Source organism: Cylas formicarius, unplaced genomic scaffold (genome assembly GCF_029955315.1).
Source record: "Cylas formicarius isolate icCylForm1 unplaced genomic scaffold, icCylForm1.1 PGA_scaffold_12__32_contigs__length_19106922, whole genome shotgun sequence".
Lineage (NCBI taxonomy): Eukaryota > Metazoa > Arthropoda > Insecta > Coleoptera > Brentidae > Cylas > Cylas formicarius.
The window spans coordinates 12,629,029-13,462,810 of record NW_026844225.1 but is presented as its reverse complement, the minus strand read 5'-3'; the positions used below and the strand labels follow the sequence as shown (position 1 = coordinate 13,462,810).

The window sequence follows — 833,782 nt, the reverse complement described above, 5'->3', positions numbered from 1 at the left end:
AAGCAGCACCGTTACCATCTCCGGCGCAGAGTATAAATACCTCACGCACCGCCGATAACCTCCCAGTGTTCGAAGTGTTTTCGGAGCGCGAGCATTGGAAGATGCCAAGTGAGATTTTGGCGAAACGTCTGCAGGATTCCAGTCGGATGCAAGGATTTGCAGGATCCAGTCGGATGCAGGATTCCAGTCGGAGTTCAACGAGCGAACGGATGATATCCCGGAATAGTGTCATCATATATATATATATATATATATATATATATATATATATATATATATATATATATATATATATATATATATATATATTATATTATATATATATATATATATATATATATATATATATATATATATATATATATATATATATATATATATATATATATGTATATATATATATATATATATGTATATATATATATATATATATATATATATATATATATATATATGTATATATATATATATGTATATATATATATATGTATATATATATATATGTATATATATATATATATATATATATATATATATATATATATATATATATATATATATATATATATATATATATATATATATATATATATATATATATATATTGTGGTTGTATTTGTTCTGGGATGTATATTTTGTAGTTTGGAATAATAAACTTTATTATTATTAATATATTTTTCAAAGTGAGCTAATCTACCTATTATCAATATGCCGCGATTCATTTTATGTTGTCGTGTTTATTTTGCATTTTCGTCGTAATTCAATCGGGCATTTTAAGTTTTAAACTGTTGACAAAGGGCATTAAGTCGAAACCGCATGATGGAACGTTCGTTCTCTTTACATTCGGCATCAGTCAGTCGAATTAATCAAACAAACAACATTCGGGTGTTTTGTCAAAAACCCAATCGATCAAGGGAAAGCGGGTGCTGTAAAACAACTGCCACCATTTCCGAGCGACTTTGCTTATAAAATCTATCAGGGATCCTGTTTTTATCCTTTGCAATATAAGTTGGAAACTTTTGCGTTAAGAAATGCCATTTCGGCAAAAGTCGAAAGACGAAAGGAGAATATCGCAGCAGTATAAATGGCATAGAAGGTATTGCGTTTGTTTGTTGGGGCAGCGACTCGCCGAGAAACGGCTATTAGATATAACAGGAAATAGTAGTAATCGTTAAGAGTTCGATTTCCCCGTTACAGGCATTAGATATTTATTATGGCCGCTGTTGTTTCCTTCCCAAACCGATAGTACTTTATGTTTTTCGCAGTTTCTTTTATCCTGCCGTCCGTATGGACTTTGGTTACTATCTACGGAATCTGTCTGCACAGGGTGTGCCTAAAGATACTGCAGAGCTTCGGTATTCCGGATTAATAAAAAGCGAGGCAATCCGGATTAGTGAAAAATTCACCAAATACACATTATTGTAGCAATCACTAACCTAAAAAATGTAAACATTTAATAACACCTAAAAAATAAGAGAAAAAGAACACCCACACGCAGTTCTTACACCTCACCGACAACGAAAAAAGTGCAAATAAACGGTTTGCATTATTGTAAAATTTAACTTGTCGATGCGGATATCGGGAATTGTTAATAAGACTAACAATTAGGACTAAACTAAAATCTGTAGATTTTGTTTGTTTTATACTGCATTGTCTTGTTTGCATTGCGCTTTCTCTCATGGTTCGTAAGATGGACAAAACATTCAGTTCAGCACCGTTTTCTTCTAGCCACTGTGTACATGTACCAAAGCAACGAATAGCTTTCTCATGTTTAATTTTTAGATCAATTCTGACACCTTCCTCGTCACCCTCTTCACTGCCACTCTCACTGTACATTGCTAAGTGGTCATCATCGCCTTCGTTCCACTGGTGATCTCTGTTTCTTGCAAAGGATTAGTTTCAGTAGCAACAGTCTGTAGCATATTTCTAATTTCGGCCAATTATCTTTGCTCATAACTGGCGGCTTCAGATCTTTGAATAAGTAAAGACAATGGGGTCAAATCTTCAGGCTTCCCACCAGAGTTTGACTCATCAAGGTCTGGATGGAAAAACATTTTGTTCCAACAACTCTGAATTGCATCAGGATTTATCCCAGCAGAAATACGACATCTCTAAAATTCATGTTTTTTAGAGTGCTGGAAATGTCAGTTTCTTCAGGTCTTTCGGTAAAACATTTTAATGAGCTGGATTGCAGGCAGTAGGAACATAGCTACGATATTTCCATTATCACTGATCAATTGATCTTCTGTTGAGTGACTTCGAGCATTATCAATCAGTAAAAGTTCTTTGCCGCTCATATTATCTTTCTGAAACGTTTTTACTTGTTTAACAAAAGATTCGTGAAACCATTTGTCAAATAAAGCTAAAGCCATACACGCTTTATTGGTAGCATAATATTCAAATGGAATGCGATCTATCGCCATTTGCACAAGGAACGAAAGTTATTCTTTCCTTAGACACTTTTACGCCCAGGTGCCGAATTCCATTTATGATGCATCAAAATACGATCTGGCAACATTTTCCAGACCAGTGTTGATTCGTCTGCGTTGTAAAGCTGATTTGGTTGCATCTGCATCTCCCTAATTTCGTCAACACTTGGTTCACTAGAAAATTTTTCCCCACTAACTTTGAGGTTACGAATAGGATGTATGTCTCTTTTTAAAGTTGGTTACTCAACCTCTACTTGCGTTAAAGTTGTTATCACCATAACATCTTGCATAAAGTGGTATCGCCTTTTATCTTATAGTATGGGATGTAATGGTTGCATATTTTTCCCACTGCTTAATAAACCACACCTATAACTCAGTTTTCATTTGAGGGTATTCTCCTTTTCGCAGAGTTTTCTTGCGGCCCGGTGCAGAAAAACAATTTTAGATTTAGGTGAAACAAGACGATAATATTAGTATAGAGGAATTCACTCACCTAAGAGTTTACAGTTTTTACCCAAAATGTCAAAAAATAAAACAAGAAAAATATATTTTCGGACAAAATTTACATTACATACTTAAAAAAAATGCCCAGATTTTTATTTTATATCCGAAATAGTCTACGTATCAACTCCAATACCTTGCCACTAACACCATTTTTTAATTTTTTTAAATTATCATATTTTTCCGCTAGTGTTAAAGTTTTGTGTGCGCTCTTTAGTGACATGACGCTTTTTAACCTCTAAGAAAAACTCGACTGCACTAGGGGATTCACCTAGACCACACTATAAAAGTTACATGAAATTATTGAAGAACACATGATCCGGACTATGGAATACATAAGAAATCTGGATTATAGAATACATAATGTAAATAAATAATATTTAAATTTTGTCCGGATTACTGGAGAATCTGGTAGAGTTCGGATTAGCGAAGCTCTACTGTATATCACAAAATACATTACACAAATTTTGGTGTGGAACAATACTTTACCAACGGTTTTTTTTACCCAATTTTTTTTTTGAAATATTAAGCATGTTGGAGAGGAGTGGGGGCATAAAATGTTATTTGGAAAACATGTAAAGGTATATAATTACGTTCCGCGAGGAAGTTGTCCTTTTCTCAAAAAACAGAAAAAGTAAATTTATTTATAAAATGCATTGTTAAAATCAGGGCGGCGATATTACAGAAAATATTATTTATTTTAACTATATAAATTAACTTATAATGATGAAATAATAGTATTTTTCTCAAACACCGCAAATAAATTATAAACAAATAAATAAGATATTAGGAAAGAAGGAAGTAGGCAGTGGCGTACCAATGATTTCAATGCATGTGCCTGCTCATTGGTAGGCCCATGATCGACTTAAAAGCATCTAAATAGTTAAAAAACATAAAACCTCGCTCGTGTTTTAGACTGCCACTTGCTGAATTTTCAAAATATTATCAAATGATTTTTTTACACTTAGTTTAAACCAGAGCTTTTTGGGACCTCTGTGGATATATGAACTTTTATTATTAGCTCGACGCAATTAATCATCTTACGTATTGAAGCGTATAGAATCACTAATTACATACTCCAATATTCGCATATTTTTAAGGTACACTCTGTATATCGATACTATTTACTCATCAATACTTCCAATTAACGATTACTTACGAATCGTTCCGTAAATAGAAGGAAGATACAATGCAGAAAATTAACGGAAACTAGAGCTATAGAATTTAAAAGAAACTTCAATATTTCCTAATTAATATCGCTTAATTTAAAAAATAAATCGAAATGAAATTTCAAAATCGAACAACGAAACTTCTATTGGCTGTTTATAGGTAGTGATAAAACGGATCCCCTTTTGAATTTGAATTTGAACGTCATCCCCTAAGCTCATTTCTAATATTTCTAAAAGATAGCATGGTATTTATTCTATACATGCAATCGTAAGCTGTTTGTTTTATATGTGTTGATGTATATATTTCAACCACTTCAGTTCACATGTGCACCATTTTTGCATTTTGATTATTACTGGATAAAATAGTATGACCATAAATTCCTAATACTTGTACAGACATATAGATTTTTTCAGGCTCTTTTTTACCCATGAGCTAATAATAGAAATAGTGGAACAAACAAATAACTACGCTAGACATAAAATCACAAAAGAGATTGTTAAAGTTAATACTACAGTTTACAGCATTTATTGGGATGGCCCTAAATATGGGTACGATAATCTTATCTAATTTCCAAGAGTTTTGGTCACAACATTCTAACGCCAAAATACCTTCTTTTAGTAGCATATTTAGAGGAGAACGATGTTTACAAATTTTTTGGATGCTTCTCTCGCATGAAAACCTCTCTCTTAGGGCTCGAATTCAGAAAATCAGTCACTATTTAGAGATTGGATTATTTGGACAAGCAATTCAATGAACATTTTGTTCCATGAAGAGAGATATAGGTAGACGAATCTGTTGTCGGATTTTAGGGTAAAATTAGTTTTTTAACTTACAATTCTAACAAGCCTACGAAATGAGGAATACGAATTTATGTAGGTAATGGCGGATGCCAACACCGGATATGTTTATTCAATTTTGCCGTACTAAGGAAGCTTGACATCGGAATATTTAGTGAGAACTGATTTGCCTATAAGCACAAGGATGACTATAACACTAAAAACCGTACTGATTTCATCATAGTCAATCGATGTAAAACTACACATATGTTTTAAATAAAGATTGGTTAGAGTTTAATAGGCTGCCAAAAAATATTAAGGAGTGTGATAATACAAATGCTTTTAAAAGAGTAATTAAAACTTATGTATTGTCTGAAATTTTAATCTGATTTTTCTTTTATAATTGTTCTGCTGTTATAGACTTTTGTTTTGTGTACTTTCGTACTTTTATAGTTATATAGCTACTGCCTCGTATATTTAAAATGTAAATACGATTGTTTTCTGTTATAGCTTTATGCTAAATAAATAAATAAAACAAAATATATAGCTAGCCATAGCTGAAGTTAAAATATTAAGCTAGAAAGATTGCTTGTGACAAATATTATTAACATTATTCAAGTTGTTTGTTTGTTTGTTTTTCTATAGGAAATATTAAAAGTTTTACTTCATTCAAAATTAATTCGAGGTATATTTAGACGAACCAACGCGAGCACTTCAGAACTGATTATGTTAGAATTAATTATTTTATTCAAAAACAAGATATCAGAGACCTTTCTTCTCTGTACCAAAGATGATAATGTAATAATAAAATAAACTTAAAATATAAAAGAAATGCAATATGTACACACATAATGAAGCTAAAAAGTGATTGGATTTGAATAATTTTTCTCTAATCTGAAATGGTACCCCGATTATTCTCATTCAATTACGTTTTTTTTTACTACCATTTGCATAAAAAATGAAAATTAAATACGACAGTGAATTTTTTTAATGTGTCGGTATCAGCCACACGGAGGCGTGAGAAATGGCCGCGCGGCTTGGCCTTTGTCATCGCAATAATGACTTCTTGGCAGATAAGGCGTCCGGCTAGCGGTCAATTTCGATGGTCACTTGCGTGCATCGTATTTGTATTGTTCCACCGACGAAATCATTGTGGCCCGGGTAAATGGAGTGTGAAGCGATAGCGTGGACACGGCGCTGACCGTCCGCTAGCGAAACTTATCTACCAACCCCGAATTCGGGAACAAACAATGACAACGTACGCCTCAGCTTCGGGACGAATTGCGCCATGACGTTCCGGTTCTTCTTCTTTTTTGGTAAATATGTGCAACAATTTAAAAACTTCACCTATCTTTTTCGTCTCCGTCGAAGTATTTGTAGATTTCTTAGAATCAAGAGGAACCTTGACGGTCTTGTACATACAACACGTATTGGGTTGATTTTGAAAGATAGGCAAAAAAAGTTTAAATACAAAAGTTTGAACGTTTCCGCTCTATCATCTTACGCAAATGTTCACGTTGTTAACACAGGTGGGAATATTTAAGCGATGACTAAACGACGATTGAGGGTTTTCTAATCGCAAGCTCCGTTTACCGCCAAATCTATTTTACACCTCAATCTTTGCAGTGTTGGTCCTTTAAATACCACTAACACCTACGTTTTCTTTTTTATTTTCTTTGATAGGCCACTGCTATTTGAACCCTTCTGAAAATTGCCACAGAGATAAATTTAAGCAGTCCATAGGAGTACTGACAAAACCAATTGACATGTTTTGTGAATCATACGTAACGGATTTTTTGCTTCAGTTTTAAACTCTATATCAAGATCACTTACTGTTAATTTTATTGGTATTAAGCTTTAGGTTATGAGCTGAAAATATATCAAATAGAGAATTTAGGTCCTCATTAGTCCTTGTAGCTGCATCAAATACTTCATTTGATTGGAAGGAGTGAATTATTAATAAATACGTGTTTTAAAACGAAAGGCCAGTCAGAGATGTATGCTGAGAAGAGCAGAGGTCCTAAGGCTGAGCCTTGAGGTAGGCCATGCGTCACAGAAAAGGAGTCAAATTTACTATTGTTATAGACAACCCGTTGCCGTATTCTGTCAAAGTAAAAGCAGCAAATCACGTTAAGTAATTCAAAATTACAACAAAGTTTATTTATTAATATCAGATTTGCAATTGGGATTAGAAATAATTTGTTCTACCTACGCTTATGGGCAACATAGAAATGGAAATTTCGCATTTCATTAATGTACAGCTTCCTGAAATAGTCTATGATAATTCGTACAGGGTTATTCATTATATTTTGACACCCATCTACAGCGTTAATTTCGAAAGATAGAAAAAAAAGTGTAAATACAAAAGTTTGAAGATTATTGCTCTATTATTTTATACAAATGTCAGAAAACACAAACGACGATCGAAAGGAACATATATTTTTTTTAAATGGAATGCCATATATGTTATTAGTATAAATCGTAGATCTTTTTTTCCTGGTTTCAAAAACATATAGCTTATTGACATTATATTTAACCGTTTTTGAGATATTTCAGTTTAAAAATAATTATCATTCGATTTCTGGACAATAGCCATATTGTTTAAAAACGGTCAAGTCGGCCTTGATAGCAACCATGTTATGTATGTTTGCAATTGTTTTAACAATGTCTTACTTTTGGCAACTAATCCAACCAATCAAAGCTAAAGATTTGCAGCGTAAGTTAAATAATTTAAGATATTTCAAATCTGTTATACTGAAGAAGAAAAGCGCCAAATAATCAATTATATTATTCAAAAGGACATAATGTTGTAAGGGTTAAAAGAGAATATCGACAAAGATATCCGGGTAGAAGAGTTCCTTCAATAAATACACCCCTCAACAATTTGAGGACCGAAATATTGTCACACGGATGACCAGGACAATAAAGAGAAATTTTGATGAAATTAAATTATTATAATATTACACTTAACATCATGACTTTGAGTTCTACTTTCTTAATTTTTGTGTGTCATATTTTTTAGAAAATCCTGAATATTCTATATCTGACGTTAAAAAATTATCCGGAAAGTCGCATGTATAGAAGATCTTAAGAACATGGAAATTTTCTAAACAAAATAATATTTACGGATGAAGCTTCGTTTACAACAGCAAGTATATTTAAGAGAAAGAATAAACATTTTTGGGCCGCCATTAATCCAGACAAAATGCAGGCAGTGAAAATCCAAGGACGGATGTCAGTTAATGTAGAGTGTGGTATGTTGAACAACATGGTGGTTCAATTATATACGAAGGATCCATGAATAGCCAACGATATTTAAATTTCCTTGCAACAAAAATAGAACAATTGTTAGAAAATGTGTCAGTTAGGAATTATTTAAATTTAATTTGGTATCAAGATGGCGCACCTCCACATAATATCCAACAGGTTACCGACTATCCAAATAATTAATATAGACTTTAGATAGGTAGGCAAGTAACTATCAAATGGCCTGCCCACAGCCCCGACCTGACTCATTGTTACATTTTTTTGTGGGAATACTTAAAAATTAAAATTTTATTATAATAGGCCTGAAAGTTTACAAATGATTAGAAAGATCACATCTCACAAGATCTAAATTAAATTTATCATCCCCTGTATTAATAGGAAATTGATTGAAAATATTGCCCGACGTATAGAAAATAATGGAATTATGTGGAAAATGTTTAGCATTAATTATTGATATTTTTATTGTTTAAATAATATTATTTTATTATTTATTATCAGTATAACTCATTTCAAATATCTTAAGTTATTTAACTTTCGCTGTAGATCTTAACTTAACATGATTTGCTGCTTTTGATACTGCGCTTTTGTCATTGAAATTCTTTATCAAAAGTTCTTTAATCCCAAATTAATCAACTCTTACTTTGACAGAAGATCGCAACAGGTTGTCTACAACAATAGTAAATCTAAGACCCCTTCGGTGACGTAGGGCCTATCCCAAGGTTCAATCTTGAGACCTCAGATCTTCCTAGCATATATCTCTGGCTTGCCTTCAGTTTTAAAACACGTAGTTCATAATAATTATTTTTTAAGCAAATGAAGTATTTTTTTAAACGGCTTTTTTTAATAGTCAAATAGAAAAAACATATACATATTCACAATATGATACAAACAGTTCCGACTGAATCAGGGAGCAGTCTATCCGAACGGGCTACTCTACTGAACCCCAAATCGTCGGATTATTTATTGCACAATGTTTTTTTAAACTTATATGAGAAAATTAAAATATAATGTTGTAAGATAGAAGTATAACGTAACTTAAGATTAATAAAAAAAAAACAACTATATACACTGAAGAAACTGAAAGCTACAATACTATTCTTTCAAGGGAATCTGTATAAGAGCTGACCATTGAAAGCCTGATGCCATCAAGACGAACATCCACATTGTCATTTAGAAACTGCTTATTAATTTTTGGACCGAAAAGCATTAAATTAGATTTAAGAGGATTAGGTTTAAGGTTATGTTCTGAGGAAAGTTGTTTTAATATATTGAGGTCCTCGTTTATTAACCTGGATGCATTTTCGTAATCAGAGTGATTAAAGTGAAAATCAATCTGCGTATCATAGGCATAGGCTTGGACTTTACAGTGACGTAAATGTAAATAATAAAAAACAGAAGCCCGAAGATAGAGCCCTGCGCAACACCTGACAAAGTCTGAACTCGTTCTGAAACCGCGCCGCTACACACAATTTTTTGAAATCTGAATAGAAAAGTAGGATGTTATCAGATCAATCGATTGTTGTGAAAGTCCATTATATTCTAGTTTTGCTAATAGAAGTAACGGTATCAAAAGTCTTTGAAAAATCCAAAAGTATGAGTGCAGTGTGCATTCTTTTATCAATAGCGGAAATTATATACAGCTACAAAGATTAACGAGGACCTAAATTCTCTATTTGATATATTTTCAGGTCATAACCTAAAACTTAATGCCAATAAGGCTACAATACACTACAAAAATCTATGTCAAAAATCACCTAAAATTAACAATAAATTATCGTGATATAGAGTTTAAAACTGAAGCAAAAAATCTGTCGCTATAGATAGATACTAACGTACGATTTATGATTGTTGTTTAAATTATCTCTGTGTCACTCAATTTTCAGAGGAGTTAAAGTAAAGTAGCCTAGGAACCCAGGATCAAAGAAAATGAAAACTGAGGACAGAAAACGTAGGTGTTGTGACATTTAAAGAAAATGCGTAAAGTTTCTCTTTCTAGCCAAAAAGTAAGAGACCGCATTTATTAAAAGAAAATCTATAAACATTTCAATTGGTCGATTGCGATGCAAAGATTAAGGTGGAAAATAGATCCTGTTGGCGTTATGTTTTTGTTTTGGCGGTAAACTGACCCTGCGATTAGTAACCCTCAAAACTTAGCATCGTCGTTTAGTCATCGCTTAAATATTCCCGCCTGTGTTAACAACGTGAAACAAGCTAGACGTTGGTTTGAGAGGTTCGCCCCCTTCCACCCCTTTAAAACTCATGGGTTAATCGTGAACTATCTAATTTGCATTTGTTCTTGTTTGTTCGCTCGGTTTCGGATGAGTCTCAAGACATATAACGTGGCATCCGTTAATTTTCTCAGTTACATGTTTATGCCACGGAGTCGTTCTCTACAACCCTTTTACATCGCGATTTGTTACTTTAATTTAAGTCGGATAACCTCCCCCTTTGTGACAAGGGAGAGACGGCAACGGTTGTACTTATTTGGAAATTTATTCTTTATTTGTTTGGTTTATTACTTACACGGAACACGGTCGTAACGGTAAGGAACGAGAGGAGACTTTGAGTTAGACGCTTGGGAATCGTTTAGAGCGTAAGCGTTCCTGTTTTTGCGGTAGTTAATTTAACTTCTCGAATAATGGAAAAGTTGCATGCAGTGCAAGTGCTTAACTTTCGGCGTCTTATTAACTAAAGAATGTAAATTCGCCTCGCTTTTGAGGCGAATTTAACTTTGAAACTGAACCAAATTACATTTTAATAAATATGGAAAATATATGATATAAGTTTGTTAACCCTTTTAAGAAATGGTTTCAGTCTTTAGCTATGTCTTGGATAAGTGGTGCGAATCTAGATTTTCTTTAGATTGATATCCAGAAACTCTATGGGAAAAGAGTAACTGAAACAAGACTTTACTTACTTACTTAAAGTAATTGACAACATTTCGTTGACAGCTATAATACGATAGCACGTTATTTACAAGGTAATTGTCAATTTCTAAGCAAAAATATAATAGTTTTCCTCTCGAGAAATAAATCTATACATTATCAAAATTATACATGAAGCAGATTTAGAATTTTCCGTAGAACCGAAAAAAGATTTTTTTTTCATTTAAACCAAAGTGCTTGCTGAGTATATTGATACATTTCTCTATAGCCGGCATTATTATTAAAGTAATAAAAATATTTTCCTTATTATAACTTACTAAATAATGGAAAACGTTCATAATATAGGATTTAGAACTAGATGAAAACAAATGCGTTTGATTAAAATTGTTTTTCTATCCCAAGTACTTTTATTAATGGGAAGGGTTAAGCAATTAGAAGTGTTTATGAAGGGGAGACGAAAATAAATAGTTGTTTTTGTCGCCATCTAACGTGTAGGTTGCCGAAAAGGGAACAACACACAGGGACTGACTTTCCGAAATTAACTCCCTTTCTGATCGGTGGAAATCGCAATATTTTGCTTTCTACCTTCTTTTGAAGAAAACAACTTAACTTGTTTGTTTTTCTTCTTTTTCAATGTTTTTAGGAATTGGATTGGAACTTGTTTTAAGATACTCCGGTGAACAGTCGACTGTTCGAATTTTTTAATGAACATAAATAAATAAAAAAATAAAATAAAAAGTGAAATATTGCTTAAAAGAAAGGTAGAGCTTCTGAGCGTTTAACAGCATGGATCATTGTAACATAGATTAGAATATTAGGGCACAAGCGCGGATAAAATGCTTCTTATCAGCTCCTGATTGATTGATACTCAAAATATTGTTTTGAACTCCTCAAACATTTTTGATTGAAATTCCATAATTGCTTGATTATTAGCCATATAAATTAAAAAATTAAATTAGCTTGCTTCCAGGAATCTGACTTTTTCTTTTGTGACGTCGATTTTGCATTTTCATAATGACTGAATGGCAATAAAGAATAACTCATAAGTTAAATATTTTGAATGCACCTGATCTGTACGTTTAGGTTCTTATTTGGAAGCAAACAAATTACTCATTATCAGTTACCTAAAAGTAAGCTAATACATATTTGTAATTCTTTTATATGGATGCCAGAGTTAGACCATGGATGCAGCTTCAGAAATATCTTGGGCGGAATATAAGACAGACATGGAGGTTCTGTATAAAATGAGTAAACATAAAGAACTCTTTATGACAATCAAAGAGAACAAACTTCGTGGCTAGGATACATTGTGTGAAGCGAACGAAATTCTCTGCTTGATAATAGAAGGTAAGATGGAAGGAAGTTCTATAGAAACTATCAGAGCTGCTGTCAGCACCTAAGTGAAAAATCACCTAGGTTCTTCCAATGTTAGAGCACTTTTGAACCTTACTTATTTCAGACATTTTGAAACCGCTATTATTAAACAACTTTAATATGTTCTTGTGAAAAATATGTATTTGAACTGCGCACGCGTAGCTGTCAACTTTGGGTTTGTTCAAATGAAACACGTCACTGACGCCGTCTCTGAAACACGACGCGCAAAACATTCGGAAGGGGTTATCGGGGGGCGACGTAAAAACGCGCCGCTATCGGTGCGAGGGGCGAGGGCGAGTGACTAGTAGTGTGGCACCGGTCCCGTTTTTTGTCAGTACCAATTAATTAATTAGAAGTGTAGAACGTGCCGTCCGGGTTGAACGGAACAGACGAATTTAACGCCGGCAGCAGACGAATATAGATATCCAATTCCGTTGAGTCACGTCTTGAATTTTCAAGTTTGTTAAGTTTCCCCGAGATGTAGATGAATATTTAATTGCTTCACCTTAATTATTATCGGAGATGTCTTATTGCGGCTCGGCTCGGCGCGTCGCGACGCCAGACCGTTTCCCAAAACAAAACTTTGTGTTTTGTTAATTACACCAGCTTTGGCACGGGTGGTGGGGGGTTGAGAGCGTGATAGACGCTAGCCGGTTATTTCGTATTTGTCTGTAGCACGGAAGATAAGAAGATCCGTTCTATTATGCGAGATAAAGGTACTGATCTGATGCTAGAACATGAATTCTTGGGAGGGACAGTATCCGATGCTGGCACCAGATGCTAATATTAATAATAAATGCGATAAAGGAATGTACGGCAATACGAATCTAGGCTATACAACACCAAAATTAGAAAATACATTCAAGCACTCTGAGAGACTACCAACTGAAGAGTTTAAAAGCACTAGAATTGAAATCGTATAATGGTAGATGAAATCATTTTCCACAACTTAGAAAATAAGAGATAAACGTGGTAATCGACAAACGTAGATGACTGAAAAAATATAGCATTTGACACTTGGAAAAAGTAGGGGAGCCATCTGCAAGTTCATGATTGGAACGACAGAACAACAACGCAATAGTGACATAAAATCCAATTGTCACGCTAGAAAACGTTAAGTTAAAGAAGTGGACAACTAGGTGAGGAGTCATTCTCTCCTTCGCACTCCTCCTCACTGTTCATTGCCACTTCTTGACATTTGGTGACCGCTGGGATTGGAATTTACGATGTACGTCCAGCTATCTTAAACGGAGAGGCGGCAATCTTTATTTGTTCTCTACTATAAATGCAAATATATTTTTACTTACAGCTTCCGCAAATTTAAACATTGTGACGAACTAGAGATATATTCATTTAACAGGATGTTATCTATGCCTTTTTGCACGTTAGTTCGAATATTACCATTTACATTAAGGGTTTTGAGTAAACTTGGAAATGTGTGAGCGGTTTCTCAGACAGGACAAAAAAAGAAATCCTTTGCCAACGGTGTTGGTTTTTTAATGATAGGACGCGGCACCCTCATGTTGGGAAATCGACGAATAAACACAATTCGGATCCGAATAAGAGAAAAACCTCTGAAAACAAATCGGTAAAAAAAAAAGCTCGCTTTCCGTACATGTATATATTCCGATGTTACAACGATTAAGCATGCTGCGCGGATTGGGATTTGTTTACCGTCCGCACCTAGACTATAAAACGGAGATTAAGATATCTCAGGTTCGTAATCCCCGCCCCCCAGTTTCATATATTTTCCCTCGTTTATTTTACGTCCCCAGGACACTCTTACTTTTTCGTTCATTTCATGTAATCGATTTGCATAATCAACATTAATTTGGAAATTTAATATCATTAGTCTACCATCAATGTCGATAGGGAATGAAAACTAAATTTCCGTCCTTTTTTGACATCACGAGAACTGAGTAACTTCCAGTTTTGTATCCAAAAGCATGTCACTAGAAATTCTTCCACATCATCTATGGATCGCAACCTTAAATCTGTTATTACGGATTCTTCTTGATCAGACTCTTGAAAAAATCTTGTCACCCGCCATGACTCTAAAATTCCTCGTCTCTACGGACTCCCAAACACCCACAAACCAGGATTACCCCTTCCGTCTATTGTCAGCACCATTGGTTCCCCAACATATTCTCTAGCAAAATTTCTAGCTAGAAAAATATCAACTAGACTCAAAGAACACGAAGGAGCCTTATGACTAAGACAAATAAACTCATCAGCTGTTGCCAAACATAATCACGAAACCGGACATAAAATTTTATTTGATAAAACTAAAATTCTTGCATGTAATAAATTTTTCTACCAACGAAAAATCCGAGAGTCTATAGAAATCTATAAACAACCTAACAATCTTAACCGCGATTCGGGTCTCTACCTGTCACTAATTTTGGAATCAGTCATCCGAGACGGTGTTAATTAGCTCCGCCCCCCTGAAACGACGTATAAGCAGGTACAGAGTAAAATGCAAGCCAGCTTCAGTCAAGGTCTGAAGAAGCCAACAGGATGAATGGCGAAACGTCAGCAAGTTCGACTCAGCAAAAAAAGCAGAATTTTGTAAAAATTTTTATATCGCTAACGTAAATTAAGTGAGTAAATTGTAATGTTCACTCTCTTACACGCGTCGATAGCTGCAAATTCGTAACTCTTTAGTACCTAATTAAAGAGCGCACAACTAGCTGATTTAGATTTGTTCTAAAATAAACGCTGGAAAGAATATCGCGAGTTGGTGTGGAATCGTAATACGAAAATGCTGAGTTATTCCGAATCGAAAATAAAAAAAGTAAAAAGGCGGAGCGCGTTACGAAAGCGGAAGAGGCAGAAATAGCAAGTGAAAAGTTTTTAATATTGTGTATATAAATGTTTCTGGCCTGGGTGTATGTAAAACAGTCAAAAGTCTCGTATTTATTTTTCCGGGCGTGCGCGAAAATTTAAATGAAATGTTGGAAAATAAATGGCGACGTCTGCAGGAAAAACATCGAAGTTAACGGTCGAATTTTTTTGACTACGAGAATGTATTTTTTTTATTCAGGGCGTGTCCATCCCGTATACGGGGTCTAATTTGCGTAATTGTGTTTGTTGGTGATGTTCCCCAAGTCTTTCCGCTGCCCATCGAGTAACGTGGTACGAGCATGTTTATATTTGCCGTCCGTATTGTTGTCGCATGCATAACCCATTTGTTTATTCGCAAGCTTATTTCAGATTAGACCACCTGACGTTTCCTCGTACGGCCGATATGTATTCACTATACTAGTCCAAATAACACACATCTGGTAGAGTGCACGGAATTCTGGATAGCAAGCCCTTTTTCCTATCTCATCTATCACTATCGGCGGAATTTTGAATAAATTTAAAAATGACTCCCTCTACATTTCTTCTTTGATTAAGAATCCATATTATTGAACGTTAGCGAACGCATCTCCAAATTTATATGTGCCTGTGGCAGTGTGAATGAGTTCTCTGCATTCGTCTTATCCCCACAATTTCGTCCTCCTGAATAAACTCTAGTTTTTTTTTCTTCTAAGAATTTGTGGCAGATGGTTCAGTTTCTTTATACAATCTGTCTTGCTGTTATGTTCACATTTCGAATGCTTCTATTTTATTAATAGTGTTTACTTTCCGTCGACCAAGCCTGGACGCCATACATAACATTTTACATAACGCATGCTTAGTGACACGATTAGATCATTGCGTTTAAGTACCTGATAGGGATTTTCGTACCAATCTGACTGTATTAGTATTGCGTTACTCTTTTTAGCTGTCAATTTTGGATTGTGATTGAGATGTTGTTATGTGGATGTTTGTTTCTGCTGATTATCATGAATTTTGATTTACTAATGATAATATTTAATTTTAATTTAATTTTTTTAATTTCGAATGGCATTATTTTAAGAATGCCAAATTGTGCTATCTCCTCTTCTTCTCGTTCCTTCTCCTAACGGAGGTTGGATATGATCATGGCTATCCTAATCTTGTTAACAGCTGCTCTGAATAGTTGATTTGATATCATTCCAAACCATTCCTTCAAGTTTTTGAGCAAAGAGGTTCTTCTTCTCCCTTGACTCCTTCTGTCCTTGATCTTTCCTTCCATAATGGTCTGTAGCATCACGTGGTAAAAGTATTCCAATTTTTTTCTTTTTAGAAAGTCAATTATTTCTTTCTGTTTCTGGGATCTCTGTAGCAGTTCCAGATTAGAAACCCTGTCAGTCCGTGAGATTTTCAACATTCGCCGATAACACCATCTTTCAAAAGCCCCGACCTTGTCCATACCTGCCTTTTTCAGTGTCCATGTTTCTGATGCTACTTTTGATGTCACGAGACTGCTCCATTGTTTCGTGTTCCTAAATATTTGTATTTTCTTAGTCTTTCTATCGTTGTGTTGTCTATAGTCTGACTCTTGCTGTTTGGTTCCAATAAAGATTCGCTATGAAGTTTTTAGTGTTGAATTTTATCCAAATCAACAAAACAGACGTAGACATCTTGGGACATGTCGAGACATCTTTGCACTAACACGTTTATACCGAACAGCAGAGCCTCTCTCGTCCCCATACCCTTTCTAAAGTCTAATTCGCTATCGGTGATTTCGGAGTCCAACTTAGCGAATATTCGATTATGAATAATTCTTAAAAACACCTTCAAAGTGTGACTCATAGGGGCTATTGTTCGATGATTTCAACATTCTGCGGCATTTTATTTCGCAGGTATCGTTATAAATGTAGATGAAAGCCACTGTCTTGGAATAACTCCTGTTGAGTATATATATTAAGAGATTTTAAGAAGCTTGATCGGTATCTCATCAGGATCATTTGCTCTTCCTCCTTTCATCTGTTGAATGGCATGTAGAACCTCCCCGGACCGGTGTCCTCAGCATGGCCAACAATCAGTTCAGGTCGATCGTCATTGAAGAGGTCTTTAATATATTTACTCTAGCGAATCAGCTGTGGCTTGACATCCGAAATAATACTGCCGTCGAAACTTCTCAATACAGTAGCCTATATTTCTGTGAACGATATTGTCGATTTCTTTATATTTGATGCTGTTATTTTTATTCCTACGCCTTTCGTCCATTAAGCATAATATTTCCTGTGTCGTCCAAGTTTGTCTTACTTTTCGTTCTGAAGTCAGCATTTCTTGACCTGATGTTAATAAAGCGTTTTGTATGCCATACCGTCCTATAGATCATCCTCAATTATATATATTATTGCATATATTTAAATTTATTTGTAATAGTTATTGGACAGTCCTAATCATATGTAATGGAATTTAGCTGCGTTATATTTTTAAAATTTCTGAAGATAAAAATTTCTTATGTATGATTGCTATGAAATGTATAGTATTATTAATTTAGTCACTAAAAGAGCAAACTAAAAATCTACCAACGAATAGTAATTTGGCAATTACCATATATAATTAATAGTGTGCACAGCCATCAAGCCTCAATAGAGCCATAGATAAAACTTTACCCAAGATAAAACTTCACGTAGGCAGAAGACATCACATTAGTCCAAGCAAAAATTTTACATAGCTAGGAGGCATGTAATGAGCCCAAGCCAAACTAACCAAAACTTTTATCGCCTTTCTTTTCCTGAGGCTTACGCAACGAATCACCGCTTGCGGTTGGTTTTTATTTTAACACAGTGCCATTGAAAAAGTAGGACAAAACCCTCCGCGGTGGCTCAACACAAACGCAACAGTTTTTGTATGTAAAATTGGTGATGGGATGTTATATTATAAGGGAGCACCCTGTAAGTGCGACGACAAATGACTACAGGAAAGTGTTACCGTTTGAAACGAATCGAAATGATTTGGCGGTCCAATCAAGTCGAACAATTTACACACACTCGTAGAGACAGAAAAGCCGGTTGTGTACGCGGAATGGGCCGTCGGGACGCGGGGGGCAATAAGGGAACGTTCCGAATTAATTAAAGTGGTGGGGATTTAGAATAGTCTTAACACCTCAGCGATATATAGCTGTACGAGCTCCGCAAGGCTGTAAGGCCGCCCCAATAATCTATTCCTATAAGCACATTGAAATATTAAACACGTCCTTATCTTAATTGCTATTTGCAGATTATTTATGTAGTTTGGTCAGAAAAGCATTAGTCGGATGCTATATTGTCGCGTTCCGAACGTCTTAAGGCGCGGCGTAGTCCGGAATATATTAGGAAATACCTTCGGTGTCACTTCTTAGATAGTTTCCTCCCAATAACTGCGGGGGTATGCTTTGCATAATGTTATAAATTACAACAGAAATATTTCACGAACTAAACGCGGCGGAACCTATTATCTATTATTACTTGCTTACACCTTAGCGTTCCCTTAATCGATTGCCCTAACATGAATAAGGTCGTCGTTTTCGCCAAACGATTAAGGAAGAATTAATGACTGTTACGTAATAAAGTTTCCGGAAAAATATGAGCATGTAGTTTTTTTTTAATGTTCCTATTTAATACGCGTTAGTTACATCGTAATTTTCTCGGAAAAATATTAAATTTAAAATGAACTTGATCTAAACTGGATTGGTTTGTTTGTCATACACGTTAATTCTAATGGCAAATAAGTGTAACAACAGATTGTTTTATATTCTTTCTCAATTTTCTTTCAGGGAAGAGAAAATTGTAAAACCTGTTTCTAATTTTTTATTTAATAAAGAACTCGACGCTAGTGCTTCTGAAAATGAATAATGTGTTGGGACTAAAATACTTCTCATAAAACATTAGTGCTAAATGCTATTAAAACAAGAAGAAAGCATAAAGATTTTGGTTTCAGCAAACGTTTCTCTAAAGGTAGTGATACTTTCTAGTCAAAACGCGTTAAAAACGTTTTTAGACAATGGAAGCTCGAAATGCCAGGCATTGTTAAGCGACAAGGAAGCAAAGTTTACAGCAGTGCAACGAGCAAATCGAAGTCTTGATACTTTCAAAAATTGATGAAATTTGAATTTTTCGAAAGTATCTACGCTCGTATAAAAAATATATATCTCGGTAACCGTACTTTCATTGCTACAGAAATGATCACCGTCGAAAACAAAATTTTTTTGTCTGTCCGTTCTTTGTTTCAGGACATTTTCGACAATAATTTGACGGTTTCAGCTAAACAATCCAAATTTGACCCCTTTTTAAAAGTCCATGGGATGCACAAGATATGTGAAAATGGCTGGACGGTTTTTTGAACATCGCTATGAAACACGATAAGTGTTCGAAATTTGAAGCTATCGACTTCAAATTTTTCAGGCGGATAGCGTTTGGTCCTCTCACGAAAACTGTTGAAATTGGGGGGGGGGGGGGTCCGAAAGTATTTTTAAAAAATTAAAAATCGCGTTCGCAAAAGTCCGAGAGAAAGATCATTAATTGAAAATCGTGTACGCTACCCAAAAAATTATCGAACGGGAAGACGCAGAAGATTCGGCTACATAAACCTCTATTCGCGACAATTTTTTAAAAATGTACGCCGTGCGCCGCAAATTCAAAAAAACTGGAAAATGCCCCCCCACCCCCCTCATTATTGAAAAGTAGCTATAACTAAAAGACCGTGTTTCGCATATCAGTTTCTTTTACATAACGATATAGCTTGCATTGACAGCTAAAACTTTTGTATTTAAGGTTTTCACATATTGTACAGGGTGTTCAAGATATTAAATGCTATATTCAAAAATTGACAGGTGTCTTAAATTTGCTGGCTATCGACTTCAGATTTGGCGGAAAGGAAGAAGTTCACACCCGTATTTTATCTGTTAAAAAAGAACTTACTCAAATTTCGCAAAGTATTTTTTTTTTAATTTTGAAAATTTCTTTTGGTATATTTTGGCTTCTACAAAAAAAATATTTTCTCGCAAACTATCAAACCGATCGGCAAAATTTGTGAACCAGACAATGCGGGAGATCCGGGACCATAATGTTTATTTCAGGCATTTTTTTCATTACATACAGGGTTTTTTCTATTATAGACAAAAATCTAAAAGACCCTGAAATTAGTCTTTTCGCTATTAAATTATTAGCCGTAAATCAAAATTCGTGAAATATATAACTAATTGGTTTAAACAGTTTTATAGGCTACATCGAGAGCTACAATTTTTGTGTTTACAGTTTTCGTCTATCACATACCTTGCTCGAGATATTGGAAAAAATGCATACCAAAATCGCACTCAATCTAGACACGATGACGTCATTTACTATTACTCGAAAATTATTTATCCTATTGAACAAATCTCATATACCGAGAAACGTGGGAGATCTAGGGCTATAACTTTTACTTTGGACATTTTTTGGATTATGTACAGGGTGTGTCGATTATGGGTAAAAAAAACAAAATTATTTGCTGTAATAATTTGCCGGGATAATTTGGTTTAAACGGTCTCGAAAATTGAGTCGAGAGAGAGTTTCAGGTTTCGTCTATGCTACAGGGTGCGCGAGATATTTGAAATCGCTATTATCTGTGCAAATTATTACATTCATCAAAGTTCGCCTTGACTTTGAATTTCGGTAAGTAGTGAAACTTACTTTATACAGGGTGTGTGCTTAATAAAATTACATCGATTTTGCGAAAGTTCCATAGTGGTCCGCAGAAGCACGATATAAAAACAATGTGTCTCTTTAGGACAAGAAACCGCGAAGCGTCTACTTTTTGAAATGCAAAGTACCTTCGGGCTACGCTCTGCAAACTTGCCCCGTCCAGATACGATTTTTCGAAAGCAATCTTGTTAATGATGATACCCGAAAAACTGTGGAAAGTTTTGTTAACAATGGGCTTTAAATAATACAAAATATACAAGAGTCAAGTACTTATGGATTCCCAGTGTCTACAAAAATAGCCTTATGAGTCATATTGGAACTTTGATAAGAAAATACCGTCCTGAGAATTATTCAATAATTTACCTTGATGAGACATGGTTTGGCACTCATGGCGCTTCATCCAAAGGTTGGTTCCTTCCATACGGAAAATGTAGAACAACAATTCCATCTAATAATACATGGAAAGGAGTTACAATTTTACATGCCTGGTCAAAAAAAGTTTGAGTTAAAGACTCAGGCGGCGAGTACCATGAAGATACAGCTGCGGAACTTTTTGAACAACGGTTCAAGGATTGTCTTCTATCTAATATTCCTCAGAATGGCGTTAGACAAATTGTCAATTACATAAAATTTCATCAAGCAACACATGCTTATATAAAAAACAGACTTATTCTTTGCATGATAATTGTGCGCTTAAATTCTTTGTACTGAATTCTGAAACAGAATATAAATAGAATATATAAATAAAGAAATTCCATATTTTTCCATCTTTTTGTATGACAAGTATGGTGAAGTATGTTTTTTGCGTATTATTTAAAAATAAAATTTGAATTAGAAACTTGATATTATTTGCCTATTGATTGATGTGAAATGCGTTTGGAATATAAGGGCATTATATTTTTATAAATTTATGCACTCAATCCCCATATTTGACAAAATTTTCTGAGCTGAGCTTTTAATTTAAAAAAAATTATATATCCAAGCAAAGCAATAGTCGTTTGCAGTAGGTAGGTTTCGAACCTACGCTGCCATAGAGAATCCGATTTCCAGTCAGACGCCTTAAACGACAGTCCAAGACTAAATCTGTTTGAAAATCGAACTATTTATGTTGATGTGTCATACGTTTGAAATATAAGGGCACTATATTTTTAAGATTTATGCATTCAACTCTTTTTGGTTAATTCTTCGTCTTTTTGAATTAATACCTCTGGAAAAATATATACTCTTTGTGAGCAATAAGTGTTTTTAAAACTTAAAAAAATTTAAATATTTGAAATGGGAGATTTTTTAAGGAGTTAAATCATTAAAAAAATATTTTTTTACAAATATTAAACGAAAATATTACTTGGTCATTACATAATAATATGTAGATGTAAATGAAGTAATTGAGCCGGAATCCATCAAATCGAATCATACTGCAAAATACGTCGTAAATGTTTTATCAGAGCTGCTCTGCTTGCAAAAATTCAAAAAAAAAATCTTAATTAATTGGCGATAGGTCTGTACGTATTAACTTCCTTTCAAACAAATGGACGTGAAATTTATAGGAACAACATACCTACGTATACGAGCGAAATTTATAGCAAGTGATACTCGCCTAGGAAGGGGTGAAAATGCAATCTGGCCTGTTCTCATCGGTTTTGTTTCCTCCCGTTTTGCCTTGCGTTTCCCAACTTGGTATCACTTAACTGGTATTTAGCCGTATTAACAGCTACGAACTAATTATTGCGTGCTGTTTCTCATTTGGACAGAAATAAACAACTAGGCAATTACCGAGTTACACGTCGCCCATAAATTAAGGGGGAGAAGGGGGGCGCCATACCCACCACGTTTGATAATTTCGCTGTTTGTTCAATTGATTAGTTCTTTTATGTATGCGTTGCTGTTTGTTTCCCATGGGCGCAAACACTTCGATTTTTTCTATTATTAGGCGTCTAAGTTTTTCGACCGCGTGTTGCGAGGTAAAGCTTAACACCTCAATAGACGAAATCTAGGTTTAAGTTTTGGTGCATCCACCGCTACGTCAAGATAAGTGTCCATTCGATATTTTGGAGCGTACAAAAATGGCAGTCTTACGCAAAATCTCAATTGTTTCATCCGTTTTAACGAGTAACGTTAAAAAATCGACCCGATATTACCCCCACCCGTGAGATAAGTCATATCTCGGGGTTTTATCTTAATAATACAAGTTCCAAAAGAAGGGTTCCGCGTAAAGCAAAAGGGTGGATTGTAACGAATAAGGGATAATTTGATAAAGAACAGCTGACAAATATCTACCGCCATAAGAGTTTAAATTGCTAATGAATTCTAAACAACGGTTGCCTGTTTCTGAGGTTTATTTGGACAATAAATTGCAAAATAACATCGCAAAAATTTTAAAAGTTATACTCTTCGTCTGTGTAGCAACCGGCAGACAATTAAATTAATTTTCTAGTAGGTATTCAATGACGTAGCCCTCGAATGGCAGCCGCGCTGTTTACCCCCTCTTAATGAGCTGTCATTATTTTGTTATACGCACCAATTTAGTTCTAATAATGGGTATTATATATTTATGTAGTTTGGTCAGAAAAGCATTAGTCGGATGCTATATTGTCGCGTTCCGAACGTCTTAAGGCGCGGCGTAGTCCGGAATATATTAGGAAATACCTTCGGTGTCACTTCTTAGATAGTTTCCTCCCAATAACTGCGGGGGTATGCTTTGCATAATGTTATAAATTACAACAGAAATATTTCACGAACTAAACGCGGCGGAACCTATTATCTATTATTACTTGCTTACACCTTAGCGTTCCCTTAATCGATTGCCCTAACATGAATAAGGTCGTCGTTTTCGCCAAACGATTAAGGAAGAATTAATGACTGTTACGTAATAAAGTTTCCGGAAAAATATGAGCATGTAGTTTTTTTTTAATGTTCCTATTTAATACGCGTTAGTTACATCGTAATTTTCTCGGAAAAATATTAAATTTAAAATGAACTTGATCTAAACTGGATTGGTTTGTTTGTCATACACGTTAATTCTAATGGCAAATAAGTGTAACAACAGATTGTTTTATATTCTTTCTCAATTTTCTTTCAGGGAAGAGAAAATTGTAAAACCTGTTTCTAATTTTTTATTTAATAAAGAACTCGACGCTAGTGCTTCTGAAAATGAATAATGTGTTGGGACTAAAATACTTCTCATAAAACATTAGTGCTAAATGCTATTAAAACAAGAAGAAAGCATAAAGATTTTGGTTTCAGCAAACGTTTCTCTAAAGGTAGTGATACTTTCTAGTCAAAACGCGTTAAAAACGTTTTTAGACAATGGAAGCTCGAAATGCCAGGCATTGTTAAGCGACAAGGAAGCAAAGTTTACAGCAGTGCAACGAGCAAATCGAAGTCTTGATACTTTCAAAAATTGATGAAATTTGAATTTTTCGAAAGTATCTACGCTCGTATAAAAAATATATATCTCGGTAACCGTACTTTCATTGCTACAGAAATGATCACCGTCGAAAACAAAATTTTTTTGTCTGTCCGTTCTTTGTTTCAGGACATTTTCGACAATAATTTGACGGTTTCAGCTAAACAATCCAAATTTGACCCCTTTTTAAAAGTCCATGGGATGCACAAGATATGTGAAAATGGCTGGACGGTTTTTTGAACATCGCTATGAAACACGATAAGTGTTCGAAATTTGAAGCTATCGACTTCAAATTTTTCAGGCGGATAGCGTTTGGTCCTCTCACGAAAACTGTTGAAATTGGGGGGGGGGGGGGTCCGAAAGTATTTTTAAAAAATTAAAAATCGCGTTCGCAAAAGTCCGAGAGAAAGATCATTAATTGAAAATCGTGTACGCTACCCAAAAAATTATCGAACGGGAAGACGCAGAAGATTCGGCTACATAAACCTCTATTCGCGACAATTTTTTAAAAATGTACGCCGTGCGCCGCAAATTCAAAAAAACTGGAAAATGCCCCCCCACCCCCCTCATTATTGAAAAGTAGCTATAACTAAAAGACCGTGTTTCGCATATCAGTTTCTTTTACATAACGATATAGCTTGCATTGACAGCTAAAACTTTTGTATTTAAGGTTTTCACATATTGTACAGGGTGTTCAAGATATTAAATGCTATATTCAAAAATTGACAGGTGTCTTAAATTTGCTGGCTATCGACTTCAGATTTGGCGGAAAGGAAGAAGTTCACACCCGTATTTTATCTGTTAAAAAAGAACTTACTCAAATTTCGCAAAGTATTTTTTTTTTAATTTTGAAAATTTCTTTTGGTATATTTTGGCTTCTACAAAAAAAATATTTTCTCGCAAACTATCAAACCGATCGGCAAAATTTGTGAACCAGACAATGCGGGAGATCCGGGACCATAATGTTTATTTCAGGCATTTTTTTCATTACATACAGGGTTTTTTCTATTATAGACAAAAATCTAAAAGACCCTGAAATTAGTCTTTTCGCTATTAAATTATTAGCCGTAAATCAAAATTCGTGAAATATATAACTAATTGGTTTAAACAGTTTTATAGGCTACATCGAGAGCTACAATTTTTGTGTTTACAGTTTTCGTCTATCACATACCTTGCTCGAGATATTGGAAAAAATGCATACCAAAATCGCACTCAATCTAGACACGATGACGTCATTTACTATTACTCGAAAATTATTTATCCTATTGAACAAATCTCATATACCGAGAAACGTGGGAGATCTAGGGCTATAACTTTTACTTTGGACATTTTTTGGATTATGTACAGGGTGTGTCGATTATGGGTAAAAAAAACAAAATTATTTGCTGTAATAATTTGCCGGGATAATTTGGTTTAAACGGTCTCGAAAATTGAGTCGAGAGAGAGTTTCAGGTTTCGTCTATGCTACAGGGTGCGCGAGATATTTGAAATCGCTATTATCTGTGCAAATTATTACATTCATCAAAGTTCGCCTTGACTTTGAATTTCGGTAAGTAGTGAAACTTACTTTATACAGGGTGTGTGCTTAATAAAATTACATCGATTTTGCGAAAGTTCCATAGTGGTCCGCAGAAGCACGATATAAAAACAATGTGTCTCTTTAGGACAAGAAACCGCGAAGCGTCTACTTTTTGAAATGCAAAGTACCTTCGGGCTACGCTCTGCAAACTTGCCCCGTCCAGATACGATTTTTCGAAAGCAATCTTGTTAATGATGATACCCGAAAAACTGTGGAAAGTTTTGTTAACAATGGGCTTTAAATAATACAAAATATACAAGAGTCAAGTACTTATGGATTCCCAGTGTCTACAAAAATAGCCTTATGAGTCATATTGGAACTTTGATAAGAAAATACCGTCCTGAGAATTATTCAATAATTTACCTTGATGAGACATGGTTTGGCACTCATGGCGCTTCATCCAAAGGTTGGTTCCTTCCATACGGAAAATGTAGAACAACAATTCCATCTAATAATACATGGAAAGGAGTTACAATTTTACATGCCTGGTCAAAAAAAGTTTGAGTTAAAGACTCAGGCGGCGAGTACCATGAAGATACAGCTGCGGAACTTTTTGAACAACGGTTCAAGGATTGTCTTCTATCTAATATTCCTCAGAATGGCGTTAGACAAATTGTCAATTACATAAAATTTCATCAAGCAACACATGCTTATATAAAAAACAGACTTATTCTTTGCATGATAATTGTGCGCTTAAATTCTTTGTACTGAATTCTGAAACAGAATATAAATAGAATATATAAATAAAGAAATTCCATATTTTTCCATCTTTTTGTATGACAAGTATGGTGAAGTATGTTTTTTGCGTATTATTTAAAAATAAAATTTGAATTAGAAACTTGATATTATTTGCCTATTGATTGATGTGAAATGCGTTTGGAATATAAGGGCATTATATTTTTATAAATTTATGCACTCAATCCCCATATTTGACAAAATTTTCTGAGCTGAGCTTTTAATTTAAAAAAAATTATATATCCAAGCAAAGCAATAGTCGTTTGCAGTAGGTAGGTTTCGAACCTACGCTGCCATAGAGAATCCGATTTCCAGTCAGACGCCTTAAACGACAGTCCAAGACTAAATCTGTTTGAAAATCGAACTATTTATGTTGATGTGTCATACGTTTGAAATATAAGGGCACTATATTTTTAAGATTTATGCATTCAACTCTTTTTGGTTAATTCTTCGTCTTTTTGAATTAATACCTCTGGAAAAATATATACTCTTTGTGAGCAATAAGTGTTTTTAAAACTTAAAAAAATTTAAATATTTGAAATGGGAGATTTTTTAAGGAGTTAAATCATTAAAAAAATATTTTTTTACAAATATTAAACGAAAATATTACTTGGTCATTACATAATAATATGTAGATGTAAATGAAGTAATTGAGCCGGAATCCATCAAATCGAATCATACTGCAAAATACGTCGTAAATGTTTTATCAGAGCTGCTCTGCTTGCAAAAATTCAAAAAAAAAATCTTAATTAATTGGCGATAGGTCTGTACGTATTAACTTCCTTTCAAACAAATGGACGTGAAATTTATAGGAACAACATACCTACGTATACGAGCGAAATTTATAGCAAGTGATACTCGCCTAGGAAGGGGTGAAAATGCAATCTGGCCTGTTCTCATCGGTTTTGTTTCCTCCCGTTTTGCCTTGCGTTTCCCAACTTGGTATCACTTAACTGGTATTTAGCCGTATTAACAGCTACGAACTAATTATTGCGTGCTGTTTCTCATTTGGACAGAAATAAACAACTAGGCAATTACCGAGTTACACGTCGCCCATAAATTAAGGGGGAGAAGGGGGGCGCCATACCCACCACGTTTGATAATTTCGCTGTTTGTTCAATTGATTAGTTCTTTTATGTATGCGTTGCTGTTTGTTTCCCATGGGCGCAAACACTTCGATTTTTTCTATTATTAGGCGTCTAAGTTTTTCGACCGCGTGTTGCGAGGTAAAGCTTAACACCTCAATAGACGAAATCTAGGTTTAAGTTTTGGTGCATCCACCGCTACGTCAAGATAAGTGTCCATTCGATATTTTGGAGCGTACAAAAATGGCAGTCTTACGCAAAATCTCAATTGTTTCATCCGTTTTAACGAGTAACGTTAAAAAATCGACCCGATATTACCCCCACCCGTGAGATAAGTCATATCTCGGGGTTTTATCTTAATAATACAAGTTCCAAAAGAAGGGTTCCGCGTAAAGCAAAAGGGTGGATTGTAACGAATAAGGGATAATTTGATAAAGAACAGCTGACAAATATCTACCGCCATAAGAGTTTAAATTGCTAATGAATTCTAAACAACGGTTGCCTGTTTCTGAGGTTTATTTGGACAATAAATTGCAAAATAACATCGCAAAAATTTTAAAAGTTATACTCTTCGTCTGTGTAGCAACCGGCAGACAATTAAATTAATTTTCTAGTAGGTATTCAATGACGTAGCCCTCGAATGGCAGCCGCGCTGTTTACCCCCTCTTAATGAGCTGTCATTATTTTGTTATACGCACCAATTTAGTTCTAATAATGGGTATTATATTTATTCTCAAATATAAACCGGTATTCCTAGGTATACATAGACGCGAATAAATACAGGGTGTTTCAGAAAACATCCGCCAACTCTAGGCTGAAAATTCTTCAGATAAAAAAAGAACAGGTCTGGAAGAATGAACTTTTCTTTAACTCACATACAATTTGTGAACTTTTTGTTATTTACTTTGAATAGTTGACTAAAAGAATTTTCACCAAAGCCGTTTTCTTAACATTAAACACTGTATATGGAAAACTGATAAGTTTTTCTGTCCTACATTTTTTCTTTTTTTCTGAGCGTTGATACATGTTTTTGAAAACAACCTGTATAAAAAGAATAAATAAATAAATTAATAGCTTCTATAGCATGTTTCTTAATAAGTGACAGTAATAAAATGTAAATTTGCTATGACAGAGATGATTATCGATGTTATATCGTAAAGTCCAGATAAATTACACATCTCGAATCGTTGCTGAATTAGGATCACACTAATTTGTGTGACAACGCCGTTACTACAGGCAACTATACATGATAATTGATTTTCAGATAATAATTATAATCAGATCAAGTGGAAAAAATATTGTTATGTTAAAAAATGTACTATGTACAAAATTTCATTCATAAGTTTTAGTCATCATGTTCCTAGTATTCGGATGAACTATAGTCCTTGGAGTACAGAGAAATAATGAGAGACTCGAGAAACTTGCAAGTACCGTTCGAACATATTTCAACTATTTTTGCAACTCCGAATGTTGACTTTTGGTAGCGAATAGCTTTGAACACAGTGAGAATAATAATTTTCGCATTTTTGGAAACCGCGGTTTTACCTATCCGTTTCTCAGCAACAACTTCAGAAACAGCTATTTACAGCCGAGTCCTGTACTTTAAAAGCCACAGACATTGCATGTCGGATGCGCTTGAGATGTGGGTCTGGAGAAGATTACTGAGGATCTCTGGGGAACCGACATATCCATAATTGAAACAACAGATTTTTAAGTATTTCGAACATGTCAGTGGAAGGAAAGTAGTCCAAGGAAAATTAAAAGAACACGACCTAGAGAACGCTGGACTAGGTGAAGCAGTTTACAGGAAAATTGCCCTACAACAGTATTAGAAACATTTCAGATAGAGGGAAATGGAGAGACATTGCTAACAACACAATATGAGGCAAACATAAGATCACGACACTTCAAAGATGAAGTAAACGACTGGAGAGAGAGAGAAAGAGATCTTAATTAAATTAGCTAAATAAGGATGTGGCTTTAAACTTTCGCTTTACCGCACTTTTGGGGGAAGAACTGAATTTTGTAAAATCAAAGAATAAGTCGACGCGAAGACAAGATTTTTAATGTAATGTAGATGAAAATTTAAAAATTATTTTAAATATTTTTTCAATTGTTATTTTGTTTTTGTAATTCGATGGATTTTGAAAGCGAACAGAACAAAACTTTTACAAAGAAACTTCCCCAAGCCACTATTTACAAATCTTCTGGATTCTTCCTGTGTCGGTTGTTAAAAATCAAATCGCTGATGTTTCGCCAATCAGAACATGTGTAAATACTATAAACAATATTAACTAAAAAAAATGTTGTCTAATTTCTATAGCATTTCGAAAAATCCTATAGTTCGCGATTAAGACGTCCGGGCCTGTGTGCCGTCTGGTACGGGCCGGAGTTTTGAGTCACGGGCGCGGTTGCTTTTTTTTTGTGGGGCGGTGGGAGGAGCTGCTCTGATGCAAAGACGAGTCTCGATCCTCCTTGGAGGTCGGGCTGCAGCGTCGGCCGTCGCGTCGCGCCACGTTACAACACCCCCTCCACACCCCATCCCCGCGGTCGCTTCCCCGCGACGTTAACTCCCCCTCCCCCCTGCCCCACCACCCACGCCATCCCTCCCCCCCGCCCCGCCGCCTCAGACCACCCCGCCAGGCGTTTCTCACCTGGTGTGAAAAACTTTAAACTATGGAACGGGACAGCATCGGCAGCTAGACGCGGAAGAATTGCACATTCTGTTACCTGGACGGGCCTCCATCGGGGCTCCAGCATGAGCGGGGGCGGTAGTTTCGATGGCACGTGGTCGTCGTCTCCGGCTACGTAGGCGACAACGTGTGTATCGTATGCCTGCGACGACGATAGACAGTACACCCCTGCGATACGGTGGGGCGGCTGCTGTTAGACTGTGGACGGACGATTCTGCACGACGGCCGTTGTCTCGGTTAGTGGCGGCGGCGCACTCTAAACTAACGACGCCGGCATAACACATGCCAATCAACATTCCCATGAACAATAAAAGAATCAGCTCGAAATTTGACGGGAGTTCGACCGATCCGGACGCGAAAGATTGCGCGACAAATTTGAAGACCTACGACGCATAAACATCTGGTTGTCCGAACGATATCTCTCTCTTCCCGAACGTAAACATTTTAATTTAAATACGGGACGCGCGAAACATTTGAGGGGTTGTGGTGTTTCTGGCAGAGAAAAACGAGAGTCATTGATATTTGTAGGTGAACGATGCACGGTATTAAGGAACGGATTGATATATAAAGTGAAAGAAAAGGTTACTAATTCGATTTTTCGAAAGTACCTGCGCTCGTATGAAAATTATATACCTCGGCAACGGTAGGTCCTATGGGATCGCCATTGGTACAGAAATGATCGGCATCGGAAAAAAAAGTTTTTTTTGTATGTCCGTTCTCCGTTCTCATCTTTTGGTTTTTCCTGAATAACTTTGGAACCGTTGAAGCTACAAAATTAAAATTTGCCTCCGTTTTAAGGCTCTACGAGGCACATAAGGTTATAAGAAATTGCCCTCTTCCAACATTGCTATGAAACACGATAAGTGTTCGAAATTTGAAGCAATCGACTTCATATTTGCCACATGTATGCAGCTTTGCCCATGACGGAACCTATTGAAAATATGGGGGATGGGTGGTCGGAAAGTATTCTAAAAAAAAGTCGCGTGTGCAAGGGTCTACAAAAAACATTAGTTTTCAAAAATCGTTTACGAGACCAAAAAAATTCTTGAACCACAAGACTCAGAAGATATAGCTCCATAAAGTTTTATTCTTGACAATTTATCAAAAATATACAGGGTGCGCCGCAAATTCAAAAAAAAGAAAAATGAGTCCCCTCATTATTAAAAATTGGTTATAACTGAAAGACTATGATTCAGATGTCACTTTCTTTTACATTGCGATATAGCCCACATTGACAGTTCAAACTTTTGTATTTGAGCTTTTCACTTATTATACTCCGATATTCCGTGCTAAATAAGAAATGTGTTGAGTGTCCTAAATTTGCAGATATCAAATTCAAATTTAGCACAGAAGTCAAGGTCCGTGTCCACATTTAAACAGTATAAATTGGTGCAATCAAATTTTACCAAGTATTTTGAAAAAATTTTTGAAATTTTCTTTTTGGTAATTTTGGCTTCCAGAAAAATATGTTTTCCTCCATAATAGTTCACCCTATCGCGAAAATTCTTTAACCAGCAGTCGCGGAAGATCAAGTGAAATAATATTTATTTTATGCATTTTTTCGATTATATACAGGGTTTTCAAATTATAGGCAAAAACGAAAAAGACCTAGAAAATTGTTCTTTTACAGAATAAATTATTGACCGCATATCAAAAATCGATTCAAACAGTATCATAGGCCGCATCAGGATCTACAATTTTTGTATTTGCGGTTTTCGTCTATCACATACGTTGCTTGGAATATTTGAAAAAATCCATATTGTCATTCATTATTACGGGGCACTGCATAGTTTCAGAAAACATTGTTGGACCAGGAAACGTGGATAATCCAGGGCTATTATCTCCATTTGCGTAATTTTTTCAACTATGTACAGTGTGCGTCAATTATGGATAAAACAATCTAAAAGACCCTGAAAATTGCCGTTTTCGGTGAGAAATTATTAGCAGCAAATAAAAAAGTATAAAACATGGGATAATTTTATACGAATGTTGTAGTATATTGTGTAGTATAGAGTCGATTTTTCTCAAAATCACCACGTATTAATGGACACCCTGTATTGTTGCTGTTGCTGTTGCCTTTATTCGTATATCTGGAGTGCTATATCTTTAAAAGAAATAGTATCGTGTTTTGGCTATTTAAAAAGTATCTAATATTGCCAACATGTGACCTAATATGGGCAGCTTTAAATTCAACAACAATTCATACGGATGTTATCTTAAACCTCGAATATCTCAAAAAGTAGGTAAAATTTAAATATAAGAGAAATTACAAACTTATATAGAATTGATATCTGAATAAAAATATAGTGTGTTCCATTTGAAAATCGTAAGATTTTGATAATTGAATTCGCCAAAACGGCACCACCTATTTGGGACATCCTGTATAAGCTGAGGCACATCTGTCAAGCTGATTGAGTCCATCATCATCTCACTAGTCTGTGGTTAAATTTTCATTGCAATCAGTAGCGTCACAACACAATTTATATGGGGCAATTAAAATATGGAAAAAAACACATATCGGCAATTTCTCCCTAAACTATGCAAAACTCGAACATGAATTTCTTTATTTTAACTAAGGATTCCAACAATGTCGATATAAACAGGGTGTTCCATTTAAAATAACAAAGTTGATGTGGACACTTTTGGGACACCCTGTATCAACAAAACTTTTGTACGAACCCTTTTTCGTATCTCCTATAGGTTTCCAAATCGTATAGTGGGTCGCTTTAATTGGCAAACGTGTACATTTTCTGCAGCACCCTGAATCCGGTCGGAATATTCATAAATCTAAGGATGTAAATTGACAAATCGGGACCATCGATGCAGATAATTCGCAGTCCGTTCGCGTCGGACCTTCGGTCAATTTACTTAAATCAGTCGTAGTCTGCGACGGCAACGCGCCATCATCGACGTTTCGCACAGAAACGACTGCAGCCGTTGTTTACCCTTCTTAACCGTTCATTCCCGGCATTCGATAAGTCCTTTCTCCCAACAGACTCAACGTAGTATAGTCCATTCAAGAAAATTTTGAAACTGACTAACTGATTCACGGTAATCCCTTAGGTATTTTTGTCAAGCGATACACTTTTAGAAAATAGTGGTCTTAATTGATCAGCATTATTATATAAAAAATCGATGGTATACTTTCGACTGCCCTACATATATGCAACGTCATTGTTTTGCTGCAGCTTTATCGAGGGTGAGCATTAACACGGGAGGGGAACATCTGGTCTTTTTTGTTGCAGCCGGGGCGGTCGAGGGAAGACGGACGGAGCACTGGCAAACGTATACGTTTGTATAATAAGACCAGTACGGTCCTGTACAGTTCTCGATTGATTTATTTGTTGTTTATTTCTTCCGATATATTTGATCACCACTTTACGCGTTAAACGCCGCAGGTTCGGAATTCGGAAATTTACAGTTTTAAACCCGAATCAATTTTCATAAATTAAATATCACGGGGGTCTCGAAAGCAAAAGCCGGACTGGGAGTCGAGCAATGAATAAGATGCCAGATGTTTTAATAAATATTTAATAGTTTTCAGGGGTTCCGTATTAATAAAGATGGAAGACAATTAATTGACAAATCCATCAGTCTAAATTAAAAATCCCGTTCGGGTTGTCCCGGATTTGTCCTTAATCATAATTTAAAAAGTATATTTTGCACGTGGGATTTAAAAAGTTTTTCGCCTCCTGGCCTGATGATTCCGCCCCGTCTTTGGTCCCGCTTCTTATTAGATTCTAATTATTTTTAAATTATCTCCCCGAGTCGAACTGCCACCCGGCTTATATTAATAATATTTAATAAAACGAGAAATATTCGCGAATTTTTAATAGACAGCTTCTAATTGTAATTAAATATTTGAGATAACTTGATGTCAATCTGCGTTCCGCGTCGATCTTAAGAGGAAAAAGCGAATTTATACGATTGGAACATTCATAAAATACTTCGATTGACAATTATCGCGTGACGTCGCTTTTCGACGGTGGCTTCAAGATTCTTCACAATTTCCTTTAATTCTCTACAAAATGCTACCTATGGTTTTCCTTTTTTTTATTTGCCTTTAGTTATTTCGCAATTTTATACCAGAAAGTTTTTTCATTTCCATCGCTTCGTGTTATCCTTCTTCTTTATTTCTTTGGTTAGTTGTAAAATGATATTGGAAAATTGTGATGACCTTTTGTCTATTCTTATTCATCATTATAAAAGGAGTATGGAGATATTAACTTTAACCATACGATAGGTATATTATGTATTATATATAAATTATTCTAGAAAATCCAAATATTATCTGATAAGTTAGTTTTGGTTAATTTATATAATTAATTTCTATTCTTTGTAAATTTGTACGAAGGCGTCAAAATTTTACCTTTAAATTTCGACTTATAGCTAACAAAATTACTTATTTTAGCGCGAAATTTTAAAAATTTTTTGTTTTAACTCCAATTTTTAACAACACAAAAATTTAAAATTTCGAGCCATAAGAATAAATATATATAATATATTATAATATAACGTCAGCAAGTTCGACTCAGAAAAACTCGACGCAGCAGGAATCCAGAAGTTTTGTAAAAAATATTACAATAACCTGTGGAAGTTTCTTTAAAAAAAATTAAATATTTTTTAAACTATATTAAAAAATTATTAGTGTAGCTTTTATATCAATTGTATATATTTCGGTACACCCTGTAAAGCGAGAAATCTTTAAGAAGGGTTACGAACAACGTAACATCAGGCTCGGAAGCAATCGAGGCAGGAAGGGTTTGGGCTCCTTAATAAACACTATGTGATGCTACATTGACGTTAGGCAATTAGCGAAACCCACTTTCTAGATACATAATGACAGATATCTAAGCAACGATTAAAACTAATTGTAGCTCTCCGAACGTCATCAAGGACTTGTAACAGGTGTAGAAATACTGAAAAGGATTTGTGCTTGGTTTGGTGCGGTTGTTGGGATTAAACGATCCTATGTTTTGCGCGGTTAATTTCAACTTCGTCTGCTATAAAGAGCCCCTGCCTGCCCTATTACCGAGACTTTTTTTGCTGTAATTGTATTTATTGTTACGTTCAATAATAAACCTATCCTCATCCAAATAGTCCGAATTTTCAAACTGGGAAATTTATTGAAATTCCAGATGTTAATTTGTTTTTCATATTGGCGGAATTTTGTTAAGCTATGGACTTTCGTTGTTTTCGGATTTATTTCGATTTTAACTCCGATTAACTTCAGAGGTCAATGTTGTATTCGCATATAAAACCTACTGTTGCATATTTTTCTCAACCTGCACTTATAAGGGTCGCGTTTGTCAGTTGAATTTTCTAAAATAATGTAAGTTTCTATGTGGGGCTGCCATAATGGCCCTTCGGGCGGTTTGTTTTCGTTATTTGCGTATGCCGACCAATGGGAAAGCTAAACATCAAACGAGGGGTGGTGTTTACGTGAACCAAACAACGGATAAACAGAAACTAATCAATCATTTTCCGGTTCTTTTGTCCATCGAAAACGCGAGGAAGTGTATTTTTCATATTTCGGGGCGGAAAAACGGCGCAGGATCTTCCGCGGAATTTGGCGAGAGTAAACACTCCCGTTCTGAAGGTTCATTGGGTGCGATAATGTTGTTTTGACGCGTCGAAAATAAGACGGAAAATGGATGGACCTATTGTGACGTGATTGGCAGTGAAACAATGTACGTGTGAGTGTAATATTAGTGGGGAGATTGATTCAACAATTCACCTGACCTTTCATTCATTTAACGTTTTTTTCTGTCTGCCGCAAATTTTCGACAAAAAAAAAGGAAAACCGGATTCGCCTTTCCGTTTTCCGTTCTAGATTTATTTAACGGTTGTTTAGTTTTGTTTTGGCCACGTCTCGATCGCGATACGACCCTTTTTTCTGATTCATGGGTTCGACGCTCACCCTCAACTCCCTATCTGTCCCTTCTATCATTCGATATTAGCCGGAGTTAAATTTTTTTCCCACCGACGCTTATTGGCATATTGAGGGTTGTTTATTCGAAATCGTTGTTTTTATTTTTTCCCCAACGAATACCCTACAACGTTCGAATTTTTTTCGCATGATTGGCGGATGGCCTAAACAAAAGTCGGACGACGTTTTTTTTTTGAACGAAATTTAACGATTTTTAACCATTAAAAACGTTTTACATTTGGAATGGGGATATATATATATATATATATATATATATATATATATATATATATATATATATATATATATATATATATATATATATAAAGTAATATTTGTCGATTTTTTCTTTTGTGTCGGTAATATATTCGGCAAGGGATGACGCGAATTTTGAAGTATCGGGTAGGGCTCGTGATAAAGTGTTCGCAAGTGGGTAAGTGGTTTTGGTTGTAGGTTAGCTATCCATTTGTACGGATTGACCGGTAAAAGGAAAGCGCCGGATGCCGTGCCAATGGACCGTGGAAGGCCGCTACGCATTCTGTTAGGTTTCCTTAACCGATCGAACGTGTTTTCCTTTTGAAATACATCGATACAGTAGTCTCTTTTCGGAAATAACATCTTGTTTTCAACTATGTGTGAGCGGTTTTCTTCTACTATCACGCCCCCCTAATTAATACCGTTTTCAAAATATAAACAATATCACAAGTAACATTTGATAATATCTCGCTTTTAACTTCTAGATTAATCATTAATTCTTTTTATTAGCATGTCATAAACATATAGGGCTGACGCTTTTCACTTGGTATTTCAAAGTAAAAAGTAGAAAAGCGTAATTTTGATTTTGTTTCTTTTTTGTTAGGATATTATCAGAAGTATAGTATAGTTTATAAATGAAATTTATTTACAGTTATTATTGTATTTGTCTATAAAATTCGATTGGGAATTATGGGATGGTGGTTTCCGATGTCAGGTGTGGGGTTAGAGTTGATTAGTTGTAATGTTTGATATAAAGGAATTCGTTGAAAACTATACTAGCGAGAAATATAGTATCAACAGTTTCTTCGAGCTAACGTGTGAAGCTTTAAACCCGGAAATAATAGCTTATTTTCAACTGTGTGTATGCGGTTGCTTCTACTATCACGCTCCTTAATTCATTGGTTTTTCAAAATTTAAATCACCAATACTTAATTTCATGAGCATGTCACAATATGAGTCAATAATATGAGGAACATCCATATCCATAAAGGAGCATTTCTACAACATATCACAGAAAGCAGGGAGTCGATAATATAACAATCATCTGCCCAGATATAGTTAACGGTATCATAAACAAGAAGACTTGCTTTGTTAAGAAGCCTTTGATTACGTTTTTGAATCTGTTTTTCGGGACTGATTTAATGTCAGGTTTTAGTTTGTTAAAAAAACGGATGCAGTAGTTAATTGAATCAGGCCCGAGGTTGTCGCTATTCCGTGTTTCGGAAGGGTGAAGCGCGCTGACAAGAAATTTCTTCACAGAAAGCAACAAATTTCAAAATTAAAGTATTTAATAAACATTTGTTCCCTGCAATGAAAGGAATGTTAGCTATGTCAGGAGTGGAAGAAATTTTGAGTTCAAAGGTCGATATAGCTTCTGTTACAAATTAAAACACATTTTTTTTTACTAATTTAATGATATATCGTCTATCTCATTTTATAAAATTATAACTTCCTCGTATAATAGTAATAAAATAACCAAAACTGCACGTATGACATGACCATCAAAACTGACAAACCATCCGTAGCCGAAGACATCCGATCGCACTCAAACCCGTGACTAAAGCACCGGAAATTTCCGAACTGACTTGCTAGCGTGGATAACAACGCTGACGCTTAACAGTGATACTTTCCGCTTGGCATCTTAGAGTAGAGACTAGAAAAGCTTAAATTTGTTTTGTTTTAATACTACTTTTTCGCCGATGATTTCGACTTTGCCAGCATATTATTAGAAGTACAGCAAAGTATATAAGTCTTGTGAAATTGTAATTTATTTTCAGAATTATTGAATTTTTCTATAAAATTCGATTCTTAATTACGTGGCCGTGTTTTATGGTGTCAGGTGTGGGGTTAGGGTTGGTTAGTTGTAATGTTTAATATATAACTTCGCTTTCACGCTTTTCTCGTTTCCATGAAACCCGGTAGATGCTATTTCCACATGCGTTTCCGCGCGCAGCTCTTTTTACGGCAAAGCGTTTGTTTCCCTGAACTGAAGCAGTATAAGTATAAATTTATTATTTGTCTATAAAATTACGTGATCATTACGTGATGGTGTTTTATGTTGTCAGGTGTGGGGTTAGGATTGGTTAGTTTGTAATGTTTAATATAAAGAAATTCGTTTAAAGCTACACTAGCGAGTAATATAGTACCAGCCGTTTGTTTCGGCTTGGAGCTAATGCGTAAAGCTTCGAACCCGAAGGGGAACGATTTCAAATAGAATTTCGTCAGTTTCGTCGGCTTTTTATGGTTTCTTCCCCGGAAAAATATAATAAATCCCCATTCAAGTATCTTATATTCGATTATTCTTTTCGGAATAATAGAAAACTTGTATCGGTTCGGGGTGCTATATTTTGATACATCGTAAACTAAAAATATGGGGAATTTTATTTACGCATGCAACTTGTCCCGGCTCTCGCAAAATCGTTTTTGACGAATTTAAATTTTGCGTGTATAAATAAAACGCGGCCGTTCCCGTTTAACTGCGGCAACGAAATCGTTGGCACGTCTTCGAAATTCATATTTCAGTTTTTGTTTGTAAAGAATTGAGCAATCAGTATTTTACGATCCCATAAAACGGTTAATTTCCACCTAGCCCGCTCGAAACTCTCGCGCCGTATAAACGGCCAAAGTTGTTTTCTCCGTCGAGGAATGGAAAGGGCATAACATAAAAATTAACGTATACGTAAGTACTTTCCTTAAGTTAGTGGTTAAATGAGAATGATTGCCGGGAAATTATACACAAGGGTGCAATAGCATAACTGCTCGACGCGTGAATGTGACGCAACGAACGCGAACGATGAACGAAACTGTAGGGGGGCGCGAAAGAGGTCGAGATTAAAGAACTTTGCCACGGAACGATCCGCTACGTTTACTGTCTCGTTTGTGACTTCAAATTATACACACACGCACACACGCACACACCTGGAATTTTACGCGTTGTTTGATTCGACAGCTTTTCTCGTTTCTATAAAGACGCTATTTCTATTGTGGTGAAGCAAATAAATAAATTTACGCGAAGGACGAGTGGGGTAAGAATATAATTCCCGAGCTTATTATAAATAAATAAACAAAAGAAGAAAAAACCTTCACCCTCCTCTGAGGCTCGTCTACGATTTGTTTACGTATACATGAATAACGGCATTTTTGTAATAGCAATAGCCAAAAACACCCTTTGAATTGAAGAAAGTCACTTTTCTGACGAAAAGTAAGCAAAAGCAGACGTGCAAGACGCATGTGATATCATTATAACGTTTTCACATTAAAAAAAACACAGTTCTTACAAATCTTATCGCTATTGTTAAAAAGAAGTATTTATCATTTTGCAGATAATGTTTAACGAAGTAATAGCAAGACCTATTGTTAACGTATATTGCCATCTTCCTTGATTATTTTTGATATCTATATCTATGGTTTGACCTCGATAAAGTGTAAATATGTAGTTAGCATAAATGCTTTTATGAAGAAAATCATTTAGTTTTCCTAATTCATATTAAAAACTAGAAAGAAAAAATTATAGTGGAAAAAATATCCAATTGTAGACCCTAACTTGAGAACCATGAGAAAATCCATTTCAATCTGATTTTCGGCTTATCGTTTACAAGTCAAAATATAAGAAAAGAAGTTACAATTATCAGCAAAATTAAAGCACCACTACTATGTTTCGAAAAATATTTTTTATTTCATAACACTAACTAAATATGCTCAGTATTAAGGGTACTTAATAAGGGTATTAACAAAAAATAAAATCCCAAAAGAAGATAAGAAAAAAATAAATAAAAAAACACAAGAAAATTTTTAAAAAATCTAACTTTCCTCTTCTATTTTAAATAATAGCACGGTAGCGATTTTTCATGAGCCTTCGGTTTGATCCAAATTATTCCATATTTAGACAAAATCTCCAGTAAGCCCATTGAAAGTGTTAAGCGATTTAGGAAATTCTTGAAAAACCTATAGATCATGTCCCAAATATTCCCAATTGGGTTAAGATCAGAACTGATTGCTGGCTAATCCATGGTTTCAATTACAACTTCACATAATTTTGCATAATCTGAGCAACATATTCAAAGAAGTATTTCTCAGTCTTCATTAGCCCAATCGATGTATTCTCTAGCAAAATTTAACCTTGCCATACAATGTTCTGCGGTCAAAACTGGTCCTCGTACTGGGTTTCGTGGTCTCAAATCAGATTCAGCTAGGGGTCGACGAACAATATCAGTTGAAATTCTGTCTATCTGCTTCCTGTCACAAATCATTATCTGAAAGCAGAGATTCTTAAAAAACCGTCTTGAACTGGCGTAGCTATGCGATGTCTGTCTTGACCAGGTCGTCTAATAAACAATGGGTTTAAAAAAACTAAATTTGAATGTAACTGAAATTAGCTACAACTTAGCTATTATAGCTATTATCCGTACACTAAAAACTGCATTTTTTATTGTTAAAGTTTAAAAAACAGCAAATTTTATCAGATGAAAATATTCATAGAAATGCGTATAGAAATTGCATCGTGTTTTTAAAGATTTTTTTATTTTTATATATTTGTTTTTGTACTTTTGAAAAGTGTTCGAAGTGTTTTCGGAGCGCGAGCATTGAAGATGCCAAGTGAGATTTTGGCGAAACGTCTGCAGGATTCCAGTCGGAGTTCAAAAAGCGAACGGATGATATCCCGGAATGTAGTGTCATCATATATATATATATATATATATATATATATATATATATATATATATATATATATATATATATATATATATATATATATATATATATATATATATATATATATATATATATATATATATATATATATATATATATATATATATATATATATATATATATATATATATATATATATATATATATATATATATATATATATATATATATATATATATATATATATATATATATATATATATATATATATATATATATATAGTGTCATCATATATATATATATTTATATATATATATATATATATATATATATATATATATATATATATATATATATATATATATATATATATATATATATATATATATATATATTCTCACGTATTGATTCACGGATGGAAAAATGTGATGACACTATACTCCGGGATATCATCCGTTCGCTCGTTGAACTCCGACTGGAATCCTGCATCCGACTGGAATCCTGCAAATCCTGCATCCGACTGGAATCCTGCAGACGTTTCGCCAAAATCTCACTTGGCATCTTCAATGCTCGCGCTCCGAAAACACTTCGAACACTCGAATATATATATATATATATATATATATATATATATATATATATATATATATATATATATATATATATATATATATATATAATCTTTAACTAACTGGGCGTAAATGTGTAGCTTAAGTAATTAAACAAACAAACAATACTACACTACTAGACCCGTAATTTTCGGAAAACTATAATGCCGACAGGAAACGGCAGACATAATACGTCCTCGGCGGGCGACAAATCATCTTAAAAAGAAAATTCGTCCTGGAGGACGAAGTGAAGCTGTTTTGCGGGCCCCAACGAACGCAGGACCTTTGACGGGATGAAGGTATTTATATATTTGTTGGATCGGCGCGTAGGGATGTCCCGGAGTGTATATTTTGTCTCGGGGGAGAGATTGACGCTACGCGTGATTTATCTGAAGACGGTGAACGTTTCTACCGGGGTTGGTAAAGAAATTTCTACCTGTAAAGTGGTCTTCGCCGTACCTGGATGTTTGTCCTTCACGATCCCTTTCAAAACAATCGAAGAGGATGCTAGGCTTCCACAGTAATATTCAATGTTTTTTTTATATTGGAGCTAAGTTTACTTTTATAATATTTCCATTTCCCACGGTTTTCTAAAATATGCTTTTATTTTATTTTGCCTTGTTCCTGCTACCATACAGGGGAAACTGTAAGAGATAGAGCGTCAGCAAGAAAAATAGCTTAAGTATATGCCAAAAAAAAATCTCCTTTGTTTTATGTTATGTAGATGCAAGGTGAAAAAGTAAAATGTCCATTTTTGAAAAATGTGTCAGATTTTCAGGATATAGGTAAAATGATGCGGCGATGCTCTCATAAAACAAAATTGCGTACTATGTTACGTACGGCCGAAGTCAGCTTTTTTTTTCTTATGGGCGCCATATCAAAATTTCTACATTTTCAAAATCCTTTTTAAAAATGATTTTCAACAATGTGTAACATTTTTGGTCAAGATAAATCCGGAAAAATAACAAAAATAAGTTTTCAGAAAATTTGGTACTATCAAGCGTGATTTAGACGCCTGGTACATGATTACGTCATATCAAAGAGACTCTTTGCTTTGCTCGGTCAATGGCAAATAGTATTTTAAAGCGTCGTAGACAAAATCCTTATCGTGAACCGCCTGGCCAGGGACTTTAGAAAGAACACTGATTGGGAGCAGATGTAAATCCACGGCTTGCTCGTGAAGTTAGGCATCAAGTGAGGTTTTGGTTTTTTGAGTACCCAGAAAACTGGACCATATTTTTTCGATGACAACCTTAATTCTGAGAGATATTTTGTACAAATCAACCTAACAAAAGATCTTATGAAACTTCCACTAGCGGCTCCGCAGGAAATGTTTTTTCAAGAAGATGGCGTACCGCCACACAATGCTCAGATTATTACGAATTTTTTAATGCAGAATTTCCCAATAGGTGGATAGGAAACCTGGGGCCAGTCAGATGGGCTGCAAGATCCCCAGACATAACACCCTTTGATCTCTACATACATGGGATCACCTCAAAAATCAATTATTCAGTAGGTCCTATGGAAACTTTGGAGAATTAAGAGAAGCTATTACAAGAGTTGTTAACAGTATCACTTCGTAAATCACAGTCCTGTGAATGTTATGCGTGGAACAAAATGGCGGATTATTTGGACACTTACTCTAATTTTATTGTCTGTGTGTTGTGTGTATTTTCTTCGTTTTTTGGGCGTTAAAAAAGTAAGGAACCTTTAAAGGTTTGTGTGAAAATTTTACTGACTTTTTTTCTCTATCCTCTCTCTTCAATTTTATTGACTCCTTTCTTTCCACTCATTATTTAAATGTGTTTTCAAATGTAATAGAACTATCAAAACCTATTATCTTGGTCAAACATGAATAACAAGCATTTTCAATGTGGATTTTGAAAATGCAGAAATTCAATACGGCGCCCATAAGAAAAACAAAAGTTGACTTCGGCCGTACGCAACATAGTACGCCTAATTTCTTTGACCAATTTTTTGGATCGCCTTGTCCTTTTACCCATATCCTGAAAATTTTAACATTTCATCTCCTATAATAAAGAAAATATTGTTTTTTTTTTACCTTGTATCTACGTAAGGCTATCGATTTAAAATAAAACAAAGCTAGATTATTTTTTGCCATATACATACACTACTTTTTAAGCGACGCTGTATCCCTTACAGTTTCCAATATCCCCATGTCCATCATCTTATACTGGACATCCTGTGTGATGCTAGTAAATGGTTCTATATACACATGGCGTTCGACTAAAAATTAAAAGGCTATCGTCGTCTCTGCTCAAAACGAAAGTGTAATGCTACTTTCTTGTATCATCCAGAGTGTCGTTTTTTTTGTGTTCGTTATTTTGTTTTTGAAATAAGTTTTTCATTTAACTTTGCTTAAAATATCATTGTCTTGAAAATTAATATTTTGTTGTCAATTCCAGCCAAATTTCAAAGTATTTTGATCGGTGTTTGTTTGTACGGCGATACCTTAGTATTAGTCGAACAGCCCTCGTATATGAAAATAAAGGGAAACCTCCTCTGCCAGACTGCTCTCCTCGCTTGCATTTTAATGTTTTATTAATTTTTCATGGCCAAAGCGATTAAGAAGAAACTTGTGTAATTTTATGCAAAGAGTTTCCTCTTATTTATACGACGGAAAAGGCAAATAGCTCGAAGACTACGGCTGATAGAGACGGGCCATTCCCAGATACGGAGCAATAAATGCTGACTGACAAATTAGGTGAAACGCAATTTCTCAGTTTGCTTTCACTTTTTTTGCAAGTTTCTTGATACTTTCAAGAAATTTGAAAAAAAAAAATTGAGTTTCACGGTCGTCGAAATTCAAAATTATGGCAAACTTCGATAAATATAAGTAAATTCAAATATCTCGCGCATCCTGTGTAATAGACAAGAAAATTAATTCAGAAAACTGTAGCTCTCGAAGCAGTTTACGATACTGTTTAAACCAAATTATCCCACCTTTTGACGTTTTACATTTTTCGAAGGTTATAGCCCTAGATCTCCCAGGTTTGCTAGTAAGAAGAGAAAATATTTTACATTTCTATAGACTCTCGGATTTTTCGTTTTTAGAAGAATTGATTACATGCAAGAATTTAAGTTTTGTCGAATAAAATTTTATGTCCGCTTTCGTGATTCTGTTCGGCGACAGCTGATGAGCTTATTTGTCTTAGTCGTAAGGCTCTTTCGTGTTCTTTGAGCCTAGTTGATATTTTTGTCCTGTCTCTACAAATGGAATTTTGTCTTTAACGGACCGAAGATGTTCAGAGATTTTTGGATAAGTGGTAAATCTGGTTTTTACGTTATATTTATTTAGAACATCTGATATTAGGAAGGACAACAGTGATTGTGGTAAAGAGTATTTTGTGAACGCGTAATATCTTTAATGTGGAAATTATTAGAGAGAAGAGCAGAGGTAGGGTGTTTTAATTCTGTTTTCATTGCCTCGGGCTGAGATAGTTTTACGGGTCTGTAAACCCCCGGATGGTGATATGACCATGCATTATGGTATCGGTCTGTATGCGTAGGTTTTCTGTAAACACAGTGACCCAATGTTAGGTCTGAATTTCTATAGATAAGGATATCCAACTCAATGGTAAAATGTATATTAGGGTGTATAGAATTTAAATGTCTAAGAAAATCTACTAGGGTTTCTTGACCATGAGGCCAAATAACAAAAGTATCATCGACGTAGCGTTTCCATAATTTCGGTTTTAGATGAAAGGTGTCGAGAGCTTTCTTCTCAAAAGCTTCCATGAATATATTCGTGATGACTGGAATATCTCGTGAATCTAATGTAATGCTTTTTAATTGTTCAGTGAAGTGAAAGGAATTAAGTACGAAACCGTTACTCATTAAATCTTAATTAATTACGTTTCGATTATTTGGGCATACACAGTAAAACTATTGGTAGATCGGCTGGCGACCGACTTCGTTGTAGGAACGAACCTAAAATATCGGAGCGGCACTACAGCCATAACAATTCGCTGCCTTGAAAAGCTGATAAGAAAGAATTTTCACGCCGCCTTATTAATAAAGTTTTCGCGCGACTTTCTAAGCAGCCGTAATAAGAACGGAACGGAATTATAATTTGCCGGGTGACCAGGTTGAGGTTTCTGAGAAGAGGGACGACAAAGGGGGTGGCGGCGGTATAGGTCCCTCGAAAGGGTAAAAGTTGCGCCTTCTTTCGCCCCGTTTATAAATGAGGTAATATCCTCTTGCATTTCGGGTACATGTTTTAATCTCCCGACAATAATTAAAAACAAAGTAGTATCGCTTCGTCTTTCTCGCTTTTCACTTGCTTTATAATGTGCCCTTTCACGGATTTTCACTCGCCCGTAACAGTAGCGGCATTAATTTAACGGCAATCGCTAAATAACGAACGGCCGTTTAAACAACTGCACTAAGAGAAAACATCTTTGATTAGAAACGAACATCAGACGTAAGGGAACGCAGAAAATGAAACTCCCACCCTCGGTGGAAAAAATAACACGTAAAACACGTATATCTTTGCGGTCGAATCAACTCCCTGTCATCCTTTTAGGCCCTACGGCGATGCGGGCCTCTTTCAAAGGGCCTTAGAGAGTGTCATCGCCATTCGCGATAGCCTTCTGCAGTCATAGATTCATTCTCTTGTATTAATCCCGCATTAATAATCATTTTCTCGTCCCCCAAGTTATAGTTTCTCCCCGTTTTGCGGACCTAGTGTACCATCTTTAAGCACGGGTTCGTTACCTAGATTACATTGATGTCTTTGAAATATACAAACCGATTCAGTTTTCATCAGTTTTGTCATCAGAAGATCAAAAACTTGTTTGAATGTGAGAGACAATGTTCAAAGTAGATACTAAAAAAACTTGAAATTACATAACTTTTGGGTCCAAGCAGCAATTAATTCAAACGTCGATATTTGCTATGAACACAGCTATTTTGAATTTGCACTTCTTCCATCGAGGCTGCTTGTGGACAACACTGGCCTCTGAGCATTTCATGTTACGTTGGTTGGACCAAACACATTCTGATATTCCTAGATGTCAATGTTTCGCCCTTCCGCATGTTTTTATTGTGTTCTTAGCATAACCTGTTTTAATATCGAAAAATCGATTATTTTCGAAGGTATACGCGCTCCTCTCTAAACTCCAGATCTCGGTAACAGTTGGTCCTAGGGGACCGCCATTGATATAATACGACCAAAAATATAGTGCATTTATTGCTTTGAGGTTTTAAGTATTTTACAGTACCGTAACCTGCATTAAGTAGGTTTTCCCAGAGATGGACAGTAACGGATATTTGTAGAAACGTGAAATTTTTATTTGAAACGTAAATGGACCGTTTTAAATTTGATTGAGCATTGATGCTGCTGGGTATTTTCGAATAAGTAGAAGAAGCGTTTAAGAGTTTAATCTAAATTGCAATATACTCCTATATATTACGGATTTATTTGACTATGATCCGTGCAGAAGATACGTATTTATGTACCTGTTTCTCTGTTTTCAAAGGGCAAGGGTACTCTATTTATATTCAGGGTAAGTTTAAAAAAATCCTTTTTGTCGGCCTGTCGATTAACAACATTCTTCATATTATATTTTTGTGTCGTCTACATAGTTCTTCGATTTTTACGTAATGAGAATCTTAGAATCTTACAATTAAACATTTTTTGAAGTTTCCTGTTTTTTAACACTTTAAATGTGGACACCGTAGAATGAAACAGATGTTTCCCTCTTAGAGGAAGACATTGAAAACAACGCAAAATTTGAAGACGAAGTGGAGATGGTAGTCGAACTGATAATTTAGAAGGCGAACTACCTCAGCGAATAAAAATACGGATACATTTGTATTTTGATGCTAAAGACATTGTTTTGAATGTTTACAATTTTATAAGAAATCCAGAAGGGGAACTAGCAGCAGCAATAAAAACACGAAGTAAACTGTAAAAAAAATTGTTGCAAATAGGATAGTCAAGAGGAAAGTGAGAGAAGATGGTGGTACTTCGCGAGTTTTTAAACAGCAACACTCAGATCTAATTAGGCGTATAATTTACGACGCTTATGAAGTGAATAGTGTTTTAACCCTAGAAGAACTGTATAAAAAAGTACTGACAGACTTAAACATTAGTTGTGCTAAAGAGTCGTTGCGTACTTTTTTGAAGAAAGTGGATTTTCAGTTCCAAACAATTAATAAACGTCAAATGCTAATGGAAACTCAAAGAATTTCGCAATGGAGGGTGGATTATTTAAATGCAATTGAAAATTTTCGAGAGCAAACAAGTGTGTACTAGATCTGCCGCCTTCATATTTAAAATGCGTAATAATTCTTCATGCTCGGTTCAAAAATGGTTGGGTGGAAGATGCCTTATTGTTGTCTGTACAATACGTTAAAGATTCAAGTGTGCATTACCATGAAAACATGACCGCGGAATCATTTGAGGACTGGTTTGAAAATAAACTGATGCCAAAACTATCGACAAATACTGTTACTGTGTTAGATAAGGCCTCGTATTATTCAACCCAAATTAGACAAATTCCAAATACTTCTTCAAATAAAGAAGAAATCTAAGAATTTCTGTATGAAAATGATTTATATTTTGAGAGAACACAACAAAACGGACATGATATCATGACATTACCCCCGTATCATTACATAGTTAACCCAATTGAAATGATTTGGTCTGATTTGAAAGCGCATATAAGAAGAAATAACACTGCACCAAAATTTAGTGATAGTACCATAAACGTAATTCCGCAAGAGGTAGTTAAAACGTCAGTCCAAGGGTGGTCGTCTAATTGTGAAAAACGAGTAATAAAAGAAGAATATATTTATCGAGAACGATTAGTGGCGGAGTTGACCATTGAACTAGATGACGACATCAGCGATAGTGACGACTTTTTAAGTGATTGATACTTTATTATTATTATATTTAATATTTTGTATATTAATGATGATGTTATGTAGAAATGTAGTGAAATATAACATAATAACTTTTTACTTTGTACTATTTTTTTTATATACACATTTCAAGGATTGCTCGGCGAAAAAGATTGCTAGTCTTAGGACGGTCCTGGAATGGTTACGGGTAAGGGTCTGCTCGGCAGGGTGTTCTATAAAGGGCTGCGGTTTTGGAGTAATAAACAGGAGGCAAAGTTAATCACAGGGTCGGTTGTAAAAGCACTATATTTCTGGTCGAAGTATACAGAACGAATCGGGGTCGAAAAAAAAATTTTTTTTGTCTGTTCTCCGATCTCTGTAGACCGAACCCATTTATGACCATCTTTTTTTTCCGATTTTCGACTGTCATTTAGACGCTGCTATGAAACACGATTAGTGTCCGAAATTTGAGTCTATCGATTTGAAATTTTGCAAAAGTGTAGAGTGCAGAGGGATCGGTGAATGGCAAGTATTTTTTAAAATTCAAAAACCGTTTTTTTTTTCAAAAACCAAAAAGTGACTAACCCTCGAAAACCGTTCATTCGATCGATACAATTCTTGAACCGAACGACGCATAATATTGAGGCCCATAAACCTTAGCAATTTTTGGAAAATATAGACGGTGTGCCGGTATTTCCAAATAACTGAAAATTGTTACCTTTGAAAAGAAAATTGACTGTAAGTCGCTCAGTCGGCGTTTCCGTCTACGTAACAGCTTAGCCCATGGAAACAGCTAAAACTCTGGCATTTAAAGGTAATAGAAGTTCACCCCTACATGCAGTCGGACTTAGGCAAATATTATACTGAAAAACTTAATTTCGCTACTAAATCAGTGTTGCTTTCTTCTGAAGCACTGTGGTGCAGGTTGCTTTGTCATTTCTATCGTGAGGGCATAAGTGTTTTGTTTACCGTGCGGTTGCTGTACACCTAACCTATACAATGGTACTGTTAAGGAATGATACTGAGGATATTCGGAAGATTGTTGCGGATCAAATTACCGCTTCAATTCTTGGTGACGATTTTCAAGACCGACTTATTGGCTCTCTACTTGCCAAACTCGAAGAAAAAATTGTGTCAAAAATAGAGAGGGTTGAGAGCGAAGTGTCCAATTTGCGCAAAGAGGTGAATAGGATGCCGCAGGAAAATAAGGATTTAAAACAACGACTTGATCAGCAGGAACAACATAGCCGCAATCAGAATATTCGTCTTTTCGGTGTCCATTTCGAAAAGGATGAGAATATTTTGAACACCGTAAAGAAAGTATGTCAACAAAAGATGAACAATTATATAAAAAACTGCTATAGAGTAGGAGCAAAAAATCCGATAGTAAACAAGTTGCCGGCTATTTTAATTCAGTTCCATAGTGCTGACGCTCGTGCAATGGTGTTAAAACATCGTAAAGCACTTAAAAATTATGGCATCGTAGTTAAGGAGGACCTTACCCAATCACGGTTGTACCTATTTAAAGTGGCGGTTAAAAATTTTTCCGAAAAAAGCGTGTGGTGTCTTAACGGCAATATTTACATTAAATGCCGTGGTGAAGTGTATCGTGTTCAGGATGAGGACGACATATACCAAATCACCGACCAAACCAAGGAATAACTGTATGTAGCTACGTTTCACCTCACTTCACAGTTATTTTTTTCTTTCCAACTTTACAGAAATTAATTGTGAATCAAAATATAACAGCTTGCTTTTTTTTTTCTTCGTTATTAATCTTAGTGATAAGCAGTGTTAACCTCACATTTCTCAGCTTGTTAGTAAAAACTTTACCACCATGAGATTAGTCAATTATAATATACTTTTCGAAGAATAGTTTTTATATCTTGTAATTTAGGTATGTCACATATGCCACATGTACGATACAGGCTTTTTTCAGTATTTATATGTTTCTGTATAATACACGAACTTCAAATTAACTTTAGGTTACATACAGCACCAACTTTATTGGTTTTGGTACCCTCGTACTTTCCACTGCTCATTTGAATTTGATAACTATTTCCTTCCTTCCTAACCTTCCCTCCTTTAGTTCTCAATGGATCTTAATTTTTGTGCCTCACATGTTAATGTAAGGTCCTTGCTGGCCAATTTTGACTCTTTTCTAAGCCAATTATTGAGTAACAATTATGATATCGTTGGTGTATCTGAAACGTGGCTGGGTGCGGGGGTTGATCAGATGGTAGGCATTCCGAATTATAATTTTCTGCATCACAATCGTCTGGACAGGCGCGGAGGCGGTGTGGGAGTGTACGTTAAAAATAATTTAAGGTGTGAAGTTTTAGCCTCTGCTTGTCTTGAGCATATTGGATACATATGGGTTAAAGTACTGTTAAATAACCGAACCTTTATCGAGGGTACTGTGTACAGGCCACCTAAAACTAACGTATCACAATTTTTTAATGCCCTTGAGGAATCCTCGTTTAATATATACTCGGACTATAATAACTTAATATGCTTTGGTGACTTCAATATCAATATGCTTAATTTAAATACTAATCTTGGAACTAGATTAACTTCTGTATTTTCTACTTTCAATATGGACCAATATATACAAGAACCTACCCGCATTGCATTACATTCTATGTCGCTCTTAGATTTAATATTTACCAACGTAAAAAACTTGTCTGATGTAGGGGTTGTCGACAATAACATCGCTGATCACTTTTTGACATACATAAAATTCAGTCTAGACTTGCCAGATAATGAACCTGTAAGTTTTTATTATAGATCATTAAAAACCATTAATCTTCAGGAGTTTAAGAGGGATCTACTAGATTTACTGTTAAATAACTTACTTTATTTTTGTGACATTGAAGAAAAGCTAAACCTCTTAAATACTTGCATATTGGAACTATTTAATAAGGACGCGCCGTTAAAACGCTTTAGGAAGAATAAAAACTATAACTATGCGCCTTGGATAACAGAAAACATAAAACTGCTACAAAAGCTGAGAAATAAAGCGCTAAAAAAATTTAAACTGACTAAACTTACAGCACATTACGAGCATTACAAACAATTACGTAATTATACAAATTCGGCCATTAGATCAGAGAAAAAAGCTTATTTAAGAACTAAGTTTTGTCATGGTAATGCCAAAGAGAAATGGAACGAACTAAGGAAACTTAATGTAAAATGTAACAGGGGTACTTTGCCAAGTCACTTAGATAATGTCGATCAAATTAATATTTTTTTTATAAACAGTGTAGAAAATAATAAGAGCCCCAATCAAGAACTGCTGAATTTTTATTATAATAATAGGTTAAATGACAGAACGGATCACTTTGACTTTGTATTGTCCACGGAAGATGAGATTCTCAACATTCTGAAAAATATAAAATCTAAAGCTGCGGGCCATGATGATATAAATACATCATTAATACTTCTTTGCTGTCCATATATTGCCCCATATATTACGCATATAATAAATGAGTGTATCTTAAATTCGTACTTTCCGTCAACATGGAAGCGAATTTAGTCACCTGCGGTCAATTAGCATATTGCCTGTTCTATCTAAAGTACTTGAAAGAATTATGAACGATCAAATGGTAAACTTTTTAAATTCTAATCATATTCTACCAGAGAAACAGTCTGGTTTTAGACCTAATCACGGCTTTAGTTTGTTGTAATATTGTTGGATTTCAGTAAGGCATTTGATATGATAAATCATTCAATTCTCTTGGCCATTCTCCATTACGTTGGTTTCTCCGAAGGTGCTCGAAAGTTTCTGTGTTCCTTTTTGTCAGGTCGGACACAACGGGTTGTCTACAATCAGCAGCAGTCATCGTTCCTAGGTGTTCGCATGGGTGTTCCACAGGGCAGCATTCTTGGTCCCTTGTTGTACACTATTTTTACTTTTAACTTCATTGGAGCCCTCCACCAATGCAACTGTCATTTTTATGCGGATGACACTCAAATTTACTACTCATTTTTTCCTCAAGAAATAGCTACCACGGAGGATGTCATCAATACTGATTTATCAAATTTTTTTAACATTGCAACAGATCACCTCCTAAAGCTTAACCCTAATAAATCTTCAGTAATACTCTTTGGAAATGATAATCATGTAACCCATGCAAAGTATAACATAACAATTAAACTTAATAACATAAAATTGCCACTCTCTGAGTCATGCAAAAGCTTGGGTCTCACTCTTGATTCGCAGTTGCGTTTCAGAGAACATATTACTAATAAACTAAGGGTTGCCTATGCTAATTTAAAATTAATTTATGGAAATAGACATGTACTTTGTCAGGGAACTCGTAAGTTGCTGTGAGAATCACTTGTTCTGTCACAATTTAATCACTGCAGTGCTGTGTACGGACCGTGCCTGGATGCGTCCGATCGTTACCGTGTCCAGAAGGTTCAAAACTCCTGTCTAAGGCTAAATTATGGGGTAAGGAGGAGAGATCATATCTCCCCGTATCTTGCTGCGTCGGGTTGGCTTAATATGCACCTTCGATGCAAATTACGAATGAGTTCCCTTTATTTCAACATCCTTAAAACAAAATTACCTTTTTATCTTTACAGAAAAATTACTCTTAACATATCAATACACAATTTGAATCTGCGTGGTAGACACCGACTAGTTATATCCCGTCACCGCAAAGAATTATTTAAAAGATCATATTCCTATAATATAGCCATTTGCATTAACTCTATTACTAATTTTGATATTCATCAGTCCAACTCGACGTTTAGAAATAATTTCAAAAAGCAGTTGTTACGTACGCACTAATATTAAGCTCTTCTACAAAACATGTGCCCCTTTCCTTCCCTTTCCTTCCCCCTCCATTTCTTCTCTTTTCTTTTCTTTAGAATTATGTGTATCTACGCTTGGCGATTTCAAATCAATTCTATGAAATTTTTTATTATATTTTCGCTGTTAAGTTGAGGCCTGAACAGTATCTAGAACTTCTAGATGGCTGCCCTAACAAGGCCTATTGTTGACCATTATTTCACTTATTGAACTTTGGTTATGTAATTATTTCTATGTAACTTTGATGGTTATAACAATAAATGTATTATTATTATTATTATTATTATTATTTAAAAATTTTGCGACAAATATTTTGCCGTCATTTTGGCCTGTATAAAAAACATTAATTTCTCGAAAACTGTTCACCCGATCCTTAAACTTCTTGAACCATAAAACGCGGGAGATCTAGGACTATTTCAGGCATTTTTTCGATTATGTACAGGGTTTTTCAATTATTGACGAAAATCTAAAAGACCCTGAAAAAATAACTAATCGCTTCAAATGGTGTTTTAGACCTCGTCGGGAGCTACAATTTTTGTATTTACGGTTTTCGTCTATCACATACGCTGCTGGAGATATTTGAAAAAATCCTTATGAAAATCACTATTCCTCGGACTCATATTAGACGCCATGACGTCATTGACTATTATTTCGTACTGCATAATTTCAGAAAAAAATATTTTCCCGAAAACCGTTTACCCTATTGGAAAAATTCTTGTAGTAGGAAACGTAGGAGATTCAAGGCTATAACTTCTACTTCGAACATTGTTTGAATTATATACAGGGTGTCTTGTTTTTGAACAAAAATACTAAAAAAAGATGCGATAATTTGGTTTAAACCGAATAAAAATATTGTTGTGAATGGTAGATGTTTTTATATTTACCAAAATTTGCCACGAATTTGAACATCGGTGACCGTGAAAGTCACATGTACAGGGTGCACGCGCAATTAAATTCCATTAATTTTGCGAAAGTTCAATAGTAGTCCGCAGGAGCCTAATAGGAAAACACTGCGTCCTTCTCTGTTTCGCGCTACGCGGTGCGAACTTGTCCCATCCAGCAACGATTTTTCAAAAGCAGTCTTGTTTAGTTTAACAACGGAAATGCTTAGTTACTGCATATTGTCATGGCTCTTTTACAAACAACAATTCCAATTAATTTTTTTGTCTTCCTGGATAGTAAATTTACTAGTCATTAAGGGAATTACGGTGATTGAAAAGGGAGTCTATTCTAGATTATGAAAGTGACATTAACACATCTAGATTTTGGCTTTAACAACCTCAGCATTTATCATCACTACCTTATGTTTAACTGGAAGAGTTATGGAGACCACACCTTAAGAAAAACCATCACTTCCTCACTCAATGGAGCTTGAATGAAAAGCACTTTTAATATTTCTAACAAGTGAATCGCGAATACGTTCGTATTTCCCAAAACACGAACCGTAAGAGTTATTAGTTATAAGATATGTTTACACCAGAAGGAGAGCAAACAAGTTCCGCTAAAATCGCGAACGGGTCGGGAATTGCAAAAACAAATTCATTAAAAGCAAGACGCATTCTTTGTGTATTTAGGGCGGTTGGGAATTCAAAATGGATTAGCGGCGATTTTTAATGCGCAAATAAATCTTGCCAAGTGTGAGTTTTCTTTCTGACCGAGCGGACGCTTAAATGTATACCGTATAACGCTGGCCGTGGGGATGGGGGATGGTAAAGGGAAAAGAAAGGCAAATGCGCCAACAGAACGTGCATGTGTGTAGGAGATAACTGGGCCCTACTTTATCTTTGCTCCCCTTCCTGGTCCCTGATGCGAGATGACCACCTAACTATACGCAGGCCTATGTGTATGTATCACTCGCTTTTATTTTGCAATTATCGTTATTTTTTCCGGACGGAATCACCAATCTTAAAATTCCTGAAGACTTACTATATATTTCTAATATGGATTTTGGATATGGCCAGTTTGCGTTTACTTTGAAGGAGAAAACAAAACTTAAAAGTCACCCTACATTTTGAACACACCTCGTATATCACGATTCTAAGATTCGTTTAGGAAATATATTATTACTATATTAATTAGTTAACTTAATTAGTAGTTCATCTGAATGTAATTATTGCTTTGGGCTCAAAAGGACCTGATCTTCTTAAATGTAGAGAGTGTTCGATTTAAAGTACTTTTCCGGGGTATCTCCGTTATTTTTATACATCGAAAGGTGTGATTTTCGCGACAGTGTACTACTTTTTCGTGAAACTTCTGCAAACTGTGAGCACTATCTCTTATATAACTTTTCCGTCATAAGTCAATTCCGCCGTCGTAATTAGTATACAGGGCCAGGTCGAAAATTTATCGAACCCTTTTTGTAAATTTATGGACTATAAAATTTGCCTTCTTTTAGCTCTTAAAACTATATAGTATGCACTGTCAAATATTATCAGCGATTGTTAGATCGGCTTAAAGCAATTTATATAAGTTCTCTTGGTAGTTGAAATGAAAATGAAAATCTCTATTATCATTACAAGGTTGTGCTTGTTAGATACCCAAAACGCAGGCAATGGTTTTTTGAGATACTTACTGGTTTAAAAGCAAATTTAATTGAGTACGGATCATTTCTTCACACTCGTCCTAAAACATACAACAAAGAGAATAGGGAAAGAAAAGATATAGATGTTTTAGGCTATGTACAAGTAACACCTTCGTCCCCATGTAGAAAAATTGAGAAGGAAGGAAGTCTAAGTATTAATCAAACGAAAATACCAAAAGGACTTAAACAAATTAGCCTACTGTTACATTGTGCATTTAATTTTTGAAAATTTTCATTTATTTGTAATTTGCAAAATTTTATAGAAAAAGTGTATGCCATTACATATTTATGAAAAGGTAAAAAACGGGTGTTCTGTTTAAAAAAAATAATTAAGAAAAATACTAAAAGAACTTAAATAAACTGCTTCAAGTCGATCCAAAAATCACTGTGAATATGTGACATTTCTTTTTGATGGTTTTCATAAACAATAACCACAACCTACTATTAAATTGTGCATTTAATTTTACGTGTTTCAGTTCTCTAATAGTTGAGATATGAGTGGTGCCTGAAAATGCTTTAAATTAGCTCTATATCGTTAAAACTGAAAGAGCTATGAAACTTTTGTTATCGCATCTTTAGTTTCACAAAAAAGTGGTGCATTGTCACGAAAATGGCAACTCCCTATCTATAAAAATAACGGAGATACGTCACAAAAGTACCCAGAATGGTACACCCTGTACATGATGTAACTTACCTCAAAATACCTTTAACCTCAAAATAGTCTTTACAGAAATAAATAAAAGTCTTTACACTTCAAATAAAAATCATATTCGGCCAAGAAATAATTTCTTGACTCAATCGTTGGGTGTTTTACACTCCAAATATTTGATCCCTTAATGTTTCAGTACTCACTGATGACGGAAGTGTTAAATTCAACAGAAGATATAAAGAAATTAATTTCATTTTTGAAAAAGAAAAGAATAAAATACTCTAGGCCAATAAGGCCAAAACAGATTTTTTTGACGACAGAGGAATAAACCTATTAGTACTATGGTTTTCTTGTAAAATAATTTGCTCTCCCGTTGCTATATATAATAATAATAATAATAAATAATAATAATAAGGATAATTAAAAGCTGCGAGTTTAATAAAAATAAATTCAAGCTTGAAACCTTCCTTCCGTTACTATAGATTTTTCTCTAATTTCTATATTATTCTGTGAAAGACTATGAAGAATGACGTATACGGCAGAGGAAAGAGGGTACACCGTCATTACTTTAATTACTTATAATTACTTCCAATTTTTCTGGAATTTCTTCTAATTCTTCTTTGTACTATCTGCAAACACATCTGTTTTTTGCGAACTAGTATAGTAGTCATTGCCTTCAAACATTTTTAAAACTAAATCCATGTAATTATTATGAGAAAGTAGAATCGCTCTATCATTTCCGTAGATAATTTTGCTTGTTAAAGTGCTTTCAAAATATATGGCGAGCAGAAATGTGAACTAGTCGGTGTTTCGATTTTTCTACTGATCATTTTTTCTTTTTATTTTCTTTTTATCGGGCGCGTATTAGAAACTGATGCGATCGCGGTATTTAATTCGACTTTCGCAAAATGCGAACACGCGAATAGCGTAAGCTTTAGGGATATTCCTCTCTTAACGAAAAGCACTCATCAGGAGTATACATAAGATTAATAGTAGGCTTTGTTTATCCTATGTAAATGCTATTAAGCGCATTTACTGCGCTCAAACTCGCTCTCTATCTCTCTGTGCTGGAGCATTTATTTGCTACCGAACGTTTCTGGTGATTTATCATGCATCTCTAATAGACTGGTTATTTTAAACTTCGCCATTACAGAATATAACGGCACTAAAAGTTTGATATAAAATTTACATATATGCGTTTTATATAACTTACATCTAATCCATCACTTTGCTGTCTTCCGTCCGCCATTCGAGAAGTTAATAAGCGCCAGAAGATGATTTCACTTGATTTTTAATGAATATACGTTACTTGCTTGATATCCAATTTCAAAAAGATATTTTAGTTTATCAGAATTAATTGGAATTTGGGTTTATTTAAACGGAGCTCCCGCATTGTTCCGGTTTCAAAAACAGTGCGTTACAGTTTTTGGGAAAAAATAAAAAACTCTTTTACAAAGCCCTTATTTTATAATTTTTTTAATATTCGGGAGAAGTGAAACTATTAATTCTTGTTGTGAAAATATTGGGACTTCCATTATGCCATTTTTCATTTTCTAATTCTTTTCTTCATAAAGAAATATGAGGCACTATTCAAAAGAAATGTTCCCTAATTTGTGAATTGGCCAGGGAGAATGCACATGTTCGATGGAAGGTTCTGTTTATCCGTCCTCTGTTACTAGTGAGCACCATTTGAGGTAGCACATTTTGGAGGTTTTGGAGGTAGAATTCAAATTATTATTATTTGTACTTGCAACTCTTGGGCTTTACTGGCTTATTCTAGAGTTGAGCAAGTAATTCGATCTTTATTGTTAAGATATTATAGAATTTTAGGAAACAAAAAACGAAAAACAAAAGTTAAGGCACAGTTTATTTTTAAAATATATTATTTGTAGAAAATGGGATAGTCTTTTATTTTTACAAACAAATTGTTTGTATAAATCTTGTATTATTTGTTTGACTGTTATATTAGGAATCTGCCGATGCCATTCATTGGATGTCAAGAATTAATTTGTATTCCGAAAGACGACTACTCATTGCAAGTAAATATGATTTTCTGCTGCTTTATACAGTGAAGCTAGCTGCGAAAGTAGTAAATGTTGGGTCGACGGGAATAAAATAAATGAGTAGAAATACGTATAAACACTCAAATAAAAAGTGTTCTTTTTCGCTTATTTTTTTAAATTAATTTCTTTCGATTTGTGAGATATATGTATTAGCAATTTTGAAATGATTATAAAACAGGTAATTTTTATACTTAACCATTTTTTGCTATTGTCAATTTTGCTAGTATGCCTGTTGTGTTTACAAAATTTAACAGAAAACTTATCAAGTATCAACAAAATATTTTACAATCCGGTCTCTAAAATGATAAATGACCACAATGAAGGTCCCAGTATCTTCAGACAAAGTTCTGTCGGTTGACACATTTTTGGGACACCCCATGTGTAACAATTTAAACATTTTTTAATATAATTAATATATTTAAATAATATTACTTACAAAAATAATATTAAATTATCTGGACCGGCTTAAATTTGAGTACAAAACGTATTCTATATAGGGTTTTTCTCCCAACCCGTTAATTAAAAGTTTATGGAGATGTAATTTTGAAACGCCTTTCAATTTTTGGGGTTAAAGTAAATGCCAAAAGTCTGCTCCATTTTTAAAATATTTTCAACGTTCCATCACTTCCGCGTTAAGCAGCAAATGGAACACGCCATATATTATTACATTTTGAGATTTTGTGTTAAATTCTCAACATATTTTGTGTATAATATCCTATACCTATACCTACACCTACACCTAGGGTTATGGAATTGACCAATCATTTTTTTTTGTGTCAATTGACCGAAACTAATTTAAAAATACGATGAAAGTTATATTTATTCATTTATATATTATATTTATTTTTATTGGAATTCCCCGAATCGCCAAGTATCGTATTCGGATATTCCTTGAAGAGGGTTATAGGTAAATTGTACATAACAAACGCATAATAATTTATTATAAAATACATATTATTATTAAATAATGATAGATAACATTCTACAATTGTTATTTAAGACATTTTGATCAAATTTGACCAGTCATTTTTTGGTCAATTGACCAGCCCCAACACTACTTACACCTATGCGTATACCTTTACCTATTAATAACTGTTTTTGAAATATTTGACCTTGAAAAAAATTGAGCCCCCAGCTTGAAAACTTTAAAATGCATATTTTTGTAGTTTTGGAAAATTTTATATTCTTATTTGGCAAAACGTTAAGTGTTATTGTTGTTGTCTCCTTTAATACAGGGTGTACAAAATTTGGCAGCAAACATTCAAATTTTCAAGTCGATTTTATCAAATGCCTGCCTGTAACTTGAAGTGTATCAAATCCAGGACTTATTTTTCTATTAAACTGAATTAGGGTTACTTATACTTATTCCGAACCATATTAATAATTGTTTTTTCATAGCTAAGTACGTGAAAGGAAAATGTTCAGCCGAACAAATACAATACTATCAAAAAACTTAATTATTCCGAATGCAGTTCGATAGAGAAATATAATTACTGGACTTAATACACATAAAGTTACAGGCTATCCCATTTGAAAAAACGAATTACGACAACAAACTGAATTAAAGCAGACAACAACAATAAGGAAAACGCGAAGAAGAAATCGTGAGGATCAAATTTTCAGAAAGCCGGAGATGCAAAAAAATTGGACGTACCTCAACCCCAAAAATTAAAATGCGTTACTACACTACTATAGTTAATTACAGGGAACTCTGCCGCTATGTTTAAAAAAAAGAAGCTAATAGGGCTCGGGAGTCAAAAAAAAAACAGCGCCGTTTGACGAATAAAATATTTTCGCCTGCGGGACGATAAATAAAAGTGAAAAATGGCGCGACGTTTCCTTTTGTATATAGGTCTGGATTTAGTAATTGCTGAATAATTGGCAAACGTCCTCGGGCGGTGGCCCTTATCAAGAGGAAAGTCGCATTAAAAATTAGAGTAAAAGTTGTCTTAATTTCATAATTTCCCGGTGACGCGAAATATAAAGAGTGGCAGTTTATATTCCGTGTAATTTCGGGATGATGTTGTCTTACAAGGAAACGGAGGGAGAAACACCATTGTTAACAGGGCCCGATTTGCATAAAGAAACCGCCGACAAATAAGATCTGCGAGATTTAAAAACCCATCCCCTTAGTTAATGTATTTATTATTATGGCGTTTAAATGTTGTATAAATTATGCCACGGGAACATAATTTTTCGGCGAAAGCGTAATTCTGGATAAATCTGTACTCCAAAGCGACCGAATCCCGCGTTTATCTCCCCGAGTTTCCCCCGTTTGGGAAACTTTTCACGTAGTGTTTTTCTTCGGATTTAATGCGCAGGCATTTATTGTTTACAGTCGTGTTTAAGGTTTCGCTACTGGAAACGGTGCTACGTGTCAGAGCATGTTCACTATACCCAAACCGGTTTAATAAAGTGTCTAAAAACATGTAGCCAACGAAAACTAAGCCTTTAACTCCGCCCCCGTAGATATTACTAATTGAAAACCACTCTAGAATAGTCTTAAAGCGTTTTTTAAGATCGCTCGATCTCCTCGTAATTAAATTCAAAATTGTAATTCCAGGTGACTATTTAATAAAAGTTTTAACCCTGACAGATGTTAATAGTATATGATGCAACAAGTACGGTAAACGGCCTTAGACTCACGAGTTTATCTGGCACGAGCGGAGCGAGTGTTTAATAAACGAGTGACTTCAAAAGTTTACCGAATGTGTTGCATACTATGCTTTTTCCACTTCCGTCTGTAAAATACCTAATTACGCACCGATCTAGCGTGCGGGAAGCGTCGCTTTACCACGTCAGTTTCGTTTCCCATGAATCCGAGCCACTTCGGACATTTCCGGGATTTTACCGCAAGGGTTTGGGAGCAATCGGATGTTTTCGGAGATACTTCCCACTCTTTGAATTTTGACGTTTATCAATTCTGACAGTCATGTCAATGAATGTATTCGTGTTTTGCGAAAATGTACCCAAAAACTAACGGTCGTAGAAAAAGTACAGTATGCAACACGTTCAGTAAACTTTTAGATTCACTCGTTTATTAAACAGTCGCTCCGTTCGTGCCGGATAAACTCGTGAGTCAAATGCCGTTTACCGCACTTGTTGCATAATATACCATTTTGTATGAGTATATCTTTCCAAGTCGTAGAAAAAGTATATGCAACACGTTTAAGTAAATATATGTTTAAATAATAATATTATATATATATATATATATATATATATATATATATATATATATATATATATATATATATATATATATATATATATATATATATATATATATATATGAACAAGCGATAAAAAGGTTTTACATATATTTTTTAAGTTTCTGGATTCGCTAGGATTGACGAAGTATTATTTTGTATTTACTTCCATACTGGTATTCTCGATCCTACTTATCAAAAATTCACGTCTCTCAGAGATTTACGAGATTTAAATATGTATCAACAAATAAGACAAATGTAATTGGTTTGCAGTGACGGTTATTTTTACAAATAAATTGAAAATAATGCCAATGAAGGTCAAACAATGATAAAATAAAGAATTTTCCGAAAATATGTCACACTGTATATCTAGTATTTTTATGTTAAAAATGTTATTTCCATTAATTATAATGATAGATAATGCTTTTACAGTTGCTAATATTTTAATTTTATTAATTGAAATGAAACTTTTTTTAATATGTATACAATTCTCAATCGGGATTTCCGCCATCGAATCGAATCGAATCAGACTTTAAATCAGCATATTTTTCTTTTTGGAAATTTGGCGGATAGCGAATGTAAAAAAAAAAATTAACGAACCCAAACATCGGCAAAATTCGGCAGGTCGTCCAAAAACAAAATTCCCTCGCTCTGGTTGGTTAAAAAAAAAACTCGAAATAGGAAACTTTCATTCCGTCAAAATCGGTATTTTTAATTGATTTCGAGACGCCCCGGATTCGCATATCTGCCGGATATTTTAAATAAACATTAAAAGGAAACGAACCGAGTACAAAATTAGTTTATTGTTTTGAGAAAAAAAGGAGCACTCGGACTCGAATTAATATTTATCTGGCGCGCGAATTTACTACCCCCTTGCCGTTCGTCCGCCCCACCGCCTCACCACCCCCCCGTATTTGAAAATCGATCGCTTGGGGGGGGGGGACGGTCGGAGGGGGTACGTCCGCGAGATTGGAGTTAAAGTCTGGGGGGGAGTGAGAGGCAAACAGCGGCAAAAGAGGTGCGAGAAGATTCTCGGGAGCCAATAATTATTCAGAAATCTTTAGTCAAGTCGTGGCAATCTCTCTGCCGTGAAATGAAACTTTTAAATTGTTTTGATGTATTCCGCGGCTTATTGTATCTTTTAACTGCAGCATCATTTGCATTTTGTCATTCACGCTTATTGCCGCCTGATTTATGACCCGATTGCAACGGTAAACGTTATTGGGCGGCGGTTTCCTTATCCGTTCCTTCGTTTCCATCCATAGGGAGTTTGGCAGAAATCTTAAATGTCCCAAAATAGCAAAAAAATATATATATGCAAGTTCGAACCTAAGTTATATTTATCGAGTTTTTGTCGGTATTTCGTGAATAATTAGACATTTTTTATTTCTTATAATTTCTGTACTATTTGCCAATTTGAATGGAGTTTAATAGTGTTATAATGGTAAGACAAATAAGTAATAGGTACCAGGAACAGAGTGAAGTTATTTCGAAAATTAATGAATAATATTAATAAAAAGATGGAAGAAAATTATACACATCTGAAAATAATGTACTCCTTGTAAAGTTTAAATTAGAGTTGGGTCAATCCGATTGATTCGGTCACTTTAATTCAATCACCTCATTGCATTGATTGTAACGATTCGATCATCTTATTCGCTCTCGCTAAGATTGAAAAAAAATTACTTATGTGTTGAATTGAATATTGAATGAATATTTTGATACAATCATAATGCAACAAAAAACAGAACTCAGCTTAATACTATACTAACTAAAACAGAAAACGACATATAGGGACAACAATAATTCAAATTCAAATGAATCTGAATCGGTCGTTCGGGCTGTTCGGCTTCAGTGATTATTGTCGCTTATAGTTTATAGCTTGCAGTTGTCAACAAAAAGTTCGGAAAAGAGCAATTGATTGAAAAGATTCGATCCTTTTCGAAACCGTTCACTGAATGATTCGGTTCTCGTAAAATGAATGATTGACACAACACTACATATACACATTATACATCAGGTATATATAAGTCAAGACAAAAAAACCACCTTGTCATCCTTACCACTAATTTGTGATTTGTGATGAAATAAGGATGCTATTTCTTCTAGTATTACGAAGAATAATTGACACCCGGGGGCTCTTTGGTAATTCCACTTTTATTTTCGGGGAGACAGTAACTTCCCAGAGATGTATTCTGCTTTAGGACTAACTCAAGAATGCCTATTAAAATCTTCCTAAAAACCATCTACCTTCGCACAAACTCCAATTGCTTTATTACGTTTACCCAAAAATGTTTACAATAGATAATAAAAATAAACTTTAATTGATGAATTTTGAATGTTGTTGTTTTGGTCACGTCTTGTCGTTACTTTGTCTCGTTTGTCTGATTCTAGTTTCTATTTTACGGAATTAGATCTTACCGCATTATTAATTATAACGGAAAGTGTTTTTTGAAAAGTAACCTAAAGTAACTTAAACCAATGGTACAGTATTATTATATGACATAATGTAATACATTTAAGAGGTTTATTCTTGGTCTTTGAACTTAATTTACTCCAGTTCAAAGATCGGTGTCCTTCTGAAAGAATATTCCTAAAGAATTCCATTATGGATATTTTAGAATTAGATGCTTATTAGATCACTCTTTTAAATCATAGTAAAGAAGAATTTGTCCCCAATATTTTCGTAGTTCCGAAACCGGATGGGTCTAAACTGCTTATTCTAAAATTGAAATCCTTAATTGAACTGAGGTAGCTTTGACTTGATAAAAATCAATTTCACACAATTAAATTAGACTAAAAAACGTTCAGATTTTCACAGTTCACAAACAGCATATGCCAATAAGGCTTGTAGTTTCTTTTGTAACAGCACCAACAATTCAATTTTCAACAAGCTTAATTAAAATTTTAGAATATAATACAGCCTTTAAATCTAGATATGCTATAAGAAATTCATTCGATCTTATTAACAAGGTTAAAGACATAAAAGTTTCTCCTGAGGAGATTCTAGTTTCATTTGATGTTCAAAACTTATTTCCTAGCATTCCACCAATTGACGTAATAAACATAATAGACAAGTTTACCCTATCATAAAACAAGACTTGCTAGATAGTTTAACAGTTTGTTTAGACCAAAATTATTTTCAATTTATTGATCAATTTTATATTGCTAAAGAAGGATTAATTATGGGAAACCCACTTAGTCCACAGAAAATATATACATAAACATCCTTTGAGTAAAGGATTTCTTTGGTGGTATAGATACGTAAATGATGTTTTTGCTTGTTTCACTGGAACCGAAAGACAACTGCAGTCCTTTTTGAATCATATTAATAATTCTTTCCATAGGACATTTTCGAAAAAACAATAAAACTAAATTACGAAAAACTGAAAAATCCGGAGTCTACAAGTTGAAATGTGGATCTTGGTAGAACATTTAAGTAACGCATTAACGAATATGGAAGGGCGTATAAAAATAAATGTTCAGATTCTTACTATGGCATTCATTTAAATTCAGAAATGCACAACTTTTGATATTTTACATAATCATTCAAAAAGCAAAAAAAACAAATTTGTTGGAAGCTATGGAGAATAACAAAATGAGATATTCTAATTTATTACTTAATGACCAATTGATTTAAATGGGTGTCGGTTGTTAAATTTAAATTTATAACGCTATACCTGTAATTAAAAATCTATTACAGCCTGTTTTTATATATGTGTCGGAATATAGTCATATTTTGTATTTGATAAAGGCACGGTGTTGCCGAAACAGCTGTCATAAACCCATAAGCAACTATGAAAATGTGATAATTTTTTGTTCTAATTTAATTGTGTTGAAATCCTTAACTGATTTTTTTGAAACGAGGCATTTAAAGCTAAACGATTAATGAAGAGTATATAACATTTTTCGGCAAAACGATTTCAAATGTTTATGAGGACCTAACTGCGCTCGCTACATGTATACCCTGTTAAGAGGGTTCGGTTTTATACTTAGATGATTTTTTATGGTTTAGAAACCCTTTCGAGAAATTTGCACTGAATGTTAAGTTCATTTCTGTTCTTGAACGGTTTGGATTTGTGATAAATTATGAAAACTTGTCGTGATGTAGGTTTTAATTATGATTCCATTCATATGTCTTATTATTTACCTAAAATTCATAGAATATATGCTAAGAATGGAAAAAACTTCTAATTCTAATAAATTCTAATAAATATTTTAGTAGACGCGGCACCAAACAAGTTAGAGCTTTTTATTTCATAATAGCAGCCTAACATGAGTGTAGGACACAAAACCAAAAGCTTTGACGTCACACGGCTTGACCGTCTTTGGCGATTAATAAGATAATATTTTTTTACAGCACGGTGTGGAAAGTTGTCTGGGATCAAGCAGACAAGCTGAACAGGATCGGAATTGCAGCATGTTTTCCGGGTGAGTTTGGATTTAGCTTCAGGAGGATTTTCGCAACAAATGAGATAACGTTCATGTTCATGTTTCGTAATTTTGACCCTCATTTCTGTTCAGGGAGGGTATTTTGAATTTTAAAATTTAGCGCGAGGTTCATTATCGTTTCTAGAAATATTACAAATTGCATATTTGTTAAACAATTACCGGTAAAACTAGCAGCATACGATAAAAATTGGCCATTTTTTTGTTAATATCGGAGCTTCCATATTAGCTAATGTTAAGCTGGCAACATAAATTTGTCCGGGTAATCCAGTTATCCCGGACTAATACAAGGGAGTTATCAAAAACACAAAGAAAATTAGCTACAAGCCATCGACAAGCCATAAATAAGAAGGATGGACAATAAAGATAGGCATGGATCGGCGTCCCTTTTTGCTGAGTATTGATGTTTAGGCGAAGCGAGAAAAAAAGGTTAGTGTTTGGTGGCCGATGAAATCTGCGGTCATCAATAGGGCAATTCCTTTAACGAGTCCGCTTGTGTTTCCTCTTTTCGCCCCATCTCTCCACCCCACCTTAAGGCCTTAATGTGCCCTTTTACAGCTTATTCAACCGGACGCCCATAAAACATGCCAACAAATTAACTTGACCAACACCGCCACCGCCGCCACCACAAAAATTGCTTGTCCTGCAAACTTCGAATACGTAAGATTACGTTACACAGGGCGAGTCACGTTAAAACTTCTAGAGAATTAACAAACGAATATTTGCATAATGCATAACGATTGATAATGTCAACGTATTTTGGAGTTACTAGATCTGTCTGAAACCAATTTCAAGAATTTGTATTTGAAAAACGGTGGTAAATGTCTCATATAATAAGTAAAACAGGATCTTGAACCAAAATTATTTCAAAACATTTGGCTAATGAAATTAAAGGGTCTGAAATACTGGACCGTTGTCTTTTCTTACTTTCTATGAATTTAAAGCAGCAATAAATAAATATTTTCCTTTAACAAAAGCAAGTATAGATTGTAATTTTGAATTTATAAATTGTAAACAGTATCAGGGAGAAAACGTTCAAGATTTTGCCCTAATACTAAAAAATAACCATGAAAAATAACGTAAAGTAACGGGGGTCTCATTTAGTATCATTTTGCGAAACGTGGCTGTATTTTGATGAAAAAAATTTTCGTAAAGATAGTAGATGAAACAAAGTTTCAGAAGTTAATAAGCAATGATGGTTTAAACATAACCGGAATTCTGAAGATGATCTCTAAAAAGTTCGAAACGGTGAATCACCAACCCATACTCATATATATCGCTGAATTTGTCTTTGAAAGGATTATCCAAAAATGCAATAGTAGGGTGTTCTATATAAAAAAAAAGCGTCGATTAGGAAAATAAAAATAATAAAAGCTATTTTAATGGAAACAACTTTTGTATTTCAATTGTTTTTGTAACTCCAGTATTTTTCGAGATAAGATATAGCCCTCTCTTAAACGGGCCACCCTATACATTATTAGTATATGACAAATGAGTATGGGGACCTCCATATACCAAAATATTGCAATTATATTGTAAATGGTGTTTTATTGAAAAAAAAAAGAGTTTGTTGATTCATCATTAAATTTCGATAAAAATAACAGTTTAGAGGATAATTACACTTTTGAAATTTCATAGTCGTCATTAGTTTCTGGTAGCGGTGGTGACGTTGCACCTGCCTACTATACGGCATGGCCCTTGCAAGAATTTTAAATGGAACTATTTGACTATCTGATTATTATTTTCCATGGTAGAAAATTATTTCTTTTAAAATTGGGGGGTTAACGTTCACCTAGAGCCCTTGAAGTAGGAGGTCACACGAAAACGCATTGTGAATGTCAGATTCTACAGTATTGTTGTCATAGCATTTGTAGTAGTCTCATTTTTTGCGATTTTCGAGCAGCTTGAAGTAATTTTGTGATTACTGTAAACAGTTTAAATAATAATGTAAATCATGACTGAAGCAGGATTTTTAAAAGTCCAATAGTTGTTGTTGGTGTATTTCAAAAACATTTGGCAGGAGCGTTTTAAAACCTGCTAATAACACATTCCTAGAAAATGAAAAATAGGTGCAAGTAGCCTAAATCAAAATTGTGAAAGTTCCCTTTGTCATTTCTCCAAACTTTGTAAAGGACGCTCAACTTAATCTCTCATTATATATAGGTATATAAAAAAGAGCAAATCTCCCGAATCTAATTCGTAATTCGGATCGAGAGGGTGTGGGGCGTAAATAATAAATTAGCACCTCAGCTTCGATACCGGCGGTTATTTTATTTCCTATCGCGCGGCATTTTTGCCGAAACTACTCAGTAGCGCGGCGAGGCTTCACACACAAAGCCGGTAAAAAGCCGTCCCAGGTTCTTATTCTGATTTAATGAGTTTTAATGTCATTATCCCGCAATGATTTTCGGCGTTCGGAGCCGTTTAGAGGCATTTGAAGTCGTTGAGGTGGAAGCGAACGCTGCCAGACGCCACCGACGCTTGATATTTGGCTCTTTTTTAAATTTAGCCGCCGAAGACAGGGACGGGTTTCGATTTTTTAACCACCTCTGTCCTATGGCAGAACGTTATTCCTTTTTTTGTGGCGATTTAGCTCGCCATAAAAATTTTGTACCCATGAACTAAAAAATTACAAAATGTATTTGTTTTAGTTTTTTCTATTATTATTTTATATTATTTAAACATCTTCATCTTCATCTTCCTTTTCTCTTCATTAAAATGCATCCAATAATTTGTATTTTTCATTGCACTAAAAATGCTTTTTTCATTACTTATTAAAAAAAGCAAATATATCTTTTCCTTTTTAAGCTTCTTTTTGTAATTTTTTTATTTCTTGATATTAAGCGTATTTTACAAAATATTACTTATAAATCGATTTTTTTTTCGACAATTTCCAAATGTTCACAAATATTGGAGTTGTTTTGTTTTTATGATTGATTTGTTTATCTGTATAGAGCACATTAAAAAAAAACATTACTTAATTAAAAAAAAACATTTTTCTTTTTTCATAATTTTTTTTAAAAAAATGTTGCATTTTTATTGTCATTTATTGATATGAAGCACATTTTAGAAAAAATAAATAAAAAAAAGTAAACATTTTTTCTTCTTTTTAACATTTGTTTTGGCAAAAATTTGCAGATGCATTTATTTGTATTTTAATAAATATATTGACTTTTTAATAAATAAATAAATAATCGTTTATCGACCACTTATAAATACAAAAACGTATTTTTGAAGTCAGGAAGAGTACAAACAAGATAAATATATTACATATAAACAGCTAAACCAGTGTAACCAGAAAGTAAAACACTCTAAGAATAATAAGAATAATAATAATAAACGTACTATTACAATATATGGATCTATATGCAAAAAAGTTTTTCGAAACAATCGTATTGTTAACTTAAATTTAAAGTATAGTTTTGAGATAACCTACAGTTTTAGTTGAAACTATTACAAAAAAATAAAGGCACTGATAAAAAAAAGTCAAAATGAATGACAGGAAGTGTTTGTTTCATGAATATTTTTATTATTATTAATATTTATTTATTGATGAAGTTTATTATTTATTACATATGATGTAAGTTCAGTAATACATTTTTTTTTTCAAAGAAACTCATACAGGCTCCTGTAATACTATTTTCTATATCGATTATTGAATCGGTTGTTGAGCAAGTTTGACTCATCAACAACCAACGTAGAAGATTTGTAATTACTGATAATAGATTATTTTCTGTCGGGCTGATCTGCTTTCCAAGATATAACAAACAATTATAAAAAATATTTAACTATTAAATTAAATTAATTAAAAAATTATTGACTGACAGTTGTAATGTTGCGTGGTCTCAATCGTCAGCGTGCTGAGAGATAAGAATAATTTCGAGGAAGAAAAAAAGGGCAAAATACGCGTCTGTATTTTTATGCATCTCCCTCTTCTTTCTCTTCATTACAAAAGCGGTTTACCGGGGTGTTTTTCTCTTCTCTTCTCTCGACCGACCTGCATATCCGAGTCGCGGCCTCCCTGATTGAACGGATGTGTCTGATAAACTGTGCCCTCCTTCAAACGCGATCCCCCTCCCGCCCCGCCGGGCCGCCACCCACCCTCCCGCGCGCAAAACGACGTTCGACTTTTCTCTCGCGATACTCGGGATTTTATTTAAATCAAAGGAGGCTTAGGCGAAAGAGAAAAAGAGTCTACTGCAATGTTAATAGGGTAAAAGTTTCCTTTTGATAGCGATTCGTTTACCTAAGGGGCCGTTATTTAAGATTTTTAAACGGCTTGCGGTAAACGATAGCGGGGATCCGTAATTTTCGGTAACGTTAAATATATATTATTCGCATATAATACACAGGGCGTTTATATTTTGCCTTTTAAAATTGATTGATTTTCAATTGTACCGTAATCCGCAACTAATTCCATCGACTTGTTAGATTTTTTTTTGTTCCCGAATTTCTTAATTTAATCTTATTCATTTATATTTCTTTAGAGTTATTGTATGTCTCGTTAGCCGTGGAATAAAATGAAAAAGACTTAGCTTGTGGAAAAAAATGTTTTCTGTGCTACTCTATTATTTTGCAAACCACTGGAAATCACAATAAATTGGCAACCAACTGAATTAAACGGCACTAAGGTAGATATATAGATTGCTATATTAATATATTAATAAACAATTTGGTTCTAATTCATTCCGTTTTGCTAAAGTTTACCTTGAGGAAGTTAATAAAACTTTAATTAGTATTAAAACTAACGCTCATGTCTCAGACAATATTGATAAAAAAAATGATTCTTTTGACTACTCCACATTTAGTCGATCATATCAGTTTCCTTGTTAACAAGTGTCTGCTGACCGGGGTTCTTCGGGACTCATCGAAGGAGGTTGAAGTTATACCCGTCCCAAAGAAAGAGTGTCCAAGTGGCATTAACGATTTTAGACCAATCAGTTTGCCTGCCAACCATCTCAAAGATTATTCAAAAAGTTGCAGCTAAACAACTTCGTCAGTTCCTGTGCGATAACAAAATCCTCCCAGACACTCATTCTGGTTTTCGACCTCTTCACACAACTGATTCTATCTTGCTTCATGTAACTGATGATTTATTGAGAGCAGCGGACTCTAAATTAAACTCTTGTCTCATGCTCTTGGACTATAGCAGAGCGTTCGACACCTTGGTTCATTTCCTTCTCCTCGCTAAACTGGATTTCTTTGGGATAAAAGGTACCGCTCTTTCTTTTTTTTAAATTTTCTTGGTCAGAGATATCAAAAGGTAGTTATACTCATTCAGATGCCATTGCTTTGGAGGAGGGTGTTCCCCAGGCGAGTATTCTGGGACCTATTCTGTTCTCAGTTTATACAGCTGAGTTCTCTACTTTTCTTAAATTTTGTAAATCTCATCAACACGCGGATGATACTCAGTTATATTTATCTTTTGTTGGTAGTGAAGCTTTAAATACCGCTACTAAAATAAATTTAGGTCTAAAAATAAATTCGGAGGTATCTACGGCTCACAACCTCTTATTGAATACTAACAAAACGCAGATGTTTGGAATATTATTAATATTTGGAAATAAAAGGGAAGATATTATAAAAAACGCCTCTTTTAACACTAATACTAAATGATGAGATTATCTCTCCTTCTTCAGACGAGTGTAAAATTTAGGATTATGCGGTTTTCTAAACATGTTGGCTTGGTGTTACAAAAATCCTTATATTTTGAGAACATTGTATATTGATAAACATTTTCTCAGTAAAGAAGTCAAACTTAAACTCTGTGATATGTTAGTTTTATCCCATGTTGCTTATTGCAGTATTGTCTATTGGCCGGATATACTTAATCGAGGTAAAGAGAGACTCCAACGAGTTCAGAATGCTTGTATTGGTTTTAGTTACAATCTCAGAAAGTATGACCATATTTCACAGTGCCTCTCTGATTCGGGTTGGCTCATGCTGGAGGACCGATATAAAGTTCAGTTAGCCATTTTTGTTTTTTTACTAAACTCCAATAAAACCCCTTCGTATTTGTTTGGTAAACTTTGCAGAGGAAATGATATTCATAATCGAGACACCCGTCATTGTTTTAGATATTGCGTTCTTTTACCTATAACGCAGTTAAATTATTTAATGAAATTCCTTATGCTATAACGTCCCTCCCAACAATAAAGTCCTTCATAAAAGCGTTAATATTGTTTATTAGACCCGCTCGCGTTTATAATGGTGGTGCGTATATGGTGTTGGTGCTATTGTTCTTGCGGTTACATGGAAGAGCGCAAATTGCTAATGTCTCCACTCTTGTTTTGTTACTTATATTGTAATATTTTGATTTTCAATAAAGACAGTTTATTGTTATTATTATATCGATCCACCAAAAATATCTTTTTGAAGTCAGGACAATGGATAATTTTTTTTGCCAATATTTTCTTTTTTTTTTTCGAATTTGTTTATGGAAAAAAAATTAAACCAAGTTCTGCTGCCATAAGTTTTTTCAACACACAATTAACACAGTCAACACAACATAATTCGACGCAATAATAATATAGTGTGATGTTTTTCAACCCAATTTGATTGATATTTTCTATTATTATTAATTATAATTTATTATAATATTATTATTATTATTATTAATTAATAATAAAATATATAATAATATAATTTTTATTAAATTATTATATTATATTATTATATTATTATATTATTATAATATAATTATTAATAATTAATAATATATTATTTTAATAATTTTAATAATTAATAATTATTATAATTATTAATTATATTAATAAATATTATAATATATTATTATTATACTATTAATATACTAGTACCCTAATTTGGTGGCCTTTTTATACCAAATATATAGAAATTATTGAAAAAATTCCTCAACTCTCCGATTATATTTTAAAAGAGAACCTGATACTTACGTAAGCAATTTGGAACATTATATAATTTTAACAGAAGTCATGACTTAGTTACCGTATCTTTTTAATACCATTAATAATCTAACCTCTGACAATGCAACACTGAGTTCGGTATACTTAAGTATTGCAAATAAAACAAGGCGCTTAAAAGGCTTAAAGGGACCTTTACCATACATCTAAAATTCATTACCATAAACAAATATATAAACAAAGTTTGAAAGAGACGCTATATTATCTGCCATGTTGTGGTTGCAGATAAGTAGTCGCCATCTGCAGCTGATGTAATGACTTAAAATAATTAGTGCTAGTTTACTATGCAGTGTGCCCATGCTTTAGTTAGTTTGCAACAACCACAATCTAACCGACAGACCACAAAATAAGCCCACACCAAACAATACGTCAAAAAATCAAGATCCTTTATAAATTATTTAACCGAAGAAATCTAACAATTTCATATCCCGAGGAGGGTCCCATAAAGGGCCTAAACCTCGGCATAGGACATGAAAAAAATTGATAATTTTAATTCAGGCCTTGCGGCAAACCTAAATTTAAAAAAACGTCAGTGTTTTTTTTTAATAAATCGGTTTACACTTCAAATCGTGTACCGCATCAGTTTCCCATGTACAACGTATGGGGGTTTAAAATAGATGACGCAAGTGGTGGTTTTTCGTCGTTGAAGCGTCGCTCCACCGAAATTAATTACATGCACAGTGCCTTGTCTTTCGGATTACGTACGGGCTATGTGAGAATTAGAAGATTCAATTCAATCCTGCAAATACATAAACTGTCTCTCGCGTCGGGTCATTGCTATTCAAGGACATAGGCGGATCCTTTAGGACATTTGGCCGACGCCCGGCGTCGCTCAAAGCGACGGCTTTTTTCGCAGGGTGACATTTTTTTTCATAATTAGTATTTTACGTGCACTCGAAACGGAGTCTCAAAATGCACAAGCGTTCCTATCAAAGAGGCTTGCATACGGACGTAGTTGTTATCGGCATCTTCCACGCCACTGGCGATAAAAAAACAAGCGAAGGGGATGTATTTCGCTCTCGCATTGGTATTCTGGCGCTCTGCCATACCTCAGACACCTTTGGAAATAAATTTGCAATAATCTTGTGCTGCATCATATCGCGACAGGGACATTTCTAACTAAATTCGGATTTCGCTTTTGGGAAACATTTATATTAGAACGGCTTCGATATTACCGAGGGGGGGGGAGATATTTCGTTTATGCGAATCTTTAATTTAGACGTCCTGAGATCCATTGCGGTTATACTGATGATACGTAATTCAAAATATAAGGAAAAATACAATTTTCATGTTTTATTTTATTAAGTGTATCCGAATCACAAACATTTATTTTTATTTAGAGAAAATATTTCCTTTCAGTGTAAAAGATGTTTTCTACTCCCGTCTGTGAAATACCCAATTACCCACCGATCTAGCGGGCGGGAAGCGTCACTTTACCTCGTCAGTTTCGTTTCCCACGAATCCGAGCCATTTCGGACATTTCCGGGATTTTACGAACTTGGGAGAGATCGGATGTTTTCGGAGATATTTCCCACGCTTTGAATTTTGACGTTTGTCAATTCTGACGATCATGTCAGTGTTATTTTGCGAAAATGTACCCAAAATCTAACGGTCGTAGAAAAAGTATAGTATGCAACACATTCGGTAAGCAATTTAAGTCACTCGTTTATTAAACACTCGCTCCGCTCGTGTCAAATAAACTCGTGAGTCAAATGACGGCTACCGCACTTGTTACATAATATACTATAACTACTTTGCTTTTCCCCGAACCGACTGACTTTCAACCTATCTACAGTGTGACGATTTATAGTAATTTGTTTCAGAAATAAGTATACCTTTTAAAGCAAAATAATTTATTATAATATATAATTACAATTCAAACAAAAAAAAATCCATTCAGCAGATTCGAGGTGTTATAATAATCTCGGTCTAATAGATTCAGCGCGCTATTTTATTTTTAAGACGTCTTCCGAAAGCACTCACTCAACTCACAACTAGGCATACAATTTTTATATATTCTTTGTCTAAAATACTGACGACGTTTCCCACATTTCTAAGAAAAAGCATCGACACCTTACATTAAAACTACAAAACTCTTCTTCTTCTTCTTCCTACTTTAGTCTAGGCAAATTGCCTGTTCATTTTCGTCGTCTCTGCCTATCCCACTGCCAGGTTGTCACTCCATCGTTTTCGGGGGCGACCTAAGCTCCTGCGACCCAATGGTGATTTGTCGCGTGCAATTCTGACTATTCTTCTGTTGTCCATTCTACTAATATGCTCGTTCCATTCTTTCTTTCTACGCAATACCCACGCATTAACGTTTTCCACCCTGCATGTTCGTCTTATATTTTCGCTCCTCTCTCTGTCCAAGAGCGCTTTTCCAGTTATTCTACGAAGTATCCTCATTTCGGTTGTCTCTAGTAATTGTTTAGTTTTCGCTGTGTCTGGTCGGGTTTCTGCGGTGTATGTCATGGTTGGTCTTACTATTGCCTTATAAATTCTCGATTTGGTTTCGATTTTAATGTTTTTATTTCGCCAAATTGTGTCGCTTAAGCATCCTGCTATTCTTGTTGCCCTTGTTGTTTGCTCTCTGACCTCTGCCTCCACATCACCATAACCCGAGATTTCTATGCCCAAATATTTAAATTTCATTACCTGCTGGATGATTTTGCCTTCAACTTCTAATTTGCATCTTAATGGTGTTTTTGATGTTGTCATGCATTTAGTTTTTTGGGCCGATATTATCATATTAAGTGATTTGGCAGTGCAGTTAAATCGATGTAATAGTCGTTGCAGATCGTCTTCACTTTCAGCCACCAGTACGGCGTCATCAGCGTAGCACAGAATATTGATTTCATGGTCGCCCATTCTGTATCCTCTCAGTAATCGTACATTTCTTATTACTTCGTCCATGATAATGTTGAAGAGAAGGGGACTCAGGGAGTCTCCCTGTCGGATACCTCGGCCCACTGCTATTGGTTCAGTCAGGATCCCATTTATTTTTGCTTCGATCTGGTTTGCTTCATATATATTTACTATCGTTTTGATGAGGTTGTGTGGAGTTTGTCTGTTGTAAAGGAGGTGTAAAACGTCTCTTAATCGCACTCGATCGAACGCTTTTTCCAAATCAATAAAACACATGTATGCCGGTCTGTTGTATTCAATTGATTTTTCTGTTATCTATCTATCGTCTATATATTTCGTAGGATTCTGGTGTTCGTAAAGTCCTGTAAGTGAGGTACGCTATTTTTTTTTCTTTACATTTTTCCTTAATTTCTGGGCGGAACCATGGAGTTCTGGTGTTAGCTAGGTGTTCGGTACCTAGAGCTTCATATGCGGCTTCTTTAATGTTGGTCTTCAGTTTTTCCCAGGAAGCATTTATACTATCCTCTTCTTTTATTTTGTTTAGTTGGATTTTTTCTTTCAGTCTCCTTTCATATAGTTGCCTTATCGATGGGTCCCATAGTGAATCGATGTTTATTTTAGATTCCTGTGTTACGTGTTCTGGACTCTTTCGATGTTTAAATTTTATTTTGATTTTTGCGAGTAGCAAGCTGTGGTCGCTTCCCACGTCGGCAGAGTTCAGTGTCTTTACGTCGAGTATCTGGAGTGGGTGGATGTGTCTGTTGGTAACAATATAGTCAATTGTAGACCTGTGGCCTCTAGTGTTGCTGAATGTGAATTTATATTGATCTTTGTGGTCAAAAAATGTGTTGTTGATTCGCAGCTCATTAAGCGTGCATAGATGGATCATAAGTTCTCCGTTATCATTTAACACGTTTTCGTTAAATCTCTGCTTGATTCCAGGTATTGTTTCATTTCCGATACGGGCGTTAAAATTACCAAGAATTATTATTTGTTGGTCATTGGGCAGTGACTGAATTGTATTTTGGAGTTGGTCATAAAAGGATTCTCTTTCTTGCTTTGGTTTGTTATCTTCAGGTGAGTACACTGACACAATGTTCAATCTTTGGTCCTCTGCTTTCATTTTTACAACCAGGATTCGTGAAGATACGTAATTGCATTCTTGTATATTGTTTTGGAACTTCTTAGATACTACAAAACTCACTAGGTAATTTAAAATTTTATTGGTTGTACCGATCAAGCTACTAACAATCATTTGGAGGTTCTGCTTAATGGTGTGCAACAACTAAACAACTTTAACCGCGCTCGGGTGTTTCTTAAAAAAAAGGAGTTTATAGAAATATAGATCCGAAAATGTTTAATTTCCAAGATTTTGTTGTAATTTGACGTTATTGGTGGTAAGTGGTGGTACGCCAGTGACTTCCGTGCAAGTTTTGTTATTTAGTTTGAATATGCCACTAAGAGTACAACTTTTTTGATTCTTCAGTATTTTGCTTCGTTTAAATGATTTTTTTTTTGGGTGACGAATCTCCCGTCGACCTTTGGCGCGTGTTTATCGAAACACTCTGTATATGATATTTATGTGTATGTATGAATGTTGTTAATTTGAAAAAATGACTTTTTAATTTTTACGAAACTTGTGGATTCCTCCTGCGTCGGTTTTTGTTGAGTCGAACCTGCTAACGTTTTGCCAATCATCCTGTTGGCTTCTTCAGAGCTTAACTGAAACTGGCTCGCATTTTGCTCTGTACCTGTTAATATATTGTTTGAGGGGGCAGAGCTAAATGAGGGGCATAAACACAGTCTCGGGTAAAGTCTGTTCATAGATATAAGAAAGTGACTAACTGATACGAATTAAGCAAAGACCCGGGCAAGCTGTAAGAATGAAATATGGCCGAACAGGTCCGTACTTTGCTTAGAATTTAATTATTTGGGGTTTTGTTAGGAAAGATACTAAACAATATTTATTTATTTATGTATGCATTTACGTTTAAATCTAAAATAAAATTACAAATTATTTTTATTATCACATAATATATCAGTATCACTATCGCTATCATCGCCTCTTCTAATTATTATTTGTTCTATATTATTTGCAATATAATTTCCACAATAAAAATATTAAGCGTTCCATCACAAAATACACTTCACCACAACCTTCCAATAGCAATGAGGCCGAAAGCAATCCCACACTTGCCACTGTTGTCCTTCCTTATATTAAAAACATCACTGACCACACATCAAAAGTTCTAAAGAAATATAACGTCAAAAACAGATTTACCACTTGCCCAAAAAAAAATCTTAGATCCGTCAAAGACAACATTCCATTTAAGATGCCAGGAGTTTACAGCATTCCATGCATATGCGGCAAGACATTAGAGAGACCGGACGAAAAATATCAATTAGGCTTAAAGAATATGAAAGAGCATTAAGACTACGACAAATAAACTCATCGGCAGTTGCCGAACACAATCACGAAACCGGACATAAAATTTTATTCGATAAAACTCACATTCTTGCATGTAATCAATTCTTCTAATAACGAAAAATCCGAGAGTCTATAGAAATCTACAAGCAACCTAACAATCTTAACCGTGACTTAGTTTTTTACCTGTCACCAACTTAGCTCATTTAGCTCCACCCCCTCAAACAATATACAAGCAGGTACAGAATAAAATGCGAGCCAGTTTCAGTGAAGCTCTGAAGAAACGTTAGCAAACAAAAACCGACGCAGCAGGAATTCAGAAGTTTTGTAAAAAATATAACAGTCGCCTATGGAAGTTTCTTTCAAAAATTAACAAAAAAATGATGTCTGTTAAAATTTTATTTTGCAATTTTTGCTTCTCCTTAGCTCTCTCTAGCTCTAGATTATAACAGCGTCGGGGATAAGTATGCAATGAAAGACCTACAAAAACGCGTCGTTTATCAAAATTCGTCGCAGCTGCTACGAATTGAAAATTTACCGTAGTTCGTAATTTTAAAGTCTCGAAAACACCAAAAGCGAAACTATGGGAAAAGTTTTTCGATTTTTCAAGACAGAACAATAGCAAAAGTCCCTGTTGACGGAATTGCTTCCGAAATGAGCGTTTGATGTTTAGGCCTTTTCGCTAAATGCCTTCTGTATTAGGCATTAAAGCTGCACGCCGTGGCTGGGATTGGGGTTATATTCAATTGCTTCCAAACAGCTACCCTAATTAACACAATGTAATTAAATCAATTAAAGCCGCAGAGTCCGCGTGGCTGAGAGGGATTTATTTTAAATTCTCTCCCAAGATGTTAACCCTTCCCTTTTCCGGATTCCATCTTACAATAACGATAAATCCAGAGACGGGCTCGCCTTTTTATTCGTAGCGGTCCGATATAAGTGGTTTAACACTCCACAATTCTTTCAAAATTAACAAAAAAAGTTCGTATAACAGTTTTCTACATACGGGGTGTTAAAACTGTAAACTAACTATCAAATTCAAATTAAGTTCCGATGACTATAATTTTCTTTAATTATTGTTAACATCTGCAAATCCTTTTCTGTTTTGTTAGTTTAGATTAGTTTTGAAAGTTTTATAAACTTAATGCTGTTTCAAAATGATTCAACATAAAACGAATAAAATGACCGCTGGCAGTGTTCGCTGTGGCAAACGTTTTTTGAGACAAATGATAATTTTTCTTTTAGTATACGTCACTGTGTTCCACGTTTGCCAGTTATGGAGCAGAAACCTAGACAAATGGGGGCATACAAATGATTCTGTTCTTCAACAATTAAATACTCAACTAAATCTGTCCAAATTCATAAACCGAAGTTTTGTAACATACATCGGTCATACTGCAAGAACAGACTAACTGCAATTACTAATAATCGAGGGAAAGGGGTGGATTAAATCAAAGACCTGATCGGCCAGGGCCTTTATTAAACTGTAGATATGCGCCAGAACAGAAAGAGTGCAACGATACTGTAGATTCTGCTACAAGAGCATCATAATCAGGACTAGAGTATCGATTAACGACTTATTTACGATGTTATAGGGTCTTAAACATATTATTTACTTATACATCGCGAGAATCGCAACCAATGGAAAAGATCCATAACCGAATCTCTTTATTTTCACAAAATATTTACAACTCCATCAAATTTCGAGTAATTATTTTCATATTAACTGGATCATCGTAAATTTTGAACAAAGCAGTGGCGCACCACTTTTTTTTTTCTAAAAATTGAGTTCGTCGTCCATATCTACGCCAATGTTTTACTATTAGTAATAAGTGCGCATTGTAGCTCTGTAGATTATAATTATTTGTGCTTAGTTGATTTTAAACTTTCCACCGACTGTAAGTCCTGTTAAATTAGACCGATCCACCCTGTATATGCAGTGTTTAATTCATAGAATTGAAACTTAACGCTATACAGAACGAAACGGATTCGGAAAAATGCGAAATTCTTTTTTTTTTCTCTCTTCTCCGTCTTGATCATTATTCCGGGCTCATTCGGGCGAAATAAAATTTGTGATTTTTTTATCGAATGGAGTTTGGAATGCTGAATTTTAATCGACACCCCCTATTTCATTTAAATATTCCGGCAGGGTGGGCGGGCAACCGCGGCAGTAGCGTCTGTAATTCTTCAATCCCGAATTGATCTTTTCCTTTTTACTTTGTACGGGGTGCGATTAAGATCACTTTTAAACTGGATTATCGATCCAGCGATTCCCGCTCTAATTTTCGGTGCGGGTGATGACCTTATTTTATACCGATTTGCTTTATTTGTAATAATAAATATTATCCCCAGAAAAATATGTATCAACATTAAATGTAAATTTTTAGGTCGCCAACTGTTGGCGCCCCTGTATATTTTATAGCAAAGTTATAGTATAACTTTTTGAACGGGCAGGCAATCTTCAGTTATTGAATTAAATATGATGACAAAATTGCAAAAGGTCAATACAACAAACACCAGCGAATATTTTCCATGACGCCGTTATCAAAAATTGACGACGTCAAGCCGGCAAGGACATATCATCATCACATCATCTTCTTTCTTCATCGTCTTCCCGAAGCTTTTGGTGCTTTTCGTATTTATAAGAAAAATAATTGCGTTTTTTTAATGTATCCTCGTACTAATCATTGTGTTTTCCTCCACATGCAGTAAAATCTCTATTGTCTCTTCTGCTCTATTATCGACTGAACATTTGCAGTTATTTGTTTGTGTTTGTTTAATTGTTGAAACCGAAGGTGTAGTTTTGGCAGGAAAATAAACAGAAAATATTTCAGACACTGTTCTAAGGCTGTTCCCTGCATAATCCCACTTAATTATTATTATTAATAACGCATATTTAGTTTTAATTAAAGGAAGTTTAATAACTTATCAAAATGACAAAAATATTTGTCATTGTCAAAATGTATTTTACTGGTGTTCCGTTTATTACCTAAACTATAAAAATGTCTAATTTTGCCATCATATTAAATAGCTGGGAGATTGGCTTGTAAATCCAAATTGGTATTTTTTTTAAGTTCGTTTTTTATTAATTACGAATTTATTAATTACATCTCGCCCGGTTCATAATCGAAAAAAATCTTTTCGTAGAAGCAGGTGTGGCAAGAGTGAAGAGCAAAAATCGAATGAAATTGAGCAATTTTTTTTCGTCTCATGGTAAATGCCAAACTAAAAGGACGCCGGCGCGGTAGTCAACCAGCAATACAAAGAAAGTCCAGTGTTCAGCACGAGCGCATCCCAAAACGCAAAAATTTAGTATATTTAAGCACTGCATAGTTCTTTAGCAGTATATAATACGCTGAGTTGAAATATAATTCAATACTATATAAAATAGTACGGTTGGTAACCATAGTTGGTTCTTACAGTTTTTATAATTTGTTTAGATAATTTAATTAATAGAGAAAACAATCCCACACTCAGTATATATGTTTTAATCGATTTTTAATCATTTTTTAAATATAAAATCTTATTGAAATTTAAAATAAAAACATTATTAAGCTAATGGCATTATAGTTGGTATAAATGTTTGTTTACAATTAATAATTATTTCATGGTTCTAACGTACAGACAAAACATAGATTCGATAGATGCAAAGATGGCCCTGACTTTTCTCGCAATTTACATTTCTAATGAGGTTGCAACTCATTTTAGAATAAAATAAATTAATTTTCCGAGTTTAATCATTCATTTTATAGCTGTATTGTTTTTATTCTTTTTAATGTGTAATAATTTTATTTGTTTCTAGCTTTTATTAAGAACATTTAATTGTTTTTTCTCTAGATTTTATGACTTGTTTGTTTATTAATTAATTTTAGGTATGTTAGCACTAATTATTCGAATTTTCTCCTAAATTTCTTCGCACAAACGAAACAATTTCATAGCTCTTTTATTGTTGGTTTTAGAAGAAAAAAAACAGAATTTCTTATATTGAAAGTGGTAAAAATTATCGGAAATAAGAGACTTCGCATCTTCAGTACTGAACAAGTCATCAATAGTGCTTGAGTTTATTCACCCTGTACAGCCGTGTAAAGGCTTAAGAAATGAAAATTCGTCTCAAGAGACACGACCCGCACATAGTCCGTTTCACGCACGGCCAATCGCTCCGGAAATATCCGGCAAAAGCATCACCAGGATTGATGAACATACTCGTCATTAGTTTTAATGTACGGTTACTTGGTAGCGGGATCCTAACAGTGGCTTAAGCCGTTCGTTTTATCATAGAGACGTGGCTCGTATAAATATCCAGGATATAAGTTAATCTTGTGACCTCTCTCTGGACAAATATTATAACAAGGCTGATCCTTCAAAGTGATCGAATTAATACGTTCAAAAGGTCCACGTCGTTAACCTCGTTAACCTGTACGATTCCCTTGTTTCAATCACGAATTAATACCCGTAAGACCTTTTGGGTAAATTGCCTAATACCATTCGGCATTAGTGCAAATACGCATACGACGTATCTTAATTTGAGAAGGTTCTTTCGGCGCCAAGGACATTCTTTGGCACAACGTATAAATACAACCGGGAGAATGTTGGGAAACGGAAAAAACGAGGGTCCGAAAATGGGCTTCGATTAGGTAAATGAAGATTCCCAAGAAGGAGAATTTGGGCCGCCTCTACCTTGTATGTGTCTGTCCCAATAGAAATAAATGGACCTGGCCACGCCTATTATTTTACCGTAGATTTAAAATGAATTTTGCTTGGGGCAAATTTTCGTGGATATATCTTGTCAATGTTCTATTGTTGTTGCTCTCGTTTGTATTCCCTAGGTGTTTAATCTGATTGATTTGAAAAACTTATGCGTTTAGATGCAGCTCTTTTGCTCATAGGGACGCAATACGAACCACAACGGCATGAGAAAAATATTTGCCGTCATTAAATTCGCATAAGTTCATGTTAGAAGCTTTTAAATTGTCCGGAAATATGCGAAATGAGATTTAATATTCATAAATGAGCGGAAAACTGCATTGCCTGTATGTCGCGCCATCTGTGGATCGGAATAAAAAATGTTGCTCGTGACGAATGGAAATTGGTAGATGCTTCACTAGAATGAAATAGGAAACTGTACGCACTATTGGCGTTGAAATCCCAATACGTCGTATATGTTTTGAATGATATGCAGAAAATAGAATGGCGTCGTTTATAGAAAAAATGTTTGGCGTAGTACTACGAAATATACTATATTTCATTCATAGTCGAAATGCGTTTTAAAATTCGATTAGGCACGTTTTGAATGCGTTACGATTTTAGAGACTTTTCGATTCCTAAACAGTCTTGTCGGTTGTTGGTTGGTACTGTGAAGTGGAATATGTCGAATATGTCAACCGTGTGACAACAAAATACCCGTCAAAAATGTTGCAGGCACAACATAACATTAATCCATATTTCGGAATGGATTTATCAGAAACAAATTATAATGTTAACGGTTACGATGTTCAAGCTGATACCGAGCCGTCCTATTGTCTGTGTGGGCAACCTTACAACCCGGACATTTTTATGATACAATGCGATGCCTGTAAGGATTGGTTTCACAGTAGGTAAGGATAAACAAAAGAGTTAAAATCGGAACTTGATTTAACGAGAAGAGGTATGTTATTTGTTTTAGTTGTTGTAATTTCCGAGAGTGGCAAGCAATTGAAATAGATAAATATCATTGTCCAAGGTGCAGTCCCGTTATAGGCCCTTCGATCCGTAAGGGAAAATGCCCTTAGTATCAAGTCAATGCTTTATCTATGGTTTGTTTATAGATAAAACGATTTACAACTCACATCGTCATGACTACTGGGATGAAAATGCTACAAATAAACCAGTACAAACAGGCACTCCGGCATTTATCCAAGAACTTTGTACACGACATTTTACGCCTGCAGATGAAATCATCACAAAAGTGACGGGCTATGAACTGACAAAACAATTTTTGGAGTTCAATGGTTTTAACAACCCTATAATTGTGGATGACAGAGAGGGCTTGGACATGGTAATGCCACCAGAAAATTTCTCATATGTAGATGTTCAGAGACTTATTGGTGATCATAAAGAAATCGACGTAATTGATGTGTGTCGACAAACCAATCTGAGAATGACTTTGGGAGATTTTGTTGATTATTTTCGCAATTACAATCGCACTAGAATATTTAATGTTATCAGCCTTGAATTTTCCAATACTGGGTGAGTTGTAGCATTTTTACATACAGGGTGGTCCGAATTATACTCGAGAAACTTAACAATTTATACCGCAGATAAAAAAAATTAAATAAACTTATGTCCTAAAATGCTTTATTTTGGGGATAGTGTTTAAATTTTGCGAAAAAATCCTTTTTCCCCGTTTTAAAAAAATCTCTTCTAGATTTTGCTTTCAAACTTGCTAATTATAATTGCCACTTAAAAACAAAGGTATAGCATAGTGAAACTTATTTTTATGTAACCAGTGGCATTCCTGAGATTTTTGCCCTTACAAACAAATTTCTTTTCTCTACCCTTGAGCGTAAAACGGAAGAAAACATTTTTGTTTAGAATTGATAAAATTGTGATAAACCATTATCATACCACTTTTTTTGTGTTTAAGTTAATTTAAATGATCTCACGAGTGCCACTGGTAAACAAGAACAAGTTTTTCTATGCTGTAAATTTGTTTTTCTACTCCCGGCTGTAAAACACCTAATTACGCACCGATCTAGCGTGCGGGAAGCATCGTTTTACCACGTCAGTTTCGTTTCCCAAGAATTCGAGCCACTTCGGACATTTCCGGGAGCAGTGGGATGTCAGTGAATGTATTCGTGTTTTGCGAAAATGTACCCAAAAACTAACGGTCGTAGAAAAAGTATAGTATGCAACAGGTTGGGTAAACTTTTTGACTCACTCATTTATTAAACACTCGCTCCGCTCGTGTCAAATAAACTCGTGAGTCAAATGTCGTTTACCGCACTTGTTGCATAATATACTATTTTTAGTGGCAGTAATACCTACCAACTTTGAAAGCAAAATAGGAAAGACTGTTTTAAAAAAATTGAAAAGAAAAAACGATTTTTTTTTTCAGAAACTTTCAATGGCGTATCTCTGAAATAAACCGCTTTAGGACATAAGTTTGTAAGAAATTATTTACTTATTTTTATCTGCTAAATACGCTGCCAGAAGTTTTGTAAATTCTCTAGAAATACTTGATAATTTAGAAAGCATGTGTTTGCAGAATGACAAACATAATAGAACCCCCGCAAATAGCTCGACAATTGGACTGGGCAAATTGCATATGGCCTCCAAATTACGAAGGGCGACCGCAAGTTCAAAAATATTGCCTTATGAGCATTAAAGATTCCTATACAGATTTTCATATAGACTTTGGGGGAACCAGTGTTTGGTATCATGTTTTGAAAGGGGAAAAGATTTTTTTCTTTGTAAAGCCTACCCCTGCCAATCTCACCTTATACTCTCAGTGGATGACTTCTACAAACCAAAGTGAAACTTTTTTTGGTGATCAGGTAAGAACTACTGGACTTTGTTTTTCCTTTCGATTAATTTGAATATGGATTTTAGGTTGATATTTGTTACAAGTGCCATGTACGTCAAGGTCAAACAATGTTAATACCAACAGGTTGGATACACGCAGTTTATACCCCTGCCGATTCATTGGTATTTGGTGGGAATTTTTTACATAGCTTTAATATTACAATGCAGTTAAGGTCAGTATATTTTAGGCGTCCCATCGTATTTTTCGGTCCGATTGTTGTTATTTTAGTTGCTTTGAAATCGAAAAGAAAACAAAAACGGAAAGAAAGTTCTTGTATCCGAATTTTATAACCATAAACTTTTTTGCGGCGGTGAGGTTATTGGAACAGCTGATCGAAATCAATTCTTCACGAGACGCCACGTGTCCCGAGTCACTCCTAGGTGGCTTGAAGGCATTGCAGCAAGCTATAAAACAGTGGAATAATGAAAAAGATGTAAGTACTCTAGAATCGTTACAAGTGTCTAGTTCAGATTTTACATATTTCTTAGTACAATATTGCCGTCAGAGAACAAATCCCGCCTCATATAAATATACCAAAATTATTAAAAGACCTAGGGAAGGAAATTAGACACGCGGAGCGTATTATCAACCATTTGAATCCCCCGAAACCCGAACGCGAGTCGAAACGGAAAAGAAGGAAACCTGTTAATAAAGATTTTGTAGATTATTCAATGTCACCGAAAGCTTTAACCTCAGATGTAAGTTACTGCCTTACCGATTTTAATATGTATTTCTTATTTTTACCTTCGATAGTATTTGCCATCGATACAGCAGCAAAACATTACACCCATCATGAAATATCCTAAGATTAATCCCAATCCCAACATAAAACTAACCATTCCTAAGCCTGTAACTTTTCCTTACGTTCGATCCGCTGCGGATTCATCACTGTTGTTCGGCAATCAGGAGCAGGTGTTTAACATTCAAAATAGCCAAAACAGTGACAACGTTCAGTTCTGGAACTTGCCTTTCGATCGTCCTCAAGAAACCGTTGCCGAATATAAGGGCGGAACTGTACTTAAGTTTAAACTCAGGTAAGATACTTCAATTGTGGTGCCATTGGTTGTTTACTTATCTTTAAACCTTAGCTTCTTTACGATTTTTTTAATGATGGCTTTTGTGCGTTTTTTATTTCTCTCCTTCCTTTACCTTCAACCGCTGTGAAGAATAGTGAAAAACGAATATACCATGGTAGAAATAACTAAAGACAAATGCACTTTAATTTTAGTGAGATGGGGCATCTGTAAAATACTTTTCTGCATATTATTTTTTAAAAAACGTTAATATTGTATCCCCGTTTTCGAATGTTACAAGTCAAGCAAGCACCTCCCATTTTAATTCGAAATAAAAATAAATCGCCGTGTTAGTACACATTTTATATAATTACCACTAAATGTTACTAAAAACAACACAAAGTAGCGCCATCTATAACTTATATGATGACGTAGCGGTGATATCTACGCCACTGGATTTAGGGAAAGTTAATGTTTTTTTTTCGTGCTAGTGATAATTTCAAAACAATATAGGTATAGCATATCATTTAATACCGAGCGACCCCAATTTTAATGGAGAAACTTTAACGCCACATTGAGCAGATAAAAATAAGTAAAAAATTTCGTATAAACTTATATCCTAAAAACTTTATTTCAGGTGTTGAAATACTGCGGAAAAAAGGGTTTTTTTCTATTTATAAAAATCCTAAAATTTTGCTTTTAAATTTATAATTAAATTAATAAAGTTAGCTATTATTTCTGAAATTGTTATGTAATTCGAAACAAATTTAAATTGCGTTAAATATCTTAGTTTAATTTGCAAACCTCAGATATTAAGGAGACCGTTTTTCAGGGTATATAAATTTATTAAACCATTGGCGTAACTTTTTTGATGAATTAAAACGAATTCCACTGGTTAAACAAAAACAGTTTATGCTATAAATTTGTTTTTAAATGATATTTGAAAGAAAAAACCTTTTTGGCAAAATTTCAAAACGTGAAAAGAAACATTTTTGGACATAGGTGCACATTTTTGCGTATTTTTATCTTCTAAATATGCTGTTAAGGTTCCTCCATTGCAATTAGTGATAAAAAGTAAGTTTTGATGTTAACATAACTCGCCACTTTTAATCTGACGTATTTTAAAGAATGAAACTATGATAAAGATTTAAGTATTTGGCTTAATATTTAGTTGCGCTCGGACTCAATTTACAAAAAAAAATAAAAATAAAAAAAATCTCGCATCATCTTATATCTAACGCGTTATATATTTTCCATCTTGAAGTGCGAAGGATATAATCCCTCCACCGGTTATACCGAATGATATGAATATACCCGAAGATCCTTACGGAGATGGTTTTGATAATCGTGAAGACGTATACGCTTTTCACGACGATAGTGATAGAGATGAAGACTGTTTAAATTTTACAATCGACGAACGACCGCCCCAGAAGAAAAGGGGCGGCGTTAAAACGCACCTGCCAGGTAGTTCATTTGTACCCTGCTAAAAACGTGGTTAGGGAAAACGTTTTGTCTGTCGTAGGCGGGAAAACTAAACACTGTAGGAACAAACTCCAACCTACCATAAGCACGAATGGAATTGAATCGCTGCTTCAGGCGTCCTTGACGGTCCCGTTAGTTTTTCTGTTTTAACGTTTTAAATTCCGATTTAATTGTTGGGGGATAATTTTAGGGGACGATCTCAAGGGGAAACTTCACCATCGACGTCAGAGGCCATAGCGGGTATGCTCTCCATAAGTCAAAATTGGTCGACGACCAAGGCGAGGAGATACTCGCAGAGTCTAGAAGAGGACGTTAATAATGTACATCAGGATGAGGATTACAGTAAGAATTTTCAGTAGTTTTTGGAGTGTTATTTACGCTTAACTTTTGTTGTAGTTTATCCATCGTTAGACAACTCGGACGACGAAGACATTCATATATTCAAGCCCCGAGGTAGAACCAAGGTCGACGAAGCGTGGAACCCGAAAGCTCGCGTCGGTCCTCTCTTGCCTAAAATGAACCGTCCCGCCCGAGAAGGTACCAAAAAACAAGCCATCGAGAAGGTCTTAGAAGCAGCTGCCGCGCGAAGGGTGAACGAGTCACCAGAAAAAGTGAGAATTTTTCTTAATTGTCATTGCTAATCGGTGGCTACAACGGTTGTTACTTTTTGTTTACAGTCGCCGAAAAGGCAGTATCGTCGAAAGAAGCTGAAACCAAAGATGGACCTGCGAAGTCCTTCGAGTACGGGCAGCAGCCAATCGGGACGGAGTAATTCGTCCAATTTAGGTGCGAGTTCAAATAATACCAGCCAAACCCATCAAAATCATTCGCCACCGAAGCCCCGTAAAGGCATGAAAACCGTCAAGCAACGTCTCGGCAAAATTTTAAAAATTCATAAAATGATTCATTGAACTGGAAAGGTAATTTTTATTTATGCTACTTTCGAAAGATTAATGATTATTTTGTTAGTGGGGTAAACTAAACCGAATCTGGGCGAAGTTTGTTTAGCGTGGTGGGTAAACTAAAAAATAGTAGGGTAGGATAGGACCAGTTATGGACACTTCAAGGAATTAGTCTCATATAATACATTATTGAAAAAGGCGCTTCATTTTTCTTAATAACCAAATTATGTATTCCAAAAGAAAGTTCAATTACAGTTGAGATGTATATTTTTGTCCCAGTTATGGACAGGCACTTTTTTTACCAATCCTAATTTGGGCGCTTGTTAATCCAGTAATGGTCATTATATTTTATTTATATTTTTTAGCTATAGTGCATAATTATCCAGGTACCCTGTTAAATTATACTAATTTGAGAGGTGCAGAAAAATAATTAATGTTCTAGAAAACATAATTAAAGAGTGGAAAAAAAGATTCCTAAAGCGATAATTTATATTGCACAAAATTCAAAGCTTTAAAAAAATGGTAAGGATAATAAACAGTTAAGGTACTTAGGTATAAAGTCAGACTTATAAATAAATTTAACATTTATAAACTAAAATATATAAACATAATTGCTTGTTTTCATTTTCAATGAGCCACTTTCTTAGGTAGGTTTTCCATTTACATTTTAGTGGGGGAAAAGACTGCCACAGCAAGAGGGTGTATTAAATGGGCGGCATTTGCATAAAATGCCACCAAAATAATTTCCTTCTCACGCAAAAACATGCTAAGATGCAGTGTTAAGTAAGTGGGCTTTATGTTCATCGACTGAAAGGACGTTGCATGTTATTTTTTGTAAGCCAGAGTACAGCAATATTTGCCATGTATTCAAAGATAAACATTTCCCTCAACCCCAGCCTTTTGGAAAAATTTGTACAATTTTTGCAGGTATTCTTTTTCCGAGGTCTTTGAAACATCGTATATATTTTTAATGCCGTTTGGAGGCAGAACTTTCCCAGTTGTAGGACATAAGGAAATAGCTGTCTCATCAGCATTAAAAAGGCTATTTTTATTTTCTAAAATGTTGAAAGTGTCCATTACCGGTTCCATATCCGAGACTGGTGTCGCTGCCCTAATCTAAGAATATATTTTTTCTACTCCCTTCTGAAAGTTTAAACTTGTTAAAAAAAATTCGTTTCCGTATCTTTAAGAATTAAAGAAAAAATATATATCACGGCATTTTTTTTCTTTACGGATTTGTGACATTTACGCACCTGTGAACTATAAATGTTGCTCTAAATTAATCTGAACCTCAAGCAATAAACACCACGCTAAGAACGTTAATCGTTTATTTTTACTGAGAGTCATTTTGGTAAAAAATGTATTAGTTAATTAATTAAAATTTAAAAACAGCGCTACTAGCGAATTGATATTTTTTTTCTGCGCTTAGTTTCCCACATTTTTTCTTGCGGTTTTCGAGTACTTTTTTAACATTTAATTGAAACCTATTTCGCTTACATATGATGTTTATATTTTTTTGTCTGTTATTACGTATAATTTAAAACATTCCTATCAGTTTGCTTTCCTTATCTGTAGTTTTCAAGAAAAACCTTAAAGAATCCGTCATTTCGGTAAACAAGAAGAAAACTAATTCTTTCAAGGCACTTGAAGCCATTTTATAGTACGGGTAAAAAAACACAATTTGTAGCTATCATTTAAATTGGTAATTACTAAACTAGATTGACCACTATTGATACACCGACTTTAAAACTGATGTGTGTCTAATATTTTAATTCGTCCGTTGGTTCTTTAGAAACTGCTGTATCATTTTTGCTGTGGAATGAAAAAAGTGCGCGTGATTATATGTATCAGTATTGGTTGGTTTATAATTAATGCCTAAAATTAGAAATTACGTTCGCGTTTTTGTCTCGATTTAACTTATTTTTATGTGTAGAGTTTTTTTTTTTAACTTTATTGTTCGCATATATCTTTGCCTAAATGGCGCTCCATATACGGGGTACGATCCTTCGAAGTTGTGCGGTAATAAAATTTGTACTCCTGTACATATTGTACATCTTTTATTTTAGTTTCGTAAATGTTACTGTAAATATTAATAGTATAAGTGTTAAACTTTATATGGATTTTTTTTTGTTAGCCAGAATAGCGGTGTCATTTTTCATTTTATTTCGTTAATACATTTTTTCTACTTTTTGGGGGTTCTCTCTTCTCTTCGGTTAGGTTGGACGAATTTCATCCGAGTACTTATAGACCTAGATAGGTACCGAACAAATCGTAAACCAAATAACTTGATGGCGTCTTTGTGGTACCCTGACTTTTTTTTATAAAATGAGATTCGCTTCATAATTGTAATATATGTAAATTTTTCAAAAGGTTTTTAAGAGGATACATTCAGGGAGGTTTTTTTTCATTTGATATATATATGTAAATAAAAATACAAAATGTTCATTTCTGTGATCATTGCAAAATGAAATTTTGCATTAGTAGTAACCGACGTTGAATTTTGTAAAGTGAGGGCCTTCTTTTTGCCGGCAATGGTGGGGGCGGTGCCCAAAAGAAAGCCTTCGCTCGATTTTGTTAGGCGTCTGACAAAATGTACATCGATAAATCTTGATTGAATATTGAATGAGTTTTTCCTGCAACACACTGCCAATTGGCAATTGATTTGTCGTTATCTATTTTTCAACTTTTTACAGATTTGAATTATCTACTCTCCGTGATTTTTGTCGTTTTCGATATTGATACTAATTATTATTATACATCTATATTTACCGAGTATTACCGAATTAAATGTAACATATCTCGATATGTTATACATTACACTTACGTTTTTATGTGGTAACTGTAAAAACCCGAAATATGTTTAATACACGTTTCTTTTTATTTTATTTTTCAGCTGCAATAAATTTTTGCATTAGATTTGAAAAATTAAAGATTGTTTTCTTAACTCCAAGACATGCTGATGCGCGTTGACGGCGGTTAAAAAGGGAAAAGTTTCTATTCTAGTTTCAATATGAAGAATTTTATTCAAATTTTTTTTTCGTTCTCGAAAAGTAAGGAAACAATATGATTAGAAAGCAGGATTCCATTCAATAAATTTTTGGTGGGGGAAGAAATTTGACAGAAATTTCAAAGGTTCTAGTTAGTATAGGCACTATCGTATATCACTTGAAGTTTTTGTTTTTTTTTTATTTGTAACATGCATTTCTAGCATTGTTTTGACGGAAATACAGTAGCGCGATAAGTGGGGTAAATATGTTGTCTCTTACGAAATTGATATTATTTTTTGGGCCCTCCGCAATTTTTTTAACCTCTTAGTGGATTGGTTTAGCTCTGGAGGCAGCCGTCGGTAAAAAAGTATCTTGGCTGCAGTTTCGAATAAAACAATATTTTTATTTGCCATTTGGCATTTATTTACTTTTCGTGTGTGACATAATGTTAACAAACTATTCAAATAATTCAACAATAATTCATAAGTACACAAGTTTTTCACTGAAGCAAAGCATAGTTTGGAACCTTGTATCAATAAAAATTTAACAGTGGAGAAAATACTACAAATAGAGCATTTATTGGAGAACAGTTAAAAGAATACATGAGGTATATATGACATAAAATGGCCTACCTAAATATTATTTTACTGAAGATAAATTTCAAGTTGTCTTAAATATATCAACGCAGGTGCCTGAATTTGTAAATTTTATCACAGTTGGATTGTTACTGAAAGTTAGAAGTTAGCAGTAATATTCTTGTAAAAATTTGCCCTTAAAATCCAGCATATCTTTTTTTGTTAAAATATAGCAATAATTACTATATCACAAAATGTTGGCCAGTCCATATATCACGTTAGACTAGAGGACAAAATTTCCAGCTTTTGTGTAACTTTTATAATTATGCAAGACCATGATACATTAAAAAATCTGAGTTACTTTCAACAACTAATGTATTTGTCATCATGTCATAACTAGTTCGATTGTGTGGAAATATATAAAATGTTATACATAAGGGCAGTAAGAGGCCAACAATAAATGTTTTTAGAACAGATCTTAATAGTGATTTCTGCCAACCTAGAGGTGAAGCTCCAGTTGCAGTTACCGTTTGTATGGCCCGGCCGGGTACCAGGTTTAAAGTGTTTACTTTGATGACCATAAGTCCCATATATCGCTTTCCAGGGGTTGCACAAAGTTGTCCTTTGAGGAAGTACGTCTATAAAATCAATACACTCAATATAACACCTTGTAGTTTTGTCTTTTTATCCGCTGCGACTTACCTCAAAAGCACAAACCACTAATCTGTGCAAGAACTCTAGGGTTAGAATTTCTAGTGCCATAGGATAAGCAATATCAGGGTTTTCTAATTTTTTTTGGAATGATTCAAAGCCATAAAAATCAAGATTTCTACAAAAAAATTCAATTGATGGTACCCAATACAACAGATATCTTATTTCTTACATAAAATTGAAGCTTTCCATTAGTAAAAATGTCAATGCCAACTTGACGCTAAACAGTATCATGAAGTCTATAAATTCAGCTACTAATCTCTTCCACAATGGAGGAATAACAAATTCATAACTAGTTGGGGGTTGTCTGACGTTTGGGGTTAAGTTGACTATAAATATAATATTTGAAACAATTTAAAGAAAATAAGTTAGTGACTTACATGGATATGTCGCGAATAGAGGAATGTCTTGTAGATTTCCTAGTGTAGTATAGTATCCACCAAGAGGTACTCTTTGTCGTAATATATTATTTATAAAATTTTGATCCCATACATATGATTGTGCAAAGTTTCTAGACGAATTTAGATGTGAATTTTGGTTGGTTCCGGCAGGCGAAGGAGCTCTTGTCGAAATGTTTTGCCACAACCTGGCATCATCCAACCAGTTCCTCAATAGTTCAAAGTATTCATCTCTTTCATTTTTGATTTTTTTATAGTCAATGTTTTCTTTGTCTATCGTATTTTTTTGCATACCTTCCATCTCTTACATGTGCACTTTTTTTGTTTTGTTATTGTTAGTTTGCTTGTTGGTTAACAATCTCTAAAGTTTTTAGAAAATAGTTACAACTCTTTTTTTATCTATGGAAAGTTACTATTCATGGACAGAAGCAAAGATCTTCGTATTGGTCGTTGCTGCCCATAGAAAATCGACAATGGCCAAGATGGCATCTGCCATACTCCTATTGGACCAAATTTTGTTAAGGGATTGCTCTCTTTAAAGGGTGTGGTTAATTTGAACATTGGTCCAACATATTAGGCAATTCCTGGAGACTTAATATTCCAATCAGATTCTGAATATTTGAACAGCAGAAAGTTTGGTTTTGTTCTTAAATTTTATTATAGATTTTTGGTATTTATATAAAATTATTGTGTTGTTTTTGACAGCGGCCCGCTTGTATAACTATCTACTACTACCACTGCAAAATTTTTGAGTTATTTTTTCCGATTTGCTTACAATTTTTCCTTTTATTTTGCTTATTTTCATCTTGTACGCAGATCTATTATTTGTAATACTCATTATATTATACTGAAGGTGTAATAGTAATTTCAATTTACATTTGGGATGGGATCATTCAACCATTTATATTGCATTTTGAACATTTGCTACTGGTTTGGAATTTGGTTAAGTTGCCAAATTATAGATGTTACTAAGTAATTTCTTCATTGGTAATATGTATCCAGTGTGTAAAATTAAATAAATTGACGCGACGGCAGGGGTTTGTTGGCAGCTATAAAATATATACCTATTAACACCAATTACCACCGTTTAATATTTTTTATACATTTTTTTATTATGTGCACATGCACATCATTTTGCACTTCATATACATACACGTATATATCACAAATGTAAAAAATAACAAAAATCTTTATAAATTAAGGAACTACATGTAATATACATAAAAAACATATTTACAGCGTTTTAAAACATTTAATGGTGATTAATACTAAACGTTAATACTGAGCTTTAACTTAGTGCTGGGGATTGGGTGAGTGGTGGTGATGATAGGAACCAGAATTGGATGGGGGCGATAAAATTTGGTTGTTTTGCGGCGGCCTTGTCTGTGAAGGCCCACCAATAACGTTTCGGCCTTCTGGCGGGCCTGAATATGTTGCTACTTGTTTTGGCTGATAAGTTCTGGGTTGAGAACCTAAAATACCATACATTGACTCTGGGCGATTTCTGTTTGGTTTCGAGGGTGGGGGATTATTATCGCTGCTATCAGAGCTTGACGGATTAGTCCTGGTGCCGTATGCGCTTTCCGTTGAATATTTGTCCCGCCGTTGTCTTTCAGTTGTGGAATAGTTATCGCTCCTTAGTTGTTTTTCACTTGTGCCATAGTTATCTGATCTAGAACTTGTACCGGGGGTTATACCCCTTATTCCATAAGTCTGTTCGGTTCGTTGTTGTAATTGGTTTTGTAGATTTTGATTTTGTAGGTGATTTTGTTGATTTAACCTCATCGGGTACATGGATTGAGTTGGGACCAGCGGTCCGGATTGAGGGAGCAGGTCTCTATTCACAGCCGAGTTGGATTTCGTATAAACTGACTGCGATCGGTTTAAATTGGCTCTGGTCAGTGGTGGGCTTTTACAGTATAGGGATTTGGTACCCCCATATAAAGATTCCACCCTTTCTAATCTTGCCGGAGGTGCCGAACATAAGCTAGGGCAGTAGTTGGGTCTGCCGGTGTCTATCCCGCTCGCCGACCTATACGTGTTATACGTAGACCCATGAAATTTTGGCTGTTGCGGTTTATCTAAATCGTCATAATTCAAATCGTCGTCGGATGGAACGTGTGAGGATTCTTCGTCGCGAGCTTTTTTCTGTTTTCTGATGCGGTTGGGGTTGAAAATGTATTCGTAAATGAGTCCCGACGTCATACCGCCCAGCATCGGACCCAACCAGTCGATCCAATGTTTATTCCACTTGTTCAGCACAAAAGAAGGACCCAACGATCTGACCGGATTTAGAAACGGAATCTAAGACGATAATAAATAACGTATTAATTTTTAATGGAATGTTGGAGATACGGTTACTTACGAAAATAAACGTGCAAGCTGAATACGTGATGCCAATGATGATAGAGCTCGATCCCATCCATTTTCTATAGGTGTCCATCGACATAAAATATGAGAAGACAACGGTAAATGTCAAAATAAATTCAAGCCCGAAACGAGGCAGGGAGTCGAACAGTTCAACCGATGGCAGAATGTTTTCTTGAAACCTCGGTGCTGTTATTCTGCAAAAAATAAAATAACAATATTTAAAACGTTGTAAAAAGCTTTCTCGCAGGTTGGCATTTATTTCATGATTCCATTGATTCGTTTATTCATTTTTTACATTAAATTGGGCCTAATTGCGTTTTTAAAGTATCAAGCGAGTCTACCGAATAATTATGTTATCGGCACTAGGGATAAAAATCCGGCTACATTTAACGACTCCCCTTATAAAAATTGCCGCTTTGACGGGCCCTTAAAATCATTAAAGTGCACTTGTTCGCATATGATACGGCCATTGAAACTTTTCAACCCCGACCGCTAGTTTTAATTTCATTTTCATCGTTCGGTTTGCCCTCTGTGATCCCGCGACACGGATGATTAAGTTGGGGGTCTAATCCGACTATAATAACACTTTTGTCTAATAATTTTAAGTATGTACATGTATACAGGATGCCACGAAATTTACAAATGTCATATGTAGGGCTATTGATATTAGAGATTAGTAGGTAAATTTTCACGTCGTTCTTTATGTTCTATATGAAGAAGATGACGGGCGTCGTGTCACTCAGCACAGTTGGCTAAGTTTACTTCACTGCTGGCAGAATCCGGGACCTTATAAATTTGTAAACATCAACTACAGTTGGATCACTTCAATCCCGTTGCGACGATCAAATTGTCTCTTTTGGGTGATACTTGCTGCAAGGTTGCAATGAGTGGTATAAAGGAGTACAGACCACCACGCATAGTACACGGAAGAATCTGATGCGGGTGTTAGACAATTACGACGCTGGCACGTGAGGTTCAATGTTGAAGAGAACTTCGTGAAGAGGATTCGTATCGTTGACCACGTTTGAATGGTTTCTGCTGCAATGAGGTAGGAACGCCCCTTTGGCTCCACGTTATCTCTAAGAAAAAATTCCGTTTGCGAATAAGGAACCCGTCATCCAGATCCTGGCTCGTCCAGCAGCAAGTAAGGCATCAATTAATCAGCGTTTTCACATTTACGACCAAGGGCCGATCACTCATATTCGCACATAATCATTTCCACGATGTTTTCAATATTGGTTTGGTGTTTAAAATAGCGTTCCTTTTGGTCCAGGTGCGAAAAGTACAAAGAACATCACTGTCCCAAAGACGCATTGTGGAGCTCGTGAGTCTGCGAGGTCTTACTGTAGGAACTAACTCTCAAGCTGCCCAACTCTAAACGTCATCTCCGAATTCTGATCGTAGTGTTCGCTAGGTCAACACAACACGGAAAAGACTGAATGGAATATTACCTATCGTTCGACGTAAGTTTGATTTTCTGTCCAACATTTTATATTAAAAAAGATACATAGTATTAATTTTCAAACTAACATTCTGTAGCTGGCCAATTTTTCAACTCCCTATATCGCGTAGAATTGTGCAGATTGAAGGCGTAACCTTTTAAAAATTGAACTGAGGAGGCTTTTATTTGATGAAAATCCATTTATCAAAATAAATAAGAACTGAAAGTTCAGATTTTCACGAATTTATATATTTTGACATGACAATTGTTTCGACAACACCGTGTCTTTATCAAACAATTGTCATGTCAAAATATATAATTTCATGAAAATCTGAACTTTTAGTTCTTATTTATTTTGCGTAACTTTTTGTTAACGTTCTGTTTTTTGTTTCGACAACACCGTGTTTTTATCAAACAATTGTCATGTCAAAATATATAATTTCATGAAAATCTGAACTTTTAGTTCTTATTTATTTTGCGTAACTTTTTGTTAACGTTCTGTTTTTTGTTTCGACAACACCGTGTTTTTATCAAACAATTGTCATGTCAAAATATATAATTTCATGAAAATCTGAACTTTTAGTTCTTATTTATTTTGCGTAACTTTTTGTTAACGTTCTGTTTTTTTTGCAGAACTACAACGAGAGAGGCATTTCAGGAGACGAGACGTCTAGTGCAACATTTAATTAATATAAATAGTGTATTTGGTTAATAATAAAATGGCTCAAGTTAAGTGATATGTGCAATACAAACAACTTTTTCAATAAATGCGAGTTAAATTCTGAATGTGTTCTTCTTTTGGCGGTTAACCTGCGCACCTTTTCGCAATTCTGAGGATTATTCCTTAAAACTTGAAAAAATTGAAATATTTGCGCCAGCACGATGAATAATGTGGAAAAAAATCTGATTGGTTCAAGTTAAAAATGCCCCTGCGTCATCATAGAAGAAAAACGACATCAAATTTTGTGATTGGTCGATTTTGGCTACGCCGTCTGGGAGCCGAATAATTTTCGATACCTTCTTGTTATTTCTGTTCTGCTGGTGAAAATCGGCAAAATTTAGCGAAATCGAACCAATTTGGAACATTTCGCCTAAATTATTCTTGACAAATTGGTGGAAGCGCTATATTTTAAAAAATACGTTCCTCCTGATACTTTTCACACCTCCTCACCACTTCTGCTCTCCTGGTAAAAATAGACAAAGTTTGTTTAAATCTGGCAAAATTGTGCACAAAACGATCAGCTAGATAAATGTGCGCCTCCACCATAACTTTAAAAATGTTCTAGAACGTCATAGAATTTTGAGCATTTTTGCGGTGGTGCCAAATTGTGATAAATTTCCTAAAATGTGAGAAAATTCGATGACAAAAATAGACCCTTCTCCTGAAATTACGGAAATTCGGCACAATCTGGCAACATCGCGAAAAATGATGAAAATTCTATGATGTTCTAGAACATTTTCAAACATATGGCACGCATTTAAATAGACAAACAATATTTCTGTACAATTCTGGCAGGTTTTGCCAAAATTTGTCAATTTTCACCAGGAGAGCAGAAATGGCGAGGAGGTATGAAAAGTATCAGGAGCAACAAATTTTAAAATATTGCGCATCCATCAATTGGTCAAGAAAATTTTAGGGAATATGTTGAAATTGGTTGACTGTGATAATTTTGAAATTTCGCCAAATTTGACCAATCACAGAATTCGATCCTAACGCTCGCCGTTTTTCGACCATTTAAGAGTGGGGCGAATCTAGCTTGAACCAATCACAGATTTTTAGAGATAGTTTTTGATACTTCTTTGCTAGTCATTATTTGGGCGATAAAACGCCATCAAGCATACCAAATAATACACACGCTTGAACTTAACAAATTTATTGAGAATAATAATTAAAAACAGTCCTAAATGATACATTTCACTTAATAAACTTTCGATTTCCGCGTCTACCGTTTTCCTGCCTGTCTTGGACGCAAAGCTGAACGGGATTGACGACTTCTGGAGGGTTGTCGGTTCCCCAAACAACGCACAACTGGAAACACAAATAGCAAACTTATAAATAGTGTTCTCCGTTGTGCTGCATGTACATGCGCAAGGTCAGTGTTTAATTGACAAGATGTCTTCAAGATGTGCGTGTGTGTTTTTGTGTTTGTTCTTCGGTTTATCCATGCACGTTTGCATGTCTGCCTTTGTGTATGTGTTGCTGCTTGTACGTGCATTTGTGTGTTCGTCTACCTGTCTGCTGGGTGTATGTGTGTGTGTGTGTGCGTGTGTGCGTGTGTGTGTGTGTGTGTGTGTGTGTGTGTGTGTGTGTGTGTGTGTATGTGTGTGTTGTGTGTGTGTGCGTGTGTGTGTGCGTGTGTGTGTGTGTGTGTGTGTGTGTGTGTGTGTGTGTGTGTGTGTGTGTTGTGCGTGTGTGTGTGTGTGTGTGTGTGTGTGTGTGTGTGTTGTGCGTGTGTGTGTGTTATGCGTGTGTGTGTTGTGCGTGTGTGTTGTGTGCGTGTGTGTTGTGCGCGTGTGCGTTGTGCGTGTGTGTGTTCTGCGTGTGTTGTGTGTGCGTGTGTTGTGTGTGCGTGTGTTGTGTGTGCGTGTGTTATGTGAGTGAATGTGAAAGTCAATGTGTGAGTGAATGTGTGAGTCAATGTGTGAGTGAATGTGTGAATCAATGTGCGAGTGAATGTGGGAGTGTGCGTTTCGGTACGTGTGTATGTGTTGTTGTACGTGTGTAGGTGAGTGTGCGTTTCGGTGCGTGCGTGTTTAATGGTTTATCTGTTTACTGTTTCTGTATTTGTCCTTTAATGTATGTGTATCTATGCATGTGAGCGTGTTTTTGTTTGGCTGTATGAGTGCACATGTGTTTAACTGTGTGTTTCTCAAGGAAATAAGAATATGATTGAGGCGTCAAAAGTTTTTACTATCAAACATTGTGTCACTAAAAAACACAAAATACAATTCAATACATTCATTGCGAATTAAAATGCTACTTAACAGTCATGGAAGGCTTTCTTCAATGAATACTCATTGAGATATTCGCTTTAGGGGACCCGTCAAATTGAGGCTGCACTTTAGGAATTTCCTCAAACCACCAAGGCTCTTCTTTTTCTTCTGACGGCTCTATTGGTGAAGCAGGCTGTAAGGGATGAGAATGACTGATAATACCCTCAGAGCACTTGTTGTTGCTGCAAACTTGATCGGCATTACAATTACTCTGATCGTAACATTCTACACGGTCACATTGCGAGTAAATGTCCATTGGATTTCTTAGCTGATTCGCTGGGCAATTACATTCAAATGTATGATTGCTTGCGTAGCAAATACTGCTAGCATCGCAAAGGTGGCGATCTTCACACGGATTCCAACAGCTTCCGCCTCTACAGGCCATCCAGGTGGGACAATCCGAATCTTCGGAACATCGATAGCAATCTAACTTAGATTTATCAGCCTGATCGTATAAATGCTGATTGGTCTCCACGCAGTATTTCAAGTTACTTTTGTTGATCACATTAACACCGTTACGATAAAAATGCCGCCAGGCATTTCTAAGTTCATCGCATTTCCACGGATTAGGATATATATCCAGTTTACGAGCGTTTAAATAAAGCAGATGTTCGGGAACGTTGACGAACTTGTTCGACGCGATTTTAAGCAATTCCACAAATACTACGTCGACGAAATCAAATGCACGCAGGTTGTTGTTAGTCAAATCGACTTCCTGCAACGGATAGCTGTATGAAATTGCAACCTTGCTTATAAAATTGTAACTAAAATCCAGAACGGTCAAATTAGAAAACCTGTTTGAATTTAGCAGCATTCGGTCCAACAAATTATATGATAAATTAAGGTTTGTTAAACTTGATGGGAAATTACTCATTGGCACCGTCATCAAGGAATTTCTACTTAGATTAAGGTACCGAAGACCTTTAATCCCATCCAATGCATCTTTATCGATATAAACTATCTTGTTCCAACTCATGTCAAGTGTTAAGAGTGAAACGTTTTCGAATACGCCATTTCGCAATTCTCTAATCGAATTAAACGCCAGGTGAATGCCCCTTAATTTTGGCAAATTTCTAAACGCACCTGAGGCTAGCACCTCTAGACCACTGTTAACTCCGTAAATAACTTCGAGTACAGGAGAGTTTATAAACGCACAGGTAGGTAACACCTTGGTGCGTTTGATTTTCACCAAAGTCGTACCTCCGTCGTAATAAAATCCACATTCGTCGAAACGGCAAAAATTTAGTTGTAACGGATTGCACGCATCGATGGGAAAACAATAAAATTTAAACTGACTATTTGGTTCGCACAATGAAGCGAACCCCAGTATTTTTTCACGCAAGAGGATGAGCAAAATTAAGGCGAATTGAAAACCAAACATAGTTAATCTGTGACTGACTGATTCGCAGCTTGCAATATCGATTTGAGAACATAACCTTTAACCCGCAAGCGAAATTGATAAACTCTTATATTGACAAAAGGATGCATGCAAGTGTCGTTTTCACGAATCACACTTAATACTCGATAATGAGTTACAAGTAAAGCAAAATCGTGAAGGGGTCGGTGTTTTGATTGGCGGCAAATGGATCGATTACCTGTTTGGACGATTCAAATTAAATTCAATTGATCTGAAGAAGGTAAAGAGGGTATTCCAATTTTCAGGTTGACTTGTGGTAATGTAAATCACAGAAAGATTAAACTAATTCGAAGCATAACAAAATGCGTTTTATTTTACCCTCCTTTCGTATTAAGTGATGACAGTGTAGCGTGCGATTGAAGTTGACATTTTTACTAATTTCTCTAGTCACTGATAAACCAGATTATAATTTATGATTTTCGTAATGGTTGTGATAATTATTATAATACGACCAAAAACATAGTGCATTTTTGCTTTGAAGATTTAGATATTTTACAGTACCTTTACCGCAGACCTTCACAGGACCGTAGTAAAACCCATTCCAACAGATGTTTATTCTGCATTAAGTGGGTCTTAACTGAAATGGACCGTAACGAATATTTGTACAAACTTGAAATTTTTATTTGAAACGTAAATGGATCGTTTTAAATTTGATTAAGCATTGATGCTGAAGAGGCGTTTATTCTATCATGTGATATGTACCGTTCTTAAGAGTTTAATGTAAAATCTTAATCTTCTTATGTATTACGGAGGTATTTGAATGTGATCGTTTCAGTAAGTACGTACTTATGCACCTGATTCTCGAGCTTTGACCTTGCGAGGCTGTTTTCACTGGATATTTCACAAGGTAAGGTAAGTACCAGCACTCTATTTATCGTACAGGTGAGTTTGAAAATAATGTGTCTGTCAATTAACAACAATCTTCTTCTTGTGTTTTTGGGTCTTCTACATAGTTCTTCGATTTGTAAATAACTAAGACTATAGATTAGAATCGCGGTAGATAAAGGTACGTCAGAAGAATACAGATAAATATTTATTAGAATCTTACACTTTTTGAAGGTTCCTGTTTTTTATCACTTTAAAATGTGCTTTGAATGTTTACAATTTTATAAGAAATTCAGAAGAGGAAATAGGAACAGCAATAAAAACAAGTGACATCATCAAAGTTCTGAAGTCAACTGTAAGAAAAATTGTTGTAAATGGGATAGTCAAGAGGAAATGCTGGTACTTCACGAGCAACACGCAGATTTTATTAGGCGTATAATCTCCGACGCTTATAGAGTGAATAGTTTTTAAAATTAGAAGAACTGCATAAAAAAGCACTGACATACTTAAACATAAGTTGTGCGCACTTTTTGGAAATGGAAAATGGAAACGAGGTTCGACACTTAATACAAAGTAAAAAAAGGATGGTGTGATAACAGCAACAAGTGTGTACCAGACGTGCCTCCTTCACGTGGAAAACGCATAATAATTCTTCATGCTGGGTCCAAAAATGGTTGGGTGGCCTTATTTTCAAGATTCAAGTGCGGATTTCCATGAAAACATAACCGCGGAAATATTTGAGGACTGGTTTGAAAATAAAGTGATGCCAAAACTAGCGCCAAATACTGTTATTGTGTTGGATAATCAATCAAATAAAAATGAAATTAAAGAATTTCTGTACGTTAGTGGCGGAGTTGATCATTGAACTAGGTGGCGACAGTAGCGATAGTCACGATTTTTTAAGTGACTGATACTTATAATGATACTATATAGAAATGTAATGAAATAGAACGTAATGAATTGTTACTTTGTACTAATTTTTTATTTACATGCTTCAAGAATTGCTCGGCGAAAAAGATTGAAAACATACTTGTTAGTGTGAGTAGATGAATTCCTAGGACGGTCCTGGGATGGTAACGGGTAAGGGTCCGCTCGGCAGGGGCTGCGGTTTTGGAGTAATAAAAAGTAGGCAACGTTATTCACGGGGCCGGTTGTAAAAGCACTATATTTCTGGTCCAAGTATATATGTGGGCATTAATGTGTGTATTACTCAATCGAAACAGAGAGTGGAAGTTTCAGTCCGACCCTGAACCTATTTAGAATTGGATCTCGCGCGATAACTGAGTAAAACGAGCAAATGAAAGTTTCAATTTTAATATACCTTTATGTAACGTCAATAAATAAACTGTCCCAACATTTGTACGAGATGGCCTCATAATGGGATGGTATGGGTACTTTTAAACCAGTAAAAATTGATTAAATGAGATAAAAGTTATGTATTTAGCCGCTAAATTCTCTCAACTAACCAAAATTATCACAGGACTAAAGAATATTAAAAAAACAAATTCTTCAGTTTTAGTATTTTGCTTTCTATAATAAAATGTCAATTTGCAATGCAGGGTGATCAACTTATATAATCCATATAGTAAACTTCAGATAGATTGGAACGATATTTTCCCATAAATTACGTATTTCGGATTTAAGAACTCCAATCGTTCCTAAATTAGGCTGTCATTAATTTACGTAATTGTAATATAATGTGAAATAACAAATAAAAATTTCGCAATAGTTTATATTTTTAATGCAAAATTTGCCGGCAATTCTTCTAAAAACGTCAGAGGGTATGGGAGAACGCATGGTATGGAACGAGGGTATGGGAGAACAACGGAGTTAACTAACATTCCAAGGAAGGAACGATGTAAGTGAATTGTTATTAAAATTTAGTTTTAAAAATATTGACAAGGGTATTTGCATTAAAGATATCCAACGGTTGCTGGAATGAACACAAAAATATTTAACTCAAATTTATTAATTTCGCGTAGAAAAGCAAAATATATATTATTTAAACACTGTAGCAGTAGTAACAACGATCAGCTGCAAAAAGTACCGTAGTAAGAATGATCTCTATTTTGAAGATAATTGTACAAAAAACAACTAGTTGAAGTGTTAAGAACCAAATGTATTGGCCCAAAAATGCTTACGAGTAGATAAAAAGGTTAATAACATTATTACATCATCATTGGTAGACTAAGTTTTACGGTACAATAATGATTAAGCATTAAGAAGCATAGCACATTTATTTCGAATTTTATAAAACACAAGTTCACAAGGGTTCAAAATAAGACTATTCCGAATTCATTTGTTTTTCCTATACAAACAACTTCTGCCAATATTCAAATTTTCAATAGCGTATTTTCATATTGTTTTTAAAATACTAAACCAATTTTATAATTAGTACTCCGTGTCTATTGTTACCCGTTTTCGAAAAAAAAAACAATTGTATATCGGAATATTCAATGAATGAAACAATCTATTAATTAATCAGTGACCGAATTACGACAAATCTACCGAAGCAAAAAATTGAAAAGGGCACATTATTTATTAATAAAAACGAATTGAATTGTATTTAAAATAAATAACTACATCTTTTAAAATTTTAATTTTAGTGACTTGAGGGCATTATTATCAGATCTAACTTACCCTGTATCGTGAATGATTTAACATATATAATTCTATTGAAAAAGTGGGAATCCTGTATAATATTCAGTTTTGTTTGTACCAAATTTTGAGCATTTAAGTTTGTAAATTGTTGGATACAACTTTACCAATTTTGAATGTCCAGCGGTTAATCTCGAGTATTATTCAGCGTATTTGCAACAGGATACAAAAGCGCGTGAGAACGTGCAACAATACTTTTGAATACGCATTTCAAATGTTAAATTAGCCGGTGTAGTCAATTCACATGGTGAGCTTCACCGGGAAACGTATTTGGAATACACCGAACTAAGTTGATCCATTTAAAGTCCAAATCCCTCGACAATGGGCGTATGTGGGGCACGTGCATATTCCCAATACGGGGTGAGAACGTCCACGACTATTTATACTCACGGTTCATTTTTTGAATAAAAGTTAATGCAAATTATTAGAATGAAAATCGCACCGAAATCTACTTAAAAAGCGAAAAGAAAACGGATCTGAGGGAATTTTCTCGAATTCTTCGTAGGCATATCAAATGATATTTATGCTTATTATGAATTATGGACAGGGAGAACGAAAATGCCGATGAATTCTGCGAAAGCGCGAGACGCCCAATTAAAATTAATAATTCCACAAAACTTTCTGTTACCTACGCGATTTGTACGTAACCAACCAAGAGTGTTTATGAATAAGCTTTCGACGACGACTTTTCATAGTTTTTCCGAGAAACGCAAAGAAAATAACGATGGTGTTGCTCAAACAAACACGAATAAGGAAAAAAGAAAAACCAAATGCACAAAGTATTTGATAACTCGGTAGACCAGAGCTCGGACTGGTGGTGTTTAAGCTATATGATCGAGGAGGCCATGCAATGAATCCAACTTCTCGACGGTAATGCAGAGAAGCTGAAACCATATTTGTTGGATCTCAATGTTATCAAGTTCTTGAAGAAGTTGGGGTAAACCATTCAGCAGAGTTTCCATATCAATCAATAGGTTAAGTGGTTCGCGAAGAAAATACGGTTCAATGGTTTTGGTTTTGCACTTCTCGTACCCACAATGGATGAACTGTTGACGATGCACCATTACTGCAAAAACTAATCTCAAAAAATTTGGATCGCCCTCTATGGCTTCGTTCATAACTGTGCAGTAGTTTGCCCTTTTCTTCTCATTGGTAGCATTCAGGTTTCTTTCTTCCAGTGCACTTTCCAATTCTCATATTTAATACTACCACTAGCGTCAAACCGTTCCATTATAAACTGAAGTTAGTGCCTAGTGTACGTCTAGTAGGGTACTTCGCCTTGTAGCCTTACTGCCGACAAAGCATTTTTTTCCACCTCACTCAGAACATAAATCATAACAAGTAATTCAGCTTTAGGAGAATCCATGCTAAGCTTCTGTTTTATTTTACTGATATCCCTAACAACTAATGTTATAGCAATAGTCTCAGAGTCAGAAAAAGTTAAAATAAATCGGGAAATATTAAAAATAGGTATATGGCATACTTAATGAAAATTATGGACTTTTGTAAAGCCCTACAGAAAAAATAATAATATATATGATGTGCCATTTAAGAAAATCGAGACTTTTCAATATAAAATAACCCAAATATATTTATTTATTTTGAATACTCCGTAGCACCTAATTCAAATTCTGTTGCACTTATCTTTTACGTCATAATGCTAATATCAAAGATGAGTGATCTATCTACCTACGCTATCGTATTTTTTTGCAAGTGTTAAAACTAGCATGTTTTCAGAAAAATTAAAATATTGGATAAACTATTAGGTTCAAGTATGTATTATTATTAATAAAAAAGTTGACTAATTTTAAAAGGTATTCAAAACAAAATTCTATTTTAAAAAATGTATGATTTATGTATACTATGAAATAATTTTAAATTGTGCATCCTAACAACTTTACGACTTTTGTATTTACCATTTTCTCATAATTTTTCAAACTTATGAGATAATGAACTTCACTTTAACTAACTTTCTAAAAGAACATTTTTTATATTTTTTCAAATTTGATTTTCTTTGCTCTTTTGGACAAAACCAAAACTAAGCTCGCATCCTTATTAACTAACATTAATATTTTGATAATATAATAATAATTTAAAAAACTGGTTGCACCGTCAAAAATTGAGAGGAGTCCTTATATTTTCATATTTGCCAAAAACCGGTGGAATTAAAACGTAATTACGTGTTGTTTTTTTAAAAAAATTTAGCATACGGAAAATGTGAATAAAAAACGAGAATCGCAGCCAGTATTTTTTTAAGTAACGTACACTTTTCTAACCCTATCCTAGACAAAGAGGCCCCCTGCAGTGCGAACGCCTCACTCCCAATAGTCGCACCAGTCACCTCATAGGGTGTTTATACTGGCAATAAATATTTATTTTATATCTACCACAACTGTTAGATTCGTTTTTTATGAGCCGCGGAACATCATATCTGACAACATGCCGCCCAGTGACGGACCCCAGAGGTCTCAGTCCGCGTAGCGCCATCCCTTTCTATCGATTTAAGTAAGAGCGAGCGAGAGGGTGAAAAACGTGACAATTGACGATATCAGGAGTACAACGGCGTGATTATGGGGCCGCGTGACCCCAAATTTGTGTCCGAGGGGTCGTGCCATTGTCACTTTTTTATTTATAAGGGGTGTGTCTCATGAGATATGCAGATTTTATAACTAACCATTGAGGAAATTGGCCAATTCAGGGATTAGGGATTACAATTTATTATACCGACCCCCCCCCCCCCACCCACATTTTTGAAAAAGTGCAAATTGAATTTTCTATATTTTTTTTCCATTGCAATTTCAAACAGTAGATATTCCGTAGTGATAAAAATAAAATTACTGTAAACAAAATGGTAGAATATTTTTGCCAGAATTTATACAGAGTTGAAAAACAATTCAGAGCGGTTCGCGTTTTAATTTCGGAATCTCAAACATTACTGAATAAACTTAGGGATAAAAAGGCCAAATGAGGAGTTCGCGTAATTTGATTTGATATTTGAGTAATAAGAGCAAGATTTGTATTTAACTGAGACGCGGGAAAATACGTTCTCCACGTAGGGAACATTTTCCACTAACATCTGTTGCAATCCTCGCAACCAAAAAACAATTCCTTTTTATTAATTAACAGAACCACTTAAAATCCAAAGAATCAACATCCGGAAATTTATTCACACACCTGCTGATCCGTAATGATATATTAAGTTATTTCTAAAAATTCTTCCCCCCAAATTCTCATCAGTTGTCGGGATTTCCGGGAATTTTACCACCACCTTCTGCAAAACTCAACTCGACTCTGTTTTGTTTATATTTTGAAGCCCGGTGTCTTCCTCCACCCGGTTTCACCATTCCATGTGAGACCACCGAAAAAGTAATCGGCAAAGGTCGGCTGTGTACCAAACGAATGAAGGTTGTAAATATTCCTTTGCTTCTCCACCCGCTATTATTTAGATAATATTGAGGATACAATCTTTTAAGAACGACAGATGTTCGCCATCCTGGCCTATTACGTTTCTCCAGGTAAATTACTTTCAGGTAGCTGAAAGACCCTTTCTTTGTCGACCTTCTTTTATACTACGTACAGTTCATGTGTGTAGTAAGAAGTTTAGGTTGGATTTTATTTACGTTTCCTTATACAAACTCCGAAATGAATTTGAATAAACTCGCCTTACGCATCCTGCTAAAGCACGCTCTTAAAATAAGGGAATCGGAAAACTTGTTGCCAAAACATATAGCAAGAACTGTCCGTGATCACCACGGATTCTGAGCAGTAAGCTTAAACGCGTTCCAAAACAAATTGTTAATTATAATACTCTAACAAGAAGAGAAAAAAATTCTTCCTAAAAATTAGAAGTTTTATTCAAATGTAGGAAAATTAGTTGTGTTTCTGTGGCGAATTCAAGCGTGTTTTTGTCGTTGGAACAAACCTTACGAAAGAAAGACGTATTCGGCGTACAAGAGCCCGCCCATAATGTCTCCGATATGCGGATGAACGGAATGTTTTAAACGCAACAGCTGAAAACGGCAGGTGGGAGATGCGTGCTTAAAGCAGACCGATCTTGCCCGACAGATGGTTTTCAATTTTCTTAAACAAAACCCACTTGATAAAAACGGGCAGATTCACGGCGATATTGATCTGAACGCTATTCACGTGCATTTTAACATTTTTGGATTAATAAGAAAACCATTTTCATCAATCAAAATCAACGACAGATTTGCCGTGTTTATGCACACAACGCGTGCCTATTTAAAACGTTAACAGATTTTGATCATAATTAGTGGTCCATATGACGTAATTACTGTGTGCAAGTTTCATCCCGTTATACAGAAAACAAAATATGTCGACAAATTATGTAAATAAATGGGTTATGTTCATAGCAACTTTTCATTTCATTTTTTTTATGAATTTATCATAGTCTAAAGGCAATGACCATTTTTTGAGGAAAATTCTGTTAAGAGTGCGATGGGTGGGGATTACTTTCTTTTGTAATACACATGAATACTTAATGGCAGATACAAAATAACGAATACTATTATTATTTAGAACTACCTGTTATTTAAAAATAAAAATTAATCTGTATTTTTGTAGTTTTTTCAAAAAATACAAAATATTGATCAAATAGACCTATTTCGGTAAATATGTATTTATACACTATACCATTTTCTGACTAATATTTTTTTAAACTAAAAACTAGGACTCAAATATTTTGAATTTTTAAGTATATCAATGTTACTTTTTGTAAAACTTCTGGATTCCTCCTGCGTCGGTTTTTGTTGAATCGAACTAGTTAACGTTTCGGCAATCATTAGCTAGTTCGACTCAACAAAAACCGACGCAGGAGGAATCCAGAAGTTTTATAAAATGTATACAGTAGCCTATAGAAGTTTCTTTGAAAAAATATATCAATATTATTTTTTACTAGCATTCTTTGATCACCAAATAATAATGTGCAAATAATTTCAATAAGAACATATCTCTCACTCGCCTCACTGAGAAGTTATGAACAAAAAACAGAAGATTTATGCAAAGGGAAAGGATAGAAATTGTTCAGAAAAATTCAAACGTTGGTTTTTTGGCTGTTGCAAAATAACAAAAAATAAATTTTAAACCAAATCAGAGCACTTCAGCATATTGCGGACGAACTACTTAGGTATTCCCTATTAACCTTTGACACCGTCCAATTGCTTTATTGGCATTTTAATTTAATTCGTCAGTGAATACCAAGTTAACAGACATCCAACAGTTCAGCGATCGTTTTTATTAGCGTCTATGTTTAGACAGTTTTGTTCCGACGTTCGTGGAGAAGATGAATCCTAAATGCGATAAATGGTTATTCAACAGCGTAATTAATAATGAAAAAAAATATCGTTACGATCCGCAAATAGGCTCAGGCCGAAATTAATCCAAACAACATTAATTGAATTAAATTGAATGGAACATATGTCATTAGTTCGTAGGATTAATTATACGCACTAAACAAACTGAGTCTGTATAGAATAATTTGACCAACCATCACAATAATTCCGAACCCAAACAACACGCACCACAGGATGTTTCGAAAAAAATATTTTTTTGATTTATCTCAGGTTGCTTAAATATTGGACGGTTTGAAAAATTTGATTCGCATAATTTATTATTAACAATTGGAAATTTGGCGGGATTGGAAAGTGAAAAGCAAATAAAGCAAATATTCCAAATATAAAATCATTAAATTTTATAAAAGCAAATATAAATAAATAAGAAATATTAAAAATTGTGGTTTTATTCGATTCGTTCAAAACACTGGGAAAAGAAATAAATGAAATAATAAATGGTTGCCCTCATTGTATGGTCTGTTCATAGATATAAGAAAGTGAGCAATTGCTTTTGAATGGGATTACCCAAGGGTGGTCATTAACATTCAATACAACAAGATTATTACCTAAAGTTTCGGAATTTAAATTCAAGTAAAATTGTGGTCCGTAATAGAAAATAATTTTATACCTACTTGTGTTTAATATTCTTTGGTTTGGTATACTACTTCGTTTAAGTTTATTAGCAGTCATTCTTATTTCGTGTTTAATACAGCGTGTGTTGATTCGTATGCGAATTATGCAAAATATGTGCGAGTCTAGTGTATCTCAGGAGATGCTCCCGCACAAATGTAGAAAACACTATCCTATTGAGAGTAAGGAAGTTATAAACAATGTTTATTTGACTCTCATTGAACATGGTGGCAGCAAACAAGCATCTTTAGAAGAAACGGCCACATTGGCCAAAATTCCAACATAAATTGTATAGAAAATTGTGAATAATCCCATTTCAGGGAGGAAAAAAAGAAGCGATGCTGACATTTTCTCGAGTGTAAATGAAAGTAATCAAGATATAATACGGCGTAAAATTTACCAGTTATACGAGGAACAAAGCGTGCCTGCATTAGATATATTAATTAGGAGGCTTGAAAAAGATGAAACCGGTGTTGAATGTGGCAGAACTACCTTATGGAATTGTATTCAACACATGGGTTTTAGATTTAAAAAAATTGACAAAAGGCAAGTTTTAATGGAATCATTTAGAATTCGGAAATGGCAACTGGAATATCTAGAAAAAAATAGGATTTACAGAGAACAACAAAGGCCAATTATTTACTTGGATGAAACCTGGTTCGACACTGATGATACCCCGGAAAAGGGTTGGGTTGACTCAACTGATAAGTGTAAAACAAACGGGCCATCAAAAAGAGGTAAAAGAATAACTATTTTGCATGCTGGCTCTAAAGATGGTTGGATTTTAAATGGACTTTCTCTGGATTACCATGAAGATACCACCGCTGATTTATTTGAATGTTGATTTAAAAACAAACTAGTTCCAAACATGCAAGTTATTATAGTAGACAGTTAACTAAAACCCTTTCCTCGTGTGACACAAAAGCAACAATCCAAAACTAAATGCCAAAAGCCAAAGCTTGAACCTACAAAAGGAATACATCTGTGATAATTATGCAAAATATCTAGGGCATACAGTTTTAAGGCTTTCACCTTACCACTGTATATTTAATCCCATTGAACATGTTTGGCACCAACGGAAATCTGCCATTCGTCGTAACAATGTTTTTCCCTGTGTTAACTCCAATGTTCTCAAACTTATAGAAACCGAAGTTTTTAACATCCCTCCATAAAGTTGGGCAAATTTTGTAATTTTATATTAGATTTATACATAAATAAATAAATATTGTTTAGTATCTTTCCTAAAAAAACCCCCAATAATTAAATTCTAAGCAAAGTACGGACCTGTTCGGCATATTTCATTCTTACAGCTTGCCCGGGTCTTTCCTTAATTCGTGTCAGTTAGTCACTTTCTTATATCTATGAACAGACTTTACCTAAGTATGGGTTTTGTAGATCTGTAATTGTTAATAACAACCTATAGGAAGACTTTTTTTCCAAAAATCTTTTATATTGGACTAGACTACTTAAAAGTGAAAAACTCACCCGTAAATAAAGGCAGCCCCACCAATTCCACCCCCGCATTGAGCGAGGATGAACATGCCGGTTCTCAATATGGATATCCTTTTTATTACCCCCATTGCAACCGAAACTGCGGGATTGACGTGGGCGCCTGGAATATTAGGATAATCTTAAATTTAAACACTTTAAATGTCACGACCTCGTACCAATAACAGCTTATATACGGGGCCGTGATTTTGGTCAGCATTAAACGTAAAAAAAAACATCAAAGCAGTGTAGTTTGTCCTAAATTTAAAATTGTTTGCTACTAAAAAAATGTGCCAAAAATCGAAATAATTAAAAATGTATACTTAAAAATAGTTGTTTTTAATTCAACCAATTTTATCTCTTTCAAATTTTCAAGTAACTCAAATAACTTCTTTAAAAAATCACTTTTTATTAACCAATATATATGCCAAGAAGATATAAAACAACTAAGTCGAAGTAAGGGCTATACTTAAGTTGCTTGGAAGCAGGCGATAAGATTTTTTAAGAGGTAAGTAAGTATACCGATTCTAACCGACACTTAATCAACTACGTGTGAACGCGATCGTAGTATACAGAATGTCCACAGCGAAAGGGAAAATAATATGATAATAAAAGTTTTGAGATATTTCGTTGTTAAGGAATCTCCTCTAATCCAATATTGAGTGTTTTAATTATCCAGTGTATTTTGAATAATGTGTCATTTAAGTCATTTAATTCATAGACTTTCAACCCGTGTTCCAAAAATTGTAGAACACAAACTATTTGGTGTGTATGTTTAAAAGTGTTTTGATAAAAAATTATTTAAGACAAATACTTTTGCCATAAAATCTTTCTATTAAGTACCAAAAGCTAGTTTCAATCCGATTTTGTGTAGTCGTCTTTTTTTAATGTAACTTGACTTATAAATGTAGATATTAGTAAGCACTCTTGTATTGTAAGTACCTGTTGGTGCAGGAGCATAAATAAATACATAATAGAGCTTCTCCGTCCACCAAAATACGTTATCGCTACTGCTTTTGGTCTCGAATCCACATGTGGTCGAAGTTCGTCATAAAAAGTGGTGTCAAATTTAAACGATGACGCGCACATAAATAAGTTGCCGCTTAAATGTCAACCAGCTGCGTTCAATATGCACACACATCCCGTTTATGGAAATAAATAAAAAACAAACCTTAATATGCAATACGAATACAAAATTCAAAGTTTTTTTCTTGGATTCAAAAATCAGGTTTGTAAATTTCTCTAAAAAACTTATAAAAGGCTAACAATATTTTGTGTGTACATCTTTAAAAAGACAACTGAGTAAGTTTCGTTATTTTGATCTTCAGTCTAAGAAAAGATTCGCATTCGCTTTATTTTTAACCTTAAATCAAGAGTAGGCATGAGTCGTAAGATAAAAGATTTAAAATGGCTAAATATGCAAAATCGATTAAAGCTCCATTTGGTTTGTCACCTGCATAAAATACCCAGAAGCGGAACTCCACAATATTTACTTTTAAATCTACCACTCGACTCAACATGCAGCATTATTTGAAACTGTTTTAAAGATTAGCTGGTAGATAAGAGCTGAGATTTGGGCTTTTTTGGTTACTTTCTGATTATCTACTATTAATTATTTAAATAGGCTTAGTATATTTTGTAACTTGTAGTAAATTAATGCTGTCAATTATGGCCTCTTATGACATTGAATACTATTTAAGGGACATTTGCAATTTAAACAATTCACGCAACATATCAATTGACTCTGTCAACAATCCTATGGGTTACTTAGAACTCTATCTAAATCTTGAAATAATGGGTTCCAATCTAAAATTATCGCTGAGCGAGCAACTAGCTATCTTCAAACTATCATACAGTTTTTGGCCTGGCTTTAACGGAGATGGATAGTGATATACTCCAGAAAGTTTGGAATTTTTGCTTTAGATTTTGTTGCAATATTAGAAAATTTAACAGAAACGTCTGAAGCTTAAATCTTTGATATACCTTCACCTCCTCAAACGACGTATCCTTACTTAATTAGAAAAATATGTTAGAAAATTCTAATTTTCATTATAAGGACGTTTTTTTTTTATTATAATGATATGGATTGTATAAGGAACGTGAATGTTCCTTGATTGTTTAGAATGGTGGCCACGAGGTTATGTTTAAAAGCGCCCTTTGGGTGATACTTCACCTATTATTCTATTTTGTTAATATTATTCATGATTACATTTTAATGTTTCTTGTTTTTTGGATAGTAAAGATGCAATAAAAATATTAATTTAATTTATACATTTTTAAAAAGTTTTGTAACTTCCCACAAAACATCAGATATTTGAGATAGTAGTTTCAATTTAAGTTCCTGAGGTCAAAAAGATATTTTTTGAATAGAATTAGGTCTCCATACAAAGCCATGTATTAATCCACTCTGTAGAAACGAATTTCTTACTCTCTACACCGAAAGAAAAAACGGCAAATCAGGTAACAAAGTAAGGAATGTAGGCCGAAAATTGCTTTAATTCGGGAGATAGAACGGGGAGAAAAGAAAAGTGATGTGGGACGTCGGTACGGACTTACACTGTCCACCATCTGGAAGTGTAATGAAAAAATCATTCAGGCCGAAGGGGCAGGCAGTTCTAGTAAAAAACTAAGGATGCTAAAATTTGAAGATTTGGATAGGGCAATGTTGCAATGGTTCCAACAGCAACGTCTTAAAAATGTACCACTCTCTGGACCTATCGTAACACTAAAAGCAGAAAAGTTTGCTGAACAGCTCGGCATTATCGATTTCAAGGCTTCGCAAGGATGGTTGGGGAAGTTTAAACAGAGACTTGGTATAAATTATGGACAGATAAGTGGCGAAAAGTACATTTTTAATGCTGACGAAACTGGTATTTTTTACAAAATGACGCCAGATAAAACCCTTAAAGTTCAAAGCGAAGAGTGTGTGGGTGGAAAACTTTCTAAATAACTTATAACAGTGCTAGTAGCTGCCAATATGAGTGGGAGAGAAAAAAGAAAGCTAGTCGTGATGGGACAATCAACTAACCCAAGATGTTTTAAGAAAATCAAGCATTTGCCGGTCACTTACAAGGCAAACAAGTCTGCATGAATGACATCGCAAATTTTTGAAGAGGAGATACGGAAATCGGATGCAGAATTAAAGGGGAGGAAAATATTACTTCTCTTAGATAACTGCCCCGCACATTCCCATATGAAATGATCGAGTCCGAAGACAAATTTTCCATTAATATGCTAGATGCAGCCAACTTTATTAGTAAAGCTTGGAAAGAGGTGACAGCAGAAACAATTCAACACTCCTATCGTCAAGCAGGACTTATTACAGAGACAAAATGCGAACAGGACTTGGAAGATGATCAGCCGCTAAGCAAATGGAAAAAGCAGTTTCAAACAATTTACGTTTACGAGTGAGGAGCAAGAAAGGGTGAGGAAGAAGATGAAGTAATTGATCTGGGACCACCACCAACCCTTCAGCAAGCCCTATATTCAGTTAAGCTGCTAGAGAAATTGGTGTATTGGCATACTAAAAAAATTTAAAAGAAACTGACCGATTATTTAAAACATTAAATGTAGTTGTTAAATATTTATATAAAATGTTCCTAAGTAGATGTTATATAGAGTTTCGATTGTAGATACTTGGATATTAAACATCTGCACTTGTGCAATGTTTGGAAAGATACAGAATACGAAAGACCTCATAGTGTGAACTGCTACACCTACAGGATTGATTTTGCTAAATTGTTTCAAAACTGAAGCCTGTCACCAAAGCCGTGTTTATATAATTTGCTTTTAGTTTTGGCGTTATATTTTGTTTTTGTATGTTATAATGTCATGGAGGTAAAAATGTTTCGTGGGTTAAGCAAACAGTTATGCTTCGGTAAGTTAAGACAAAAAAATTACCTGATACGTGTCCGAAAATGTGAGTCAAGAAGGTCATCGCGAAACCGGACGCCAACGAGGTGGCCAACAGGGCGTTATTGGAGGCCGAGCCTGCAGCCGCGCCGCACACCAAAAACACGTAAATAAAAGACGCGAGACATTCCGAAATGACGGATTTCCAAAAATTAAACGTAATTATTTCCGTGCGGAACGGAACTTTTTTCGCCGCCCCCGCGCCGCCTTCCACCGTTTCTTTTCGCACGGATTCGAATTTTTCAAAAAGGGCGGCGAGATAAAACTCGACGCTGTCGTCGTCGCGTGGCATTATACGATTTTCGTCCGGCATGATTATTATTAACGTTCGCCCTACCGACCCAATTCACGAAACCGAAGTGGACATTTATTTGAAATCAACACGGGGCACATGGTGCTTTTATCCCCTACCACCGCGGATGAGACCCAATCGAAAGGCGGCAAAGTGCATGCGGCGGGTGACGTCACGTTGTGCTTTTCTTTCGAGAGAGCCGCTCCAAATAAAATGTGCAACTTAGCCCGTTCAAAATGTGCGCGATGACAAAGGAATGTGGCGTGAAAAGAAATCGGATATTTAGTCGACGCACCACGTGAGGGTTAGGAGGTCTGGACGATATTTGTTAAATGTTTATTATCCATAAGCTCTTACAAAAGTACTGGAATAGAAAAATAACATGAATATCGAATCAAAAAATCCACCAACCAAAACTAAACGCAACTTTAAAGGCGGCAAGCAAACATTTTCTTTGCAAATATATTAATTTCAGGGCCCAAAACTAAACACCACTAAAAAAATATGTTAACTACGTAGCGTAGATACAACGCATTTTTTTTTATTTCAACCAGGTGTTTTTTTTTTGAAAACTTTTGAGGCCTTGCAGGTATTAATTTCGTTTTTTGATCGTCCAGTTTGACAAACTAAAACTGAGCGCTACTAAAAGGATATAATTAGTGCGGTGGAGCGGATAAAGTGCATTTTTTTGCAAATTTCGATCAGGTGTCATTTACTTTTCCCCTTTTTTGCATTTAAAAGTTAAAACTAAATTCGGACAAATTTTAATAATATTTACCTTTTTTCTCAAAAAAAAAATATTTTCACTTTTTTAAGTCCAATGACTAACCAAAACTAAACACACCTAAGCAAAATATATTCAGTGCGGTTGGAGGTATAACGTTTGTTTTTTTATTAATTTCAACCAGGTGTCGCATTTTTTTTTAAACTTTGACATTTTGCGGGTACCAATTTCATTTTTTAACGGTCCAGTTTGACAAACTAAAACTAAATACTGCTAAAAAGATATAATTTGAGCGGTAGAGATAAAGTGCATTTTTTGCGAATTTCAATCAGGGTCATTTACTTTTCCCCTTTTGATTTAAAACTAAAAAATAAATTCGACCAAATTTTAATAATGCTAACCTTTTTTCTCAAAAAAAAACATTTGGCTGGTATTAAACGTCCCTTTTGACTAACCAAAATTAAACGCGACGAAAAAATATAATCAGTGCGGTAGAGTAGGGGAGGGTGAGGCAAGGCCCACTTTTTATTATTTTTTGTGGCTTTTAACCATCAAGTCGATTAATTTTTGACTAACTTTTAACCAAATTTACCTAAATTTCGGCGAAGCTTCTGGCCGTCGTGCCCCACTCTCCCCTATTTATAATGTTATACATATTAATTATAATTATTTATTAAAAAGTATTTAATAAAAAAAAATACTGAATAGTAACTACTTTTCTATCAATTAAAAGATTGGTTATTGGTATTTATAAGATTTTTTTATTTTTTCTTTCTTAAAGCTCTGGCTTTAAGCTAAATCACTAGAATTATCCAAAAAACAACATTTTATTATTTTATTATTTTGCCTTTTTAAATGTACGATAATTATAAGTATTATTTAGAAATTACAGACAAACATATTTTTGTTTTGATTTTAGCATATTTATTTTTTACAAAAACGAATTTTTCTTGGAAATTTCAATGAAGTGTTTTTTCAAAACTGACATTTTGCGGGCGTCAATTTCATTTTTAAACGTAAATTGGGACTAACAAAACTAAACATGACTATAAGGATATAATAAAAAATGTGATTCAGGTGTTATTTACTTTTGCTTTTTTTACATTTAAAATTAAAAAATAAATTTTAATAATACCAACTTTTTTTTCTAAAAAAATCTACATTTTGCGGGTACTAATTTAACTTTTTAGGGTCCAGTAACCAATTAAACACAGCTAAAAAAGATATTTTTAGTGCAGTTGAGGCGACACAACGTAATTTTTTTTGGAAACTTCAATCGGGTGTCACTTTCTTTTCTAATTTAATTTTTTCAACGTCCGGTTTGACTAACCAAACATAACCACAAATAACATTATCAGTGCGCTAGAGCAAAGAGAATGCATTTTTTTTTAAGTTTCAGTCGGGAGCCATCTTCCTTTTTTTTTATTTAAAACTTAAATTCGGTTAAATTTTTATAATACCAACTTTGTTTTCTCAAAAAATTGACATTTAACTTTTTACACGTTCTGTGACTACCAAAACTAAACACAATTAAAAAAGCATTTAAAAATTAAGTTCAATTTTTAAATGCGCAGCAATCCAAAGCAGATACTACCACTTTTTTTTGCAAATTTCAATGAGGTTAAATTCATATGTTTTTGCACTTTTTTTTGCAAATCATTTCATAATTTCCCAGTATTATTATCCGATAATTATAACTCTTGAATTGTAGGTATTATTTCGAAATTATACCAAAAAGTATTTTTCGTTTTGAGTGTAGCTTATTTATTTCTGAACTATGTATTTATAATCAATCAAGCTGTATACATCTTAATTTTAAACGATCATCTAATGATTATGAAAATATCAATTGAAAAAAAACTGGAAACAAAAAAACAAAACTAAATTAATTTATCAATGAAGATGAAAATATAAACTAAAGATATTTTATGTACTTGTAAATGTAACTAACTGTAAATACCACTAGAAAGACGACGATCATGACGAGGAATGCGATTTTTTTAAAGAGTTAATAACATCCTTATTATTGTCGAGACCATTACGTCCCTGAATCTTTATGAAATGACTCCTAGCAATTAAAAAACATATTCAATTAACCACACTCGCCGACTACCAAAGAATCATTCATTCATTCTATTCAATTAATGGATGAGTAAAAAGATTGAAACGATATTTCAGTCAACGTTGAAAATCTACAGCGGCAGGAAATATTAAAAATATGCCATGTGAGTTTATATCAGCGAGATAAGATGGAAATTCACCTACTTTTATCTTTAATAACAAACTGGATACTAAATGTTGCGGGTGTGCCAGCGAAGTCAGTGATCGGATGCATTGTGTCGAGTGTGTCATCGTTCTGACTAATTATTGCGCTTATTTGTTTTTTCTTTTAATTAAACTTGAAAATAATTTCCGTTAGTAGATTTTTAGCAAGAGATTTGTAAAAAAAGAGGGCGTTTGTTGCTTTGGATGGTAATTTTTTTCAATAATATCGGTGTTATTTGCAATTTAAAAGAAAGTTTTCGATTAACGTAGTTTCCTAGAAAAGGATTATTTGAAAAGTCGATGTATATTGTATTGTCTACACCGACAGGCAGCTGGTTACCTGTACACACCTTTCGATGACGACACGCAGGTATACAAACGTGTTTAATCGCTAAAACATGGCGCTGCCTAAACAACAACAGTTTGAATTAGTATTATTGTTAGTGATAGTGTTCGTTAGTGAAATAATATTGGGACAATACGACCAATACGGTTACCAAGAACAATTCCCCCCTAATAAACAAAACCCTTATAATATATACGGGCAGCAAAATCAACCGTATAATATTCCGAATCCAGGTGATAAAGACTACAGGACGTTTGTTTACAAAGGTAGAAGATACGGACAACAAAACAATTATTATTACGGTGTCCCAGGCGATCCCAGAATACGAGGACAAGACGAGAGGTTTTTTTACGATAGAGTACGTGTAGTTTTTTATTCAAAATATTGAAAAATTCGGAAGGCTTTGCAAGGTCATTAACATTTAAAGATCCATGCGTCCGTTTTCAAATTTTACAAAAACGCCTAGGCTGGGTAAATTGTAGGTACGAATTTTCAGCAAGGAAACGCACAACCCATCCTCCCGGGTGTACTAGGTGGTTGGCGGGAAGATCTCCAGGGTAAAAGAAGAGAGCAAACTAAGGAATTGAAACGAGATATTTTCGTTAAAACCACTCACGGGGAAGTCCAGGGCTTTCAGCTGTACATATTTGACAATCCCGATCCAGAATCTCTATACAGACCCGGTTCCGAATTTATTGAACGGCAACAGGGAATCGCCTCTGTGTTCCTGGGGATACCCTACGCCCAACCACCAGTGTATGAAGGTAGATTTAAGGTAATTATTGGGTTCCAATTTAATTTAACTATTGATTTAAGATTTATACAAAAAAAATTGGGGCGATTTTTACTCAGTGAATACTTTGACGTGGTTTCAATTGAATGGAATATTTACAGTCATAGTCAAACGCCAAAACAAACAAATAAAGTGACAAATGATAATTAATTAATTAACTATGGACAATAAAGCATTGTTTGCGGTTGTTAACCAGGATATCGCCGGCTAATAATTTTTTTATTTAATAATAATATTGAACACAACAACCATAACACAAAGAGGAGCGGTAAATAATTAAAATGTCAAAAAAATGTACTATAACCTAATAGTGCTGAAAACATTCTTCACGAAAAATGTCCCTTGGTCAAGACTTCTATGACGTCATTGTTTCGCATTTAAATCGTTGTATTCATATGTATTCAAGACGAAGTGTCTGATTAAAATTCGCCCTCAAAATTACAAACATGAAAACATAACAACAATTATTATTTAAAAAGTGTTGACAATGAAAATATATATTGTTTTTATTTTTATTTGAAAACGCTTTAAAAATTTTTACATCAACTATTTTCCAACCTCGTTCGATGTATACGCTGCCATCTGGTAAGCGGTAGCGTAAATTGGACAATTATTAATTACAGGAATCACCTAATAAATCTGGCGATTAATTTTTAAAGGTTCTCAAACATTTAACTGTTGGACAACCTAAACTAACCAAAATGTGTCGCAAAATTCAATTGGCTCAAGAAGCACTGGACACAAAGAGATTCCGAATTTATTGTGATTTTATATAATCCTATTCTAAAACTATTTCATCTCATTTTTAGCCACCTAGGTTGCATCGAGGGTGGCAAATAGTCCAGGCGGTGGACTATGGGCCGGCATGTCCGCAACCGATCAAATATGTCGGCGTCACAAATGGAGTTCGCGACATGGACGAAGACTGTTTATATCTCAACATTTTTACACCGGACATCGTAAGCATTGCCACATAAATAATTGACGGTGATCGATTAATTAATTCAACTAAACTATTTTTATAAGAAAATAATATTTGATTTAAAATTCAAGGAATTAAAAAACAACCGAATAAACTTTCTTAAAGTAGTTAAAAAGATTATGTTAATTTATAGCCCATTATTATTGTCTTTTTTCTTAATATAAAATGCAAAATGCAATTTTTTCTTTGTGCGGAAATGTTTTTTAGTGATTTTTCAACCCAAGAAAAAAAATTTGGCGAGCTGCATTTATAGTTAACCTCATTAAAATATGTCGCACATACAATAAGTCAATAGACGGTAATCAGAAATTTCGTAATTATTTTTACCTATTTATTGGATCCAAAATACAAGAAGAACTATCAGTATTGCCCGCATTTAAAGAAAGTAAAAAATGTCGTCGATCAAAACTGGAACCCAAAATTTTCTCTAATAACCGTTTCCTAAAAACAAGAAATTTTCAATATTCCACCCTATCTATAATACTTAAACGTAAATGATCATTACTATTTTTTTATTGCTCCATTTTAAAGGCAATTTCGTAAATTCAACATCTTTGCATTTTCTAAATTCGCCAAGCATTCTATCCTTAATTTTTAGCACGAAGGGACGGCCCAAAAATATCCGGTAATGGTGTATATTCACGGCGGGGATTTTATTCACGGAGCTTCAAATTTATTCCCGGGCCACATATTAGCCACGTTTTACAAAGTGGTGGTAGTGACATTTAATTACCGATTGGGAGCGTTGGGATTTCTCAGTACTGGGGACATCAATTCACCCGGTAATTACGGTGTCTTAGACCAAGTGATGGCTCTGAAATGGGTATACGAAAATGCCGAAAATTTTAACGGAGACAGAGAAAGCATTACGTTGTTCGGGCCTGGAGCCGGAGCTGCCTCTGCTGGGTTGCTTATGGTCGCCCCGGAAACTAGGAATATCGTTTCCAAAGTGATCGCTCAGGTATGTCATTCAATTCAGCAACTATTTTATTGATACCTAGTTCACATTAGTAATACGTTAAAAGCTGAGCAAACAGGAGAAACTTATTTAATAACTACATTAAAAAGGCGTAAATACAAAATTATGCATTATTTTTATATACGCAATACTAAAAACGACATTTTGATAATAATTTCCGTATGCAAAAGCGCATTTTTTATTAATTATCGTTTCATTTTTGAAAAGGCTTGAAATAGTTTGAAAAACCTATCCCATTTAAGGTAGCAGCAATTGAATAATTTATGTGTTCAATTTAAGCTATTTTATTATGAAAACAGTGTTTTATCGTACAAATTCGAAAAAAAAGGTTAAATTTTTTTTCGATAATAATTTATTAAATATGTAACTATAATTTATTAATAATTTTTTTATCCCATCATTTTATCGATATTACACAACTGTACCTTTTTTTTTTCAATTAAACGTTTTTTTTTTAATTATGTAAAGTTCTTTAGAAGTTGTTAAAGAATAAAAAATTTCCAGCAGCGTCCTTTAGGGTTTCATTCCTCTGTAGAAAGGGCCTGTACGAAAACAATTTGTTGTTTTTACAGCGTATGTAAATTTTGTTTGTTGAGTTGAACTTTCTAACGTTTCGCCAATCATCCTGTTGGCATTTTACTCTGTACCTACTTATATATTGTTTGAGGGGGGCGGAGATAAATGAGCTAAATTGGTGACAGAACTAGCAACGAAAAATCCGAGAGTCCATATGCAACCTAACAATCTTAACAGCGACTCAGGTCTTTACCTGTCACCAATATGGGAATCAGTCCGCCCCTCAAACAATATATTAGCAAGTACAGAGTAAAATGCGAGCCAGTTTCAGTCAAGCTCTGAAAAAGCCAACAGGATGATTGGCAACTTAACCAAAACCGACGCAGAAGGAATCCAAAACTTTTGTAAAAAGTATTACAGTAGCATGTGGAAGTTATTTTGAAAAACTTGCTTGTGTAAAAGTTAAATGTCATTTTTGAGGAACAGATCTTTCTCTTCTGGAATTGAAATTCTTACTTAAAAATAATGTTTTAGAGCGGATCGGCCGTTGCTGATTGGGCGATGATTTTCGACCGTTACAGAGCGCAAAACACGAGCAGAGTTTACGGCAGACAAATCGGTTGCAGTATAGAGTCATCTTGGAGACTAGTGAACTGCTTGAAAAATTCAAGAAGTGCCATCGAAATTGGAAATGCGGAATTTCCGCCAGACGTGGGCCTATTTCCTTGGGCACCCGTTATTGAAATGAACGTTTCTATGCCTTATTACGAGGGATGGTACGAGAAAGATTGGCACTTGATAAGCGAAAGCGTGGAAGATTTAATACGAAAACGCATGTTCAACAGAGGACTCAGATACATGAGCAGTGTGACGTTACAAGAAGCGGCAACATTTCTCAGTAAGACCTTTCGCACATCTTAAAAGTTTTGGTCCTAATATAACGGTTTTAGCTTCTAATGAAACGTTGAAGCCGCATTTCGAAATCGACCAACAATTCTTCGACCAAAAGGTTTGGGAACTTGTCCTGCGATACAATTACACTCTAAACCCGAACGGTACCTTCGACGCCATTAAATATATGTATACGTACTGGCCCGACCCGCAAAACACGACTATGATTCGCGAAAAATATATACAGGTAAAACGGCGCCATTAAATCGTGTTTAAAGAGAGTCATTTTTTTATTTTGTCAACGTTTTGGCAACATTTGAACTATAACTGTGTCAACAGAAATATCAATTAAAATTATTTTAGGAACAAAAAGCATTAAAAAAAAAACTTTTTAATAACTCACATTTATTTGTTTTGTTAATTTTCGGAAATTTTCCTTTTTTTTCAATTAATTAAGTTTCAAACTGCATACCAGTTAATTAACCTTAAATACGTATTGTGACATATTATTATACATTATCTTATTATTATTATTAATTATAATAATGACTTCATTAAACATTAATACAAAAATCGAAAAGAAAAATGAATGAAGTTATGAATAAGGTAACATTTCCAAAAATAAAGAGAAATTACATGAAACAAAAAGAAATCAAAATACAAGTAAAAACCTAAAGAAATTAAAAAAAAAATACAAATTACAAGGGAAAAGCCCTTTAATTTGAATCAATTAGTGTGCTTTAATACTGATTTTTGAAACATGTCCCGAAAACGTCGACAATACAAGAAAAAGGTATTCTTTAGACCCACTCTCAATCCAATCAACTTTTCTCATGAAAATTACTGATTTAATTTTAGTTATTATCCGATTTTCTCTACACCGCGCCCAATGACAAAATGATCAAACTTCTAGTCGAACAAAACGTACCAGTTTACATGTACGTATTAAACACAACAATAGAGTCCTTCGGATATCCCGAATGGAGGAAAGTGCCTCATAATTTGGAGCATTACCTGTTGTGCGGGGCGCCATTTTTAGACGTCGAAATGCTACCGCCGAAAGAACGATTCGTGAGGGATCAATGGACGAGAAACGACAGAAACATGAGCCATTTTTTCATGAAAGCGTATTCTGATTTCGCCAGATACGGAAATCCGACTTACACGCAAATATTGGGGTTGCATTTTGAGGAATGCAAGCATGGACAACTGAAATACCTTAATTTGAACACCACGTATAATTCTTCGGTGATGTGGAATTTTCGGCAAACCGAATCAGCTTTTTGGACGAATTATCTGCCCACGGTGGTTGGTCATTTGATTCCTACATATCCGCCGACCACAGAAGTAAATATTTGACACCAAAAAATAAGAGTGCGTGATTTTACACATACGCAATTTTAGTTCTGGTGGGAACCACGGACGCCGCTGCAAATCGCGTTCTGGAGCATGTCCGGATTCTGTTTGCTACTGATCGTGCTCCTGGTACTTTGTTGCATGTTGTGGAGGAACGCTAAGAGGTAAGAAAGGTAAAGGAAACTTTTGGCAAATGTTTTTGTTTGGGGATTTGTATAAGGTTTCCTCGCTATTAGAACTAACGCGCTTTGTCTCTAACATTACTAGCCGTGTCTCATAATTACCAGTCTAGCTAGACTTACTGAAAGAATCAATTCGAAGTCATATTTGAAACAAAAGAAACATTTTTTTTTTCTTTTTGATCCTAACTTTATACGAAATCAAACTTTTCTTTTTTAAAAATCGATTAGATTAACGGTTTTTTACGCGATGTTGATGGCATTTTTAATTAGAAAAACCAAAAATGGAAGTATAATAAAAAAGTGCTGTTGCTGGGTCTAAACGAGTTCAGTCGCTAGGGTCAGACAAATGGGTACATTTGAACTACTCCGTATATCTGACATATGCTTCCATACACACTTATTTATAAAGCAGTAGTTGAACCGCTTCTATGTAATTCTAATATGGGGGGAACGTACAGTCTTCATCCTCAGCCTCTAAGAGTAATATAAAATGCTATAGTTCAAATTATGTTTAAAAGACCGAAATTTTACTCTACTGCGTTAGCTTATGGCACAGATATTTGCAGTATTAGTACACTGTTTACATCGAGTAAATGTACATTCATAAAAAGTCTTCCAGGAAGGCACTAATTAACCATAATTATGAAACTAGAGCTAATATTCACAGAAATTTTATTATCCCTAAAAATAATCGAGCTATTAATCAGCAGACAATAATTTATTTACGACGAAAATTTTATAATCTGCTTCCTAAATGTAAGAAAAATTAAAAAAATTAAGACAGTTTCTGGAGAGGCCGAAACTATAATCTAGAAAACTCTTCCAGGTTTGGCTGGTATGCTTAATATTAATGGTTTAGTCAGTTTTACTTTTCTGATTTTAATTAGGATTGAATTATTACAGTTAATGTTGGGTTTTCACACATACAGGTTTTTTAAACCTACGTGTCTGGGTCAAACAGACATTGTAATTGTAATGTTGAAATATTGTAATAATAATTGTAACATATATCCCATTATAACTAACGCTCATGAAGGTATAGAAGAGGTATTTTGAGGTATAATGGGTTTTATATGGAAATATATATCAGGCATACGGAGTAGTTCAAATGTACCGATCGGTTTGGCTCGGGTGACGCAATACCTACTAGAACCTGTACAATAGTTTCCAATTACGAATTTTAAACGTTTCCCAAAAAAATAATTGAGTCAGAAAAACGAATTTGCAAAAGGATTTTTAAAAGTTTCTTTTATTGAAATTTATTGAAGCTTTAATAATGAGAGTAATTTTTATTAGGCGTTTACTATTTTCTCTTAATTATTGATTTGGTTTTGCAAACACATTTTTAAAATTAATTTTAAATATTATCGAATCATATTTTCCTTATTATTTGAATTATTTTATATTTTAAACACGCATAATACCCACTGTAGCTTCACTTAACCAGCATATTTAACGGCTAGAAATATATACCACGCCTTTTTAATGAATTATGAGAGACCCTAGTCCTAAGCAGCTCAATTCACGAGCTTTCTGACCTTCCAACATAGTTTCGCTGGGTTTGTCCGTTTGTTTAAGATCTTCTGATAGGTACTACAATCCATTTCTGTATCCCTCCGATACGGAAAACGAGGAAGGTATAGAAAACCGTCGAACCCCAGACGACTATCCCGAAAAGTACAAAACAAAAGTGGCGCCACCGCGGACAGATAGCGCATCGTCATTCCAAACAGTCTCCTTAAAAGAAATGCAGGGATTTGTCAGCACGACGCCCAGTAGCGAACCGCCGAGAAAAGGAACACCCGTAATGGTACCGCGAAGTCGAAGCAAATCCCAATCTCAAATGTTACAAGGCGGTGTTCCTCAGACTGACGTATAAATGGACATGAAAATTTGTCGCCAGTTTTTCAATTTTTCTCGCTACTAACGTCGACGGCAAACCGCCAGTACCATTTTAATTTATAGAACCATGTTGCCCCAGGTTTAAGTGTTTGGTGCCAATAAAAGCTAGTTTGCGAATTGCAATTTTAACATCGCCAATTGTGTTCGTAGTACGAACGATTAAACTATGCCGTCCATGGATGTTGTTAAAAAATACGTTAATGTTTGTATATTTTGGAGATGCTCCATTTTTTACTAATTGTTATTTATATACATTAGATGTGTAGTATTAAGTTGTATATGTATATATTGTAAACTTAAGCTCGTAGTTATAGCCAAAGAAATTTTTTTTATATGCGCACATGCCTTTTTTCCATGACCATATTTACACGTAATATGAACAATAGAAATACAATGAATCAGATCTCAAATAAAACAATACCAAGAAAAACGACTTTGTTTCACATGTGCCCATCCATAGTACCAAATAAATAAAAAAGCTAAAATATTTTTTTACCGAAAGCTTAAAATAAAAAGCGGTAAATCCTACCTAAAAATTTTGCATGGAAAAACCTCACAGTTCTGATGAAGAATAAAGATACGGACAGTGCCAGTACGGGGCAAAGTTAACCTTACCTTCGAGGCTCGAAAAAAAGAGTTAAAAACATAACTCATAATTCCTGTTGGAACATTGTAGAGCCCAAGTAAATCCGTTTTCGGACGTTTTCTGAAAAAAAATTGAACCCTTTAAATATTGACATTATTTTTTTTAAATACATTAAACTACCTTAGGATTCCACGCGGAAAAAGCCTTACAGCAAGATGAAGAAGCAGCTGCCGAAGATTTCTGAAAAAAAAAAGTCAGTTCAGCAAATCATACTAACTCTTGAAGTGCAAGTGCGAGGTATTTCAAATTCAACTCAATGGAAGCATTAAAGATACGGAGTGGTTCAAATAGATGGAAGTTAAGCTTAGACTATGTTTCCCACCTTCTGGAAATTGGTGGTTCTAAATGCTATTTTTCCAAAAGTTTCAGAAGAATCGTATTTTTTAAAAATTATCGCCAATTTTATTTTTCCTTAAGCTACAATAAAATGCTATTGTTGCAGTATAATTTTCTTTGAACATATGCAACCCGTATTTTTAAAAGTTGCAAAAAAAGTATCCTAAGAAAAAAGTTTTTACCTATACTCGACTAAAAATTTTATTACAAAAAAAAAAAATAAATGAATATATTAAAATCTGCAAATTGCTAGTTTTTTATCGAATCCAATTTTATATATATATATATATATATATATATATATATATATATATATATATATATATATATATATATATATATATATATATATATATATATATATATATATATATATATCATAAATACAAGTGGGTGTAAAAATAAACAGGAAAAAAATATTTTTAGAGTATTCTCGATTAAAATTTAATCTGAATACCTTTGGTTCATATTTTCAAGAAATCCAAACGCTTTAGCTACAGTATCCGCGTCTTAATGCCAAATGTATACATTTATACTATTTCACAGATCTTCTGGACTCGTCCTGCAACGGTTGTATATAAATCAAACTAATTGACACTTTTTACGAAACTTCTGGATTCCTCCTGCGTCGGTTTTTGCTGAGTCGAACTTGCTAACGTTTCAGCAATCTTCCTGTTGGCTTATTCAGAGCTTGACCGAAATTTTTCTAGGCTCAAAGAACATTAAAGAGCCTTAAGACTATGATAAATAAACTCATCAGCAGTTGATAAAACTAAAATTCTTGCATGTAATCAAAAAAAAAAAAAATCCGAGAGTCTATAGAACTCTATAAACAACGTGACAATTCTCAGGACTCAGGACTCAGGACTGTACCTGTCATCATATGGAAATCAGTTATCTGAGACCGTGTTTATGCCCCTAATTTAGCTCCGCCCCCTTATAAATATATAAGCCGGTACAGAGTACAATTTCAGTCAAGCTCTGAAGAAGCCAACAGGATGATTGGCGAAACCTTAGAAAGTTCGAATCAGCAAAAACCGAGGCAGGAGGGATCCAGAAGTTTTATAAAAAGTATTACAGTAGCCTTTGAAAAAACAAACTTACTGACGTTTCGCCACTCAGAGCTTCAGTTAAATTCTGAAGAGGCGAACAGGATGACTGGCGAAACATCAGCAAGTTTGATTTATAAATAACCGAAGCAGGAGGAATCCAGAAGATTTGTAAATAGTGTATAGAAATGTATATGAAGAAAAATAGAGGTCAGAGTAATCAATATCAAGAAGTAAAAAAAACAAAAATAAAACGCACGTGCTATACAATATGACTACTTGGTAAAAAAAGACACATACGTAGTTACTACAAAACTAAAAAAATTGAAAAAGACTTTTTGATTTTTTAGAAAAATCACACGCAAGGTACCATTTCAACTTCAAGTACCCCGCAACGTAAAAACGGCAGGACAAAAAAGGGAAATTGTTGATTAAAATATTAAAAATTCTTCAATGTCTAGAGACAAATACGTTCCCACCCTGTAAGTTTTCTGCCCCTTTCGAGTGCGTATGTTTACAATAGTGACGTTGGCGGCACGATATGCCTGTTAACACTCTTCAGTATTAACCAGCGTTCTAAAGCACGCGGTACTACTCGTGTGTAGTACCGATCGTCGCGAATTGCGTGCTGCTGCTGCCGCTGCGTTTTCGATCTGTTTGAGGGCGCGAATTTCAAATTTTTTATTATTATTACTTTTTTTCATTGGTGGTGCGTCCCTGTGTCGTGCAACGCAGAATGATTACCCTCTACAGAACTATTAAAGGAACTACCAAGGCGAGAAGAAAGCGGGAAAATAAGGGGTACGCTTCTGCTTACAAAAACATATATATACATATATAATTTACAAAAGGAACTGTTTTTGGCGCAATCCAGACAGCAATTTTTTAAAATGAATTAATTTCAAATTATTATACTATTTCGTTAATAAATTATGAAATTTTCTAAGAAATTTTAAACGTAATTTTACAACCTATTCTCCTTGTAGATAGATTTTTTTTTTTAAATATTAGTACATATTTTATTTTGAAACGTGCAATTTTGCAGAATTTTGACACAAATTTTTATGTTTTGATCGACTCGAATGGTTTCAAAATTTCACGACCATTTAGGTAGCTTTTGGTAACTTATCGCTTACGTTTTGTTATAAACAATGGCGCAAGATGTTTTCGAAACCGATTCGATACAAAAAAAAAATGGATCGAAATTTAAAATTGAGCAACGCGCGCTTTATGGGTGTCCGTTTATTACGAAATGCCATATTTACGATTTTATCAAAATGTTTGAGGTGGTGGGCTGTTATGTCAATAAGAAAATTCTCGTTTCCGATTTAATCAATCAGAATCATAAATCGTCACATCCGTAAACTTTGCTTCGTGCGGATATGTGAAAAGAATTGCCACAATGAGTGCGTATATGAATTTTGAATAGCGAATAGTGAAAGGTCGATGTTGATTGATTATTAATTTGCCAACCCGAACGCTGGCCGTTGACAATTGCACACAAAAATTCGACCCAAAAAATATACGAGAAAGTAACATTGACACTAACCTTAATCAATCGCCACTGGCACTTTACAATTTAATTAATTACTTTCGACAATTAATTTACGCGGGGTTTTTAAGTTGACTAAAATGTCAATCGGAGACCTTTGTAAATCACAGGTAAAAGGTACGTCAGGTTCAGAAACGTGCTCCAGGCGGCTACTCAAAAATAATTATAAATATAAAAACTCAGGTGAAAAAGTTATCTCCAAACAATTTACCGCATATCTTAATAATGAGACTCCATTGTCATTTTTAACAAATGTAAAGGAATGTTTGTTGTGTTTTTTGCGATAAGAAATTTGTGGTTGGAAATAACTATGAAAACTTTTTGTAGCTTGTGTTCTAAATTGTCCAGTCATAACATTGTGCACAAATAATTATTTATCTTGCAGTCACTGTTTTTTTCATCTGAGTTGATAATTATGGTCCATAAATAATTCTAGAAGTGCTGCAACGAAACCTTAATGCGAAACTATGATGCGAGAAGACCTCGTACAACTACTTTCAGGATCGAGACAAATTAAAAATATTTAATCAACGGAGGTCTTCATAATAGAAGAGTTTCTATTAAAAAACTGCTTCTCTCGAAGGACAAATAGTCTTGATCAAGAGAAAAATGGAATACGGCTGTTTAGATCTAATGGTAGACAATATGTAAGAAAACCGGTTGGAACTTAGAGGAGGGAATATAATGGTTTAGGGATGTTCTTCTCGATCTGAGACAGGGCGGCCGATAATTCCAGTACAAGAGATATTGGAGCATACGATTCTTCCGTCTGCAGAAGAGAGAAAATATGTCATTGAATCAGCACGAATTTTTTAGTATAATTGAATCAGAGTTGTCGCAAATTCCTCCACAAATTCTATGAAATTTGTTTGATTTTATGGCTAGATGCCAGGCCGTCTTAGAGGATAGAAAATACTAAAAATAACAAATCATATTTGCGTAAAATATTTTTCATATTTATTTCCAGCTTTTACTTGAAATTTCTTCATAATTTGAAATTACATTATAATTATGTAAAGGATACCAATCATTTGCAGAAACAGATATGCTCATGATTAATTAAAAAGTTTCCATATTTTTTTCCGCCACTCAACATTAATCATTGTCACTAAAATCATTGAAGCTCGTTTGCTAAGTCTTAATATACGAATTATTTAGGACGAAAAGAAACTCAACAGGCTAGAAAACGGTCTACGGTCTACTTAAGTGTTTAATAATAAGCTTTTGATAACTAACTAGACGATGCGAAGGAAACAATAATAAAAAATACTTAATATCTTTTATAATAATGCAGCTACCTTCACATTTAAATGTCGGCACTATCTTATACACTTATTGTTGCCGATTGCTGATGAATTATGCGAAATTTATTTTATCGGCGATGCCGACTCCACACTTTCATCGTCTAATAAATATCGAGACCAAATTCAAACGCGTCATCGTATTTTTTCCGCAACATACGGTATAGCAATCGATTTGAATCGCTGACCAATATTTTTTATTATTATTATAAGGTTTCTTTAGCAACGGAAAGTGAAATTTGGAACGTTGCGTAATTTTATAACAGAAATATAATAAATTAGGGGGCGTTGTTGTTCATCCCGTTTTAAAGTCAAGTTGGCGTTATACAACGCGGTGCTTAAACATTTTCGTACTTCCAAGAACAATGGCGTCGTGTATACTGAAGGTGTCGAATGAAAAAAATGCCAAAGAGCCCTTTCATTAGGTGATTCTTCGGTTTTCGTTTCTCGCCCATCACGTACTGTATGATTGTGCACATTTTTTTAACAGCTTTTGATTTGCCAAGCGTCACGTCATTATGATATATTTTGTGGTGGTTTAAGACCTTATTAATTTTCTTCTCTAAATGATATTACTAAGCAAGCAGCATGCATTCAAATTGGATTTAGTTTGCAGGATTGCAGGCGTAGAAAAATTTATCAATAACCCCGGACATGCTTGAAAGCTTTATAACAATCGAGAAGTAACATTGTGAAGTGATGCACTTCAATATCTTTCCTTTCAGGGCAGATTTGTTTAATAATATTTGATTAAAATCCCAAAACAACGTAATAAACTTTTCAGCTTAAAAATCTTATGAATTAAATTAAAAAAAAAACAAAAAAATGACGAGATGTCCCTCACATGTACAGACAATAATAACCGACTTTTATTTTAAATAAAAAGAATATAGCGATTATATTTTAGCCCCCAGGTTGAAGACGAAGCTTTGTATACCGAACTCTATCGGGACCATTAAAATAAACATCCAAATAATGATTTAAAAAAATAAAAATTTATTAAGTAGACAGCAATTAATAAAGTACAATTTGCAATATGAAACTACACTTCAAGAGAAATTTTAAAAAAAGTTGAGCGATAAAACCCTAGTGATTTCGTCTGTTTTTCAAATGAGAATTTAAATTTAAAACATAGATATGATAAAAGTTGTTTAATAAAACTTTTCTTAAAAATAGCCGTTTTATGTTTAGATAATTTATTTTTATTTCTGGTACTTATAAAGTGAATGTCACTATTAAATTATAATTTATTTTTCAGATTTTTCGATACGTTATAGTTGCAGGAATGCATACCATGCAATAAACTATGATAATATCATCCATTACTGTTATGGGAGCAGAAATTGTGCTATGATGTTATATGCTTTCGATAAGGCCATATCTATTTTTAGAAGTAATTCAATTAAAAATAAAACAACAGAAAATACAATGTCTACTTAAAAAATCATATATAAATATATATAAATAATGATATTGCAGTGAACCATAAACGTAAAGATGTGGCGTCAAATAATTTTAAGATATATCTGAATAATTCAAACAAAGCCAAGCAAACGTAACTAACTAATTAACCCTTGCCACTGCCTGCTATGAAGATCTCATACAACCAACTCCAGATTTTAAAAAATAAATAAATAAATAATTTTAAGGGCGGGGGTGGGGGTCGGTCAAAAACTCCCACTTAAATTTCAAAAAAATTCAAAAATTTTAGATTTTCAAAAAAAAAGATTAAATTTACTTCCGAATTTTTTTTAACCAAATAATTTTTTTTTCATAGACCCCCTCTCGGATCCTGAATAACCCTCTAATTTATCTAAAATTCACTTATTGTTAACCTAAAACTAAAGATTCTCCTTCAAAAATGATTTTCTATTTAACATAACAATTTTGCCACATTTTTTTTATACGAAAAAATAAAATTGATGTAAATGATAATAGGTACAAGTTTGACGTAAGTTTCCTTTCTTTCCTTTTTTTTTCTCTACTTTTTTTTCTCTACTTTTTTATTGCTTTGTTTTTTAGTGTGTATACTGTTCGGACTTAACCGTTAACTGTTACCGATTAATGTCCTCCTATCATGTATCACATATTTAACATAAGTAAGTTTAGTGAGGAAGTATAATTTCCACTTATATATAATTAATACATTATTATTATTAATTGAATTGAAAAATGCTTTGTTTTATCTATTTTAGTACTTGCTTTGGATTTTAAGCCATTTTTCAGGTAGCTTCGATACATCTAGTCGATTTGTAATTTTTATTAGCAAATTATGTAAGATTTTGCTAAAAGTTTATAACCTTATATAAAGAGTACATACACTAAAATGCAAGCAATAGTAGTTGTGTTATTCGAAATATTAAGGCATGGACATCCCGTTATCTATCAGTCACTTGGGTATTAATCGAGTCAATAAATTAAAATGACGTTGTCAAAATATACAAACACATTACACGTACGTTTTTTTTTCTCTAAATATCAGAGCTTATTAGCATAACACTAAGACGACTTGTTACCTAATTACGAAAAATATTCACTTGACACAGTTCCCGAGGCGATGTAATTTAAAAAATTTTGTCAGGCGTACAAAATTTTGATGAAATTTCGTAATTTCATTCCGAACTGATCGGCCAGTCCGTGAATCAGTACGTCCGGTATTTCACAAGGAATCGAAATCGACGAATAAGGATAATTCTGGGACTCGATTGCAATGGCCTAAATTAGAAAACTGATTCATATAACTTTCCGATAAGTTTTGCACACGAACGTGTGCATCCGTTTTGCCGTCTAATTGTCTAAGCCAAGATGAAACTCGCAAAAACCATGCGGCAATTAAAAAATTCTGGGTCACATTTTACGCTTACGACCGATTTTATTATCGAGCTAACTGCAATAACTTATACTGTTATTAACTTAATATGCGACGTGCGTGAGTTAAGACGTTTCGGTATAAGCTGCGACAGATTCGAAATATTAAAAACGTTTCGGACTAAGAAGTAACGAGAAAGTCGCGTAATTTAAACTAACGAAACTTTAAAACGCCTTCATCAAATAGAAAATAGATTGCCTTATATCGTAACACAGACATAATGTATAACATTTTTTTGCGAAATTGCCGACTTAAGGAAGCGCGCCGTCAATTTAGTCGCATACTTTTCCGATTGCGTACAAAATAAAAACCACCCAAGTATAACCCCTATACCTGGCGTTTCAGACTCATCCTCCTATATTATTTACCGAGTACCTTAGTTTTAAGATTAAGATTAAGTTTACAAAATACTGTCTGTAAATTTTGGTTTTCATACTCGAATTTAATTGCAAATCGATGATAAAAATCTGGGAATTGTTTTCAACAAATGCGCAAACGTTTTATCGATTTTGCATATCTATTAATTTTAATCTAACCAAATTTGCCAAATTTTAACTTTGCTGTACACAAAAAACACAAAAAAAAAACATTTTTTTTGTGTCTGTCCGTTCTCCGTTCTCGTCATTTGGTTTTTCTTGAATAACTTACGAACCGTTGGAGCTACAAAACTAAAGTTTACCTCCTTTTTAAACTTGCACGAAACAGACAAGCTTGTAGGAAATGGCCTCGATCCGACGCCGGCATCCATCTTTTTTCGCGATTTTCGACTGTTTTTTTTTACATTGCTATGAAGCACGATTGACGTGACGGAACCTATTGAAAAGGGGGGGGGGTCGGTAAGTATTCTAAAAAAATTAAAAATCGCGTGTGCAAGAGTCCACAAAAAACATCATTTTTCAAAAACCGTTTACGAGACCAAAAAAATTATTGAACCATGAGACGCAGAAGATACTGTTCCATAAACTTTTATTCTGGGTCTTAAAATGGGTCTTCCTTTTATTGAAAATTGGTTATAATTGAAAGACTATGATTCAGATGTCACTTTCTTTTACATTGCGATATAACCCGCATAGACAGCTAAAACTTTTGTATTTAAGGTTTTCAGCTATTGTACAGGGTGTTTCCGATATTCCTTGCTAAATAAAAAATGTGTTAATTGTCCTAAATTTGCAGACATCACCTTCAAATTGAGTGGAGAAGTAAAAATCCGTGTCCACATTTAAACAGTACAAATTGGGTGCAATCAAATTATTTTTTTTAAATTTTTTGAATTTTTTTTTGGTAATTTTGGCTTCCAGGAAAATATGTTTTCCTCCAAAATTCCAAAATTATTTAACCGGCAGATGCGGAAGATCCAGTACAATAACATTTATTTCAGGCATTTTTTAGATTATATACAGGGTTTTCAAAATATAGTCAAGAATCTAAAATACCCTGCAAATTGCCGTTTTAATGGATAAATTATTAGCCGTAAATGAAAAACTATAAAACATGGGATAATTTGGTTTAAACAGTCTCGAATATTGTGTCAAGAAAGAGAGTTTCAGGTTTCGTCTATTATATTTATCAAAGTTTCTCGTGACTTTGAAATTCGGCGATAAGTAAAAGACGCTTTATACAGGGTGTGTACACAATATAATTACATCTATTTTGCGAAAGTTCTATAGTGGTCCGTAGGAGGACGATAGAAAGACAATGAACCGTGAAGCGCCTCCTTTTTAAAATAAAAAGCTGCTTCGCGCTACGCGCTACGAACTTGCCCCGCCCAGCTACGATTTTTCGAAAGCAATCTTGTTATGCTTGTGTGGTAGGTGCATATTATAACTATACACATTTAATAGGTATATTATGAAGATGACTTGTGGAATTGGAATTATGAAACAACTCGAAAAATAAAATTTATTTTTTTATCATGCTTATACTGTGTTTCTTAATGCGAGAGAATTAAAAATCATTACTGAACTGTAGAATTTAGTGGTCTTAGCCGTATTTCATAGGCGTAGTGTATTGTACCTATGATGATTGTCAACGATCCCGAGAGTGACAGGTAAACGGACAGGTAGCTGACCTATTTATATGTTAGTGTTTAAAATTAGAATTCTAGGTACCTTCCGGAAATCGTTGACAAAATTTGCGATGATATTTGGGAGCAGTTAAACAGTTTCGAAGGGTTAACAAGTTAAAAAATTAAAAAGCGCAATTCAAGCTAAAAAGGTCATCGTTCATTGGTTTACTTTAATTAAAAAGCAATTTCAGAAAGATATTCTAGAACTGTACGAAAATTTGTTGTCGAAGGAAATCGCTTCAAAATGAAATCTAACGGTACTTCGCCTTCCGCCATACCATAGAATTGGTATGGACGCAAAAAAACCGCTTGGAGCACTTTTAAAATAAGAGACATTGAAATAAGTGTCTAAGATCTTTACAATATTCGTTATTTACACTTATTTGTTATCACAATCCCGTTTTCTCTATTTCTGTATTGTAAGAATGATATTTTGTGGTTAGGTTTTGTTGTTGAAAATATCTAAAACCGTTGTTTTAAAAAATAATTGTGACTTTAGGTTATTATTATTATTATTATTTTATTTTTGTTTATTCCAATTTGTGTTTATTCCTATTTTTGTGTTTATTTTATTATTACTTCTATTTAAGATTTTAATTAACTGATATTGGAATGATTAATATCTCAATTATCTACCCATCTTCAAAATTATAATCATATTACAGGCCATAAACCAAATATTCTTCGTGTATTGTTTGATTCGCTAAGTCTGAAACACTATGTATATATGAACCGATACAAGTGCCGGGCGCGCGAACAATTTACGATGCCCAAAAATTAATCATCGCTCGTTAACAAAAAGGATTCTTCTAACATCATCGACCTAAGTAATTTTCGATGCATCATCTTTGTCTTACGCAACGCGTTTCCAACGCAACGCACGTACCGTTATCAGATTTACGAAAAACCGTCGGCCTTTTTCGTCGATCCATCTCTAAGTACTTACCGCAGAATCTTCGGAACGGAAAAAAATTTTGCATTCGCAAACGAATACGAAAATTGTCGAACCCTACGTTCAAATTGCCTATAGACGGCAGAACGAAACGACTCAGATCTTGATACCGAACAACGTATTGGCAGATTTCACATAAAATATTCGCAATGCGTTTTGGATCCACAAAAAAAGTAGCATGCCTTTACGAGATGACCGATATACAATTTCGTTCGACCGCGTGTACCGGCATTTCGTTATGTAACTTTTACCTTCCAAATACTTTAAGGATATATATGAAACGTGCTGGTTTATGGATTTCATTTTATTGGATTTTTTTATTCTTCTTCATATACCATATCAGTTATCGAACGTCGGGGATCATGTTGGCTATAACAATTCTATTTACCGCTAATCTAAAGAGAGATGCCGATGATTTCGAAATGTTTTTTTTGTGTCAGGAGCCTCTGCCTTCGATTTTTCCTTTTATTATGAGGTTTAGAATATTGCAGCGTTACGTCTCATTACATTATCAAATCTTTATTGATAATAAACTCGATTTGTGATAGAAATAGTCCTAAAATATCATGCCAAAATATTCGCTAAGCAGATAAATGTATTTTTCTATTTCATATATAGAAATTAATTCGGCGACTTTTACATATTATAAACAAGTCATAAATTGTATTTTAGAAATATTTTCGCAAATAAGTTGCCAAATCTACCTGGCAACTTTCATATTTCCAATTGAACATTATGACAAATTCGTATAATACAGGAAATTCTAAGCAATATTGGGTGACATACGCTTATTCTTTGCTTGTCCCTTTTAAGGCCTTAGATGTTATATTATCTATATATTAGACTCACTCAAATAGTAAGTCAACCGGCAACAATATTTTGATTTTATTTAACCTATATATCTCTAATTAATTTGTCACTAAAATCGGGAATCCCCAGCAATTTAAAAGCAAACTATTTTTTGAGTTATAAAAATGTCTGGCTTAGCTATTAGCTGGACATAAATGAGGGGGTTAAACTTCAATAAAAATAATAATAATAATAATAATAATAATAATAATAAATCAACAATATTTCAAAGCATAATTACATTGAAATAATGTCATTTACAGTGGTTGTCCTATCTGTTTTGAATAAATCCATGATATTCTTGTACATTATATGGTTGTATTTCTTCGAGTAAATTAAAAATTGTTCTCTTTAACATTTCAAAATCTCGAATTGTTTTCATGTTGTTTATAACACCTAATACACTGATAATACGCACCCTTGTCACTCATAGTCAGTCTGTGCCTAGCATATGCGTAATTCATGGTTCTTTTACTATTAACTTCCTGAGACCCACTGTTTTCAAAAAGGTTTCTGTTTTTAAAGACGAACAGTACCATTCTTGTACGAAGATTGTAGCTAAGGGCTCTCTATTGGCAAATACAAAATCTTTTTGTCCCTGCAATTTCCATACAAAACAAAATCGTATCTGATATGTGTGTTTCCCATGAAACATACCTACCTAATTCTCTAAGACTATATGTTACTTTATTTAGTTTATCTACTACATTATTTACATGATTTTCCCATGATTAGGTGCTATCCAATCGCAATCGCTTAAAACAATATTGGCCCTATTAGACTGCCCCGGTATAAGTGCTGCAATATTTTTGATTTCTGATAGTACCGGATTACAATTTTCTGCTTTATTTTTGAAAGGTACGGTTCCACCCACCTTAAAGCCACTCTTCTTATTCCATACATATGTAATTTATTGAGAAGTACGCTATGGTTAAACAGTATCATACCCCTTTGACAAATCAAAGAACTGCGGTAAGGGGGTTTGATAACTTTATAAAACATTAAGTACATATTGTACAAAGGTAATAGATAATTTTATTATATTTTGGGGGTTTCTAATCATCATGTGACATGCTAAAAAAATGGGAAAAAGGAGTCTTTGATTCTTTAATCCCAGTATATATTCAGTTCAGTTTTTCAATCTCTCTAGTACCCAGACGGCTGCCTCCTAATTTGAGAGGGTGCAAGGCTATAAAATCCGACTGCCCAAGTGTGTAGGCCTTTAAATTTTGCGCACTGACAAATAATGACAAACGTAATGTCCACTTTATATCCTGATATGTCAGATGGCAATTTCTCGATTATGGACTGCGCACATAACATAAATATCACCATGCAAAAATCGTAACCATCATAAAGGGTTACCCGCAGCGAACGCCTAAGGTCTTTGGCTCCTTATTCCACGACTCACCTTTAATCGTTTCTTAAACGACATTTTCGGTAGACCTTTTTAATGTGTTTGAAGATTTAAAATAAAAGTAAACGATAAAGCCATAATATAAATAAATACAAATAATATATATTTTTATGTACTTTCCGGCTGGTCGTCGTGTGAACTTTTGGAATATTTAAAACTAGTTATTTGATTGTGGTATTTTTTGAAAACTTAATCAAAGGAAACAAACCAAAAACTTTGAAATTGTACGCCATTAATTTGTGTTTTCACATTAGTGGAAGTAAAATACCAAAAAGCATAAATATCTTATTTAGCAGTAGTGAAGGAAGATCCTTTTGGAATTTCCTTTTCCAAATAGTTTTATGGAATTCAAATGATTCCGTATCACTATTTCCTCGAACAGCCATATACCGAGTGACAAAAGAAAGTGGAAATTTGGAAGGGTTCATATAGGCTGAATGTCCAATTTTTTTACAATATGTAGAAAATGTTTGCCCTTCCGGTTTGATCGGAGACGACAGAAACTTTCGAATTTTAAATGTATTATTATTATGTATCCCCGTATTCCAAAAGCATATCAATTTTTTACCATAACTTTCAACAAAAAATTCCAATAGTAGAATCTCAGAAAAAACTCCTTCGATTTTTTTTTAAATACAAATCTGTTATTTTCTGTCCACTGCATAAGCTTGTCGAGAGTTTCTTCTCCACTTTTCATTTTACCGACTTGACAACTATTAACTAATAGAAGCAAAGGTCCCTAAGTAATATTTAGTTTTTATAAAAATGTATTTACTAATCTGTTGTAACCATTGAGTACATATTGTCAAAAAATTGGACATTCAGCCTATATTAGCAATTTAAATTTCAAATTTCAAATCGCTATCTGAACCCGTGTAAAAGTTATACAGTGTTCCCACTCTTTTGTGTCACCCGGTATAGCAATATACTGTTTACTACCGCTAAACATGCTGCCTATAGGAACACATGGTTTATCGATTTCCTATCATGAAAACTTGATATCATTTTTACTGTTCTTTTTTCTTTCTTTCTTCACATCTTTACATCTTCTTACATTCTTTACATCGGGATGATTGTTTCTAAAAGCGAACGGTCTAGTGTTAGACCTACCAGACTGGGGTGCGAGGATGGCCGCAAGACTGCGAAAGAATATAATCGCCTATCGCACTTCATTAAATTTATCCTATCTCCCTTCGTTCTCCGAATACGAGGCGTGAAACCATCAAACAAAAACGACGAACCCCGCGTGGATAGGTGACAATCGATTTTGTGATCGATTTCCGTTCCGAGTGATTTGTGAAAAAAAAAAGGTGCATTGCACCTTCGATAAGTGTATTCACCTTGGAAATTCAACAAAATGCCCGTGTGCACCATAATATCGTTTACATTCCGCATATTTATGCCGTCATTGTGTAAGTATGAGAGAGGTTCCTTAATCTCTTTTTCGAATGGAGAACACGGAACGAAAGACAAAAACGCACTTGTCCCCTTCTGCGCACTCACATGCGGGACTTATATCGATTCGAAATAACGGCCATTTTACGTCGAACACGTTTTGACTTACTCAAAATTAACGAGACTTCTTTTTTTAATCAGTGAATTAAAATCCTTTATTATCAGCAGAGAGGATAAGAGTTAATGCCATTCAAAAATTTAATTAAACCCAAAATTGCTCAAACAACTACAGATACATTTTTTTTAGCCAATGAATTAAAATTATCTTTCTCTATCCTTCCTCCAATTGTTCAATCGATAGGAAAAAGAAATAAAAACAATACGTTTAGTACTCGAAATTAATGAGACAGCAGTCTGAAGAACAGTTAATGAATGAAACATTTCAAAAATTTTAAATTAACACTCTAGTTGTTATCCTTAAAAAATGTCTGAAAATCACAGCTAAAAACCATTGCCAAATTTATACTAGTTAAAGGAATATTTGCTCAAAAAACTAATGAAAATACAGTTAGGACACGAAATTAATAAAATTTCTTTTTTTAGCCAATGAATTATATGTTTTTGTTATCAGTAGACGTTAGAGTAAGAGCAATCATGCAAAAATTTTAAATAAACCTCCTTTAAAAAAAACACTATTAAAATCAACCGAATTTCCTCTAATTAATCGCAAACTTACTAAAAAAAAACCCTCAACATATACCGCATGGGCGGTAAAGGAAATATTGCGCGAATACGACCATGAGATTCTACGACTGCCGCCATATCATTGCCAGTTTAACGCAATAGAATTAACATGGGCTAAGCAAAAATCGTATTACGAAAATCACGTGGGTGTTGGTTTGAAATCTCAGCAAATAGAAATCGTTTTACAAGATTCGGATTCGGAGAACGATTTAAAACGAAAAAATCTTTAGATTTAATAAGGAAATATGAGAATGTTTTAATTCTATAAATAAGAGTCACCATGTAAAAATTATTTCATAGACACAATTAAGCTTAACATCTATAATAACTTGTTTTTGGGTCATTTTAGACAATTTGTCACTGCAGATCGGTATAAAAGTATGTTTTGTTAAACATAAGAAAATATAATTGAGTAATAGCAAAAAGATGAAGGTATGGTCTGTTCATAGATATAAGAAACTGACCAATTACTTTTGAATGGGATTATTCAAGGGTGGTCATTAACATACAATGCAACAAGATTATTACCTAAAGTTTCGGAATTTAAATTCAAGAAAATTGTGGTTCGTAATAGAAAATAATTTTATACCTGTGTTTAATTGTGTGTTTATTAGTAATCATTCTTATTTTGTGTGTAATCCAGCGTGTGTTGAAGCGTGTGCGAATTATGCAAAATATGTGCGAGTCTAGTGTATCTCAGGCGATGCTCCAGCCCGAATGTAGGAAACACTATTCTATTACAGAGAATAACAAAGGCCAATTATTTACTTGGATGAAACCTGGTTCGACACTTATGATACCCCGGAAAAGGGTTGAGTTGACTCAACTGATAAGTGTAAAACAAACGCGCCATCAAAAAGAGGTAAAAGAATAACTATTTTGCATGCTGGCTCTAAAAATGGTTGGATTCCAAATGGACTTTCTCTGTATGCGAAAAATATTAAAGATTCTTCTCTGGATTACCATGAAGACACCACCTCTGGTTTATTTGAAAGTTGGTTTAAAAACAAACTAGTTTCAAATATTCCTCCTAATAGCATCATTGTAATGGGCAATGCAAGTTATCACAGTAGATAGTTCACTAAAACCTCTTCCTCATGTGACACAAAAGCAACAATCCAAAACTACATGTATAATAACGACATTTATTTTCACGAAGATTATATCAAAAAGTAATTAATTGAGGTTCTTCAAAGCTTGAACCTACCATAGGAATACGTCTGTGATAATTATGCAAAAAATCTAGGGCCTACAGTTTTAAGGCTTCCACCTTACCACTGTATTCTTAATCCCATTGAACATGTTTGGCATTCGTCGTAACAATGTTTTTCCCCGTGTTAACTCCAATGTCCACAAACTTATAGAAACCGTAGTTTTTAACATCCCTCCACAAAGTTGGGCAAATTCTGTTAAACATATAGAAAAAGCAGAACAATCGTATATCCATCCATCCATCCATATTGCAAATAATATAGAACAAATAATAATTAGAACAGGCAATGATAGCGATAGTGATACTGATATATTATGTGAACAATTTTAAGTAATTTAAGTAGGTAATAAAAATAATTTGTAATTTTATTTTAGATTTAAACGTAAATACATAAATAAATAAATATTGTTTAGTCTCTTTCCTAATAAAACCCCAAATAATTAAATTCTAAGCAAAGTACGACCCTGTTCGGCCATATTTCATTCTCACAGCTTGAAAAGACCCGGGTTTCCTTAATTCGTATCAGTTAGTCACTTTCTTATATGAATGAACAGACTTTACATTCAATGAGTCCGGATCTCTGATGTCCCGATGAGAAATCTTCAGCAGACACAAACCATATCCTTCACGGGTGGACAACAACAACAAACATAAAAAACGTCACACCAGAACGAAAGCTCGGACAAAAAAAAGGTCGGTCAAATTCCTTCCAGTAGTTTTTTACGTCGGCATGTTTATAATGGCCTTCGAATAAAATCAAAGAGCGAAAACGGCCTCTTCATTAATCACCCGCTTAAGAAACTCAAAAAACACACATACTTAAATTTTGGGGGGGCTATAATTAGTTTCGTTTGCTTATTCTCAACTCCGTTCCGCGGACAAATATATAAAGCCCCCCGAGAAAATAATAAGAATTCTCGGAATGCATTTAAATTCCGTACAAGCCGGGCATTATTTTCGGCAAATGATTCCTGCGAACGGAGTATTCGAAAAAGTCGAACGAATTCGTGATAAATAATAGATCACTTTCTTGGTTATTGTCATACGTGTTTTCGTATCGCATTCAATACGGAGTTGCGTTACAAAAAATTATGAACTTAAAATAAAATAAAACCGTACGGTATGAAAATCGATTCGGCTTTGAAGCTAAACTAACGGCCATTCCCACCAACCTGTCCCTGAAGTTTACTTACATATTACAGGACAATGTAGAGAAACAGCATATTCTTAAATCTACCTATCTAAATAAAAAAAATTCGGTAGTTCAGCAAACGAAAGTCCTAAATCTACATTTAGGCGGCCCCTAAAAATGTTAGTGGAAACCCGTTAAATGCCGCAATCGCAGTGAGTAGTTTCGAAAACAACATTGGGGAACGCCCCGGATCAAACTAATATAGACATAAATACTAACCGAAAGAACAGGTGCAAATACCACCAAGGATGATTTCGATTACGTTTGGAACATAGAGGGACAGAAAAGTAAATCGATGAGTGACTCGACAGAAACGACCAAAATGATAACGGAATACGCTACACGTAGATAATATCTCGCGATGCGCCGATCAAACGAACCTTTGTCGAAAAAAATTACGAATGATATTATTTATGCCGATGACTTGGGTTTTATGTGAACACCGAAATGCAAATTTTGAGACGAACATTCTTTTCGTGACGGGTCTCTGTATACACACGGACGTCGATTATTTTTTAAACGGTTTGCCACTCAACGGGCAAAAATTAACGAAGAAATTAAAAAACGTTATTATAATTTAACAACTTGAGGCGGTCTGAAGTGACAAAATAAAAGTTCGAAACTCTGAAAAAAAGTTTTCAGAATTTATAAGTCATGAAAACGTGTTCTTTAAGTATCGCTTTTAGCGGACGCCCTAAACCTAAACCTAAACATTTTTTATCAATTTAATTTAACTTGGCGCATAATTGCTTGAGACCAATCAAATTCGATCTGCTATTACACTGTCTATTGGGGTAGTAAAAATATTATAAGGCACTAATCCCATGGATCTCCAGTTTTATCCATATTGCATAAATATTTTTGCTTTTTAAATATCTCCGAAAATTTTAAATCCCCCGTCACTTTAAGTTGCGTTAAAAATATTACTTTACGGACATGAAGAGCACTACTATTCTGATTCATTCACCAAAACTTTGAACATAATTGCATCGAACTTTTGAATGTTAAGTAAGCCAACTCTCTTAGCTATTTGGTGCAGACGACCCAAAGCAAGAAAGAAGACAAAAAAAAAGCAGAGAAATACCGTCAAAAAATGGTTAAAATAGCATGGACCAACTAAGAGTTGGTTAGGTTTGGTGGACATTTTATAAAAAAAAACATTCTTTAAAGCTGATTGCTTTGCTTTTTTGACGAAATATTGCCTATATGAGTTTTAATGATAAATCAGAATTATGAGTTCAAATATCCTTTTATCAGATACCCCAGACTTTACAGGAATAAAGCAGCAAAAAATTTTGAAACAAATTATATTTATTTATAATACTTATTGACGCAACGAAGGAAGGCAAAAGCTCTTTTACCTCTGGCTACGTCACTGGAAATCGTTGAAATGCATCTAATTAAAACATCGACGACAAAGTTCGGCCACGTAGACTATTTCGTGGGGTTTCATTTATGTTAATCGGGAAATATTTAATTCGTAAAAGCCGAGCAAAAAAACGGACCTATAAATAATTGTCTATAATATAGATGCAATAAAAAATTAGTTCCACTACACATCCCGTTTAACTAGGCATATTCAGAAAGCGAAGCGCTCGTGCCAGAGGCGCCCGCAACGATCTTTACTAGCGTGAAAATTAAATCCGAAACCAGGTCCGGGTTTAGAATATTTTACATAGAATTACGCCCTTCGATCCCGGATTCATCAACTGATTCCTTCTCTGAACAATTAATGTTGGGGCACATTTATCAACGATATTTGCAGAATTATTCGTTAAGCAAAACAAGATCAGAATATTTTTGTTGCTAAGATACAAATTCTTGAGGATCAAAATCATTTCAAAATGATTTCCTCAAAATCCCGAATTTATATTTATTGCCATTTGTAAAAACATAACATTTTTTTTTATTAAAACGTCTTCAGTAATTTTATAACTAAACAAAATCTCAATACAAAATACATTTCGCGAATAAAAACTGTATTATCTAACCAGCCAAATTATTTCAAAAACAAAATGATGTTGAGCCCACTTTTAAATACGACCCTGTAATTATTAAAATCAGAAGCATTGCGAATTATTGCGTACCTGAATCAAGTTAAGTACGTACGGATGTTCTTATTTGTTCCTATATCTTATGGTGTTCGCGATGACAAGCCTGTGCAATAAAAACTTCATTTTTCACTTGAATACTGCATTGGGGCGAATTAAACAGAACATTACGAATGACTTAGTTGGTTACGTACTTAAGGTACCCAGTCACATACAGTTCGCCTACCAAAACTGTCCATTTGTCCATCGTCTTCAGTTAAAATTTTTCCATACACACGCGAATAGGCAGTACTAGGTCTGCAGGTTACTTAAATCTCGTGACAGTCTCATGTATATGGAGAAAAATCCACCAGTTCTAAATTTCAATTAACGTCGTAATTATTTCGATTTCTTAAATAAACCTATGTCATAATGCCACGCAAATACAGGGTGATAAAACTATTTTTATTTTAGGGATAAGAAATTAGATGGTGTTTTCCAACAAGTTGTCGATTTCACCATCTGCACAAATATATTTTTTGTATATTTTCAAATCTAGTTTCTGATAAAACAGGGCCATTTTCTGGTATGTATATATAAAAAAAAAATTGTTGGTCAATATATGTATTTGCCGTTTTCAGTTCATAGTTACATTTTTAGTTCACTTTGTAACCCTATGTAGACCAAGTAATAGTTACTAATACTTTTAAATGAACTCACTAATAGTTCCGAGTGAATACTGAAAAAGAAAGAAGACTGTTAAGAACAAACAACCTATTGTGTTTTCTACTATAGAATAATGAAGATTTTGTTACACATAATTGAAATCAAATCAAATTTTATATAATTAACTAACTTAATAGTTGTTCCAAAAAAAAAATAAAAACAACTTAAAGTAGATGTTCTACGTGACCTCCATGCACTTCGATTCATTTTGTAATTCGTTTAATGAAGGATTGTCTTATTTTCAAAAATAAGTTTTTGTAAGATTTAATATAACTTAGCCATAACTAGTAAGGTAAGTTGCATTAGACTGAACAAATGCACGTACAAATTTTTCAAATTTATTATGTATTTCATATATTTTTTTGAATGTATTAGATCCTATTGGTACAGAATTTATCAGCGTCGAAAAAAATTTTTTTTTGTCTGTCCGTCCTCCGTTCTCCATTCTTCATTTCTCCGTTCTCTGTTCTCAACGGTTTGGGCTACACGCTTCAAATTTTGCTCCTTTTTACCATACACCGGATGCATAAGATATGTAAAAATGGCTGCGGACAAGCTTCGGCGTCCATCTTTTTTCTTTTCTTTTTTTTTTCTTATATATAAGTGTCCGAAAGTTGAAGCTATCGACTTCAAATTTGGCATATTTATGAATCTTGGTTCCCTGGCGGAACCTATTGGAATTGGGAGGCTGGCGGATCGGAAACTATTTAAAAAAAATAAAAATCGCAATTTTTCGAAAACGATTGACGCGACCGAAAAAATTCTTAAACGGCAAGTCGCAGAAGATTCAGCTCAATAAAATTTTATTCGTTAAAATTTTTCAAAAATGTGCAGGATGCGCCCAAAAAAACTGGAAAATGGGTCCCCCTATTATTGAAAATTGGTTATAACTGAAAGATCGTGCTTCGGAAGTTAGTTCATTTTGTACGGCTAAGACTCTTGTATTTAAGGTTTTCACTTATTGTACAGGGTGTTCGAGAGATTAAGTGCTATATTCAAAAATTAACAGGTGTCTTAAATTTGCAGCTATCGACTTTAGATTTGGCAGAAGGGTAGAAGTCCACACCCGCATTTAATCGGTTGAAAAAGGACTTACTCAAATCTCGCAAAGTATTTTTTTAAAATTTTTGAAAATTTTTTTTGGTATATTTTGACTTCCAGAAAAAAAATATTTTCTCGAAGGCTATTAACCCGATCCGCAAAATTTGTGAACCACGAAATGCGGCAGATCCGGGACCATAACTTATATTTCAGGGATTTTTTCAATTATATGCAAGGTTTTTCAATTATAGACACAAATCTAAAAGTCCCTGAAAATCGTTCTTTTCTCTATTAAATTATTAGCCATAAATCAAAATTTGTGAAAAATATGGCCAATTGGTTAAAACCGTGTTATGAGCCACATCGAGAGCTACAATTTTTGTTTTTACGGTTTTCGTCTATCACATATATTGTTCGAGATATTTGGAAAATCCAAATGAAAATCACCATTTCTCTTTCTGTTTCAGAAAACAAGTATTTTCTTGGAAACCACTTACTCTATTGGAAAAAATCATATACCAGGAAACGTGGGAGATCCAGGGCTATAACCTCTATTTCGAACATTGTTTGAATTAAATACAGGGTGTGTCGTTTATGGGCCAAGAAATCTAAAACATCCTAAAAATTTCCGTTTTTGAAAGTAAATTATTGGGGATAAATGAAAAACTGCTAAAGATGCGGTAATTTGATTTGAACAGTATCGTAAACTGTGTCGACGGAGAGTTTCAGGTTTCGTCAATTATACAGGGCGCGAAATATTTGAAAAAATATCATTCATTACCAGTAACAATTTATATATCACCAAAGCTTGCCGTAACTTTGAAGTTCGACGAGATGTGAAAGACACTTTATACAAGGTGTATGCAGAATAAAATTACATGGATTTTGTGAAAGTTCCATAGTTGTCCGCAGGAGCACAATAGAAAAACGGGGCGTGCCTTTACCACCAGAAACCGCAAAGCTTCTTATTTTTAAAATAAAAAGCTGCTTCGCGCTAGGCGCTACGAGCTTGCCTCACCAACGACGATTTTTTGACCCATTCGTTTTGAAGCACCCTATATAACAACAAATGTTCTGTCCAGTGAATGTCCGTGAATTTAAGTCTATTTTATCTGCTTGCCAACCATATACCTTCCAGGTAAGTATCAGGTGAACGCCTAGTTAAAAACACCGCGGCGGCGTTGAATAATGAAGTTAAATTTCAAATTAACAGCTGACAACGCCGAGACAAGCAAAAAAATCTCATAAATCCCAAAGACATACACAAAATGCACTCTGGTGATGTGCAACGTATAATCCGGGGTATACGTGAAAAATGAAAGTAGCTCATGTTGCATTCAAGGTTAGACCGTTAATATTAAATCTCAGCCATTTTACCGTATTTATGGCACGCCAGTAATTGCCGCTTTAAATGTCATATTAATTTCCCTTTGGCATTTTTTCTCGTGTTCTCTTTTGCTGTATTGTCTTGGATAAAGGCGACCTTCGAAGTATTTTGAAGTACTCTGACATTAACACTAGCGGCATCAGGGTGAAAATAAATCCATTTCTTGGTTATAAATTACCATAAGTACCAAATAAATAATTTGTGAATAAATCGAGATATTTATGCCTTTTTTTTAGTTTCACAAATTGAAAATGATCTTACGTTAGTTCCGTTTAACGTAGTTCGATGTTTTATCAACCAAAAGCCTTACCAAATATCCCAACGAATTAAAATAAAAAAGCAATCAACAATAAGTCTATTAAATTATCAGATTCAAAGCTTACACATATCTTGGAGATGCCAATTTTTAAAAAATAAAGTGCCAGACTGTCATGTCATAATTTTCACGACAAAAGCGTGTGGTATATTTTCAATCCGACCCAAAGAGCACTCCAAGAAGAATGGAAGATCCAAAAATATTTATTACCCACAATAAAAATTTTCTCTCATTTTTTTATTTGTCTAGATGACAAATTACGAATATATATCGTATGTTATCCGCTTGTACGAATACGGAGTGTTAATTTATTGGAGGGATTAGCGGAAAATGAATTATTTTTAGAACTTTATAATATCAACGACAATGTTAACTGTTTATTTTTCCTCGATTTGGCAATAAAAAATTATATATAAATGACAACATTATGCGTTAAAACCCTCGCGATGTGTCACAATTTATGGTCAAACAAAAATCCATGGTCAAGTTCTGTTATAATAGAAATAACTTCCTAGCAATGTATACGCTATTTAATTGGCAGTTTGATAATTTTAATAGAGAATTAGTATTTAAATTTAATTCGTCGTTTCCTATATTCTTCAAATTAATACGTAATTTGACTTTGGTCCGGGAAGGCTAATATCTACGTAATTTTTTCCGTTATATATATTTTGAAAGCCTTCACCGATTTAACGCAAAACATTCGCATTACTGAAAATTAATTAGTTTTGCTAAGTTTTGAAATACCGATCAACATCGCGAGAGAGGCCAGTTTAGGAAAAAGCGAAATTACACTAAAACGGATGAAAAACGAAAGTAACTAAACTACAGGTGCACGCTTAATACGGATCTAAACAAACCGAAAGTGAAACAAAAACAAGTTTCCCATTATTCGATTCTTATTTGTTTCGTCCATTTAGGACCTTAAATGGTCGGTTATTTATTTTGCAGGAGAAGCGCACAGAAAAAAAAAGTAAAACATAACGAGCAGGACGACAGCGAAAAGATATTTTGGCGACGTTTTGAAGATGGATCACGCGAATGTTGATAAACTTTAAAATGCATATAATTGCCGCGACGGATGTTTGGGATTTTTTAATGGTCAAAGCGCGCCCAATGGTAGCGGTGATATCTCTGTTCAATGTTGATTAGGAAAAATGAAATTTCTTTAAAATTTATATTCCAACCAATAATTCGCAATAAAGAAGGGCTTAAGATGGTACATTCATTAAAAAAGTCACTTTAGTGTACTTACTCCAAAATTTAACAATAACTTTTTGGATAAGAAACACATTTTAACTACCTATGCTTCCAAATTTTTAGGAAAAAATTGTTAGCAAAATAAGGTCCGCTTAGAAAACATGCTTTTGGGATTAGATCTAAAACTATAAAGGCCCAGTTTTGAAAACTTTTTATTTTAGAAATTTAGCAAAGTATTTTCTTTTGGCAAGCAGCAAAAGTGCCAGCTCTAGATAAATTAGAGTTTCTCCATAAAGGCTTGCTAATTTTTCAGAGAAACTTCCATAGGCTACTAAAATACTTTTTACAAAACTTCTGGATTCCTCCTGCGTCGGTTTTTGCTGAGCCGGACATGCTGACGTTTCGCCAATCATCCTGTTGGCTTCTTCAGAGCTTGACTGAAACTGGCTCGCATTTTACTCTGTACTTGCTTTTATATTGTTTGAGGGGGGCGGAACTAAATGAATGCTGTAAACTCTTGGCATCTGAAATAGAATTTTGTCTTTGAGGGATTGAAGATGTTGAGAGTTTTTTGCACAAATGGTAAATCTCGTTTTGACGTTATATTTCTTTGAGATGTGGTCAGTGATGTTTTGAATGTAAGGAAGGACAACAGTGGCATTGCTTTTGGCTTCTTTGCTATTGGAAGGTTGAGATGAAGTGTATTTTATGATGGAACGCCTAATATCTTTAATTTGGACATTATTAGAGAGAAGAGCAGAGGTAAGATGTTTTAATTCTGTATTTAATGACTCGGGCTGAGATATTTTTACAGCTCTGTAAACAAGAGAGTTGATAACTCTTGGTTTTTGGGCAGGATGGTGATGTGACAATGCATTAGGGTATCGGTCTGTATGCGTCTGTGGGAGGTTATTATCAGTTTCTAATTCGATGGCAAAACTTATTTTAGGGTATATCGAATTTAAATGTCTAAGAAAATCTACTAGGGATTCTGGACCATAAGGCCAAATAAAAAAAATAAATTTTGGGTTTAGATGGAAGGTGCCGAGAGCTTTCTTCTCAAAGGCTTGTATTGTATGTATTCGCGATGACTGGTGATAGTAGACTGGTAGACTGATAATTTTTGAACAAACGTCCGATATAATTAATTACGTAAAATATTTTAATGATAAATTGACCTTATCGAAAATTTAATCCTATAATTAAAATTATTAATAATTCACTTATTGTTTAGCCTCTCCTTCTAATATTTCTTATCTATGAAACTTTGGAAGTCTTATAATTCAAATTATTACTGGACTATTTTTAGCTAAGCATTACTATCCTCATACTGAATTAGCTTTTAATAGTGTAACAATCATTTGTCGTGAAATTAACATTGGATGACTGATTCGAACACTCCATGCTAATGGAGCTTCAATATTGGACGAGGAATTTACTATGTATCTTCAATTTTAAAAGAAACCTGACTAATTGGTGTAACATTTTTTTTATTATCTATAGCAACAGATCTTTAGGTTACGTTTTACCCTGAGGTCAAATATCTTCGTGAGGAGCCACTAATATTACTAATTTCATCTCGGCTATTCCTTACTTGGAAAATTCTATTTTAATTTCAGTTTGAGGGGTATTTGCTGTTGATAATGCTACATTAACCCGTTTCTATAATTTTCATTTTATACTCCCTTTCATTATTCTTAGCCCAGTGATAATCCACTTACTTTTTCTTCATCAATCAGGCTCATTAAATCATTAAATAGAAATTTAAATTTAATTTCAAGATCTACTAGGAATATTTATTATAATTTTTATTTTAACTTTTATTACTTTTATGATACCTTATATTCTAAGTGATCCTGATAACTTTATTCCTGATAATCCTCTAGTCACTCCAGTTATAGCCTGTAAATAAAATCTTATTTTAAATAATCGTATCAATCAATCAATCAATCAAGGGTTTAACTTTTTGAATAAGTTAATTAATCTAGTTAAATTGACTTTTTATGAGCTGTACTTAGTGCCACCAGCTATTAGCAACGTGGAGAGGTTTAAGTTGGGTAGTGTAGGACCACCTTTAGCTACTTCACCCAATGACGAATAATCAATTTTTGATTTTTATCTCTTATTCTTAAGTTAAATCAAGGAACTGAAAATTGTATTTTTTTGAAGAACATCCTTTATATTTTATATTGTTAATGATATTATATATAAGCAAAACTTTATTCAAATTACTTCTGACAGTCAACGTAATAATTACTTCTATGCTTTTGAAATTGTTCAGAATGCTGGGTGAATTTCAAGTTGATGTGCAATTGAACCTCAAGATCCCTACACTCCTCTTTTCTAGTAAACACCAAATCATTGATCGAATGTGCATGTGTATAAAAATTAGTAACTGGCGCTTGTTTATTTATATTCAGTGACATCCTATCCTCACTAACGCAAAATTACGGTATCTCTGAAGGCAATTGGGGAGAGAAAATCCATCAGTGGGTTATCGCGATCCAGGAAGTGCATCCCACTGTATATTACGTAAAAAAAAAAGATACATTAACTGAATACATTGACCCGCGATGTTATTTTTAAACCGCATGACTGGCCAAATAAAAAGTAATATTTCGGGATTTATAGCGGGCATGTACTGAATATTATACCGGTCGTCTTAACGATTTAGGAAGTTCGACTGTCCAATTTATTATTGTTTTCGAAAAAATTCCGGCACGATTCAGATATGCGACCGACACGCATGCAACGACGGCATTTTTTTTAACCCGGTAAGCATATTACGCAATTTATTAGGGCCCTTATCGAACGCGATGGGTTGTTGAACTAATAAATCTTGCGATGAAAAAAATTAAAAAAAAAAAGCCGGGAATATCGGTATATACGATCGATAATTCGGCGATAATTATGGCGGGCCGGGGAGCCAAAACGTTTAGGAACGATTTTCCGTCATTAACAGTTTGAGCATTCCGTGTAATTCAATTACGCAAGCGTTCAAAACGACCCGATCTCTTAAAGGGCAAGGGGAAAAATTCTTTTAATCTTATTAAAATAACAGTAGACGAAATTTTGAAACCAAACATTTTTTGGAAAGCAGAATAGGTGTTAAACAATCATTAATTAAATCAGATTTTAGTAAATAAAATATGTCAATAGAGAAAACAAGATTGCTTTAGAAAAATCGTCGCTGGGCGGGGTAAGTTCGTAATGAGTAGGGCGAACTAGCTTTGTATTTCAAGAAGAGGTCGCTTCGCGTTTCCTTGTCCTACATAGATGCATAGTTTTTCTATCGTGCTCCTGCGGATCACTGTGGAACTTTCGCAAAATCGATGTCATTATGTTGTGCACGCACCCTGTATAAAGTTTCTTTAATTTATAGCCGAATTTCAAAGTAACGACAAACTTTGATAAATATAAAAAATTGTACAAGCAATAACGATTTCCAATTATAATATTCCAAGTATCTCGCGCACCCTGTGTGATAGACGAAACCTAAAACTCTCTCTCCTCACAATTTACGAAACCGTTTGGACCAAATTTTTACAAATTTTATAGTTTTTCATTAACGGCAAATAATTTACAAACGAAAAGGGCAATTTTCATGGTCTTTTAGATATTTTGACCCATAATTAAAAAAATTCCGGAAATGGAGGTTATAGCACTGGATAGTCCACAAAAATTGTAGCTCTTGATGCGGCCTATGACACTGTTTGAACCGATTAACCATATTTTTTACGGTTTTTGATTTGCGATTAACAATTTTCAAAGTCTTTTAGATTTTTGCCTATAATTTAAAAACCCTGTATATAATCAAAAAAATGTCTGCAATAAATTTTACATCACTAGATCATCCGCGTCTGCCAGTTAAAGAATTTTGCCGATCTGGTCAATGGTTATGAAGAAAAACATGTTTTTCTGAAAGCCAAAATAACCCAAAAAAGAATTCAAAATTTTTAAAAAAATACTTTGCGGTACTTAACTGCACTCGACTTGAAGAGTTTAAATGTGCCTCTTAACTTCTACTTCCCTGCCAAATCTAAAGTCGGTAGCTGCAAATTTGGGGCACCTATTACGTTTTTTAACATTGCACGGAATATCACGAACACCCTGTACAATAGGTGAAAACCTTAAATACAAAAGTTTTAACTGTGTATGCGAGCTTTATTGCCGATTTTCAATAGCACATTTTTCAGTTTTTTTTAATTTGCGGCGCACCCTGTACATTTTTGAAAAATTTTTAAGAATAAAAGTTTATGCAGCCAAATCTTCTGCGTCTGCAAAATCCAGGTCGCATAAACCGTTTTCGAGAAATGATTTTTTTCTTAGACCCTTGCAAACGCGATTTTTAATTTTTTTAAAATACTTCCCGACCCCCCCCCCCCACCCAATTTCAATAGGTTCCGTCAGGGGACTAAATGCTATTTTCTTGCAAAATTTGAAGACGATAGCTTCAACTTTCGGACACTTATCGTGTTTCATAGCGATACCCAAAAAACGCGTATGCGACGAAGATTGCTTGTACATATATTTTGCAAAAACTCAGAACAAGAGATTATATCATAAAAAAGCAAGAACTCTTTTCTTAGTCTGGGGTATTTTAAGTATTTGGCGAAATTTTGGCGGTATAGGCATTTTGCCACCTAAACGATTAAGTGGAAGCTCCTGCAAAGGCGCATCGAACAGATTACCTCCTAACATCGTACATGAAAATGAATCTGAAACAGCTTTGATATATAAATCTATAGAAAGTGGAATACGAAGGAGGGTCAAAAAAGCATCCAGCTATTTCCTTTCCGAGGACAACTTTCATCTGTGCGACATTAATGAGAACTTTTAGCTGAGAAAACACGCGTAGAAGCTTCGGACAGAATTTTTTCACATAGTAGAAAATATTTGTTGCTTAGTAGAACTAACAAAAATGCATTTTATAACTCCAGAAAAAAACAATTGTTCCACTTATACAGATTATAATGTTAAATTTCATTTAGGACATAATTGATATATGCATTGCATTTTTTTTTCAAGTAGGAGAATATCTAAAAGTAACAAAGAAAATGCATTTCGTCTACTTTTAACTTAGATCAGAAAAATATAATATTATATCAGTGCAAAAGTTCGTTACGTCTGGTTTTCAAGATTCAATTTCAAATTGGAAACACTTCTTGGCTGTGACGTTGTGTTCTAGAATCCTGCCAATGCCACATTTTAATGGGGGAGAAAAATTGTCAAGAATTTGCAAGAATATTAAACTAGCCGACGAAAACAAAAATGATTAAATGTGTTGTGGCCTGGGGTATCGAAAGCGCGGATTTAATCAAAAATAATAGCACCTGTTTGTTTCACAATTTTCGCAAATGTGTGTCTATCGCTTGTCTCAAGAACGAGAACAAATACAATATGCGTGCACTTCTCCAGTTATGGTAAAATTGCACAAGAAACAAGTCAAAAACTACTTATAGAATACGCCTTCGATTTTATCCTATATTTATAAAATTCAAATAAATTCATAAAATGTCGGGAATTTCTGAAATGCTGCGCCTTTGCAATCCGTGACGATTTTTGTTTCAATTATTACTTTTACAGTTATGTGAACATAATTCGACCTCTTCAACAATGTCAGTGAAAAGTGGCAGATATCAAACTTCCAGTCCTGAAATAATTTGATACCGAAAGACCTTGCGCTGAGTGAAAATCAACAACCGCGCACTTTAGACGTCGTCAAAGTGAAAGTGGCTTTGAACGGCAATAATAAAACGCCATAAAATTTTGAAAAAACACCGAGGCGAACCACAATTTTAGGGCTTCCCGCGCTTCGCCTAGTCCGAATTAAAATTACTTGTTCGGAAGCACTTTGAGACTTGCACGCGCTTGCACGTGATGCTATTATACTGGGTGCTTCAAAACACGTTCCTCTCATTTCTAGGGTAAATATCCCAAAACGCCTTTTCGTAAAATTCGGCTCTGCAAAAACGGCCCAATTTTTGTTTATTCGTATTTCTGATTACGAACACAAATACCTTTGATTGGGTTAAGGGGACAGAATTTTAATATTTTTTACGTGGGCGTCATTCAAAAGCGCTACTATTTTTTACTCCTGTCCTAAAAATCTTAGTAAATTATTTTTTTCATGCGCGAATATGAAATAATGAATGTTTCAAAAGCAGTTATGAAACAAAGATTTTGTAAATTATTTTGAACTTAAATTAGGTGATCAGTAAATATGACTCAATTAAAAGTATTTACGGTCTAAATTTAATTTAGGTACCTTACGTTACCTTTTAATATTCTATTTACGGAACGTTTTCTAAAACACCCTGTATATGCGCTGAATAAGATTTTAATTTATAGGGAAGGACGGTAACAAATTTACCACGGGATCTGGAAGGTTTTGCAGTTTTGTGAGCTTGTTTTGATGGGGGTTTCAGATTTTCAAAAAATCCATGACCCACTTGCTATTTCAAAAAGGATTTTGCCCATTTTTAAGTCGTCATATCTTCGTATCTTTGTAAATCTGAGAAAAAAAGGCTTCGTGGTTACAACCTTAGGCTTTAGGGCATTATCCTAAACATTTTGGTATCTCAAAAATAGCTTGAACAATGAAAAAATAACATTTTAAAATTAATCGTTTTTCCCAGTAGGCATTTTATTATTTGTGGCTTTTAACCATCAACCCGATTTATTTTTGACTAACTTAAACTAAATTTAGCCAAATTTTGGCGAAGCTTCTGGCCGTCGTGCCCCACTCCCCCTATTTATAATGTTATATATAATAATTATAATTATTTATTTAAAAGTATTTACTGAAAAAAAAGTTACTGATTAGTTACTAGTTTTCTATCGATTAAAATGTTTTTTGTTGGTATTTATAAGAATTTCGAAAGTTTTGCCTTTATTCTAAATTCGTAGAATTATCCAAAAAATAACTTTTTTTTAGAATTTTTAAGTGGTCCTCGTATTACGCAAGGGGCTAAAAATGTACAAATAATCGGAATTTATAATTATTAGAAGAAAAAACGAAAAAAAATAATTTGTTTAATTATTGAGGTGGGAATTTAATCTACGCTTGCTTTTTGGCGCATTCATTATCGACCGCCCTGTATAAGCAAGGAGTGTCAAAACTGGAAACAAAACGTCTATGGCAATTAGAGGTAAAAGTAAATTAATTTAATAGAATATGCGAATTGTTGATCTTTTGCGTCGCGATCCAGTGGTGTAGCAAAACATAATTCCAAGTACCCGTTTCAAAATCCAAATTTAAACGGCGCGTGGAATGTATTATCGATCGCCGAAAATATCCTGCCATTTTTAACGAGGTTGAAAAATCGCAAATCACTGTAAAGGTGCGGAAGACGCCCCGATACGCCTTTTCTGCGACACCACTGGTGTGCAACGCATTATTTAATTTAACTACAGTTATAGTTCTGCAAATAATGTAAATATATTAAAATGTTAAAACCGTGTATGCATAATCGAGTCATGTGCAGTGTTTTTTGTGCGAATAAGAACCTGTTATCTTTCGTTACTTACGTTTTCGGTTACATCATATTTTAACACTTTACGCTCGCATGTTTAAACTTTCTATTTATATTTTGCGATGCGAAATTTGCAAATTAATGTAATTACAGAGGATGCTCGTAGTCATCTCTCGTCCTACGGGTTTTATTCAGCATACAGCAAACGTATCCTATTTTGGTAGCAATTTTTTTTTAAATCTCTATATCAAAAGTACAAAAAAAATTAAACTATGGGTGCTATTGATAATGATGCGAGTTCGGTCAAGGTCTGAATGAATTCTGATTCATTATAGGGTTTAATTTTTTATTTCTTGCTTACCGGAACAACATATAAATAAATAAATATAAAAATTAAATTAAATTATAGAAAAAACAAAAAGGAAACTGTGAGTGAGCAGTCAACAAAAAGAAGAAAAAAATCTGAAGGATGTTGCCAACAATCAATGCTATTTTCCTGCCTTCTTAGACGTTTTATAATATACTATAACTTTAATATAATTATGCATATTTTGGAACCTCTAGCTACATGAACTTTTATTCTTATTTTTACCCAAATAACTTATTTACGTAGGTATGTGTATAAAAAATGGTCATGGTCATGTATATATAAAATGCCAATAATGACAAATTCTTGGTGATCTCTAATCATATCGAGTATTCTAAAATCTCTCTAATTATTATAATATATTATTGTTAAACCATAATCCATTATAATTTAACTAAATATAATACACGTAATCAATACTGAAAAGAGATAAAAAAAATATATTACCCAAAGATTTATTATAGGGTCGCATAAACCGAATTTGAATTTAAATTTTCTTTAAAAAATGGTAGCTACGCCAATGATCGCTGGCGAAGTCCAAAGACCTCAACAAAAAAAAAACACACACATACACATTCGTGCCCCTCAAATTCGTGAACGTATTTGTAACTTGTGCCACAGTTACAATTGCGTTACAATACGAGAACATTTTTCATATATCCAACGCAAGACAGTCGATTTAAGATTTTCACGGTAGATATTCTCTCAAGTTCCTGTATACAGGGCGATACCGCCGAATATAACCGTTACCTGTATCACGAATACGAACGTTATTAATTTTGTGGACATCATTTCGTAGAATTGCAAAATTGACAGTTTAAGATATGTCAAAATTTAAGAGTTGGACTTTTGACATACATAATCGCATTGCAGCATATACTTTTTAGTTAAAAATTCAAGATCGCGAACGTCCTGTATATTGAACAGGTGTAAATCCTTACAACATAATTACCGACGGCGTATAAGTATGAAATATTGTAGCAAAAAGAAGTGGCCAAGTACCGAAATATTCAAAACGCAAAAATTATGCACCGAGTGTTTCGACTTTGTATTCACATAACGGAATATGTAAAAAAGACATTATTCATTTACTTATACGTTTACTTTCGGTGAAGGTTGGGCCATTTTTAACCGGGCCCGGCAAAAATTCAAAACGTTTGGGATAGGCTCCATCAAGATTTCGACAGTGTCCGAAACCGATCTAAAATTCACAGACCGATTTATACAAATATTTTTTTTTGGGCGGGAAAAATATTTGCACACACGAATGTTATCAAAGATGTCGTTGTTAATTTTAAAACGTACGCATTAACATATTTAACACAGCGGTTTGTCAATTGCCACCCGACTAGAAACAATCGAACCAAATGGGTTCGACCGCAAAGTATGGCATCCCACCACTTTAATAATATATCCCCTCCTATGGCGTGAAAAAATTTATCAACAATTTGCGCATGCAGCGCCGACTACGGAGCTTTTGCTATAAGCTAAACTTCACTATTTGTTGCTAATTTGTTATAGTCGACCATTTCGCTGATAGATGGCGAAGCTGAACCGATTCTTTTTTTTTTCTTTTGCGTTGAAAGTAATATTCGCGAAAATAATTTTTAAGCAATACGCATTTGGACAGACCGGGTTCGTTCGATATTGTTTTGTGTTTGTGGAATGTTGTAACCGTTATAGTCAGACACTAAAATAGGATAAAGACAATTATGAAATCAACACTCGGACATTTAATGAATTATTAAGCACATGAACGCGACTTTTACTTTGGTTTGCTTCCATAACTGTACACTATAATTTAGTTCACTACATCCACCATTAAGCGTCTCGCGTTAGACGTATACGGTCGCCCACAACATCGTAGAACTTTTATTAGATTTTCAGTAGATGGGCGAGGAGAGATAGAGACTTTCCATGCAAGGAAGTTGGTTCTGAAAAATTTTGAAATACCATCAAAAATACGAAAATGGAAATGAAATTTGTAATAAACACTAACCAAACACTAACCTAACCAAACTAACCAAAACTATAAAAATAATCTCAGAAAAATAATTATTTATACCACTAAGGGAAAATAAAGCACAAAGTTCAAAATATTATAAAATTTTTAGAAGAAATCACATTTTATTTAATTAACTAACTACAAAAAATTAATTGAGAATTCTTTAAAGAGTGCGTAAAGCACCGGTCCAAAGAGTAAATAAATTTATAAAAAGAGTAAATAGAAAAAAATGGTAAGTATAAAACAAATTCCTTAACCTTATTATTATTGTACATTGTAGAGTAAATATCTATATTTAATTTACATTCAAGTAAATTTTTAAGTGTTTTGCAAATTTAATATATTTATTTATATTTCTTATATTATTATTTTCTGGAAGTTTATTATAAGTACATGCTGCTTGGAATACAGGATTGGAAAGTCCTTTACTAGTTATGAAATCTGGTGTCATACATGTGAACGTCTTTATTAAATATAATCTTCATGTTTGACTTTTTTATTTCATTTATCACCTTATACATAAATGTACATCGTTCTAGATTAAGCAATTAAATAAAAATTTTAAGAATTTATTTTGTAGAGTTTATATTTTATTAAAATAAGTTGCGCCACATACACCCCATATTGGAATTAGGTATCTCATATGTGATACAAAATAAGAATTGTAAATATTCATTTTACTACCGTAACTCAGATTATTTCGGCTTTTGTATATGGCACTGACCACTGGGAAAATATTATTTGATATAAAATTAATATGTTTATGTTTATATATTTACATTATTAATGCTTAATCTTAGCATCTGTAATACTTTGTTTTTTTGCTTGAACAACATGTATTTAGTTTTATCAATATTGATTTTTAATGTATTACCCAAAAGTATATTTTTTTAAATAAGAACGTATTATTTCTTTAAAATCATTCTCGCTTTCACCACTATAAAGTAACACTGTATCGTCTGCATATGTGCAATACCTTGCTGTAAGACCTGCACACTGCTAATTTAAAACAGCAATGGTCCCAGGACTGAACCCTGAGGAACATACACTTGATTGTATTTCACTTTTAACATTGTTTGTTTGAACAAATTGTTTTCGATCCAATAAACAAATTGTTACTAGCTCGTAAATACTATCTCTTAAACCCCTATTATTTAATTTCGCTAACAAAACATGTATACTGACAACATCGAACGCTTCCTGTCCGCAAACTGTTTTTTTTAGCCAGATTTTTAATAAATACAAATACAAAAAAGTTATACTTTAGTTGAAAGTAGGCTTTGACTAACATAATCAGAAGAAAAGACAATAAAATAGTACGAAGTAGGCTCTGACGAAAACAGACACGGTAAAACACTTGGGTTCGGGTGAATTCCGTTGCTGTTTGACAGTATCTTGGGTGTTTTTAAAAAGTTTTGGTTAGTTTTCCGATAATGCCAAGAAATAACGTGTTTTCCAAGATGGAGATACGCTACATGATATGCTTATACGCACAAGATAATCATAATAGACACCGAGCTCATAGACGTTTTGAACTGAGGTGGCTTTTACTTGAAAATCCATTTATCAAAATAAATAAGAACTAAAAGTTCAGATTTTTGCGAAATTTCGTGAAAATCTGAACTTTTAGTTCTTATTTATTTTCATAGACGGTTTTTGGAGATGTGTCCAGATTTTAAAATTTTTAAGAATATTTATAACAGACTCGGCGAAACTAGTTAGTTCCGCCCCAAGAGGGATTCTGTGGGGTGAACAAAAATGATTACACCGGGAGCCGGAAGTTTGGTGTGGAATAATTGATAATTACATATTAAGACCCATCGAACTACCGACGGCGAGCTGTGGCTCATTTTTTTGCAAACTCAATTCTCCGATTGTCTGGATGATATATATTTAGAGTTAAGAAGAACAACGATATTCATGCAAGATGGCGCTCCGACGCACTTTTCGAGACATGTCAGAGACTACCTTATCGTTGGATTGGTGGTCTAGGAGTTCAGATTTCAATACTATTGATTTTTGTGTTTGGTGGTTTATGAAGTCACTAGTGTATGAAGATGTAGTTCGTATGACTTATTACTATTTAAAATCAGGCTGTCTTTTTCAGTTTTCATTGACGTCGTCTTTTTTTGAGTCTGAAATTCTAAATATCACTTAAGGATGTACCGCAAATTTCGAACCCAAATTCTTCGAAAACGGCGACTCGAGGCGAAATTTAAAAAGTATATCTTTTTCGTGTTAAAAAGGTGTAAGAAGTGATATTAAGAATTTGCATACACTAAGGCGCAAAGAAGTAGGGAAGTGTCAAATGCAAGTATCATTCGGTAACCCCCTATATAATTTGCCCCAAAAATTTCTCAAAAAAATCCTAATTTGCCAAATTTGGTGCAAAAAGCTCGATTATTTGAGGAAAGAGAGAAGAGAAAAACTTGTACGGTAATTATAGCTTCATGTTTTTGAAATAAGTATTTAAGCCTAATCATATTTCTTATTGCAATTTTTTACCTATATCATCTAAATCCATACAATATTTTTTTATTTAATAAGATCCTCTAATTAGGCGCCACCGACTTGTAACGGAATTTCGTAACGCCTTAAAATTTGGCCGAAGTAAGCTGCTTGTTAAAAATATGTTTTTATATGGCCTGGAACTAGGGAATGACACACTTTTCAATTTGTCACTTCATAAACAAATAAAGTTTCGAAAAATACTAAATATTTACTAAAAACAAGTTTTTTCGTTTTTTTTTTTATAATTTTGAGAAGAGCGTTGCTAATCATTTGAAACATATTTTTAATACAATTTTTTTAGTATAATGAAAATAAAAATGAAAAAGAAAATAAATTTAAAATGCGCTTTGAAATTTGGATTCTAAAATGATGAAAGGTGGCTCGAAATGATGCATACCGCCTTATTTTTGCGAAAATAATTACATATAGAACCCCTTAAAGGTACAGAAAAAAAGTCGACTGTTTTTCCAACGGTAACCCGCGTGGCAATTTGTATTTCGTTGAATCGGACCTGCCATACAAACATGGCAACTCGTTTGAAGGAGCATTAAAATCGAATACGTAGCGGTACATGTCTCGCAGTTAATAACACCTCGTACTTTTTGCGATAATACATCAGCAACAAAGCAGCAAAAATAAACGAAACAATAACACCGCGGGACATTTTTAAGAGGATTTAATTAAAGAAAAGAATCTGGCGTATTGCGCGACCAACTGGACGTCCATTTCGTTTGCTGTAAGTTCAAAATCCCTGGCATTTTCGACGACGTAAAGATACGTAATAACCAACCAACGATAAATACAATTTTCGGACACACAATAGCGACGATTAGTAACAATAAGTTTGCCAGTCAAATATGGTTACCTAACCCAGAGTACCAACAAACAGAGGGAGAGATTTAAATAAATTCCCAACTTAGAGTTTCTGTTAAGTCGCCGCTGCCTAGTAGTCAACCTGGTTAATTCAAAATTGGCAGTCAATTAGTCTTATATTATTAAAATTATTATTATTAGTTATTAGTCAAATAATCACAACTCCAATGAATAAGCCAGAGTAAAAAAAAATACAAAACGTTGCCTCAAATGAAGTTGATTCAATATGTCAAGAAAATCGAATTTTTGTAAAATAACAAGAGTAAAAATTGAAAATTATTTAAACAAGGAACATCAAGGACAACGGAATGGCTGGACGCCGAGTTATATAGAGTTAAAAAGAAACGAAAACAAAGGCGTTTAAAATAATTAGCTGGTATTGTTTATAGGGAAAACATCCGCTAGATGTCGTGTGCGTAATCGCCGGAAGCTGGAAAATCAGATAAACCGTTAGCGAATTTAGCAAAATCAACACGCAAATCACCAAAACGTCGAGAAAATTGTGAGACCATAGTCAACTAAACCCCTAATGGCGGTAATTTCGCATTTAGACGGCAACAATGCATTGGCGCAAACCCCAAGCTAGTGCCGCGAAAAGAAAGTAGTTCGATCGCCACTTACCTTGGAAACAGTTAATGCGGAGAGCGAGAGACAGGAACCTAACCTACTTAGTACGTCACACGATGCATGTGACGTCAAAATTTTGAGAGTGGTGCACACGCTGCGCTGCCAGATCTGAAAAAATATTGGCGAATCTCAGAACGTCGCCTCATCTGAAATTGATGTCTCCGACACATAAATCCCTTGAATTGTTTCTTAAGGTGTTGATAGTGAGAATGCATTCTTATATAATTTTATACAAATCGGTAATAGTTTTTCTACATTTAGACATTTGTGTAATCTGTGTATTCATATAAAATGTATAAAATAATCTTAACATAAATATAATCTATATAATATTATAAATATATAAAATGAAAAGCAGCTATCTTTTTTACTATATCTTATGTTTTGATTTCATTTATCTTCGATGCATCTTTTAAAAAATAGACAAATTCGTATGCAAACGAATGATGTAGCATTGATGTCTCTATGAGATATGGATATAAATTATTAACGTCCACTATCGGTATCTTAACCATTAGATTAAAAATAATTAAAAACCAAATCGAATATGGAAACGAGATCGATCTTCATCTTAACTGATTGAATTAGATTTAGATACCTCTGACGTTGCATTATGGGAATAGGGAACTCGCTATGATGGCAGATTAAAACAAACGAGACGACTTTTAGTCTGCAATATAGAAAATATTTATAAAAAGAATTGTCCTTCCAATATATAAATAAAATCAATATCGAGGTTAGTCGTCTGATCTAGCAACGATGTCCCCGTGGCATATATTCAAATAATATTCTATAAATTTCTCTTTTTGCCAAAAATGTATTTTTGCATTTTTACTTCCATCTACCTGTACTTATTCTACGCAATATAAAAAAAATGAAAAGGCCAGTTGCTTCGGTTCTTTTTTAAACAAAAATTCCTGGGCGCGTTATTGAAAATGATTCGCTCAGTCCAGAAGCCAAAACTCCGCGCGTTCGTCTATCTCCCATCGCGACGTTTAACCCACATACCGCGTCTTTTTCTCAACGATCCCACCCTCCGGAAATGGCAACGTCGCAATTCGCGGCGCTCGAATTCGACGTTACGTTACGACTTTTCAGTCTAAAGACGTCTTCGAATCGACGATCGTCGAGACAGCAAGCGTCGGAAACAATTGAACGCGCCGCGCGCGACTATCAGCTGTTTTCGCTGCTCAAATGTCAACCAGAAACACGCTCGCTCGGATACTGTGTGTTGCCCCGTTTAAATCGTCGTCGCGATTGGTGTACTCGGACGTTTTTTTTTTCGGCATTTTAAATAATTAGCGGATAATTTTCTTATTATCGTAAGTACCCGCCGATTAGCAAGGAAAAATTCGAAAAAAAAAAGCCGAAAAAGAAAGTATAAAGATCGTCAGGCGAACCATGGCACTTTCTTGATTGGTATTAATGCGATTAACGTAATTTAAGTTACCAATTTTTTTTGGGCATCGCACAGCGGAGAAAACGCATGCATATGTTAAAAAAAAACGCGTTTAAAATTCCATCGGGCAGTCGAAAGAAATGGTGATGCTCTGCGCAAACAGAATTCGAAATTAACGTCTTTAAAATTTTATACACTCATCGTTGATGGCATGTGAACTGACCATTGTACAATATACCGGGTGATTTCGACACGCGGTGCGTTCGGCAAATTTGTTATATAAGAAAAATAACATGTCCTTTTTTTGTTCTGTGTCGACATCCTGAGAACGCTGAGGATAAAAATTTCCAACAGTCCAAACCGATTCTTACGACATTTCTATTTTTTTTATTTTCTCGCGATTAATAAACTATTTTTTCTGATAACAATTCTGGTCTTGCATATAAACAAATTATAAGACTTTTTTAGTTAACTTGGAAGACATCTAGTAAAGCCGCGAGTGAAGTGATGCTGGAAAGTTTTAAATATAATTTCAATTTTTAATTAAAAAATAATTCATTGAAGACAGCTGAGCACGTCAAATCGCAAAAATGTTAGCTACGAGATAAACCCACGTGGTCGCAAGGTAAGCAACCATAATCGCGTTACTCAGCACTATTGATGGCGTAGGAAAAGCCCTTTTCAGAGACTCAAAGTTTACTAAAATGCGTTAAGCATTTTTGGAGATATGAACATTTATTTAAAAAAGATACAGCAAACAGCATTGAACAAAAAATATGTGAAGTTTTCGCAGTATGCACTTTAACTATGGTAGACACAAGATAGTTTTGGAGAAACCCCCGATTTTAAAATTCAAATTCAATTACGCCCTCTGGTAGCCATTTCCAGAATCCGGGAACATCCGTTTCCCTAATACTGTACCTCGATTTGAGTGTTTATTATTTCATTATCTAATTTAGAATTCAAAAAAAAAATCGAAGCTCTTTAAACGAGTAGTTAAAGAAATCGATGAACACAAAGGTCGTACACCATGACCCTCCGGACGGTACATGTGAAATTAACCCCATTACAACGATTGTCTTAACTCATGTACTGTAATAAAACTATTACAATAAACATTATTACACGTGAAAATTTAAATACGTGCCGCAGAAAATTACTCCGCCACATCACTTTCTAATTTTATTTAAATGGATTTGCCATACGCGCGTAGACAAACAAAAAATGTCACTTTTAACACCTCCCAGCTAGTAATAAAATTACAAGAGATTTCTACGGATAATATACAACTTTTATTTATGCTATTAACACAAATAACGGGCAGTGGCTGTTCGTAAAGGCAAATGGGGATAATTTCTACCGATTTCTCGCACTCACACGCTACTGAAACATATAAACCGTGTTACATAACAATTGTAATAATCATTCGAAGTAAACTAAACATAAAATTGTATTATACACGCATAACATTCGTCAACAATGACACAAGATATATTTGCCACATAGAGTAGTCGTATTAATTCATATTTGAGTCCACCGTGCGTAGTTAACGACGGCTTAAAACCATCCGAAACGGATAACAGCACCTGTTTAGGCGGATATTTCAAAACTTCTCTTTTTGTGAATAATCAGAGACAATTATACATCGTATCCTTACGATGTTTTCATGTTACGGCGTTTTAATCATGTTAAATCAAAAGAGTGTCGAAACATTTTATTAAACACTTCGGGCCGAATTACGTCGAAAAAAATTCGTTTGTCCTATAGATCATAAAATTAAATTACGATCTTGGGTAGTTTAAAATTAATTTCGTTTTTAAATTGGCCGCCGGCTTTCTCTCGCGTAACGAACTACAAACAAATTGTTTGCCGGTATAATGATCTACCAGAGAAAACTGTATGGGCAAACATTTATAAAATTAACAAGTATCAATTCCGAAAAAAAGATAAGCAATGTCACGATAACGTACAATCGTAACCAACATAAATTCACTTGCAAAATACGTATTCGCAGATTCAAAGCGGGTGATTGGTGCAACGTGGGACGTGGGCAAAAAATTACGGAAGAAAATGACATTTTGGCAAATAAATTAGAAACATGCTTGAATTTTTCATATCGATTTTTGTAAGAAATACCTGGCGTCCGCAAAACGAGTTTGACAAATTTGCTGCAATTCTACTTAAAATCGATTTTCATAAATAGTTATTTAAATCTATTAAAACGTTAAAAGGCGCTTAATTCGCTTCCTAATGTTAAAGAAATTTCCATTCCTACGGCTATAATTACCGGACTTATGTAAAACAAGCGACACAGAATCATCTGCGTTGGCATTTTCCTAATCAGCGTCGCGCGTAAAAAATATTTCTTAAAAATTAGAAAAAAACGCCGCTTTTATACCTTTGCAAATCCAACGCGAATTTGTTTCAGCCGTGGCGTAACTTTAATTCTAAATAAACGATGATTAATGCAGGAAATCGGCGTATTAAATTGTAAAACGAAATCTTAACCGAAACGCCACTGAGGTAGCTCGTCTTCACAAGGCTAAATAAGACAGTTTCACCTTTTCACATACTCTCTCGCAATCACGCATATAGATATTTATACGAACACACGGTTTAGACGTGCAAAAATCATCTTACGAGATGCTCCATTTATAGCAATAAAAATACGAAACACATACGTCGGCGGATTCCCGAATCTGCTAATAATTCGGCGGTTCCTACGCAGTTTGCAACACTTAACCCGACGATTATCTTCGTAAATGCTGACTTATATACGAAAAGAAGCTTAAAAAGACAGAGATCAATGACATTACCGAATAATACGAAATCCTCTACCGTTGAAGAACGTGATCGATTTTGGTACTTTTTTTTTGGAATTATTTAATAAGTCTAAATTCCGATCTTTAAAGTCCGGTAGAACGTTGTGGGGAATAAAAACGTTACAGTTTTCTTCGCACATATTATATGCTATAATAGATTAAATCCAATTTTGTATCGTCTTAATATTGAGCTTTTTTCACAACGCGATAACCGCTGAAATAATTGCGTTTAAAAACTATCGGCCACAGATTGCCACTTTCAGGAACCATCTAAAATTAAAAAATATGCGTGACAAAGTGCGCGCGGCAAATTTGTAACATACAGTATATTGACCTTACTAAGCACCAGGAAAGGAAAAAGCAACTGCCTACGTTTTTCTTTTTTTTTAGACAAACTTCTTAAATGACATAAAACAAAAATAAAATTTTAAAACTGTACAAAACTTTTCCGTATTGTTAACATTGACGAGAATCAAAAGCGCCCCGGTATAAAAAAATGTATTTCGAAATACCGGCCATGGGTTTTTGGCGAACTAAAAATTTGTGGTGCGTCATCACTTGTTCCGCTTTGTCATAAACATTTGGGAATCGCGTGGCGGGATTCCCAAAAACCTTAGAAAATTCGCTCGTAAATTATTCGTTATAGGGTTTTTAACCCTTTCATCATCGACATCTCAGCAGACCTCCGCGTTAATACAATAATTCATCAAATGATAAAAAAGATAATGGCAACAATTTTCTCATTTTGTATGGATATTTTATTTTTTGATTCAACGAAAAATTATAAATTTTCTTCCTTTAGTGGCTTACTAAACGCGCTATTAAAAGTTCTGGAAAACTAGCGTACGAAATTTTTCGGTAATAAAAATAATAATACATATTTTACAAATATTGTTGCAGGGTTGCCGGATTTCACTGAAATTGATGACACGAACTTTGGAATTTAAAATATACAAAACTCTTCCGATTACATCTGGTTATGCCGGTCAAATACGTTTTTAAAAAAAAAATATTTCTGAAAAACATCTTTACCTATTTAAAAAAACGTTATTTTAATTTTTGAAATTAAACTCCAAAATACAAAACTTGCTTTTAACTCTTTATGACTACTTTTTAAGCTAAACTATAAATAAATAAAAAAAATAGCACTGAAAGTGCAATATTATATTAATTTATTGGCAATCAAAATTGATGCGAACTTAAGGTGCAAATATCCACAAAGAAAGCTGTGGTATAATGATTGGTTAGTTTCCTTTAATTCTATTGCTACGTTAAATTTAGTGGTATTATGACTAAACGGAGTTTATTTATTTATTTAAGTAACCAACAACAATTCCGTCTCCATATTTATCCGTTTTAAACATTCAATAAATGTCCTCTCTAGCATTATCGAGAGGCATCGATTTCTCGGTGACTGCATAATACGGACCAAAAAAAAATCTAAAGAATTTCATGAAAGAATTTCTTGCGACATTTTCGCAAGCTCGCGCGCAGAAAACGATTTACTTAGAGTGGAGGCAAATTATACGCGACAACACCTTTGATTTGTCCTTTTTGTCTTCCTGATCAAAGATTGTCCGCGTCACACCCAGGCATTTTTTTGCACCAGAAAATCGAAACGTATCTTGAAAACCGTTCAAGGTTGTCTAAAGGCGTTCTTTTCACTGTTTGCGATCCAAGGCGAAATAGATGACAGTTATGCGGATTTTTTCCGATTCAGACCCTCCCAAAAAAATCAATACACGTATTTCTCGTAGGTATATGGACGATAGACAATGGGACGTTTGAATTCTCATTAAGACGAGCAGGATATCAGAAAAAATGTAGGTGGTTTGAAAACGCATAACGCAATAGATTAATTTGAATGTTCAGAAAGATTGCGAAACTTGAAAAAAAAACTTGTTGTTCCCATACTGATGTCAAACCCGGAAAACACAATGCAATTTCCACATGTACAAAAAAAATTGGTAATTTTTTGATGGAAGACACGAAGGCGATTTTATCGAACAAAATATGTTTAATTATTTTGGCGGATTTTTGTTTTTAAAGGTTGTTTTTAACTTTTGACACTTAATAAACCTAGGTTTTATTTGACTAATGACTAAACGTTATGTAAGAATGTATTTTCCACGTAATAACCTGTGGGTTTACAGGGAAAATTAAATTAAATTAAACTAAAAACGAGAGCAATAGGGATTTATAACGTTTAAAGTAATAAATAAAATGTAATATTATATCATCTTTCTTTTTTTTAAACTAATTTTAGGGCAATTCTCGTACATTTAGAACTAAGTTAAATATGTTTTTTTGTAATAAATTGTTTATAGTTTTTTCTGAGAAATGACCGTTCCATCGCCTGCACTGAGCACTCGTCCAAGAGAGAAGATCTGATATAATAACATTTCGATTTCCGGGCTACTAGAGAAAACTGAAAAATTGTCGATATTAAGAGGAACATATAAGATATTTTGATTTTGTAAAAATTTTTTCGTTGCAACGCTTTAACAAAAACAAAATGGCGCCTCTGCGCCTACGGAAGCGACAATCGCGACCTTTTGTCAGTGAACGGAATTGTAAAAACATGTGTACATATATGTACGTCATTTTACGTATTTAGTTACGTAACAGTTTAACTGATTCGTAGGCAGATTCGCGGCGACCGGCCCACCTGCATTACTTATTCGTTAAATGTTTTTGAAAGAATTATCATGAGAAAAACGACTATGGAAACGGTATACGACAAGGTAGGTTCGGATACCTACGATATTCCGTTCTTGTATGAACTGAATACCATTGCGTATTCTTTCGGAAACTGTCTTCATTCCCACGAAATGTCCGTCACATTTACGAATTCCCCGCGCTTTTTATCTTTTTTTACTCGTATATTAATATCGAGAAGAAAAAACAAGACGAAAAAAAACTAAAGGAATTTTTAATAATAATAATATTAATAATATTTCTTTATTAGCTTGGGTTGCTACATACAAAAACAAAACCAACAAACTGCACAACTATAACCAGAGATCAACATAAAAGCAAAATTAAGATGAAACAGAGATTTATACTTAAAATCTAGACATCACATATTTCCTCAACATAGTTTAAAAAATAATGGAAATTATCACAATTTTTCAAGGTATTTGGCAGTTTATCATTTTCGGAGAGAACAACAGAATAGAATTTGTCATTTGGTTAGAGCAATACCTATCTACTAAAATAAAATCATTGCGGTGTCTCGTATTGTAACTATGCACGCTGTTAAAATATTTTACTTTATCACAGATGTAATCAGGTAATAGTTTATTTCTTAACTTCTACATAAAAATATTAGCATCATAAATAATTCCTTGTTTAACCGTCATGGCATTAACGACATTTGACATTAGGTTTACAGGAGTGTATCTAATACACTTTAACATCGCTCTTAATGCTCTGTTTTGAATTAATTGAAAGGTATTTGGTGTACATGGAAAGACTATGGCCTATTCTACATATAAATCCTACTTTTTGTGAAAATTTTCTCATTACGTAATCAGCATGCGGTCGTAGCTTTAATTCTGAGTCTAACATGACTCGAAGGCACTTAATTTTATTTTCGTGTACTAGCATGTCATTATTTATTTCATGTTTTCTCTATTAACAGTACTCAATTTTTGTTTTTTCCCAAAAATGTTAATATTAAGTTTGTGTTTACATAACCGTTCATATGTTCGGTTCAAATCACTGTTAATACTACATTTCATCTGATCTATGTCACTACCAACTATATATAACATTGTATATCTTATACCGAAAAGTTTCCGGTTTGTTATAATGTTTAAGGCAGAAAAATTTATGTTAGAATATTTTTAGGACAAAAATGTATATTAATTTTAAAAAATATTCTCAGTGCACTTTGTTAACTGCATTATATTCGTTTTTGACTTATCATTAACAATTTCGTGTGCAGCCAAAAAAAAAAACAACGAAGGCGCCTTTTTGTTGAAAACTCTCCGAAGCCGACTACTATTTGTTGTTAATCGTTCCACGTGAAATCTAATTTATCTGCGGTATTATTTTAAAGAAAAACGGTGCTTAAAACCTTTAAAATGGAACCCATCGCCTCGGGTGGACTTTCACTTTAATAACGAGCCACGAGATGTCTTTCGACTCACGTCAGCTGCAACTCTTCAACTTTTTTATGTTGAAATCGAAATTTTTACGATATTTTTGACCGACTGCGGCCGGTGCGTATTTTTACTTTCGATGTTGGCTCGCACGTCGAGGTTTAACGCGTTGATTTACGCAAATGAATGCGTAGCTTTGCCTTTAACATGGTGTCTTTTTTTGCAGTATACCAAATTTACAACTGCCATTACCAGAAACTCCGTCGGAAATGGTATCTAGACGCCGGATTCTGTCGAGGTCACGCGACGACCTTCACATGGACGCTACGTTTCAACCACCCGAAGAAGAAGAGGACGTTTGGTATCAAAAAGACAAATTATACAAGGTGGGTGAACTAAATTAAACGGATATCAAAAACTCATTAAACCACTTATTCTACGACGCGAATTTTTAATACTGCTGAGCTTTTAAAAGCTCCAAACATGCCCAATAACAAGAAACTTGTCCGCCTTGACAACTCGCAGAACAGGTAGGGAGTTTGACGTAAAAAAATCGATATTTTACCGGAATATATTCTTTTTATTTAATTCTGGTATATTTTTATATTGTAGGTCAACTTATCGACAATTTCATGTTTAGAAAAAGTTAACAATCAGTAATATACGGATTAAATTGCACTTTTTTTTAATTTATCTGTAACATGGGCGATATTGTTTAAGAATCAACTTGTGCTGTACTATTTCTGGAATCTATTATTTAGGGAGTTCCATCTTCAATGGGTGCTACATTCACCTCCTATCACTTTCTATAATCATTGACCTTTGGCAGCGATTCTTAAAGCCCGTTTGATGAAATTATAATATTAACGACACCGTCTCCGCGTATCTGCAGTCGTCAAACCTTAATCAGTATTCCATATTTACAATATGGAAGAGTTAAAATAAAACCGATAACGCAGGAACTTGTCCCGGTGATGTTTATCGCTAAACTTGCCACAGATATATTTTTGGTAGGACGGGTTCTATATAAAACACCCACTTCGTTTTGTCCACGTCTTGCGGATTGGAATTTTTAATGCCCGCACGCCAATTTGAATAAATATCGTCTGGCGTATCGTAAAAAACTGCTTTAGTACTAATCTTAACTTCAAAATGGCGCTTAAAAAGGATTTTCGTCCCGCCCCTTTATAACTTGATCGAAAATACAAGGACACGTGAGGTGACAAAACATCCTTGCAAATTTCGGTTCTTTAAAATAAAAAAAAGGCACAGGCGAGTTTAAAACCTCATTTATACGATCGATACACAAAGTACGCTGCCCAAAAAGCGACGCATAAAAACAAAGTGTCCTCGCATTCGTGTAAACCGAGACCCTTATCAACTTTTATTGGCTCCTTCCAGAGGGGTTTAATTGGACTTAAAGACGTTTCTTTTTATACGTTTCTGATTCCCCCCAACGAAAATCCCAATAGCCGAAATTAAAAAGCGCATTTTATGGCTAACATAAATAAACTGTATGGCGAAAATATTTGAAGTTTGACAGTGGCGTTGGAATTTTAAAGACTTTTATGTAAACGCGCCCTTATCACGCTTTTTATAGCACGTCTATAAAATAAACAGTTTGAAAAACATTTTTACGATGAGATTTTAATTTAGCAAGTCCCTAAATTGTGTGGTGTGGTCCGTTTTGGCTGATGCACGATTGGGTTCGCAAAAAGTTTAAAACATTTAATAATGTTTAACGGCTTTAACTTTGTCTCGTTGCTTCCCTTGTTCAAGTCGTACGAAATTATATAAATATATGAAACTACCAATTGCAATTTATTAACAAGATAGTAACGTGATATATCTATTTGTTCCCCCGTAAAAGGAGAAGGAAATTTTATTGCCCGGCAGATTTACATACTTCACCGATGGTTACAAAAAAAAAGGCAAAAACACCTGACGAGCGCAATAAAATTTGAAATCGGATATTTTGATAAAACAAAAAACATATTTCTTGGCACGTTAATAGAACCTTTTCAATGTAAGCATCCGCAATAAAATTGATATTTTAAAAAGTACGACTTTTATTAATCGGTATTTGAAAATCACTCGCCTAGCCGTAGTGACGTTTGATCATTATTTAAATTAAACCCGAATGATCTCAGCCGACAAAAACGACACATTTAATACAGAAAAAAAAATAAACAAACGTACCTTCAAGGCCGCCAATGGCTTATAGACACTGTCCAACAAAATTAATTTATTTTTAAATATCCGTGACCTTGTCCTTCCAAAAGCGTCGCCACGAAAATATGTCCGATCTGGAAAAAAAAGTTCAGATGAAGTGAAAACATCGACATCCTGTTTTACATCGGCTGCCGCAATTAAACAATGAATGAATTTTAGACAATTAAATATTTTCTTCGGTCGTGATTTCAACGAATTTACTATCGAGTGTTAAAAAATCGCCACTGCTTGATTATCTTTTATTACGGGTTTGACTCGTGTTTATTTGCAAGATTGTTGGCTTTGACGCGTAATTTTGCACGGAAAATGAGATGTTTTAAACGTAATAATCATATCAAATCAGGCATATCAAAAATTGCAAGCAAAAATAATAATAAAAAGTAGATTCTGGAAGAGATTGATACAATTCGTGAGACAGATTTCTCGGTTGGGATGTTTGTAAGAGCGTGTTGACGCGAGTCCGATAATCTAACCGAACGCGAAGAAACGAAGGAATTTTACCTCTTAAATATTTAGCCACTATTATCGAAACTTTAAAAATAGCCACTGACCACACGCTGGACTTCCTTTCATTAGAAGATTCACCAAATATAAATAATCGAATCGTTTAATAGTAATTATGGCTTCACTCGCAATGATATTCATTCCCCCGTGTGTTTATACAAAAAGGGAATATATTTGTTACTGTCTAAACTTCCCCAAATTCTAAAAAAAATCTTTTAATATAGCCTACGATGATTATTCAAATCATAAAAAAATCGTCCCAATGATATGCCTAATCTCAAAGAACCCCTGTTCATAAGATTGCTCATACATATTTACACAATTTTTGTCTCCACTTTCACCTCCATACACACAAAAAAGATTTCTTCATCTGATCTCACAAGGTGTCTTAAATCTATTGCTAGATTTATAAAATTTCCGTTTAAAAAATCACTATTTTATACTATCTATACACTTGTTCTGAATAGAAAAAATATTTTATTTGAGTTAGAGCAAATTTAGGTTTGAAACATTCTACTTATTACCATTAATTTTGCCAAAAAAATTTAATGAAGCATCTAAAATACATTTTTTTACATTTAAATAATACATAAATTAAATTTCAAGTTTCTCCAACACAGAGAATTACATTATCTAAAAGCTCAAAAATGTAAAACTAATTGCTGACTCAAACATCAGAGGTCCTGCCTAACCCTTACAAACGGGCTGTTCTCTGCCATTTTTGCTAACGTAACGTAATAATTATTATTATATCAATGATGACCAATGACGGACACTTGTAGTATATGATTGTTACCACGTGGTAGATGACATCCCAAAACCTACATATTATGTTCCGCGCTGGCCTTAGAAATAAGAAAATGAAACGGCAAAGAGAAAATTCAACTTATTATTTCAAATGCATTGTCTCTGGTTGACCGGAACCTCGTATCTTTCAATCGACGAAGGAAGTTATTCTTATTCTCTTCTGACTACTAATACGTCGGGCTTAGTAGCATTCGCTTTACGATAAGTCAAAAATCCCATACAAAGAATTTGAACCAATTATTTATTAATCTATGATCTTCAGCTATTAATTTTTTATAATTACCCAAATGTTTCACGTAAGCGTTGCAATTAATCTAATCAATCGTTTCTGCACTTTGGCTCGCGGCTAAATAAAATTTTTTACCATATTCTTGTTAGTGTAATCGGACGAACCATTGACGAGAATCTGAAATGATAGGGGACCCAAACACGATACCCCTGGGCGAACAAAACCATTACTTTGATCAAAATCTTCAACGATTCGCTTTCAACGCATATCACCGTATATACGTCTGTGTATTTTTATTGACTGTCAAAATCTGATTACAAATTGATTGAAAACTAATTGTTGAAGTGGAAATTTTTCTTAAATTGTTATATATTATTCTAATTTGGGAATATTATATACAGCACCGAACGCAAGATGCAATATTTTCCAGGACAACGAGACACTCCCCATCCAATTGAAATTAGTAATTTTGCCGACCTCATTGGCAACCCTGATACTGGGACACAACAATTATTTCGCCGTTAACTTATGGCATATAAATTTTTAAGAAATGTATATATAAATGGGCTTTTTTTTTTGGTTTGATTGATGCATAATTTTTTGTTTCAAATACCATTTACATTCGTGATTGCCTATTAATTGTGCCAATTATAAATCGAAAATCGTATCTGTTTCTCAAATCAAAATGTTTTAAATCTGGTTCTAAGAAATGATTAGACACAATACATAAGTTAAAATGCAATATGGTTAAATTTTTCATTTCATTTCATTCGCATCAGTTGTATTACAAATAAATACAAACATATCAACGCTATCGGTGAGGAGACATCTAAACATTTATGCCGCATTTTGCTAAAGGTTTAGCTGACGCTATCGAAGAATACAAAATGAAGAATAAACGGTTCTATGTCGCGCTGTATTAATATTTATAGAAAACAATTGGTAAAAATGCCTGCCATTACATAAACTTTTGACGCACAAGGTCAGTTTATAATCTCCTTTGCTCTCACGCTCTTTTTTTAATTTAGTGTTATTGTCTTTGATCTTCTTTATTAGGAATTGCCCCGGGCTAGATTAGTACTCGAGATACTGTTGGTATTGAAGTAATTACTTGCATACCTAATAGTTTACTATTATAAATAAAAGATAAGCCGTATATAGGTGATTAATCATTACGTACGAAATCGCTTTACGTATATTCGAAGAGAACGATAATTTCCTGTAATTATAATCTCGGTCACAGAAAATCACCGCGGTGATGTCAATGTTCTTATAATTGACCTACAATTAACACCTACCGCTAAAAACAAACAGTATCTGGAAATAAATTGACACCTACTGGAAACTTGTCCGAAACGGTTTTTACACATAAAATGCCGACCAATAAACAAACCATAAACGCCATTTACAGTTAAGATCATCAATAAAATAGTATCAGTTGTCAATTTTTATTAAAATAATGACTATTCTATTGCAAACCAAATTGATTTGAATATAGCGTGTCATGATTCGACCAAACACATTGATTTATTTGTTTATTTCGGTACTGAATATAAACATAACACAAAAATTACAATTTGCAGAGTACCCATAAGTATTCTATTACTATTCCTGAATAACAATTGGAAAAATAATATGAAATCATCATAAATTATTACGGATATGCTACTGGACAGAACCTAATCGTACCATGACAAGATGATTAACTGTATATGTTAAAAATCTTGGATTGGCCAATATATTTATTCAACATAATATTTGAAGACAGGGACCTTTATTAGAGAATAATTTGTGGATAAAAAGAGCGTATGAAACCGATCTTCTGGAGCTCAGTTTTATTAATTAAAGGCGCCTAAGTTTTTTCGTACTAAAATCAATTTAGGTTTGGGTAGAGTTTGAACACAAGGTAATGTATAAGCTTTTTTGTTATCTATTCTCTTTAATTATTTAAAATAGATTGGATGCCCTACTAAACGCGCGTATTCCAAGTTTGACCTGACAAGTGTGTTATATAAAAGAATCACAGATTTAGGATTATTGTTTCTCAAATAATAACTTGGAATCTAACCCCGAGAAGTTTTTTCAAGAAATACCCTATTTAAGCTGTAACTAAAATCAATGTTATTATTGAATCTAGAAAACGTTATTTGAAAGCTCGTATTAATCTTTAATTTGTTTGTGTCACAGTATTCTGTAAAACTATTTAAGTCTGATAGTAGCGCACAGCAATGAAAGATAGTTTTAATCAATCACCAGCAAACAACCAAACTTAAAGTATTATTAAAGTGTATTCTTCAATGGTGTGTCAATACTGAGGGCAAAAATTCTTGAGTCAAAGTCACGTCTTGCTTTTTTATTAATTAAATTAGAAGTGACCAGATTCTATTCCTGGTTCCATATAGGTCCTATCTAGCCCCATCAGGAATATAGTTTCAGTTAATTTAAAGGGTGGAGGGGCAGGATAATATATCATTTGTGTGCAACATGAATGTCGTACTCATTCAACTCCTAGCTCGTGTGAAAACGTTTTATTTTTTTCTGAAAAGGGGGAAACTTTCCCCTCTCCCCAAAAAATATCCTCAAACGAAAAAAAAACTTCACATGGAGAGCTTAAATTTATTATTTTTTTATTACTAATATTAATTAACTTACTACAAAAATGTCTCGATATGGTCACCCTCCCTTAAGAGGCCGCTAGGTTCCGTAGATAATAAAAAACAATCTTTTTTTCTGAGTTTTGTTTCTTCAAATGAATCCAGAGATATATTTTAAACCCAAACTCCAATTTATTAAGTAATAAAGTGCATAATTTGGTGACATTTTCAAAAAACTACCATTTCGAATCAAAACTCGGTAATCTTTGAAATTTTAATCTAAAAAATTGGCCTAGATATACCGTTAGGGACTGCAGACGAACTGCATAGTCTGTGTGAAATCATAAAGTGCCACTCAGGCAGTACAATTTGGTCCTTATCCGTAACATCGGTGGTACTGAGCGGTAAAACAGAAGTGCGGGTTCAAAAGGCCGCTTTGTTGTTTGCATTCAGCAGGAGACGGGCGAGAACTATCATCGTGATAACGCAAAATCCTCAGGAATGAAAACTACACGAGAAAAATGATACTCGACGAACGTTATGACGCAAGATTGTCGAAACAGTGGCGGTGTTGATATTATTTGTTCGGTTCCCGCCGTTTTGGAAATTAGAAAAAAATGCCCCCGCCTTGGAAAGCAATTTTATTCAATCGTCGAATCTCCTGCAGCACATAAAAAGGCAAAGGTCGACCGTTGAACGAGCGGTTTCGCACTTTTTACGTTTGCCTACATTCGAATTCAAAAGAAAATCCCATTTGCGATATGGTAATAGCAGAAATAAATGTCTATGTAAGGTAAATTTATGGTGATAACAGATTGGCATTTACTAAAATATAAACATAAAACTAGGCATCTTGGAGAAAATCTAAGCATCGTAAAGGGCTATTTAAATTCAAAGTCCACGGCCCATACAGGGTGTTTTACAAGCTGATTTCCCTTTTAAATATCTTAATTAATTTCGTTCGGCCTCAGATGCGATGGGCTCCCTGTCTCATATCGAGAAGCCATTACGTTAACTATTTAACATATTTTAAATGCAACACGCGCAACTTTTCATTAAGTTATTGTCCGAAAAAAAAACATGGAAGCTACAAAAACAATAGTTAGATTTTCGTGGCCGCGTGGTGTAACAATGGTATTGTGATTCTCGGTACAAGTCGCCTAGTTTAAAGACCAACCTTATTGTTTTCTATGCAAAATTACATAACAACTCCGTTCGTATCGAGCTGAAATCCCATCAACATCTCGAGACGATGAGAGAAATTCCATTTTAGATGAAAACCAGATAAACTATAATCTGGGTCGCCGCTTTCGACAAAAAACTCCAGCCCTGGCATACTTTACCCTTTAAAGACCCCATATATTTTGTTCTTCTTAGACTGTGAGTGAGGATGTCGCAATAAAAATGACGGCTTTTGGCCATACACTTGTCTCATTCTCAAAATGAAGATTCTAGCAAATAAAGAGTAACTTAAAACCTACTTCCGTTTTTAAGGCATCAAATCTATGCCAAAACTTGAAAAATGTTTCATAAAAATATCTTGAGATTCTACATACAAATTTACAATGTATAATATACACGGTTATCATTTATAATCTGCCATAGCCAAGTTTTAGAAAACTATCCGAGTTATTCCAAAAAAGATTTTATTCATTATAGTATCGACTCTATTATCAATTGTTTTTGAGTTATTAACACTTGAAAACTTTTCATTGGTCTCATTTTATCTAATTTAAACGCCTATAAAAACTAAACAATTCAACAAAACAACTTTTGCATTCCTATTTTAGTTTTCTTGCATTTTCAGTTGAATTTTTATTTCCTTGGATTTAATCAGTTATTGTGTTCAAAATAGACCAAAAGTCATAGCCCCAACCGTTTTAATTTTTCTAAAACTTAAGATACAACAGCAGAGGCTCCGTAAAGTAAAGCTACACTCAGAAATATGAAACGGAACTTACTATCACGGCATATCTTACTGAATGAAAAAAAAGTCAAACTAACTACTTTTAATTAAATAGAAACAAATTTTGTCAGAATTGACGTTTATTTTCTGTATTACTATGTCTAATATAAGGCTTTGACAACTTTGACAGCCTATTTTTTTTTTAATGGACGATATTGAATTTGATTTATTAAAATAACAAATTGGGAATAGACTGTAGAATATTTTTTGCAAAAATCCAGGAGTTATTTAAAATAACAGTGAAATGGTTTGTAGAAAAAAACAAAACCCCATTTTGTATGTGTATCGCTTAAACGCTTTTAAATGATGTCCGCAACACTAATAGATGGCGTGTTTGTTTTAAATCCGTAATAATCAAGCAGGCTGTTACGCGTGAAAGTTGTTCTGTGGTCGTCAGGGTCTTTTCCAGTAAAATGTCAAGAGCATCAGCCCAGGCCGGCCCAGGAGCATTTTTCATGATTTTTAACAATCAAAACAAGATCTACGAGAGTGTAAAAAGCGCATCGTCCAAATCGTATTAAAAAAATTACACGACCTTGCCTCTTTATAACATCCTTCACTACCGGTTTCATTTATATTATTGTAGAACGACTTGTTTAATTGCTGGATTTACGTCTACCCGACGGATTGGATTTATACCAAATTATTTTGATTCGCGAGTACGCTAGGAGAAATTTGATTAATAACTGACCTTGCATTTTTTGTTTTGAACCAATTTCTTGAATTGCCATTCTATAATGTGTTTGAACAATACTTATTATATTCGAATTAATTAACATGGTATACATATCAAACATTTTGTCTTAACCTAATCGCGCCTGCTAAAATTAATTCCTGTTGCGTAAATATGAATATATGTATTCCATTAATTTGTTTTTTTTTATAACATTTGCTATAATTATAGTCACTTGCTTTTAATAAAACCCAGTATTACGACAAATTTGCAAAAAATAGAAAATCACTCGGAAACACCATGATATCCACAATATAATCGCTTAAAAATAGTGGAAAAAGGTATATTGTCCTGATTGTTATTTAATTTAGAAAGATTTTTCTAATAATTTTTATCACGTCTTTTTAAAATCGCTGGGATTAAATTCTGAGATTTTCAATAAAGCTTAATCAGAATTTTTAAGCGTTTGTTTGAAGTTAGAGTTTGCATCAGTATTTTGAAATCCTACGTACAATTATCAGATTAACAGCCTGGAAAAAGTGAAAAGTTTTTGAAATATATTAAATATTATTAAATATTCGTTGGGTCTCTTAGTGATTACCATTATTTAATGACTTTAGTTAAAATTTTAAATAACTTCTTTGATTAAACAGACTAATTTTTTTGTTAGCCGTATAAACTCTAGACATATTGACACAGTTTTGCTGCCCACGCCAATTTTAAAATTTTTACCTATTTTCTCAACTTCTTGCCCCATTATCCCTAATTAAAAAAAGAAACAGTCTTTTCCTCTTCCCTTGTTTTTTTATTAGAATTAATGCTTATGTTAGGTTAGGTTATAAGTTATGTTTCGTTATGTAATTATTCCATCTAGTGCCTCTGTAATTATTAAACAAATTTGTACTAGAATCGACCTGTTAGGGTGATTTTTTATCAATAGATAATAAGAATTTATTAATTTTTTAAGAGTTGCCAAAGTTTTAATTTAAAGACTAAAAAGACTAATTTTGTAAGTGAACTTTAAATAACAAGCAAATGACAAAACCTGCGAAACCTGGGCAGAGATATCGAATTAGAAAGGAACCCTTTGATTTATAGAAAATTGCTCTTTGTTTATAAGTATGTTATTTAATGTCAGAACAGAAGAGACAAGCCCGCAAATATTTAACATTCTAGACCTGCGCTTATTATACTTCTTCGCCACACTTAATGTTTCACTCTCGTTTACCTTCAGAGAAGCGTTTAATATTAATAATGCTTTAAAGCGTGCAAGACGAAAACGGTAGGTATTTTAATTCCTTGATAAGCTAAATAAAACAATAATTAAAAGGTTGAGACGACCGGCGTCATCGCTGAATAATTTAAAAAAAAAAGAGACGAATGGTGTTCGCATATTTAATCGATTAAAATCGATCTTCTGTCTCAGTTTTCGCATAACAAAGACGATCAAGACGATTTTTAGCCTTGCTTGCATGACTGAATGCCCTTTTTTTTATATTACTTAGACATATTCATTTAGTTGGTACAGTTTGTTGTCCCAAGGATTGTTACGGTTAACCGTAATTAGCGAAGATGGGAAACATATTCAACCAATGCACATGGGGCAATAGGTCAATTTTTGGCATTTTAATTGCTTATTATGTGCGAAAGGGGGCAGAAGCTCCTTGAGCCAAAAAAACAGCAAAAAGTGTGACACACACTGACAATGTAAAACAAAAAAAGCGCAATAAATTTCAAAACATCAAAAGTTCTGTTCCCATGACGCAACGAGAACAATAATTCGAAACGCGCTGCGGCGGTGCTAAATTTTTATCGAAATTCACATGAAAATGTCAGCAAACGCGCAGTTAACCGCAAAAAAGATTAATTCTAGTCGTGCGTCGTAATTATTCACCAATTTTTACTTTAATTTTTTAATTGTTTTTATTGCCCCCGCGCGGCGTCCATTAAATGTCAAGCGTATACAATGCTAATGGAATTCAGGTTTCACGTTAGCCGAGCTTTATCTTCGGACGCGGAATCCTTTTTTTTTCAAAAACTTAATTCGATTTATTAGTTCTCCGCTTTTTTTTTGTGTTTTCTTCTAGATAAAGCCGTCGATAATTCGAGACAGAAACCTTATTCTCGTGCTTTCAAGGGCTTTTACGCGATTGACTCCTCGCGTCAAGGTCGAATTTTTAATTGGAAAATTCGCCCGTTTGGTAATATATTAAGAGGTTCTTAACCATGCGGCTAAAATTATTCATATTTGCTAAAGAATAAACTAAACGATGTCCCCAATTGTGCGCATCTTCTAAGTAAATAGATGTTAAATAGATACGGCAACATTATTCGGCTTGACACCGTTTCTAAGACGCAAAATTACAAGTAATAATGCACTGGAGCCTTGCTTGTGTCTACACTTTTAGTGCCGGTCGTCGATCAATGAAAAAAAAACCACGTGAAATGATAAAAACCTAAACATTCGCAATACGAATATTTTTCAACCAAACAACGCAAATGCGAATTGTAAAACAAACGATCTATAACTGTTACATATTAAGTGGAAGTAGATTTATCGTTTTCCATATTCAAATATTTACTATTTATTGAAAAATTATGTGCAGCACTTATCAAAAAACAATATACGAACAAAATTCTTAACCAATTCGATGTCATATTACGGCTAAACAAAAATTTCGATTCTAATTCCAATCGCCCGAATCAAACTCTTAAGAATGCTTTGTAGGCACCGGACTTATTTTCTGCGCATAGATTTCTCAGTCATTAACAATGCGTCTGTCTAGAATCAAACATTTTTCAATCAAATGAGAAATTATGCCTTTATCTAATCAAAACTCATTCCTCGAGACAAACTCTAATAATTATATTCTTTTTTTATGATCCTTTATGAAACCTTTATTATTTCAACTTCGACATCAAAACCAACATTTAATTTCGACCCTTCAAGTGAAATTATCGCCTTACTATTCACCCTAAAGTACAAATGATACAGGCGGACGAAGAAAACATATGCCCGATCTTGCTTTTTTTTTATTAAACAGCATTTGTCTATCGATCAAAACGTGCCCGTTAGATTTTAGCGCCGTTGCACAACAATTGCAATAAATAAACTAGCGGTAGTAACGATATTTTTCTAATGCAACCGTTGCATGGATTAGGAACGGACAGAGACAGACACATCCTCTAGAAGAATGTCAAGGTCCATAGGAGCGGTAAAGCATAAAGTCAAATTAATAAATAACATATGAGGTAAAAAATAAATAATAGGCGAAGCCACTTGCCCGGACAAAACGTATCATCACTAATTTTAAAACTTGTCTACCTTCGTCTAAAAATTTTTACTCGAAATACAGTTACGTTACAATTATTCGTGACCGGGTTCGTCTTTCTTTATTTTTTAACCTACAAACGATGAAAACCAGGTCTATACCATTGAAAAACTGTCATTTTATTAGGTTCGTTCCATCTATGAACTGTTCGCAACTAACGAAACAACCTGTAAAATAATTAGTTCGTATAATTCAAGTTGAAATTTGTGTTAGATGATAATGAAAAAATGAATCTCTCAATTTTTATTAGTCCCGGTTCCGCATTTTTTTTCATATTAAACCAACAACCAAACGTCCAAAGACAGTAAACAATACAATCGCTACAACTGTATATTTTGATTTATTTTAACTACAATACACCATTTTACTTAATTATACAATGTATAAAAATTAACACTTGGGTCTAGGTTGTTTCTTTAAATTTCATGTATGACTTTAATGTTTATAATTATTAATTGTACTCAATAAAATATTATTAAGTGATTTTAATATTCAGTCGAACTTCGATAACTCGAATATCTTGATAATTCTTGATAAGTCGAATTTTGTCGGGGAACCCCCTAATTACGACCGATCTTAACCTGTCTTTTTAACGTATCTATGCAAGCAGTTCAGTTTCTGTGCTTGCTAAGTTCACTTGTATGACTTACTAGTTAATACTAAGTGAAAAATACTATCCCTATTCAATTATAATAAAGATATTTTTGGATTTTTGCATTTGTTGATATGTCATCAAAAAGTACTTTAAAAGCTTTGTCTGTTGATCAAAAATTCAAGGTTATAAAGGCAGTGGCTCAAAAAATAAAGATGTAGCTGTGAAGTATGGGATTTCGGCAAGTACAGTGACTACAATTATGAAACATAAACATTCAGTCATCACCGCAATGGAAAATGACAGTGCAAGTGGTGTCGAATAAAACAAAAACAATAACATTACACTAATGGATATCGACGTTAAGCCCGAAACAATTTCCAATGGTTTTAAAAAAGCCGGTTTTGGTTAGTTCTGAATGGGAAGAAGAAGATAAGATTCCCTTGATTTTCCTAAGTGAACGCCTGAAAGAAAAGAGTGAAGACGTATTAGATGTATAGCAGAAGGTAGCACCATCAACGATTTTAGACATGTGGATGAGGATATTGTTACTTCAGAGTTTCCTACTGATGAAGATATTATCGAGTCCTGCAGATCCGAACCGGTACAGTTAAACATGATGATGACTACGAAAGTGACACGATGGAGGAGGAATTGGAAGATGATTCTCAGCAACCACCTTCAAATGAATTGGTTGAAAATTCGTTGATTGTCTTGCGTTCCTATTTGAAAACCGTGAATACACAACCGATTCCCTCTACGATTGTTTAAATAAAATTGAAGCTTTTATTGAAAACCAAAATAAGAAATCCGGTCGTCAGTCACAAATAACTGATGTTTTCCCAGTGAAAGAGTAAACTTTAATATGTACATACATATGTATGTATATGTGCATACATACTATGTTTATATATACTGGCTACATATACAATACATTTGTATGTACTACTATTTCATAATTTTCGGGCATTTACGTAACGTATAACCCATTTTTAAAAATGAATGAAAAAGTACATGCATTTGTAGTTTTTATTGATAACTCGAAGTCTTGATAACTCGAAATTTTCATGTGTCAAATCGCAGTTCGACTTATCGAAGTTCGACTGTACGTTGAATCAAACAAAAATATAAAGAATTGTTAGATTACTGAACAACCTGAACTCAAGAATATTTGTATTCCGTTTCCGTACCGGAAAAAATATCCACCTAATTAGAATGAGTGAAGCATTTTTTTTATTTTTTAAAAATATTTGTCTTTGCATTGGAAACAGATTGAAAAGTATTGGTCCTATGCAAACGGCGAATTGTTGTCCATGGTTATATTAACAATATGTGGTGTTAAACCACGTTTCTAATAAATAAACCAGTTAATTTATAAACTAATCAACAACTTGCTTATTTTATATTGCAATCAATATTAACTAGAAAAATATGCGTACGTTGGGGTATGTTTTCTGACGACAAATCGTATATGCTTGGTTTGTAAATTTGCGGGTTATTTGGTAATTGAAGCTACCTATCCTGTCATATAATTGAGAACAGGAACCGTTCTACCCTCTGCAATAAAAAATTGAAAACGCAACTAAAAGTAACTTGCAGTTCCAGGACTAATTTTATGCAAGTTGAAAAAGACCGTTGATACGATTTAGTTCGACCATTGAAATTTACCAAAACCATAACACTAACGAGCCCATGATTTACATTTAAAAGATATTTTAAACGGGCTGCTCTAATGTAGTGACGGTTCGACGGTTCGGCTTTAAAGGTGTAAGCACAGCTTTGCCATACTGAGGGGCGTAATTAGGTTCATGCCGAACAAAGAATTGCGTCGGATCGCCGCTACCAAAGATGGCCCCTATATCGTTGTCCGAACTATACGAGCTGGGACGTATAAGTTAGCAGCAAGGCCGTCTCAATAACGGATTTATAAGCTGCCTTTAGGTGCAATTGCTTTACACCGTGAGAGGTTCTAGTTAGAGCGTTATGTGCCGAAAGCATTGATCTGTCGGTATATTAGGAATTAACCGATGATTGCCTTAACTGTAACCGGAGTAAAAAGTTCGATCGGTTTTTTTGCACACGAATCGGTAACGCCCGGTATATGTTATGCAACACTATGACTTAACATTATTTAACGTTAACATGGAGCGATTTTATTTTAGTTGATAATAAATGATATGAAGTGAATTTAAATAATTTTAATTTAATAATATAGATCGAAATATGGACCCCTTAGCGGAGTTACGTTTAGAGAATGGTTTGCTGACGATGACGGATTGGAGCAAATATGACACTTTAACGACCATCTTTAGCGTTTTTTGAGGATATTAATTTCCTTAATATTTTTTCGAAAACATTAGCTCCGATCTAATTGTTGCGATTTGTAAAAAGTTGAAATTTTCGATACACCTTTCAAAGAATTTATGTAACAGTTATAACAATGACTGTACAAGTGATATATCATGTATAAAGTAATAAAGATCTGACGTAAATGTAAATGTAAAAATGAGAAAATTTTCCTTGAAGGTTCAAAAACAGACAGCTTTTTCTTAGGCTCAAGTTTATAAGATTATAACAAAAGTTTTTTTGAAAATAAATAGTAATTTCTAGAACGTGGACATTCGAATATCCATTAAGCACATTAATTAACGAACTACGCCTTCCCGTAGATCACGCACATATACCATATACCATTTTGTAATTTTTTTAGGAATTTATTACAATTTACAAAATATTGGTGCGTCTGTGAGTGTGTACAAGCGTATGCTGCTTGAAAATATACCCCGTACCTTTCCAAATCATAAATCCAACCTGTTCTGAGAAATATTTGAATCGTAATCCTAGGCACTGCGTTTTGATCAGACATTGCAATCTACAAAAATTTTCTTTAACGTCCCGGTCGTATATAATTTTCAACATTCTTTCGTTGACAAGTTACTGCACAAAACTTTGCTTTACCGTTTTAAATTGTTCATAAATACGGAAACATCACCACATTCTTTTCGTTTACGCGAAAATATGCACCCGAAAACTATTTTATACGAATATAAAGATTTTCGACATAAAACCTATTTAAGAGAAAACATTTTTATTGCTTCGGTTGATATTTTTGACTACGTATTTGTCGACTTCATCTAAACTGCGTACAAAAAATTAAAAAGAAACCCATGGAGAATATGGGGGCAACAGCATCCACAGCAACTTGAAATCTTTCTAAAACAGAATATAATTTTCCTATAAAATGTTTGCCAAATATGTTAACAATATAAATACATAGAAATAAGTTTGGGGGTATCGAAACATTGAAACATTGAAAACAACGTTTTTGGTTTTGGTTAGTGATATTGATTGATTGGAGAGAATGATTCTGTTGTTGCTGTTTATTTATATAGCAGACAACACCATATGTCACGAAAACAAAAATAATACTCAGAATAAAAAGAAAATGAAAATTTTTAAGGAATCGACTTCGACTTTTCCACAGATATGTAATCGAGAGAGTATTGTTTACATTTTAACGTGACGCAAGTATGGATGGATCGGATGGAACAATGTTGCCAGTGCTGGACATGGCCGGTGTTTTTGACCGACACACCATACACAGAGCATGGATTCAAAAGCAAAGATAAATGAGACATTTTACAATTTATTATAGGTTAACAAAATGTGTTGCTAAGGTTTCGTTAAACATTATCCAAAAAATAACAAATATGGATATGCTTTGTAAGAAATTATTTTTTTTTAATGTGAAATAAAGCTTACGCCAATATAGGGGAATTTTTAACCCCGATTTCTTATTTCTTTTGTGAATAAAAGGACTCTTTAAAAGCGAAAATGTATTTTTGGATGTTGCTATTACAAAGACCCAACAAACCGTTTTCATACCAAAGACCGTTATTTCCTAAACGTCAAGTCCCCCAAATACAAAAAAAGAAGAGATTTTCACATAAAAGAAGTGTTATCCAACAAATTACAGGCAGACCATCGCGTGCTAAAATATTTGCGATTGCTTTGTTACAAATATATACTCACTGAGCAGTACAACTATAAAATGTCATCTTCGCGGTTTATGGACGTTCAGCGTAAAAGCGTTCGAGTGCAGAACGATACTGCTGACTTACATTTTATTAAGCAACGGCGGTTAAGGCAAACTAAGACGGGATTCTAAAGCTGGTTTAACTACTGGATAATCGTTCCTGACTTCCTAACTGTACGTTAAACTAGGTTATTAGAATTGTCTGCGTTTCTTTAGATCGACGATGTATACATTTTGTGCGGACAATGTAAAATGGAAAACGCAAACTTAGAGAAAATGGAAACGAACGAGTTACACTTAATAGTTGAAAAATTGCTCGGTTGTCGGCGAAAGTCGAGAGAAATTGTTCTTATATTGACCACAATCCGCCAAAAACTGTTAAAAATAATTACAAATTTTTGTTCTAATTATTATATACTGAAGTGCGCAAATCTACAATAAAAGTTACTGTTAACTGATGCGGAAACGCGTTTTTTTTAAGCCGTTCTCTCTATTAATTTTTTGGGTTGTTTTCTTTGCACCGGTATCTCGCAATAAGTTTTACGTGGTTATGTAAAGGAAAAAATATTGCACAACAAATAAATTAGTTTTTGCCATATTTAACGCACAATACGTATTATTTTTTTTGCAACTGCCTGTGCAAATGAATCGTTATTAGCCAAATCAAAACATAAACAATGCATCCCATATGTGGGAGGTAGATCGATGATGAAATTATCAATTATATAATTTTGACAAACGAATCATTGAAATATTGTTAATAGCAAACGATGATAGGCAATTTGTTAACGCGGACGGTGCTAATTTATATTTTAAAAAAATTAATTTGTGGGTACAATTTGATTGAATTGTGTTAAATCCAATGGTTTGCAGAATCATTATATCAATTGAAGGTTATTCCTTTAACGCGAGTCGTAACATTTTTGCTTTCAGTTCAAGCATTAATTTTGTTTTAAAAATGCAGATATGAACTTAAAACCCCTATTTCTGGGACAAATAATTGGTTTTCTCTCTTGACTTCGAACAGATTATAGTCAAAACCAGCATTTTCACAACTTGCCGAACTGAAATATACCTTAAGGCTGCAGATAACTTCTTAAAACCCCACTTTCTTGGATTGATAGTAGGTTTTCCTTCTTCATTTCTAAGAGATCCAGTCAAAATCGGCTCTTCAGAAAAACATCGTATCTAAAACCGCATCAAACCTGCAGGTAACGGCTTAAACTGTCATTTTTTGATCCAAACAGTTACCTTTTCCTGTCAATATCGTTCAAGTACTAGTCAAAATCGGCATCTTCGACCTTTATTGTAACGAAAACATTAATAAACCAGCAGATGTCGAATTAAAACCGCCCTTTTTGGGTCAAATAATTGCCGATTTCGATTAGGTTCTAGTCAGAATGTGCTTTGTCACCTCTTAATGGACCGAAGTCTTCCTTAAAAATGCAGATATGAATTTAAAAGTCCTATTTCTGGGACAAATAATTGGTTTTCCCTCTTGATTTCGAGCAGATCATAGTCAAAAACAGCATTTTCTTAACTTACCGAACTGAAATCTACGTTAAAACTGCAGATTACTACTTAAAACCCACTTTTTTGGATTGATAGCAAGTTTTTATTATTCATTTCAAACAGATTCCATTCAAAACCGCCTCTTCCCACACGTATCGTATCTAAAACCGCACCAAAACTGCAGATGTCACCTTAAACTGTCATTTTTTCATCCAAACAGTTATGTTTTCGTGTCAATGTCGTTCAAATACTAATTAAAGTCGGCATCTTCGACGTTTATCGACTTAAAACCGCCCTTTCTGGGTTAAATAGTTGAAGATTTCGATTAGATTCCACTCAGAATCTGCTTTTTGGTGTGTTATTGTACCGAAATCTACCTTAAAAATGCATATATGAACTTAAAACCGCTAATTCTTGGACAAATAATTGGTTTTCCTTCTTGATTTCGAGCAGATCATAATCAAAAACAGCATTTTCATAACTTACCCGACTGAAATCTACATATATGTCGTTCCTGTAATGCGACCGGGCCAATTTTATACGAAAAGGCACGGGGTTCGCCCATATATGGACACCTTTAGTTCGCCTGCGTATACCACCCAACATATGATTAAGTTTGATTTCGTATCTCTGATAAAAATCGAAAAACAAAAGAAAAGTGAAATCTTAAAGAGGCCTCCACAGCGTTCTTAGAAATAATCGTTATTTTAATTTGCGTTGGGAACTGGCCAACAAAACGTTATTTATAAAGTTTGCATGCATTCCACGCGGGCTTAACCCGGTGCAGAAGGCTTAAATTAAATTGATTTAAAAATTACGAAACTTGGACGGAAAATTGGGCTTAAATTATAGAAAAATCGAAAAACAACCGGTTGTTTTTCGATTAGGGAACTTACACGTAGGAATTGAAATGTCCTATAAAATTGCATTCAAAATAGTGCTAGCCTCAATAAAATATAGTATTTTAATTTTTGGTCAAGTTCCCCATTATTGCGCATTAAAACAAACATTTGCTTGCTAAGAAAACATTACGCAAGTTGGAAATAATGACCCACCCGAACGTAGCAATTCCAGCTGACGTAGCAAATTGAACGGCGGATATTTAAAGGAAAAATGCCCGGCTCCTAAGTCGTGCGTAAAGCGAAGGTGGTAGAATTCAGCGATTTATTTATGCTGAAGGCAAATAGAAAGGTTTTTGCTTAAGAATCGCACTTAAATCCCCGCCGTCGCTCCAGTTTAAGGATTAAATTGCCATTATATTTGTTCTTTAAATACCAACATGCTGTTTGCTTGTCCGAAAACAAATTTTCAACCGACGACGTAAAAACAAAATGTTGCGAAACTATACGAATCGCAAAATAACTCGTGTAATTATTAAAAAAAAAACGCAACCGTGGTGTAATGCCGGTTACGTATTCGGTTATGTGATTATGGGAAATCATCTCACTTTTTAACAACTATTGTTAAAAGCAGTAATCATTTTGAACGAAATTAAGACACCAATTAATGCCGTTCTAATGTTATTTCAGGATCACATACAAGAAGTTCTGGACAAATGGACGCAAATTGACGACGAAATTTGGGCAAAAGTGATCGTATTGGAGCGAAACAGGAGGGTAGCCAAAGCGTATGCGAGAGCACCCGTTTTGACGGTAAACGGATCGGATGATGGTTTCGACGGTTTCAGGTAAATGATAATAATAATAATCGTTAACAGGAGATCTGTCGGAAAGCAGCAGGATGCACTTTAACGCCAGCCCGACTTTTACTTTTACCCGCGACGCATCTAAATTTGCATTCAATTGCTGATAAAGCCGAGAATTTCATCAAATTCACTTATCCATGTCTCCTTTTCTTGTTCCTAATCGGGCGGCTGCTTTTTTTTTTGTTCCTGGCGATTAAATTTAAGACCGGGGAACTGAAGAAAAAAAGAGAAAATACCTTCGGTGGAAAATTTATGATTCGAATTCGATTGTTTTCAAAGTCCGATCGAGATCCGACTCCGGTACATCTGGTTTTTCGTGCTTTAACTGCTTTATTGATTTAATTAGATCTATTGGTCGACTTCATTTTCTTTTTATTTTCCCCTTTTAATTGGGGCAATTATTTGCAACGGATAAAAACGTTTATTGGCATTTGTTAGATACTTTGCGTTTTTATCCCCGTTTCAATTAACAAATAACGATCAACGATTGCACGGCGATAAAAGCAACGCGGCGAATATAAACAAACAGAAAAAAAAAACTAGAAGACGCGTAATACAATTATGCAACCGGCTTTAAATGTTAAAGATCAAAAAACGGTGGGCGATGATGCATCATTCAGCAAGCTAAACACGAAAGGGTCGGGTGGCTCCTGAAAACGATTAAATTTAATATGGATACACGTCAGGAAGCAGCAAAAATCGGTTGTAATCCATTTAGAGATATAGATCTTCGTAATCTAAAATTAAATAAATGTCAGTGCATCATATCAAAATTAATTCGTTTATGCATTCTTCCGCAACCGTCCAGACGTTGCCAGATCGTTAATTTCATTCTAATTAATCGTCGTTTGGCGGACTAAACGCCGATTGAAATGTGAAAGTAATTAAATGAATTTGCAATTCTGCATAACCTTTATTTTTGTTTTATTTACATAATACATCGGCGATAGAGATTTTTAACGCGACTAGGTATTTTAAATCATCCCCTCATTCTTCGCCGTAGTCATAACTACAATTACGATTTCCGTTTTAAGAATTAGAAACCTTTGAAAAAATTTCACGATATTGAAAACGAAACCGATATAATAAAAAAAAGTGACCAAAAACAATCCACAACTTACAAAAACAACTGTTTTTGTATACTTTTTATTAAAAATGTTGTTTAAAAATAACATAATTATATAGATTACTTATGTCATTGTGTTTTAGGTCATAAAACGCACTTTATTTTCCTGGAACTATTAAATCTATTTTTTTTTTCAAAAAACTACACAGTAAGGTAAACATTTACTTCAGAAATTAGATAATACATTCAAAAATATATAAAATACTCAACGAATTTGACAAATTTGAGCCTCAATAAAAGAAGAAAACATAAAAAAAATACATCTTATCTAAATGATTTAGAGATCTTATGCAATTATTAGCGAATCGCCCCAGATAATATTTTGTAGAAATATGTTCGCAGCAGGTCAAAGAAGATAAAATCAAGGCTTATATCGATTTTTATTCTCTCATAATTCTGGGACAAGCATACGGTAAAGCCACCCCGTGGCTATATTATTCGCGTACCAGTCGAGCCTCATTAATCCCATATTAAACAGGGAAGTGTGTTTCTGATCGTGGAGGGACACATTCAAAAAAGCTCGTTTATGTTACTTAACCAAAATCGTTGAACCACATCGCTCGCTTTCATTATTATATGTCTCGCGCTTACGTAAACGAACGTGTCAAGAGGCAATTTTTTCTTCCAGTTGAATGCGTGGCCACGATTTCTTGGTCCGCGAAATACCACTAAATCGAACTATAAAATGCGAAATTGTCGTCGTAAATTTTATTCAAAAAAAGATTTTTTATACTTTAAATTAAACGGTTCGATAAATCCACCTATTAAAATATGATAATTTCACAGCGAATGAAGCACCTCTCACATCTGGTTGAATGATTTTAGCAATGAAATATTTGCACGCTTTTTAAAATATATTTTTGTTGTGTAATTCGCTTCAATATTACAGGAATTTATCTTAATTTTTATTGCTGCAATATAAGGGCCCATAATTAGACTCTACTTTATGAACTGTTGTCAAATTAAACTTGGTTACTGTTTTAGTAGGTGCATAAAATGTACAAAAAATATTTAAATCCATAAATAATATTTTATGTAAAATACTTAGTGCATACGGATAAAGAATTAAACATCTATATATAAATAACTCTATATATCTCTATATATCATTAGTTTTCGGATAAATTTTTGCCAAACACAACGAATATATTCACTGCCCGACGTGTGACGTCACCGACAGATCTCCGATCCCTCCCAATCCAACGACTAAAATGACGCCTACAAATGGCACTTTCCGCACGCTTGGTCCTTGCATAATTAGGCACTTTAGAGTAGAGTGTAGAAAAATATGTAGTAATGCAGTATTGTCATTGTAATATACCTTTATGGGATTTCTGACGTAGGGGAAACTGAAAATTGCCTGCCTATCTTAAACCAATGCCTTTAAAAAGTGCAGAAAATGTGTATCATAGATCTAAAACACCTGTTAGTAACCCCTATTTTTAATGTAGTTACTTTTACTAGACGTACGATAGCACCACATGTATGTAAATTGTACGTAAAATATTTTTTGTAATTTTTCTTTTATTTGAAAAAAATCAAATCTAGTGCACCCAAGAATCGTAATCGATTAATTCCTGTAAATTAATAAAGGCCAGTTGTGTGTGTGTGTGTGATACGCGGCGCAAAACTAGATCAGCGTGCATTTAAGATCCAGCCACGGAAAATATTAGAAAGGCGAGTTTTGTTTAAGGATATATCGGCAGTTAAAGGCTGTTACTCTTTTGCGTAATACCCTTCCGCACCCATTCGATATTTTCTGCACGCCCGTAACTTTAATACGGGGACTAATAAAAGAAAAAGAAAAAAGGGTGAATTGAAAAGACGAATGGTATTCGCGATGTTTGTGACAGCAGCTAATAAGTTGCGATTGCGGGAAAACAAAGCAGACATTTTAACGTTGAACGTTATTTTTTTCATTTTCGTTCCAGGGTATGGGATTTCATATGATAATCAAAATAATCCCGGCTTTACATCTCAGTTAGTGAATATATCAACTTCATTATGGTAGGAGCGTCTTCTATACACGCGGCAAAAAAATTTGATTCCTCATTGGTGGCTTGCGTTTATCGTCGGTATAATCGCGGATGAAAAATAATAGAACTACATTCGAAATTAAGTACCGTATCAAGATAAACATTTTCTCGTACTTAGCGAGACGCAAAGCAAACAAATGTTTCGTAATTTTGCGTGCAAAATGTAACGTGGCCGTGCGGGTTGCAAAAAGACCAGCCGCGTTTTGACAAACGACGCGGATAATAAAACACAATAAACACGTTTTATTTATAATTTCATTAAATACGAAAAAGGCCGCCTTGCCGGTGGAGACATGGCTTTACTTGTCAAAATAGTACACTATATATCAAGCTGTGCGTTATTTCTCGGTAACATGTTACTCAGACCCCCATTCAAGCTGTGGGCTTTTGTCAACATTGTTAGTCAATTTAATCTTGCTTCTTTTCGCCGTTAAACTGTACCAATTAAAAGCAAAACATGGAGTCACAACCTTTGTTTATTAACTATCATTTTTGCGAATAATTCTATTACGTGGCCAATTGCTTGTACATTTTCAAAAACTAATATAAATCAACCAAAATATGTTAACACTCCTAACTCCTATAAGCTATTGCTCCGGTATATTATAACAAGCTAAACAAAGATCTCTAAGAAATGTTATATCGAAACTACCTTGGACAATTTATATAGCGTATTTTTCTAGTAAATCATTTTTTTTTGGTTTTTAAAAAAATATATATTTCCAATTCTGTCAATTATTTCAAACGGAATTATCTACTTTTCTATAAAAAAAATGAGTTCTAGGAAAGCCGTGCTATATTACCAATACTTATGTAAACCTCGCAAATAAGTGAACTTTAATCCAATATTTTTAATTTTTCAAAATATTTTATTTTTCTATTTCTAATTCGTTAAACCACATGCTATACCAACCGTATTTTATTATCGATGTTTTATTTGTCTCTTATGGTGTGCAAAAGTCTTGTGGATCCTCCAATGATAAATAGGTTTTTTATTATTTCGTGGAATGCAGTGCTTGTAGGAAATAAAGAACTACAAAGGAATGATGCATATATAAAATTTTCGATAGGTGCAAAGACTTCCTCTAATTGCACAAATTCCACATGGAACCAATATTCCAAATTGTATTATAAGAGAAAAGCACGTCAAAATGGCCGAAATGCTAGTGAAGATGGGTGATATTTTTCCTGCGAAGGAGCCACCCGAACACCCAGACTAACGATTGAAAAAATTGAATAACTGATACCCGGCATTGTTCTAATGAATTAATTAATAAATTAATCGATATTAGAAGTCGAATCACGTTAATTTTGTTCCACCCTGTACGCAATAACGAGTTCAAACGGAAAGGCAACGGCAATAAAGTGTCCTTTATATTGAATAACTATGCCGTAATCAGCGTATTGATTAAACAGGCATTGCATACGGCCTGGTAGTCAAATTTATAATACATTGTTTTTCGAAATCAGATTCAATGATCGTGATTGGGCTCGGAGTGAGACTAACGAAAGCACTGTCCCCAAGGTCGCCTAGATTTTACGGAACTAAATTATTCACTTTGTTCAGTGCCTAAATACAGAATCGGACTCTGCCTTTACGCAAAACGATTCTGCGTACGATTTTCATATGATCGCAGGTTTGCATCCCACATAATAATATTTTTAGATCGTTTAATTTCGATTATGGTTACGATTTCTTCACAATTTAATACACCAGCTTTGCTTTTTAAAGGTTATACATGCTTTGGGTTAATACTGCGAATTTCTACTTGAATGTGCGAAATGGCAAAGAAGAGATTTAACATTTTGAATCTAATAAATAATCCCTGAGATAAAGCAATGAGTACAAAAAAGATTTGAATTTGCGAAGTGGTTTAAAAGTCAAAATTTTACTTAATATTTTTTTTATTATATTGTATATATTAAATTAAATTATATAATATATATATATATATATATATATATATATATATATATATATATATATATATATATATATATATATATATATATATATATATATATATATATATATATATATATATATATATGATGACACTATATTCCGGGATATCATCCGTTCGCTTGTTGAACTCCGACTGGAATCCTGCAGACGTTTCGCCAAAATCTCACTTGGCATCTTCAATGCTCGCGCTCCGAAAACACTTCGAAGTGTTTTCGGAGCGCGAGCATTGAAGATGCCAAGTGAGATTTTGGCGAAACGTCTGCAGGATTCCAGTCGGATGCAAGATTTGCAGGATTCCAGTCGGAGTTCGACGAGCGAACGGATGATATCCCGGAATATAGTGTCATCACATTTTTCCATCCGTGAATCAATACGTGAGAATATATATATATATATATATATATATATATATATATATATATATATATATATATATATATATATATATATATATATATATATATATAAATTAAAGTATATAAAAAATATGATTATATAGTATAGATTAAACATTTGTTAATAAATGATGCGGCCCCAAATTTTTTTTTAAACGCATTTGAAACTAGAAAATCCTAAATAAGCGCGACAAGCTTGTTCATTTATTTGGTGATCAACAGTTTTACACCTATTAATGGATCCACTAGATCGCATGTACAATTTTTTTATAAAAAAAGAGCTTTTGAGACTGTCAATAGGGATATTTTAATAGCTAAGCTAGAAAATATGGGTATAAAGCACTTAGCCCTGGATTGGCTAAAATCTTACTTATCTGGCAGAACACAAAAAGTAAAGTATAAAAGACATCTGTGTCTGAGTCTATCTTGGTGGATCATGGGGTACCACAAGGGACTGTTTTGATGACCTGTATCGAGTGTTTGTATGGTTGTGCAATAATAATCTTAGCATTAATGTCATGAAGTCGAAGTTCCGTTTGTATAGCAAAAAACTTAGATTGAGTGGTTTGGATCTGGAGAGTGTTAATATTAATATAAATGGCGTTAATTTGCAGTATAAGACATATAAAATATTTGAGACTTATATTAGATCTACAATTAAATTTTGATGCACATTGTGATTATATAATGAGAAAGTTCTCACAAAAGGTGGGTTTCATATCTAGAGCAAGCACAAATTTAACAAGTTATACAAAATTGTCACTTAACAATAGCTTGGCGGCGCCACATCTGCAATATTATTCAACTCTATTGTTTAGTATAATGAACTATAGACTAACGAAACTTCAGAAAATACAAAACAGAGCAATGCGCGCAATTCTAAAATGTAATAGATTTATACCTGTGATGACTATGTTAAATGTGTTATAAATATTAACTGTAAAGCAAAAAGTAAAGTTTGATGCCTTTATATTTATATTTAAGATAAAAAATGAAATGATGCCGCCATAGGGTTAATTACTTTAAGAATATTCATAACTATAACACTAGAAACCGTACCGATTTCATCCTAGTCAATCGATGTAAAACTACAAATATGTTGAATACCATTTTAAATAAAGATTGGTTAGAGTTTAATAGGCTGCCAAAAAATATTAAGGAGTGTGATAATATAAATGCTTTTAAAACATTAATTAAAACTTATGTATTCTCTGTAATTTTAATCTGATTTTTCTTTTATAATTGTCCTCCTGTTATAGACTTTTGTTTTGTGTACTTTTGTACTTTTTTACTTATTTATATTTTTCTATTTTGCTACTAGCTTATATATTTAAAATGTAAATACGATTGTTTTCTGTTATAGCTTTATGCTAAATAAATTAAAAAAATATATAGCTAGCCATAGCTGAAGTTAAAATATTAAGCTAGCAAGATTGCTTGCGACAAATATTATTAATATTATTCAAGTTGTTTGTTTGTTTGTTTTTCTATAAGGAATATTAAAAATTTTACTTCATCTAAGGTTAATTCGAGGTATATTTAGACGATCCAACGAGAGCACCTCAGAACTGATTATGTTAGAATTTTATTTTCGCCACAAAATTTTCCTATTTCCTAGGTCACTTTGAAGCTTTCAAACATGAGCGATTGGTATTGATGTATATGATAAAAAATAAGGGCCCCAAGTGTGAACCTTGTGGAACGCCAGAAGTAGGCTTAAATGAGTCTGAAATAAAACCCTGAAGTGAAAACTAGTTTCAAGAGAACGCTTAGGATAAAACAAATGCTGCTCGGTTTCAATAATGTTTAACAATTTTGAAAAAGTAAACATAAGCTAATTTCACGAAATTATTTTATGTAGTATATAGGATACTATATAAGGTACAATGCTTCTATTTTTAAATATTAGTGTATGTTATAACAACATTGATTACTGAATGTTCAATCGTTAAAAATAATAGACGAATAATTTGCAATAACTGTTATATATACAATATGCTGGTCGCCATGGAATATTGCCGACTTCAAATTTATTTATATAATGAAACTGTAGAAATGATAATAATAAATAAATAAATAATAAATAAAATAAATAATAATAAAAAACTTAGTAAACAAGTTGCTTAACATAGACAGGGCAAAGGGGAAGGAAACTTCCAATAGTGCTTAATACGGCAATAACTTCTTTACTGTATTAATAGATTGAAGTAAAAAATCGAAATTGAACCATAACGTCACAAACTAATTCGTATGAGTTTGAAATTCGCCATCACCACTCTCGATTCCGATCTTTATCGTAAAATTATGCTCCATAGAGAGTAGAAATACATTAATCAAGTCGATACAATTTTTAACATAATAAATCCAAACCAGATGGTATCAGCAAGTGGTTTGAGATGAAGCAATAAATAAATAACGCACCAGCAGCGGTCGTTATCATATAGCAACAATTAGTAGGATATATTTTCTAAATTATATAAACAACTGGTGAAATCGTATTATCGCAAAAGCAAAATAGAGGAAATAGTTGTCAAAAGTGTTATTTATTCTTCTCCGTGCAGAAAAAAAAACATGGCGATAGTGGATTTTCCTTATATCGGCTTAAGTCAAAGAATGCGCAACCGCATACGTATCTATTCCTACCTACAATTATCCACTTTCTATTCCAGATGTTTAAAATAATGCAATTCGGGTCGTGAGTCTCATATACATTATTGCAATACGGAAATCGTCAAAATCTTCTATTAAGTAAAACGCATCTGGAGAATTTTGAGAGAATTCAAAAACCGAATCACAATTAAAGTTTATATTTTATTATTTTTACCCGATTATACTACGCGTCGGGATTTAATTAAAGATGGTGATTATTGAGCCTGTTTTGCTTACCAAGAAACCGGTCGAATGTTTACTTTTAGAGGATTCCATTCGTTATGGAATACTTTCGATAAGTCGGTATAAAAAGTAAGAGTTGTGGACTTCATTTCACACCGTCTAAACGTTCGACTCGAACAAGCAAAAATTTTAGTCCCACCTTAAACCCATTTTCTATAGTTCATTTGCCATACTTTGTTTTGTCAGTGAACAATTAGTGCGTGAAATTTTACGTCGCTTGAGAAGGCCTATAAAATTAAACCTTGACAAAAAAAGGAAAGAAAATTCACTTACCAGTTGACGATTTGTTGATGTTAGAAAACGCCTGGTACGTTCGGTAGAAACCCCAGTACAATTAGTTCTAATGTAAAAATACCAAAAATTTTATCTTGAACAAAAATTCACTTACAGTGGTAAAAATTTCTAGGGAATCACGAACATTTTCTCTTATTTAAAATATCCGAGACAAATTTTGCTGCCGCTGCCAGCAAAAGTAGCGCATGTAGATTAGTTATTGCCCGTAATTGCATTATGTTATGGTTTTTTGTTTAACATTTTTGTTAATTTACAGAGCGTAACGGAATTCGTTTGTTTATTTGCGAAATTTCACCGAAATTAGAAATTTTCTAGGCGAATTGCCCCCACATTTTTGCAATTAGCGCCGGAAAATAATGGCCACGTGAGATTCTAAAGACAATTGTTAAAAATATATAAAACTAAATGTTATAAACGGATAAAACTTGACTGACGGAACACTATAAAATTTGAAGATATTTCTCGTATTCCGTTAGAGATATAATATTATTTTGAAACTGTAATAACTGAATCATTTAATAGCATGATTGAATGGGCGTTGAAAGTGTAAGCAAACTATAAACTTTCCATCACTCCTTAACTTCTCTATTGCTTAACATGATTTTGATATATCTACACGAAAGTTGAATTCGATTGTATCCATTTTTGCACATAAGTAGACATCGCTAGTGTTGATTATTTAAAAAAAAAAGTAAACAAACAATATATACGAATTTAAGACCACTTTTATACAAATTCAAATTAGAAACAGAAGTACTGAAATCTAATTCTGTTCTATAAAGATAACTTCCGATAAGACCAACAGATACAGTAATTTTACGAAATCTTAGATATGTTGGCTGATTTCAACCTAATCCGTTTAATAAATGTTGCAATTTTACTTTCATTTTAATTAACACATCGGACCGAGCGATTTATCGATCTGTTAATATCGACAAGATCATCAAAAGCACTGCAAAGCAATGGTCGATTGAAGAGGATATTTATTCCCGTTTGTTTTACCATGACTTGAATTTTGTACACTTTGCGCTACGGTATTCATAAAAGAAATCCCTTCCCACTACCAAGTCGTTAGATCCGTTTACGCCCTTTGATTTTAATCTGACCTAAATTATAACTCCACAGAAAATAGCCAAACTTATATGCTAACAGGGCCGTTCGCGAGAATATCCAGTTTGCCCACGGTTCGCTTCTCAATTACTTTAAAAAGCTTGACCGCAAAGTTACTACCTTTATTTGCATTCGGCCATATTGTACAATGTTTGTCATAAAAATCCGCATCGGATGTCAATTGACGTTATTTAAGTGACGCTGTGGGTTCGCTCAACCAAAGTCCCCTTGACAATAATAATTTTTTATATTTATTTTGTTTCCCTAGATACCATATGGTAACAGAACCGCTTGACACTCGAAACGGGTAAACAAATATGGATTGCTTTCGGAGATCCATATTTGTAAAACTAAAAAGGGGACTTTCGATGGCAATTTCGGTATATTTAAATTCCTTAATAATTTAAGTGACTAATACAGTCTTCCTGATGAGGTTTAAGTTCAAAAAGTGTTAAAATTAAGGAAAATTTAAAAAGTTTATATAAATTGATAATAATAAAATGTCAAATTTTAGCAATGCACTGCTAAAAGCAAATAAAATTCGTTATTACAGCATCGGCCGCACAGTAATACGAAACAAGACATTTTGATCTATATTTTGCAATATTTCCTATATCATCTTTTAGAAGCAGACAAAAATTGACAGGGTCCTTAGTATTTAACATAAAAAAAACAACAAAAACATTAACTCAAATATAACTGATAATGGTAAGTCACATTTATCATATTCTGAGTACACCTGAAATGTCTAACATCTAAAACTCTTAAAATTTAGCGATATCACTTTTTGAAGATCTTTATATAACAACCCATGCAAATTACTCAAAAACTGTTTGGAAATAGACTATTATAATCGTATAGTTCAAAATTGTTTTTTTCAATAAAAAAATTATAATTAGGGGATACTTACATTATTTTTCTTAATGATTAGATCTATATATAAAAATTCAAAACGTTTGTGATGATGAAAGTACGTATAAAATTTAGCAAAAAATTCATTAACAAAGAACGAGTTAGATTACAAAAATAAAAACTCTTAAAAAACCTCTTTTTTTTTTGTTTTTTTGGTAATATTTTTAACATGATTTTATCTTTTTGAAAACAGCTCATTTTAAGCCATTAAAAGACATTTTTGTTTTCTAAAAATCAGTTTTTGAAAGAGCTGACATATGTTTTTGAAAGTACCAGTTTTAGTCCATTTTCGGCGTAGTTGAAATTGGTTTATATTAAAAACAAAACAGAAACGCAGCGTAAGAGGATAAAAAGAGACTTCAAATGTGCAGCCAATTTTGCTTACCTGTTTCGAGTGACCAGCAAATAATTTGAATCATTTACCTCACCCTCGCAACCAATTACGAATAAAATTAGTTCGAATTCAAAAATACGAGTCGATTTATGAATCGATTTAAAAAAATCTTCACGTGAAGAACCTATTTCCTGCACCAGCGTAATTTTGATTCATGTTGGGTGTCAATGGACTTGCGTTGAAGTATCTCTTTGATTGATGAATTGCGGCACGTCTCATTTAAAGTATTTTTGTGGGCTGCGTTCCCCGAGGTATTCAATGAATAAATTTTTACTCAAATTAAACAGTGCGGTTAAATTAGATTTTTAAAGTGGCCTTCGCTTAATTTCGATGGTACTAATTTATGTTGCCACGCGTTTAATAGAACAGGAGATACCGATCAATTAAGCAAATCCCGTTTAAAGAAAATTGATGCAAAACTTAAGGGTTGAGAGAAAATTTCCAGTTTTTTAACAGCAATTTTTGCATTTTTAAAAATATATTATTTATATTATGTTGTTTTTAAGACGTATTAATTATTCTCAACAAATTGATTGTAGGCACGTAACTTATTATGTCGATAAAAGTCTAAAGAATGAACAAAATGCTAAAGAATAGGTTTTAGGTATTTAATTACAACCATTTGTTATGCAGCTTGCCAATTTTCTGTACAATCTGTACAATATCTCTAATTTTAGTCGAATAGTAGAGGAATAGGAAAAATATTTTGATATTAGTTCGAAAAGGGGATGTAGATTAAAATATTTGGATTGGATAGTATTTTATTGGCAACAGTTGAAAATTTTGATCAATTTGTATACTTAGTTTAGTTTAACATGCACCGCTAGAATTTAAATGTTAAATAATTGGGAAATGATTCTATAAGTATTGTTGAAACAGGACAAAAATGAAGGAAACCGAAAAAGCAAACAGAGGCAAATATCGGTATCGGTACTTGTATACGGTGTATTGAAAAAAGCAAATGCCAGAGGAGAAGTCAATTCAACAGGCAAATAAAATAAAAATGCGCGAAGCAAAAATACGGCCTCCTAAAATGGATATGAATATATTAATGCGCCATTTGTCTGGTTACGAACCATTTGTCCGCTGTATTTGGATACCCATAAACATTATGCAATTATTATAAGAGCAAAAATAAAAAATAACTTCATAGACGTATGCGAGAAACATATCTACACTATACCGTATAGCCAAGTTGAAAATCAATGGTATATGCTTCCTTATCTCCGATCTTGGTACTTTTACTTTCCTTTAGAACCCAATCGCTTTATTGCGCGTTCGTATAGTCCTTTTTTTCGTTTTCCATTTTACATGAGACAAATTTATCTACTACCTCACAACAATATGCTAAAACAAAATAATGTTGCATGAATAATAATATACTATGCGTAAGCAAAAGCGGCGGCGATTCTGTTCTTCTTAAACGATTATTTTCTTATTTTATCTCTAAGGGTATTGTTCTCTTGAAGTCCCTTCGTTCAGCGTTAAACGACAAGACCATACGTTCGGATTTTTTGATAAAACGCCGTCTGTAAGGTTTCGACTCACACAAAAGCGTAAAAATATTACTTTGAAAATAGTAATATCGCGTCGGATATTAATTACATACGCAACACCCGTATTCATTTACAAAATAAAAGGTAAAACAGTAACTGTAACAACGAATCCTGAATAAGCTAAGATTTGTTTCATTATTGTACATTCTAGACGCTTATTCAAGGTATGTAGATCGGCATTTTAGCTGCACTGCCAAACTCAAGGTTGTACTTTACACCCACCAAAGTTTTGTGTTCGCGTACGCTTAACTCCATTAAATACAAACACCAAGATGGTGGAAAAATAATGAGAAAAATATTTCATTAAAGCGTCGTCTTATAATTATAATCATATGAGCCGCATATCAATTGCGCAAATCAAAATTCATGTGACAAGGTTGTTTAAATATCGCTGTCAAATCAATAACAATAAGGAAGAAGATATATTTTGTGGTTGCACTAAGTAAATATATATAGTATTTTTCACGATATTTGATTCCGACTTAAATGACTACGATAAAAGTGCCTGCCTGCATAATTACGCTAGACTGATAATAATTTGCAAATTTGTTAAGTTTATTTACTTGTATTATTACTCGTCGGATGCTATTATAGCAATTAAATCTCCAAGCTCAAATGCCTGGGAATTGGAAATTCAAAAGTATGTGGAGAGGAATTATATACGAGGGCAGCGCCAAAATTTCCCGGCCTGAATACGAAAGAAACAAAGTAGACTAACAATTTTTTATTATTTTTCAAAATAATCCCCTTTAACTTTAATACACTTATTACATCTCTTTATTGACAACTCAATCCCTTTAAAAAAATATCCTTTTGGTTTGTTTGCAAAATGAGCTGAAGAAGTCTTATTTAACTCAATTTCGTCGTTAAACCGCCGTCCACGTAAGTCCTTTTTCAAATATCCAAACAAATAATAGTCGCTGGGGGCCATATCTGGACTATAGGGAGGATGATCTATCTGAACCCACACTCTAAAATGGCAACTTGTGCAACACCAGCAATATGGACAGGTTTTACGTTTTACACGTATGCAATCTTGCAATTGATGAAACGATTTGGCGTAATAATTACCATTGACAGTGGTATTAGTTTCTTTAAAATCTATCAAAATAATTAGTTCACAAAAAATCGTGGCAGACTCTGAATTTTCTTGGAGGTGCTGCACCCTTACGACGCCACTCCATTGATTCTTTTTTCAATAGAGGGTCATAATAGAGAACCATAGTTTCATCTCTCGTCACACAGGCTTCGGTTCCGACCCACAGAGTTCCAAAAAAGACCGCGCACACTCGACACGGCGTTGTTTTTGAATAGCCGAAAGGTTTTTCGGAACTCATATTGCACTAACCTTATGCATACCTAAATGATCATGCAGGATTCGACGAACACTTGTATCAGAAAGTTTAGTAATTTCTGAGATTTCCTCGACCTTTAAATGTCGATCACTCAATACCACCTCTTCCACAATCGCAACAATTTCTTCCGTTATGGCATCCACTGGTCGATCAGTTCTTGAATCATCTTCAAGGGACTCCTGCCCCATTCGAAAACGTTTTGCCCATTCTTTCACTACAGAATACCAAGGAGAACTTTGGCCGTACACACCATCCAGCCTTTCTTTTAGGTGCTAACCCTTCTTTTGTCAAAAACTTTATGACTGCTCTATACTCAATTTGCGTTATTTGCCACATTTTTTCGGACACGTCTTGTTTAAAATGCTGTCAATAAAAAACTATTTGACGCAAGACTTCATTTTTTTTTCGCAGCCTACTAAGATATATATTTAAAAGAAGACAAAGTTTTATCGTGATATTGGAGCTGCATCTATGTCAGGCCGGGAAATTTTGACGCTAACCTGGTATATTGCTGTGATACTTATAGAAAATTTTAAATATTAGTCTGGACTATCTCGCAGCAGCAAAATGGAACTAGTTACATAATAAAGTGTACAAATGTGAATAAGTAACTAGTATTTGCAATATTTGCATTATTTAAGTTTAGTTTATTTCTCTCCTTTATCGACATAAAGCAAAAAAATCATGTTTTATTTCTATTCCAGGATTGGCTTGTGCGGTTTTGACAATCCGATGAGAGACCAGAAAACCGAAGAGTTCAAACGCCATATAGGACACGTAAGTTTCCTTGCTCAGTCGTAATTCAAGTGTGTGCGGCTTAATCGCCATCTTATAAACTTCCCTCCAAAAAAAAAGAAGAGTATCTTGATAGCTAATGTAGGACAGGCTTAAATGTCAACAAGTCTCACACACAATACACACAGGTACACTTGCGTGTCAAGCTACTATATACGCCTTGTATTTAGATAAATTAAAGTCGATTGCAATTATATTTATTAAGTACTTTTGCCTATAATACACAAAGACCATAACACCAGGCGGTGGGTTGCTACCTCAAGGTTGATATACCAACTACTAACCAATTATGAACACACACATCCTTTTGCGAGTCTGGCACAAGTTTGTATACAGGGAGGACTTTCACTAAAAATGTTGTTTTCATCTATGAAATATATCATTACCATAACTCTCAGAAATTTTAACTTACAAGAAACTTCGCATTTCTGCAAAGTCAGACTGTGTTTCTTTATTAAATCTGTGGAAACTTATGTTCTAATAATAATAATAATTGCTTTATTGGTTAACAGAAAACAATCTTTTTACAGATAATATCAAAACGAAAATAATATTTAGTAACCAAATTAACTAAATTTTTCATCATCGATATATCGATTAAGACAGTTCTCAATCGACATTGAGGTTGCACAAAGCTGAAGTGAACCAGACATCAAACATATCTTTCTCAATAGACTCCAATTTGAACAAGCTACATTTATATGGAGTGTTAGTAAGTGGCAAAACTTCAAAGATTTGTCGTTTCTGGATTCGATTTCAATTTTGATGAAATTTGAAGTTAAAAAGAAAATTCGGCATTAACTATATGACGTTATTTTAAGTACCGCTAAAATAACATTTATTAATTTTCTTCGTTTAAAAAAAAAACTTAATCATGACTTAAATATGACTGAGAAAATTCTTCATATAACTATTGTTGAAACTACAATCAATAAACAGGCGACAGAAACAAATATTAAATTTGAAAAACAACAGTAGCCACCGTTATTATTTTGAAAACTGTGGTATAAGTGTGAAAATTTATTTAACGGCAAATAATGTGCCTTTAAGGCGATGTAACTCAGGGAGTGTTTTTGCGCCCTGTATAGACGAGACTGTTTTATTTTTGTGGACTTCAATTTATCAGCCACACTTAATCCTGAATTTTCCATGGCTATTTTATGTAAATATGCGTTGGTTTACAGAATTATTGCCTAAAAGATAAACGATAGCCTTATTCGCGAATAACGAATGTCTGCTCCGTACTATTTGCACTGATTTACCAATGAACGGCATTTATTCTAGTCAACCATTATTTCGACACGAGCATCAAAATAATGCGCGCCCTCGTATTTCAGGGTGTCAAAATAAAAATGGACGACGCTGGGAATATACTTATCAAAAGAGTATCGAAGTGCAACGTGTACATCAAAAATACAGGCCAAGATGACGAAAACGCAATAGGAAACGAAATATTGAATTTGCCAAATTGTGCGTTAGAACCGGAAAAACCCGTCAAACTCTTCGACATGAAAAAGTTCCAATCAAACGTCAACAGGGAACTTAGAAGAGCGTATCCCGATAGAAGAAGATTAGAATGTCAATGTCTTAGTGCGATAGCTTTCGTTAAATCGGAATCCGAACTATTAGAATGTCCTATATGGGTTTTGATAATCAATGTGGTCGCAATGGACATGTTAAAATCTAAACTTCCTCCAGGTAAGTAAAATATTTAATTAACTATAATTTTCATTGCGCTGTGAATATGCGAGCAGCATGTTTACATCGAGACTTTCAAAACATCTGTTGGCAGTGAGTGCATATGCCGGAATTCGCTCTACGTACGTACAAAATCTCGGTATGAAATATAATTATCATCGGTGCTAAGTGGTATAAATAACTAAGCAGTTCATCTCATCAGAGACGTACATATAGTCGGGACGCTGAGGTATATTTTTTATAAGGTGTACCTTTATATTTTTGGAAGCTTTTGAAACCACTTCATTTTCCCCAGAACGTCCGGTTTTTGTTAAATTATTTTCGATTATTTTACGATTACGATTTAGAGTTCATAACTTGGTCACAAATTACAGTTGTATTGTTTTCAAACTACAATTTAGAGAAAATAATGAACTTGCCCAGTTATAAGTAAGTATTTAAGAAATGACCAAACTTAAAACTTTAAAGTTATGATTGCAGAAATTACATTTTTGAAATAAAATATTTATTTAAGAATAAATCATAGACACCCTCATTGTAGAGTTTTAAAAATTGAATTATGAGTTAGTACCGAAAAATTGCAATAAATCTAGGTTTTTTGCAGAGTTCTTAGAAACTGAATTATGGGTAAGATGGAAAAAATGCCATTTCTTTAATAAATTTATCGACAAACCAGAGAGACATTGCTTTAAATTGAGTGATGACTGGATTAAGTGCGGCATTTTTGCAATAAACTCACACCTTCGAAAAAAACAAACATTTTTTATTGATTTTTAAAAATTGAGTTATGGGTAACATGGAAAATTGCGATTCTTCAATAAACTTATCGACTTTTCGACATTACATTACCTAAAACTGAGTTATTACTGGAACAAGTGCGGCATTTTTGCAATAAACTCATAATTTAGGAAAAAACATATACATCTTCTTTATGAGTTATGAGTTAGTGCGGAAAAATGAAATTTTTGCAATAAATTTGACTGACGTTTGGAAAAACCACTATTTTAAAAATTGAGTTATCGATGCAATAAACTGATATTTTCGGGAAAAAAATTGGCCACTTTTATAAATTGTTAACAACGAATTGTTGTGCTATTTTTGGTGTAAACCAATTGGAATAATCAATTCGGTACGATAAAACTTCCTCAGCGCCTTGACTATTATTAAAGAATAATAAATAGTTCCTAAACGGCCCATCATATATGATTATAACAACGGCCTTAAAGACGTATCGTAACAAATTCATTATGATCGCAAATCATATCACACAAAAGAGCGAGCTGTTTAAAATAAGTTTCGTTAGTTTATTTTTTGCAAGGTTGCCGGCACTAAAGAACTACCCGGAGATTTTTTTTTGTATCTTCTCCGGGCTCTGACAGTTGCATACTGTAACTCTACGCGTATACTGTACCATTACAGAAATTTATATGCTGACGTTATTATACAAGGTGAAACAGTTTTGTATGTATTTTGATTGCGTTTGAAACGGGATTTGGATGGCATTTTTTCGTCTGCAAAACTGATTCTCTGTGTATCGCAACTTATCCCTTATACGGTAGTCAAGGAGAACGAAATCTGGACGCCGGCATCGGACCGATTAACCGTATCAAAAGGACGGCATAAATTCCACTTTGTTAGCGTCTGAAAAAGACACGGTTTATGAAAAAATGACGGCGTTGAAAGTCGGTATGTGTTTTGTTACACATTCTAAATTGTAGGTCCGCCTTCTCTTGTCATTGAAATAAAGGATTTCGTTTCGTACCGACTTGAATTAATTAGAACCCGATATGAACAGCTGGTTTTTTGATCTTATTCGGCTGCCGCAATCCGATAATTAGCAACACGCACCCGACCCACCCACTTAAACGGGGTTTGGATTCGAAAAATATTTATTTATCGCGAACCTAATGACTAGGCGCGTTCCTGCGGAAAGATTAAATAAAATGAAAATATCTTCGGCGATTTTAGTTCTTGTGTCCACTAACATTACTGGCAATATTAAATAATATGGTGTAATTATGTTAGTACAATACGCTAAGAATTTGAGAATTATATTACTATGTAATTGCAATCATCAAGGACCCACATTTCTGCGATGTATTGATGTAGAGAATAAGTAAATTTAACGAAAATTGTGGCATTTTTTTTTTCTAATTTTTATTGGCGCTCTAATTGCAGTTCAACGCGTTATGGACATCAAAAACCGCCCCCGTATCCCCATACCCGACGAAGATCCGTACAGCGTAGCCGGAAACGGAAGCGGCTCGTCCGGAAGTTCCGGATTTGCCGGAGGCAACGTAGCAGCGACCAGAGAACAACTTCTCTTGCAGACCCAACAGCACGCGCAAAAACGTAGCGACAAACCACCTAAATTACCGCCCAGAGAAAATATGTACCCTCACGATATACCCAAGGTAAAAAACATACCAATTTGAGATAAAGTTTTAGTCCAATAACCGCGATGTTGCATATAAAAAAAACTAATTTGATCGGATTGATAAGGCACTAAATTTGCTGCTTAAAAAAAAACTATATCAGAACGAGCGCCACTGATCTAAAAACCAAAAGAAAAGTCCCTAGAGAATTGATGTAAAATAAAACGTATAAACTAAAAAATTCCGGTTGACGACACTTCCGATGAAACGGGAACACTGACAGATAACTAACAATATTTTAAAATAAAAATTGTGCCTGTTTTAACAACTCAGTAAATTTTTAGAGAACGATTCGCGTGAATAACCCTCGTACGGGTCGTCAATTCTTTCTAAAGTTTTGCTATTGTCGCGATCCCACTCAATACAAGATCGATCAATCGTTTTTTTGTTTTTATCAATGCGAAACGAGTAAAAAATAACACGGGGTACATGGTTTTTGCATCAAGCTCACTGTCCACGAAAAAAACATTCGCAAAAGTTTCACGTAGGACTTGTCTTATATATAGATACGTCCAGGCTATTTTTAGAAATGTGTAAAGAAGGCAAAACGAAATCAATAGTGGTTGTTATACAGTTAGCCGGCAATAATTAACTACGATAATATCGGTCTCTGTGCGACGTCTATGTAAGTGCGGCTCAACTATTTATGTATGTGTTTATTATGATAGTAGGCGTAACGGTAATGGCCGGTTTTGCATCTATCCGATAAACTTTTAGGTTAACCAAATAAAACCGACTCCACCAGCGTTCAATGGATTTAAAAAACACAAGCGCAAAAAAAACGAGATTGCAGTGTGACCAACTATGAAAAACTCTTTTTTAACTATGCAAAAAAGTTGCAACTCACAAAAAAAATTATCCACAATCAAATTAAGTTATTTTCAATTTCAAGCCCTTCTATCTTATTTCTCTCTTTTTTTATATATTTAATTTTATGTACTCTAACAAAGTTTACCATAATACAACATTGTTCCAGATAGATGGTTGGTAGTGCGTTGTTTAGGATTACAAAAGGTAAACGGTCTAGCGCAACTCAAAAGTGATATGTAAATGATATACAGCGAAACTTAATAAAAAAAAAGGCAAGCAAAGATCAAAACTAAAGGCGTTTGATAAAAACTGCCGGGCATGGGTGTTAAAATAATGTTTTGTCGGCAAACGCAACTAAACAATGCTTTGTATCGTCGAAGATCTACAAAATAATTTTACTTTGTATACATCCACAATAATGTGTTATGTAGGGTTTATGTACCAGTTTTATTTCGCTGCGGCTTGTACTGGAATTTTTTCCATTGGACTTGGAATTGTTTGCACCTTTGCCAAGGTGGTACTTTATTGGTACAACTTATCGGTACCGATTCATACTCCACTGAGTTCGATTTTCTTTCGCCTACGGAGCGTTTCTATTCAATCGGCTCAGTTTGTTTTAAGCGTAAGACTGGTTTATTGCAAAACAACGAAATGCAAAACCGATAGTTCGTATGTATCTCTAAAACCAATATATTGCGAAACAGAAGAAAAATGAACCGTTTTCGGAGAAAAATGCACAGGAATGTGTAACGTTTGTGGCAAATCTTCCTGTGGTGAACATTTTTGCAAAATTCCGCGAGCAGCACACTATTTAATCATCGGACCTTGTATAAAATTAATATAGCAAATTAAGTACACCTCCTGGCACATAATTTTGAATTGACCAACTCATAACTCAAAATAAATGGCACGTACTCGAACGTAGATGATCTCTAATAACCCATATAAATCTTTTACGACCGTTTTTTTTTTATATATTTAGCGATTGATACCGCCGCCCCGATGTATTATAATATACGTACATTAATTATTTATTTCTAGAATTTTGTTTTGAGATGATTTATTGGCGAAAATTGGAGCACCACAAGATCACCTTTGATAAAATAATAAATAAAACGCACGAGACTGACAATGTTCGTTTTTCGATTTTACTACAGGTTAGAAGTGGTGATGAAGGGAGCCCTTATCAAAATCATCTAACATCGAATTCCGAACGCAAAAGCAAAAGTTAAATAACAGTTATCTGAATCTGCATGTTCATAATCATTGTCTTGACTTTTTGCCGTATAAATATTTATGTTTACATTTGGCATTCAAATAACCGCACCAAAAGATGCACGTTGCTATAAATTTCGTCATAATTGCTGGCCGGAGAACTTTTAAACCGTACGGAGCAAAATGCAACGACGAAAAAACTTTCACTGAAAAGCACCAAAATGCGCGACGTTGCCGAAGCATTTTTTTTTAAGTATACAGGCGAGAGATGACTGATCCCAAAATTCGCCGTAGCGTTACGAGTAATTTTTGGCCCATTTGTTAATTCACCGTAAACTACGTGACATCTTTGTTTTTATTCCTTTTTCCATTTCGGTCTAACGAATTTTACTTGGGCGTGTTGCATAATGCACCACAAAAATCCGCCGTGTTGCACTGACATATTTTTTTTCAATTGATCCCATTGCGCAACCACCGGGACAATAAAATAAATAAATGGGATAAATGCAATAAACTGGGTGTTTTTTGTTTTAGCCCGATTACGACCAAGAAGACGGAAGACTAAAGCCTTTCCCGTCGTCCAGAAAGGAAAAATCAAAGGACAATAAAAAATACGGTATAGTCATACCGAAAAAATTCCTTACCAATGTGGAATAATCAAAATATATTTCCAGACGACCCCTATTACTGCGGACTTAGAGCAAGGGTCCCGAATTTCGTAGCCAAATCGAAAGCAAAGGACTCGATCCCGACCAAAAGATTCTCCATAAGCCAGCAACACAATCCACAACAAATACTGATGCATCAACAAATGCCTCACCACGCACCTATGCACCCTCATTCGATGTGGCACGCCAGAAGTTACGAAAGCGGAATAGGTCAGTCACTTCTTGATTTATTATTAATACGCGTCATTTACGCGACATCTTTTTTGTTTTAGATTCGGACGCGATTGAGTCTCCCTATAACCAAATCTACGGTCGTCTTCCGATACCGACCCGGAATTACATTCCAACGCAGCCACGCACTATGTTCATCGGCGAATGGGACTGAAAGATATTAAAAACATCACTCATTTCACGTCCCTGTACGAAGGGCGTCCACTTAAAGTGCCTTCTATATCGTAAACCTTTTGAACTATTTTTAGTTTTATTTTGTTTTTACTGTCATTTCATCTAGCAAAATATAAAAGTATACGGGGCGTCAACGGGATTATTGTCCAAGACGAACATGTATGGTTGCAGAAGATGCCCATTTACGGCAATAATCTCCTTGACACCAGCTATACTACAACTTGTTCATAAATGATATATTTACGTATATTGACAATGTTCGTGGACATATATTTTTGAACACCTCACAATAAAAACATTATATAGAATATGGTGCGTATCATATATGTGTATGTTATAATAACATTGAGGGATGTGATCAGTTCGTAAATTTAAGTTTATGAATACATTATTTATAAGATTTACCGAATATTTTTGTAAAGTAATTTTGTATATTCAAGCGATATTTTTAATTTAAAAAATCTGGTGAAGGACGCGAATAAACACACAAAAAACTATGGCCTATTTTTTGGAAAACCCACCCACCACCCATAAAAACTTTTCATACGAACCCAAGACAAAAAATATTTTATTCGTCCAACTCGGATTTTCAACACAGCCCATTTAAAATCAAAAATCGTTTAAAGCCTGCCATCTATTAAAGCGGTGTAGAACTACCAGGTAGTTAGTGGTCTGTGGTTTCGTCACGAAATGATTAACAAAGCAAGAAAGTTAACCCAACCTTTTCAAGAAGTAAACAGTGATGTTGGTAGGTAAATAACAACATGTAAAAAGCGATAGATAGCTTGCAAATGTTGCAGGAAGTGCAAGATTTTCGAGATTTTTCAATCACATCGTGGTACCAAAAGTTTAAGCCGCTAACTATAACAACGATTATATTAGAACTACCTGATGAATTCAGCAACAAACTGCGTTGTTTTGAAAGAGGTGATGATTCAGAAGAGGAAGGCGACGAAGAAAATTGTCCTCCAGCATTTATAGATGAACTGAAAAATGCGTTGAACATTTTAAATAATAGTGTTTTTATTAAAAATAACTGGCATGCACCAACGGTAATGTAATTTTACTGAAATTAGTTAAACTCCAAACGTCCCCTTTTTTAGGATGCACGAGCATTTAGCTTTGGAAACACTTTAAAAGCATCTAGCATTGATGATATTATCTTGTTTTTTAAAACTTCAGGAATCTTACAAGAAGACTTCTCAAGTGTTAAAGGAGTACCCTTCTGTTTGACCTTAAAGCAATGGGTTAACATACACCCAGCAGCAGAGTTTAGGTGTATTGTAATAAATAATTGCTTAAGAGGAATAACTCCAAGAGACTGGCCCACATACTATCCTCATTTTAAAGAGGAAGGTCATGAAATTATTAAAACTTTAAACAAGTTTTTTACTGAAAATATCAAATTGAAATTTCCTCGGACACATTGTAAGCAGTTTTGTGCCAATTGACCTGTTCAAATAAGGCGTGTTCAATTTTTAGATGTTTTTGACATTGTATTGTCTTACCCAGAAACACCATATATTGTGGACTTCAATCCATTAAATAGCAAGACTAACTTATATGCATTTTCATGGAAGGAAATTGGCCCATTGCTCAACAAAGTAACTTAAATGTCTGACTAGTTCCAACATATAATTTGCTCTAATTTTTAGGAAACTATTGAGGAAGTTGCTCCAGTATTTAGGCATTTAGATTCTGACATTGGCATTATGACTAAAGCAAGTGCATTGATGAAATTACAACAGTCAGATGATTAGTTTTTCTACATTAATATACAATGTACTAAGTTTGAATATAAATATATTCTTTTTATATTCTGCAGTTTTAAATTCATACGTAAGAAAGCTTTTACTTTCGAGCGTTTTAATACATCTCGCAACACTGCATCTTTAAATGGACGTACTTTTATTAACGTATTTTATTTAGTCCTATAAAAGTAATTATAATTAAAGTTGCTCCTTAATATTACACTTTACCAAAACAACTCAATTATTTTGGTAACAATTTATGTATCCAAAAGACTACTAAATAAGCTTCGATTGTGCATTGTGCTTCGGATAATTTTTAAGATATATAAGAATTTGGGAAAATAATAATTGCTTTTAACTTCAAAAGTTCAAATCCAAGGGCGAGATTAAACATCCACAGAATATAAATTACAACAGAAAAATAGTTTATTCTATGATCTTAGTTCAAATCGTAAGGGGTGAGCGTTTGCGTGAAAATATCTGGTGTAAATATGGCGTCGCAGGAGGAAGATAACAAACTAGAGTGTATTTCTCATGTAAACAAAGAACAAGAAATTTACTTCTTAAACGTGTACAAGGTGAAAATTTGAAATTTCGTGTTTTTTTTTTTTTATTAATTTGGTTAATTTTCTGGCATGTTTATGGTGAAAAAGTGTGTAGTTGCCGATTCGCATGGCCGCCATATTCGTGGAGTGAACTCGGTTTAATATCCTAAATTCCCGAGAATTTATGTGTCTACCGAAAAAAAAATCTGTGTGGGAGCGGAGCCGTGTTTTTTCTAGGCTGTGTATTATTAGGACCCTATTTCTAATAAGGACTATTCTTCCAAAAGAGTTTGTTTGTTTTAATTGCTTGATCATCTGGCCCTTCGAACCTCAATACTTAAAGGACATCTACTTTTCCTTCATGCCTCTTTAGGAAAGAATCAGTTGGGTTATAATATGATTTTTATTTTCATGGTGGAAGGATTTTGTCACACTAATCATCTTCAGACCACCTTTTAATACATGGATCGTTTTCTGTCTTTAGTTTTGTATCAGGATATTAAATTTTATGATTAACTGTGTTAATACAACAATCTGTATGTCTTCACCTTTGCTTTGCTTAATCGTGTTTCATCCATGTAAGCTCTTCTTTTGTGGTGCTTCCATAGTTGTTCACCATTTGTGGAAAAAATGGACAAAAATAAAAATACCTATACCATTATTTTACAGAAATACGACACTATTTTAAACGACAAAGCAGAAAATTTTGAAAAAAAAGTTCAAGCACTGATTGATGTATGGAAAAGTATAGCAGAAGCAAAACTAGCTCAGTTTGATTTACGCTATGTTTTACAAATCATAGATTGGGCTAAACTTCACGCGTTAAATATCGTCCTCACAGGAGAATGGAGAAAAACAAAAGGTACTTATTTTGTGTAATTCATGTAGTACACGTAGGTAATTTGTCTGTCACCATTTTATTTTATTGATAAATATTTGGTTAATAATTGAAAATTAAAACTCATTTCCAATGTATGTGAAAAAACTTATACAAAAAAAACATTTAAGAGGATATGCGTTTCAAATTCAAAATAAAAAAGCAAATTAAATGTCACTGACATACCCATCAACAGGAGACATGACAAGTCATTCATTAATACCACAAATTTATATATTATGTATAATTAAAAAAATTAAATCAGCGCAAAAGTTTCCCAGGCAGAATAAAGTGTGTGTCTGTTTTTTATTATATCACATATAGGGTCAGGCCAAAAGACGAATTTGACATCGCAATCCGTTTTTCGTAAAAAAGTAATCCCATATGTTCTCTGCTTAATTTTAATGTGTAGACGATTGACTAAACTTCTGTTACACCTCTTATATTGTCTTTACTTCATATTTCTTTTTTTTTGTGACTAAATTGGCATTAATAAATTTTTAATGTGGCAACTGTAATCACATACGCTGGCTGTTAGCTAATTATTGGGCATTGTCTAGTATGCTTCCCATATGAGGACAGTGTAAAGAAATGCAGTGTCCCTCATAATGTTTGCTACATGTGAAAAAAAAAACTGTAACACCAGTTAATCCTTATAAGTTTCACCTATGACTATAAATCTAGTATTTAACGAAACCTTCTTTTGACGTCCGCAAAAACTGTTTAAAACTGTTCAGGGTTGTTTTAAAACTTTTTTAACAAATGTTAATTTCCCTTTAGCTTGGTTTTCTAAGCAAGGCCTGATCCGCTTACTTTTTAATGTTAGATAGCAAAAAATCATTAGCAGAAATGGCATCATTGCTTTTTCTAAGTTTTGTATAATTTTAAGGACTATTATGAATAAATACTAATAAATACTAAAATTAATCGGCACGGAAATAAACCAGCTCCCTTTTTTAATTGGTGTATTAATTGTTACTACCACCTAGCGTTTTTTCCTTGTTTCAATAGATTGAACTAGATTTAAAAATAATTTTGTGTTATGGAATACAGAAGAGGAATTGACGCAGTAATCCAAAGGAATACTTTAGAAAATAGTCCATCTGCGTGTGTAATTGAGTCTGGTAGTGACACAAATAAATGGCATTTTATAATTAACTTTTAATTTCCCCATTACGAAAAACCATGTAAGCACCAATTTTGTATAACAATTACGTTTTTTAGAAACTTGCGGCAACAGTCTTCTAGAAAATATTGAGAAAGCACAACGTAACCTTCATACTAAAAACGATGCATTTTCATCCCGATGCCAAAAATTAGCTGATGTTGTTAAAAAACCCTGGGAAGATCCAGTTTTGACACATTTACTTCACACCAAAAATGCAGAAATCGGACCTAAAGGTAAAAAAAATAGATCGTGAGTGACCGTCTTGTAAATAATACATTTGACAATTTCAGAAATTGAATTTTTTTGTGTGGAAACAGCTTATCTGGTTTCTGTAAGATTAAAGAAACTTTGTGAGAACCACTGTGAAGATCTCGCCCTTAACTTAGTGACGAACTTTTTAAATTGTAAAAAATTGGCTGCCGATCTGAATTTTACTTTAAATGCCACCGAAACTCAGATATGGTTTATATTTGATATATTTGTTGCGCTGTTATATAAATTTCAAGATAAAACGAAAATTATTCAACAAGTAAGTTTCCTTATATTTTAAAATGCTGATCTAACAAGTAATGTTCCAGTTTGAAGATCTTAAACTTAGCGAAGGAATTCAGTTGATTAAACGTTTTGCCAAAAAGAGAGTAACAATTTCAAAAATATGGAAAAATTGTCACAAAATTGCTATTTTTGGCTGCAGATTCTTCCTCTCAAAGGCTTTAATGAAATATTCAGACGACGTACGCGAATTACTAATAGATCTTATGAAAACTTATATAGTTTTGTCTAATACAGATGTTTTGGTGGAAGAATTTGTGGTGTCTGTGAGAAATATTACCAATTTGGCTGATGCCGCCGGATTGTGCATAATGTGTGAAGTTATTCACAGAGAGGTAACATAGTGAATAACTTTTTACATTTTACATTTTAACATTTAACTGGTAGGGTGGAGAGGGAATTAGACATTTCACAATTGAAATGTATATCCGGGCGTTAACGACTGACATGAATGAACTGGAACGATTAAAACACGTCAACGACCAGGAAAAAGCAGTTTTGACCACCTCAAGATTAGCAAGCACTTTTACAAATCTTGCAGATCTGCTAGATGACTACGTGAAAGTGGCCAGAGAATGCATTTTGACTGCTTTCAGTCTTGAACCTACTCAACAAAGACTAAAACGAATTGAAGATTTAGCCAAGAGAAGTGGCTTTCAAGTTTTGGACACAGGTTAGTGGCAACAACATTTCTAGTGGTTTAATTTCTATCGTATAATGCACATAAAAGTGCGTAAGTTTTCTTTGCCTCTGATTTAACATTAAGAGCGTTATTAATTTCTCAGGATTAATTTCTGGGACTCAGGGTGTGATTCACTGTGAAATTGCTTCAGATATTTTGTTGAAATTAAATGCGTAGATAGAAACAGGTGCAAATTATTTTCCTACTTGCATCAGTGGCGTCTGAATATTTTTATCGAACGAAATTGTAGACTACTGCTTTTTTTTTAAGATAAATAATATTTTTCAAATAGAGAATTCATTTTTTAGTAAAAATGGTCTCGTTAGTTTGTGTAGTCCGACGAAAAGTGTACAGCAAAAAAATTTAAAAGCAGTAAAAATCTTATTTAATCAATAGAGTTCAATTACAAATTTAATAATAATTTACAATTAAATACGGAAAATGGGGCATATGATATGATAAAAAAAGATGGTGGATTTGAAACGTATTTTTGCGAAGAAGTGTATCGCGTTTTGAAAATTTAATTTGTTTTTGAAAAAAACTGAATATTTTCGATAAAAATATTCAGTATCATGAAAAAAAAAATGTTTCTATCATGCATTTCACCGGCCCCTACCAAACAATCCAGAGGAGGCTCAATAAGAACGAGTAAAACCAGTTTTTTTTTTTTGCTTTTTTTCTTAAAATCATCCAAGGAATCACACCCTCAAGGGTGTGATGTAATTTCTTTGTAAACTTATTATTTCTGAACTTTGTTCTATCTCTCATCTCTTTTTTACCTGTTAAAACATAGGGCAAGAATGGAAATGCCGATTACACCCTCCAGTATTACCGTCTGATGACATTGCATGGATATGTCCGGAATGTGGGGATTGGATGTGCAAGCCTGAACTTACAGCACCTTTACAGATGAATATGGCGCTTCATGAGGCATTGCAAGATTCTGTGTTGGGTATTTCGGAAGCCCTTTGTGATGATCTTGTTGTTTGTTTGTCAAATCCTCGTTACCAAATTCTAAGTTGGCTACTGGCCTGGGGTGATTTGTATAGACTGTGTATAATGTATCTTAATGACCCTGAAAAAACCAAAAATTTCATAACGGAATTAAAATTCGTTGATATTGACTACTCCATGTTTGAACATATAAAACGAGAACCAATTGATGAGTACACTGGTATAGAAAAGGGTTATGAACAATATCTTGATCTAAACTTTGTGTCAGATGAAGAAAACTCAAGTGTTAGTGAAGATTCATCATCCCAAGATAGGTCTTTGTGTCTGGGCAGCGATGGAGCGGGCGAACCTTACGTACATATCCCGCAAACCAAGTCTGATCCCAACACATTAAAAAGTCTTCGAATGTTTCGCCCTAATCTAAAACGGAAAAAAGAGGTGGTATCTGAAGTTCCTGAAAAACAGAAAATCTTAGCTAAACCTGCAGGTGGATATTCCAGTTTGAGTAGTTACTTATCTAACCCATTATTTGTAAATAATAATTATCCTGAAGTAGCATCGGCGTGCTTAAATAATTCCTTTGTTAGTACAAATTTCAGTCCGGGTATTGAAACGAAAAAATCGAATAAGGTTAATGTAACCGAAGCAACGCACAATGGCATTAATTTATCAAGATATTCAACAAGTTACACGCCCGCAACTTGTGTTCCGGTCATTAATGTGGCAAATTGTGTGCCTACTTCTGCAGTCAGAAATTATGAAGCTAGAAAAACAAATTTAAACGCACTAGTGTCTGCAGAACAAACTTCTAGTAACATATCGAATGTTTCAGACGCATCTGTACATAGTTTTAACTATCCTATCGAGTCCCGGTCTCCGCTCTATACCTCTACTTATGAGGGCAGCCAGGCCACTAAACCGACGACTACTTTAGCAGTTAATAGTCATATGAAACAAGGTATTTCAAATTGCCGTTCGCCATATAATGAGAATGACTATTTCAACCAAGAAGTGAAATTGATGTCAAATTCGAATAGTCTGAGTAAACTCCCGAGTATTTGCAAGAGCCTTGATCAGTCAGTCCCAAATCCTATCATATCTCAAAATGTAAATATTTTGAAACGGGTTTTCGCAAGCCGCAGTAATAGGTTGGATTCAAATTCCCATTCAATTATTGCACCGACTATTATTGATATAACAGACGATGATGATGAAATAGACTACCGTTCGACGGCTTCATCCAGTGCCTTTGAAGGGCGAGCTCAATCTAGTGAACAAGAAGTTGATATGTTCGGCAATGTAATCAAAGATGAAGATGTCGATCCAAAAAACGTAACAGCTGCCACGTTGCTCCAACTTGGTGGGCAAGTGGCAAAGAACCTCAACCAAATAATCCAAGTTCCACAATCTTGCAACCAACACACAGAGGACAGTACGACAATGAAAAGTACATGGCAGCTAAAGAAGTCCTCACACAATGGTATATTAGAAAATTACAGCAACAGCACGGGCTTAATCAAGAGAAAGCAACTGGAGCGACCAACGCAAGAGAAGAATGTAGAAACTCCATTGAAGACAAAAGAAGCAATATCTCAAATGCAAGGAACATGTCGAGTCAATTTAATTCCATTACCTTATCTGGATCAAATAGATCAGGGGCGCAGAATGCAATCAACCCAGCCACAAAAAAGGGAAAATTACATGGCACCAATAAAGAAACCAAGTCCAGTATTCCCAAACAACCAATATCAAGTAACTCCAGGTGTGTCACTGTATCCTCAGAAAACCTTGGCCAAAGAGCAGTGGGAAGCGGAAAAAACACAACTGGAGGATTTAACGTGGCAAATCAACAATATATTAACTTTAAGCCAATCGGTGAACAAGACCCAAAACCAATCAAATCCAACATGTTGTTCGGTTGTAACGCCATCAGTTTGCTTGAGCAAATTAAAGCAAGAAGCCTCAATATCTCAAGAGTTGTCGATTCAGACCAGTTCAGCGTTAAATCAGGTGGAATCGAATCGACCGAACCAGTTAGCAAAAGAAAATTCTCTTTGTTCCGAATTAGTCACACAAACGAACCGTCATCTGGCGAAGGAAAGAATACCACACTTGAAAATAGTGGAACAGGCAGCACTGTCAGTTCAGGAAGTGGAGCTAGCAGTCTACCAACCACAGAAGGAGCAGCTGGACCAACAGCTTTATCAAGCTCCAAACAGGGAGAGAATTTTGCAAGAAGAATTAACAACAATAGTAATGGAGATGGAAAAAGAATCTTATTGGAAATCAATGTACCCAACGGAACGCCCAGTAAGATGCAATACGTCAAAACGGAAACCAATAACAGTGATGTCGAGTTTAAACCCCGAGCAAAAATTGGAGAGGGAAAAACAAGAATGTCCGGATTGGGACAAATTATTCAATCAAAAAGCGGTAGTATTATTAAAACCACTTCCTATCACCCCCAGTTTAAAGAAAAAGCTAAAACAACTGAAGAACGATTATGTCAGTGGAAAATACAAAAAATTGTCAAAGAAAAGAACAATACCACAGAACAAATCGCAAAAAGAATTGGTGGTAATATTGGAGAAGCTTCAGATGGAAATAAAACTTCCACCAATGAAAATATTGCATGTGAATTTAAACCCAATCAACCTTTGCTCAATGAAACTTTGTTTGGAAGCAAATCAGGTGCAGCCCAAACAAATGCCTCAAATAAACAAACAAGATGCAATGGTGAAAGCATCAGCGCAGACCGAATCGGAACCGATAGTGGTGGCAGAATACCATCAAACTTTCGAAAAGTGCTCTCGATTAACATTAGGGTCGTTAATGGGGTGCCAGCAAACGCAAGACCAAAAAAAATCAACAACGGAAATTACGTTATTAGAAACATTCCCAGAATTGAAGTTATACCAGCTAGTGGAGCATACCCAAATGAAATTCAGTCAATGCAGCCTGATGGATCAGATGTTGGAAGTATCAAACGAAGCGATGTCACACAAACAATCTGTTCTTCAACACGAACCACCGCCAATATTAATGGATTGCCTTCCAACTTCTCCAATAGAAACGACAGTCATGAAAATAGAACATCCCCAAGCAGTATCCTGTCAATCAAGTGTCATGAATCAGGAACCATCCAAACAAATGCAAGACCCAAAGATTCATCAGCAGGAACAGGAGCGAGCCACTGCGGACAGCAAGCTGGAATGTTTTCCAGTTTCTCAATTAGAAACTATCATCTCTCACATGGGATTAAATCAGCAGACAGAGGCTCCTGTATTAGACTGCAGTCTGTACAATCTGGAACAACAGATATCGTGCCAATCGCAGCAGGAGAAACTAACATCAGTGAAAAACAGGAATGAGGAGCCTCAAACACGATTAGATCAACATCACACAGAGGTGCCACAGCAAGAGAAACAGAAATCAATAATGCACGTTAAAGAGACGGAACAGCAGGAGACACAGGCATCAACAGCAACACAAAATCCTATTAAGTGTGTTGGTCCTTCGAAATTGGAAACAATATCAAAAATCGAACAAGATCAGCAAAATAATCTAATGGAAAAGACTGACAGACAGTCCCAACAAGTCGCGACAGAAGAAGTTTTTCAGTCAAAGAAATTGGTACTAGAGGAGCAGAAACTGGAATCAACTAAGAATCAAAGTACTATGGAATGCAGTTCAGCTTTGGAATTGGATACAATATCGAAAATAGATTTAGATCTACAAAACAACCAAGTGGAAACAATTAAATCCAAAGAAATTTCAATAGTAGAAAAGGAAAATACCACAGAACCGTTGAAAGAGCAGACTATGTTGGTTACACAGAAATGTCTTCCAGTTTCACCAACTGAAATAAATATCATAAAGGAGAAACCGCGAATAAAAGTTATAGAGACAGAAAACGCAGAGGGTGAACGGGATGAATCAGCACAACAGGAGCAGGAGTCTACGGCAGAGGCCAACATAAACATAATGAAAAGTCTAAGTTCGCAGCTAGAAATATTATTACAATTAGATGTAGATCAACTAAAGAAGCATCGGGATACAGAAATTCATTTCAAAGAATTGCCAAAAATAGAAAACTCAAATAAACAAGAACTAATAGCAACAGAATGTACGACGGAGTGTCTTCCAACTGTTCAATTAGAAACAATAACGCGCAAAAATGACAGTTCACAAGTTGATTTTAAGCTAGTTGATCGGGCAGAACAAATTTTGGAATTGACGCCAGAACCGAAACTACAGACCACTGTCGTAAGAACAGAATTGGAACACCAAGTGGAGTCTTCCTCAAGGGAACTCAAATTCTTAGAAGTAGCAAAGGACCCTTTAGAAAATCCAGAGCCACACCAGATGAAAGAATTAGAAAAACAACTAAATCAGAAAGAAAGAATAGGGGGAAATAGCAAGGACTATTTGCAGCCATTTAAATTATTTGAGGCTGAAATGCGAACTAGTTGCGAAAAAACAGATTTAAAAATTGCTTCAAATGCGTTAAGCCAACAAATAGAGCCTCCTAACCTCTTGAGTATGGACTCCCCTTTGGACTTATCAATAAGTGGAAATGTACCTGGGATTTATACAAATCTACTCACGAAGTCAGATACAACAGAACACACTGACTTTAAATTAAAAGATACTGTCGTAATACCTTGGGAGACTAGCCAAAGTGTTGAAGAGGAGGTAAAATTAATGGATCGAGTAGAACACAGTACTGAGATGGAAATGCTTCAGACTGTAGATCTCGAGAATATATGTGAAAAATCTGAAAGTCGGTCGAATGAAATTGGTGACGAAATTGCTACTTCTTTGTCCATAACAGATTCCAATATTGACATCCAGAGGGCAGATTGTTGCATTTCAGCGAAATTGGAAAATGCAATTAATAAATTAGATGATATTATTGAAGATTTAGTGACAGTAGCAGAAAATTCTCTGAGTTTTACAATGGATAAAAAAGAGGAATCATCAGGGTCCCAAAATGATATTGACAATGTATTGCCAGCAGCAGAGAACATGATGGACGGTTGTCAATTGGATACAGAAGAAAAATCAGCTAGTACGCAGAATGATCTTCCAGTGCAAGAACCAGACGTTATTAATTTGGATGCCTATCTTACGCAGATAAAAAAATCTTCAGAAACAACGCTAAAAGATATATACAAATCGGTACCCATTGAAAGAGAATGCAATATAGTAACACCTTCAAAATATGGGGAATACCGCCATGTAACATTGTGGCACGATTATTGCCAATTTCCAAATCATGTAGACCAGGAAGAATTTGCTGACTCGCATGATTTTGGAATGGCCGAAAACATTAATGAAGATTCAGGCAAGTGCTTGACGTTTAGTGATCTTTATGGTGAAATGGAAATTAATATGTTTGAAAGCACGAACAAGGAAAATATTGACTGGTCTGACATTGCAACTAGTGCTGGTTTGAAAAAGGAAGACGATCTAACACAATTATTAGATTCAAGAATTGAAATTGGAAACAAATATAAAAAAGTCTACATTAGTAAATATTCACCAAAATCTTTCAACTCATCAAAAAATATTCGAAAATATTTTAACACTCATAAAACAAGCCACTCAAATGTTCCATGTTTCAAAATGGATAGCCTCTGTAAGTTAAAAGTAAAAAATGCAAATACTAAGCAAGAAACTTGTGGAAACAACAGTTTAAATTGTAACGTCTCTGATAAAAAACAATTTGAAGTTAATCGAAATTCATTACCTACAAGCCCAAACGCCATTCGATTGTATAAACGAAAGGCAATGGCTGATATTAGGAAATTACAAAAAATTCTTGAATGGAAACAAAAAGAACGAGAAAAAGCAGATATACGGGGAGGCTTCGAGTTTATCATGATGAAATACAAGTCCGATAATGACGAAAAAGCCACTAAGGTGCTACCTCTTTCCGACAGAAATACTAAAAATTGTTCAAAGAAAAATACCAAAACTTTTAAAAAGGGGTTAAAATTGACGAAAAAGAAAGTGAAGAGGAAACGAATTGGAACTCACGAGTCCCGTATTTCTTTAAAGAAGCCCTATAAGAGAAGGATTGGGTCACCTGCATCCCAACCTAGAGTAGTTCTTGAAAAACTTGCTCTGAGTGATAGGAATTTTGCACGTTCAGTTTTAAAAAACGTACCGGGACTGAATGACTACAGTCATATAACCCCCACAAATGTAAATCCCATTGTAAATGTTGTGCAAATTTCGGGAAATAGACCTCCAAATGCAACAACTCAGAACACACAAACTAGCACCCAAGTCACGCCACACATTCAGAGGGTTGGTCAACCACGAAGTGTTGAACCTAAACCAGAATCCTCAAATGAAAATTTAACATTGCCGCCCAATTCTACCCCAACATCTGCTCTGGGGACTACTAAGCCAACTACTTCACAGTCCTCCACGTTGATTAATATTTTAAGTCAGCAAATCCGACCGGGTCAAAACGCTGTTAGGACCAGACCAGCTCCTTTTATAAATATTCTATCACAGCAAATTATTACCCCTGGTCAGAGTCCCCAAATAATTAAGAAAAGTGTGCCAAATAGTATTACTGCTACATGCGACACTAACAATCAGGTAGGTTCTGTTCTGCATTTCAAAAATCTTGACCCTAACTTGCTTTATGTTTTAGAATTCCGCAGTTAAAGCCGAATCTACTAGTGAGGAAATTCCTCACATTCAGACCCCTACAACGAACACTAAACCAACTACTACTACTCCAAAAACCACAACCACAACAACACAATTATCAACAAGTACAACTCCAACAAATCAGGGTGGTACTATTTTGCAGTTTATCTGCAAATCATCGTTACCTAAATTCCAACAGGCTTTCGGTCGCACAGTATATCAGAGTCAGAATGTTGGACCTGAAACTGCAGAGGCCCCGCAGATACCAATTGCTGAAGTATCTAATACTGTTGCGCCTGTAACGTCAGTCGCACCTGCCACAGTGGAAGCCAAAAAAGTGGCTGCAACCAAAGCTGTACCAATCAATGTCCAACCATTACAGGGCAACGTCATATATAGAGGTCAAATGCCTGTAGGACAAACCATAAGTTTAATTCCACCAGGCAGTACAACGCGGCAGTTATTCCGCATAACGGGATCCACTCACGAACAAATCAGTTTGGTAAAGGAAACAGTTATTCAAAATAAAATGAGCGCTTTACTTGCGGCCGCACTCCAAGGGAAACCTAAAGTGTCCGAACAAAATGGGGAAGTTGTTGAGGAATATTCAGCTACAAGGATAACACTTTGCAGACCATCTGGGGTGCCAAATGCTAGGATTGTTAAACCTGTCCAACTTCAAATTCCTGCAAATGTTATTCGTAATCCCCAGCCCAATATGAGTTCGACAACTTTGGAACAACTTAGAGAATTTGACATGGTATATAAACAAGTCAAAGAACGCAGTAGTAGTTCTACACAACCGGAAAGCACCAACACTAATGTAGAAAGTGGAGATTCACCTCAGCAGCAAAGAATAAGTTTTACATATGTAAACCAAGTGCAAAAGTATACCCAACTCTCTCCTGTGGTGGTTGTGTCTAGTTATAGTAACTTGCAACCGGCTGTTTCGCCTGCCATTTGTGTCACTTCTCAGGGCAGTTCCAGTCCTTCGGTAAGCCCCGCTTCAACGTCGACCTTACCGAAAATTGCTTCAAAAACTTCAAAAGGCAAGACTCTTAAAAGCGCTACTACTAATCCGGTCCCCAAAGCCGCACCGACAATCCCGAAACCTCAGCAGAAACCTCAAGAAGATGAACACACCACACAAAGAATATTTGATATTTTAGCGGAATATGCTGAACAACTTCGAAATTCACCAGATTTGAATAACAAACCAGCTCCTAGGAGGCGTTCTAATCCACCTACAAATCCAACTTCTAATTCAAAACGTAAGAAGAGTTCTGGCTCTAAGAAACAAGGCAATAATTCCATTGAAACTGACAATGAAGATTTGACTATGGGCAGTGAAGATAGTTCTGGTGGAAACATTGTGCAGCTCTCGGTTACCGATGATGAACACTCCCAGGCAACTAGCGTAACACCTCCAGAAAGCAATTCTGAAAATTCCTCCAGTTCAAGACCGTTAATTGTCACAGATGCAACAAATCAACCCAGAAACGTGATTATAGCGGATTCCAGTGTCGGCGAAGCCTTGAAAATGTCTAACACTGCTCTTATTGTTCCCGGAAGTTACCTGATGCCGGTTTCTATGGTAAAAGGTAGCCAACAAATTGTTGTATCAGGAGGGAATAAGATTCTAACTACAGTACCCGCTAGATCTGGTCAGAATATGCTCTTGTTTCAAAGTTTCTTAAATCAGAACAAAAAAGGTCCAATATCAGCGGTTAAGTATTCAACAATTCAACCGATATCCGGAATTGCTTCGCAAAATATTGGCAGCGTTACCGCACAACAACCAGTGGTAATACCGTCGAATACTGTTGCAACTGCTGTGGCATTAGCCCAACCGATCACGTTGAAAAAAATCGATGATAGTGACAGGATTAATACCGAACTATTATTAACTATTTCTCCATCAAAGGAAAACATAGCAAGAGTAGATAAACAGTCAGAAGTGGCCCAACCGGATAGCAGCACTAATCTCTCCAACGACAGTGTTGAAATTAAAATTGATGAAATAGCTCAATCGCATGGAGATGGAGATGACAAGATTTTTAATAGTTTTCCAAAAACCAGTTCACTTGCTACCTCGGTCATTGCATCATGCATTAAAGAAGAACTGAACGACAACGCTTCAGAGACTGTCATACCTGCCGTTCGACTTGAAACATCTGAAGTCAAAGGTAGTTTGTTTCTGTAGGGACTGCTACCTCGAGAATACTTAGTTCCATATTTTTTTTAGCTGATGAAACCTCAAAATCGGTAGAACGAATGCAATCAGTTTTAGTAAATGCGTCGACGTCTAATGGACCCATGTTGTCTCACACAAATTCTAGATACAGAAAAGCGTCAGACCCGGTTGAATCCACGATCACTTCCAGCAAAGAATTAATAAATCGAGAAAAGGTAAAAACGATGTTTTCTTTGGTTTTGGGGTGAGGCAAACGTTAATTGACGTTCTTATGTTTTCAGACAACCATAAATGAACCGAAAATCTACAAGAATAACGCCGTATACTACGCAATTAGAACAAAAAAGAATGTAGTTAACCCGGCCAGTAAAAAATTGGAGAGTGAATTACAAAAACAAGCTGCTATTGAACGGGAACTTCGTTTGCAGAAATCTTTATCTGAAGAATGCGAGGATTTAGGTGTAGATGAACCAAGCACAAGTGATTTATTTCCCGAAGCAGACTTGCTTTTTGATTCGAATCATTCACCTTCTTATGACCAGACTGTACAAGATATTAAGAAAAGTTCTCATATGACTGAAAGCAAGACTGAAAAAACTAGTATGAACTTATTTAGTGATGATGAAAATTCAGGCCCTTTGAGAACAGATCTTTTTGATTATGTTGAATACCACACTGTAGAGACTGCCATAGATTACCCTTCGAGTCAGTTGATGAACGGCAATAATACAAGCAATGAATCCGCATCTTCTTCTGAGGACAACACTTTACTTGCTTCTTGTGGGACTATATCGGAAGTAACGTTAAATTCGCCAATATCGCCAGACGTCTACGGCGACAACACTCAACCAGCGCTAAATAAATATAAATACAAATATACGAATCGGAAAAAAAGCGAGCGCATCAGACAGACGGAGAACTGGTCCAGAGGCGAAGTTACCAGCACCGGTGATAATGGCGATGAGGCTTCGTACGTTGGCAGCGAACAGATTACAAGTGAGCCGATTAAAGTGGTTCGCGTTGCCATATCCAAAGCGGATTCGAAAGAAGGGCAATCGTGCCAGCTGCATTGCAGCACCGTAGAAGATAATAAAAGAGGTGCGAGAAGAAGTACAAAAAGGGCATGTTCATGTTGTAATGGCTCGAAATCTTCTGGCTTATCGAGTGTCAGAAAGAGACCACCCACTACACGACCACAGACACCAGCTAATAAAAAGGCCTTTACCAGCAAAAAAAGATAGTGCCTCTATAGTTGATAAAACATAGAACGGTTGACTTTTAAAATTGATTTCTGCGTGTTAGGTGCGTAAGGGCAATTCTATACAAAATGCTTTAAAACGGTACTTGTAGGGGCGACGTGGCCTCTCATTGATTTTTTTTCTTTAAGTATAACGACAGGTAAATTTAAATCTCAGTTTGACTACGACAGGTTGACCTGCTTACCGGGCAATCAATTATTTAAGTCAATCGCGCTACAACTTCGAATTGTTACTTGTTTCTTTGTTAACTAGTCGAACTAAAGAGTGGCTGCACTCTAGTACAAATTAAGCATGGTAAAAATAGGCTCCTTTAGTAAGATTTATAAACGTGCATTTATTTCGAAATTATGGTTATTATGTGGCGAATCAAGCCATCGATGGCATGTATGCCATCGTAACGTCATACCTAATTCAAAAAAATAACTAACATTTGATGTGGGTGCGCTTAACTTATGTTTAAACCAAAATTCATATTCGTCAAATGCCTTAACTTTTATGGCATTCGATGGGAGTTCAAAAATTCATGAACACACCCCCATTCTTCAGATTTGGAATTTAGTTCGCAACAAATATTACAAACAAAAAAAAACATTAAAAAGCAAGAACTAAGGAATTCCTGCTATGCTGTGACCTTTTTGCTGTTCGCCGCGTTTGTGAGTGCATATTAAAAAATTTTGCCACATGAGCCTATGGGTGTCTAAAAACAGAAGAAGTCGTAATTGCTACGTTTGCAATCTTTTAGTACCTCTCATTGTACATTTTTCTCGTGTATGTAAATTATTTAAATTATATGTGCAGTTTGTCGTTGTATATAAAAATAATTGAATGATGAATCAAACCAATATAGCCATGGTGGATATTATCTACCTGTCTAAAGCAGTCCAGCGCTGTTTTTGAAATGCAATAAGTTACACTTAAGTGTTAATTTCTTTAATACAACTTGTACTATTTAGTGTTTCACTTTATGTTGTTTCTTTTTGTTATATTTATTTGTGATAGATTAGTAAAATTTTAGTTGTGATGTTTTTTTCCTTTCATGGATTATTCGCTAGTTTAAATTAATTGAGTGAATAAAGATTTCTCAGATAGCGGAGATATATGGCACAATGTATTAGTTAATTATTACTGCAAAATTCCCGTTTTCAGGTTTCGTTTGATAAAAATTAATTGTCCATTACGTATTAGTAATAATTGTAGCGAGTTTTTGAAAAAAACGGCTATTTGTTAACCAAAATTTATGGATTTGTTACTAAGTAAGGCGTTTTACTTAAAAGTATTAGGGTTACTTTGAATAAAAGCTAAAAGTATTAGTCACTTTCCATTTCAAAATGACTTATTCTGTATTATACTTATAGTTGTATACTCAGTTCAATGTAATGTATACAGATTCCAAATTATATTTATATAAGACAGAATTTGTATGTTTTTTTTAATTGCAGTATTTTTTCCAAATAAATGTTCTTAAGAAAACCTTTTTGTAATTGATATTGGAAGTGCCAAATTTTTTACTTACTATCGATTTTTATACCCAAAAAAGTTGTAAGATATTATTCACTATGTACTTCCTAGTCAATAGTGTTTGAAATTTTTATTAATCACTTGTTAGTTTTCTTTTACAAGCTTAAAACTGAAACTGAATGTTAGACAATTTCGTGTGTTTTAAATTCAAATTGGGCGTTAATAAGATACAGTGTGATTACTACGTATGTTTTTTGTTATTAAAAAGTTCACAAAAAATTCTGAATGATCTAAAATCTGAAATAAAGCAGCAATATGTCAGACTGTTTCGGTGTTATACGAAAATTCTGTCTTATCCCCCTCTCCAGGAGAATTAAAATATAACGTACGTCTGGGAATTATTTTACAAATAAATCCGACAGGTACACACTTTTTATTCGAAAGAAATTTCCCGATAGTAAAAAAACTTCTGGCTGTTTAAATTTTTTATTTTATTAGACTGCGATTTTAGATGTGCAGAATTTTTTAAAAATAATTTTCCGGACGTCCGCAATTAATAAGCTGAGATTTTCCGCCACTTCTTTTATGGATTTTTGCGTGGTAACATTTAATTGTTTTTTTTTTAAGTCGTAATTCTTGTATAGTGCACATACGTCATGTATATAGATGAAGAAATGGCGAGCGTGGACTGTCGATATTTGGGAAGGGTATAAAAATTTGTTCGTAACGTGAGAAAACATTAGAGAGCAATTTACGGATATTTATTATTTTGAACAAACACTAAGGATGAGATATCTCGATTTATGAAGCAATGGACAAATTAATTTAATACTTATACAATATATTATAGTGATTAATGCTCAAAAACGAAGTTTTTTTCACCTTACTAACAAATATTTTCGAATTCGTAGATCGGATGTCATCAAAATTGCCAAGCGACTATTATAAAACGTTCGGAGAATCCGCTATAGTTAATTATCGCGTACCGTAAGAAATATTTGACTTTAATATTGTATTGAAAAAATTCGGTTGGCAATTTTGTCGATATCTGGCGTACAATTTGACGGTGCTTCGACTGTTATTGGTTAATGGAGATGGAAGAACGGGTTTTATTCGAAATCTTTGATAACATTCTTTACTAGTGTAGAAATTAAAAGAATCTTTAAAATAAAATTATATTAAAATGTGTTCCTTTTTAATTATTTTTACAAAATAAAAAAATCCAAATGGCCACCGAATGTTGGTTTTAATCTATGGAATTTTGAGAACCTATCTATGATGGAGGTAAAAAAAAACTGAAACCCGTCAACGTCTTAATAATAATTTACGAGAAACGCCGCCTACTCTGTAAATCATGAAATAATTAAAGATGGGTCATAGGTTCCCAATAAGAATTCTTGACTCATTGGCGCAGTAAAAACGCTGAAAAATAAAGTTTTATCTAAATTCGAAGTCGAAGGAGATCTAAATGTAGTTAATTGTAATACTAATCTCAACAATAATTGTATAAGATAAGTTGATAAGGCCAACAAAGCGTTTTTCCATCGTTTTTGAAATATCTATATCATTCGGAGTAATTAAAACTAACTGGTAGCGTTATTGTTCATCGATAGAAAATTCGGTCACTATAAACGATAACCTTTATACAACTTCCAATGAATTTCTTGGAGATGATGCCTTTAAGAACCGAACTGAATTGCTTTTGATATTGTTTTCGTGAGTCCTGGTAGCCGGGATCAGTTAATTCATTCCGCAATTTAGCTAGTTAAAGTTTTATTAGTCAAAGCGCAGTGCTTCAGGATTGTCCCACAAACGTTTTTTTTTTGCTGTGGCTTACTATTATGTGATTTTTGTTTCTTTCACCTTTCCTTCAATAATGGTGAGTGTACCAAAAGATTTTAAATTTTTAAAAAGGCGTACCAACACGCGGCTAGGTATATGGTCGATTATTATTAAATTTAAAGTGCCAGCTAATTTAATAAATGTCAGACCTATTAGCCGGTATACAGCTTTCTATCTTAAAACCTAATTAACAAAAATTTGACGAAGTTTTATCACTTAAAATATATACCAGCCGTTGTATCTCCTTGTACCTAATCAGTAGATTAGTAATAATTCCTCCCGTGTTTACAAAAATATTTAAAGGTAGTGATTTCAGTTGTGAAAAAGTGTCACGAAATATGGAATATGGAATTTTATTCTGGCTATTATTGTTTCTGCACTGGACGGATACGAAAATTTGCAAACAAGAGAAAAAATGCCAGGTGACTCGCGTTTATGGACTTAAGACGGCAGATTGTTATAAAATGGACATGAAAGAATTTCCCAAATGTTTAGCTTCTGACATTGAGGTAATTAAGAATACAGTCAAGCAAAATTAGGTACATGATAAATATGCGTGCCGATTTTCAAAAGTAGAATGCTTGCGATTGATCAACCCATGTTTATTGTTCTCACCAGGGACACGAATATCTAAATCAATTGAACTTGCGCTATTCAAATACCTATTCAAAACGTTAAACGGCAAATTCTATTCTAGAGACAAAATTTTATTTGCGAAAATGAAGTGTAAATATTTTTAAAACTATAAAAAACGTTATTAATAAATTTCCAGTATCTTCAGTCGCTTTCGAAAAATTAAAAAATACTAATATCTAAAAATGTATATGACTAACAAATTAAAAATTAGATTAGGAAAAAAATTATACCATTGTATTATTTGCTGTACTTTTTATTTATAGGTAATCGAGTTGTCGTACAACAGAATAAGAAAATTGAACAAAGGTGATTTAAGCAACTATGGATACGTGAAACATCTGTACTTAACGGACAATTTGATCATGAACTTGGAAGGCGAATGTTTCAAAGATCTTAATTATTTAGAGACGTTAGACCTGTCCCTTAATGCCATTAGGAACGTTCCGCCCGCCATTTTCCAACTGCCATCTTTGAAAACGCTTTACTTAAGCCAGAATTTGAATATAAATATTGCCGAAACAATTGAAAAGGCCAAACCTATATCTAGTCCATTGAGCAAACTGGATTTTAGTTTTATTACAGAACGGGAAGACATTGTGGACTTTCCAGATTTTGGGGAAATGCCATTTCTAGCTTTTCTCAATATTACCGGTGACTTTTTGCTATCTTTAGTCCCAGCGTAGATCTATAATTTCGAATATATTTTAGGAAATCATTTTTCTTACATCTCGCCGCGACATTTTGCCGGAATGTGTAATTTGCAAATATTAGCCAATGAAAACGTTACCAACGAATTTGAAGACAACTGCGATTGTTGGCGCATTAACAATTGGTTGCTTACAAAAAATGTAAAATTTACTTTATTTCCTTGCGTAATTTCAGCAGAAGGTAAATATTCAAAACTATTTTAAAATATTAATACTGCTCCAAATTTTCTACATCCTAATTTTTCAACCGGATAGTTTTAAAATTTTCATAGTTTCAATTTTCATTTTCAAGCCATTCTATACTTTTTTTTTTCAAAAAAGACGAATATAATTTAATAGGCATTTTTTTCCAAATTTGACAACCGCTACACTTGTAATAACAAAATGTATAAAATACCATAAATAAACTAATGAAAGTAGCAAATCTTTTAAAGAAACTTCGACAGGCTACTATTTACAAAACGTCTGGATTCTTCTGGTTGTTCTTTTGCTGATATTATATAGAAGAACTAACCTCCATGTTTATAATAACAAAATGTACATAATACCATAAATAAATTAATGAAAGTAGCTAATTTTTAAAAGAAACTTCCCGTGTAGTACCATTAACAAAACGTCCACAGGATGTTTGGCAAACAGAAATCCAGAAAATTATAAACAAAAGCAAATGAGTTGAAATATGCATAATAAATACTAAGGCTCAATAATTTTGTTTTGGTATGTGTTTTTATTTATGCTTGCGAGATGTAGCTAGTGTTTGGAAGAAAATGCTTAATAAACTTTTGCCTATTTTAATAAAAAAAAAATAGAAATGAAAATGAAATTTTGACAACTGGTCCCAGAATACCGTGCTCGTATTATAGTTTTTAAAAACATCGCACTATATATCACGGTATGACTCCAAAATTATTTGCTACACACACCTTACAAACCAGAACCAAAAAACACTTTTGTTCATATTCTAATAGGATTTTAATTAATTAATTAGTAAGGTGTTTATAATGTTCTAGTATAGGCATATATCATGCGTATTCGAGCTTTTCCAAAAAATTATCGGCGATATACCTATGAGTGTTCCCCAAACGGTGCAAAATATTCTTGATATTCTGGCAATGCGTTTAGACTAAGAAACTAACTTTGTATCCATTTTAGAGTGTTTGGATCATGAGTTAAGCAATGAAGATGAGGAACTACACAAAAATTGCCTGTTGAAATTGAAAGATATCGAAAAGACCGCCTTAATGAGTAAAATAGGTATTGGAATCGGTTCTTGCATTGGAATTGTTTTGCTTGTTCTTTTGCTGATATTCTATAGAAGTTTAAAGCGGAAATACATGGACAATCGTAAGTCAAAAGTAAGCTGTCAACTTTCTGAAACAGCAAAACCGTTAAATACTGAACCTAAATTGTAAAAATATTGGAAGATTTATTCGCAAATTGTGATATTATGCTAAGTAGAGTATAGAATTTATAATATTTGTTGTGTTCAAAAATACTAATTATATGTATATGTTAATTGAAGTATTTAATTTTTATAATAAGTGATTTGCTTTTATTAAGTTTTTATAACTTACGTGTATTTTTATTTTTCATAAATTCCATACAAATTTTTTATTTGTTTATTAATTATCTTATGGGGTAAAATGTTACCAGCGTTTCTAATTTTTCAATAAAATTTGAAAATTAAAATTTGGATTAATTTAATCCATGGCACACATCTCTAGTTTTAGCTCACCGTCCTTTATCCTATTCGCGTGGCAAACTTACCCACCAATCAAACAACCAGTATAAGTATTGTTGAGAACCAGATACTTCTATTTCACGTAGTAGCTGGCTAATAATAGTTTCTTTATAAATAAAGTCAGAAAATGAAGAATATGAAAACATTTTATACATTTTCAGGTTGAATGAAAACATTTTAATCTGTTTTATAAAGAAAATAATATTTGTTTGGGATAATATACAGACATACGACTGCGTATTATCAATGATATTCCGTCCAATGTTAAAATGCCTGAAATACAATCTTATCACCTATGTATAACACTATAAAATATTTATAATATTCTATGATTTTCAAAAACAGTGGCCAGTATCCATAGCGACTATGTTTTTTTTATATCGTGCCAGTATCAGTGCAGTGAGTAAACTTGACAACGTTGGTTGTGTGGGCTAACCAATAAAAACACACCACGAAATTTCATGTTGGCGGAAGGCAAGAGGCTTATTTTTATACCGGTTGTGTTTTAAGAGTTTTTCAGTTAAGTTCAGAAATTTGTCGAAATTATTCGTTAAAGGGTCGGAGCTTTCCTAAACACAACAAACATGATCCGATTTATTGGTAAGTTTATTTCTTAAAATAAAAACAAATGCCAAAGCAATGTTCATTAAATCCCAGGTTTTATCTTACTTGTAAGCAACTGTTTCGCCTTGTACCCAACACGAGGAAATGTTATCGAACTCACCCCAAATAATTTTGATTCGTCAGTAATCAAAAGCGATGAAATTTGGATTGTGGAATTTTTTGCTCCCTGGTGTGGGCACTGTCAGAATCTTGTTCCTGAGTATACCAAAGCAGCTAATGCATTAAAGGTAAGAAAAACGTATCTTTTTTTTGTTTGCGTAAAATATTTTTTAGTATGGAATGCCAAGCATAATGGTTTGATGCTAATTTATACACATTTTTTAAATAGGGTGTTGTGAAAGTTGGGGCTGTAAATGCAGATGAACATAAAGAACTGGGGGGAAGGTATGGAGTTAGAGGTTTCCCAACAATCAAAATATTTGGAGCCAATAAAAATAAACCAGAAGACTTTAATGGAGCAAGAACAGCAGAAGGTATTGTTCAAGCAGCACTTGCAGCAGCAAAAGCTAAAGTAAAAGCAGCTTTGGGTGGGAGTAGCGGATCTTCTGGAGGCTCATCTGATGTGAGTTTGACAAAATTTCCCATATGCCATCGTTTGAGATATTATTTTTTAGAATGGCAACAGTGATGATGTGATTGAACTGACTGATAGCAATTTTGATAAGTTGGTTCTACAGTCAGATGACATGTGGCTTGTTGAGTTCTTTGCTCCATGGTGTGGTCATTGCAAAAATTTAGCACCACACTGGGCAAAAGCTGCAACAGAACTAAAGGGAAAAGTTAAACTTGGAGCCCTCGATGCAACAACTCATTCTGCAAAAGCATCTCAATATGGCGTTCAAGGTTATCCCACAATCAAATTCTTTCCCCCTGGACCTAAAAGTGCGGATGCAGCCGAAGAATATGATGGTGGACGTACTTCAAGTGACATTGTAACTTGGGCTCTTGAAAAACTAGCAGAAAGCATTCCAGCCCCTGAGGTACAACAAATAACAAATAACGCACTGTTCAAGGATTCTTGTGAAGAGAAACCATTATGTGTAGTAGCTGTGCTTCCACATATCTTGGATTGTCAATCCCAGTGCAGGAATGATTATATTAAACTATTAACTGAATTAGGAGACAAATTCAAAAAGAAGATGTGGGGATGGGCATGGTCAGAAGCTGGTGCACAACCTGAATTAGAAAATGCGGTCGACATTGGCGGCTTTGGATATCCTGCTATGGCTGTTATCAACACAAAGAAAATGAAATATTCGATACTAAGAGGGTCCTTTTCAAAAGATGGCATCTATGAATTTTTAAGGTATTTAAAATGCAAGTGTAGAATGATGACCATACTCATATATTTTTTGATAGGGATCTCTCATATGGAAAGGGTAATACAGCTCCAGTGAAAGGTCAAGAGATTCCAAAAATTGCCTCCATTGAACCATGGGACGGTAAAGATGGTGAGCTTCCTGTAGAAGAAGATATTGATCTCTCTGACGTAGAATTAGATGGGAAAGATGAACTGTGAAATCCAAAAGACTTACTAGATACTTGTATGTAAATTATTTCATTATTTGTAAATTTAACAAAATCATGGAAACTAGACTTACCCAATAACTTAGTTTTTCTAAGTGTAAAAATTCATATTTGTTAATAAATTTTTTTTATAAATAATATATATACACCAAATTTGTTATTTACTGGACTTTATGGACCTGGGGTGAATGGGTTCTCATAATTATAAAAATAAAATAATAAAATATTTTATTAAAAATACGTCATCTCATATTCGCGTAAAAAAAAACTAATCTACACCTATGTAAGTATATCACATTTCAGTTTCAGTAATCATCAACAATGTTTTTGACACTCGAACATATATTCAATTCATTATGGCAGTTTAAACTCTAATGGATGAAAAATGGACATGACTCTTCATATCTGATAATGATTTGTACATAAAAAAATGAAAAGTTGACAAACAATTCCAATCTTATACTTGCGATGTATGGTCCATCATTTTTGTATAATTATTTTCACAAAACGCCATTTGGCATACAAAGAAGCAATTAGTTCCATAGCATATAGCTGCTAAGACCATAACGCTGAATACTATAATAACCACAGCTTTCCAGTGGGTTGCTTCATTTCTCAAGCTGTATTCTGCAAAAAATAAACGTAAATTTGTTTAAACAAGACAAATATAGTTTCTTCTTTTTTTTTTTTTTGCTAACAAAGATTTTTATTGGTATTTACTACAATAAAATTATATCGCGTTACAGTTTTAAATGGTAAGATTATTACTTTATTAATGGTATTTGCAAGGATTTAAAGTTATAACAACAAATCTTAAAACGACACTCTGAAGTTTCACACTATATATTATACTACCAGTTAAGCCTTGAAGCTATCAATGACAATTGAATCAGTTTAAAAATGTAACGTAATGTAACAAGGGTTTTTTAAATGAATAAACGGCATTTATTTAACTCAATCGCGGTGTTGCGTGTTATTTATTATTAGACATCTAATATGTATGTATATTTATATAAATGATTGGATTTTCCACTATTAATCTTGGTTTTAACGGCAGTAATCTACAAAGGAAATGATTGACCAAACAATTACACATCAAGTTTTAACAAATTTTGGTAAATTTGTAAAAAAACAGTATTTTAAATGTGATAAAATAAGCATTGTGATATATGCGTGGCGTTTAAAATTCATGCTGTACTGATTATTCTTCTAAAGTTGCGCCATTTAAAAATGCAAATTTTAGCTTAAATTATAATTATACAATAATTTTAATAAATAAAACCATAACGTCAAACTTACCTCCTTTATTGGAGCCATAATTATTTCTTGAATTTCGCCCCTGTTGATAGCTTTCGCAAGGAAACAGTAACAACACTCCTGAAATGAATTACAATTCTAAACTAGATCAACCTGTTGAATAAGCGGCAAATAAAATACAAATTTACTTACCAGCGAATAAAATGAAACTTTTCAGACCAGAAACCATTTTGAAAGCCCGTTTTTATGTCATATAAATTTTAAAAAATCAGTTTGAACGCAAATGCGTTAAACGTTGATATGTGTATACTTGCTGAAATGGTACGTGAACCCTATGCTCGCCGGATGTGCTTAATGTTTTGTATTGGAATGAAAAGAATGCAAGATCAAACCTATAGACCCACTGCGACATCTATGGTAACTCATCCATACCAATGCTTTAAATGTTGAAATATGATGACTAGGGGTAATCAGTAAATCGTGGACTCGCAGATGATGTTTTATATTAAAATTAAAAGAATTTATTAATAAGTTCTTTTAGAAGCGGTATAAGGGAGAGTTCTGAGCTATCGACCATGGTATTACGTCTGGGGACCGTCGGCGACATCTACAATTATTTATCTATACTAAGAAAAAAAATCTTCCAGAAAGCTAATTCTTTTTTTATACTAAAGTCAACTACCTTGAACTTGCTGGTACTGACATCTAGACTGCTTATTTCTGAAAACGGTCATTACCATAGTAACCACTAACAACAACACCATAACTGATTCCACTGAAGTTGAAAATGTTTCTATACTTAAGCAAAAAGGTTTCAGTCATAAGAATGAGAAATATTCAACACACTAAATTAAAATATTTTTAGATTGCAATACCTAACAATACTAAAATACACGCTTTAGACTGGAATAAACAAGACGGGTACATAGCAGTTGGTGGAGAGAATGGACTTTTAAAAGTATTGAAACTTGATTCTGGTGAATATAATTCTACTTAATGAATCCACAAAGGCAACGAATAAACATTTACAGGCAATGAGGCTAATACTAAAGTTCGAAAACTGGCAACCACCAGCAACCTTTCCATGAATCAAACTTTGGAAGGTCACTCTGAAACGATAAAGGTGCTTACATGGAATGAGCCTCATAAAAAGCTTACAACCAGTGACTCAAATGGAGTTATTATAGTATGGATGTTATATAAGGGTGCTTGGTATGAGGAAATGATTAATAATAGAAAGAAGTCAACAGTGGTTGGAATGACATGGAGCAGTGATGGTCAAAAAATATGTATTATCTATGAGGACGGCGCTATTATTGTCGGATGCGTGGGGGGTAACAGAATATGGGGTAAAGAACTGAAGCATGTTGCCCTTTGTGGTGTCCAGTGGTCTCCTGATGGAAAATTACTATTGTTTGCATTAAAAAATGGCCAGCTTCATCTTTATGATAATCAGGGCAATTTTGTGGTAAGATCTGTAACGCCTCGTGATAATATCTGTCATGAGCGCGATTATTTTGGCAGATGAAATTGGCTATTTTATGTCACGACATGACCTACGACCCAATTCCCATTGTAGGACTTGCTTGGTACAACGGAGTGAATGGATTCATTCACGGAATGTGTCCTAATTTAGCTATTTGCTTTGAAAATGGCAAGACCCAGTTAATGCGAAATGAAAGTGACACAAGTATAGGACTTCATTATTTTGTTTATTTGTGCTAGTTTATTTATCTTTAAAGGTCCCATTGTAGTGGATACAAAAATGTTTGCGGTTCATTGCAGTTGGAATCATAACGGTTCATTGCTGGCAATATCCGGTAAACAATTTGCGGAAGAAAGGGAGGTGAATTTGGTCCAGTTTTACAATCCATTTGGCGACGTACGTTATTAATGTCTTAAAATGGTAATTTGAAATTATGTTTAAATGTTACTTTAGCATTTGCGAACACTTAAAGTTCCCGGTTCATCAATTTCTTGCTGTGTGTGGGAGGGAGGTTCCTTGAGGGTGGCATTGGCGGTTGATTCTTTCGTTTACTTCGCCAATATACGCCCCGATTATAAATGGTGCTATTTTAAGAGGACTGTTGTTTTTACCTCATGCAAACCTGGTCGGGCAGGAGTTTGTCTTTCCTTCTGGGATACTACTAATAATTTGGTAACGCGAGTTATCTAATTTGCGTGTATAATTTTAACGGAAAATTGCAGTGCCACGCGAGATGGGTGAACGCATTATTAGCTATAGCAGCTCATGGCGATTATTGTATTATAGCTACCCAGTCAGAGACCGAGAGTGTCGGAAAATACGGACTTCTTTTGTATAACACTCTAGGCACCCCTGTTGATGGTTTGTATAATAAGGAATCAAAACACAGATATTATTTTTGCGGCTTGATTATAGGTAAATATATAAATATAGAACCGTTGGGGGTAACGATGAATTCGTATCAGGTGTTCGCCGCATCCAAAGATAATTTTATAGTATGGCATTACAAGACGCCAAAATCAATAACAGTGGGTGCAGCGAGATCAAAGATGTTCCATATAGATGATAGTTCGTCTGGAGCGGTGGAAATTATTCAAGAGCTCGACAGTACTAGCAAAATACCAGTGAGCAGTCATCCGACAGTTGACCCGATATGTTGCTTAACAGCCACAGATGCTTGCCTAATTATAGGAAGAGAGTCTGGTCTGGTACATTATTACGTTTTACCGCATATTGTTTTAACAAATCGTTATAAAATACCAACCCGGCCTCACAAGCTGGCTGTTAACTCCAACTCCACGTTCGTAAAAATGCATCTTTTGGGGTCATTTAGTTTTTTTTATATGTTATTTTAGGAGATTGTCGATAATAGACGTCTCTGGTGTTATGACGGTATTAGATATATCTGAAGGATCTGGAAAGCCATCCAGCAGTAGTGAAGCAAATAAGCTTGAACGCAAAGATGTATGGGCTATGTGCTGGGCATCAGACAATCCACAGTTGTTAGCTATTATGGAAAAAACCCGCATGTACATATTCAAAGGGATTTATCCAGAAGAGCCTGTGGCCTGTTCTGGATACATATGTAGCTTTAATGTAATGCCTCATGTATGGTTACTATTGAAATGATTCCTCAATTTTTTAGGATTTAGAAGTGGAAGCAGTGCTTTTAGATGAACTGATAGACAATCCGGAGAAACCCAGCAAAGATTACCTAATAAAATTAGAAGTTAAAAGTCTTAGAGACACAAGACAGCTTCTGGAAAAAGTTGGTATCAACGAAGCCGCGCAATTTGTTGAAGACAATCGACACCCCAGACTTTGGTGGGTATAAAAAATTACCAAGTGTTACGCGTCAATAATCAAATTGTTGTATAGGAGATTGATAGCTGAGGCTGCTTTGAAGGAAATGAATTTAAACATGGCCGATGCGTGTTTTGTAAGGTCAAGAGATTATTCAAAAGTTCTTTTCGTTAAGAAACTCAGAGAAATAAACAACGAAGCGATACGAAAGGCAAGGGTTGCGACATACTTTCGAAATTTTGATGAAGCTGAAAAAATATACTTTGAAGCTGACAGAAGGTAAAATTTATCCTGATCATAAAAAAACTTTTCTAATTTTTGTTTTCCAGTGACTTGGCGTTAAATCTACGCCAAACATTAGGCGATTGGTTTCGCGTGATCCAAATAATAAAAAATGGAGTTAGTGCCCCAGATTATCTTTTAAAAACAGCCTACAATTCAACTGCGGATTATTTTGCGCATTTTAACAATTGGTGAATACATATTTCCAGTTGCTTCAAATTGTATTCTAAAATTCTTGCAGGACATCGGCCATCGAATACTACGAATTGGCTAAAAATACAGCAAAGATTATCGACTGCTATTTTCATATGGAAGACTGGAAAAATTTAGAAAATTTGGTTGATCAACTGTCAGAAGGAGATCCTTTGCTAGAAAAAATTGCAGATATATTTGCAGCTAACGCCGTTCATGCTGAAGCTGTTAAAGCTTATATTAAGGTATGATTTTCTTGATTTAAGATCAAATGGCAAAAGTACTTTTTAGGTTGGCAAAGTAAAATCGGCCATCGATTTGTGCATTTTGCATAACAGATGGGACGCGGCTATAGAGTTAGCAAAAAAATTTAACATTTCCAAAATTTCCGACTTACTAGTTAAGTACACCGATCATTTGATTAGTCAAAAACAGGTGATGACAGCAATTGAAATCAACGTCCAGGCCAAATATTATTTACGAGCGGCGGAACATGCTTTCAATGTAAGTTTTAAAAATAATGAAATTATTAAATCATACATGTTTTATCAGCTTGCAGCATTAGAAGCCAGAAAGTCAGATCGAAATCTGTTGAGAATCAAGAAATTTTACGTATACACAGCTCGCCTAGTAGAAATGCATAAAAGTTTTTCTCAAGCAAGTACGAAATATATTTTTTATTTAGGGCTGCTTTTAGGTTTGCCTAGAAAGGTGGTTCTATAACTTTGTTCTCATAAAAAAGTTATTAAAAAATTATTATAAAGCCCAATTCCTTTTACCTACCTCTCCTACCTACCTACCAATCACTCTACCATTTTAACATTTGCATTGGATTTATATATGTGTTTCTTTAAGGCGATTTGCAGTCATATGATCCATTGATTTGTGAAACCGCATGGAAGGGTGCCGAGGCCTATCATTACTACATGTTGGCCCAAAGCCAGTTATACAATGGAAAATTGCACGACGCTCTTTGCATATCATATAAATTGCAAGATTACGTCGACTTCATATCAGAAGAAGAGGTGTACTCGTTATTAGCACTTGCAGCGTGCCTCGATAGGTCATTTGCTATTTGCTCCAAAGCTCTAATGAAATTAAAAACCCTTAAAAATGTAACGCCTTCTGACGAAATACAATACAAAAAGCTCGCCTGGGATATTTTCAGACAAAACGAGCCGGTCAATGTTAAAAAGAAGATGATAAAGTGCGATAATTGCGAAACTTCAATCCAAGATTGGTAGGTATAAGTAATGTTTTAGGAAAAAAAAAAAACAAAATAATTTCGGTTTTAGGAACACAGTTTGCTCAAATTGTAAGATTCATTTCCCCACGTGTGTAGTGACGGGAATTTCGATAGTCGGAACGCCTATGTGGTTTTGCAAAACATGCAAACACCCTGCGTCCCAAAGGAAAATTGAATTTCTCAATTCTTGTCCCCTGTGTCACGCAAAATATGACCACCAATCATAAAATCTCCAAATAGGTTATTTATGTTTCTTTGAATAAATGAACTCTCATCTTTTGAAGTCATTTTATTTAAACAATAACCATAGAAAAATATCGTTTGAAATGCATTTTCGTATGGAGAATTATATTAATTGAAAAATAACTAGGAAGAAAATGGAGGGATTGCGCTGAATAAAAAATATTCTTGAGTAATTACCGTAAGCAATTTGCGGGATAAAAATAATTTAATAATTATTGCCAACATTTGTGCCAGTTCAAATCAAAAATTCGCTACGAAATAAATTATCCAGCACATCCCAAAGCAAAAACCAGACTACCAACAATATGAGAACTAATATGGTTAAATGCAACTTATTAGGAACAAATTATAACCTGGAACCTATTCTTACGCGCTCAGCTCTTTTTGAAAAAATGTCGTCAATGTTACTGAAGACATTTTTAGCAGCTTGTGCAGCATCGATGCGGTGGTGGATGCCCCTAATTTGATAATAATCAACTAGAGGTTTCGTCTGGTTATGATAGGTAGTTAACCGCTTTTTTAGAGCTTCTACATTGTCATCTGAACGTCTTATTAGGGGCTCGCCAGTTACGTCATCTGTCATGGTCTTTTTCGGGGGCGCAAATTCCTCATGATAGGAACGACCGCTTGGGGGGTGAATTAAACGACCTGTTATCCGACGATAGAGCAAGTTATCATCGATAGCGAACTCTATTACTGCGTCTAGTTGGGTATTTCTCTTGTCCAACAGATCATCTAACTATAAATCAAGGGGCAATGTATGCACCTTATATTATGTAACACAATAATACTAAATACAATTATATAATACTATACTAATACTAATTCAATCCTAAATATTACCACCACTTACTTTCTCTGCTTGTACCACAGTACGAGGAAATCCATCAAGAAGAAACCCATTCGAACATTCTGGTTTATCTAGATTTTTGTCAATCATGTTTACAACAAGATCGTCGCTGACAAGCTTTCCTTCGTCCATGACCTTTTTCAGCTCGCTGCCTAAATCGGAACCCGATTGAATTTCAGCTCTAAGCATATCCCCAGTGGATAGATGACACACACAAAACTTTTCTTTCAACCAATTGGCCTAAAAACAGCTCGAAATAGGAGCTCTTTAACCTCCAAATTATTCTTACCATCGTTCCTTTTCCCGAGCCGGGAGGACCAAGCAGCACTGCCTTAACTCCCGGCGTGGAGCTTTGCCCCAAATCATGTTCTGGGACCACTTTTTGCGCAGCTAAGGGTGCCATTGTTGATGCGATTAATCAAAGTTGCGGTTAAAACCTACAAAATGGAAAATGTTATATAATAAAAACGCGATAAGGTTTAATCGGCACTTTTTCCAATTAAAATTCGATTCCAAAACCAAATATGCACAGATCAGAACATAGAAAGGACTATACATAGATAAGACTTATGAGGGAAATCCGAATATTTATCGATCCTCATAGGAACTTCACATTGTATTCACAGCATTTGTATTGCTAATAAATCGCGTGGGATACAAAACAGAGTTAGTTTATTTGGAGCGTGTAACGCGGAGGGCTTAATAGAAGGAGACAAAAGAAAATTTCAAAATGAGTCGCCAATGAGTCTTGCAATTCTGCTTTTTAAAGTTACCGCTAGAGGCTCTGAGATGTAACCTTTGTTATGATCGCATTAACTAAATAGTATATTAAGCAAAAATAATTTATTTTTTTGTCCCACAGATCCGAGCCTCTTAGGACATTTCGGAGATTTTACCGCACGGCTTGAATTTTGACATTTGTCAATTCTGATAGTCTGTCAGTGAATTTGTTTTGAAAAAATGTACCAAAAAACTAACGGTCGTAGAAAAAGTGTAGTATGCAACACGTTTGGTAAGCATTTTAAGTCACGAGCGGAGTGACGTGGCTGGTGAACCTTTAAAAGTCATGATGAACCTCGTGATTATTTTCATCCAGAAAATTTAATCAAGTTTGACCCATTTAAAATTTGTAATGTGAATAACACAAAACTATTTATTTATGCTCTCCAATTCATCATTTTTAATAATTAAAACTGAAAAACTGGCAGCGACGGATATCCAAAAAAGTGCGTTTGAAGGGTTGTAGGTGACGTCCAGCCGTAATGACGTAGGCAGTCCAAGTCTAAGTGCGGCCCTGTGTCTGACAACCGGGTCTGAATCAGTTTATGTCTATGAGTGGCAAAGACGTGTGAGTGTTTGTGTGGGGAGACGAACTTGGTATTGTTGTGGTTGTGGTGAACTGTGCTGGTTTGAACAACTAAATTTACAAGTTCAATCTTCGCTGCATTGAACATTAATTACTTTTTAACAATTTCAAAAAACAATAAGTGAAACTAAATTAATGGTGCAATATTTATGACATTCTAAAATGTCATCTCCCAGCGCTGGCAAAAGACGTATGGACACTGATGTTATTAAACTGTATCCTTCCTTTGTGTTTTGTAGAAATTGTAAACATTTCTGGCGTCAGCTGATTGTGATACGCACGTTTCAAATTTTTTCTAACCGCTTCACGGCCTTGTCCTTTCTCTCTTTGCCTTAAAAAAATCTATTTTGAATTTACTCGTAACTATTTTTGTCATATTTACAGCTGATCGTCAACAATATGTTTTATTGAATTTTTTTCTTAACAAATTTACTCAGCATAGAAAGCAAACATGAGGTGACAATTCTGGGGGGTTTGAATGAATTTTGTGTCAAATTTTATGGACCAAGAGGAAGTATGTAGAATGCTAATGATTCTAAAATGACTTTTTTAACATTCGTTTTTTTTGGGATTTAGCGCCTTATGAAGGTGGCGTTTGGAAAGTTCGGGTACATTTACCCGAACATTATCCATTCAAATCACCCAGTATAGGGTTCATGAACAGAGTTTATCACCCCAATATAGATGAAGTATCAGGTACAGTTTGTTTAGATGTTATTAATCAAGCTTGGACAGCACTTTATGGTAAGTTTTATGGACAAAATTAGATCTGAACTGTATTTTAATCCTCTCACCCACTCCTTTTAATTGGGAAAAAAATTATATTAAATCGTGGTACTTGTTTTAGATTTATCCAACATTTTTGAGTCGTTTCTTCCCCAACTATTAACATACCCAAATCCAATTGATCCTTTGAATGGGGATGCAGCTGCAATGTATCTTCACAAACCTGAGGAATACAAGAAAAAAGTTTCTGGTAAGTTCGCGGCTATGGTCATTTGAATTTGAATATTATTATTAATAAATAAATCAGAATCATAGACAAAATTATAACATTTAATGATCAGCAATGTTTTATTACCCTACTGAAAGTTTGAATAATGTTTACAGAATATGTTAGAAAATATGCCACAGAGGAAGCATTGCGCGGTGGGGAAAACATAAGTTCAGATAGCGAGTCTAGCATGTCAGATTTTTCAGAAAATGAGGCCGAGGATATGGAGTTATAACGCCGGCTGTTGACATCTTTTATTATTCATTATGCTCGCTCAATCAAACTTCCTCATTGGCTGAAAAATTCTGATTTAGAGTTAAAATGTGATGTGCTTAAACTGTTATTTATATTATCTTGATTGTTTTGCATTTTATAGTTTATTTTGTTGCCCAGTCTGTCTCAGGGTTAAAAAAAACTGGAATGCAGTCTTTGTAAGACACGGGCAGACATTATTTTTAAGACTTAGGGTTTAAATGCATTAGGGACAGTGGAGAACAATTTTATTTATTGCTTTTGCAGTTTTTTTTTTTTGGAGGACCAGCTTTATTATAAGTTTGAAATAGATATCTGAAAACCAAAATTATTTCAAACTTACACCAACCAAGAGTCATTTTTTAGCAAATTGATTTTTATTGTATTATGGTTTTTTAATAAAACTCTCCTTTTTACAAAATATATTGTGGATAAATTTGTGAATAAAACATATTTGTACCTCGTTAGGTTCAAGTTCATAGTTATTCGCTAGCTATTTCAAGAAATAAGTACTCTCGGTGGTTGGCTAGTGGCGTATCAATGGAATCCAGAGTACTAATAGTACACTCAAAACCACCAAAAAAAAAAAGTTGAATCAGTCACATTGTTTTGCATGGACCTCTTTGTTGTCATTTATTTTTAATTAAATTAATATTATTGCAGAATATATTGTGGATACATTTGAGTTGAACACATTTTTTTAATATATTTTTATTTCCTTAGGTTCATATTCACAGTTGCTAGCTAGCCATTTCAAGAAATATATACTTTCATTTGTTGGTATGTGGCGTACCCCAGGGTGGTCTGAATTTTTGGTAACATCATTACATCAGGTATTGGCAACTTAACACAGCAAACCGACAACATATAAAACTCTGCCTGTGATAAGAATAAAAATTATCAAAAAATAACACATGGCACCCTGTTTAGTTAATAGAAATTACCTACTTATCTTGTTGTAACTCAGTCAAAACGGAATGTTTTTTTATTGTACACGAAATGTTTCCAGTAGGCCTCAGATTCCTTTTTTTTTTATTTATAGGAATATCGATCTACACAAATTCCAAATTTCTAGCACGTATTTTTTTTATTTATGTATATTATTAATTTACACATATCCATTTCGGACATTAAAAAAGGAGGAAATATTTTTTTTTAATTTATTTTTTTGTATGCTTATACCGCATTGTGGACAAAAAAGGTGTATAAAATCCGAGCGACAAACATTTTTATGTATATATGTTTTTAATTTATATATGAAGACATCAATCTAAACAAGCCCCGAATTTCGGTTATTGCAGACGAAAAACATTTTTTCGTGTTTCTTTATTATGTATATTTTTGATTAACACAAATTCTGCATTTTTACAAGTCACTCGAAACTTCTCGTTTCGGTATCCAACTGACCTGCCCAGTAATGTCGATTAAGAAAACTAACAAATGAATCATCAAAACCAAAAAAACAGCTTGTGAAATAAAATAATAGGCGTGATTTGCTAATACATTTGTTAAAAATACCCAGTGGTCTGAGCAGATACTCATTTTTTTGTTGCGTATATTATATATGATTTGTATATTAGCGGAATAGGTGTGCAATTAATTTCAGAGTGAAAATGGCGTTTTTGTATTTTTGTTGCACAATAGTGTATATATTGAATGACAAAAGTGCTTCTAATAGCAAAAGCTTACTAAACCAACAAGCCATTATTGCAAAGTAAGTTTTGGTCCTGTTAACTTTATCTACTTAGTTGAACAGATAAGTTTTTGTGGTCTCATTAAATACCTAACTGTAAATAGATATGTTTATCGATTATTATTTAAAAATCATTTGAGTACTTTCTCTAAGACAGGATGTATTTTTATATAGAAAACCTTTTCGTGTGTTTTTTCATATTTTGATGTAAGGCTAGTTTATAAGAGTTTAAATCTGTCATAAGTAACCATTTTTGGAAAGTTTATCATAATGTGTCTTATTAGTGAGTTAAGTTTTTATAGTTTGACAGCGAACATACAAAACGTTTGAAACAAAAAGTACAGGCAAATTTCTGGTCATTTAAGAATCTTGCACTATAGTATATATAATATTTACATCAAAAGTATGTTTGCGGATGGACTATAACTGCACAATAATTATTGGGTTTTAAGTCTAGCTGTTGTCAATGAAAAAATATATTGAAAAAACATTGTCCTCGCGCAATGACAAAAATACATCACGTTTATATTTTTAACTACGACTAATAAAAAGAATTTTAAAGTGTAGGTCATATTGGTAGCGTAACCTTATCAAAATAAATAGGTACGTTTATTAAAATCTATGTTGTTTTATTTCTTATGCGTTTCAACCTTATTGTTTCAACCTCTCAGTAAAAAAAAAAAGATCAGTCAACCATACCGAGTTGCTGAGTTAAACGAAAACAAATATTGATGTGGGAGATCCCTGATACAAGGTTAAATTGGGAACACACTATGACGTCCCTCTTTCGATATCAAAAGAGCTTAAAAATTAAAAAAATAAAATTGCCGTATAAAAAGCATATTTTAGTGTGCGTTTTGTCAGATTGACGTTTGATTTGAAAAAGGCGGAAAATATATTTTTTAATAAACAATTTAAAATTGCTTCGTTGGATTTACTGCCCAGAGTTTCGGCAGAAAAACAGAAATAGATAATTTTTAGAATTTGGTCAATTACTTTTTATTTTAAGTTCTGGGTGGTTTTAAAAAAGCTGGCAAAAATTTCAAATCTATTTTTTGAATGGCTATTTCGATATTTTATTGGTTGATCGGCATCCGCATTTGTAAATGGTTTTGTTTTTTGCGCAATATAAAATCTAAACCTTTCTATTGCACTAAAAATTAGATCAAACGTTTGCAATCGATATGTATATTTCTAATTTTATTTGTTTGCGAATCTCTAAAACTTCAATTTTTAAAATTAATGGCGGGTTTTCTATGTTTTAAAAATATCGAACATTGATTCTAATGGCTCCTAAAATATCCGCAATGAAATAAATGTTTTTCTTATTGCTTAGAGCAGAAATGAACATGTAGATTTATATTTGGACAATTTAATTATCACTCAAATTTATTAAAACTTTATAGATTATCAATTCTGACAGCGAAACATATTATGAAAATTAATTTTTCGTAATGTATGAAGTATATGGATGTGGTTTAAGGCATCAGTTAATGCTAAAAATGGAAAAGATTTGTACACAAACCAAAATACCCTCCTAAAGGGTAGGTAGAGACTTCTCAGAATTGTGTTGTCAGTGATGCCGATATTCCCTCCTTTTCATGGTTAAAAACACGATAAACTTTTCTGACACCATCGGAACTTTAAATGAATTTTCGCGACGACAGTTGTTAATAGGTAGGTAGATTTTTATTGGCTGTAAAAGTATTGCTGGAACACTATATAAGCACAAAATACCTTGGGTAATTCTTTTTCGTGTAATTAGCAGTACTTAACGAATTGTAGTATGACTGAACAGGTAGGTGCAAGTAACAGCTATTAATAATTGTATATCTGGCGAAGGTGCGGGTACTTTAGAATTATAAAACAGGGAAAGGTTTTATAAATACGTAACCTAACGGGACCTTTGGCGGCTTCTATAAAATACAAATTATCGGTAAACGGAAAAAGTTAAATATAAATCTCGAAGGGTAAAATCGATGTTTAAAGGACAAGATATATATATAGATATTAAAAAGCTTCAGATTTTTCCGCTACATTAAATCTGGTGTGAAATTTTTTTGCGCCATGGACTGGCGCACAATCGAACGAGCTGCGGAAAATAAAAAAAAAAGTTATATCTATCAGGCTACCGGCAAATAGTCTATGTTAAACCGGGGTATCATTATTATCTCGATAACAACAGTTTATTTGCTTTGAATTAAACCAAGTTACATCCAAAATTAATGAAAAGGTTAAACTATAGGGCAAATCAATTGTTGAATTCAGTTGATGAGTGCGACGTTGCTATTTGAACGAAAACTCCGATCATCATCAACTGAAAATTGGCAATGGTAAGTAATTATTGCTCACTATGTATTTCTTCGCTTAAAGTGGAATGTTATGTATTATGACTATATATTTATATATGTTATTTTTGATGTTTCCGTTGAATACTTATTATCAATGTTTCGACTATTTTGTAATTTTTTCCCTCTCAAGATTTAAAATGTTAATCACATTCTCAGTATTAGGAAAATAAGTAAATATATTAAAAGTGAATCAAACTTAGCACCTGAATAAAATATCTAAACATAAAAAAGCATGTATATCTTATGCTAAAAGAACTGTCCCCAGAGAACATATGTATATGTACTTATAATACACATATACGTATATACAGACACAATCAACATAACCTCAATTTGAACTTAGTGGTGGCATTTGGCAACGTCTAAATTGGGTGACCTATATTTTTCTGCTGCCATCAACACATGATACAGGGTCACGATGTAGTGGGATGTTACCATCTTATGTCAATTCAAACAAGTTATCAATTTTTATGCCAGTTTTATGTTTTTCAATTAATGATTTAAAATAAAATACAGTGCCAAATGCGTTGCCGTCAACTAATTAACAAGATGTCCATTTTTAAAGTTATTGTTGTTAAACAGACTTAATAATTCTACAAAAATACGATTTAAAATGGTACTTGTAAGTAGTGTAACCTCTGAAACTTAACCTATATTTGTTTTCAGTTTGCTGATGTTTTATTTTTTTACCACCCAATTATCAAACATAATAACGACGGATTAACAAAACAAATAAATATAATTCTCGGCACGTTTATAGATTTAATATATGTTTAGAAACTTTAAGATTGTCTTTTGAACGGTAGTTGACAGATGGTTTTTCATATCTTTTAAATAAATAATAAAATCTTTTCACTTTTAATGCTTTGTTTTAGAAAGCTTAGTTGTTGTTGCCCCCAAAATACTCACAAAAAAGAACAAAAATGAACGAATCTGGGGGCAATGTGCTTCATGTTGGAGATATTGTGTCTCTCTATGCCGAGGGTACAGTGAGTGGGTTCCTTAGTACTCTAGGGTAAGAAAACTTTTTCGCCATATGCGCGAGAGACAGATTAATTTTATTAAAATTTACAGCTTGGTTGACGATCGTTGTGTGGTATGTCCAGAAGCAGGGGACCTATTAAACCCACCCAAAAAGTTCAGAGACTGTCTGTTTAGAATATGTCCAATGAACAGGTACTCTGCCCAGAAGCAATTCTGGAAGGCTGCCAAGCAAAGTATGGCTTCAAATACTGATACAAGCTTACTTAAGAGATTACATGTAAGCATTTTAAGTACAGGAAATTTGGGCTATAAGGCGGGCAATATTGTGGACAGAATTACCAGTTTTGAAAAAGTTTCGCTTTTTGTTGTGTTGTTTAATTGACCGCCTTGTCTATACGGTATTGCTAAACATCATATGCCAACTACATGCAATAAAACGTCAAGCAAAAATTTCGCGAAAAACGATTATTTCGTTTAAAAATGTGTAGATTTAGCTGTTAACTTCTTGAAGTTGAAAATTAGTTTTTATAAGAAGTAATCACACTAAAGTTTTTATTTATTGAAGTTAATTTTTTGACACCCTGTATAAGATAGGGAAATTATTGCAATTCTATAAAACAAATATCGTGGCACTTCATCATTTAATTAATATACCTTAAAGTTTAGGTATCTAAAATAAAACTTATAAAAAAAATATGTACAAACATTTAACAAAAATATCACCTTGATGCGTTTAGCAATTTTAAGACAACCTCTGTAATGTCACACTAATTGACAATATTTTAAAATTTAATATAGGGATTAATTTGAGTAATTTTAACAGAAGTAGTCAACTTGAATTGCTTAGTACAGCAGCCGGTCAAAAATTTGTAAACCCTAGGAATTGTTACCTTGACGACTTAATACTTTTTACGGTTTTTTAATAAATTTGATCTGAAAATAACAATTCATCGCTATATTCCGTTGAAATCAATTCCTAGAGTTTAACACCTGTTTACAGTATTATTTATGTTAACTTCTAAAAACAGTTTTTCACCACTAGGTTTCAACATTAAATCGATTGTTAGGCTTTTGTTATTTTATATTCCGCGATATTTAATATTTAGTGATTTAAATTTCCATGTAGCGATGCATCTCAAATATATTTTACATTAGATTCATAATAGGTATACCAAAGGTACTCTATAAGAATAAAAAACAATATTTATTCCATATGCGATATTGGTAATGTTACGTATTGAGTGTCAGTACCAAAATGCAATATAATGAAATGGTTGAAAAAGAGCCAATACGGTCACTTCATCCCCTACTCCCCTATGCTCGCCCCGTACGAGCATCTTTTGTTTCTGTCTAACCAACACCTTTGCCCGCTAATTGCCGTCTTTTATTGACGCAGTGAACATTTCCCAAAATGCGTTGCGAATATTTTATATTAGGAAAAGAAAGAGCCATTAAGACCGAGCCTTGATGTACTCTCCTGGTAATATCGAGAATTATTGTTTTTGGTTAAATATTAGTATTCCTAAATTATACCTACTATCTCACATATATCCTAAAATGAAACTGCCACAATATTGCGTAGCAGAGAAAAAAAACTATACTAAGCTGCAATAATTATTGAGATCTTTCCCAAATCTGTTTGGGAACTTTCCTTTTTTAGCATGCCGCTGAAATAGAAAAAAAGCAAAATGATACTGAAAACAAAAAATTCTTGGGAACTAATGTACTCTACGGCAATGTGGTTCAGGTAATTAAATTGACACAATAAAATAATATGCATAAAATAAACTCGATAATTGTAGCTCCTTCATTTAAAGTCAAATAAGTACTTAACTGTAAATAAGCGGCTGCCAGCTCTACTAGAAAAAAATGCTATGCGCGTTTATCTCGATAGTAATGGGAATGAAGGCTCCTGGTTTTATATTATGCCATTTTATAAACTGAGGGCAACAGGTGATAATGTCGTATTGGGTGACAAAGTTATGTTAAACCCTGTTAGTCCTGGGCAACAAGTTTTGCATGTAGCATCTAACCATGAATTAGCAGACAATCCAGGGTGTAAAGAAGTAAATGTTGTTAATGGAAGCACTTCGTGGAAAGTTACCCTATTTTTGGAGCACAGGGAAAATTTAGATGATATCTTGAAAGGTGGTGATGTTGTTAGGTTGTTCCATGCGGAACAAGAAAAGTTTTTAACCATGGATGAGCATAAAAAACAGCATCATGTCTTTCTCAGGACAACAGGACGTACCAGTGCATTTGCTGCTACTAGTAGTAAAGGTTCGTTAAAAAAAACTTTTAGTTGTATTGTTTGTTTGCTGTTCTAATTATAGCTTTGTGGGAGGTGGAAGTGGTTCAAAACGACCCCTGCAGGGGTGGCGCTGCGCACTGGGATTCTTTATTTAGATTTAAGCATCTAGCTACAGGGCAGTATTTAGCTGCCGCTGTAGATTCCGATGAATCTGATAAAAATGATCCAGGTGAAAATACCTCTTACCGTTTGGTACCCGTTGCCCACCCTAGTGAAAGAAACGAAATAGCTTCGCTTTTTGAACTTGATCCAACAAGCTTACCAAGAGCAGATTCTTTGGTTCCCCAATCGAGTTGGGTTAGATTACATCATATCTTTACTAATACTTGGGTTCACTCTACCTCAATACCGATAGATAAAGATGAAGAAAAACCAGTTATGTCCAAAGTAGGCTGTGCTTTGGTTAAAGAAGACAAGGAGGCCTTTGGATTAATTTCAGTGTCACCTGTAGAAGTTCGCGATCTCGATTTTGCAAATGATGCTTGCAAATTATTGTCATCCTTATCTGTTAAGTTAGCGAAGGGAACAATTTCACATAGTGAAAGGAGGTGATTTTTTTTATCATCGAGATTGTACCCTGTCTTATTTTTCTCAACACTAGGTCTTTAACGACTTTGCTACAAGATATTGTTTATTTTGTTGCGCAACTGGAAAACGATCAAAACAAGACTGAAGCTTTAGATCTAATTATTACGAATCCTAATCGAGACAGGCAGAAACTGCTGAGGGAACAGGCTATTCTTAAACAACTCTTCAGAATATTGCAGGTATGGATCAATTTTTTCAAAAGTGTTCATTAAACAAATCAAGGCTTCTTGTAGGGACCTTTCTTAGAAGAAAATGGGGAACCATCATTTCTAAAACTCGAAGAACTTAATGATCCTCGTCATGGACCGTACAAATATATTTTTAGGCTTTGTTATCGAATATTGAGATTAAGTCAACAAGATTATCGAAAGAATCAAGAATATATAGCAAAACATTTTGGTTTCATGCAGAAACAAATTGGCTATGATATTTTAGCTGAAGATACAATAACGGCTTTATTACACAATAACAGGAAATTGTTGGAGAAACATATAACACCAGCAGAAATTGAAACTTTCGTCGGATTAGTGAGGAAAAATATGAGTAATTGGGAATCTCGATTTTTAGACTATTTATCAGATTTATGCATATCAAATAAAAAAGCAATACCAGTAACCCAGGAACTAATATGTAAAAGTGTGTTGAGTCAGAAAAACTCTGACATTCTCATAGAAACTCGAATGATGAAAACTCAGGTTGAGCTTCACGAAGTCGCTGAAGAGGATGAAAGTCTGTTAGATAATGAAGATAGTTTAATAACGGTAGTGGAAGAGTGTCAAACTATGTTGCTCTGGAAAAATCGTCAGAAGCAGATGACTTTGACCGATTTATGTCGCAATGCAAAACTAGGAAGCAAAGAAGATCAAGCGATTCTCGACTATTATAAACATCAGCTAGATCTTTTCTCTAACATGTGTCTCAATAGACAGTACTTAGCTCTTAATAACCTGTCGCCACACCTAGACATAGAACTTATACTTAAGTGTATGGCGGATGAAAATGTAAACTTTGACCTTCGCGCCTCATTTTGTCGATTGATGCTACATCTTCATGTAGATAGAGATCCACAAGAGCCTGTCACTCCTGTCAAATATGCAAGATTGTGGTCAGAAATCCCATCGCTAATGTCTATAAATGAGTTAGTATGAGTTTTCTGCCGGCTTTGTTTTTGCATGACTTAACTATTGGACTAATAACATTTTGAGTTTTAGTTATGATTGTAACAAAATGCCAGACCCAAATAAAGAAGCAGTTCGTGCCAAATTTTCGTCTACTATATCTTTTGTGGGTGGTTATCTTTGCAATGTAGTTGCTAAAATGTGGTCATTTGCTGATCAGGAACAAAATAAACTAACTTTTGAGGTTTAAACATTCTTAGGGTTTTGCAGAGGAAAAAATAAAATTCAAATTTTAGGTTGTGAAATTGGCCAGAGAGTTAATTTATTTTGGTTTTTATAGTTTTTCTGACTTGCTTAAATTAACCAAAACGTTGCTTAGCATTTTGGATTGCGTGTCTGAAGCCGATATGGACGGCATTATTCCAGTAGGCGATATTGACTGTAAGTATTTTGATTTGCTTTAACATTTTTAACATAAGTCCAAACATTTAAAATTGTCTTTCTTAAGCAGCAGCAGACGACAAAAAGTCTAAAGAAACGGAAGAAAAAGGTATCTTTGCCGTTTTAGTGTTTTTTATGTTTCTGACTGTTAGCCGTCAAGACGCTTCAATATTTTGTTCTCCCATTGATGTTTTTTCTTCGTTCTTATCGTTAGACGTTGTATAAAGGCAACACCGAATTTGAAATAATTGAAGATAAAGCGTACCAGAAGAAACGTCATTGTAATCTTATAGCAGGTGGCAGCAAATAATTTGCGAGATTTTTTGTCTTCTTCAATTCGTAGCTTTTCTTATTAGACAAGAAAATGTACTTTATTATATGTATATTTTTATTTTTGACAGCTGAAGGTGGTGTGTTGAGAACTATTGGAGATATGGGAGCTGTAATGACTTCATTAACATTGGGCCCTAGTGGGAGGGCGGTAGTGACATCAAATGGTCAACATAAAGGTTCACACTACCATAAAGAATATCCTCTCGTTATGGACACAAAGCTCAAAATTATTGAAATATTGGAGGTGTGAATTAAAACTGCATTAATATCTTAGTATTTAAAATTTTATCCATTTCATTATTTTCAGTTTATCTTAGATGTTCGTTTGGATTATAGAATTAGTTGTCTTTTAAGTATATTTAAACAAGAGTTTGACGAATCAGAACGACATAGCGGGGGTAATGTTAACCTGGGTCAAAAAAATATTGATTTAGAGGCTATTGGAAGTCAAGCTGAAGGCATTTTTGGAAGCAGTGAAGATAGTGCGATATTAGATCTTGATGGTCACGGTGGCAGAACCTTCCTAAGGGTTTTATTACACTTAACTATGCACGATTATCCACCATTAGTATCTGGAGCATTGCATCTCTTGTTCCGCCATTTCAGCCAAAGGCAAGAAGTTTTACAAGCCTTTAGACAAGTTCAGTTGCTTGTTTCTGATAGCGACATTGAATCCTATAAACAAATTAAAGCTGATTTAGACGTTTTGAGACAATCAGTAGAAAAATCTGAGCTCTGGGTTTATAAATCGAAATGTGTTGAAGACCATACTTCTTCAGGGAAGAAGAATAAGGAAGAAGAAGATGAAGTACCTACAGCAAAGCCACCCATGCTAAGTGTTTTGGAAAAGAAAGGATCGGCTATAAATTTGGATGTAGGCCCTCCTTTACACCCGGAACAAGCGGAAGAATATCGGAAAATTCAGCAAATATTAATCAGAATGAATAAACTGTGTACTCAAGACTCTCCAATGCTCAAACCAAGAAAACATGAACAACGTTTATTACGAAACGTTGGAGTACACACCGTAGTTCTTGATTTGCTTCAAGTACCATATGATGAGAAAGAAGACATCCGGATGAATGAACTTATGAGGCTCGCTCACGAATTTCTCCAAAACTTTTGCCTGGGTAATCAACAAAATCAAATTTTACTTTACAAGCATTTGGATTTATTTCTAAATCCTGGGGTAAAATATCGAAAATAATAAATTTAGTTCAAACTTACGCCTTCACGTATTTTAGATTAGAGAGGCGCAAACTGTGTGTGCAATATTTCAAGATAATCCGACTTTGTGCAATGAAGAAAACGAAAAAGTCATTCAGCACTTCGTTCATTGCATTGAAAGCCATGGCAGGCATGTGCAATATTTAAAGTTTTTGCAAACTATCGTCAAAGCTGACAACCAATTTATTAGAAAATGTCAGGATATGGTTATGCAGGAGGTAATATTGAAATAAATACGTTTTTGGTAGAACGAAAAAAAGGAAACTTTAAATTTTTTTATTCGCATAGCATCGCGTAAAAACCATTATGACCGTAAATCAATTTAAATTTTCCATTGTCCAGTTCTGCAAAACTTTTCCTATAAACTTTATAAATTTCAGTTAATAAACGCTGGGGAGGATGTTCTTGTTTTCTATAATGATAAAGCATCCTTCAACCATTTCATTGAAATGATGAGATCAGAACGCCATTGCATGGACGAAAGTAGTCCATTAAAGTATCATGTAGAATTAGTGAAACTCTTAGCTTGCTGCACTATGGGCAAAAACGTATATACAGAAATCAAAAGTCATAGTTTGTTGCCTTTGGATGATATTGTCTCAATGGTTACTCATCCAGATTGCATACCAGAAGTTAAAGAAGCGTATGTGGGGTTTTTGCATCACTGTTATATTGACACTGAAGTTGAGATGAAAGAAATATACACTTCGAACCACATGTGGACTTTATTTGAAAAGTCTTTCCTAGTTGATATGGCTGATATTGCCACAGCACCAAATGATCGGAAACACCCCGACAATGCTTTAGAAAATTATGTTACAAACACAGTTATGAACCTTATCACTACATTTTTCAAAAGCCCGTTTTCTGATCAAAGTACTACAGTACAGGTAAGTAAAGAATTTGTTTAGTGTAAGATCTGGCCTTTCATGCATGTGGGTTTACATTTTACTAACTATTAGCATTTCAAGGACAGTGTGGTAGTTTTTCAGTATTGATGGTTTTTTCGCTCGGAAGCTAAAAAAAATTGTTAAAACTAAATTAGAGATAAAACTATCAATACTTGGTAATGGTGCTTTTCTGGTGTCTTTTTTGGGTATCTTATTAGAATCATCTGCATGAAGCAAGCGTTTATTGGAGTGGTTCTACAACAGATGATTTTCATCATACTTCAAGTAATTCTCGACTCAAACATACTCCATTTTCTTCTAATGTAAGTAACATAGCTGTCCCGACTATAGTTTCTTATTCACATTTGTTTTCTCTTCGCAGTAGTTCAAATGTACCTCGATGTAAATAGCTACATTAAAAAAATTGCTGTAATTCGTAGATAATTCCAACTTTTGAACATATAAGTTACATGGGCTTAAGTCTAATTTGATGCATGCGCTTTATTTTACTATTGTATGGCGAGATTAAATGCCAAACCGCTGTTTTATTAATTACGTTTTACAGACAAGGCAACCAATTTTCGTACAGCTATTACAATCGGCATTCAGAGTCTCACAGTGCCTTTGGCTTTCCGCATCTCAGCGATTTAATGTCGAAAATTGCATTCGTACACTTTCAGAAGTGGGTTAGTAATGCTCTACCGTTTTTTCATGAATTTCGTTTAAACGAATCTAAAAATTTTTAGCAAAAAACAGGGGTATTGCCATACCTTTAGATTTGGAAAGTCAAGTTGCACCTATGTTCAACAAGGCTAATATATTAACGCGACAAACTAGCAAGTGGTTGACAGCTTCTAAGACACCGAAAATTGAAAGATCGCAGTCACAATTGATGAGGTTAGACAGAAGTATAATAGAAGGTTTACAAGATATCGTCTCACTTCTCGAAGATCAATTAAAACCGTTGGTTCAATCGGAGTTATCGCTCCTTGTTGATGTATTATATAGACCAGAACTACTGTTTCCCCCTGGTACAGAGCCCAGGAAAAGATGTGAAAGTGGGGGATTTATTAGGAGGTAATTATTGAATTCATAAAATGTTTCAAACAGTTTCAATATCGCTTTCAGGCTAATAAAACATACGGAGAAGCTGCTTGAAGAAAAGGAAGAGAAATTGTGCGTGAAAGTTTTAAGAACCCTTAGAAAAATGATGGCGGTCGATCCGGAATATGGGGAAAAGGTTAAAAACGAATTTTTTATTTAAACGTTAGCAAATAATCAGTGTTTCTTTCTTAAATGCTGCTTAGATCGATAAAAGTCTGTCAGAAAATGACATGGTATAGTATTATTTTTACTTATTGTGTCACTTTCCTGGATGTTTAATTTCCTTGTAAATATCTATGTAAATTGGTTGTGCCCCTATATGTTGCCCATCCCTATAAAATTTAATAAAATATAAAATGTGTTGATTAAATAGTTAAAATTTATAGGGAGAAGTGCTCAGAAACAGCTTGTTAGCCCGATATTTTGGAAAAGCGGCTACGCAGAATCAGGAAAGCATGACGGTCACTGCCCATCAACCAGCTATAACGCACGGCCCAGGAGGTATATTGGCGTCATTGTAGTTAATTTGAGCTAGATGTAATATTTTTTAGCGAAAATAATTAGTAGGGCCGGTCAAACTTTACACGATGTTCAGACCCATTTAGATAAAGAAGGAGCATCTGATTTAGTCGTCGAATTGGTAATAAAATCGGGAAACTCTCCATCAATTTTTGAGGAGGCCGTCGAATTGGGAATAGCCCTTTTGGAAGGCGGCAATTCAACTATCCAAAAGAGCATGTACAATAAATTACTCGGTGGTGACTTGAGCCAGGCGTTCTTTAAGGTCTTCTATGAGAAAATGAAAGACTCTCAATCGGAAATAAAGTCCACGGTATCTGTGAATACATCGGATATGGCTGCCAAAGCGCACGAAGATAAGCAGGATGGCAAAGAAATTGAGAAACTGTCAAAAAAACAGGGAAAAACAAATGGTATATTGATTACTGACGAATTAAGGGATGAGTTGAGCAGGGCCGCGGAGTGTACAACTCAGGCCTATGCTCACATTCGAAGCATGGCCTCTGGAGACGATGCAGTAGTGAACTCAAGTGCCGCATCTGCGTTTGAGGACTTGCTAGCCGAAAAAATGGAAAAACATCGCGAAAGAGACGAACAGAACGGGTTATCAAATAAAGTTTTGATAATGCAACCGATATTAAGATTTTTGCAACTGTTATGCGAAAATCACAACCCGAAGTTGCAGAATCTGTTGAGAAATCAGAACAACAAAAACAACTTCAATCTGGTTTCCGAAACCCTCATGTTCTTGGATTGTATATGTGGATCGACTACCGGCGGTTTAGGCCTTTTGGGATTGTATATAAATGAAAATAATGTGGCTTTGATAAACCAGACCTTAGAGACGCTTACCGAATATTGTCAAGGGCCCTGCCATGATAACCAGAACTGTATAGCAACACATGAATCGAATGGGTTGGATATTATAACTGCGTTAATATTGAACGACATTAATCCGCTAGGCAAATCGAGAATGGACTTGGTTTTAGAGTTGAAGAACAACGCATCAAAACTTCTACTAGCTATAATGGAGAGTCGAGGTGATAGTGAAAACGCCGAACGAATCTTGTCAAACATGAATCCCAAACAACTAGTTGAAGTTGCTTGCAAAGCATTTCACCAAGAGACCACTGAAGACGACGATGACGTAGACGACGGTAGTGTTGAGGATGTGGTTTCGCCCAAAGAAGTCGGTCATAATATTTATATACTGTGCCACCAATTGGCTCAACACCACAAAGAATTAGCTAATTTGCTTATACCTTCGGACAACTTGGATCCTAAAATGCATAAAGCACTAGAATATTACAATACTCACACAGCACAAATAGAAATAGTTCGCCACGATCGCACATTGGAACAGATAGTTTTTCCGATCCCAGAAATTTGCGAATATATTACAAAAGATACCAAAATTAGGGTGTTAAATACGGCTGAGAGGGATGATCAGGGTTCCAAAGTTGCAGACTTCTTCGATAGGACCAACGATATGTTCAGCGAAATGAATTGGCAGAAGAAACTTAGAGGTTTGTGGGTGCGCGGAACCATATCAAATCAACCAATAAAAAAATTATAGAAGTCGTTTAAGAGTTGAAAATGATACAAATAAGTGAGGTTGATTTGATATGATCTTATCCTAGTGTATAAAATTATTTTATTGCTACAGCTCAGCCGGTTCTGTCTTGGGTCAGTAGCTACATGTCGCTTTGGAGTAATATACTATTCAACTGCGCTGTGTTAATAAATCTTATAGTAGCATGTTTCTATCCGTTTGAAGATACTTTACCACGTAAGTTAGTTGCAGGGACGTGCATATTTTCAATTAACTTTTTGGCTTGTAGAAATAACCTCAACAATCTCCATATTAATTTGGATAGCCATGTTGGTCTCTTCCGCCATAGTTATAACGCTACCAAGAGAAACTGGGATTAGAACTCTAGTTGCTTCGACCATACTTAGGCTTATCTACTCCCTCGGCCCGGAGCCAACATTGTGGATACTTGGATCCGTAACCATAATTCTCAAGGGAATACATCTAGTCAGTATAATGGGCAACCATGGAACGCTAACCAAAACGTATCAGCAAATTCTAACTGACGCAGAGTTGGTTTATCATTTAACATATTTAGTGTTTTGTATGTTAGGACTAATGATGCATCCGTTTTTCTATTCTGTTTTGGTCAGTCTTGCCATATTTCCAGTTTGCGGCCGTTTTTAATACCGATTCATTATAGTTGTTCGACGTTGTTTATCGAGAAGAGACACTTCTGAACGTTATAAGATCAGTTACTCGAAATGGCAGATCTATCATTTTAACAGCAGTACTAGCTTTAATTTTGGTGTACATGTTTTCTATAATCGGGTTCATGTTCTTCAGAGACGACTTCATTGTTAGCGTCAAGAAAAAGGATGGTAATATAAATGAAATACGTAAATAAATCAACTTCCGAGCCGCAAATAATGTATTTTTTAGTTGAATCCTGCGAGTCGTTCTCGGAATTAACGGGAAATAAATACAAGGAAGATGCTACTGGGGAATATTGCGAATTAATAGACCCCGGCGAAGAACGTAAAGAGAGAGCGTGTGATTCTTTAAGGATGTGTATCGTGACGACTCTTAACCAGGGATTGAGAAACGGTGGTGGAATTGGCGATATTCTGAGAGCACCTAGTAGTGAAGTATGTGATTATTTTCATTATTTAATTTTAAGTCTCCGCACTGATTTATTTAAAATAATTGACAACTTTTAAACAAATCGTAATTATTCTCTTTCGAGGAAAATTCTTTCTCCACGGAAGCGCCTTGCCGGCCTCCCTCCCGCTCTGCCACGAACGCACCGATACGATTTGGATTTTTCGCGTTAGTGCCTTTTTGGCAATTCCACTCCCGCTAGAGGGTTAGTTTTTGGCGTTAATGCCTTTTTGGCAATTTCACCCCAGCTAGGGGTAGTCTTTGCGTTAGTGACTTTTTAGCAAACTCACCCCTGGTGCAAGTGCTGATTATTTAAAAAGAGTAAAACATTACGCCAATGGTGTTTTCAATTAATTAAATTTTTAAATATTCGCGTACCATATCCACGGATTCGGTGCTTATAAAATTTTTAAAAGTCAAATTTGAATACTAAATAATAACGTAACTTTCAGCCCTCATAGGCCACACAAAATGAAAAAAAAAAACTAACTTTTTTTGAAATAGTTTTTTGATTGGTGCCCATTTTGAAAACTTTTTTTCTTAATTTGATCTCGTTTTATTTAAATTTTGCCAATAGGGAACTTGTTATTAAAATAACAGGCTCTGTATATTTTTTGTATTTTAGGAGCCCTTGTTTGTACCTAGAGTAGTGTATGATCTACTATTCTTCTTTGTCGTGATTATTATTGTACTTAACCTTATCTTCGGTGTGATCATCGATACCTTTGCCGATTTAAGATCGGAGAAACAACAGAAAGAATTAATTTTAAAGAACACCTGCTTCATTTGTGGTAATTTACTCGCAGCATAAAATCAAATCGTGCCGCTCAAATTTACTTTTTTTTACAGGGCTAAACCGATCGGCATTTGACAACAAAACGGTGAGCTTCGAAGAACATATTAAAAACGAGCACAACATGTGGCATTACTTGTACTTCATAGTTTTAATTAAAGTGAAGGATCCTACGGAGTTTACAGGTCCAGAAAGTTACGTCTACACTTTAGTAAAGTCAGTGAATTTGGATTGGTTTCCAAGATTACGGGCCATGTCTCTAGCCGCTGTAGAAGGAGAAGGCGAGCAAATCGAACTCAGAAGTCTTCAAAATGTCTTGGAAAGTACTCAGACGCTTGTTAAAAATTTGTCGCATCAGTTGATGGAGTTGAAGGAGCAAATGGCCGAACAGAGAAAACAAAAACACAGGATAGGCCTGTTGAGTTCAGCTTCGGCATATCTACAACCAAATAACGTTTCATAGAGACTAAGTAGGAGTTAATGTCGTTCACTAGTCTTTTCATATTGTTCTACTGTTTTGATGTTAATGCAATAATCGTTTGCGATTTTTCTTGTTACGATTCTATATTAAATCTGCAATGCTCAATTTAATTGTTAAAACCGTTTTCAAACTTAACCAAAACGTTGCCCTCTGCATGATGGTAGTCTTAGCCATTTTTTGCGTAACTACATCTTCTATTTTTTATTATTATCCGTTGTGGTTGTAGGGTGGTTGTATGAAAATATTTCTTTAAGAAGCAATATTTTTGTTGTATGTACTTTTGTAATGTGTAAATTTTCTTGAAATAGATTCTATACCATGTTTATATGTTTTATCTTTTTTTTATTTTATTACTTTTTATCCCCTTACTAAGTTTTTTTGCTAAATTAAGAATGGTCTGTAAGGATATCCTTCTTTCATTACCATTATTCTAATTACTTATATTAAATTTGGCAAAACAGACAAATAAGCTAAACATTAATCAAGAAAAACCTAAAAAAAACGACCGGATTAAATATAGCAGGAAAATTAGAATTCCTTCATGTAAAATAAAAAATATAGCAAAGATTATTTTTGCGTGAAACGTTTCAAGGGTTTTTTTTTTCAAATAAACTTCCACAGGTTGCTTAACTGAACAGTTTCAGTTAAGCTCTGAAGAAGCCAAAAGGATGATTGGCGAAACGTCAGCAATTTCCACTAAGCAAAAACCGACGCTGGAGGAATCCAGAAGTTTTGTGAAAAGTACGTTTTAAGAGTGTTAACAATCTACTAGCTGCTTTAGAAATTTGTGAGCAATTCATTAGTTGAGATAGTTAAGTCAATATCACAGTGCAATACAAAATAAAACCAATTAATTACACGTTAATTAGCAATCAAATTTTGTTTTCTTAGCCTCACAGCCTCAAACTAACCAACCCTGGGAAAAACGAATTTAAAAAACAGCTAATTTAATTGTGATTAAGTAGGAAAAACTCTAAAAGTTTTCCGGAATCTTTAGATACAACGCGACGACTTTTCCCGGTTTTCCAGGTTGCCGATAACGCGGGGTAGACAGAGAAAACAACAAATTTGCTGGAGGATCCTCGAGGACTAAGCGAGGTTAGTCATTTTCGTTTAGTACCTACATAATAAAACAAAACGCTCACACTGTACGACAGTCAGGTGCTAATAGTTCGGTTTTAAAGAAAATGAAATTCGACGCGGTAACATTTTCGCGATAAGCGCTAATAAAGCAACTTTGAAAAAAGGGAAAAATCGACTCCAACTACGGTAAAAAATGAATCGCATTTTTTTCGTACGACCTTGACTGAAAAATGCCACGTTATCGCCGTTTTAGCGTCCCAATGTGAATAAATATTTAATGCTATATCGACATAGAACGCGCTTTATATTTATAGATCGGACCGGCATCGAACTTTATTTTAAATAATTAATAAAACACTAAACGAAATGGCACACTAGCAACGAGTACAATTAAATTATATAGTCGGATGTGGTTTGGTGGTTCGATGTGTCGAATGGGACTTTTTTTTAATTTTCGCGACGCCGTGGAACATCATTTGACTGACTGAATTAAAAGAGGTCCCCAACGCTTTCCGTCTAGTTTTCCTACGCGAAGCACGATAGATAAGGAAAACAGATGTCGCTACCATACGATAAACGAATTCACCGTATAAAATGATACGTTGCCAGTTGCAAAAATCGCGCGTGGATGTAGTAAACTGTTCAGTTATATTTATCGCGAATGTTGGTACTTTTCGTGGACTTTTCAAATTTTCGAATTGAAACCAGGGGCACCAACAGTTTAATTCGAATTAATTGCCGGGCGTTCGAACGCCGATCATCAGATAATTTCGCTAAATAGTGAACGTTTGATTATTATTAAACTATAATGAGTGAACGTTTTAAAGTGTCCAAATCGCAAGAAAAAAACCGTTACAACAGCTTCAACGATTCGAGGGACGATGGAAAAGTTACCGAGAAGCTTTTGCAGTCGAATATTTCAGGTAAACCTTATACCAATTAAATACCTCATGTACGTCTGAGAAGCCAACAAATCATTTCGTGCAACCCTTCGGTCGGTTTTATACGTCCCAAGGTTTTATATCGAGGGACTTTTCATCATCGTGTCGGCTAAATAAACTCGCACAAACATATGGTTTCATAAACCGATTTCAGTTATTAAATGCTATCGATTTTTTTTTATTTACATTGTTGATAGTAAAAACTTTATGGAATTGTGGAAACCTAACGAACTACTTAAGCTTGAGAGATTTGCAAAAACATACGGCACCAATAATATTAAAATGAAAAATAGATAACGGATTTTAATCGAAATCTTTTTCCCAAAATAACACATTAGCAAAAAACGAATCAGGTTGGATCACGGGCGGCACTGTATTTAGGCCACCCAAAACTAACCGGATTAATTAGACTGGAGAAACAACAAGAGTAAGAATCCCTTGGAAATCCACACGACCTAAGTTGGTGGGATACATAGTATTAAAAAGGGCTTAATTCTTAATTCTATTTCTTGGAAACCGCATTTTTTCCTGATAATGCAATAATAATGCATGTAAGCGTATTTAATTTGTTTAGGCTGCGATTCAATTAATTAATAGTCCGCAAAATAATATATTTTTCAAAAATACGCACACAGTTTATGGTTTTCTAGAAAAATCAAAACCGTTGCATTCAAATTAACCAGGTAATAATTTTCCACGATTCTGTTAAATTCACCGTAAAAAAAATTAGTTTCTGGCGATACTTAAATCGTGGCGTTCGTTCAATGCAGACCTTGACAGGATAACTCAACAACACGGAAAAACTTTCGTTACGTATCGATTCTCAAATGAAGTTTTCCATTTTATTTCTCACTGCAAAGTGTCAACTTAATTCTTATAACAAGTCGACGCGTTACCCTATGAAATGAGAATTCGAGCTGGCGCCGCTATACTTTTTTTATTTTACGCGAACGAAACAGGAAGCTTGCGGTTTTCTAAATATGACACCCAAAATAAAAAATATAAAAAAGTAAATATTGTAAGGCTACCGTCAAACCTTCAGACTATCGACAATTAATTGTTGCCTTGAAACAATATTGGAACAGTTTTTCAGAAATAATTCTACGCTGGACAAGAATGTCATAGTAGCAAAAAAAAAGATGAAACTCGACTACCCATTATCGTTTCGGATATTCTCAATTCTCGCAATAAAAGCATACTTATGTATAAATAATTTATCATATTTTGCTGTGGCTACTAAGCGTGCCATAAATATGTAATGTGTTTTGAGTTAAGTGGCCTCAAACCCTTATTATAAGTGGAGATGTCGATTAGTCAGTCAGTCTGGCTTCTGTTTACCGTCTGTGCTTTTGCGGATATATTGTATGCCGGAACCAACCTAAACTCTTACACACACATATATATAAATGTATCAACAATTATTTATTATCCCAAACGGTGAGGTGTGTGTACTTAACAAATTTATCTAGACTGTGGAGGATTATTCTAAAGCTAATCCATTATTAAACAAGAAAAATACAATTTCTTTAATCTTCTTTTAATTCTAATTTATTAAAGCCGTCGCAATGTTTGCTGAACTGATAAAAATATAGTTAAAATAAGTATTTTAATCCAGGCATACGCATATCTGTTGCGTTGGAGTATATTTTTAAAAAACGATAGAGCTGAAAATTCGTTATCGGTAATTTTTAAATATATTTGCTAAAAAGGGACAACGTTTATTTATACTTAATAAACCGAAATAATAATAATTTTTATTAATTGTGGATTGTGCATTTGCGTTTCCATTTTCCCGATAATCGGCTAATAACGCTGCTTTTCGGTCAATTGCGTTCAATCCAGCATAATTATATTTCCAGCCAGCGATAACTTTGACGTTGCCGTATCGATGGCGAGGTTATTCTAAAATAGCCTGTCAAAATAGAACTTTATTACGTTTACATAAACATAAATCGTTTAAATAAATGAACCGCATCAACTATAGCTAGCGACTTTGGCAATAGGCAATCGATTTAAGGCAACAGATAATTTTTTTACGATTCATTTAGGTAAAAGAAAAACTGCTTTCGATTAAAACATCTCAGACATTAAAGTTGCGCTAGCGGGTAACTCGGGAAACTCCCAATTAATATCAAAACAAAGTTATTTGTTGAGTGCGGTTGAAAACTTTGTAATGGATTTTGTTCTCACTGGAATAAAATGTAAATTCTCGGTGTTTCATTAAATATGAATAATTATCAAACTTAAACACGGTTAAGACTATTAAAACGCGTTGTTCTATTAACAAACAAATTCTAAGAAAATTATAAAATTTTATTTGAAGGGCTTTAAACTTACAGGAATATGGTGCTAATATAAATCCTAAATCAACAGGAGGTGTGTACACTGGTTTAGGTTGCAGACCAGGTAACAACAATGTGGTTGATAAATCTCTTTGAATACAAATACCTAAAAATACACATCCATATGCTTTTTTAATTTAAAATTACTTGTTACCTGTAACATGGAAATAAATTCAAATTAAAAGAAATTATGAATGACGATTGTCACTATAAAATAAAGTAAGTGTAATAAATAACTGTGATAAATCAATATGAGGTGGGTATTTGTACTGGCTCAGGTTACAAACCACGTTACATAATAAAGGAGATTAACAATATTGATTGTGAAAATTGACGCATCACTTTTAATAAAAGCAACTCCAAAATCCACATCCCTTTGTTCTTAGAAGGAAATCAACTAGGTACTCTTTACACTGCGAATCTCTTATGATGTATTTCTTTCTTTATATAAAATCGTTATCTGTAAGTAATCTGTAGTAATAAAACATATTTGTCCGTTGAAATATAATTTTACTTGTGACTGTACATGGAAATGAATGTCTTAATTGAACTCCAAAAATATCGTTTTTCATGTTTGAGCCTTCAGCAAACTTTCGATTAGAGTTACGGATCTTGGAACATTCAATTGCGTAATTCTTAAAGGATTTATTCAAGAGCGTTTATGGACGAAATGGAACATTTTAAAAATTCTATCAGAATTTACGAGCGAGCGGTAAGGGAAATGAAAATGAACAAACCTCAAAATATCGTTAATTCTACTCTCAATAACAAAACTGTTTCGGACCAAATTAAAAATTATTGCCACTTGGCTATTTTCCCTGGTTGTCATGGAATTATTTTGTGAGCTCCCCTAATTGTTTGGAGGTACATGGTTCTTCAAATCATTTTTTGATTGATTTGAATAATTATTTTACAGGCTACATATATGTTATTATTTTGTCGGTACTTAATTCTTGGAAGCCTTGAAGTATTACACTCTGAGAGACTATTGCAAATTAAAATTCTAAAATGGTTTTGAAAAGCTTAAAACTCTAGGTACGAGTCCTAGTATAAGCACCGGTATAACTATAAACTAGCTAAATATTGATAGTTTTGTCAGTATTTCTAATATCCACGAACGGCTCTGTCGTCGTGTTGGTTGGTGGGGGTAGTGTAGAGCAAACCGCGTATTGGTTCTAAACTGCTAAACTAAACTAAAGGTCCTAAACCTTGCTGTTTAATTAATTGAACTGAAATACTGTAAACTAGTTTTCTTTTTCAAAAGGCTTCTCGAAGTTACAGCTTTGATCGATGTGAGGACAAAAATATATCTACTCGCATATTGGTTTGACTGTTTGGTGGAATTTTAAGATTTCAAGGATTTAGAACAATAATATAATTATTGTCGGGCGCTTTGTTTGTTTTTTGTTCTCCTTTCTAATAACATTTTTTTATTTTTTTTTATATTTTGAGTGTTATTTTATTAATTAATATGTTTGTTTAGTATAACACAAAATAATATACCCAAGATAAAAATAAAAAGTTATTAGATGTAAAGACTAGTGAGTCACGAACTAGTGATTTTAATTTAATTTAATTTTTCAAGAACCGTTTACGAGACCAAAAAAATTCTTGAACCAGAAGAAGCAGAAGATACGGCTCTATAAACGTTTGACAATTTTTAAAATATACAGGGTGCGCCGCAAATTCAAAAAAGCTGATAAACGGGTCTTCCTATTTTCGAAAATTGGTTATAACTGAAAGACTATGATTAAGATATCACTTTCTTTTACATTGCGATATAGCCCGCATAGACAGCAAAAACTTTTGTATTTAAGGTTTTTCGCCTATTAGATAGGGTGTTCCCGATATTTCGTGCTAAATGAGAAATGTGTTAAGTGTCCTAAATTTGCAGATATCAATTTCAAATTTAGCAGAGAAGTAAAAGTCCGTGTCCACATCAGTAGAAATTGGACGCAATTAAATTTTACAGACTATTTTTTAAAAATGTTTTAACTTTTTTAATTTTAGCTCTCAGAAAAATATGTTTTCCTCCATAATCGTTCATCCGATTGGCAAAATTCTTAAATCGGCAGACGCAGAACATCCAGTGCAATAACATTTATTTCGGGCATAAATTATAGGCAAAAATCTAAAAGGCCTAGAAAATTGTTCTTTTATAGAGTAAATTATTTGCCGCAAATCAAAAATCGTAAAAAATATGGCTAGTTGGTTCAAACGGTGCTGTCAAGATGCGATGACGTCATTGATTATTACGGTACGCTGCATGTTTCAGAAAAAACTTATTTTCTCGAAAATAATTTGCTATTTTCAAAAAATTCTAGAACCAGGAAACGTGGAAAATCCAAGGCTATAACCTCTACTCTGAACAATGATTGAATCACATACAGGGTGTGTCGTTTATGGGCAACAAATCTAAAATATCCTAAAAATTTGTGAGTAAATTATTGGCGATAAATGAAAAACCGTTAAAGATAATATAATTTTATTTAAACAGAATCATAAACCGTGTCGTGAGAGAGTTTCAGGTTTCGTCAATTATACGGGGCGCGGAATATTTGAAAAAAATATCATTCGACAACGCTATTATTAACTTTGAAGTTCGACCAGATGTGAAGGATATTTTATACAGGGTGCATGCACAATTAAATTACATCGATTTTGCGAAAGTTCCATAGTGGTCCGCAGGAGCACGATAGAAAAACAATGCGTCCCTTTACCACACAAAACCGCGAATCTCTTGCCTTTTATAATAAAAAGCTGCTTCCCGCTAAGCGCTACGAACTTGCACCGCCCAGTGACGATTTTTCGAAAGCAATCTTGTTTATTTAGCATAGTTTTTAAATTAGTTTTAAGCTTTAATTAATTTATTCTAATGTACTGAATAAATATCTAAGTATTTATTTACTTATTCATACTTATGTTTCTATCGTAGCCTGGCTTAAACTCTACAATTAGCTTTGTTAGCATTGCAAATTTTTGAAATGAGGCAAACACCAAACATTTTCTTTTTAAAAAAAAGGTGTTACTATCAACCATTAATATTAGTGACTGCGGATAACCCGTGCGTGTCGGGATAAAATAGTATATTATGCAACAAGTGCGGTAAGTGGCATTTGACTCACGAGTTTATATGACAAAAGCGGAGCGAGTGTTTAATAAACGAGTGACTTAAAAAGATAACCGAACGTGTTGCGTACTATACTGGTTCTACGACCGTTAGTTTTTGGGTACATTTACGCAAAACAACAAGAATACATTCACTGACATGACCGCCAGAATTGACAAACGTCAAGATCCAAGGCGTGGGAAATATCTCCCACAACATCCGCTTGCTCCGAAGTGGCTCGGATCCGTGGGAAACGAAACTGACGTGGTAAAGTGACGCTTCCCGCACGATAGATCGGTGTGTAATTTATTTATGTACTTTACAGACGAGAGTAGAAAAATAAAATTGTAACACTCAATATACCGACCTTTACTGGTACATATTATTGACACAGGTGTAAACATTATGAAGACATACAGCCGATGTTTCACTGAATGCGTTTTAATTCGTCGACATTAATAAATTAAGCATTTAAAAGTTTAATCTTGCTTCTTAGAAAATCATACCAATTTTGAACATAGCACATACGTCGAACTATTTGTTGTCTAGCATACTCTCATGGAGGACGACGAATTTCGAGAACGATAATATAAACAAATTTCAATACGCCGCCTAAACCAATTAATATGAAAAAATAAATAACCGAGAAACCCAGCATGTAGACCGGTGATGTATTAAAAAATCGATCCCCTTTCACGATATTTATCAACAATATTCAGGAAGTTTTATGCTTAGCGAGACACGAATGTCTCGAAAAAAGCCGGCTACTTATTATTCGCGATCACTCATTGACCTGGTTTTTTAAGCTCTTCCCTTTTTATATAAAGACTCTCGCAAAAAACAATCTTTCACTTTGACGAATTTTCCAAACGGATTGCTTTCGAACTTGTTCTTATTTGATCGGCATTTTGATACTAAGAAAAAGTAATAATACTTTCTCTTAAACAATAAAACTGATGTGAACACGTATATACAATGCCAAAATTTTAGTAAATATCATATTTTTGACAAGGTGTGACTATAAAATCCAACAATTTATGGTTGTTATAGTGAAAACAATTGATGGAATCGTAATGTAATTCACTAGTTTTATCACATTTTAATTTTGCAAATTTTCTTTCTGGTCTTTGCTAAAAACAAGTGGATTCCTATAGAATACCAAAAACTAAAAATATGTGTTGTGGTCTAATCTATGACTATGACGCATAAAATTATTGAAGTTCAGTGGTTGAACATGTCCAACAAAATGTTTGGCTTCTTTTTTTTTCAAAAAATAATGAACACCAAAAAACATATTTCCGATTATTTTAAAAATAAAATTAAGAAAAAAAGTTTTTTATATAATTTCATCATGCTTTACAATGCTCTTCCTAATAATATAAAAGCAAGCAATTTGGCTTATTAAATTTAAGGTCTGATGTACGGAGTCAGGGTAGCCATTGGCTGAAGTTTGTCGGTTAGTTGGACAATAGCTTTTTGAATAAAAAATTGTATAATTTTTTTTGAATGACTGAATGATTATGTTTTTTATTTATTTATAAACGTGTTGCATAACTATACTTCTTCTGCGATCATTACTTTTAGGGTACGTTTCTGCAAAACAGTAGGAATACTGAATACTGAGTAATGTGTGGTGTGTCCCATCAGAGCTGAAAAATGTCAAAAAACGTCAGTGGCTAAAGTCTATTGAAAAATGCCGAAGTGGCTCTCCACAGTGGTTAACGAAGTATTACAGTGACACTTTGGGCATGCCCATCAATGCATAATTGGATATTTTAGAGTAGAGAATCGAAAAAGGTAATTTAAAGACTCGTAATAACACTACACGTTTGATACATTTTAAACACAAATGAACTATATGAAAATTTAAATAATACTTTCCACTGTATTCGAGTTGATACTATATGAAAATTCTAACATATCTCCGAAATTGGGCTCATTTTTATCGTTTTTAATGGTAGATCCATGTAAAGAGGAAGTTAATAAGACGCCACTTTTTTTTGCAGGGAAAAATGAGCGACCTGACTCGTTTTCGTCATTACTCGCTAATCAAAGCGATTTTTCACTTTGAAAGTTTATTTTTGCGCAACCTTTGATTACGCTACGGTACAATTTTTTTATTCGCCGAATGGGGAGTGGAAATCAACCTAATAAGCTTTTTTTTAGTTTTATCTGAGGCGGCCGATGCCCTCGAAAGAAATAATTTTTTAAAAGATAAGTTTTAAAAGTCCTCTATTTCTTGGTGGTAATTTGAAAGAGGATAGGGAAAAAGGTTTCGTGATGTAATTAATAATTTGGTATTATTGTATGTTGTTTTTTACCTCTCCGTAAAGATGCCCAAATACCCTCAGCTCAATCGCTAATTATATATAATTAGCTAATATTAAGGTCTAAATGAGTAATTGCCATTCCTCCCAAATTGTCTCTGCGGTTTAACCACGTCGAAAACGACACTTCGAGAATCTATATCCTAATGGCGTTAATGACGACGGTTAAATTTGCAATTATGTCCAAAAAATTCGTACTATTGAAATGTTGTCTTTCTTAAGTGACCCATTGTTTTGCACGGTAATTAGCTGGCAACGATCAAACCTCGAAATAACGGAAATAACTTGTGTATACGTTGTGGAATCAGCTGATAAAAACGAACAAATAGGTAGTCGAGTTCGGGGAAACAATTCACTGTCAAAACTCACAAAAGAGGTTGGAATTTAACCCGTTTTACGCCTCCATTACAGCAAAAAGCGGCGATAAAAATAGACTGCTGAGATTTTCTAAAATCCATACTGGAAATCAGCTGCGGTGGAAAATGTATTTTCTTTCTTTTGTGCGGATAAATTAGAGTTGACACTCAGCATATGGCAAAGCGATTTCTTATATTTCCGTAGTCCCACGTTTACAGGGGTTTGTATCAAAATAGAAAAACGATGTTACTAATAGATAAAATGGCAAAAATTATTTAAAATATAACAATCAATCTTTATTACCACATGGTGTGAAAATACTTTTATTTATATTTTTTTACGCAAACAATACTTCCCACAGACAGCTTATTTAAAGAAAAAATAAAATTAGTGTGACAAACGATTCGGCCAATTTATGTGCATATTTTTAAATGCAAGAGTTCGAGTGAAAATAATTTATGAATTGACTAGTTTATGAAACGTGCTTTTCTAATAAAGGGATGGATTAGTTGAGTGAAACGCGGAAAACCTTGGTCGTGGTGATCGATGATTCGTCGCCATGGTAAAAGGGTTTTTTTAAATTGGAAAATACACACATCGGCTCAAGGGAAACTTTATAAAACTTGCTATTTTTCCTTTGTTGCCAGAATTTGAGCGAGATTTACAGTCAATCTTATCGGATCTGCGGTAACCCGGCAATGTCTGAAAGATATTTATGTACTCTAGTTCGAATATCTTCGACTTGCGGCTCGCTTTTTAGTTGCTTATGTGTGTCGTGTTGAAGCATTTTCAGAATGTTTGTAGTATATTTTTAATTAAATTTAATTAAATCAACCAACCAATGGATTGTTTCTACTTTCTGCTCTAAAATACCCAATTATTCACTGACTAAGTGTGTGCAAAGTGTCATTTTAAGACGTCAGCTTCGGTGATCTATACCGGATGTACCTATCACGTCGTAAACGATATGTTTCGCATCGACACAGTGTGAAATACGAGTACACTCATTACCCCACTAGCAGCTTAAGTTTCATTTATATCCAACTCAAGCGGTATTTACCTGTAAACTTCTAATTGAAAAGCCACAGGGATGAAATTTCCACAAATGGTTGAAACTGCTACATCCGAGATGCTTCGAGAGTAAACACATTTTCTGGAATAAAATAAATCTGATAATAGCAGAATCTAGGGCAATCTCGAACAATAGCTTACCGCTGGATGAAAACGTTGGCAAAATAAGTTAACTCTGCAATATTCAGTTCTGCAAGTTAACTTTATAAGCAACATCAAATAATACATTTAAAATTATGCGAGTTCATTTAGCGTTACCCAGGGTGCACCACGAGGAGGCGAACTAGCTTTACACCCCATTGATGACATCACAATGGAAAATAAATAAACAAAATAAAACGGAAAATAACAATAACTTATTTTGTATATACCATAAACTAGCTGGACACTGCAAAATGTAGACCGCTTCGAAAATATCTACACACTCACTTTATCCATTCTTCTTGCAATTTTACAGAGGGTTTTAAATTTTATAAAATACGACAAACATGATCTTGGGACTACTACACACTTTTTTAAGTAAAATCTTTAGTTTTTTAGGAATACACCATAGATTTTTAAATTATCTTTACAAAAAAATATTTCCATTTTTAAATAAATTAACAGGTAACGTTAACTTCTGTACTGTAATTGAAGTTAAACTGTCAAAAATAATTGGACTGTCAAAACTTTTGTCTCTACGAATGATTATGGCCTACTATAAAAAAAATCAAATTTTGCTTTCGCGATTCCAAGATCTTATGATGAAAATATTCAATATGATGCCCACAAGAAAAGACGAGATCATGTTTGGCGTATTTTATGCTTTACATACCAAAACTAACCACAACTTTGTATTCTTTTACATATATATCTTAGTAGGCTGTGAAAAAAAAATGCGTCGAATAGTTTTTTATTGACAGCATTTTAAACAAGACGTGTCCGAAAAAATGTCGCAAATAACGCAAATTGGGTATAGAGCAGTCATAAAGTTTTTGACAAAAAATGAGTTAGCACCTAAAATTATTAAAGAAAGGCTGGATGCTGTGTATCGCCAAAGTTCTCCTTCGTATTCTGTAGTGAAAGAATGGGAAAAACGTTTTCGAATGGGGCAGAAGTCCCTTGAAGATGATTCAAGAACTGGTCGACCAGTGGAAGACCGCTGGGAGATATTGTTGCGATTGTGGAAGAGGTGGTATTGAGTGATCGACGTTTAAAGATCAAGGAAATCTCAGAAATTACTAAGCTTTCTGACACAAGTGTTCCTCGAATCCAACATGATCATTTAGGTATGCATAAGGTTAGTGCAAGATGAGTTCCTAAAAACCTTTCGGCTATTCAAAAACAACGCCGTGTCGAGTGTGCGCGGTCTTTTTTAGAACTCTGTGGGTCGGAACCGAAGCCTGTGATAGAAACTATTGTGACGGGAGATGAAAATATGGTTCTCTATAATGACTTTCTATCGAAAACGGAATCAATGGAGTGGCGTCGTAAGGGTGAAGCACCTCCAAGAAAATTCAGAGCCTGCCAGTCAACAAAAAAAGGTGATGGGCACGATCTTTTGGGATTGTGAAGGAATTCTTTTGATAGATTTTAAAGAAACTAATACCACTGCCAATAGTAAATATTACGCAACATTGTTACATTAAGAGGAAAACTGACCAGAGGCGTGCATCATTTGCACGATAATGCACCTGTCCACACTCCTGGTGTTGCACAAGCTGCCATTTCAGAGTGTGGGTTCCAATAGATAGATCATCTTCCCTATAGTCCAGATATGGCCCCCAGCGACTATTATTTGTTTGGATATTTGAGAAAGGACTTACGTGGACGGCGGTTTAACGACGAAGTTGAATTAAAAGAGGCTGTTCTAGCTCATTTTGCAGACAAACCAAAAGAATATTTTTTTAACGGGATTGAGCTGTTAATAAGGAGATGTAATAAGTGTATTGAAGTTAAGGGTGATTATATTGAAAAATAAAAAAAAATGTTACTCTACTTTGTTTCTTTGATATTCAGGCAGGGGAATTTTGGCGCTGCCCTCGTAATTTAACCGACCAAGTATCTCCTATAATTTCCGATATCCCCAAACTATGTGTATCCTAAGTACTTACCACATGTTACTGTTTTCTTAAAAGTTTTACACTTTGTAGACTTTTCTGCTTCAATAATGTCAAATAATTATTATTATATCTGTAAAAATTAGCTGCCATTTGCGATCGTCACTGAAAACATTTGTTTTCATTTACCGCTCTAAGGAAAGTCAAAGAATTGACACCGATAAAGATATCAAAAGTCGCCAGAATTGCTTTTTTTTTCATTTTTAATGCACAGAGTTTAATGCAGTAATGTTAAGCTACCAAGAAAAAAAATGCTTGAATCGCAGTCGATCGCTGATGCAATACATGCCGAAGTCGCAGTTGAAATATTCTTGTTCTTCTCCCGTCTGTAGAATACCTAATTACCCACCGATCTAGCGTGCGGAAAGCGTCACTTTACTACCTCAGTTTCGTTTCCCACGAATCCGAGCCACTTCGGACATTTCCGGGATTTTACCGCACCGGATTGGGAGCAAGCGGATGTTTTCGGAGATATTTCCCAGGCCTTGGATTTTTACGTTTGTCAATTCTGACGGTCATGTCAGTGTATTCGTGTTGTTTTGCGAAAATGTACTCAAAAACTAACGGTCATAGAAACAGTATAGTATGCAACACATTCGATAAACTTTTTAAGTCACTCGTTTTGTTAAACACTCGCTTCGCTCGTGTCAAATAAACTCGTGAGTCAAATGCCATTTACCGCACTTGTTGCATAATATACTATTTTATCCCGACACGCACCGATTATTCGCAGTCGCTAATATTCATGGTCGGTAATAACACCATCATGACCATCTACCGCTTTAAAAAAAAAACTGTTTGGTGTTTGCCTCGTTTCAGAAATTTGCGATGCTAATTAAGCTGATTGTAGAGTTTAAGTCAGATTACAATAGAAACAGAAGTAAGTATAAATAAGTAAATAAATAGTTACATGTTTATTTAGTACATTAGAATAAATTAATAAAAGCTTAAAAATTATTTAAAAATTATGCTAAATAAACAAGAAATAATCCTAGAAGCAGAAGATATTCTTCTTCTACGCCAGTACACTATTTCCTAGTACTGCCTATAAATTTCCAATTTCACTTCCTCTAATACGCATTATATTCCCTTTTTAACACCTCCAAAAAACGGTCGTAGAAAAATTATAGTATGCAACACTTTCGGTAAACTTTTAAGTCACTCGTGAGTCAAATGCCGTTTACCGCACTTGTTGCATAATATACTACTTTAGTTTGCCCTAAAAATAGCCTAAAATTTTTGAATACCGTTTCCGATTTTCCAACAATTTACGTGTATATATGTAATGAGAAAAAAGAGGTATACGGGCAGCATTTTGCATCTTAGATTTATAAGATGAGATATGAGATATACAGGTTTTATATTTATAGAACAGGGTAAAGGAATTCAAAATCTATGAGATAAGTAAATGTTTTCTTTTCTAGGCAATACAATCGAAAGCTGTAGGCAACATTTAGTTCTTAAACTGATGTTAGATAATAAAATTTTCCACATAATTTCCCCGGCGGCATTTTGCTGAGACGTTTAGATGTTTGGTGAATAATGGTCGAGGTGATGACTATGAATGGTCAGGGAATCTGGTCAAATTGTACCCTTGGAAGAGCTATTTATTGGATCATTGAGCTTCGGCCAGATTAGATTAAACTTGTATTTGACTCCTGTTACGACGGCGTTAATTACGGCACACTTTGTCGGCGGAAATACATTTTGGAGAGGGTGAACAGTTACGGCCGACAACCGACCAATTAACAACAAAGCTTTGTAGTTCCGCGTTTAGAAATAAAACATTGTTAATCAAAGTCTATCGCTTCAAGCTTGCACAAAGCGGTTTTTTCTGTGACCGCTACAGGGTTGCATTGATTCACTTGCCAAACATACCTTGAACTTGTTTATTATTTAGTGGTAGTTTCGTCGGCAAACGAAATCCCCCAACCTCGAACAATGGAATCGTTGTGGAAATCGATAAAGTGTTTTTTTTACCTTTGGCTGTTTATGGAATAAAAATCGATCGATGTTGTAACCAGGATTGCGGGATTCCTACCTCTATTATAATGGGGCTTTAGTTTTGATAAAAATTTGCTCGTTGAGCTAAAGTCCATTTTAGAAACTTTCGCCGATTTCGTAGGTGCAAAAAAAATTGGAACGGTAGCGTTACTAGTAGAACCCTCCCATAAAAACTAACCAAAACTACTAACCAAGGGACAGATGTTTGATTTTTGGATTTGGATTAATGCCACAGGCCAAAACTTTAAACTTTTGATTTCGATCTGACTTTTGATTCTTTATAATTTAGGCCTCCCAAATTTAAATCTGATAAGCACTTTCCTCTGTCACGTAAGGTTTTTTATCAATGTTATAATCTCGGTTGATTTAAACATTATGTTTATTAGTACAAGAACAAAAACCGAATTAAAAAATATAAATTAAATAACAAAGTCTCAAATAATAGTTAGCTCCATTTAGTTTTGGAACATCTCTCCCTCTTGACTGAAAAACTTCGTTTAGTGGATTTTCTTGTATATCCCATGACCGGATTGTCTCTTTGCCAGTAAATTTTTATTTCGCAGTCTAGATGCTAAAATTTCGGAAAGATTCTTAGAAAAACCTGTGGTTGCTGGGAAACACTCCATATATCACCAACATCAATAAGGGTATCTTTATCCACTTCAGGTTCTCAGGTATTGGGACACCTGGGCCATGTGGCATTAGTCTAATTGCAGAATAGAGTTTCGGATAAACAATGTTTTTCAATTTTCTAATATTATATCCACGAACATTGCACATGCAGAAATAGCAGTTATCATGGTGATTTGTTGGCTCTCTTCATAATCCAAAAGATAGGGATCTCTGGTTCCAATGTCTTAAACCTTCTTCACATTGATCACCAATTTTTGCTTAAAAATAATCTTAGTATTATTTCTCAAACAGGGATGTAATTTTGGGTCTAAATTTCTTGGCCATAAAAGAACCACCCACAGCAAAACGTATCATCTGGAATATTTTTACAAAGTCTTGGCATTTGAAAAAAAAACCACTACATATTTAGGATTCTCCGAAAATATATTTTACTTTCGGGGTTTCCCCGCTAAACATTTATGCAAATTTTTAGAATGTTATATAATATTTCTATTTTTAAAACAATAAATATGACATCCCAAAAATTAATTCAAAAATGTTGCGTGATAGAAACAAGAGACATTGTTGTTCTATTTGTTTAATTCCTTTTATAACCTCAAAAATATGAAAACCATCAAATTATAAAATCATTGTTGACCTTAATACCAGATTTCAATTATATTTTCTTCTTATTTTACAGTAAAGAGTGTTTCAAAATTCAATGCAAAAATTTAAGGGATCTGTGATTTTTTAACTTGTTTTATTTTCGGCATGAAGTGTGTAAAAAATCCATTTTTCATTAATTATTCAAAATCTTTTTAACCGATTTACCAAAACTTGACATGCTCGTAATCAAAATCAAAATCAAATCAGTGGCGTCCGAGAAGGTGATCTAATTGACATGTAGACTTAAATTCACAATGCGCCGCTGATGTTTTGAATGTTTAAAATATTTTAAGATCAAGATAAAAATTACAAACTGCTTTCCGAGATTTTTCATTAATTATTTAAAAACTTTCAATATGATTTTCATGAAACAGGCAAAATCTGCCAAATAAAATCGATATGAAAAAACACACTTGTCTTTAGTTGATAAATATCCCCTTAAGATCTTTCTACTGAATTCCGGAACACCGCGTATAAAATATTTAACCCAACCTATCCAATATTAACTTTCGTTTCACTATTTTATAGTTCATATGAGAAAGCATTCGCGTGACACTTATTTATTAAATAGCTTTATCCTTTTTTTTTGGGACGTTATGGATATCAAGGTCGGAATTTAAATAATCCCGACGACATACTTGTAATCGCCGGCATTCCATTAAAACTTCCATTTTATTTAAAGCACGTCGCTTTAACAATTTTCGAGAGACTTATTCTACTGCCCGTCTACAGGGGCACCATTTGCAAGCATCACTTCTTTCTAACGTATTTTAAATTTTTGTTTATTGAATAAATATTATTTGGTAATGCAGCGTGTGTTGAATCGTGTGCGAATTATGCAAAATATGTACGAGTCTAATGTATATCAGGAGATGCGCCCGCCCAAATGTAGAAAACACTATTCTATTGAGACTAAGGAAGTTATAACAATGTTTATTTGATTCTCATTGAACGTGCTGCCAGCAAGCAAGCATCTTTAGAAGAAACGGCCACGTTGACGAAAATTTCCACATCAACTGTATGGAAAATTGTGAATAATCCTATTTCAGCGAGGAAAAAAAGGAGCTATGCTGACATTTTATCGAGTGTAGATGAAAGTGATCGAGATATAATACGGGGTAAAATTTACAAGTTATACGAGGAACAAAGTGTGCCTACATTAGATATCTTAATTAGGGGACTTGAAAAAGATGAAACCGGGATTAAATGTGGCAGAACTACCTTACGGAAGTGTATTCAACAAATGGGTTTTAGATTTAAAAAAAAATGACAAAAGGCAAGTTTTAATGGAATCTTTTAGAATTTGGAAATGGCGACTGGAATATCTAGAAAAAATTAGGATTTACAGAGAACAAAGGCCAATTATTTACTTGGATGAAACCTGGTTCGACACTTATGATACCTCCGAAAAGGGTTGGGTTGATTCAACTGATAAGTGTACAACAAACGCGCCATAAAAAAGAGGTTAAAGAATAACTATTTTGCATGCTGGCTCTAAAAATGGTTGGATTCCAAATGGACTTTCTCTGTCTGTGAAAAATATTAAAGATTCTTCTCTGGATTACCATGAAGACACCACCACTGATTTATTTGAAAGTTGGTTTAAAAACAAACTATTTCCAAACATTCCTCCTAATAGCGTCATTGTAATGGACAATGCAAGTTATCACAGTAGACAGTTGCCTAAAACCCCTTCCTCATGTGACACAAAAGCAACAACCCAAAAGTACATGTAGAATAACGACATTTATATTCACGAAGATTATAACAAAAAGCAATAAATTGAGGTTCTACAAAGCTTGAACCTACAAAAGGAACACGTCTGTGATAACTATGCAAAAAATCTATGGCATACAGTTTTAAGGCTTCCACTTTACCACTGTATATTTAATCCCATTGAACATGTTTGGCACCAACTGAAATTTGCCATTCGTCGTAACAATGTTTTTCCCCGTGTTAACTCCAATGTCCTCAAACTTATAGAAACTGAAGTTTTTAACATCCCTCCACAAAGTTGGGCAAATTCTGTTAAACATATAGAAAAAGCAGAACAATCGTATATCCATATTGCAAATAATATAGAACAAATAATAATTAGAACAGGCGATGATAGCGATAGTGATGCTGATATATTATGTGAATAATTTTTAGTAATTTAAGTAGGTAATAAAAATAATTTTTATTTTAGATTTAAACATAAATACATAAATAAATAAATAAATATTGTTTAGTATCTTTCCTAACAAAACTCCAAATAATTAAATTCTAAGCAAAGTACGGACCTGTTCGGCCATATTTCATTCTTACAGTTTGTCCGGGTCTTTCCATAATTCGTATCAGTTAGTCACTTTCTTATATCTATGAATAGACTTTACTCTCTACTTTTCCAAAGAAGATCGGCAGGCATTTTACTTATAATTCTTGAATAAAAACTAGTGATATTGTGCTATGTCTTACATTGTAAAATAGAAGAGAGGAATAATGAAAAATAAATAATAAATAAGGCGTGAACCTGCAAGTTAATTTGAAAAAGCTTGCGGCTTAAAGCTAGAACGAAAAATAAAAAAGGGGAAGTTGTTGCTACCTCTTCAAATTTAATTTACGCCATTCAAAGAGTTGGGGAGTGGCATTTGTTATTACGTTTTAGAGAATTCTAGGATGGGCAAAGCGGTGCTTTGATTATTAGGCGGTGGAATTCGAATTAGATTCGCGAACAAGTGAGAAACAGATTGAAATTCGTGTTTCCGATTTCAACTTGTTCTTGTGGCACGATATCCCGGATGCTTCAATTTTCCAAGGCGCATTTCTCAGATTTACCTAATTTTGCGTATAACCCCAAATCGATTTTGCTACAATGTCGTGCATTCCACCAAATCGCATAATGACATTTCGAAGTTCCATCGAATTGAACGTAAACTGATAAAATACAAATCGAATATCAAACGGAAAATGGCTACGCCAAGTGAGGTTCAATATTTGTTTATCATTGCCTGTGTATTTTTAAAGCGATCAGACAGAACTTTTGCCCTTTTCGACCGTCGAATAAAAGTACAAAACACAAATTATTTTTTTTTCCGTGGGGAAATCGACTTCAGAAAATTATTGCCCAAGCCGATTCAGCTGGATTCACGTAGATCGCAGAGAAGAAAAAAACAAATCAAACGTTTTTTTTTTGTGCTCGTTTCTTACTTGACCCAATTCGTTTAAGTTTTGCGATTGAAGATAAAATATTCCTCCGACTTTTGAATTCACAAATCGATCCATACATATATATTTATATACTCGATATATACTCATCGTTAAAATTTGCGATTTCGTGACTAAGGTCGTCCACATTTTTAATTGCAGTTTATAGGTATTATTTATACATAAAATGCGCAAGACTTACAACACAACCACCTTGTCTTTGTCTGAGCAAAGCAGATAATGCGACATTTTACATTCCTTGAGCGTCGTGCAGCTTTACAAGATTGCGTAACGACCGTATATTATGTTTAGTGGCTGTGAATGATGTATGCACAAATATGTGTTGACATGAATACTTTAAATTTTTAAAAACAACCATTAAATACAAACAGGGATTTACATTTAATGCTTGTACGCTGATGTAAATGGGAATGGGAATTATAATCAGAAACTCATTTTCAATGGCGTTATATATATTTAGAAAATAATTTCCATTTCAAGTTAAATTCATTGTAGGTGTTTGGGTTTGTATTTTTTTCACCTTCTTTTAATGTATCAATTACTTCCAACACCTCGCAATAATAAGATCAGTTAAAGGGGTAATGGTTGCAGAAAATCGGGAGTTGATAATAAAATTTCAAAGAATTCTTAAGCTACATGCTATATGACGATTTATAATTAATAATAAATTGAATCTGACGGCACGGTAGCTTAATTAATTTACCAACTTGACGTTTTTAATTGCCGTGCAGCGATTGCGATCAATATCAGTTTCACTAATTATGTAGATAGCCCGTAAATGGGAGTAACAATCTCGCAGAAATCGATATCTAAAAGCGGCAATTCTAAAGACCCGCTAACCTATAATTATCACGAAAATCCAAATTTATCTTCGGTTATCTCGCGCTAAAAATAATCGTTGTTATTCGAACGGCTTGAGTTTTCGTTAAAAAATCTAATGTTTGAATTTATAGTATATAATAAAGTCCATGTTAGAGAGTAGAAGCTTTACAGTCCGCGTTTCATCATGCTTGTCCTAAACTTGGGTTATAACTTTGCTGAGTTATTTAGTTGTCACACATTACAAGTAAATAATTCAACGACGGAAAACCCTTTGGTTTAATGTCTTTCAAAATAACTACATTTGACGTTTGCTTTTTACAAAACTTCCGAACTCCTGCTGCGTCCGTTCTTGCTTAGTCGAAATTGCTGACGTTTCGCCAATCATCCTGTTGACTTCTTCCGAGCTTCAGAGCCCAGTTTCAGTCAAGCTCTGAAGAAGCCAACGGGATGATTGGCGAAACGTCAGCAATTTTGACTAAGCAAAAACCGACGCAGGAGGAATCCAGGAGTTTTGTAAAAAGCATTACAGTATCCTGTGGAAGTTTCTTTGAAAAATTAACATTTGAACGTTACCAGGTTAAGTTTAAAAATTCTATTCAATTACATTTAATTTTGCCCTACATATATATAAACTATATAGTTATTAGACAATATTGATATTTTCGTAGAGAAGCGAATGATTTTCCGTGCTTGCCTCTATATTTCACCCTCTAACCTGTACTTTTCCCCATTTTCCTTCCAACTGCAATTTCCACACATTTAACTCGTTTTCCCAGAACATTTCACGAGATCTAGGCATATTTTGAGAAAACTTATTGCCAATCTTTAAAGTCAAAATAAAGTTAAGTTGTTTTATTCATATTTTAGGTTAGAACAAAGATAACTTCCTCTTTGCCGATTTACTTAAATTTTTTTTTCAAATTTCTAGGACGGAGGGTGCTGTAAATCTTCTAATACCGTCACTCGTTGTCCTTACTGGGACACCCGGTATATATCCCATATAATTAATTATAAACGTCGATCCAACTAGCGTTTAGTTAGTTTAAATCTTGGTCTGTTTTATAAAAATACTCAAAACTTCGTGATACTGTAAGTATATGGCGCAGGCAATAACATTTTTAATCCCTTTTAATTCAATTATTCGTAGTGTCTGGAGACGTAAAGTTGTCGTAGAGGTCGCCTCGCGATATTGTTTTTAAACTGCATTTGTGTTTTGTGTTTTCCGTCGACATTAAGAAATGATTTCCATTTGCAACAGGTAGGCACAAACACGCAATTCGTAATTGTATTCATACGCGTTTGGTTCCAATTTGGCAAAACGAAACGCCACGTTCACCAAACAAACAATACAATAAAAAGTTACAGACGCGTTTGTTGCAATTCGAACTAAAAGCTTCGAAATTTAAATGCTCTTTAAACTTCGTTTAATTAAAACCACCCCGCTGGATTTATTCAAATTCAAATTTTTACGTACGTAGCTTTTAATTTCCCTCCTAAAAATAGCGAAACGGCTGTTTTATTTATACGGCATTGTGTTTGATTTATAAGGCACAAGGTCGACATAGGCAAGTCACAAAAAAATAATACCACGTTCTTTTGTGGATCTCATCGATCTGGGCAGAAACAATTTAGTCACGCAAACCCTTAGGCTCGATGCTCAATGCCAAGGTGGATAGCCTGGCATTTTAGAGCCCCTGACCTTATTTGACTTCATATTAAACACGTAAGTATCCTCTTGTACATGAGAATACGGAATGGCCGCCATCGTATTTCAAATATTTAAAATAAATGAAAAATTCAACATTTTCCGAATTATTTTTGGTTAGTCTTTTTTTAACCATTATTGGTAATTAATATGACCTTAATGACGCTATACCTAATCAGAGAGAGGTTAAGTTTGCAGTACCCTCGTGCTTTATTATTATTATTACTATTATAAATTTTCTATTTTCGCCTTGCGTTTCTGTGCATGAAACCATCTCTTTTAATGATCATTATTTCTATCATTATGCTAAAGTAAAGTATGAAATTTCAGGTTCCTGGTGTTTAACAGCCAAAATGACAACTCAAGACATAATTTTTATCACATTTTTTTATTGGACGGTCAAAGTCATTATTTGCAAAATGTTTTTTCAAGTCGCATAATAGAAAAAAATGTTTTCTAAAGTAAACTCCTGCTACTTTTAATGAATTTTTCTGATTTGATGATAACTAATAACTAAATATGCATTAATCGGCTAATTGGAACCCCAAAATATCAGAACAAAAAATGAGTTCGTCTTATTTTAGGAATTATTATAAATACTTCACTAAACATTTTTCAGAAAAACCATTGTGTGTACTGAACGCGCTTCGCATATTTAACTTCCACAGGCTACTGTAAAACTCTTTATAAAACTTCTCTATTCCTCCTGCGTCGGTTTTTGTTGAGTCGAACTTGCTAACGTTTCGCTAATCATCCTGTTAGCTTCTTCAGCGCTTAACTGAAACTGGCTCTCATTTTACTCTGTACTTGCTTATATATTGGTGACAGGTAAAGACCCGAATCGCTGTTAAGATTGTTAGGTTGCTTATAGATTTCTATAGACTTTTGGATTTTTCGTTGCTAGAAGAATTGATTACATGCAAGAATTTTGTGTCCGGTTTTGTGATTGTGTTCGACAACTGGTGATGAGTTTATTTTGTGTTAGTCTTAAGGCTCTTTCATGTTCTTTAAGCCTAGTTGATATTTTTAGTCCGGTCTCTCCAATGTATTCTTTGCCGTTTATGCATGGAATGCTATAAACTCCTGGAATCCAAAATGGAATTTTGTCATTGGTCTGGTCTTGGCGTTATATTTCTTTGGAACTTTTGATATGTGGTCAGTGATGTTTTGAATGTTAGAAAGGACAACAGTGGCAAGTGCGGGATTGTTTTCGGCTTCATTGCAATTGGAAGGTTGGGAGGAAGTGTTAATTCTGGATTCAGTGACTCCGGCTGAGATAGTTTTACGGTTTTGTAAAGAAGAGAAGATAACCGATTATTTCTGAGCCGGATGGTGATGTGACAATGCTTTAAGGTATCGGTCTGCGTGAGTAGGTTTTCTGTAAACACAATGACCCAATGTTAGGTCTGATTTTATATTGATAAGAATATCTAAGAATAAGAAAAATATGTTCCAGACTAAAATTCTTGCATCAATTCTTCTACCAACGAAAAGTCCAAAAGTCTATAGAAATCTATAAACAACCTAACAATCTTAACCGACTCAGGTCTCTACCTGTCATCAATATGGGAATCAGTCATCCGAGACGGTGTTGATGCCCCTCATTTAGCTCCGCCCCACTCAATCAAAATATAAGCAGGTACAGAGTAAAATACGAGCCAGTTTCAGTCAAGCTTTGAAGAAGCCAACAGGATAATTGGCGAAACGTCAGCAAGTTCGACTCAACAAAAATCGAAGGAATCTTAAGTTTATCTTTTAGAATATATTAATTCAAGATTATTTGAATGTAATGTTTATAGGTGAATGTCCCAAGGAAGCATATTAGGTCGTGTATTCTGTTGTATTTATATATCTGACATGTATACCACATTAATATATTGCTCAATTTGCTGGTGGTAACCAAATCTACAATTTCATTTCGATACAACTCACTTGATTTTTCCGCATACCTCTTGGTTTTGAAAATTCAGCTGAACAAAAAATCTCTTTCATTAATCGACAACGTAAATAATTTGAGGCTAACCAAACAGCTACTATACATATCGACACTCGTATAAAAACAAAGAATTTTTCTCTAATGACGTAAGATTGCGAATTTGCGACGTGATGCGGTTCAGTTTATTGGGCTGCACTACTGCATCCAGGTCAAAGAAGCTTGCTCAAGAACTCCCTCATTCAGCTTAGTTATAAATTAAAGAAGTTCAAATCTCTTAATCAGGCGATATCAGCATCAGTTTGTTATATTAATCAACAATATTTTAAGAACTACGAACCACCAATGCATGGAAAAGATTGATACTAAAAGCCTTTTTACTTTAAAGGGGCAAAACTATTATTTGGTATCAGGTCAGTATTAGGAAATTACAATCTAAATCTTTATTTAAGAAACAAATTAAGTCCCATATTAAAACCAAAATATTTAATGCAAGCCTCGTTTTCTTTACTAAATTGTATATAATAAAAGTAAATAAAAATTATGTATTCAGCGAAGTGGTTATGCTATGTTGAACATCGCTACTTCATAGTATGGATAAGCAATTATTTTAGTCTGTTTAGCATAATTTAGTTAATGCTTTATATTACAGACATAATAAGTACGGGGCATTTTCTTACTAATAAATAAAGTTTGGAATTTATAATATCACTTCTCTAGAAAACAGACGCAAAAAATTTGATGCTTTTATTAGATTTATGTATCAACGTTGGGAAATTTAATGATTCTCTCTATACTCTGCGTATAAGAAACACTATTGTTAAGCTAAGGATTTCAACACCTGCTCGCAAAATGTTGAAAATGAAGAGTCACTAGACGCTTTTTTGTATAGTCTGTCTCAATCTTCATCGTGTCAGCTTTCGACCGATCCTTCCCAATAATACTTTATCGATGTTATTACCTATCGTTATTGGATAAAACCATTAACCAAAAATTTATTCTTCTTTGAGTGATAAGGTATGGGGTGGGTCAGATATACTTCTTTCTTTTTGATGTATTTCTTGACTGATGACCATTTGTGGCGGTGTTGAATAATCGTTTTTTCTGTGCGTTTCGCAAAAGTAGAGGAGCTATTAAACAAGAATTTAAAATAATCCTGTCAATTTACAAAAACTTAACGTAAAGACAATAGTCATCAGGTGTTGGTATTGGTATTGGTATTATTAATTGGACCTAATAAGATAAACTGAAAATCAAGCTAGAAGAAGATCATACTAATATAAATATAATCCGTGCCATCCTACATAGAGCTCTTTGTAAAGTGGGATTTAAGTACCGCAAAATAGACAAAACGCAAGTAGTAATCACACAGATTACGCACCTGGAGATTTAATTACCTTCAAGAAATTAAAAGATATAGATTAGAAAACAGATGCATAATTTACCTTGAAACATGGTTCGATACACACGACACTGTATCCAAAAGATGGGTTGGTTCCACTCAAAACTATCAGACTAGAGCAACTTCAAATGAAGGAAAACGTTTCACTATAATACACGCTGGGGAGAAGACGGATTTGTCCCAAAATGCTTGCTGTTGTCTGCATTGGTTTCAAAAAAGTCTTTTAAAAATTATTCGCAATAACAGTGTTATTGTCATGGATAACGCAAGCTACCACAGCCGTTTGCTACGGAAAGCACCAGCCTCATCAAGTTCAAGAATTGAAATCCAAGATTATTTGTTAGAAAATGATATTTATTTAGAATACAAAAAAGCGAAACTTTTGGACGTCCTAAATTTATATGCATTTAAAAAACAGCATGTATGCGATCATTTGGCTGAACAGGCTGTAAAATTAAAATTAAACCAATACATAAAACCTTCTTCTTCTTCTTATTGCTACGTTAAGTCCAATGACTTGTGTTTACTGGGTAATATTTAATCTTATTTGTGATTCTGATGACCAACTATCTCGCCATATTTTTTGTGGTCTTCCTCTTGATCTTTTCCCCTCGGGTTTTCCATCTCTTGTGATCTTTGCTAATCCGTGCTCTTCCATTCTCGTTACGTGTTGATTCCAATTTATTCTTCTCTCTCGTCCCGACCTTACTCTATCTTGAATATTACATTGTTGCCGGATATATTCGTTTCTTGTATGGTCTCGTCAAGTCTTTCCTATTATGTATCCTGTTAGTCTTTTTGATTTTTCTATAATTTTGTCCATAATCAGGTTAAATAGAAACGGACTTAAGCTGTCTTCTTGTCTTATTCCTGTGTTTACCTTTATTTCTTCAGATACCTTTCCCTCAGTTTTTATTTTAGTGGAGCAGTTGTAATTGAGTTCTTCTATGATTGTTATTATTTCAGGAGATGCATTTTTTTATAATTATAATATGTCATTGAGTCGTATTTTATCAAACGCTTTTGTTAGGTCCACCAAACACATGAAGAAGACAGGGTTGTTGTGTTCCATTGACTTTTCCACTACTGGCGGATTATAAAGATGGCATTTGTTGTTGAGCTGTTCTTTCTAAAACCTTGCTGTTCTTCGCATATCGGAATTGTTGCTCTTAGTTTGTTGGCTATGATTTTGGTGAAAATTTTCGATATTGTATCTAGCAATGATATTCCCCTATAGTTTGATGGCTTGTTCTTGTCTCCTTTTTAAAATATTATTGTAGTCAAACTTTTATTCCACTCTAGAGGTATCTTTTCTGCTTTAATTGTTTTATTGAAAATTTTTGGTATTTCCTTTATTAGTTTTGGTCCTCTATATTTAATTTGTTCGTTCGTTTTCGTGTTTTCTCCTGGTGCTTTTCGTTTTTTTGAGGCCATTGTTTCTGTTTTGTGTTGTCTTATTTTCTTTTGAGTTGTATAGATTTTGAAAGTATTTTGTGCATTCTTCCATTTTTATTGAGTTAATCTTTATGTATTCATTTATAGGTCTTTAAGTTGATCGTAATAGTTTCCACACTCTTTTCTGACTTCCATAAAAATCGTGTTCGATGTCTTTCGTGAATCTTTCCCAATATTCTTCTGATGGTTTTTATCCTTGCATTCACCCTATTTCTTGTTGCTATATAGTTTGCGTGTTCTTCTGGTGTTTTGTTGCTTCTATATTCTAAGTATGCATCTCTTTTTCTTCGCATATGACTTTTACCTCTTCTGTAAACCAAGGTTTGTTGACTTCTCGGTTATTTACACTTATCTTTCTTGTTCCAAGTGCTTGTCTTGAAGCTGTTATTATGTTGTTTGTTATTTTTTTCCAGCATTGTTCTACATCATCGTTATGTGTTATTTCGTTTTCTTCTATTTTTAATTCTAGTCTGTTTTGATAAAGAGTTTTTGTGCTTTCGTTTTCTAGTGATTCTATATTAGTTTTCTCTATGTATTCTGGTTGGAGTTTCATCAATCTGTAATCTGATTTTTTGCTTAACACTAATTGATGGTCTGATCCTATGTTGGCTGAGGATAGTACTCGAACATCCAGTATGTTTTTATTAGTTATTATGTAATCTATTGCGGATTTCCTTCCTCTTGTATCTGTCCAAGTATATGTGTGTTGAGGTTTATGTTGGAAAAACGTGTTGTTAATTCTTAGTTCGTTGTATGCACATAAATCTATTAGTATTTCACCTCGATCGTTTACATCTTCATAAAATTTTTCTTTCTTAGATGGTATGTTGTGGTAAGTTTGTCTTGTATTTGGTGGCAGGATGCTACATATTCTTCCGCTGGTTGGGCGGCATCTGGTGCATAGGTCATAACATAATAAAATAATAATAAAATATAATGCATAATATTCAGTGTTGCTATTAGTATTCTATCATTTACGTACTTAACGTCAGTTATGTGTGGTATAAATTTTTCATTTATTAATAATCGAACTCCCGAATTTGTTATTTTATTGGTTTTCTCTATGCCACTATATAATAATATGTAATTTTCGTATTGTGTGGTCGCTTTTCGTTTGCGTCTGGTTTCTGATAGAGCACAAATATCGATTTTATGATTATTTAGTTCAATTATGGTTTCTTGGTCTCTGTTGTTCCATGCTCTAATATTCCAGCATGCAAACCTTGCCGTTTGCATAATTATCATAGACATATTTCTTTTGTAGGTTCAAGCTTTGTAGAACCTCAATTAATTGTTTTTTGGTATAATCTTCTTGAAAATAAATGTCGTTATTATAGATGTAGTTTTGGATTGTTGCTTTTGTGTTACATGAGAAAGGGATTTTAGTCAACTGTCTACTGAGATAACTTAACTTAAATCTAAAACTCATGTGTTGAGTACACTTCCATAATTCCACATTTAACACCGGTTTCATCTTTTTCAAGCCTTCTAATTAATATATCTAATGCAGGCACGCTTTGTTCCTCGTATAACAGGTAAATTTTACGCCGTATTATATCTTGATCACTTTCATCTACACTCGAGAAAATGTCAGCATCGCTTCTTTTTTTCCTCGCTGAAATGGGATTATTCACAATTTTCCATACAGTTGCTGTTGGAATTTTCGTCAATGTGGCCGTTTCTTCTAAAGATGCTTGCTTGCTGGCACCACGTTCAATGAGAGTGAAATAAAGATTGTTTATAACTTCCTTGGTCTCAATAGAATAGTGTTTTCTACATTTGGGCGGGAGCATCTCCTGAGATACACTAGACTCGCAAATATTTTGCATAATTCGCACACGATTCAGCACACGCTATATTACACACGAAATAAGAATGATTACTAATAAACTTAAACTAAGTAGTATACCAAACCAAAGAATATTAAACACAGGTAGGTATAAAATTATTTTCTATTATGGACCACAATTTTACCTGTATTTAAATTCCGAAACTTTAGGTAATGATCTTGTTGCATTGTATGTTCAAAAGCAATTGGTCACTTTCTTATATTTATGAACAGACCATAGCTGTTTGGAAAAGAACAAAGGGGCACTGTTTATTTAGACTAGCAGCATCTGATAGGTTTTGCCTATGTTTTAATGAAGCATAGCGCAGAATACGGTCTGATAATTGCCATTAAGTGGCAATCCTGGACGTCAGGTAGTTTCGCACTAATATTATTGGAGACGTAAGCTAAAATGGAAAAGCAAGTTACTTTCAGTCCTCTGTAAACCTCTTAAACGCTAAATCGTGTCGTGATGTGTATCGAAAAGAAGTGAAAATCAGCGGCGATAGTTAAGCAATCGGAAACTACAATGTAAGGTATTTTTGGAAAAAGTAAATCGTTAATCCAAAAGAATTTAAGTGTTCTCTCGTGTGAGATACATTCCCTACTGCATCGTATATATTTCGAGAAATATCGCTGTGAACATCTTATTTACGACCACGAATTTCATGTTTTATAAAAGTTTTCCTGCATTTCCACAGCGCTTATCATTTTTAAATCGAAATTTTGTTTCGTTACTTTCGCGTAGTGTAACTTCACGGAAGTTTTTGTCTAACAAATTACGAGACGAAAATCTACCCGCGCCTATAGAATTACATATTCACCCCGATCAGGCGCAAATAGTTTTTGTCGGTAGCAAAACCGTATCAGCGTTTTTTGGAGGTAGAAAAAACATCTGCAGTTAAGTGGTTATTGTAATTTGAAGTATTAATATTTATCCTTAGGCCGAAAGGGAGGATGACTCAGTAATTTTTCACAGAAAATGGTTGTTTAAAACTAAAAATACAACACATATTGTTGGTGCAATAAAGGAAATTGGTTGTACCGGGTTGCGACGACGATATGAAAAATTGCGGATGTTTTTATTGTTAGTTTATATTTAAAAAATCGAAGAACCGAACGATTTCTAAGAAGCTCACCGAAACATGAGCACTTAAGAAGTGTACGTTCCTGATATTCTATTTAAACATCCCGACAAAGGCCGGATTCGTTTTCTTTAGAATTTGAATATTGTGCCGGTTTGAAATACGTTTAGAAGTCTGGAAATAATAAAAGTTTCCTCAGAAGCAAAACGCGAAAAATGAAAACTTCTAAAGGTTTACTGTGGAGAGAGATTTTGTCGAAACTTTAGATTAATTCTGGCTTATTTTTTGCCATATTGTTTAGTATGCAATATTGACCTTCGTACCTTGGGTCATAAAAGGGCCTTAAAAGCATTTCCCGCTTTTGAGCTCTAAATTATTGGCCATAAATTTTAATGAACAGCAGCACTAGTTTGATTTCGAAATACCACCCCCTCTATTGGTCGCAAGGTGTTTATGATCAATTTTATCGACTTATCATAGAGCTTTAACGACTTCATTAGTTCACACGTATTTTACTGGGGAATTTAAAACCTGTGCATTGTACAGGCTGTCCAATTTTCGATACTTGCTTATGGGTTAGAAGGATGCGATCAAAGCCGCGCTAGTTTTGGTCATGTATATTCCTACATTACTTCACAGTAAAATTATAATTTTCAAAAAATAAGATGCACCGATAATTCGATTTTTGCAGAGGAAATAAGCTGAATGCAAGTTCTAATCTAAGATTTGTTGAGAAGTTGAAGAGTACTGCGAGAATTGTAAAATTATAATCCTACCCTCTACCTTATTGCGGAACTACCAAAAACACTGCAAGCAAATTGTTTCCGGTGGGTCTATAAAAAATTAAACATTTGATCAATATTTAATTGCCACATTATCCTAAGCTGGCGATTAGATCAAGCAGGTCGAGTGGACTGGTCGTAAATCCTATTCTCAGTTTTTTGCTTGACCCCATTAGGTGCCAGCGGGTATTGAAAAGTGCGGCAGAAATGGAGGGACAAAGTAGCCCTTCTTATCTTGTTATTGTATGGTGGTTTGACGGTTGACGGTAAAGTTGGCATGTCTGCTTTGAAGGGACCTTAACCAACATCTAGTCGTAAAAATGATGTGCGAATATCTAAACCAAAATTAACATACAAAAGTGGTTTATACATTTTGATATGAATTTACAACTCAAATTAGTTGAAGCAGGTAAATGCAGTTAATTAATGCACATAAGAGTGATAACCCATAGCTCGTTACTGGGGAGGTTTAAATGTGAACGCCGATTGGTGGTGCCTAACAAAACTACGTCGAAACAACCTAATTTTCCATTGTAGAACACACGCCCGTATTAATCCGGGCGAATTTAAAGCGAAAATCGAGGGCATTCATGTAAAAACTAAACCGCATTTGATGCTAAATTGCAATCTCGTTCGCCAATTCCTATGATCGGGCGGTATAAATTCGAAAATATCCTAGATCGGATATTATATACGGCTTCATAATTCGCTTACAGTTGGTCGATGAAGATGTGCTTCGAGTGATGGAAGACGCAGCAACACGTGTAAATTGCTTTAAGATATCCCATTTCCCACATTATTTTTGCTACACACGGATCTATACTATTTCGATAGAGTGCGCTGTAGGTATTTGATTGTTAATATTGGCTGACTTTGACAACGCAGGAAGTGTGATTTCTTATTCTTTTGTAAGTTCTCAATCATTTTATCGATTCCTTAGAAAAAATATTTTTAATTAATTGAATAAATAAATTCAATAAAGCGACTCATTTGCAGACTAAATCCAATTATCTACGTGTTTTCCGGTGTATTGTTTAAAAATATTTCATAAATATTTGGTCTCGTCCAGGAAGGAAATATACTTAACTTGGCAGGGGTAGGTGAATATGGGACACGGGAAAAAATTCGGGAGTAAAAGGACGTAAGTTGGAGAACTCGCTGCGATGAGACTCAGGCCAGGACTATACCAATTTATACTCTGGGTAAATTCTCTCGGTAATCTTAATAATGAATTGTTTAATTAATAAAATTTAAAAAATAACAAATTATTTATCTAAGAAAATTTTAGTCACGTCACTTAAAAGCGTCCTGATTGAAGTCTGAACATTTTTTCTTGGGAATTTATCGTATTTTCTCTCTGGAATAGAAGTTTAATGATTTGAACCTCTTATTAACGCATGGAACAATTCATTTCAGTCCGATCATTTGGAAGAACCAATTTTAACATATCTTAACATTATATCGTATCACTAACACTATTGCTTCAAATCCAGATTTGTCTTGAGTGTAGAATTTCCACTATCTTGTACCTCAAGTCTAATTTTATCGAGGCTCCACATTTTCCGGGTTGTAGTCCACTTGATGGGTTGTAGCTCCTGATAATTCTAACGCAATAAATTTGCTTATATTTTTCTCATAGCATAGCATGAGAATGTAGTGCATGATAAGTGCAGCATTTCTCGTCTAAATAATAGTGTTCTTCTGACTTCCCAGTAAATCTGTAGAAGAAGAAGCGATTCGAATGCCACATATATAACCACAACCATTATTATAACGTTGGTTATGAAGAAATTATTGTGATGAATGTCATAGATTCTCTGAAGCCTCGTGGTGACCTCTCAGTCAGTTGTCGACTGATGCAATGAGATATGTAAGATATGAAGATATTGTAAGATGTATCGACCTAAGTAACATTACCTCAGCCATGGCCATGAATAACAGGATTTCTTTAATATCTTGGTTGGAATCTTTAGTGCTTTGAAGGGACATCTACAGAGGAAACATTAGAAGCTTGCGGAGTGCCTGCTGAAGAAACGGCAGTCACTGAAATGAGCAGATGCCTTACGATAACTAAGATAAGTTAGGCTGGCGATTGTCCATCTTGAAAATTATCATGGAGAGGATGTTTGAGGTACTTTGGAAGTTCTTGTTTCGCCTCATTTAATGGCATGTAAATAGGGTTGAGTCTCGAATGTCGATGTCCGGTAGTTTGAATAAATGCCTTCTGAAGAAGTCAAGATGATTGAACCTTAGACCAACGATGGCGTAAGCTAAGGTTTGTTTATTAATTAACCCACAACGATCGTTTTTGCCTGTGGTGAATTATCATGGAGATGATGTTAGAGGGGTGTAGGGAAATGCGATCCTGTTTCGCCTCATTTAATGGAATTTAAGTAGGGTTGAGGCTCGAATGTTGATGTCCGGTAGTTTGAAAAAATGCCTTCCGAAGAAGTCAAGGTGATTGAACCTTAGACCAACGATCGTGTAAGCTAAGTTTCGTTTATTAATTACCCCACAACGGTCGTTTTTGCCTGTAGCGGATTGGTGTTAGAGGGGTGTAGGGAAATGCGGTCCTGTTTCGCCTCATTTAATGGCATATTCGGGCTCCCGGGATCCGTACGCGACGTATGCGGGGCTGGTCCAGGCCGGCGGCAGGCGGATCTTCAAATACTCACGCTGGTGCCGTTCTGGAGGCTGCGCTGCGCCGCTCCCGATCCTCGTGATCTCGTCTCGGTGGCGGCATCGTTGGCGGCGGTCCGCCAGTTGGTAGTCCGCGTGTCGCGGGGTCGGTGGTCCATAGAGGACCACGAAATTATATACACGCACAGCATCCCTAACCTCCTTCCGGAATGTCCAGCGGAGGCGAATGCGACTGCCAGGAGGCTGCTTCTCCTCGCAACGGCGAGGGAGGCAAGCACCCTGTAGCCGACGGACACTGTTCCCCAGCCAAAAACCCCACAGGTATTGCTTAATTTCCAATTTAAACTTTCAACGTTTTAAAGGGAGCCGAAAATGCCGCGTGACATAATGTACGACGCGCCCTCTGAACTTACTAAGAGTTATTATTATGCCTCGATAAAGAAGTTTTCGAATTAATCGGCACCAATTACAACCGCCGCGGTTTCGTTTATTTTGCGGATTTTACACCTTTTACGTCGAACGTAATGTGCCCCCCTCCCCCCCATCCGCTTCACGTCTGGCGAATACCCTTTGATCGCGATTAGCACATTTACAATCTCCGGCATTGACACAATGCGGGGGGAAATTAAAACTGATGAACGTTGGCCCCGGACTAGAAAATCGTAACTTGATTATTTCGCTCGTCTGTTGAATATTTTTTCGGCTCATTTGGAAAGAAAAAAGATTAAAACAATATTTTGGACTGTAAGAGCGCAAGTCTTGACATACGTAAATACTATCGAAATACGAAAACGTGTGACCCCGAATTGAGAAAAATATTTGCTTTAAGGTATCATGCCATCATCGATCACCCCTCTTTTGCGGTGCCTGAAGCTGGATATAAGAGGGTCAGGTATATTTGTGGATTCCTCTTCGACGTCTCTTTTAGCGTATTTTTTAATGCGTCGAACAAAAATACTCTGAAAAACATATAATGTGACCAAAATAATAATTTTCATATATATAATATATCAAAATAAATAAGAACTAAAAATTTAGATTTTCACGAAATTATGTATATTCACATGACAATTGTTTCGACAACACCGTCTCTTTATCAAATGTAATATTTACGAACTATATATACGGAAAAATGACCATCCGTCCATTATCGATAAAATTATAAATAAAAAACATATAGACTCTATTTATCCGAAACCTAATACAGAACACGAACAATTTAAAAAAATTATATACATAGGAGAACCCAGTGAAAAAGTTTCAAAACATTGGTCAAAATGTGGTTTAAAAATAGCTTTCAGAACTAACAACACAATAGGAAAATTTTTAAAAAACAATAAAACGAAATGTCCATAATCTCAAAAATCAGGTGTTTACAGGTTGAAATGCGGATCTTGTCCTAAAATTTATATTGGACAAACAGGTAGATCCTTCAAGAAGCGCATTAACGAACATAAAAGAGCGTTTAAAAACAATAACCTAGCTTCTAATTATACTACACACTTAAACACAGGAAAACACATTTTTAACGACAATTTTGATATATCACATACAGCTACAAAAAGCAGAAAATTAAATTTATTAAGCCATGGCGATTAACAAAATGAGACATTCAAATGTATTGCTTAACGATCAAATAGATTTAAATACCTCTCCATTAATAAATTCTCACAACAACATTATTTAAGGTTTTATTGTCATTTTTCAGTATATATAGTGGCAGGTAGTAAGTATTACATTTGATAAATTGTCGAGTCAAAATTTGAACTTTTAGTTCTTATTTATTTTGTTAAATGGATTTTCATCAAGTAAAAGCCACCTCAGTTCAATTTTTATATAATATATAATACAACTGTATATTTAATTTTTAAATGATACATAGAAATTGCCACCTTAACTTGGAAAATGTGCAACAATTTTCCATTAAATTATTAGGGTTCGGATTTCAAGTAAATTTCCATCACATTTCCCAGTTTTCCGGGACCTTTACAATGAAATTGCAATTTTCTTGCACAAAAGAGTTCTTTCTCTATAAAAATATTTAGAGGACGCTCTCTTTCTTGACATTACAAGGGAAAAACTAGTTAAACCTAGAAATCGATGTACATAAGTACATTGTGATAAAAAAAAATCAACGCAAAGAAATGTTACACATAACTCAATGTTTTCAAGAATTCGAATTCAAAAATGTTGAAAACTCGTGAACCACTTAGGAAGCCGACACTCGAATGTGCATCTTTCCTTTTTGTTTTAATTCAACCGATAATACAGCGTTAAGAAAAACTGTTGTACAATAAAAAACCAAACCAAATTGATTTAGCAAAATACTTGAATTGAAAAATATATATAATATAAAAAATAACACGAATAAATCAGCTTGGGTAATTTAAATTGCCTGAGTTTTCCAATTAAATTTTCAAACCGCTTTAATGCCGAATATTTAGTGTGTTAATAAATATTCCAAAAATGAATCGCAGAAATTTGTTTTTTGTGTTTCCATATCATGTCTTTTAATTTGGGGAAACGTTTGTTTGAGTCGTTGGGTAAAGCCTAAGTGTTTCGTAAATTTTATATTCAACTCGCAAATTTTAAAACCGCAACATTTTTCATGAAATAAATCATAAACGCCACCTTTAATATATTATAGAAAATCCAAAACGTAATAGGATAAGGCAGCATTTATTTATCAGCGCTTGACATTAAGCCTAAAAGGCTTTAACCGGAGTAGAAGCGATTGTTATGCAGTGTGTATGGGAAAAATATGAGAAAACGCCTATTCCCGAAGCGTTATTGAGTGAAGGAATTCAATCTCCGAGACGAACCTATCGATGAACTGAATCAAAATTACCCGACCAACGTAAAATTGAATGGTACGAAAACTTTATTAGGTATATTATACTCCCGTTCGTTTTTTTCCTTCGATCTTCTTTACCTACTGGATATGCAGTCTAGCCTAAAGTCTAGTCTCTAGTTCCAAACATCTTTTACTCCTTGACAGCGAGAGCTTAACGCGTTTGCTGGTACGGCAAAGGTCTTAACGGTGCAACAAGGCATGATACATTACGTTGGGAGGCTTGTAAAGGCAATTTTACCGGAACTATTATTAATAACGTGTGACGAGGGTCGAACGTGGGGCACCCGTAACAATAATATTTTCATATTTCAGACTGTTTTTATGTCAAGATGTTACGGTATCCCATTTTGTCAAAAAAGGTCCTGGCTAATAGCGAAAACCTCAACAAACTATACGCTTAACGGTTAAACAATTGCTATACGAAAAACTTTTACATAAATCTTGTTTTGGGTTTTTTCCGCGCTTTAGACACCGGCATTTCCAACTAATAACGCCAGCAGTAAATGGTTCTAGTAGATTTCAACTTTTTGTCAAGTATGTTTGTCAACTTTAACTGCTGTCCATAATAATAATAGACGTAAGTTAAATGTCACCAAATATCCACAAAATGTCCTTAACTCAACAAATTACCAAAATCTCTTACTTTTTAACAGAAAATACCGTTAATTACAAAACATTTCCAATCTGTCGATAAGGGTTTAATTTTATTTTATTTTTCGTATACTTATTATTTTTACCTGTTTATCAGTAATCGAAAAATGTTTATTTGGATTTGTATCAAAAAATTTTCAGCAAACGTCTCTCTCATTATCTTGTTTCGAAATACATCTACCTAAGAACCAAGTTAATAGTAGTAATGAGAAATATTATTGTAAACCTAATAAAATAATGTTACAAAGAATAAATTAAACTGACAATGACTTAAATAAGCGTGATTTCAGCTTCGAGAAGAACAAATCTTTTGCAGGTGATATTGCAGTCGTGAAAAACTAAAAAAAAAATATTCGAACAAGTTCACTATAAAAAATATTAACAAGTGTATTAAATGAGAAATCAATAATGAATGGCCTAAGCCAGAGCGTAGTATATAATTCTAGAGAAGAAAGAGAGAGAAAGAAAATAAAGCAGCAGAAATGTTGATAAATACAATATTAATATAATCATAATAATGCACTTCAGAGAAGAAAAAATCATTTAAATTGATGTCCAGGCAATTGTAAAGTCGGAACCAAATTTTAAAACGTACAAACCATTTCTAATTTGTGTGTGAGTCATTAATATTAGTTTTATTTAATATTTTTTTTTATGTTTATGTGTATTTACATCAACAAATTTTCAGCAAACGTCTTTCTCTTCTTATTCGTATTCGTATTGCATCGAGTTGCGCCTACCTAATCACCATACCTGATAATAAAAATAATAAAAGATATTATTAAACTTTTGTTTAAATGAGCTCCCTCCCATCTTATGCAGGTGCTCTGGCATCAAAAAATGTATATTCAAACAAGATATTTTACTATAAAAATATAAATAGGTGTATTGAATGAGAAGCCAATAATGAATGGCCATAGCGTAGTATTTAATTATCGAAGAGAAACAAAAACAAAATAAAGATAGCAATAGGGAAAAGAGCAGTGAAACTCTTGATACATAAAGTAACATAAAATATTAATATAAGCATAATAATGTACTATAGAAAAAAAAACTGAAAGGCTGATGATGACATTTACTGAAAATTTCCTAAAATTCAAACCATTTCTAATTTTTGGTTGTTTTTAATTTGTTATTTATCTTATTTATCTGTATTTCCATTGCCAAACCTTCAGCAAACGTCTTTCTAAGAAAAAAAAATTATTATTCCGAATTGCGCTTACCTAAGCACACAGCCGGATAATAAAACGAATAACAATAATTATTAAACATTTATTAAACTAAAAAAATAAAGTTACGAGGAATAACTTCAACCAATAATGGCTTACTTATAAAAACATAAAGAGGTGTAGTATTTAATTATCGCAGAGAAAAAAAAAACAAAATAAAGATCGCAACAGGGAAAGGGGCACTAAAAATGTTGAAGTAGTAAAAATGTCGATTAACTAATGTTAATCAGCGAAAATAATATTTTAAATTGATACCGAAATAATTTTGAAGACTGCATCGAAACTAAAACTAAACTATTGTTGAAAAGGAAACAAACATCATGATGAAGTGACGATGAAAAGTTGATAATATAAAATCAATTTAAATAAGAGACACGATATTGAAATTCGCTGAAGTTTTGAAAGGCGATTCAAATCACGCGCCAATAAAACGCAATGGTGGGGGATAATTCGATGCTCACCGCCCTCTGTCGTATGGGCACCGCTATGCCAGAGAAACGCTATCGACGATAAATCTACCAACAGAGGCTCTCGACCTAACTCGGTATCGATTCGCCCAGGCCAGAATTCGCGCGCCTCTTCACCGCACCCTGACGTAGGCATTTTGGGGCGTACGCCAGCTAACCCAGATCTCGTGGCCTCGTTCCCGACCATGTTCAATCTGGAAAACCCTTTACTTAACCTATCGATCTTATACGGCGTTTCTCGACTAGGCCCTTCGCGCGATGCGTTGCCAAAACGATTAGTTTTTCTTAAAATTCTTATTATCGCGTATCGGCAACGTCGTATCGCACACGTTTCCGGTTAAAATATTCCTAAGTACGTCATAATTTCGGTGCGGTTCCCGTTCGGTATCCGTCTGCGCAAAAATTACACGCGACGACCCGGATATTCATGCGCCGATATTGCCGACGATGTCCCCTAGGATACAGAATGAGAGAAAACTCTATTTTCACGTCGAGACTTTGACCGTTCTCCGTTCGGTTTAAAATATGTATTACCGTTTCTCCGTTGGCTCTTAGCTACGGTCGATTTTTTCTACTTTTTTTCTTTAAAGTTTCTCCCTGTTCAATTATCGTACAACAAATATATAGCACGTGTACTTTTGCACTTGGCCAAAGGCGTTGAGGTTAATCCCTTAACCTCATTAACAGTTGTAAACGAGGAAGTCGAATCAGATTATCATTTTTGTTTTGAAACACTGTAACTCATTAATTAAACTACGGACAACGTTGAATTTCCCTGATGGAAATATTTTGTTAGTTGAAAATACATTAGGCATACAAACAAACAAAAAATACATACAAACACTTAGGCCTCCATAAGAGTGGGTAAAAATTTCTCGGATAAAGCAATTTTTTTACCGCTCTGCGTTTTGGTTGCCAACCGTAACATATTATACACTTTACTTAAGACATATGTAATGTCTTAAGTAAAGTGTGTTATGAATAAATCGACTTTAAATCCAAATTTCCCGAGTTATATCCTTTTTTCGGAATGGGCGACTTTTGAATATCATCAAAAGCTAAATGTATGGGTTCGAATAATCATAGGGTCTTTCTTTATCAGTGGCATTTTCACCGGTGAAAAATATTATACTCTTTTCTGCTAAATCCGCCTCGGATTTAAATCCCCTATTTTTTTTTCTTTGTTGTCACCTCAAAAGTACAGTGTACAAAAAAAGCCAACACCTTGCCTTAGAAGAGCGGATATTCGAGCTGTACCACCGAATGTTCTCTAAAAGACCGTACAGGAATTTACAGGACATTGTCAAGTAGCAAAAGGACGTCAGTTTGAGCATTTATTAAATTAGTTATCTATTTTCTTTGGTTTCTAATAGTTTTTATTGTCATTTAAGTTGCCAACTCGTTAAAATCATCAATAAAAAAACATGTCGTTCATAAATGAAATTCTATTTCTAGATATAGAATAAAAACATATCCTTTCTATTTAAAATAAAAATTTTGGTAGCTGGAGAAGAAACCATAAACGTGACGACGTCGCATATGTCACTATTGAATCCAAGCTAATTAGAAACCCCCTTTACTTTCATAAATTTAAGTCTAATGATTCTTGTGATATATCGCCGTTAACCGGCAACCCTGTATAGTATTGTACTTTCACCTCAGCGTACTATATAACGTTTAAAAACATATTGTCTATTATTATTATCATTATTGTTATCTTATTTGCTGGTTGCTGGAGCATTTTTTTCTTTTCTATTATTAAAAGTATGTTTAGAGAAAAAAATTACATTGAATAATGGAGTATTATTTTAAAATAAATAATTCCCCCTCATTTTGTAAAAAACAAATCTAAAATGACATTTTCCCGGTTTTTTAATAGTAAGTATACGATTAATAAAAAAATAATAAAAAATTCTTTTTACAGAAAAGAAGTAAATTTTTAATAATAAGTCCGAATAAAATATAAAATATATCGATGTTATGAGTTTTATTTCTAACCATTTAATTGAGTGTTCTATATTACTTCTGTCTTTAATTCTAAAAATACTATATTTCATCTGAAAAAAAGGCAACCCTAGACTTGGACCAGCCTTTCCTTAAAGTAATGAGATTTTTTGGAAGGTTTTCCTCCTCATGTAATGTAATTATTATTGATGAATTTCCTATGAAATAATTGAAACTTGCATAAAGTTTTTGTGCGTTATGAAATTCTGAATATTTTGCAAATCTAAGTGAAATGAAAGGCATGATTTATCTGAAGTTAGAAAAAACTCCACTTACACAATGATTTCTAATGACAAGTTAATGTCAATCAAATGTAAAGCTAAACAAATTTGAACATATTTTGTCTGTTGGAAGTTCGCATCAACGTTATCTTTATATGTATTTGTATTATATTTTCGCCAGTGAGAATCCCAATCCTGATATTTGCTATTTTATTTATTATTATTATTATTATTATTATAAAATATTGTTTTATTGCCAATATTAGTTCTTATAAGGAAGATGTTCTGATTCTTCCAACAAAACTGTTCATTTTACCAATACAATTTATTTATTGCAAGTGAAGCCAAGCGTTTCAAAAATTGAACTGAGGTGGCTTTTACTTGATGAAGATCCATTTAACAAGTTAAATTAGAAGCAACGATGTTCAGATTTTCACAAATTATTTATGACAGCTATTTCGGCAACACCGTGCCTTTATCAAATACATAATATTCCGAAGGGTGTTACGGTAGAGTTTCTAAATTCAAATTTAGGGTTAGCAACGGATCCATTCAAATCTAATCCGTCATTAAATTAAAAATAATAAATTCGAATGTCTTATTTTGTTTATTTCCATAGCTTCCAGTAAGTTTAGTTTATAGCTTTTCGATGCAGTTTTCATTGGTGGTATAAATATGTGAATGATGATCTATAACTAAATCACAAAACTAATATAACATAATGGCTCAAATCACGATTTTTCAACTTTATTGCTCAGTATACCTATATTTATGATCATGACACCAGAAACAGATATTAAATACTATTTTAAATCAAGGTTTGTTGGAGTTGGATTTGGTTCAGGAATAATCTAAATGCATTTAAAAGATACATTTACTATTATCATTGTTACATTTTATTGATTGTTTGTTACCACTTTTTTTATACTTTTACTGTATTGAATCATTAACTAAATTCTTTGACTCTTATTCAATATCTGTCACATTTTGTTGTTAAGTGGTTAATTTATGCATACACTTAGATTGTAAACTTATTTTATATATATATATATATATATATATATATATATATATATATATATATATATATATATATATATATATATATATATATATATATATATATATATATATATATATATATATATATATATATATATATATATATATATATATATATATATATATATATATATATAATAATTAAGTATATATTAGGATGATAACTTATATTAATCCAATACGCTCATAATTTATAGAAAAATATAAGACTCGCCATAAAAATCCAAAGGGGTCAATTGCAAGCAAGGTTAGGTGATCTTCAGAGACAAATTGGAAACAAATTTGGAAAAGGCGTTAAAGCCTAATCGAATAATTAAAGCTCTTGGACAAATGACAAAAAACGAAAAACAAATTATAACTCTCATAACTCTCAAACATACAGTAGAGTATTTTTCAGAGCGGGGGAATAAAAGACATAACTCGCGAAAAAGGTATGCGAATGCCGCAATTATATGCATTGCTGTAACTATAAAAATGGGGCGTCTGAATAAATTAAAGTTTTCCGAATGCAAATTGAAATTTTATTTTTCTTTATTATTTATGCCGCGACGATACCAATTCGTGGTAAACGCTGGCTCAACCCATTTTATCCCAGTGTTACGTTAATTCACCACCTATTCTATGATTTTTTTTGTCACATCCAGGAAATATTTTTGCACATGCATTTAGAAATTTTATTATTATCACTACTAAAGGACATAAAACCGTAGAAATCGCCAATTTATGTGTAAAGATCTTATATATGACTTCAAAAGTTAACAAAAGCGGTACATAAATTTGTATCACATTTTCAAGCAAATCCAAAATAGTAAAAAAAATATATTTTGGATTTGTATTGTCATTTTTGTTAAGTCTATAGCATGTATCGCCGAAAATAAACATTGGAAATACTATATTGTTTATGCTTTATTTTTTGAAAATATTTGCTGAAGCGCGAACGCACCACTGGTTTTATCTGGGAAACACAACTTGTTATTGCAAGTCTAGACAAGTCAGCGCATGTAGAATAAACAACCAACAATTCGCGTGTTCTTTAGTATTATTTTGTGCCTTGTACAGTGAACTTAGTTCGTAAAATATGGCATTTTTGAGGTATTTGACTCAAAAGGTATTAGAGGCGGCTATGGAGGAGATCGTGATGGTTGAGAACAATAACAATGAAAGTGGTAAGTATTATTTGGATTTACGTATTCTTATGTATTGTAGCATTCCATTCCTTGTAAATTGATGCTAAAAATAACGTGAAAACATATTTACAGAACATATTGACGCGGTCTATATTCCACCCGACGTGGATACCACCTTGACTGACGAAGAAGATATGAACGATAACATAAATCAGAAGAGTTTGGGGAACCAACTGATATAGTTGGAACTTTCGAGTTACATACACCGCTGTCCTTCAACAGTCCTGTAATTCATCAACTACTGAACCTGAATGGGACTCATCAGATGATCAAACCCTGGAATTCAAAAGAAGACGTATGCTTTTTGCAAATGACAGGCTTGCTTCTACTGTCAAATGGAAGAAACGTCAGATTGAATACACTCACACACCTATATTCGATGAATTGAGATCATGTGAGGAACTAAAAATAGGCTTTCTGAAAAAACTCCGCTTGAAATATTTTTTATGTTTTTTGATGACGAAGTGATTGATTTGATGACGACTTTTAAAAACTGATAAAACAATTACTCAAAGAAATCTTGCACCTGCCATAGAAGAAGTGCGTTATGATAATCAAGGTCACTTCATGATTGTTCATGCTAATAAAGCCCGAAGGAGATGTAGAATCTGTCACAGCCACACAATTTACGTTTGTAATAAGTGTAATGTGCATTTACATACTTCATGCTTTGTAAAATATCACGAAAATTGAAACCGGGTGTTACCAGTGGTGCGCTCACGCACCATAAAATATTATGCGTTTTTTTTGTATCAAATCAGGTTTTATTTGGAAAACAATCTACTTTTAGTTGTTTTCTGTCGAATTTGAACTTTTTTTTGTATATTTATGTATAAATTATTTGTTACATCTTATGTGCCCTTATGTTTTCCCAGTAGTTTTTTTACGCACCAGCATTTTTTTGTATGTTTCGAGTTTTTTTTGTAATGTATTCTTAAGTGCAACAAAATAAATAATTTCAGAGCAAAAAAGAATTTTTTTTCTGCTTGGGATAATATGGGTTACCATGTTTTGCCGTATTTGTTTTAAATTACAGTTTCCTGTTAATAACCAAACAATTATCGCAAAATCTGGTCGGAACATTTTTTTTAGCGGAACCGGTGGGCACGTAATTTCAGCAAACCCTCTAATTTTAAGGTGAAAATGCTAAAAGCTGGGTGGAAAACATTTTCGTACCAGTAAATAGAGATCCGACAAGATGCTAAACCGTCACAGACGCAATAAAATTTAAAATGTCAACCTCGCCGTAAGGGTTCGCAATAAAAAAGGGATGAAATCGTTGAGAATCCGGCAGGGCGCGAAACTAAATCAGAATTTCAAATAAGCTGGCTTCCCAAAAAAAAATTCGACAAAGTCTTTTCCAGGTTGACGTAAAATACGCGTACGGTTTAAAATGTAAAAAAATCGAATATTCACCACGATCGGTTTAATTTTCGAGAACTATTTTATTTCATTTGTTTAATCGTTGTCGCATTTGAAAATATGAATTACATTATTCAATACGAATTAAATAAATGCATTAAACGTTTAAAAGGTCACGTGCCAGTGTTTGTTTTATATGCACGGTCGGGAAAAAATCCATTTTCTCCGCTTTATGGGCCCAAAAATGAAATATTAAAACCAATAAAAGGTATTCGAGGGCAATTGAAGTTTCCCGTGTCGATCATAAAACACCCCGCCAAAGTCGAGCACCAACTTTTTAAATTAAAATATATAGCTCTTTCGTACTGTTCTTTTAGGCCACAGATTGCTTGCCATTCCCTTCGTTCCAATTCGAACTCCATTTTTTTGGAACGCAAAAGGTTCGCATCATTCCTTTCTCATTTTTTTTTACAAATAAATTTAAATTGATATTTGTAGAATATTCCAGAAATAGTCCAGCATCCCTACAGTGTAGTAGCAAATGTCTTTATTCCCAAAAATATATTTAACCATCTGTCACACAAATTCTCAAAGTAGACAAGTTCATTATTATTGTTTCGAATATTTAAAAGTTAATTATGAGCAAATACCAAAAGTCCACGGTATCACTATGACCGAATACCTTTCCGCAATTTTTAAATCGTTATTGTACTAACGATACACTTTTATTTCAACTGATATGAAGAATACAAGAGGTGACTTCTGACTTCTGTAACAAATAAAATGTTCATCTGGAAAAATTTCAGTGACGCACCTTTTTTTATATGCGATACGAGTCGCGCACTGATGGGAATAAAAAAAGTGTTGTGCGCGTGAAAATGGCTATTGATGTACATAAGACACACGCACAAAGAAATTTTTAAGAAGTTTAGAGGAGGTCCGCAGGAACAACCTGTATAATTCCACCAAATAAAATATAATTCCCAGTAATTCCACTGTACTACACATTTTCTCCAGTGAATCATCCCTCGGTAGCATCATATTGCCCAGTTTAAATAGGACACACTGTAGATAAAAGGCAACAGCTGATGAGTTTATTTGTCTTAGTCGTGAGGCTCCTTCGTGTTCTTTGAGCCTAATTCATATTTTTCGTCCGGTCTCTCCAATGTATTCTTTACCGCATACTGGCATCTCAAATGGAATTTTGTCTTTAACGGACCGAAGATGTTGAGAGATTTTTGGACAAGTGGTAAATCTGGTTTTGACATTACACTTTCTTAGAACTTTTGATATGTGGTCAGTGATGTTTTGAATGTAAGGAAGGACCACAGTGGCAAATGTAGTTTCGACCTCATTGCAATTGGAAGGTTGTGGTGAAGTGTATTTTTTGATGGAACGCTTAATATCTTTAATGTGGAAATTATTAGGGAGAGAGGTGTTTTAATTCTGGGTTCAGTGACGGCTCTGTAAACAAGAGAGTTAATAACCGATGATTTTTTAACGGATGGTGATGTTAAAGTATCGGTCTGTGTGCGTATGTTTTCTGTAAACACAATGACCCAATGTTAGGTCTTATTTTCTATTGATAAGAATATCTAAGAATGGAAGGTTATTATTAGTTTCCAACTCAATGGTAAAACGTATGTAGGGTTTCTTGACCATGAGGTCAAATAACAAAAGTATCATCGACGTAGCGTTTCCATAATTTTAGTTTTAGATGAAAGGTGTCGAGAGCTTTCTTCTCAAAGGCTTCCTTAAATATATTCGTCATGACTGGTGACAATGGAGAACAAATAGCTATCCCCGACGTTTGTTCAAAAATTTGACCGTTATAAGAAAAAATATGTTCCCGACAAGCATTTTTCAATTAAGGTGAGAAGGTTTGGTTCCAGGTTCTCGGACTTTAATATATCTGAAATGATGTCTAGAGTTTCAGGAATAGGAACTTTGGTAAAGAGAGATTCTACATCGAAACTAACTAGAATATGTTGTGTATCTAATGTAATGCTTTTTAGTTGTTCAATGAAGTGAATAGGAACAATAGGTCGGAGGCATAATCCTGGTTTGTGAATCTTCGGAAGTCCGTAGAAACGAGGAATTTTAGAGTCATGAGGGGTAATGGTTTTTATCACGGAGTCTGATAGAGAAGAAGCCTTAATAATAGATTTTTTTAAGTTGACGATATGATCCGTCTGTAAGAATATCTTGAATCTTTTCCTGGTATTCATTTGTGTCCATGACTACCGTGGCATTTCCTTTATCTGCTTTTAAGATTACGATAAGATTTTCAGGGCGATGCGTTCAGGCTTTGCAATATTAGATTTAGGGAATTTAGGAGATTTTGACTTTTTAAGGATTTTTGCGGCTTCAAATCGAATTTCATTAGGTGTTTGAGATGGTAGTTTGTTTATGATAGACTCGGCATTTGAGATGATTTCCTATTTTGGGATAATACGTGTGGCAAGGACGAAGTTGGAACCTTTTGAAAGAACTAATTTTTCCGTTTCCGAAAATTGGTGCGATGATACATTTATTACAGTGTTTGGTAGTTGAGAAGAGTGTGATTGTTTTCCTAGCGTTGACGTTAGTTTTTCAAATTTCTGAATGTTATTTTGGGTATTAGATAAATTAAGATTTAAAGCTTTGTCATGAATCATGTTTGAAAGAGTATCGAACTCGGATGGGGATAAAATAGAAGAAATTTCAAGCTGTAGAGACAGAAGAGCCTTATTGATTTGGTCTATTTCCTTACGACCCAATGTTAGGTCTGATCTCAACCGCGACTCTGGTCTTTACCTGTCACCAATATGGGAATCAGTCATCCAAGACGATGTTTATGCCCCTCATTTAGCTCCGCCCCCTCAAACAACATATAAGCACGTGCAGAGTAAAATACGAGCCAGTTTCAGTCAAGCTCTGAAGAATCCAACAGGATGATTGGCGAAACGTCAGCAAGTTCAACTCAGCAAAAACCGACGCAGGAGGAATCCAGAAGTTTTGTAAAAAGTATTACAGTAGCCTGTGGTAGTTTATTGGAAAACATTAACAAAGGTAATTATTCCTGATAAAAATAAAAATTACCGGCGATGAGCTGGAAACACTTTGAATAACAAAATACATTTTTACCATAGGTTTTTTTTTAAATTTATTTGTAGGTTACAAAATCTTGTTCCAATAAGTCGGGGTCCAAACTCAAATAATAATTTGAAATTAATTTAATAAAGTATTGAAAAGCTACAGAGAGTCTGATGACAACTTGACACCCCATCTATGGGGTTTATTATACGTTATATCACAAAGTTGTAAATACAAAAGTTGTAGGGCATGATTTTAATTAAACATAGAGAGTCCTCCAGTAATAGAAAAAAATAACACAGGAAATCCTGACGGTTCAGGACAAACTCTACTGCTTCTGTCGTCGTATTTAATTCTGGGTAACAAAATATTGTGACAATGAGTCTGCGTCCAAATTCAAAAAATAATATATATTTTTTTTATATTGTTTTTCAATTGCATGGAAATTTACTAGGCCTGCGTTTATAATTTGACACCTCATCTATAGGGTTTATTATAATCTATATCAAAAACTTAAAAATACAAAAGTTGCAGGGCTTGATTTTGCTTAATTATAGAATCTTCCAATAAAAGAGTATAAAGTACTACCACTACTACTACTACTACCACAGCAAATGCTGAAGGTTCAGAACAAACTCCACAAGTTCAATATTCACATTTTTTGATACCATAATATAATAATGAAATGAATAATTAGCAATTTACTAACTGATAACGACAGGAGGTGCATTTATTTTTTATAACGGTAATTATTATTTAAAAAACGTATAAAAGTATATTAAAATGTTTTATATCCGGATGCATTTAAATATTTTGTAGGTTTTCAACAACAGAATTAATGAAATGTAACGATGGCTATAAAATCGACATAGTTCAAAATGGGACACTATAAAAATTTTATTTCCCCACCTATATGGATCGTAAAATAGGACATTTCAAACACATCATCGAAGTCAAAAGTCACCTCTAAATATTAAGACCTATATATGTACTATTCCATAAAACACAGCGTGATACGGTTAAAGAAATAAAAACCCAAAAAGGCAAATGGTGGCAGGAGAAAGATGAAAATTTTATCCCGGAAAATGTTAAACATATTTTAACACTTGCATTTGCATCTCTATTGAATAGAACGGTATTAAAAGCATGTTCGTTTGATGTAGGAAATTGGATAAAATGACATTTCAAGCGTATTAAATAAATAGGAACGGAGGCTCGAAACATTTACAAGCTTACACGGTGCGGCGCTAATTGGAAATTTACCACTTTTGAGTTTGTATTCGATGCAAATCGACGGCCTTAATTACTGGAAGGTATCGCTCCACGGAAGTATCACTGAAGGTCGTTTTCAGGATTGAAATTTTGCAACAATTTATACGTATTTTAACAAATTGCTTCAATTTGCTATATGCGAGTGAGAGTTTTAAAATACCCTCTGCGCTGGCAGCATGCCCCCAATAAAAATTGCACACTGTGAAACGGTCTTCATTAACACGATAAATTTGTACACCCACGTATTCACTGGGCATATATTTTTGCTTTTAAGTGAGTCGATCAATTCGAGCAAATTTCGATGCAAATCTACGCTTTTGATGTAAAAATAACTCGAACGAAAAATATTACATAATAAGGGAAAACGTTGGAACCTAATTAATTTCTGAGTTAATGAATTTACCGTTGCGTTAATTGGACTTATTTCCAAAACTCGGCTCTCGAAATCATCACCGACCGCTCCTGTTTCTATTTTATAAACCCTGCTGTACTGACCTTTGACCTTCATTATGGGGAATATGCCGGAGATGTGGACTGTTCCACTTCAAGCAAAATGACTATAGTTTACATATGCGGACATCCTTAACACAGGCTTAGATATATATCGTGCCAAATCCGACTTCGATAACAATGAATCCACGAAATGATAATAAAGAGAAGACGGTTAATTTAAATTGCGGTTCCCTACTCAACGTTTAATTAAATCTCGAATATATTTAAATTAAATATTTATTTTAGCTTTCTGAAATGATGCTTTGGTTAATTTGAAGGCGGAAAGTTTTATTTTTGCTTTTCCTAAATATTATTTGAAGAAAATATGCAAATTCGTGTTTGGGGTTTTTCGACATGCCACTAACAAATGATCTACGACAAATTTTTCGAAAAGATATTTAACAGCCCCCTTCTACACACTTTTGCACCATAGTTTGCGTTGCCTTAACAAACCCTCAGCGATTGGACGATGTAAATCGCTCCAATTACGATATTTCATATTTGTGTGTGTTCCAGTAGTCATTAGCATACGGAATTGACGTATAAAAACGAGTAAAACGAATTTATTCAGAGGAATTTATTCGTATTCATGTTTGCTGTTCGAACCGGAATTCGAATTAAGAGCCATTATTATAGCCTGAAATGTGACGTCTCGCTTAAAGCGCATTGATTAATTGTGTATCAATCGATTTATTCATACACTACGAGATAGGATTTTGGAGTAAATCTGATGTCCTGAGCGCAAATTTACTTTAGTGTTTAATGATAAATGGCAATGCAATGCTATTAACAATCGCGTTGCCGACTATAGATAGTTTTCATATCACCTACAATGTTTTAGAGACGAAACGAATTCCGGTTATTGTTTTTTCAAAATAAATAAGAACTAAAAGTTCAGATTTTCACGAAATTATATATTATGACATAACAATTGTTTCGACAACACCGTGTCTTTATCAAATGTAATATCTACAAACTACCTGCTACTATACATACCGAAAAATGACCATAAAACCTTAATTAATGTTGTTGCGAGAATTTAAGTTCAGTAAAGGAGAGGTATTTAAATCTAATTGATCGTTAAGCAATACATTTGAATGTCTCATTTTGTTAATCTCCGTGGCTTCCAATAAATTTAATTTTCTACTTTTTGTGGCTGTGTGTAATATATCAAAATTGTCGTCAAAAATGTGTTTTTCTGTGTTTAAATGTGTAGCATAATTAGAATCTAGACTATTGTTTTTAAACGCTCTTATATGTTCGTTAATGCGTTTCTTGAATGATCTACCTGTTTGTCCAATATAAATTTTAGGACAACATCCACATTTTAACCTGTAGACACCTGATTTTTGGGATTTTGGACTTTTCGATTTATTGTTTTTTAAATATTTTCCTATTGTGTTGTTAGTTCTGAAAGCTATTTTTAAACCACATTTTGACAAATGTTTTGAAACTCTTTCGCTAGGTTCTCCTAAGTATGTAATTGTTTTAAATTGTTCGTGTTCTGTATTTGGTTTCGGATAAATAGAGTTTATTTGTTTTTTATTTATAATTTTATCTACAGATTGTAGCCGTTGTTCAGTGCTATTTGTTTAAGGATATTAAGTTCTTTGTTGTAATTTCTGGCAACAACATTAATTAAGGTTTTATGGTCATTTTTCGGTATATATAGTAGCAGGTAGTTTGTAGATATTACATTTGATAAACACACGGTGTTGTCGAAACAATTGTCATGTCATAATATATAATTTCGTGAAAATCTGAACTTTTAGTTCTTATTTATTTTGATAAATGGATTTTCATCAAGTAAAAGCCACCTCAGATTCAGAAATTCTTGAGGAGGAAGTGACCTCAAAAATCGCTTTTGAGGAGGTAGCCCTTTTTCGGTTTTTTGAGGTTTTCGGAGTTATTTGAGGTCGGATCGGGGCGCGGACGGTATATTCGCGTAGAGGGGCCCGAGGCGCACCGGAACCCTCAAAAAGAGCCCCCCTCAAAATTGAGGTGGTTTTGAGGTTAAGGAGGATCTCGTCTCCTATGGGACGGATCGAAAATCCGAGTACCTACGTCGACGCGCCTATACTCGGGCATCATTCTAAAAGCCCATGTCCTATACCCGTCTGTAGAGTTTTTTTTGAGGGCGCCTCCTCAAAATTCAAAAAGTTTGCTATCTCCGAGGTTTACCTGCCGAATCGGTTCGAAACCGGCACGGGGGGGTTTTTCGGGTCGGAAACGCCGGATCCGCCCTCAAAAATCGCCTACCTCAAAAACTCAAAAATATGACCTTTTTGAATGTTGTTTTTGAACGCGTCGATTAAGGTCGTGGTAGGTCCGGCCCGGTTCGGATCGATACGGGAGGTAGTCGAAGGAACGGCCTTTCTTACGATACCTTCCTCTTTGAGCCCCTCCCAAACGGGAGGGATCAAGGGGGGATAAAAAAAAGGACCGCATTTTTCGCTTTCCCAATTTTGGAAATCGAAAATTCCGACCTCGGGGCGTGAGTTTTTTTTCGTTTGACAATCTTTTGAAAAATGTGCGTCAAAAGAATAGAACAGTTATTCTGATTTTAGGTTACAAATTAAAATACCCAAAAAGTGAAAAATGAAACGATTTGACTTGAATATGACTGTGTTAAAAACGTTCAGCAGGAGTGTTTTCCAAAGTGTCTCAAAAATGAATTAGAAAATCTTTATACAAAAGCGGAATTATAAATTATAAAATCAAGAATGAATATCCACAATGCTATCGACACACAAAAAATTCCTCAGTATATGTGTGTAATACTGTTTAATAAAGTACCTCTGAATCTTAGACAAATTAATAATAGAAATGCGTTTTAAAGGGAAATTAAAAAAACTCTATTATGATTGTTCTAGTAATAAGTACTTCCAGTACCTACTGCCGGTCTTTGACGTCATTTCATTTATCGTTAACATGGGTAACAATTTTTGGAATAAATAACTATTTACCTTATATATAAATGATAAGTTACAACTAAAAACAAACTTATGCAGATGATATAAGGCGGATTCGTAAAGACCATTAAGCCTGTAATTGAAGACGATATCGTAATTCTTAAAAACTGGTTCCAACACAACAAACTGACTCCAAATTTTGATAAAACCAATTGGATTGAATCATCTGCTAAATTTGGGTAGCTTAACAGTAAATGATAATATTACTATTCCTGAAACATATGCTCTAAAATGTCTTGGTATTACTATAGACAGCTTGCGTAGATGTAATTTACACATCGCAAATGTAGTTTAAAAGCTTTTAGGGTTACTGTCTCAATTTTACTACTTAAGAGACTTCTTAACAATCCAACAACTGTGTATACGTCCTTAATAGAAACGCACATATTATACGGCAGACTGGGGAGTTTCGAAAAACCATGTTAAAAATCTTAAGACTGCAAAAATGGTTTATAAACATAATAATACCTAAACCAAAATGATACCCATCAAATTTACTGTTTCAGGAGACTGGCACTTGTATTAAAATATATAAAAAAGGTAAAATTTCATTAAATTATAATCAGCATGTATACAATACCAAAAATAGTGCCGTGTATTTCACTGCTTCTTTATTACAAATTAATTAAAACATTTAATTACAAAAACAATGGATAATTTCGACTGATCGTCAGCTTTTAAATGATTTTATCGCCTTAAGTATTTAAAATAGATAGGTTCAAATTTATATCTGTACCATACCACAGCCTTTGTCGCCTCTTAACTCTGGTTGTATCCGTTAAGCTATTTTTTATTTATACCTGGTGATTCCACTCACAATCATTCTTAAATACTTCCGTTTATCGTTTGTTCCCGGCAGTACATTTTCCTAGATTTTTCGAAAATAAACTATATTATTAGTATATAATTATTCGTTCAGGTGAGAAGACGTTAGAAGAAACTAAAGAATCTGAATTAAATATTTAAACGCACACACTGTTTCTCGAAACAAAAAAGATTCGTCACATTTTTATAGAGACGAAAATCACCATCTTTAGTGATAGAGTTGGTCATACATGGATGGCTACGTTAAACCTAAGGCTTTTTCCAGAAATCGATAAGAACAAAACATTCTGCATCTTGAAAAGTGGAAGTAAAGATTATATTTTGAATCGTAGAGCACCGCAGAAAAAACAAAGACCGAGATAAGTTAAGGTTTTATAGTTACCCCCATTTTTATTTTCAAATTCAGAAACGTTGTTTACGATAAAATATTTCATGTCTACCATTCCTGCAAATTTTGTACCCAAAAGAGCTTCCCGCAGTTTAATGTCAAATTTACACGCGAGTCTCTGCATTTTGCGGATGACACAAATGTTTACAGTTAATTAGAAATCCTATCATCTTTAAGATGTTGTTTGCCGTGACAAACCACCATTCATAAACTTCCCAACGGAATTCAAGTTCAAATTTTAATTTATTGCAAATCATAATTGTTTTCCCAAGTCATTTAAAAAAAATAATTCACAGTTGATATTTGAGGCTTTCTCGGTTAAGGAAGACTTTAGAATGTGTGTCTGTGAAGTTTTTAAGGCCCTGTTAACTCCTGAGGACCACTGAATATAGCTCTAAGTGCAACAAATTTTACTTTTTAAGCTTTCGAACATACATCGTAAAATTATTCTACGCTTCAAGCTCCTCAACTCATTAGTTGAATGCTCTTACATTGGCATTCACATTTCAACTGTAAATATAAGCATGAACTCTTATCAGTATCACCGCATTTGTCGATCTTTTTTCCTTCTGTACTTGTATTCTACTTTTTAAACCATCCAGCGAATTGCAATGTTTTGTTCCAAAATGGCTAAATGCCATTTCCGTTAATTAATAAATAAACAAGAATTAAAAAAACGTGAAAGCGAAATAATCGGGGAATCGCGTCGTTTTGTTTTTGACAATTTCCCGTTTTTGAATTCGTTAAGCGACAAGCTCGCGCCGCGTTTCCAGTCTCGCCGAAGGTATGAATAAACATTTCAAAAATTGAAAAACGAAACGCGTTATTGTCCCGCAGATCGGCGGCGGTCCCCGTACGAATAAAAAAAACGGATTCAAAATAAATTAAAAAATAACGTCAACGAACAGTTACTGCCGATTGCATCCATTATTAGATTACCATGCGAGCGTACGGTAGGCCAAAGTAAAAAGGAACTTAATTAACTACGGATGGATCGATCCTACGTTTACGTCATGTAAAGGCCGATTTACAAGTTGCGAGATCAATTAACGTTAAACTATAGACGCAGCCGTGATTACGTTTGGATCGGACTAAAGTTTTGAAATTCGTTTCCCCGGATGTCGAAAAAGGTAGTTTTCCGAGTCAAATTATAATTAAGGAACCCGAATAAAAGGCACCGAACCTCTTCATTTCCGGAACGTGGGAAAATTAATTAGAGTTAAAACAGTTCTTCAGCTCGGAGACTGAATTTTTTTCGCTGGCTTCGGGATGAAATTTTGATTTTATTGTTCTTCCTAATTAAGCATTCTGAAGCGTTGCGCTTTCTTAATTGTTCGCCAGCGAGTGAATAGAAAGAAGCCTGGCTATACGTCTCTCGTTATCGCGTGTTGGAACGATTCTTGGGGAACTGCTTCAAGTATCTTAAATTGAGTTTACTATTGAGTTTTTATAAACGTCTTGCGGTTGGGAGTTGTCGAGTCCCAATTATTCTCTCCCTCTCTCTCTCTCTCTCCCCCCCCCCTCACTCTCCCTCTCCCGCCCCTCCCTCTCTCACTCACGTTTCCTCTCGAAGGAGGTTTAAAATTTATCGTCGTCTTCAAGCTAATTGATGAAATTAATTTATATTCTGGAAATTATTGATTGGGTGTTCGTCTCAAACGTCTGCAATCGCAATTGAGATTACTTCTTTGTTTGCGGATACGCCGGAAAACGGGAACATATATCTTTCAGAATGCCGCCTTTTTTACCGGGAGTTGTGGTTTTCATTAAATTTCGAAGCACGTGCAAGTTTCGTTTTGCTGAAGGGTCCATTTTTATTTAATCTAAGTTCACAAGTTTCGTATTAGCATTTGCAAATAATCCCTGCAATTGAATAAACAAAATAAAAAAAGTGTTTTAAATAATCTTTAAACATTGTAATAATTTTTTATTATATATTATGGGCAAATTATCATAACAATTCAATAAAATTGTGTATCATTTACAGGTTGCTAACTTTTATTGAATCGTTCTTTAAAAAGTACTTTTTTTATATTCCCGAAACATTTTCGTTTTTGGGCCAAGCCATATATACCGTTCAATTCGTCGCCAATAATAATATGTAATGTAATATTAAAATTAAATTAAAAATTAATTAATTAAAAATTAATAAAAAATTAATTTTTGAACAAAGAATTATGAGTTTTAATTTAATTTTTTTGCACATACGGCCTTTATATCGAAACATTTAATTAAGAGCGGAATATAAATACATCCGCCATTCCCAAAAGATTGCGAACTACAAAAGAGTTCATTAACGGATCTATTTCCTTCCCAAACTATTAATCTTATCCTCTCCGCCAAAGTCAGGTCTCAAAAGGGAATTACTAAGGGATCCGTCCCTTTGGCTCGACTTTACTTCTACCTAAATAAATCCGTATCTAAATTTTGTTTACGAAAAAAAACCGTATAGAAAGAAAATCTTACTATGGATATAAAGAATTTATACGCTACGGTCGTGTATCTTTATTGGGGTCGCAATGTCCTGAAAACACGCCCGGTTCATTTTAATTCCATATTTATGACTCAAAAGCTCTCGGACTCATTGAGACCCCCCAGCTCTTCGAACCCAAAATAAATTGTTCCACATTCCTGGCAACCTTTGTCGAACGAGGATGGTGAGATAATCGTATTGATCTGCGTTTAACACTCCAGTTATGAAACAATAGCATAAACCAGAGAGGAGCGTTAATTTTGGAACACAACAAAAACTCTATTTCACTATTGTGCCACGACACACCCAGCGTAATATCCATTATCCCTTTTTACTTCATTCTCTCTATTATACCGTTTATCCCACTAAAGGCGACGAAAATTTTAATTACATTTTAATGTTCTCCATGCTTTTGTTATGGTATCTTCTTAGTTAGGTTAGTTGAACAGACCATCAAGTTGCATTTTTCATGAAAATTCTTATAACTGATCCTTGCCCGTTATTTAAGTGTTTTTGCCACGGATGGATGATGTTTAATACAGGTATAAATTATTATTATAATTAATCCCTCAATTCTATCTTCTTGAATGTCTGGGTGCCTACAGGACCCCGCAGTTCTATAGCAACTAGAATGACTCGTAAAATTACATCCACGAATGCACGAAATATTGGATCTCGAATGAGTAGATAAGACTTATTTGCTCGGATAGATCTGTTTATTTGTAGAGTGACTTCGTTATTGCTGTTTGTATCATTTTCCTAGGATTAATTCATCCTGAACAACCACCATTGCAGTTTCCCTTTCTACTTATTTATGCATTGCATTCCTCTCTTATGTCACTGGCTTGTAGCAAAAGTTTGTTATTCTACTTTATGCTATTGTTTGCTTATAAACATCTTCTGTACCACAGGATAAGTGCATTCATTCCATATCAGCTCTGGACATTTCTAAAAATTTCGAGCCAAGTATTCCCAATTTATTTGTCTACCTCACAGTATCTTATTTCTCTAAATTTATGCTCTATTTATGTTTCTGTTATTACTATTACTTTTCTATAATTAACACTATCACTCTGAGTAAAATAATGTCTTATTACCAATAGTATATATAAGCGATTTCTTAAAACTCTGTTTGCCCTCTCCTGCAATCTCTTTTTTATGCCTATCCATTCATGCCTATTCTTCCATTCTTCTGGTCTTTATATTTTTCCAAACTTAAATTATCCATTCGTCTGGAGGTCTTCCCCTTTTTTTCTGTGGCGGTTGTTAATTTAAAAATTTTTTTGGTTAACTTAACGATCTCTGTGGCTTCCGGTCTTTGTTACTTTTTCTTGGTTCCCTATCACTGATTCATACAACAATATAGTTTGAACAATACTTGTATATATTCTTGTTCGTGTACATTATTTGTCCACAATTCACCGAGGGCTTACTTTGCATTAATGCGGCAACATATTTCTCTTTAACTTAGGCTTTCCTTACATATGCGCTTACACCTAAATAGTCTATAGTTAAAGTGTATAGTTAATACTTACGCGTAAAACATATATAAAAATGCAATTATCCAAATTTGGATTTGATATCATTGTCGTTGACTGCAAATCTAAAATTGGATTGCGTCAAACTGAAATTACCCCCGTGCCGAATAACAGAAATATGAGGTGGGCAGAATCGATTTTCATTCCTCTAAAATTAGATTCAGAGAAAATTGAGCCGCTTCAAGACAAAATACGCGTACGGGTCGGGCCACGTTTAAGGTACATCCATCTATATTGGAAAGTGGAAATAATGTCAAAGCGGAAACAGCACTTTTCTCCGTCAGTATTCAATAACAGGACAGGGAAGGGAACAAACAATTTGATAAGGAGTTAGAATAAACACGTTTGGTTTTTCATTAAATCGATGAGCCTCCCGTTGTCGGTAAAACTGACACGTGACGATAACAGCAACAGCGTTTGTTTTCAAAACGAAAAGGACCGGAAGACCTTGGCAGGTCGTGGGTATCGTAACGTAATAGCGACGATGGAAATGGAAAACTATTGAATATATTTGGTTTTAGTTTGGCCCGCACAGACTGAGAATGCAAATGTATAAAAATTGCATAAAACTCATGATATAACAAGATGAAAAATTTGTGTAAAGGTTTTCATGACCTGCAGAGTACCCATATTGCCCATAGAATATTCAACTTAGTTATCGATTATGATAATCAACTTGTGATTACCGATAAAATAATTTGTTGATTTCTTCTTTTATGATAAGCTTGGATTCCTGCTACGGAAGTCAGTTTCGTTGCAAAGCGTAAAGTTAGTGTTTAAAATTGTGTTCGTTAACAATCAACTTTGAACAAACGAAATTTATGACATTCGTAGTGTACGAAACATTTGAGATAAATGGAACCTGCAGGTTAAGAAAGTTCGATGCATGACTTCTGAATTTACATATCTAAAGAATATCTATCGGCGAGGTTACCGAAGACATTATATTTTTCGTTAATAAAAAAAATGGAATTTTAAAATTATTTGTAGGAAACCATACCAACCAAGCCTACCAATTTGTTAAATTTTATTAATTAAATTAATTAATGTCATATCCGGTTGAAATGTGCCCTTGATAATATTGACACATATTTTATTCCTAAACCTATAAACTTTTTATTATTACTATTCTCAATTGCGACTATAAACGCTCAGAACTAACGTTCCTCTTTTTGAGGCCTGACGGTTTACGTTAGTTTGAGGTAATTGGTGGATCCATTTCCTCCTCAAATCTACATAACTATCACTTAAGAAATTGTAATCTTGAATTTCCTAAGTTGCAATTAACCAAATGTAAGAAAAACTATTCAGACTTCAAGACGTATAACTGTCTTCCAGGTAAAATAAAAAAATACAATTTTAAAGAGTTTCAAATATGTATTAAAAAATATGTTCTCTCTCTGTTGCTGCTGTTCTGCAATATTTAATTATTTTATTTACATATTTTAACATCTATTTAGGAACATTTTATATAAATATTTAAGAACTACATTTAATGTTTCAATTAATCGGTCATTTTCTTTTGCTTCTTTATAGTATGCCAATACGCATCTCGTACTTTGACTTGTATTTTCGCCACGTCTTCTCCAGCTAATCATTAGTGACGTTTCTGTCGACAACACGGGCTTGGCCACTTATCTGTCCATAATTTATACCATGTCTCTGTTTGAACTTCCCCAACCATCCTTCCGAAGCCTTGAAATCGATAATACCAAGCTGTTCAGCAAACTTTTCTGCTTTTAGTTTAAAGACAGGTCCACAGAGTGGTACATTTTTAAGACGTTGCAGTTGGAACCACTGCAACATTGCCCGATCCAAATCTTCACATTTTGGCTTTCTTAGTTTTTACTAGAACTGCCTGCCGCTTCAGCCTTAATGATTTTTTCATTACACTTCCAAATGGTGGATACAGTCGACGGTGTAAGTTCGTATCGACGTCCCACATCACTTTTCTTTTCTCCCCGTTCTATCTCCCGAATTAAAACAACTTTATTACCTAGAGATAAAATTTTTCGCTTATTCGCCATGCTCGCCGTATTCACTAAGTCAAAACATCTGTTTATCATATTTGAATTTTTTTTATTGTGATAGTTTTTTACAGTTTGTGTTACTTGTTGTGTATTTTTTATTTGATGTTTCTTTATTATCTATATTCTTTTTTTACTTACTATGATGTACCTGTAAAATTGTAGAAACATAGTCAATAAAAGTATCTTCCATTCTGTTGTAATTAATGAGGTTGTAAAATAAAAACGGGTAATCTACATCTAAGAAAATATACCTTTGCCCTTGTCTTAGCATATTTTCAGAGTATTTTGTATGTTCAGGGCATTCCTGTTAAATAGTAGCGTTGCAGCTCTAATGAGTTCTTATACAGTATATTTTCACTTTTTGTCAACGAATTGTATTATATTTATACCTACAAACCCCTGCAAAAAATAAATAATGCCATATCCCTGGTAACCTTCGTAGAACAAGAACGGCCATACAATACGATTCTAAATAAGGTTTTCCGAACGGCCAAGTAAGGAAAAAACAACGTCTTAAGTTGATCAATTAAAAATCTTTACTAATTTATTTCGCGACGTCGTCGAATAAGTGGATAAAATTGCGAAGGCGTAGTAGGGCAAAATGCGAAAAACAAATATCGAGTAAATAACACATCCTCTCGTCTAATATCGCAGGGACACAAAATTCATTTTCACATTTTCGGTGAATCAAATACGCGTGAATGGCTTTGCGAAATTTCCCAATATTATCCGACGCTTTTATGCGCTTTTGTGACATTTCGAAATCTGTTTTCGTGGAATTTTATTCAAAGCGACGGCTACCGTAAAAACGCGTTATTTTGCAGTTTTAACTCTTTTGTTAATCGAGAATACCGTTCGATAATTACGTTAAAACATGAAGAGGGAAAAGAAAACCACGATAAAAAACGACAGACCAAAGGGCGCGTGGAATTTTACGAATAATTTCCTAGGTGCGACCTGAAGTAGACCTCAGACGGCAATTATTTCGCCAGAGAACGGACAGATTCAACCAGCTATCAATAATTTCATTACTATTGTCGATTTAACGGCTCCGAGCATCAAGACAATGCTCTTTATGCGATGCTTGGATAATATCTTATTGCAGGAAATCGTGGGTTAACAAGACACTGCTGGGTTAAATACAAGAATTTGTGGCAAAAACCTCGATACGTTTTCATCGCCCTGGAAGATTTGCATTTCGAATTTCACGTCGTAAATATTTCCTCGTATTTTTAGTGTTCCCCGTCGCGTTAACGCGAGACGCGTTTTATTTCCGCAGTAATCGATGCCAACAAAAGAGGTCGAATGGTTAATTCTAGCTCTATAAAGGCACAATTTTATTTCAGAATAGTAATCTCATAATCATTTTCGAGACAGGCTTTAACAAATACAAAATAATAACGCAAATATTCTATATTTTCAAGTGCCCTTATTGATGACCCTATCTTTTAAAAAAGGATTGTAATGTTTGAAGATCGAAGATAGTATCTATATATATATATATATATATATATATATATATATATATATATATATATATATATATATATATATATATATATATATATATATATATACATATATATATATATATATATATATATATATATATATATATATATATATATATATATATATATATATATATATATATATATATATATATATATATATATATATATATATATATATATATATATATATATATATATATATATATATATATATATATATATATATATATATATATATATGATGACACTATATTCCGGGATATCATCCGTTCGCTCGTTGAACTCCGACTGGAATCCTGCAAATCCTGCATCCGACTGGAATCCTGCAGACGTTTCACCAAAATCTCACTTGGCATCTTGAATGCTCGCGCTCCGAAAACACTTCGAACACTCGGAGCGCGAGCATTGAAGATGCCAAGTGAGATTTTGGTGAAACGTCTGCAGGATTCCAGTCGGATGCAGGATTTGCAGGATTCCAGTCGGAGTTCAACGAGCGAACGGATGATATCCCGGAATATAGTGTCATCACATTTTTCCATCCGTGAATCAATACGTGAGAATATATATATATATATATATATATATATATATATATATATATATATATATATATATATATATATATATATATATATATATACTTTTCCAGGTTTTCCCTGGCATACTTAATGCAAAATTCAATTGATACTTTATTCCTGTAGGAAATGTTAATTCTCAATTTAAAAAAAAAAACACAAAATTTGTGCTGTTCTGCACTTCTGTGCTGATAATGGTAACTTGGTTAGTTACTTGTGAAATAGTTGTACTTATAATAAACTGAGTAAGGAAATTTCAACAACTTTTCAACAAGAATTACAGTATTCATCAATCAATCAATAAATATATGCCAGCAACATTCATCTGCTGCTGTTATAAAACAAAAAGGAGACATCTCATATGATTATGGGTTCGTATAAATTGGAACTTCTTATTCGTGGATTTTTTTTGGATCTGCAAAAGCAATTGTCGTCAAGACTTGAAGTGCAAAAATAAAGCGGCCAAGAAAAAATGCTGGAAACTATTTTTTAGAATGGCCGCCAGGGTGCGCAATAGCATTTTTGAATTTTAAATCCCCTTTTTTGAGAAATATTTTTACATGACACCATTGCAAAGCAAAATGAGTTTTGCTCCATCTCTCTTAACGGAAAATAGTGGGGCATGCCCGACCGTTTTCGCAAATAAATGTCAATAACTTCAGAACGGGTGAACGCATTTTATCGTTTTTCGAATTGTTGACAAGGTCTCTTCTAGCTGATTGATATATCATCGCTAGAGGGCGCAATATCATGATATTTAAATACGAAACACTTTCACAGGTGGAAAAATCATTTTTTACAAACAAGGCCACTAAAATACACAATAAATAGCAGCAGTCTTAAAATGATCGACTCTTAAACACTACCACTACAATTTTGCTACTTCATTTTCCAAAGGACACTCGGATTTTAAATACTTTACGTATAATTTTGGCGTTTTGGCAGTAAATTTATATATTTTTTGCTAAAAGAACGAAAATAAATATTTAATAATGATGGTCTAAAAATATTCGCAAACATGCGAAGTTATTTCGAGTTTTTTCTTCTTTTACTGATATAGGTTTTTTGAGAGAAAAAAAAAAGAATATTAATTTTATTTGCAGCGATGTGGCAAAAGGCCCTCTAGCGACAATACTTGCAATCTAAAACAATCCTCTCAGAGAAGGATTCTTGGCCTAAGACGCCTTTTCAGCGACTCTTAAGTTTCACAACACCTAGAATGACATTATGCCATCTGGGCATTTTATTTAAAAATATTCTCGGCATTTTCTCTTGATGGCTTGAATCATATTTTTTTCTTACCACAATTATTTGTACTTCTGGTACGTCTATATTATAAAAATGCGAAAACTCAACGAAACAAAATTTGTGCGAATATTTTGTTGATTTATGTTAGCCATCGTGATATCTTCAATATTCAGGGGCATTACTCACAAAATCATCTATCCCGGGATCAAAAAGGCCTTAACGCCATGCGCTTGCATATAATTAAACAGCATGTAAACAAGTCTTGCAGAAAAACGACGACAAGCAAACACGAATATGAGTATATTTAACCCGGCGCTTTGATAATATTTAAGTACGCAGGTGCAATGCTTTGCTTTAAATAATCAACGAAGTTTCAGATGCGGCCTTAAAAGGTATACTTAAGTGAAAACCTTGAACTGAGGTGGCTTTTACTTGATGACAATCCATTTATCAAAATAAATAAGAACTAAAAGTTCAGATTTTCACGAAATTATATATTATGACATGACAATTGTTTCGACAACACCGTGTCTTTATCAATGTCTTTATCAATCAAAAGTTTTTTATGGTGGTATAGATATGTGGACGATGTCTTTGCTTGCTTTGTTGGAACGGACAGACAATTGAATTCTTTTTAAAATTACATTAACTCAGCTATTATCTTGGTTCGGGTTTAAAGGCCGTCGTCGATTGGAATTACTTCCTAACGTTTCGCTAGCACGAGTGGCGAGCTTCTTCAGAGGTCCTTCCATCTCCGATGTTGGACGTAGTCTACGTCTACGTCCAACGAGAATTTTGATATATTACACACAGCCACAAAAAGTAGAAAATTAAATTTATTGGAAGCCATGGAGATTAACAAAATGAGACATTCAAATGTATTGCTTAACAATCAACAATTAGAAATACCTCTCCCTTACTGAACTTAAATTCTCGCAACAACATTAATTAAAGGTTTTATGGTCATTTTTCGGTATATATAGTAGCAGCTAGTTTGTAAATATTACATTTGATAAAGACACGGTGTTGTCAAAACATTTGTCATGTCATAATATATAATTTCGTGAAAATCTGAACTTTTAGTTCTTATTTATTTTGATAAGTGAGAACCACTCAAAAAAGCCGCCGACAGAGGAGTCGACCAATTTAACACGATACAACAATAATCATCAAACGTATTTTCATCATAAATAAATCATTAAAACTTCCGAACGCGATTCCTAAAGCAGCAGTTTTTTTTTAATACAGAATATACATAAATTTCGAGTGAATGATTATCGATATCCCCACAAACATTTTCCGCTTTAATGATCAGAACGTGTACGGGAAATTTGAAATGTTTGTTTCGCTAACCGATTACGGGAATAAAAATACGAGTTTTATTTATCCAATCGAGAGGATTTTAAATATTGCTTTGAACATGATTTAAAAACAGCTACGTTTGGTGTTAACGTTGATTGAAGAAGTTAAAACTTTTCGGAAAATACGGCATGGATTTGAAAAGTGTGCTATCAAGTTTTTGTTGTAAAAAAATAAAAAATATTGTTAAGGGCTTTCGCCACACCCGGCGAAACTTTTATTTTATATCCGATACGGAATATTTTGGGTAACCAGGAGTACAAAGAAAGCCAGCTTATAAGGCAAAAACAAAACGATAACACATTTAAATACTGCTATAAAACTTATCGACGTTAGACAATATTAATGATGTCGAAGAAGAAGATTATATTTTATTAGCGATAAAATTTGATGTGACAAATTTGCCGACTGCTTGTTAGCATGGGTCTATAATGTTAGTCATTACAGAATATCGACCCACGAAAACTTTCTGTATAAATCTTTCGTTTGACGAGACAGTTTTGCCTTACAACGTTCTGTATAGCATAACATTTTTCATGACATAAAATAATTGCAGTACTAAACATTTAATTTTGTCTTTTGCGAAGTATTTGTTAGAACTAGGGCAGAACAATCAAGAAAGAATTTGAGACAGGTATATTTATTTTTTAAATGTTTGTCTCAACTATAAGTTTCTCTCTTAGTTTTCATAAAACTTTAAGAAGAATCTTAGAAAAAGAACATAAGGAAAATTATAAGACTCTCAAAAACATTTTGTAAGTATTTTTTAATCGATTAAATGGGATTGCAAATGTGTCTAAGAGTTTTTGGATCTTAAAATGTTAAGTGTAAAGTTGCACACAGGAAATATTCGCGTATCTATAACTATGCAAATATTCCTGCAATTTGTAACGAAACAAACGAATTAATTTATTCGGTCGTAATTATCCAGGGAAAGGCACCCAATGTGTTAAATGGTATATATATCATATATAAAACATATCGGAACATTTTGAACGGCTATTGTAAAGTCGTAGATATGGATAGAACAAGACCTGATTTTACGAAACGAAGAACGAAAACAACACCGCCTATGTCTGAAACTTTCTACATATAAGATACGGGTATGAATATGCAGATGATATTTAGTCGGAGCTTGGAAGTTTCGTTGTTCCCACATTTTCCTGCTAGTATTTGATAAGTTGATCTTGCCAAGTTATACTTGTGGAGAATATTAAGCTCGAAACTTTACGTTATTAATTTTATACGCGACAAAGCAATCTACACATATTAAATTCTACGTTGACAAAGCTTTACCATAAAACAAACATTTTCTACGTATTATTGAAACCTAGGAAGACGTAGCAATGACACCGCAAAAATAAATACGCAATCTTAAAACTTAGTGTTTTATCTGGAAATTTTAAAACTTCGTTGCAAAAGTGAAATTTCTAGTCCAAACATGAGATTTTAAGTCTCAGTATTTATTTCTCTGGTATGTGCTTTCTAAGCTTTCGCAGAAACGCGACTGTTCAACCACATGCGGGTAGATTTAAGTTGCAACTTCGTATTAAGCGAAGTTTTAATAAAAGTTTCTAAACAAACTTTTCAGCTGGAAGTTTTCGTAGTAAAAAAAAATAATAATACACTTTTTCGATTGCGAACTGAATTGAAAAATACTCGACTTCATAGCGATCTGAGTACCCCACACCTGCCACCAGAACAAATGTGAGTTGTTTTAAGCTTTAATTGTTTCGAAGTTTACTTGTCAATTAATTTTTTTTCAATTCCGTTGAATGCAAGGTGAAACTCGACAACTAAATTAAAGTTTAGTACCCGAAACAGTATTGCGTAGGAATTCTGCGCGAAGTTCTTAATGACATTCCAGAACACAATCTGGTTACAAAATGGTTAAACGTTTTCACGTTGGCAAAAGGGAAATTTGAAAGCTATTTCGGTGTACACTTGTTGGCAGTTGCCTTTGGTAACGGTTTAACTTAAATAAAGTATGTGAATGGGGTAGATATTAATAACTTGCGATAGGGTTAGCTTTTTAATTTGGTTAGCATTGCGGTTTTATTTACAAAATATAAGCTCATGTATAAATATTAATATAATAAAAGCTCCTAAACATAGCTTAACACGCAGGCATCTGCGATGAATGAATTAATTTTTATTAGGCCTGCGGAAAATATAAAAATAACCGGGTATTGATTTCCTCCAAATACGAGATAATTTTCTTCACTTAGCTGTTACACTGAATGAAGTTTTTCATACTGGTTAAATCGAAAACTCATAAAGGTAATATTAGAATACAAAATATTCTTACTATCCGTAAACATCGAATGGAACCTTTTAAATGATATTTTTCGTACTGTATTTTCTCGTATTTAAATGAATTTAATGTTGTCAACTTTTTATCATCCTGCGACAGATTTAGTTGTAAGCTGAAAGCACGTTTTTTCCATTATTAATAGTAACTTTTTAGTATTGCGTCATACTTCAGAACTGCTTGGAGATCACTTTCAATGTTTTTTTTCCTTTGATCGATCATTACTTCAAAACATTTACTGCGTTTTCCCTTATTGATATTCCTATCTTGTACTTTATTTTGCGTATTTTAATGCTCATATTTTCATTATAATATTGGTTGTTGAAATACAATTTTTTGTGGCATCTACATACGAGGTTAGCGCGAAAATTTCCCGGCCTGACATAGATGCAGCTCCAGTATCACGATAAAACGTTTTCTTCTTTTAAATATATATCTTAGTAGGCTGCAAAAAAAATTGCGTCAAATAGTATTTTATTGACAGTATTTTCAACAAGACGTGTCCGGAAAAATGTCGCAAATAACGTAAATTGAGTATAGAGCAGTCATAAAGTTTTTGACAAAAGAAGGGTTAGCTCCTAAAATTATTAAAGAAAGGCTGGATGGTGTGCACGGGCAAAGTTCTCCTTCGCATTCTGTAGTGAAAGAAGATGATTCAAGAACTGGTCGAGCAGTGGAGGCCATAACGGAAGATATTGCTGCGCTTGTGGAAGAGGAGATATTAAATGATCGACGTTTAAAGGTCAAGGAAATCTCAGAAATTACTAAGCTTTCTGATACAAGTGTTTGTCGAACCCTGCATGATCATTTAGGTATGCATAAGGTTAGTGCAAGATGCGTTCCTAAAAATCTTTCCGCTATTCAAAAACAACACCGTGTCGAGTGCGCGCGGTCTTTTTTGGAACTCTGTGGGTCGGAACCGATGCCTGTGATAGAAACTATTGTGACGGGAGATGAAACTATGGTTCTCTATTATGACCCTCTATCGAAAAAAGAATCAATGGAGTGGCGTCGTAAGGGTGAAGCACATCCAAGAAAATTCAGAGTCTGTCAGTCAACAAAAAAGGCGATGGCCACGATCTTTTGGGATTGTGAAAGAATTCTTTAGATAGATTTTAAAGAAACTAATACCACTGTCAGTGGGAAATATTATGCAACATTATTACATAAATTGCGAGACTGCATACGTGCAAAACGTCGAGAAAAACTGATCAGAGGCATGCGTCTTTTACACGATAATGCACCTGTCCATACTGCTGGTGTTGCACAAGTTGCCATTTTAGAGTGTGGGTTCCAACAGATAGATCATCTTCCCTATAGTCCAGATATCGCCCCCAGCGACTATTATTTGGTTGGATATTTGAAAAAGGACTTATGTGGACGGCGGTTTAACGACGAAGTTGAGTTAAAAGAGGCTGTTTTAGCTCATTTTGCAGACAAACCAAAAGAATATTTTTTTAAAGGGATTGAGTTTTTAATAAAGAGATGTAATAAGTGTATTGGAGTTAAGGGCGATTATATTGAAAAATTAAAGTAAATTGTTACTCTACTTTGTTTGTTTCATATTCAGGTCGGGAAATTTTGGCGCTGCTCTCGTGAAATGAACAAGAGCATTAGTTTCTTTTATTATTGTAAATGTTTTGTTCTTTTGGGATATTAAATATAATTATTATTATGCTTCAGCCAGCTTTTTCGCGGGAACATTCACTTACGCATACGCCAGATATTCGATACCACAACCAATACCAGGTCAGACTAGATTGTTATTATTTACTGTTTGGTCAGTTAGGATGGTGCTATTCCAATACAGGCGCCATTTTCCAGAATAGGCTCAGGAGAGCAGCTGTAGTATTGAGTCTTTTCCTTCTGTTAAATTTGAAGCTAGGTTTTGGTAAGTCTGCATCTGTCGTTTCCAACCGTTAGTTCCTTTGCTATATACTTAAAGTAGTTGCGAGTGGGTATTATCAGGCAACAAACAAAAAAATAAAATAAAAACTGCTTATTTTTATTACAAATATGTAAAACAGAAAGATATGCATATGATTTTACAGGATGAAAATATTCTGCTATAAAATGTGATAGCAAATAACTCTCGCGACTGAAGTTCTTGAGGCTCGTATCTGTCGAAAGATGCAAACTTTTAATATTCAATAACCATTCCTATCATAAAAAGAAAATTTCAAAGGCGACTTGCGATTAAAAAAGTCACCCCTAAAGTTAAAATTAAATTTAATGTTCATTAAGCGAGTAAACAAGCCGGAGGGAGGGAGGCGAACGTTTATTAATTTTCTAAAGAAACTCGATTTCCGGGAATTTCGTAGACGAAGAAAAAAAAAGCGAAACGGGTGTTTTAATTACGAGAATATCAATTTCGAATGCCGTAAACGAACCCAGCCCGACCAATTAAGCAGCAACCCTCTCTGTAAGGTCCGTTTATCGAATCCTAGATGGGTGGGTCAAGGGGAGCGAATGTCTAGAAGGAAACGTTGAGATATAAACTCGCGATTTAGTTTTCGATTTCGCCTTGGATATTAGATATGGATTATTATCGAATCCTTAACCAATTTTTAAGCATCCACTTACGAGGCAATTCTTCTGCACCTCTGTAGAGGAACTTTTTAACCAGTTTAAAACGATTTGCTTTAAGAGAGATTTGCTAAAGATCTCTTTTAATTTATTCCCCATTGTGATTCTAGCTTTAGAGATTAATTTCAGCGAGGCATGAGCCGGAATTCTTGCAAACTACGAAACAAAGGATTTTTCAACAAGATTAAAAGGCTTTTGTTAAAAACGGTTCGGAAATATGCGACAGTTTTCTTTTTTTGTTATCGCCGTTTTATTTTTGTTCTGTTTCAACAACTTTTAAACGTATTATCCGAGAGCGCAATAGTTCTATGCTTCAGGTTACAATTTAAATTAAATTTGAAATATTGCAATTTGCAATTCGCGTCTTTAATGGCGGAAATGGCGGTGTATCGTTGGAAAATAACAAGCGAACTTCGCCTCAACTAATTTAAACACGCAACTTTTCTTCCAATGTTTAACGAGGGAAAATTATTTTTCCGTAACTGCACGGCTCTTTCCTTGCGACAGTTTCCTTCCGTCAGCTTCGACTATTAAGCAATTGTATGAAAAGCTAAAGTTTTAATTAGACAACCGCGGAGAACAATTACGAGGGAACGGAATAAAAATTTAAATAAAAATAAAATAAAAAAGTAGTTGAATTTTTTGATTAACTAATTGAATACATTCGTAAGTTTTTACTTTACAGCTTTTGGAGGCACTGAAGACTCTAAGATCGAATGACAAATCAATCCAGCCTAAATATTTGATAGAGTTTCTACTAATTCAATAACATTGTTGTGTGTTGTGAAGAAAATATTAAAAAATATTTTAATTTTCAGTTTTTTGGAGATACTTTCCTGCTTTCGATTGCTAAGTAATTTCTAAGACCTCTAAGATTGAATAACAAATCAATCCAATTAAATGGCGTTGAGTATTTTTAGGAGCTAGGGAAGAAAATATATTTCACTTGACAGCTTTTTGGAGACAGTTTCCTGCTTTCCACTATTGGATAATTGCTAGGGCTTCTAATATTCAATAATAAATCAATCCAAGTGTATTTTTAGGTCCAGGGAAGAAAATATATTTCACTTCACAGCTTTTTGGTGAGTAATTGCTAAGGTCTCTAAGATTGAATAACAAATCAATCCAATGAAATGGCGTTCGACTTTTGCGTAATTGAGTATTGGCTAATGCCTGTAAGATCGAATGGCAAATCGGTCCACCTAAACATTAAATAATTAAATACCGTGATTTATTTTTATGGGCAATATATTTTACTTTAGACTAGACTAGATTAGGGCTATGGTAATTGAATGCTATTGTGCGTTTTTACTTTTACTTTATAGCTTTTAAAAACAGTTTTCTGTTTTCTAGTATTGAGTAATCCAACCTAAATACTTAATGACGTTTCTGGATTGAGTAATTCAATAATATAGTTGTATGTTTTTAGGGGGTAGCTAAGAAAAATATATTTTAAATTGCTAAGAACGAATGACAAATTCATAAGATCTAAATACTTGGAGTATCTCGATTAACTAATTTAATAGGATTTTTGTGGATTTTTAGGGACTGGGGAAAAAAATATATTTTACGTTCTAGCTATTTCCTTTTCCTGGGGTCGACTATCAAAAAGTTGAGTATTGGGCTAATGCCTGTTAGATCGAATGGCGAATCGATCCAACCTAAAGACTTGATCGAATTTCTTGATTAAATAATACTTAAGCTATTATCTTGGTTCGGGTTTAAAGGCCGTCGTCGATTGGAATTACTTCCTAACGTTTCGCTAGCACGAGTGGCGAGCTTCTTCAGAGGTCCTTCCATCTCCGATGTTGGACGTAGACTGACGATTTCTCCTGCGCAGGTTGTATTTATGCCGATTGGTGGTTGGCGGGACTTGTTCCGCTTCGGTATCTGTCTGCATGCAGGTATCTGTCCGTATGGGTTGGTTTTCTGTAAACTGTGTGGCCCAGCTTCTTACCTCGCTTCCTCACTAGTACGTCCAAGAATGCAAGTTGTTGGTCATTTTCAGTCTCCATAGTAAACTGGATGCTGGGATGCTGACTGTTGAGATGCTGCAGAAAGTTGTTGAGCTTGTCCATACCATGTTTCCAAATCACGAAGGTGTCATCCACGTACCGGAACCACGTTGCTGGCTTGTACTCTGAGGTCTCGATCGCTTTTTCCTCAAAGTGTTCCATAAATAAGTTGGCTATAACCGGGCTTAGTGGGCTTCCCATTGCCACTCCGTCCACCTGTTCGTAGAAGTTTCCCTTCCACACGAAATAGCTACCGGTCAGACAGACTTCAAAAAGTTTGTTGCTTGGACCTGGTGAACAGGATATTTCCTGTCGATATTTGCACTGGGCAGCGGGGAACACAGGATACACTTTGAGAGCTGTAAGTTACTAGCATCGGTCAACGGCTATCACAACAGACTAGTCAGGGAAGCCATTGAGATACAAAAACACCCACACAATTTCAACCGAAAGGAGGAGACCCTTAGACTCAACCAAATCTGGAACCCGATCCTTAGGAACGCTCGAGCAGTACCGATCGATATCCCGAGACCAACCGAAGCGGAACAAGTCCCGCCCACCACCAATCGGCATAAATACAACCTGCGCAGGAGAAATCGTCAGTCTACGTCCAACATCGGAGATGGAAGGACCTCTGAAGTAGCTCGCCACTCGTGCTAGCGAAACGTTAGGAAGTAATTCCAATCGACGACGGCCTTTAAACCCGAACCAAGATAATAGCTTATCAACGGGCCGCGAAAGCCTTAACCAATTTAAATAATACTTGTTTTTATGGGTTATATATTCTACTTTACAGCTCTTGAACTATCACATTTAGTATTTAATAATTTCATAGAAGATCTAGAATAAATCTATGATAATGCAATGCTATTATCGATTTTGAGGGGATATGAGAGAAAAATACATTTTTTACTTTATAGCCCTTTGGTTCTTAGTTCACTAGTAAGACTAATGTTTTAATTAAAGAGCCGGATTAGAATTCCGAAGAAGACGGCTATTAAGTAATTGGGGGTTCCTTAAACCGTTTTTATTACTGTTTCATAATCACGAGGCGAGTGCACTTTCGTTAATTCGATACGATAACTATTTCTTAACGAGAGGATTACTTGTTGCAGGAAATGAAGATCAAACCTTCACGTCGGACAAGATGTCCGGATACGAAACGAACTTGTACCTCTATTCAGAGGAGATGGAAGATCGTCCCCGCATCTCAACCCTCATTAATTCGCTGGCGAATTACTCAAATACAATACCACCGGCTACAAACGACCCCGACGCAGTACGACCAGCGGGAGGTGGTGCCCGAATGGGCACCTTAATCGGAGTTTACCTCCCATGCATTCAAAATATTTTTGGTGTTATTTTGTTTATCCGTCTCACTTGGGTTGTTGGTACCGCAGGTGTCATTTGGGGTTGGACTATCGTTTTTACGTGCTGCTGCGTCACCATGTTGACGGCTATTTCAATGTCCGCCATCGCTACTAACGGAGTCGTTCCCGGTGGCGGTAGTTACTTTATGATATCACGTTCTATCGGTCCTGAGTTTGGAGGAGCAGTTGGTATGCTCTTTTATACCGGTACGACTTTGGCGGGGGCCATGTATATCGTTGGTGCGGTCGAGATCGTTCTGGTAAGTGCAAAGGGTTATTATGGCGTTGTTGTTACTGAAACACAACGAACGCTACTTTTTTCAGGTTTACATGGCCCCATCTGTCACTTTGTTCGGTGAAATTTCCGACGAGGTTGTCAAATTTAACAATTTCCGCGTCTACGGGACTTGCCTTCTTCTGGTCATGGGCACCATCGTTTTCGTGGGGGTGAAATTTGTCAACAAGTTCGCAGCAGTTGCTTTGGCATGCGTACTTTTGTCCATTGTGGCCGTCTACGTTGGAATATTTGTCAATTTTAACGGAAACGATAAATTACAGTTCGTATACTATTCTTAGCATAACCAAATGGTACCCAGCTGGAAACGATGGCCGTTAATTACATTTTGAGTTTTTTTTGTACGGCGCCTATCGATCGTTTGGAAAACAATGGTCCAATTATCGAAAACGTCATAAAAATGGAGAATTATTTCCATCGATTTATAAAAATGAATTCGCACGATAAATTATTGAATTACTTGACCGTATTCGCATGGGAGATAAATTCGAATCGGACAGCTCATTTAAATACAAACAACCCTTTATATGTAAAAATTGATTGGATTCAGTTCGCAATTTCAAATGTAATATACCTTGGGAATAAGTTAAAAAATAGATTGGGGTCAAAACTGATCCGCCAGACTCATCGACTATAAAAACTTCGTCCTTCACAAAATAACAATAATTTTCTCGGGCTACCTGGAATTAGCCATCGTTGTAGGAAAACAAATTTGCGTTTTAAACTCCCCAGAGAGTTATTTAATTAATGTGGCAATTTCGACTTCCATTTGGGTAACAAATTGGTTTTCAGTGATAAACGTGCGACTTTAAGACCGTATAAAAAGACCGTTCATCATTACTTATTAATTATACGCAATGCAAAACAGATTAAATCGTTCGTCTGCAAATACCGCCCAATACAACTTATATGGACGGGGTACCATATTTTTTAACTCGGTGATACGATGAAAATAAATTCGTAAAGAACTAATTAATTTAAACCGGGTGATTCTACCATGCTGGAGATTCGTCGTCCCAAAAAGAGAAAACAGTTTCATATGAACGCAGGTTCGTCAAATGATGAGATTGTTGAATTTTTAACACTAAACAACGTTCACCTGGAAATAAACAATCAAAGAACTATTTTCATCTTACACAAAATTCTCCAGAAATTAAGGTTGCTGCCTTCCGTTCTGAATAACCAAATAAGCAATGACTACAATCAGCAGGCACGCTTGTATTAAATATAAAGCGAAGGTATCGGACCAGTAAAAAGGTAATTAACAGCTGATTAACACGGTCTTTCACTGACGGTTAACACAAAACTAATTTAAACGAATTTTAAAAGAGTTCATTGAAACGTTAATATAATAATAATTTTTAATTAATTCTCCAAGAAAACACTTAAGTGAAAGAGACAAATCTAGAAAATTAGGAGAGGTAGGTAGGATTTGTTTTAATTATATCTAGCTTTGACTGTTCTTACCAGGGTCCTGAGAATTATACCAATTGTGTCGCCTGGTATAGCCTATTTATAGTCAACAAGCATTTTATTGATGCTTTAGTGGATTTTTGCACGTTTATTTTATTTTTTGTCACTATTCAGGTATTGGATTTTACTAGATAAACGTTATTATTATTATTGTTGTTCTTATTGTTATTATCATTATTATTGTCGGTCTCAATTTTTTCTGCTTTGGAGATATTGGTGATGTGATATTGGTAGAGAGGAGCTTCCTCCTATCCTACTTCACCTACGCTCAAAAATTTTTCACACAATGTGACATGTCTGGAAAATTATAGACATAATATGGTTACTGCGTTAAGACGCCAGATTTGTTTTAGCTGGATAGCCAGGTCTTCATATTTTCCAACTTTCTCAGCTTCTGTAGATCTCAAATTGTGGATCAAAATTATTGCAATATCAATAATTGTCCCTTTTTTTTCCTGTTTATTAATGAGAAGGATACCTGGTCTGTTGGGAACGACCGTTGTATGTGTTATTACCGGATCATCCCAGTATAGCAGATGTGACGTATTTTCGAAAATTGATTTCGGTTCATATTTGTAAAATGCAGGCGTATCTTTCCACAAAAGTCTCCATTCTATGAATGATTTTTGCGAGTTGATTGTGCTCTCCTAAATAAGCACTATCTGCTAGTGCCCTACACTCACCCATGATGTGTTTTATTGTTTCTCCAGTATTGCTACATTTCCTACAGTTATCAATGGTGTTGATTTTGAATATGTGTTTTTCATAATTACTAGTTTTAATTACCTTGTCTTGTATTGCGAGCATAAAGCCCTCAGCTTCAGGATACGTGTGACGTTTTCGTCAGCATTTTTTATAGACTGGATGATACGGTCTGTGGATCCTAATAATTTCGCATTAATTTTAGAGACCTGGTTTCTGCAAATTTAGCTTATATTTAGAAGCCCCCTGCCACCTTCTTTTCTATTGCCGTGATGCTGGTGAGTTGGGATGTAAACATCTGAATTTTGTTAACATCTGGCGAGTTGTTCTATCTAAGCCTTCCAAGTCAGTATTCGACCACTTAACTATTCCAAAGGAACATGTGAGAATAAATATCGCCCAACTATTAATTGCGACGACGTTTTTTCCGGTTAATTTGATGTTCAATACTTTAGTCATCCTTGTTTTTTTCAGTAAACTGCTGCTTAAGTTGGGAATGGTCTATTTTCAAGTTGTGTGGTATACCAAGATATTTGTACAAAGAGCGGGTTCTAGGTCTGTGATGCCTACGAAAGATTCTTCTTCTTCGCCTGATGGTTCAAGTTTTCTTTTCTTGATTTCTATTGTTGCGCACTTATCCGATCCAAATGACATCTTAATATTGTCACTGAATGTTTTCACGGTAGCAATGAGACTGTTCAGTTTTGTTCGATTTTCTGCATACAATTTTCAGTCATCTATGAATAGCACGTGGTTTATTTTGGAATTTGCCGTTGGTTGGTGGCTTGTATCCTATCTAAGATTCATTCAGAAGGGTTGACAATGGGTTAAGTGCCAGTATGAACCACGTGGATGAAAGGGAGTCGCCTTGGAAAAAATGCCTCTTTTGATATCCCAATTATACCCAGCTTATCACTTCGAACATGTAGGTTTATTCGCTAGGTCTTCATGATGCGTATTACAATACACATTTTATTTTAGGGTCAATTTTATAGAGTTCTTGTACTGTGAATTCTTGTATGTTCTTCTGTTGAACATGTTGAAATATTTCTTCAATTATTTTGACCCAGTTTGCTTCATTATTGTAAGTTTCACCCTCTGACCAAGTTGAATTCCAGTATTTTTTAAATTTTTCTCGGTCAAGGGGGCATTTCCCAATTCTCGTCGGTGCTCGGATCTAAATCTCTGAAAAACTTTTTCCTGTGAACATGGAACTCCCGGTTCGTTGCAACCTCTTACTTGTCACGATATCTTTTCGTTTTAACAGCTTTTGAGAGCTTTCAGGTGACATGTTACTATTATTACTAAATATTTTCAGAAAATGCTACTTTATTTATCTAATTTTATGTAATTATAAAATTATAGTATTACAGATAGTAATTATCGCAATACATTTTAATAAATTCTGGGAAAAAAATGCGTAAAACTTCCACACATCGACGGACACAAGTTTTCATTTGCTACCTAAATAAAAACCTTTGTTTGGGAAGCAAAATACCGGTCATCAAAAATGCGTTGTGTCAATTATCGCGACTCTTAATTTTCCGCTAAAAAAAGGCACACAATCAAAGTAAATAACAAAAGCTACAAAAAAGTTAGTTACTAAGATACCGTCCGGGACTCTAACTTAACCTAGTAAAGTAGCCCTATATAACTATAAATGACGTTGCCATTTTTATTTCTGAACTTACGTTCATATGAACTTTTCTTCTTTTCTGTGAATGGCAAATCTTCAGCCGAGAGTTGGCTCATAATTTTTTAAACACCGTGTATACCAAATGTTAATGGAGCTTCCCTAGACCATGACTTATTTAGTAAGGTGCAATTTAACCCAACTATTTTTAGTTATTTAATTTTTTATTTCTTCAGGCATCAATAGGACACAGGTTCAAATAGCAACCTAACGATCTAATAACGTCTGCCTTTACTTAGTAACCAACGTTACAATTTTAAAATTAAAATCAAACTCCTTGTTTCTCGGTGTTTAATAGAGCGTTAATTTATTTGTAGTATGTGCGTATTGGGCAATCGAGTTCTAAAATTGGAAGCAATAGAGTATTGCCACAAAAACGAAACGGGGCTTTTATACAAAACATTCTGTCCGAATAAAACATGCGATCCGTACTTTGCCGGTCACGATCTGAAAATCGAACGTGGAATAAAAGGCCTCGCATCTGGTGTGTTCTTCGGTAAGGATTGTCGTGTGGCTCCGAACGCAAAACTTATCGTTGCGACCTTTTCAGAAAACATTTACAACAGTTTCCTCCAACAAGGACAGTTCATCGCGAAAGGAAATCATCCCCAGGATGTCGACAACTTGAGCGCGGAAACGTATAATCAAGTGTTGAACGACATCACCACCTCCTTTACTATTCTGATCGGCATATTCTTCCCTTCTGTAACTGGAATTATGGCAGGGTCAAATCGATCAGGTGATCTCAGAGACGCACAAAAATCTATCCCGATCGGAACCATTTGTGCCATTTTAACTACATCGACGGTATACTTGTCTTCGGTACTTTTATTTGCTGGTACTGTAGATAATCTGCTTCTTAGGGATAAGTAAGTACCGCTACTACGTTCTAGGCGAAAGTAGCTTTAATATATTTTGATTTTGTCCCGTATTTTAGGTTTGGAGAATCTATTGGCGGACGCTTGGTCGTTGCCAATATCGCGTGGCCCAACCAATGGGTCATATTAATCGGATCGTTCTTGTCAACATTGGGCGCCGGTCTGCAGTCCTTAACTGGTGCTCCTCGTCTGCTCCAAGCGATCGCCAAGGACGGGATTATTCCATTTTTAGCGCCGTTCGCTATATCCTCGAGCAGAGGCGAACCCACCAGGGCCTTAATTCTCACGTTATTAATCTGTGAATGTGGTATTCTGCTCGGCAATGTCGACGTTCTTGCTCCCCTTCTATCGATGTTCTTCTTGATGTGTTATGGATTCGTAAATCTAGCCTGTGCCTTGCAAACATTACTCAGAACTCCAAACTGGAGGCCCCGTTTCAAATATTATCATTGGTTCCTTTCCTTCTTGGGTCTATCACTATGCGTAGCTGTCATGTTCATGACGTCGTGGTATTTAGCGCTCTTGGCTATGGGAATGGCCGGTCTCATTTACAAGTACATCGAATACAGAGGGTAAGCAGAACTCGGAGGTCACCTCTCGATATTTAAACGTTTGGCGATGATTTCAGAGCTGAGAAAGAATGGGGTGATGGTATCCGAGGTTTGGCACTATCTGCTGCACGGTATTCCTTGTTGCGTTTAGAAGAAGGTCCTCCCCATACCAAAAACTGGAGACCGCAGATTTTAATTTTCGTGAAACTGACTGAAGATTATTTACCCAAATATCGGAAACTGTTCGCATTCGCTGCCCAACTGAAGGCAGGGAAAGGTTTAACGATTTGTGGATCGGTGATCGGAGGTGATTTTACACGTCGTTACGGCGAAGCAATGGCGGCGAAACAAAGCCTAGGAAAAACCATGGAAGAAGAAAGAGTGAAAGGTTTCGCCGAGATATTAGTCGCTAAAGATATATCGGAAGGACTTTCTAATTTGTACGAACGTCATTATAAAGTTAGAACAACCGGATAATGGAATCGTTGTAGGGTCCAGACTGCAGGTTTGGGTGGTCTAAAGCCTAACACAGTTATTCTTGGATGGCCTTATGGCTGGAGACAATCAGAAGACGATCGAACTTGGCAAGTGTTCTTGCAAACGGTTCGTAATTTAACAGCAGCCCATATGGCCTTGTTGGTGCCGAAAGGTATTAATTTCTTCCCGGATTCGGCTGAAAAAATGAACGGAAATATCGACATCTGGTGGATAGTACATGACGGTGGTCTATTAATGTTGCTACCGTTCCTGCTCAAACAGCACCGAACATGGAAAAATTGCAAGCTGCGAATTTTCACGGTGGCCCAGATGGAAGACAATTCGATCCAAATGAAGAAAGATCTAAAAACCTTCTTGTACCATTTGAGAATCGAGGCGGAGGTCGAAGTTGTTGAAATGGTAATCTCATATTCCCGGATTTCTAGGTGTTAATGGCGCGGTTTTAGATGGATAGCGATATTTCCGCTTACACCTACGAAAGAACTCTGATGATGGAACAGCGCAATCAGATGTTGAGGGAACTTCGATTGAACAAAAAGGAAAGTCTGGGTGTGGTAAGTTCTATAGAATGATAAATAGTTTTTATTTGAAAGGTGCTGGTTTATTCTTGATTGAAATTATTTTATTTAAACCGTACAAGGTCGAGACTATGGCGGATTTGGATCACTTGGCGACAGAAGACAAACTTCCTCTGGTAAATCTCGATCGCCTCGCGCCCTATCGTCTCATCGTTTATTTTTTTATGCACGGTTTACTTTAATTTCGATCATTCGTCCATCGATCTATAAGGTGGTATGAATTGCGGCTGACAAATATCGTTAATTTTAGGTTCAATCTTTGGTCGATCAACACCACCCGAATATAGACGCCAAAATACCTTCCAAGGTGCGGTTTCAAGAACCCAGCGCTGGTGACGACAACAAAAACGCGGAACCTACCAACGAGGTATCGGGGTTCGCTGACCAACATTATCACAAAAATTAAATCTAATTAGACTCGTTCAACTTCGGTTTTATTTTTAGCCAAACGCGGCGGAAGAGTGCGAAAACTCTACAAAAGAGAAAGAAGATTTATCGGAGAAAGAGAGCGCAAAAGAGTATACCAATGTGAACAATGTTAACAAGAAAATAGACGAAAGCAAAAAGGCGCCATCAAAACCGCCGTGAGCAAATCTCGTGCTACAATCAACGAAACTACGGAAATGAACTTTTCCTTTATTTCCAGAGATGAAGATAACGTGAGACGCATGCACACCGCCGTGAGACTCAATGAAGTCATAGTGAACCGATCCCACGATGCTCAACTAGTTGTTTTGAACCTGCCGGGCCCTCCAAAAGATACAAAACCGGAAAGAGAATCAAACTGTGAGCGAATAGACTTAGAAATAATATTTAACACCACATAAACCTACTTTGTAGACATGGAATTTTTGGAAGTTCTAACCGAAGGATTGGAAAGAGTGCTAATGGTGCGAGGAGGTGGTCAAGAAGTGATCACCATTTACTCGTAATCTTCTAACGGGATGCGTTGAGAAATGAGTCACCAAGTGCGTTGGTGAGAAACTCCAGTAACCAAAATCATTGATGAAAGGACAATTATTATTGCTAGTTAATCAAGAGCCGTAAGGCGTTAACAGTATTTTAAAAGTAATTTTAATAGATTGTTGACTTAAGAAATAGCGAACGAAACCAAAGAGATTGATTATTTTATTCTTAACGTGATAGATCGCATTTTCAAATCCGACAATTAATAGTCGAATCTTCTTTCTCCTCTATACTTTTATTCAATCACAACACGATATTCCATGAAGTGCTCACTTTTCTACGAGGTATCACACACCGGCCAAGTTTACGCGCAACCTGGGAGATTGATGTCGGAATTATTTGAACTCAAGCTTGGACAAATTTTAACGTCGGCTTAGTTATTTTTTTTTGCATTTTTATTGTGATTTTGATTATCTGGCTGTCTTGACGTGATAACCGACTTTTTCTAATTTTATACTATAAGTTGTGATTTTATTGGTAGTTGAAAAATATAACATACGCAATCTGCAAAAAAAGGCGTTTTGTTGGATGTACACTTTATAAGTGCCACTGTCGATACGATCAGATCTGGCACAATTTTCAGTAAATGATTTCCGAAAACTCCGGAATTAGTGATTCGTTTAATTGCTGTTTTCTCCAAAATTCAATTGAAACGGCCAATCTGTGTTTCAAAGGAAAACGAGGCGTTTTATTAGACTTTTAGACTAGTAACTGTTCAAGATTGTAAACATTACTCAATATAGCCATTCAACAATTTCACATAACGAGCCACCATGCCATTTCATTTTACATACAGTGACTAAAAACTTTCTAGGAATATTTATTTTTATTCAATAAACATTGAAGTGATGCATGCAAAACGTAGAATGATATAAAATTAATACTTGTAAGGTTTAAGAAAACGTATTTTTTCGCGTAAAAAGGTAAACAAACTAAAAATCATAAACTTAAGAGAAAACATTTGAGCAATATTAACTTTATAATGTTATATTATATTGTATCTAAATGTCAAATTACGAGTGATAAAATTTTACTATAATATATATCTGGATTTAACGCAGGTTTGTCGGGAAAACAGAATCCCAGCCCTAGCTGGGAGTTTTCTGAGGATAAACTTGTGCAATGTTAACTCGTGTCTAGCAGTGTGAGATAATTTTCCTCTGCCCGTACTACAAAGAAAATAGTATTTTCTTGTGCTGATATTTTACCGTCGTCCTCTTGGCATTTCAAAATTTTGTGCTGGATGGTAATCAAAACGTTTTGCATTTTTCATTTGCGACAAGCTTGTGCCAAATATTTTATCTATGTTTACCAATATTGTTTGTATGTTGGTAAAATAGTATTTTGATAAAAGCCATTTTGAAATGCCCAGATGAATAAGAACAAATCGGGAATACGCCCATCTTAAGCTGAGTAGGCTCAGACAGCTTGAGAGTTCGGTGTTAAAATCTGCGATTAGGTGGCACATAACATGAACTACTCTCGCATAGTAGAGAATGGTAGTGCTATAGTGATCTCAACTAGCCTTAAAGGTACCTTACTATACTGACGTTTTTGTTTATATTGATGTCTTATTCGAATGGTTCATATTTAATATTTATTGCATTTGCATTGAGAATCCATGACCATAAAGGTTGTTTAATATATTTATTATTTCTCACAATGGTTAGCTTTATGACTTCATATAAAACGTATTTAATCAAATGTTCATAAGGTTCTTCCATTAACCATTTTCTGATTAAATCTTTTAATCATTTTCAAGTATATTTTTCTGGTGTTTATTAAAAAATAATTGTTCATTGCGCGTTTTAGTGCTTATAGATTTTTAAAAATCATTTTCAAAAAGATTTCATATTCTATATATTGAATATAGTTCGAGATTTCTAACCTGTTTAGCAGATAACAGTTTTGAATATTAATATTGCATTTTCCAATTGTTCTATCATTATTGAGTAGAAGTTCACAGCAATCTTATGATTAAGGCAATAAAACAATCTATTGCTATTTACAGAAAATCTGGATTAATGTTTCGATCGCGGTCTACACGACATGCTAGCTTTTTGTAAAAATAAATATTGAATCGTCTCATCAGATAAGTTTATTTTATTAAATTATGGAAATTATTTTTTTTTAATTTTGATATAAATGCAATATTTATTAAATAGGGTAATTAATCAGTTGGTAGCTAGTTTTGGATAACGCCATTTTTACATCAACCATTTATGACTGTTGGTGCCTCTCACTTTAAATCGTGGCGTGTCATGTAGATGAACAAGAATTTATGCGTTTTGCTCTTGAAAATAGGGCCTTGGACACCCAAAATGTCCTGATATATAGTTGTTTTCGTACTCTGTTAGATACATTCAAATTTTATCGAAAATTGTATTGTGCCATCATTATTATATATCGTATTTAGATAGTTAAGTTGTTGTCCCAGGTCCTAATTTATATGGACTTTGTTAAACCATTTTCAAATTTTATTGTGACCTCTACTTCTTTGTTCATTTTTTAAATGGCTAATTATGTTATTTATTCCTATTAATTATACTTATTATTACTATTATTGACAATGTGTTCATTGGATAAAAATATAAAAACATTAAATAGTAAATAGTCGTGTTTATTCCATAATCCTAACCAAACTATTTTGTCATGAGCTAAAACAGACACAAAAGAAATGCATATCTTGGCCTTTTAATGTCTGGTTTTTATTACTGCAATATAAACTCAAGAAATTTGATATTATGTATTAACAAACTGTATTGCAATTTTGGAAACACTTGGTACCATAAACTACAACATAAAACAAAAATCATAAACATTAACTTAAAATTAAAAAACCTTTCCGATCAAAATTTATATTAATACATAAAAAACTTCCGGTTTTTGGAAATACATTCTCATTTACGTAGCTGACTTTTCTCCCCATCATTTATTATATTAACTACGCAAGTGAAATCGCGCACCAAATAAACTTGTTTTTAAATAAAGCAATTACAAATTTGCGCCGGGATTTCCAATAATAACCAACCTTTTCTCGACTCATACTTTTATAATAGGTTGCTAAAGCTTAGAAAAAATAAAGTTAATGCCACGCTGAACAGGTTTTACTTTAAGTGGGAGATGTATCTACCGGCAATTAACTGGTTGTTCTTGAAATCTACGGCAAGACAAAGAAAATACGTAGTTTAGAGAGCGTTGAATTTGTAAGCAGAACAGAATATTTTGTTCTATGGTATCTAACGTAGAACAAAAATATATGCAGATTTTAGATTACTTGCTTAGGAAAGTGCAGTACCAGGACAAACTTTTTATTATTTATATCAAATGCAGGAAAAACGAAGCATCATCTGTTTAATCTTCGGAATTTTAAGTTTTACCCAACAAATAAGAATGGACTATTAGGGTTACAATTAAATAAGTTATGAAACGGTCAAAGATTCAATAATTTATTGCCAAATATATAAATTTCACAGAAAATATATTAATCGATTTTAGAAAAGGCTTGTTCCAGGTCAGCTATTAAATCTTCAACATCTTCAATCCCCACAGATAACCTGATCAAATTGTCTGTAATACCAATTGCGGCTCTATGTTCAGGGGGTACAGAGGCATGAGTCATGACTGAAGGTAATTCTGCCAAAGATTCATATCCACCTAAACTTTCGGCAATTGCAAACACATTCAAAGCATTTAAAAACGTTTCAGCGTCTTTCAAAACTCCTTTTAAGTAAAATGAGAATGTACCGCTATGCCCACTGGTTTGTTTCCTAAAGACATCATATTGTGGATGAGATTTCAAACCAGGATATAGTACCTTTTCCACTTTTGGATGTTGTTCAAGGAACTTAGCCACTGCCAACCCATTCTTCTGATGCTGCTGCATTCTAATTGCCAGAGTCTTCAAGCCTCTATTAACTAAATAACAGTCAAATGGACTTGGGATACCTCCCATTGCATTTTGCAAAAATTTAAGCTTCTCATACAATTCCTCATTAGATGTTGTCAGTGCACCCATAATAACATCAGAATGACCGTTCATATATTTGGATAGAGAGTAGATGACAATGTCTGCTCCTAAATCTATTGGCCTCTGCAGATAGGGTGTTAAAAATGTATTATCTACTACCACAATTATATTGTTATCTTTACCCAGGTTGGCTGCAGCCTTAATATCGACAATTTTCATTAAAGGATTTGTAGGTGTCTCGACCCATATAAGTTTAGTGTTTGATTTAATTGAATTTTTGACAACTGCTAGATTTGTAAAATCTACAAAACTCACGTCCAGACCAAATTTAGTGGCTACTTGGCGAAAAAGTCGTCCAGTTCCTCCATAAACATCATCTCCACATATAACATGATCTCCATTATTAAATAACCCCAATAATGTTGAATGTGTTGCTAATCCAGAAGCAAATGTTAAACCATACTTTGCATTATCTAGGTTTGCTAACACTTGCTCTAAAATGTTTCTAGTTGGATTTCCAGACCTTCCATATTCATACTGCTTAGGCTTCGCAGGTCCATATTGCTTAAATGTTGTAGAAGTCACTAGTGGTGGAACGATAGCCATCGAGTCCCACTGGTCAGCTTCTTGTGAGTGGTGAATTGCGGTTGTGGCAAAGCCTTTTGGAAATGGCAAAAATTCTTGTTCATTACTCATGTCTCTGGTAATTTCCAATAGCGATTTATTAAAAAAAAAATCTGAAAAATAAATATATTCAAAATTCACTTTGGTTTAAGAAATATTTGAAGCGACGTAAGAAACAAAACTTAAAAACGTTATGGTTAAAATGTAATGTCATCCAATAAACGTTAATTGAAATAAATTGGCACTTAAAAAACAATTAATGCAATTAGGTACTTACTTATGTCTGCATATGGCTAAAGTGACAAATCACGAAAATTGTTTAAAGGGGATTTATTTGACAAATCCCCTGATAATTTTTATTTTTATGACGTATTGGTATTACAACATGCTGTACGCGTGATCGCTAATGACCTGAAATTTCATCATTCTAATCGCATTTCGCCGACAAGGGACAACTTGCAACAGCGCAACCTTGTTGCCACATTGAAATTCGCAAAACTGAGCGAAAAACGCGAAAATTGCCAAAAATAGGCACTGACGATTATCAGAGGATATTTAAAAATACCTATTCCGAGTTTTTCAATCGACATTTTTTGCGCGTATTTTTCACACACACATAGCGACATGACAAATTGCAAAATCGATGCCAAATATAATATAAATAATTATTAATAACAGAGAATATTAGTCACGATGGGGTTACGGGCATTAATTGGCATCTCAAAAAATTTTCAGATTACTAATGAGCCAGTTTTCACTTTTCCACCACATATTCGTTTAAGTGCTATTTGACTTTTGGAGACAAAATCTCCAGCTGGCGCCACCTTGCAGTGAATTTATGGAAACCATCAAAACTTTAATTTCAAGTTTTTGTCCTTTTTCATCGCTCCCTCACAGAATTTGGGAATTAATTTTGTTGAAAAGATCAACTTATTTGTCATAAACATTCTAACATTTGTGTTTAACGCCTAACTTATATCTACGTTTTGGAGAGATGGGGAAATGCATCCACATCCTACGCCCACAACCATACAAAGAATTCGTTAAACCTTGACGTTAACTGGATAGTCAATTTAAAACACGTTGATTAGCTCCTGTATTGCCTCAAGCAATGAAACAATCATTTTTGGTAATGTTAAATAACGTTTGTTAATTAATTGATTGGATTGGAATGGACTTATTGATTACTGGTTTAGTATTCTTGGTTTAAATAAAACCAGGTGACCAAAGATCAATGTTTTGTTAGCGATATGAGTTCTGCGTTATGCACACAAAAAAATAAAATGGGCTAAAATTGTTATAGATATATTTATTCATCAAATATGCACGACTAGCAAGACGAAATGATGTCAAATGAAAGAGATATTTTGAAGGTAGAAAATGAAAACAAATTGAAGCTAGGAGGGCAATCATGTAGTAAAATACATAACAGGGTCGGTCAAAAATTAACACCCGAAAAATCGGAAAACAGGGTATATAGATTAAAAGAGATAATTCAAGAAAATTTGATAGGATGTGACCTGACTATATGCATATTCAAAGCGGCCGTACGCTCATATAGGGTTGAAAGTTGCTTACGTCCATTTCCACCATGTTTTACAACAGGAGAAAATGAAAAAGATTTTAAAAAACTAGTAAGTGCAAATGCCTAGGTAGCTTTTAATTAGAGAAAAATTCCTATTGCTTTTTAATCTATAGAGAATTGCCTGTAATAAAATACCACCACTTCAAGATTTTCTTAAGCAACCACCAAATCAGTGTCCCGATGATGTTTCGAATATATTAACTTGGTTATTTACGGATTCAGGATTACCGGTATTGAAACTGTGTAAAATAGTAAGTACATTCCTGGTGGAAATTTATGATTAAGTATTATGAATTATGTTATAATATAGGAAGACACCCCCCTAATGAATGAGAAACATTTGTATAAAGCACCACCAAAATATGTTTTTGAAGTCAATTTCACTCCAAAGGTTAATCAAACTTGGGAAAACCGCATTAAACAAAGAGAAGTGTTTTATGCCTTTCATGGCAGTTCAACTGACAACTTTTATTCGATATTGAAATTCGGGCTGCAACAACATTTTAGTACTGGAAAAGTATATTTACTATGAGCATTAAGATGCAAATATGTTAAAAACAATTTTTTACAGGAAGTGTTATTTGGAAATGGCATATACTTATCCACAGAACTCTCGGTCTGTACAAATTATGCTCCATTTTGTTCAACCTGGTCGAAAAGTATCCTCGGTAATAGACACAGTATTATCGCGCAATGTGAAATTATCAATGACGAAAATGAAGTTAAGTGTAAAGGTGAATTAAATGACATTGTATTATTTCTACATTATAGTTCAAAACTATATTTTCAGATGAAAAAAACAAAAAGAGAGCAGTAAACACCAACAGCCTAGGTGAAATACCCGAAAAATATTACGTGGTTACTAATAGCGAATTAGTTAAGGTAAAATATTTGTTAGTATACACATATAAAAGTACCCCATTTATGAAACCTTTTATTAAAAAAAACTTTTTCTGGATTGCGTTGATTTTCTATTGTATTATGTTAGGTTTGGTAGGATTTTTTAATAGCCCATATTGGCGAAAATTTGTTAGATCTATTGGCTTTTAAATAAATATAAACCGTAAACAACTGTTTTTTTAACGTTTCCACTACAAATTTCGGATATATATATATATATATATATATATATATATATATATATATATATATATATATATATATATATATATATATATATATATATATATAAATCTTTTAATCGTTGAAAATTAAAAGAGTAACACTGATACTATTCTGTAGAGATCAAAACATGTACCAGGTAAAAATTTTATAATCGCAATAAAATGGATCTAATGACTTAACTCTAGGGGTATTCACAATTAAACGGTTTTAAAGATAATGAAATAAAAATTGATTTTGAACTAAAGCTAAAAAATGTGAAAAGATTGTTTGCGAGAATAAACAATTAATTAATTTGTAACAAGTCTTTAAGTGCAAGGACATTTTTTGTTGGACAAGCAATTAAAGTTGACGACGATTGTTGATATTTTAAAAATAATAAAAGAACTTGGTTTGGATAGAGGGTTGGTTTAGAAAATACAGGTTTAGAGTTTTGCATCAGTATTAAAACAAATCACAAGTATTTATGTCATTTTGGTATTGTACTGAAAAAGATGATGCATAGACAATTAATGAGAGTTGTTGAGTTGTATTTAAATTTATTACATATAAAAAAAATCAAAAAATTCTGAAACGTTACTTTACCTTCATATTAATGTAATATAGGCACAGACGGATTACTGATTTGTATTAGGAAATTTAAAAACTTGGGGTAAAAATTTTAGATCAAAAATACCAAGAACGACCAACCATATTATGGCAGAGAATAATAGTGCAGAACGGACAGCAGATCAGACAAAAAAAATTAGGATTCAAAAGTAGCCGTAAAAGAATCTTGGATAAATAAAAGAACAGTTAAATCAAAATCAAAACATGTTTTCTTTTAATATAAATATTATTACGAACCAACGTGACCATCTGTCTAAACCACAAAATCAATAACATACCTAAATAGAATAGATCAGTTCTTAAAAGGAGATAAGTTAATGAGTTTTTGCTGGTAACTAACAGAGACAACGTTTCGACCAGACACTAGAATTTTTCGGAATACGTCAACTTGATGAAATTACAAACTGGTGCTTCCATTCACATTTTGTAAAATTTATTTGGCATTGTTTTCGTTTTAAAACGAACTATCAAAAATGATAATTTAATTTCAAGTCTCGTGCAACTTCGTAGTGAATTTCATCGCAGAAACCTTTTGGAAATGGTGAAAATTTTATCGAAATTACATAACCTTCATCAGTAAAGAAGAACAAGATATTCCAAGAATTCATCATTGCACTACAAGCTGTCTTGTATGTCTGCAGTGAAAGTTAAAGATGTTGATGTGCCATTCCATATTGAAACAACCAATAATTCTAGTCAACAGCTGAATTCAACAAGTACTGCAACAATGAAGAGTCATTCTAATAACAATAGCTTGTCCCTGCTTAACCATATCAAATATCAACATCTTTTGGCGGGTGTTTCAGGAGGAGCGATATCCACGCTCTTACTACACCCTCTTGACTTGATGAAAATTAGATTCGCAGGTGAATTAAGGTTTTATAAATAAGATTCTTTAAACACAATGGATGTGCTGTTGCAGTCAGTGACGGTCGTTCTGCAGTTCCTCAATATAGCAGTTTATCAAGTGCATTTTATACTGTGGTCCAACAAGAAGGGGTCAAAGGCTTGTATAAGGGAGTTGCACCTAATGTATGGGGATCTGGTAGCGCATGGGGCTTCTACTTTCTCTTGTAAGTGTTCTTGTGAACATTGTCTAGTTAATGTACGCCCATGGTTTTTTTTTCATTTTAGCTATAACTCCATAAAAAACTATATTCAAGCCGGCGATAGCCGATATCCATTAGGCCCTACCCTCCACATGTTAGCAGCAGCTGAAGCTGGGGTGCTCACGCTGCTGGTAACAAATCCAATTTGGGTGGTCAAGACTCGTTTATGCCTGCAATATGGCATTAGAGGGAATATTCCACAAGATTCCGCTACATTTTATAACGGAATGGGAGATGCTTTAGTTAAAATTTACAAAACCGAGGGGTTGCGAGGTTTATATAGGGTCAGTCTGCCAGGGATGGCACAAAATATGACTTAAGAACAGTCATAGTCGGGTAGGGATTTGGAGTTTCCTTTTCTGATATTTGTAGGGCTTTGTTCCTGGTATGTTTGGGGTCGTTCATGGGGCAATTCAATTTATGACATATGAAGAAATGAAAACATTTTACAACCAAAAACGCAAACTACCCCACGATAATAAACTGGTAAGTTAAAAAAATAGCCTCCTTTAGAAGAATTTTAAGTAATTTGTATTTGCAGACAACAGGGGAATACATTGGATTTGCAGCTATAAGCAAACTGTTGGCTGCCGCGTCAACATATCCTTATCAAGTATTACGTACTAGACTGCAAGATCAACATCACAATTATAAGGGAACAGTAGATTGTATTAAGAAGACTTGGAAATATGAACGAATTAGGGGCTTTTATAAAGGACTGGCACCTTACTTACTGCATGTGACTCCCAACATCTGCCTAGTCATGCTTATATATGAGAATTTCACTAACTAAAACTTAGCTAAATAATATTTAATAAGGATTTTCTTTAAAATGCATTATCAACAGAAGTTTTTTGTAGTACTAATTTTTTAGGCCCCTTTAACACCCTTCGAACCCCATTTATTTTCTCATATTAATTAAATCTGAAAGTGATTGAATTAATTGGCATGTAATGACAATTTTTGAGTCTTGATTTTATGAAATTATAAGGAGGGTATAAAATAGACGGCAATAAGTTTATCACCCTAAGAAATTTAGATTTAGAGAATAAGGCTTGTGATTGGGTTTTTTTTTTATAGAAGTTGATTTTTTATTGCCCTGTGAAATGATATGTACATGTGAATACCATTTTTAACAACAAACTGAATCTCTTCTATCTACTACAGATTGAATTTTTGTTGATAAGTTGTGTTCTAAAGAAAGTTTTAGGCAAATTTTCAATTAACTTATTTTTTCCTTCAGTTAGTTACCAATTCAATTATTAATTTATACGTTATACTGTAGGGGCCGCAAAAATGTGACATATCATGGAAATGACAAGCAAATAAATTACCCATATTTTTTTATGAAAAAAACTTGAAAATTGGAACATTTTAGGTGTTGTTTAATGTCTTAGTTATATTTCTTTATAATAAATTATTATATTGTTTAGCCTAAACTAAGTTATTCTGAAAATTACTCTTAATTTACATACCGCGAGCTGTGTAAAGCAAGTTGCTATTGTAAAAATAGTTCCATAAATTATTTTTGTATCGAAAAATATTGAGGAAGGTGATTTGTTAGTATTTTTTCTGTTTGAGCAACGTTAAGAAATAAATGTGATTTTTAAAATTACATAGTTTCATTTTAATCAGTTTTACAATTTTAAAAAAGAAAAAAATGAGTCCATAAATAACACTAACGCCTTCTGTAAGCAGTGGAGAAGGAAAACGAAAACAAAATAAATCAAAATTCAAATGAAGACTAACATGTCAAGCAAGTCACCAACGAAAAAATTTCTACGAAGGATTTCATAGCGCAGGCAAAAAATGAAACCAAATATTCTCAGCTTCATATTCCTCAACATTCCAAACAAAAAAATAATTCTATCGGAGAGGCTACATAAGGGATCCTGTGGAAAAAGGCAACGCTTCAAATTATGGTGATTATGTTATTTTTCAGAACAATAATTAACACTTATTTTAAAGCGAATATCAACTACATCACGAATCAAAGAAAAACGGGTCAAACAGTAAAAGTGAATACAAAAGTCCATTAACCATATTAATTGTGAAAATTGAAGAAAATACGATCAGTTTAAAAACGTTCTTGGTGGAATACGATGCGAGATTAAGATCAATGAGGAAAATATCAACACCTACGCTACAGAAGAAAGAGGTCAAATGCTGCATTGATCACGAAACGCTTTTCGTGAGTTCAGATTTACAAAATATGTATTATTTATATAAATTTCGCTAAGAACTGCGCAATAACTTTTGCAAAATCATTTTAAACAATTTAATTGTTACGCGTTTACACTATGGTAAAAATTATTCAATACTTTCCCTTATAAACCTGAAATTGTATGGTAAAAAGTACACACATAAATACGAAATTGCACAATACATTGGTAAAAAAGGTTGAATTAAATAGTTTCAACGTGTTTGATTCTCAAAATTTCCTTTTTACCGATTCTTCAAGATAAAAAACAAGGAGGGGAATTTTTGTTAGAAAGAAATCCGTTTCAAGCAGAAAAATATGTTGCTTGAAAGTACTTCTTTCAAAAAGAATGAAGGAAAGTTGGATAGTTTGGTGTTTAATCTGAATAAATCCAAGCCAGGCCGCTAGGTCGCCTAAGTGGATAAAATAAAGGGGAACTGCGGAGGCTTAACAAAAAAGTTTCGACACTTTTGGTTCACAAAATTTCCTTTATGTGATCGATTATAATTTGGGTAAAATAGAACCGCGAATGAACTTTCTGACAGAAAAATATTCTGCCAAAAAAATTTTTTAAGGCATAGGTTTACGACGCATTAACAAGAATTGTATAGTCATTGAGTGTTTATTCTGGATCAAAAAATATCGATTACATAACTAGTTATTTTCTACATCTATTTAAATCTACTTAAAGGCACAGCAAGCGTACTTCACGTACAGAGGTTATATCCTAATCTAAGTTGTCTTCAGTTTACTGTACAAAATAACAAGCTTTCTTATGAAACCAAAACTTAATGTAACAGAACTTCGAAACGGCAGATAATAAAACTATTATTAAAATTAGAAAATATATATAAAACTCTTCACTTTTTACAAACGCTTTTCCAAGGAATTCCAACAGGTTTAGAAAAAAAAAAGTAACAAAAAAAAAACGGGCAGACGAGACGACAAACGGGAAACCATTAAGTACATTTAGGAACACTTCATCCTTCTCAAAAAGTATTTCTTCCACCGTCAATTCGAGTATTCACTTAAAAATTGAGATTCAATCTAATGTTTAGTAAGATATAATGCAGATCTTTAGCAACCCTTCACATAAATCTTGAAACAAAGAAAGTAGTAGAGGATAGGTACAGAACTTTATCTGATAGTTTATTAGGTATAATTATTAGATGATTCTCTTAAATACTTATACTAGGTTGCTTTGGCTATCAAAGGGGTTGTGGAGTTCTAAAAAACTATTGGGAAATGGAGAGTGTAAATTTTAAATTTAAAAATTTGCACTTAGAATCTTATTGCCTAACGATTCTTAAAGTTAGCGAAAATAATTCAGACAAATCATTGACACGGTCTGCCAATATTAAAAACAAATTATTAACTCAAAACAGAGGATTTCCTCACGGTATAATCACACTTAGAAATTTTAAAATCTGACTAGACCCAAATAAAACTAAACGGTCTAAACCTCGTTCTCTTGAAAGCAAAAAAAAAATTAATTTGTTAGATTTTTGGAACTGAGGTAACAATTAATACAGGATTGATTGGCCAATTTAAATACCTTTTGAATATCTCCGTACCTTAACCTTCAAAAATTTTGCGACCTTTTCCTTTTAGTATCCATGGCATCTAAGATCGGTTGTCGTTTTGCTTGATATCGCTTACGCAATTCGTCTATTTCTCTCTCCATATCGGCATCCAAAGTGTTCATTCTTTGTTGCAATTCCTCGTAAGTTAAATATTTCAGCTGAAATGCAGTATATGCTGAAGAAGTTCAGCAAGTCGACAATCGCAAGTATAAATATAACACACTATTCGAGTTTTGGTCAGTAGCAACAGCAGCCACCGTGTATAATCAGTTAAAAAGATATAGGAAGTACCAGGACATAGTGAGTGTCCTATTAGACGGTTATGGAGAATAACTTACGGTAAAAACCTGAAATGTTGGTGACTTACGTAAGCGAATATGAGCTACCTATGTAAAATATTTTTGGCCAGGGCCTTTTGTTTGTCAAATTGAACAATTACTACATTTTTAGATTCTGCGAAACATTCTTTAACTTTCTTATGTACCAATACCTATCTTGAACATTTTCCGAGATCAAAAATACTTTTGCGGGTCCCTATTAAAATGCTTTATAATAATATAGTATGAGAATTAACTTATCGCGTACAGGTCGTTCATAAGATAAGGCCCAATTGGCAAGATAAAAAAATCCATATTACGTGGGAATTTTAAATGGAACACTGCATATTTTATACTGGCACGTAAATGTGCAATTAATTTGCCATCTAAATGTACCAAACTATGGTACATCTACTTTCACTGGAGTTATAAGCAAAAGAACAAAATATTGCAATTAAAGCGAATTAAAGTAATCACATTGTATTTGAGCAGCAGGCTCTGGCCGGCCATGGCCATCTTTGACATAAATAAGCTTAATACTCCGTTATTAGCGTGTTCAAAGGAGTAATTATAACAGCGAAACTGGAAGGAAATACATATGCCAACAAAAATTTAATACTCATGGAAATTTATATGCACAAAGCTAATGTTAAAGACTAATAAACAATTAAAAATTGTTTTTAATTACATACAACTAGATATCAAGCTTGCAATGACATCGGTGAAAATAGATATGCCATAGCTTGGAACTTTTAGATAGCAAATTAATTGCTCACTTGCGTGCCAATATAAAATATGGGGTGTTCCATTCAAAATTTCCACGTAACAGAGATTTTTATATCTTGCCAATTGGGCTTCATCTAATGAACGCCCTATACGCAAACCGTTTAAGATAGGTATGGTACATGTTACACAAAAATGTTCCAGAATGTTTCGCAGAATCTAAAAATGTAATAATATAGAGAGAGTGCAATTAAGGAAGGAACGTTGTTATACGTTAGGAGTATATCTGCCAACACCGCACATAAAACAAATAAAAATGTGGCATATATATTTTGCAAAAATACTCACGAATTCAAAATCTCCGTCTGAAAACGCAATATGAACCTGCTTTTGTTCCAGGGCTGGCGATTCCTGTTGACACATGCTTTGAACTGGCACTTGAATTTCTTTTTTTGGCATTTCTGGTTGAGTTTGCTGGACTTCTGGGGCAGACGGGCTAGGTGCATCATTTTCAGACTTTTCCTCTGCTTCGCGTTTGACAAAGTGCTCCAAAAACATGGGCCTGTATTTGTTTCCACTACTTAAAGAGTCCGTGTCATGTCCTGCAAAATTTGTATGCTGCATGTATAATAGAAATAAAAAACAAAGCAATAATTTATACTTTTCATTGTTTGATCGTCTATGTCATTATTTATCACCATGGTACCTAAGTTCGATTCTAACTCTACTAGTGTCCCGCTGGGGCTAGACGGAACTAAAGTACCACCTTTATCTGGTACCAGAGTACCCTCGTCAGCGCATGACAAAATTGTTTGGTTACCATCATCAACATCATCCTAAGAAAACTTTATAAATAGGAAAACTTTAATTTAATCGAATAATACTGACGGAGTCCGCCACATTATTTTGTCTCAGAGGCCCAGAAATATTTGTGACCGCCGAGACGCTTCGATTCGTCTGACTTTCTCGTATATCATGTGCTTCTTGTATCATTGAAGTTAAAATATTTGGCGCTTTCGCATTGCCTAGAAACAACAACAAATATCTCAAAATTCATTTGTACATGGAACATTGCGCAATAACCGCACCTACAAAAACATGGCTTAGAAGATCAGAGGCAGTAGCACGTTCTTCTGGATTTTTAACAAGACAAACACTAACAAAGTCTATAAATTCAGGAGACCATTTATCTAGCTCCCTAAATGATGGCGGGGGTTTGGTGGGAATCATAAATATTGCCCTCATAGGATGAATATCCCCATATGGAGGTTTGCCTTCGGCCATTTCTAAGGCTGTTATACCTAGACTCCAGATGTCTGCCACACAATCGTAACCTATTTCTTGAATGACTTCAGGGGCCATCCAAAAGGGTGTGCCTAAATATGATTTGGAATGAAAAATAATTAAAGCAAAGAAGGCTCACATACCAATAACCGTATTACGCTTGGCCATGGTATCAGTCAATTGCCCAGCAACACCAAAGTCTGCCAACTTTGCGTGTCCTTCGGAATTTAGAAGGATATTGCCGGCTTTAATATCTCGATGTATTTTTCTACGTAAATGTAAATATTCTAACCCCTTTAAAGTATCAGATAAAATTGTTGCAATTTCATCTTCAGTCAATGTCTTTTTACGTAACCTCATAATATCTGAGACGGAACCAGCCCCACAATATTCCATCACAATCCATAGGTCTAAAATTTTTTGAAATATAGAAACTTAGGTACAAAATCCTACAATTTCAGCAACCAAATGTACAAGCTTTTATTTTCAACAATAAACGCCATAAGAGATTCGTTTGCGAAATGGTTTTCAATCATATTTCGATTTTCAACAAGACAACATGAAAACAACTACAAAATTATGATAGAATGAAACAACATGACTAGTTGAATAAACAATTGAAAGCAAGAAAAAAATCAATTTTATCTATAGGAGCATTATTATTACATCTACCAACACAATGGTGATCTCTTGAGAGAGGGCTGGATATTATTAGATTTCGAACTTATTTATAGTGTTCCTAATTTTATTTTCTATTTCGCATTGGCAACCGAATTTGTTCCCATCAACCATTATTTCAAAAAATTGTAAATAACTTACCGGTATTTTTAAAATAACTACCATAATACTTGACCACATAAGGGCTGTCACATTGCTGCATAATTGATATTTCTTTGATAATTTCTTGAAGATCTGTGTCTACAGGTACTTGTTTGATTGCTAATACTTGTCCTGATTCTTTGTGGAGAGCCTTATAGACACTACCATATGAGCCTTCTCCGAGTTTGCATATTATATCGAAGACTTCTTCTGGTTGTCTGGTCAAACTTTCTTCAGACAGTTTTTTTAACTCACTGAAATGAACATGAGATGTACTGAACAACTTAAAACTTAATCAATAATGGAATAAACTGAGTTCTTAACTGCATAATTATTAACATTACAACAAATTACCCATATCTACATCTAATACTCATGTTGAGTAAAAACTACAAAAAAGCCTACTTGACCAATCGCAAATTTGTCGCTCATCCAGATAAATGATTTTTAAAACGTGTGATTTTAGATGTTTTTTATATATAGTAGATAAATTATATCATAGTGGAATAAAACTTAACGACAAAACCAGAAAAAATAAAAAATCTAAGCTGATACGCGGATAGGTTAACTTATAAAAAAATACCGTGCAACGACAGAAACGTGGAAACAAGTGCCCTCACCTTTTGGAAGACATTATAAATTACGTGAAGTAGCAAGTTTTATAAAACACATCGAATAAACATTTCATTTTTAAGAAAAACGCTTTTTATGCTACATTATTTTGTTGTAACCTGAACTCCATGTTGACTTGCCACAGAACACAGACTTGTAACAATCGCAATCACGTTGCCAGACTTCTATTTAATATTGTAAATACTCCACGACAATATCTATTCAATCCAATAAAAAAAGTAAAACATCCTAATCGAAGATAGTCTAGCTTAACGATTAAATGAAACTTAATTAAACATCATGATGTATGAGTGAAACATTCGCAACAGCCTACTAGGAACTTGGTGCTAAGGACATTCTTTAAATATTTGATTTCTACAGAACAACTTTGACTTTCTGTTTAATTTAAGCTTTAATAAACAATTATTCAATGCGGCCTATACTCTTGGCTAACCGCAAATAAGTTTTCTGTTTCGTTTTGTACAAGAAAGAACTTAATTCCATAAAGTGACTAGCAATTAGTTGTTGGTTTTCTTTACAGAACAGATACCGATAATAATTTCGTGGACAATTTCCATTGCATAATTTAACTCTTTTAAATAATATGATATAATGTGTATGGATACGAGACTCTATGATAGGATAAGCAATAATCATTTCAAATTAAGATAATAAAAACAACGCAATGTGTGTTGCATAAGAATGCTAAAATTATTGCAATTGATCCTGCTGTTTATATCACCAGAAAACCGCTAGATGGAACTAACCGACAAGGTGAAAATGTATCTTTCAAATTTTTAAGTTAAAAAAGAATCCTAATTTTAAATGCTGTTCGTTAGTGATAAACAACCTAGTAACTCCGTCAAAATTATTTTTTAAAGCCATTTTTAAAATTTATTACATAGGAAATTCGTCTGAGAACAAAATGCATGGAAAATTCAATCATGTACTAGGCTAGTTTAATAAATGAGAAAAGAAGAAAAGAAAAGAAAATTACCCTAGAATAGTAAAAAAATGCAACTGTATCCAATGATAATTCAATCACCCAATAAAAAAAGTTGTGAATAAGTCCAAACCCTGTTCTGGTCAAGCCGTTCAAAGCCTTAATGTTACAATGCATTTATTTTTATTATTACTATTTTTTTTATTCAGCCTTTGTCATTCAAAATACTACTTGTCTGGTAAAATTCTTAGATGGTTTTCCTTGTAAGTTTAAATATAGGTAATTCTTAGTTTTGTTGTAGCTGTTTATTTGTTCAAATTTGTTCTGTGAGAATTATATACTAGTTTTTTGGATAGATTGTAATGGTTGGAATTCTATAACAACGCAAGCAAGGTAAATGCAGTAACATATTTATAGTCAATGGATTTAGTAGAACAATTAATATATTAAATTATAAAAAAGCAAGGTAAGACATTATAGGAATTATATACATACAATGTGTAAACCCGAAAGGCTACATATAATTTTTTGGGGAGATATAATTCCTGCATTACCAGCCCGCCAAGCATGTATATACGACACAGAGTTTAATAAAACTCACCACAATTTAGTATATGATACCTCATAAAATAGATTTACTAGACCAACAATTCGGTTCAAGTGAAAAAATAGCTAATATTATTTGAATCTTGATTAAACCATCTAGTTCCATCTTATCTATTTTTAAAGTTTGCCGCTTTTTTTTTTAACACATAACAAAAGCGAATAAATATATAATGAAGAAGTGTGAGTGTTTTAAAAAGATGTTCTCTGCTATGAACGGGATCTAAAAACTAGATCTACCCCTGTCCTTCATTCCCGGTGTACAAGACCACAAGGGATATAAGTATAAGCATATAAGGAGTATATTAAGCAATTTTTAACTAATTAACTACAAATAATTATTTTAATGCACCTTACGGTTACACAAGTAGGTGCACTTTTAAGACCGTTGCAAAATCCTAAGATGCTATATATTCTCCACATTGACAGATGCTACATCTAATCGCTTGGAGGCCTTTAAAATGTGGTGCTATCGCCGCATGCTCAGGATATCATACTCCTACCATGTCACAAACACCACCGTGATCCAGCGAATGTAAAAGCAACTCGAAGTCATACATAATATAAAAGTGAGGAAGATATCAATTTATCCAACTAATCTTGCAGCGCAAGCCGGCTGTCAACAAGATTGTATGGACGAACATGATTGTCAACATCCATAGAGGATAGGCACTAAAAGAAGAAGAATAATAATACTTGGGGATTATTCTTTTTAAATCTAACTAAATAACATTATCGATGAAAGAAAAATTAGAAATTTCCCTATTGCAAAATCTCGTCCGTTCGTGCAAATTGTCCGGTAACCACATTTGGTCCACCTGAACCCGAGGGCTCTGAGCTGGCCGTTGCGATGTGAAGCGGAGAATCGTCGATATATATCCACCCGCACTGAAACCTGTTATTACCCAGATCTTAAGCATTTCGCTTGGTCATTGTCCGACGCCACTGTTAAGGTTGGTCCCCATCGCTGCGTTCCGCTCAACTTTTTTTTTGCGTTAAATATTGGACCATCCGCATCGCCGCTTGACGCAATGTAATATTATCATTTTTTTGTACTGTCAAGAAATCTACTAACTAACAAGACTATCAAACATTAGTTTTTATTTTTATGGTCCGTCCTATATATATATATATATATATATATATATATATATATATATATATATATATATATATATATATATATATATATATATATATATATATATATGATGACACTATATTCCGGGATATCATCCGTTCGCTCGTTGAACTCCGACTGGAATCCTGCATCCGACTGGAATCCTGCAAATCTTGCATCCGACTGGAATCCTGCAGACGTTTCGCCAAAATCTCACTTGGCATCTTCAATGCTCGCGCTCCGAAAACACTTCGAACACAGTGTTCGAAGTGTTTTCGGAGCGCGAGCATTGAAGATGCCAAGTGAGATTTTGGCGAAACGTCTGCAGGATTCCAGTCGGATGCAAGATTTGCAGGATTCCAGTCGGATGCAGGATTCCAGTCGGAGTTCAACGAGCGAACGGATGATATCCCGGAATATAGTGTCATCACATTTTTCCATCCGTGAATCAATACGTGAGAATATATATATATATATATATATATATATATATATATATATATATATATATATATATATATATATATATATATATATATATATTTCACCAGGTTATAATAATTTTATTGTTCTGTACGAAACCAGCTTGGGATTTTTAAAAATTATCAAAAATGTTATAACATTTTTAAAGTCAAAAATTACATAATAACTTACATAATAACGTATTTTTCAATTCATATTGTAGTGAGTTATTACAAACAAAATTCTCCAAATTTTTCACAGTCGAATGGAATTAATAAATAGGAATAACAAATTGTGGTTAGTAAAAAATATAAATTTATATCATTCAAATTAAACTTACATACTTACTATTAATTCGGATTCGGAAATGACCTTATCTCGAAAGGACCGGAATTATAATATGATAAATCATATATATAACTTTTGGTGGAAGGGACAATATAATAAAAAGGGCACATTATGAACTATGAGATTCAACGCAATAACAGGCTATCTAAAATCAAGACTTCACTTAGAAGAATCGTTTTCGACTTTAGCCCAAATATTCACCAATTGAAATAAAAAATGCCAACAACTGCCCGCTTCGTCAATTAATTAATTAATTAAAAGTATGGTTAATTATTTCAGTAATGTGACAAGTATGTTCTAATCTAGACCAAACTATACCTGATTATGAAAAACTAAAATCTAATAAATAATAAATGAATAAAATGGATGAACGAATAATAAATGAATAAAATAAAAAATGTATATCTATAATCAAAATTTCGTTTGTTACTTTCATATTTTTCGTTATACCATTTTAAATTTAATTTAATTTAAATTTAATTTTTTCGTTTCTTATTTTATATAATTTTTGACTTTTGTCCTTACCATTTGTTAATATAGTTTTTGTCACTAGTTAAAGTTGCCTAGGTAAGAAGTGATTTTTGATTTTTCTTAGTTGTATTTATTAACAAATGATAACCTCAGGATATAATATAACAATATAACAAAAAGGGCACATTACAAACTACAAGATTCAACGCAATAACAGGCTATCTAAAATCAAGACTTAGACAAAGAATCCTGCCAACAAATGGTCATTTCGTCAATTAAGATTAAAAATCCTTGCTCTGATAATTAAAAGTCTGGAAAATTAATTTAATAAACTATACCGGATTATGAAAAACTAAAACCTAATAAATAATAAATAATAATACTAAATGAATAAAATGAACGAATGAATAATAAATGAATAGAATGGATGAATGAATAATAAATGAATAAAATAAAAAATGTATATCCATAAATAAAAGTTCGTTTGTTATTTTTATATTTTTCGTTATGCCCTTTTAAATTTAATTTAATTTTTTCGTTTCTTATTTTATATAATTTTGACTCTTGTACTCATCTTTCGTTAATATAGTTTTTGACATTAGTTGAAGTTACATTGGTAAGAAGTGATTCTTGATTTTCCTTAGTTCTATTTATCAACAAATGATAACCTTTTTGTAAATCTTTCTACTAAGAGATATTTTAGTTGAGAATACTAAATTATATCTATATTCTACCCCAAATTGATAAATAAACTTTGTTCTTATAATTTTTAACACAATCTGTGAAAAATACAGGTTTTTATACGTCAAATTAAATAAATTAAAAACTATATATCTCTACCTTAGCAGACCTTGTTTTCCTTCTTATTTTCACTTCGTTTGGTATTTTTATATTTTCCATTATACCCTTCTAAATTTAATTTAATTTAAATTTAAACTTTTCTTTCTTATTTTATGTAACTTTATATTCAAACCATTCAGCAATATCTTCTTGTTTTCTTTTTAATTTATGAATAATGATATAAAACGAATGAGTTAAAGTTATACTGGCAAGGAGTGTTTTTTATGTTTTCTTAGTTGTATTTATCAACAAATGATAACCTTTTTGTAAATATTTTTACTAAGGAATATTTTAGTTGACTTTACTGAAGCATTTTATTTTTTGCTTTTTATTATATATTTTACAGGGGTTGGCAGCATTATACTGTAATTCAATGTCATAAATAAATTTTATTATTATTATTATTAACTCGATCTGTGAAAAATACGTCAAATTCATTAAATTTAAAAAGATATATCAGTAAATTAACTTTAGTTTTATAACTCCTTGTCTACGTTGCTCTTCTTATTGCCATTTCGTTTGTTAATCGTATATTTTTCAATATACCCTTTTAAATTGAATTTAGTTTCATTTTAAAATTAAACTTGTTCTTTCTTATTTTATATAATTTCAGCATTTTATCATTACCATCTATTAATACAATTAATCCTCAGTCTTCTTTTTAATTCATCAATATTTATATAAAACGAATGAGTGAAAGCTACACCAACAAGAAGTTTTTTTTTGTTATTTTTTTAGTTCTATTTATTAACAATTTTTATAAATATTTCTACTTCTACTAAAATATACTTTAGTTAACTTGACTGAGAAGCTTTCGTTTTGACTTTTTATCATAAATTTTCACAATATGGCAGTGTTATATTCAAACTCAACTTGATAAATAAACTTTATTATTTTTTACACATCAAAATTAAAAAATCAACATAAGTCTCATCAGCGACACAAAATAACAATTATAAAAATGCAAAATAATTTAAATGACCAATTTAATTTTTACACAACAGTAGAATAAAGAATTACTGACATTTCTATAACCACATTCATACACACGAAATGGAAGAATTTTATAATATTGCATAACTCCTAATTTCTAAACATTCTATAGTCAAATATACAACATAAACATAATAAAGTAAGTAAAAGTTTAAAATGTTGTTTTGTAAATCCATATTGCGTTCACGCGACTGTCAACAAACGCATAAAAATTAATTTATCGTTGGTATACGCTGTACCATTTTTACCCACAATTCCTAAAAGCCGGGCAATTAAATAATAACAAAGAAAAAAAATCAGAAACATCGTAAAAACCGCAGAAAAAAAGCAAATTATTATCTATCGAAAACTATAGAAGGGGTCAGCATTGCATTTATTCTTATACGGATGAGGAAGGGCATTCAGTTGACGGGTACCTCTTGAACTATCACCACTAAACACGCACACCGTGGAATACCGAAACTCACGTGGTATACCGCAACACCTGCGCATTATACGACCGCACGCGTTTGGTATACGATCTTTTCGAATTTTATTTTTATTTTTTTCATTTTCGATCAATGAAGAAGATAATTAGTACATCTAAAATTTAACTAAATGAACGACAACGGTTAGCGAACGATGTGGTTTTTTGTGTGACTTTTGAACGGCTGTGGTGCGCAATTGTGTTTAGTTCCTGTTTTCTCCCAATTTTTCGATAGCCAAAATGTTTACACGGTAATTATTTTAAATTTATTTCTCTTCATTATGCTTTATTTTTGTGTTTATGTCGTTTATGATGATACAGGTTTAGTTGTTGCGAGGCAACAATTTTTTTGGCGCCAGTCGGCAACAAACATGATTAATATATTGTTTATCGACAAAAGAATAACAACAAGATTTACTATATGCACGCGATTGAAAATTTATAGACGTTGGTATAATTACATTGATCGCAAACACAATCCATAAATTTGAACAGCACAAAAAAAACCTTGAATTAAAAATTCGTCATTTCGAAGCGCATAAAATAATTTAAGCTCATTTTTGCGAAAAATAACAAAATAGAAAATAAAATAGCCGCGGAAATGTAATTTTTTTTTTTGGGAGACTTCAACAGTGCGTTAGACGACATATCCGTTCTGATATTTTCAAATATCGATAAAAATTTACATTAAAACACTTGGCACGGAAAAAATGCGATGCATGCCATAAAAACAAGAAAAATAAATCCTAGAATTTAACGGCAAAGTATAATTGCACAAAGCCGATGTGCAAATGATGCGATGTATGAGATAATTTTGTAAATATGTGCTATAATTATACGGTTCTCGAAGAAATGCCATAGTCACCTTTAGCAAAATTAATAGTTTGGGTTTTCAGATGTTTACGTAGAAAATAGAAAATTATCTTCGTAATAATTATACTTTATTCTATGTATCATCTCCCACAATTTTCCCGGTAATGCAATGCGGATTTGCAATTTATTGGAGCTAAACATGCGCGTTTGGGGAACATTTGGCGTTAGCCAGAATGCGCGTTTTGTGTTTGATTTTTTAAGAGATATTAAAACCCTGACGCCATTGAGTTTTATTTTTACAAATACGCAATTAAAATTGCCATTGCTTTACAGATATCGACTAATTGCAACTATTTGCAACTTTAAGCTGTATATAAAATTTAATTGTCTTCCTTTTATGTTCTGAAATACCGATAAGTTTTACGTTTTGAATGCACACTGGCATCGGTTATCCACTATCGGAACATAAGTCTTAAAAACACATAACAATAAATATCGCGCGAAATTTAATACTGCGACTAATCTATTGTGTGTATGCCGAAAACATTCAGGTTTCTTATAACTACTTTTCGGATTTATATCTAATAGTAGTCGTTGCTTGCAGGCAGTATTTTAAGCATCTCGCGAAAACCCAAACGTTCGCTATTGGCATTTTAATTTAAAGCCCCTCTATACCTATAAGAACTTTTGCCTTTAACTAATAAATTTACCTTTAGCTAACGGTAAGAGCATTTACCAGCAGTCATCTCTCTTTTACGTATATGGCGCACTGAAATTGTACACTACACGGGCTACTTTGCATATACTTAAGTTTCTTTGAATAGCAAACAATTTAATTCTAATATATAAAAAATACCAAATTTTAGATTCGTTTTCCGAATGAAAAAAATCAAAAACAATACATATTGCAAATAGAAGGAAGGAATAGGAAAACGATCGTTGAGCATAAAACTTTATTCAAAACAGCGCGGAATTCTCCGAACGCCATCTTATAGCAATGCATGTATGTACATATTTAAAGAAAAAAATCGGGAACCCTCGTGGTATGTGGCAAGCAAGGGCATCACTGCTGGTACCATATTGAATTATCGACCATGACTGGTTAAAAGCAAAATAAAATCGTTACAATGTCTGCTTTAAAACGTTCCACCACAGCATTAGAATATTCATCATCTTCGAGTCATTTGGCAAGTTCGAAATTCGTTTTGTACTTTTAAACACCCCATATAACGATTAAAACGCACATACTTTAGCAGCTCGTAAGCGCACAAAATAATATACTAAATTATAGCGTGGGCAGAAAATTTGATATACTTAAATATTATTAAATACTTAGATATTTTTCGTTTGTAATATTTAGTGCCTGCTTTGTATTTAGTTTATACACTTATTGAAATAATAGAAAATCTTACCATTTTGATATCGTTGCGCGGAAAACTTTTATATTTTATATTTTATAATAACAAATATACAAAACAAGTTAAAACAACCAATAAAAAGCTTTCAAATTTTTACAATTTATATTTGCATTTTTTTAAAATTAAGTTCTACAAAAGACAAGTGTTCTGGATTTATTCTATACGACTGCGCCTCTTCCCTTTAATAAAGCGAAATTTCTAATATGAAAAAACCCAAAATATTTGAAGGAAATGCGACTATTTGCACAAGTCGGCAACGTCGGCCGATCCAGCCTGCTTAAGTTGAGGCAACAAGGATTTAGCAATAAATGGATAGTAGGCGCGTGTAGTGACCCAGTGTGCGCAGAATGCCATGCGCCCATATTCGATGTTACGGATCTGACAAAGCGGGGGAGGAACAAAGCGCGAATACCGCGAGCGTATTCTAGCCTCGGGCGGTGCGCTGTTGCCACTTATCTCGGAAAATCGTTGGATTGCCGCAAAACTTTTAGCGGTAAATATAAAACTGCGCGTGCCGTCATATTTGGCGAAAAACCATCTATAAATAGTTAACGTATATCTCTCTCTCTGGCGGTTGTTGGCCTGTCGTTAATTTTCAGTTGGAAAATTTGTGATGAAATTTATAGTTCGCTTCGAAAAATTACAATTTTAAATTCTGCGGTTTATGGACGTTTCGATAGGCGTGGTAATGATAAATTAATAACTACTTTGGCTAGGCAATTATTTATGACCGGCGCAAAATAATATTTTCTAGCGACACTCGGTGCAATAAGTACGTAGCCGATTGATTTAATGATTAATAAATTTAAATTATGCTAAATCGGCGTTTTAAAAAATGCTTGGGTCGCGAAACGTCTTGCATAATGGTTGGACCGTCGATTTCTAGAACGCGGTTATCGACCAAAATAAAATAATCGATAATACAACACCCGTGTTTATTCGTTACTTCGTTTAAGCGAAACACCTTGGTGGGTTTGACTAAGAGGCGTTTCCGTTCGCATTCCCCACCTCATTACCAGAGATTAATTATAATTATATCGTTTCTCCATAAATTTCTATTACTCACAGCGGCTAATAACTAGAATTCGTAACTATCTAACTATTCTACGGGACAAATCCTTACAGGCGTTCGCCAATATTCTACGCCTCCAGTTTTATAAATTTTACAGATTGTTGAAAACTATGTTTTTTATTAACTGCGCTAATTCCTGACCTTTCTACAATCTTTATCAAATCTTCTATCTTTCTTAAATGTGTAATATTAACAATAATATTAATAATAAATTTCCTTTATTGTTGTATATTGTTATATACAAACATACAGTAGAGAAGAATATTTGTTATACGTGTAATAATAATAATAACAATAATAATAATAATAATAATAATAATAATAATAATAATTTCTAACTAATAAGTCTAACTATGTTTTTTATTAACTGCGCTAATTCCTGACCTTTCTACAAATCTTTATGTCTATCAAATCTTCTATATTTTTTAAATTTGTAATATTAATAATAATAATAAATTTCCTTTATTGTTGTATATTGTTATATACAAACATACAGTAGAGAAGAGGCGAATCTTTATCTTTATCAAATCTTCTATATTTGTTATACGTGTAATAATAATAATAACAATAATAATAATAATAATAATAATAATAATTTGCCTTTATTTTTGTATATAGTTATACACAAACAAACAGTAGAGAAGAGGCGAAGTCTAACTATGTTTTTTATTAACTGCGCTAATTCCTGACCTTTCTACAAATCTTTATCTTTATCAAATCTTCTATATTTCTTATATGTGTAATAATAATAATAATAACAATAATAATAATACTTTGAATTTATTGTTGTATATTGTTATATACAAACATACGGTAGAGAAGAGGCGAAGTCTAGCAAAAGCTACTCCACTTAACCTCTTAAATGTTTGAATTGAAAACTAAATAGGAAGTTATAATTACATTGATAAGTTAAATATAGTATAATAGATAAATGTAATAGTAATATGGAACAATAGAAAGTTGCTAAAACAGAAAATAAAACGAATAACATTGAAAATCAAATCATTTGAGAAGTTAGCAATGTCAACCTGAAATATTTGTTAAAGAATTTAATTGAATATGATTTTACTATTAAAAATTACAACGCGTTATAAGAAAATGGTCTGCGGAACAAAGATAAACGATACCGTGACAGTGAGAATCTGTAGGGGTGCCTTAAAGCCACTGATTGAATATTACGAAACTATGATTCAGCTCGTAAATAGGACGGATTGGATGTGCTAATAATTTGGAAAGCCATAGACGCCAAAAAGTACTTGAAAGTACTGTCAATTTTTAGCCAGTTGAGTTCCTGGAGTTTTGTGGAAAATCCTAGCAAATTTACGCAAGCCGAAAATAAATCTGCAATAGCTGTTTTGAATTTTTGCAATCTATATTTATTAATACAAACAATTAACAAAGATACATGTTCCACGAATCTAAACCTACAATCAAATATAACACCAAAGTTTTTATTACAATTCACAATTTTTAAATGTTCACCGTTAATTAATAAATACATTTTGGATACTTGTTTAATGTTAGGTTTAGGAGAAAAGTACATTATACTGCATTTTTTAGCATTAAGTTGAAGATTATGCCTAGAAGAATATAGAAATAAGTTATGAAAATCCAAATTGATATAAATTGAAGCAATATCAAATAATTTAGGACTGAAGGAGTAAAATAGCCGAGTCTCATCAGCAAATGAATGCAAATTCAAATATTCGATGGATGTATAAATATCAGAAATATAAATTAAGAATAATATAGGTCCAAGGACGGAAACTTGCGGTACACCTGATGAGACAGGGAGAAATTCAGAACTTACATTATCAAGGGTAACTCTCTGATATCACATAAGATTATGGTCAATCAAAGGCTTTAGAGTAATCTAAAGATATAAGTGCAGTCGCAAGACCATTATCTAAAGAACTAATAATCTGACCGTTGATGTGTAAAAGTAGGCTAATAGTACTAAAACCTTTACAAAGTCCAGATTGACTGTTAGTGACAATATGATTAGAAACAACTTTAGATAAGGTTGAAAGAATACTGATTTGACGAAGGTCTGAGGACTGGCTGGGATTGTTAATTTTTGCCAATGGTGTGATCAAAGCAAACTTCCAAATACTTCCAAACAGCAATTAATAATATGTGGCGCGGTAATATGGAGCGTCATCTGAAGCATTCTAGTAGGTACACAATCAACCCCAGCAGAATTTGACTTAAAGTTTGAAATAATGCCTTTAATTGAATCAATAGTTGCGAGTTTAAATGCAAATGATACATTCGAGTTAAACTTGCAATTTTCATAGAAAGAAGTGGTGTCGAAACATTTGTTAATATTGCTAAAAACAGAAGCAAAAATAATAATTAATATCACTCGGATATTTTAAGTTAGGTGGTATTTCCAAAGTCGGTCGATTACAAATTTTCAACATATTTAAAGTTTTCCATATCTGTTTCGAATTCCTGTATATTATTAATTTTATTTCATTTAATTTATTTTATTATTATTCACAGGGATACAACTGGAACTTGTAAATACTTACAAACATCTCGAGCCTCATCGCGATTTTGAAAAATTCCACCATTTTTACATGGCAAAAAATAATAGCTCCAATTTCCGGTAGTAGTAGTAGAACTTTAAAAAAAAATAAAAATCATTCAGCTAGACCCATGAGAACGTGTAAAAATTAGTGCTAAAGTTTTTATAGGTAGTAAATCTTGACTTCGAGTGGTGAAAATGATAATTATTGTAGTAAAACAAAAAGCTCGTTCTTATCATCTTATTCAATTCATTTCTTCAATTTCCTTTAATTGTGGTATTAATAATTTTTGTTGCTCCTATTTTATTTCAAAGTTAATCGAAGTATCTTCCGTATTCACATAACACTCGCGAATAAAAAAATATCAAACGTATGCTTCGCCATTAGGGCCCGAGATGCGTCTCTGTCTATTTAATTGCTATTTAAAAACCGTATAAATTCGTTTTGGCACGGTTTTACACCTTTTACATTACGCGATGTACTTCACTCATAAAGTTAATTAACATGTTCATTTCTTATAATTAAATAAGATCGAGATTATCTCTCGAACAACTCTGGCCAGTAAATGCTTGATAAAAATCTACGTCCCACGCAGTTTGAGCATCATCAGTACTCTTTAACCATTATCGCTTGTATAATTATGTTATTTAAGCCCGTATTAATGGCCGTTCTGCTTTTGTTTACTTTGCCACTCGGGTTTATCTGATCGTTGTTGCGGTTTTTCGATAAATAAAGGGAAATTTTTACGGCTGCTGCCAACGGTTTCATTTCACCACGAATGGAAAGTAAAGAATCAAGTTTTATCAAAAAAGTAAACACCGAAGAAGAAATGACCCTCACAGTGCAATAGTAACACAAGCTTTTTGTTTAAATTGCAACTAATTAAATTTTAAACCAGTGAAAATGATCATGAAATAAAATTAAAAGAATCGCTACTAGCATCTACGAAAAAGGTAACTCTATATCGCTGAAATGAAAAATATTTAAGGCCTACAAGAAAATTACTTGACTTATAATTACTATTTTTGTTTGTAATTGTTGCTATTCTTTATTTTACGGTTCCTTGAGATTAACATACGAAAAGTTTGATAATTGTTCAATTAAACGTATAAAAGCAGAAAAACAACGAAAATTATTGAAGAGAGAGCACTGAAAAATATGTCAGATAAATTGCCTGATTATAATCCAGATGAAGAAGACAAGATATTGGATCAAATGACAGAAGAGTGGTTGTATGAAAAAAAAAAAAAAATATTAAAAAAAGTTTTTTAAGCTGGCGGTTTGAATTTTAGGCCGAAAATTAATTATATTAATTAAACTTAAGTGAGTTCTGATCCTAAATGAATAAAATGGATGAATGAATAATAAAATAAAAAATGTATATTTATAAATAAAATTTCATTTACTATTTTTGTATTTTTCGTTACACCCTTTTAAATTTAATTTTTTCGTTTCTTATTTGTTTTAATTTCTGACTTTTGTCCTTACCTTTTGTTAATATGGTTTTTGACATTAGTTAAAGTTACATAGGTAAGAAGTGAATTTGATCTTTCTTAGTTCTATTTATCAATAAATGATAACCTTTTTGTAAACCTTTCTTCCTGATGATAACCCAGGCGAAGAAGAGAAGATATTGGATCAAATGACAGAAGACTGCTTGGATGAAAAAAATGGATAATAAAATCGATTAACTAACCAAAAGTAAGCTGAATGCAATGAGAAATTTTTTAAACCCAGTTTTTTAAGTGGTTTGAATTTTAGTCCCAAAATTATTTATAACTTAAAGTTAAGTAAGTTCTGATCCTAAATTAATATTTCTTATGGCATTTGAGCAACTCCGAATGTACGCTACTAGTTAAAAAGTATGCCAGATCTGGAGGCGAAGGGAATGATCTGGCTGATGGTCTACACAAGAATTTTCTAATATTTATAAAAACGTTTTAATAATTTTTTTATTTATTCTTCATTTTTTTTTTATAAACTTTTTGCGTATTTGAGTTATAATATAAGCCATAAAGGTCATTACCATGTTTAAGAATATACCACGTATTAAAGTGTGGTATAGTATTAATGATATATTGAAATATGCGTGTGTGTGAGGCGTTTGCCAAAAATTGTTTGCACGTCTTATACAATTACAAAGATTTGTCTTCACAACAAATAAATGATTTATTATCTTATCTATCCGTGTAACCTTAATCAAGCAATATGACTGAAAAAATTGACAACGGGGATGCTAACAGTAATAGAGAATTTAATTTGAATTTTGTGGGACTATTATATAGCAATTTTGCAAATTACTGAATTAAAGGGACATAAAAATGATACGAAAGTAATTGCAATTTTACTTGCCAATTGAAGGTTGGTCGAAAACTTTTGCTTATGCGCCAAAGTAATAAGCATATAATATAATAAAACACCTTTCGTTCGAAATATTCGATTGAGGTTATTATATAAAGCAAAGCGGCCAACGCGAAAGCGAATAAAACATCCGTGGTAGAAAACCGCAGGAGGAAGAGCAAACCCCGGTAATTAAAAGTACCCGTAAAGAAGACGTAAACACTTTGAGTTAAAAATAAAGAAGAAGGAAAGAAAAAAAGAAGAGCGCAACGCTGCGGTTGCGGCACTCTTAGTTTGTTGCTTAATTTATAATCTAAGGTAAATTTATAGGTCACTTAGAGATTGCAGCCTTTAAAATATGTTGTAGGTTGTGAAAAACGTGTTCGAGGAGTATTTTTTATGGTACGACCACCGCGCGTACGGTATCGTCTCTCGGTACCGGATAGAACCGACGGCCAAGCGATACAGGGTGTTTCGCGCTCCCTGTGGATCACGAATTTAACAATATTGCACACAGGGCGTCTCTTTTTCAAAGAAGCTTCTCCTATAACGTTTAAAAACTTTACAATTACCGTTCCTCTATCTTTAAAAGCCTTATCACCATTAAACTTCAAAAAAACAAAAAAGACAAGAAATGTTCAGGCAACAAGCAAATTGTAAGTGATTTTCGAGTAAGTTCCCTAAAATTTTCCATCCAATTTTTGATTTTTATATACACGTACACATTTTCTTTTTTTGCCATAGTTATCTCATGCGAACTAATAATTTTAAAACAGTTGCTGTGTATTATTTCATAGGGGTTGACTCGGAACAATTTTAGTTGCTTTTATCTCCTGTTTTTGCAGTTTATGTGGTTCATTGGTGTTTTATTGTATTGTAAAGTGAACATCGCAGAATAAATGTATTATTATTATTATCATTATAATAAGTCACCGAAAATATTTAAAAAATACAAAACTATTGAAAACAATTTAGTTAAACCAAAAATCCCTCCCTCAAATGTCAAATGTTGGGAAAAATTTAGTTTTCCACCATACCTTTATACAGGGTGTATCAAAAAATATTGGGCTAGTTCCTAATAGATATATAGAATATTAAAAAATTACATTAGTTTGGTTAATCAACATGTGTCCGAACATTAATAAAAGAGGCCCCAAAAATCGTATTTTATTATTTTTGGAACAGTTTAAGATAATAATAATAAAGCTTTGTTGCTTTAAACATAACCAACATTGACCGGCATTGACAAAATTTTATCCCGAATTAAATTTGGTAGCAAGAAACGTTGCAGCTTAAAATTTAGCATTAAATTGACTGACGGGAGCAGACAAGGCTTGAAATGGAAGTGGGGGGAAATTTAGGCCAAGGAAGTATTTAAGTAAAGGACAAATTAAAAAATGAAAATGAAATCTTGCTAGTATGCATTTCGCTCACCCAAAACTTATTTTTCAGGGCCATTAGCGACCTATAAAACTCTATTAAGGAAACACACTAATTAATCAAATTTACAATTTTTCAAATGCTCCTTTCGATGCTGTGGCACAGTATCGAGATTCGAATTGTGGATATCCATACGAAATCTGGTTTGTCACACAGACACCTAAATAAAATTGGCACCACATGGTATAGAAGTATCGGAGCGTCGCTAATTTGAAGATTGTTTCAGAAACAACATCGTTATTTTTAATATTATATTTACTCTAGAAATTAGAGGATTTTTTGAAACACCATACAGTGGATTATTGAAGTGCAAAAGATTCAAGGAACCATAATGCTCTTACTAACAAAAAAAGTTCCTATAAGGGCGATTTAGAAAATATTTTTTTCAATATCGGTTGTTTTGTGAAATTATTATGAAACTGCGCTTACAAATAGATACTTTTGGTGCAAATGGCTCGGAGCAACGGTTTTCGAGGCAACTGAAGGCAAAATGTTTGCCAAACCAATATTTTAAAAACGTTTTAGCTAAATTATTTATTTCTTGGTAAGTAGTTCGCAGGAAAATCTGCATATATTTCTGATAATTGTGAAAATTCTGTCATAATGTTTAAATCGTCTTTTAATTAAATAACGAACTTCACATTCAATAGCATTACATTTTCATAATTTACTCAACTAACCAAAACTAAAAATATTTTGCAATTTTTGGTAACGAATGGTTCGTCTGAATCCTGATTTCCAAAGTATTTTAATCTAAAGCAGGTGATAAAATTGTTATATGTTCCTAAATTTGAGTTTTGAAATCGTCGGCCATTTCTAATACTAATAAAGGTATTGAAAGCACTTTTCGTATAACGTCGTGTATTGTGGCTAACCCTATATAAATAATTAAGCACGAAGCAAAGATAGTACCATTCAGTAATTAAGTGCAGGATTTATTAAGAGACAACGTACATGTTCCCAGGTGATCGCAACACATATTTATAGATGCCTACCGTTACAAATGCGAACATTTAAATGGGCATACTAAATCCTGAACACGAAATACGACCATTGTAATGCAGTTCCCGTTGACCAAACCCGTGGAACTGATGTCGCACTACTGGTACACGTTTAATTAGATCAATTTTTAAAAGTTTCCAAGTTTTAACAGCTTCCATTAAATCGACTACAAAGTAAGAGCTTACCAAGACCGTAACCGACGAGGACCGATGTAAAAAACGTTATTATAATCTGCTTAAAAAATATGTTTCCCTCAACCATGACTGCGTGTTATGGATAATTCAATTTCACCACAATTTAACACTGTTTGCTTATATTATTGGCGGGATAATAGATATGGATCGGACCCCGACATCCATCGTGTGTAACTAATCTACTTACAAGTACATTATATCCCAACAATGGGCCAATACTGGACGCTGTTTTTCTCGTGAAATATCCTTAATGGCGAAGCATTATTTGAGCGTTGCAACCTTCTATTCACTATCGATTTCATCAAAAGGATTCGTGCAAAAATAAAACGTATTGCCACAATTTAATAAAACTTTTTAAAAAATACAATGCAACTTAGTACGCTTGTATTAACTCAATTACCGAGGCTGCATCTTGGGTCAACAAAGGAAGAAAAAAGCGGCGATCGAGTTTTTCGTCGTTTTTCAGCATTATTCTTAAGAAATGAAAACATAACAAAAATTGCTCCGGAAATTAACATATGAAATATATAAGCGCGACTAAAAATGCCGAGACAACATCGATACGAAAAACAAGGCGACAACATGACGTTAATATAAATTAAAAACGTTTGTTTTTTGTGTAATTCAATTTCTATACTATTTATAGCGGTAAATCAAATTTAATTATACTGTGACTGACATATAGCCTGGCGACGAAAAATAAAATTATAATTAAATATACCATTAAATTAAAGGTTTTATCATCGATTTTTCGGAACCAAACGCATTTCTCACCCTTGGATGTTATACTAATCAAATAACTGTCACTTTCGAGTTTTTTCTCAAAGGCCGATCTTAACAATTTTAAATATTTCTCGTCTGACATTAATGGCGGCAAAAACTTGTCACAGGAATGATGCGACAAAATCGTGGCATTCCATTTCCATTTTTTAGCGCTTTTCGTCGTAGGGCATCGAATTGCGCAGGTAAATTTACAAAATTGGTTACGAGACGGCAAAAAACTTGCGACAAAACGTGTATCAACCCCGTGGGGTGAAACATCTGTCTTTTATTTGTAATTACACGATTTTCTGTTTTGTCTTTAGGTTCGACGCAAACAAATCAACCAAAGGTGCCAGCAAATTAAGAAGGGACCTTATTAATGCGGAAATAGCGAATTTGCGAGAACTGTTACCGTTACCACCGTCAACTAGGCAAAGACTATCTCAGCTTCAGCTCATGGCTTTGGTCTGCGTTTACGTTAGGAAAGCAAATTATTTTCAGCAAGGTATGTCGATTTCAATTTATTTTATTGACATTCAAAGCTACCGCGCTCTATTCAAGTTGGGTGTAAAAGCGCAAATATACAAGTCGTAAAATTATATTAGTTCTAAAATTCTAAATATTGAAATCGTGATTGCGGTTCGATTAACCTGTGGAAGTTACGTAACAACAAGAAAAAAAGAAAGTTGTGGATATCTACATTCCACTATAAACCCTACTATTGCAACTTTTCTTCATCATTCACTGCCCTGACGTCTGATTGACATAAATCCATCCCTGTACAAACTACTTATTATAATATTCTAAGAAATACATATAAATTAATGACACAGCAAACATCACACTGCGCTTGTCTTTATAAAATTACTTCTTAATAATATCATCGACATTTAAAATATTTAAATAGTTTCAAATACATTTTCTACCAAAATCTGCGATTCTGTCCAGCACAAACCTTTGTAAAAAAAACTACATCTATTTTGTACAACAAATTCTAAATCTAAACCTGTGGTTTACATTTTCTAAGAAAATGTGTAACATTATTGATTTTGTATATGATATAAATATATAAAACTAAGTTAATTCTGTTCGAAACCATATATTTATTAATGAATAATGAATAGTTTTTTGATTAAAGCATCTATTACAAGTAATATTTTAATCCAATTAGCAATTATAATTTTAGAAATATAAAAATATATATAATGAATAAATGAAACTGAAACCTAACAATTTGGAGAAAAAAATATTAAATAAACACATGAATATATCAATTACTTGGCAGTATGTTACTAGAATACCATTGGTTGTGATTATGTTTATTCAATAAAGTTTAGCAGTGTGATTAGTATAATGTTAATTAAAATGCGTAAAAGACATTACCAAAAGCTTATTGACATAGGTATTAATTTTTTTACACCCATCATTAAAATTAATTATTCCTAAAATCCAGTCATGCTTTACACAAAAATTATTTTTTCAATTTATTTATCAACCACATCTTTATCATAAACAATTAAAATTATGATAAAAAAAATGCTTTAAAAAATCAACGCAATCAACCGAAACAATTGTTTTGTTAATATTTATTTATTATACAAAAAGCCGAAAATATTTTAAAAACATTTTTATGCAAAAAATTATCCTTTCTTGAAATAAATCATTTCTTTATATGATTTAGGCATAAACCTAGTTCTAAATTTGTCTTAATAGTGGAAATTAAAATAATATACGAGTATCAGCATTTTCATATGGTGTTATGGCTGTTCCTTCATTTCCTAAATGAAATATCTACTAATTTCTCGTTTTTTGAATTTCAATTTTTTGCCTTACGGAGGTTAAATGTTTAATGAAGTGTAACGGAATGATAAATGTGGTAAGGCCTCACATCGTAGATAAGCCAAAAGAAACAAAATTAATTAATTTAATGAGTGTAAAAGCGGTACCTATCTACTAAATAGCAATAAACATTGTCGTAACACACAGCGTATCAATATCAACAGAATTCTCACGGCTGCAGAGACCCGTTCAACGATTTCTCTTACCGAGAATTTTTCAAATGTTTTGTCATCATTTTTCTTCTACAGGGTGCCTCCGATATAGTATTAACACAATTGAATCTTCGATTTTAAAAGAAAAATATGTAATGAAAAAATGCTGGTATGAATAAGCAAAACTTATTGTAGGAGTTTTCAACGAACATTTCAACTAATTCAGCCTGTTTTTTTATATCTTAAAAAATAAAATAACATTTGTAGTGCTAGTTGCTGCCACTATCATAACAAAGTTTTACATAATGTATGTATACCAATTTGTATCAAATTTTTGCAATGTTATTTATTATTGCGTAAACATCAAACACGAAAGATCGTATATATAAAAATAAACATTTTTCCCTGTATTAGCCGTTCCTATTTCTATAACTTATTAATTAATCCTCAACAATTTCGTAAGCAATACATCGTGTTCGTTATCTAAAATCGCTTTAGAAACTGAACTCTACATGAATCAGATAGAAACGGAACTGAAACGAATGGGAAATAAAAAAAAATCGACGCGAAGCAATGAAATAAAGGGTGGATAAAAAAGAACAAGATTAAGGATGCCAAATGAGAATTGCGAATGGGATAGATGACGCCAAGTAGACATATTCTTCAGTATTCCATAAACATTTCAGCGTCAGGATTTCAGTGACGTACAAATCAGATAAGAAGCGTCTGTAAGCACGTATACATGTCGACTTGAGAGTTAATTGACAGTCCAATCAATGGAGGATTTTGTCACTAAGACTCTGAAAAAGACGTTGATTGACTTAATATTGGCCAGTTCAATTTCAATAAACAATGGGTAATTTCATTTGTATACTTGGGAATACTCGTCAGCCAAATATACGTGATTTAATGTTTTCTTATTGTGCGATGCTTTCCATCGAACGTTTCGACAAGAAAATCGAACTGCAACCGACATTTGGTGCAATTGAGTTTGTCTATATAAGACCATAGCATGAGACGCTACTTATTCCCAAAATAAAAAGCAGCGATTATAACTCGACGGCGAATTATGCACAAATTCACAAATTATATTTTAATGACACTCATATTTATGATTTTGTGACTTTGTAGGCCGAAATTTGAATTTGAATTTAAAAAAATAACTTTCAAAGCTTAGTTAAAGTTTTTTCACCCTGTTAAAGTAATATTCGTATTAACTAATTCACCCTTTCTGCTTAGCTATTTTTATCTTTTAATCGTCTACTTGCTCATTAATTTATATCAAAGATTATTTTTAAATAAAAAAAATCTTTCCAATGCTCCAAGGTGTTAGATAGACTATTTGCCTTGCCGCAAAGTTAAATTTCAAATATTATTTTTACAAAACGTGAGTTTTAGGCCTGGTGAAGATGAAGAAAATACAAAAATAAATAAATCTTCTATAATGAAGTGGCTTTAAATTATCAGTCGGAGTACTCTTTTAGATTAATGCAAAACTCTTAAGTTGAAAATAAGAATTCCTAAAATTTTTCCATCCGTGAATCAATACGTGAAATATATATATATATATATATATATATATATATATATATATATATATATATATATATATATATATATATATATATAAATATAAGCGCAAAAATAGTTGTTCGTCGTAGGTTTCTTTAGAGAATCGCTCGGAAACACGAATAAACTGCAATGCGCCTACATTTCGGAGTTATAAATTAGAGAAGCCGAGATTAATTGAGCATTGTAACCTAAAGTGCTTAAAAATAAACCAACTGACACTAAAACGGTAAACAAAATCAGTGTATCAACATAGCTTGACGAAATCCTTAATGATATGCGAGCACTCGCGCAGGAATCATAGGGAGATTATGATTATCATCTGAATCATTTAACGCAGTGTGCTTGGGAAACGTTTTAAAAAAAATGAGTTAGATACTTAACTAAAGCGTGTTGAAATGCTGTTAGGAATAAAAAATTGTCCCCGATAATTCACCGGTACGTTACACGGTTTTAATCTTAAAGGATCTAAATTTGAATAAGGAAAAATGTTGAAGAGTGTTTTGTTATGTTCTTCGACTCCAATAATATATTTATTCGATGAAGGCCGTTTAAACGAATTGAAATTAGTATTACTAGTAAATAATATAATAATATATTTATTGAATACAATTATTTTGCATTTTCAAGGAATAAAAAATACTTCATATATATATATATATATATATCGTTTATTGACCATTTACAAATACAAAACGTATTTTTAAAGTCAGCAAAAGAATAACAATTTATAAAATAACTTAAAATAATTTAGATCTACTGTGCCCGATAAGTAACAAATTCGTTTATGGAATAGAAACAATGCTCTTCAAAAAACTTTTTTGATAATTGTTTGAATTTTTTGATGGAAAGTCGTTTAATATCAATATTTTTGGACCGAAAAATAGTGTTTGCAAAAATATTATACAATTCTAGATTAAGTTTATTTTTTTGTGTAGTACACAACCTCGATCTTAATGTTTTGATATTGTCAGCTGTTCGCGTCATGTAACTGTGATATCCACCATGAGTCGGAAAAACAGACAAATTTGAGTGGATTTCAACTAAAGTTTGGAGAATAAACATACATGGTAACGTAAGTATTTTCAATTCTTTGAATATTGGGCGGCAGTGGCTGGACGGCGGAACACCCCCAAGAACCCTAACCGCAGACTTCTGCAATCTAAAGGCTCTCTCGGCCTCCGTCGCGTTCCCCCACAGTAGTAGACCATAAGATAAGATACTATGAAACAGTGCAAAATAAACTATACGGAGAGTGCTTTGCGAGATCGAACCTCGCAGTTGTCTCAGAACAAAAACCTGAGATGACAATTTACCGCACAGGTAGTCTATATGAGGCGACCACGTTAAAAACGCATCTAGGTAAACACCAAGGAGTTTGACCGGTTCAGATTTTTTACTTCTTCGATTGGTATTGAAAATTAGAGTCTTTGTTTTATCGGAATTTAATTTAAGTTTATTTGCAGAGAACCAGTGCTCAATCATAGAGAGTGTAGTGACAGCCTTTTTATTTAAATTAGTTAGATCTTTCTCCGATTCAATCAATGATGTGTCATCCGCATAGAGTATACTGCGAGCAGCATTTGTTGCAAATACTACATCATTGACATATATTATAAACAAAAGTGGACCAAGGATGGAACCCTGAGGCACTCCATTAGTAATGTCCAACAGAGTGGATTCCCGATTATTCCAGACAACATATTGCTTTCTTCCGGTCAAATAAGATTTTAAAAGGGCTAAGGTATTTTCACGAATTCCGTAGTACTCAAGTTTAGACAGAAGTATATTAGTATCCACGCAGTCGAATGCCTTGGTGAGGTCGCACATCGTTACCGAAGTCGACAGGCCCTCCTCAAACCCATCAATCACATGCTCAATCACTGTGTATAAGGCACGGATGGTGGACCTACCTGACCGAAAACCAAATTGGGAATCTGTTAACAATTTCCTTCCCTCAAAGTAAGCAATAAGTTTATCTTTTATTATCGACTCAAAAATTTTTCCAATGATAGGAACGATTGCTATTGGTCTAAAATTATCTAAGATATTAGTATCCCCTTTTTTATGGAGTGGAAGAATTTTTGTCACTTTTAATTCATCCGGAAAACATCCCTCTTCAATGCTATTGTTTATTAGTAACGTAATAGGTTTCAGAAGTGAAGATATTGATTGCTTAATAATATTGGCATTTAGACCATAATAGTCAAGACAACGAGAGTTTTTTAGTTTTAAAATCGCTTCCCTAACATCACTCTCCACAACTGCCGACATAAAAAACGAGAAATTGGGTCTAGATGATCTGGAGATGTAGGTCATAGCATCTACTACTGAAGGTGTGATGGTTTTCGTTATCTCCGCTGACACAGAAGCAAAAAATCTGTTGAACTCCAACGGAGTAATAGATGATTGAATAGAGTTACTGTGCTTAGACCGTCTCTCCGAATTAACAATATTCCATGTCGTTTTAGATTTATCATTTGAACTCAGAATTATGTCATCATAAGTCTTCTTTTTCTCCACCTTTATAGTGTGACGATATTCTTTGTGGAACCGCTTGTAAGCATGAAAGTCTTGGTTACTTTTTGAACTATGGTATTTTTTTTTAAGGCATAAAAGATGCTGGCGCATTTGTTTAAGGTTTTCATTGAACCATTTAATTGGCGAGCAATGGATGGTAGAGTTAACAATGGGAAAGAAACTGTCGACAGCTCCCCTAAGTTGTTCAATAAACATAGAACAAAACTCAACGCCACTTTGTTCGTTACTGACAAGTTTGGACCACTCAATGTGCTCCAGACTGTTGCCGAACGCAGTTATACGTTTATTATTTATTAACCTTCTTTTAATTTTATCATGATTACGACAAAGCACTGACGAATTAACTTTTATTAATTGTCCCAAATGATCTGACAAAACGGGGTCACAGACTAGGACACTTAACCGGTCACTAGGAAAATTGGAAATTACATTGTCCAAACAGGAATCTACTGATTTAGACTTCCTGGTAGGTTCTTTTACAAAGAACTCTAAGCCAAACGAAAAGAATATATTTTTTAACTCCTCTGATTGTGAGGTTTTTTGTGTTAAGTCTACGTTAAAATCGCCAACAATAATTAAGTTGTCATAACGTTTATGAAGAAAACTTATCATTCTGTTCAAATGATCAATAAAAATGGATACATTGCCTGAAGTAGAAGATCTGTAAAGAGCAAGTAAAACAGTCTTATTATCAATAATTTCCGCTGCACAAAATTCTGCATGAGTTTGAATAGCAAATCCGCCGACATCTAGATATTTGTATTTGATATGCGGTCTTGAAAAAATAGCAACGCCACCATGTTTAAGTTTTGGTCTACAAAATGACGAAATTAAAGTAAAATCGTTCATTTTAACCGACTCAAGCCCACCGCCATCCAGCCAATGCTCAGAGAGGCACAAAATATCAATATTATTTAATCTTGCAAACAGTGAAACTTCATCAATTTTATTATGTAGCGCTTGAATATTTATATGTAAAATATTGTAGAAATTATTAGTTGACAAAGAATGGATTTCCTGCACTTTTCCCCAAGCCTTAACACTGTTCATTCCCTTGGGTGGCACAAACCTCACTTGCTCCGGACCCAAACTTATAAGCAGGATTTCACACCAACAACTTGTCGTAGTAAATAAAAATGTAAGCTTTAGGATCAATACAAAGGAACCATTTATGACACATAGGCAGGGCAAAAAAGGAAGCAAACCATTTATAAATATGCATGCTTGTGTCGCAAAAAATGAAGCAATTAAGCAAGAACAAGGAATCATTTATAATTCGTACGTTAAACTAAATAAATTTTGTCTAGCAGGATAAGCACAATATAACAATTGATAATACGATTGTTGAGCAAGAGAGATAACAGAAAAGTAAACACAGTAGAATAATTTATAATATGTAGGTACATTACCTTATAAAGATTATAAATACTCAGATTTTTGTATCAGGAATGACATAATATTCATTGATAAATATAAAACAATCATTCGTAATTAATACGTTAAGTAAAATAAATAAATATGCATGCATGTCTAGCAGGATAAACGCGACAGATAAACATAAACATCATTCAAAATTCGTACATTAAACAAAATAAACAGATACGATTGCTTTTTTAGCAGGACAAACAAAACAGACCATTAAGAAGTACGTTAAGCAGGAAAATGAATAAAATGCTGAGTGTGATGATTAAAATATTTGCCTCTATTGAGGGCAAACGAAAAAGCTTCGATAGAAATATACACGTAAAAACTATAAAATGAGGTGGTTAGTAGCCATGTCGATTTTCGAGTCATGCGCGAAACAAATTCTTATTTCCTTTACTGGAAAATGGTCGTTAAATGTGTCCGCTTCAAAATCATGTGCGACATACAATAATGAAACAATTATAAACAACCAAAGCGGGAATTAACGACAATAGACGTTTATTTACTCGAGCACAAGAAAACAATTGTTCGGGCCATCAGCGAGTCTATGTTACCTACTAATAGTTAATACTAGTAACGACATGGACAATCGCAATTATCGCAAGCGTGTTAATTGCTCGTGTATAACGACTTCTTAAAATTCTCAGGCATTTATTTAAATCTGCGCGACGAACGCAGCTGCATTTTCCGCACAGCAAATAAGTGCCTATAAAATAAACTGTATTTTGAAACGCTTTTCACAATAAATTTGCCATTGCAGTCAGTGCTGTACCATAGGTACGCGCATAAGCATAATAAAGTGTTTTGTTTGGGTCTTCAGCATAAAATAAGTGTTTCATTAGAAAGAAAACAAGAGGTAATATAAAATAACCATTTTTAACAATTCATTCATAAAATTTTACTCCGCTGAAACGTGTATTATAATTTTGCTTCAGGCCTTTTTTGTACTACTGCCAAAAAATCGGTTAAACAAAAATTGTGTACTGTTTTACGGAATGAATATACATAATTGCAACATTTAAAAAGATATTTGGAAGGCACTTTCTGTGTATTAGCATTCATTTTATCACTGGGTATCATCAGGATTTCTAAATTGATTTTTTGTTACATATCGGGTGGAAACTAGACTTTGTTATTTTTTTGAAACTTTCAAAACCTTTAAAACATTTTTTTTCGTAGTTTACGAAGAACACATACTGAAACTAAAACACTGTCAACAGTTTTGAAACTAATTTACCTCTTTCTAAACTTTTCCAAATATTGTAAATTATATCAGTGTGTATTTTTCGCTGGGTTTTTTGAAGGTTTATTTTTTGATTTATTTTCGTTGATCCTAAACCTGGAAAACCTGTTTGAGCTTTTCTAAAATCAAATATAAATGTGCTACGCGTCCAGCAATTTTAGACATATGGTCATTTGCGTATTTATTTGGTTCCCTTTATTTTGGAATTGAATTTCTATGCCCACGACACACATACATAACTCTTGTTGATGTTTAGGTTTGAAAAGACTTAAAATTATCAAAAGTTATAAACGCCAAATTAACAAAATTAATTAGAAACTGGTAAAGAGACTAGAAATCTTTTATTTAAAAAAAAAAAAGACTGTCACTTAATTGTAATTAGCGGTGTGTTTTTTACATTCCTGTATAGCAAACATTGAACAATTTAAAAAACTTCTGTGACTAGTTTTGCAAACTACATGTTTTGAGTTTGGAGCAGTTCATTTGCAAGCCTGCTATGATATATCTCTCGAGTAATTCTGTGTAAGTTATTTGAAACATACAATATTACAGACTTGAAAAATATTTAAGCCTAATAATAAATTTACTTTTATGATTACGGATCTGAAAAGAAAAGCAATCTTGAAAAATGGTAGACATTTGAATATTTTGCATAAAGAACGACAGAAATGAAATTCAAACCTCTATTGGATTTTGAACCGTTTCGTAAATTATATGCAAATTTCAAAATAAAATTTTGCACTTTTTCAGTTTTTTTTTTTCTGAACGACAGTAAACTGTGAAACAATAATTAATATGCGAGAGTTCCAGAGTATCGCAAAGTTCCAGTCAGCAAAAACAGAAGCAGAGAACTTTTGTAAATAGTATTACAGTAGCCTGTTTAATTTTCTTTGAAAAATTTACAACATTTTCATTCTCCGACAATTTAGATATATGACATAGAATTCTAGTCTCAGGTTTTTGATGACTGGAATATAAAACCTCATCGAGTTTACCAATATCGTAAAACATGCAAAATATATTCCTATAATTTTTTCTCCGAAAATACATCACAAATGCAGTTTTAAAAGAGACACTTCTCAATGATTTTAAAAAAATCTTTGGGCCATTTCTGCTCTTCTCACTTTCTCCTTTCCTAATATCCCTGCGCTGGTCGGTACACAGTTATCAAAAGTTAGTTGATGCAGATAGCCAATCTGCCAAAAGTAAGAGGAGGGTCGCGTAAGAGGTTTAAAAAAAAAGGATTCATCAAAAATCGTACTATCTATTTGAGTTAGAATTGAAAAAGTTTGCACACGAGTTTCTAGTAATTGATATAATTTTGATTTTTCTGTTTTGTTGATACTTGCGTCAAGATGCGTCAAGTGACAATGGGACGGGGGCCACTGGTACACTAAAATGGATAATAAAAAAGCTTGAAGTAGTGATGCTCCAGGTGCCTATTTAAAAGGATATGGTTTGATTTAAACTGCCCTCGCCCAACATGAGCCAAGTTTTCTTTGAATATACTGAGGCTAATTTGAATAAAGGAAGGGGAAGTGAAAAAACTTTTAACATTGGCGAGAGTATGAAACCGTTATGAACCGTGATTTTGAGTATACTATTTTTTTTTTAATAAAGTGTCGTGTTGGTCGTGCTGTACAAACTGTGAAGTTAATCAATGGCAACCTCTATATGAATAAGGATCGTGTGATTCAGAAAAATTGCAGAAAATCGCCTATGCACGTCTTTTACACACCGATTTATCTGCATGGACATATTTAAAATGAGGGACATTTTTTTCTATACCACTTAATAAACCGATTTTGCGCTCGTGACTTACGAGTTTCGCATTATTTATACTTAGAAAACGACAACGTTAATCTGAATGTTACAATATTCGGATGTTATCCGTGCAAGGCAAATTTCGAAAAATTATTCCCTTTAACATTCCGCCGATCAAAAAAAAAATCATTAACGATACATTAATAACGCTGCGTTGCCTGTACGCAGGCGTTATACGGGGCCCATTCTTCATTACGATCATTAATACCAGAGAACTTTTTTTTTACTCTCTCTTTTGTAGTTCTATAATTATCAATTAGTAAAGTAAATGTATTTATGATCATTGGATTTGTTTTAGCTATTGGTCATAATATATATATATAGTTTCCCAGGGAATGATATTGCGTATAATTAATATGAGAGACGGTTAAACATCTGTATCTTTCGTTCCTTCATTGGTGGTTATTTTCATTCCGATTAATTGTGTACATAAGTCATTAGTTTTTTTACGACGGGCGAGGAATCGGAATTTATTGTTACGTTTAAAAACTACCCGGTGTTCAAAATTTGCCAAAAAAGTACGTCGAGATTAATATTTTTTAATTTTGGTTAATCGACAGCAATATACAGTGGAAATTAAAAAAATATTTTTGCACACGGCTGTTCGTCTAATAATCCTTTTTGCCTTTCATTGTTATCGGCGCGAAAAAGTAAAAAAAAGAATAAAATTTTGCTATACCAAAGCACTAAAATTAAAATTTTCTCATTAATTGATATCGATCAACATATTACCTTACCGCCCACGTGCGATCGTATTTTTACCTCGAGCAAATCTCGTTTACCTTAAAAACAAGCTGGAATTCAGAACGTAAGTAGTAAGTTTGGCCGAAATTTCTAATGCCTTATATCAAACTTGATAAATTTTTTAAAACCTAAATAAAAAACTAATCAAAATTAAATAATAAATAATAATAGACATTCTAGCAAAGTAATGTACAAAAAAAGCCATAGAGTACATTTTAGTCAACAAATAATCTGAACTTTTCAAATTTGGTATCAATTAAAACAAAATGCTGCTTAAATTCATTTTTGGGACTAAAGTTTGTATCCCATTGATAATTATAATGATAAACTCATAATAAAATATTAAGTCTATAATGTTCCATAAATTCTGGATGCTTTTGTGATGTAAATGATTTGTATTATTGTGAAAGTTGAGCAGGAATGTAATTGATAGTCTGAGCTTCTTTGAGGTTTGTTCCGATGCATCCTAAAGAGCATCAGACAAGACACATTGGCGTAAATAATTGAAAAACAAGACATAACACACTGACTGTTAAAAACAGAAAATCTTGCTAGTTTCTAGTAATAAATAAATAGAATAACCAAGTAAATAACACCCTACTAACAAAACTAAAGAATATAAAAACATCCGCATATAATTTAGCTTTTGTAAAACTGTAAATTTAATGTTGCTAGTTCTAAATCGAATCCCATTCACATAATTAATTAACCATGAAAGTAAATCGTTAGGAAATTCTTGCGAGCAAATAACCAATTCGATTGTTGTAGCAGATTTTATTATTTAATAATTTTTATTCCATGTTTATTAAGTTAAAACACGTAACTAATTGTTCTAAGTTAGAGCAGGTACCACCCAGTACTACTTGGCGTGTATTTCGACCATATTGTATGGCGAATCTGCTGCGAAAAATAATAAATTTGTGTTATTTGTTGCAGCCTTTAAATGCCACGACGTTGGATTGCATCAAACACCAACACCCAATATAGGATTCTCTAAGGTGAGTTTCCCATTGAATAATTATTCCTAGTCCCTCTTGTTCTTAACTATATTAATGGCTTCGGATACGTTTCATTACGGTTTCAATAGTAAACCATTGCACGGTACTTAGTCATTACAACATAGAATTATCGCATTATCTTCATAACTCTATCGTTTATACAGGGCTATTCGGGCAAACCGTTGATTAAATGTTTACTGGAATGCTAGTTAAGAGTAAAGTAAAAGTAAAGTAAACAAGATGTATAAATACTAAATAATGGAATCGGTATACTTCCTGTGTAAAGCCTCAAATTATAAATTATAATATTACGGGATTCTATTCTCATTTTACTAGCGATTTATTTCATGAATTTGACAGCGACACAAAAAACAATTCGAATAATACTAGCGACAAAATATCAAAATAAATAAGAACTAAAAGTTCAGATTTTCACGAAATTATATATTTTGACATGACAATGTTTCGTCTTTATCAAATGTAGTATTTACAAACTACCTGCTACTGCGGTGTACTGTTTTATTTATGATATGAAGAAATGATTTATCAATTCACCGCCATTTTTGCTGCATAGCAATAACAGCTGCTTGTGTGTTCTCAACACATTTAAGAAAGAAATTAAAAATTGAACTGAGGTGGCTTTTACTTGATGAAAATCCATTTAACAAAATAAATAAAAACTTTTTTCCGATTTTCCTGAAATTATATATTTTCGACAACACCGTGTCTTTATCAAATGTAATATTTACAAACTACCTGCTACTATATATACCGAAAAATGACCAAAAAGCCTTAATTCATGTTGTTGTGAGAATTTAAGTTCAATAACGGAGATGTATTTAAATCTAATTGATCGTTAAGCCATACATTTGAATGTCTCATTTTGTTAATCTCCATGGCTTCCAATAAATTTAATTTTCTACGTTTTGTGGCTGTATGTAAAATATCAAAATTGTCTACAAAAATGTGTTTATCTGTGTTTAAGTGTGTAGCATAATTAGAATCTAGACTATTGTTTTTAAACGCTCTTTTATGTTCGTTAATGCATTTCTTGAAGGCTCTACCTGGTTGTCCAATATAAATTTTAGGACAAGATCCGCATTTCAACCTGTAGACACCTGATTTTTGAGATTTTGGACATTTCGTTTTATTGTTTTTTAAAAATTTTCCTATTGTATTGTTAGTTCTGAAAGTTATTTTTAAACCACATTTTGATAGATATTTTGAAACTTCTTCAGTAGGTTCTCCTATGTATGCAATTGTTTTAAATTGTTCATGTTCTGTATTAGGTTTCGGATAAATAGAGTTTAATGTTGTCTGTCCGTTCCAACAAAGCAAGTAAAGACATCATCCACGTACCTATACCACCATAGAAAACTTTTACCTAAAGGATGTTCTAGTATGATATAAACAAAATAAAATATTAAGGAAAGTTACCATATTTTGTAAACAAATGAGCGATAATAACTGGCAACTTAATACCGTGTGAACGAAGACCAGGAGGATCGCCGAAAATATGAATTTATGAAGGCGTACTTTTAGAAAAATAAAACAAATATCATGCGAGAATGGTTCAATAATGTGTTACAAACACGCACATTGGTAATTGTTTCATTTAAAAAACTATAACCGGGAGATTTCCCACGATGTTCCACTCTTATGTGGATGCTGCGATTCTTCTGACAAATACCAATTACATTATAACCGCCTGCAATGGCTGAATCTATATGCATAATTTGCTCGAGGGTCAATTTTTTCAACTCGAAAATAAGCTGCCGGTAACTGAAGACGGTATAACACGAAATATCAGATTGGCATCGACAGTATCATCTAAATCAAGATTGCCTATCTTTAGGATAAGTACCGATGAGATTAAGTTAAGAGGAAAATTGTTTTATAGCTTCGCCAATGCATATTGAGGCACCACATAATACCTATCATACATGGGTTATCTTATCTTGTTTATTTAGTGAAAAAAGTTTAACGGACAACTATTAATCTTGCCGACAACTCGACTGGAACGGAGTCCAAGTAAAACATACGATGCAATGGAACAAATTTCATGAATATGAAAATTTAAATCACGCATTAAGTCCGACAAAACATACTTTCCTCACCACACCGCACCAGAATCATTAAATACTTATACGATCCCTCAATCAATTAATATAAATAAATACATCAATAATAATGGGAAAAGTAAAACCTCTATTGAAGTCATTTGAGGAAAACAATGTAGAGAACTATAGACCAAATTTTTTCGGGAAGACACTAAAAAATAGAATAATGAGTTTCTTTTGAAAAATTTAATGTCTTATCATACGCTCAATATGGATTTAGAGATGGAGAATCGACACAAAAATAACAGATCCTCTTGAGAGCAACTAACGCAGTCTTTGCGTGTTTGTTGGTCTCTTTGAAGCGTTTAATACCATTTCAGATAAATTTTTCTTGTCAAAACTGGAAAAGCATGATTTAAGGGAGAGGGAAAAAGTTCTAGAGCTTTGCGAAAGATAAATAATTATGTTGACATTGATGATGCCATTAGTAACAGAAAAGAAAGAGTGTATAAATTTTATTGTATAAATAAATGACTTGTTAGAACTAAAAACTATTACTAAAATAATAAGCTTGGAAGGAATAAAAAAGTACAGCTGAAAAAGATTTCAACTTCATAAAATCCTGGTTTCAAATAAACAATTGTAAAAAAAAATATACTCGCCCTTTGCAATCTACAACAATCATTTGCCAAACTCTGGCCCTTAACAATAAACAATATAGAAAAATTACGGAAACAGAATCAATTAAATATTTACGAGTTACTACATGAATTGGGATTTACAATTAAGAAATGCATTAAACGAAATACGTTACTGAGTATTCCGCAGTAATGATCCTGGAGAATAATATATAGTAAAACAAGAAACTACTTTTCCAAGAAACAGAAATATTGGATATTCGAGAGCTTCATTGTTTGGAAATTTTATAGAGGAAGAATTAAGCTGCAACAGAGAATAAAAAATTATCCAACAACAAGGAATATTAACCATGAATTTAATTTCGTATCAAAAACCGTTTTACAACGCTCTGTAGAATTATTTCGCACCAAGAGTATACAATTCTTTATGTTTAAGTACATAAAGTATACAAAAATTATAGTCTAAAGTGTAATAAAGTAATTAACTTAAATTATGTTAGTCAGAGAATTTGTGACAATTAAGAAACGTAATTTTATTATTGTATTTGTATTATTATATTAGTATTAAAAAAAATGTTAACGAATGATGAACAAACGAACATCGGAAAATCGACAATACATTCCTCAACTTAAATTATAATTCTTCTTCTTCATCTATTTGAAATTAAGCTCATTATGCATAACGATATACGCAATTTTAAAAAATAAAAACTAAATAGGACTTTTGTCCCAAATTTGCGTGACATTTTTTTAATCTTAGCGGCACCTATAAATTTTATATGCATATTTTAATCCTATGTTAAAGGGGCTCAAATTATAACCGAAGTCTAATGATAATAATGGAGTAGACGCTTCGGCAGAAATGAACTTTATTCATATGTAAAATATTTAACCCGAATGAGAAACCATTACGTAACAAAAACACTCGGTACTGATTTTATAAAATTGATGTTTAAAATAGAAAGTTATGCTAAATCTGTGTAAAACACACTCATGTAACCTTCATTTGCTATTGCATGTGATTTTTTTAAAAGAGTAACAGTATCGTTTAAAGAGAATGTTGAAATTGGTACAAAGGTTCTATCTGATTCAATATACAGTAGTTTATGAGTATAAGAAGTTTATGCGAGTTCACGATACCTTTTAAGAAAATCCTGTTATTTATTTCGCAAATATCCGCAGCTTGTACATCTCTTAATTCACAAAATCTCGCCCCCCATTTCCCTCTCAATCGTCAAAAACAATAGCAACAAATAATGGAATGGTGTAAAATTTATCAGACTTATTGTTCGATTAACATAAATTAAGATACACAGCACCACGTTTTACTCAGTACAACTGGTGATTTAGAAAATTATCACTTAATAGGAAATTTATGCGAATACTGCGTAAATACAAAATTTTAAAATTACATAACAGTTGCCGCGAGGAGAAAATTATATTATTAACAAAGACCGCTTTTGGGTGTGGAAATTATTCTACGTAATGCAAAATTATTTACTCCTGGGTGGGGGTTCAATAAATCATGTCGTCTACACGAAATCTGATTTTATTAAAATAAAAATTTGGAAAACAAGTCACAAATACTTTAAGATATGTAACAATAATAGAATTTTAGTTTTAAATTTAATCCACTTCCTAAAAATAAAAAATATTCAATATGTAACATTAAATATGATCGAGTGATATCCTAAACTGAAGGAAAATGCCATATTTTCAAAAATTTTGTCCGATTAAAAAAGGACGAATGACTGCTGACCTTTATCCCAGTAATACGATTACTTTTTTGTACCAAAAGCCTAATACATTTGGCACATCAAATGTGAGAACAAAAAGAAGAACTGGTTGCGTATACTTGACAGCTGTCAGTGGGGCCTGATATATGCGATAGTAAATGCTGGCCTGTCAGTGGATTATGGATAAGTGAATGTCATAACCCATATGGTTAAATATACCGGGTGTATTAAAATATAAAAAAATCAGTTTTGGACTTTAGACAACCAATTATATATAAACCATTGTTGTGACATTATTAAAGATTTGGATTCTTTGCAAATGCCAGATGGTAGAATGGTGCAATTTCGTAATATCGCTTCACTTTAAGAAAGGAATTTAAAGTTCACGAAATCGATAATAACAATATGCGTACAATGTACAAATCCATCAAAATTGACAAACTGTTGATTTAAAAATACAGAAAACTTCTTAATGAACATACCAATCTTTTCTGTGATATACAGAGTGATTTACGTGTGCTAAAATAGTTCGTTTAAACTCGTAAAACAATGTGTAGCACCAGAATTTGTCATTAAATATACAAATAATTTAAAACAATTTTGCCTTTGTTAGTTTTTCAGAATTTTGAATGAAACGTTCGTCGCGAATCACGCTGTATATTCTTCCTCTATTTATTTATTGACATTCGTCGGACGTTGTGGGAAAATATGCTTAATAATCCGTCCCCGCCCCCTTCAACTTATTGATAATGTTGTATAACAGGCAATTAGGAAGAGCATCAAAATAAGCAATTAGGAGATACAATTTCCAATACGCTAAAGTGTTTTAAAAATATTTTCGAATATATCGAGGTCAAAACCGTATAATCCACTGTAGAAAACAATTGAAAAGTTTGCTAAAACTGCAATCACCGTAAATGGAGATTAAAAAAATGTGTTAGAACTTTTAAATGAATCTATCTAGCAAAAAGACTTTTAAAAAATCGTAGTTGGTACATTTTCCAAATGTTTTTCTTATGATTTTGATTGCTTTCGTTGAACAGTTGCATTCGAAAAATAATAATAATAGACAAAATAAATTGACGCAGAAATATCTTTTAAAAATATCGAAATAGATTTGAAATAAATATTAAACAAAAACAAATGTTATGGAGCTTGCAAGTCAATTAAAAAATGGAACAACTACCTTACAATTAATTTTTATTATACTTAAATTTTCCTACTTTTAATTAGTTTGTTTTGAATTTAATCCACGTGTTAAGAGTTTTCTGGCGCAATAAGGAAGTAATTTGCTAATGATTAAGATGAAAACCGGCTGACAACAGCTCAAATGATATACAGGTCGGGTGAAATCTTCAGCTTAACTAATGCGACATAAGTTTTAAGGAAGTGATTTCATGGGCGTTTATAATCTGATTCAATTGATATTAGGAGTTTGTCTCTTGGTACAATCTCATGTTTCGTGGATTGGTGCTAGTAGGATTTCGAAAAACAGTAAAATTTTGAGTTAATGTTGAATATTGAATAAAATTACGTTATATTGCTGGACGAGGGCGTGCAGAGGCAGTACCCTAGAGTACACCACCCTCGCGAAGAGTTCTCGGAATGGTGGGACCAGGCGATCCAGTTCGGCCCATTTATCTGGATCGGACTTCGCCGAGTAAAGGCCGATCAACGCAACGTACACACATACACATATTGCCATATTTAATGACAGGCTAGCGCCCTGATGAAGAGCGGTAGATATTACGGGCGTCTTTTCGTGGGAAAGTAGCTGGCGTACCCCAGGGCTTGAGGTCACGCGCTGACCCGACAAGCCCCCCCCTCTCTGACCCCTCGCGACTCCTATCACCGCCCCCCCATGGTTCGATATAGATCCAACGGAGCGCCCTGAACTAGTACTCTCTCGGAGAGGAAATCGCCAGTCCATACATCGTTGCCAAATTTAAATCGTTTTCGGAGAAAGTACCGTCAACGAACACCCAAAACGACCGATAGCCAGGAAACATTTTTTCCGTCGCAACTCCGTCGTTTGAGTGTCTTTTTTTGCCGCGAGAAATGTCAAGTTCTAGCTTGTTTAAAAAATCACTTTAAAAGGTTAACATTACCCAATAAGCGCGGTATTTCTAGACTGTCGTGAAAGAAATATTAGCGTTATGGGTCGTAGAAGCGCAAACAACAGCACAAGTACAGATAAATCGCAAAACGCATTCCTATGAAATAAAATGGCCACCAGTTTTGAAGTCATTATTAAAAACCAAGCATATTTACATTAATGGAATTTATGAATGAATTTTAATAGCTATATATAATAATTTTACAGGCGAAATTACACGGAGCTTCAAAATATCTAACGCTTTTCTCAAAGACAGCGTTTCACAACGTCCACGGTCATTAAACCGAAGACGAACCTTCAACATTTCTATATACGTCACGTCGTGACTAATCTTAATCAAAATTTTGACCTAATTTGGCAACGTGTGGTCCAGCAGCAAAAACAAACGGCAACGGCGACCGATTGTCTTTACTGCTCCGGTAAAAATTGCCACAGAACAATTCTCTTGACCTCTGACTAGCTTTGGTCCTTATTCCTGCCATTCGTGTAATACTGCTATGTTGGCAGGAGGTCCGTTTGTTTCGATGCGAAAAAATCGGTCCTTAAATAGATACCGATAAAAATATATTTTTTGTTCTCGCAAATTTTATGAAAAATAATAGCTTTCACTTTATTTTCGATATATTTCGTATGCCGTTAACGATTTTTTGAAATATTTTGGATTTGACCGCAAATATAATTTTTTTGGTAGATAACACTACGACGAACTTATATTTCTTTAGTATCTTGAAAACTTTTGAGCAAAATTTATTTAGCAACCTAATGTAGGCATCGAGATTTAGCAGTTCTAGAAAAATAAAATGAAAGCAAAATTATATTCATTTATACAGACATATCGTATTCTTTAATTGATTTCAAAATATCGAATCTCACTTTTTAAAATTAACTAAAAAAACAACAACAAATATTATGGCAGAATTATCGCTACCGAATCCAAAAATCGCAAATCAGTTATATTAGGCCAATCAAATTTAAAATCTCAAAAATTTGTTGAAAATTTGCTCTCTCGTCAGATAAACTAGACGGAGAGTTCTATAGGTACCTAATATCTGTTAATGTAAGGATAGCATGATAACGTAAACTATATCAGATAAACAAAATGGCCTGTTATCAGAACGATCTGGCACATTTTTTTAAAAACCGACCTGGCATACTAAATTGAGTAGCAGGAAAAGATTCTCACGAAATTTTGATGTCAAACCAACGGGTATGTGTAACAAGAAAAAAGTCTTCCTCTCGGTTATTATTAGAGATGTTTAACGATTTTGACAAGTAAATATATGATGCGCACAGAATTTTGAAGCGCAGAGGGCGTTGCTTGGGGTTACGCCTACACCGATGCTTTTAAACGAGATATAACAGTTAGGGTATACATACTGCACTTATTTTTTTACGTTGGGAAGTTGTTGCCTCACTTGAACGAGTGTCTAAACGTGTTTGGTGTTAAGGACAAACGAGGGCGACTAAATTTTGTTTTGGAATTATACGTATTTAGGTTATTCACTTGACATCCTCGGAGAACATAGAGCAACATTCTAACCCGCCTAATCAAAATCCCGGCCACGTATTTGCATTGCAGAAAAAATCCGTTAAATTCGACTGCGATAACAATTGTAATTGTCAATTTAGCTGAAGTTCTTTTGTTTTCAAATTTGGACAAGCTTATTGTCCAGATACGCGTCTCAAATATGAACGGTATGTTAATTTTCATTTACATTAGGCTATCCGTTGCAAATAAAGTTGATTACAATTTAATCTTTATCATTGTATATTTATAGCAAACACGTCACAATTACCTAGCAAAACGTAATAACTGCAATTATTGTTAAAAATCTACGAGAAATGCTTTATTGCTTACATTAATAAGAAATTATTGAATCAATTAAAGTCGCATTTCCCGGTATGGATGATTGGATGATGCATCCATTAAACGGCGATTTTGGTACGTTTAATTTGCCTAAATTTTAAAATGTTGGTAAAATAAGACTTATTTCTTTTAATTTTATGTATTCAAATAAAAACGGGCCTTACATTTTGTTAAAATAATCATACAAACAAAAATTGTTATGTGTGAGTTTCCCTGATTTTCAAACCCGGGATATTCACATAGCCAAGCCGTTTCTAGAATAGAAAACCTAATACAGTAATGAATCACCAGCAATTGCTCATTACGCCGCCAACGATGCTTTCTTCGTCGATCATTACAACCTGTATGTACAATAAATCATTTCTGAGATCCTAAACTTGAACCGGCATGTCATTAACAAACATAACATTAACCAAATCAATATTGATTACCAGACGTATTTTTTCTTTATTCGGTATGTTTAATATCCGAAAAAGTTTTGGTTAATTTTGCTACAAAATCAGTTGTTTGTATAGCGATTAATTGTTTGCGATGAATAAACAGGATTCGTTGTATTTGTTGCGCTGGGTTTGGAAGGAAAACGAAAAACGATCAAAAATGTCGCTTTTTTACAGACTGAAAACATACACATGACAGTGATGCTTTCTCCATTCTAGCTTATTCACTTACCTCTTAACTCTAGAACCAAATATCTAGCAAATATCTATTAGAAATATTAACACCACACTTTTTTTTATATAAATAAATCTAAAAAATTTTCCATATCTGTTAAACTTTTAATACTGTATATATAGTTGTAAGTTTGATCTAGTATTAGATTGGATTTTTTGTATTCAGGAGGGCACTGTTGCAGCAAGAACTGCTCTTGGAATTAGTAGAGAATAAAGTACTTAATAAAAATTTACAAGCAATAAATAGTATTACAAAAAGAACGCACATGGTGGTGATAAGATTCCACTGATTTCATTAATATATTTTGAAAGCTTGCAAACCTTTGATTAGTGTCTTAAAGACTACTTTAGCTTTTAGTTTTTAAATAGCTGATCTTGATTCTTTCAAGGTTAAAACTGGATAAATCAATTAACAAAAATTTCTTAAACTTAAACCTGTATTAACAAAGTTATTTTTTTTTAATTAGAATAATGTTTAAGGGGCCAATCTCGGGAGGGAAAGACAAAACTTTTATTTGCTATTTACAAAACTTCTGGATTCCTCCTGCGTCGGGTTTTGCTGAGTCGAAATTGCTGACGTTTCGCCAATCATCCTGTTGGCTTCTTCAGAGCTTGACTGAAACAGTTTCAGTCAAGCAAAAACCGACGCAGGAGGAATCTAGAAGTTTTGTAAAAAGTATTACAGTAGTCTGTGGAAGTTTCTTTGAAAAATTAAAACTTTTATATATTTTCTAGTATTGAGTTTTAATCGATGAAAATCCATTTAATACCATTAAATTAAAACAAAAAATGTTGTTGTTTGGACAACACCGTGCCTTGATCAAATACAAAATATGACAATATTCCAACATCTATATATAAAAACAGGTAGTAATAGATTCTTAATTACCGGTATAGGGTTATAAATTTAAATTTAACAAGGGAGACGCATTTAAATTCAATTGGTCATTAAGCAATAGAAACGAATATCTCATTTTATTAATCTTCATAGCTTTTAACAAATTTAGTTTTTTGTTTCATTATGTGAGAGATGAAAATCATCGTCAAATTCATGTATTTCTCAATTTAAATGGATGGCATACTGAAAATCCGAACTTTTATGTTTATACGCTCTTTTATGTTGGTTGATGCGTTTATTAAATGTTTTACCTGTTTGTCCGATATAAATTTTAGGACAAGATCCACATGTGAACTTGTAGACTCCGGACGGAGATTTTCGTGATTTAGTTTAATTGTTTTTTAAAAGTTTTCCAATTGTGTTGTCAGTTTTAAAATTAATCTTAAGACCAAATTTAGATAGATGTTTCGAAATTTTCTTTGTTCTCTCGTTTTATAAATTTTGGGTTCGGTATTTAATATGGAATAGATGGAGTTCCGCGTTACTTGAAACTGTTTATTGCTTATCATGTTATATATCAAAGAAGGTTCGTAACCATTGTTAAATGCTATTTGTTGTTTTTATTTTTTTTCCCAAATTTTCTGTAGAAAGTGGTATATTAAATAGTCTGCGGATCAAAAAATAAAATACGAAAAATAAGAAATCTTTTTTCCACATTGTCCATAAAAATATCTGCAAGTCGTGGACTAAATGGGTTTTTCATAATTTATCCTTCTTTAGCAATATAACATTGACAGTGAAATTCAAAATAATTTTGATCTAAACAAACTATTAAAATATCTAACGAGTCCTGTTTTATGATAGGGTTGACTTATCTCTGAATAAGAATATTCTCTATTATCTTTATGACGTGAGTCGTTGGAATGCTAGGAAGTAGATTTTGGACGTCAAAGGAAATTATAATTGAATTAGGAGGAATTTTAATGTCTTAAACCTTTGGTTTAAAGGCAATATTTTTTTAATCTGGTTGAAAGTTTATACTACAGGCTTAATTGGCATATCCTGTTCATGTGATTTAATTAAAAAATATATTTGGAGGTTGAGGATTCATAATTATCAATTGGTATTTTTCCCTGTCATTCAAAAGTGATGAATACGGAATTACCGTTTTGGTTTGTTTTTGGTAAAACTCAGTGGGATAATATTGTATACTTTGGTATATGTTTGGTTTTTGTAATATATTTTTGAGAATTGATAGCCATGACTGTGTTTCCTTCATTTGCTCTTGTAAATACTATATTATTTTGGAAAGCCTCATTTTTAATTAATTTTACCATAGACATATGTGAAAGATCCTGGAATTTACTATTAATTGTCACTAGAGATTTTATTAAATTAGCTAATACGTGTTTGTTATTACCTTAATAGCAAGCTCGTGATCGACTCCTAAACAATTCAACTCCTTATTGATGTTTGAGTAAATTAAAATAAAGTTGAAACCCTTTTCTAGTAATTCAGACTGTTTCTTAGAAAATGTAGTATTAATTAAATACATAAATCTATTGTAAAATTTATGTTTAGGAAATTTATATGGGAAAAACAAGTAGAACATTTAAGAAACTCATTAACGAACATAAAAGAGAGTATAAAAATAAAAGTTTGACGATAATTTTGGTATTTTACATAATGAGACAAAAAGCAAAAACCAAAATTTCTTGGAAACTATGAAGATTAATAAAATGAGATATTGGAATCTATTAGTTAATGACCAAATGGATTTCAATGCGTCTCCGTTGATAAATTTAAATTTATAATAATATAATATGATAATAATAATATTATCATATTTTGTTTTTGATAAAGACAGGTTGTTGTGGAAACAGCTGTTATAACATCATAAACAACTAATAATAAACAACAACAATTTAATTATATTTTCTACTTCGTTGTGCTTCGACCATATAACTTTTAGATAATATATATAGTGGACCTACTACGGTAAAAATTCCGGGCACACGAACTTGCACTTCGTGCCATTTTCATTCTAAACTGCGATTTCCACACATTTAACTCGTTTTCCCAGAAAATTTAACGAGATCTAGGCATATTTTGAGAAAATACTGCCGGAAGAACGCCGCATCTAAACTTACATGGCTTGTACGCCATATACTAGTCAATTAAATTGGTTTAATTTGGAATTTAGGCATGCTATGAATATAGGAATTCATGTGTATAATAGCAGAATTAAATCTATTATTTTAAACCAAAATTTTGCAATAAAAAATTCTTTTGAATTAATCAACAAAATTAAAGAATCAAAATCCTTTCTAGCGCAACATGATGTACAAGATAGATTTAGTAGATATCACCCTAACTCGGAAACAGGTTAACCCATTGGTGAAACAAGATGTATTGGATTGCTTAATAGTATCTTTAGACCAAAATTATTTTGAATTTAATAGACAGATTTACATCTCTAAGGAAGGTTTGATTATGGGAAACCCACATGTCTTTGCTTGCTTTGTTGGAAGGGACAGACAATTGCATTCTTTTTTAAATTACATATACTATTTATTTTTTAGACTTAACTATTACGAAAACGCAAAACAAATTAGATTTTTCCATTTATCATAAACCTTCATACACGGACACAGTCATACATAACAGTTCAAATCACCCTTATACACACAAAATGGCTGCATTTCACTCTTTTATACACAGACTTCTTAATACGCCACTCTCAACAGAAAATTACAACAAAGATCTGAATATCATTAAACATATTGCACTGAACAACGGCTACAATCCGTTCATTATAGATAAAATTATAAATAAAAAACAAATCCAGACAACAGTAAACTCTATTTATCCGAAACTTAATACAGAACACGAACAATTTAAAACAATTACATGCATAGGAGAACCTACTGAAAAAGTTTCAAAATATTTATCAAAATGTGGTTTAAAAATAGCTTTCAGAACTAACAACACAATAGGAAAATTTTTAAAAAACAATAAAATGAAATGTCCAAAATCTCAAAAATCAGGTATCTACAGGTTGAAATGCGGATCTTGTCCTAAAATTTATATCGGACAAACAGGTAGATCCTTCAAGAAACGCATTAACGAACATAAAAGAGCGTTTAAAAACAATAGTCTAGATTCTAATTATGCTACACTTAAACAATTTTGGTATTTTACATACAATCACAAAAAGTAGAAAATTAAATTTATTGGAAACCATGGAGATTAACAAAATGAGACATTCAAATGTATTGCTTAACAATAAATTAGATTTAAATACCTCTCCTTTATTGAACTTAAATTCTCACGACAACGTTTATTAAGGTTTTGTGGTCATTTTTCGGCGTATATATAGTAGCAGGTAGTTTGTAAATATTATCTTTGATAAAGACACGGTGTTGTCGAAACAATTGCCATGTGAAAATATATAATTTCGTGAAAATCTCAACTTTTAGTTCTTATTTATTTTGATAAATGGATTTTCATCAATTAAAAGCCACCTCAGTTCAATCTATTTTTATTTTACAATTTTGAGAAATTAGTATATTTAGTAAACCAGCTGATTTGAACAAAAGTCGTAATTATCACAACACTCTTATATTCTGGTCCACATTCCGTTCACGGTATTTACAATTCAAGGAAAGAAATCAAAATATTTAACCCCACACGCTGAGCATAACGCAAAAAGCGTGACTGTGTGATTAAACATTTTCGGATATATGAAACCGACGCTGGTTGCTAAATGGGCTTCGAATTTGCGTAGTTAGACATGCTTCCAACACGCACTTCGAAATAAACGTCAAGCCAGCATTCGATAAATTACGGAAAACGAGCTTCGTGGGAGTTTCTCTTAGTCAAAATAGTCATTACTCTAACGAATTAGACCACGTAAGACGAATTTGAATGCAACATAACGTTAGTTTTTACTATTAGACACACAGGGTAGATTTTTTTTTATATGAAATACGTTAAGCTTAAATTAATGCTTCAGCGACCTTAGGATCTTGTCCTTATTCATCATAACTATTTGATTACCAATAAATCATTTTGCCAACAATACAAAATAACAAGATAGTAGTTGCGGATTAATCTAGGGAGCCGATTAAAATTATTTCAATTGTGAAATGAGTATTATTTTCTTTGGAGTAAATAGCCAAAAGTATTAGACTACAAACGAGACCCATTAGAACTACGAAAAGAAAAGAAAATTATATTCTTTTGTCAACAAACGAGCAATCGTAACGTATTACTACGAGGTGAAATATCATATAAAATAAACTAGGAATTTCAAAAGGAATGACCTTTTGATCGGTATGGATCGTTCGTTTTTACCAAAGTTGAACAATTTTTTACTATACATACATACTTTTATGAAATTGACTTTATGTTTTTGTTTTTTAATTTAATTACTAAACTGAAAGCAATAACATTACCAAAAACTTTGAGTTTTTGAGCTTAGGCAGTAATATTTCCTAAAATAGTATAATCTAATTATATATCGAAATATTTTATATACAACATACCCTGTAAATTATATATTACAAATTAAAAAATCAATGACTTATGAGATACCCTCTATAGTTTTTTGTTGGCTGTTACGATTGTACGGTTTATTTTCTATTGTACATAAATAATCGTATTATTTACAATTATTGTTGCATTACTATTTTCAACTACAAAAAAAATTGTTCACGATATTATTATAAATAATCCCGTTAATAGCACCTGAGGTCGCGTGCAGGTGACCTATGGAGAAGATATGTATCAGCGGACAATCTTTTATTCATTTTGTAACAATTAAAAATAGAATTCTTCCGACCTTGGATGGTCAAATATCTATCGGGACACACCCCATTTACGCCCCAATCGGACCCTCGTTTTCGAGCGATCACACTCACACACTTTTGTAAATTTATTATTTATCTTGCACCAAAAAAAAAGTGTTCTAAGGGTACCCCGGCTAACTCTGAACTCAGATTGTTCGGCCAGATAAATGATCATTAAAGAATATATTACACGCTGAGAAGCATTACGTTACTGCAAAGCGCGAACCCAAGAAAACTGTCTCACCAATGGCGCGCTTCGCTACTTTTTCTTCACGAAATATTTTCGCAGAAGCCGTCGGGTGCAGCTTAGCGGTCGCGGTCACATAAACATATTTAATTGGCAAAAATAGTTGATAGTTGATAGAAAAGAGCAAATATAATGTTCTATTGAAACAATTAAATAAGGCCAAAATGAACTTAAGTGGAAGTGAATAACTTGAATATGAAAAAAATTGGTTTTATTAGTGGGTTAATTTTTTTTTTAATGGCGTTGATCGCTGAAGCTACTAAGAGGCTAATAATGGTATAAGTCCAATTGTTTTAATGAGTTAGTAGGTATTGCGTCGCTGGGTCTAGACAGGTCGGTACATTTGAACTAGTCCATATGCTTACGAAGTAGTCTCGAGCAACAAAAAATATATATTCAGCAACAAATTCTATTGCAACAATTTTTTAATGTAGGTCTTCAAACGATAATTGTTTATAAACGTAAAATGTAATTTTCGTCCTTTACTAAGATTGACATACGAATTTATTTACTGTGAATTACTGGGTGATTTACTATTTGTTGCTTTGTAAAACTTACATGAATGGTTAATCAAGTTTTTTCTATCTTTCTAAGAAAATAATGAAGGAATAAGTAAAAAAAAGATTGAAATAAATCATAATTTATTTAAATAACGTATAAAAGACGTGGATTTTAACAAATTTTTATATTAATATAAAATTAGTAATATCAGTTAAACGAGCGATAAAAGGAAAACAAATGAACGCAATTTTTAAAAAAATGCATATAATCAATGATACAAACATGTTAATAACTTGGAGTATAAAAAAAATGTTTATAATGGCACGTCTATGGTTTTTAACGTTAATGCCGCTTTTAAGCGATATTTTAAGCCCGCCGCAGTTCGACTTCTTTCATAGATAATGCTAAATTAAGATTTCTAATCAGTTTTTGGAATTTTATATTGTGTTTATTCTGTATTTTATTGGTTCACGCTGTTATTTATGAACGTTTAAGAGATGCTCGCGCTCAAGTCTTCGTTTTCCTTTTGCCGTTTGCTGCGGACTCGCAACGCTGGCCCGTCTTAAATTACAACCTATGCACACACTTTGAAAGATAACGAAGGAATATTATTTTACACATTTTCGCAAAAAATCGGCACGCAATGTACCAATTTAAGAAATTTTATTTATTGTTATATTGCAGCTCTACTTTATCTATATTGGTAATCTTTTCCTATATAATATTAAATTGAATTTTTCACTATTGTTTTATGGATTACTTCAACTGAATTATATTGATTGCAATTATGTAGCAGATAACAATACGTGGGGTTTATTTAGAAACAACTGTTCTATTAAACAAACCAGTTCTATCATATCATATCATCATTTTAATATATACAGAATCCAGAAAGTTCAAAATTCCTGTTTGTGATCCCATAAGTTAAGGGATGCAAGGTAGCTTGACTTGAGCAACGAAGAAGACTCCACTCTTTTGTAATTTTTCTTAAGATTATTGTATCGGGAACTGATATTCATAATCTACATCTGAGATTTCGATGTCTGATAACCCCACCACAACACTCTACCACATTGCTTAGAAGAAGCTATTCCTATAACGTGAATAGCCTGCACAATGGACTTCCGCAACACTAAAAAACTAAACATCGAAAAATTTAAAAGGCAACTAAAGAAACTACTGATCAGTGAAAAATAGATTCCCGTACCTCAATCTAATGGATCCTTCTTGATCCAGTACCTGACGATTAGCGTTTAAAAAAAATTGAGTATTATATCTCCCAGAATGGTTGAAGTTGTTGTTTTTATGTTGTCGTTAAACCCAAAATTACAAAATTTAATAACTAATCCTTTTAATTCAGTTTTAAAAAAAACTCTCCTTATTTTTATGATACGCAGGTCTCTTTTTTTGGCAAAGAAAAATTATTTCTCTTTCATACATATCTTATATGGGACTCAAAATTTGTGTGATAAAGCATTTTTCACTTTCCCATAGAATCTACCCCCCTGACACTCTAAAAATATAAAATGTTTTTTTATTTAATTTACCTACTACTCTATTCACATGAAAATCCCACATGATAAGGTGCTATCCAAATGTCATAGTTGTTTAAATTTAAAATTGTTGCAATAGGTCTTGGCTTTATTAATAACTAGCTTATTCTTAGTGAACCAATTATTATACATTAGATGTTACAATGAAATATGTAAAAATGATATTCCGAATTAAATATGCTCTAAAAACTCCGTTGTTACAAACAAATTTTGTGAAATGTCACCAAAACAATGAGTTGCATTCAAAAACATTCCCTTAAAGGCTGATAAAATTAATTATGATTATTCTCATAATTAAATAATATAATAATAACGCAAGTTATTTGTTAATTCTATTTCAATTTTCTGGGAAATTACTACATGTAATTCTTTAACGTCAAAAGGGGATCAACATACATAAAGTTATATTTCTGTCATTAAAAAAAACAAAAATAAATAAAAATAAAATAAATAAAATTGCTTTTCGTGAAAATTGAGTGAAAAATTTTGTGAAAATTGAGTGTTAGGTTATACGACAAGATTTACAGAAGAGTGTCAATCTTGAGAGAAGATTCTGAACCTCAGTCCAAAACGCGGTAAAGGCTTTTAATGTTTCGATTAAATTACTAGCAATTAATAATACTTTTTTTAATCGATGAAACGGTTCATTTTATGGCAAATAAAATTTACTCCATTTGATACGAAGCGACATATTCACTTCTGTTAATTACGAAATTTTATCTTTCACAATTCAAAATCATTCGTGACAAATCGGAAATATTAGCAGAGCCCCACGTGTGAAAATGAAAAGTGTCAGCGCACATTATAGCTTCGCTGCCGCTGATCTTATCGGTGTAGTTACATTTTATGCGATTAAAATTGTTAAAAGTATTCCTTGAAGTTAATCTCCCATTTGAAAAAAAAAAATGTTAAAAATAACTGTCAACTGCACCGGTTGGGTGTTAGATAAAAAATTGATCTTATCTGCGATTATCGTATAAACTTTGTTATTGAACAGTCACTTTGGTATCTTGGTTTTGACAGCAAACTGCGTTCCAAATTTAATTTGACTAAAGATATATACAGGGGTCTACTTTCGTGCATAGAAATCCGTAAAATATTTTACAAAGCGATGGTTACACATATTATCCGCATTATAAGCATTCTGACGACCAAATAATCATGGACACGTCATAGACAACACTTTCATTCAAAACAAAAGTTTTGGTAGGTTGGCATTTGACCCAAAGTAAATTTATTTTTTTATGATTTTGTATTGCAAGCGTACTATTCAACTAACACGTCATTTTTTTATTTACAGGCGTTAAGTGGGTTTCTAATGATGATGACGCAGAATGGTAAACTTTTGTACATATCAGATAATGCTGCAGAGTACCTGGGCCATTCCATGGTGAGTGTTTTACAGGTGAGCTAACTTTTTGGGCTTCCCAAGCTAAAGAGTGAGCTGCAACTCTAATCGTAGATAAATTAGATAAGGTCCCCGGGGGTATTAAGGCCCAACATAAACCAAAATGTTGCAAAAAATATTTATTCAAATTAAAACATCACACTGGTATTTTTATTTAAAACAGTTATTTCCAACCATAGAGGGTAATAAGACCCGCTTTATTTCTGTAATGGAAAGTGAGCAAATAAACTACTTTTTACAATACTTCTCGATTCCTCCTGCGTCGGTTATTGCTCATTTTTAATTAGCCCCATACAATGATCATGCATCCAAGAATTACAATGGGTAAATCCATGTGTAATATTATGGATGGTCATAGATATCCCTCAAACTGGCGTAAAAACTTCAGAAAATCTTTCTTTGTTCATTTTATTATCTGGGAATTTGTGAATAAGTAAATTCCCAGATGGTCGGTAGCATCAACAATTGAAACGTGGAGCACCATCAAATATTAAGAGAAATGGCGGCTGAATAAGCCTGCAAAAATAACTGAGCCATTCAATATTTCAGGTGGTCATGTCACCTTTTGGAGATATGTTCACTTCAGATCCCGGTGGTAATCCGCCACTAAAAGTTGGTTTCAGCTTCTGACCTTTAAACAATGTCATTGGTAGGATACCAATGACACCAAAGGGATTAAGCTTTGCCGCTCTAGCAGGATTCATCGACTGAGCCTTTCATGGAGATAAGGAAGGATGTCGCTTCATAAATGTCTCAATCTTGAAACGGCTGGAAGTCCCTTGCCTTTCAACATACTTCAATACACTTCGTAGTAGTGCCTTTAATGTCAAATCACTTTCTTGTACTTCACTGACTCGCCCCTAGAATTCTTTTAACAGCTTCGGCTTCCAAATGGTTTCTAAGGGTGCGACTTGGTATACCACATCTAGTTTCCACATAACGCTGGGATTTTCCTTTTCATGTCCTGCGGCAAATTGGCCTTCAAGCAGCGACATTTCTTGGCCATATTTTTGTAAAGAAAAATAAAAAAAATTGAATTTAATTAATTCAAGTGGTGGGTAATAAGGCCCAACTGATATCTGTCTGGGCCTTATTACCCACATTGCTACGAAATCATGTTGAGGATGTGTTAAGTAAAAAAAATGAAATTTCCTCTTGAATACTGGCTTCGTAACTTCGTAATCTTAATTTTCTTAGAATTCTTGATCTGACTCTTTTTTTTTTTTTCGAAAAAATGCCGCCGTTCAGTCATAAATTTTTATAATTTCGACCGGATAATGCACATGGCAAAACACTGAATGCTATCTGTCAAAAACTACCTTATTGGCTGCTTATGCTGGTTTGCGAATTTAATTTAATTCTTTTTTATTGTTAAATGGGTACATGGACCTTATTACGTGCACAGGCCTTATTACCCACAGTGACCTTATATAAAATGATTAACCTAAGCTGTTTATAACGAGGGATTGTGATTATAGAATTAAGAAAGCAAAATTATTTAGAAATCAAAATATTATCCATCCAACTTCTCGTGAATATTATGTATATTGCTGCTTATTGGATTTAGTTTTCTTATACAATACAACTCAAAGGAAGTTAAAAACCTTGATTTTTTTGTTTAACATTGAATGAAAAAGAGTGAAGAAACGTTAACCAAAAATAAAAGACATAATGCATGTAAAGTGGTTCAATTTTGCACAGCAAGAGCAGTCACCTCACTTGATTGGCCTAAAATATAATCAAAATATAAAATATAAACTAGTACGACCGAAAGACTATTATCTTAATACTTAAAAAAATAATGTTATATTATATTGAATTCGATTGACAGTGAATGAAAGCAAGGAATGAAAAAAGTTCTATCCAAACGACTAATAATAAGCAATAAGATGTAAAAATAAATGATTAAGAACACGCGAAGGTGGAAATTATCAAATCAACTAGTGGCTTGTAATCAAAATAATGGACGTACATTTTATGTGCCGCACTAACCAAAGCTCCCGAAAAGCCTTATTATCATTAACGGATTCAAAACACACATAATACAAGTCAATTTTTTAATATGCGGCATTTTCTTTGACACGTTCGGTCGGGATTTTGTTTTGGTACTTGGATCGGCCAATGATGATTGCGTGTCATCAAATTGAATGACATTGCGTTTTGCTTCTCGATTAATATGTTTTGTACTCCACCCACCTTACATCGCTTTGTATTCGACATTATAACTATATGACACTGAACAATACTACTTAACTATTGTGCAGAAGTTAAATCATTGTCTGGGCAATTTCTGCTTAGTAAAAATTAGTTACGATTCCGTCTTTATAAACAAACACCGATGCGATATCGGGGGTATTATTAATTTATTGAAGTGTGGATAATATTTGTGGCCCACATTTTTGATAACCGCGCTGCCGTGCACATTACAAAAGCGTATGTTCAAATATCGCGTTTTCTTAAAAGCATTTTTCAAAATGCCAATAACTTTAAAACAAAAGCGTTATGGAATTTTTAATGAGACGCAGAAAACTGAATTTGCACGATATAAAATTCTCTAGGGTTTTAAAAAAATGCAAAATTAGAAATTAACAAATTCGTAATATACATATGTCTTGTCTTATATTTGAATTGTTGTATAGAATCTATGACACAAAAAGTTTACAATATTTTCATTACTCTTCCCTTTCCGACCTTCGCATTTAGGTCCCCCATAACAAAGGTAACTTCTTCCTTTCGCGTGTAACTAAGTAATTCCTTGAGGTCACTATACCATTTCTCAAGCTCATCCAGTGGTTTGTCGCCAGTCGGAGCGTATACCTGAATCAAATTAATATTTACAGGCTTTCCAGTTAGTTGTATGAGCATGCATCGGTCAGATAATGGTACGAAACCTACAACCGAGGCCGCTATATTGGAATTCAGCAAGATGCCCACTCCATGTCGATGGCTGGGATCATTGTTTCCCGAATAATAAAAGGTTTTGTTTGAGGTCGTGATCGATCCTGAGCCGGGCCATCGCGTTTCACTAATTCCAAGGATATGTATACCAAGCCTGTCCATCTCATGGCAGGCATTTGCCAGCTTACCTCCCTCAAACAGTGTTCGCACATTCCATGTCGCTATTTTGTAAGTGTGGTTCATAGTTTTTAACCCGGGGATTCTTCGCACCCTCTGACCATCAAAGGTCTGCCGGGGACTGAGGGCCATTCTTTGTGAGTTTCTTGCCATTGTGATATACGCGGGAAAATAATGGGGTGGTTTCCCGTTGCCTTCCCCATCGCAGTATGAAGGCCATCTAATACTGTTACAGTCGAGCCCTTCACTGTCCTCCCCTAAACCAGTCCAAGATCATTCCTTTTGTGCTTCAGCTCGGTACTGAAAATGCTGCTGCCCATCTCCAGGCTGGATTTTGGTTCGCCCCGAGTATTTTATTTCCTCGGTACCACCTATATCTTGGGAGGCGTTCCCCTATCCACCACCTGGGGAGGCGCCCGATGGGGGATCCAGCAAACCCCACACGGGATTTTCATTACTAAAACTTTTTTTTTTTTTTTCATTACTAAAACTTTTTTTTTTCTAAAAAATGATGTTGTTCAGTCCAACCGTGGGTGTTATTAAACGAGATTTGATGTAGCTCGGCATTACAGTTAATCATTTACTTTGTAGGTATTCATTCATTTTATTGAACCCACTAAACATATCTTTATCAAACTCTTGACTGGAACCTTCGGCACTGCACTAACAGACAATAACGCGTTTTACAAAACGCGTTATTGTGAAACATATCTTCGTTTCAAAACTTATTTTTAAGTAATAAATATGTCGCTACATTTTACACAATAAATGTAAATAAATTACTTAGAATTTAATATAATGTAATTTTATATAATAAAAAATTGATTGATTAATAATATATAAAAAAATGTGTAAAGTATAAAATCTGGAGACATATGCTCTACATTCTATAGATCTAAGGTTAAAAATCGAACTTACTGTAACATACGCTTTTTCTGTCCACGGCAGCACATGCTGGCTGTAGAAAATCGGTTTTATTATGTGACATTTCAGGAGGATTTGCTCATCCATGGGGATAGTGTATACGACATTATCGATAAACAAGACCACCAAGCGATTCAGTGCGAATTAGGGAGGCCGGTAGTAAATGCGGGAACAACTAGTAACTCCAACGATGAAATTCGGCTGTTTCTATGTCGAATGAACGTATCTAGGAACGCCAGGAGACAAATGAGATTTGGTGATCAAAAAGTAAGAAACTTTCTTTAATCTTCTTAATACCAATTTACGCCGATCAGGCCATAAACGTTGTATAAGATTTAGAACCCAATATTATGCAAATTAAAATTCTTCGTTCAATGTAAACGTTTTATACATCTCGTTTTATAAAAGCGATACAAAATTAAAACGAAAGCGCTCGCAGGGAAACGCCCGGTACAACTCCCTTTTCAGTAATTTAATTAAGTTTCTAACATTAAGCTACAACTTTGTTGTTGTTAATAAAAATATGTTCGTAACGTACCGAAGGAGGTAAGTGATAAGACAAAATTTATTTCGTCCAAACAATGGCATATCGCTAGTCCATTTCGGAATGTTCACTTTGCGTTCGCGTCATAAGCGCGACTTGTAAATTTTGGAACGTGGGAAAATAATGTTAATGACGTTTTATTTATGTAATTTGCAAATCGATATTTATCGCGATCAGAATTGTAATAATATTTCCTCATTTAAGCAATCGGAGCGGCATGAAAACAAACCGCAGTTAGTATTCATAGGAGGGACTGTTTGGTAGTTCGATAGTCGAATTCATTTTTTTTTGCAAAATATTTATTTCGGGGTCCACTAAGGCATGGCCCAAACTCAAAGAGATCATAGGAGAGACTATTTTTGATACGTCCCGATTTCTTATAGTTTTTTTTAATAAGTTGTTCCTCCAAATTAATCAAGAACGGGCGTCTATTCAAATCACTTTTTGAAGTATAATGGGAAATATATGGACGTATGTATGTGCAGTGAGCGACCCAATACTTACTAGAGTCCATTCAACGTCAGGCGTCTGGTTTTGTATCAACGATACAATTTTTTACTGGTTTCATTTAAGTTAAGTTAAATAAAAAATACTTCACACATAACTAACTTTTGACGTCTTCGTTATCTTCTTGGTTAGTTCTCTCCTATGAAGTATTTTTGTCTATTTACAATTTTTAATGTTGTTATTCCTAACTTCCTTTTAAGCAATTTTCCTGCTGCGGACAACATTTTTGGAGCAGATGCCATTCGCTGTAATTTTTGATGTTTCACAGTTCCCAGCCTTGAGGCTACTTTTATTTAATTGTAGCGTGGACACAATTGATGGCTTTGGTGGATAAATTAAGATGCTTGTTCGAAATGAAGAAAAAGAATTGAAGAATGATGTACGGAGCAAGGTCATACTTTGCACCATGTAAATTTCATCCTTACCTCTTTGAGGTATTATGGGGTATTATGACGTAACCACCTTGGTTGTGTGAGGTATTGTTTTTTCGCTAATTATTATCAAACATGATTATGAAGTACCAAATCGCCGCCAATGATTGTATTCGCGTCCGCGAGGCGATCCGGATCTACCTTTCACTATGCAGTAAACTCAGCGGGTGTGCGCGGGTCGACTATCCCTCCTCTTTCCCCCCCGGAGCCACGTTGCGGCCCCACACCGCTCCCCGTCGTATTGGTTGGTACTACGAAGCGAGAGTAGCACCGTGAACAGTACCGATTCCACCCACACCATGGAAATGTGGAATAGATATTGCGAGAATCTATCTACAAGTTGCGCATTTACAATACAACACGTATTACAGTTTATTATTGGGTATAGTATCGGTATTTGCTGCCGTTTCTATGCTGATTTGATATAATCCCGCTGATATTTCTTGCGAGAATGAAATACGATTTGTACGGGGTGACTACAACACTGAAATCACGAGATGCAACCGGATCAGAACTGTTCTTAATTTCAGTTTACGGAAACTTTTAGCTCAATCACTTGTCCTTTCGATTAAGAACTATGGTTCCCCATGTCTTGATAGTATTAATAAATATAGATTGCAAAAAATTGCTTAAATTTGATTGGATTTCCCACAAAATCCCGGGCTAAAAATTGACAGTACTTTCAAGTACTTTTTGGCGTTTTGTTTTCCAAATTATTAACACATCCAATCCGTCCTACTTACGAGCTAAATTACAGCTTCGTAATGCTGAATCATAATATTATACCCGATCCAGTAAAATCACAATTCAATTAAATTCTTTAAAAAATATTTCAGGTTGAAGCTGCTAACTTCTCAAAAATATTTGATTTTCAATGTCATTCTTTCAATTTTTACTGTTAATAACTTTCTATTGTTCCATATTACTATTATATTTATCTATTATACTATATTTAATTTATCAATGTAATTATAATTTCCTATCTAGTTTTCAATTTAAACATTTAAGAGGTTAAGTGGAGTAGCTTTTGCTAGACTTCGCCTCTTCTCTACTGTATATTTAGATATAACAATACACAACAACAAAGGCAATTTATTATTATTATTAGTATTAGTAAAGACTTTGCCTCTTCTCTACTGTATATTTGTATATAAAAATATACAACAATAAAGGCAATTTATTATTATTGCGTAAATAATTCGGAATGTTATAGTTCCTAAATTTCGTCTAAACTAGAGTCCACAACGTCTCGGTTTTCAAGATACACGTAGTTAAATGTGACTTTTTCCAAATATGTTCGAAATCTATAAAAAAAATAAAATACAATTGGGTACAGTGATTTTACTTTTCAGGCTCTAGCGAATATACTGAAAATAGTATGGGATCATCTTCATTGGTGGAATAAAATGCATAACATCAAAATGATTTAGAAAAGACTGGGAATGTTCTATGGTAAAAGTAACACTTTTCATCTCACTTTTATCTAGAATTTTGGCCGCAATTTTCCAACTGAACAAAAAACAAGAAAAAATAATAATAAAAATCGACTTTTATCACTTTGAGTTTGGACTTCATCGTTATATTTTCTTTAATTTTCTATACAAGAGATTTTCCTCCCATCTCCAATTCATTCAAACTTGAGGCTTGAGGCTACACTTCAATATAGCATGTACGTAATGGACGGCTTTGGTGGAGAAATTTCAATACTTGTTTGAAATAATTAAAGTTATAAGTTGTCTTCCCTCTTTGAGGTGAAACTCTTGGGGTTTATGACATAACCACGCGGGTAGATCAACCTGTGAGTGTTCTGAACAACCAGAAAAAACAATACCAAAAATCGACTTTGGGAAAAAACGTTAAGCCCATAACAACAATAGTAGTAGAGTAATTGCATTAATTGAATACGGTTATTATAGTTTCGGCGAATTAAAAAAATTAAACGAATATAATTAATAATTTGGAGAAAGCACGAAAAACAGAAATTTAACAAAAAATTTGTCTTGCCGGGGGTAAATTATACTAAGGAAATAATTAGTTAGCGTGTAATAGGGTTTGTTGAAGGTTTTGGGGTGGTTAAATATGGTTAAAATATGTAAAATTATTTATATATTATAATTACTCAATTAATTAATTGTTTCGCATAAAGGGAATCGCCCTTATTTGAGAATCTCAAAATGTTGCATTTTTGATTATTTACTTTTGCAACTTGTCCAATGTAAACGACATCTTGTTTTATTTAAAATACTCCGAATTTGGTTTTTATTTGGTATATTAGTGCTGTTATCTGTTGGGTACACTGACAGGATTACATACCTGCTTCAATGGTGTAATATGTAAAGTAGACTTTAGATAGATAGGGTTGGTTTCCCAGTTGTTATGACGCCCACACTTTTTCCGATTACAAAAGAATGAAACGAGAGACGGTAGTTAGTTATTGCGAATACTGTTGTAATGCAGGCACTGACTAGAATATTCTTTAAATTTTCCAGAAAACATTTATGTCTACTATCGACGATTAGCAAATTTTAAGTAAAAAAAATAGAACTCTGAATAAAAAATATTAGAAAATCTATAGCGAGTTGAAAAAAGTTCAATCGAATCTGTAGTCTGGATTTGTAATCTGCGTACCAGGCGGGCTGAATTCGTCTCTGTCTCATTCAACTCGTACGTTATATGCAAATATCTTCTCGCGCTATAGCAGTGCTCTTCTGATACGGTACGCTGTTTTTCTTTTTGTTCTTTTATATGACTTCTTCAGGATGTGATGACAATGACAGACACATCAATTATTTTCTTGGCACTCTTGGAAGCGATTGAAAATTAATTCAAATTTTAATCAATCGGAATGTTATACGATATTTGAGCTTAGAAGATCGCTATTGAAATGAGCAAGCGTGCCAAAATTCCGCTTTTTTATTAGGGTATTTAATGCGAAGAAATCTTACGCCCGGGGACACTTATTATTGGTGTTTATGATATTACTAAAAATGGTTATTGTGTAAAACTCGTAATGTAATAATCTAGTATATATAAACTTTAATTGACCAATTATAAGTCAGCAAAACCAGTTTGATTGATCTGCGAAAAAAAAAGGCGCAACCTCAAGCAATAAATACAAATTATCGCGGGAAAACCGATTTCATAAATATCATTTGAAGCCATTACTTAATAAAACGGCCGTTACGCATAGCGCTTCTGAATAACGGGGGTCACATTTTGCGATTCGCATCTCTACATGTGTAGGTGACAACCACTATACGTATCCTTTGTATATTTAAGATGGGCTACGCTATATTCTTGTTTCAGCTCTTACGCTCACTTGCTTTACATTGCTTTTAAGTCCATTTATGTCATATATCATCCCGGAGTCTCGAAGTTTATATGCGCGCGTTGTTTGAGCAGCTTTTTTTTATAAACGATGTTATTTGCTACATGTAAACTGCAGCAACGAGAGGAAATAAGAGCAACTTTTAGACCAAATCCATTAATTAATAAAATCTAATTCACATACGTATCCCCTTATGAAAAAACCCATGGAATAAGCTAGACTTCAAAAGACATTTACCACAATTATTAAATAATCAACTCAACAAAGGCTTGATTTGAAATAGTGCATATTATTTATTATACTATATTTATCATTCTCTAAATTCTGTATCCCTTCAAAAATCCATGAAACAAAATTACTAGTGAAGCTTATGAAAAAAAATGTATGGAATTGAAAAAAAAAAGGCAATTTAAGGCTTTTCAATTTGCAATTCTAAATGTTTTTACTCCTAACTTCCTCTTAAAAAATTGTCCTGCTGGGGAGAACTCTTTTCGTGTGATACAGCTATATGGTATTTAAATAAAAAGTTCAGATGTTTAATATAAGCAAACGGCATTGTTATCAATTATAGATACTACATATATACTTCTAATTTTCTATCCCATAAAAAAATGAACCGAATAAATTGAGATCGAAGAAGCACAAATTTCCCATTAGGGGAGAAATGATGAATGAATGAAATAAAATAAATAAGAAAAAAAAATCACATTATTAAAACTATATTCGATTAACAGAATAAGTAGCACAAAATCGTCTCAGAATTCATCGCGGGAGATAAGCTGTAAAAAATAGTACAAATTAAATCTAAACACGTCCGATACGTAGCAATAAAAATCACGTTTACGAGACGAGAAATTTCTCATTAAAACCCAGCTTATATGACTTTGCGGCATGCTTTCCCTTAACTCGCAAAGTTAAAATCCAAAAACGTTAATTTTAGCGTGTGGTTATTGGGTTCAAGTTCAAATCAGTATTTAAATACCTTTCATTAGCTATGTACCGCATTTATGTAATTACTGAGATTATCTGCGCCATTTACGTTGGATATCTTTCATTAATGGATGCTATAAAGGATCGTTTATTTTTCGTATGTTCTTCGTTCTTTATAATAGTTCCTCTTAAAATATATATCTCAAGATAAACATGATTAAAATGATAGGTTTAGTAAAGTCGTTAGCGTAATTTGAGACGTCCACGAAAACTGAAAAATTCTTTGTACGCTGAAGTGAACTGAAAATGTGTAAAAATAAGTAAGAACTAAAAGTCCAGATTTTATTATATATTTTGACATGACAATTGTTTCGACAACACCGTGTCTTTATCAAATGTAATATTTACAAACTACCTGCTACTATATATACCGAAAAATGACCTTAATTAATGTTGTTGTGAGAATTTAAGCTCAATAAAGGAGAGGTATTTAAATCTAATGGATCGTTAAGCAATACATTTGAATGTCTCATTTTGTTAATCTCCACGGCTTCCAATAAAGTTAATTTTCTACTTTTTGTGGCTGTGTGTAAAATATCAAAATTGTCGTCAAAAATGTGTTTTTCTGTGTAAATGTGTAGCATAATTAGAATCTAAACTATTGTTTTTAAACGCTCTTTTATGTGCGTTAATGCGTTTCTTGAAGGATCTACCTGGTTGTCCAATATAAATTTTAGCACAAGATCCACATTTCAACCTGTAGACACCTGATTTTGGGGATTTTGGACATTTCGATTTATTATTTTTTAAATATTTTCCTATTGTGTTGTTAGTTCTAAAAGCTATTTTTAAACCACATTTTGACAAATGTTTTGGAACTTTTTCACTAGGTTCTCCTATGTATGTAATTGCTGTAAATTGTTCGTGTTCTGTATTAGGTTTTTTGAAAATGTGTTGGTTCTCGCTGAAGAAAATAACGTTTTAATTCGATTTATTTTTAGGTTGTGTTAGTCCAAGGCAAGTATATGTCATTTCTGCCTCTGTGTAGTAGAAACGAGCCAGTATTCTTAGCCACCTGCACTCCCGTGGCTATGCCAGAAACGAGGGAATGCGTGGTGCAAGGGTCCACCAACGTATTTACCTCCATTCATTCCATGGACATGCGGTTCATACACGTGGATAACAAGTAAGTTTTTTTTTTATACGTTATACTAATGAGTTTTTTGATGAAGCATAGCGGGGGATACTGTTCACTACGAAAATTGATGAAAAATTTTATTTTTTCCTGAAAAAGTGCAATTTCGCTGAGTAACGGTGGATTTAAAATTCAAAATATGAGGTTTTTGGTAGATAATTGCAGATTTCAAGTACTTAACGACGAATTGTTTATAACTCATTTAGCCGTATATCTAATTGTTAAAACCAGAGGACAACTAAACTACCCGAATCTTCATACTTTAATGCCCTTTGTGGCGAGAAAATCTACCTCTATTTTTGGCTAAATAAGCAATATAACAAAATATAAATCTTCAGAATTCGCAACGATCTTCGGAAAATTAGATACAGCTAGGAAGATGTATATTTTCAATTATTATGTACGCCACCAAACAAGATTAATAGCTATGTCTAGTAACTAAATTCAAATTATAACTATTTACGAATTTCTTTCCTGAATTTTTCGCTTACCAATTCATTTGAAATATAAGTAGAATATAATTAACTACTTTTATTGCTGCTGTTGGAATTTATTTTTTCAAAAAGGAACAAAATAAAAATATACTCAGGGTGTGATACCGTAAATTATTTTATGATAGAAATTCCCATAAATATAGGTCCGCAAATGCAATGTTTCCAAGATACAGGGTGTTAAAGTTAGAGTTCATGAGAAGATTAAATTCCTGCATCCGACCTGAAATGTTCAGTTATTTTAAGTCTAACTGTTCGCAAATATTGTTGGAATATTGAAAAATATTTTTACGATAATAACCGAATGAGAACAATTCAACATACGAAAAACTAATAGATTTAGTCGCTCTATCTCCGGGAAGTATCGAAATTAAATTAAAATCAGTGGCGTACATTTTTATCCATAAAGTTTAGAAAGTTAGTTAGCTAGGGCCAAATCAGTCCCTTATCACTAGAAACAACGTTGCCAAATTTCAAACAAATCTGTGAGATGATATTTGAATTAATTAAAAAAAACCCTTTTTGTTTTTTTAAAAACTGAACTTTTTTAAACACGCTGTATATTAAAACGGGACACGCTCCTAAACTTAGTAGCTCTATTCCAATTAAGCATAACTTTACAACTGATGCTACCAGTTTCGAGTAAAGCAGTAAAGTTTCACATCCTGTGGCTTTTAGTCCTAAAATGAGCTGAAAATTCACATTATTTGTATTTAGCCATCGATTATTTGAGGCACCCGGGCCTCGATCGACGCTGTTATTATTTCTTTGGATTCCCCCCCGATCGAGCGACAATTTTAGTTTCGACCGTTGTGTCTGCTCGTCCGGCATCCACGTGATTTATCGCGCTGAATGTCACCAGCTCTCCCGCGACCTGGTGACCCGCTGGACCGCCCCAGCCTCACGAACCGACGTTGATTTATCGCGCTGGCAAACAAAAGCCCCAAGCCAGCGGCCTCATGCCTCATAGAGCACATGCCGCTGTTCCGATGCACCTCGGACCTGTGACAGTGCCGTGCGGCACACCCCGCAGGGGTAATAGAACTGCGGTACCGTTATCGACGTTTAATTAGATGGCCGCCAAACAAAAGGCAAATACACGGATACTAACGTGGTCAATAATATTATTTATTTGGTATGGAACATATTAATTATGTACAAAAATGCGCGCCAGTCTGCAAAGTCTTAACTTTGGACACTTTCGATTCCAAAAATCATCATACGCTCTCAAAATTTTTCATTCGTTTTCAGGTTATCGCGAAAAAACTTTTTCTACCACACGTGTATCTCAAACATTAATTTTTGAAAAACAAAAATAATAAAATTGGATAGACTTTTTCGAATAATGGGACCCAAAAGAACATAGAGAATAATAGACCGGAAAACAGACAATAGTTGTCAATAATATTCCTTTTTTTGGCGCGATGGAACATATTAATTACATGCATACAAAAAAAACTCGTGTTAAGTCTGCTAACTCTTAATTTTGGGCCCCTTCGATTGCAAAAATCAAAACAAGATAAAGTACGCTCTTTTTAATCGACTAAGTGATTATATTTTCTGAAAAATGATTCAAAATTTATCATTCTTTTTCAGGTTATCGCGAAAAAGCTTTTTTCACCACACGTGTATCGCAAACATCAATTTTTAATAAACAAAAATAATGAAATTGAATAGACTTTTCGACTAATGGGATCCAAAAGGACAAATAGAATAATAGACCGGAAAACAGACAATAGTTTTGTCAATAATATTACTTTTTTGGCGCGATGGAACATACTAATTACTTGTATACAAAAAAACTCGTGTTAAGTCTGCTAACTCCTAATTTTGGACCCCTTCGATTGCAAAAATCAAAACAAGATAAAGTGCGCTCTTTTTAATCGGCTAAGTGATTATATTTTCTGAAAAATGATTCAAAATTTATCATTCTTTTTCAGGTTATCGCGAAAAGACTTTGTCACCACACGTGTATCGCGATCATTAATTTTTGAAAAACAAAAATAATAAAATTTGGGAAATTAATGATAAGCTTTTTCGAATCCAAATATAACATTTTTAATCGCACAAGTGATACAGAGACAATAATTGAAATATGTAAGTAATTTTTCAATATCGCAACATCAGTGTCTTTGTCCTTTCTTTTTTTATATGACTAATTTGCACCGCATATTGAAAATATTCATAATTCTTCAAAAACGAAAATAGTAAAGACAATTTGGCATATTAATGAATTCTTTTTCGTTTAAAAGGGTCCATGCGGAAGAAAAAATATTAGGTTGAAATCGAACTTGGAATAGGCCTATAAAATTTTAAGAATTTTATTCAAAACTTTGTGGACAAAAATTAATACGATTTTAGATGCCCCACTGTAAAAAAGTATTAAAGTCATTTTGTTTAAGTGTCCGAACAAGTAATTATCATAACTAAATACGTTATTTACAGTATTTACGGCATTTTAACGTCTTCTTTTATCCAAAAAACCAAAAAACAAACCACCGGAATATTAAAAATTTAAGTCGTAAATTTACCGCGGAAAGCGTCGAGTCGGATGCCAGTTTTGAATTACTTTTTCTTTTTTCAGCGGCGAATTTTACCTGGGCTTTCCGCGATCGGAACTACGGGGGGTCTCATGGTACCGACTGCTACATTGGGAATGTACTCGCGAAGCCCAAACGAAGCATAGACTCAGTGAGTTGATTTTCATTGTTCAACTTTGCCGCTATACCTTTTTTATTATAACGTTATCGATTGATTTATAGTAACCCAGTCGGAACAAGAAAGATCCTGCATTCTGCTCGCGCAATTCCAACGACGTTCTGGTGAATGGTTATGGATGCATTGCGTACTTCAAGTTAAAGAAAGTTCCGAAAGTAACCAACAACCTGTTATAGTATGTACGAACCAAGTGTTAACTGATGCCGAAGCTGCAGTTATGAGGAGCAATAGTTGGTTGTATCATTATTATTCCGTCCAAAATAAACTTCAGTATGGCTTAACGTATGATGTTGGACATTCTTCGAGACTGTTATACTACCCCGAACACAGCGGACATGGAACCGTGGATTTTGCGACCGCACACGAAGCTACCACTTATCCCCATTTAGCTGCAATGCCGGTAGCCCTCCAACCACAAATAACGCACCACACTGCAACCACACACGCGCACCACAACCAACATCACCATCACCATAGAAGAGCCGACTCCGAACCTGTCGATTACAGCTACAGCAAAAGAAAACCAAAGGAACCGCAGAATTTGGAACTGGACGTGGCAAACATCGAAACATCTGGAGATCATGGAGGAGGCACGAGTGGTCTTCTGGTCATCTCCCATTTCAACGAAAGACCAAGAACTTTACTTAAAGTCGATCCCCACGAATTAATGGATCAATGGAATCCTAGTCCGCCATGGTCAGATACCCTTCAAAAAGTGCCCGATTTATGTCACCAAGAACTGAGCCCTTATGTGGGAAGCACTCCACCAACACCAACTGCAACACCCAGTACACAAACGGGAAACGCATTTTCATTCGATTGGATGCCAGAACAATTTGTACCCACGATGTCCTTAACATCTTTGTCGGCGATGGACGAAACAGATAAGCAAATTTACTGGCCTTCTGAACATAGGCTGTTTCCATTGCAGCCACCACCAAAAAGAAACCACCCCCATCCAGGTCGGTCAGATTCAGCGGACCGAGATACTCCTTAGCGCTGTGATAAGTTATATTTATTTTTGCAATTTCAGTGCAATAATTGAAATATGATTCTAAATGTATTAAGAGTGGGGCAATAATTGAGTGAAGTAATCGAAAAGGAGCGCGAGACACACTTAATTTTTCACGGTAAAAAAAACTGCATTTATATCGCGATTCAATTTTCGTTTGTAGATTTAAATATTACAGAATTTTTATAAGTATTATTTTTTATGGTCAGTACCAACAATACTTGCGTCAATAGTAAATGGCATTATTATAAACTTATTTTGTCTATAATTACCAATGATTCCTATAGTATGTTTAATGTTCTACTTTGAAATTTCCAAGTTTGTTTTATCTCGATATTTTGTAATATACAATCAATTTTTATTTAGCATCCAAAACAAATAAATTTGTAAATACTAAACAACACATCAATAATACGCGATGTTATTCTCTAATTGATAAGTTCCTGAAAATTAGAATAGTGTATAAATATTCAATCATTCTGTTTAAAATATATTTTTTATATTGTATTTTTCAGTCAAACTGAAAATGTATTTTTAGAAAAGAATATTATTTATTGCATTTTGTTTCAATTAGTGTAAAATATTATTTTAAGACATATTGAAGGCATGTACATGTATCAGTATTATTCTTTCCTATTTCAAACAAACTGTTAATTTATTTAATATAGTTTTTTATTTAACATCCTTACAAAATTGTTTACAAAAATATATATAATGGATATAAAAATATTTAAGACAAAAGAATATGAGTAACCCATAAGAAGTGGTCAATTTTTCCATTTTTTGTCCTGCAACATGAAATGCTGTACAAATACTAATACAACAAAAAATATAAATAAAATACCGTGGACTGCAAAGAACTTTCTATGAGAAAATATTCAGTTGTTTGTGGGAGAATTTTTTCCTTATAATTGGTTAAGGCAACTCTGTCTCTCTGGCTCACATAGTGTAAAATGACAAAGTTATGGCACTGAAATTTCTGAGCTAAAAACAATGCCTTATCTGTATCAGATATACAGGATAAATATTGTTCCAGAACATCTTTCGGAGGGTTGTGTCGACTTAAGCCATGGAAGAGGACATCAGAGTTTATCACTGTTTTTAGGACATTCTTTTTAGTCAACCAATTCTAGAAAAACAAATTCTGAACGACAGTAGCAAAAGCAAAGTACATTATTATATTAAGTTATTAAGCAACTGTTCCATAATGGAATATTAATAAAATTTGAAAATTTACCGTTTTAATAAAAGCATCACTTAAATGACTCCAAAGCTTCATTGACGCTAGACAATTCATTAAGACCCATTCAAACGTAAAATCGTCTATTTTAAAGTTTTTCTTAAATTCCTGAAGTTTCTCTAAATAATTTTGGCTAGAAATTTCAGATTTACACAACTTTGCAAGTTGTTCCACAACAGAATTAGCACCACAATTTTTCTTAATCTGGTATTCTATAAATTTTGACAATTAACACAATGCAAAATACAATATAAAGAACTTACGAATAAGTTGCATATTTTCATAAAGTTCCAATTTGTCATCATTACTGTTGAGTTTTTGCAAATGCTGCATCATAAACTGATCCAACTTCTTGTACAGTATTTCCTTACTATTTATGCCATATCCAGTTAAATAATACAGCTCCTTCTGCATAAAAAATAATATTTTTAATATGTTTTTTTGGGTTGAAAAAGAACTCACCATCTTTGAGGTATTTCCAGTTGCCCTTTTTATAAAAAAAACATTTAAAAAGATTAATTTAAAACAGTGTTACTTATATATAAAGGAGACCCATTTATATGATGTCTAAAAAGGAGCAATCCACACAAACTAAGGTAAGAAATCACCAAAACTGACAAACTAAATACTTATTAATTAAATTAGTAGAATAGCAATTTTAGATGTGCTAAATGTGCAAGTCACTGGAAGTGAGCTTAATATTAGCTGCCTAAATATGGGGGCCTATTTGGTCTCGATCTCCTTTGGATATTTTTACTTTAAATGTCTTACATATATAGGTCCGCTAGTTCATCAAATTTGTTGTGGCTCATTAAATAATAGCCGAAGTGTTTTATTGCAATTTTTCGTTTCGAGAGCTGGTGATAAAATATGTTAGGAGTCAGGTTATTCTTTAAATGTAGTATGACCTAAAATTTGCAGTTTTAGAAAATATTCACTTTAATACATCTTGCCACCAACTTTAATTATAACATCACCATCATATGTGTCTAAGGCCTGATCCAAGAGCTTCATTTTATCCTGAAATTTGATATAGACATGAAGGGTGTATTTATGACCATTCACCATTTTCTTAATAGTTTCATCAACTGGTGGTACAGCAATGTCAACTGTTGATTGAATATCATCCAACACTGCAAAATTATTGTGATTAAATTAAACCCCATAAAGTTTCCTGATGTTACCAAGATCTAAGCAGTTTTTTGAAATGACTGCATGAATTGGAAATTCCGAATTATCTTCTGCAGACGAGTGAAATACAAAGTCATCAATAACTTGGGCAGTATCCTGAAATATTTAAATACGTCAGCGTTCGTATATGATTATAAACAAGCTCACCTCTTCGTCATCAAAGTTGAATCCCGAATGGTTGCTGCTGTTCCAAAATTCATCTTCGGATTTGGACATCTCTGATTTAACAAAACACTATTAATAACATAGTAAATTGTTTACATTCTTAAATTTTTGTAGGTTAGAACCATAGAACGGCAAGCTTGGAAATAATCGCCATAGAATCTAAAATAGAAGCATCTAAACTCGCAATGACTTAACGTCTGTTTTAATTCTTGTGGTCTTAGTTTAAAAATGGAATTCCGATCCTATAACCCTGGGATTCTCACTAAAAATGCAATAAATAAACAATAACCACGTCCTCAACGTTGAAATCTTTAATAAGTAAAAACATGGAACGAATTTCTGAACCACAATGAAAGTAGATGATTATTAGTGAAAACCTTGAAATAAATTAATTTAATATTGATTTTATTTTCGGATAGGCTCAATTCAAATTTGGGGTAATGCACAGGGTGATACAGGACGCCTTTTATTTACGTCTAATAATGCAAGTAGCAACACTTGTTAGTCATTCGCTTATCACCGGAGCGTTCATTTTCATTACTTAGATATTAGCCGCAATTAAACGTTTGATGGCCACGTTAAATGATAGCAAAAAATGACAGAAAAAAAAAATTACCAGGTAACGAAATGTTTCTTAATTTGTTGTTATTGCTTGTATAAATATTTTCCATTTCATAGCCAAGCTTTAAAGTAGTGCCCGCGCCTAAGTGTAAATAAAACCTTACAAGCGTGCGAATATTAATTTATTTTCGAAATGAATATGGATATTTTTTAAATTCACAGTTTATGTTATACGCAGGTATATTATTTATATCTCCAGTAATTTTATTTGTTAGTTTTGGTTAGTTTGTTAACTATCTATCCAATAAAAAAAATATTAAAATCCTCCGACAAACAAATACTTTGCCATTAATGGAAAACGCACTTCATGAAGTTATTTAATAGTAGTAATAGTAATATTTATACTATTTTTTTACAAGTAATTTAAATAAAACCTTATAACAGATGTTAGACAGTCGTGGTTTTACCCGCTTTTTATCAGATTATTAAAATAGATTCATAAAATAGATCCATAAATGAATACTGTACATCTTTCTTATTATTATTATTTAAAATATATCTTTAACGTTGATACATAAACATTTTTTCCGGATAATTGTAGTGAACTAAAATAAATTCAATTCCACAGTCATTAATTAGCCGCTATGAAAAAAAAAACGAATCGATAAGACCGCAATAACGACGGGGAGTCATTTTCAATGAATACCCCTATTTAGGTTGAAAACAGCACCCCATTGTGTGTTTTCTGCCTGTCGCCGCCGTTTTCCATACGACCAGCGAACGAAGAAAATACGGATTTGGCGCCGTCCAGACGTCTGGACTCGCATTTTCTATTTTCGTCACCCATACGACGAAAGTGGAAAGACTTCAACAGAAAACGATCCTCAACCAATCTTGTTAAAACCGTTGCAGGTGAAGAATTTTAATTTTTTGTTTTTTTTATTACATCTGCTTTACGCCCGTATAACTATTTCTGTTCATTAGAGTCTGCTTCGCGTTGGTAGTTTCTTGTTCAAATCTTAAGCATGCCTGAACTATAGTGACTTTTGCGAGCACAAGTGCGGAGATGTTAATTAGAAAGGTATACTATAATTCTTTGCTATTTTAAAAACTAACCACGCGATCGAAAGAAATACGTTTTCGAGATTAAATTTTATTTATGTTACAAATTGCAGAAAATTCGATTGAGGGGCAACAATAATTTGAGATTTTTTAATTAAACACTGTTATTTTATTTATTAATATGTGTCCCCTGTTTAAAATATTGTTACATTTTTTTCTCTCGTCTCTTTAAATACAAGAATGAAAACGTTATTATTATTATAAAACCAGAAAGCACAAATTAACACAGCGTTATTCTTAGCGTCCAAAATGTCGTTTTTGATTTACTTCAAAAATTTAATTTTTTTTCAGTAACATCGCACTATTGCTGTATTTTTACGTTACGTATTAAATTGATATTTAAAGGAAGATCAAAAATTAAGTCGTAAAACCTGCTAAAAAGCAATTTGCTTGGTAATTTGTGTTGTTAAGAACATGAAATTTGCCGTGTTGTCTGCGTACACCTCTCGGTTAGTCATCGGGGTAATAATGTCTATTTATAAATTATTGTGCAGACATTTAACCTCTAGGGAAAAAATCAATTCGCGGAAAATCTGAACCAAAACCATACATCAGCATGGCGTCGAATGCGAAAAAACCGTTCTACAAAGTGAAACAGCTTGTATTATTTAGGCACTTTCACGTTCTATAATATTCAATGGCGTAGTTTCAGTTATTAGCGCGTTACCTTGCGGATTAGTAATAAATGATTATTTAGTGAGACTAGCACTCGCAACAAAATACCTTCCGTTAGAAAAAATAAAAATTCAAATGATCGGAATGTACAATCTTTTTTTTTTTAATTAGTTTTGGTTAGTTTAGGTAGTTAGTTTGGTAGTAACTTGTCATTTCTTTTTTACACCCTTACTTATATTTGCTGTACTTAAAAAATGTAGTTTGTTCTGAATTTATCCACACACTGGATTAAAACATCCTAATTTTTTATATATATTTTTGTATAAGAATAGCACCACATCTTTTAGCCAATCTTTCTGTTTGTAGTAATTGTTAATACTCTTCGTGCTGTGTTTTTTTATTTTTTATAATTGAAATTCTAATTAAATGTAGGAATTTGAAACAGCGCTGCCACTGGTATAAACTATGGATCAGTCTCGCTAAGGCAAAATATCGACCCTCACAAGGTTCATTTTTACTCTATCACGAACATTTCGTTTTCATTGCGATGCACGGGTTTTCTTTTCTATAATTTCGAATTGCGCGGGTCATTTTTTTTTTGTTTCAATTCGATCAATTCTACCGCAGGACTGTTCAACTTCCGGACGAGGAAAACTTTGAATTTGGACGAAATTTTAACCACTATTCAAAGTGCTTGGAAATCGCCCGAAAATAAGAGGTAAGTTTAATTATAACGATTGCTTTAATATAAAAATAGTTTCTGCTCATATTTATCCCAATCTATCGCTTCTCTTATTTAAACCGTACGTAACGTGGTAAATTTTCTTGTCAACCAAAATATCACCGCCTAAAGCATTATCCTCCTAAGAGGAGTTGTTGAATGAATTTTTTGAATATTCCCAAGTAGCAGGTTTTTCTTTTCTTAATAATAATGTCTGTTCATAGATACCAGAAAGTGACCAATTGCTTTTGAATGGGATTATCCAAGAGTGGTCATTAACATACAATGCAACAAGATTATTACCTAAAGTTTCGGAATTTAAATTCAGATAAAATTGTGGTGGCGTAATAGAAAATAATTTTATACCTACCTGTCTTCAATATTCTTTGGTTTGGTATTCTACTTAGTTTAAGTTAATTAGTAATCATTCTTATTTCGTGTGTAATACAGCGTGTGCAAATTATGCAAAATATGTGTGAGTCAAATGTAGGAAACACTATTCTATTGAGACTAAGGAAGTTATAAACAATGTTTATTTGACTCTCGTTGAACGTGTTGCCAGCAAGCAAGCATCTTTAGAAGAACCGGCCACATTGACGAAAATTCCAACATCAACTGTATGGTTCGACACTTATGATACCCCTGCTAAGTGTAAAACAAACGCGCCATCAAAAAGAGGTAAAAGAATAACTATTTTGCATGCTGGCGCTAAAGATGGTTGGATTCCAAATGGACTTTCTCTGTCTACGAAAAATATTAAAGATTCTTCTCTGGATTACCATGAAGACACCACCGCTGATTTATTTGAAAGTTGCTTTAAAAACAAACTAGTTCCAAACATTTCTCCTAATAGCGCCATTGTAATGGACAATGCAAGTTATCATAGTAGACAGTTGACTAAAACCTCTTCCTCATGTGACACAAAAGCAACCGTCCAAACGACATTTATTTTCACGAAGATTATACCAAAAAGCAATTAATTGAGGTTCTAAAAAGCTTGAACCTACAAAAGGAATACGGCTGTGATGGTTATGCAAACAATCTAGGGCATACAGTTTTAAGGCTTCCACCTTACCACTGTATATTTAATCCCACTGAACATGTTTGGCACCAACTGAAATCTGCCATTCGTCGTAACAATGTTTTTCCCCGTGTTAACACCAATGTCCTCAAACTTATAGAAACCGAAGTTTTTAACATCCCTCCACAAAGTTGGGCAAATTCTGTTAAACATATAGAAAAAGCAGAACAATCGTATATCCATATTGCAAATAATATAGAATAAATAATAATTAGAACAGGCGATGATAGCGATAGTGATATGTGAATAATTTTAAGTAATTTAAGTAGGTAATAAAAATAATTTTTAATTTTATTTTAGATTTAAGCATAGACATAAGCAAAGTACGGAGCTCTTCGGCCATATTTCATTCTTACAGCTTGCCCGGGTCTTTCCTTAATTCGTATCAGTTAGTCACTTTCTTATATCTATGAACAGACTTTACCTATTAATTCTTTCAGTTTCTGCGGTCTATTGAACACTTCTACATTTGTTACCATTCTATTTATGTTGTTGGTTTTCTTGACCAACGCTTCCACGCTATAGACGATTTTAAATTTAGTAAATGCTGCACTTGCTTCCCTTAATCGTTTTTGCAACCCGATGGGATGGATACCTGGTATGCAGACGCATTTGCACATTTCGAGTTTAAAAACTGTTGTTTCCGGCGTGTTAAAAAAATACCGTGTTTCGCAGAATAAAAAAATCTGAAAGTATGGAAAGCGGTTCCGGAAAATCTTCAACGCAGACAACCGAATCCTGTTCACCAATTCTGCAGCGACGTAGATTAAGCGCACCCGAAACTGTGATGAGAAAGTAAGCCGCAACACCTATATTCGATTTTTCTAAACGTAATTGAAATTACACTTTAAGGCACGTTTTAGCACAAGAACGTTGTCATTCGCAAGATTCCCGAATTTATAATTTGGATGATTACATAGGCTCTTGCAGCGATTCCAACTTAACTAGAAAAAAAGATTCGAATTTTATAAGAAAATCGACACTATTAAGAAGACTATGGACCAACAATAAGTCAAAATTAACCGGCAGTTATCAAGAGTGGCAGCACACGCGGGGAAAGCTCTGTTCGACTCCGTCTCTAAATTCTTGCCATTCCAGTCCAGAACACAGTTCACGCGGTAGGTGGGATTCTAGAACTTCTCCGATACGGAATATCAATAGCAGTCCCAAAAAATGCCCATCGAAAAGCAATATTAACTCTAAAGTGCCGCCTCTACGACTACCTCCAGAGTCGAGGAAGTATAGTAGAGACAGCACGACAAAGTATACTTTCTCAAGTTTTACCACTTGCTCGGATAATTCGGATTCCGCTTATGCGAACAGCAACTCAAATTATTATTCGTCAAATATCGCTTCGAGTGCTTTCAATGACGAAAACTCCAATAGAGTGCCCGAGAGTCAAAGGTCCGTCCAAGAGTCGTCCGTCCAGACCCAGGAGGTTACCAATTTGAACGTTATTTCAAATGTAAAATTAAGCCAAAAGACTTTAGATGTTATTTTCAATCAAATTATGCAAGAAGTCCACGAGCTTGTGCCTGGTGAAATCAATATTAGCACGGCTACCATTAGCGCTAATAACAATCAGAGTGCTGCCGATAAAATTTCTATCGGAACTGCCGACACGAGTGTTGACGATAAAGCCGATAAGCAAATACATTTAGCAAACACCATGACGTCTGATTTCGAAACACCCACGAGTTTCTTTCTTAAGACCGAGGGCTCGAGTGTACCATCCGCCGACAGTCAGCGAATTAAAAACTATATCCTTAGTAACATAGAAACCGGAAGCCCCTATAGTAAACCAACCGAAGCTTCCCAATTAGTAGTTCCTAGGTTCTCAGCTCTTCCGAGAAGTTCCTCGATGGAAGTGAACACCTCAGCAGGCGACGAAGATAAAGATGAATCGGATAGTGCTAGTTTCGTCGATAGTTTAGAAGATTTCAATTCTCCTCGCGTCGTAAACTACGACGAAAAACCGGTGGGAAAATCGATGGATGTTTTCGACTTATTACCTGAAGGATCGACAAGGACAAGTGCAACTTCGGTGAAGAAATCGGCTGCCTTTTTCATCCCCATCGAAGTGAGGAAGACGAAAGATGTGAAGCCGGTGTCGGAACTGCTTCCGGTGAAAGTGAGGGAGAAGTTGAAACAAAGGCAGCAGAAGAGGGAGGAGAAATGTCAACAAATCAAATCAGCTTCTGGTTTTGGGAGCATAGGTGCGGCGGTAGCCGATGCCAAGACTAAACTCTCCAGTGCTAATTCGTTGTATAGGAAAAGATCAAGACCTGTGCTTCCTAAAATAGACCTGGTAAAGACAGTGAAAATTGATAATTCAGGTAGAAAGACGAAATCGGATGCCGGAGAAAACGCAACTCGTAAAAAAGGATCGTGGTCCTCCAAAGCCAGAATCAAATCCTCCGAACCGCAAGAGTATTTGTGTGATTTCGAGCATACGAAAACGCACCAAAAAACGGAGTACAAGAGCACGCACAAGAGAATAGAAATATTGGAAATAATGGAATGTGTTGAGGTGCCCGGCGGAAGATCTCCGAGAGACAAGTCGAAAATTCCAATCGCAGTACATCACGGTCAGTCAAAAAAAACGTTCGATAAGCCTGTGTATTTAGACGTCCAAACGGATATTCGAGATCCGAAAATCGATCAGTTAATCGCGAATATTTTAATCGACACCCTCAATCACGGTCTAGATGATCGCACCTCAGAGAAATTAAACGAGGACGCCAAAAATAAACCAAAATCGCCCGCGACGGGTAAATATCTTCAGAAATTCGAAGTGATTCCGGAAGAACTTGCGTCGATTCAGTCGTCGTCCGAAGAAAACGGCAATACTAACAATAATAACAATCGAGACAATGCGAGTGAATTTTCAACGACGCTTTCGAGAGATAAAAACGATAACTTTAAAAACATAAACCAAGAATCGCCGCCTATGATGATGGCCGCTACGGAAGATTCCTCGTGTTCGATTCCTAAGGGCTGGATAACATTTTATACAGTACGTAAGGATGCGATGAAGACGCCAGACAGTACTTCAGATGAAGGTATTAACATTTCTAAACAATCGTAATTACCTTCGCACTGTATAAAGTACCAAGCACAACAATTAACCTAAGTAGTCTAACAAAAAAAAAATAACAAAAACATTTAGATGGTTTTATTTAGGAAGACATTGTCGAAAGAACAGCGAGGCTAACGAAAACGTGGATACGAATAAAGATATAAATGGAAACTTGAGTCGTAAACACGACTCAGCAAAAAGCGACGCCACTTACAAAGTTAAAAGTGCGTCTAACAATGATCATTTTCCTTTATCGTCTAGCAGTGAGGGAAAAAAGAACCAAATGTCATCCGGTGGAAAATTCAAGAAGAGCGGCTTCCAGAGGAAGGGCAAATTTAGGAACAACGACGAGACTTGTAGTAAAAATTCAGGTAAATAGTTTTGTAACTTTTCATTTCTAAAGAAACTACGCTATTAAAGAAACAAATTCTATTATTATTATTTTTATTTCATCAATTTTTCCTAACCTTATTTAAAGTGATATTTTATTTCGTTATAGTAATATTGATCTTCTAGAAGAAGAAGTTGCTACAAAAATTTAATTTAATGAAAAAGTGAGAAAGATATCGATATACTTTCAAGTTAAAAAAAAATGCTATCTAGATTATATTTTGCAATACGAAATATTGTTTTAGAAATAATTTCATTCTTAAAGCAAAGGAACGTTAAAAATTTTCATTGAATAATCTAGACAATAATTTGATTTGCCATTTGCTTGTGCCTGCATTAGCGATAATCATTACTAAAAGATCTACTACATTACTAACATTACTAAAAGATCAGCTAACTTCTTATATAAATAAGATCGAATGTCTTTGTGCTGGTCAGTTTGGATTTAGGGGAGGGTGTTCGACGATCCAAGCAGTGTCTAAAGTTGTGAGTGGAATAGTTGAGGGCCTCGAGGGGGGTGAATTAGTTGGTTTGACCTTGAGTGATCTCTCCAGGGCCTTCGACTGTGTTTCTCACCAGCTTCTTATTAAAAAGCTATACAGATATGGTATACGAGGTCTGCCTTTAGATCTTATAGCGTCCTACTTGCAGGGCCGACAGCAGTTTGTAGAATACCAGCATGACCGTTCATCACTTGAATCAGTTGTAAGCGGGGTGCCCCAGGGTTCCGTCCTGGGCCCGCTACTATTTACAATATACATAAATGACCTTTATCATTTCATGGCCCCCAATCAGTGCGTGATGTTTGCCGACGATACATCCTTCACTACATCTGCTAAGAGTATCGAGGAGTTGTCCGTTAGGGTTGGCATGTTGGAGGACAGGGCTAATGTCTGGTTCGAAAATAATTATCTTAAATTAAATTTAGACAAGACCCAGAGTATTGCGTTTTCCTCCAATTGCTTGGTAAATAGTGGACAGTCCGTCAAGTTGCTTGGCATTAGGATCGATGATAGTCTAAATTGGAAACAACATATCTCAGACCTGAAAAATAGATTGTCCAGCAACATATTCGTTCTTCGACGACTGAGAGGCCTGATAGGAACAAGGACTCTGTTTATGGTCTATTTTTCTTTGTTGCATTCACACTTATGCTATGGCACGGTACTGTGGGGTGATTCCTCAGCTGCTGTGGAGATTTTTAGAATGCAGAAAAGGGCCATTCGAGTCGTTGCTAATATAGGATATAGGAACCATTGTCAACCTTGTTTTAAAAAATTCAAAGTGATGCCCCTTCCTTGCATCTATATCTACTACCAGTTATTAGAGATACAGAGAACGAAAGGAAACTTTAGCGCTAATTCCGATTGCCATGCCTATTCAACTCGTTCGGGGGATTTCCTTAGACGGCCTAGGTTTAGACTGAGGAAATCTGAGAACAACTCATTGAACCTGAAATTGTACAATGTTTTGCCAGGTACCGTGAAAAAGATGAGCAATAGAAAATTTAAAAATATTATTAAAGAATTTCTACAACGTCATTGTTTTTACTCCCTGCGAGCATACATTGACACTGTCACTGGTATCGATGCGCTATAAAACTGTATAGTACTGTCTAATTTTGTTTGTATTAGATGTGTGTCTTTATGTTATTTATTAATTTGATTTTATTGCACTTGAATATCACTTCTGACTTGCTACAATTGTACGTCCCTTTTGTACGAAACGTAGTCGATAAATGAATCTCTCTATCTATCTATTGCACTATCGGAAATTATACTTTTTCCTTCGTGGATAATTATCATTACCGAAAAACCTCTCTGGTCTGAGGGAAACACAAACCTTATTACCCCATCTTTTCACAATAAATGAAAAATATTTCTTACCCCTTGCGTCCTGCCTAGAAGTAACTTTGTAATATTTTTAGTAATCAGTGTAATGTAAAGTAAAGTAAACAAAAACATAAATTGAACATGTGGCCCTTCAGAGTCACTAAAGAAAAGTGAATCAATAATTACGTATCTATAACTCACGTGATTTAGTTTATTTCAGTCTAACTGCTAATCTTAGATTTACAGATTAAATTAATAAATATTTCGAAATTAATTGAACCTATGTTTAAGGTGAATGGACAGTTACTGTAAGTGGCACTACCACCTACGGCCAAGTTGCGCCTGATGTCGAAATGCGATTGAAATTTCCAAACTCGAATCGTCTCAGATCGACGTTCCTCAATCAAAATCAATCTGATTCCGGATTGGGCGAAGACAACTCGCAAGACAAAAACATCTACCATTTTCCGAAGATCGAAAATAAAAAGTCTCAGATGACGGAGAGAAGAATTAAAACTAGCATTAGTGAGACTAATTAAATGCACTTGTCGTATTAATTGTTGTCAAGAATTGTTTCAGATTCTATGAACGAGAGCTTACCCAAACTACCCAAAGAGAGGAAAAGCAAACGGGTAAGCGAAACATTTCATTCAGCGTACGAAAAAAACGTTCATTTTGCAATATTTCAGAGAGAATCGGCTATATCTATAGCTCATTCGGCTATTGTTCCGAGGCAAAATAAAACTAGTACATGTAGATATCACCTGTCTAGACCGAGAGACATCTACGCGTTACCAGACACCAGGTAAATATTAACGGAGACAAAAATTCTAAATATTTCACATCCTTCCCATTGCAGGCAATATTCAGAATTATTACGAAGATTTCCTGAAATACTAGCTGTGACGGGAAGATCAATTAGTCCGGAAATGAAATCATTCGACAGAGATTTCTAGCATCTTAATTTTGTTACAAAAATAAAGTTGTTAAATTTTGCGGCATTTATTTAAGCGATAGTAACATTAGTAACGCTAGACAATAAATAACAATAAAATACCGCAACTTAATAATCTTTGGCAATAATTAAGAGTTTTTTTTGGTCGTCAGGTTTAGGCGTCGGATAATAAGGATTTTTGCCTGGCTCCAAATTCAACCTGGAAAGGAATGCAATCAATTATGTGTGTTCTCGGACAAATTAGCAATCTAAGTGTTAACATCAAATTTAAAGGTGCAAAAAAAAATTATGTACAGGGCTAGCCAACTATTAAGTAAAGTTCATCATCTCTTTTTTCTAAGTCACGAGAAAATAATAATAACTGTCTCTTGCTTATCTACGCTTCTTTTCCTGTTAATTTTTAATCTTAATAGAGCCCTGTTGGCTAATAGTTTTGTCATGGGCACCTAATATAGCAATAGCCTTAAAGAGAAACAAGGGTAAATATTGGAATAGACAAAATAAATCGCGAAGTATTAAAAAGTACTAAAAAAAAAATTAAAAATGATCCAAATATATTCGATTATTTTGAACACCGTGTAGCATCTAATTCAAATTCCGTTGTATATGTCCTTTACGTCATCTTCGAATATAGGTAATATTAAATATTAGTGATCTACCTTTAAAAATAATGGCACTATAGTAATTTTTTTGCAATTGCCAAAATTAATAAAAGCTAGAAAACTAGTTAAATTATAATATTGGAAAAACTATTAGTTTTAGTTATGTATTAATATGAATAAAAAGTAAAAGAATTTTAAAAGGACGTCAAAACAAAATTTACCATTTTCTCATAGTTTTTGAAAAAAATGAGATAATTAACTTAACTCATTCTGCACAATTAACCAGAGCAGAAATATAATATATTTTCAGAATGTCGTGGAACTAAATTTGGTTTAAATCTAAACGATGAGATTTAAAATCATTATAGCTACTAAGGTAAGTATTAGCTTTGAACAAAAAACAACGATACAAAACCTAAAATTTGACAAAATTTTGATTTTAACAAACCTGTAAAGATTTGTAGCTTCGTGGCAATTGACATTGTACCACCAGTCGCAGGCAAACTCTTTTTGATTAAAAACGGTACCATTGGCACATAAAAATGACGAACCTTGGTCCCCATCTCTACCGTCGTTGCATACGTGATACGCCTATAATTAAAACCAAAATTAATTCGCGTTTTATTTTTAATATTTCTTATACTTAATACACCTGGCATCCGGTTTCTACGTTGGCATACATCCCAGGAAGGGCCGGTACATTTTTACAAGAAAACCCAGTGTGAGGAACGGAATGATAGATGGGATAGTCCACACCCGGTGTGCCTGGGATCTTGCTGAAGTCCTGTTTTTGTTCTCTCTCCTTTTTTGTCTTCTGTTGCGGTACTGCGTGGTTGTTAAAGTCGTTATAGTCGTAATAACCCGCGTTCTAATCGCAATTTTAAATTATTAGCGATGGATTATGGCAAATCACATACACTTACGATTGTTAGACCGCTAACACACGCCACTAGTGCGGCAGATAAAATTATCAAAAGCTTATTCATAGCAACGCACAAAACTGAATTCGCTTCACCAAATACGAAGACGGAATGGCGATAAGAACGAGACACATGTGGCAAACTTTCCCTCCGAAACCAAAATGAACAAATGCTCAATCCGTTTCATAATATCTGTAACGAATTTATGAAGCAATCGCAAATTCAAGATTTATTTATGTCAAAAAATATATATACCAGACTCGTAATGAAACGGGTAGTCTGAGAAATCCAATTATATTCTTTCATTCTGAAATAGCGATTATATAAAAAAAGAAAGGGCTAAATAATTACCGCTGTATTCAAAAGCATTCTGACGGAGATAAAACTAGGTTTTAACTAGTGCAAGGCAATCGAAATTGGTCGATATGAACTTTTCAATGATAGATTACGCAAGATAAACGTCCACCTGAATCGCCAAACCCATGGCAGGGAGGGCAACGTTCTCAGCATTTCGCAAACAGAACGGTTATTTTCCTTTCAGTTTCTGCAATAAGGTAAGTTTTTGAAACCACGACAATTTAAAAGCCTAACAATTAAAACTATGGTAACATTAAAACGGTTTATTGTAAAAATAGATTTCTGTGAAAATGTCTTCGTCACTATATCTCATTTTTGGTCTAGTTCGTGCATCCTTTCCAAGAGCGGTAAAAATTCGTTGAAAATCTAAAAATCAATACTTCAGTAAATCGATCGATCGATTGTTTTCCAAAATCACCGCTGTTTCTTCGGAAGTTTTATCGACTGTCCTGTGATGTTCCAAATCGTTTTTAATTGAAAAAAAATGAATTGGGAAAAATGGCAAGTCTTTAGTTTGGAGATTTTGTGGAATTAATTTTTGACGTACTGGTTCTCTTACTAGGTACGTCGTATCGATTATTTCCGAATTGGAATACCTTCCTGGTTTCGAGACGTGCCGGTTGTCCCTTTCTATTTCTAGCTAATACGATATTCAATGAAAAATAATATTCGTTTAAAACAATTTTTTTACCTTAAGCGTAGAAGGTGGATACAACTTATAGCTGTGGTCTCTATCGGGATATCTTTCTTGAAAATAAACCCCGTCGTTAGTGTAGATGCCATTTTTATTTAAGCGATTGGTGTATAGCCTTTCCGGAAGAAACGCAGAATCTGGAATTTTTCCGCCCAATTCGGGAGTGACTTGTTCTCGAAATACAGCACGTTTGTTCTATAAAATAAAAACAGAAACTTTTTTGATCTGACCTCGTATACTTATTCTGAGCAACAGTTTTTGACATGTTACCAAATAGATAAGATAATAGGGGGAATTTCCTTTGCATAGAATGGGATACCCCGTACACAGGTCATTAGACGGTAATAGAAAATAAAGAGAAATTAATATTTTACATGTAAAAAGGAAAACCGGAACAAAGTGAAATGAGTTTAATAGATAAAGTAATTAACTAATAGCGCTGCAATTATGCCATATCATGAACAACAATAACAAATAAAGGCGCATTTTTCTTACCCTGCTCGTTCCCGTACAGTCACAAAACTCACTTAAAATAAACAGAAAAAATAGCTTTTTAAGCAGACGACCACGAATCATAATTTAAAGCCACCGATTTTGCGGAAAGTTAAGAGATGAGCTTACAGTGTGCAGCAGCAAGGTAATAATGAAATATTTTTGCGCTTAAGTGGGATTTAATAGCGAAATATACCATCGCAGCAATATTATATATATATCCGTGAAATGATTAAAGACTTTACACAAAAGAAAAATTGTAACAATAAGCGAAATAATTTTTCTTCTTTAAGTTGGTGCACGTATTATGTCATTGAATGGATGTTATTAGCAAAACAAAATGCTAATTTGCATGCAAACCTATTCTTGTGTTTACCAATTGTTAAAGAGGCCATAGCCATGTAAATAATGATATGAGGTTATCGGTTGAGTGTTTTATTGCATGCCGAATATTCAGTATCAGTACTGCAAAACCTTTCAAGCCGAACGATATGTACACTTTTATATTATTAGCAATTGCAATTCCCTATACCGCAATGGGTAAGTAAATGATAAATTATTATACATTATTATTACGTGTACTGATAAAACTATCGGTGGTGAAAACTGTTTGTGCAGTGTTAAAAGTTATAAGTTTCGTAGGTAGCTGTCCGAATATAAACAAGCGTGCAGAATGGGGTGCTCAACCTGCCAAAAGTACCCTTAAATTAAAAATAAATCCGGCCCCTTATGTCGTGGTTCATCATTCTGAAACTCCTCCTTGCACTGATGCAGGAGCTTGCAAAAATAGAGTGAAAAATATTCAAAGTTATCACATGAACACGAAAGGTTGGCAAGACATCGGATACAATTTCCTGGTAGGTACAGTGCTTTCGCAGATAAATAGTTTTGTGCCGGTTCAATTGTGTATAAAAGATCTCGTGAATGTGTTAATCTGGAAATGGGCAATGTAAAATGATATACTGAAGGTTTATAATTAACTCAAAGTTTAATAAAAATTTTCCTTTTTGCCACATGTTGTTAAGTAACGCTTAATAAAAAGCTTAAAATGCAGAAAATGTAAGTCAAGCATAACAATTAATAAATAATTTAAATGAATTGACCCTGTGCTCTGGCTAAAAAGTTGCTGCACTATAGGATTGAAAACATACTGCCAGTCTAATTTTTGAAAAATAAATTTATGTTGCCACTTTCTCACCTCTATGAGCAAATATCCCAAAGAGTAGGAGGCAAAAAGAAGACTGATTGTTTTTTATAATTTTAACACTTAAAGAAACACTGTTTAAAACTCGTTGACGTTATGAAATGTCTTACTTTTACTTTTACGAAAAGAAAAACTTTTAGCAACTGATGATGACAAGTAAACCGCTATATAGTCCAAATTGTATTTGCTTTTTATATATTACGAATATAGTTGTAGATACTGCAAATTAAGCTGCTTCCTTAGTATTGCTTTACAAAATTTGAATTAATTTTCACTTTTTCGAAAAGAATTGTCGAGAATCTTGACATCAAAAAAGACCTGTTTCCATAGCAGGTAATACACAAGCAGATTTAGAAGTAATAATTATATTAGGCTCTTTTTTTATATTTCTGACTTTACACTTTTCATTACTACTTGTAGGAGAAGAATTTTGTGACTAATGCTAAATTTTCCTTAACAACAAACAAATAATTGAAACGAATTGGCCCTGTGCTTTGGCTAAAAAGTTTGGAGACCTCTGCTCTATAAGCTGCTGCTGTCACCTTTTTATATGCAACATACGTTTAACACTTCTAAAAAGTCCATTTTAAAACTTAAAAATAATCATTTTCATTCATATAGAGTTTATTTTCTAATATTTTCATGGTAGTCGACGAATGAGTCTAAATGGCTAAGCTATAAGAAATTTAGAACTCAATCGTTTTTTAAATTTATTAGAAGTAGCTATTGTTATCCAATTTCCGAAAGAATCATCCAAATCTTTGGATTTCTGTCATTTATACAAACGAGTTTCAACGCTGAGACCGATTCTCAAAACGGAATTTTCTTATCGCTTTTATATTCTCATGTCGCAATTTTTGTAATCGCTGGGATTCCCATTGTGGATAAAATTTTCCAATTTGCTTGGAATCGAGTGATAAATGGTTTATCGAGATATACGAGACATAACGATGTTTCCAAAATCAATATTTGACAAAACAATGCACTGATACTGTCTATGTTTCGTGTGTTTCGCTTAAAAAAAAAAACAATCTAAGAATGGCCCATAGCACTAGTAAATTTAGTACTGCAGGAAGCACATCTTTTTAATTCAATTATTAGGCCAAAACTAGTTATTTGTAAAATCACTATATTGTGTAATAGTTCCATATAAACTCGTGGTTGTTTAGATCGGTGGTGATGGGTCGATCTTTGAAGGGCGAGGTTGGGGGATTCATGGAGCGCATCTCCCATCCTTTAACCAGCGTAGCATCGGGATATGTTTGATAGGTAGTTTTCAAAGTACGTTTTCCTAGTATTTTAGAATAACACTCTTTGTTAATTCTGCTCGATTGTAGATAATGTACCGTCATCCATTCAAATAAGCGCCCTGAGATCTCTAATTTCTTGCGGAACGGATTTAGGGAAAATAGATCAGAATTATCGACTTATAGGGCATCGGCAGGGAGGATCCACCGATTGCCCCGGAAATAAACTCCAAGAAATATTGAAGACGATGCCCCATTTTGAACCGCGCCCCGTGTAAAATCGTTTCACATGGCCCTCGAACAAATATTTTTCTTATAAAATAAAATAGTCAAATTAATGAGATGTATTATTTATTGCCCGCATCATTGCAAATATTATTACTATTATTGTACTAACCAATAATTCGTTTTAAACAGGCACCTGTCCCAAAATAGTATCAAGGTCCGAATGGAAGGCAAAAGCACCGACGGAAATAATCCCCTTGACCATAGATCCTCCGCCTTATGTTGTGGTTCATCACTCTGCCACGCAAAATTGTACAAACCTAACAAGTTGCCTGAAGATGGTAAAAGGTATTCAAGACTTTCACATGGATACCAATGAATGGGATGATATAGGATATCAATTTCTGGTAAAAATTATTATAATATCTTTGAAAAGAGTTCAATTTTCGACTTCTAGATTGGAACCGAGGGTACCATCTTCGAAGGACGCGGATGGGGACGGAAAGGTGCTCACGTGCCCAAGTTCAACGCCAGAAGCATCGGCGTATGCTTGATCGGAAATTTTCAAAGTAAAAGTATAAAATTTTAGAGCTTATTCGATATACCTAAATTTTTTAGTAATGCCTCCCGTACAAATCCAGTTGGATTCGTTAAAAGCATTGACCGACTGCGGCGTCCAGAATGGAAAAATTGCCGAAAATTACACAATAATAGGTCATCGTCAAGGCAGCGCCACTTTATGCCCAGGAGATTATCTGTACGAAATAGTTCAAAATATGAGTCGTTACAATCCCAATCCTTCTTAAAATAAACAAATTACATTAAAAAAAAATAACCGTGTCTTATTGTAAGTTAAAAAATTAGGAGTTAAAGTGTAATTTTCGAAAAAAATACTTTGCCACCTCTATGAGCAAAAATCTCAAAGAGTAAGAAGCAAAAATCATGCGTTATAAGAACGTCAGCCGATAGCACTTAATGATTTAAAGTGACACTTTTCAAAACTAGTTGACGTTATGAAATGTGTTATTGATACAGTTACGAAAAGAAAAAGTTTTCGCAACTGATGATGAACAGTAAACTATTATATAGGTTAATTTATATTTGCTAATTATTAATTATCACTTTTTCGAAAAGTATTGTCGCGAATTTTGTGATTAACTAAAACCTGTTCCCATAGCAGATAAAAAACAACTAGATTAATAAATAATAATTATATTAGGTGTTATTTTTTATTTCTAACTTGAATAATTTTAAAAGAGATTAAAATAAAATTTGTTTCATATTAAATCATATCTTCTAGTTATGGAAAACACTAATTTATTTGAATGTTCCTTTCCACTCAAAAATTTCGCAACTGAGAATGATATCACACAGATTAATTGTCAATTATAAGATTAATTTTTTTGAGAGGTCTGCGAAAATTGCTTTTACGGCATCGATACAATGTAATAAAACCGGGATGTACCCTTCAAATTGAATACAAACAAGAAGAAACTCGGTATTGACATTAATACTGTAAAAGCAAAAATATTGGAAGAGGATAAAAATATTTTCCAACCTCCAAACTCAAGGTCTTAAGTGTACTTATTTTTATTTAGTTTGCCGCAAGGAAACTTATTTTCTTTCGCCGTCAATGAAAATGAAAACGTCTCGTGTTCGATATCTATAAAGGCGCGCTTATGAATAATGCATCAATAAGCAACACTAGATTATAGTACTATAAAAAACGTGCAATAAACGCCGGCCATATATTCGAGTGATAAATATCCAGTGACGCAATGCGCAAATGATTTTTATTTCACTAAAGGGAAAACGGCACCCATACTAACAATGACGTATTATTTATTTACCATGGCTACCGTTTATTTCTATGGTTATACATTCGAGATAATATCGAACAAATATAAGCATGCGCCGCTACGCTAGAAGAAAATATATCCCTATCCCGAAAAGCCTAGTTTCAGTTTGAATTTTTTAGTTTAGTTTTGCTGTAACAATTTCCAATGCGCTGGGTTTCGCATGGTATAATATGAATCAATTGAATGAAATTAAATCATCCAATACAGAAACGGTTCAGGCGAATTACAACAAACTTTCGGAACATATTCGAAGGCTCACACCTCACGGTATTCAGTGCAGTGTTTTCTGTGGCGGAGTTAACTGTAAATATGAAAATCCGGAAAATTGGAAACCCGATAGTCTGGCACTACAAGGAATTTATTCCCATTGGTGAGAGGTTTGCATGTGAACCGTGTGAATTATGTTTGCACGCAATATTTCAACAGGTGCACCCTATTCGATTTCAAATGATAAACTGAGTTTGACTCGTTATTATTTGTTTTGAGACACCGAACACTTTTAAACTTTAACACACTTCAAAGGAAGGTTTGATACAACACTGCATATAGATAATATATATGAGGCCGCTTTTAAATTTTCTAAACTAATACACGCGATCTCTCGGGTGGTAATTGTTGAGAAACATCGATTTATTCATTCACGTCTTTTAGGACAATTTGTTTGTCTTTTTTATGCCCGCATTACCCATAAAAAAGTTTATGTAGTCTCTATCGACCCCAAACAAGAAAACGGGTAATCGTTTTCCATGAAAAAGCATATAGGGGCAAAAAGCAATTTCGCATTCTATATTCAGATTAAAAAAAGATAATATCCGATTTTTATTTGAGCTATTTCACCTATACGCGCATATTGCCCTCGCTAATGAATAAAAGAATGCATTGCGACAACGTCCGAAATTTTAACGTATATATCGATTTTATGAAAGATTAATAATCTTTGTAATGGGCAAATGAGTAGTTTGCTTTTGAGTACGGAAATACGTCCACGTGGAACTCATTAACGGGTGTAAAAATAACCATCGGTCAACTAGCATATAGTTAATCAAAATTCTTAAAAGCTTCGAAGGATGATTTATTCCGAACTTATCGCAATTTTAGGGTTACAGATGATATCTTGGCCATGGCCCGACCGAGTACGATGGTGATAATCCAGAGGAATATCATTCAGCAATTTGAAAGGTAACCGCCTAGGCTAATTGCAACGAAAACGTCCATAAAACTCGATTTTAGTTTAGGAATAAAGTCAATTATAAACCTGCAAAGTCCCAGAGAACACGCCAGTTGCGGGCAGCCTCTGGAAAGTTCGGGATTTTCGTATAATCCCAACGTTTTCATGGAAGACAACAGTAAGAAATTAGATTTTGAGAACTATTTTAGTTTGTTTAAAATTATTTAATTTATTTTTTAATTAAATAAATTAATTAAGTTAATTTAAATTAATTAATTAATTAATTCCTTATAGAAAATATAATAATTATTCAAAACATTTAAAAACGAAACCAAATAAATAAATTAAATTTGCGAGTTAATTTTTCATTCTTCCAGAAACGGAAACATACTCGTCGCGGTTCGCATCTTCAGGAAACGAATTCTATTTTGTTTTTGCCAAACTCAGCTGTAGGATACGTCTTTTTTTCACTTTAAGTTGCAATATGGTTCTGGTGTTTTTGATGACTGATTTTAATTAAATAATACATTTAATTATTTAAGTCATTAATTTAATTTAAAATAATTAATTACTTAATTAATTAATTAAATTTATTATTTAATTAAAATCAGTCATCAAAAACACCAGAACCATATTGCAACTTAAAATGAAAAAAAGACGCACCCTACAGCTGAGTTTCGCAAAAAAAAAATAGAATTCGTTTCCTGAAGATGCAAACCGCGATGAATATGTTTCCGTTTCTGGAAGAATGAAAAATTAACTCGCAAATTTAATTTATTTATTTGGTTTCGTTTTTAAATGTTTTGAATAATTATTATATTTTCTATAAGGAATTTATTAATTTTTTTAAACTGAATATTTCAGAAATTATTTTTGTCATTACCTGAAATTATAGATTGACTAAAAGATAATACTTTCATTAGCTGAAAAGTGGAATTACCATTTAAATCAGGCGTGTTTTTAGGCAAACAAATTTAAATTCTATGCAAATGTGTTAATTAAAAGTTAATTCATCATTTTCAGTTTTTTACTACAATTTCGCATGGAAAGACTACGGCGATGCGACCTTGGAAGGGTTGCTCAACATGGTTAAAGTACTAGCTTTTGCTTTAACCGAGGGTAGGGTAGCTATCCATTGCCACGCTGGTGAGTTTAAGTCATCAATTATTTTCCAAACTCTACTTAGAATGATGTTCATAAAAAATTATTGACGAATTTTCAAAATGAGGGTAAATCAATAGCAATTTATTTGTTAAACTATGCATTCTCAAACCAACCTGTAATTTGGTAAATCATTTAAATCGGTTTCAAAATAATTAATTACGCGGTGAGTTAAATATTTTATTGCCTTATAAACATAAAACTTGATGTGCCAATAACACATTTAAAGCCATTAGAAATATGACATAGATATTATCGTTGAAGCTATGTTGTGATATATTACCGTTAACAATTTTCAGGTTTAGGCAGAACGGGCGTATTAATAGCATGTTATTTAGTATATGCCCTAAGGGTAAGTGCAAACGAAGCTATTCGATATGTAAGACTAAAACGCCCTGGATCAGTTCAAACGAGAGGACAAATCCTGTGCGTACGACATTTTGCACAATTTATTCTTCCCCAAACAGTAACGTATTACTTAAAGTATGGCTAAATGATCGCAAACTTTGGCCATTTCAGTTTGTCATTATTTCAGGGATAATATTTCCAAAGATAAACACATGAACGAGTTTAATTTGCACAAGTTTTTAAAAAGACAGAGGGTAGTGTTGCACGGGTACGAAGAGAGAAATTTTAAATATCTTCCAAAAATTGTTTTCGTCTTATGCCAAAGAATTTTAAAACTTTGTGAGTGTTACGATGATGACGCCAATCAACCAGCCAATGTCCCTTTTACGACGGATTATTTCACCGAGAAACTCCATGGGACAATGAAAAGGCAAGAGAGTACCTTCAGTATTGCTAGCCTCGCAAGTCCGACTTCCGAAAGTAAGATTATAGGGAAGTAAGCGTGTATTAATTAGTGAATAATATTTTTAAGCGATTTTTTTGAATCCATCAAACGGAGCGTCAACTCCGTCCAGCCCAAACCCATCAGAAAATGGCGATACTACCGATTCGTTTTCTGAGATCAGTACATTGGATGGAGATGAGATGAGAGAAGAACTGCTACTTGAAAATCGTTGTTTTCAAGAATTGGAAACGCAAAAAAGTTTTGTCCAAGAACAAGCTGATATTCAGTCAGATATTAGAAGCGTAGATGATGCCGTCGACGCCATTTTAACTGATTTTTATGACCTGGATGCAGATACGCGTAACAAAATAAAAGAATACGAAAATGACATAAACAGTTCTCGAACGGGTTGGCTTCGATTGACTAGCGAAACAAATTTATATATTCTAACTAGTTTGCTTTTCGATTGGCTGGAAAAGTTGAAAGCGCCAATTATTACTATAGAAAGTTTTGAGAATATTGTTATTTTATATAAACAACCAGAAGAATGCTTCAAAAAATTCGGAATGGTAAGCTGGACCGACATCGACAAACTTAACATAACAAAAAATATTTTAGGAGGAAGCGTACCTGATTGAGCACATTTTACTCTTCTTGATAAAATTGCGGCCTATTAACGAGGAAAGTAGAAAATTTCTGCTTAAAAGATTTCTCGCAGCCCTTTCCAAGCACAGTATTAACATAAATGAGAAAATAATACCCTCAGGTATATAATTTTGTTAGCGATTCCAAGCAAGTTAAAGCATTTGATTTTCAGATAAAGGATTTAAACGAATCGGTGGTGGCACCCTTGCGTGTACTGTTGATTTTTTCCAATCTCTTTCGTTAATAATAGAAAATCACCATAAGCAGCGACCAATGTTGTATACGATGGATGAAATAACCTCGGATAACGAAACAGATCTCCAAGGCTTCCAATAGAAATTTTACCAAATTTTCCACAAAATATATTTAGAAAACAAGAAAATGTGAAATTAACATATATTTTTAATCTATTCTTGGGTGTGCGTGTGTGATTTTGTCAATATCATAATGAACAGAATAAAATTTTGCATTTGCGACCCCTATTTATATTTTGCAGCAGTTGAAATGAGGAATCGTAAATTAAATTAAAAAAAAAACTGTATTGGGGGTTCCCATCACTAATTGTAGCCAGTAAAACTGCAGACTCTTCGAGATTTGACCAAATTGAATTTGATATTGGAAACGTTGATAGCAACCGAGAAACAGATTGTAAAAATGAAAATCAATTCTCGATTCTGCTCGACTTCGATTCGAATCGACCTTCTTATATGAAATTTCGGCATTGATTTTTTAAATTAAATAACGTTTTAACGAATTATTAGAATTAATATCTTACTTAAGAACTAGACCGTATTCAATTGCGGGGTAATATTTTTTTTCCTGACGATAATAGCAATGTTCAGTTAAGTAGAAATATCAATAATTCATTTTCATTTAGTTATCTCAATTATTATCAAGTCAATTTTGTGATTCATATATTAAACTTAACGAAACAAAATCTCTAATAGCAACAAAAATTTAAACGAGAACAAATTAAATTCTGGCATCAACAAATTAATGAATTTCAATTCCACCACTATTACTTAGACAACACAAAAAACTCGAATACTGAAGAATGTGAAGAATTTTCTGGCTCACTGGGACGTTTCCATAGATTCTTCAATAAAGAGCCACTGCGTACGGAAAAAAGAAGAATTTAATTTATTCGTCAAAATGTGACTGTAGTGGTTATGTTCGTTCGTCACTCGAATAATAAACGTTAATTTATTTTGATTATATTGTTTACGTTCAAATAAAATCTGGAAAAATGGGTGACATGGGACCGGTGGAGTATTTTTTTTGTGGCGGGTTTGGAGGTATTTGTACAGTATTAGTGGGACATCCATTAGATACCATAAAGGTAAATTATAGTTTGTTTATAATGTAGTAAACTTGTTATTACGTCTAAATTCTCTAAAACTTAGGTTAGATTGCAGACGATGCCCGCAGTAAAACCTGGCGAGTTACCCCATTACACGGGCACTTTGGATTGTTTCCGCAAAACTATAGTAAATGAGGGCGTACGGGGGCTTTATAAAGGAATGGGTGCCCCTTTGGTAGGCGTGGCTCCTATTTTCGCAATATCTTTTTTGGGCTTTGGAGTGGGCAAAAAGATTTTCGCGCCTTCCGACGGTTCACACCACACCCATTTCCAGTATTTCTCGGCCGGCGCTTTTTCTGGAATTTTCACCACATTGATAATGGCCCCAGGTGAAAGGATTAAATGCCTGCTTCAAATTCAGGAAAATAAAACAAACAAAATGTATGATGGGCCTGTAGATGTTGTTAAGAAATTATACAAAGAAGGAGGGATGCGCAGCATATTTAGAGGAGCGGGGGCCACACTATTAAGGGGTAAGTTAATAAAGAAATACACTATTAATAATACACTAAAAAACATTTAATCTTATTTTGAAAAAAACATTAAATTTTGTTCTGTACAGTAAAAAATCAAAATTTATTTTTCACGCAAGACGAAGACTATATCTAGTTTTCAGACGTACAAGATAAAATTAAAAGGTTGATCCTATATTTACCGAATTTCAACGACAGGTGTTGTTTTCTTCATACAAATACTTACCGGATTATAAAGTACGACAAAAAAAAACGATATGGGTAAATATTTGTAGTCGTACAATTTTATTTGGCAAGATAGAAATCACAATTTGAATGGAAAATCAATGAAAACGAAACTAAATTTTTCATGAATTGATAGAATATTTCTGAAAATTCTTGCATTTCTTCATTTTTGGAATAACATTATTTATATTTGAACTGTTTAAGTTGTTTTGGTGCTCAATATCTTCAAAGTTTATATTTAAGATATTATGATTTTTTAAGTTTGCGTCTTAATTTTAATTTCCTGAGTGGTACATTTCAGTTGATGGAATAAACGTATTATGAAAATTCTCTTCTATACAATAAAATATTTAAAAAGGTCAAAATTCCTTTTTCGCGGAAGACTAGAATCACGTAGAATTCACTAGACAAGGTTTATTTCTTTAAGAAAAAAACTACAGGACTATCAAGTACCACTGTAGAAAAAGCGATATTTGTAAATGTTTTTATTCGTTTACAATTTTATTTAGCATAACAAAGATCACAATTTGAATGGAAAGTCAATAAAAACAATACCAAATTTAGTTTTCTGAAAATTCTTGTATTTCTTCATTTTTGGAATAATATTAAATTCATTGCTTGAGATTTATTATTTAAGTTTCGACTGTATAAGTATAAGTATAAATGGTTGTTTTGGTGCTCAATATCTTCGAAGTTTATATTTAAGATATCATGATTTTTTCACTTTGCGTCTTAATTTTAATTTCCTGAGTGGTACTTTTTAGTTGATTGAATAAACGAATCATGAGAATTCCCTTCTGCACAATGAAATATTCAAAAAGATCAAAATTCCTTTTTCGCGAAAGGATCACGTAGAATGGACTATCAAGTATCACTGTAAAAAAAGCGATTTTAGTAAATATTTTTATTCTTTTAAAATTTTATTTAGCATAACATATATCACAAATTGAATGGAAAATCAATAAAAAGAATAGTAAATTAATAGGTATCAAAGCATTTTTCCAGAATTTACTGAAAGTTTCTGAAACTTCTTGTATTTCTTCATTTTTGGAATAGCATTAAATTCATTGCTACGATTTATTCTTAAATTTTATTTGTTTAAGTCGTTGTTTAAATCTTTACTGAAGTCCTGGTGGTTGTTTTGATGCTCAATATCTTCAAAGTTTATATTTCAGATATGATTTTTTAAGTTTTCGTTTTAATGTTAATTTCCTAAGCGTACATTTCAATTGATGAGAATTGTCTGCTGTACAATAAAATATTTAAAAATATCAAAATTGCTTTGTCGCGGAAGACCTAGACCACATTTTATTTCTTAAGGAAAATATTACAGAACCATAAAGTACCACTGCAGAAAAAAACGATAGTTTTAATGACCTTTATTCATTTAAAATGTTATTTAACATGGCATTGATCGCAATTTCAATGGAAAGTAAATAAAAACAAAACTAAATAAGTAAGTATCAAGCCATATTCAAGAATTACCTCATTATTTTTGAAAATTCTTGTATTGTTTCATTTTTGGAATAACATTAAATTCATTGCTCGCGATCTGTAAACTATTATCGTAATAATTATTATTTAAATTGTAACTGTTTAAGTCGTTGTTTAAATCATTACTTAAGTCCTGTTGGCTGTTTTGATGTTCAACATCTTCAAATTTGATTCTCTCTTCTGACACGGGACGCTTTTTAAGTTTATATTTCAGATATTTCGATTTTTTAAGTTTGCGCCTTAATTTTAATTTCCTCTGTTTCACCGTTAATGGCGACGCCGTGCTAGAGTTAGATACAACGCTGATTTTATCGGTAGCGGAATAATCTGTACCATTTTTAGTGGGCGAAACTTTCTTAATTAGTTTTGGTTTATAATCTGGACATTTTAAAATTCTCCTCATTGCTTGGAAAACACTCCAAGTAGCGAACTGTTCCGGCTCGACGCATTTCGGCGCGATTTTGCTATCAAAAACGTATTTATATTCGTAACGGTTATCCGCAGTACAACTGATTCCTTTATCATGGGCGAAGTCACAAGGTTTTAACGACTTTTGCTTCACTCTCATTACTATTATAGGTTTCCATTCGCTCATTTCACAAGTACAGTGCCACGGGTTTTCGTTTAATCTTAACAGTTTTGGGTGAATTTTTGAAAATATCTCTCGCGGGAGCTGTTTAAATTTGTTATGGTTTAAATAAATTTCCTTAATGCTGTCTAGATCATCGAAAACACCGGAAGGCAAATATTCCAGGTTGTTATGCGACAGGTCTAAATAATGAAGTTTGTTTAAACCTATAAACGAGTCCATTGAAATGTTGTACGTGCTGCAATAGCTTAAAATTAATTTTTCTAAATTGGGCACTTCTAAAAACGCGTCGAATTCAATTTCCCTAATGTTACCAGATAAACTAAGTTGGTTTAATCGCGACATTCCTACGAAAAAATCCCTTTTTAATAAATCGACGTTCACATTGTGAACGGTTAGTGTTTGCAACAAATTAAGACCGACGAAAGAATGCGTTAAAAAGGTAACAGCCATATCGTCGCTACCGATCACTAAAGAGTTCGTGGTATTCATGACTTCAAACGTGTTGGGGAAAATTATATTTATCGGATTGTTTGCAAAATCTGCGAGTTTTAATTTGGGAAATGGCGGCAAAGACAATTCCGACAGCTGGGTAAAATTATTATGACTTAGATCTAAATATTCCAGTTCTAATAATCCAGCCAAATCGGTTATTTCTATGTCTAGTAACTTATTATGCGCGAGAGATAATACTTTTAAATGAGGTGTTCCGTAAAACGCGAAAGGCGGTATATATCTGAGGTTATTTCTTTCTAATATTAGATACTGCAATTCTCCGAGACCGTCAAACATTTCCCAATGAATATTATTCAGTTCGCAATTCACTATTCGTAAAAGTAAGAGCTTCTTGAATCCTACAAGTAAAGGCACTTCGCCATTGTTTCGGCGTTGTTCTTTAAATACTTCGTAGGGCACAACTTCATCGTCGTTATTATTTTTTTGCACAATCGTAACGGGATGCATACTTCCGTCGATTTTTTGGATATATTCGAAAGTAATATTTTCACTTTCTTTCAATATCTCTAAAAACGACTGTATTTGCTCTTTCGAATTGTGTATAAGCACTTTTTCTAAATTTAAATAGTTCAATTCAGGAAGCGAATAGTCGATTTGACACAACAAATGGTTTGTAACGTTTTTGGCGAATATAGTTGGACCTACTAGTTCCAAACTTGTAAGACGATTGAATTTACTTAACCAACTAAATTTAATTGTTTTGTTTCCTGACTCGTAGCCGTGTATGAACGTCAAACTTTCGATATTGTCTGGTAGCGATTCGATCAACTCCGCAGGATTGGTTTCCGTCTGCAAAATACACGTCGCTGAGCGAACGATCATTGCTCGATGAGGCTCATCCAAAAGCTCCACGGTATCGAAAGTATCGTCGTATACAACCTAAAAAAAGCATAACTTTACAAGCGGATTCAAAATTTGTGCATGCGAATTAGTTATTAATTAGTTTCGCCGTCGAGAAAATAATTTTTGCAAAGTATAATTTATGAAAATTAAAAAGGACTCGAGATGGATCCTTCAAAGCAAACTTAATTACTTATTCAAATTGAAATTTATAAAAATATCGAATGTAAATCGTCGGGTAGAACTTTTAAAGTTCGACGTCTAATTTGAAACTTAATTTAAACTGATTTTAAATAGAAAATAAGTAATTTATTTGCCAAGTTTGCATTTAAATTAGACACAAACAGAAATCAAATGCAAATATCAAAACCGCAAACAATCATTATGATATTTCCCTGTTTTACCTCGTTATTCTCAACGGAACCTCCATCTCCAGGTGCGTGTTTGCTTTTGTCCCTTTGCATAAATCTGTAAATAGCTGTTTCCGTTAGATGCTGTAATTGACACGTGCATATCAAAGGACAAGCGATGTCCCTTTCCCAACCAAACGACTATAACAAACGAAAACCACCAAAACCATGCATTCACTTTTTTGTTTTAAACTCACATTACAAATCCCGTTGGACGCTAATAAACCGAAAATAATTAATCGCAAATCCATTTTGTGGTCACTGCCACTATTTTCGTATGTTCGCGTCTGGAACGTAATTAACCCAATGATGTACAACGCAGGATATTAGCCCCCACACATTTCCGTAAAATTCGGAAATAACATTTGAATACGTTAATCTTTTTTTTTTCTTCGTTATCAATGAGAATACTTGGCCATCGAATAAAACAAGCGCAAATGGAATTTTTCGATTTTTTTCACAATTCATCCTGTTTTTTTTTCTAAGACAGTATCCGATTTCCTCGTCATGATAAGTTATTGATGACCTTCATTTCAACGTTATTCCGGGCGCGATTCTGAGGAATTTCATGTTTTCTTAATAAGTTTTTTTTACGGACTACATGCCTATTCCTCTAACAAATAGTTCTTTAAAGTGTACAATAAATAAAAACACATTACAAAAAAAACTAAAATTCTGGGAGACATTATAGACAAATATATTTTTGTATATAATCGAATTTTCAGATATACCAGCGAGTGGACTTTATTTTTTGACATACGAAGGAATTAGGGATTATATTACTGAACATGGAAAACATCAGCCCAGCATTTTAGGAACTATAGCGGCAGGTGGATCGGCAGGAATTGCCAATTGGCTTGTTGGCATGCCACCTGACGTTCTGAAAAGCCGTCTTCAGACTGGTAAATTAACTTTGACCTCATCATTTCTTAAAAGCGAATAGCAAAATAATCACAAACTTGTCTATTCAAAATAAATATAATAATGTATACATTATATATTTGATTTTAGCTCCAGAGGGTACGTATCCCAAAGGAATTAGAGATGTCTTTAAGAATTTGATAAAAGAGGAAGGTCCATTAGCTTTATACAAGGGAATCGTTCCAGTGCTTTTAAGAGCATTTCCGGCAAACGCAGCGTGTTTCTTAGGATTTGAAGTATGTAGGAAATTTATAAAATACCTCAACTCATCTCCCTGTGATGTTTTACATTCGGAATAGTCCCTATACTATTTAGTCTCTCACTTTATTTTATTAAAATTGTTTTATTATACTGCGTTTTTTTAATCAGCCCCAAGAGCGTATGGAAATGTTCGGAAATGAAACAAGCGCTGCAGTTGCCATGTTTTATTTAATTATTTACAAATTCTGTGCTAGCTAAGTCATAACTTAAACCGCACTACAAAATAAAAACAGACAAATTTTTATATACAAATAAATAAATGGATTTTGTTTGTTCACTAAAAAATTATGTAAAAATTTTGGATTGCTTTTTAATAAGGACCTACATATCAACACATCAACAACCTTAACTCGAGTTAATAAATAAAAACAAAAATAACACGATTTCAATTTTTAATACAAGGTATATTGTGTCACGCTTTTTTTACACACTTAAGGTTAAGAGAAGTTCGAAAAAGTATTTGGAAAAAATAAAACGGCAGGTACATTAACAACATGTATTGAAATATTAAATTAAAACATCTTCTCGTGTTTGTTTCGACATTGATTTGGATGACTTGTCAGGTTTGACGTTGATGAAAGTGACTTAAACTCTTTGCTTTACAAAATGTCGAGTTTAAGTGAGGTCCATGCATACTAAAATAATTTTACATACAGAAAGATTACGATGATAATCCCATATATTTTCATACTTTATGGAAAACGCTCCCGTGTAAGATTTTTTTTAGCTCTAGTAAATAAAATTTATTGCAACACGTTTATCTCTACAGTGTTGTCAATTTTAACGTTATGCCACTGGAGGTTAATGATTCAATCGGCGCCGTAAAATTCGTAATTGTTTTAATGATTTAAGTTGACACCACTGCATTACTAGACGAACAAGAACCGATAACTAACAGGCTGACTGGAATAACTCGTACGTAATATAAGTTCATTTTTATAAAATAGTCGATTAATATAAAATTATCACTTTCTTTCATTCAAGCTGAGCCTAACAAATTATCAATTAAATATATATGACCAAAAGAGTCTGATCATGTGGTAATCACAGATAATTACTTGCGAATGGCAGTTTCTAACTTTCACTATACGGAGGAAGGTGATTTAAAGTTCGGGACACGTAAGTAACATCTAAGTGCTGATGAGGGTACATTTCGGGTGGCTCCAAGTGGCACACGACAGTCTCGCCATCTAATACTGCCGCTAGGGACCTGACGGCAGCGTCGCCCGTTTGGGTACGATACGCTGGCAGAGCTATATTGTTGCAACGCATGCGGTACGCAGTGTCAAAGTCTTTATTGTTGCTCATTACTTCTAAAAAATTTCTTTCGGTACCTGGACTGTACGGAATCAAAGGCCTATGGTCGCCGTAAGATCGCGAAGACTGCCGACTCATATCGCTCTGCCTCTTGGCATCTTCGTCGCTCATGTCACTGACTTGTATTTCGTTCCTGTCGATTTCTTCGTAAACCGGATCGTCTTCGGCTGTCAATAATCCCCTGGGCGTTTGAGCGTCGTAGATCTCGGTGTAAGTGTGGTGACCCCAATGGAGAGGTTTCATGGAAAGGTTTTTTTTCCTGCCGATCGCGACGCAATGGGGTTGCAAACTCGGACGCATTCCGTAATCGTTGAAATTGTTATGCTGACTGGCTTGCGCTTGTCGAAGGTCTTTAACGAGTGACGACGCGTGACGATGGGCGTCCACTATGACCATGTGTGACCTGGGCGAATCTTCCTGTTCAGATCCTCCGTGTCCTGAATCACGACTGTACGACTTAAAAGAAATGTTCTGCAAAACGAAATACGAATTATGTATACGTCTGAACGCAACTAACAGCGTCACCCCCAAATATTAGAATTAGGAACTATCATCGAAGATTTTCTCAACCAAACAGGTTGAACTAATACAGCGAACGCGGCAAGAGAATCTATATATCTATATTTACATTTGAACACGGATATATTACGTCTTTGATGTATATTACAACTTGAAGAATATAAACTTCCGCCGTTTACATCTCGTGGTATTAAGGGTGAGCCAGTTCGCGAAAGTCAGGGGAATACCATGCTCAAAACGTTATCTACAAAGCAGTTAAGTTACGCACCTTCCAATGTAAAGGTTTGTGCAGAGGGCCCCAAGTGGAAACCGATTTCGGTATATTAGGAGTGACTGAAGAGTTTTTGTAAAAGTTACGAATGTAAGGTAGGGTCGAGGTGTTAGGTTCAAGATCAGGAGATGGGATCGTATCGTTCACCCGCACGGGGCGACACAGAGTAGCAGCCATGTTGGCCGACGTAGAAGTGGGCACAGGAGTGCGACACTCCTGATTGACGTTTGTACAACTCTGGGAGTTCCAACCTCGGTGCAGCTGTAAAAGAAATAGAACCGTCACCAAGTAGAGGCGCGTCCCGTCAAAAATTCCGCGCTACCGACTAAATGGAATCTTTGAGGGGCGTGTTTAAATCGGGAAGAAGCAGAGAAAAGCATTAGTAGAGTACCACGAGTGTCGCTTACCAAATAAAAAAAGAGACATGCCACGAAAGAAAGACGCACAATGCGGGCACCACCACAGCACACCACATTTAGTTAGTGAAGCAGCCCAGCTCAGATTACACTATCATCTAATTTGTACAAACGTCTCTATCGGCGCAGGTAGACATGTCTCTAGGTTTTTTTGTTAGCCTATGCAAAGATGAGGTAAATGATCGGAACGTGAGCGTAAAAGCACTGGACAGTGAATCACGGTGTTAAGGGGTATCTGTGAGTTTGTTCTGCCGCCATACAGAAAACGCAGAAAACTTAACTTCGGAAATTAGACAGTAAAAAAACAAGACAAGCAACAAATAAAACGTGGGGGAAGGACGAAAATAATATGAGCTGCTTTAAATATCGGTTTGTACCTTGCTGAGAAACATTATGCAGTCGATTGTGGTTGGTCATGGTGGTACTAGCATTGTTGAGATCAGTCCTAGACAAAATCTGGACTAGTGCTGTAGGTCGCGCGTTATTTAGGTTATTCGAGATGACTATACTGTTGTTGCTATTGGTACCCACACTTGTTCCATGCGGTGTTAACACTGAATTGTCTGTGGAATGTGAATTTGTGCCTCCTGTCTGGTTCCCGTTGGAACCACCGTAAAGACTAGGCCTCATTTCTTTACCGATGCCCGTGGTAGTGCAACTACCGCTACCACCGCTGCTGCTTCCGGCACCGCTGCCGCTCTTGGAACAACGCAGACATTTTGGTAGCCAGGAATGCCTTCGGATGAATTTACGATACTCTTTTCGTACCTAAAATGGAAAAAACGTTCGCCACCACGTCAATGTTATTCGAATTAAAATGGTGGGCAAAATTTAAGAAAACTTCATATTATAACACCTATAATCCGTGTTTAGTTAATTGATGCGTACTTGTGTTCCCACTTTTAAATTCAGGATAAATAATAAACTTACAATAATGCAAGGTTTACTTCTATAGCTTTTATGCCGTACAAAACAAAGTATGGCTAACAAAGATCGAATCAAATTGCTTCACAATGGGAGCTCTATAAATGACATGTAATATAATAATGAAATTATTGATTTTTCAGGACTACTTCGCATCAACTCGGTGCAAAAAAAAAACGATTACGATAAGTAACTGAAAAAAACCTGGGGACAAAACTTAATTTGTGTAATTAATTTAACGAATTCACTTGTGTGTAAAAAGAAAAAAATGTTATTTAAAATTACAAAAATATTTTTTTCTGGGTGCATAATTGAAAAAACGTGATTTGAAAAGGCTGAAATATTCAAAAACCTTTAGAAGCGTGCAAAAGTGACGCTATCCACACGATTTTTCGATAAATACCAGAGGCGAAAGCTGCCCTATTACGTTTTCTTATTTTTCTACGTCTGACGGAAAATATTTTCATGCCGAACACGAAAGGGTACTTATTGCGCGCAATCAAGAGCATATTATTTCTTTAAAACGTAAGGCGATGCTTCCAGGGTAAAATAAAATTACAGCCCGGTGGCTATAATAAAAATATGCAAAAAGCGCGTAATGACGATACAAAAATGTACATACATGTAGATATCTAAACTCGTTCATCAAGGCTAAATATAATAATATTCCATTATATTAACGTTATAATACGAAAACTTAAACAGTTACAATTTCAAATTGAAATTAACGCAAACGGCAAATATTTTTGTTTTCATATGCGGCTCAAACGCAACTCCGCTCTATAAACATTTCCGCAATTATTGTTGACGCGTATGTTTCGCAATTTAATTTTCGTTCGAATTGGTCAACTAAGGCGAACAACACTTTCGCGTTCCTGCACCCAATTTATTTAAAACCGTCTTCAGACGGGAGATTTACTTACCTTTTCGTTTTGTACACAGTGGAAGAGGAATATAAAGAACCCTTGGAACGAATTGAACGTAGCGAACAAGTAAGCCATAGCTACGGATTCTTGGTTAATGTAGAAAAATCCAAAGATCCACGTCAGGCCTAGCAAAAAAACTAGGACGAATGCTCCTTTCAACCAAGCCCTGGAAATGTTTGCGCAACGTTAGGAATCCGCGTTTTATTAAAGTCGGGGAAAATGTTTGTTTTTACTAAGACCAACTTTATTATCTGACGATTTGCATGCTGGGAAATTTACTGGCATGCTGTTTTCGACGTTAAATCAGTGTACGAAACTAAAACGGTCTTTTTCATCCGGCTCGATCGTCAACTATGCTCGAACGCGACTGGCGAAAGCTCAATCAAGTTTCGAGTTTCTAATAATTGATCATCGATCGGTTCGTTAAAGTTAAAGTAAGGTTTAAAGTAAAAGTGTGTGTCTTACAAGTCAAATTTCATTTGAAGTGCATTTTCTTCCTTTCCACTACCAATGATAAGATTGCCATGCAAGAAAAAGAGTAATATTAGAATTAATAACACCACGCCACATGTAATCACTACAATTGCAATATATTATCGAAATAAAACGTTTTGCCTAAAAGTGAAAGCAGTGACAGTGCCAAAAGTTGAAGTTAATTAGTTAGTAAATTAGTTCTCTTTTGATCCCGACAATACCAAAACCACAGCGCGCAAAGTTTACGTTGATGGTCCTGCTGCTTTCATTTTAAGCAATCTCTACCAGTACCATTATGTTTAGTCATTACAATAAACTTATTGTAACGAGTAAATTACAACTAATTGTGACATGCGATCAATAGTTATGCAACATTTACCTTCAAGTCATAAAACGACATAATGAAATTCTTTTCATACGCGGTTAAACCATAACTTTTCCCGTCCGACCATCGATCCGATTAAAACGTTTCGAAAGGAAGAAAGTAATGGTTTGACGCGTACCAAATCGAAAATTCACATAGACGAACGCAGACACCAATAAAAGTTTGAAATATTTCGAAAAAAACTTTTATCGAGTGATTCGTCGTCAGGTATATTGGGAGACGAAATTTTTATATTTATAAATGTAAGTATTCGTTTAAAATTCGCAATAAGCGTCTAAATGTTTCCAATCTAATAATATCGAAAATAATTACCTCGTGCTAGCAAGCCGGGAATGTTCTTTATTTTTCATGGAAACAGAAGCGCTAGCATGCCTGCACATCATTACTATTGCCATTGTCAAAAATATGACATTCAGCTGAAAATAAAATAACAAAATTTAAGATCGCCATGTCAGACAGAGGCAATGTTCGAAAAACATCGAGATGTATAAATAAAATCGGGGCCCAACGTACGAGCCGCCGAAGAAAAATCAAAATAGCCAGTAAAAGGAAAAACGAAACTGGGCGAGACAAATACAATTACGTACCAAAACAACAACGATCACCGGTCCAACGAAACTGTAAATGAAGTAGTTATCGCTCCTCAACCAGCAGTATCTTGCCGTACCGTATCCCTGTGGGTAAATTGTTGCCGATATAAAAACTATAATGAACGGAAGGCCGTAGGCGAAAATGTAATACCACCGCATTCGGGATTTTTCCACTTCGAATACTTCGATCAGCATTACGTATAACTGAAAACCTGCAAGACGGGGAAATATTTCGCATTTTCTCACGTAACAAAAGGGAGGTTTGAAATATATACCTTCGAAAAACATCCACACAAATGCGCAAAGGAAAAAGTACTGTAAAAATCCGGCGACCACGCCGCAGAATATCCGGTTTTCCGTCTGGTTTATACCGACCAAAAATATGAATTCCGCTATTAAGAGGCATGTACATAGGTTACAGTGTATCGTTGTTCTGTCACTCTAAAAATACATTAAACTCGCTGTTAATAATGCCAACAATTAGAATTATTATACAGGGTGTTTCTTAAATTCGTACTCCAAGAAACATCATTTCAGTCAAAAACACTGTCCGGTTGGTTAATAATTTAAAAAACACCGAATATTTTCTATCTTGTATAATTTCATTCCAACCTCAAAATTCAATTAAGTATCTTGTAAATCGTTCTCCAAGCCAACAACAAGGAAACGAAAAATAAAGTAAGTACGTTGTAAATCTACATAATCAAAAATAGAAAGGCATTCAATAAAATCAGATTTTAAATTCGAAAGAGATTTAAAAAACTTATTAAAAATGTCGTCGTCTATGCGTGCTTAAAATGTCCAGTGGTTTCACTGTTTCATATATTCCGATCAAAAATTTTACTTATAGCATAACATAGAACATGCGAAAAAGGCAAAAAAAACTACTATGAACAACTATCGAAGTCTTAAAATATAGCAAAAAATTACCTGTCGCTTAATCCTAAAGAGCATTGAAAGAATCGTCAAAGTTTTTTTCTGGTAAATGAAAAACACCTAGAATTCTCTATCCAACCGCGAATGACAATTAAGTGACTTGTAAATCGTTCTCCATGCGAACGAGCACAAAAAAACATAATGCGTACGCCGCCAATCTTTATAAACAAAAATAGAAAAGTATTCAATAAAAACCAGAGAATTAAAAATGTCTTACTAACATTCTCGTTTCCATCATTATAATAAAAAAAAATGTTTAAATGTAGTTCTCTACGCTCAATTTTATTTACAGCAAAACATAGAACAAGCAAAAAGAGGAAAAAAGATTGGAATGAACGGGACATCAAACGTTTCTCATAATGAACAACGCCACTGAAGTCCAAAACATAACATAAATAATGCATGCTTACCTTGAGCCCCCGAAATAACTGAAATGTAATAATAGCAAGTATCAAGCAAATAATAGATATGATACATCCTATGTACGTAATAACTTGCAGGGCAATTTCGTGAGGAATTTGCAAATAGATATCGTGAACGTCCATTAGAATGGCGAAATTGGTCAAGTGGTCGCAGTAGCAAACGGTATGGGTGTAATTGGATTCGGAACTGTCAACGTGGCATCCTTCTTCGGACCACGCGTTGGTAGTGTAATCCCAAAATACGCATTTCGGGTTACTAACGTTTTCCGTTTTTATATGCTTCAATGTAAGCTTGACCGGTTCTTTTAGTTGGATGTGACGCCCTTTGCCCAAACTGGCGGATATCACTTTACTATTCAACATTTTAGAAACGTTAGTACCGGATGAATCGGAAAAGTCCGGTTGCCATTGCAAAATTTCCTCCAATCTATCGAACGCTACGAATACTAAACGTACAAAATTCCCGTCGGTGTTTTCTAGTAAGGCGTCTTTCGGCAATTCGATAGAATCGTTACTAGCACGCCACTCGTCTTTGTTATCTTCCAATGGAAATGCTTCGTTCGTTAAATATTTGGTATCCAATACGCGCACCGATATTACTAAAACGCAAATATTTGATGAAACGTTTCAAAACCACCACCGCTACCATACTTACAGATATTTTTAAATTTTCTATTAACGGTTTTCTGGCTCATTACCGTATCGGCTAAAAGAAAGGCGTTTTCTTCGAGTCCAATTAGCAAAGAAGTCGCGACACTCATCTGCTCTTTATAACTCAAGTCCCTCCACGAGGGATGCTGAGAAGAGTCCAACAAGTTACTGCTAGTTTTGGCTACGTCCATCAGCATTTCGGTAACTATTGCCTCGCGCTGTCTAGTATCGGGGAATGTTTGGATGTCTTGCGACATTTTCTCGGTCATTTTTTGAATAATTTTCGTGGTAATCGCCATATCGCCGCCGTACAAAGTTTTGCTAGTCGTCACTTGTGCCAGATCGCTAGTGATCGACACCAACTGGTCTTTACCGGTCAATATCCTCTGTTCAAGACTAGTGAGCCATACGGACCGACATTCGCTTAGGTCGGGATATTGCGGAGACCACTGGGGTTGAGAACCTGGTACGTCCGCGCAATGCCATTTGGCAAAACCGGTAGCACCTGGTGGACACGGCTTGATAACCGTTTCGTTTACTTTAGTACTGTCCCAATTAATGTTGCGCACCACAGTTGAGTTACAATGGAACGGATTGAAATCGGAATCTTTGGGCCACGGACTTATGCTAGGAACCGAAGGCGAAAACGAATACGAAGATGTCGTATCCGCTAAAATGATGGAAATTAAACATCATATCAACCACACGCCTTTGTAAACTTACATGATACCACTCTTTTATTGCCGCCAGGTGTAATAGTAGTTAACGGTAGAGTAGTGGCGTCGTAATGATTTGGATCCCTACTCCATATATCTTCATCTTTCGCCGGAGAATTATCGATAGCCGAAGACGGATGACCTTTAGCAGTGGACGTAGGTAAGTTGACAGATGTTGAAGACGGAATAGGTCCGGGGATTGGCGAGGGAGGAGTTATGGTAACTTGGGTTGTCGATGGTCTTGCTGCAGGCGGTTTAATTGTGCTCCACATCGGGGGCTGCGACGTTATCAACCATGGCGGACTCGGTCGGCTTGTCGTTGTTGTGATTGTGGCTAACCAAGAGGAGAAGTTTTAAAATCTAAGTCAAATGACCAGTTTATTGACCATATTAACGTTGGTTGCCCTGCGGGCGTCTTGAAATTCATGATGCTAGTCAGGGACGTTTGCAAGGACCTATTTCTGGAGCAGGAAATATTTGGCCGACTTCTATATACGAAATGTAGGACATGGTTAATACATCGGATGAAAGTTGTTGCATGAAATTAGTAACTCAACAGCAACAACAACGCAATCGCCCATCGGAAAACAAGAAATCAAATAATTTTTCAAAGAAACTTCCGCCGGCTACTGTAATGCTTTTTACAAAACTTCTGGATTCCTCCTGATTCGGTTTTTGCTTAGTCGAAATTGCTGAAGTTTCGCCAATCATCCTGTTGAACTTGACTGAGGAGGAATGACGCAGGAGGGATCCAGAAGTTTTGTAAAAAGTATTACAGTAGCCTGTGGAAGTTTCAGTCAAGCTGTGAAGAATCCAAAACGTCAGCAATTCCGGCTAAGCAAAAACCGAAGCAGGAGGAATCCAGAAGTTTTGTAAAAAGCAAGTAACCAATTGTGGACTGTGTTCAGAGGCGCACATCGCGATAAACAAAGACGATTTTTAAACAGGAATTTTAAGACAGAAACACCATCTTGTTCTCCACATTTCTGAAGTCTATATAGTAATTTATTTTCAAAATACTAATCACTTGTCAATTATAAACTTTAAATTATTTTTAAGACTAAACTCTTTAGGATAACTTTCTTGTTGAATAACCAATTCTAATAACGGGTTTATTGTTTGATTGATTTGATTGAATATATTTATAATTTACGATTTTCTTTAAGTAACACTTGTTTGAAACTTGAAAAAATACAGTGCCTGTTTTATCAAATTGGATAATGTGAAAAAATACTGAAATGTTTTCAAACATAATCATTTTTTAAATAAAACGAACTAACCACAAGAAATATGCGGGCTTTAAGTTCGAAAGATGCCAATTTCCTGTCGGTAACCGTCTGTACGATACAAAAAGAAAAATCTGCTTTCAATACGATTCCAGCTAGTCTATGAAAACGATCGTATATGGGACGGCCGGTGCGCGAGGATCGCAGAATTAAGAATAATTCCTAATTGACATTCATTCGCCGAGATTAATTAACCGATTCACGTTTGCTGCTGTGAATAACAAAGCTTAAAACACCTGAAATATATATCAGCCACAAATAAACGTTCGTCGGTCGAATTAACTGAGACTGAATGCAGCCAACTGCTCTTTCTCACAGTCAAAGTCGACGGAAACGATTCGTATCAACACGATCCAAGTTAATATGGTCAATAACGAACGAACTGACGCTGTGCGGAAAAAAGGTAGATGAAAAACTACAAAGTACATACGCAAACTTACAACATTTTTCGCATTTTTACCGCAACGTGAAAAGTTTTATTATACAGGTCGTTGTGCGAATTTTAATTTATTAATAGAAAGGAGGATGGACGCAAAAGTATTGCTAGAAATCGAGGAAGCATTTTAATTAGATTGTGTTTAATTAAACTTACCGGGCAAACACTGATAATGAGCTTCTAAATATTTATGTGTCCCAGGACAAGGGTCACCAAACATGCTCGTACTGGCCGGTATACTGCAGTTCTGATAATGCGAACACCTAACGATATCATTATAAATTGTTATTAAGCGACAAATGTCCATTATTATTTTTTCGCCTTAGGGTAATTGGAGGAGAGAAGGCCCAGGGGTTTAACAATACTGCAGCGACGGCGTAAGTCAAACTTGGTGCAAGAATCGTAAAATATTTACACCTGATGGTCAGAATATACAGGGTGTCATCCAAAAATATAACAAATACAGGCTGGCAAATATTTCCTCGCAAAATGTTAAATTTTTGTTGCCCAATTTAGTCATTTATAACCTGTCAAGATAACTAATTAACCAAAACCTATTTTGGTGAACATTTAAATTTTGGAACTTTGTGATACTTAGATCTGAAAAATTCTACATAAGGATTTTTTGACTTTTACAAGTCGGTTTTTTAAAAATATTTAACACCATTTATTGCATTTTCGAACCTTGATGATGAACTTTTTTCTTTGGCAGAGAATTGGCGCATGTTTTTTTAAATACCACAATCACAACGTCACAAGCAATGCCACTTTTGAATTTTTTAAAACCGATTTTACTGATGATTTTTTGATTTTTTAGTTATTTTAATTAAGCAAATCGTATTTAAATAGACACATAGTGTTAAAGTAATGGGTGTTTTTTTTCGATGTATAGAACTTTAAGTTGGCATTACTGTTCAAGATGGCGACCGATTTAACAGCTGTCAAGTGATTTATTCTCAGTTTGGTTTGGCCATTCATCACGAATAGACTCACGCCTGAACAACGCTTCCAAATAGTGCAATTTTATTTCGAAAATAATGGTTCTGTGCCGAATACGTATCGCACACTACGTCCATTTTATCGTCGACAAAATCGTCCATCAGAGCAGTTAATTCGATTAACCATGGGACGTTTTCGCGCCACGTTTACTCTTATTGATGACTCGCATCCCCAGAGACGCCGTACGGTGCGTACAGAAGAGGCTATTGCTGCTGGAGAGCGTAGCATTGAGGAAGACCCGAATGAGTCCATCCGCCATCAAGCACAGGAATTGGATCTGTGTCCATCTACTTTATGGAAGATTTTGCTGAAGGATCTTGGTTTACGTGCTTACAAAATCCAACTCAAGCAAGAATTAAAGCCAAACGATCATTAAGTAAGGCGTAGATTCGTCGAATGGGGAGAAAACCAGATTGCCGTTGTTCCCGATTAGCGAAGCTAATCCTCAAGTGTATGTCGAAACACCGTTACATCCAGAAAAACTGACTGTTTGATGCGCTTTATGGGCTGGTGGAATCATTGGTCCGTACTTCTTCAAAAACGATGATGGCCAGAACGTTACAGTCAATGGTGATCGGTATAGAGCTATGATTACTAACTCTTTCATTTCTGAATTGAATAACCATGATGTCCAGGAGATGTGGTTTCAACAAGACCGCGCAACATGTCACACAGCCCGTGCCACAATCGATTTATTGAAAGGCACGATTGGTGGTTTTGGAATTGTGAATTGGCCTCCAAGATCTTGTGATTTAACACCGCTGTGAGGCTATGTAAAGTCATTGGTCTATGCGGATAAGCCACAAACGCTTGACCATTTGGAAGACAACATTCGCCGTGTTATTGCCGCCGCGCCAGCCGTGGCGGTCATATGCCAGAAATCATATTTAAAATGTATTGCCACAAGATTATCTTTCGGATAAATAAAATTCATGTCAATCGAATAATCCATTGTTGTTTTATTGCAACTTAAAATTCTATACATTGAAAAAAAGCACCCCTTACATCCTTAGTGGTTACATTGCAAAACCTTACTTCCTATGCCATCGTACCTCGAAATACCCTAACAGTTTTTTTTTCATGCATCTCCCACCGACTATCACCGCAATTTTTATACGAAATGTATAGCAAAAATTGCATTTGATATCCGAGTACGCAATTATTTGACATCACAATCGATATTTAGTTTCCACCGATATTACTCTCGTACAAGAATGACGTGTGTAAACTCCCCGGGTCTTACTAATGTTGACACAACTACATTGAATCGACGTTAATAAAACAGCAATCGTCCGATGGAAATCGAAAACGAAAAAAGAAACAAAAAACGCGCATTATATGTAGAAACCCATCAAAACTGTCGATTTAATATTTGGACCGGTGCCAGACATCAGTTTAATCAAACGAATTGCAATTAAACGGTAAAATGATACTTCCTCGCTTCTGACAATATTGTATGTTATATTCAATATCGTTCCACGGAAATTACCATTATCACAAAAATAGTGTACTTCGATATATTTGTCGGTTCCCGGGCATGGATCACCGAAAATGCTGTTGCTCAATTCTACCGTACAGTTTCTCTTAAAAGAGCATCTGAAAATAAAACTCGTAGCGTTCATTTGTCGACTGCGCTAAAGCTAACCAGAAGCAAGCAGATAAAATGTTCTTTTTTTCCCGGTGATATTGTTATTGGCGAATCACAACTACCGGTGATACACGGCCTCGATCAAATGTTATTTACAACAGAAAAAGCATATCTCCTCCATATGTTTTATTATTCCCGTTAGTCTGTTATCAAAGACATCGATTGGCGTTAACAATAAAATTGAATGGGGGATTTTAAAAGTCATACGAGACTTTTCCATAAACCTGCGCATTTTGAAATCCATTTAATTTTATACATTTGAATAAAATTAGATAAAATAAAGAGGAACGATAAAGTCGTGAAAGGTCCGAGACTGTTAAAGATCGTATATGTTACTACCTTTGTGATTAAGGTAGGTAATAGAAAGTTACTTACAAATTCAAAATTGGCCGGCATGTTGATCTAAGCACATCAACCGTTTAACACCTCGTAGCGCATATGACCCGCGTTAAGCCTTCAAGGATGAATAAAATAACTCTTTTTTTTTATTGTTGGCCATTTTGTACGGCACGGTACGGTATGCGCGAATTTGGTTCCTGATAATACGACGCGTTATTTGAAAGCACCAAAGCTGATAAAAACGCGTTTTGTTCGTTGACGTCGCGTTAGGTAGGGGTACAGGTAGTCGAAAAAATGTCATGCTGTTAACTTTTCACAAAAAAGAACTAATAAAACACAGGAAAGGTAAACGTTTTCAGTGGACAAAACAGGCAGCGATATTAATGACTCCGATGGACGGAACAAAGAGGAAGCAATTTTTATCGAAAGCGATGAAACCCTTTTAGATTTTCAACTCCGAAACGATATAACATACAATACTGACAGATACAAAAAAGCACAAACGTTACATGCCGAACTTTGTATTCGCATTAATTACACACTTCCAAAAACTTTTACTTGTTTAACCCTATTCGTTTAATTAAAGGCCTTTTTGAATTTTTACGCCTGCCGATCACGATTTTAATTGTCAACTTTAAATTCTTTCAAAGTAACTATTTTCTACGTTAATGGACACACAAAGCAATGTTATCACAGATAAAAAGACAGAACGAGTCGAAAACGTAGGCGTAAAGCTAAACTGAACTGAACGAACGTATAGAAAGTGAAAACGAAGGCAACCCCTTAAAATAAACACCCTGAAGTCAGGGTTAATAAAATCTGCAAGCGAAAGTTTTGTCTGGCTCTCGGCGGAAAAACATCTCGAAATACGACGACAGAAAATAAAATTCTTGGAATTTTCTGTTGAATTTTTAATATAAAATATAACCAGGCACATTTTAATGCGATGTACGCATTCTAGTATCAGTTTTCGAGTCGATTTTCCGCGTTTAGCTTATAGCAAGTACCTACGGAAGTTTACTCACCTGTTGTGGAGGACCCTCAAAGATTTCGGTGACATGCAGTTAACGCTCCAGTCGGTATTTCCATGATCGTTGCAAATAGTTATCGAAAATCGTCCATAATTAGCTCGAATCAATTTAATCAATTCGCCGGCTTTGCATTCGATTTTTAAAGTTTTCCCTTCGCATGCGTATGCTGTTTCATATCGGTATTGTTCTGAAACAAAAACAACTTTACATTACCGTACTTCGATTGTTATTCAAACAACCAAACTTTGGGAACAAGCTAATAACTTTTGGGAACGAACTCGAAGTTTAATGTTCGATCTAATCAAGCACGATTGTGATTTATTTCGCCTTTTTCATTTCTATTTATTTATTTGGGAGTTGGAGTTACAAACAAATAAAATAATCAATAAAATTGCAAATTTCTGCAACAAGGTTATCAAAATAATTTGTTCTTGGAGAACTAGCAGACATATTAAATGTCTAAATAAACAAGAAATTTACACGATATCCTTTGGTTCTGTTCGGCGTTCAATGAATAAAAACAATTACAATTAATACATTAAATCATTTCCAATCGTTTCTGTTTTCCATCGGTGTTTTGCTGCTGCCCTTCTTCAAATTTGTCCCCGCTGTCTTTCTCGGACGTTCTCTTTGGTCTTTTCGGAGGCGTTTAATTTTCTCATCCTCTTCCAGCTGGTACTGCAAGATCAGTGCCAAGCTGGTGGGACATTTTCAAAGAATATATATTTCTCCATGAACTTAATTTCTAGTATACAGTATTTCATCTCCTTTTCCCCAATTTCACACTGATAATACATCAATTTGATTATATCTTTTAGTTCTCCTTCCTGCCTTCCTCTCTCTTCTCTCTCTACATTTGTTTTATTCTTATTCATTTTCATTCCGTTCTCTGTTATTCATTAGTATTTAACAAGTTGTTTGTTTCCTTGCTAGGCCATTTTAATTATATAAGAACAAAATTTAGCCACATAATTGAGTCTTTGTATATCCAGTTGGTGACTCTTATTAGTTTTGTTGATATATTTTTTTTTAATTTTAATAGACTTCTTTTCGCTGGACACCATAAAATGTTTTTTCCATATATAAAAATGCTATGCTCTTCTCTCTTTTCCGTAATTATTGTACAATAGCCGAGGCTGGCACTTTTTTTTTGCAATAAAAAGAGACATAAGAGTATTAGGATTTTACTCAATTGAACAGTTCCAAATATTTGGTTAACGTAAAAGAAATCGTGAAGGTAATATATACATATATATAACGCGGTATGCCTTTGAATAATTATACGCACGTCAAAACAAGCGACTTTCAAATTGGTCATACGCAACTACGCACGTTGTGTTTGGCGTTGTCTCGTGTTTTATTATAAACTTTGACTGATTCACGATTCATACAAACCGTAGAAAAAAAATACAATTCAAATTAATTTGTAAGTCGCAACCATTGCGGAATAACATGCCTTCCGTTTCGAAGAAACGCTTAAGAAGAAGACGGAAGACTTATTTTACGGCCGAAGTAGTTAAAATGCAAAGTATTTGCATGATGCTGCAATAGTATACGTGATAATGGAATTATTAGTTGCGTGTCCTTTTTTCTTTTCACAGAACCGTCGGGAATATTGCCGTAAAGACAAATAAACATGGTAAAATGAAATTTAAATAAGCAACAGATACTTGCGTTTTAAGTGCGCCCGTGGCGCACTGACAATTAATCGATATTATTATATGGCATTTATTGATACAAATCCGTGTTGACAAACATGATAGTTACTACTCCCAAATAATTGTTTTCGAAACCCAAGAAAAATACTACCATAATTTATTTTTTTACAGTACTCTTTAGTGTCACAGTTTTCAATTGATTAAAGACAAGTTGAAATATGAAGACAAACATATCTAAACATTAATAATTAAACGAGATACAACCGTTTAAAAAGGAAATTAAAAAACTGTAATGTATTTTTTTTAAATTATTCGAAAACGTTTTCAAAGGACGCAGAAAGTTAATTTCAATATTGAAGAAGCGGGAGGCAGAGGGGTGCGTATCGGTAAATTTCTCTTTAATATTCTCGATGTTTTCGATTTTTATTGCGTTTTATTTAGCAACGACGTCGACATTTTCTGGAAAATTTCCTTATGTTAACGATACTTAGAGTGAATACTGTCTTTAAACTTAGACAAATTCAGACCTTTTTTATTGGATACTTTTTACTCCATCCCCACCACGAATGTAGTGGAGGTGCTCCAACATTTCCGGAAATAGATGCCTATTACTCCGAAGTGGTTTAATAGATTTTAATAAGCTTGGAGTCGTTAAAAATGGCTTTTCTAAGGCTATCAAACATGCTGTGACAAAGACAGACAGATAGCCAAGCAAAAGCCCAAAAGCCCATTCAAAACCGAATCTCAATATCTTTATCCTAACCTAATGCAACACAACAAAATTGACTGAAAGGACAATGCAGAAATCTATCTTGGGTTGTGTATTTCATAAAGCTGCACAACACAATATCTATTATTCTACCCCAAAAGTGAAAGTCCAGGACAGTAAGGTCTGGAGATCTGGCAGGCCACGGAAACAAACTGCCACTTCCTATTCAACGGTTTGGGTAAGTCTGTGTGTTAGACATTTATTGTGTTGCAGCTTTTTGTTTGTAAAGGAAAGGTTTTTCTAATAAAATCGGCAAGTGGTTTCGTAAAAAGTTTAAACAAATATGGCCATTCACTTTACCATTAAACAAAAATGCTCCCATAAAGCACGCATCCAATGAGGATTCACTGGAGACCAATAATGCATGTCGGAGATCGTAAGAAATAATGAAAATAATATAATAGAAATAGAAACCCGGTGGCGCGGGTTCTGATTAATAAACGATCCGCAACCCGCTAGATCAACTACAAAATAGCCAATCAAAATAAACTATCGGAGTTACCTAACATCCGACCTAAACAGTGCTTTTATAAAGCCAAACTATCTTCGCCGATTCGCGTTCCAGAAAAATACCAAAGTAGGTTCCAATGGGTTCTCAATATTACGAATGACAGAATTATAACTGTTTAGGTTAGACCGATAAATAACGCGAGTCAAATATAAACATTCCAAACAACCAAAACGAAATATGAGAAATATCGACCACGGCGCATATTATGCAACTTGACTCCTCCATTACCCGAAAAAGTAGCTTCATAGGCCCATAATATTTCAGATAAAAAGTGGGATCCCCATCTAGTATAGAATTTAGCCAATTAATTACCTATCAAAATTAGTTTCTACAATAGCCTGATATAATTCAATATCACAAGGGTGTAGATAGTGGTCTTTTAGAAATACCATTCTACTACAATGTCTTCCTTTTGGTTAATTTGCAGGTTGTACTCGCTTAGCGACACATATGTTTTGATGACACTGGGAAAACACAACCAACACAAAGTATTCTTCGGCAGTCCAATAAGACATTTGTAATGCAATGAACACAGTCGCAATATGGTAACTCAAAGGTTAGATAAACTTAAACTTCGAATATTTAAAATGGTAGATAAGAGATTTTCAGAAGCATCAAATAACGACTAGAAAATAGAGGTTTGTCAGATACCTTCCGATTTGTCGAATTTTACAGCCTACTAAAAAAGTAAACTATTATAATAACATCTGGTGGGAAAAAAATGTTTTTATGGCAATTAGGAATAAATAATTTCTGTCAAAGGATTTTTTTATGGTTTTCTACTTACCACTTAAAACGTAAACTTTGTTACTCCTTAACACTATTGATAAGTGACTAAATATAGTGTTTTATTTAAAAAAAAAAAGATAATAAACACTATTGTGCAAGTATGGCATTGCAAAAAAAACTAATAGAAACAAAGGATTTTTATTTGATTAACAACTCGTAGAGGGGAAAGCTTACAAAAATTCAACTTCTTTTGAATTTTAAATTCATTTATTCATATTTTAGGTTAGGATACAGACATTGAAATGTGGTTTCCGCTGGGTCGTCGGGCTCTTGTTTGACGTAAAAAATTAATATCTTTGCATTTAATTTTTTTTTCAGATAATTCTTTTTTGTGTCATAATGTCACAAAACGCCATCTGGTGACGAGGTAACTCTCATAGCACGTTTAATAGCCATTTTTAACGACTCCAAGCACATTAAAATATATTAAGCCATTTTGGAGTTGACAATTATTTCAAGAAATATTGTAGCACCCCCCAAAACTTTTAGAGATAGAATGAAAAGCATCTAACAAAAAAGATTTCAGTTTGTCTTAGATTTAAAATAGTGTTTACAAAAGCATCATTTCAGAAGGTCAAAAACGATTTCTAGCCTTTTCTCTTGGCTGATTTGCTTTTTTTTTTCAAATTTTTAGGACCATCTGGGACACCCGGTGCATATTTTATTAAAAAAATGAAACTTTTACATATACATTATACATTGTATTTTTCTTAGATATCGGGTTGTGTATAACCACCAAGAACTACTAAAAGAGAAAATATTTCGTTATTTTTGTTGAAATTTCTTCGATCGTAGTACACAAAAAAAAATACAGATATTTTTATTAAAATAAGCAACAATTTTAACAGCAAAATAAAAGAAATCCCGCAAAACCTTTATTATCAAAATTAGACCCTTTGATGTCGAGCAGAACGTTACAAAAATACAGAGACGAGGCATTTTTAATTTATTGCGCACTAGCTTGTCAACTAAACGAAATAAATATATGAAATGCCGATTTGCATGCGAGCGCAATTTAAATACCTGCCAAATATGAATTAGGTATCGGGCAAAGAAGGGAAACGGCAGCACACAAAAATGAGCAGGCATTCGAAGAAATTTATTCGACGCCATTTGGACGACAGTCTCGACGACTTTTAAAAATATGGCTTATTGTTAAACCAGCATACTGCTGCCATTGTTAAATACTTTAACAAGTGATGTGAGATTTTACGTCCTGATGTATCATCAGTGCTTCAAAAGTAGCGAAATTTAACACATTGTATGCGACGGCCGGCTTTGAAGAACTTCTTCAATAAAGTATGATATTGCATTTTTGCGCTTCAAAAAATTAGGAAAGAAAATCAGGAGCGGATAATATGCGAACGGGTATTTGTTACATACAATTTACAATCTACATAGCGGCGGTCACTAATCCAATTATCTCTTAAGCAACTGTAGCAACTAAACGATGAAGTATTGCACCAAAACGAGAGGCTCATTAATCATTCGCTTTTCATTTTACTATCTATGTAAATGAATGCGTAAATAGCGAAGCACAAATTAAAAATTTATCGTTATGAGACATCTTTTAAGAGGACAATAAACATAATTTGACTATTTTATCAATTAATCGTTCTACTAGTAAATTAAATTAACAGAGAAACCGGTTCGTGTCCGGAACATTTTTGGCATATAAAAATTTACATAAAAATCCACTTAATAAAAGCGATGCTATGCTTAATCATAACTTAAATTTTAATATAATTAGTTGAAAACCTAAAAAAAATTACATCTATTTTGTTACCTGTCGCGTGGAGACAGAAAAAGGACCTTTGGCTTGGGAAAAGCAGTGGGGAATTTTTCACGCTAAACATATATTTGATTTATTATTTTTATATAGGCCTCCAATAGAAATTCCAATACTGCCATGGGTTACTGACCAATCTTGTAAGTTTTTTCTTAATATAATATATAATTTAATTTAATGAAATACAATTATTAATGTTGATGACATTCTAGTTTATAGTTTCTCCCCCTACTAAAAACCAATACTTCACTAGGACAAAGGCTCTGCCTTTACTTCTTATTTAACCCGAAACGTCCACATTGAAAGCAAAAATGCAAATTTAAGCACAAGCAAAAATGCAAATTTAAGCACAAAAATTGAAAATCTATGCTCTGCTTAATAAGTTTGACTTGCTAAATCAAAAAATAGACAAATAGATCCCACCAAACCCAAGAACCAAAAAATAAGGTAGTCCTGACAGAACAATTTAAATTAAAAATTATAGATATTTTCAAATTTTCTGATTCTTCTAATATACAGAAAAAATAAAAATATCTATAAACAAAAACTTCGATTTAATTTTATTACTCCTTCTCTCTCTTTCCTTTTTATTTTCATTTCATTTGCTCCTTTCTTTTCTTTAAATTATTCTGTCAGGACTACCTTATTTTTTGGTTCTTTTTTATTTTTTCACAATTACATGGAAGCTTTGGCATTTTTTCCCTGTTTTTATTTATACTTTTCGCAGCATATTTATTAACGAAAATTAGCGAAAATGTGAAAACTAATAAATTCTGTGGTCGGAATTTCAAGTCAATGAGCTAACTAACCAACGGTTTAAGTGTCGGTTTAACGATTCAGGGAAAACAACAAGTCAATATTTTTATTTCGCTCGCCATACCATGCAAGTTATTTATTTACTTTTTTTGAAAAATTACAGGTTATAATCTACTGAATATTAAACCCGTTTTAGCAATTAGAGTTAATCTATGAAAATCAATGAATAATACCTGCACGGATGTGTATTTTTAGTAAATAATAAGCTATATTATATTTACAGCAATTTCTGTAGAAAATTATTTGGACCTCGGTAACGTAAATAATTATTGGAATGTCGGTTGGTATTCGTCGGAGCAGTCCTCGGCATGAATATTGAAACAAACGAAATTTCGGTAATTTATATTAATGCAATATAGGCAAATAAATTAAATTTTAAAATCATAAAATACGAATAAATTAGGTTATGAGTTTGTTTAGTGTGGAACAACATATTTCGCGATGAAATTCATTTTAATTACAATATTTTGATCGCCTGGAATATTTTCAACCGGAATATACGTGCGTATCTTTTTAATGAGAGACAATTGTTCAATCTGCGGCTTCAAAAGTATCGATTTTCAGAAAGTTTGCGTCTTTATTCAAGCAATATACGCAAACGAATAACCATTGGGACTATTGCTAGAAAGGTCTGATCGATTCATATTCAGCTTATTTAAGCTGGCAAATATTCGGATAAATGCACTTCTTCGGCAAATAAAGCCTAATAATAGATCAATAAAATACCCATATAAAAGATATAAAGAAAGAAAGAAACTCGTAAAAGTCTAGATACAGTATCGGTCTCGTTTATTTTATTTTCGATATTTCTCTCGTAAACAGTTCCGCCGGCTTTACTTTGCTATAAAATTGTTAAAATTACAATCCTCTTTTGGGTATTATTGTGATTTTACAATCACTCGAATGTTCCTTTGTTACGGCTTAACACGAAAATCCTTCTATGTGGTATAAAAATAATGTAACGGATTAAAATAACGCTACAAATTGTAAGTGACGGAGAAAATTTTGAATTTTTTTTTTTATTTTATTACCTTTATGAAGGATCGAGATAAATTAGCTAAAAAGGCTCGTCCGGTCATAACCAGGACGAGGCCATTTAAGAGAAAAAAGTCATAAAATTCAATGATTTAAAAACATAACAGTTAGGGGGTCTCACTTCGATAGCCCACCCTATATAATTAAGAACAATTTAGAGATGGAAGTCGTTGGAATTTCGGAATACATGCAGTTCGCAAAGCGTTACCAATGTTTCCATATAGGATGCACCGGTTGCATGGTTGCCAGATCGAAAGTGCAGATAATGAAAGTAGGTACCAAACACGACATGTTAAAACTACTACCGAAAGCAACCGCGCATTTGGATACAAGCAATTAGGCCGTTTAATGGGTGACGAAGAAGCTTGTACATCATGAATGTACGTAAATTTTGGTACCATCGGTACCGCAGCAGAATACCGGGAATCGTACCTACAGAATCCAATTGGGAAAAGAGCAACGAGGTTATCTACAGTAAAAGAAGGAGAACGACTTAAAACCGAACTAGTTAATTTTATGCAAGGTATTGGCAACATTGATGGTATCGAAGTACGATTTAAAAGTACCCGACGAGCCGGCAACCTTGCGGACGGGGAACAGTTGGTGTTTCGCTTTTAGACCGGTTTGAGAAAGAAACTGACACACAAGACAAACTTACATATTCGATACCCACCACGAAAATATTCATTGAAATGAAAACGACTATAAAAGAACAGGTACTGCTAATCAGAACCGCTGGGTACCTGTTCAGAAAACTAATGTATTGAAAACAAATAGGTGGTTAAGGGTTTTTTTAGAGACTACGAAATAACTACGCATACCGAAGGCATTCTTTTTTGAATATTTACTACGAGTTTAGTGGCTTTTTACAGCGGGGCCTGATTTGATAAAAGAGATATTTTTTATACTTAATGGGCATTAATTAAATAGGTTATTTGTATTTCAGTACTGGCGTTACAAAAAAGGTTGACTTTTAATTCGCGACATGCTCAAAAACCTCTGATTTTCTCCATCTTCGGTCAACCATTTGTATTCCAAGCGGTTTGAATTACAAACTGAAATAAATTTGAATTCGTTATTTCACCTTCGAATTTGACATCATCCTCAACTCAATTCATTACCATAAATTGCTTTATTGTAAATAATTAACCATTGTTTATTGCTCGTATGTTGGAAATCAATATCAATAAAATTATTAAATATAATATGTCAAGGTCTTCGGATCAGTAAATTTGCAGTGACTAATTTTAACACGACCTTTCAAAAAAAAAATCGTAAGCTATTTACAACTTCGGATTACACAATATAAATCTATTCACGTACATAAAGAATATCTGTTACCGGCTATTCATGATTAGAAACCGCTCGCCATAACTCCATGATTTACCTTTTGTCAGTTCATTTTTCTAGCAGGCTTAAAACGATTCGCGGTCTCCGCCTTTAAATTGCAAAATACGCATTTTCTTATAAAGAAACTTGCAAAACGCCGCAATAAAAGGTTTAAACAGAAATATTAATTACGTTGTTGCAAATACACTTTATAGTGCTACGGGTATTGTAGGAACATCCCCACCTTTGACATTACGTGCGAGCTTTACATAACATATTTCTCAATATTATTTGGCACGTTAAAATTTAATTGAATAAATTTTATATTGTTAAATAAGTACTGATTCGAGAAATTGTTATTAAAGTATTTATATTGTTCTTTTGGTTTTACTATCGGAATTAGTTTTCCTCTTTATGTCGATCTAATATAATATAATAATATATTTGTTAAATAAAGATTTGTTTAAAAAAATATATATATATATATATATATATATATATATATATATATATATATATATATATATATATATATATATATATATATATATATATATATATATATATATATACATATATATCAACAAATCTTTATTTAACAAATATCGATATAACAAATATATATATATATATATATATATATATATATATATATATATATATATAAAGCGCTGGCCTCGAGAGAATTAACTAACTGAATCTGTATACTAACAACATAATTTACAAGTTTTTAACAAAGAAACTCAATTTATATGCAGACGTTACATCTCTTGGTAAATCATTAAAAGTTCTTGATGCATTTACAATAGAAATTATGCAGTCCTATATTGGTTCTTTCGTTAATCTGATATACATTGCTTACAATTTTCGTCTCATAGTTAAGCACTTGATTAGATAAAATTATTGATGCATTACATTTTTGTTCATTATTTAGTACTTTTAATATTAATTTAGATTGTTCGATTTTCCGAAGTGAACTCAAATTAAAGACACACATATTTTTTTTTTATTTTGATTTCCAGAAGCGAACTCAGCCCAAGATATTTGGTTTCTTGTATATAAAGCGAGATATAAAAAAAAGTCTTTGCGGATAGAGGTGTATTATTAATATTTATCTTTAGAATGCGTATTTGTTTTTTTTTGCTTAAACGCCATAAATTTTGTTTTATATATAATACCACATATTTTCTGAGGTCACTGTTGACCTCTCCACACAGAACACTTTCTTCTGCACCTGTGTGTGTGTAGACTAAAGCAGTATCCTCTGCGAAAGTAAAAACGATTGGCAAGTTTTAAGTTTAAGGCATATAGAGAGGACAGCGGCCCCAATACTGTACCTTGCGGCATTCCCGAGGTAATTTTAACATTATTAACTTTGATGAATTGATTTCCACCTTTAATAAAAGTTTTAATTTATTTAATAAAATATAAAACCCAACTACATCAAAAGCCTTGCTCAAATATGCAAAAAATAATTTGGCTGCCGGTCTAAAAAGAGGTTTTTAATACATCAAAAGCTTCGCACAAGGTTGGTAATTGTTAAGACGCTCTGTATAAAACTTAGTAGCCGTTAGATTCATAATTTTCGCGGAGCGAGTGTATGTAGCTCTCGCCATAAAATTTTCGATATTTGTCTTCATTAATATTATAAGGTACTAGATAAACAGGTGTAAGCACATTTCCTTTTATGTCCATAAATCCCGTCGTTCAAAGCTGGATTTAAAGCAAATAATTACGTAACTCTAGTTTAGATTGTGAAGAATTCTGCCACGTTTACCAGCGAACTAAGCGAACATTGACTTAACTGAGCAATTCGGCTTACGGCGGTGCATACAGGGCGTTAAATAAAACTGTAGCGTACGGTTTTTGTTTTGTTTCATTTGCAAACGATTCTGTAGTAAACTAATAGGTGAAAGAAGACAAACTACGTTAGAAATTGGAACATGTTGTATGAACTGCGCATCACTTTAACGAAATTAAAACACTTATCGCCTGGTGCGCGTTTTGCTAACTGTGTTAGCATCATCACAAGAGATGATTAAAACTATTGCCTAAAAGTTTTAATCATCGGTTTTGAGATTCCCAACTTGAAGCGTATACGAGATAGTTTTGGTTAGAAGTTTATAACGAATTGCGAAGTGGAAACACGTTCGAAAAACTCAAATTTCAGTCTCGGGTGGTTGTCTTCTTTGTTGTGGCCAATAAAGGTCCTTCAAAGACGATAAATAATACGTAAAAGGAAGAGAAACAATAGACAATGCCAAAAGCGAATGTTTATCTAAAGCGGGAAGCTTGAAAGGGGAAATGAACTCGGAAATGAAGCGCTTTTATAAACAAATCCCGATTTTCGCAAAGTAACGGCAATTAAAATCGAGTAATCCCATGGCAGATTCTATATAAAACGATGACACCTCTAAAGGGTCCCACTAAAAGCGTAAAATCGGAGCCCCGTTGAAAATAAAAGCAGCTCTTTGCACACGAGTGGGTACATCAAATCAGACGGGGGAATGTCATTTAGCTGGCTAGCCGTAAATCTAAAACAATGACAGTATTTATGAGAGAATTCGATACGATTCTTGACCTTGCTTTGCTAAATAAAAACGGAAACAATATTCACCGAATGGATTAAAGCAGCGGGAGGGGCCTCGATCAGAAAATGATATGTTTAGTAAAACATGTAACCAAAAGTTGTAATCAAATGTCATGGAATGACCCTGTCAGGCATGTTTTACTCCCATTTGTGGTTCGAAACACTTGTTATATGCTGAATGTTACTAAATTAAAACCCACATATATTTCCAACTCTGCATATAATATTTGCTTAACAAAAATTAATGTATTTTTGATTTTAATTAAAAATCATTCGCTTGATAATAATTAGATAAATATTTGTTAAAGTATAAATATTTTTGAGATAAAAAGTGTGTTTCCGGATACAGGTTATCAATTGTATTGTATGTTTGTATTTTTTACAAAACAATACAAACAATACGGATAAGAAACAAAAAAATTAATGTATTTCCTTCTTGTTTTTTTTCCCTCTTATTAGAATTGTTTCACATTTTTAATGAAGGAGGCGAAGGACGCTTCTAGCGACTTCCAACAAGAAGATTATAATACGGGGCCGTACAAAAAACAATTTCAAATTTCTCATGTCAAAAAGCCAATTTTCGTTGAGTAATCAGCATTATTCTGAAAAATCATGCAAAAAACTATAAAAATAAAAGTGTCGCGAAAATAAAGGCACATTAGACCACCCTTATAACTTTTTATCTTAGTAAATACAATCGGATACATTTATTTGCAAAAAATGCAGGGGTAAGCTGTCGGTAGAGCTAATGCTAAATCTACCTAGCATACCATATAATTTCAAAACGGAATTCTCAAAAACATTAAGAACTGGTGGTGCAAAAAAGGACAGGTTAATCGTAAATAGTGCCGTGCTTAATACGGAGCCCTGTTGTCCCTTTGTTTCGAGAAAAATGCGAACAAAGTGGAAATCAGCAGGTTTTTATCTAAGTAAAACTTATTGGCGAAACGGCTATCGGAAGAGTATCTGGGACCCTCGGTTAAATTAGCTGTGTTTTACTTTGTACTATCGAGACCTTCCGAGGTCCCGGAGAATTAAAGTAAGGACCGGAACCGGCAAGCAAAAAATAAACCGTCGCCCGATATACGTGTGGATGAGAGACTTCAATAAAAATAAGCCCGATTTGGTTTTGAATGGTTTGAATGAACAAAACCGGGTAAAGTCGAGGGTGTTGGTATGATGAAATAGCGGTGAATGCGGTAAAAAGGAACCCCTTTTAGTGTTGGGATCGGGAATGAGGCGATGCGATGGCGATGGAGATAAATCAATACCGCCAAATCCTTCTTGCTTACCGTAGTGACGGTTTTTAGTCAGTTGTTGGTGGCACATTGTCGATGGTCACGGAAAATATGCACCGTCTCGGGTAAAAACTTGAACGGTTGATCGATATTTATAAGCAAATTTATAAATTCATAAATCTCTCGCCGTGAACCACGGTCCCTCCATCTGCGATGCTAATTTTTATCTCAATCCGAATTAGAACGGACAAAGAATGACGGGTTTTAATTATACATGTTGGATAAACGGAATTAATTCAACGGATTTATAAAATGAGGGAAAACAAATTTGCTCAATTTAAAACACCTTAAGTAGTTACTTAGTATTCATAAAAATTTAAAACGACATTGTTCTTTATAACAATACGACTAATTGTATTACAAGTTATTTTAAAATTTTTATAAAATATGACTTACATATTTTAGCTCGTACAAACCGATACTTCGCACGAGATAATATTGCAAAAGCGTTTTCTTTGCGTTTCCTGAATTAAATTTGTATTTTCACACCTCTTCCTCATACACTAGCGACCGTTACTACAAAAGAAAGTTATAAAAAATGGCAATTTATTTAATTTTATAACCTATGATTGTCCCAGATTTAGGACGTCCAAGTGAACACTAATTTTCGATTTTTCTATACTGTTAACCAATATTTTTGCATGAAATTTTCGGTACTTCGAATAAGGTTCATTTTTGTATTTTGGTGAATTCCAATTTTTATGCAAAAGTTCCATTTATGAGTAAGTTAAGACTCCAATGCACTATTCACAATATTTTTCGTATATTTTTATTAGTTCATAAAAAAATACAATATGAGCAACATTTGCAGCGCATATATATATATTTTTTAAACACTCCACTCAGGTACAAAAAGGTTATGACGCTGGTACCGCAAGGATGGTCCTCCACAATATACTTACAATTATCTATAAATCAAAATTATGCAAAAATATTGGTTCAAAATAGAATTAAAATAATTTTCACCTCGGTCATTATTTAGGAAATCCTCGGTTTCACTGTGTGCCATTGGTACACCCAGTACATAACGCAATTTGCACGTAAATCAAAAATTTAAAATTAAATAGTATATATTATCGCACAAAAACATATCGTGTTACTATCTAATACGCGAGGTGGTATCTAAAGGAATATTTATATGCTTAATTACGTTTGAAACATATTTTATGTGAGTTTTGTAACATTAATTATCATTAATCTTTACATTAGCATTCTACAAGATGACGTAATAAGGAATAAATGCGGTAATTTGTTGTCCATTCTGCGCTTATAGACCAAAGGGACACTAGAAGCGTAGTGAAACGCATTCCTCGCCGTTCGGACGAACAAAACCAGCGCATCTAACACATGTCCTTTTTAATTAAATAAACACATAATAAAATTACCTTCAATACCTACGAGAGATACGTTTCTCACCCTAACCGTTTCAAGTGGGAACCATATTTCATTTACAAATACTTCGCCGGTAAACGAAAGTGGACTTCATTATTTTAAAGAAAAGTGTGGCAAATCCCTAAATAGAAAAACCGGTAGGATATCACCAGTTTTTGTTATTCGTTTGATGGCTTGCCATAGTCTAGCAGGACTCTTGCGTAAAGAATGGGCTTCATTTTCTCCCTTTTTAAGGAACCTTCGAGCTAATTGGAGTGTTGCTAATCAAATGCCGACGAATCACAACTTGTCTGATTAGAATACGAAGCAAAACCACAAAGTTTGGTACGACATTTTTGGGACGCACGTTGTTTGCCAACATAAAACGTATTTCTATACTCCTGTATAGAACCAAGAAGTATTAATTCATTTATACATGTTATATTTTCAACGTTTCTAAAAAAAACAAGGTTTAATTTGAGGATACATTTAACATTAATTATATTTTCAGTTCAGAGAACACGGAACCGTTATATATTTATAAATAAAAGTTTCTTATTATTCTTGAAATAATTTATATGAATATTTTGACTTTGATGGTTATAATGTTATAAGAGTTTATGTAATTGTTACTAATATCTTTTCGATCATTTACAGAATTTACTTCCTTTTTAATATGATTTTTTTTGTTGCGAATTTTTGATAATTATTAATTTTAAATAAAGTTCATAAACAATATGACAGCTGCGTTTGTAAAACTTAAACGTACTTTTTGACTAAATATAAAATTAAATTAGTTTTTACTTAGTTAATTCGGTCGCATTAGTAGATTTACTTCAGAATCTCAGCAAAAATGTATCAAAACATCCCGGCGTAAAGTTTAGTTGGAAAGTTTTAAACAAGGATTCCGAGATCGAAGGGAATTTAAATTTGTTGCGAAGTTTTATTCAAAATCTTTTGTAAAATTCCACGAGAGCGCTTACTTGAATTTTATCAGAAAAAAGGATTCGTGCAGTTGATACATAACCCATAAAAATTATTCATCCGTTATAAGAGAGAATTTAAAAGTTTTGGAGATTTCGCATCGCCTTTGTCAGAATCAGACTTTAGAAGAGAGTTCTTCACCTAATACCATAGTTTTCAAGTCCTCTTCGTCGTTCTGTTTTGGAATTCGTACGAAAATTGCGAAACGAGAAATTTCGAATGGGATAATTGTCCGAGAACTTTTAATAAGTGCAATCGAGAAAGGTTTTTCGATTTGATATAACGCTACGTTGTTGCCTAAAAGTTTGTTTTTACATTCTCCATGGAGGGGCTGCTGCTTTCGACGAGGGGGGCAGAATAAATAAGCTGATCTCTGCCGAAAGGCCTAATTAACAGAAATTCGCCGAGCCTACAAGAAAAATTACACCGGTAACTCTATCCTTTGTCCGATTTGCTGTACGTTTTTAATTAAAACGTTATCGTTTGTTACGCGATTTTACCCTATATACAGCAGAGATTTATACAGCCAATTGGTGGGGTGTAAACACATAATATGCAAGCGATAAACAGGGCGGACTGGATACGAGCTATACGACAAAATGGTTATAAAAGCATGGAATAAGCATTTAACCATCATAATCGGATAATTCATTGAGTATTACACGGATCTCTGGACACTTTCACACCAATTACGTATGTGTTGCCAATTTATGCTGATTAAATTTATGTCTAATTTCGGAAAATGCATAATATACGACGACAAAGTTAACGCTGTATTAACTTCCAACGACACCGCTTCAACTCCTTTTTATTTTCCCCGGTCCCGTTATTTCCACACTCAAATAATTCGAATATGCAAGGATAAGTTCGACTCCAATACCGTCAGATTTTTCCGGCAAAATAATATCGCTTTAAAAAGGAATATTAACCGTGATATGGCGGCATAATGAATTACGTCTTCCTTTCGTTTATTTTTACATTCGATAATGAGCACAAATCGTTAAGCCGCTCATTATTCAATGGTCTCGCAAACTTTTAAATGCTACTTCTGCATTACCTCATTATTTCGACGATGTTTGAATAAATAAAAATATCAAACCAAGAGTATCGATATGAAGCAATCCCCATCAATTAAAATTTCTTAATTCGAAGAAAAATACGCTGACATTTTCGATAACAACATCGGATTGAATGACAAAGAATCTAAGATCTACACTAAGAATTAGATATTTGAATTCTCACAGCCTTGCGAGTCACAAAAGAACGATTACCTATTGGGTTCACGAAGATAGTCTCTAGGAACTCCAGCTTTTTGAGGTTCTTGATCAAATTATCAAAAATATCATCCTCTTCAGAGCTAGTTTCGTCAGCAAGGATTCAAAATTGGTTTTCGAATTAATTGTACATTGATTCAATGGCATCCAGAATCTAAGGAAAGATGTACCAAAAAATAAATATAACTCAAGAAAATCTTAAAAATTATATTCGAATTGACGGATCAAATTCAAAATCTGATTGAATCCTGCCTTTCGAGTGATTACCGATCTAGACATTTTTGCATATGAGGACTACATTGCGACACCTCAAAAATTTGTTCTGTTTTTGATATGCAGGTTTCAATAGAATTGTAAAATTGATTTTCAAGGGTTTCTTCTACGTCCAATTCTGTCAACATGGAGGGACATACCATCCATTCTCCCTCAAAGTCACTTAAATGACGAGAACAGAAATGGATTTTTTCGACCGAAAAGTATAATTGCTCTGTAATAAGATTAAAATTTGAAACAAGATTCTTCAGCAAATTAATGCCACCTACTTAGAACAAGTTAATTACATCACATAATACAAAGTAGCTTGCTTATACTAAACACGACAAATTTTTTCCCACATTTATTACCATCAACAAGGACTAATCTTATCCCAGCAACAATTAACCTCTATATGCGTATCGCGCAGAAATTATTATACCAACTGCAATTTTAATATTCCACTCATCCGTGTCTTTTTTCTAAAACACTACATCCCGACAAGCCAGACAGATGTTTTTGTTAAACGATTCAAATGACTTATAGAGAAAGAAAATGAGCGAGAAAAACAAATGCGGTGCATATTTGCAATGCCTTAATAGCGGACTGAAATTTCAAGAGTTCTTTTACCTCTAACGCGACATAAAATGGTCGGACGTATATCATTAAGTGATTAAATGTGAAGTCAATTTTATTCCATGCATGTTAGAGATTAATAGTCCACAATTATCTGTCATTGCTACGGAAATACGTGAATCGATAAAATACATCCCGGTCATTTAAATCTATGCCACGCCTAAAACACCACTAATGCATAAATAATAATTTAACCACCATTTTACACCAACAAATCTCGACGTTATCGACCAAAATAGAAAATCGACTAAAAGGAAAAATTTGGAATTTTTTTTAGAAGTAATATTTTCGAAAATTGCGATACGGAACCTAAAAAAGCATTTCTCTAAAATTAATAAATGATGTATCAAATTCGGTAGGAAAACACGATTTGCAGCAAACCCGCGAAACAGAATTGACGTTACATGGGAAAGAGAAAATCTCTCGGATTAAAATCCAACCAACAAGTGGGAAAATCTCCATTAAGGTAATATGGCAAATGCGTGTATTGGTGCAGCCACATGCATAATCCGCTTGGGATACAGATTTTGATATTGAAATGCCCTCAAAATTGATAGAGTTCCTTCTATTCCGAAACAGGCGTACTCTCGAAATTAGACAATATGAAAACCCAAAATGATGTTAATTAAAAAGACGTTCAGTGATAACAACGTCGAATAACATTCCTTATTCCGCATCAGTGTGTTTATATTTTGCGTTTGAAATGAGCAATTCCAAAAATGTACCACGAATGAGTAAATGGAATGTATTTTATTAGGCCTTTAAAAGGGAAGAACAAGATCTTAATAGAATGTAAATAAATTACGGACATAGAGAGCCTTCGACTGGTTCGTTGTTTTAATAACTACGTGAATTTGTTAAGCGCATACGATATAGGCAGAAAACGGAAAATGTATGCGACGTATTAAAATGACGCCGATACATGTAAGCGAAGATTTTTAAGATGGACGCAATGGGCGAACGTATCCATTTAAATTCAGATATAAATTAACCGCGATGCAAGTCAACAAACAGTGAAATGTAGATCGACTACCGATACGATGAAATTGCGGACTATTCTAAATTTAAAAATGTTAAATTGCATACGGGAAATAAAATCGTCGTAGGGGAATATTCCGTACGGAACGCGCTATATAGATGGTCTCGAAGATATATTAAACCACAATATAAATTTATATCTCCTCAAAACCACACGAAACATGAAAAATTCATAGGTAGGCAAAATTTATTACCTGGTGATATCGAACTGCTGAAAAATCTTGTAATATACCCGTATATTTCATTTTTTATAAAGAATGTAAAATTCAAAGCGGATACAATATCCTCCCATCCGGTAAATTAGTTTTAAAAGAAACAAAATTTATACGTTTTCAAATACGCTCCAGCTGAGATGAATAAGTAAATACCTCGATAACCATCAACAGCAAACGTTACAAAAGCAGCTGTCATTGAAATATGCCTTTTATTTAAAACATAAACATTAGGGGAGTGCTTTTAATATTTCCATCAATAGAAACATTATTTGAATACGAGAACCATATAACAGTGGGTTTATCCAGAATAAACATTCAATATTCATATGTCGATGACCAATACCATGCAATTAATGCATTTTAATAACATCACGACATAATTTAAATATCGGCAGTCAAATAAATGAAATCCAATTTTTTAATTTCAATTCACTAATGCAAATATTTAGAAGACAGCTTGCATAGGGTGTTTTCATATCTAATTTAATAATAGAATCTTATTTCCACCGTAATTAAACAATATCATCTTCAATGCCGACGAAAAATTCTCTATCATACGAGAACCATGAGAACCATTCAAAAGATTTATAGTGTCTATTCCTTTCTACCCAACTATAATTTGTTTCCGTGAAGTGTAGAGTAATAAAAAGTAGAATTACGTCTCAATACGGGTCAATTTAAGGGTTTCGCCGTACGTTATTATTTTAAACATTTGAAATGAACGAAAGAATTTTATAATGTTTGATAAACTGGGGTAAAAAAACACGATATATCCTTTAATAACGGTAAAAACATTGAAAATAAGTTCCAATTTCACATAAATTGAATTGAAAAATTAATAACAAGCAGGGCATTAAATAAAAAAATCAATTGATTATATTCATGGGAAATAAAATTTTATATTTATGGAATAAATTTTATACCAGAATGCACTTTTTGATGCTTATAACTAAAATTATAAAAAGATATGCACTTTGTGATGCTTATAACTAAAATTATAAAAAGATATGGACTGAAATTAAGCTTCTTAAAATAACGGTTATGATAAAAATGACGCAAATCTCGACAGGCATTCAAAAAATCCCTACTTGCATTAACATCTAATAAAATAAATATCTATTGGTTCTTTACTTACAAGTCTCCCACGTGCACGCCTTTACTGTATCTATAGTCCGTGTTTATGACGGATAACAATGAGCAAGCTACATAAATAGACCCAATACCGGGCAGTACCAGTTAAAATGAAAAAAAAAAAAGATGTTAAAGGAAATGTTGCTAAATTCTGAAAGCCGCATAAATTCCACTCAAAGCAGTTTAAAAAAATTACCTGCGCTCCAAGTGGATATGGATAACGCCATGACCCAAAATTGTTTTGAGAACTCTGGAGATGATAGGAGAAATCAGTGTAAAGAACAGGGAGATAAGTCACTTTGGGATAAACTAAAAAATATCCACAAAGGAGGAGTCATCCCTTTCTCTCCCTTTCTGTTGGTAAAGCAGCAGTCGGGAAATGGATGGAAAGGACTCGCGGCAATGGTAAACAAATAATAAGTCTTGAAAAGGTCATGAAAGAGGCACCTCATCCTAATGCGGAGGAAAGGAACTACACCAGATAGTGACTTTCGAATCTGCGGTGTCTAATCAAAGTAGGAAATCTAGAAAAAGCTCTACAATGACAATAGAAGTAGTCACAATATATCGTCTGGGTCGTAGTGACGGATAGGTCAACGGATTACTCTTCCAACTGGTATCCGAATTTACTGCTCTATATAACTAGGTAACATAGTATACCAATTAAACCTAAAATATTTTTTATACCTAATTCTTACGCGCAATAAAAATAAACAAATGGGTTTTAGCGAGGTGAAGCCGGGAAAGGAATGAAGGTTGGTCCCCATAAACAGACTCTGTAATTTCGGGGCTCTTAAATACCAACTACACGTACCGGGAGGCTTCTGAGAACAATAAAAAAAAACATAACACCTATAACGGTATCGCGGTACATTATTTACTTAAAGTTCATCAATAATCATCAAAAATAATTTTCTCCGGGTTGCAATTCGTTTTTTATTTCATGGGGGTGGGGCGAAACCTAAACGGAATCCGCAATATCTCTCGGGTTTCGAAAGGAATAAATTTTTCGATTAAATCACAACGGGCCTCACCGAACGTATAATCAACCAGCGCAAAGGTTTGAACAATAAATAACAATTTAATTTTTTTTAATTCCTGGTCCACGCGGCCTTTAATCGAATCTCGATATCATTCCGCCACCAGTGTTTTACGCGTATAAAATATATTGAGAAATCACCGGCCCCCGGGGATAAGATATTTTTTATTTACAGATTATCAAACGCCCGCAAGTCTTCTTAACCGCCACCCAACTCCCTTCGTCGCACCCTTTGAATAAATTAATGACAAAGGCGCGTAAAAGTGATTACTTATTTTACTCATTTTATTTATTGTTAACCAGTTGCATATAAAATGGAAAACTAACCATTTAACCAATAGGTGCTGAAAAAATATATTAAATTCAAAGATATATAAAATTAGTTTTTTAGTAAATAAGATATATCAACACAGCGCAAATTATTAGATAAAACGCAGATGATAAAGGAAAATTTTATAATTAATGAAAGTATTGAGCTGAGACCTCCATGCAAAGGAGTCCAAGTGGAAAAGCGAAATCATTATCGTATGTCCTAACTTGCTTAATCTGTTAAGATCTCGTCTTGCAAAACAGACATCTATAAGTTGGGTGCAGTGGTGTTCCTCAGGGTTCGATTCGTAGTCATTTGTTTTTTTCATTCACAATATTGCATTGCTCGATACACTGTCACTACCCCGCGGTCATATGGGAACATTATTAATTAATTAATTTGTTATTTTGTAATGTATTTTTTAAAGCTACATTGAAATGAAATCAATTGGTTTGTTTTATCAACAATATCCATTTTGCAGTAACTTTCATCTAGAGGTTTCGTTGAGATCTACTGCAGAAGTAAATTTAAAGAGAAGAGAAGCTTGATTCCTGTTTATTTAAATTAAAGAGTCTAAAAAACAGTTAGTTTGGTTAGTTAGTCTGGAAATACGAAACAAGAAACTTTTTCCGATAATACTTTCCATATTTCCACAAATAATATTTAAATAACTTTTATCAAAACTCAATAAAAAATGATGACATGTGGTGAAGGAAGTATTTGGCACTACCACGCCAACGTCTTACTGTGCAAAATAATGTGAAACTATTGAATTCCTGACGCTGGACGCTTCCATTATAGTTATAATAAAATAAAAAAATGCTTGGTTATTCGCATTTTCCTATATGTAGAAGTAGCTTCAGCTGATGGGCTGATAAATAAAGAAAATAAAAATATAAGGCGAAAAAAAAGCGCTTCAAGTTGTCGTTGAAGCAAAAGACGACTTCAGCGAACGTTGGCGTTCAAAACTGCCCCAATTTTTATTCCTGGTCGGGTTCTTGCTAGTCTCAGACATCCGGTTTTAAGATTTAAGCTCGGGGCTATCTAGCTACCACTCACTCCGAAGCCATATGATTACATTCGTATCATCAGTTACATCTCTTAAAATGACCAACACCTTTCTCTGTTTTTAGAGGCCGATAAAGATATTAACATTTTTTTAAACGCTCTTTAATTTGGATGCAGCGCCGAAATAAGCGATTATAAAAAAATTATTGACGGCCAGTAATAATCCGGTGGCGAAAAATCGGAATTGCCGTAAAGTTAACGTTTACGGTTAAATGGCGACCGGAACACTGTGTTTTATATCGATAGGCGACACTCGAAAAACTCACGGAACGAAATCGATCAATTAATCGATCCCAAAAATGTCAGAAACAGATCATTTGGTAACGAATTTTTATAAAAAATTGTTAGAAAGGAAAGCCAAAGCCAAAATGAAGCACCCTGTATAAATTCTAGCAATGTTTTTTTCATTTTTTTAACTAATTAAAAGTTTAGGTTTGTTACCCTAGTGTACCTCAAAGATTTTTCAAGTATAAAAAGAAATTATCAATAGACTTATTTTTAAATAAATACGGAATTAGCGCCAATCAAATTGATATCACATTGTATAAAAGTCGATTTCAAGTTTCAGCGTCCAATTTGCCTTAAATAATTAGCAATCATCGAACGTAAACCAATCAACAAAACAAAAATGTCCGCCCTCGCGAACGATACAAAAAGTATTTTGCCGCTTCATTTTCTGTGTATACAAAACTAATTTAAAAATATCGAAAGACTTTTTTAGGTTCGCAATTAAAATGAAAGCTTGAGGTATTTAAACGGGAATTAAAAACGAAGCTTCCTCTATTTGATACTCCTCCCCCTCTCCATTGAAGGTTTTTGGAGCTTTGTCCACCCTTCATTAAAAATGCCCAAGTGCTCCTTCCCGATAAGAGAATTCGGGGTTTCAAGAGTTTTAATAAAACTTCGCGGATCAATCGATCCAAGAGTTCTCTGGGGTAATATACGGGGTGAAAGATATTTAATGTCCATGTCGTAGAGGAACCGCATTATTATAAATCACTAAGCGCTGAAGATCGTAATAGTAAAAAAAATTAGGTTTTGACGAGTAAATCTGATATCCATTATTATATTTTTCCTTTAGTATGGAGCATCAAACAAAAACAAACCTCTTTTTGGAGAAAATAGGAAATTGGGGGTGGCTTGTTAGCAAGACTAAACACACGTGAAAAGCAGAAGCTGTTATTTATAGCAAATTGATACAAACAAACGCTTTATGTGATATGCTGTGAAGTTTTTTTTTTATAAAACTTCTGCATTCTTCCTGCGTCGGTTTTTGTTAAGTCGAACTAGCACACATTTTGCCAATCATACTGCTGACGTCTTTAGAGCTTGACTGAAACTGGGTCGCATTTTACTCTGTACCTGTTTTTATATTGTAGTCTTAAGGCTCTTTTATGTTCCTTGAGCCTAGTTGATATTTTTCGTCCGGTCTCTCCAATGTATTCTTTGCCGCATATGCATGGAATGCTCTAAACTCCTGGCATCTCAAATAGAATTTTGTCTTTGACGGATCGAAGATGTTGAGAGATTTTTGGACAAGTGGTAAATCTGGTTTTGACGTTATATTTCTTTAGAACTTTTGGTATGTGGTCAGTGATGTTTTAATAAGGAAGGATAACAGTGGCAAGTGCGCGATTACTTTCGGTTTCATTGTTATTCGAAGGTTGTGGTGAAGTGTATTTTATGATGGGCCGCTGTTTAAAAGACCATTGTCTCTGCTCTTCTCTCTAATAATTTCCACATTAAAAATATTAAGCGTTCAGTCACAAAATAAATACACTTCACCACAACCTTCAAATAGCAATGAAACTGAAAGCAATACCACACTTGCCACTGTTATCCTTCCTTGTATTCAAAAGATCACTGACCACATATCAAAAGTTCTAAAAATATCAGATTTACCACTTGGCCAAAAATCTCTCAACATTTTCGGTCCCTCAAAGAAAAAATTGCATTTGAGATGTCAGGAGCTCACAGCATTCCGTGCATATGCAGCAAAGAATACGCTTTAGAGATAGGACGAAAAATATCAACTAGGCTTAAAGAACGTGAAAGAGCATTAAGACTAAGACAAATAAACTCATCACTCATCACGAAACCGGACATAAAACTGCATTCGATAAAACAAAAATTCTTGCCTCTCATTTAGCTCCGGCCCCCTCAAACAATATAAAGGCATGTAATCAATTCTTCTACCAACGAAAAATCCGAGAGTCTATAGAAATCTATAACCGCAACTCAGGTCTTTACCTGTCACCAATATGTCATCCGAGACGGTGTTTATGCCCCTCATTTAGCTCCGCCCCCCTCAAACAATATATAAGCAGGTCCAGAGGAAAATGCTGTGAATTATATATCAGATTAACATTTAAAATAAACGTGATATCAGCTAAGAACAAACATATGAGATTTTAGTACGGTAAATGAGTAAGTGTTTTCTTGTTTATTTGAAATATTAATTATCAGTGACCTAAGCGTCATATGGGGAATTTGAGTACAGTCAATGTTTATGAACGGCGATTTTAAAGCTTCATACACGGATATCTAGCTGTAGAGAACCCTAGAGAAGAGGAATAAAATATTAATAATAGAACTCAAATTATCGTATAAATATGAGACACTATGTCTGCATTTGACAAAATTAGACCAAAATGGGTCAGCTAATGAAGTTTTATTAACGGAATATAGCATTTTTGAGCGGTGCATGAAGTCGAATGGGTCGTTTTAAACGAATGCAGTTATTCTTCAAAACAATGAAACCACGTTGCGGTCGAAAAACGAAAATACATTATAAAAGAATTAAAAACTTCTTCCATTAAAAGATTTAAAAGGCCAAAACCAACAGTTGTATTTTACCTAGCTTCTACCGGCCAAATGAAACCCTATTAAATTTAAAATTACCTTAAAAGTTTTACTGAAAAACAGAATATTTCCGTGCAGCTTCTCCCTTTTACATCGAGGTTTTAAAAATGTAAATACACATTTGGAATACACACACACACACACACACACACACACACACACACACACACACACACACTAAGAGTCGGCGGTTTTAATATTTCATGAGTGTATAAATACGATGCGAATTAAAAGTATCGCTTCGGAAAGTGGGATTTAATAATTAACAGCCAAAATTATATCCTGCGAGAATAATGGGTTCGAGTCTCAAAATAAAGAGAGAGGTTCACCTTAAATTAGAGAGATAAGCGACGGTATTTCCAATTTAGGCATTTTATTCACGCGAACGTGTGATTTTAGTTAACTGTCTTTACACCTCTATAACCTTTAAACGAATATACTAATTGCGGAGGCCTATTATACAGGGTGACCCATGTTTGCTGAGCTAACACAGGAAATTGGTGCAGATTTAGTATATCAAACAATATATCAATATATCAAAATATATGATTATGATTTTATTGCACTTTCGGATCTTAGACAAAGTCTGAAAAAAGTTTTGCTAATAGCTACGTAATTAATAAAATATATTTTTATAACTTATAATCACGTATACAAAATTTGGCAAAGTTCGCTTTGTTAGTCCAACAGAAATTTTAATGGACGTAATTTTAATGGAATACCCAGACGGAAAAAAAATCTCCTTAGGAAATGGCCAGATTTTCAATAAATAATAATGACACGGCCAAAACTCAAACCGAATGTCAGTAAATTTAGAATATTCTAAACCGGGCCCGTTGTATCCTGAATTAAATATAAAGGATTCCATTAGACGCTGTGAAGTATATACCACGGTGGAGGAAATAAATTTTGATATTCGGACGGTGTTATTTTTTGCCTAAATTCTGAGTAAATTTATTGCCCGCGGCAGGGTTTCTAAAAGGGTAAAACGGTAAAGAGTGTTACGCCATAATTTCCACCCGCATTAACCTCGGAAATAAAATATTTTACACGAACAAGTTGGCAGGAGACGCGAGATACCTCACGAAGTTTTAATTTGTTTTAATAAATAATTTGCAAACTCAAATTTAAGTATGACAGGTATGCGATACTTACGAACAAAGGTTTTTATTTAATAAATTTTATAGCAACATTACGCCCCGGTATGATAATAATAATAATCTCCCTACTTTGTAGCGCCCGTCACTACTTTAACGGCCATGGTATTTTGTCCTTGTTAAACATTCTCCATTTTATTTTTCAAAACATTTTTTTTACAACTACATATATACATTGTGGATTGCAAAGGGTAATAAGTGTGATACAACAAAAATTATTATAAATTCGACATCTCGTATTTCAGAGAAAGGATTTTTGATCGCGTGTATGTGGAATTTTATTTTTAAAATGACAACAAATGGCGGTCGCCGTGTGCATTAAAAAACAATCGCCTTGCACTCTTTTGACTCTGATGACGATTTTATGTGGCCATTCATCGTTAATGTTTACCGGCCATAATTTTTGTATACACTTAATCGCAATGTGCTCACCAAATTATGAATGGACACTCTCGATAACGACTATAACGCTTAAAATAGCTTACCTGTCCATTTATATATTTACAGTTTCCCAGTATCAAATTTTAAAGTAATATCCCCTTTTTGGCTAATGGATTGTAATTTATTCACTTGTTTTAATTGTTTTTCCACTTTTTTACGCATTAATCAGATCGATTATTCGTATATGTACAGAGATACACAAGTATATAGAAAGCATCGACAAAGCAATATAGTATTTATAGAAGCTGGGAAGAGCTCTGAGGACCTCTTCAACGACAAAATCATTGTGGACAAGGAAAATTAGAAGATTTCAGCACCATCAGCCAAAAAGAAGCAAGTACACAGAAGAAAATAATTTATTTTATATATCTGAAAAACTGCTGAACCGATATGTAAATTTTCATAACAAAATTTGGCTTGTTGTTCAGTTTAACCCGTCCCGAGTATTTAAGATCCGGATGAGCATTTCAGCGAAAACTTTGCAGAGAAACCTTTTCTTTCGCTAATATGAATGTTCCAACGGCAGCGTAAATTTCGAAACGTTAACAGCAAGTTGTTTACTAACTGCTGCTAAGGAGTTGTACTCTAACTTTTTATTTGGACAGTTTCGGAAAATTTCCAACGCAAATGTTACTTATAAACTTTAACCGTTGTGTTCGTAAACGTTTAAGTATTTTTCCGTGTTTATTAAAATTGTTTGTCTCGAAAAGTTTTCGAAATATTTTGCAGTTGATAGAGAAAACGAATCGTGATAATTACGAGCGGACGCTAAAATCACTTGAAACGCCGCGAAGAGTAAATAAATAACTTTACGCAACTTCGTTGCCCACAAATTGACAAAAACAACTTCGTCACCCGGAAAAAGTGTTTTTAATTTTAATTGGAAAAATATTCTTTGATTTAAATCGTACGCTTTAAAAAGCGTCGATAAATTGGGAATTAAAATAAAAAAGTCCTCAAAATATATCGAGTGCCACTGACTATGTAAACACACACGAATTTATTTTCAGCCAACGAATTTCGTCAGCTCTGCATACCTGTCTATAAAATTCGCAATCTCCAATGCGGTCTTTAGGCTTTGGCAACCTTTCAATTTCTTCTAATGGATGCAAAATTGGAGCCAATGGACCGTTTCGATGCAGCATCGCCGTTTCCGGAATAAATCAAAATTTGATACACTAACTGCGATATCAGATTCGCCTTATTTTAAATAAACCCACTTTCATAATTCCTCGTTTTTTCCGCGAGATTACTTGCCTTTTGCATAAAAAAATAATTGGCGCAATAAAATTGTCCCGTTAAAATTGTACAAAATTTTAAACGTTCCATGCAACGTCAGAGAGGGATTTTTACACGCGACGGATTTCATACGATTTTTTTGTCCACCTGAAAATATAACAATTAAAGCTCATACTGCTACGGCTTATACTGCTAATTACATACGCATTTCCACTGTTGCATGCGGCCAGGAACACGAGATTTTTTTGTTTTAAATTAAAAATTATATTTAACTACTTTTGGTTTTTAAATAGCTCTACGATTCTTTGTTAGGGATATTATTGATAAAAAAAATCGTAAATTGTTGTGCAACTCCCGCATGCTCGCAGTTTATTGACCACTTAAGGCTGGTATTCTAATTATTAATTAGAGTCTCGAGGGTCGAAATCATATTGGCACTTTGAGTTTAGTTTTTATTGCTGGCTGTTAGCTCTAAGCCTATAAAAGTCTTATTAAAGCCCCATAAAAAAATCATTGTTTAGCTACACTAAAAGTATCTATTCATTAAGTGCTGTAGGAACTGTTACGCAGGGTGGAGAGAGAAAAGAAAAACAGCGATCTAACCATAAATTTATTTTGAAACAAATAGGTTTAGAGATGCGGGAAAATAGCGAAAAATAAATAAGAGGATTAACCGATATAAGACAACGCTTTAAAACTGCACCCGCGCAACTAATAATTTACCAGATTTACTTATCGGGCTTTATTTATTGATGGATTTGCTGCAGCGAGTAATTTTCATAACGAGCAAACTTGAACGGTCGTTATATAATAACCCGAAATTGGTTGAGTTATTTTTATTTTGCGTATAATTGCTGTTCAGAGACCATTTTACTTAAAAACTGGTGACAACAATAACAAACAACAAAAAATGCTCGAAACAGTTCAAAGTAATCTTTGGTGACAGCTGAAGAACCTTGTAGGTCTTCAAATATTGACAGCAAACTGAGCAAATGCGTAATGCAAGTTTTATGGATAAATAGGAATACGAAAACTACACATTTCAATCCAATTTAGCGCAATTTACCTGTCATTTCATTTATTATTTAATACTACTTAAATTTATATACTTAAGCCAATTCAGTTGCGTATTGTTTTTCTAGTTATATATAAGTAGCAAATAACGTAGGTCCTAGGACTAGATCGACGTTTCAGAAAAATATTTTCTCAAATTTAATAAGTGGTAATTAATTTTTCAACCAACAACCATCTCAAGAGACAAAACAAATTTTAATGATTTGCACTGGCGATACGACGGCATCCTTCTAGACAGGAAAAATATAATTGCAATAATAAAATTGCTATAAAATTATGAATACTAATAATTAATTATAAGTATTTCTAACATTTAAATAAGGGACAAGTATCATTTATCATTTGAAATTTCTGCCTTTAATGTAGGTATTTTTAATTTTTTTTTTAATTATTGATTTCGATAATCCCTCTTTGGGCTTATTTTAAATATATCATTTTAATCTATCTATATTTTATTTTTCCCGAAAACCTTAGCTTTGGTCGAATGTAATTTAATGCATTTATCAACAATATATGATCCAATCTGTGTGTCCATTGAAAATACCATTACCATTTGAATATCGTAGTTTCCTAACAATTGGTGTATTATAAAAACCCACATTAAGTTGACTGCAGCGCCAAAGTCGAACGCTGGCATAGGAACGAACCAAATATTCCGATCGATTTTTTTTTATAAAGCAGCACAGAATCCGTGTTACGTGAGAATCGTGGTAAAATGGAACAATCGCATGAAAACTAATGTTCCACTGCGCTTAGTTTTCGGTTAAAATAGTTCCAAACCCTATTTGGCAAAAGCTGGATGCATACGAAAGGCCACAGAAAATTAATATAAAACTATCGAATCCGGGATTAAAATGGCGAGCGGGCCGAAACTAATGTATTCATGGAAATTTTAATGCCAGTTTCCAACCGATATTGATGATCCCGAAGTCAAAACGATTTAAATGATGCTTCTGGAGGTTCATTTGCATCGTCGCATGTGAATTGGGAAGTTCTCTCGGATCGTACTCATTTTTTTTGCTTGACACTACGGATTAATTCATTTAGTGACGCCATAGGAAAATAAAATTGACCCCTTTGCCTATTTCATATATTCAAGTGGTCTCGACAACAAATCTAATCCCAAGGACTTTCCTCTCAGTCCCAAACCTACTTTGAAAACTTTCTGACCTCTGCGAATGATCAACCCTCCCTTCAAATTAGGATGGAATATAGTGGTTGGCACGGGCAGGGCAGCAAGCGTTAATTTTTGATTTCCATTGAAATTTAAATTTTCGAATGGGCGCGCCTTTGTAGTCCTGCGCACATTTACATGAATACCTTTAAGTCAGTTTTACAATGTGTTGCAAAAGCTCTTCGGGTTGCGTTTGAATTACGGAGTTGTTGACTTTGGCCAAAGGTTTCCGTAATTAGTTTTGGAAATGTGAATGATTAACCGACGTTTAAAGTTCACCGAAAGCGGGAACAAAAATTGATTGGGTAATAACACGGTAGAAAACACGAGTTCGATATATTTATTATTATCCGTGTTCTTGTTTTATTTCCATGGCCAATTTTATAGTAATCAGCCGAAGTCGAGTTTAAATGGATATTTTGCCCGTATCCGTGCTATATACATTTTCTAGCAAAAACTCCCCCTAGTTGATTAGATTTTCTCGCGTCTCCTCTCAACTCTTCATTGCCTTGGTACCTTATCCCATGTAGAATCTCAATCTCAAATCGCGAACGGTATATAGGTAGCTACTAATCTATTTATGGAAATTTCTGCATTAATTTTAAGCTTATATTACGCCTAATGGATATATAACTTCTAGAGCTTTGACTTTGGCGTTTAGTCGGCCTTATAGTGATTTAATTGTGGACGGAAAAATATTAGTAAATTATCGATGCTAATGGGAAATAGCGTATAAATTACGGCACATGATACCTTTTCCTGACCGCTTATAATGAAGACGAGAATTAATATTAGGCACTACTGTTAATAACCACGCCCATTGGTGGCGTTAAGAGCAAAGGGCCTGGACTTCTGTTTTTAATGACTACAAAATCAGTTTTCCCTAGTTTCTAATACCGTCGTATTATTTTTTTATACCGATTAGACTTATGACACAGCCATTTTCAATATCACCATATTTTTTAAATCCACTAATACTTTACCCATTTCGTTGTATCTACAGGCATGAAAAACATTCAAAACTCATCACAAAATTGCTTTCTTGATTCACTGAATATTAATATTTAAAAGATATTTTTAATAGAAGAACAGGAGATGATATTTTAGATGACATGTTGATGATAGACCAAAACAACACGATTGACTTGGGCGTGATGAAGAATATTTGTTACGATGATTGGATGAACTACTAGAGGCCACAAAAATATGTGACTTGTGCGGCAAAGTCTTGTCAAAAATGTGTCAATTAACCCATAGTATATGGGAGAGTTGGAGCATTTTGAATATTTTTAGAAAAACAGTTTTTTAAGCTGATAGAATTCTTGTCAAAATACCCAAATTTATACCAGTTCAGATATTTAATAAATATTTTACGTTCATTTATCTAACTCTTCCGGATTTATTAGTTTATATCATTTGGTTATGCACACCTTATTTGTTCAAATAACTTAGATTAGATCTTCCAGTCATGGTATGGATGCAAATAACAGATGATCAGATTAGATTAGATTAGACGAAAACCTAATAAATATTGTATTAGATGCTTTTACCGTCTTACTTTTGCAAAAATGGTACCAGGCAATAATTAAAGCAATTTTGATTTTTCAAAGAAACTTCCACAGGCTACTGTAATAATATTTGCATTTATATATATATATTAAAACCCTTGACAGGGAAAACTGATAGTTTCGTACTTAATTCCTTTCACATCATTGAACAATTAAAGAGCATTACATAAGATCCACAGGATATTCTGGTTAGTTTCGACGTAGATCCCTATTCCTGAAACTCTCATGAATATTTCAGATATATTAAAATCCGAGAATCTGGAACTAAACCTTCTCACCTTAATTGAAAAATGCTTATGGGGAAACATCTTTTTCTTATAACGGTCAACCGCTATCACCAGTCATTGCGAATATATTTATGGAAACTGTTGAGAATTATTTGGCCTCATGGTCAAGAATTCCTAGTAAATATTCTTACACATTTAAACTCTATACACCCTAACATACGTTTTTCTATTGAATTAGAAACTAATAACAACCTCCCGTTCTTAGATATTCTTATCAATAGAAAAACAGACCTAACATTGGGTCATTGCGTTTATAGAAAACCAACACACACGGACCGATACCGGCCTGAGTCAGTGAACCTAGACTTAAAACACCTTAGCTCTGCTCTTCTCTCTAATAATTTCCACATTGAAGATATTGAGCGTTCCATCACAAAATACACTTCACCACAACCTTCCAATAGCAATGAGGCCGAAAGCAATCCTACACTTGCCACTGTGGTCCTTCCTTACATTCAAAACATCACTGATCACATCTCAAAAGTTCTAAAGAAGCATAACGTCAAAACCAGATTTACCAGTTGTCCAAAAATCTCTCAACATTTTCGATCCGTCGAAGATAAAATTCCATTTGGGATGCCAGGAGTTTACAGCATTGGAGAGACCGGATGAAAAATATCAACTAGGGTGAAAGCACAGGAAAGAGCTTTAAGACTAACACAAATAAACTCATCGGCAATTGCCGAACACAATCAAGAAACTGGACATAAAATGTTATTCTCCTGTCACCAATATGGGAATTAGTCATCCGAGACGGGGTTTATGCCCCTCACACAATTTAAAAGCAAGTAGAGAGTAAAACGCGAGCCAGTTTCACTCAAGCTCTGAAGCAATCAACAGGAGTGGAGTTTTATAAAATGTAAGATAATTTTGAGCTTGTTTTTCCACTTGGTGCGCTTTAAAAACAGTTGAAAATGTTCTCCGTACCAACCAAAACCGAGGGTATAACTTTTTTAGACTAACCAAAACAAACTAAATGAAATTGTCCCGACGTCAGCTTTTAATATCCGATCTTTCCCCTCCGATTCGAATAATCAAAATCAAAGCGAAAATTTAAAAGGGAAATAAACGAGTCGTATTACCGATACATAACGAGACGGATTTATTAAGTTTACAATCGAGCCGCTGAGATAACAAATTCCGTGAGACGGAATTAGCTTTAAAACAAAAAAAAAATCGAAGGCAAATGGAAAAGCGAGGAGGGGCCCTGTCGACCGTCCGATTTGAAAAATCCCTCTATAAAAATTTGATATCGAACCCGGAGGCCTGAGGAGGGCCCGCGAAACGAGTCGGGAGCTTTTTTCGGAAAAAAAGAAGGGGGAGAACGATTTCGAATTTCGACAGAGGGGGACGTAAGAGGCAAATTCTGGCGACGCGTCGGTATAGAACGCGGGCATGTAGATAGGACGACTCCCATGCAGCAGAGTGGAATGGCAGGAGGTATAGAGAGTTTCTCTCCGTGTGCCGCCACACTTTTGGTCGTTAGAAAATCAATAGAGACCCCGCGTTCTCTGTGCAAAGTGGCTAACCTACACCCGCCGGCTATAATACTACACACAGTCGAAAATGTAAAAGGTGTTTCGGCTTGGGATTTGTCTCTCGCGCTCTACGAAAACGAAGATGAAATTTTCACCGACGATGTTTTGATAATATATTCGACGGAGACGGCGAAAATGTCTTTTTTAGTCTCGCGGCTTCGAAAAGAAAGCTTATTTTCTAATACGAGGGCTACCTTTTATATTTCGGGATTTGTAATAAAAAACCATAAGCTACCAACAAATATGACTTTATTGTCTCTCAAAATATTCACAATCTGATGATCAATACACGAAATGACGACTATATGGTGGATAGCTCATCAAATCCACGTTTTTATGCTCAAAAAGCTCTTTGTTGGCACTGATCGGTGAGAGCTAGCATTGTCGTCGTGGCGGTTGATTTTTTCTAATTTCTTCGAAGACTTTCGGCAAACAAATGGTTGTATACCATTCAGAATTGACTGGTTTACCTTTGGCCAAAGAAACACTTGTAACGTGGCCAGTTTCACTTATATTTGTGGGCTTTGTCTCATTCTGAAAGACCCACACAGTGGACTGCTGCTGACTTTCAGGTTCAAATGCAGAGATCCACGATTCATCACCTGTCTCGGTATCATTGACGTGTCGTGATTAATCAAACAGGAGCCTTTTTTTGGGCTGATGTCAAATTGTGTGAAGTCCAACGTATGTATGCTGGTCCTAATAATGCCCAAACGTCAATCTCATGGTAAGTCACATGACGATCCTGCAAAATCAGTTTCCGCACTGCATCGATGTTTTCTTGGACAACCACCGATTTTAGAAGACCTTCACGGAATTCATCCTTAAGAAAACTACGACTGAAGTCCGAAAACCAGCGATAAACAGTATTCCTAGATGGTGCTTTAACTCCAAAAGTCGAATTAAGTTCATCGATGCATTGTTGTTGAGTTAGTCCACGTCTAAAGTTGTGTAAAGTTCAATTTTTAACAGTCACATTTTTTTTTAATTTATCATAAAAAACACAAACAACACTCTTTCGCTAAAACCTAACCGAGTAAACCTAACCTCAAAATATCAAACTTCCCTATAAAAACGTTAGTCGCCAGATGGCAGGAGCAGCTTAAGAAAATACCGAAATACAAAAGGCAGCCCTAGTACGCGCCATGGATATATACAGTCGGTCAAAAAAGTCTCCGTACACATAGTATTTTTTCAGTTTTATTTTAGTTTCTTCTTTCACTTATGAGAAATATATGTCAAGTAAATATCGGCAATCTCATTAAGAGTAATAAAAATCACTTGAGACACAAAACTATATCGAATAAGTCTCCATACATATTGAGAACTGCAATTAGAACCGTTAATTATCACCATTTTATCAATTCACCAAATTTCGCTTAAACAAATGAGTTATACTTGCTTATTTTGGACGTCACTTTTAAGTTAACGAAATTCCAATTACGCCTCGAAAAATCATAGCAGATTTATGGAAAGAGAAAAAACCCTTTAGAGATATTGGTAAAATAACTTAAAAATCACATTCAACTGTATAATATGTGATAAATCAATACAAATCCACCGGATCTTATCTGGTCTGGTCGTCCCAGGAAATTAACTGCACGAAAAGAGTGTTCTGTTGTGAAAAAAATTAAAAATATTCTAAAACAAGCGCTCCAAAACTTACAGAGGAAATCAGGGAAGAGAAAAAAGAGGAAAAAATCGAAAAAACGTTAGCAATTTGCCTGAGAACACATCAACAAAACCAGGGAGTTTTGGGAAAACGTTATCTTTAGTGACGAAAGAAAAATTAATCTTTTGGGTCAGATGGTCGGGATAAAGTTTGAAGAAAAAAAATACAGCTCTGAAAATAAAAATTGTCTGTCCTACGGTGAAGCAATGTTTTATTGTGGAGACATGTCAGCTAATGGGACATGCAATTTAGTTTTTATTGGCGAAATCATGGACATGTTTGAACATCGTAAAGAATAATTTAAACCAAAATGTTGAAAAACTTAACTTTGAGGGGCATTATTTATTCCAACAGGCTAACAATCCTAAACACACTGCTACGCTTGTACGTCCCTGGATGATCCATAATATCAGCCAACAACTTCATACACCACCACAATCTCCGCATGTTAACCCCATAGAGCACGTGTGGGAAGAATTAAAGCGACGAGTGAAAAAACATCAAGTTACGAGTAAAGACTTCAAAAATAGGATAAGAAAAGAGTGAGAAAACGTATCGCCAGAAGTTACAAGAAAGTATTACAAAAAGACTTAATGCCATTATTAAATCAAATGGCAATTGTACAAAATATTAGACTTTCAGAAACTTTTGAACTTATCATAAGAAGTAATAGTGTACGGGAGACTTATTTGACATATTTCCTTGCTTCTAAAACTGCCTTATTTTTTACCGTTTAAATAAAGTGTTTACAATGTTTATTTTTATTACTCTTAATGAGATTGGCGACATTTACTTGAAATATATTTCTCATTAAATGTAAGTGAAAGAAGAAACTAAAAGAAAACTGAAAAAGTACTATGTGTACGAAGACTTTTTGACCGACTGTAGTTAGTAATCCTTTAAGCTGATTGCCTTGCCATCATTTAAGCTAAAAGCTAAGTTAGATATAGAACAACTCACAGATTGAACACGCTTCATTATATTGGCTCGTTGTCGCCATTTTGTAGTTTTTTTCACTAGTTAGTGACATTTGTGTTCCTCTTTTTATCCTATTTCCTTCTTTTTATACCTATTTCTTTTTTGGGAGATCTTGTTAGAGCAACTTAGTTGCTTATTATTATTAAATTACTTTTCACTGATAGACGTTGTCCAAATTCTATCGATGGAATAGTTACTAGGATAATTATCAAAACCTCAGACGGTGTCATCAAAAACGTCCAATTTATTCCCATTGTGGGAAATTGAAATTTGCTTAAAACTCAGATGGCGTATGGTAGTTTATAGTGTTGGGCATGGTCAATTGACCGTAGTGGATTGACAATTTCTTAATTGACCGGTCAATTGATGACTAGTCAAAAAATGTTTTAAATAACATCTAGCAATTGTAGTGTTGTCTATCATTTTTATCATTATCATATTTTATATTAAATTATTATGCGATTGCGATGTCCAATTCAACTATAAACCTCTTCAAGCCATAACCAAATACGATATTTGGCTAGTCGGGGAATCTCAATAAAAATATCGACTCCATTTAGTCCTCAGAAGGTTGCAACGGCGACGTAACGCACTAAATATAATTAAATATAAATGTCATTGTATTTTAAAAATTATTTCGGTCAATTGACTGCTCAATTGACACAAACAAATTTGACCGGTCAATTCCGCTACCCTAGTAGTTTATAACACTGTGTTTAGAACAGCAAAGGCTGCAAATTCAACAAAAAAGGCTATGCGTATCTTGTTGAGTTGTGATAGATACACTCCAAATGAATCCGTGTGCTCACTAAATTGGTTACACGTATGGCAGTTTGTTTATATTAAACCCACAAATCTCATGCTAGTATATAAAAATTAAACATAAGCTTTTTCCTAAGTATCCGACTGTTTTTCTGAAATACCAACTTTAACATATAGTTGTAAAGTCTAGAGCTCTTCAAAAAACTTTATTTTCTGATAAGCTTACCTACTTTCATGAGAAGAGTTTTGTTATCGTTTCTTATATATTATTTTATTTGCAGTATAAACTCATTCTAATTTTCCGAAGTAAGACTTGTGTTTGAAATAAAGGCAAGCATTGAATGATAATTCTGAGATTCAACATTTTCTTGAGGTGTTTTTAACTTTTTTGAATAAAATGATATAATAACAGTCATCAAACATTTTACAATTTACAAATTTTACAAATAACTTACGGTATTTGTATTTCGATTGACAAAATAATAGTTTTTTCCAAATAAAATGAATATTAATGAGGTAAATTCTTCACTACTAATTAAATTTTTAAAGAAGGCACAGTCATGCCTCGCAAAAACACGGTCACGTCTGATAAACAATTAAACAACGCTTAACCACGAAAAACACATTTTTTAAAATGCATTTTTAAACGGAAAATCCGTATTTGCTTAACTTCATGCCAGCGCGCTCGGTTTTCTAGTCTTTTGGACTTCCGGTTTGTGGCGATGAATACGAATAAGTTATTACAGAAAATATTGTTTTAGCGCCGCTAACAAAATAAACTTCTGGACAAAATGCCTTTATATATTTTCCGTATCTGGATCCCGAATAATAAATTCATATATATGGATTAATTCCCTAAAAACGCTATATTCGTTATTGATTTTAAGAAATTGATTTCTGAAATTTTGTCCCATTAAATTATAACAATCTGTGAAGCACTGTAAAATGTTAAATCAGGTTTATAATTTGTTATATTATAATGAGTATCACTTTTTGGTATAACCAGATATTAACTAAAATTGTCAGTTGCCATAAAATGATAAGCATAAGCAATTCAAATGTAAAAAAAATATTAAATTATTTAAATTAAAATACAAGTTTTTTTTTTATTTCCTATAGGAGCTTATAATTGCACATATTACTCTCCATTTTAGTCAACTATTATTTAACTAATAAATACCGATTCACCGAGGAAACAATGACGGAATTAGGTATGACACAGGATCCAAAAGTTAGCACTTGAGTAGAAGATTTCAATCAAAAACTAGTTTATATACGGGTACAATCTCTCCATTTCGAAGGTAGTAATAGTAGACTAGGTTAGACTTGTCCTCAATTTTTTAATAACACTGCTTTTCTAAAATATTATCTTTTTGAAATGCTTCTAGAATACTTATTTTTTGTGTGAGGTGATAAGCTGATATTGCAAATTCTTAAAAATATTATAACCGCAATGATATAAACTAATCAAATATAAAAAGTGAAAACTTTTTTTCCAATCTTCATTGCTTGAAGTAAAATTATTAAAACTGATATACAAAGGACACGTTCACACTTAGTGAGGAGAAACTTAAAAATAACGATGCCTGCGGAGTATAAAAAAAAGAAATCGATTCTCCATGATCGCGAATTTTTTTGTTGCAAGGAACTACGTTGATTAACAAATGTCACGTCAAACGGGTGGCTTTTAATTTTCTCTTTCTGGCAACTATTTGAAACTCGTTTTTTCAGTTCCGTCACATTTCACTTTTCCGTACACCGCTTCAGATTTACAAAAAAGGACGAAAAAAATGTCCATCTGCAATAGGCACATAATGGACATTTTGCCCAATTTTCCGGAAAATATCTGAAATTGCCCCGAATGCAAGGAATTACGACTTCACGATCGATATTCGCAAAGCGAAAAACCTGGCCCCGGCGTCCTCTTAAATACAAAATCGTTTTAAATATAACGAAACTAATTGAAATAGAACTGACATTTCGGAGAGCTTAGGGCGTCATTAATTTAATGAATGACAGGCATTAAATATTTAAATAGGCCAAAGCCTATTAAGGATCACTCACGGGAGTACACAAAAAAAACGGGTCCCTCTTCAAACCACGACATTCGGCTCGGTTTGTTTAGTCTTTTTTATCAACGACCTGATGACATATTGAGGTGACAGGTAAAAAATAAACAACAATGTCCGAAGCCTCGTAAAGTATACCACGGTAAAAGAGAAAATTAAGCATGAAGAAATGATATGTCGCGGTTTAATGTTAAATTAACGCGTAACTTGAACTACAAAACCGTTGAAATACTTTAGAATCTATTATTTTATGATTCAAATAAAGTTTTTTATTTATTTATTACTTATGATTTTTGAAAACTGCTTGCTGACGTCGCAAAGGTATAAACCCACAGATTTTTCTCAATAAAAACATAATTAAATGGACAGTGGACATTTTTTATTGATAAAGTAAATGAAACATCAACTATAAATCTCGATTCCAAGTTTGTTTTTTAATATAAAAGATTTTTTTTAAAGCTGTATAAACTAATAATATATGAATTATTATATTTATCATTTACTTATATTATACGAATTATATGAATATATTATTATCATTATTATTAGGTCACGTTTAAGATATTGCTTTAAACGAGTATAGAGAATTACTCCTGTATGAGAGCCGAGAAAAGGGCATATTTGGCAAGTACATTTAAGGCTGACCCTAAAAATTTTTGGAGTACTTTAAGGAGAGTTCAAATGCACAGTAATCCATTCCGTTTTGCTAAAGTTTACTTTGAGGAAGTTAATAAAACAAACTTTAATTAGTATTAAAACTAACGCTCATGGCTCAGACAATATTGATAAAAAAAATGATTCTTTTGACTACTCCACATTTAGTCGATCATATCAGTTTCCTTGTTAACAAGTGTCTGCTGACCGGGGTTCTTCTGGACTCATCGAATCAGGTTGAAGTGATACCCGTCCCAAAGAAAGAGTGTCCAAGTGGCATTAACGATTTTACACCAATCAGTTTGCCTGCCAACCATCTCAAAGATTATTGAAAAAATTGCATCTTCGTCAGTTCCTATGCAATAACAAAATCCTCCCACACACTCAATCTGGTTTTCGACCTCTTCACAGCACTGCTTCTATCTTGCTTCATGTTACTGATGACTTATTGAGAGCAGCAGCAGCAGGATTATAAATTAAACTCTTGTCTCATACTCTTGGACTATAGCAAAGCGTTCGATACCGTGGATCATTTTCTTCTCCCAGCTAAACTGGAATTTTTCGGGATAAAAGGTTTTTTTTAAAATTTTCTGCGTCAGAAATACCAAAGGGTAGTTAAAGGAAATACTCATTCAGATGCCCTTGCTTTGGAGAGGGGTATTCCCCAGGGGAGTATTCTGGGACCTATTCTGATCTCAGTTTATACAGCTGACTTCTCTAGTTTTCTTAAATTTTGTAAATCTCATCAATACGCCAGTTATATTTATCTTTTGTTGGTAGTTAAGCTCAAATGCCGCTACTAAAATAAATTTAGATCTGAAAATAATTTCGGAGGTATCTGTGGCTCACAACGTCTTATTGAATACTCACAAAACGCAGATGTTATTATTTGGAAATAAAAGGGGAGATAGTGTACAAAACGCCTCCTTTAAGATTACACTAAATGATGAGATTACTTCTCCTTCCGACGGGTGTAAAAATTTAGGATTATGGTTTGACGGTGACTTGCGGTTTTCTAAGCATGTTGCTTGGTGTTACAAAAATCCTTCTATAAGTTTTTTCATTCATAAACATTTTCTCAGTAAAGAAGTCAAACTTAAACTCTGTGATATGTAAGTTTTATCCTACTTCGCTTATTGCAGTATTGTCTATTGGCCAGCTATACTTTATCGAGATAAAGAGAGACTCCTACGACTTCAGAATGTTTGTATTCGTTTTAGTTACAATCTCAGAAAGTATGACCATATTTCACAGTGCCTCTCTGATTCGGGTTGGCTCATGCTGGAGGACCGATATAAAGTTCAGTTTGCCACTTGTGTTTTTTTTACTAAACTCCAATAAGAACCCGTCGTGCTTGTTTGATAAACTTTGCAGAGAAAATGATATTCATAATCGAGACACCAGTCATTGTTTAAGATTTTGCGTTCCTAGACACACTTCGGTAACCTTCCAGAGATCTTTAGCTATAAAGCAGTATAATCATTTAATGAAATACCTTATGATATAACGTCCCTCCCCTCAATAACGTCCTTCACAAAAGCATTCATATTTTATTGACAATTATGGTGTTGGTGTTGTTTTTCTTGTGGTTACATGGAAGAGGAAGAGCGCAAATTGTATTATTACTTATATTGTAATATTTTGATTTTCAATAAAGACAGTTTATTAGTATTATTAATAAAATGTTATGCCAAATTTATACCAGCGTTGCTAGAACCTTCAAAAAGCTGATAAGTTAGTGCACGCCAAGTTTTAAAGAGATAACCCTGCATATGGATTATATTCTCCATTACATAGTTCTATACTCTAGTAATTTGACTACTTTTTCATAAACCGAATTATATGATTGAATAATAAATGAAGTGAAATGAAAATTAAAAACTTAATTGAACAACAACTAATGCATCAATTATTATATCTAAAACCAAAATAAAAACTTTTATCTATCGTAAAAATACGAAAAAATGTTCATAACAGATCCTTCTCGAAAGTATTACCCCAAAATTAACGACCACTTCAACTTAGCCCAATTTTCATATTGAATAGCGCCATTGTCGAATCTATTTTTTTTTATATAAAATATTTGGGACGAGAAAGCAAGGGTCGATAGGAGCCAAAAAGAAAAATGTGTCTTAACGGCTACGAGGAAAAAGCAATTAGAGTTCGCGTTCTTTTATTTCAAAGAGGAAGATTTTAACAATGGAAATTAATGGGGGCCTAATTTTCCGTACATCAGGTGAAAGAAATTCGAACTGAATATTTTCTCGGTGAGAAAACAACTTGCTGGAACAGTTCCACCGAGATTGTGGGCTAACGAACTGGTCAAAGACAAAATAATATCTACATAACAAGATTAAACGAAAATATTTGAAGAAATTAAGCTTCTTGGTAAACATGTTCATTTCCCTTCAAATCTTTTGTCTCAATGTTGGGGTTACATTTCAACAGGTTTCGGAAAACATATCCTTTTGCTGTATAAACAGTAGATTTTGCATGTAAATTTAAAATATTTCCCTTTCAGAATTCCGTTTTCAGCTAGTTGGCGAAAACCTCAACACAAACACGGAAGTATTACTTTGAAATCTTTTCGAATATCGAGAAAATATTTCCTGTTTATCGATAGATTTGTCAAAAGCTCTAACGCATAGCGCGGGGAGACTGAGAAAAACTGTCGCATCTACAAAATATTTAAATCATATTCCAATCGCATATGCAATTACAATGTTTTACACTCCGAGGGACATATTAATTAACTAATAGGCAATTATTGCAAAACGCGCTAATCATCGATTAGGGATGCATTAATTCGTGTTTATCTGTTGTACCAGAGCATATTCTCAACAAACATTATAAAAGGAATCGGGAAGCGTCAGCAGGTTTGTCGTTACGTACTAACTAGGTTTATTTACCTCAGTTGCAGCGTTAACATGAGATTTAATTTCCTTTCGCATCGTTGAGTTATGTTCGTAATTATTTTCGGGGAAATATGCCCGTAATAAAGATAAACGTAAACTACATTGTGAAAATAACACGAGCGTTTACAAAAACGGGACATATCTGCCGTTGAAATTGGATCAACTTTGAGCTACACCCGACAAATGGTAAAAATTCCCCTCCCAATTGCAATTAAGCAAACCGCAAGGGAATCTATCTTGGATCGTTTAGCATACATGTTCGCTCATCTTCCTATCGCTACTCCCATTTAGAACAATTACACGCTACGCCGGTATGTCAATATAATTCGATTTGAATTTAGCGTCATAACATATTAATATCATAAGCCGCGATTTGATAAAGCAGTAGCATTAAGATCGTAGACAGTGATATCGTCACTCTCCGGCAATATTGATAAACGAAATAAAAAAAATGGCTGAAAATTCGCTGTAAGTAAAATGCCAGTTTGTGATTAGAAGTTGTTGCTGACAAAATTTTAATGTTAAGAACCAAACGCTTCTACCAACACATTTTCCTTATCGCTCGGTATAAAATAGGATTTGCAATTGCAATTTTCTTTTTTACGACAGTAGTGACTCACACGTTAGTCACAAATGTGTAAACCTGCGGTATGTACTTTAACGGAATTTTTCTCTTACTAGCAATTTTATAAATAGCTACATACGTACTATGCAAAAAATAAACATTAATTAATAAATAATCAATCGCAACTACTTAATGAGGTTATGCATTAACTAAACTGTGAGCTTTGATAAGAAAAAATGCGGTTCAGCTCAATTGCGTATTGTTAACTTCATTGATTAGTTTCTTGCGTGTATTAATTGGTAGATTTCTTTGCAATCAAATACCGCAAAATAAGCAATAAGAAACCTAAGGCTGAGTTAACATAATCGGATCTCGAACGTTTCGATATTTCACGGTCCCGGTTTTTCAATCTGAAGTCTCAGGTTACCGAGGAATGTTTTTAATAGGCAGAAAATGCGAACACAACGGCGCATAATGGATCGAGACCGAATTCATGGTGTAAGAAAAAATGTCGACGTTCGAGGCTTAAAATTTAAATACTTATTTCGAGTATACGCGCTAAAGTTATTATTCCCTGTTGCGTGAGGAATAATATTATGAAACAGGATGTTCTATATGCTTCTAAGGAAACAACGTGCAAAACATACGACTCGCTGAATACTTATAAGGACAAAAGAATGACTTCCTTAAAGTTGGCACTTTGGAAGCGTAACGCAGAAGTGGGTTAACGCATAAATATTTTATACTTTCCACATTTTAAACCTACTCCAAAGCTGACGAGCTAGGATGTTTAAGTATTATTTCGCGGTTTTGGTTAGTTTGGTAGTTGAGTTAGTTTAGGTAAAAAAAGACACATAAGAAAGAGTCCCCAATGGCGAGATAAAAGTCTTCAGCAACCTTGCATCGACTATCCTGAACTTTGACTTAACAGTTTCCCAATTCATTACCTAAAACACGAACTAATTTCTTACGGAATCCATTAAAATAATTGTAAGTCAGACACAAACCATGGATTCATTTTACCCAGTTCAATCACCTTCCAGATTCGTAATTACCCGAAACGACATGACACAAAATCCGGTCGGCATATATTTAATGCCGAAATAAATGTTCTTTGCTGAAACTCTAGTGCAACAAATAGGCATGATTTATTTACCTGTCCAACAAAATTAATCGGTAAATATATCAAAAGGTTTATGCAAAGGGGTGAATGTTTACCGTTCGGTTATAAAGTGATGCTTCGTTGCCTGTAAGTTTACACTTGCCCGTAGTTGCACGTTGTTTTTTGTATTTTGGGAGTGATTATAATTGAAATGCCTAAAAGTATTTAAAATCGTATTTTAAAAAATACCAGAAATTCACCGTGAGGCAATAAAAAATAATCAAGATATAAAAAACTTTTTATTCACATTCACAATAATTAAATTAGTGGGTTTTCAAAATTACATCTCTTAAGTGTTGTTGATGCACTGAGTAAGCCTCTCCCGATAATTTTATATCACTCTCCTGATAATTTCAGGCGGAAGAGCTTCCAAGGTTTGGGGAGGATGTTGGAACGTCTGTTCATTCAGGTAGCCCAGAGAAAAAAGTCTCATGGGGTTAAATCCGGTGAGTGAGGGGGCCACCCGATGTCTCCCCGCTCTGGAAACATTTCTCTTAGAATTGTCATTGAACGGCGAGCAGTGTATCTTCCAGAGCATCTACTCTGGACAGTACAGAGTTCCATATATATGATCTATATATACCGTAACGTAAAAGTACGGACCCCAGAAACCAAATTCCGGCATACCCACTGCAACCTTAGCCAAAGCCGCTATAAGCACCATAGGCGCGTCTAGCCGCTTTTAAAAATGGGAAGTTTTTTAAAAAATTCATATATATATATATATATATATATATATATATATATATATATATACCTATCGGTTAAAATTAATCGGTAAATATATCAAAACCCTTGAATGGTGGAAGGGCATCGTACGCTTTTCGCCTCACCCTAGCGACTACCTGTATATACACCTCCCTTCCTTATATATCGAACTTCTCCTGGCAACCATCGAACCATTAGCTGTTACCGCCATATGTTGCAACCACTTGACGATAGAACACATACGTTGCCGCGACTATATCGGACTTTTTTTCCAACTCCCAACTCCGGATAAAATCATTCATTTCGGTGGCATTTTATTGATGCTGCGAGTTAAAATTACGGGGTTGAAACCACGCCCCGGCAATAAAAAAACGGCAGGATTTGACATCTGACACTTACAGGGTGTTTCCGTAACGCGTATGTTTCTACTTAAATGTAAACAACGCCGTTGCTGACGAATGTTTTTCTAGGGTTGCTGCAGATTACCGGTCCTTATTTATCATCGCCTGTAGCTATTTTTGAATCGCTTTTGCTTACGCCTCTGTCGTAAATATACAGAGCGCTTAAAAATAATTTAATTATTATCTTATGGTACTGCCGAGGACATTGTCCGGTCAATCAGTTTCAATAAAAATCGTGGAAAGATAGATAAATAAAATATAGCAATAAGAGCTGGCATAATAAAAAGCCGAAATTTAAATTTCAATTTACATATTTAAAAATATGAATATCTTCAAACGTACTAAACACAAAATTATAAAATGTCAATAAAAAAAATATCAAAGGATCCGGCACTTTAATCAAACATTTTTATTCATGGCACGAACTATTTGGTACGACTAGTTTGATCGCCAGAGGGCGCCAAAAATCCAATGCGGCGTCACTATTTGCGACAAAAAACTTCCATCTAATCAAATTTATATAAAAATTCTGAAAAGAAAAATATGGATGAATTGAAAGTAATTTTCTTAAGAAAAATTAAAAAGGTATTGTGAAATAAAGCACCAGCAACTCTTAGCCATAGAATAAGCTAAATAATTCCTTCATAATATATATATATATATATATATATATATATATATATATATATATATATATATATATATATATATATATATATATATATATATATATATATATATATATAATAATAATAAAGATAAAATAATAAAGATGTTTATTTGAATTATAAACAATATAAAAATAACAAATTATCATTTTGACAAAAAGGCCACCAGGATTAGTATAATAATATTTCATTCCATTTGGCAGTAGTTTTGGTTAGTTTTGGTAAATTATTTAAACATGAAAAAGAGCATTTAAAAATTTCCTTTGAATGCATTGGCGGAGTAAGCGTTATGTATTTCAAGCGATATCTTATTTTATTAAAACTATATGGCGCAGATTTTCAACTTAGTATTTTTGGCGTACAGAGCTGCAGAATGAAGAAACATTCTACTTTTGAAATTTAGTCAATTAACTTTTTGAAGCATGTGACTAATTCTGTCGAATTTTCGAATCCTAAAAAACAACCTCAGACACGAATATGAATTCGGTGTTTATCAAAATTGTGAAAACAGGGACCGTAAACAGCATATCAAGACGATTTTTGGTTAGTCCTGCATGCCTAAATTTTTATGTGAATAAAATAAACAAAGTTTTTACATACACGGCGTTTTTATATTTTTTCTGTGACTAAGAGAAAGCCAGATATTCCAGAAAACTTCTTAACACCTTAAAAGTTGTCTCTTTTGAACATTTTCCAAAACTAGAGGTAGCAGAAAGTTGGTCTTAGCAAGAAACCTCTTTTAATTGAGTAATACGACACAAACCAATTCCATTCTTCTAGCTTCTCATACAAAATTCCTTAAAAAAAAATTATGTATTGTGGTTGAATTTACGAACTTTATAGTTAAAAATAATTAAAATAAAAAGGCGTTTTTGGGAATTTCGAAACTATTGTCATTACGAAAAAAGTTGTTTTTACGGCCAGATTTGGTTCGGACACCCCGTAAAAATAACTCATCCAAAGTTTGAATTACTTCTGGAAAAATTCCCTTCCACTCCAAAGACCACGCGAAACTAGTTTCTAAAATTTCATTTTGTACGAAATTCGGAAACATGTCGAAAACAAAAATTACCCACCATGTTTCGACGCATTGATAAAAATAACTATATAATATTATTGCCGGTTTCAACATGTTTGCAAACTTCGAAGTCATGTTAATTAAAACTTTTGATAATGAAACGGAGCGAAATGGCCAAAAGTTGAAAAATTCTCGTCTAAAACGAACAGAATTGATTTCTAAGGCAACGGTTTTTTTCTGAAAATTAGGAGCGGAAACTATATATTTGCCTAAATTAATTCTTAATAAAAAGTTGAAAATCCGACTTGGAAATTTTTAACGACTCTTTTCTGAAACGAAATGTACTTAAAATGCATTTAAAAACTTTAAGCCGTTTTTATTTGCCTGCCTTCATTATTTGCTACAGTTTTTGAAACGATATTTAGTTCATTTTGGAAAACCTCTAAACGCCAAAGGGAGAACAAGTCACGAGTAAAAAAAACGACGTTTCCATCAATTTTAATTCCACGCGAGTGAGTAATTGAAACACTTAAAACGTCAATGCAATTAAAAAGAACAAAAGAGGCAATAGATACGTATTGGGCCAAGTAATTCTCTTCCATTACGTTTTTGGGGGGCAAATCACACACATAGAGTTAATTGAAACTGAAAAGGAATTAAATGGTTTTGAAATTTCAAAACTAATTCGACTAGATAGATGCGCGAATGCAATTAGCAAAAAATTTGAGAAATACAGTAGGACCCCAATTATCCGTGCTCCGCGGGACGAGTTTAGTGTAACTGAAATGCCCGGATAATCCGAACATTCATCGAAAAAGTCACTTTAGTTTGTATTGACATTTTTCGATCTTTTTTAACCACCTAGCGTAATCTGCGTAATATCGAAATATCTGGTCTAGTAGAACGCAGGTTCTTCAGTCTCTCGGAGCTACTCTTTAAATCAATATTTCATTTTCTTCGTCTTGGCACTTATTTTCGGATAAATTGGGTTATAACATACCGGGGCTGATTCAAAACTCATAATTTTAACCTGGTTCTTTATTGGTACCACCGAGTCCACCTTTCAACTTCTGTTTCATCAATTTCTTTGCATCAGTGCTGTCAATCCTGTTATGGTCGTTTCTTTATCGCCAGATTCCACGATGCTGTCATCTTCCGCTAGCGTCGTTATTTTGTAAAAAAACTCTTTTAAAAGTCATTTTTTGATCGTGTTCAACAACAAGTTCTTTATAAGTTCTTTTCGATAGAAGCTTTTTATTGCTTCAATAACACATTGATCCATCAGCTGAGTAATGGAAGCAAGATACGGTTGGATAAAACTAACAAAGAAGTTTTTTCGTCCTATCTTAAGGTTGCCTCATTGAGATGAGAACGGGGAATGAACTTTTTATGGAACGAAAATAAGTTATCTAAATGGCTTGCTGGTTTTAACAGTAAACTGGATGATTGTACGGTTGGAGCTCTATGTCAATACAAATGCAAAAATACAATTTTAATATGTAATGGCAAATCATGGTACGGATAATCCCCAGCCCGAATAATCGAGGTCCTACTGTAAACCAAAAGTATTATCGGAGGCAGAATATTGATTAAAAGAGAATTGCTTTCTTTAATATCCTGAGTAGACCGATACGGGAAAAGCAAAATTACCAATGTTATGTCTTATGGCTTCCATCAAACCAACAATATTGACGTAAAACCGCTTATACATTATTAACCGATATCGAATGGCCACTACAAAAAATATACCTACGTTTTTTTTAGTTCAATAGCGTCTCTACCTACTTGCAATTAAATCCTAACGAAACTTTTACAACATACGAAAATAAAATTGTAGTATCATTCTTATTCAATTATCTCAAAATCGAATTTCGATTTGAAAAAAAAAAAGCCAACAAAAGCATGACCGATAAATAAAATTTTATTTATAGAATCATTTGTAAATATCTGAAACGCGTAAAATTTTTATTTGTTCTTGTTATTTGTATGATGTGGGTTAACCACACGTACAGGTTTCATGACGTCCCCAATCGATAGCTCTGAAAACTTAATACGGAATATTAATCTTTTAATTGTTTAGACGTCCCTAGTATCCCTGGTTTAAAATTCCCCCCTCCACCCAATTATTTATATGTGTCTACTTTAACGTAGGTTTTATTCAACTGGAGCTTATTTATAACGAAAACGGATGAAAAAATAAACCGTACGCTATCGGAAATTGCTGGGAGAAGGAAGCGACCAATTTAAAATGCAAAGCCCTTTACGTAATAATCAATCAAACTGCCTCGCTGAAAAGTTTTTACTATGATAACCGAATAAAAAATTCGCTAACTATACAGGGTGTCAATTAAGTATGTGGCTCGACTTTGAATAGCGATTCTTTGGTAAATTTTAAGACAAAAAGCTCACAAAGCTTTTGAGAGACGTGGCAGTTATATTTTTTATTTGTTAGTTGAGATATAGGTGCGAAATGCGTGTAGATAATTGCAGTGACTATAAATTAAATAAAAATATGTAAAAGTAATAATTGTATCTGCGCAAACTGGTAGAAAAAAAAAGAATGAAAGTAAAAATAATGGTAAAATTTTATCACTTCACTTATTATTTAATGTCCACAATTTCGTAAATGGCTCATTACTTTATTTTACGTCAAATTTGGAATCATACTAAAATTAAATTCGAATTTGGAATGTTTAAACAACCACAACTACCAAATTGAATTTAAATACCAAATACAGCTATATACTCAATTAACCATGGGGTGATTTATCACTCTATGATTTATGGTTATTAAAAGTACTGAGAAATTTTTAAAATATAATTAATATAAATAATGGAGTAATACGAGATATTATTATAGAAATACTTTCATTGTTGGGGCACATTTTGAACTGATATTTCTGAAATATAGGTTATTACTAATTATGGTTTTGATGAATTTGATGAATGTATTTTGGAGCCCGGTTGATGTATTCGCATTTGACGAATGTATTCGATATCTATTTCGATCGCATTGCAATTATGTTACTGGAAAACAAACAACCAGTGAAATGATTACATCTTTTACACGAAATTCCATTTTACATTTACGGTATGTCTTTTTTCGACCGAATGAGTGTATCCCAGGTATACAATTGGCGATCAAATCGAATTCGGCTCCGAGGGTATATTTTATTTGCAAAACATACTACATCTTTTGGGGAAATTGAATTTTCACTCTCAATGGTAGGAAATATAAGATAAGAAAAATGTTACCTTGGTTTCTTTTTTTCAAAGCGCAAAAGTGTGACGGACCGAGAACAAGAAGACGTATTGTGCGTTTCTCCGACTGCTATGTTCGATCTTATTCCTCCGTGACATATCTAAATTTGTTCGTCACAAATTCGCACAGGAAATGTATTATACAAAGCGGTTCATTAAAAACTGTTTATATATTATCTGCACTTTTTTTTTGTTTGTTCATATTAAACAATACGTTGAATAGAGGGCAAAGTTTTTCCCTATCGTAATATTCATTCAACTTCAACCCTACTTACTCTACCGCATCGATCCAAAAGGATAACATTCAAAACGAAAAAAAAAACTTACGGAAATGATGATTATAAGAGTGCCGTTAAAAAGAAAGTAGAAAACCGTTTCTTCCACTCAATGCACGTAAACTGCTCGGCAAGTAGGTACGTAAAAAATTTGGGAGGAGCCAAAACAATGGGATAAAATCGTTTTTGCCTACTTAAAATAAAAAATTCCGTATCTCAGGTAGAGAAATTTGATTTAAGTATTTTAGGTTACGTACGTTACGAAACACACTCCGGTAATATCCAAACGGCCAAATCCACAAAGACCGTATCCCAATTATTATTCCAGTCACTTAAAATTACTCTAAACATAGCTGCGAAGTCTCAAGTTAGTTGTTTCTCAAAATACTCTTAACTCTAACCCCTAATAGTTGGTTAGCGAACGTCACTTTTAATTGCTTCGACGTGTGTGGGTGTACGGGGCTTGAGGAGTTTAACTTCCAACAAATTTAGCAAGTATCTGCGACGACCGTACAAATACAATAATTATAAATGTTTCTTCATATTGTAAAATAAATATATATTCGATGACTCACCTAACGATTTGGCCGTTGCCTCCGATATAACAACGAACGAAATGAGCAGCAGTAGCAGACCAGGCCGAAATTTACCATGCCAGGCCATGTCAGTCACCCTGAAACCAATCAAAATAAACCACATTACCAAAATGATTCAAGAGGTTTTTTTTAATGATCCAGCGACGCAACAAAAAAAAAACACATTAAATTAAGTAAACTTTCTCAAATTTACCAAAACCACCCCTATAGTTTTGCAAATTTGGAAGTCACTGAATAGTGCTCACTGATTTAGCACATTACAGTAATGAGTATAATTTTTGTGCCAGTATAGAAAGAAAACGTTGTATATTTATAACAAAATAGTACCTAGTTTTTGGGTAGATATAGAGATAGAAAGCTTGAATCCTGTTTCGAGTAACATTCAAGCTCTCGAAGTTAATGAAAAATTGGTGTCCAGTTAAGAAAGGGACAAATAGAACGAAAGAACCCAATTTGCTTTAGTGGGGGAGTATTAATGTTTAAAGTATATTCTCGCTGCCATGCCAAAATATTCAAAAAAAATTAGAACAAACTCCATTCTCTTACACTTCTACGCCAATTCGACATCGAAATAAAAATGATATCACATAATTCCATGTAATAACTGTGACGTCTTCGAAAAGTAAAAAAGCCTCCATCAAATCAGTATTCCCATAGGTTAAATATACGTCGTGAGGAGGGGTTACAAAAAAACTCCTATTAAATCGGACAATCCATTTTGAACAACGCTTCAAAGCTCCACAAAATAAATTTCCGCTTCTATCGATATCGTCGTGGTATAAGTGCACAAAATAGCGTTATTGAAATCTAATTTTATTTAAATAACATTTTGTCATCAGTCATAGGTTACGGGATACCGATAAAATTATCTTGTTTATGTGGAACTTATCGTAGTTTTTATGAACCGTTTGTGCGCGCCTGGAACCGTTATTAGCCAAAAAGAACGAACGGAAAGGGATTTTAGAAATTCTTTTCGATGGAGAGCGTCCTAGTTATTGGTTTAGGGAAGGAAGCGTTCCATTTTCCCTCCACAAAGGGAAAGCCTCGCACAGCGTTCCGATGGCGTTTAACACAAATTTGATCGCGTGTTTCGTTCGTATTAATCAAATTTATAAAATGCCCTTTTTTTGCTATACTTTATTCCGCTTATCGGTGGCGCTGCCAGCAGTCACAGAATCAAGGACTGTAATGCCACCAAAAAATATTTCGCAAGGCGAAACGTCGTCCAAGTTTACTAATTAGCTGATAACATGATCAAATATTTGCTGAAACCGTGTGTAGGTTTCAAAATTCCCGAGAATTGGGTAACGCATGAAAAACACAATAATTCCTGGTTTTCCATGACGATTTATACACCTAAAAAGAAAATCTCGAATTTTACAACAAATAATTATATTTCTAAACTTTCGAGTTTTTAGCACTTTCCATTACTAAAATCATATTTAACTACAAACAATTGATATTTCATAGGTTTCATTTGCATTTTTTGGAGTATTCACTAATGACATTTTTTTCCAGAATATCATCCTCCTTTTGTGTGTTGCATTCAACAATAACAATTTGCATTTTTAAGGTTATAAGATATAAGGCATAAAAAAAAGTTCATAGAAATATTTTCTCTGCATTATTTTCTATTTGTCTATAATTGTAACTTTTTTATAGACAGCAAATTAAGAATTATCGTCGAAATGTGTTAAACAATGAAATGAAAAAAAAAAGTTAATTAAACATGAAAAAAAAAAAAGAAACAAACTTTTCAAATTTTACTTAATTTATAATCACTCTTTGCCACTGTTTGACCACTGCACAGCCTAAAAAGTATTTTGTGTATATGTAAATGTGTATATCTTTGTAGAATCCGTAAGATCTGAAACCGGTGAAATCATTGTGAAATAAGTGAAATCTGCGAAATCATATGTTTTTGTGAAATCTGGTGTACTGTAAAAATGTAATTGCGCAAAGTAAATTTATATTTTATTTAATATAATAAGTAATACGTAAAAGAAACTGAAGAATAATTTACGTATTTTTGTTAAATAATCCAATATTTAAATTGCGATGTTGTAATATTTTTAGATGCATGACAAAAAAAAATGTTTTACATGCTTGATATACACACCGTTTATTTTTTCTCATTTCTAGAGAGCTACTTTTCTGTTTTAATTATGCTTATAAAATATTAAATAGAATATTTTCAATGTTTTATCATTTGAATTCATATTTACGTTATCGAGTAACATAAAAAAAGATAACATGTTCTAAATAGTTTTATTAATACATTTTTAGTACATATAATGGATACGATGTTTGAGTTCATATAATACCTATAAAAAATTCGTTTAAAAAAATAGATCATTTTTAAGTCAGTTGTTTCTATGATAATTTGTTTGTCTTTTTTTCCTTAAATCCGTCTCAATGTATAAAATTGGAAAATGAAATATTAAAAGAATTTTAAATTAACTTACACCATGAAATTATCACATGATATCAATTTCACAAAATCCTACTGTAAATGCTTATATTAATGTAAAATTAAAATGCCGTTTTACAGAAAAAATATTCAAAAATCAGTAGTTTTATGAAACACAAGTTCAATTTTTATATTTCTAAAAACGACGCAACTATAATACAAATGAATCTCAACGACAAATTAGGGATGCATCATTGATTTGGACCGTACCAATATTTAAACTTCTGACGAAATTAGATGCTGTTACGCTCTAATACTTAAATCTTGATTTACGATCAGATGGTGACATTTGTCAAATAACTTTCACCACTAAAACAGTTGAAAAAAAATGCAATAATCAAAATACAGTTGAATCGCAATGTTATGGAAACTAGCCTTATGGTTTTAACTGATTATTATTATTATTATTATTATTATTAACCGATTTTATCAGTTTAAAAGAAAAATAAATACCTAAATGTTATTGCTGCTGTTTTTTGCTGTCATTAATTTAACCGTTAAATATCAAAATTTGCATAAATATTTGTGTTAATTTTAATGTTTTGATTTTGTTATTGAAATTTTCAAAGAAACTATTTCCTATAAAACTTTAAATTATTATATTATTATAAAAGTTGTGAGTATATGTTTCAAAATCGTTTCGATATTTCAAAAATTAAAAAAAGTAGGTAGATCGGTCGATGATAAAAAATTTAGCAAAAAACTTTTAGGGGCGACAACGTTTGTGACTTTACCGATCGGGCAGAAAAGAAAAAAAGGCGATTAAAGTTCCAACTCTTTTGCCGAACTTTGACTGGGGTGGGGTGGTAGATTGGTGCAACAGAATCGTTGTACTTCGGAACAATTTTGAAGGAATTTCCTTTAATGTGTAATTTAGGAAATTAAAAAAAAACTTCCTACCGCCCGTGCATTGTAATAGATATATTAAACCGCGCCGCCATTGTTATATTTCCGCTAAAATAGAAGTAAAAAGAAACTTTAAAATGGTTAATTATGTCCATTAAGCAAATGGTTCACCAATTCGTAAGGTAAAAACGCAATTAAAATATTTTTCTATTGTCTGCCTCTATGTTAATAATCCCTTATACAGCATTACAATAACTCCGAGCTTCAATATTAATTGGTATACTCGTTTAAATTGCCATAATTAGCCTTATTTGCGAAAGTCAAAAAATGAAGGCGAGGTCCGCTGTTCATTTTATCAGCCGACCATAAAGCGAAGGAATATATATTACGTTTTAAGCTAGATGGGGCCGGCTTGGCATAAAAGTGTCGATATTTTTGATTGTTCGATTCACTAAAACGGGAATAGCTTTCCATCTGGACCATCGATGTTAAATAGTTCCGTAAACTTTCAGCGAAGAACGTTCGGGAAAAATAGAACGAATTCTGGTCTTGTAACGCGAATTTAAATAACCAAATTGGTTTGGGCTTTGCGGAAAACATTTTGGATCCCGCAGGAATATTATCCCTAATGTTTGCTATAAAATAAAATGTTTCCTTTCGAAATCTTGACCCGAAACGTATTTGTCTTTAAAATGGACATTTTTATCGTTAAAGAATCGCAGACACTACACGCGGGTGTTTTTTTGTATGACATGATGTTTTCGTATTTTTCAAACCCCAGAACGCAAAATATATAATGGGTGTTTTTTTTCGATGTATAGAACTTTAAGTTGGCATTACTGTTCAATATGGCGAACGATTTAACAGCTGTCAAGTGATTTATTCTCAGTTTGGTTTGGCAATTCATCATGAATAGACTCACGCCTGAACAACGCTTGCAAATAATGCAATTTTATTTCGAAAATAATGGTTCTGTGCGGAATACGTATCGCGCACTACGTCCATTTTATCGTCGACAAAATCGTCCATCAGAGCAGTTAATTCGATTAACCATAGAACGTGTTCGCACCACGTTTACTCTTATTGATAACTCGCATCCCCAGAGACGCCGTTCGGTGCGTACAGAAGAAGCTATTGCTATTGAGTCCATCCGCCATCGAACACAGGAATTGGATCTGTGTCCATCCACTCTTTGGAAGATTTTGCGGAAGGATCTTGGTTTACGTGTTTACAAAATCCAACTCGTGCAAGAATTGAAGCCAAACGATCATCAAGTAAGGCGTAGATTCGTCGAATGGGGCCAAAACGAGATTGCCGTTGTTCCCGATTTTCATAAGGGAGTTTTGTTTAGCGATGAAGCGCATTTCTGGTTGAATGGCTACAACAACAAACAAAACTAAAACTGCCGCATTTGGAGCGAAGCTAATCCTCAAGTGTATGTCGAAACACCGTTAATCCAGAAAAACTGACTGGTGCGCTTTATGGGCTGATGGAATCATTGGTCCGTACTTCTTCAAAAACGATGATGGCCAGAACGTTACAGTCAATGGTGATCGGTATAGAGCTATGATTACTAACTCTTTCATTCCTGAATTGAATAAGCATGATGTCCAGAAGATGTGGTTTAAACAAGACGGCGCAACATGTCACACAGCTCGTGCCACAATCCATTTATTGAAAGACACGTTTGGTGACCGCCTAATTTCACGTTTTGGACCTGTGAATTGACCTCCAAGATCTTGTGATTTAACACCGCTAGACTACTTTCTGTGGGGCTATGTAAAGTCATTGGTCTATACGGATAAGGCACAAACGCTTGACCATTTGGAAGACAACATTCGCCGTGTTATTGTCGATACACGGCCGCAAATGTTGGAAAAAGTCATCGAAAATTGGACGTCCAGATTGGACTACATCCGCGCCAGCCGTGGCGTTCATATGCCAGAAATCATATTTAAAATGTAATGCCACAAGATTATCTTTCGGATAAATAAAATTCATGTCAATCGAATAATCCACCGTTGTTGTATTGCAACTTAAAGTTCTATGCATCGAAAAAAAAACACCCCTTACAACGCGTTTTGCGATTGGCGCAGATCGATAGTGCAACGAAGGCAAAAAATAAAGAAAATTACGTTCCTGAATTTTATTTGGCACGTAAAATCTCGCGTTTTGTTATCTGATTGGTCGGAATTTATATAATCTCGTAATAAACACAATAAAACGTTGTCCTTAGTCACATGGTTTCGTGTCAAAGCTAAATTAAAACTTCCCGAGATTATGTATTTCATCGCCTGTGGTGCAGCTTGACAACATTCGCATTTTTAATTTTTCAATTTTTTTAATTAAAATAATTGGTTCGGAAATTACCCCTTATTTAAATACTCCGTGGCTATTGAAAAAAAGAAGCGAAACTCTAAAGAAAATGAAGATGGAAACACTTAAAGCTGTGCCCAATTAGTCACACGTAAAAAACATCGCATGACAGTGTGCAATTTGTCTTAAAAACTTTACAGAATATCCCTTCGAAGTAATGAGCCTCTGCTACATATATATCCCGTCTAAAAATTCTTTGTTGATAGGTAGTCGGGCTTCACCCCACCCGCTGACGTATTTCGCTTTGACCTAGAAGGTAAGGTACATACCTACTCGGTGATAGTTGTAAAAACTTTTTACCTGCAACCTTATAACACTATATTATATTGTTTATTGTATTTAACATTTTAATGGAGAGGTTGAAAGGAAAGCAATGCCGAACAATGTCGTTGGTACCATAATTTTCTGTCGTCAGATGCAATAATAAAAAACCTTTTTGTTTGGACCTCATGCCGCGCATGGGCGGTTATTTTCATATTTTGCAAAGGGGAATCGAATTCCTTTAAAATAATACCGGCCAGAAGTTTTCTGGCAAAGCTTTCGCTTGAGTAAATAAATATTACGAGAATTTGTCTTTAGAAACGCTAACGCTGGCTTATGCAAATAAATATTATACAAATGTTGCCTCTAACAAGCGATATCGAATAAGTTAAGTTCGTTGTGCTGTTGGTGCAAAAACAATATCTTGTTTAAGGGTCATAACCCTTTCATACTCGTATTGCCCCGGACAGGGCGTCCATAATTGCATTATAGCGTCAGAATATATTACACCTGATGAAAATGGCGGCTATACGCCCCAACAAGCTGGGGTTATTATTTTTATATTATCGGCCGTAATCTAAGCTACCTCAAAAATAATAAAGCTCGCCTCAAGGGAAGTAAGAAAATAATCCCAAAAGCGTTACATTTTTCTAAAACCAAGTGATTTCCCTAACCAACTATTCTCAATAGTTGGTGGATTTCGCACAACTGGGTGTTAGAAAGGAACAGCGTTTAAAATCAAGAGGACTTATCTTCAGAGCGGATTAACCAGGTAATAGCCCCTTTGAAGACCCCTAAAATATTCACAGCTAAAGAAAATTTCAAACTTCCCAAGCCCGCACAGTTATTATAGGATAATATTTTTGAATTCTTGGAATGGATTATTTTGGCACTTGGTTATGGTGCATAATCACAACTTTGAAATCAGACCTGTCTACTTTGATGAAATGTATGTATTTAAAATTTAGGTAAGTATTAAAGTTGGATCTCCTGCTAATCATTTTTTTAAATAAAGTCTCTTCATAGATATAAGAAAGTGACTAACAGATACGAATTAAGGAAAGACCCGGGCAAGCTGTAAGAATGAAATATGGTCCGTACTTTGCTTAGAATTTAATTATTTGAGATTTTGATAGGAAAGATACTAAATAATATTTATTTATTTATATATGTATTTATGTTTAAATTAAAATAAAATTACAAATTATTTTTATAACCTACTTAAATTACTTAAAATTATTCACATAATATATCAGTATCACTATCGCTATCATCGCCTGTTCTAATTATTATTTGTTCTATATTATTTGCAATAGGGATATACGATTGCTCTGCCTTTTCTATATGTTTAACAGAATTTGCCCAACTTTGTGGAGGGATGTTAAAAACTTCGGTGTCTATAAGTTTGAAGACATTGGAGTTAAAACTGGGAAAAATGTTGTTACGACGAATGGCAGATTTCAGTTGATGCCAAACATGTTCGATGGGATTAAGTATACAGTGGTAAGATGGAAGCCTTAAAACTGTATGCCCTAAATTTTTGGCATTATCACGGATGTATTCCTTTTGTAGGTTCAAGCTTTATAGAACCTCAATTAATTGCTTTTTGATATAATCTTCGTGAAAATAAATGTCGTTATTATACATACATACATACGTACATTTTTGATTGTTGCTTTTGTGTCACATGAGGAAGGGGGTTTAGTCAACTACCTACTGTGATAACTTGCATTGTCCATTACAATGACGCTATTAGGAGGAATGTTTGGAACTAGTTTGTTTTTAAACCAACTTTCAAATAAATCAGCGGTGGTGTCTTCATGGTAATCCAGAGAAGAATCTTTAATATTTTTCGTAGACAGAGAAATCAGAGTTGGAATCCAACCATCTTTAGAGCCAGCATGCAAAATAGTTATTCTTTTTTTACCTCTTTTTGATGGCGCGTTTGTTTTACACTTATCAGTTGAGTCAACCCAACCCTTTTCCGGGGTATCATAAGAGTCGAACCAAGTTTCATCCAAGTAAAATAATTGGCCTTTGTGGTTCTCTGTAAATCCTATTTTTTTCTAGATGTTCCAGTCGCCATTTCTGAATTCTACAAGATTCCATTAAAACTTGCCTTTTGTCATTTTTTTAAAATCTAAAACCCATGTGTTCAATACACTTCCATAAGGAGGTTCTGTCACATTTAAGACCGGTTTCATCTTTTTCAAGCCTCCTAATTAAGATATCTAATGTAGGCACGCTTTGTTCCTCGTATAACTGGTAAATTTTACGCAGTATTATATCCTGATCACTTTCATCTACACTCGAGAAAATGTCAGCATCGCTTCTTTTTTCCTGGCTGAAATGGGATTACTCACAATTTTCCATACAGTTGATGTTGGAATTTTCGCCAATGTGGCCGTTTCTTCTAAAGATGCTTGCTGGCTGGCACCACGTTCAATGAGAGTCAAATAAACATTGTTTATAACTTCATTAGTCTCAATAGAATAGTGTTTTCTATTTAGGCGCGAGCATCTCCTGAGATACATTAGACTTGCACATATTTTGCATAATTCGCACACGATTCAACACACGCTGTATTACACACGAAATAAGAATGATTGCAAATAAACTTAAATTAAGTAGTATACCAAGCCAAAGAATATTAAACACAGGTAGGAATAAAATTATTTTCTATTAGGGACCACAATTTTACCTGAATTTAAATTCCGAAACTTTAGGTAATAATATTAATGCATTGTATGTTAATGACCACCCTTGGATCATCCCATTCTAAAACAATTGGTCACTTTCTTATATCTATGAACAGACCATAAGTAAGTAAAATTTTTAGGTTTTGCATGAAACTATATAAAGTTTAGGGCGTTAAATATAACGAATATATATATATATATATATATATATATATATATATATATATATATATATATATATATATATATATATATATATATATATATATATATATATATATATATATATATTCGTTATATTTAACGCCCTAAACTTTATATAGTTTCATGCAAAACCTAAAAATTTTACTTACTTATGGTCTGTTATATATATATATATATATATATATATATATATATATATATATATATATATATATATATATATATATATATATATATATATATATGATGACACTATATTCCGGGATATCATCCGTTCGCTCGTTGAACTCCGACTGGAATCCTGCAGACGTTTCGCCAAAATCTCACTTGGCATCTTCAATGCTCGCGCTCCGAAAACACTTCGAAGTGTTTTCGGAGCGCGAGCATTGAAGATGCCAAGTGAGATTTTGGCGAAACGTCTGCAGGATTCCAGTCGGATGCAAGATTTGCAGGATTCCAGTCGGAGTTCAACGAGCGAACGGATGATATCCCGGAATATAGTGTCATCACATTTTTCCATCCGTGAATCAATACGTGAGAATATATATATATATATATATATATATATATATATATATATATATATATATATATGATGACACTATATTCCGGGATATCATCCGTTCGCTCGTTGAACTCCCACTGGAATCCTGCATCCGACTGGAATCCTGCAGTGTTCGAAGTGTTTTCGGAGCGCGAGCATTGAAGATGCCAAGTGAGATTTTGGCGAAACGTCTGCAGGATTCCAGTCGGATGCAGGATTTGCAGGATTCCAGTCGGAGTTCAACGAGCGAACGGATGATATCCCGGAATATAGTGTCATCACATTTTTCCATCCGTGAATCAATACGTGAGAATATATATATATATATATATATATATATATATATATATATATATATATATATATATATATATATATATATATATATATATATATATATATATATATATATATATATATATATATATATATATATATATATATATATATATATATATATATATATATATATATATATATATATATATATATATATATATATATATATATAGAATACTATCAAACAACTTTTGCAACCTTTACCAAAGGCAGTAAGATTTACGAAATACCTACAATTACAAACCACCTCCATCTACGATAAATGGAGAATATTTCTCGCGAAATATATTATTACAAGTGTAATAAGAATAGGAAAAGCAGAAATGTTGGAATTAAAATAAGGTATTTTAACCCACAGTTGTGTTTAATATATCACGACTAATCCTTGAAATAAAAGTAATAATCGCTTAAATATGATATTATAAACATAATAATTGCAAATTACCAAGAGCTTTTTTCACCTACACGTTTGTTGATTTAGTAAAAAGTACTAAAAAAATTAATGAAGGCTGTAGCAAATCTTAGTTAATTATTCTCGCAAGTTTCGTATCCCCAAAACGAAGTTATGGGCGGTAGTTCATAGTTAATTTCGGGATGTATATTAAGTTTGAAATATTTTCTAAAAAATCTTAGTTCCTTTGTTGTCGCAACATAAAGAGTAAAATTTTCGAGTTTTAACAAGTTAATAAAACGTTCTACGGAGCACCGGGAAGGATCGACAATTAAAAATGGGGAAGTACGGTAAATCAAGCGTTACGCCTGAAATTTATTTAAACAACTTAAAGAATCGGCAACGCTGGGTATGCATTCTACGCAGTGCTCGCAAAATATTTCAAATTATTTCTCCTATATATGAAACCTATAAATTATAAAAGCTCGACGCACTTTTCTGTCGTCCCATTTAATTTTCTGCCGGTTCAATAGAAAATACACGTTGCTAACTTTGAAATTACTTCACACGGAAATTTGCATTTGAAAAGGCCGAACTATTTTATCCAAACAAAACGGTATATAAACGTAAGCAGCGGACGCAGCGTAAATTATTGCAGTAAAACATACCCGAGCTGTTTACCGTGTGTAAATCATATTTTAACATAAAAAAAAAAAAGTGAACTGCCTAAAATTCATTTTAAATTTTTATAAACGTATGGGCAGCGGGACTCAAAAGCTTTTGCCAAAAAAAAAACACGATAAACACAAATTTCTTTTTTCATGTTTATTGTTTAAAAAATAACGACGTTGTTAATAAATTTACGTTATTTAATTCGATCAAATTGTTATACCGGTCGCGCCCAAATTTAAGTGTTCTATTAAGTAATTTTATGACGCAATGAAAAACGAAACGAATATAAACAAAACACATTCCGATTGATTTTTATTTTTATAGAGCAATAACTGTTAAATTAATTCGGTAGTAAACTCAATGACTAGTTTAGAGTTAGAACGTTTCAGCATTTGAACTGTTTCTGTATAAATCGATTTCTAGACTTGAATTTGTAGGATATGGGATTATTTTATTAACTTTATTAAGGGCAAAAAAATGCAAACCGTCAACGTAAGAACATACTCGTAAAAATTACCTGAAATGCGAAATTAAATTTCAAAGTGTGAAATAAAAATACCGACTTGAATATATAAAAACTAGAAGCATATGAAACAGAATCGATAGATGTGAGATGCAGCGTTATTCCCCGATCACTAACTCATTTGAGTTTAGAACAATTACTAATTTCATATCAATCGATTATAAAGTGGGTTTAATTAATTTGATAACGACTGCTAGCAAACTTTGATTAAAGAGGAAGAATAATAATAATAATATATTTATTTAAATATAAGTTCCTAAAAGTTTATTTAATTATCGGTTTATTTTGAAATTAGTAATATCTTTTCGATCATTTACAGAATTTTTTTATAAATCATTTCTTATATACCGACTTGAATATATAAAAACAGAATCGATAGATGTGGGATGTAACTTTATTCCCTGATCACTTACTTACTCGTTTGAGTTTAGAACAATTATTAATTTCATATCAATCGATTACAAAGTGGAAGTAATTAATTTGATAACTGCTGGCAAACTTTGATTAAAGTGGAAGAACAGGGACTGCTAATGGAAATTCTCCTTTATTGTTGCACAAATTAGGGCCTACTTCGCATTAAAAGGGCTGGTATTTCCAAATTCTTCTTAGGACAACGTCACAGCGATCCGTCGGATTTTTGAAAGGCGTCATTTAGGGTAACCACTGCCATTATTTCATCTTAAAATTAAATTTTAACAAAACGTGGTCGATTGAAAAATGTGTATTCCAAACTATATAGTTGCGAATGCAATTCTATTTTGATAAAACTCCTGTTCAGCCTATCATTAAAATCACCAACAAAATCAGCATCAAATCTCTTTTATTTGACCGCAAAAATAAGTCGCCCGTTAGTAGTAAAATGATCTGAAACTTGAAAAACGCAACCGCAACAAAAATGAATAGAGAAACTTACTCTTATTAACATAATAATCCATCGCCAAGGAATAACATACGTTCACTTTCCACAACACTCGGATTGATCGAGACACCGATAAGCAAGCATGGCATGTGTACAAAGGTAGAAAACAACATTCGAGCAGAAAAAGGATCAAACAAAAATGGCTACAGAATCATTAGGAATGTTTTTTGAACGAGAGAACAGCCGAAATATGTAGTTAAAACGCTCGTACTCAGACACGATCGTAGGCAGGACTGCTTTGAAACGGAGCTTTGAACAAGGAACGCGAAAGCACGCGGCGGTGCCGTTGTTGCCGCATTTTTCGTGGCTTTTAAGGATTCCGTTAGACTTGTAATGAAACGTGTTACCGATTCGTTTGCTGTTAGATTTTTCATTGCAACTTCATTATCGGCTTGCGAGTCGACTTTTACGCCATTTATATGCGCTATTTTCATTTATACAAGGCGTCTGACAAGACGTAGTCCCAACTAAATTGGTGATAAAGGAGGTCATTACTAACCAAAAGCGCATTTTATTTTTTGGTTGATACCAATAATCGATATATTTGGCACTTGTACTTTTCTGAATTAAAGAAAGCATTAACGGCATCTACAATTTTATATAATTTGTACCGTGCGTTCAATTTTTTGTTTTTAGAGATACCAAGGTAAACAAAAAAACAAAATGTAGGGTTAGTAGAGAAGTTTTTTTGCAAGTGACGTTATAAAACAAAACACTACCAATTTTCCCATCATATATTTTAATAATAGGACATTTTTATATAATTTCAAGGAGTGCCGTCAATTAAATACAAATTAAAGTAGAACAAAAACACAAAACAAAAAATAGAACAAAACACAAAAAATACCTATTCTAAATACTGCTGTATGTGGCCACCATTTTCCTGAACACACTTCTAATATACTCTAATTGTATGACGTCTTGCATTTAGTAACGTTTCCGGATTGTCCTTTGCCGAAGTTCCACGACATTATTACAAAGAATTCTGTGCACTTCATTTTTTATGTGTCGCCAAAAGAGAAAATCCATTAAAGTTATGTCCGGGCTATTGGCTGGCCAATAACCCAAAATATGACACCACAGCATACATTAATTGATTGGTGGCCCTGGGTTTTTAACTCGTTTATTTATCTAGGATTATTTAAAGACCAATATCGCGTAGTTTGTCTATTCCAACCCTTTCTTGTAGTGAATGAACTTTCATCAGTCCAAAAAATTATATTATTATTAGTATTATACTCTTTCAAAACTGAGTGGTTCGATACCCGAGAAATACCTCTTCATATACTGCTACTAATATGTCTGCCTTATTGTCTTCATTTAAAAGATTACGATTCCGGCATACCTTTTTAGCATTTAATACGTTACCGTGTTCTGCAAATTTCTTTGCCAGCCTTGGAAATATCTGTTTTGGAGGAGCTCGGCGCTCTGGAAGCTGCGGTTGCACTTTTATTATTCAGAAAGTATATTTCAAACATATCACTCCTTTCACGGATGCTAAATTCGAGAGAGACACTTTTAACAAGAATGACTTGACAATAATCCACGTTGTTTACTAATATGTCAAACATAAACATATTTTTATTTGTCAGTCAGGGCACTCTTTGAAATTTCCTATTTTTGCCGATTTGTCATAAACGAAGGGACTGAAATATAAAGTGTGTTACATAATTGTAATCGGAGTAAGATATTTTATTAAACACATACATAATATACAGAGTGTTCCATTTAAAAAATATGATGTAGATTTATATGTCAGAAAATTGATAGGGTTTTGTTTTATATGCCACTTGGAAAAAAACTTGGCTACTAATCCCTACATTTGGTTTTTTTTTTGTTCTAAAAACCAAAAAGTTACAGCCAATTAAAATTTCATCAAGATGAATTGTACGCACGGTACATTCCCTTTCCAAGCTTGAAAGGTTGTTATAATTTTTTATATTTAAAACTAGCACATACTAGCAAATACTCTGAGTAAGATCATTAGCAACTCCAAACAGTTATTAGCTTTTAATCACTCAAATTCAAATTTTAAAATTTAATCTCAATCACTACTAAAATAATTAACTACAACTTTTAAGAAAAAGATCACCTAGAAATTGAAGAGGCAAGATATTTGGCCTATCTCAACTTCTCAAAAGACATTTACCACTGTTTAATATTTTACGATCTCTAAACGGGTATCGTTAAATAATTCCTTGTAAAATAAACACCTCGAACTATACTACTTGGAGATCGATTTGTTTATTTTTATTTGCCTTATGGCACAATACGTCAAGGATATTCGGCCGGTTCATAACTTTGTGTCAATAAGAAGTGCCAACAAATAAAATTTTACAATATTAAATGATGATCTCACACCTTCTTCATTAAAAATCACGGCCATTAAACGTTCTTTTCAGTTAATTTACTCAATTCATTAAAATTCGCTTTGCCCCGAACTTTGGCGTTAACATTAGAAAAGCGCCGAAATATATCATCTCTCGAAATTAGTTTTAATACACAAAAGTCCCCCAGCTTATTTAATAGAATTGGTAGCGCATATTGATGAGGGTTCTCCGAACACAAACTTTGTCCTAACGTTTGTTGAAAAATTCAGGACCTTCGCATGGTACAACGCCTACGTAAAAACATGTCGGATAGCGATAATCGAATAAAAACATTGTTTTTTTTTCTGAGCAATTAAATTATTGCCATTTTCTTTCATTCATCATTTCCCGAAAATATCGACGCACCCACAACGGGCGTCTGTCACCTGTCGAATTAAAAACCTTACGAGGGAATATTCCCTTTTGATGGAATTCCGACATATTCTGCGTTAACGAGTTTTTTAGTTAAAAGAAACAATATTTTCAAGATCTATATTTTATTTTAATAACTCTTGAAGTAACACCGTGTTTTATGAATTTTTTTTTTGATAAATGCTTCAAAAATTTTATTATTTTTTTATTTCATTGTAATGAAGTAAAGTCGTGCCTCAGTGTTTAAAATTACAATCATAGTTACATTCCGGCAATTGTTTTATTTACTTAATCTTAGAATAATTAATACCTCAATTATCTGCCCATTTCGAAAATTTTAATAATTTATAATTATTATTATAACAGTTTTAACCTTAAAATACGTCATAATGTCGGACTTGTTCTTGGGTGAAGGTTCTTTCGATCAAAATAAGGATCTTCATCAAGAATCTAAAATACATACAAATATTAAGTAAATTGAATATTTTATATAAATAATATATATTTTGAATGAATTTAGACAGCACAAATATGAAATAATTGTTATTAACATTATGACTTTGAAGTTATGTTAAATATAAGTTGCTAAGAGTTTATTTAATTACTGGTTTATTTTCAACACGATTGGATTATTTTCAAATTACTAATATCTTTTTGATCATTTGCAGATTTTTTTTAAAAATCATTTCTTGTAATGCTCATTGTTGATAATTACTATCTCGTGCTAAAATTTTAGTTTCTTTAAAATTAAATTCATGGTTTGTAAAGTTTTTAGGTTTCTACGTAAATATTTGTTTAAAAAATATTTAATTTATTTCATATTTTTATGTATTTTAGATTCCTGATAAAGATCCGAATTGCGATCGAAAAATTGAATAAAATTTAAAAAAAAACTATTATTGAACAACCTTCACTCAAGAACAACTCTAACATTATATATTATTATACATAATTATTATTCTTATAAACTACCCATAGTAATACCGCAGTAAAATTATTTTTATTCTACAAACTCGTCTTTCTATTGTATGAAAATTAGTGTGATCCTAATTTAGGTATGATTAGAGGTGTTTGGTCTTAAAATCTGAAATACAGAATTTATCGGAAACTATCATCATATCAATTTATTAGAACTTAACGATATAACCTGTTATTCCTGTCGCACATTAAGAAACTAGGTATAGATAACTTTTTATTTTGTTCTAAGTCTAGATATGTTTTTATAAAATGTAGCACATTTATCAAAGCAATCAAGTAAAAATTTTCGTTATTATTATTTTATTATTGTTGATGGTAATAAAAAAGTTATAACGGAATATGATATCTAAAGTAGCGAACTTATAATGCACGATCAATGTCTAAAAAACCGGACTCTAAAGAAAATCTAACACGTGCATGGGAAATTATTTTTTAATGCTCCTTGTCACTGAGCATAAAATAGGAATCATGTTTGTTTTTAATATTCTCAACTAATTAATTTTTTAAAAGCGACGGCCTTCACGCTCGTAAATCCATACTTCATATCGAACGGGATGTAGATACAATTTTTATAAGATGGTGAAATAAATTATATTGAAATCCGGCGTTGTTACAGGTGTGATTTGTTACTCCGCTGTAAATGGTGATCTTTTCTATAATCACACACCAGCTTCGCTTAAGCGTGGTTTCTAAGCATATTCAATACCACGTTAGCGGCTTATCAGCGACAAAAAACCGTCTACCCTGAAAGCTAATTCAGAAAATTATCGCCAGATAAAAACTACGTATTTGAATAAATCTGGGTAGGATGTGGGTGTCGTTGTATGTATATATACTATTCGTCTCACAAAAACTGGAAGCCGCTAGGAGAAACGGGCCCGAAATATACCAGAGCGTCAAAAAAGTTAATTTTCCTAATGCAAAAGCCATTTGTTTCTGCCTGATACAATGTGGATAATATGGTTGGCATTTATTGGTTTAAATTATCAAACGTATTATACTGCTCGGGTGTTTAGATATCGCTTAAATAGATCTACGAGCGGCCACGCAATATGTTCTTAACGTTCTCACCTTAAAATTAGTAATTATACGTATGCCACAACACAGTAGACAACCTTCTAGTAATGAGACAAGAAAAATTTAATCGATTACTATTGAGGCCATAATATTAATCTAAAAAATATCATCAGGTGCCGTTTCTAAAAACGTATCGTTATCACTTCCTCAAGTTATTATTCACTACGTGGTGAATTTCGGAACTTACGAACTTCACGAAAATATAATCTTAACTTTCAAGCGCTGACAATGCGAAATGTCTAATAAAAAAGTTTTCAAAGAAATGTTATTTCCTTAATATCATATTTTCCGCAGAAAATGACAAAAATAAAAGGATCCCCGCAAAGCCCTCAAATCTTCCTCGAGGTCAACGCGATAGTAGGAACAGAAAAAATAATAACCGCTTTTCCGGCATTATATAGCCCTCAGCCAGAAATGTAACACGCGGAATATTCTAATTTTAATTAAATTTGTTACATGTCATAAAATACAAACGGACTTTTTATAGTTACGTTTTTCCGCGGAATATTTAAATTTCATCTGCGGATGTTTACAACGCCGGAAAAACGATTTTAAGGTAATTTTTTCTCTCATTTTTAGAATAAAATAAAAATTATGCCGGGTAGAGCAAATTAAGTATGGAAACTTCACGGGGATTTTTCAGTTTGCCCGCTCTTGTTTAACGAGCCATCTCACCGGGTTAAAATTAATACCGGATAGTGGTCTGGAATATTTTTACGTACTTAGTTCATTTTCGCGCCCACCGTTTGTTATCGATGAGTACTGAAACACGAAGGACAATAAAATTGAAAACGCAATTTAAAAGCGTAATTTTATTCTCTTCAAACAGAAATTTTAAAACTCGGAACAAACATTTCATCATCAACAAACTTCATCAATTCTACTAAATTAAATCCTTATAACAGTTAAATAACTAATTTTTGATGGTTGTTTTCACACAAAAATGTCCAAAAATATGTAAACAGCAGTTCTTTAAAATCAGATTCTACTTAATTCGAAATTTTTGTTTTTGTTACCTGCATATTATTGATATTTTGTCTGCAAAATTATTATCTTATATGTAGACCTACGAAAAGAATTATTATATAACCTTATTTACTAATAAAATAATAAAATAAAGCAAATAAGTATCAGGACTAGCTTTGGTTTATCATCGTAATTAAATACGAACAATAAAAAAAAGTTTTTTTTAAATGATTTTTGCAGAATTTTGAATAAGATTCTAATATCTCTACGCAATAGCACTAAAATTGTTAGAAAAAAATTAGTCTGGTAAACTGAAAAGTGAAGACCAGTGAAGAGAACTTTTTTTTACAATGTTAATCTACTACGTTGTCAAACACCAATATTATAAATATTAATCATAATAACCTGCAAAAAATGTTGAGATACCATAGTAATAACAAATATATAAATAAATAATCATTTCAGGCCGGTCCATTGCTCATTTAGTTTGAGAATGTATGAACGATTTTAGTCGGTTACTTACGGTATGCAACTTTTTTCTAATCTGTGATAATTTAAAGTTGCCCCTTTTTACACAAAGGTCCAAAAATACGTAAACCTATCAATTAGAAAGTTGCTCCGTTTTATTGACATTTTGCTGACAAATTTGATTCAATGCATCTGACAACTACGTATAGAATATTTTTTTAATATATAATAATATATAACCTTAGTTATACTCAAAACGAAGGTCATATTCACAATTAAAACTTAAAAAATTTTTGAAATATATTAAATAACAAAATAAAGCATATAAGAATACGTACTAGCTTTGGTTTATTAGGGAAACATACTCCGATATCGAATAAGAACAATTTAATAGAAAAAAAAGTTTAATAGACAAATAATAAACAAAGTAAACCAAATTTTGAATGATAGGATTGCCAGAAAAAAATAACGTAAATCTGGTAGACTGGCAGTGCTTAAACTTAATTAAAATTTTAATATACTCCGTTGTTCAAACCGTAATATCAATATTAATCATAATATCCTGCAAAAACATTCATATTACAGGAGTAATAACAAATACATAAATAAATAATAATTTCAAGCCAGTGCGGCCAGTGACTTATCAATGAGGTAGTAGCAGAACCAATTTGAACTATAAATATAGCCCAACCGTGATAGGACAAGAAATAGATTTATTTTTCCGTTACGCCGAATTTAATTACGCTCCTAATAAAATGACAATACGGTAAAATAATCAATCTCCAGGGTTGAAACGTAAAATCGATTTTTTAAAATAAATATCAAACCCCAAATATAACGTGACAGTTTCATTAAAATAAATGAATTTGTTTCTTTATTTTACCGCTTATACAAAAACGCGGAAATAATTTATAAAGAAATTACTCGATTGCGACGCCAATCGCAATAAGACGACTGGAAATTAGATTCGGTCAATTTAGCAAAACAAATAAATATATTGAATGGTGGCGACGAAAAGCAAACTTAATACGGCATTTCTAATCCCTTTATTGTAAACATATTCTGGTCACATAATCCCGGTAACGCGAATAATTCACGCTGAGCTGTCCAACCCCCTGATTGACATTTTTCCCAAAACGCCACTGGAACAGAAATTGTTTAGTATAATAACTAGAGATCATGTGGTGTTAGTCATACACGTGTCTCGCTATCCTCTAGAAGTATTGTTATCAAATGCGCTCTCTCCCTCGGGGGGGTGAAAACAGGCAGCAGAAGCGATATAATATGTTTATTAACTGTTTTCCATTCCGCTTTCGTTGCTCTCACCCCTCGATGGGAAATAATTATTTTTAAGCTCTCCGCCCACAAAAGAGAACACATATACAGGGAAGATGATGCGCTTTCCTTTTGAGTTTTCCGTTGCCCGGGTATTATCATATTAATCATACATTTTTCCTGATGCAGAAAAATATGCTTCACTGAATAGGTATGTATATATCCTAACGAAGCCGGCAACAATCGGGACACCGTGTAAGGTAATTCAGTTCCGATACCAGAAAACTTTAATGGTTATGCGTCTCAAAAATCCAATTTATCTCGTTTATTCTATAACAGATCGATTTTTTTGTTAGAGCGGTTAATGCAGATAATAATATTCCTGTATGCAAAGGGGTCTCTATTCAATGAAGCTTTCCGCATCCATTATGGCGGAAGTTCGTTGAAGGTGCACTGCTAAAAAGCTACCAACCGCAGAAAATTTATTTTTCTATTTTTCCAGAAAAAACTGCGCCATCATCTTATATAATTTTATTACAGGCCATATATCATCTCCGTTCGACAGATTTTTGCCGGTTATTTTCGGTGTATCTCCAATATTTCTTTCTAATCTCCGATAATTTAAAATTGCTCCTTTAACCCATAAAAAAAGTCCAAAAACACGTAAACCTATCAATTCCTTAAAATAAGACCTTATACCCAAATATAAAGTTGGTTTCATTTAATTTGAAATGTTTATTTTTATTGCACCCGCATTTTATTGATCTTTTGCCTGCCGATTTATTTCAATTACTCTCAAAATTTTTAATAGTTGTACTAGTATTTCATTAGCTAACTGAATTATTGGTTGACAAATGTACTTCAAAATATAGTTGTTATATGTACACGATTATAATTTCAGTTTTTTAGAACCTATCGAAGATGTTGAGAGAGTTTTGGACAAGTGGTAAGTCTGGTTGTATTTCTTCAGAACTCTTGATATGTGATCAGTGATGTTTTCAATATAACGGAGGACAACAATAGCAAGTGCGGGATTGCTTTCGGTTTCATTAATATCTTTAATGTGGAGATTATTAGAGAGAAGAGCAGAGGTAACGTGTTTTAATTCTGTTTTCATTGACTCGGGCTGAGATAGTTTTACGGGTCTGTAAACAAGAGAGTTGATAACCGATGATTTTTGGGCCGGATGGTGATGTGACTAACTGTGGTATCGGTCTGTATGCGTAGGTTTTCTGTAAACACAGTGACCCAATGTTAGGTCTGAATTTCTATAGATAAGGATATCACTCAATGGTAAAATGTATATTAGGGTGTATAGAGTTTAAATGTCTAAGAAAATCTACTAGGGTTTCTTGACCATGAGGCCAAATAACAAAAGTATCATCGACGTAGCGTTTCCATAATTTCGGTTTTAGATGAAAGGTGTAGAGAGCTTTCTTCTCAAAGGCTTCCATAAATATATTCTCGATGACTGGTGATAGTGGAGAACCCACAGCTGTTCCCGACGTTTTTTCAAAAATTTGTACGTACTTTTAAAAGGCGAATCTAAAAGCATTGTTGCGCCGCGAGTTTATAGACTTAGTTGTTAAAGACGTATTAATAAACAAAACACGAATTTTGATAATTAAAGGCGCGATAAGGACAAATTCTTATGTCGAGATGCGACTGTGAATGCTTGTGAAGTATTGTGCGCGTAATATTGCCGAATTTACTTTGTCACAAACAACCCGGGCGACTTAATCAATTCCCCAGACAACACAAGAAAACCCTACATAATTATTATAAACAGTTGATAGTGACATTACATATATTCAATCTAGAAACAATGCTGTTTGAGAAAACGTACATGATAGAAAAAGTTTATTGGAAATGTATTACAGGTTAATTGAACTTCTTACTCACGTTGTATAATAATTAGAGTTGTTGAAAACGTATTTTAGACATTTAAATGTCACAAAATTTTACATTTTCAATAATTTCTACTATGAAAATAAACAAAAACCTAAAATCACTAATAACAACGCAATTACAATGGCGTTTTACGGAACCGTAATTCAGGGATTTAATGGAATTTTGCAACGGTTCATGTTCCCGAGGCATAATATCCCTAAGACAAATAATACGTTTTTTTATGCCGTTGCAAAACTCATTCGCCCACAACAAACGAATCTCTTTCCACTTTTTTCCATAACATTATTTCGCCGCCGCATTTTCTAATGGAAACCAGCACGCTATTTCATTTGTTCAACCCTTTTTTTTTTCCTAACCAATTTCACTTAATTACTTAACATTCATCTAATGCATTGCGGAACATTTTAAAAATGCATTACGCGGAAAAGAAAAAATACCCATAATTCGCGCGTTGGGTGTCTCCAAGAGTCCATTAAAGGTATGCAAAAATTGCTTGAAAGGTGATTTTTCAAACCGTAATTAAACAAGGGCGGGGAAAGGGGACGAAAAACGCCAAGCGAAGCAAGAAAACCCATGCAAGGCTGAAATTAAAAAGGGACCTAAAGGAAAGCTCGATCTATTAAAAATCTTCATCGTGTGAAAGGAAAGGGGTCGCTGCCATTTCCGAGGGTCGGACAGATTGGATATACAGAGTGCTTCAACAACGCGCAATACTAATATAGCTCACATATAAAAATAGTTTTAATTATACAAGGTGAGTCAAAAATATTATCAAATTAGATAACACGACAGAGACAGATTTTTACAACTTTCTGGTTGTTATTTAAAAAACTTCTGGATTCCTCCAGTAATTGATAAATCGAACTTACTGACGTTTCACCAATCATCCTGTTAGCTGCTTCAGAGCATAACTCAAACTGGCTTAAATTCTACTCTGTACCTGCTTATATTTTGTTTGAGGAGGGCGGAGCTAAAGGACATTGTCTCGGATGACTATCTGTCTCTCCATCTTAAAATTGCTTCCATCTTGTCTCCATCTGAGTTCGATACCCTTTCAAACATGATTCATGACTAAGCTTCGTTTATCTTCTACCCAGAATCAAATTCAACGTCAACGCTAGTGAAATCATCAAACTCTTCTCAACTATTATTATGAAATGAAATTCGATTTGAAACCGCAAAAAAATCAAAACCTCTTAAATCTAATATTCCAAAGCCTGAACGCATTGCTCTAAAATCTCTAAAATCTAATCCAGACCTCGTATTCTAAAAGCAGATAAAGGTGATCATGAACACAAACGAATATCAGGAAAAGGTTCAAAATATTCGCACAGACTGATCATATCGTCAACATAAAAAATATCCTACTTCATTTTTTTTTCATATTATGTAATAGATGGGAAACATTAATTAATTAATTAATCTGCGTTATGTTCAAAGATAGTTGTAAAGTTTTTGAACTTAGTATATCTTGAATTTAAGTGTTTATTATTATTATTATTATTCGTAGATAATTCACAACATTCCATGCACATGCGGCAAAGGATACATTGGAGAAACTGGACGAAAAATCTGAACTAGGCTCATAGATCATGAAAGAACCTTAAGACTACGATAAATAAATTCTTCTACCAAACGAAAAATCTGAGAATGCGAGTAGAATGCGAGCCAATTTCGGTTAAGCTCTGAAGAAGTCAAAAGAATTATTGGCGAAACGCCAGCAAGCTGAATTCATCAACAACCGACACAGGAAGAATCTAGAAGTTTTATAAATAGTAATATGGTAGCCTACGCATGTTTCTTTGAAAAGCTTTTTGGTTCAATCTTTTTTCCCGTGTACGAATCACCTTAGCCGTACGTTTTATTGACACCCTGTATTTTTTAACTCTCGCCTTGGTCGTGAATCAATTGCTTATTTTTTTTTTAATTCCTGAAAATGTATTTAAAACGCAAATACCTAAATATTTAAACTACGTTTGTTTAGAACGATATATTCAAATAGCGCAAACTTCTTCAATGTTATCCGTTCGAATCTTAGCAAACGCTTGACATCGCGCGTCATTGAATATTACTTAGAAAAATTTCTGGCTGAAAACAACTTCCGCAAATGTCAAACGAATGCGTTCGTAATCGAATACCAGTGGAAAAGATTAATTGGGTTTGCCTACTAATTTCAAACAGGTATTCCTTGGAGAGAAGAGCAAAAAAATAATACATCAATTCTACAACATTCTCTTTTTTATTATTATTATCTAGTGTTAAATTATCTAGCTTGCCTCATAGGAGCAGCAAAATCACTCGTGTGGGATACTTGTAAGTATAGAGAAATTAGACTAGCATTTATTTATTTTATTATCTCACATCTTCTCACACTTTTTGCACTTATATTGAATAATATAACAAATATAATAAACAATTATTAATTTAAGGAGCTTTATAAACAAAAAACGTTGAGTTAGCCAAAAGATATTCTAAAAAGCGTAACTGATATTTTTCAACATCACAAACCTCACCAAGAAAAAATATCTTCTCAATGCGGTTCAACTATTTTCTTGACTGTTGATTAGCGTCAATTAATGACACTTATTTGATTGAAGCTCATCTATTCTCGTCAAAATAGATTTTCCCAAGGTATTATTTTTTTCACCTTTCCAGCGACAATTTCATAATCTTAAATCAAGGCAAATATTTTTGTAAAATTAGTTCACTGCAAGATTATTATTCATTGGTTTGCATTTATTTATGTTATGCGATATCAACTAATAAATATTTTTTCTTATCTTAGATCAAGATAATCAATTCTGAATAAATCCTAGGCTCAGGACATATGTTCATAAACTGGAAAATATTAGAAGACTAAAACCCAGGATTTGGTGGATTTTTGTTAAGATAATATTCTCATTGGGCCATATCCTATCTATATTTACCGAAGTAATGATAACCTGTGGATCAACTAATCAATATTCTTTCTTTTGATAAATAAAGATAATGATTCCTGAATAAATCTTAGACTCAAAACATATATCCTTATAATTGGAAAATAATAATAGACTAAAACCAAGGATTTGCTAGATTTTTGTAAAGATAATATCAATTTGGCCATATGCTATCCATATTAACAGAAGTAATTATTACATATAGATTAACTAACCAATATTATTTGTTATCTTAGATGAACATAGTGATTTAAAAGTGAATCTTAGTCGCAGGACTCATGTCCTTATGATTGGAATATATTAATAAACTAAAGGATTTAATAGATTTTTGTTAAAATATTAATCATAAGGCCACATCCTATTTACAGTAGCCGAAGTAATGATTACCTTTAGATCCACTAATCAATATAAGAAGGATCTTATCTTACATCAAGATAATATATTACTGACTAAAGACATATGTCACTATGATTGGAAAACAATGGACTAAAACCAAGGATTTGCTAGATTTTTGTTGAGATAATATTCATTTGGGCCATATCGTATCTATACCAACCAAAGCAGTGGTTCCCTTTAAGGTACCTAATCAATATTTTTTCTTATTTTAGATCAATATAATAGATTAGATAGATTAACACCAAGAACTTATCCAAAGACATGGCGGCATTGGTTTATAGGCGTTTTACTTTACGTTGAGATATTCGTTGTATCTGCGAACAACCAATTAAAATGTTTTTAAGTAAAAGCTGCCAATTATTGGAGCAATACTGTAGCATTGTCTTAGATTAGTCAAACTTTTATCTAGAGTGATTGATCATCGATGATTTTTGTCAGTATTCCAAAATTTTTTTGGGGGAATTATTATGCCTAAAACAGGTATATTAATTATCTTACCAAAATAAAATATTATTTAAACGATTTAATTTTATTATATTAGCGAGACCAAAATAGAATATTTTGCTTTTTATCGCTCCACATTTGAATGAAATAAATTACAGACAGAACCTACTCACCTTAAATTATCTTTTGATATCTATTACAGGTTTCCGTTGAAAACGATTCCGCATTGCGGTGCCCCAGGAAAACACCTGTAATAAAACAATTCAAATTCAAAAATCGTATATCATTTATATTTACCGGACCTACATTATCAATCAGAAGTTCATTTTTAACCTGCACCGGGTATCGAGCTATTTTTCAATCTTATCTTTGCAAAAGTAACACGTCTAAATTATTTTTTTCCGTGAGAAAATCCAATTAGCCACTTTTTAAATGCACATATTAGATTTAACAGTGAAAAAAATTAAGCGAACATTGTACCAATTATCTTTGTTTCCAATCGCTTTTCTAATTTTAATGGCCTTCATCGTTTCGCTACGAATTTAAGCTAATTTAAAATCGATGGATACGTTTATAATAACTTTCCGAGTTGTGTGTGTGCGGAACTTACGAAGCACGCAATCCGTTTCCAGCTTAAAGGAAACACTTTTCCGCGCCGTTTTTGGTTTTGGTTTTTGGTGATTCTCGACGAAAGTTTAATCTCTTGTTTAACAACGCGAAATGTTAATCAAACATCGAAGCAAATATCCATTTTGGTTCCAGCACGTAATTTCCCACGAAATGACCTTTACTACTGGAATAATACAGGGTGCCTCTAAAAAATATGGATGGCAAAATATTACGACCTAACCCGGATGATTTCTGATATACAGAGTGTCAAAAGCTCAATTTTACGACAAAGGTTCTTATTCTCCATATCTAAAAAGGTAAAGTTTAAAATTTTTACTCAATCTCAAGTAAAAATAAAACCAAACGGCTTTTAAAGTCCACTCCTGCCAGATATACGTCTTTTAGCTAAAAGACATTGGGGAATATCAAATTCACTGTGTCGCCAAAGAGTTTTTACAAAAATTATTTACAAAAACAACAACTTTTGACACTGTATGTCGGATTAAAAAACAAATAAATTTTCTGTATATGTCAATAATTATTACATGTAGTGGTTAACAGGCACGGAATTGGGAGCTAATATCAGCAGGCTTCGAGAAGTATTACTTTTGACCAAAATAATCAAAATCATTTTAAGTATCTGATAAAACACAATAGTTAACATTTCCATAAAACATACTTCGGTATCTCAGTTCTTGGTTCAAAGATTTATTTAATTTTTATAAACAGGGCAAAATCAATGTATCTTAGTGGTAAAATGGTAATGTAATTCAATACTCACTAAATTCGTTTTATATTAATTTTATTTGTTTATTATAAATAAAGTCCAATTTGAAACAAGCTTTTGCAATTTTACTAGAAAGCTCAAAATAACGCGGCACTTTTTAGAGACAAATATGAAGGATATATTTTTCGCCTTATTCATATTGTCGCTTAAAACGGAAACACGTTCATTATTCATTAAAGTCGACAACATTCCACGGAAATATCTTGCAAACTAACCAAAACTAGAGACGCGGGCGTAACAGGTTACTGAGACGAAGACTTCTATTCAAAACTACCGTTTTCTTTGATACGGCGCGCATACATAGGAAAATATTCAATGTGTACTGACTGGAAAGTGAGCAGCTTAATTCAAAAACATCAACGGTTCAGAAATGGCAACGAGCATTTATTCAATATATGTGGTTAATATCCGCAAAGGTGACTGCACTTTTTGTATGTAGGTTTATCTGAAGCACCTTCTGCGACCTAAAACCCCAAATAAAAATGCATTTTGAAATTCAATCCAAAAAACAATTTTCGGATTGAATAAATAAACACGGGCTATTTCACAGTACAAAATAAATGCACGAACAGAAAAGCGAAATTGTTTAAAAATAGAAAGGCTGTAAAACAACACAGATATTTCCTTTAACGGTTTTTTTAACAATGGCCACAAAAAATTGGGAACGCCCTCTATAAGCTTAAATTCCAATCCGGACAAGATTATAAATTTGAAAAGCTAAAACTTTAAGCGATTATTTTTGTTTACGCCCGCAAACAAATTATATTTTTACGGATATTCGGATTAAGCTTAAATAGAATGTTAAACAGTTTTTTATAAAAACCATAACTCTATTAATTGTTATTAACAAAGGAGAAGTGAACATATGCAGCTAATGGAATTTAATCTGCACGGGAAAAATTACAATTTATTTTAATTTATGAGAAATTCTAGCGGATTAAAAATGAATTCGCATTTTTAATTCCCATAAAAAGATTGAGTCGAACGGCAGCAATTAAAACTTTAAGAACATACAATAGTTTTGCGAATAAAACAAACGAATTAGTGAAAGACGAAGTTTAATGATATCCCGTAAGGTACCGAATTATAAAAGGATTTTAAAGACTATCTCCCAAACGCTTTTCTTAAATTGACGCAGTTAGAAGAAATTAATTTGCATCACTTAAAATCGGTTCCGGTGCTAGTTTCCCAAGTAAAACTGTTTAATTTAGTAGTGGTTGGTTTTGACAAAAATTTAACAGCAGTCTGAAAACGGTAACTCACCATTTTGGCAAATTTCGTTGAAAAAGAAAAAGCAGGAGTATCAGTGACCACAGAACACGGATAACCGCCATGGCCCCAATACAACGACTGGCTGGAATTTTTTTTTAACAAATTATATATCTTGAAACCAAACAATGGAGAATATACTCAAAGGAAAGTAAGAGAAAATGTCTCAGCAGCGAATCGAATGAATGAAATTTCTATTGCAATTAAAATATGCACTTTTATTTAAAAATTGAAAACAATATTGTACAAAGGTAATTATAATAGTCAAAGTGTAGTTTGCACCTGTTTCCCAATGCCGAGACGAAAAATAAAACCCTAAATATAGCAAAACGGAAAAAAGTTCCTTCGCACTGAAGAATCAATCATGCTGCTCTCAGGGTGTTGACAGCAACACCGGTTTTACACAGAGAAAAATACGACTGACTTAATGACATGCAAAAAATATCCGTGAACAATATGACACGTGATTATGAACGATCCTTTGTACCCTGCGCTATAAAAAAATACTAAAGAAGGAGAAAACACAACATATCACAAGCAATTTAAAGAAAAGTCTAAAATTTTGCTCAGCATACACTTAATATACGTTTATCTAGGAAACTAAAAAGCTAAAATGCTTAGACTTTGTTCTGGGATTTGATGCAAACCCTAAATTCCCATTATCCTTCTCTTAAGGATTAAGGTTTAGTGCGTTAGATGGAGAAGTCCTGGTTATATTAATTAAAACTGCAGCAAATCTTCTGCTAAATTTGTAGCTACCCTACCTTTTGCATGCTTGCAAATATAACATAATAATAATACGTTTAACAAAACTAGAAATTAATACATATCGAAAATTAATTTGGTAAATAAGAAAAGTCATGGTTGTGCACTTACTAAACATACTAGTTTTTCAAAGAAACTTCCACAGGCTATAGTAATACTTTTCTTAAAACTTCAGGAACAGTTTCAATCAAGCTCTGAAGAAGCCAACAGGATGATTGGCGAAACGTTAACTAGTTCGAGCCAACAAAAACCGACGCAATAGGAATCCAGAAGTTTTATAAAAACCTAACAATAATTCTAATTAAAGTTAATTGCATTATCCCTATGTTCCCTATGATAATTTTCTATTCTCTGTTTCAGCTTAATTTTTCCTTTACAAACATTTTTTACTAGTTGTAAATAATAAAACTGCCGAATATCCAATACTTTCTGTCTCTTGGAAAATTAAGTCTGTTGTACAGTTTCTTCTTTTACCATATATTATTTCCAAGAACCATTTTTGCGTATTACTCAGAGCCTTTAAATGTGAGTAAACTATTCCACCCCATCCTAAAATCCCATACTGTAGATGATAGACATAAAGCAGTTGATATCTTTCTAGACATTCTTCAAGATATCTAAATTTAGGCAGCAATCCCCGCATTTATTCTAAGCCATTTTTTATTTATAAATCCCCTTTCATATGGTAAGTATTTAATATGATCTATTTCGGGAATTTTTTTGGTATTGTTTATATTTAAAAATACCAAATTTTGTCTTTTTATAGGTTGTTGTGTTTTTATAATTCAGAGCTAATTTAAATTTTATGATTTTGAAATCTTTTACTCGTTACTCGTTATTTTACCAACATTTTTGAATTCTAACGAGTCACAAGTAAATGACATAATACTGCGTTGACTCTTGTCAAAAGCATCTGTTAGGTTTGAAGCGAAATTTAATATCCTGTGTTGACTTTCCTTCTCCAAAGGAGTATTGAGCGTCTGATCATTAATAATTATCATTAAAATCGACATTGTGTTTTGAAATTTTTGATTTTACGATCTCGAAGAAGATCAGTGTGTGGACTGACACCGACTTGTCTGGTTTTCTTTGGAGATGCCATTAGGCGCATACTTTTGAATATAAAATTTTAATTGAATTGACTGTGATTAAAGCATTAACGCAATGCGCCAAAACTAAAAATCTGCGATCGCAATGGCCGCCAATCGGCCTGTGACGCTTGTTAAAAAGGCGAAGCAATAAAAGAACATATAGAAAACAATTACCAAACGAATTGAGGAAACGCTTCTGCGAGGTATAAAGCCAATAACTCCTATCAATTAAATTTTTTTATAGCTATTAAACGTGTTGTACGTCTGATGCTCCTAGAATTTCTTTCAAAACGTAAGCGACATGAAAAATATAGTTATTTTAGATTTCACCGGCGACAAATAGGCTGTCAAAAAAGCCAATTGTCTCTTAAACTACCTACAATCTTTTTAATTAGAGAAATGAAATACCCTGTTGCCAATATATTGTCGAACAAATTCCCAGGTACGGGTACAGTCCGTTGAACCAAGAAAATTTCTAAAAAGTGCGACGAGCGTTTTTAAATTTCCTCCCAAAAGATCAACGACCAGTTTTAAGACAAGTGTATCAAATCGCTGCCACGGACGCTATGTTTATAACTTCTAACAACATTTATCAAATGTTATTAATTCTCGATTACCGCCGACGTTAATAAAAATTATGTTGTTCAATTATATCGGATGCTTACGGTTAATTTTGGTTAGTTACGGCAAAGTAAATGTATCATCGTCTAAAATTGAATTTTGATTCAACCTGCGATAGTGTTGGCTGCACAATATCTCTAAAATAATGTTCGCAGTCCGGTCGGTATAAAGATAACGGTTCAACTAGATTGCCACGTTTTGTTAACAGGGAATTAATTATTGCTATCGCGGAGTAACAGTTGGTGACTAGCCAACCAAAAGCAGTTTCTGATATCAGATATTAGACTAAAACGATAAAGGAGGAAATTCCTTGTACTCCGAGCCATTTAAAGGGCTTTAATGGCGAACGCTTTCCGACGCCATATTGCAAGGATTTTAGGGTGACAATTCACACACACACACACACAACACATTATATTCAACAAAAAGTCGGTCTTCGTACGAGTAAACCTGGAAATAAATTATCGCCTTTTCCCTTGTCAGTATGACGAGGAAAAGAGAGAGAAAGACAGAGAGTGAGAGGGGCAGATTTGTATGGCATTATATCTGCAGATTAGGGGTGGAGATGCCGAACAATCGCATAGATTTTATCTACGTTATTTATTTTTCTAGTTATGGCCTTATTTCCGGAAAATTATTAACATTTTTATGATCTCGGGAAAGACGAAAAGGGCCGCGGAGTATTCGACGAGGGAAAGTTGCAAATATGGCTCCAGACAGAAAAAAGAGTTACTCATTTGCGCATGCGTTATAACCAAATTATCCTCGCTTTGATGTTCGATAGATCCCTCGCTATATATGATAAATCGGATGCCGCTGCAGACGACAAAAACAGTGTGTTTGAAAGAGGCCGAAGGCCGAAGGCCCATTTCCCAATATTTACGTAAATATTTTCCTAGAATTTCTCGTATTTTTGCTGAAATATTTTCCTCTCCAGGGAAACATGTTAAAACAACACCACCTCCGGTTAATAAACAATTCAGAGAAAAATAAGGACAAACGAAACAGAAATTACTACGTAATAATAATAGGGATAAATTCTTTAATTTTCAAAAATTCAACCTGCATTTATAAACACTGAAAAATATGTTATTTTTTATTTCATTATTAATATTGGTCACAGAATAATTGGGAATATTCCGGTAACACATTTGCATTCTTGGCAACCTCAAAACCCAAGAATAACAAACAAGGAGAAGCATCAAAATTTCTTTGTTAAAGGATATTTGGTGACTGGCCCAATAAAAATACATACCTCTATTTTCGAAACCCCTAAAAATTAAAAAAAATTTGGTGTATTTACTAAACAAAACTCAATATTTTAAAATGTGTTTTGGGCATGTTATGCCCAAAAACAAAAGATAAATATTCAAACATTTTATTCGCTATAGAAGAAAATACAGATGGGTTTAATCTAATACATTGATTCAGACGATTTTCAAATTTTGTATTCAAAATTAACAAAAAATACAGTTTTCCAAAAATGTCGTATTTTTTCCAAACTTTCTATTTGTCAATATTGCCAAAACAAATACTAATTTATTTTATTTATAGGGAATAGAAGCTACTGAATCTTTAATTTCTTTATAGTGTTAAATCTTTTTCAACAGAGGTAGCATACGGAAATGTTTTTGTTTTTTTCATGGTTCGTAGATGCAATTTACCACAACAGATATATTTGTTCGTTTAAGGGAAAAATGGTGTCCGTAAAACAAAAAGACTGGCGATTTTTGGGATAACGACACGTATACAATGGTTTATCTCCAAAAAAATATCACGCGGTCGAATTAAAAATCGAAAAGGCACTAACGTCTTTCATCCGTCGAACGATTTTGAATAACGAGATGCGAAAAAGAAAAAGAATCGACTTGTATTGATATGAATTCGAATACAAAAGGACAAGGATCAACTATGGTGACAGTGGAGACTCTGTTTGATGTACAATTGTTTTACATTGCGGTGAATGTAAATTATTCGTACATAAAAAGGAACCAAGGCAGGGCGTATTATACGGTGGCGTTATTTAAAATGTGACACATGTATGGAAAAAAATCGCAAATCGCCATACGAGATAGTCAATCCGGCGGAGGAATAATATCGGACTGACTGTCCATACGAAAATACAGAACTGCAGAATCTCGTTTATGTTCAGAGATGGAAAGCAGATTAAATTAGCCAGCACGAGAAGAATTTCATGTTGAATGCAAATAATCGGTTGACGTTTAAAAAGATTGCCAAGTTTTTTTTTAAGTATGGTCAACGATTAAAGTGGCATAACAGCGAATATGATCTGATCGCGCTAGCCGATGGCTTCGTATACAATTTACGCGCAGGTTAAATATGTCAAAGGTGGCAAAAGTATACTTTCAAAGGTTTAAAGTGATTTTGCATAATTTATTTAACGTCCCCGTTTGGGGCGAAAATACGTATGACAAAGAGAAACTGATAGACATTATTTTTAAGATTTTAGAATCGCGTAATTCAATTGTTAAATTTTAAATACTTTTTTTTAGAAATAATCTTATAATGCAAAAAGCTAACATGGAAACCGTTTTAAAGTTGCAAAAAATGTGATGCTTTTTCGTTAAATGGTTTTTGCTCAATCTCTTAAGGGAGAGTGGTGGGAGTATTCGAACATTTCCTGAAATATGCCAATAACGTCCACATGGTTGAACGCCACCAACGAGCGCAAATATCCTGAGTCTATCCGAATGGTGTCCATTGAATTGGGCATATTTTTCCAATGGAAAAAAGTAGTAAATACTAACGACAAAATATTAATATCCACTTTTAAAAATAACATTTTAAGAGCCCGATTTCTAATTGGAAGCTTATTTTTAGACAACTATCAAAATAGATAGCGTTCACTTCGTCGAAACCGAAATCATCGAAAGGCAATTTGGACTGGCACGGTTGAATAACGAGTTTTTTGGGGTTGGCAAAATGAACCATCGGTGCAGAAATTTTATAATCGTACAAACACGATGCATGCCCGGCCCTAAGCAATCGACGAATCCGTTTCGAAAAGTGTTAATATACAATTACGCTTAAAAAAAGAGCAAAAATGCGGGTTTTCATTTTTAATCTAGCATGCAGAGCTTTAATATATAGCCAACGTTGCGAAAATTTGGTAATAAAAAAAACAAGTTACTACAATACAATAAAAAAATTATCAGAAAACAGCGTATATATAAAATACGAGATTAAAATACAATCCTGAACTAAAGAAAATCAATACATAGAAAACCTGGAAAATATGAACAGAAATTAGTCCAAAATTGAATTCGAAAAATAAAAAAAAAAGTTTAAGTAGAATAAAAAGTATACTAAACTATACCCAACTAACCTATGGTTTAAGTGTTGCTATTAAGGTTATTTGTCTGAAAATAATAAAGCTATTTTCTTTTTTAACTTTTTTTTTGAAGGAATGAATAAATGAGGCAGTTATATGTTTATTGATATTATTTACGCACATTGCGATTATAGCTTAAACTTACGTTTTTTAAATGCATATGAAAGCAAACATTAAGGGGTAATAGCGATTATTATTATTATTATTAAAATAAATAAAGGTAGCTAATAAATAAATTGACAGATTATTTCTCGGGATAAAAAAAACGAAAATTAAATGGATATAATTAGTAAACGTTGCATCGTTCAGTGCGTAGTTGGAAAACTTTGTTTTGAAGCTTCAATTTAAAGTTCCGAATATGTAGCATTGTTTAAAATTGTTTAATTAAGTTTAACAAGAATAATTATATTAAACGTTGCGTATGTACAATGGAAAAGAAGCAAAATATCTTTGGTTCACATCAAGGTAGACCGAGAGGTAGACAATTAAAATCAACGTTCCCCGAAAGAATGTGACTGAATCGTACGATCAAAAAATTAGTGGCGGGAGAAGGGAACGGGGGGAGGGATGGGGCACCATAAAGTCCTTTTGCCGTCTCTGTGGTTCGTTGCCGACGCTGAAAACATCCGTCATTATCATGAGCCAATTTCTTTGCTTTTTTTTTGACGGTTCCTATTCAGACAGCATTAAGTCAAATCGAGATAAGATCGTCGATAAAAGAAAGCCAAACTATTGTAGTCGCTCCAGCGATAATTTTTGAAGCCGCGAATAAACTTAACGGGAATAGGGAAGTGCTTGCTATATGACGGGCGTCAGTTTTAGACCAATTTTCCATTTAAAACGAAACAATAAGGAAAAAATCTCCAACAAAAGATTTGTGTGGGAAAAATCAATGTTAATTATCCCTGAAACATGCAAGCGCACTATAGAAAAGTACTAAGCAAAACTGTTTTAAGCAAAAAGCTGTTACGCTGTACATTCGCATTAGGTTTTTCTTTGAATAAAACTTCTCCCTTAAATGGTGGAAATCTGGTAAACATTATGTTAAGAAAGACTGAGATAGCAGTTTGAAATTATATCAAAATTAAAGGTAAGTCCTACTAAACTGTATTTTAATGTTTTATGCTTCCAGGGTTCAGAGGTGAACTTCTTAAATAGATAAAAAAACAGGTACGCCCATTTACTCTACCACTTATAAATTTACCGTTAATAACCCTCTTCCGATTAATTATACAGTGAAATCCTGACATTCCACACTGCCAGACAATTCGAGTATTTTGGAGAATGACAGTTGCGACGTAATCTAAATATAGAAAACGGGTTTTGCAAATTTAATATACATACATCGGATGCATTAAAATGCAAGCTAAATATTTAACGTGCCGGACGTTGTTGTGCCGAAACTAAATCAAAACCTAATTTTGGTCTAGTCCTATTTAATGTTGCATCGAAATTCGATCTAAATACGCACCCAGCATGAGTTTCTTGGGGTCGACTTGTCACCCTCGGGCGTAATTTAAACGAACAATGCCATATTTTACATATTTAATTTGAAGTTAAAATTATTGTAAACGTCACAAAAAAGGAGTGAAATTAAATATTTATATAAATTAATTTATTTCGATATAATTTGGGAGAAATTCCAAAATTTGCTTATAATCCCCAAGCGCAATTTCACAATTATTTTCGCCCCCCCACCTAAACAAATCCCCAAACACAATAAAATAGGTCGACTTCCATAATAATAAATCGGTAAATACATTGCTTGTAATTATCCACGACCAATACAATTTTCGGCTTTATTTATTGAATAATATTAATTTTATATATATAAACATACACACAATGCAGTATTTAGTAGCTTATAAAAACACTAATTTCATTTTGGTCGATGGCAACTTGAAACTGGAAAACGTTCAAACCAGCGATAAAATGTTTATCGATGATTTTATAACTCCATAAATTTCACTATTATTTTCGCCGCACAATTTGAAAATTAATATTTCCAATCCGTATTGCAAATGCGCAAAAAATTTGAATCCATACAGTCTCCAATTACTAATTTATACGACACTGAAAGATTGACTTTTCCCACTTAAACCAAAAAATAATTAAAATTATAAAAAATCTTAAAAACAATAAATTGATTTTTAAGCAGGGTTTTTCCTATTTTCATCACCGTTAAATGCAAATGAAAAAAAAAAAAATGAAAATACGCTTTTACAACAAAAATTATTTAATAATTAACAATTTTATGACACGCGAAATTCTATTTAAGAAATTAATATACAAAAAACTTAAGCGTTCTTGAAACATTTAAAGCCAGTTTTCCCTGTTTTTCTTCACATTTCGAAAAAAAAATTAAAATACGTTTTCACATAAAAAAATTATTTAATAACTAATTATTTTACGGCACACACAACGTTAATACAAAGAATCATACCCAAAAAACTTAAGCATTCTAGAAATATTTTTTAAACCCAGTTCCCTATATGTTCGTTTATTAATTTTAAAATACGTTTGTACACGAAAAAGTATTTAATAACTAATAATTTTATAGCACACAAAAAGTTAGAAAAGAAAATCATGTTCAAAAAACTTTTTTAAAACATTTTTTAAATTCAGCATTTTTTTGTTTTTATTACTAATACATTTACGTTTTTACACAATGAAAAAATTACTGATTATATGGCACACAAAATTTTATTACAGAAATTGACATACTTAAATGATAGCATTAACCGTTCTAGAAACGTTTTTCATACCACAAAATAATTAAGATTATAAAAATCTTTAAAAATAATACATTGATTTGTAAGCCGGGTTTTCCCTATTTTCATCACAGTTAAACGCTTTGAAAAAAAAAATGAAAATGCGCTTTTACAACAAAAAGTATTTAATAATTCACAATTTTATGGCACGCGAAATTCTATTTAAGAAAATAATATACCAAAAACTTAAGCGTTCTTGAAAAATTTAAAGCCAGTTTTCCCTGTTTTATTCACATTTGGAACAAAAAAAATTAAAATACTTAAGCATTCTAGAAACATTTTTAAAAGCTAGTTCCCTATGTGTTTATTTATTTATTTTGTACACGAAAAAAGTATTTAATACCTAATAATTTTATGGCAAAAAGTTAGGAAAGAAAATCATGTTCCAAAAACTTTTTTAAAACATTTTTAAGGCCAGCGTTTCCTTGTTTTTATTACTATCACATTTACGTTTTTACACAAAGAAAAAATTACTGATTTTATGGCACACAAAATTTTATTACTGAAATTGACATACTTCAATGATAGCACTAACCGTTCTAGAAACGTCTTTAATTGATCGGTGAATTTTTACGAAAAGCAATTGGTGCGAAATAAAATCGGTTTCCTGTTTTTTTTTCCTCGTTGTCTACGTTAGGGTTGTCTTAACGAATCTGGCAACCTTTTGACTTTCCGAGATTCGGAAAGGTTAATTACCTGAGCTGAGGGAAGATTTGAACGGTTTGGGAAAGATTAGGTGGGATTAATTTGAAGGGTCAACCGCCACTATCACGAAATTGAGCAAACCCGATTGTCAAGCATTCGGGTTAATTCCGCTTAAGAAATGATTTCTTATCAGCCACTTCCTTAAATCTATTTTTCAGAAGACCAGCGAATTCTCTTCCCCCTATAAATCGCACTTTATATGAAACGCTTCTTGTAAAATAACAATTTTAACTTCATTTCTAAGCTATTTCGATATTAGAGATAACAAGCTATTTTCAATATTTTGATTACGCTTATGCACCAGGTACCATTTCCAATTAGTTTCGAGCAAAATTATAAGCGTTTAGAGAGATATTGACAAACCTCAAAACTTCTTTGCATTGTTTAAAAAATTGAAAATAACGTCATAACACAGGCAGGGAATGATCAATTCGTCATAATTAACAAAGTTTGAGAATTAAAATGTACGAAACTAACAATGTATTATTCAAAATCGTCGAGGTATGCAAATTTTTGTAAAATCAGTGTAAGAAAATATTGAAATAGTTAAAAAAGCAAATAAAATATTGAAACTTCAGAAAGAATTTGAACCAATATGGGAAATTGTTATAAGTGAAATTCGTTCTAAAATAACCGTTTTGCTAGGGAATCGAGTTAAACAGAAACACAATAACAAAAAATACGAGGGCAAAATTCCGAAATACAAATCCGTAACTGATCAAAAGGCGCGAAGCACTTTCAACGGGTTTCGTGTTACCCGAAAATGTTTAAAAAATTAAAGGGATCCGACCATACGGAGAGGGTCCGATGAAGGATCGATACGATTCCCGAGGAACTCTTTAACGGAAATGTGATTGGGCCGATACGAGAACGCACACACTGTGGCAAAAAATGGCTAATGAAGAAATCCTATTAAAATCTGTTTTCCGTATATATGTTTTCGTGCGATCGACAACCCCGGGTGGTCGGGAAAGCTCTCTTTGGGAAAACCTTTGATTTTATTTCGCCCCTATTCCCCTTCACTTAACAGGGCGAGGGCCTATTACGAAAATTATTACCTTGGCAACAATAGTCCGTCCGTTTGATACTCTTAAAACTTTTTAGCAATCTGTGATGGCATTTTCAGAGGAACATTAACAAAATGAACTTCTATGTTTAAAATTTGTTTTTTTCGAACTATTTTTTGTAACAAATAGTTTTTTAAATCTATTGATCAAAAACTAACTGGAAATAACCAACAATGGACCCCCTATTTGTAAAAGAAATCTTGATACCCGGTGAAAAACAAAAAGAAATGAAATCGAAAATAATAAAAGGACTTTATCTAATAAATTGTAATATGAATATCCAAACTGATGGGCATGATATTTTGCATACAGTATTTAACACGAAATCAAAACAAAAATATTTATTTCAACAAAATAGTGCCTCAAAGCAGAAAACAAGGTTAATTTTTCAAAGAGACTTCCGCAGACTACTGTAATACTTTTTATAAAACTTCTGGATTCCTCCTGCATAGGTTTTTGTTAAGTCTAACTAGCTAACGTTTCGCCAATCATCCTGTTGGCTTCTTCAGAGCTTGTCTGAAACTGACTCGCATATTACTCTGTACTTGCTTTTATATTGTCTAAGGGGGGCGGAGCTAAATGAGGGGTATAAACACCGTCTCGGATTCCCATATGGGTGACAGCTAAAGACCTGAGTCGCGGTTAAGGTTATTAGGTTGCTGATAGATTTCTATAGACTCTAGGATTTTTCATTGGTAGAAGAATTGATTACATGAAAGAATTTTAGTTTTATCCCTCAAACCCCTCAAACAATATAAAAGCAGGTACAGAATAAAATGCGAGCCAGTTTCAGTCAAGCTCTGAAGAAGCCAATAGGATCAAAAACCGATGCAGGAGGAATCCAGAAGTTTTATAAAAAAGAAACAAGGTTAAATAAAAATTAATGAAAGAATGAGAAGACTGAATGATATTTCCAGATCAACCGTTACATTACACGCTCTCCTCGTTAGTGGATATGTGATCATAGATCTTTTTGCTAGTGACATTTTCCCCATATTATAGTCAACATTGAAAAATAGGGTTGATGTGCGCAAATTCGATGTGCTTCAATAAACTGCCTCTGTGTTTGGTTCCACAATATGTATTACAATATTATTTCATAATTAATATTTTTGAAAAAGCGGTTTCAAAACTATATTTTTACATTGAAGATTGTGTACAAAACAAATTTGATGATGTGCAAAAACGAAAAGCTATGAGACCATTTCTCTTAAGTTAAAAGGAGTATTAAATAAAAAAATCACAAACCAAAATAAGAAGCAATTTCAAACTTCCGGCGATTATGTTTCGCCCAGAATACGTTTATAATTTAAAGAAAAATTAAAACTGACACGTTCAAATTTTAACCCCGACAATTTCCCCCTAGCGTTTACATCTCTGCCACAAAATTCAACAATTTCTTGTTCCACATTTATTATTTATGGCGATCCGGATACAGGATGGAAACATTTTAAATATTTAATAATTCTTCCGGTGGCGCTTTAAAAAATGTTTACGACTGTTCGCGCAAAAAGTTTTTCACACGAATACCGATGCCGCATAGGAGAAAATGTCCGTCCTACAGTACAAGCCCGATTATGCGAGCTACAAATCGCATCGCTCATTTAAAACCATTCAAAAAAATGACCAAGACTTGGATAAAATAAAACATAGACTCATATCACAATTAAAGTAATGTTGCTGTGTTTCACAAAAATACAAAAAAAAAATAGGTAATGGCCATTATTATGATTATGTACAAGTGTACCCAATTCCTAGACATAAATAGTTAATTTGCTTTGTCATAACCGATAGTCTATTTCTGATCACTATAAATAGGCACTTCCATAATTTCTAGATAGTTTTGGGATCTCCCTCCACCACTGCACTGCTGTTACATTTTTGATTACATCATCCGAAAACATGATGTTGTGAAAAGGGTCCGACCTGACTTCGAACTTAATTCGTAATGAAAGCAATTCTATCTGTGGCTACTAAATTATTGGGAAGCAATATAAATGATCTTTGTTTATTGTAATACCTAATATACAGTTGATTGAATCAAAAAAATAAGTCAAGAAATGCGTATTGTCGACACGCACGGTTTTGAACTTTTAAAATGATAATCAATTTATTTATATTTCTGAAACGAAAAAATATATCATGTTTCACAACGTAGCCGCGATTCAAGATTTTCAAAAAAAAAAGGTAAAGTCTGTTCATAGATATAAGAAAGTGACTAACTGATACGAATTAAGGAAAGACCCGGGCAAACTGTAAGAATGAAATATGACCGAACAGGTCCGTACTTTGCTTAGAACTTAATTATTTGGGGTTTTGTTAGGAAAGATACTAAACAATATTTATTTATTTATTTATGTATTTATGTTTAAATCTAAAATAAAATTACAAATTATTTTTATTACCTACTTAAATTACTTAAAATTATTCACATAATATATCAGTATCACTATCGCTATGATCGCCTGCTCTAATTATTATTTGTTCTATATTATTTGCATTATGGATATACGATTGTTCTGCTTTTTCTATATGTTTAACAGAATTTGCGCGACTTTGTGGAGGGATGTTAAAAACTTCAGTTTCTATAAGTTTGAGGACCTTGGAGTTAACACGGGGAAAAACATTGTTACAACGAATGGCAGATTTCAGTTGGCGCCAAACATGTTCAATGGGATTAAATATACAGTGGTAAGGTGGAAGCCTCAAAACTGTATGCCCTAGATTTTTTGCATAATTATCGCAGACGTATTCCTTTTGTAGGTTCAAGCTTTGTAGAACCTCAATGAATTAACTGCTTTTTGGATTGTTGTTTTTGTGTCTCATGAGGAAGAGCTTTTAGTCAACTGTCTATTGTGATAACTTGCATTGTCCATTACAATGACGCTATTAGGAGGAGTGTTTCGGACTAGTTTGTTTTTAAACCAACTTTCAAATAAATCAGCGGCGGTGTCTTCATGGTAATCCAGACAAGAATCTTTAATATTTTTCGCAGACAGAAAAAGTCCATTTGGAATCCAACCATCTTTAGAGCCAGCATGCAAAATAGTAATTCTTTTACCTATTTTTCATGGCGCGTATCATAAGTGTCGAATCCTATTTTTTTTCTAGATATTCCAGTACCCATTTCCGAATTTTAAAAGATTCCATTAAAACTTGCCTTTTGTCAATTTTTTAAAATCTAAACCCCATGTGTTGAATACACTTCCATAAGGTAGTTCTGCCACATTTAACACCGATTTCATCTTTTTCACGGCTCCTAATTAAGATATCTAATGTAGGCACGCTTTGTTCCTCGTATAACTGGTAAATTTTACGCCGTATTATATCCTGATCACTTTCATCTACCCTCGAGAAAATGTCAGCATCGCATCTTTTTTTCCTCGCTGAAATGAGATTATTCACAATTTTCCATACAGATCCGATACATGATGTCGGAATTTTCGTCAATGTGGCCGTTTCTTGTAAAGATGCTTGCTTGCTGGCACTACGTTCAATGAGAGTCAAATAAACATTGTTTATAACTTCCTTAGTCTCAATAGAGTAGTGTTTTCTACATTTGGGCGAGAGCATCTCCTGAGATACACTAGACTCGCACATATTTTGCATAATTCGCACACGATTCAACACACGCTGCATTACACACGAAATAAGAATGATTACTAATAAACTTAAACTAAGTAGTATACCAAACCAAAGAATATTAAACACAAGTAGGTATAAAACTATTTTCTATTACGGACCACAATTTTACCTGAATTTAAATTCCGAAACTTTAGGTAATAATTTTGTTACATTGTATGTTAATGATCACCCTTGGATAATCCCATTCAAAAGCAATTGGTCACTTTCTTATATGTATGAACAGACCATACAGCTGTAACGTTTAGTGCTAAATTTTTTTGAAGATATTTATCCCTCTATCAAATTTCTCGTAATTCTCGGTATGTAACTACAACTTAAACTAAAATGAGCTCAATGGTTGATGCATTATAAATTACCAAAAGATGTTATGAAATTCAATTAACTCACCAGTGCCACTGCATTTTATTAAGATAGTTTGTAGCTCTCAAAAACATATACATAAGAATCGATCATTGTTTTAGAAGTGTAAACATCCTTCATCTTTAACAATTTTTCTGGATTTTAAAATAAAAAAAAGGAAAGTAGAGTGAATGTGAAAATTCCAAAAAAAGCTCATTATTTCTGATCTACTCGAGACAAAAATGTCAAATCTTTATTGTACTGCGTCAAGTGCCGTAGAAATTGCTATTGGTACATAGAAAATCTTCCGCCGCCCTTTTGGTATCAGTTATTAATAACACGGCGTCAACAAACAATAAGGTAAAAAAATAGAAATAATCGATGGTGGCAAGAAAATGTAATCTATTTAAATTTCAGAAAGGCATGTTGTGTGTTTTGCATCAAATTTCCAATAAGAAACGTGCAAGGTATTTCAATTAGAATTTTAATAAAACGTACTAAATTAATAAGAGGAAAAGTTACGACATCAAATTCTTTCCAATATAAGGAGGTGCTCGGAATTCAACCCGCGCTGAGACGGTACAATAAATTCAAAACGGGTCGGGCAAGGTATATAGCGAGAATTATTGTTCAAATTTGAGGGATTCCATTGATCACGAAGATCCTCAGAATTTCAGGAATTCTGTTAATTATAACAATCACATGTAAGCCGACACCACAAGGCATCTGCGTTTACCAGTTTACCAACATCCTCGTAATATATAGACTATATTTATCTTGAGAGATGCCTGTCTATTTCGATAAACGTTGAGATAACGCGCCATTCACGGGATTATACGAAGTCGATAATATACAAAGAAATACTATTTCCTCATTGACGAAGTGAGGAAAGGGGGCATTATCAGATACTTATCTTAAAATTTAATTAGACTGCGATAAAAATTGGGTTAATTTGTTTACCACACGAAAAGCCTGGGCCCGGAATGTATTTGATCGGAAATCCAACGGAGTAGTCGCATTTTTTCATACTTTTGTTTGAAACTCAAAAAAATTAATATTAGGAAAATTGATTAGTAAGGAGCATTTTGAGGGGAGACATTATCTATTATATGTTTTACCTAAAACGCCCCACTACCTGAAGCATGAGTTTGCTGTAGTGGGTGGGGTCTCTAGAATCTACCAACATTGGTTCTTCTACACTTTAGTAAATTTTTAATAAACGCCATTCTCTATGTGGTTTTTTCAAGCGTTTCTCGGTCTCTCTAGTTTCTTTATTGCGCAGCATTCCGTACGTTCAGCTGTTTTATAAAATAACATTTTCACCCGACAGAGGGACTGATATCTAACACGCATCTTTATAAGAAATTATTTCCAGAAATATTTAGCAAAAACGAGTAGATATTTATTTAATAACGCTGGAATCTGCAAATTAAATCGTCGTAAAATACAGAAAGCCGTAAAGTGGTAAATTTATTTAGTAACATCTCGGCGGAGCCATAAACCTCTGCACTACTAGAAGAAATACAATAAAATTTTTCTAAACTATTTCGCTTAAGATACGCCGTGCGTGCAATAAAATTACACGTTTAATGCAATAATACGTATTAACTTTATAATCAACAAAGTACTTTTACTGAAATATCATTACAAAAACATTTAGAACCTTAAGTGGAATTAAATTTTACGGCCCAAGATATCGGTAATAGTGCCTGACTTTAGACAAGCCTCGTCTTTTCTGTCCCACACAGTCCAGTGTTGCTCCATAATCTACTATAATAAACCCAAGACTGAACGTCTTGTGCGGTTCCGTATTCAACAGCTCTATTACTGATAGTTCTGATTTTTACACAAGTTCCAAGCAGACAATAATAATAATAACAATAATAATAATAATAATAATAATAATAATAATATTAATTGAATCAAACAATAGTAGTAGCAATGAAAAAATGCGTCAAAATAAATATTAAATAAAATTATTTAATCACCGTATCAACAACCAATAGAAAAGGCTAACTATAATTAACAAACCAAAAATTAAGTCCAAAAAATTACATTTTTTTTTTAATTAATGGGGCTTAATATAAAATTAATATTCTCATTGAATCGAATTAAATGCAATTTTAGAATGTAATTCAACAGATGTAAAAATAATATGTACGTAATATGTAAATTAAAAAATATCCTAGAAAAGGGTAGCCAAAGCCTGATCTAAACACAATAGAGAAATAATTAGGAAACTGGAAAATGAATGATAAGAATTTAATTTTACAGTCTTAAAAATAGGTCGAACAATGTACATGGAGATTACTGACCAAAGTAACGTGACAGTGTGACAATGTGAATGTGTGATAGCCCTGAAATATCTTGAAGGTGGTAAAAAAAACCAATACCACAAATTGGACATCAAAACTAGATCATGCTTTGCCTACTATTCTGTCAAAGAATAAGTTTCAGTGAAGATACAAAAATATCAGCACCAAGTGTTCAAAGACATACTGGGCAAAAGAAAATAGTTAAAAGGAATGGCTTAAATAGCTCTCCTGTCTGCTATAGAAAAATTACTGGATTAGAAGATAAATAAATAGACAATTTTTTTATTATATTATAGACAATCAGGAGAGTTCCATTTGTGCACCAAAGTCAAGGTTTCATATGTAGAAAAATCATTGACACCCCACAAAGTCCAAATTACAAAACTGGAAAGATTTTGCAATATTCTTTTTAATAAATAAAATAAATAAATATTACTAACTGAAAAAAAGAACGCACGCACACACACAAGATTAGAGAATAGGCCTCGTATCAAATAAAAATGCAAATGAGTGCCACACACACGGGGCACTAGAGGCGTGAATATAAAAAACCAAAGTTCAAATAATTACCAAATCAGAATGACTCGGTATATATGAAAGAAAATTAATGGTAATTTAAATAGCAATATTACCTCCAATCAAATCGACACCTTTTTTTAATTCGTTATTTATTTATTCGACTCCCCAAATCAATTTGTTGCAATCAAATCGGTATAACAGAGGCGTACTATACGAGATGAACTTAGATATTACGATAGGAAACTACGTATCAATTGTTCCAGCGAAAAAAATGGAGAAATCATTTTTATTTCTAACATTTCAACAAGAATAGTCGGCGTAGAAAAAAAGACACTTTTTAGCTACCTGTTTTTTCAGTTGCTTGCAAAATTGTTCTAACATAGCATAAACTTCTAAAAATTGCGTTTAATCATTGAAAATTACTAAAATAACTTCCGAAATTCTTTACAAGAATCCCCAAGTTGGAGATGTTCGGTAGTGCATACTGGAATCTTTACTTTAACGGTAAATAAAAGGCCATTTCGTACTCAAAATAAAAGACAATGCTGCTAGTAATTTCTTTATTAGACTAAACATGAGTTTATTATTATTAACACTTGCTTACTCAAAAAAGCACCGTGTAACGCTACTGGAATAATCATATTAGAAAGCTTAAGCAATCAATTTGTACCATTTCGATTTAAATGCCAATCTTACTCGAGGTTTCACTCAATTTTGCGATTCTTTATACGTGAAAGCAGTCAAAATTAATACGAAGCGTAAAAATCACGACATAATTACCTTAGACAGATATTTATGACTTGCATATCCTGTCGTCCATTATTACAGTTGATTTTTCTCTACCTGAAACAAAGACAAATGACAGCGTTATATAGTTTTATGCAACCGAAACAACAACTTTTTTTTCTGTCGGTCGCATTCCCCCGAGTTGGGAAATTTTGATTAATGAAACATAAAGTAAAGCAACGAAAATTGTTTCTTAATTATGGTCCCGCCCACCGAATATCCACAGTTCTCTAATTATGTTTACTTCAGACACGGAAATTTACAATGGTTATTTTGAGATTAAACAACCGCAAGACTTGTTTTTTAACGTCTGTTAGCGAAACTATTTTCTTTGTCACAAAAACAGATAGGGCATTTTCCATTTTTTTAGGACGAAAACAGTTTTTCTCGGGTCCGAATTTTCTGATAGATGTTACGATGCACCTTTTTTTTTTTAATTGGGATAAGAACGAATAAAGACAGGACGAACGGTTTATTAATAGCAGCGCCTAGTTGAACACGCCTACATTTTGTAATTAAGAAAAATCGTACAATGAAACAGATTTAAATCGACCATTTTCCGCATTCATTTTGACAAATTATGTATGAAATATTTTCTGACAGAATTACATTTTCATATTCATGCATCGCATCCATTTTACTTTATTATTCTGTCCCAAGTTACGTCACTAGTGACAACTATTAACTAAATATAAACCAAAATGTTTTTGATATTCTTTGTAAGAAACGACAACATCGGAAAAATTAAAATTACATTAAAGGCTAAAGCTTGGGAATATAACATGTTGGAATTTTTTTTATCAGAAACAACCTTCTCGTCACCTCTTTAAGTTTAAGCTCTGATTTAAGAGAAACCATATGTTTTTTAAAATTAAATTATGAATTAAAGTTGAATTCCATCCCTCGGGTTAACATTTTCAGAGGAACATGCAAAATAAAAACTATGTGTAGGTTTTTCCTTTGATATTTTAAGTAAATTGAAAGTATTGTACAATGAATAAAACATAACTGAAAGGCGTTTATCGTGATTGGAACTGGGACATAAAGGTAGCCTTAGAATAAATCCAATAAAGCCGAAACGAAATATTGAAGAAAATCGAAAAACTGCTAAGAGGCTTTTAAAAAAACCAAGTACAATTCGTTTTTTGTTTCCTAACTAGGTATCCCAGGAAATATTCTGTAGGTGGAAATAAGACATTTTTTAAACTTGTCGTTTTTATTTTATTAACCTGAAATTTTTAGTATATAATATTAAAACATCATATTAAACGGTGTCTTCAAATCATCAAATATACACGAATACTTGCATAAAACATTTTCAAAGTCAACCGGTGAAGCGTAAATTTTAGTGATCGGTCTCGGGCAGTGTTAAAAATTTAGCTAAAAGTCGTTCCAAAGGAATCGATTTATGTCTGTCCAGGGAGCTATTCAGCAAAACTACATTAAAAGCACGTTAGTAGTCCTTCTGCGAAAGAGAATTCGATTTCTTGCACCTATTATACATTGGAAAGACAACTTGATCGAAGAAATTAATACAACATTAGATTGAGGGAGTGGAATATAGTCCTAATAACTAGGGAAAACTAAAAAAGTAAACAAAAGTAAAAGCGTTTAATACAAAACGTCGGATTTTGTAACCGCCGCTGCTGAAGCTAACCGGATTTTTTTTAATGACGAAATACACACATCAAAGATACTATTCATTGAAATCGCCTCTAGACATTTTACAGAAGTGAGCTAATAACTGTATAAACATTTATAAAACCACTTTGGCTTACGAATATTAACAGAATACATTGACAGATTAGTGGACGCTTTGATAAACAAAATTTGGTATTATTTACGTACCAAAAAAATGTCACAGTTAACCCAAATAACCTGGTTTGATTTGCTAAAGATAAACAATTCGAGTTATATTACTTTCTTCGTCGGAATTCGTATTTTTTTCTTTACTGGGTGCGCGTGTTGGGCAATCTCGCTGGATTGGTACGTGCCTGGCATGAAATATGCCTAAAGCATCAGAAAAAAGGATCTTCAATGGTTACTACTAAGGTGAATGCCTAGCAAAGTTTCGGCATTCTTTCTGAATAGCAAATGCTTACAAACATTAACCCGATTTTAATTTTCGAGACACTTTAAAGCTTTTTTGCCTACATCACCAGATTGATAACGTATAATGTCAAAAAATGAAAACTGAATGAAATGAAATTATAAGACTACTTTCGCGATGTTAGCAAAACTAAAACCGATATTTGGACAGCGATTTCTTTAATAACTTTTATATAAAGGGTTGTGAACTACATGCTTTACGTTAGGCAGGATATTAAAATATACCGGAGAACCTTTTACCATAGGCTTTTTGCTTATTGTTTGAAAAACGAGCATTTTTCAAGGTAATGGGCGACAGGGTATCAAAAGTGAAATAAAAACGCGTCTCCAAGTTTTAAGTCTACCCCATGAAGAGCGCCCAGGGTGAGTAAGCCAAAATAAAAATGCCGATCCATAACAAAAAGGCAAAGTCTCTTGACAAACTTCTTAACGCCGTTCCCTTATCCCTTCTCCTTTGAATATTTTATTTTCTGGTCCTATACGGACCACATTCTATATATATTCCACATAACTAATAGCGCAATATCAGCACGTCGACACAAAGGTTTATTCAGTTTTATCACCTTTTTATTTTTATCGGGTTCACCATAACAAATCGCCGTGTAATGTTGTTTTTGATTGTGCATGATTTACACAATTTTTTATGCGAGACCGACTGAAAAACATAAGCAATCTAAAAGTGATATAGAATCGATAATAGGGTTCTCGATCGGCTATCCGAGTAGAAAACTACCCGTTCTTTTTTATATGGAAGTTTCGAAAATTTAATACATATCAAAAAGCCATAATCACGTCTTGTTATCCAAGCGATTTTCATGCCTAGATAATAAACTCGTTTACTTCAGTAAAACGAGACTAAAACAAAGAATAGTAGTTAACGTATTATTTTCGACATCCCCCAGGCAGTTGCATGTGTTTGTTGCTACACAAAAAAAAAAAACATGCGTATAAACATGCAAAATTGTAGTTCCAAAATGAACTGGACAACTATAAATTGGAGTAATTCGTTTGTCCCCGTTGAAAGTCGCATTCAAAATATTTATATTTGACTTAACTAACTTAACGGAATTGTTTCATTTTAAACATTGTATACATTTTCGAATCTGTGAAATTAAAAAGTTAAATTTTGAATTTTAAATTATTTGAGGAAAATTCTTTATAGGCGTAATTAAAATAAGCCATCTATTTTTGTTTGTTTCATTAAAACGAAAAATTAAAAAATAAACAAAAGAATGAACGTTAATATTTTTAAAGAAATAATCAATTAATCATTTATATACTACGATAGCGACCAAATTCGATAAAATTTTTAGAATAATTTTATTTTCTATTTAACATTTACTAAACATCTTACTATGAAGTCGCTTAGTCTCTTAATAGATAACAAAATTGTAAAACTTATTTTTCAAATATACAAAAATAGAGCGAGTATGCGAGGTCTAATTTTATCATCTCGATATGCATTTTTCATTCACGTCACTTTATTTGAGGCCAGTTGACAAAAAACATTTTCCGATTTTCTATATCTAACGATGATTGTTGTTGGCTTTGGCACAAAAACGTTCTCAGAACAGATGGGACATATTTAAAACATCGTAAAACAGACTTATTTTTAAAAGCTAAACTTTAATCGTTCAGAATCTAGAGGCACCTCTCTTCCGATTGCTGATTGCGGTCCCGTGCAAACAACAAAAAAATCGAATACACGTGATACGGCCATAAAACACGCCGACAATGCAAAACGCACGAATAAAAATAAAATTAAATGCCAATAAAAAGTATATTAGAACTGGTATTCTTTTTCGGTACAGCAATCCCCACGCTCCAGTCTCTCTCTGAACCATAATCCCAGATAGAGGACTGTAGACCACCCTAAGATTGCAATTCCGAACTGTTTAGGCCTGCCGGGCAACGTTGCCGCTTCGCATCAAGTTCCAGGTACTTGCGAAGACTTAAGTTATCGGAAACAACTGGAAAATTTTAAAATTTTACCGAGACGTGCGCGACAATTTCAAACTAGCAGCGAAACAATAAAACAAGTAAAAAAAATCTGGATTGGTATTAAGAAAACTCTTTTGTAATGTCTAGTTCATAGCTACCCAATAATAAGCTAATGATATATTTTTTGTAAACCATAAAAATTACTTTATGCCTTTGCTCTTTTTATTGATGCTAACCAAAACTATGGGCCAGCCAGTTAGTACTGAATAAACTAATAGGTGGGAATGGACTTTTCTTAAAGGTACCGCTAGTAATTTTGTTTTGCCTATAGATGGACAAGACTAGACGGTCACCACAGATTCGAAATGCATAGGAATACCATCGAATGTAAGACGGGAGAAACGGGGAGTGATTCCGTAACTAAATGGCAACGCAGCGTCAAAGCAAGAGAGAACCGAAGACAAGGAAGAGGTTCTTAGAAATGCTCGAGAGTCGGTATAGGCATACACCGAAAGCTTAAATGTCTATACGAATCTAAGCAAAAATGACCTATTCGAATGGTAACGCAATCGAGTTGGTGCATAAAGCAGAATTAAACGGATAATAGACAGGTGATATGAACAATTACTTAATAAGAAAGAATGTTATTCATAAATTATTATGTTCGAATTGTTCGGTCACTTTCGGCCATTCAACTCCCTATTTAAGTCGAACCGACCGGGTCAGTTCGGTGTCTACCGAATGCAAGGCCGTATATAAACTGATTTCTTTCTCTTCGTACGTATATTCTTTGCGCCTTTTTGTCCAATGCGCTATCTGATATGCTTAATACGCATTTTCTCCTCCGCATTATTTAGATTTAGTTACCGACGTTTCTTTATCAAATCGGGCGCCCATCTTCAGAGATATTTTGCCCATATCTTCGAATCCGCGCGTGGTTTGATTATGAGTAATCACCGGTAACGGACTGACTAACTATCCATTCAAGAAACTTAATTTCCTTGTTATACCGAAGTTTTCAAATTGGCTAGTTTGGCAAAAATAAAGCGCAGATCTTTGATAAAAATTTTTGTTCCAAAACCCTTTTCATCGATTAAGTTAAAGAACAAAAATTTTGCACAAAATTCATATTAAACGCTAAACAATTTTTTCCCTCCAACTTTTTTGCTAAAAACCGACCCTTTAAAATACTTCGCATTAATTGAAAGACATCCCCGAAAATGAGTGAAATAATGTTTTCATTTATGTCTAATTTTTGAGATAAAAACAATATATCAAAATGTTAAAATGACAATTAAATTGCTATTTTTCTATAGTTTCGTCATTTTATCAACTATTTTTTTGAATGTTCTTTTTTAAAATCGATTTTACCGGAAAGTGACAAGCGAATTAAAAAACATTAAATAAAAATTATATTTATTTCCGTTTAATTTTCTTAGATATATTCAGTCCTTGCAAACTTTGGAAAATGTATAATTTTGAATTAATTAAAAAATTAACAAAATAAACAAATGTTATTATTTGTACAGTGTTATTTGCGTAACTTTGCGAATTTGTTTTCAGTTAAATTAATTTGTTTAAAACTGTTTACATTTTTTTTTTAATATTCTAGTAAGAAAACGTGATCGTAAACATTTCAAATGTACGGAGGTCAGTAGTGATGGAAATATAAAATTATTTGCCTAAGTGTGAATCACCCGTTGTACGAAAAAAATAATAATAAAAGTAAATTTTTCCGAGCCGTAAAACGCGATGTAATAAAATATATACCCCCGACATCTTACATTCTCCAAAATGATTAAAGATTGGCCGTGTTCCCTTTTAAATTGCAAAACATCACATAAAATTAGGCAAATTTCTTGCGGTTCCCTCGCTAAAGCTCGAAACTCAAAACACACGCGCCCCATGTTGAAAGAATTTAAAGAGTTTTTCTCGGTTTCTCTACTTGTCCCGCTTGCACACGTACATAAAACCGAAGATTTACGCAAAAGTGAGAAATAAAAATAACTTACTTGGGAAACTTTACGATAGATGGCCGAATATTTCATTCTTTTTGAATGTAACACCGGTATTTTATGTTAGACGATTCACGTCACAGACAAAACAATATATATACATGTATATCACACCCAGCTACGTCCAGAGATTCGATTTCAACATGGTGGTTTTGCGATGAAGACGTACTTCCTCGAAATATGATTTTAATTAACGGTCAAAGCCACGTGGACAAAGAAAATTTTCCGAATGAAATTCAGCATGAATACTAAATTTCGAATTGGTCGGCTTTAAATAGGCAGTACAGGCGCTTTCTAATTGAAAACTATTGCGCTCAAAGTTACTGAAGATTCATATAATATAGCTCGCAGTAAACTATCGAATGCACATGTACAAACGAGCAATTAATCGTTATTAGTTTGCCTCACGAAATTCGGAATATAATTTACCGAACTGAGTTTGTATGAATGTTAATTAAACGGATTTTCTGGATATTTTGAAATAATCAAAGAACACGTACAACTAAACTACTGATTTAAGTAACTACTTAAAAGTTCTGATCAAAAATATCTTAAAAAATTGTGAGTGTGTTAAACATTAAAAAAAAACTAACCAAACCTAAAATTGATTAATGCCGAAAAAAATTGATTACAAAAAAATCCCGATTCTGAAACCGAAGTAATATAGATACAGAAAATATGAAATTCTACTTTTTAGTTTGCACCTGGTGCAATGAATTGGGAGATTTGTAGTGTATTAAATTAAAAAAAAAAACTAATCGGAAATTTCTCTGTCTTCAAGCAATGAAAGATTTCCTCTGCCTTGTGGCCTCAAGAGCTAAATGACGTGTTCTGGATTTATTGACTATAGGGATCAGTCAAATAGTAATAAACAGATTATATTAGTTTATACACAATAAATTAAAAAGAATGTTAATAGTTATCGCGACATCTAACATTGAAGACTTTGGCAAATTATTTACTTTTTTATTTATTTCAACGGCTGAGCCAATTTACAAAGAAAAAATAACAATATAAATATAAGATAAATAGCAACATGACAAAACAACAACTTAGATAACAACCTTTCTAAATAACCATATAAAACTTATAAAAACACCAAACAGTAAGAAACAGTAAACAAACAGTATCACACTAGTTACAACTACAATCAACCACCTGGTTTAATTTTGTCTTAAATAGGCGAAGACCGCCAGCAAAGGGATCAAGACAGCAACTGTTAAATAACCTCAAGGTCCGAGTTAAAGGACAAAAATAGCCATAGTTGGCGTGATGAAATGGAATACAAAACATAGGGGAGCTGTGGCGTCTTTGATAGATGTGAAAATCAATGGACTGGAGGAGAGCCGGACAGTTATATACACCGTTCAAAATTTTATATAACGTCAAGATATCGCAGTAGGTTCTTCTAATTTCCAGACTATCTATCCCAAAAGGCTCACATACCAAAACATAATTAATGTGAAAGTTATTGTACATTTCTTGACAAGGTATCCCAGTAGTCCGTTTCTCGCTGTTCTGTTCTGAATTATTACCAAAAACACCATCTTCAAATGCTCCGAACAAACGTATCGAAATTTCCAACCGCTAAGGCATATTATATTCTTCTCTCGGTGTAGTTTATTTAAAAAATGAATAGAACTAAATTTTTACTTCCAGGAAAAAATTACAACCTTTCGCCTAAGAAGGGTGCATTTTACGACTTCGTCGCGCAAGAAACGTGTTCAGACTTGAACATTTTCAATCTTCAAATCACAATCACCGACTTAAACAATTTTTTTCATCAGAATTTCATAAAATCATGTACCTCTACGTATACATATAAAACGTCTATACAGTCAATTCGATTTTGGGTTGAATACATAATAGTTCTTGTTCCTGTATAGACGTTTTATATTCAGCGCGCGTCCCGAAGTTGTGTGTTAGTATGAGACTACAGGCTGGAGTCTGTAAATAAAATAAATCAAAATCTTTCGAGGGTGACGAAATTCGTTTGAACTATAAACGCTACACTATACAAACATTTAAGTTGATTCTCTGTTTATTTAATACCTACTTAGCGTTGCTTCGTGGAACCAAATGGGGTACAAATGTGAAAAATAGTTAATCCCAAACCACACATTTTACGAGTGCGCTTGATATGCATCTGTATGGAAAAAACGAATCCCTTTCATTTGCGTTCCGAGAAAAACATTTAGATCAACATTTCGAAGGAAAAAAAGGGTGGAACATTATATACACATGATACCAAAACACTATTATAAATATTTATCAGTCTGTGCCTTAGACTAATAAATTTCTGGAAATGGTCTGAGATTCAGTGGTGTTTTCAGAGCCCACATAAAAGTGGTTACTATTAATGTATACAAAACAATAAATCGCCATTTTGCAAGTTATCCTGCTTTTCCAGATTCTAAAAATAAATAGTTATTAGTCTATGTCGTAGCTTAATAGACTTCTGGAAATAGTATCAGATTCAATTATTTTAGAAACAACCAAAACAATATTATAAATATTTATCAGTCTGTGTCGTAGATGGTACCAGATTCAGTGATGTTTTTAGAGCCCACAAAAAGTGGTTACTATGAGTGCCTACAAGATTCCCACTAAATCTTCATTGTCAAATTCCACAACTTTTCCAGATTCAAAACAAAGCTAAGCAAAACAGTATTATAAATATTTATCAGTCTATGTCATAGAAAATGGTACCGGATTCAGTAATGTTTTAAGAGCCCACGCAAGGTGGTTATTATGAATATGTACAAGATTCATACTAAAACTCCATTTTCAAGTTCTCTAACTTTTCCAGATTCAAAACAAAGATAACGAAAACGGTATTATAAACTTTCAGTAGTCCGTCTCGTATGTTAATAGACTCCCGAAAATGGTACCCCATTCGGTGATGTTTCTAGAGCCCACAAAAAGTAGTTACTATGAATAATACAGGATTCCATTATATCTCCATTTACAAGTTCTCTAACTTATCCAGATTCTAAACAAGGATAACCAAAACAGTATTAAAAATATTGATCAGTCTGAGTCATAGATTAATAGACTTCTGAAAACGGTATCAGATTCAGTGATGTTTTTAAAGCCCACAAAAAGTCTCTCAAAACTTCTCTAACTTTTCCAGATTCTAAAAAAAGCTAACCAAAACAGTATTATAAATATTTATCAGTCAATGTCGTAGATTAATAGATTTCTGGAAATAGTACCACATTCAGTGAGGTTTTCAGAACCTACATAAAGTCAAAATAAATACGAACTAAAAGTTCAGATTTTCACGAAATTATATTTTTTGATATGACAATTGTTTCGACAAGACCGTGTCTTTATCTTTTTTTACATTTGATAAACACACGGTGTTTTCGAAACAATTGTCATGCCAAATATACAATTTCATGAAAATCTGAACTTTTAGTTCTTATTTATTTTGATAAATGGATTTTCATCAAGTAAAAGCCATCTCAGTTCAATCCCACATAAAGTGGTTACTATGACTGTATACACTATTCCCATAAAATCTTGGTTTGCAAATTGGCTGTTTTTTTTCCAAATTTTCGCTCACGTTAGACAACATTCTTGTTGTCGAGCAGACTATTAATTAAATAGTCTATTAAGAAAATATATATAACTCTTTAATTGGAAGAATTTGGTCATGAAGAGGGCAAAACTATGTGTAAAAATATTAGAACATATAAAATTAAAATTAATATTTTTTTTACCCCTATTTATAAGAACGTTGAAAACAAATCAGTATTCATACATGGTTCATATTTTAAGTATCTGTTTGAGATTCCACAAAGAACCTGTTTTATGGCATATAATGCCAACTTAGACGTTTTCAGTCAAGCCTCTGAAACTATGGGAAAGTGTGTTTTTTGCATTATTTTTAATTATTTCATAGCCAGCAAAGCACTTCTAAAAACCACACATCTATGACGATATTAATAATTTTGTTTCTACTATCCAGTCAAGCTTATGGCTACGCTGCGCCGATTTTTTACGATTATCATTGGGCCATAATGTAGGAACGGATCGTCCACGAACACTAAATCTTTAAAAGCGTACAAAATGCGAGCCTTTAAAAATTGATAAGGTCTTTAAAGGCATTACTGAGACATTATATAGGTTAATAGTTGAGATAAATCTCTTGGACTTTGGAAAGCACATGAAATAGAGCACTGCCGCATGCGGTAAACGCCCAAACATGGTAAAAACGTAAAAAAAAAGCAAAACACAATAAATAATAAAATAAAGTTGCTCCAATTTAACCACATTAACCACCGGCACTGAAGAAGTATATGTGCATACGAGACGAAACACTTACGTATGAGTGAACAATAGTAACATATTATTTAAAAGAGACCTTTACAATTATTTACAACGGCGTGTAAAGTTTAATGGACCCAAGAGAGACAGATACAAAACCGGATAACACGGGAGAAGAAAAAAACACAAGTAGGTAACCATTTTTGACTAATGGACTTCGAGATAGCTTAATGCTGTTAGCTTGTTCGGACTACAGCTCGCTATCATAAACAGATTAAAATTTTTTGAAAGTTTATTCAAGATTTAGTGCCGTATCTCTCCTCTCAAGTTTTTACTTTAATGGGCTTGTCTTCCAGACAGTTTTTGTCATGATGGCAAAATATCGGCTTGGTGTAATGTACCTTAAGTGAATTTTTAACCCAATCAGTGGTCGACTGCTAAGAGACGATATAAAAACGTGTTTTAATAAAGAATGCTCGAATATCGATATGACAGGGGCTTAGTTTGGAACAAAGGCCTCTTTGCGATCGGGATTGAATTATACGTAACGTTCGAGCTAAATTGGAAGTCAAGCTTGTGGAGGGTGGGTTTAACTTGTAATTGGTAATGAACTCGCCAAATTTTATTCTATTTTATTTGATAATTTTAATTAATAACAAAAGCTTCACTAATAGTAGAAAAAATAAGCTAAAGCAAAAATATATCTATAAAAACAATTAAACAAGCAACTCAATTCGAATTTAAAAACGTATTTTAGAAAATTAAATCCTACGAGATAAATAAGCGCTAAAATACTTGTGGCAAACGAATTAAGGAAACAAGCATCTCATTTCAAATTTAAAATTAATTAATTGCGCAAATTAATTGTTAATTACAAATAAAATAAAATGCATAAAGACCAAACCGTTTTTAAATCGTTGGCGCTCTTTTTTTTAAATATTCAGCGAACCCGCTATCGTATTAAAAAGGTTATAAAAAGCAAATTCGTTCTAAAATGGGGTAATAAATTCGGTTAAAAATAGTGTAAATTTCTTGGTGTTAATGACGAAGTACTTGGGCGGTGAACGGACTTTATAGGCGTGCTAAAACCCCATAAAACCTTTTTGCATGAATTCTTTATAATTTTAATGATTAGAGGACTAATGGCAGCCGCTAATAATTATGACCATCCTCGGTACTTCGGCCGATGCTGAAGCTGAAAATTCCAAAGACAAAGGAGTCCACCAATTTGCCGGCCATCTTTGTTTAATTTTATTTATATATTTTATAGCCACATATAAAATATATATAGCCATATAAATAGCCATTAATTAAATTGTGAAGAACAAAAATCGATTAAGGCGGGGTTGGTAGTTTTCAATGTTAAAGACACATTTTAGCGTGATGGGGTAAAAAAATACGAAATAACTCGATATCGGATCAAGTCTATTCAATTTGTCTGCCCCGACATTAAACTTGAGAGAGATAATTTGGTTCCGACAAGACACCGCCACACCGAACCTTATCCAAACACCACCCTGTCCCATTTTAAGTAAATAAACCTATGGGGAACGTTTCCTATCCTAAGCAAACTTTGCTGTTTAAATTCTCCCAAATTTCCCTTACAATATGCATCAAAATGTAGACGGAATTAAAATTTGCCATTTTCTCGGAATTTACAACACGCGTTCGGTAAGCTTTTATCATTAGATCTTTCGTCATAATGTCATTAGCTTTATTTAATACATTAGAAGATAAATTAATCATCGGTACGTCATTGAAACAGACGCGTTTTCTATAGAACGAAGCGCATCGATGGGGAAATTGAAACACCGAATCCCGCAATAATAATTAATTATATAGACAACAACGACATATGCAAAATAAGTAAACAACGCAGAATAACGAAAATAATCCACGCAATGTGTTTTAACGGATAAACTGTTTAATCAACATTTATCGCTTCATTAAACCAACAACCAATAATAACCTTTTTTTACTTCACTTCCGATATTATTTTTATTGGTCCAAAACAAATTTTAGAAATATAGCAAACAAGCATTTTCCAAGTCGATTGTTGTGTCAAAAAAATCACCATTTTTGTTTGCAAAACTAAACCAAAACTAACCAAAATTTAGCTGCATATTTCCCCATAGCGAAATATATAGATAAGTATTAAAAATCTAAATAAATTTGGTGTGCCGATTTGTAGTGACCAGCATGTGTGAAATCTGTGAACTCCGTCAAATCTTGAGCACTTTCTTTTAGTTCAATCTTAAAATATGTGACTAAATAACTATTTTTATGTTATTTATGGCTGCGTCGAAAGGAGTGACTTTTGATTGCACGTTTAGCCAATTAAAGCAAATAAACTTTATGGGTGATATACATATTTCATTTGGATTTTTTGGAGTATTCACACAACTGATGATTCACGGATGGGAAATTATTCCAGGATGTCATCCTCCGTTCGTTTGTTGAGTTCAACAAAGTCACGTAGCATTTTTAAGGTTAGAAGACAAGGCATAAGGCCAGGTCAAACATATATTTTTTCTGCCTTTTTTCCTATTTGGCTATAATTGCAAATTAAGAATTACGAAAACTTCTGAGCTAAATGTGTAGAAAAGGCTGTTGTCTATAAAGAAAATTATTTAATTAAAGTTCATTAAAAAAACGAAAAAATTAAAAAACTAAATTTTGAAAAACAATTTAAAAATATTAAATTTATGTCTGTTTTGAAAACTTATGTCACTGACTGAATACTCTTTGCCACTTAAAAAAAAGTTTTAAATGTATTTTTTATATATAATCTTTACTTAATATTATTTTAATTATGACGGAATAAAAAACCTAAAAATTATGTTTCAAAATCCGTGATATCTGGAAAACCATTTACAAATCTGTGAAATATTTATAGAACCCGTGAATTCTCAATCTGGTGAAATCTGTGAAATGAAATGGGTGTGTGAAATCTGCTGTCCTAACCCGATTGAGAAAAAAAATTAAGTAGAAATGAACAATTAATATTAATATAGAATCGTTAAAAAACATTAAAAAAAAATAAAACTTCCCTTGCATATCGACTAACCCAGATTGAAAAAAATTATCATTTTCAAGTGAGTGATAAAAATCTGATTTTTAATGTTATGCATCAATTAAATTAACAAATTTTATAAAGAAATTATTTAAATAAATAATAGAATAGAACTTCCTTAATTTTTCTTCCACTGTAGAATTTAATTATTAATTGATTTATTCGAAAATTAATTTAGGAAGTAAAATTTGGGCGACTGGCGGCTACTGGGAAAATTCGTATTCTGATTTCTCTTTACGCTATATGACTTTATATATAAATAAAACAATCTGTTTCATATTAATACGGCCAGTGCTTAATAAATTTGGTGTACTGATTCGGGTTGATCAGCATCCGGGAAACTGTCTATATCCAACTAAGCCAACCCATTATAAAAATGAAAAAAAATGTTAAGTGGAAATGAAAAACTAACATTAAAGTAAAATATCAAAACGATTATCATTTTCACAATTAAGCTATATTAGCTAGGTAGGTACAATGATTTTGAGAATTAATTATTTATTATTAATTAATTTATTTCGAAGTTTAAAAGTATTATTGCAACTAACCTTTCCAAGCATACCTCCCCACCAAATCAAACAGTTGTTAATTTGTTTAGATCTAACTAAATAGAACATGCATAATATATTAAAATAATAAAATAAAATTAAAAAATAGAATTTTTCTTGCACATTGTGAGTTTGTACACCCATCAAATTACCAAAATTTCGAAAGAAATTGCTTAAATAACAAATTGAATTAATAACTTCCTTAATTTTCCGTCGTCCCTAAAATTTAATTAATAACTAATTTCTTAGCAAATTAATTTAGGAAGTAAAGTTCCCTACTTCTACTGGGAAAACCCGTATTCTTATTTCCTTTTACGCCTCGTTTTACGCTATAGAATCTCGATTTCAATATAAAGAAAACTATTTGTTTAAGACAATGCTTTTTTTTGAGAAATCACTTTCTTTGACGGAACTAATTGCGCTTCCGAGGCAATTAATGAAAAATGGCGCGTCTAGAACCATTTCTGGTGGTAAAATCAGTTCTACCCATACCCGACGTGATTCTCCCATGGTCCGTCGGACAGGCAAGCACGAATTTAGACGTCTGTTTTGGACACAATATAACAGTGCATATATAGATTGAAATGTTTACATGGAATTGTTTTCGAACGGAGGAATACGCATCGGCATATTAATTATCTTAACGTCAGACTATGATAAGCTAATTTTATGCTATTGGGGTTGGTTCGTATTAAATTTCCCTGATATATACGATCGGAACAATTTGCTGCGTAATAAATTTACTGGTCAATATCATACTCAATGAATCAAAATTTCCGGAGCAGATTTTTCCAATTAAACACGGATAATAGCGTGTATATAACTATAACCCATATTATGATGAGAAATGTAATTCAAAGAAATTTCCTGCAATTAAAACACTTGTTCCTGTCAGTTCGTTTCATACCGAGATAGAACTTATCTGATGTATGTAACTTAATTTTACTTCACACTGTTTCCGTGGTTTTAATTTTTAAAACGTGAAATTCATCTGCCTGACTTTTGTTTGAGTTATGAGAGAGAACGAAGGAATTTAGATGAGGTTTTTAATGTTTCTTTTTTAAATTACGAAGTTTGGAAAATTAGAGGTGCTCGGGAAAAAAGTGCCCAATTTATCTCAACGGAATTACACCGGTTTGCGCTAATGAATGGTTTCTATTAACAGTTGGTTAGATATTTTACGCCCGAAATATGGAGAAAAATAGATTTTTACAACCGGCCGCATTAAAAGCAGAAATGTAAAATATTAAAAGCATGTTAGTTTATTTCTTAAATTGAACAAAAGCATTCCGTTTGCCTTACCGTTAACGATTTCAAAAAGCAATTGCTTTGAAGAATGTCGTTTATTTCTAATATTTATATAAAACTGTTTGAGCTCCTTTAATAGAAGCTGATAAACCACGGTCTTTATCGAATAGTTATTTAACGGGTTTTTAACCTTACTCAGATTTTATTAGGCTATTAAAAAGATGATTGAAAGAAAACCTCTGGCACTATGAATGACTGTCGGTTAACGATATCCGCGCCTTTTTGCGGTTTGAGAACAATAATATAACAACCTTTTCAAATTAAACTCTATATAATAGATTTTCTTTGACGATGTTATACAAGATTACGATTTCCGTTCGATTGGGTTTAAATACGGTTCCGCGGCGTCAATGGTGTTTCAAAATCATTGAACCATAAAGAATATGGGATAAGAAGAACCTAGCAAAAATGCCGGGATTACTTTAGCCACGAGATCCGCACAATACACGAGGGAGAAGGAAAATTCCAAAAGGATTATGAATATAGCGACACATTCAGGTATTTCGTGAAACATGACAGGGATAAATCCTTGCGGCATTTTTTCTTAATCTACGCCTTTATTAGAAGGATATGCCGAAGCAATTAGGCAGCGATTTCTGCGTTGAGGAATCTTGAACGAAGCAAGTTTGTACCCGACGTACCACCGCAATCACCGATGTGTACATATGCATTATACCCACTTATTGCATCCTATTAAAATTCCATCTGTGTGATTCTTATGCCGGCGTGGTACTTTGCGTTTGCTTCGGCTAATATCTCGTTTTATCAGGTACTTACCTTCTTCTTAAAGTGCGTTACCCCATAAGTAAGAAAAAAGTGCTTCAACTATTCGGTCGCAACACCAAAAACCATTAAGAAGCCACAGCACGCAAGTAACCGCACTTTTAAAAAAGTTCCATGGAGTTCGGACCATCAAACATTTTTAGTAAATGATGTGACGAAATGTGGTAGTAAGTACACTCTAAAAAGTTATTAAACTACCCCCTTCCATCGATAACAAACGTAAATTTGCGTTAAACTGATTAAACGAGAGGCGACCGAAGTTTCAAAAAAAGTTCCGAAGTTTTGCAAATTGATGTTTTCAGTTTATTTATAACTTGTTTTGAGGATCTGACGACTAGCACAGAACAACTAACCGCGACCACTCAATACACACTGACGGTAAACGATAGTGGCGACAACGTTCTTCCAACGTTAATTCACAGAAGCTGACTTAAAAACGCACAACGACAGCCACAAAGGGCCAGAAAAGCGGGAATTTTAAAGCCAATGAATAATGTATAGCCCATTGTTATTTAATTTTGAGCACAACGTTATTATATCGCAATATTTCAAGAAATCCCAAACGATAATTCAGCAATACTTAACAGAGGGAATCATTTCTAGAAACAATCGCATATAATATAAAATTTCGTCTACATTTTATGAAAATATAAAAAAACTCAATCGACAAGATTAAACAGAAATGCTATTAAAAAATATTCTGCAGTATTTTAAGAGGCGGAATTATTCAAAATGGTTTCGGGTTGCGTATTATACCCGAGTAAGTGGCGCCATCTAGCATTGAAGCTGCCTACATTGCTGACGGACTACCTAAACGAAAGCAGAAAACCACGGTCGCCATCGATTTTTTGACAGGAAATACTAATTTTCGCCAAAAGATGGAAACATGGGCGACTAAAATCAATCATTAGCATATGTAAATGCCAATAAATTGCCCCATCGATTACAAGTGAAATAAATATAATTTCACGCATTCGACGGACAGTAAAAGCTCAAGAGTTTTGGAAAAAAAACTGCCATTTTAAGGCGAGATAGTAAAAAGTTTTTGGAGCACCTCTAATAAAAAAAAAAGAAACCCTCAATCCCAAATACATACAATCTAACCAATATTTTTCCACTAACTTCAAAATTAATTTCTACAATTTTATTTACTTAATAATGCCACGAAACTGCTTTCAAATCTTACCACAGAGCCCGTAACAATAATTCCCCATTACGTTGGCTTAATTTATTTAAAGAACGTAAGCAAACCTATTCGATTTTTGGATTTAACGGGATTGTGGGGAAACGTTCGATTGCTGAAGGCATTCGGATGGCGCCCGAGTGACCGAAACGTTGAGAAAACTGGCCCCCAGGGACCAACTACGAAGCCTGGGTAATGCATTGAATTAGACAATAATAGAACAGGACGATTGGTCCCTAAAGAAACAGCAATGTACAGGATGAAGAAGACTCTGTTTTGTTGTCTTCAATTCACTTGCCAAGTAAACGAGCGATAAAAATAAGGAGAAATCTTTGGTGGAAATTTTATTTACGTATGTACATGTATTCGAAATACTGACCGCAATAAATCGTAAGAATGGAACGAAAGTCTGACGTACTGGCTTTTCCACCCCAATAGATGAAAACAGAAACCGAATAAAAGCTGTATGGAAATTGAACTTCCAGAATTCATTGGAATTAATGCAGGAAACATTGGATACGCGAAAATTCATTTCAGTATATGCGATGTTCGAGGGTTTTCCCTGTGAGTCTAAAAAACTCAAATTGCTTTTCTGGTGAAATTTATCGGACAGTAGTAGTAAAATATTAGTCTTTATTTGCTTTAACTTAAAATTTAAATTCAATATTATCGATATTTCACTACATAATTAAACTAATATCGCAAAACATTAAATTAAAAAGAGTGCATACCTATCATGAAAATTGCATCTAACAAAAATGGGCCACTTAGACTTTTTTTACTAATAAATTTGGCAACCAACGTACAACTCGTTATTTACTGTTTAAAATCTAAATAACTGAAATGGGATTAATTGTTAATAATTAATTAAACTTTTCATAACGACAATTCCGCTAGAGCCGAACCGATCAAGTCCGACCAGAATCGATTGGGCAAAATTTATACCTAAACAATCACTTACTTTACCCGTTATATTATGCAAGTAAACAGTGTCCATTATAAATAGGGATTTAATTCGCCCTGCGGCCTGCGGTTTTCTACATTCAAAGTCACTTGAATTTGACAAATTGTATTTAATTTGGTGGAGTCCACACGAGAAAGTACAACGTTTTACACTTAACACGTCACGATATTTTCGAACAGTTTTGGATATTTCAATCCTAATGCTGCAACAGCGGAGCAGAGCTCCAAACTTCGCAAATCGACTAGGGTTTCCGATAAAATAAATGGACCAAAACAAATAAAATATTTAATGCGATTATTAATGTTTTATTCATTGCTTTTTGCTGATCAATATATGGGCACTTCAATACGTTTTACGACAAATCCATTCCGACAAGTAACGAAAGCGGAACTAAACGATAATAATAACAATTTTATTTTCGGTAGACGTTTATTAAAGAAATTGCCATTGATTTCCTTTTTTCTAGCGAAGTGATAAGGGAAAAAATAAACATCAAGTGTTTTATTTGAAACTTCTAAGTAACTGTATTAACATTTACCTACACCTAACCAAGTGCCTATCTATTTTAAATTTGTAATATGTTTAACCCAAAAAATGGGTTACTGTACGTTGTATATAACTTACGACAACCATGAAATATATATTTTATAAATATATTCTACTAATGATAAAATTGATTTCGGCTAAACTCATATTTTTCAAAAGGGGGTCCATTTTTCTTTTTTATTTGTTGGTTAGAAGAGAAAAATTTTGCTTCTTCTTACATTTTTTTATTATGTTAACCACGTACGTTTATTTTATTGTATTCTAATTGATGCTATTGATGATAAATATATTGATTGATTGATAATACATACTTAAAAGCATTACAGTGACATACAAGGACTCCAAACATGAACCTTATCAAATATATGTAGAATAAGTTTTGGAGAAGCCTCTATAAATGGAAATGATCAGAAACCTAATTACTTAATTAAATAATACGTATACAAATCCATAAATAAAACTAGAAAATAAATGTAAAAGTCTTTTATATAGAGATGCAATGAAGAAAACAGCTGTTCAGGTTCTGATAAAATTTCAAATATTGACAAAACAAATTAAAAATCAAAATTTAATCTATGGTTTAAAAACAAAGTCAAGGGTCCTACCGACCCATCAAATAATGTTAGTAAATGCCCTCCCATGTTGTAACTTAGGGTATTATATAGTTCTTATTTATCATAAAAAAGCGAGTGAGAATTTTGAGCCGAACATTTGTCACGACCTTTATAACAACATACTACCTTAGTAATTAATATATATGATATATAAGTACTTGTCTATGGCAATTTTGAAAAAACTATTTTTGAAATAAAATTGTCAATTACAACCAAAATTATTCGGTTGAGAATTAATTCCCCAACACCTGAGCGCACTTAAGGACACGTATTGGTTCATTAATATATGATATTCCAAATAGTCTTCGACTAAAATAAGATTGGCTCCGAAAAGAGGGTGCTAAGAGGAATGGGGAATGGACGAGGATTGGGGGGCGTCGTTGTTAGGTGGTGCTTGCATATCATCTTAAAGTTTAATTGAGTCTTGCCGCTTGGGGATGAAACACCGAGATTGCTTGGGAATTCCCAAAAGAGCAGCTTCTGATTCTCCCGACACCCCGCGGAATCGCAAAGCGTCTGCCTTGACTCCCTTTTATCCAGTGGCGACGACCACAGGGTTCAATCGTCCTCACAACCAGGGCTGCTTTTGGCGATTTTTATCTGCTAAATTTCTAAATCTTTCTAGTGGTATTGTACCATTGCCGCCTGCTTCATTAATCTATTCTTAGATTGGTCATTTCTGATATTTTTTCAATTGTTTTTTTATAAATGTCTTTCCGAGCGACACTGTTTTCATCCCCGCCATAGTCCATCACGCTCCTCCATGTCCCCATCCACCGCGCAATGTCCGCAATATCTTTTCCTAGGTCTTTATTGCTAGTCAGTTACTCAAGCTTAAATATTCAGAAGTTTGATTGGAATCTACAAAAAAAAAACCCTGGCCCCCTTTACACTAAAATACAATGAAATAAGTTAACAAATTAGTACAATCCATTTTGCATCTTCAGAATGTATGTATGTATATGTAATGTATAATGTAATGATGTAATGTAATGATATGTATATATGTATGTAATGTATGTAATATACATGTAATGATTTGTATAACGTTGAAAACTAACCAAGATATATTGAGAAAACTGCATTTCGGTATGATAGCTGATGGTATCAATATTTAGGCTCAAAAAGATATGAAAAATCGCAAGAATTAGCTTTTCGGTTTGAGTGCACAGGAGTCAGCAATAAGAAAAGAACACAAAAAAAGCTATAAAAAGGTGTCACCTGGTGAAATGTGGTGAAAATGGTAGTCTCTAAAAATCATTCAATTTTACAAACGTGGATAACATGGGCCTGTTCAAGTTGTAGAGAGATAAATTCAAAAACAATTTATTTCCATTTGAATGTCAAAAAATTAAACACATAAATACTTACATAATAAATAATAAACGATTATCACAGACTTACATTTATTTACATCCTTTCATGGACGTGGAGAAATGATAACCAAGTTTGATAGGCGAGAGGCTATCAGTCACGATTGGTCTTAATTGTTTTGGAATATTTAAGTAATTTTTTTACATTCAATATAAAATAAAATTCTTGAAACAATCAATATTTTCAAATATAACAATCATATTCAATGATTTTATTTATATTTTGTCTTAACAATCATCCTATTTAACTCTTATACATTAACGTCGAAAACAACAAAATATAATAATATTAGAAAAAACCTAAAATGTAAAAAGAACAACGGTAAAGCGGAAAAACAGATTCACAAAAAATATTTTCGTTGAAAGCCGTGGAATTAGGACAACAATTTTTTTACTTTGTATTAACAAAAAAGGATTGAAAAATTCGCATACCTAATACAATAGTCATAAAAAAATAAATTATATTGTTTTTACATGCATAAAGTCTTATAAGACGCGGTGTACTTATTTACACGTTCTATATGTATGAATCAAAAACTTAAGGGCCGTTCTGGTACAATTTCGTTATCTGGGGTCCCGTTACGAATATGTTTCTTAAAAAGAACTGGCCTCTTTCCGATTTTATGGAACCCCATTCTAAAGGCGCGATTTTTTTGTTATATTTTTATAGACAAAGACATCCCCCACAGGTTCTTATTTGCGCACTTCGCGTTAGTATACAACGCAAAAAAAAAACACTCCTTTGCTCTTATTTCGTTGTTACTCTACGATTTCTGATATTGTTAATTATTGAATAATTTTAGCTTGTCGCGTAAACCACAAAAATTTATAAACGGACATTGGTGGTTGAATAGAAACGGAAAATTCGTAAGCCGGAAAGGTTAAACGGTCCAAAGTGGGATGGAAAAAGGAAAGGTAGAGTAATAGAGCAACAGAGAGTCGACAGAGTCAAGCGGACCCGATGACATGGATCGCAGTCACATTTTGAGCGTCGTGGGTTCCACGCGCTAAAACCCGCTTCCCGGATCGTAATGAATTTTCCGTAGTTTTCGTTATCCGGCTTTTGAAATGAAAATGTTATTTAAAGGACACAGTACCCGGCTCGAAATGCTCATCGAAAAAATTCACTCGAATAAAGAAAATCATTTACAAGGTAAATTATTTTGAAACTCTATTTCCGTTAATATTCAAAATTGAGTTGAAAAAAAATTTATTGAATTTATCGCGATTTTTGTGGTGTAATGCGATTAGTTTTTAACGTTGTTAAATTTTATTGCAGAATCTGACATTTCGGTGAGTTCGTCATCGGGATCGGAATCGGTAGCCGGTAGATCTGCCAGTGTGGATAACACGCAAGACATAAATTCCGTGTCGTCGGTGTCGGTTAATTTGGAATCGCCGAAGTCGCAACATTTTTCAGAATCTGACGACGAAGAACTCGATTCGACCGACGTCAAAATCGAACCGCTCGATGACAATGACGTTTTAAAACCAAATTATCAAGACGCGACATTGAAAATCAACGAAGTAAGTGCATCCGTTTTCGTAAACAGTTTCACCTTCAACTTTTCAATCTAATTAGTCTTTCATGGTCTTCTTCTATTCTGCGGCTGATATATTAATGCTTTTTCCGTGTAATCTGTATTCTCTCTACAATACTGTCTTTGTCGCATGCCCACTTTGTAGATTGTTGATTTTAAAGCAGTCGCATTGCTTTTTTCCTCCACATTTTTATATCGTCTGCATTTTTAAACCCAATTTATGTGCGCAAGTCCTTCCCTGCTGCCTATCGCCAGATATTCTGTTTGGTTGGTTATTTTGAAAAACAAAAGTTTTTAGGCACTTATCTCCCATCTCGATTTCCATTCTCGTAATTTCGGTTCTCCAACCATTCATTTTAATATTTTTATAATAATATATATTTTAATAGAAGTTGGTAATAAATTACATTAAATACATGTAATACAAAAAAAATATATTCCAAAAAAAAAGAGGGACATGTTTCGTTTAAAATGGGATTGTTGTTTATTTGTATTGGAACTGATGATGCCATTTTAGGCGAAACATGTCACGATGTATATTTCTTGTTTTACCTCTATCACTAAATCAATATTCCAAACAGCATTTTCCGGGCTAGTACAATTCTTTTTATTTTCTTTTCAGTCGTATCAAACATCGGATATCCAACAATTTACCTGCCCGCATTGTCCGAGATTATTTAAACATAAAAGATCGCGAGATAGGCATTTGAAATTACATACGGGCGATAGAAAATATAGATGCGTCCAATGCGAATCTGCATTTGCTAGGAGGTGAGTATACTATGGACGCACCTAGACAGTCGTAAATATAATTTAAATATTTGTTACTGATAGAATGGTGTATGTTTTAGCGATCATTTGAAAATACACATGAAAACGCACGAGATAAAGAAACAAAATAAAATACAAATCTGCAATAAGGGTTACGGTGGCTTCGGCGAACAAACGCATATGAAAGAAAAAGACGGAAAAAGTGAAGAAAGTTTAGCCAACTCGAGTCCCGAAAGTTCCCTGATATGTTTCCACTGCAACGAAATATTTGGCTCCGCTGACTCTTTGCAGGTAGATTTTTTTTTACTTTTATTTGCAAAGTGTATTTTTAAAAAATATTTTTCAGAATCACCTCTTTTCGTTGGAAAAATACGAAATTTCGGAAAAGGCCGCGAGTCCGGACTCGAAAGCGTTTTGTATATATTGCTTCCAAGAATTCCCTAGCGCGACTCACATGTACGACCACGTCCAAATATGTCACAGAACCGTCAAAGACGAAGTCAGTACTAGTTCCGATTTACTCAGAACTACATCCTCTGTAAGAAAATGCAACGACGCATGCTACGTCTAGAATATGTTTTATTTTAGAACTACGGCCAAGAATTCCATCAGGACTTCAACATTAGCATGACCTTTCAAAACATCTCGTTCGGGACATTCACGCAGGACACTCAAACAAACTTCGTAAGTAAAAGAAGGAAAGAACTTCATATTGAAAGTGCCGCGTTTAAAAGAAAATGTTGCGAAGTGAAGTCTAATTCGCTAAATGAAACATTCATATGTGCCTGCTGTTACCAACAACTTCCCAACTTCAAAAGTTTCCTACTCCATATGGAAACTCACGTATCTGCTACGAAAAACGATATAGTCGGAGTGTGCGTCCTCTGCGGCGAGGAAATAATCGGAACTTTAAACCTTTCCAAGCATTTGTTTAAACATTCGATAAGCAAACTGAACGATTTCGGGTGTTGCTGCGCTTGCAAAAAATATTTCAACGACTACGAACATTTGCAGAAGCATTTGGCGGAAGAGCACGTCGTTAGCGTATACAAATGCTCGATTTGCAACGAAATGTTTGACGATAAATTAACGATGAAGGTGAGTGGAAAAATGGCTTCACATTAATTTTCAACGTCCGATATCTATTTTAGGCACATTTGAATAGCAAACACACCAGGAACTGTGACCGTTTCGAATGCAACTACTGCGCTGGAGCAAATAAAATATTTCACGACAAACAGTCGGCAGAAATGCACCTTTCCCAATGTCATCTCGATCAATTTTGTTTTAAGCAAGCGAGAGAACTGTCGCTTTTGAGCAGCGAACCGATATCAGAATCCGGCCTTCAGGAAATTTACGACGAAAATATCGAGAAAATCCATGAACAAGATTTCGCGTCGAATAGAGAACATCGGTCAGAAAGCGCAGGTAAGTTTTTATAGAAACCTTATGGTTATGACAAAATCGATATTTTTTTTAAGGGTCGCTAAGCCTGCAGTGCGCGTATTGTAAAGAATATTGCAAAAATAAAAACGAACTTCAGATTCATCTCAAGGGCCATCAAATATCAGAAAAATCGAAACACAAATGCAACATATGCGACGAGGTTTATCACTCCCCTAACAGATTAGCTAGTCACAAGTTGATCCACTGCAAGATAATTGACGGCAATATATGCGTCCAGTGCAAAGCAACTCTAAACGATATCGAGACATTTCTAAAGCACCAATTCAAACATAATAACGGTGGAAAATCTACTACGAAACTGGCTTTTATATTACCGTCCATATGCATAGTGTGCAGCCAAACTTTGCAGAGCGATATGGAAATTGAATTGCATGCCAAATTCCACTTAAAATTTTTAACGGAAGAGGTTTCGAGGAGTTGCCTAAAGTGTCCTACAAATTTGGACGAAATTATGGAAAATGACCGCAATCAGTTCCCGTGTAACGCCTGCTTAGTTTCGAATGACTTAAAAACAAAAATTGTTGAAAGTTCACGCGACGAATCTTTAGAACTACAATGTTATCTTTGCAAAAAGACTTTAAGCAGCAAAAACAAACTCCAAGTGCATCTGATAGAACACAACTTTTTCGGCATCAATCAGTTTAGTTGTTACGTGTGTTCGTCGGTATTTACTGCAGCTGCTGGTCTCCAAGCTCATCTCTTAGAGCACAATCTAGCGGAAAAACCTTATCAATGCTCAAAATGTTCGTCGAGTTTCTTCTTCCGTGCCGAACTGGATAACCACAGGTATCTGCACAATTTCCAGTTTGCCGAAACTACGTGTTATAACAATCGAACTTGTCGTCACGATTGTTCTATAACTAAGTCTGATGTTCCAGAAACCTGTTAAATGTATAGATCCCTAGAGGTTGTCCAATATGCAGGGTGTCGAATTTTATACGAAAACTTAAAAGAGCTATATGGCTATATACATTCTGCAACAAATCCTAAACGCAGTTTTTATATTGGGATATTAAAAATAAACAGATAATACTTTACCGTAGCTACAAAGTTAGCGAACTTTATTACGAGCACTATATTTATTTACGTGCAATTCAATTTCGTATAAACGTCGACACGCTGTGAACAAATTTCGAAATATTGGGCATTATTTTTTAAAAGGTTATAACGAAAATTGTATTTAGTCACTGACCAGTCGTACAATGTCTTTTATTTTTTTATAACGTCAAATTTTTATACCGTAATGTTTCGAACGTTGTAGCTTTCTAAATTCATATACGATGATTTCGTATAAACGTTGTTGAACATTTTTTACGTTGTTATTGATGTTAGATTTTTGAACATTGCTTAGTTTATTTATTTGTTGTGTTTGGATATGTTATTTCTGCTCGTTTTGCCTGCGTTACCAAAATAAATCATTACTAAACACCATTCGGTCGTATATTCATTATTCCACCCCTTAACATATCGATCAAAACAATAGTCCTCGATTTCGAAGAAAAAACGAAAAAACGACAACGTTTGTAATTGCAGACGAGGAAAAATATCTATATATATATATATATATATATAAAAAAAACAAAAAGAAAAATGAGCCCTGACATAGCAGCTATTCCTCTGGGAACCTAGTTGAACCCGGTTGGAGCTGGAGGCCCAACTCTCAAGGGTATAGTACGCGCAAGGCGGCAGAAAATTAATGCATTCCCTGGAGAAATTTCATCCACTTCGTCCCTTGCGGATATGCATGTTCGCAATGCTGGTGCCGATACCACCACAGGGGTTTATCCCAAAAAAAGGCATGTATGCCGTCGAACAAAATATCGTAGTTTTTTTTATTAATTTTTCTTGATTTTAAAATTTCGGTTAAGAAAAAAAACGCCGATAACGTAAAATATCGTTGTTTAAAACATAAAGTTGTCTGGGTTTATTTTAACGAAAAAATCGCGTTTCTTTGAATTCACAAATCAGCAAGCGTAGTAACCAACGTATTTGTTTAATTGTCGGTTGACTTCTGATTGATTATCGGCCGCTTAGTAATCCAAATAAAAAAAAACACTTCCAGGCTGCCGCCGAAATAATATTATGTTCGTTTCTATTTTAGTGATTGATAATTTTATTTATTGAGCTCACCGTTACTAACTGAATCCGGTCGGGATTCTACTTACGAATTAATACTTGTATTATCGACGAATCGACTCTATCTGACTGTAGCTAGATTACATTTGCGTGCAACTAGAAGACCGGAAAAATCATTCAATTCATCATTTATGCAATGCTACAGATTCCTGCGATACGAATGAACCGTATACCGCTAATCAATAATTCTGCAACGCGTGACGCGATGAGAGATAGGGTCACCTCCAAAATAGATGTCACTATCGTCTCTTTGGGTGAAAATATTGGCTTCCTGCGATGTCAGTAATTTTTAACAATTTCAACCATAGACTTCTGAAACATCCTTCATCGAAATATTCGTGTCATCAAAATAAGAACTAAAAATAGGAATAAACACTAAGCGGGCTTATAAGTAAGCACGAGATGGTTTTTGTCAGTAATCAGACTAATTGTAAAGCCGTGTTTACTACCTAAAATTACGAACTTTTTTTTTTCAAGTTTTATACGTCATTAATATTCCCCAGAAGTATCGCGGTACTTAACTTAACCTATTATTAGGCACTCTCTGGTAGGATCATTATTTTAATACAGCGTCTGACATAACAACCAATCGGAACAAAATTATTACAAGACGTGGGTAAAATCTGTAACGAATTCGTAGCAATTTAGCCGAGTAAATCTGTCACGCGAAAATGCTAATTCGACCATACAAGATAACGAAAAGTATTCAGTCGCACAATTGCCCGTTTAAACGTTATTAAGCATAAATTAATTTGCAACTTTTGATGGATTCACGTTCCGGTTTGTTCCAGCGTAATGCAACTAAATTATTTGGAACTTAGACACTGTATTTCGTTCAGTTTAATATATTTCAAATTTGGTTTGAATCGCCTTAGTTTTTGTGTTATATGCACTGCCAATAAAAAAAATAATGCTCATGCCCCTAACTGCCATTAACATTTCTGACTGCCTGGTAGGACAAACCCGCTATCTAGCTATAGCGACACCGGAAAATAAGGAACAAAAGAAAATGAAGGGTTCGTCCAGTGTTGAGCATAGGGGGGAATATAGATAATAGACACTAGAAAACTTATTGAGTCTTTTCAGCTATGCGTAAAATAATTAACAAGCATGAAATAAGTTTTTTTTTAATTTCATCTCGTAAAACAAAGCACCATAGATTTTATCAAACACAAAACGATTCGATCCGAACTGAAAGAATTAGAATTATATACTGTATAGAAACGACAACTTTGAATACATATAAAATAAAAACAGATAACAATCAGAGTCTAACTGTAAATTAATGTAATTATTGATGAATTATTCAAAAAGACGTATTTTACAGACGTCACAAGGGAAAGTGTAGTTCCAGCTTAACCCATTTTTTTTTAATGTGACCGATCATATAGTCTTTTTTTATACTACGACTACCGACGGTGCGTGTTTAAGTTTAGAAAATATTGATCAGAACGAATCGCGTGTTAAGATTTGCAACGGATTGCAATTTCGTGCACTTTCCGTGATTAAAAAAAAAAGCCTACCAATCACGGTTAGTTCGCAGTCGTTTGCGATTGTCTCGATAAATGAGATCCGGAGAGGGATTCTGGCTTGGAGCTTGAGCAGTTCATGGGATGCGCACACAACTTAAACATAGTTCTCGCTTTCGGGTTGTTAAAGGCACCGGCAGTGCCTGCCGCCGTGAAAAACCAGACGTTTTACACAATTTTACAATGCCGTCCGTAAAATTATATATTGTTTGGTCAATTGCTAACGAAATGACGAATTTTCCACGAAAATTCAACGGTTTTTCCACATAATTTAATTATAATATTAAGGTGAATATGAGTTATGTTTTGTTTACGTCTTTGAACTGCCTAAATTAATTGCTAACTTATTAAAACACACGATATTGGCATAGGCTTTAGCTTTTTCGTTATGACGGTCGGTAAGTTATAGAGTTGCCTGAAAAATGAACGTTATATTTTAGATAAATACTGAGCAAATCTAGAAAATAGCTACATAACCTGTAAAACTTGGAAATTTGTACATATCTTTGTCGCTATAGGTTTAATTGTTTATAGTCAAAACTCGCTACAATTAGATGCAGCCTGCCCTTTTGCCTCACTTGTAAAAATATTTGTACAAAAAATAACTCCATATTTAGCAACAATAATAATAATACTCAAAATCTGGAATTTCTCAGAATTAAAGCACCGACATAGAAAAGACTTTTTTATTAACAAACTGCCGGAAACCTTAACAAATCGATGACTCCAAATACATAAAAAAACATAAATAAGACGTCTGGCATCCTAGAATAGGAATTAATGGGACGATAAAAATTACATGAAGGCGAATTTGAATTACCACACCGTACTTGTCCCATTTGTCGATATATCCATATCTGTTATTAGAAGGTTCTGAAGTGGAAACAGAAAGATACGGATTATCAAAAAATCGTTTAACCAGAAAATAAGGGAATGCACGCTCCGTTTCAGCACAATTACGTTAAGATTAAATAAACAACTGACATATTTATTGACAGTAGCAAAAAATAAATTCGATTTTAATTATTTTCGAAAGCAATTAATTTAATGTTTTTATTGCTGCGCGTTTATTTTGCTTTTCAATTAGATTTCGTCATAATTTCTGAAACCAAAGTCAAATGTTATGGTTATAATCGCGTGTCATCATTATTTTACTTCATCTGTTGAATGGATAACTCCCAATAAAGATCACATATGATATAAAATAATTTTATTTATTGAAACTTTACTTTTGTGCAAGCGATCGTTTACCATTACACAAATTTGGTATAGGAAAATGAGCTTTACATTTACATTCTTAATTGGTTTTGGCTTTAGGAGGAAGAGCGTTTGTTTCTATCAAATGCTCTTGTTTGGCCTTGTCTTCAGATGTTTCTAACATCGCCTATTTTAATAGAATTAACGATTTCCTAATAAATTTTAATAATATTAATAGGGTAAACCATCGGATATGTCTTTAATAGGACCCCGGCTTTTTATAGTGCCTCCAACTTTTCTGGCAAACAAGTCGTGATACACGAATGTTTCCAAGAATTTTCCTCCCAACCTATTTTACTGTCTAAATAGCTTTGTTATTTCCATTTTCGTTTTGGGACCCTTAGCTCAACTAAATTGTGTTTATCAGCGTCAAAACTCTCGAAAAACAAACAAGGAAACAATTTATTCGCTAGTACGTTAATATTTTTACATTTGCGATGTTGGGTTTAAGTAAAACCGAAGCGTTTGATAAGAAAACGGGGGTAATGCGTTTAGTAAACTATATTTTCAATAGCAATAAAGGTTTTAAAAACTAATTTATAGCATAAAATAAAATTCATGACGATAAACATGTGTATGTATATTTATACAAAATATTGACAATTGAAGTTATATTTGGACGTTAGAATTGAATTAAGGGAACGAGAAAACAAACTAATTACGAACGAAACCCTTTCCATCGCCTAAATTTAATCGGTAAATGCAGTCAACATGAAATTCTCGGACCTTTTAAGGAAACCACATGCTACACGGTATCGAAACTGTCGAATTATATACTTTAAGGAGTTATTAGCGTTTAAACGCAGTTCTAGAACTAGTTACTATTAATTATTACAAATTGACTACAGTATTCAAGCAGCCAGTTGCAAACTAACTTTCCATCAAATTTTCCAATTAACAATGTGAATGAAACCCGTTTATAACTGTGCCGACAATTACAAAGCTTCATATGTACTGGATTTCAATACTTTATAGCGATATTTTATGTTTTTGTAATTGCAACATAAACCATAGATCATGAATTGAAACTTTTGCCTCATTAGGAAGCGACTTACCTGAACAGAGAACCGGAAGTGGTGAATTCAGATCATCTTTAATGAAGAAATGTGGTTTCTCTCCACAATCGGCATATTACCTAAAATCGATAGATGTCATGGATAGAGAACATCCACCTTTCGGATATTCCACACCACACTGTATTTTTTTAGAGACGTTATGGTCAGTCGTCCAGTATCGAAAATTGTATTTATTGACATAACTCGAAACATGAAATGAGTTTTAGTTTTAAACAAATAGAATGGGTAAAAATCGACCGGTAATCGAATATACGGAAGTAACAGGATTGCCAGGGCTTCTAGTGATAAAAAAGGACAATATTAGTTATCCAAAAAAATCCGTAATTTAATTCCGAGCATATTTTCCAACCCTAAGCCTTCCAAAGAAACAGTTGTGACTAGAAAATTTTATTCAGCATGCACTTTAAGTATGCCAGAAGATTCATTGAAGTGTAGAAGAAGTCAAAGACAGAAGAAAATGAAAGAATGACTTGGTTCAACATTTGCCATCGTTGCCCAATTCAACAGAATATTTTGTTTGACGTTTCTAAATTGTTGAATTGTGGTAAATTTTTGCTTCGCATGCTGCGCTTTAATAATATTAGTACTCTTTTTTGCTATGTTGTTGTAAATGGGCCGTGGCACTGTATTTTTGTGGTCGCCAAATGTGATTACAAAATTATAAAACAATAAAGTCTATTTATTGTTATTATTATTGTTATTATGACCCAAGCAAAAAAGTCAAAATTTCAAATGAAATTTGGTGGCTGCCAAAACGACCTTAGTTTTGGTTAGATAATAATTTACAAAACATTTTTGTACCCATAGTTACAAATTTAATCATGTCCTATAATCTGGAGCAATCATGGCTGACGAAACTTGTCATATTCTAGGGACTGTGATTATACAGCAGTTAGGAAGTCGAGGAGAAAAAAGGAAGGAGATATGAAACCCTAGAAATGTTAGGCAAAGAGACAAATATAATGCCATTAGTAGTTAGATGCAGTAATTAAAAATTAGTGTTTCTATTTAAGCCCTGCTTCTAAATGCCTGAGAGTTATAAATAAATAAATATTCCATAGACATAGTGTTGTACCTATGATGATTGTCAAGGATATCGAGAGTGGCAAGTAGACGGCCAGTTAGGTGATTTACCGATGTGCCTGAATGTTTAAAATGAGATATATAATTATTATAGTCTTTCTGAATTTGTTGCTGCGAAATGTATTAGCAAACCTAAGCTCTCTAAAGATGAGAAAATTATTGCAAAAATAGTTTAAATGGATTCGAATATGACTGGAGTTGGAGAGTCAACAATATATCGACTTGTACATGAGGATAAACGTGGCTGAGTCATCAAAAAAAGTACAGATAGAAAAGAAACTGAAATAAATGAGGACGAAAAGAGTGTCCTCGTAAGAATAATGCATTCGTTTTATTTAAAAAAAAACCTACCTTGGACAAAATAATATCTGAAATGAAAAAGGATATAAAATCCAACTATCCAATCATAGGAAAGAAGAACTTTGAACTAAATGAATTTTAATAGAGAAAGACGAAATTATCTGCTGGCGACGACCATGTTTGAAAGCAGTTAGACAGTTTCCAAGAGACAACAGGAATATCTATTATCTCGACGAAACTTGTGTAAATGAAGCATATACCGTTGGTAAAACATGGCAAGATAAAAATTTAAAAAGCTAGATGAAAGCTTTCATGGAAAGATGGTACGGTGGGATCAAAGCAGTGGATTGTGAAAAATGGAGTAAGTGCGTTGGAAAGGTTATTGAAACAGAAGAAAGAGTGTGGATTCCAACAACTAAACATGATGACTAAAATTTATAAATTACGAAGTTGTATGTAATAAGTAAATTGTAGATTATATATATTATATATCCTAATTTAGGTCTAGGACTTAAAAACTCAAACACGGGATTTTAAAAACCACTATTTCAATTTATCTGAAGTTTACGGTATAACTTTTAAGTTCTTCACCATGTCATTGTAGTTTTTTGTTTTATCATTGTCTAGCATTAAGAAATAAGCTATGGTTACTGTATACTCTGCTATGCTATTGCATTGCATCGACGCATTTGTAAACAAATTAAAAAGAATCATTAATTACATAAGTTGTAATATCAAATGATCTGTTTCATTCCAGAAAATTAACCATTGTTGCGAAGTCGGAGAGTCAGTCGTTAAAGGGATAAAAAGGGTAAAAAGGCAATTTAATTTTTTGGGCGTAGCTCGATATTGGACATAATTCAACTCCTATCCGTTTAAAGGTCTAAATCACGAGTAATCGACTGTAGCTCAAACGCCGGTAATCGGCCGTACTCGTATATAAATCTCGCTATAAGAGATTTGCCTATAAATTCACCTGAAATCCTTTAATTAATTTGGTTAATTTCCTAACATAAACCTTCCGGATCTGTGCACTTGGATGACAAATTCTTGCTTTACAGTGGCGATATTTTTCGTTTATTATTGGCAACGAAAATTGTGACCAACTTTTGGGCGAACGTTGAGCTTAAACGGTATTATTTGTTTACTACGTAAGTACATTTAATTCCTTTTTGAAGCCCCGGTTAAATTAATATGTTGCCTCGCTACTTAAATAAATTTACCTATGGGAGGGAACTTACGTTGCTTCTAAATTTAGTCCATTTGTATTTTTCAATGTTTCTGTTTAAATTCGAATCGAAAATGAAAAATTGATATAGCAACTGTTTATAATGTTCTAGAGGATATTTATTATATTGATCGTAATTTGTTAATTACGACCTCAAGTGCTTCGAAAATATTTGAACAATGTTGATTTATTAATAGACCTTTCATTTGTAGTATATTTAAGTACACTAGAGCGTAAATGTTATTTTAAGATTTTAGTTGAGCTTCCTTTCAAACTTTTAACCACATTTTCTTTGGCTTTTATCGCTGTTTTCCTGCTCCGTGACATAGAAATTCCTAATCAGATTTACTTGGTGGCTCACGACGGGATACGGGTTCTATTTTTACGAGCTAAATGCAAATTGCTCGAATATCAAAAACAAATAAGCGAATTTCAAATAAACCGTTACGTGATTAACAGCAGTTATGGACCAGAAAATATAAACGCGACAATAAAAAAATATATAACTATATACCCCTAGCTAGAAAATCAAATTTCTTCGGCAATAAATAGAAACGAATCGTTTAATATTTACCCTTATCCCTGGCGTAAAAAAAAAAATAAATTGCCTCGGCATATAGAGACGTAAAAAAATCCTTTTTCGTCAAATGGAATGTCAACTGAAAGATTCAATTACATCTTCCGGTCAAGTTCTGCGGCCATTTTTTACACCCAGCTTATTCCCCCATCCAGTCAGCGCGACCCATTTTCTTTAACATAACCTCACCCAATCCCAGATAAATGGTGAATTGAAGGTTAATCTCTTTACCCGATTTATCACACGCACTTGACTTTTTGGTTTTCGTTGCTGCCAGCTGATAGTGATTAGGGTTAAAGTAAACTTCGGACATTGATGGATAACTCCAGATCTATGTTCCGTACGCGATTTAAAATACCTCTCGCCGCATAGTGGTTAGACCATATTCCCGTAAATACAGTACGACGAATGAATTTAATATATACTTGTATAGTCCCGTACAAATTATAACGTTGACTGTAATGGGATCAGGATTTTATGCAAGTCAAAATTTCAAGGATACAATTTGAAGTAACTTAAACTAAAAACAATATTAGACAATTGAAATGAACGACTCGGGAAACATTTCGTCGCTTTTAATGAGTCTTTTAAAATCAACTTATATCCCAAATTTTCATGGGGCCATCATGAAATATAAGGATAACTATAAAAAGTTTAAAATCCTTAAATATTAAAATATTGAAATAATATTATTAGTACTAGAAATAAATTTATTTGATGCAAATCAGTGACAGTTTTTTTTTTAATTCTGTTTCCTTTCGTTAATAATTGTACTAAATTTAATTCTTGTTTAATATTACACAATCAAAAATTGTCTGAAAAAGAAAGGGAAATATGTATGTTTAACCAAATTATAAATAAACTGATTTACAAATTATACAAATTTTATTGTTACTATACTTAAATCCCAAAAATATGAGACCGTAATTCTAGTTATAAGAGTCATGGAGCAAAAATGTTTCGCAGTTCTAATAATAAAAAAGCAGAAATCAAAAACTCGCTAGAAAAAGCATTAAAAAAGCTTTTAAAATTGATAAGTGCTTGACACAGAAAATGGACACATCAGCAGTGTGAAATTATGTTTTATTTTTCACTTAATTTTAATCTTATGGTGTGGCGTTCAGATTGTATCGAACGTGTGCTGGATATAGTTGATTTATTGCAATAAAGATTAATTAATAAAATGCAAATTTGCAAAGATAGAAATCATTTAAACAAATTGAGCAACTTAAAGATTATATCGTAATATTCATTGAATCAAAGTATTGAATAATGAATATAATAATTATGCATAATTATAATTATATTATATATAATATATATAATATATATATTCACGGATGGAAAAATGTGATGACACTATATTCCGGGATATCATCCGTTCGCTTGTTGAACTCCGACTGGAATCCTGCAGACGTTTCGCCAAAATCTCACTTGGCATCTTCAATGCTCGCGTTCCGAGAGTGTTCGAAGTGTTTTCGGAGCGCGAGCATTGAAGATGCCAAGTGAGATTTTGGCGAAACGTCTGCAGCATTCCAGTCGGAGTTCAACAAGCGAACGGATGATATCCCGGAATATAGTGTCATCACATTTTTCCATCCGTGAATGAATACGTGAAAAAAAAAAAAAAATATATATATATATATATATATATATATATATATATATATATATATATATATATATATATATATATATATTTATATGGTATGTTTCTAAAATACTTTTAAATATTCTAATAAGAAGTTTAAAAAGTGTGTAGGGATTTTATACAAAATAATAAAAAATTACACATAATAAAAGTATAAATTGGAGGAACTGTCATTATTTTAACTTGGTACCACGTATATACCCCATTTAATTTTAATACATTTAGTAGTATGGACACTTCAGGAAAACATATTATAGCACTCGGTAGCTTTCCATACTGATAAAACAAAGAGGCAAAATCCGTGTAAAATTACATTGATAAAAGGGACATGAATAAATACAAGAAAAAGCAAACAAGCCATCTAAGGGACGACCATCTGACCTAAATATTTCACATGCAATTTTTCCACCATCGAAAACAGGAAGGCACGCCGTCATCACCGATAGGAATCTGTTTGGGGACGACAGGAACCGAAATTTATTTAAATTTTGCGATAATCTGGCGAAATGCCAAATAATTAGTTGAAATCTGCAAAAAAGGGCGCAGCATCAGTGAGTGAGATGCTCACTACGGAATATCCAAACGAAATGAACAAACATCAATTAACTTTGCCCTGCAGTTTTTTAAATTTTGTTTTAAATTTCCCCTTTTCAAGAGAGTCTATTTGAGGGAAGAGATAGGTCAGTTCCTGTCGGAATACTTTGCAGAGTTATGCAGCCATTTCTAAAAAGGTTTTGTTTGTTAGTAAATATTGGAAAAGTAACTAATATTTTCTCTGTGCTAATAAACGTTGAATGAAGATTACATTCCCCTGAAAATTGCAATTTTAATATAAAAGAATCCAATATTCTCTCAATATGAAATATGAAAACAATATCTGTGCAGGTTCTACTGTTTCTATGTCTGTAACCGATTGTTTCGAATGAATTATATTGTGAATGTTTTGCTTTTCTGCAAATTGCCTTTGAAAAGCTGCCGTTACCAGAGGGCTTATGTCTTATTCAGATTCTGTAGTTTGGGAAATTGTCGCTTTTGTTCGATTTGAAACGTTTTGAAATTAGGTTCATTAAAATTTTCCCAAACACGTTAAATGTGACAAGTACATGTGAACGTGAACGAATTGATGTAGACAAAGCCAAAAAGGTGAATCTTACTTAGCTAGCAGTTTTTAGGATAATTTTTGAAAGGATGTGCCGGGTATCGCTTGTGTGTCCCTAATATAATGAATAATTCATAAATAAATTCCAACCTGCTTTTCCAACTGAGTTTACGTTACATTATATTCTTTTTCCTCGGGGTCTATGGTTTTGGGTCGCAACAAATTTGAATATAACTTTAGTAACACTTTTATCGACTAGAACGGTTTGAAAAATTATACTTTTCCACGCTGAATTTTCAGGTCACCGTGTCTAATATTTTACACTTTGACAAAAAGTGTAATAATGTCTTATATTGTCCAGATGTAAATGTAAATCCAATATGTACGTTTTACAAAATACTACAAAAAAAGCAGGCCACGACAATGGTAACGGAACCCTAGAAAACCAATACAAAGTAATGCCCGCTAAATCTAAAACGGCTGCAGTTTCCGTTTACTATCCTGAAATTAGAGATTTGCATGTTTTCCCACAGGAATCACATCCAATCTTGCTTTGTTTGCAGGCCTTTCTGTTCGTTCGTAGGACTTAATTAGGTAATAAATACGAAGAAAATGACCTCAGGTACGGCCTCTCCAACTCCGAATGATTCGCCATCTTTATTGCAAAGACCGTTGCTTACGTCAGGAGAAACTGGAGTGCGGACCATCAAAAAAACAGTTGATTTTCAAAATGTTTACAAGAACGACGAAGACAACAACGGATACAGTGACAAATGGGATCGAGAAAAGTAAGTCGACATAATTCACCCACATGAACTAAGAATGAAACATTTATTTTACGCCACATTTCATAAGGTTGACAAACAACTGTTCAATTTTCAATTCTCATTTCTTGTGTTATAATAAATAAAAATATATGAGTCTGATTGTCATACGTACACAACTGAACTTTGATGATTCAGAATTTCATATGGTGGGTATCAACACTTCTTTAAACTTGTTAATCCTACTATTTGGAGCCGTTATATGTTTGTATTAAATATAGGAAGTTATTTTTATCGTCTGGTTCTATATCTTCATAAAATTTCTCAAAACTGAATCCACAAATTCAGACAAGCTTTTAAGTTTTCCCCAAACTTCTTGCAATCTGTAGGTTTCACTTTTGTTTGTTATTTACCACCGTCCTGACTTTCTAGGAGATTTTACCGTGCTAATTTTTTTACTTTCTAAGGTGGTTATTGGTAGTAATAGTAAATTGCTTGGTTCAGTTCTTGCATGCATGGTTTCATTATTGTGATCAAGTATGATCTATCATTTTTATTAGTATTTTTGTTGACCACGTGAACTGGCTATTCAGATATTTACGATTACCACGAATTCCAGGTCTTTAACGATTACAGTTATGTCGGCATGTCTAATCTAAGTTTTCTACACTTTTACTACATCTACACCCTCGTTCTAAACTTTCCATTGAAAGTAACCCATAGATAAGATTTTCGACAAGCGCGTGATGTATACTGACAAGGTAAAACCGATTGTAATTGCGTGGTATGGCATCAGCAGCTGAATTTTTGTCGAAATGTCTTTTATTTGTAACTGCAACGTTATCCTGTTTTACGGTTTCCAAATATTCGACGTGGTTATTATCTCGCCAATACGCGTTCGCCTTTTATCAAAAACGCGCGTATTTTATCGGATGTACATTATCTAAAGACGACTAGTATATAGTCATTTTACCTAACCGATAGTCACATAGAGGAAATCTAAAGAGAACTTTGCGAAAAGCGTAGGAGTTAAAACGAACTGGCGGAATTTAAATCAATAGATCCTGATATCTATATTGCCTCTAAAAACGGATTTATTGCCCGGGAATAAATTATGTGAATCTACATTTTAACAACTCAGAAATAAACAATTTGAATCGAATTTTGTAAACATGTATATTATTAATCGTTGTCAATTGTCTATTAATGACAATTAATTAACATTAAAGTGTAATTTATAGTATTTTTTCATCTTATGTACTCCATTATATATATATATATATATATATATATATATATATATATATATATATATATATATATATATATATGTATATATATATATATATATATATATATATATATATATATTCACGTATTGATTCACGGATGGAAAAATGTGATGACACTATATTCCGGGATATCATCCGTTCGCTTGTTGAACTCCGACTGGAATCCTGCAGACGTTTCGCCAAAATCTCACTTGGCATCTTCAATGCTCGCGCTCCGCAGGATTCCAGTCGGATGCAGGATTCCAGTCGGAGTTCAACAAGCGAACGGATGATATCCCGGAATATAGTGTCATCACATTTTTCCATCCGTGAATCAATACGTGAATATATATATATATATATATATATATATATATATATATATATATATATATATATATATATATATATATATATATATATATATATATATATATATATATATATATATATATATATATATATATATGTATATATACAGAAGAAACATTTGAGGGAGTAAGAGCTAAAAAAAAAATTAAACAATTTTTTGGAGCACCCTAATGGACCAGCAAATACTGAATTTAAATTAAAGGACTGTTTAAGCAACAAGACATCTTCAATAAACGACTATAAATTTGACCATCAAGTCTTTTATTGATAATAATTATTTCAAAAAACATTTCTAAAAAGGAAGATTATTTAAAATAAACATTGTTTTTTAAGTAAATGTTCAAACAACCCTCCATTAACAGTTAAACAATATCCTAAGCGATATATTGCAACTACAGATCTCACTTGGCATAAAGGCATAAGAAAGGCATAAAGAAATTCCAGGCATAGTAATATAATCATTTGGCCACTCATTTTATATAAGAAGCAAAGAGAAATAACAAATAGGCAGGCTAAATGCCTAAAATTGCTTATGCCTAACAGGAGAAACCAGGAGGAAAAAATATCATTGGTTTCGAGGATTTTTAAATTTGCGCCAATTCGCATGCCATTAATTTAGATAATATTGTCCCTAGGGTGGTTAGTAGTTGGCGGTCTGTAAATGAATCAAGACAAAGGCAGAAAAAAAAAGTAACACAAAGTTAAGTGGAACCCATAAAGGTATTTCTAATTGAAACAATTTATAAAGATTTGAGATTCAAATTGATAAAACAAAAAATAAATAAAACGACCATATATTATTGTGTTCTATAATACTGTGTAAAATTTGGATCAGAATTAACGCCACACTTTACCAAACTGTATCGAAAATTGAACTAAAGTAACGATAAATTAGATGAATTAGGTCGATACTAATAACATAAAATAGTTTACCGGTCTAAAAAACATGAGGGCCAATTCTTGGATAGGGCACTCAACGTAGCCTTTCCCATTAACCGGGAAGCTCTGATTCTTGCAACAAACAAGCAACTGAAAACAACAACCAAATAATTAAAATAAAAAATAATGATTAACTTTGTTGTAGTTTTTAAAAAATGAATAAAGGCCAAAAGAATAAAAAAATCCTGTCTAACAAAGGCCCAAAGTTCTTGTAAAATAAAAAAAATAACTTCGGAAAAATGTAACCCCCTGGGGCAGTATTACGATTTCGAAAATGCACAGTTAATAAACAAAACCGGAGCAAAGCAAATGAACTATACGAACAAGCAAAGCTAATTAAAAAAAAAAAAATCTAGGAATCAAACAAAGGCAGAATAAATGGAACAAGGGCGAAGCTAAAAAAAAACAACACACGAACTGTCCGACGGACCCAATTTAAATGGAAACAAAAAGCGTAATCCATAGTCGATCGGCCCTTTTACTCTAATAATTTTAATTGAGGTGACATGGACGAATATATTCGAATGCAAAAAAAAAGAATTAGCAAAAAATCAAAACAAAAATCTCGCCAAACAAATCCCATTATTGAACGCAAATTGCTTAATTACGTGCGTTAATTAGATCGGTTATTTGAAAAGGGCAGATCGGTACCAGCATTATTTAACATAATTAATCAAAAATATCAATAGCCCCACCCGTGCATTTAATTTTTGTCCATCGAAAATGTTATCTGTCCTACGTTCAACATACAAGGTGTCACTGGTGTCACTTAGTGATAGGCCGCCATTTCAGCGGCGCATTGCTGAACGAAATTCAAGCATATACCGGGTGACACAAAATGTAGTTTGCCCCACCACTGCTTTTTCCTACAGCTTCAAACGCATTTATTTGATTTTTTGATAGAGTGAGGAGTGCATAAAACCCGATATTTTGACATATTTAATAATCATTATCATTATTGATTATAATTTTAAATAAAAATCCCCAATTAAAAAGAATTTATAATTAAAGTTTCAAGATTGACATCACTTCCGGTCAAACAGAAAAAAGTAGAATAAAAATGGGGGGTAATATAAATGAGCCCCAAAATCCTATTTAAAAGTTTAAATTTTTTTATTCCTATTGCCATCAGTTATAAACTGTGATAAGATATTAGTTATCCCCAACTACATAACAATTATTGTTGTAATTTATTGTAACTTACTTTTGATTGAAAAAAACAAAAACCTCTTGTCAGAACGTATGGACCATGCCTAGATGATCGAGATTCTCATAGTATTCACAAGATGCAAAACTCCTGTCCCCCTGACTCATAAAGCACAATTACTTGATGACGAATTGGTGTTAATCATTTAAATCTCCGTAATGGCGCATTAACAATACCAATACATAAAAACAAATTTTATAAGAAATAATAATAGTCTTTATTAAGATATGTTAAATTATTGTACAAAATTTTGACATAATTTGCTTTATACTAATATAAACTATAACTGGCCATTTTTGTGAATATTAGAATAATAATAAATCAACAAGCTAAAATAATAATAGGAAGTTTAAATTTCATCATTGATTCTGTTTTCATGTAATATTCGTCACCAAAATTATACACCATCACTTGATTTTACTGACAGGTCAAACTCACTTTGTTCATTTAAAAATCTTCTATAGAAATCTCTACCAGAGGAAAATACGATCCATTTCTTCCCTCTTGCGATCTTCTTCCCTTTCCCTTAGCAATCGCCGTTGTTATTGCATTGCACTGACTTCATTCTGTTGAATTATTTATTGTTAGTTTTGGTTGTTTCACAAATTACAGCTTTCTGCATCAATCTGGAAACTCGATGCTCAGGAACCTTTTCTAGATGACTCATCATTTTCCGCTTGCTGAGATTGATGCTATGCTTCATTTAAAAATCATCTAAAGAAATCTCTACTGGAAGGCTGCCGACTGATTTATTTTTACATTTTGGTTAAGAATAGTAGACCCAGAAAATATGATCCATTTGTTCACTCTTGCGAACTTCTCCACTTTCTTTTAGCAATCCCCGTTGTTATTGCAGTAAATTTCCATTTATTATTTTTTTTGAGTTCATTTTTTGAATTATTTATTGTTAGTCTTGGTTGTTTCTGCATCAATCTGGAAACTCGATGCTCAGGAACCTTTTCTAGATTATTCATCATTTTCCGTTTGCTGAGATTGATGATATGCTTCATTTAAAAATCATCTAAAGAAATCTCTACTAGGAGGCTGCCGACTGATTTATTTTTACATTTTGTTTAACAATAGTGGAGCCAGAAAATACGAAACATTTCTTCGCTCTTGCCATCTTCTCCCCTTTCTCCTAGCAATCCCCGTTGTGATTGCAGTAAATTTCCATTTATTAATTTTTTTGACTTCATTTTGTTTATTGGTTTATTGTTAGTTTTGGTTGTTTCAAAAATCACAGCTTTCTGCATCAATCTGGAAACTTAATGCTCAGGAAGCTTCTCTAGATGACTCATCATTTTCCGTTTGCTGAGATTGATGCTATGCATCATTTAACAATTATCTAAAGAAATCTCTACTAGAAGGCTGCCGACTGATTTATTTTTACATTTTGTTTAAGAATAGTGCAGCCAGAAAATACGATCCATTTCTTAGATCTTGCGATCTTCTCCCCTTTCCTTTAGCAATCCCCGTTGTTATTGCAGTAAATTTACATTTATTAATTTTTTTGGCTTCATTTTGTTAAATTATTTATTGTTACTTTTGGTTGTTTCAAAGATTACAGCTTTCTGCATCAATATGGAAACTTGATGCTCAGGAAGCTTTTCTAGATGACTCATCATTTTCCGTTTGCTGAGATTGATGCTATGCTTCATTTAAAAATCATCTAATTAAATCTCTACTAGAAGGCTGCCGACTGATTTATTTTTACATTTTGTTTAAGAATAGTGAAGCCAGAAAATACGATCCATTTCTTCGCTCTTGCGATCTTCTCTCCTTTCCCTTGGAAATCCCCGTTGTTATTGCAGTAAATTTCCATTTATTATTTTTTTTGACTTCATTTTGTTGAATTACTTATTGTTAGTTTTGGTTGTTTCAAAGATTACAGCTTTCTGCATCAATCTGGATACTCGATGCTCAGGAAGCTTTTCTAGACGACATCATTTTCCGTTTGCTGAGATTGATGCTATGCTTCATTTAAAAATCATCTAAAGAAATCTCTACTAGGAGGCTGCCGACTGATTCATTTATACATTTTGTTTAACAATAGTGGAGCCAGAAAATACGATCCATTTTTTCGCTCTTGCCATCTTCTCCCCGTTCTCTTAGCAATCCCCGTTGTTATTGCAGTAAATTTCCATTTATTAATTTTTTTGATTTTATTTTGTTTAATGGTTTATTGTTAGTTTTGGTTGTTTCAAAAAAAAATCCCAGCTTTCTCCATCAGTCTGGAAACTTAATGCTCAGGAAGTTTTTCTAGATGACTCATCATTTTCCGTTTGCTGAGATTGATGCCACAATGGTACACTTTTCAATATCGGCAAATAATATCAGCCACGTGTGCCCGCCAATTGCTAACTCTAGCTACTAGAGCTACACCAAGGACCTAGGCATAGCGAGGTTACCTTAAGTGTTACGTTAATAAATCCCGCCAAGGAACTGAAAGTTGCTATTTATCAAGTGATGGATAACTGTCAAGAGAGGTTAACAAATATGCTACTTCTGGGGACAATAAAATCTGAAATTGAAAAGTCTACATTCAATTAGAAGTAATTGAAATAAATGAACGTGTTGTCATAAATCAAATACGTTTGCATGAATTTTGACGAAACAACGCCCTGTAAAAGAGACACATAGAAGCGCGAAAAAGTTTCCATTCATATTCTAAGTGCGTTCTCAAAATTTCCTTTCTTTCAACTTTTCTCATATTTTAGATCTCGCGAAAACGCTGAAAATCCCTTTCCATCGATTCTCATTAACCGAACGCGAAAAAAAAAACTTTGGAAAAACATGCCTTTATTGGTGGCTTAAAAGCGCACGCTTTACAATAAGGTGGATCATAGGGCGCACAATTTACCGTTTTGCGTTGTGCCAACCTCACCTGCTGAAATATGTGCCACCGCATACTCAAGCGGTTATTTCAGAGTTTCAGTTTGTTTCAGCGATGCGGCAGCATCAGTTCGACAACCGACTGACGCGTCGGAAACATGCCGTGTTTCCGCAAATTTTGTGCCGGCCTGATGATTAGGCCGCAATTTTTTCGTGCCGTTTTAGAATTTTTTAAAAAATCGTTCGACACCTCGAATAAATCTGGTGAGTTTCCCAGAACAAAACGAAAAAAATTGAAATTCCGTTCGTGTTTCGCAGCCTTCAGCACATTTTGTCTTTGATTTTTTTTAGATAACCCTTTCAATACAACTTGCTTGAAAGGTAGTTTAACCTGAAATTTGCTGTTAATCCTACAAAAAACTAAATGCGACTTTTTTTATTTTCTTAAGCTTCATAACTTATATCAAAACTAATTTTTCCTTACTAAACAATAAACAAAAATTATTAAAGTCAACACGAAAATGTCCGAGTAACGAAAATGCTTAACCAAAATTTTAAAAGTTTTTCGTAACAGTTTAAAAAAACATAAGTGAAAATATGTTTTTTTATAATAAATTTAGTATTGCTTTTTTTTTCAAATTTCGTCGATTGAGGTTGTCGGGATGCCCGTCTTCAGTAACCGACTGCCAAAACAATGTTTATTTATTTTTTTAAGCGGGAACGGTGCGAATTTACAAAATAATTTTTATTTTCGAAAGATCCAGTGCCGTTATATTACCCACTCCTTAAGATTAAAAAAAAATATTTTGCGTTATAACGCGAATTCCGATGGTTAAAAGATGTGTACCAAATTTGATTTAAAAAATCTGAAGTTACATTAGAATTATGGTAATAAATTTAACACCCTCTATATCGAAGACGAAATAATCTAAGATATTATCTAAGCATTTTAAAAAATAAAAATGATTTTTTATCAATTGAAGAATCGATACTGTAGTTGTGTAGTGATTTGTATTAAATGCAAAAAATATTGATTGCTTCGTTTATTTTCGCAGTTTTAAATATACTGCTGACTGCACTGACCTATACAGTGTTTTCCGAAATGAATGCACCAAATTTTTATATCATATTCTACCTATACGTCGTTACTTTCTTCCTATATTAACATATATCCGAAAACTTTTCTTTTGCCAGATACAGGGGGATAAAATTCTACGAAAAAACTATTTTTTTTTCAGATTTTGTACACCGCCTTCCAAAGCAGAAATATATTTTAAAAATTTTACCAGATTTGTATCGAACATATTTTAAGAAAAAAATTCAGTTTGGAATAAATATTTTCAAACCACTTTTTCACAAATCCTTGATTGACATTTTGCACACCGCTTTCAAAAGCAAAAATATATTTTAAAAAATTACCAGGGGGGACGTCCGTACCAAATTTGTATGAAAATGGTGCGCCACTACTTTTTTATAAAATAAAATTTATTTTTGAAATACCCATTTAATTAGGAAGCAACAATTTTTTTTTCGGAGGATGCATGGCATCTGTCGAACTTAACCTCGGCGTATGAATAGTGTAAAAATTATTACTTTTAACGTCTCTCATACTTCAAATATTTCCAAAAATTTTTTTCGGTACATAATTTTTTTTAAAAATTCGTATACGAAGAAAAATTTTTGGAGATTTCGAGGGCATTTCGGACGCAGGAGGGAGTTTCAATATAAAATTTCAGGCTAAAACCGTTTGAAAATAGAAACGTCACTACTTCTATTATAGCTGTCAAGAGATAACATACATGCGTTACCATGGCAATCTGTCAACAAAATCAATCTCGTTAAAAACTAATAGCGCGAAATGTTCAAATTATTATTGTTATTTCATTTTTTTTCATTCACGGCAGAATCTCGAAAATTATGAGAAAAATGTCTTTTATTATAAGAAAATAGATTTTTTATTATAATTTCATCAGCGGAAAGTACGCTTTTAAGGGTATATGTTTATATAAGATCCTAATGCTTAATTTAGAGGTAGGAATGTGCCACAAAAATTAGGAGCAATAATTTCGAATATCCTGATGGATACCATTAAGTACTTAAAACCGTATATTCCAAAGATTTATTAAAAACGCGTAACTAAAATATTTTTTACTGGGACTTAGAGTATAACCCGTTTGTATTTGAAAAGGTTGAAAATTGGAACTAGAAACTCTGGCATCGCCGCACGTATTCTCCAGCAAAACGGAAAATTTCCATTTTCGAAGTTTCGTATACCGATGTCGATAAAAAGCCGAACGGAAAAGTTTCGAACTTAAAATCGGAACAACAGTCATTCGACTTTTCGATAATTAGTTTCAAAGCTTGAGTTTTATTTTCTAGCGTTAATAGAAATCTAGCCCTTTACCTATTTATCGCACCTCCTAAGGCTTGTTTAAATCCCCCTTCCTCCCAAAAACCTTTCTGGGTCAACGAGATTCACTTTACCGAATTAAATATTTATGATGTGAAACGTTTGAAACAGAGCAGTTCGAAATCCATCTACCACGCATCAAGAAAAATCATTTTTACATTTTTAAGAGATAGAGAAAGAGTGAGAGAGAGAGAGAGAGAAGAAACTCGTGTATTAAATTCGTACAGCCAAAATTGTTAATTGATTTTATAAATTTCCTGCACAAAGGCAGCAAGTAAAGTAAAAAAGTTCGTACGAATATTTTACGGAATAGTTTGTATCTGTCTCCCGTTCGTAAACTTTACCTGAGTTTTAAAAATTTTAAATTAAAATTTAATTAAACCCCCGTGGATAAAATTAAAACCGGTTCTGCGTTTTCAATATGCGCGGCTGCTTTTTCAGTTCAGTTTTCTATGTTTCAAAACCGGGTAGAGGACAACAAAAACACTGAATAATTAAAAATTAACATTTAAACTTTATATATACTTCCATGTTTTAAATAAAATTGCGAGTTTTATGAATTATTAGATAGCCCAGCGGTTAATAAATGTTACGGCTATCACAAACGGGGTTAATTGAGTAAAGCGGCCATATTTTTTTTGCTCGATGAGGTGGACGTTTTCCCAAACTCATAGTTTTTGAGTAATTTAGGCATTACACAGTCTGTTTCAATTTGCGTTGCACGATGTTTAAAAAATTTTCATTATTTGAAAATATTGAAAATGCATTTTATTTGCACATTCTAATTTCGTAGTTTTCTGTTTCAATATAATTTCCAGAAAGTTTCTAAGTTAAGAATTTTTTTAAATTTTATTTTCAACTTAAATATCGCGTTTATTAATTGATTTCTACACATTGAATAATTTTACGATATAACATTATTTATACAGAGTTTTTCACCCAAGCCGCTCATTACAGCTTTACTGAGATGTAATTTAGAAACAAACGCCTTATAATTCTTAGGATTGAGATAAGTGCCAGTGTACTTCTTTTTTAAAATATTTTGAACGTCCTGTCACTTCCGGTTCAACCGGAAGTTGTTGTCAACTTGCTTATTCCAAATGGAATACATGGAAATATTTGATCTTGACGAAAAAATGTGCTCAACCCACTTTAATAATGCATATTTTTGTAGTTGTTGAAAATTTGGTCCTCATATAACTAACCAAAACTTGTTTCTCTATCAAATTGTATTAAGGTTACCAATATCTATTTGTTCGGCTGAACATTTAGATAGAAATAAAACAATACTAATTAACCTATCACAACAAAACTTTTGGGTAAATACCGCCAAACAGAATAAAATCATCATAGGCAACCAGTTTTTGAGGCAAAGAATAGTTCAAAAAAGTCAAAAATAGCATGTTAATTTTGGAAAATGTTTGGAGCGAAAAAGAATTCTTTTCCAGCGTCGTAAAGACTAACGCATGATCACTGTAATTTGAGTGTTCAATTTAAAGTTTCAAAACAGAAAAAAAAGCACTAATGAAAATCAGTGTGGAGAATGCGGAATATGAAATCGATCGAGGAAAACTTCGCACGAAACTCATCTGTGTAATGGTATCGGTATCACTGCTGCAATCGCGATGTGAAACCAATTTTTCAGTCTAGAAACACGAAAACGATGTCATTTATGTCCTATTTCATGGAACTAAATAATATGAAAGCTATACGGCGATCATTGCGTGGCAAAATTGGAGCAAGCGCCTATAGTGCCTTGTTAGCGACAATGATTGTTGCGAAGCTAACGTACTAGTTCAGTTACTCTGGAGTCGGCAGAAAATATAGTACCTTTCATTTCGTTGATACATATATTTTTTGCTAAAGCCGAATTTAGTTCGTTTCCGTGAACCCTCTTTAGTTGTGGAATAAATAAAAGAACAAATATAAATTAAATTTTCTTTCAACGTCAGTTGTATAATTTGGCTAAAAATAAACTCTACATAAAATTGTTAAATTTGGGAACTGCTCGTATTAGAGGATGTAAAAAATAAATCATTGTCAAACAAACTAGCCTCATTTTCCGCGTAAATGTGAGGACGACATCCTGTATCATTTGGATATTTATTTTTTAATTTCTTTTGGTATACATAATTTTAATTTAAAAAAAAATAATTTTTTCTTATTACCATCGGCTCAGATGGAGGATAACTAACAAGGATTTTGTATTCACTAATCTAGTTTAAACGGAAAGGTTTACTACGCCAATCAGAATCTAATGTGCTTAAGTTGGCGGGTTAAATGGATCCGAACGTAATACAAGTTTCACAAAATCGTCGAGTTTTAGCAGTTCAATTTGCATATTTAAACATCCCCATCGAAAATATTAAGACTTTGTGAGAACGTTTCGCACTATTTTAAAACATTCATTACCAGAAAATATTTGAAATAGCCAAATTCAGATTTGAAAAATTTATAGTAATCAATTTTGCGATTACTCAGCATTGGAACATAAGACGTAGAAACAACTTTTGTCTGATAAATCGATAAATACAGTTCTGGAAAACTTGGGAAACGTGATTAGAGACCAATTAAAACTACTTAAAGTTTTTATTAAAGTATTTATTTACTTAAGTATTTATATTTAAAACTACTTAAAGTTTTTATTTCTCGCAAGTATATTATTCAGTTGAGTTAAAGTGCATTAGGCGATAAATTGGTTAATGGATAAAAATTATTAACGACCTGTCTCAAAGCACATATTTTATTTGGCTACTACGTCTATTTCAAAATAATAAAGTAACATGGGACGCTCCAAAATGACCTTTGAACGGTTCTCTAATACCCTTCATTGTCTTCCATCATCAGTTATTACATGATATTGTATTTTAATTGCTTTTGTAGAAAAAACTTCAAAAAGGTGAAGGTGGGAAAAAATATTAATAAGAGAGATAACGTCAAAAATAGTGAAAATCTTAGGGTGAGAAATATACATCCAAAAATCATTTCAATTGTGTTTTTGGTTTGATGGTCTTGTTTGAGAAATTGTAGTCCGTGGCATGACTTTTTCAGTTTCAGAAATATAATAAGCCAAAATAAGCAACAAAAGGCACAGGGAGGCCGTCTGTTGCAACCTAGGATGTCCTTGCTCGGACGTCCACTCAACTACAGAGCAACTCGTCGTGATGCCCGTTACCGTCGATTGCAAAGTCGAATCTACAACTTCTTGGAACGTCCTAGGGGAGCGGCCTTCATTTACCATATATTAGTGTAAGTGCTTTGAATATTTTTTATACTTTTCACCGCTAGTAAAAGCTCTATATATTCTACTATAGGCTAAAAAAAGCATATTTAAGTAGCATTGAACTATTTATTAGTAGACAATAACATCTTCAGCAGGAATCGAATATAACATACCTAGATGCAGGAAGTTTACTATTTCGTTTCTTTCCTTCCTTTCCATTAATCGTCCAGATATTTTCCGAATTCGATAATTCTTTTTATTTTAATTCTTTTATATGAGGAATCGTTGTTGATTCATAAGGTGCTAAATTAAAGTTACCACATATTCCATATAATAAGATTGTGTTTATAGGGACCTGCCCAAGGATGTCGCAATGTCTCGATTAAAGAGATTGAAAATGGCCGCGTCGCATTGAAGAACGTCCTTATTACGGAGGCCTTTTTACATGTAAAATAAGCATCTAGCGCGTGTTCATAGAAAGTGTTCATTATCACAGGATGTCCTAAAGTAGGGGTTTTACTATATGCGCTTGTTTCGCCATTGTTTAATACAGAATCGTCACTTTCAAGCACGCAATAAATAACAGTCAGCGGCAAATGATGATTTATGACACCTTTCTGCTGATTAAACGTTGCATTGTAAAATCAAGGGCTGATGGTATTTTCCAAACTAATTTACAACGTAACTCGTCGCTACCGAATAAAATTCGAATGGGAAAAATTCATAACTAAGAACGTTCCTTGATGATATGCGACAAGTAATTTTCATTATAATTAATATCACAATGTAATAAATCTAATTGATTGAACCTTAAAATAAATCGCGTTATCAATGAAAAGACCATTACGGACCTGCAAATAATTATTTAATTTCGTATTCATCTTAAAATTATCACATACAGAATCTTAAATAAGAGGCCTTAAGTTTGTCAAATATAATTATCAAATTGATGATGACCTCGTACAACGAAACGTAGAAGAAGATACTGTAGTAAAATCGGTTAAAAAAAAAAGATGTAAAATTCAAAAATTCGATGTTTTAAATAGCGATTTCTAAATGCCACTTCCTTCGAAATTTCATAAATTTAATCAAAATCAACTTACTGAAAACATTTTACAAATTTGATTGAAATTGGTATTTGTATTAGCTGCGAATTAAAAATCCACTCTCATATTATTGACTTTTTTTGTAAATCTAATAATAACTAACCACAGACCAATACTTTCGGAAGAATATAGAATTCTTACAGATTTACAAATATATATATATATATATATATATATATATATATATATATATATATATATATATATATATATATATATATATATATATATATATATATATATATATATATATATATATATATATATATATATATATATATATATATATATATATTTATTTATTAATTAATTAATTTAAGAATTATGGTAATAAGTTTAACACCCTCTATATCGAAGACGAAATAATCTAAAATATTATCTAAGCATTTTTTAAAAATAAAAATGCTTTTCTATCAATTGAAGAATCGATACTGTAGTTGTGATTTGTGTGATTTGTATTAAACGCAAAAAATATTGATTGCTTCGCTTATTTTCTGTTTTAAATATACTGCTGACTGCACTGACCTATACAGTGTTTTCCGAAATGAATGCACCAAATTTTTATATCATATTCTACCTATACGTCGTTACTCTCTTCCTATATTAACATATATCCGAAAACTCTTCCTTTGCCAGATACAGGGGGATAGAATTCTGAGAAAAAACTATTTTTTATCACATTTTGTACAACGCCTACAAAAGCAGAAATATATTTTAAAAATTTACCAGATTTATATGGAACATTTTTTAAGAAAAAAATGGTGCCCCACTGCTTTTTTCTATAATAAAAATTATTTTGAAATACCTATTCAGTTTGGAATAAATATTTTCAAACCAGTTTTTCACAAATCTTTGATTGACATTTTGCACACCGCTTTCAAAAGTAGAAATATATTTTTAAAAAATTACCAGGGGGGAACATACGTACCAAATTTGTATGAAAATGGTGCGCCACTGATTTTTAATAAAATTATTTTTGAAATACCCATTTAATTCGGAAGCAACAAATTTTTTTTCTGGGCGGATACATGGCATCTGTCGAACTTAACCTCGGCGTATTGTGCGACATTGAATAGTGTAAAAATTATTACTTTTAACATCTCTCATACTTCAATTATTTCCAAAAATTTTTTTCGGTACACAATTTTTCTAAAATTATTAATTATATATTTTTTCAAAGAAACTTTCACAGGCTACTGTAATGCTTTTTACAAAACTTCTGGATTCCCCTGCGTCGGTTTTTGCTTAGTCGAAATTGCTGACGTTTCGCCCATCATCCTGTTGGCTTCTTCAGAGCTGTCAGTTTCAGTCAAGCTCTGAAGGAGCCAACAGGATGATGGGCGAAACGTCAGCAATTTCGACTAAGCAAAAACCGACGCAGGAGGAATGCATATACATATATATATATATATATATATATATATATATATATATATATATATATATATATATATATATATATATATATATATATATATATATATATATATATATATATATATATATATATATATATATATATATATATATATATACATATACATACATATATAGTAGTAGTAGTATAGTTAGTTATATATTAAAATGTGGAAGATAAAATCTTCCATATCCCATGTAATTTCGTAAAGCTAATACCCTCGAATTTTCGCCACATTTCCTGTATACCAAAGAAAACATGGATTCGCGATGTTTCAGGTTTCTTTTAGTTTTTATCGGCCTTGTTTTGAGTGTGTTTTCCACAATCGAAGAATATGAAAAAACGGCTGGTGATATTTTGGTTTACATGGAATCTCTTGTCTGTGTTATATTTACCATAGAATTAGTACTAAGGTAAGTACCGTTTCGCCTCAATCGTTCCCGCCGAATACTTTTTTTTTACCACAGGACCTGGTCTTCAGGTTGTCGATCTCGTTACCAGGGATATCTGGGACGTTTGAAATTTTTGAGGAGGCCTTTTTGCGTAATAGGTAAGCGAAATCCAAAATAGTTCATAACCAAATCCCCCGAGCATGATCAATTAAAAGTTTTGCAGATTTAACAAAGAAAACTTTTTCTAATTAGGATACGCCCATAATACGATTTCGGTTAGATATGCGTGTGCCAAATTATCTATAAAATATAGATTATCAACTATCATAATCAATGTTCCCTTTGTCAGTTTTCCAGAAACTTATAACAGGACACGTGAATCGCCCTGTATAGCCTCGATCGAAGCATAAAAACGGACGAAACAACTGCAAATAAACAAACATTAAACCCGCATCGTCACTGGTAAAATTTTGGCAATCAATAGTTGATAAAGAATTTAAAAGCGTTTTTCGTAACAGCCAGAGTTTGTGTGGAACGGCTATACCAAAATCCCATGCGATCCTGGAAATGTATTATGTAACAATTTATTTTGCCATTATATCCCGTCAATCTTAATTGGCGGATTTATTTTTGCACAATTATTGAACGATTTTCCATTTTCTCGAGCGAAACCGTTTTCATACGCGGTAGAAGTTTGGCTGTACGAATTATAACTTTATTTGGCGAATATGGCGTTAAGACCAAAATTCCCTCAATTTAATTTAAACGGATAACACCAAGTCATTGTTTGCTATGCAAATTGTGTTTGGGTTAGTTATTAGGATGGAATAACTGATGTTTAAATGTCACTCCAGATCGTTAATTCGCCAGCTTTTTCGACAGTTAACCGGGTCTGTTAAAACGAGACGCGTTTGGGTACCGTATAGCAGTAGACAGTATAATTTGGTCTGGATAAAGCCAACCTTCGGTTTAACCTTTTTACATTTCAAATAATAAATTCATATTTTCCCGTCCGCAATTTGGAAATTTGCTCTCGACTGTTTTCCCGTTAATATATATGTCCTTTAATCCCAGTCTATGGACTAAACCATTTGATGTAAGCAGCTTATGTTCGGGATTTATTATTTCTCCATGGTTTTACCTTTGTTACCGTTAATTAATCCACCAGTGTCGAAAGGTATGGGAGTCTTATGTTGCGGAATAATCAGATTTCCTCGAAAAGCGTGGGAAACAGTTTTTATAACCGCTGGTAAATATCTTCGAGGTATTCCTATTAAGTATTTCCCGAACTTAATCCACTTCAGCATTGCAAGGCTCCTTAACCTACGTGTCACCATAAATATTCAATTCCTACTTTGCCAGATTTACCCATATAGCTACTAGACAAATAGAGGCCCTGCCTATGCTGATAGTACAGGAACTCATGAAGCAACAATTTAAAACTTTTTTGAGAATTCCCATTCAACGTGCGCATGCGCTAATTTAAAATTTCGTTTTTAACCAATGGCAGCTCTAATGACAAATTCTGACGTAGGCTTTCAACAAACAACATGGCCGCTGACAGATCGTAGATGTTTGGATGCGGTATTTTTACGGCAGTATTTTGAGATGCTAGATATCTCACATGAAACATATAAGTGAAAAAATGTTCAAGAAGCACCTCCTATAGAGAGTAATTGAAAAGGAATTGATATTTCTTATGCTGGTTCTAGTAAAAATTCAACTTGTAGCTTAATTGTTTTCTTATATTTCCTGTAGTTCTTGTACATTAAAACATATTGCCCAAACATTTTTTTAGTAAACTCACATGTAAATAAAGGGTGATTCAATAAGGGTTCAAAATAATAAAAAAAAATCGGAAGAATATAAAAATATTCAAACATTTTTATTTGCCATTTTAGATTAGTGTATTACAATTAGGTATGAAAGATGATGTTATTCAAATGACCACCGTGACTCATGTGGCATGACGCAATTCGTTTATTGAAATTTCCTATCACTTTTTGACACAATTCAGGTTCTATGCCGGCTATTTCGCGTCTAATCTCCTGTTCCAGCTCTGGAATAGTGTTTGGTTTATTTCTATACACTCTGCTTTTTAGATACCCAAAAAAAAAATCTAGGGGAGTAAGATCACATGATCGCGGCGGCCAATTGATATCGCCGTTACGTGAGATAATAAGATCAGGAAACTTGCCCCGCAGCAATTGCATCGTTTCTCTGGATGTGTGACAAGTGGCTCCATCCTGTTGGAACCACAAATCTTCAATGTCCATACCTTACAACTGCTCCCAGAAAAAATCAGATATCATGTTTCGACAGCGAACACCATTAACCGTAACAGCGTTCTCTGCATTATCCTCGAAAAAAAAGGGCCAATTATTCCTCCGCCCCAAATAGTTACTTTTTGAGGATGGATTGCTTTTTGAACAATCTCTCTTGGATTTTCTAATCCCCAAATACGAGCAATGTGTTTGATTACAAAGCCACCAACGTGAAAATGTGCCTCATCGCTAAAGATGATTTTCGTTGAAAAATAAACCCCTTGTTCTCGTATCCATTCTGCAAACACGCGGCACTGTTGATGATCTCGAGGTTTCAACTCCTGAGTTATTTGGACTTTATATGGGTGTAGATGCAAGTCTTTTGTTAAAATTCGCTGTGCTGTTGAATACGTAAGGCCCACTTGCTGCGATCGATGACGAATCGATGTGTTTGGATCTTCGGCTACACTTTCGCGAACAATGGCAATATTTTGATGTGACCGACTTGCACGAGCACGTTGAGGGACTTTGAGGTTAGTTACAGATCCAGTTTGCTCAAATTTTTGAACCACATTCCAAATTGTCCTCTCAGAAGGTCGATTTTGCGGGCCGAAAAATTCACGTATTCCGAATTGCATTTTTTCTTGATCGACTATTTTCATAATAGGCTTGCACAATTTTTACACGTTGTTCAGTCGTATATTGCTCCATGACTAATTTTGTTTATGTTTTGAGGTTAGAAATCTCATATAATAATAAACAAATACAGTGGCGTTTCAAAAATATTTCAGATTGTAATGTGGAAACTCTTATTGAATCACCCGTTATTTGTGTAAATCTTATTTCCCGTTAGTTAAATGTCAAACATATAGGCACCACTGTTTCTCTAAGCTCCTATTAGGTCCTCATATTTGCCACAGTTGCTGTAATTTCGTGAAGGAGCAAAGTATCGAAAGCACCAATTATCCAAGGTTGTGAGTATGGTACGGAGATATTGACACCAAAAATAACAATTGCAGAGGGCACAGACTGATTCCAGAGATTGATGTTGCGTTCTTATAAAAATCAATCCATTTCCAGAAACATTACGGCAATATAGCAACTCAGCCTGTTGGATATTGACGCATGCGTGAAAGATCCACAACTTCTCTACGAAAAAATCATAGCCACCTGCGGCGCATCAATTTTTACCGTAGAAGGGCCACTATAGCTGTATGGGTTTACCAGAACTTATTGTTATTCGCTATGTTGATTTTATGATGACCATCATCTTCACAACTTCACTAACGATGAAGAAGCTGATTTTTGATTTAAGGCGACCATATTTTATTTTATGGGACCAAGATTTGCCTGTCCGTCCTGTTTTACCGAAGTCAACCTCTTTTTAATTTAACAAGGTTTTGGCCTGATGTTACTCATTGTGTTAGCCCCATAGCTAGGTAATTATTTTTTATCCTGTTTTTCATTTACCTTATGGTTTACAATCATCGATTTGTAAATAGTAGGAAATCCCAGTCGCGGATCTAGTTGGCTCCTCAGTCAAATTCCTATGAAGAAATGCAACCGTCAGGCCAGTAAATGTTTTTTTAATATTTTCAGATTTTCTTATATAACTTAATGTCAAAATTTGCAGGTTTCAACAAGGTACCTTCTTGAAATTATTATTATTATATTAATTAGATTTTCTTGTCAGCAAAACTGTACTTCAAAAGATCGATAGGGGTCAATATTTTTACTTTCTTATTTTTTTTAAACCTGTTTTATTCGAACATACAGACGTCATTGGCCAATCTTGTGCATATGGCATTTGAAGCTGCAGTGTCCGGTGTACATCATTAAAAGAATTTTCAGATTTGATGTGTTCATTGCTAAAAGGGTGTCAGTAGTGCTTTTCTTCGTGCTTTTTCGTTACCTTCAAGTCTACTATGCCGTGATATCACTGCCAATGTTACTGCATCTTAACATAGCAGCAACACATATTCGATTCAACCGGCATTCTTAGCAGATTTCAATGCTTTTTAACTCAATTTATAATATCTATTATACGATAAGACTCTTAAATATCAACCTAAATTTTTCGTAGTTTGTTTCATTTCGTTTAACAAAACAGTGCTGTTTGAAATAAACTAAACAATACAGCAGGTTCTTCTACGAGTTGTCAGGCAAAATTGCCCAGCAGTAAAACAAAATTACCATACTCTAGAAAAATTAGATTTATATCTTAGCGGATTTATGGCATGGCGTGCTAAAATGCTATTTCTCGGAAGGATTGTTCCTCATGTAGGGATTCCAATTTGCCGCGTTTTGAGTTAATGGTTTGCTCTATTTGCAACCAAATTACGGACTCTCTGGATCTATGATATAGGAAGAAAAAGAAGAAATTAATAATAATTATTTACTTTTACATATTATTTCCTTTTCAGACGTAATAACGATTATAGCTTCGATAGTAGTTCTAGTACTAACAATGAGATCTGGAGGGCAGGTGCTGGCAGCGAGTGCTTTAAGGGGACTTAGGTTTTTTCAAATTCTTAGAATGGTACGCATGGACAGGAGGGGAGGTACTTGGAAGTTACTGGGTTCTGTCGTTTTCGCGCATCGTCAGGTAATTTATTAATGCTATCCGAAAAATGTTGGCACAAATTTTTTACTTTTCCAGGAACTTATAACCACGTTATATATTGGATTTTTGGGCCTAATTTTTTCATCGTTTCTAGTATTTTTAGCGGAGAAAGACGTTCCCGGAACGAAATTCAGCAATTTCGCTCAGGCGTTGTGGTGGGGCGTGGTAAGTTTTTTCGGAAACCTTAGAACCAATGTCGCGGAGTGTGTCCTTCTTTGTTAATTTTATCTTCGATAGTAACGAACCCTTGGAGGTGCTGGGAAAACTACTCAATTAATTATTTCAGATAACCCTGTGCACAGTGGGGTACGGCGATATGGTGCCCTCCACATGGCAGGGCAAAATAATTGCCTCATTCTGTTCGTTGTTGGGGATTTCGTTTTTTGCGCTACCAGCGGTAAGTGTATCCCTCGTTATATTACGCCTTACCGTATTACATTGTCGATTAAAAAATCAGACAACGTTCTAGAAATGTTGATTCGAGTTCTGGAATATTTTCTGAGGATCACAAACTTTGTAATTAATACGGACTCGATCACGCAATAAATAACGCGCACTTTATTAACTAAAAAGCTATTACGCTGTTTTCGACAGGACAAATTGCTTGCGTAAATTTTACGTCACGCTTTATTCGCAAATTGCCCTTATTTCGAAAGTAACTTCTATTTCCCGAAACTGAAATTCGGTGACAAAGAAACGTAAACACTATGTAAACTTTCGTTTCGTGTGTAATATGAGCTAAGATTGTACACCGTAATTCCTTTTATATTTATAATTCCTCGGAATTCCTTCTTCTTCCGAATTCAACCGGAACACCTTCAGAATTACTTGGCATTCTTTGTTATTCCATGGGAGTTTCTTCATACTGCGGTTTACCCCTGGCTATTAGCCTAGATGTTAGTCTGTGTGAAATGCTGACTGTAGATACCCAAGTGGTGAGAGTTGGAATGAAAATACACAAGAAGAAAGTAAAGCTTTCACTCTATCTTTTCTTCTTCTTCTTCTTCTTCGAAGGCAATAGTTTTAAAAATCAATTTTATGAATATATTTAGGGAATTCTCGGTTCAGGATTCGCATTGAAAGTTCAACAACAACAAAGACAGAAGCATATGATCAGGCGACGTCAGCCTGCCGCGATGCTGATCCAATCGTTGTGGAGATGTTACGCGGCAGATGAAAAGTCTATGTCGGAAGCTACATGGAAGATACATCAAATACCTTATAGTCCACCTGTGTAAGTAAAGATTTAAGGAGTCGAAAATTCCGGTGGGTGTGTATATTAAATATACAAGATTGCCACCCGGGAATTGTATGAACGTGAAAAATGAAGAAATTGTTTTTTCCTAAACGGAATCTTATACAATATCACTTGGGTAAGTTTGTTTGTGGAGAAAAACCTGTTTATCAGGTGCTTGTATAAAAATTTTATATTAATAGTAATATTAATATATTGATAAAAAAGAAATTACACTTACCTTTGAAATATAATGTTTTTTAAGCGCCACCGCCAATTTGTTATACACGATTTAAAAAATTGAGCATCTGTGTGTTAGAATTCCTATCCCGCATATTTTCAAAGTTTTTATTACTAAAGCTCAGAGTTATCGATAATTTTACAGGAGAGCATCGAGCAGTTTTAGACACAACGCATCTTTCGTGGGAAGATTGTCGACCATTCGAAGACATCGAAGCACTATGTCATCAAGTTTTCACTCGCCATCACTGATTCACAACCGCAACGTAGGACCCAAAAATATCACGACCTCAAACGAAAACATTGGTAAGTCACTTAGTTTTAGATTGTTACGTTCATTTATTATATTAAATTCATATCTATATTCTTTGTTAATTGCACGTGTCAAATATTCTATATATTGGGTAAACAACAGTGATTTAAACGTTGGTGATTGAAACGTAATTGAAACGTGACTTAAACGTTGTTAAAACGAAAAGCAATTTTTGTAGTTATAAAAATCCAGCCGTAAAAAATCCACTTTGCGCGATAAAAGTAAAGTGTTGAAGTAGCTGTAGGCAACAAGTACCAACAAACCATGAAATATTTTATTATACTTTTTAAAGGCAATGGTTTCCAAGTTTTACGATCGCAAAACAATCGGGAGACTTTAATTTTTAACAACAGAGTATTGCGAAAATACATTATTGCACGCACAATACAAAAATGTATTCGTAAAATTCTGCAAAAATGATAATTTGAGTTTGAATTTTGTATTAATTTCAAGCAGTGGGATGATGATGACGATATCATTTTAATATATAGTCCTTTCAAAATCAACAAAAAAAAATTACATAAACCGATAAAATCAATATCGATTTTTATATGTATTTCAAGATATCAACTTCAAACTAAGCAAAAATAAATATTATACTCGTTGACACCCTATAACCTACAAATTATTTTTAAACTTTTTTATTTAAAAATTTGGTAGGTACTACATATTTGCATTATTATTTTGTATTATTTTTAAGAACTAAGAATTAAACTGAAATTCAGAAAGACAGACGTATTATTTTTATAATGATTAGTATTAATTTGTTTAATATCTAAAACTGGCATACCACTAAAATGTTTATGATTTAGTCTCAATTTTTCTATAACAAACTGTAATTGTTGCGTTTGACATTAAATTCCGTGTATTTCCGCATAACACTTATAACCTATACTATGTTTCTTAATGAGAGAGAGTAATAAAATGTAAATTGCAATTTGTGTTTTCAAGCGATTTCGTCGATAGAGGTTTATTCAAATTTACAACCTCCAGTAGCTAATTTTTCAGCATATCTTTGTGAAATGAAAGAAGAGGTGAGTATTTTTTCGGATTTTGATTATAACAGACCCAGGAGGAATAATATCTAGCATTTGTTGGAAGTGTCATATTTGAACACTATTTCTGCAAATCTAAATATTGAGTTTTGGTGGCGCTTAGGAACTTTTCTTTTCTTTCTTTTTCTCAGCTACAAATTTAGAAACATTAGCCATGTTCAAGAACGAACTTTACCAGAAACTGCCGGAAAATAGCTATAATTCGAATTTTAAACACCTAGTTTTTCTTTAAACACTCTGTACATGCCTAAAACTTAAGTTTAAATAAAAATATAACATGGTTTCTGAAAATTTAAACTACAATTGAAAATAATTTTCGAGAAAATTAGTTAGCTCTGAACTTGCCATGCGTTAATTTTGATGGGAAGTGTATAATATAAATGTATATAAATGGCGCAGTCGATAGGATTAACTCAACTTTACTAAGGAAGATGTATTAAACCACAAAGCATCTCGTAACAAACAAATATATGGGTAGTAGCAGGAAATGTAAACTAAGCAAGTTAATCCGGATGATACTTAATAATGCAAATTTGGTGTTAAGCTGCCACGTGAGAAATTTCCGACTGCACTTTCATTTAATTTTTACAGGCAGCAGCGTCGCCAACGGCGCTAAGAATAATTTAAATGCCAGTTACAGCGAGGATTCCGTCTCAACAGTCAATGAAACTAGAGTTACGATTGAAAATCCAGAAGGTAAGCTTACAGTATTCGCGTTTCACCAGCAGACTTTATAGGTCAGAATTGTGCGATACCTCGGTGGCAAGTGGCTTCGAGAGGTTTAAAACCTTTACTACGATCTCAGAAAATTCTTTTCACACAATTTTAAAACCTGTAGATATTTCACCGAGGTTGAATTAAAATCCCGCAACATGAATATTTTGTCTTTTTCCGCATTGGAACCGAATTAAAAAAGGTTATTGCGGCATTTTCCTTGCCGTCCCGCTATATTTTAAAAATGACGATGTTCATAAAGGGAAAACCTTTAAAATACACCAAGTTACAATAGGTCGAAAGTTTTAAAAGGAAAGCGTAGCTAAGTAAGTGACTATAGGGAACAAAAGGTTTCTCGGAATGGCATTGTGAAAAACACGACCTCAGGAATATTGGTCTCGAATTAATTGTTGGAGGTGATTTTTATCTTCTGGACTGAGATTTCCGATATATTCTCGGAAAATGAAATGACTATGTTGGGAGATTTGTCGCCTCGTTATTTCCAATGAATTTTCGATGGTTTCCCGTCTGCGAAAGGCAGCGCTTGAAAAATGATTTTGCCGGTATTTCGTAATTAATATTCCCTACAGATTTTGCGATTTTATAAACGTCTAAAACCTATAATTAATGGCAAAAATTTTTCGATGCTCCTTTGATAGCAACATCTCGACGGCGAGCAGGAGTTATCGAAAAAAAAAAAAATAAGTGAAATCCGCGGAAAAGCTGCGGTCATCCGGTGAATACGAAAATTGGCGAATTTCTTACTTTAGAGGAAATTACTTCCGAATGGAGTCGTGCTGTGGGAGTGATCAAAGGTTTTTTGCAGACCGATTTTCAATCTGACATTAAAATCGCTTTATGCAATATAAATATCAATTTATTATGCAAAAACGCTAAGAAATGTGATTTATTTTTCCAGAGGATGATGAAGAGCCGCAACTGCTGCAACTGACGTCGCAACATAAAGCCGCTATCCGAGCTATTCGAAAGGTAAGCTATTTTTTTTTCAACGTTACATTCGAAGGGAAAAATTATGAGTTTTTTTTATATATTTTTTCTCGACTGAACGATTGGTTCTTTCTTTCTACAGAAAATAATTACAAATAAATTTTCTATTGAAAAAAATCAACACGCGGAAATCTGGAAATGGTGGATCGGTTAAAAACTTGTTCGGATTCATTTATACTTTTACTTTTTATGTGGACAAATAATAACTTTCTTATTTTAAATGGAACACTCTGCATATTCAAGCTGAAGAATGAAAGCCTTTTGTCATATATTTGAGGTTGATTTTCCTAAAGAAGCGGATCTGTGGATATTTTAAACATAAAAATACAGGGCGGCCAAACACACACCCTAATTTTTTTAGCATTTAAAAAAAAATGTGACTTCATGTAAGGTTCCCTATTTAAAAAAGATGTAAATTTCAAACTATTAGCAATAAAATGTTTTTCTGTTGTAAAAATGTATTAATAGGCTATAAATATATAAATTGATATTGATATAAATATAGGGTGTTTTTTTTTCGATGTATAGAACTTTAAGTTGCAATAAAACAACGATGGATTATTCGATTGACATGAATTTTATTTATCCGAAAGATAATCTTGTGGCATTACATTTTAAATATGATTTCTGGCATATGACCGCCACGGCTGGCGCGGATGTAGTCCAATCTGGACGTCCAATTTTCGATGACTTTTTCCAACATTTGTGGCCGTATATCGGCAATAACACGGCGAATGTTGTCTTCCAAATGGTCAAGCGTTTGTGGCTTATCCGCATAGACCAATGACTTTACATAGCCCCACAGACAGTAGTCTAGCGGTGTTAAATCACAAGATCTTGGAGGCCAATTCACAGGTCCAAAACCACCAATCGTGCCTTTCAATAAATCGATTGTGGCACGGGCTGTGTGACATGTTGCGCCGTCTCGTTTAAACCACATCTTCTGGACATCATGCTTATTCAATTCAGGAATGAAAGAGTTAGTAATCATAGCTCTATACCGATCACCATTGACTGTAACGTTCTGGCCATCATCGTTTTTGAAGAAGTACGGACCAATGATTCCATCAGCCCATAAAGGGCACCAAACAGTCAGTTTTTCTGGATGTAACGGTGTTTCGACATACACTTGAGGATTAGCTTCGCTCCAAATGCGGCAGTTTTAGTTTTGTTTGTTGATGTAGCCATTCAACCAGAAATGCGCTTCATCGCTAAACAAAACTCGCTTATGAAAATCGGGAACAACGGCAATCTCGTTTTGGGCCCATTCGACGAATCTACGCCTTACTTGATGAATTGCCAAACCAAACTGAGAATAAATCACTTGACAGCTGTTAAATCGGTCGCCATCTTGAACAGTAATGCCAACTTAAAGTTCTATACATCGAAAAAAACACCCATTGGAATCTTTTTACAAAAAATCTATTTTCTATATTAATATTATAATTTTTTTCCGACTGTAAAAAATAAAAAACTTTTATTTAGTTTATTTCAAAAAAAGGTTGAGATCGTTTTTTATATTAAAATAACCATAGCATTAAAAATGGCTAAGTTAGGTGGCATAAAACAGTTAAACATTGATTTCCACTCACAGAATAGTGGCGTTTCTATAGTGTTCGATTGTTTCCAACGTGTTCAGTCATCATAGCATTTTTATGAAAAAACATTTTATTGTTCATATTTAGAAATCTACAACTTTTTAAAATCGGTAACCTTATTCAAAGTCACTATTATTATGATCGCTGAAAAAAACAACTTACAATTTTTAATGTTAATTTTTTTTCACCCTGTAGTTATTAAAGTAGATCCTCTTTTATAAGAAAACCAATCCCAAATGTACGAGGGCAGCGCCAAAATTTCGCGGGCTGAATATGAAAGAAACAAAATAGAGTTACCATTTTTTATTATTTTTCAACATAATCCCCCTTAATTTCAATACACTTATTACATCTCTTTATTAATAACTCAATCCCTTTAAAAATATATTCTTTTGGTTTGTTTGCAAAATGAGCCAAAACCCAACTTCGTTACGTGGACGGCGGTTTGTCCACGTTTTTCAAATATCCAAACAAATAATAGTCGCTGGGGGCCATATCTGGACTATTGGGAGGATAATCTATCTGCTGGAACCCACATTCTAAAATGGCAGCTTGTGCAACACCAGCAGTATGGACAGGTGTATTATCGTGCAAAAAACGCACGCATCTGATCAGTTTTCCTCGACGGTTTACACGGCTTCGGTTCCGACACCCAGAGACCGCGCACACTCGACACGGCGTTGTTTTTGAATAGCCGAAAGGTTTTTAGGAACCCATCTTGCACTAACCTTATGCATACCTAAATGATCATGCAGGATTCAACGAACACTTGTATCAAAAAGCTTAGTAATTTCTGGGATTTCCTTGACCTTTAAACGTCGAGCACTCAATACTACTTCTTCCACAATCGCAACAATAACTTCCGTTATGACCTCCACTGGACCAGTTCTTGAATCATCTTCAAGGGACTCCTGCCCCATTCGAAAACGTTTTGCCCATTCTTTCACTACAGAATGCGAAGGAGAACTTTGGCCGTACACACCATCCAGCCTTTCTTTAATAATTTTAGGTGCTAATCCTTCTTTTGTCAAAAACTTTATGACTGCTCTATACTCAATTTGCGTTATTTGCGACATTTTTTCGGACACGTCTTGTTTAAAACGCTGTCAATAAAAAACTATTTGACGCAAGACTTCAATTTGTTTTTCGCAGCCTACTAAGATATATATTTAAAAGAAGACAATGTTTTATCGTAATACTGGAGCTCCATCTATGTCAGACGGGAAATTTTGGCGCTTTTGACATAAAATTCAAAATATGTCAGATAGGTATAAGATAGTTTTGTAGGTATTGTACTTAAAATAACAGTTACTTCTCCACTAAAATATAAATACCATGTAGATGTATATAGAAAAATAATATTTTAAAAGTATAAGTAAATCTATAAACAACTTTTGTCCTTAGTTTTTTTTGATATTCTTTACAGATTCTGAGATAAGGTCTCAACAAAAAAAATGGTTGTAGTTTAGTTTCGTTTGTTTAAATATACAAAAATTGACGTTTCGTGTATCAATAACTACCACGGAAAATAGAATTCGTCCCTCAACACGGAAATTGCCGTATTACGTCCGTTTCGACGGGGAAAGAAAATTTGAAATAACAAAGAGAGCGCAGAGTATGATATAAAATTTTTATGCGACGTAATTCCGGAACATTTTCCAACGAAAAAAAAAAACTCAAAATTGGAAGGCCTTAAAAGCTCGTCCGTATAACTTTCTTTGCTCAGTTTGACGCTCGATTTAAGGTTCATATTTTATCTCTATTAGTATTTCAATTCCTCCCGCTTTTTCCGCTACATAAATTGCGAACGAGGAGAAAGAGTGTTATCTTCGGCGACTAATTTTAACGTCCAATTTTCTCAATTTTGTCCGGCCGAAGTTGATGACGTAATTTTTTAAGAGTTTTCGGAAGAATTACGAGCGAAGTTAAGCTAAGCCACTTCTCCGGATATTTATTTACTTATTTATTATTAAATTAAATTAATTAAATTATCAAGAAAAAATCATTCATTTTATAACAAAAATTATATCAATTTTTTCTTACAGGGCGTCCTAAAATAAAGCTAATAATAATAATATCGTTTACTGCATCCAGGAGAAACCTCAGTTACAAAAAAAATTCAAATGCAAAATTTAAACAAAAAAACCGCACCTTTAACATGATTCAGATTAATTTTACAACCTTTCTCAACAAAGCGCTTTGTATGTCAGCATTGGGGTGCTTCATTTTTAGGCGATATTCTTTTTTCTCTGTGCTACGTGAAAATCTGATACTTTATAGAAAATAAAAAATTATGCCGCCGGGTAAAAGGCTTTAAGTGCAATAGCGGCTTAGCTCATTTAAAAATTTCATTTTCCTATTTAAATAACACAGAAAAATTTTGTTTTTCGGTTTTCACTTCATTTTTCGACGTGAGGAATTTTTTTTGGGAAAAACGCGTGTATAGCTTTTGTAGAGCATAAAATTTGCTACAAAAAGTTCCTATGCGTACATTCTCCCCGACCAACAGTTTTTAAGTTATAGAGCTGTGAAAATAAATGTTCATTTTAATCGATATCAAATCATTTCTAAATTAGGATTTATTATTTTTACATTAGATAGCAATTAATTATAAACAAAAGAACCTTTTATTTGAGTTATTATATGATTCAAGTTTCTAATTTCCAAAAGTATTTTGGAATCAAATAGAGAAAATCGAAAATCAATTACAAATTTGAGATTATGCATACGGTTTAGATCATTTTCATGCGACATAGAAACACATTTTATTTAGTCGGTCATTACAATTAACATGTCAAATAAAAGTTCTTATAAACAAGGCTACACAACGTCTGCCTTTTGTTAATATTTTATATAAATATTTTGGAAACCCGACTAGATAATCCAATACAATTTTGCACACTTACTAATCTTTTTGCGAACAAATGAATAGCTTATCTTCACGCACTAGGAAAAATTTGCCTCTATTTTAGTTGTTGACTTTTGGCAATTTTAGCTAGAAAATTTGGGCTAATAATTTATTTTTTATTAAGTGTGCAAATAGAGCTTCGAATAATTATATAAATAATATTAACCTCCAATTTCGGGATACCGAGATTCAAGTAACTGTAAATCTGATGAAACGTATACCTTGAATTACTCTATTGTTGGCACCTGGTAAATTTTGTATTTTCGATCAGATGAAATATTTCGTTGCGAGGAAAAAATTTCGGGAAGCGCTCAAGCCCTATGATGTGAAAGACGTAATAGAACAATATTCGTCGGGTCACGCCGATTTGCTCAATAGGGTAAAGAATTTGCAATTTAGGTAAGTGCAGAACGACAATTCTAAATATTTTACGTTTAATTACAATTAATTTTCAGACTAGATCAGATTTTGGGAAAGCAAGGTTCGAAATCGAAAGACGTTTACGCATCGAAAATATCTTTGGCATCGAGAGTGGTAAAGGTGGAAAGACAGGTAAATCATTTTTCCGGCTCGCAAAACGAATCCAACTCGTTGAAAAATAATTTTTGAGTAAAATCGAAAAAATGTCCTGAACGTACGAAACAATGACGTCACATTTACCGTCAAACGGAATAACTCGAATGGAAATTTTTATTAGATTGGAACTTAGGGGTGAATTCGGCACGGACCAAAACCAACGCCAACGCAGAAACGATGTGATTTTCTGGCTTCTTTGAATACAAATCGGTTCTATTTTCTCGATGAGTTGGGTGAAGTTTGTAGGGGTGCTTTTTTTTAACGTTAACCGCGTTTTTTGCGAAATGCAATTCCTTAATATTATAATAAAATTTATATTGCGCAGGCCTTTACACATTTAATAATAATACGAAAAAAACCCTTGAGTAACAAACAAATAGAAATACATTGGCAAGAAGAGCGTTAAATGCAATTGATCTATCCGTAATTTGAAATCGAACATCCCGTATTTTATTACCAGGTTTAGATCCTACAATTCGAAATAATAAACAAAGTCTGCTTATAAAATAATTACAAATAGGTTTATGAAAAAAATATTTAGTATGCAAATAAAAGTCAATATTTTAGATATTGTAAATCCCAAATAACTACTAGAAAGAGCTAAAACAAAGCGTCCAGCTAGTTAAATATTATAATAAGTGCTGCTTTTATAGGAACGTCTAAAAATGTTTTTTTACACTTCCGTATATACTAAAAGAGGGTATAGTATATAGGAGGGTTAGTAATATTGTATCGGATCACTGATTCCCATATTGCTGAAAGTCGCGGTTAAAATTGTTTGGTTGTTAAGGTGTTTCTATGGATTCTCGAATTTTGCTTTGATAGAAGAATTGATTACATTCGAGAATTTTAGGTTTATCGACTAAGATTTTATGTCAGCTTGCATGATGGTTTGCTGATGGGTTTATTTGTTATGGTCTTAAGGGTCTTCCATGTTCTTTTAGCCTAGTTCATATGTTTCGTTCTGTCTCTCCAATGTACTTGCCGCATATGCATGGAATACTGTAAACTCCTGGTATCTCAAGATCTGAAATCTCAGATCAGTCAGTCTATCATCCGAGACGACGTTCATGCCCCTCCTTCAGCTCCGCCCCCTCAATTAGTATATAAGTTGGTACAGAATAGAATGCGAGCCAGCTTCAGTTAAGGTCTGAAGAAACCAATGATTGATGACGATGATTGGCAAAACGTCAGCAAGTTCGATTTATAAAAAACTATTTATATTTTGTTTCTATTTCGCAGATAATATGTAATTATGATGAAGAATAGTCATTTTGGGAAACTCCCAATCGCCATTATTAAATTAATGTCTAATCCGAGACCAAAAAATGTTATTACTGACTCCCTTACGAATGCAAATATTAACATTTTTCTTATTTATGTAGCAATTCTAAGTTTTTTTTAATTTTAGTTATTTTTATTTGCGAAGTACATTTTTTTAAAATTAAAACAAAATTGATTTTGAAAAACAAAACCTCAAATAACCATAATTTTAATTTAATTAATAATAATTAATGATTTGATTGAATTAATAATATTTTTTATTTTAATTGTTATTCGGATATTTAAAAGTGAAATAATTACCAGTGTTTCGAAGATAACGTTAATTGCGAAAAACAAATTTTGAAACAAAGCGAATTTTAAAACTTATTCGGCAAAAACTACAAAGTTTATCGTTTCTAAGTTGATCTGTATATTTAGAGACTTTATTCCATATTTCGTATTTTAGAGATAAATAAAACCCGAAATCAATCTCCACAAACCAGGACATGCTGAACTCAATATGTTCAGTGATTTTCCGTTTAATATATTCTTAACTAACGTAACTCCCTTTTTTATTACAGGTGGACGACGTGTTTTCAAAATTGGAACAATTTTTCGAAATGTACGTGGAAGACCGCAAATACTTTCTTCCTCCAATCGCGTACGTCGACGGTCAATCGTATACAGATTTCCCCAGAAGTATTACAGTTAGTTCGGTTTCCTCGACCCCGCCCACTTCCGTATGCCAAACTGCTATAATTAACCATTGGACCTCCAGTGGGAATGTCGCCCTTAAACCCAAATCGATTCTAATAGATAAGCAATTATCCGAACCCAACTCCCCAATAACAAAGTCGTTCACTCCCCCACAAGTCGTTCCTACTGCCCTAAGAAGGCCTATTATTCAGAGAGGCTATTCGGATTTGGGAAATAGGATTAAGAAGAAGGTCACCCTTAGGTAAAGTTTAATTAATTAAAAAGCTTTGCTTTTCAATAACATTATTGCAGTTCCGGTTGTTCCCATTTGTCTGAAAGGGAAAGACCATTGATCGCATCGAGTCCCGTCAACGCCGGTGTTACTCTCATGGTACCCGAATCCATGTCTTCGGGACCAACGACGTCATCCGCTATCGAGCCATCGACGAGTGCACAAAATACGTCAATTGGAACTTTAGTATCAGGATCTTCGTCGATTGAAAGCTCGGCTAATGTACAGAATTTCTCTATGGGCATGGATTCAGATACCAAAGGATCGAGGACTATTACGGAAAGTTCTGGTAGGTTTTCTGTCCCACCCTCTTAGTATTGCGCAGGATTTCAGTTCGTATCGCACATTTTTTGATAAAGAAATCCTAACTCCGGATTGCAATTTCTAAAATAAAACTTCCACTTGTCGGTAGATTGGTCAATTCCGGTTTTGTTATTCAAACATCGGAAATTATTTTATATTCGGTAATATCGGAATAAAAAAATAAAAAATATATGATTATTGTGTTTTATAGCTTCGTATGATGATTACTCGTCATCTACATCCCTGTAAACTTTGTTCAATTCATGTGAGTTTTTCGCAATAAATAATAATTTTTGATGATGATATGTGTATATATTATGTATATTGTGATGTGATATGACTCTGTGTGTGTCACTCGACATCATTAAAATGCATGGTATAAAATATACAAGGTGGTTGCGGGGAACATCTAAATAAAAATTTTACCTCATTAAATTCGCCGTAGATAAAAATTCGCATAATGCACCATGAAATGTCAAATGGTAGTCATAGAGATTTAGCTTGAACTTTGGATAGTACAAGTTAATATGTGTTAAATACACTATTATCTTTAAAACCTATTGCTTAATACAATAGCGATTGGTACCGCAAATAACGCGTTTTGCAATTAAAACGTTAAACATCTAAATATGTTTCCATATTGTTTCATTTTTGCATTTGCAAAGATCCCAAGCATGAATCATCAATTTGCACGTCGTGTGTCATAAACATATGCAAATATCGGTACAAACATTACTAAAATAAGTAAAAGGTGAAGATAGAATGCACAACTTAGATTTTATTTTTAAAAATTTAATTTATTCACAGAATTAGAACTGAGAGAGGCAGATATACCGGAAGAAAGAGAAGTGGTGGAACAAGAAGAGGAAGAAGACGGAGAAGACAATGAAAACGAGGAAGAATCAAATGAAACAACATTGTTGTGTCCAACGGTACCAAATGAAATTATTATTACGCCAAGCACCTTAAATAGTACATCGAAATTAGAAGTCGTGACCGAAAATATTTACATGAAAAATTTTAAAACATCGAGTAACAGTAACTTTAAAGATGTATGAACAAACTTCAATTCGTGGTACACAAGATATAAATTAACTCGTAAAATCTCATTACCGGTAACAAACGGCACAAACTCGTTTTCCTACCTCCATAAATATTAAAAAATTGCCATAAAATTAAATAATTACATGCAATTTTATTTAAAAATAGAAAGCGGCTGTAAAAATAATTGACAGGAATATTTGTTAAGGTCAAAATATTAAAGAGCTTTATTTTAATAGTACGGTCTACGGACACAATCGAACTAAATTCTTAAAAATGTTTTGGTTTCCTACGTGCTTATCCATTTATCTGAGAACCGAAAAAGCTTTTAAATACTTAAACAATATACAGGGTATATCAGGAAATCATTTATATATGTCCTTCAGACAATCAGTCAAATAATAAAGGAAAAATGCGCAAAACTCTTTAATATTTTGTTGCGGACTAAAAAAACACGACAATATAACCAATATCGTAAAACCAAATAACCAGTATTAAGTAATTAGACAATTAGACAACACTATGATTGCCTCAAAACTTTGGTATTGCACCAGTAACTGGGCCAAAGTAGTATTTTGCCGTAGGTGTAGCTTGAAAAATTTTAATTAAAAGTATTCCGATTGAATTAGATTTTAAACAACTTTTCTATCTAGTCAAATAATCATAAATAAAAAGTTTTAAAGTTTTCACGCACCATTAAAACCAATGAACAACTAGTCATTAGGAGTGCTTTGATCTTCATTTATAAACAATTGAATTTTACAAAAAAAAAGTAGATGGAAATTGTTAGGATATAAGAACTGACGATCCTAGGGCACAATATATATTACGCTTAATAGATCTACTAAAGTAGCTATAAAATTTATTTTTAAAATGTAGTGCCTAAAATAAACAATGCATGAGTTGAGATGCAAAATATGTACTTCTTTTAGTTTAGGCAAATTTCTTGGTCTCATCAACAAACCGAACCTAGGAAAATCCCAAAAAAAAAAATCGATTGTGACGGAACCTTCCGCAAAGTTATTGATTTAACAATCTTATCACAGATTCTGTGCTATAAATGTTGGCTGAGGTAACTGTAAATGATAAGGCAAAGTAATATAGATTCGAGCAAATCTAGGAAAGGTACAGTACGTGCTCCATGCCGCGCAAAGGTCATGAATGAAGCCAGGCGGGCATTGCCAAAAGATCTGCTATACCTTTCTTAGATTTTTCGGACTTTTACAACAGTGACATCTAAGGAGCGATTTTAAATTTTACTAAAAATAGAGTGTTCTTTATGCACTCCCTATTTCGAGTGTTACTGCCTACTTAATGAGGTTGGGCAAGATCTTAATCAAGTGAAAAATAAGTGAATGTTAAATAAATTTTTGGAACAACACCAGAATTCATGGACACAACCAATAAAAGGAGTAAAAAAACTGTTAGAAACAATTCTTAAACAGGACGTTATAAAATAAGCCTATGAAATATGTACATTAATTTTTAGATAACCCAAATTTAATCCTTATTAGAGGTAAATGTATGATCTGTATATAATTACATTGAATGGCTCAATTTCGCTATATATCTACATCAATCAAAGGAAGCTATTATGTCGAGCAGTTTAGAGCAATACTAAGAAACTCTTCAAAGCCCAAGGTAATACTCCCTTTCATATCGGTATCCTTTACCCGAAATGCTTCAGTAAATCGCTGAATTTGAACACACACAACAATAAACTGATCGACTGACATCAGTTTGTGATTTTTTAAGTCGCTCCTTTCGATCAGAAATTTAATGAATTCAGGGGAGAATCTAAATCCCATTTGCTGTAATGCTGAAATTTATAATTGATTGTGATAAATTATATTTAAGTGAACATGTTTTCCGTATTTAGAGTAAAAACAAAACACACTTCATATAGCTGTTATAATCGATAACACTAAGCTCTTATTTTAAACATAAGAGAGAAACTACATTATAAATGTGCTGTTGAAATATGTATGTATGACTATGCATGTAATTTCCAATGTATATTCAATTGTTAAGGCAATTCAAACTGATAGGAGTTTTTAGGTAAAAAAAGTCACACAAATATACATTCCAATTCCATTGTATTAATTGCAATTTGTTAGATAATACTTTTTCTTTGCATGTTGGGGGAAGGGGCTTATCAGTTGAATTGCCTTATCCAATTTTAACTGGACCATCAGGTAATTTTAACCCCGACATATACAGTTTTTTCAGTGTAACTTAATCTAATATAAGCTTAGGTATTCTCTAATTTTTAAAATTGATTTTTTCACAGCTTGTGTAAAAAATAAGAAAATCAAAAATATGAACCATTTTACCCAAAGGCAAATTAACTTTGGTTGGATCATATAAAGTTGTTTAAAAGATATTCCACGTTCAATTGCATATAAAATATTCTCACAAATAAAATCTATTAAGAATAATGGTTGTTTACCTTCACTTAGTTCCGGTTCCTCAATACTTCCTGACTGATCTCTGTCATACATTTTGAATACTGCCAACCACTGGTTAATATAAGTATAAAGTTGTTGAAATTCATAGATATCAATTGTTCCAGTTTTATCTCTATCGAACATCCCAATCATCAACTTACAAGCGACATCAGAAAAATGCTGACCCTGACCATTTACTAATGCTGACTGCAATTCTTCCCAATTAATATGGCCAGATCTATCTTTATCAACAGTTTGAAACCAGCCCTGAACATCAGGGCTCACATTTGAGGCTGGTCTGGCCTGTTGAAATGACTGGTTCTAAATGAAAAAACATATTTAATATTAAAGAAATGTACCTGAACATTTGACATATAAATATGCCAACTTTTAAATTAGTTAATTATTAGGACAGAATGCTCGAGTAATGAAATATGCATCCTTTCTGGAAAGTTTAGTTTTCTATATATCTATATATCAAAAACGCAAGAAATGTGAAAACCATTTAAATTTAAAGATATAATTTGTTGGCTTCTTGACCATTGAAATTGGTAATAAAATAATAATAAAAATAATAATAGAAGTAATAAAGTATTAGGTTAGATAGACCTTAAAATAGTTAGGTTTTAAAACATAGGAAAAATGTAAATTTAGAACATACTAATTTAAAGCTTCCACAAAATAACTAAAAGTATCCGCACTTACTTCATACATTGTTTATTAATTAATAACGAATCACAATTTTTAGTTCAACCTAATTACTAATTACAAAAGAAACAAACGAGCGCGGTTTGGTTAAACGCAGTAATCAGGAAAGACATTAGTACCAACATAATTATTTTCTCCGAGAACATCATCTCATTTTCTATGGCTAATCTGTTATCTGCGAAAAAACATATAACTATTAGGTTATGTTTCTTCCATGCGTTGTGTTGATGTTGACGTCAAAACGTGCCGGGTGAAAATGGGGTCACATTAAATTAACATAAAAACGATTTTAAAAAGCATGATTCGTTTTAAGTACAGTGAGATTTACCGTTAAAAAGGAAAGGCTACCTCATTTACAAACCTATCGCGGTGAAGAGTGCACTGTTTTTTTTTGTATTACAATCCTGGCATTAAAGTATTATATAATTTATATATTATTAACATAAGAGTATTAAAATATGAATAAAGTATTCATTGTATCAGGGTGTCGTACTGCTATTGGTTGGTATATAGGCTTCTTTATAATTATGATATTCAATATTATAGAATTTTTTCAGGAAATTTTCAAGGGCAGTTTGACAAATTTACTGCGTCTGAATTGGGAACTATAGTGATATCTGAAGCAATTTCCCGAGCAAACTTAACACCTAATGATATAGAACAGGTTATTATAGGTCAGGTAAGTCTTGCAATTAAGCAATTTCGTAAAACTTATATTATTGCATCATCTCTCAGGATTATTGAAATACTGATAAATTTTGTTATATTGAGGTCAAAAGCAATATAACTTCAACCACAATTTTCGTTTAATTTTTTTGCAGTTTTGGTTTTTGTTTTTAAATATACCATAACAGTTTTAAATTTTACATGTTTCATCTTCATTATATGATCAATAAAATAGTGGTTAAATTGTTAGCAGCAAATAACTTTGTTACTTTCAGGTCCTTACCGCCGGACAAGGCCAAAATCCTGCCCGACAAGCTGCTGTTAAAGCACAAATTCCATATGATTCACCTGCTTACACAATTAATATGCTTTGTGGTTCAGGACTTAAGTATGCTGCTTTTTATTATCTTTGCCTAATAAAGAATGATTTTCTTTATACAGAAGTGTGGCACTTGCATTCCAAGCAATAAAGAATGAAGATTGTGCTATTGTAGTAGCAGGAGGGCAAGAAAGTATGACAAAAGCAGAACATACCACTTATCTGAGAGGAAATAAACTAGGAAATTTAAATTTAAATGACACACTTTTGGTTGATGGTCTTACTGATCATTTTAATAAAGTACATATGGGAAATACAGGTATATTTATTTTATCACTCATCTATTTCACTTTGAATTTGTTCAATTCCAGCTGAGCACTTGGCAAAGGTTTATAATATCACCAGAGAAGAACAAGACACATTTTCTGTGAATTCTCAATATAAAGCAGAACAAGCAATTAAAGCTGGTTATTTCGAAAAAGAAATTGTTAGTGTTCCCGATAAGAGAACTAAGAAAGCTATTGACAGAGATGAGTTTCCAAAATTCAATAGTACCTTAGCATCTTTAGCCAAGCTGAAACCATGTTTTGAAACAGTAAGGCATTTTCTTACCCAATATTTCACTCTATCATTGATTCAGCTCTTTAGAATGGGACAGTAACTGCAGCAAATGCTTCAGGCATTAATGATGGTGCAGCTGCCTTAGTACTTGTGAACGAGCAACAAGTTAAGGCCAAAAACTTATGTCCATTGGCAGAAATACTAGCTTTTGCCGAAGTTGGTGTTGATCCTATGTGTATGGGTATTGGGCCAATTACAGCAGTTCAAAAAGTTGTATGTTGTATTACATCTTAAAGAAAAAACTGTGTATTATTTTTTTTAATTTGTAGCTTCAGAAAGTGGGCTGGTCAAAAGAAGATGTTGATCTTTATGAACTGAATGAAGCCTTTGCAGTCCAAAGCATTGTTGTAATTCGAGAGCTAGGGGTAGATGAATCAAAAGTAAACATTACTGGCGGAGCTGTAGCTTTGGGACATCCAATTGGAGCATCTGGTGCTAGAATTCTTGTAACCCTAGTCCACAACTTAATTAGACAGGGAAAAACAAAGGGTGTAGCGTCCCTATGCATTGGTGGGGGAATGGGCATTGCAATGGCAGTTAAAATTTGTTAATTTTATTTAATTCAAAATTTTAATGGCATTGTTTTTTGTGGATAACAAAGTTGGTTATTAAAATGGCAAAAATACTTAAATAATTTTTATTTATAAATACTATTATTATCTACATGTTTTATAAAAGGTTGTAACAAGAAAACAATAAATATTTCCATATTTCTTTAAAGAGATAATTGTTTAATACAAGTTTTTCTGAAATTCCTGATCAACAGGGAACATTGCAACATATTCCATGCTAGGCACAAAAAATTTAGAATGTTTCTTCATAATGTCATACCAATTTGTGACTCTCCCAGAGTCTTTGCACTTAAAATAAGAACCCCACACAGTGGAACATAGAAATTGTTCATCAGGGTGCCACTTCTCATGTCCGTAGACGCCTTCAGCTTCTAACTCTTCACAGACAGTCACAGTTTCACATTGGGCGTATACATTTGGGGCATATATATCTTGGACTAAATTGTCACCAACATATAGGAATCTTGGTTTTTTAATATTATTGTGCATTCGGAAAAACTCTTTCAAGTCTGTCCAATTTCCATGAGTATATATACCACCTAAAGCAAGTTGTTTGAGGTCTATGGGTCCTGTTTCTTTAAAACCATGCAAACCAATAAAACTCCTACGTTCTGTGAAAAAGCTAGGTTTTTTAGCAAAGGTTACAACAATATCAAAGTAATCTCTCCAGTTTTTTCCTATAGTGTGGCTGGCTGTATGAGTTGCAAAATCAACAAATGAACCAGTAATCAAAAAAATCATCTTCCCCCTCTCCCTCAATGAACTGAGCCAACTAAGCAAATTCGGACTACATGGGTAATAGTACTTTTCTGGATGTGCTTTCATTTCAGCAAAATATTTTCCTTTCTCATTTTGAAAATGATCTCTATCAAACATATCTTGTAAGGCTTCTAATAAATCTGGCCAAATATTGTATAATTTGATATCACAACTACCCTCATCTATTGAATCAACAGCCCTGGCAAATACCAAACCAGCAATAATATCATAATAATCAAGTAAAGTTCTCATTTTTTCTGAGTAAGGCCCATTCCAGGTCTGAAGAGGATTTTCAGTAAACAAGTCTGTAGCTTTCCAACGAAAATTTGGATAAAATTTTTTTATCTCTTCTTGAGACAGAAACTTTGTACCATGTGTTGCTTGTATGATGGTTCCATCTCCAGAAATTCTGAGTAGGTTTCCATTTTCGTTATCCACTATCAGCCCTTTAATAATGAAGTTGTGGTCTAAAGGCTTTAGTAGATGTTTTGCGGAATATTGCTTGTTATGAACAAGGTAATTTGCTAAAATGTCATATTCCATTTCAATCATAGCTCCTACTTTATACCTCGCCAAAGTGTTATCTAAATCAAATCCAATACAGTCATAATGGGTAAACTTAAATATCCGGTCATTCATATTTTCACTCTTTGTAAAAGCGGAAAATAACCTCTTTTTACAATTTAGTGATCCGCGTCGCCGAAGGGAATTATGCATTTTTCTACTGCATATTTTGTTTACGCCGCTAATCAGTGACGCGTTTAGAATCTTGCGCAGTTTTAAACTAAACATATTCACGAAAAAAGAAGATTACTTATTTATTTTGGGCTCCCAGGATGTGGAATTCATCAGGAATTGTTAAAGTAGATGTACTACAAATTATAAATATGTACTTAAATTTTAGGTTGAATTGTTGTGTAGCTATTCACGATTTCTATTCGCATTTTTCTGAACCGTCACTCACCTGTGACAACACTCTTGATCTGGAGACAGAGATGATTTTTTTAAACAAAATAGTGTGTAGCCTGTAGCCCACTAGATGTTTAAAAGGGTGGTGACAGATTCTACTCGTAATTTTTTCTTTGTGAATAATAGTTTGGCGCCACTGATAGTGCATTTAATAATCTTATGTGGTTCGAAAAAGGTTAATCTGGTTCTCTGCCAGGAGTCCAATGGCATACTTTGATATTGCTCGATTCCAAAATCCAAACGATTCTAGTTGAATTGGTAGGGGGAGTTGGCAGGCACACAATTTTGGCAACGTTCTGACGAATGTTAAAAGGAAAATCACCAAAATTTTATAGCAAATTTATTAATATCACATGTTTTTGACAATTATTTTCTTCCACTCTGTTAGATGGCGTCCCGACACTTAGCCAGAGTCATTAATTGGTAAAAATAAAATGATAAACCTCACACATTCACCGAAAAATTTAAAGAATTTTATTTACATTGTATTTTCTAAATAATTTGTGCATAAATATACTTTTATTAATATTGCTTTATAACTAACTTAAGTGAAAATTGAGAGGTGTCGAGGAAGTGCATCATAGATAATAGAAAGGAGGATTTCACGGAATCAGAGACAACAGTGACAAGAATGCAAGATGCGAAAGTCACAGGACAAAAACAAATGTGCTTGTGACCAACAAGAGGCGTCGTCAATAATAGTTTGAGTGATGTGATTCGTTAATTACATTTTTGGTACTTTTGTGTAAACGTTGGTGGAGTTTTATGTTTTTATAGACCGATTTTTGGGTTATTTTTTAAACATGCATCTTAACGCGGACATTTCAAGTGCTCTTCAGTTGCTCGAAGATATCAAGCAAACAGTGGACGACTTAGGAGATCCAAAACTCCAATTAAACACTCATCAGGACCTAAATTTGTTAATTTCTGTCTTAGAAAATCCAGTATTTAGAAGTATTGTTACGGTTCAAGATTCATTAAGTGAATTAAACCAACAATTAGGTCAACATCCCTCCATTTTGCCTGTTGATTTTGATATAACAGCAGCAGGTGAATTAGTTCTTAATGTCCCACCAGCTGGTGAGTTATACGACCCAGATTATGCAGATTATCAATCTAGAGATTTTGATGAACAAAGAGTACCTTCAGCTCCTATATCGCCAAACTCACCACAGACTTCTACATTTGCTTCGACAGACAATAAAATGCTTTCTCTACTTAACAATCAGAAGCTAAATGGCACCCTAAATAATGAGGTATATGACGTCCTCTCTCTGGGTTATACAGTTTTCTTCATAATTTGTTTTTTAGGGGTTTCGGTTGTTGCAGGGAAATAGCTTTAACCATGAAGATGATATTATCCATAGATCACCCTCCATTGGCAGTGATGCTTCCAAAACTGGATCTGACAATTTGATTACTAGTGAATGGTCTCAAGTTGAAAGCATTGATCTTATAAATGATGGGACCGGACTAGGGTTTGGCATAGTTGGAATGAGGAATATGGGGGTGGTAGTTAAAACAATTTTACCAGGTGGAGTGGCAGATAGAGATGGAAGATTACAAAGTGGTGATCATATATTACAGGTAAATTAATTTTTTCTGAGTACTCTGAAGTATGACATAATAGCTTTGTTGTCATATATATTGCAGATCGGGGATGTAAATCTGCATGAGATGGGTTCAGAACAGGTAGCTACTGTATTAAGACAATCTGGTACTCATGTGAGATTAATAGTGGCCAGACCTGTAGATATTTCTTCCACAGAATACAAATATTTAGGAAGTTCTGCCCCAATAGTGCCTACCAGACTACTGCCTGATGCTCATGAATTAGATAAGTACCTTGTGCAACATAAATACTCACCTATATTTGGAAAGGATACTGATGTCCTTGCAAATGATTTACCACAGTCATATGGCATGTCAAGAATACCTGCCTCTCCGTCGTTGCCTTTGCTGAATTTGGATATGGCAGTTAAAATACCAGAAATGGAAAAGTTTGTAGTAGAACTAAAGAAAGATGCAAATGGTCTTGGTATAACTATTGCGGGTTATGTATGTGAAAAGGAGGAATTATCGGGTATATTTGTAAAAAGTGTAAGCAAAGGTAGCGCGGCTGATATAAGTGGAAGAATAAAAGTAAATGATAGGATTGTGGAAGTTGATGGCCAGTCTCTCCAAGGATATTCCAACATTCAGGCAGTGGAAGTGTTAAGGAATTGTGGCAACGTAGTAAAACTGTGTTTGGAAAGATATCTGCATGGCCCAAAATTTGAGCAACTTCAACAAGCAATTGCAGCCAGTGAAACAAAGCCTCCATCACCTACTCTTACACCGTCACGGTAATAGCTGAACACTGCTGTTAATGTATAACCCTTAAAACTAGTAGCTTCCCACTGTTGTTACCTCTGTAAACTTTTCCGCTACTAATATTGCATATTAGAATTAAATGTAACTCAGGGTGTCTGGACCTAGTAATTTGTGTTGTTAATCTATTTCTAGTATTTTTTATATAAATTTCAGATATCCTAATGAAGAAGGGGGTCTCTTAAATGGAGGTGATCACCACGAACTCTTTACCAGCAACTTTGTTAAAAAAGAAGATCCACCTATGCTATCTGAAGAAGAATTAATAAAGAAGTGGTCTAAAGTGATGGGCCCGGATATAGAAATTGTTGTTGCTCATTTGACAAAATTTGGAGAAAAGGGAGGTTTAGGAATAAGTTTGGAAGGTACTGTAGATGTTGAAGATGGTCAAGAGGTTAGACCACATCATTATATACGATCAATACTTGCCGAGGGACCAGTTGGAAAAAACGGTACTTTGCGATCTGGTGATGAACTCCTTGAGGTTAACGGCCACAAACTTTTGGGAATGAACCACCATGAGGTTGTCAGTATACTTAAGGAATTGCCCATCAATGTTTGTTTGGTCTGTGGCCGTAGCCCTAACAATCTTTTTATACAAAGGGAAGAGACTTTTCCAGAAAGGGCAGCATTAACGCGAAGCCTTAACAATTTACTACCAGCATCAGATCGCTTGGTAAAAGCAAAATCAGATGGGTCATTAGCTAGCAGTATAGCAGTAGCAGGTTCTGATACCTCTTTTTCTAAAATGAAATCACGTTCTCTAGAACCTCTTACTGGTCTAGCAATGTGGAGTTCTGAGCCTCAAATAATTGAGTTAATCAAAGGGGAAAGAGGCCTTGGATTTTCAATTTTGGATTACCAAGATCCCATTGATCCAAATGACACTGTAATTGTGATTAGAAGTTTAGTGCCTGGAGGAGTTGCCCAGTTAGATGGGAGATTAATTCCGGGCGACCGTTTATTGTTTGTTAATGATACAGTTCTGGAAAACGCTTCGCTAGACCAAGCAGTACAGGCACTAAAAGGAGCACCAAAAGGAATAGTAAGGATAGGTGTCGCAAAACCTTTGCCTATTCCAGACACTGTAGCTCATAGTTCTTTGCTAGATGTGGATCCTAACAGATATTTAACTAATTCTTATAACTGAAGTCTTAAAATTTTGCAAATGTCATCCTCTGACAGCCAGAGATGTGGTCCAATGAAACATGGTTTTTGGCAGACACTTTACCTGCCATGGATGTAATTATTAATTTATTATAAATTTGTTGGGTTAATTGGGAAAATTATGTCATTTCCACCTAACGTCGGGAATGCTCTTATTTTCTGTTTAGTAAAAAACAACAGTCTACAATCGCGATTGTGATATACATGTATCAATAGTAGCACCAATGTCTAATAATTTTATCCTGAGTAAGCTCTCTAGCAATAGCAATTTGTAATAATGTTGTTTGATTAAATAATGTTTTTGTTTTAAATGTTCTTTTTATTTGCCACTTAACACCTCAACAAAACTGTCCAGCGGCGGTTGTTGACTAAGTACCAAGTAGGAAATCTCTTTGAATTGAATCAAGGGGATTGAAATAAAACTCGCTAAAGATGACATTGTAAAAAACATGATATACCTTGGCGTGTAAAAACAACAATAAAATCCTTCAAAGATGGAGAAAATATTAATCAACTATAATAGCACCAAGAAGAGGAAGTTCTTGTCTCTTTTTCCGTCTTTCACATTTGGGACACGGTTTAGATGAATTAAGGCAACTTTTATGAAACACTGCGTAGCACATATCACACTAAAACAAAAAGCAAATAATCCCAAAATAGATGTTTTTCTCGGACTTACTCTGTAAACATTTTCAACATCGAATGGAAATAACTCCTTAGGCTTTTCACATATTTCACAAACGAAGCCTTTCTGACTGCACAACCAGCAATTAAAAACGTGATCCCGTCCAAATTGAACAACCTTTTCGAGCGCCTTGAACAAATCCCCACTTGTTACATCGTGGAGGTCCTATAAAAAAATATTTGTACCCAATCCAGCCGAGGTAGTTATTATTTCTAACCGATATGGAGTACTGGTGAATGTGTTCATACATATATTCCTTAGGCCACATTTGTTTTTGCAACTGTTCAATTACAGGCTTCCTACAAGTATAAAGATATGCTCTCAAGAAATTCAGTTGATTTCGTAATTTTTGCAACTCGGCCATCTCTTCTACCGCCCCATAAATAAACGGATTTACAATCTGAAATGACTGAATTAAAATGACTCAAACCTCAATCAAAAACCGCATTACTTTTAAGTCAATCACGGGATGGTCTTTAATTTCGTTTATATAGTCGAAACTCTTTTGTGATACAGGATATTGCTTGAAATCCCAATTATGAATTATCCTTGCAGGAATGCTCATTTTTTCTGGGCTCATGCAGAATTCGCAAAAGTATTCCCCGGTAAAACCACATACGCTAAAAGTAACTTACACATGAAGAAATTGCGGAAAAATGAAGAAGGTGCAAATTCTGTACATATTTAGCAATAAATTGATACTATTGTAATTTGCTTGCACCTTCATCATTTTCGGGCATCAGGTCCGCATATAATAAAAAAATAAATTAAATAAATATTACTTGGGTCTGGTGGTCACCCCCAAGGCACGTCTGCATCCCGCACACTCGAAATTTTGATAATCGAGACCTCTTTCATTTGCTATTATACTGACTTGTGCCACGAGAGACGTAGATTCGCCTTTAACTAATATTGCATTAGAAATTTGAGCCGCATCACTTCCTTGAACAGGGTTGACCGAAGGAGCAAGGGTTTCTTCAAACCTTTCGTCTTCAAATTTCTGCCAAACCTCTCTTATATCAGGAGTCCTAATATAGCCCCCACTAAGCATATTATAACTCTCAATAAGAGCAGTGTAACTAGCTTCCATAGATTTAGATTCGCTCGACTCAATTGGTGGCTTTGTTTCACTATCACTCACACTATCCTGCTCCTGCTGTTCATCAAAAGACCATCCGCTTCTTTTACTCAAAGAATTACCTACATTGTGATTCAAATTGTCTTCAACATTTTTGTAATCCGTATCAGAACTACATGTAGATTTTAATTCATCACAAGATGAACTGGGTTGATCCATGTATTTTGCTTCTTTGTCCTTAGCCAGTATAATTTTTAGAACCTCATCCTCAGTTAATGCAACAATCTGTCTTAATCCTGAATGTGTAGATGCTACTGACACGGCAGAACTTAATGATGCTGTGTCAGAAGCTTCTTCTACAATCTGGGCCTTTTCATCGTCAAGCATAGATGCCACATCATCGCAGGGAGCTACAGGACACGCCTTCCATGTAGGCGCCCATAAGCCTGCCAAAATCAGGCTCTGCAAAGGCCATGTATTTAAAAGGCTGGAATTGCTGGGCAATGTAAATGATTTGAATGCTTCTACACCTTCAATAAGTCTTTGGGCAATATCTAGCAAGTCGCCATCTCGCAAATAAGCATTAATATTATAATATGATTTTAATGCTGATGAATCATGTCGAACAGTCATCAGATAAGAGGATAAAAGACAATCGTTAAGCGCTAATCGAACCCATGCCCTACACTGACCTACTTCTGTAGATATTTGAGAGAGGTTAGTTATCTAAAAGTAAAATAATCCGTAACAAATAAAAATTTCATAAATAAGTTGTAATATGAATTTCCAACTATCAATTTTACTTACTTGGTCGATTATTTGTCTATGTGATATAACAAGTAAGGGGTCCCAAAAATTTGGTGCTGGTCTCTCGTCCAAATCAGAAAGCGCTTTCTTAAAACGGTGTGTTAAAGAATCCCTTAAACCATGCAAAAACATTGCTTCAACGGCCATACAAAGCTGATTTGAAGCATCTGTTACATCAATAATTTTTGAAGACTTTGCTTCCTCCACTCCCACATATTGAATCTCTTTCACACTGTTAGATAGATGAGTTGTGATAGAATGCTTAATTAAATCGTCTTTCTTGTTTGATGATGATTTTACACTTTTTAAAAGTTTATTCATATTTTCTTTTAAGACCAAAATCGGATAATATTTTTACAGTATTGCCGCAAGCTACACCTTCCCTAACAATTTGATACAAGCCTATGGTTGATAAATCAACAATTGTAGAAGCGCTAGGATCAGAACCTAAATTACCACCATCAAAAATGGCGGGAATTCGATCCCAAATTTTTTCAAATCCAAAAATATTCAGCGCACTTGGGGTATTACTTAAATTGGCACTAGTCAAAGCTATAGGTTTGTTCAGTCCTATGGCTAAACAATTGATAAAACTGTGATCCGGAATTCTAATTCCCACCTTTCCCTGACAACTAATTGAACTATCTAGCTTATTAATACACTCCAAAATTAAAGTTACTGGTCCCGGTAATAACGCACTAAGTAGATCTTTAGGAAGATGACTCACTCTCGCCTAAACAAAAACTTTTGTAAGAACAATTAAGCAACGGTTTACAATTAGAAATACTAACCCACAACTTTACTTCGGATATTTGACCGAGGCAAATAGCCACAGGTTTGCTTTCACTTCTACATTTAATAGCATATAATTTATCAAGAGCAGAGGGATTGGTAGCATCACACGCTAAACCATAAACAGTATCGGTCGGTACCGCTATTACCGATCCTAAGTTAAGGTAACTAAGTGCAATATTTAAAGCATCCGATCTTATAATCGGAATACGAGCAGCCATAGAATGAGCATCTAGTTTGATGGAATAATTAATTACGCTAGACAATTTTCCCCAATTCATTTAACAATAGACAGGTCTATTCGCGCCAATTATGGCTACACTCTGAGTTGCAGCACCGATAAAATGTCGTCATAGGTTCATCAGCTGATCTTGTCTGAAGCTGAAGGAAGTACGCACGTGGGTGACTGCACTTGGGGCACCTTTCTTCTGTAGATTCTACGTTCTTCCACGCTTCTTCACCTCCAAGTACGTCGTCTATTTCCTAAAATGTTTTTAAATTTAAAACAATGGACAAATAAAGTTTAAGGCATGGACTTAACCTTCAGCCTGTAATAGTTTCGATAAGTAATATTCTTTCTAACTGGAAAATACACTGGGCATACGTTGCACGTAAATTGAAGATTTGTAGACACGTTTTCTTCTACAAAAAGTAAATTGGTACAAAATGGGCAGAATACGACCATAACTATAAAATTTTATTTTACAGCACTTCTAACCACAACAAAAATTGCTATTGATAATGATGACGTGTTCAGTGTATCACAAAACATCAATTGGTTGGGAAGCGCTTTACTCGCATACAAACACCAACCCCACAGTTTCCTGAAGCAGTAACAATTATAACGAGTAAATAAAAACATAATAAAATAATACATTTATATAAAGAACTATACAATACTAGTATTGTACAGGGGGTCTTGAAATTAAATAAGAATGTTTTAATATTCTACACCCCGAAATATAGAAAAAAGTTCTTATAAACCATTGTCCGCATTAATTTCTTCGTATTTAAAATATTAGGATAAGACTATCACTTTTTATAAACAATTACAAATTACAAATTTGTAATAAAATTTGCAGAAGTAAACCACTTAAATTTAACAATGGACATGAATAAATTGATCTCTACGTTTCAGTAGCGTAAAAAATTCAATGACTTTACCAAATTTTATTTATTAACCTTTATAGATTTCCAACATATTTATACAAATCGTTCATCTATGATATCACCATATCTTGAAAACGAAGACGTCGGAGACCGAGAAATTTTATCTCCATTTTAGCTTATACGTCGTGAAAAAAATCGACGGGACGCTCTGTAAACTATTTCCTTTAAAGTTCTAAGACTATTCGGATTGGCGAATTTATATGGCACTAATAAAATAGATTCTGATGGCATATCGATTTCATCTTAAGCTCATTAACTCGCTCCAAATATTTATGTTCCGTTTAAATAAATACGCAACCATTTCGATCAAGAAAAACAAAATCCTCGAACGAAGTCAATTCCAGATTAAATTGCTTAGAAGGTCTACAAATTATCGAACGCTCCATAGATAGCGATTCTGCGCGTGGGCGTCGATCCAGTTAATTCCCGGGTGCTCCAAGATCCCATGTCGCGCACCGAAACATATCAAGAGATTTTTCTCGAATTTCATTATGATTGATGTATTGCGTTTAGTCGGACACATAATCAGAAAAAGTACCGCGAGACCGATTAAATCGTGGAAAAATTTCCGAACAAAAAATTCAACATTCTGGCTCCAGAAATTCCTACGAGTATCCAGACGACATCCGATAGGAGTGGAGGCACACTTATTAAATCGAATAGTGGAGAGGCCGCAAGGCCTCTCCCGACCACCGAAATTTATTCGCCTTTGGACACCATCAACACCCTCACACCAAAAAATAAGTTTTCGGAACACCATTCGTTTTCATTCGATAGCTACTGCAAGAGAACGCACAATCCCAAATCTTTCATCGAAGACGACGAACAATCGAGCAGGTATTTAGTCCCAAACTTTTTTATAGATATAGTTTTAGCTAAAATAAACGAGGAGTGTAGCTGCTTACTGTGAATTTCATTGTCATTTCGTTATTACTAACTACTGTATGTAATTAGTTAATAAAAATTTTTTGCTCCAGGTGTTTTTTAGAGCATCTCTTTGTGAAGGGAAGTTTTGGTTCTCTATAGGTATTGCATTATATTTTTAAATGTAATGACAAAACTTTTGCGCCCTACAGCTGCTACATTGTCTATTTCCATTTAAACAACACACTAAAATTGATTTTCTCAATTAAAGTATATGGATAATATAATTCCAAAATTAAAAAAAATAGCGTTATACCAGTAAGCTCAAATGCACTCTCATTATACGGAATCCTATAGCCATAGGTATCCTAATTCGTTGGACTTGAGACGAATCGCCATGTTATACTGGGCGTATGTTATGTAGACTCCATCGCTTTTGGAATTGTGAAATGAATTTGATTAAAGTAATTTGCGTTTTGCGTTTTTTTCGAAAAAACAAAATAAACTTACTACATCGATGCTTATTATTATATATATTTATATTAAATAACTTCTTAATTTATGAAATGAAAATGAAGAAATAAAAACAAATAAGCAAACATTTTATATATTTATATTTATTTGTTCTTTTAAGAGCAATTTAGTTAATTATATAAAAAACTCGTTCACACCCTACATGTAGCTCGTATAGGTATTTGGGAAGGATAAAATACTTAATATTTTAATAAGTCTTTATACTTTGTACATAAAATTCTTAATTGAATAGGTAGTTTTTAACTGGTTCTAACATTCCCGAAAATATTTCAAAAATATAGATCATTACCTAACCTGTCCGTAAATCCAATTATCAAAACCAAAACTTTTAATAGAAGTGTAATCTCCAGAGCTCCAGTTTTAGACAAAAAATAGACAATGGTGAATATTCCAGATCATCCGAGACGTGTTACACATCACGTTACAACGTCAAAAGCAAAAGTGATACCGAAGATGACGGAAGCAATAAGTGGTCTTATAAAGAATTTAGGTCTCCGTCCCTGCAGCGACCTCAGAACTTGCCAAACTCCGACAGTTCCACAATCGGCCATCATGAATACAAACGATATAGATCTCCTAGCATCAAAGATCGAACAGATTGTCTTTCACTATCTTTATCTCCACCAGGATCAAGGGGAACAAGTGTGTTCTTAAGGGACTGTCCTTCAATGTAAGTGTGTCTTGCTTACTGATCTTTAAGCCCTATTCAGAGTCGTTCCCCAGGTTCACCTTGAGGTTGCCTTAAAAACTTTAGAATATTCATGGTATTCAAATTATTCTTGATTTCACATTTAATATAATGTCTTCCTTAAATGAGGAAGCCTCAGGTATTTCATATGCATTTCACACTAAAGTAAGATTCCAAGTTTCTGCCACAAAACAGTTCTACATAATATAGCGCCACAATCCTTTAAACAGGTGTAAAAAGCTATTAACATTTTTTTGAAAAAGTTCAACATAATACCAAATAAAAGAGTCTGTTCAATTGAATTGAGTTGGGCAAGAACAGGGTTGAGTAATAAAAAAATAGAAGCAATATTAATGACGGACAACTGAAAAATTGCAGGCTGGATAATTAAATTTCCGGGTTTTCCAGGTTAGTAGGAACTCCGGTACACAAATTCTGGATAGCTTGGCGTAAATAGTACATAGTTGACGGCGATCGCTTTAAATGTTAGAACACAATTTTAGATATATGTTTTCAATTTTTTGTTGATTGCCAAGGCGAGTTATTTTTATCGCAAATCCAAATCTACCCGACATTGTGTAACAATTTGAGTGGACTGCGAAAATCCGAATGGAAATCCAGTTTGGTCGTTTTTTAATGTTAAATTCGGGCAAATGTATTTTATAGTGATGGCTCAACACGAGTCGGTGCAGTTTACGGTGATATCGAACGTTTCTAAAATACATTTTTGTTCTATTTTCATAATTCGCGTTGTTATGGCTAACGCGAACGGTGTTATTACAATGGTTTGATGGATTACAACAATATCAGAGTAGCGCGCGCATTTACTGTTACAAAAATAATGGAAAACCAATTTAATTGCTTTCCAAACAAATCCACCAATTTCGATTACAATGTCTGCGTGATTTACAGCGGACTAAGTGCAGTATTTGTTCATTTTCTTATACCATTTGTTCCCCTTACTATATATCTGGTTTTTAAAAAGTTTAAAAAGCCGTCGAATAAGGTGCAAAGAAAGCCTGAAACTGAAATAATCGAAGGAGTGAACACCGAAGCTGTTGAGCGTGATGTTATTCGAACCGTGTTTATATTCCCTAGAAAGACTCAGTCATGTGCTAACATAAAATTGTAAGTGTATTTATAAATAACCAAATGCATTTCCGTTAAAAGCAACCGACTTCGAAGCTTCACGGGATAAAAAAAATGGTGCTATACTTTTCTGTTGAACATATTTTTACTCCAGGTCCAAAAATTCGATTAGCATTAATTCTATTTTCCTTTTTTTCCGTTTTCTTCAAAATGCAGAAAGAGTACGAAATATACACATACATATTGCTAGAATACGAAAAAACTCTCAAATTGCTCACAAAAAATGAATTTCCAAACGCGTCTACTGAAATTAATATTTTCTTTTGTAATTTCTGCCCTTCGAATTCTTAAGTGTTGAGAAAAAAAATTATAGCATTGCATTTCAGTTCGCCTACGAAAGACGTAAGCCTCCTAGACGTAGAAGATATTAAGAAGTTACATTATATTGAAAACCGAGAGAGTCAAGAAGACGAAAGCGAATATGAAGCTGGTGGATATATGCCTATTAACATTGGTGATATTCTTAGAAATCAGTATAAAGTGTGTCGGAAGTTAGGGTGGGGTCATTTTTCTACAGTCTGGCTATGCAAAAATCTTTCCGAAAAGTAAGTTAGCGGCCTAAGTTGCGTGTTATTTGCAAGTGTAGTTGTCTTACAGTGGTCCTAGATACGTGGCCCTAAAAATCTGTAAATCAGCTCCAATGTTCACCGCAGTCGCTAACGACGAAATAAGACTTCTTCAGGAAACTAGATCTATCAATCCCGACCATCCGGGCTATAAAAACATAGTCCAGATGGTAGATACTTTTAAACTGATTAGCGAAAATGGAGTTCATACTGCCATTTCCTTAGAAATAATGGGACCAAGCTTACTACACCTACTTATTCAAAGTGATTTCCGAGGGCTTCAGGTGCCCCCAATTCGCAGAATTATATTTCAGGTAAAAAGCTACTCTTTGTAAGTAATAGCATTAAGACATATTTTTGTACAGGTTTTAAGAGGGCTGACTTATCTTCATGAAGACTGTCATATAATTCATACCGACATTAAGCCCGAGAATATCTTAATTAAGGTGAATGAGTCCTATATAAGACAAATCATTGGAAAAATGGAGAGGTTTTCAGAATTAGGAGTTGAATTGCCTAGATCTTATGGTAAAGAACGTCGAATGTGGGGTTTTTATTTACTATGAAAAATAATTTTGTTTATAGTTAGTTCCGAATTTTGGGTTGAAAAAGATCGAGGACTACATGAATCGGACGATGAGATTTTAACGAAATTTGGCGAGCAAAGGGCATCTTCCTATCCTAATGATATATACTTAAGTGATTTAGTCAATTATAGGCAGAGACATAGCCAAACTAATTTTAATGCACCTATGTGGGTTACTCCGAATATAGAAATTAAAATTGCAGATTTAGGAAACGCCTGTTGGGTGGTACTTAATCATCGTACCAATTGCAGAACTCACCACCATTACTGACCGGCATTTTTTGTCTTTAGGATCACCATTTTTCCCAGGAAATCCAGACCAGGCAATATAGAGCGCTTGAAGTTATTATGGGTGCGGGATATAGCTATCCAGCAGATATTTGGTCAGTTGGATGTATGGCATTTGAATTAGCGACAGGAGAAATGTTATTCAGTCCCAAGGGATCTAATGATTTTTCAGCGAACCTTGATCACTTGTGCCTCATATGGGAGACTCTTGGAGGGATTCCCAGATATATTACAGAAACTGGAACCGAGTCTAAAACTTATTTCGTCAATGGCAAGTGAATCACTTAACTCTGTATCCGATTTTATGTCAAAATATTTAAATTTTAGGAAGACTAAAAGAGATTCCGGAAGAAAATCTTCGAATCTGGAAAATTGAAGATGTTTTGGTAGAAAAATACAAGTGGAAACGGTTGGAGGCAATTCCATTCGCAGGTCTTCTCGAAACCTTAGTGGAGCCCGACCCTGCTTTAAGAGCAACCGCTTCCGAAGCATTGACCAACGAATGGCTTCTATCAATTGACCTTTAACACAATATATTTCCAAACATATATGTGCAAGACTGATGTTATTTGTTTTTAACTATACCGTTTGTTCAACGGATGTCATGTTTACATTTTTGTTTGTTCTCGTTGTATCTTCTCTCTCTTAGAATTTTATAATAAAGTTTTGAAAAACGAATTTTACGGTGTTTCACTACTCTCTAGGAAACGTAAATTCAAACGGAAAAAGTTCTTTTAGAAAAATTATTAAAATTTATTTATGTTTATTTGATCCAATAAAATGCAAAAATTAAAATTAACAGACTGATTTAGAAACAAATTTATGATATAACTATAATAATAGTTGGTAGAATATTCTATAATGGTTAATTCATAAGTATAGGACAAAAAAAGCTTTGTTAAAATTGGAGAAATGGATACATTAAATTGTTCAGTTCGTTTATTTTTAAATGTATATATTTTGTAATATCATAGATACAAACATGTCATATTCATTAAGAAACATACATTTTTCATTTATACATGAATAGTCTATCACAAATAGAATTTTACATAGAGAGAAACAATTAAAGTGAGCTTAAAAAGACAATTGTAATATAAACTAGGAAATCTGAAACACATTTATTTCATAACAAACACGATCAGGAGAGATATATGCAATTTTGTAATTCGGACAAACAAAATACCACTAAGGAAAATGTAATAGCTGTTAGATATTTTAACTTTACCCTACGCGCGTGTGTAGGAAAAAATATTAAAAATATTTTAAAGCTCTCATATATACAAAAAAAAAGTTGTCATTCTTAACTTGGCAACATATTTACAATACAAAATAACGTCCAATAGACCAACTTTACACAATTTTCATTTTAAATATCTAAAAGGCCTAGGAGAAAATTTAACCATCTAATAAACTTAATTAATATATTAACGACGTTAAAAATTTATTAATTAGGGAAACCAGTTCTAATATTTCTAAAATAGAGGCGTTTTTTGGCTGAATTTTTCCTCATATTCACCTAAATTTTGCACTCACAGGCTAATCGATTCATAAGGCATTGTTCAACATAAGAAAGCTATTTTTGTACCTATCAAATTGAGGAAATTTCTTCAACTTTTTTTAACAGTCCACAAAACGTTAGTACCATAAGAAATTATTTTTCTGGTACATTTTTTAAGCCCAAAATCGAATTATTGAAAATAAAAGTTCACTTTTGTTGGGGAAACAAATTGACAAATATTAGGTGATATTTAAATTAGATAAAAAAATAATGCATTGTGACCGTAGTAAAAGAACTAAAATACTCCATTTTTTTAATATTCTGTAAGGTGTAAATGAGAAACTCATTTATTTGATCATCTGGACGAAACTAAAGTAAAGTCAGCGACAAAGCATTCTAGACTTCTAAGGCTGTAAGTTATCAGGCTTTCACCTAACAAAAAGCGATTGCATTGATGACGTATATTATCATACTATCCAAAGACCATTTTCAAATATACACTTCACCACTAAGTTTTCGGAAATTTAAACAATTGATAATTTTAATTAGCATGGTTGTTGTAGAGCTCTGAATTTGTACATATAGGTTTTTCGTACGCAATATTTATTGTAAAATTGCTGATGTCAATAAAGTTGAGTTTAGAAGCTGTTTAATCCCTCGAAAAAAGTTTCCTCAAGAAACAAAAAAAATATTAAAAACCCAAAAAAATGTTTAGCTGAATGCAAAATAAAAAAAAATCAACACGTTAAGGAATGCTCGGAAATACTATATGTAAGATTTTGTACAAAAATGTGCCTCTTTCCTACAGTGGAGCTGCGCGCTATAAATGCTATAACTGAAATCAAAATATATATAGAAAATATGAATAACTTTTAAATCACTATGACTAGCTAAACACAGATGTCATGAATACACAAGTATAAAAAAATAATTTCTTCTATATTTTATATAAAACATTTTATATATAACATAACTCTCTCCCTATCGTTAAACAAGTAGATTTTTGAAAAACGTCAAGAGAGATAAAAATCGTTACTGTAACAAATAGATTTCTTTTAAAAAGGTTATGGCCATAGTTTCATAGATGATACATTACTCAACATTCAACAAAAATTTTCAATTGAAAAAAAAACATGTTAGACACTTAGCTAAGCATAAGCAGCTTTCTTAACTTCAATTCAACAAATTTCCCTTCTAGTTTTAGTTAGGACGTTGAAATCTAGTTTTACCTATATCACAGTCTATCATACCTACAAAAGTAATATAAAATTTCTGCCAAGTGGGTACGCCTCCCGACTTTGTTTACCCTGAGTAAATCAAATCATTTTCATATAATCAAAACCCGCTCGGGGTACAAATAACATAAAGAATCTCAAAACGTTTTAGAAGATATTCGGAACAAGTAAGTTAGATAACCGGCATGCCGATTTAAAAAGTAAAAAAAAAAACAAATATCAAGTTTTATGAAAACTTAGTCTTCATAGAGTTAAGATCATATCATTCTAATACAATGTCTTTCGATAATATTGACTGATGTTATTGCTAAAAGTAAATAAATATAATTTTGTTAAAAAACGATTCTTAATCGACTATAAAATGAGATCAAAGCACAGGTTAGATGACACTATTTTGATGAGATCGAAAGCATAAAGGGACTAGATAGTTACAAACACGCTTTGAAATCAGAAAATCGATTGGTGTCATGTTTTTACATGTAGGAACCTCATGTGATTGCAAGTTTACACACGAACTGGCAGTGATGTTGATCGAATTAGAATATGAGATGTATATCTTAACTTATAAGATTTAGAGCACAGTTAAAGGAGATGCCGAACCTGGACCACATATCGTAACCCTTAACGTATTTTAGGTGACAAAAGATATAACTAAACTTTGAGAAAACCTAAATGACCGTTGTAGTTTAGAACTGCTTCCTAACATTGCACTAGCACCTTAGAGGACTTCGATCTCTGATGCCCCATTCCGGAAACGATGGGAAGCAATTCCAAAATACAATCTCGATTTTGTACGTTAGGTTTGGTTCAAAAATTTATAATGATCTAGCTCAGATTGCCTAGTACTTGAAGGTTCGGCGAAAATCAAAAGAACACGAACGCAAGGGGTTAAAATTTGTATTGATAATGTAAAAACTACGCCTTATTCATTAACGGGATCCCAGAACATCGAAAGCGAATTTTATCGCAAAAGCTTTTAACGAAAATGAAAAATAGCACATTAAAATTGATAGGAACACGAGTAATACGTAGATACAGGAGACACCTATAAATAACATCTAAACAACTATGGCCAATATCCTGGTACTAGTATTATATTTTTACATTAATATAGTTAAATGGGAAAATGGGATATGTGAAATGGCTTTAGCATTAATAATATTACTATAATTTGCAATAAGTAGTTATTTCATTAATTGTGAAAATAGAATAGAAAGTAGACCACAACATCAGATATACCCAAATTTCAACCAACAACGTACAAGATTGATATAATAACGTTTGGAATCATTTGTTTATTAAAAAAAAAATGAAAATAAATTTTAATTTTTCGAAATACCGGAACAACATTCGGAGCAAAAGTAAAAAAATGAAATTTGGGGATATTGATGAATGTACAAAAAAAAAGGGAAAACATTAAAATGGAACCAAGACACACGGGAAATTATCCTGAGTTAAAAGTCTTATGAGTTACATGCTTCATTTTAAGAATGTCTAAAACACTCAGAGTAACTTAACTTTCCAACAACACACACTTGTAAAAAACAAGGGCATCCCATAAGATCTTGCACTTTTTCTATCTACCAATATAATTTTAAATAATTCTAACTTCTAAGAATTTGACAACAACAGGTCCTTATTCGGCGCTGAATACTTTTGACTGGCAATCTAAAATGGTTTGAAAAACCGAAAAAATAAATGCGGTGGGGGGTGAAGTACTTAGAAGGTGAAAAATGTATTGAATCAACAGCTAATATATGACCTACACCCGTAACAATGAATAAGGCTTGTGCTGGAATCATTTCAAATATATTCAGCGCCGCAAGTTTTCCGAAAATGCGCTAAATTTTGAAGGCCTGACCGTATCTCAATCGAAATGAAATCATAACGCACTCGATCACCTATACTGGATGAAAAATATGACTGAATAAAAAATACTGTCGTACAAATTAAACGGTTTGCAAAAATTATGAAATTTAATGATAGTAATAAATTTGTACATTTTTGGTTTCACATATCCTTTAGTTTAGAATATAATAACAAATTGTTAGAAAACGACTTGCCATCCACAAAGCATACTAACTTAGGTCTAAGAATAAAAGAAACATTCGCAGTCTTCGTATTAATTCACAAAAATAAATGAACACAATTTACAGCAAAATGGCAAAATTTTTTCTAACAATTTTACCTCGTTAGATGAATTACATCTAGCCATTCACAATCTGCTGGACACAATTTTGTCTAAGGACGACCCACTTCCGCCACCGTCGTCACGATCTAAACTCCCCCCTTCGGTAGTGGGAGACTGGGGTAAACTGGGATTAGAACAACTCATATTCGAGTTTACGCTTAATAATGAGGAAAATTGCGCTGGTTCGCCAATTTCGCCAGTCTCCGTTTCCTCGTTGGGCAAACAACTCTCTACCATTGCCTCCAGGCAACTTCTAAATAGCTCACTGTGCTCGCCCATGTTTCCCAGTATTCTAGAATTTTCGGCCTAAAAGAATGTGCACGCGTATAGAATACGCGCCAAAGTTTCGTCTATAATGTAGCTAACCATTTTCGTATTTACTTCCCCACTTGATATATGTAGCTATGTACCGGGTGCCCTATCCCGAAAAGTAATTTTTGAAAAAGCTTGGGATGAAAAAACTTAATCCGTCAAGAAAAAATGCTGTAAATAATTTCCAAGTTTTTAGAATCGTCACCAGGGCTTAAATTTTCTTCTTTTTTTTTCTGTTTCTATCCTGGATTAGTATTTTATCTGTGATTATTCAATCATATAGGACTGAGCATTAATTATTATTGTTTTAAATATAATGTTGGCGTTTTACCAGTAAATATTAATTTTGCTATAAGAACTCAAATTAGTATTTAATAATGGTGGCTAGAGTGAGAACATTCCCAAAGGCGACATTATTTTGTTTTCATTTTTTTTACGGATATTATAAGTTAGGAAAGATATATTGAAATGCGGTTTCAACTAGCGTGTAGCCCCTTATCTGCCTCTCTTTTGTTGTAATAAAAGTAATAGTCTGAAGTTATTGAAATTTATTTCTTTTAAGAGGTGTACTAAATTTGCCAATAAAATCTGAATATTCTCATTCTCATTCTCAAGCTTCAATAAAATATAAAAATCAAACGCATGCAAATACTGAAAAATAAAAACTCTGAAGGGAAAGAATGCCAAGAAAGATCCTGGGCTTGATAATTAAACTAACCCTCCATACAGTGTGATCAATTTTGGACCAAAAGATGCAACATGTTAATAACAAACATTCGGTCTTACCCTTAGAAAAGCCCCAGCAAAACGCCACAGCCCGGCAAAACCACAACTCTGCAAGTAGTGAACTTGCTGCTGACTAGTATCTTCGCAAGTTATCATCGTTTGAATGATGGTTCGTACTGCACTTAGGGTTTCGAGGTCGTGGTGGCTCGTTAAGATATTCTTTAAATTTTGATCCAACAAGTTATAGCTAGGGCAAAAATATAAATTAGACCGATTACACGGTCGCTCCACTGTTGAATAGAATGACGATTTAAATATGGATCTTGTTAGTAAGAGGAAAATAATGACATATCAACGTACATAACTGGGAATACTCTTGGGAATACTGTTGCGCCCTCAGCTAAAAATTTATACATCGTCCTTGTCTCGACCTCTCCTGTGCTGTATTTAACGAGAGTGGCCAATGTGGTTAAGACCAACGCTTGGATAGAGAAATCCGTAAGTACTTCCGGATCAAGAAGCACATTGTTCTCGTTACTCACAGACACTCTCGCACTTCGATTCTAAAAATTGTTCCCATGAAATTTGTTATCGGCCAATTACAAAATAGATTAATATTAATCTACTTTGTATTAAGTAAATCTCCAGCATGCAAATGCCGAAAAAAAAAACTACATTAAAGGCATGCAAACCACGTTCTATTTTTTAAAAAAGAAAATAGCAGTGTTTAACGGAATGAATAAAATATTTCGAAACATTTTTTTTAATGTGCAACAATGTACGCGGAATTTGTCCCGTATTGTGCTTTATAAAGGATGTTCCAAATAAATGACACAAAATATGTTTACTTTCATTATTGATTGAAATTTGTGTTGGGAAGAAATAACTTAAGGAATGTACGTATCACTTATTTAGCACAGCCAAAATAAATATAGTATTAAAACTACATTCGTCTAACATAGATGTGATAGAAACAAGTGGTCATACCTTGGATGCATCATCATCGATTGATTTTTGCTCTTTAGTGGTTGGCACAGAAAATGAACGTTGAGTTTTGAAGAGAGCTCGTGCAGACTGTATAGATGAAGGCCCGAAAAGTTACACAAACAGCAAGATAAGCAGCCATAATTAATTATGCATTGTGCAATTATTACAGTACGCATTTTAAATCTGCCGTTTTGCTGTTAACGCAATAATTATTTGTAATAATCAATAATATGATTTAGTTATATGGCAGAGTAGAAAAATCGTGCTGTAAGCAAGTACTTTGTAATTTGGTACTTGTATTAAAAGGTTAAAGAAGCAACAAACGGTAATTCACCGAAAAAAGATAGATGAAAGGAAAAAAAAACAAAGTGTATTGTAGGTATAACACTCTATAAAAGGCGCGACGAAAAACTTTCTTTCCCGTTTCCGATGGTGCTAAATACACTTTGGTTTGTAAAAATAGAGTTAGCCAACTATATTAAAAAGTAAGCTTGTACTGAATGTCTTAAAAATCAACTCGGTTACAGCGCAACTTCGATAATCCGAAAATGGGGGATTTTTTAACGTCGGACAGTCCAAAAAATGGGAAAAAATCCGATTAAAGAAGTGATGTTGCATTTTTAAGTACACCCAATATAATAAAAAATTTGATAGTACGAGATATATAACTAGAGAAAAATTAGCGTGTATACTATCTGTCGTGTGTCGCAGGCATACAGCTTACTTTTGTAGGTGCCACGGGTGGTGGACTTTCTGTATTAATTGAAACATTTGTTGAGGAATTCTGCTGTACGGGTACCGAACTAGACCTCTGGGTGCGAAACAAAGTCCGGGTCAGGACGCAGTTCGCCTGAAGTCCCGGACTCTGGGTCAAATCTAAACTTCGCCAGCCTTTATTACCTGGTGAATTCGATCTCTCAACCTAGTTAGTTACGTCACTTTATTATTATCTATTAAGTTATTTATTCTTTTATGTATCGAGCGGCCAAATAAGAAGTACACTTTCTCTCAATAGTAATTTTAACCGAAACATCACCCTAGATAACGTCAAAAATAAAAAATTTAAAATGAAAAAAAAAATCATACGAGTGTTGTTTTCTTATGAATACCACAAATATTTAGTCAAATAGTCAAATTTTTATAACTTATTTTTTATTTTTTATAATCCGCATATATATACTTTTGAAACAAATGAATGAAATGTTAGAACATATTGAAAATAATATACAGGGTCTTCTAACAAAATGTTTAAGGTCCACAAAAAAATATGGAACTTTGGAATTTACATTTTCCTTCTATCTTGAGGCTGTAAGCAGGGTGCAATATTATACCGGAAACCCCTGTACCTATTTAAAAGTAATGCCTAAAGAATTTTTTTTACACCTTTGTGGCATTTTATTAAAGGGTGTGCTAAAAAAGTAAATGTTTCGAGGTCCTAAATAGGGCTTTCATAAATTGTTTTGTAAAAAATTATACTCCAATGTGGGTGGTGTCCATTCTTATTTGGCCACCCAGTATAACGTAATAATTTTTTTTATACAGATTTGGTGACTAGTTGAGAGAGGTCAAGAAATAACGAACTGGAAACTATGTAAAACACAAACATATTAGAGCATACGCGATGTTGATATTTCAGGACTCCTATTATCTCCAAAATGGAAGATAAACAGGTGTTTTAAGTACCAGTACCAACTGAAAAATGCTCAAAGAAGCGGTGATGGGATCAAAACATGTTAATGGATAAATGCGTGTCAGTTTTGAACAATAATCTACAACTACACATAATATTAAAAGAAGTAACAAATCAACACACAATATTACAGTTCAATATAAAGTATATTCGATTAAAAACAAATAAACTAACTACCAATGGAATGAAATAAAATGGCAGAATACACACCTGGTGTTGCGAACTTGATGGTTTGTTTTGTCGCGCTTGTGCGAGAACTGATTGATCCAGTAAATCGCAAGATTTCTGCCTTCGCGCTGAATTGCTTGTAAAAATATTGTTGGCAGATGTCGCTACTTGCTGCTGGTTGGAATTCCCCTGATTAGGTTCAACTAGAAAATTCTCTTGAGATAGCGAGTCAGTCATGTACCTTGGCAGGAAGTGTTTAATATGACATCTACTACGAACTTCTTCGGAGTATCCTAGTAAGGCTAAAAAAACAAAAACATTACTTGTTATCTACAGCTACAAATTGATATCTCAATGAATTAAACAAAGTTAATTTTCTGCTCTGTAAAGCATCGGAGAGCTGTACTTATTCCGATTACCAAAGATAAAATAAACACATTCACACAAACCTGTCAAATAGGCAACACTATCGGGTGTAACTTCAAACTTGTCCCTTTTTGCTGGTTTAGAAACAATAGACAAAAGCATAGTTAAAATCCTAACTGTTCTAGAAACAGTGGTTGCGGTGGGATGACGATATCCCTTGAGCAAATGTCCAACGAGAGCAAAATGAAAGTTCGCCCTAAAACTTAAACCAACCGCGTGGTCCATTTGCTTAAAATATAGCTCTAGGGGATCCCTAGTTTGCATCATTACTTGTTCTAGTGGCTAAAACACATAACAATGCTATAATATTTTTTCAAACTCAAACAAGACTCTTACTGTTTCATCAAAAATTCCCTGAGAATCGAGAGTATGTAAGTTCTGCTCCAACAACGCTAAACCTGCTGCGTAAAGGGACGATTCGTTCAATTGCAAAACTGACACTGCTACCCAAAATAACGCTTTGTGAATGGGCGATTCTGGTCTTAATACCGGCTGCAATCTCGTTAAACACATAATAACCGCTTCTATCAAAGTAATATCCTCAAAACTCTCTAGCGCCTTCACCAGAATTTGAAGTAGTTGTTTTACTTCATAGTCCGTTACCGATTTACTAATGCATCCAAACACTATCAAAGCACGAGGTTGCAAAGCTGGATTATAACAATAAGCAAAACTCTTGGAAAGGGATGTCCAGTTATTAAGCCAGTCGCAATTTGGTATATCTCTCATGCAAGCTTCCATAATTTCCAACAAAGCGTCTGTGATTACTTCCAAGGAAGTTAAAGACAATCTCTCCCTTTCATGACTGCAGCCCACTGGTGTGGTGGTCACAGTTGTAGGGGTGCCTCGTTCTTGAAGAAACCATCTGGGATCGTTAGCTTGACGGTAGCCTGATCTAAATGCCGTTACCGCGGCATTTTTTACTTTACTGATACCGAACAACAGATAGAATTTTGGAAGTGAAAATTCATCCAAAGACAAACGAAGCAGTCTTTGTGTTTCTTCGGAGAATCTGGGTTTTGTGCAAGTGCATAAAGAATGTATAATATTCATGACCAAGCCATGGGTCGAAGCTCTCATGCTCAAAGATCCAGAGCAAACTAGGAATGTTACGGTATGAAAAAGGTATGGCAAATGTCGCACCACATCTAAACAATTGTTAAATGATAACATAAGAAGATAGCGTGCTAGAATAGCTATGTCTTCCCACATAATATGTTGTTCTAGCATTGGAGTCGGAGCTTGGCATGTTTGATCCATCACCCTGCATAATCGTCCAATGACTTTCTTCGCAACTAGTTGTACGTTAGCAGAAGCCAGCGCGACGGCAGTGTCAGCCATTATTTCTACCATAGGAGAACCAATGCCCTCGTTAACCGAAGTGGAAATGAAATTATCAAGAACTATGTCGATTAATTCGGGAACTTGTCCGATTGATCCCCATATTTTTGCTTGAATCGATGGATACATTTCCACTTCTTTTATCGTCAGTAAAATAAGTTTTTCTAATATTCCCGAAACCTTTTGATATCTTTTAATGTCGTCCGCTGGTTTGCAAAATTTCACCAAGTTTGGAAGCCACGGGGTCATATACTCTAAACACAAATGCTTTAATTCTATACTAGACACTCTAAATCCTTGAATGCACTCTTCTAAAAATTCTAATGTTAAATGAGGTTCATTCGTTGCTAATTTTTCCGATATGGATTTTATAAAAATTGTATTATTGGAGGGAATACATAATCCTTGAGTTTCTAAGAGTTGACCTTCTATTTTCAAATCGAATGTTGCAGTTAAAGCGCAAAGTTGATTATAAGCTGCTGTTCGCAAATTAGGATCGTGAGAGCCCAAATTCAACAACGCCATATTCAGAAGGGTTCCCGGAACATCTTTGGGTCTTATTTTTTGATGTACCGTTACTGAATCCTAAAATGGAAAAGAAATGCTGCCGCAAACAAAACTTTCGACTAGTAATATCGGTCTTGTTATCAAAATTTCTTGTTTCATGACTGCTTTATTTGGACCATAGAAAATAAGTTTCCGTTCGGAAATTTTAGAAGCACAAGTAAGGTCTTTTTGCTGTCGTCGAATTCTCATACAGGTAAAAGCGGCCATACGTCATACTTGGTGCACTTCCGCTTAATTCGGCCTTTATAATTTAACTAGCTTGTGTATTACTTAATATTTGTGCTCAGTGTACGTAAATCAAAATTAATAATTCTACACAGACTTATCAGAACAATGAGCGTAGAGATAAATATTTAAACAGATGAGACTCTGCATTCTACCCGAAGTAGCTCGATAAAATACAAAAGCAACTACTAAAAGAGAACAACATATACTTACAGGCTGGCTTAACTCCCATCTGTTTCTGATGTGAATAATAGCCTGTACAATACTATCACAATCATTATGAATAAAACTTAAAGGTCCACTTTCATTAGCTATGGTGAGAGTAAACTGATTATCATCGACCAAACAGACTTCTTCAATTTCAGACGCATAGTAAACATCATTTAGTAGTACCGAATGCGAAAGAACTTTAGTTCTTTCTGACGAGGTAATCTGAATAGCAGTGGGGCCTACTTTTATTGCTACTTTCGTATCTTTGTGCGATAATTTTAAGGCGTTGTTAAATACTTTAAGGTCTTCGTCTAGGCTTAGCGTTGCACCCGGCAGTTTTTGCTGATCAGGATCGATAAAATCGTTTAACCTGATAGGCGTCTCCAAAAATATTAACTTACGATTTCCCTGCAATAGAAGAGATACAAATTAATCACGTGGTGGCAAAGCTTAAAATTCGCCAATAAATAAGTGGAATCTTTAGAATTTTTAGTATAAAATCTTGTCGCAATTTACATAAAGTATTAAAACTAGCTACTATCCAAGTGTCACTGGAAAGCATTACCGATATTTTTGTAATAAGAATTTTTGCGAAAGATTTAGAAATAGGTTCTATTAGGTTCTATTAGGGAAAATTAGTTTTTGAAATGCGAAGATAAAATTACTAATCGATGTCAATTGAAAGAACTGGTAGAAAAGAAAAAATCCATCAGGCCCTGTGCCTGTGTCCATTAAAAAAATATCGAATTAAATATGATTTAGTCAGTGATAGAAACAAGAATTACTTAGAAAAAGAAATATATTCCGTCCCTGTTTGCGGAGCCACGGTATTAAATTTCCACTTATTTTTTGGGAGATCTTAACATGTATTTTACCTTTAGACTTGCCAACATGCGATCGTGGTATTTTGTATATTCCCGCACCCAGCTGTTACAATTGTAAATATAGGCAGCATGAATATTTTCATAAGCTACTTCTGGTAAAACGTAAAACCACCTCTGCAAATATTCAGCCCTAAACCTATTATCCGAACAAGTGTGAGTAAAATCGACTACGAGTTCGAACGGAGAATGACAAAACGGTTTCAACGTCAATATGACGTGGTAAATTAATAAATCTCCATTTGTTTCACCGATCCTAAAACAATATCATTGAGTGTTCGAAAACTTGTTACAACCTGTAGACTATTACTTCCAACGCCTTGCAATGTAATAAAATACAGGAAAGCCCGCTTTACTAGTTCCCGCTTGGTAAAAAATATTTAGAGACTTTATGGACTTAAATTCCTCTTTTTCGTCCATATTATGTCTACTCATTAAATCTTCAAAATTCGTTGAAGACATATCCAAAGACCTCCATCGTGGATTTGAGGTGAATAATAAACTAGAAGAAATGGAAAATCAGCATCGCAGCCAAACGCAAATTTAACCATGAAACTTACTGAGAATCGAACGGTTTGTGCTCTGGAGGTCCCAGATATGCTAACAGTGTGGCCATTTTATCAAAAGGCCTCCTACCAACAGATCGATGATCACGACTACTCGACAAATAATCTCCAATCTTTTCCTGGTGGTTCCATAAAAGTCTATGCAAAGCCAGTACGTTTGCATCAGATATAAATGACATCGAATGCGAAGTCTGATCTACAGTCTCACAATCCGATGCTATAGTTATGAAAAACCTTCTACCGGTTTCAAAGTGTGACTTTAAAAAATCGTTGAAAGGTACCATGTGCTGTTCCTTACTGAACTCTACGTGATTGGCGATATTTTGAAGGATTTTCGACATTAACATCAATCCCCTTCGTATATTTGTAGGCACTTGGTCACTAACTATACCCATCTCGTGTGGCGACACAATAGCAGGATTAATAAATCTTAAAAATATTACGGTTCCCACCGCTCCGATATTATTTTGCGGAAATTGAGGAAATCGCTTGCTTAAAACTTGATAAAGACAGTGACACATCGATCTTAATTGTGGAGGGAACCTGTCAGCAGACGAAACTATAGCATCGAATACTTTTTGGGTTAACGCGATTAAATTTTGTCTATTTTCTTCAATATCTTCGTTTGTGTCTAACCTAGCTGGATCGACTTCAAAACTTTGATGCGGATTGTCTAATAGTGGCTGAATCAAAGGCTCCAACAAAGTCTGGAGATAACTAGCACCATATATTTTAAAGCAAAACGCCATTATTTTGCTACCCAAAGAATTTCCGCGAAATAACGTTTGCATGCAGTCAGATATTTCCACTTCCCGATAAAACATGTTCCAAAGCAATGGCGACAGAAGATGTTTCGCATCAAAAAGTGTTACAAATACTCTAGCCAATTCGTCCATTTGAGAAGTGGTAACTACATTGGCTAAAGCAACAGCAATTGGCAGTTCTCCTTTATCACTGATCATCGTAACTAGCTGAACCAACTGCTCAAATCTATCTGCAAGTACTGTTTCAGCGAGCGTATCGAATTCGGTACCTTGCTGCAGTATTTTCGTTAGCACTTCCATAAACGCGGCCCTCGTTTGAAGATCTTTATTATACCCCAAGTCTGCCAAAGAAATTTTTTTTCAAGTACAACACCATTTCCCAAGCAAACTAATCAAGAATTAGTGAATATTCATACAGCGGGTCAGAAAAAAAAACCTGTACAAAAAATCCTACTACATTCTACTATAGATTCGTCCGATTAAATCAAACCATTTTTTTTTTAATTTGAATAAATATTCCTACGCAATATTCAAATTTAATTTTTGAATAAGAATGAGAATCTATAAGAATCGAAACCAAAAATGTATTAACAAACTTCAAAAAAATTAACGCAAAAAACCAATGAGAAACAAGTTTCCGCTGTGGGAAATAACAAGGTCATAGACATGAGTATCATGCACCAACATTACCCATAAACCCACTGACGAATCATCACATTTCAAAAAAAAAAAGTTATAGCCAATTCCTTCCCACAATTGTCGTAAATACAAAAAAAACTAAACCAATGAAAAATAAGCATATTCATATTATTTCATTAATCAACAAAGCAGCCAATCATCGCACACGTTTTTTGTCCAAATATCGCATCGAGAAACAGATTCGTCAAACAGAAAATTATTATTCTCGATTTTTTTCAAAGCTCTTCTTCACCAAATGTCAACATTCGAAGTTTGATCCTCCGTATTCTCTTAGTGATGCGTAACTATAGTTGAAATGGGTTAATTTTACTGTTCATTCTTCTCGGTGCGCAATTCATTGTTATTAGACAGAAAAAATATTTGCCGTAAGGTACAACACCAGATTATAACACAATTAACCAAGGGTTGTTGATGTTGTTGTTTATCTTATACAAGCTACGTATATAAGCGCAAAAAATAGGTTATGGGACCAAAATTGTTTGCATATTTTGTCAATATAGATTAATCAACTCGCAATCTCAAACCGGGCAAATATATGGGGATATAAACAAATGTCACTTGTCATTATACTAGTTTAGGATTCTTCGAGTTACAGGTTTCTTATTTGTGTGTGCAGCTAAATACTTAAATATTTTGAGAATAGCATTATTTAAAGCTATTTTATGTTAGATTGGTGCAAAAAAAAAATGACGGAAACAACAACACTCATTGGAAAACATTAAACTCACCAATTGAATGCATAAGTCCGCTGTCGATATTGGCTGACAATAAATTTGACATCGCTTGAATTGTAGCGCTTCTTAAATTAGATAAATTTTCGGAATGCAGTCTTTCTCTCGGTTCGTCGCCTAATTCTGAAGCGTCTGCGCAGTCGTTTAAGAGATTCATAAATAGAGTGAAATATTTAAGGAAAAGTTGACTTTTCGCTTCCATTAAATCGCCTCTGTCCGATTCTTCTGGCTGCAGAGGCAATCCCCTGAGAAGAGCGGCCACAGCTTCCATACATGCCTGATCTAAATCTCTAGTCATAAGAGTGAGATCACCACCAGATGGCGGTGAAATTTGGTGGGATGTGCCCATAACCCAGTCGGTTAGATACTCCACCAGTTTATTTCTAAATTTCATTTCTTGTCTAAATGCTAGATCGTCACGCCGGTGCATCATGACTTCTACTAACTGACACAGTTTTGTTTTAATTTGCATAGCATGGGTGGACATATCCAAATGTCTAACATAACGTACAATTTGGAGCATCATCCCTTCTATGCTGGTGACGCCTAAATGTTCAGACGGTTGCTCGTTTTTAGAATAATCTAAAATGTTCTTTAAAATCACGATAATATGTTCAATAAATTGAGTATTTATTTCCGTAACCATCACTTGTCCGGTTTGGTCAAAGAATTTATCGATTATTATTTTTATTTGTTCAAAAATAATAGGATACAAAGCTGGTGACATTTCATGTCCAATTAATTCCTTAACATGTTTTTGTATTTGGGGACCGAATTTCTCATTATTGCACACCAATAACCTTAGCAGTAATTCAACAAATCTAACAAATATTACACAATAAAATTCTATTTACGGAAAAAATATAGTCGTCACTTACTGTGTTACGTTCGCTTCTTGCTCGCTTTGTCGACTCTGTAAGGCTTGCATAGTATTAGACCTTCTACTGGTTGAAAGTTCACACAAAGTACTTATTGAACTTAAAGTAAGCGTAGACATACTAGAATAGCCTGAGGTATTACTGAGTGAGGAGTAATGACCAGAAGAATAGGATTTTGCGTGTAAACACACTCCCCCCAGAGCACACAAAAAGCCAGTCATATTGGCCCATTCATTGATTTGTTCCTTCTAAAAGATGAAATAAAGTCATGTCATGTTTTCCTGGACCAAACAAAATTCAAGCACCTCCAGTTCATGTTCCGAATTTTGATGCGACGCTCTTCTTTTCCCAGCGGACCGATGAAACGGTTCCATTTGTCCATCTTCTAATCTAGTTTTTGGATAGGCTGATATACTCTTGTATGAACTAGTCCAGATTCGAAATGTTTCTTCCCACGCTGGATAAACACCATTAATACAATGTTCTATTTTTCTCAACAACGCCATTATTTTCTTTTGCAAGGCATAGCGACCTAAAGCAAAATCATTGTGAATCATCTCCTTTACAGTCTTTTTGGCAATTAAAAACTTAAAAATCCCCGATTTTTTACGATTTCCCTTAACTTCCAAGTGACATTTTCCAGACATGGTTATTAGCAAAAAATTAAGCATATTAATGAGCATCAATCTGTTAAGAAATTGTTAGATCAGTATTAAAACGGTTTTTATATTACTGCTGTCTGCATATAAAAACTACTGTGTACCTGTGTAAATTAAGGACGACTTACCAGCCACGTAATCTGGAAAACATATTTTGGAATCTCCAGCAGCTAGAACAAAAAATTGATAAATGTTGAACTAAATAATTATTATTTTCATTCATACGTTTAATTTACTACAATTTTTGAGAATGTAAAAGCAATGTTGTATTTTTTTGAAATTATTTCCCTTTTTCCAAATAATTTTATCTGGATTTCAGTTTTTAGACGCAGATAAAACATAATTGCAGATTATTATTTAAAAAGTCTACTTATTTTCCGTTGAGCCACCCTGTATATTATCCACGCAAGAAAAAAAAAGTTCTTTTGGTGACAGCTATAACATTTTAATATTTTTCTTTTAATAGGAGCCTTACCGGAGGTCAAAATTGTTGACGCTTGGGCAAGTTCTAAATAAACATGATAATTTGGTACTAATGTGGTTACGGTAATTTCCTCCGATAAGCAAAGAATTTCTGCTTCTTGACATAATAGGGCAAAACAGCTCATTGCCACCAAAACTGCATCAATATCTATACTCCAAAGATACATGTAATACACGACCTGTAATTAGATTAAAGTAATAAATATCTACAACAAAAACTGCTGCAAAGATACCTCTAGCTTAACATGAGCTTGTTGTGATGTGGATATTGAGCTGCCCAAAGTAGCATATTCCTTGTGTTTTGTTAGAAATGCATTTCTACATATAAGAATTTCTCTCAACCATTTAAGAATATCGGTATAGTTAGCATATTGGTGTTGAATTAATTTGGTTGAAATCTGATTAAGAACCTGAGAACCTACATCCCAAAAAGTATTTATTGGCGCCTCTGGATTCCACATCTCAATTTTTTCTGGATGATGAAGAACAAGCAATGCATCCATAGCTTCCTGTGCTACTTCTGGCATATTTTGGAGATGAACCAATGACACAAGGCCATTAATCAAGTCTAGTGTACAACTCTGAATCTCGTGACCTGCCTTGCCGTGATGGTTTAAGAGCAACATTGGGTCGGCGTGAATCAACCGAACCATGTAGAGCAGTAAATTCCTGTAGCCCGGAACCTCTTCAGATCTATCTCTATATTTCATTTGCGTATCTTTAGTACCTTTAAGTGTTTTTGAGATCATTCTTAGAGGAGTATGTTGACTATAGCCTTGTGAAACTTTATTCAATATGTCAGAGAACATGGTTCTAAGCTCAGACGATTTGGAGTAAACCAAGTCTATTGTAGGCCACCACAATAATTTTGGTTGAGTAACTATTTTATACAGCGATCTAATTAATACAAAATGGTATGTTGGTGGTGAAGTTACAGTTAGGCAAACTTTAAGGGCTTCATTGTCATGCGGCTTTATGCGAAATACTGATACAAAACAATCAATCATTATATCCATGTCTTGATATAAAACAGTTTGGCCTCTCGAGTAGGGCTTGTTAGGGTTGAATAAAAAATTCTAAAAATAAACTGGAAACAGTTAAAAAAAAAACTAAAATCTTTTTTATTATTATTACCTTTAAATCGTGAATGATGTTCTGAACAAGAACAAAAGCTTTATTATTTGAATCTAAAATATTTATATATGTCGATGCTTTGCAAAGTTTTACGCAAGCAACCGCTGCTGCTTCAGTTGATTGTTTGCTGTTACTGTGTGGTCCAAGACATTTCTTAATATTGTCGATATAAGCCTTTTTTCTTACATGTCTTGGAGAGCATGGTGCTCCCGTATCAGCATTTACTATTTCCTCTAATACTTTCTACAATATAACATTCGTCTTTGTATTCAATGAAATATACAGGGTGTTCTCAAAATTTATTCTTTGTTTAACAACTTGCAGAAATTGTTAAAAAATATTTTATACTGGGTGACTGAAAAACCACTAAAAAATTATCTTCTTCAGGGGAAAATGATACGAGAATAAGAATTTTATCTCAAGAAAAACATTTATGAAAAATTTTAACCAAATTAAACTTTTGACTCTTAACATTCGGTATCACCAGAGGTTTAATTGTCATATTTAGATAAATTAATTTTTTTTCAACAACTTTAGATACCATAAAAAGATAATTCCCAGTTCTACAAGCTGTTAACAAAACAAATACAAAATGTCCATCAGGATTAGCCAAAATACATCAGACAATTTTGTGATTCTGACTGATTTTCACACCTATTGAAAGTAAGTATTATTAATTATTAAACTTCTAATTTTACCACAAATGAGGAAGTCTGGTATAAACTGGAGAATATGAAATCTAAGTGAATAACCAATCACAATCTTCATAAAAAGCAGAATGAATCAAATATATTATTAATTGGATAAATGCTTACAGGCGCCAATATTAGTAACATCATTTGCAAGGACCACATATTTGGTTTAATTTTTTTATTGTCAGTAACAGATTCCACGATATCAAAAAACTGATCAGCATTTCTCATTAATTCTTCATCAGGATTTTTCTGATATTCAGCAAATTCATATGGATATGTTTCAATCCAATTCCATACAGCTTTCTCTAATGAGTTTACATACAACTGCTGGGCATTTTTCCTCAGTTGCTTAAATTTGGTCACTCCTTCCCATAAAAGTTTAGAAAGACGATTTACATCCACATTAATGTGCTGGATTAGTTCAATTTCACTTAAATCCGTAATTTCTTCTGGTGATGAAGCACATTCTTGTAATTTTGATGTTATTCTCGTAAATACTACGTTAAAAAAATTTACTGATAAAGCAAAAAGTACTTTACTTGCTAGTAATCTCACTGCATGCGTATTTGGATTATTTTCAGGAAAAACATCTAAAAATAATAATTACTTAGAAAATATTTGGTTCAATGTTCACAATATTCAAATAAAATTTGTCAATATGAATGAGACATAAAAAAAAACAAACAAGCAGCGAAAAAACGTAGTTCCTTAAAACAAGGGAAAATGTAAAAACATTTGAAATGAAAATAAATACCACAGACCTATTTTCTAAAATTTATTTCTTCGTGCCCAACCTCATGAATGAAATGAACATTAGATTTTTCAGTTCAACAAATTCATGCAAAAATTGAGGACAGAACATACCTTTAACTAATAGATATCCGCAAATTTCTTTTAATAAAATTTTTAAATTTTGACTTTCTTCCATTGTCAACGTAATCGAGTCTTTGGGTTGAATACTAAAACATTTTTCTAGAGTTTCTAACACTATAAATAAACTATCAAAATAATTCTTTTCTTGCTCAGATCCATGTTTTTGATTTTTGTCATACTGAAACACAAATAAAAGTTAAATTGGACAAAATAGACACCCAAAAGTCGACTTACCGTCTCATTGACCTTTTTGAGAACTTTCACAAAACCATCTAAGACTAGAGAAAAACGAAATTTGGAAATTTGTATAATACAATTCTTGTTCTGTTCTTGATTTATGCTTGCGTGTGTTGTTTGAGGACCAATTCGGTATGGCAACTAAAAATTATATAGAAAATTTTATTTAAAAAAAAACTAAAACAAGAATCCCTGGAAATTAAATGATTTCCTAACACGCAAATATTGATTAGTTAGTGGGCAGTATTGTCTGGCAATATTTCGTTAGGATTTATCTTATTGCATCACTGACCTGATCCCCAAACCGATTTATTAAATGGTCAGCCCATAGAGTCGGCTTTTGCGTTGCCATTTTATTAAATTCACTCGTTACTTTACATTTTTATTAAGGCTTCATCCGGGCTGACATTGTTAGTAAAACGCGATGACATTTGATGAGTTGACAACTGACATATTAGTAATTTCTTTTTGGCAAAATTGTAAAATCAAAGTTACCAAATTTACAGTGTTGTCAACACACATTTTATGTAGAAATCATAAAAAGTATGTTGGGTCGTTACTTCCGAAAGCAAAAGCAAAAACCAAATTCACGGTTCTTAAAATTTGTGTTAAAACAGGCTTTTGGAAGTAAATACATATTTTGATGTTCTTTGTGGTGAACGAAACATATATTTGCAAAACTAGAAAACGTTTGCAAATCAACATTAGCTTAAGCTCAATTCAATAATTGGATACTAAATATGTATAAGTGAATTTTAAGGAACGTCAGTCACATACCAATCGACTGTTTGACCTGAGCATTGAAAGCTATGACGTCACTCTAGTGACATTATAGCTGCGATCAGCTCTGATGCATAAGAAAACAAAAAAGCAGATATGGCCGAAAATGAGTCTGGTAAATACCAATTACTCCCTTGAAATTATCTTATGGGTTCGATAAAAAATGAAAACGCCATGAATATGTTTCAACTAATTCTATTTTTCCAACATTATTATATGATACCTTACTATTAAATCGTGGATTTAACTTTATATATACATGTCTTTGAAACTCGTTTTCTAAAACTGTTAACAAAATTGCTAATACTAAATTAATACTAAAAAAATAACTGCTTCAGTTTCCCATTTGAACTTTAGACACCTAAAAAAAGACATTAAAAAAAAATAAATCATTTTCTAATGCACCTACAGTATATATTCCGACAATCAATCCAAACAACCCAATAGCACTCCCAAAAATTTCAACTATGAGGATTTTGACAAACAGGGAGGAATTGGCGGCATCTGCTAAAGCTGCTCCAGAACCCACTATGCCAACACATATACCGCAGAACAAATTTACTGTCCCCACTGCTAAACCTGCGCCAAACATTAGATATCCTGCCATCCAATTCTTAGCTAAGATGCTAAGATCAGTTTGTGCCATTTTGTAATTGAAATCCTGAAAATATTCAATATAGTTATTTCAAAAATAGGACTCTAAGAACCTCAATTGTACCTCCAAGTAGCCTGAAAGAACAATTGCGGTAATGAGACCATAAATAGCAACAGCTTCACAGAAGATAACAGATATTAAATTCTTTGTTTTAATTCTTGGGGCTTTAACACCTCCGCCCAGTATACTGACACCAGTTGTGTGAATTCCTCTAAAATCAGAGTTAAGTAGTTAATTACGAAAGTGAAGTTGCCATAAAAAAAATCCTACACAGCTGCTCCAACTACAGATAAAGCCACTGCAAGACCTATTCCAGTGGTAGCCCACATATGAGGTGATGTATTTTCCAGAAACCTACAGACAAATAAATGCTGTGTTAATAAGTAAATATATTATATTTTATACTTACCAAGCAATGCTCACCCTTTCGCCTTTGCCAGTAAAAACATGATATAAAGCTAAAAAACAAATCTCAACAGGTTATGTACATTCATATGAAAAAAAAAATCATACTTAACGCTGTTGCAGCTGCAGTAGCTGTTCCTAAAAATGTATATCCTAAAACTCCTTGCATTTTAAGTTTTCTCGACAGTAGCTTATAAGTAATTTTTGGTTTATATCGACACAAATCCAAATTTATAAGTGACAATCACGTGAAATTGGGGTGGGTGCATGTCTTGGCTTATTTACCTCTCTCTTAGTGCAAGAAGAGCACAGACATATTCAGACTCTACTTACCGAAGAAAGATGGATAGAGGTCATGGTAACCGGGTACCTCGGTAAAACAGAAAACGACTTAAGAAAACAGTTTTCTATTCAACAATCTACATTTCAAATTTTGAAAAAAATACTAAATAAACCGATTTTCAAAAAAGCAATCGTCTGCTATGGTTAATTTCCATATGGTGGTTATTCGAAAAATAATTTTGTTAAAAGACACAAATTGTTTTCTCCCTCCGCTAGCTACAACCTTTATTTACACTGTACTTTGTAGGGCATCATAATGCATACATTTATGCCCCCATGCTTCCTTTGGATGTCTAAAAATATGAAAAATGCAAATTTGATTTGTACGGTTCTGGATCTTAACTCTTTATTTACCAAAAACACTCCGATAATTAATCCAAAGAGTCCAATGGCACTACCAAAAATTTCAATAATTAATATTTTAACAAATAAGGTCTTATTTGCGGCGTCTGTAATGGCTGCTCCTGATCCAACAATGCCGACGCATAACCCACAAAAAAGATTTACGAAACCGACAGTCAAACCTGCCCCAAAGATTACTTGGGAACCCATATAATTTTTCGCATATAAGTCAGTGTCTAAAACTGCCAAGTCGGAATCGTATTCCTGAAAATTGGTTTTACAATATGTGGAACGTATTTTGACGTTCACATTGTCTTACTTGAAACAAATTTGTTAATACGATAGCTGTAATTAACCCGTATATGGCCACAGCTTCACAAAAAATTATAGATATTAAATTTTTTGTTCGAATTCGGGGCGCTTTGACGCCAGCCCCTACTATACTAGCGCCTGTTGTGTATATACCCCTAAAACAATTAAACTTTAAGTACCTTTTTACATTATTTAATTTTTTTTCACTCACATGGCTGCTCCTACTACAGATACAGCTACCGACAACCCTATCCCAGTGGCTGCCCACATATAGGGCGATACATTTGAGAAAAACCTATGATTTTTACAAAATAGATAGTTTTATTTTTATTGCGATGCAAGATCTTACCATGCTAAGCTGACCTGCTCACCCTTTCCGGTAAGAACATAATAAAGAACTAGAGACGATGAAAAAAATTTTGGTTACTTGGTCACATGTTTTCCTACACACACCTATTTTTAAAAATTTTGTTCACTTACCAAGGACTGTGGTGGCAAAAGTTGTTAAATAACCTCCGGAGTACAGTAAGGAGTACCTCATTTTAACAATTTTTGAGTGACAGAGAAATTTAAAAAAATTTGAAGTTACTCAAATTCGCCACAGGTATGTATGTACATTACAATAGATGACAACATACTAGGAGCATATGATATTATAGATAAGAGAAACTTATCAGTAAAAAGGAAGGGGGGGGGGGACTGAGAGCAAACACTGCGGGCATAAAAAATATTTATTATCTTTCAAGAATAGAAAGCTACATTTTTTTTCCAAATCTGTGTAACTTCTTTAAAAATATTGTCACTCTAGACTAACAGGAAGGCACACACCTCTTCTTTCATTTTATCACAAAATCACAATATTGAAAATAGTGCGATGCACCGAAAATAAATACTATTCACTGTTAAGTAGGTTAAATTAAGTAGATAAATAATTACAATACACAACACAGAAATTTACATAAACCTAAGTATTAAGTTATATATTAATTACAATTTTCGTCCTTTACTTAAACCAAAGTAACACAAAGCAATGTCTTTGAATATGAAGACAGCACAGAAGCTTTTGGTAAGAATGTGTAAATATAGTTGGAGGTACATTTACCATATATACCATATATTTTTATGTTTTAAAAATATTTTCTTTGGTAAATTGTATGGGTTATCATTGGATGCGCCTTTAGATTAAGATCATTAATAAAAAAAATTGTAGTTATTTAAAGAAACAATCTCAATTGAAAAAGTCAAAGATCACTGCCATTCTAGTAACTATTGTCCCTTTTTATTCAAGGGCGGGATTATACAGGATGTTTTTTAAGTTGGAATTTTTCTTTTAACACAACCAAAATTTTCAAAAATCGTAAAAATCAAGAGCATAAGGATATCAAAAAAGTCCCTGCAAAAAGTAAAAAATTATATAAGAAAATCAAAAGTGTACAAAACAAAAATTCCTTAAGCAAATTAAAATTAAAGTTAAATGTTTTATTAGTGTTTATTTCACAATATTTAATTTAGTTTGTCCAAGGCCAAATTAGTTTACAAGCTATCCAGAAAAGGGCAAATACCAACCAAAAACTAGTTCTTCCTAAGCCGAACAGCTATGCCCTAAACGAAAATGGTTTTGGTCAGTTTGGATTATTTTTTGTTTCCTTTTTTTTTTGATAAATCAGTTTGGCTCGAAATCCGGTTGGGCTATAACGTATTTGTATATATTAAGTTTTAATTAATAATCATCTCTAGTGCTTTAAGTTAAATTAAATAACAAAATATAGCGTATATTAAATATTATTAGCGAAAGGAATATGATCAAGACCACAATTACGAATTTAAAAAAATATATTTCGGTTTCGCGCCTGGATAATTTGGAATAGACATTGAACTCTCACAGTCTCACATACATCAGCAAATTTTATGTGCTTTTTGTACCTTTAGCTCACTTTTTAAATAACGATAAAAAATTGCACAAACAAGTTATTGCACTATATACTAGACAGTAAAGAAGACTATTGCTTTGTGGAATATAAACCATTAAATTTTTATTTATTTTTTACATTTTTGTTAGAACTGCTCTAGAAAATTTAGTTGTTTTCTTTTAATTTGCAGTTCACCTCAAACGAGAAAATATTTCTCATCAAAAATTAACTTTGAAAATCGTATCTCCGCTTACATTCATAGCTTTTTAATTTCAATGCTATTCCAAAGAATAGTTACTGTTTTATTTCCAATACTTTCGTGAATTATTTTTAAAAATTTCACACCATTTCACCACACTGTACAAAAAAAATCCAAAAATTGATAAGTACAATCTGCGAAAATTATATAATCCAACAACCTAATTGAAATCATTTACATATAAATTCGTCTAAGTTCTCCGCTTTGACAGTTCTGTTAGAACCCGAACCCACCAACGAATTACCCATTCGTAAAATGTAAGGTATCACACTATCAACTTGTACCTGACCTATTAATCCCGCAAAAAACATTTCCTCTAGAATGCCAGGCTCCAGAGCTTTCAATGGGGGGAGACGAAGTAACAACCTTAAGGAAAGCAAGTATCAAACACACAGTCCATACTAAAAACATTATACCCAGAGGAGGAGACCCAACAAGTCATTGCAATGGCATTTGGTCCTATGTTGAATACGAATGAATATATGAAAATAAATATCTTTTATAAGTGCAGGGGTACTAACCCCCAACTTTTAGTAATGTTACAGCTTCCAACTTATGTTGGCAAATTACCCTTACGCACAAGATTGGTTTCGAAAAATCGTAGCTGGGCGGGCAAGTTCGTAGCGAGAAGCAGCTTGGTATTTCAAAAAGAAACTTAAACCAAATTATGCCATGTTTTATAGTTTTTCATTTATGGTTAATAATTTACCTACAAAAAAGGCAATTTTTAGGGACTTTTTGATGGTTGCGCATAATCGACATACCTTCTACATAATAGAAAAAAAATCCTGGTGCAACAATTTTTCAAATAGAGTAAATAGTTTTCGAGAAAATATTTTTTTTCTGAAACTATGCAGTATGCCGTAATAGTCAATGACGTCATCGCGTCTAGATTGAGCCCGGGGACTAGTGATTTTCATATGGATTTTTTCAAATATCTCGAGCAGGGTATGTGATAGACGAAAACCGTAAATATAAAAATTGTAACTCTTGATGCGACCTATAACAATGTTTGAAGCGATTAGTCATATTTTTTACGAATTTTGATTTACGGTTAAAAATTTATTCCCGAAAAGTACAATTTTCACGGTCTTTTATATTTTTGCCTATAATTGAAAAAAAATATATAATCGAAACAATTCCTGAAATGAAAGTCGAAGCCCCAGATCTCCCGGGTTTCGTGGTTCTAAAATTTTGCTGATCGGTTGAATAGTTAAGCTATTATCTTCATTCGGGTTTAAAGGCCGTCGTCGATTGGAATTACTTCCTAACGTTTCGCTAGCACGAGTGGCGAGCTTCATCAGAGGTCCTTCCATCTCCGATGTTGGACGTAGACTGACGATTTCTCCTGCGCAGGTTGTATTTATGCCGATTGGTGGAGGGCGGGGCTTGTTCCGCTTCGGTTGGTCTCGGGATATCGATCGGTACTGCTCGGGCGTTCCTAAAGATCGGGTTCCAGATTTGGTTGAGTCTAAGGGTCTCCTCCTTTCGGTTGAAATTGTGAGGGTGTTTTTGAATCTCAATGGCTTCCCTGACTAGTCTGTTGTGATAGCCGTTGACCGATGCTAGTAACTTACAGCTCTCAAAGTTTATCCTGTGTTCCCCGCTGCCCAGTGCGTGTTCAGCCACTGCAGACTTCTCTGTATGTCCTAGCCTGCAGCTTGCTTTATGCTCCTTAAGTCTCGTTCCCATTGATCTCTTGGTAGTTCCGATGTAGACCTTTCCGCATGAACACGGAATGCGGTAGACTCCCGCAGCTGAAAGTGAGCCCCTCTTGTCCTTCGCTGACCTGATGGTCTGCTGGATCTTCTTTGTAGGCTTAAAGATTGCTAGCGAAACGTTAGGAAGTAATTCCAATCGACGACGGCCTTTAAACCCGAATGAAGATAATAGCTTATCAACGGGCCGCGAAAGCCTTAACCAATTTGGTTGAATAGTTTTTAAGGAAATCATATTTTTCTGGAAGCCAAGATATTTAAAGAAAAATTTTCAAAATATTTTAAAAAAGATTTGGTAATATTTGATTATGCTCAATTTCTACTGTTTAGATGTGGATTTTTACTTCTTTACTTCCTTGCTAAATTTGCAGTTGATGGCTACATATTTGAGTCACCTATGACGTTTTTGAATAACGCACAGAATATACCAAACACCCTGTACAATATGTGAAAACCATAAATACAAAAGTTTTAGTTGTCCATGTGAAAGAAACTGACAACAGAATCACAGCCATCTAGTTGTGGTCAATTATCATTATAAAGGGACCAAAATTTTCAGTTTTTTGCATATTACCGATGCACCCTGTACATTTTTAAAAAATCATCAAGAGTAAAGGTTCTTTTCCCAGATCTTGCGCGTCGTTTAGTTCAAGAATTTTTTCGATCTTATATAGCGTTTTGGATAAATGATTTTGTTCTCGATAGCCTGCGGTGTTTAAATTTTGAAAAATACTTCCAGACCTCCCCCACCCCCCCGCGCGGGCAGTTTCAATAGGCTTGTTTACGTAGCTAAACTCTATATGTGTGTCAAATTTCAAGTGGAATCGAGATATAGGTTTCCTTGCCAAGCGAGTATATTTTCAAAAAATTCAATTTGATCAATTTTTTGAAAGAAACGATGTAAAAATAATTGTAACCTTTAATGTAGTGATACTTTAAAACACACATCCCCAACAATTCATAAACTCTCAAATGCGGCCTCAAATTTGAAAAACTAGAAATTTTTATTTTAGTAGTAGTTTGATTCCCATACATGAATGACTTGTTGGATATAGCCTGGGTCTTCATATTAATAATACGCACAAAAACCAAAACATCTCATATTTACCTCGCAAAACGATCTCCATCATCTGGTGTGTTACTATTTATATAAGTCTTTAGCGCCTGAAATGATTTCTCTTGTAATTTTTCAATTGGTTTTCTCACTAACAGGTCCAATTGATCTGTAGAAAATAAACTGATTGCTTTTAAATAGGCATATTCTTGTTCATCCACATGCAAGCGGTTCATTGAATTCACAAATTCTTGTAGGCGAACTATATGCTCAGTTACTTGCTTCACTTTATTAGCAGACATTTTGTCTTGAGCGATCGAGGCATGCAGATGACTAATTAATGCTGACAATATTGTGGATAGAGACAACGAGTGTGAGCACTGTGCCAGTCCTAAGGTAAATAATTCAGCCCAGCAACCTTTGAGGATACTTATTTGAGTTTCAGAACTAAAACAATAACTTTGATAATTATAAATAATATTACTAATAAAATACTTGCTTTAAACAATGAAATGCTGGTATATTTTTGGCCCAATGAATAGACAACACCAATAACCTGGATCCACTTTCACAGATGTAATGAATGTGTAGATAAGGTGGCACAGGCCCAGGTATTTGTAAATTGAAGGGAATATGTTGTTCTTGAAGGATTGGTCCATCAAACTCATAACATTTATCTTCTGGAGCTAATGTAGATATATCTGTGCCATTTAAACACTGCACCCTAGCTACAGTATCTAACGCTTTATTTATAACTTGCTTATCCCTAGCTATTGATAAGGCATCTGATAATTCAGTCCCTGTTGTTGTGCTATCCATAGAAATATCATCATCCATACTAGCCTGCGAGGGTGACAGGTGAAAGGAATGCTCGGGCGCGCTGGCTAAAATATATTTTTTTACTATTCAGGCCTTTTTGGTCACTTCCAAAAATCAAATCCAAAAATTGTTGGAAAGGTTGCCAAAATTGTTTTTTTTACTTAACTTGACAATACAGAAGTTAAATGTCTCCAAGGCCTAAAATCAACTTACCAATACGTTTATTTAAAAATTGTAATCCCAAATCACATTGATTAAAGGGATTGCTGATTAGACCAGTGTCAGAATTCAAATCTTTCCTTATAAAAATTTTATTAACAGCAACTGAATTTGTACTATAATTATTACCAGCGTTATTGCTGTACTCTTTTTTGTCAATAATAGGCTTTCTTTCATGTTGGACAGCTAAAATGAAAGAAACTTTACCAGGCCATTTAAAATTTATAATATGGGGTGTCTCACAAACCAACTGTAAGGCACCCCATATTAATTGACTTACAATCACTTCGCATTCCACAAGCCAGGCATTTTTGTAGTCTGCAATATTGACAACGGTTTCTATGATGCTTGGTAACTTCACAGTTTTTATTTCCTCTGCATTGGTATCCAAGTTGCTTTCGAATTGACCTTTTAAAGAAGCCTTTGCACCCTTCACATGAGATTGCCCCATAATGTCTCCCTGATGCCCTATCACCACAAACAACACACAACTCCACCGTCAAACACATATTAGGACCACTAGTTCTGTTTTTATCTCCCAACATTTCAGACTTTATGTTTTGCATATCAGATTTCATATTTTGCTCCATATCCATATTAAAACGTTTCTTCTTGTATGCACTTCATTAAAACAACTAGCACATTTTTTTATATACAAAATAATTGTAGTTTTAATGTAATAATGGAGAAAGTGAACTTTTCATTGAGTTTTCAGTAAGAAATTAGCTGGATTGAACAAGGTTCATGACCTTACACCTGCCACTCGCCTCTGTATAAAAACTGATACAAAAGCTTTACATTTGACCTATAGAAATGCGGGAATTTTAAAAATGTCTTCATTATTGCCATCTAAACGCTGCTTGCGTTTTACTACTTTAAGAATCCGGAAACTGTTAAATATAAACCAAGTAAAAAAGCTTATGATTCTAAGTAAAATGGGTTATACGTTTTTTAAAAACAAAGGTTGTAATCTCACTTGGTTCAACATATTTGAGGGATTTGTATTTCTGGTTGCCTACATCAATAATTTATTCCAAATCCTATCCAAATTATAATTTTAAATTGTGCCCATGCCTTGCTGTAAGATTTTTTTTAAAAAAAGCGTTACAGTTTTAACGAAAATAAAAACATGTACAAAAATGTTATAAAGTAAAAAAATCTGCTGCAATATTTTTAACGAAGCTAATATAAAATTTCAAATAAAAATTCGAGTGCCAAAAAAAAAAACTCTAAGGCGGCTCTGCAACGAGGCGTCGGTAGAACGCAAAATTTGTAAAACGACATATAAGTAGCAAATATTTTAGTTTAGTAAGTTTATTGCTCCGACCATTCTGAGTTTATTATTCGTAACATAATGGATGAACGGGTGTTTAATTTAAAATTTCACGTTTTTGCTCTATAGGATTCTAATATAAAGTTTTCATCAGAAAACAAAGGTAAGTTGTTTTCTTGCCTTGCATGTGGCAAATTTGGGTTATTTGCTCGTATTTTTTTTTTTAAATTGCCGGTCAGGGATAAGAAATGAAACCATAACATTATTAAAAGAACAATTTTAATAATTCGAAGTAAATATAACACAAATAAACTCTTGACGATTAATGACTAAACTAAATCACAAAGTCCACCACAGTGAGCAAGAAGTGTTTTTCAGTTAATACACTTTCAATCAGAAAATCATTGCCGCATCAGCGGCTTAACATATCAGTACGAAACCATAAACATGTGGCGGTTAATATGCAAATAAATTGGCAACAAAGTCACCTAATTGCATCACATTTAGCAGTTACCTATAGGAACAAGAAGCACCTTTATATATTGCAAAACTTACTGTTATCCTATACAAAACATACAATGAATGAAATTTGAAGAAATTTAAAAACCTGGACAGGAAATAACATCTTTTTGTTTTATAATGAGTATTTCTTCCTAAAAACCTAAGATTTGATTTAGATTTTTATTGATATTTTCATTTTTAGAACCTTTGCTCTTGTAATCAATTGCACATGGCAACAACTAACTACTACCAGCTAATTACACATACAACTAACAGAATACAAATAAATAGTTTTTATAAAACAATTTTCCCTTATAAGTAATTATTGGAAGACGAGACCAAGAATGTAAGCAAGAATAAATATTTTTTATTTAAAAAACAGTCTTTTAAAAGTCATACTGTTGAAAATCAAAGTTAAGTACTAAGTTAAGCATAGAGCTGAGAGTTTATTCGAAATTTAAACGTGCTTTCGGCAATTTTTTAAGCTGACGACTTTTTAAAATAGGTGTAGAAGTTGTCATTGAACTAGTACCTTGCGCGTCAAAATTTTCATTGGCAACTTCGGTACCCGAATCATCCACAGTTTGCGAATCAGATGCTATTAGCGCTAAGTCACATAAGTCATCCGATAATCCCATAAAGGTTGAAGAACTATTCCCACAATCTCGGAAAAGGGATTTTCTGCCAGGCGCTCTGTAAAATAAATGAAATGAAAACAATGCAAAACCTCAACTATATTGAAAAAGTCACCTGGATGTTGAAGCAACCATACTGCCATAATCTGAAGTTTCTTGTCTGCATAGTTGACTATTGTTATTTTGTATTGTTGAGATTGAAGAAGAAAATGGTAACTCAGTCTGCAAAATTTTCTTTTCCTTCAAATAAGGGATCTACACAAAAATTTCAAAGTCATTTTAATATACCACATAAAAACTCCATTTAATAATTACTGCAAAATTAGTTCTGCTTAAGTTGCCGTCGCGTTTTTCAATATCTTTAACAGTAGCAAATGAAAGAATTTTTGCAGCTGTGGGTCTGTTTTTGTAATCTGAATCCGTCATTTTCAGTATGATCATTCTTAATTCCAGACTCACTGCTAAAATTTTTATATAGTTTTGTACAACCTAACCTAGTGTTTATAATATGTCTCACTTACTTTCATACAATTCATTCGGGAATACATTATGTCGAAGGCGGTGCCACAAGGGACCATGATCAGGTAATTCTAAATCTGTAGAAAGTTCAAAAAGAGTCATACCTAAACCAAAAATATCACAGGCTGGAGTGTATATACCATCTAATACTTCTAATGCTAAGTATTTGGAATCGCCATCTGACAGAGTTGACTTAGAAACACGGTTATCCTACAACAAGAAACAAACATAATAAGCTGTTACGACATTATCAGTACTATTTGATTTACACTTTTCATATCCACCAGCAGACCAAAATCTGCAAGCTTAAAAAAACCATCTTTTAACAAGATATTCCCTGGTTTCACGTCTAAATGCAGCAAGTTTTTGTTGTGCAAAAATTCTAATGCTTTACATATATCATACAACATGTTGAACAGCATTTCTTCGGGAATATTGCTGTTTTCTTTAGAATAATCAGCTAAAGACATATCACAATGTTCAAGAAGCATGTACATGTCAGTGTTTTCTTCCCATGCCATAAAAAATTGAACACAATTGGGGTGTACACCAACAATTTCGTTGTTGTTCACTTCAGCATAACGATCTTTGGAACATACATTCGCCTTTATGGTTTTTATGGCATACAACTGGCGATCTTCTCGGCTTCTTACTTGGAATACTTTGCCAAAGCTTCCTTCACCCAAATAGCCGTATGACGTGAACACTTGATCCATGTAAGATGTTGCATTTTTCGGATCAAACAGTGGGCTTAAGGCAGCTGGAACCCGTATCGTAAACAATTGTTTTCAAAATAAGAAAGTTTGAGGTTAACTTACTTGGTCTGGAGAAACTAATTGCAATGGGTTTTAAATTTGTTTCCCTACTTGTCATTTTTCTCGGTTTCGGTGGTGGTGATGGACAGACCGGATATTGTTCTTTTTTCGCTAGTTGCTAATCAATAATAAAAGTCAGAAAATAGCATATTTTATACTTTAGAAAATTTTATTAACATGCTACCTTTTTTGTGGATAATTTTTCGTTGGTTTGCATTTCCTCGGGTAACAACGGCGAGTTTATTTCACTACTCATGTTGAACATAAATTTAAAATATAAAAAATCAACTAAAATGCTACAAATACAAACACTACGGATTCACATCACCACTAACGCTGCAAGTCAAACGTGGACTGACGCCGAGATTTTCCGCTATTTAAATGGTGGTTTCAGGTCCTAACCGTGATTGGTTGTTTTGAATCGTGTCTCAAATCATGCGGTTGCAAATAAATAATAAAACAATAAAAATTAAACATCTTTGAATTATAGAAAACTGCTACGTTCAGGTCGCCATATTTTGAAAATCATGTTTTCATTTTGATATCTTTTTCCTAGGCAGTTAGAGTGGTTTGAGTGGTGGGGATGATGAGTCATCGAGACATTTAAATTTTAAAATCCGTACGTTTACAGTTCGTGCGGGTGAAATATGTAGGTATAGGGTTTTATAGGTGTAAATTTTATATTTAATTTAATTATTATTAAATTTTATATTATATTATTATTTATAACCGGGATGGTCAAACCAGAATGAAATAGCAATAATGAATCTGTGAACAAAGTAATCAAAACTAGCACCAACCTTTTTTGTGAGAAATTTTTCGTCGCTTTCCATTTCCTCCGGTAAGGGCGACAATCTTTTTTTGTCATTCATGTTGAAAAATCAGTTAAAATAAAACAAATTGAACACAGCTTCTTTACAGCCTGTACAACACTGGAAGCCAAAGACAGACTGATCCCACGCTTTTCTATTGTTTCATAATAAATAATGTTACCAACTGAGCTGCCAGAAATAATGGGGTTGCAAAACAATAAAAAATTAATTGATAAAAGTAATCCACCGTCCCAATTAATCAGAAAAATTAGAAAATAATTTTTGGAATCTTGATTTGTGCATTAGTTTTTTTAAACGAATTATTTTATTTGTTAGTTTAGACGGGTGACTTTTGGAACTACTTGTTCTAGAATGTTTTACCGGAAACGCCTTTAATATTACTACGCGTATTTTATAATATTCATACGCATCATGAGATAGAACCGGTTATTTTATTTCATAAACTTCAATGGATAATCTAAAATATTTATTTAACATTACTAGAAAAGCTGTAGTAAAAAGTTACTTAAAACTATTAAAAAAATTATACGAATTCTAAAAGATTAAATTGCCGATTGCTTCACAATTTGATTTTTTTTTCTTAGATATTTTATTGAATTATTAGTTTAACAAAAATATACATATTATAACACACACACACACACACACGATACCTAGAAAAGTGTAACTAACACAAAACAATTCCTAACGGAAATTAGGGTCATTGCTCAGTGCCATGTTTTACAACAGTTAACAGAAAACTTTTTTCCTTTGAAGACGCAAACAGATATTGCTGATTGTTCATTTGAAATGATACCAAACCTCGTAAACCAGTGATTGTTCCTTGGGATTCTAATCTCCAGCCGTCTATGAATTGAAAATTGAATATTCGATAATTCTCTTCTGTGACAATACACAAATACGCATCGCTTATTCCAAAACCTGCAAAATATCGGAATCGTCGTACATTTAACCAGTCGAAACAAATCGTATTTTTAGACGTTATAGCGACTGAACTTGTCTGATCTTGTTGGATTTCGTTTGTTCACCTGTTAAACCTAGCGGCAGGCACATATTTATATGCAAACCGCGTACTTAATTTGGATTCAATTTGTGTTTGCATTTTAACCAAATTAATATCAAAATCTAGTAAAAATTGAATCACAACTAATCAAAAATACATCAAGTCGGAGCGGTTGCAAAATAACCTTCAAATAAGGGACCAAGGGACCAAATTTTGCATATGCGACTATAAAAATCTAATATAGTTTTGTTAGAATATTTATAGATTACGTCATATCCGACAAGACCCTTTGACAAAAAGGCGCCGCTTTGTTCTTTTGCCGATTGTAAAATATATGGGCGTCTCAGGCAAAAAAGACAGAGGGGGCAAGTTGCGGTGACGAGATATACTTAGGGTCTTATTATGCGATGTTTTTGGGTTTACGATAAGTTAGTCAAGACGTAGTTGTCGAACCAAGAGGGTTAAATTCGATTCTGCTTCATTACGTTGTTTTGATTTGATTATCCTTACAGTTTATTTTAGGAATACATGTTGCCATTAGTTTTCTGTAAATACGGCAACGCTGCCAAATATGTCTAAATTACAGATGATCATTTATTCTTATTATACATAAAATTTGTTAAAGTTCCGTTACTTATATAAAGTCCATTTGAATATTCCCGGATTTATTTGTGGCAAAAAATATTGTAATGTATTTAATTAAAAAAATGGGGTAAATATTCCTGAACGAAACGTTTATATATTACAATGTTATTTCAATTTCAAAGCATAAGCACAAGTTACAATATTGTAATATCTATTTGACCTAGACACCTAGGTTTAAAAAACCTGTTGTATTGTGTTAAACCCAAAATGATATAGTTTATCAAATTACCAATTTGTAACAATTTAATCTTAATTAAAATACGCTACACATGCAATCAAAAACATTTTTTTTCTAGAATTGATCAGGAAATTTAATTATTAACAAAATTGCGATTAACCATTCTCGAATAATTTTTTTTATGATTTAAATAAATTTAAACCATCTCACTATATTATAAATTTGTTTTTAAGTGGCAATAGTACCTACTAAGTTTTGAATAGATTTTTTAAAACTATATCAACAGACTCAAATATATGACATATACGATCAACGATACGTAAGTTTAAAAACTTTTGAGATTTGATTTGATTTTGATTTGAGTAAGTTTGTTAAATACTTTATTCGCTTATGTCAATTACAGTGAGAGTGATGCATTGATTGAAGTAAAAAATGTAAGATTTATTTGGTCATATTATTAAAACAACATTATATAGTTAGTCTTTAGGTTTTGTATAAGTATTCAGAATGAAAAAATGTCGCTATACGGGCCTCACTTAAATTTTATTATACGTAAGAAATCAACTCAAAATTGTGAAACGAGCTTTACCTCCAACGTAGAAGGCCGAAAGTCCGAAAACAGTGGCGTCCGCGGCGATGATTTGATAATTTACGTAATTTTGATAATTTTGGTTATATTTGAGTACTTGTAGCGGTGCGTCTTCGTTTGCTAAAATGATGAAGCTGTCAGTTCCCAAAACCACACCGACCGCTTTCGAACAGGCATAACCCACGGTTCTTAAAAGCATAAACTGAAAATAAACTCTTTAGATCTGCTTCAGCGGTGGTTTTCGCAAATACCCTTTCTTCGTGTTCGTCGAACCTATATATTTCTGTGTTTTGATCGCCGCCTCTATTGCCTATAATCAGTGTAACGCCCTGTGCAGTGTGCATAAGATACAACGTCCACGCACCTCTGGTGGGAATTTTTTGAATTTCACTAGCGGTTTGCTGAAAAAAGAAAACATTTACTGCGCCATCTGATTGTTTATTTCGCAATTAAGTAATAACTTTTATTTGAATTGTAATCGCCGAAATCTGGCGACTATAAACAAAGCGGGTTCTAAACTGGAGATTATCCAATATTTAATGCGTTTTACTAATGCGTTTGTTCAGATTGAAGACTATAACCAGGAATGGTTGCTATTTACGATGCACTTGGAAAGGTTTTAAGCTTTTATTAATGATTGGGCTTGGTGTCTGTGCGGTTTACTACGTCAACAACAATTTTAAACTTACGATTTTGTGTTTTATTTAGGTTCAGGCCCTTTATTTTTATCAACACTTACTTTTCCTATTTCGAAACACAAGACAACGCAATCTAACTCATGCGTATCACTAATCGGGTCATAGTATTGGGATATCACAGAGTAAGTTTTTCCGTTTAATGTGAAAAATTCGACGCCACTGATATATCCAGGCACATCTATTAACGGATATGAAATGAAAGTTCTACTTTCACCTCTATTTGGTGACGTACTCCAGCTAATTGTCGACACTTCTTTAACACCCTCAGCCTGACTGATCCTAAAGAAAAGTGTTATATTTCGATATCATCGTTTTTCGCATCGTATAAATGGACCAAATTGGGTGTCGAATAATGCTGACTTATAATAACTCACTTGCAATGACTGTCTGTACTGGTACTATTAGTAATAAGGTGTATTGTCATATTATCTTCGTCGTAACTATAAATTCTTTGTCGATCTTTGTTCAAGAAATATTTTAGGGTTTTATTTGGGGTTATTTCCACGATGTGTTGTACCGTACATTGGCAATCTATAGGAAGATTGCATTCTTCTTGGGATTCTTCGCTCAGTATGTGAATCAGTACGTAGTCTTTAATTTGGGTAATACGTGCATCTATTGCGTTGGGAATTGAAACTTGAATGTCGTTGGTCCTTTCGATGTACATTAATTCATTATACATGTCTAAAATTAAATTTTCTCTTTATATAAGTAAGTCAGTTTTCGGTGCCTTTAAAATTTAAACATTTAATTTTAATTATACAATACAACTAAAAATAGGGTGAATCATATGCGACCAGAATTTTATCTCAGCAAATAAAATTAGAATTACATATTACACAATCAGCATATACTCGTTGATCAGACTGTTTAGTGCGAAAGCTGGAACCTTCCTGAAAATGTTTTTTTTTTCTGAAATATGCGGACAAAACGCTTACACTGCATTTCCGGTGTATGCTTGAATATGATATCTTTCACTTTAGTTTGGATGTTATAAATGATATTTTCTTCATCGCTCTCGGAAGAATTTGGGTAAACCATTTCTATAATTTTCTTCATAGAATATCCATTTAACGCTTCTGTTGTGATGTTATTCTCTATTATCGATGGTTTTGATATACTCTGAAACGGAACAAAAACAATAGATTATAACATGTAACAGAAATTTCAAACTGCCGCACATTATATTAAAACATTAATTTAAAAGTTTGAATATTTTTTATGTCCTTTATCCTCAAGTATATACCCTGTTCACAGATAGGCTTCATTTATTACCTCGTATCCAGTCGAATACAATTTTGCTGATTTTTAAGTACCATCTTTTAAAATATCTAATTGAAATTTACTACAAAATATTTTCCTGACCCTTAAAAATGAAACACTTTAAGTCCAACAAATAAGAAGAAAAAAGATTTGAATTATTATTAATATAATGTTAAAATATATAGTGCATTCCATTAAAAACACATATAGTGGAGTTCAGATATAGTAAACCTGTTTATTGTGAACCCTCGGTTATAATGAACACTTTTTGAAAAACACTCAAAAGGCCTCATAAAACAAATGTAAATTTTTACTAGTTATAGTGAACCCGGACGTAGTGAACTTTCGTGTACAGTCAATTTCGTCAAGATTAAGACGCATTTTCCGTTTTTAATGAACTTTTTCGGGGTAATTCCCCAGAGAAAGGTTAAAATACATAGCATATTTGTTTTGATCTGAATTGTTATTTAGATTTAGTGGAAAATGTTGATGACAGGACCTTCAAATGGGGAAGCAAAAACGAAAAGCATTAACTTTGAAAGAAATATACGATGTTATACAAATAATTAAAAGTGGTGTGAAAGAAAGTGATATTTGTCGTGAAATGAATTGGCCTAAAGCCATTGGAAAAAAAAGGATTTCCTCGTTATATGGTCAAGTGAATGCAAGTTGTAAAAGCTCAGCTAATGAAGGTATCAATGAGGTGGAAGTGACCTAGTTATTCAGCAAAAAGCAAGTGAAATGGGAAATAGAATGGAAGGAAGAGATTCCAGAAGTTGGATTGAAAGTTTTAAGAAGAGAAATTGAATTTCGGGGGGAAAAATTCTTGGTGAATCTGCATCAGTTGATATGAATGTTGTCAATAACTGGCTCACAACGGTTTGGTCTGATCTTTGCAAAAATTATGACAGTGACAATATTTTTAACGCAGATGAGACCGACCTTTTCTACAAACTAACCCCTGATAAGACATTGAAATTCCAATTCCAAATGAAATGTGTGCAGGTCGAAAATTGTTCAAGGTTCGAATAACAGTTCTGGATAATGCAAACATCTCTGGGACAGAAAAGACAATGTTTGTTATCGGCAAATCAGTAAACCCAAAATTTTTTAAAAACACCTGTCAATTACAGGTCAAACAGCAAAGCGTGGATGACATTTAACTTATTTACCGAAGAGCTGCTCCAATGGGCAACAGAATTGAAGAAGAAGAACAGAAAAAATATTCTTGTAGTAGGTAATTGTCCACCACATCCCCGTGTTCCGTTGAATCAAATCAAACTGGTTCTTATGCCATCCAATACCAGTTCAAAACGGCAGCTCATTTTGAACTAAATCAAACTAGTTTTTATGGTTTTAATATCAGTTCAAAATTGCAGCCCATGGATTAAGGCATAATCCATTCCCTGAAGTGTTACTGTAGGAAGATTTTGCTGATAAAGATGATAGAAGCAATTGATGATATACAAGAGTTTTCAGTGAGCTTATTGGATGCTGTAAATTTTATTCACCGTGCTTGGCAGGAAGTTAGCAAAAATACAATTACAAACTGTTATAAACATGCAGGATTCTTTGAAGCAGAAGATGATTTTGACTGATAATGAATTACATCTAACGGAATGGCTAAAAAAACATTCAGGAGATACCGAAAATACCGACCAAAATACCGATACCCAGAAAGCCCTCGAAGCAGAGATTAGGAATAGGATTGAACATTTCGACTTCGAAAGTTACGTTTGGAATTCTTTTTGTAACCTTGAAAGCTATATAAGTAATATTAACTTTTCTAACAGACTCGTACAAACCAAAATATCCGACTTGTTTATCCAAGAGTCGGTGGATACATGTATTTTTTATAGTTTATTTTTTTAGATATTTTTTATTTGTTCTTGTTCACTTGTTACTTGTTTTGTACAGAAGGATATTTAATTTTCACTTTTTCCAGATTACGTAATACACATACATATCTAGAAAAATGCTAGTATACTGTGGCATTTTTTTTTTAAACCAACGTACATAATATTATATATTATATAATAACCTCCATTCATCTGGTAAACATCAGGTGTGTACAAAAGTTCTTTTATTACTTATAGTAAACGTCTGCTACAGCGAACCAATTTTGATGCAACTTTCGAGTTCATTATATCCGGACTTCACTGTATTTTGTATCACCTCGCTTTTTTTATGAAATACAATGTATAATAGAAAATTATTTTTAATTTGTATGTGTTTTCATCTTATGCAACCTTTATTAAAACAATTTTTTTAAATTGTGATAATAACCACGAAGAAGATATCATACCAATGATCCGTTGATGGTATTTTTCTGACCACGCAAAACTGCGTCGGCATAAGTTTCCGAGATATTTACACCGTTCAGTGTATCAACCCAAGCATCGCCCAAGACGGTGATGTTTTCGAGGAAATATTTGGATGCCATAATGGTCTGCTTTCCTATATCGTAAACCACATTTTCCATATCGATGTCGTTTATGGACGCGGCTATTAAATTTTCTAAAATGCAAAAGATGGTCAATATAGATGTTTTGGTTCAAAGGTCAAGGCAATAAATAAATACCCTTTACTTCTAAATTATCAAAATAACAAACAGCGTTTGTAATTTGCTTATGAGGCGCATCTACAAGAAGTCTGTTGTTCAGCACATGATGGAAGTCAATCTTGTTTACGTAATTGACGTCGAAGTTCTCACTGACTTTTAAAGAATCAAATAACGCCGAGGGTATTGTTTTAAGTTGACCTAAATCCACGATTTGTTCTGGCAAAATACCTGCTACAGTTTTGCTCTACAATAAAAAAGTTTGAATATACGGTATAATTTTTTTGCAGGAACCCACATTAAATCGTTTAGTTTCCAACCCTGCAAAAAATGTCTTTTTTCCACTTATATTTTTTTGGTTAACATCGTTTCGGTGGATGATAAAGTTATAAAGCTCGGAAACTCTGACACCTTGAACAATTGGAATGTCGGCATTTCCTAAAATTGCCGCCCGCCGAAGGGCCTCCATCTGGGTAAAAATCTTGTGCCCTTTTATTACCTACAAGTTTTTACTTTAGTACATTGTTATAAATATGCCGATTCTGCATTACTAGATTGTTAAAAAATATTGAAAATCTTGTAAAAAACGTGTATAATCAAGCCAATTGATTTTGACCTAAACCTATTAGTAAAAAACGCTGTAATATGGTTGTAAAAAATTTTTGTTTCGAGGTTCCAATCACGAGACTGCTAGTACTTTTTAATTATTAAATATTATACCTGTCTTTCATCTAAGTCTTTTAGTACGGCGTCATCTGCAATTGTTCTCAAATCTACTCCATTGATTGCACCAATACTATGGACTTGATTAGCTAGTACATTCCCGCTAATACAAACCTAAAATATTATACTGAGGTTTGTGGTGCTTTCAGTCATTCGAAGCAATCGATTTCAGTTGAACGTTTGCAAAATTAAATATCAACTAATATTCCTAAATACTTACTGGTGCCGTTATCACATTTTTGCTTCCTTTTCTAACAGCGTTTTTCAAAATCTTATACAGTTTGCAGTTTTCATCTATCAGCTCTACGTTTCCATTAACTTTAATTAGTTCCCATTCTCGCGACTCTGGGTACTTAAAATTTCGTACAATGTCATTCGGGTCACAAGGTCTCACTTTTTTCCCTCTTAGTGACTTCAAAAATGTCGCGTTTTTAACGAAGATTCCATTGGGAGCAAAAATTTCTTGCTTCGTTTCCGATTCGGTATTGATGAGGTTTTTCACGTTAATGTCATTGATATGGGACACAAAAAGGTTGTCTGTAAGGTCGTATTGCTACGTTTGGTCAAAGAGACTTAGCATTCTTACCCGTTTTTAAATTTTCGAAAGTGTATTTAGCGGTCACAGTTTGATTCGTTCTTTTGTAGAGCAACCTTCTCGTAAGTATGGCGAAATTGACATCGTTTATATTCGAAACCTTTAAATCGCGAATTTTTACATTTTTTAGAAACGTCACGTTCCTTACAATTTCATTGGAGTTCTGTAATCGAAACTACGTTATTAAGGAAAATTTTGCTTTTACTGCTACCTTTGCAATTAACGCATCAACATAGTGTCCGTTAATGGTCGAAACGTTGGTTGCGTTAACGATTGTGACATTTCCTTTAATATTGAAACTTAGACGTTCCTTGAACGACAATATATCTTTTAAATTATTCACGTATTCTTCCACATTGTATCCGTTAATGTTTTCGACGTAGAGATTTTTCACTGAAAATTTGAATAAAACTGTAGGTAATATTAAATTTATAAAATAGACCCACCGGTTAGGTTTTTAAAGTCCAGATTGCTGATATTTTGCGGAGAATTAGTCCACACGATTTTCTTCTGCATTTCCTCAATAACGATATCGTTTATGATAGGACTTTCCAATTTAGACACCAAGTTCCCTTTAATTACCAGAGTTTTAAAAACATATTTATCTACAAATGTACAAACGTATACTCATCACTGCGATTTTTACACATTTGATTTACCCGTGATGTTTAAGGGATTTTTTGTAGTCGAAGCTTCGTTGTCTTTAATTCCATTCAACTCATTAGTTACGAAATTACGCACTTTGAGCTTCTTAAGGAAAGTTTTTTTTCCTTTCAAAACAAACCTGGAAAATGTATAAACATTTAAATTAACTACTTCAAATTAACAATTATATGAGAAAATCGAAAAACTGTGCCAACAATTGAAATAAACCCATTACAAACGTATTTTTGATCACCTGATGTCTCGAACATTTTTATTTTTGTGCTTCTTAGCTTCTTAGAATATTCGGCAAGTTCTTAGCCTTTTATGCCTCAAACTGACACCAAGGCTAGCGTCACTTTTAAAATCAAATCCATTGCTCCAATAGTTTTCAGCACATTATGTATAAAAAATATTAACAACAAAAAATATATGAATTTTGAAATGATTTGAATGTTGATTAAATTTAAATCCAACAATAAAAAAACAAATCCGCGAAAGTATACTTACGATCCTTTGTTTTTAACTGTTTCTCTATCGAGCTGAATTAAATTGGGAATATTATTATCAGATTTGTTAGTTGTTATGTTGCCTTTCACGATTGTGTTTTCAAAATACAAGCGTCCTTTTAAGCCCGTCTCTTCTCTGTTTAAAGCAAAATTACTCATAGGTATGTCGTTAAGCCGTATCGTTTCCAAATGGGATACTTTCATACCTTGCGTTGCTTCAAAGTGAACTGGAATAGTCTAAAGTATAAAACAAATGGAACCATTAGATATTTTCAATTGTTTTCGTTGTTTACTTGATGGGTGCTTTTCGTCCAGAATTGATTTAAATCTTCAGGTGAGAACGTTTTATTATCCACTAAAAACGTGGCGTTATTGACAACGTCTAAATCAGTCACGTGAAGGTTCCCTTTAACTTTGATTTTTCCTTTATAAACCTGCAGGAAGTCCGATTCGTTTGTTCCAATAAGACGGTCTCCGTCTCTTAGGAACAACGATTTGTCGATAGGTCCAACAAGCTCCAAGTCCTTTTCAACGAAGACTTTATCGATGGTCACAGGGCCTTTTTTTTTCATTAGCGTTTTATTATCATTGACAATCGTCGACTATGGCATAATTACCTTTAATAACGTCGTTTCCTCCGATCAGTGCTGCGGATTTCTTAAGCGAAACTTCATTTACAGTTTCTGCTTCTATCCGAGTGGCTGAAATGTAGTTGAATTCAATGCTAGAATTTACTATTTGTTCGGTGGTTTTTGTAAGCAGAACAGCCGGTTTTACTCCGTTAACAAGCCCAACATCTGCCGATATTGCCTTTATTTCGGTAAATGTTAAATTTCCTGAAAGTAACCAATTCATATCTCGCATTACGTATTTGATGAAGTTTGATTTAACCTTCAACTGCATCGTCTTCTCCAATTTTAAAAACGGAATTTTGAAAATCGTTCCAGTTAATATTATCGATAGACCTGACACGTAAATCTTTAATGATAACTTCTTGGTCGAAATTGAGTGATTTTGAGGTAGGTTCTTGGCTGAATAATTCGAGAATATCTTTTACTGATATCTGAAATTAAAATATGTGATAGATTCACTTTTTTTTTCGTCTTCCATGTATACTTCGTTGATCGTTTCTATTTTTGCTAGCTTAACATAAACCGTTTTTAGTTTCTTCACTCCCTTAGCTGGCTTAGTGCTGCTTCGAAGGTAAATGTCCTGTACGGATATATCATTAATCCTGCTAGCATAAATCCCCTCGGTAGATATTCTTTTTACATTTACTTTACCATTTAACTTGATGCGGCTGTTAGTCAATAAATCTACGTAATTTCAGTAGCAATTAGGATTTTTTAAAATATTTTTTGGAAATTAAACTATTTTTTACCATTAAAAAGTGGAAGATTTGTGGCTAAATCTTTGGTAATAATTTTTGCCGCAGTTACAGGTCCCTTTACAGTCTGGCTTTTGTTGTATCTTAGCCACTCATCGGGTGTCCAGTTATTGCCGTTTAAGCTCCCAATTGACAATTGCTTCGCCTTTATCGTCTTGGCAATTAGGGGCGTATTAACCGTGACTTTGTCGTTGACAATCTGCGACGATGTTAATTGGTTTGTAACGTCAAGTCTACTTAAATCCGCTTCTTCTACTTACGAGAAATTCTCCTTGGCTTTCGACGTACTTCTTGAGCGTCTCTATTCTGTTTTTCGTCGTTTTTAATTTTATTTTAATTTGAGTTTCCTGAAAAGTTAAGAGTTGTTTAATTTAATGTGTTCAGTATTTCATATTTCATATTTTACTAATAACTAAACGACCATAACAAGGCTAAACCAATGGATGTTCTCTTTTTGTTAATTAAGACTATGCCCGGATAAAAAATAATTTAATTTAATTAGAATCTGTAGAAACTACCTCCTTTTGGTTATCTTTAGCTACTTTTAATTATAATATAATATTATATATTCATTTTTTTGTGTGTTACTTAAATTATTATTGCACCTATATCACAGACAATCTGTATGTGTAAATAAATTAAATGAATTATGACTTTTTGGCAAATATTTTTTCAGAGCAGAGGTTCGGGCCCAAGCAAATTTATAGTTGCCGTCATTGATATAGAAGGGAACAAACAAGCCTTGGCTTGTTATTTGTCGAGTTCGATATGTGTGTTCAACTTTTATTTGCAAATTTGTGCTTTTTGTGTAAACAGAAAAAATAAAAATATATCTTTCTACTATTTAGTATATTTTCGGTATGTAGGTATGGTCAGAAAATGTCATTCTTCTAGAAGAAACTTTTAATATATAATTTTGAATAACATTTAGTGGTCTGAGCGAGTTAGCATGCATACCACCCCATACAACTATAGCGTGCAGATACGAGGTTAGCTCCAAAATTTCCCGGCCTGACATAGATGCAGCTCCAGTATCACGATAAAACTTTGTCTTCTTTTAAATACATATCTCAGTAGGCTGCGGAAAAAAAATTGAAGTCTTGCGTCAATAGCTTTTTATTGACAGCATTTTAAACAAGACGTTTCCGAAAAAAAGTCGCAAATTAAGCAAATTAAGTATAGAGCAGTAATAAAGTTTTTGACAAAAGAAGGGTTAGCGCCTAAAATTATTAAAAAAAAGCTGGATGGTGTGTACAGCCAAATTTCGCCTTCGTACTCTGTAGTGAAAGATGATTCAAGAACTGGTGGACCAATGAAGGTCATAACGGAAGATATCAATTTTTCAAAGATACTTCCACAGGCTACTGTAATGCTTGACTGAAAACAGTTTTCAGTCAAGCTCTGAAGAATCCAACAGGATGATCGGCGAAACGTCAGCAATTTCGACTAAGCAAAAACCGACGCAGGAGGAATCCAGAAGTTTTGTAAAAAGCAACGGAAGATATTGTTGCGATTGTGGAAGTGGTGGTATTGAGTGACAATTTTAAGATCTATTCTTGGTAATTGCAAAAAAATAAAATCTGGTCTAATATTGAGGGTTAAATTCCTTAAATTACTCCTTGAATTGTATTTTCTAGTATTGAATTTATGTATATAATAAATAGAAGTGGGCTTCCGACAGTTTCCTGTTTCATACCCAAATGAATCGTTTGACCATCACTCAAAATGTTCTGCATTCTAAGTTGTGATTTATACTTCAAGTAATACAGAGACTCCTAACAGCTGTTTATAAGGCATTATTAAATCTAACCAACACTATCCAATTAGATTTTAATGGAGTCAACTAGTTTAAAAATAGCGTAAGTGGTAATAACGTCCTTTCGGAAGTCAAACTGGTTTCCAATCAAGATTTTGTGATTTACGAAAAAGCCGATTGATTAATCTCTCTTTTAGGCAGTCTCGGACAGTTTAGCAATGTGGTTATTAGGCTTACAAGGCCTTTGTATCTTGTTTTTTGATTTATACATTGGTGCTACAATTTGTTAGGCTATATGTAAAATAAGTTCATTTTTATTGACTGGCTTGAAAGGACTCAAAATAATTATTATATATTTTCTCCGAATTGTTACCGAGTTACTGACCAGCTATTTAATGATAAATATTCGATATTTATTATTTGAATTTTGATTAAATTAAAATATTTAATACAAATTTTAATTACGTACATTTTGCAAGACTTCATCAAAGTTTCCGGAAATCGAGCGTTTGGCGAGGTTATTTTCGCCTTTGGCCTTGAACGTTTTAATTTGATTCAGTTTGCTTCTCTGGTTATAAATTTGCTCTTCTAAATTATGGAAGCATTTTCTGAGCGTGTCGTCTTGTTTCTCTATAAAATAGACAAATTGAAATTTCCTTTTACGACTATCAAGTCTAAATAATAAATGTACCCATTTCGTGGTGAACTTTAAAAGACATCGCATTGATGTTTATAGTGTTATCCTCGCTTAAAGCGACTATAAAAGTTATATTGCCGCTTTCATTTCCTCCATTGTTAATGTCCAAAATACGAGAATAGTTGTTTCGGTACGGTTTGCTGTCCACCATTTCCAACGTTCCTGGACGTAGTTCGTACAACAAAACCTTTTCCTAAAAAAAAAATCACACGCGCTGCCTTTGCCGAAGAAAAGAAATTATGCGGGACCATGGCAGCGGCAGTAAACTTGGGTATAAAAGAACCAGACGAAACAAGCAATTATACACAGGAACACAATAAAATTAAAATCGTTTGTTTCATTCGTATAAAAATTTTACTCGCGTTGGAACTTACCAACTTCGGCTGAACTATTAAAGCTGTTGTGTTACAGTAAACCACTAAGGATTTATTCACACCGTTTTCAACATCGAACGTGTTTATTAGTTCCAACGCAAATCCTGAAAACAAATAATGAAATACAAACAGCGTTCGAGCTCCATTTCAATTTCAAAAAGAGTCGCATGTTGCCAATGGAAAGTCTGAGAAAAGCATTATAGCTATGAGATTTATTGCTGTAAAAGGTCGGTAACCAATGAGAACATTGATTCTCGTTTTTGTTGGCCATGGAAAGCTGATGGTACAGGGTGGCAACATATTTTATTTGGAGCTTGTTTCTAGCGGAAAGGCCCTCGATTTTTGTAAATTTTATTTCAACTGCTAGAATAATGTATTCTTCAATGTACAGATACATAAATAGATAGATGTAGAATGATGATGACAACTTGGTTGGCTTGTGTTAATTGTAAACTCAATACTGTATGAATCATTAATGTAAGAACGCGATTTTTCATTACATCTGCAATTTAAGCATATTAGACATACAGGGAAATTTTTGAGTGTTTTATTAGAAGTGGAAACTTGCCTATTTTAACTTAATTTAAAAGGTGTTTTAATTTTTGAGAGAGCATAAAAAAATTAAACATACTACGTAACCAGACAACTATATATTTGTTTTTCTGTTTCTTTGGGCAGATCTTATCTTTCCGAATTTGGATTTTAGTAAAGTTTTCGGTAATAATTAATAATAAATTCATGTCTTGTTGAAACAGAAATGAAAGCACTCCTCTTATGTTTTTCAACTGATTCAACAATACAAACTATGTACTGTGAATAAGCAGAGATCAAATTTGACTACACAATTTTATATTAAAACATTAAATGATAAATCAAAAAATATAAGAAGCAGGACAGAAAATTTATGATGCTATTTTATTAGTTGAACTGAGGTGACTTTTACTTGATGAAAATCCATTTATCAAAATAAATAAGAACAAAAAGTTCAGATTTTCACGAAATTATATATTTTGACATGACAATTGTTTCCACAACACCGTGTCTTTATCAAATGTAATATTTACAAACTACCTGATACTATATATACCGAAACATAGCCATAAAACCTTAATTAATGTTGTTGTGAGAATTTAAGTGCAATAAAGGAGATGTATTTACATCTAATTGATCGTCAAGCAATACATTTGAATGTCTTATTTTGTTAATCTCCATTGCTTCCAATAAAATTAATTTTCTTTTTGTGGCTGTATGTAAAATATCAAAATTGTCGCCAAAAATGTGTTTTTATGTGTTTAAGTGAGTAGCATAATTACAAAACATAAAAGAGCGTTTAAAAACAATAGTCTATATTCTAAACGTGTTGCATACTATATTTTTTCTACAAACGTTAATTTTTGAGTACATTTTTGCAAAACAACACGGACACATTCACTGACATGACCGTCAGAATGAAACTCAAAATTCAAGGCGTGGGAAATATCAGTGAAAACATCCGATTGCTCCCAAACGCGTGAGGTAAAATCCCGGAAATGTCCGAAGTAGTTCGAATCGGTGGGAAACTAACGTGGTACAGTGACGGGAGTAGAAAAAAATACTTGCAGGTACCCAAAAAAACTGATACTAAATAAAAAAAAGATAGTACCAGGCATTTGGTAATTTCTAGGTTAATTTTGATGGAAATTTTGCATATTTCGAGAGCAATGTTAATAATCAGTGAACCGTGCTTATTTTTTTCACATATACTTTCTCATTTGTACTCATTAAAAATTAAAAAAGGCAATAATATTAAATGTAAAATATAACGTTATGTTATTTATTTTAAATTTCTCCGGATTTTTTTCTACTGAAACGATAAATAAATATTTTTTTAAATAATAAAATTTTTAGTAATATTGAAAAAAGTTTTAAAATAATTTTTGAAAGAGTTTATTATCTAAGTTATTAAATAAAGCTGCCGATAATAAGTGAATCGGTTAGTCTCCTTTGTGCTACTGCTGCAAAGTACATCTTTTTTGACAGATGGAGAATAGGTTAACCTGTGTGTTGTCGAAACCTTGCAGCGGGTTGTTTTAAATGAACCTCCCTGTAAATCCGAACAAGTGTTTTTTTTGTGGATATAATATTTCTGCCCACGCTTGTACCTACATTAAACGACACCAGCGGAAAAGCAGTGTTTCCCTCACGTTTTGCCAGTTTCTTACGGGCCTTTACGCGAGAATTATTGTCTTAATCTCTCTCCCGAGTGCGTGAAATTGTTCCCTGATAGGATTGACAGTGTAATTTCGGTAACCAATTAAAGAAAATTGTTAAAAAAAAGCAACCATAAAATTTTAAACACCCCAGTTGCCCGTTTAGACGTTTATTGGTATGATATTCAGTTCCATTAAATGATACTTACCGTTCCAGACATATAAAGTACCAGTCGATTTCGAATAAATCACAAGGTAATGTCGATTTTCAACAAATACGTCCATGTTGAGTGGATTCTTTACTGTCAGCATCTGGATTGTCTTCAGTCTATCGCTTCTAAATTCATAGACTGGTGAAACGGACTAGAAAAACTCCACAAGTGAAATTCAAAAATTTCACAAGCACCCATTAGTATACCTCGTGTCCGGGATTATTCCTCAATATTATCATTATTTCCGATCTGTGATATGGAAAAGACAAAATTTTTATAGCCTCGGTGGTATATGCTGCATGGACTTCATCAAAATACGTATCCAACCATTTATATATGCTGAAAAAATCAGGACATTGTTAACATTTTTAACTTCTAGCAACATTTATAATTACTTACGATGAAGACGCTAGATGGGGCCCGTTATTCCCCACTAAAGATAAATATAAATTATTCTCGTTAACAAAGAAAACGGCATCTTGCGTATTTGGCGTTCTGATGGTTTGGAAGGCTTGGAAGTTCGACGTATTGGACGATTTGTAAATTTGAGTCGTACCGCTCTTCAGACCTATCGCAATGAAGCCGAATTCGCGAAATTGTTTCGTCTAAAATATTAATTTTTAATTATCATTATTTAGTTTACCATAAACAACTAACTTTAAAAAACATTTTATCTTCATAGTTGTACCCAACTAGTGTGGAAAAATATTGTAAATTTAAAATGTTATTCAAATCGATTTTAAATATTTCATCATTAATGACAACAAAAGTAGTATTAAACATCGAGAAAATATCCACGTGTGTTGAGTTATTTGTGTGCCTGTACACCCCCAATATATTTTGCTCAATCAGGCCGATTCCTAGAAAGAACACTATTGTTATTAAAAATAGACAAAATGAGTTTATTTATAATCTTACCGGAATTCTTTGTATAGCCAAGTTTTTCGTTAAATCTGTCTCGTACTTCTTCCTTCTGTGCGTTTAAGAAATTGATAATATCCTCGTTATTTTTATTTATTGCCTTCGTTTGAGAAAAAAGACACTAAAAATTTCAAATGATGAATAATAAAACAAAACTTAAAAACTGCTTACTATTAGAAAATATAAATAAATTCTCATCTTAAGCGGTGCTGTTGTGATGTGTGCGGTGGAAATGTAAAACTGATTTTTTATTAAATATTTATAAAAAACATCCGTTTTTTGTACTTGTAAATCAAAATCAAATACCATTAGGAATTCTTTACTTCCGTATAATTCTATATTTTTGCCACGGCATTCTTCAGTTGGGCTAGTCGACCAAAGAGGGCAGTGTATGAACCGTTTAGGCATAAATTTCGCGTTTTAAGGAAGACGAACAAAAATTTATTAAGTCATTCGTCTTATATTTATCTTCATTTATTTATTCAATTTCAATTTTCAATTATAAAATAAAGCAAGCGCGGCAATAATATAAATTGACCCGACAACATTCTCATCCTCAATATCGGTAGACATAGAATAGGCTCATCAAACCGTAATTAATTAATCGATCGTAATTAATCGTCTCTCAAACGCATAGATCCCTAAAATTAATTTTGGTACACATCATCTGAATTAACACTTCTAACATAAAGTCGAATTTAATGTGTATTAACCAGATCTCAGTCAAGCCCTAAAAAAAAGAAAAATCAATTAATTTCGTAGTCGAGCTGGTCAAAGGATTCTATTTTAGTGGAAAAATTTTAATGGAAAGCATGTAGTTAAATGTTATTTTTCACCAGTTACCTATTATTTTAAAATATATATTTCTGGCTAAACTATATTTACAAAATTTGGCAAAAGTGAAATGAAGCAAAATCAATAATTCGCTCATTACCTTTCGGTGTTAGTTACAGTGGCAAAAATTTAAACGCTGTCTGCTATAGTTTTAGATTATTAGGTAGATAAATGTATTGATTATTAATACATTTTAATCTGATAGAAGTGGAAATAATATGTCAGAGGAAAGTTATTGTTTAAATTGACATTAGGCCAATTTTAACGTCAACTTTTCACTTCTCGATAAAGAAATGCATTAAAAACATAGCAGATTCGAATAATGTTGGTGTATGTTTCAATTTCATTCGTCCATGTAGCTACCCTTCTGGATTTTTCCTTCATTGACTCGGTTATGGACTCTGTCTTGCTGACGTTTCGCTAAAAATGCTGCGGACTTCTTCAGAGCAATGTCTGAGCAGGAGAAATTCAGAAGAAGTATACCTACGCGTTCAACAACTTGCGGAAGTTTCTGTGAAAATTTAATTTTCCCATATTTTTATTACACTATTTGGTTAGTTTAGCGTCTCTAGCTTGTCTAGTTGTTTACAGAACTACAACCGGTGAAGGAAACGCGCTTAATTTCTGAACTTATTAAAAAAAAAATCTAAATAAAAGATATTTTAATTTGAGCGAACTTTGGTAAATTTCATTTTAATGAAACTTCGACGCGGTAATCCGAAATTCGGAGGATAAAAATTAACAATTTAGCAATTAATAAAACCCAGACGCATCGCAGTGCGATTATAAACGGATTAAATTGCACTTACAATGTAACTATAATTAACAGGGCGCAGGGAGGTGGCGAATTCATGTTCGACATTAAATCTCCGTCCGTCGTGTTCCGCGCTCACCTTATTATCCCGGAAAAACGATTTCGGTCATAATTGGATACAGTTAGATTTAGAGATTACTGCCGAACTTCGGCAATTAAAAACGTAATTACTACTTTTATTATTGGTTCACACAGATCGGACATCACCGGCTTGTTTGCGTCAAGTTTAACAGTTTGTTACTTTGTTTCGGACTAAACTGGGCTTTATTTTGGCAAATTATTAACAAAAACAAGAATATAAGTATTCCTTAGACTTAACAAATTATTTGCCTTCGTGCAAATTTTGTACAATAACATATTCAAAGCAAATAAGTGTGAATCATTGCTCCTCTCAACTTCAACTATTGTAATTTTATTGACGAAAATAAAGAATGTGGTAAACGTAATTCCAGCTTTCAAAATGGAGTACAAAAACTGTCTATTAATGGGTTCAGATTGTTGTTTTAAATTTTTGTAAACCAATTAATTATTTTTTTAATTTAGAGTAAACTGAATTAAAAGTTTTCGACTTAGTTAAACTGGGTAGTTTTGGTTAGTTACTATTAATAATATTACAAATCATATTTGGTCTCTATTTGGACCACAATAATTTTTGAAAACGTAATAATTATTTTGTTAAATAAAGTCATAATTATTATTTATATTATTTTCAATAAACAAAATGCTATGTAATATTATACTTATTGAAAGAATAAATAAAAGTCGTCATAACAAATAACTAAAACAATGTTTTGAATTCATTTTGACAGAAACGTAAAACGATAATTTCTGAATTACGTGGAATTTTTTAATTACAGTTTATATTTGATTTTTTTAAATGCTTTTTTTTTCTCACACTTCTTTCAAATCGTTACTCCAATTTTTTATATTCTCAATATTTTTATTAACATTATCTGTCTTGGTGCTATCGATCAAAAGTCTTCTTGGCTGAGTGAAATTTAAATTCTAACAAATAGAAAGCAACATTTGTTAGCAGCTGTAACCTGGTAAGAGCTACAAGTGAATTTATAAATAAATATTAAAACAATGTTACTGGAAAGAACTAGTGTAAGTATTGATCAACAATAAATATGGCAGTAAAAAAGAGGCAAAAAAATAAGAAGATAACAGCAAAAAAAAATACAATCTGAAAATACATTTATAATATGGAAAAATAAAACCGCTTTGTAGATTTTCAAACACTAATTAAAAGTGTTTTTTTTTTAATTTTCTTTGATTTTTAATTTTTAAAAAATTGTAATTTTTAATTTTTGAACGCGAAAGATAAGAAAGTCGACTCTATTCTCTTGTACTTATTAGAAATACGTATTAGACAATTTAATATTTTTCATTATTTTATCATTGTATTACTTAGCAAAAAATTAAACGAATTTATATAAATGGCGGGGAGCGATTAAGCTTTTACTGAAGCGTTGTAATTCGGTAACTCGTATCCTATATGTGCTCTCGTTATGTCAGATTAAAAACATTAAACCGTTTCCCCTAAAGGCGGTACTATACGATTAAGTTTAAAGCCGCAGAAATATGCTCTTCCGTAAAATTGTCGCCCTAATTACCATCGTTTTTGAAATTAAGTTTTGAGTCGAGCGTTTCGCATTTACCTTTTTTGACGATAACGCTCGGGTTAAATTTCTATATCTACCGTTTCGGAGCTTCCGTATTCGTTCGGACGTTTAATTTTTTTCCGCCCCCGCACACTACTTTGGACGTTAGCGATAACGACATCGGCCATTTAAAGGACATCCAATTTGTTTTACACTCAGATTAATTAAATTTTCCTCTTTTTTAATTTGTTCAGTTTTATTGAACTCGGAACGCTTAAATATCTCCAAACTGCCTGGAGTTTTTCAAAATGCAGAATTCAAAGTTGTTAACAGCAATGTTGTCGCATTTACCATTTCTACGTCGCACGTCATAATTAAATGGAATGGCCTCTTTATTTTTGTTGCGATGAATTGCAATTTGGTAGCTCTCATAATTTAAAAATTTGTTTCTATTAATTAATAAATTACGGCAACACCGCTACTCCAGTAAAACGCCTAATGCGTGTGTGTATCACTGGATTGTTACCAGAATTATAAATCTCATTGCGAAGTCTGACAATATTGCTGTTAGCATTTTTCAATTCTGCATGTTTAAAAACCCCCCGAATCTTATAGTCCCAGCTTTGGCAGTTTCGGATATATTTAAGCGTTCCGATACCTATCACCGAAAAAGCGGTGTTGCCATAACTCAGTAATTAATAAATATATAATGTTAAAATTATAACACATTCATTCATTGTAACAATAATAAATAATTTAAATTAAGAAAATTATGACAAAATCACCGTTAATATTTTTGAATTATGTATATTCGAAAAACCTCAAATGTTGAATTTTATCGTCACAGCTTTAGCAGTTTCGGAGATGTTTAAGCCTTCCCGTACCTTTCAATGAAAAAGCGGTGTTGCCGTAGCTCAATAATTAATATACATACAATTTGAAAATTATGAGACCTTCATTCATTCATTGCAACAATAATAAATAAGGCATTCCATTTGAAATATTAAAATTATGACGTGTAACGTAAAAGTGGTAAATCTGACAACATTGCCGTTTGAATTCTGCATGTTCAAAAACCTCCAGATATTGAATTTTATCGCTCCAGCTTTGGCAGTTTTGGAGATATTTAAACATTCCGGTTCTTTTTACTAACTCGGTATATATGTTCATTAAAGGCGTTTAAAAAAAACGTTTTTTATTTAATTATTGCCAGGTGTAAAAATTGTTGATTATACTATGTTTCTAAATGCGAGATAGTAATGAAATGTAATTTTGCAATGACATGTAGGACAATTTAAAGTTTAAGGCTTACACACACTAATTTGCATAGAATAGAAAGACAAGTTTGGCAAATGAAAGTAATATGACAGCGACGTTACTACAGGTAGTTTGTTAGAATAATAAATGTAATAATAATTATACACGATTATAGTCATAGAGATGGGCAGATAATTGAGATATTAATTATTCAGATTATTAAGATCAAGTAAATCAAAAATTATATAGAACGAAAAGCAACGTGAAAATTAATAAATTGAAATAAACATGATTATTTTAAAAACGTCTTCTGTTTATAATATAAGCTGCAAGTTACGAATATTTCGTTTTGAAGCGATTTCGGCCAGAACACATTTCGTACAAATAGGTTTATTCAAATTTACAATAGGCAGTAGTTCCTTTTTCAACATATCTTATTTAAAATGTGTGGACTATAACAAACCCGCAGAGCAATAAGCGATAATTTGCTGGAAATAGTCTTCAAAAACATCAGCATCGTCTCCAGTCCGTTTAGATTAAAATACTAGTAAGCCAATACCGATACCAATTTTGGGTACCCATGCGAATAATTATTAATCTATTATTAAACGCTATCGATTTTTAAGAACGAACTTTGCCAATAACTGGCGGAAGTAACTATAATTCTAATTTTAAACCCGAAGGCGCACGTAGACCAACTGTCCGTCTGTAAGTTTTACAATTCCATTATGATTTACAACCCTCTCGCCTAAAATAAATGCAATATACTCGAAAATTATTTAGTAGGTAAAATTAGACGATGTTTCGGCTAAATTGCATATCTTGGTGATTTGCTTAATAAGCTTTTACAAAAATAGTTTATTAAGCTAATTTATGCCAAAAGCAGTCTATTTACGGATTGTAAGTAGGTGTAAAAGTAGCAACAAAGACAACTGGACTTAGCAAATGAATCGAATCCGATTTAATCACAATAAAAATTTGATTAAGTCAAATAAAGGGGTTTATTCCCACAGTCCAGGGCAACGCTAACAGTGGGTGGTCAAGTCCGGTATAGTATGTGTGTGTGTGCCCCGTATAATCCCATCTTTTTGTCGAGTGGACAACCATGAGGGCAGTTTTCCCTCTTCCTTCGTCTCTCTAACCCGGGCCGTACACTACGTTCGCATTTACATGTATTTGCATGTGGTGATCGTTGGTCATTTATAAACGAACCACGGTATATGTCACTGAAAGATTACACTGTCGCTCAAACGCGCCGGCATTATATCATGGTCATTCTTTCGCATTGAAATCGCCCGCTTTAAATTACTGGCAATCATCCTAATATCGAACAAAACAGTCCTGCATCCATATCTATTAACCCTCTTCACTCCCCTCCCAACGCGTTAAATGCGGGACAATTTATTTGCTTACAAAAAAAAACTATGTACGCTTCTTCCAGGAAAATGCAACGCGTGAAAAAAATATATCGTTTTCGGGGGAACTCGGCGATTTTTTTAATATAAATTCGAAATGTTTAATAATTTAATTTTTGTAAATTTGTATATTGAATGCCACTTAGCTGTTATAAATTACTTTCCGTTAATCTGATTCCTTATATTTTCATAGTTTCATACCATCTCTGTCAATCAATACCTATTTGCGAAATAAACTATTTTGAAAATTAAATTCTAAACAAAATAGAAATCACTTCATCCTGCTAAAAATTGTCCATTCATCAGCATACATTCCATTATACTTTTTAGAGTAGGCGTTGCAGATTTGCGATTTATATTCCACACATTTTTTGGCATATAAAATTTTTGCAGGAAATAATTAGAGATGAACAATTGACGGTCTGATTTCTAATTCATCTACTTCATTATTAGGGACTTCTATTCCAATTGACCAATAATTATTGTTAGATTTTTGCATTAGTTTACTAACGATTAAGTCAGCATAATATTAGACCCCATCATACGGGTAAGCAAATTCGTAGACAACCTAGGAAGAAGGGGTTCATCCGTTAAATTAATACAACGCGAGTAACGGCAGAACAATATAAATACTAATCTGCAAAGTAATTGGTCCCGTGCAATCGTTAAAGTAATTAAATTCGAATCCATGTGTTCAACGCTTTGTCCTGGGGTGCAGTTAGAATTTGGTAAACGACGGTGTAATTCCTCTCGTAAGTGATTTTGTGATGGAAAAAGTAATTATTCTAAACTCACAACCACAATAGTTTCACCGTTCTGAATACGCGTTTGGGTTTAATTAAGAAAACACGGGCGATATCAAAGACAAGTACATGTTAAAATCAAAGTTACCATTGTCTAATAAATATTATACATATTATTATTTGTACGCAGTACGCATTCAGCATTTCTGTTTCATTTTATCTACAATTTGTTCAGTTATAGGACAAAACGAAATAGGATGCACCCTAGGATTGTATATTTATATACTAATTTTAATATCTACCCCAACAATCTAGCGGATCCGTATTCGTTAAAACCCTTGGCTGTAAAAAAAGGACCGGGGCATCACAGGTCTCATCATTAAACGACAGTAAACGGGCAGAGCAGTAGTTAACTGAGCAATTAAAGTTTCGAATTGCAATGGACGCCAAGATAACGCGCTTTAGCAATCCAATTCGAACATTCCACTTTATGATCGAGGACAATTTATATGAATTGCCGTTGGCCAGTTTCATGGCACATCCACCCGGTTGAATTTATGGAGTTGACGGGATGTATAGTTCCGTCGCAGTTCAGTTACCTGTACGTCTGATCGCTTCACTGAAACTACCCAGAAAAAGTAAAGACCTTAGATGATCCTAATTGTTCTTTGGAATCGATTACTTAGGGTCGGAATAATGATATTCCAATTTTTATTATCGTCGCTCATTTCCTGTTTAGTCAGTGCAGTTCAGTGCCTTACTAGTTGCGTTATTTTTAATAACAATAATAAAACTTATTTAAATAAAAAAAACAATTTAACAACTTATTGTAATGTAAACATTAAATAAATATTAATACAACAATCACTTATATTCAAGGTATACTAAGTTCACAACTTGACAGCCATCCTTGAACATAACTCAGATTAATGTAACTGTTTCCATTAATAAAAAACAAAGTATTCTACAAAAAAAGAAACGATTTTATACAGTTACAATACATTAATGAATCTGTTAATTTAACTTATAATAAATAGCCACTTAGAAACTTGAGTTACTATTTAGCGTCAATAAGCCACTTAGTTAATTTTTTTTTAATGATTTTAATTTTATTTTATTTTTCTAGAGGTAGTACGTAATCATTTTTTGACCAGTATAAAAGTAATTTTTTTGTCAAACAGATAAATGCATCTATTGTAAAGTTACATTTTCTCCAAGTTTCAAGCGTGTTTCATACTCGTGAGTTTTAGAATTAACCAGTAAGTTATTTTTTATTAAGAACAAAAGGGATGATTTATGATATATTTTTGTATTAGGTGGATATCGCCGATTTAACTTAAAATATAATTTTCAACATTCTTTTTTGTATTACGTAAAGGGTTGTGTGATAGGCAGTAGCCCAACCAATTATTGCAGTGAAAAATAAGTAGAAAGAAGTAATTTCCTATTAGATATTTCAACTAACTTTTTCACTAACTGTTCGATATGGAAGTTCCACTTTAGATTTGAGTCAATATGAATTCCTAGGTAGGTAACATGCTCAGCTCTACGTAAAGACCAGCAACTGTTTCTAAACAATAGTTTTATAGTAAGTTTATTGTTTGTAGGCAGTCGATCATTATAACTTGAAAAGGGCAAGTATTGTGTTTTATCTATTTTGGTTGTTAGTAAATTATTGTCAAGCCACTGTAACATAAGTTGCAAATCCGAACAAGTTCCCGACTTCATCCCATTTATTATCTTCAACACACAAAACAGATGATTTTATCGGAAACATCAATATTAAGTAGTTGATTTATGTATATAAGGAAAAATATGGGTCCTAGGACTGTACCCTGTGGAAATCCATAGGTTACAGTTCTCGGCTTACTGAAACAGTTATTAATCTCTAGCTAGCCCAGCTGAATGTAGTTTAGTCAAAAGCCGCGAGTGGCTTACAGTATCGAATGCTTTTGCTAAGTCTATGAAGACTGCAGCACATAGTCTTGAATTATCTAAGCATTTATATATATATATATATATATATATATATATATATATATATATATATATATATATATATATATATATATATATATATATATATATATATATATATATATATATATATATATATATATATATATATATATATATATATATATATATATATATATATATATATATATATATATATATATATATATATATATATATATATATATATATATATATATATATATATATATATATATATATATATATATATATATATATATATATATATATATATATATATATATATATATATATATATATATATATATATATATATATATATATATATATATATATATATATATATATATATATATATATATATATATATATATATATATATATATATATATATTTGACACTAGCATATCAATAGCATCACTAGTTAACTTGTTACCAGTAAAACCAAAATGGCAATTAGATATTATATGATTTTTAGTAAAAAAGTAAACTAGCCGAACTTTAAGGCTTTTTCGAAAATTTTTGTTACATTAGATATGACTTATTGACCTGTAATTCTCAAGAATATTTTTTTCTCCTTTTTTATAAATGGGTTTTATTAAAGCAATTTTGAAATCAAAGGGGCAGTTACCAGTTTTAAACATTAGATTAATAATTTGGCAGACTGGCTTTATGATATGGATATTAATTTTTTTCAATAGGGAAGATGTAATTTTGTCAAACTCCGGCGCCGAATCAGATTTTAAGGATAAAATTATATTTTTTATTTCATCTTCTACCACAGGGTTAAGAAAACTAGAACGTTTATTAGTAGTAACCTAATTTTCATCTGTGATTAATTGCTGATTGTGTTTGAATAATTTTTGCGCCGCCTTTTAGGCAGCTTATTGTAGTTTAAAACTTCATGGTACAAATTTTATTTTTACATTTGCTGGTGTATTCGCTAAGTGTTTCCCATATTTTTTTGCTATTGTTTTTGTTTTCTTCAATTATTTTAAATCATTAGTTAACTGTATTTCTGTATATTTTATAATCATTGAATAACTGTTCTCTATTTGTTCTTTTTTATAATTTATAAAGTTTATCCCTCTCGTTCATAGATTTGATTAAACCTTGCGTAACCCATGGCTTTGTTTTATGTTTATTGTGTATAGTTACAGTTTTGGTAGACTTATTTATGTGTTTATTTAAAGTAGAAAGGAAATTATTTGTTGCTATTTCTGAATCGTTGCAGTTGTAAACAGTGTCAATATTTTCAGCAGTCAAAAGTTCTTCCAGTTTTGTATAATTAATGAAGTTTTTAAGTTTGAAATATATTTAATAGTTCCTACATTATACTCTAACAAAATAGGATAATGATCAGTTATTTATAAATTAAATAGTTGCTTTTGAGAAATACAGAACTTCGATTTTTTGTCAATTCTGGTGTATTTATTAATAAGCGAGTTAAATCCATTTTTATACAGCATATTCAGATAGGTATGGGAATCCATTGACTCATATAATATATCAATATTGATATCTCCTATTATGATGTCGGTATCATTTGATTGGCAGTTATGTAAGTAGCCCTCAAGTTTGCGTATAAAATAATGTATTTCCACAATGTGAGGTCTATAAATTGCTGTAATAGTGGTTTTTTTATTTTCATGAAAAATTTCAACAATACCATAGTGAAAATTGAAACTGGACTTAATGTAAATTGCGGAACCATTGTTTTTGTTGATGTTGCTGAGACTAAAAATATTGGTATAACCTTTAAGCTCAAATTGGTTCAAATTGGGCATTTGATACGTTTCTGACAGAGCAACGGCATGAATTGTGTTATTAAATCGATCTAGCATCACTTCAAGCTGCTTGAAATTTTTATTTAGGCTTTAGGAAATTCGTAGCGTATTCATTATAGTGTGAAATTTGTATATAAAACTTCATTATTTTCTGAGCTTACGGCAGTTAAAAATGGTACCATAAAGATTCTACTACTCCTTTAAGTTGAAATATAAATTTGAGTTGTTTTCCTACGATAACCATTTATTGACTTATTATTTATTAATTTAGTCATTTAGTTATTAAATATCGGATCATGGTCTTAAAAGTATTGCAACAAATGAAATATTACTCAAACATATACCGGGCTAATAAAAACTACCGGAACACTTAATATAAATTAACCAAAACTAACCAAAACTGCAATGCTAACAGATTCGTCACTGTTACAGGATGTTGGAGGTTTTTGAACATAAGAATTATAAATATTGTCGCAAAATTTGATAACATAAGCATTTTAGAATTTTGCATTGTTCAAACACCTCCAGGTATTGAATTTTATCGTTCCAATTTTGTCACTTTTGGAGTTTGCGGTGTGACCGTAGCCCAGCAATTAATGGAAATAAAATTTTGAAATTATGAGACTTTTTGATTTTAAATGACAAAATTATGACGTGTAACGTAAAAGATATTTAAGCGTTCCTGTACTTTTTATTAACCCGGTTAAATAATATAAAATTTGCAAATGTGTAATTAAAAAAAAAGCACGATTTTGGTATAGTTTTTACCAAAATCAATAAATTAATTCAGTTTAATTATTTATTCACATCAGACAGCGCTCTAAGTTGGTGGATTATTCAGTTCTTTTGTCAGTAACACTTACTACTAACTATTTTGGATCATAGTTTATAAAATAAACGTCCCTAACATTATTGATAAATCCACCCCTTAAAATGGGCAATTGAAATGTTTCTAATAAAAACTAACGATTACCTAAATATTCTGGTTTCATTTAAGGAATTTTGTTTTTAAAAAAAAACTGTTTTTTACTTTAATTTATTTAATATATCCAGATTTTTATTAATGACGTATCTTGTTCTATATATATATATACGAGGGCCAGAAGTAGGTACACAAAAGAGGTATAAAAATATTAAATTTTCTAATACGTAACGTACAGCTCCCCTCGTTTCGAGATTGGTTTTGAGATCCCCGCTAAAACCGTCTTCTTTTAATGTAAATTTCTTTTCATGGAGCGTAATAAATAAAATTATTATCGGGAATTAAATTTACAGATCGAAATTGCCTTTCGCCATGGTTCTGGCTTAATCAGTTCCTTCCGAACTTTCTTATTTGATTACGGGGAAAATAAAAGTCTTCCTCCCTTTTTAATCAAAGAAGTAGTTCAACCCAATAAACATTAAATTAAAGACGAATTGAACGTTCGAGGTTTATCAATTTCACGACCGGGTCGCGGAAAGGGGATGCTTCTTTTTTTAGATTCGTTTGTTTGTGGTTTCGTTAAAATTATACCTAATTCGCAAAACCAAATCGCCATTGTCAGTTCTCACGTTTCTTCGTTTCTATCGAGACAAATATTTGTTTATATTTGGCGCGCTATATCGTCCGGTACCCAGATAATATTTATCGCGAATATTATATGGCCTGGGCGATAAACAATTTTCAATGCACGGTTAAAAGTGCTGAGCCGCCATTTTCAACGAACTATCTGAATCACTAATAAGAATCATTAATATTATTTCCTTGTAAAAATCATCGGAATTTAGGGATAACCATTTTATTTATCCGGCATTCTCGAAGAATGTGATGCAATGCAACCCAACTAAAATTTTGGCAAGAAAAAGTGAAATTGATTATTTATTTAAATATTTTTAAAATCAAGACAAATAAAATGTTTTAAGGAATTAACTCTTATATTGACAGGTTATTTTGAAATACCTTGTATATACATAAAAACGCGCTAGACAAAAATAAAGAAATTTGAACTTCATACCTATTAATTTATTGGTATGCAATTTATTTCTATCGTGAATTATACAATTATACAAAATGTCAAAATCCTATCGAAGCAAATATACCTGTTTTCAAACATTTTATTTCCCTATTAAGCCCCAAAGTTTTTTTTCTTTCTTTTCTTCTTTCCTTGCTTTAGATATTTTGTTGATGGTTTCTTAGAGATCTACACGTTCACGTTGTGTAATGCTGGTTTTTGATATTAAATATTTTTATTTAATTCTTGTGATTAAATAATAATTTTTATTCTTTTTTAATTTTTTTCGCTGGAAACCCGAGAGACACAAAGTCAAGAGATCATTTTTACTTAGAACTGAATGTCGATTTAAAAAATGTAATTTGTTTTTGAAAAAAACAGTTGTATGAACTTTTTTCTTTTTACTTTCACTGGTGAAAGTATAAAAATAATTTTCACCCGGGTTTCTATGCATTGTGGGCCCTACCTAATTAAAACAAATATCTAAAGCAGTTGCAATTTCAAAATCAACTTTTTTCTCAAAATCATCCAAGGAATCACACTCTTAAGGATCTCATTATGAAACACTCTGCATTTGTGTTGTGGTAGAATTTCACCACCGTTGTTGAATGTTTTTTTGTACCTAACATGTCCTTCAACTACATGCAAGTTTTTTATCATATATCTTAGAAACGTGTAAAATGTTTACTTTATTATATACTATATTATTATTATAAAAGTTTCATTGTGGTATAGTACTATTTTTGTTATCGATGTATTAATGTGTTAAGGTCGCTAAAAAAGGAAAGCAAAAACTAGACACTATTTTTGTAAAAATACAATTTTATCTGACTTTAATATTTGTTAACAATTCAAAATAATGTCCCTTATAAGTCTCAAACTCCCTTTAAGTAACAGATGATGACAGTTCCTTACCTTTTATAAAATGTCCACCATTATTCTTCGAGACTTTTCAATCCAGATAACAAAAACTAGTCAAATTTTTCAAAAACTATTCGTCTAGTTCTATTTTTAAGAGGCATTCTAAAATCCAATCTAATAAACGATCATTGGGGTGTTTACTTTAAAAATGAGCTGACTTAGTTGGAATATACTGTCATTTCTATTCGTTGAATGCAATTAGTAAGAGATGTATAGATTTTTTAACTGATCCGCGTACGGTTAAGTATAGCAAAGTTCACATACAGCGAAAACTTGAGCACTGCTGGTCTATTCGCGGCGATACTTGGAGCAAGCACACATTAGTCTTAATCCTGTTTCGCGTTGTTCACCACCTACAGTTGTGAGTGACACTTAGAAACTTGGGCCCAGTCGAAATTAAGTGGTAAGTCATTTGAAACGTCCACAGCATCGATTATATTATTTTACTGTTTAGAACTGCAGCAACCCAAACGTCTGAAGATGAACAGGACCGAAATTGAAGAAATGTACAAACTTTGCGACATGGATCTACACATTGCGGAATCCTACGATGGTGAGTAATATATTTTTTTTATAATGGTTATTTGTCTTTTACTAAATGCTTGCTTTGTCGAATTAGTAGAATATTTTTTTGCACTGAATGTGAATGGGGAATGAGTTGAAAATTAAATTTATTTAAATTGATTTAAAAAAACAGAACACATGATGATTTTGTTTCGAATGCGACGAAACAGTCGACTAAATTTCGCAGACGGAAAATTTAAGATTTCGACTTCAATTTTTATATATTTTAAATGCGAAAAAAATTTCGAAAATCCACTGCATGTATTGGGCTATAAGCTCAGTAGCAACTAAAAATTAACATTTCACTGGATCATCGCGAATTGCACATGGGGAAATTTTTATTTTTATTTATTTTTTTAATTAATAATTTATTTTGGGATAACCAGTACTATTTGTCAATTCTTTAAAATAATCTTTAACATAAAATCTGGTTGGTATACGAATATTTTTTTGGTATTTTATATGCATCGCTCAAGTCTGTGTATTAGAACTAGAAAAAAGTGTCCTGATTTTTGATATCTATACCAGTTTTTAAGAACAATAATTTTTTTCAGATTAAACATTGTGGCTGATAATTTTATTTAATTTCAATTCTTAATTAATTATTAATTATTAAAAAGTTGTACGCTTTGAATACCTGCTATAGCCTGAGTCAATCGAGAAATAAACAAAAAGTTATGTAAAAAAAATCTCCGCGCCCATGGATCATATCAAGCTCTTTTTTGTAAAAATTTATCAAAAAATATCAGCTATTACCTCCAGTTATCTGGGTTTCGATCGTATCATTTTCGGATTAGTTATTCTATTTATTTAATATAATGAAAAATGGTTTAATAAACAATTTAAAATTTTCATTTTTTGATATTATTAGAATACATCTTGACTACGATTTGGGCACACGCACATCGTCGTAAGACTTTCGGATCATTTCAAATAAACAATTTAAAAAAAACAAAAAAATTATTAACGAATTAATTGTGAGAAAAATAATGAATATTTTTCCTTGAAATAATCAGGGCTTCTTTTATAAACGAAGAGGCTTTCGTTGCTGAGGTAAAAATCTTGTTCAGTATGTGCTGCTATTTTTGCTATAACTTTTTCGTTCACAATTAAATTAGAACCGATATGAAATATAAAGTATATGATAAAGGCACGGTGTTGCCGAAACAGCTGTCATAAACCAAACTGTGAAAATCTGAACATTTTTCGGTCTAATTTAATTGTGCACAAAAAAGTTATAGCAAAAAAAAACACTAGCAGAATATCCTGAATAAGAAAAAAGACCAATATTTTCACAGTTATTTCTTGGTGTATGGCAGCTGTGCCTTTATCAAATATCAGTATTTGCCTGTCATCAACCAAGAAATAACTGTGAAAGTCTGAACATTTTTTGTAAGTAAGTGTAAGTAAAAGCGACCTCAGTTCAACTTTTTTGTTTATTAACCGATTCGCCCGAATCGAAGCTTATTTTGTGAATCTGAACCAGTACCTCAAATACTAATTTGATTGAATTATGGGGAACCCGTAATAACCTCCTGTATGTAACTTCTGCAAAACGAATTAAATTCTTTTGTGATTGCAGCGTCATGTCCAATTTTGGTAAATTTAAAAATTTGTACTATATTTTTTTAAATATCGCGCGCACCCTGTACAATACAAAAAATATAGCTCTTGACTGGGCCTACACTAATGTTTATATCCAATTGCCTGCTTTTTAAGAGTTTTCATTAAGGACTAGTAATTTACCCCACAAAAAATGCAGGGACTAGTTTTTTTGCCCATAACCGCCATTAACGCCGGTAATTCATTTTTTTTTCGCGATTTTGGACTATTTTTTGGACCTTGCTATGAAACACGATAAGTGTCCGAAATTTTAAGCAATCGACTTGATATTTGGCACATATATGCAGCTTTGCCCCGTGACGGAACCTATTGAGAATGGGGGGCTGGGGGGTCGGGAAGTATTCTAAAAAAATTAAAAATCGCGTGTGCAAGGGTCTACAAAAAGCTTTTTTTTTTAATGTTTGAATTTTTTTTTGGTAATTTTAGCTTCCAGAAAAATATGTTTTCCTCCATAATTGTTCATCCGATTGCCAAAATTATTTAACCCGCAGACGCAGAAGATCCAGTGCAATAACATTTATTTCGGCCATTTTTTCGATTATATACAGGGTTTTCAAATTATAGGCAAAAATCTAAAAGACCTAGAAAATTGTTCTTTTACAGAGTAAATTATTAGTCGCAAATCAAAAATCCTCAAAAATATGGCTAATTGGTTCAAGCATTGTCATAGGCCGCATCAAAAGTTACAATTTTTGTATTTGCAGTTTTCGTCTATCATATACGCTGCTCGGGATATTTGAAAAAATCCATATTGAAATCGTTATTTCGGGGGCTGTCAAAACGCGATGACGTCATTGATTATTACGGCGCACTGCATAGTTTCAGAAAAAACTTATTTTCTCGAAAACCATTTACTATTTTCAAAAAATTCTTGAACCAGGAAACATGGAAAATCCAGGGCTCTACTTCGAATAATGATTGTATCATATACAGGGTGTGTCGTTTATGGGCAAAAAATCTAATTTATCCTAAAAATTTCCGTTTTTGTGGGTAAATTATTGGCGATAAATGAAAAACCGTTAAAGATGGGATAATTTTATTTGAACAGTATCATGAAGCGTGTGTGTCGTGAGAGAGTTTCAGGTTTCGTCTATTATACGGGGCGCGAGATATTTGAAAAAATATCCTTCGACAACGCTATTATTTGTGCAAATTTTAATAATTGCCGATGTTTGCTGTAACTTTGGAGTTCGACGAGATGTGAAGGACATTTTATACATTTTATTTTTATACATCGATTTTGCGAAAGTTCCATTGTGGTCCGCAGGGGCACGATAGAAAAACAAGGCGTCCCTTTACCGCACGAACTCGCGAAGTTCTTTCCTTTTAAAATCAAAAGCTGCTTCGCGCTACGCGCTACGAACTTGGCCCGCCCAGTGAGGATTTTCCGAAAGCAATCTTGTTTCATATCGATTCATTTTATATTTATATCTAAAATTTTTTTGGACGTGTTTAATATTATGGATAAATTTTTCCTCCTGAAGAGATTTGGGATCAACAGAGTTTAAATGTATATGTAATATTTTTAATTTTTATTAATCTTTAGTAATGTAGAAATAAAAAAAAGTAATTCTCGATATACAACCACGTATAATAAAAAATAAAACGCACCATCATTTAACCTCCGAAAACGTTTCATAATTTTTGGTGCAGTTTAGTAATACGATTGCAACAGTTCTTCCTAACAAACGTTTTCTTATTCTAGGTGACCAAATCGCACCATCGACTTCCAGTAAGAAAGTTTTAAACATTGAGCAACATTCGGCTATAGTTGAAAGAGTCATCGATAGCGAGGACGAGTTCGCTTCGCTTGAATCCGAAAAGCTTTCATATGAAAAAGTGTCCATTGAATCAGAATATGTGTCAGACAATTCGACACATTTTGAGCTTTGTCCCGTATCGGAAGTTCACAAGGTTAACCCTCCCGTAGTAGAGGTGACCGTCATAGAATGCGTTTCCGATAATCAACAGCCTGAAGACGTGGTTGTGGAAGAGAAGAAAGACGAAGAGTTCGTCACAGTTTCGTCCAAAGAATACGATGAATCGATTTACGAATTTCCCGAAGAGGGTAAAAATGTCAATGTCAAATACGCCCTTGTTTTGCCTGACCACGTCTACGACGTTCCCAGAAAAAGATGCGGACAAACTCCTGTTCCTGTGCATGGACAAACTGGCGGGTCAATGGAAATGACCGAATACAACGCGAGATTAAAGAGATTGGAGAGGACTGATGCAGATGTGGAAGAACAGTCGAGAATCAGATACTGGAATTTCCTTTGGGGTTTGCTGTGCGTTATTATTATTCTGGCGCTTATTGCCTACGTCTACGTAATGATCCATATAATAGTCAAAGCTGGTCGTCGCTACGACGAGCTTTTCAAACCGCAGCCTAATTTTTAAAGCCATCGGGATAGTTCGCCGAGCTTAACACTAACACATGCTTTCGCGTCACGTTTTTGAATTAATTTTTGACTTTTATTCATATTTACTTACACCAATGTAAATGTTTTTGTCATTAACCTTATAAGTTTTGTTCAATAATTTCATAAATTTTTGGTCGCTTCTGTGTTATAAAATAATTTCATTAAAAAATCTCAAAAAAACATCTGACTATTCACCAAAACTCCAGTAATTTATTCAAAGTTAGTTCCAAAAGTTTAGGTACAATATTTATCTAAAATTCCATCGATTTTTTTGTAATCCAGAATTTTCCGGTAATTCTAAAATTCAGTTGCTTTGTATTGCTTATTTGATGTAATCTTTAGTTAAGGCTATTTTTAAAATTCGTATATTGTATCCCCTATTTTATAAGTTTAATTGCATAAATTTTGTTTGAAAGAATACTGTCAAAATTCGAATAGTTCGCTACGATTATTTATCTAATGTAATTTTAAGGCCTTTATTGAAAATATTACAATAATGCCAGTACTTTCTAGATAAAAAAAACTTCGCCAAAAATTGTGCCAAAAAGCCCGAACATTTATTCTTAGATGTATATTCACTATTTTTGTAATGTGTTTTCGTAAATAAAATGTTTAACCCAATTCGGAAGTTTTTTTTCCGCACCCTTTTGGCTGAGCAAATATCGCGATTCAATTTTGGGGATATTTATAGGGAAAACAAATCTTGAATAAGATATGTTTATACAGTGTCAAAGTGGATCTTTTGTCATCTATTCAATTATACGAGAGTATTTTTTATCTTTTAATTTTCATTTGTGGAATTGTTGAGGCGTAGGCGCTTAAAACAAAATTTGATTGTATTACACCAGATATAAATTACCTGTTAAAAAAACATCAATTAATTACTTTTGTGAAAAATACAAAACAATTTTAATTTTTTGACAAAATCTGATCTTTATAGACTTTTTATATATTATATAATTATTTATGTAATTAAAAGTAAAGGGGGTCTTTACGTATAAATTCCTGGATGTGATTATGAATAAAAATTTAATAAAAAATTAAATAAAATAAAAAAACTTTTAAACCTGACCGTTTTTAATAACCAATGTTAGATGTTTTATATAATAAATGAATTTTATAGATTTTCTACAGTCAATTACTGTCGTTTTTATTAAGGTGATTTAATAAATATTATTATTTCGTATAACAATTTGTTCAATGGAATTGTAAAGCTATTTTCGCAATTTGTAAGGGGATATTTGTGTGAGTAATTTTTTTTCTCCATGTTCTAGCATACCAAATTCGGCAATTATTAGGCGTGCTCAAATTGTCAGTTTCAAAGCCACCGTTTTGGGAGCAATGGGATGTTTTCGGTAGATTTTTGGTCATATTTCTGTGAGCCTTGACCAATCTCGTTAGCTGACTTTATACGAACGGTTTAAACAGCAGCTTTTAGTTTTAAAAATACCATTAAGTTTTAAAAAAAGTTTAAAAAAAACTTACTTATATTTCAAATATTCATTCAGTTAATACCCCCATAAGAATTTGGCTGCTGTCCCTAAACACAATTCAATCACCTCATTGGCAAATTTTAAACAAAAATATAGACAAATTTTTCATAACAGAGGCGGCACCTAAAATGTAGAATTTTTTTTATGTTTCTGTTACATGTTAAATATTTCTATCTATTTTTTGAAATTAGCTAGCATTTCGCTCAATATTATTATTTTTTTGTTCTATTAGTACATTTTCTTTTTTTTGCTTTCCTTTTTTATTTGTTTGACTTATTCGATTGTAACTAATTTTAATCAGAATTGTATATCAGGGACTGGTTTGGTTTAAGTTTAGGGGTTGCATAATAGCAACGATGTTGAATGTCCCTTCCAAGTAATAATATTCTGCTATATATTTTATCAAAACGAATTAGGACTGTTTATTATTATTATCATTATAATTAATATTATTATCCGTCTCAGATTTATGTGCTTTGCAGGTAATGGTGTGTGTAGAGAGGAGCTTCCCCCTATCCCACTTCACCTAAGCTCACAAATTTTCGAACAATGTGACATGTTTGGAGTATTATAGCTTTTTGTGATGCATCAAGGATGTTATACTACATGTCTGGTTTTTCTTGAAATTTTTTGTATCGATGCCCTCCGTTGACATAACCAATGGACATATGGCTTTAGCTGGATAGCCAGGTCTTCACATTTTCAAATTTTCTCAGCTTCCGTAGATCTCCAAGTGTGTAACAAGAAGGCTGTGATTCTGTTGCCAGTTTTTGTTACATAGCTATATAGCCCGTATGACGGCTAAAACTTTTGAATTTAAAGTTTTCTCATACTGTACAGGGTGATCGGGATATTCCGTACTATATTCAAAAAGTGACCCAAATATGTAGCTATCGATTTTAAATTTGGCAAGGAAGTAAAAGTCCATACTCACATCTAAACAGCAGAATTTGAGCGTAATCAAGTGTCACCAACTATATTTTTAAAAATTTTGAAAAATTTTCTTCGAATATTTTGGTTTCCAGAAAAACATGATTTTCTCAAAAACTATTCAACCGATCAGAAAAATTTTAGAATTAGGAAATGCGGGAGATCGAGGGCTATGACTTTTATTTCAGACATTTTTTCGATTGTATAGAGGGTTTTTCAATTATGGACAAAAATCTAAAAGACCATGAAAATCGTTCTTTTCGTTATTAAATTATTAGCCGTAAATGAAAATTCGTGAAACATATGGCCAATTGGTTTGAACAGTGTAATAAGCCACATCGATAGCTACAATTTTTGTGTTTACGGTTTTCGTCTGTCGTATATGCTGTTCGAGATATTTGAAAAAATCCATATGAAAATCACTATTCTACTTACCTACCACTTACTCTATTGGAAAAAATCATACAACGGGAAACGTAGGAGATTCACAGCTATCACACTTATTCCGAACATTGTTTGAATTATATACAGGGTGTGTCGATTATTGGCAGAAAATATAAAAGTTTATTAAAATTTCCGTTTTTGTGGGTAATTTATTGGCGATAAATGAAAAACTGCTAAAGATGGGATAATTTCATTTGAACAGTATCGTAAACTGTGTCGAGAGTTAAATTACATCGATTTTGCGAACGTTCCATAGTGGTCCGCAGGAGCACGATAGAAAAACAATGCGTCCCTCTAGGACAAGAAAAATCGAAGCACCTTCTTTAAAAAAAAAAAGCTTATTGCGATGATGATGATTTTTCGAAAGCAATCTTGTTTTGCATTGCTAACATAACGCCCTCAGTTTCAAGATAAAGATAACCCTTATAAAGCTATTATAGTAATGTTTTGCCGATGAATGCTTCGTCTAGTGTTAGTGCTTTTTCCTTCCAAGTTTCTATTTCCTGATGTAGTATTGTATCGGTTACTACTGGCACACCTAAGTTGAGTGCTGTGAAGTTTTTATCAGCATTTCTTATAGACTGGATGATACCTGACCTGGTTTCTGCAAATTTTGCTTATATTTAGAAGCCCTGCCACCTTCTTTTTTATGGATATAAAGCCGTGATGTTGATGAGTTGGGGTGTAAATATCCGAATTTTGCTTAACATTATTATTATTATTTAATAGATACCTCAGTCATCGCTAGATGTGGCTCCTTCCCCGTTTCGGCATTGGCTGCAAGAAGACAGGTGGGTAAGTTTTAGGTTATTTTGAACATGTTTAGATGTTTAGTTGTGGGGGTCGTTAAGTACGCGTCTGACAATTCCGCTGGTTTCAATGAGAGTTATTTTTTGTAGTTGGTGGTATATCTGTTCTCTGAACTAATTTTAGAGACCTGGTTTCTGGAAATTTTGCTTATATTTAGAAGCCCCCTGCCAGTTTATTCTCTAGGGATATAAAGTCGAGATGTTATGATTATTATTATTATTTTAGTCACTGACTTATAAACTTGTGATGAAAATGTCGTCCAATATTGTTAAATCTTGGTTTCCATTTCTCGTTTCCATTAAGGAGACGTTATTTCAAACGGCTGTCTTTCAAACGCTGAAACAGGCATTAATACGTTATCTAAAATTTATGTATGAGGTTTCCTGGTCGGCACAAACCGGGCGATATCGAAATTGAAATGTGTTGACACTGATTCCTGTTTACTTCAGCAGCTACTTTACCAACGAAACTATTAGTATAATTTCCTAGTTAATATGTAAAACGGCCATGCATCACTGGGGGTTGCAATAATGTACAACGTTCGTCGGTTCGAAATTAAATGCACGATTAAATGCTAGATTTTGGCATAATTAAGTTAGCTTATTAACCGAGTAGGTCGACGGTCGTGGCTAGCCACGCACATAAATTATTACAAACCGCGTCGGTAATCACGAAATTACAGCCCTAATATTGACTGTTAAATTTATGACGAAATATATCTTCGGTAAGAAGAGTCCCAGAATGACTTCGCTTAAAATATTGTTTTATAGGTACTTAAAACTGACCGTTCATATTAGCAAATTTTACTCTATACCATTGTTGGAAATTACGTTTCACTTTGACATTTTGCATTAAAATAATTTTTGATTTATATAACGCAAATTTGGGCAAAACTTTCCATTCAAACAAGGAAAAAATGTATGCCGAACGCATCGTTCGGAACTATGCCAATAGGAACTCTCGGAATGTAATAACACTGTTATATTTTATAGTGACACACAATATATTATTTGTAACAATTTCATTTAAAAAAAACCTCACCAGTGGTTCCCTTTTTTTCTCTTCATTTAAAATATATATCTTGATACCACTATTTTCAGCTAGCGGAAATTAAGCAATTTAATTAATCAATATGTATCTCTATTAATGCCATAATTTGCATGCATGTTTCCCAAACGTTCATTGTCGATGATTTAGATATTGAATATTTTGTGTTTTTTTTTAAATTTTTATTAAATCTAGGGCAGGGTGCATGGAATATGGGCCACAAAAAATACCTAATATGATTTATGAAATGCAAAATAAAAACTATATTTCTAAGCAAATCACATGCGAGTTAAATATACTCTTATATAGCGAAATTCAAATCATCGCAAACATATGTATCATATTATGCTGCACACCAGAGAGAATTGCCTCTTTGAAACCTCAGTAATATCTTCTATTTTATTCTCTTCATCAGCTGGAAGAAATTCTTCATTTTCTTCCTCTTCCGATTTATCAGTTTTCGATCTTTTATTTGTCGGCTGCATCTGTTTTTTGTTTGCATTGTTTTCGTTTTCCTTTGTTGTGGATGATTTGTAACATGGAAGATTTTCTTACTCGAGTCCGTGTTTTCTTTTGTTCTACTTCTATCGCATGAATCATACTATCCCGAGCCCAATTTTTTTTTAAGTATATTTAGGTTTTTTTGTGGGTATTGCAAATGTAAGAAAAAAAGTGTATACGAGTTAAACAAAATTACTAAACATTATATAACATTAAAACACACTTTTTTAGAATGCTGGCCTTTATTCCTGATATCAGTTCCACATAAAGCAAATAAACTGTAATCAAAAAAGAAAAAACATTTCAACTCTCACAGACATACAGTAATGCATTTTTTGTTCAAGTATTTTATAGTACTTTTTAGCGTCTTCAATTTTCTGTTATTTTTATTGATATTTTTTTATGGTAATGGCTAATTTTAGCCATACATACCCGGTTGAAATTTTTAGGTTCACCACGCCACACACAAGCAAGGAGAATATCTACTTGCGGAAGTACTCCTAGACGCTGATTTGGCAGCCACATTTCTCCTTATATTTATATGGGACAGCTGTACCTTATTGATTGAAACCATAAGTGACTTTTGCTTTCAATGGGTCTTACCCTCACAATGAGCTTTGGATTATTTTTAAATGCAGTTTTTCGACGTAAATGGAATTGCCGTGCAAGTGTCAGAAGAGATATCGTGTGCAGGACTAGCGGTTAGTTAATTAGACTGGTTTATTTTGAATTCAACATCGATCGGGGTGTATCCCAATATATCAAGCTTTGCTTGTCGTTAAGTCTGTCTGTCTGTATTAGCGGGGAAACTGTCACGTCGACAAATCTGTTTGCGCCATTAGGATATTTCGCTAAAATTACATCGGTCAGGTGGAATTTAATACCTACGTACGTTCTCCGACAGCCGGATACTCAATACAGCCTGTATTGCGCCTCACGGTTCCATTTATTTTGACAATGATTGGTGGTTAATTCTATTACGCTATTTATTCCGTCTGGATCGCTGTAATCCAGCGAGACGTCGCTAGAAATACGCGGTCCTAATCAACTTCTCATCGGATTCAGCTGGTATTATAATTCGTGAAAATTAACATGAACTATATGTAAAGCAAGACAAGATCGAGGTTGCATCATGCAGGTAACTGAATGATTCTTTAGTAAATTTTTACAAAAAGTAAAAGTCTAATCATAAAAAAAATAAATAAGAACTAAAGTTCAGATTTTCAAGTAATATTTACAATGTAATATTTACAAGTACCTGATATTATATATACGGAAAATGATCATAAAACCTTAATTATTGTTGTTGTCAGAATTTAAGTTCAATAAAGGAGAGGTATTTAAATCTAATTGAACGTTAAGCAATACATTTGAATGTCTTATTTTGTTAATCTTCATGGCTTCCAATAAATTTAATTTTCTACTTTTTGTGGCTGTAGGTAAAATATCAAAATTGTCGTCAAAAATGTGTTTTTCTGTGTTTAAGTGTGTAGCATAATTAGAATCTTGAAGGATCTACCTGTGTGTCCAATGCAAATTTTAGCACAGGATCCGCATTTCAACCTGTAGACACCTGATTTTTGAGATTTTGGACATTTCGTTTTATTATTTTTCAAATATTTTCCTATTCTGTTGTTAGTTCTGGAAGCTAATTTTAAACCACATTTTGACAAATGCTTTGAAACTTTTTCACTAGGTTGTTTTAAATTGTTCGTGTTCTGTATTAGGTTTCGGATAAATAGAGTTTACTGTTGTCTGGATTTGTTTTTTATTTAGAATTTATAATGGACGGATTGTAGCCGTTGTTCAGTGCAATTTGTTTAATGATATTAAGTTCTTTGTTGTAATTTTCTGTTGAGAGCGGCGTATTAAGAAGTCTGTGTATAAAAGAGTTAAATGCAGCCATTTTATGTGTATAAGGGTGATTTGAGCTGTTAAGTATGACTGTGTCCGTGTGTGAAGGTGCTTTGTTGGAACTGACAGACAATTGAATTCTTTTTTAAATTACATTAACTCATTACATAATCGTTTAAAATTCACTATCAAGATTGAACAGGATAACTCTATTAATTTTTTAGATTAGATTTTTCAATATATCATAAACTTTCACAGACGGACACAGTCATACATAACGGCTCAAATCACTCTTATACACACAGAATGGCTGCATTTAACTCTTTTATACACAGACTTCTTAATACGCCACTCTCAACAGAAAATTACAACAAAGAACTTAATATCATTAAACAAATTGCACTGAACCACGGCTACAATCCGTCCATTATAGATAAAATTATAAATAAAAAACAAATCCAGACAACAGTAACAATTACATACATAGGAGAATCTAGTGAAAAAGTTTCAAAACATTTGTCAAAATATGGTTTAAAAATAGCTTTAAGAACTAACAATACAATAGGAAAATATTTGAAACACAATAAAACCAAATGTTCAAAATCTCAAAAATCAGGTGTCTACAGGTTGAAATGTGGATCTTGTCTTAAAATTTATATTGGGCAAGCAGGTAGATCCTTCAAGAAACGCATTAACGAACATAAAAGAGCGTTTAAAAACAATAGTCTAGATACTAGTTATGCTACACTTAAACAATTTTGATATTTTACATACAATCACAAAAAGTAGAAAATTAAATTTATTGGAAACCATGGAGATTAACAAAATGAGACGTTCAAATGTATTGCTTAACGATAAATTAGATTAAAATACCTCTCGTTCATTGAAGTTAAATTCCCACAACAACATTAATTAAGGTTTTATGGTCATTTTTCGATATATATATAGTAGCAGGTAGTTTTTTTAATATTACATTTGATAAAAACACAGTATTATCGAAGCAATTGTCATGTCAAAATATATAATTTCGTGATAATCTGATCTTTTAGTTCTTATTTATTTTGATAAATTGATTTTCGTCAAGTAAAAGCCACCTCAGTTCAATTTCTAATCATAAAATATACCAGTCCAGATAAATTGAAGAGAATCGTGACTCTTCTTTGTGGCAAATCGTTGAAACAAAAAACTTAAATGCCGCCGCTTTCAACAATTTGGGGGCTAATTTAAATTTCAGATAATTTATCACCCAAGGGACTTATAAAATACCTTTAGAACCCGTATTTATAGACTGCAGATTAATGCGGTACTATTGATCTAGTCGGATTATATTAGTCTCTAAATAAGGGATGTTTGACCACTGAAATACAAGACGTTGAAATGCGTGAATTTATTGCTGAGACATGTTTTAACTGTTTCACATCGGTGATAGAGGATTGCTGGCATGCATTAGATCCGGCAACATGTTGGATAAATCCATCGCATATGCTGACTGGGTCTGGCTATTGGGTTTATCCGGAACAAAAAGCAAATTCCGCTTTCGGACGTTCAATGCGAATGGTGTTTAGTCTGGCAAAATCAAACCGCTTGGAAATGAAAATTCCAGAGTTCATTTTGTAATACCGTCGCAACGCATTTCCATAAAATCAAACGAACGTATGACCTAACGCAAATGGAACAAAATGAAACATTTCGTTTCTTTATAGTGTAGCATACTGGCGTGTGTGCTTTTTTAATTAATTTTTCCGAATCTAACTTCCAAATTCCGACTTCATATTTTTCCGTTTCCAAAATAATTCTAATTAGGATCTTTGCAAATTTGCGCATATGTCCAGGGTGCTCTAGCCGTATAAATCGAGCTTTTGCAATTATACAGAACTTTTTAATATCTAGACAAACATAATTTTTCACCTTCGCTTAAATGATAATTGGTAGAATTCGTTGTAAATTTAATTTCGCAAAACTGTATTTGGTTTTATACTTGAAATAAATTTTTATCAGCGAGAACCCCATCTAGTAATTAGTAATATATTTTGTTAGATTATCATATCACGTTATATGTCAGCCATTATCCAAGGGTTAAAAATGGATGAGACTAATTGAATCGTTGCAATATGTTTTTTTTAACGCTCAAAAATTTTTTTCACTAAAATCGCGTGGAACGGATATGTCGAGCGTCAATTTAAATTTGGTATGAAAAAACCGCCCGGCCTTTAAATTGTTTAATAGGTAACATTTTATTGGCTTCGAAACGAAAAATGAAACAATTTTATTTCGGCGTCTATGTTGACATTTTAAATGACTATTTTAAACGAATGAAGCTTTTAGGGCTCACCTATAAACGTACTTTGTTAAAAATCGTAAAACTGAAAAGTGTAACGTGCGTATTTCAAAACTTTGCATGCGACGTTGTCGGATTGCAACGAATAAACGACACCTAGAAAACGTATATTACTATTTTAGAGTGGTCGTCAAATTCGTTTCATGGTTTTTGTTGCTTAAGTTAACTCGAGCATTTTTTTTGACGTATCAGTTATAATAAAAGTTTAAAATTTTGAAAAAAACTAGCATTTACATCGAGGTGCGTCCCGTCTATCTGGCAGCTCAATAAGCAACGTGGCGGATAGTCTATAAACAATTTATGGTCTTTGTGATATATGCAAAACGCCATAAATCACTTTGACAGACCGGAAAATATCTCTGGAACCATTAAAAAACGTTAAATGAGAAAAACTTGTTCATGGAAGTCTATTCGTTCCATTATGTTGAAAACATTTTTTTATAGGGCCGTTAATACTCATTTAACACATTGTTTCATGTTACAAAGTGTTGTTAACGGTTTTACTGATTTAGGCGATTAATTCCGCCGGTCTAGGCGCCATATTAATATTTTATTCTTTCTTATAAGCCAAATTTGGTAAGCTTTGATAGTTTATTTCCCGATTATAGTAAATAAGGATCCGATAAATTATTTTTAATTTTGTTTTATGGTTTTCCGCCGGTTCCATATTGCAGTTTCGTGGTGCGCATATTAGGTAAAGCTTTAAGCTTTTGGAATAAAAAATTGGATGCCACATTGGAGAATTAAATTTGATTAATAAGTTTCTAAGCCTAAGTCAAAGAGATAAATTGTTATCAATTTTTTACCCCGTGAGGTAAAATATGATAATAAAATTTCAACGATTAGTGTAAAATAAATAAACTTTGTCCACCAAATTAATATAAGTAATTATTAATTAACGATAATTCATTTGAGGATTTTCACCAAAAGAATCGATTGACTCTTAATATTTATTGATTGTTTATAGTTTCAACAAATAGGGCAAGGGTACAGTTATAGTTATACGAGGTATAGCAAGACAACAAAGTTCTTAGGTACGGACGATTTCCTAAGATGGCCGACGTATGGCGCAAACAAAATTAATTTTTAATATTTACCAGAAAATACTTCTTGATATCTTATTATTCTCTAGTTTATAAAGCCCTAAATTAGAACACCATTTTATGGGCGAATAGCTAGCACTGTCAAAAAAGTCTAATAAGGCTAATTTTAAATATAGAGAAGACTGCAAGCCTATATTTATTAACGATTAAAATTCAACTCTATGCTGCATATAATGTATGTGGCATGAATTTATTAATGTAATTAATTAATAATTATTTAATAAATTCAAATCTTGATATTCTTTGTAAATACCAAATTTGTCATTCATAAATAGGCATTAATTTTGAAATATTATTATTAAAGGACTGAAATGCATAAAATTTTCAGAATATATGCATCGAAATGAACAAAAATGCAAAATATGCATTTTTATTGTATGAAAAATCATAAACCTTAACGTTATTTTAAATAAGGCCAGAACTATTTCTTTATAATTAAACCCGTTCATCACAAACCCTATAATTTTTTGCCCATACGACCGACCTATTTGAATAACTGTAATTGAAACAAAAAAATCGTAATATTTTTTTTTATTCATAGATACACACACACACATTGATACATACATAGCAAATTGCAAAACATAAAAGTCTTACAGTGACAAAATATTATTTGCGATGATAAAAAAATCTAATGGGCTTCAATAATATATAGGCATTCTTTGCAGTTATAAAAACAATATTTCAGTTTTCGAATTAAGTGCGTTTCTAAATTATACAAATCCACTCCTCTTTGAATAACTGAACAACGAAACAGAGGTAGCTTCCAATTTCGTGAATGCTATAGGTATAAAAGAATAATTTGCTTATATAAATATTAGATATTCTTTCACTGTTGCGGTAGAAAAAAGGATTTTTACGTTTATTAGCGCGGCAGAAGATGAGTCGTTTAGACCTTCGATAAATAAAGCAGCGGCTAAGTTCCCCAGCGGGTTATTACTGCTTGTGGTGGTAATTGAGTATTTCGACAATTTTCCTTATAAAATTGAACACGTGAAGGTGCTTTTAAAAATACTTTCTTTACTTTGTCAATTAAATAGAAGCTGATCTCTTATACATTCTGCCACCCTGTTGATACATTAATATAAAATAAGTTAGAATAAAATATTTTTAAATTTTTGTGCTGCCTTAACCGCATAGGGTGCAGCATCCGATAAAAGGAGTATGCATTTTATTGTCGAATCACAGTTGGGCATTATAGTATTATAGTATTCTAATTTCAAAAATCGTCCAGTTTCGTACAAATATTTACTTAAACGACTAAATACCATACTTTACGTTAGAAAAAGATGCAAGTTTCACTAGGTTGTTGTGCAATCATTTGACTATCAAGTGATAAAAAAAATATTTCTTTGCATTTTTTTTCAGAAAATTCTCCTTGGTGGTCATTTCAGAACCTCAAAAATAATTTCCAGCATTTTTCTCAATACTGATTATCGCATACCCTTTTTCTATTAAATATGGTGGTTTAGGCTCGTACACATGCAATGGGTAGAGATACAGCTAGAGATAAAGCTAGAGCTAGAACTAGAACTACAACTGGAGCTGGAACTAGAGATAGAGCTATAGACAGAGCTAGAGCTAAAGGCAGAGCTAGGGATAGAGCTAGTGCTAGAGCTAGAGTTAGAGCTACAGATAAAGCTTGAGCTATAACTAGAGCCAGAGATAGAGCTAGCTACAGATAGAGCAGAGATAGAGCTAGAGATAGAGCAGAGATAGAGATAGAGCCAGAGATAAAACTAGAGATAGAGCTAGAGCAAGAGATAGAGCTAGAGCAAGAGATAGAGCTAGAGATAGAGATAGTACAACAGCTAGAGTTAAACTCATAGCTAGAGCTAGAGATAGAGATAGAGCTGGAAATAGAGATATAGCTGCAGCTAGAGCTACAGATAGAGCTAGAGACAGAGCTAGAGCTAGAGCTAGAGCTAGAGCTAAATATATATTTTCACGTAATGATTCACGGATGGAAAAATGTGTTGAAAAAATATTCCGGGATATCATCCGTTCGCTTGTTGAACTCCGACTGGAATCCTGCAGACGTTTCGCCTTGTCATCTTCAATGCTCGCCCTCCGCTCGCGCAGTGTTCGAAGTGTTTTCGGAGCGCGAGCATTGAAGATGCCAAGTGAGATTTTGGCGAAACGTCTGCAGAATTCCAGTCGGATGCAAGATTTCAGTCGGAGTTCAACCAGCGAACGGATAATATCCCGGAATATTTTTTCAACATTTATTAATTGAATGCAGTAAATATTTATTAATTATTTATCTTAATCATTGTTAACCGCTAAATTAATGGTTATTTGTGAAATATTTAATTATCGAATGAGCCGAATTTTGTTTATAATTTTCTCAAACTGTATGAGACGCCCTGTAGGATCGAAACTGACAATAAAAACGGGCCATTTGGCGTATTGTGAAAATTGCATTGTTTAATCTCAATGATTGGTAGTAAATAAAAAGGAAGTAAAACGTTGCGTCGGTGACCCGACACCCCCTTTAAAGGCTTTATTTTTTATCCGGCGAAATAAATCAGGCGATCCCGTCGCATTTCCTCACCGACATAAAATTCTTTCCCATAATTGAAGCCATTCGCCATACAACGAGAGGGTATTTAGCCCGTCCGGATAATAAGATAAAACGCAATCGTGTCGCGTGTAGTCGAGACGACTTAAAATCGTCAACAGTAAAACGAAAAGTTAAGAGCTGAGGGCATTTTAACATACGTTCCGCCCAACGCGTTTCGACGCAACGTTTTCCTTGATTGGAAATCTCGATGGATAAAACCGGATCATTGCTTTTACGTTCCGGCTATTTGATTCCGTTCGAAAACCCGGAAGCGACGAATTCGGATATAACTTCAATTAAAAGTTTTACTGCGATCATTGTAAAGTTTACGGCCGTTTTATTTGGTTCGTATATTATAAATGTGATAACCGGCCGCTTTTGTTTGCATTACTGCTTTAGTAAAATGGGGCGAGCGTTACTAAAAAAAATTTAATCTCGGGGTACTAATTTGTTATCTTCTATATGGCCATTTTATTTTTCTCGTATTTGCAGTTACAAGTGAATTTTTTGTTTTTGAATAACATCGACTTGTTTTCTGAACTACCCTTTTGAATTCTGAAAATTTTGCGTTTACGACAACCTCAAAAAGTGGACATCACTTTTTTTTTCAGTTTAAGAATAGGTTATATTGTACTGGGTTATTTTTTATATTTGTGTACTTACCTCCAGGACCTAATGGAAGCCACCGACTAATTAACATATTTACATCTCTAAGGAAGGTTTGATTATGGAAAAACCACTTAGGCCTTTGTTAGCCGAGATTTTAATGGATACTTGGGAAAATATCATACTAGAACATCCTTTAAGTAAAAGTTTTCTATGGTAGTATAGATACGTGGATGATGTCTTTGCTTGCATTGTTGGAATGACAGACAATGGAATTCTTTTCTAAATTACATTAACTCATTACATAATCGTATAAAATTCACTATCGAGATTGAACAGGACAACTCTATTAATTTTTTAGACTTAACTATTACGAAAATGCAAAACAAATTAGATTTTTCCATTTACCATAAACTTTACACACCGACACAGTCATACATAACAGCTCAAATCACCCCTATACACACAAAATGCCTGCATTCCACTCTTCTATACACAGACTTCTTAATACGCCAGTCTCAACAGAAAATTACTACAAAGAACTTAATATCATTAAACAAATTGCACCGAATAACAGCTTGAATCAGTACATTATCGACAAAATTATAAATAAAAAATAAATCCAGAAAATAGTAATAGTAAACGAAACCATATACAGAACACGAACAATTTAAAACAATTACATACATAAGAGAACCCAGTGAAAAAGTTTCAAAACATTTGTCCAAAATGTGGTTTAAAAATAGCTTTGAGAACAACACAATAGGAAATTTTTTTAAAAACAATAAAACGAAATGTGGAAAATCTCAAAAATCAGGTGTCTACAGGTTGAAATCCGGATCTTGTCCTATAATTTATATTGGATATACAGGTAGATCCTTCAAGAAAGGCATTAACAAACATAAAAGAGCGTTTAGAAACAATAGTCTAGATTCTATTTATGCTACACACTTAAACACAGATAAACACATTTTTGACGACAATTTTGATATTTTACATACAACCATAAATAGTAGAAAATTAAATTTATTGGAAACCATGCAGATTAACAAAATGAGACATTCAAATGACTATCAATTAGATTTAAATACATCTCCATTATCAAACATAAATTCTCACAACAACATTAATTAAGGTTTTATTGTCATTCTTCGGTATATATAGCAGCAGGTAGTTTGTATATATTGCATTTGATGAAGACACGGTGAAACAATTGTCACGTGAATATATATATATATAATTTCGTGAAAATTTGAACTTTTAGTTCTTATTTATTTAGCAAGTTTTTTAATTGAATTTCAAATGGAACACCGTCCTGATTTGAAAAATATATAAATTGTGAATATTTGGATAAGTTGTTCTTAAATTATTTAAGTTTTAACATTTTTGATTAACTAAGCAGATATTGAGCGAGTTGGTGTTCAGTGTGAGATATTCTGTCGCTTTAATTTAAATCGAAATATTCAGTTAGAAAAATGTGTTACTTAGAAGAACAAAATCTTCAACAGGTTCGTCGTTTTTATTCCAATAACGTCAGGTTAATCCAGCAATATCCGCCAATTTAATGAAACCAAAAGTCTCAGTCGACAAAAAAGAACCATTGTTAGTAATGAAGATGACGACATGAATATTTTTCCCTCTATCATGAATAATAATGAAAAATAAAATTAATTTCATATAACTTTTTACAAAATATAAAAGTTCAATCTCAATTGCTACCACAGTCCACTTTAAAGTATTATAAATATCATCCCTACAAATTTATTCCAGTTCAAGGCTTATTAAACAGTTGCAATATTGTCAAGAAATGTCGAGGCATATTACAGAGGATCGCGGGAATGAAGCAACCTGCACGACGGTAGGTATGTTTAATCGGAAAAATGAGCATTATTGGGCAAATGGGAACCCACAAAATTCAACCAATAAAAATACGTCGTAGTTCGGTTTGGCATACTGGCCAACCAAACAATCGGACCGATTTTTTTTATGGATATTTGAATGGCAATCAATATTTATATTTAGTTCAAAATAACATTTACATATATGGAAGGCCTTCCAATTCGCGAATCATTAACCTAACTGGCAACAAGATGTCGCACCGCCTCCCACCGATCCAGTTACTGAACACCTAAATGAGAGATCTGATCATTTCCTAGGCAGACATGGCACAATTCTGTGGCCTGCTAATAGCCCGGATTTAAGCCCTCTTGATATTTTCCTATGGAGAATTTAAAAAAACCGAGTATACAATGACACACTTCAAAATCTACAAGTGTTGAGCCAAAGAATTGAACAAGAAATATTCAGGCTTAACAGAGAGCATGCAGATTTCACTTCAATGAGATTTATCATAAAATGAGAGATAATAATGATTGTTTGGGAAATCGTGGTGGATATATACCATTTACTTCACGTTGTATTGTCATTATTATTCGTTTAGTGCTTTTATTATCGTTTGTTGTTGTTGATATTACGTTCTTTAGGATTTTTTGTAATATTGGTTTATTAATACCTGTTGAAATAAAAAGGGCGAACAACTGGAAGCTTTCCTTCTTAACTGAATATTTCAATTTAAAGTAAAGCGACACAATATACCACACTGAACGCCTGGTCAACAATCTATATATTTTTAAAATCAGGAGAAAAAGATTTTTCTTCATAACAGAAAATATGTGTTCCATTTAAAAATAAAAAAAACTTTCTACTGTTTCTCAACTTTGCTATGTGCATTTGTTTTCTTTTACAAGTCTAAAAGATAATACTGCAAATATTATACAACTTTCGGATTTTTATTTATAATTAATTAAAAATAAGATCCTATGCAAAAATAGCATTCCTTCCAAGTTAATAAACTATATTGCCGTAGAAGTTTGGACGCAAATTACATACGACTTTTAAGAACAAACAATCACCAGCAAATCGGACAATTAAGAAGAACAAGAAGAAGCTCTGGAGACCCATGTATAAGACGACGAGAAATTATTAAGGAAGACAGAATATATATATATATATATATATATATATATATATATATATATATATATATATATATATATATATATATATATATATATATATATATATATATATATATATATATATATATATATATATATATATATATATATATATATATATATATATATATATATATATATATATATATATATATATATATATATATATATATATATATATATATATATATATATATATATATATATATATATATATATATATATATATATATATATATATATATATATATATATATATATATATATATATATATATATATGATGACACTATACTCCGGGATATCATCCGTTCGCTCGTTGAACTCCGACTGGAATCCTGCATCCGACTGGAATCCTGCAAATCCTGCATCCGACTGGAATCCTGCAGACGTTTCGCCAAAATCTCACTTGGCATCTTCAATGCTCGCGCTCCGAAAACACTTCGAACGCAGGATTCCAGTCGGATGCAAGATTTGCAGGATTCCAGTCGGATGCAGGATTCCAGTCGGAGTTCAACGAGCGAACGGATGATATCCCGGAATATAGTGTCATCATATATATATATATATATATATATATATATATATATATATATATATATATATATATATATATATATATATATATATATATATATATATATATATATATATATATATATATATATATATATATATATATATATATATATATATTAGAGCTTTACTAGATTGTGGAAGACCGGTTAGTTTTATCACGGAAAGATATCTCAATATTCTACGCGTTCAGATCTGTCCATAAGAGCTACTGACACAATAACTCGCTTAGTTCGATCGTCTATTCAAGACATACACCCCATAGAGGTGGATTTTGTTGTGGTTGATAAGCTTTCGTATGCTATGCCTGGAAGATACATTTGTAAGCTGTACCTCCATGTCGAAATATTTAGTTAGCTGATCCTCACTTCAATATACCTGCTGCAATAGACGTTTTGTTAGGTGGACGGTGTTATCTCTGGGGCCGAGCATTCGCCTGCCTTGATCAGTACGATTTTTGGTTTCGCTTTTATTGGAAAATTATCTGAGGCATTATATTAACTATTATGGTTTCATTTTTTTTTCCGCAAGAACATTAAAAAGTTCTAAGCAATACGGTGGATCACTTTGACACCTTTTTAGAAGATAAGCTGGTGTAAACTCCTCATAGAGGTTTACATGCCTTAGGTTTTCCAAAATATATTGAATACGCAATGTTAAAGGTTACATTTTCTTGGAAAATATTCGAAAACCAAAAACGTATACCAAACTGATTAGTCTTTCCTCAAGTTTAAAAATCCTTTCGGCTTGGACAGCATCTCTCCATATCAACACAGAATGAAATACGGCATGATACTCAAATCTCAAGATATCCATCGAAATAGATCTAGACAAATGTCTTATAGCACTATTTAGTCTAATACACAAATAATATTTTTTTTAGTTAACCTATGAACTTTAATTATTTATTTTTGTTTACTATTAAATGTTTCTTTAAATATAAATTCTAAAGTTTTATTAAATCTGTTAAAGTGTGTAGTATATTTTTTTCAAAATCTCCACGTATTAATGGACACCCTGTTTTGTAAGCCATAGGTTTTATTCGTATATCTTTAAAAGATAGTTTCGTGTCTTTGCTATTTAAAAAATACCTAATATTGCCAACAAGTACCTAATGTGGACAGCTTTAAATTCAACGAGAATTTATACGGTTGTGATCTTAAAACTCAAATATATCAAAAATTAAGTAAAATTTAAATATAAGATAAATTACAAACTTAGCTTATTTTTTGTCCTAGAATTGATATCTGAATAAAAATATAGGTTGTTCAATTTTAAAATCTTGGGATTTTGTTAATTAAATTCTCCAAAATCGCTCCACCTATTTAGGACAGCCTGTATAAGCTAAGGCGCATCAAACTGATTGAGTAGTGCATTATCTCCTTAGTCTGTGGTTAAATTTTCGTTGCAATACCTGTATCAGTAGCGTCACAACGCAATTTTATATGGGGCATTAAAAAAACACATAACCTCAATTTCTGCAATTTATTTTAACCAAAAATGTCGATGTAAATAGTATTCCATTTAGAATAACAAAGTTGATGTCGGCGGGGACACTTTTGGGACACCCTGTACACAACAAAATTATGATATGATTATATTAAATCTTCAGGAGAGTACAAGAAACTTTTGTACCAAACTTTTTTTCGTATCTCCTATGGGTTTCCAGATCATATAGTGAGTCATTTTATTTGGCACACGGTGTACATCACACCTTAATAAATTATTTGCATGCTCAGGCATTTTTCAGCTGGCGTCCCCAGATTGTGATGTTTCTCAGTGAGAATATCATTGTATTTGTTTTTTGTTCATTCAGAAGCAACTAGTCAGCATCAAACCAGGCTTTGCCACTAGATTCTACATCACTCACTTTGACCATAACTTCATTAATACTCTTTAATGACGGAGATCGTGGTATAGTCTGCAAAAAGGGTGAACTCTTCTATTCACTGTAAAATTACTAATTGTTGATTTCACACGAGTGGAGCTAGTTTTTTTATAAACGAGTTTTTACCGAACGTGTCGCATACTATACTTTTTCTACGACCGTTAGTTTTTGGGTACATTTTCGCACAACAACATAAATACATTCACTGACATTACCGTTAAAATTGATAAACGTCAAAATTCAAAGCGTAACATCCGAAAACATCCGATCGCTCCCAAATACGTGCGGTAAAATCTAGGAAATGTCCGAAGTGTCTCGGATTCATGGAAAACGAAACTGACGTGGTAAAATGACGCTTCCCGCACGCTCGATCGGTGTGTATTTTGGCATTTTACAGACGGGAGTAGAAAAACATATTTTCTCTCCACTTCCATTCAAACAATAGATAATTAGGCTTTAAAACGATGGTCAGCTAGAACAGCATCAACACCCGATTTTTTCACGCCACTAACGTAAGGTTCAGGTCGCATCTGTTTACCGGCGATGACACTTTCTCGTGTTGGTTTTAATTACACGAAATTGAAGTTTCGTTAAACAAATTACGCAGCCATTAGTGAAAATAAAAGGCGACACGTGCGGACATAAGAGAGGGCATCTGCGAACCGAACGCGTCTATCGGACAGCCCTTGTCTTCATAGGGCACGTGCCGAATCGAAAGACAGAACCGCCGAATCGTTAACAACGTTAGACATCATGTTTACAAAAGCCTCGAGGCCCAGTCGCATTTTCTCTTACACGAAATTCCTCTTCCGTTTCTAAACAATCGGTCGCATAATAATCTATTCCAACTTTGATTCGTGAATACGTAAATGAGACAATCCGGAATGGCCCTCAGCATCCATTACCTTGATGACAAAGCCGACGTCTTAATCCCGCGTCGAGTCCTGCGGGATAAAGGTTCTAATTGTTATCATTTACCACAATTCGACGTCTTTCCTACCCTCTTAGATGTATGCGAAAGCGAAGGGGTTAAAAGCGCCGATGCCATCTCGCAGCCTACTTAATATTTATGCGTCCATAACGCTGCGTTTAAAGGCCATAAACTTCGCCTCCGGTCGGTTTGATACATCTTTAACTGACAGACGCCTTTAATATTTAAAATTGCCGGAGGGCGGTTTTGTATGGACAAAAATCACGAGGAACCTTTCGGTTTCACCGTCGCGGTTTTTGGGGTGGGGCTTAAAGTAACGGAATATGAAGCGTTTCGGAACACAGACTGTACAGAGCGGTCGTTATTGGAGTGTTTTAACAGGAGAAACCTACTTTAAGCAAAATCGAATAACATACCAAGGGGTCGATTTTTGAGAAACAATTAATTGCGATCACTTTTTTATTTATGAAAATTTTGGATTCAGATAAAAACATTGTGAGGGGATTTTGTTAAGTCAAATGCAGTGGCCTACTCAGATTTTTTCTACAGTTCTCCGCTTTCTCATAAATCAATACAACTTTTTCATTTTATATGGCAATCATAGTTGACTATAGTCTGAAAGAAGTGCCCGAGTCGTATAGATTTGTTGGTATGGTCTGTTCATAGATATAAGAAAGTGGTCATTAACAACATATAATGCAACAAGATTATTACCTAAAGTTTGGGAATTTAAATTCAGGTAAAATTTTGGTCCGTAATAGAAAATAATTTTATACCTACCTGTGTTTAATATTCTTTGGTTTGTTATACTACTTAGTTTAAGTTTATTAGTAATCATTCTTATTTCGTGTGTAATACAGCGTGTGTTGAATCGTGAGCGAATTATGCAAAATCTGTGCGAGTCTAGCGTATCTCAGGAGATGCTCCCGCCAAAATGCAGAAAACACAATTGATACTAAGGAAGTTATAAAAAATGTTTATTTGATTCTCATTGAACGTGGTGCCAGCAAACAAGCATCTTTAGAAGAAACGAAAATCCCAGCGAGGAAAAAAAGAAGCGATGCTGACATTTTCTCGAGTGTAGATGAAAGTGATCAAGATATAATACGGCGTAAAATTTACCAGTTATACGAGGAACAAAGTGTGTCTACATTAGATATCTTAATTAGGAGGCTTGAAAAAGATGAAACCGGTGTTAAATGTGACAGTACTAGAAAAATCCAGAAAAATTGTTAAAGATGAAGGATGTTTACACTTCTAAAACAATGATTGATTCTTATGTATATGTTTTTGAGAGCTACAAACTATCTTAATAAATTGCAGTGGCACTGGTGAGTTAATTGAATTTCATAACATCTTTTGGCAATTTATGATGCATCCACCATTGAGCTTATTTTAGTTTAAGTTGTAGTTAAATATCGATAATTACGAGAAATTTGATAGAGGGATAAATATCTTCAAAAAAATTTAGCACTAAACGGTACAGCTGTATGGTCTGTTCATAGATATAAGAAAGTGACCAATTGCTTTTGAATGGGATTATCCAAGGTTGGTCATTAACATACAATGCAACAAGATTATTAACTAAAGTTTCGGAATTTAAATTCAGGTAAAATTGTGCTCCGTTTGGCATACTACTTAGTTTAAGTTTATTAGTAATCATTCTTATTTCGTGTGTAACAGCGTGTGTTGAATCGTGTGCGAATTATGCAAAATAGGTGCGAGTCTAGTGTATCTCTGGAGATGCTCCAGCCCAAATGTAGAAAACATTATTCTATTGAGACTAAGGAAGTTATAAACAATGTTTATTTGACGCTCATTGAACGTGGTGCCAGCAGGCAAGCAAGCAAGCATCAATCCCATTTCAGCGAGGAAGAAAAGAACCGTGTAGATGAAAGTGATTAAGATATAATACGGCGTAAAATTTACCAGTTTTACGAGGAACAAAGTGTGCCTACATTAGATATCTTAATTAGGAGACTCGAAAAAGATGAAACCGGTGTTAAATGTGGCAGAACTACCTTATGGAAGCGTATTGATTTAAAAAAAATTAACGAAAGGCAAGTTTTAATGGAATCTTTTAGAATTCGGAAATGGCGAGTGGAATATCTAGAAAAAATTAGGATTTACAGAGAACAACAAAGCCCAATTATTTACTTAGATGAAACCTGGTTCGACACTTATGATACCCCGGAAAAGGGTTGAGTTGACTCAACTGATGAGTGTAAAACAAACCCGCCATCAAAAAGAGGTAAAAGTATAACTATTTTGCATGCTCGCTCTAAAGATGGTTGCATTCCAAATGGACTTTCTCTGTCTGCGAAAAATATTAAAGATTCTTCTCTGGATTACCATGAAGCCACCACCTTGTTTGAAAGTTGGTTTAAAAACAAACTAGTTCCAGACATTTCTCCTAATAGCGTAATTGTAATGGACAATGCAAGTTATCCTAGTAGACAGTTCACTAAAACCCCTTCCTCATGTGACACAAAAGCAGCAATCCAAAAGTATATGTATAATAAAGACATTTATTTTCACGAAGATTATACCAAAAAGCAATTAAATGAGGTTCTACAAAGCTTGAACCTACAAAAGGAATACGTCTGTGATAATTTTGCAAAAAATCTAGGGCATACAGTTTTAAGGCTTCCTACCTTACCACTGTATATTCAATCCTATTGAACATGTTTGGCACCAACTGAAATCTGCCATTCGTCGTAACAATGTTTTTCACCATATTAACTCCAATGTCCTAAAACTTATAGAAACCGACTTTTTCAACATCCCTCCACAAAGTTGGACAAATTCTGTTAAACATATAGACAAAGCAGAACAATCGTATATCCATATCGCAAATAATAATTAGAACAGGCGATGATAGCAATAGTGATACTGATATATTCTGTGAATAATTTTAAGTAATTTAAGTAGGTAATAAAAATAATTTGTAATTTTATTTTAGATTTAAACATAAATACATACATAAATAAATAAATATTGTTTAGTTTCTTTCCTAACAAAACCCCAAATAATTAAATTCTAAGCAAAGTACGGACCTGTTCGGACATATTTCATTCTTACAGCTTGCCCGGATCTTTCCTTAATTCGTATCAGTTAGTCACTTTCTTATATCTATGGACAGACTTTACCCTGTGTAAGAACGGCAAACATTTTCGAAATGTTACGAAATTTTATGAAAATAACAAATTCACTTTATTTTACGAAGAGAAATGCAATAATATTGTTGTTTAAGACTCCAACAGCTTAAGGTATTCAATTCGAAAAACCGTAAGCAAAAAACTGATTACTATGTATCACAACTAAAAATTTATTGCTTTTCCTTTTTGAATCGCCTGCGTTATTGAAAAAAATATTTGCATTCTTAAATTATTCGGGATTTCTAACATTTGTACCCATAATAATAAATTTTGCGATAGTTCGTAATAACTTTAAAATAACTATTATTATTAATAAAATGTTCTCTATCCGTGAAATTTGCTTATGGATTTTTGTTTTTAACAAATCCCTATAGAGAACAAAAAATCGTCAATTAATTTTCTCAAAAATGTTTGAAAGGCCGCTATGGCCTTGATTGCGAAACCTATACAATAATTTGCGGGTCCCGTGATAATGAAGCTCATAATGAGAATGATACAGTAACACGCGGCATCGCATTCGACGTAGTCGACTGCGCTATCTGCGTTGATAGCATTGGTTATTTGATGGTTATTGACAACCATAAACCGTCTGTTACCGTAGCTACCCTGACATCTGTATCTAATCCTGATGAAACATTCCCAAATGACAACATCGACACTACCGACATATAGGAATTCTTTCCCTATCTATATCACCTCTTAGATTACTAAATAAAATTCTATGCCCGATTCTCGATCTCGAAGAAAAGGTCCCGAAACTATGCGATTTCAATGACCGGATCACAATAAAGCTTCCAGTATTAGATCTATAAATTTCGCAGAGGACTGTTGGGGGAAAAGATTTTGAATTTTTTTCGTTATCGATAATGTAGTCGTGCCGTCAAACTAAGAATAAGTAAGATTGCCAGCTGCTTTGGAGCAGATTCATGATTATTTTGATTATAAAATTAAAATAGTGCAATTTCTTTTTAACCTTGGATTGAATGAATAAGCTTCCTTTGCTTACAGTTTGTTAAAAAGTGAATAGCAAAACTACATTTTATGCAGATAATTCAAGAACTTTCCTGAACTCGTACTAAGATATTCTGTCATTTTCAATTTTTAAGAACGACCATAAATCATTATTATAATGAGTCCTATAATTCAAAATTTTCTTTTTTAATTTTTTTAATTTAACTAACTTAATTAAATTATTGCTTCCGCCAGGAGGTGACAGAAAACTTCAAGTTTTATTCACTCACAGCATTTCTGGAAAGGCTTTGCTGGTCATTAAACAACAAACTCAAATATCTTCTACTACTGCTTCGAACTTCTTCAGAAGAGATTTATTAAATTAGTGATTCAATTATTAAAAAATTAAATATTGAAACTACCATCAAGCCATTGTAAGCCATCAAAAATAGTTAAATTAAGTTTTAATGTTATTTGACAAAATTAAATTCACATCATTCTGTATTCAAATCCTACCCAAACCTAAATTACTTTTACTGTGAGGAAACAATTAGGCGTCTTCAATTAATAAAACGAAGCTCCAGAAGATCGGTTTCATACATTATATTTATACACCAACTTTTCTCCAATAAAATTGCATATCCCCAATGCAAATGCAAAAAAATTTAATTCCACATTGATGGTTTCTAAGATTCCATAGATAATTATTCATTTGGTCGTGGTAAGATTAGGGCTTCTTTAGTAGCATACCCATAATAACACAAGTTTATAAAATTAAACTTTTTGGCAAATGTTTTTATTTTGAAAACTGTTTTTATGTATTTTTTTTAGAAATTCGACACATTTATTTTTATCGCGTAAGTTTTTTTTTTGTAAATATTAAAGAAAAAAACCGATATTTCTAAAATAATTTATTTTTGTATTCAGTAAAAAAGTGGAATCCTAATTTAAAAAAAAGAAAAAAAACTTTCCTCAGACATTTTTTAATGAAATCCTGGTCTTTTTGCCACAAAGCTGAGTTGTCTGAACATTCGGCTGTGCGCTTTTAAGGACATATTCCGTTTTAACATCCAGCAGTAGTCCGCCATTATCTTTATGCTCCATCAATATCCATGTTATAACCTAGACGATGAAAGTGTTGTAACATGTTTTGAACAATACTTTCGCGGTTTTCGTCCTCAGAGTTCCTATGAAACTTATCAATTACTTTTTTAAATGAATCCTTGTCTTTGCGTAATGCGTAGTTCATTTGGGTAGGTATGGTAGATATCGGTACATCTGGTCCATGAGGAATTGGTCTAATGGCAGAGTCTAGATTGGGATACACAATTTATTTCTTATTTTTTCTCTTGAATTCTTGAACATTACACGAACAAAAATAACAATCTTGACTGCAATTTCGCGCGACAGAGCAAAAATATGGCGTTTTTTCGAAAAAGGTCCTCCAAAAATATACAAATAAGCCAACAGGTTTCAAACATCAAAATCGCTGTACATACTTTGATTTCCTGTTCTGTTCCTTTTCTTGTTTGGATAATTGTTTAAAGCGTTTTTTGGGCTGCATTTGAAACAAAGTAAAGTATAACTAATTAACCAATTTTATTCAGAAAAATAAAGTAGTGATGTTTTGAGAAACAAGGAAAAGATATAGGGAAATGGTGCACTTTTTGAAATCAAAAGTTCAAAAATGTATCCATTTTTTTGAGTAAGCCCTTCACGGGCAAATATTTTTTCTCACCACTTTTTTGAATAATAAATTAAAAATAAAAAATAACTCAAATTCCATTTTCTTCGTGACTTTCTGCTGCAATAGCTGCAAAATTTCTTCATTCACGAGTTTAATGATTTATTCGGTTTCAGGTGGTATTTGATGAAAAAATTATGTTTTTGATATCATTTTTCCAATAATCTCCATATTAATATTTGGAATTGCAGCTTACTTTGAAAGTGATTTAAGATAATTGTTGCTTGGCCTACACTGAATCGATTAGGATTTATAATATTAATCTTTTTTTTTAAGTAGTGCAGATTGTTTTAAATATAATAATTTACGCTCTACTGAAGGCTCATTTGTTCTATTTTTCAATATTTATCATGGTTCATGGTTGAGATTCAATTTACAATTTCGACTAGTTTTTTCAAACACAAAAAGATGATCCCGATAGAAGTTCCAACCTCTTTCGATTCTCCCGAACAGTTCAATCGATTTTGATTGGATTTACCATTTTAAAGCTTTTTTACTTTTGACTTCCCACTATCGTAAAACATCATCGGATTGTTTATATTACTCCAGAAAGAGAAAATTTATGCATCATAAAAGAAATACTTGATAGTGTCGTTATCGAGCAATTAGACGCAAAAAGCGTAAACGAATTAGCAAGTGCGACTTGAGCGGCACCCGCATGTATAATGCATCATGTAGGTGAGACCAAATACGATTAACAGTGCTAATAACGTTGATGTTGACAGACACGAGAGAGTCCGTCAGCAGACGGTTATACTAGTGCAGTAACGCGTTGCATCTCAGTTTACGTGACGTTCGCTAATCAATGGCATAATTGTAAATCACATTCCCCGCGGAACAGCCACGTCTGAGCTGTGACGATACATACATCAAACCGTTTCTAATTGCAACCTACCGGACACCCAATATGTATCATATTTTGGTAATTTAACCGCTGATTAAGATAGAGTTACCTAACAATCGTCATCGATGACACATTCCGTGCCTTTGTCATTTCACTGACTTATACACCTGGCCAATAGGCTATCTGACCAGAATAATTCGATTCCTATTACAATGTCGGATATGCGATATGTATAGACGTTTTCAGACATCAAAGAGCGACATTTGTGGAATTCCTGCTGGCAATTCTTGCTCTTCCATCGGGTGTCGTTATAAACATCCTTGCATACTCGGCTAGAAAAAAAAATATTTTTCAAAATTTCAGTACAGTTTTTAAATTGCAAACATTGCAACAAATTTATAGTTGTTTTGTATGATAAAAAATTTGGTATTTAAATTTATGTAAGTTTGCTTTGTGAGTGCAAATAGATTACGTGAAAATTGATAACAAAAATAGAAATAATCTTGCTGAATATATCCACCCGATCACATCCTAACAGGATCTCTCATAGGTTATGGTGGTCAAAACACAAAGATGTACTAGAGGAAATCCTTCTGATCCTTATAATATAATATTCCTCAAACCTAGTCATTGAGTAACTTTTGTTTTTATTTTATAACACACAAATATTCTATTTTGCAGGATTTTTAGTGACAAGTATGTAGCAGCTTTTCCCTTCATATTGTTAGTTGTTTCATATGATAAGAATTTTTATCTTGTAACATAACATAATAATCATAGGTACGAGGGTAGCGCCAAAATTTCCCGGCCTGAATATGAAAGAAACAAAGTAGAGTTACAATTTTGTATTATTTTTGAATATAATCCCCCGTAACTTGAATACACTTATTACATCTCTTTATTAACAACTCAATCCCTTTTAAAAAATATTCTTTTGGTTTGTCGCAAAATGAGCTGAAACAGCCTCTTTTAACTCAACTTCGTCGTTAAACCGCCGTCCATGAAGTCCTTTTTCAAATATCCAACCAAATAATAGTCGCTGGGGGCGATATCTGGACTATAGTGAGGATGATGTATCTGTTGGAACCCACACTCTAAAATGGCAGCTTGTGTATCTCCAGCAGTATGGACAGGTGCATTATCGTGCAAAAGATGCACGCCTTTGTTGCGTAATATTTAATATTTACAGTGGTATTAGTTTCTTTAAAACCTATCAAAAGAATTCCTTCACAATCCCAAAAGTTCCAACGTTGTTTTTGGATAACCGGCCATCACCTTTTTTGTTGACTGGCAGACTCTGAATTTTCTTGGGGGTGCTTCACCCTTACGACGCCACTCCATTGATTCTTTTTTCGTTAGAGGATCATAATAGAGAACCATAGCTTCATCTCCCATTACAATAGTTTCTATCGCAGGCTTCGGTTCCGTCCCATAGAGTTTCAACGTTGTTTTTGGATAACCGAAAGGTTTTTAGGAACCTATCTGGCACTAACCTTATGCATACCTAAATGATCATGCAGGATTCGATGAACACTTGTATCAGAAAGCTTAGTAATTTCTGAGATTTCCTTGAGCTTTAAACGTCGCCTCTTGCACAATCGCAACAATATCTTCCGTTATGACCTCCACTGGTCGACCAGTTCTTGAGTCATCTTCAAGGAACTCCTGCCCTATTCGAAAAGGTTTTGCCCATTTCTTCACTACCGAATACGAAGGAGACCTTTGGCCTTTGACACACCATCCAGCCTTTCTTTAATAATTTTAGGTGCTAACCCCTTTTTTGTCAAAAACTTTATGACTGCTCTATACTCAATTCGCGTTATTTGCAACATTTTTTCGGACACGTCTTGTTTAAAATGCTGTCAATAAAAAACTATTTGATTCAAGATTTACTAAGATGTATATTTAAAAGAAGACAAAGTTTTATCATGATACTGGAGCTGCATCTATGTCAGGCCGGGAAATTTTGGCGAGGGCCTCGTATGTGTAAATTTCTGTAGAGTTGCTACGAGAAAATTGTAAGGGTAGTAATATGTTATGGACTTTTTCACTAGAAACAGCTTTTTTCTTTATAACTTACAATTAGGAAAATTAATGTTCTACCAATCATATCCTAACATCTCATAACTTACGGTGGTCAAAACATATGAGGTGATAATGGAGGGCCTTGCTGATCCCTATATTTCCTCTCATTTCTCATACCCAGTCTTCGATTAATTTTTAAAGCAAATATAGCCATTTTAAAGGATTTTTAGTTAAACGTATGTAGCAGCTTTTCCTTTCGAATTATTTTAAATGATAAGAATTCTTGCCTTATTATTAGGCCGCTGATTATAAGGCAAAGTAAGTTTTCGTCGGTCTGATTTTATTAATATGGAAATAATATGTACCATAAGGTAGACGTATAAAAAGTGCTCATTCTGAAAATAGTTCGGTTTATAAAGGGCACATCACGGCTGTGAAAAGGTTGCATTTTGTAAAATGGAATACTCTGTGTTTCGTTTTATTTATTGATTCAATAATTTTTTTTTAGATGGATGATAGGGTATAAATAAGTTTTTGAATTATTCGAATCTAACGGTACTAGTTGATGACCTAGTTGATAATTAGTGTCGCTTGGTCGCGATATATTCGCCATTATAATGAGTGTTTATTATAATACTCCATTCAAAATAAAAGATCTCATATAAGTTTAGCTTCTCTATTATTATTGTGTGACATTTTTACTCTCCAATAGTTTGAGAAATTTACATTTTTCCACATTGTTTATTCCGGACCTATATTAATAACAAAACAAAACAAAATTAAACATATCTAGTAGTGGTAGGTGGTATTTTTTTTTAATCTTTGATGTGGTGTGCTATTTAAAAATTTGAGATTTTCTTGTTTGAAAATCGGCGAGTTTGAACTATTATAATAAACACAATATTTTTCGCCCAAGTACAGATAGGACATTAGTTCTTATTTCACCAAATATCAACAGTGTAATTTCTTAAATCGCCGAAAAAAATGGAATTTTTTAATTCCAAGAAAACGCTAAATGTTACCATTAAGTTATAATTAATTTATAATTTATAAACTGCCTAATGTAGACCCTATATTATCTAACATCAGAGTTTTATTGCAACACATACGTAAAATGAAATGCAGGATATTCTATTTAAAAAACCAGGGATTTAAATTTCGATAACGTGGTGTAAGTGGTGTAAAATTACTCAAAAATTGTTATATGGACTTTTTGATTATAAATAACCTTCTGTAAACATTTGGGTTTGTACTTTTTGTTTGTACAAATGTGTAGTGCTCAAGAAATAAAAATATTATTACTAATTTGTACAAGGTAAATAAATAATTTGCCTTGCGTAATCACTTACGCGACATTTATTAATACGCGTGTATTTGCAATATTGGCATCTGTCATGGGAATAAATTGACCCCAGTTTATACCACCGCACATATTGGAAATGCCGTTTTGGTGTGAGTACTCGGCAATGTGCGAGCATGGGGGTTATAGGAGGATTTTACAGGCGCAGGCATGAGGGATGCATGCATTCAATGTACTGCTGGTTCGCAATTAAAACGTTGACCGTTTCTCGTTCCCCGCCGCACAGGGCGAACCTCTATAACCCACCCACTTTGTAGTAGGGTATCGCTGAAGGGGGTGAGCGAATATGCCTTATACTACTCAAACATAATACCTCTAATGAGTGACTCAGTTAATAGCTAACAATCGCTATGCCCGTTACAATACAAATCAAAAGTTTACATAAACACATGGGTCCACTATAATAAACTAACAATTAATCTATAGGCAAAGAGGAGGGGGAACGTACTTGTACTTTATGTTAATTACCGGCAGCGGGTTACGCCAGTGTCTTTTGTTCGGCAAACAAGTGATCTAATTAACAACTTTATATCTTACAATAATAATTATTAGTGTCACGCACTCGAACAACAATAGTTTCGCAATGCTTTATTCATATACTTATAATAACAGATGCTAGTTTGTTTGTATTGTGTAGAAAAAAAATTAATTTAGATTTACCTCTAATCAATTTGTCTAGTACTATTACGCGATAATTACGTCTTCGCATTTAAAGCGAAAAAAAAAACGAGAATTCCGGTTGAAAGAGTAGTTGGAGTTATGGTATAATGAATGCCATTATTCCAGGCTCGGAACTAAAGTAGGAAGCAGATTGAAGTTAAGTAAAGCGTAAAATATGATGTCCACAAGCGCTGGACTCTCATCGATATGAACGTCCGTATTGTTGAAGGATCATTTAACCCTTTGATGAGCTTAACAGCGTACTTTTCAGTTTTGAGTGTGTAACCCTTTTTAGGGACAGTTTCAAGGATTTCTGTTTCCACGTACGGTAATTATTAACATATTTTCTGTAAAATGAAGGGATCGACATAAATCAGGCTTTCCTATTTTATGCAAAGCGTTTTTGATGGTTTAATCCGATGTATTGCTTTACAGAGTTGAACTGTTTTGGTTTTATATAATCGAAAACGATTAGGTGTTATTTCTACATAAATGATAATATTAATAGTAACAATTTTTTCAATTGTGCAAAATAAAAAAAAATGCTGTATAGAAAAATCCAACACTGCGGAATAAACTAAATAAGTACATAAAACTAACCGGCTTGAATTCAAAGCTGTTCCTACAAGTCATTTGTTTCTAACAAATATGAGGGACATGCAGTTTTCAGTACCTAAGTTATGAAGAAAACAAGCAAAAGGTAATTCTATTCTAAATTGTGAACTTTACGGCCCACGTGATCTGAATTGTTTACTATTTCTAATTTATGTTAAATCAAAACATCCAAGCAGGGTCCATGTACAAAATAAGAGTAACCTAGATGACTCAGGAACAGTGCTTTACGAAAACTTCTTTAGTTTCTTTGAAATAATTGTTTTTTTTTTAATACAAATGTAAGCAATGAAAGATAGTACAAAGAAGGTGCTGCAAGTAAAACAGCGCCCTCTCGATAGATTTTTAAATTTTCGTTATTATTTTTTTCCCAGTTGCGTCGTTTCTAGTATGAATGTGCATATTTTCTGGTATAATATAGTTCAGTCAAGCTCTGAAGAAGCCGACAGAATGATTGGCGAAACGTCAGCAAGTTCGACTCAGCAAAAACCGACGCAGGAGGAATCCAGAAGTTTTGTAAACAAAATGTAAAAAAAGTATTTTTTTCTTATAAAAATGTACGCAATGAAAAATGGTATAGAGAAGAAGCGCAAGTAAAACAGCGCCTTCTCGACAGATTTTCTCCCAGTTGCGTCGTTTCTAGTATGAATGTGCATATTTCCTTGTACAATATAGTTTATTTCAAATAATTGATTCTTTTTTAAATAAAAATGTAACCCTTTGAAAGAAGGCGTTACAAGTTCAACGGCGCCCTTTCTCTCAGTTGCGTCGTTTCTAGTATAAATATACATATTTCCTGGTTCAATATAGTTTCTTTGAAATAATTGATTTTTTTTACAAAAATATAAGCAATGAGAGATAGTGCAAATTAGGCGTTGTAAGTATGACAGCGCCTTCTTGGCAGATTTTTAAATTTTCGTTATAATTTCGTCTGTTGTGTCGTTTTTAGTATAAATGTATATATTCCCTTTTCCACTATAGTTTCTTTGAAATAATTGTTTTTTTTTTAATAAAAATGTAAGCAATAAAACATAGTATAAGGAAGGAGCTGCGGGTACAACAGCGCTTTCTCGGGAGATTTTTAGATTTACATTTTTTTTTGTTGCTTCGTTTCTAATATTAATGTGAATATGAATTTCAAGTTCGGAACTTCTTTACTATTCTAAATAATATTGGTCGGGCAAACTATATTGTAAGCATATATTATCGACCAAAATTAAATTCAACGTTTGAACATTATCATCTGAAATGATAAATTTTGGTGTACTTTTTTGCAGTAAAATTGTAATAATAAAAGTTGGAGAATTGGAATTATTACATTTCGGGCCGGATTACGGAGACCCATTACCAGAATAGCTCTAGAGGTAAATTATGCACGTAATAAAATTTATGACCAATAAAAAGCGTCGTGTTTGTTAAAAATATGTAGGGATGAAGAGGCAGTAAATTCCGTTGAACGTTGAAGGATTCCGACCGAGTGATACAAATAGCGAAAATAAGAATTAGAACGCATGCATTCTGATTCGCGTTCGAAATTTTACAGCTTTTCGCTTAATATCTGCACTCGCGATATCATACATAAGTAGGGCGGTTGTAAATCAAATAAGATATAATCGAAAAATAAAAATCGTCCGTAATGTATTTTATTGAGACGTCTTGGAAAAATTTCTGAGTCCCCCCTGTACAGATACCGATATCATTCGACCCCTTGTTTTTCGGAAACTTATTGCTCTCAGGCCAAACGGAAGTCCGAAAACCGTAATTTATGATGCCGTATATGGTGATTTTATATATAGGTATCAGTTTATATACAATCATGGGTTATGATATACCACGACCGAAGTTGATTCTCTTCTCTCCGCTTTTATTGATACGACGATGAAATAAATTTCGATAAAACTTGTGTTTTCCACAAGTGGATTTTTCTGAAATATCCTGCACCGTTAACCGGAAAAAAGGCTTATACTGCATAGTATATGGTTTACGTCTTTTACGTGCCAGTGAGATCTCTTTCACAGAGTAAATAGAAATTTTATGGTTATGTTTTGTCAAGCTTTGCAACTTTAGAATTGATTTTAAATCGAGTCGCTCTCTGCCATAAAATAGATTTAAGACCTATCAAATGTCTCTTCCTATTGGCCTAAAATTAAATTACGGCCATTTCATTTGCACACTAAATGCGCTCGTCGTTAAATATTACATTTTTCAGCTACATAAGCACCATTTCGCAGACTTTATATGACGTTCGCAACAATACTTCTTTTGGCTTGATAAATAACTGAACGCTGTGTAGGATGATCACAAAACAAAAACGACTTTTCGACATATCTATTGAAATTTATGTCGTCGTTAAATATTCCAGCAAAATGGTAGCAGAATCCTACACTGGTAGAAACAATTTTGTAAACCCACGGCCTTAAATAATCAAAAAAGCAACACTACGTCCACATTTCACTGAGGCTAATTCACTAAGAAATAAATATGATAAATTTTGTCACAAACGCACACCAACAACTTTGACATTTGCTGGTTCGATTATGCTAGTTGCATAAGTATGAAAAAAAATGTGGTTTTTGTGATATTTCACTAAATGTCAGAAAAATTGCAGAAAATATTATGATTAAAATACACACATGCAATCAATCACCGACTCTAAAGTGAATTTTGTGCTTAAAACAAATATAATTAATTAATTTTGTACTACGGAGTTTTCGTGTTTTTTTTTTGGTAATATTGATAAATAATCAACGAAGTAGAACTTGGTGGTCTTGCCTGTGTCTGTTTTTTAGTGTTTAAAATTTATGTTATATTGACTTTCCGGTAGTTCTTGCAGTCCCTGCTTGAAAATATCGAGTGTCTATAATTTTTTTGCTGAGAAACGGATTCAAAAAAATGCGCTTTCTAAAAATGACAAAATTGTTATGTGTTGAAAGCTCTGCGACACCAAAACTCAAATAAACAATGTTAAAAGTGAAATGCAACCAAGGGTATGTGGCGTTCTTCAGGGTTCAGTCCTGGAACCATTGTTGTACTGGTTATATGTCTTAAATTTGCAGTTTGCAGGGCTTACAGCACCGGTATTACACATATGCAGAGGATACAGTGCTACTTTATAGTGGCGAAAGCGAGAACGATTTAAAAGAAATAATACGTTCTTATCTAAAAAAATATACTTTTGGGTAATAAATTAAAAATCAATATTGATAAAACTAAACACACGTTGATAAAGCAAAAAAACAAAGTAATACAGATGCCAAGATTAAGTGTTAAGAATATAAATTTAGAACGTGTTAAACGAATTAAATATTAAGGCCTACTGATCGATGGTAGTTTAAAATAGGCTGAGCATATTAATTTTATATCAAATAAAATTTACCCAATGGTCAGTGTCATATATAAAACCCGAAATTATCTGAGTTACGGTAGTAAGTAAAATGGATATTTACAATTCTTATTTTGTATCACATATGATATACCTAATTCCAATATGGGGTGTATGTGGCGCATGCATACAGAAAATTTGTATAGAGAATTTGACATTCATAAAATAGAAAAATTGCTTAAGCTAGAACAATGTAAATTTATGTATAAGGTGATAAATAAAATAGAAAAGTCTAACATGAAAATTATATAAGACGTTCACATGTATGACACCAGATCTCATAACGATATTTACAATTATAATATCAGAACTAATAAAAGACTTTCCAACAAAGTATTCCAAGCAGCATGTACTTATAATAAGCTTTCAGAAAATTTAAGAAATATAAATAAATATATTAAGTTCTTAAAACAGCTACAAATTAACTTTAATGTAAATTAAATATAGGTAATCTACAAGGTATATTAGCAATAAGATTAAGTAATGGGTTGTATACTTACCATTTTTTTCTATTTATTGTTTTCATCAATTTATTATTTGTATTCTTGGGACCAGTGCTTTACGCACTGTTTAAAAAAGTCCTCATTAATTTTTTGTAGTTGATTAATTAAATAAAAAATTGTGATTAAAAAACCTAAAGAAAAGTACAGAAAGAAAAGAAATCGTAATAAATAATAATAATGGACAGCAGAATGTCTGAAATGAAAAAGTATGATACGTTCCGCCTATGGGTAACGGAAATTGTGGAAAACTTCACCGAAAATGAATTTGTCTGAGGAAAAAACTGAAAATCAAAATCAAAAGTTTAAGTTTAAGTCTACCCTGTTTAATGATACATTGCATTTTAATACTCTGTTGCATTAAAAAACGAAATATAATATTCAAAATTATCTGGGCTCCAATTCTTGAAACTATGGATGGGTGTTGTGTTTTTGACAGTCTCTTTAACTTTTACCATTAAAGTGACAGCTACAGAGCAATGCGAACATTCTTTATCTAAGGTAAACATTTGTCTTGGAGGGATAGAGATACTATTTAATTTTTAAAATTTCCTAAAAACTTATTCAATTGTTTTTTTACAATAATATATTTTTTTTTTCTTTCAGATTTGCGTCTATTTTGCTGGTTTCCATTATTGTTGGTTTCCAACAGACTTTTCGAAAAAAGAAAAAACAGTTTCCGTTAGCGGAAAAGCTCTATAAATAATTGATACGTCGACGCAATGTAAATCTGCGGGTGTTGCTTTACAAAGCGTAATAAAAAAAGCTTTAATTGGTGTTGATACATTTGCCGATATGTCTGCCGGCAATAGAGTGATGCACATATGACATTTTCATGGATTTTGCGGGACGGTTATTGCAGAGAGTGTACACCAATTACGGAATGCATCGAGGTTGGTCGACTCTGCTGCATAAATGCGTTCGCTTATAAAGCACCCGCAGGCATTGTATAACAAACCCAATTTTTGGTCCACGTCCAATTTTGGTTCGCCCGGGAAATTTAAATAATTGAGGGTGGGTAGGGGATTACGGGTTTTTCCAATATAGACTCAATTGATTTAATCAGCTTTTAAAAGGAAGTGAGTATACAAGATTTTTCCTAAGCAAAAAACACACTGCAGTTGACCTTTTCATATTCGTCAATTTGGATGTTTTCGAAAGCTTTACATTCAGTATCCTAATTACAAATACGTGGGTAATTTATTTAATTGGCTTAAATTGGCATTAAAATATCATAGATCGATTGCGTTAATGGCTAAACCAAGTTAACGGTATTTTGGAATTTTAGTTGGACTGAAATTTTTTAGTCTCATAATTATGGTTTCATTTTGTAGGTCATATCTAATAGCGTTTTGCATTTTTTGTTTGAAAATAATTAGTCCGGAAGGCTTCAACTCGTTGCCGATAAAAAATAACTAAGTATAAACAGGAATCTCTATAAATGGTAATGGGAGCGTTAGCGCCATTAGCCAAAATCAGGGGGCAAAAATTGTGCCTAGATCTCTGCATATTACTCTATAAAAGTACTTGTTAAATGATTAACGCGTTAATTTTACTTAAAACATATCACATATTACTCTAAAATCGAAACTGCTGGAGTTTGTGGTTTCAAATTAATGTGACCTTTCAGAGTAGGTTATATGTACCTCATTTTTTTTTAATATGAATTAATTTCGTCCATATATCCTTAGTCAATGATAATTATTTGATATCAAATAATGTTAACTTTTTTCCAGTGCATTTCTGCATTCATTAAAAGTCTTATATAGCTTATTCCAAAATAATTATTATAATTATTATTAGATAGCTCATGAATTTTCTTCCATTAAATGTTATAGCATGTAGGAAATGCTCCCAAGGTTTTCACATTTAATTAAAAGTTAGTGGACACTGTCATTCCATTATACTTATCAGTGTTATCGTTCAAATTTGACAAATATTAAAATTAGTTGTAGTTTCGTATTTTCAATTTTTTTGTAAATGGTGTCTAAAAATTACCCTGTATATTTAGAGCGGTTGCGATTGCGTTGCCTGGCGTTATTAAAAACATCGGCCGTAATATCACGCGACGAGAAATGCGGAAGTACGTAAAATAGTTAATTTAAGTAATAACTCAACAAATTTGATTGACATTTAGATGCAATCTGCCCTGCACACACATAGCGCTTCAAAAGCGATATAAATCTTGTATCTGTTAGGGGTATCTGGACACGTTTTGTGTGAATCAAAAACAATAAGCCATAAAATAGTGTACATAAAACCCCGGAAATCTTGTCAGGTTTACACAGTCCACAAATGGACTATAACGGACTCCCACGTCCTGGAAATTATAAAAATTGATAAGGGATCCATTTAACGCTCTTTTCACAATTTATTGGTGTGTTCGCGTTTCGTATATAACGGCGTTTGAAAGGGTTATAAACGTGATAGACCATTCGGACTTGACGGAGGTCGATAAATAAAACAGCTCTAAAAATAGAAAATTAGGGCGACACTTTTTGATATTGTTCACGCCATTGCGATATTCAATTGAACACTGCACCAATATTGAATGATGGTATGTTTAATTTGTATATTAAACACTGTATTTATATATTTTTTGTGCATAAAAAAAATGGAAGCTATATTTTTTAAAATTGCGTTTCTCGTCTGGCGTCATCTTTGCGTCGTCTTTGGATTGTCTATTTCTGTTCTACTCAGAATAATTGTACGAATTTTAGTTCTAAATTGCACTACACATCGATTTTAGTATTACCTGAGATAATTTCTATCGAACGACGTAACAATATATATATATATATATATATATATATATATATATATATATATATATATATATATATATATATATATATATATATATATATATATATATATATATATATATATATATATATATATATATTGTTCTCTATTTTATTTAATGTTTTCTAAAAAAAAATGTTATACTAGGTAACTTCATTTTCGTTTGTTAAAATTTTAGGATTAATAATCTCAAATAAAGATATATCGTCTCCTATTTCCCTTTTTCCCTATCTTCGAAATTTTAATGACGTTGAGATTTCCGCTTAGAATTTGGTTGACTTATAAAAAAGCCTTAATATGAACATTATAAAAGTTACCCTAAAAGGATATCTTATTTAATAAACTAAACAAAGTATATATGAAATTTTTTATAATAGTTACTTCCTTTTTTGATTTTTTTTCCTGCCTCATTGATATGCGATGACAAACATTATCAAATTTAATATTAATTTTTGCTCGGTATTCGACAATCCATTTGCAAATATATGCGAGTCGTTTTAAACGTCCGATTTTGCGTACCGTCAACACCGATCGCAAGGATAAATGACACAAGCCCCAGAAGTCCATTTATCAGTAAATATTTTTTTATTACAAACTTTGCGCATACCATCATCCCGGACCATTTATTATACAATTTTAATATTTTGATGGTGCCGTCCCTACGCGAACCTGACTGGTTATTAGATTAACTCCGAAGAATAAACATTTGATTTTGACCCTTTTTCATCGGGGGGTTAACAGTTAATTTTTCATCCATTGTGCAAATACCGGTCGACTTGGGTATTTTGCTGGGCCGAGGCTACCGACCGAATAGCCCAACACTTAAAATAAGTAATGGACATCATTTTTATCCTTACTCGTCAACGCTTTGCACAAAGTCGCAGTTAATGTCCGTGACGAAATACGACAATACGGGCCAGGTATGACTGATGGGATCGAGCTATTATTTCGACAGAAATGTATTCATAAAACGGAATTTAACCACGTCGCAAAATACTCATCGTCGAAAAAGATCTCATGATACGACGACTGCCTTGAGTTCGTACATTTGTGATATACACAATCTCTCACGAAACAATCAAACATGCATTTACAAAATCATTTATTTGAGAACTAGGAAATTCTTATATGTATATAATATATAATTCTGACTTTTTTTTATTCACTTTCCTATAGAAGTTTTACATATTCTCTGGTTAAAATAACAGTAGATTGTAGTATTACCTTATTAGCATATTACATCTGTTACGTGTTTATTAGTATTATAAATTATTTTTTTAATTTTTCACTTTATAATTAATGTTTTCGTAAATATGTGTCTAATATCCCGCTTAAAAACGGAACTCCTGTTGGTTATTCCTACCCTTTGTTAAGAATTATTTCTAGTATCGATATTTACATTTTTTTAGCCCCGTACCTTGCCCTTTGCAATATTTAAGATTACACCGAGCTGGCTAATATAAATAAATAATGAATTAATAAAACCGCCTTTATTTTAAGCTGTCGGAAGGTCGGTCGAGCTGTTAACTTAACCGAGTATGTAACAAGATTGCTTTCGAAAAATCGTCGGTGGGCGGAGCAAGTTCGTAGCGCGTAGCGCGAAGCAGCTTTTTATTTTAAAAGATGGCGCTTCGCGATTTCTTGCCCTAGAGGGACGCATTGTTTTTCTATAGTGCTAATGCGTACCACTATGGAACTTTCGCAAAATCGATGTAATTTTAGTATGCATACACCCTGTATACATCTTTTAAGTCTCGTCGAACTTCAAAGTGACGGCAAATTTTGATAAATGTTGTAAATTGTACAAATAACAGGTATTTGTAATGTTTTTTTTTTAATATCACGCTCACCCTGTATGATAGACGAAACCTGAAACTCTCTCTCGACACAGTTTACGATACGGTCCAAATCAAATTATGACATCTTTAACAGTTGTTCATTTATCGCCAATAATTTACCCACGAAAACGGAAATTTTAAGGAAATTTTAGATTTTCTGGCAAAAATCGACGCACCCTGTATATAATTCAAACAATGTTCGAAATAGGGGTGATAGCCCTGGATCTCCCACGTTTCCCGGTGTTTGATTTTTTCCAATAGAGTAAGTGGTTTTCAAGAAAATGCTTATTTTCTGAAACCATGCAGTACGATGTAATAATAAAATAATTGTGATTTTCATTTATATTTTTTCAAATATCTGGAACAGCGTATGCGATAGACGAAAACCGTAAATACAAAAATTGTAGCTCACGATGTGGCTTATTACACTGTTTAAACCAATTGGCCATATTTTTCACGAATTTTGATTTACGGCTAATAATTTAATTGCGAAAAGAACGATTTTCATGGTCTTTTAGATTTTTGTCGATAATTGAAAAACCCTGTATACAATCGAAAAAATGTCTGAAATAAAAGTCATAGCCTTCGATCTCCCACATTTCCTGGTTCTAAAATTTTTCTGATCGGTTGAATAGTTTTAGAGAAAATCATGTTTTTCTGGAAGCCAAAATATTCAAAGAAAATTTTTCAAAATTAAAAAAAATATATTTGGTGAAACTGGATTATGCTTAAATTCTACTATTTAGATGTAAGTATGGACTGTTACTTTCTTGTCAACTTTAAAATCGATAGCTACATATTTGGGTCACTTAGGACGTTTTTGAATATAATATCCAGATCACCCTGTACAGTATGTGAAAACTTTAAATACAAAAGTTTTAGCGGTCCATACGGGTTATATAGCAATGTAAAAAAAAACTGGCAACAGAATCACAGCCTTCTTGTTATGGTCAATTATCATTACAAAAGGAGACTAATTTTCAGTATTTTACAAATTATCGATGCACCCTGTACGTTTTTAAAAAATCATCAAGAATAAAGGTTTTTGATCCGGATCTTGCTCGTCGTTTGGTTAAAGAATTTTTTCCATCGTATATACTGTCTTGGAGAAATGATTTTTTTTCTCGAGACCCTGCAAGTGCGGTTTTTAATTTTTAAAAAATCTTTCTCGACCCCCCCCCCCCCAGTTTCAATAGGCTTCGTTACGGAGCTAAACTCTATATATGCGTCAAATTTCAAGTGGATGGCTTCAAATTTCGGACACTTATCGTGTTTCATAGCGGAGTCCAAAAAACAGACGAAAATCGAAAAAAAAAAAGATGAACGCCTTGGTTTGATCAGACCCATTCAAGATCAAACCGTTCAAGAGATATAGCAAATTAATGCTAGGTCTACAGAGAAACGGAGAACGGATAACAGAGAACAGAAAAAAAGAAAGTTTTTTTTTCGACGCTGATCATTTCTGTACCAACGGTGGTCTCCTAGGACCTAGCGATGCCGAGATATTAGTTTTGTTGCCAAGCGCGTATACTTTCGAAAAAATCGATTTATTATGAATCAATTGAATTGTCTTAAATTTAAACCCGTAGTATTTTAACTTAGCACAGAACATAGCATGGCTGAGGGTATCGAAAGCTTTGTTATAATCTAACAATATATCATTATAAGTTAGTTCTCTTTTATTGCAATGGTTTCTTTTAATTCCATTTTTTGTTGAAGGTTGTAGATTTCTGCCAAAAAATTAACAGAAAATTCGAAAGAAACCTCAACGAATTTCTCTGAGCACATTATATTATTATCTTGGTAAATAACCAATATAGGCCTGGAGGTCTGGAATGCTGGTCAATAAAGTTCAAAAGGATAGATTTACAGATTTACAAAACTTCATCAAGGCGTTAACAAGAACATAATCTTAGGCATTTTCCAAAACCCTGAGAACTTGTTTCCATAGCAACTCGAATTAAAAGATTGCATGACATTTATAATATTCAATTTTTACAGTAAAAATGACGCACTTGAAAACCAAAAACTAACGAAAAATGCCTCGAATCACAATGATATTAGTAGTGATTTATAGTTTTACTCAAATACTGCGGGATGTATTGTTTACCGCTAATTTAGATAGATAGATATCGTTTAATGGCTTCGGTCAGCCATTAATCATGCGATTTTTACCGTTTCCATTCAAAAATTCCAATATTTATTGTTTCAGAAAATGACGATAGATGTCTATTGTTTGCGAATAAATTACTACCTCTACTGGCTCTATTGTTCTCATTGCACCTGGCCTAATATTTTATCCGGCCTTTGAATAGTGCAGTTATGTCCAGAATTTTAACGCGCGTCGGTCCCGAAAAGGGAAAAGTAATAAAATTGATTCCATTTGGATTTTATACTAGTACAGTGGATACCGACAAAGGTGAATCAACTTTGGTTAGTTTTGGTTCCGCAGTCGCTGAATGCTGAATATTCTATACAGATTCAACGACTCTCGCTTACATACTTATATATTAATATTTTTTCTATGTTCTTTGGTACATTTTTCTGCGCGTCCCAAATGTCAAATAAAAGCAATGTACTGTATAAAAGCAATAAATGAAAGCAAATAAATACAGAAAAAAAATAGAACCAATTTGAAAAAACGCGATGCTGTGATCTAGAAATGGGCAGAAAGACATCGGGGACATCAATACGCTTCCACACTATGCAGACTTTGGTCTTGCAGAAAGACATTTTTTAAAGAATATCTTTTTTTTGCATGCCCTCTTTTATGGGACATTGGCAATCATTTTAGATTCCTCATCCTTGCATTACATCTTCTTCAGGTCCCATCTTACCTTCCACCTCATCTCAAATACCTCACACATTTTCAGTGCTGTCTCAGTCATAGATCATGCCCCTATGGAGTACTATAAAACATTCTTTTAAGTCTAAGAAATTTATATTCTCTCTCGATCTTAGTTTGATAGTTTCCACATAGGATAGCTGGGCCATCCTTTCTTGCTAAATACCATTTGTTTGCAGGTTCTGAACGGCATGGCTTTGTTTACCAATAATCATTTGGTTGCTCTTATGGACATTTAATTCCAGTTTGTATTCTTCTAAGATTTCTGCTTTTGGGTCGGGAAGGAGTTGTAGAAGAGGTTGTTAGGTTTAAATAGTTCTTAACCAGGATGGTCTGGATTATTATTAACTATATTGTTCGGTATTCTTATGTTACTTTTATATTTTTATTTCGGTTTAGTTGAATAAAGCTTTTATTTCTGTAGGCATAACAAAAATCCTCAAAATACTCATATCTTTCCAGCTTCCAACTTCAAACCATCAGTAAAACATCGGAGTAACCTTTTTTGTACTATTATGGCTGTGCGACACTTGAATGCTGACTTTTTGTAAGAATACTGTTTAAATGATGAAGTATACAAAAAGTTGCATTTATTCTGCCAACGAAATTTTCACTATGAATTTTCCAGTTCATATTTTGACAAGGTTATGTTGTAATAAACCAAAAATTTTAAAAAATATATTTCTTTTTATCAATATGTTTTCTGTTTTTCTATTGTGGCGATCTATAACATCAAATCGTAGCTAATCGATTTATCGACATTTCAGTAGCATAATATGCAATTACCGACCGTTACGGAGTAATAATAAAACAATGGCTGGGACACTATAATCACGTGAGAACGTCGAGAAACAACACGTTGAAATGGTTTATACGCCCATATGTCAAGTTAGGAAATTGAACGACCGTATTGTTTCAATTGATTGCTTCGGCAAAAACTATGTTCAATCAATGTTTAAATATCCTGCCTTAAATCATAGGTCGATAAGAAGGGCAGTTCACATTTACGCACGCATTAATTAAAGTTTCTAATTTTAAACTTACAATAAATTAGTTGATAAGAAGCAACTATCATAAATGGTGACAACGGCGACCAGTTGAAAAATTTGTCAAATAAGCTTGGTGCACTGTAAGGTAATATATGGATCATTTGATGTTTATTACTTTTGTTAATAATTCATTCAAGATTCATAATAACTAAAAATAGCAGGCGAGAGGATGCATTGTTTGCAGTCTTTTTGCACATTCTTATTTTTCTGGTGGATTTCAACACTATTACGCTGTTTGAAACAGCTGTTCTCTGTCATTCGTATTGGTGGGTTCATCATTTTGTAGAAATAAGAATGGTGTTGACTGATCATTGTTGGCTTCTTCGTTTTATGTTCCAAATATAGCAGCTTAGAAAAATAACTCAACAACGGGATAATAATGGCGTAAATAACTCCTTCATACTAATTTTTATATCAGAAAAACAGCAATAATCCGATTCTGAAAGTCTGAAAGATTGCTTTATTTCCTTAAGACTTGAGTTGGATATTGTGAGTATAATACAAATATAAAAATATAAAATTATCTTAGTATAATAATAATAATTGATAATGTTAGATAAAACAAATATATAGGCAATAACAAACAACGAACACGTATTAAAAGGTATCACAAGATAGAAAATCCTTAATATTGTAATGAGCGAGGCCTAGCAATTTGTTTTTAAGAGTGCATTTGGTTTTGCTTTCGAAAATGGATGAAATCGAATTTTCTGTTTTTTGGACCTTGCTATGAATGAATGAGTGTTCGAAATTTGAAGCAATCGACTTCATATTTGGCACATATATGCAGCTTTGTCTCGTGACGAAACCTATTGAAAATGGGTGGGGCTGGGGGGTCCTGAAGTATTCTAAATAAATAAAAAAAAACGCGTGTGCAAGGATCTACAAAAAACATCATTTTTCAAAAACTGTTTACGAGACCAAAAAAATTCTTAAACCAGAAGAAGAAGAAGATACGGCTCTATAAACTTTTATTCGTGACAATTTTTCGAGAGTATACAGGGTGCGCCGCAAGTTCAAAAAAACTGAAAAATAGGTCCCCCTATTATTGAAAAGTGGCAATAATTTCAAATCTGTATTTTAGATGTCAGTTTCTTTTGCATGACGATATAGCCCATATAGATAGCTTAAAGTTTTGTATTTACGGTTTTTAAGTATTGTACAGGGTGTTCGCGATATTCCGTGCAATATTAAAAAACATAATAAGTACAAATTTGCAGCTACCGACTTCAGACTTGGGAGAGAAGTTGAAGTCTGGACCCGCATTTAGACTCTTTAAATTGCGAGCAATAAAATAACGCGAAGTTTTTTTTTAATTTTTGATTTTTTTTCTGATTATTTTGGCATCCAGGAAAACAGCTTTTCCTCCAAAGCCACTCATCCGATGGGAAGAATTTATAACTTTTGTTTTACGCATTTTTTCCATTTGCATTTCCATTTCCATTTTCGTTATAGACAAAAGTCTAAAAGACCCTGAAAATTGTTCTTTTAGAGAGTAAATTATTAACCGTAAATCAAAATTCGTACAAACAATAGCTTATCCGTTCTAACAGTGTTATAGGCCGCATCAAGGGCTACAATTTTTGTATTTACGGTTTTCGTCTATCACATACGCTGTTCGAGATATTTGAATTAATCCAAATGAAAATCACTATTTCTCGCCCTCAATCTAGACGCGATGACGTCATTTAATATTACCACGTATTGAATGATTTCAGAATGCAAGTAGTTTTTTGAAAACCATTTACTTCATTGGAAAAATTCGGATACCAGGAACATTGTTGGAATTATATACAGGGTACGTCGTTTGTGGAGAAAAAATTCTATTAGATCCTAGAAATTTTCGCTTTTGTGGGTGAATTATTGGGGATACATGAAAAACAGATGTGATAATTTGATTTGAGCAGTATCTTAAACTGTGTTGAGAGAGATTAGAGTTGCTTTTTATATAATTTATTATGTACATACTAGGAAGTGTCAATAAAGGATGTTGTGACAACAATATAATCAGTAAAATGCGTTTCTGCATCCTAAAGATTTGTTCCGCACGGGGGGAGCCTCCCCAACCAACCAAAGCGTAGCTTAGACAGGACTAGACATAGGAAAAAAAAGTACATTTTTAACAAGGCTAAAGATGTTTGAGAACGTGGTGCACCTGTTCGCACCATGCTTCAGAAATTTAAGAAAGGTATAAGTATCAGAATGTGTCAATTGTTAAATATAAGGACGATACAGGGGCTGAAACATTGAAGAACAATTAGACTAGTACATTTTTCATTATTTAATTGTAATTTTTAAAGCCCTTCCATTGTGCTATTTTATAATTTAACGCATTGGAACATAATTGAACAATGAAATTATGCATGTATATGAGTTCCTATCAAAAAAGTAGATCCAATGTTTTCTACCGCGCGAGAGTATTCGCTTAAAAGCACTTGGGTCTTATTGACCGAGTCGCTAAACGCATGAGAACGACCTTTTCACCTACTTTTTCGGGCATGATTAATGATACAACTTCATCAAGCCTCTTCATTCAACTTAATACGAATAAAAAGTTTTGAAGGGCCAGCCCGAAAACAGTTTGACAGATTTTATTTTATATTCAAATTTCGGATGATCTAGCACGGGGAAGAAAGACCGTATCTCATTTGACAAGCTTTATAGATATAAATTGAGTCGCAAAAAACTAGAACGCGGAGGCCTTTTGTCGAATTTTAAAGGACCATTAATAACAATCTGTTTTCCCCTGACAAATTTCCATCCACTTTATTTAATTTGCGAAGCGGAAGGGCGGAATGAAAGAAGCCGCGGTGTTAGATTTTTAATTTGCTGGAAACGTATGCGTACGAAATTTAGCTGCGATTCACTTTGTCTCGTCTCGTCTGAGCTTGTGAATTACTGGCAAATCGATTGAATTTGGGATTTGTGTTTATTTTATTTAATATATTAAATGTTCTTCGGTTTTTTTTCTTGATTTATTTAGTTGCTTTCGCTTATATTCCTCAAAAATTTATAAATAAACACCCTTAGATGGTGTAATAAAATATTTAAGTTTTTGTCATAAAATCTATAAGAAATAGCGAATGTAAAAAGATCCGAGAAACGTCAGTATTTTATTTCTGAATCTACTGATTCGATATAATAATAATAATACAATTATTGTCTGAGCAAAAAAAACATTACCAAAAGCAAACTAACCAAGAAAGAACGTATTTAATTATATTTAGATCCTAATTAGGAAAAGCTGAAATATCAGTAGATATAAGGATAGGTAAAGAACATGTGAATATTGTAAAGACCATTATATTCTAAACATATTGATTATTTACTAAATAAATTTAATTCAGTTTGGTATGGAACTAGAGTCATTGCAAATTATATGAATATGAACATTTTAAAAATTATCTACTTTGCGAACTTTGGTGGTCAATTGCAGAAAATTTTCGTGGTTCAAAAGAAAATGTGTTCAAGGCTGAAGAAACTTTGACCTGTATATGCTTTATATACAGGGTGTGTCAAAGTAATATATCTAGTTTATTATTTGTTTTTGAGAAAAATCCTAAATACAAAAGTTATAGATGAGAGTAATTGAAACAATTTAAAATTGTTCCAGAAGAAACAGTTAATAAACACTAAGAGCAAAACTGCAAAATAAAAAAGAACTGTTTAATTGAGTTTCACTTTATTTATTGCTCGAAATGTCTCCTACCGACCTCCATACACGGTGTAATACGGTGTTTAAACCATTGGGCAACTTACATTTGTATGGCCAGCCTACATATGCATGACAAACTTAGATTTGCACGTCCAACTTACATTTGCACCAAAAAATGCGATCTGAAAACATTATTTATAGTTTAATAATATTAATTTAATAATATAATTAATGGAAAGAAACGAAACATTTTTTTCATAATAATAAAAGATTACCTATTTATTTTTATTTTTCTTTTTTATTATCTCAAAATTTGACAGTTTTTCGGAGTGTTGTTCTTAGAAATGTGTATATCTTAAAAAATACTAAGATTAGGTTTAGGAATTCTTAATAAATAAAATAGAAGTATAATATACAGCGTGTTCCATTTCATTTTTTCACGAAAATTAATATTTTTCATTCTAACTCACTCACACACTCACTTAAAGACAAGTATAGGATAAATGACTATACTACTTTATAAAGTTGTTGGCGTAATAAAATTACAGCTGTCGGAAATTTCCTCAGAAATATAGTGTTAAACACAAATGGCCATAAATCCGAAAACACTAAGTATAGACCATAACAAATCTACATTGAGTGAGTGAATATAAATAATATACAGCGTGTTGCATTTAAAAACAAAAAAGTTTCGTTTTCCACATAGTTATGAATTTAAAAATGATTGTAAATTGTTTCTTTTAGTTTTATCAATTTTTGTTCTTGTATTTAATGTTTTCCAAAATCGAATGGACTTCGAACTGCAGATATTTCACAGATATATAATACCAAAACTTAAAAGTGTAAAATACCCAATTCACCGTTTAACCTTAACGCAAATTTAAAAATCTTTAAATGTCCTCATAAAAAAGTTATTAACAGATTTAGGACCTTACTCCAGAGAAGATTTTTTCTGCAGTCTTTAAATACTATTTAATTAATACAATGTAGGTAATTGTAATTGCTTTGTGTAATTAAAATAAGGTCTATTAAATATGAAGTTAGAGAAAAAAATTAATTAAAATCCCAATTTTAATAATCCCATTAAATTGGCATTCAGTTTTTCAAATGGATAATCGCATAAAGATATCGACGGGCGAAGACATAACACAATTTTCCTGGAAATGGAAAAAGCAGAGCAATTAACGGGATCAGTTCCATCTGCTGATTGGCGGTACTCGCAAAATTCATCAGATGCAAATTGACAATATACAAACAATTAGGAATCCCTTGTGCATTAACGGACAATGCCTATTTCATTATTAGTGAGGAATGCTATTACAGAACGCGTCATGGACAAATATGTCTCGCCAACGCGGCAAATTCAATTTGCACCCTCGGATTCGGTTCTGGCATTAGTGAAAGGATTAAAAAACTCGTTTCAAAGTCCTTTATTACACCTCCAATACAATGCCGGCCATACGGGTGTTCATTGCTGGAAGAATGTTAATGAAAGTCATATGAGTTTATTTGAATACAAATGGACGTTTCATAATTTAATTTTAATATTTTCGCACTTTTTGGCTTCCCTATCGGGGCATATTCCCCTTACGCATTTTTTCTGTATCGCGGCTGTAAATTGATTTTCTCTCGTTGACCCAATAACTGCCCCTTTAATTTTTTGTTAATTTTTCGTTTTCTCACATTTATTAATAAAACTTCGCAGTACTGGGTTTGTTTTAAATAAAGTTCTATTTTTCGCACTTACAAATTTTAGACGAGCGAAAGACTAGTACGCAGTGCAAGTCTCTAAGTTGGAATAGATTCAGTAATTCAAGGAGGTTTTCTCTTCGGAAATTTTGTTTTTTTAATGTAAGAACCTTTCATTCAGCGTGTTCAATTTTTTTAAATAGCAATCCTAATTTCTTATAACTAGTGTTAAAGACACGTGCGTGCTAAATTTCAAAACCTTATTCCTTGTTATTTAAAATTGTTTTATCAAACTTATGAAAAATCTCAACTGAAAACAATATATTTAGATAATTGGATAATTGGATAATGGTCGATAATTGACTAACTTCATTTTGCATACCCGTAGTCAATCATCATTAAAATGTCTTGTGGGTTTCTGTGGTGTCAGTTTTCAACGAACGGTAAACAACAGTAAACCTTAATCCTCAATTATTTTTATAAATAATAATAATAATAATATGCCTTTATTTCGGTATATCTAAACTTTCTACAAATAACCGTTTTCTTTTACAAAATGAATATGCATATATACATACACAGAAATGGACGAAATCCAGATATGGATAACATCAGTATGTTAGCCACCCTGATCTATTTAACCCAACGGATTGAGAAACAATAATTCTTTTTTTATGGCGACAGCGATAGCACAATAACAGAAAAAAAATTTACTTCTCACACTTATTAACGTATCCTATTTTGCGCAGGTTTGTTGCTTTTTTTTAAACTCTACTTTTCAAAAAAATATCTGAAAGCAAAAAATTAAATCTACTTGGAGCCAGGGCTTTGAAGTTATTAGGAAAACTATTATACAATTTAGCTATATTAAAGGAAAACCCACGCTCAAATAGTGTTGTTTTATGTAGAGGAGGAGTTATGGCACCTCTAAATCTAATGTTTAAATTATGAAGATGAGATCTGAACACAATCCTTCTGTACAGATATTGAGGACTTTTGTAGTATAGAACTTTGGGATAAAAACAGGCTTCAGGCTTCATGTAGTTTTCTTCTGCTCTCCATGTTCAACCATTTAGTATCTACTAGTTTATGCGATATTTTCTCTCGGCGTCTAATACCGTATTTTAGTCGCAAACATGAATTCTGCACTTTCTGAAATCTTTGTTTTTGCAAAGCTGTTAAACACTTTCCATATAAAATATCACCGTGATTGAACACAGAAAGCACAAGAGACTCGCACAATGTAATTTTTATTTTTCTTAGGAGATAGTGACGACTACTATAGAGCAGTTTAAGCCTTGCATATGCTCTCAAGTCAGAATCGAAGAAGACTCCCAGGTTTTTTACGTTATTTTTTATAGGTAGGGTAGTGTCCTCAATGTTGATTGTAACTTGAGCCTCCAAACCATCCAGATCATTTTTTCTGCCAAAAAGCATAATACAACATTTCTCAGTATTTAAGAATAGTGAATGTTTCAGTGAAAAAGATTGTAATTTATTTAGATCTCGGCACATGACTTGACAGCCCACACAAACGCTTTGCCTATAACAGGAAAAGTATACTTTTGTATCGTCTGTATAGTATTGTGCTCGGCAGTTTTCATGGGCCGTAGCCAGATTTGACGCATATATTGCGTACAACAACGGGCTCGGTATTGACCCCTGCGGAACGCAACTGACAACAGTCACCTCCGTTGAAATTTTATTTTCAATGCAGACTCTCTGCGTACGATCAGCCAGGATTTAAAAAGTAATACCGCTTGCTCGCTAAGACCAACATAATCAAGAATGGGTTAAACTAATATTTGAATAAATTAAGATGAATTAGTTGTTCGTCATGGTTCGAAATAATCTTTGTTAAATCTGTTTTAAACGACAAGGAATAAACATTTGAAATTTCGAACACGTGTGTAATTAACATTTCAAAAAAATTGCCGATGACGTTATATTTCAAAATTGGGACACGGTGTGAAAAATTTTATATTATTTGTTTGATTTACTGAGTTTATTTTAAAATGGAGACTCACACTTATATTTAAATACAATATTTGATTATAAAAAAATTATTCATTCCAGAACTTAACTATCATTTTAAAAGAAATGACTATATAAATTTACCACCCAGTTGGTCTTTACTGTTTTACACATGAGTTTAAACCTGGTTTCAAACCACAGTCTGTTATATTATGTTATAAATATTTTCTTTGCAAAAGTGAAACATTAAAACGTAGTTTTCAGCAATATTAAAAATGTATTCCTCAGAAGAATATTCAATTCAATTTCATCTGAAGCTGACGACTTCGATTTGTAAATTCTTTTAAAAGAAAGAATACGACCAAAGATTCAGGGATTTTTTGAAGAAATTGTATTTAGCTGAATGAAACTGAACGCACGAAAAAAGAAGTGAATTTTTCAAAGTCAAATGATGTAGAAATATAATAATAATAAAAATGACAATATCATTTCATGAATTACACCAAAAATGAAATTTTGCAAAAAGAACCCACTCTTGATTATAATAATCGTTCACCAACACCTTTCTAAAAGAAAAATGTTAGCGAGAATATTGGATATGTAGCGACAATTTTATGAAATTCAACAAAATGGAAATAAGTTTCCGATGTTTTTCAAACAGTTTAAAAAATGTAAGAAAATGTAAAAAAGAAGTATACTTAATTTTTGCCAAGTATAGTGTTCAGTTGTATTCAATTTCGATGGAAGCTCCAAGAACTGAATGAGAAAACTTTCTCAAGGTAAACGGGAATGGCAAATAAAAAATGCAAAAACTGACGATTTTTTCGACAGCGATAAATTGGGTTCTAAAATCCATTACGGGGTAACAACGTTCGATTGTCGACAAGTTCCTTGCGGAATTGGGGTATCGACACTGTTGATTTAAGCGTAAACTGGATGGGTCGATTTCGATGTCCGCTTGTGGACGACTTCGATTCCGGGGCAGCATCCGCCGATACTTCGGCTAAACACATGTGATTTAACGTTGGACAGGTCCACCCGCCCAATAATTCAATATTGGCCACGTCCAATAATTTTTATTTTATTTTTTTAATGAAAATCCTAATTGGTTATACGTCAATTGGAGATATGTATCTATAGTGGCCGCTTTTTCAATAGGATGGGTTTTAAGCCAATAAATTTATTAATCAATATCAGCCACAATATTACGACTACAATTTAACGTTATTCATACTAATTCCCGTAAATACATAATCAAAAAATAAACGTTAAAAAAAAATAAAACAAAAGATTATTTAGTAGCAGTGGTAGTAAAATAATTACGATTATTTGAGAAATAGACTATAATAAACATACAATACAATTAAATGAGTGGAGTTGGGTATTATTTAAAAATTAAATTATCGGAGGTGGACTAGGAAATATTTTAGAAAAACTGAAATCTTTGGCTAGTAGGTTCTTGCTATAGTCTATTTCAGAAGGGCTTAGAGTGATCCAACACTATCAGGTACGCAAAGGGACTACATAGTCACTGAGGACGCTATGTTTTTCTGCTCTAATTTCCACGGGCATTTCATAAAACGATATTTGCGCAAATTTGCTATATGTAATGTAAGCAATTCTGCTGTGTTTATTATTATTGGATTTACAATAAAGATCAAAAATATTTTTTTCTACTCCAGTGTGTAAAATGCCTAATTACACATCGATCTAGCGAGCGGGAAGCGTCACTTTATCACGTCAGTTTCATATCCCATGGGTTTGGGATTTTTACAGTTTTTATATTAATATTTTGCCAATACCAATTGTACGATTTTCAAATGTCCATGTCTCATCAGTACAAACAAAACAAAATTGAAGGTTAGGACCTGCCTTTTCAATCAAGTTAAATAAACAACATAACGTTTTAAAATTGTGTTTATTTCGTTGTTTATATGACATATTCAATATTACATCTCTCTCTGTTTAACGTACACAGTTAAACAGAGACAACAATAGCAGAGCCGATCAGAATGATAAACGAGTAGGTTTACTGCCAATTAGTAAATATTTTGTTTGAATGGTACGAAGTCTAGTAATTCTATAATCTGTTATTTTTAATTTGGTCAATTTAAATTTTTTCGTGACGGTCGTAAAAAAAACTATAATATGCAACACGCTTTGTAAGCTCTTTATGAAATGCCGTTTACCGCACTTGTTGCATAAAATACTATTATTACACAATGTTTACCTACTCCTATTACCGACAACGAAATTGAACGGAACTGGATATTACTCTAAGTAGAAATAGCATATAGCACCTTTATTTACAATTTAATGAAAGGAAGTCATGCAAAACTTGTAGGGCCTTTTCGGAATTTTCCGAGGTTTCTTAAGATACAGGTACAGGTGTACAGAATGAAAAAAATCCAGAAGAATTCAGAGTATAAAACTAAGTGTGGTGAACACTTTGGCTCTGCAGTTTAACCCTCGTAATAACTACTATTACGAACAGTGAAACTCTAAATTCAAAATTGGGACGATCTGTTTATGGGATAAGTGAATTCCGAACTCATTTTAAACCTGTATAATTTTGTACGTTGTATGAAACTATAATTTTCATGCATTGCCGTTTGTTATGTTAAATTTAACAAAGTGCTGAAGGCATTTGCAAATTTTTACCAAATTTCTGCTGAATTTTGTCATATTTTGGTAGAACGAAAGTCACTGGGACTTTGTTGGATAGGAAATAACACTTTATTAAGTCGGCAAATAATGCTACTCGATGTGAGTGTGTCTTATCCGAATGTTGGTGGTACAGGAAATACAGGGCGTCTTTTTAAATTGTCGCCTTTAAGTGAGTTTTGCGTTTTTTGGTACAATTTTCATTATATTTGGCGACTACGAAGATAATAGTTCTCAGAGGCACATTCCTACACATAGTCGTTTCTAATAAAATAGACAGAATAAAAATGAAATAAAAGTTGAGATTTTCACAAAATTATATATTTTTACATGACAACTGTTTCGACAACACCGTGTCTTTATCAAATGTAATATTTACAAACTACCTACTATTATATAAAGACCCGGTGTTGTCGAAACAATCGTCATGTAAAAATATATAATTTTGTGAAAATCTCAACTTTTAGTTCATATTTATTTTGATAAATGGATTTTCATAAGGTAAAAGCCACCTCAGTTCAAAATAGACAGACAATTCAACGTTGATTGAAAGCGGTTTCTTAGATAGTAGCAATTATTTCTTTAGAAAGCAACCAATCAGAGTGTTTGCAACAATTGTTTTCTTTCTTCTATTTTTTGGTTCCTACCTTTGGTTTTGCTTTTTTGATTGTGAATTCTGATTCGTTCTGGGCAATATTTTTATTTTGGATTTTGAAAAAGAAAAATAAAGAAATGCGATGATCGCATGCTTTTGGAGCCATGACGGAATGTTGCAAATTTTCAGTACGAATCGCGGCATACCTATTGTGCAGATAGGATTATCCAGGGGCGGTGCGATGCTGAATTATTGATGTCCACTCGGCTTACGAAGACAATTTGATATATGGCACCAATTTGAAACAGGAACCACTAAATAAAGCCCGCCGGTCGGTCGGGCCGACGTCACGAATGTCACGGACGGGGGAAAGGGATAGGCGCCAAGGGATATCGGTGCTGAGGCGAGGTCCGGTTTGTCTTAAAATTGCGTTTAAAATTGTTATCACTCGCCCGTCGGGAGCCCTTGTCCGGTTCGTTTTGTAAACGAGTTTTGGTCATTTATGTGGCGCAGTCGGTAGGATTCACAAATTAAATCCGGTCGATGTACATGTTAAATATGATCCTATTTGATAACGTCAGCGCAGATAGTAGCGATTGTCGAAATGAGCAAATTTTAAAAACACGCTTGAAATGCAAATAATAAGGAAGGAACTTTAAAATATTACAAATTAGGGGAGGATTTTTATTATTTTTTGTGACTTTTAACCATCAAGGCGATTTATTTTTCACTAACTTTTACTAAATTTATCCAAATTTTGGCGAAGCTTGTTGCCGTCGTGCCCCACTATCTCCTATTTATAATGTTATATATAATAATTATAATTATTTATTAAAAAGTATTTAATAAAAAGACCGTTACTGATTAGTAACTATATATATATATATATATATATATATATATATATATATATATATATATATATATATATATATATATAAATATATATATGTATATATATATATATATATATATATGTATATATATATATATATATATATATATATATATATATATATATATATATATATATATATATATATATATATATATATATATATATATATATATATATGTATATATATATATATATATATATATATATATATATATATATATATATATATATATATATATATATATATATATATATAAAATTAGTGAAAAATAAATCGCCTTGATGGTTAAAAGTCACAAAAAATAATAAAAATCGTCCCCTAATTTGTAATATTTTAAAGTTCTTTCCTTATAAAAAAATTTGGTTAATTTTTGAGGTGGGCCTCCTTGCCCCAGGGGGTCCGCCTTGCCCACCGCCCCCTACATATTTACAAATAATTTTTTGAATATTGTACTTCTGTTTATTTATTTTTACTGTGCTTTCAATATACTTCAGCTGCTATTTAGTGGTATGTGGATGTGTAGTAAGCAAACCCAGATGTATGAAAAATAGGTCTTTCCGGTAAAATATTCAACACGTGTAAGTAAAAATTTTCTCAAACAGGAATTTTTGATAGCACGCTATAAATTCATCAACATGTAAACACGTTATGGCAAATGTGTCTACTTCAATATTTTATCATTTGGCATCTTTTCATGGGGTGGAATGTTAACGGTGTTGTCCTGCATGCAACTTACTGTATTACTGTTTGTATTTAAGACAGTTCCACGATAAATAAAAATCTTCTAGCTATACAAATTTATTAACACATCATTAGTAGTTAAAACAATGGTTTCTTTATCGTTACAAATCTATATTTGTTTCAATTAATTGAGCTTTGTGTGCACTATATAGGGGTTTTAAATATGCAAACAAAAGCCAAATCATTACTTTTAATTAAAAAAATGTCGTTTGAAGTGTGTTACGGTTCGCACAAAATGAAAGAAAGCCATTTAATTTCGGGACGAATATCTATTAGAGTGTCGGCATAGTGGAAAATTAGCCAATTTTGAATAGAGAATAGAAATTTTGACAGTTAAATAGATAGCGTGGAAAATTAAATATCCGGTGCCCGGTTTTTGGCTTTCAAAGGAGCAGAAATTGGGCTCGATTTTGGGTTGCCGTGAACGGCCGTTTACAATAGAATAACCAATAATATTTCCGGTAAAGTTAACGTAGAATACGTCATAATCGGGCGGACTGAGATGTGTCTCCGTTAAAAAGAGTCTATAATTATCTCGGATTGCACATCCGTATGTAATAACGAGGACTTTTTACATCGTATATACACCCCTTAGGGTGGATACTCGCTTTGTTCGGTCTTATTATTTCCCTTCCCAAGTTATACACATAAACGCGCAGTTAAGCGTTTGATATAACCTATATACCCACTGACATAGACTACGGGATGCCGTTGCTCTCCTGTCGTTGCCTAGGCAACAGGCAATATCAGCATATGTGCATTGGGTTCCTTAGTGCTCCCTCTAAGCATCACTTCTTTGCGAAACGTATGCATAATATCTGAAGTCGCGAAATATTTCAATAACAAAATTTTTTCACTCATGACGATTTATCGCAAAACGCTGCCTTCGAATCAATACATCAAGTGGCCCGGAGGCGTTTAACATTATTTATTTTCACTGCGAGTAAAATACATTATCGACGTACTCGAATTAATCCGATAGAAAATAAGACTATAAAATCAGCGGACGTTCATTTTCTATTGCCAATAATGGCTTACTTAATTCTCTAGCATGCAAATGGGGTAATAAATTCCTAAATTGCACCTTGGTGAGCAATAATTCTTCCGCATTAGACGTTCGTGTCGCTGCTTTTCGCATTATTTTTCTAATGGGGCGGCCAGTGCGATGCGCCCGAGTATTCCGCCACATTAGTTGCGATTAAATTTGTTTTTCTTTTCGCCCGATTTTTGTCTCTTTAAAACTGGAATTTATTCTCGAAACGATAATGGTGATGATCAGGCGACAGTGATATGCCCTTAATTGCTATAGGGGAAATTTTTTTAAATTGCTTATTTATGACTTTAATTTAAATAATGCATAATGTCTATTATTTCAGAATGTCGATTTAATCCAGTCTGATATGCTATTTTGGCGATTATAGATAATTGCTGCTCCTAGGTATCAATTAATTTTATGAAAATGATTTTGTTAATTTAAATATTTTAAACTAGCATTATATACTTTTTGCTGGATTCCTCCTGCGTCGGTTTTTGCTTAGTCGAACTTGCTGACGTTTCGTCAATCATCATGTTGACTTCTTCAGAGCTTGCCTGAAACTGGCTCGTATTTTACTCCGTACCTGCTTATATTTTGTTTGAAGGGGCCGGACTAAACATCGTCTCGTGGTGATGGTGAAAAAGACCTGTGTCGCGGTTAAGATTGTTAGGTTGCTTATAGATGTCTATAGACTCTCGGATTTTTCGTTGGTAGAAGAACTGATTACATGCAGGTATGTTCGGCAACAGCTGATGAGTTTATTTGTCTTAGTCGTAAGGCTCTTTCGTATTCTTTGAGCCTAGTTGATATTTTTCGTCCATTCTCTCCAATGCATTCTTTGCCGCGTTGTTTTTGAATAGCCGAAAGGGTTTTAGGGACCCATCTTGCACTAACCTTATGCATTCCTAAATGATCATGCAGGATTCGACGATTCGATTTCCTTGACCTTAAAACGTCGATCACTCAATACCACCTCTTCCACAATCGCAACAATATCTTCCGTTATGACCTCCACTGTTCGACCAGTACTTGAATCATCTTCAAGGGACTCCTGCCCCATTCAAAAACGTTTTGCTCATTCTTTCACTACAGAATACGAAGGAGAACGTTGGCCGTACATACCATCTAGCCTTTCTTTAATAATTTTAGGTGCTAACCCTTCTTTTGTCAAAAACTTTGTGACTGCTCTATAATCAATTTGCGTTATGTGCGACATTTTTTCGGACACGCCTTGTTTAAAATGCTGTCAATAAAAAACTATTTGATGCAAGACTTCAATTTTTTTTTTCGCAGCCTACTAAGATATATATTTAAAAGAAGACAAAGTTTTATCGTGATACTGGAGGTAACCTCGTAGCATGTTATTACGATTACAATTCCATTTTCACCTATGTGTATTAAAATATAAGGCGACTTAAAAATTTGAAAATTTTTAATGCAGAATCCTGAATTATTAATAACATTTATTCCAAATCAGTGAGCTAAAATATCCTCTTTGACATTTTCTTGTTATTAAAATTGCATTAACATTATGCTTTTCTGTTGATATGGATTAAAATTTCATTCGCGTAGCAGATGCAATCATACGGCGCAAACGCTCTGACACAATTAATAATTGGCAACAAAATAATGGCAACTTTATGTTTGATTTTAAATATTTCGGAAAATAACGATTTTATCGTTACAAAGAAATGTCTGTTATTTATATATATGTAAATAATTGGATATTTAAAAAATTGCACCAAAATGGTAATACCGCAGGTGACGCGGGGTGGGGGGATCAACCAGCCACGTGAATATTTATTTAGCGTAATATCTAAGGTATGCGATACATGGACTGAAAAAAGCGGAACCTACTAACAATTCACCAAGCTTTATACTCTAGAGCAGACACTGTGTGTATATAAAAAGAAAGAATGGAAGGCATGGACATTTCAAAACCGAAACAGCACTTAAGCTACAAAAGTGCACTATAGTGAATTACCTATTAGTGAAATCCGAATCGTACTATCTAACAAGAGTAACACTATCACAGGATGAAGCAAGAGTGGAGCAAAATCTTTTGGTTAAAGCAGCGCTAAAACTAGCACAGAACTGAAAAACCCAACTGCCTCTCTTTAAAAACATAAGACCACTAATTCTGAACGAAACCCTGACCAACTGGAAGATAAAAAAGATGCACAGGGAGCTGTTTAGGAATATGCAGAATGTGTCAGTTGACACAGTCATATTGAATTCCCGAATCAGAAGCACTGCTAACGGCAGCCCCTGGGCAAACCTTAAGAACAAAATATGTGGTGCAGCGAATAATAAAAACCAGAAGAGATGGCAAGGGTAGACTCGGTAAAGAAAAGTGTGAAACTGTAGTCCACATTATGTTCGAATGCTTGCTTGTTGACAGACAAAAGACAAAGTATATCTTCATTTGTGTAAACATTATCAATGTGAACTGAAGTCTCAAAGATGGTACCGGTATGAGCCCAAACGTCTAATAACGAAAGGAAAGTTACAGTTGAATCTGCAAACCGGGAAAAACGCCCAGAAATTGCTGAAATATAGATCGCACGCTATGCAAATCCAGAACATTTGGAGAACCAGTCACTGTTTTGTTTGTCATCGGTCGCACAAGAGATTTCTCTCAATAACAAGACAAAACTTTAGCCTTTGAAATACAGAAAACTGCCCTTTTGGGGACTGTCAATATCTTACGGAAAGTTTTGACCTAGTCGAGCATAGAATCTCTGAACGAACTTCCCCCGACCTAAGATCTGGTTAATTCTGGCTTAAATAATGTACCATTATTAGACAATTGTTGATGGTAATCATGCACATATTATTATAACTAATTGTAATTATATTAATTATTAATTTATATTTTGTTTATACACGGTGTTTCAAAAATATGTGAATTATATAAACAAGCAATGGTCTGATCCTGCTTCATTCCGTAGAGTTAAAGAATTTATATTTTTTGATTTACTTCAAATTTATCCGAACCGGTTGTAGCCAATTCAATAAAATTTGAAGAGTACAAGTTATTTAAAATAGTAAAAACTTTATTACACAATGAGTTTGGCCAACTTGACCACTGTACTGCGTATGGGCTATCGCTGCAATACGTTTCTGAAAAAATTTGCGCGCCACTGACTTTTTTTTTCTTTGATAGCAAAATTAAGAAGGCAGTTTAGCGCCTATTTAAAGCTGCCCTTTCATAGTTTGTCGATTTTAATCTCTACAATGAGATAAATGCAATATTATTTCAGCAAAAAAACTCTAATATGCCATGTCTTGGTCTGAAAGGTGTCATTATCAGTGACTTGAGAAAGTTTCAGAAATTAAGCTTTTTGTATTTTTTATAAGTTTTGGATAAGTATTTAGTAATTTGTTGCGTTTATAGTTCTAAAACTTTACATGTTTTTTCGTTACCGTTGTTGTTGTGTTTATTGAATGCCCTTTTGCCATTATAACTTGGGTGAATTAACTGACATGTCATTCGGTTTCCGGAACGAAAAGCACCCAACACAAATATTTTTGAAAATATCTGTAAGGCGTTCAGAGCGCAGAGGTCCCGACGAACTGTTAGGGAGACATTTCTCAATGCAGTGATCCTACTACATTCTGGAATTGTTTGTAACGAAATAAGAAATATTTCAGAATCATCAAGAGTAACAATTAAAACCATATCACTGTGTTCAAGATCTTTTACCAAGAGATTATGGTTCTAGGCAGGAATTTTGTCAGTGCTGTTTAAATAAGTTGAAAACGAGTCACACTTCTTTCGTCGCTCTTTATACAGATGCAGCATCATTTACAAGAGAGTGAATTATGTTTATAACTTACCTAGCTGGTCAGATGCAAACTCCGATTTAATAAGAGTAGCAATCTGGCAGTATCAGTTTTCTGTAAACATTTTTGCTGGTATTATTGGAAATTAAATTATTGGTCCCATTATTCTACCGTATAGACTGAATCATGTATCACATTTAAATTTTCTGAGGAATGACCAAGATTTGAATCCTTTAGATTGTTTATAAGAGACACTGATACAAACATTTGAAGAAATGCAAGAGTTTTATAAAATCCTCGTATTGTGCCCTGGCAAGAGGTCGACGACTGGACACTTGTAATGTAGGTGCAGGTAGCCAATCTGTTGTAATTTTATTTAGAAAAATTTAATTATTAAATTAAGGGCCTTAAAAATCTTTACAACATAAAGATATTCAACAACAAACAAACAACAACGTTTAATATGCACTAGACAGCCTTCTTCATTTTGCTATCCAAGAAAAAAAGTCAGTAGGCGCAGCCTTTTTTTAAAAAAGCATTGCGGCTATGGCTTCTACGCACGGCACTGGTCAAGTTGTCCAAACTTTTTTTATAGTAAAATAAAAAACTTTTACCTTTCCAATTTTATGGGAATTGCTATAGTCGTTTTGGATAAATAAATAATAACACGCTGTAGCTACGAAACGAAGCAGAATCGGACCCATGTTGAAAAAAAAAGTCTTAGATTTACCGAAGGAGTCTCCTCTTCAGCGATGGCATGTGTTTTTTGAAACACCCTATATATGTTAAAAAGAGTTAAGCATCATACGTTTCAATGCACTATAACCTCTGTTGTGAATAATTTCTTAAATAAATAGCAATAATAATCTACATTTCTCGCCAAGTATAGCTTGAGCTCGAAAGTACTGGGCAAAAATAAATTTAATTTGTTATGTGTCACATTTTAATTAAATTATTTTGGTTTAATCTTAATGTTTTCAGCAAAGGATTCTACAATTTGTATATTTCCAGTTACTAATGGATCACTCAGGATAAAACGACAATATTACGACTCATTTCCCTCTTTTTTCTATTAATAACAATCTACACATTTCATAACACTTCTCACTAAGTATAGCTTGAGCCCGCAAGTATTGTGCAAAGATAATTTTTGTTTTTTGTAAGTGCCACGTTTTATTAAAATTATTTTTGTTTTATCTTAATGTTCTAAGCATAGGATTCTACAATTTGTATATTTTCAGTTACTAATGAATCACTCGGGATAAGACGAAAATATTTCCCTCATTTTTGTAATAATAATAATCTACACAAGTAATAATAATGTATACTTCTCACCAAGTGTAGCTTGAGCCCAAAAGTATTGGACAAAAATAATTTTTGTTTTTTATAAGTGTCACATTTTATGAAAGTTATTTTGGTTTAATTTTAATATTTTCAGCATGCATTCTACAATTTGTATATCTCCAGTTACTAATGAATCACTAAGGATATTATTACGACTTATTTCCCTCGTTCTTGTTTCGTTCGATACTGAATGAATATTTTCTGTTAAATTTGGTGTACAACCCGCGTAAACGAGACGTTTAAACTGATAATATTGGTGGAGTTTGCGAGTTTTCGTAAAGTAAACCCGGAATCGTTCTTGAATTGTTATCGACGAAATTTATTTTTACACGTAGGTAGGTTCGAACGAAAAAAAAAATTTCCACCAATTTAAGTATCAGGGGCGTGTTTTCGTTTTTATTTCGGGTAGGCGACCAAGCAACGTCAAAGTACGAAATTAGTTAATAATTCTAGGTCGATTAGGCTTTTTAATATGCGGTTAAGCGGTGCGAGCGAATAATTCGGACATCCTTTGACAACAAACCGGAATCTCCGATCCGGAATAAATCGAATATGGGCATGAATATTCATCGACGTCGCGATGACTTTCGACCGACCTCGACGCCCCGTGCAACTCCATTTTTCACAACGCGCGAGGGACCTGGTGACGAGCAGGGAGAACTGGGGAGTTAATGGTGGTAAAGATGAAACGAATAATATGCGGGCAGAGCGGACATTATTCGCCCAGTCAAATTAATAGATCGACACAACAAAAGCAGTTCGCCCCGCGTACTTTCGGGAACTTTCTAATTAAACGTAATTCTGGTTCACCGCTGTGCGGTTGACATACCGTGGCTGTTACTAATTTATCAGGTGTTACGTTCATATTCGAACCTTTAATTGTAGCTTCTTCCGGTTATTCCCTATACAACCAGGGTTGTATTCGGAATTTTATTGTGAATATACTTACGGAGGCTTACTTTTGCAAATGGTGCAAAAAAATACTATCGTTTTCAATTGTAAGTCAATCATAAGGCAAACTCTGTTAAATTGGTCTTTTGATTTTGCCTAACAACAAACTTATAATAGCTCTCTTTGAAACTGTTAATATTTACATTCAGCAGTTTGCTAGGACGACAATGAGGCGGCGTTGTTAAGGTAATGGAGATCTTCATAAATAAACCACAAGAAATGTCATTCAGCGGCATACGATGAATATTTTAAACAATTTTTGCTGCCTGTTTAAAAGTTCAAAATCTAACAAGCTATTTAACTCTATGTTTGCATTTATGCATGCCGTTTATAAAACAACATAAAAAATATACAATGTAATAAGCATAAAAATAAAAATATATTTGGGTTAATGTCGCATGGGACGCTGTCAGTTTATTTGAAATGAATTTGTGACAATTATATCTTAACCAAAACTAAAAATATATCTATCTACTTATAATTGCATTTCCACGTTTTTCTTTTATAAACAGCAACGCTCAATTATCCTTAAAGAGGACTAAGAAGATAGTTGTTTTTCTATTCTATACTTCATAATCCATTCGCTCCATTGTTCTAAGCTTCTACGTCTCCAATATCACCCCCGACCAATTTCCAGAGCTCCAAGCATCTATATCCTGTATCATAACGCTAATCATCCGACCAATCCAACAAATAATATATTTTTTTGACATTGAAAAATTATTTCCTGAAAATTACGAAAGTTTTCTAATTTTTGTGTACTAAGGACAAAATCATTAGATTTATGGTACTTTCTTACTTTTTAAGGATGGATGAACATTTTTGTTTATATTACATCCGAACCTGAAATTGTCATATTCATTGTACCACCTGAATTAATATTATCAAATATAAATTATGTTTGTTTACACAGCCCAACTTTTTGAGTGAAGTTTTATTAGTCCACTTTTGTACGAAATATAAATAAATGTAATGCAATATTATTGTTAAATCATTTTTCCCTAAAATTTCCATTTGCCTAAGAAACCTTAAAAAATATCACAAGTAGACTGAAATATATTGTTTTATTAAAAATTTTAATTTATACGGCCCTGTTTTGGGGAGATCTCACTTTTCACATCCGTGGGGGCCATTGAGTGAGCAATATTTGACAACAATAGCACTTGTCGCATTGTAGTGATCTTTACGTTGAACGTTAAAGAATTGGGGGCCGCTTCATTTTGTATTAATTTAATGGAACAGTATCCCTCTGGTTAAGGATAATTAGGAGTAGGGATGACTCCTGCATGACGTAGCGAAAGATTTTTAAATGAAATTGCCAAATACTTCTAATCAATATAAGTAATTCTTAATTCCAATTTAGAAAAGATATTCAGTGAATTTTATAGTAGACGTTTTTGTTTAGTTCGTAAAGAGTATTTATACAATGTTTCCTGAAAACGAAAGGCACAAACGGAGAAACGCATTTTTGTGGGTAAATTAAACCCTTCAGTAACTTTTAGTAATCGAACTGCTGTTAATAGAAGACCTTTAAACATGTAATTAAACCTTATCAAACACGCAAATTCTAAGGGTCAAAATTTGTTAAATAGGAATTTTAGTGAACTAAAAACACCAATACCCAAACATAAAAAAAGTCACATTGTGTATCCAATACCGTGCAACGACTGTGGGCATATAACGGAGAAAACACATACTTTTAACTTCGATGACACAAAAATACTTGCCACAGAACCAAAACCAAAATACACAAAAGATAGAAAGAATTGAGATGATACATATTTAAAAAAATGACTCCATAAACGCGAAAATCGACATAAAACATCTAAGTGAAACCTATTTCGACTTGTTGAAGTAAACCAGGTGCTGCACCGTGTATCAGTAGGTCTTAAACTGAACACAAACATACACAAAAAAGAAATAAATAAAAACTAAGGGGAAACAAAGGCATCAGATACAATGGATATATTTTCCACTTTTATTTTTGTATCTTACGCCAAGCAAGAACGTTATCTGTTTTTGCAATGGAATTGTATGTTTTGTGGTTAAAGAGTAATGTATTTTTCCACAAACAGCGCTAATAATAGACGTTAAAAAAATTGTGAGTATATATATATATATATATATATATATATATATATATATATATATATATATATATATATATATATATATATATATATATATATATATATATATATATATATATATTCTCACGTATTGATTCACGGATGGAAAAATGTGATGACACTATATTCCGGGATATCATCCGTTCGCTCGTTGAACTCCGACTGGAATCCTGCAAATCCTGCATCCGACTCGAATCCTGCAGACGTTTCGCCAAAATCTCACTTGGCATCTTCAATGCTCGCGCTCCGAAAACACTTCGAACACTGCGAAACGTCTGCAGGATTCCAGTCGGATGCAGGATTTGCAGGATTCCAGTCGGAGTTCAACGAGCGAACGGATGATATCCCGGAATATAGTGTCATCATATATATATATATATATATATATATATATATATATATATATATATATATATATATATATATATATATATATATATATATATATATATATATATATATATATATATATATATATATATATATATATATATATATATATATATATATATATATATGCGGACAAACCGCAAGACAGTTGTTCATCTCCATGTATTTGGAAAGATATTCTGAACTGGATGACGCTGCAAGGCGCATCTGACCCATTCGAGCAAGGGAAACATTCACTCAAGGTGACGTCGCAAGACGCACCAAATTCGAGTTGAAGCCAATTCGCTCAGGGAAAAGTTCAGTTGTATCGAGCCTTTTGGCAAGAACTTCTGCAAATTGCAAACCATTCGCCTTTTTGGTTTTCACCTTTTGGCAAGTTCGCAAGTGCAAATTCACACCCCAGCTCTACGGCTTCTTTGCCGTACTGATGAGATCAGTAAGATCGAAAGCTCGGGAAATCCCATCCTCCCACCTTTCAGTCAAAATCATTTTGGTTGTAACCTTAATGGTTTTGAAAGAAGAAGTATTTTAACCCAGTTTGACTGTGGTTGAAAGACAAGTTCCTTTGAGCTGTTTCGACTTCCATTCGTCTCTTCAGTTGCGGACAAACCGCAAGACAGTTGTTCATCTCTATATATATATATATATATATATATATATATATATATATATATATATATATATATATATATATATATATATATATATATATATATATATATATATATTCAAGAAAAAATTAAATGTAGCTACGTTTTTTCTTTCATTTGTTCAGTCTTATCACAATTTTCTCTTAAAAAGCAGAATTAATTATTCAACATTCCGAGGTGCGTGTTTTAACGTAATTTTAAGGCTTTCTGAAAAGCTCGATCGATCGTTAGACGATTGAAATGAATTCCCAACATTAGATAAGCAAGGATGCATTTCTAAAGTGTTTTATTGCGAATGTCTGTTATCCTACCCCACAGAGCGTTTGTTGTATTTGCCTAAACGCCGCATTTAATATTCTGTATGTGTAGTAGCTAGGAAACTGTTTATTTTACAGATTATCGAATTCTGACAAGGTGACACATTAAAACGGGGGAGTATATCTTTTTGAAAAGGCATAAATATTGACACTGCGATCAAACTGTTTGTGGAATAACATTCCATAAATTAACTTATTAGGGCGACATCTTTGTGTCTGCGTCTCTTAGCTTGTCGTGTAATATTGTTTGGACAAAGGGCTCGAGATAACTTTCATCCCTCATTTGCATAATACTCGGAGAAAGGCACTTACTGGCTGTACTATTATAAATACAAACACGTATCCCTTGGTGCAATATTGATTCAATGCCATCTACTAATCGCCATTTAGGTACAATCATAATCTTCCGCGCCTATTCGACGACACAGACTGCATTATTATGTAATTGGGACAAATATTGTTATTGTGTGCGGCTTAATCTTCACGATTCTTTAAGCCTCTCCACAGGTGTATCACTTAATGGAACCACTTTCCTATAGAGTGCGTTTTGTATTCGGAGTTTTACCGCGTTCGATTTGTTGAACTTTTGACCTATATGGTTGATCCCGTCCACCAGTTTTGTTTTTGTTCTTGACGAAATAACGCCATTCTCTGTATTAGGAATCTCAAAGCTTTCTAAGGTATACACCATTTTATGAGTCATATTATCAAATATTGTGAATTGTGATAACAAATGACACTATTAAATATTTTAATTATCCAAGCTATCCAGTTCAAGAAAAGTATCGTAGGATCACGTACTTTAAGAACGTCCTGCCTAACTTGAGGTATTTCAAGAAGCTTTTTTCACTGTTCTCTATGTGCCTTTATAGCTGGCATATTCCAACAGGGGCATTGGCAGTCCTTTAAAGACTGAAGACTAATTCTTGACTAGAAGAAAATATAGCAGCTACGTAATATAGAGGCTAATTTCTTTTGGACACTAAAGTCTCATCATCATCAGAAAAATACGTTAAAATGGAGTCCACAGTGACATAATAACCCAAAAGAAATTCTGTATCAGAGGAAAAAATATCAGCAATAAAATATATAAAAACAAAGTTGAGACTTGAGTCACTGAAGTAGACTACAGTTACTAAAAGGCGTTTGTTGGGGTAGTTCGGATGTGTCTAGGAGAACAATGAAGTGTTTAGGGTGCTCGAAAAAAAGTTATGTACCACTTCCGCCTTAATATTTTCTACAACTGTTAAATTCAAGATTCTTTTTGAGTGAATCTGACCTTTATGCGTCCGCACTTAGTTTATAGCCATAGGGAAACCGAATCTTATGAACAATTGAAATTGGAAATTGAATGAGCAGCGCATCAGGCGCTCGAATTTCCATTATTTGACAACAGATTAGTGTTTGGGGAGACAAAACAAGGGAACAAAGGTAATAGAGGGTTTGTCTCGAAACAGGCACGTCCGTTAAAGGGCCACCTGTAGAATAATAATGAACATCTAAAATATTAAAGCCGAGCCGTTACATTGATTTATTCGATCTTCTACGTTGCACGTTTATATTTTCCTTACAAGAGCAAAGCATTGTCTGACGTATGGCACACAGTATCAATTTATTGGAAAAATTGGAGATTGTAAATTTTTTTTACTCTCAAATCTAAATTTACCGCAGTCACCGAGACTAAAACAATTAATACTAAAAAAAATGTGCGAAAAATATCGGAAAGGAATTAGATTGGACTGACAATTAATTGTGGGGTCGTTTTAATTGAATGGCGATTAAGGGTCGAATAAAGGGGGGTCGGGTCCGAGCAGAAGGAATTCAAAGATTTATTATTACAGGCTGACCAAGAACAAGTACAAGGCGTGCACTTCGGGAGGTCGCTCGCCATTTTGAGTGACGTTTCATTTAACTCCTGCGTCGCGGTTGTCACTCAAATCGTTCTTGGTGCGAAAGAAACCGAATTTGATAGTCGTTTGCGATGCTGCAAATTACCTCCTGAGATTATATTGATTAGAATGAGTGGAAACAGTAGCCCTTTACGGATGAAACGGAACGATTGATTAATTGAATTTTTATGTAATGCGGCCTCTAGATACGTGTTTGATTAATTCGGGATTTGATTGAGTCTGAATTACATTTTATGCGATTGGTTTATTCGCTCTAATCGCTCAAGGATTGTTTGATTGACTGATTAGTTTCCACCTATCGCGTCAGGATACGTTATCAATTACGTTACAATCGCTTAACGGTTTATTTCGTATTGCTGGAAAAAGTGCAGTGAATAATCTAAACATGGTTCCCAGAAAACAAACGAAGAGATTTTTCCGGCGTTTTAGTTTTCGAAGAAGTTGGTCATATACCGTTATAGAACATTTACCTTATAGTCCATGAAATGTCTGGGACAGTTTTTATCATTAAACATAATACAGTCGAACTTCGATAACTCGAATTTTTGATAAGTCGAACCAAATTGGTTGGAAATAGCGTCAAAAGTGGGAAATGCGTGTTAGTTTGTCTTGATTACTCGAATATCTTGATAACTCGAACGAAACACAACCCCCTAATTACGACCGATCTTAACCTGTCTTTTTAACGTATCTATGCAAGCTATGCTAGTTAATACTATTTAGTTAATACTGTTTAGCGATGAAGCGCACTTCTGGTTCAATGGCTACGTCAACAAACAAAACTGCCGCATTTATAGCGAAGCTAATCCTCAAGTGTATGTCGAAACACCGTTACATCCAGAAAAACTGACTGTTTGGTGCGCTTTATGGGCTGGTGGAATCATTGGTCCGTACTTTTTCAAAAACGATAATGACCAGAACGTTACAGTCAATGGTGATCGGTATAGAGCTATGATTACTAACTCTTTCATTCCTGAATTGAATAGCAATGATGTCCAGCATATGTGGTTTCAACAAGACTGCGCAACATGTCACACAGCTCGTGCCACAAGCGATTTATTGAAAGACACGTTTGGTGACCGCCCAATTTCACGTTTTGGACCTGTGAATTGGCCTCCAAGATCTTGGGATTTAACACCGCTAGACTACTTTCTGTGGGTCTATTTAAAGTCATTGGTCTATGCGGATAAGCCACAAACGCTTGACCATTTGGCCGTGTTATTGCCGATATACGGCCACAAATGTTGCCACAAGATTATCTTTCGGATAAATAAAATTCATGTCAATCCATCGTTGTTTTATTGCAACTTAAAGTTCTATACATCGAAAAAAAAACACCCCTTACTATACCAGTAGGAGGCCAGAAGGTAGATAGTGATCCTGTGGTAAATAAAATGTATTCGGTTCAAACTGAGGATAATGGGAAATCTGTTTTTGTGACTCAGTTCAGTTCTGTTTACGTCAATACAACAAATTTTATCAAAGTTGGTGTTTTTTAATTTTGTCGAGTACAGTAAAGTGTGTGACGCAGTTGAAAGCTTAGGAGCTCATAACAAATAACGAAATAGAATGATTTAATGAATTTGTATTTCACTCTAATTTGGTTATGTTTTTTCAATCATAATCTTCAAAATTGGTTCGAGATTATGTTTCCAAAATATTCATAAGTACTTCTGGGATTCTTCACGGTCCGAATCTTGAACCACTATCATTTATCCTCTTTATTAATGATTTGCCAGATACGATTAACAATATCCACGTGTAATTGTTTGCCAAAGACTTTGTTTTGTATAGCCAGGGAGTAAAGTTACTATATAAAGTTTTGAAGAAATTAAAATAAAATTCTGGCATCGTCTAACCGAAATAAACATACATTTAATATTTCTAAGTGTTAAGATTTAATAGAAAAGTGGAAATGAATACGATAAATTTTAATTATAAAATTAAATATCGAAAAAGAATGGAAACTGTTGCGAACTTAATGATTTAAACTGTTAAACCATGTAGTCATAGTCATGGTCAAATGACAATCAATTGACCACTTCTTAATTGACTAGTCAAAAATGTTATAAATATCATCTGGCAATTGTAGCGTGTTATCTCTCATTGTCTATTAATAACATGAATTGTATAATAAATTGTTATGCGTTTGTAATGTTATACGTTACTAAGCGATTCGGGGAATCCCAATAATATAATAATATATAAACATATATAAATAAATAAATACAAATTTCATGATATTTTTACATTTTTTTGAATCAATTGAAACAAAAAAATTTGTCCGGACAATATACAGATAAGATCTCTTGTAGTAAAACTCAATGTACGACCTTAGCTAAACTCAAGCAACATTGAATGCGGATATGCAAGCTGCCAATTAATAAGCAATTAAAACTTAAAAAGTCAGACATAATAAACGCTTTAATTAATTTTCGGTTGGCGAGCACTGTTAATAGTGGTGACTTGAAGAGATGTGTGAAGAAGACCTGCATAACCTCACTGTTTTGCCAGTAGAACAGGGACGGAAAGACTTATCACGAAACTGATCCTAATAATTACCGACCCGTATCAATTATCCCAATAGTTTCCAAAGTTTTAGAAAAAAATTTTGTATTCTCAATTATCTGATTATTTTGAGTCAAATAATTTGATAAATCTAAATCAGTTTGGATTTAGAAAGGGGCTTTGAGGGGGTGAACATAGCACTTTAACGCTGTGTCAGTCATTTAATTTTAATGGAAACTGGAATTTCGTTAGAAAAAAAATCCACTTATCAACACGTCGATAAACTTTTTCAGACATTCGTTTGTTGAATAAACTCGTGGTTAAAGAGTGGTTTCTAAAACTTGTTTCACAATCTTCTATTAGTTCTGTAGATAAATACGTAGTAAATGATAGAGATGAATAGTTGCTAGACTTTTCCACCCTAAGGAAAAGTGTATCGTTTTGTAAGCATTATTTACGTTAAACATGTGGGATATATTTCAGTCGCTGTCCGTTTCCAAAGAAATGAAAACGAACACGCAATTTACTGGTAAAGTTAGTCGAGTTCATCATATTATGTACGAGCCCAGCTAGGCACGTTAATTTTCCAGGTGTGTAATTTACACTACCGGTTTCGCTTATGGTTTCACACGCGTGATTTGACTTCCGTAATTCGTAACTAATATCTGAGGATTCCTTTCGTGCCGACTACGCACGCGGTTTTCGAAAATTATTCGATTCAGCTGGTTTTCGGTTAATTATAAGAATGACATTAATATTCCCGCCGTTATAATTATGCCGTTGCCATTAACACCATCAAAGGGGACAAAATGGTGCGAAAATTACATTTTTCTACTCCCGTCTGTAGAATACATAATTACCCACCACTTCGGACATTTCCGGGATTTTACCGCACGGATTTGGGAGCAATCGGATGTTTTCGGAGATATTTGCCACGCTTTGAATTTTGACGTTTGTCAATTCTGACTGTCATGTCAGTGAATGTATTCGTTGAACTGAGGAGGCTTTTACTTGATGAAAATCCATTTATCAAGATAAATAAGAACTAAAAGTTCAGATTTTCACGAAATTATATATTTTTTTGACATGACAATTGTTTCGACAACACCGTGTCTTTATCAAATGTAATTTTGATAAAGACAAGGTGTTGTCGCAACAATTGTCATGTCAAAAAAATATATAATTTCTTGAAAAATTGGTTAAGGCTTTCGCGGCCCGTTGATAAGCTATTATCTTCATTCGGGTTTAAAGGCCGTCGTCGATTGGAATTACTTCCTAACGTTTCGCTAGCACGAGTGGCTAGCTTCTTCAGAGGTCCTTCCATCTCCGATGTTGGACGTAGACTGACGATTTCTCCTGCGCAGGTTGTATTTATGCCGATTGGTGGAGGGCGGGGCTTGTTCCGCTTCGGTTGGTCTCGGGATATCGATCGGTACTGCTCGGGCGTTCCTAAGGATCGGGTTCCAGATTTCACTTTCAACTGCGGGAGTCTACCGCATTCCGTGTTCATGCGGAAAGGTCTACATCGGAACTACCAAGAGATCAATGGGAACGAGACTTAAGGAGCATAAAGCAAGCTGCAGACTAGGACATACAGAGAAGTCTGCAGTGGCTGAACACGCACTGGGCAGCGGGGAACACAGGATACACTTTGAGAGCTGTAGGTTACTAGCATCGGTCAACGGCTATCACAACAGACTAGTCAGGGAAGCCATTGAGATTCAAAAACACCCACACAATTTCAACCGAAAGGAGGAGACCCTTAGACTCAACCAAATCTGGAACCCGATTTATTTTGAATGTATTCGTGTTGTTTTACGAAAATGTAACCAAAAACTAACGGTCGTAGAGAAAGTATAGTATGCAACACGTTCGGTAAACTTTTTAACTCACTCGTTTATTAAAAACTCGTAAGTCAAATGACGTTTACCTCACTTGTTGCATAATATACTATTAAGATAGTCATCATTATCCCGAATTCCGAAAAGTAAATATAAATGCTCGAGGTTGAATCATCTGTAACTACTTTCATAACTCCTCCCGAGGGGATTTTAATTTTCCGATTTAAGATATCCGAATTTATTCAAGTCGCATAAATTTGTCACAAATTATTCAAAATCACGGAGACTACATAATTTAAGAGCGCCTCATCCAGTCAATTCGTTTCTTTAAGTATCAGCAAAACCCACTAGAATGAATTGTATAAAATTCAGCATTCGTCAATTGATTTTTTAATCGAGCTTAATTTTATGCTTTCTTTTAATTTAACGCGATTGTAAAAATAAATAAATTTAGTAAATTTCAAGTTCATATTAGTTAAAAATTGAAACAAAGTCCTGATAAGCGAAATATGAATTAATTCTCCTTTAGACGATCTTTACATTTAGAAACAATAGTGTACAGTGAGTCAAAGTTAATGTCACACAAGTCTGCAACACGAGGGGGTATCCAAAAAAACCGTAATCATTTTTTATAAACTATATATTGTTTTGAAAATCACAGAACGACCTTATCCCCTTCAAAATACTCTGCATTACAACTAATACATTTGTCCCAGCGGTGCTTCCACTATTCGAAACATTTTTTATATTCATCTGTGGCTATAGCCGACAGCTCATCCCTCGTTTTTTTCTTGACCTCTTGAATGTTGTGAAATCGTTGTCCTTTGATGTACACGGAGCGAGATCAGGCGAGTAAGTTGCATGGGGCAGAGGAACCATGTCATTTTTAGCCAAAAACTGCTTAACAGAAATGGCTGTGTGTGCAGGTGCATTATCGTGGTGAAAGAACCAGTCCCCTGTCCGCCACAAATCGGGTCTTTTTTGTCGAATACTGTTGCGTAATCTTCTTAAAACTTCCAGATAAAAAGCTTCATTAACGGTCTCACCTGGTGGAACGAACTCTGCACGAACTACGCCGTTGATGTCGAAAAAGCAAATCAGCATCGTTTTGATGTTTGATTTGACCTGACGACATTTTTTTGGACGGGGACACTGTGACGTCTTCCATTGGCTGGACTGTTGCTTCGTTTCTGGATCCTAACCATAGCACCATGACTATGTACTATGACTGTGTACTATACAAGCTCTGCGCGCTTCAATTCAATTCCGGTTTGGATGGGTACCCCCTCGTATAGATAAAGTTTAAACACATTTGATAATTTGATGATTTGAAAAGAGTTGTAGACCTGTAGTCGATCTTTCGTAAATTATAATTGAGTAAAATAGTGTTGTTATTCTACGAAGTAAAGTTTATCACCATTTATGAGCCAGCCATCAACGAGTTGAATCAACCCCAAAAATCTTGCATTTATTGTATTGTACAATAAACATTTAATAATTATCAACGTCAATTTAAAAGATAATCAATCAGTTATACATTTGTGTCAATTATTAGATCGGTGTCTGCTTAATCTTTCGGTAAGTACTTTTTTAACTATTCTAACGAAACAACATAATACATTAATTTTTCGTAATAGCTTTTTCCAAAATAAAAAGAAATTTGAAAATGAAAATAAAAAAGACAGGCTTAAAAAAAAGTATTGGAAGGTCGTTTAGACATATTTTTTTTAATAATAAACAAAGCAAATATGGTGACTCTTCCGAATCGGTGTCTCCAATTTTAGCATTGGCAGAAACAATAACAAATAAGCCTTCGCCAACTACAACGCCATCAAAAGTAAATTTTAAAGTAAACGACACTGTCGTTGTTGATTTATCACTAATTTTGGAAGCTAAAATCTTGAGGAATTTGTCAATAAATGCGGAAAAAATACTTGAAATTAATATATTTATCAGGAATAATTCTTTAGGGCAATAATTCTAAAATCTATTGAAGTAATATATAATTACTAATTGAATAGTAATTATGTTTCATTTGTTTGTAAAATAAATCAATAGAAATTATCAATTTAATATTATTATTAACAAAGTTTTCTGCATGTTTAAATAAAATTTGTTGAAGAATGTTTTGATACTGATTTTAAATCTATGGTGCCATTAATTTGAAACGATTAATCTGTGGCGCGATAACCATTTGGCAACAATGGATGTCGTATAATAGTATCGGCGTCGAAACTTCAACACACTTCAAACCGTTATTCTTCCTTGTCTTCCTACATGACTTGCATATAATGGACCGACGCTCTTTTTAATGCGTCGTACTATGCGGCTTCTGTCCGGAATAAAATTCAGAGAAATTAAATTTCGGAAACTCATTTATTTACATGATTTTCAGGTGGCAAAAGTGAAATGTGAAAGAAGAAACATGAATAAGTATACTTATTTGTACGGAAAGATACGAGTTGTGGTTACCAACCAATATTTTTGTGAATGCGAAGAAATTGAAGACAGTGGATAACAATAAGTGCATCCATTCAGGGGTATTTGTGTGGATCTTTGGTAGCGAAGTTGAAATAAGACGTTAAGAAAGCGAACAAATTATTAGGTGCGTTTTATTTATTTATCAGTAGAAGAATAAACTTCGTAGGGTTAATAACATTAATAATAACCAGCAATTTAAATTGTGGACGTCGAGGGTATTTTTAATGCTAGTTATTATGATTCTCTGGCCTGCGGCTTCTCTAACGGGCCGGATTTTTTCTCCCCAATTCATCGTCGACTTCAAAAATCTGCTTTACTTCCATAGATGACTTACTATATTTATACCGGCACAGAAATTCAATTCGGCAACGAAATTATCTCTATTGATTGATGATTTTCGCGACTTTTCGTTACGTTAAGTAGTAGCGTTGAGCGTTGCGTGCCCATTGCTAAATATCCATTAACGGATTGATGACCAACTAATGCACGAACCGTGAATGTTCGTTATCGCGGCTTCTGAAATATTTGATCAAATCGAAACTTATTTTGAGCAGTGTTTGTTTAAGTTTCGAAATAATTCGCTATTATATTTGCGATTTCGATATGGACATGCAGATATCGACCCCAAGCATCGCATAAAACTAACAAAGCCCGACGAAATATCCCAAACAAAATAGTTTTTGTCATACGTCATACGCATTCGGCGAAATGTTAAAAAGCTCGCGATGCTCTATTTTTCGACATTAGAGCAAGTTTTAACTGCCGAATTTATGAGACGTCTGTTCCTTTATGACCGCTTATTCTTGAAGGGTCTTTCTCGTTTTGGAAAAAGTCGATGTTCGCGCAATAGGGAAAACAGAATGGTTTTAGAAGGTACTAAATAATTTCTAGTCGACGTTTTACTTGTCTGACTTATAAATAAATAATAATAAGTCGTACCGTATACTTCAATAAAAAAATGGTAGTTTAAAATGTTCCAACGATGCTAATACAAATTTTCGACAATAATGTAAAATTTAAATCCCATTTCTAACAGTGGAATCTTGAATCTTAAAACGCTATACCCTTATAGGAACATTTTATATGATTCACTAGAAGAAGATATCGAAAAAGTTCAAAAACGTAGGTTTCTACATAATCTCAGAAAATATGATCCTGTTTCTTTCAGATTAAATTGGCTTTCGATTTGCTCTGCCTGTGTCACAAAATTGTTGCCCTCCATATTTCTTCGGTAAAATTATTTATCGAATAGCTTTAGCTTTACGGTATCGTGGACTTATTTCACCAAAATAGTTTAAAAATTTTCTTCTTTTAATATAGTTATTTCAAAACGAATACGACAACTTAAAGGTGTGATTCTTTATTTAATACAAATGATGGTTTATTATACAAACGTCGGGTTGGTTAGGGAAATATCTTTCTGCGTATGTGTGGAGAGAATTAAATTAGACAAATCCTATCAGTCTTAACTAAATTTACAGAAAAACTTATGTTATGGCAAGGAAAAAATAAATTTTGATTGGCGGGTTTTTTAGAAACTTTTTTGTCAGTTTCCAAATAAAAAAATTAAATGTTAAGCACGGCATGGAGAAAAAAATATATTTTAGGAAAATAATTTATTGTATCTTCTAAACTATAACATTTTGCTATTTCTGCATTAGTGTAATTCACCAACGTTGAATTAAAATATTTTAAACAAATAAATGATTAGATAATAAATTTTTCAAAACAAATGTGTCATTCTTACGCTCGTTGTCGTCTTCGATTTCTGTTTGGTGTATATCCTGATCAGGTTTTCAGGTCCGCCCTGTTCAGAGTGCAGACTATGGATTTCTTTGTCGGATATTCTATCAATGTTTTTTGCTATTAGGCTTGCCTTTTTATTCTTCACCAGACAACAGAGTCCATTTCCAGGGCAGCTTACGATTTTCGAAGAGCATCGGGGAGATTTTAAACCTCAGTATTGCTTGGTTTTCCGTACATATATCGATTTTCGTCTGCAAAAAATTATTCTGCACCAGCGTGCTTGTACAGATTTCGATACGAACTTTTGCATCACAGGGAGAAAGGGCAACGCGTTTTCCCGTAACGAAAAACATCAAACTCAATTACGGGAAACCCATCTATATCAATTTACTCTATTAGCGGGGTCCTTTCGCTCGAAAACATGCAAGTGCACAATTAGGTACAGGTTTTTTAAATTGGATTATAATAAACCGCAAGTGAGGAGCCCTTCTCCAAAATTAGCTCGCGGATGGGAATCAGACAGTAGGTCCCGATGCTCTAATTTATATTTAATTCGTTGACGTCTCGCATAAATGTTCGGCATCAAGATAGTCTAACCAATTTCATTCGATTCTTTACCCTTCGATTAACGTAAACGAAAGGGAAACTTTCACCTGCTGATAGCGCACAGTTTTCCTACCCATATATTTTCGAAATCTGTTTGTAATTAAATATCTTGCACACTTTGATGAGAAATAGAACCGATATGGTTAAAGTCTGTTCCTAGATATAAGAAAGTGACTAACTGATACATATTAACGAAAGACCCGGGCAAGCTGTAAGAATGAAATATGGCCGAACAGGTCCGTACTTTGCTTAGAATTTAATTATATGGGGTTTTGTTAGGAAAGATACTAAACAATATTTATTTATTTATGTATTTATGTTTAAATCTAAAATAAAATTATTTTTATTACCTACTTAAATTACTTAAAATTATTCACATAATATATCAGTATCACTATCGCTATCATCGTCTCTTTTAATTATTATTTGTTCTATATTATTTGCAATATGGTTATACGTTTGTTCTGCTTTTTCTATATGTTTAACAGAATTTGCCCAACTTTGTGGAGGGATGTTAAAAACTTCAGTTTCTATAAGTTAGAGGACATTGGAGTTAACACGGGGAAAAATATTGTTACGACGAATGGCAGATTTCAGTTGGTGAAAAACATGTTCAATGGGATTAAATATACAGTGGTAAGGTGGAAGCCTTAAAACTGTATGCCCTAGATTTTTTGCATAATTATCACAGACGTATTCCTTTTGTAGGTTCAAGCTTTGCTTAATTGCTTTTTGGTATAATCTTCGTGAAAATAAATGTCTTTATTATACATATACTTTTGGATTGCTGCTTTTGTGTCACATGAGGAAGGGGTTTTAGTGAACTGTCTACTAGGATAACTTGCATTGTCCATTACAATTACGCTATTAGGACGAATGTTTGGAACTAGTTTGTTTTTAAACCAATCTTCAAACAAGGTGGTGGTTTCATGGTAATCCAGAGAAGAATCTTTAATATTTTTCGCAGACAGAGAAAGTCCATCTTTAGAGCGAGCATGCAAAATAGTTATTCTTTTACCTCTTTTTGATGGCGGGTTTGTTTTACACTTATCAGTTGAGTCAACTCAACCCTTTTCCGGGGTATCATAAGTGTCGAACCAGGTTTCATCTAAGTAAATAATTGGCCTTTGTTGTTCTCTGTAAATCCTAATTTTTTCTAGATATTCCACTCGCCATTTCCGAATTCTAAAAGATTCCATTAAAACTTGCCTTTCGTTAATTTTTTTTAAATCAATACACTTCCATAAGGTAGTTCTGCCACATTTAACACCGGTTTCATCTTTTTCGAGTCTCCTAATTAAGATATCTAATGTAGGCACACTTTGTTCCTCGTAAAACTGGTAAATTTTACGCCGTATTATATCTTAATCACTTTCATCTACACGGTTCTTTTCTTCCTCGCTGAAATGGGATTGATGCTTGCTTGCTTGCCTGCTGGCACCACGTTCAATGAGCGTCAAATAAACATTGTTTATAACTTCCTTAGTCTCAATAGAATAATGTTTTCTACATTTGGGAGGGAGCATCTCCTGAGATATACTAGACTCGCACCTATTTTGCATAATTCGCTCACGATTCAACACACGCTGTTACACACGAAATAAGAATGATTACTAATAAACTTAAACTAAGTAGTATGCCAAACGGAGCACAATTTTACCTGAATTTAAATTCCGAAACTTTAGCTAATAATCTTGTTGCATTGTATGTTAATGACCACCCTTGAATAATCCCATTCAAAAGCAATTGGTCACTTTCTTATATCTATGAACAGACCATATTCAAAGGATATTTAAGTCATTCTTAAAATGAGTAAGAGCATGTAGCCAGGATAAATATAGGTTTTACTCCGTGATGACAATTATCAAATGGTACTCGCAAGCCAGTCATATTACATGCTTTCCAGCTTAATTTTGTTAAAATTAAGGTTAGGGACACTAAATACCAATCACAATCACCAACAGTATATGGCGCGCTTGTTGAGAATAATAATAATTTAAAAATGTGTTGCACTACTAACTTTTGAGTCCTTGGAGCTATAACTACAGTTTTAATAACGTAAATCAATCTTTGTTTTATTTTATTTTTTTTTCTAAGCAATAATTCATTTGTAATAATGTAGCTCATTATTTTAAAAAATTTTATGCGAAAACTTAATCTTTATTCAAATAAAAATGTTATTTACCCTTCACTATGAAGCAGCATATTGATGATACTAATATTAATGTTTTGTCCACTGTTTGTACTAAACGTACTTTGCTGACAAGAAACCTTATAAAAACTACCTGTTTAGAAATAATTACTTTTTCAAATCTAAAAATTGTTTGGGTTGTTTGTTAATTTTTATATCGTGGCCCTGCTTGTCCTTGCGTTATGCTCTTGGTATTACATTTTTGATGGGTTGAGAATGAATTTAAGAGAATTCCAATTCATGGCAGGGAGTTGAGTATTCTAGTTGTTATGTTGTGACGGAAGATCTTTATTTTGGAAATTGTGGTCTTGGAGTGGAGCTAAAATGTATTTGCTAATATTGTAAAGCAATTTCTCCCTGATATTTTTTTTTCTGGTGTAGCTAAACGGGCAAGGTAACTGACGAATCCGGGAAACTCAATAAGGAAACTGCATCCAAATCGTTAAAATTTCAAGCCGCTTGAAATACGGTAATAAAATTTCACATTGTAAAATTAAGAATCCTTATTTCAACGACACAATGTATGTTTGTATTTAATACGTTTTGACAAAAGCATCGCCCGAAATTTTATGGTGATTGAAGAACGAACTACGTCAGGCCACTTTGGCATGCAAACGTCGGTTTATGGCCGGGATTTACTATCAAGCTGTAAAATATTTCGAATATATTAAATGGCACTTTTTAATTTCCCCATAAAAATCGGCTAGTTTGATGCCAGCTTTGATTTAAACCAGGCAGAATAATGAGCCCGCATTTTCTCGAGTGCGAATTGTATCCGATCGTTCGCATCAACATGGTTTAGTACAACGTTGCCGATCACTCGCAAAACTCACCTCAATTCTTTTTTTATAATTACCAACTTCGGCAAATGCAATTCTTTGTTTTGAACACATTTTTATTATTAATTGCAATTGGCTAATAAATTAAACTTTCACAACCTACCCTCCAATAACAAAGATTTTTGTCTTATAATGAACAGAGAAATAGGTTATTTATTTTATTATTATTTTGGTTGTTGCAGCAAACAAAATTAATAACATACAGTTGCATACTAAGGATTTAAATCGGGTAAATCGTGCACAGACAACAGAAAAATCATTTGAATGCAACAGACCGGCATACGTGTGCTTTATTGATGGCACCAGATCTGTTATTATTATCTCTGAAAGATCTTATAAAAACCTACAACTTTTATTCAGTATGTCGTATACACATTTTTAATACTATGCAATTTATTTTAACTTTTCCAATATTCACCTTTCTTTCAAGCAAACAATTATTATCAAATTTTAAATTCAAAGAAAAATAAATAATATTAAATACCCATGACTACAAATTAGCTTAGCTTATTTTTAATTATTACTGTGGCTCAACGTTCAAAAATATGCCTTCGACTACATATTTTTCTGGACGTACCATAGCATAAACGGTGTTATTCTCCTCTACTAGTCCCGAATCCTATTTTCCATATCATCTGGTGTTGTAGGGAAATTGACATAAACACGATTTTGAACGTATCCCCACAAAAAGAACGTCCCATGATCGAGGGATGAATTTAAAAAGTCTCGAACTTCTAATGCAGACGAGCACCATCTTTGTGCAAAAAGTTTAAATATCTAGGACCGTTAAGTGGTTGGCGAAAAAAAATATGATCCAATAACTATAAAGTGTTTTATTCCACGCCACACTTTGATTTTGATTACTGCGAAAAGAGCTTATTTTGGAGAAAAAAAAACTGTTTTTTTTTTAATCGAAATCCACTCTCAAAGGAGAAGAAAGATGTTTGTTGACTGCTCTTTTGAACCTCTGCAAGTTATATTCCGTTGAAAATACACTATCCGCAACAAAATTCCATAAGCTGGATAATCGCCAGTAGTATGAGTTTTGGTACACTGACGTTCGTGGGGTGTCGAAGCGGACTGTGTAGCGATGCGCTGATTCTGCCTGGCGAGTAGAACGACCAAACCTCGCTCTTGGTGGAATGAGCTCAGCAAGCTGGTCGGAACATTGCCCATAACAGTATCTATAGAACAAAGATAAATCGCCAACCCTTCTTCTATGACTGAGTGATTACAGGGAGCCGGTCAATGCCTGATCGTCGACAAGACGCACAGCTCTTCTCTGAATGGAGTCCAAAATTGCCAAAGTATGCTTAGGGGCCGAGCTCCAAATGTGACAACAATACTCCATAACTGGTCTGACCTGTGCTTTGTAGAGAGTAAGAAGCTGTGCATATCTTTTAGCACGGAACAGAAAGCCCAATCTCTGGGCGGCGATCTTTGCCAAACCAACGACGTGCTCGTGCCAGGAGAAATTAGTGCTTGCATTAACTCCCAGGAGAGACAAGGCCAGGGAGAATGGGCCTCTATTGATTCATTTCGGCAGAGCGAGGAATTTACCAACAGGTCCGAATACCTGTGGACAACTTCAGTTGGGTGACACAGCTGATTATTCAAGGTTAGGTCAGAATATTCAGAATCGACTTGCAAATAAACAAAACATTGAAATTTGCGATTTAATTCAGTCTATGAGCAAAACAACAAACTAACTTGTCTCTTAGAAGAAATGAAGATTTTGCGTTCCAGTGAAATTAGCAGTGAAGTGTCTGAGCTCCGATCAGAAGTGTCTACACTAAGGAATGAGTTATCCCTTCTGAAGTCACAGGGGGTAAGTTGTAACAATAACAAGCACAGCCTCCTCATGAGAACCTCGGGGAGATGCTTTCGACTAGGAAAGAAGAACAACAATACTAATACAAGGCCATTGAAAATTATTATGTTTGATGAGTCACTTGCAGCCCTAAAAAACCGTAAATTGCTTACTAATACCATTATACCGATCAGAGCTGACCTTACATCACTCCAACGTAGGCAGATAAAGGAAGCATATGAAGAACTTGCTTTGCGTTCCGAAACATAACAGAATTTACGAGTACAATATTTTAAGGACATACCTAAGGTCGTTCGTCAGAAAAATAAAACAATAACTCTATCGAAAAAATGTATACTATCACAATGTTGGTGGGATACGCACTAAGTTGTCGGATCTGCGTCAGGCTGTCAATAGTAGTGTGTATGACATTATAATTTTGGTTGAATCCTGGCTTAATGAAGACTATTCAGACTCGGATTTGGGTTTTTTGGATTATAATCTGTATAGACAAGATAGAAGTCTGTTTAACACAGGTAAAATAAGGGGTGGGGGTACTCTAATATACAATCAAGGATGGTACAGATTAGCGGTCTTTGTAAATTTTTCATTTGGGTATAAAAGAATTTATTTTTGGTGCTGTTTATATTCCCCCCGCATCACCAATCACAATATATGAAGAATTTCATTCCGCAGTCCTGGATCTCGTTGGTATCTATACCGATTGTGATGTCATGATCTGTGGTGACTTTACTTTACCCAATGCAATTTGGGTTAATTCTGATGCCAGATTGTGTGTTCAGAGTGCGGAATCAATTTCAGCCAATTTGGTGTGTTCATTTTGCAATTATCTCAATCTTAAACAGATGAATCCTTTACCTAACGAGTATTTTCTAGCATGTGTGCCACTAGAGTTGCTTATGCTTCCAAAAATTTGTCAAATGTTATTTGCGAAACACTTTTCATCTACATAAAAAAAACATGAAGGGGATGTTCCTGACTATAAATTGGACTATGGTTTGGACTTAAATGTCATTAACTTTACCCTGAGTGAAACATTTGCGGGGATAGATAACCTTCGGACTAAGTACTCGCAAAGCCCGGACGGTATTTCATCTATTTTATTTAAAAAATGTGTGTGTAACTTGATTGGGCCCCTCCACCAAATTTTTAATGCTTCCTTATCGTCCGGTGATTTTCCTGATTACTGGAAATTAAGTTATTTAACGGCAATTCACAAAAATGGTGACAGAAGCAATATTAATAACTATAGAGGTACAACCTGTCATTCCCAAACTTTTTGATAAACTATTCTGTTAGCATTTTTCCTGGTATTGTAAAAAAAATTTGTGTGACTACCAGCACGGGTTTTCTCGGACTAGGTCCACTGTGACTATCCTGCTGACTTATGAGCTGGATCTGTTGGGTGTTTTTGCGAAGTCTAAACAAGTGGACAGTGTCTACACGGACTTTTCGAAGGCGTTTGTTTCGGGCCATGCGACTGGGTGATACTCTGGCCAAATTTTGTCACAGCTTTTTAACAGGGCGTACACATCAGGTCCGAATCAAAAATTATATTTCCAGCGAAATTGTGGTGCACTCGGGTGTGCCTCAGGGTTCACACATAGGTCCAGTTTTCTTTAATTTGTTTATAAGAGATCTGAGTGATGTGGTTCTTCATTCTGAACATCTTGGCTTTGTAGATATTTTAAATTTTACAAAACAATTGAGTCATTTATGGACGCTCAGCTTCTTCAGAGCGACCTTAACAAGGTCAGTTCGTGGTGCAGAGAAAATGGTCTGGATCTAAATGTTGAAAAGTGTTTTAGTATTACTTTTTCTCGCTGAACTAACACCCTTCAAAATAGATATATTATTAACAATACAACGATAGGGTGTATCATCAGAGTTAGGGACCTTGGGGTCATCTTTGACAGTAAGCGGACCTTTTTGGAGGATGTTGTTAACAAGGGCATGAGAGGTAAGGGTTTTATTACCCATAATAGTACACTGCCCTCATCCGACTGTTTTAAAACCCTTTATTGCTCGTTAGTTAGATCTACACTGGAGTATGCATCAGTAGTGTGGTCTCCACATTACAGATGTCACATTGATAGATTAGAGACTGTTCAGAGGGCATTTCTGAGGTTCCTAGCATATAGAGCGGGTATAAATATCTACAATAACTTTCACATTGTTTTGTATTCCATTTCATCACGCCAACTATGGCTATTTTTCTACTTTAAATCGACCCTTGAGGTTATTTAACAGTTTCTCTCTTGATCCCTTTGCTGGCGGTCTTCGACAATTTAAGACAAAATTAAAAGAGGTGGTTGATTGTAGCTGTAACTTGTGTGATACTGTTTGTTTACTGTTTCTTACTGTTTTTGTGTTTTTATATGGTTATTTAAAGAGCTTGTTATCTAGGTTGTTGTTTTGTCATGTTGCCATTTATATTATGTTTATATTGTTACCTTTTATTTGTAAATTGGCTCAGCCGTTGAAATTAATAAATAAATTTATAACGGTGCAGAAGGTTACCAGTGTTCAAAATCACGGTCTAGAAACTCTTGGGTAGTTCCATACGGCCGCTTACCTGGGGATTATCTTGAACTTGAATTAAAATTACTAACTCTTTTTCCCCATTGATAGCATTCCATTTTACCATTTTTCATTTTTCATATTCAATACTACCACTAGCATCAAACCGTTCCATTAAACACTGAAGATATTGTCGAGTTGATATACGTACATATATTAGGGTAATTCGCCTTGTAAAGTCTTACTGCCAACAAAGTATTTTTTTCGCCCATTATATAAATCATATAAATTAATTCAGCCGTAGGAAAATCCATACTTAGTTTTCTTTTAACTTACTGACACCACAATAAATTTTATTAATTAACTATTACTTTATATATGTTATACTATACAATAGTTTTAGACAGAAAGAAGGGTAAGAAGTAAAAGTTGTAGGTTTATGTAAGATATTTCAGTATATTATATAGTATATTTGGTGTGCCATTTAAGAAAATATAATATATCTATTCGTTTATTTTGAACACCCTGTAGGATATAATTTAAATTTAGTTTTTTTTTCGTCATCTTGGAATAACGATAACATCAAATATTTAAAAGTAATGGCTCCATCGTGTGAAAATTAGTATTTTTTTAGAAAACTTAAAATATTTTAAAAACTATTAGCTGTAGGTGCGTATATATGTACATATATATAATTTTAAAAGGACTTGAAAACATCATTTAAAAATAGGGTATGTTTTATTCGTCAGATTTTTTTGAGCCACCCTGTATACTTATTCAGAACGGATGACGGGCAAATCACTATTCTGTGCTACACTGATGATGCCGTACTTGTGACTGATAATGAGACTATCGATTTAACTGTACTGTCAAATTACTTAATGTGATAATATTTGCTCCAGAACTAAATGCATGACATCATCAAAAACTTTTTCAGAGAAACTTCCACAGGCTACTGTAATGACATTTACAAATCTTCTGGATGCCTCCTTCGGCAATCATCCTGTTGGCTTCTTCAGAGTGAGAACTAAACAAGTACTAGAGACAACTGAAATAAGAGTAGTTTGTACGCTCAAGGATAGAGAGAGGAGCGGAAACATAAGAAGGACGTTCAAAGCAGAAAAGGTTAATGAATGGGTATTGGTATAGTTGAATAGGCAACAGGTCGCCAGAACGCCTCTAAAAAGGATGTAACGATAACTTAGAAGTGTGATTGGCACAGACGAAGAAAGTAAACAGGCGATTTGACTCGAGCAGCAAGAGGAAATTGTTGTTAGTTTTGCTTCAAGATTCAAGATTTAAGATTGGTTTAATCAAGATAATCAACAAAAATTACTTATTTTTTCAATACGTAAGGGTGGCAACTGGAATCACTAACAAAATAGCAACTTTTATAAGCTGGATAAATACGCTCTCGTTATCAGTTATCAGTGACTATTTTCATCACCAGTGCCATCCATAAAGACATGATATTCAATGTTTTAATAACAAAAATGATGAAGATAATCTTTTTTTAACTTGACACCCTAAAATGTAAAATGTTAAGATGACTACGACATATATTAACATCTATCGGCACAAAATTAATAAACACTCCGCATTTTACGAGCAAGGAAATGTGACAACATCGCATTGATGTCGCCCATTAAGGATATTTTTGCTGCAGGATTATAATACCTTCTTATGTGTCACTACTCACTTGCTGCTGCGTGTTCGACTTTTTAAACGTGGCCAAATACAAGCCCGATGGTTTGCACGTGCATTGGATCATTTTTCTAGACCTCTCTATTTTTACGTAGTGTTCCGTTCGTTATGCATTTCGAATGAGTTTTCTTTTAATCGTTGTGGCAACGGTCCAAACGTAAGAACCCAATTGCAATTGTTTTCCTTGTGTATGTGGGCTCCGCGCCAAAGGTTAGAAACAAGTCAAAACATCGAACCAATAATTTAGCACTACGTGATTTTCGATCGCGATTCGAACTCCAAACATATGTGCATATATAAAAATTGCATTCAAAAATACAGAATGTGGGCGCATAAATAGCTAATCGACGTTGCAGTTGCGTTGTTTCAGTTTTTTGAACGGCGTTTTTTTATTTGGAGATTAGGTTTTTAATGGGATGATTTATATATAAATTCCTACTTTAATTAATATTAAAATTATTTTTGGGGGTTGTTTTTTCATTGTCGTTCCTAAATTCTTTAATAGAGTACCTGAAAATTAATTAGAAAGTAAAAGGTATGCCTGGACTTCACCCTTTCCTGAATTTCATGCTAATATTTATTATGACTTTCTTTTATATCTGTCTATAGTGCGTGTAATATTCGGAAATAAAGGCTTTAATATTATTATTATATTATTTTTTATTAAATTTTTATATTGATTTTTTTTATTTTGTGGTTCTATTTACAATCTTGTACAAGGCACGGGAGCTCTTAACCCTTTGCACGCGAGTACACTATTTACACTATTCTCGGACTATTATTTTATCTACTTACGAGGCTAGCGCCAAAATTTCCCGGCCTGACATAGATGCAGCTCCAGTATCACTTTGTCTTCTTTTAAATATATATCTTAGTAGGTTGCGAAAACAATTTTGGAGTCTTGCGTCGCAAATGACGCAAATTGAGTCATAAAGTTTTTGACAAAAGAAGGGTTAGCAATTAAAATAATTAAAGAAAGGCTGGATGGTGTGTACGGCCAAAGTTCTCCTTCGTATTCTGTAGCGAAAGAATGGGCAAAACCTTTTCGAATGGGGCAGGGGTCCCTTAAAGATGATTCAAGAACTGGTCGACCAGTGGAGGTCATAACGGAAGATATTGTTGCTATTGTGGAAGAGGTGGTATTGACTGATCGACCTTTAAAGGTCAAGGATATCTCAGAAATTACTAAGCTTTCTGATACAAGTGTTGGTCGAATTCTGCATGATCGTTTAGGTATGCATAAGGTTAGTGCAAGATGGGTTCCTAAAAACCTTTCGGCTATTCAAAAACAACGCCGTGTCGAGTGTGCGCGGTCTTTTTTGGAACTCTGTGGGTCGGAACCGAAGCCTGTGATAGAAACTATTGTGGCGGGAGATGAAACTATTATGACCCCCTATCGAAAAAAGAATCAATGGAGATGCGTCATCAGGATGATGCATCTCCAAAAAAATTCAGAGTCTGCCGGTCAACAAAAAAGCCACGTGGGATTGTGAAGGAATTCGTTTGATAGATTTTAAAGAAACTAATACTACTGTCAATGGTAAATATTACGCAACATTATTACATAATTTGCGAGACTGCGTACGTGTAAAACGTCGAGGAAAACTGACCAGAGGCGTGCGTCTTTTGCACGATAATGCACCTGTCCATACTGCTGGTGTTGCACAAGCTGCCATTTTAGAGTGTGGGTTCCAACAGATAAATCATCCTCTCTATAGTTCGGATATGGCCCCCAGCGACTATGTATGGATATTTGAAAAAGGACGTGGACGGCGGTTTGGCAACGAAGTTGAGTTAAAAGAGGCTGTTTTAGCTCATTTTGCAGACAAACCAAAGAATATTTTTTGAAACTGATTGAGTTGGTAATAAAGAGGTGTATTAATGAAAAATTGTTACTCTGCTTTGTTTCTTTCATATTCAGGCCGGGAAATTCTAGCGCTGCCGTCGTATGTCTACTCGGATATTTTTTTATTCGATTTTTTTAATTATAAAATAGCTTTATAAAAACTATGTTTTTTTTCTCAATATTTTATTATTATTATCATAATTACTACCGTTATTATTAAATAAATTCATACACAATATAAAAAAATTATATCCTATAATGTTGTAGTTCATGGTGCCTAGTCATCAAATCAACTGATCTGCATGCAAATGTGTTATCTTCCGAAAATGTTGGTTTTTGGATAGAATCAGGTATAAATTTGCGGTTGATTTGAATAGTACCTGTCAAATGAACACTCAGTTTTAACAATTCTTTTGCAAGTAGCAAGCTCGTTTAGCATCTATCGGTGTAAAAATGATGTCTGTAATAAATGTTATTGTCTAATATTTTTGACACAGATGTAAGAGTATTCTTGTGCTTACAGGTAAATCAGGCCCTAATCTTCCTAAATCTTCCGATGTCAAGCTTCCTTAGTATGGCAAAATTGAATAAACCTATCCGGTGTTAGCATCCGCCATTACAAAAATTCGTATCTCCCAGTTCGTAGGCTTGTTCGGATTGTAAGTTAAAAAACCAATTTTATCCTTAAATCCAACAACAGATACGTCTACCGATATCTCTCTTGATGGAACAAAAATTTCTTTGAATTGCTTCTCCAAATAATATGAATAGTGACTGACTTTGTAAGGTCGGTTTTGACAACCTCTTCTGTGCTATTTTATGTCTAGCTTAGTTATTTGTTTGTTCGACTATTTTTATTATTACCTCATCGGTAAAAAAGAGATTGAAAAAATCTATTGGTTTTGTACAAGTATCAGGTCCTACCATTTTATCCCCAGAAGTAAATAGAATCCTGTCTGATACCTGATCGTGGCATGTGACGTCCTGCCTTGGACCAAAATTGCCAGGTTGTGTTATGTTCTCGTTTTCTTCACTACTGTTTGAACTTGACGGTAAAGGTAGGGTTCTGTGTCTTTTAGTAACTATAATATCACTGCCACTACTAGAGTCGCTAATATTATCACTATCCAATCTATCATTTTCAGGCGTGTCAATTTAAAATTCATCGTCACTACTTTGCAATTCATTTTCAATTTCATCTTTTTTTGGGCATTTGATTTTTTTTTTCAAAATATACACCGAAACAATACAGCAAACTTTACCCAATCGTGTTAGTTATAAAACTGAGGAATATTCAAAATGCAAAAATGGTGCACATGTGATTTGAAGGGGTTGAAATATATACATCAACATATATAAAATAAACAGCTTACGATGGCTTGTATAAAATAAATATAATAACGAAGGTTTAAAAAAGCAATTTAGAAATATTAGAAATGAGCTTAGGGGATGCCAGACCGGCCAAACTGCTGTAATGATAAGTCTATACGGCGACATGCGAGTGCAAAGGGTTAAAAGTCGTAATTGGCATCGCTAGTCCTAGCATTAATTCCATATCCATTTTAGTCTTTTCTACAATGGAAATCGTATCTGCTGGTAAAGTTATAGTGTTTCAGTTCAGTGTATCTATTCTTGTAGCCAAAATAAACAGAGTTTGATTTTTCTTGTGTTCTCAGTTAATCTAGTTTTAGCTTAGCTATTTTGCAATTTTGCCGGGCTAATGTCGTTGTGATCGCAATATTGTGTTAAATATGGAATTACTAGCAAAAATTTCTGCAAATGGCAAAATTATCTATCTGTTTGATTCAAAATTCCCCAAAGTGTACTTACCTTGAAATTTTTGACAATGTTACTGAGGCTTTGGTCGTATAAACGACGCATAAAAAAATTCATCTGCACCACACTTAACGTCCCTCATCTTGTAAATAATCAAAGAGAAAATTTTGACAGATATTTACCCCTTAATTGAGTGCTTGTATATACTTTTTCTTGTAGCAAGAGGAATCAGAGTTTGTTGTTTTTTTAACTAGTTTTACAAAACTATTAACAATTAGATTATCAAATATGACGTAAATAATTTTTGTGATTTTGTCAGTTGATCTAATTTTAGATCATTTATTTTAGTAATTATCATGTTGCAATTTTAGCGTGGTCGTTTCGGTAGCTTGTGTCGTGGTAGGCGTAATATTATGTTGGCGTTGGCTGCCCATAACAACATTGTCCCACATAATGGAAAGGCGTAGGGATAAAAGGATTTCATTACCAGTGTGCGTTCTTGTGATGAATCCATGTTCACGCATTTGTCATAAAGCCGGCACATAATTTACCAGATAATTTATTTACGCCGATATATCTGCCACCGGTTTAAAATATAATACCCGTCCGAAATTGCAGCTATATTTATGCCACATTTACAAAAACTTATCACTAACGGTGATTTATCGTGCATTCCGTATTGTATATACAGTCAGATAAACCGCAGTTGTTAAAAACGGCGTAAATCACTTTTCCAACAATAATTTTTATTATTATACGATTTTGCTTGTCATTTTAAACAACTTCCAACACCTACTGACACAAAACGTAACGAATTTTTAATTTGTAACATGTACGACGCACTTGGACGCTTGTTACTTTCGAAAAATCGATCTAAAGTATACTCCTTACTAAACTCGAGATCTCGGTAACGGTTGGTCTTAGAGGACCGCCGTTGGCACAGAAATGATCAGCGTCGAAAAAAAAAACATTTTTTTTGTCTGTTTGTCCATTCTCAGTTCTCCGTTTTTGGTATTTTGGGTTTTAAGAAATAACTTTGGAACGGTTTGATCTACGCAACTGAGATTTGTCTCCTGTTTAACCTTTCACGAGGCATATAGGCCTATTAAAAATGGTCCCTATCCGACGCCAGCAAATAACTTTTTTCGTGATTTTCCACTGTTTTTTGGGCATCGATATGAAACACGATAAGTGTCCGATAGTTCAAATATTTGTAAGTAAACAGCGTTTGGTCCCCTGACCCACTGACGGAACCTATTGAAATATGGGGGCTGGAGGGTCGGGAAGTATTTTAAAAAAAATAAAAATCGCGAATGCAAGGGTCTAAGAAAAAAATAATTTCTCGAAAAGGGTGTACTCGACCGAAATAATTCTGGTATTCAAAGACGCATAGGATTTGACTGTGTACACTTCTATTCATGACAATTTTTCAAAAATGTACAGTGTGCGCCGCAAAAAAAAAACTGAAAAATGAGTCCCCCTATAATTAAAAATCGGCTGTGTTTCGAATATCAGTTTCTTTTACATGGCAATAAAGCTAGTATACAAAGCTAAAACTTTTGTATTTCAAGTTTTACAGGGTCTTTGCGATATTCCGTGCAATATTAAATATCCTAATAGGTGCCCTAAATTTGCAGCTACCGACTTTGGCAGAGAAGTAGAAGTTCGGACCTACATTTAAACTCTTAAAGTCGAGGGCAATTAAGTACCGCAAAGTATTTTTTTAATTTTTGATTTTTTTTTTGTTTTATTTTGGTTTCTGGCAGACGCGGAGAATCCAGTGCTATAGCATTTATGTCAAGCATTTTTTCGATTATATAAAGGGTTTTTAAAGTATAGGCAAAAATCTAAGTCTTTGAAAATTGTTCCTTTCCAGAGTAAATTATTAATCGCAAATCAAAAATCGTAAAAAATATGACTAATCAGTACAAACAGCGTCATAGGCCGCATCAAGAGCTACAATTTTTGCATTTGCGGTTTTTGTCTATCATACATGCTGCTCGAGAAATTTGAAAAAAGCCATATGAAAATAACTATTCCGGGGGCCGTCAAGACGGGATGACGTCATTGATTATTACGGTGCACTGCATGGTTTCAGAGAAGTCTTATTTTCTCGAAAACCATTTACTATTTTAGAAAAATTCTTGTACCAGGAAACGTGGAAGATTCAGGGCCATAACCTCCAATTCCGGAATTTTTTGAATTATGTACAGGGGGTGTCGATTATGGATAAAATGTGGATAAATGATTAGCCGTAAATGAAAAACTATAAAACATGGGATAATTTGGTTTAAACAGTGTCGTAATCTGTATCGAGAAAGTTTCAGGTTTCGTCTATCATACGGGGTGCGGGATATACTTGGAATAATATCTTTGGAAATCATTATTACTTTTACAATTTTTTATATTTATCACAGTTTGTCGTCACTTTGAAATTCAGCGATACGTGAAAGACGCTTTATACCGGATGTATACACAATTAAATTACATCGATTTTGCGAAAGTTCCATAGTGATTCGCAGGAGCACAATAGAAAAAACAATGCGTCATTCTAGGACCTAGGACAAGAAACCGCGAAGCGCCTTGTTTTTAAAATAAAAAGGTGCCCCATCCAGCTATGATTTTTCGAAAGCATTTTGTTTATTCTATCCTGGTTGTCCGATTCTGAAATCGATCACTTAAATGATAAGTATCCTAGCAATTACTTGAAGGTTTGATAAAGTATAATATGAAAACTTCTTTTGCTCCAATATGTTTCGTAAGTCCAGAGAATAGTGGAAACTGATCAAAAAAATTGATTTTTAAAAGTTTCTGCTTGCTGCATTGATATTGGGTATTTTTGAAGGCGTTTAAAATAAATAACTTTGTATAATGCAATAAGTGCGATTTTTTCCACGGCACTGTCGGCGCTGTAATTAAGAAGCAGCTCAAAAATTAGCTTTCGAGATTTTGCCGCCACATAAATATGCTAATTAGTTTAACAAATAACCGCTTTAAAGGGAAAGGGTTACGCCGTATTATTAGACGATCCGGCTCTATTAATTTATGATTCGCAAATGATTTAGGCGAAATTTATTCATCGAACAACTGTTCGCTGACTACGTGCGCAGCTAGAACAATGAACCGCAACATCATCCCCTTTCGAGGGCCGTAATATACCACCTAATAATTACCGCGAAGAAACAATAGCACCGACAAAATAGATTCGTCTCGAATTATTTTGTTTTGTTTGATAGTTTTCTCACAACTTCGATTTTTACCAAAAAATTTCGTTGAAAGGATTCCTAGTGTTAACAACAAAAATTACTATATTTCTCTTGACTTATCCTCTATGAGTGTACTTACGATATTATTGAGGATTTGGTCGGGTAATCAAAAACTCCATTTGTAACAAAACAATGATTTTATTAATTCATTTTAAATGTGCAATAATTACCTACATGACTTTTATTTGCATCAATTTTACATTTCAAAATGAATCACAACACAATTCAATACATACATTGTACTAAAAAATTCAATTCTGGATAAAGAAGCAGTTTAAAATATTCCAGCGTCTTTGCTATTAAGAAAAAAAAAGCATTACTTACTTCTGTACAAAATACAAAAAGGTTCTTTAAAAAAAAAATTGATGTTATAAAAATCACACATATTCATCAAAATCCATTTATTATATTAACGCAAGCTATACTTCGGGAAATTTCCAAAATTCCAATATTGTCTAAATATTTTTTAAACATACCTTATAAATTTCAATTGTTCCGTTCTAGTTTTCTGTTTGTAATGCCTGCCTATACTAGAAGTAGATTGGAACAAGTTTTATAAACGACACTCGAGTCGTTTAGGCACGAGCTATTTAATAGAAGAGTAAATGTTTGGGTACATTTTTGCTAAACGACACCAATATATTTAGTGATACAGTAATCTATCGAAAGCATCCCTTCGCTAAACTTTGATTTGGAATGAGCGGAGCCTCCAATAAATGATGATACCATTACTTCCTTTTGATATGCTTATAAGCACAGATGCCTTTATAGTGCGTGGTGTGGCTCTCGGTTAGACAAACAACAATTTTACAAAAGCAAAAAAGTAATACAATAGTAAGATTTACCAACGATTTGCGTAGTCATACCCGAAACAATAGTAATGTAAATTTAAATTTCAATCAAGGATTTCCGATTCGATGTGCGTCTAAATTGGATTAATTACCACAAATGTCGTTCATGGTGAATATTTAAAAAAAATGTTTAAAACACCTACCGTTAAAATGTATTGTTATATTTCATATTTATTTATTTATTGCTAATTTAAGTGGCGTCAAGTACAGAGTAAAGTCTGTTCATAGATATAAGAAAGTGACTAACTAATACGAATTAAGAAAAGACCCGGGCAAAAGGTAAGAATGAAATATGGCCGAATAGGTCCGTACTTTGCTTAGAATCTAATTATTTGGGGTTTTGTTAGGAAAGATACTAAACAACATTTATTTATTTATTTATGTATTTATGTTTAAATCTAAAATAAAATTACAAATTATTTTTATTACCTACTTAAATTGCTTAAAATTATCATCGCTATCATCGCCTGTTCTAATTATTATTTGTTCTCTATTATTTGCAATATGGATATACGATTGTTCTGCTTTTTCTATATGCTTAACTGAATTTGTCCAACTTTGTGGAGCGATGTTAAAAACTTCGGTTTCTATAAGTTTGAGGACATTGGAGTTAACACTGGGAAAAACATTTTTACGACGAATGGCAGATTTCAGTTGGTGCCAGACATGTTCAATGGGATTAAATATACAGTGGTAAGGTGGAAGCCTTAAAACTGTATGCCCTAGATTTTTTGCATAATTATCACAGACGTATTCCTTTTGTAGGTTCAATCTTTGTAGAACCTCAATTAATTGCTTTTTGGTATAATCTTCGTGAAAATAAACTTCGTTATGATACATGTAGTTTTGGATTGTTGCTTTTTTGTCACATGAGGAAGGGGTTTTAGTCAACTGTCTACTGTGATAATTTGCATTGTCCATTACAATGACGCTATTAGGAGGAATGTTTGGAACTAGTTTGTTTCTAAACCAACTTTCAAATAAATCAGCGGTGGTGTCTTCATGGTAATCCAGAAAGAGAAAGTCCATTTGGATTCCAACCATCTTTAGAGCCAGCATTCAAAATAGTTATTCTTTTACCTCTTCTTGATGGCGCGTTTGTTTTACACTTATCAGTTGAGTCCACCCAACCAATCATATGTGACGAAGCAGGTTTCATCCAAGTAAATAATTGGCCTTTGGTGTTCTCTGTAAATGCTAATTTTTTCTAGATATTCCAGTCGCTATTTACGAATTCTAAAAGATTCCATTAAAACTTGCCTTTTGTCAATTTTTTTAAAACCCATGTGTTGAATGCACTTCCATAAGGTAGTTCTGCCACATTTAACACCGGTTTCATCTTTTTCAAGCCTCCTAATTAAGATATCTAATGTAGGGACGCTTTGTTCCTCGTATAACTGGTAAATTTTACGCCGTATTATATCCTGATCACTTTCATCTACACTCGAGAAAATGTCAGCATCGCTTCTTTTTTTCCTCGCTGAAATGGGATTATTCACAATTTTCCATACAGTTGATGTTGGAATTTTCGCCAATGTGGCCGATTCTTCTAAAGATGCTTGCTTGCTGGCACCACGTTCAATGAGAGTCAAATAAACATTGTTTATAAATTCCTTAGTCTCAATGGAATAGTGTTTTCTACATTTGTGGAGAGGGGTTGGGGGGAGCATATCCTGAGATCATACCAAAAAAGCATCCCCTATGTAAAAGGCTTACGAAAGAAAGCAAACTCAAACGGCCGTTGTTGTTTAGTATAATGCAGTAAGAGGATCTGTCCAGTTTCTTTTTATCAAGCCTGTTATTCTGTTTGTGACCCTTAAATGTCCACCTTTATTCTTAGATAATTCTGTAGAACACACTGTAACGAATTTATTTTGGTATGTAAAATGCAAAAACAGATGGTTATTTGAGCTCCAATCGCAAAAGAACTTCTTGGAGCCCAAGGCAGTTACCAGGATCCACAAACCTAATATATATTTTTAAATCATCTGCCAAAACTAGTATTTTGCAGTGCTTGAAATATCTTTTATTTGTACTCAAATAGACTATAAAAGCAGTGGTCTCAGATGGATACTCTGTGGTAATAAATAAAGTCTGTTTTTAAGAAATTATATGATCCTTAACACCCTGTACATAGCAAAAATATTTTTTCAGAGCAATTGGCGTTTAATGCATTGTAGAGGGACAAGCAAGGAAATCCAGTGAGGAATTTTTTCATGCGAGTATCATTATTAAGGTGAGTGCGTTTGATCTTGTAATTATATCTGCTTTATTTATTGTTTCTCTTTGTTCAACGGGAGTTCAAATGGCAATTCGATTATGCCGGTAATGGACTTCGCATATTGTTAAGCCGATAAAAAATCCATCTCGCTTTTTAAAATCCCCGCCGATATCGAGTAACAAAGATAATTTCGCGGAACATACTTAGCCAGTTTGAAGCGGCAAATTTAATATCCATGTCAATTTGCGTTCGCTATTGCCGCGAAATGGATTTTATATTCTGTTACCAGAGACGCGAACGGGTCTAAAATTTTCGTCTATAGGAAATGATACCGGGCAAACGCTGAAAAACCTTGAACTGATGAAAATCCATCTAAATCTAAATCCAACTAAAAGTCGGTTCAGTTCAGTTCCACGAAATTGTATGTATATTTTTAAATGACAATTGTTTTGACAACACCGTGTCTTTATCAAATGTAATATTTACAAACTACCTGAAAAATAAAACCTTAATTAATGTTGTCGTGAGAATTTAAGTTCAATAAAGGAAGGGTATTTAAATCTAATTGATCGTTAATCAATACATTTGAATGTCTCATTTTGTTAATCTCCATGACTTCCAACAAATTTAATTTTCTACTTTTTGTGGCTATGACAAATGTTTTGAAACTTTTTCAATAGGTTCTCCTATGTATGTAATTGTTTTAAATTGTTCGTGTTCTGTATTAGGTTTCGGATAAATAGAGCTTACTGTTGTCCGCATTTGTTTTTTATTTATAATTTTAGCTGTAATGGACGGATTGTAGGATTATTATTATCATTATTAAACTTAAATTCTCACAACAACATTAATGAAGGTTTTATTGTCATTTTTCGGTATATATAGGATCAGGTAGTTTGTAAATATTACATTTGATAAAGACATGATGTTATCGAAACAATTGTCATCTAAAAATATATAATTTCGTGAAAATCTGAACTTTTAGTTCTTATTTATGTTCAAAAACCTTTTAAATGATATTGATATAAATAAGATCGCTTATACCTCGGACAATAAAACAGAAACTTATGTCTTCTCTCTTATTCTTTCAATCTTTTATGGAAGAAATTTTTTGCTTTATGTATAAACGATTTTTTGGGTAAACATTTGGACACAAATTGATTCCTACAATATTTAGGTACTCCTAAATTTTTAAACAAACTAATTAAAATATATGGTTTTGCTGTGTTTTTTTTCCTATTTATTTACCAATACCTCCAAACAAACGCAATAGAGTAAGGTACCTGAATGAGTTGCTGGAATGCAGGGATATGAAATGCGATAAATAAGTTTGTAATGAAATATTTGCGATTTTCTTCTTCTGGTCCTCAAAATGTCCTGTAAAATTCTTGCATTCAATCTGCTTTTACATGGTGTCTATCATATATACAAGAAACTCTCGAATTTTATTCATAAATTTTTATAAAGAATAGGAAAAATTTTAACGATGAATAACATTCTAATTTTTCAAAGAAATTCCGCGACTGTAATACTTTTTATAAAAATTTTTATGGTTCCTAACTAGTACCAACTAGCACCCAACTTACAGAGTTGTCTCCAAACCCATAGAAGAGTTGCAGAACATTTTTATCGAGGAAAGGGTCTAATATAACGCAAGATATTCACCTTTATTTAGTTTGATTTAATTCAAAGTCCATTTCAAAAAAGCCACTATGTGTTAAAACTTGTTAATTTTTGTTTGGATATTTATTACAATTTGAAAAACTATTCAACATAAAGGCTTTTTTTCAGAGATTTTTTTAAACATTATTTTATACAACAAAAAAAACTAATTTCTATAAATTTTTGTATATCTGCAAAGCAGAAATCAATTCACTTTGTAAATTTAACACAAAATTTTGACCCTATCTGTGTTATTTAGGGATAGAAGCCGCATAATGTGATCAAGAAAATGTAAATGCAATTTTATATTTTATTAACATTCCAGTAAACAAGTGAATATACCAAGATCACTTAGAAATGAATACAGTAATTTGTTAACATAAAAGTTACCTAAAATAATTCTTCGAAAAAACTTTTGGGAATTTTCAGCGGATTAATTATTCTAGTCTCAAAAAACCTAGTTGTATCGATTTTAAAGTCGTTTATTTATCTTTAACAGCTTCTAAAATATCAACAAAGATTTAATATTCATTTTCAACTTTAACATCCTCTGTGTTTTTTTAATTCAAGTTTTGGATTTAACAAAAAATATGTACAGGCTGTTAATTAAGTAAGAGAATTTTAAAGGGTGGATCTTTATGACTAATTTTATGATAAAAAGTTCATATTAACATGGGTCCGCAAAGTCGTCCAAAAAAACCATTTTGTTTGGTTTTTTAATTATATTCTTGTTGAGTGGTAAGATTCACCTTCTAAAGTTTGTAAGTACTTAATTAACATCCTGCGTAGCTGAATGAAATTATTTTGACTCAAAAAATATGCACTTCTTTAGCATACACCATGTTGTATAGGTATGTAATATATTGTAAGAAGCTGCTCACCTACATTATTTAAATATATTGTTGCAATATTTTAATGTTATTTCGGGTTTATCAAACCAAAATACCAATAATAGCAAAATAATGTTTTCAGTATTCACAGTTAGTCGTCATGGATTAATTTTCATACTAATACTTGTTGAAAGTAGGAAAAATCATGTCAAATATAAATTAAAATCCCACTATAGCTTCGGGATCGCTCAAAAGTTCAGATTTTGCTCGTAGATAAAGGCTTATTTCTTTAGGAGAGACATTTTTTAGGAGGAAAAAATTAAGGAATTATGAAATGACGTATGCTTGGTAGAAGAATTTTGTCTTTGATGGATCGAAGTTGTTGAGATTTTTATACAAGTTGTACATCTGGTTTTGACGTTATATTTCTTTAGAACTTTTGGTATGTGGTCAGTGATGTTTTGAATGGAAGGAAGGACAACAGTGACAAGTGTGGGTTTGCTTTCGGCTTCATTACTATTGGAAGGTTGTGATCAAATTATTAGAGAGAAGAGCAGAGGTAAGGAGTTTTAGTTCTGAGTTCAGTGAGTTGATAACCGATGCTTTTGTGTCGGAGGGTGATGTGACAACGCATTAGGATATCGGTCTGCGTGCGTAGGTTTTCTGTAAACACAATGACCCAATGTTAGGTCTGATTTTCGATTGACAAGAGTATCTAAGAGTGGGAGGGTGTTCTTATTTTCTAATTCAATGGTAAAACGTATGTTAGGGTGTATGGAGTTAAAATGTCTAAGAAAATCTACTAGGGATTCTTGAACATGAGGCCAAATAACACAAACTATCATCAGCCTAGCGTTTCCATAATTTTGGAGAGTAAAATGCGAGCCAGTTTCAGTCAAGCTGCGAAGAAGAAAACAGGATGATCGACGAAACGTTAGCTAGTTTGAGTCAACAAAAACCGACGCAAGAGGAATCCAGAAGTTTTATAAAAAGTACTACCATCTTACTTAATTAAAAAAATAATTTGTCTGAAGGGAAAGGAAAAAGGTTTTAATTGATTAGAGGGGGTATTTCGGAGGGGATTATTTTTATCTACGCGTGAACCTGTCGCGTTTATAAATTGTTTCGGTATCAGTAAATCGGCGATTGGCAAATTTATGATGCGCTTATAATAATGCGGGTTGGTTTCAACCCCCCGAGTGCTTCATTGTATTTGTCGGAACGGGGGGCAATAACGCGGACGGTTTATCCACTTGTGTTTTCTCATCGCATTTATCGAGATCAAACTTTCGCGATTCATACATTTTCATTGAGGTAACGTTGTCGTTATGGAAAATATTGCAAAATTCAGCTGTAGTTCAGTTTTGGTTACTATCGGTTATTTGTAGATTGAAAAGAAAAAATGGAAGACCTCGTGATATATTTAGTTTCTGCAAAAAACGTTTGCGCCTAGCAGGAAAATTTTACCATTGACTTTGTATTGTTATCACAAAGGGATGCCAAAAACCACAGTTGTTGTTGTAAGTTATTGTTCTCGTTGTTGTACACAAACTAGTTGCATACTTATTATATTTTGTTAAACATTGTCGTCAGAAATTTTACTAACTATAGGCTATTTTGCTATTTGATTATACTTGTTGCCATATCAATTAGGAATAACTATACTATATAATATACTACTATAATAAAGTTAACACGCAAAAATTTTTTGAAAGCTTCTTCCGAATATGCCCTTTTGGAGTGTTAGCTAGAAGTATTTTTTTTTAATTTGTGGTTATATTTTTAAATCTATATTTCACCTAATCTCGAAAAAATATGGTATCATGGCCTAATCCAGAAAAAACATCTGCTAGGCTCTTGGAATCTAATTTTTGAAAGTTTCTTTTGATTTTATTTTAATTACAATAAGAATCTTTTACTTTCTGAAGTGTTTGCCGGGATTTACTTTTTGCAATGTTGAAAAGTCAAGTCAATTTATGACTCTCGGTTCAACAATTCGCCAAATAATTTGTTTGCCTCGCAACCAATTCTCGTATGTTAAACACATGAAACATAGTTGATCCGGTGGTTTTTTATGTGACGTATTCTCAACATAACAACGAATAAGAAACCAACGCGGCCCAATGGATCCGTATACCATAATAATTCTCTTCGGAGGTTAATAAAATAGAGTGAACTTAAAAACTGCATTAAAACATGGCGGGCCACCTTTGCATGGGGCCATAAATTTGAAATTCAACGACTTTAAAAAAAAAGTTGATCTGTACCATTAGTGCTTAAACTATCATAAATCCTCGATTGGAGTTCGATCCTTACGATCTCGGCGACTGTTTCAGTGGCGTAGATT

General features: G+C 33.6%; 46 protein-coding genes across 77 annotated transcripts; 25 read left to right on the top strand and 21 right to left on the bottom strand.

The window, feature by feature from the left end:
* The first annotated feature begins 51,271 nt into the window (after positions 1-51,271).
* LOC132695780 (uncharacterized) lies at positions 51,272-52,270 on the top strand. Its single transcript, XM_060660237.1, has 2 exons — positions 51,272-51,505; positions 51,548-52,270. The coding sequence occupies exons 1-2, from the start codon at positions 51,272-51,274 to the stop codon at positions 52,268-52,270; spliced, it is 957 nt and encodes a 318-aa protein (XP_060516220.1).
* A 31,640-nt stretch (positions 52,271-83,910) lies between these two features.
* On the top strand, positions 83,911-92,621 carry LOC132695607 (histone lysine demethylase PHF8-like). Its single transcript, XM_060659957.1, has 13 exons — positions 83,911-84,327; positions 84,396-84,481; positions 84,538-84,958; positions 85,977-86,265; positions 86,321-86,466; positions 86,523-86,727; positions 86,783-86,992; positions 87,048-87,328; positions 88,572-88,771; positions 88,830-88,920; positions 88,980-89,131; positions 89,186-89,400; positions 89,467-92,621. The coding sequence occupies exons 1-13, from the start codon at positions 84,143-84,145 to the stop codon at positions 89,698-89,700; spliced, it is 2,715 nt and encodes a 904-aa protein (XP_060515940.1). The 5' UTR covers positions 83,911-84,142; the 3' UTR covers positions 89,701-92,621.
* A 455-nt stretch (positions 92,622-93,076) lies between these two features.
* LOC132708846 (protein FAM8A1) lies at positions 93,077-94,769 on the bottom strand. The gene is made up of 4 exons (XM_060681474.1): positions 94,345-94,769; positions 94,137-94,293; positions 93,956-94,082; positions 93,077-93,891 (listed from the first exon to the last, which is right to left on the bottom strand). Exons 1-4 carry the CDS (start codon positions 94,661-94,663, stop codon positions 93,577-93,579), a joined length of 918 nt encoding a protein of 305 aa, XP_060537457.1. The 5' UTR covers positions 94,664-94,769; the 3' UTR covers positions 93,077-93,576.
* Positions 94,770-95,342: 573 nt separating this feature from the next.
* Positions 95,343-117,793, bottom strand: LOC132695514 (neurogenic protein big brain). The gene is made up of 4 exons (XM_060659802.1): positions 117,437-117,793; positions 113,534-113,660; positions 96,728-96,926; positions 95,343-96,666 (listed from the first exon to the last, which is right to left on the bottom strand). The coding sequence occupies exons 1-4, from the start codon at positions 117,759-117,761 to the stop codon at positions 95,656-95,658; spliced, it is 1,662 nt and encodes a 553-aa protein (XP_060515785.1). The 5' UTR covers positions 117,762-117,793; the 3' UTR covers positions 95,343-95,655.
* Positions 100,104-102,223, bottom strand: LOC132695516 (uncharacterized). The gene is made up of 2 exons (XM_060659805.1): positions 101,160-102,223; positions 100,104-100,202 (listed from the first exon to the last, which is right to left on the bottom strand). Exon 1 carries the CDS (start codon positions 102,141-102,143, stop codon positions 101,178-101,180), a length of 966 nt encoding a protein of 321 aa, XP_060515788.1. The 5' UTR covers positions 102,144-102,223; the 3' UTR covers positions 100,104-100,202; positions 101,160-101,177.
* A 2,852-nt stretch (positions 117,794-120,645) lies between the features above and the next one.
* Positions 120,646-129,096, top strand: LOC132695537 (neuroligin-like protein glit-1). 3 transcript variants are annotated; one of them, XM_060659842.1, is made up of 9 exons: positions 120,646-121,433; positions 121,572-121,850; positions 122,678-122,827; positions 123,449-123,811; positions 124,880-125,243; positions 125,296-125,483; positions 126,095-126,583; positions 126,641-126,765; positions 128,365-128,499. In XM_060659842.1, exons 1-8 carry the CDS (start codon positions 121,128-121,130, stop codon positions 126,758-126,760), a joined length of 2,259 nt encoding a protein of 752 aa, XP_060515825.1. In that variant the 5' UTR covers positions 120,646-121,127; the 3' UTR covers positions 126,761-126,765; positions 128,365-128,499. The 3 variants fall into 3 exon arrangements, with proteins under 3 accessions (XP_060515825.1, XP_060515824.1, XP_060515823.1); XM_060659841.1 differs by having other exon boundaries at positions 120,647-121,433; positions 126,641-126,756; positions 128,365-129,096; XM_060659840.1 differs by having other exon boundaries at positions 120,648-121,433; positions 126,641-126,756; positions 128,353-129,096.
* A 2,197-nt stretch (positions 129,097-131,293) lies between these two features.
* On the top strand, positions 131,294-217,880 carry LOC132695515 (uncharacterized). 2 transcript variants are annotated; one of them, XM_060659803.1, is made up of 9 exons: positions 131,294-131,508; positions 175,368-175,527; positions 195,148-195,305; positions 210,064-210,136; positions 211,492-211,852; positions 214,031-214,266; positions 216,847-216,928; positions 216,987-217,190; positions 217,253-217,880. In XM_060659803.1, the coding sequence occupies exons 1-9, from the start codon at positions 131,444-131,446 to the stop codon at positions 217,363-217,365; spliced, it is 1,452 nt and encodes a 483-aa protein (XP_060515786.1). In that variant the 5' UTR covers positions 131,294-131,443; the 3' UTR covers positions 217,366-217,880. The 2 variants fall into 2 exon arrangements, with proteins under 2 accessions (XP_060515786.1, XP_060515787.1); XM_060659804.1 differs by lacking the exon at positions 131,294-131,508 and adding an exon at positions 167,927-168,136.
* Positions 217,881-218,050: 170 nt separating this feature from the next.
* On the top strand, positions 218,051-219,171 carry LOC132695582 (cell division cycle protein 123 homolog). The gene is made up of 5 exons (XM_060659914.1): positions 218,051-218,133; positions 218,186-218,437; positions 218,489-218,813; positions 218,868-218,989; positions 219,041-219,171. The coding sequence occupies exons 1-5, from the start codon at positions 218,128-218,130 to the stop codon at positions 219,143-219,145; spliced, it is 810 nt and encodes a 269-aa protein (XP_060515897.1). The 5' UTR covers positions 218,051-218,127; the 3' UTR covers positions 219,146-219,171.
* A 422-nt stretch (positions 219,172-219,593) lies between these two features.
* LOC132708539 (uncharacterized) lies at positions 219,594-236,637 on the top strand. Its single transcript, XM_060680886.1, has 10 exons — positions 219,594-219,714; positions 220,351-220,543; positions 221,783-221,959; positions 222,017-222,255; positions 222,305-222,613; positions 222,666-222,951; positions 223,754-230,529; positions 230,585-232,769; positions 232,829-232,992; positions 233,059-236,637. Exons 1-10 carry the CDS (start codon positions 219,628-219,630, stop codon positions 234,016-234,018), a joined length of 11,376 nt encoding a protein of 3,791 aa, XP_060536869.1. The 5' UTR covers positions 219,594-219,627; the 3' UTR covers positions 234,019-236,637.
* A 439-nt stretch (positions 236,638-237,076) lies between these two features.
* On the top strand, positions 237,077-240,349 carry LOC132708783 (tsukushi). The gene is made up of 5 exons (XM_060681357.1): positions 237,077-237,373; positions 237,653-237,845; positions 238,236-238,623; positions 238,681-238,860; positions 239,832-240,349. The coding sequence occupies exons 2-5, from the start codon at positions 237,675-237,677 to the stop codon at positions 240,089-240,091; spliced, it is 999 nt and encodes a 332-aa protein (XP_060537340.1). The 5' UTR covers positions 237,077-237,373; positions 237,653-237,674; the 3' UTR covers positions 240,092-240,349.
* Positions 240,350-240,827: 478 nt separating this feature from the next.
* On the top strand, positions 240,828-242,724 carry LOC132708657 (protein disulfide-isomerase A6 homolog). Its single transcript, XM_060681123.1, has 5 exons — positions 240,828-241,020; positions 241,078-241,271; positions 241,373-241,606; positions 241,659-242,350; positions 242,404-242,724. The coding sequence occupies exons 1-5, from the start codon at positions 241,005-241,007 to the stop codon at positions 242,561-242,563; spliced, it is 1,296 nt and encodes a 431-aa protein (XP_060537106.1). The 5' UTR covers positions 240,828-241,004; the 3' UTR covers positions 242,564-242,724.
* A 1,846-nt stretch (positions 242,725-244,570) lies between these two features.
* Positions 244,571-249,120, top strand: LOC132695571 (WD repeat-containing protein 35). 2 transcript variants are annotated; one of them, XM_060659885.1, is made up of 17 exons: positions 244,571-244,639; positions 244,694-244,805; positions 244,860-245,296; positions 245,353-245,518; positions 245,571-245,710; positions 245,768-245,986; positions 246,037-246,175; positions 246,230-246,614; positions 246,670-246,910; positions 246,960-247,138; positions 247,193-247,396; positions 247,447-247,590; positions 247,641-247,836; positions 247,883-248,095; positions 248,144-248,252; positions 248,447-248,831; positions 248,887-249,120. In XM_060659885.1, exons 1-17 carry the CDS (start codon positions 244,616-244,618, stop codon positions 249,062-249,064), a joined length of 3,471 nt encoding a protein of 1,156 aa, XP_060515868.1. In that variant the 5' UTR covers positions 244,571-244,615; the 3' UTR covers positions 249,065-249,120. The 2 variants fall into 2 exon arrangements, with proteins under 2 accessions (XP_060515868.1, XP_060515869.1); XM_060659886.1 differs by lacking the exons at positions 244,571-244,639; positions 244,694-244,805 and having other exon boundaries at positions 245,158-245,296; positions 245,408-245,518.
* Positions 249,121-249,410: 290 nt separating this feature from the next.
* On the bottom strand, positions 249,411-250,642 carry LOC132695572 (adenylate kinase). The gene is made up of 4 exons (XM_060659888.1): positions 250,421-250,642; positions 250,220-250,367; positions 249,934-250,170; positions 249,411-249,819 (listed from the first exon to the last, which is right to left on the bottom strand). The coding sequence occupies exons 2-4, from the start codon at positions 250,331-250,333 to the stop codon at positions 249,427-249,429; spliced, it is 744 nt and encodes a 247-aa protein (XP_060515871.1). The 5' UTR covers positions 250,334-250,367; positions 250,421-250,642; the 3' UTR covers positions 249,411-249,426.
* A 605-nt stretch (positions 250,643-251,247) lies between these two features.
* On the top strand, positions 251,248-254,830 carry LOC132695687 (ubiquitin-conjugating enzyme E2 H). Of its 2 annotated transcripts, none has more exons than XM_060660100.1 (5): positions 251,248-251,511; positions 251,734-251,810; positions 251,873-252,040; positions 252,144-252,272; positions 253,266-254,830. In XM_060660100.1, the coding sequence occupies exons 1-5, from the start codon at positions 251,459-251,461 to the stop codon at positions 253,388-253,390; spliced, it is 552 nt and encodes a 183-aa protein (XP_060516083.1). In that variant the 5' UTR covers positions 251,248-251,458; the 3' UTR covers positions 253,391-254,830. The 2 variants fall into 2 exon arrangements, with proteins under 2 accessions (XP_060516083.1, XP_060516084.1); XM_060660101.1 differs by having other exon boundaries at positions 252,407-254,830.
* A 1,720-nt stretch (positions 254,831-256,550) lies between these two features.
* LOC132708606 (inositol 1,4,5-trisphosphate receptor) lies at positions 256,551-270,384 on the top strand. Of its 9 annotated transcripts, none has more exons than XM_060681024.1 (28): positions 256,551-256,568; positions 257,462-257,601; positions 257,661-257,847; positions 259,231-259,317; positions 259,373-259,850; positions 259,904-260,429; positions 260,483-260,648; positions 260,703-261,607; positions 261,681-261,831; positions 261,884-262,028; positions 262,099-262,137; positions 262,430-262,605; positions 262,669-263,550; positions 263,606-263,806; positions 263,969-264,478; positions 264,697-264,801; positions 265,044-265,164; positions 265,225-265,555; positions 265,607-265,718; positions 265,786-265,815; positions 265,969-266,083; positions 266,134-267,627; positions 267,768-267,890; positions 267,943-268,280; positions 268,336-268,513; positions 268,575-268,780; positions 269,419-269,584; positions 269,643-270,384. In XM_060681024.1, the coding sequence occupies exons 2-28, from the start codon at positions 257,510-257,512 to the stop codon at positions 270,047-270,049; spliced, it is 8,271 nt and encodes a 2,756-aa protein (XP_060537007.1). In that variant the 5' UTR covers positions 256,551-256,568; positions 257,462-257,509; the 3' UTR covers positions 270,050-270,384. The 9 variants fall into 9 exon arrangements, with proteins under 9 accessions (XP_060537007.1, XP_060537006.1, XP_060537005.1 ...); XM_060681023.1 differs by lacking the exon at positions 256,551-256,568 and adding an exon at positions 256,953-257,202; XM_060681022.1 differs by lacking the exon at positions 256,551-256,568 and adding an exon at positions 256,953-257,208.
* An 818-nt stretch (positions 270,385-271,202) lies between these two features.
* Positions 271,203-352,865, top strand: LOC132695867 (solute carrier family 12 member 6). 3 transcript variants are annotated; one of them, XM_060660419.1, is made up of 14 exons: positions 271,203-272,073; positions 342,363-342,877; positions 342,942-343,174; positions 347,098-347,276; positions 347,331-347,649; positions 347,718-348,230; positions 348,287-348,649; positions 348,701-349,106; positions 349,154-349,261; positions 349,348-349,401; positions 349,536-349,652; positions 349,730-349,869; positions 349,932-350,071; positions 350,126-352,865. In XM_060660419.1, the coding sequence occupies exons 1-14, from the start codon at positions 271,959-271,961 to the stop codon at positions 350,215-350,217; spliced, it is 3,294 nt and encodes a 1,097-aa protein (XP_060516402.1). In that variant the 5' UTR covers positions 271,203-271,958; the 3' UTR covers positions 350,218-352,865. The 3 variants fall into 3 exon arrangements, with proteins under 3 accessions (XP_060516402.1, XP_060516404.1, XP_060516403.1); XM_060660420.1 differs by lacking the exon at positions 271,203-272,073 and adding an exon at positions 303,684-303,858; XM_060660421.1 differs by lacking the exon at positions 349,348-349,401.
* An 819-nt stretch (positions 352,866-353,684) lies between these two features.
* LOC132695868 (cystathionine gamma-lyase) lies at positions 353,685-355,762 on the bottom strand. 2 transcript variants are annotated; one of them, XM_060660424.1, is made up of 3 exons: positions 355,123-355,762; positions 354,069-354,958; positions 353,856-354,021 (listed from the first exon to the last, which is right to left on the bottom strand). In XM_060660424.1, the coding sequence occupies exons 2-3, from the start codon at positions 354,915-354,917 to the stop codon at positions 354,001-354,003; spliced, it is 870 nt and encodes a 289-aa protein (XP_060516407.1). In that variant the 5' UTR covers positions 354,918-354,958; positions 355,123-355,762; the 3' UTR covers positions 353,856-354,000. The 2 variants fall into 2 exon arrangements, with proteins under 2 accessions (XP_060516405.1, XP_060516407.1); XM_060660422.1 differs by having other exon boundaries at positions 353,685-354,958.
* Positions 355,763-355,915: 153 nt separating this feature from the next.
* On the top strand, positions 355,916-357,501 carry LOC132695869 (protein mono-ADP-ribosyltransferase PARP16-like). Its single transcript, XM_060660425.1, has 5 exons — positions 355,916-356,479; positions 356,544-356,681; positions 356,741-356,947; positions 357,002-357,164; positions 357,221-357,501. Exons 1-5 carry the CDS (start codon positions 356,189-356,191, stop codon positions 357,478-357,480), a joined length of 1,059 nt encoding a protein of 352 aa, XP_060516408.1. The 5' UTR covers positions 355,916-356,188; the 3' UTR covers positions 357,481-357,501.
* Positions 357,502-358,500: 999 nt separating this feature from the next.
* Positions 358,501-360,866, top strand: LOC132695870 (mitochondrial folate transporter/carrier). Its single transcript, XM_060660426.1, has 5 exons — positions 358,501-359,027; positions 359,084-359,234; positions 359,296-359,554; positions 359,643-359,756; positions 359,812-360,866. Exons 1-5 carry the CDS (start codon positions 358,793-358,795, stop codon positions 360,061-360,063), a joined length of 1,011 nt encoding a protein of 336 aa, XP_060516409.1. The 5' UTR covers positions 358,501-358,792; the 3' UTR covers positions 360,064-360,866.
* Positions 360,867-362,086: 1,220 nt separating this feature from the next.
* On the bottom strand, positions 362,087-366,967 carry LOC132695691 (serine/threonine-protein kinase hippo-like). Its single transcript, XM_060660107.1, has 8 exons — positions 366,817-366,967; positions 366,197-366,450; positions 365,521-365,787; positions 365,182-365,469; positions 364,982-365,118; positions 364,755-364,929; positions 364,442-364,695; positions 362,087-363,211 (listed from the first exon to the last, which is right to left on the bottom strand). The coding sequence occupies exons 1-8, from the start codon at positions 366,828-366,830 to the stop codon at positions 363,053-363,055; spliced, it is 1,548 nt and encodes a 515-aa protein (XP_060516090.1). The 5' UTR covers positions 366,831-366,967; the 3' UTR covers positions 362,087-363,052.
* Positions 366,968-373,007: 6,040 nt separating this feature from the next.
* On the top strand, positions 373,008-431,022 carry LOC132695659 (PAS domain-containing protein cky-1). 3 transcript variants are annotated; one of them, XM_060660049.1, is made up of 8 exons: positions 373,008-373,305; positions 384,950-385,131; positions 396,900-396,961; positions 415,339-415,428; positions 419,515-419,712; positions 426,187-426,371; positions 429,456-429,562; positions 429,634-431,022. In XM_060660049.1, exons 1-8 carry the CDS (start codon positions 373,295-373,297, stop codon positions 430,584-430,586), a joined length of 1,788 nt encoding a protein of 595 aa, XP_060516032.1. In that variant the 5' UTR covers positions 373,008-373,294; the 3' UTR covers positions 430,587-431,022. The 3 variants fall into 3 exon arrangements, with proteins under 3 accessions (XP_060516032.1, XP_060516031.1, XP_060516033.1); XM_060660048.1 differs by having other exon boundaries at positions 415,339-415,443; XM_060660050.1 differs by lacking the exons at positions 373,008-373,305; positions 384,950-385,131 and adding an exon at positions 392,911-393,008 and having other exon boundaries at positions 415,339-415,443.
* Positions 431,023-431,281: 259 nt separating this feature from the next.
* Positions 431,282-433,606, bottom strand: LOC132695501 (spermatogenesis-defective protein 39 homolog). Its single transcript, XM_060659785.1, has 9 exons — positions 433,180-433,606; positions 433,026-433,128; positions 432,802-432,974; positions 432,613-432,749; positions 432,304-432,328; positions 432,105-432,249; positions 431,839-432,053; positions 431,446-431,730; positions 431,282-431,389 (listed from the first exon to the last, which is right to left on the bottom strand). The coding sequence occupies exons 1-9, from the start codon at positions 433,246-433,248 to the stop codon at positions 431,369-431,371; spliced, it is 1,173 nt and encodes a 390-aa protein (XP_060515768.1). The 5' UTR covers positions 433,249-433,606; the 3' UTR covers positions 431,282-431,368.
* A 149-nt stretch (positions 433,607-433,755) lies between these two features.
* On the top strand, positions 433,756-443,595 carry LOC132708573 (uncharacterized). The gene is made up of 10 exons (XM_060680966.1): positions 433,756-433,816; positions 434,475-434,670; positions 436,123-436,213; positions 437,973-438,092; positions 438,150-440,359; positions 440,481-440,747; positions 442,890-443,123; positions 443,178-443,230; positions 443,288-443,403; positions 443,458-443,595. The coding sequence occupies exons 1-10, from the start codon at positions 433,793-433,795 to the stop codon at positions 443,552-443,554; spliced, it is 3,408 nt and encodes a 1,135-aa protein (XP_060536949.1). The 5' UTR covers positions 433,756-433,792; the 3' UTR covers positions 443,555-443,595.
* A 26-nt stretch (positions 443,596-443,621) lies between these two features.
* LOC132695779 (uncharacterized) lies at positions 443,622-446,754 on the bottom strand. The gene is made up of 8 exons (XM_060660236.1): positions 446,622-446,754; positions 446,124-446,321; positions 445,813-446,072; positions 445,331-445,382; positions 445,079-445,258; positions 444,808-445,023; positions 444,604-444,746; positions 443,622-443,752 (listed from the first exon to the last, which is right to left on the bottom strand). The coding sequence occupies exons 1-8, from the start codon at positions 446,700-446,702 to the stop codon at positions 443,662-443,664; spliced, it is 1,221 nt and encodes a 406-aa protein (XP_060516219.1). The 5' UTR covers positions 446,703-446,754; the 3' UTR covers positions 443,622-443,661.
* Positions 446,755-447,031: 277 nt separating this feature from the next.
* LOC132695778 (peptidoglycan recognition protein 3-like) lies at positions 447,032-450,453 on the top strand. Its single transcript, XM_060660235.1, has 7 exons — positions 447,032-447,158; positions 447,261-447,475; positions 448,992-449,103; positions 449,160-449,345; positions 449,487-449,701; positions 449,752-449,863; positions 449,913-450,453. The coding sequence occupies exons 1-7, from the start codon at positions 447,032-447,034 to the stop codon at positions 450,098-450,100; spliced, it is 1,155 nt and encodes a 384-aa protein (XP_060516218.1). The 3' UTR covers positions 450,101-450,453.
* Positions 450,454-451,035: 582 nt separating this feature from the next.
* Positions 451,036-455,389, top strand: LOC132708574 (protein tyrosine phosphatase domain-containing protein 1-like). The gene is made up of 9 exons (XM_060680968.1): positions 451,036-451,523; positions 452,252-452,332; positions 452,384-452,499; positions 453,345-453,467; positions 453,782-453,965; positions 454,018-454,310; positions 454,363-454,844; positions 454,894-455,041; positions 455,093-455,389. The coding sequence occupies exons 1-9, from the start codon at positions 451,324-451,326 to the stop codon at positions 455,254-455,256; spliced, it is 1,791 nt and encodes a 596-aa protein (XP_060536951.1). The 5' UTR covers positions 451,036-451,323; the 3' UTR covers positions 455,257-455,389.
* Positions 455,390-456,070: 681 nt separating this feature from the next.
* On the top strand, positions 456,071-462,089 carry LOC132695837 (congested-like trachea protein). 2 transcript variants are annotated; one of them, XM_060660354.1, is made up of 4 exons: positions 456,071-456,259; positions 456,324-456,753; positions 461,553-461,729; positions 461,839-462,089. In XM_060660354.1, exons 1-4 carry the CDS (start codon positions 456,167-456,169, stop codon positions 462,045-462,047), a joined length of 909 nt encoding a protein of 302 aa, XP_060516337.1. In that variant the 5' UTR covers positions 456,071-456,166; the 3' UTR covers positions 462,048-462,089. The 2 variants fall into 2 exon arrangements, with proteins under 2 accessions (XP_060516337.1, XP_060516338.1); XM_060660355.1 differs by having other exon boundaries at positions 456,123-456,259; positions 456,329-456,753.
* On the bottom strand, positions 456,760-461,541 carry LOC132695836 (leucine-rich repeats and immunoglobulin-like domains protein 2). The gene is made up of 3 exons (XM_060660353.1): positions 461,025-461,541; positions 460,822-460,968; positions 456,760-460,456 (listed from the first exon to the last, which is right to left on the bottom strand). Exons 1-3 carry the CDS (start codon positions 461,076-461,078, stop codon positions 458,468-458,470), a joined length of 2,190 nt encoding a protein of 729 aa, XP_060516336.1. The 5' UTR covers positions 461,079-461,541; the 3' UTR covers positions 456,760-458,467.
* Positions 462,090-462,158: 69 nt separating the features above from the next.
* LOC132695834 (latrophilin Cirl) lies at positions 462,159-591,731 on the bottom strand. Of its 8 annotated transcripts, none has more exons than XM_060660346.1 (17): positions 591,512-591,731; positions 573,313-573,375; positions 552,851-552,925; positions 527,221-527,318; positions 476,290-476,482; positions 472,435-472,541; positions 470,564-470,890; positions 469,845-470,510; positions 469,178-469,788; positions 468,107-468,272; positions 467,829-468,043; positions 467,554-467,657; positions 466,848-466,886; positions 466,380-466,548; positions 465,064-465,300; positions 464,114-464,377; positions 462,159-463,797 (listed from the first exon to the last, which is right to left on the bottom strand). In XM_060660346.1, the coding sequence occupies exons 4-17, from the start codon at positions 527,306-527,308 to the stop codon at positions 463,084-463,086; spliced, it is 3,900 nt and encodes a 1,299-aa protein (XP_060516329.1). In that variant the 5' UTR covers positions 527,309-527,318; positions 552,851-552,925; positions 573,313-573,375; positions 591,512-591,731; the 3' UTR covers positions 462,159-463,083. The 8 variants fall into 8 exon arrangements, 7 of the variants coding, with proteins under 7 accessions (XP_060516329.1, XP_060516330.1, XP_060516327.1 ...); XM_060660347.1 differs by lacking the exons at positions 472,435-472,541; positions 591,512-591,731 and adding exons at positions 474,767-474,873; positions 589,362-589,731; XM_060660344.1 differs by lacking the exon at positions 591,512-591,731 and adding an exon at positions 589,362-589,731.
* A 3,315-nt stretch (positions 591,732-595,046) lies between these two features.
* Positions 595,047-599,247, top strand: LOC132708721 (zinc finger protein 423 homolog). 2 transcript variants are annotated; one of them, XM_060681252.1, is made up of 8 exons: positions 595,047-595,200; positions 595,327-595,574; positions 596,211-596,359; positions 596,440-596,650; positions 596,706-596,858; positions 596,948-597,457; positions 597,511-597,787; positions 597,841-599,247. In XM_060681252.1, the coding sequence occupies exons 1-8, from the start codon at positions 595,116-595,118 to the stop codon at positions 598,713-598,715; spliced, it is 2,508 nt and encodes an 835-aa protein (XP_060537235.1). In that variant the 5' UTR covers positions 595,047-595,115; the 3' UTR covers positions 598,716-599,247. The 2 variants fall into 2 exon arrangements, with proteins under 2 accessions (XP_060537235.1, XP_060537234.1); XM_060681251.1 differs by having other exon boundaries at positions 596,706-596,897.
* An 18,004-nt stretch (positions 599,248-617,251) lies between these two features.
* Positions 617,252-643,841, top strand: LOC132695890 (potassium voltage-gated channel subfamily KQT member 1-like). Of its 2 annotated transcripts, none has more exons than XM_060660468.1 (16): positions 617,252-617,411; positions 622,609-622,806; positions 625,582-625,716; positions 625,771-625,853; positions 630,383-630,564; positions 630,619-630,747; positions 630,869-630,979; positions 631,635-631,816; positions 632,202-632,362; positions 634,016-634,120; positions 635,058-635,128; positions 639,924-640,051; positions 640,108-640,204; positions 642,073-642,449; positions 642,500-642,768; positions 643,590-643,841. In XM_060660468.1, the coding sequence occupies exons 2-16, from the start codon at positions 622,676-622,678 to the stop codon at positions 643,838-643,840; spliced, it is 2,412 nt and encodes an 803-aa protein (XP_060516451.1). In that variant the 5' UTR covers positions 617,252-617,411; positions 622,609-622,675; the 3' UTR covers position 643,841. The 2 variants fall into 2 exon arrangements, with proteins under 2 accessions (XP_060516451.1, XP_060516452.1); XM_060660469.1 differs by having other exon boundaries at positions 617,397-617,411; positions 622,615-622,806.
* Position 643,842: 1 nt separating this feature from the next.
* LOC132695893 (peflin) lies at positions 643,843-651,241 on the bottom strand. 2 transcript variants are annotated; one of them, XM_060660474.1, is made up of 4 exons: positions 650,880-651,017; positions 646,976-647,153; positions 646,273-646,591; positions 643,848-645,642 (listed from the first exon to the last, which is right to left on the bottom strand). In XM_060660474.1, exons 2-4 carry the CDS (start codon positions 646,982-646,984, stop codon positions 645,416-645,418), a joined length of 555 nt encoding a protein of 184 aa, XP_060516457.1. In that variant the 5' UTR covers positions 646,985-647,153; positions 650,880-651,017; the 3' UTR covers positions 643,848-645,415. The 2 variants fall into 2 exon arrangements, with proteins under 2 accessions (XP_060516455.1, XP_060516457.1); XM_060660472.1 differs by lacking the exon at positions 646,976-647,153 and having other exon boundaries at positions 643,843-645,642; positions 650,880-651,241.
* LOC132695892 (acetyl-CoA acetyltransferase, cytosolic) lies at positions 647,201-649,145 on the top strand. Its single transcript, XM_060660471.1, has 7 exons — positions 647,201-647,479; positions 647,536-647,657; positions 647,920-648,032; positions 648,086-648,282; positions 648,335-648,558; positions 648,612-648,797; positions 648,854-649,145. Exons 1-7 carry the CDS (start codon positions 647,437-647,439, stop codon positions 649,133-649,135), a joined length of 1,167 nt encoding a protein of 388 aa, XP_060516454.1. The 5' UTR covers positions 647,201-647,436; the 3' UTR covers positions 649,136-649,145.
* Positions 649,245-650,886, bottom strand: LOC132695891 (5'-nucleotidase domain-containing protein 1). Its single transcript, XM_060660470.1, has one exon. It carries the CDS (start codon positions 650,705-650,707, stop codon positions 649,316-649,318), a length of 1,392 nt encoding a protein of 463 aa, XP_060516453.1. The 5' UTR covers positions 650,708-650,886; the 3' UTR covers positions 649,245-649,315.
* A 51-nt stretch (positions 651,242-651,292) lies between the features above and the next one.
* LOC132695889 (patj homolog) lies at positions 651,293-654,702 on the top strand. Its single transcript, XM_060660467.1, has 4 exons — positions 651,293-652,140; positions 652,196-652,471; positions 652,538-653,229; positions 653,411-654,702. Exons 1-4 carry the CDS (start codon positions 651,688-651,690, stop codon positions 654,402-654,404), a joined length of 2,415 nt encoding a protein of 804 aa, XP_060516450.1. The 5' UTR covers positions 651,293-651,687; the 3' UTR covers positions 654,405-654,702.
* A 157-nt stretch (positions 654,703-654,859) lies between these two features.
* Positions 654,860-657,312, bottom strand: LOC132695600 (uncharacterized). Its single transcript, XM_060659952.1, has 6 exons — positions 656,992-657,312; positions 655,889-656,910; positions 655,558-655,726; positions 655,324-655,506; positions 655,101-655,271; positions 654,860-655,050 (listed from the first exon to the last, which is right to left on the bottom strand). Exons 1-6 carry the CDS (start codon positions 657,310-657,312, stop codon positions 654,928-654,930), a joined length of 1,989 nt encoding a protein of 662 aa, XP_060515935.1. The 3' UTR covers positions 654,860-654,927.
* On the bottom strand, positions 657,305-658,064 carry LOC132695602 (threonylcarbamoyl-AMP synthase). The gene is made up of 2 exons (XM_060659953.1): positions 657,783-658,064; positions 657,305-657,724 (listed from the first exon to the last, which is right to left on the bottom strand). Exons 1-2 carry the CDS (start codon positions 658,062-658,064, stop codon positions 657,305-657,307), a joined length of 702 nt encoding a protein of 233 aa, XP_060515936.1.
* A 16-nt stretch (positions 658,065-658,080) lies between these two features.
* On the bottom strand, positions 658,081-658,550 carry LOC132695603 (DNA-directed RNA polymerase III subunit RPC10). The gene is made up of 2 exons (XM_060659954.1): positions 658,325-658,550; positions 658,081-658,266 (listed from the first exon to the last, which is right to left on the bottom strand). The coding sequence occupies exons 1-2, from the start codon at positions 658,466-658,468 to the stop codon at positions 658,081-658,083; spliced, it is 330 nt and encodes a 109-aa protein (XP_060515937.1). The 5' UTR covers positions 658,469-658,550.
* A 956-nt stretch (positions 658,551-659,506) lies between these two features.
* On the top strand, positions 659,507-664,300 carry LOC132695777 (SRSF protein kinase 3-like; the record flags this gene model as incomplete). Its single annotated transcript, XM_060660234.1, has 8 exons — positions 659,507-659,790; positions 660,746-661,021; positions 662,515-662,733; positions 662,786-663,068; positions 663,120-663,282; positions 663,340-663,566; positions 663,632-663,899; positions 663,956-664,300. Coding segments are annotated over 8 exons (1,920 nt in total), but the record flags the coding sequence as incomplete, so codon positions are not given.
* Positions 664,301-667,665: 3,365 nt separating this feature from the next.
* Positions 667,666-684,243, bottom strand: LOC132708515 (neurofibromin). Of its 2 annotated transcripts, XM_060680845.1 has the most exons (23): positions 684,100-684,243; positions 683,805-683,948; positions 683,562-683,748; positions 682,818-683,287; positions 682,003-682,245; positions 681,102-681,944; positions 680,861-681,047; positions 680,514-680,555; positions 680,032-680,258; positions 679,727-679,974; positions 678,846-679,669; positions 676,649-677,759; positions 676,399-676,590; positions 676,083-676,344; positions 675,211-675,615; positions 673,201-674,790; positions 672,888-673,146; positions 672,481-672,740; positions 671,305-671,502; positions 670,581-670,667; positions 669,954-670,156; positions 669,654-669,840; positions 667,666-668,861 (listed from the first exon to the last, which is right to left on the bottom strand). In XM_060680845.1, exons 1-23 carry the CDS (start codon positions 684,157-684,159, stop codon positions 668,580-668,582), a joined length of 8,511 nt encoding a protein of 2,836 aa, XP_060536828.1. In that variant the 5' UTR covers positions 684,160-684,243; the 3' UTR covers positions 667,666-668,579. The 2 variants fall into 2 exon arrangements, with proteins under 2 accessions (XP_060536828.1, XP_060536829.1); XM_060680846.1 differs by lacking the exon at positions 671,305-671,502.
* A 523-nt stretch (positions 684,244-684,766) lies between these two features.
* On the bottom strand, positions 684,767-685,934 carry LOC132708619 (V-type proton ATPase 21 kDa proteolipid subunit c''-like). Its single transcript, XM_060681055.1, has 6 exons — positions 685,756-685,934; positions 685,652-685,700; positions 685,513-685,596; positions 685,306-685,453; positions 684,997-685,248; positions 684,767-684,948 (listed from the first exon to the last, which is right to left on the bottom strand). The coding sequence occupies exons 1-6, from the start codon at positions 685,814-685,816 to the stop codon at positions 684,922-684,924; spliced, it is 621 nt and encodes a 206-aa protein (XP_060537038.1). The 5' UTR covers positions 685,817-685,934; the 3' UTR covers positions 684,767-684,921.
* Positions 685,935-686,054: 120 nt separating this feature from the next.
* LOC132708620 (V-type proton ATPase 21 kDa proteolipid subunit c''-like) lies at positions 686,055-687,275 on the bottom strand. Its single transcript, XM_060681056.1, has 6 exons — positions 687,124-687,275; positions 686,993-687,041; positions 686,855-686,938; positions 686,651-686,798; positions 686,344-686,595; positions 686,055-686,282 (listed from the first exon to the last, which is right to left on the bottom strand). The coding sequence occupies exons 1-6, from the start codon at positions 687,182-687,184 to the stop codon at positions 686,256-686,258; spliced, it is 621 nt and encodes a 206-aa protein (XP_060537039.1). The 5' UTR covers positions 687,185-687,275; the 3' UTR covers positions 686,055-686,255.
* Positions 687,276-687,366: 91 nt separating this feature from the next.
* Positions 687,367-693,509, bottom strand: LOC132695729 (nuclear receptor subfamily 2 group C member 1-like). 2 transcript variants are annotated; one of them, XM_060660175.1, is made up of 5 exons: positions 692,903-693,509; positions 692,617-692,823; positions 692,084-692,468; positions 691,639-692,031; positions 687,367-689,178 (listed from the first exon to the last, which is right to left on the bottom strand). In XM_060660175.1, the coding sequence occupies exons 1-5, from the start codon at positions 693,216-693,218 to the stop codon at positions 688,983-688,985; spliced, it is 1,497 nt and encodes a 498-aa protein (XP_060516158.1). In that variant the 5' UTR covers positions 693,219-693,509; the 3' UTR covers positions 687,367-688,982. The 2 variants fall into 2 exon arrangements, with proteins under 2 accessions (XP_060516158.1, XP_060516159.1); XM_060660176.1 differs by having other exon boundaries at positions 692,617-692,808; positions 692,903-693,506.
* Positions 693,510-694,189: 680 nt separating this feature from the next.
* On the bottom strand, positions 694,190-696,872 carry LOC132708818 (membrane-associated tyrosine- and threonine-specific cdc2-inhibitory kinase wee-1.3). The gene is made up of 7 exons (XM_060681416.1): positions 696,550-696,872; positions 696,369-696,483; positions 695,820-696,310; positions 695,553-695,760; positions 695,347-695,492; positions 695,147-695,286; positions 694,190-695,089 (listed from the first exon to the last, which is right to left on the bottom strand). Exons 1-7 carry the CDS (start codon positions 696,628-696,630, stop codon positions 694,843-694,845), a joined length of 1,428 nt encoding a protein of 475 aa, XP_060537399.1. The 5' UTR covers positions 696,631-696,872; the 3' UTR covers positions 694,190-694,842.
* A 965-nt stretch (positions 696,873-697,837) lies between these two features.
* On the bottom strand, positions 697,838-714,357 carry LOC132695789 (uncharacterized). Its single transcript, XM_060660254.1, has 31 exons — positions 714,311-714,357; positions 714,137-714,260; positions 713,876-714,078; positions 713,618-713,823; positions 713,425-713,557; positions 713,216-713,369; positions 710,818-710,921; positions 710,438-710,636; positions 710,216-710,376; positions 708,251-708,337; positions 707,985-708,189; positions 707,720-707,919; positions 707,495-707,666; positions 707,221-707,439; positions 706,897-707,162; positions 706,605-706,840; positions 706,112-706,236; positions 705,899-706,057; positions 705,664-705,845; positions 705,444-705,615; positions 705,078-705,394; positions 704,855-704,971; positions 704,433-704,633; positions 704,156-704,381; positions 703,880-704,091; positions 701,250-701,433; positions 700,686-700,995; positions 700,353-700,590; positions 699,865-700,014; positions 699,614-699,815; positions 697,838-698,119 (listed from the first exon to the last, which is right to left on the bottom strand). Exons 1-31 carry the CDS (start codon positions 714,335-714,337, stop codon positions 697,899-697,901), a joined length of 5,712 nt encoding a protein of 1,903 aa, XP_060516237.1. The 5' UTR covers positions 714,338-714,357; the 3' UTR covers positions 697,838-697,898.
* Positions 714,358-727,811: 13,454 nt separating this feature from the next.
* On the top strand, positions 727,812-732,090 carry LOC132695776 (uncharacterized). Its single transcript, XM_060660233.1, has 3 exons — positions 727,812-727,906; positions 727,958-728,056; positions 731,396-732,090. The coding sequence occupies exons 2-3, from the start codon at positions 727,984-727,986 to the stop codon at positions 732,088-732,090; spliced, it is 768 nt and encodes a 255-aa protein (XP_060516216.1). The 5' UTR covers positions 727,812-727,906; positions 727,958-727,983.
* Positions 732,091-833,782: the final 101,692 nt, after the last annotated feature.

Bases quoted from the DNA above. Each gene is read 5' to 3' on its own strand.
- LOC132695780 (XM_060660237.1), top strand. From the start codon at position 51,272: ATGCTTAATTTAAATACTAATCTTGGAACTAGATTAACTTCTGTATTT. The intron at 51,506-51,547 runs GTAAGTTTTTAT...ATTAATCTTCAG, and splicing joins ACTTGCCAGATAATGAACCT to GAGTTTAAGAGGGATCTACT.
- LOC132695607 (XM_060659957.1), top strand. From the start codon at position 84,143: ATGTTGCAGGCACAACATAACATTAATCCATATTTCGGAATGGATTTA. The intron at 86,467-86,522 runs GTCAGTATATTT...TTGTTATTTTAG, and splicing joins AATATTACAATGCAGTTAAG to TTGCTTTGAAATCGAAAAGA. The intron at 89,401-89,466 runs GTGAGAATTTTT...TTTTGTTTACAG, and splicing joins TGAACGAGTCACCAGAAAAA to TCGCCGAAAAGGCAGTATCG.
- LOC132708846 (XM_060681474.1), bottom strand. From the start codon at position 94,663: ATGGAAGGTATGCAAAAAAATACGATAGACAAAGAAAACATTGACTAT. The intron at 94,294-94,344 runs GTAAGTCACTAA...TTATATTTATAG, and splicing joins TCTATTCGCGACATATCCAT to TCAACTTAACCCCAAACGTC. The intron at 94,083-94,136 runs GTAAGAAATAAG...ATTTTTTTGTAG, and splicing joins ATGGAAAGCTTCAATTTTAT to AAATCTTGATTTTTATGGCT.
- LOC132695516 (XM_060659805.1), bottom strand. From the start codon at position 102,143: ATGAGTTGGAACAAGATAGTTTATATCGATAAAGATGCATTGGATGGG.
- LOC132695514 (XM_060659802.1), bottom strand. From the start codon at position 117,761: ATGCCGGACGAAAATCGTATAATGCCACGCGACGACGACAGCGTCGAG. The intron at 113,661-117,436 runs GTAATTTTTTTG...CTAATATTCCAG, and splicing joins CATTTTCGGACACGTATCAG to GCGCCCACGTCAATCCCGCA. The intron at 96,667-96,727 runs GTAAGTAACCGT...TTATCGTCTTAG, and splicing joins CAGCTTGCACGTTTATTTTC to ATTCCGTTTCTAAATCCGGT.
- LOC132695537 (XM_060659840.1), top strand. From the start codon at position 121,128: ATGGCGCTGCCTAAACAACAACAGTTTGAATTAGTATTATTGTTAGTG. The intron at 121,434-121,571 runs GTACGTGTAGTT...ACGAATTTTCAG, and splicing joins AGAGGTTTTTTTACGATAGA to CAAGGAAACGCACAACCCAT. The intron at 123,812-124,879 runs GTATGTCATTCA...ATAATGTTTTAG, and splicing joins TTTCCAAAGTGATCGCTCAG to AGCGGATCGGCCGTTGCTGA.
- LOC132695515 (XM_060659803.1), top strand. From the start codon at position 131,444: ATGATTACCCTCTACAGAACTATTAAAGGAACTACCAAGGCGAGAAGA. The intron at 175,528-195,147 runs GTGGGTGAACTA...ATGTTATTTCAG, and splicing joins AAAAAGACAAATTATACAAG to GATCACATACAAGAAGTTCT. The intron at 217,191-217,252 runs GTCAGTCACTTC...TTTTTGTTTTAG, and splicing joins AAGTTACGAAAGCGGAATAG to ATTCGGACGCGATTGAGTCT.
- LOC132695582 (XM_060659914.1), top strand. The intron at 218,438-218,488 runs GTAATGTAATTT...CCCCTTTTTTAG, and splicing joins ATAACTGGCATGCACCAACG to GATGCACGAGCATTTAGCTT. The intron at 218,990-219,040 runs GTAACTTAAATG...TCTAATTTTTAG, and splicing joins TTGGCCCATTGCTCAACAAA to GAAACTATTGAGGAAGTTGC.
- LOC132708539 (XM_060680886.1), top strand. From the start codon at position 219,628: ATGGCGTCGCAGGAGGAAGATAACAAACTAGAGTGTATTTCTCATGTA. The intron at 222,614-222,665 runs GTAACATAGTGA...TTTAACTGGTAG, and splicing joins GTGAAGTTATTCACAGAGAG to GGTGGAGAGGGAATTAGACA. The intron at 232,770-232,828 runs GTAGTTTGTTTC...TATTTTTTTTAG, and splicing joins TGAAACATCTGAAGTCAAAG to CTGATGAAACCTCAAAATCG.
- LOC132708783 (XM_060681357.1), top strand. From the start codon at position 237,675: ATGGAATATGGAATTTTATTCTGGCTATTATTGTTTCTGCACTGGACG. The intron at 238,624-238,680 runs GTGACTTTTTGC...AATATATTTTAG, and splicing joins AGCTTTTCTCAATATTACCG to GAAATCATTTTTCTTACATC. The intron at 238,861-239,831 runs GTAAATATTCAA...TATCCATTTTAG, and splicing joins TTGCGTAATTTCAGCAGAAG to AGTGTTTGGATCATGAGTTA.
- LOC132708657 (XM_060681123.1), top strand. The intron at 241,272-241,372 runs GTAAGAAAAACG...TTTTTTAAATAG, and splicing joins AAGCAGCTAATGCATTAAAG to GGTGTTGTGAAAGTTGGGGC. The intron at 242,351-242,403 runs GTATTTAAAATG...ATTTTTTGATAG, and splicing joins GGCATCTATGAATTTTTAAG to GGATCTCTCATATGGAAAGG.
- LOC132695571 (XM_060659885.1), top strand. From the start codon at position 244,616: ATGTTTCTATACTTAAGCAAAAAG. The intron at 245,987-246,036 runs GTAACGCGAGTT...GGAAAATTGCAG, and splicing joins GGGATACTACTAATAATTTG to TGCCACGCGAGATGGGTGAA. The intron at 246,615-246,669 runs GTTCGTAAAAAT...ATGTTATTTTAG, and splicing joins GCTGTTAACTCCAACTCCAC to GAGATTGTCGATAATAGACG.
- LOC132695572 (XM_060659888.1), bottom strand. From the start codon at position 250,333: ATGGCACCCTTAGCTGCGCAAAAAGTGGTCCCAGAACATGATTTGGGG. The intron at 250,171-250,219 runs GTAAGAATAATT...AGCTGTTTTTAG, and splicing joins GCTCGGGAAAAGGAACGATG to GCCAATTGGTTGAAAGAAAA. The intron at 249,820-249,933 runs GTAAGTGGTGGT...CTTGATTTATAG, and splicing joins CTGTGGTACAAGCAGAGAAA to TTAGATGATCTGTTGGACAA.
- LOC132695687 (XM_060660100.1), top strand. From the start codon at position 251,459: ATGTCATCTCCCAGCGCTGGCAAAAGACGTATGGACACTGATGTTATT. The intron at 251,512-251,733 runs GTATCCTTCCTT...AAATTTACTCAG, and splicing joins GACACTGATGTTATTAAACT to CATAGAAAGCAAACATGAGG. The intron at 252,041-252,143 runs GTAAGTTTTATG...TACTTGTTTTAG, and splicing joins AGCTTGGACAGCACTTTATG to ATTTATCCAACATTTTTGAG.
- LOC132708606 (XM_060681024.1), top strand. From the start codon at position 257,510: ATGAACGAATCTGGGGGCAATGTGCTTCATGTTGGAGATATTGTGTCT. The intron at 257,848-259,230 runs GTAAGCATTTTA...TTCCTTTTTTAG, and splicing joins GCTTACTTAAGAGATTACAT to CATGCCGCTGAAATAGAAAA. The intron at 267,891-267,942 runs GTAAGTTAGTTG...TTTGGCTTGTAG, and splicing joins GTTTGAAGATACTTTACCAC to AAATAACCTCAACAATCTCC.
- LOC132695867 (XM_060660419.1), top strand. From the start codon at position 271,959: ATGAGTGAACGTTTTAAAGTGTCCAAATCGCAAGAAAAAAACCGTTAC. The intron at 349,402-349,535 runs GTAAATCTCGAT...CGTTAATTTTAG, and splicing joins CAGAAGACAAACTTCCTCTG to GTTCAATCTTTGGTCGATCA. The intron at 349,653-349,729 runs GTATCGGGGTTC...TTTTATTTTTAG, and splicing joins ACGCGGAACCTACCAACGAG to CCAAACGCGGCGGAAGAGTG.
- LOC132695868 (XM_060660422.1), bottom strand. From the start codon at position 354,917: ATGAGTAATGAACAAGAATTTTTGCCATTTCCAAAAGGCTTTGCCACA.
- LOC132695869 (XM_060660425.1), top strand. From the start codon at position 356,189: ATGATGTCAAATGAAAGAGATATTTTGAAGGTAGAAAATGAAAACAAA. The intron at 356,480-356,543 runs GTAAGTGCAAAT...TTTAATCTATAG, and splicing joins AAAAAGATTTTAAAAAACTA to AGAATTGCCTGTAATAAAAT. The intron at 356,948-357,001 runs GTATATTTACTA...AATTTTTTACAG, and splicing joins AACATTTTAGTACTGGAAAA to GAAGTGTTATTTGGAAATGG.
- LOC132695870 (XM_060660426.1), top strand. From the start codon at position 358,793: ATGTCTGCAGTGAAAGTTAAAGATGTTGATGTGCCATTCCATATTGAA. The intron at 359,028-359,083 runs GTGAATTAAGGT...GTGCTGTTGCAG, and splicing joins GATGAAAATTAGATTCGCAG to TCAGTGACGGTCGTTCTGCA. The intron at 359,555-359,642 runs GTCAGTCTGCCA...TGATATTTGTAG, and splicing joins GGTTGCGAGGTTTATATAGG to GGCTTTGTTCCTGGTATGTT.
- LOC132695691 (XM_060660107.1), bottom strand. The intron at 364,930-364,981 runs GTCAGTATTATT...AAGTTTTCTTAG, and splicing joins AAAATAATGTGGCGGACTCC to GATGATGTTGATGATGGTAA. The intron at 363,212-364,441 runs GTGAGTATTTTT...ACTGCATTTCAG, and splicing joins CAGACGGAGATTTTGAATTC to CTGAAATATTTAACTTACGA.
- LOC132695659 (XM_060660048.1), top strand. The intron at 396,962-415,338 runs GTGAGTTTCCCA...TTTTATTTACAG, and splicing joins CCAATATAGGATTCTCTAAG to GCGTTAAGTGGGTTTCTAAT. The intron at 429,563-429,633 runs GTGAGTTGATTT...ATTGATTTATAG, and splicing joins CCAAACGAAGCATAGACTCA to TAACCCAGTCGGAACAAGAA.
- LOC132695501 (XM_060659785.1), bottom strand. From the start codon at position 433,248: ATGTCCAAATCCGAAGATGAATTTTGGAACAGCAGCAACCATTCGGGA. The intron at 432,250-432,303 runs GTGAGTTCTTTT...TTTTTTATGCAG, and splicing joins CTGGAAATACCTCAAAGATG to AAGGAGCTGTATTATTTAAC. The intron at 431,390-431,445 runs GTATTTTATTTA...TTCATGTTGCAG, and splicing joins AAAGTTCTTTGCAGTCCACG to GACAAAAAATGGAAAAATTG.
- LOC132708573 (XM_060680966.1), top strand. From the start codon at position 433,793: ATGACAGAAAAAAAAAATTACCAG. The intron at 438,093-438,149 runs GTAAGCCGCAAC...TTACACTTTAAG, and splicing joins CCCGAAACTGTGATGAGAAA to GCACGTTTTAGCACAAGAAC. The intron at 443,231-443,287 runs GTAAGCGAAACA...GCAATATTTCAG, and splicing joins AAGAGAGGAAAAGCAAACGG to AGAGAATCGGCTATATCTAT.
- LOC132695779 (XM_060660236.1), bottom strand. From the start codon at position 446,702: ATGATTCGTGGTCGTCTGCTTAAAAAGCTATTTTTTCTGTTTATTTTA. The intron at 445,259-445,330 runs GTATATATATTT...CAGATATTATGA, and splicing joins CCCGTTTCATTACGAGTCTG to AACGGATTGAGCATTTGTTC. The intron at 444,747-444,807 runs GTGTATTAAGTA...TTTTAATTATAG, and splicing joins ACGTAGAAACCGGATGCCAG to GCGTATCACGTATGCAACGA.
- LOC132695778 (XM_060660235.1), top strand. From the start codon at position 447,032: ATGAGGTTATCGGTTGAGTGTTTTATTGCATGCCGAATATTCAGTATC. The intron at 449,702-449,751 runs GTAAAAATTATT...TTCGACTTCTAG, and splicing joins ATATAGGATATCAATTTCTG to ATTGGAACCGAGGGTACCAT. The intron at 449,864-449,912 runs GTAAAAGTATAA...TAAATTTTTTAG, and splicing joins CTTGATCGGAAATTTTCAAA to TAATGCCTCCCGTACAAATC.
- LOC132708574 (XM_060680968.1), top strand. From the start codon at position 451,324: ATGAATCAATTGAATGAAATTAAATCATCCAATACAGAAACGGTTCAG. The intron at 454,845-454,893 runs GTAAGCTGGACC...AAAATATTTTAG, and splicing joins GCTTCAAAAAATTCGGAATG to GAGGAAGCGTACCTGATTGA. The intron at 455,042-455,092 runs GTATATAATTTT...TTTGATTTTCAG, and splicing joins TGAGAAAATAATACCCTCAG to ATAAAGGATTTAAACGAATC.
- LOC132695837 (XM_060660354.1), top strand. From the start codon at position 456,167: ATGGGTGACATGGGACCGGTGGAGTATTTTTTTTGTGGCGGGTTTGGA. The intron at 456,260-456,323 runs GTAAATTATAGT...TCTAAAACTTAG, and splicing joins ATCCATTAGATACCATAAAG to GTTAGATTGCAGACGATGCC. The intron at 461,730-461,838 runs GTAAATTAACTT...ATTTGATTTTAG, and splicing joins GAAAAGCCGTCTTCAGACTG to CTCCAGAGGGTACGTATCCC.
- LOC132695836 (XM_060660353.1), bottom strand. From the start codon at position 461,078: ATGGATTTGCGATTAATTATTTTCGGTTTATTAGCGTCCAACGGGATT. The intron at 460,969-461,024 runs GTGAGTTTAAAA...CGTTTGTTATAG, and splicing joins CGTCCAACGGGATTTGTAAT to TCGTTTGGTTGGGAAAGGGA. The intron at 460,457-460,821 runs GTAAAACAGGGA...TGCTTTTTTTAG, and splicing joins GTTCCGTTGAGAATAACGAG to GTTGTATACGACGATACTTT.
- LOC132695834 (XM_060660346.1), bottom strand. From the start codon at position 527,308: ATGGCCTGGCATGGTAAATTTCGGCCTGGTCTGCTACTGCTGCTCATT. The intron at 472,542-476,289 runs GTGAGTAAACTT...TGATATCGTTAG, and splicing joins TTGAGGGTCCTCCACAACAG to GTGTTCGCATTATCAGAACT. The intron at 466,549-466,847 runs GTAAGACACACA...AAACATTTCCAG, and splicing joins CTTCAAATGAAATTTGACTT to GGCTTGGTTGAAAGGAGCAT.
- LOC132708721 (XM_060681251.1), top strand. From the start codon at position 595,116: ATGAAAATGTTATTTAAAGGACACAGTACCCGGCTCGAAATGCTCATC. The intron at 595,201-595,326 runs GTAAATTATTTT...ATTTTATTGCAG, and splicing joins TAAAGAAAATCATTTACAAG to AATCTGACATTTCGGTGAGT. The intron at 596,898-596,947 runs GTAAGAAAATGC...GTTTTATTTTAG, and splicing joins TACTCAGAACTACATCCTCT to AACTACGGCCAAGAATTCCA.
- LOC132695890 (XM_060660468.1), top strand. From the start codon at position 622,676: ATGTCCTTGCTCGGACGTCCACTCAACTACAGAGCAACTCGTCGTGAT. The intron at 625,854-630,382 runs GTAAGCGAAATC...TTTCCTTTTCAG, and splicing joins GAGGCCTTTTTGCGTAATAG to ACGTAATAACGATTATAGCT. The intron at 630,980-631,634 runs GTAAGTGTATCC...GAATATATTTAG, and splicing joins CGTTTTTTGCGCTACCAGCG to GGAATTCTCGGTTCAGGATT.
- LOC132695892 (XM_060660471.1), top strand. From the start codon at position 647,437: ATGAATAAAGTATTCATTGTATCAGGGTGTCGTACTGCTATTG. The intron at 648,033-648,085 runs GTATGCTGCTTT...TTCTTTATACAG, and splicing joins CTTTGTGGTTCAGGACTTAA to AAGTGTGGCACTTGCATTCC. The intron at 648,798-648,853 runs GTATGTTGTATT...TTTAATTTGTAG, and splicing joins TTACAGCAGTTCAAAAAGTT to CTTCAGAAAGTGGGCTGGTC.
- LOC132695891 (XM_060660470.1), bottom strand. From the start codon at position 650,707: ATGTTTAGTTTAAAACTGCGCAAGATTCTAAACGCGTCACTGATTAGC.
- LOC132695893 (XM_060660472.1), bottom strand. From the start codon at position 651,032: ATGCACTATCAGTGGCGCCAAACTATTATTCACAAAGAAAAAATTACG. The intron at 646,592-650,879 runs GTGAGTGACGGT...TTTTTCATTTAG, and splicing joins GATCAAGAGTGTTGTCACAG to AACCAGTCATTTCAACAGGC. The intron at 645,643-646,272 runs GTAAACAACCAT...TATAAATTTCAG, and splicing joins GGAACCGGAACTAAGTGAAG to CATTACAGCAAATGGGATTT.
- LOC132695889 (XM_060660467.1), top strand. From the start codon at position 651,688: ATGCATCTTAACGCGGACATTTCAAGTGCTCTTCAGTTGCTCGAAGAT. The intron at 652,141-652,195 runs GTATATGACGTC...TTTGTTTTTTAG, and splicing joins ATGGCACCCTAAATAATGAG to GGGTTTCGGTTGTTGCAGGG. The intron at 653,230-653,410 runs GTAATAGCTGAA...TATAAATTTCAG, and splicing joins CCTACTCTTACACCGTCACG to ATATCCTAATGAAGAAGGGG.
- LOC132695600 (XM_060659952.1), bottom strand. From the start codon at position 657,312: ATGAATAAACTTTTAAAAAGTGTAAAATCATCATCAAACAAGAAAGAC. The intron at 655,507-655,557 runs GTAATGCGGTTT...CAGTCATTTCAG, and splicing joins ATCCCGTGATTGACTTAAAA to ATTGTAAATCCGTTTATTTA. The intron at 655,272-655,323 runs GTTAGAAATAAT...ATTTTTTTATAG, and splicing joins TTCACCAGTACTCCATATCG to GACCTCCACGATGTAACAAG.
- LOC132695602 (XM_060659953.1), bottom strand. From the start codon at position 658,064: ATGAATTGGGGAAAATTGTCTAGCGTAATTAATTATTCCATCAAACTA. The intron at 657,725-657,782 runs GTTAGTATTTCT...GTTTTTGTTTAG, and splicing joins TATCCGAAGTAAAGTTGTGG to GCGAGAGTGAGTCATCTTCC.
- LOC132695603 (XM_060659954.1), bottom strand. From the start codon at position 658,468: ATGGTCGTATTCTGCCCATTTTGTACCAATTTACTTTTTGTAGAAGAA. The intron at 658,267-658,324 runs GTTAAGTCCATG...AAAACATTTTAG, and splicing joins GAAACTATTACAGGCTGAAG to GAAATAGACGACGTACTTGG.
- LOC132708515 (XM_060680845.1), bottom strand. From the start codon at position 684,159: ATGGCAACGCAAAAGCCGACTCTATGGGCTGACCATTTAATAAATCGG. The intron at 680,556-680,860 runs GTAAGGCTCCTA...TTTTTGTTCTAG, and splicing joins GTCAACAATTTTGACCTCCG to CTGCTGGAGATTCCAAAATA. The intron at 676,345-676,398 runs GTAATAGTCTAC...ATATTGTTTTAG, and splicing joins TACATTGCAAGGCGTTGGAA to GATCGGTGAAACAAATGGAG.
- LOC132708619 (XM_060681055.1), bottom strand. From the start codon at position 685,816: ATGCAAGGAGTTTTAGGATATACATTTTTAGGAACAGCTACTGCAGCT. The intron at 685,249-685,305 runs GTACAATTGAGG...GAATATTTTCAG, and splicing joins TTCTTTCAGGCTACTTGGAG to GATTTCAATTACAAAATGGC. The intron at 684,949-684,996 runs GTAGGTGCATTA...GTCTTTTTTTAG, and splicing joins TGATTGTCGGAATATATACT to GTGTCTAAAGTTCAAATGGG.
- LOC132708620 (XM_060681056.1), bottom strand. From the start codon at position 687,184: ATGAGGTACTCCTTACTGTACTCCGGAGGTTATTTAACAACTTTTGCC. The intron at 687,042-687,123 runs GTAAGTGAACAA...CATCGTCTCTAG, and splicing joins TTTTGCCACCACAGTCCTTG to TTCTTTATTATGTTCTTACC. The intron at 686,283-686,343 runs GTAAATAAAGAG...TCATATTTTTAG, and splicing joins TAATTATCGGAGTGTTTTTG to ACATCCAAAGGAAGCATGGG.
- LOC132695729 (XM_060660175.1), bottom strand. From the start codon at position 693,218: ATGGATATGGAGCAAAATATGAAATCTGATATGCAAAACATAAAGTCT. The intron at 692,824-692,902 runs GTAAGTCAATTA...GGCCTGGTAAAG, and splicing joins TTGTGGAATGCGAAGTGATT to TTTCTTTCATTTTAGCTGTC. The intron at 692,469-692,616 runs GTAAGTTGATTT...AATATATTTTAG, and splicing joins ATTTTTAAATAAACGTATTG to CCAGCGCGCCCGAGCATTCC.
- LOC132708818 (XM_060681416.1), bottom strand. From the start codon at position 696,630: ATGTTCAACATGAGTAGTGAAATAAACTCGCCGTTGTTACCCGAGGAA. The intron at 696,311-696,368 runs GTAAGTTAACCT...TACGGGTTCCAG, and splicing joins AATTAGTTTCTCCAGACCAA to CTGCCTTAAGCCCACTGTTT. The intron at 695,493-695,552 runs GTAAGTGAGACA...TAAAAATTTTAG, and splicing joins CCCGAATGAATTGTATGAAA to CAGTGAGTCTGGAATTAAGA.
- LOC132695789 (XM_060660254.1), bottom strand. From the start codon at position 714,337: ATGAGAATTTATTTATATTTTCTAATA. The intron at 706,841-706,896 runs GTAAACAACGAA...TTTATACTTTAG, and splicing joins GGACGAAAAGCACCCATCAA to ACTATTCCAGTTCACTTTGA. The intron at 705,846-705,898 runs GTGGGTCTATTT...TCAAATTTTCAG, and splicing joins GGACTTTAAAAACCTAACCG to TGAAAAATCTCTACGTCGAA.
- LOC132695776 (XM_060660233.1), top strand. From the start codon at position 727,984: ATGAACAGGACCGAAATTGAAGAAATGTACAAACTTTGCGACATGGAT. The intron at 728,057-731,395 runs GTGAGTAATATA...TTCTTATTCTAG, and splicing joins CATTGCGGAATCCTACGATG to GTGACCAAATCGCACCATCG.